Here is an 820,639-nt window from a genome sequence, read left to right on the forward strand (position 1 = left end):
ATGCGTCACTATAGTAAGTCAAAAAGTTTGACCAAAGGAATCGGAATGAGGATTTATCGTCATCGACTGGAGCAGATCGAGTTTGAGCGACTACAGGAAAAGTCCGCGGATCTGAAGTTGGATAAGGCTCATTCATGACAGTTTGTTGGATTATTTTGTGGATTGTTGCGTGGGTTTGATCGCCGCGGATTTCGAAGGACTACAGACCCGCACGAGGAGAACAGAGCACACGATCAACAAAGTCTTCAACGCCTTTGAACTGAGGTATGAAAGCGCTTTCACTTGAACTTGAGTCAAATGGCCATATATAAAACAGTGTGCACACAAACAAACAAAGACAAATCCAATGCATTGGTGGTAAAAAAGGACATGTTTGAAAAGGAACTGAACTGTTTTATCATTATGAAATGCTTGTGTTTTCCCATGTTTTCAGTCTTTGAACGGATGTTTATGATGTAAATTATGCAGTTGGTAAAGGTTTAATAATGGCGGATGATGAAAATAAGTTGCCTGCTTCTGAAATCGAGCAAGATGGGGCTTCGATTCAGATAGCAGAGGTTGAAAATGTTGAATTGTCTGTACGAAAACGAGAGGTTAAACTTACTGCAAAGGGTTTAATGGCAAAACTCGATATTTTACAAAAACAAAGAAAGTCAAAGTTTGACAAAGCATCCCAATTGAAAAAGACAATACTAGAGTTAATGGGTAATAAAGAGTATGGAAATGAGATCAAGTGTATGTTTGAAAAGTTTGAAACACAATGCAAAGAAGCAAAGGAAGCGCACGAGTCTTTGATTGTTTTATTGCCTGATGAAGAGAAAGATCGGCATGTAACATGGTTCAAAGCAAAAATGATAGGGGTTGTGGAATTCAGCACTGTGGTATATAAATGGTTGGAAACGCTACAGGAGGAATGTGATTGTTCTGCAAGCGAAATTGAACCTAATGATAGCATTTCGAATGTTGAAACGCGGGTTAGCGGTCGCACTTCTCACAAGAGCAACCGCCACAGTTCCCGCTCCAGCCAATCTAATGCCTCTGTGCAACTGGTATGCATTCAACTTGAAGCAGAAAAAGCCGCTCTTGTTGCTCAAGCAGAGTCTTTAAAAACTAAGCATGATATTGAGCAACAGTTGGAAATATTACAGAAGCGTAAGGAACGAATAGATATTGATGCAAAAATCGCCGCATCCAATGCAAAGATATCTGTGCTCAGGACGTATGAACAACGAGCAAACAGCATTATATCAGATGGAATGGAATCCTATGTCAGCAAGCAGGCAAAGCAAGCAACTGCATCTCTACATCCAGAAGTTGAGAGACAATCAAGAGCTATATTGCAAAGCAACTCAGGTGCTACCTCACAACCACCAACATCATCTCATTTACAGCAACCTGCATCTTCAAGACCCAGAATTGCCACTTCAGTAGATGATGGAAGGTTTGATTTCACGCAAACTATGCTTCAAAAACATCAAGAAATAACAGAGTTGTTAATAAACCAGCAAAAGTCTCAACATTTACCACCACGTGATATTCCAGTGTTTGAAGGGGATCCATTGCAATTCAGTTTGTTCACTAAAGCTTTTAAACACTGTGTGGAGGACAAAACGAATAACAAAGGTGATTGCTTGTATTTCCTTGAAAGATACACAAGAGGGCGCCCAAGAGAAATTGTTCGAAGCTGTATGAATATGGCACCAGAAAGAGGTTATGATACAGCTAAAAGCTATGCTTAAACGGCAGTTTGGAGAGGATTATTTTGTTTCTGCTGCATATATGGAGAAGGTGCTAGGATGGCCTATGATCAGGTATGAAGATACAACAGCTCTTCAAGATTATGCACTCTTTTTACGTGGATGTTGCAATGCTATGGCAGATCTTCAGTATATGCAAGAACTGGACATGCCAACAAACATGAGAGCAGTAATTTCAAAGCTTCCATTTAAACTCAGAGAAAAATGGAGAACAGCTGCATGTGATATTATGGAAAGACAGAAAAGAAGAGCCCAATTTAGTGATGTTGTCAATTTCATTGAGTACCAGGTTAAAATCATTTCTGATCCAATATTTGGATCTATTCAACATGTAGAGATGAGAACAACTGGTAAACCGAAGGATGTCTACAAATGGAAGTCACCATTCCAATCAAGGCCAAAGTTAAAGGGAGATAGTTTTGCTACCAATGTTACCAATGTTAATAAACCCATTGTTGGTGAAATCCAAAGGGTAAATGCTAAACATCCTAGCAGGGAATTCAAGAGTAACTCCAGTTGTTTGTTCTGTTCACAAGGTCATTCTTTGGAGCAATGCAAAGAATTTGAGAAGAAAATGCATAGGGAAAAGGTAAACTTTATAAAGGAAAAAGCTGTCTGTTTTGGTTGCTTACATGTTGGGCACATGAGCAAAGAATGTAAAAGACGCTTAATGTGCAAGGTATGCAACCAGAAACATCCCAGTGTTCTTCACATTCATTTTAAGGAGTTTAAAGTTGATAAAGCTGTCAACACAAATCATGAACAGAATGTAGAACCAACTATCAACAATACCCTTGTATCTGCCCAAACGTGTGGTCATATTGGGGCCGGGAGTAGCAGTGGTATCTTGCCTATTCTTCCAGTCCAAGTAAAGTCTGCAAGGGGCAACAAAGTTATTCAAACATATGCATTTCTGGACACCGGCAGTACCTCTACCTTTTGTTCAGAAAGCTTAATGAGGAAGTTGCACCTGAACGGACGAAAGACAAATATTTGTTTGCTTACCATGAGTCCCAAAACAACAGTCTCAAGCTATGTGGTAAGCAACTTAGAAATTTCAAGTCTTGATGGTAATCATTTTTATGAATTACCGGAAGTGTACACACAGAAACAAATGCCTGTAAATCAAGCCAACATGGTCAATCAGGAAGACCTAACTAAATGGCCATATCTTAATAATATTCACATTCCGCACATTCAGGCTGAGGTGGAGTTGTTGATAGGTACCAACGCCTCCAAATTACTTGAACCTTGGGAAGTGGTAAATAGTCAAGGAGATGGTCCCTATGCCATTCGAACCCTATTGGGGTGGGTTGTCAATGGTTCTCTAGGCAGTGATCAAGATGAATTACACACTGCTAGAGTAAATAGGATCTCTGTGGAATCCTTGGAGTTGCTATTGGAAAAGCAATACCAGCATGATTTTAATGAAAGAATGTCAGAGGACAAGGAAGAAATGTCCAGAGAGGAGGCACAATTCATGGAAATCATGGAGAATTCTGTGAGCTTCAAGAATGGACATTATAGTTTGAAACTGCCTTTCAAAAACAAAGATATTGTTATGTCTAACAATCTTAACATTGCCAAACAGCGTCTTGTGGGAATAAAAAGAAAATTTGAAAGGAATGTTAAGTTTCAGCAAGAATATACAAACTTTGTCAACGATATGGTTATCCAAGGTTATGCTGAGAAAGTGCCAGAGCATCAATTGGATAGATCTGACGGTAAAGTTTGGTACATTCCACATCATGGTGTGTACCACCCTCGTAAAGGCAAGTTACGTGTGGTATTTGACTGTGGAGCAAAATACCAGGGCACGTCTTTAAACGATCAACTACTACAAGGCCCAAACCTCACAAGCTCTTTAATTGGAGTTCTTCTGAGGTTCAGACAAGAACTTGTTGCTTTCATGACTGACATCAGAGCAATGTTTTACCAGGTCAAAGGGGCAGAAGAAGGCAAAGACTTTCTTCGCTTCTTGTGGAAGCGGAGGCAATTCTCAATAATCGACCCATCACTAAAGTATCCGAAGATCCAAATGATCTTGAAGCACTTACCCCCAATCATCTGCTTACTATGAAGAGAAACCCAACTTATCCTCCTGGTCTTTTTTGAGAAGTCAGATCAGTATGTAAAAAGAAGATGGAAACAAGTACAATACCTTTCAGATCTCTTTTGGAAAAGATGGATAAAGGAGTACTTGCCGTTGCTACAGGAAAGGCAAAAATGGACAAAAGAGAGACGTAATCTTACAACGGGTGATATTGTACTCATTGCAGATTCTACAGCTCCACGCAATTCTTGGACTCTTGGAAGAGTACTAGAAACTTTCCCAGATAAAAGAGGTTTAGTAAGGTCTGTGCGAGTTCAAACCAAAACAAACACAGTAATAAGACCAGTAACAAAACTTTGTCTTTTATTAGAAATGTGATAAAAGGTTATTCGAATGCATGGTTTACTTATGTATAATAATGGTTTGTTTGATGGCTCCTTATGTAAATATATGATTTTGAATTGTTTATGCCTTGTGTCATTAACAGTTCAGGGGCCGGTATGTTGGAGCCATTATGCTGAAATGTATTTTTTTTGTGACACTAGAGGGCGCACTAGTATTTTGAGTGCATTTAAGCGCGGTGGTAATGAGTAACAGGTGCGCTTATGGAAGGTCAACAAACTTTTTGACCGTGCTGTGTCGTGCTGTGTCGTGCTGTGTCGAGCCATGTCGTGTCATGTCATGCTGTGCCATATGGACAGTTGGATTATGCTCCTGCTTAACAGTATGCTTGAATCAGAAGTTTGATTTAATCCTTTATTTTGTTTATTTTGTTATTTTGCAATGCCAAATGGACAATAAAAGGACTTGGCTTATATGAAATCGATTCTGAAGGCATGGACATTTGTTTATTTGAGTCAAGACATAAGCACGCGTCAGAAACAGACAATGGAGCCATATGCGTCACTATAATGATCATATAACACCTATTTTATCATCTCTACACTGGTTACCTATTAAGTTACGTATCAATTACAAAGTATTCCTACTGACCTATAAAGCCCTAAATGGTTTAGCTCCTGTGTATTTAACAGACCTTCTATCGCCATACAATCCATCGCGCTCTTTAAGATCACTAAATTCGAGGCTTCTGGTCATTCCTAGGATATCTAAGTCCACTAAAGGAGGGAGGGCGTTCTCGCATTTAGCTCCTAAACTCTGGAATAGCCTTCCTGATATTGTTCGAGACTCAGACTCGCTGTCCCAGTTTAAAACTAGATTAAAGACGCATCTCTTTAACCAAGCATTCACTTAATGCTTAACCTTTAATACTACTGCTGAATCAGTTCGAATGCATTAACATTATGAACATCAGCTATGCTAATTATTTCCCATCTACCTTTCTGCTGTTATCTCGGGACGCTAGTCCCGAGGTAAATAGCGTTCGACAGCTCCAGTTTGTATCCAGCCTCTCACGGAGACTTTAGATGCCCCAACGCCTGTGAAGAGACGACTCGACGCCTGTGAAGAGACGACTCAAAGCCTGCGATATGTTATGCCATAAATTAATACATGATTAACTTACTGTATTTTTCTATGTACATTTCCGAAATGCACTTTCTGTAAAGCTGCTTTGAGACAATGTGTATTGTGAAAAGCGCTATACAAATAAATTTGAATTGAATTGAATTGAATTGAACTAGCGATTTTTATTTGTACTTATTCGATGCCCCATTCACTAGCGTTATAAGCTAATCTGTGGTTAAACTAAAAACTAACGTTAAAACTGGGTACATTGGATTATCATGAAAACGCATCCCAGAGAACGGTCGAGTCGGTACCCATGTGTTATTTAGCCCTAGGTTCATTTTTGGCCGGAATTTTCCTTTAATCAAAGTCATCTTATTTAGTTTGACTTCCACTTTAGCTCCCACATTTGACCTCACCTGACCCCACACCCATGACTGATCTGAGACATTTTGCATCCCACAATAACCAACAGGAATTGTGTTGATAGACTTGCACAATTTTCCTTGACAGATTCCAAAGTGGAACAAATTATACGAGAAACATTTATCCAACACCGTTTAGATGAAAAATTCTCAGGGATGGAGTCGGGGTTGAAGGGTGGGCTTGTGGAGCACAGAGATGGAGAATAGAAGGCCAGGGGTGTGAGGGCAAAAGTTCTGCTTGAATGGATCACAAAGCAGGATCTAGTGTTCACCCCGCTCCCCTCCTCGTACCTCCCCCTCTCCCGCGAGCCTCGGTAGCACCCACACCCATATCCTGGGCCGCTCTTACACCTCTCCGCTCTGCATCCCCCTTTTGCTTTCTTTCTCTCTCCCTCGTTCTTACTCTCTTTGTATGTCCAGCTGGCTGCCCTACAAAGCCTCCAGCTCAGACTCCCAATGAGCCCTGCTCCCTTCGATGCTTTGTTCTGCCGTTTTTCCCACTCCCTGGAGAGAGAGAGTCACTACCAGCACGGACAACAAGAAGGGATAAGGAAAATGACAGAGAGAAGGACAGGAAGAAATTGAAAAGAAACAAAAATAAGTCAAGTGTGGTTGCAGTCAGCGATTACAGAGCGGTACATTAGCAAATCTGTTATGTAATGACATTTCTCAGCCACCTGCTGCAGCTATATCACTTCTTCCACGCAGATGGCTCAGAGCTTCCTTGTTTTTCTTGTCCCTACTTCACATGATAACTATAACATTGATTATAATTAAATGATGCAGTATTTACATGACTTCAAACTGATTATCTTTTGGAAACCTACTATAAATACATTGGTTTTTAGAGGAGCTTCTAAAATGGCACCTTTCAAAATGATTCTTTTCTGTGAAAATCAGTTTCTCAAGGTTAAGCATCTTGTATGTTTTTATATCACACTTATTGAAGGCATTCAGTGTGTCTGTGATCCTTTGGTTTGATTACACAAACCATTTCATGTACCAGTCCATCCGTCCGGTACCCTGTTTCTCAAGCTCTGGTAGATCTCGGGCGATCAGCTTGCAGAAAGGCCTCAGTGTTGCGATGTGGGCCGGAACTAATAGGATTGGATTTGATTCATTAGATTCTCTTTCATCGCACTGGTTGGAATTTCACTGCACGTCCTGCCGGACTCCCCACTTTTAAATGAGGATCGCACGAAGACCTTAAGGGTGAGAGCTAGCGCAACTGAGACATGGCCTCGCCTCGCTTCTTGCTCACATTCCCACAATCTCCTTGTATAAGAAAGAACCTCCGGATATATGAGTATATGGGATGATTTCCAGGATATTCCAAGATTTTCCAGCATGACCGCTAATTCAACTGTCTGCTTTTCTTTGCTTTGTAATGGACAAATGTGTAGGATCTTCTGTGGACTATTATTGTCATGCTTGATTTGACAAACGTTTGATCAACTAACATGTTTTACATCAAGTTTGGAGCTTGTTATTTATTGTCTTCATGCTGTAAGGATCACAGCACACGTACAGCATGCCTGTGAAAATAATAAGCAATATTGACGTCCATCTCCCTTGTGAAGTTTGCCTCCCAGAGAGATTTATGAAAATTAAAGTTAACGTCTGAGGCAACAATGAGCCCACACAGAGTATTCGCCTTGTTAAGAACAAAATAATCAACTTTCACAGCTTGAAGCTTTGTTGGACCGCCCAACTTTGCTCCCTTCGTCTTTGTGGTATTGTGTGGAGAGTGAGACAGTGTCTTAAAGAATGCTTCCATAAGGCCAAAATTAGCATGTCAATATGGGACCGAGAAAATGAAGTTTGTCTGGATTGAGCCGTGAATGATAGATATTCGAGTTTGCAGATTATCAATTAATGGATTAGAATGTGAATTCAATGCATTACAGGGATTATGACTTAGAGATGGCTCAAGTGCCTTCTGCAGTGTGTGTGTATGCCGTTGTAATGCAGTTATGTTAGACTAGGTCATTTGTCCAAATCATCCGAAGGTTTCTTGGGAAAATGCAATCATTTTGCGAGCGAACGCAAAGTGTTGGGAAACACAAAACATTTGTGATAAAGCAAAAGCAAATATTTTTTTCCCCGTCACGTCCCTTTAGGGGCTCCGTAGTATAAAAACGCCATAAAATGGAATGTTTAATTTTATCTACCGCCAGGCAAAAATGTAATTGTGATCACTTTAAAAGTGCAATGCCACCTCTCATAAACGAACCAGACAATTTGAGATTTCTTTCTTGAGTTAATAATATCCAATTAGAGAATGGATCTTTATTTTGAATCCCACTTTAATTTGCCACGACTGGGGCAGAGAATCACACTTGTAACTTGAAGGTTGCAGGTTCGATTCTCAATATGATTGAGGTTTCAAAAGGACTGAGGTGCCCTTGAGCAAGGCACCTAACCCCCAATCGCCTCCCGGGAGCCGCAGCAAATGGCTGCCCACCGCTCCAGGTGTGTGTCCACAGTTTGCAGTGTGTGTGTGTGTTTACTACTCACTGCTCCTAAAGTGTGTGCACTAACTTGGATGGGTTAAATAAATGCAGAGGACAAATTCCAAGTTTCCTATTTGGCCTTCATGTCTCGTCACTTCGCTTAATGAATCATTTGATCAAGTTAATTCATAATTCAGACTCATGAAGGATTCTTTCATGAATTGGACAGATCTGGTTCTTGTTTGCTACCCATTGATTCGATCCAATCACAGCTTAATACTCAGGGCTATGGGTTTTTCGAAAAAACGTAATCCTATGAGCAATAGTAATAGTGATGCTCCCTAAGCAAACACCAATAATTTTTTGAAGAAATAAACAAACTGGAAGTTTGAGAAAAATAGATTGTATTCTTTTTAACAGTAAAATACACAAAATTACGAAATTGCAACAAACAGGAAAAAAGCCTCAGAGAGAGAAAAAAAAAAAAGTTCTTTAATTACACATCGAACATTGAAACAAAAACTTTACCCAACCACAGCCTCCTAAACACTTGGAATGAACATGCTGCATGGCATGCAGGCCAGTCTATGTTGTGCTCTCAGAGAGATGTGGACGTCTCTGATTTGGACAGAAAGACAAAAGCCCTGGAACCTTCTGCTGTCCTCTCATCTCAAGCGGGGCTCGTTGATAGACGGTGATGCCAGGTTGGCTGCCCTGCTTTGAGATATCTGTAGGAGTTTGGCACATGAAGCCTCACAGTCTAGTGTGTTCTCAGGGGCTTGGCATACACGGGCTCCAGGAAATGTAAGGGCAGCAACATGAACAGGGCTGCCAAGAACATCACACTCACCAAGGACAGGAGCACATACCGGCCGATGAAGAACATATCCACTATCTGAAAAAAAAATCACAGGCTTACGTTGTAAATTATTATTCAACATATTATACAGTTACTGGAAAATAATTAAAGCCACGAGGGCTTTGATGTGTCCATTAATATTTTTTACTTAACATGAAATACATTTAGTATGTTCTGCTTTTCTCCACTAGAGGTCAGCAGGGTTCTTTTAAGAAATTCTGACTGCAACCCGAGTCACCTCACTAGACCATTTAACACAGAACAAGACACTATTAAAGTGCCATAAAGACAGCATTTCTACCAAAATGATTTTGAGAACAGTGTGAAACTAAAAATACAACTGTTTTAGACATTGATTTTAGAAGGATGAAAACTTGAGTACTGGCTTGCTTTTTCATCACAGGCATAAAAATATATTAAAATAGAAAACAATTATCTAATATAAACTAAAAATATAAAACATTTAATACATGCAAACTAAATCCATCTATGGTAATACCTGATAAACAGATTAACATCATATGTTATATTTAATATGCAGTATAAGACAAAATGTTTATATAGAGATATAAATCAGAATCCTTAATTTAATAGTTTTTGTTTCATATTTATGTAGCAGGATTTACCCTTATATATTATAATAGTATATTTATAGTAGTCCTGAAGGGAAAAGGAGTCCAAACCGGTACAATAAAGGTGTACCCAATAAAGTGGCCTGAATATATATGGAAATGACTGATACATCTACGATGAACTCACCTGAACTGCTCTCTCGGGCGAGGGAACTTCAGGTGCGCGAGGGAAAAAGACTAAAACCAGTGTGATGGTGAGCGCCAGAAGAAATATAGGGATGATCCCTAACCTGGTGAGGCAATAACAACGTGATTATTCATGATACAACACTACAGAGCAATGCAAGTCCTGTGTCGAAAACATAAGAGTATGTTCTTACTTCGTTGGGCCGGATGCGCGCGAGAGAACGATGGCGAGCACGAGAGTCACGACCCAGGTTAAAGCAATGATAAACACACCTATCCCAACGCCCAACACCACATCGGCCATCCTCACCTCTCACGCTGCGTGTGCCTTCCCTGGACGAGTGAAGAAGTAACGTTATCTTTTGATTTTAGGCAGCTTTTATGATGGCTGCGCGCGCTGACGTTAAATCCGCCAAGTCTGGAAGTAAATCAAGTCGATGTTATGAAAGCAAACGATGTAGCGCGTACATCTCCACACTGCTATTAGTAGAAATATACTGTTAGTACGCTGCTTTTACTCAGTTCCAATAGCATTTGGGTGGAAAACATGCAGTTCATCAAAATCACGTGCTTAAACTAGCAAACTAATCCCTTATAAACATTTTACGGCTAAGCAATTTGTATATTTACCTAATAAAACAACCGAATGATGAAACAAGCTACGTAATTAGCTAAATAATATACTCATTTACGCCCAGATGCATGCTGCAGAAAGTCTAAAATATTTCCATGGAAACCCAGTCGCTTCTGTTTATCTCTACACTTCCTGTGTCGCAAATGGACCAATCAGGCTGTAGTATCTGGCGAGCAGTATGTTGGGAAATGTAGTTTTTATGAATACTGAACATATACTAGTAACGTTGCCTTACAAGCTCTCTCTCTCTCTCTCTCTCTCTCTCTCTCTCTCTCTCTCTCTCTCTCTCTCTCTCTCTCTCTGTGTGTGTGTTTCTCAATGCTCTCCTTGCAAATGTATGTTTACAATTGTTAACTTGTACAAATATTTAATATTGATGACACATTCTCTTAGTAATATCACACTGTCAGTAAGTGAAATATATAGCCTAGGCTAGCTCCCTTTAGCCTATGGGAATTCATATGGCACAGTTTATCCAGATTAGCCTTTCTCATCTCCAATTTAGCTCGTAGCCCATGGGTTAAATTTCTAGGGAAATAACTAAATATACATTTAGAATTTGACCAAGTGGCTTTTCTTCTTCCTGCACAAATAACACTGTAAAAAAATGCTGCCTTAAAATTTTAAGTAGGCTAGAATCAACTTGGCTGTGTAAGTCATTTCAACTTAAATTAAATTGAACTGACGAGACTGACTGACTGATTCAAAAATGAGTTGAATCTTGTAGCCTATAACTTAAAAGTTTAATTAATGTAAAAACATTTGTTGATAATGTAATTTTTTTTTTTACAGTGTAGCCTATTTTTCCTCTGCTTTCCAACTACTAACAGCCTAGGCGACCTGCAGCGAATGTAGGTCTCATTTGATGTCGATAGAGGGCCAGCGGGCTCCACCGTTAATGAACCGGAGATGCGCGTGCAGGGCCCGGGGTTTTCGGCATACGGCACGGAATAATGCCAGTGGAAGAGGAACCGCGGAGGTCTACTCTCGGTGGAGAGGGGTACGGAGAGAGAGGAAGAGAGGAGGGGGGAGATGGTGGGAGGGGTCTGATATGGCAGACGTCACGGCTTGTGTAGGGGAGTATAGGCTGTGTTGTCAGCCTGGTGTCAGTCTGATGAAGATTGGCATTCAGGTAAGCTGTCATTCATTTTCAATGTCAGAGCGCGGAGCGGGCGAACACTCCAGCCTGTTTTTTTCCCTCTCGCTCTCATTACAAAAGGCAGGACATTATTCATACAGACTGGCCGAGGGCTGAGGGGAGAGAATGATAGACAGAGAGGGAGAGAGAAAGTGAGGGAAAGAGAGGGAGAGAGAGAGAGAGAGAGCGCGTGAGTGAGCGGGAGGGAGGAGGAGAAAGAGAACGAGTGCGATAGAAGGAGGGAGGAAGAGAGGAAAGACTGTAGAAGATGCCGTGCAGTTTGGGGAGCGCGTCTTTGTGGATGAATTTATGGTGGATGATGCGTTTGGACTTGTGAAATGTGGTGGTAATTTTTGTGTCGACATTTTTTTTTGTTGGGATTTAATGGGCGTTTTTGCAATTTTGTAGCGATACATGACTAATTATTCATATTGGCTACACGCATGTAAATTCATGAATTTTAATTGGGGTATATTTTGTTATCGCCAATGTTTTTGTTGAGCAAAGCAATGTATTTTAATGAGTATTACATATGTCGTTTAATGAGTAGTACAAGATAATAACAGATGTATTTTACTTGATGACTGTTCAGTTTTGAAACAATAGGCTATATTGCTCAGTAAATGTTTTATTTGGCATTCAGAACTTTTTCCAGTTTTGACATTTATGTTTATAGTGCCTGCATTGTTAAATTGTAGCACAATGGCGACTTTCCGCGGAGTCAACTTTTTGTTTTAAAAATATAGCCTAGTAGGCCTAGGCCTATTTTTTTTTGGTTGCGATAACCTACATCCCATTTTTTAGTATTTCTTCAATGACGCAATATTTTAAATATATATTTTAAGCATAAATATGGTATGTAAATCTGTAATAAAGTTTGTTTTATACTGTCATGTTTTATGTTTTGTTTATGAACCTTATGATATTGACACTAAAATCTGCAAGTGTTCGAGCAGCGTATTGTTGTTATGGTTACCACCTTCGAACTGTTCTCAAGCGTATTTGGCGCCACATGTAAAGAAATAGTATATTGGAAACATGCTTAATGTGGTTTTTAGTACAGCTATAATAGTTAAACTATAAAGGATTACATTTTTAAGCCGTCAATTTAATCAGCCTACTCTTTGCTGTTGGCTCTATGTCTGATGCATACTGTGTAGGCTAGTTATTTATTAATTTTTTTAGATAGCAAATCATGTGGTATAGTATTTATTACTCTCTTTTGTATTCTAAGATTTGTTCTCTATGGAAGCTTGTTTCCGCCATTGAATGAAAAATATAAAAGGTAATTGTGACTTTAATTTTTATCTTGCAATTCTGACTTATTTTCTCAGAAATAAACTCGCAATTGCGATATATAAAGTTGCAATTTTGTGTTATAATGTCTGAATTGGATGATATAAAGTTGCAATTGCGTGTTATAAAGTCAGAATTGCGAGCGGGAAAAAAGTCAGAATTGCGAGATGATTGTGACTTTTTATCTTGTAATTCTGACTTCTCAGAATTGCGTGAAATAAACGTGCAATTTCGAGAAAAAAAATGTCAGAATTGCGTGTTATAAAGTCAGAATGGTGTGGTGTAAAGTTGCAATTGCATGTTATAAAGTCAGAATTGTGAGATAAATTCGCAATTGCGTGAAAATGTCAGAATTGCAAGATATGAAATCGCAATTGCAAGAAAAAAAAGTTAGAATTGCAAGATGTAAACACAATTGCGAGATGTAAACTCACAATTTTGAGAAAAAAAGTCAGAATGGCTAGATGTAATTCATAATTACGAGAAAAACATAAAAATTTTGAGGTAAAATGTGGCAATTATCTTTTAAATAGTTTTATTCCATGCTGGAAACAAGCATCCATATTCCCCTGATTTGTAAAACATGAAGCTGATTGTTCCTTTCTGTCTTGCAGAGAGAGAACGTTTCATTGTACTGTAAATAATTGAGTTCCTTATTGGATATAGACTTGTTCCTTTGTAAAAAGTTTAGTGACTTAAACACCCTTGCACTTTGGGCTGTGTTTTTCTGCAAATTTGGATTTTCAACCTAAACTAGCAAGCTGGCGATTGGAAAAACAGGGAACATTTTGAAAGTACTTCGTAAAAGTAAGAAACATGCAACAAAAAAGTATTTTTCAAAATTGTGTAATGATGTCAGGTGAATTAAAGGGCTAAATGACAGTTGCAGGAAATTTTGATGGTTGTCTTTTAACCGTTTGCAAGCTTATGAAGCAAATTTGTACAAAGTAATTTTAATACTCTTTCTGGAAATCTAAAATGCTCAGTTTATGTCCTTCATGTCCGGTTTATATCAGAATAACTGCAAGGGAGAACTGCTTCATAAATGAAACAATAATTAGATCATTTGAAATGGTTCCAAACTCTGCAGAAATGAGAAACTATAGTCTCAAATCCTCTTTCTGAATGACTTAATATGTAGCTGACACAGACATCGCAATATTCTAAAATACTATTCAAGGGGAAAAAAAGCTAAATTCTAAATATATTTAACTAAATGAAACTGTTTCTCTCTACAAATATTTAGATATGATCAGCTTAGTCATTCTAAGTTCGTATGAGTTGTAGATTTGAATTTCTTTAGTGTCAAATATAATAATTTCAGCTGAGAGGTGACATTGCATGTCCATTTTTGGATCTCAAAGATGGATCTCATTTAATCAGCTGTTTTATTTCTGTGGTGCAGGCGATCACAAGGCTGTAATGTTTTGTCTGGAAGATAAAAGTTGTTGGATGGGGCTAATTTAAATGCCGAGATCCCTGCTGGGATCTTAATTGATGATTTGTGTCGCGGGACAAGCTGCCCACGGGCAAAACTGCAAACACAAAATACTCAGACTTTATTTGCATATTCCCTTTCTCCACATTATGAGCAAATTACAATCCGGGGTTCAATACTGCAGGACCCGGAGCTCTTTTGGTCTAATCGCTAATAAAAAAGACTCCGTCACCCTAAATGAAGGAAGTAAACTGAGCAAAAAGAAGATTGTAAACCAATTGTGATGCTTCTAGACTTCCATAAAGCTAATTGTCTTATTTTCTAATGTGTCACTTCTGATGCCACCCATATACATTCACAGCGCTAATAATTGAAATGCCTATTTTTGTACTGGTCTCATTTGGATTTTCAGATCTTACACATGTTGTTTGTCTGTTGATAGTTAATGAGATAGCGTTTTTATCTTTGCCTCAAATGAGAATTATTCATCAGCCTGTAGTCTTCTGGGGTCTTGTGTGTTCAAGGTGAAGCAATATTGTTCTCTGCTCCTAGATGCACAGAGACAGAACTCTGTTGTTACAGGCTTCCACCGCTAAGCCTTTGCTGATCCTGATGGCTCTCTGAGGAGCGCGGGCCTGTTATTGTGTTGGACGGCTCTGCGTCCAAATGACCTCGCTATACTGCCAGGCACGACGGTCAAACTCCTCTCCCGGGACCGAGATTTGCTTATTTTTCACGTGTAGAGGCACTTAACAGTCACCCGTAGCATAGCACTCACATCACAGGCCGTGCTGTATTCGTGTCACCCTGGCCTTGGAGCTGACGTTGATTTGATTTATGAGAAAACACAGGCTTGAAATCGTCAGTCTCCAAAAAGAAGCGATGATCAGATGTTAACAAATGTGATGAAGTCGTCAGCACTTGTCATGCACTTTAATAGATGTAGCCGAATGACAAGTGACTTGATGAAAATCTGTCCTTGACTATCCTCTATATCTGCAACATTTAAAACATCTAGATAAAAATGTATTGTAATAAGTCTATGGAAAAGGGTTATTATTGTTAATTGAAATGAAAACTAAAACCATAAAAAAACATTTTCATAACTTGAATGGAAAATTAGACATGAACTGAAATACAGTATGAAATACAAACATATTTTATTCCAGCTAGTTGCCAAAGCATCATTTCTAATTTTCTTTTAGTTTATATATATATTTATACACACACACACACACACACACACACACACACACACACACACACACACACACACACACACACACACACACACACACACACACACACACACACACACACACACATATATATATATATATATATATTCTAAAACAACACTGCAATGGAAGTAAAAAAAAAAAAAGTACTCGTCCCCTACAGTTTGTGCTACACAAATGAGTGGTACTTCAAATTTTATGGGGTATTGAGGAGAACTGTGCTAATTCATTTCTATGTGATTTTTGTGGATCTGATGGCTCATCAAAAAGCTAAAAAAAAATCCCATAGACTTACATTGCAGGAGTAACCCAAGCCATTTCTATAAATCAGAATCTCACATTTTGATTTGGGGGTGTAATCTTTTGAATTTGACCAGTGTGCAACACCCTAGCAAGTAGCAACTGTATTCCAGTGTCCTGGTAACAACCCAGTGACACACACACACACACACACACACACACATATATATATATATATATATATATATATATATATATATATATATATATATATATATATATATATATATATATATATATAATAATTATTATCTCATGCAAATGACAGTCAAAGTTGTTCATAACAGAAATAATTACTTCACCAGGATCAAAAGCAGAGTCAAATTAGCAGCAGCTTATTATTAATTCTGAATTTAAAAACCTTGAACAAGACTGTAAACCTCTGAGTGCCTTTGTTCTTATCTCTAGTGGAATACTGATAATCCAAATAAATGTACTCAGCGAGCGTCACTGAGGGAAATACAAACACTTCTACCAAATTCTGAATTTATAATATTTCTCAGTAGTTTCTCAGAACAGACGAAGGTTGAAAATATTTTATTAGAATTATTTTTTAGATCAAAGTAGGAAAAAACCCTACCCAGGACCAATTCATATCTCTTTTCCCCCTTTAAATATATAAATATATGCATGAGTACAATAACTAGTCAAATTAAAATATTGTGCTAGAGGCAGGAGAGTGCTTGACTAAGGTTGAGAGAGAATGATGTTTTCATATTTTCTCTATTAGGGCGAGCATGTGAATCGTAGTTCTCACATGTTTTACACATTTAATATGTTGGTGTCATTTGGCGTGACTGGAGAGAGATAGATGTTCTCCAATGGTGCATTGTGTGCATTTCACACTCCTGTCTTTTGGAGTGTGGCGTGTTTTATTAGAGCTGAAATAGTGCATTGAATGCTCATCTATTACTGTAAAAGCCATCTTCTCCGAAAGTGGCATCTCGCTTCGTCCCGTTTCAATGACATCATTCATAAAGGCATGTTTTTCTCCCATTCACACTTCCTACTCTGTCCTCTGGAGCATTCAAACACAGACCACCATTGATTCCAACCACCTGATTTCATTTGGACCTTTGACACTGGGCTATATCGGAGCTTCCTCTCCCGCTGATCTATTTGTGCATCTTTTGTTGTGTTTCGAACAGAACCCCCCACGTTTCCATCATCCTCTCTCAAACTCAGAGCCATTGAAAGGCATTGATCGGTAGCTGTATGTGTGCAAAATGCCTGTAATGGCGTCAGTACATGACAGTTATTTTTCCTTTTATTAAATGCATTCGAATGACTTTCTTTTTATTGATCGTGAGTGACTCCTGAATGGCGGCTAATTCACTCGTTTTAAAGGGGTGGTATAATGCCCCTTTCACACTATGTAAAATAAGTCTTTGATGTCCCCAGAGTGTGTATGTGAAGTTTTAGCTCAAAATACCCCACAGATATTTTTATATAGCATGTTAAAATTGTCACTTTTTGAGGGTTAGCAAAAACGCATTGTATTGGTGTATGTCCCTTTAAATGCAAATGAGCTGCTGCTCTCAGCACTGGGGGCGGAGCTTCAACAGCTTGTGTCCTTTTACCTCACACAGACATGCACCGAAAATTTCAAAACTTTTAGCCTTTTATATTCAAAGACAATGATGGAGAGACTCAAGAAGAAGTGACAACACGTAGAAAGCAACAGGACATTTCTGAATGGTTAGTTAAAGAATTTATGCAGCTGATGTGGAGTTAAAGGTGCTCTAAGCGATGTCGGGTGACGTCACTTCTGGTTGACGTTTAAAGTATTGTCAAACAAAACGGAGGCTAGCTAGACCCTGCCTCCTCCTCATCATCCGCGCACTAACTCCCCAAATCCTTCTTGTCGGTTATTGGCTGGAACAGTTTGTTATGTGTTCGTGGTGCGGGTTATCCCAGTTTGTTTTTGTTGCCGTTTGTGGAGCCTGGGGTGTCTGCAGAGACCGCCTTTTTTTACAGTGTGTTCAGGGGACAGGCAGCTAGCAGTTAGTGACGAGATGTTTGCTGTATGTGACAAAAAAAAATGTTGTGGCCTAAAAAACGTGTGACATCACTTAGAGCACCTTTAACTATCTTCTAGTCATTGATTAGCATATTCTGTCATGATAATCTATAAATCGCGTTCCAGGGGGCAGGGATTATGTAGATCTTAGGGTTGGTGATGTAACTAACCCGGTAGGAATGTCGTGTAGTCCCTACTAGCTGTTTGTTAATCCTTAAAAAACAATTTCTTTAAAAGCAAATATCTTCCTTTGCTTTGAACTTTGAGATATGGAACTTTGCAGAGGTTGTTTATGCTCAAACAGCAACATTACACACTAAGAAAATGAAATCATAATCTAAAAAGATTTTAAATGCATATCAATTCGGATAAATGGATCTGAGTTTTATTTGCAAAGTGGTGTATCTCAGCTAGTTTTATTGGCCAGAAGCTTTGCAAATACTATTAGGAGCGGGGTCAATTTTTTGCTTTCTAATAAAATGCATTGGGACAGAGCAGGCTCTGGGATGTCATAAAGCACCTGGCTTCCCAGTGGATTTAGCCATAATGTTTGATTTACAGCTTGCAGAAGTTTCTGCTTTAAAACTGTCTGTTTTCTTTTTTTTTTTTTTACTGAGACCACTAATATACACACACACACACACACACACACACACACACACACACACACACACACACACACACACACACACACACACACACACACACACACACACATATATATCGTTTTTCCTTCTGGAGCATATTTTGTAATAGTTACGTATGAGTCCCTCAGTTGTCCTCAGTGTGAAAAGATGGATCTCAAAATCATAGAGTCACTGCTGGAAAGGGTTCAAATATGCAAAAGATGCTGGAAAACCAAAGAATTTGTGGGACCTGGAGTATTTTTCTGAAGAACATTGAGCAGTTTAACTGCTCGGAACAAACAAGGGACACATGAACAACTATCACAAACACAAACAGTCATGGATCATCCAGGTAAAGACACACAGTATTAAGAATCAAGGGTGTGTATACTTTTTAACGCGGTCATTTTTTATAAATTCCACTTTTTTTTTGTCTTATGTAAACATCCTTTATGTAAAATATCTTAATCAGGACAGTACTAAATAAAAAATAACAAGCATTTTTGTATGATCCCTCTGATTTAGTTAAAATAATTAACATTTTGCAGATGATGTGATTCATCATCAAAAGTACTCAACTTTAGAAAAATGTCTTTGATAAGGAAAAATTCATGATATATTCATGATATTTTAAATGTTGTAGCTAAAAATAATCACAGAAATTGTATATATTTTAAGACAAAAGACGTATTTTCAGTTTTATTCAAAGTGATCAAATTATTAGTTTTTCAGTAGCTGTGAAAACGTGTATCCTTTCACTTTTTGACAGCTGCTGAAAAACTAGGCCCGTCTTCCATCTGCAATAAATTGTTTTCCATAAGTGAGAGGAAATGGGTTTGGTAATGTGTGGAAAGCGGGATCATAGTGACTACTCCAATCACAATGGAGATTCATTTTTGTACTAATATTGTAGCTCAAAGTATCTTTATTAGAAAAGTTATACGGTAGTTCTTAATAAAAACATACTTTTTCTCCAGGGTGGATCTTAGTGCTATTGTACCATACCGGTTGCAGTAGAGTCAAATTGGCTTGTAAAGCGTTTGTAATGTCACGAAATGATTTATTCTAGAAAGTTAAAAGCGATTTCCACAATCACTCTGTGCTTCAGTGTTGAAAAAGTCGCTAATTTGTCTATTATTTATCTATTTATATGTATACTTGTTTTTTACCAGTCCAACAGTGCGAGCGTTCATCATTATATCTAAATTCCTCAGAGCTCGGTGCTGTTTAGCGCTGCTGGTGGGTTATATTTGATACATCAGTATAAGCAGCATGATTTCAGCCTGCGGGGTGCTTCGCCTTCCTCGAGCACATGAGAGATTTCACACACACCAGCTGCTTTATTGCGTTCGTACAGTATGTGCCGACAGTTTTGGGAAAACCTCATGTCATTTCAGATTTAAGAGGTGGTTTCAATCGCCAACAAAAGGCCTCAACAACATATTTTTGCCGTTCTAATGGATGTTTCAACCGCGCTAGACCGCAGTCCGCTTCCTCTCGCTCTGGTTTGTGTTTAGGGGCCCCATAAGATATAAAGTTGTTTCCTTTCAACTGGAGTGTAAACATACACAAGATTGCAATCGAGTGTGTTCTCGCTCTAGTGTTTGGAAATATCTATGAACATTAAACAATCTTTTATTCCCAAAGCAGTTACTTCACAATAAATTAGCACATTGCTGCAGCGTTTCCTAACAGTTTTGGTCTAATGGTCCCCCACAGCCTCATCAGCAGTGCCCAAGTAATCTGCATCAACACCAAATTACAAAAAGTTTCCTTTTGATTTGTATTATACTGGATGCAATTTTGCATTATCATTAATATTATTAGAAGGCAAATTATTAACTTTTTCAGTTTGTCTTGTAACACACACACACACACACACACACACACACACACACACACACACACACACACACACACACACACACACACACACACACACACACACACACACACACAATTTTATATATATAGCAATAGTTTTAAGATGATCTATTTATGTGTGCATGTAAATTTTTTTAAATATACTTTAAAATTATAATATATATATAATATAATATTTTAATAAATTAACATGCACACACAAACATATATATATATATATATAATATGCAAATATATACACACACACATATATACATATATATATATATATATATATAAAATATACTTTAATATTATATTATATTATAGCCGTCATGTTTTTCTTCACTGTTTTTGCAGTACACCTTCCCCATTGAAATTCAGCATTGTCTGGTGCTGTGTAAACTCTACTGTGTAGGTGACCTTACTAGATTGACTAGTTGATGATCTTACAGACAGACGCCTGTACTTCGCTTTTCTCCAGCTGCTAGCCGCGAGAGTTCTGGAGACTGTTCAATTGAAAACTTAGAGGGAGATAAATATAGCAGATGAAATCATGTCCCGCTTTGTGTGAAACTCTAGAAACGGATGGTCTTCAGAGAAATCATCACTTGCCATACGGGGGATGATATTAATGCGAGCCCGCAAACACTGGGTGCGATAACAGCCAGGAGACTGATCAGCGATGCATCAGCCATTTATCGACCACAACTGCGTGGAAAACAATCTCCTGCTCCCTGACTGTTAGAACTTTATAACGTTGCCCTTCAGAAAGGACTGATGACAGCTCTGAGCTAAAAGTGAAACATAAACAGCTGCTGCCCCAGAGTGTGGGGGAAATCTAGACGCATGCATGTGGCGCTCCGCCATAGCCAGGGTAGGATGACACAAGTTTTTGGGGAGAGCGAGGACAGCAAATGCCCTCGCCGTTAGGGAGAGAGAAGCCAGGCCCGTGCACCCAGGTGGCTCATACATCCTTGGCAGATTTGGAACAGAAGTGCGAAGCAATGTGCAGAAGGTGGCAGTAATGCAAAATATGGCGTACACCTGCCTTTTTTATCTCGGTCGTAACGTGGGCCACCATTCTGGTGGTCGTATGGACTCCAGAGGTATTTATAAACCACCATAGACATTTAATACAGCTCGTCACACCTTTTAGCTCAGCTGACTTTAGCGATCAACACAACTGGGCCGAGCAAGAGCGAAAGGGTTAACCTTTTCCTTCCAGTTAGAAAAGGAGGGTGGAAAAACAGAGTGAGAGGTCATGGTGAATACATATAGTGTAGGGGAATTCCTTACTGTCCTTCCTATACCTGCCAATGATATCAGAGTGCAAGAGTGGAAAACCTGGTATGATACATAAGACTAAAGCAAAAGCTACATTAAAGGCTACATTAAAGTATGGTAAAAAAAAAAAAAGGTTACTGAGGATATCATTGTCATTGCGGTGGAAGGATTTTGTTTCTGAAATGTGTCAGAACACAATACACAAAGTAGCCGATGCTTCTCAATGTCGCCACTAGGGACACTGTAGCAGGAATTAGCATAAACTGTCATCTATGCTCAGTTTACTCTTTTTCAGGTCAACTAATGCCAGGGTGAGCAATACTTTTACTGAGCAACTTAGTAAAATTTTGTATTTCTGATTTGTTTATTTTATTGCAAATTGTATTGATTTAGTTGATTGGAGCTGTGCTATTTTGATATTATTTATACTATAATGAATTTTTTATTAATATTATGAATTTGCCTTTATTTGATATTTTCAGTTTTTATGTTTATTTCGTTTTTTTTTTTTTTACAAATTTTTTATGTAAAAATATTTTTGTTTTTGTTTTATTTCAATTAGTAATTTTACTTTAACTTATAATTGATGGCAACTTTCAAATTTTTCTTTAGTTTAAGTTTTTTAGCTAATATTCATTTTGTATTTTATTCGATGACAACACTGGTTTGGACATTTTTCTCTTTTCCTATTAAGCAAATAGGAGCTGTACTGTATGCATATTACCTACATAACAAAATAGCTGCCTGGGGACGTTACCAAGATAGTCGCTGAGTGAGCTGACTTGCCTTAAAAGGACTAACACATCTGATACTATAGCATCGGCAGAATATTGAAGTTTGTTACCATCACAGTAATGCAAAGCTCACAATCAGTATTTACAATAGTAATGCACACTTAATGTATTAGCTAAGCACTGCAGTTGGCGTGCTCGAGTTTTTGGCCTTAGAAAGCACATATGCGTTTCCATGAGCCTGAGCGTGTGTCTCATCTTGTGTGTATACGACAGACTCATGAAAACCATCTTAAGCCAGGGAATCTGATGAAAGATCAGTGTCAGACTTTCCCGTGTCCCAGCACTCATTCCTTAAGTCCCAGGACAGGAAGCAGAGCGAGCTGCAGGCCTCAGAGAGTGTCTGGGTTTGGGCAGATGGGAGATGAAGTTTGGCTGAAGGCCAGAGATCTCCGGCGAGCAGATAGAAACGAAAGAGCATATGAGCTCAGGGATGGATTTTCCACACAGCAAGGTGACCACCGGCTTTTGTCATATTAGTTTTAGTACTAATAATGTTAATTTGTAAAATATTGACCAATTTCTTTTGGTAAAACAGATTTTTTGACCTACTTATTTGGTCTTTTCTTCCCACGCATCACCTGCAGGTGTGCGATGGTATTTGCTAATTGGTAAAACAAAACAAAATAATCTCTGACTTACATTTCAAGGAGGGATTTGAGTCAAACAGAATTACATTTTTGATTTAAATAAGCACGCCCTAGCAACCACCCTACACTACCATTTAAAAGTTTGGGGTCAGTAAGAAAACAATACTTTTGTGCAGCAAGAATGCATTCAATTGAGCAAAAGAGACAGACTTTTACATTGTTACAAAATATTTATATTTCAAATAACGTCTCGGTTACGTATGTAACCCTAGTTCCCTGATAGGGAACGAGACGCTGCGTCAAACGCTGCGGGAACGCCCCTGCGTTGTGCGTCATGAAGCACGTATGGAATCAGCCCAATGGAGAGATGAAACGTCATAGGCGGGTGACGTCATCGACCAGGAAACTATAAAGCACCCCAAAAACACAAGCGCATTAGCTTCTGATAGGCTTGAAGGAAGCGCTAACGGGAGTGCCGGGAGTATGGCGGAGCGACGCAGCGTCTCGTTCCCTATCAGGGAACTAGGGTTACATACGTAACCGAGACGTTCCCTTTCAAGGGAACTTCGAGCTGCGTCAAACGCTGCGGGAACGCGAATACCCACGTCGCCATAGGACCAAATGACCGTCATGTGAGACTAGCGCACAGAGGACGAGAGCACCTGTGCCCCAGGGGTAGAGCTTAAGTCTAGGTCATAGAACTTAATAAAAGTATGCGGTGAAGACCATCCAGCCGCATCACAAACATCACTCAGGGAAACCCCCGACAAAAGAGCTTTAGAAGCAGCCATACTCCTGGTAGAGTGAGCTCGGACAACCAAAGGTGAAGGCTGGCCAGCCGACTCATAAGCAAGTGAGATAGCCTCAACCACCCACTTGCTCATTCTCTGTTTAGACGCCGGACACCCTTTCCTGGGTGGCCCGAAACATACAAAAAGTTGTTCTGATTTCCTCCACAGGGCAGCTCTGTGGACATAAGCGTCTAATGCCCTAACAGGGCAGAGTGAATTAAGTTTCTCCTGGTCCGATGACATAAATGGAGGAGGACAGAAAGCCTGCAGAACCGTAGGTCTAACAATATTAGTAGGAACCTTAGGAACGTAACCTGGTCTAGGATGCAGAAAAGCTTTAACCATGCCAGGTGCAAATTCCAGGCACGAGGGTGAAACCGACAGAGCCTGCAAATCTCCGATTCTTTTTAGTGAAGAGATAGCAAGCAAAAAGATAGTCTTAAAAGTGAGAAACTTCTCGGGAACTTCTTCGATAGGTTCAAAAGGAGCTAGGGAAAGACCTTCTAATACAATGGCCAGATCCCAAGTCGGCACCCTCGTACGAACTGCTGGCCTCAGCCTCAAAGTGCCACGGAGGAAACGAGTTATAAGCGGGTGTCTCCCAAGAGAAACTCCACTGAAAGGGACGTGGTAAGCAGCTAGTGCCGCCACATACACCTTTAGTGTGGAGGGGGATAACCCTGTGGAGAAGCGCTCCTGCAGGAATTCCAGCACTGCACCCACTGGGCAGTTAACTGGGTCCTGCAGGTGTTCTCCACTCCAAGAAGTGAAAAGTTTCCACTTCAAGGCATAAAGCTTCCTCGTGGATGGAGCTCTGGAGTTAAGAATGGTCTCAACAACCTCGGTTGAGAGACCGGAGTCTATGAGCTGGGCCCCCTCAGAGGCCAAGCCCACAGTTTCCACAATTCTGGGCGGGGGTGAAGTATCGTGCCCCCCGCCTGGGAGAGTAGATCCCTCCTGACCGGGAGCTCCAAAGGAGAACCGTCCAGGAGAGAAATCAGGTCCGCAAACCATACTCGGGCCGGCCAGAACGGGGCTACTAGTAGTAGACTGACCCCGTCCCGGCGGACCCTCTCCAGAACTCCTGGTAACAGAGCAATCGGGGGAAAGGCGTACAGACGTGACCTCGGCCACGGCTGCACCATAGCATCCAACCCCAGGGGGGCTGGAAGAGTGATGGAGAACCACCGATGACAATGAGTGGTCTCCTTGGAAGCGAATAGGTCCACCTCGGCGCGACCGAAACTCAACCAAAGGAGCTCCACCACCTCGGGGTGGAGTCTCCATTCCCCTGGCCTCGGCCCCTGCCTCGACAGGGAGTCTGCTACCACATTCAAATACCCAGGGAGATACATTGCTCTCAGAGATAGTAGCTTCCCTTGGGACCACAGGAGGATCTGACGGGCCAACTTGTAAAGCCGGCGAGACCGCAGGCCCCCCTGATGATTTATATAAGAGACCACCGACGTGTTGTCTGATTGAACTAACACATGATGGCCTCTCAGGTCTGTTAGGAAGTGTTTCAGAGCCTGAAACACAGCCAACATCTCTAGACAATTTATGTGCCACGAAAGATGATGATCCTGCCACAGACCTTGGGCTGGGCGACCACTCATGACCGCCCCCCACCCTGTGAGGGAAGCATCCGTCGTTAGCGTTATGCGACGACAAAGAGCCCCCAGCACAGGACCTTTGGATAGGAACCAAGTTTCTCTCCACATGACCAGAGCACGAAGGCAGCGCCGCGTGACTTTGAACGTGCGGAGCGGATTTCCCCTCGGGGAGAATCCCTTGGTCCTGAGCCACCACTGTAGCGGTCTCATGTACAACAGGCCGCAAGGTATAACGTTGGACGCTGCTGCCATCAGACCCAACAGTCTCTGAAACTGCTTGACAGTGAGTAGCTGGCCTAGCTTCACTTGTTTCACAGCTGAGAGAATCGAAGCGATGCGGGTCGGAGAGAGTCGCGCCCGCATCGATACCGAATCCCAAACGACACCCAGAAAAGTGGTCTTCTGGGAAGGAGATAATACACTTTTCTTTGCGTTCAGCCTCAACCCCAACTTTCTGATATGAGCGAGGACGACATCTCGATGCCGAACCGCCATCTGCTCGGTCTGAGCTAAAATCAACCAATCGTCGATGTAATTGAGAATACGAATGCCCTGAAGCCTCAGAGGCACTAGTGCTGCATCCATGCATTTCGTGAAAGTGCGGGGAGATAAAGCTAGGCCAAACGGAAGAACCCTGTACTGGTACGCCTCGCCCCCGAAGGCGAACCTCAGGAACTTCCTGTGTTGTGGAAGGATGGACACATGGAAGTATGCGTCCTTCAGATCTATCGTGACAAACCAGTCCTCGGACCTGATTTGAGACACGATCTGCTTGATAGTGAGCATCTTGAATTTTAGCTTCCCTACCGAGCGATTCAATATGCGCAGGTCTAAAATTGGACGCAACCCCCCATCCTTCTTTGGAACGATGAAATATCGGCTGTAATAACCTGACTCCAAACTGGGAGGAGGAACCCGTTCTATAGCCTCTTTTTGAAGGAGCGTTTCCACCTCTTGTTCCAATACCAGAGCCTGCTCGGGGCCCACCACTGTGTGCAGAACCCCTCTGAATTTTGGTGGACGACACCTGAACTGGATAGCATAACCCTTTTCTACTGTCTGCAGGACCCAATGAGATATTTTTGGAAGGCTTTTCCACTCTGCCAGAAATTCTACTAAGGGTACCAGCCTCTCGAGACTGGCCTCTGGTGTAACTTGAGCAGCAGACGCAGCGCCCTGTAACGGCGCACCGGCAGGGAACAACTGGTCTGACCGCTCTGAGACCCTCCTCAGAGGGAGCAAGCGTCCCTAGGGAAAGCGCTCGCTGGGATCGTCTGTGCCCCGGCATAAAGGCGGGGTTGGCAGAACGAGCCCCTGAGGGCACCGAGGAGGAATGGGCACCGTAAAAAGAGGTGAACACCTTTCCGCCTCGGTGGGGACCACCCTCAGCATCCTGAACGGCTTGGCGTCAGGACTTCTTCTTAGCCGAAGCCTTCTTAGCCAATATAACTGTCCTCAGATCAGTTCTACTGGGAGAAGGCTTCGGCTGAGAGTGTCGCGGCTGAGCCCACTGTCCAGCAGGGGGAGCACGAGACGCGACACTCTGCCTCGCTCTATGTGATGAGCTCGAAGACGGCCGGGGCTGCTCCCGCCCAGCAGCCCCAGGGACATGAACTTTAAGGGGAAGAAACTTTTTAAAAGCTGCAGTTTGTTTCTTTTCTTCTTGGAATTTATCGATAACTGAATTCACAGCATCACCAAACAACCCCATGGGAGAAAGAGGAGCATCTAAAAGAAAGGTTTTTCTCTCTCTTTAATATTAGTCTGATTTAACCACAAATGTCTTTCTGCGGCCACCAGAGCTGCCATAGAACGACCCATTAATTTGGCCGATTCTCTGGTGGCACGCAGGGATAAATCAGCAGCCTGACGCAGTTCGCGAACTACGTCAGTACTGACCTCCTCACTCTCACTCATGTCCCTTAGCAGATCAGCCTGGTATGCCTGCAAGATTGACATAGTATGCAGACATGACGCAGCCTGACCTGCTGCCGAATATGCTTTACCCACCAAAGCCGAAGTGTTTCTTAAAGGCTTGGTGGGTAATGCCGGTGCCTTAAAAGATGATGCTGCTTCGGGGGAGAGATGGCTCGCAAGCGTCTCTTCCACACGAGGCAAAGCACCATAACCATGAGCCTTGGCTCCCATAATATTAGCGTATGTTGAAGTCTGGGGACTAAACACTCTATATGACACCGGTTTTCTCCATGATTTCGACACCTCGGTGTGGAGATCATGGAAAAACGGCAGGCACCGGCGTGGAGGCTGCACACGTGACGGCAAAAATCTCTCATCCAACTTTGATTTAGAAACAGACTCCTGTCTAGTCACTGGCCATTCAATATTAAGTTTTTCAACAGCTCTTGTTAACACCTCCATAAGCTCATCACTCTCAGGAGTGTGGGGTGGCGAATCCTCCACATCTCCCTCAACACTAACAACATCAAGTTCCTCAGAACTGGATAGCTGCAGCATTGGTGCCTCAGCCCGAGCGGAAGAAACCGCAGCGCGTGCTTCCGAACCCGGGACTGAGGCACTGGATCTCACAGGTGAAGGGAGAGATAAGGCAGAGCCCGTCTCAAACCCCGCTGTGAGGTCCATCTGCGATCCCCACGATAAGCGCCGCCGCTCTGCCTCGGCAGAAGCGGGACCCGAACCGCGGGGAGCGCGCACCGAACCGCTCTCCTCAAAGAGCGATCGGCGGGAGCGGAGCGTCCTTAACGGCAAACGCTCGCAATGCTCACAGTCTGCTCCCTCGAGAGCAAACTGGGCATGCTGAACTCCCAAACAAACAACACAAAGATCATGTGTATCCCCGCTCGTTAAATAACGCGAGCAGGGAGGAACACACTTTCTAAACTGCTGTTCGTCCGCCATAATCTCTCAATATATATATATATAGGGATAAATTGTTTGTGTGGTGCAGGGTATGTAAGACAGACAATATCACACAGGGACAGATTCACATGTAGCGCGACTGAAAGCACAGAAGCTAATGCGCTTGTGTTTTTGGGGTGCTTTATAGTTTCCTGGTCGATGACGTCACCCGCCTATGACGTTTCATCTCTCCATTGGGCTGATTCCATACGTGCTTCATGACGCACAACGCAGGGGCGTTCCCGCAGCGTTTGACGCAGCTCGAAGTTCCCTTGAAAGGGAATTGCTGTTAAAAAAAAAAATTCTATTCACTAAAGAATTCTGAAAAAAAATTCCACAAAAAATATTAAGCAGCACTGTTTTTAACTGCGATAATAAAAATAAATATTACTTGAGCACCAAATCATAGAATGATTTCTGAAGGTTCATGTGACACTGAAGACTGGATATGAATAAATTACATTTTAAAATATATTAAAATTGTAATTTTCCTAGTATTACGTTTTTACTGTATTTTTGATCAAATATATTCAGCCTTGCTGAGACTTCTTTAAAACAAAATATATAATAATCTTACAAACCCCAAACGTTTGACCTCAGTGTGCATGTGCTTTGTGGAAAAATGTTTAAAAATACATTAAAACAATTCTTTCTTAAAACAATCATGAAACAATCAGTTTACATTAATTTATTAAAATATGATCTGGGCTTATAATAATGTGTCATCATTACAGATTCTGCCTTTCAAAGGTGGAGGAGTTACAGATTTAAAAGTTCCCATAAACTCTTCTCCAAAAGTCTGAGGAAAATCTAAATTTCATGGTGAGATGGTGTGCCATTTAAAAGATTTAGAAGGATTTGTTTCGGATAAGAGCCCAGATCTACCTGTCTCATTGCGACGCCTAGAGATATTTTTAGCAGTTAAGTCCTTTTCCTGTTTGGATTTCCGTAGCTCACTAATGTGGAGAAGACTGCAGCAAAAATTCCAAGATTCAGATCAAGGGAAATGTATTATGCTCTGAGTATGAAAGTGTTGTTTCGACATGGAGAGCACAGCGTATACTTCATTAAGCGCTAATATTGCTTTGTGAGTTTGTGTGTCGGTCTGAATGGTAACAAAATAAACTTTTGCTTCATTCAGCATGTGCGTTTGTTTTGTTCTCAGTGTGTATATATAAGCTTAATGCGTCTGTGTGTTGCTCCACATTCCCCTTGTTGTGTCTAGAGCGGCCTTTTGTGTCAGCTGCACACTGGTTTAATGTGAAGTTTAAGCTTCTCATGACGCCAACTAGGGTCTAGTTACACTAGTGGGAATACCTGCTATTGTCCGCTAAATCCTTTCTAATTCCCAGGAATTCTGCTATCCTTCCACTCATCAAACCTCCTTGGTCTTGCCACACTTCCATAAGTTAGTATAAGTGATCTTAAAGACACAGACCCTCCTCCCTGATGCCTTTAAAAGCTATTTATGGTTTATATGCATCATGTGGTCAGTTTTGCTTGCCATTCAACATGTTTGATCCAGTATTATTGATTTTGTGATGCCAAATCTCATGAAGCAATCTTCCGATACAGACAAAAAGTATGTCATTCTTCCAGACGTTTTTTGACGACTGCTATCAGGCGTTCCTGAATGCAAAGGGCTATTTTCATATATTGCATACAAATACAATTACGCCCTAATGTTACACAATTTATTAGAGGAGAGACACAGAATATGAATTGTTCCGTGGTTGCCATAGTAACAGGAAGTTCTAAACCCCCAGCAGCAAATGTTGTTCTTGTGGTCTTTGTTACTGGCAAGGCATTGTGGGTCATTACCACCTTGCATTTCTTGGGACAAAATGTCTTGCATTTCTTGGGTCAAAATCAGAAGGAGTTCAGAGTTGCGTCATAGACAGTATTTTAAGTGTGTCGATCTGTAGACTGTAGTTATTTTATATTTTATAGGGCAGTCAAGATTGTAGAGACAAAAGGACCAAAAGAGGGCTATATAATACTGGAGAAAGCTATCTATTAGAATTGACATTTGTATGAAAATTCCTTTCTTGGGATTGGGATTGGGGACGTCCAAAAAGAAATCAGGCACTGGTAAAAACATCTAAAATAATATAATGATATATATTAAATTTTATTGTGTTAGAATAATCAGCTAAAGGCCTGTTCACACAAAGACGAATGTTCGGTGCGATAAACACTTTAATTTGAATGAACGTCTGTTAATGCATCTGTTCAGACTGACACGAACATTCACATGCCGTCAGTGCGACAGACTTTTTTCTTTTATGCAGAGGTGTTCTAATCTCTTTTCCATCACACTGCGAAGAAAACTCACCGCTTTGAAAGCTCAAGCTCGTTAAAGATGGTTAGATTCTGATTGGCTGTCAACAAAAAATCATCCTGAAAGTGATTACAATAATATTGTTCTTTTGTGTTGTTATTGTTATAGCTGTTTTTTCTATTCTCATAGAATTAGAAAGATTATTAAAACTTTATAGTTATTGTCGTTGGTGTGAATGTTCCTTAAGTTGGAGTAATAAAATGACTAAAACTAATCTAAAATTTATTTAAAGCTATATAGCAACATTACTAATACTTAAACGAAAAGAAAAACGAAAACTGAAAGTATAATAATAAAGACTTATTCAAAATGTTAATAAATACTTAAATAGTGTATAAAGAATACTAAAATAACACAACTTTAGAGAGTAGCCCAGCCGCATTCATCTCAGTTGGAATCAGGTCAGTCACACAGTCTGAGTGTAAAGTCTCCTCAACCGTCTCCTTCTCTATATGTGGAATCATTATTCAGAGCGGCTGGAGGGAGTGCAGGAGGTCGGTGTGGCGACTGAGGGAGGCTGGGATTAGGTATTTCACAGAGATGCTCTGTGTATTAGAGAAGGAGATTTATCCTAAAGTTCAACTTTCTTTGGGGTTTTGAATGAGGGGTGGGAAGGGCAAACCCACAAATCTTCTGTTCACCTGGTTTGGTGGTGTGTACTTATTAGTGTTTATTTCGGTAAATAAGCTGTTTGTTTGTGTGTGTGTGGTTGTTTGTGAAGGGGCCTTGAGCTGTAGATGTGGTGGTCTGCTGCAACAGGAACGCTAATGCTTCCTCTGAGGCCAGTGAGGAACAGCATGATTAGCCCTCCAGCCCCCCGGGGGGAGCCGCTGCGCTCTCCTTGCTCTAATTCACTTTGACGTCAACAGGAAGGCAGATCAGGTCTCATGAGGGGGAGAGGGAGTCGGGCTGCGGACTGTATGGCTGTGGAGGACTTTGGGGAGAGGCTGCAGGAGGGATTACAAGAACCCTAAAATGTTTTCTTTGTAGTTTGGTAGAAACTCGGGAAAGGTTTCACACAAACATATACTGGCGGACTGAAGCGTGGGGGGCTGTCCGCCATGCCTGCCATTTCCGCCCCTGACTTTATCTTTGTTTGCCCACCTACCTGAGCTCACGCACACACACATACAGCCTCTATTAAGCCAGAACAGCAGGGCCCACACATACATATACCTTCCCACGCAATATCAAATTACTTTTCGAATTGTGGGGTCAGCAGGCCCATGGGTATCAAGCAGCGTCAATAAAAAAAAGATCCCCATTCTAAAACGCATGTAGTGCTGGCTAAACTTATATCAACATATTTGGTCAAGTTGTGTTGTAATGGCGTCAGAGTAATGATCTCAGGTTAGCTGTTGGTGAACAGACCATTAGATGTAAATATACTCAGACGGTTTCTCTTGTGTTGTAGACTGTCTGGAGGGCAGTGCGCCGTTGGACCGACTCCAACATCAGATGCTCCAATGCTGAGAACAAGCTAACTGTAAGTTCCTAAATCAACACTTTCCATGCTCATTCAAAAACACATTTGCTCTGTTCCAAAAGCTAGTTAGCTGCCTGTGTAGGCAGTATTTTAAGGTGTCATAGACGTACCCCTGACACAAAAGCTGTTCAGAAATTTAGGCAGCCGTCTAAGATCAAGGTTTTGAAAATTATAGATCGATCGATCTATTTGAGCTGCACGATTAATCGTTAAAAGATCGCGATCTCGATCCAAACACTCACGCGATGTCTATTAAACCTTTGACTAGTACAATCACAGCGAACATTCAAATTTGTGTTGGCGCTGCCACTGACCCAGAGAGAGCAGTTGTCATTTATTGGTATGTAACCACTTCACAAACAGTCTTTTCAACCACACAGTATCATTATTTATGTGTTACAAACATTCAAATTATCCCAGAAGTACTGGGATAAAAGTTGAATAAGTAACTGTTAAAAAATGTATTTGTCATTGAATCATTCATTCAATAGATTCGTTCAAAAACGCAGATTCTATTTTGTTGTGTTGTCAACACAGAACCGTGATCTCTATTTTAATCAAATAATAGTGATTTGGCACCTACATTTAAAATTCAATTTAAATCTATCCTTTTAAATTCTGGGTGACACGCATCCATGTCTAAAATACCATGTCTTTTGCTAAATTGTATGTTTATATTACATACACAAATTGTTAATTTAATACTGAAAAGTGCGAATTACTTAAATCTAAATAAAAAATTTACTGTTTTACAAAATTTTTGTATGTGCTGTTTTTCTGCTTTTTAGAATGACAAACTCCATTGAAATGATGAATGAAGAATGTTATTTTGTGCAATGGCATTTGGTTTGCAAAGAGTTGCTGCTGATGTTGCTCATTCTCAATCTGTCATTCATGAGGTTCAGTTTCGGTAAGGTTGCTAGCAGCTAGGCAGCTAACTATGTGTTGGAACAGAGCCATTTTGGTTGCCAAACACTTTTCTTGTACTTTGATGTAAACTGAGGTTTCCACAAAATCACCTAACAGCTTTTGTAGTCATGCATAAAATGGTCTTCTATAATTATACTTTTGTGATGGATTGTTTTTAAAGCATTGATAGCACATAAAGTTCTCTCACTTTATTGAGGAGGGCTGATAAATATGGAGTGTCACCTATCGAGCTGCCTAGAATACGCAAACCTGCGATTTCTCTGCAGTGATATAGCTCTTCTGGAGTCGTAGAGTTATTCCTTGCTGGTTCATTCAGAATTGGGCCTTTACAGATAAAGTTGGAAATGAATTTTCCAATGCTTGCTGTTCGTCTGCAATCACCCCAGCTGTGTTGTTTAAGAGTTTGTTTCCTCACTTTAATAGCACTTTCTGTTATGTCCTTATAGAGTGCGAATTTGTTCGAAAACACAATTTGTGTCTTTAATGGTTCGTGGGCTCAGGGTGGAATTACGTTGTGGATGAGTGAGAGAGGGCGAATCTGAGGGAGACATTTGTTTGTGCGGCAATATGCAGAATGGTTAACTCTTTGCTTTTCAGAGGGGGTAAAAGCCAGGCAAGTCTCTTTAATTGAGTGTGAAAACAGCTGGGTATCTAGTGCCATTTTCTCCCACAGCAGCATGGAAGTGACTATCTCAATATCCTCCCGACTCTAATCGCTCAAAACCCCAAATTCCCCCTTTCTTTCTCTCCCTCTCGCTCTCGGAGCCCTGCCGAGGATTGTTTTACGCTTAATTTTGTTAAACCTAATGAGATTTCCCTAATTAAATCTCCTCCTGACTGGAAAGCTCTCTCTCTCCTGTCGAGTGAAGTGATTGTTTGTAGATCTTTTTAGACAAATAAACATTTTCGGAGCGAAAGCACAGCGCAAGAGAAATGGAAGGAGCCTGCATCTTTTCATTTTTGCTGCAGCGGCCAGTGCTACATTCATGCTTTGCTTAATGACTATTCACCTAAATTTTCACCTTCTCAAATGATCAATACTAGTTCTTCTTGTCTCATCTTACAGCTAAGATGAAGTGAATTAACTTATTGTACTTTATGCCAAATCTTAACCTGGAGCAGTGTTGAGGAGCAACCAATTAAATGTGATGCTATTAACTTTTAAGAAGCATAACAGTATCTCAGATTTTAATCTAAGACACTTGCCTAAAATGAATCAGTCAAATTCTTTTTAGTGAATCAGTGCAATCGGAAAATAATTTTAAATAAATCGATGTGATCACTCATGATTCACCTAAATGATTCATTTAAATTAATAAAAAAATCCACAGATTCATGAACAGTAGATGAATCTGTATTGTATTGTCGTTTAATATTGATTATATTGTGTTTAATTTTACATAATAATATAATATTATATAAATACTTTAAAAAAAGATGTATTTATTTGTATCCGAATGAACTACTCAAAATTTACTAATTTCAACTTTTAATAAACTTTTAAGGGCTATCTTCTAGGTTTTAAAGTAGCGTCCTCAACACTGTGAAATGGCAACAACCATGGTAGTGATTCTAGACTGATCCTGGACTGAAAGCCTCTTTTATAGTAGCAATATTGTCATTTATATAAAGGTGTATGAATATGTATGCGTGTGTGTGTGTGTGTGTGTGTGCCAGCCTGCCAGGTTCTTGTTTTGTGTAGGAAAGTGCCGCTGGGTGTGTCTGGTTCATTGAACTCTCTGAATAAAAGGCCTTGAGAGTATTGTTGACTGCGGTCATTGAGCTGGTATTGTGGATGCCCCCTGGGAGACTATTGTGGGACTCGACCTTCTGTTTCCCGTGCCGGCTCCGTAAAGCTAGTGCCAAGACGCCTTCACACACATCACAGACACCATTCCAACCAGACCCTATTCTTGCCCCCTCCTGTGGACCGTTGGGCAACCTGCCCAGTTCTTGTGAAAGGTGCCCTCTGATTTTACCCCCTCTGATCAGGTTTCTGCCACCAGTTGCCCAGTTTGATGTGAGTAAGTAGGGTGAGGAGTCAGGGGAGTTGCCTTGGCATCTGGTACCAGCAGGCCACACACAACACCTAGGACATAGTGCGGTTATTCGTTATTCAAGGACTGACTTGACAAAGCGTCCTTTGCAAGCGTTGTTTATTTGATAGTAGACTTAATTGTTTTATTTCCAGAAAGCTATGTTAATTCATTTTCCTTTAAAATGTAATCATTTTCTTTATGTCTGAAATTATTATTAATAAGTTATGCCATATTACAGTGTCATATTACCTTTTAATCTATTTTTGGCTTAATGAAGGTACATTAAACTAAATTCTACCTGTCAGAAGACCTTAAATCTTAAAAGCTTTTATGTCAAAAGATTCAAATACTAAAAGCCTGGAAAGATTTCTAAAGCCATTTAAATTAACAAAACCTAAAATTCATGAAAAGCCATGAACATTATTATAATGACTATTATATTTATACAGTATTATCACTGGGGGCGAAAGTATGAAAGCCAAGGAAATTCATTTGTGAGAAGTATTGGAATACCAGTAAGTGGAATGCTGTAATATTTATTATTGTTAAGACAACAATTTGATCTATTGGGATTCAATTATATATTATTGATTATTTATTTTTTATTTTTGATGAATCGTGCACGTAGGACCTGGGACACTTATTAAAGGGATTATTCACACAAAAAAGGAAAATTCTATCATCGTTTTCTCACCCTCATGTCGTTCCAAACCCATAAGACTTTCGTCTTATGTGTTCCAAAAACTTTCATCTTTGGAACACAAATTAAGATATTTTTATGAAATCTAAGAGAGACCTCTAAGAGACCTCTGTACCTTCATTGAAAATCTATTTAACTAAAACTCTGAAACTTCAAAATATCCATACAGAGATTTTAAAATAAATCCATATGAATTGAGCTGTTTAATCCAGGTCTACCGAGGAGACAAGATCGTTTTATATGATGAACAGATTTAGTCTTTTATTGACATATTATCAGCGAACATATACAGAAGTTCTGTCATGACAACTTTTGGAGTGTTTGGCATGGAAATGGATATGAAAATGTTGATATGGTCTTGGCGGAATAGATCTGTTATGCTGCTGCTGCTGCAGAGCAGGTACACACTGCTGTGAGCAAGAAAAACATGCTGTTGCTGCTGTACTATATAGCAAACATGAATTACCCATAGCAGATCTTTACAGGTGGAGCTGGGGAAGGTGGAGGGTTTCTGAAAGTGCACTGCTATAGGAAATGCTGACCAAGTATTTGAAGGTAGAACAGCGAGCTCATTGGCTACTGCTACAGCAGGAACCAAAAGAGAATGATGTGATTGCATGTGGTTGAGTTAAGAACCTATTAGCCTGCGCCATCTAGAGTTTCATGAAAGAACTTTGTTTTTCAACCTTATTGCTTACCGCGTGAGAACAAACCTGCGTAAAACGCAAGAATGAACCTCATTGGTTCCAATGCATTAAGCAAGCACGCTTGAGCTTCCGTTCACCAAAATTAAATGCAGTAAACTGCTTTGTTCGCGGATCAATGTTTATATGTGGATAAAAGCATAAGTTCAACTAAATTAAATTAAGTTTTGGGTGAATAAGAACTGTTCAATGGAGTTACAGAAAGTTCTCAGATATCATTAAAAATATCTTCATTTGTGTTCTGTAGATGAACAAAAGTCTTGTGGGTTTGGAACAACATGATCCAACTGATGACATAATTAAACATTTTTTTGGTGAAGGTCCATTTTGATTTCATGTTGCCTTTTAATAGTGGATATAAAAAAAAAGTCATATAGCATCAGTTTACATGGGCATTAACAGTACTGTACCTTGTGTCATCGAGGAGTTGATTAGTGCAATTCCGTTTGCTCTTTCTATAACAATCTCAACCTCATCATCATCATCATCATCTCCACCACCCCTGGCCTTCACCCCGAGTCTGTTCCTCATCAGCCTCGATTAGCATTATGTTGATTTAGCCTAGCAGCCCCCACCAACCAAATGGAGGCTTATTAGTTTGAATATTTTTTTTTATTTTTTATTCCCGTTTTCTTGGGGTCCCTGTCGGCATTTCCAATTACTCTCGCCGTTCGGCTGTAATTGCCTCCGTGCTAATGGCTGCCAGACAATTGTGCTAAATGAGGTGAAGGCGCGAGGCAGCGAGCTCGACTTCATTAAGAGCTAATGGGATTTTATTGGGGGGACTGAAGACCCAGCTCATCAAAAAGGAGAGATGGAAGGAAAACAAAACAGATGGAGGAGAAGAGGCTGAGAGAGTTTTATAGGCGTTTTCTTCAGTGTCTGCTTGTCTTAAGTTATGTCGGACAGGAATGTGCAACCCTACTGTTTTACTGTTAGAAACACATGCACATACACACACCGACATACACACACATATATATATATATATATATATATGCACGTATCTGTTTTCTCTCGATCACACAGATACACGCAAAGACGTACGCGCTCCACTAAGCAAACATCCACTCATGCATATTACAGATAGATACATGTATAAACACATTAAAATTCAACATAACATTCATGCTTGAAAAGATGAAAGAGAAGAAATTACAGTGAAGATTTGATGATAATCTGTGCATGTCAGTCTGATTACACAGATTTCTCAGATAACATAAGTCGAGTGCCAAACTTTGTGCTTTAAAGTGTGCATCACTTCTGGTTGAAAAGGAGTATTTACTTGACTGCAATCTGAAAAAAAAGTTCTTAGTTTTTCATAGCAGCAGTTATGTCATGAGTAAATTGTTTGATGTAATTTATATATGATAGATGCCAAATGTCATCATGTCTGAATGAATGTCATATAGATGTACAACAGCTCTTGAAATCTCAATCTATAAATCAGAAGAAAGATTTAATGTTCATTTAAAACTAACCCATGAAACACTGTTTATCTCATATGTGTTTATCTCTTTCATTCCAGCTGATTAATATCTGTGTGTGTAAGAGAGTGACAGAAAGTATTTTTGATTTGCTAATACTATAGAAACAACCTGACATACTGTAGATAGCAGTTCCATAGTGGGTGGTTTAACTGTCTTTTGTAATCCTGTTCTGCTTAAAACAAACGTACTGCTCTGTTAGTGTTTTCAGGGTTTGGCTCTACAGAATGTTTACTGAGAACAGATGCTTTTCTAACTTTTTGAAGACTTTAGCTGTGTATACTTGGATTTGTCGTTTACCATTTTTTTATCTTAATGTCTGCCACTTTTCTTTAAAAATACCACTCGTTAATTAAAATATGACCATAAACTATTATCTTTTGCAATTAACTCAGTTTTTTGCAGTAATTGCAGTTTGATTTACAGTAATGCATAGCATGATTTATGTAAATAGAATTTATTATTATTAATATTATTATTATTTTGTTCACATAATACATTTAAGACCCCATTAAATGGCACGACGAATGCAATTTCCCCCCTGTGTGAACATTTTGGCAAGTTTGGGCAGAACTCATTTAAAGGGGCGGTAAAACACGATTTCACTTTTCTAACTTTAGCTAGTGTGAAATGTTGCTGTTTGAGCATAAACAACATGCAAAGTTACAGCGCTCAAAGCAAAGGGAGATATTTGCTTTGAAAGAAAAGGACTACAACAAACGGCTGGTAGGGACTACAGGACATTCCTCCTGGATTAGTGACATAAGCAACCCTAAAATGTACATAAACCCCGCCCCCGGGACACGCAGTCCATGTTGAGAAGAGGAAAAGTTGTTGTATAAGAGTACATTTGTGAGTCAGCTCAAACTTTAGCATCCTTCTTTTCACATGCAATAAAAAGTCACGCTGTGTGTATCTCACAACAGTTCCTATACGAGCGATTTATAGATTATCATGACTGAATATGCTAATTGAAGATAGTTAACTCCACATCAGCAACATAAATTCATCAACTAACCATTCAAAGACGTCCTGTTGCATTCTACATGTTGTCACTTCTTGAGTCTCTCCATCTTTGCCTGACTCTGTTTTAACATTAAAGGCAGAACAGTTTCTGTCACTTTAGTGTGTCTGTGTGAGGTAATCGCAGCTGTTAAGAGCAAGAGCTCTTGAAACCCCGCCCTCTGAGGCAGCTCATTTGCATTTAAAGGGGCAGGCACAAAACGGTGCGTTTTTGCTAACCCTCAAAAAGTGACAACTTTAACATGCTATATAAAAAAATATCTGTGGGGTATTTTGTGCTAAAACCTCACACACACACACTCTGGGGACATCAGAGATTTATTTTCCATCTTGTGAAAAGGACATTTTACCACCCCTTTAAGTCACATAGGCTTCATTTAAGTCACAGCCATGATTTGCTTCTTGCTGTTCGGGCTGGAAATACTTGAGAGATTTGAATGGAATAAAGCTGTGTAGTGCAGAATGAGTCATCAACATTTATAACACTAGATATACATGTATATAAAATATATATATATATATATATATTTTACTTTTAGGAATACACTTGCATATAAACTAGCATTAAAGCTAGTAAAAAATGACTAAAAACAACAGTAGACTCATCTTGATTTTATGGGGTCTAATCAATCATAACATCATAAAAATGTAACTTTTATCAGGGACCCCATGTATTAATATTGTTGGTGGTTGTCAAAGTTCAATTTTAACAGTTGATGAGAATGTTCTACTCTGGTAAATCATATAAAACTTTTTTTTATATATTGGGGATACTTCTGTCTGATCAGAGGGATTAATATTCTACATATTGTACTGTATTTAAGAGCACTTTAGCTCTACCTGTGACCGCTGTATACAGATTTGTGTGCTTATCCACAGGGCAGCTGCTAAACTGACTCAGAGACACAGTGTTGCCGTGTAATCGGGTTATCTCCGAGGTGGAAAAGAGAGGAAAATCTATGCCCTGATTAGATAAAAGGCATAGCTTCCAGCCATAACATCTAACCAATATGACATCGGATAGGCTCTGGCAATGGGAAAAATAGGGCTCTGGTTTTGTCATCCTCTCTTTCTTTATTTATTTACTGTAATTTTAGATTTTACAGGGGAACATCTGTTTTGATTTGAATGTCGGATAACGATGGTTTAATGGATCATGCTATGGATAGAGTGAACAACCGTGGGACGTTCGTGATTGATGTGGATGGCTTGAGTCACTGCTCTGGTTTTTCGGAAATAGTGTGCCAGAATTTTTTTCAGGGAAAGAGTAAGAGTGAATGTGAGAGTTTTGGTAAAAGATGGACTCAATGAGTCAATAAAAGCAACTTTTATGACATGTTGACATATTCCATGGTAAAAAAAACAAACAAACCATAATTTCTAATAATTATGACTGACTTGATTGGATCATGGATGTTAAGTTATACTATGTGAGATATAATTAACAGTCACAAAATGGTGAATAAATAGATTTGAATTTATTTGATTTCGTTTTATAATAATAGAATGATATGAGAGACAGAACTAGCACAGATGGAGGTAATTGGTGGCCAAAAGTCAGTTAAACAGTTTAGTGTTCATTATTTAATCAGAATCAAGTATTCCAAAAAGAAGCGCAATAATACTGTGTAATATTACTTTTCCCCTTACCCCTTGGTTACATCAGCAGACAAAGTTATTACATTTTGGTGAAACTTTATGAAAGCAAGTGTTTTTGCTCTTTAAAGTAACATGAACTGATGAATTATGCACAAAACCAGCAAGATTATTAAGAAAGTAAATGGAGTCAATTTTGCTTTTATGTTGTTGTTAACCAGAAACAGGCCTTAAATTTAATATATTTTTTCGTAGATAGTGATAAAGAAATAAGAGAGGGAGTGACTGAATGAATGGATGAGTCAGAGAGAGGAAGAAAGAAAGTAACCTTGTCCCGGTGCTAACAGCTGTGTTGCAGCTGCCAGTGGCTCCTGCTGAGGGTGAGCGGCTCAATTCTCCAGGGTCAGATCTGTGGTATGGCGGTATCCGTGGCAACGGGCTTTGGGCCTGTGCGGCAGGAACAATCCTGCCTCTGAGAGCCGAGCGCTGGGCTCTGAGCTCAACACACCGGAATGTTCTACACCAAGAGAGGGAAAAAGAAGCAGAGGAAGAGGGTGAGGGATGGAAACAGAGATGAGGTAAAGAGAGAAAGAGGGGTTGAGAAAGATCAGTGACCTTTTAGGAAAGTTACAAGATATTCCCAAAAAAATACATTTCTAAATAAAATAATTGAGATTACCAATCTAACTAATATGCAATGATGAAATTGAGTTGTTTTTTTTACTAAAACTACACTAAAATGCCCTGACATTTAGTTGGCTAAGGGTATGTTTACACAACGATATGCTGAAAACTGAGAAGTTTTTCCTTTGAGTTTTCCGTGTACAGATGACACCATTGTCAAAACGATCCCCATTCACACAGATCCGCGAAAACGACTAAAATGCTGTATTCTGCTGCCAGGCCATTAGATGATGATGAAACACTATAGATTGGACACATAATTGCATGACGTCATCATTTTCAGAGAATCTCGTTTATGTTGTTTACATGGAGACTGTTTTCAAAAACTTGCACTTTGAAAGAAGTTTTCAAAAGTTTGGGTTTCAGGCACCCAAAACGCAGTTGTCGTGTAAATGAACGGCCAAAACGCATAAAAGTTTTACGTTGTAAAATGGCCCCAACTTGACTAAACAAAAACATGACAAGGTTGACTAAGGGGCTTACAGCACCGTTTTCAACTGAAAACGCAAAACCTTTTATGCGTTTTGGCCGTTCGTTTACACAACAATGGCAAAAAAATCTACCCAAAATAGATTTGGGTGCCTGAAAACGCAAACTTTTGAAACCGGGTTTCAAAGTGCAAGTTTTTGAATAAACAACAAAAACGTGAATCTCTGAAGACGATGACATCATACACATGCGTATTACGTGTTCAATCCATAGTGTTTCATCGGCATCTAATGGCCTGGCAGCAGAATACAGGGTTTGTAGTCATTTATCGCGGATCCGTGTGAATGGGTATCGTTTTGACAATGGTGTCGTCTGTACGCGGAAAACTCAAAGGAAAAACTGCTCCGTTGTAAGCATATCGTTGTCTTGTAAACGTAACCTAAATGTGATAAAAACTAAAAAGAAAATGTGATACAGGACTAAGACTAAATTAAATAATAGCTGATGAAATTAACATTATCTGAATGTAATAAAATGTGACACACTTATGCGACTATGTTTTTTCTCTCAAAAACTACATATAAATATATATTTCCAGGAATATACCTTTTTGAGAAATAAGTAGAAAATAACCTGCAGGAGAAGAAAGAGGACAGGAAGTAGAACTTAAAAGTAACTGAGACACAGAAGGGGTCAAACATGGGAAGTTAGACCGAGAAAGAGTGGTCTGGTCTGAGAAAGAGAAAGGAGAAATAGAGCAATATGATTTCAGCCAAACAGAATAGTGGTTGTCACCTTAACAGGTCTTTCACTGTCCCCTAAAGCAAGGCGGATGGAGTCGGTCTTATCTTCTGGCTCCAGCTCCGGCCCACAGCAGTCTGGCCCATAGAGCTTCCCTCAGCCTGAAAACATCGTTTTAAATCTGAAGCTTCATTAAAAAAAAAATTCATCCTGCTGCATCCACAATGATATTAAATGTATTAAACAGGTATCCAAAAAACTGCCATGCTCATTTCAACAAACAATGAATGGAGTGAATTCATTAATCACTAAACAGTTGTGACACATTTAAACGCAGAATTTCGACACAAAAATCCTAAAATATACAGTTATTGGTATAATTTGATATTGAATAATCATATTTCATTGAGCATGCCCATTTATTTTTACATAAAGATTATGTTCGCCATCATCTAACACTCACTTAAAAATAGATTTTTAAAAACACTGATTATTTACTGTAATAATACTGTTAAATGTAATCTTAAGCAAATATTAAAAGGAATATCTATGTTTCACACTGTGCATTACAATATCGTGATGCCTAAATTCACTTAAAATGAATGAGTTGTTTTTGAATTGTTTTTGGTAACAGTTTAGGGGGTCCAATTCTCACTATTAACTAGTTGCTTATTAGCATGCATTTTTCTGGTACATTGGCTGTTTATTAGTACTTATAAAGCACATATTAATGCCTAATTCTGCATGACCTTATTCTTCATCCCTTAATCCTTCCCAATACCTAAACTTAACAACTACCTCACTAACTATTAATGAGCTGTAATTAGGAGTTTATTGAGGCAAAAGTCGTAGTTAGTCATGAGAATTGGACCTTAATATAAAGTGTGACCGATTATCAGCCATGAAAATAATTATTTCCTTATCTGTATCCTTGAGAAGTCGCAATCAAATATGTATTGTCTACAACTGTACTAAATATATATATATATATAGTATGTGGTATGGCATTCCCTCTAGTATTATGAAAACCATTTATAAGAGCAATACAATGTGTAGTTTTATTCGTATAATCTATATAATCTGTTCCGTGTTCACATCATTAAAAAGTTGCTTTGAAATCACAGCGTCTCACATCATCTTGCAGTTATGAAACAGGCATTGTCCTGTTAAAGACAGTTTATTTTTGAAGTCACACATTATAGCTGAATTTATAAATCCGCCACCCACAGTCCTTCTGGCCGGCCCTCAGCGACCAGCTGCCTCCTGCTTGGCATTGTCTATATATTTCATACTCAAGATTGCATTTACATGAGGAGCTTACAAAGTGTTGATGAACTAAGGAGAGATACGCATTATCACCCTAGCTGGGTCAAGCAGGCATAAATAAGTTCAGCTACCATCAGATTGACAGCAGAAGTCTGTGTATTAATATTCATTTGAGTGCTAATGGAAGTTATAGATGTTGTAAACATCATATGCGTGTTTAATGTACATTGTTAATCATGCACGCAAAACGCAGTCAGTTAGTCTACATGAATACTAATATGATTAGACAAGAGTTTAAGGGGCAAAACAAGCAACATTTACACTTAACAACTGTTTCCTGTGAGTATTCTGTCAGAGCGATGACGGAAATATGTACAGAATGATGTGCGTTTGGGGGGGTTAGGTAGTGCAGTGAGAGTTTCCATGGCAACAGGATTCCTGTGAAAAGGTCAACGTGGAAGGCAGACTTGGAAAAGCACAAGAGGATTATTGGGGATTTAGCGGCGAGTAAAATCATTTTTTTAAATTCTCTTTTTATGTATTTTTCTGTCCTATCTGAATGACGATAAAAACACTGGATATGAATAGTGCAATTATATTGCTCAAAAAACGTCTCCCTCTCCTTTTTTATGATTTCTTGCTTTGGTCCTTTGAAGTGAAATTGAAAAGAGAAAGAGTGGTGGACGGCGGTGGTGCTCGGCTTTGTGCTTGGAGCTGATACGCACTCTTCTGCCCCCTCAATCACTTCTTCCCTCTCTCTCTCTCTCTCCCCCCCCCCCCTTCCCTTTCCACTCACTTTAATTAAGTCAGCCTCCCTGGCATGGCTGCCAAAGATAATTGGAGTGGGTTTTGGATGCCATTTACTCGAAATGTCGCCTGTTTCCTTCTTTTTTTTAAATTCCTCGTCCCTGCCACATTCACTAATTTTTTCCCTCTCTTCTTGTCGTTTATGAGATAGGGATTAACCTGAGGTTTGCGCCGTGCAGGTGTGCTTCACAGACGGAAGACAATTTATCTGCCAACTTTGTGGGCGAAGATTCGTTTTCCTTAACTTGCTTTTAGAATTAGTTCTTACTATTTTTGGAGCACTTGGAGGAACTTTTATGATAGGCTATATTATAATATCAGGCAATTAGTCATGCAAACTTTATTACATTTTCTTCATTTACCTTTTTTTCCGCCTTCACTCTAAAAAAATATGTTTTTTAAAGACTTCAAAAATATATACAGGATATTTATTTATTTATTACTGTACAATGTGAGTGAGTTGGTCATATGGTTCTTTGTAGATTCTAGAGTCTTTATCACAGGTTTTTGAAATTGCTGTATTGTTTCTAATAGTATCTCTGTCTGTACTGTGCATTACTAGTCACCAAATCTTGACAATTTCATCCTGCATAAAATATTTGTTGCATACCAGCTTTTCAAAAGAACCACACAACGTAGAACTGAATGTAGAACACCAATATTGAAGCCAGATTTAATTTGATGGAAATTAAAACAAGTAAAGTCTGTTCAATAGGTTGTAATGTTTGTGTCAGTTGACAAAAAAACATTAAAAATTATCATTCTACAACAGTGCTTTTAGTGTTAAAATAAAATAAAAAATGAAATGAGTGACAATATTTTGAAAAGAATAGGCCTTTTACAGGATTAATGTTTTAATATTTTTTAAATAAAATAAAGTGGCCTGTTCTTATTTGTGATTACCACATTTCTTTGCATAATGTTTTTTGTTTGGTTACACTTTATTTTACGGTGTCATTATTACATATGTTACATGTAGTTACTATAGTTATAAGTATAAATTATGCATAATTACATGCAACTAACCCTAAACCAAGCCCTAATCCTAACCCTATTGCAGTTACTTAATATTACTCTGTACTTAAATGTATAGCTACAGTGTAACAAAGACACCTTAAAATAAAGTCTAACAATTTTTTTCTCAAAATATTATACTTTATTCACTTTATTTAAATTCATTTAACTTTATTCTCATTATATTACAGTTTTTCTTCTCAATACAATCTGACTTTATTCTTGTAACATTTACATCTTTGTTCTCATCTTACAAGTTTATCCTCAGGTTGTTGTTGTTTTTTTTTCCTTTTTTTTCCTTTTAATATATATAAAATCTTTTCAATATCATTCATGTCAAGATAAAAAATCTTAGATTTCTTTTATTTTAATGTGGCACTAAAACACTTTTACATTCAAATATCTATCATGTCAAATGAAATAAGATATTAATGTAGGGGTTAACAAATTAACGAGTTAATGATAATTAACCCGTTCTGGAACATTTTTGTTGTTGATGTGAAATCGATTGCCAGTCTTTTGGTTTATCATTCCTAAGGTATTATTGTTCTCTTTCAGTGAGTAGACTTGCTTTTCTCAAGCTACAGAATACAAATGTAGTACAGCTCACTTTGCTGCCAATTTGTCAGGTTAATCCATAGTTTTGTAGCCAGTTCTCTGATTTATTGCGTGTGATGAACTTTCATGTTTTATTGACGACATCTGTTGTTTCGCAAGCCAGGTCTGGTGTTATGATGAAGTGCTGTTATGTAATCAGGTGGTGTAAAACTTTATACAGTACCACCCATTATAGTGTGTCTGCTCATGCTGATCTCCTGAGGCGTCAGCGTGTCACAGTTTTGGAGGTAGTGCTTGTAGTAGCGTGTGTGTTCTGGTCACAGTGTGTGGTGGCTGGAGCAGGAGTCAGCGAGTGAGGCCTCCTATCAATCATGCTGGGCTGCTGAAAAGGGCTGCGCTGGGCCGGGCCACCCATTCAGCAGGCCACGGCAGGGGGATCCAATATCCCCCCCAGCCCTAATGTATTCCAGATGGCCAGGGCAGAGCTCTGGGGCCGGCCAGGGTCTCTCTGTACACCTCCAGAGAGACTGAGCGAGAGCGTAGAGCGATCTGTCTGCATAGCAGCGGTGTGTGTACGTTAGAGAGGAGACATCTTGACCGTGGGGTTCCATTGGAGAGCGTATGCTGGACTTGCGGTGTATACGCACACACACATTCTCTCGCCACGTGTCATACAAAACACCTCCGTGAGGCTCATATAGAAGTATAGAAGGGGTTTGAAAGGAGTCAACATATCCACAGGGGTTGCCCCAGAGGGGCGGATTTTTTGGTAGATAAACAGAGGTTTCTGTAAACTGTAGTAATCTGTCATTTAAAATGGGTTTTCAAAGTTAGGGATGCAACAATATTACAATTCTGCTCAATAATGAATTTTAATATTATTTAAAAATATATGTAAAATTAAAAATAATTATTAGGTAAAATTTTTTTTTTGAGTTGGTCAATATAAGTCATGATTGAGGGAGAGAAAGATCTATCTATCTATCTATCTATCTATCTATCTATCTATCTATCTATCTATCTATCTATCTATCTATCTATCTATCTATCTATCTATCTGTATGTCTGTATGTCTATAAGTATGTCTGTCTGTCTGTCTCTATGTCTGTCTGTCTGTCTCTATGTCTGTCTGTATATCTGTCTGTATGTCTGTCTGTCTGTCTGTCTTTCTATATCCGTCCATCTGTCGAACTATCCATCAATCCATCCATCCATCTCCCTACCTACCTGATAAATAACTAATACATCTTTTTTTTACTGTTTTGTCTAAAAAATGATGTAAATAAAATTCTACAATAAAATAAAATAAGTCATTTTCAATGCTACAAGTGAATTTAGGCATCACAATGTTAGAATGAACATTAACAAATCTCAAAATGAATATACATTTTTCATAAAGTCCCAACAGTAATCTAAATGTTTAAACCGAGGAAATAAACATGAACAGATAAATATCCAGTATCAGCTGACAACCAATATGGTACTAATATACAGTATCACAAATCGCTAACAAAAATAGTTTTTTAATAGATAAAACTTAATGTGCGATCATATTAGCGAAACTTGGCGGGAAATTAAGGTATTGTCCATTGTCAATACTATAGCGAGTATGAAGCACTGCTCACTCAAAGGCTGTTTTCAAACTAAGCAGATTTCTGTTGGTGAGTGCCGCCAATTCATGTGACCAACTTGAACATGAGCGAAATCTGATAGGGGAACATTTTCACCTTCACAAGAAAATTCAAATCGCTTGGATTCCAATTGAATTGAGTGTATTTTGCTAGTGAAATTCAGCCGAGCAACAGCAAATGTGAACGGTTTAATGTATCTGATTTGTTTACACAGATCTAAATTTACACAGCAAAGGATGCAAATTTGAATTAGATGTAAATGGGAGAAAGTAAAGTTTTAAAGTGTCTTCATGCACCCATTCTGCAGAGTGGATTGAAATATGGCTGAAATGTTGCTGAATTATTATACTCGTGTGAAATAATGTAGTAGTATACTTGTATAAACTGAAAGCATGATCAAAATTGAGGATGGGGAATTCAGCAAACTTCATGAAGGATGCTTCTAATTTTAAGGAGTTTCCTGTGGAGTTTCTTGCAGAGATTCCATGTGGGTCTAGTCATGGCATACCAGCCCCGATGATTTAGATAATGGCCCCTTTAGGTGGAAGAACGCTACCATTTTAGTAAAATAAACAGTCAGAAATTGGACTGAGGGTTATTTGAAATGTTATAGATACACCAAGGAATGTGTCTGTCTCCCTGAGGCGCACATGGAAGCTTTCATGGTAACACTATATCTGATGGAAGCCATCGGTCCGCCACAGTTGTTGATGCACCTGCGGGTTCGAAACTTGGCTCAGACCTGGAGATGGCCAGTAAGAGACTTTCCACTCAAAATAGCCTGTCATTTTATCCCTGAATATTATCGGTGTCTCTCTCTTGTTCATTCTTTCATTTTGAAAGAAATTGCCCCCCCCCCCCACACACACACATATCGTCTTCTCACCCTATATGAGTGTTTTTTGTGTTGCTCTCTCTTTCTCTGTCTCTCTTTCTCTCACTCTTCTCATCTCCCCGCTGCCATCCTTTCCCCCCCACGCATGATTCTCTCTCCCTATGGCATTGCTGAGGAAATTTAATATTGGATTGTTTGGAGTTTCCAAGGATTCCATTCGGCGTAGCTCCGGGCACTACGCAAAGACAAACATCAGCTGTTGGGGCCAAGAGCAGCAAACATCGCCTCATTATCCCACCATGCTCATTTTTGCTCCACTGGTCTTGTCTCTTGCTCTTTTCTAAGTGAATCTTTCTCCCTGTTAAACTTGCTCTTCAGGACTTTTTGTTCCGGTCAAACTCAGAAAGTGTTGAACATTGTATAATGAGATTCTTGAAAATGATTACAGTTTATAAAACCTTCTAGAACTCGCTTTGGTTTGATTCTAAATACTCCATGGGCACCTTGCTCTCCCGGTGTTCCAGATCCTTTGGTGGCAGAGTTTTTTCTTTTTAAGGAAAAATTGTGGCCCATGAAATACAGACAGACAGATAGATGGATAAATGAGTGGACAGATAGATGGATAGGAATGTAGATGTGTAGAGTAATAGACAGACCGACAGATGTATAGAAGGATAGATAGACTTAAATGCACATAGATAGATAGATAGATAGATAGATAGATAGATAGATAGATAGATAGATAGATAGATAGATAGATAGATAGATAGATAGATAGATAGATAGATAGATAGATAGATAGATAGATTGATTGATTGATTGGTAGATTGATTGATTGATGGATAGACAGACAACCAAACACACAGAGAGAAGATAGACAGGTGGACTGATCAATAGCTGGATGGATAGATTGATAGATAGACCCATCTCTCTTTCTCTCCCGCAATCATGATTATAATTGACCTACTCTCTTCAACCCCCTGCCAAGTAAAACATGTTATTGGGTTAACATTACCTCAGTGGCTTGTCTTTACCTCAGACTACATTTAAACAGCTGCATTTCACTCTCTTATCTCCACGGATATGATAAGACTCTGTGAAATTTCATCGGAGCTGATAGATTATAACTCTATCCATTTAGCCATGTCTCATCAGTGTCCAGCATGCAGTGATCTTCTGACCCTCCCCGCCAGATCCTCTTGGCTGGTCTGAACACATGTGCCTGCAGCAGAGTCTCCTTGCAGAGCTCTTCTGAAACTTAAACTCTTCATTAGGAATCTGCTGACAATCAGAGCAGTCAGAGAGTGTGTGTGATAATCCCCCCTCTCGTTAACCCCCCGTGGCTCTCTGTGAGCGCTCACACACGCGCTCCTGAGGTTTTCTCTTTTTTTAGGGAAGGAATGGAAGGGGTTTGAATCCTCTGCATGCTGATCACCCTTGCCCTAATCCTACTGCTACATTCCTGGCAAGGCCTTCTCATGCTCTGTGTCTCTCTCATAGCTTAGCACATGCATAGCACCTTATTTATCATCCTCATTGCTGGAGCTGTAGTAGAGGAGACCGAAGTCACAGTGCACTCTTGTTTCAATTTTCAATATTTCAGTTTTTTGCATTTTACATTTTATTTTTGCTGCTGTCAGGATTTTATTTATATACATATTTATGTTGCTGTCAACATTTTGGATGCCTTTAGATTTTATTATATACATATATATATATATTTGATATATTTATATATATATATTGTTATATTATATATATATTAATATATGTATTTTTGATTAATTAAAAGTAACCATGAATGGCAGATGCTTACAAAGTTTGCTGGTAGCTATTTCCCAATTTGATTTGTTTCAGATTCACAAGCTTTCATTTTGATTTCAATTCATTGTAATTTCGATTCAGATTTGTTTGTGACACTTATATATGTTAAAGGCCCACTGATGTTCCTTGGAACACGCAGCTTTGTATGATGCGTTGACGTAATTTCCACTGAAACAGGAAGCTAAGGCGGGACATATTGAATGGCATGGAAGTAAATCGAAGCGATGATGATACGTTGGATTTAATAGTAGAGGTGTGGTAAATTCTAGCCATTTCAGCAGTTGTAAAACTCGAGTTTGAGCAACCAAACTCACCTCTCCAACCCATATTGCTCCGTGACGTGTCAACGCCGGCCGCTTTGGCCAGGTGGTATTTATAGTATAGGGGGCGGGACACTTTAGATTCTAGAGAGCATTTGATTGGACAGAAGATGTGATGAGAAGCTGAAGTCCGCGGTGATGTCAAAAATCTGTGATCTATTTTAGCGGCAGTGAGAGACTACGTTTTGAATGCTTAAATCTCCTAAATGTGAATTTTGACATGGTTTTGGAACACACCAGCTTATTCATAACCTTAAGGCTAACATATTCATACTAAAAGTTAAAAAACTTAAATTGATTTCAGGGGGCCTTAAAAGAAGTTATAAATTGGCTATTGCTATAAATTATACAAGGAACCTTCTAATATGGATGGTACAAATATTGATATTAACATTTTTCATATTTATAAACTTTATATGTATACACACACATATTGCACAGAATCCTCAGTCACTTTATTTACTTATTGAGTTCATTCAGAGCTTCTGAGTAAAAAATTAAACCGTTTTCTTTTATGCTCGATGGCTAAAACAGGCCTGTTTCTAAGGCATATCACTCTATTCCCGTAACAGCAACTGAGTGGAAATTGATGGACGACGTGCTAAATGGGTTAAAAACAGGCATAAGTGGCCACCGTTTCCATCGGTCAAAGAATCACTAAGCAAGCGTCCACTGAAATGACTTCTGCAGAATGATGTATTAGCGCAGACTGCTTTCTGATCTCTCAACACATTTATCACAGATGGGTTCTCTGGTTTTTGTCGCATCTACCCAAAGTCTCACCAAGCAACAGAGCTGGATGCCTCGTGGTAAGATTAGGAGGTATCCATTTAAACAGCCCTGCAGATTGGGAAAGCAAGATAACGCACACACTGTCCCCTTACCCGTATCTCTGCTCAACATGAGAGCGACCAAACCGATTTGACAGCAAGCTCTTGAAGATTACCTCTATGAGCTCAGGTGTTCCAATTTCGGCGGAATTCCAGCCTTCAATATTCCGATTTTTATCAGCGCAGTGAGGAACTGTAACCACTGCGTGTCATCGGCAGGAACGAATTCTCACTCTTGTGTGCGCTAAAGCCATCAAGATGCGATTGCGTCCTATGTCGTTGTAACACGGTGACAGAATTATACACACACCCACATGGGGCACATAAAAGTTTGAATGATCTAAGAGCACTTTAAATAAAGCTTTTGGTCAATTTTCTAAAGATTGCCATATTATCACATTTAATGGATGGAGTCAAGCAGTATTGAATTCTTTTCAAAAGAGTGCTATTAGCTTTTGTCCCTCTCAGCTTGTCATACAGTAAAACTGGTCTACGTGTTGTACGTGCACACCTCTCCTTTATCTTTACCGTTAGCCAGGAAGTGTATTGAAAATAATCCAAAGGATATCCTTGTGGTTCCGTACAGTATAATCAACATTTCAGGCCACAGCAAATGGAAGTTTCCACCAAAGTTACTCAAAAAGTCATATCAATGAATTGTCTGTCTATGTCTATGAATAAATCTGGAATTGAAAATGCAATTGTGATAGTGCAAATCTTGTAGGTTCCATTCTTTCGGTACTTGTGCAGTCTATTGAGAAAATGCTAATTATAATAAAAGCTTTTAGCTATGCTAATGAGGTCATTTGCATGCGAACCATCAGGCCTCTGGGAATAGCAAAATTTCACCACATAGTAAGTTTCCGCAACACCCATTTCAGCAAAGACTTTAATCTAATTTTAAAAAGCAGGACACTTTGGAATTATTTCTAGATCTACCATATCCAAACAATCATTACCATAAATACAAAGGCAAGTGAAATTGCAGATAGATTGGATGAATGGTGAACGAAGATTCTGAATATCTCAGACACAAAGGCTGTGTTCCAAATCACATACACACAATCACAGAATGCAAATTTTCTCTGAGAATTTCTCTGCATAACCTTTTAAATTTTGTAAAATTGTCGGGTTTACAAACAGTGCGCACTGTGTGGAATACTGTATTATGTAATGCAATGTGCTGTATTTGACCTTCCATATCACCTACCTTTTTCGTACAATATAAATCAATGGGCTCCAAAACAACATTGGATCCCATTTACGTTCATAAATAATCTTCCTTTGTGTTTCTCATAAGAGGAAAGCCAAAAGGTTTGTAAATGATGACCATGATTTAAAATTTTGGGTGAACTGTTTAAACCAAATGGAAAGCCATAATTTGAACATGTATGAGACACATGCAGACAGAGATTTGAGCTCATGAATATCAGAGATTAATCCTCCACCTGTGGTTCCTACAGGTTAATGAGCAGTGCGGGGACGCTGAGTCTCCCAAGCTCTTTTACACTGTTGTGTGTGTGTTTGTATGCAATAGCATGCGTGTTGCCTGAAGGTGTATAGCCCTGGGGTGTGTGTTTGTAAGTTGTAAATTCGTGGGTGTGTGGCCTGAGAACCTGGTCCGGAGTTTTCCGTCCCCACGCTGGGGTTCTGCTCCGACACACAGCCCTTTTCCCTTTTTCATTAATCAAACCCCATATCTCCGTCCTTTTTCTTTCCCAGCGCACACTTGCACGCGCCCAGAACGCATTGCAAATCTGCCCATGGATGGACCTCTAATGTAGCAAATGTATTCAGGTGGGCTGGTTTTATATATTCACTTTGGAGAAGCCCTGACTCAGGACATTAAGATTCATGATATTTGGGCATTTGTGACACACGCGCATTGTTTAAAATTATTCATTGCATTCCCTGCAGCATCTGTGAATGACAAACTTCCACACAGGATACATAGAAAAAGAGCCAGGAAAATCACAATCAGATACACTTTTGTCACCGGCAATTGTTTGAAGATCAACAATTCCTCAAGTTAGGCACAGAGGACAGTGCTGGAGTGTACAATGAACCTTGAGCCTGACCTGCCCAACAACAGCAACATTAATTCAATCAATGGCTTGGGTTTGGGGTGGGGGTCTCGCTTTGATTGTCGAAATTAATATTGAAAATGTTCATTTTTGTCAATGATAACAATTAAGAACAATGTGCATCATAGTGATAATAACAATTTTAATTCAGACATACTTTTAATTCAAACATACAAAAATATTACAGGAAAAAATAGCATTAATGTTAACATGACAGAATACGATCGTTTCACATAGTCCAATCATACACTAGCGTTTAAAATTTGGGGTTAGTTCAACATGGATGTATTAAATAGATCAAAAGTGACAGTAAAGAGATTTATAATTTTACAAATGTTTTTTTTTATTTTTATTATTTCAAATAAATGTTGTTCTTTTGAACAATCTATTTATCATATAATCCTAAAAAAAAGTATTTTGGTTTCCAAAAATATCAAGTAGAACAACTCTTTTCAACATTGATAAGTTGTTTCTTGAGCACAAAATCAACATATTAGAAGGATCAAATTTAGCTTTGCCATCACTGTATAAATGGCATTTTAAATTGTAATATTTCTTATTCCAGTTTTCACTGTATTTTTGATTAAACAATTTCACTCTTTGAGTCACAGTCTTCTTTTAAAAAAAAAACATCTTACCAACCCAAACTTCTTAACTATATGATGTGCTAGTCAGTACTGTATGTATAACGCCTGTTTTTGTGGAGTAAAATAAGATATCAATTTAATGAATCTGACAAAAATGTATGAATATGACACGGAATATTGATTGCATTTAAAGGTTAGTTTTGTCAAAATACAAAAAACTAGTGTACTGAGTCCATGTATAATTGGTTCGTGACACCAGTGGCACAGAAAACACTTCACCTACAGTATAAATAAAACGATCTATGTAGTTGTTTTCGAAACGGCGTCCAGTTGCGTGCCACGTTTGATGTGTATCAAGAGAAAGAGAAGGTCTGTTGTGTCTTCAGTCTGCCAGCTTGCCTGGTAAACAGATATATAAAACACCCTTTTCCCAGATGTGAGGGCTAGCTGTGAGACGCAAGGGGAGACTATGCAGATGAGGATGAATGGGGTCTACAAACCACGAAACACTTCCTCCTGTACTTCAGAGCTCACCTGTTTCTGCTTAACGTGGAAAAAAAACCTGCTGCTCTTTCTCTGCACCGGCTCACACGCTGAGTCCTCCTGTGGCCCGTCCACAAAGGATGTTTCCAACTAAGAGGAAGTCACACATCTTTGATCCTTCTGCATTGTGCACAAGGATGCGTGTCCCAGACCGAGAGATTCAATACATAGTCATTCGCCGCCATTTGTTTGTAGCTGATAACAAGAGTAGTTGCAGATGTTTGGCTAGATGCCACGACACAATTGTAAATGCACAGTTAAAGCTGGAGTTTTTAAATATATATAAGTACAAGTTAAGTAATGAATTATAAATGTTAATATAAACATACCCTAATGTTTAAGTCTTAGGGCCCTATTTTAACAATCTAAGCGCATGGCGTAAGCGCACTTAGGGCGTGTCCGAATCCGCTTTTGCTAGTTTAATGACGGGAAAAATTGTCGGTTGTCCCTATTCTCTTAATGAGTAATGGGTGTGTTTTGGGCATAACATGCAATAAACCAATCAGGGTCTCATCTCCCATTCCCTTTAAAAACCAGTTGCGCTCACGCCACGGCGGATTCGGAATTTACAAGCGGAAAAACTGAACGCTTCTCTGGCGAGGAAACAGATCAGACCATTTACGGGACAAAGTCTACACGCATTGTGGCCCGCATACAGACGCATATTACTAACACGCAAAAAACAAAAACAAAATATTGAGAGCAGGTTTCAGTTGGTCAGTGCTGCAGTCTATTTCAGTTGCCTCAAAATAGCAACGCTTGGCGCCTGAGCACACCTCGTTTTCAGACCAGCACGCAACTGTCACGGAACACACACTGGAGGCAGAAAATCCAAAAGCAGTAGTTTAATATAAAAGGGCAATCCAAACTCTTAGTCATCCAGGCAGGGGTCAAAAGTCCATAAGGCAATCCAAAACATAAAATACAAACGAGAACCAGTACGATACAAATAACGGAAGTGTGGGGACATAATACAAGGACTCCGTGACACATACTGAAACAGACAGGGTTATATACACAGGGAATCGACAATGATAATGGGGAATTGGCTGAGTGCAATGATCAGTGATAAGAAACAGCTGAGTGCAATGATGAGACAAAGGATCGTGGGAAATGTAGTTCATAAGTGAAGGACACCGTGGGAAAGGAGGACATCTAGTGGACATCAGGGGAACACAAGCCCAACACTGTGACATAACCCCCCCTCTACGGAGCGGCTACCAGACGCTCCATGACAACAACAAAAAACACAGAAAACACAACACAATACAATACAAGAGGTTCAGGAGGGAGGTGGAACGGTGGAGGATCAGGGGGAGGGAAGGTGGGCCAGGTCCATGAAGGGAGACAGGAACAAGGAGTGAGGGTTTAACCGGGGACCGGGGCAAAACAAAAAATCTATCGGGCATCCAGGGGTAAACACAAAGTCTATCGGGATGCCAGGGCGAAACGCACAGTTCATCGGGAGGCCAGGGCGAGACGCAAAGTCCATCGGGCGGCCAGGGCGAAGAAGACCTCTCGGGCGGCCAGGGCGGCGAAGACCCCTCGGGCGGCCAGGGCGGCGAAGACCCCTCGGGCGGCCAGGGCGGCGAAGACCCCTCGGGCGGCCAGGGCGGCGAAGACCCCTCGGGCGGCCAGGGCGGCGAAGACCCCTCGGGCGGCCAGGGCGGCGAAGACCCCTCGGGCGGCCAGGGCGGCGAAGACCCCTCGGGCGGCCAGGGCGGCGAAGACCCCTCGGGCGGCCAGGGCGGCGAAGACCCCTCGGGCGGCCAGGGCGGCGAAGACCCCTCGGGCGGCCAGGGCGGCGAAGACCCCTCGGGCGGCCAGGGCGGCGAAGACCCCTCGGGCGGCCAGGGCGGCGAAGACCCCTCGGGCGGCCAGGGCGGCGAAGACCCCTCGGGCGGCCAGGGCGGCGAAGACCCCTCGGGCGGCCAGGGCGGCGAAGACCCCTCGGGCGGCCAGGGCGGCGAAGACCCCTCGGGCGGCCAGGGCGGCGAAGACCCCTCGGGCGGCCAGGGCGGCGAAGACCCCTCGGGCGGCCAGGGCGGCGAAGACCCCTCGGGCGGCCAGGGCGGCGAAGTCCCCTCGGGCGGCCAGGGCGGCGAAGTCCCCTCGGGCGGCCAGGGCGGCGAAGACCCCCCGGGCGGCCAGGGCGGCGAAGACCCCCCGGGCGGCCAGGGCGGCGAAGACCCCCCGGGCGGCCAGGGCGGCGAAGACCCCTCGGGCGGCCAGGGCGGCGAAGACCCCTCGGGCGGCCAGGGCGGCGAAGACCCCTCGGGCGGCCAGGGCGGCGCAGACACCGGCTCAGGAACAGCAGACACCGGCTCAGGAACAGCAGACACCGGCTCAGGAACAGCAGACACCGGCTCAGGAACAGCAGACACCGGCTCAGGAACAGCAGACACCGGCTCAGGAACAGCAGACACCGGCTCAGGAACAGCAGACACCGGCTCAGGAACAGCAGACACCGGCTCAGGAACAGCAGACACCGGCTCAGGAACAGCAGACACCGGCTCAGGAACAGCAGACACCGGCTCAGGAACAGCAGACACCGGCTCAGGAACAGCCACAAGAACTGTAATAGTCACAAAAACAGACACAAACACAGAAACAGGCACTGGCTCTGGAACAGACACTGGCTCTGGAACAGACACTGGCTCTGGAACAGACACTGGCTCTGGAACAGACACTGGCTCTGGAACAGACACTGGCTCTGGAACAGACACTGGCTCTGGAACAGACACTGGCTCTGGAACAGACACTGGCTCTGGAACAGACACTGGCTCTGGAACAGACACTGGCTCTGGAACAGACACTGGCTCTGGAACAGACACTGGCTCTGGAACAGACACTGGCTCAGCCTCCGGCTCTGGAACAGGCATTGGCTCAGCCTCCGGCTCTGGAACAGGCATTGGCTCAGCCTCCGGCTCTGGAACAGGCATTGGCTCAGCCTCCGGCTCTGGAACAGGCATTGGCTCAGCCTCCGGCTCTGGAACAGGCATTGGCTCAGCCTCCGGCTCTGGAACAGGCATTGGAACAGGCATAGGCTCTGGAACAGACACTGGCTCTGGAACAGACACTGGCTCTGGAACAGACACTGGCTCTGGAACAGACACTGGCTCTGGAACAGACACTGGCTCTGGAACAGACACTGGCTCTGGAACAGACACTGGCTCTGGAACAGACACTGGCTCTGGAACAGACACTGGCTCTGGAACAGACACTGGCTCAGCCTCCGGCTCTGGAACAGGCATTGGCTCAGCCTCCGGCTCTGGAACAGGCATTGGCTCAGCCTCCGGCTCTGGAACAGCCATTGGCTCAGCCTCCGGCTCTGGAACAGGCATTGGCTCAGCCTCCGGCTCTGGAACAGGCATAGGCTCTGGAACAGGCATTGGCTCTGCCTCCGGCTCTGGAACAGGCATAGGCTCTGGAACAAGCATTGGCTCTGCCTCCGGATCTGGAACGGGCAATGGCTCTGCCTCCAGCTCTGGAACAGCAGACACTAGCTCCGGCTCTGGAACAGCAGACATGGGCATGTCCAGGATCCGAACCAGACGCTCCAGATAGTCCAGATCCAAGAAGGCAGACGGCACTGGCTCTGCCTCCGGCTTTGGAACGGATACTGGCTCTGCCTCCGGCTCTGGAACAGGCATTGGCTCTGCCTCCGGCTCTGGAACCGGCAATGGCTCTGCCTCCGGCTCTGGAACCGGCAATGGCTCTGCCTCCGGCTCTGGAATGGGCACTGGCTCTGCCTCCGGCTCTGGAACGGCCATTGGCTCTGCCTCCGGCTCCGGCTCCGGCTCTGGAACAGCAGACACTGGTTCCGGCTCTGGAACAGCAGACACGGGCATGTCCAGGATCCGAGCCAGACGCTCCAGATAGTCCCGGCCCAGGAAGGCGGACGGAACGTGAACAGTCTCTCGCTGGGCAGACGTGACGTGAACAGTCTCTCGCTGGGCAGACGTGACGTGAACAGTCTCTCGCTGGGCAGACGTGACGTGAACAGTCTCTCGCTGGGCAGACGTGACGTGAACAGTCTCTCGCTGGGCAGACGTGACGTGAACAGTCTCTCGCTGGGCAGACGTGACGTGAACAGTCTCTCGCTGGGCAGACGTGACGTGAACAGTCTCTCGCTGGGCAGACGTGACGTGAACAGTCTCTCGCTGGGCAGACGTGACGTGAACAGTCTCTCGCTGGGCAGACGTGACGTGAACAGTCTCTCGCTGGGCAGACGTGACGTGAACAGTCTCTCGCTGGGCAGACGTGACGTGAACAGTCTCTCGCTGGGCAGACGTGACGTGAACAGTCTCTCGCTGGGCAGACGTGACGTGAACAGTCTCTCGCTGGGCAGACGGAACGTGAAGATTCTCTGACTGGGCAGACGGGACGTGAACAGTCTCTGACTGGGTAGACGGGACGTGAACAGTCTCTGACTGGGCAGACGGGACGTGAACAGGCTCTCGACCACCTCCTCCACTGCGACCTCCACGGGTCCCACGAAACTTAACTAATCGGGTCCCCTTAAAAAACTCCCTTCTCTCCCGCTCGGTGGCTGGGGAAGAGATATTGAGAAACATACCGCTGGATCTTGTGAGGACGGAGTCCTTCTGTCACGGAACACACACTGGAGGCAGAAAATCCAAAAGCAGTAGTTTAATATAAAAGGGCAATCCAAACTCTTAGTCATCCAGGCAGGGGTCAAAAGTCCAATAAGGCAATCCAAAACATAAAATACAAACGAGAACCAGTACGATACAAATAACGGAAGTGTGGGGACATAATACAAGGACTCCGTGACACATACTGAAACAGACAGGGTTATATACACAGGGAATCGACAATGATAATGGGGAATTGGCTGAGTGCAATGATCAGTGATAAGAAACAGCTGAGTGCAATGATGAGACAAAGGATCGTGGGAAATGTAGTTCATAAGTGAAGGACACCGTGGGAAAGGAGGACATCTAGTGGACATCAGGGGAACACAAGCCCAACACTGTGACAGCAACGTGGCGCAGGACGTAAAAATGATAACTGCGTCAGGCTGAAACTAGCAAAAAACACTTAAACTCAGCTAGATGCTAACACTTACATGCTGACACAAAGAGTTTGTGACAGTCACATGATAATTTCCCAATACTGCTGTAATTTCTTCATTTCAGTATATAGGCTACTTTCAGTTCACAAATTAGCATGCAGGCTTTGTCATTACTAAACATCCTCTCCGACTATGTTCTATTAGTCTCGTCAGTAGCAGCTTTCCGACAGGTGGCTGTGTTAATTATCGACTGATCAAACAGTCAAACGATTGTGGGTGAGGGGTCTGGTGAAGCAGTATCGATGGGAAGAGGGCTAACATTCGAACTCTCCATTTTTCCCAGACACACACCAGACATGTTCAATACATCCCCATTTTACTTTCCATTTCCCCAGTCTTTAAATGCTCTCCCTGCCAGCTGTAATTATGAGTTTAAATCAGGAAGTTACAGGCTGCTGCATTGTATGACTTACAATTGCACATTTCTCATGAAACACTGTAATTTAAAAACTTCCTACTATTTATGGTAATTAACTTGATTCTGTTTAATTTCTGCTTAGAATATTGTTATTTTTAAAGCTCATTTTATTTAGGCTTTTTTAGCTTTATCTTTTATGTAGTTTTAGTATCTTTGTTGATGCTCTCTTAAAAATATATGTCATTAAAAAATAAAAATTTAAGTTATTTTTTGTTTGGTATAGGTATAAATTCTATTCATATTATAATTTTATAGTTATTGAAATAGTATAGTATATAGTAATTTTGATGTCTTTAAAAGGGGAGTCACTGCAATTCAATCAAGGCTTTAACAACCTTTAATGTATTATTTAATGCGAAAACACTCTTTATGAATGCGCTAATACCCAAGAGAATAGCCCTAAAATATTTATTGGTCTTTTAATGTCTTAACCATTTTAATCACAAATCACTGGTCAAGAAATTAGCAAGAATTGCATAAAAACTGTATAAAGAATAGCCTTCCCCTGCTTGCTGACAGCTTTTCACAGGAAGAAGAGCCAATGTTAATGGCTTCAAACCGTTCATGAGTAGTTGAAAAATGTCTCCCAGTTCGTTTGAGTTTAATGTGAGACCAAATATTCACTAGAGGGTTCAAATCTGGACTCTGACCAGGCCAAAACATGAGCCTGATGACTTCACTTCTTGGTTATATTTGCAATTTGGGCAGGAGTATTGTCTTGTTGAGAAATAACATCTGATCATTCCTCTTTAGATAATAACTCTTTGTTTGTGGGAAGCAAGCCATTCTGCAATATTCTCCTGTATTCCAAAGCATTACATTACTTTTCAGAGTGAAGCTCACCAATCCCAGCAGGTAAAAAGGCTCTGCACACAATTACAGCTTTTCCTCCATGCTTCACTGTGGTAGAGAGTCATTTAGTATTATATTTCTCAGCAGATCTTCAAAGACACCGCTCTGGAGCATCACCATGCAACTCGTGTTTCATTTGTGATTCATCACTCCACACACAACTTCCCATAATCTAAAAAAAACTTCATTCTGTCTTTGATGTTTTTTTCTGAGAAATCAATGGCTTTTTAAGAAGTGCATTTGCTTACATTTTGCTAATTTCCTGACCAATAATTTTACTTTTAATAAGTAAAAGCGTAGTGTTTTGGGCCCCCTTTTTTATTGTTCTCTATTTTACCCAGGAGTGTATGCAACACAAACATACAGTACCGTTCAAAAGTTGGGGGTCAGTACGATTATTTTAAGAAATAAATATTTATATTCCACAAGGATGATTGATCAAAAGTGATGGTAAAGACATGGAGTTAGGACATGAAGACTGGAATTATGTTATGGCTGCTGAAAATACAGCTTTGCTGTTTTCAGTTTACATTTTGTTCTATTTTCCCTTTTGGCCCGAAAAATGAAAATGTGTCTAGAGTAACATCCTGATCTCTCATACAATGTGTACTCGTGTGTACTGCCTTACTACACACAAGGCTAAACGTGCATGTCCTGATGTATACGCTGCTGTTCAGGTGCATGACGGGAAGAATGTCCGACTGTATATCAATGAACCGATCGATGTTTGTATCGACTGATGGATTGAAATCAATACCTGGTATGTTAAGTCAGAAGGTGTGATGATGTGTTTTAAAAGAGCAGGCCAGAAGGCTTAATCAGTGCACGCCCTTTGCCCGCAGAGACTTCGGAGGTTTCTTTGCTCATTATTAAGTACGTCCATGTCTGCAAACACAGGTTTGTGGATAGATCTGTTACCTAGTGTACACGGTGCGTATGCATCATTATTATATGATGCTGCGATGGGTACCACCCCACTCCAGGGACCAAGACTTGAGAGGCCCCCTTAAAATACCGTGCAATAATTGGAATTGCTTTATCTTTAGTCTCATCAATTAATGTGCAATTTTCCATTTAATTACCAACTCGCTCACAAAATTTGCAATTAAAATGAGGCGAGATAACAGTGAAGATGCCTTTCGGCTGATAGCACTTGGAATGAGAACACAAGCGCGGTGTGTAATCAGTATACAAATCACACACAACGTTCTCAATTTGTATGATTTGGACGAGCTTCATAAAATATGCAACGCCAAGCTAGAATCTAATTTGTGCTTGGAAAATTCCTCATGTTTCTACGAAGTCCAATACGAAATGGTGCTGATGGTTTTGAAGACCATGATAACCCAAAACCCAGTGTATGAGAGAGAGAGAGAGAGAGAGAGAGAGAGAGAGAGAGAGAGAGAGAGAGAGAGAGAGTGAGTGAGAGTGTGTGTGTGTGTGTGTGTGTGTGTGTGTGTGTGTGTGTGTGTGTGTGTGTGTGTGTGTGTGTGTGTGTGTGTGTGTGTGTGTGTGTGTGTGTGTGTGTGTGTGTGTGTGTGTGATCTCCTTAAAATAGCTGCTTGGTTTGCTTTGGCCCCTTCTACCATTTTCCACATGCTCCTGCCAACCTGAAGATGAGCTGTGAGGGAAAGAAAACGATCTTTCCTGTTTTCCCGCACAAACTGTTGTCTGTCTGCTGTCTGAGGAAGGTTACATCCTGTCTGCCATCTGACAGAGTTGGCTTCTGTACTGTATTCTGCTCTATGTCTCCTTGATTTTTCCCACAATCCTCTTGACAATCCTCTTGTTCTGCTGTCCACAGAATTATTTACGCATATGTGCTCATTTAAACATGATTCTGTCTCTTTAAGATTTCAAGCTGTTAAGATATAGACAGAGCTAACAAGATGTTCTCAAGAGAGAAAATGACTATTTCTAAAGCTCAGAAAGAACTTTATAGGTCACGTTTTAAATGAGCGATTTATGTCTCGTGTAATTACCGAATGGAGCAGAGGTCCCACCCACATTAACTCGGCAGATGTGATTGTACTGTTCTTTCACAGTAATTATATATGATTGCTTATGTATTTTTAGTATTCTTTGCGATTGTTAGCTTCTGCTTCTTACATCTGTGGGTTGCTAATAAAAGCCTGGAGCTCAATGGTGGACTGAAGACCGTGAATTGGTGGGGTCAAACTGTCTGAAATTATCATTTTAATGATTCGGGTGTGATTTCATAAGTTTCCGTAACAAACATAGAACAAAAGATTCAACGAGTTTAACTCTGAATATACTATTATATGCTTCATGTGTTTGGATGGCACTAAATCTTATTTTGAATGCACTTAGACAGATGTGAAAAACAATATCCAACATTTAAAGATGTTGATGGTAACAGACTTGGTAAGTGTATATAACAAGAAAGCTATAGAGTTGAAGTTATGGTTGCTTATTTATTTATTTGTTTGTTTATTAAAAATAAAAAAACAATCCGGTTTCGTTTTGAGATACCGGTTCAGAAACGGGGTTCGGGGGTCCATGTGTGGTAACAAGGGGCCAATTATCTGTAGTCAAGGTTTCCCACAGTGCACCATCCCCGGGGTCCAGCCTTCTCTTGCCCAGTGTCTATTACTCTTCTGACAACAGAGCTAATGAGCCACTGATTGGCCTGCTGGGTTCGTCATGTTTATCTTCGTAAAACACTAACTCATCATGTACCTGCACCTCAAGGTGCTTATTTTGTTTTCTTGACACACGGACTGTAAACTTACATTGAGTTAGATTGTTGTCTCTCAAACTTGTTACTAATGCTTTAATGGATTCAGTACTATTATTCATATATATTTTATTTTTTAATTTTTTATGCATATAACTTATATAATCTTTTTTGTACAGAATTGCATTAAATGGACACTTATTTTATTATTTTATCTGTACATTTTCTACCTTTGGGTTTGTAGTCCATAAGACTTTGATTCCAAATAGTGTTTGTATGCAGACCTCGATTTAATCGCTGGCCTCAAAATGATTTTTAGTTTAGTTTAGTTTAGTTTAGTTTAAAAACAACTCAACATATTAATTTCTTCCAACATTGTATGAGTTTGTTTCAGTTTAAGTACAGCAGCACCTAGTGGTGGGTCCTGGAATTGTTTCAGTAAATAACTGAGGAATTTATTTATTGATTTACTTATTTATACATTTTTTTGTCTTTATATATGTATATATTTACTGTTGGTAAATATGCCAGTAGGTACACATTTGTCCATACAACAACACTCTCAATAATCCTTTATATCACTGTTGTTTCTCTTCAGGGTCTCCATGTGAAGCTATCCCATGATGCAACATGTGTCCCCAGCACCAGCATTGACCATGATGGCCACACAGAGCGTCCCACCACCATCGTACCAGGAGAGCCAACAGGTCAGTCAACAAACAAACGACAAATAAAAGAGGAAGGCAGTGATAAACTTTCTGTTTATTTGGGTAACCTATTTTTAAGAAAGATTTTAATGTATTATTAAATACATAGACCCACCTCAGATGTAGGTTTAGAATCCAGTCCTGTTACAAAAGATGCATATACAGCTCATCCTTGAATAATTTCCCTGCTGAAATAAAAAAGCCTAAGATAGTTTACTGGTATAAGCTGGTTTCATATGTTCTCCCATCCTGGCCATGCCACCAAAGCATAAAAAGCCTAACAAGACTGGGAGATGATAAATAATCATCATCACAAATCAAATTGTTTGTGGATGTTTAAAATGTGCGTTTGTGGTCCTGTGCAACATTTAGCATGTGAAATCTTCATTGTGCTTGTCCTGAGGTAATCAGAGGAACACACAGCTACATTTTTGTCCCAGAGTCCCCTCTCCCTGTCCAGCTGCTGTGTCCCTCCGCCCTGAGGATTAGAGGCTGGGGAAAAGAGAGCAGTGCGCTGGTGGAGACATGCAAATGAGAGCTAGTTAAGTGTGAAGAAGCTAATTTATTTCCTTGAGGCTGGGATTAAGACTTCCAGCTTCCTCTCTTAAACCATTTTTGTTCTGGGGAGGGAGACAGGTGGGGCTTGCTTTCAGAACTGCATCACAAAAGAGAAAAAACAGGAGAGGGAGAGATGGGAAAACGTAGACAACAGGAGAGTTGTACTCTCTCTCCCACTAATGCATCCTAAACAGGGTATTTGTGCATCCTGACAATGTTTCGAATGCGAGGGCAAGACCTCTGCCCACCTCGACTGCCAGAGTTTTATTTGATGACTAGGTGGAACATATTCCTGCAGAAGGTGACCTACGTAAAAATGTAGGGGTCAAGTGCCTCAAATTAGATTCCAGATTTTAATGAGACCATATGCTGCAGCCGCTAACGTTCCTACATTGTCAAGATGGGCAAACCGAGAGATAGCAGACACATTGGAAGGGCCTTCCTGAATATGTATGCTGAGAGGGTTTTTTTTCCTTACAAGCTTTTACCTCAAGTTTTTCTAGAACTTCATCTGGATGTGTGCCATTTTTCCTCCAATGCGGAAAAGATAGCTAACCAGATTATTACATGCACATTTCCGCTCTTACAAAAAAGCACAAAAGTGAAGCGTTAATAAAGTAAATCTGATAAGACGACAATGCCTGGCTGTGAGCCACATATAACATGCACATGTGCAAGATGATGTTGAACAGCGTGTGGAGAGGGTAAAAGCAGAATGAGTTGTATGCTCTTCAAACGCATGTTATTTAGTTTTATGGATGTTTGTCATGAATTATCAGCAGATTTAATTGCTGTAAATAAGTCCAAGAATTCTGTATAAAAAACTGAATTTGATTAAGAAGAGAATCTGATTGGTGTCCAACACTGTACAGTAAATCTAATCTTAAAGGTGTAACGGTTCTGTTAGTTTGGACTTTTTGTGTTTCACAACTTTCTGCCTGAGTTAGTATTTTGTTGTCTTGGTCCCTCATTATGTTCAGCTGCACACTCATTATCTCCCTCATTATCACGTGTAATTTCAGTTCTGTTTGTGTTACATTGTCGGGTATCGTCTATGTAACGTGTGTGTATCACTCTCTCTGTTTGGATTTACCTTTATGCCTTTGGATTAATTAAAAGACTGCATTCTCTCGTCATCATCGTGTTCAAAGTTTGATCATCTACACAGCGTTGTGACAAAAGAAATAGTTTCATATTTTTTGAATAGTTTAATTGTCATATTTACTGGCATGGAATACCAATCCTGCATGATTTTTCTTTCTTTAGTGGAACACAAAAGGGGAAATTGTTTTTGGTTGCCAAACAATATCATAGTTTTTACCACATTAAAATCAGTTGTAGTTGCATTTTTACAGTTGAATTTTTAGTTAGATCTATACGTTTTATGTTATGTCAGTTGTACTGTTTAGTTTGGTACTGTTTTTAACTGTTGTGTAATATATTTATTATTTTGTTTTATGTCCAAGTTCAAAATAAAAAAAGAAAATAATCACAAATGAATATGACGATGTACCTTTAATTTTTAAAATATTTGCATCACTGAATTATCCATGAATACTTATTGCTACATGGATATTTATTATACAGTATAAACTAGTTTATGCTAGTAGAGGACTTTTTAATCTTCTAAATGGAAAAAAGCTCCATAAAACCTGTTTATATAGCGCATTATACAATATAGATTAACAGGATAATAATGATTTAATTAATAATGCAAACAGAATTCAAAAAGTCGAACTCTAAAAAGACAACTGTGTCATTGTTCAGCTTAAGTCAGTTCAGTTTTGATTCAGTTCAGTTCAATAACTGTGTAAAGTTAATAAATTATTGTAAATGAAGTATGTTCAATTGAAATGAGTTCAGCTAAAAAGCAGCTCTGCAGAAAACAGTGATGATGTCAGTGTTTTCTGCAGTGGTCCAAATGAAAATGTTTGTGTGTAATATGGTCAGAATATTCTGCAGAATATGGAGAATATTCACATATTGTGTATTTTTTCAGATGACAGGCACTACGCAGCAAAACTCGAAGGCCCAGCATGTCCACCTCTCTGCCGGCTCAGCTGGGACCGCCCCGGTCAGCGTGACGCTCGACCCTCAAGCCCAACTGGAGTCAGACAAACGAGCCGTTTACAGGTGAGTGTTGTCTTCTTAATTATTAAGGACATCATTTATAAGAAAATCAAGATTTTTACTTTCTCTGAAGAAAATGTGAGTAGTGCTTGTATGATGCAATAATGGGCAAGACGATGCAGTGATGTTTTGGATGGCATCTGCCATCAGAAAGTTTAATGTTGCTAAGATTTTTTTTTAAAGGGACATTGTGTAGGAATTTCTCCCATCTAGCTGTGAAATTGTATTTTGCATTCAAACGAATTGTGCTCTCCAGCGCCTCGCTTTTTCAAATGCCTGTTGCATCCACGGTAGCTGTTATGTACCAAAAAGATATGACAAACAATGCAAGAACAATCATATGCTCTATTAAAATATATTCTTATCGAATTTCTAGGTTACAAAAAGTAAACTTACAAACCTTGTTTTTAGCACCTTCTCAACTTTATTCAATGGCTGCTATTCATCAAAGAGCCTGTTTAACTTTTAACTATAAATGTTCTACTGTCTATATAATAAAGTACACAACCAAACAATGAAAAAAAGCATGTAATTAAGTCTGTAATATTGACGTTTACATGGATAAGTCAGATAATTGGCCGAGGTATTTGTACACCATTGAGGACATATTTATGAATAAAAATATTGATTTTAGATAACAAAATACCTAAGAAAACTACACATAGTCCCTTTAAATGTTTTTGAAAGAGATTTCTTATGGTCACCAAGGATGCCTGTTTTTGATAATAAATACACAGTACAAACATTAATATTGTAAAAATACTATTAACATTTCAAATTACTTTTTTCTATTTGAATATATTTTTAAAAATTAATTTATGGCAAATCTGATTTTTCAGCAGCCAATACTCCAGTCTTCAGTGTCACATGATCCTTCAGAAATCATTCTGCTGATTTGGTTCTTATTGTTGAATTTTGGTGCTTAATATTTTTGTGGAAACTATTTTATATTTTATTCAGGATCAATTGATGAATGGAAAGTTCAGCATTTATTTGAAAAATAAATCATTTGTAGCATTATAAATGTACCGGTATATTCTATTTAACATGTTCTATTCTATTTCTAAATGTTTTTTCTGTGTCCTTGCTGAATACAGGTCTTTCTTTCTTTCTTTCTTTTTCTTTCTTTCTTTCTTTCTTTCTTTCTTTCTTTCTTTCTTTCTTTCTTTCTTTCTTTCACAAAAACAAAAAAATCATACTGACCCCAAACTTTTCAACAGTAATGTGTGTGATATACAACAAAGTATGAACATTTTTGTGTTCCTTTATTTTTGCAGTGAATATTATATTGGTACCTGTACGCCATTGTTCCATCAGATATCAATTATTCAGTTTTATAGTTATTTGAAACCCTCATAACATATTGATCTAAATACAAGCATACAGACTAGATGCTTGATTTGGATAGCAACACGCCTGCATAAGTCATATTTTCCTCGTTTATTCATGAAATAAATAATACATGGCACGCTGACACTTTAAATACTTAAAACCTCATTCCCAATCCTCCCCTTCCCGGTTGATCACAGCGCGGCTGTTTGCGAGCCGCATGCATATCGTAGCATCACCGGGTCCTGTGTAAAGGCAGCCGCGAGGGCTCGTTCGACCGGCTCAGCGCTGGCTATGATTAGCGGTGTCTCGCGGCGGCGTGGCAGAGGCCCGTGGTTTCACGCTAACCCCTGAGGCAGGTCTGTGAAGGCCTGGGCAGGCCTGGGGCTCAGTCTCTCAGCTCCTCAGAGAGAGAAAACTGCCTTTGATGTGAGCAGCCAGCCGGAGGCGGCCTGCAGGCGGTGTGAAAATAAAGCCTAGACTCAGCCTACATTCACACTACGCACACAAACACACACATAGTGTCTGCTCCTACTTCCCTCTCATTCCTATTCACATATACTCAGCTTCTCACTCGCCATATATATCTCACCACCTCGTTCTCTCTCTCTCATACACACACATTTCTGGTTTCATCCTACATGACACAGCTTAAGTGCTCTAAATATTCAAAGGCGCAACAGAGAGCCATTACTTATAACTTGTTCTTATCCTCATCCGGCACAATGAGAACGCACAGGTGAAATAGAAACCAAAGAGAATTTGTATTAGACCTGATATCTTGTACTGTCAGTTGTGTAATGCAGTTTGTGTAAAAATAATTATACAGAAAGTGTACTGTACAAAAAGGAATGATACAAATAAGGAATAAGAAATGTAATGTTTATCAGATTATTCATTTTTGCTATAAATAATAGGGATTTATTTAGATATTTAATTATATGTTTCATTATACCTCATTTGTAAGTAATTTTACATCTGCTAAATGAAAAATAAATGTAAAATATGGATGCAAATATATGTATTGTAATTAGTCATAATTGCCTAGTCAAACTCTTAAATTCAGAACATACATTTTTATTGGTCAAGCAACCGTGTACATGTTGAGGCACAACAGTTCCTAATGGTGTTCCTAATAATCCTTTAGGTGAGTGTGTATATATATATATAGATTATTAGGAACACCATACTAATACTGTGTGTTTGACCTCCTTTCGCCTTCAGAACTGTCTTAATTCTACATGGCACTAATTCAACAACGTGCTAAAAGCATTCTTTAGAAATGTTGGCCCATATTGATAGGATAGCATCCTATCAGCATATCCAGGGCACGAAGCTCCCGTTCCACCACATCCCAAAGATGCTCTATGGGGTTGAGATCTGGTGACTGTGGGGGCCATTTTAGTACAGTGAACTCATTGTCAAGTTCAAGAAACCAATTCGAAATGATTCAAGCTTTGTGACATGGTGCATCATCCTGCTGGAAGTAGCCATCAGAGGATGGGTAAATGGTGGCCATAAAGGGATGGACATGGTCAGAAACAATGCTCAGGTAGGCCGTGGCATTTAAACGATGCCCAATTGGCACTAAGGGGCCTAAAGCGTGCCAAGAAAACATCCCCCACACCATTGCACCACCACCACCAGCCTGCACAGTGGTAACAAGGCATGATGGATCCATGTTCTCATTCTGTTTAGGCCAAATTATGACTCTACCATCTGAATGTCTCAACAGAAATCGAGACTCATCAGACCAGGCAACATTTTTCCAGTCTTCAACTGTCCAATTTTGGTGAGCTCTTGCAAATTGTAGCCTCTTTTTCCTATTTGTAGTGGAGATGAGTGGTACCCAGTGGGGTCTTCTGCTATTGTAGCCCATCCGCCTCAAGGTTGTGCGTGTTGTACCTTCACAAATGCTTTGCTGCATACCTCAGTTGTAACGAGTGGTTATTTCAGTCAAAGTTGCTCTTCTATCAGCTTGAATCAGTCGGCCCATTCTCCTCTAACCTCTAGCATCAACAAGGCATTTTCGCCCACAGGACAGCAGCATACTGGATGTTTTTCCCTTTTCACACCATTCTTTGTAAACCCTAGAAATGGTTGTGCGTGAAAATCCCAGTAACTGAGGAGATTGTGAAATACTCAGACCGGCTTGTCTGACACCAACAACAGTGCCACGCTCAGAATTGCTTAAATCTCCTTTCTTTCCCATTCTGACATCCAGTTTGGAGTTCAGGAGATTGTCTTGACCATTACCACACCCCTAAATGCATTGAAGCAACTGCCATGTGATTGGTTGATTAGATAATTGCATTAATGAGAAATTGAACAGGTGTTCCTAATAATCCTTTAAGTGAGTGTATATATATATATATACACTCACTTAAAGGTTTTAGGGGTGTATATATATATATATATATATATATATATATATATATATATATATTATTACTGATCTTTGATAATATAGTCATGTGAAAAAGATAGGACCCCCCATGAAATATTTAGTTCTTTTGAACTTCTTTCAAACAATTTCTATAGATAAAGGTGATGTAATTGATAAAAAACAATGACATTTTAACCATTATATAATTTATTTAACAAAAACTTTACAAAGATGCCAATGCATACTGAAGAAAAAGTTAGGACACCCTATGCCCTAATAGCTGGTATTGCCCCCTTTGACTGAAATAACCTCAATAAGACGTTTCCTATAACTGTCTACAAGTTTCTGACATTGACTGGGAGAAAGTTGTTCCCACTCCTCCACACAGAATCTTGAGGGGTTTACATGCACAGCCCAGTTCAAATCCCCCCACAGTATCTCAATAGGATTAAGATCCGGGCTTTGACTTGGCCAAGGATTCTCCATTTCTTTCTTTTGAGTCATTCCTTGGTGGATTTATTGAATGTTTTGGGTCATTGTAATGTTGCATATTCCACATCCACTTCAGCCTAAATTTTTGGACAGATGGTCTTACATTTTCCTCAAGAACCATCTGATACAATGAAGAATTCATATTGGATTCTATGATAGTGAGTTGGCCAGGTCCTTCTGCAGCAAAGCAGCCCCAAACCATGACATTTTCACCCCCATGCTTCACAGTTGGTATGAGGTTCTTGTGCTCAAATGCTGTCTTTGGTTCGCACCACACATGTCTTCTGCTACTGGGCCCAAACAATTCAACTTTGGATTCATCTCTCCAAAGCACATTGTTCCAGAAGTCCTGTCTTTGTCTAGGTGTTCTCTGGCCAACTTGAGTCTTGCCCTGAAAGTGTTTGTTTGACAGCAAGGGTTTCCTCCTTGCACACCTTGCATGCAAATCAAACTTGTGCACTCTCTTTCTTATTGTAGACACATTTACTTTGACATCAACTGTGGCAAGAGTTACCTGTAGGTTCCGAGATGACATTTTAGGATTGTTGGAGACTTCTTTAAGCATCTTTCGGTCTGCTCTTGGGCTGAACTTGCTAGTACGGCCTGACTTGGGCGAGTTGGCAATTGTTTTAAATGTTCGCCACTTGTAAATTATTTTCCGGACAGTGGAATGGCTGATTTTGAATATTTTGGAGATTTTTTAAAATCCCTTCCCAGACTCATATGCATCTACAACCTTCTTTCTGAAGGCCTCAGAGAGCTCTTTTGATCTCACCATGGTGATTTCACTCACTTCCACAATCAAGAGCAAACCAAACTAAACAATCCTCTCTGACGATATTCTAATCTTTTGCACATGATGTGGCGCACATGATTCGATTTTTATCCATTTTAAGTATAAATAAATGTGGACGTGTCCTATCTTTTTCCGCACCAAATATTTCATTTCTATTAAGGAGATTTTACAAATAATTTTAAAAAGACATTTCTTCAGTTTTATTAATTTTTAGTATTATTATTTATATTACCTCCATCTCTCAATTTTGTTGAAATGAAGATCCAATGTCCAAATGTTGAAAAAGACAAAGGTTTTCATGGGGTGTCCTATCTTTTTCACATGACTGTAAATACAACATTGTTGAGCATTAAAAAATCTTCCCGACCCCTAACTTTGTTATGCAGAGTATAAAGCAACATGCATCTCACCTCTCAAACTATTATGGGCATTTAACAGAGCAAAAAATAATAATTCATAGCTGTTTGTTTATACTGCGTCCTCATGTATTGTTTTGATCCAATTTGGCAGGTTGGTGTTTATTTCCACACCTTTCATTTCTCTAATTGCCAGTATTGCGAGTTTGAGTTGTTGAGTCTATGCTCTGGCATGTGTTGCTTAATTATTAACTGTAGAATAAATGTGCAATACAGTAATTATCTTAACGAGTTACTGCACTCTCTTTTAAAGCGTCCGAGACCTTCTTTTCTTATTAGAAACGAGGCAGGGGGTCTCTTTCCTGTGGGGTACTTGCGACATATTCAAAATTAGCTCCAATAATATTCAGGAGATGAAATTGTAATATGTATCTAAAGAAGTTCCTGAGGGTGTAAAATTCAGCACTCTTCCACAATGATAAAAGCGAGATGGAAAGGAAACTCAGGTGGGAAGTCATGGAGATTCATGAGTGAACCAAACAAAGAAACCCAGCAAATGTTTTTATTACTGAAAAATGTAATAAAATTATTAAATAAATTAAATTAAATAAAATTGTAGATAAACTTAAAACTCAAACTAATGGGAAAAATAATTGGTGAAAATGCAAACAGGAATTCAGGAATTCAATTCTTCATTCCTCAGGCACAGAAATTATAATATCGACTCATCCAAAGTCTAAATAAGTTAGGTTTTGTGTGGACAGAATGCTTCGCACCTCTCAGCATCCATATTTTGAAGTATTTATGTGTATGTATAGTGTTCAGACCCCCATAGGTGTGGTTATATTAGGTTATTGAAACATCTGAATGGGGTTTATGCGTTTCTTTCCCCTCTCGCCATGACTCAGACTGGCGGGTGCTGAGTGGATTTGCATTGATACTGGATTTCTGTCTTGTGGTGCACAGTCATGCTGGCTTCATTGAGCTCCAGTGGATCAGGGGTGTCATAGACTGACGGAAGAGAGAGAAAGAGGGAATAGAAAACAGAAAAGGAAAAGGAAATCAGAGAGTTGGAGAACAGCTTTAGAAGACCCAGCAGTAGCAGCAGCGCATATCAGTCCCAACAGGAGTGCTTTTAATTTGACAGCCAGAGAGGAAATGGTGAGCCAGTTCTCCCCAGCCGCTGTAATGCACCATAAATTCTGTTTACATTCGCTGTTGGGGAGCTCTCGCAGTCATTTGGTGCCCAACATCTTAACGACTCTCTCTCTCTTACTAATGGTGCTGCGATTTCTATACCATCCAAAGTCATCTTATCCAAGCCATAGATTTATTCTGAGAGCGAGTCCGTCCTAAATCATGAGCATCAGGCTAAAGCCGGGCTTAGACTACAGGAGTTTTTAAATCTTAACCGATTGTGAAATCTGGTTGCATTACACACATAAGAAGATTTTTCACCCATTTCCTTCTTTCAAATCTCAAACCTACACACACTACAAGATTTAAAAATCATGGCTAGTCACACAACAAGATATTCTTAGGATTATCATGCAAGATTTAGCATGTGATCTCACGGGGAAGCGGATGTAAACAAAATGGATACTGTCACAGCAACTTGCTGTAGACATTATATGAGGAGACATTATAAAGGCAGTCGTGTTCGACCAGCCGTTCCTCCATCTCCATTGTCCACCAGAACTGTACAGCTGCTTGTTGTTTCGCAGTCGCCATTTCAAAAGTTCTGTCTCTTCCTTCTCCTTGTAGACTTGTCTCTCATTAGCTATTGTAGAATTACTGACGTAATCACAGTCATAATCATCCCGATTTAAAATTCTAAGTATCAAACATGTTTGATATTGTCAACCCCAATGTGTCCGCAAGCAGATCGGGAGGTTAAAGATTTGACCTGTAAATGCCTCTCATTACCAGATAATTCGGGTCAAACATCGGAACGACCGATGCCCTGGACACAATTTTTTCTTTGTATGTCAGGAGGGGTAAATCGGCCATAAATCAGCCTGGAACTCCTGTAGTCTGAGCCAAGCTTAAAGGATGTATTTTTTAGATTGTTACTGGCATATTATGGTAAATAGTACTCAAGGTATTTCAGGAAATCTCTGAGGGCACATTTATATCCGAGTAAGATTTTGTTCCTCAATTTAAAACCGTAGACGTCGAGTTTTATTCCATTTCATCCTGTCTTGTGTCTCCAGGGTGCACACTGCACAGTGTTCTGAACTTCACAGACTGACTGTCTGAAGATCGAACCCAATCGTACTGTCTGAAGATTGAACGTGTGTGTTCGTGTTTGCAAGAGCTAGTAAAGTCTGTGAATTAATCTAATACTTGTTAGCTGTGCTTGCTAAGGAAATGTTATTGTTCAGGGTTAGAGGACTGCTCAGATATCGATATCTTTTGAACATTATTTCATAGAGACTTGGCAACTGCATAGCAACAGTCTAAAAATTTTTTTTTACCATACTAGCAGCTACATACAGTAGTAATGCCCTAACAACCACTCGGATCCCCATAGCAACTCTATAAACAACTCAAAACACCCTAGCAACTACAGTACATTGCAACACCGTTCACAACTTCCAGGCTAGCCTAGCAATGCATAAAGTAGCAGTGCCATAGAAACCATGCAAAACACCCTAGCAACCACAAAAAAATACTTAATACTTAACAACTGTATAGCAACACCTGGCAACCACATACCAACTCCCTAGAAGTTACTCAGAACGCCATAGCAACAGACTAGAAACTGCCCCAATAAAGTAGCAATGCAATGACAACCGCCTACATTACTACAGCAATAAAACCACTCACAACAACCTAGCAACTACACAGTAACACCTTACAAATCACTCAGACCAGCCTAGCAACCACACACTAGCAGTGCCCTAGTAACCATTCAAAACACTCTAGGAACTGCATAACAACACTCTAAAATTACCTAGAACTGTTTAGTAACTTTATAGGAACATGCTGGCGACCACAGCCTATCAAACTATCCAGAACACCCTAACAACTGTATAGCAAAACCCTAAAAATCACCCTGACCAGCCATAGCAATGCCCTAGAAACTACCCAGAAATACCCCAGCCACTGTATAGCAAAACCCTAAGAATCACCCTGACCAGCCATAGCAACGCCGTCTAATCAAACACACCTGATTCAACTCATCAGCTCATAATCACATGGGATGATGAGCTGATGAGTTGAATCAGGTGTGTTTGATTAGGGAGACAGAGAAAACGTGCAGTGTTGGAGGGTCGCCAGGACAGGTTTGGGAACCACTGCCCTAGACACTACCCAAAACACCCTTGCAACTGTACAGCAAAATCAGTGGCACTTTATTTTACAGTATACGTGTATTTACAGTGTAGAAATTACTGGGTAATATAGGGTAACTACGTGGGCTACGGTTAGGTTTGGGGGTAGGTTCAGTGTTAGTACCTAATTATTACCCAGTTATTGCAATACAATTACTATAATAATTACATAGTATGTACATGGGGAACAGGAAAATAAAGTGCTATCGCAAAACCCTAAAAATCACCCTGGCTAGCCATAGCAACAAAGCAATAATCTACCCAGAACATCCTAGCAACTCCATAGAAACACCCTACAAACCACCCAGACAAGCCTTGCAAACACATACAGTAGCACTGTCTTGGCAAACCATCAACCGCATAACAACACTCTAAAAACAACTCAGAACCCCTTAGTAACCATGTAGCAACATTCTGGCAACCAAACATCAAATGTAACTCTCTAAAAACCTATTTGAACACCTTAGGAACTACTGTTTATAGCAACATCCTGGCAACCAAACTGTACAGCCTAGCTTCGTGATAACAACTTTTACATTAGTAAGCACTGCTCATGTATTCTACATAGCATGTTAAAAACCTTTGATTGCTTTTATATGGCATCTCTGTATTTATTAACCTCTATATTCACACCTATGGTCCAATGAAAAGACGCGGCTGTGTATGACAACAGGCCGCAGTATACCCTTTACCCTGCAGGTGAAAGAGAGAGAGAGGGGAAAACAGTTGAAAAAGAGCAGCGCCACTCATTGAAATGCAGCAGTCGGGGTCCAATATAAACCCTGATGGTGGGTGGCATGTTTGTGTGTGCGCGCCCCAATACAGGTTGAGCTCCAGACATGCAGCCTGGAGGAGGGAGTGTGTGCTCATGTGAACGTGTGTGTGTGTGTGAGGAGCGGTCTCAGCGTGGGAGCACCCCAGACTGGGTTTAATAAAGCCAGCAGCCACTGGCTCGCCCTGATTAGGATGGCAAACATACCGGGTGAGCACACAGAGAGCACACCCCCATCTCCCCAGCAGCCCGTGGGTGGCCCGCCACGATACCAAAACAAATGCAGCTAGAGCTATCATGAAAATGTATCCAGCTTTGGTTTTGGACTCGGAATTGCTTTGATGTGCTTTTTTTTTGTTTCTTGGAAAATATTTATTTATTTGCTATTTACTTATTTTTTTAATCTCCGAGGGCTTTAATCTTTGAAACCTCTATGCTAAAAATATTGAGATTGGTACAAAAAAAAAACAGGTAAGCCCAATAAGACTAATCCCTAAATGTCTCATTAGCTAAGACGATGAAACCCATTAGTTGAATGGAAACAAAAACGCCATATCCGACTTTAATCGTCAGTTTGCAGGGTCAGTTCTGCTGACTCTTATCTCAGTAAATGACATTTTTATGGGTTAATAGTTCCCCAGCTGCCCTCATCCTGAGACCTCTGCACTGCAGATAACGTCTCGCTGTTCTGGCACGTTACCAGCTCTAGGTGCCTTATGATGTTTGAGGAGGTACAGACGCAGTGCTATATACTGTAAGATGACTATATCAACATATGGTAGCATGATTACCATTGTAAATCTGGTTATATAAATGCAGTGTTTATTTTTTTAAAGTCTCGAATTTGTCAGACTTCATTAACGATTCATTTGATTTATAGCACCTGGTCATAAGAGTCAGCGGAAGAGTTCAGCATCTCAATTATTAGACAACTTGATTGACTGATTCATTTCATTATAAGAACCTGCTCATACAAATCATTGTGAACTTAGTTTTTATGCTTAGCCACCGAAAAGCAAAGGATGCAAAAGAAAGACAAGTCTAAGGATTTTTATTATCTAATGAGAGGTCTAAAGTGGCTAAAGTTTGGTTTTCTTTTACTTTTTTCATTAAAACCACCTTTTCAAAAGAGTCATTTGTTTGTGAATCAGACTACTAGTGTGTTTGTTTTTGCACATTTTTTCATTTATAATTTAAAACCAACATTAACTATGTAGTTCTCTGTATATTTTGAGGCCATACAGTTCAGTAAATAAGTGAGATGTTAATTCAGTTTCCACTCACAGATTCAGTAATTCAATTAGTCAACTTTGGAGTTTGTAAGTCTTTTTTACTAATTCATTTCATTATAAAAACCTGCTCATACGAACCATTTGTTTGTGAATTGAATTACACTAGTTTGTTTTTATGCTTAACCATCGAAAGCAGAATATGCAATAGAAAGACATGAAATGATTTGGAGTGGTCTTTAACACACAGTGGCTAAAGTTAGGCTTATCTTTTGCTCTTTTTTTTTTCAAACCTTAAAGTGATAGTCCATCCAAAAACGAAAATTCTGTCATTATTTGCTCACCCACATGTCATTCCAAACTGGTTTGACTTCACTTTTTTATGCAGAATACATTGTACAATAGAACATTTTGAAGAACAGTTTCTGTTCCCATTGACTTCCATTGTATTTTTTGTCCTTACAATGGAAGTCAATGGGAAAGACAAAACTGTATTTCATTACAAGAACCTGCTCATAAGAATAATATGTTAGTTATTTGAATTACATTAGTACAATAATTCGTTTTTATGCCTAGCCAGAAAGACATCTTGATCTGGATTATCTGATGAGTGAATTGCAAAGAGGCTTTGGCTACTCTCTTTAATTACATCAGTAGTTTGCCCATCATAAAATGTAAAAGTCCTTCAAATGGCCCCTCTGTTTCCAACTATGAGCCTACACTTTTACGTTTTAAGGATGGCAGCCTGGACAGTCTTTCCCGCAAGAGTTGAGAGATGATAACTAAAGGTTAAAGACAAATAGCATTAAGTGTTTCATTTTAACCGGCACATTTTGAAAGATTAACCGATTAGCTCTGCACTTTGCGGCACACTGCCTCCTCCAGACCGCATAGATGAAGAGATTTAAAAGTCTGGAGTTGCTCAGAGAGATCAGATTACATTTAAAAGTTGTTCTACCCTCATTTAGCCTTCGAAACAACTGAGGCAATTAGTTTATAGAGTAACTGCTCTAAGTGTTCTGTCCGACTTTAGTAACAAAGATTTTACTGCGATTGGCATGTCATCTGAGATAATGCAATGTTCTGTTCAGAATAAGAGCTGCTACTCGTCCGTCATCGCATTTGTATTCAAGACTTGTCTGAAGTTTCCAAAAAGCTCACAGTTTCTGCTGCAGATAAATGTTATGAAATGTAACCTCATAATGAAGGTAATGCAGCCTTATTAGACTCACTCCAGGGAATGTGAGTGTTCAGATGAACCTGTACCTTGTGGCTTAACTTTCCAATTCGATTTTATGCTCTAATTTCTGGGTAGTTTGTTCCTCAGCCTACTTGCCAAATCCTCAGAGAGCTAAATGGATAGCATCCTTTGGCTTTGGGCCTTTCGGGCTGTGTCCGGGTTATGATCCAGGCCTTTCGAAGAGAGAGAAGGAGAGAGATAACCCAGCCATGCCCTCCAGGATTTACTGTGACTTGGGGAGGGGAGAGAGGAAAAGGGACTGGCATGGTGAAGGGGAGTGGGACGAGCCCGGAGGGAGCGCAGATCGCCTCGCTGCTCAGCACTGCGAGTCTGTTTAGTATTCCCGTCACGTCAGCTGGAGGGAGCGGCATTAAATTGGGATCAGGCAGATTAGAGTCTAATATAGCCAGCTATTAAAGGCTGCAAATGAGAGTGGTGGGTTACAGCCGGAGCCTGGGCCCCTCACCCAGTCTCACAGCTTCTCTCAGTCTCTCAAACAGGCTCTTCGAGGGGGGGGAAAATATACACACACAGAAACACGGATAGGATAAGATAGCATAGGATATGGGATAGGATAGTATAGATAGGATAGGATAGGATGCTATTTTGACATGGTGTTTCTTGCATTCAACAACGAACAGAGCACAATCTATGACGTCCAATTTGTGAACAAATTAGGATAGGATAGGATAGGAGATAGGATATGAGATGGGATATGATATAGGATAGGATATGGGATAGGATATAGGAAAAGGATAAGATAGGATAGCATAGAATAGGATAAGTGTAGATTTGAAAATCATGCTTTCCCCATTATTGTTTAATCACGGAAGTTACACCAGTTACTTTGCCAAGAGATCTCTATTTATTATGTATCATGTGTCAGACAGAGAGAAAGGGGCATATAAGAATAAGGCTACAGGCGAGGAGGGCTTCATTCCAGATTTCTCTGTTCCCCATTTCTCTATCCTCTCACCCCGTCATGCCAGCTGTAATGGTTTCTCTGGGTTTCTCCTCCCTCACCCCCTCATGCCTTTATGTTTCTCCTTCCTTTCACCCTGTCATGCCTTTATGTTTCTCTGGGGTGGTACAGTAAGGATTGAGCTTATATACACAAATGAGCGACTTTTAACCTTCTTGTAAGGTAGCAAAACATGTTGCTTATGTTTAAAAATGGAATGTATACCTCATGCTTACATATGGTAAATCCACTATCCCTCTGTGTTACGCATTAGTGGTACATTTGCATCAGTTGAAACATTCATTTCCTTGTAAAGAACATGTACACATTTAATGTATCATCATCATTGGAACATCTCAGTGAAAGTGTTACATTGCACACATATACCTCTAAGCAAAATATAACTCTACCCATATCTCTGCTCAGCACACATGTACAACATACTCTGACTTCACAACATAGGCTACAGTATGAAATTATTATGAAAATGAATAAAGAAAAATAATACTAAAAAATAACATTAAACCGTAACATTTTAGCCTTCAATAAGATAAGACAGGATAGGATGCTATTTTGACATAATGTTTCTTGCATGCAGAGCATGATGTCTGAATTGTGAACAAATTACTCTTATGAATATATATGCGGAAAATTATTATTTTAACCCTCTGTCTGGAAAGATCCAATTTTAAGGGGCGACTCCTTTTAGTGCTGTCCGTAAACAGTCACTGTTATGATTGGCTAACGTCAATGCAAATGAAAAATAGCCCCCTCGCTATTGTACGCGAGTAAGTGTTTTGGAAATGTTATCGTTTTAAATCCATATAAACCCGTGATTTACAGACAAAGCATCAAATATCAGGATTTACAAAATATTTTTCTTCTGAAATTTCTTTTCATTGAACAATCCTAAAAAAAAAATGTATGGAATATTTTCGACATTGATAATAATAATAATAAATGTTTCTTGAGCAGCAAATCAGCATATTAGAATGATTTCTGAAGTGACACTAAAGACGAATAATGATGCTGAATATTTAGCTTTGACATCACAGGAATAAATGACATTTAAAATAACTTTTTAATATATTTAAAAATTGTAATAATATTTTTTACTGTATTTATGCTCAAGTAAATGCACCCTTGGTGAGTATAAAAAGTATTTCCCCCAAAAAAACTTGTATTAAAAAAATTCCATGCATATATAAATATTGTTCCAAAACAGTGTCATAAGTTTATATGACACAAATGCAATCAGGATCACTACAATGACAACATCAAATGGGACCATAACCACTTTTAAACCACATTCTGTAATTTGCCAACTAAAAAATATCCTAAATGTTTAATTTTGGGATCCTACTGCTCCCTAGTGTTTTTTTTATACGCCGTCCTTATTGACTTACAGCGTGACCCTTAATCATTTGTTGTGGTGATGTTGTTTTCTTTTTAATTGAATCTGCGTGTCAGGCTAGGCTTAGCTTTCAAGAGGCTGAGCTGACTGAATTTGAGCTTTCATTAGGTCTGCTCTTCAGCAGAAGCCTCTCTCTGGACAGCATTAAACCACTGCAAACATATTCATCCTCTGATGATACAGGGAATGTTAATGCTGTTAACATGACAAATGTCAACTTGCTAGAAGAAACCTTTAGACAGAGCTTATGCCTACAATCAAATGAAGATGACAAAGATTATATATTCTGCTGTGTAATGTCATCTGTCCTGACTGAACCAATTAAACTGGTTATTTTCTTCTTAACTGGTTATTTTATTAAATATTGGTCTATGGCTTACTGCATAGTTCACAGTTTATACTCTAATTCCTTCAGAATATGTGAAACATGATGTGAGGAAAGATATATATACAAAATAAGATAGGATAAGATTATGGTTAATGAGAATTAGTATGCTCTTAAGGCTGCATTAATTTACGCATGATACAGTAAATGAAGAATACTATAAAAAATACAGTAATATAATTAAATATGATCTCTTCCTGTGTCCGACAGACATCCTCTTTTCCCTCTTCTGGCGTTGCTGTTTGAGAAGTGTGAGCAAGCAACACAGGGCTCAGAATGCATCACCTCCGCCAGCTTTGACGTCGACATCGAGAACTTCGTCCACCAGCAAGAGCAAGACCACAAGCCTTTCTTCAGTGAGGACCCTGAACTAGACAACCTGGTAAACACTCATGTCTCCTGTTGCTTTATTTGTGTCAACTTTACCTGCTCTTAAAAACCTGTTTACTTCATGTACCTAAATGTCATATTTGCACTGCCCTCTGCTGGCATATTTGCACTGTATACTTTAAATTCTGAGGTAGTTTGTTGCTTAAAGTATCATTAAAACGACTAGGAATAAACAATGTTTTATTGAAAATAAAAAGTCAGAGGTATTAGTCACAATGACACTCGCCCACCTCCAGTCCGTAGCTCTTTTTTTCCCTCTATTGTTCTCGTTTCCTCTAACTCTCTCCCTCATATTCATCATCTCATCTCTTCTGTGCCATGCAAGACAGTTAACAGTAATTAGAAATTAAGGGAAGGAGGAAGAAAAAGGTCACTGTTCATCATTACCGGGGCACTCGGTCGACTAGCGCTGCTCAGTCAATTAACTCTGCATCTGTGTGCTTTACGACACACTGGTCACACACACACACACGAGTCTTCCGTTCACTAACTCTTCACCGCGACAGTTATAGCGCCCGCGCTGCGCTTCGTTCTCGCCTCAGAGAGATGGCACTGAGCCCTGATTAAACGAGCTGCCGTAATTGGCAGATTTATCTCCTCCTTGGCAAAGCATTTTTTAGCCCATTTGGTCGTCCTTGAGTTCTGACTTTGGGCGGTGACTATTTGAATGGGTAGTTGGAACTGAAAGTTCAGTCCTGTCCAACTGCATCAGCAGAACTCAAGAGTTTTTTAGCATTAAGCAACGCAACCAGGCAAACAGCAGCAGGGAGGACTGGCTAGCTCAGTGTTTTTTTTTAAGATTATTTAATTAATTCACTAAATAAAGGAAATTCCTTCATTATTTTCTTATCTTTTTCCCAGAATGTACTGACTGCCCTTTTTCATACAATAAATGGTAAAAAATCACCATAAAGTATAAAAAAAGTGACCCATATTATAGTGCAAAATATTGTATATTCAAATTCTTCCGAATTCATATTATAGCATAGTTCGAGGAACAGATGTTACTTCAAGTCCAAAATCATTCCTTTGGTATTTAAATGAATGAATGAATAAAATAATACATTTATTTATTTATTTCGGGTTGTATCATCTCTGGTGTATCTTAAAGTATCTTATCAGTACTGGGATCTTGCTAAATTAAATTAATTCAATGTAAATATTTGATTAAAAACTTAAAAATTCAAATGAAAATTTGAAATGTTGCCTTTGCAATCTGAAATAATTATAAATTATACCTAAATGTATATATATATTTAAAAACTAATAAAAAGTTAAAGGCTTTAAGCTACAACTTAAACTAAAATTAAACTAAAACACAAATGTGATGTTAAACTAAAGTCAATTTTGCTTATTCATATGGTTGAATTGGATCATCGAAGGGTCAGCAGCAAAGACATTGGTTAATAAAGTGAGATTAAATACATAAAGTATATTTTTATTACCTTAACACATGCAAAACAGAATTATTGCAGTTTTGTGTTCTATTCTGAGTTTGCATTTCAGTTTGAATTTATTTAGAGAAATACTGAATCTGCTTTTGTGCAAGTGAGATGGGTAAATGTTCACATTTAGTCTAGAACTGCAATGATCACAAAGCGGACACAACGCCTCTACAACCTTACGTCTGATTTCTCTCAACACAAGGACAGGAGAGGTGTTAGTCAATAAATGAGAAAACAAAGTAACTCACGTTACTTATTTGAAAAAGTACCTCAGATATTTAGTTGTAAATTTAAAAGTAATGTGTTACTTTACTAGTTACTTGAAAACAGTAATCTGATTCCACAACTCACGTTACTTGTAATGCGTTACCCCAACGCTGTGACACAGATGGTGAAGGCGATCCAGGTGTTGCGGATCCACCTGCTGGAGCTGGAGAAGGTGAACGAGCTCTGTAAAGACTTCTGCAACCGTTACATCACCTGCCTCAAGACCAAGATGCACAGTGACAATCTGCTACGGAACGACCTGGGCGGCCCGTATTCACCATCACAGACCAACCTCGGTCTGCAGCAGGTGACTGACAAACACATTCTCCCTAGACCTTCAGTCTAAAGGCTAAAGGTTGTTTCTAACACATAAACACAGTGCCATATGAATGTACACACTCTCACAGCAGTAACATTTACACTTGCACGAACACAAGCTCTTCTCCCGGGGATGCAAAAGGTCACATCTGGCTTGCCCTTGCTGCTCCTGCTGAACTTTGCTGACCTCTGCGTGAGAAGACTTAAAGCACACACTTTTGGATCTTTTATCTAGGACTGTCAATCAATTATAACTGAATTAAAATGGCAATCAAATTATCCGATTAATCGGAATTAATCACATATGCACTACGGTTCAAAAGTTTGGGGTCAGTGATTTAAAAAAAAGAAGAAATTAATACTTCTATTCAGCAAGGACACATTGAACCGGTCGCAAGACAGTAGGATTGAAGACATTTATAATGTTACAAAAGATTTCTATTTCAAATAAATGCTGTTCTTTAGAATTTGTATTCATTATATAATCCTAAAAAATGAATATTAAAACAATATTAAGAAGCACAACAGTTTTCATAATTGATGTTAAATAAGGAATGTTTCTTAAGCACGAAACTTCATCTAGAATCTAGAGTAATAGTTTGTGCTTGTCTGTGACTTTAAATGCTCGAGTTCGTTACAGCAGGATGGATTCTGATTGGCTGTTAATGTTTTTATCGTTCCTCAGCTAGATAAAATCATTCTGAAAGTGATTCCAACGATATCGTTTCTCTGTGCCGTTAGCGTAATAGCTGTGGGGTGGACTTTGGATATTCTTTCAAATTTAGAAAGATTTTTAGAACTGTATCTTTATAGTTATCATCCTTGGTGTGAACACGCCTTTAGTTCCCTTGTTTTAAGTACATTGTGCGCACAATATAATAATTCATCTCCTTGTTTTAGTAAATCGTGGCCACATTGAACTGATTCGTTCCCTCGTTTTGACTGAACTAAAAAAAGGGAACATGGCAGAGATTTAGTAAAACAAGGGAATTAATTATTATATTGTGTGCATGATTTACTTACAAAAGAGGGAAAGAATTAGTAAAACATGCTGAAGTATTAGTAATTTGTTGGAACAAATTGCTAATTCATGGCCACGATATACATATTTTTTGGTCCTCATGTCATAGGCAGGGTTCTGTATAATAGAGAGACTTCATTCAGAAACATTAATAATAATCTTACCAGCCCCAAGCTGTTAAATGGTATTGTAATTTTTGAGAAAATCCACCAAATGAAGATAATTTAGGCCATTATATTTTGTTTCATTTTATTTCCATGTTAAATAATTGATAAATTATCATGGAATTTACAGCCATAATTATTGTGTGTTCATTTATATTGGGTTACTTTAAATAATAAATAACATACTATAATAACATATATTAAACAATATTGTTTACAATGTTCTCAAAATGTCTTACAAAGTCATATTCTTCAAGAAATTCACATGTGGACACTAACTTCTATTTCCTCCTCCTCTTATAGGACCTGCTTCAAAACTCGTCCCCATCCCTCACCTCTGTCTCCAGCACGATAAACCCCTCTGGGATCGTAGTCCCTGCCGGTTCGCTGCAACAGAACAACGTTGCCATGACCACTATCAACTCTCAGGTGGTCTCAGGTGAGGTGGCCAATCATCAGTCCCTTTGCCCCCTCGCTCCAAAATAAGAGATCTCAGCATTCGGAACAGCTTTCCTTTCTAAATCTGTGAAAGTAATGCACATTATCTTCATTTATATAGCTTTTTCTTTGACTAATTTTCTTTCTTTACATCCATCTCCCACAGAACAATACTTTCACATTGTGTATACAGAATGTCTAATTACTGTGAAATCGAGCTAATTAGCAGCAAAACAAGAACTCCTTGTTCTCTTCTTGATCCGTTCCGAATACTCTTTTGTTTTATTTTGGCGCAGTGAACGGGAGGTGAATTGGTATTACAGTATTTCAACAACAGGCAGGAAGAGTCTGTGATAACCTCAGTCCTGTGTCTGTGACTGATTCCCACAGGTGGGACGCTGTATCAACCGGTGGCAATGCTTAACTCACAGGGACAGGTGTTAACCCAGGGGTTACCACAGGGAACCATCCAAATCCAAAACAATCAGGTGAGGGAAACAACCGCTCGACAGACAACACTTGCTGTTCTGCTTTGATGCAGAGAAACTGCAGGGCTGTGTCTTCACAACTAATTCTGGCGAATTATTTCTAGACTACAACACCATGTATACATGCAAAGAAGCATTCTATAGCCTGATGCCTTTAGTTTACGGATGCCCTGTTTTTTTGTTTTTTTTACATTTTACTCCATCCACTTTATATGAGATATTACCAAATGAATTACAAATATACACATAAATCTTATTTGTTATGCATTTACATGGCTTCAGACAGTTAGTGGCATATTTTGGGGGGGGGGGGGGGGGGGGGGGGTCAAACATTATTTAATTATTAATTAAAAGAAACATTTTTTTTTTTAAATTATATATATATATATATATATATTTTTTTTATATATATATATTTTATATAATTAAAAAATATATATAAATTATTGGTAAATAATTCAATCATTTTTAAATCAGAGTAATCATATTAAAACCACACACACACACATATAAAGTGTGTATATATATATATATATATATATATATAAAACAATCAATTATATAATTATTATTTTATCTTATTTATGGACTTTGCATGCTTTTTTTTCCAATTAATGTTATTTTCATTTAACTGTTGCCTAAGTCAGTGCCAAACCTTATTGGTCCATTTGTTAGCAAAAAAAGGTGATGTGTCACATTAATGTTCATAGATAACCTCATTATGCATTGGTTGCTATAAGTACAGACATGATGCAGTTTATTTAGCAATTCTAGAGCTGTTATGTTGTATTTTCTTTGCTGTCAAGTACAAGTCAGGTGAGTCAGGGTTTGACAGACAGCTGGAGCCTGTGCGGATCCCCAACATTGGGCCGAGGTGCTTCACTACACGCAAGCTGGGAATAGAGTTCTGCCCGTAGCTACTTCTCCGACAAGCTTTCAGTAATAATACCCCTGCATGAAGCCTCCAATTAATTCACCCTGCTTCCTGAATCACACACTCTCCCCCAATGTGTGTGTGTGTATTTTGAGTAGAGGAATGGGGGAAGAACCACATGACACCCAGCTGCAAATGTAATGAGGAGGTTGTTTTTAGAGCTTGATTATTATTTATTTATTTAAAAAATGTTAAAGTCAGTGGGGAGCTGCTGCTTTTTATGGCTTTCAGTGGCAATGGTAGCATGAAATTAATTATCCCTATTTTCAAAGTGGAAATGTTAATTTTTCCTTTTCTTCTTTTATTAATTTATTTATTTGCACACAGAGCTCTCGTAGATTATGCATCTTAAACGTCTATGAAATGTTAATGTGCCCGTCTCAGAATGCCGTAAACCAAAGGAAAATAAATAGTTAATTTAGCACGCATCCTTTAAATAGTCTCTCAAACTCTTGCATTTTCGCTCGCCTTACATTAATCGTACTTCATAAGTTTGATGAAAAGAAAAAAAATTGACATTTTCTGCAGCTCTTTGAGGTGATGAAAGGCTTCTGTAAATGCACCCTCCTTGGCTTTAATTTTAGGTATCATTACCCATTGCGTTGCTATGGTGACTGAAGGCATTCCTGCCCCTGCCAAAGAAATGGTGACTGGCGACTCTCTTTGTTTCCGTGGCAACTATCCCTCCTGCTCCCCCACTCACTTTCTCGTCTCTCTTCTCTCTTTCTTCCAAGGTGAACCTGGACTTGTCCTCACTCTTGGACGCCGATGACAAGAAATCAAAAAACAAACGAGGCGTCCTTCCCAAACATGCCACAAACATTATGCGTTCCTGGCTCTTCCAGCATCTCATGGTGAGAAAAAGGAAGTTTTCCTCTCTCATTATTGCCCTACAAGCTAAAGAGGAGTTTAAAATGCACTGCATTTCACTCATATCTGGTTCTTGATTTCATGATCTCACTCCAATGAGATAAAGACAAACGTATACAGTTACCTCAGAAGACTAAAAATAAAGGCACTCCATTTAAATAATTCCTTATAACATTTTTGTATCCCAATTTTGTTTTCCAGCATCCTTATCCTACAGAAGATGAGAAAAGACAGATCGCAGCACAAACAAATCTTACCTTATTACAGGTGAACAACTGGTAAGAATGGCTAGTTTGTTGCATTAGTGTAATCCACAGCAAAAGGGCGCCATCTAATGGTCACAAACAAAATCACAAAACTTGTATATGATTTGCAAATAGTATCTAATAAAAATCCTGGTATATGTCTTATATCAGTGTCCTTTTTTCTCTCTCTCTTGTCTCTCTTTGAAAGGTTTATCAATGCCCGCAGGCGTATACTGCAACCCATGTTGGATGCCAGTAATCCTGACCCTGCCCCCAAAGCCAAGAAGATGAAATCTCAGCACAGACCCACACAGCGCTTCTGGCCCGACTCCATCGTAGCTGGAGTCCTGCAGACACACGGATCCCACTCAGCAAACAATTCAGACAGTCAGTAATATCAACATATTCTCTCATGGCAGATATTATGAACATACTGGATATTATATATACTGAACTAAATACTAAACATTAAAAATGACAAAATAGGAATCATTAAAGTATTCAGTTAGTGATTTTACAAAATTAGTTTATTATATTTCTGTCTGAGTATATCCTCAGATTTAAAATCACAATTTAAAAATTCCATGAATTTCCAGAATGTCCCACTGGAGCTATATAAATGGATATTATATATATATATATATATATATATATATATATATATATATACATACACACATATACACTGTATACATATGCGTGTGTATATGATGCATAATAAAACAAACATATGCGTGTGTATATGTATACAATTAATAGTGTATTTATATAATATAACAACAAGGATGCATTAAATTGATCAAAAGTGATAGTAAAATTAAAGATATTTATAATTTCTAATTGTGTTTATAATGCCTTTATAATGTATATCAAATATTTATATTTTTAAATGCTGTTCTGTAAAACTTTCTATTCATCAAAGAATCCTGAAATAAATAGGACTGTTTTCACAAAGATATATTAAGCAGCACAACTGTTTCAACACTGATAATTATAACAAAAAAGCAAAAAAGCAAAAAAAGCTTTATTGAGCAGCAAATCATCATATTAAAATAATTTCTGAAGGATCATGTGATTTCTAAAAGATCAGCTTTGCCATCACAGGAATAAATTACATTTTAAAATATATTAAAATAGAAAAGTTATTTTAAATTGTAAAAATATTTTACAATTGTATTACTGTTGTTGCTGTATTCAGGATCAAATAAATGCAGACTTGGTGAGCATAATAGACTTATTTTAAATACATTTAAAAAATCTTACCGATCCCAAACTTTTGAACAGTTCTGTATATATATATATATATATATATATATATATGGAAGTGTGTTGTTGACAGTTGATGTTTTTGCATATGTTACTATAACAATGGCCCGGTTTCACAGACAGGGTTTAGATTATGCCAGGATTAGGACAATTAAGTAGTTTTTATAAATGTTCCTTAGAAAAAAATATTACTGGTGGGAATCTTGAGACAAAACAATGGCACTGACATATTTTATTAACATTTATTGACATATTAAAACAGATCAGTTTTAAAACAGACTAACTTAAAGGTTGTATCAGCCTTGTCTATGAAACTGGAGCTATATAGTTAAGTTTTAGCAATTGACTTTTAGCGTTTCTACATGTGTCGGTTAGATTCTCTGGGCATGGACGGCCTGCAGCCTCTGTCCTCTGATTCCGCCACACTGGCGATGCAGCAAGCCATGCTGGGAGGAACCGACGACTCCATGGACGGCACAGAAGAGGACGACGAAGAAGAGGAGGAAGAAGAGGGAATCGATGAGGAGGAAGATGAAGAAGAGGATGAAGAAAGCGAGGGAGGCAGACAGATGGTTCGGAGAGATCTGGGCCTCAACCACAACGAAGGACTCGAATAAAGGATCAGATCGACGAAATTGACATAATTGGCTTAACTCTTACTCATCCCCATGGCAACACATCTCAACACTGCCTGAATGGTTTCCAGTGGACACTAAGTGAGTGCCATGGATCATCCAATCAGAATGAAGAGGAGGGGCCTGCTATGGACTTGATGAATAGCTAAAATTCATGTTAAAGTGAGGATTTGAGGGAGGACAGAACATTGTGCAAAGAACGTACAGTACATTGGGCCGTCAAGCAACCCGTCACGCTACTCTCATTCATATAATGCATTTAAGCCTTACTTTGTTCATTATGTCTCTTTGGTTCTCAGGTGTCTTAGCATGACATAATGTCTACCCTCTTACAGTCATATTGATAACCATGCAATGAGTGGATGTTTTAGGCATGTTTTTTTTTTTTTTTTAGATTTAACTAAATATTCAATCTTTGAAGTTTTAAAAAAAGAAACAAACAATCTAAATGCCTGACAGCACAATGTATGTACATTTGATAGTGATGCATTTTACCCGGACACTTCATATTTATATTTATTAACTGTCAAAAGGCAGTGGCAAAAGCAACAAGGATGCTGTCCGCTGGATTCACCGGCTGAGCGAAAAAAACATCAGCCTTGTTTAAGACAAACGCATGTTGAAAGACTCGGCGCAGAGTGCCAAGCATCTCTTCCACGCAAGGAACAAAACTCTCGTGCCCTTCTGAAACCGTATAGGACCTACAAATGAAGTTTACTGAAGAACACTGCAGGAAAAAAAAGACATATTTACAGGTGCGTATCACACCCTGAAACGCCCCTCTTTATTTTATGTGAAGGACGAAACAAAAAACTGTGAAGATATTTCTGAGCTTTTCAGCTAACTGTGTCTACAGATTTAATCACCTGTTTCTGATGTGATGTTTAGAAAAGACAGAGGATGTTTCTGAATGTTATTGCAGTTGGTCTTTGTGAAGTACATGTTTCTCATTATCCTTTTCTTGGTTTTTTTTTTTTTTATTGTTCTTCCAGAGCAAGTGATGATAGGGGAGCTTTTTAATTATTTGTTTGTATACATTGTTGTCATAATCTATTGTGTTTCAGTAGACCATTTTTGATAATTAAAAACTATGATTCTACTGGACCTGGGTGTCATTTTGCTACCGAATGTATTACTAGTACAAATAAATACACACAAATTATTGCTAAATTATAATATTCAACATTTTGTTGGGTTGTTATTGTGAACTAAAGCTAAACATATTAAAACATTTTGGTAACACTTTACAATAAGGAGACTTTTACAGCATTTATTGTTACATGAGCAAACAGAGAACAGCTGTATTTTTATTAACTAACGTTAGCAAAGAATAATAAATACTCTAACAGATGTATTGATATAGTTATTTTATGTTAGATAATACATTACCTAATGTTAATAAATAAGACCTTATTGTAAAGTGTTACCAACATTTTTGTTAACTGAAATAAAGTAAACTATACATATTAGACAAACTTTGACAAAAAGAAAATTATAAATGTTTCCTTGGCAAGTTGAATCACTTAAATTACTAACTGGAAATTTAAAAAAAAACTGGAAAAATAAATAAGTAGGATAGGCTATTTACAAATATTGATATCAAAAGCACATAAAATATTAAATAAAAATCTAATTGAAAATGTTAATAAAAACTATAATGCTGAATAAACAACGTAAATTTTTTATTTATTTTTTTACAAAAGATAAACAGTCCCACAGAAGGATTGTATTGTTTGGAAATATTTATTTCTAGAAATACTTATTGTTGTGTTTAATTTAAGCATCATAATGTTCATAAAATGTATTTTTGGTCTGTATTGGCTAGGAGTAACACAAAGATTTCAGCTTTAAGACCTCCTGTAAAGTTCCTCAAATCGCTAGGTTACTCTTGTCATCATTTTTGTAACCTAAATAACTATAACCTAAAAGGCAAAGTCAGGCTTTATAAAAAATTCTAGCTGCCAAAGAAACAAATACAAAGCTCAAATACAAATACAGCTCTTAAACACCTTCCATTCACGTTGATAACTCAGGGTTCCTGCACAGTTTATAAAGTCAAATTTAAGGCTTTTTAAGACCTTTTTAAGACCTGAAGAAATCAAAATTAATACCGTAAATTAGGGGTGTGCAATATTGAAAAAAAAATATCTCTATATTTTAAACGTTTTGTTGATAATAATTAGATGATATTTTACTGATTGTGTTTTTGTGCTGGTGCAATGGCTGGTTTAGGCCTGTTGTTGACAGCAGACTCACAAAGACATTCATATTTTTCATATTCTATGCAGTGGTCAGTTCACAGTAGTGACAGAAATGATTAATTAATGTGCAATATTTGCCACCTTAAATTGGTGTCCAGGGGTCCAGGGTATTTTCACCTATATATGGATATTTTTTCTAAACTTTAGAGTTATGCATCACCTTTTATGTCAAATACTAACATTCAAATTATTCAAATTAAATTATACAGTAATTATACTTATTTCTACAATAATACTTAATTACACAATAATTATACAGTACCACCGTTACCAGTCAAATTAAATCATTCAATCAAAATCCATCTTTGCAGTGCAGAGGTGACACAGAAGCAGCATCAGAAGTGGCATTAATATTTACACTCCATTTACAATTGCATAAATAAAGTTATGAGATAGTTTTTTTTAAAATCAATATTCAATATTTAAATATGAAATGATTTCTAATTTTAACGTTTTAATTAAAGGGTACTTTAAATATTAAACGAAAACCGCCAGTAGGCGGCAGCAAGTCACTGTCTTAATACCGTAAGCGAGTTGAAGGAGTCATTCATTCATTCAACCGATTTGTTCAAACGGCTGATTCATTCGGGAAAGAAACAAGTGATTGTTCATTGAATCGTTAAAATGACTCGTTCAAAACGTGGATTTCAGTCAAGATATCATCGCTGTCTGTTGCATTGAGACTCTGCTACGGTTTCATTTTGAAATTCTAGTCGGCGAAATAAAGGGAAAACAAACAATATTGACAATATGGTGTCTAAAAGTAACTCACAATGTTAATTTATTTTTAATTTAACTATTGTATAACATAAATATATCACACTTGTGCACAGGAAAACGGCACAGACGTTATTCTGCCGCGAATGTGATGCGCATTGTCACGTGAACAAGCAAATCCACAAAGATAGAATAATAAAAAATAATACTACGCTAATTAGACAGTTTTAATTTGGAAAACATTTAGATATGTCTAAGTCGAAGTGTCATCTAAAATTTAAGACCTTTCATAGGTAAAAATAAGACTTTATAAGACTTTTTATGGCCTTATGTTTTAAAAATCTAATTTAAGACTTTTTAAGGATCCGCGGGAACCCTGTAACTTGCTGGATTCTGTCATATGGAAGATTTTAATTCATGTAGCCATTTAAGGATGTTTACTCAGATTTCCAACTCCTCAATCTAAATCTTCACAATCACTGAAATCTTTGTTTCTAATAAGTTCCACTTAAAAGCTGTACATTGTGTTCAATTTAACGTTATTTGGCATGAATGGGTTAAACAGTCTTCCATTGAGCTCTCAACTTCGTGAAGGTCTGTATGCATCTGAAATAGCAGTGTTTGTGGCAGTCCAGTATATGCACTCTTGAGCATGGCTGCACAGGCAGGGCTGTTCAGGGCCGGGGAGTATTAATAACCCGGGAAATGACAGAGGCAAGAAAAGCCACATAGCCGGGTGCATTTGAAGTGGATTGGTGCCACTGGGCTGATGAGCATGTTAGAGAATTCAGTAGATCTGCAGGCCATCTCCACCCTCTCTCTCTCTGCGTTTGCACCAGCAGGCTCAAAAGGTACTCTCTAGCTCTTTTAATTACCCTGTAACCCAGCCCGGTACAGCCTCTCATTTTGCTCATACCTCCTCCAGTATTTAAGATCCACGCCAGCATCCCTCTCCTCTCCAGCCTCAGGACCGGTTTACTGCTGGATTGATCCGCACTACATTCCTCTACTGGACAAGAACTCATAAGGTACTGTAAGAACAAATGTACAAAAATAAGGGCTTTTCACACTTCATTTTTTTAACCCCAGGTCATTCTAATCTAAAGCATTAATACTGAGTTAGGAATTAATCAGGTTTCACACTGTACATTTAACAGGTTAATGTTCTTATTCGCATGTTATGTTTTTTTCCCACATTAAGTCGTGTCTGTAACATTGATTGAACGAATATGTGACGCTACCCTTTAACGTTCGTATTTGTAGTATTAGTTATTGTTTGCATATTCGAGACATCGGTGTCATACTCATTTGTGATAATACAGCACGTGACTTGTTTAAATAACTGCGTGTCTCGCTCTTGTTGCGCTTCCCAGCGGGCACCTTCATGTCAATTTGAAGTCAAATATTAGACAAGATTTGATCAAGATGCTGCAAAGCATATTATATTCCTGAAAGTACCATAACATTTTAGACAGAATAGACCTTTCGGGCCACAAACGTAAGAATACAACTCGCGCGTGACAGTTTTTGTGACTTCAAAGCTCTATTAGGCTACAACACGCTATTTCAACTTTGGTTTGTTTTTTTTTGTTGCTCCAGGGCACTTTTTTCATTTTCCAGGATTAAAAACGGCGCTTAAACTCAGTTAAAACGTGTTTAAAAAGTCGACAACCCTGGGTTGTGCGCGAACAGCCCAGTCTAATAATCATTAACACTTGCGTGTTAAAGTGGCAGTGCATCAAAGGTTTTGTTTAATAAGAACTTGATAGGTGCTAATTGAAGACATAATTACTGTTTTATGGAATAATTTCATGTAAGGCTTAATATGATACTTTATCATGCAAGTAAGGCTCATTGATTACATGTGTTGTTGTATCACATTTGCTATTAAACCACATCATCAAAGTCAAAGTGCTTCTTGATAAGTTAAGTTGTCCCTAATCCATTTATATTGATGCTAATGGACTTGTTTTGTGTCAATATGAATGAAAACACATGTGATCAAATTAAACCAAGAAATTGCTTACCAGAAATATCCTTTTGCTTTTTTGTTGTCGTCCACAGTTGGCAGGATGTCTATCGCCAACACGGCCGCCCAAGCGATGCTCTCTGATGCCCTGCTGCGGGACTGTAACGGGGACAGTCGCATTCGACACCTGGAGCTGGATTTGCCATTGGATAAAGTCATCAAGTTCATTTCAGTGGGCCTCCCACTCCTTTTGGTGTCCATGGCTTTTGCCAGAGAGATTTCAATCGGTTAGCAGCTCTTTTTCTCTCCCTAGTGTTCCGTGCGCAAATCACAGGACATCAGAGCGAAACTGGCACTGCAGTAATTTCCCAGACCCTTGAGTTAATTGACTGACCATTAGCTTGAGGGCTGGGTTGATGGAACTCTGGATGTAATTAGTGTTCATCTGAGGTGACAGCGCTATCTCCACTGCTCAGGAAGGGGAACTGTGGTGAAATATGACAATTAAGCATCTGCTAATGATTATTATCAATTTATATGACATTGCAAACCAACTGGAATTGCTTTCAGGGGAGATATCTTTAGTGACTTGAACGATATGGGTGCCAATTGCTGGCTGTAAATACCACCAACTTGAGCTTTCCTGCCAACAGTGCTTTGGAGAGAACTGTCTGTTTTGTGTAGGCAGTTGACTTTGAGGTTGCAATCAGTTCCTCTGGAGCTGGTCTGCAATCAGCTCACACAGATGTTAATTGGCATGAGGATGATTAAGAGAGACGTGTAGAGATGACAAGGGTCTGTAATTACAGTCAGTCTGCTCTTTCCCAGCTCTCTATTTCAGACTAACAAGAAGATATGCTAATTAAACTGAGACGTGCAAGGCAAGCAGACTGATTCTCTCTGACTCTGAACGTGGTCTGAAAACACTCAGGTTATTTGGTTAGGATACATCAACACAAACTTTACAGTGGAAAGAAAATTAAATCACATGCTAATGCTGGTTGCAAAAAAAAGAATGCAGGATATTTATATATATATATATATATATATATATATATATATATATATATATATATATATATATATATATATATACACACACACACACTACCAGTCAAACGTTTTGGATCGGCAACATTTTTAATGTTTAATGTTAATTTTTAATAAATGACATTTTAAAATATATTAAAATAGAAAACAGTTATTTTAAAAGGTCATACTATTTAACAATATTTCAAATTTTTTGTTGTTGTTGTTGTATTTTTAATCAAATAAATGCAGCCTTGGGGAGCAGAAGAGACTTCTTTTAAAAACATTAAAAATCTTACCGATCCAAACCGGCGGTGTATACATAAATAGATTAAGATTGAAACTTTTGGGAAACTCAGATGTCTATTAATATCTCTCCTGGTTTGAAGGACTTGGGATCATATAATTTGCAGAGATGTTCTGTGGAGCTCAGTTATCCATAATAGCCGTGGCCCGTGGGTGTGGGGCATGTTGTGTTCAGTCAGTAAATTGGAGGTTGACTGTAGGTTTTGGAGAGTGACACAGATGTTTAAGCGGTCCATATAAAGTAGGGCTTGGCCTCCTCTCAGCAGCTGGGTCACACCCTCTCGCCCGGGCAGCAAAACTCCCCGCAGAAGGGTGTTTCCTGGCAGCCTCGGTGGTTTCACCATCTGTGTCTCTGGACAAGATCTAGCATTATTACAGACATGCCACCCAGCTCTTGCCCAGCCTCTCCACTTACACAGCAACAAGTGATGCTAGAACGCTGTCATTTATATCTCAGCATGTTCATTTCTCTGTTTCCTCTCCCAGGCCCACAGATTAGCTGCTTTCCTCCCAACAACTTCACAGTAAAGCAGGCAGCATATGTGGATACGTACTGCTGGGACTCTCTCATGCACCATGAGTTTGACACAGATGGGAACTTTGAAGAACGTTCACTGTGGGTACATAAAGTGAGTAAAAACATTCATAAAGTACATCACAAATGAGACCTCTTTAATATCTTTGTACATCACAAATGAGACCCACAAATATCTTGGTTGTTTTTTTTCTAGACATCATATAACATTCAGAGCAAATAGAAACATTTTCTCAAGTCTCTTGCTTTTTCTCCTGAACAAGAGACAAGTGATTTTATATGGAGTTACAGAAGATATCTCACTGTCTCAAACTAAGCACTGATTTTCCAAAATGTAGTTTATAGATCTGATATGTACTTTGTCAACAATTTTATTTTGTCTAAAATCTAAGACAAATCTGAGATAATTTATTTTGTAGGCCTAATAAATAAGTGCATTATTTTTATTAAATAATTAAATAAAATGCATAAGTACAATAAGGAAATAAATATTAATATTACAAATAAATTAATAGATGACAGACAGACAGATAGATAGATAGATAGATAGATAGATAGATAGATAGATAGATAGATAGATAGATAGATAGATACTACTGTACTCAATTGTTCTCTTGCTTGTGCAGATGTTTCCGTACTCCTTATTGGTCATGTCCATGATGATGTACCTGCCAGCTGTGATCTGGCGGTATCTAGCCGTGCCCAGTCTGACCTCTGACCTGTTTTTCATCATCGACGAACTGGACAAGTCTTACAACCGCTCTGTCCGCCTGGCCCAGAGCATCCTGGACCTAAAAGAACAATCAGAAAACCCACTGCAGTTTCAGGCTGAGCTTGAGAGGTATATGCACTATTTTTTTAGTGCACATTTGTTTTGCTGTTGTTGTTTCCAAACATTAAACAAAAATCGTTTTTTTTAGAGCCAAGCGCAAGCGGTACTTTGAGTACCCCCTGCTGGAGAGATACATGCAGTGCAAGCATGGCTCCTACTTCCTGGTCAGCATGCTCTTCCTGCGAGGCTTCCTGCTCCTGACCTTCATGTCCGCCTCGTGCCTGTACCTAATCTACTTCCACCTCTCCGCTTTTCTGCAAGACGAATTCAGTTGCTACGTGCGCACCGGCCTCCTCCGTGACCAGCCCTGGGTGCCTGAGCTAGTTCAGTGTAAAATGACTGGCCTACTTGTGTTCCAGGTCATTAGCGTAGCTAACGGTGCCGTGTATGTGCTGCTAGCTCCTATTGTTCTCTTTAGCCTGCTGCGTTTGTTCTGCTGGGACACAACCTTCCTCTCACTTTACGAGGTGCTGCCCGGATTGGGGCTCATGAGCGGTCAGAAACTTGGCTGCCCACTGAACGATCTCAACGTGCTGCTCCTCTTTCTACGTGCCAACGTAGCGCAGCTGCAATCGTACGGCCGCCTGAGGGCTGTGTGCTCCCTCGCTCCTCCTCGGTTAAAGGGGTCTAAGGGCGGGCTGACAGGGGAGCAGGCGGAAGAGGTGGCGGAGGCCCGAGAGGAGCTCGAGGAGGAGATGAGAGAGGCCAGAGAGGAGGGAAAGCTCAATCTTGTAGACATCATGACTGTGCTGGGAGCAGCCAGAGGAAACGCAGTGAACTGTCCCGAGCAGCGCCCTCTTGTGGAGCAAGACATGACGCTTGGTACAGTCACTCTCATCTATATACTTAAACGCATCGTGCTCGTTGCCATTTTCGTGGCTGTCATATGGGACGTTCAGAAATTCATCAAAGTGACATAAATATGCTATATAGGATATTGGACACCGAGCATTTGGGTCTACTGTGTCTACAAACATCATTATATTTTGTGTGAAACACAATGTGCCATTTCTTGAAAAAATATAGCATTTTAATATGAGTCTGTTTCTCACCGCATATTGTGTGTTGGTTTATTAAGTAATCTGGCTAATTTTAACCTATTTTACAGTATTCAACAAAATTTGATTTAAAATCAGTGAAAAAAAGTCCTTCTGGGCCCAATACATACCACTTTCTTGAAAGTCTATTACAAAAATTGTACTTATGAAACAATTTTATTAGTTCTAAAGGAGGCTTTAATGAAAAACAAAGGTTTTAGCATCCGCATTGTGCACTTTATTTTAGACAAAAGATGTTTCGCACTTAACATCCCAACATTGATGCCCCTAACAGCACTCTCTGTCTCTTTACAGAGCCTAACCACCAGGGGTACCATGAGTTGAAGGAGACTACAACATGTTGTTTTGCCTAAAGCACCAGCTATGGACTGAACCAGCACTGTCATACTCTAGAGACCCCTGTAGAACAGCTAAACCTCTCAGATCAGATAAAGATGAAGATAGTGCAAGAACATCCAATAGCTACAACTCCTCTTTTATAGTCCATTATTATAATCCCTATGGATCTCTTACACAAATCACCTCAGGAATAAAAACCCAAAGTCTGTATTGACAATTTGAAAAGCCTCCAATTGCTAGCCTTCATAAACTTGATTTTTATATCTTTATTTATTCTTTTCATTCTGATTATCTGATGTGAGTGGATTCTACTCTTCTTTGAAAACTGGATTCTTTACTTGAACTTTGGTTTTCTTTTGTAAGAAGGCGAAATAAAAATTGTTTATATTTGTGTTTTCTTTGTTAATTTCTACATTATACACATACACAGATGTATAGACTAACATTCAAAAGTTCGATTTTTATTCAGCAGGGAGTTTTTTTTTTCATGGTTTACACTAAAAAATTGCACTGCTGGTTATCAACTGAAAATGCAGCGTTCCCATTACAAAAATATATTACATTAAAAAAATATTAAAATAGAAAACAGTTCTTCTATATTGTAATAATATTTCACAATATTGCTGTTTTAAAAAACAGTAATATAAACATTTTTAAAAATCTTACCGACCACCAAACTTTTAAATGGTAGCATATATTCTAGAATAATTATCTTTCATAAAATTAAGTAAGACATCAAGAACTACAAGCTGAACATATTGTAAGTGTTTTTACCGGCAGAATAGTACAGCTTATCCTGTTCCTTAGAGAGAAATATCACCACCTCCTATGAGAATTAATGTGTCCCATAATTGCCAGACTTTCTGAAGTTTCTGTTCCCATGAGAGCTATCAGTGGACCGTGGCTCCGTATCTTATGTTTTAAAGATGCTACTTTCCCCCTTCTTCAGTGTGAAGTTTTACAGTATCTACTTAAACTTTTATACATCCAAGCACTGGAAATGATGGCCTGACATATTGGGAGCACTAAAATAAAACTGCAGTACATCCATTTACATGACGATAAGTTTGCGAGATATTCCAGTCAAGATTTTGGAGATATAGGACAACAGCATTTTTTTTTTTAGAACAATATTGATAGCAAATCACTATTATACAGCATTTTATAATAAGGCTGGGGCTAGTTGTCAAAAAAAAAAAAAAAACTTTTTAGTTCAAAACCCATTTTTGTGAACTCTTTCTTCCACACTAAAATTCCAGTATGATATTTTTGCTACAGCTCCGGAGTAAACATTAAAGCCACACTGATACACATTCAGACAGGAGTATAAAATAAAGGCTTTGTTCTCAGGAAGAGGGAATTGTAAAAAAATGTCAGGTTGGGGTAAGTTATCACACTTATAGAAATATATAGACATTGACCTCACAAAAATAGCCCTAAATTTACTATCAACGGCCTCTTCCTGTTTTTGCTGTGGCTCATTGAAAGTCTGTTTGGAGAGATGCTACCTTGTTCCCATGCCCAGTCCATCTGCTGCCCTCTCTGCGTGAGATCCATTTGCTCAGCACCAATGTTTGATCTCAAAGACACTTTATTCTCACAGTATGGCCACAGACAGAACCCGAGGAGGGCAATAGGCAAAACAGTCTGGATCTTATTGAGCAAGTGAAAATTAGATGCTGGTCATTTAAATCTAATAAACAATTTCAACTCAACCATGAAAGGGGGTCACAGCTGCTCATATTTCCCTCACACTCAGTAGCATAAACATGAGCTACGCACATCATGTTTACGACTTACACGATATGCTATTTTTGCAGTATCATATACTCGTACAACAATTTGAGGACTTGTTATTTAGGTACCGATGGAGAGGAGGGGTCACTCGAGTAACACCCATCAATAGCATCTTTTGTGACTCAAGCCAGTTTGCCCTGAGATGAGGGTTGAGTTAATGAGCCTGCTATAAGCCAAGAGAAACACGATTAGTTTGATGGAGTACTGAAGCAGAGATCTGCCCAGAGGATTTCATAATGGTCTTCTCACAGGTGAGGACGAAACTGCAAATAGTAAATCAGCTCTAGAGAAGAGAAGCCTGGAAAGGTGCAGAAATACAAAAACACCAACTGGAGAAAGCCATTATGCTGTAGCCTTTATGCTACAAGTCCACTCATTAATATGAAACAGATAAGACAGGAAAGCATAAAGACCTTGATTCATCAGACCTTGATAATTGATGTGTAGGCTATATTATGTAGGCCTATTTTAAGAGAAAACTCACCTAGCAATGTCACCCAGTAAAAGTAAAAACCATTTCGACTATGTCCACATGAGGGCAGAATTTAGTTATATATCAAATGAAGATTACCGGTTTCAAGACAGAGCTTATACATGGATTTCTCGGCGACGTCATCACTGCTTGCGCACGCAGCCAGGGGGCAAAAGACCCGCGGTCTTCGTACCGGAGTAAAGGGTTTCTGATGGCAGATACATTTTGATAGACGTACCCTGCCATGCATTTGCAGTTAGCCGTAAGGATGTAACCAAGGCCCTTATGGACATACAGCCAGGCATCATAAGGCTTGGCTTTAATGCCTTGCCTTAGACTAGGGAGCACATCTGACCTCAACACGCAAAAATCCGGTAGCCTACAGCATCAAAGTATTTGACGAGCTGCACATGACCACATAGCACTTAGTTATATGCATCAAGGGATTTGTACGCTCTAATCATTTCTCTTGTATACACACTTGGTGTCTGAAATAGACAATTATATATATTTATATATATATATATCAGGCCATACAATTGCTGGCCACTTCTTGTCATCCACAATCCAAAGATCGTCAGGTATTGCGTAGGGATCCGGCAAGATCTCACCATTGCTGAGAGTAAGTTTTTTAATATAATCGCCACGGTCGGAGGTAGCCTACTAAGGCTTCCCACATAATCCATCGTCAAATCTTTTACAGTAAAGTAACGTTATATGTGTGCAGTCATGATATGTTGCAGGTAACGTAAACAAGGTTAACTTAGGATATAAAAGCAAATTCGGGCTCTAGAGCCTATTACATTACTAACTTAAGCCCTATTCGCACGGGATAACCGAAGCCTGTGATTTTACTCAAATTTACCGACTTATCTCCCGGATATGACGTCAATAGGCTATTGCTTGGAAATTTATTTTCGCTCTATGTCTAGCTGTATGATATATTATGACATAAACAGAATAAAGTTCCATACCGCATGTCATTCATCTCCATCTAATCATTCTTTTTGTTTTTGCTCTTCTGATTATTTTCAGCTTTCACTTTCTTCAAATTGTGTAGTTGCGTACAGCGATATGACCCGGCACCCAAAATACTATCAAAACACTCCAAACCAGCCTCCATTCTTCCCGAAAGATGGATAAAAAGGCGCACATGAAACAAAAACCTTAAAAAAAAGATGTACGATCCGGCCAAATCACAGAGATGCCGATTCGCACGGGACTAATATTATCACAGGACCTCGGTGTTCGGCGAAATATAGTAGGTAATTTGCGGGGGAATTTCTACTTTACAAATTACAGACATGGCCGATTCGCACGGGATAAAGATCTCAGACATCTCAGACAATACTTATCACGTGCGAATAGAGCTTTAGTCTAACATGTCCGGATTTTGATTCGTAAACAGTTGGACGTTTTACATAATGTTATATTAATACGAAACACAAACAAACAGATCCAACTCTGACATTGCAGTTTATTATTGAGTCAACAAGAAATTACAAACAATGCGAAATCTACGTTAATTACAATGTTCTTTTACAGAACAAGGCATAACAGATAGCGGTTTTTTGCCCCCTGGATGCGCGCGCATCCGGTATTGTTTGCCCGTGTATAGAGAAGAAATAGCTTATGGAGAATATAGGCTAATGATTGCTTAGACATGAACAAAATTGATTGCGTTAACAATCATTGAATATGCATATCATCATTATCTGAAAACTATACTTTTTAAACATTGTTATATAATAATTAAAGTAAGTGCAAATTGTAGGAGCACGTGACTAATTGCTTCACAACGTAAAGGTGATGATACACAGGACAACTTTTTGAGCAATGTTGCTGGGCAATGTTGCCGTCAACGGGCAACAGGTGAGACAAAGGGCCCACGGCCAATCTAAAGGATCCAGAAGGAAATGTATTGCCCATTTTCAATGGGAAAGTGCCCAAGCAAATATCGCTCTGCAAGATTGCCCAGCAACATTGCTCAAAAAGTTGCCCTGTGTATCATCACTGTAGAAGAACGTTCCATTACATTCAAGATGATAATTTGGATGTGTGTATGTTTTATTCCATTTAAATAATAACTGAATTAAAACAATATTTTTTTATTTTATTTTTTACATCTTTTATTGTTTTGGGAAAATTCCACATACTGTATGCTACACAAGAAAAGATTGTCAAATTCTATGTATTTCTTCATGAGAAGGACTAGCACGCCTGTTTGGAGAACAGTATACTTGAAAAAGAAGATTTGTAATATTTTTCATGACTATTTTTGATTGATGAATGGTTATGTACAATGCATTTTACATTTGTATATTGTTGTATATTTTGTCCTATTCCAATCGCAGTTCTGAACACTAGTTTTGACCCATAGAGGGCGCTGCTCGCGTCACAAGCTTCAAGTCGTCTTATAATTCGTCTGCTCTGAAAATGGCTTGTTTGCTCCATAGTTTGCACTTGTTTTGTTATCGAAAGGCCAGTGATGGTCTGCAGGTGCACAGTCGTGGAGTCGTTATGGGCTTCGGGCTTCAAGGTAAGACAACGTGTGCGTGCCTGAAGACACTTTTTTAGAAAATTCATCTGTTTTTAACTTGACTTAAAAACGAAAAAAGGAAAATGAGAGAATATGTTAAGTAAATTGTACATTAAGTAAACTGTATAAACTTTATTTAGTGTATTAAAAATGTTTATTATCGATATTTTATTCATAATATCACGGATGTGAACACGGATATTGGATACATACGTCACAGAGCAAGAAAGACTAGGCCTGTCCATAGACTGTAAAAAAAGGGCCTGCCTTCTGTGTGAGTTTGGGTTGATACTTTGCGTTTGTGGTTCATCCACTGGTAGAAGAGGAGGGTGTTTTAGGAAAACTGCTGGAAAGAAAAGCACAATCCTTATTTATGTAGCCTAGGCCTACTAAAAACATAAAAACGTAGAACATATTATAATTGAACGTAGGCTACACTAACCAGGGTTAGGTTCTTCTACATCAGTGTTATCAACAAAATGATATAATAACGTGTTTTCACCAATATGTTCTGGATCAACATTTTTGATGATCCTGGAAGAACATTCCAATCAACCAATCAGATTTAGGGTACAAGTAAACCGTTCATGTCAAGTGTAGGCTTTAAACCAGGGTTATGTGCTTCTACATTAGTGTTAACAACAAAATATGTTGATCAAGGAACATGTTCACCTACTCCACAAATAAGGTCCACACTGAATGAGTGAATGAAAATGAGTGAGTGAATTTGGACACTGAATGCACCAGAAGTGCTGCGGACGCCATGTTTGGATGCTCACTGAGTTTCTAGCTGCTTGAGTCTACACTCAATTATACAGTTATAACTTGTTTTGGAGGTGCATTATATGGGATGGTTTGAGTGCACTCGATATAATGTCCTGTGAGAATGAGGTAGGCTATATGGTGCAATTTCGGAAAGAGCCCTAGGCTAATTATTCCTATTTGGATTGGTGATGCTAGTGGTGTAGAAATGTAAAGCTTACTTAATGTGTGATGAATTATGAGGAACACTAAATATAATAGTATTGAGTATGTCACCTTTACTCTTTTTTTCAAACAGAAGACCTGTGACATCCCACCTCTAATTACACAGAATTTCTTAAGACTTGCAGTCATTTATCTGAAACCTTTCTTGACTGCTTCATCCCCATTATCCAATTAAGGCCCGACACGTTATGGCTTTCAAATTCCCATCCTTCTCACTCCTTGCAATTGTTGTATATTTTGTCCTATTCCAATCGCAGTTCTGAACACTAGTTTTGACCCATAGAGGGCGCTGCTCGCGTCACAAGCTTCTTGCACTTGTTTTGTTATCGAAAGGCCAGTGATGGTCTGCAGGTGCACAGTCGTGGAGTCGTTATGGGCTTCGGGCTTCAAGGTAAGACAACGTGTGCGTGCCTGAAGACACTTTTTTAGAAAATTCATCTGTTTTTAACTTGACTTAAAAACGAAAAAAGGAAAATGAGAGAATATGTTAATTAAATTGTACATTAAGTAAACTGTATAAACTTTATTTAGTGTATTAAAAATGTTTATTATCGATATTTTATTCATAATATCACGGATGTGAACACGGATATTGGATACATACGTCACAGAGCAAGAAAGACTAGGCCTGTCCATAGACTGTAAAAAAAGGGCCTGCCTTCTGTGTGAGTTTGGGTTGATACTTTGCGTTTGTGGTTCATCCACTGGTAGAAGAGGAGGGTGTTTTAGGAAAACTGCTGGAAAGAAAAGCACAATCCTTATTTATGTAGCCTAGGCCTACTAAAAACATAAAAACGTAGAACATATTATAATTGAACGTAGGCTACACTAACCAGGGTTAGGTTCTTCTACATCAGTGTTATCAACAAAATGATATAATAACGTGTTTTCACCAATATGTTCTGGATCAACATTTTTGATGATCCTGGAAGAACATTCCAATCAACCAATCAGATTTAGGGTACAAGTAAACCGTTCATGTCAAGTGTAGGCTTTAAACCAGGGTTATGTGCTTCTACATTAGTGTTAACAACAAAATATGTTGATCAAGGAACATGTTCACCTACTCCACAAATAAGGTCACCACTGAATGAGTGAATGAAAATGAGTGAGTGAATTTGGACACTGAATGCACCAGAAGTGCTGCGGACGCCATGTTTGGATGCTCACTGGGTTTCTAGCTGCTTGAGTCTACGCTCAATTATACAGTTATAACTTGTTTTGGAGGTGCATTATATGGGATGGTTTGAGTGCACTCGATATAATGTCCTGTGAGAATGAGGTAGGCTATATGGTGCAATTTCGGAAAGAGCCCTAGGCTAATTATTCCTATTTGGATTGGTGATGCTAGTGGTGTAGAAATGTAAAGCTTACTTAATGTGTGATGAATTATGAGGAACACTAAATATAATAGTATTGAGTATGTCACCTTTACTCTTTTTTTCAAACAGAAGACCTGTGACATCCCACCTCTAATTACACAGAATTTCTTAAGACTTGCAGTCATTTATCTGAAACCTTTCTTGACTGCTTCATCCCCATTATCCAATTAAGGCCCGACACGTTATGGCTTTCAAATTCCCATCCTTCTCACTCCTTGCAATTGTGGTCTACTGACAATAGTTCCTGTGAATTTTTTTTTCTTTTTCTTTTTTCCCCTCCTTTCAAGAGAGCTTGGTGAAAACAGACGGTGGGGATGGAAAACGACAACCAATTATTCCTCTTTTCAGCTCGTTTGTTTCCTGTATCTGTTGTTGTCATTCTGAACCAAACGTTGAGCTTTATAGTGGTTGAGTTTCAATAGTGATTTCTAGCTAATGTCCAATTAAGACTGATGTGGGCTTTTTGTGCCTGTATCAAGGGAAGTGAACTGGTGTTATGATGGATGCTGTGCATGCCATGTGGGACGAGCTGGAAGCCGGACTCCGTTTGCTTAGTCCCAACATGATTCAGTAATGGATCTCTAATCTTGTTGAGAGAGGAGAGCTGTGGTGAAAAAGAGGCTGAGAGAAAAAACAATAAGCAAGGACCTTTGTCATGCTCTGCTGCTGCCTGGGAAACCGTGATTACTGTTGTTAAAAGCTGCTCGCCACAGCTGAAATAGAAGGTGAAAAGTAACTAGACCGTAGCACGACATACATTATTGGGTCTCTGCATGAACTGATGACAAGATCGATAACTCAGACCTTGTTTTTAAGAACTGCTGCTTTAAAGGGATAGTTCACCAAAAAATGAAAATTCTCCCATCAATTACTCCAAATGTCCCTCCATTGAAAGTCTGTTGTTAACCCAAAACGTTCCTAAGGAGATCGTACACACACACACACACACACACACACACACACACACACACACACACACACACACACACACACACACACACACACACACACACACACACACACACACACACACACACGTTTACTTAGCTATTTACATGGGGACATCTCATAGATGTAATGGTTTTTATATCTGTGTATATTCGATCCCCTTACACTAACCCTACCCCTAAACCAACCCATCACAGAAAACTTTCTGCATTTTATACCATATTTGGTTTTTAAAATTGTAAAAAAAAAAAAAAAAAATGAATGGAGATATAATTAATTAAAAAATCTTGGAATACCTTTATATGTAGTAAAATTTAATCACAACCTTTTGGATTTAATTAAAGAGATCAATATGTACTACCTTACATACTTTGAATGTCATATCTTTGTTTTTTATTATTATTAAGGCCTTTGGACGAATAAATGACTCGTCACGTCATTACAAATGAGTTTGTCCCTTAAAGGGATAGTTCTCCCAAAAATGAAAATTCTGTCAGTAATTACTCGCTCCTCATGTTGCTCCAACCCCGTAAGACTTTCGTTTATCTACGGAACACAAATTAAGATATTTTTGATTAAATCTGAGAGCTGGATCACTCCTCCATAGGCTGCAAGGTAATTGATATCTGCCAGCCCAGAAAAGTTAGTAAAGACAAAGACATTGTTAAAATAGTCCAAGTGACTACATTGGCTCAACCTTAAGTTTATCAAGTGACGAAAATACTTTTGTGCACCAAAACCCCCCAAAATAACGACTTTCATTTTTGGGTTAACAAACACCTTTAGGGGAGTTTTTTTTGTTGAGATTTTGTCAGGTTTTGGACAATTCTGTGTACAATTTTGCCCCCAAAATATAGTTGAGTAGACAAACAAAAATAAACACACAAACACACACACACACACACACACACACACACACACACACACACACACACACACACACACACACACACACACACACACACACACACTCCCTATGAATATGCCCATAGCAAGTATCTTTTCAAGCATCTCAGTTCAAGTTTAAAATCAAGTTTAATTCAAACACAGACCCAGAAGTTAACGGTGGGTTATCTGAGCGGTGTAATGTCAACCTGTATGGTGGGAGAAGCTGACTTTGCAGTCATTCAACAAAGCAGAAGGGAAGGTGAATGACAGACTGCTTAGAGCTGTGTACGAGGTGAATATATTCCCTGTTTATTCCCAGCGGCCTCACATCTGTGTGGGGCTGATAATAGGCAGGGAAGAGGAACACCTGTTCACATGACTCATGTGAGATCTAGACGACGGAGCAAGGTTGGGTCCAATGTCATAACGGGTAATCATTGAGAACTGCTGAAAGTGCATAATTGGGGTCCCGGCAGACCCTGTTCAGTCTCCACAATATGAGGTGGTATCGGTATACCATATGTCCATGTGACGTGATGCTCATTTAATTGATTAAAAAAAACCCCAAAAAACATGTATATGTCCATGTTTTCAGTTCATGAATCAAAATTAGATTTTTTAAATGAAAAAATAGAGATATTTCTTAAAATATTAAATAGTGATATTTGTTTAAACAATATAATACTTTTATAATGAAATATTCTTCACTATTTATTATTTTTAATAAATGTTTTTAATTTATTCACCATAAAATATCAAAAGTACATTTTACAATTTGAATATATCAGTTTTTAAGCTAAAATAATTTGTTAGTATATATTATTTGTAATAAAAACAATGGTAACACTTTACAGCATTGGTGTAAAGCATTTGTTAATCTTTGTTGATTTTAATTATCTACCTTGATTTCTATATAATTTTACCATTAAATGTTAGCATTTGTTAACATATATTTTGAACTACTATCATTTTCATAATCATTAACCAAGATTAATAAATGTAAAAAATTGTTTTTAATGAACCATTTAAAGCAATGTAAAAAAACAGCCCCAACTAGTGTTACTCTTAGGGATAAACTGTGAATTTGGATGTTAAGTTTACAGAAGTTTAATAAGAATATAATTCACTTTTATTGAACCATGAGGGTGTAAAATTATATTTTTTTGACAATAAGCAGAACAGTTACATTTCCTCTTACACTTTTTCAAACCACACAGTTTTCAATTAAGTGAACCACATATTTTTTTATGCTGTAATGTTTCTAATTTGTCCTTGTTTGCCCTCCATCACTATTTTGCTGCAAATGCAGAACAGAAATGAAACTGACGACTTTGCAAGAGCTGCAGGATGTTGCTGTGATGCAGTGTGCAAACTGTGCATGTTGAGAGATTGGCCACGTGCCCGACTCTCAGCAGTCACAATAGATCTCAAAGAGATTCTGCAAGTGTGTGTGTGCTAATGAGCGTGAATGTAAATATAAGCTGAATATTTATGTGGTCGTATATCCAGCAGACACCTGGAAGGAAGCAGCTGCTCTGGGCTCAGAGTCATACACTTGTGATTTACAAAACACGTCTGCAAAACCTTGTGCTGTACAGCTGGGTAAAAAAACAACAAGTGGCGAACAGCTGTCATCACCAAAAGCACTAACTCTGTGGAAGGTTCTGAGATTACACAGATTTCATATTTAGTCTACATAATGTTTTCGGGGTTAAAAAACTGTCAAAACAAAAAAAATGTGTTAACAGGGATGTAATGATACCCTCATGTCACGATTTGATACATATCGTGAAACTGAACACACGATACGATATTATTGCGATTTTCTAAGACATACGGTGAAATGTTAACAAAAAATGTACTGTTGATTAAAATGATACATCTAGTATTGCATTGTGGGTGTAAATGAATAGGCTTGGACTTGGTGCTGGTACCCCAATTCACAGGACAATGATGACACCAGAATAAAAATATTCATGATTCTGAAGCTGAAAACAGAATTATTTTAGACAAATATGCTTGCACTCTGTCACTGACTAGATATAAATAAAATAATTTAAAATATTTTCTATTGCGATATACACTCACCTAAAGGATTATTAGGAACACCATACTAATATTGTGTTTGACCCCCTTTCGCCTTCAGAACAGCCTTAATTCTACGTGGCATTGATTCAACAAGGTACTGAAAGCATTCTTTAGAAATGTTGGCCCATATTGATAGGATAGCATCTTGCAGTTGATGGAGATTTGTGGGATGCACATCCAGGGCACACAGCTCCCGTTCCACCACATCCCAAAGATGGTCTATTGGGTTGAGATCTGGTGACAGTGGGGGCCATTTTAGTACAGTGAACTCATTGTCATGTTCAAGAAACCAATTTTAAATTATTCAAGCTTTGTGACATGGTGCATTATCCTGATGGAAGCATCAGAGGATGGGTACATGGTGGCCATAAAGGGATGGACATGGTCAGAAACAATGCTCAGGTAGGCCGTGGCATTTAAACGATGCCCAATTGGCACTACAGGAGCTTTTTGCCCTGGATGTGCATCCCACAAATCTCCATCAACTGCAAGATGCTATCCTATCAATATGGGCCAACATTTCTAAAGAATGCTTTCAGTACCTTGTTGAATCAATGCCACGTAGAATTAAGGCAGTTCTGAAGGCGAAAGGGGGTCAAACACAGTATTAGTATGGTGTTCCTAATAATCCTTTAGGTGAGTGTATTGTGAAACGATATATTGTTACACCCCTAATTAACACAGATTTGTTTTTTCTTTTGTAGAAAAAACGAAAATTGCTTGTTCATACTTTAACTGTAAATAGTTAGTATAATTATAATAGTAACATAAGGTTATTAAATAATTATAGTCCTTTTTTGTGGAACACAAAAGAAGAAATGCTTGAAGTCTCATGCATTTAAATGGTCAATAAATACAGTAAAATAGTAATATTGTGAAAAAAATATTTAATATATTTTAATATATAATTTATTCCTGTGATGAAAAGCTGACTTATCAGCATCATTACTGCAGTCGTCAGTGTCACATGACCCGTCAGAAATCATTTGAATTTGCTGATTTGGTGCTTAAGTAGCTGATTTGGCATCTTATTTTTGTCAATGTTAAAAAATAGCTGTGATGCTTTTGAACAAAGTTCAAAAGACTATCAGCTACCTGAAATAGAAATATTTTGAAACATTACAAATGTACTTTTTTAAAATCAATTTAATGTGTCCTTGCTGAATTTTTGGAATGCCTGTCTTTCTTTATAAAAAAAAACTATCCCTTTAAGGACTGAATCCACAATGCCAGTAAGCCCTTGAAGCAGTTACGCTTAAAAAGTATTGGCCAGTCGACCACAGCAACTGCAGAAGAGCACCTGCATGTCATGCTTTGATGTCCTTTGATAATAATATTTCCCTAAAGTGGCATTTTAAATGACTTTTCTATGAAAAGTCAGAAATGGTTTTGGATAATGTCATTGAAAATTCAGTATATCAAGAAATGAATGCATTTAAAGGATTCCATTATTATGGCCTTAAACTGTTTACTGACTATCTACACACATTCATAAATATAAATTTGAGTTTTGCTCCAAGCGGTAATCCCAGACTGGCCAAATGCAGTCAAGCGGGTCAAACGTGTCACACTCGTGTTAGATAAGGCTTAGCTATATACTTCTAGTGCCTGTAGAGTTTTGTGTGTGAGTGTGTGTGTGTGTTCGTGACTTAATGCTGATAAAAGAATAAAAAGTAACTATAGTGCTGGGAACACTAAAACAACACATGTTCACATTAGGTCACTCTTTAAATAGTTTTACAGGATAATCTTCACTTGTAGTACCAAAAATAGCCACCAGACAGAGCAGTTGCTCAAATTATAGTGTCTTTGCTAAAACAAAACATCGTGTTTTAGTATAAATAGTCGAAATAGTGAAAAAACTGGCATGGTTTATTTCATTTGTAGAGAAAAGCATTGAGTCTTATTTATTTGAGACCTTTCGCCCTCACAGTAAATACATCAAATCATGTAGAAAATAAAAAAGATGAGACAGAAAAAACAGAATAACAAGTCTTTGGAACGTTAATTGCTCCCCAAAATACAATAGGATGTGGGTGTGCAGTCTCCTTGGTAACAGTGTGCAGACATTCTAGATGAGATCCATACTAGGAAAACATGGAAAGTAAGTAGGTGAGACTGCAAGGCTGTGTCAGGTAGAACAGTGTAGCTATTGTTTGACAATTCAAATTTATTCATAAATGCTGTCAGAGTCACAAGGCAGTTTTTTTTTTAAATATTGTGTCAGTTTCAAATATATTATGATGAAACTGCGAGATATCAGGACCTAATATGACCATGATTCCCAAAAAGGGTATTTTATTTTGTTTGTTAAACTAAAACAGAAATTACGACTTTAAGGCTGTCAAACGATTTAAATTATTATTTAATTTGCACATTCAGTTTTAACACATTTTCAAGAAAACAATATAAGATGTAAAAGTGTTAGGTTCGGAAGTCAGGATAACACTTAGAAATCTAATTTACACTTCTCCAAAACCATGGATTGTTTCCCCCCTCTATTTTCATCCTATCAGCCATTCAAATAAATGTCAAACTTAATGCAGTTACAGTATATTACAGAGTCTAAATTCCTCAATTTTCTCGAGTCTGATTGGAAGTCCCTTGTAAGTCTTGTTTTTCCACCCATAGTATTGATCGTCTTTAGCTTTAATGTGATTAATGACAGTAATCGTATTAATGCGAGTTAACAGGAGCACATCTCTGATTCGGTGTTGATGAAAGGTTACTTGAGCCTTATTGATGAAGCTGTGGGGGTACATATGGCAAAAAGGTTGGGAAAATGTGTTAAATGTTAAATGTGTGAAATGTACAGCAGCCAGGATCTCTGTAGTTAACAAAAACACCAGACTGTGCTCAGTAGTGCAGAATAGAATGGGCTGATTCAATTTATTTCTCAGTCAAATTTTTTTTGTGCCCAGACCACTCAAGAAAATGTTCCATAATCAATATAAATACGCACTGATTTTGTTCTGCTATATAAAACGGCAATAAGTTATAACAGAAAGAGCCAGCCATGCAGCGTAATCTTTAATTAAGTGTTTTAACGAGCAAGAGGACATGAATGTATGGTCATCAATAACAGTTTTACCATGCACTATTATGTACATGTTCTGTGGTCTGTACTGTCCAAATTTTCCTGTGATGATTGAATAGGTATATATATATATATATATATACTCCGTCTGATATGTTTTCTTTTAAATTAGCATTTATTTTAATCAGACTCTTATGTTTAGTTTCAGTAATTTCACTTTAATGGCAATGAAAAGGTTATTAGTCAGTTATTGAAATGCCTTATTTGCTAAAATGTCACTTTAGTCAATTCACTGGTTTAACAAATTTAACTGTCTTTTGTGTAAGTCCATGTGTGCAATATATATATATATATATATATATAATTTTTTTTTTTTTTTGTTTTTTTTTGTTGCAAAAACATCTAAGTCCAACTCTTTGGACAACAAGACATGGTAACCAGACATTGGGTCCAAAACCAATAAAGATGCAACTGGAAACATTGCAAATGATGAAAGCAGAATGCAATATGTAAGAATGAAGAAACTGATCCACACAGTAGGGGGAGCTGTGATGAAGTGACTGCTGCATCCCTTTCTGTCAAGAGTTTTACAGCACCAGAAACACTAGCCGCGTTTCCATTACCCTTCAAATCGCGCAAATTAAAATTGCGAATTGAAAAAACGCCCGATGGAAACGCATCAATTTCGCAAAAACATCGCAAAGTTTTAATGCTCACATGAGGTGGTTTTTCAGGCAATTCGAAAAATAAATATTTCGCAAAACGGCAATGGAAACAGTTTTTGCACATTTGCAGGTCACCTGACGTTGATGACGCGGTATGTTTGGACAGAATACGAGACAGAGTTCTTTATTAAATTCATAAAAGATAAAAGAATTACAGGAACACTGGATTCTAAACCTCAAAGAAATGCCACAATCAAGACCTCGCAGCAGATATGAGGGAGAAACACATAGAAACATCAGCCGCTCCAAGTTTAAGGGTGTTTCCTAAACATTAATGCTTGGATAACACACATACGTCTCCTTCGATTAATAATAATGGCCAGTGGCTGAGATGCGTAAACCTGCCAACATCCGTCGCCATGATTTTTGGAATGACTTAGTTATCGCGAGAGGAAAAAAATATGTTTTAGTCGCATAACATCGGTTAATGGAAACGCTGTCATTTCACAACAATAGTTTTTTGTCTATATAGAAAAGATCGCAAAAGCTTTGCGCAAATCTGTAATGGAAACGTGCCTACTGTTGTGTTTACTTGCTACTCGCGAAATCCTGTCATTGTCACTGTAACGATGGACAAAACATAATAATAACTTGCAGATCGGCAATTGAAAGCTGGCTCATACACACATTGTCATTAATCTTGAAATCATATGATTCGATTCGCGTCTTCTGATTGGTTGCTGTTGACTTAGAGGATTTTGCGGGCAAAGGGAAGTGGCGTCTAGCGGTTTCTGCGAACGAACCAGTATTTCTTATTTGGATGACGCCAAGATTTAGCGGATTTGTAAAGAAAGTATTTGATGAACGTAAACTATGTGCGGAGAGCATTCACTCAATATAATTATCTAATTTTTGAGCGAGGAGGCGTTTAGCGGCTTCTGGATCTGAACTCTTCATATAGGCTACAGACACACATACATTTACTGTATAAACACAAACTTATATGTTAGATGCGATTAATTGATTTGGCCGAAACGATTTTCGGCCAAATTTTATTTGTGTCTGACTTTTTCTAACTTCAGAACTGTTAATCATTTTCTTTTCTTGTTTTTATTTTAGGAAGTGATTTCTGCTCAGGAGTGCCTTTTTGCATGCTGTGAAACTTTCAGTTTGGGCTAATGATGAGCCGACACTGTCTGATCTACCACGTAGTCTTTCTCTTGTAGTTGCCATTTTCAAGGTAAGTCTGTGCCTTTTAATGTTGCTTTAATCTGTAAAATAACTGGTTATACCTGCTCAATCCAAGCAGAATGCAAAACTTTGAAGTGTTGGTGGTTCTTAATTGGCTGGATGAATGTACAGACCCTCCCCAAAATGTATTCATTATTTGTCCCATTTTGCTGTGCTGCATGTTAGCCAGAAGCTGTGGTTCAGTGACATTTTAGGACTTCCTTTTTATTATTATACTGATCTATCCATAGTAATACCATAGCAGCCTGTCTGAACATCAAACACTTAGAAACACCCTAGCAACCCCTAGATTACCATAGAACTGCCTTGCTTTTTGCTGATACTTTTGGGTGCTTTATTAAGCATTAAAGTGAGTCAAGATATTATGCAATTGTATTGACTTCAACTCAATTATACTCAACCATCCAGATATTTATTAAATGATCTCCTTTTGAATTTTGCAGAAATAAGAAAATCATTCAAGTTTGGAACAACAAAATGGAGAGTAATAGATTTTATTTTGGGGTGAATAATTCTTTATGGATTGAACTATAGATTAAAGTAACACTATGTAGTTTTTCAACCATCATAATATATTTCCAAGACCCTTGTGATGGTACATCGACTTACAATAGGTTAAATGACACGTCTGCCATAGCCTAACGTGGTCTGTATCGCTTATACTGGCACTATGTAACTTCGAGTTTCGAGTAGTAACCGGAGCACAAAAAGAACTACAAAATTCAACTGCTTTACGGCATACATAGTTTATCTTCATTTGTGATGTCTTACATAAAATCATGCATCATACTCTACCTTGTCTGTGGCCATTGTTGATTTCAAAGCCGGTGCTGGATAAACAGCGAGCGTGCGCGTGCGACAGTAGGCTGCGGTAGGCTAAATTATTTACGACAGCGGTAATGGACAATTCCGCTTCCAACCTGTAGGGCGACCGCAGAGGAAAAGTTCCTTGGTGTTGCTTTAAAAACATTACGCTGTTTGTTTGCGGATCCCAATCTGTAACGACTCAACATTGGCTCAAGTTTAGTAGTCCAATTTGGTGTTGATTATGGCACAGAAAATCCCACTTCAACTTTAAGATGGACTTAAGAGAAAGGAAAACAGTTGGCTTTAAATATGTAAAACTCCCACTGGCTCAAGCATTCATAAAACAGTACGTCAGAAGCAGCATGTCTTGTTATAATTTAAATGCCTCTTTAATTTACGCTAGCACCCTGGAAGACTTTTGGCTTGCTGAGCTGTTCATAAATCCGAGTCTCGAATGTATTACAGATACTTTTGTGCTGGCCACAGGATAGAAATCTAACATTTTTAATGAGCAATTACCTTCTGTAATGGGTTGTTTTATGGTTCGTTCCCAAATGTACTGGCTTTAATTTAAATCAATAGCTCATCTATGGGACTAACACATTCCTTGCTGTTTCTTTGACAGGAATGCTAATATCCACCGAACATCCATTAAACTAAGTTTGCAAATTCACTTAGCATTTAAACTCTCTGCTGTGTGAAAAGTTCCAGTTTCTTAATGAAGTAGAATAAAGATAAAACAAGGCCAGTTGGAAAGCCCTTATTTTTACATTTTCTAAGCATCAGCATTGTTTTGAGTTCCAAATGCAGGTGAAAACTCAGCTGATGTACTCATAACCACATCTTTGCTGTGTTTCAGTTCAGAGTCTAAATCCTTCGAGCAAGGGCCGTGCACAGGGGGGTGGCCCGGTGGCTAGAGCGAATGCCCCTCTGCCCTCAACGACTGAGGTGCCCCTCTTCCCCACCCCCACCGCTCCGCTCAAAGCATTCCGCTGATTCCGCTAATCCGCTCCAGGTTTTCCCGCGCGCTCTCTTGAAACAGAGTGAACATGACAGTTCACGAAAGCTGTCGCATTAACAGGTAGGCTATGCAAGAGTGGTTGAATCTGCAAAATTATTCATTTGTTATTTTTTTGTGTATTTATATCGGAAATGTTTTGCTCTTGGTCTTCTACTAGTGCTAACAACTTGTACAACATATCCACTCATCCGTTCTTCTTGACTAATCAAATTATTATACTCTCGATCAGATCTAATAGGCTACAAATAACTAAATTTTCTGTATGTTAGCATAGTATATAGATTTATGCTATATGCTAATATGAAATTAAATTTCTATTACTTAATTACTCTATTGAAGATGAGGCAGAGGCAGGCTCAGAGAGTGAGGGAGAGCCCATTGAGCATCAGCCAAATCAGACACTTACAGGTACATTTAGACATTACATTTAGTCATAGAAGATGCTTTTATCCAAAGCAACTTACATCTGAGGACTAAAGACAAGTCAAGTCATTGTGAAGAGGCAAAAACAACGCAAGAAGTGCTCAAAATACAAAGTTCAGGCATTGCTCAGAGTAGCATAAGCCAGACAATGGAGGATTTAAAGAAGAAAAAGAAAAAGAAACAAAAACTATATATATATATATATATATATATATATATATATATATATATATTTGTTTTTATTTTAAAGGGATGATGAACTGAGAAATAAAATTTTCCTTGAGCTTTTGACGTACAGGAGGTCTTCATACTATAAGAATATCCTGAAAGTTTCAGAACTGAAAACTTCCTTGTTAGTCCAATAAAAGTTTTTATTGACACCAGGCTCAGCGAACGACAGGTTTTTGGGGATCTATGATGTCAAAGAGGATAAAACCCCTCCTCTGCAAAAGAAGATCAACGCCTACTTCAACACGGCCTGTTTAGTCCCGCCCACCGACTCGCGCATTACATGCTATAACATAGGCCTACGACGAGGTAATTGTGCTAAACTGGATCGAGCTACCAAGCAATAAACATTTACGAGATATTGTGCAGTACCTGGTTGTGAAAGAAGACAGTTGCTGCATAAGCTTCCTTCGGATTCCAATATTAGGAATGCGTGGTTAAGCTTTATTAAATCAACAGAAAATCAGTCACAATTTCCAACACAGGCTCTGCAAACAGACTTTTACGACATGGATCTGCCAGCAACTCCACAAAAATGTAAGTAACCATGTTTATTTTAATGCCTGATCTGTGAGCAGTGATTTCTGATGTTTAATTATTCAAGTTCAGTGTTATCTTTCTCTCAAAATCATTCAATACTGTTTATGCATCAGTGACTAAACAATCCACTTCACATCGTTTCTCTTAAGATGAAATAATATTAAAACTGTGATTAAGTTATAGAAAGAAAGCGACCAAAGAACGTTCCCTTTCCAATCGGCCTAGCTGTCAGTCAATCAATCACACAGCGCGCAAATCTCGTTATGAAATCAATGACGCTGTTACACTGCACAATGAAGCTCTACCTGTATTTACGTCGTGTTTGCATTGTTATTTGGTGAAAAAGCATTCGTGAGTGTGCAAAAACTGCGTTGCAATAATGAGATCTTTATTCACGCGATCACCAGACTGTATGTCATCTGCTCAGCTCATCACTGCAACCTTTCATGTGATGGAATAGATTTAAATATAATGCTTTAAACAATACATTTAAAGATTTGTTAATCTTCTCGACAGCTGTAATAGTAAAAACGTAGAAGTTTCCGAGAGTTTCACATGTAATACTAGCTATTTTATATGCAAACATGTCAGCCAATCACAGCAGTGGGCGTTTACACTGAAGTCTCACAGCAGACACGCCCCTTCAAACGGAGCGTTTAAATCAGAGGCTAAAATCGGCTAGGAAAAATGCCTTTTATTTCTTAATTCTGACAATGTTTGATGTAAAAATCATACTAACATTATAAGGGCACCCCAGGCAACATTATAAAATAATAAAATAATCCAGTTCATGACCCCTTTAAGTGCTCACTGGTAAATGTTGTTAAACTGGCTGACAGTAAAGGATTCTAAATAAGCTAGAGTTTGATAATAAAGATAGACATTAAATTATTTGAATGGAAGAGTAGCCTAATTATATTACAAGAACATAAATTGAATTAGCAATAAGCCTAACAATTGTATTTAAAATGTGATTGAAGTTGAAGCTGGTGAAAACTAAACTTCTTAATGTGTGTCGACAAGAACGACAAAAAAGATATCCCAATCATAAAAGATGAAGTTATTTAGATCTTTCAGGACAAATAAGAAGGTTTTGCTGTAAAAGGAAAATACTAAAATGTAAAACGGTAAATAGTTTCTGTTATTATCACCAATGTGTACTTGTGAATCATAAAGCGTGTGCTGTTACACTTTTAATTGTATATTTTGTAATAACTGGATAATTTGTGTTAACTAGCAACCACCCCCTTAGTGCCCCCTTTTTTGGTTTAGGCCACTGCCCCTCAAAATGTCTGTGCACGGCCCTGCTTCGAGCGCATTTGAAGGCCGATTGCATCACAGCAGTGCAACAAAGGCTGTCCAAATTCGAAGGTTCCTTCAAATGTGGCCTCCAAATGCGTCCTTGGTCTCCCGTGAAATGAAGGATACAACTGATGGATTCTTCATGGCCTTGCCTACTCCAGAATGTATTGTGTGCTAGGGACGACAGGATTTTTTGAGAGAATTTGCAGAATTTCACTTTTAAACATAAGGATTGGGTTTTGACTTGCTCAAATATCTAATTATACAAATGTAAAAAAAAACAAAAAACAAAAAAAAAACGTTAAAGTGGTTCAAATGTAGATGCAACTATATATAGATTATACTCTTTATTATATACAGAAATAGATCATGGTGAACATATTAGACAGTTTGTGAACACTTGTTTTCAGACAGTTTAATATAACTTTCAAAAGAGTCTAGTACAAACGTTACTGTCACTCAGCTGTCACAGTTGCTAGGTGAATAGAACAGTCGTCCATAGGCTAGACCGTCCCATTTAACAACGCTCAATCCAACCTTTGCAGCCTTCGAAGGTATGGCCTTTGAAGTCCGAGTCCTTCGAAGGATGCAACCTTTGAAATGGGACACAGCCCTTATAGTGACATGTGATCCATAAATCACTACATAACTGGCGTCCCTGGGTGGTCCCGAATAAAATCATTACTGTTGAAGTTCTGAAAGAACACATTTTACACAGACACTTGATATTTAATCTTATTAGATGATTAGTTAATTGCATGTGATGGATTTTACTATCAATAAAACATTTGCAATGGGTTTGTAATGCTTTTTTATGCATGTTTGGTCTAAGTTTTTGTTGAATGTACACTTTTTTTTGACCAGCAGGCATCACCAGCGGGTGGCGTTTTGAACACTTCGACACAGTAAATCATTCTGCGAAGCAGTTTGTTCAATTTATTCAAAGCTTTAAAAAGCTTAATTTCTCCCATCACTAACAAAAACATTTATGAGACGGGATCTGACAAAGAAAGTATCAAACAATGGGCTATGAATACACAGGGAAACACTATTAGGGGCTAAACAAGATAATTAACAAGACACAGGTGTAAAACATGAGGGCAAATCAAAAACCATGCCAATTAATGAACTAAGACAAATTAAACATGAACTAACACAGACAACTGAACAGGAAACAGTGCAAATCAAACAAGAACACAACTCAAACCCAGATAAGATGTGACAAGCATCTGATTGGTCAAGATTATGTGCTCTTCGCTTTCCTTGTGGACAGACTAGTTATGTTACTGGAAACATGTTTAATAATGCGAACTAGAGTCCGACCGATAAAGGATTTTTAAGGCCGATACGGATACAATTATTTGGTGATTTAAAAATCTGATGTTCCGATATATCGGACGAAATATATATATATATATTTATATATATATATATATATATATATATATATATATAATTTTTTTGTTGTTTAAATCCAGAAACGCGTAACAAAACATAAACAGATTTAGTTATTTGTAGTTATTTATGAGTCCTCAGCCTCACTAAAATCTGATAAATAAAATGTAGAAAAATACAAACTTAAGATATGAAACTTAAAGTCCTTTGAAACAAAAATCAAAGTTACCAGTATTAATAGACATGGTAAGCTTCATACATACACATACTTATCTTTGAATAAGACTGGGGGAAAATAATTTCTTTTAAATTCTATAAGTTCTGATCAATAACAACAGCAAAATATAAACTATACAGTATATGAGGTAGTGTACTGATTCAGTCAGTCCTCAATAGCTCCAGTCCAGCAGAGGCAGGTTGTAGTACAAGAAGAAAAGTTACTCTGCATTCTCTCCTTTCAAAGAGCTTCGCCTATCCTCATAAATATTCCCTATGGTGCTGAACACTCTTTCGCTCGCCACAGAGGAGGGTGGAAAGGAAGAGTTACTGCCTTGCCAAAGCTGACAGTCTGGCGAAACGGTTGGTGTTGCGTTTCCACCAATCATATGGATTTTCACTCTTTCTGTCAATGACAGGCTCTCTGAAGTACCGTTCTAGCTCTTCGATGATCCCCTCTGGTTCCGCTGCCTCACTGGTGGATGGAAGGAGCACGGTGTCGTAAAGCGACTCTAAGAGACTGGGTACTTGGTCCTCTGTTCTCTGCCTTCTGGGATCGCTCTCCTCAGATGGAGTTTCAGTGGCAGAATCTGGTGGACTGGTCTCCATAGCCTCTTTCAGCCAGGTTTTCACTTTTGTCTGAATTTCTGGTACCAAAGGACGCTCTTTGTATCGTGGGTCAAGGAAACAGCCAACCACCACCTCTGTCCTTAACTTTTGCAAACCTTTTTTGTAAGCTATCCAGCATGGTTTTTCTCTTGGTTTGAATACCCCTGGTGGTTGGTCCCTCTGACTCAAGTAAACGGTGTTACACTGGTGTGCATGGTAAAATGCAGGATGTGGATGAGTCTGCTCTACTGAATTTCAGTGTCACCTCTTCCAGGGGTCCAAGGGTCTCTGCCAGGTTCGACGCAATGGACCATTCCTCTGCTGACAGACATGAGAATTGTCCATGGTCGCTAGCATATGCAGTAATGGCTCTTTTTTGTTCGATCATCCTCACCAACATGTGTAATGTAGAGTTCCACCTCGTCTGTACTGCCTGTATGATAGAATACTGTGGGACACCTAGCTCCTCCTGAATTTTAGACGGGCGTTGCATTGCCGTAACAGTAGTTGAAGTATTTAGCAATTTTCTTGAGCTTTGCCAGAATTTCCACCACCACTCTCTGGGAATTAAGGCCATCATTTATAACCAGGTGCAGTATGTGAGCACTGCATCTCAGGTCTGGCATCTCAAGGCGCATGCCTTTCTCCATATTTGCCCCACTGTCGCTGAGCACAAGCATGACCTGCTCACCATCAATTTCCCATTCCTTAAGCATGGACAGAAATGTCTCTTCAATGTACTGTCCGTTTTGGGACTGTGACAAGGATTTAACATTCAAGACAAAGGTCGACCTTTTTCCAATTCTTATCAATGAAATGAGAAGTTAAGCTCGTGAGTGCTTCATTTGAACCTGAACAACAGTCAGTGGTAAAAGAAATGCTGTGTCCTGCATTATCAACTGACAGCAGTTTCTTTATTTTGCTTACGATTCCTGTATAAATCTCGTCCATCATCTTTGTGCGTAATCTTTTTTCTGTTTTTAATGGGTATCCGGACTCTGCCTTGGCCATGACCCTTTTAAACCCTGCACCCTCAACAACAGCAAAAGGCAGGATGTCAGTGGCTATCATCTCCATCAGGAGTTTGTACATTTCTTCAGTTCTTGGATCATTTAGATTCCATTTTGTTGTTTTATCTAGCACTTGTTTTAGGGTTGGCTGCAATGATGTGGTTGGAACTTGAGGCTGTGCATCTTTTTGCGCCTTCTCGTAGATGTCTGTGTTTTGATTTAAGGTGTGCCCACAAGTTGGATGCATTTTTTTTTATTTGAGGCTGCCAGATCCCTGGCTCACAGAGGCTGTACAGATGTTGCATGTGGCTCTACCTGGTGGGCCTTTTGTGAAATAATCAAATACTTGACTTTGTCCACCACTTGCCATCTGTCAAAATATAAAGTAAACAAGCCAGTTGAGACATACAAAATAAAAACAAAATGATTCGCTGCTACAGCCACAACTATTACTACTACTATTACTATTATTATTAATATTGACTGTAATAATTTAAAAAAAATCAATGATGATGATATTATATCATTATTTGTATTATTATTAAACAAGACAAAGGTCACTCCTAATGTTTTTTTGTGTGTGTAATAGTTAGTCCCTATTGCCTTATAAGCTACCTCATAATTACAATGTCAACTTGCTTATACCTTTACCTGCACTCTTTTAATTCTATCCATCAAGCTACAACAAACCATTTTCAATCATCATTTGCTGCCTGCCTTCTAAAATCTGCTATTTAGTGATGCACTAAATCCATTATGTGACTCGTTAATGCTGCGGCTGAACAGAGTCAGCAACGCACACTTGCGTCACTTGGATTTCACACGTGTAAAATAAAAGCTTACTTTTATGCACAGGCTATGTTTGATACTTTTTCTCTGTCTAAATGTTCACTCCTCGCGTGCCTAACTTACGTTTTACAGTGCAGGGACTGGAACTACAGATATGCTACGCTGTTATAAATACAGCAATCATTACTTTATTTAGGCAGAATAAGTTCGTTGTGATTTCCAAGCTCATTAATCTTAGCTGTCTTCCACTCATAGCCATGGCATTAGTCAGCTTTGTGGTTAGCTAAAGTCTATGATAAGCCATAATTTAGCAATGAATAACGTCATACTGCAAATTATTGTAAAACATACTATTCAAAATAACTGGCCGGTGAGAGATGAAGCGTCTCATTGCTATAACTGTCACCCTATTAAAGAAATACATCTTCAGTCACATTGTCTGAGTTAAACCGACACTCAGTCAACTATACTGTAACAACGTAACGTAATTACTAGCTAATTCAGTTTCAGTCTCGGTGTACATGTAACAGCAGCAAAACTGGACATGGCAGTCACAAATTTTGTCATGCTTATTTGAGTTAAGAGAACGTCCTGGTTGCGTATGCAACCCACCGTTCCCTGAAGGAGGGAACGGAGGACGTAGTCGACGCGACTGAAATGGGATCACGCTAGGGAGCCTATCGTCTTCGAGTATTATTGAACGAGCCAATACACATTGGCGTGCGAGATTTGCATCTCACACTCCGCCCCGCAGCGCGGGTATAAATACGGAAGTGGATGCACGCACCATTTGCTTTTCGCTGAGGAGCCGAGCGTAACTCGGAGTCAGCGGTGGTCCAGCGGTAGTGGCAAGGGGACTACGTCCTCCGTTCCCTCCTTCAGGGAACGGTGGGTTGCATACGCAACCAGGACGTTCCCTTTCAGTCGATAACGTTGGACGTAGTCGACGCGACTGAAATGGGATCAACCATTGAACACGCCACTAACGCTGCCACCTTCCAGTGCCTAGACAAAAGCCTTCTGATCCTCCCGACGTTCTAGCGGAAAAGGACAGGGCTTAGGCCAGGAAGTCGCTGCTGTTCCACAAGACCCACTCAGTTAGACTTGGTAACACTGGGAAAGCGTGCCCAACATTGGAAGGAAGGGACGCTGCGGAGCCCAACCAACCCGAAAGGGGGGGGGAAATACACATATGAACTGGGCGGAGAGCCGGGCAGTATAACATATGGAATGTCACTGGGGTGGCTCCAGCCTAGAGAGGGGGGAGACACACCAATTTACAGTGACGGCAGGACTCTGCCAAGGGAAAGACACCGGCTCACCTTGGGGAGCCGTATCGTGGAAGAATACACATATGGGGTCGCCGTAGGGACCGCAACATATGGACCCAGCCTAACACAGGTTCCACACTGCATACGAGTGGTAGGCCTAACACCCGACGTTCCGCCACGTCCGACGTTGGGGGGGGTACGGAGGAGCTCAACAGGTTCCGGACAAGGGAATTCCACCGGAGCGAAATGGCGCACGTATCCGGTCCGTAAGAGGGGAATGGCGCAGCAAGCCGACACTGAACCGGGGCTCACGGTGTTACTGGCTTCTATGAGAAGAGAGCACACGGGAAGCAACCGGCTCGACACGTAGGCTATAGAATCTAGCAAACGTATTAGGTGTCGCCCAGCCCGCAGCTCTACAGACATCTGTCAGCGAGGCACCCTGTGCCAACGCCCAAGAAGCGGCAACACTCCTTGTGGAGTGAGCTCGCAGTCCGGGGGGACAGGGTTCACCTTGGGACTCATACGCCAAGATGATGGCATCCACTATCCAGTGGGCCAACCTCTGCTTGGAGACAGCCTTTCCCTTCCGCTGTCCTCCATAACAGACGAAGAGCTGCTCTGAGGTCCTAAAGCTTTGCGTTCTGTCCACGTACAAGCGCAGGGCGCGAACGGGGCAGAGAAAAGCCAGGGCTGGGTCTGCCTCCTCCGGGGGCAGCGCTTGCAGGTTCACCACCTGGTCCCGAAAGGGGGTGGTAGGAACCTTGGGCACATATCCAGGCCGGGGTCTCAGGACAACGTGAGAGTTAGCCGGCCCGAATTCCAGGCACGATTCGCTGACCGAAAATGCGTGCAGGTCCCCTACCCTCTTGATGGAGGCCAAAGCAAGTAGGAGAACTGTCTTTTGGGACAGAATTTTTAACTCTGCTACCTGCAAAGGCTCGAAGGGCGGTCTCTGCAGTGCGGTTAGCACCAGAGATAAGTCCCAAGAGGGTATAGAGGGGGGGCGAGGCGGATTCAACCTCCTCGCTCCCCTCAGGAACCTGACGATCAAGTCATGCTTCCCCAGGGATTTCCCGTCTACTGCATCGTGATGTGCGGCAATAGCGGCGACATACACTTTGAGGGTGGAGGGGGACAGCCGACGCTCCAAAGCCTCTTGCAGGAAAGAAAGCACGGAAATGACCGAACACCTTCGGGGGTCTTCTCCTTGAGAAGCACACCACTCAACGAACAGTTTCCACTTCAGGGAGTAAGCAAGCCTCGTAGAGGGGGCTCTCGCTGACGTGATGGTATCTACGACTGCCTGTGGTAGACTACCTAAAACCTCCGCGTCCCGTCCAGGGACCACACATGGAGTCTCCAATAGTCTGGACGCGGGTGCCATATGGTGCCCCGTCCCTGAGAGAGTAGGTCCTCTCTCAGAGGAATAGGCCAGGGAGGAGCTGTCGAGAGGAGAAAAAGTTCGGGGAACCAGGTTCGGTTGGGCCAATATGGGGCAACTAGCAAAACCTGCTCCTCTTCCTCCCTGACTTTGCACAGTAGTTGTGCAATAAGGCTCACTGGGGGAAACGCATACTTGCGGAGGCCCCGGGGCCAGCTGTGAGCCAGTGCATCCGTTTCGAGGGAATAAAACAACTGGCAATGGGACGAGTCCGGAGAGGCAAACAGATCTATCTGTGCGGCCCCGAAGTGGTCCCATATTAGCTGGACCGCCTGGGGATGGAGCCGCCATTCTCCCGAGGCCACAATCTGTCGTGAGAGCTCGTCGGCGGCACGATTGAGCAGGCCAGGGATGTGAACGGCACGAAGCGACCTCAGATGCTTCTGACCCCATAGGAGGAGGTGGCGGGCGAGTTGTGACATGCGGCGGGAACGTAGACCACCTTGGTGGTTGATGTACGCAACGGCCGCAGTGCTGTCCGTCCGGACCAGTACGTGCCTGCCGAGCAGCGTCGTCCTGAGGCGTCTCAAAGCAAGGAGTACTGCTAACAACTCGAGGCAGTTGATGTGCCAATGCAGGTGGGACCCCGTCCAGGTGCCAGCTACTGCATGCCCGTTGTACGTGGCCCCCCAGCCAGTGTTGGAGGCGTCTGTGAAGACCACAGCATGCCTGGACACTTGTTCTAGGGACACACCGGCCCGGAGAAACGAAAGGTCCGACCACGGGCTGAAGGTTTGGAGGCAGGCCGCGGTGATTCTCACAGGGAGCGTGCCTCTCCGCCACGCCCACCTCGGGACTCGGTCGCGAAGCCAGTGCTGGAGTGGTCTCATATGAAGCAGGCCGAGCGGCGTAACTGCGGCTGCGGCTGCCATATGCCCCAGGAGCCTCTGAAACTGTTTCAGAAAAACCACTGTTCTGCTCTTGATAAAATTCAGGCAGTTCAGCACCGACCGGGCGCGATCCTCTGTGAGGCGCGCCGTGTGTTGGACCGAGTCCAGCTCCAAACCGAGAAAAGAGATCCTCTGCACAGGGGCGAGTTTGCTCTTCTCCCAGTTGACCTGAAGACCCAGCTGGCTGATGTGCTGGAGCAGCAAATCCCTGTGTTCGCATAACAGCTCCCGAGACTGCGCTAGTATCAGCCAGTCGTCGAGATAGTTGAGAACGCGAACGCCCTGCTCTCTCATGGGAGCGAGGGCTGCCTCCGTAACTTTCGTAAAGACACGGGGTGACAGGGCCAGCCCGAAGGGTAAGACTTTGTACTGATACGCCTGACCCTCGAACGCGAAACGCAGGAATGGCCTGTGTCGCGGCAGGATGGAGACATGAAAGTACGCGTCCTTCAGGTCGATCGCTGCAAACCAATCCTGGGGACGGACACATTGGAAGATGCGTTTCTGCGTCAGCATTCTGAACGGGAGCTTGTGAAGGGCCCGATTCAGGACTCGCAGGTCCAGGATTGGTCGTAACCCACCCCCTTTCTTGGGTATAATGAAGTACGGGCTGTAAAAGCCGGCCTTCATATCGGCTACCGACACCGGCTCTATCGCGTCCTTCGCCAGCAGGACCGCGATCTCCGCGCGCATGACAGGAGCAGATTCGCTCGACACTGAAGTGTGGCGAATGCCACTGTACCTGGGCGGACTCCGGCGGAACTGAATCGTGTAGCCGAGCCTGATGGTACGGAGGAGCCAGCCGGACGGGTTGGAGAGCACTTTCCAGGCCTCGACGAACCGAACCAGGGGGACCAAGGGTAACACAGGCATACCCGGGGTGGGGCAGCGCGGTGGAGGGCAGGGACCCGGCTCGGAAGGCCCGTGGGCGGCCCGAAGCGGGGTCTGAGTGAGCCGTGCTGCACTTACCTGTCTCCACGGGGCAACAGAGGACGGAAGAGAAGGCGGATGACCGGGTCCTCGACCGCCTCGTGTTGCGGGCTGGCGAACAAGAGGGGGCTGGGGGGAGCAAGGCTGTTCCACAGGGTCGCAAGCCGCCAGCCTCGCCCTCTTGGGACCCAGGGACGGAGAAATTCGCTCTTCTGACAATTGGGGTACCACTGGACTCCGGAGAACCAATGGTGGAACGGTAACCATCTGAAGAGCTAGTCCCCCCATCCCTGGGTGGCCTGTCTCAGGAACGTTTCTGACACTCGCCCCCTGGCTGGGCGGTGACTGAGACAGACCGGGCGGCCTGCCTGCTGCTGGTTCTACGCTGGGGCCTGGGTGAAGGCTGTTGCGGAGACCCCGCGGAACCGGAGGCAGCGGCAGGGGGGCGCCCTCGGCGACGAACGGGCGGAGGGACTATCTCCGGCGGCAGGGTGGAGGCAACAGCGGGCCGCCGGGATAGGGTGTGTCGGGGAGCCTCCGTCCGAACCTGGGTGGCAGAGAACTGTTGGGCGCAGCTCTCCGCCACGTCGCCGAACAACCCAACCTGGGAAATTGGGGAGTCCAGGAACCGAACCTTGTCCGCATCCGCCATCTCAACCAGGCTGAGCCAACGATGGCGTTCCTGGACCACCAAAGTGGACATCGCTAGACCGACCGCACACGCCGCGACACCCGTACCCCGGAGGGCGAGGTCAGTGGCGGTGCGGAGCTCACTCACGAGCGCCCGGTCCAAACTACCCTCGTGCATGTCCATGAGTGCTTTGGCCTGGTAGACCTGCAACAACGCCAAGGCATGCAAAGAGGAAGCGGCTTGCCCGCAAGCTCTGTAAGCTCTGACCGCCAATCCTGACGCGAACTCACAGGCCCGCGAGGGGAAACAAGGATCCCCCACCCAGGATGCAGCGGCCGTTGGACATAAAAGAGTCGCAACAGACCGCTCCACTGGAGGGACAGCCTCATAACCCTTCACCGCTCCTCCGACAAGGGTAGTGAGGGAGGAAGAACTACTCAAGTCGTTTTCAGCAGTAAAAGGTGCCGTCCACGACCAAGTAAGCTCTTCATGCACTTCGGGAAAGAAGGGCACTGGGGCGGCGGGCTGAGAACCAGCACGGCCCGCCCCGAGATACCAATCATCCAACCGAGACTGAACAGGACACGGTGGAGGGTTCCACTCGAGCCCGACAGCCTCGGCGGCCCGTTTCAGCATAGCTGATAATTCTGGATCCGGCTCGGGCAACATTGAACTCCCGGAGGGAGACAACGCAGCCGAGTCGTCATCTCCAGACATCAGCTCACCCTCCGATGCTGCAATCGACATCCTGTCCCCCAGGGGAGCCCCGAGTGGAACCGCTGGCCCACCCATTACAGATGGACCAGCAGATAACACCGGAGGCTCCAATGGTAGCAGTGGAAGGGAGGGGTGAGGAGCCCACAGGGAATGGTTACCGGGCGGGACATCCAACACTACCCTCCGGTCACCCATCCCATGCAGCACCCGGGGGTGGGGCATGGCAATGGGGACTCGCTCTCCGCGGACGAAGGCGAGTCTCGCCCTCAACACTGCGACAGTCATGTTCCCACAGTGAAAACATGAGCTGTCCACAAAAGCTGCCTCAGCGTGCTGTAAGCCCAAACACGTGATACAACAATTGTGACCATCAGAGAGAGACAGGGAACGACCGCACCCAGAAACGCACGGGCGGAATGACATCTTGAAAAAGACGCAAACGCACCCGTGTTGCTCTTTTAGGAAGTGAAAACCTCTCACCAGTGCCGGAGCACACAGGGGAATGACCGCGGCAACACTGACACAGGAATGGTGCACCCTGTGCCAGTGAAGCACTCACTTTCTCGCCCTCAACCGACCGTCAGACAAACAAACACAAACAGAAATTTGGTTGCTGTGAAAACAGCAGTTGAGAGCTTGAAGCTCGCGATCACCGCTGCACTCGCGCTGTAACCACCGACACCAGGAGAGACTTCCCAAAGAAGCGCCGACACACTCGCTCGTTGTACAACAACACTCTTCAGATCCAGACATGAAGCTCGGCTCCGAAGCGAAAGGCAAATGGTGCGTGCATCCACTTCCGTATTTATACCCGCGCTGCGGGGCGGAGTGTGAGATGCAAATCTCGCACGCCAATGTGTATTGGCTCGTTCAATAATACTCGAAGACGATAGGCTCCCTAGCGTGATCCCATTTCAGTCGCGTCGACTACGTCCGACGTTATTGACTGAAAGGGAACTGATGGGGATATTCTTTTTAATTATTCAAGCAATGTATGTATCGTGACAGTTGCCAACTTACCATGAACACACTTCACAGATGATCTCAGTTGTGGATGTTCGCTCTGCCTGACTCTGGCTGGATCAGCTGGTGCCCTCTGGTGGACAAACTATGCAACGCCAACAATCATAACATGGTTGAAGGGTGTTTCGTCCATTTTTATTTTATATTTTAAATATTAACTTATCGGCCATTATAAATGCCGATACCGATAGTTTGGAAAATGCCTAATAGCGGCCGCTAATATCGGCCCGCCGATATGTCGTTCTGGACTATAATGCGAACCTGATAGGGGTGGAACAGATCACAGTTGATCCGTGTCCGTAGGGATCAGGCCCCAAGGTTCGGCACGTATGTGATTTGCGTATTAACTGCTAAATTTAACCATCATAAAGTAAAAGTTTTAAATTTGGATGTGTTTTGTTTTGCCAATTTACACATGCAAACAATTTTAAACGCAGAAGAAGAGGCGAAAGATTGGGACTCGCACGTTATTTGTACACAGAGAGAGAGAGAGTTTTTTTTTTGCTAATCCGTAAAATGATCCGATCCGTGGCTCAAAAACCGCAAATTATCCGAAACCTTGAATTCGGTCATGATTCCACCACTAGAACCTGAGATTTTTTATTATATCATATTTAATCCAGTGATTCTCAGCTTCATACCATCAATATCTCCTTGTCCGTATTTGATGATTAAGTAATAAAAAACATGAGCAACAGGATTTTGGTCCAGTAAGTCTTCCGTGTGGGCGGCGCTACTTAATGTGGCATTGCAGAAATATAAGCAACTGACAAAATATGTTACTTGTGTAAGGGTGTATGTTACTTTTTTTGGAGTGCAACTTTTTCTTTGCCTATAGAAAAAGGCAAAGGCTTTGCCTATTAGATATATCACAGCAGGAATTTTCTACATAACACACGGTGAAAAATCTATTAGCAATGCTGTTTTTTATGGGGGGTCTCTTGTGTGTGCCTGTGTGCTCATTGCTGCTTTTTGTCGCCTGGAACGCATGATTATTCGAATCGCCTTTACCCAAAGTGACATTCAGTGTAATCACACCACATTCTGAGTTTTGCCTATTGTGCACTTAATTAGTAGGTTAGACACTGTTGATTATATCTGTCCAACCTGAAAGCGCAACGTCACATGTCTCTGTGCTGTTGTGCCATTGAACCTAGCCATTGAGGGTGGATCAAAGCGTATCACGTTTTACACGTTTTTTTTGTTTTTTTTTAATCCGCTAGCTCAAACTTGCAGATACTTCAACCAGAAGAAACTTCAGAGAAATTGAGTTTGTCACACTGCTCCAGTCTCATACTTTGTTCTCCTCTCCAAAATCCTTGAGTGTTCATACAGATTATATTCAATACAAAAAGACTGATGAATGGCACTGCAAAGTTGATCTGCGCGTTGGGTTTTAGCCGAATGGCTCAGCGCGTTCATGATTCATCCGAGGTAGCGCTGATTTGGAGAGACTTTGGGTGTGCTCAGGTGTCAATGAGCATGTGTGGCATGTCACCAAGCTCATCTGGAGAGAGTACGAGCAGATAGTGACCCAAACTGAAGGGCTGCACAACTGAGCAAATTTATTTGTGAATTATGCATATAAGAGGAAGTGTGCCACAAAAAACTGAATCCCAATCAGCCAGCTGTGCAGAAACTGAGAAAAGCATCCAAGAATGCAATTTTGTTTTCCAACTTGGAATGGTAATACATTTTCAATGCCTCTCAATGTATCTTGCTGCTTTTTCCTCCACCTCACTTCATTTCAGCAAATTTACTGTTGTGAATGTTATAGTAACAGAATTTCCTCAATCACCCAGTAGCTGTAAAAAACAATGTTGAACACAAGTCATGCTGGGTGTCAGGATATTTTACACAGCAACAGACTGGAACCGCAACATTATTGGGCCATTTTCTTTAATTAAGTTATTTATTTTTTGTCGATGTATGAGATTGGAAACAGAACATTGTTTTTGATTAGTTGAATAAATAGTGGTTTCTCACAGTGTTTGCAAGTTAACAACATTTGTGATGGAGCACTGATTAAAGCTTTCTCAGCCTTTTGTTTTTATGATACCACAACCCTCCTAAATAATAATACATGAAAGTTTTGGGTCGGCAGGTTTAAAAAAAAAAGTTTTTGAAAAGAAGTCTCTTATGCTCACCAAGGCTGCTGCATTTATTTTCTAAAAAATACAGTAAAAACAGTAATATTGAGGGTTGAGGATCCAAATACAGTTTTAACGAAGGGCAATCCAAAAACATAATGCATAGACAGGCAATAGGTCAAAACACAGGGTAACCACCAGTCCAAACAGTCCAAATAATAACAGGGTCAAAAGGGCACAGGCAAAAATAGAGAAATCCAATAACAACATAGAGGAAACCAGGAGAATGCTCAGAATTGACTGACTATGAAATGACTGAATAAACCAGGTATATACGGAGTTATCCAGGGTAATGACACACACAGGTGGAAGTGATCAAACAATAATGAGTCCAGGCAATGGGTTATGGGAAGTGTAGTTGTTGATTGTGTGGCAATAGTCTGGTGACTTTCAAGGGCACTCCAGCTGGTGATCGTGACAACAATTGTGTTATATTACTTCAATTTAAAATAGCAGATTTCTATTTTAAAATGTCATTTATTCTTGTGATCGGAAAGCTTCAGACTGCAGTGTCAAATGATTTCAGAAGTTATTTAATATGCTGATTTGGTGCTCAAGAAACATGTATGATTATCATCACAGTTAAATAACAATTGTATGGTCTGTTACCATATATAATATTATTAACCATACAGTTAATATTTATTGAATCATCCAATATGAGGATGGCATACAAATAAAATATTTTTCACTATAAATAAATTATGATGTTTAAAAAGCAAATAATCATGATTATATGTGTCCCTATTTTTGTTAAGCTCACCCTAAAGGGCAAACGAGCATCTTGTTCAGCTCAGACATACAGCTTGTAATAATTGTCTTGTTTTCAGCTCCTGTTTTTTTTTAAAGCTCATTTTCTCCAGAGGACAAGCATCAGCTCTACCAATAAAACCTCTCTGTTAGTGTGAACCAACCTATAGCCACCAGAATTAAATTTTCTGTTGTTCCGTTCCTGTTTCACATGTCCAGAAAATGAGGTGAGATTTCTCAAGAGAATGACAGTAGATGATATCTGGCAATAATAGAGTTTGTGTTTTGTTGGTCCTGGAAAATAGAAGTTGATTGTTTCACAGACCTTTCACTGACTCCGCAGTTCATGTTTTACATGATTGTGCCTTTAATAATAATGAAAATAATGTCATTATCAGTTTTACTGTTATTATAGTGACATGTTTTTCTGCTGCCATTTGTTATACGTCCTTGAACGCAAATGCTAATCAGTCTGTCAATCATGTAACAGCCTTAATGAAATGGTGACCTATTTTAATGTTAGCTTGCAGAGTTGATGTTTGCTGACTTTTTTAATGCAAAAACAAACTCTTGAAGTCAGGCATGTTAATTCAGGTTAAACGATTGCATATCTTGTGCAGAATAAATAACGCATATAAATCAGTTGTTTATGTCTTATGATCCCTGCGGGATTCATAATTCTTTAGTTTAGATCTCAACTCATTTTTACCTTGGAAAATAACAAGCTCCGATTCCAGGCATTTTTGTTCCAGGCATGTTCCCTTGCATTGCACAACGTTCATAATTGTCAACACATTCTTGTTATAAAACACGTTTTTGGAAAAAATGCTGTAAGGCTTCTAACCCTTTAAAAAAAGTGCTATTCTGACAAGTAAAAACGAAGAGGTTTGAATAAAAACTTCTCAAAAAAGGTCTGAATGTGCAGACATATATAAATTCACAGCCTGAAGTTACAAGTTTCCATTTATCTAGATGACAAATTGTGTACCTGTCTGACACTTCGCCACATAGCCAAATGTTCTTGTCTATAATATTGTTTGGGACGATTACATATCCACAGCTTGATTTGTTAAACTTGATAATCTTTTCCGCATGTTCTTATAAAATAATTGTTCTACTCGGGATGTTCTTCTAAATTGGATGACAGTTTCCCCACCGGGTGGGCATGACGAACTCTTGCCAATAGGGAGCAAACTAAGCAAGCAGAAAATGTCATTACAGCTCGATTCGAAAGCCTCATCTGTCTCCCTGTCAGCAAGCTTAGCTGCTCCTACCACAGAAACTTCAAATACCTGTAACAAGTTTAAAAAGTAATTTTCAATTTGTCTTTAAATTCCCAAATTATATAATGTATTTGAAAAGATTTGGGAGGCACAATGGTTTGATTTCGTTTGGCTCAATGTTCATTACAAATCATTAAGACAATTTTCTTGCTGAGATTGGAGTTTTTTGTAATTCTAAACGTTGTAATTAAACTATTAACCTATTTAATTGATTTTGCATCCTAAAACTATTGTGCTGAAAGTTATTGAAGCGAATCTTGCATTATGAAAGTCTTGTAAACAGAACAGCAATAGGTCTGCCCAGACATTTTGTTATTCCAGGTCAATAAGTCTTGTTTTTACTTGAAAATTATGCTGGAAATTGTAGACTTTAGCCCTGACCTTCACATCACAGAGACATCGGATGGGTCTTATCTTTTAATCTAATATCTTGAGACAGCAGAAGGTCCACCTGAAGTTCAAAACCCAGTTAGGATCCTGAATCTGTTCCTTTGTAAAACACGTTTTGCAGCAGAACATTAAACCTTTAGTTGGTGTAGACTTGACCTTTACTTGAGAACATAAGACTTCTGCTCTTGTGATTTGTATGGATAATGGTGATCAGTGTTCTAACATTTTTGATTAGCTCTTCCTAAATGCCACTCTGAGCAGTTTCTTTGGCAAACAAAATGAAAGCATCATACAGTTTGAGGAAATCTCAAGTTTCACTCATTGGTGACCCAATATCTCCTTCAAAAAGAATTGAGAGTGACATGCTGTCACAAAGTGAAAATAGAAAAAAAAAAAATAAAGCAGAAAAGAGATTTAACAGACAGGGTTTGTGTCCCTCAAATCTGTGTATTTGTGAACACTATTCCCCTCTTTTCCATTAAACTCAAAGTCAGTGGTCTAAATTCAAGAGAAAAATATGTGCTGTTGTCAAGACCCTACAACTATTTCTGTCATTCTACATTAGGTCTACCCTTTCTCCTTCGATCAGAAATGTAAAAACATGGTTGGTTATTTTTTGGAGTATTGAAGGACTGTTCTGAATGGAGACAATCAAACGTCTCATTAATGTAAGGCACACTATATCATAGAGACGTTGTCGAAATGATTTCTTTAATTCAACATAGAAAAAAATGAGGCTACTTCTGGTTTATGAGTACTAGATGAGTCATGCATGTATATATACAGGGGTTGGACAATGAAACTGAAACACTGGGCAATATAGTGTTGGAGATTTCACACCTACATATGCGTGGCTTGGTGGCCAATCTTCACTGATTTTACATTCCATCAGTAAGAGCAGGGTGTGAAAGTGGAATTAGCTGAGCAATAGCACAGCTGTACATAAAATATTGCATTCCACACAACATAATTAGCCAGCAGCCAAATCACCCTGTAGCCCAAGACTGGTCGCCCAGTGAAGCTAAGCAGGGTTGAGCCTGGTCAGTACCTGGATGGGAAACCTCCTGAGAAAACCAGGTTGCTGCTGGAAGAGGTGTTAGTGAGGCCAGCAGGGGGCGATCACCCTGTGGTCTGTGTGGGTCCTAACATCGCAGTATAGCAACGGGGACACTGTACTGTCAAAAAGCACCGTCTTTCAGATGAGACGTTAAACCGAGGTCCTGATTCTCTGTGGTCATTAAAAATCCCAGGATGTCCTTTGAAAAAGAGTAGGGGTATAACCCCGGAATCCTGGCCAAATATGCCCATTGGCCTCTGTCCATCATGCCCTCCTAATCATCCCCATATATGTATATATGTGTGTATATATATATACTGATTGGCTATATCACTCTGTCTCCTCTCCACCATTAAGCTGGAGTGTGGTGGGCATTCTGGCGCAATACGGCTGCCGTCGCATCATCCAGGTGAATGCTATATAAATGTACCGTATTATTATAATTATAATTATTATTATTATTATTATTTTATAATGGGGGAAAAAATAGTTATAAAACATAGTTCAAAAGAGGACAAATTGTTGGTGCGCGTCTCACTGGCTCATCTGTGACCAGGACAGCAAGTATTCGTGGTGTATCGAGAACTATGGTATCCAGGGTAATATCGGCATACCTCCACAAAAGACGAACTACATCCAACAGGAATAACTGTCAATGCAAGTGGAAGCTGTCTGAAATGGATGTCCATGTACTTACCCTAAAACCACTGCTACCCAGAATCAGAATTTAATGCACACTTCAACTCTCAATATTTATGGTCGGGCTGCTACAGCAAAAACTTTGGTCACACGTTCCAATGCCAAATGCTGGTTTCAATGGTGCCAACAGTGCAGATCTTGGGCTGTGGATGATGTGAATGAGCCACCAGCGTGGATCAGTGATGGTTTGGGCTGCAATATCATGGTATTCCCTACTGTGCTTGATGGGCGTCAGTGCCACTATCGAACCATTCTATTCGAACCATTCACGTAGCAGCTTAAAAAAAATCACAAAGTGGGGTAAAACTGATGTATTTTATGTCGTAGAATAAAACGTGAAAGTATCTTGAGCTTGTGTAAACCAAGGACCTTATTTCAGCCATTTAACCAAAATCCCACCAAAAAACCCATTGACCTTGGAATTATGGAACCAGAAGTGCTAAAATGCTGTTTTAATGTTTTGGCCTACAAAGTGACTTCAAACCTGCACTTCTCTATTCCCACTCCCATTTACTTCAGTATGTAGAGAGACGTGCAATCTGCACTGCTGCTTCTCTCCCTTGCGCGAGTCCTGCAGCAGTCGAAATCAGCAGCTAGTTGACTCTTGATGGGTGTTTCTCTGTGTGTGTGTGTGTGTGTGTGTGTCTGTGTGTGAGTTTTTTCTTTAGAAAAAGTTTCCCTGGGAATACTTCTCTATGTAATTCAACTTATTCCTTACAAATTAAATTATCAGCATAACAATTTGAGTAAATGCTGGGTAAAAGGTACATTTACGTTTAAATTGTAGCACATTCGATGGAATGGAATTACAGTGTAGATCATGTTAGCTCACTATCTTAGCCTTTTCAATACATTAGGTGAGGTAACTGTATGATAATATAACAGATTTATAATACAATTGGGGTTTTAACTGCATGAGCCAACAGAGCCAAAATAACTAACAAAATAAATCATGTGTATATACCTCTAACTGCCCTAATCCACAAAATAAAAGAAAGAAATGATGCTATAAATGAACACCTAACCGTGATCAACTAATGTAAACCTCAGATCAACAAGAAAAAAAACAAAAACAATTTTGCTCAAGTTGTGTATTTTTCTGTTGTTGTTTGTCTGTCACCTTGTCGTGCCCTATGTTACGTGTCACACTCTGTACATGGTGCTATAATCCCCCCTTCACTTATGTGCTCTAGGTTTCACTAAATGGGGTGAATAGTTACGCACTATATATAAATGTATTGTCTGTATTGTAAAATTTTGCGTATATATATATATATATATATATTTTTTTTTTTTTTTGCTTTATTAAAAATAAAGTTGTCCTCCGAAAAGGTGGCGGGCAAAAAGAAAAAAGAAAGAAATGATGCTGAGTTTCTAAGGGTTTGTGTATTCTTAGTACAGTTTTGAACATTGCTATTTTATGTGCAACAATAGCATGCTCAGGCTCAGTGGCCTTACAACTGGTTCTGAATCTATTTTACGTACAATATGATTTTTAAATGGTGATGAGTGTCCTGAGAATAACTCTTCCATCTTTTCATCTCTGTAATAGTATTTTTGTGTTGTTTTTATGTATTTTAAAAAGTTGGCAGTCCAAATTAAAACTGTTGGATGATAGATATTCTTCATTCTTTCTGACAAACAAAAGACAATGTGAATTACAGTATGTATACTTTTATACATTTTTGCATTGCAGTGTACAGTGTTTATTATAAGAGGGAGAATCCGCTGCTCAGTACTCGCTACTCATGAGTACTTTTAAATAAGCTGCTTTTTTTACTCTTACTCAATTAGGATTTTACTCTACTCGCACTACATTTTTTTTGTGAAAGTAATGGTACTTTTACCTGAGTAGGCTATATAAATTTTTTCAGTACTCTTTCCAACCCTGATATTGGGTGGTGTTTTTAATGAGAATAATGCTGAAAGTACAACAAGCCATTTCTCAACAGTTTCCGGTGCTGCTAATGAACAAGATGCTCTGTGCTTACATTAACACGGCATGACTGTCTGAGATAGCAGATGCCTTGTGCCACAGCTGAGGGCCGTGTGTGTTTGTGTGTGTCAAATGACACTCGAGTGCGGGCTCAGCAGAGAAATCTCTAAGCTGGATGAGACATCACATGTCAGTAATCAAAGAGAGGCAGAGAGATTGAGGGCGAGACAGACACCGAGAAATGATGGTACAGGCTTGGCGGGGGAAGGAGGGTGAAGTGAGGGATTGGGAGATTGATGAGGGATGATGATGATGATGAAATGATAGGCTGGGGGTTTGGATGCTCAGATAGCTTAAGGCAGCCAATCGGCCCCCCCAGAGAGGTGGGAGCCACAGTGGTGGTCGCGTCTCTGTTTGTACTGCTAAAGCATCGTGCACACACACACCGCTCTGAACAGACTCCATATTTCACACTGGGACATCAAATTATTTTCAAATTCTTAGTCACTTTTGTCTCAAATGATCCAATCACAAGCTGTCAGTGCTAGGTATGAATGGTTCCGTTCAGTGTGTGTACAGTATATTTAATATATATAAACTCAAACTTATTTATATCAGTTAGTTTCTACATTTCTAATTTTCATTTGTTAACGTTTTTCATAATAGTTATATTTTATTTTATTGCAGCTTTATTTTAATTACCAATAGGGATTGTAAAGAGTTTTAGTTAACAATAACAGCATTGGTTCAGGGGCCGGTTTCACAGAGATAGACTTTGACTATGGCTTAGATATAGTAGATAGTCAGACATCAGATATACATCTAAATCAGACCGTTGCACAAAGCACTTAAGACTCGGACTATCTTAAGTAGGAATACACTGCAATGCATTCTGGGTAAAATAAGACACTTTTCAAAACAAAAAACATGGCGGATCGAGTAAGCGCATTCAACCGCTCAGTGCAGTTTACCCCAGCAGGAAAAAAACAATTTTTTGGAGGAGTATAACAGTTACAAGGACATTTTACTCGGGAAATTTAGCGGAGAATGTTGTAACAAGAAGAAATGTTTAATTTGGAAAAAGATTGCTACGACAGTTAACAGCGTTAATACCGTTGAGCGGAGCGTTAAAGACGTACAGAAAAGAAAAGTCCTCATTACCATATATTTCCAGTAGGTTACTGTGGTCGCTAAAAACCCTTTCCCTTCTCATAGCTCTCTCCATAACGTCGTCAGCAAACCACAAATGATGAGCCATTTTCCCTTTTCTTTTGGGCTGTTTGTAATGTAACTGATCGTTACTGCTGGTTGCCAAGGTAACAGAGTCTTAGACCTAAGTTAGCCTGGGGGTAAGGTGTCTCATTTTTTTGGTCTAAATTAAGTCAGTCTTTATTTTTGTGAAACAGTCTAAGTTGATTAGACTAGTCTATGAGCACATTTTAGACTTGTCTAACTCTAGACCAGTCTAACATAGCTTTGTGAAACCAGCCCCAGACTGGTTTTGTGATCTATTGTGTAAATGGGCAGTATACAGTAATTGAGTTTGACTTTTTATTTGACAAAAAAAGTAAAATGTATCAACTTTTTTTTGTCAAGGATGACACAAAGTTAAGAAGTTTTTTCCATTGTGGTCCTTGATATAATGAAAAAGGACACTCCTAGCCACGGATAAACTGGCATTAGCAGCACAAATACAAATGATAAACACTTGTGAGGTAACTTACAGTATTCCACTCTTGTGCTACTGAGAATTCGAAAGACCTCTGGCCATACGTTGTCATGAAACAACATAAAGTAGGTTACAGTTAAGATAGTATGCCATTCCGGACTTATCACCTCTCCATGATGATAATCTGAGTTACTGAAATAGTAAACCAGCTGTAAACGTCTGTCTTGGCAGATTATTAGTGATCTGATGCCTATTTACAGCACATATTCTGAAAAAGCATATTGATTCTGGACCACTTTAACTAAGGTCTGTGACAGTCTAACCTGAGCATACTTCTTGTACCCTGTGAGCAAATGTAGATTTGTTAGAAGTGAATTATTGAAAACATAAATTAGATTTTATATTTGCTCACTGAGGCTGGCGAGCAAATGTTCCTACCCTATTGCCCAGAGCTGAATACACTAACTCCCAAAGCAATGTCTACCTCCCCTCACCCCCTCAGTTTACACCCATGATGCTTTGGATTTGCAGAGATTCAGGCTGATTACTGATGTGTAAGATAAAGATGGCTGTACAAGCACAATTTCATGAGTTTGCTTTTATTTCCCACAAGGAAACAGATCATTGGAGTTCTTTGGCTTGTTTTTTTATTTCACATTTGCCAGTGCTCTTCTTGATAATTTCCTTTTTAATCCTTCTGAAATCTTATATTAAGTAAATTAATTGTCCATCATATGGACAATTTATTCTTGCCGACTTTGTCTAACTAAGAGTTAAGAAATTTTCACCCAAAAATTAAATATCGATCATGTTCTTTTTGCCATTATGTCATATGCTGTTTATGCATTTCTTTTGATGCAACAACTGTTCTTAGTGACTGACCACATCTGGCAAGCTCTAAAAAAGATTCCATAAAAAGTTACACAAAAGTAGTCCATATTTTTTAAACTGGTTCATTCCAATAGACCGTAGTCAGGTTAGATAGATTAAAACGAGGCTGTGATGAATAGGTTTAGTACAATGGCACGCACTGAATAAAGGTCCTAGATCACATCATTTTCATAACTTTCTTTTTTCTCTGAACAATGTTTTATCAGTGGAAAAAGCCATTGAACATATGTACTACTTTCTCTCACAACCTTATTTTCATTCCTGTCAAAAAATAAATTTGGTGTTGTTACCCTGCCTAAGGCCTATGAGCCTATGGATTTCCAAATTAGACTGAACTTAAATCAATTCAACTCACTTATTTTCTGCTCACAGCTATTCTTGAATTTCTATTCACAGCTATTCTTGAATTTCTATGTGTTCTTCATACAAAGCTGACGTTTATTTATTTATTAACTCCAATACCTCATTGTCATTACGTAATGCTCCATCATTTATTTCACATAAGAAGAAACATTATGAAATGATTTTAGGGTGAGTAAACGATGACAGGATTTTCATTTTTGGTTGAAATATTAAAAAATAAATAGATAAAAATAATAGTAAGATCCACTGAGGTAAAACAGTTGTACTCACTAGGCAGCAGCTTTTGTCCAGCTTGTAGTATAATTCATTTATTATTGCTTCATTTATTATTTTGAAGATGAGCTGTGAGTCGCTTTGAAAAGGAAGCATTTGCTGAGAGCATAAATGTAAATGAGAGTTATAAAGAAATCCGAAGCTGGAATTTGGAATGATTTGACTCCGCCATCATGTGTAAACCCTTAGGGGGGAATCGCACGCTGTCACGGCAACAGACACATAAAGGTGTGTAAACAGACACATAAAGGTGTGTAAACAGAAGTAACATGTCAGTCTACATCCTTTCAAACAACCATGTTCAAGTACGTGAGTTACTTTTTATGTAAATCAGACGATGTTTTGTGATCCTGGTGACGATGTTTTTTTTTCATTTTTTTTCATCTCGTGTCCCCCGTGGATTCATTTTGGTATTATGAGGGTGGCATCCGAGAGGTAAACGCAAATTATTTCCATATCTGAATTCGTTTTTTAATAAAGCGAATGGTTCACATTGCGTAGGAAGATTACTGACAGCTGACAATACTTTAAAAATATGTTAAGGATTTAGAGCAATAACATTAACTTACTTGGATATTCCTATTCAAGCAATTGCCGTCATCATATGTAGTGTACGATTAAGGTTTCACGATTACGGTTTCACACAGTTTCTTTTTGCTCAGTCAAGATGAGATAACTTTTTTGAAATGTATCAAGGAAAGGAAGCTTTTATTAACCATGGGGAAATATTAATTCTTCTAAGTTGTCTTTTTAGGCTGCCAAAACTGTGCCTTTACAATTACGTGTTCCATCTGCCTCTTCCTCTTGCCAAATTAATTTAGGCCACTTTTGCTTATGCCCGGGCATTCAGATGACAAAATGGCAGCATAACCGGCATGAAGAGGCTGCAGGAGAGAATAAAAAAAAAAAACAGACCGAGAGTTTGCCTTCAATTCGACCTTGTTGAGACTATGTGATTTCAGTACAAAGATATTGTATGCTAAATCTTAATCAGATCTGTTTGACAATAATTGAACCTTCTATTTGAATGTTTTACTATTTCATTAACATGCCAACACTTCTGATTATAAAATGTATATCAGATGTACGTAGATTGGTATAAGACCTTGCTTTTGTTCTTTGATCAAGGATTTTGGTTTTAAGAGACTAGCCGAACAAAAAAGTCACACAAAAAGTGTAACAGCATAAATGATTGAAAGTACTTTTTTTTTTTTTTCGGCTAGTAATTTTTTAGAATTAAAAAAAAAAAGATCTTTACGCTCAAATGCTTATAGTTCATATACTTGCGTCTTGTCAAAGAAAAAGAAATGATAAAAGTAGTCTATATGGCTTTTGGGCTGTATTTCAAGTTTTCAAAGTCATACAATAGTTTTGTTTGAGTAACAAATGAAATTAATGTTATTCAGGGCACAAAAAAAATGCAAATCTCTCCAAGAAATGTTTTCCTTTTCCTGCTTCCTTTTCCTATAAATTATTAGAAAGGTCTAAAGTTTAATTATAAAATAATACATTATTGTGATAAAAATCTGGGATGGTAATTTCTTAAATTACATTTTGTCAGTCTGTATACTTCTGTTTACAATCTGTATACTTCTCTACACTGGAGAAAAAAAGTATGGATTTGCATTCGTTTACTTAAATTTTTTTTAGAAAGAAGTCGAATTTTTCATATTTTACCCAAAATAAGGTTGTGTTTCAGTTTGCATTACACACATGCAATGCAATGTCTGTTTCATTAATGAAGCCTCTTCTCCATTGACATCCATTAAAAAAAAACAGCCCTCCACTTGTCTTCTACCCTGCGTACTGTAGCGTTTTCAGCTTGCCTTCGAGTGGCTTTATGAATTAAGACCTTCCAAGAAATCTTAAAGTAGCAGAATAAAATGCAGATAAAGACGTTTTGACTGAAACATGAAGACAAACAATAAACATACGATTTTGACAATACATGATTTCAAACACTCAACTGATATCATTAAGTGAGTTTGGAGTAAAAATGTCATTAAATGTTCTCTTTCATTGGACAACAGCAGGTTTGTAAAGTTTCTCGTTACAAGTTTTGAAAGATGTTTGGCGAGTGTGTTTTTTTCCAAAATTTTCACCATGAAACATGCTGTGCATATGCTAATTTGATTAAAACTTTGCCATTTTAAATTTGCAATAAGCCAATCACGATTTGAGTTTAATTCTGGTTATTCATGCAGCCCAAGCTTAACCTCACAAACAAACAAGCACACAACAAACAAGCAGCACTGTCTCACACATGTGCTTGCTCCTGTGGTAAATATATTCATCGCGCTGACTAATTTTTTTTTTTTTTTTGTAGCAAGTGTAACATATATTTCACACTGTACAGCCCTGACATGGTCTAATTTGTACTTTTTTATAATGAATTTATTACCTAACAGAAAAATAAAAATAACATAAGGTTTTGGAACATTGAGTATATTTTGTGAGAAAAAAAAAAAATCAATTATTGATTGTACTATTCCCTTTAACTTTTGGTCAAACTACAGTCTTTCTGTCACTCTCTTTTTATTTGTATATGTTCTTTCTTCTCCTTCAGGGTGATATGTGGATGGAGAGGCTTGTGCCATCTGTGTTGCTGCTGAAATGCAGAGTTAATAACTACGCAGTAGATCAAACACACATTGCTGAAGTCCTGAAGAGCTTGCACACATGGCCATGTACACACAGACACATGCACACAAATATACAAATGCAGTGCTAGGTTGCCTTCATGGAAGCTGGTCAATTTGTAACTTGAGCACGAAACTCACAGCATGGTTGTCTGAGAGGATGATGGGAAATATGTGTTTTGGGTATCTTTTGAATGGTTTATTGTCTCATTTAACTGATGCAATATAAGGTTTGAGAGGCAAGAGGCTAAAATGCATCTGAGAAGCAAAAATTATATATTTATAATGCAACAAATCATATTGGTGCTTGAAATTGCTTGGAATTATTAGAAAATCAGAACAAAGCAGTGGCTTTTCTATACAGTGGGACTGCACATTATAGAAAAGTGTCAATCTTTGTGAAATAGGGTTAGGTATCCAAAAGTGTTATAGTCTTCCTTGCTCTGAATTGAGAAATGCTGGTTTCAGTTTGACTAGCTTCTTCAAAAATGGATGTAATGTAAGTGTAAAAATGTAAACAAGATAATGAAAATATATACACTTGAATAAAAAGATATTGATACAAGTTTATCAAGACATTGTTTTGCACGAGCCCAAAAGCTATTGTTGAGCCCTGTGATGAGAGGTGATATATTGATATTTCATCAGCACAGTTTTAGCATATCCAGCACAGTTGTATCGTTTCATCCTGGATACCTCAGGATATGGCAGATTGCTGAACTAATGAGTACACTAAAAAAAGGAATTGCTGAGAAAATGTAAAAATACAACACAACTTATTTTTTATGTTATCTCAGCAAATGTCCTAAAAATGTCAAGGCCTCATTCACCCAGAAAATTCACCATGTCCAAGGCAACAATAAAATGATCTCTCATTTTGTAAGCCATATAGTTTTATAGGACACTTAAAATGTCAAGTCAACTATCTGAAGGCTAATAAATTATTGTGATTGCACTTGTCTATGTTTTTCTTCATAACTGTACGTAGTTTTAAGAAATGGTTACATTAATTATAGGATTAGTGGCTCAAAATATCTTTTTAATGCTATATTTATTACTAAAATTGTCTGTCCACTACGTTTTATTTTTATTCCATATAAAATGGGTTTGTTTAGGTTTGGGAGTAGGGTTAGGGGATCTTACATTTATCTATAAAATGGTAAAAGAGAAATTATACAGATATCTTTGATATGAAAGATTTGTAAATATTGAATGTTTTGTAGCTGTAAGAGCGTAATAATGCTATGTGTGTAAATGTTGGCGATACGTCCATATTGTAAATTTTAGCATCTATCCAAATGTACATAAAGTATGTTTTGTGTCTTTGAAAGTTAAGAAATAATAAATATGTATTAACAATGAGACCAGGCTGCACTTGGCACACTAACTTAGAAAAACTTAACTTGACAATCAACAAATGTAAAAAGATGAACCCACAACACAAAAAACGTAATATAACTATAACAATAAGAACAAAAAATTGTTAGTACATGAAATGTTACTCCAGTGAAGGTGGAGTCATTTTATCAAAATATTTGATATCCGTTCATTTAAAACAGCAGCTGGATTGTGCACACAGATGTTATTTATCCTAGATCACAGCATGTAAAGTGCTGTGTGTGTGTGTGTGTGTGGTCAACACAGAGTTGATTTTAAAGTCAAACCCTTCGCATCCCACAGATGTCTGTAATGGCTATGTGCCATTTATTCAACAACAACAACCATGTCATCTTTGATACGCCAGTATTTTGACTTGGATTGGAGAAAAGCTATTGAGTGCATAGACTTTCAAAGATCAAACACTATTTTAACGAGATCTTCAGGCTTTCTTGTCAGGGGTATTATGAAAATGTTTGGGGTTACTAGACGGGTTTAATTGTCTGTTTTAGTTAGATAAGTGATTACATGACTCTCATTACATGAGAGAATGTGTCACTCAGAAGTCAAAAAAAAAGAAGTTTTTACTTGAACCTCTCGGGGTCCCTTAGTAACTTACATTTTCATGAAATTCCTAATTAATTTCCATCTTTCTAACTAATATGCTAAGAATTGTGTAATATACAGTATAATATATTAACAAATAATTTTTATTTGGGTCGGTGCAGTGGGGATATTTTTTTGGGCCTATTGAAGTTCAAACATTAGGGTGTTTTAAGTTATTTGAAGGGCAAATTAGTTCCTAATTTTTTTGATCTCAAATAAATTCATCATAAGTTTAATTATGTGTCATCAATATTATGATTCTAGCAGTAGTATTAATCAGTAGAGCAGTATTAATCATCCAAAAAGTCTTGTCTAAAGCTCTCAAAGAATATGTCCTTGTCAAATGTTAGTACCGCGAACATCAATTATGATTCATATCAGGGCTACTAACGGGACACTGAAATGACAATCTAGTTTATCTGTGCAGTTTGGCTGGTGCTCTGTTAAGCACAGAAATACACTCTTCTCTCAAAGAATGGAAAGGTTTGGTGGCATTTGCATCACATTTTGATATACATCAGTTTGATAAACTCTTTATGAAATACGGACCAAATTTCCAGTGTGACTTATTGTCATGGGTTGGCTTGTGACTGCACTATATCGTGGTTGGCCTCTTCGGGACACTGCACAGGTAGGGCAGATTTTGAATTAGCCCGACAGTTTCACCATTAAAAATATGCAATTCGGTGACCTTGCTGGATTTGATTTAGTGTTTGGTTGATAGTACTTGCAGTGCAATTCAGACTTGTTAAGAGCTTGGGTAATATTTCGATTAAACCCTCTGCTTTTGCTCATTTTTAATTCATAACTTGCCAGTAAGAGTGCAATTAATATTCAAGGAATTCATGACATTCTCTGGAATTGAGATCACACTTCTGTTTTGAACGGAGTGCAGTGGCAGTGAGCATAAGAGATTGTCCAAAGGCATAAGTGTTGCAGCTCTTCAACTTATGAACCACAAACCCTGCAGCAGAACAGCAAAATATTTGTAACAAAATCATCTCGTCCGGGTGGAAAAGCCTGCTTAGTACACAGTGAATCTACTGCAAAGTAGTTTGTGAGGTCAGATGTCCCTTATGGAAAAGTACTGTGAAAGTACTAGGGTGCAGTCTGATGATACCAAGGTTCTTGATTATCATATTCCATGGAATTTGTAATTGTATTCTATCCTGAAGTTTTTTTTTTCACCATGGTTGTGTATAAGACTGATAACAACTCTGCAAAATGTTGATCATTACCAAACTTACACGCAGAGCCACATTTGTTGTATTTGAAATTATAGTTATTGCCGCAGTCAAACAATCATTGATAGACTCACTCATCACACTTTGTGCCATGACCTCTTTAGCCATATGGGGCTAGATTATGTATCAAATATTTGAGTGTGAAGGCTGTATGATTGAGTTATATCTTGGACTGCTCGCTAAACGCAAGACACCCTTTGAGTTGTCAGAGTTGTTACACTGTGGATTGTCCACATGCTTGTGGTATATAAAAAGCCACTGTACGAAAAGTGTGATGCTCTGATTTCATTCCCCCTCTCTTTTTTGCTGTTACTTTACAGCAGGGTTTCATGTCTGGTTTCTTCAGCTGAACCTCTGTGACCTAAATTAAATACTTGAAGTACTTTAAGTTTATGTTACTCTGCACAAAACTACTTGTGCATAAATGCAATAATTTGCATGCGATTAAATGCAAACAATTAAATCTAACTGAATCATTTTATTAGATCCTGAAATGTTTTTTTAATGATATGCTAGTAACACTCTACATTTCAATAAGGTCCTAGTAGTTAATGCTAGTTAAGCATTAACTAAAATTTACTAACAGTGAGCAATTCATTTGTTACACTATTTTGATGGTCCACTTAAGGTATTTTACTAACTAAACGTCATTTTGCAACTACATTTCAACTAACTTTCATTAGAGTATTAGCAGACTGTTGCAGAGATTGACACAGTTGTAAAGTTACTTGTAGTCAGAAGGTCGGTTGGGGCAGCATCAAAATAGTCTTAGTTGATATTATCCATACACTACTAATACTCTAATGACTGGTAGTTGACATGTAGTTACAAAGTTACTTATAGTTAGTAGAAGGTCTGTTGGGGAGCATCAAAATAGTGTTTTGCAGATATTAAGCAGACACTGCTAATACTCTACCGAGAGTTAGTTGGCATGAAGTTGCAAAGTTACTTATAGTTAGTAGAATGTGTAAAGTTTATCATCAAAATAAAGTGTTACCGTATTTATAAATCTTTGTTAATATTAGTTAAAAATGCAACTGCACAACATTCTCTCACAAACCCCTTGTAGTCCTATAGGAGAGTTAATTGTCAGAATATAGCAGACTCGCGAGAGATGGATAAGTGATAACAGTGCTTTATTTAAGCAAATTCCTAACACAAGTAAGTAACAACAGCAATGATCATTTCAGTATTACATTTCAGTTCTTAGGATTGGAAAGTAAAGATAGATTGTGTCTTCAACAGGTGACTGAATGCACACACATGCTGCTGTTTATCAGGCTGAATAGTAATCAAAGTCTTTGTCTTACAGGTCTTGAGGGAATGCTGGAGAAGAGGAATAGACACATCAGCAAGGAGACAGGAATTTGGGAATCACAGAAGGTAATACGTGTAGTAAGACAAAATGCACTTATATTCAGGATACAATATATCAAAACGTGTCCTAATAGTTTATTCATTCTCAACTCAAGATAATTTATCTTGATTTTTTAAAAAATATATTTTTACTGTTAAAACAAATAACACAGACTAATTAAACTAATTTTTAGTTGACCGCATTGGTTTTTCATTGTGTTTGGCGTTGAGCTTGTTTTGGTGATCTAGGGAGTTACTATATTGTGATTGATGTAATTTGAAATTATATTAACCCTGGTTCTTGGAGTTTTTTTTTTACACCACAACATAATTGAACAATTATTAGATCTGTTTATGTTTATTCAGATGCATTTAGGATGGATGAGATGCACATTGTTAATCTTTGCTGCTAGAGATTTACAGAAGCTGCCCAAGGTCACCTTGAGAGTTTTGTCAGAGTAGTGATGACTATCACATCGAAGAGACTTCAGCGTCTTGGCATGAACCCAATACTCAGTGTTGACAGCAGGCAATTACACAAATAAGAAAGGCATGATCTTTAAATAGAAGCAACGTTATATAAGGGAACAGAGCAATTCCAGACGTGTCTATCAGTTTGTGGTGACAGACCAAATATTAGGAGGCTTGCCGCCAGTTTTATTGAAGATGCTGCTCGTCTCGTTCTCTCATCTTGCAGAGCTTTGCATTAGTGGTCCAGTCAAAGCATGAACCCCTTGCTGACAGGCAGCCAAGAGTCCTGGCCAATCAGAGCTCGGAGGGGGCGGGGCGTTCCCTTCCGCCAGCCTGCTGAGCGCGGTCCTCTTATGAAAATAATCAATGGGAGCTCAGTCTCTCTGCCGCTTTAACTTGTGCTGGATTTAAATTGCCTCCACTCCACTCCATGCCTATCCAAGGGTGAAAATAAGCCGTTTTCTGCTGTAATTACCCGGTGATCAAAGAAACAGCAAACAGAACACAGGTGGTTGTGTTTCTGTGCAGAAAAACAAAAAGGAAAGGAAGAAATACCAGCTGCTGCATCCAGAGAACAGTTTGAAGAATGTGCAATCCTGCCTGCTTTATCTTCATGGTGTGGCTGATTGCTTTGCTTGTGTATCCAGGTACTGTTATCATCCGTTTTATGCATGCTAAAGCTGGGAGATGATATTTGCTTAAACCTAAACTGGGATATGGGGAAGGGATGTTGTGTTTCAGTAAGTCAGCAAGTGTCCTTTAAGCATGGTGCATTTCAAATGTGATCAAAGTTGCAAGAAGTGTGCAGAATTCCTTCGAGGTGGCATGCTTCAGAGATTGCATGCAGCGTAAGGGTGTTTTTTAGCCGAGGGACATCCCAGAGGAATGTCGAAACTCACTTCAGGTAGACTAATCGAGAATGACAGTGGAGACAAACTGAACGGAGTAAGCACAAGACATCACGCAGACACCGTTTACCCTCTTCCATGAGTCATATTAGAGGACGAGGAGTGTTCTTTTGACATTTTGATAAGCTTATATTGCAGATGTTTTCTATGCTTTATATTTCAAAGTCATTGTAGTCTGATTCCATGTGTTATTGAAGGTAAGAACAAAGCTAGGTTCTCTACAGGTGTACCTGAGGCAAAATATTGGGCTTTTAAGCTAGGGACATTTCAAGCGTATAACTGCAACAAAAGAATAAAAAATGTATGTGAGTCATGGTCACAATTGAAATTTGAACCTGAAATTCTCTGCGACTCTGCATTCACACAGAAACGCATACACAGATCAATATTCAATTTTGAAAGAATTAAGGTTTCTCTCGTTGCAGTAACCTCTTTTAGAATTGCTGTAGTGATTGCAACATTTAAAAACTAACAAATAAAGTCACTAGGAGAAAAAAGTCCTCCTGTCAGGGTCGTTCTACTCCATTCACAAAGGTCACTCTGTACGTGCTGCGTCACATGATTTAATAAATTACCTTTTTCTTTCGAGGTTGCCTAATTAATAGACTCAGCTAGTGGTTTAGAGAGGTAAATACTTCAGGACTGGAGCCATCGGTTTGATACTTTTAATCACAGGTGGTTGTTTGCTTTGACTTAATTAGCAAACTGCTGAAACGTATTGGCCAACCATCAAAGGGCTGCCCCTGTTTGATCACAGTTAGGCCTTGAGCTGTGATTTAATTTCATAATCAACGGGAACCAAAAAAAAATAATATATATATATATATATATAAATGTAATAATAATAAAAAAAATACACTTGGAGCATTTTACAAGTAATAATCAAGTCTTAAGTTTTAAATTTGAATTCTGAACTAACACTTCTTGATAGGTTAGCATGACCCCTTTAGTAAACTGCTAATGTATGCTTGTAATTTATTTATAATATAATTTATTTATTTATAATAATTATATATTTTTAAATATATTACATTCTATTTATGGTCACACTTTAGATTAGGGTGTAATTCTCACTGTTAACTATTAACTATGACTTTTGCCTCAGTAAACTCCTAATTACTGCTTATTAATAGTTAGTTAAGTAGTTGTTAAGTTTAGGTATTGGGTAGGATTAAGGGATTTAGAATATGGTTATGCAGAATAAGGCATTAATATGTGCTTTATAAGTATTAATAAACAGCCAATATCCCAGTAATATGCGTGCTAATGAGTAACTAGTAAATAGTGAGAATTGGACTAACCTAAACCCTAAGTGTTACGGTAATTATTTTTAATAATATTTATGGTAATACATTAGTTTAGGGTCCAATTCTCACTATGAACTAGTTGCTTATTAGCATGCAAATACTATAATATTGGCTGTTTTTTAGCACTTATAAAGCTCATATTAATGCATAGGATGGAATGGACTTACTTTCTTTTCTGCTGCTCTTGATGTCACAGCTCATGATAGTCACTAGTGATGTGAAGAAGTTTTTGGTGTGTTTTTGTGGTGTCATCAGCCAATCAGCACTGTCGTGATGTTATTGGGTGTGTTCGACTCCAGCTGTAACTGGCTTTAACCGATCGTGAGAATATTTGCCAAATATACAGACCACGGACCAGTTTCATAAACAGACATTATGTTAAGACTGTATTAAGAACTAGTCTGACAAACTACTGTAGCAGTTAGTTAGGGCTAATCTAAATCTTAAAGTACTTATAAAGCCTTGCGTTTCTTTTTCGGTTTCAAATTAGACCAGTCTACGTTTTTATGTAACTGACTTAGTTATGAAAAGTTATGAACAATCTTAAAGAAAGAAATTTGATGACTAACTTTTAAGACTAGTCTTAGTAGTTTATGCAACCAGCCACAGATGTTTTCATGTTGCAAAAGAAACACTTTTCATTCAGTTCCTTATGTGCTTAATTCAACGTCTGTGTGTACAAGAATAAAGTTACATAACCCTATGGGGTCTGTATTATTATTTTTTTTGCTTTTTAATTTTTTTGAATATGACAGTATTACCTGAAAAGACTTTTTACTGTAATAAAGTGTTATATAACAGTGATTTGTGAGCATTAGCTGAACTGAAGTTGTCAGAATAAACAAGTAACCGACGTCATCGCTGAAGCTGGCCAGTCGTGAAATGGCTGTCTTCAGATGTTTCTCGAATCGCTTTTGCTGTACTTTGATGGCATTCGCAGAGCCAAAACGGGGGAAAGACATTTTTAGTGACATCATAAGAAGATTTCTTTTTTCACCCCAATCCACGCTTTCAGAACACCTTGCGTCTGAAAGATTAGATTTGTCTGCTTAGTCTGCCTCTTTGAGCCATCAGTTCAAGTCACTCCACCATGATTAGTCAGGTCTGTGGTATTCTACAACTTTGACTGAAGTCATATTTATATACCAGCATGCATTCCTCAATAATTTAGACGGAATTTCGACCATCTGAAAAATAGTATCTGCCTGAAAATGTTGGCACTTTTGAAGCATGACATTTTCAAAGTCTCAATATAAAACTTTAATGGCCCCCCATTAAAGTGTCATTTTTGAAAGTGTTACATCATCCATGTTGTAACTTTCAGACCAGTGAGATTGTTCCACCCACAGAAACAATAGATTTATTGTCAGCTGTAAACAATATAAGTAATTCATAATGATTGACAGCTCAGTGCTTCTGGAAACTTGTGTTTGCTCATTCAGCCTTTGGAGGCATAATGAGCCTTGAAATAACATCATTCAGGCACTCAGAAACATCTTACTGAATCATTCTGATGGAGGCTGATGGTAATATATTTATGGAGTAAACAAAATGCAGATTACTGCTTCTCAACAATATCAAAGTCTGTGATATCGCAGATGACAAGACCTCGATCAGAACTTCAAATAAAATGTGATTCCATTGGCATGCTACTTTTTTAACACTTGGTTTGATTGCTTGCCCGCTGTAGATTCAGAGTCTTATGCGTGGTCAAAACTTTGTTGAAAGTATGTGGCACTGATTGATCAAATGACTTTTCAATGACACTGTACACTATGCTAAATATTTTGCAGCTGCTGCAGGGCTTCTCTTTTGCATTTTTTGATTCTGTATTAATAGATCTATTAATCAAACTGGCAGCTAAAGGACACATGCGTTCTTACTGTTCCAGTCACGACAAGGTTTTTTTTTTTTTTTTTTTTTGGTAATCAGAGACAGCCAAGTGAAATAAATGTAAGAAAGTAAGTGAGAGATCATGGTTGCACGGTCAATTAAAAGCTGTGATATCTTGAAATAAAAGACTTGGAATGAGCATTGCCACTCACACCATAGACTGTAAAAAATAGATGATGTCTTCTCTTCTTTCCACTGTTCAAAAATGAAGCCAAAATATCCTAGAAAACGGTCGTTGCCGATTAAGTCATTTGGAGCATGAGTCTGCGTAATGATACTAAGGTGGAGCCGCGGTATGAAGGTCCTGCAGTCTAGACTCAATCGCAAGCAAAGCTGTCAATCATGATGTTACATCCCTTTTTTATAACATCAAGTAACTAAATAAAACCAAAGTTGTTGGAAAAACATACACTTGAACATACGTCAACGTGATAAGAACTATACCTAAAATGACAGACCAATTTAAAAAAAAAATTTTTTGTAAGTGTAATTGGATTTTTTAGTTTGGCTTGCATCCCATTTGATTGCATGGAGAGGGCGGGGTATATGACCTATGACCTATGACCTGTTCAGCCAGCCACAATGGGGGGTGATCGAAAAGTTTTGGCTTCACTTTTCTTGAAGTGTGCACGATCCAAGAACCAGGAGGGCAAAAGAGGATGGAGGTCCCCTAGTAATATATTTCTAAAATCATTATATTATTTAAACGCATTTGCTGTTAAAGTAGCCAGTTGACCCCTTCATGACCTTGAACCTACGATGAATGGTTTTGAAAAAAATAAGCAGATGCGACAATAGATATAGTTAGTAACGTCATATATTTGAGAGTGTGGTTTAACATGATGAAAGCAGATCCTGGTTACCACAGTTGATAGAATAGTAAATGCTATAAATCACACAATTGATTAGTCGATAATAGAAAATCGACTGCAGCAAAATCATAAGAGATGCTTTTGAAATCACATGTTTGCAGCAGACTATATTTTGCAGATTTTATTACATGTAACATATGTAAATTCAGACTGAGTGTTTCCCACTGCAGTAAATAGCTCTAATATATGAAGTATTGCTTACTGTAACTATGAGCTTGATTTTAAAGGCTATATCAATATATATTGATCATAATCAGTGAACTGTTTCCACAGCTAAAATATGAAGAATTATGTTAAAAATAAAACACTAGAGGACAAGTTTACTTCGGTAGTTTAGGTTTAGTATTCAAAGCTGTGTTAGGAACACATTTTTGTTTTGATAACTGTGAAGCATTTTAACTCTAAGCCTACTTTTACAAATGATTTGTTTATTTTTTATTTTTTTAAAAATGTTCTATTGTATGTGCTCCAAACATGCTGGGTCTATCATGCGAGGACATCCTTTGGGGTAGTTGGTATTCTCTGAGAGTGTTATCTAATGCCCCTGTTCAACTGGGCTGTCATTTAAAATAATGTTTGTTTGACCTTGCCAGAGGTGGTGAGTGCCTCATGACAGATGCATTCCTTCCTTTTCTCTGACTCAACTCAGCATGTGCATGTATGTTTTATGTGTATATAAGTGGCAATTTGAAAAGCTCAGCAAAAAACAAAACAAGCTAATAACATTGCCCCAGCCTCATACCTACTATAGACAGATACACATTTGTTCACTCATCCTTGCACAGTCCAGGCCTGGAGGGGAGGGGGATGCAGGCGAGGCAGGCTGGCTTGCCGCAGAGCCTGGTGTCCATATGCCATCACGAGAGCCCTGTGCCCTTCAAGAGTGGCATGGTTTGTTGAGCTTTGGTCATTTGGTGCCCAATCTACTCAGTAGGCCACAGCTTGGGCTGGACAGTTTCTGCTCTTGTGGAGGTTAAAGCTATTTTGAAGAATTGTTTGCAGATAATGCACCCAGTGTGTGGCCGTCTGCCTTTCCAGATTTTTAACAAGTTTAGCTCCATGGAGATATGCCAATTCAACAGAAGGAAGTATAGTGGTATACATGTTAACACTGTAGTCTTTAAGACATTATTGTTGCTAATTATTTTTCATGTTTGGTTAATACTCATGAATCCAATTTGGTTAATGCTCCTGAATCATGTCTAGTTATTAATATGAATGTATATACTCCTGAATAATAGACAAATGCAACTAATACAGAGAAATGCATACTGTTGAACAAAATAAACATTAGCTGTTCACTGCAAAAAGTATTTCTTATTTTCTTATCATTTTTTTTTAAACAAGGTAATTTTAAAGAGCATAATTGTATCAGCTTTATTTCAGAGAGTGTCTGCATGTTTAATTTTATTTGTCTTTCTTTCAGTTTTTTATTTATTTAATCATAAATCTAACAAAACAAGAAACAAATAACTATTGATTAACAAAATGATTTTTGTTGTGAAAGTTTACATTTGAAAACATCTGCTACATAGGTCAGAACTCAAGGACGGCAAGAGATGTTAGTTCACTGGCACTGGAATGAAGAAACCAGCGGTTGCCAGATTAAATACTTGCATGTGGCCTGCAAATACTTTGCCATTTCTATCAACTGGTATTTCATCCGAAAAAGGCCGTGCAAAAAGTCCTATTAAAAATTGTATTAAACCACAATAATATAGACATGCTGATTAAAATTGTTCCATGGACAAAAACGCCATTAAAGTCACCTTGTTATTGTGTTTATTTCTCTTGGCATATTTCAATAAAATTCAATATGTTTTTTGCCACCATCAATTTATTCTCATATTGAGGGTTGTTGAATTTGATGTTGAATTAATGTGTAGGTCTGGTTAATGCTTACAAGCTGTCCACACATGTAGCCCTCAGGCATCCGTCAGTTGCAGCTTTTCCATATGTTAACAAAAAGCTTCAGATGGTCGTTCAGATGTCCAAATTCATAGTGTTCATAAAACTGTATAGAACACATAAACGCATACTACTTCCGGTACAGTGTGTATTGGACACTTTACTATCCCATGAGGCCATGGAAGAGGATTTGTGAATGGAAGTGAAGCAACATATGAAATGCGATCTTTACTTTCGGGCTACATTCACATGTGGTTTGAAATCCTACTCAAATAGCATTTCTGGAAATCTATTTCAGGGTGTGTTCACACTTGGCATGTTTGGTTTGATTAATACGAACCATTGTGTGATTGCTCTGTTCGTGTGGTTTATTTGAATAAGTGTGAACGCTGTCATCCGAACCCTGATGCGCACCATAGAAGCGGACCGAGACCGCTGAAAAGATGGGTCTCGGTCCGCTCCCAAACGAACTCTGGTGCGGTTCGGATGAAATATGAACGCAACATGGAGCAAAGACATGTAAAAGAACCAAAAACAGGAAGATGAGTCTCGATGTTGCACACAGCATTGTTTTGGATGTTCTGTCTCAAAATAGGCAGTATGTCATAAATGCCGACTGATCGGGTTGTGAACATATCCCTATGACTTTAAGTTCGGATGGGTTCGGTGATAAAAAATGCCAATCTGAATGATAAGCGGATCAGGACTAAATTATTTTTTTTGGTCCGGAACCAAGCGAACCAAACTACAAATGTGAATGCACCCTCAGTCTGAACTGCTCTCATCAGATTTTGTGTGGTTTATGTAACTTTCTCACAGCACATACAATCTAAACGTCAAATGTTGTTAGGAGATGACAGCATTGAAATAAAGCCACACATACCAGCCTCCTACGTTTCTGCCACTGCCTCATAAGACGCAGTAGTCCAGCACACGGGCTATACACATTGACATGTTGTAAACAAGACAACATCTGCATTGCAAATCCCTCCATGTTGATGTTGTTGTTTTTTGGTGTATACCTACCAATGCAACGTCATTACCATATGCCAGAAAATGAAAGAGGGGTATGGGACACACAAATCGAGTCTGAACAGTTGCTATATACGATGTGGACAGTCAATCATTTTAGATCAGATGCCAATCAGAAACTCAACTAATCGGTTTTGGATTGACAGTGGGAAAGTAGCCTTTGATATTTGATTAGTTTAATCAAATATCAAGACAAAAATATATAGCTTTGTTATATGTTATTAAATTAAAACAAAAACCATTTGCTCATCAGATCAAAGTCTTTGATTTAAGATTTAATTAATAGTTAAAAATGACAGAAAATATTAAATTATTATATTAAAGGGGTGGTAAAATGGCATTTTCACAAGATGGAAAATAAATCTCTGATGTCCCCAGAGTGTGTGTGTGCAGTTTAATCACAAAATACCCCACATATATTTTATATAGCATGTTAAAGTTGTCACATTTTGAGGGTTTGCAAAAACGCACCGTTTCGTGCCTGGCCCTTTAAATGCAAATGAGCTGCCTCAGAGGGCGGGGTTTCAAGAGCTCCTGTGTGTTAGCAGCTGTGATTACCTCACGCAGACACACTAAAGTGACAGAAACTGTTCTGCCTTTAATGTCAAAACAGAGTCAGACAAAGATGGAGAGACTCAAGAAGAAGTCACAACATGTAGAATGCAACAGGACGTCTTTGAATGGTTAGTTGATGAATTTATGTTGCTGATGTGGAGTTAACTATCTTCAATTAGGATATTCTGTCATGTTAATTTATAAACTGTTGTGAGATACACACAGAGTGACTTTCTATTGCATGTGAAAAGAAGGATACTAAAGTTTGAGCTGACTCACAAATGTACTCTTATACAACAACTTTTCCTCTTCTCAACATGGACTGCGTGTCCCGGGGGCGGGGTTTATGTACATTTTAGGGTTGCTGATGTCACTAACCCAGGAGGAATGTCCTGTAGTCCCTACCAGCCGTTTGTTGTAGTCCTTTTCTTTCAAAGCAAATATCTCCCTTTGCTTTGAACTTTGAGCATTGTAACTTTGCAGATGTTGTTTATGCTCAAACAGCAACATTACACACTAGCTAAAGTTAGAAAAGTGAAATCATTCTTTAACCACCCCTTTAACATATCTATAAAATGTTCTAATTAAAAATGGTAGGCTACAAACAATTGATACAAATAAATTTTTTTCTTCTCTTTTTATCTGCTTATATTCACCTTGTTTGTCAGTTGCCCTCTATGTAGAATTGATACAGATTATATTTTACTTATTATATGTTAAGAATTGATGCTGAGGCTATTTGTTTGGTCCTGTTTAAAACCAGTGCACTTGGGCAATCTCTAGATCATGCCTCTTTCAACCAAAACGTTTGTTTCTGTTGCTGTCATTAAGTGCATAAGCATGTTTTCTATAGTCTTGCAATTACATGCATTTTTAAATGAATAAATGAAAAAGAGAGGTCAGTTTTTGCCCAATCAGTGAGTGCAGCTGATCCTTTATTCCTACAGCTGTCGGTTTGCATTTAGTGTTTCATGGCTCTTGGGGATTCTGTCAGAGAGACTACACAAAAGGCCGTTATGATTGGAGGAAAGATATTTTTCCAGGGCAATGTGCGCAACATTTGATGTCATCGTTCTAAAAAGGAACATCTTCCACCGGGCAATGTCATTGGCTCCTTTTTGTTTGGGTTATTTTAGCCCTAAACAATTACTATATAATGAGGCACAAATGGAGTCCTGTCATCTGTTGCATTGTCAGGGGATTGTTATAATGCTGTTTTCCTTTGTCTTGTTTATAGTTTATGAAATACAGCATGTAAAATGCTACTCATAATGTCCTACACTTAATTAAGATTCAACTCGTTCATTGCTTGATTTCACAGTCGAATCACAAGGGATGTAGGTCACATTGTTGCCCCCAAATTTCACACGTTTTTCTTCTAAAACACAGTAATGTATTAGGAATTATGAACAGTTATCTTCCCATTTCAAAGCATTGTTCAGGGTTTCTTTCCTTTTCCTAATTTCCTTTTCGTTTCCTGTTTTCTTTTTCATTTTCCTACTTTTGTTTGTCTTTTGGATTATTTTCCCTTTCCTTTTTGATTTGCTTTTGTTTGGTTTCCCTATATTTTTATTTTATTTTATTGATATTTTTTTATTCCTTTTGTCCAGTTTTATTTTTTTCTGATTTTCTTTTTTCCTCTACCTTTGTTTTTCATTTTCTATTTAATATATTTTTTTCCTGTTCCTTTTTAGTTTTTTATCCTATTTTTTGTTTTTCGTTTTCTCTTTTTCCTTCCCCTTTTCCTATCCCTTTTCTCCGTTTTGATTTCCTTTACTCTATCCCACTCTCTTTCATCATTTTCCTTTTTCTATTTCCTGTATTTTTCCCCCCTTTTCAATTTCCTTTCCTCTCTCCTATCTTATCAAGAGCATATGTGGATTAATTTTACATTACAACATTATAGCTGTACAGAATGAAACATTTCCCAAACTCCCAAATTCACCATATGATAATCAGACTAAGATCTTGTTAGCACCATCTGTATGCAGTGATGGAACTGTACGAATCTCTAACTCACAGGCGGATGCTCCTCAATTCCAAATTGAAGTGTAATTTTCCCACCAACCTCTCAATCTCCAAACACGATTCATTTGGTAACTGCCTACTAGGGAATGATTTTATCTCAAATTTGGAGCATCCAGACATTCACCTAACTCTCAAACTGATTGTACTCATCTAAATAATGGTATAAGTAAATCATTGACTGACGTTGTTTTCATGTTTGTTCGTTTTTCTTCATGAAAAATGCTGCCGCTGTAGAGAAAAACATAAATACAGATAGAAACACACTTATATTGATCGACATACTGTCTTATGTCTGCAGGGAGTGTTTTAAGAGGGGAATGAGCTATTAGGGTCACATGATCAGGGTCTACTGTAGAATCACTGTGAAGAAGAACCCAGTGCTCGGAAGGTCATTGATTTGATCTTCAGCGCTGGAGTGCTGACAGTGTTTAAATCAGCCGGTGAAGAAATAAAAAAAGTCCTCATACTAGTCTTCTGTCTTCAACAAAGTTCCTGACCCCGTCTGCCCTACGGCTGTTACATAATAGCTGATTCTATCCACTAAATTCTATGTATATAAATGTCCATTCAATAAAAAAAATAAAAAAATGCATCCATGCAAACTAATACAAACATAAATATCAGTGTCATTCACCTTTAACAAACCTTGAAAATATTTACTCTTTTATGTGGCCGGAATAAAGCATGTGGAAAAGAAATGTTCAAGTAATCTGTATTCAAATTAAAATTTTAGACACACAAAGTGTTCAACTAAAGGTCTTTAGATCTCCTTTATTATTTCCATAGCTCAATATGCCTTGTGAATGCGTAACGAGGCAGAGGTGCTCAAGCAGAGGGAATTGCATTTTGCCTTTCTCTCGAATGCTCATTGAAATGTGGTAAAAACGTTTTAATATGCAATATTTGACTAAGTGCAAAGTGATCGGTACTTTTCGAATTTATGTGGCCTTGTTCATCATTTCAAGCAGCAGGGAAACACATGCACCAAGTCAGTCAGTTGCGTCCCCTCGGGGAAGGAACAGCCTCTATAGCTGGGGTGCGCTACTTGCTCTGAATCCAGATTCCTTTTAATTAATGTGAATTGGGAAAGTGAGTTTCTGTGACATAATGAGGCCATACATTATCGGTTTCAACGGCTCAGCTGCATTTGCAAAACTCCAAAATGATTTCGATGCAGGTTGGGTTGTTTAAACTAAATGTTTCATCTTTAGAATTACATATTATGTTGTTTCCCTATAGTTGTATGGGTTTTGTCAATGGTTTGATTAATTATGCTGGACAGATACCTGCAAAGACCTCAGACTGAAGACCTTGCCCCACTCACATTAGGGTCACTGGTACTGCACCACCAGCTCTAGCGTGCTGCCAATGATTTGGAAAAGCATTGATTCATTAGGCTGGACAAATAAAAAGAGACCTTCTACTGAACTAAAATTGCCTTAAGACTTGGTTGGAACAAGCAAAATGGCTTTGAGGAAGGACTGCCCGACCTCTGCCTTCATGTTCACAGCTGTTTCTTTCACTGAGCTATAGCTAGATGTAACAGAAAAAAAAAAAGACTCACAAAGAATGTACTATGAGTGCATGGGAGGCACAGAGCATTCAGAATAGGATTCAAGTGGAATTTTAAATGTGCGCCGTTCTTTGGTGTTATGGGAACTTTTGTAATGTTAGTCAAATAGACCCTGTTTTGAGTACCATATATTGCGAATTTATGTAACTGTCCCAATGTTTGCTTCTCCCACCTATGTGGGCTTGGTCCCGCAACCAAGCCCCGGTTCAAGACCCGGGCTTGGTTGTGACCTTGAGCAAGACCCCAGTCTAAACCATCGATCCCTAATGCTTGCACTAAATTTGATTTGTACACAACTTTGTGTTCACTTTTAACCTCTTTTTCTGTAGCTAAAAACAATGCATGCTGTAAAATAGCTTTATTTAGCAACTGTTGACCACACAGCAGAGTGTTATGCGATGAAAAAAGTTGTATATATTATATATGTAATGTATTGGTTTTGCTTTAGCACCCATATTTTACTTTGGACATCAGGTGGTGACCCAACATGGTACCACAATTGTATAAAAGTACTTGAAATGTTTTCAACATAAATGAAATATCCATAAACTTGTCTTTAGGTAGGCTACTGGTAATTTACATCTTACATCTACTACGTCTTTACATATCTTAAGGCTCTTAACACTGCGATTTTGGCCGCGATTTGGCCGTCTGAGACAAATTTAGCAAATCCTAAAAGATTCCTCTTATTCTAGGCTAAAATCTGAAGTCTTTGATTGTTGTTGACATGTTCACCAACAGCCGATTACTGACAGTTGCGATAAAATTTCCCTTCCGACGAAATTTTGGCAGTGTCAGAAGATTTGACTCACAGTCCTGCAGTGTGACTTCTCCGTTTTTCAAGACATGCCATGACCAAAATTAACGTTTGAGATTTCTTTGTAGCGACAATTTCAATCCCACATGTAATGCAGCTCACTGTCACCGAACGTGTCATTGATTATGTAAAACTCCGGACAGGTTTTCTTGCGTGCATCCATTTTTAACGCGTCTTGACTGTCGTACTGTCTGACATTAATGACAAATGCGATCTTACAGTGTGACATGGCTTACAGCGAGGATCATGTTCTTACAGTCTGACAAGCAACAATCGTAAGGATTTGGAACAATAAATCGCACAGTGTGCACCCGGCTTTACACATTCTGTCTACAAATTCTTAGACATATGTTCGGCCATCAAACCTCTTTTTGTGCCACGAGAAAGTGAGTTTGCATGAAATGTACCCCAGACCACCTTTTCATGCTGAATCTGACTCTTGTATCTTGTGGAAAAATAACATGTTTGTGAATCTGACAGTGAAAAGACGCTGAGGCTGTCGTTATGTTGTGTTTTGATAGCTGAGCTCAGGTCTGACAGTTTACAAGACAACTGTAAAGTTGTTTTTGTGGAGACTCAGAGTCTAAAGAAAAACATCTGAGGTAAAATCCTGCGGCGGGGTTCAAGAGCTGGGCTTGGTTGTGACCTTGAGCAAGACCCCAGTCTAAGCCATCGATCCCTAATGCTTGCACTAAATTTGATTTGTTCACAACTTTTTGTGGTTGTTTCAAGCAGATGCTCTCAAGTATTGCAGACTATTGGTATAGGTGCTTGATTGTAAGCTAGTGGAAAAGACGGCTTCTCAGGAAAGAGTGCACAGAATCAACCAGCACCAATTATATCCTCAATTTACACAGCGGGACAGAGTGCACGCAAATACCTCTATCTGCCAAACCACCCATCTAATGAGTGGCTAACTCATGGACCACTGCACACATTCACACAGTACCTACCCACCCTGTGTGGCGTCAATGAGGACGATTCAACTCCAGGTGGCCTGCATGTCTCATGCCATTTAAATAATGAAGTTATCTTTTCTCATCACTCTTGATGGCACCATACATAAAGTGATCACATTCTTCTGCTGCCAGGAGAGTGGAATGGGTCTCATCTGACCTGACTTATAGCTTGGATCTCTGTCAGTAATCACTGTATCTTATTGTAATCTAAAATTTTATCAGAATACAGTTTATACACAAACCAATATGCCATATTGAATGGGCCTAATTTATTTTACCTTGCATTTTGTTCAGGGATCCACTCATACTAAATTATTTAAAATGTTTATTTTCATGTTATTGGCTGATAACTGATAAGTGGTACTATTTTGTCTTAAAGGGATAGTTCACCCAAAAATGAAAATTCTGTCAGTATTGACTCGCCCTCATGTTGTCCCAACCCCGTAAGACCTTCGTTCATCTTCGGAACACGAATTAAGATATTTTTGATTAAATCTGAGAGCTGGCTCACTCCTCAATCGGCTTCTTCAGGGATTGAACTTGCAGGCCCCGAAAAGTTATTAAAGACATCGTTAAAATAGTCCAAGTGACTACAGTGGCTCAATCTTAAGGTTATCAAACGACGAGAATACTTTTTTTGCGCAAAAAACCCTAAAATAACGACTTCATTTCAACTATTCATTTCCTTCTCTGTGAGCCTTGAGTCAGTTCACTAGTTTAACAGCGTACGCTTCTGTTGTTGTACGTCACACGCATCACCCACATGACCAGCGTCGGCCAATAGTGAGCCTACATGTGACGTAGCTCTACGCTATTACACTAAGTTAACTGACTAGAGGCCAACAGGGAAGGAAATGAATAGTTGAAATAAATTCGTTATTTTTGTTTGTTTTTGCGCACAAAAAGTATTCACGTCGCTTGATAAACTTAAGTTTGAGCCACTGTAGTCACTTGGAATATTTTAACGATGTCTTTAATAATTTTTCGTGGCCGGCAAGTTCAATCCCTGAAGAAGCCTATGGAGGAGTGATCCAACTCTCAGATTTCATCAAAAATATCTTAATTCGTGTTCCAAAGATGAACGAAGGTCTTACGGGGTTGGAACAACATGAGGGTGAGTAAATACTGACAGAATTTTCATTTTTGGGTGAACTATCCCTTTAAGTTAAAAATAAATATCTAAAATCAATGTTTTGTAAATAATCAATCATTTTACATGCTACAAATGAGTTTAGAAAATGTACAGGATGAAAACTGGAAATTCATTTTAAGATCTGTGAAAGATATAACAAATGTAACCTGTCCATGTTGGCATTTATAATAATTATAATCGTTACATTTTATATGGTGCTTTTCTGGTTACTCAAAGCGCATTCACAAATGGAGGGGGGGAATCTCCTCAACCACAACCAATTTGCAGCATCACCTGGATGATGTGACAGCACTCGTATTGCACCAGAACGCCCTCCACACACCAGCTTATTGGTGGAGAGGAGACATTTGTCTAATTTGACTTGGTTCTACTAAGTTACATATGAGTTTGAACCAAAATACAGTAGTTATACAGTACAATGTTGTTTGAATGGTTGCACTGCCTTTGACATCAGCAACTAAAGATACAGAAAGTGTTTTTCCTCCTTTTTTCAAGCTGATAAGCCAATTTATATTGCTATCACAACTATTGTAGTTCATTTTCTGCATTTAGAATTATTTTCCCCATTGTGATCCTCAAAGAACAGACCAGTGACCAACCAGTTGAGAACGACTGATCTTAATATACTGCCACTAAAGAAGCTTTGATGTTGTCTATTGGCAGTGTTTTATGTTGGACTATCTACCACCATTTCCAGCCCTCCAGAGACATGGCAAAAAGACAAAATTCTGTAGTAAAAGAGCAACCGTAGATTAAGTATTTTTTCGATCTGAACGTAGCATGGCAGAGCAGATGGGCCTGTAGAGAGAGGGCTGTGAAAGGGGCGCAACGTTGTTCTCCAAACAGCCTGCAGACAGAAGGCAGAGCGTAACTACCTAAACCGAGGCAGTTAGAACCGACACGTTTAACTCCTGACCTCACAGCGAGGAATTTTACTTGATTAGAGGAAGATACACCATGATTTCTTTAGGCAGCATCTTTTTCCCTCTGATACTCAAAGTTGTCAATATGAGGTACAGGACACTGCATTTCTTTTTATACTAAGGGTTGTTTCTTTGTCTCTGAACTGTTTTTATCCAAATGATATGTAATTAATGTAAATGCAAGGCATTGTCCATATTTTAAATATTTGCAAGCGCTGCAAGAAGCTGGCTTGTATTTATACAGCCATTGTGCAAAATTGTTATTGTGTTCCATGCACTTTTTTTTTTAACGCAAATTACAGTGTGGTTGATGTCTCGAACTTTAACTACATGCTTTAACTATACACAACAGAACCATGTTTTTATTTCTTTGAAATTGCAAGCTTCCAATCATTTCAAGCTTTATGTGTATGTATATAAAGTAATATCTTTTATGAATTTAGTTGGAGCAAATTTATATATTTTGTGCATAACTTTAAATTATTTTAGATTCATGCTGACAAAAAGAAAATGATATTAGCCAGTTGGGTAAAAAAACAACTAATCTAAGACACTGAAACAACAAGTCTTAATATCTTCTGCAATTTGGCTTCTTGAATAAATGTATCTTATTTTAAGAATGTTTATATAGTTATTTGGAAAATAAGACAAGAATATTGATTTAAAAATTTCTTTTGTAGTTTTCCATCTTATCCTAATGTAAATCACATAGGACGAAGTAAATGCAACACATTAAGCTTAAAGGTGCTGTATGTAACTTTAGGAAACATGCTAAGTTCACATACTCGCTTCTCTGAAAAACGGTTCTACAGGCAGTTTTTTTACATTTTATTTTACAGGTTTTTGTTGTCAGTCAGTTTTGGTTTTGGTCTGTGCGATCTCGCCCACTGCCAGTTCACCCAATAGTATTTCGACACCCTGGGATGCCAGTTGGCAGGAAACACAGTGTATTGCAGCCTTGGAAATGAGCAAACAAACTGGATCAGAGATTGCAGATTCCACACAACCTAAAAAGCCTCGATATCCATCTAAAAAATCTCCACGAACGAGAGGATATTAAAACGTGGATAAATCAACTCATCAACTTACAGTGTGTAAGTCTCCTCGGCTTTCGTTGTCAATTGCGCTCGTTCCTGTTGCATGTCCTCAAACTGGCAACCTGCGTGAGCGTCGAGTCTGAGGAGGAGGGGTCGGGGTAAACAATGATCTCTGATATTTTGAATTTGGACTGCAGTGCCTATTTCCACCACTAGCTGTCATTCTTACAGACATCACTTTTAACATTTCAGTACAGTTGAGCTGTTGAGAAGTTTATTGTATTTATGAAGTTTATTGTAAGTGTACTGTGTTTATTGCAATACATAAATGAACTAGTTTTATATTTATTTAATGTTTGTACTGTAGCAGGGCACATGGGATAATCTGATCATAAATTTAATTTGAAGAATTTATCCACTGCTCTGATTGTAATCCATATAACAGGCAAGAGGTCAAACACAAGGTTAAACAAGCCAAATGAGCAACTGGGCAGAAAAACACAGCCAAAAGGGTAATCCAGAAAACAAGCATTGAAAAAAAAAAAAAAAAAAAACAAGACACAGGAAACCAGGATAAAGCTCAGAAATGCAGTGTAACAACATACAAGACTTGACACAGTGAGAATGAAAACACAGGGATTAAATAGGCAGACTTTAACAAGGGTAATCACACACACAGATGAACGAAATCACACGATCATGAGGACAGACAATGTAAAAAAGCCCAGGACTCGGGAGGAGTGCCCTCTGGTGGAGATGAAGGGCACTTCAGCTGGTGGATGTGACAGATATAGACAACAATTCTGAATAGACAATTAAGCAAAATAACAGGTTCTGACAAAAGGTTGATTGTTGCAGTCTATTTAAAAATATTTAATTAACTTGATTTATGTTTTTTTTATCGATTTGAATTAATGATTCAATGACTCACTCAGAAAGACTTCACTTGTTTTTTTACTGGATGAATCAGCATTTTTGAACAAATCTCACGAATGATTCAATGACAAAAACATTTTTTAACAGCCACTTGTCGCCACCTACTGGTGTAACAATGTAATTGATGAAATCTTTATTTGAAGTGTCAAGTTACATTCAAAAGGTGATTTACTCTATTTTGATTATACCGTAGACATCAGTGTTTATTTCCAAACCATAATCCTTTATCCAACTACTTCTGTTATAATTTGAATTAGTGGCAATGTAGATTTGAATGTTCCGCTGTGATCATACTTGTCAAATCTTGTAGAGTCGCTGTCATTTAGGAATAAGATTCCGTGGGTGTTTGAATCGATATTTTAATGATTCATTTTGTGGCTCTTACCCTAGACGCACCCTAGCGGTAGCAAATGTAATTTGCAGCCAGGGTAGTCTAGCAACTCTTCGTTGGCTTGCGAGCTGGAAAAACCTAACTCTAGTCAGGCCAATCACATTGTGTACAGAGTCGGTGGGCGGGCTTAACATAATGACGGCAGAGTTGCAACGGTTCCGCGTGAATTCGCTGCTACTTGAAGATGGCTGCTGCTGCTGGCGAACAGCAGTCTTTCAAATCGGCTTTGGTCGCGACTCTGGAAGTTGGAGTTAAGCTTTTCTTTGAGAAAAGAACAAAGAACGGCACTGAAGTCCATCGCTCTGACTACGTCACCACCTTCTTCATTGCTCTGGTTGGTTGTAGCGCTATCCCTTTGCATGCATATGGAATTTGAAAGACAACCCACCCCTCGGATTGAGCCCTGCCAATGGTGTGTTCCCAGATCCAACATCTTGATGTGGTTCTGGCTTGTCAGGCTATGTGGCTCTAGTTTGATACGAACAAACATTCCAGTTTAAGGCTAATTTCCATGAAATTATAATCCAACATGATTAGTTCCAGATACTGTCCAGACACAGGCTCTGTGGGGGGAAAAATATTCTTGTCATAGTCATCCATAATGAAAGACCTAAGTTCACAGGTGCAATGGCCTTGTCATCTCCAAGAACTGGGAACACTAAGGAACACTTCTTAAACCTCTGTCACGAACACAGTCTTCTCAGAGCTGACATCCCATTTCTTTAGGGATGCTAAAAGGCACTTTAGCAGAACTGGTGAACTGTAAAGGAATATAAATTAATGTACAGCTGAATTCTGCAGTGCTCTGCAGTCAAACTCAACTCATGTTTACTAAGAGCGATACATTATTAATATGCTTTTCGGGTCCTGCAGGAGCTTATTTAATTTCTCAAAGGGGTCCCGGGCTATTAGATAGTAATGCAGGTAATGCTGGTAGACACCAGCGCATTTATTAAAATAAGTCGGTTTGATTGCTCCTTCAATGCGATGTGCTCTTATGAGATCCACAAATGGAATATAATGCATTGATCTCAAAAGCTGCATCATTCAACATCATGGGATAAAATGAGCCCTTATTCAGTTCAAACAATGGTTTATTGTTTCTTTCAGTAGATACACAGAATATATCTCATAGATAACTACTGACCTACTTAACAACTGACCAATCCTAGCCCAGCAACATTTGCCATCTGTTATTTTCAAAACTTTTGCTCAATTATAATGTACTGTAAATATATGCAGGATATGTGTGTTTGGATAGTTTGAAACACTTTTACAGAGATTATATGGTGAAACGTCACTGATAAGTCAAACCATGTCACATTCATTTAAGATAATGCTTTATACAATACAGATTGTGTCAAAGCAGCACAGTCATAAATGAGGAAATAACAGTATTAATGTTGCAAAGTTCTTCAATTATGAAGCTAACTCAAGTCAACTATACACCAGCTCTACATACAATAATAATGTCATTATTTAGCTTAGGTCAGTTCAGTGCTGATTCAGTTATGTTTAATATAGTACTGTCAATAACGTTATATACAACCCCCCCAACCTCATCTTGCAGTAGAAACCATGAAAACACTGTGTGCTTCCTGAAAAAATGCTGAAGTAGTAATTGTAGCGTCAAAGCCGTCGATCTATGGTAGCATCTAGCACGTGACAGTTGTTTGTTTTACAGATTCGTGATTGACCACAATTGTTCATTTCTGTTGCTACGGGTTCTGTCGACAAAGATAACCTATATAAAGCAAAAAACAGCTGTGGAGGTGAACAGGACAATTCCCATGATTCCACATTCCATCACTGTGTCATCAAGCTTCGTCTTTGTTATGGTTTTGAATAAGCAGCCTCTAGCGACAAAACGTACATGTTGTGCCTTTAATTTAAATAAAAACAACAGATAAATATCCCTTGCAATGTCATTCCAGCCCACATAAGAATAACCATTTTTTTGTTCCCTAAAGAACCTTTCAAAAAAAATGTTCTAAGTGTTGAGAACATTTGAATAATCTTCAAACTTGTTTCCCCACTATTTTGTATAAAAAATATTTAATGGATGTTTTTAATAGTGTATGTTTATTTCTTTATTATAAATCATCATGATTATTTATCAACATAAAGAATTTGTGTGAAGAACAACCATAATTTAATCTTCCCTATAAATTAAATTACTCTGATGCTTGTGTGATGTCACAGTCATTTAATATGTCGGGAAATTCACAATATGTCAATATGATGTGGGTATGAGAGTTTTTGTCCTCTGACTTTTATGTAATTGTCTCAATGTCTGGACTCTGGTCAATTATCAAAGCAGATATACCAATTGAAAGGATTGCTGATGGTTTTGTGTTGTCTCATCCACCCTGCGTTCCCTCTGTAGACGTGCCAACAGTGGTCAGTCATGGAAGGTAAGGCTTGCATCTGCAGCCACTGTAATCAGTGTGTGGATCTCACAGCTCCCAGCAATCAGTCATAATTGTGGCATTCTTCAGAAGACTGCGTCGTTCTCAGGAAATAATCCTGATTGCGCATTTCATTTTACATTCTCAGGATGCATAATTTGTTACCTCTAATAATTCTAATTTGAATGAAATCAGAATCAAAATGGATGATGACACGCAGCTGTGTTTGTGTTGTAGGTTGATATCAAATTCTGTGCACAGAGACTACGGTATATTGACTTACAAAAAACAAATGTAATGTAAATACTGTTAAAATGTCTTATGGGATATGATTTTTGCCCACGTGTGCAGGTATTTTGAAATGGAGAAGGGCAAATTTTGTTAAATTTATTGGTATAGCAATTTTCCCAATACAAATAGTTCTGAAGCAGCTTTAAGACGAATGGTGCCCCAGTCAGATGGTGACAATGACAAGTAAAAAATAAAAATAAAGAGTAGGATGAGGAAGAAACCCTGGGAAGAACAAGACTGTAATTGCCAATAACCCTACCTTTCGGTCAGGGTGGGAAATTAGAGACAGCTAATCGTGACTTTACCTTGTATAACAGCCACAGTGGCGGGTAAATTGTAAAACATATTTTTATTGGTTACTACTTAAAACATTCCTTGTAACGGATTGGACATCTTTTGTCAAAGAATGCTGTTGCTAAGTAAAAATAATGCACTTTTGTCGAGTAACTAATTTGATTGGTTTTCAGCGCTGTGCTTTACGGACACAGCGCACGGACACGGCGCTGAACGGACCGTGACACATATAGCTGAGGTACAGACGAAAGGAAAATTAAAAAAATATACTCGGTGTTAAGAGGCCCGCCGCGGAGTCAGCAGTATATAAATGTACAACCTGTTGAGGGCGAAGTAAATAAAAAGTGAAGGTACTTTTCGAACAAGTGGCGCATTGATGACGAAGGGAAAACGAGGGTTCGCTTAGTTCGCTTACTGTCGAACCTATGCGTCGTCCGAAAATGCAAACAATTTGTTCGTTAGAGGAACAACTAACCTTAAAATAGAGTCAATGAATATGACCAATTCTATTCAGAAACGTCCATGCGATCGGCAAAAAGGGCAGACCTTTTCGGGACTACGTTTGGATGTGCAAGTAAGTAAATTACTAACTTGAAGTTGTGTTTTGTGATGGCTAGATAGCTATCGTTTTTTTAGTTTAGCGATAGTTTTAGCAGCGGCGAGGATAGGAGCCGATACCGTGGGTGCTCCGGAGCTCGATTACGTGTCAGTTAAACTTTTCATCTTCAATCCTATCTGTATTTGTGAGAAGTGGTGCTGTCCTGAGTTGAAAGATAGCCTACTTTACGGCTTTATTATCGAGTTAACCCTCTGGGGTCGACAAACGCGCGGGCGCGTTTTGCTTGATTTTTTTCAAATAATAGCAAAATACATTTAAATACTCCATCGTTTATGGTCATACAGACTTAACTAATATTAAAAAATAAACTGTAAAATAACCATGCATAAAATTCTCTCAAAAATACAAACATGTACATACATGTTGCTTACATATTATGGTAGCCCAGTTTGTGCTGGTGCTTTTTTTTTTTTTTTTTTTTAAAGGGCGTGCGCCCGTGAGCATCCACGGAGGAAAACATAAATTGGCTCGTGAGTGCAGCATAACTCATATTGTTAAATGGATAAAACGAATGTCATATTTGTAATGGACGTCAATGTTATCAAAGTCACAGTTCTCATTCATAAATTTGAATTCCAGAAAAAGTGGCTGGTAAAAAATACAAGTGGCTGGTAAAATTTGGCATCCACCAGCCACTGTGGCTGGTGGGCAAAAAAGTTAATTTCCCACCCTGTTTTCAGTATAGCATTGTCACTGTATCCTTGAATACGACTTAACTGTCCAATCTGAAATTATGGCTAACAGTAGTGTTTGGGGCTTTTCTATCTTTCTTTCTTTCTTTCCGTCCATCCATCCATCCGTCGTTTTGTCATTTGTTCTATCGTTTGGTCTATCCATTGTTTCATTGTTCTTTATGTCTGTCATTTTGTCTATCATTGTTTTATTGTTCTTTATGTCTGTCGTTCTGTCTATCGTTTTGTCTATCCATTGTTTTAATGTTCTTTATGTCTGTCATTCTGTCTATCGTTTTGTCTATCCAATGTTTTATTGTTCTTTATGTCTGTCATTCTGTCAATCATTTTGTCTATCCAGCCATCTTTCAATCAATCATTATAGAACTATCTATCATTCTATTGAACTATTGTTCTATTGATCTATTGGACTATTGAACTATCGGTCTGTTGTTGAATCCTAACATCCTATCAATTTATCATTCTTTCTATCTGTTTATACCATATTTTTCTCTCTGTCTGTATGGTCTACAAACCTCCAAATTTAACTTTTCAAATAAGGCATTGTCCAGCCATCAATTTTCTTGAACATTAGACTTGTTATGTATTTTATTTTTACTTTAATACATTTCAATGTTTACATTTCAATTTTTTAATAACGTTCAATGTTTGTTACCTCTATTAATCATTAGAACTCAGAACAGCTTAGTAACCACTTAGGAACACCTTATCATCATGGGTTTTCCACAAGCAAACTTCAGAAAATGTCTGTCTGTTTTTTGTTTGTTTGTTTTTTGGACTATAAGTAAAAGTCGGAAGCGAATGAAACGGTCAAGGTAGAGCTTCATATAAGGGCAGAACAAGAATTGAGGCAGGTGGGTCTAATCTCTGGCTGGATTAAATTCACACCCAGATGGTCATGGCTGATACCATCAAAGTAGTTCTTCCTCATGAAGATAATGTCAGGCTGGAGACAGGTGAGAATATGAGAACCTCCGAGTCATTCATCTGCTTGTCTGGTGCTTTGTGGGATTGGTTGTAGAGTTGAAGCAGGTTCATTAATGAGAACTGTTGTATAATTGAGTCTGAACTCACACCTACACTGTAAACTCGAACAAGTTCCGAATATGAGTAAATTCATTGCCTCAAGTTAATTAAGCAGTATCTCACAATGGAAATGGGGTTAGGTCAGAAACAAGCTGCTTTTAGACAAAATTGCTCTATAAGTTCAAAGAAAGAGCAAATTCTGACCCATTATATTGCTTATGCTATTGTATTATTACATTGTAGGACCAAAATCTTTTTTTTTTTTAACAAAGTCTGTTCTTCTACAATGATGTCATTTTATTGAAACGAGCAGGGTACATCAGGTTCACCATTTAGCATTGATCACAATAAAGGGGACTTCAAAGGAAATGAGAAATTGCAACAAAAAAGTATAATCGGACTCTATCGGAGCTAATGACTCTATTAGTTCTAAATGGCAATTATTTACTTGTACCAATTATTTTAACATTTAATTTCCGGACTGGTTAAATTCAATCAAACTGTATTAAGTCCTAATGATGATACATAATTGCAGTAAAAACCCTGTATGTTGCTAACAAAAACTACGAATTGTGAACCTCGTTGTACTTCTATTTTTTTAAATTTTCTTTGAGGTTATTTTTGAAAACTTTTTTTCTTGTAAAATAATTACAGCTAAAAATCTGTTCCATAGGAAAAACTGATCACTGTTCTTTTGTGTGTGTGTGTGTGTGCTTACAACATTGTTTTTGCAACTGAATACTGCTTTGTCTTTTGCAGTACTTTTATTTATTTATTTTACAACTGTGTAATAAGGTTGACATTTTGACATTATAAAGTGGTACTCTTCTAAAACTTACCTTCACTGCTTGTTCAGTTTACTTAAAATGAGCTAAAGCATCACAATTCTTCTAACACTAACAACAAGTTGCATTACATTTAGTTAACTTGAAAGTTAACTTAATCATTTTGTGTTTATACTACTAATTTTGATGGCATTATCTGAAACTGGGCAGCTTATTTCAACTTCCCAGCATGTTTTGCATGGGGCAGGAGAGTAAATCTTGAAATTAAGTGCTATTTTGTGTGTTTTTGAGTGAAGGGAAATACCTGTTGTTTCAGTTATGTTGGAGATTCACACAGTTTAAGTTCGCTGTGTGAACTCCTCTTAATTTGAATATTATTTATTTAAAGGTGCTATATGTAGTTTTTCTTCTAAAATTAATGCTTTTTTTATTGCCTGTGTGTGAAGGGGTTGTAATCACACATTACAATGATCCACTTGTCGGGTTTTGCTATTACCTCTGAAGGCCAGTATTCCTATTTCTATGTGAAGGCTCCGGGTCGGATTTACCGCGGAATCCATCGGATGTGACGTGCATGCGCGCTTCTGAGCCTCTCTCCTTTTTATATACAGTCTATGCGACAGCACTGCAGCTAACTACATGGAGTCTGATAACACCAAAAAACGACCTGCCTCCAGTACAACACAGACTCCAACACAAACTCCACCCAAATATAAAAAACAAAAAAAAGTTTTATCTGCTGAAGCTCGTCAGGCCAAACGTGAATCGGATCAACTTTCGGACGAAAACACGGATCAACATCGGCAGAGCGTTTGAATTATGGAGAGACCTCCACTTTGTTTTAGGTATAGGTGTATATTTAGGTATAAAAACAGACCCGGCTTTCATCCCTATTGTACCATAAGTGCTCGGTCTTGAGTTCGATCACTCGCACCAGCGCTCTTGTAAAAATTGGTTACAATCTGAAACATCATCGCTAGAGGCTGCTAAAAACTACACATAGCCCCTTTAATTCATTTAATATTTAATATATCTTAAGTTAGACCAGTTAACTTTTAAGTGTTATGTTTTTTTGTCTCATAAAACATATTTAACCATGTAATACACACGATTTGAGTGAGATATCATGAAATTGTAAGTACACTGTTTTAAATAAATAGAACATTAGTGTATAACATAATATAATATCTCTCTAAAAATGTTATTACTAGACGAGATAACGAATCCGATTTTCAAAATTTGCGCTCTCTTTGTATGACGCTAACAATTATGTGCTGAAAGTGTTGCTGGGTTTGTTAAATTCAAGTCAATTTGGCATTATCTGTAGTTCTAATAATTCTGAATTTGCAGTAGCCACCATCAATAGCGTTCACTCCCATTAGGATTGAACGGTTTGTGCTCTCAATGTAATAAGTTCTTTCGACAACCTAATTAGAGCTGTTGATGAATGAAGCAGGCTTGTTTTGGCAACCCTGCGCCGCTTTATGCGGAAGTCTGTTGGCAGAGGAGATGACAGGACAGAGCTACCTTTTGCTTTCTCCCTTGTGCTTAACTTCCAATCTATCAGTGTACACCAAGCTTCCCTTTTATTACGCGAGATATGGGACTGTTAATCATCCCCATATTCATTAAAAGCAGACATATAATCAATTGCGAGCAGCTCGCCAAAGACGCTGTCTCTGATGGTTCTCAGAGGAGAAGGGAGAGTTTGCAGAAGAGGGTTGAGATAATCAGAAGGACAAATCTTGACATACTGGGGTTTACAGATGAATAATACGAGAATGATATACTGAGGTTTTAATTTGCCATTTGTATTCCTGACGGATTCTTTATGACCATTTATCTTGCACTACACTGACATCTTCTGGCATGTGTTCTCATGTTTTTCCTTGTATTTGTGTGCTGTTGGCCCTTGTCTCTCTTCTGTTTGTTGTGCGATTAGGGCGATTGTTTTCTGTAATGTAATAGTTTGATGATTTCATTCTTTATTTATCTTGGAATTGCATCAAACCTCCTACTTGTCTTGTTGTTAGTCAGTTAGAAGCTGACACACACACATGCCCATAGATTTCAGTGCCTCCAGAACTTGAGAAACAGAAATTGATAAATAAAATTCATGATTAAAATCACCCACTCATTGTGGTGTAGGAAATGTGGTAAAAGCCAGTCTGGGCCTGGTTATAAAAATTATATTGAAGTGAAGCATCAGCTGACATTTATAGTTAGACCTTCTGTCCCCATTTTTTCTAGTCTTTGTGTCTCTCAATAAAATAATAATAAAGACACAGCAATGACTCAGGCTTTGCTTTGACCTTAACTGACACCTGCGGGCTGTGATGGAAGTGTGTGTTTGTGTCAGGACTTGTGTGTCCTTTTTCCCAATGACATTCAAATCTCATTAAATCTAAATTCCTTTTGCAATATTTCTGTTTAACTGAGTTTGGTAAAAAAAAATCACTGTATTAAGTAAAAGGGGTTTTTGATAGGCAAAGAAGACAATACCTTCTCAAAATCGGGATGAAAAAAACAATTGGTGAGACCTCATGAAAGGTTATTTTTGCAGGTCAGTGTCGCTGGAGTCAGTCTGTGCTAACAGACACTTGGATTTTGCACCGTTTTATTTTTTTATAGTGGTAAAATTGACTACAGACGACAGACAAAATGAACCCATCAATCATAGACTGAGAGCGGATCAAGAAAGCTGTAATTTTGGTTTGCCTATGAAAGCTGTCCGTCTGTTATGAACACATAGGTCATCAAGTCATGTCCCCTGTTTTCTCCCTTCATATATAAACGTACACTATTGGGTTTAAGGGGTACAGTCTGGATTAAGCAACCAAGCAGAAGGAAAGGGGGCCTGAACTCTCTCACCTCTTTCAGAACTCCTTTCCTGTGATACCTCCTTCCCACTGGTTTACCTTCTATGTCAAGCTGATTCCCCAGTGCCTGCAGATCTAACCCGACTCTCTGCTGTGAGAGGTAAGGGAAGAGACTCTGTTCCTCAAACTTTCTTCTAGCTGCAAGTTACTCTTTGTCTCTCAGCGCCCGGGGCTCGTTCTGAAGGCAATGGATTATAACTCTGCTTTCAACGGTTAGATTTAGCATTTCACTGGAATAAATGCTATTTTTAAACGCCTTTAATTATTTGTGGTGGTTTCAATATATTTATAATAAAACTTATAAGAATAATATAGGAAAACATATTAGTGTCTTTATTTTTTTTTTTTTAGAATTTTAGAATAAATTCTGCTATTTATAATAAACAATACATGTTATTAGTCTTTCAAAATAACACATTATATAATAACCAATGTGTTATTTCATAAAAAACACAATGATTACAACTTTATTTTAATTTTAAATTATATATTACAATATACTCAATGTATTCATAGTTTTAAGGGGCTAAAAGTAAAAATAAAATGTCTAATTTATAATTTATTACAAAAATCTTTTTACTCTATATTTAATTTAATACAATCTTTATTAATACATAAATCATACATTGACTATTAAAACGTAATAAATGATAATACATTTAATCAGTTTGTTTTGTAATTTGGTGGTGGTGGGGGGGGGGGGTTGTATTTAATTTATGTTGTTTAATAATGTTGATAATTGAAAATTTCTCCTATAATTGCCCTTCTGGTTTCATGTATTGTTCTGGTTTGCATTATTTTTAGCACTTTTCAACAGAGCAATTCATTCCACTCTGTAACAAATAACAAACCTCCCTACCCCCCCCCCCCAAAAAAAAAAAGAAAAAAAAGAAATCCCAAGCCATCTCCGCATCCAGTGCAGAGAGCAACAGCTGTGGTGGGCCACTTCTCTGCTGCAATTTTGATTTCTGTCTCCATTTCCTCTTTATCACACTTTGATAAGGTCACCCCACGCTGTCACCTGCTTTAACAAACTCCATTTACTTTCCACTGCAATGCTATTATCTCTATAAGATGTTGTCTGACAGACAGTATACCTACACAGCGAAGCTCATCATTTTGCTTCTCGGGAATCAAACCTTCCCTGTTCTTGTTGCTATTTTGTCCTCTTAACTCTAGAAATGGTCAATTTTAGATGCCTTCTTGAGATTTGTAATCTGCCAGGTTTACTGTGCATGTCTTTGTGTAGCTAAATGAAAAAACAAGTGTATGGTTAACTACTTCTGAATGGTGTATTTCAAGGCGGTTTAATGTTGATGTGTGAAAAGAATATATACGTGTGTTGTGTTGTAATATGATTTTCCCTGGCACCCTGTCATTATCACAGATTTCATTATGGTGTGCACTATATTTAGCTGAAAGAAATGTCAAATATGAGAAACCAGCAGTAATTTCAATCAAGCCACCTATGGTTAGCCAATTGTCACAAACTGTATTTTGGAGTTTTTCCCTATTCATTTAGGACACAGGCACGGCACTGTGCAAATCATTGCCTGTTGTTGTATGCCATCGCATTCTTCCCCGACTGTGGCATGTTTGTACACAAAGTATTATTGTGTACTGATGTGTTCAAAAGTAAACATTATTCTGCCACTTTCAAAGGCAAAGAGCAATCTCATTAAATTGCCAACGCACAGACCTTTTATCAAAGAATTCATCGCGGTCCCTCCACCCGATCGCTGCTCTCACTCAAGCGTGAATATCGTTTAACGGTGTGTTAATACATTGAGGTATATGGGGAACCGTTACAGCCTACAGGTCTTTGACCCGATTAGGCCAGCTGTGGGATAATTCCATGTAAATCACCGACTGTGAGACTGCCAGACAGCGCTGCTAACTAGAGGAGTAGGCCATTTGGATTTCATCCCCGTCATTCATCCGGCCTTAATGGAGAAGCAGAATGAACTAATTGTCAGTAGTGAGTCAAGGGTGTTATCCCTTGCTTAATTTGAGGTGCTTAATGTGTAACAAAACTAGCGACCGTGTGACGGCCACGCCTTTACTGTGAATTATTAGACCGCCGTGATAGATATGCTGGATAGCAGCGGGCAGATTAATTTCTTTGACTAAAAACGCTGCCGTACCTTCAGTCATATATCATATTGCGCATCGCTTCATGAATGATACTCCTGCAGATAAAAATCAATCTAGACATTACACGCTCTAATCGGTGGTAACGAGCAAAGTCTGCGTGAGATCGGCTTGGATGGGATTCTGATCTGAAAAATCTTCATACTTGTATGTTTTCTGATTGCATGGTTGAAGTGACTTTAACCTCAAAAGAATAATCATTGGCTATAGTGCCGGGGTAATCATTTGGCAGGGAGTCGAAACACCTGTAGCTTTCATACATTTCATCAGGCTGAGATATGGGTTCAAAATGAATGTAACAACTAAAGTGTTATTAAAGTAATTGTTTGTAATCAGTATACCAATTAATATGCATTAATTAGAAACCAGGCTGAGGCTCCTCTAGTTATTAAACTGACCAATAAAATGGGTATTTACAATGCATGTGGTTCATGCAACAGACATTCAGAAAAGGAAACTTATAGTTGTGTAAGATACTGAGATTTGTTTTTGTCACAGTTACGTTTAATTAGTTTAGTTGTTTTCATGGACTTTCAGTTTGTTTTCACACATCATGTGTTCCTTTGTTCTAGTTCTTCGTCTTTGGATATTAGCATTACAGAATACAAGACCATGAATTACGCAGCAAAGTTTGCGGCCATGGCTCAGAAGAACCACAATTTGTTGTCCTTTTCTGAAGAGTTTTACCGTCTCGCTGTCACCTGCCCTTTCGACGACGAGACCCTGAGTCACTGTTCTGGACTGGGGTTAATTACCATCACCCCGTTGAGCTCCTATACACCACCGGAATGGACTGGAAAGAAGCCATCATCCGATGTATGGAGAGCGTCTTGCTCCGATCCAGGACACAGCCAGACCCAGAGCCCGAATCACCACCTTTGACGGAGAGCTACCACTCGCTGCAATGCGTCAGTCAGAGCCCGAGAGAAAGAGGACAGAGCCGACCCTCGCCCCGGAAGTGGAGCTCCACTATGAGTCTGACCAGAGGTGTGACTTATTTTCATCGACCTGCATGGACTGTGTTATATTTACCGTGATTCTTTCAATATTTCTGTTGCGGCCATCACCGCAAAGCTTAGCCAGAGCTCCTTGCTCTGACTGCGGCTCCGCCTCTGGGCTCGGATCTCTTCGTTCCATCTCGGCCCATCGACCTGTCGGCTCTGCCTTGGCTCCTGCCATCTTCGGCTCCACCGGAGACCCTCGGACTTGCGGCTCCACCGGGTTCCCTCGTCCAGTCGTTAGACTACTTCTGTCACGGACTTGCGGGGCCGTCCGCTGCACTCTGTCCCTCCACCCCTACGGCTGCAGCGGGTTCCTCCTTCCCCTCGGCGTCGCCTCTGACCTCCATCACACCGACTCCACCTCAGCCCTTGGGTACTCCGGGTTCCATCGGCTCTCCATCTGCACCTGTGGATCCATCGACCAAGTCTCTGTCGGTCGTCCCCCAGTTGTTGTCAGCCTCCATACCATCTTGGCTCCTCCCTCCCCCTACGCCGCCGTGGACTGTCGGCACTGGCAAGCTCTAGGTCTGTGCTAATGGACTTTCTCCAACATTGCCGCCAGGGGATCGTTGTCCTGCCATCACCATCACTTTGCCTCGTCCTGCCATCATAACCCCTTCGCAACATCCTGCAACTATCCCTTCGCCTCATCCACGCCCCCCTCCAAAAACCCCTCCATCCCTCCCTCTTCTCCTCTTTTTTACAGCCCGAGGTTATGCCTTGCCGGAGTGGGGTGTACTGTCACGGTTATGTTAAGTTAGTTTATCTTCACTGACTTTTTAGTTTGTTTTCATACATCACCTGTTCCTTTGTTCTAGTTCCCGCCACTAATCAGTCACCATGGACATTAATAATCACAGCTCTGTTCGTCTTTTAGCTAATCATCACTGTGTATTTAAGTTTCTCCCTGGTATTGTTTGTGTTAAGACACACTGTCTCGCACGTTGGCTTGTTAATCTCGTTCTTATCATCATCTTCGTCTTCTGTGGATATTAGAGTTACAGTTTTCATATATGTCTTAATAATTTTTTTTTCTTACTCCATTGGCAATTTTTTTTGTCAGCATAAGCATTTACTAGTGTTTTTTACTGTAATAATTTCTGTTGTTGTTTCTTAATTTAGTTTTTTCCTCACCTAAATTTATTGAGGATGTTTTATTTTATTTTTATTTTATTTGTGCCATAATGAAGGAATTGGGTGTCATGTTGGAATCATGTTATATGTAGTGTCTCAATAGTCTGTATATATAGCAACATGTCAATGTAGTAAATGAACAGGACAATCCACAAGTTGTATATATATATATATATATATATATATATATATATATATATAAGAGATATAAAATATATACTGATTTACATAGCATCCCTGACACACCACCATGCACTGACTTTTCCCAGTGTAGACCCACTGGTTATACAGCACTTCTTTTCACTCTGTACTTGACTGTAGAATGGCATTGCTGTTGAGCATACTCATTCCAAACGATAAAGCATTATTCAATTAGCATTTCTTTTAAATAACATTTTAGAAAACCAAACATCTGAATTCTGCTTTTTCAGCATTGTAGAACCACATCTCTCATGAAGCATAGACAAACAAGAGACAATGCAGTTTACTTATGATCCACTGGGGGGCAAAGGCGTACCACCATCTCATTTAGCACAGAATGACAATGACCTATTTTGCAAAACTACGTGCAAAGGCGTTCGTTTCCGTTTCTTTGAAATGCGCTGTATCTATTTGTATAGTAATACATATGCATATCCATTGACATGGCGTTGTGCCGGAGTGTCGCATCATAACTTTAAAAAGCCAAGGATTATTTGAAGAGTTCTGCTGAATCTCTTGAGGAGCCGAGGCAGATTTCTTTACTTCTATCAAACCCAGTTTATACCCTGAGGAAGCATGCAGCACAAGCTTTGCTAGTTCTGTGAGTACTGGACTGACCTCATACTAACTGCTGGATCCAGCCAATGATGGAGGGATTAAAACTGCATCATCTTTAGTGCTATAAATAATGTGCCCCGAGTTTCGTCTTCTACTTCAAAGAGATGTGGCGAACAGATTAGCATGTGTCTTCAATGGGGCGACAATTATTAATAATGATGCCAGTGAAGCCCACTGTGATTTTCACTGAGGTTATTTATATCTGAAGGGATGTTTATCCTCAAGGGCACGCGGGACGGCTCCTGGGACCGAGCAGGTTGGCGGCCTTGGAGCTCCACCGGGCCTGAGTCAGGTCTCGGCAAATGCGGAGCACCTTGAAAAGGGGAGACAGCAAAATGTACTGAGAAGGCACCAGGGAGCTGGGTTAAATCTTCAGAGACACACTGCAGACAGACAGAGAGAAAGAGAAGGGGAGGGAGGGAGGAAGATAGAGTGAATAGGATACAAGCGTTAACTGGGGCTCAGACCATCCGCTGGTGGCAGGATTAAACTGAGGGAATACAAGGAGCCCCGAGCGAGGGGAAAATTAGCCGGGGGTGTGGTAAGGACACGTTGCTTAGGTCATAGTGTGATTTGGTCTGATGGTGACTGGGAAGTCCAGATCAGCCATGGCACAACTGGGTATGGTAGCTTATTTGATATGCTCTACATCCTCTCTTGAACTTGAGCGTGTTTTCAAAGACTGCAAGTCCTACTTACAAAATACAATGTTCTCAACAGTGTTTTCAGGTCAAGTATTGACCCCTAAAGTCAGAGCCTCCAATTTTCACCAATTTTCCATCTACTAATCTGAGCACAAACTTTAAAACATTAGTCAACATTCAATTCACATTGTTGGATTAAGAATGCAGGTTATGTATTAGTTGTAGATGCACAATAACAATATAATGATTTTAAATTGTACATGGATCAGAAACAGTGTCAGTTTATTAAAGTCACCGTGAAATTAAAATGGACAATTACTATTTTTATGGAATATTGCAGTATTTATTATGCATATAAATCGTAATCCTTAATCAAAATAACTCCCCCTGACTCTGGCAGCGACATCTCTTCTCTGATGACGTGTTTACTGGAGCGAGGGCGGCACAACCTGTCACTCACATGACATCACAGCAATAGCAAACCACAACCGTCCTGTCACTGTGGGTTGCAGGGAGGCAAGCGGAGAAGAAGAGAATTTCCAATACAAAGTTTGAATTACAATCCAGAAGACACACACACTTACACATAACGGTGATCGGACAAGGGGTGAAGGAATGGGTACAACTTATAAGGCAAGCACAAATGAGATGATAAAGGGGACACAGCTGATTAACTCATAATGACGGTGACCATAGTAATGGAAATGCAGAAAAAGCTAGGAAAACAGGAACTGAAGAAATGCAAACTAAAAGTCCATGAACTAAACAGAACACAATGGTGACACATCCAATGATCCAATCAACTCCCGATGGACAAAATCAACTCCTGCCCGTTTCACTCAGATATACATCCCAATAGGGGAAGAAAAGATTATAGCAACTTCCGTTTATTTTAAAAATTTATTTATATTTTTTGAGGGTTTTTTCCTGGGTCATCCTTGCTTTTGTAAGGTTACTTTAATAGTTCTTTAAATATTCCTTCTTTTATTCAACTCGGAATAATGTAGGCCTAAAACAAAACAATTTAGAGTAATTAGGCTGAACAATTAAATCAGCATCAGCTCATATTGTATTTGATGATGCATGCATATAATTGACTCTGGGATAAAATATTAGAAAATAAATGTTGCAAATACAAAAAGAATAATTAATTATTGTGGAACAATTCATTTCTGGCCCTGATCCAAAATTATTAAAAAAATATATGTGAAAATGTATATTTTATACACAATATTGTTCAATAGTTTGAGGTCAGTAAGATTTATATTTTTAATAAATTTACACTTTTATTTAGCAAGGATGCATTAAAATGATCAAAAGTTACAGTAAAGACATATACAGTATGTTATATAACAAAATATTTCTGTTTCAAATGAATGCTGTTCTTTTTAACTTTCTATTCAAAGAATTCTGAATAAATGCATCACAGTTTCCACAAAAAATTTAACAGTCAGCTGTTTTCAACATTGATAATAATAAGAAGAAATGTTTCTTGAGCAGCAATTCAGCGTATTAGAATGATTTCTGAAGGATCATGTGAATGATGGCTGGAGGAATGATGTGGAAAATTCAGCTTTGCATCACAGGAATAAATTACATGTTCAAATATATTCAAATAGAAAACAGTTATTTTAAATTGCAATGATATTTCACAATATAAAAATAAAGTATGCATTTATTTTTGATCAGATAAATGCAGCCGTGGTGAGCCTTATTTAATGCTAATGTATGTTAGATTACCAAAGCGCTTTGCATATCAACTGGAGTTTATATGTGACCTAATGTTCTAGAATTTAAAGAGTTGATTTTACTCCTGTCCTCCACTGAATGCAGCTTATTGTTTTATGCTTCAAAAGCCTGAGGTAGACGTTTGTCAAAACCATCCACCTCCACAACATTCTCAACAATGTGGGTGCATTCATCACAGTGAACTTGTCATCATAATAGCAAACCTTATCCAAAGACATCAGCTGGGGAAAGCATTCCTGTAGTTACCTTGACAGATTTTTACACTTCCTTTCAACACTCCTATAGCTAAAGAAGATGACTGATGACATTCATAATTCAAATTTGTTATTTCAGGGCTCTCACCTCAGAATGACATGCTGTTGGCCGAAAAGATGGTAATAAGAGAATATTTGCATTTGTTGGAAGCTGAGCAGTTGCTCAGTATAACAGGTTTTTTTTTTTTTTTTTTTGATGAAAAGTGACAAATATTATAAGGCAAATTTCATACGTCTTCTAACAGGATGTGAAACTCCCCCATCGGTGGCCCTGTCAGTTTTCTGTGAGCAGTTGCAGTGGCAAACATATCATTAAAGCTCTCAGTCCTTGAGAGCTTTTCTTGTCTCTAGCCACGATGCTGATGCAAAGGGCTTCAGGGACTTTTACAAGGCCTCAGCCTACTTCTCATCTGCAGACAGAAAACTGTGCAAGAGGAAAAGAACGGAATAAGGCTCTGTGTGGTGCCTCTGTTTGGTGAGAGCAAATAACATGAGTCGACCGTTCGGCTTTGAGGCTGAACACAAGGCTTTGAGGCTTAAAAGAGTTTTCCAGCCCTCAGTTTTTGTTTCTGCAACCAGATCTTGGTTTACTATTCAGAAAGGCAGTTATATGAATGACTTCCTAAAATGGTGAAGTGACATAAAACTACCTATAAAAAAGTATTGAATGTTTAATCTGAATATTTGACCCAAATCAAGCTTAAATGGATTTACAAGGTTTCTGACTAGTGAAGTTCTGAGAATTTCTAACATACGTGTTTCGCCCGTCATTAGAACGGACACATCTGAGGCAGTGAGTGCAACGCATTACGTTTTCATCAATTTACAGGTTATAAAGTTCAATGTACTGTAGCTATGTGGGTGAAAAGTTTATTTTTCTGTGATTTGGCCAAAAGACTGAGTGTTTAGCATAGACTATTTAAGACAATATTGACTTGATGACAATAAGACCCTCTTATCCACTTCTTAAATTCATAAAACATTAGCCTCTACTTTCAAGTAGAGAACTCATGCGAGACTTTGTTCACGATAGAGATTTGGATTTATGAGGTTTTACACACAGTTTGAAGATCCAATGGAGTTACGAGGTTTAGTCACAAGCTTATTTTAATACTCTTCATTGGTTAAATATTTGGAAAACCCACAGACAGACGTAAAGGGTGACCAATAGTAATGATTTATGAAAAAAATATAATAAAAATGACAAAATATGGAGATATGAGGGTTGCATCCGAAATCACTTACTTCCCTACTTTATAGTAAAGGCGAAAAATAGTATCTGTGTCTCGGATGCTTCTATTAAAATTCTTTTGGAAGCTGCAAATGAGAATTGTTGGTGTTCTACTTTAGCTACAAGTATTTGTGTATTGTACATTGCTCAGCTAATTTGGTTTTGGAAGAATTTCATAGCAAACTTTTGAGTTGAAGTTGAGATCTCAGACTTTTGATTGCATTATTTGATATCTTGGCAAATCTGAGCACAATTTGAGACAAAATTATGAACTTATTTTATTGAAATTATAGATTGATACATGTGAGATTACCTGGGTCTGCTATTTAGTATCAGAAAAGCAGTATCCATACTTAATCTCATTGCTGATGTTAAGAGATCTCATTTATGATTTAGATTTTTGACACATTTGTGATTATTTTCTTGTAGGAGAGGCAGTAATCTACATTTTTTGTATATTTTTACCACACATCAGGACAGTGTGTTTAAGGGGTAATTCCCTCATTCCGTGAGAGACAGATCTGCTTGTTGCCCGAGGAGCAACACAATTTTGCCTGTATAATCAGCTTTCTGTCTCTGAAGGCAAAAATCACAACATCTTCCTAACTCTTTGAACGGTCACAGACTTTAAATGAGTTTTTAATGAGCATATTTTGAGTTACAAAGCAGCACTTTATTCAGAAGTCATCTGATGTAGCAGTTGAAAAGAGTTTGTTAATCTCTTTGTTGCGCAGCGGTGCTATTTCCAATACATTTAACAGTAAAGGACTTGTATAGGCCCAACGTTTAGGTATGTGTAACACGTTTAATGTATAATGTTAAAAATGGTGGCTTGTAAAAAAAAGAATAGTGACAAAAGCTCTGAGGCAGGGAGGCGGTGTGGTTTTATCCTCAACATGTTCTCATTCCCAAGGCATCTTGGACGAGCCCCATTGCTTTTGGCATCAGTGCCCTAATGTGAAGGGCATCGGAAATGTATCATTATGACATTTAATTTAATATCCTGATCATTTTACTAGATCTTTACTTATCTCCAAGTTAATAATTCCGCATGTCCTAGATTCCTGAAGAAAAATCTATTATATATTGATTATGCATTTTCTATGCATTTAATGATAATTTGGTGTGTAATTTTCAATTTGAACTCAAAATTGTATTATATTTTGCAGTGTTTAATCTGATGTTTTCTCTAAATGTTTTGCTTTGCTTATTTTCCATGGTTGATACATTTTGCTATAAAGTCAAATTATCGAAAAATATCATCAATCAGGAACAATTTATTACATGCATACAATTTAAATGCGTAATCAGTATTTATACAGCTGTCTGCACAAATACACATAATGACAAGCGTGAATTTTATCCAGCAAAATTGTTCTTGTTAAAGTTATCAAGATGTAACACTAGGTCTCGTTTGTTAATGGGTTAACTAACATGAACTAACAATGAACAATGCATTTTTTTACAGCATTTATTAACCGTTGCTAATGTTAGTCAATAAAAAAATGTCATGTTCATTTTGGGTCACAGATACAACTTTTGGTCTGAAAATTGTATTAGTAAATGCTGACTAAGATTAATAAGTGCTGTAGAAGTATGTTTCATTGTTAGTTCATGATACCAAATATAGTTTACTAATGAAAGCTTATGTGAAGTGGTTATTTTAAAGTAATTTAATAAAATTTGTGTATTTCGGACTAAAGTTTTTTTGTTGAAAGCATTTATCTCTTTTCTGCTCTCCAAAGCCAGACTGAAATAAAGGGATTGGCCACAGACCATAGTAGAGTTGTGTTATTCTAATTTGTTTGGCATTCAAACTTGAACACTTTTTCAGGAAACTTAAGTCATATAATTCTCTGCAACAGCATGAGGAAAGGTGTCCTTGATTTTCTCATTAGTGTTGTACAGACTTCAGAGTGTCTCCAGTTTATTCTAGTTGGATGGCATTATTTCCATGCCTCCTGAGTGATATGTTTATTTACACTGTGCAACAGATGTAAATAATAACCCCTCCTGGGCCACGCAGGTGTGCTGTGCGGTACTGCTCATGAGGGAGAATATCAAATGAAGATGCGTGCGCTGTTTGTGTGTAAATATCTGTAACCAGCAAATGAAGTCATCCACTTTCAAACTTACAGTCATCAACAAATATTGCAAAATCAACACCTGAACTGGATCTGGATACTCAGTCTGCACTTGCAGGAGTTTGCACTGCTGGCCTTTAATGGTCTGCAGTCAATCTGTGAAGACCATATCATGGGTACCAGGATTTTACTAAGGGGTGATATTCACTTACTGGTTTTATAGCCGCTATAACTGCTGCCATTATCAATGCACAAACATCTCTTTTGTATATTTTTGGGTCACTCAGCTTAAGGTTTTTTTGTTTTTACTCTTTGAGTGACTGCAGTCTTTGGATATTATCATATGTTTAATCGATGCAAGGTGTGTTTAACAAAAATGCGTTTTATTTTATTTGTACAGTTACACTACTGTTCTAAATTTTGGGTTGGTACAGTAACTCTCTTGAGAGAAGTCGTCTCATTCGTTTTAATCAAAAATACAGAATTCTTTGCATAATTACTCCAGTCTTCAGTGTCACGTGATCCTTCAGAAATCATTCCGATGATGATTTGCTGCTGCACAATTATTTATTTTTATTTTTATTATAATCAGTTTTGAAAACAGTTGTGCTGCTTAATATTTTTTGTGGAAACTCTGATACATATTTTTTTAGGATTCTTTGATGAACAGAATGTTCAGTATTTATTTGAAGTAGAACGTGTTTGTAACAATGTAATTGTCTTTACTGTAACTTTTGATAAAAAAAAATAAAAAATAAAAAATAATATATATATATATATATATATATATATATATATATATATATATGTATATATATATGTATATATATATATATATATATATATATATATATATATATATACTGACCCCAAACTTTTGAATGGTATTGTACATTATTTTATAGATATTTTTGAACACCATCAACCAGAATTGAATTGAAAGCATGAAATTCTGAAATTCATATTTGAATATAAATAAGTAAAGTTTGGCCTTCAGACGATAGATAGATAGATAGATAGATAGATAGATAGATAGATAGATAGATAGATAGATAGATAGATTGATAGATAGATCTATAGATACTGTAGATCTATAATGAGCCTAATTTGCATAGAAATGAGACATGATGCCAATAAGAATGACAGTGACTATTTTCAGTGTGGTCAAATGGCTGGTCTGTCAGCCAATGTGATGTTGGAGCTGGTGAATTTCTGAGTTTTGGATTCCACAACTCTTCCTCATCCCATCATTTAGCAGAAAAAGCTGTTTAATAACCATTCAACCAAGGCTTCAAACTGTGACGCGACCGTCGGCTCAAGTTTCTGTTGCGTCCGCTTGATTTTTAAAGCCGCTGTTTACTTCATAGCCCAGCGTGTCTATCTGAAGCCGATTTTAAGTCAGTAGCTTTAGAAATATATATTCCTAAGCCCCAAGGCCGCGTACCTCATGCCTCGGGAGTTTGATCCGCAAAAAGACCTTTCATCTCCAGACAGCTCGCACATAAAGTGGGCAGTGATGGTTGTACGTTTTACCGTTGTCTCACAAAATTGCTCCCGCTTTCCTTGAAATGACTTGAGCTGAGGGAAAAATCATGTAACATGACAGGCGGTGTCTAATCCCAGGAGGGATCAGAGAGGTATGGTTCTGGAATGATCTCACCTAATGAAAGCAAGCAGGTGATGAGAGACACCTACAAGTCTCTCCTTACCTCCCCCTCTCACAACACACTTCATTAATATTCTTAATACCGACACCAGCGATTCAGATGTCACTCACTCAGCTCCAGGTTATTAGAGGGCGGGGCAGGGGGGGGGGGGGGGATCCTAGCGCAGGTATAGCCTGATGGGAGAACATGTGGCGTGCTGCTAAGACTCTGACAGGGATGGCGTCATGCGGCAGCATGCAGAGACGATGTTCACCTATCATCTCCACTCTGCTGAGGAGAGAGACGCTGTCTGGCAGATCAGCGTTGCGGAGACATGAGACTCCACTTTGTTTTCTACATGGGTGGGTGAGCTTCCCAAGTGAGATGCCGGATTGACTTTCCTGTGAGAACTCCTCTGTTTCCGCAGAGGGGGGTGAACTCACGTACTTGTTGTGTTTTAAGAAAAGTTACTTTTTGCTAATTGGAAGATATTGTAACTTTAACGCGGAAATGCACCATTTAAATGTCTGAGGCCTTGCCGGTAATGGTCATTACACCAGCTGTTGTTTGTGTTTGGGACTGAATACCATGAAGTCACCTAGAGGAAATAAGGATAATGCTTTTTTTCATTGCTCAAGAGACTGAACTGAAGTCTCATTCACTTACTGATATATTATATTTAACTTGAAGAGCAACTTTGTCCCATATGTTTCTTCATTAGAATTAGAAACAGCTAAGAAATAAAATGGATATAATAGCTGATTTAATTAGAAATATTTGAGATTTAAACTGTACAGCTGTTATCATGCGTCATTTCTTTAATGAGTTGTATTTAATTTAAATGCAGAAGTGTCCAATATGAGTCCCCAAGTGGAAAAGTGATTATTAAAATGCATTTGTATAGTGTACAGTCTGGTGGTTTCACTTTTTTTTCAAGGTTTAAATTAGATTTCGAATCCAATATTTTTTGTGTTTTCTCATTTTATACATTTGTAGTTCAAATGAAAAACATAGAGAATTGAGAGAATAGAGAGGCTTAGAGTTAAGACTCTTTACCTTCCACTTACAATCTCTCATTTTTGCTTTAAAGCAGAAACATTCTAGGCAAGTGCATAGGGGTGTAAATCGGAGCCTACATGACGATTTGATACGATACCAATTTCTTAAGCCAACGATTCGATTATTTTCGATACTTCAGAATTCCCCGCGACACGATTCGATTCGATACGATTCAATAATCGATATTTTTACATGATATCTATTAAGTTTCAAATAAATCAACAAAAAAGTTTATAATTTGCCTTTTATTGAGAATGTAGGAACAGTATTCTATTCACATAATGTGTATGTTGTGCTAAATGCACTGTAAATAGAACAGCAAATATAACAGTTACTGCATACAATTCAAAACTTGATTCTATCGAATCCTGGTGCGTTTCCGTGCATCTTACGTCATCGCAAACGTGCACGACGCATGATAGGAAACAGAACGCGGGTCAATATATTGTGTTTTTTTATTTTATTTGGTGCTATTATGCAGAGCTGAGTGAACAACACCGGTTTACTGTGTGTCACATTTGGCTTTTTGCTGATTGCAAACGCAGGAGACATTGGATTTCCATTAATTTGTTGCCCTGAGTCCACGCGCTATGTGTGTGCGAATACACTGCAGACTCACTCTCGCTCTTATCCAAGGTAAATTATCAACACTATCATCCCTTACATGTGTTTTATTTAAAGCTCCAGTAGGTAGCTTTTGTAAACAAATATTTGTTAAAACTGTCATTATGTCCTGAAAGTAGAATATGAGACAGATAATCTGTGAAAAAAATCAAGCTCCTCTGGCTCCTCCCTGTGGTCCTACTGCCATTTGCAGAAATACACCGCTCCCGGTCAGAAACAACCAATCAGAGCCAGGAGGAATGTCTTAGCAGTGTCAATCACGCTCGTGTACGCGCTGATCACCCCTCTCTTGCACAGCACGAGCGCGTACCGTCGTTCCTGACTCTCCTGTTCAAACTCGTTCATCCAAATGAACGAATCTTTTTTCGAGTCATTTCGTTCGTTGAATGAACGAAATGACTCGAAAAAAGATTCGTTCATTTGGATGAACGAGTTCGAACAGGATCACGAACGTGCATCACAGAACAGAGCAAGGCGAGCATTTGTGCTTATAAAACTTAAAGTTTTTTATTTATTTTTGAAATGACCGATCGTTTCACTAGATAAGACCCTTATTCATTGTCTGGTATCGTTTAAAACCCTTTGAAGCTGCGCTGAAACTGTCATTTGGTCCTCGAAACGTGTGTGTCCTATTGAAGTCCATTATATGGAGAAAAAGCCTGGAATGTTTTCATCAAAAAACTTAATTTCTTTTCGACTGAAGAAAGAAAGACATGGACATCTTGGATGACATGGGGGTGAGTAAATTATCAGCAAAAGTTTTTTTTTTAAAGTGAACTAATCCTTTAACGTTATCTTAGTAGCTATAACTTATAGAAAGAGTGCAACCTTATAAAGTTACATGTATTGCAAAATACATAATGATTTGAGGACCAAGTTTGTAGTCAAAGTATGGGCAGGCCATTGTCAATGTAAAGCATATTGTTGATGTTTCGTCCCTATTAGTGAATGTTCCATAACTGTTAATAATCCGCCGTCATCGGTGGTCCTGCTTACTAGCCTGCGCGTTCACGGCAGGCTCCGCTGTGGGGGAGGAGTTGTGGAGGGAGGGCTGTAGCGTAGCAGAGAGCAAGGGGGTTGGACCTGTAATTTGTGCTTGTTCAAATTTTCAGGCTAAGTCAACATTTTCTCAAAACTCCCTACTGCAGCTTTAACTAAATACATCATAATCAGCTAAAAAGCATGCGCAGGTCACTTACTTCCTGAACAAGTGGCACCCGAGTCCGTGATGCTTTCACATTCACACGAGCCGCGGCACGGTTCGAGTGCAACCGAACTCAGCGCACCTCCTCCTGGCAGTCTCGGGTTTGGTACCCCAGTGCGCACCCAGGTCCGCATGACAGACAGGGTTTACATAATTAGCGATTTTTCATGCGGACCGTGCCCGTTCCGTTCCGAGTTGGTGTGAAAGCTCCCTAGACTTTTCAAGTAAGCTGTTGAAGTAGCCTTTTGTACACGTTAGCGCCTGTTTGTTTTACGTTAGTAACTGCTAGCTTGGAATTCGCCAACTAAGTGACTGAGGGTGCATTCACACTGGCAGTTTAGTTCGGTGACTAACTAACGTTAGCCCAGTGCATAACAACAGTCGTTTGTACGCATATCAGCGGATGCTGAAAATAGACAGGCGGCAAAACAAACACATTAATCGATACTCTTGCGGACGCATCGATGCATCGAATCGTCAGCTGTATAATCGATGCATCGATACGAATCGATTAATATTTACACTCCTACAAGTGCACAAAGTAAATGAAGGTTAAACCTTATGCACTGCATACTTAAAGCAGCACTATTCTCTGATAAGAAACAAAAGGCTAATGAGAATGTAATTCCCTTTAGTGGATAAAAATACTGAACAAAATGGACATCAAAAACACAGTTGATAATATAAAGCAGCTCTAGCTGTAGTTTACTAGTTTGCATACTTTGGATTTCAATTTTGCCCTGCTGGACAGAGGACTGGCTTAATTCTTAGCACCATGTTTCTGAGGGAGTACACAGACCTCCACACAGCATGCCATTAATTTACTAACCATTAGCACCATGGTCTGAAACATCCCGAAAGTGTTCTCAAGCAAACAGGAGCATCTACTACCCACACATTTCCCTGGTAAAGGATCTAAGAGGTAAATATTTTGGCTGCTTTATTGATAGTGAGATCACTTAGAGTGATTATTCTGTGCTTATGTAGCTTCCCTGAGCTGATGGAGGGGAGCAGCAGGGGAGAAGTATTATCTACCTGAAAAATGCGCTTGTGCTCTTCGTGAATAAATATTAGGTACATGTTTAACTTGGCTGAACTTATGTCTTGGAGTTCCCAAAGACACAATAAACTGTGGCTTAGATAGAAGGCCTCTGTGTTCAAATACGCATACTTTCCTACAATACCATTAAAAAGTTTGAGGTCATTAAGATTTTTCAAAAAAGTCTCTTTTGCTTACTAAGGCTTCATTTATGGGGTTTAAACATACAGTAAAATATTGTGAAATTGTATCAGAATATAAAAATAATTGTTTTCTACATTCATTTATTTTAAAATGTGATTTATTCCTGTGATGCACAGCTGAATTTTCAGCATGATTACTCCAGTCTTCAGAGTCACCTGATCCTTCAGAAATTTCTAATATGCTGATTTGGTACTCAAGGAACAGTTCTTCTTGATATCATCAATGCAAAAACAGTTGTGCTGTTTAATATCTTTGTGGAAACCCTGATACATTTGATCAGGATTCTTTGATTAATAGAAAGTTCAACAGAACAGCATTTATTTGAAATAGTTTTTTTTGTTGTAACAATGTACATTTATTTACTGTCACTTTTGATCAGTTTAATGTATCCAAGCATTACTTGAATACATCCATTAAAAGTTTCTTACTGACCCAAAACTTTTAAACAGTAGTGTTGTAGGAAAAAACTAGTTCTCAGTTAGTACTCAGAATTCATAATGCACATTACACAGATGAACGGGTTTATTTGAGTTTGAGATTAATTTTGTTTTGTCATTGTACAGAGCCGTGTATAATGAAAGTCAAAGGTGCCCAATGTTGTTTTGGACTCCATTGTCTTTCATCCTCTTTTGTGCTCTGCAGAAGTAAAGAAAATCATACAGGTTTTGGTAAATGAGTAAATGATGACATAATATTAATTTTGGAGTGAACTCTCTCTGTCCATATCTGGGTTTAACAACCCAAACCAGGTAAGTTGATGTAGTATAATTCCAACATGATGAGTGTAATATATTAGGGAAGATATTATACTAAACCACTTCAAACTGTTGGGAAGTTTTTCAGTACACACTTACTACATCAGTTCAAATATAGCCAGAGATTTTTATTTTGACAGAGAGGGATCCTTTCGATTGTCAAATTAATGTGGTGTCAAATTCACAGGCAGTTACTCTACTTCAATTTTTGACCTTTTAGAGTGGGCCACAAATTTGACTTGAAAGCATTGGCAGTCTTTAACTTCTTAGAGAGTGTCTCGCATCAAACTGTCCATTTGGTTTATGTGGAAATCGGTTCTAATGCATGGTCTTTTATTGAGGGCTCACTTGCCTCCTGGCGGTCTCGGTATCCATGTATGCTCTGCAAGCCTGTCTCAGCTGTCTGTACCTTCTTTTTTTATTGCCAAGCAATTAAAATCTGTATAGAAGCAGAGAGACCCTCGGCGACGAAACCGAGAGGAGACGCGGCAGAGGATCTCAGCAGCTGAGGGGGAGAAATGGTGTTTACGACATAATCGCCGAGGAGCATGACTTATCTGTGGCACGCGCTCGTGTTTGTGATGAGAGGGCTGCTGGGATGTGCCAGCGTCTTCCCTGGAAGAGGCTTACGGAACACTCTAAGCTATGGAGGTGTCATTTCAGCACAGTGTGGTTTTTCACCAACACCAGAGCCATGAATACCAAACCAAATGCTTTGTAGAACGAGAACATGATTATGGGATCTACTTTTTTCCAGGAAAAAATCTGAAAGGCAGGAAACTTCTTCCTCTGCTCTCCATTTCATCATGTTGTTGTGTAGAAGAAACAATCAGTTGAGAACAACCAATTTTTTCTTCTCCAATGAATTAAAATAGTTCTAGTGTAAAATAATACTTGTGTCACAAGCATCTTTGGCCTCAATGAAAGCAAGAACGTGTGACTTTCTCTATTATTTCAGTTTATTTTAATTCACTTTAACATTGTCTGTTTTTCTATCAGTAGAGACATGAATACCAACCAACTGGCTAGAGAAAAATAGAGTGAGCAAGAGAGTGGTAGGGTTGGTGCTGTCTGCTGTCAGCTTAGTGAAAAGGTTGATGAGTCATCTCTTGAACTAAATATTTTGATAAAAAAAAAGCTTGTGTTGCATCAAAACATGCTGTGAGAGCAGTAACAAAAAGAGGTCATGCCAAATACCAAATACAAATGCTCTGAAGCAAAGGAGGTATCAGAACCGCACAAAGATGACAGCACTAAATGAAAAAATAACGACAACCTATCTTTTAGACAGCTTCTCTTGATGTGGATGTGCAGTTTATATAAAGGCCTATAGGTTATATTTAAAAATCTTAATTATTCTAAACTTTTGACTGGTTGTAGTGTTGGAAAAAGTTACTTTTAAAAGTAATGTGTTACAATGGCCGAGTATACTGCAGATAAATTTGGTTGTCGGTTCACCTTTTAGTGCTTGATCCTGTTCTGTTCACACAAAGTGCAGTAATTTACGGTAGTGACAACCAGATTCAACAAACGAATTTACTAATGCAGGTAGTGACAACCGCATTTACAAAAATTCAGTGCAGTGTGTAGGCCTGTGGAAGGGAACTGAACAATTAGTTGATAATGATGTACTGTACAACGATAGATTTGAGAGATGACAGATGAAAGATACATCTCTGATGCATGTTGAAATTTAACGTGCATCAGAGATTTATCTCTCTTGTCTCGTCTGTATGCACGGTGCAAGAAATCACAGGGAAACGGTACGAGCCTGACTTATTCGTGTTGCCAGATCTTGCAAGCAAATCAGTGAACAAGAACTGAAAATATGCTGAAAATAAGAACAAAATATTGCGACCTGCAGCTGCTCACTTTATAACTCCATAAACTCGATTGCTGTATGAGCCAAGTTTAAACAACAATCCCAATAACGCTTATAATAAGTGGGCACGGGAACACTGCCTGTGAAGCAGCCTTTAAGCATAAACAAAATACGACGCCTTCGTCAACTGTGCTTTAGTTAAAAATGCTGAAAACAATGTGTCTTTTGTCACTGTAATATTTATTTGGTCAGAATTGTGGATACCAAACAAAATTAAACACAAAAGTGATGTTTATTTATCATTAAATTATTTTTGGTATGGTTGAATTGGATCATTGAAGGTCAGCAGCAAAGACATTGGTAAATAAAGTGAGATTAAATACATAAAGTATATATTTTTTATTTAAAGGTGCAGTGTGTGATTTTTAGCGACATCTAGCGGTTCGGTTGCGAGTTGAACTAAGGGCTCAGCCCACTGCTCACCCCTCCCTTTCGAAGAAGCTACGGTGGCTAAAACTGGACAAACATTTTGTCGTCTGAGACAGCAGAGAATAGCCAGAGTAAGCCAAGAGTGTGTAACATTGTCACTGTTTCTGTACCACAGTCCATTATAAACCAGATCTTGGATAAAGTTTACAAAGCCCAAGTCGGTGAGGATTAAGGGTCTTAATATATAATATAATGATAGTAATCAGCTGATTGTCTCACAAACGTAACCAGCACATTTCCCTCCACATAGCAAACCCATAATACAGCGAGGGAGAAGAACCACATGAAACTATGCAACTATATATTTTTTCTAACGGTAGTAAAAAATTTAGCTGGCTAATATGAGCTGTTACTGTGGCTGAGCTGGTTAAAGCATAAAGCCTTGTTTAAACTCGACGCGTCCGCATGAACCCAAAGGTGCGGGCGGCAAAAATGGCATGATTGTAACAGCGCGCGCGCCTCCGCATCCCCTAGTCACCATTTACTACACACAATAGGCTTTTTTTCTCTGATTTTGAAAACTCTTCGCAATCAACTTAAAATGCTTCCAAGATCGACTTGTCGACCACGATCGACGGGTTGGTGATTCCTGTAAAGTTGTTTTACGGTCAATGACAAGAGTACTAATCAGCTGTCTCACGAACGTAACCAGCACATTTATCCCCATATAGCAAAGCCATAACACAGCGAGGGAGAAGAACTAAGTTACATGAAACAATCCAACTACATATTTTACACCACTGACAAGGGAAAAGTCACTACTCATGGTGTTTATGGCTAGCTTCTAGCTTTCTGCTGCTTCTATTTCAAGGTAGTGACAAAACGCGCTCTGTAGCGCTGTTTGTTCGCTGTCGGCTACGGTAGAAACATGACGTCACAATATGTCGACCTTCATAGAAAAGGGTGCTCGCGGTTATGTAGATATAAATGTCTCATTCTAAGGTAAACAGAAACATTTTTTTATATTACAGTAAAAACATTACAGTTTTTTAAGTAAGTTCTTTATACACCACTGAAAACATAGTTATGGATCTCATATTGCATTTCTGTTAATAGATACTCAAAATTTTTACACATTGCACCTTTAACATTTAATTATTGCAGATTTGCACAATATTCTGAGTTTGCATTTCACTGTTTTTTTAATTTTGCGGAATACTGAATCTGTTTTTATGCAAGTGAGTAGAACGTCCTGGTTGCGTATGCAACCCACCGTTCCTTGAAGGAGGGAACGGAGGACGTAGTCGACGGTCGACTGAATTGGGATCTCGCTAGAGAGCCTGTCTTCTTCGAGTACTATTGAACGAGCCAATGTAATTGGCGTGCGTGATTCGCATCACACACTCCGCCCCCGCGGCGCGGTTATAAATACGGAAGTGGATGCACGCACTAGTTGCTTTTCGCTGAGGAGCCGAGAGTAACCCGGGGTCAGCGGTGGTCCAGCGGTAGTGGCAAGGGGACTACGTCCTCCATTCCCTCCTTCAGGGAACGGTGGGTTGCATACGCAACCAGGACGTTCCCTTTCAGTCTATAACGTCAGACGTAGTCGACGGTCGACTGAATTGGGATCACCCTTTGAACACGCCACTAACGCTGCCACCTTCCAGGGCCTAAACCAAAGCCTCCTGATGCCCCCGCAAATTTAAGGCGGGGAAGGACAGGGCTTAGGCCAGGGAAGTCACTGCTGTTCCTACAGGACCACTGGGAAAGCGTTCCCCGTACATTGGAAGGAAGGGACGCTGCGGAAGCCACATCCAACCCAGAGGGAGGTAACTGGGAAGGGACTGGGCGGAAACCGGGCAGTCTAACATATGGAATGTCACTGGGGTGGCTCCAGCCTAAGACGGGGGGAGACACACCGGACAGTGACGGCAGAGAGACTCTGCCGAGGGAAGACACGGGCTCGCCGCAGGGAGCCGTATCGTGGAAGAATACAAATATGGGGTCGCCGTAGGGACCGCAACATATGGACCCAGCCTAACACAGGTTCCACACTGCTTACGAGTGGTAGGCCTAACACCAGACGTTCCGCACGTCCGACGTCGGAGGGGTGTGGAGGAACTCAACAGGGTTCAATTTTAAGAGAGCTCAACTGGAGTAGAAAGGCACACGTATCCAGTCCATAGGAGGGGAATGGCGCAGCAAGCCGACACTTGAACCGGGCACACGGTGAAACTGGCTTCATGAGAAGGGAGCCCACGGGAAGCAGCGGTTCAACTAGGTGTCGTCCATCCCCCAACTCTAGAATCTGTTTAGCAAAGCATATCGTCAACGCCCAGGCGGAGCACTTTAAACTCATCATAGAGGAGCTCAACACCTAAGTGGACATGTTGCATCTCGGATTTTCACTGAAATGAAGGCAAGCACTAAGTGCAACTTTGCATGGAAACAGCCTTCCCTCTCTGCTGAGTTCCAACAGATATTTGTAGAGCTGGTCTGAGGTCTATGGCTTGCATTCTGTACACGTCCAAGCGAACGGACAGAGAAGCCAGGGCTGGATCTGCCTCCTCCAGGGCAGCGCTTGCAGGCTCACCACCTGCTCCTATTATGGGAGAGGTAGGAACCTTGGGCACAATCCGAGCCGGGGTCTCAGCTTGTGAGAGTTAGCCGGCCCAGACTCCAGGCACAATACGTTGACCGAAAGCGAGCAAGTCCCTACCCTCTAGTAGAGACCACGCGAGCAGGAGAACTGATATAAGAGAAATTTTAACTCACTGCCTGCAGTGGCTCAGGGGCGGTCTCTGCAGTGCAGTCGCACCAGGACAAGGCCCAAGAGGATAAAGAGGGACGCAAGGATTTACAAGACCTTGCTCCTCAGGAACCTGACGATCAGAACGTGCTTCTGCACACTTCTGCAACACGATGAGCGTCGTTTAAACACCGAGGCAACATCATTTTGAGGGTGAAGGAAAACAGCCTACTCCAAACCATTTTGCAGGAAAGAGAGCACTCAAGTGATCGAAAGCTTTCAGGATCTCCTCTGGAGAGAAGACGCACTCAACGACTAAGTTCCACTTCTAAAGGCGTAAGCACGCTAGCCATTTCTAGGGGGTGCTCGCAGAAGTGATGGTAACTATCACATGCCCTGTGATAGCCACCTGAACCTCCGCGTTCAGATGTTAGAACGCCCGGAATCTCCGGGGGAAGAACGCGGGTGACCTCGTGCCCCGTCCCTGAAAGAGTTTTCAGGGGAAGTCAGGAAAGCTGTCGATGGGAACCAGGTCTAGTTGGGCCAATAAGGGGCAACTATGAAGACCTGTTCCTCTCCTGACTTAGCACGTAGGTGCAAGCGACGGGCGCAAAAAGACAGGAGCGTTGCTCAACACAACATGTGAAGATCACTGGGCTTCAGGAGCATCTTCTGCTAAGCACTTGAGTGTGACAAGTTCACTGAGCTTCAGGAGCATTCCTGCTCAACACCTGAGTGTGATAAACTCACTGAGCTTCAGGAGCATTTCTGCTCAACACTTGAGTGCGAAGAACTTCACTGAGCACCAGGAGCATTTCTGCTCAGCACCTGAGTGTGACAAGTTCACTGAGCTTCAGGAGCATTCCTGCTCAACACCTGAGTGTGATAAACTCACTGAGCTTCAGGAGCATTTCTGCTCAACACTTGAGTGCGAAGAACTTCACTGAGCACCAGGAGCATTTCTGCTCAGCACTGCGTCTGACGAATTCACTGAGCTACAGGAGCATTTCTGCTCAACACCTGAGTGTGATGAACTCACTGAGCTACAGGAGCATTGCTGCTCAACACCTGAGTGCGATGAACTTCACTGAGTTTCAGGAACAATTCTGCTCAACATGAAGTGTGATGATTTCACTGATTTCACTGATTTTGTCCTGTTTGTCCAAGGATAGTCCGCTCGGTTTACACAAACACTGTCGGAAAGATGAAACCGGGGGGGCAACTGAGCGGCCCCGGAATGGTCATGACCCAGCTGGACCCAGGGGATGGAGTCTCCACTTGCCCTAGTTATAACTGTCGTGAGGCTCGATGGCGGCACGATTGAGTAAAGCGGGAAGAGTGGAACAAAGCGTCCTCAGAAGCTTCTGACTCCAAGGAGGAGGTGACGGGTGAGTTGTGACATGCAAGGGAAGCTTGCGCAACGGTCGCAATGTCTAACAACTCGAGGCACAAATGCCCGTGTAGTCGGGGGTCGCCCAGGCCCCCGTTAAAACACGCCCTTTGTACATGGCCCCTCTGTTGAAGAGGGTTTGGCAGCAGACCGGGATGAACTATAGTCACACAGGGTGAGCTGCTCTGCCACGGTCACCTCGGGACTCGATCGTGACGCTAGCGCTGAAGCGGTCACATATGGAGGGAGCCAATGACTGCAACTACCATATACCCCGGGAGCCTCTGAAAGTTCTTTCAGTGGGACCCTTTCTCACTTCAAACACCAGCTGAACACATTCTCATTGGAGAGACGTGTTAGACCGAGTCCATCTCCAAAACTGAAAAAGAGATACTCAGCCTGTGGGCGAGATTACTCTCTTCCAGTTGACCTGAGGACCCAACGGGCTCTGGAGCACTCAAAGGGAAGGACACTGTACTGATACTCCACCCTTACACGCAACACACAGGATGGCCTGCGGTGCGGAAGGTAGAGATCTGAAGCACATGTCTTTCAGGTCGGAGCTGCAGACCAATCTTGGGCCAAGATGGTCACGACCCACCACCTAGTAGCACGAAGAACGAGTTTACAACTGGCCTTCGTACCGGCTGGAGGAGCGGCTATATCAAATCTTTCGCCAGCAGGATAAGATAAGCACGCACAAGTCAGGAGCACTGCTCAACACTCGGTGTGATGAATATCACTGAATTTTCAGGAGCACGTCTGCTCAACACCTAATGTGATGATTATCACTGACTTGAGCGGGGTAGCCGAGCCTGAGGAGGGGCAGCAAAGTAGAGAGAGTGGTGTTAGTGTGCTGTGCAACACTTACCTGTCTCCACTAGCGGCAGGGGGCGCGTGAGAAGGCGGATGACCGGGTCCTCGAACGCACCAAGCTGCCTGCTGGCGACCAAGGGGGAGCTGAGGGGTGTAAGGCAGGGTCACACCCGCCAGACTGGCCCTCTTGGGTCCCAGGAACAGATGAAATTGCTCTCTCTTTGAAGTGTGGGTACCGCTTGCTCCGCTTTTTTTTTTTTTTTTTAGGCAGCCAGCGGCAGAACAGACACACACACAAACAAAGGCTCCACCCGGCCCTCACCCGGGGGGAGGGAGTGATCGTGCCACTCCAAGAGCATCTCATCCATTCCTGGGCGGCCCGCTCCGGAATGCTTTCGCTGTTGCTTGCCACCTGGCTTGGCAGCGCCTGGAGCGGGCTGGGCGTCTCTACTGCGGCCGGCTCCATGCTGAGGCCTGGGTGGAGGCTGCTGCGGAGGGCCAGAAGGAGCGGCGGCCGGGGAACGCCCACGGCGACGAGCAGGCGGAGGAGCTGCCACCGGCGGCGGGTGGAGGCAGCAGCTGGCCACCGGGGCAGGATGTGCCGGATGACCTCCGTCTGCGCTTGAGCACACAGGGGAATGACCGCGGCAACACTGAACAGAGAACTGAAACAGTGAAGCACTCACTTTTCCGCCCTCTAACCAGCCATCAACACACACAAACATTTAGAAATTTGTTGCTGTTAAAACAGCAGTTGAGAGCTCAAAGCTCGCGATCACCGCTGCACTCGCGCTGTAGAACACCAGCACTGGGAGAGTCTTCCTGAAGAACACCGACACACTCGCTCGTTGTAGACAATAGCACTCTCAGAGACATCAAACGATCGGCTCCGAAGCGAAAGGCAACTAGTGCGTGCATCCACTTCCGTATTTATACCCGCGCCGCGCGGGCGGAGTGTGTGATGCGAATCACGCACGCCAATTACATTGGCTCGTTCAATACTACTCGAAGAAGACAGGCTCTCTAGCGAGATCCCAATTCAGTCGACCGTCGACTACGTCTGACGTTATCGACTGAAAGGGAACTAAAATAACCATCATGTTTACACAGCGCATATATGGACTCTACACCTTACTCCTTATTTCTCTCGACATGGGGACAGGAGAGGTGTCAAAAATTGGAAAACGTAAAGTAACTTCAATATTTTGTCAATTTAAAAAAAATATATTATATAAATTATATGCTGATAAGAAATATGGTATTTAATTGTGTGTTCGGCAGGCAGATTTTTGAACTTTCAGGATTCCTTCATTCAAATAGATAGGACTTCTTGGATTCCCGACATAACTGCCTGGAGGCGTTGCAAATATGGCCGCCGAGTGAACAGACTTTCCTTGAAAGGTACTTTGGTGTATTTACATAATTCAGTGCAACTTTTAAAGGATCTTCTATGTAGGTTGTGTTCAAGTGAGAACGCTTCAGTTACGTATGGTAACCCTCGTTCCCTGAAGGAACGGAGGTGTACGCCCGTGACGACAAATAGGAATCTCACTAGAGTGGCCAATCTACTTCGAGTGAAAATAAACGAGCCAATGCACATTGGCGTGCAACCATTTGCATCATTTGTTCAGGCACGCAGCGCGGGTATATAATGAGCAGCAGGTGCGATAGCACTTCAGTTTTTTGCTGAGGAGCCGAACTGATTAGCTGGCTGCCCTGGTGGGTCGCAGCAGATGTGGCGACGGGACATACGTCTCCGTTCCCTCCTTCAGGGAACGAGGGTTACCATATGTAACAGAGACGTTCCCTATCAGTCGGTCACTCTCGGCGTACGCCGTTATCGACGAATAGGAATCCCTACCAAAGCGCCACAGCTGCTGACCCCACTCAGTGCCCTGTGCGAGCCTCTTGCCCCTTCTTGCCAGGAAGGACGATAGGAGAGGGCTTACACAGAGTATATCTCTCACTGTTATTCCATGATAACCCATACAGTTAGATTATTGGATAACTTTGGGAAAGCGTGCCCTTTCTGTTAGGAAGGAGAAACCGACATTCTTCCCCGAAGGAGTTATGTGGCGATATACATATGGACTAACCCGAAGGTTGTACTGCATATAAAATACTGGGTGACTTAGCCCAAGGGAAAGACACGGGCTTCCGTTTAGGAGCAGCCATGGAAGAAATACACATATGGGATCTCCGCAGGGTCACACATTAGGGACCCAGCCTAGTCCCAATTCTCAAGGATTAAACGGATAAAGGCCTGGCACCGCAGGTTCACCACCTGGTCCCTGAAGGCAGTGGTAGGAACCATGGGCACATAGCCATCTGGGGTCTCAGTACAACATGGTTGTCACTCGGCCCGAACTCTAGGCACGATTCGTCGACCGAAAATACCTGCAGGTCCCCTATCAACCAGCAACAAAGTCTTCATGGAGAGAAGCTGTAAGTTTGCTGATTGCACAGGCTCAAAGGGAGCATCCTGAAGTGCTCGAAGCACCAGGGAGAGGTCCCAAGAGGGTATGGAGGGGTGGTCGAGGAGAGTTTAACCATCTCATTAATGTCCTTCCTCAGAGGAATGAGCCAGGGAGGGACTGTCATAAGGAGCATGAGTTCTGGGAACCAGGTTCGGGTGGGCCAATAGGGAGCCACCGGAGCCATCGTCCTCCCTGACTTTGCACAGGGTCTGTACAAGTAGGCTCACTGGGGAAAACACATATTTTCAGAGGCCCCGGGGCCAGCTGTGTGCCAGTGCATCCGTGCCGAGTGTTCCCTCGGTCAGGGAGTAAAACAGTAGGCAGTGGAAGGTCTCTGAGGAGGCAAACAGGTCTACCTGAGCCTCCCCGAACTCACTCCAGATCAGCTGAACTGCCTGGGGGTGGAATGGTCATTCTCCCAGGAGTGCAGCTCATGACAGCTTTCCAGAGAAAGAAGAGGCGACCGGCGTGCCGACATGGTCATGTTCCTGTGCAAAAACATGAACCACCAACGAACACAGTCTCACATGTTTCCAGGCATGCGAGACAGTAATCGTGGCCGTCAGTTAGGACAGACAGGCAACTCACACCCATGTAAGCTCTTTCAGGGGAATGCTCTCCTTGGTGCTGAAGCATGCAGGGGAAAGATCGCTGCGAACAAAGACAGGAAATGTGCAATCTGTCGTGCGCTGTCTCTCTTCACGGCGGTCTTACTTCACCGTAAGAACAGCTATTCAGCGCTCTTGGCGCACTGTTACCAGCTGTGAAAACAGCCTTTTTGTTTTGCTCAGTAACACAAAAAACAAAACAGAGAAAGAAAGAAAGTCGACCCCGCTGCTGCGCTATATCGCCCGCACCAGACACGAGAGATCCTCCTAAAGAGCTTGCTCATTGTCTGATCACTCAGTAGATTAAACAGCCTTGAAACGCTCGGCTCCGAAGCAAAAAGCTGAAGTGCAATCACACCTGCTCCTCATTATATACCCGCGCTGCGTGGTTGAACAGCTGATGCAAATGATTGCACGCCAATGTGCATTGGCTCGTTTAGTTTCACTCGAAGTAGATTGGCCTCTCGTCGGTCACGATGTACGCAGAGAGTGACCGAGTGATAGGGAACAGTTTGCTGGTGTTGATTAAATATGGTTGGAGGATTAAATCATCCCTCTCAGATTCAGAAGCATCAAAATGAATCCATTTGACCTTGAGCTGTTTTCATCAAATAGAAAACAATTGAGGAATCATCATCTTGAGTGTGTGACTCTCCCAGATACAGATGTTTTATCTGGGGTTGGTGCCACCTCTGTAGTAACCATATTGACTTATAGATAACATCTTACAATGCTGGGGAAGTTCATCTACTTGGCCTGTCATTTTATTCATTTATTGTGCTAACTGAAGACATTTGTTCTTCAAGTCTTTAATAGTGGATTGAGGAATGGCTGTATTTTATTCAGAAGTCAGATTTCTGGTATTCATCTCCAAAAGCACCATTGACAGTGAAAAGAAATAAAAAAGGAAGGCCATTTTTTTTACAGACTCATTGAAAATTAAATACTCTTCCTTGTTTCTACAGAAATTTGTAATACCTAAAATAAAATGTGTTTAATCTTTATTGTCACAGACTTTTTTTGTAGGACTTTAATTAGATGCAAATTGTAAAGCAAAAGGCACAATTAAGTTACACTTAACAATTTATGAATTTCTTTGCACTAGAAGCAAATTATTAAACCAAATGGCATCTTCAAGAGCTTTTCTCCACTGACTAACTGAGCTGTTTTTACAATTTATTTTATTATGCAAAAATATATATTTTTTAATGTATAAAGACAAATCAATGTTTTAAGACCAAAATATATACAGATAAAAAAAGTTTTTTTGTTTTTTTTTTGCATGTGTGCTTGTGATATTAAAATAAATGCAGCCTGGTTATTTTAATGCAGTGGAATTCATAATTTTTTAAATGTCCAAATACTATTTGGGGTCACTGTTATTGTGTCACATTTAACTGAAACAAACAACTTTTGTTAATACAGTTAATTTTCTAAAGAGTATTTTACTGGCATGACTTTTATACATGGTTACCTTTTATTTTCCGTTGCATTTGATTTATTTTTTATTGAATGGTTTCCATTAGAAATTTGGCACAGACACAGAGATGGTTCATTAGCAGTATTCTCAATTACCTTTCCTTATGAGAGCTTTTGTGTCTATTATTCTTTTAGATCTCAGTGTTTTGTGGCAGCAGTCATCAAAAATGTATTCTCATGAAAGTGTGCTGGAGTCTCATCTTAAAAAGAAATTTCTTCAAAGTCTTCAATTGTCATAATGGGACAGAGTCTAAATTTGAATGGGGGTGGAAAAAGTGTTCCTGTGGATTGCTGATGACAGTGACTACGTCTGTTTTCCACTCACACACTTTGAAAAAAAAAGTTATATGAGGATAACTCTATTTGGTCTGACACCACCATTCCAATTCAGATGTAAAACCCTTCACCACAAACAACTTTTAAAATCGGAAAATGCCCTCCAGGATAACTAAAAGTGGCGGTTGGTAAAGAAGAGCGACTTGGTCTAGTGAGCAGTAAACAGAATAAGATACATTAAGGCACTTCCTTAAGCCAATAAACATATGGCATAATATTGAGCCTTACGATAAGCCTCCAGTGAATACCTGAACAAGGGGTCTATCTCTAAACGTCAAAAGCTGGTCTCTTAATCATGACTCAGCAGAAATCACACATCACACATCTGTAGATTGTGTTCCAGCCCAACGGCAAGATACTAGCTTGCTTGTGGGAGAAACTCAAATGAAGCATCTTCTTTTGTCCCTCCGTTGCTTCAAACTTGCCTTGTGTGATTGGACTAGATGGCTTTGCAAAAGATCCCCAGTCTCTCTGGTAATCTCACCAGCTGTCTGCAGTGGAGGTGCAATCCTACAGGGTTCCTTCTGTGGTTTAGCCAGGGATTATTTTTTCATGATAAGGTCTGTATCTGCTCTTCCTGTGGCATCTGCGGCCCATGCTCCAGTGAGGACAGCTTTTGCTTATTAGTCTGGGTGACGTACTGAAGCAGAGGGGCTGTGTTCTGCCTTGAGGACGCCACAGCTTTAAAGAAGTGGAAATGAGAGGCATTTCCATGGCCGAGTGGGGGAAGTAGACCAGAAGTGTGATATTGCATTAAGTTTGGGGTGAAATAGCTTCACCTCCTAATTTTCAGCTATATGCGTGCAGAAAGTCTCAAAACAAAGTACAACTGCTAAAAATAGTGTGATATTTCAAAAGGAAATATTGTTTATGAAGGAATTCTATGGATATCGTAGTGATTTTACTTCTGAACCTCTGCATTTGCAGTTTGTATATGTTGTTTCATATTATTTTCCTATTGAACAAAGTGCTTTCTTCAAAATAATTTCTTTAATCAGTATGTTGACTTCTTTTAAGGATTTCTAAGTATCCTTAAAAACACAAATATTCATAAGAAGCAATATATATATATATATATATATATATATATATATATATATATATCAAAACTGATAATATATTTTACCTTTACATTGATGCTTTTAGCAGATGCTTTTATTCAAAATGATACATTAAAATATATATTATTCTTATTTCTTAATTTATTGTTTATGTGTATACATATATACACTTTTTTTAGTTTTAAGCATAATTCAATGAAATTGAATAATGTTTAAATCAAACAAAACATTTACAAGAATATTTATGTTAATTAAATATTCGAAATGGTTATAATATAAATATATAAATAACGTCTCGGTTATGTATGTAACCCTAGTTCCCTGATAGGGAACGAGACGCTGCGTCAAACGCTGTGGGAACGCCCCTGCGTTGTGCATCATGAAGCACGTATGGAATCAGCCCAATGGAGAGATGGAACGTCACAGGCGGGTGACGTCATCGACCAGGAAACTATAAAGCACCCCATAAACACAAGCGCAACAGTTTCTGATAGGCCTGAAGGAAGCGCTAGCGGGAATGCCGGGACTATGGTGGAATGACGCAGCGTCTCGTTCCCTATCAGGGAACTAGGGTTACATACGTAACCGAGACGTTCCCTTTCAAGGGAACTCGAGCTGCGTCAAACGCTGTGGGAACGCTAAACCCACGTCGCCATAGGACCAAGTGACCGACATGTGAGAACTAGCGCACAGAGGACGAGAGCACCTGTGCCCCAGGGGTAGAACTTAAGTCTAGGTCGTAGAACTTAATGAAAGTATGCGGTGAAGACCATCCAGCCGCATCACAAACGTCACTGAGGGAAACTCCTGACAGTAAGGTTTTAGAAGCCGCCATACTCCTGGTAGAGTGGGCTCGTACAGCCAAAGGTGAAGGCTGACCAGCCGACTCATAGGCAAGTGAGATAGCCTCGACCACCCACTTGCTCATTCTCTGTTTAGACGCGGGACACCCCTTCTTGGGTGGCCCAAAGCACACAAATAGTTGTTCTGACTTCCTCCACAGGGCAGTTCTGTGGACATAGGCGTCTAACGCCCTAACAGGGCAGAGTAAATTAAGTTTCTCCTGGTCAGACGACAGAAATGGAGGAGGACAAAAGGCCTGCAGAACTGTAGGTCTAACAACATTAGTAGGGACCTTGGGAACGTAACCTGGTCTAGGATGCAGCAAAGCCTTAACCATGCCAGGCGAAAATTCCAGGCACGAGGGTGAAACCGACAGAGCCTGCAAATCTCCGATTCTCTATAGTGAGGAGATAGCAAGAAGAAAGATAGTCTTAAACGTCAGAAACTTCTCAGGAACTTCTTCGATAGGTTCAAGAGGAGCTAGGGAAAGACCTTCTAATACGATGGCCAGATCCCAGGCCGGCACCCTCGTACGAACTGCTGGCCTCAGCCTCAGTGTGCCACGAAGGAAACGAGTTATAAGCGGGTGTCTCCCAAGAGAAACTCCACTGAAAGGGACGTGGTAAGCAGCCAGTGCCGCCACATACACCTTTAGTGTGGAGGGGGATAGCCCTGTGGAGAAGCACTCCTGCAGGAATTCCAGCACTGCTCCCACTGGGCAGTTAACTGGGTCCTGCAGGTGCTCTCCACACCAAGAAGTGAAGAGTTTCCACTTCAAGGCATAAAGCTTCCTCGTGGATGGAGCTCTGGAGTGAAGAATGGTCTCAACAACCTCGGTTGAGAGACCAGAATTCATGAGCTGGGCCCCCTCAGAGGCCAAGCCCACAATACTGGGCGGGGGTTAAATATCATGCTGTCCGCCTGAGAGAGTTGATCCCTCCTGACCGGGAGCTCCAAGGGAGAGCCGTCCAGGAGAGAAATCAGGTCCGCAAACCATACTCGGGCCGGCCAGAACGGGGCTACTAATAGTAGGCTGACCCCGTCTCGGCGAACCCTCTCCAGAACTCCAGGTAGCAGAGCAATCGGGGGAAAGGCGAACAGACGTGAGCTCGGCCACGGCTGCACCATAGCGTCCAACCCCAGAGGGGCTGGATGGCTGATGGAAAACCACAGATGACAATGCGTGGTCTCCTTGGAAGCGAATAGGTCCACCTTGGCGCGACAGAAACTCAACCAAAGGAGCTCCACCACCTCGGGATGGAGTCTCCAATCCCCCGGCCTCGGCTCCTGTCTCGACAGGGAGTCTGCTACCACATTCAAATACCCAGGAAGATACATTGCTCTCAGAAATAGTAACCTCCCTTGGGACCACAGGAGGATCTGACGGGCCAACTTGTAAAGCCGGCAAAACCGCAGGCCCCCCTGATGATTTATATAAGAGACCACCGACGTGTTGTCTGACTGAACTAACACATGATGACCTCTCAGGTCTGCTAGGAAGTGTTTCAGAGCCTGGAACACCGCCAACATCTCTAGACAATTTATAAGCCGTGATAGATGATGGTCCTGCGACAGCCCTTGGGCTGGACGACCACTCCTGACCGCCCCCCACCCTGTGAGGGAAGCATCCGTCGTTAGCGTTACGCGACGACAAAGAGCCCCCAACACAGGCCCTTTGAATAGGAACCAAGTTTCTTTCCACATGACCAGAGCACGAAGGCAGAGCCGCGTGACTTTGACCGTGCGGAGCGGATTTCCCCTCGGGGAGAATCCCTTGGTCCTGAGCCACCACTGTAGCGATCTCATGTACAACAGGCCGCAAGGTATAACGTCGGACGCTGCTGCCATCAGACCCGACAGTCTCTAAAACTGTTTTACAGTAAGTAGCTGGCCTAGCTTTACTTGTTTCACAGCTGAGAGAATCGAAACGATGCGGGTCGGAGCGAGTCGCGCCTGCATCAAAACCGAAACCCAAACGACACCCAGAAAAGTGGTCTTCTGAGGAGATAATACACTTTTCTTTGCGTTCAGCATCAACCCCAACTTCCTGATATGAACGAGAACGACATCTCAATGTCGAACCGCCATCTGCTCTGTCTGAGCTAAAATCAACCGATCGTTGATGTAATTGAGGACACGAACACCCTGAAGCCTCAGGGGCACTAGTGCTGCGTCCATGCATTTCGTGAAAGTGCGGGGAGATAAAGCTAGGCCAAACGGAAGAACCCCCGAAGGCGAACCTCAGGAACTTCCTGTGTTGTGGAAGGATGGAAATGTGGAAGTACGCATCCCTTAGATCTATCGTGACAGACCAGTCCTCGGATCTGATTTGTGACACGATCTGCTTGATAGTGAGCATCTTGAATTTTGGCTTCCATACCGAGCAGGTCTAAAATTGGACGCAACCCCCAATCCTATTTTGGAACGATGAAATATCGGCTGTAATAGCCTGACTCCACACTGGGAGGAGGAACCCGTTCTATAGCCTCCTTTTGAAGGAGTGCTTTCACCTCTTGTTCCATAATCAGAGCCTGCTCGGTGCCCACCACTGTAGGCAGAACCCCTCTGAATCTTGGTGGACGACACCTGAATTGGATAGCATAATCCCTTTCTATTGTCTGCAGGACCCAATGAGATATTTTTGGAAGGCTTTTCCACTCTGCCAGAAATTCTACTAAGGGTACCAGTCTCTCGAGACTGGCCTCTGGTGTAACTTGAGCAGCAAACGCAGCGCCCTGTAACGGCACACCGGCAGGGAACAACTGGTCTAACCGCTCTGAAACCCTCCTCAGAGGGAGTGAGCGTCCCTCGGGAAATCGCTCGCTGGGACCGTCTGCGCCCCGGCATGAAGGCGGGGTTGGCAGAACGGGCCCCTGAGGGCACCGAGGAAGAATGGGCACTGTAGAAAGAGGTGCACACCTTTCCGCCTCGGTGGGGACCACCCTGAGTGTTCTGCGCGCCGTGGCGCCAGGACTTCTTCTTAGCCGAAGCCTTCTTAGCTAATATAACTGTCCTCAGATCAGTTCTATTACTGGGAGATTTCGGCTGAGAGTGCCGCGGCTGAGCCCACTGTCCAGCAGGGGGAGCACGAGACGCGACACTCTGCTTCAGCGCCCTATACGATGAGCTCGCAGACGGCCGGGGCTGCTCCCGCCCAGCAGCCGCAGGGACATGAATTTTTAAAGGGAGAAATTTCTTAAAAGCTGTTGTTTGCTTTTCCTTCTCCTGGAATTTATCGATGACAGAATTTACAGCATCGCCAAATAAACCCAGGGGAAGAGAGGAGTGTCTAAAAGGAAAGCTTTTTCTTTTTCTTTTATATTTGTCTGATTTAACCACAGATGTCTTTCTGAGGCCACCAGAGCTGCCATAGATCGACCCACTAGCTTGGCCGACACTCTGGTTGCGCGGAGGGATAAATCAGCAGCCTGACGCAGTTCGCGAACCACGTCACCACAGACCTCCTCACTCTCTCTCACGTCCCTCAGCAGGTCAGCCTGGTATGCCTGCATAATAGACATAGTATGCAGACATGACGCAGCCTGACCCGCCACCGAATACGCTTTACCCACAAAAACCGAAATATTTCTAAGAGGCTTGGTGGGTAATGCCGGTGCCTTAACAGATGACGCAGCCTCGAGGTAGAGAAAACTCGCAAGCGTCTCTTCCACGCGAGGCATAGCAGACTAACCATATGATTTTGCCCCCACAATATTAGAATATGTTGAAGTCTGGGGACTAAACACTCTATATGACACCGTTTTTTTCCACGATTTCGACACCTCAGTGTGGAGATCGGGAAAAAACGGCAAGCACCGGCGTGGAGGTTGCACTCGTGACGGCAAAAATCTCTCATCTAATTTTGATTTAGAAACAGACTCCTGTCTAGTCACTGGCCATACAATGCTGAGTTTTTCTACAGCTCTTGTTAATACCTCCACTAGCTCATCACTTTCGGGAGTGTAAGGTGGCGAATCCTCCACATCTCCCTCATTTATAACTGGTGGCTCAGCTCGAGCGGAAGAAACCGCAGCGCGTGCTTCCGAACACGGGACTGAGGCACTGGATCTCACAGGTGAAGGGAGAGATAAGGCAGAGCCCGTCTCTAACCCCGCTGAGAGATCCATATGCAATCCCCACGATACGCGTCGTCGCTCTGCCTCGGCAAGAGCGGGACCCGAACCGCGGGGAGCGCGCACCGAACCGCTCTCCTCGAAGAGCGCCCGGCGAGAGGGGAGCGTCCTTAATGGCAGACGCTCGCAATGCTCACAATCAGTCCCCTCGAGAGCTGACTGGGCATGCTGCACTCCCAAACAAACAACATAAAGAACGTGTGTATCCCCACTCGTAAAATAACGCGAGCAGGGAGGGACACACTTCCTAAACTGCTGTTCGTTCGCCATATCTCTTTTAATATATATATATATATATATATATATATATATAAATTGTTTGTGTGGTGCAGAGTATGTAAAGACAGACAATATTCACACAGGGACAGATTCACATATAGCGCGACTGAAGGCACAAAAAGCTGTTGCGCTTGTGTTTATGGGGTGCTTTATAGTTTCCTGGTCGATGACGTCACCCGCCTATGACGTTCCATCTCTCCATTGGGCTGATTCCATACGTGCTTCATGACGCACAACGCAGGGGCGTTCCCACAGCGTTTGACGCAGCTCGAGTTCCCTTGAAAGGGAAATATAGATACTCTGAAAATGAGTCTTAAAAGCAAACGCAATTTTGCATTTCATGTAAATTTATGTTGTTTTAAAGATGTTTTGATATGTTTACTGGAAATCCAAGACAAAATGCTGTTTTGGAATATTCTTTTTGCAGTGTTTATCATATGTATACCACTGTTACTTGTATATAAAAGTACAAGTGAGATTTTTGTTCTTTTTCTTTGTAGATATGAACCAATGCTCCTGACTTCTTTCTTTATAAATCCACTTACTTATATACTCCCATTATCATGCATTCGTTGTTCATGTTCACTCACTGCCTGTTTTGTAGTCACAGATTTTGTATCCTGCTAATGAAAAAAGGAACCAATTCCATGCACTACTGGTCAAACACACTCCATTACGTCTTCTTGGATCGGGCGAGCTCGGTCCATACAGCACATGCTGTTTACTTATCCCTTTCTCCCTCAAAAGGGCAAGTTAAGTGGCCCTGGAAGCGGGAGTGATTTCTGTCTGCAGTGTGCCGAGGTAGAAAAATGATGGTAAATGTAGTGGGGTTACTGATCAATAGTGCATTTCTGCTCCATGTGAAAACAACATCACTCACGCTGGAAGAGAACAGTGATTTTTATCAATATGTTATTTTTTTCTGCTTTTCCTCCACCCAAGAAAGTCTAAAAGGGTGGGTACAGTACATTTAGCATTTCATTATTGTGTACATCAAAGCTACAAAGTGTACAGCTTGCGCTCCAACTCTGATGAAAACTTTCTAATATATATTGAATTTCCTCCAGAATGGCTTCTGATATTTTGACCTACATAATATTTACCCCTAAATGATCCTTTAAAAAATATTTATCACCGTTTGCAGCTTTCTTCCTTCTCCGGTCATTTTGTTCAAGCATAGCATGCACTCCACAGTCTATGAACAATACTTATGCATGATGTATTGTCTTAGAGCTCCTTAATGTTGTATGGATGTAGACCGAGTGAGCTTTAAAATCGGTGGAAGAATCGTTGCCTTCTAAGCCATGACTAATTTACGACCAAAGCCTCCGAACACTCCAAAGTAATCCCCAGTCTTTCACTACGGTCTGCAACCTTTGATGAAAGTCAATGAAGATCAAGGGAGCCTGTCAAGCGCTTTCCAATTTGTCAAGCCTAATATAAATGAAAGTCACTTTTCCCGGAGAATATTGCGTTTTTGAGCTCATAGTTCCTTTCAACAGGTTATTTTCTATACCTCTAATCTCCACTGAACAATAGTACAAGAAAAAGGAGTCCAAAACAGTCTATGGATATGTTTGTCTCACTATTTAATTTAATATGGTTCATTTGAGATAAGCTCTGTATGGTTCATTGAAAGATCACTGTTCCCCTTTCTTTGCCAAGCATTTACAATATATTTAAAGGATTTGTTTACTCAAAGATGAAAATGTTGTCATTCTTTACTCACACATTTCAAAAATTATTTGACTCACGACACAAAAGTTGAATATCCTGGTTATTCTTTTAAAATATAAAGAAAGTAAATGAGGGCTGTAGCTGCCAAGATCCAACGAGAAAAAAAAGCAATAAAGTTATCATAAATAAATCCATGTCACTTTTGCATTAGATTCCAAGACTTCTGAAGCCATACGATAGCTTTTTTGTGAGAAAAAGACGTATATAATTTAAATTTAGTTTATTTATGATTATTAATATTATTTAATCATTATAATAATTAAAAGATATATTTTTGTTTTAAACTGGTCCTATTATTAAGGTCTTGATTTTGTTTTGGGGTGTACTAGAACATGCTTTTATGCTTGATTGTTCAAAAAACACATTCTTTTCCACATATTTTGACGTGTCACATAAAATGACTTGTCTCTAGGTTAGTGGACAATTCTGATATTACATAATATCAACATAAACCAACCCTGGGTATGGGTAGGTGATTGTCTGCCAAAGTTTCAAGAAATCAGGGTCCAAAAATCAACCTTTCCATCTTTTTCTTAAACATGCTGCGTAATCGGTAAACAAACTATTTCAAATTCGATTGTGTTCACTAATGAGACAAGGTCAGAGAGAATAATCAGTTAACATACAGTACAAGGAATCTTAATCACTTCATTGAAACTGTCCTCTCAGGAATAGCAAGTCAATTCTGTATCATGCAAAACAAAAATTGCTTTGAATCTCCAGCATTAAAATGCATGATATCAGCTCATAATTACTGCTTAGCACAAGGAGTCCAATTATAGCCAACAAGGACTAATTGGAAAAGTCACCTCAGCAGTTTGGCTAATTAGACACATAGAGTACAGTACAAATACAGACATATATTTGGGTTGGTTGTAACTTGTATATTTTGCACTAATTAGACATTATACAGCTTAAAGAGCAAACACCGTGAAATGTTGCCATGACTATGAAGAATAATATACAGCTAACTGAGTTTTAATCTATAATGACAGCTAAACTAGATTTAATCAGAGTTGGTTACATAGCAGCTTGGCTTCTAAATGAATTCAGCAGTTCATTTTGATTTAAATTGGGAAAAGGGGATTATACTGACAATCCAAGGCATGTGTTTTATCTGGGAAATGGATTTTTAGATAAAGTGAGTGCACATAGAACCGTCAAGATTACTGTGTTTTAGCATTGTCATAATGTTATTTTAGTGCTATTTTAAATGCTTTTTTATATTTAGTTTGCAATCAATGTTTGTTGGGGGGCGTAGCTCTATTTTGTAAATTTTTGTTTTATTTTTTATATTTAGTTTCAACTCTAAAATAACATCTATAATCAAACAGAAGGCTGCATCCCGAGGCGGTGTCCTTCCTTGTCCAGTCCTTTGTATGCTTGTAGGCTAGAGCCCTCCCTCCTCAGCATTAAACGCTAGAATGAGATGGTATGGGAAGTGCGCATGGCTATGTCATAAATGATTCCGCCCCGCAATACTATTCAAACTTAGTTTTGGAAAAATACCTGTATTACAGATCTCGGGCAAATATATGTGGTCTCCTAGTGGCTTGCATTATTGGCAGTTTAGTGTTAAGTGACTAATTTACAGCAACACAAAATATACTTCTATACTTTCATTTCCGAAAAAAATATTTTTGCTTCAATTTCATAATAAACTCAGACGAGCTCATTACCGTTTCGTTTTCCGTCAGTTTATTGTCGTGAATTTGTATATGTGGAGGATAGACCTGTTTCATCCTTCCAAACGGGCCGAATGAAGGACACGAAATGAGGGCTGCCTTCCAAGGATCCTTCAAATTGTGATGGCCTTCAGTACATTTGATGACGTGGCAGCTGAGGTAGACAGCCTTCGTAGGATGCAGCCTTCCGATTGAGAAACACCCACTATGTGCACAGGAACCACAATGGCAATCTATTAGCAACATTTTTCTGTAACTTCATAACTTCCATGCACAGATGACGGAAATATTTGGATTGATTGTGCAAATTTGAAGGCCCCAATGTGCAGTTTCATTTGTGTTCATTTTGCCAACAATTTTACTGGCATCACACACCAAATCACCATCTGCAGGTGGGATGTGTTCTCACATGCAGACACACAAGTCAGATTATTCCATGAAGTAATGAAAGACTAACTATTATTAAATATTTCTGTAGATATACCGTTTTAGTGTCGTTTTTTAATAGTTTTGTTTTATTTTGTTTTTAATTTGCATTGTACATTACTATTTTACTGTACACATTTGGACTGCAATAATTGGTATTTCAATGATCCACTTTACACATTTTACTAACTCTTAGTAACTTTGTAGCTACATGCCAACTGACTCTCATTAGAGTATCAATAGACTGTCTGTCTGCTTAATATCTGCTAACACTCTATTTTGATGCTATACATTCTACTGACTATACTGTAAGTGACTCTGCAACTACTGTATGTCAACTTAACCCTAACACCTAACCTAACAGTCTTAGTTAACATGTAATTGCAAAGTTACTTGCAAAGTTTATATTTATAAATCAGTAGTTTTCCATTTAGTTTTAGTTTACAACACCTCTTGTATCGTACTGCAAACGGACATTCTGCATGCATTTCCCAAAGGCTGGGTTTATTGACTTTTTATTTAGACTCTCTTTTCATCTTAACACCTGTTTCAGGGTTTCACAATAAAGCCAACATATTGTGTCTTGGTTGCAAACCTCCATCAATCAAGGATGTTGAGACCAACAGAGCCAAATGGCCAGGGCTGGATCTAGTTATGGCTCTAGTTATGGCTATTGTTTTCTGTACGGGACAGCTGTGCTCACATCAATTTATCTTGTCCTGCTGCTCTATTTTATTTTTTAGTGTAGTTGTCCTTGTCTTCATGGGAATTAAATAAATCTATCTATCTATCTATCTATCTATCTATCTATCTATCTATCTATCTATCTATCTATCTATCTATCTATCTATCTATCTGTCTGTCTGTCTGTCTGTCTGTCTGTCTGTCTGTCTGTCTGTCTGTCTGTCTGTCTGTCTGTCTGTCTGTCTGTCTGTCTGTCTGGACAACAGCAGGTGAATTAATATCAGCATTTTGCATTGGTTATTTGTGTCCATTAAATTATTTAGTTGGAAATGAAATTATTTTCCTCATCTGTGGCAAACTGCAGGTCATTGCGTCACTCGAAGTGTCATCATATTTTATCCTCTGTGTAAAATCCTTCTCATAAAACATTGATAAACTCATTTTGATGGCTTAATGTAAGTAATAGTTAATATATGTGTCATCATCACCACATGGCTTTCTAAAAAAGTACTTGGGCCATCTTAGATCAAGGTGGATCAAGACCTAGATCCTTGATGGTGCATTTCTGTAAAAAAGTCATACAAGTAATTATAAACTGGGCACACATTACAAGATATCCAGGGCAATTTTAGACCGATATCTCCCCTTCCGACAATCCTAGGTAAAGTCCAGAATATTTTATTGGTTCTACAGAATATCTTATAAGATTTTCCCTGTGGGGTGTGTGTGTGTTAAAGGGTTAGTTTACCCAAAAATGAAAATTCTGTCAGTATTTACTCACCCTCATGTTGTACCAACCCCGTTAGACTTTTGTTCATCTTCGGAACACGAATTAAAATATTTTTTGATGAAATCTGAGAGCTGGCTCACTCCTCCATACTCACCCTATAAAGTCAATGGCGCAATCTTTTTTTTTGTTATTTACAGAGCGCGTTCGTAATATGCGTCTATAGGAGGGTACATATACTCTTCTTATTACACACACAGGGACGTGCAACAGCACACAAACTTGCCAAATATTAAAAATAAAAGGATTACTATGTAAACGCTTATTATTGTGTACATAAAGATATGGTGAAATCCGGCTTGTCCCGTAGATGCTCACGCACGAGCAGATCCGTTTGCTCTCTGGAGACGCGTTCTGCCTTTCCGGTTGCAAATTTCGCCATGCAATATCAATTCCGCCATGGCGCAAGCGCAACTAGCTTTCAAAGGGAATGGGAAATTACACTCTGGTTGTTTTTTTTTGCAGGTTATGCCCAAAACACACCCATTACTCATTAAGAGAAAAGGGCCAACCTTTTAAGACCATGCGCCAGAAGCGCTGACCATTTTTCCCATCGTGAAACTGGCAAAAGTGGTTTCAGACACGACCTAAGTGCAATTGCGCCGTGCGTTTTAGACCATGCGCTTAGACCATTAAAATAGGGCCCTTATTGTTTATTTAAAACATGATTTGTTGAAGTTCCTAATAAACTTAATGGCAAAATGACATGTAACTAAATTTACAGTCTCATATTTTATTGGTATTTGGTAATGATCTTCATGTCATACTTTATAAAGTCATTTTGGTCAATCAACACAAACACAGCTGTAGTTTTTCCTGATCTTATAAAATGTTTTTCTCATCAAAATCGTAGCACTGTTGACCTTTATCTTTGTATGCTTTGTGAACTCTGGTCCGTCCAGGTAAAGATGAAAAACAACAAAGGAAAAAAAAAAACTCTGTGAGGGATACAATGCTACAATACATTTCATATCTCACTTTATGTATCGCTGACATGCCATTGCCACTTGTTTAGCTTCAATTTATCATTGATGAATGTGCTGGAGAACTTTGCAACCGTTTTCTCGATGTTTGCTGCTTAATAAAACGAAGTTAAAACGGTTACATACCCCCACGGTGCCTCTGCCTGTTATCCCGACACAACTGTGTGACAGATAAAAATGTGCAGGCCATGAGCCACTCCCTGTATGAGATTTGTCATCATATCCAGTCCAGTTGCTTCAGGGTCAGGACTCAAATTAATTCCTAACTGACTACAGCAGACTGCGTGAGTGATAGTGGAGGCTGCTATTTTTGAACAACAGAAATGCATGTGCCTCCTGGCTGGATGGATGCAATACTAGCACCAATTGCCCTGTAATTTACTAACATTATGTGAAACCGCACAGAGGAGTTCATTACTGCGCACCAGCACTGCAGGAAAGGATGCCCCTTTAAAACCCATTAAAACTTTGTGCCATCCCAACACTGTAAAAAAATAAACAAAATATCTACAGGAAGACTACTGGAGTATATTTTACAAGCAAATAGTATATCAGTCTTTCTACTTGAACATTTCACGTTTAATTCAATACACTTTTTTTTTCAATTAATTGCGAAATTTACTTGCAATTTCTGAGTGAAAATTGATTTTACACAGAGCAGATATTGCCTAACAAAGAGTCAAGCAAATTGATTCGATCGCATAAAACAGCATCGGAAACAATGCATATTTGTCCAATGCTGTCTTTTTTAGGATTTTATATTCAGCCAGTCACATTTTTTAGATTATTATTTTTTATTATTCACAGCTCCCTATCCTTTATTATTACAAAATGGTGATGGAGACAGGTGTGCCAGCAAATAAAGATTGCCTTTTGTTTGTTAGCTTTGGCATTCAAAACAACATGTTACCCCAAAAATTAGGTCTCATTATATGTTTCAGCAAACAATTCCATGTCCCAAATGGAGGAACTTCAGGGGGGAATATTTGCTAAACACCAAACAAGATGCCATTGTTTTGCTGCACAGGCTGCTTTGTGGGTGTAAATAATATTTCTCAAAATGAAAAAAGAAAAAAATAAACTTTCTTGTATTGCAGAAGTTGCATGTTAGAGGAAATGAGGGAGAATCAGCATAATATGTTCATTTCTCACTCATTTTAAAAACTAAAAGACATGACGGCAGTACATCTGTGCGATCTGTCTCTTGCCTTAAGGAAACTGTAGCTTAGGCATGAAATGTATTCGATGCAATTAAACATTCAAGATCAAGTGCAACTGTGAAAATACAGCACATTAAACCTCTTTGTAATGTCTTTGATTTGACGTTTTCTCATCACTTTGTCATTTGAAATGAGAAGAAGCAACCTGCGAACAAGTTGTACAATAGCACCTCTTTCTTCTCTCTCAGTGCAACAAAGTGAAATTTATCAAGGACACAACACTCATGGTTAGTTTAGCAGAAGTTACCACAGGAGAGGAGACCTCCTCAGTTCACTGCAAGGTTAGCAACTCTCCTCTGGGACGTGAACGTGCTTCGTTCTGTTCAAACAGATTTTCCAGACTGAAGATAATGGTAATGTTGCGCATGCTTTAAACATAACCTTGAGTCAGGGACTTTGAGGTCAAAGGGATAAGGTTTTAGAGAGGTTCTTTAGTGCAGGTGGCCTGTTGAGGGGTCAGCCGAAGAGCTTCTGTAATGAATCACAGTCTGGATTGATACCCAGAGCACTGTAAATCACACAATTCATTCATGCAAATGTACTTGTCACTGCTGTCTTATTGTCTAAAGACATCTGTTTAGGAGTTTTCTCAACATCATGATGAATATTCAATGGAATATGGTTCAATATTAATTATTTCATCATTTACTCACCCTCATGTTATTCCAAACCCATTTGATGGTCTGTGGAACATAAAAGCAGATGTTTAGCAGAATGTCAAAGCTGCTTTTTACCATAATAGGGCTTTTCACACTGCACTGACCCTGGGTTATTATCGTTTGTTGTTAAACCCTGTTTTTAATCTAAGGTAGGGAAACGTTGCACACTTGTAATTTAACCTGAGGTTATGAAACCCTGTATTGCAATGCCACAAATTTTCAAAAATGTCAAATGGTGACTGAAAATGGATCAATTAGAATTTAATTCTTGCCTTTTATAATAATCCATTCAGGAAAAACATGATAGCGGTCAGCAATATATATTATGAGGATGTGCAAAGCCTTTATGTAAAAAGGTCACATGCTGCATTTGGAACGACAATGAGAATGAGAAAATTATTTCAAAAAAATATTCATTTTTGAATGAACTATTCTTTTAAATACATCCATTTAACTTGTCTGAATGGTGACAGACAAACTTGTGAAGTGTGACAAGCATGAATGGTGCACTCTGGGATCAGGGAGTTCAGAATCAGTCTGTGTCACATGTCTCAGACTTTGTGACACTAATGAATAGATTTTGTGAGCTTTGCTTCAGTTTTGGTCCTGAAAGGTCAACTGGGGGATTATTCTTTTGCCAGATATTTTTGAAGGGATTTGTTTAAAAAAAAAAAAAAAAAAACTGAACATGGAAGAAATGCCATGTCAAGAATACATCCCACTGTTGTGTTGCCTCTGTATTATTACAGGTTCACTTTTTGCCAGTTCAAGCTGACCTTTGTTAGTGTGGTTTTTCATTGCTACTCAACAAATAACCTTTAATAAAGACATTCTAAACAATTTTATTAAAGGTAACTTTTCGCCCTCCAGCGGTTAAAAAACTAAACTGCATGCATATTTCAGAAGAACGTTGTTTTGGTTGTTCTTAGGCTCTGATTCCCTTTAAGTTTCTCATATTCGATGTAGACGATGTGTCGATTGATTAGGATCATGCTTAGGGAGCCTGTCATCTTCGAGTACTGTTAAAACAAGCCAATGCACATTGGTGCGCGAGATCTGCATCTCATGGGGTATAAATATGGAAGTGGAAGCAATCACCAGTTATTATTCGTTTCGGAGCCGATCGGTGTTGATGTCTCTGAAGAGTTTTGAAGTTTTCAACGAGCGAGTGTGTCGGTGTTCTTCTGGAAAATTCTCCTAGTGCTGGTGGTTCTACAGCGTGAGTGCAGCGGTGATCGCGAGTTTCGGAACTCTCAACTGCTGTTTTAACAGTATCATTTCTGTGTGTTTGTTGACGGTTGGTTAGAGGGCAAAGAAGTAAGTGCTTCACTGTTTCAGATCACTGTCCAGTGCTGCCGCGTTCTTTCCCCTGTGTGCTCCTGCACTGATGAAGGGTCTCATTTCCTAAAGGAGCAACACGGGTGTGTTTGCGTATTTTTCAAGATGTCATTCCATCCGTACTTTCTGGATGCGGTTGTTCTCTGTCCCCCTCTGACGGTCACAATGGTTGCGTCACATGTTTAAAAAAAATATATATATAAATATATATATACACTCACCTAAAGGAGTATTAGGAACACCTGTTCAATTTCTCATTAATGCAATTATCTAATCAGCCAATCACATGGCAGTTGCTTCAATGCATTTAGGGGTGTGGTCCTGGTCAAGACAATCTCCTGAACTCCAAACTGAATGTCAGAATGGGAAAGAAAGGTGATTTAAGCAATTTTGAGCGTGGCATGGTTGTTGGTGCCAGACGGGCCGGTCTGAGTATTTCACAATCTGCTCAGTTACTGGGATTTTCACGCACAACTATTTCTAGGGTTTACAAAGAAGGGTGTGAAAAGGGAAAACATCCAGTATGCGGCAGTCCTGTGGGCGAAAATGCCTTGTTGATGCTAGAGGTCAGAGGAGAATGGGCCGACTGATTCAAGCTGATAGAAGAGCAACTTTGACTGAAATAACCACTCGTTACAACCGAGGTATGCAGCAAAGCATTTGTGAAGCCACAACAAGCAACCAATTAAGGACTTCAGGATCACTTGAAAATTAAAGGCAGCTGTGTTTAATTAGGGTTGGAGATAAACTGTGCAGGACAGTCGATCGGCAGGAGCAGGGTTGGGCACCCCTGCAATAGAGCATCTTTGGGATGTGGTGGACCAAATGGGAGCTTCGTGCCCTGGATGTGCATCCCACAAATCTCCATCAACTGCAAGATGCTATCCTATCAATATGGGCCACCATTTATAAAGAATGCTTTCAGCACCTTGTTGAATCAATGCCACGTAGAATTAAGGCAGTTCTGAAGGCGAAACACACTATTAGTATGGTGATCCTAATAATCCTTTAGGTGAGTGTATACATATATATATATATATATATATATATATATATATATATATATATATATTCAGCACGCTGAAGCAGCTTTTGTGCCTAGTTAATGTTCTCATTGAGAGAACATGACTAATGTGGTGTTGAGATCGAGACTCGCCTTCATGCGTGAAGGTGGAGTCTCTATTACCACCTACGGCGAATGGGCTTTCTCCATAGGGTGGCTGGGCGATCCCTTAGAGATAGGGTTAAGAGCTCGGTCACTCGGGAAGAGCTCAGAGTAGAGCCGCTGCTCCTCCACATCGAGAGGGGCCAGCTGAGGTGGCTCGAGCATCTGTTCCGGATGCCTCCTGGACGCCTTCCTGGTAAGGTGTTCCGAACGAGTCCCTCTGGGAGGAGACCCCATGGAAGACCTAGGACATGCTGGAGGGATTATGTCTCCCGGCTGGCCTGGGAACGCCTCGGTGTCCCCCCGGAAGAGCTGGAGGAAGTGTCTGGGGAGAGGGAAGTCTGGGCATCTCTGCTTAGACTGCTGCCCCCGCGACCCGGCCCCGGATAAGCGGAAGATGATGATGATGATGATGATGATGACGATGATGAGAACGCAAAGCCTCAGGACCTCAGACCAGCTCTTGTCTGTTACGGAGACCAGGAGAAGGGAAGGCTGTTTCAAGCAGAGGTTGGCCCACTGGATAGTGGTTGCCATCATCTTGTTGTGTTTTCCCAAGGTGCACCATGCCCAGCTGGGTAGTGAGCCTCTCCAAAGAGAGAGTGTAGCTCCTTCCTGGGCATTGACAAAGGGTGCCTTGCTGACAGATGTTTTAAAGCTGCGGGCTGGGCGACACCAAACACGTTCGCTAGGAAAATAGCCTATGTGTCGCGCCGGTTGCTTCCCATGGGCTCCCTTCACATGAAGCCAGTTTCACTGTAAGCCCGGTTCGAAGTGTCGGCTTGCTGCCCCATTCCCCTCCTATGGACTGGATACGTGCGCCAGTCTTGCTCCAGTAGAGTTCCTCTTTAGCGAACCCTGTTGAGTTCCTCCACACCCTTCGGCACTGGACGTGGTGTAGCGTCCGTTGCCAGGCCTAACACTCGTATGCACTGGTGGAACCTGTGTTAGGCTGGGTCCCATATTTTGTGATCCCTATAGGGATCCCATATGTGTATTCTTCCATGGTATGGCTCCCTGCGGCAAGCCCGTGTCTTCCCTTGGCAGAGCCTAAATTTTTTCAATGTATCTCAGAGGATCTTTTGTAACTTTTATTATTCATTTATTGAAAGTCTTTTAACATTTTCTTTTATCAGCTGGTTTTATCTGCTGGCGCTACTTTGACCCCCCCCCCCCCCCCCCCCCCCCCCCCAAGGAAACCTAACAGATATGATAATTATATTATTCCCTCTGCCATCAGTCTTTTAAATACTGTTGACAGCGGCAACTAGATATGTGCCAGGCATCGTAAACCTCTGTATTTATTATTTATTTATTATTTACTTAGTATTATTATCTATTTATTAATTTACTTATCTACTTGAACTTTGGTCCCTGCTTAGTCCATGTATTGTGGCCTGTGTATTTGCTGCTTTGTTTTGGTGCCCAAATGCAATATGATGTCATTGACAGTGTTTCTGAATGCTTGATTAAGTGTTGTCGTCTTGTCTTGTTGATAGGACTGGTATGCTAAAACTAAATTGTCCTACGGGGATAAATAAAGTTGTTTGAATTGAATTGAATTGAATTGAATTGTATTCCATTCCAAAGAAAGGGAATGCTTTCCCAGTGGTCTTGTGGAACAGCAGTGACTTCCCTGGCCTAAGCCCTATCCCGTCTCTGCCTCAATAATGTGAGGGGATCAGAAGACTTTTGTCTAGGCACTGGAAGGTGGCAGCACTAGTGGCGTTTTAATTGGGATCCCATTCAGTCTACACGTCGACTATGTCGAACGTTAGCGACTGAAGGGGAACATCTCGGTTACGGTTATGTAACCCTCGTTCCCTGAAGGAGGGAACAGAGTCATAGTCGTGGCTCGTTTTAACAGTACTCGAAGATGACAGGCTCCCTAAGCGTGATCCCAATCAGTCGACATGTCGACTACGTCTCCATTCCCTCCTTCAGGGACGTTCCCTTCAACCAAGACGTTCTTTCTCATAACTAAAAAGAGAGACAGATTATCCTACTGATCATAAAACATTCACCAGGCTTATAAGATATAAGCAGTTTAGATGGAAAGGATCTCAAGCTCACTAGCTGAAAACCTAGCGATACCCTTACTATACATGGTACTTCCTTGAAAACAAATCCCAGCACATTGTTACAACAACCATAATGAAATGAATCTTCACAATAGATAATGCTTTACAATGAACTTTGTTAGAAATCAATATGACAATTTATTTATTCAAAAAACGTACCTTACTCTGTTAAGTAATAAAAATGCATCGCTTTTACAACATTTCAAATCCTTCAGTTCTCGCCATCTCTGAAAAATCAAGCCAACGTTGATTCTCATTTTATTATGAGCTCTGTCACATTCTACTTTGTTCTGAGTTTTTTTAAAAGGGTGATCCCTCAGAGGTTTGAGATATAGCACGCTCCATGTCAACTTTTCTCGCCACTCCCACTCCTACACTCCTACTTTATCCATCCATCCATCCATCCATCCATCCATCCAATCATACCCAACAAACAGTACTGTTACTGAATGAATCAGTGTTTTTGAATGAATTGTTTGAGTGTTTCAAAGACTCAAAGTCATAAACAGTCACTTGTTCCATTCCTGCATAGATCAGTGTTTTTGAACAAATAAGTTGAGTGAATGATTTATTGACTCGCTCATGAAGACAGACACTTGTTTTGTTCCTTGTATAAATCAGTGTTTTGAACCAATCAGTTGAATGAAGGAGTCCATGACTCACTCATAAAGACAGTAACTTGTCACAACTCAAAATCCCACCATTTACGCAGATTGAAAGGAATTTTAACAGATTTGTAGTGTTTAATTATAACTATAGGTCCACACACAGTTTAATAATAACAGAGTATAAAATCTAATCTAAACTATGCTAATTTGTTCAGTTTGCCTGTACAGGTTTAGCCTATTGTTTGAAAATAAAGTTAAAGAGCTATTTTTCTCCTCTTATACTGGGGCATGTCGAAAATTAAGTTAAGGTACCAGTGATTGCAAAACATACACTATTTCAGTGATACACACACAAATATGTGCGGAAGTCACTTTTATTGAGTCTGCATTTGACAAATTGATAGTTTAATGTTAGACACTGCAGACGGGGACATTGAACATCAGGTGACAGTACGAAAGTGAGGACGCATGAATAGTTTTGAGTGACTCTAAATGCCAACCGGAGATTGAGCGTTGGATTTTTCCAGCTATACCAGCTGTATTAACTTGTCGTCTCCCTCAACATAATTTGCATAACCATGTGGAATAATAATTGACATTTTCAACATAGCTTCTCTCAAACTGAAGTGATTTTAGCCCTCATTCCAATGCATCTAGCTGAATTAATGTTATCCAGCAGGAATGGCTCAACCGGAGTAACATTTTTGATTGAAAAGCTAAACCAAAATGTGTTTACCTTGAAGACAGTGGCAGCCTCCTCCAACACAGTTACTGACTCCGATATGATCGCAAAGTCTGCAGTTGCCAGAGATTTAGTTGTTGAAACAGTATGCTAATGTCCTAGTTTTCTGGCTCAAATTGCTTTCGACCTTGAGGTTAAATATGGACATGTGCAGTGCACATATATAAGTATCTTGCCATTTGATAAGAAATTAAGAGATAATGAGCAAGATATGATATGCCAGAGTGCATTTAGACTAGAGGTGTCATACCACACTAATATACTTTGAAATAGTTCCATTCTCACATAGCTGGGTTATTACTACTATTTAACAGTAATTTTTAAGTCACAACTTCAAGATGTGGTAACTTGCTACTATTTTTATCCAGTTGATTGGCATTTAAAACAATTATATAGGAAACTAAATAAAATTCACAATCTAAATTCTAATTGGATTAGCCATATTCAAACTATAATGACTGTAAAATTACTATAAATGCACACACATGTGACTTTATATTCTATATTAATGCGGCAATTTTCTACGTTCCAAATTGTGTTACATTATTTAAAGGGTTGCTGGCCATTTTGGCAAGAAGAAAAAGAAAATGGTCAGTAATTTGGATTGGCAGATGGATAGCTGGATAAATATAGATGGATAGGTAATTCTAAATAATTGCAGCCTTTGCAACTAACAGAACCCCAGCACAAGGCAGACAGGAGTTAATCAAAAGTGACTGTAGTTATATCGCAAACAGCCTACGTGACCTACTTCGTGCCATATCTGTCTCTGTAAGACAACAGTAGATTCACATTTGTTTCTTTCTGTGGCTTCTTTCTATTTCCATTCCTTCATGGTGATCTTTATGTCTGTTTATATTAGTGGTGTTCACTGAGCAAAAAGAATTATGTGTAGAAATAGTCACTGTGCAAGACCTTTTGCTTACAGCTGAATATGCACATAATGGTGTAAGATCATCAACTGACCTGCACTGAAATGTTAACTATACGGTTATAACGTAGATATGAACTCATCATGACCCATTCATAACAAAAACAGTGAAATTAAAACATTCTTTCATCAGCCCACCCAAAGCTATGGGATTGAGCACAACTGAGCTTCCTCCAGAAAACAAACAAACAACAACAACAACAGAAAAACAATAATAAAAAAAAGATAATTGGCGCATTGTGTCTACAATTAGGGGTATGAATATTCTTATGGTTGGATTTTCCACATTTTTGCTAAATCAATCAGTTCAGGTGTTAAGGATCAGTAGACTTCTGTTGTTTTTCCCCTTCCCAGAATTATCTTAAAATCAAGGGTATCATTTTCATCACATTACACTGAGGCATGGATTCACAGTACTAATTAGCTAAACTGATCTACAATTTGCTTAGGTCAGCCGGGTTTTAATTAAAAAGCAGTTGAATCAAATAAGCTTTTCGAGCACCAGGTAACATCAGCCGGAAGATATATATTTTTTAATTAAATCTTATCACATGCCATACTTTTACTTGGCATGTTCATCGTCATCATCATTTTAATGCAACAACCTCAGTAAAATATTCAAATAACTCTTTTTCCATCAATAAACCGCTTTTAACCTTTTCTCTCCCCATTTCTTTTGCTGGAATGAATCTACCATCAATGTAAACATAAACTAGTTTAGGTGGATTTATTAATTTAGGATTTGTTAAAGACTGTGATGAAAATGAGGATGATAATCCAGAGTAAATCGCACTCAACATAAATATATTTGGATACTGATCACTGTAATCTCTTATGAATGAAGTGTAATGGAAATATGCAAATAAGGCTAAATATGATGTCTTTAACAAATGAATGTTGCTGAAAATTATGTTTACCATAGGTCTGATTGCCCAATCACATATTAAAGCATGATTACAATTTTTGGCTGATGATGTATGCAGTACTAATCTGCTGATGACAAAAAACAAAAAAAAATATTAAAAATCATCTTAAAGCAGCCTATGGTTTGCAGTTCTAAAATAGCCAGGCTGGTCTGTTTGCTGGTTTTACAGGGGTTTTGGAGGGACACTTTTCATTTGGTCTTGGTGAGAGACAGGCTTTCTGACCATCTAAAACCAGCTGAAAACATTTTAGTATGGTGTGTGGTGGTACATTATATGGAATATATAACATATATAATTTGAAAAAGCACACTAAGATGTTTGATTCTAGTTATCAGGACTAGGCTATATATCTTTAATGTAAGGAAATTCTGCTTAAAAAATGGTACGTTTGGGCAAGATTAAGTAAATATTTCCCTCATTCTCTGTGTTGACCACAGCACGTGCACTGTCTGTCTTCTCCGCATGCGTTCACCCCGAGTTCAGCTCTAGTTAGGGAGAGACAGGAACTGATGTGCAGTCAGTTTCCTCACCTATCCGAGCGGGAGACCACCACAGACCGCGCGTCGAGCGCGTTCTCTCTGTTTCCAGGAGTGTTCCTGCCTTTTCCCACACAGTCCACCCCGGAGCTGTTTACGCACTGAACATCCTCTCGCAGTTGCGATCAGTTTTGTGCGGGTCCTATTAAATTGATTTTGAAAACGACAAGGATCAGAACGAGGCTGAAGCATCTTTAAGAGCGCGCGCATCTCTCTGAGAGCGCGAGCAACATATGTGCTGCCTCTGAAGACTCGGTATAGCACCTCTGTGTGTCTGAAAGACGCTTGAAAAAACGTTTCACCCGAACGCTGAAAACTTTAAAGGAATATTTATGAGCATTTGAGTGGATTTTCTGTCAGTAGCACTAAGTAATACTCGTACTTTTGGAGATATTTAACGGGCGGAATACGAAGTGAACGCTGCGTTCCGAGGGGAATCGCATTAACGCTCCTTCAGTTATACGGTTCTTCTGTGCCGACGGAAGTTTCTGAGTTTTCTGACGAAAATGGGCATAACTGGTTATTTTCAGCTGCAGTGGAAATGCCTGGTTGTTGTGGCTCTAAGACTGCTGTTCCTTGTGCCCGCAGGAGTGCCAGCGAGAAGCGGAGACTCTTATTTAAAGGACAACATCACTGTCAGACAGGGAGACAGTGCTGTCTTGAAGTAAGTCAATGCTTATATTTTTTTACATTATGAGAAGTGTATATGTTTCATGTTGTTCCTTTTCATGTTACATGCTTTTTGTATCGTCTTGCAAATATAAGAGTGTTGTTTGTTTGATCAATGATGTGGTTAGAAGGTTGAACTTCTTGTTCCAGTTTCAAATTAGTCACAGCTTTAAGTTTTCGTCTTTACTTTTTATTTAAATATAAATATTGTTATTAATCTGGCTGCGCTAGCACAGCAAATTTTTTTTTCTGCTGGAGTTGTTTTGGGAATCCGTGGTGAAATGCGATCTGTCTGGTAATGCAATCAGCATGCAGTCTCGTCTATGCAATCAGTTTTGGTGGCCTATTTAGATAAGTAGTTCATCAACAAATTAAATTTTACTTCGACTCAATTCTCTATTCCCTCTTTTTCAGTGATCTCTCTCTCACATCTCGCTCATCCCTGCTTTTTTATTCCCCCTTCCTCTCTGTCTCAGTCACACACGAACACACACACACACACACACACACACGCACACACTCATTTGTGGACGCCCACATGCACTTACAGCAGCATCGTTGTTTTCTTACTTTTACTCTAATGCTTAATCTGGGAAGTTATATAAACGTGGGTGAACAGTCAGTCGTTATTCCTGCAGGGGGAATTGGAGTAAAGTAGCCTTGTCTCTCATTCGTTTTCGCTTTTGCTCTGCGCGTGGTACCAGACGCAGCAGGGGACGTTTTGTGTAGCATGATACAGTGGCCTGTGCGCGTGTCCTTTGGCTCCAGAAACTCTTTCCTAAAGAATGTTTGGAACAAAGCTGCAAAACAACTCTACTCATGACGTCAAAACTCAGTCGATCTGTATAGATTATAATAGAGAAGTTTGATGCATGAATAAACCTCTTGGATAAAGAGTCATCCATGTGCAGAATGTCCCTGTTTTATGCTAAATATGCATAAAGGCATGAAGGCATAGATAGATAGATAGAAAGATAGATAGATAGATAGATAGATAGATGGATAGATGCACAATTCTGGATAAATTGAGAATCACCATTTTTTGTTTAAAATAAAGATCATGTTTGGGGCAGTCTATTTAAAAAAGATTTAATTAATTATAATTAATTTATTCATTACAGGATTAATCTTTTTTAACGAATCTCTTGAATGAATGGTTCAATGACAAATACATTGACTGCTTCTGAAAGCTACTTGACTTGTTGCCTCACTGCTCTATCAGGCAATGACTTTTGTAGGCAGCGTTAGCGCTCAAAGGTACCTCACAAAACTGATTTCGGACAGGCTTTTGAGGCAGCATAATGGTTTAACGATCTACAACAATATAGAGAGAGCTTTGGTGATAGCTAAGCGAATATTTAATTACTACAAAATTACATCAAAAGTGGAAAACGCTGGTCAAAAACATACATTTACACACAAATTGACCATCAACCGCAACTTCAGTGAAACGCCATCTTTATAGTTTAGTTTCATGGAATGGAACGCAGGATTGTGGGATATCAAAGGCAATGAAGGATACATCTATGCATCCTTTAAAAATTAATGAGATGAAGGTATTTCAAGAGACAAGAAGTATAGCTAACATTGAATTCAGAATTCAGTCACTTCTTGCTACAGTACTGGCGTAACAATGTAATTGATACAATCTTTATTTGAATTGTCAAGTTACTTTCAATAGGTGATTTACTCTTTGATCGCTACCATAGACATTAGTGTTTATATCTGAACCATAAACCTTTATTCCAGTACTTATGTGATATTTGAATTAGCAATGCAGATTTTAATGTTTCGCTGTGATCGTACTTGTCAGAAGTTTAATGGACATCTGGCTGAATTGTTATCATTTAGAAATAAGAACCTGGGTTTTTAAATCGAGATTGCAAACTTTTCATGATTAACCGTGCAGCTCTAATAGACAAATGGATGGATGTATTGATGGATGGATGGATAGAGGGATTGCATGTCTGACTGACACTTTATTCCACAAATCAAAAGGTGAAATAGTAAATACAGTGGATGAGAGCTTCATAAACCTCCATATGTGCATACAGAGGAACTAAGCGTTGCTCATTTATTTGTTTAGTCTTTCCATTGTTGGCTGAAATGTTTGGTGTTGGGCTGAATTATAAAAATAATGTGTATAAAATGTATAACCCTTCATTTTCTTGAGGAAACAAAGACTAAAATGTAATAATTGCTTGTGGATAAACTAGTTAATAAAAGGATATTGTTACTTTTACTGACATCAACATCTCACTGTCAACTGTTAATAACAAACAGGCTAAATATTTTTCAGAAGGTACATTAGTTATTCATTTTGTTAACAATATTGAATGCTGCAAGCAGGGCCTGAAGTTAACTTTTTTGACCACCAGCCACTGTGGCAGGTGGATTTAAAAATCCACCTGCCACAGTAACTTTTTACCAGCCAATTTGTTAAAAAAAATGTTTGCCTCATAAAGGTGAAAAATAGAAATCACACAAACATTGTTCTTTAACTTGTAAGAATACACATTTAAGTGCTGTCAAGTTATTAACGAAATCATTATAAGTAATAATAACTCTTAAAGGGTAAGTTCGGCATTTTACAAGTTAAGTCCTGTTTTAAGATCGTTTCTGATTAAATCGAACGGTTAAGATTAAAATTTGGACACATGCTGCTGTACCAAGAATTTTAGGTTTTTGTGTTAGCAATATTTTTCCAACGCCTCACAACCGGACATTCTTCCAAAAACTACGATAAAACCTGTTGGAAAGCGTCTTTTGCAGCGATATTTGCGTGAGCATATCAGTGCACACCCCAGGGGGGTGTTTTGCTAACACAAAAACCTAAAATTCTCCGGACAGCAGCATGTGTCCAAATTTTAATCTTAACCGTTCGATTTCATCAGAAACGATCTTAAAACAGGGCTTTACTTGTAAAACGCCGATCTTACCCTTTAAGGGGGTCGCACACCAGATGTGCGTCGCCGCGTCGCGCAGAACCACGTCTTTAAAATTCGAACACATTACTTTCTATCAGTGTACACACACCAGCGGCGCCATTCGGCGTCTGTCCACGGCGCCCAGCAACAGCTCAGGATCTTGTTCAAAATCCTGCCGCACCACAGAGCGCAGTTTACATAGTTTTACATTAAATGTACATTTATTGTCTCAAATCGTCGTTAATGTAAATACTGACTTCACCCTGTGCTGTAATATACATTTAGTTTTACATGCATTCACAGAAATCAGCTGCTTGAATGAAAATTGTTGATGTTATCGGACATACGCAAAAAAAACAAAAAAAACTAATGAATCACTCAATTCTCATTGGTTACCCGCCAACGTGGCAGGTAGTTTGACAGTTTTACCCGCCAATTGCAAAATTCACCCGCATTTGGCGCATGGTCAGGTGTTAATTTCAAGCCCTGGCTGCAAGTGTTGACTTTTGACTTTCCGATCTGTGAACTGTGTTAGACTCATGTCTGACAGACACAAGAGAATCTCTGGACCTCATTTCTTAGTCCTTTTTCTCCGCTTGAAGACGTCCTTTCACTTGAGAATTAAATGTGTCATACCATCTGTCAACCCAGAGTGCTGCTTTACCCCCTCCCTCTCTCTTTATTTAGCCATTCAAATACACTTAGATTTTCTCAGCAATGTGGCACACTTTGTTTTGGTTCTTCCACTTTTTAGTCACCCTTGCATTAGCTTTAACTAAACTCAAACATAAACCATATCCTTGTAAGAACACACAATAACTGGAAATTAGTACATTTCCATATAGCAACATTATATATTTTAAGTTCATGATTGTATTGATGTCTGGCAAAGCACATTATGCACATCTCTTTTGGTACTGATTGCCGCCAGTCATGTATTTTACTTTTGATCATGAGTTCAGCTTCCCCATAATGGAGAACTGTTGAGACAACCTGTCACAAACACTGTCACAGTGATGGCAGAACATTCTGCGTGTCCCAACTCCTCCGTAGCACTGATTCAAATGGCTACTGTTGCTGTGTGCCTGTGCACACCTGGAGATGTGTGGTGATTTATCTATCCCCCAAAGAAAAGCATTTCAACTCAGCCAAAGCAAATGAAGGTTGGCAGACTTTAGCCAAGCCAGAAGCCATGGTTTCTACTTGGAAAAAAAAAAACCTAGACATTTCTAAGGCAGCATTTTTCCTCTTTTGTTTTTTAGGGAAAAACACAACATTGTGGCAGAGCCTGTTCACTCTAACCACTAGGGCTGTGAACCTACACTGGCCTCACGGTTCGGTTCGGTTACGATTATCATGTCATCGATTCAGTTCAATTCGGTATCACAATGCATTTCGATGCACCGCATCCTCAATTTTCAAATTTACTTTAAAAGTGATCCGTGCGCATGCGTGTGTGTTCGTCTGTTCGGGAAGTCGCAGTGACAGAAACAGTGACATTCCAGTTTGAATTTCAAAGGCCTGTTTATGCCATTAAGAAAATAAAATTTTATCAAATCAATTTAGTTTTAAAGAAATGTTTATTTAAAAGCAGCGCTCATTCATCAGTGTATATGTCACCATTAGAGGCGCGCGCATCAACCGTCGAGAGTTCACTGTTGAAGATGACGATCATTTATAATCACCCGTAACAACACAGAATAAGTGTAATTTCACCATCGGCTGGCAGCGAATACTTAAATCAGAGAACAATATTGAGGCGGGTGGATTATTTGTTTTGGCTGCGGATTCGGGTGACGCTGAAGCTCATTCTCTTACTCTAAAGCAGTCCGGCTCTGCCAGGCGTAACAGCTCGGGGTGAACACGGCTAATATTGTTTATCAAGTTAATATAGCTATTACCTTCTGCCTATTCTATTTGTGCGTGACATGAGCGCACAGCGCGTGTCTTCTCCAGGTCGTGCTTACCAGGTTGTTCATAAAAGCGAAATGTGTCCAGATGTAGACTTTTAAAGTAGCTGGAGCATTTTTAATTATGCGCACACATCTCGCCTCCCTCTGTCAGTGTATGGTATCACGACAAAGCACATACGTGACAAACGACGTCAGAAAAGCGTCAGTACATTATAACCGGTTATGGTCTATTACTGAACCGATATCCGAATCGTCCTCGTCTGCATCGCGATGCATCGTAAAACGATTAATTTCGACACCCCTACTAACCACATGTGAAAGGTTGTCATTTTTTTGATGCACTGTAAAAAAAACGTCTGACTTATCTGTGTTGTGTGAAGCTGTAAGCTGTTGCATTCTGATAGTGTTGTAAAAATACATAAGCAGTGGTAGATTGATTGACAATGTATTGATGTCAACTAATTATTTGATAATAGTAATTAATAGAAGTAATAAGCTTATTCATCATCTGGTGGCAAAAGATCCATCCATCCATCCATCCATCCATCCCACATTTGGGAAAGCTGAAAGTAAACCTTCTCTAGTAAATGTTAAGGTATAGCCATTATAATCACAAAGTAATTGTAGATTGATACAAACAAAAAGATGGATAATCTACTTTTGCAGATTATTTAACGTGGTTTCCAATATCCCTGTATTGTCACTGTGAGCAATATGTGCAATGAAAAACAAGTTGTTTACCCTGATCTCTCCAGTGACATATCCAAGCAGTTTAATGGTATTTCTAGCTTTTATTTATAAACAACCAATTATGTTCATCCCTCTGCAAACACTTTTATGGCCGTAAAAATAATGTTAATGCCGGTGTAGGAGTTATTTGTTTGTACTTTATTAAAAGAGAGGAAAAAGAGCTGTCAGTCAGAGCATCCTAAGTCAAGAATTCAATATCACTCTTATTATAGTAAACTCATTGATCATAACCTGAGGTGTTTGGCTAACAGAGAAGCTTAATTGCCTGTCCTTTCTTATTCAGTTTATTAAACCTCTGGTTTGATTAAATCAAATAGAGTAACAAGCACCCAACACACAAGGAAAGTGTGTAAATGGTGCCAAAAAAGAGAGAAATTGTTTATTTATTACCCTTTTTATGCTTTAATAATATCTCTAACTGCTGCAAATGTTGAATGCAGATCTGTCTAAGCCCTGAACAAGTACCAGCACCACTGATGGAAATCAAACAAAGCTCTACAACATGTTATTAATTGAACTGAGGGTCTTTCTCTGAAGCAAGCTGGATGATGAAGTCTTAAGTGGACGCCCCCTGACCCGACTGTCAAAGTGACAGATGGTTGAAAGCTTCTCACAATGGTGATCTTCCTTATCAACATTACAGCACTAGGGATTTCAGCATAGTGTGTCTAGCAAAAACACAACAGTCGTTTCACACATTTAGCTTATATTATCTAGAACAGGAACATTTTGATATGATTGTGCTGAATTGAAACTGCAGTGTGGTTGTAGACAGTGGAAAGTTTGATGGTGTTTTTTTTTTTTTAACAGACAGTCATACAAACCAAAATAGTGCAGTAGCGAACAATCTAGTAATTCCATAATTCCAGAAGTGAAATAAAAGTGTGTGTGTGTGTGTGTGTGAGTGTGGGTGTGTGTATGTGTGTGTATGCATAAACAAAGTAACCATTTATTATTTATTACCATCGTCATTACCATCACCACTGATGGTAATGTACCATTTTGATGGTGGTATTTGATGGTTGATGATGGTTAGTGGTATTTTCTGTTGGTACTTTATGTAATCTTTGCCTGGGTCAGTAATTTTGTGGAACAAGAGACTTCGTAATGGCACTTGAATGTCCTGGTTGCGTATGCAACCCACCATTCCCTGAAGGAGGGAACGGAGGACGTAGTCGACGGTCGACTGAATGGGGATCTCGCTAGAGAGCCTATCCTCTTCGAGTACTATTGAACGAGCCAATGTAATTGGCGTGCGTGATTCGCATCACAAACTGCGCCCCCGCGGCGCGGGTATAAATACGGAAGTGGATGGACGCACTAGTTGCTTTTCGCTGAGGAGCCGAGAGTAACCTGGGGTCAGCGGTGGTCCAGCGGTAGTGGCAAGGGGACTACGTCCTCCATTCCCTCCTTTAGGGAACGGTGGGTTGCATACGCAACCAGGACGTTCCCTTTCAGTCGATAACGTCAGACGTAGTCGACGGTTGACTGAATGGGGATAACCTTGAAAACGCCACTACCGCTGCCACCTTCCAGTGCCTAAACCAAAGCCTCCTGATGCCCCCGCAAATTTAAGGCGGGGAAGGACAGGGCTTAGGCCAGGGAAGTCACTGCTGTTCCTACAGGACCACTGGGAAAGCGTTCCCCGTACATTGGAAGGAAGGGACGCTGCGGAAGCCATATCCAACCCAGAGGGAGGTAACTTGGAAAATACACATATGAACTGGGCGGAAACCGGGCAGTCTAACATATGGAATGTCAATGGGGTGGCTCCAGCCTAAGACGGGGGGAGACACACCGGACAGTGACGGCAGAGAGACTCTGCCGAGGGAAGACACGGGCTCACCGCAGGGAGCCGTATCGTGGAAGAATACACATATGGGGTCGCCGTAGGGACCGCAACATATGGACCCAGCCTAACACAGGTTCCACACTGCTTACGAGTGGTAGGCCTAACACCAGACGTTCCGCACGTCCGACGCCAGAGGGGTGTGGAGGAACTCAACAGGGTTCAATTTTAAGGGAACTCAACTGGAGTAGAAAGGCGCACGTATCCAGTCCATAGGAGGGGAATGGCGCAGCAAGCCGACACTTGAACCGGGCTCACGGTGAAACTGGCTTCATGAAAAGGGAGCCCACGGGAAGCAGCGGTTCAACTCGGTGTCGTCCAGCCCCCAACTCTAGAATCTGTTTAGCAAAGCATGTCGTCAACGCCCAGGCGGAGCACTTTACACTCATCATAGAGGAGCTCAACACCTAAGTGGACATGTTGCATCTCGGACTTTTAACGAAATGAAGGCAAGCACTAAGTGCAACTTTGCATGGAACATTCCAACAGATATTTGTAGAGCTGGTCTGAGGTCTATGGCTTGCGTTCTGTACACGTCCAAGCGAACGGACAGAGAAGCCAGGGCTGGATCTGCCTCCTCCAGGGCAGCGCTTGCAGGCTCACCACCTGCTCCTATTACGGGAGAGGTAGAAACCTTGGGCACAATCCGAGCCGTGGTCTCAGCTTGTGAGAGTTAGGCGGCCCAGACTCCAGGCACAATACGTTGACCGAAAGCGAGCAAGTCCCTACCCTCTAGTAGAGACCACGCGAGCAGGAGAACTGATATAAAAGAATTTTTAACTCACTGCCTGCAGTGGCTCAGGGGCGGTCTCTGCAGTGCAGTCGCACCAGGGACAAGGCCCAAGAGGATAAAAAGGGACGCAAGGATTTAGAAGACAATGCTCCTCAGGAACCTGACGATCAGAACGTGCTTCTGCACACGATGAGCGTCGTTTAAACACCGAGGCAACATCATTTTGAGGGTGAAGGAAAACAGCCTACTCCAACCCATTTTGCAGGAAAGAGAGCACTGAAGTGATCGAAAAGCTTTCTGGATCTCCTCTGGAGAGAAGACGCACTCAACGACTAGGTTCCTCTTCTAAAGGCGTAAGCACGCTACCCATTCCCAGGGGGTGCTCGCAGAAGTGATGGTAACTATCACATGCCTGTGATAGCACCTGAACCTCCGCGTTCAGATGTAAGACCGCCCGGAATCTCCGGGGGAAGAACGCGTGTGCCATCGTGCCCCCGGCTGTCGATGGGAACCAGGTCTAGTTGGGCCAATAAGGGGCAACTATGAAGACCTGTTCCTCTCCTGACTTGGCACGTAGGTGCAAGCGACGGGCGCAAAAAGACAGGAGCATTGCTCAACACAACATGTAAAGATCACTGGGCTTCAGGAGCATTTTCTGCTCAGCACTTGAGTGTGATAAGTTCACTGAGCTTCAGGAGCATTCCTGCTCAACACCTGAGTGTGATAAACTCACTGAGCTTCAGGAGCATTTCTGCTCAACACTTGAGTGCGAAGAACTTCACTGAGCAACAGGAGCATTTCTGCTCAGCACTGCGTGTGATGAATTCACTGAGCTACAGGAGCATTTCTGCTCAACACCTGAGTGTGATGAACTCACTGAGCTACAGGAGCACTGCTGCTCAACACCTGAGTGCGATGAACTTCACTGATTTTCAGGAGCATTTCTGCTCAACATGAAGTGTAATGAATTCACTGACTTGAGCAGGCGCAAGGCGACCATGAGTTGCAGTCGCTCCTAGAAGGCTCACTGGGGTTAAACGCATTTCTGCGGGCACCTGGGGCAGCTGAGAGCCAGTGTTTGTCCAAGGGTAGTCCGCTCGGTTTATACAAACACTTACAGGAAGACGAAACCGGTGGGGCAACTGAGCGGCCTCGGAATGGTCATGACCCAGCTGGACCCAGGGGATGGATTCTCCACTTGCCCTGGCTATAACTGTCGTGAGGCTCGATGGCGGCACGATTGAGTAGAGCGGGAAGAGTGGAACAAAGCGTCCTCAGAAGCTTCTGACTCCAAGGAGGAGGTGACGAGTGAGTTGTGACATGCAAGGGAAGCTTGCGCAACGGTCGCAATGTCTAACAACTCGAGGCACGAATGCCCGTGTAATCGAGGGTCTCCCAGGCCCCCGTTAAAACACGCCTTTTGTACATGGCCCCTCTGTTGAAGAGGGTTTGGCAGCAGACCGGGATGAACTATAGTCACACAGGGTGAGCTGCTCTGCCACGGTCACCTCGGGACTCAATCCTGAAGCTAGCGCTGAAGCGGTTACATATGGAGGAAGCCAAAGGCTGCAACTACCATATACCCCAGGAGCCTCTGAAAGTTCTTTCAGTGGGACCCTTTCTCACTTCAAACACCAGTTGAACACATTCTCATTGGAGAGACGTGTTAGACCGAGTCCATCTCCAAAACTGAAAAAGAGATACTCAGCCCGTGGGCGAGATTACTCTCTTCCAGTTGACCTGAAGACCCAACGGGCTCTGGAGCACTTGAGGGGAAGGACACTGTACTGATACTCCACCCTTACACGCAACACACAGGATGGCCTGCAGCGGAAGGTAGAGATCTGATGCACATGTCTTTCAGGTCGGAGCTGCAGACCAATCTTGGGCCAAGATGGTCACGACCCACCACCTAGTAGCACGAAGAACGAGTTTACAACTGGCCTTCGTACCGGCTGGAGGAGCGGCTATATCAAATCCTTCGCCAGCAGGATAAGATAAGCACGCACAAGTCAGGAGCACTGCTCAACACTCGGTGTGATGATTATCACTGAATTTTCAGGAGCACGTCTGCTCATTATCACTGACTTGAGCGGGGTAGCCGAGCCTGAGGTGGGGCAGCAAAGTAGAGAGAGGGGTGTTAGTGTGCTGTGCAACACTTACCTGTCTCCACTAGCGGCAGGGGGCGCGTGAGAAGGCGGATGACCGGGTCCTCGAACGCACCAATCTGCCTGCTGGCGACCAAGGGGGAGCTGAGGGGTGTAAGGCTATACAGGGTCACACCCGCCAGACTGGCCCTCTTGGGACCCAGGAACAGATGAAATTGCTCTCTCTTTGAAGTGTGGGTATCGTTTGCTCCGCTTTTCTTTTTTTTTTTTTTAGGGAGCCAGCGGCGGAACAGACACACACACAAACAAAAGGCTCCACCCGGCCCTCACCCGGGGGGAGGGAGTGATCGTGCCACTCCAAGAGCATCTCATCCATTCCCGGGCGGCCCGCTCCGGAATGCTTTCGCTGTCGCTTGCCACCTGGCTTGGCAGCGCCTGGAGCGGGCTGGGCGTCTCTACTGCGGCCGGCTCCATGCTGAGGCCTGGGTGGAGGCTGCTGCGGAGGCCCAGCGGGAGCGGCGGCCGGGGAAATGCCCACGGCGACGAGCAGGCGGAGGAGCTGCCACCGGCGGCGGGTGGAGGCAGCAGCTGGCCCCCGGGGCAGGATGTGCCGGATGACCTCCGTCTGCGCTTGAGCGGCAGAGAACTGTTGGATGCAGTTCTCCACTGCGTCGCCGACCAGCCCAACCTGGGAAATTGGGGAGACCAGGAACCGAACCTTGTCCGCATCCGCCATACCAACCAGGCTGAGCCAACGAAGGCGCTACTGGACCACCACGTTGGACATCGCCAGACCGATCACGCACGCTACGACACTCGTGTCCCGGAGGGTGAGGTCGGATGCAGTGCACAGTAACTTATGTAACAAAAAACATAGGGCCAGATTTACTAAACAGGGCAAATTAGCATGAAAGCGCAATTCCAAAAAAGCGCAGATGGGAGTGGAAAGTTCTACTGATCTACTGACGACATACAAATTAATGAACACAAATACCTCTAAATTGACTAGCGCGAACCATAGTTAATAGGGAAACTCCTACAAATGCAAATGCAATATGGTCAGCCGCAAAAATAACTGTGCCCATGCCTTTTTAGCGATAATTTTTCACTACGTGTCTTTAGTAAATCCTGACAGTTGTTTTTTAATGCCAAAAGAGGGATTACTCTGGCGCAAGCTGTTAGGAAATTTGCCCCATACACTCTTAAAAATAAAAGTTCGCTTTCACTGTGATGCCATTGAAGAACTAATTTGGGTTCCTCAAAAAAACAAAAAACAAAACAAAAAATAACCTATATTTTCTTTTTTTAGTGCAAACAATTGTAATAATCAGAAGAACCGTTTTTCACTATAAAGAACCTGTTGTGTAATGTAAGTTCTGTGGATGTTAACAATTCTTCATGGAACCATCAATGCCAATAAAGAACCTTTAATTGTAACCAGTGTTAATATTGTAATATACAGTAAAAAATGAACAGTTAAGCAGTAATGATAGCATGATTTATTTCCTGCCCCAGGACATGCTGGGAACTGTACTCCTGCCCTCAGCACAATTTAATCGTGCAATTGCTTTAGACGGTGTGAAATAAGCAAGTATTTTTTATATTCTTCCCTATTCTATTCCAAGTCCTACCACTTTAAGATTTGAGGCATGATATTTATTCATACTTTTTCAGGTATGAATCATTGGATAAGGCAGATATGCTGGGAGAGGGTGTCTTTATTAAAGGCGTACCTGAGTCACCACCATAGGCCGTAAAGTTAAGTCTAGGTTGTGTAGGTATGTCCTCTCCATACATTATGAATATATTTTTGTCTTTAAAAAAACACATTTCAAATAGATTTATTGCTAATTGGATTCATACAAACATCAAGCTGCTGTGCTGTTCACACCCAATGCAACACACTCCAGACAAATGATTTTTTATGAATTGTTATATATTTTTTAATATAATATAATATAATATAAAATAATATGATACGATATGAGCCAAAACATTGACTTAGAGATATTCTGACCCTGTCAAGCCGAATGCCCATTTCTCCAGCATCCAACATGTTGATTACAGGAACTGATTGTTTGCTTACCATCTAATCTGCCCAGGCCTTAATATGTGTCCTTGTTAGGAGATGATCAACAATATTTGCTTCACCTGTGGCTGGTCATAATGTTTTGGCTCATCAGTGTAATCATTTTTATACCCCAATATGTGTTCCCAACCAACAATCCTGGAGCAGCAAATCAGAATTCACTATCATTATTAATAAATTCATATATAGAGTTAAAATAGAGATAATCAATAAGTGATGTGAGGATGCCACTCTGCTGTTAAATTATGTATTTTAGCGAACATTCTAAAAGGGACTCTATTGTCATGGGATGTGAGCCGTCATTGATGTTATTCTTTGTGGAGTGCGCAGCTCTCATTTGTGTGCCTTAAGGTAGGGCTGGGCGATACGGAGCAAAAAATATATCTCGATATATTTTGCTATATCTCGATATACGATATATATCTCGATATCTTTACAGGAAAAATAACCCAACAAAAACTAATGCAAAAACAAATATGCCAAATACCACAGTCATTTTTTTTATTGGAGTGCAAAGAGGTAGGCAGTTCATGTAGTCCAAAGTGCTTCTGCGACATTTAAAAAAAAAATCCCTGTATACAAAAATAATAATTGTATACAAATTAATTGCTGTATACAAAAATAATTGCCACCTGTCCCATTTTACCGGGATTGTCATCCTTTTTAATAACATGTGCCGGGAAATGTATCGTTTTCGAAAGGCTGTGTGAATGTTCAAACCATGGTTCAAACCGTGTAGCGTGCGCACGGCAGATAGGGAGAGAGCACCGTGTAGCGCGCGCACGCCAGAGAGGGACAGAGAGCGAGAGACCTTGCGTGTGTTTGCTAGTGTGCGTGTGTGCCTCAAGAAGTGCATGTAAGACAGCATTTAAGACGATCTTTTTAGACGAGTTCTGTAGCCTCCGGGCTAGTTGCGGGCGCCGCCATGTTGAATGAGACAACACGCGAGGGGAGGGGGAACAAAAGCAAGGAGGCGGGGGCGAGCACAGCGCAAAGAAGACAAAGCGGCGAAATCAGAATTAAATATAAACAATATATCGATATATACGATATGTCAAAATCCATATCGTGTTTAAAAAATATCTCGATATATTTTAAATATCGAGATATCGCCCACCCCTACCTTAAGGTACTCGTCTTATAAAATTAGCAAAGGAGCAAGGGCAGGCCATACTGTCTCTGTAATGCTCCACCAGTCAGTGTCTTATGGGTGCAAGTTTAAGGTAATGCTTCTAATGATTTGCACACTAATGATCTGAACTGTTCTACTTATTACTTAATAGGTCCAATAAGCAGTTGTACTGACAATCCTAGTTCAAAAAAATATTTTTCTGAGCGAGCTAATTTCAGATTTAAATTTCAGATTTTATATATATATATATATATATATGAAAATGTTTTTTCACAGATTGTTTACATCCCTGCTTGGTATTACAGTAAAAAAATAATTTAATGAATTATTGATCTTGAATGAATGCACAAATAATGATACTGCAGTATCACAGTCATACAATTGTATATACTGTAGTCTCAATAGGAATTCTGCATTTTCCAGATGTTTGGTAGGGACATGAGGATCTTTCCTATTCAGACATTAAATTTTTATTCTTGCGAAAGGTTCATTCTCTAGGGTTTCAGGGACAGTGAAGTTGTATATTTATACAATATATATTTATATATAGTTTTTTGTCATATTAAACAGATATTGAAACTAAAGCTCTTCTCCTCATGCGGGCGAAGAAAGACAACGGTTTAACGGAGCGTTAAAAGATCACTTCCGATGACTGACATCACAGAATTTACCTGTATTTTGGAGCTGATGTGTGAATGGTATCTTATCGGTAAAAAGCCAGAACGCCATGACGCTGTTGCTTGTGTAGACATCATATTTGTGTATTTACCGCTACAGTCATTCTGGCAATTTTGTGTGAAAGGGGCTAATGTATGAGTGTGTTGTATATTTGTATATTTATATAAATGTATATTTGATTGTATAATGTTTATTTTTTTTATAATTACATATATTTAAAATATTGTATTATATATAATTTAAAATGTGTATATATATATTATTAATTATTAATTAAAAATATTGCATAATTTTATTTCAATCATGGCAACTCTCTGAATAGTTTTAGCACGTTATTGAGCATGGCAATGTACATATATTTGGTCTTGGCTGCCTAAAGCTGCTGCTCTGTTGTCAATAAACATATTAGCTACTGCTAATATATACATAGACACTCTGCTGTGAGCATGTAAGATATGCTGCTGCCTAAATTGACATACATCTATCCCGTAGATAATCCCGTTGCAGATATAGGTAGGTGGAGCTGGGGAAGATGGAGGGTTTCAGATTAACGATACTCGGTTACTAAACGTAACCTCGGTTCTCTCTAGAGAGGGAACGAGTATTGCGTAAGTTTAGCTTACGCTACAGGAAAGATTCATGTTCTCGAGATATTGAAGCCAAAAAATTATCCTTAATTTTGTATTAATTGTCAACGCAGTGCAGCAGCTAGCAGACCTAGAGCAGGCCATCTCGCGTGCTCATTGGCTGCCCTGCGGGCAACTGCTGCAGCCTACCAGTGAGCCCGGCGTGACGTCACGCCCAAGAAGGGCACCCGCGCCTTCATAGCGTCACAGCCCGCCGGAATGGGCGTGGCTTAGCGTATAAAAGTAGGGGCTGTAGGCTGACTTCCCTGGTTTTTCGTCGACTGAAGCGAAGTCGCTCGTGGCGCAGGCACGGCCGGTTATGCAATACGCGTTCCCTCTCTAGAGAGAACCGAGGTTACGTTTAGTAACAGAGTATCGTTCTCTTACGAGAGGTTCTCTCGTATTGCGTAAGTTTAGCTTACGCTACGGGAACACTTTGTCAACGCCGTGCGCGCCAAGCATCCACCATGAGACCCCAAACTTTCAGGGGAACCCCATAAGTGGAAAAAATAAGGTGGCCAGCCACGCGGGCCATCACTTGTACATAAGCACACATAGGGAATACAGAGCAGCACGCCGGTCTGTATAGGCACATGGCACATACCCTACTAGTGCAGCTCAATCAGGAGAGCTGAGTCACGTGAGAGTGATCTGAGCAGGAAGATCTGGGCAGAATACACCTCACCTTCAAACTGACAAAAGTTTAGCCTGCAAGGCAGGAACTTCTAGGTTATAAAACCTGACAAAGGTAGACGGAGAGCTCCAGCCCGCCGCTACACATATGTCATGGATAGAAATCCCACTGGACCACGCCCACGATGAGGCCACGCCTTGCGTGGAATAAGCCCTGATGCCCAGAGGGCATTACAGACCTTTTGACGCGTAAGCAGCTGCTATAGCGTCCACTATCCATCTGGACAGGCTCTGTTTCGAGGAGGCGAGACCCTTGGTGCGCCCACCAAACGAAACAAAAAGCTGTTCTGAACGCCTGAAGGAGGCGGAGCGCGTAATGTAAAATCTCAGCGCCCTGACAGGGCAGAGGAGATTCACCTCACTTTCGCTGTCAGATGCTGGCAGAGCTGACAGCGGAATAACTTGCGCTCTGAATGGAGTGCCCATCACTTTAGGAACATAGCCATGTCTACGTCTGAGGATGACTTTAGAGTCATTCGGCCCGAACTCAAGACACGATGCGCTGACAGACAGCGCATGCAGGTCCTCCACACGTTTTACTGACGACAGTGCAGTCAGAAAGACGGTTTTCAGTGATAGATATTTCAACCCCACGGAGTCTAGTGGTTCAAATGGAAAGGCTTTAAGGGCCTCGAGGACCAATGAAAGATCCCACATAGGAACCGACGGGGGGCGCGGTGGCTTCATCCTTCTAGCTCCTCTAAGGAAGCGGATGACCAACTCATGTCTTCCATGTGACTGGCCGTGCGCCGATTCTGCGAACGCTGCCACGGCCGCCACGTATACTTTGAGCGTGGATGGGGACCTCCCCTTATCCAACAGCTCTTGTAGGAAGGTGAGCAGATGCGCCACCCCGCATGTCCGTGGGTCCAGACCTCTGTCGGTGCACCATCCGGAGAACACCGACCATTTAGACGCGTAGAGCCTTCTCGTGGAAGGAGCTCTAGACTGCCTGATCGTGTTCATCCCTCCTTCTGGCAGGGCAACGAGTGCCCGTTGATGAACCATGCGTGTAGAGACCAGCGTTCTGGATGGGGATGCCAGATCGCGCCGCGAGCCTGAGAGAGGAGATCTGCCCTCACCGGAATCGGCCACGGAGCTGTATGTGACAGCCGTGCTAGTTCCGGGAACCAAATCTGATTCTCCCAACGCGGGGCTATGAGGAGCACCGAGTGGCGCGTTTCCCTGATTCACTTGATCACCTGTGGTAACAGAGAGACCGGTGGGAAAGCATATAGCGTGAGGCTGGGCCAAACCTGGGCCAGCGGGTCCTCGTCCTTCGAGAAGAACGTCGGGCATTGAGCGTTGTCTTTTGACGCAAATAGGTCGACTTCCGCTCTGCCGAATAGGCGCCACAGCTTCTGGACCGTTTGGGGGTGCAGGGACCATTCCCCTGGGGGAACATTGTCCCTGGACAGTTTTTCTGGGCCGTCGTTCAAATGGCCAGGCACATGCGCCACCCTCAGCGAACGCAGGTGCATCTGAGACCAAATAAGGAGGCGTTCCGTCAGATTTCTGGATCTGACACCGCCCTGACGGTTTACATAGGATACCACAGGCATGTTGTCCGAGCGGACAAGAACATGTCGATCCTGTATGAACGGGAGGAAGCACTTCAGCGCGTTCTCGACCGCTATCAATTCCAGACAGTTTATGTGAAAACACTTCTCTTGGTCTGACCGCTGGCTGAAGACCGGTCTGCCCTCGAACAGCACGCCCCAACCCGAGTTGGACGCGTCTGTCAAAATGACTTTCCGATAAGGATGATTCCCATCATCACTCCCTGCTGGTACCAGTCGGCTACTAACCAGGGCTGCAGAGCCGCTATGCAGGTCTGAGTCACTCCGATTTTCTGGCCGCCAGAAACCCAGGCTTGTTGGGACGCGCGAGCATTCAACCAGCGTTAGAGCGGGCGCATGCACAGTAGGCCCAGCTGTAGCACCGCTGCAGCTGATGCCATACAGCCCAACATCCTTTGAAATGTTGTCAAAGGGAGAAAGCTGCCCTTCTGGAAAGATGCGGCTAGGTGGCGAACACGGCGCGCGCGCGCTGTGTCGATTAACGAGCCGTCATGGTCACCGAGTCCAGTTCTATTCCTAAAAAGGAAATTGACTGGCTGGGCAGTAATGAGCTCTTGGTCCAGTTGATCATGAGACCCAAGCTTTCCAGGTGACTGAGAAGCACTGTTCTGTGAGATAGCAGTTCTGTCTCTTACTGTGCCAATATCTGCCAATTGTCCAGATAATTCATTATTCGCAGCCCCTGACTTCTCAAGCGGGCGAGCGCCGCGCCCATGCACTTCGTAAATGTACGGGGTGCTAGGGACAGGCCGAACGGTGTATTGATATACCTGACCGTCGAAGGCGAATCTCAAAAATTGCCTGTGACGGGGGATTATCTGAATCTGAAAATAGGCATCCTTCAGATCTAGAGAAATAAACCAGTCCCTCGGGCGAACGTGCGCCAGGATTTTCCTGGTCGTAAGCATTTTGAACGGTCTTTTCGCAAGCACTTTGTTCAAATGTCTCAGATCTAGAATAGGTCTGAAGGCTCCGTCCTTCTTGGGTACGAGAAAATATCGGCTGTAAAAACCTGACTCGCTCAGAGAAGACGGTACCTTTTCTATAGCCCCTTTGTACAGCAGCTTTGCTATTTCTGCGTGAAGTAGGTGTGCTACTTCCGCATTCACTATCGTCGGGGTCCGGGCTTGAAAGCGCGGGGGACGGCGAATGAATTGAAGTGTATAGCCCTGCTTTATTGTGCTCAGCACCCATTCTGAAATCCCGGGGATAGTTTCCCACGCAGCTATGTGAGCCGCTAGGGGGCGAATGGCCTCCGGGTTCAGATCGCTGCATTTGCGGGCTTGTGAAACTGAACCGGAGCCGAAAGCGCGGCGCTTGCGCTCTCGGTTCTGGGCAATGGCTGCTCACTGAAAGCCGAAACCGGCTGATTTATGTGAGATGTCCCAATCATAAGGGATGGGGAACATCCTTTTTTCAGTTTTTGACGCGCGAGCAGCACTCCGGGCGGAAAAGCTTCCTGTAAGCGTAAGCGTGAGGCCGTGTGCACGGGCACGAGACTTACAAGTGTATTTGACGCCCAGATCATAATGGATGGGGAGCGTCTTATTTATGCCCTGCGTTTTGTGATAACATTTAAACGCGCGGGCGGTGCCCGGGGGGAGGTTTGTATTAGCAAGCGTGAACGCTCTCTGGCGGGCACGAGACTTACATTCATAACCTGCTTTTTTGATCGTGTAACAGAGCGGGCAGATAGTGGGCACAGACCTGTGGACACATTTCTTACATTCAACACTCGAGCGGCTTTTCTGCGCTTTATGAGAGTGTGCTCTGTGAGTGACACGAGATTCGAAGTGCTTGTGTATAGGGGTGAACACTGGGGCGTGGGCACTTGCACTACACTTAAAACACAGACGGCGTGAGCAGACATTATACTCTTTTTGAGATTTCTCTGGGTCGCCGTGAAAACGGCGTTTGTGTGCAGACGAGAGGGTGAACAAACCGGCTCGTTGGCTGCTAAATGAACCACTGCAGTAGCCTGTTTGAAAGGGACTGACAGGGAAATAAACTTTGACGGCGGTCCGGCCGCAGCGGGACACGCACGTCTTTTCTCTCTCTTAGTTAGGAGGGCTTCGCGTGCTCACACTTCAGCGTGATCTTCTGCCGTGGCCCTCTGGGGGGCGGCGGTCTGTGACGGCTGTCTGAGCGCGACCTAAGGCGGCCGCCCTGACGTCGCTGCAAAGGCTGGGGCTGTGCTGGACCCTGGGCACTGGCTCGCACAGGAGGCTGGCTTTGTCTCTCGCGAGAGCGGCCTGTTGCGGAGCTTGAGCGTCGCGGCAGGAAGAGGTTCATGGCCTGCATGGTCTTCTGTACCTCAGAAAAACGGTCAACGATCCCGTTCACCGCTGGGCCGAAGAGACCAGTGGGGGAGAGCGGCGCGTTCAGGAAGGTGGCTCACTCAGTTTCCCTCGTATCCGCGAGCGTCAACCAGAGGTGCCTCTCTGTTACAGTCAACGCGGCCATGGCTCGTCCAATGGCTTGAGCTGCGGTTTTAGTGGCGCGGAGAGAGAGATCCGTCGCACTTCTCAGGTCTGTAACCGCAGCTGGATCCCGGCCCTTCTCATCCCATTCACGTAGGAGGTCGGCTTGCAGGATCTGTAGCACAGCCACGGAGTGGAGAGCAGACGCGGCCTGAACGGAGGCGGCATATGCGCGGCCGACCAAGGCGGACGTGGCTCTGCAGGCTTTTGACGGGAGGGCTGACCGTGACCGCCATCTCGCGGAGGGCGGGCAAAGGTGCGCTGCGACCGCCTCTTCCACAGGGGGAATAGCCGTGTACCCTTTCTCGCCGGCGCCGTCCACTTGGGAGAGCAAAGCGGAGGCCTGGGACTGAAGTCTCGAGGAGAATGGTGCATTCCATGACTTCGTCAGCTCCGAGTGAAGTTCCGGCAGGAATGGAGCGGGCCTGTTTGCTGAAGCTGCACGGCGGCGACTTTGAAGGAAACAGCCGTCGAGCCTGTTCGGCGCAGGTTCCTTCTGAAGCGACCACTTGAGCCCGAGACGGTCACCTCTGGCATCAGTTCCGCATCAGCTCCAGTGTGGGTACGGGTGGATTCCTGGATCGACGAGGAGGCGGAGTGAAGCGACCATTCCTCGCTGTCTGATGCCAGGATGGAGCAGCAGTCTCTCGTGGCGTGTCCCTCAGCCTCATCCTCAGATGCGACGGCAGTGAGGCTCGTGTGCCGCAGCTGCGCGTCGGTGAGGAGGGGCGGGGAAGGCGAAAGCGAGGCTCGAGGGAGGTTCTCCTGCGAGCGCGTCGCTGTGGCCACAGGTTCCGGCTGTCTCAGGGAATGGCGCTTATTCCTGCGCGGTCCCACAGAGGGCGGAGTGACTGCTGCGGTGTTGAAGGCTTTGTGTCGAGCCCGCAGGGTCGACAGCGGAAGCGTTTCACAGAGCTCGCAGCTCCCGGACGCGAGGGCGAGCTCTGCATGTTCCAGGCCCAGGCAGAGAGCGCAGATCAAGTGGCGGTCTCCGGCGCTGAACGGGGCTCTACACGAGCCGCAGGAAGTGCAAGGCATCTTTAAAAAGACACTCGCTGCTCTTTTAGAATAGGTTAGCAAGGTAAAGGATACGTCGCCGGATAGCGTAGCTCGCGCGGATGGCTGAAGGTGGCGAAGACGGCCGGCTTCCTCAGCGCTGTCTTAAGCTGGCTGTTCGCTGTTCGACGGCGGCGGTGGCTTCTCTCAGATCCACCAATGCGAAGAGCTCGCTGAAGAGACGAAAAATCAGGGAAGTCAGCCTACAGCCCCTACTTTTATTCGCTAAGCCACGCTCATTTCGGCGGGCTGTGATGCTATGAAGGCGCGGGCGCCCTTCATTGGGTGTGACGTCACGCCGGGCTCACTGGTAGGCTGCAGCAGTTGCCCGCAGGGCAGCCAATGAGCACGCTAGACAGCCTGCTCTAGGTATGCTAGCTGCTGCACTGCGTTGACAATGAATACAAAATGAAGGATTAATTTTTGGCTTCAATATCTTGAGAAGATGAATCTTTCCCGTAGCGTAAGTTAAACTTACGCAATACGAGAGAACCTCTCGTAAGAGAACTCTGATAGAGCACTGCAGGACTAGTTTACAGCAAAGGGTGAACCAGACTAGGGCTGGACGATTTTGGCTAAAATCATAATCGCGATTAATCGAACAAGTTACCTCGATTACGATTATTGAACGATTATTTAAAAAAAATTATTTCTCATGTGTCACTGGCAAGGCTTATACTGTAAATATGTTCACGGTTATTTTTTTTAATGAAAGAATGCATAATCCTATCTTTGTGATTCTAAAATAAGGAAACACACAGATAGCTTTTAATGCTTACTTATTAAATATTTCAAACAATTGAATCAAACAAAGCATACAATGCTTGAAATAAAAACGTCTTATAAAAAAGTAATTAAGTTTTAATGTAAAAAGAAAGTTTCCTAAAAATGTAGAAAATAGTTATTTTTGTAAACAAAATAAATTATTGTAAATATTGACATCTTAAAAGTAAAATATAACTTGTATAAAACTAAAAAAACTAATCCTTTTCATATTGTGTAGCATTTGTAAATGCTTGTGTTATCGAAACCTGCTTTGTGGAGTGGAGGCACTTGTTGCTGGGTGTTTGTCAGTCTCTCTCTTTTCTTTGGTACAAGCGGCTTCTGTTGCTGAGTTGACTCAGTGTTTGAGTTCCCTTTCACACAGAGATTCCGGAAAATACACGGATAAAGCGGCCCGGGATTTGGCCCGGGTTCGTTTGACTTTGGTTCATTAACACTGCCAGTGATTTTCCGGAATCAAGAGACAGACACACACAGACACACACAACCCGCAAAGACACGTGAGATGTCCCAGCGGCGTCTATAGTTTGCTTATGAGCTGCGATTTCTCTCGAGAAACCACGCTTGTGCATTTTTTTCTCTGATTCGATCATAATGTTCCTATGTTCCATGGTAAAATTACGTCGGTTATAGGCTCTGAATGTCGGTTTCGATTATTTTTCGATTAATCATCCAGCCCTAAACCAGACTATTTAAATGCTGAGCAAGCAATCTTATTGGCTGCAGGATCAGCAGAGGCCAATCATCTTGTGCCATGCAGTAATGATTGTGCGAATGTATGTATCGTTTGAATGTAACTATATATTCTGATTTGGGGTAAATGGGAAATAGATGTAGCTGTAACTCCTCTTACATTAGGGTTTTACTTGTGTCTGAGAGGTCACTGTTCCATCTTTTGCTCATCGATATAAATCAAAACCTTGCAGATATCTTATGTGATTTGCGTTACTCCCTCTCTGGATCAGACAGTCCAGCCTCTGTGATTCTCCATTCTCAGTTTTTGCTGAGCATAATCAAATATTAATGCTCTTGCAGTATTTTCAGAAGATGTGGCAAGATTAAACTTGCTTCACTAAAACAACAAACAATCTAACATGACTTTTCACCGTAAGCTCTTTTATGATTGATGTATTGCATTGTGACAGTTTTGATATTTCTGTACTCCTTTCAGATTATTCTGAACATTTTGCTTGAGCAATATTCTGAAAACTGATGCTTTGCAGTTACGTGTTTGTAATGTGCGAGAGAAGCTAAAGTCAGTTTATAAAACTCATTTGCAGTTTTATCACTTGGAACAAAAACAGGCTGAGCCATTTTCACATTTTCATAGTCATGTAGGTTCACTCTGTCTGATTTATTTGCATCGTTAAGTATACGCTGTAAAAAAAAAAATTTTTTTCGAAGTTGTAAATAAAACAGAGATTAGTGAATTTTTTTTTTAAAGAAAATACTATTTCAGTCTTTCTACAGTACTTAAATTTCATGTTTTAATTCAATGTGTTACTTGTTTCTTTGCAATGATTAGTGAAAATTGTTTCAAGGAAATCCTACACAAAAAATAAGTGCAATACAAGATTTTTTTCCCAACTTGGCTTTTAACACTGCTGTATCAAATGCTGATTTGCAAATGGAACAACAAAGATTATATTACTTTGTAATATTCTTTATCACTTAGTGTCTCATTACACTCTACATTAGAAATTACTCTATGTAATGTTTCCTGGGAACTGCCAGAGAGCTTGTGTGTTTTTTATTTTTTTATTTGACATTCACACAAGCTTTCTCTGCACAGTTTACTGTAAGTGTCTAAAGTACGTATAAAGACAGCAGATGCACTTTGATGTGCACTGAAGCCTGCAGCTCAGCATTGACCAATATTGACAGGCTGAGAGAATAGCTATGCTTGCGTTGCCTTTAGGGACATTAAAAGCATTCACACTTTGATTATCTCTTAAATATACTGTCTGATATTTCTGATGCAATCCCCTGAAAGTAAAAAGCCTTAAATTGGTCTTCTTTAGTATTGATTTAATAGCGTGCATTAGTAGTCACAGTTTGTATTAAAAGTTTTGATGACTTTCCCCAGTTTGGCCTGTCTATTTTTGCGTTTGTGAATGCTTTATATAATGCACAATGATAAAGCATTCTGTGCATGAATAAATTATATCAATATGAATGTGAAGGGTGCCTTTTTTCTTACTTTTTGATGTTTTCGCAGTGTGGGAAGCTGTATTTATCATAGGCCCATGAGTCCTGAGAGTATATGCAATTTTACCCTCATTGTGCAAAGAATGTTAATATAAACTGTATATTCAAATTCTATTTCATATGTATCCAACTGGCTTAGGATTATATAATAAGTGAATAAAGAAATAGAAAGAAATATTTTATCATATTTTTAAGTTGGCTTGGAAACAACCATGTGACATGTAACAGCTGTATGTATGATTTCATATATTTTGGACACTAGTGCGTTATAGGAGAAATGTGCATTTGTTTAACAGGAAGCGTTTTTTTTTCCCCATCGTCATGCTTTGGAGGCTGAATCAGGAAAATAATAGCTTGTAAAATGTTTTCAATTGAAAAGTTTCAATAGCCCTCAGACTCTATTTGTCTTAAGTAATCGTGATATGCATACCCTCAGCTGGATTGCTGAACATTTTAACGGTTCGCTTCAGCTCATGCCTGAAGTTCTGATAAAAGCAGAAAGTAGCGAAGCCAGTCTTTGCAGTTATTCAGGCATAGACCCTGCAGACCCTGTCAGTTTTACCTGAATCTTGGCCTCCTCTTAATTCTTTCTTTAAGCCTGAATGGATCTTTGATTGACCAGGGGCAACAGCAAGATAGAGAGAGGAAATACTAACTGCTGGCCCATCTGTCTAAATGTCAGCGGTTGTATGTGGGCAAAAAACTGCCCAACTTTCAGAAGGTTTTGTTTGTTGAAGTGTTTATATTTGGACATGTAGCAGTAAATATCTGTGTAAATTGTGCTTTATATCTATTTTTTCCCCACAGCTTACATACATAAAAAGGATAGTTCACCCAAAACTCACCATATTGTTCAAAACCTTTATGCTGTTATTTTCTTTACCATGGAACACAATAGGTGAATTTTTGGAGACTGCTCTTATGTTCAAATAAGAATTTGGACTATATTATTGTGTTTTTGTTGATTTTGAGGCTAACATGCACTGTTGTTGTGCGACTATGAAGAAATAAAGTCGTATGAGTTTGGAACAACCTGAGAGAAAATATTTGATGGATTGTATGTTATGAATAAATAAAAAATGGATTTTTCCCAGTGGAGAGAATATACACATAAGATACCTCATTTGTGTATTGCTTTTATATAATAGTTCAAAGACAAGTATGCAAACAAGTAAGGAAAAAAACAACGAGTGTCACAAAAACCCTTGTGGAATTACTTTCTTAAACAAAAGTCCAACATTGCTAGTTTGAAAGTAGCAACCATTATTTTCAGAATTGACAGTGACTTTGTGTGTTTTCAGTCCGTCAACGAAAATAGCAACACAGTAGTTGTGTTTCGTTCCTGAATGAATCAGCCTTTTTGGAAAAAAAACAAAACATTCCATGACTCACTTACAAAGACAGTCACTTGTGTCACTTCGTTCCTGAATGAATAGGGGTTTTGAACTAGTTAGTTAAATTATTGATTCAATGACTTATTCATAAACACGGTTGATTATTTTGTTCCTTAATAAATCAGCAGTTTTGAAAAAATTGGTAAAATGTGTGATTCAAGGTCAGTGACTTACTCATAAAGATATATAGTAACTATACCACTTACTGGTTTAATGATGTAACTGCAGAAAGAGTCTTTGAATGACAATGTTTTCTTTGAGATGATAGCCAAAACTGGGCATGATGAAGTGGGATTCTCTAATTTAGATGCCACTCACACTAACGACATTTCAGAGTTTAATAGAGTGACCTCTGAGGGGTTTTCTGTAGACGTGCAAAAGGAGATTAATCAATGTACAAATATGCATTTGTTTTGTAGAAAATTAAAGGATTGCACTGGAACAAAGGAAAAATAAATAGTATGCACACCCCTTTTCGGGTGACCTTTTAATACAGGTTTCATGGCATCTGTAATTTCACTATGAAGCAGAACAGGAACAAAATAAACTCAAATGCAATTTAAATGGAATAGCATTTGTTTTCTCACAGGACTGGATCTTCATATACTGCATGTACAAAGCATAACGTATCTGTCAGTATTATATTGTGTCTTGTGGTTATTCCATTTTTGTGTGTTGGTTTCATGTGCTTCAGGCCTTGTCCACACGGACACGGGTATTTTTATAACCGTGACCTTTTTTACGCGGTTCGGCCGTTCGTCCACACGGAAACGCAGTATCAGGTCACTGAAACCGAACATTTTTGAAAACCCTTGCCAGGGTGAGGATTTTCAGAAACGCCGGTTGCAGTGTTGTCGTGTAGACAGTAAAACCAGGGTTTTTGCCTTGCGACGTCAGAGTGTGCGCTGATATCCGCTGTGTTTGACGTCAGATTGTGCGCCGCTGACTGCTTTGTTGACGATTCTGTGCAATGGCGGACGTAGCCCAAATATTGCTGATAATAACAATAATTTTCTGAGTTTTGGTTGTATTCACGTGTGACATTAAGGAACAATTTAACTTCATCATCAGTCCAAACATATGACTCTCCCTTTCCTCTGTGTGCCATGTTGTTAGCCTACCGGAACCGGTAATAATTTTTGTTAGGCTTCTGATTGGCCAACGTGGCTTTACGGTTAGGGTTATATCGCCGCCTGCTGGTGTGGCATGCTCTTGACAGCGCTTGATAGCGTGTGTTTACGTTTTCATGTAGACAGAGATTTTTTTTTAAACCGAGCATGTGTGGACAGGATTTGTTTTTAAAACGCAGGAGGAAAAACTCTGGTTATATAAATACCCGAATCCGTGTGGACTAGGCCTCAGTTCAGTCTTGATCACCTGCTAGTTAGTCTGTTTCTTTCAGTTCATTGTCGGTTCTCTCATATGCGAGTAGTTTTTGTGATTGTTCTGCCTGTCTTACTTTATGTATAATCTTCATGTTTATTAAAGAAAGTAAGCATTTAATCTTCCGCGTCTTAATTCTGAGAACTACCACTTCAGATGTGACAGTATCACTGCATGGCAGCGCAAACCTCAGCTTGTGCCCTCATTTCCTTAGAGGTGCAAATAAAATCTTTTTTGCTTTCAGCGCTGTCTGTGGTATGAGTGTGTGTGCGTGAGAACTGATGACGTGCCAGAGCTTCCAAAAGGGACACGAATTGGCTCTCAGGTGTTTTATAAAAGATTGCGGTGCGGTTTTAGATTAGTGTGCATCAGGATTTCCTTTGAAGACAATGGTGTGGTAATTAGGTAGAGTTCCGCAGTAAAAGTGGACTTGATTGTATCAGGGTCTCCGAAGAGCATCATCAACAAAAGCCCAAAGTACTGCAAAGTCAAGCACTGGAGTTCTTGTGCTATCAAAAACATTAGTAGACTTTCATAAAGCAGGAGACTATCTGATCAATGACTTTTATTGCATGTAATGCGCAGTCTCATCCTCATAGGGCACATCCACTGTCCAACCAGTCAGTTCATATGCTTATTGCACACATCTGATCTGACTAGCTACATTAATAATGAGTTTTAAAAGTTGGTCATCTTACTTGTCACTTCCTGAGTGGGTGGATTTTGGCCAGTATAATCTGCATAGAAGTCTTGAAAGTCTTGCATTTACAGTAACTTATTAGCTTACCACATATTGTGCTTTTTATTCAAACTGACTTTCCGTGGATTAATTGCAAGCTCACGACTGGTGGAGCGATCTGAGGTTAAGTGCTCAGCTCAAGGGCACAGTGGTGATAGAGCAGGACTGTGATATTAGTAAGTCCCCAGTTCCTGTCCCACTCCTGCTCGGGGCTGAACCTTTGTGTCCGCGGTTCAGAGTCTTAACTATTAGGCGACTACAACCCATGTATTTGCTTGACAGAGAGTTTGACATCTTGAGAGCTAAATCATCTTGAGGTGAAACCTCACAGGCAGCTGAAGGGGCTATTGTTTTTCCTAGGAATATAATGTGCTGTAATTAAACTCAAATGGGTTCTGACTTCCTCTCTGTACGTCTGTCTCAATTTGTATTTGGGAGGTGTGTGAGTGGGCTGGATAGATTTTTAATGTATATGCAGCTGTCAAAAAAGGGTCATGAATTTATGGGAAATGGATTGTCGCAATCCCAAATTTTTTTTTCTTTTTCTAGAAGTGGAAAAAGAACATTTCCATTATTATTCTATCTATTTTTTGCCAACTAGAACATCCATCTGAAAAAAAATGTGTGTGACTTTCAGGCACTACTCTTTTTTTTCTGTTCTATTCTGTTCTATTCTGTGCCAGTTCTATGAGTCTCATTTGTTAGCATTAACTAATGCATTGAGCAATATATTTTTTACAGCATTTATTAACCGTTGTTAATGTTAGGTAATAAAAATGAAAACCTAAATTGAGGTCCTCATGAGGAAACAAGCTTATAAAAATGTTCTTGTTAATGTTAATTCACAGTGTGATAACTAATGTTTACAGATTCAACATTTTGATCTTAATAATGTATTTGTAAATGTTGAGATAAACATTAACTAAGATTAATAAATGCTGTAGAAGTATTGTTTGTATTGTCTTTCCTTAATTGTTCTTGAACGTTCTTGAATTAATGTTCTTTCCACATAAATATTTTCAGACAATTTTACTCATTTCCTCTAAGAATAAAAATATCATCCTGACCATATGCTTTTTGGAGGTGAAACCGAATGAAACAGATATTTGAGTCGACTGTGAAGCATCACCTCTCTCACTCGGGTCGATGCTGTCCTTCACTGCCTTTATTTTTAATGGCAAGGCTTTTGACTTGGCTTTAATACTTTAGGAAAGAACGTAAACACTTCTGTCTGTAAGTCTTCTCAGGATGAGTTTGCGTGAAGAGGGAGAAATTGATTTTCATGGAAGGAGAGGAGAGAAGGATAGAGTTTGGTCCCTCTGATCAGGAGTTAGTGCTTCAATCTAATGCAGAAGCTGCGTTCCTGGGGTCTTACAAAACATTTCATATTGTTTTGTTGATTTGTTGCTGATTTGCTTTGTACTACCCCTGGTGGAGGTTCAGACTTCACACTCTCTGGTTGCCATTTATCATTTCACTTGGCACAGTGTGTGTGTGTGTGTGTGTGTGTGTGTGTGTGTGTGTGTGTGTGTGTGTGTGTGTGTGTGTGTGTGTGTGTGTGTGTGTGTGTGTGTGTGTGTGTGTGTGTGTGTGTGTGTGTGTGTGTGTGTGTGTGTGTGCACATAGTCTCTCTCACTTGCAAACCTTCCCTGAGCATGTGCAGAATATTTCTAGAAAACAGAATCTCCCTAAGACATTGCAGACAGTGGGATTGATCTGATCTTAAAGATCAAATATGTATTTTTAGAATGCTATAGATAAATCCACCACAAACAACATTGCAGTGGCTTATCCAAACCCTATAGGTATGTATCAGCAGATCTTCGCACATATTCGGGCTAGTTTTCACTATTTTTTTTTTCTATTTTTCAAAGTCTGGTAATTATTTCCAAGTGTTTCTTAGCACAAAATGTCTTTGTCGCAGTGGCTGATTGGTGAATCACAGTTAAAAATGACAGAACAGGAAAATGAAGATTAATCAGGCCTCCCGACGGCCTACATTCTGTGCCCGCCAGACACGCCACGCTGCTCTCAACCAATCAGAACAACGATGACTTCTACATTTTCCGGACCACCTGTACAGATTTTATTAGCAGCACTTGCTTTGGCTTTTGATTGGCATAATAACCTCCCACGATTCCTCATGTGTTTCATGCATTTGGAGCTGATGATTATGTTGTGGAGGCAATATCACTCTTTTTTGCACTTTTTGCACTTCGATAAAAGATGATATTTTGTTGATGTGCCGATTACCCAGCTTGGTCTAGATTTCAGCTGAGAGAATCGGTCTCTGTACTGTATTGAAACAAAAAGGAAAAGCTTGCATGTTGTTTTTGCTATAGTAATATTGACTTACTGAAAGTTTCTCAAAGGATTTCAATAGTGCTTGTAACAAATTTTGATTTTCTGTCAATCCTACTTTCTCACATAAGATTTAAATTCCCTTAGGCACCTAGTGCAAATGTTAGTCGTGCAAATAAGCATATTTGCTATTCCGTAGTATTAGAATAATTTACCTCATATGAACTCCCATTCCACACAGCTGATTTTTTTCTCTTTCATTCTTGCATTCTTGCATTCTCTCTCTCCATGTTCTTACCTTTCACTTTATCTTTTCAAAAAAAAAAGAAGTTAAGCCCAGAGTGCTGCACCCGCTGCATTATCAAGTATCAGAATCGTATCATTGCAGCTAGATAAAGCAGAATAGAATCAGGCTGATGATAGGCAGTAGGTGTATCTTGGCTTTATCAGTTATCTACATTCTCACTCTCACGCTGTGGGGACTTGTTTCTATTCATTGGCGTTGCCGGCAGTCATTCTGCCCCAGTCATGCGTATCTGGAAGACATTTTCAGCTGTCAATTGTAGACAGAGAAAGCACAGTGCCCGCAAGAAATGGTTGGGAAAGATGCAAATTTCTGAAGTACACAATGATAGAAAAATCACACCAGAAGTAAAGAGGAAAACAATATCCATCCATCCATCCATCCATCCATCCATCCATCCATCCATCCATCCTTTCTTTTACCTGTTGATCTATCTATCTATCTATCTATCTATCTATCTATCTATCTATCTATCTATCTATCTATCTATCTATCTATCTATCTATCATTATCATCTGTCTGTCTGTCTGTCTGTCTTTAAAAAACTTCTTTACAAAATAGTATGTCTTCACCGTTAAGCACTATAAAAAGAGCTCTCAATTTTCCTCTGTTACATTCGTACCATGAAAGTGAGCTGCCTTGGGTATTTATACAGCATCTTTATGAGATTCTGTCGAATCGTATTTTTAAGACAAATGAAACATTCAGCTTGTGTATTTTCCAGAGTGTAATCCTCATAGAAGTCCAACCAAAAGTTCACTAAGTTTGGAGAAAAAATAAAAGTTCAACCCTGCCTCTCCGAGTTCGTGTGCACTGGACCGCAAGATCACATTCATAGAAAATTAAATTCTGAGCTGTAGACCAGGAATTTTATTAAAACCATTTATACTATCTTAAAGTCTATGACCATGTTGTGTGGGTTGGTTTAAATATTGTAGAACATCATGGAGGCTGAAAATGAGCTTTTACCGATTAAACCTCCCATCCAACTATTACCACGGGAACTATAAATAGGTGTCTACAGACAAGGGTTCCAGATAAAGAGAGGATCATCCTGGATATCGGTCTCTGGGGAAATTCTGTGGATTGTCATTGCACGCTCCTCTCTTTTACTGAATACTGCAGAGTTTGTAGGGAGTGCTGGCTAAACACCCTCAGGTTCTAAGACCAGAATCCTTTGTTTTGAGTCCAGCTGCCTGATGTTTCCGGAGGGTGAATTTCTTCTTTTTATCTTCAAATGAGGTGGCGGGGACCTGCAGCACCTCATGCTGATATTTGTCTATGTGTAAAAGTTTTGTAAGTGTGTGAAAGTGCTGTTGGCTATTTATTAAAATAGGGGGGAGGGGTGGATTCAAGGCAAATTGAAAAAAAAAAAACCTTTAAAAACTTACAAACTCGCACACTTAGCTTGCTTGGTGGGTCTCAGTTATTCAAGCTTTATTTTTATCTTTAGTTTTTTATATTTCAGTTTTCAATATAAATGTTATTTTTTTCCTTGAACAGTATTAAAGTACGGTTCTCTGACCAACTTCATCCTTTCGTAAACCCTTTCGACTGATGGATTATGTCCGGTATATGCCTTGTTTAACAGATGTTGTTCACTTGGTGCATTTTCAGTGACTTGACCTTCCTCCAAGGCATATTCAACATCAAGTTTTTCTCTCCTTTATGTCTTTCTACTGTTTTATCCTTTTATGGTGCATTTGCTCTCTGTTCTGTTGTAATGTGGCATTCGGTGCACAATACAGTGAATATACTCCTGCGTAGCAGTATGTCCTTCAAGGTTTATCAAGAAAATTGTATACCAGAACGACAGTCTGTCGCATGTATAATCGTACACGTGTGTACACTGGATGTGATGTTGCTTGTGGTTGAATACATATCTCGAGCTAAGATTTGAACGCAAAAAATGAAATATGAAAATAAAATACCACTTACTTTATACATATAAAATACGTGGCTTTTATTTTGATATATATATATATATATATATATATATATATATATATATATATATATATATATATATATATATATATGTGTGTGTGTGTGTGTGTGAGACCTAAATTGAGGTCCCCATGAGGAAACAAGCTTATAAATCATACAGAATAAGTTTTTTTTGAAAATGTAAAAAAGCTGAAAGTTGTCTCTAATGTGTAGGGGTAGGGTTAGTGTAAGTGGATAGAATATACAGTTTTACAGTATAAAAACCATTATGTAAATGAAGAGTCCCCACAAAGATAGCTAACCAGACGTGTGTGTGTGTGTGTGTGTGTGTGTGTGTGTGTGTGTGTGTGTGTGTGTGTGTGTGTGTGTGTGTGTGTGTGTGTGTGTGTGTGTGTGTGTGTGTGTGTGCGTGTGCGTATGTGTGTGTGTGCGTCACAAAAAAATCACATAATGCTCTATAAAATAAGAAAAATACAGTACCACTTTACAATAAGGTTTCATTAGTTATAGTAAGTTAACATGAACTAAGAATTAACAATAATTCTACAGCATTTATTAATCTTAGTTCATGTTTATTTTAACATTTAGTAATACATTATTAAAATCAAAAGTTGTATGTGTTAACATTAGTTAATGCACTGTGAGCTAACATGAACGTCTTTTTGTATTTTTATTAACTAACATTAACAAAGATGTATAAATACTGTAACAAATTTATTGCTCATTGTTTGTTCATGTTAGTGTTAACAAATGAGACCTTATTGTAAAGTGTTTTGTTTTCTGTATTACTCTCATTCCCAATATCACATTTTCCAGCACTGTGTCTGGTGAAGCTTCTGGTCTTCGATGTGGAGATACTGCTGTGTGGGACAAAGCAAACGGCTGCATTTATCGGGCTTCTCTGTCTCTCGTGTTCTTGAGTGATGGGCCAAAAATGGCAGTTTCTCTTCATACTTCTGCAGGCCATTCATCCACATGACTAGTTAGCTATAGAGGTGGGCTGAGGCCTTCAGACGGAGGACTCTGAGGACTGACACAAATAGAATGTTAGTGCATCCACCTTGAAAGCAGTGACAAAAGTGGCAATCACAAGTGGCGCCCCGTACTATTGTACTGTTATTTCAATTCAAACGAGGACCACAGCTCACTCAGGAGACTTGAATGCCTTTGCTTTTGCTGTGGGAACATTTTTGAAGCATCCTGGTTAGAAACCATGTTAAGACTAATTCTCAGTAAAAATATGACATCTTGTTTAGCAAGAATACTATTATGTTCTTCCCCAACATAAGTCAATTCTAGTTCGCCTGCAAGTCATAATACTTTTTAAATATATTTATTTATGATTTGCGTGTATTTATTTTTATTTAGATTTATTTATCAGTAGTATTTTAAAAAATTATTACAATTTATTTCAAAATATCTTAAAATGTATCCCCCCAACCCTCCCCCCCTGTAATGTTCAGCATCATTACTCCAGTTTTTAGTGTCACATGATCCTTCATAAATCAATCATTCTAATATGCTGATTTGGTTGTCAAGAAACCAAACCGTTTTGGAAAGTGTGATAATATTTATTCAATATTAAAAATATTGCGAAATAAAACATTACAATTTAAAATTATGTTTTTGATTTGAAAATATTATATGTAATATATTTCTGTGATCAAAACTGAATTTTCAGCATCACTACTTCAGTCTTCAGTGTCACATGATCCTTCAGAAATCATTCTAATATGATGATTTGCTGATCAAAAAACATTTCTTGTTATTATCATTGTTGAAACAGTTGTGTACAATTTTTTGAATAACAAAGTTCAAAAGTACAGCATTTATTTGAAAAATAGAATCTTTTGCAACAGTATAAATGTCTTTACTGTCACGTTTGATTAATTTAATGCATCCTTGCTGAATAAAAGTAATAATTTCTTTAAAAAAATTTTTTTACTGACTACAAACATTAGTGTATAATATTACAAAGGCTTTCTATTTCAGATAAATTCTGTTCTTTTGAAATTCCTATAATTTTTTGTTTCTTTTTCTCACATTAACCATTTTGGAGAGCTCAACTCAAAGGAGAAAGGTCTTGCGGAAGGGTTATGTGAATTCACTATCTTAAAATATGGTTGTCTGTGTGACAATATTTGTGACTTTTTATATATCCCACATTCTGTTAATCCCAATATGTAACTCTCGACACTGCTGTCTGTGTCTGGTTGGGGAAATCATTCCTGTTTCCCCTCTATCTGAAAGCCCAAAACAGAGTGGCCACCATTCATTGCCCCTGGTGTAATGGCCTTCATCAGTCTCCCATCACATAAAGCCTTCCTGTCATTAATCTCACCCTGAGACCACATGGCCGTCTGCCGACAATGATCTGCAAGCTCCCAATCCCCACAGCACAGTCTCACTGACCTACTCATATCTTAAAAAGGCATAGCAGCGATATGAAAAATATGGCAGTTGTCATTATATGAAACGGCCTCTTGTTCTCATCGCCAAAACAATACAAATTGTTATGCCATATGTTTGTCACCGGTTTAACCCCTATAAAGGCCATCAATTTTTTATTGATTTAGTAAGAGAGTTAAGAGTTTTAAATCCACAACACTAGATCTAGAATTGATCAGAATAGACTTCATATTTAAAGCACCCAAAAAAGGTCTAAGATGGTTTTTGGTTTTAGTTGTTGTAAGTCGGCACGCTTTCTTATGATCTACGAAACAGACATAAACCAAAAAATAAACATCTCGTATTTAGCCTAATATGACTGAAATAGACCAAGTTCTGTAATCAAATAACACCAAAACACAAAATATAAATTTTCTGATCATAGGGGGCAACCAACACCATGAGGACATGCACTTCCCCTTTAAAAACATTTACAGGATTTAGCACGGCAGAAAGTTTTTTTTAAAAATTATCATTAAAAAGCAGTTAACTTCATCGCGATCTCACAAAGTTCCATTATAATCAATGAAGCTGATAAGTCTTATGTACATAATTCTGAATTTATAACATGCAATTGCAACTGTATATCACGCAACTCTGACTTTATAACTTGCATTGTGAGTTTATGTCGTAATACGCAATTCTGAGAAAAAAATACCTTTTTTAAATTCAGTGTGGAAAAAGCCCTCCAATGCCCGCCTTTGCGATGGGCCTGTGTGTGAGTACGCCGGTTATGTAGAGAGGTTTAGAAAAGGGTTTGAGTGAGTAATTATCAGTATATAAACTGAAAATGTATTTAATCCATGTTGTCCACATTATATTTCATCTGGAGCAGCACTGTTAACTTTTGTAAAGATACGTTTAGCCATTAACTTTTAAACGCATCATTGTATTCAAATTGCAAACACATGAGGAGAGTCTCCGCATGAACGACCCACGACTGGCAGATCAACGTGCTACAACATTTCTCTCCGAAACGGTAGGAAATTAAATTAGATTGAATGTGGAGGATTTTAACTGTGACATGGTGATTGACAGGTTAGTTTAGAGTTACAGGATGTGCGTAACTGCAACAGAGCTGTCCGTTAAAGATGACAAATGTGTCCCAAAGCTTCCCTACTCTTTTGCTACTTACTCAATGTACTTTTTCTTCACAAAAAGAGTACATACTTTTAGGGCGTAATATAAGTACGCGAATTGAGATGCAGCATAAGGCTTTAGGCAGGTAAATTTTTTTTCAGGGCTGGAGCCCAACTCTGCAGGACAGCGGCTCTCTAGGACCGCTTTTTTTTTTTTTTTGGTTCTTTAGGCAGGAGCTGTGAATTTTCACCGGGAATATTAATGAATATTTAACAGATGTTTTTACAATCTTTAGGATTTAGAGTGTATGTAAATCTGGTAATTAATTGTCTGTCAGATGGTTTTAAACAGAAAGTGTTCAGAAAACCTTAAATAAAGGTGCACTCAGTTTTTTTTTAACTCATTAAAACACAGTGTACCTAAATATGTTTAAAACTAAGTACACTCACATAGAATATTGATTAATGTTACAGTGTACATCTAGTGGGTCATATACGAGTATGTATTTGCACAATTTATATACTAATATGTTATTATTTTTTGTATTGCTAAGAAACATTGAACCTGTCAGATACTTTTTTTATGACATCTATCCATGTGACACATCATGATAAGACAGCAAGACTATTTTTTATATTTAAAGAATACATTCCTCCAATACATAAAGTAACAAATAAGCTTTATTCAGACAACATAGCTTTTTTGTCTCTGAATAAGACTGTGGTGGAAAATATTGATAATCAATCTATGTATTTTAGAACATGCTTGAGTTGAGAAGATATTTCTTCATATAAACGATCTCGCACCAATGTGGCTGACAGTCCATTAGGCTGAAGTGCAAGGGACTGGTGTGACAGAGTCATTAGTTCACTGAATGAAGCCTGATCTCACCCTGTCAATGCTGGATAATGGAGGCTCTGCCTTCCAAGAAACACCTCTTACTTTTTAGCACTGAGTGGAAAAATCTATATGCTTTTCCCTCAGCCTTAAATTTAAGTGACAGTCAATTCGAGCACAGTGAGGGCGGTCTTTTGCATATTGCATTTATAATGGATCCATTGGATGATATGCATATGTAAATGTGTGCAGCGGCTGTTTGAAATGGATCATTATAAATGTATGCATGCAGTTTGATGTGAAGCATATACTGCGTGATGACATTGCAGTGTTCCGTTTGACCTGCTATTGCATAAACATAAATATTTGTATATTTGAAGATTCAAATAGAGTCCTGGACCCAATTGTTTTAGAAATGTAAAATCACCTCCAACGCTAAGTTTGTATTAAAATCTCAGCAATTTTTTTTACCTTATTTTGTAGGACTTAACACCCGTTCAACCAGCCACTATGCAAAGTCGTTATCTTGCATATTGCTAATCTAATCCGTCACTGGCAGATGCAGAAATTCAGAGCACGCAATCATCTGTCCCACAGCACCCCTGGAGCAGATGAGGTGTGAATCGTCCTGCTCAGAACGGCCAGAGAAGGTGCCCACGGTGGGATTGGGAACCATGACCTTCCTATTCACAGTGCGAGGCTTTCACAAATAAGCCACTTAAAATGTAACTTTTGAACAGAATATTAACTTTTGCCGCAGTCTCCATCATACTAATGTCATTATATTGGTTATTCAGGCTTAGTTTGTCGCTTTCAGCTAGAATAAGGGTATAAATCCATACACTTATCTACTAGACACATATTGGGACATGATGAACATTTGGAAGATGGAGGGTGCTGCAGAATTAATGTGCATAATAACATTTTGTGGGATGTTTTTCTGGTAGTTATAAGAATTTTTTGGTATAGAGGGGAAAGCAAGCATTAAGTTGAGGGAAATTAGGCCCACAGCACCAAGACTTTAAAATATGAACAGTAGATTTTGCAACACTTTTAAGGTGTTAAGGCCAAGCATAGAGCGACTATGGGGTTATTTTTATACCGAAACTTTAAAAAAATCCATTCTATTGTTTGAATGTACACAGTGATTCTCAAGCAAAAACTGCAGAGCATGCATGATTATAGACTGGAGCTTAATCTTGTGGTTTTCAATGGTTCAAATCCTCTGCAAGCTCTCTTGCGCTCCAGCACTCTGCATAGATTAACAGAGTCTGAATGAGCTTTTCCCTTTGAAGAATATCCTGAGAAAGCATTCACTTCACACTTGCAATTGTTGCCCTCCAGATTTGCCAAAAGAGCGCTCTCTTGTTGACTAATTTTCAGAGCCGGGAAATTCACCAGTAAAGGGTCTGATAATCCATTTACTGATTTTGACCTTGAGCGTGAAGCCCTCTTAAAGACTAATATGAATTACTGCAGTGTTTTGGCATGCTGACGTGAATGGTTTGGCAATGGTGTTTTGAAAATTCATTGATGAAAACCATGTCAACACAGCACATTTTGTGCCATTGTTAGGCCTATATCAAATAACTATTGACAAATAAACCAAATGCCAGATACTGTTGCAAATGACAAATAAAACCATGAAAACAGTGTGTTCCTTTTGAGAAAGTACATTTCTGTGCATGCAATTATGGCCTCCGTTTTTTTAATATGTAGCTCTGCCTTTCAATTAGTCCTAACCTTTAGAGCCGTCACTCAAAAGTTTAGAAAAGGGTAAAAAAGATAAGTATAGTGAACGCCTCTAGGTCTTTTTCTGCAGTTTTAAGAAATGTCCTTTCCTGTGAAGGAGACAAATGTAGTGTCATATCCAGATTCTGCTTAACTGAAAGGTGGCTATTGCCCAGAATTGCTCTAATTTTTCCTCAAGGCTATTTGAAATGGATAAAATGAAAAGCTATTGTCATTTTCCAACTGGTTTTCAAGATATGTAATAGAAAAGAAGAGAAAAAGGACATATATATATATTTTTTATATTACCTGTTGCCTTGTCACATGTTGTTTCTTTTGCATTCCAAGGAAGGAAGCGGAAGTGATATTATGGGCATTATGATATTTATCCAGTAAAGGCTTTAGAATTGAAGGTTGGAACCTGGGTTTGGACTTCAGGGTTGCGTCTAGAATATAAATCATTGTTTTCTTAGCTTTTTCTTCTAATAGAAGTTAGCTTGACATTTTCCTACTGTTAAAAAGACGTTAAGGAAAGTGTAATACATAATTGAACATCCTGTCCCAATATGACTTAATTTAAACTATAACACTTTGACTTCATCATAGTTGCTTAAAATATATCTGAATCATTTCAAACTGAGTTGTTAAATTGCGTAATGTTGTCGCCTTGTGTACGACTGTGGATCTTTTTTTTTAAGTGTACTGTAACGTACTGCAAATAATCATGTTTTTTTCTTCTGTTTGTGTCGTTCAACAGGTGCAATGTTGACAACAAAGTATCACGGGTGGCATGGCTCAACCGAACCACTATCCTCTTCACAGGGAATGAAAAATGGTCGTTGGACCCCCGGGTGGTCCTACTAAACACTGCAGTCACTGAATACAGTATAAAAATCCTAAACGTGAACTTATACGACGAGGGACCGTACGTATGTTCTATCCTCACGAACAAGAAACCAGATTCGACAAAAGTTCATCTCATTGTACAAGGTAAATCTTAAGGGTATTTTTTTATGTCTTATAAAGTGAAATTTTTACATCATGTGATGGGTGGATGAGGAAACCCTGTCAAAAACTAGCTTTGCATTGGTTTGGGATTTTGTGAACATTTCGATGTGTGTAAATAGGGGTTGACAAACAACTTTGATTCTCCTTTTCTAGGCTGATGTAATTAAATGAAACTCAGCAGATGTGACTCCTGGTGATGAAATTGGGATTTAATCTGGGTGTAATTTCAAAATCGTTGATGGATATTGATTGAAGACGTGCAGCCCAGAGAGTAACAGACAAATAGAGCAGATGCTTTGTTTTCTCCTCACTAAATCAAGTGTTGATTCTCAGACCTTTGTCATGATTTACACTGCAGTCGATCGCCTTCATATCTGTAAGCAAAAAATGATTAATGTCGCATATGGCCAAATCTATCCCGGCTTGGGGTACACAATTCTGAAATGTGGCAAACACCATTTTTATCATGTTTCTCAGACCATCAGCGGAGTCAGAAAAAATGTCAGATTTCCTATGTGTCAGCGAGGAAAAAAAAGTGTTTTGGTTAATAAAATGGCGCCTTATCAAATGCTCATTAACCTTTAGTACTTTGCTCTGACACTAATCACTGCAGGCTTAAATAACTGAACAAATAGCTTATTTTTTTCTGATTAGAAAAACAAAGCCTAAATTGGAGTTTGACTCGCCTGTTCAGTACCCGCTTAACCTGCAATTCAATTGATTATTAAGTCTTCATCCCAGTTTTAATGAATCAATCATTCGCCTTCCTTGTTTTATCGTGCAGTTCAACACTCTGCATCTACGTGGCACAACATAAACATGCAGGAGTCTGTGTTGTGGCACTCAAAAGTGCACTTAAGATATTGAATTGTTTGCAGCGCTCCTTTTCCCTTACACCCTATGGTTGCATGCTGAGTGGTCTACAATTTCCGCCTAGTGTTCTTGAGAATGGATCTGAGAGCTTTCTGAACAGATGGGGCCTCGGTGTGTCTTTACTGTAATGCTTTGTCTCAGCTTTGTTAAATCTTGCCGTACTCAGCTAAAGTCTGCCTACACAAACTGTAGCGCCCTGTCTATTCCTGTCATCAATTGTGGCTCTATTTCTCTTAAACCCTTAGCCTCTGAAGCTTGTTATTGCCTCATCTCTGCTAAAAAATCAAATAGCGCCTACGGTAGCGTTCTCAAATATCTCGCTTGACATCTGCGTGCTTGTTTTTAAGTGTCCTAACATATTTCACACTTCTCGTTCCAGTTTTAGGTCACTCATTAGCATTTCACGAACGGGACAGTGTTCCATTCGATTTTGCATTTGACGTCCTGTAGCATATCAGTGCTACATCTATTTATGTGGTTGATGACTGCAGCTGGAGGTATGTGTCTCTGTAAATGGCCTCATCGTCTTCCGCGGTATCGATCGGATGCATCGATCAGATGAAACGTGAGAGGAGACATGCGATGCGTTAGCGTCCAGCGCAATTCGAAACCTGAGGTTTTCCTCTGAGCTCCCTCTCTGGGGTACACAAAGCATTATTCTTATAAAACCACTACATGGAGAAGACAAATGAAGGTCATTATAGTCTAGGAAGGAAAAAATATTCTTATTTTATTTACTTACATTTAGAGGAACATTGCTGCTGAAAAAAACTGCTTAGACTACTGGTTTATTCTTGTTAGCGCTGGTGCAAATTTTTTATTCTTCCTGGTTATGCTAGTTAGGTCTTGTGGGAAAAACTGGCAGCAAACTATCTAACTTTGTAGATTTGTAGATTCATTTTAAAGTAACACTTCTGAAGAGAAAAATCATTTTTGATAGCATGTAGGTTTGTTGAAATGAAAAGCAATTGCTATCTTAATCATTGCTACATTTGCGACTCAGCAGAGACAAAATATCCATCAGCATTGTTTTTGGTGAAAAGCGATCGTATATGACTAAATATGATATCCAGCTTCAGTTTCAACATATTTTTGTGATATAATAAATCTGTCTGTTTTTATCTTTCATGCATATGTTTACTGAAGCACAGTGCACAAAAAATCATAAAGATAAAAACACAATTTTTAGTTTATGAACAGAGAAATGCAGGTCAGTGTAATTTTATTTCAGGTAACTCTAATCCAAACCCTGCTCTCAACTAAAGTGTCTTTTAAATTAATATCAAAATGCCTAAGCAAAGGTAAGGTAAGCAGACTAATATGAGATCATGAGTCAATGATTTGCATATTTGTGGTAGGTAGAGCACTCTAGCTTGTTTCAAGGTCACAGGGTAGTGAGATCTGTAATGGATGAGCTCACAAAATTGTGTTTTGTCTCTCTCAGCTAGCATCAAAAGAACAAATATACACAGGTGGTGTGAAGTCTGAAGCTGGCTTGAATGAATGAAATGAACTCACTCACAGCCAATTTGGCCCTGTATTCTCATTGAAGAATATCTCCAGTGTTTGGTCTATCACTTCTTCACCAGTGTCCTGTAATGATCATTAAAAACAGTATATGCTTTGTTTTAGAACCCCAGGTAATCATAATTGTACCGGCCAGCTCAAAATGAATGATTTCATTGTTGCATATCATTTGTGTTTCATAAAGCAGTGCTATATGGGTGGACTATTTGCAGAATATGACGTAAAGGCCATCTCCTGATTCTTGAAAGAGAAACGTTTAAGAGCAACCAAGGTCATGACGATGTTAAATGGAGCACTATTGTCCTTGTTGTTATATCAACAAAACCTCTTTGCTTTTTTTTCCCGAATAACAATGAAAACAAGTACAGAAACAAAGAAACAGTAAGACAACTCCCAAGACGTCATTGCACAGAGGATTTGTTCAGACAAACACAAAAGCACAGACTTGAGCAAACACATTTGAGTGATGCTTTGATGCCAGATGAAATTACGAATCCTCACTACAAATTACCATCTGAACTAATGAGAGAAGTGTTGTTATTTTCAGATTTTAGCAAAGATTCATTTTTTTCATTTTTTTTTTCACCTGCCAATCCCAGTTTTCAAGATGTTTCTCCATCTGCTTGAAGTTTGATTTTGATAAACAGAACATGGTATACATTTGTTAGTTCTCACCTGTTTTTTCTCCAGGACTGATTGGGCATCAAAGGCATTTAAAATTAGGCGAAAGGCCACTGGGCCTGAGCATGCTATTGTTGCACATAAAATATCAATATTCATAACTGTGCAAAGAATTCAAAAACCTTTAGAAACTCATATGATAGTTCAGCATCACACAATGAGATGGGTTAAATAGAGAGATTAAAAAATACCTAATTTCTCTCCAAAACAGTACCAATCTTAGTGTTTTGATAAATGAGAATCACTAATATTATCAGATTACCTCACCTAATGCACTGAAAAAGGCTAATATAGTGATATAGTGAGCTAACACTAATTACACACTTTAATTCCATTAAATATGTTACAATTTAAATGTAAATGCACATTGTTCTAGAAGGGTGGCATCATCCCTTACATTTTACACGGCTACATTTACTTACATTGTAATGCTGATAATATAATTTGTAAGGAAAATTGTGCATTAAATAGGGAAGTTATATCCAGGAAACCTTTACAAAAGAAACAAAGAAACAAACAAACACACAGACACACACACAGACACACACACAGACACACACACACACACACAGACACACACACACACACACACACACACACACACACACACACACACACACACACACACACACACACACACACACACACACACACACACACACACACACACACACACACACACAAATGCATGTCTCTTTGTAGTCTCGGCGAAGCTATTTTATCAGCAGCATCCACACACACAAAAACCAAAGTTGAACATGAAAAATGTTTTTGCGCAAGTGCACTTGCCAAATGAAGACGGTTTGTATAATGGATCAATCAAAAAACGTTGTTTATTAACGAGCTGTAGTCACGCACTGACAGAAATGCAGTTCAAGTTAACGCCATGATTCATAGAGTGCACTGATTCTGAATCTGGCGGCATGGCGAGCGCGAGACGCGGCAGTGCACATCGTGACGCGCGTCTCTCTATAATGTGATTGTGAAGTAAATGGGAGCGGGAATTCACCGCATTATGAACTCGTCATGCAATACCCCCAACCTCAGACCAAATGTTAGGCCCTGTAGACAGGCCAGCCTATATAAATATCATATTAAGCAGAAATGTGAAATGTACCTTAGCATATTAGAGGTAGACGCTGATATCTGTATTGAATTGATGCATGAAGAATGCACTTCCACAGCAGTCACGAGTAACAGCAGGAATAGGCGGTTAAAGTTCTCTTACGAGAGGTTCTCTCATATTGCTTAAGTTAGCTTACGCTACGGGAAATATTCATCTTCTCGAGATATTGAAGCCAAAAAATTATCCTTAATTTTTGTATCCATTGTCAACGCACTGCTGCAGCCTACCACTGAGCCTGACGTGACGTCACGTCCAATGAAGGGCGCTCGCGCCTGCACAGTGTCAAAGCCCGCCAGAATGGCCGTGGCTTAGCGTATATAAGTAGGGCTCGTAGGCTGTATTCTCAGATTTTCATCTCTTCACCGAAGCTCTCCGCATCGCTGGATCTAGAGAGAAGCCGCCGCCGTCGAGGAAGCGACAAGCCAGAGAGCCCTGAAGAAGCCGGCCGTCTTCGCCACCTTCAGCCATCCGTGCGAGCTACGCTATCCGGCGACGTATCCTTTCTTGCAAAACTTACTGTCTAAAAGAGCAGCGAGTGTCTTTTTCAAGATCGTGCAGAGCCCCGCTCAGCGACGGAGATCGCCATGTGATCTGCGCTCTTTGCCTGGGCCTGGAACACGCAGCTCTGCCCTCTCTGGAGTTTGTGAGCTCAGCGACGCACTTCCGATGTCGACCCTGCGGGCTCGGCTCGAAGTGTTCAACCCTCAAGCTGCCACTCCGCCCTTTGCAGGACCGCGCAAAGATGCGCCGTTCTCAAAGGCCGCCGGGGCCGGTGGCCACAAAGACGCGCTCGCCGGACTCCCTCCCTCGAGCCTCGCTCTCGCCTTTCCCGCCTCCCCTCAGAGACGCGCAGCTGCCACTCACGAGCCGCACTGCCGTCGTTTCTGATGCAAACGCTCGCCGGAATGACTCCCTCGAGCGTCTATCTCTCCACCCCTCTCCCGGACGCGCAGCAGCCGGCTCCCGCCCGCGCTGCCGCCACCTCAGGGGACGAGGCGCTTGATATGGATGAGGACGCGCCGCTGACAGCTGTTCTAACCGCGGCTAGCTTTCTTTACGTTACAAGAAAGCTATCCCATCCCGCATGCGTCACCGGCGAAATAAGGAAAGAGTGTGTTAGTCCCGCCGAGGCCGGACTATCCCCCATTTCTCAAACATTTGAGAAACACTAGCGGCTGGTAATGTCAATATTACCTGTTATATAACACGCACACCTGCAAACAAAAGCCGACACACAGGAACTGTGATAACGCTCTCTTTATCTGCTCGCGCTAACTGAAACTGATGTGGTTTCCCCCTGTGGCTCAGTGGCTAAACCCACAGCTTTCACGCCAGAGACCGTGTTCTTTCCCGGCTCTCGCAGCGGAAAATTTTTTATGCAGTTCTGAGATAGCGGCCAGCTTTCTTACGTACAGAAAGCGAACGCGCCCTCCCGCGCGCCCCGTGTGCATGCGTCACCGGCGAAATGAGGAAAGAGTGTGTTTTAGTCCCGCCGAGGCCGGACTATCCCCCATTTCATTCCCCCCTGTGGCTCAGTGGCGAAATCCACAGCTTTCGCGCCAGAGACCCATGTTCGATCCCAGCTCCCGCAGCAGATAAAAAATTATGCGGCTCTCCTCAGCGAGCTGCCGTATTCAGATCCGGCTCTCGTCGATGGTGTTTTTAGTGTAGAAAAGGTGCCCACACATCAGTGTTCACCCCTACACACAAGCACAACACTTCCCGTGTCACTCAAAGAGCCCACTCCCATAAAGCGGTAAATAGCCGCTCGAGTGTGTGTTTCGTGCCCGCTCACAAGTGTTCACGCCTACTAATAAACACTTTGCCCAAAGCGCCTTGCGCGCGTCTCAGGGCTATCATAAAACGCTCCCCATCCAAAGCGATCGGGACGTAAAAGTTATGTGTAAGTCTTGTGCCTGCACAAAAGCGCTCACGCTTACTAATAAACACTCTGCCCAAGGCTCTGCTTGCGCATCACAAAGTGATAAAGGGCGCTTCCCATTCACGGAAATCGGGACGCCTCTTATATATCAGCCTGTCACGGCTGTCAGTGAGCTGCCGCTTGCAAGCACCGAGGGCGCGCGAGCCGCGCCCACACATCCGGTTCAGTTTTCGACCCCGCAGAGCGCGGCGATCAGAACCTGGAGACCATTCGCCCCCTAGCTACATATATAAAAGCATGGGAAGCCATTCCAGGGATTTCAGAATGGGTCCTGAGCACAATAAGGCACAGCTATTCGCTACAGTTCGCTCGCCGTCCTCCACGCTTTCAAGCACGGACCGCGACAACTGTGAATGCAGAAGTAACACATCTACTTCGCGCAGACATAGCGAAGCTGCTGTGCAAAGGGGCCATAGACTTGGTACCGCCTTCTCTGAGCGAGTCAGGCTTCTATAGCCTTTATTTTCTCGTACGCAAGAAGGACGGAGCCCTCAGACCCATCTTAGATCTGAGATGTTTGAACGAGGTGCTTATGAAAAGACCGTTCAAAGTGTTTACAACCAGAAAAATCCTTGCGCACGTTCGCCCAAGGGACTGGTTTATTTCTCTCGATCTGAAAGATGCCTATTTCCAGATTCAGATAATACCCCGTCACAGGCCATTCTTGAGATTCGCCTTCGACGGTCAGGTTTATCAAAACTCCGTCCTGCCGTTCGGCCTGTCCCTGGCACCCCGTACATTTATGAAGTGCATGGACGCAGCTCTCGCCCCCTTGAGAAATCAGGATTTGCGAATTATGAACTATCTGGACGACTGGCTGATTTGGCACAGTCAGAGACAGAACTGCTATCTCACAGAACTGTGCTCCTCAGTCACATGGAGAGCTTGGGTCTCACGGTCAACTGGACCTAGAACTCATTACTGCCCAGTCAGTCAATTTCCTTTCTAGGAATAGAACTGGACTCTTTGCCCATGACGGCTCGTTTATCGACACAGCGCGCGCGCCGTGTTCGACACCTAGCCGCGTCTTTCCAGCTGGCTCAATGCTCGTGCATCGCGCCGAGCTTGGGCTGCTGGCTGCAAACGAATCAGAGTGACTCAGACCTGTATTACGGCTCTGCAGCCCTGGTTAACAGCCGGCTGGTATCAGCGGGGTGTCATGATGGGAGCGGTCTCGTTCTGAAAGCTCATCTCGACAGATGCGTCCAACTCAGGTTGGGGTGCGCTCTTTGAGGGCAGACCGGTCTTTGGCCTGTGGCCAATAAAGCCACTTCCAGGAGAAGTTCCTTCACATAAACTGTCTGGAAATGTTAGCGGTCGAGGACGCGCTGAAGCGCTTCCTCCCGCTCATACAGGACCACCATGTTCTAGTCTGATCAGACAACATGTCAGTGGTTTCCTACGTGAACCGCCAGGGCGGCGTCAGATCCAGGAACCTCTGCGATCTGACAGAGTGCTTCCTCACGTGGTCTCAGTATCACCTGCGCTCGCTGAGACCTGCACATTTGCCAGGCCACCTGAATGACGGCCCAGACAAACTATCCAGGGACAACGTTCCCCCAGGGGAATGGTGCCTGCACCCCCAAACGGCCCAGAAATTATGGCGCCTGTTCGGCAAAGGGGAAGTCAACCTATTTGCGTCAAAAGACAACGCTCACTGCCCAATGTTCTTTTCGAAGAACGAGGACGCGCTGGCCCAAGTCTGGCCCAGCCGCCCTCTCTATGCCTTCACTCCGATCTCTCTGCTACCGCAGGTAATCAAGAGGATTAGGGAAACGCACCACTCGGTGCTCCTCATAGCCCCGCGTTGGGCGGATCAGATTTGGTTCCTGGAGCTGTCACTGACAGCCCCGTGGCCGATTCCGGTGAGAACGGATCTCCTCTCACAAGCTCGCGGCTCGATCTGGCATCCCCATCCGTAGCGCTGGTCTCTGCACGCATGGGTAATCAACGGGTACGCGTTGCCCTGCCAGAAGGAGTGATGAACACGATCACGCAGTCTAGAGCTCCCTCTACTAGAAAGCTTTACGCGTCTAAATGGTCAGTGTTCTCCAAATGGTGCACTGACAAAAACCTGGACCCACGGACGTGTGGGGTCTCGCGGTTGCTCAGTTTCCTACAAGAGCTGTTGGATAAGGGGAGGTCCCCATCCACGCTCAAAGTCTATGTGGCGGCCGTTGCAGCGTTCGCTGAAAAATTCATAGGGAGCGTTCGTAGGGAAAAATGAGCTTGTCATCCGCTTCCTCAGAGGAGCCAGAAGGATGAACCCTCCGCGCCCCCCGTCGGTTCCTATGTGGGATCTTTCATTGGTCCTCGAGGCCCTGAAAGCTTTCCCCTTTGAACCACTAGACTCCGTGGAGTTAAAGTACCTATCACTCAAAACCGTTTTCCTGACAGCACTGTCATCAGTGAAACGTGTGGGGGACTTACACGCGCTGTCTGTCAGCGCCGCGTGTCTCGAGTTCGGGCCAAATGACTCAAAAGTCATCCTCAAACCTAGACACGGTTATGTTCCTAAAGTGATTGGCACTCCATTCAGAGCGCAGGTCATTTCTCTATCGGCTCTGCCTTCATCCGATAATGAGAGCAGCGTTAATCTCCTCTGTCCATTCAGGGCACTGAGGATTTACACTGCTAGCAGCTTTTCGTTTCGTTGGTGGGCGCACCAATGGTCTCGCCGCCTCGAAACAAAGCCTATCCAGATGGATTGTGGACGCTATAGCAGCCGCTTGCGCGTCGACAGGTCTGCAATGCCCCCTGGGCATCAGGGCTCATTCCACCAGAGGCATGGCCTCTTCGTGGGCATGGTCCAGCGGAATTTCTATTCACGACATATGTGTGGCGGCGGGCTGGGTCTCCCCGTCCACCTTTGTCAGGTTTTATAACCTAGAAGTTCCCGCTCTGCAGGCAAAACTTGTGTCAGTTTAAGTGAGATGTACGTTCTGTCCTCAGATGTTCGTGCGCAGGCTACTCTCACGTATACTAGCTCTTCTGGTTGAGCTGCACTATTGGGTATGTGCTATATGCTTATACAGTCCGGCGATGCCGCTCTGTATTCCCTATGAGTGCTTATGTACAAGTGCTGGCCCGCGTTTGTTGGCCACCTTATTTCCTACTTATTTGGGTTCCCCGGAAAGCCCTGGGACTCATTGTGGATGCGCACGGCGTTGACAAAGGGTTCCCGTAGCGTAAGCTAACTTACGCAATACGAGAGAACCTCTTGTAAGAGAACGTATCGGTTACCTAACGTAACCTCGGTTCTCTCTAGAAGAGGGAACGAGTATTGCGTAACCTGCCGTGCTTGCGCTACGAGCGTTTTCCGCTTCAGTCGACGAAAACCAGAGAATACAGCCTACGAGCCCTGCTTATATACGCTAAGCCACGCCCATTCTGGCGGGCTTTGACACTGTGAAGGCGCGAGCCCCCTTCCTTGGACTTGACATCACGTCAGGCTCAGTGGTAGGCTGCTGCAGTTCCCGCAAGGCAGCCTATGAGCACGCTAGACAGCCTGCTCTAGGTCTGCTAGCTGCTGCACTGCGTTGACAATGGATAAAAAAATTAAGGATAATTTTTTGGCTTCAATATCTCGAAAAGATGAATCTTTCCCGTAGCGTAAGCTAACTTACGCAATACTCGTTCCCTCTTCTAGAGAGAACCGAGATTACGTTAGGTAACCGATACGTTTTCTTATGCTTAATTTGATTTGATGACAGTCACGAGACCGATTATTCGATCCAATCACGTTGATGGATAAAAATAAAATAAAATTAAAACAAGCATGTAACGAGTAACGACCACAAACAGAAGGACAATAGCGGAGAAAAAGTACCAATACATCACTTAAAATGTACTCAAGTAAAAGTAAAATTACACAAATTGTAAACTACTCAAAAAAGTACAATTTCTGAAAAAAACTACTTAATTACAGTAACGTGAGTATTTCTAAACTTGTTAATTCACACCCCTGTCGACACATAGGCTTCCTTCTTTATTCTTCAATAAATATTTACCATATACTTTTTTTTCAGTGTTTTTTGAGAATGTAGGCATTTCTTAATTTGGTTAGTTTCTACCAAGTAACAAGTTCAGGATTCCTATGCAGTTTGGAAAAGTATGGAAAAAGAAAACAGTGTTTGAAAAAATATTTTTGTTTCCAGACTCCCCTATTCAGTTTTCTAAAATATAAAATTAAGAATGTCTAAAAGTAAATATATCATAAAAGCAGAGTGATTTCATGGCAAAAGTTTTGTGAACATTTAGTGACTGTTGCAAGTCTATTTGTCTTTACCATGAGTGAGTCTCTTTTGAAATTGCTACTCAAACCAGCAACAGATAAAGGAGCAAACGATCATTCAATTCTTACTGTGCTTTGCTGTTTGGTGGTCGTGCAACATTCAACCATGATTACAGCATCAAACTGATGTGTCAGAGGTGAATATATGCAGGTTATAATGCGTCTTAGGTTCTATTAGCGCATGTTAGCACTTTGAGAAAACCAATGGGGGGAAAAACTTGAGAAAAAATATGTATACCAAATATAATGCTGCATGAATCATTTATGTTAAATATAGTCTGAAAAATGTGAAATTTGAGCCTGGAAAAGAATGGAATTTTGAAATAGAAAATGTATAGGAACCCTGCTAATTAATTAAAGATTGATTCAACATACAAAGATTAACGTCAAACATAAACGTTAAAAGTGCCCTTTTAAAAGTTAACAAGTATGTTTATTATTCTAATTATGGGCAATTAAATGGTTAGTTGCATTTAACACATTTTTATTATGTATTTATTTACAATAATTTTGTTTGGATTTAAATAGTGTATTTGTTTATGTATTCATAATTATTTATTAATTTAAATTTTGTTAATTGTTTATTTTTATTAATAATAATTTAATTTAAAAAAATTGAGAATGTATTTTTTTTAATACAGATTTTTCCAAAGCAGATAAAAAAAATAAATAAATAAAAAGATTAAAACCGTCCTTCACCTCAGTGTGCAAGCCAAAGAGGATGAGATGCCAGTGCAGGTAAGCAGAGGCATATGTAGGCCATGCAGGCCATGCAGGAAGTCCAAGACTGTTAGCAAGCGAAGAAAAGGTGAGGATAAAAAGCAAAGTGCGACTCAAGTGGGAAAAGGGGAAGGAAGTATTCGTCTCAGAGCTGGTAGTGCATCAAAGGTGATGATCACACTCCATATGTTCTATTAGCTGGAGGTCTTCGCAGGAGGCGAAGAGGATCATCAGAAGTTTAGCTTGCATTGGAGTTTACAGTTATTTGAGGAGGAGCAGGAAACAAAACAAATGTGGTGTTTAGCGAAGAACACCTTAGATGCATTCCAAAACCTAGTTAGTTTTCGTTAGCGCTATTTGTGTGAGGTTATGAGGTTCTTGCATTGCCATCTACAGTAGATCTGCTTATTGCTGAATTGAACTGGTTTCATTTACACAATTATTGAACTGAATTGAATCAACACTGAACAAACTGAGCTGAATAATGACACTATTGTCTTGCTACAGCTGCTTTACAGCAGAATTTAAATCTCTCTCATATTTAATGAAGTTTGCATCATTGATTCTGTTAATACTACAAAGCTGTTAAGATTTTTGTTGCATAAAGCGCAATTAAACATAAGATGGCTTGACTTTAATTGATTTAGGATACTCTCTAGGTAGGTCGGCAGGGAGCTCACTAGATTTTGGAGTTCTTGAATGTTCATCTAAATCAAAGCACCTTTGTTGCACCATTTCATTAAAGTCGTTCAACATGTATAACCTGATGAGAGTATGTCATAAAGACTATTATGTATCACAGAGCAAAAGCATGGCAATTTAATTAGATGGACGCGCAAACAACAACGGGATTATCGTCTTTCGTTTGCTCAAGTGTAATGATGTGTCTCTGTTTTATATTAGTCTCGAACTTTCTCCTTCCATGGGGAGAAGGATAAGACGGCCTCTCAATTCACTGCACATTTGTGTAATAAGCTTCGCCTCTTGTTACTGGATTGAGGAGTAGCTCTTTGCCTCATTTTAAAGCAGTAATGAGCCATTGAAAAGATTCAGTATGGTTATGAGAATATAAATGGGAGGACAAAACCAGTGCAATTTGCCAGGGTGACACATTAGCAGCAGCTATATCACCAGAGGCAGTGCGGGGATCTGCTTTTCACCCACTGAGTTCTGTGGGTGCCCTGCCTTCTGCTTCACTTATTTTAACCCTCTGCGAGTTTAAATATACAATTGAAAATACAGGTTTTGTGGGAGACTGTGGGAGTTTGGACACATGAGGCAGGAAACATACAACATTAAGAAATGTTCCACTATTGTAGCTAAAATAGTACTGTTGAGGCTTGGTATTAGAATCTGTATCTGCGTGTTTTGTTTAAACATTCAAACATCTCTAAATATTAGCCACCAGAGAATTACTTACAATCTTTTAAAAACTCAATTAACAGAGACCTGGTTTATGTTTTATATGTAAGGGGTATGTTAGATTTTGGTTCTGTTTGGTGGACATTTAGAATGTTGATTTTTTTTCTGTTTTATTTGCTCCCTGTTTCCTCTGTGTAGTTCCTGTCTCTTTTTGTCATAGTGAACAATTTATTCCCTTGTTTATCTCTGTAGTAATATGATTTTCACCCATCTCTCGATTAGTTCCTTGTTTGCCTGGTTGTATGTATACACCCCTCAGTTATATAATCTATCTATCTATCTATCTATCTATCTATCTATCTATCTATCTATCTATCTATCTATCTATCTATCTATCTATCTATCTATCTATCTATCTATCTATCTATCTATCTATCTATCTATCTATCTATCTACTGATACTGTAGTACTGACAGTTAAATCAGTAGTATTGTGGAATGAGCTGTGATTGGTCAGACAGACCTTTGGTGGTTAATGGCCACAATAGGCTGCAAAATGGACCAGACTTTATGCCAATAACAAAACAGCAGTCTAATGAATAACTGTCGATAATGAGGCACCTTTGATACTGCTTATTATCAACCTCGAAACATTGTCATCGTGTGTGTTTTGAGCTGTTTCAGCCGCAGCAGTGCCAGGCAGATGTGATAGAGATGGGTTTGCAGTGCTGTGATTGCTTTTCTCCACAACTGTAATAACTGAAAGAGGCTAAACGAGCTGCTCTCTTCAGAAGCGAGAGACCTGTAGCTTGCTCTGATGGCACAATGTGACTCATTAGTATTGTTATTAGAAAGGAGTGAAGAGGCAATCACTGCACAAAACACTATAATGTTCACTCAGCATGTGTTATATGAAAACACCCTAGTTGTTTGATTTCCCATTGAGCTAAGAACAAACCACAAATATTTAAAATAATAAATAAATCCATGCAGGCAGACAAGGGTAGTCATATAATATGTAATGCACATTGGTCTAAATGTGATTTACAGTTTTTTTTTTCTTTATGGACTTTCTAATGGAGCATTTAAAAGACATTGAGATTTTCTTTTTAAATAAAATTACTGGTTTCTCTGGCTGTCTTGCCTGTTCCTGAGAGATCTATTAAAAGCTTTTCTCATGCATAAGAACAAGGTGAATGATATGCTAAATGCTCTGAAACATTCCTGACAATATGTAAAACCCACAGGCATCAGCGACTTGACATTGCAATCTTTAAGACATTGAGACGTACTGTAGGCTTTTGGTGGTATTTTCATCACTGTAGTTTTACAGCATAGTCTACAATGATTGACGCTGTCACTCCATAGTGACGGATGAAAAAACGATTCCAATACATTTTTCAATTTGAAGATTGACACCTCTTTGACCAATGAATTCTCCAAGGATATAGGCTGTGTCCTTTCAGAATAGGAAGCCATATGGAAATTGATTGCTGCCAGTCTTTATCCTTTAAGAAATCTCAAAGGAAAACACAAGCATCTAGGTTGACTGCTTTGTGTCACTTGCAAAAACTTTTTTGTCATATTGCTTTTTATTGCCCTTCATTATAGAGACTTATTAGCAGCTGCAAAATATATTTTGAAGTTTCTATAGTTTGCTTATTTGGTAACACTTTACAATAATGATACATCTGTTATTATCAGTTAACTACATGAACTAACAGTGAAGCTTTTATGCTAATTTCAACATTTACTTAAACATTATTACATTATAAAAATCAATAGATGTGTATTTTAACATTATTTATTGGACCTTAGCTAACATGAACTAACTATGAACATTTGACATTGACAAAGATTAATAAATACTGCAACAAAGAAATTGCTCACTGTCAAGTGTTACTATGCTTACAGAAAAAAAACAGCAATAATAAAGAATTGAATTAAACAAATATGACTTCTAGTGACATTTCCTTACTTTGATAATCTATCACTTTCAGAAAGACTCATTGGAAGTAGGGGTGTAACAATATATCGTGTCTCAATATATCGCAATACAAAAATGCAACGATATGTATCGTGGATAGTGACAATATGTATTGTGTAGTTCACCCAAAATAACTTTTCTGTGTGAGGAAAAAATTCTAGTTTTCATAGTTTTACTGTCAGTACTACATTAAACTTCTATAAAATGCTGAATATAATGTATAATAATGCAGTGGGGGAATATTTTCAGGTCCTGATAATATAAAATGTCTTATGTTACTAGTAAAAAGAAGCCTACATTATTTTAAATATATCTAGTCAGTGACAGAGTGCAAGCATATTCATCTAAAATAATTCAGTATTTTCAGCTTCAGAATAATGAATATTTTTATTTTGGTGTCAACATTGTCCCGTGAATTGGATTATCAGCACCAAGTCCAAGCATTTAGATCCACAATGTACCAAATTTAGCATTTTAATCAGCAGTAAATTTTTTGTTAACCTTGTACCAAATGTCTTGGAGTATCGCAATAATATCGAATCGTGAGTTCAGTATCGTGTATATGTTAAGATTTGTGTCATGAGGGTATGGTTACACCTCTAATTGGAAGATAACATTATTTTTATTTTATTTTATTTTAATGTAAAACTCAAATTATGGAATTATTGTGCTATGCATTTTTGCCTTTCTTAAGCTTACTACAAAAATGTATTTGTTTGTAACAATATTTTGAAGGCTGCTGCTTTTCTAGTCCCTTGTTGCAGTTTTTATATAGTATGCTTTAGTTTTCAGCATTGCATCAGGAGGCAGCTCTTTTTCTCATTTTAAAGAGCAGTAATGAGCCATTGGAAAGATCCAGTAGGGTTATGAGAATATAAATGTAGAGCCGAAGCCAGTGCAATTTGCCCGCGTGGAACATTAGCAGCAGCTATATCACCAGAGGCAGCTTAAGAATTAGTTTTTCTCCCACTGATTTCTGTGGGTTTCCTGTCTATGCCGTTATTTTAGTCCGATGCATGTCCAATTATAAATACAGGTATTGCTCAGAGATGGAGGGAATATGGAAAGTATAAGATACTCCATCATGAACTTGAGGGATGGATGAGCCTTGTCATCTGGCAGAGAAGGGATGGATTGATTTTCAACAGTTTACCACAAACACACACAGTCATAGGGAGAGGTAACTTGTATTATAACTCGACTTGTGTGTCTGTTTGGAAAATGTTAGCATAGTCTTTTTCCTGTTCATGCTCTGAACTCTGTCCTCTCTCCTTTTTGAGAAGCTCAAACTGGCCTGTTTGAAACAGTGGCCTGATATTGGGATTCATGGTTAGAAAGCCGAAGCCATCCATAATAGATTGAGATACAGGGATGAAACAATACCTTTGATGTAAGGGAGGGAAGTGGTGAGAACGCAAGGAATGTGGGATGGTGAAAAGCACAGTGACTCAAAGAAAGTGCTCGTCACAGGATGAAATATTCACCAGAGAGAAGCGAAGGGCTTTCTTGCACATATTTTACTGGGATTGTGGTCTCTGGAATATTGCAGAGGTATGGTCATTGTGGTTACCCTCACTTTACGTACAAACACATACACACATAGCAGTGGGGATTTCTTTAAGACTGCAAGGGAAGCTTGGCTTCCCCTATAATGTTAAAAAAAAGAATGGTCAAATATGTACTATTGTGTTACACGTTCATCTCGAAGACGAGTTCGTTCAGAATCAGCTACACATAGCAGGTCGGCTGACTCGATTTCCTTCTCATACTATCCCGGAGCGTCACAGTGCATTTCCCTGTTGAAGCCGAGCGTCCATTGACTTCAATGTGGCTGCTTTGAACCGTTTTTGTCAGTGCTTCGAAACTAGACGGTCATTTGATAAATCTGCGATTATGTCCCGGGGCTGGACTCCGAGCTTCTGCGTGATGATTGGAGGGACAGCGATTATTTTATGCTATAAAGAGTCGCTGACGCTGAAGCTATTCGAGTTCTGTCCCATCACGGATTTTGCAAGTGTAGTCGAAAGACAAACTGCTGCAACCTATTTCTTGTTATTTGCTTGGCGAAATTGATAGCCAATTTTCATCATACATTTCACACAATTATACACCACATTCCTTGTTTCAGTTTAACCTAATTCCCACATTTCCTCCGTCGAGTTTTAATATCTTTAATATGAATATTCATTCATTCATTAATACAGCTTCCCCTCTTTAAAAAAACCAGCAGCCGCCACTGGCACAAAGAAGTGTTGGGGTTTAACTTTTCAGTGGCTGTTTCTTTAAATCAGAACTAATCCCTGTTTGCTTTTTACTATACTGTAATATCCAAGCATAATTTGTTATTTATGTGTAATTTAATGTTTTCTTAACTTAAAGGGGTCATATGATGATATTTTAAAAGTACATTATTTTGATTATTGGAGGTAGTAGAATTGGTTAACATGTTTTAATTAGTTCTGCCACTAACGACTAATTTTCTAACGACTAATCTTTCGACTAATTTGCAATTTTTTTTACATTTTTCACAGACTGTACATTATTGCAGCTCCTCTATTCCCAGTCTGTCTCAAAAAGCTCTGATTTGCCAGCTGACCCAGAGCCTTGTGTTTGGCAAAACACCTCAAAAGTGTGTTGGAAATGTAATTTATTTTTTGCAATTATTAAGTGAAGTTGTATATAGTTAATTACTATGCTTAATGCTGTCTGTAAAAAACTTGATAACCAATACATATGTGTTTGTGTGCGTATATATATATTTATATATATATATACATATATATATTTTTGTACAATAATTTTTTGTAAAAAAAATTCAACACTGTTGTATAGAACCTATAGAATATATTGTATTATATATTGTATATATTGTTGTATAGAATATGAATATGACAAATATATTCAGACACGCACATACATGCATACGCTTTTGAATGATGATTCATTTTTGCCAGTTTTGATCCTTCGACCTTGTGCCACATGCACACAAACACACAAACTCACCAAAGCTGTAGTAACACATGAAAATTTCAGTCTTTTGTAGTATTTTCAATTTTATTACAGGCAGAAAATGATTGTTCTGCAGTAAAATTTTAATTAGTCCCATCAGGACTTTCCTCCTGCTGTTATGATTTGATAGATAAGACACAATTTTGTCATACACTAGTGGCTTATGTGGATAACTGGATTTATTTAAAACAAAATTAATTTATGTTTTCCATTAAACATTTGTCTGAATCATTGCTATTAATATGCTAAATATTTCATGTCATGTGAGAAAATCAGCAGAAAAATTGCAGAAACTTACTGGGAGTCTCTGACCTCAGTATCTGTAATAGCAGATGTGTTTTGCTCGCTGTCCTGGCTTCTTTTGCAGGTCAATTATTCAGTCATATTGGAGTGTGTATGTGCATGGTTGATGTACCTGCGTGTGTGTGTGTGTATGTGTGTGTGTGTGTGTGTGCGCGCGTGTGTGCGCGTGTGACATCCCTTCAGAAAATTCTGGTGCCTGCTTGGATACTTCACTAAAACTTCACTAAACAAAATTTACCATAAAATATTTACTTTTCCAGCAAACACAGATAGCAGACGCTCCCGTGTGAGGCAGGCCTGATAGGACGCCAACTAAATAATATCTCTCTGAAATACTGGCTGGCTGGTTTACTCAGACTAAAACATGGAACTCAGTCAAGGAAACTGACAGACTGTCTGGGTATCACTTCCAGTTTCAGTCAAGTTATAAACAACATTACCTTAACAAAGCATGACCTGCTCATCACGTCAATCAAGCGACAGCATGTAATACTGAGGCACTAATGTGTTGTTCTAATGAACATTTATCTAATTTAAAGAACTATTTGATTGACAATATAAAGTAAGAAATGTAGAGTCAGTTCAAATACTGTATGGTTCTAAAGTGGGAAGGATTTCAAAGCTCAAAGTGGGGTAACACTTTACATCAAATCAATGTTAGAGGATAACTACCGAATTGAAATGTTGTCAGAATCTTAAAATAATATCACCAGTCTCTATGGATGGGAGAATATATATATATATATATATATATATATATATATATATATATATATATATATATATATATATATATATATATATATATATATGTTTGATCAAATAAATGCAGCCTATAGATGAGCATAAAGCTGAGAACACACAACATGACTGCCAGGCCGATTATGAATGTAATTTGATTTTTACGAATGATAATGCTCAAACCGACCGGTTCTTTTCCAGTTGACCTCAGTCAGTGTATACAGTCGGTGGTTAACTTTTTCCTTGCCAGCTTATATTGCATTATTGTTTGTTTTTCTGTTGCTTTGTACACTGCTTGCATTTTGTTTGTTTTTCTTTATAAAATCATACAACCCAATAAAATATGAATAACAGCATGCCCTGGAATATTGTTGCGAGACTTTTGTATAAGAATTTCTAGGGAACACAGAAAATATGGATGTAACTTGCATCTGCTGCTTGCAAGTTGCATAAGTGAACACAGTTCAGCCTTACACATCTATTAAATCCTCCCCATAGGACGAAATAGTGAAAAATACACTCCTGATTAAAGCGACTTTAACAAAAAAATCGAAAACATCTCCTGGGTACTGATGATTTTTTTTGCTCATTGATGATTAATTACTTAAGAGCTACAATTGTTTGTTTTTTTGCAGAAGTTTTATCAAATGTGTGATTACAATGTTGCAATATGTTTTTTTACAGTTCCTGCCAGGATTGTAAACATATCCACAGATGTTTCAGTGAACGAGGGCAGTAATGTAAGCCTTGTGTGTCTGGCCATCGGAAGACCTGAACCCACCATTTTGTGGAAATTCCGTTCTTCAAAAGGTAATGTTTGACTTTAAATTAACTCATAAAGACTAATCCTGCTTATTTTATTTGCAGAAATCTTCTTTCATGTTGCAGTGCTGTTTATAGAAAATATAGCATTGGTAATCATCTTGGCAGGCATATTTCTTAAAGGGATAGCTTACATAAAATTAACATTCTGTCTTCATGTACTTTAATTTCAATTCAAATTATTATTCAAAATTTCTCCTTTTGTGTTCCACGGAATAAAGAAAGAAAGACATACAGGTTTGTAATGACATGAAGGTAAAAAAAAAGATTCTATATTGAAGATGGTCGTGGGCTGAATTCATAGGGCTGAATTTTATCTTGTTTCTTGAGAGAGATTACCTACTTTTGGTGTGCAAAAGTTTTTATGTTAATATTTCATTTTCTATTTATCAGTAGGTTGCAAGTCCACACATCAACCTTTATACTTTCCTTTCAATTAGATATTTAGAAACATGTAAGATTTTTGTTGAAGAAAGTAAATCTAAGGCAATTTTTGAAGGGGTTTTGGATCTGACATCAAATAATGTCAAGCAGTCTCAGCACAGCTGAGTATATCCCTCACGTTTACTATGTATTCATGTCTTCCTCCACTACCCGACTTCCAGGACACTGGCTGCATTTTAATTCATCTGTTATAATGGAAACCCTAGCTGTACACGTGTCAGGCAAGAAAAGAAAAGATTCAGCCGGCAAAATCACTTTGCAGAGAAAGCAATATAAAAGCCTGTGCACGGGGTGTCATTTAATGTCAGCCAGCTTGCAGGAATAAGACGTTATCTGTGTTGACATTTATGTGTAAGGCCTAATGAAAGAAATAAGATGTGAGGGATGTTTCTTTCTCTTTCTGTCAACTTTTACAGCTGAAGTGAAAACCTGAATATTCATTTTTCTGGATTGTTCAGCTGCTCTGTTGACATAGCTAAATGTTGATCTTCTTCAATCACAGAATCCCAAAGATAAACTGAGATTTGAGTATCTAAATAAAAAGAATCTTTTCATTCCGTGAATTGCACAATGGATCATTTGAGATTGAGACTGCAGCCACTGATCTAGAGTCAGCTTTTTCCATCCAACTTATAGTTAAGGTTATGATTTGGATAGGACAAACTGGTCCTAAACCAGCAGTTATACATTCTTAAAAATAAAGGCACTTTATTGCCATTAGGGCTGTGAATCTTTGGGTAGGCAGCGAATCGATTCGATTCATGATTCATAGGTTTTCAATTCGATTCAAGAACGATTTTTGCTAATTCAGAAAGATTCGATTCAATGCGATTCACATTAAAATTCGATGCAATTCGATTAATTCGATTCGATTCTTCATTTTTTCTATGCATTCATAGGATTATTTAAATACTTCCCCCAATGGGTCTAAGTCAGGGTGTGAATTACACTGCGGCCTTCGGGGGTCAGAGAGTGGGGACAAAAAAAAAAGAAAACGACATTTTGTCTATTGTTAATGTTAGTTCCCTATCGGTCAGTCACTACAACGTAGGTCATGACTGACCAATAGGAATCTCACTAGAGAGGCCAATCTACTTCGAGTGAAACTAAAACAAGCCAATACACATTGGCGTGCAATCATTTGCAACAGCTGTGCAGCCTCGCAGCGCGGGTATTTAACAAGCAGCTGGTGCGATTGCACACTAGCTTTTTGCTTCGGAGCCAAGCACTTCGTATGCTGAACAGAGTGAATTTGAAAACAAGCCTCTTCTGGGTCTCTCCACTTTGGTTCCGGCGTGACGGCACAGCAGCGCGAGTGTCTTTTTCTCTTCTCTCTCTTCTTTGTTTGTTGTTTTAAAACTGAGCAAACAAAAAAAGCTGTTTTCAGGGCTGGTAAGGTGCGCGGTTAAAGCGCTCAACGGACGTTTTTACGGCTGGTAAGGTGGGCGATTAAAGCACTCAACGGCCGTTTTCACGGCTGGTAAGACCAGCGAGAGAGAATCGCGCACAGACAGGTGCACATTCCTGTCTGTGTTCGCCGTGACCGTTCCCCTGCGTGCTTCAGCACCAAGGAGAGCAGTCTCTAAAAGAGCTTACACAGATAGTTTGCGTCTTTTTCAAGATGACATTCTATCTGTGTGTTTCTGGATGCGGTCGTTACCTGGGGTCGCGGGATGGTCACGATCGCTGCCTTGTGTGTCTGGGCCTCGAACACGCACAGGCAGCGTTCGTGGATGAGTCATGTACCCATTGTGGGAAGATGACCATCTCGGAGCTGAGGTCGAGACTCACGTTCCTGCAAAGGGGCGGAGTCCCCGTGCCTGCACCTCGTTCCAACCCCCCTTCGCGGGTTGCTATGGGCAGTGACACGGGTGACCTGAGGATTACAGTGAGCGCGCTTCCTTCGGGGAACCAACCCCCTAGGAACCCTCACTCCTCTCATGCTCCGCAACCAGTTGAGCTGCCAACGGAACGTTCTGGACCATCCTCGAGATGTGTACCAGTCGTTTCGTTCGGCGCTCCCTGCGACGACCAGATGTCGATCGCTGCATCGGAGGGTGGGTCAGACCTCTCCGCGGACGACGGCTCGGAGCCGCTGCCTCCTTCAGGTGTGTCAGCGGTGCCCGAGTCGGACCCGGAGATGATGGCCATGCTTTCCCGGGCCGCCAACAGAATCGGGCTCGTGTGGAACCCTTCCACCGTGTCCCGAGCCCTCGAGGTTGGACGATTGGTATCTCGGGGTGGCGCGCGCTGGTTCTCAGCAACCCACCCCAGTGCCTTTCTTCCCGGAAGTGCATGAGGAGCTCACAGAGACGTGGACGGCACATTTTACTGCCAGAAACCGTCTCGGTGGCTCCTCCTCCCTCACCACCCTTGATGGCGGGGCAGCTAAGGGATACGCGCGTATCCCGCCAGTGGAACGGGCCGTTGCTATGCAACTGTGCCCTAACTCCACTTGGCGTGGAGAACCGTGTCTTCCTTCCCGGGCCTGTAAGTACTCGTCGGACCTGACCGGCAAGGCTTACAAGGCCTGTGGGGAAGCTGCCTCTGCCATGCACGCTATGGCGTTGTTGCAGGTTCATCAGGCCAAGGCACTGAAGGACCTGCACGAGGGTGGTCATGATCCACAAGTTCTCCAAGAACTTCGTACCGCAACTGACCTCGTGCTTCGTGCGCGGTCAGTGGGTCGTGCGATGTCCACACTAGTGGTCCAGGAACACCACCTCTGGCTGTGTCTGGCTGACATGCGGGAGACCGACAAGATCAGGTTCCTTAACTCCCCCGTGTCCCAGACCGGCCTCTTCGGCGACGCGGTCGAGAACTTCGCCCAGCAGTTCTCGGCTGTACAGAAGCAGACTGAGGCCATTAAACACATCCTGCCGCGGCGGTCAGCTGCTGCCTCCACCCCACCGCCCGCGGCTACTCGGTCTGCTCGTCGCCGTGGGCGTCCGCCTGCGTCTGCCCCTGCTCCCGCGCCGCAGCAGCAGCCTCCATCCAAGCGGCACCGTGGAGCCAGTCGCAGGCAGGGCGCCCCGACCGTCCAGGCCCCCGCCAAGAGGGGCGGCAAAGCCAAAGGTAAGCGGCCCTAGGACGGGCGACCCAGAGGTGGAAGGGACTGCTCTCCAGGAGACGATGACTGCATCGCTCCCTCCCCCGGAAGAGGGCCGGGTGGAAAATCCTTTGTTTCGTTTTGTTTGTGTTCCGCCGCTGTCCTTAAAACCAGCGGTACCCAAATTTTCAATAAAAGAGCAGTTTCTATCATCTCTGGGTCCGAAGAGGGCCCGGAGAGCAGTGGGGGGTCGGAATCCTTACCACTCTCATCCGCCTCTTCTATCGCCAGCCGGCAGCTGCGTACGGTCCGAGAACGCCACCGAGCTGCCTCCCGCACCTCCTACCCCGTGGAACCAGGTAAGTGCTGCACAGCACACTCAGACCCCGCTACGGGCCGCCTCCCAGAGAGAGCCTCCCGAGCCGCGTCCCTGTGTTCCACCTCGCTGCCCCACTCCGGGTACGCCTACGGTTCCTTTGGTCCCACTTGTACGGTCTCTGCGAGCCTGGTTAGCGCTCCCCAGGCCGTCTCGCTGGCTCATTCGAACCATCAGGCTCGGCTATGCGATTCAGTTCGCCCGGCGTCCCCCCAAGTTTCGGGCCATCCACTCCACTACAGTGAGAGCAGCCGATGCCCATGTCTTGCGTGCGGAGATCGCAGTCCTACTGGCGAAGGATGCGATAGAGCCGGTCCCTCCAGCCGATATGAGGTCAGGGCACTACAGTCCCTACTTCATTGTACCCAAGAAAGGTGGTGGGTTACGACCGATCTTGGATCTGCGAGTTTTGAATCGGAGCCTCCACAAGCTACCGTTCAAAATGCTCACGCAGAGATGCATATTCGAATGCATCCGTCCCCAAGATTGGTTTGCAGCGATCACCTGAAGGACGCGTACTTTCATGTCTCGATTCTTCCTCGACACAGGCCATTTCTGCGCTTTGCGTTCGAGGGTCGAGCATATCAGTACAAAGTCCTACCCTTCGGGCTGTCCCTGTCCCCCCGTGTCTTCACAAAAGTCACGGAGGGGGCCCTTGTTCCCATGAGAGAACAGGGCGTTCGCATCCTCAACTATCTCGACGACTGGCTCATACTAGCACACTCTCGAGATCAGCTATGCGAACACAGGGACCTAGTGCTCAGGCACCTCAGCCAGTTAGGTCTTCAGGTCAACTGGGAAAAGAGCAAACTCTCCCCTGTGCAGAGGATCTCTTTTCTCGGTATGGAGTTGGATTCGGTCGCCCAGACAGCGCGCCTCACAGAGCAGCGTGCTCAGTCGGTGCTGAACTGCTTGAACACGTTCAAGGGCAGGACAGCGGTCCCACTGAAACTCTTTCAGAGGCTCCTGGGGCATATGGCAGCAGCATCAGCGGTAACCCCGCTCGGCCTGCTACATATGAGACCGCTTCAGCACTGGCTTCACGGCCGAGTCCCGAGATGGGCGTGGCATCATGGCACTCACCGGGTGGCAATCACACCGGAGTGCCGCCAGACCTTCAGCCCGTGGTCAGACCCCTCGTTCCTGCGGGCAGGAGTCCCCTTGAAACAGGTGTCCAGGCCTGCTGTGGTATTCACAGATGCCTCTGCCACCGGCTGGGGTGCCACGTACAACGGGCATGCAGTGTCAGGGGTGCGGACGGACCCTCAACTGCATTGGCACATCAACTGCCTCGAGTTGCAAGCAGTACATCTCGCCCTGACCCGCTTGAAAAGACGGCTACAGGGCAGGGACGTGCTGGTCCGTACGGACAACACTGCGACCGTTGCGTACATCAACCGTCAAGGTGGTCTACGCTCCCGTCGCATTTCGCAACTCGCCCCGCCATCTCCTCCTCTGGAGTCAGAAGCATCTGAGGTCGCTTCGAGCCATGTATGTCCCCGGCTTGCTCAACCGTGTGGCCGACGAGCTATCACGAGCTGTGCTCCCGGGAGAATGGCGACTCCACCCCCAGGCGGTTCAGCTGATCTGGAGAGAGTTCGGGGAGGCTCAGGTAGACCTGTTTGCCTCCTCAGAGACCTCCCACTGCCAGCTGTTTTACTCCCTGACCGAGGGAACACTCGGCATGGACGCACTGGCACACAGCTGGCCCCGGGGCCTTCGCAAATATGCGTTTCCCCCAGTGAGCCTACTTGCGCAGACACTGTGCAAAGTCAGGGAGGACGAGGAGCAGGTCCTTCTGGTGGCTCCCTATTGGCCCACCCGGACTTGGTTCCCAGAACTCATGCTCCTTGTGACAGTCCCTCCCTGGCCCATTCCTCTGAGGTAGGACCTTCTGACTCAGAGACGGAGCACCCTATGGCACCCGCGTCCAGACCTCTGGAAACTCCATGTCTGGTCCCTGGACGGGACACGGAGGTTTTAGGTGACTTACCCCCTGAGGTACTTAACACCATCACTTCAGCACGGGCGCCGTCCACGAGACGTGTTTACGCCCTGAAGTGGAACCTGTTCGTCGAGTGGTGTTCTTCTCGCCGAGAAGACCCCCGAAGATGTCCGATAGGGTCTATGCTTTCCTTCTTGCAGCAGGGGTTGGAGCGTAGACTGTCTCCCTCCACCCTCAAAGTACATGCTGCCGCTATTTCAGCTTATCACGACCACATAGATGGCAAAGCAGTTGGAAAGCACGACCTGGTCGTCAGGTTTCTTAGGGGGGCGAGACGATTAAATCCTCCTCGACCCCCCTCCATACCCTCTTGGGATCTTTCCCTGGTGCTTCGAGCACCTCAGGATGTTCCCTTTGAGCCTCTGCAGTCAGTAGACTTAAAGCTTCTTTCCATGAAGACTTTGCTGCTGGTTGCACTGGCCTCTGTCAAGAGGGTAGGAGACCTGCACGCATTTTCGGTCGACGAATCGTGCCTAGAGTTCGGGCCGGGTGACAGCCACGTGTACTAAGACCCCGGCCTGGCTATGTGCCCAAGGTTCCTACCACTCCCTTCAAAGACCAGGTAGTGAACCTGCAAGCGCTGCCTTTGGAGGAGGCAGACCCAGCCCTGGCTTTGCTCTGTCCCGTTCGCGCTCTGCGTATGTACGTGGACAGAACTCAAAGCGTCAGGACCTCAGACCAGCTCTTTGTCTGTTACGGAGGCCAGCAGAAGGGAAAGGCTGTCTCCAAGCAGAGGATGGCCCACTGGATAGTGGATGCCATCGCCTTGGCTTACCAAGCACAACGCGTGCCCTGCCCGCTCAGGTTGCATGCACACTCCACAAGAGGCGTTGCATCCTCCTGGGCACTGGCACGTGGCTCCTCGCTAACAGATATCTGTAGAGCTGCGGGCTGGGCGACACCTAACACGTTCGCTAGATACTATAGCCTACGTGTAGAGCCGGCCTCCTCCCGTGTTCTCACCCTAGACGGGTAGAAGCACTGAGAGGTCTGGCTCTGTCGGCTTGCTGCACCCTACTGTGCACCCTTATTGCTCCAGAGTAAAACCTATCGAGTCCTCCATAACCCCTCGGTCCGGACTTGGCGGAGCGTCCGGCGCCAGGCCCTTATCCGCTGAATCCTTGAGAACCGGATCTTGGCTGGGTTCCATATGTGTGACCCTATGGGGATCCCATATGTGTATATTCCACGGCTGCTCCTATCGGAAGCCCGTGTCTTTCCCTTGGGCTAAGTCACCCATTATTTCATATGCAGTACAGCCTTCGGGCTAGTCTATATGCATTTCCACATAACTCTTTGAAGAAGTGGCTTCCGCAGCGTTCCTTCCTAAACAGAAAGGGCACGCTTTCCCAGTGTTATCCAATATCTCACTGTATGGGTTATCACGGAACAACAGTGTCAGACTCACTCTGTGTAAGCCTCCGCCTATCGTCCTTCCAGGCAAGAAGGTGTAGAGGCTTGCATGGGGGCGCTGGATGGGGTGCAGCAGCTGTGGCGCTTTGGTAGGGATTCCTATTGGTCAGTCATGACCTACGTTGTAGTGACTGACCGATAGGGAACGTCTCGGTTACATATGGTAACCCTCGTTCCCTGAGGGAGGGAACGGAGACGTAGGTCCCGTCGCCACATCTGCTGCCGCCCGCCGGGGCGGCCAGCTTTTTCAGGCTTGGCTCCTCAGCAAAAAACTAGTGTGCAATCGCACCAGCTGCTTGTTAAATACCCGCGCTGCGAGGCTGCACAGCTGTTGCAAATGATTGCACGCCAATGTGTATTGGCTTGTTTTAGTTTCACTCGAAGTAGATTGGCCTCTCTAGCGAGATTCCTATTGGTCAGTCATGACCTACGTCTCCGTTCCCTCCCTCAGGGAACGAGGGTTACCATATGTAACCGAGACGTTCATGCTAGTTTTTAATGAATCTATTATTAAAGCCTATAAATTAGCATTTGTAGAAATGTAAGCCAAATTTTAAAAAGGCTTTAAAAGTATTGTTAGTTCATCATGCTAACTATTTTGTAGGATATGTTAATGGATACACAACCTTAAAGTGTTCCTGGTACATCCTTCCATTGTGAGAACTTTCCCAACTAAACCTTAACTAACTTTTCCTCTTAGAATAGTAAGTATTCCTCATGGAATACTCTTTGTTCTCTTTATACTGAACATTTTCCTATGATTCTGAAAGAAAACGCGCCGGGCGTCTACTTGTGCTATAGGCTAGTAACGATTACGAATGCAACTTTAATGCGCATCTGATTGATGGATAAACCACGCGCTCTTATTTCAGTGTAATTAATATTGTAGTTATTTCAGCAGTTTCCTTCGTACATTCAGTTTAACGACATAAAGTAAAATTTCATTCATTATTCATGATTCATAAGAAGCGTGTGCATTTTAGGTCTATTATGCGTTTGCTCTTTCAATGTAATAAATGCGCACCCTTGAATAAGTGGGGTTTTACTTCAACTGCTCAGGACGGGTATGACCCATTTCTGTAAAACTTCAGTATCTTATCTTAAAGAAAATAACGGCGACGTTTCCACGCAACGAAAGCGTTTTGTTTCATAGTGCCCGCGCAAAGACATGGCAGCTTAATCAATGGCTTGAGCGGTTTGACTCAAGACTTTCTTTCTCGATAGAGAGCTGTCATCTGCTCATGTAAACATCAGTGGCTGTCCTGAGGAGAGCTCAGACATGGACTGCTCAAAAATCTGTAGATGAGAGCTATATGGGACCGAGCGCGAGCAAAATCCAGTGAAAGATGGTAAAGAGTGCAGCGAGTATCTGTGAAGGAGAGCTGTGAGGACGCGAAATGACGCCGCACAACGCCTCCATTAATTTGCGAATGTAGTCATTTAATGTTTATATATTTTAAAGCACTGAATCGCTGTAGAATCACAAATTATTAAATTCTTAGCATTTTAAATCGAATATTGACCGAAATAAACGGTTCACGATTCAAAAAAACATTTCAAGATCGATGCATATGCATCGTCAGGATTTGTAAGCGATGCATCGAGAAAACGAGTGAATCGTTACACCCCTATTTGGAACCTTTCGACTGCACACAGTTTAAAGTGGAAAAGGATTCTTAAGAATATTCAAATGTTTTTCACAATAATAAAAAAATGGTTCTTTTAAGAACTTCGCAGAACCAAAAATGGTTATTCAATGGCATCACTGTAAAAATCCATTTTTGGAACCTTTATTATTTATCACAATGCACCTATCAGAAGTAGCAGGAATTAGACTGAGATATGATTTCACATCTACAGTAAAAGGAAAATATAATCATCAGGGATTTATATCCAGACCACCATAAACATTTTATATCACTGATGATTTTTTAACTCATTGTGCAATTTAAATGTTCTGCCTTTTCAATGTAAAACATCTAATGCATATCAATGTAAAGTGAAAATCAAAATATATAATTTAGATTATACAGCAGACAATAGTTTGTATTATGTTCATATACCACTCATATTGTGATGGGTCGGCCCAGAGATGTATTCTCAATGCATCAGTGGAAAGAATAGAACAATCCTAACAGAAACATTAGTACTAGAATTATCTCGAGGGTCAGTGCAAATGCAAAGTACAATAAAACAGGACTTATGTGAAATGCGCTTCGTTGTATGTGGGTAGCCTGCATATGATAATATTTTGACCAGCTGAGAAATAAAATGTTTAATGGATTCAAAACAGGATCAGGAATCCCTCCCTCATACTCACAAGCGAAGATCTGCTGCGAGGAGACGCAGTTCTAAAGCCTGTACCGAACTGTGATAGGCAACATTGCAACTATGACGATAAAAAAAAAGATATGCTTGAGCATTCTGTCCTTTTTAGCGTCTCATCTTCCTGTTTTTGGTTTGTTTACATGTCTTTGGTCCATGTTGCAATCATATATTATTCGAACCGCACCAGAGTTTGTTTGGAAGCTGACCGAGACCCATCTTTTCAGCTGTCTTGGTCTGCTTGTTTGGTGTACACCAGGGTTCGGATGGCAGCATTCACACTTATTTAAATAAAGCACACTAACAGAGCAATCGAAGCAAACATGCCAAGTGTGAACACACACTTAGATAATTACAATTACTTTGGAGAACCAAAAATGGTTATTCTATGGCATCTCTGAGAAATCCCTGTTTTGGAACCTTTATTTTTAAGAGTGAAAAACCTTTTGTACATTGGAAACATTCCATGGATCTTAAAGGTTCTACATGGAACCATAAATGTCAGTGTCGACAGAATGAATCATGAATAATTTGATTGATTAATAAATAAAATTGACATTTAGAAGGTCTTTCTCATTTACAGCAGAATAAACAAGAGCCTGGCTACAGCATGAGCACGTGCGCTGTTTTCTGACCAGCTTTGAAAGGCAGAAAAGAATTAAGCAGTTTTAATGTCAAATTTGATAAATGTTTTAATTGCATTAAATACACGTAATGGTCTAACACTTATTTAACTAATCTCATAAATTAGCATTTAAATAGGAAATGTTGCCATAACACATATTGCATATTTCATCATTTTTGTGGGCCATTGAATTCTTAGTTTGAACTGATTCCATAACCTGTTATGTTGGCAAGAGAAATTCAACCACTGAAAATTGCTATTGACAAACATTGGCATGAAAGGATGTCAGTACATGAAAGGCAGTTGCATTCTTCAGAGAATGTAATACTTTTTTGGAAACAGAAAATGCATTTAGAAAAGTGCTTATCAAATTGTTTTAAGAATGTCTTTGAGTGCACTGCACTGACATTGAAGATAACTGATTTTTTTCCTCAACGTGCAGTGGAAAGTTCAAGGCCTTTAATTTGGCATTGTCAAGATTTGATTGGCATGCTGGTAGCACTGCAGTCTGATATTGTGGTGTTCTTGTTGAATGGCAATCATACTGTTATTGCAGTGCATACCATTTGCAGAGGTAGAGCTGTCATGGGCAACAAAGAAAGCATTGTATGAAAAAGTTGGGATGTGAAAATGTCGCTGTTATTTTTCTACTGTGCTTGTGTGATGAACATATGGATATATCATCACTTGCATGAGTAAACTTGTCTTGTAATGCTTTGTAGCACGGTGTCTAAATGCATGCATGCCATGCACTTGTAGAAGAGCGATATTTTTACGCCTTTAATGATAATTGAATTAGACGGATCTGCAGTTACACGATGCAGCAATAAAAATTGTGTTTTTTTTTTGTGGCCAGCTGTTGTAGTTGTTTTCCGGTTCTTCATTTGCAGCATATGGCAGACAGAATTTGTCCCCTACAGATGACATTGCACCATTTGGCACTTTAGAAAATGGATTTGCACTCATCATGCGCAGTTTGTGAGCACCCACAGGCTGCCGGTGTCAGTGGGAATATCCCACTCTAATGGGTTTAATTCTGAGGGCTCCTGTTGGGCAACCTCTTGGTGGGTTTTCACACACTCACACAGAACTCTAGAAAACCAGTGAGTTCTTTGAAGGAAATGTACAATTTTAGACAGATGCACATGTGTGAATGATATAAGTACTAAATAATTTGTGTTCTATTGATGTTTAGAATTTTCACAACATTGTACAACAGTATTTACAGGCATAAACAAGGTCTGGAGCTGCACAGAATAAGGTTTTTTTTTTTTTTTACCTTAAAGGATTAGTTCACCTCAAAATGAAAATTTCCTAATAATTTACTCACCCCAATGCCATCCAAGATATTCATGTCTTTCTTTCCTCAGTGGAAGAGAAATTAAGTTTTTTGAGGAAAACATTTCTGGATTTTTCTTCGAATAATGGACTTCAATGACAACCAGCGTTTTGAAGTCTAAATCAATGCAGTTTCAAAGGTCTTTGAAGTGCTTTAACGGACTGTGCAAGATCGCAGCTGAGGAGGGGGGTCTTATCTCGCGAAACAATAGGTCATTTTCAAAAATATATATATATATACTTTTTAACTACAATTGTTCGGATTGAGCTGATCTGCAACGCGCCAGGAACTACGTCATCACGTTGAAAGATCAAGCTGGATATCGCAGGCGTCGGCGGAAGTACCACCCCACTCGACCGTGCGAAGGAGGATAGTTCAAATTGTATTGGTCGCTTTGTAAACAATGGGGCGGTACTTCCGCCGACGCCGGCGTTATCGAGCCTGACCTTTCAACGTGATGACGCAGTTCCTGAAGTCCATTATTCGAAAAAAAATCCAGAAATGTTTTCCTCTAAAAACTTAATTTCTCTTCCACTGAGGAAAGAAAGACATGGGTAGCATTGGGGTGAGTAAATTATTAGGAAATTTTCATTTTGAGGTGAACTAATCCTTTAAGGCTAAGGTTGTTTCTGCCTCAGAGTAAGACAATAAAAAGTTAAAGACTTTAAATCTCACAATTGGGATTTTATATCTAACAAATGTGACTATATCTCACAAATCTGAATTTATATATCACAGTTGTGACTTTATATCTGACAAATGCAACTTTATTTCTTACAATTGTGTTTTATATCTCAGAGTTGTGACCTTATGTCACAACTTCAACTTAATATCTTACAATCCTTCTACAAGGATCCCTTCAGATTTGTAAATGGCCTTTTTACAAGGGAAAATAGGGGATCTCTTAAGGTGTCAAAGAGGGAGCTGGAGCACCACCTGAAGGCACCACACTCTGATGAGCAAAGATTGCAACAAAGGGAGCTACCATCAGAGATACCGCCAAATCTCCAACCAGAACACCAGTTTGACGCCCCCCAAAGTGGAATGAGATCGACAACACAGTGAGGAAGGCAAGAGCAGCTTATGCACCAGGACCAAATGGAGTTCCTTACCGGTTGTATAAGAACACTCCAGGTGTCTTGCGGTTTCTGTGGAGGCTAATGAAGTTGAAATGGAAGAAACAAAACATCCCAAAAGCATGGCGAAGAGCAGGGGGAGTAGTAATTCCCAAGAAGGATGCCTCAAATATCGACCAATTTCGACAAATCAATCTCCTGACCATTGAAGGCAAGATCTTCTTTAGCATCGTTGCTCAAAGAATGAATGCTTACCTTAAACAGAACAACTTGATTGACACGTCGATACAGAATGTCGGGGTACCAGGTTTCTCAGGATGCCTTGAACACACAAGCATGATTTGGCATCAAATGCAATCTGCAAAAAGGGAAGGAAGAGACCTGCATGTTTTATTCCTCGACCTGGCCAGTGCTTTTGGATCCGCCCCCCATTCTTACATCTGTGCAGCCTTCAACTTCTTTCATGTGCCTGAAACCATCACAAACATGGTCAGAAAATACTTAAAAAACTTGCAATTCTCCATAAAAACCGCAGAATACTTGGCAATCATTCGAAGTGTGCATCCTGGCAGGGTGCACCATATCCCCTCTAGCCTTCACTATGGCAATGGAGGTGATCATCAGGGCATCTAGATGGGTTGTCGGAGGGGAGCGTCAGCAGGCTGGACAGCGGCTACCTCCGATTCACGCCTATATAGACGACATGACCACCTTGACCTCAACCATCGCCTGTACCAAAAGCCTGTTAGCGAAGCTTCACTCCAACATTACATGGGCAAGGATGAAGTTGAAACCCAGTAAATCCAGGAGCATATCCATCATCAAAGGAAAGCTTGCCGACCAGAGGTTCCACATTAATGAAACACCCATTCCATTGGTATCAGAGCTGCCCATCAAGAGCCTAGGACGGTGGTACAATGCAAGTCTCAAAGAAGCAGAGCAGTGTGACCAACTGAGGGAAGAAACCATCAAAGGCCTTGTCAGTATTGATAAGACTTCACTTCTGGGCAAGTTGAAGCTGTGGTGTCTGCAGTTTAGGTTGCTCCCCCGCCTAATGTGGCCTCTAACGATGTACGAATTCCCCATTTCCAAAGTTGAGAAGCTGAAGAGGACAGTCAGTGCATACGTCAAGAAGTGGCTGGGACTCCCACGCTGCCTCAGTAACATTGGATTGTACGGATACGTGCAGTGGAACTGCCTGTCTCTAGCCTCAACGAAGAACATGGCACAAGGCAACACCTGCAGAGAGGAGAAAGCTGGTAGTTGCTGAGGTCCGGCATCAACAGGAAGAAGAGAGATACGCAAAGGCAGTGTCACAAGCCAAACAGGGCCAGTGGACTACCTGGGAAAACCTGGAGCACCATAAGCTCACTTGGAGATATCTGTGGGAAATGGAAGGTAGCCAAATCAGCTTCATCATCAGGGCCACCTACGATGTTCTTACTGCACCCAAGAATCTTAACCAGTGGGTTGGAGATGATCCAGCAGGCCCTCTCTGCCAAACCCCAGCAACTCTCAGGCACATCCTCACCAGCTGCAAAACCAGTCTGTCCCAAGGCTGTTAAACCTGGAGGCATAACCAAGTCCTACGCCAACTGGCAATCATTCTGGACGGACAGTGATCCTCCATCAATGCCCTCCCTCACCCAACATCTCATTTACTGCCCCTTTCCTGAGAGCAGGATAGGGCCCAGTGAAACCAGCAGCAAGAATGGATAGCACCCTCTTGGACACCACACGGGACTGGAAGATGCAAGTGGATCTAGATCAGCAACTCAAGTTTCCACCTGAGATTTTAAACACCAATCTCAGGCCGCATCTTATTTTGTGGTCAACTTCACAGAAGCCCCTGTTCATCGTGGAACTAACTGTACCATAGGAGGCCGGAGTGAGAGAAGCGTATGAACGTACAAAGCTGAAGTACACTGGTATAGCTTTTAAGGCAAAACAACAAGGCTGGCGTACATAGGTACTTCCGGTAGAGGTTGGGTACAGAGGATTTGCGGCCACATCCATAGCCAGGCTCCTGAAGGGGGTGAGAGTTCGGGGACAGGCCTTCAGGAAAGCCATCAGATCACTGTCAGAGGCAACAGAGCGAAGCAGCAGGTGGATCTGTATAAAGAGGAAGGACCCCAACTAGGCTGCAAAAAACAATAAAGAGGGGTAAAAGCAGAAGGGGGCTCATCTGGGATGCCGTTGAGCCCTCTGGAGGTGTCGTGGGCCTATCAACGAAACACTGGTAAAGGAGGGTGCCAACCTGAAGTCCCTGATGACGATCTTACCCCTCTCCCCACTTAAAACAAGGAAGTGCTGATTACTAGGGGTATTAACATCAAGTCCTATGAGCTGAACAATTGTGACTATATCTTATAAATCTTAGTTTATATATTACAGTTGTGACTTTATATCTTGCAAATGTGACTACGTCTCAATTGCAACATAATCACAAATCTTACCTTATATAATCACATTACGACTTTACATCATCACAACTGCAACCTTATATATCACATTGTGACTTTTTATGTTGAACAAAATTGTCTCTTAGATGTTCTATCTCTGCATTGGTAAGATTGAAACCATAAAAGCCATTGTTTATGAACAATGGCTTTTGTGGTTTCAACCTTATTTCAATGAGTAATCATTTCACCCTTACATATTGGGTTGAATTTTTTTATTGCAGTTCTTGGATCACATATATATTGAACCAAATACTAGTAAAGTATTTTTCATGCTGATTTCCAGAGATGTTCTGTTTTCTCACCCCTTGGGGGGGGGTCACATTATTTTAAAGCCGCAAAAGAAGGTGCTTCATTTTGCTTTTCCTTGCGTGTGTTGCATCCAAATGTTCAGCAAGAAACTAGCCATGCGTTAGTGGCAATGTCAAATAAGGCTTTTTGCTTGCTGATGAGGTTGTCTGAGGTAATGCAGGCTTAGATCGCCTTCCCAGCAGCCACACGTAATGGCTCGGAGAAAAATGAGAAGCCAGTGCCTGAAGAGGAAATGGGGGTCAAGGGGAGAAATTAGCTTACACGCAGTGCCAATGTTTCTCAAAGGCACGTCAAACTGCAGCCGTTATTCAGCTGAGAAGCGGACAGGTGTGCGAGACCTCCACTCCATGCTCTCTGTGCTCGGCCACCTAAATCACCAACCCAACAAACTCGGCTCATTCCACCTGAACTTTGATCATTAATAATTCAGAGATGGTGAAATGGCCTCTGCCTGTGTCTGGAGTGTATTTTGCGTGGAGGCAATGGAATCTCATTTTGCCTGACATGATTGGTCTCGTTGGGTTTCTCCGTGTGGCAGCCCCCCTGTGAAGCAGTTGGATGGAGAGATGGAAACTCGGCAGTGCGAGTGCTTCATAACAGCTTAATAATGTGTCATCGTGCACTGCTCCTAGTCCGACTCTGACTAATTTTTAAACATAGCTAATTCATCATTGCGTGTCCCTTTTTAAAGCCTGTTAAAATCCCTTCACGGGCTTTTGATTCTGACACTGCAACAAACAGTTTCTGTGGCAAGATATGAGGCTCGTCAATCTGTTATTCTCTTCTGTGACTGCCTACTGCAAGCTGAGAGAGATCTGGAGATTAGCGACTTTTAATGTGAGAAACATTACTGTTTTACCTAAAATGAGTATTGTTGACAGAATTATCATGTACTGCTTGGTAACTCCCATTATTGCTTGCAGAATGAAAATGAACCTAAAACAACATCTATTCAAAATCAGATCAGTCGTAGTGTTTGTAATTTCAAATCAAGCAATGTCATATACAGCACAATGAAAAGAGATGTGTTTTAATTTACCAGGAAATTCAGTTTGAGCTCTGCTGACAGCTATTGTATGGAAAGTGAACCCAGGGTATCTGAAAATCAGTGTGTGACAAATATAATTGCAGCAAATTATGCTTTCTTAGTAGTTTGACATCTTTTTACAGTAATTGTATTTCAAGAGATGCCCTGTTGTACATTTAAACACACATTATATATATATATATATATTTTTTTATAGTAATATATATATATATATATATATATATATATATATATATATATATATATATATATATATATATATATATTACTATAAAAAATTCTGTTTATCTTTAGCAAGACATTTTGTCGATAACTTTGCATCTATTTCTGCAACGTCAAGCCAAGTGTGCTTGCTCATCTTAATATGTAATTGGTGCAAAGTTATACTCTGCAGAAATGTACATTAAACCTCAGATATCTTCTATGTAGCAGGTTTGTGTTAAATATAGACAGATAAATTGCTTGTCACATGAAATTTGTCACATTGCACCTGGAAAAAAACTTTCCTAAAGAAAGCTACATGCCAACATAGTAGCATCTGTCTTTACTCTTTGAGTTGCTTATTAAAATAAGACATTAATTGTTAAATGCAGTGAAGGCTTTAGCATTTTCCACCAGATTTTTTTTAGTTTTTTTTAGTTTAAATGTCAAATTTAATGTAAACCTTCCTACTATTTTTTTTTTAATAGCACTGACTTCATGTGAACTGCATTTTATCAATTGCTTAGGCAGATTTTTAACTCAATTCTGGTCCACATTGCAGCTTATTCTAGCCAAGCACCTTCTATTCAGACTGCAAGAGGCCATTTGACCTACATGTACAGTGACCAATCACAGTTAACTTATTGTACCTGAAGGTTTAGGGATGGATAATTCTGAAACTCAGAGGACAATCAACCCAAATGATCCATGTAAATGTCATGTTTACATATGAAGCAGTCATGTACTATATACTGTTCATGCTATTTTCTCCCAGCTCACTCTGCCCTTTGAGTCACCCCGTGCTTGTTTTAATTAGACTTTGAGGAAGCAAAGCTTCTTATTGATTGGTCATTGTTTTCGGGAAAGGTCATACATCTAAATTAGAGTGGATGTTTGAGCTGATGTCAGATCTCAGATTAAGTTTATGATGCTAACAGGGGGAGTAGTCTGGGATGAGTCAGAGAAGTGTAGGCTGATCAATGTGGCTGCACCAAAGCCCATCGTTAAAGGCAGAGGAGGCTGAAATAAATGACGGCATGATTTGAGGTGTTGGAGGACTCTCAGGGTGAGCTGCGAGATTGGGAGGTTGCGGTTGTTTTGTCCTCCGATGTCATTTCACACTGCTCAGTGAACACATTGCAGGCCCCTGTTATGCTACCATATCCATCTATCTATCCATCTATCCATCCATCTATCCATCTATCTATCATATAATAGTGTAAATAATAACACAACACAATCAATGCTCTCTGTGATCTCTTTAATCTGCATGAATATACACAATTCAATATATACAATCTATATAACACTTCAGTAGGAGTCTATGGCAGATACCATTGATTTTAATGGTTAAGATCAATTATCATTGGACAAGAGGCTCTAAACTTTGGATCTCACCTAGACACCTTTCTTAACTGAGTATGAAGTGTTTAATATCTAACATGTCTCTGCCCACATTTTTTTCAAAACTCCAAAAACCTATACTTACAATTCACAACTCTTATTCCTTTTCACTCAAATTATGATTACAGAGGCAGATGATCAATTAATAAGATTTTCATGCCTTTTTTTGCACAATATTATGTTTTGGCACCAAAACACTTCTTTGATGTTTTGATGTCACACAACATTTTGATGTTTGCATCACAGTTCCATATAGGGGTTTTCATATTTGAAATGCATTTCCAGACTGTGCTGGAAATACAAAGTTCTGTCATGAAACTCTAGATGGCGCAGGCTGATAGGTCCATAATTGAATCTGCTTGTAATCTCATCATTCTCTAGGGCACAGCCGATTGGTTCCTGCTGTATCAGTAGCCAAAGAGCTCGCTGCTCTACCTTCAAATACTTGTTCAGCATTTGCTGTAGCGGTGCAGTGCACTTTCAGAAACCCTCCACCTTCCCCAGCTCCACCTGTAAAGATCTGCTATGGGTAATTCATGTGCACTATATATTACAGCAGCAACAGCATGTTTTTCTTGCTCACAGCAGTGTGTACCTGCTCTGCAGCAGCAGCAGCGTAACAGATCTATTCTGCCAAGACCACATCAACATTTTCATATCCATTTCCATGCCAAACACTCCAAAAATTGTCATGACAAATAATAACATTGGCTCGACCAATGGCTTGTGTTTGGGACTGGACTACCTGTTTGCATGTCCAATGCCAGAAAGGGATGTTTTTTCAGGTTGTTACAAAACATTAAATCTTTTTTTAGTTTAAAAAAAGTTTCTAGTTTTTTAGTTATTTTTGTCTTCATTTTTGCCATTCTTTCCTGTAGTGCTAGTGGTACATAAATTATACACTTCATCTTTTAGGAATTTAACCGATTAGTGATCATTTACAAAGCAGCTTTTAGGAGCAATATTGTAAACGCAAAATAAAAAAGGATCTTCATACTGTACATATTTTGCTATAGACAAGAAAGTAATGTAAAAGAACACATGCAGCACTCTTTAAAAGCACCAGGTGCAACTACTACAACTGTTACACCATCTCCCCCACACTTCATCTTTCCACCCAACTCTTCCATTTAGTTATCTGTGAAATGGCTAAACTGAACACCACATTGGCTAAGCAGAAAAAAAGCTTTGCTTCAAGAGAATTTGATAACTATCAGATGGAGGTGAAGGTGTTTTCTCAGGTTTGCATCATAATTATTGTAGTTTCTTTTTGCACCAGGCTCCAGGCGCAAAGTGACCTCCGGTGAGCGGCCCCAGGATAATTGTGTAGTTATTTTGTGGTAATTAGGGCATTGTAAAATAAAGCGTTATCATTTTTTCTCATAACCTTTCTTTCTGCTCTGCTGAGAAGGTGTGATTGTCTCACCATACATCAAATTAAACTGTCCCCATTCTGTCTGTGTCTAGAAAGCCCAGCCAGGAAAGTGGAAGTAGTTTCCTGGCTCAAAAAAATATTTCCATGCCTTTTTTTCCACTTTGAAACCGGATGTGGGTCAAATGCGAGTATGAAACCAAGCAGATGTAGTCTTTAAAGTACAGGCACTAGAAGCAGCAGAAGAGGCTTGTTTACCTTTATAGCTGGCTGTGTGTGTGTGTGGGGGGGGGGGGGGGGGGGATAATACATCGTATTATCTGTCCCTTTTCAGTCTAGCATTGTTCTCTTACAGGCTAATTAAGTAAATGCTCCATTTACAGCTACAACTCTGAATTCAATGAGATTTCATTTAAGCGTTTTAACGGCACGTTTCCGCCTACCAGGTACGACTACTGTAGCAAATTGCTTTAAAGAGAAATCATTTGGATTACTTTTATATCTCCATAATTCTCACTGTGTTCTTACAGGGTTTTGTATTCGCCAAAGAGATTTAACATAATACGGCCTCATTTTACATGCCACAACACTGAGAGGATCAACACTGGAAATACAGAAAACAACCGAATTGAAGTTTCACTGGTCAGTTGGTAACTAAGAGAGATGAAATATAAATGCTTGCAAAGATAGAACATGAATGTCTTCAAACCTCAATCGTTGGATCTTAATGACTATAAGGTTTAAATTAGGGATGCACCGAATCCAGGATTCGGATTCGGCCGAATATTGGGCTTTTTGACGGGGGTTCGGTTTCTGCCGAACCTTCAAATTTTTTTCCACCGAACCGAAGCCTAGGCTTGCACTATGCGTGCTACGCTGATCGACGTCACACAGTCGTTGATTACGGGAAGATGTTTACGTAGGTTCGTGTGCAGTAGAGCTGAGAATTTGAAAATTAAACTCGTGAGCAGGAAAAGTGTTGTTTGGCAGTACTTTGGAGCGGGTGGGACGATCTGTACCACAGCAATAGGCTACTGAGGCAGTCACATCGGGTGCTGACGTGGAGATAAGCGCTTTTTTCAGCGAGCTTCTGATTTCTCTTAAAGAGGATCTTTCACCTTTCACCGGCTATCACCTGTTAATGCCGAGCGTCTTGTTTTCCTGAAAGGAAACTCTCATTTCATGTAAAAGGTTAGCGGTTATAGGTTAATTCATTTAATTATGATGCAGGAGATGTGTGTGTGATTTTCGTGATATTTTTCCTAATATTGGCTACTGTTCTAATCGTATAGCCTACTTTTATAAACGAAACAACAGCCTACTATACATGTTTGAGTAAATGTTCAATAACATTAATTTCAATTAAATCACCAAACAGATTCTGATAAAAAATAAAAATAAAAACCCTTTTCTTTGCATTGTTGCACTTTTATTGAAATGAACACGTCTTAAAGTGACAACAGCCTATTAAACCTGCTGCGGTGATGTCTGTGATTAATGTTAATCAAATAACAAAAGACAGAGAAAATCACTAACTGCTTTTGACTGAATAACTTTTGTAGCTTTAAGAAGAATTAATCTATATTTAATTTATAATTTATGCAGTGAAGACTGTGAAGTGTTTGATAACTTTATTCAGTTTCTGTGTATAGGCCTATCCTACCTGTTAGACCTACCTAAATCTTAAAACACTGTTTACAAGGTTACATAGGTCAAAATCAATTAAAACAATAACTTTAAGTGAATTTTGACAGGGTAAGTAAAAATCAGAACCGTTCTGACTGGGCCAATTGAAAAAAATGAGCCTTGATATATTGAAGGGCACAGGTAAACATGACATTTATTTTTTAAATGGGTTTATGAGAAGATTGTTTATATTCACTTTAATTAAAATATTTTATGTTATTTATTAGGGCTTTGTATCTCCAACAATGTCACGATACGATACGCATCACGATACTAAAGCCACGATACGATACACATCACGATATGGATCATTTGGAATTTAAATTTCTTTTGAGCAGAGTTTAGTAACAGTAATATCTTTAATTGAATAAACAGTGTTATAACAGTTCTGATAACTGGAAAAACTATTTAGTTTTTGTCATTGTTTTTGACATCATTTTGCTTGTTTTTGCCTGTAGAAGCGATATAATCCGTGAAGAAGAACTTTTGTTACTCACAGGCTGTTTGTGAGGCGGCTTTACTCTATGTATGCATGCTGAGAAAACCATCTCTCAGAGAGCGTGCGAGTACTGAATAGTTTAAAATTGCTTGAATGCTTAGCTTAGTAAGACTTAAAAAGACGAGCGAATGGTAAACTTAAGTGACAATGTAATGCTCGCCCGAATATGCAAGTGAATATTCCGTCATCTCCCAACTCCTAAAAGCGAGAGTGTAGTATTGCTGCCTTCAGCGCGTTTGACGCTTGCCTTGAACAACCAATTTTGAGAGACAGAGAGACAGAAGAACGCGGCACAGTTGAACGCTCAATCAATATTTGCGGGAATTTCCCGTGTTATAACTGGGAGATCTGCGGGAATGATTAGAATAATGCGTAATAGTCACAATCCTGTGCTGAAATTCGAGCCCTGAATTGGCTACATTCAAAAGCATGACAGTGTCGATACAGCAGTTGCTGTATCGATACGCGCATCATCAGGAGTTCATGACGATATATCGTCGTATCGTTATTCTGAGCACAGCCCTATTATTTGTGACGTAACATAGATAAAAGAAACTCTCATGACGAGGAATACTTCAAATAGACAGGCTTTAATATCAAAAACTCAAGAAACAGGATAAACGCAGGGGAAAAACCACACATACATTGACGAGAACGGATGATGAACACAGAGACTAAATACATGGAGCTAACAAAGGAGCTTGATGAAATAATTAATGAACACAGGTGGAGTTATTAACTGATCAACAACAGGGAAGCTAGTTCACAGAGGGCAGAACTAAAAACACAATGAAAACAGGAAAGACCGGACGTAACAAAAGATAACTTACAATTATACTGCAATGCTGAATGCCTATAATTAATGACAACAATTGAGGGGAAAAAATTTTCATAGACATCGGTCGCGGTATTGGTGATCAGTGATGCCTTTTATTCATAAAAAGATACCATTAAACAAATATTTATAATACAGACTACTGTCTTAGTTGATTCTACATTCATTTGGAGATTAAATGTGAAATTATTACAATATAAAAATATATTAAAAACTTTAATACCATTGTATTTGGGTCTGAAATGATACACACATACTTGATGGACTTTTTTTTTTTCATGTTCATATATGAGACATGTTTATAAAAGGGTTTTTCAAATGTGTGTGTAAGGGAAATCAAATCATATAATGGCTGCAATTTATTGTGTATGCTATTATATGTAGTTGGAGTTCAGTGTTAAAGACAATAAATACGCACTTGACAAAGTGCATGTTAATTGTCTTTAACACTGAGAGATCGTCGAAATCGGGAGATCTGTGTGGATTTTCGCGGATGCATCTAACCAGTTCGAGGAGGGAGGAGTTCATCGAGATCCACTCATGTCGTGAGTTGCGTCACGGATGCGGTTTATCATCTCGTTGGGGAGTGAGGATTAGAGATTACTATTCTGCCTTTGGAATTCTTGTTTTTCCTGATTTGTGAGTACACTGGTTTTGTATCATCGAGCTCCAACTAGAGCGCCATGTGTACTGAAAATCACTGCTGGGTAAATTTAGATTATTACATTGACATGGGGGGGGGGTTATTAGGTTTCATAGCTGTTTTGGGTTGTGACTTTGTGAATTGAATTATTTCGTCATTCAAGAGAGAAAAAGACAAGAGTACTGAGAAGAATAAATGCATGTTTATTGATCTGCCATAATTTTGTGTGATTTCCTGTGGAAAGAACTGTTTATCGTTAAATAGTTTTTTTTCCTTTGAGAGATTTGTATTTTAAAATCTAAAGGTATTGTTTTTTTATTATTATTTCCAAATAGAAAACATAAATCTGACACGGTGAAGATCTGAGATCTGGGTTATAGGTGTCAATACTGTAACTGAAGAGAAATTAGCCTTTACTGGGGTAGTGGGTAAATTTAAGATCCCCTAGACAGATTCATACCTCGTGAGCCACAAGATTCCACCCGGCGTGAGGGCTACATTAGGTTGTATTTATCGTGATTAATTACAGAGAAAATGTGCAATTAATTACTTTTTTTTAATTGATTGACAGCACTAATATATATATATATATATATATATATATATATATATATATATATATGTGTGTGTGTGTGTGTGTGTGTGTGTGCATGCTTCTATGAACCTTGCCATCTCTCACTCCTTTCCGTTTGGATATCTAACTTTCCTAACTATCATTTAACCTAAAACTTTAGATTTGCTCTTTTGCTGCCTTGCATGCACAGTTATTTCCTTCAGGGTATGCAAATCTAGTTTTATAAACAACATTTATTCAAAATGCAATTATAATGAGGAAAAACTTATAAAAAACAGACAAGGGGAGGAATACATGTGAATGATGGGAGTTCAGATTCTCCAGAAATCTGCTGAGCTTTGGCAGAATTGCAGGCCTAATTATATCCACATATTATATAACCTACACACATAGTTAGTCTTGTGAGAAGTTATGCTGCCCCGATGCATGTAGAGATGTGACCCCTAGAACAGGGTTGGCCTGGTTATCAGCTATCTGTCAGATTAACTGTGGGATCAATGAAGAGCTGCCAGGACAAGCCTGACTAATCCACTGTAGTTTTACTCTGATGGGACGAGAATGAGTGCGGTCACTATGAGCTTTTACAGTAGATATTTTCTCTCTACTATTGTGTTGAGAATCATTTTGTCAGTAAGTGCACATTTCCACAGCAGCTTCCTTTAGCACCAGCATAATGTACAGCACATTGCCTGGCTATTGTTTCAAGTGCAGAATGATATTGCAAGTACAATTGCAGTGTGCATTATTTGTTACATTATTCATTCATGCAATGAGCAACCCTCCCTGTGTGCTTGGGTTTTTATGTGAAACATCTGATGGAGATGGCATTATCTGACTGTTTCATTACTTGCTAACGATGAACATTTTGAATAATGCTTTCACACAGGCTCTTCGCTCTTCCCACTGAGTGAGGAAAACAGAGTGAATATTTTACAACCCAACTGTAGCATTGGGGAGTAACGTCTAACTTGACAACAATTTTTTTCTCAATTTCGTGACAGTAGTTAAAATTACTCCCTGAATAGAATTTTAGGTATATTAGTTGATTTAGTCAGGTTTTTTTTTATTTTTTTTATAAATTCATATATTTATTCAGCAAGGATGCATTAAATTAATGAAACATGACAGTTAAGTCATTTATGCTACTTGCTACAAAATATTTCTATTTCAAATAAATGCTGCTCATCAAATAATCCTAAAATTTGTTATCACAGTTTAAACAAAAATATTGAGTAGGACAACTGCTTTTTAAGATTGATAATGATTAGAAATGTTTCTTGAGCAGCAAATCAGCATATTAGAATGATTTCTGAAGGATCATGTGACACTGAAGACTGGGGTAATAATGCTGAAAATTCAGCTTTGCCATCACAAGAATGCATTTAAAATATATTAAAATAGAACATTTATTTTAAATAGTAATATTTCAAAACATAACATATTTCAAAACTGTTTAACTTTTTACTGTATTTTTGGTCCAATAATTGCAACCTTGGTGAGTAGAAGAGACTTCTACACATAGTGTATACAAATTTTATATAAGTATTTTTTAAAGCTATACATTTAAGTAATAGCTAATACATTAATAAGTGTATTGTATGCTTATATAATATTTATAATTTATTTATATAATGGGTTATGTTTTTATTTTATTATCTTAAGTTTTTTTTATTTGTATTACTAACTACCCTACTGAAATGAAAACTGCTTAGATTAACTGGTTTTAGCTGGTTTAAGATGGCCTAGCTGGGTTCCCAGCATGGTCAAAATTCTTCTAAGACCGGAAACACAGAGAGACCAGCTAAGACCAGTTAATACGCTTATATTATTTCCAGCAAGGTATTTTAAAGTATCTTGATAGTATAACTGGATTAAAAGAATATCTAGTCCAAACACACTTAACAGTCTGAAATCCGACCTTGAGGTTTTTGTTTCTGCATTTTCCCTGTCAGTTCAGATGTCTCTCATTTGAACTGCTGCTGTCCTTTTGTGATGTGATGAAACTGGGGTTGTAAACATCGAGAGGAATCAGGCTGATGTGGGCATCTCCATTTTGTAGTGTCTCAGCTGTGAGAAGGCTTTGTTTAGTCCTGGAACCATGACAGTTTTCACATCATTCTCTCTCTCTCTCTCTCTCTCTCTCTCTCTCTCTCTCTCTCTCTCTCTCTCTCTCTCTCTCTCAAGCGCTCCTCTGTCATGCTTCTCTCTCCATCTCAATGCCACTGTCATTTCTTCCTCCCCTTCTCTCTTCTGCTTTTATACTCTCTGGTTACACTTGACAGACCTGCTTATGGTCAGTTAAAGACAAAAGAACACAAGTAAAGGCTTAAAAGAACAGTTCACCTAAAAAGAAAAATTCCTCATTTCATTCCAATGTACTGTATGACATTCTTTATTCTGAGGAAAATAAAAGAAAATATTATTAAAAAAAAAATCTTGTTTGTACAATGAAACTCGATGAGGGACAAAATGGGACTCCAATGACAACATGGGACAACATGGAACAACATGGGACTCAATTGACTGTTATTGTATGATAACAAAAAAAATCAAACTATCTTTTTGTGTGTGTTCCACAGAAAACAAAAGTAGATCAGAAATATATAAACTTGCCACTCATGATAAAAGAAACACAGATAATTAATTAACTATAATAAATCATAATTTGGGTTGTATATTTGTGCACTGAAGTGACAAAGGTTACATACTCTGAGTACATGTTTAATTACTATACAGCGTGTAAACGTAGAACAAACAGAATTTAGATTTTCTTTCCATGAAATGACACATTTGCTTATTTGCTCTAGCGTTACATCAGTGACTGTGCCATCCCTCCCTCGGGTCACATACTAACTAGTTCATATTCCCTGTCCCAAAACCAGTGTTATCAAGCCATGCTCATGTGTTTCAAGCACAATCAACCTCTTCTCCATCTTATTAAACCAGTCACATAGTCGATGAAGCCTGAAAAGAACGCGTATTCCCTGGATGCGTTCCTGCCCTCTTATCTTTCCATTACAAACTCACACATGTGTCTTATGGGGCCGAGGGGGCGGCGTCATGCTTCCCCGTCACGCCAGCCAGGAGAAAGAACGAAGGAGGGGGCAGCAGAAGCTGGGAGGCCTTGGTGATAAATCATTATTTATTTCTATCTGACAGAATTAACACTCTGATGAACGCACAGAGCTTGACATGTTTTTGGCTACACTGATTTATGGGGCAAATTTGCCAAAGGTTTTTTAGGGTGGCCGGATGATTTTTTTTCTGGCGGAATCTGTTGACGAGCAATTCATTGTTACACTGTACACACAGGTGAAGCTAATATTTTACACATGCATCAATGGAAACGTGGTGGTGTAAGGGACGTAGGCCAGTAAGAGCTGTGTGTGTAAACCTCATTCCCCTGGCCTCAAGAGGAGCGCTAGCGACTGACGCTAGAGGCTCTGGTCTTTAGCGTCCTTGTTAGTGCCTCCGCCTCCCACGCCAGAGACCCCGGTTAGAATCCCGCTCGGAGCGGGTCGAGTAGGGCCGGTTACAGTGGCAAATGTTCAAAGCAGAGAATATTTATGTATCATATTTCGTCAAACGAAGGGTTTAGCTCACACTGTAGTAAAACTGCAATAATTGTTTACAACTCTTTGGAATACTTGATTCTGATTGGTCAACTTCAGAATTCTGCTGGTTTCATGACTCTCATAGCATTTTGTGAAATCTGTCTTCTATAAAAAAACCCGTCTTTAAATTTTCTAATTATTTATTGTATAATTAACCCGTTTAACAAGATGAACAAGACTATAAACAATACTGTTTTATGTTTTGGCAAAGGTGGCTAATTCGTACAATAAAAATTTGAAACATACAGTGAAGGTTATGTTTTGGGATGGACCTTCATGCTTACTTTTTTCTAAAAATTATACATTTTCATATGATTCACTTTGAACTAAATCTTCTTTGAGATCGGGTTGCTGACTGTACATACCTTTCATCAGCTACTCAGACTCTGAAATATATATTAAAGGGTTAGTTCACCCAAAAATTTAAATTCTGTCAGTAATTACTCACCCTCATGTTGTTCCAACCCCGTAAGACCTTCATTCATCTTCGGAACACAAATTAAGATTTATTTGATGAAATCTGAGAGCTGTCTTACTCATCCATAGGCTTCTAGGTGATCAAAACTTGCCAGCCCAGAAAGTTAGTAAAGACCATGTTTAAAATAGTCCAAGTGACTACCGTGACTCAATCTTAAGTTTATCAAGTGACTAGAATACTTTTTGTGAGCAGCTGTTTGGATCATATATATATATATATATATATATATTAGAGATGCACCGATTGATCGGCTGGTGATCGGAATTGGACGATTTTCACGTGACCGGCCAGTCAGTCTGACTTATGCCGATTTTATACCGGTCAAATGCACTCAGGCGCCGCATGATTAACATCGTGCAACATCAGCATCACAAGTGCACACGGAACACACATGTAGGAAACTTTGTGAATTACAGCCGTTTCACACCACAAGCATGAGCTTTTTCGGCGTGCATTTCGGGAGCAGGAGCAGCGGTGAAGCGGGGGTTTCAGCGCCGAGTCTAGTTTTGCTGCGCTGCTCACGCTCAATTAAAGTGAAAGCACACTTTTGATGGACAAAATAAATACTATTTCACACAAAAATGCCCAAAACGCACAGAATTTGCATGTCTAGTGTGTTTTAACAAGAACTGGAGTAGGCTATGTCAGAAAAGATAATGAAGACTCAAAATTATTTATAGAAAATTTACCCATTTAAACTTGTTTTTATTATTTCCCAATCGTTTCCCTGCACTTGCTCCACTTGCCCGAGTTTACCTCTCTGCACCATGTACAAGCGTTGACAGTGAGTCTGGCTGGACATGTGTCAGAGACAGAAGAAAAAGACTATCTGGTGACAAAGCAGAAATGCTTCTGTTTACGAAGAAAAACTTGCCATTGATGTATAAGTGATTGCACTAGGCCTTTGTGTGTGTTTTGAGAAATATCTTTATACTGCAAGGCTACATTTATTTTATTTTTATTTGTTATTTATATATTATTTTATTGCCATTATCTGTTTTTCCTGTTTTCATACTGAAGTTTAGTTTGCTAAATATATCTTTTTTTTCTCCGTTGGATATTGGAAGTGAAAAGAAGGAAATGCTTCTTCCATAACACAACTTTAGATGTGTGTGAATTTCCCACACCAGGAATAATTTATATAGTTCTATTTTATTGCAATTATCTGTTCAAAAAATGTTCTATGTTCTATACAAAATGTTCTATTAAAGAAAAGATAGAAAATAAATAATAGTGTGTGTGTGCTGTAACGTGGTTAGAAAAAAATTAAATCCGAATCGGCTAAAATCGGTATCGGCAGGTCAAACTCAATGAAAAATCAGAAATCGGAATCGGCCTAGAAAATTGTAATCGGTGCATCTCTAATATATATATATATATATGTGTGTGTGTGTGTATGTTCGAATGCATTCGGATGTTGCACATAATGCAACATTTGGCATTGGCAGACAGCATTTTTTGGCATGTTATTAAAGCAAACCAGTCAAATGCAGTAAATCATAGACAAACTACTAGTAATTATTTAAATGTAAAATGGATGAAATAGCAGTTTCTGTACTTGAATATTAATGTCCATTTAGGTGTAAGGTATACAAATATTCCAGGATCATTAAACTTTACAAAGCGTCAGTGGGTTTGTATGAAAAACATACTGAAGCTTCAGCCTTCTAGCTGATTGCGAAGGCTTCAAAGTAATAGCATGCGTGTCTATACACTTTTAATATGCATTTTTTTATGTAATGGGAAATAAAATAACCCCTATTACCAAACAGTTCTCACTGTTCTTAAATGAAAAGGAGGTCTGACCGGTCTCTTTTACAGCCCCAGGCTTTGTAAACTATAAAAAAGTGACTTTGGGCCACAGTCAGATCCTATTTCTTTTTATGTTTATGCATATGGATCATGATTTTCAAAATCACTGGCTTCCTAAAAACCCTTTCAAGGAGAATCAAAGAAAATGCATAATAAGTATCACCACTGGGGTCTTTGAGCAAGGCCAACGGAAAATAGAGTATAATAATGTTAAATAGATGTATGTGCCAACCAAAGAATATGGTCAATCATAGGAGCTTTACACTGCCATCTTAACTTCACCATCACTGCGTCAAGAGGCAATGCAGGATGACAACCAAGAAAGCAGATCCATTCGTTGTAAAAACGACATCCCATCGAGCCGTAATGGCCTCTTCCCTCTCAAGGGGCCACATTACTAGACAGTAATTGATTGGCAGTTAGAAACAAAATCTCGGTTTTAATTAGTGTGGCTTGACTTTGACTGGCTTAATGAAGATGCGTTCATACATAAATTATTCCGTAGCGAGTTATTTGTTTGGAGGCACTTGTTTCAATGTGCAGGAGTAAAAAAGAAGCAGAGAGAAAGTAAAAAAAGAGAGAAAGGTCATTCAGGAGTGGAGGGCCAGCAATGATCAGTTTCACTGAACTGTGTAACCATGGTGACCTGCTGCCTACCGGGGCATGATTGGAAGATTTAGACACTCTGCTTGAGAGATGACAGCAAAATACAGACGGCGTTCTCTCAACAGCTGGGGTTCAAGTACTGCTTTTCTTTCAGTCTGCAGGCAGTGCAGGTATTCATTCAAAGATGCATTGATACCCTCAAACATTCCTTTCCAAATTTTGAAAACAACCTTTGTTCAATAATGAAATATCGGCTCGCTACAAATTTCTCTCAAATTAAAGCACAGTAAAGTAATAAAGCAAGATTTAGGAATAATGACATTCAATCATTGATTTCATCACACAAAGTTATAATTTAGCTTTAGAACACATGGAATGTAGAGCACCCTTTGTATGAAAACTAATTTTGTGTTCCACAGAAAAAGACAAATCATATGGACTCTGTATAAAAAGATATACACTGTATATACACACACACACACACACACACACACACACACACACACACACACACACACACACACACACACACACACACACACACACACACACACACACACACTTCCCCCATTATTCAAATATTTAAAAATGTAACATTTTGCAAACATAATGAGTTTGGAGTCAATTGTTTTATCTGTGATAATGCAATTAAAAAGGTGGTAAATTGTGCGGACATAATTCTAATTCTAAGGCTGTCATATATATATATATATATATAATTTAAAAAGAAAAAGAAAAGCTGCAGTTTTAGGGCTCTAAGGAATATTTATGACCGGTACATACCATCCACCCTCCATTGTCAAATGTGGCTACAAGTAAATTTGTCACTCTGAGGGTGAGTAAATAATGACAGTTTAAATGTTTTGGTGTACTGTCCCTTTAAATTTGAATCCTCTCTCTTTCTCTCTTTATACCTTGTTTCCTCTTTCTTTCTTGCTCTCTCATCCAAATGTCAGACCTTTCTGCCTTGCAGCTTTCCCAGAGCCCAGGTCAGATTGAATGGGGTAAGGCGAGATAAAGCACTAGTGTTTTTAACAATAGCCCACAACAAAGTGATAATAGAAAAGGAAAAATATAAATTCCGTGAAGCTACCGCAGGTCCTTCTGCAGTTTTTGAGGGTGGATTTCAGCTTCCAGCCTGGTTTGCGTTTTTTTTTTTAAACTGTTTATCAGAAATGTTTTTTATGACTTGCTGCATGTAATGGAAGCAAGTCCTTGTGACATCCTCATTTTCCCAGTTATAAACATTACGACTTCCTGTAATTAGCTTAGTCATTGCTTTACAATCTGAAGTAATCATCATTTGAATTTCTATTAAGGAGGTAGTCCATTTAGGGACGATTGCAAAACCTAATTAGGTATGTTGACAAACAGTAATGACGGTCAGTGGCTTATTACGAAATCATTAGCACACTGAAATCTCATTATATGTGTAATATCATTCCATAATGTGTTTATTAGTTTATGAAGGAGCCCAGAATGCCTGCTGTGGAGTGTTAAAGCACATGCTCACATGATGATACAATGAAGCAGTAGGATTTGAAGCTCAGTTATTGGCCTAGCTAGCTTCACGTCGCATTACCGGAAATATTGAATGACCCGTTTTAATGCATGAAGCCATTGACCCACTTCAGTGTATTTCGTGGGTGCCTCAGAGTCTGGAAATTTTCTGATTCCATTTCACTTTGATACATGCTTTGGGGGCCAACGCACTTTAAAAGCATGCTATTACAGTTAAGGATTGTTGACTAGTCTTCTAGACTAGCGTGGCTGACTAGTTTATCATCTACTTTCCCCCTATGTTTTTGTTTTTCCTGTGATGTAAGGATATGAATTAGTGATGAGAAGGTTTCAGCATGCTGATATAGTGTGCTTTAATGTTCTGAAACTATCAACATGGTAAAACTCTCTCAGAAAAGTTGTACACACACACACACACACACACACACACACACACACACACACACACACACACACACACACACACTACAGGTCAAAAGTTTGAAACAAGCCCTTACTTCACCTTATCAGAGGAAAATTAATTAAATTACAGTAATTAATTACTTGGTAATCAGGTGTGTAACTATACGCTCATGTCACGATTCGATACATATCACGATACTGAACTCACAATACAATATTATTGCAATACTCCAAGACATTTGGTAAAAGGTTAACAATTTTTTTAAACTTTCGATTAAAATGCTACATTTGGTATCGCATTGTGGGTGTAAATGAATAGGCTTGGACTTGGTGCTGATAATCCAATTCACAGGACAATGTTGACACCAGAATAAAAATATTCATGATTCTGAAGCTGAAAACAGAATTATTTCAGATGAATATGATTGCACTCTTAACACGGACTAGATATATTGAAAAAAATGTTGGCCAATTTTTACTGTTAACATAAGACATTTGACATTATCAGGACCCAAAAATATTCCCCCATTGCATTATTATACATTATATTCAACATTATATATAATAGTTTAATGTAGTACTGACAGTAAAACTCTGAAGACTTGAATTGGTCCTCTTACAGTCATTTTAATTGTATGAACTATACACAATATAGATTGTCACTATCCACGATACATATTGTTGCATTTTTGTATTGCGATATATTGTGACACGATATATTGTTACAGCCCTGTTAGTAATACATTACACCCAACTCTGTCTCGGATTGCAGTAGGGTGTATAAAACATGGATACAGGTTTGTGGGAAAATGATTCCGGATGGATACAGATACGGATTAGTCAAGGTCTAAAATAGTTTTCAATGACATTTCCTTAAAACTGAGACTGAAAATTCAATGTGTCTGGGAAATATAAAATCTTTTTCTCCCTCTCTCTTTCTCTGATCGTCATGTATCATTGGAAAAGTAAGAAAAAAGGTAAAAAGATGAGTCAGCTTAATTCACTTATGTGTGGATATTCAATAATACAACAATAATAAAGTCAGACATCTCCTAAATAAAGCCTTATCTTAATGTTGTCCCGTCTGCTTCAGTGGCGTGATCTGTATAAACTACTTTACTCTCCGACTGTAACATGAGAGCGAGTCTTTCGCCTTGATCCTAATCTTCTAAATTTAGTTATAGGAGCATTTCTCACTCGCTTCTTTTACCTCTCACTGACTGTACGCAGACAGCACAGACCCTTTTATTTATTCCTTCCTGTTTATTTATTCCTCCCTGTTTACACTGTCATTCTCCTTTACATTCTAATAATCTTTTGCTCTGTTCAGGAAGACAGTCTCGTGACAGCAGCAGGATTATTACTCAGTGCTGGATGTAATTGCTATGGGCCTGGTGTTTGCTTTCTGTCTCTGAAGTAAACATTATAAATCATTGCCGTGGCTATCTACACTAACCCCATCTCCATTCCAAAATCAAACTGACCGCTTTAATAGCTATAATGTAAATTTAAATGAAAACTGCATGAGAATAAATAAAATGTTTTGTCACTATCCGAGCTACACATGTTACTGTATTTTCTTTCTTTTTCCAATTCATAACGACAGAAAGGTAATGAGTGCTTTTTTTGCGAATAAACAAATTCCCTTTGAATAAAAACTCGCTCTGTAAAACTTAGAAGCACACTTCTTCGTGGTTAATGTAAAAGAACAGCAGGGTCAAACGTATAACTGCAGTTGATTCAATAAGTGTTGTCTGTGAAAAATTGGAGGGAAATCCTTTTGGCTGTACTTTACCATGGGTGAGAAACAGTGTGACCTTTACTTTAATTTTCAGTCTTTTAGTGGTGGTTTGAACATCCATACAGTCTCTTATAAAACATAACTTTTATACAAGAAAACCAAAAGGTTGCTGGGAGTGAGATTTTTAGAAACCATCATTTGAAGAGTCTAAATTGCTCTGATTACGTATTTCTGGCTGAACTTGTTTTTTTCCGAGGCTTTTGAAGTAATAATACTCGATTTATACATTATTATTTGCATCTAAATACATTTTGGCTTGAACACTTGAGCCTGTTGATCATAAATCAGAAAGGAAGTAGATTTTCTTCTGTGGAACATAAAATATATTTTGAGGTTTTATACAGTGAAAGTCAGTGGGGTCCAAAACTATGTTGTATGGACAAACTTTGTTCAAAATATTCTCTTTTGTATTCCACAGAGGGAAAAAAAGTCAAGTTTGGACTACGACATTAGGGTATGAAAGCTTAATTGTGACATTTCATAACTCGTAATTCTGAGAAATTGTGAAAATAAAAAGTCATAAAAAAACGTTTTTATTCCATGGCGTAAACGAGCTTCCATACGAGGGTGAGTAAAGGATGACAGAAATACTTAACTGTGCAGAAAACAGCTGTATCATATGGTTGACACTTAGAGGCCAGTTTATATTTAAAATATTTAGTCTCTTCTCACATTGACAGATTCTTATATTATGAATAGTACTTTTTAAAATTAGGGGATGTCATTTTCAGGCTTTGGCTCATGTTGAGCGTAATCTGGGGTGAACAATCCTCTAAATGTTTGCTCAAACTTTTTAAGCATTGCAACGATGAGTCATATAGGAGATATGCATAATTACAAAACTCTCCCACAATCCCTAAGGCCATGTTATTAGAAATAAAATAACAACCTAACAACCTAAGTCCACTCCTCAACCTTTTCACTAAATGAAGGACTGCGGCTGTATTAATGAGATGGCATAATGTGCAGTTTGTGCTTTGAGTGGCATTTGCACTAACAGGCGGTCTGAACCTGAGGGTGAAACTTTGTTTCATTCCCTCAGAGGAATAACTTGCTTGATAATAGAACTGGAGATACAGGTTTTGTGTAATGATCGAAAAACAACAACAGAGGGTCAGTCCAGGTCAGTCAAGCATAACATATTTGTCTTAGTGACATTCACTAACCTTTTTCTTCCTACAGATTGAGATAATGTTAAATAAATGCTGTTCATTTTGGACATATTCCATTACATAGAATAACTGCGCCTGCTTTAGGATTCCTGAATAGTGGCTCAAACTCTGTATTTTCTCATGTTGCTTGAGAAAATACATTCCTCATGTTGGAAATTCATTAAAGCAAGAATGATTGTGGCATTATGACACTACTATGATACTTTCAGCTGCTATCCTCAGCAAAAACAGCAGGGCATAGGTTTGATATATATATATATATATTTTTTTTTTATGTGTGTGTGTGTGTATATATATATATATATATATATATATATACATATATAAAATATTATTAAATATATCAAAAGTATTTGCATACCGTGACAGATATTCTTTGTAGCAAACATACATTCCTATATCTACACTATATCACTGTAGCCCCTCAAGCCTTTTACCCAGAGTCATTTTTATAATGCATTGGATTATAATATGAATTTATGTATGTTAATATTTACTTTAACCCCATGTGTATTGATACAGAAAACAGAATCATTACCGAGGGTGAATATGTGGAAATGACTGGAATCACCAAAGACATGTCCGGCTCGTACGACTGCATCACCTCAAACGACATCTCGCCTCCAGACGTGAGGACTGTTCAGGTTACTGTAAACTGTGAGTATCTCATTCACGCTAAGCAAATTCCTGTTAATGCTATCCATTTATCACATGTTTTTTTTTTAACGAATTCCTCAATTACACGTGATTAATTTCACAGACCCACCTGTCATTTCACGAGCTCAGAGCACAGGAACGGCCGTCGGCCAGAAAGGAGTTTTGTGGTGCGAGGCATCTGCGGTTCCTCTGGCGGATTTTCATTGGTATAAGGGGGAGCGCAGGTAAGGCTAGCAGTTTATTATTATTTTTATTTTTTTGACATTGAAAGTCAAGCAGGAAATATTTAGGTAGAGAGAGGAGAAAATGGGATTGGAACCTGCATATCCCAAAGCTCAACAAACTAGCTCAACAAACCGCTAGTTCAGGGGTGTCCAGTCCTGCTCCTGGAGGGCCACTGTCCTGCAGAGTTTAGCTCAACCCCAATTAAACACACCTAATCCAGCTAATCAAGATCTTACTTAGCATTAGTGTTGTCAAAAATACGGATATTTCTATATGTATCGATACTGAATATTTGAAACGGTTCCAAAACCGTGTTACAGGCTGTGTGTTCTTGCTCTCTTCTCTCAGGCGGCGAAGTGACCCGCCTCCTGTCACTTACTCGTCTCATTTGTTCTGTTTGAATAGTGCTGGTATTGTGCATAATTTTGCTCATTCCCACAGATTTTGTGCACCACATAAAAGTGGTGCCCTCATAAAGCTGCCTCTCAAACAGCTTGAGAGGACCAAAGTGGCTTCTTAGTCTAATTGCACTTAAACGGTCAAATGCATACAAAATTATGTCAAAATGTCCGTCCTGCAGATTATTCAGGTAAATGCAGTCAGTTTGGAACGTACATAGTTGAAATAACATGTTGTATAACAGTATATTGGATCCGTGCATAAACTCGTCTCAAAGTCCGCTCGGCAGCGCAGCGCGAGCTTACTAGAGTAGATGCGTTTACTCTGATCAGTCTCGCTCACAAGATCCAGTGAGAAGCGCTTGAATTCAGCGAAGAACACAATGTCTCAGTGATTTAACCACTTTAAAGGCAGATGAAATAGCGCTGACAAACAGGAGAAACACTGTGCGCAACGATACAGTCAGAAGGCTTTTCCGTTTACAAATTCCCATCATTTACCATGGATTTACTGTAACGTTAGCCTAGTAATATTAACTGCACCATGAAATGTGGGATATACATATTGAACTGTATTATATTATTAAAGGTGCTCAAAGCGATGTCACGCGTTTTTTAGGCCAAAACATTTTTTGTCACATACAACAAACATCTCCTCACTATCCGCTAGCTACCTGTCCCCTGAACACACTGTAAAAAAACACGGTCTCTGCAGACACCCCAGGCTCCACAAACGGCAACAAAAACAAACTGGGCTAACCCGCACCACGAAACATAACAAACTGTTCCAGCCAATAACTGATAAGAAGGATTTGGGGGTGTGGTTTGGGGGGGGTTAGTGCGCGGATGAGGAGGAGGCAGGGTCTAGCCTTCATTTTGTTTGACAATACTTTAAACGTCAACAAGAAGTGATGTCACCAAGATCGCTTAGAGCATCTTTAATGTAGACAATGTATTAAAGGACTAATGGAATATAATTACAGTATTTAATTAATAATGCATGTAGGCTACATAAAGTTACATTTTGACATGATGAGGTGCTATAGGCTATGCCTGGTTTTATCTGTGATATCATGATCTAAATGCATGATACTGGATGACCAATGGTTAATTTTAATAAAATTCAAACAGTCAGATTATTACATTGTATCAAATAAAATTGAAGTCATTACATTTTTTTAAACAGATGTTACTGTTTTTGTTAATGAACATAAATGTAACATTGTAAATCTGCATCCTAACTCAAGCCAATACTGTCAACTCACTGTCAAATATGCGTTTCGAGACAAAACGTAATATTAATATTGCAGCTTGCACTGTAAACTGTGCTGAAGATACGTGCCATCAAAGTCAGGCAACAAAAACCTGTTTCAAAACTTGAAACAATATCCCCACATGCAGAAACTAAGAAATGAAATGTTCTGTTAAGATATTTGTTTGGTTAAGGAAAAATGACAAATGTTTGAATGTTCTACCTCAGATCTGTGAAATGTTCACCGGTTTGGCAAGTGTTTGTCATGATATGTTCTGACAATAAAGAGTAGTTTAAAACCACAATTAACGCTCTGGTTTCGACAACTTTCACTTAGAAGCACAAATGTGCCTTTAAACTTGGAAGAAATAAAGATTTGATATTTATCGTGAGAATTATCGATATCGACTGATATAAAACAATTATTGCGATAATTTGTTTTGGCCATATCGCCCAGCCCTATAACAAACTATCTGTATGGCGGTATAAACGTATATGGCAGTTTTCCCTGTGGTATCGAAAATGGGATCGAATATCGATATTTTTTAAAGGTATCGTATTGAAGTTGGAAATTCCAGTATCGTGACAACACTACTAGGCATACTAGAAACTTCCAAGCGGGTGTGTTGAGGCAAGATGGAGCTAAACTCTGCAGGACAGTGGCCTTCCAGGACCGAGTTTGGAGAGTCCCGCGCTAAGCCATGGTCATGACAGAGCTTGTTAATTAAAAATAGAAAAACAACTGTATTAGTTAGACATTTACGTCACATGCAGCTGCGAGAGAGCGGTATGTTAATTTGTGCCGTCACCCATCCACTTATGTAGATTTAACAACGACTGATCTTAACACGCTTCTAACTTGACCTGAAATTTTCCAGACTCCTCAACGGATTCAATGGGGTCAAGATCGAAAACAAGGGTAAACAGTCCATGCTAACATTCTTTAACGTCTCCGAAGAGGATTATGGGAACTACACTTGTGTGGCCATGAACACGCTGGGAATAACAAACGCCATCATTATTTTGTATGGTAAGAGGCTCTATCTAATAACTAAATGCATGTTAATTTATGCAACAACAAAAAAAAACGTGTCAAGTATAACTTGGCACAATCAACGAGCGTCGCAATGTGTCAAATGTTCGCCTAATGCAATTACATCAGCTCTCGTCTTGTCACCTTGAGGCATCCACTAACTCTGACGATGTTTGAGAGGTGTATTCGCAGCAATTTCTTTGAACAGCGTAATGCATGATGATACACACGTTGGATGTTTGGGAGGTTGTTAACATGTGGGGTTTCTATTCCCGCAGGCCCCGGAGCGATACATGATATGAACAACGCAGCCTTATCGCCAACCAGCTCATTCTTGCTTCTAACTCTGGTTTTAACTCTCTCGGTCCTCAGCAAGTTTTGATGCTAAAGCAGCGCGTCCGCTCCAAACACACTCACAGTCACCACACTCAGAGAAGGAGAGTACTTTATTGGTTCGTATCATCATCACCATTTAAAACAGTTTTTCCTTATGTTTTATTTCTGAAGGGAAGTGTCAGTGTGGGTTTATGGGTCTGTAATAAGATGCTTTGGGATTTAACCGTGTTTTGAATCAGTGAACTGGACTGTGAATGGAGTCAGTTTGTTAGCTGGGTAGAAATAATAATAGAACCAGTATATGTGTCTCTCCAAACTTTTGTATGTGAAAAGAGAAGCAACAATTAATGTAATTGTGAATAACTGAATGGTTTTTTGCTCAGTATTGATCAGTGTGAATTGAGGTTACTGGTGTGTCCTGTTTTCCTGTAAAATAACATGATTTTCTTTCTTTTTTTAAAATAATTGCTAAAAAATGACAAACCGGCAAAAAAGAACGAAACAAAGAGATTTAAAAATGCTTCAGTGCGCCCAGAAAGTATTTGGACTTAAGTCACACTTAAAAATGTATGAATGTCATTAAACCAAGTGGCAATTACAAGCAAATTACCCCCTGTCTTATAAAACTAACTTCACTTTTCCTGCATTTCCATTCTTTTTACATCTTTTTTTTAAATTTTTTTTAGAGGATGTATGAAGTCTCCTGGTCTTCTCCAGTGTAGTTCAGCACATAAACTGTTCTATAATAATATTAAAACATTAACATTTTTAAAATAGTTAATTACAATTTAAAATAATTTATCTTTTTTAAATATGTAATTTATGCATGTAGTGGCAAAGCTGAATTTCCAGCAGCCTTTAATTATTGTAATAATTAATTACAATTTAAAATAATTTATCTTTTTTAAATATGTAATTTATTCATGTAGTGGCAAAGCTGAATTTCCAGCAGCCATTATTCAGTGATAAGAATTATGTATTTATTTGATCCAATGTTTTGTTATCTAATACAATTACACTCTAATTTAGGCTCAAAGGTCCAAATACTTTTTGGGGAGGCTGTATGTGATTATTTGATTTACTGTACATGTACAGATGTATGCAAATACTGTGTACACACACACACACACACACACACACACACACACACACACACACACACACACACACACACACACACACAAGACCTATGCGTTAAATATAATATAGCACACAATTCCTAAAAACATCCATCAATGCTCATCTGCCATTAATGGTGTTAATGATAAAGGAATCACAAAGATAATCTGCACGTGTACTTGTACTGAGCTGACATAGTTACAAGCAGTAGGATAGACTCCCTACCTGGTCTAATAAGTTTTACGCTGCTCTTAGATATGTTTTAGCGTAGACACAGACAGTATGCCCTAATGTAAGCTACACAAAATCTGTTCCTCATATAAAGACCCTTTAGGTTGATCATAAACGTACCAAATGGGACGGAGGAACATCTCCTCTATAAAGTCCAAAGGGTGATTTAGTTTATTTAGCGATTGAGCCAAATAATATCAGTCATTGTATATTTGGTTTTAAATCCCTTTCAAGATACATTTGCATTATTTAAAACGGATTGAATTTGCTTTGATTACTCTACTGGAGTGTTTAAACTTCTTTCTCAGGTTTTTGGTGCTGAGTTTCTTTTAAGTGTGTATGATTTTGTATTCTTGAGTCTTGGTGAAGTAAATTTGACAGATGCCAAAACTGTTATCGCAAATTATATAATAAAAAAGATGATATTTAATAACTTCTGAGGACAAAAAAAAAAAAAAAATTCCAGTAAGAGACACATTTCGTTGCATATATCTGTGGGTGATAACCATCAATTTATCCGTGATCTTTAGCACTAATTTCCACACTAATATAATGTCATATAAATGTCAAATTGTGCATGTCTGAGCAGGTGACAGAAAATGGTAATCTCGGTTTCCATCTATTTCATATTCCATATCTTTCCTTTCATAAGTCTGCAGATTTACGTTATGGTTACTCCACGAAGGCCGACCCGTCAACACACTCATGAATGATTTAGGATACCAACCAGAAACGTCCACTTATTAGAAGCTAGCAATGTACGAGAACTTAAAAGAACCAGTAAGGAAATACCGACAGTCACATGCACACAATTCGCACGACTAACTTCACAGCGCTAAAATGAGACCTTGTCCGTGAGCTGTCTGCATTCAGCTTCAGTGAGCACTGTAAACAGCGCAAGACAAACACACTGAAGATGAATGCTTCAAGTCCAAGGTTTGCCACATCATTGAGAAAATAAATATATGCCCATAGATCGTAAATGCCCTTTTAGTTGATTTCAAAGTGAGATTCCTGCACTCTAATTCGAAGGACGCTGCTCTGTGACCGACTCAATGGTTTTTGTGACTGACGTTAGCATGGCGGACTCTTACAAAAGGTTTGCATGCAATATCGCTCTCATGGATACCAGATCATGTCATGTGAACGCTGAGTTGAAATATTAATCGGACCTCATTGTGATCATGACATTCATGAGCTCTTAAGTTAAGTACGACACTGTTCTTAACCATGCAGTGTGTTAAAAATGCTGTATGTGAACAACAAAAAAAGATATATATGCAAATGATTATTTATCCTGGATTTATTTGATTGTTAAATATAAGGACGGTGTAATTGCGCAGATCAACACACCTTTTCCTTGTTAGCGTTGTGCCTTGCGTGCATTCAAAAAAATGTCATGTGGTAGTGCAATCGAATAGACTCAGTATCGACCCTGGAAACTTCCGCTTGGGATGCATTTTTGTAAACAGCCAGCTTGGTTTTACTCATTTAATTGAGTTATTTCAATGCTGCGGAAAAACATAAAATCATCTTTTGATAAGTGTCATTAAACATCGGTCTCTCAAATGTGTTTTGAGTGAAATTGCCCAATGATTTCCGGTGACTTTTGTAAGAGGTGTGTACATGAATAGGTTTTACTGTAGATTATTAGAGTATCATTTTGGAATGTTGGTTCACTTTTTTAAAATGCTTATATTGTGACGGTGAAGACAGGGATGTCATTTTAACTGCTGGGATGAATGCCACAACATTAACAGTGATCGGAAGTAGTGTACATACAGCACAGTATCTGAAATGGCATTGCAAACCCATTTAAGTTACAAACAGAATGTAATTGTTTTTCTTTGTTATTTTTTTTTTAGCTATATATTTATATTTATTGTCATCTAAAGGGAACAAAATGGCAAACATTCAATAATAGCACTCTGGATTTTTGCTGACCTGATCATCGTTATTTTAAAACTGCTGCAAGTATCCATGGTACCTCTAATAATAGCAACAGTGTTTCACCCAAAATCTCTTGGCAGAAAATATTTTGCCCCCCCCCCCCCCCCTGCAAAACTGTATTGTATGTTTGTATTTATTTTTCTGACTGTCTCTATCTAGTTACGATTGTAAAGTGTATGATAACTTAACATTTGCAAAACACAGCTCTCTCAATGTGCATGTACAGCCGTAGTTGTATTTTTCTTTTTTTTACTATTGGAAAATGAGTACAAGACTGTTGTATGTGTTCTGTGTAATAAAGTTAAGAATATTTTCTTCTAGTTTGGAGTTGTTAGTTATCTAACGTACTGTCATGGAATTTTTTAAAGGGATGCACGATATATCGGCTATTTATATTATTTAATTGAGCATTCTCCTACATTTTTATTAGGTTACCCTTTATTTTGAAGGTGTCCTTGTTAAAGTGTAATTATACATTTTAGTGCTGAGTAATGACACATGTACTTACTATAGGGTTAGAGTCAGGAATAGGGTTTGATTTATGGTTAATTGCATGTAATTATGCATAGGTTATGTTATTACTACAGTAAGTAAATGTAACAAGGACACTAAAATAAAGTGTTATCTGATTACCTTTGTTATCTAATGCTCATTTAGTTTATATTTAAAAACACAAATGTAGCAAATTAAATCCATTTTTCACATTGTACATTATAATATTGTGATGCCTAAATTCACTTGCAGCATGTCAAATGATTGAGTTTAGATTTTTAGTGTTTTAATATATTTACAAAATAGTATCGACTTTTATCATCTGCATTTTTATTGCTGTATCAGCAATAACGTGAAAATAATTATCGATTTAGATCAGAATTTATAAGTCAAAATTTAAATATCACTCCATCCCTACTTTCAATAGAGTGCAAAAGCTGGGTTCCGGAAGTAAAACTACATGAAATTCATGCATGGGGTAATGATTTTTTTAACGATAACTTATAAACCTTTAAAGACAGATCTACTGTGAGCTACGAGGTTGTTAATCGAAAATGATTTGCTTCTGTTGAAGCCGTCAGCCCTTAAGTATTTTTTAATATAATCGTTTAACAGCAGGAAACTACATTACCCATGATGCTTTACAGAAAATTCCACCAATCAGAGAATTGAAAGAATGTTAGCTCCTACGTAATTGAGTCGACCTCCCTACACTCTCAAAATACTTAAATATTTCAATAAATATGCATATATAATGCTTTATGGGATTGTTTATTTTTATCACGTCTATCAAGTGCACAATCTTTATAGTTTTGTCTGATTGTTAATACTTTTTTGCTTCAAATCAAAGTTTGTAATGTCATGATTCACCTTGTAGCTGGTTGCCTTGGTTCCATATCTTATGACGCTTTAAAGAAAGACTTTTTTGAAATCCCTAGAGAGAAATGAATGGACAAAAATACTTACGGAACAAAGTGGGCGAGCACTTTAACACTCTATAAAGGTCATAATATATTGTGAATATATTGTGATATAGCACAACCTTAAGTGCCTAATTGCTTTTATAAAAATGTTTTTATTTATCAAGGACACATATTTTCAGTTAAACTTTATTTTATTAAATGCTATCCCTGGCTGGAAGACCCAGCTGCTGAAAAGTGAGCTCTGTTGGCAGTGATTTACTAGTTGACTTTATCCAGCATCAGCAAAAAGATTATTGTAGTCGTAATCCGACTGTAAAAAGTCATTTTTTAACCATTGTACCCCAACTCCTCTGGTTCAATATTCCACTGAGCACTTTTAACAAGTTTCCCGGTGTTGACATGCTGCATGTTTTCTAAAGACAGTTTACCTCGCACATCTCTCCCCACGCTGGCCCTGCTCTATTGACGATACGCTCACGGATTGGCTGCAGTCCTAAAGATAATGCAGCCAAGAAATGTCATGTCAAGTTAATGCGGCCTGTAGAAATGCTTATTTATTCACATATTTGTCTTTCCAAATAAGCAGCTCTCATGGCATGTTCCAGAGGGGCGCTCCTGGGCACACAGATAAAGACGTCCACCAGGAGTACAGAAGGCAGAAACTGAGCAGGCTTTTGTTTGCTTCAAGGGATGTGATTGTACCTTCACCTCCAAGCATGAAAGGTGATCATTCCCGGGCTTCCATCTTTTGTTTTCATGTCGAACATTAATAGCTTGTAGACAAAGGACTGGCAAGAAATCGTCAAGTTACGTAACGTTTTTCTCACCTCCTCTACCCCCGTTTTAAAACTCGATGAATATTCAATTTCAACATCTGCCGTTTGTTTGTCGAAAGCCAAATTCTGCTTGTGACATCTTCCCACCATTTTTCTTGAAATTCAAGTTAATTCTTTGTATATTCATATCTATATTCTCATTATGGTCATTTCTGTGTAGGCACATAAATTAAAGTGTTGGCTACATAAAAAGTTGTTAAACGGTTTCATTGTTAAGGTCCAAAAATAAATAAATAACTAAATAAATTTGCCGCAACATATCCCAAGAGCAGAGAATGTCTTCACATTATATGGGGTAAGTTGTAACAATGGGAACCTGCCATTTAATAACCTCCTCCTAAAAGACAGTGCAATGTGTTTTCAGCCAAATATAAATAATAAAACAATTATGAAACAACAATCTATCAAACCATATACTATACACGCACATTGATAATAATAATAAATGCTTCTTGAGGAGTAAATCATCATATTAGAATTATTTCTGAAGGATCATGTGACACTGAAGACTGGAGTAATGATGCTGAAAATTCAGCTTTGCATCACAGGAATAAATTACATTTTGAGATATATTCAAATAGAAAACAGTTATTTGAAATTGTAATACTATTTCACTATATTACTGTTTTTTTGTATTGCTAATCAAATAAATGCAGCCTTGGTGAGCATAAGAGACTTAAAACTTTTGAAAGGCAGTGTACACACACACACATACACAAAAAAAAAAAAAAAAAACCCTTGTCCTTAGAACACAAATACATTTTTCATTTGAAATTTTCATAGTTACTCACAGTAGAAACTCTGAATAAAACTAGCCCTGGTCTCTCCTAAATAAAAACTCAATGCATTCATCCATCCAACTTTATATTTTGTGTCTGTCATTCTCTTTCATATATGTAAAGCTGATACGGCTGTTTATTTTCAGCTGTCTCTCACCGCCATTCTAATAGTCTTCCATACTGCAGTGTTTGTCACCAGGCGCCTCTCTAACAAGCAGCAGCGAGCGACACTACAGCCAGTCATTCACAGTGAACAATCAAGCGAAAAAAAAAAGAAAAAGAAGGAGGGAAATGTGAGTCTTTAATTAAGAGTCTTCACCGAAGCCTTTCTTAAATTCAATTACAGACAGCTCTCGCGTCACTTTTAGAATGGATCTCACAGCTTCATTCTCAACCTCAGCACTTAGAGCTCATGTGCATCATCACTCCCACAGACTGTCTGTCAAATCCCTTTAAAACACTTACAATACTGACACCACCTTCCTTAACCAGAACACTAGTGGAGGATTGAGACGGTGCTTAAGTGCTCTCAGAATCTGGGCTTTGAATTATTGATTTGGAATCAGCCTGCTGTGGTGTGGATTTACTTCAGTTTCAACCATCATTTTTCAAGTGTTTAAGCAAGTGAACATATAGGACATATATACATTTAGGCAAGAATCACTTGCCTAGGAATAGACTAAGTACCGTTCTAAAGTTTGGGGTCGGTAAGATTTGTAATGTTTTAAAGGTAATCTCTCATGCTCAACAAGGCTGCATTATCAAAAATACAGTACAATTATGGAATGATTTCTAAAGGATCATGTGACACTGAAGACTGGAGTAATGATGCTAAAAAATCAGATTTGATCACAGGAACAATATTAAAGTTTAAAATAACTGTTTTCTATTTTCTGTGATCAAAGCTGGATTTTGAGCATTATTACTCCAGTCGTCAGTGTCACATGATCCTCCATAAATCATTCTAATATGATGATTTGGTGGTCAAGAATTGTGGTGCTCATTTCTTATTGTCAGTGTTGAGTTGTGCTGCTTGATATTTTTTTGTGGAAACAGTGATTTATTTTTATTTTTTACTGTCACATTTTAATGCTGAATATAAGTTTTTTTCTTTTAAACAAAAAAACATTGACCCCAAATTTTTTAATGGTAGTGTATAGGCCTTCAAATATGTAAGAAAATAAAAGGTTTTCTTAAATATATCCTCTTAAATATAGAGAGATGATATATATGTGTCTGTGTGTTTGTATATATATATATATATATATATATACACTCACTTAAAGGGTCATTAGGAACACCATACTATTGTGTTTGACCCCCTTTCGCCTTCAGAACTACGTGGCATTGATTCAACAAGGTGCTGAAAGCATTCTTTAGAAATGTTGGCCCATATTGATAGGATAGCATCTTGCAGTTGCAGTTTTAGTACAGTGAACTCATTGTCATGTTCAAGAAACCAATTTGAAATGATTCGAGCTTTGTGACATGGTGCATTATCCTGCTTGAAGTAGCCATCAGAGGATGGGTACACGGTGGCCATAAAGGGATGGACATGGTCAGACACAATGCTCAGGTAGGCCGTGGCATTTAAACGATGCCCAATTGGCACTAAGGGGCCTAAAGTGTGCCAAGAAAACATCCTCCACACCATTACACCACCACCACCAGCCTGCACAGTGGTATCAAGGTATGATGGATCCATGTTCTCATTCTGTTTATGCCAAATTCTGGCTCTACCATCTGAATGTCTCAACAGAAATCGAGACTCATCAGACCAGGTAACATTTTTCCAGTCTTCAACTGTCCAATTTTGGTGAGCTCTTGCAAATTGTAGCCTCTTTTTCCTATTTGTAGTGGAGATGAGTGATAACCGGTGGGGTCTTCTCCTATTGTAGCCCATCTGCCTCAAGGTTGTGCGTGTTGTGGCTTCACAAATGCTTTGCTGCATACCTCGGTTGTAATGAGTGGTTATTTCAGTCAGAGTTGCTCTTCAAATCAGCTTGAATCAGTCGGCCCATTCTCCTCTGACCTCTAGCATCAACAAGGCATTTTCTCCCACAGGACAGCCGCATACTGGATGTTTTTCCCTTTTCACACCATTCTTTGTAAACCCTAGAAATGGTTGTGCGTGAAAATCCCAGTAACTGAGGAGATTGTGAAATACTCAGACCGGCCCGTCTGGCACCAACAACCATGCCACGCTCAAAATTGCTTAAATCTCCTTTCTTTCCCATTCTGACATTCAGTTTGGAGTTCAGGAGATTGTCTTGACCATTACCACACCCCTAAATGCATTGAAGCAACTGCCATGTGATTGGTTGATTAGATAATTGCATTAATGAGAAATTGAACAGGTTTTCCTAATAAACCTTTAGGTAAGTGTGTGTATATATATATATATATATATATATATATATATAGAGAGAGAGAGAGAGAGAGAGAGAGAGAGAGAGAGAGAGAGAGAGTGAGCAAAAGAGAGAGAGAGAGATTATTTAAGAATCACAATAAGACTGCAGACCAATTCTATTTAGATACAACATTTTATTATTGTAAGTCTTAAATATGAACACACCATCGCCATTAAAGGAAAAACATATGACGAAACAATTTCTTTACAGTACAAGGAGTTAAAATACTTAATTTGTTCCTCTCTAGGGAACCATAAAGTGAACTTCTCCAGGCTGGTTGTTTTAATGGTTGAACCAAAAAAAAAAAAAGAAATTCTTTGCACCAAGTTGGACATATGAATTGCATTACAGCCATGCACAGACAAGCCCTATGTTTCTGTTAATACGGTGCATTGATTGATCACCCTCTCTTTGATCAGCCGTGATCCAAACGCTGTCTTCCCCAGAGGAAATCAGACATTATTTATCAGGAGGTGCTTCTTTTTGTGGTTTCAAATTTTAATAGTGCTGTAAAAGTGTGGATTTCTGACTGTTGTCAGGTTAGTCTCACTAATCTGTCTATATATGAAATATGTTGACTGTCCTTAGTTTGGTTGTGTTCTCTATCTCTTAAAAAAAAAGATACAATGAAAATTGAAATCATAATATTGAATAATATACCTTTAGGGCAAGAAGTCACACTGTCACCCATTAAACTTTGCGCATTCATGACATTCCCTTTCATTAACATACACCTTGTGCTTAAAATCCACTGATTTGCATCTGATATGTGGTTTTAAAAATATATTTAAAGGGATAATTCATCCAAAAATGTTAACTGTCATCCTTTACTCATTCCAAACCTGCATAATTTTCAGAAATCGCAGAATAATGTCTAGTCAACGAAAGTGAATGAGGACAGATGCTTTTGAGCTCCAAAAATGAAAAGAAACAAAATCCTAAAAATGGTGCGTACGAATTGTGCACCACATTTCAAGTCATCTGAGGATAAATAATAGCTTAGTTTGCAGAAAAAATTTAAGTTGTTAGTGGCAGAATAAGAAATAGTTACTTATGATTGGTCAATATCAGAATTCCATTGTCAAATTTTTTTTTTGTTGGGTGAATTAATGATGACAATTTTCATCTTTGGCTGAACTATTCCTTTAACCAAATTGGAGATAAAATGGAAACATTAGGTATAAATCCTATCAAACATTCCAACAACATTGGAAGAAAATCTTATTCAATCAACCAACACTGCGATGGTAAGTTTCAGAAACTATTCAAATCAAATCTCGAGTCCCAGAATATGGATGGTAAAAGGACATCTGCTCATGATGAAATGATGACGGACAAATGAGTCTCATCTGCTTTTTCCAAAAGCACAATATTTAGACATCAGATTTCACAATGAACTTGTATCTACTATAATACCCTTTGAGAAATAAATTATGCAGCTTCTGAAAAAGGGAATAACAAAAAATAGAAAACGTTGCATTGTATTAAACAGGTTCACAATTTTAGTAAAAACAAATTTTCCCTTTGTACAAGTTAGATATATGCATATACACACAAAGTTAGCAGGAACGATTACGAGACGTGTTTAAATAAAGAGCATTTAAGCGCCCGGTTTGGTTTGTACAACTCAAAATCTGGACAAAATTCAATAAAAAGCCATTTGAAAAACTGCCATTGTAATAAAAATAACATTTGATGTCAAGTTTGTCTGGAAAAACAACATTAAACCTAAAAATCGACAGGTATTAGCGGATTGCTCTTTGGGCTTTCATAATGGATCCAATAACTTGAGTTACACAAAGCTCCAAGTGTAACATTTTTCAACCTTGATTCATACATTGTCATCCCATATACATGACTCCAACATCTGATTTATTCCTTTGTGGTGTAAACAAAAAATAATTATAGAGCTTTTGATTCCTGCATAGTCCAACTGTTCCATTCTGGTCATCAAAACATAAAACAAAACATACTGGTATATATCGCATTGTTTTCGGTTGTGAGTTTTAAATGCTAAAATGCAGATTAGAAGTACTCAAAACGAAACATGATGTGATTATTACAGAGCAAAAACGTGTGTTTGTGTCTTTTTTGCTGCTTATTTTGATTTTGCTGTATAGTAAAAATATAGTGACAATTCAAAATAAAAAAAGAGAGACATATGCCCTTTCTTATCGCATGCCTTTGACTTGAATTATTCCCCTATCACACTGTATTCTATATGAATGCTTAAGGATTTACAGAGTTAAATTAAAATGACAGTCACAAAAATAAATAAAATGTAATATTTAAAATTAGACATGCCTCTCTGTCATTTGCTTTTACGGAATACAAAACTGTATTGCAGGGGCAAAACAGTGTGATGATTAGCAATGTAAGAGAAGTTACATTAATAAACTCTATAATAAACAAAAGAAATGAATGATTACTTAATTAAAAGGAAGTACTTGGGTACCCCATGCACATTTCCAGGCATTTTTGGTAACCCATGCACAATTTGTGACTGCAGGATGAGAGCGATGTCACACAAACAGTGATTTTTCTCCACTGAAAACATCTTCGGCATCAAAACTTGAGCAAGAGATGTAGAAGTACGATGAGAAGTAGACAGGTGGGTGTGAAGACCGTTGACGTGCCGCTGCTTCCATCCTGAACTGCTCCGGGTCCTAAAGCATTGAAAAGAGTCACACGTGTCAGGAAAAACAGCTCCGGTCTCCAACTGTGCTGTAAACTGCCTCGCTTTTATTCTTGAGACCGTCTGTAACGTCGCTGAACTCTCACCTACGCATCTGCACTTCTGATTCTATCTTACTTCCTCAATATTATCTTTTCTTATTTTCGAAAGGTGTCAGCTGTCAGCATTTTCTAGGTTTACTGCACTAAACCGTTATTTTCTAGTCAAGCAATACTTGTTAAAATCTATGTTAGTATATTATAGCAACTCCTCTTTGTTGATGAGTTTGTAGTGATTAGTAGTCCAGTACTGTATTTAGTAGCTTGTGTATCACAAACCTTCCAACAAATCATTGTTTTCAAAGGCTGTGTGCTCTAAATCAGATGAAGTCATTTCTAAAACAGAAGCCGTCACCACTAAAAGAAAGATTACATAACAAAACACTTAATAGGAATACAGAACATACAATATGAACTCAAAATGATTAAGTAAATAATTTCCATTGGTGCTATTAGGGAATTATTTTAGTCCAAATGAGATGTTTTTGCCTAAAAATATTCATCAAGTCAAACTAGAGTAATCTGGCATGGTTCTGCTGTGGTGCCGGGTCATCTAACTGGGACGAAAGCTCTCCAGATTGGCAGATTAACATCTAAGCGAGGGTCTTTAGTGGTTATATTTGTATAGTAGGAGCATCTGTTCTCCTCATTTCAAACCAGCACATCTTGTCTCCCTGCGCTCACAGCATTATTACCCTTTATTGACCAGTCAACCACTGAGGTCAGCCGTACTTGCGGTTGCTTATAAACAAACTAATCACTGAAGGTGCAGTTTAACATACTCGGTTACTAACATAACCTCGATTCCCTGTGAGTAGGGAACGAGTATTGCGTAGCTATACGCAGTGGGAAACCTCCTTTTCTTGAGAATATTGAAGCCATTATTTTAAAACGCAATGCAGGTGCACAGCGAGCACAAAGCAGAGCTTCTAGTTCGCTCATTGTCTGTGCTGAAGCAACGGCACGAACCTATGGCGAGGCTGCTGAGACGCAAACCAATCGGGTCGCTTCGCGCCCAGGGCGCGTCAGAACCCGCCAGAATGGCCGTGACCATTATATATGCCTATATAAGCAGACCATTTCGCTATAGAATCAGGTTAAATCGAGTGAAGCGACAGCACTGTGCCAAGCATAATTGCACGGCAGGCTACGCAATACTCGTTCCCTACTCTCAGGGAACCGAGGTTACGTTAGTAACTGAGTACATTCCCTTTCAAGAACGTTCACTTCGTATTGCATAGCTATACGCAGTGGGAACCCATTTTAAAAAGCTGTGCTATTAACTAGCAACTTTGTCCTGAAACATTACGTGGGGCTAAGTGGCCCGAGGTCAACAGTAAAATTTGAAAGTCACAATACCCCCCAGGACCGGACAAAAGGTCGGGCCCTTTATTGAGGTATAATGTTTCAGAGGCTCGGGTCCCTCAGGGCTGAGGCCTTATATAGAAAGTACCCGTGCCTGCAGAGCAGGGACCTCTAGGTTATTGAATCTCACAACTGTGGATGGTGAGGACTAGCCTGCCGCCGCACAGATGTCTTCGATTAGTACACCACTGGACCAAGCCCATGAGGAGGCCGTGCCTCTAGTGGAATGAGCTCTAACACCTATGGGGCATTGAAGGCCAATGGAGGTGTAGGGTAGAGAGATAGCGTCGACTATCCATCTAGAAAGTCTCTGTTATGTGACGGCAGACCTTTAGTGCGGCCACAGAAACACACAAAGAGCTGTTCCGACTGTCTGAATGTGGCGGAGCGCTCCAGATAGATTCTGAGAGCCCTGACAGGGTAGACCAGATTCAATTTATTATCATCTTCCGACAGGGGGAGAGCTGATAGCGATATCACCTGGGCTCTGAACGTTGTGGAGAGCACCTTAGGAACATAGCCGTGCCTCGGTCTGAGCACGACTCTGGAGTCGCCAGGCCCAAACTCAAGGCATGCATCGCTTATGGAAAACACTTGCAGGTCGCTTACTCTTTTGACCGACGCCAGCGCTAGCAGGAGTGCAGTTTTGAGTGAAAGCGGTTTTAGGTCAGCCGTCTGGAGCAGCTCAAACGGGGGTCCCCTAAGGGCCCTGAGGACCCATAGATAGGTCCCAGAAGGGGACAGAGGGGGGCTGGGTCGGGTTGAGCCTCCTGGTCCCCTTGAGGAAAAAAATGACCACAGGGGCGTGAAAAGCCACTATGGCCGCCACATATACTTTGAGCGTGGAGGGGGTCCCGCCCGCGTCCAGCAGCTCCCGAAGAAAGGAAAGTACTAGAGGTACTTCACATGTGTGTGGGCCTACGTTTCGTGCTGCACACCAGCTTGTGAACGCTGACCACTTGAGGGCATAGAGGTGTCTGGTAGATGGTACACTAGCTTCAATCATGGTATTTTGGACTCCTTCTGGGAGGTCCCTGTGTACCCATTGAGGGGCCATACATGTAGGGCCCACAGATCTGGGCGGGGGTGCCAGATTTGTTCAATAGAGTGCAACAGTCAAGTTCCACAGGTAAAAAAAAAATCCATTCATTTTCTCCTTTTTTTCCATTTAAACCTTTCAAGCCAGACCTACCAATAACTCCATGGTTGTTAAGTGATGAAATATGTATCAGTGAAGGCAACACTTCAGTGTGATTCAGCTTCATTTAAAAACATAATAATAATATTAATAAAAATCATGCTTGATAGTCAATTTCCCAATGAAGAACTATATTACTCACAATCCTCCTTGGATCTAACCATAGGAAAGTATGGTTACCATGGAAATGAGATCCATGGCAAAAGATCTCATTAATAACCACCCACTTCCATGAAGCATTGTGAATGACTTAATGACTACACTCAAAAAATGATTTATTAAAAAAGTAAATAGAATTTTATACTTAAAACTATTACATACATGTAAGAATTTTCATGTATTTATCACTTTTTTAATGCCAATGTGTGAACATCTTGTAACAAACCTTAAAAAACAAGAGCTTCCCAGACCTCCTTGGTTGTCTACGAGAGACTGATATTTAGGTGAATGGCTCAGGTTTTTGCAGATGTCAATGTTTCATGCAAAGAAATTGTATTAAACATATAGTCAGAGCATTCCCAGTAGTTAGTCAAGAGAATGACTGGGATGAACACTTCCGGAACCAAGACCACTGAAAAAAATTGGCAGTCCAAGACTGTAACATCATGTGCAAATTATGCACAAAAAATAATGTTTCAAGTATTGTCTACCATGGTAATACTCCACACATCATCTCAGCACCATGGGATATATTCTTGTTATTGAATGTCTACACAGCAAAGAGATTGCACATAACACAGTGTAGACAACTTGACTTATTAAAATAAAATCAATCTATTTTGTTTCTACGGTATAGATATGGTGTTAACCAGGATAGATTTGGACTTGTTTACTGGTGATTGCATGTGGAGAGTCATTTACATAATGCACAACACAACAGACTAGTTGTGGCCAACAAGTCAATAAAAAAAAAAAGTAGTCATGCAACCCCAAATATATAAATATACACAAACAGATGTAAAGTGTAATTAGTTAAATTTATTGAAAAATATATATATATATTACACTCTTGGTGGAAACAGATATTTACAGAAACCCTTAAATGGACATGCTAATGGGAAAAAAATATGAGATTAGATGAGAGGAAAAGTTATATTTCAATGCTTTTGCATTCGCTCGCAAAGAACTCAAAAGTTTTGCGAGTGAATACAAAGTTCCTTGGGGAATGCAAAAGCTGTTAATGCTACAGGTATGTCAATGCTGCAAAAGCCATAATTTTTCCTCCCATCTTTTTTTTTAAAACATCACCATGTCTCTCTAGGAGTGCTGTAGATATTTGATTTCTTTCCCTTTTTTGTTTCATGTTTGGTGTGAAAGATCAGAGAGCACCAATATTCAGTCCCAACAAAACAATCGTTGTGTCATGGCATTAGTATGGCTGTCTATTAAATCCTTCTCTTTGATGGGCCGTTTAGACTGAAGTCTAATTTCCCCTGGATTTTGGGGAGTATGGTACTTTCTTTAGGGACAGCTATCCAATTATCCTGCAGCCACAGCTTAGAGTAAATCCTGCACAAGTGTAATTATACTAATGTGAGGTTCTCACAATCAAATTCAATGCAATTAATGACTCTCCGGAGAGGACATGGTTACCAATCCCACGCTTTTTTTTAGGTCAGACAGTGGAGAAAAGTTGGCCAGGACAAGATTTCTATTCTTGGCAGGGAAGAAAGAATAAAGGACAATACAAGGACAAATCAGTAACAACCATCAACAACATAATGCAGGCGAGGAATGACCCCTTACAAAAAAAGTAGGAAAGACCAGAGGCAAATATAACACTAGATGTCTTCAATCATAAACAATTTAGAGTGATATTTATTCAGTATGCTCAGTAAAGACTCTCAATGCCACAGAAATGAGCAATAGTTTGACAAAAATATATACATGTTGAGGTTTTAAAGGAGTGTATATTTTTTTAGAATTATTTTATTGACAGACTGCAAGTTAATACATGCTATTATTTTGCTCATTTTCATATTATCCCAACTATGCAATCAAGTAAACCTTCTTATGAAAACCTGTCTGACTGAATTTAAAGGTTTCAAATCTTTTAATCTTTAAAATTTGTAATGAACATTATTTTTGTCTGGTTGAAGGTTGTTCTTGAATTGGCAGATAAGAAGTATATTTTAATAATAATAAAAAAATCTCAAATAATGTAGCTCTCACTTTGACTGTTTCTTTAATCATATTATCCAACATACAATATGCAAACTATTCTAAAACTATATTAAGTATTAAATCAATGGCACATTTAGATTTAATGGTTAATTTCAATGTGTGTAGTTATAACTGCAATTTTAACATGACTTCTTGTCTGAAAATCAATTTGATAATTCTCAACTTAAGTGTATAAATGGTAGTATTACTGTTGACACATTCATAGTTTTTATACCGACAGACAAATAATAAAATAAATAACTTCACCCCGATTTCTCCTACTGTGGCAGTATATTGAGTTGTTATATACTATGGTACTGTATGATTTATGTGCCATAAACCATTGTGTATTAACATGGTTATTATGTCCAGGTAAGACCTTAACACTTTTTGTAAGGGGCAAATGTACATTTAAAGGAATAGTTCACCCTAAAAATAAAGATTCTGTCATCATTTCACCCTCATGTAATTCCAAACCTATATGACTTTCTTTCTTCTGTGATAATACACTGGTCGTTCTTTTCCATGCTACTATAATGAACATGGACTGAAGCTTTCAGGTTTCAAAAAGAATGCAAAAGTACCATAAAAGTACCATAAAAGTATCATGGTGCATGTGCAATGAAATCAAACGATAGATCTGCGTGAGAAACAGACTGAAGCTGAACTGATAATATTCACCTCCGTTGAGCTGTTAACCGCTGCAACTAGACCATTGTGTCAGTGAGTTCATCTTGGACCGAATCAGTCCAATTTAAATATTCAGGCTGATTTTGTGGATCGATTCCACTGAAAATCAAACTCAAAAGAATGATTCTTTTATGATTTGGGCATCACTAATGCTCTCAAACTACGGTTTGACTTCAGAAGTCTTGGACTACATCACCTTTATGTTATTTTCATGGTATTTTGTATCCTTTTTGAAGCTTGAAAGCTCCAGTCCCTGCCCATTGTAATTGCATGGGCTAGAAAACGGCATTTAATTATCTTTTCCTGCTCTGTGGAACAAAGTATGAGTGCAAGTAAATGATGACAATTTTCCTTTAAGTACATTCCTCATATAATGAAGCACTCACAATTCCACAAACATCAAAAGACATCATATGATGCAAACATGTACTTACAAACGGCGGATGAGAGCATGCATTGACATAATGAAGTCATGCCATGGTGGAGAAAGGTGAGACAGGAAAGAAAGTGAAAGAAGAGAAAGAGAAACATGTTTAGGCTACAGAAAACAGAGACTCATTCATCAACCCACAGTGACTGAAAGCAGAATGAGGCATGTCAGTACCCCGCCAATCCCAGAGCGGCAATTGAGACTGTCACTCAATGTTCTGAATATATTATTGACATTACAAAATGGGATTTTAAGCTAATAACCCCTTAATAGGAATAGCTAGTGGCCAATTTAAAATCTGACATTCACATTCTGTCAGACAAGGCACCACAATTATATTACCCTGTTCAAATCAGGGAAAATTTGTCAACCTCGCCTATAAACTTGAGTGCCATATCAACAACTTGGCTTCGTCACATTGCGGTTGATGTGAAAACAACCATGTTTGCATCTTCTTTGCGTATTAAACGCACTGTAACAAGCTTTAGGAGGTGATCAGGACGCCACATTCCCATGCACACTACTAACCTTGCAATAGTGTTGAACTAGTGGGTTCAATTATTTCTACATCAACAAAAACATAAAAACATGTATCAAAAGCAAATGAAGGAGAATCTTCAGATGGAAATCTCAAAGATTAATAGTCGCACATAGAGTTGTCAAAAAGTACCGTTTTCGGTACCAGGTTGGTACTGAAATTTTAAAATATGACAATACCAGCATTTTCCTCTAGCTTTTTGTGCGTTTTTGAACAGATTCTTAGACACCTCTGATTGGTCATTATGTTCACATGCTCAACATATATGTCTCTGATTGGCCATTGTATATGTCTGTGACCATAAATGTGTGTTATTGACTACAATGATCAATGAGCGCGTCAACACAATGGCCAATCAGAGGTGTTTAAGAATTCGCTCAACAGCGCTCAAAATGCTAGAGGAAAATGCTGGTATCATCACATTTTTTAAATTTCAGCACCGACCTTTGACAACTCTAGTTGCACGGTTCAGAAACTACCAAGTGGAAATTCATAGTGTTTACAGGAACGTTATCAGCTGGAAGTTCTGCTTTCGTTTAGCTTTTTTTGAATGAAAGTTTAAGCAAAAAATGAACCATCATTTGAACCACTGTTTGTACATTAAACTAATCAAATAATTGAGAAGAGGCTCTAAACCGTTTTAAAACTTGATTAAAAACATCAACAACCTATACTTACCGTATAGGACGATGCTTGTGTTAGCGCTCCCAAGTTTGTTGATAGCGACGCAGGAGTAATTCCCATAGTCTGCCTCGGACACGTTGAAGAAAGTCAACTTTGAAAGTGGTCCGTCATCCTCAATCTCAATGCCATCAAAGCCATTGAAGATCCTGGGAAACAGTCAGCAAATGTGGAGACTTGAATCAGCTCGGCCTTGTTTACACTACATCAGAGCCTCCTTTGAAGCTGGAGGTTACATTTATGACAACATCAACGTTTTCGGACGCAGATTGCGGCGGGCCTGGATACATTCAAAGGAGGCAAAACTGCAGGATTGAATTACTGGCAGCGGCATGCAGAGGGACATGCACACGCTCTCTTATGCACATTTAATTATGATACAACATTGTGACAACTTATTCTTCACTTGACATCAAAGACAGTTTGAGAGAACCAACTGAGACATATCCAGCCAAAGGCACTCAAATGTGAAGTATTTTCCGTTGAAAACAGTGAATTTATGACAGCACATCTAGTCAGACATGTACAGCTACTGAAATACATTTGTCCTTCACCTCTTAGTGTCACTATCAGTATTATAAATCTGATAGACATAGTGTACAGGAAATACAATAAACTCTAGTAACTAGCTGTTACTGTACATATCAGTTGTAGTAAAAAAAACTGGGTCACAATTTATATTAGGTGTCTTTAACTACTATGTACTTACATAGTAGTTAAAGCCACTCACACGTTGGTGATGGCGCAGTGGATAAGACACATGCCTTTGGTGTGAGAGACCCGGGTTCGAATCCACTGTGAGACACCAATGAGTCCCTGAGCAAGACACTTAACCCCTAGTTGCTCCAGAGGCGTGCGACCTCTGACATATAACAATTGTAAGTCGCTTTGGATAAAAGCGTCAGCTAAATGAATAAATGTAAATGTTCATCAAACAATTTTTGGGTACAATGTACTTATTGTATTGAAAAAAAGTGTAAGGAAAGGGTTAACATTACAATAATTGTATATTGTTTATATAATTATAGATGCGACTACAGAAATGAATTTCAGATGTAATTACATGCAGGTATTTTTTTTTTTAAATATAAGTACAATGTAAAGACTCATTTAAATGTTAGTACATGCAGTAGTAGTTCAAGACATTTAGTGGGATTGAAATTCAGTTTTGTTATTGTAACCATCTATGATTCCATAAACTTCTAGGTTAAGGTTTTATCCTAAAGAAAGGAACAGATGAAGCAGAATATCCTGAAGTGATATGCCATACCTCCTGTCATCTCTGTACCACTCAAAATCTGCCTCGGGTACAGCATCTGCCTCACAAAGCAGGACACCTCTCTGACCCAGGGTCACGCCAACATCTCTGCCATCTGAAATACTGGGAGGGACTAGACACACAAAACCACAAGAAAGTTAATGAACTTGAGATTATTTAACAAGATTATTTACTGATAAGGCAATTACTTAAATAAATAAATAAATAAATAAAGTACATTCAGAAGTCGTAAAACAAGTTATAGTCTTCACTGTGTAAATACAATTTAAAAAAAATTCTTATTAAAGTTACAAAAGTGAGTTTGTCAAAAGCAGTGAGAGATTTTCTATATATTGTTGTTGGATTTACATCAATTACAGATGGCAGCAGGTTTATTAGGCTGCTGTCACTTTAAGAGTTTTAACAAGGATACTCGCAAAGATAGGCAACTTGACACATAAGTATTGAAGTATTGACACATAACCATTCAAGCCCAATAAGGTGGCAAAAACCACTCAGCCGCTCACTCTCAGACAGTGCACGCATATAGTGAAATGAGTTGTCTTTTGCTGCTTATTGCATTTTAAAGGTTTATAATCACTTGTTTTGAAACCGCAATTCTTAAAAACACATGTAAATGAGAAGCTTGCGTGACCATGCAGCACAGCAATGTCATGTGAGCATAACCACGATAGAGACGATGGTCCAAAATCTCTACCAGTTGACATATTTCTACTGGCTAATCGTGTCTACTGGTATATCGCCCACTCAAGATGTTTTAAGTTTGCATTTCAAGACCTTACATTACAAACTATAATATCGTTTTATATTTATTTAATAAAATCCTAAAAGTTTCTGTTTATTTGTAGGTTTATATAAATCAATAAATAAATCAATTAATTAATTAATTTTGAAAAACAGTCTTTTGGGCATATGTTGTATGTTGTATATGTGTAGAATATGTTGATATAAATTCATGAGACACTTACAGTTGACTGTGAGCTCAACAGTCTGTGTGTCCACTGCAATGTCGTTCGCTGCGGTGCATTCGTACACTCCTGCTCTATATCTGCTGATGAAGGGAATCTCCAGAACCTCATTGTCTGAGCTTAGGCTGTCATCTGAACAAGGAAACATTAAAATATGATGTTATGATCAGGGATGCAAACTCATCATGGGTGAAAAAAAGTTACAAATTCGCGAGAACTGCTTGTTACGAGAGAGAGAGAGAGAGAGAGAGAGAGAGAGAGAGAGAGAGAGAGAGAGAGAGAGAGAGAGAGAGAGAGAGAGAGAGAGATTTAGTTTTAGAGTTTATTTCACCAAATTCTCTCATTTAATGAAACCAATACACATTCAATTCATGTTCTGTAGTTAAAGTAAACCACAGAAAATGCCAACAGGGTTTGGAAGAACTTTTACTTACAAGCCAATTTGGCTACTAGACTTTTCAGTCACACTGCTGCCTTGCATTTGTAAGTACAATCGACTTGGCTGTGTGGTCATTAAACATGGATCACAACTTAAATTACATTAAACTGACTTAACAAGAATAGCTGAATCTTGTATAATTTAAAAGGTTAAAAATGGATTATTTCTAATTTATTTTGATGAGTTAAAGTAATGTTAAAACAAATGTTTTATTGACATATGATGACATATTGATGTCATTTTTTGTACAGTGTAACTTTTACTAGCCATATGAAAGTCACAAATAAAGTTATTTCTTGGGTCTGTGCTATTCCCTTCACAGCAAACAAACCAGCGCACTTTTATTTGTTGCTTAGTGACGGTTGTGTCAAAGTAAGGCAGAAACGAGCAGTGCTGCGCAATTCTACTATATTTATTATTCTTATTGACTCATTCAGTATTAGGGCTGCACAATTAATCGGATTTCTAATTGTGATTACGATTACGGATGCCACGATTACGTAATCGTTCAAAGCCGCGATTACAAAAGAAAATCCACTCTGCGTGTGTGTGTTTAGAGCATAATTATGTTATGAGAGGCGAATCGCGACTACTTCAGAAAACCCAGCACAATATGACATACCAGAAAGTGACGCAAGTATACGCTGAAATAAAAAGTCTTTCACCTCAGAATGACGGACTTCACTGTCCTGTCAGCCGTTATACATGAATATTAGATGATGTCACCAACGTCTCCTCACTGACGTCACTCAATTCTAAAACTTGTATTCCGCCATCTTGAGTACCTGATTCGGCAAGATCGATACGTCAGTCGCAAAGGAACTAGAGCTTATTCTCTGGCCAAGCCCGAACTTGCGGGCCGATATTTCCCGTCACTATCCTCGGGCCGGGCCCTTGATCTAGAGATGTGCACTCCCAATGCAAAAGCGTGCGGCGCGGGACTAGATTTGATGGCCGAGTGCGAGCGGCAAAGCCCTCTCTGTGTGTGTGCGTGTTGCAGGGAGAATAAAACGATTCGCGGGACTAGAAATATCAACATAAAAACTAATACATTTTTGCAGAAAAGCAACAAGAACTAAAACAAAATAGAAACGATTTACAGGCCAGAGTTTCCTTTTAAAACACGTTTGCAGCGTTGAGCGATGTAGCCAATCACAGACATACGTGTTGATTTCTTCAACGCAAAGGCCAATCAGAAGCATTTAAGATAGACTCCCCCATAGACTCCCCTCACCGCTCAAAACCTCTATGCTCAAAACGGACTTTTTGTTCAGAGCTCTGTATGCTGACAAATCCTCTAATTGTATCAAACAAAGTGTATATATTATGAAAGATTCATTGTGCAGTCAGCTTAATTGATATTAACAGAGATGTGAGATCGCGATTAACTGATGTCAGCTTTTTAGGAATTATTAAGGGAGCGCACTTTGCGCGCATTCAGTCAAAATCCTTCAATCATATCATGCCCAACCATGCACGCAGCTGCTTGCTTTTATGTTATAACAGTGGTTTGTGTGTGCAAACTCTCTGTGCAGCGTTCATGTTGTCTGTGGTGAGTGGATGTAAATGATAATGAGCTTACTAGCTTAGGGGTGTGCGATATCACGATTTATGATCGTGGATTAAAATATATCCACCATTTGCTTTTGAAGAAATGTCGTAGTATCGTGCATTCTATCAGTTGCAGTTCTGGCGCCTCCGTCTCAGCATATGCTACAACGCGACGTATATTCACATCAAATGTTAACGCAAAGGAACGGGACAATGCAGTTCACATAAGTTCATTATTTGCATGTGCTATCAAGTGATTCACGTGTTGATGCGCGGTTCTAACGACCGCTTTTCTGAGCGCGTACACCCGAAGTGCACGCGCACTAATCGTGTCTAACAACAGCGACAGGTTACTGAACGAAGTTATCTTTCTAGTCTTATTGCGCGAATACTGTCAAATACACACAGGGCTTACATAAACAAAGTTGGTTATGTATAAAGTGAAACAAACAGAGAAAATCTGCTTCCTAGATAATACCGTCAGTATTGTAGACAGTACTCGGCAGGTCCTCAAGATGGCGGCAGTCAACTGGAAAAAGACCGGATGACGTAAGAGGTCATGTGACTGATATTCATGTATACTGTGCTCGTAGCGCGCACTCTTCAATTGCGTGTTAGCTGAGAAGGATTTGCGTGCAGGTATGATTTTCATTCTATTCACCAGGAGCTGTTTCATTAACAGTTCTTGTTAGTATTGTGTATTTACCATGGTAACTGTCGTTTCCATAACCCCAAAATGCCACTTTATTTTCACTTTGTGTTATTTTTTATATTATTAAATGACTGTGGTGACTCATATCAACATTGTATTAACAAAAACTAGTTTGGGACTGCTATTTAATTTCTTTACCATAGTCCTAATGTTATTCTATTCTTTACATGAGTCATTCTTACAATTTATGTGTATGTTAAAGGGTTAGTTCGCCCATTTAAGACATGAAGTTGTATGCAATCCTTACCAGCACTATAGTGTATACACACTGACCCACTCTGTTGTCACCCCCCTGGTCCGAGTTCTGACCGCTGGAAGTTTTTGAATGAAGTAATCCCGGCTACTTTCCGGGGCCACAAAACTGTGCGTTTTTACGTGAAAAAAAGATTTGCGTTTCAAAGCTTGATTAATCTAACACACAAAAAACACGCCGGGCAAAATTCATACCTCAGTTTTAATGCGGCACTATTTTCCTTCCGTTTCTATCAATCCGCGCTGCTGTCAATGTCAACAGTGCGCACGTGACGATCAGCTCTTCCATAGTGTTTACACAATCGATCGACAACAAGGTAAAAAATATTAAATTAACAATGGTGCGAACTTGTAAATTCCCAGGCTGTGACAACAAGGATGTGCCGGGATCAAAGTTCAAATTTCATCGTTTTCCTGTATCAAATATGAATATGAGACAGCTTTGGCTGGTTGCCATCGGCTACTCAGCGGGAGCTAAATTATCTCGAATAAAGGATTTTCGTGTGTGTAGTGCTCACTTCAGCGAAGACGATTACATCTCCAACCAAGGAGGAAAAGGAAAAAACATGATTTTAAATTGTTTTGCTGTACCAGTACCACGGGTAAGCTCTATTTACTAACTTTATGATCCCATGTCTAAACTGTACGGTAAACAAGATGATGTTTAGACTCCATTATAAAACACGTGAAAAGATGTGTAAAAAAAAATATATATATATATTGTTACAATTTGCTGTGAAAAATATTTGATTGAACACACCATTTGTCATTCATCCTGCCTCTTGCTACAGCTGTGGTGGGCCCAGCATCAGATTGGACAACTTCTCTGTCCTCTCGCTCTCTCTCTTCCCGTTCTTTGTCCATCTGCTCAAGTTCGGCATCGGTATACTCCGGTTCATAAAGATATCCCTTTGTCGTTGAGTTAAAATTACTGTCTTCATCTGATCCGTCTGACACTGTGCTAAAATTAGTTTCATCATCTGAAGTTTCGTAGTCGGACATGTTGTCGGCGAGTCGCGCTATCAACAGCTAATCGTCACGTGCGCACTGTTGACATTGACAGCAGCGCGGATTGATAGAAACGGAAGGAAAATAGTGCCGCATTAGAACTGAGGTATGAATTTTGCCCGGCGTGTTTTTTTTGTGTTAAATTAATCAAGCTTTGAAACGCAAATCTTTTTTTCACGTAAAAACGCACAGTTTTGTGGCCCCGGAAAGTAGCCGGGATTACTTCATTCAAAAACTTCCAGCGGTCAGAACTCGGACCAGGGGGGTGACAACAGAGTGGGTCAGTGTGTATACACTATAGTGCTGGTAAGGATTGCATACAACTTCATGTCTTAAATGGGCGAACTAACCCTTTAAGTAAAGCGGGACAGAACTTGTGTGTGTTAACAATTTTTGTGTAAACATGTATTATAATATGCCTATATATATTCAATGTAAATTGTGATAATCGTAATTAATAATCGCAATTACAATTTCAAGGGAATAATCGGCAATTATGATTTTTGTCATAATCGTGCAGCTCTTTGCTAAATCTGCGCATATTACATAATTTATCCAGCAAATTGAGTCAATATAATTTGTGAAACATTACCTGCCAAATTGCCTTGTGATTTGACATTGTTACCCTCCACATTTTTACCCACTTTTGCCACTGTTTGCTCATTTCAAACCCTGTGATATTATGAAACTGCACAGAACAACTTGTGCGTGTAAGCAAACTGTTTAATTGCGCTGTGGTTATGACAGTATAGAGTAGTAGAGCTCAAATAAAGTAGTATTCGTTGGCAAAATGGTAGGCTAGTTTTTTTCAAAAACTCATCGGATCTAGACGAATCACAATAATGACCTTTATTGGATTCAAAACGGCGGATGTCACCGAAAGGTGATAAGTTTGCATCCCTGTATGATCTGTTTTGTCTTTTTTTAAAGCTCTCAAAAAAAGAGAAGGGTTGTCCAGCTTTACTCATGATTCCTTAATTGACCACTACAACAAAAACAAATTACTGTGATTGGTTGGTAGGAGTGTTAATACTGGAATAACAAAGTGTTACTTGGCTAAATCACATTATATTTCATGTGTCTCATTATCACTGAGGAGCTGGAATATTTCTCATTTTTTAAGTATTGTCATATCCATACTTTTCTTGTGTACAATATGCCACACTGTAGAGCATGTTGATGCCCTTCTATGCAAATTCAAACCTCATCTTCCCTGAAATACCGATGCTCTGATGTATTTATAGTTATTTGTGTCCTATTGTGGGAGAGAAGACACTAGAGATAAGAAATTCGATTCAAATATGAGTCTCTGTCTGTGCAGCTGCTTTGAAGTGTTCACATACACACTGGAGTCAAACTGCTAAAACACACGCCACCTTTTCATGTTCACGAAATCCAGACTGGGGAAAAAAACGTTAGTGGAATGGGATCCTTGTGATGCAGTTCTCAACGTCAAGCAGTAATATGCGGTTGGCTTAAATAAATAAATATCGTCCCCAATGTAGTTTCTGACAGCAAAATAACACACCACATTCTCTTAAGTATGTTCTGAAAGACAATGTCTTACACCTGGGAGAGGCTGTTAACGAGAAAGAAAGAGGCACTTCCTTTAACCTGATGAGGAGTGTCAACCGAGCGCTCTGGAGAAAGAAGCTCATTACCGTTCCACACGGTACACACCTCATTGCACTGAGGAACAGCTCGGAGTCTGCTCAAAAAGGGTCTTGTATAATTGTATTGTTTTATTGTCTAAAAGTATTTGATTTTACATTCAAACACTCAACTACTCCTTCAGAATAAGCCAATTAAACCCAAACTTTTAAATGGAACAAGCCAGAATCGAGCACAGGTAAAGCTTAATCTTTATTCAAGATGCTCATTTTGATGTTTCCTACTGGAAAGTCCACGTCATTGGAGCTGCAAAGGACAGGGAAAGCTTTATGAAAAGCAAACCATCGGCTTTGATACCCGGTCCAGCAGAAAGTAAATGTGGTGCTTTGGCATCAGGTGCATTGTGGACTGTCTTCCATCAAAGGGAAGATTGACAAAATGGGACCGTTTATTTCCATCAGGGGCTCTGGGTTTCACGGCTGCCATGGAGGATTGTATCAATGTGAAGTACTTGAAGACTGACATCTCAGGCTTCTTTCTTCATCAATACACTCCTGAAGCACATTCATTATGCATTTCTTATATAATGCAACAGCTTTTGTATATTCATGGCCTCTGATGGCATTATAAGCATCAGTCAATTGTACACCCAGGGATTGATTTGCGATATTATCAGTAGTTAAAATCAAATGCCTCTTGAGCTGAAATGGTACAACGATCGTCCTGGGTGTCATAAAAAATAGAACAAGCGCCAAACAACTCTATTAATGGAGAAACTATAAGCACACAGAAGTTAAACAGGCAGGCCTCCACAGTCACAGGATGAATCAGGATGCTTTCTTGAGCATAATAGTAGAGCAGTCACCTACACTCACCTAAAGGATTATTAGGAACACCTGTTCAATTTCTCATTAATGCAATTATCTAATTAACCAATCACATGGCAGTTGCTTCAATGCATTTAGGGGTGTGGTCCTGGTCAAGACAATCTCCTGAACTCCAAACTGAACGTCAGAATGGGAAAGAAAGGTGATTTAAGCAATTTTGAGCATGGCATGGTTGTTGGTGCCAGACAAGCCGGTCTGAGTATTTCACAATCTCCTCAGTTACTGGGATTTTCACGCACAGCCATTTCTAGGGTTTACAAAGAATGGTGTGAAAAGGGAAAAACCTCCAGTATGCGGCAGTCCTGTGGGCGAAAAGGCCTTGTTGATGCTAGAGGTCAGAGGAGAATGGGCCGACTGATTCAAGCTGATAGAAGAGCAACTTTGACTGAAATAACCACTCATTACAACCGAGGTATGCAGCAAAGCATTTGTGAAGCCACAACACGCACAACCTTGAGGCGGATGGGCTACAACAGCAGAAGACCCCAACGGGTACCACTCATCTCCACTACAAATAGAATAAAGACGCTACAATTTGCAAGAGCTCACCAAAATTGGAAAAAATGTTGCCTGGTCTGATGAGTCTCGATTTCTGTTGAGACATTCAGATGGTAGAGTCAGAATTTGGCGTAAACAGAATGAGAACATGGACCCATCATGCCTTGTTACCACTGTGCAGGCTGGTGGTGGTGGTGTAATGGTGTGGGGTAGACATGTGCCGGTATTCGGTAATGCGATAAATCGCGGTAATGAATATGCACGATATGTTTATCGCGGGGACTTCGAAATACCGTGAAAAATAATAGATCCGAATTTAGATTTTTAGAACGCGCATCAGCTTATTTTCCATCAACCGCTTAAAAAAACAATGCGTATATGCTGCGCAAAACACGTGCGCACTTTGATGTAAACAATCCCCACATCACATGTATAAGCACTGTGTGAATGCAGTGTGCACTCTAGTCTAATGTAAACAATCCTCACATGGAAAAGAAGCACGGCGGAAGGAGGAACGCTGCCGACTATTTATCCCCCGCATGGCTGCCAACTCTCACGCATTCAGCTTGAGACTCACGCAATTGACACTTTCACACGGTCTCGCGCCACACATCCATTTTCTCACGCAGAGAAAAATCGCGGAGCAAAGAGGACACTGACACCGACAGACTAGACAGAGCAGGTTACTTTTGATATGAAAAAAATATCAGCTCTCAGGTTTTATAACGAAATTCAGACAATAAATACTGTTTTGGTGCTTGTAAATGACGTGACAGATCGCGCGCCTCAGTTCAAGTAAACAGATCATCTGTTACTTTTTATTAAAGATACAGTACAACCCACCGAAAGGTATACGTACTTTCGATCAATCAGTGTTTTTCAACCACGGAAAGAGGTCAATAACACTGCAGGAGAACAATTATGTCACAGAACGTTACATTTACCTCAGGAAAGCCATTTGATGTTAGTTGACTATAAGAAAATAGCTATAGAGAGGAGTATTTTGCTAAATATGTGCACTATATTACATATTTTAATATATGTTTACTTGTCATTATATAATTGTTATTATAATGAAAATTACGGCATATTACATTTTTATATTTATATTATTATTATATTTATATTGTATGCATTATATTTAATTTCTCTCTGTATGTTTACAGCATTATGTGAGATATTTTTTCTTGAGAAAAAATTAAATGCAGGCTATCTACTGTATAGCCTACCTAATATTTATCCAAATGAGTCAATATTGAATCAAGATTGAAATTAAATCCAAGAATTTAATTGAAATCATGAAAATTGTGTTAAGCAATAATACAAACAGTAGCCTCAGTAACTGTACCATGTAAACATTATAACATGTTGTCACTAAAAAATAAAATTAATGTTTTGACAATCACAATTACACATTGTGATGCAAGTTTTTTTTAGACACCCCCAATCCGTCTGTTTCTCTTGTGCAATTAAAATATCGTGATAATACCGTATACCGTGATAAAAGCTCAATCAATTAATCGCAGCATGAAAATTTGATACCGGCACATGCCTAGTGTGGGGGATGTTTTCTTGGCACACTTTAGGCCCCTTAGTGCCAATTGTACATCGTTTAAATGCCACGGCCTACCTGAGCATTGTTTCTGACCATGGACATCCCTTTATGGCCACCATTTACCCGTCCTCTGATGGCTACTTCGAGCAGGATAATGCACCATGTCACAAAGCTCGAATTATTTCAAATTAGTTTCTTGAACATGACAATGAGTTCCCTGTACTAAAATGGCCCCCACCGTCACCAGATCTCAACCCAATAGAGCATCTTTGGGATGTGGTGGAACGGGACGGTGTGCCCTGGATGTGCATCCCACAAATCTCCATCAACTGCAAGATGCTCTCCTATCAATATGGGCCAACATTTCTAAAGAATGCTTTCAGTACCTTGTTGAATCAATGCCACGTAGAATTAAGGCAGTTCTGAAGGCGAAAGGGGGTCAAACACAATATTAGTATGGTGTTCCTAATAATCCTTTAGGTGAGTGTATATCACTTGTGCAAACGCTACATAGACACACCTAAACAATGCATGATGCCAAAGGAGGCCCTTAAAGGTATATATCAAATTAGGTACCCATTACAAGTTACAGTCCAATCAAATGCACATAAGTCTGCCTAACAGATACAGTTTGATGTTTATAAGGTACCAAGTTGATACAATTGACACTTTTGTAGAGAACTAATCACTTTGTCACGTTAGCTCCATCACATCTTATCCAAAATATTTAGTTTCGGCTGGGGCACTTAGTAGCAAATTAAAGCAGATATCCAAAGACAGATTGTTATTAATAAAGATTGTTATTAAACAATATGTACCTAAAGGTATAATTCATAATTTGTCAATATAAAGGATATGCACTAAAATTAGATATGCCTATCTTATATGCACTTAGAGTGCACTTAGATATGCACTAAGTGTGTGTTGTTATGCCCAGTGAGTGGGAAAAAGACTGAGTGGCAATATTGGTTTTCTGTGTAAATGCCGCAAAAAAACACATAAAACACATCTATAACGGGAAAAAGCTTTGAGATTGACTGTACAAATAGATTTGACAAGAAATCTGAGGTATATTTTTACAGACTGCCGAAAGCTGCAGAAAAGAGAAGCAAATGGATCGCTGTAATTCACAGAAACAACTGGACTCCAGGAAGCGCAACGTGGATTGGTTATTACATATTATATCTTATATTCTGCATAATATATATATATATATATATATATATATATATATATATATATATAAAAAAAACATTGATATAGGTGATTACCCGGATTTAGACTTACCTATATTGTATTTTTATAAAGAGTTCACAGGCAAATTTACTTTAGTATGTATTTCCCCGGTGTTGAAATCAGGCACTTATAAATGTCAGGAAACAGAATTTCCAGGAAAAAGCTCTTTTGCCACTCAGTCCAGCTGAGGTGGCCTGTTCTGGCGGAAAAGTGATGTCAATGCATACCCTCTATAATTCAACTCAAAAGGGATCCAAAACCAACACTGGACTCCCACCCCCTTTTTTTTTTACTACAATAAACTGTAAGCTGGACCAGATTTTATATTGATATTCAAAAGTATTACTATACTAGATAACAGGTAAATATAATCTCTAATCTACATAACACTGTTTTAAAATCACATTCTACAACTATTGGAATGTCCTAGACCTCTAGCTAAAGTAGCTCAGCCGAGTATGAGTGTAAAGTACTGCAGCAAAGCAGACAGCAAGCCACCAATACTGCAGAGCTGTTACACACACACACACACACACACACACACACACACACACACACACACACACACACACACACACACACACACACACACACACACACACACACACACACACACACACACACACAAAACCCGAGAGAGAAGGAAAGCAGAGTTGGGCAAGGTGCTGAATCAATCCAGGCACAGCTGAATCTGTCTGATCCCTCCAGACATCAGGGCAGGAACGCCATTACCGCACCATCTGATTTTCTTAGCTTCTCTTCTGAATGTGAACCAAACAAAAGATTTGCTTAAATCAGAGGTCAGATGATATCCCGTTACCCACTTTTGGTGCACGATACACCTTGCTACGATTTATATCCATATCGTTTTCCAGGTGAGTGCCATGCACATTCTCAGTGACAGAAGATTTAGCTGCTAAATAATTTAGGAAACAAAAGGTGCATTAACTGACACAAAAAATACAGACTTGACTAGCACAAAACCTTATCTACTTGAAAAAACAAACATAGAGGGAGTGAGTCACACATGTGCCCTGCAGATATTTATTGTCTTTATTCAGCTGAGATTCTTGTCAGCAAAGATAATGCAGTTTGACAGGCTTGCTTTGATTCCAGCCATCACATATCATCCAGTCCTTGAATCTTTGTTTGACTTAAAAATGTGAAGTGAAAACCACATCTGTTACTAATGGTGAAATATGCTTTTGTTTGTGCGAGCGAGTGCAAATGTGTTTGCGGTACATTTGTATGTGGCATATCAGTGCAAACAACGCCCACAATCCAGTTTAATCACCTCCTAAATGTGCTGAAATATCTTAATTAGGTCGTTGTTATTCTTTTCAGCTTAAATGCATGTGCAAAATTGGGTGTTTTGGTAAATTCGGCTCTTGAATGGAGACGCGATGGAACAGCGTGCTGTATTTGATTTGAGGGAGAGACAATACAAGCTTGAGTAAAAATGAAATGATAAACACACAGCAGAGTGCATTAGCATGGGGTAGTTTGCGGTTCCACAAAGTAGTTCACAGATCCACATCTTTCTAAACCCCTGAGGCCATTGCTCAGGAGAGAGAGAAACACCATAAACCAGACCCGACCAGAGTAATATCAATCTATAACCCCACTCCAAATGCATTCATTTCACTCTGTGTTTCTGTCATCCCAAAAAAAAAAAAACTCTCGAAAATAACTGGAGTCAGCATAGAACCGAGGAGGGGAGGGCAAAAGAAAAATAGAGAGCAAGATCGGCAGAGTAGAACTGTATTAGCAGTTAGGGCTAGCGCTCAGAGGATCATTTGGTTCCTGAAATGAGCTGCCGAACCCAAACACACAGCAGCCTCATTATATAGATGGTTATACAGGATTAATGCAATCACAGCTCAATAAAAACCTCAAGCAATGTGCTCCACACAATGTGCTCTTCACTGAGCCAAAACCCTAATTTACGCTGATGTAATAGGAGTGTTAGCTCCTGGGACACAGACGCTCATTAAAAACAATGTTTATTCAAGTCGATTAAACAGTAGCAATGATAAATTAGCAACATCATTGACCATGTTCCTCACCCAAAGGTAAAACAATGCAGCAGCAAAACAACACGTTTACTCTTCCGATACCAACAATGCAACTCAAACGCTGCTTGGTATGAATTGGATTTTACACAGAAAGAGAAATATGGGATGATTATCCCTTTTGAAGATTAAAAAAGAGCCCTACCCACCACAGGCTTTTGCTCTGATCACATGAAACAGAGACTACGCACAGCCCTGCAAATTAACTGTAATATGTCTATTAAACTGTATCAGGGGATAATAACATTAATATCTTCTATTTATAATTTATTTTAAGCATAAACAATCCATTTCTTTGCATGTGGAAGAGAGAACACGCAGTTATACACATCCTCCAGAAATGCCAACTAGTAAATAGTTCAAGAAAGGCAACTAGTGCAATGCTACTAAAATATTTTCTAAACCCGTCCCTATGCATTGACAAAAAAAAAAAAAGTATTTATAAAGGGGATCAAAATTACCGTTTTGGAATGAATGCTTTTCTTCAAACAATAACTGTGTTAATAACTAAATAATTAAAATTACTGATGATACATACATGTTTTAATATATCAAACATGTATATTTTTAATTGCACCACCATATTTCTGTTATGAATGATTTGTAAATATCTTACACTTCTATAGATGTAAATATGTAATAATGTTCATGTTTTAGATGCTGTCAAAATGACCATATTGTACGTTTCAGCATTTATCAAAAAATACAAAAAGTAAGTGTTTTTCCCTGTAAATAAATACCTACATATAAACAAAGAGACACAGTGTCAAAGAGAAACTAATTAGACACAGGGTTGATGTCTGAGGCAAATAGTCACAACAGACTTTTTATAATTCAGTTTTATTGTTGACAAAAATGTATCCAAAAATACTGTGTTGAGTCAAAAGTCCATAGGAAATGAATAATGTACTGGTTAATTTGACCACCTTTATGCATTCTTAGGGTAGTGATAACCTTCTCCCCAAATATTAAATATGAAAATGCCATTGATGAGGGTCAGAAACAAGTATTTTGATGAACTAATGGAATATTAAACAATTCAATGTTTTTATTGATAAAATATTTAAAAAGTACATCATGCCGGATCAATTTGACCTTCTTTATGCATTCTAGAGTTAACCAGTGTTATTTATTTTTTAGTAAAAATACATAAATGTATCTTTAAAGTAAGATACATTTATAAGATAAGTCATTTTCAGATAATACATTTTAAATCAAGTTTATTTTTCATACCTCATTGGCAAATTTTTAAGCATAAAACTTTAAATATATGCTTAAAACAAGAAAACACAATGTGGTAAGAAAAAGAAAACTTAATTCAAGTCTTACTATTTTTAAATGTATCTTATTTAATGGATGTTTAAACATTTTTAATGGAAAACAAGACAAAAAATAATGAAAATTTTCATTGCAACATACAAACAAATAAGCAGTTACAGTTTGCAAATACAAAAATAAAGAAAACTAAAGAAAATTCGTAAGAGTAAAAAAAATCTTCTAGATCTCTAGAGCTGCAAGATAAATAAACTGATTCTGTGAAGGGTACATTTACTCAATGTTTCTGGGAAAAGAACATACTCTTCAAGCAAAATAATAGAGCTCACTATAATATTCATGATTTCAGCAAAAACAACTGGTCCTGTACTAGATTTCAGTTCTTGGTTGTTTAAGACTCTGGGCTTTATCAATAATTCAGATTGATAATAGCCAGACCCACACTGATTCTTAGAATTTGTGCCTGCAGAACTCAGCTAATTTCCATAGAATTAGAACGTCTGTCGATCACAAAGTTCTTCACATCCCCTGACCCTAGTGAGAATATTTTAGCTAATCTGATAATACATGAAAGTATGGCACTCTCATTTTACGTTTTAAGCTAAATTACAGTACTTTTCCAACATAAAGAGTGCCGCTAATGGCCTTGAAATCACATTTCAGTGCTTTTTATGTAAAAGCATTTTTTCACAAATTCCATCTAAACAACATGCTTAATGATCTATCAACCTTTTCTCTATGACATCATCTTGATATTTAACTGTTTGCACACATGAAGGTGAACTCTAGAAAGTCATTAAAGCACAAATAACATTGTTGCATGTTTCTTTAATGAGAATGGATGATAGCGGGCCTAGCTGCCCTCTTTAGATTGAGATCTAGATAAGAAAAGGACTCGGTATGATCGTAATCTAGAAAAAAAACTACTTACAAGCGAGTGATGCGAGACTGGAGATACGGCGCGGGATCACGAAATCTCTCGGGTTTATACAGAGTCCGGCGAAAGAGCCGTGCGGCTTAGAGCGAAGTGCCATTTAAAGGTCGGAGATGTGTACTTACAGAACTAAGTGTGACTGGCAGACTTATTTCAGCCCTTTATTGAAACAATGTGGAAACGCTGCGGTAAATCTAAATGACTGTAGTACGGTGAATGCTCGAGGGAGCAGGTGTGCTTCACATCAACAGGCTCTCTCGTCTGTCTAATACAAATTTTTAAAAGAAACAAATCTCTGACAAGAAACAAATCCTGGTGCTATCGAGATATTAAGATCTTATCGCAGGGGGGTCTGTGTCTTAATTAAGTTTCACACATCGTTTGGATAGCTTCCCACTGATTCCGGCCCCATCAAGATTTCTGGTTGCCAGCTCTTTGTAGATTATGGCATGCTTTTTCAAAAGCAAATCAGATCTGAACGCGAACAAAGTGTTAAAATGAACTAATGGCACAAAAGTATGGTGTTTATAAGTTGTGTAATGTTAGCAATGCCAACACGCCCCACTATTTCAGAGACTAATTTGAGCCACGTCTGTAATTATCAAGTTTTTGAATCAACATAAAATCCCAAATAACCCTATTTACTTCCTTAATGCATCTTTTTGGTCTTATTGTGAACAATTCATCAGTGCATGTTCCAAATGTTTGTCTGTCTAATATTTAATTAAAATAATTTTGGCCAAGCTATTAGGAATTGTTTTTAGTAAATTTGCATATGGTCTAACTCCATTCTGGTATGTATGGTTCCCATTTATTCCTCCCTATTGTTCTGGTTCTAAACCAATATTGCTTACTTTCATCAGTGGAACACAAAAGAGGATGTTTTGAAGGATGGTTCATTGGGTTTTGGCCATACAATTAAAGTCAGTGGGGTCCAAAACAATATTGGTACATACAAAGATAATTGTATACATTTCTAAAACTATCTTCTTTTATCACAGAAAAAAGAAAGTCACATCAGTCTGGAAAGACATAAGAGTAAGTAAACAATGTCAGAATATAAATTTTGGAGTGAACTATCCCAGATCGAAATATGGAGACAATGGAAGTATACAAACATAGTGTCCACCTGCTAAATGATGTGAGGAGCAAATAGGTCGATTTCTGTGGTCCAACAAGGCCCTGACATGACTGAATCCATTCTGACAGCTGATCTTTTATTCCTAAAAGCAGCTGAAGCTCTTAGCAGATACCTGTACTGTATCATAATGGAATCCTATCTCAAACTCTTTCACTTATCTCAACAAAAAAAAAAGAAGCAGTCACTTCTGTGTCACATTAACATTTCAATTACCTGATCCTTGTAACAACACAAAGGAAGAAAAAGAGGGGTGTGCGGCGTGCATGAGCAGGTACGCCAGTCCAATTGCACCCCATGAATCATAGCGCATTAAAATGCAGTTTTTTCCCTGATTAAGTGAAATGGTGCACAGCAGAACAGAGCTGTAGACAGGCCCAAATGGAGCTGATTTGTTCATGTGGCCTGAAGATAAGCAAAATGGAACACTCAGCTTGTACCGTGCATACACAAACACACACATACACATGTACACACACACACATGTACACACACACACACACACACACACACAGACAGCTCTCAGTGAAAAAGACACCTGATATATTGTCTTACTCATGCTTAATATGTCAGTGAGATGCGGTATTTTGCTAAATCATCAAGGAAAAAAAGTGCACTGTTCTTGTAATGGGAAAACACATCAGCAGTACTGGACCAATACTGAGGATTGTGGTTTTATTTTGAAGGCAAAAGCTATTGACTAGAGATTTGTTTACTTTTCAGAGATAATGTTAAATATTTTCTGCCCATAAAGACATGATATGCATCTTACCTGAAGGTGATATTATCCTCCAGACGATGGCAGGTTCTGGTTTTCCGTTAGCCAGGCACATCAAAGTGACGTTGGAGCCTTCGTTCACCACAAGATCCTTTGAAAGGTTCACAATCTTTGGAGGTACTGTAAAACAAAAAGCAAAGTTACGTTAATAGCTCAATTCCGAATGTCCACTTTAGACATTCTACTAACTATCTATGAGTAACTTTGCAACTGCATGTCAACTCACACTCACAGAATTTGTAGACTGTTAGGTTAAGGTTAGGATTAGTAGAATAAGTTGACTTGAACTTGCATGTTACTTACAGTCAGTAAAATATCTTTTGGGGGACCATCAAAATAAAGTGTAAGCAGACAGTCTACTAATACTCTGACGGTTCGTTCACATGTTGTTGCAAAGTGACTTATGGATAGTAAAATGTCTAAAGTGGAATTGAAATAAAGTGTTATTGTACCAAAACAATAGTGAATGTAAGTAATGATACATAATACTTTTTATCAAGAATATAGACTGCCAGTTCAGAAATCAATGGTATTTTCCACAGAGCATGCAAACGTAAATGTAACATTTAATAAATGTAACACTGACAACTTACATTCAAGGAATGTTCAAGCACATCTTTAATTAATTAAATCATAAATACATTTATTTAAACAGTGATCTCTCTTCAAAAAGTTACATGTTTTGGTGGGTTTTTGATTTTTTGGTGGGGCTTAACATTTTGATTGTTCAAAAATATACAATAAATATTACAGAAAAGCTCTGTAATATATCTGATGGGTACCATTTCTTTCTGGTGAAGAGAAATTGCAAACTAGACACATTACACAAGGTTGATTTATTGATTGCCTTTGCACTTTGAACACAATTTAAACAGACTACAGAGCAACCCACAATTCAGGCCTTTATGAGGGCCTTGCAGATCTAAAGAAAATCTACAACTCAGCAAAACTAAAGATGTTACAAATACTTTATTTAGTTATCCTACAGGGAATGGTGATAAAGGGTGTCGACATCCTCCCTTCAGGAGAACAAATTATGGCCTACTTTTAAAAAGGAGTGTTAAACAATTACTAGAACACTCAAAGAGAATATGTGATTGCAAATTAACAATCAAATGTTTTTTTGTTTTGTTTTTTTGCTGTTAGATAAAAAAAAAATGGTGTCAATGAAACCACTTTAAAACTTACTTTTTTTACTTTAAAAAAGAATGCTAAGCTATAAGCTACTACTAATATAAGCAGTTTTTGAATCAACATCTCAATTAAGGTGAAAGCATTAAATTTGATCAATTTAGATCAAATACTATATAAAACTAAAAAGGAGAACACACCATAATTCACATTAAATATAAGTCAAAAACAATTGCGAACAGCTGCATTCACCTGAATACAGTATACATTTATATTTGCATATTTAACCAATATATAAACATATTGTGTATTTTCTACGACGTTAAGCGCTATTTTTTAGTCTCCAGCCCTCTTTGAGATACAAGCTTTACACTTTAGCCAAAGCACTTGTTATTTGTATTGTTGTAAATGTAAATGTTTTATTTATATGTATCATTAAAAAGTTTTGGGTCAGTAAGAAATTAATACTTTTATTCAGCAATGATGCATTACATTGATCAAAAGTAAAAAGACATTTATAATGTACATATATATACAGTGGTGTGAATAAGTTAGGCCCCCCATGCTAAAGTTGCCTAAAAAGAGGAATAAAAAATCATCTTTTGGAAATTGATCTTAATGGCTTAATTGGAAAAATGAGGAAAAATCCAACCTTTAAGGACACCAATTTTCTTTGTGTATGAATAATGTATCATAAATAAATAAATGTTCTTCCTTAAAATACAGGGTGCATAAGTCATTGCCCCCCTATGTTGAATTCCCATAGAGGCGGGCAGATTTTTATTTTTAAAGGCCAGTTATTTCATGAATCCAGGATACTATGCATCCTGATAAAGTTCCCTTGGCCTTTGGAATTAAAATATCCCCACATCATCACACACCCTTCACCATATCTAGAGATTGGCATGGGGCACTTTCCATAAGATCATATTTCAATGCAAATCAAACCAGCTATTAGGCTAACTGAAATAAAACCATGCCAATCTCTAGATATGGTGAAGGGTGTGTGATGATGTGGGGATATTTTAATTCCAAAGGCCAAGAGAACTTTATCAGGATGCATAGTATCCTGGATCCATGAAATAACTGGCCTTTAAAAATAAAAATCTGCCTGCCTCTATGGGAATTTAACATAGGGGGGCAATGACTTATGCACCCTGTATTTTAAGGAAGAACATTTATTTATTTATGATACATTATTCATTCACAAAGAAAATTGGTGTCCTTAAAGGTTGGATTTTTCCTCATTTTTCCAATTAAGCCATTAAGATCAATTTCCAAAAGATGATTTTTTATTCCTCTTTTTAGGCAACTTTAGCATGGGGGGCCTAACTTATTCACACCACTGTATATATATATATTTTTTTCTTTTTTTCAAATAAATGCTATTCTTCTGAACTTTTGAACCACTCAATAAAGAACCCTAAAAGTGTGTGCCACGGTTTCCACAAAAAATATTAAGCAGCACAACTGTGTTCACAACTGTGTATAGCCTAGAAATCTAGATGCACCCTAGCGGAAGCACATTTTATTTTGCTGGCTTGTCAGGCTAGTGTTTAGCTGTGATAATAAGAAAAGTTTCTTGATCATCAAATCAGCACATAAGATTGCTTTCTGAAGGATAATCAATTCAGCTTTGCCATCACAGGAATAAACTGCATTTTTAAATATATTTACAAAGAGTTATTCAAATTATAATAATTTCACAATATTACTGATTTACTGTGTTTTTGATCAAATAAATGCAGCCTTGATGAGCATAAAATATTTTTTATTCAAAATATGAATAAATCTTATTGAGCCCAAACTTTTTAACAGTAGTGTGGACAGCCTTTTTCCTTCTGGTTATTATGAAAAACATTGAAGAAAACATGAATATGGATATTCAAATGAAGTGAAATCAAGTTTGTTGGAGGATCTTAGAAGAATCAAAATCGTTGAGCTGTTGCTTTTGGCACAGCCACCCTGATTGACACACACACACACACACACACACACACACACACACACACACACACACACACACACACACACACACACACACACACACACACACACACACACACACACACGCTATTTTGAGTAGCTCATTTTATAAAAATTGACCTGCAACATTAAGGTTGTTTAAGTTAAAGGTCAGTTTAGTATAATGTTTCCAATCTCTGGAGAGGATCCTGCACTTTTGCCTCGATGATGGCCGGCAGAATATGTTTGACTTGACTGCCGTAACGGTAGAATAAAGTCCTTTAGAGGCCATTAACAAATTCCCTCCACTGTAAATGAAGATCCACAACGAGCCTTAGCAGAAATACTTCTGTTGGAAATTAATTCAACAAATGCCTTCAGGCGGTGTACGCACGATATCTCATTCCGTGAAACCTTAGTAAACAAAACACAGTGTATGAGCACGCTGCTTTAAACAATTAGCATTATCATTAAGCCTTTATAAGTGATGTTCTCAGTAAATGTAATAATAGGTGGCACTGATGGTATGATCAGAAAACTACCAGTGTCGTTTGACACATCATGTTCTGCCATTGAATACAGATGTTATTTTGACACGTGTATTCTGTCAAGAGATTTGGTTTTGCATTTCAAAGCTGAGACAATTGAAAGGTTGCCGTAACCGTCAGAGCTGGTACCAACAAAGCCAGGCAGTACCCCTGTTTTATCATGATTTAGTCACTAAAGACATGTTCCTCCAGAGACACTCCGCTATAAATAATTCATTTAATGTCAGTCTAAGTGTACGTCCTCTTCATAAGTGACAGAGAGCCATAGTCTTTTCTGATCGTTTTATCTTTTTTTGACAAGTTCGCAATTTTCTCTAGTTTGTAACATACAGGGTAAACAATCTGTTTGTTTAATGACAAATCAGAGATAGCCCTTAAAGATTTTTGAAGTTTTGTGGCTTTTGGTCCATGTCAATTAGCTTTGAAGCTCATATACACACCAAAAGACAAAATAAAATGACACATACACACGTAGTCTATTTGCAAATGACATTTCTGACCTAACACAGGCATATACAAATTTTACCCAATAAATAGATAGCAAGAAAACATACAACGCCTAACCAAAGCACTAATCACAAGTAATCACAAGAGTCAGATTGTCTTTACGGACATTTTATCCAAATCGAACCCAGACACCATGTTGAGCAAAAATAATGTTATTTGCAAACTTGGTATAGTGAAATTAAATCATCATCACCATTATCATCATCATCATCAAAGTTCAACAAATTAGTGAACATTTCATTCATAGATATACAGCAGACTGCTTAAATTAATATGATTAAATACAATGAATAAAAAGTATTAGGCAAGGATGCATTAAATTGATCAAAAGTGACATTAAAGACATTTATGTTACAAAATTTTTTTTTTTTTAATAATTCATGCTTCCTTTAGATCTTTCTATTCATCAAAGAATCATAAAAAAATATTTTCAACAACAACAACACCTACAAAAATTAAGCAGTATACAAACCCTATTGATAATAATAATAATAATAAAAAAATTCTTGAACAGCAAATCAGCATATTATAAATGATTTATGATATGCGTCTATATGCCACAAATATACCATTCCATTTCTACAAGCAGAAATGAGATAAACACGCTCTTCTTGTAGTGTGTCAGCCCTGCTTTATAGGAAAGTGAGTGAGAAGAACACACACAAACACAGTTTTATCAAACCAAGTGTCATCAATGGCAGTCCACTTATGATTGCAGTCATATCAGTAGTGAACCGTACTGACATGAACCGAACACTCTTTATGCGGACTCTGGTATGGTTCGTGGGCGCGCACCCGATAGGGATGGGCGATATGGACTTAAAAATATATCACGATATTTTCTGCCATTTATTGCGATAACGATATCAATGACGGTATAAATATAATACCATATTCACCACTGTTTTTGGCTACAAGTGATAGCTGCATGCAATGTAAAATTTACTCTTCATCAAATAGGCTTCTATAAAATAACAATTACCGTATATAAAATAATTAAAAAAACAGTAAAAATCCAAACACCATCCCTTGCAGAAATGGAAAAGTTGCATATATACGTTTCTTCTGTAAAAGTGCAGATAATGTTTAAATAGTGCAACTACACTGAAAAACATTGCAGTTCAAAATCATTTACAAGTTTGACATGTAAAAAAAACTATACTCGGTTACTAAAAGTAACTTCGGTTATCTCTAGAGAGGAAACGAGTATTACGTAAGTTTAGCTTACGCTACGGGAAAGATTCATCTTCTCGAGATATTGAAGCCAAAAAATTATCCTTAATTTTGTATTCATTGTCAACGCAGTGCAGCAGCTAGCAGACCTAGAGCAGGCCATCTCGCGTGCTCATTGGCTGCTCTGCGGGCAACTGCTGCAGCCTACCAGTGAGCCCGGCGTGACGTCACGCCCAATGAAGGGCGCCCGCGCCTTCATAGCGTCACAGCCCGCCGGAATGGGCGTGGCTTAGCGTATAAAAGTAGGGGCTGTAAGCTGACTTCCCTGGTTTTTCGTCGACTAAAGCGAAGTGGCTGGTTACCCAATACTTGTTCCCTCTCTAGAGAGAACCGAGGTTACGTTTAGTAACCGAGTATCGTTTCCTCGTATTGCGTAAGTTTAGCTTACGCTACGGGAACACTTTGTCAACGCCGTGCGCGCCAAGCATCGACCATGAGACCCCAAACTTTCAGGGGAACCCCATAAGTGGAAAAAAATAGGTGGCCAGCCACGCGGGCCATGACTTGTACATAAGCACACATAGGGAATACAGAGCAAGTGGCTCTGCAGGCTTTTGACGGGAGGGCTGACCGTTGCCGCCATCTCACGGAGGGCGGGCAAAGGTGCGCTGCGACCGCCTCTTCCACAGGGGGAATAGCCGTGTACCCTTTCTCGGCAGCGGCGTGCACTTGGGGGAGCGACGCGGAGGCCTGGGACTGAATTCTCGAGGAGAATGGTGCAATCCATGACTTCGTCAGCTCTGAGTGAAGTTCCGGCAGGAATGGAGCGGGCCTGCTTGCTGAAGCTGCACGGTGGCGACTTTGAAGGAAACAGCCGTCGAGCCTGTTCGGCGCTGGTTCCTTCGGCAGTGACCACTCGAGCACGAGACGGTCAACAGCTTGCTTCAGCAGGCGCATCAGATCTGCATCAGCTCCAGCGCGGGTACGGGTGTATTCCTGGATCGACGAGGAGGCGGAGTGAAGCGACCATTCCTCGCTGTCTGATGCCAGGATGGAGCAGCAGTCTCTCGTGGCGTGTCCCTCGCCCTCATCCTCAGATGCGACGGCAGTGAGGCTCGTGAGCGGCAGCTGCACGTCGGTGAGGGGGGGCGGGGAAGGCGAAAGCGAGGCTCGAGGGAGGTTCTCCGGCGAGCACGTCGCTGTGTCCACAGGTTCCGGCTGTCTCAGGGAACGGCGCTTCTTCCTGCGCGGTCCCACAGAGGACGGAGTGACTGCTGCGGTGTTAAAAGGCTTCGAGTCGAGCCCGCAGGGTCGACAACGGAAGCGCTTCACAGAGCTCGCAGCCCCCGGACGCAAGGGCGAGCTGTGCATGTTCCAGGCCCAGGCAGAGAGCGCAGATCAAGTGGCGGTCTCCGGCGCTGAGCGGGGCTCTACACAAGCCGCAGGAAGCGCGAGGCATCTTTAAAAAGACACTCGCTGCTCTTTTAGAATAGGTTAGCAAGGTAAAGGATACGTCGCCGGATAGCGTAGCTCGCACGGATGGCTGAAGGTGGCGAAGACAGCCGGCTTCCTCAGCGCTGTCCTAAGCTGGCTGTTCGCTGTTCGACGGCGGCTTCTCTCAGATCCAGCGATGCGAAGAGCTCGCTGAAGAGACGAAAAATTAGGGAAGTCAGCCTACAGCCCCTACTTTTATACACTAAGCCACGCCCATTCCGGCTGGCTGTGATGCTATGAAGGCGCGGGCGCCCTTCATTGGGCGTGACGTCACGCCGGGCTCACTAGTAGGCTGCAGCATTTGCCCGCAGGGCAGCCAATGAGCACGCGAGATGGCCTGCTCTAGGTCTGCTAGCTGCTGAACTGCGTTGACAATGAATAAAAAATTAAGGATAATTTTTGGGCTTCAATATCTCGAGAAGATGAATCTTTCCCGTAGCGTAAGCTAAACTTACGCAATACGAGAGAACCTCTCGTAAGAGAACTAACAACGAATAGTTACAGCTACTAATACTACTACGAATTCTGATACTAATAACAATATAAAACCCCACTAAGGATTGATATGCTGCTGGGTTCATGAATATTATCACGTCTGCATTTGTGCATTAGTTTCTGCTTGCTCATAAAAGCTGAATAATTCCAAATGAACTCCATTATTTTTACAGGAAAATACAACAAATAATATGATTAACATGTAGACGTCATGTACACTTCAATTCTGCGTGGTATGTAAGAGACTCTCTCTCTCATTGAGTGTGTGAGAAACACTGAGCGCTCTCAGCAAAGTGACAGCAAGTCGTGCGCCTCACACTTGTGTTTACTGTGCGTCAAATACGTGTATTCATTGAGATGAACTGATATAGTGGGCTTTACGGATCACTTGACAGAGAGCGAAACTCTCAAGCGCTCAGTCAGTGCTCGGCGAGATGGGCGGGTGAAAATCTATCTGAAGCGTCGTCCAATCAAACGCGTCGCCCAATTCGCGTCATTCGCGTCGCCCGGCGTGAATGATGCGTCTATTCGCGTCTTTGCATTGACTTTGTATGTAATCTACTCGCGCAAATAATTAAATTTGCATTCGGTGTGAACACACCATTACTCGTTTAGCGATAAACGTCACCTCAGCTTCACGTCCGCCTTCCGCCATGGGCGTGAGCTGCGAATGGGTCCCGTCATCAACTAGGCTTTATCATTATTATCGCGGGAAGACAAATTCTTATCGTGAGGAAAAATTGTACCGGTATATCGCAAACGATAATAAATCGCCCATTCCTAGCACCCGAGTTTGGAAAACAGCATTCACATTTTCCAAAAGAACTGAACTCTGACATCAATTGAACCCGGGTGCGCACACAAAAGTTCAAGTGTGACGGCACCCTAAAAAACCTTTTTCAAAAACATTTAAATTTAATTCCGACCCTAAACTTTTGAACTGTAGTGTATGCAAGAGTGTTTTGTGCAGATTCACAAAAAAATTGAAATACAAAATCTAAACCTAATGATAACAAAAAGTTTATTTTATTTTCTTTAATAAAATGAACTGAATGCATTAACAATTAACTACAAAACAATAGGGAGATTAATTATTAAATATTGTAAACGACTGGAAGCTTCATTCATGAAGAAATTATAATTGCTGAATTTGCAGATTTTTGAAGAAATTCATTACTTCCATAATGAAAGAAATATAAATTATAAAAACTTAATCTAAATGCAAAATGCAAAATCTTAATCCAGCAGCAGGAACATACGTTTGATTATCTGTAGCCTAGAATGTTAAATGTGTTTTCCTACCTGTTCTAAATATGGCAAGCTTAAAGTCATCCTAAAAAAGAAAAGCATAAAAAATGCTCTGTGCACTTTTTAAAAGCCTCTACACAGCTCTTTAACAGCAGATTCCAGCAAAAACCGCAGCACACAAGCTCTGTTTATCGACAAACTGTAACAGTCACCAAAAGAACCGAAAGTTAATAAGAGAACTGTTTACAACGGCACAGTGACCCTCTGTATAACAATGACAGTCAGAGTGAGGAATGATTCTATCACTGCATTTATGACTTGTGTCTTGGAACGATAGCGTGCATCTTTGCGAGCCATATTTCTGATATGGATGGACAGAATGCAACTCAAAGCCATTTCCAAAGCCAATAAAGGGCTTACAATGAGTGTTCTTCCTTTATATTGCACAGACTCTCACACAATCACCATGAAACATGGCCATTTGGGGATGTGTGTGTGTGTGTGTGTGTGTGTGTGTGTGTGTGTGTGTGTGTGTGTGTGTGTGTGTGTGTGTGTGTGTGTGTGTCTCACTAGATTGGATTCTCCAGCCTCTGTATGAGGTAAAGCATGTTAAATTGCATTTTAATAGAGTCGTACCAACCTCTTACTTTTAATGCCGGATTTCTGAGCTTCAAAGAGATCCTCAGTTGACAGGAGGAGCAATTGAATAGAAATAACTTGGCATATCGCAGTCCATTCCCAAGATTTGACCTCAGCTCGGCTTTCCATCAGATGTGGGAATCCTCAGTAAGGCATGATATGGATGATGAAATATGAATATAAACTCACTAGCAAAACCAAATACGTGTATGATTCAGATATTAGAGTTTTGGTTCGGTTGAACAAAAGGACAGAAATCTGGCAGACCAGATCCGCTGGCAGATTTTCAACAATCCATTAATGAGCACTTCATTATGATGATCAGCAGCAACTGAGAGCACCATTAATACGTTTAAGTTTATCACAAAATCATAACCTCTAATTGTTTTAGATGAAAAAAGAATTCAATAATAAAAAAGAACAGACATTTATCATAGGTATAATTCTACAAGCGTTATGTGCTTCTACACCAGTGTTATTCACTTTTCACCTATTCACATTCAACTTATTCACATTTCCCTCTGATGTTAGGGATAAGATATGGGTACCTTTAGGGGTAGGACAAAATTTTGGACAGGAAAGTTTTTCAGGATCAAGAAAATATGTTGACCCGGGAACTTGACCTACTTGGCAAAAACACTGTGACCATATATACTTTTTATGTATTAAAAAGGGGGTGGGACGTGGGATGGCAAGGGGGGTCTGCCAATAAAAGACTATCAGAAATATACGGAGCCCCTAAAGGGACATGGTGGTGGAAAAAATTTGGGATGGGAAAACATTTTTTTTTTCAAATCTTTTGCAATCTTTCATGAAACTTTTGCCTTCCCTCGCAAATATTTTGTGTTCTCTTACAAAGATATTTTTATTCCCCGCAAAACTTTTGCGTTCCCTTGCAAAAATTGTTGTATGCTCGGACAAACACTTCCTGTTCAATGTCCCTCTGGCAGTGTTTCAGACAGCTCCCTACATTAACAATGGAGTGGTTCATAGTCTAATATAAAGACATACGGTCAGTGCTTAGTTCAAGGAGTTCACTAAAGTTGGCAATATATTCACAGAATCGAATTTCCTGGATCAATAACCCGTGAGCTAAACGTTGTTAAAACACAAATGACACATATTTCCAATCATAGTAACGTAGACAACAAGCTACAACCCAATTTTCCTCAAAACGAGCTTTATAATACAAATTGATCTCCATCTTAGTGATTGCAGACAGTCCCTTCGGACTTATCTCTCAGCCGCCTGCTCATAGATTCGAACCCAGAACCTATGGCACGCTTAACACAAGTTCTACCACCAGTACATTAGGACACATGAACATTAAAAGTAGGCCCTACATCAAGACGTAAAGACTCTCAGGACTAACAATATATTAGCTATATTATAGAGGCAAGAATGAAACTATCACATTAAACATGAGATCTATGTCGATAAATTAAACTCGATGTATTATTGAAATTGATTTCTGGGCATTTTTTGTGAAAATGTTATTTTACAAATGCACAAAAAATGCAGAGAGTGATTTTCTTTGTCTTTTGTTCTTTGATTAACATGACAGACAGCAGCAGGGATATTAGACTGCTGTCACTTTAAGAGTTTATGCACGGATCTAATATACTGTTACACAACATTAGATTCCAAAACTGACTGTGTTTAACTGAATACTCGCCAAGACGGGCATTTTTACATTATTTTGTGTGTATTTGACATTTTAAGTGCAGCAAGCCACTCATTTTGGTACTTGCGTTCCACTTACATAGATCAGTGGTGCACATGCTTTTGGTGTGAGGGAGAAACCTGCAGGAATGAGTAAAATTATGCACAACACAAGCACTATTTAACTGGAGCGAATGAGGCGAGTGAGTGAGAAGAGCTATGTGTCACTTCACCGTCGGAGAGAAGAGAGCGAGAACGCGCAGCTGACGGATCGGCTCGGAATTGGAAAGACATGCGACTGACCGATCGGTGCGTCTCTAAAATATATATATATATATATGATTATGTTTCATATTTGACTGGTTTGCTGCCAATAAGCCAGCGATATGTCCGAGTCAACACAAAGGATAACAATTAGCCTCGTTCCAGCCAGATGATCTCTTACTGCAAGTGTCCACTGGTGGGGAAGAAACCCCGCTCAATACTGCTTAAAACTCTAGAGGACTGCAGCTTTGGGCTGTGTCTGTAAAATGCAGAGCAGTGTGGATGCCTTCAGAATGGTTAATGATTGCTTTCAATATGTGGTCAATAAAGTCATTATATTTATGCACAATTACAGTGCAAACTTAACCCTTGTTTGTCCAAAATATAGAGTACATTTAATAAACTTCTGTTAACCCTCATATGATTTGTGTTTCCTGTTTACACTTAAGACATTTAGGGTCATTTATATACATAAACATGTATAGAGCGATTGTACAAAAAAATATACATTTTAATAATACAAATTATATATATATATATATATTTTTTTTTTTCTGTTTACTTCTCATCTATATATTTATGCTGTGTTTTGGGGGGTATGAAGTACTTTTTTACCCATTTACTGCAAAACTACACCATTAGCATACATATGAAATATTATTTTGTTATGAAAAAAAAACATTAATGATCAAATTTAAATATGAGTTGTTTCTGGATATTGATCTAGGTGTTAGACGCGTAATTCTGCCATCTGCTGCTGGTTTTTCTGTAGATAATATAGTTTTAGCTAGAAAGTGTAATTACCATATACTTCCAGCAGAGGCCCCATTGAGATCCTTCATTTTTCTGGATGTGAATTTCTGTTCTTATAACAGCTTTTGTTATGAATATATATATATATATATTTTAAAATACATGAAATCAGTATTTTGTCAGAGTTAAGAATTATTTTTGTTGTTGTTTGAGGTCTTTTGAAGTGTCTTGTTATTGCAATGATGCTATTTAAATTTGCCGTAATGCCAAATAAATGTGCAATAATGCCACATAGGTTGCCACTAAAAGAAAAGACTTACATGCAATTAAATGTATAAAATGATTAACTTTAGAATAAGAAATACATTTTTAAAAAGTAAATAAAAACAAAAACCAATCAGCTAGGAATAGGAGTGAAGAGTAAACACATGCGTGTGTCTGTGTGTGTTTGCGTGCGCGCACGTGCATGTGTGTGTAATCATGCTCATTCCAAATTGTTTTTTTTGCTCTAGCACCAGGCCTTCCTTTATATGTGAACATTTTTAGATTTATTCTGGAATTAGCCTATTGATTTAATTTGCCAGTTTCAATAAAAATGCTCTCTTTTGCAGTGACACCTGTTTGTTTGTTTGTTTGTTTGTTTGTTTGTTTGTGTCTCTCTGTGTGTATGTGACCTGTGTGTAGTCACGTTCTTTCCATACTGAATTTGTGCTCTCATACCATAACTTCATTTATGTGTGAATTGTTTTTTAGATTTATGAAGAAATTATTGATTTTATTTCCCAATTTCTATAAAAATGCTCTCTATTGCAGTCACACCTCTCTCCATCTGTGTGTGTATTTGTGTCTGTTTGGGTGCACATGTGTGTGTGATAATGTTCATTCCACATTGCATTAGTGATCTAGTACCAGGCCTTCCTTTATGTGTGAGAATTTTCAGATTTTCAGGAATTATTGATTTTATTTGTCAATTTCTATCACGTTGTCTTTCAGAGTCACACTGTGTGTGTGTTTGTGTGCGTACGTACGTACGTATGTGTGTGTGCAAGTGATCATGCTAGTTCCACATTGCATATGTGCTCTAGGACAAGGACTCCATTGTGGTATGGAAATTTTCATATTTATCTATTTATTTATTTATTTTTGACAAATGAAAATAATAAACAATTTTTTTTTTCGATTCTCCCATTCATTTCAATGTGGGGTCATATTGACCCCAAAGATGATATGTGTTAATTTTTTTTTTTACATACCTTTAGAACAACCAAATCAAGCCCAGTTGTGTGTGTGTGTGTATAGATAGATAGATAATGTAGAAAAAGTGACAAAATGTTATGCAACTGAGATGAAGGGCACCATGTTTATTTACTACGGAAAAGTCGATTGGGGTCAGAGACCACAAAGATAAATGAGGGTTTTGTTAACCTAGCCGTAGCGATTTTTCAAAACCTGAATTCAATTCATCCTGAATTCAACAGTGTGCACTGAATACACCAAAAAATCCAGAACTATTGGTGGAAAAATTCTTTTCAGAAAAATTCTGAAAAACTGACTTTACCTCACTGGCTGCCACCCTCTACTTCCCTTTTCCCATTTGAATAAAGTTGGACATTTCTCAACTTTTTGATGCTCTTACTGGTTGCTCTGCTGGTCAATCCCACACGTGAGCCTGTCACTCAACTCCCATGGAGAATGAATTGAAAACACCTGCTCAACTCCATGCCAGTGGACACATATGGTTACGGACTAAATTACATGGAGCCATTGATTCTGGAAGGGGAGTTAGCTGATAAAACATCTACCATCTGAAAATACACTTCCAGTATGCTACGGCTCCATTCTTGTCACACAGTCATGGACACGGCGTCATATTATAGTAAAACCACATATCGTTTTTGTCTTCTGTGGCACAATAAACATGTCAGTGTCGCCAGTCTGTTTGATAAGCACAGCGAGTTTGGGAAAGAGGAAATCAATCTGTGTTTCATTGCTGTCACAAGAACCTAAAGACCAGCAGTGGCAGAGCTCTGTTCCAAAAACCTAGCGAGTTTCCTCGCTGCATACTGCCAAATAGGCAGGTGCCAACTAAAACTAATACTTGTCACTAATACTACACTGGTCAGGCTAATAGTTAGCCCCGCCCCTAACCCCACGCCATAGGCTGAACCAAAGTTCCCTTACGAAGGGAACTCAACGATGCGTCCATCGACGCCATGGGAACGCCCCCAGCGTGACTGCGTCTGAAGCATCTATGTCAACTAGTCCAATGGAAAGAATGAGCGTCACGGGCGGGTGACGTCATGACCAGGATATGATAAAAGCACATCCGGTGCAAACCGGCATTAGCTTCTGTTGCCTCAGCAAGCGATCTGTGTCAAACTGTCTGTTATATTTACTGTTGTCTGTCTGATATATATATATTTATGGAAACTAAACAATTGCACAACTCTGTGTTCTCCCTGCTCGCGCTATTTAACGAGTAGGGACACACACGAGCTTTGTGTGATGTGTTTGGGAGTAGAGCATGCGGTATCAGCCTCCGAGGGGGCTGATTGCCAACATTGTGAGAAGCTTTCGCTTCGCATGCTCCGCTCCCGCCTGTCACTTTTCGAGGAAAGTGGCCGGGCTCGCAATTCTCAGGGTGACAGGTCCCGCGTCTGCCGAGGCAGCGCGGAGAATGCATTCCTGTGGATCGCGAATAGGATCTCTTTACGGGGTTGGAGACGGGTCCGCGGATCTTATCTCCTCCCTTTCCACGAGGGATCCAGTGCTCTCTCGCCGGTCTCGGAAGCCCGCGCTGCGGTCTCTTCCGCCCGGGGAGAGAGAGAAATCAATGCTTCAGTGCTCTACCTCCGAGGAGGTAGATGTGCTGGGCATTGAAAGTGACACAATCATGGGGGAAGTGAATTTGCCATCTCTTTCCCCAGCGTATGAGAAATATAGCCTATATATATATATATGATAGTTTATATATTATATATAAAATAAAGTGAATATATATAAAAAATATATATAAAAAATAATAAGCTGGTGGAAGTGTTTACTAAGGCTGTAGATAAATTAAATATTTATGGCCAGCAGAAATAAGGGGGCACTCGTCCTAAAAATAAAATAAATTAAACGAGTTTCCTTCCCTCTATTTTTCCACCTCCATCACGGGGCCTTCCATTTTTCCCGATCTGCACAGCGAGCTGTCTAGATCATGGAAAAAGCCTTACTCCTCTTGTCTTTTAGCCCCCACATTCATGTATATTCAGATATTTGGGGGTTAAGAGGGTATGGCTATACCCCGGGTAGAACAGACGCTTGCGAGCTATCTGTCTCCCGGTTCAGTATCGTACCTGAAGGCGTCGGCTTCTCTCACTAAACCATTAAAGAAAACTATTTTTTAATCTAGTGGGAAAAGCATATATGGCAGTGGGTCTAGCATGGGCCTGCTTGCACACCATAGCAGTGCTACAAGCATATCAGGCTGACCTGCTGCGGTATTTGGACAGAAGTGAGGGAGTTTGGCCCGATGGGGTTTGAGAACTCCGTCGGGCCACAGATTTATCTCTCAGGGATGGCAGCCCTTGTGGTCACTGAGAGACACCTCTGGCTCAATTTGATGGGAATCATAGAGAAAGATACAAGATAATCTCTCCCTCGCTATGTCCAACCCCCTGGGGCTGCTGGGCGTGAGCAGCTCCAGCCGTCTAGTTTCTCATACACAACACAGCAGCCAAAGCCTTCAAAGCAGAAGCCGGATCCGAGGACCGTTCTTCACGCTGAGAAGGCTGCGGCTCAAAAGAAAAAAAGGTCCTGATGTTCACGCATCAGGCCTGTGAGGACAGCCCCGACCGAAGTGGAGCGGTGTACACCTCATTTTACGGTGCCCGTTCCATTTCGGGGTCCTCACGAGACCGTTCTGCCAACCCTGCCACCCTCGGTGCTTCAGGGCGCAGCGGTCTCCAGCGAGTCGCTGATGCTATGCTGCGGCACAGCATCGGTTTCGCGCCCTCTGAGGGGGGCCTTAGAGCGGCCAGTTCAGGTAGTTCCTGCCATTATGTTTCAGGCTCCGGAATTGGCTGTCTCGATAACACCAGAGACCAGCCTCGAGAGGCTGGTTCCCTTAGTAAATTTTCTGGCAGCGTGGAAGCTTCTGCCGAATATTTCTCATTGGGTCCTGCAGATTGTAGAGAAAGGATACAGAATCCAGTTTGGTTCTCGTCCTCCTCGTTACAACGGGGTGCTGCCCACAGTGGTGCATCCCGAGCAGGCTCTGGTAATGGAGCAAGAGGTACAGGCCCTGTTAGCAAAGGAAGCTATAGAGCAGGTGTACTCGCCCGACATTGCGTCGGGTCTTTACAGTCGTTATCTCATTGTTCCAAAAAAGGATGGAGAGCTGCGTCACATACTAGATCTTCGTCTGTTGGAGTGTTTGGTGCTGGAACTCAATTCCAAAATGCTGACACTCAAACAGATCGTGACTCAAATCAGATCCGAGGACTGGTTTGTCACGATAGATCTAAAAGACGCATACTTCCATATCTCCATCCTCCCTCAGCACAGGAGGTTCCTGAGGTTTTCTTTGGGGCAAAGAACACCAGTATCAGGCACTTCCTTTCGGTCTAGCTCTATCACCCCGCACATTCACGAAGCGTGTAGACGCAGCTCTGGCCCCGCCAGGCTGCAGTGTATATGCATTCTGAATTGCATAGATGACTGGCTGATTCTAGCGGAATCAGAACAGTTAGCGGTTCGGCACCGAGGTGTCGTTCTCGCTCCTATGCAGATGTTGGGGTTGAGGCTCAATGCCAAGAAGAGTGTGCTTTCTCCAGTACAGAGAACCACTTTCCTTGGTGTGGTATGGGATTCAGTGACGATGCGGGCCACTCTGTCGCCCGTTCGTGTAGCTGCTATCCTAACAGCCGCAAAAGAGCTGAGGCTAGGCCAGTCACGCACTGTAAAACAGTTAGAGAGACTGTTGGGTCTTGTGACAGCAGCGTCCAACGGGATAACTTTTGGCCTGCTGTACATGAGACCTTTACAGTGGTGGCTTAGGACCAGAGGGTTCTCCCCGAGGGGAAACCCACTTCGTATGATCAAGATCACGCGGCGGTGTCTCCGCACCTTGGTTATATGGAGGAAACACTGGTTCTTAACCCAGGGTCCGGTGTTGGGAGCTCTTTGCCATCGAGTTGTGATCTCGACAGATGCTTCCCTCACCGGCTGGGGAGCGGTATTGGAAGGCCGCTCAGCTCAGGGCTTGTGGAGGAGTCATCATCTCTCTTGGCACATGAATTGCCTAGAGATGATGGTCGTCTTCAATGCGTTGAGACATCTCCTCCCAGACCTGAGGGGCCATCATGTGTTGTTCTGGAACAGTGACTGTTAGGCCTCAGGGCAGCAGCGTCCAATGTGATACCCTTTGACCTGCTGTACGTGAGACCTTTACAGAGGTGGCTCAGGACCAGAGGGTTCTCCCTGAGGGGAAACCCACTCCTTACGATCAAGATCACGCGGCAGTATCCCCGCGCCTTGGTTATATGGAGGAAACTCTGGTTCTTGACCCACAGACAACACGTTGGTGGCCTCTTATTTTGGTCCCTCAAGAAATTAAGCTGTCTGAGGGCAGTGTATATTCCAGGGGGGGCCAGAATATTGGAGCAGACACCCTGTCGAGGCAGGGGCTGAGGCCAGGGGACTCCACCCCGAGGCGGTGGAGCAAATATGGGAGTTTTACGGCCAGGCAGAAGTGGATTTGTTCTCGTCTCAGCATACGACGCACTGTCCACTCTGGTTATCCCTCACTCAACCAGTCCCCTCGGGGCTGGATGCTATGGTGCAGACGTGGCCGAGGCTACGTCTGTACGCATTTCCCTCCGTTGCTCTGCTCCCAGGAGTTCTGGAGTGAATCCGCCAGGATGGAATAAGCCTATTTAGTAGCACCACCCTGGCCGAGCTGAATTTGGTTTGCGGACCTAATTTTTCTCCTCGACGGACCTCCCTTGGAGGTCCCGATCAGGAGAGACCTTCTGTCTCAGGCAGGGGATGCAATATTGCACCCCCGGCAGGGGATTTGGGAACTGTGGGTTTGGCCTCTGAGGGGGCCCAACTCATAGAGAGTGGTCTCTCAACCGAGGTTGTTTAGACCATTCTAAGCTCCAGAGCTCCCGCTACGAGGAAACTATATTCACTATTTCGAGAGTTTTTCACTTCTTGGTGTTACCAGCGTCAGTGGGATCCGGTTAACTGTTCAGTAAACACAGTATTCGAGTTTCTGCAAGAACGCTTTGTATCAGGTCTATGTCCTTCCACGCATAAGGTATAATATGTGTGGCGGCCATTGCGGCTTTCCACGCCCTGGTGGGTAGTACATTTTTGGGTCGAGACCCCCTGATCACTCGTTTCCTTCGTGGCACTTTGAGGCTGAGGCATGCAACTTGCACTAAGGTGCTGGCTTGGGACCTTGCAATAGTTCTAGAAGGCCTATCTGGGGCTCCCTTCGAGCCCTTAGATTTGGTCTCAGAGAAGTTCCTTTCTTTTAAGACTATTTTCTGCTAGCTATTTCGTCCCTATAAGAGTCAGACCTTCAGGCCCTTTCGGTCCCCACCTGCCTTGAGTGCACCGGGATGGCCAAGGCAATCTTACCCGAAACATGGATATGTTCCAAAGGTGCCTACCATTATTCCGAGGCCTATTGTGCTGCAGGTTTCTGTCCTCCCCCATTTTTCGGACCAGGAAAAGCTGAACCTCTTGTGCCAGTGCGAGCACTGGACACTTATGTTCATCGGACTTCTCTGTCGAGAAAATCCAACCTATTGAGCATATAGATAGTCGAGACTATTCTTCTTGCTTGTGAGTCTTCTGGCCAACCATTTGGTGGTCAGGGCTCATTCCACTAGGAGTATGGCTTCTAAGCGTATTATCTGGAGTTCTCTCCAAGACGTTTGTGATGCGGCGGGCTGGTCCTCACCGCTCACATTCATGAGGTTTTACAGCTTGGACCTGGATGCTGCCCCAGGTTCTCAGGTGCTTAGTGCTTAGTTACAACAGACTGACACTCAGGTACTTGGAATTCTGGCGCTTTGGGTATTCTCGTTCCCATGGCGTCGATGGACGCATCGTTGAGTTCCCTTCGTAAGGGAACGTCTCAGGTTACTATTGTAACCATAGTTCCCTGAGAACAGGGAACGAGACGATGCGTCACCCTGCCATACTTCCTGCATCCCTGTGATCGGCTTGCTTCGGCAATTTTCGAAGCTAATGCCGGTTTGCACCGGATGTGCTTTTATCATATCCTGGTCATGACGTCACCCGCCCGTGACGCTCATTCTTTCCATTGGACTAGTTGACATAGATGCTTCAGACGCAGTCACGCTGGGGGCGTTCCCATGGCGTCGATGGACGCATCGTCTCGTTCCCTGTTCTCAGGGAACTATGGTTACAATAGTAACCTGAGACGTTTCTGTTGTCAGGCTGAGCAGGAAGCTTTTTGAGGAAATCAAAGAAAACAAATTACTTATAGCTGTCTCTGCATCTTAAACTGGGATGGGGAAAGCATTCCAACATGGAAAAAAAGCACATATTTCTCATTCAAAAGCATTTGGCAAACATGATCTTAGTTAGAAACCAGTTTATTGTTCAGTTGATGTAACTAAAACTAAATAGTTAAACTAAAAACGTCTCGGTTACGTATGTAACCCTCGTTCCCTGAGTAGGGAACGGAGACGTTACGTCGGATGACGACGAATGGGGTTTCGCTTAGAACGCCTATCGACTTCGAGTATTACAAAACGAGCAAATGGCAAAGAAATGCCATGGGTCTGCGTAATTTGCATAGCGTATCTCCGCCTTACCTCGTGGGTATAAAAGGAGGACACCGGCAACAGGCAGATATGTTTCTTCGCTGAGGAGCCTAGACTGAGCTCAGGCGATCCCCGCGGTACAGCGGAGAGTGGCAGGAAGACGTAACGTCTCCGTTCCCTACTCAGGGAACGAGGGTTACATACGTAACCGAGACGTTCCCTTTCGTTGTCACGCCGAGTTACGTCGGATGACGACGAATGGGGTTACCGGTCTAATCACGCCACCTTCTCAGCTGTCTTCCAGTGCCCTGCGTAAATCTGAGATCCCTGTCGTGAGACTGGCACGGACGAAGGACTCCTATTTAGCCCAGGAATACCAAGGTACACTGGGGAGCATATCCCAAAGTGTAGGGGAAATATGCAATTACTGCCAACCCAGAGGGGGGGACTTAGAGAATACACATATGACCCGAAGGAGACATATGGAGAACACTGGGGTGTCCAGCCGCAGGTGGAATATTTCAACCCCAGGGGTGGCAAGGTGGCTTGCCAAGGGAAAGACACATGCTCAAAAGGCTTACAGTGGAAATACACATGTGGGGGTCGCTCAGAGGAGGGGCCGTGCACACGGGAGGCACCTAGCCGACGCGCAGGCAATAGACACTGGCGCCGACATCAGGAGTGCTGGAGGAGCTCAGGGCTTTCGGGGAAGCTCACCTGAGGAGAATATCGCACGTATCCAGTCCGTGGAGTGGAATGGCGAGCAAGCGAAGACACCTGAGCGGGTCCGGTACTAGCTGGTTGAAGCGAGTACACGAGAGGACACTGGCTCCACTCGGAGATTATAGATTCTGGCGAATGTGTTAGGTGTCGCCCAGCCTGCAGCTCTGCAGATGTCTGTTAGCGAGGCGCCATGCGCTAGAGCCCAAGAGGATGCCACACTCCGGGTGGAGTGGGCAGTCACACCAAGGGGGCACGGTCGACCTTGCTGCTGGTATGGCAAAGCAATGGCGTCCACTATCCAGTGAGACAACCTTTGCTTTGAGAGAGCCTTTCCCTTCAGCTTCCCACCATAACAGACAAAGAGCTGGTCTGAGGTCCTGAAACACTGCGTCCTGTCTACATAGGCGCGGAGAGCGCGTACTGGGCAGAGCAGTGCAAGGCTGGGTCTGCTTCCTCCAGGGGCAGCGCTTGCAGGTTCACCACCTGGTCCCGGAAGGGAGTGGTAGGAACCTTGGGCACGTATCCAAGCCGGGGTCTCAGGATCACGTGAGAGTAAGCCGGCCCGAACTCCAAGCACGCTTCGTCAACGGAGAATGTGTGCAGGTCCCCTACCCTCTTGATGGAGGCCAGTGCAACCAGGAGCGCTGTCTTCATAGACAGGAATTTAAGCTCAACAGATTGCAGGGGCTCAAATGGAGCACTCTTCAGGGCAGTTAGAACCACTGAGAGGTCCGAAGAGGGAACGAGAGGAGGGCGAGGCGGATTTAGTCTCCTCGCTCCTCTCAGGAACCTGATAACCAGGTCGTGCTTCCCCACCGACTTACCATCGATGAGGTCATGGTGTGCGGCAATAGCGGCAACGTAGACCTTCAGGGTGGAGGGAGACAGCCTTCGCCCCAGCCCCTGTTGAAGTAAGGAAAGCACAACGCTGATCGAGCATCTCCGGGGGTCTTCTCGGTGAGAAGAGCACCAGCTGACGAAGAGGTTCAACTTCAACGCATAGACGTGTCACGTGGACGGCGCCCTAGCGGAAGTGATGGTTGCCGCCACCGCTGGTGGTAGGGTACTCAAACCTGCCTCGTCCCATCGAGGAGCCACACGTGGAGGTTCCAGAGATCGGGACGAGGGTGCCATAGGTGGCCCCGTCCCTGAGGAAGAAGGTTCTTCCTCAGAGGAATCGGCCAGGGAGGTGCTGTCGCGAGGAGTACTAGTTCGGAGAACCAGGTCCGGGCAGGCCAGAACGGCGCGACCAGAATGACCTGCTCCTCGTCCTCCCTGACCTTGCGCAAGGTCTGTGCAAGAAGGCTCACTGGGGGAAACGCATACTTGCGGCCCTGCGGCCAGCTGTGCGCCAGAGCATCCGTGCCGAGCGTGCCCTAGGTCAGGGAATAAAACTGGGCGCAATGGGTCGAGTCGTGGGAGGCAAACAGATCTATCTGTGCGTCCCGGAACTGGTCCCAAATCAGCTGGACCGACTGGGGATGGAGTCGCCATTCTCCAGGGAGTGGCTGAAGCCGTGAGAGCTCGTAGGCTGCACAGTTCAGGGCTCCGGGGATATAAATGGCATGAAGCGACCTCAGATGCTCCTGACTCCATATGGGGAGGTGGCGAGCGAGTTGCGACAAACGGCGGGAGCGTAGACCACCTTGATGGTTGATGTACGCTACAGTGGCGGTATTGTCTGAGCGGACTAGTACGTGTTGGTTCTTTAGCACGGCCCGGAAGCGGCGCAAAGCAAAACGTACGGCCAGCAACTCGAGGCAATTGACATGCCAGAGGCGACGGGGTCCTGTCCAGGAGCCCGCGGCAGCACGTCCATTGCACATGGGACCCCAGCCCGTGGAGGAGGCATCTGTCGTTACAACAACATGCCGCGAAGCTCGTTCCAGGGGCACTCCGGCCCGTAGAAAACTGAGGTTCGACCACGGGGTGAAGGTCTGACGGCAGGTCGGAGTAACTGTTACTCGGAGGGTGCCGTGTTACCATGCCCACCTCGGGACTCGGACGCGAAGCCAAAGCTGAAGCGGTCTCATATGAAGCAATCCGAGCGGCGTTGCCGCGGCTGCAGAAGCCATATGCCCCAGGAGCCTCTGAAAAAGTTTCAGTGGAACCGCACTCCTTCCCTCGAACTGTCTTAGGCAAGTCAGCAGTGACTGCGCGCACGCTAGCTCGTAAGCTGCGCGGACATGGCGACCGAGTCGATATCCATACCGAGAAAAGAGATCCTCTGCACGGGGCAAAGTTTGCTCTTCTCCCAGTTGACCCGAAGGCCCAGACGAGCTAGGTGCCGAAGCACTAGGTCCCTGTGTTCGCAACCTGAACTCGAGAGTGAGCTATGATCAGCCAGTCGTCGATATAACTCCTGATGCGAACCCCGTGTTCCCGAAGGGGAACAAGGGCAGTCTCGACGACCTTCGTGAAGATGCGAGGAGACAGGGCTAGCCCGAAAGGGAAAACCGCGTACTGGATGCCTGCCCCTGAAAGAAAACCGAAGGAACGGTCTGTGTCAAGGACAATAGAGACATGAAGTAGGCGTCCTTCAGGTCGATCGCTGCAAACCAATCCTGGGCCGTATGCATTCGAAAATGCGTTTGAGCATCTTGAACGGCATCCTGTGAAGGGAGCGGTTCAGCAGTCATAAGTCCAGGATTGGCCGTAACCCACCGGTTTTCTTGGGGACAATGAAGTAGGGGCTGTAGAAGCCGGACCTCATCTCGGCTGGAGGGACAGTCTCGATTGAACCCTTCGCCAGCAGGGTGGCAATCTCTGCTCTCCTGATGGGGGCATAGCCACCGACAAAAGTGGAGCGGACTCCCCAAGTGGGGAGGAGACCGTGCGAACTGAATCGCATAGCCGAGCCTGATGGTCCGCGCGACCCAGCGGGACAGACGGGGAAGCTCTAACCAGGCTCCCAGGAACTGAACCAGCGGGATCATGCGAACCACAGGCGTCCCCCCGGAGGGGCAGCGAAGCGGAGTAACTGCCCCAGACGTGGACGGCATAGCGGCCTGATGTGGGGGCACAGTTAGCAACCGCGCCCTGGCAGAGGGGCCAGGGGAGGACCAAGCTGGTCGTCCCGCGGGGGCCTGCTCTGCCAGGGGTTTGGCGACAGAGGGGGACAGGGGCGAAGCGGTCCGTGGACGGCACGCCATGTCAACCACCTCTGGGACAGAGGGGGACGAGGAGAGCACGGCTTGTGGGCGGCGCTCTGTGACGTCCAAGAACTCTGTGCTCAGAGACGGCAGAGTCAGCTCTTTGGAGAATAAGGATTCTTCCCCGGCCCTCCCCCGGGGAAAGGAGTGGTCCTGCTACCAACTCCTGGAAAGAACTGAGTCCCATCTCTGAGGAGCCCAACTCAAGAGCGCCGCTTAACCCGGCGTGTAGCGGGGTGCGGGGCTGGAGAGGACTGTGGCGTCCGACCGCGGCCTCCAGAGCCGACCCGGGTGAACGGGCGGGGTGGGAGCCGCGGGGGGGCGCCCTCGCCGGTGGGCAGACCGAGGGATCTGAGCGGACGGCGGGGCCGTCGGGACAGAATCAACCTCAGTCTGCTCCATCGCCGAGGAGCCCGTCTCACGAGCTCCGCTTAACCCGGCGTGTAGCGGGGGGCGGGGCTGGAGAGGGCTGTGGCATCCGCCCGCGGCCCCCAGAGCCGGCCCGTGAACGGGCGGGGTGGGAGCCGCGGGAGGGTGCCTTCGGCGGTGGGCAGACCGAGGGATCTGAGCGGACGGCGGGGCCGTCGGGACAGAATCAACCTCAGTCTGCTCATGGGCGGCTGAGAGCTGTTGGGCAAGCCCTCAACCGCACCGCCGAAGAGGCCGACCTGGGATATGGGAATGTCGGACAGACGGGTCCGCGCGACATCCAGCACATCAGACAGGTTCAGCCACAGAATGGTGAGCATCACCTGACCCAGGGAGTGTACAGCCACTTTCGTTGCTCAGAGAGCAAGGTCAGTGGCGGCGCGCAGCTCAGTGAAGAGCCCTGGGTCAGTCCCGCCCTCGTGCAGGTCCATGAGCATCTGGGTCAGGTGGACCAGCAGAATGAACATGGCATGCAGTGAGGCGGCTGCCAGTCCCGTGGCGCTATAGGATCTCGCCACAAGCGTAGACGAAAAACTACAGGCCACGGGCGGGTGCTTAGGATTGCACCGAGAAGAAGCACTCTGAGGACACATAGCATCGCAACAGAGCGTTCAGCCGGGGGGACCCCAGTGTACCGTGTACCCATGGGCAGCGGCCCCATCGAGGGGAGGAAAGGCGGATGAGATCAGCGAGCGGTCCCGAGAAGACATGGGGGTCTTCTTGGACTTCGAGATCTCATCATGCACGTCCGGGAAGAGAGGTATTGGGGTTTGCCGTGGACGAGGGTCAGCGGCCTTACCCAAAACCCATCGTCCCAGGAAAGCATCGTCGTCATCTCCGGATCAGACTCAGGCACAGCCGTATGCACACCGGAAGGTGGCAGCTGTGACGAGCCCTCACTTCCAGAAGACTCAAACCCACCTAGTGATGCTGCAACAGACATGGCATCTTCCTCTGTAGCTTCAACTGAAACACGCGGGCCACCATAAAGTAGACTCGCGGGAATCAGCAGTTCACTAGCGGGCACCGTCATTGAAGAGGGGGGCTGGGGTCACGGACACATAGTCGGCGCCTTGATCCAGACCGTAACCCTCAGGTCACCCTGGCCACCAGCCGAAGATCGGGGGGTGGATGAGGGGACTCTCACTCTTGCGAGTTCACCGAGTCTCGACCTATATATGACGCGATGATCACGTTCCCAGCGAGAACATGAGTCACCCACGAGCGCTGTTCAAGCATGATCAAAGCCCAAACACACTAGACAGCGCTCGTGCCCATCAGAGTCCGATACCAGTCCGCTGCAACCAGAAATGCACGGGCGAGCCGTCTTTAAAAAGACGTGCCGCGTGCGAGCTCTTTTATGAGAGGAGAAAAAAACTCTGCGATGTTGAAGCACACAGGAAGACACACACACACACTGGCAGATCACTGCACAGATCAGCAGGCACTGTGAGCTCGCTGCAGATCGCCGTCACACCAACACCGGAGAGAGAAGCTCGTCTCGTAGAGCGAAGTCAGAGATGACTGTGGAGCGAAGAAATACTCTTGCTCCGAAGCGAAAACATATCTGCCTGTTGGCTCGTTTTGTAATACTCGAAGTCGATAGGCGTTCTAAGCGAAACCCCATTCGTCGTCATCCGACGTAACTCAGAGTGACAACGAAAGGGAACTAAAACTTAATAAAAAATTATATATATATATATATATATATATATATATACATTATATAATATACACTATATACTTCACTTTCAATATTAAAATAAAAAAAAGTTTTATAACCAACTTTTACCTCATCTATCATCTTGGAATTCATTGCAATGCATTGTGGGATTGGGTACTTTACTGAGGATTAGAGATACATGGTTGGCGGTTACAGCCGCGGCTGTATAAAAAATAATATTTTAATTAAATTCGGGCGGGTGGCGGATGAATCAATCAAATGAAAAAAATATAAACATTGTTAAATATTGTTGCCTACAATCGAAAAGTACATTCGTATCCTTTCTAGAACAGGCACAACCTCACGGCTGGCGTCAGCAGTGCCTTGCATCGCCCATAGACCTCAAAGTCCCTGTAAAGGCAATAAAAAAAAAAAATTCTAAACACATTATAAATGTTAGAAATGTATTGCTAAAACAAATTACAAAGACTGTGAACTGAGAAGTACTGAATTGTGGAGTTAGACCGTTAAACAGTTTTTCACCATTGATATTTTTGGGCGGGTTCTAAAACAGGGCTCGATGACGCACTGGAGCCCCTGAGCTCCTGGACACGCCCCTACTTGATGACGCACTAGAGACACTGAGGCTGGCAGCTTCACTACCAATATAAATAAAGCACATTCACATCAGTTTGCCGCTCAATCGCGAGTTACTGTCAGTACTATTATAGTTACTACAGCGTACAGTTTGCTAGTTATGTCTTCGTCACGGAAGTACGTACTACCTGGATTCGATCATGTACAAAACAGATCGGCGTCCTTATTTAAATTTCCTAAAAACGATCACATCAAGAAGAGGTGGATTAATTTTGTGAAGAGCCTCCTTGATGGAGAGCTGAGGATCACCGCCAAAACCAGCCTCTGTAGTGATTATTTTACACAGGATAGTTTTATAAACTTTCATCGGAGACAACTGGGATTCACTTAGAATCCGCTGTTACTGGTGAATGGGGCCTTCATTCTCCCTTCACGCTGACAACTGGTGCCATCATCGGCCCACCAATGCGTGCGTGCCCACCAATGAGTGTAAGTTTGTGTGCTTATGTTATAACGTTAATTAACCTAATAAGCTGCTAGGAGCATCCATTCCGGCTGTAGCGGGTGACAGTTGAGTGTGGCAACGGCAGCTTTACCACGAGTGGGCGTGGTTTCAGCGCAGCCAGCGGACACGCCCCAGCGTTTGAGAGCAGAGACTCTTGCTCATTTTTTCAAGATTTTAATAGCTTATTTTATGTATTTGACGGCTTTTTTATCATTCAAATTTGGCTGGGTGGCTAATAACACATTTTTCTGTGATATGACAAACTCAGAACACATACTTAATTTTGACTTTACAGGGACTTTAAAACAATCAGCGGATGGCGGGCCTGTGCAGCTTTAAAAATTGGTCAAAAAAAGTTGGTGCGGATGGATGGCGAAAGGATGATGAGTTTTGTGATGCGGATGCGGATGAAATAATAACCCATCCACGCATCTCTACTAAGGATACATGACACATTTTTAGCTTAAAATTTGTTTAGAATTATCTCTATTCATTTCAGATAAAGGTATCAGCTGAATGCATACATGTAAAGTAAATGTAGAATTTGGGCAAACCGAGGTATCAGCAAATATGTCCGAAAGCTGTTGAAATGTGCTTTGAAAAGAATAATTCAAATCGCTTGATTTCTTATTTCTGACTGAACAAGGCATGTTTAGAGTTGCTTCCTGGTTCTCATAATTCTCATAAAATGACTCGTTTCTATTGATTTACATTCATTAATATTTCACACACTTTCTTCAAGGATCAATAGTCAGACGATCAATAGTAAAACCAGTCACAATGCACGTGAATACAAATTAAATAACATGTTGCCGTTCTGTTGTGTACAAACAGCATTTGACTTTGACTTGTTCCTATGTAAAGCTGATATAATGGCTCTGCTCTATGACCAAAATAAACATCTACATTATGAATACACAAGACCCTAATATTTGAAACACAGCTGCAGGAACAATGTTTGCATCCAGTGAAAATGTCAGATAATTTGACATGCAAATGATGATCTCTTTCAGGCGCTGATTACTATGCAAAGTCTTTAAACAGGGAATGAATTTTGACTTCATCTGCTTCTCCTATACAACACATTCGCTGGATTTTCGTTCCTCAAAAAAAAAAAAAAAAAAAAAACAAACACGAAAAGCAGCTTTTGCCATTCCCAGCTCTCTGCTGGGCTTGGGGGATATCCCGAGTATCATTGCACTCTCTCCACATCACAGCTTGGATATAATCCTGTCCTCTAGGTATCTGACAGAAACAAATTAAAGACAAAAGCAGATGGGCTACATCATAGTCCTTTAAGAAAGGGGTTTAGATATCAGCTTTATGGCTTTTAGGAAATACTGTTCACACGTTTCTCTCGGTTTTCACACTTTCTACTTAATTGCAGTAATTTGTCTTTCAAAGCAAGTTTCTTCCATCTCTGTTTATTTAAAGTGTTTCTTCCAGCGTTTCTTCTCACTCATTTGTCATTATAGCAGTTGTCGATATAAGCTACTAGAATACACGATAAACTGGTAGAAATGTAGAAACATCAAGTAACAACATTGTTTCAAGTAAAGCTAACTCTATTGTTATATATATCATTATCATGAAATAAAGTAACTCAAGACTTTGGTCTCCCACCCTATGTCACTGGTCAGGCCAATAGTTAGCCCCGCCCCTAACCCCACACCATAGGCTGAACCAAAGTTGCTGTTGTCATGCTGGTCAGGGAGCTCTTTCCAAGGAAATCAAAGCCAACAAATTATTGTCTGCATCTTACGCTGGGATAGGGAAAGCATTCCAACATGGAAAAAAATACACATTTCTCATTCAACAGCAGTTGAAAGTTAGCAACCAGTTTATCCAATAAACATAGAAAAAAAAATGACATGAAACTGAGGCCAACAGATATCTCTAAGAAAGATTCTACGGTGAGTGTGTTTGACATGTTACATCTGCAGGAATATATTTTGAGAGCGCCATTGAAGCCAATAGCCGTGAGGCAACTGCAGTCTTTCCCCTCAGAAATGTGGATGGCAATGGCAGTGGCAGCTCAGACCAGCTTTATAAAGATTAGGAGGGGTTGGCTTTGTTTCTCCTTGACCTTATTATACATCAACAACTGCATGGAGGGAAATATGACGGTTTGATTGGTATTCTGAGCGAGACCTCTGGAGCACGGCTATTTTGATTAGCATGAATTAGTTTTGGTGTTACCACGGTTCGCCTCTGCAAACATGATCATAGTGCAGTTCACTCCCACGCTGACACGATGTGCCGCAGAACATAAATTAATGGCTTTGCGGAAAAACAGGAAATGCAGATCAGATCTACTATTTTTATGCTGAAATGAATGGTTTTTCATTCAAATAACATTCAGATAATGTGTTATGGTATTAGAGAAAAAGAGAGAGACAGACATATAGTAAGAGAAAAAGAGAGCGACTGAGAAAGAAACAAGCATAAAGATGAAAACATCTTTGATGTTTAATGGGACTTCCCACTGAAGCACTGTGGTACAACGTCATGATTCAATCCGTGGACAGTTGCATGATGACAGCACGGTCAAATCTTATTGTCATGGTGAGTTCACGTTCACACACACTATAGCAGCGGTACTCAACTGATTTGGCCATGGGACCCATATTTTCCCATGGTCATTAGGCTGCAAAGCAAATTTTTAGGAACTTGATCCAAGAAATGATTTCTCAAAAATGGTTGACACACACAAGCACTTTACTCAACATACACATTAACTGTAACAATATCACTAACACTGATGAACTTAACAGTATGAATTAAGGCCATTAAATAGCAGTCTCAAACTATTTTTTGTTAATACAATAAAGTAAGTTGGTATGAGCCACCACAGTTATCAAAAATATAGAAAAAAAAAACACTAAGTGAAAAGTATTTAGGGTTAAGATTACAGAAACTACAGTTAGCTAAGTAAATAAACAATATTAATAAAACCGCAACTAATGGACATTGATCCTGATGAGTAGAATGAGCATCATACATGATTCAGCAGTTACATCATTTATTGGTACTTTTTGGTATATCGCATGTTATTAATTTAATTTGTTCTTTATAAATAGTAGGATTATTTTGTGCGCAGCTTGTCAGTGCACGGCTCTGTGATCAGCAGTAAATGCTGCTACATCTGACAGAGGTGTAAAGTAACGAATTACATTTACTCCCGTTGCGTAATTGAGTCGTTTTTTTGTGTACTTCTACTTTTTTAAGTACCGGTAATTTTTAAAATCTGTAATTTTACTTTTACTTAAGTAAGTTTTGTTTGAAGTATTTTACTTCGCTGCATTTGAAATCATATCCGTTACTGAGTAAAAAAGAATAATACAAGGGAGAAAAAAAAAAAAATCACACTCCGGAAACTACTGCATTGATTGAAGGGCGGGAGGAAAAACACGCAAAAAAGGTGACGCAGAACCAGCTGAAGCTGCAAAGCGCCCTCGAATTTTTATGAAGCGAATTATGGCCAGTATGGAAATACTTTGGATGTAGAAAAAAGTGTGGTTGTCCTCGAGGATAGATATCCAATTTGCAAAAAATTTGGACAAAAAGTGGCTGCAAAAGGAGGATACATAGGACACCATTCCTCCTGCAGATAAATGTATGTCCCAATTATATCGTAAGGCCGAATGATTTACGTGATGCAGAGGGAATCCCGGAATCCAGTCATGAAAATGGAATTTACATAACGCAGAAGATGTCACGTAAAACACGCAAAATGTTGGATGGATGAATACATGGAAAGTAGAACTGTGCAATAAATCCAATCGTGACATGGTCTGTGAATATTTAAGCACAAAAATACTGCTATGTAAATATATAACCTGCTTGTTCTGCGTTTCTGTGAATCGGTGTGAATGAGCTGCTCCACTTTGTCTAGTCTACTACATACTCAAGTACGCGTGGTGTTTTCAGCGTCTCACAAACAATTTGAATACATGATGAATACATGAACATTTCCAGAGCTGCTCTGAGAGAACGCCTAATGAGCATTTACATCATTTTATTTCGAGAAAAAACATTCTCAAATAGGCTTACACTTTGAAACAGGTCTTCACTACAACCCGTCAAAATAAAAGTTTGGTTTAACTAGGAGAAATTATGACAGGAATATATTACTATTGCAGGCATACAATAGAACGTACTTCTCAAAATAATAATAATAGCATTATTTAAACATTAATTAAGGCATATATTTTTTGTCCATGGTTTAATTTAGTAAATCTGTTTTTTGTAGCTCTTCCCCAAAAAATAAAAGGACACAAGTTTAAATTTTCATTTGATTGACACCGTTTTTGATAATATATTTGGATTAAATCATAAAAAGAAACATTAATTTTATGAATAAAATAATGAATTTCATAGGACTATATTATTCTTGAAAAATTTAATAAATTATTCATGTTAAAAATGAGTTGTTAATCTAATTCATTATCAATTATTGAATTTAATTGATTAGACATGTTCTATTTAAATTTTAATAAACAAAACAAACAAATGGTTTCAAGTTTGTTATAATAAAAGCATTTGTTCAACCCCCCAAAAAACTGTTTTCTTTAATTTAACTGTCATTTTAACTGATGATAATAATAATAACCATAATTTAATAATACCGTTTATTTAATAATTGATTAATACTGTAAACCGTGATATTTTCTGAGACGTTATCATACTGTAAAAATCTCATACCATTACAACCCAACACGGGAGAGCACCCCACCCCACCCCGCTGTTAAAAAAGTAACTCAGTAACTTTTACTTGAGTAAATTTTAAATGAGCTACTTTTTACTTTTACTTGAGTAGATTTTTAGACTGCTAATTTTACTTGTACTTAAGTAAAATTTCATTGAAGTAGTAGTACTTTTACTTGAGTAGAATATTTTATAACTCTTTCCACCTCTGACATCTGAAAGCCAGAGGGCGTTCTTGTTTGGAAAAATGTTTGACGCACCTTGCTTTTTAAAAGCATGTTATAAGCGACTCGCGGTACGTTCAGATGGAGCAGCATTTACTACTGATCACAGGGCCGTACTTCACTGACAAGCTGTGCATAAAAAATAATCGCAGCCTTTGCTATTTCATAATCGCAATAAGATAAATCGGTTTAAGTGCGATTACATGTTAATTGTGATTAATTGTGCAGCCCTAATAAATAGTAAAGTGATATACATCGCTCGCCTCCACATTTGCACACGCAATCGAAGAGTGCACACCATGAGCACATAACATCTGACAACATTTAATCTAAAGCGCAGATACTGAATCAGGAAAACATGTTTTTCTCAGGCACACTTTACTTAAAGCTACACTGTGTAACTTTTTTAGTTTATTCTTAGCTAAAAACACTTAGTTCTTTCAAAAATATATGTGCTCATTAATGTATATTTACTTCGTTCAAGTAATAAAGTATTCTCGTGAGTGTATAATATGCCATTGAAAATACATACGGGTAAGGGGTTCTAATGTCGGTCGCCATGTTGCCCCTCCATCTTGAAAGTACATTAGCCAAAGAGGGACATACCCATTAATTCAAGCTTCGCCTTTCGCGTTTTAACACTCGATGGTACCGTGTCAAATGTCAAGAGGGGGATTGCTTGAGACTGATATATAAAAACCTGAAAGCCTTTTTGAAAGTATGTTGCTGATGGAGGATCACTCTTATTCTCGAGGATACGTATCAGAGTCGCCAAGGACGCGAAAAAGAGAATTAAGACGGCAACGCAACAGGCAAATCAACAAGACAAAAGTAAATATTGGAGTGGCCTTTCCAAGATGGAAAGAGCTCATGACGAGCAACAATTTTAAAAACGACGCCGACGTTGCCTGCTTTCTTCTCGACAGGTAACGTTAATTAAGCCTGTTTGTGTATATTGGAAGTTTAATTGTTGCTTGGCTAATTATATCATGGTGTGCTGTGCATAACGCTAGAACGACATCTAGGATAGGTTTCCTCGCGTCAATGATGAAAAGTATTGTTTACCTTGTAACATAAATCCGTGTTCTATGACGGATAACGTGATTAATATTTTAATGGCACTATAATTTGTAGGCTATAAGTTATATGTAGGCACTTTAAATTTTAGTTATTTTTAATTTATTTTACTTTATACACAATTATACACTCATGGACGAGGTCGAACTGGAAGCCATGTTAATCTTGGACTACATTGGCCACCGTAGGAGTTAAAACGAAATCGGAATTGAGAGGAACAGAAACTAATATTCACTGTATGGTCATATACCTTTTCACTGCTAGATGGGGGTAAAAATCACACAGTGTAGCTTTAAACTGCATCTGAGAGAAGCGTCAACAGCTTCCACGCCTTGTCTTTCAAAATAAAAGTCTGCCATCAGAAAAACCTTAAGAATTGCGTTTTTTTTTTTTTAATGTTAGGGCTTTGACTGCACACTTGTCTACACACTCAGAACGGTCTTGCGACTTTTGGGTCGTGACCCACCAGTTGAGAAACACTGGTTTTTAAAACCAAGTTAACTTACATTACAGGCAGACCTTGGCTTCTGGAACCTGAAGCTCATTAATAAACAGCAACAGCTTGAGGTGTTGTGTCTTCTTAATGCTCTGACCTTTCTGGAGGCTCTATACATGCAATTATTCATTTTTATCACATTCCACTTTTAATCACATTGTCCACTTTTGCACATCAAATGTCCCTACATGATTTTAATAACTTAAGGTGTTTGCGGTGCGAAAGCCATAACCAAGGCACCCAACCGCCTGGTTATTAAGGATAAGGACACTGTAGTCAGGGCACATGAAGGCCTTCGCAAGCTCACAGACATTCTGAGCACAGAGACAGACACACATAGGTATTTGGGGAGTCGCAGCTTGGGGGAATTTGAAGGAACACATGGAAGGCACACTGTAAAACACTGTGTTCGAAGAGCTTAAATAAAGGCAACAGATGGCATTTTGTAGAGTTATTTACTTAATTACTTTAAGTCTTGTCTGAACTTAAAAAGTCAAGTTGCCCAGACTTAGAATTTGCTATAATTGGAGAAACTACCAAAGATTGTTCAGACAGGCAGCAAAAAAATAGATTTTTTATTATTTGAATCTCTTTTGGATTGGAATTAGACTGGACTTGGACAGGTGAAGCGTTTTTTTGTTTAAATAGTTCAAAGTTACAATCAGATTTAAAGTTATTACCTTGACAAACCATACATCGTTAAAAATATAAAAGACTCAAGTTTCAGTATTTGACCACTATTGTATTCTAAGAAATTTATAGTGACATTTATGTCTTAATTTGTGTCAGGAGTTATGTAATCAAAAAATGAGTCGATACCTTTAATATGAATTATGAGCGTCAGCCAGTCTCATTCAGAAAAAAACTTCTGTGAGGTCGTCATGACAGCGCTTGACAAAACAACGTCCCTCAGGGCTTTTAGCTAAAAAATGTACAGATTTTGAGAAATATTGATAGATTCGCATAGGTTTACTTCAGATTTATATAGACAGGATTAATATTTATTGAATTTATACCCAAATGGGCCGTTGTAATCATTATGAGCGCTGGATACTCCGATGTACTGTGTTTTCAATTCATACTGGCAGCCTGAGGGTGCCGTGTGCACATGCAGTCCATATATGGAACACATGAAGAAGTGCCATAATCATGTGACATCCATGAAGTCCCGAAACAAATAAAGCTTCCAGAGATCGCTGTAACATGCAGATAAAGACGTTTTGAAGACAATAAACAAGATTGCAATGATATTTGATTTGCCTGTGTTCTTCGAGCCATGTCAGGTATTTTCATAATAATAGATTATATTTATAATGTAATGCTAATCGATATAGATATCATTGTGCAGAATACTATAAAATAATATATTTTCAGTCCGTTTTTTTTATCTGAAGCCAAATCAGATCACAACGCTTAGTGAAATGTTTCTTTTTTCAAGAAGGACATTTGATACAGTTTCAAATGTGAAGTGAGAACTTTGAAAAAAAAAGAAATTAGGGATTGAAACAGTGTGAATAGCCAGTCGTTAGTAATTATAATGAAGACAAAAGAAAAACATATTTAGAGCCATAACCAGGCCGGAGAGGTGTGAATGTGTGCAGGGGAGACTGAGACTGAATGGGTCTCATTTGCACCACAAAACAATAGAGACAATAGACTGAATAGATGCTTAGAACATGACAATAAACATCAGTTTGCATTTTAGAGTCTAATCAAAATAAAGTCATATGACATGATCTTGAAAAACAGTTAACTAAATACAGAGTTTTAGACTTGTCATCTTCAGATTTTAAATATAACATGGTCAGACATGTGGCTTTAGCTGCAGTGGATTCATAGATTGATACAATGCCAACTTCAATATTATTTTTATGAAGATATTTCATAAAACATAAATTTATAATAACTTTACAAAACTTTGAAGCTATTTATAACTATTTCTTCATTATGAGAATAATTAATTCTATATTTACAATAAACTGCCAGGTGTCAGCTTTCAAATGAGATCATACTTCTGCTTTTAGTACAAAGGGTTCATGAACTGTATCTGTTTTAGTTTGGGTATGCCATTTCTGGGGATTTTTCAAAAGTGGTGTTGCAGCTTAACCCGCTGAGGTCTAAGGGATTTTTGGGGTCCTTGAGGTGTTCTGACATGCTCTGACATTTGTGCTTTTTCAATTATTTATAAACATGTTAATGGCAAAGGTGTAAATTCACTCTATATAGCACAAACGGGGCTACCGTAATATTTGAGCAACATGTATGTACATGTTTGTATTTTTTGGAGAATAATGTTTATGCGTGGTTATTGAAAAAACTAAAACTTAAAGGTATAGCGGAGGATTTTCTTTTTCCGGGTGGGTAGCCTATACTATTGGTCCACCTAAGTGTCAATCATTCTGGTGATACGGTACGTGCTCGTCCCTATGTAGTTTTCGCTTTCTGCGCATGCGCACTTTCAGGTGTATTATGTGTGATGAGTTACGGTTTCAGCCATTCCTTTGAAAATGGCTGAGGGTCGAAAGAGAAAAAATGTATACGAAGTGTATGATAAGAAGAGAAAGGCCGCAGAATATAGAAACAAGACCAGAGTGATTTTGGGTGAATATTTCACACGCTGGCGTGCGCTAAAAGCACACGTTAGGCTTCCCACTGATGCCGCAGTCGCGAAGATTCTACTAGACAGTTAAAGTTTGTCATACTATTTGGAGAAATCCGTTTAAAATCACTGCTAGTAAAAGTTAATGTAAGCTATGATTAGCGATGCTAGCCCTGGCACAAGTCATGCACCGCGTGACACGGTAAACATCTCAATTTGTCTAAAGTAGCCTTATGACCAAATGGTAAATGGTATCACGCTGAAATATTCTAAAACCTTGTGTGTTCATTTTCGATAATTACAATGTGTTCACCATAGTATTTATTACACAAATGCAACAAGCTACTTCTCCATTGCATATCATGTCTTGAGTCCTCGGTCACTCAACACGTTTAACAGACTAAAGAAATTATCTATATATACATATTTTACAATTAGAAATTGTAACCAATTACAAATAGGTTACAATTACAACAACATTTACAATTTTAACAATATTTCAAGTGTATTTCTTGGTAAAAAGTATACATTTTATCATACGTATTAAAAAAGGTAAGGATTCATTAGTTTGAATATTGGAACAAACACTATAATAACACCTTAGTTGATAATTCAATATACCTACTTTATTTTTGACAAAACATCATACTATAGTATATTTAACTATGAACAGAAATTGGTGAACAAAAGCGTACCTATTTAATGTGACAGTAGTCTTTTTTTACAGTCAAAACTTCATAATCTATCCAAAACTAATCACAAAATCTTTTCTAAACATTCATATTTAGTCTGTAACATATTGTGTATGATATATTAGCATATACATGTGAATTTGCTGTTTGTTGCTTATACAGACATTTTATTTCAACATATTTCAGTCTATTTTTACTCATCTTAGTAGGCTATAGCAATATAGTTTGGATGTGTTCATGTAAACATAACGTTTACTAATGTAGGTGCGAGAGTGAATGAACGGCACAGACACACGCTGTATAACTGTAGTAAACAACGCACACGCGCCTTTGCCGTTCATTCATCATTTAGCCTAGAAACAGACACGCAATTCATATTTAAACAGTCTTTTTGCGGTTTACAGTCAGACACTATTCAATATCGCGATTAGAACAAAGCACTTAAGAATAAATGACTTACTACATCAGCTGGATCCGTTGCTCCTCGAAATGAAACTACCAGCACTTTTGATACATTTTCCAGGGTTATTAGATAGTATTATTCCTCACAGTGAAAGGATACGCTTTGTACACAGCTGTAGTGAGATACTTACTAAACACGATGTGTTTTATAATCCAGCCGGTGGGCGTTGCAAAAAATGCAAATCATACGTTTTCTGCGTTCGTTGAATTGCGATTTCCACATGATTTCATTCTCGTGCTTCATTCCCAGCGTCCACACATAAAGCTGCCTCTTTTTCATGGCTTGTTGCGCTTACGGTCAAATACACACGAAACATTGTCACAACGTCCGTCTTGCCGCATATTCACAAACACATCGGTTATGTCCGTGCTGCTGTCAACGGTAACGCGTGCGATTAATGTTTTTCAGTTTAACGCGTTAAAAAATATTTAAACACAATTAACGCAGCATCCGTTTTTTTCTGTCATCCTTTGGCTAGCGTTACATTATATAATCACGTTCTTATTCATGCAAATGCTTTTAAACCATGCAACCGCGAAAAGACAAAAGAGAACGCGCTGTCTGTGAATGTCCTGCTGACACAGGACGACGCGCATCGCGTGCCAGAATCGACTTCTCTTTCGTGCTTGAACGAATAATAACACACAGTTATGCCAAAATGTCCGTTTTGTTGAGTATCCTCATGAGAGCAGTCTTAAATTAGTTAAAGTCTTAAATTAGAGTTGTGAGAAGATGGGACGCGTTTGAGATAAACAATTGCAGCAGTGACAACAGAATCAAAGAACAGGTAACAGAGACAATTACTCACTGCTCTTGACTAAAGAACGCTTGTAGCTTTAATAAGGATTCATCTATATTTAATTTATTATTTATGCAGTGAAGACTGTAAAGTGTTTGATAACTTCATTCAAGCAGTATTGGTATCAGTGATACTGGGCTTCATTCATAAAAAAGATGCCATTAAACAATTATTTAAAATATACTTCTTTATGTTGTTTATACATTAATTTGGAGATTAACTGTGAAATTATTACATTATAAAATATATTAAAAACAAGCTATCTTGTGCAATTATAACAAAATTAGCCCAATATAAAAACACAAATAGGCCTACACTGAGTGAGCAAACATTTTGGTGAGATTTGCAATGGTAATTGAGCAATGTTTTGCTGAATTATGAATAAAAGCCTTAATTAAATATGTCATCATGTAAAGTGATCGCTGGAGAAGAAATTAATGATTTCCTAGACTTTAAATGGATGGACAAAAAAATTGATAATATTAAAAAATATCTATATGACAGTAGGCCTATATACGGCAGTTATTCCCTGTGGTATTGAAAATCAATACATTTCAAGGTATAGTATCAAAGTAGTATCGTGACAACACTAGTGTAGGGTGCCACAAATTTTTTAACATTTTCAAAGGGTGCCTCGACTGAAAAAAGTTTGGGAAACACTGGCATATACAATATGTCTCTTTTTCCCATTTTGCCTGATGATGTCTGCAAATTAATGAAAGTGCTACTGTTAAGTCAACGCTTTAGTCAATTACTATGACAACCAATACAAACATGCAAGAAGCAAGTACCATTAGGGGGAAAAAAACTGATCTGGTCACATATATATTATTTAGTATATTGGATCAGAACAAAAAATGAAATCAACTGAGCTGGATGATGACACCACTGTTTTCTACAGCGCTGCTGATTCGACTTTGTTTCATAATTGATGAATTTTGCAACTTCGACATTGTTATTGAACTGAATTGAATCAACATTAAACTGACACTTTTGTCTTCTGTAGAGCTGTGTATAGCTAAATTAAACTTATTTCATAACTGATCAACTTTACACAGTTATTAAACAGAACTGAATTAACACTGAACTGTTTTCGGCTGAATGATGACACTATTGGGAAACACTTACAATGTTATAATGACATGATTAATTCATATCTTCACTAATCATGAGTTCATGTTGAAGTAACTATTAATTCATGATTATTCATGGCCTATTTTTGTAAAGTGTTACCCACTATTGTCTTTTTAGAGCTGCTTTACAACAGAAATATAGGTGGCCCCACTTTTTTTTTAAATAGAAAAAATAATAATATTGTATAGTATAATTCTCCAAATAAATAAAGTTAAATAGATTTAAGCTTTCAAATAAAGACTTTGAAACACACACACACATGCACGCACGCACGCACGCACGCACGCACACACGCACACGCACACACACACACACACACACACACACACACACACACACACACACACACACACACACACACAGTATATTAGTCATTTTGAAAATACATTAATCCAATTCAGCTGCAATGCTTGCTGACTTAACTGAAATGAGATTTTAAAAAAATCAATTATATCAACCATTTTTATGTGCAGAACTTCATTTACTAAACCCTTAATGAGCTCATCTCTAGTTGACGATTTTAACAAGGTCAGCAGGGAGTTGTGCGGCTGTAAATATTTGGCTTTTAGTACCCTCACAGGCACTGAGAAAGACGAACCGCGTCCTTTATTTGTAACGACGGTTGAGTTTTACGCTGTTTATCACAAGCAGGTGTTCGCAAAACCACTCCCAGTGTTTACATAATACCTGCTTATTCAGGTTATTACAAACTAATTTCTCACGATAAATTTGAAGTGGGGGGCTGTGACTCAAATGTGCAGTTTACACTGTAAAGACAGAGAGCGGCTGAGGGCTTTCTCTGTCTGTCTGCCACCAACTGAGGTTACAGCCGCGCACCCCAATCAGGGACACGTGATTCCCTCCAGCTGTCTATGTGCTGTTTAGTAACTGTGGGTTACGGTTGTATTTTGCTGTTATGTCCAGGTATTGTGCAGAATCTGACCTCCGTGCCGAAACATCTCTTCACACTCTCAATCAAGGCAGTATTCTGGAACTACGTTACCAAGGCAACAGGGCAGATGACTTGGATCTGCTAAACGCTCGGGCTTGAACTGACTGATTGTGCTATATGGAATGCTAAAGCAAAACATGTCTGATGCTAACTGGAAGTGTTTGATATAATTTTGCACAAGATTGTTTGACATTTTAATACGAAAAGTAGATTTTTACGTTTCTGAAGAAATTTGAGGGGCGCTTGCCAGGATACTACTTAAAATGATAGCATGATGTTTTAAAAAAGTAGACATTTGAATTAAATGTTGTTTGGTCAATATTAAACAAGGATTTGATCAAGCTGTAAAGTGTAACAACAACAATCGCCTCCCTCTGCAGGCATTTGTTATAATACATAATGTACATAAATTGATTATGTGTATATTATGTATATTACATTATGTATTCTAACAGTTTTGTTCAATAAAACCATACAATCACATACTTTTGAAACTACCTTTGAACCAATTGCCTCATTGTTATTATATATATGTATTTTAAGTCATTTTAAAGGCTATTGTTCACTTAGGTCTATTTATATTACCACAAAATGTATTATCAGATTAGCCGATTCATTTTCAAATAATCAACAGATTACTCGATTACCAAAATAATCAGTGATAGCCGTAGTTGAATTTCAGTTGTTACTTCAATTAAAATGTAAAATTCAGAAAGTTACTACTACATATGGCTCAGTTCCCTTCTTCAGTTTATGGTTTGTATTTTTTACAGAATTTATAGAAGTAATAGCACACCTATTCTTACAAACCCATACTTTGAGCTATAATTCATGTCCGAAGCACAAACAGTGCGGAACGAAGTCACAGTAATACATGAGTTCAAATCATAAACTCTCAATTCTGAGCAACAGTGGTGCCCGCCTCAGCAAACACCACTGATACAATTTTCATAGATGTGAAAGATATGTATTGCAGCTCTTCCCCAAATTCTGCCCATTCTTTGATCTCACGTTCAGTTTAATTGAGGATGTCTTGAGAGGTCTTCTCCACTGACACAAGTATGAACTCATCTAACCCAACGTACAGTTATTCCTTTGTAGATCAAAGACTCTCTCAGAACCATGTGTCAGTGAGGCTAATTACAACAAACAAAGATTTAACCACATCTTATCAACTAACACAAATCCAGGTCTGAACCATAAGCCATAAGTTAATAACTGGACCTCTTTGAACCAATTCTGGGTTATTTGCTTCTCATTGGTCTATGGTGCTTTCCCTCAACTTGCTTGCCTTTCAGGACAAAAACTACATCACATTGCATTGTTGCAATTAAAAGGGAAAACTATAAATAAACCAATAGTATGGTGAGTATATATGTTAAATAGATGTTTTTGCCCACAGGTCAACTTTGTGTAACATCTTTTTGCAGGAAACTTTGAAAATTAGACTTTTGGAATTAATTATAACAGTTTTGTAAAGTGTTTAATGTAATTTACTTGTGCATAAAACAAGTAGGCAATGACTAAGGTTTCATGTGTTAAGAACAATTAATAGCTTTTTTTCATATTCAAACTAATGTTGTCAAAACATATTATGGGAAAATGTTAGATAAAATTAAAACATGATACATACCAAAGAGGGTTAAGATTTATGAACAAAGCCTGATGGGTTAATATAGTCAAAAGCTCATTTTGTCATGTAGAATGACTGAAAATTTATGTTTAACTAATTATTTTGATACATCATGTTGGTTAGAAGCCACCATTACGATGAGTTTGCCAAATACAACATATTTGTTTGGCCTTATCATTCATTCAATGGAGAAATATTGTTGGCGAACATTTAACCACCCAAAAAGACTATCACAAATTCCCACAATATTACTCAATGAGTTTTGCATTGAAAGCTGGATTTCTGCAGTGGTGAGCTGCTGTGCTCTAAATCTCTAGCCAGTGTACAGTACATCCAGTCGGCACTGTTATGACTTACTGCATCACTGCACAGGAATGACACTGCCATCAATCATATTAACACTGGACCCACAAATCAGGAGCAAAAAATGCACCCCCAAGGTTTTACACAATCAGCATTAATTGCATAATTATCCACTTCATTAAAATACCCAATATCGTAACTGGAGTTCAAGGTGTTTCTAACCGATACTGAAAAAGGGCCTCCAGAAATGATATTATACCTGTGCAAACACACAGACTATGTGCACACATTCAGGCACAAGCATATTAAAGAGATATTTCACCTAAAAATGGAAATTAATCATTCACTCATCCCCTCATGCTCAGTACGAAACTTGTATGACTTTGTTTTACTTGAAATACAAAATAAATATAGCAGATATTGCAGAAAGCTGCTTGGTTTGAAAGTGACTTCTTTGTGTGCTGTGCTTCATACATATTGTACATTGCAACACTATTGACAATAGGCAATGGGCGTTTTTGCTCGTGAAATTTTGCTAATGTGAAAATAGGACCTTTACTTTATAATAGGAAACATAGAAGTTTTTATTTATACAACTTTATATATTGCATGTCTTCTGAAGTCATACGATGGCTTAATATGATGTGAAGACCAACATTTAAGTAGTTATTTGCAGAAAATCTGTTTAACATTTTAAAGTTCATTCAATTATGATGCAACAGGACACAGCGCACCAGGTTTGACATCGAAGATTTGAAACATTATTGGTTCTTGTAAGACTAGAAATACAGCTCACAAGTCAAATGGACTAATTTTGTATCACTTCTATGGTCCTTTTTGTCATTTTAGAGCTTCACTGCTCCAATCCCCATTATAGAAAACGGCACTCTGGATATTCTGCAATATTTTTTCATCCAGAAAGATGATAGAAACTCATACAGTTTTTACAACGACGCAAGCGTGAGTAAATGATGACAGTATTTCAATTTTGGATGAAGTGCTCCTTTACAAAAGCGTATAAAAGCATTCACCTTTAGTGCCATACACTGTGACACATCAGAAAACTCACCTTGAACGATGATGTGCACGGAAGTGGTTCTGGGTCTCCTGCTAGTCTGCACCGCGCAGATGTATTGGCCCTCGTCTGTCAAGTCCACATCTTCTATCTTGATGGTGAACTCATCCTGGTTCAGAGTAACCAAACTCACCCGGGGGTCCACAGACCACTTATCCTCTCCGGCGTACAGTATACTTGATCTGTTCAGCCATGCTGTGTGTGTCACAAAGTCCCCTTGTGAGCAACTACAAGAGAAGAGAGAGAACCAAAGAGAATATTTAACCCTTAGCATTAGCATGTGCGCTACGAGCAAAGTTCCCCTCTGAATTATTACCGGTGTATCCCTTTGTTACTAAAGCACTGGGATTCATCATTTAAGATAAATTCAAATATTCATTAGCATTCATTCAAATAGTCCCCCTGGTACTGTACGTCGGGACGTTTCGGAAGCGAGTGCGAATGTATTCCCTAGATATTAAGCAAGAAAGAACAACATGGTTAGACATCGATCAAACCCCCAAACCCTCCTGAAGATTGGGTTTATTAAATTCAGTGACCCCCAGATAATATTTAAAGCTAAACTGGCCTGGGGGGAACAGCCTCTTAGTGCTTTCGACTTAAAGACAATGCCATCTCTCCTTATTACGGATACAATGGAATTAGATGCTAATTACTTACAGGCCTTCCTTAAATGAGGACATGCTGTGTCTAATTACAGCTATGCCTAACAGTTAGCAGCAGAGGCCAAAAAGGGTCTCTTCATATACTGTAGGGCTATTAAAATCAAAAGCAATCATGCGCTTAATTGATTACTTGCCTGATTAACCATTCAATAAATCGCAGGGACAATTTTCATGCAATCTTTGTTTTATCTCTGGTAGCATCACAGCCCAAAAATCTTTGCCACACATTCGAATAATGGGCGTTCGATGCTCATTAAAGCCCATTATGGTTATAATGCTTGCACACTCATTTTAGTCGATTCAGTGAGAGGCACAGAGCTGAACTACTTTAGCTTCTAGAGGGCAACATCCAAAGCACCAGGGACAGATGTGGTAAATGTGCTTCTTTGTGTCTTTCTTTTTTCTCCCTAGGCAGGTGGGCAGAAGTACTGGGGTACAAGCAAAGGCATTCGTTTTCATGGGAGTGGAAACAGTGCACTGGCCTCTACCTCGTCTTATAATAGACTAAATGAGAACGCTGGAGATCAGTGGAAAGATCAAGCCTTTTCCCTGTGGACGGGTTCATAATACACTGCAGGGCATCCTACGCAGAAATATTAAAGTCGCCCCTCTCCAATCTGTCTTCCCCTTGCTCTTCTCTATAAGGCGGCAATGTGTCATTTCTGCAGCAAAAACCAAACTGCCAAAAAAAAAAAAAACATGAGATTAATCACAATTATTTCCATAAAAATAAAATAAAACAAAGTAAAAATATACATATCTAATTCTACAGAGTGTTAACACAACTTATTTGTGTGTGTGTGTGTGTCTGTGTGTGTGTGTATACACATGTATCTTCATTATTATTTTTTTCAAAGGGTTAATGGGTCAAGCTGCCTTTTTTAGGCACCAAAATTTAAAAAAAAAACCTGGTTCAATAAAAAATCTCCCTAAGTGAATGCAAGAGAAGCAAGTAAGAGTCGAGTCACCCATAATAGGAGGAGGAGACGCGTCGGCTGGCATGTAAAGCACACGGTCGCCAAACAGGGTAAAAAAGCAGACTCAAGGGCATTCAAAGTTGGCTGGAATAATAGAAAAAAAAATGCAACGCAAAAGCAGCTGTTGCACCGGTAATTGAAAGAAACCCCCGATGAAATACAGTTTATGGGATCAAAGAGCAAAGATCTCACACATTCGTCATGTAGACATGGATGATATGGTAAATAATACAGGAAATAATACTGGGTACACACAGATGACTGAGCCAGCACTTATGCAAGACTGTATGTTTAAGGGAACTGTTCACCCAAAGACGAAAGATTTGCCATTAATATTTACTAAAAATCAATTCGGCTTGACTTTCTTTGTTCAGTGTGGAACACAATAGGTGAATTTCTGTTGAATATCCAGATTTTCTTGTCAATATAATAGAAACCAAGTAAAGTACTAAGGCTGTCAAGGTTCAAAAAGGACAAGTTTTGTGTGGCAGTCAGAAAATGTATTAATCTAATCTATTCACTGAAAAGATTAGACAAATCAGAACAATCACGAACATACCAGAAAGAACTAAGAATTTTTATAAAACAAAGATAAAAAATAATTTTTAAAAAAGTACACTTTAACCGGTAAAACTTTATTTTAATGTGTCCTTGTTACACGTTACATGTACTATAGCAATAACTAGAAACTAGGCATAATTACATGCAACTAACCCTAAACCAAACCCTAATCCTACCCTAACCCTATAGTAAGTACGATTACTTAGTACTTCAATGTATAATTACAGGTAGTGTAACTGTGGTAGTGTAAGTGTAACCCTTTGACCTATTCATCACACAAAGCTATTATATGACAGAAGACTTAGAGTTTGAGGCTGTTTACACTATAGACGCAACAAAGCGACCTCTACAAATCTATTTGTTTCTCATGTCAGAAATAGCGTAAGCGCTTGGAGTACAACAGAAATGGAACGGGGCATCAGTATACCGTCGGGAATATGTTATGTCACATCTTGCCACTCCGCATCTAAGTGTAGACAGCATCACTGACTATAATGTGTTCTATTTGCTTTTGTCTCATCGCTCACATCTGGTGTAGACACTGTGTTAAAACAAAGTCATTTTAATTTTGGGGTGAACTATCCCTTTAAGTACATGTGCACTGTAGGGACTGCACATTGTTAGTTCAGCTATCATATTAAAATATTATTTACAGCATCACCATAAAATGCTGTGCATTATAATAACAGCTTTTTGGTAAGACACTGAGGGTGAATCCAATCCAATCAGTCTTAACCTTGAGCAGCCAGAACCTTCTGGAGACCTGTAGTGCAGCATCTCCGGCCACTAGAGCATGTCTGAGCTGCATGTTCATAACGCCACACTGAATCAGCACAATGCAACAAATACCATAAATTAATAAATAACTCCGCCTTATATTCCCTTATCAGAGAAGACCAGACAGCAAACCATTTTAATCCAAATAAAGTGTCTACCCTTTCAGTGCAATGAAAAGCATCCAAGGGCGGGGAAAATTAAGCATGCGGAATAAACAAGCACGGCCCTCGACTATTTTTTTGCCTTGACAACGAAATGCATGCGCTCTGGGATAATATAAGCTTTTTTTTGTATCATCATGGGATGTTTGACTATTCTCATCCTAGTACAGATTACAAAGTGTTAATTTTTAATGCAATGTCATCATGTTATTACTAGATGTTTTTTTAGTTAGTTTAGAATTACATTGGGTATTCATTCTCAGTGAATATTGCAATGGAGTAACAGATCCAACTCTATTTCAGCTAGCAGTGCATCATGCATATCCCACTGTACTTGTGGAGGGCAAAAATATATCGAGTATCAGACCAAGTGTGGTTTTGAAAATAAATCTTTCCGCAGCCCCCTCTGGCTACCTTGTGACATGAACAAGAGAGGGCATTCATTATTAATTTACTTTGGAGAAAGGGATTGATTTGGCATCGAAGTATATAGTGGAAAAAAAGCTATAATATATAACACTGGATTACCTCCAAATAACATTACTGTCAGGAAGTTAGAGTTCAGTCAAGATAGAACATTGCTGCTACCTGGACGGTAAGGATGTATTGATTTTCGTCCGAAACACACACACCGTTAGGGCAGCGTAGCATGTGAGGCAGGGGGTTGAATACACTGTCAACACAGACAGATGGAACAACTTGATTGTTTTCATGTTTTCTCAAGTACAATGCTGGATGTACAAATTTTACTCCCAAGGGTCTTGAGGGTCTGCCGGCTCGCTCTCTCGCTCTCTGACTCATTCCTCTTTCTCTGCCATAAGTGGATACTGAGAGAGATTGAGTTATTTTCATTCATTTTTAATTTTAAGTCTTTAAGTGCACAAAGTGCTAATCAATTATTTCATTAAGAGATTTTAAATGCACTGAAATTAAAAACTTCACGGCGCTGAAATATAATGGCGAAGAAACTCTTCAAAGTTTAAAGGAACAAGAGGTTCTAAAACATGAGTACTTTGTTATGTTGAACTCATAGCTGAAATAGAGCTTTGGTTCACAGACTGACTTGTGCCATAAGGCATTGGTTTGCTTCCTTAAACCACACATTGCGACATCACATGGTGCGGGTTTGTGTTACTATGGAAATCTCTTAGCCTCTTGGCTACATCGTTCGTGAGGTGAACAAACTTCACAGACCACTTTCCCATGATATGCGTTCATCAAAACCTATATTTAATCCACTGATTAAAATAGTAATTTTAATTAAAAGTTATACACAACACAAGAAGATCCCATTTCCAGATCGATGTACTGTGTAAAAACACTAGGCTTACAATTATAGGTTTGCATAGACCTCTGAATAATCCTTATGTTAGGAGGGTGTTTAGTATGATCTTTTGTACAGTTCATATGGCACTGTTTATTTTGTTAAATCTAGACGCAACCCAGTGACAGCAAATTTTATTTTGCAGCCAGGGTCGTCTAGCAACTCTCTGTTGGCTTGCAAGCTGGAAAAACCAAGTCAGACCAATCACATCGTGTATAGAGTCGGTGGGCAGGCTTAACATAATGACGGCAGAGTTGCAACGGTTCCGCGTGAATTCCCTGCTACTTGAAGATGGCTGCTGCTGGCGAACAGCAGTCTTTCAAATCGGCTTTGGTCGCGACTCTGGAAGTTGGAGTTAAGCTTTTCTTTGAGAAAAGAACAAAGAACGGCACTGAAGTCCGTCGCTCTGACTACGTCAACTTTCTCCATTACTCTGGTTGGTTGTAGCGCTATCCGATTGCGTGCAGAGTGAATTATATAGACAACCGTTTATCCCACCCCTCGGATTGAGATCTGCCAATGGTGTGTTCCCAGATCCAACATCTTGATGTGGGTCTGGCTTGTCAGGCTACAAATGCGTAAAAACTGCTATTAAAATATATGGCAGAGGTAATTATATTTGACCTGACAACAAATTACAACCTGTAACAAATCGTAGTCAATCATTTCACAAAGAAGTTTACATCAATGTCTTAAAGTCCCCTGTAGTCATTAAATTAAGCGTTTAAAGTCCCCCTGTAGGCAATCATTTTATCCTTTAAAAACTCATCTTTGATCACCAAAATTACATATTTTAACGTTTTTTTCCATGAAAAAGTCTTCATGCCTTAAAATAGCTTGAATGTAACTCTACAAGTATACACAGTTCTATGAATATGCAAACTAGCTCCGCCTCCACTCACCCACACCAGTTCAGAGATGCACTAGTTGACGATTACACTGTGACAAGGTTACAAGGTAGTTTGTGACGTCAGAAACAACAGCGATTTCAAACTGCGTTTTTGAGACTGTTTTTAAGTTCACTGCAGTTTTAAGGAGAAAATACTCAGCAATGGTGTTGACTTATGAATTTGCAAGCACATTAAAAACACCACATAACTAAATTAATCTTTGATCACTAAAATTACATACTTAAACGTGTTTTTTTTTCCCCCTATGAAACTAATTTCTTCATGCCTTACACATAGCTTGAATGTAACTCTACATCCTTGCTTCATTTAGTATAAGCAGAATTAATATCCAAATTAGTCTCCCCCTTCACTCAATCGCAGCAGCTCAAACTACCTGATCCACGTGGTCAACTGTAGTACACGCTACACAATGGCATAGTGGTTTAATTTAGCCTTTTATGTTTGAAACAGAAACTGATTCAGAAGGAGAAAAGGAAGAGCGATTTATACAGGTTCGTCTACAAATCGATGTATCAGAATGGTAACACGTTTTATGTATCACTCTATACAACGTCGGACACATAACTGTAAATGATATGATTAGCCTTTGGCTTGACTACATTATCAAACAGCTAATAATGTGTTGCTAATGTTAAACAATGTTACACAAACCATGTTCCCGTTCGCCAGTGATGCAGTCAAACAACTGCCTTCTAAAATCAGCATCCATCAGTGGAGAAAGGCATATAGTTCATCAAAACATCGTAATATACAATATATTCATAATCGCGTAATATAGAATATATTCACTCGCTATACTGCTGAATCTACCTGATTTTTCATATAAACAGAACAATATACCGGGATAACCTGGCTTCTCTTGAGATTGCCCTGCTTTGCAGCATAGATAATTATATTCTAAAAACCGCTCCGCACATTGACAGGATTGGTTACAAAATCTTTGTGACATAGAGAACAAGGGTAATTTCAAATGGAGAGAGAGAAAGAGAGAGAGAGAGAGAATTTTTTTTTTTTATAAATTCCATATATAGAAATTAAATATCCTCTCTAATGTTTACAGATTTAGTATGTATAATGTATTTAGTACGTATCTTTAACTTTATAAGTATCTGGAATGAAGTAGCAGTTGGATTATGAGCCAGAATCCTTTTCCAGTTAAAATAAGATTAATATAAACATATCTGTGTAAAGTATTCATCTGGGTACGAGTCCCAGTTTTAAAATTCAGTCCGTCTCAGAAGGCACGGTGAGATGAGCACTATCTGTGTACTTCTGCTCTCTCTGAGCTTTGAAATAGGTATTGGAACAACTGTTAAGGGAACTGGAATCTTTTTCCATCTCCCTGGGCTGGGTAAAAAAACACACACACAAAAAAATACAATTGACATAGTCAGGAATCACTGCTGTTTCTTTTTGCTGTGACCATTTGCTGTGCAAACACACAAACAATTTCTATCTTGTTGTCTGTGTTTTTGTCCTTCTCTGTCTCTCATTTTCACTCACAATGTGATGAAAGAAATATGAGAGGCTACACTATTTGATGTGATTTTCTGCATCAGTCCATAAGATTGTGCACTCATGATACTCAGATTGTAGTGATGGTAGTCAGGCTGAACCAAGATGAGCAGAGCAAATTACCTCTCTTCTGGTCTGTCTAACACAAGGCCAAACCACCCGAGGCATCCTACCAGCACTGCTGTTACTGACGTCCACCAAGACATCCGTAAATAGTTGCAGAAGAGGTTGAATTAGAAACACACAGATCGAAATACATGGTAAACAAATGGTTGGCGCTCACTGTTAAAGCTCACATAGTATAGTATTACATAGTACATAGAATTGCATAGTATTAATTTATCATATAATCAAAAAATAAAGTATATTACACACACACACACATATATATCAAGAGTCAAAGATCAAATGTGAAGGACACAGACAGACTTTTGTACAAAACTTTGTAAATTTTAAAGTTAAATTCATCAATCTGGTGCACTTTGACAGTTCAAAATTAAGAGCTCTAACCCAAGTTCAGTGTGCAAAACGAACAAACAAAAAGTCTGTGCTTTGACTTGTATCTGAACTTTAATAAAGGGGACTCAAACTTCTTTTGAGCTGTGGTATAGTGTATCAGTCTACATTACATATTATTCCTATGATAGTAAGAACCATATATTGTAAAACAAATGCGCTGAAAAATAAATGAAACTTTCATCATTAGTTTTGTCATAATTTCTATCCATGCAAGATATAAACCCCTGAGCTTTTATTTTGACGGAATCTGCAGTCGAGCTTTTATTTTGGTGGAAAACAAGTTTACAAACGCTTTTCGTTACAAATCTAGTGAAATGCTGTAATCGTCAACTGTGCAAAGTGTGAAAATAATGTGTAACTGCATTCCCAAATGCACGCTAAACGCAGCCCATGCACTGATAGAGTTCACTACATTCATTCAACTGAGAACTGTGATACGGAGCTGATCACGTGATCGAAGTGCGCACTTATCATTGCTCAGCGCAAACAGACAGTCTTTTGATAAGGACACAAAACCTTATCGTTCTTTCGATTTTAGTTAGTTTGACAGAAAAGGAGCAAAACACGACATTAAAGAGCTATTATGTTATTATGAGAAGTTTAAATATATTTTCGGGCCACTACAGTCTAGGTAATGAATGGGAAGCACTGAAATATATTTTTGGCGGTCAATTTTGATATTGTGGCAGGCCGCCAAAAATAAATCGATGTATGGGAAACACTGATGGGTATAGTATTGCTGGCCTGCACATAATTTATTTATTTTTTTCAAACGTAGATGTTTCTTTGATTAACAACAATTGAGGATTAAACTGCAACACTCCTCTCCTCAATTAACACTAATTGAGGAAAAGAGTGTTGCAGTTTAATAAACTCTGAACAACAGACATAAACATAAAAAACAAAATACCCTGTGGCACAAAAACAAAATGACTCCGGTCCTCCCTGAACCTCAACAAGCTGCAACACCTGTTAATACCACACAAACTAGCAATTGTGCTCTAATTGCATCTTCAAAAAGCATGACTGTCACCTTGTTAAAGTCCAATGCATGAACCAAAATTAGAAACAAGCGAAACTACAACCGTGCAATTAATGAACAATTAAATAATCATTTGGATTTGCTTTGGTAACAAAAATGTGTGACCAGTCCGCTGTGTGTTACTTCACACTGATCTGAAGTTGGCGAACCTCTGTGGCAAGTGGCGCAGGGGGATTACAGCTTAGCTGAAAATCACCTTGTCTTTTGAGTGGTGTCACGCAAATGAAGGTGCCCTTTGCAAATAATACCCATTAGAATTTCAAAGTCATTGAGTCTCGACTGGAAAGGGTGACGGAGCGCTGGATACGCGGTCTCTCCCTCTCGGTACCAGCCTCGCTCTAGTGAACCAGGCTAGTCATTAGGGAATATATGACAATTAACATTCAGTTCATTTCATGTCTAAAAGAGTTTTTTTATTTCTTTTTTTTTATTATTTCCAGGTGACATACCTCCTACTTTTGTTGTCAGTATGTGTGCAAGTGTTTTTATACTGAACATCCATATCATAAACTCACATATTTTGTGACACAGTACTGTTCAATACTGTTTCTGCACCGTTTCTTATACCAGAAGTGGTAAAAGCACAAAAGTGAGCATAATACATTATTTCTTGTTACAACAGATTAACAAACAAGAAGCACTTCACGTTTTACACAATTTTGCAGTTACTTAGGGTGTGTTCACACTTGCTCTGTTTGTGTGGTTCATTTGAATAAGTGTGAACACTGCCATCCAAACCATGCTGAAAAGCCAAGACAGCTGAAAAGATGGGTCTCGGTCCACTTCCAAATGAACTCTGGTGCGGTTCGACTGAAATATGAACGCAAAACAGACTAAAGAAATGTAAACAAACCAAAAACGGAACATGATGTCACAAGATGCAACCCTTAAAAGGACAGAATGCGATTTTTTTCTTGTCATAGTCGCGATATCACCCATCATATTGCCCAAGCATCAGAATCACATATCCTCACAGCAGATCTTCGTTTGTGTGTGACGGAGGGATTCCTGCTGCTGTTTTGAATCCTTTACACATTTAATAAGTTCTGATACGTTTTCACAATTTCTCAGCTGGTAAAAATAGCATCATATGTAGACTACGCCCATACAACAAGTGCATTTAGCCCAGCACACAGCATTGTTTTGGATGTTCGGTAATTTCTGTCACAAAATATACGTAACAATAGCCTCCCAATCAGGTTGTGAACATATCCCTATGCCTTTAAGTTCGGTATCTTTAGGTTCAGTGTTAAAATGCCAATGTGAACTAGAGGACCAGGACAATTTTTTGGGGGGCCGGGCTCTGGACCAAAACGAAACAAGTGAAGAAGTGTGAACACACCCTTAATGTTTTTTATAAACAAAAATATTTCTAAACAAAGCTAAACCAGAACTGTTGCATGCCTCTGAGCAACACACTGCACATTCCTGAATGAATCAGTGTTTTTGAATGAATCAGTTGAGTGAATGATTCTACGGATCACTTAAACAGTTACTTGTTTTGTTATAAAGTATCAGTTTTTTAACAAATCGATTGAATGAATGATTAAAGGACTCCCTCAAAGGTTCAAACATTAACTTATTGTCACCACCTATTGGTATATCAATGAAAGGGACACTTAAAAATCCCAAACACAAAATAAATACACAGATCGAAAGACTGTACGTTGTGACTATTAGTGTGTTTTTCAAAAAAAAAAAAAAAAAAAAAACTGCACCACTCACGTTTTCTTCAGAAAAATCAATTTTGTGTTTAAAGTCCCTATAACACACTGTGTGCTAGAATTCCACCCCAAATGAAGCCTGCTCTACCTACACTGTAATGTAGAGCACTCACACCTAAAACAGTGTAATTCTCCACAGTTCTGCCACTGGTCAGGAACAACAGCCCATAGGGTAAACTGCAGGTCAGGCCTAACAGCCACATAAAGCCTATAAATAACGGACACTGCTTCCTCTTCATCGATCTTCATTTACCATAGCTTCTTCCTGCACATTTCGAGAGTGACACAGTTTAATTGCCTGCACGGGGAGGTCTATGCCCAAGCCATCGGTAGGACGATTATCTGAGTCACCCTGAGAAAGGTTAGCTAACTCGACTAAAAGGGTTTAAGGGCATAAAATAAAAGCACCCTGAACAGCTAGTTGGCTTTATTCCTTTTTCCGTTTACAACAAAAAGAATGGAGCAGAAATCATATAACCTGCAAAGGTGAAAGGTGTTAGTCATCAGGTAACTCAAACCTAATTTTATCCTTTAATAGATCAATTAATAGACAATTAATAATAATAGATATTGCAAGCCACATAAAGATAGAAAATATTATTCTTTTCACTCTTAAAATCCCATATGGGAGAGGATCAGTAATGTTGCACAAGAGTTTCATATACAGATAAACACTCCAGCGACTTCCATTAAAACTCTCCCATTTCCTTTAACCTAAACATGACCTCTTGGTTTATTTGTCTTGTATATTGTTCATGATGTACCAATTCATTCTCAAGGTTAAAGGGTTAGTTCACCCAAAAATGAAAATTAAGTCATTAATTACTCACCCCCATGCTGTACCAACCCCGTTAGACCTTCGTTCATCTTCGGAACACAAATGAAGATATTTTTGATTAAATCTGAGAGGTGGATCACTGCTACATAGGCTGCCTAAGGGAATGAAACTTGACGGCCCAGAAATTCATTGAAGAAAATGTTTAAATATTCCATGTGACTACAGTGGCTCAACTATAAGTTTATCAAGTGACGAGAATACTTTTTGTGCGAAAAAAAAAAAAAAAAATAACGACTTTATTCGACTATTCCTTTTCTTCCTTGTGGGCCTGGGACGAGAGTTCAAGAGATTTCCACGACGCATGCGCGAGAACTGAGAAGAGAACGTTCTTCTTATAATACTTCTTATTCAGTTCTCGCACATGCGTCGTGGAAATCTCTTGAACTCTCGTCTCAGGCCCACAAGGAAGAAAAGGAATAGTCGAATAAAGTCGTTATTTATGGTTTTTTTCTCGGAAAAAAAGTAGTCTCGTCGCTTGATAAACTTATAGTTGAGCCACTGTAGGCACATGGAATATTTAAACATTTTCTTTAATGACTTTCTGGGCCATCAAGTTTCATTCCCTTAGGAAGCCTATGTAGCAGTGATCCACCTCTCAGATTTAATCAAAAATATCTTCATTTGTCTTCCGAAGATGAACGAAGGTCTAACGGGGTTGGTACAGCATGGGGGTGAGCAATTAATGACTTAATTTTCATTTTTGGGTGAACTATCCCTTTAAGTGTACTGAGAAAAGTGTACATACTCTTCACAAATCATAACATTCATCTCATTTTTGTAAATGACAATTAGTGCTGGGGTTGAGTCTAGGTCAAGGCTAACAGATGAAAGGTGACCCATCACAATAGATACCAATTCACATAGCCCTTCACAGAGAAGAAATCAAAAATACAAACACAGCCATTGATTCCTGTGGAAAGATGGAGGAGGAGTGAGGGGGAGAGTTCTGTATGAACTTTATGTAATGCTGGAACATTACATAACCACCTACACTAGTTACTCCTTATTAGCTCTGAAATGGATTCATCCATGAAGCTCATTTCAGAAACCCCACACATTTTACTAATTTCCATTTGACACTACACTATAAGTCTCATTTGAACACACTGATTGCTATATAACCATTTGAAGCAGGAAATCAAGTGAAAAAAAAGAGAAACAGCTTCACAAACAGTCTTTTCATACTCATAGTATAATTATTTATGTGTTACAAATATTTGAATTATCAGAGAAAAACTGGGATAAAAGTTTATAGCTTGGATAAAAACACTGATGTATACGGTCGGAAGCAAAAAAAATTGTGCTTGAATTAATGATTATATCGATTACATCTTTACGCCACCACAAATGATTGTAAAAAAAAATTGTATTGAATCAATCATTCAAGAGTTTTGTTCAAAAGCGCTGATTCATCTAATGAAACGTGTTTGTGAGTCATTCAATCGTTCATTCAAACAGAGTTTTTTAAAAATAATTCAGATTAATTAAACATTTTAAATAGACTGCAGCAATTAACATTTTTACGTTGTTTTGTTTATTTGTTTGTTCAGTGAGAGAATCGTGATCTGTTTATCAATTTATCCAGACTCGTGCAGCTAATATATGAGCAATTATAGTATATTAAAAATCTATAAGATATATAAATTAAAATTTATGTCAAGTATGCCACTTTCATCATTAAAGTTTTATTAGATTTTTTTTTTTATTTGCAAACATTTAAGCAAAAGTTAATTGTGCATTGTCATGCACAATAGATACATAAACAAAAATAATATTCATACAGGTCATCATGACAATGCCCAAGTTTAATGATGCTTTGATGCATACATTCCATATTTTAAATTTATTTATTTTTTGCCATTCTGCATTACCAGAAGAAAAATACAGATGTTCTAGAATCATTAGCGGAACAAATTGACATGAAAATCATTGAGTTCCAATTATTTTATTTTATTTAAAATAGAACCAATTCAGAATGAGAACATTTTCTCGTTTCCCAAGTTACGTACTAGTCAGGGATTAGTTTTAAATTAGACTGAGTGAAAATCTTCATGTTCCGCTTGCTCTTCGTAATAAGTCGTGACAGCTGTCTAACAGCAGAGATATACCAGTAACATTCCTCCCATTTAGAATATTCATTCAAATTAGCTGTAATATTTTTTTTACTACTTTAAAATGGTAATGCAAATAAATATATGAGTGCTTAATATGTGCACAAAGCATTTGGCCATTTGAAAGGTGATTTTAGCTCACATCAAAGGACGGAAATGTATTATGCAGCACTCCCCATTTAATGCACACAGTAGAGGATAAAGAGTTCGAAAATGAGGTGCATGACTTCACAAATGTGCCTGGTCTGTCTTTGCCATCTCTGTAGGCAATGACTCCAGAGAGTGCAAAGATAAATGTCAGAAGGGAGATATTTTAAGAGACAATATTTTTAAACTCCACACTTGCAGTAGCATCGACACCTGCCATCACTCCGAAATGGGTCCCTGTGGCTTCCACACGTATTTGTGTCTATCTAATAACCTTAATTATCGTCAGCTGGGGTTCCTCTGTGATTTACCGCTACACAACGACCAAACTTCTATATTATGTGTCTGGGATCACCTTTTCAGGCAAGTCGAAGGCAAAAAAAAAAAAAAGAGATATTCTGAGCTAGTAGAGAAGGAAATGCTTGCCGACATCCACTTTTGGGGACAAGTGGAGGCGGGTCATCTTGCCGTTAACGGTGTCCTCTTTTTTCCTTCTCAAGGAATGTTCTGTGGAGCAGCGGAATCACTGAAATGGACAGCTCTTTGCGAGGGTGGAAACACAGTCTTTAATGATACGGACGGTCCGGACGTGGTCTGCGAGCTATTTCTCCAGCTTTAATAAATCATTCCCTCCATCTCTCTCTCTTCCTGTCAGAGTGATTGTCAGCTACCTCTGTGATGAAGAAGATTTGTGCAGAGCTCTCCCTCTCGACAGATGTGCAGGTAGAACTACACAGTGGCCAGATGTTTTAATCAGAAAGAAAGTGCTCAGAAAAAGCCCTTGGAATGCAAATCCAAACCAACCAAATCACACTGGGATGATGAGCAGTCTTTAAGAATGTTTATTTAAACAGGTTGTGACGTATACACTGCTAGTGGAAGATCACTAGGGCTTGATTTACATATTTTAATGATTTGTGCTTCTCATATGTGTAAATTCCTTTAGAATTATCATTACACTGTAAACAACTAAACGGGGGAAATCTAGCCTGGTTAAAACCAGACCCTTCTCAGTTGTAACTGAGTTAGGGTCTGGGGAAGGTTCATTGACAGCTCCTTTCCAGAGGGGCGTCACCAACGGACGTCGCTCAAATGCCTCTGGGCGCAATTGGATAGACCTAAAACCAATCAGATCGATCGTCGTCTTGTTAAGCCCGCCTCAACGTTTGTGATTGGTGCCTCGATCTGGAAAGATTGGAAATGAGCTTGAATGGGCTCTTCGCCAGACTAACTTGCAGAGCAAATCTAAATTTGCCGGAAGTTCGTCTGGGTTTTCCCAGGCTAGGGGAAATACACAAAAGAAAAGAAATAGATTATAGATAAGAAATAGATTGCTACATGGCTGTACTATGAATGAAAAAGAAGGGAATATATTCTAAATTGGTTCAATTTTTTTTAATAATGCCCCTTTTTAATATAAGTCTCAGGTGTACCCAGAATGCTTATGCGAAGTTTCAGCTCAAAATGCCCCAAAGATCATTTACTATACCATGTTGTAAATGCCTATTTTTGAGTGGAAGATAAAAACATGTTTTCGTGCATGTATCTTTAAATGCAAATGAGCTACTGCTTCCCACACTGCTTTCCAGAACATGGCGGAGCCAGTACCGCTTCTGTATCAGATAGTTTGCAAAAAACTAAAACATTAGGCAGTGTGTCCCGTGAGTACTCAACTAAGTTCTATTTCACACCTTATTGCGCTTAAACGGTCAAATACAAACAATGGTATGTCAAATCCACACAAAGTTCACATAAACAAAGTCGGTTATGTCTGTGAATGTAAACAGCAAGTAAAGAAATCGCATTTGTATATTAGATCTTCCAATGATGCAGAATGGAACAAGATATTAATAAAATATGGATTGTATAATACAGAGCCACACTGAACTTTGGCATTGCCATCATGATCAGCGTGATATAAACATTTTAATAAGCAAGTTTAATGTGTGTGGTTCACAGTTTCCTGCAATTAAGCAGTATACATAATTATATCTTGTAGTTAAAAAAAAAATCTGGATGTAAGTTTCTGAATTTAAGTGCAAGTCAATTTGGATAAATATGCCTGCAGAATGCATAAATGTAAATTAAAAAATACAATGATAAATAATCAAATAAAAAGAAAAATAATAATTTATTTCTTGCAGTTTTGGGGTCACATATTACCACCCTCATCCCAAAAAATGTTTTATAGTTTAACAATATTCTGGACTGTTCGTAAAGGAATTTATAGAGATTCATTATTTTAAAATGTAAAATTCCTTGCCAGACAAAGGCATTAGGTGTGCCAGGTGTGTCTTTATTTCAAGAAAGTGTCTGCAATTTATGAAAGTCAGTAAATAATTTCTGCCTTGTTATAATTCACTAACTGCTTTGCAATATACTTACATATACAACACACAATAAAAGTTTGATAATTTGAAGAGTGTTTTAGAAAGAAACGTTTTGCTACTAAAGACAAGCTAATGAAATGCTGTCATTCAAAACTGCAGACAAAACAGCACTTTAGCTCAATTACTTTCTCTGCTCTCATGCCGGCTCAGACAGTTATGATATACGACCCCCTCGTCATATGCTCCCTCGCCTGTCTGAAATAAGTGATGGTTATATTCAACTCCGCACAGGAAAATTCATTTAAAGGTCATATATACACAGGAGAGCAAAATCAAACGTCCCACCACCATTATGCAATCATTTGAGTATAAAGAGTGATCCATGTGATTCATGTGCCCCTCTATTCAAGCTAATGTCGAGAGCACGACCTCCTGTAATACAGCCTTGTTCTGAGGGATGTCCTAACGGAGGTCAAGACGAAAGGTCAGCAAAAGAACAATAACAAAGAACAACGACAACAACATGCACATTCATACACATGGGCGTGAAAGTCACAGGGTTTAGAAAATGTTCACCTCAGAAGGTCAAAGTAGATATTACAAGAGCCTTTTTTTTATTTCATACGATGAACTTGAAACTTCATTTGTGTGATTGGTAACACTTTGCGATACAGTTTCATTTGTTAACATTAGTTAACTACATTATTTAACAATGGAAAATACTTCTAAATATCTAAATACTAAAGCATGTATTAATCTTAGTTAATATTTTCAATATTTACAAATATATATATATATATATATATATATATATATATTCATGTATAACAGTATAAATATATAAAATAGATATTAGATACAATATGTGTAAATAATATTTCACAAAATGTAATTGAATTAAATTGTCACTTGGTTTGTAGCACAAAATAAACTTATATTTTCTGTAAATTCAAGAAAATTCAGTTTGATAATTGTTTTCTTAATTAGTAACAGCTTTTAACTCATTAGCAATAAAGAAAAGACTGATAATATGTAATGAGATTATTTACTTTTATTTATGTAGAAAGGTTAAAAATAATGTTACTTTTTGAGTGTCACAATTTTGAGTAACATTGCATTTGGGCAATATTATATCAACCGGTTTGTTTAACAACAATGAATTGAACATCAAATTAATTAATTAATTAATGTTGCATACAGGTGGTGACAGACAAAACTTCCATTTTAATCCCTTTTAGCTTTTAGCAATTTTCTTTTTCTTTTTCTGGAAGACCACATTGACATAGCCAATGGGTCCTATTGTTTAGCCTCGCAATGCCATTGGATAGTAAATGTGTATATAGGTCTTGCCATAACATTTCATGTGCTTAAAACTAGTTCCCTTTCAGTCGATAACGTCGGACGTAGTCGACGCGACTGAAATGGGATCACGCTAGGGAGCCTATCATCTTCGAGTACTATTGAACGAGCCAATGTAATTGGCGTGCGTGATTCGCATCACACACTCCGCCCCCGCGGCGCGGGTATAAATACGGAAGTGGATGCACGCACTAGTTGCCTTTCGCTTCGGAGCCGATCGTTTGATGTCTCTGAGAGTGCTGTTGTCTACAACGAGCGAGTGTGTCGGTGTTCTTCAGGAAGACTCTCCCAGTGCTGGTGTTCTACAGCGCGAGTGCAGCGGTGATCGCGAGCTTTGAGCTCTCAACTGCTGTTTTAACAGCAACAAATTTCTAAATGTTTGTGTGTGTTGATGACTGGTTAGAGGGCGGAAAAGTGAGTGCTTCACTGTTTCAGTTCTCTGTTCAGTGTTGCCGCGGTCATTTCCCTGTGTGCTCCGGCACTGGTGACGGTCCTATTTTCTGAAAGAGCAACACGGGTGCGTTTGCGTCTTTTTCAAGATGTCATTCCGCCCGTGCGTTTCTGGGTGCGGTCGTTCCCTGTCTCTCTCTGATGGTCACAACTGTTGTGTCACGTGTTTGGCTTACAGCACGCTGAGACAGCTTTTGTGGACAGCTCATGTTTTCACTGTGGGAACATGACTGTCGCAGTGTTGAGGGCGAGACTCGCCTTCGTTCGCGGAGAGCGAGTCCCCATTACCATGCCCCACCCTCGGGTGCTGTGTGGGATGGGTGACCGGAGGATAGTGTTGGATGTCCCGCCCGGTAACCATTCCCTGTGGGCTCCTCACTCCTCCCTTCCACTGCAACCACTGGAGCCTCCGGTGTTTTCTGCTGGTCCATCTGTAATGGGTGGGCCAGCGGTTTCACTCGGGGCTCCCCTGGAGGACAGGACGCCGATTGCAGCATCAGAGGGTGAGCTGACTTCTGGAGATGATGACTCGGCTGCATTGTCTCCCTCCGGGAGTTCAATGTTGCCCGAGCCGGATCCAGAATTATCAGCTATGCTGAAACGGGCCGCCGAGGCTGCCGGGCTCGAGTGGAACCTCCACCGTGTCCCGTTCAGTCTCGGTTGGAATCTGGAGTTTGGTATCTTGGGGCGGGCCGCGCTGGTTCTCAGCTCGCCGCCCCAGTGCCTTTCTTTCCCGAAATGCATGGAGAGCTTATCAGGTGGTGAACAGCATCTTTCTCTGCCAGAAACTGCCTGAATAGCTTTTCCCCCTCATTACCCTTGATGGAGGAACGGTGAAGGGTTGCGAGGTGTCCCTCCATTGGAGCGGTCTGTCGACACAGGTGCACCTGTGTCCGGCGGCCGCTGCCTTTTGGGGGGATCCTCGTCTCCCCCCTAAGGCCTGTGAGTTTCGTCCGTTCCGACGGGCAGAGCTTACAAAGCCTGTGGGCAAGCCCCTTCCTCTTGCGTGCCATGGCGTTGCTGCAGGCTAGGGCACCCATGGCATGCACGAGGGTAATCCAGACCGTGCGCTCATAGGTGAGCACCGCACTGCATCCGACCTCACCCTCCGGGGTACGGGTGTCGTAGCGTGCGTGATCGGTCTGGCGATGTCCACCTTGGTGGTCCAGTAGCGCCTTCGTTGGCTCAGCCTGGTTGGTATGGCGGATGCGGACAAGGTTCGGTTCCTGGTCTCCCCAATTTCCCAGGTTGGGCTGGTCGGCGACGCGGTGGAGAACTGCATCAAACAGTTCTCTGCCGCTCAAGCGCAGACGGAGGTCATCCGGCACATCCTGCCCCGGTGGCCAGCTGCTGCCTCCACCCGCCGCCGGTGGCAGCTCCTCCGCCTGCTCGTCGCCGTGGGCGTTCTCCGGCCGCCGCTCCTGCTGGCCCTCCGCAGCAGCCTCCACCCAGGCCTCAGCAGGGAGCCGGCCGCAGTAGAGACGCCCAGCCCGCTCCAGGCGCTGCCAAGCCAGGTGGCAAGCGACAGCGAAAGCATTCCGGAGCGGGCCGCCCAGGAATGGATGAGATGCTCTTGGAGTGGCACGATCACTCCCTCCCCCCGGGTGAGGGCCGGGTGGAGCCTTTGTTTGTGTGTGTGTCTGTTCCGCCGCTGGCTCCCTAAAAAAAAAAAAAAAAGCGGAGCAAGCGGTACCCACACTTCAAAGAGAGAGCAATTTCATCTGTTCCTGGGTCTCAAGAGGGCCAGTCTGGCGGGTGTGACCCTGTATAGCCTTACACCCCTCAGCTCCCCCTTGGTCGCCAGCAGGCAGCTTGGTGCGTTCGAGGACCCGGTCATCCGCCTTCTCACGCGCCCCCTGCCGCTTGTGGAGACAGGTAAGTGTTGCACAGCACACTAACACCACTCTCTCTACTTTGCTGCCCCACCTCAGGCTCGGCTACCCCGCTCAAGTCAGTGATAGTCATCACATTAGGTGTTGAGCAGACGTGCTCCTGAAAATTCAGTGATATTCATCACACCGAGTGTTGAGCAGTGCTCCTGACTTGTGCGTGCTTATCTTATCCTGCTGGCGAAGGATTTGATATAGCCGCTCCTCCAGCCGGTACGAAGGCCAGTTGTAAACTCGTTCTTCGTGCTACTAGGTGGTGGGTCGTGACCATCTTGGCCCAAGATTGGTCTGCAGCTTTGACCTGAAAGACATGTGCTTCAGATCTCTACCTCCCGCACCGCAGGCCATCCTGTGTGTTGCGTCTAAGGGTGGAGTATCAGTACAGTGTCCTTCCCCTCGAGTGCTCCAGAGCCCGTTGGGTCTTCAGGTCAACTGGAAGAGAGTAATCTCGCCCACGGGCTGAGTATCTCTTTTCTAGTTTTGGAGAGGTACTCGGTCCAACATGTCTCTCCAATGAGGATGTGTTCAGCTGGTGTTGAAGTGAGAAAGGGTCCCACTGAAAGAACTTTCAGAGGCTCCTGGGGTATATGGTAGTTGCAGCCTTTGGCTCCCTCCATATGTGACCGCTTCAGCGCTAGCTTCACGATCGAGTCCCGAGGTGACCGTGGCAGAGCAGCTCACCCTGTGTGACTATAGTTCATCCCGGTCTGCTGCCAAACCCTCTTCAACAGAGCGGCCATGTACAAAGGGCGTGTTTTAACGGGGGCCTGGGCGACCCCCGACTACACGGGCATTCGTGCCTCGAGTTGTTAGACATTGCGACCGTTGCGCAAGCTTCCCTTGCATGTCACAAACTCACCCGTCACCTCCTCCTTGGAGTCAGACGCTTCTGAGGGCGCCTTATTCCACTCCTCCTGCTTACTCAATCGTGCCGCCATCGAGCCTCACGACAGTTATAGCCAGGGCAAGTGGAGACTCCATCCCCTGGGTCCGGCTGGGTCATGACCATTCCGGGGCCGCTCAGTTGCCCCCCCGGTTTTATTTTTCCGCCAGTGTTTGGGTAAACCGAGCGGACTACCCTTGGACAAACACTGGGACTCAGCGGCCCCAGGGGCCCGCAGAAATGCGTTTAACCCCAGTGAGCCTTCTAAAAGTGACTGCGACTCATGGTCGCCTTGCGCCTGCAAGTCAGTGAAATCATCACTCTTCATGTTGAGCAGATTTGCTCCTGAAACTCAGTGAAGTTCATCGCACTCTGGTGTTGAGCAGCAATGCTCCTGTAGCTCAGTGAGTCCATCACAGGTAGCTCAGTGAATTCATCACACGCAGTGCTGAGCAGAAATGCTCCTGGTGCTCAGTGAAGTTCCTCGCACTCAAGTGTTGAGCAGAAATGCTCCTGAAACTCAGTGAGTTTATCACACTCAGGTGTTGAGCAGTAATGCTCCTGAAGCTCAGTGAACTTGTCACACTCAAGTGCTGAGCAGAAATGCTCCTGTCGCTCAGTGAGGTTCTTCGTACTCAAGTGTTGAGCAGAAATGCTCCTGAAGCTCGGTGAGTTTATCACACTCAGGTGTTGAGCAGGAATGCTCCTGAAGCTCAGTGAACTTGTCACACCCAAGTGCTGAGCAGAAAATGCTCCTGAAGCCCAGTGATCTTCACATGTTGTGTTGAGCAATGCTCCTGTCTTTTGCGCCCGTCACTTGCACCTACGTGCCATGTCAGGAGAGGAACAGGTCTTCATAGTTGCCCCTCATTGGCCCAACTAGACCTGGTTCCCTTCAACAGCCTTCCTGACTTCCCCTGGATTCGGGGACGGGGCACGATGGCACACGCGTTCTTCCCCCGGAGATTCCGGGCGGTCTTACATCCGAACGCGGAGGTTCAGGTGGCTATCACAAGAACATGTGTTAGTTACCATCACTTCTGCGAGCACCCCCTAGAATTGGGTAGCGTGCTTACGCCTTTAGAAGTGGAACCTAGTCGTTGAGTGCGTCTTCTCCCCTGAGGAGATCCTGAAAGCTTTCGATCACTTCGGTGCTCTCTTTCCTGCAAAATGGGTTGCAGTAGGCTGTTTTCCTAAATCACCCTCAAAATGATGTTGCCTCGGTGTTTAAACGACGCTCATCGTGTTGCAGAAGTATGCAGAAGCACGTTCTGATCGTCAGGTTCCTGAGGAGCAAGGTCTTGTAAATCCTTGTGTCCCTCTTTATCCTCTTGGGCCTTGTCCCTGGTGCGACTGCACTGCAGAGACCGCCCCTGAGCCACTGCAGGTAGTGAGTTAAAAATTCTGTTATATCAGTTCTCCTGCTCGCGTGGTCTCTACTAGAGGGTAGGGACTTGCTCGCTTTCGGTAAACGTATTGTGCCTGGAGTCTGGGCCGGCTAACTCTCACAAGCTGAGATCCCGGCTCGGATTGTGCCCAAGGTTCCTACCTCTCCCGTAATAGGAGCAGGTGGTGAGCCTGCAAGCGCTGCCCTGGAGGAGGCAGTTCCAGCCCTGGCTTCTCTGTCCGATTCGCTTGGACGTGTACAGAATGCAAGTCATAGACCTCAGACCAGCTCTTCAAATATCTGTGGAATTCAGCAGAGAGGGAAGGCTGTTTCCATGCAAAGTTGCACTTAGTGCTTGCCTTCATTTCGGCAAAGATCCGAGATGCAACATGTCCACTTAGGTGTTGAGCTCCTCTATGATGAGTGTAAAGTGCTCCGCCTGGGCGTTGACGATATACTTTGCTAAACAGATTCTAGAGTTGGGGGCTGGACGACACCTAGTTGAACCGCTGCTTCCCGTGGGCTCCCTTCTCATGAAGCCAGTTTCACCGTGAGCCCGGTTCAAGTGTCGGCTTGCTGCGCCATTCCCCTCCTATGGACTGGATACGTGCGCCTTTCTACTCCAGTTGAGTTCCCTTAAAATTGAACCCTGTTGAGTTCCTCCACACCCCTCCGACGTCGGACGTGCGGAACGTCTGGTGTTAGGCCTACCACTCGTAAGCAGTGTGGAACCTGTGTTAGGCTGGGTCCATATGTTGCGGTCCCTTCGGTGACCCCATATGTGTATTCTTCCACGATACGGCTCCCTGCGGTGAGCCCGTGTCTTCCCTCGGCAGAGTCTCTCTGCCGTCACTGTCCGGTGTGTCTCCCCCCGTCTTAGGCTGGAGCCACCCCAGTGACATTCCATATGTTAGACTGCCCGGTTTCCGCCCAGTTCATATGTGTATTCTCCACATTTCCTCCCTCGGGTTGGATGTGGCTTCCGCAGCGTCCCTTCCTTCCACGTACGGGGAACGCTTTCCCAGTGGTCCTGTAGGAACAGCAGTGACTTCCCTGGCCTAAGCCCTGTCCTTCCCCGCCTTAAGTTTGCGGGGGCATCAGGAGGCTTTGGTTTAGGCACTGGAAGGTGGCAGCGTTAGTGGCGTGTTCAATGGTTGATCCCATTTCAGTCGCGTCGACTACGTCCGACGTTATCGACTGAAAGGGAACGTCCTGGTTGCGTATGCAACCCACCGTTCCCTGAAGGAGGGAACGGAGGACGTAGTCCCCTTGCCACTACCGCTGGACCACCGCTGACCCCGGGTTACTCTCGGCTCCTCAGCGAAAAGCAACTAGTGCGTGCATCCACTTCCGTATTTATACCCGCGCCGCGGGGGCGGAGTGTGTGATGCGAATCACGCACGCCAATTACATTGGCTCGTTCAATAGTACTCGAAGATGATAGGCTCCCTAGCGTGATCCCATTTCAGTCGCGTCGACTACGTCCTCCGTTCCCTCCTTCAGGGAACGGTGGGTTGCATACGCAACCAGGACGTTACTCTTCATCCTAATATTTAGAGTAACATCTAATTAGTTCTCACAAAAAAAAAAACTGAAGATTTTTGCCTCTAATATCATGAACACCAAAAGTGTAGCTTATTTGTATAAAGTGCCGTTAATAAAAAACAGACCAAAAAAACGTAACCAACCAAGTGCAAACACACAATTACACCACCTCTTTTTACCCTAAAAAAATGTCACTACTTTACTTCTTTAGGGGCAACTTCATTGGTTCAGCAACCTATTCATTATTTGCTTCACCCCTCCATCTTTTAATCAGGCAAAAATGATGGAAAAGTTGGTGCGGGCAGATGAAAGAGGCATTAAAGGGGAACCAGTGGGCTATGGCGTAATTGCTTGTGCAGAGTTTAAGCAGGATTATAAGAGTGGTGGGGGGTGTAGGCAATGGATATAAAAAATTGCAGCCTCATTCACAAAAGTAATTGCTGTTCCTGTTAAAATATGAAAAGCGGAACTCCTATTTTACCACTGCTTTAAACTTCTGACTGCACTTTCAGGCATAACTTTTTAAGCACAATCCAAACACAGAGAAAGATTACTTCTTAATAGATAGGAGTCTGGGACATAACGAGGGTACAGCACTGAATCCATCATAATTAGTATTTAATGGAAAATGAATCTCTAGAAGATAAATATCAGCCCAATATTTCCTGTCTCATTTTACCATAAGCCTCTTAAATTCATGCAGGTCACTAGATAACACTGCTGGTTAATGGTAATTCAAACCCGAGCAAAGAAATCTTTGATATTCGGTTTAATGAAGCGGACAAATTCTGTGGACCTTGCGATGGTTGTCAAGTGTTGACTTGACATAAAAAAAAATAGTTTGTAATCAATGTCACAAATCACCATTTAAGGTAAAGTGCATATTTCTACCCTGTTATCATCAACAAGCAGAATAGAATGTCATTTTGTAGACAAGAAAATTATAAATTTCACAGTAAATGTGACACCTGAAGCACTGTATTTTTTATTTTATTTAAAGGGATAGTTCATTCAAAAATGAAAATTCTGTCATTAATTATGTCGTTCCAAATACGTAAGATTTTTGTACATTTTCAGAACACAAATGAAGATATTTTTGATGAAATCTGAGAACTTTCTGTCCCTCTGTTGACAGATACTCAACTATCACTTTGATGCTTCAAAAAGTTCATAAAGAGATCATAAAACTCTATGAAATATGAATTGAGCATATTTCCAAATTTTCTAAAGATACATGATCAATTTATAAGATGAACAGATTGAATTTAGGCTTTTATTCACATTTAAACATTCATTCAACCATCAGTTGTTGTAAACGGAAGCTCAAGCATGTTCTCTTGATGTGTGAGAACCATGAGGTTGATTCTCATGTTACTTCAGCAAGAACCAATTCATTTTGTTCTCGTGCATCAAGCAGGTTCAGTTGAGCTTCGATTAATGTTCGTTAAACAATTTTATACGTGAAAAAAAGCCTAAATTAAGTCTGTTCATCATATAAATTGATCATGTCTCTTCATAAAATTTTGGACTAAACCACTCGTTTCATATGGATTAGTTTTACAATCTTTTTATGAACTTTTGAAGCATCAAAGTGGTTGTTGCGTAGCTGTCAACAGAGGGACATAAAGCTCTCAGATTTCATCAAAGATGTCTTCATTTGTGTTCTGAAGATGAATGAAAGTCTTGCGGGTTTAGAACGACATGAGGGTGAGTAATTAATGACAGAATTTTCATTTTTGGGTGAACTATCCCTTTAAGTTTCTTACAACATACAAAATAAAGGTGTGTTTATGTGTTTGACATATTAGACAAGTTTAAATCTTAAAGGTAGGGAAGGTAATTTTCAGAGCTTTGAAAGCTTTGAAAGCATAAGATCCCACCCTCCCTTCAGAGAGTCTACAAAACCAAGCCTCCTTCAAAACGCAAGAAGGAGTACAGCAGGGAGCAAACAAAAGCGTCACGAGAGACGGCAGTAAACTACCTCATGTCTAAAAGCACATACTATTACAATAATATTGAGCACACACAACTTTAAGAGAACTGACCTATACCAGCTGACTGCTGCAGATTCATTTTGCTGTTGATAGCGTTGCCATCGAAATGCATAAATCGAGTCACGAACCGCTCAAAGTATAACGTCACGGGTCTCTTACAAATTACTGTAGTTATGGCGTGAACGCAGGATAAGCTTGTTGTTTTGGTTCAGGAGGAACTGTGAAAGGTGGCTTTCAGTTTTGGTGCTCGGTGACTGACGTCTGTTTAACTGCATAGCATGAAACGCTCTGATGACGTGTGATATCCATGGAGGTATGAAAATACTTAAGTTGACCGGCAGGTAGGACATCGTATCAGATCGTATTAAAGTTCAGAATGAATGCAATGATTGGACGAACATTTTATGGTCCTACACCTTCCACAGACGATATATACATACATTTAGACTACCAGGATATAAAGAGACTTTCAACCAGCATAACAAAAAACAATTCTGTAACAAATCGCCTACCCAGCCCCGCTCACACCAATATAAAGATAACTATAACTATAGTGTCCACACCGATGGACAATAACAATCTGTTTATTTTAAGTTTATGCTGCAGTTACATCGTCCGCCGCTTTAAATGCTCAAACTTTTTAAAGTTGGATGGATTCTTATGTTTTTAGCGTTCATCAGCTGGAAAATTATTTATCTGAGATTGATTGACACAGCGGAACAATATCATAGTTGTGGTGTGAACGTCTCTATTTTCATAGAATTAGAATGATTATTAAAATGTTATCAGTCATCAGTAATCAGAAAACTGTATCAGTTATTGTTATAACAAGTTAGAAAAGTACCTTTTAACTCTTTCCACACCATTGACAGAATTTTCCAGCAATCCATGTCCAATCATCAAACAGCATATAAATCAAAACTGCCTAATGTCCAGGGGTGCCCATAACTCTTTTGTTCTGGTTCTCAAGGGAGCACTTGGAGAGGCTGCTTTACTCACACTTTACGCGGCACACTTATCCTACAAGCTGTCGTCTTCACTTTCCTCCTGACTGCTTTTGCTCTTCTTTTATCTCGAACATGGTAGATGATGTTTTTTTATTTTTTATTATTAACATTAATGACACAGATAACAGCAGGAATATTAGGCTGTTGTCACTTTAAGACTGAATGCATGGACCGAATATAGTGACACATTTTTATTTTATTTCTCAACTGTTCACTTATGACATAACCGAGAGAAATCTTGCCGGGTGTTTTGGCATCATTTTGTATGTATGTCTGTTCAAGCGCAAGCAAACGCAAAAGACGAATCAATTCGGTGTTCGAGTGCTGTCTGAAACGCGCCTCTCTCTCTCGTTTCGGGTGTGTGAGGCTGTGCGCACAGATAACATCGTATGAGTCCCAATTTTCGCCTCTTCTTACAGGTTTCAAATCATTTGAATTTGTAAATTGGCAAGACAAAACACACGTCCAAATGATAAACTTTCACTTTATGATGGTTAAACTTGGCAGTTACTGCGAATCACATGCGTAGGAAGGCGGGTGGAAGAGTTAAAAAAAAAAACTAACAGCATTCTGGGTTAACAAATTGACATCAAAACTGAAAAGAAAAATAATTGCGCAAATAGTGATTGTTTTGAAACAGGTTTTCCGAACACTCCCCTCATCTTTTATTGGTCAGACAAAGTACTGCTGTTGTCAGGCAGCTCAAACAAACAAATAAATGTTTAATAGTGCCACAGAATGACCATATTTTGGTTTAGTTTTTTTTTTTTTGAAGAAATAATCAACCAACCAATGTCTTATTAATAGTTGTCTTTGCAGATTAAACTGGGATAAAAGTAAGTATTTAACATCGAAAAAATTACACTCTTCAAGTCACAATTAAAGCCCTTGAGAGTAAAGCACGGCAAGAAAATAGATTTGTTTTATCTCTTGTCACATGCATGGTTTATTCATTAAATCCTTTAATTTGACAGTCTTCCTTTTTCCCACTCAAAACCAAACACACAAAAACAGTGCTAACGGAAAGGAGGAGGGTGTCTCTTTCAAAGTACTGTTAGTTGCTTCAATTTGCCATATGGTCCAATTAAAGTGAATAAAACAATAGTGAGATCATGATTGTGTGTATCTGGCTGCTTGTTCCAGGCCTGTCACCTTCTGTTCAGTCTATAACTGTGGAGGAGGCCCAATGGAAACAGCACAACCCCTAAACAGTACCTTCAACGATGCTCTCATTGTTGCTTTCAACTGCCTACTCCTTTTCTTTCATACTTTCTCACTTCTATGCTTCACTTTTCCCCCTACATCCTCCATCTGGCTCTCCCTTTTCTGTCCTCCACCTTCACCCCCTCTTTCTCCATCTTACCCTTGTGAAGAACTAAGCCATCACCAGTTACTGCAAGCACACCATAACCGGCTTAAATTATTCACAGAGGATCGATGAAGTGGGATTCGCAAGTCACACTTCGACCCCTGGCCTCTTCTGATGAACATTGATTTTGACTAGGGCAAGGCAAAGCCACGCTGGTGGTAAACAGACACTTTCAAAAACGTGAAGATGACAGATATGGAAGGAAGTTGATGTTTACAATTCAGATGCCAGAAGTCCATGGGGCAACTTCAGATAGCGGCGTGAAGCGAATGGAAGCTAGGAAGTGCCGATACTCCCACGTACAGCATCTGTTATGCGAGGTTATCAGAGAACGAGGCTACACAAGTGTATATCCACTGTGGTTCGCTACACCTTAAATAACAGGAGAACAGGGAGTGGGTATTTCAGTCACAGTGCGTTTGTGTTTTTTTTTGTGTGTGATCCTGCCAGTGACTGGTGAAGTGCAAACGCTCGAATCAAAGGACACCGGCCATGTGTACCTGTAAAACACCACGCTGCCTTCAAGATCCGAGTCTGAACATTGTCTTGCATATTCCAGGAATTTTCAAGCTTAAGAACAGGATGGGAAAATTAGATTAGAGGGCTTTAATAAGACACTTAATATTCAGTATCAATTTGACCGCACTGGCACTATCAGATGAGAATAAAACTTAAACTGAATTGGGCTATATGACGACATTACTGTCTTTTGTAATTTTTCAACATTGACACAGCTAATGAACTGAATTGAATCAAAATTGAGCTGACTTGAGCTGAATTGGATCACTATTGCCTTATAGCTGAACTGAAGTTGTTTCATAATTGATAAACTTCACACAGTAATTGAACTGAACCAACACTGAACTTACTTAATAATGACACTATTGTCTTTTTACAGCTGCTTTACTGTTTATTACTGTGAAGCTGCTTTGAAAGAATATTTATTGGATAAAGCACTATATAAATAAAGGTGACTTGATTTGACTTGGAGAAAGCCCTTCCAGAACAGATCCACTGATATTGTGAGGGCTGGATCGTGTCAATAGGTCTTGTATATACAGTCGATTTTTTCATTTTCGGATGTGGAATCAAGTCGATGAGAATTCAGTCAATATAGCTTTTCTTAAGATGCATAATGTTGACCTGGTACACAATGTTCCAAACACACATATGTGAGCTATCAATTACAAAATTCAATATGTTTTCTGACCCTTACGATGAGGGGCAGTAGCATGATGGTGTCTGAAGGCATGTTAAAGCCCTGAGGGCTCCCATAAGCTCTCTGGGGAGCTAACATAGAATTCTCCTACAACTGAGCTCTAGTTAGGCTGGAACCAAGGGAGAGCGTGGTGGGGTGCATGCGAAGCCTGCAGGGTTATGAGGAGCCTGTACTTTAAGCCATTGGCAGAATCTCACTGTCGTCTACTCCTCCAATTGAGACTTCTTTTTCATATTCAGGTTATTATATTTAGCTCTTCTGCGAGGATATATTTATATACTCTTAAGTTTGTTATAAAGGCACAAAAAGACACTAGATACTATTCAAACTTCAAATGAGCTTTCAAAATGAGCTTCCTGTGGATAATAATCATGGGATGTCTCCGTGAAGTTTTACATCAGAGCATACATTTAGACAACAAAGGAAGGGATGCCCTCTGTTGGTAGTTTAACCAAAGTTGAATTCAAAATCATTAATACATTTTTGGAAAAAAATAAATAAATAAACAAACAAAAATGTGGGTAGTGGAGAGTGGGGAAAATGTGTCAGTAGGCTTGTCAGTGCCTTTTATATACTATACAGCTGCCTATGATTGAGATGCACTTTTACTTTTGATAGTGCTTTTCTACATTTGCTTTGACAAAACAAATTGATTATAATACAGTACAGGCCTCCACCCCAGGGAGGTGGAGGCCTGTACGGTGGAGGTGGAGGTGGAGGTGGAGGTGGAGGCCATATTATATATATATAATTTAAATTTTCTTTAGCTACTACATTATATTAGTGTCTACATTGATACTACTAGCAAGCAGTGAATCCAAATGCCTGAAATACAATTTTATTGATCTGGTTGAATTTGAAGTCAGGGTCAGATTTCTACCCAGAATCCCGAAAAGAGAAACCCACCCACAAATGATCAAAGATTTCCCCAAAATGTTCTGTATTGAACATTATTAATATTTTAAAGGTTTTATAGACTGATACACTCTAAAGAAGTCTGTAAAATTAGGGCCCAATGTACTGTTAATAAGAACGAATAATCTGTACAGTTTTTATTTTATTTTTATTTTTTTACATAAGTTTTATCCATATTTTATTTTATTTACACATTGCACTGCGTTGGTGTTTTAGGGTTGAAAGAAATGTTTGTAAAAATACCTTATAATGTCCAGGCAGAAAATTAAAGTTTAGGTTGAGAGTGACTCTTGAAGGACCAGCACCAATTAGAGTCAGAAAACCTCAAGGTTGTGAGCGAGTAATGGTGTGAGCTGCTATTTACAATGAGCTAGACAGACCTTTCAGGTTAGGAGATGAGATGGACTTCAAATTAACTCACAAAACTACAGCCAGTCTCTGGAAGTCTTCAAAGCAGTACAAAAGGAAGTCATGCTGGTCAAAATGACTGTGTGATCCGAATACTGACTTGCCTAATTATTATGAATTATTTATTCATACAGTAAATAATTTACAAAAGTTTTCAATTCGATATTTGATTTACATACTATTTTGATTTAAATACTTCCTTTTTGCTTATGACATTTAAACAAATCTTCTCTATTCTGAGCAAACAAAAAAAGAAAAGAAAAGAAAAGAAAAAGATCAGAACACACTCTGATTTAAGAAGTACTTTAAAACAACAAGCAAGTTTTCAGACATCCAAACAATGACCACTGAGACGAAACTGTATCACTTTACATCACGCATCGCTGCTTAGATTTACTGAAAACAAGCAGTCGACCAGAAACACAACATCTCTGAAAAGAAGTACATGAAAAAAAGGCCATGGAAACCACACAGATCTATAGTATGGAGTAGTGTTGTCACGATACCAAAATTATGACTTCGATACGATACCAGACTAAAATACCCTGATACTGAATCGATACCATGGGGGAAAAAACGAGAACAGTAAAAGTAACTGAAAAATATGACAAAACTTACAATTCATTGTTTTATAAATTAATTTAAAAAAAACCTTTAAACTTTTTGACCATTCCCTCCCCTTTATTAAACAAAATAATAATAATTAGCAAGTGTCAGTGTGTACATCCTTACAAAGATGTTTGCAACATTGACATTATTACCAATCATGTTAGCATTTGCTAACCTTTCACAATTCTGAACAGGTTGGAATGACCAAAATCTTATTTCATGAAACGAGTTATTTATATTATTATTATATTTGTATTTATAATATTTTTTAAATGTAATTTTATAATTACAATATAGATATTTAATGTAATTGTATCTTTGTTATTAAAAATAAGCAAAAAAGCTCATTACAAACAATATGACAAATGTATAAGAGACAAATAAAATAAACAGTGCTTCATTTCTTTTTTTAATGCTACTGTTAAATAGACCTAGTACTGTAGTTGAAAAAAATAAAGTCTTCACTCTATAAATGAACTATAGACTAATTCTTAATAAATAGATACATTTATTCAGTCAAGCATTGGGTTATTGTCTATTTTCTGTTGTTTCATTAACATTAATTACACAGAATATTAACATTAATTACACGATTTATTTTTACAAACGGTTTATATTCACTAAAGACAAACCCGACTGTGTTTACGTGAATACTTGCCAGGACGTACATTTTTACCTAGAATTTTGATTATTCAATCGAAATGATCCATGAACGAGAAATGAAGTCGCGATCGCATGCTGTGTGAAAGGTGTGTGTGTGCGCTTCAGGTCTGAGCCCGGCAGCCTAAGCACGTCCCGCGCTTTATTTTCTCATGCATGCATGTTTCGCTGTGCGTATATAGTTTGATGTTCTGCTTCCGTTGTTTAGTGAATGAAAACAGTGGAAGCAGAGCTCTGCACACACATCCTGACTCCGGCTGTCACACATCGATGCAAATTAAAGAAATACTACTCTTATAATTTAGAGTGCTGTCACTCTTAAAGTACCGGTACTAATAAAATTTCATATCTTACCGATTTTAATAGCTGGGTATCGCGATACCTTTCTAGTTCCGTAATATCGTGCAACACTAGTATGGAGATTAACACAACAAATCACTGAACAGTCATTTGACAAGTAAAAAAAAAAGAAAACTTCCATAATAATCTGAAACATAAGTATATTTTTAGTAGGGCTGCACAATATATCGAAAAACTGTTATCGCAATAATAGTAAATGTGATATCCGTATAGCAGAGACGTGCGATGAATTACATTTATTTTATGTGCCAAGCATTTGTGTGTTGCATGCATAAGTTATTTAACTAAATTTGACCAATTAAATGGGGCCTTACTATCTTAATACCTGCCTCCACATTAGGTGCTATTATGCTATTGGCTAGACGGGGCCCAAAGGGGAACCTAGTGGCTCAGAGCAGAGAGTGGAAAATAAAAACTAATGGTGGGAGTTGAGAAGCGAGCAAAATGACAACAGCGAAGAACTTGTGCCTAAAAAGAAATGTACGTCTGAAATATGGCAATATTTTGGCTTCCAGAGAGAAGTCGCATCACAAATGCAGGTACTGTGTAAGGGGCCGTTCACATATCGCGTCTAAAACGCATAGAAAGCGCTTTCTCCTCTCCACAAGCGCTTGCGTATGAAGGTAATATGATGACGCCATAAAGAATCGCATGCGCAGGGTAAGATTTATGAAAGTGTACATAAGATTGCAAGCATAAATTACATTTGCATGCGCAAGAGAAGATTTGTAAAGGTGTAAATCGCCTTTCAAGTGTAAGAAAAAAAATATTTGCAGGATTTTACTGTTATTCGTAAGTGTAATTCATGTATTGTGAACCAACCTTTCTGTAAAAAAATAAACTGCTGCAAATGGCTAAAATGACTTCTTGTGTACATGGGGCAATTTTTTTTCCAAAATAACCCTATTTGTACAGTTGCGTCTTTCTTTTAGCTGTGCTTACACTTTTGGTTTTCACTCACAGTTTTGCAAGCGCTAAGAGGAGGGCAGGTCCACCTTATTCGTGTAGCCAATCAAATGAGCTTCTTGCTGACTCTCTATTTACCCTTATCTGATTGGTTCAATAAACACAAAAGTCGCCAGAACACATCTTTATCTTCATTTGGCTCAGCATCGTTCTTAAAATGGTGCTTTTAATACACACATACATTTTAAGTTATTTAAATAAAGTTTTGCAAGTGTAAGTCCTTGCAAGTAAAAACTGAGATATTCTTCTGAAGATCAGAAGGATATCTATTACCTGTTTATTGTTATTTTGCAATACTCAACATCAATATCGCACATCGCATAATTTCCCAGTATCGTGCAGCCCTAATTTTTAGGTCATATAAGGATTACGATTACATTTCAACTGTTCACATACTGTATACGATGGACATAAGATGCTCTGCTGACCACTGTCCTCAGCTCACTCCACCAAAAAAGAGGTCAGCTCTTACATCACAATCTTTTGAGCTTGTTTGTTTAAATAGATCGGAATGATGAATAAATATGGATGATTAATTTGCATAACTGAGTGATTCTCTAATAGATTTTTCTTTTATTGCTCTGGTAGAGTTCCACAAATACAGACGCTGGCGTGAGACTCTGATCTTTATCATTTGCATAACATTCCATCAGGGAAATCTAGGACGAGAGGCTTTCTTTTTTCAGTGCAAGCGTGATTATTCAAACACCCGAAGAGAGTTAGAGGAAGAACATTGATCAAGCCGCCTGAGTCAACTCCCAAAACATCTGTGCAAAAATGTGTTAAGTGAGAGAAAGTGCTTAAAGGATCAGATCCCATGCGTCAACAGGACTATATGTCATGCAAAGAAATGCATTGTCTTTTCTGCCTCACAGGGGTTCAAGTATGTTTTAACTCGGTAGCAAATTACTGTCATGGTGTGAGAGCCTAAAATGAGAAAGAATATGTTTAATATCTTTTTGCTGTTTTTTTTTTTTAAACATAGCCAGTAGAGAGGAAAAATAGTCATTAGGATTTAAACCAGTATTTCTCATGTAAGCACTATATATATAGGGAATGGGACGGAACGGCTGCCTCCCCCTTATTATCAGTGCCACCCCGTCCCTTAAATCGCTGCCCTTCACCATGTCCCCGACAGGAGTGTGTGTGAGAGAGAGGAGGGAAGCGGTAACAACCAGGACTGGCGGCCCGTGATGAGACAACACCTGAATGGAATGAAGTCTTGTCAAATGCCGAGTGCGCTTCTCCTCGTGAGACCGATCTCTTCCCCTGTGCATGTACGCGTGTGTCCTCACAGGTCCAGGAGGGGAGCGGGGAGGGGTTCCCGAGCCACCCAGCCGTGAGCACCTATCACCGGTGTCAGGCTGAGAATGGTCGGGCCGCCTTGCCCCTCAATATGCCTTGCCTTTATGTGTATTTCTATATTAATAAATGCCTCTCCGAGGCCTGAGGCCACACCCACAGTGTTTGTCGATGCTCCTCCCACTACAGGATAAATTTATAGCATTTTTTCAAAAGTAATTCAATTCGGATACCCAAAAAACTGAATAGCGATCAATCCCAATCCTGTTTTTTCTTGATCATTGTAGATTATCTATACGTGTTTGGAACTGATTATCAGTCTTGTATGTGTTAAAACACAATCCACTTAATACCCGGGACATCACTAGGCCTATTTTACCGAGGCTTTAACCCCCCTAAAATTTTGATTAGACCCAAATAAAAATATCAGTCATTATATTTTCTCTGGCGTTTTTTTTTGTCAACTGTTCCATTGCACCTTAAAGGGTGAGTTCACCCAAAAATGAAAATTATGTCATTAATGACTCACCCTCATGTCGCTCCAAGCACGTAAGACCTCCGTTCATCTTCAGAACACAGTTTAAGATATCTTAGATTTAGTCCGAGAGCTTTCTGTCCCTCCATTGAAAATGTATGAACGGTATACTGTCCTTGTCCAGAAAGGAAATAAAGACAGTGTTTCCCCTACAAATTTTTCCAGCAGCGGTGCTGTTATGTGCCCGAGGTTGTTACCAAGCCGCGCGTGGTGGGGCCCGGGGGCATGCACCCTGGAAGATTTTTTTTAAAAATAACCCCTTAAACCATGACTTCTGGCAAGTTTTGTGGATAGAAATGGACATTTTGAGAAAAACAAATATGACATACCATCAACTGATTCAAGGCATGATTATTGCAGCACGTACCTTGAACTGCAGTCACAAACAGAAACCTTCATTTTATAATTTTAGACAGGATTGTTCATGTTTTCTTTTGTGTTCATTTTCAGCTTGTTAGAAATTGTTTAGGGGGAAAAATGAAACGGCACAACCCAGAAAAAGATTATTTACAATTTATTGAAAATTTTATCTTAATGGGAAAGGCCACACCCAATCTGTGAGCACTTAATTTTTCTTGGCTTTTTATAGAAGATCTCTAAGGCTCTTTGGTAATTGAATGATATTGTGGGGGTATTTTTTGTTTTTGCAAGAAGTCTTATGCTCATCTAGCCTGCATTTATTTAATCAAAAATACAGAAAAAACAGTAGCCTAATATAGTGAAATATTATTACATGATGTTCTTTTTAACTTTTTATTAATCAAAGAATCTTTAAAAAAAAAAAAAAAAGAGCATCACGTATCATCATATTAGAATGATTTCTGAAGGACACCAACAAGTTTAGTAGACTCATCTGAAAAATTAAATATGATTTAACGTTAACTATCAGGACTATGAGCAGTAGGTGATACTTCCTCGTCTTCATGGAGAGCGCAGTTCGTACCGCTTTCTCCTTTCCACAAGCGCTTGCTCTCCCGTGGCGTCTGTCGTCGCTATGCAACCATGAACAGAGGCGCGCTTGAAAAAACGACCGCGCCGGCCGCATTTGAAATTTGCACGCGCAAAAAAACGTGATATGTGAAGGGCCCCTTATGGCAACGTGACATTAGTCTAATCGAAAATATTTCCATATGTGGCTCTTTCCTCCTTGTTAACAAGGGGATTCAGAGCCATCGCATGCAGCGCCGCCGGTCGTCATGACAGTGTTTTTAGGTGTGTAAGTGAATGAAGTGAATGTCGTGATATTGCTGATCATGGAAAGATTTTGCAGCGGCGCTGAAAATCCACCGGCGGCACTGCGCCGCTGCTGAATACATTGTAGGGGAAACACTGAAAGACATCATCAAAGTAGTCCATGTGACATCAGTGGGTTAGTTAGAATGTTTTGAAGCATCGGAAATACATTTTGGTCCAAAAATAACCAAAACCACGACTTTATTCAGCATTGTATTGTCTTCCGGTTCTGTTAGGGATCCGCGTTCACGAGTCCGCAGTGACGCTGATGACGTAAGACGCTGCTGACGTGTTATCTGGTGCGTCCGTGTATTCGGGTTCAAATAAATATGGCTGGGCAAAAAAATGCAAGTCTTCCTCTGTGTGGAAATCCTTAGACATGTTTGTGAAGATTGTTTTGTTTACAGCGTGCGTCTCCCTCAGACTGTAAACGAAGCTCGGGCGCACCAGACACACGTCAGCAGCGTCTTACGTCAGCAGCGTCACTGAACGCGGATCCCCAACAGAACCAGAAGACAATACAATGCTGAATAAAGTCGTAGTTTTGGTTATTTTTGGACCAAAATGTATTTCCGATGCTTCAAAACATTCTAACTAACCCACTGATGGCACATGGACTACTTTGATGTTGTCTTTATTTTCTTTCTGGACAAGGACAGTATACCGTTCATACATTTTCAATGGAGGGACAGAAAGCTCTCGGACTAAATCTAAAATATCTTAAACTGTGTTCTGAAGATGAACGGAGGCCTTACGGGCTTGGAGCGACATGAGGGTGAGTCATTAATGACATCATTTTCATTTTTGGGTGAACTTACCCTTTAAACTTCTTACTGAGCGCAAAATACCATGGCTGTTAAATGTAATCAAATATAGTGGCTGCTGAATGCGCTACACCAGACACGTCATTCTGCACTCGACTGCTCAAGTTCAAGGCAGTACGACAGTCCTAGTCAATCTTATTGCCATACAGCCAAAAGTTCACTTCAAGAATGAATACAGTGGCACTTTTATTTAAAAACAGCACTACGAGAAAGGGAAATGGTGATCTATATTATTATATTTCTCAGTGTATATATATATATATATATAAATAATTTACACATTTTAAAGTCCCCCTGTAGTCAATAATTGTATCATTTTGCTTGACTGATGACTTGATGTTATCAAACACCTAATAATGTGTTGCTAATGTTACACAAACTATTTTTATGTTCACCATCTCAATCTACCTTCTAACAATCATCAGAAATGCTTTCAACAACTCAGAACGTCAGTGGAGAAAGACATATAGTTCATCATAACATCGTAATACATCATACACCTGCTATATTGCTAAATCTACCCGAATTTTCATATCAACAAAAAAATATACTGGGATAACCTGGCATCTCTAGAGACTACCCTGCTAGTTCTAGATGATATATGCTAAAGCCCGCTGGTACGTTGACGTGATTGGCTACAAGGTAGTTTGTGACGTTAGAAACACCAGCGATTTCAAACCACATATCTGAGACTCTCTTTTTTCACTGCAGTTTTAAGGAGAAAACACTCAGCAATGCTTTTGACTTATAAAAGTGCACATGGTTTGTCTTAAATCACATTAAAAACACCACATAGACATATCATTAAAAGCTTGATTTTCACCACAGGGGGACTTTAACAGTAACAACACAGCATCGGATTTGGATTGGTCCTGTCTGACCGATACCCGATCTGGCAAAAATCGCAGTTTCGAAGCAGATACTGATACTGAATTTTGGATCGGTGCATCCCTAGCATTATAGCTGTATCCCAATTCAGAGGTTGCATCATTCGAATTCTGCATTCAAAGGCCAAATGCATCACAGTGGCACCACAAAGGCTGTCCCAATTTTAAGGACTCCTTTGAATGCGGCCAACAAATATGTCCTTTGTTCTAAGGGCCATGAAGGATAGAACGTGTAGATCCTTTGCAGCCTAGCCTTTCCCAAGATCCATTGCGTGCTGGTGACGACAATATCTAACAAATATCTACCGACACAAATGTAAAAATAAAGAAACTTTAAAGCAGTTTAAAGGGTTAGTTCACCCAAAAATGAAAATTATGTCATTAATGACTCACCCTCATGTCGTTCCAAGCCCGTAAGACCTCCGTTCATCTTCGGAACACAGTTTAAGATATTTTAGATTCAATCCTAGAGCTTTTTCTCCCTCCATTGAAAATCTATGTATGGTATACTGTCCTTGTCCAGAAAGGCAATAAAGACATCATCAAAGTAGTCCACGTGACCTCAGGGGGTTAGTTAGAATTTTTTGAAGCATCGAAAATACATTTTGTTCCAAAAATAACAAAAACGATGACTTTATTCAGCATTGTATTCTCTTCCGGTTCTGTCGTCAATCCGCGTTCACGAGGCCAGTGACGCTGCTGACGTGTTATCTGGTGCGTCCGTGTATTCGGGTTCAAATAAATATGTCTGGTTAAAAAAAATGCAAGTCTTCCCCTGTGTGGAAATCCTTAGACATGTTTGCAAAGATTGTTTTGTTTACAGCGTGCGTCTCCCTCAGACTGTAAACGAAGCTCGGGCGCACCAGATAACACGTCAGCTCGTCTTACGTCAGCGGACTCATGAAAGCGAATTGACAACAGAACCGGAAGAGAATACAATGCTGAATAAAGTCGTCGTTTTTGTTATTTTTGGAACAAAATGTTTTTTCGATGCTTCAAAAAATTCTAACTAACCCACTGAGGTCACATGGACTACTTTGATGATGTCTTTATTGCCTTTCTGGACAAGGACAGTATACCATACATAGATTTTCAATGGAGGGACAAAAAGCTCTCGGACTGAATCTAAAATATCTTAAACTGTGTTCCGAAAGATGAACGGAGGTCTTACGGGCTTGAAACGACATGAGGGAGAGTCATTAATGACATAATTTTCATTTTTGGGTGAACTAACCCTTTAAATGTTGACATATCTTACTAAGATGTGATTTTATATAGTTTATAATCTTTATTATGTACACAAATGGACCAAGGTGAACATATTTAGACAAGTTGTGAACCCTGTATTGTTTTCAGACAGTTGAATATAACTTTCAAAAAAAGTCCTGTACAAACATTACTGCCGCTTGTCAACATCAGCTGTCACAGTTGCTAGGTGACGAGCAAGACAGTCCCATTTAACAATGCTCGGTTCGACCTTTGCGTACTCTGAAAGTGTGTCCTCTAATGTCCCTGTTCTTCGAAGGATTCAGCCTCTGAATTGGGATTCAGAATTTTTACTAACCGCTGGGTCATGGATCCAACAAGAGGATTTGTTTTTAATTTACAGGTATAGCGGAGGATTTTCTTTTTCCGGGTGGGTAGCCTATACTATTGGTCCACCTAAGTGTCAATCATTCTGGTGATATGTTTACGTAAGGCCGTCGTACGTGCTCGTCCCTTCTGCGCATGCGCACTTTCAGGTGTATTATGTGTGATATTATGTGTGAAAACCTTGTTCATTTTCGATAATTACAATGTGTTCACCATAGTATTTATTACACAAATGCAACAAGCTACTTCTCCATTGCATATCATGTCTTGAGTCCTCGGTCACTCAACACGTTTAATAGGCGTTCCCTCTCGGGAGCAAATAGAGTGTTGTGCATGTGCATTTTTAAAAAAATTGGAGAGGGCGGGTCTTCTCTAAAATTCGTAAAGATCCTCCGCTATACCTTTAAACTTGAATTAAAAAAAATATATTTAATTTGTAAAATGAGAAAGAAAAAAACATATCTAGAGACCAAAAAATAGTCAAGTGAATGTGAGTTTCGCACAAGTATCACATGAGTATAACATGTTTTATTCACTGCATAATGTCTTTGGGTTTACAACCTCATTTATTCCTGAATACGGATTTCTTGGAACGTGAAAAGCAAGCGGAGAATGTTCAAGAATGCCATAGAAATACTGCAATCATGAAAGAAAGAACGTTTTGTGAATTGTCCCTCAAGCATCATCAGCGTGTTGAATGCCGTGTTGATTCATCCCTCATTCAATGCAGTGCCACACTTTAAAGCTGCCACAATCCTCTGACAAATCACAGCTGTTTAACTACAAAAGACTCACTTGCTGTTCCTACACAGGAAAAACAAAACAAAAAAACATGTATGTTTGGCACCTTAAGATCTCTCCAGCCTCGAGTGTCATCAAGCCCTGATGTGTGATTAACAGATTTCAAATAGCATCACACAAACATGTAAACAAAACATAAGCGAGCTGCATGCGAATGTGGAAACCGAGATGTGTCAGCTGCTGTTTCCTGTGGCTATTTCACACAGGATCATGTCTGAGGGCGCTAAATGTACCCTTTCATTTTCACTCTGCATTTCAACCGCTGCTAATAAGCTTGAAATTAAAAAAGGGAGACGCCATTGGCCTGTTTATATGATAAGGTCCTGCTGACCATACAAAGCAAAGACGAGATAAGAGTCCACACAGCAGGCGTTTCACATCACAGACGAGCCGCTGTTCAGGCCGTGAACTCCTTTTTCATCGATTTGTTTAGAGAAAATATGATATTAATGAATGACGGTCATGACTGTTAGAAGCATTGCAGAGTGACTAAGAAAAACATTTATGAATTCAATGTTTATTAATATTCAAAGTAGGTATTTGATGGTGAGGAACGTTTTTTTTTTTTTTACACTATGGCTATAGCAAAATGTTTAACTGTCTACTTTGTAAGCCCTCTCGCAAAAAGAAGTGGATTTAAATTGAGGTATAGTGTGAGCGAAGAGCATTATGATTGTAAAGCAAAGCTTTAGAGTAAAGATCCTACTGATGTGTGATCCAGCGATATCAGAGAAGCATCAGCCTATGAACATGCTTTTGTTGGGCATCATGCGACAGCGTGGGAGAGCTTTTCAGACAGCAACATCAGATGCAAGAGCACATGTATCACAAATTCATACAGAGGGAAACAAACAATCAGCAACAGCGGGAGCCATTTGATGATTCCTTTCTTGGCACGGACGCGTATGCCGACATACACGCTGAGATTATACTGTGTCATGTAGGGTAAATTTAGAACATCTTATGTGTTTCCAGCTCTGAAGTGAGTGCTGAGATGGTACACGTAACATGGTTTGATCTTAGACCCACACATTAAGCTCCAGTTGAACTGGCACTAAGTGCCTCCAGTCACGGACAAAAGCAAACCTCCCTGCCACTGATACTGATGAAGAGAGAGAACCGCTGGAGCCGGCAGAAAATCAAAATGAAATGTACAGCCATTTATTCCCAGTGGTTAAGTGACTGTAATAGGAGCCAATGTCATTTAAATGTTTCTTATTTGTCTTATAGTGACAAGCCGAACAGCTGATGAACCAATCCACAAACTGGCCAACGTTTAACACATAAGGCTACAGCACGGATTTCCCCCATTAACCAGCGTACAATTAACAGTGACAGAAAGGGCACCAGGGACTTGGCAAAATCCTGGGCCTGCCATTGTGATGCTCTGTTTAAACTGATGCCCTCAGCACTTCCAATTAAACAAATGAAAAAAACAGATGTACAAACAAAACGCTTATTTGTTAATCGGCTGTGGAACTGTTTGAAGGCAAAGTAATGGGGGTGAAAAGCTGACAGGAAAGCCACACGGGTGACGCAACAGTGTTGTGTGGATCTACGTTAACAGTTATACCACTGTTAACTATGGAATGATATTCCGGACATTATTCAAAAGGAATTGCAAATTGTATTTGCAATTGCGTTTTCAATTTGTGGACGCATAAAATGTGACATAATACAAACGCAATTGCAAATCGCTCATTACCGTTTGAATTTTCGTTTAAGCGAACGCACACTGACTGCCAAATTTCAATTGGAAAAGCAAAGTCTTTTTGCAACTGTGTTTCTTACGAGTTTTGGCCCTGTCATATTTAAATAGCAATTTCAATTACCCAGCTGCTTTTTCACTTTCTCAGCGTCGCGTATGTAGCAAGCCAAAACTCAAATGGAATACTAATTTACTGAGTATTTCCATTTCCGATGCCTTTGAAACCTGTCAATCAGTCTCAAGGGTGGGATCATGCTATGGGGCGTGTTTTTGTTGGGAAGTGACGTCACTCACAGTCGACGGTCAAGAGGTGTTTTATCGAATACAAAATTATACATACAACCAAGGCAAATGTATTCATCTAAAGTGTCTAATAAAAACGACTAAAAGGCTCAACACATTTTAAAGGAACACTCCACCGTTTTTTTGAAATTGGGGTTATTCACTGTCTCCGCTACATTTAGATAGGTGGGCAAATGCATTTTTGTCTCAGTGCATGCATTGTCTTAGTCTGGCAGCGTTCTGTTCAACATAGTTTTCTATGTCAGTGGCTGCAAAGATAAAGTTGACGATGCAGACTCGCCATCTTCGCATATAGTGAACGCACCTATAGAGAGAAATGCACACTTCATATGAATTAGCCTACATAAGCAGAGAGCAGCCAATTTCTTTTAGTTTTTAATTATTTGATTTAAAAGTAGCTTTCTTGATTTTGGTAAGCTTTCTATAGATATACTTATAAGGTATGTGAGACAAGTATCTTATAGGCCTATGCTGAGTTTTGGTTCATTCATGAGATGCGGTCCAGTTCACGCGCCGGCGCCTCCGTGTCCTCATTATATTGTCTACTGCTTATTTGCTTCTTATTTATTAATCCAGTTAATTTGTTGATGAAACATTGATTAAAATGAAGATTACAATTTATACCTGTATTTGTATTATGATTATGAATAATACATTACAAATAAATACATAACATATATATAACATTAAAATAATACACGTAGAAGTGCAACAGACAGATAGACAGACAAACAAATTGATAGATGGATGGATGGATGATGGATGGATGAGTAAGCAAGTATGCATATATGCCCACAACATATTTACTAATTTAGTAGCTAGGCTATATCATGGGCTATCTGTCTGATATTGCTACAAAGTTATGCATGCTCTTCCTCAGCTAAATTAATGTCAGTCTTTATATCTATAGCTTTATGAGTGTGTCATAATGTCTTATGTGTCAAGAGGCAGCTCACCCGTGTGTATTATTTAAAACTGATAAGTAATTTACCCGTACCTTTCATCATGTTTTGACTTTAATTAAATCAGGCAGACTTCTCGTTTCCATCACACTCCTGGACTTTGAATTTGCTCAGCCAGCCCGACACTTCTTACACTGCAGATCTAGGGTGTCCACACAGGACTTAGTCTAGATTATTAGTGAGGGCTAATTGGATTTCAACACTTTAAGTAGGTCATCTATACAGCACTGGACCCACTGATCTAGTGTCTCACATGTGTTAGCAGACATGCTCAAATTCAAATTTGTACAAAAACTATCTCTGAAACAATATTTCAAAACCATTTCAGCAACTCACACAAATCCTCAAACACCTGTTGATACATAAATATGCATCACTACTGAGCCCTAGAGGTCTAAAAGCAAAACTTCAAATGGGTTTGAATACAACAAATCATATTCGGTTGAGCTGAAATTGCCTTTGAATTATGAAAAGACCTGAGAACACAAGAATCCTCACCTACACTCAACGAATACAGAAACTATAGCACAATACCCACTATAACATCTCAGCGAACCCTTCAAGCTTCTTCTAAATCATATTCAACAAAATAAATACTATATAAAACGACCAGACCACTTCAGAACGAAATCTTAACCACTTATGCTAGTCAGATAGCACATCTCAGCCCCATGAGCTAGGCTATATTGCATTTTACACTAGTGGAATCTTGACTGACAAAGCAGATATTTACTGACAAAACCAATAAATCATGATATTCATAAGCCAACAAGACATGTTAGAGGTAAAGGAGAGATTTATTGTGATGTTTATGAAGTGCCACTGTCATTGAGGCTCAGAATTACATTCATTATTATGAATCCTGCGGAGGAGCTCTGCTAGCATTTCCTCTGCTGTGTAAACATGATTTATAAAATCATCATTTGTCAACACTATTTGACAGGTGTAAATGGCACATTATAGACAACAGACTGTATTTAACCAGCACAACCTGCTAATGATGCTTTAACACTATGGAGACTAAAAGGGTTAAATCTAATTTTCATATTAAACATTTCTGATATTTATTTCTGTAGAAAACAAAAATGTAAATCGTATTAGTTTGATATCGCACACTATGAGCTTTAAAATAGCCGTTTTCTATTTTAATATATTTTAAAATATAATGTATTCCTGTGATGGGAATTTTCAGCATCATTACTCCAGTCTTCAGTGTCACATGATCCTTCAGAAATCATTCTAATATGCAGATTTGGTGCTCAATAGATTTTTTATTTTATTATCAATTTTGAATACAGCTGTGCTTTTTAATATTTTGTGGAACCCATGATATAATTTTTTTTATTTTTTTATTCAGATTTCTTATATGGATAGAAAGTTCAAATGAAAAGCATTTATTTAAAAAAATTTTAAAAAATTTATTTAACCTTTTAAATGTTATGTATAAATGTTTTAACTCTTACTTTTCATGAATTTATGCATTGATGGTCAATACAAGTATTTGTTTAAAAAAAGATTGTACAGACCCCAAACTTTTAATGGTAGTACATTCTAAATTACATCTTTTTTGTGTGTGTGCAATAAGCCTATTGTAAATTAGCTGTAATTTGTCTAGTTCGCTACACAAACTATTTTTTGTGCAGTTACCTACACCACAAATACACACATTCACTTGCCAGTTAGTATGCACTTCCTAGTCTACACTTTATAGTGTATATTTGATTGTTTTACATACTGTAGTAGTCTTTTAGTGTTCACTATAAGATACTTATATTTTGCATTGCTTTAGTGCACACTCGATTTCCACTGCATACACACTATAAATATGCACCACTCTTTGTACAATCCAAAAACAGCCTTGTTTTATAATATTGAAAAATGTAATTACAAAACATGTACAATAAAATCAACACCAGGTGACATTCAGCTTTGTGTGCATAAACTGATTGGCTAGGATCATTAGAATGTTAATGCTAGATTATGTTACTTAGAGACGCATTCAGGAACGAATGGCTGCATGTTTAGTTTTTTGATTACTGCATTATTAGTGCATGATGAAAATGCAGGGGGGAGGCATGTGAGGTCTCTCTCCTGGAGTCCTTGCTGATTAAAAGAGCAGAAAGAGCTTCACCTCAGCAAGCAGGGTAGACTGAGACTTTTGTCTTGCAAGCCCTGAGGGTTTCTGATGTGGAAATTCAAGATTGATTCTAAGTCGTGTGAACTCCCACTCTTCTGTTTCCAGGGGACTTGAAAGTGTGTAGCTCCAATTTGTTGAGAAAAGCTATGGGGTTCTGTTTAAATACAGCGTGGAGTTCTACTCTAAGGTGCATCTGTGTAAGAAAGTCATGCGTGGCGTCAAAAAATAGTGCTTCTTAACAGTCTTTGGAACTTTCTTGATTCAGCAGGCTTTTTAGATCTGCAGCAGCAAAAAGAAACCCCCTTTTTTTTCTCTCACCCGTCTCTCTTGTCAAAAGACAGCAGTGGCTTGAAAGTTAAAGAAGGTCACAGCAGCCTGTCATAACTCTCATTTAAAGCGCTGGATGGGTGAACAGAGCAGAATTGCAGCGACCGCGAGGGGTAAAGAGACTGACTGACGGGGCACAGAAGATCAGTCCTTCTCAGCGCTGATGTACAATCTCGCCATCAACACAGAAATCGATAGTCTATCAATCTACATGTTCAGCGACTCAGAATTAATTATAGCAGCTCAAGCCAAGAAACTACAAAGTCAGGTACTCCTTAACAGATCTATTTTCGTGGCTTTTTTCTTCTTTATTTTTGGCCGTGTGCCACTCCATATTGAGAGAGGAGTAGGGAGAAGGTAGGAAATGATAAGGAGAGAGAGGGGGGACAGGAACAGATAACATTACGAGGAGGTTTCAAACATGCACTAAATCTCAGTGTGTCGACTAGTAGGTCATGGCTCCTACATGAGCACTGTTTTCAATACAAAATGTGTATTATTTGACTATTTCTAAGCATTTTTGAGGTACATAAAAAGAGCTGATGCAGATAAAAAATTAGCAGCTGCAGACATCATGTCTGTATTATTACTAGATTGCTGACAATACATTTCAAAAAGTGACAGCTTTCCTCTGTATTGTGGCATGATATATTTCATCCCAAACTATTTTAAACAGCTTTTTTAATCTCATTTTTATAATTATTACACATACAATTTTATGACATCATATTAATTGAGAGACTACACTGATTAGATGTACATGAAAAAATCCATTTATCACACTTTTTAAGTGAACTACAGCTCACTTGCTAAAAGGCAATACATTTTTTTTAAATGATAAGAAACTATTTCTGTGATTTTAAACTATACACGTTCACTTATACATTCATATTAATACTAAACTAAATTATTCAATGACTAAATTATTTGAAAATCATTTAAGATTTTAAGATTTAATATTTAAATTTTATTATGATAATATACAGAGGATCATACTCTAAATCCATAAAAAGTTAAAATCATAGACTGTAAAAAAAAAATATGGATGTAGTGTCCGTCACACGTAGGTTTCTGAAGAGCATTTTTGAAGCCTAAAGCGGGCGGAGCCGGGCGTTGCCATCTTGGTACCCCATCAACGCTCGTAACTCCCAGATAACCGAAAATGAGCAAAGAGCCGGGATTAGCTGAGGTGACGTGACGCTAACAGACAGCAGACAAACGGCTAGTAGTGAAAGCAGTGCCCTTAATTATGCAGAACTTTAAGGCTTCATATTATTTAAAAGGAAGAGTTATCAAAAAATTCACACCCCTCGCAGTTGTCAACAAGGGCAAAATTAGCTATATAGGCCAAAACCACTTTTAGTACCAGGCTGTAAACACATTTTCTTTCTGCTGTAAAGTTGGGCATTTTAACATGGGTGGTCCATGGGATTGACTATCTTTTGGAGCCTGTCTCTAGTGGCCAATCGATGAATTGCAGTTTAAGTCACTTCCGTGTTAGTTTCAAGAGAGACCGGAAGGTTGCCGCTTAGTTAAAATCCGTAATGAATGAGCACCAGGCAGCAGAGCAAGACATTTAGCTTTAGTTACAGTCAAAATGATTGTGCCATTATTGATACTCCTCTCTAGACAAGACTGAGAATCCCAAGAGTAGGTAAATTCTCAGTCATTAATACAGAATAGGGCTTTTGCATGACCTAAGAAAAAAAAACATTTCTCGCAATAATTTTGCTGCAAAGCAAAATGCAAATCAGGGTGATATAATATGTATTAAATACCCTCTTCATCTCTTATAAGACAGATTGTGAACATCTTGCCGCTTTAATGACAGGCCCTCCCGAGAGAAATAAACAAGAGACTGAAATTCTTCTTGCAAATTACTTCACTTGGCGCAAAAGACCCAATCCCGTCAAAGGACTAAAAATACTCGGGCCTCAGGAGTCTTTTTATTCAAGCAAATGAAGGGAAGCAAATGATGATGGTCTATATCTATACATAACATTGATTATGCATGTAATAGACGAGTACAAGGGAGTGAATGATTTGCCGTTCAATCAGAAACCTGAACAGAAAAAATAAACGCTTTCTCTTTAATGGCTAATGAACTCTGTCCTGAGCTGTAAAAAAATCAAAGAGGCAATTTACTCTCCTCCTCCTCAGTTTTTATATACAATGTTTCACGCGATCAAATGCTCGGTGAGAGAAATCCCTTAAGTCCTTGTTACTGGGGACCGTACGTTTCCTTTCCTTCATTTGCATGTTTACGTTACGTGATCATACTGCATGTGTTTAGATGTGTTTTGTGTGTGGTTATGCACACACTTTTGATTTTGTTAACCTTGCTCAGCGGAGGCGGAGTTTAGACCTTTAAGCACCTAATTCAGTGAAACTGGTCTCCCACCTCTAAAGTCTTTGGCTGCGGTCCAGACGTTCAGAGCAGCGCCACACCACAGGCACTCAGCATCACACACACCTGCGCTAGCCAGCCCTGAACCACTCGCCACGCTGACGCAAACCACCAGGAAAAAAGAGACCTGCTGAAAAGCTGAGTCCTACATCTCTCTCCCACTAGCACAAGCTCTGTGGATGCAGGTATCAACTGCTTAGTTCTGGGCCCAGGTGATAAAATAAACTGCAAACAACATTCAGGAATTTCTAATAGGTGTGCGTGGGCAAAATATCAAGTCTTAGGAGTGTGTTTTGTTGCTGAGATGCATTTTAAGATTGAAGTGCTGGCAACCTGTGCTGGGTAATGCTGTCTGATGTTGGTCAAGGATTTGAATTTTTACAGTAAAGTTCATGTTTTCAAATGCTCCTCAAAGGAGCTGGCACGTGTTTTATTATCTCTGTTAAATAAAATAAGAAGATGAAATAAACGTTGAAAATTCAATATTGAGCAAAAGTGATTTCTATTGCTTGAAGGAAAGAATTGAAAGAAGCTTATATATCAGGGGTTTTCCCTCAAATATGATGACCCCCTTACTAAGAAATATATGCAGATATATAATTTGCATGTGTGTACAAACTAGGGCTGTTTTCGACTAAGGATTTTCATAGTCGAATCTGATTCGTTAGATTTTGCCATAGTCGACTGGTAGTCGAACCTTTTTTTTTTAGATAGCAGCTAGACGTTCGGTTGAATAACTTTTCGTCTGTTATATGACAAATCGCTCAACGTTTATTTAAAATGAACAGCAAGACAACTAGAAGTGAATGTGCTTTCCATTAAATGAATGTGCAACCAAAAATGAAGAAAACGTTGCAATGAACGTGCTTTGTTTTAAATAAATCACACACAGTAAACAAAACCTTAACAAAAAAAACTTTGATGAACTTTGCCATTTAGACGCCCAAACTGCGTGCCGGTGCGGTGAGACGTACATGCTCGAGCAGATTTGGCTTGAAGTCGTTCATCCTCGGATGCGGCGTCGCGTGCGCCGTTACAAAAAAAGCCGTGCACACAGCCAAGCGAAATGGGGTCTTGCCGGTCTTGCGCACCCAACGCATCATTTTTTGCCGCGCGCACCTTCGCTCTTGTAGGGATGCGTCTGGTATAAACCGCCTCCGTTTCCCTCGTAGTATTTAAACATTCTCTAGGATAAAAATGTTTGTAAAAAATATTTTAATAGCACGGTTTTGGCAGTTATAGAGTTCTAATGACGGTGATCAACTATAACCGTCGGTCTCACGTTATATAATAACCGTCACACCCCTATTGGTTACATAACACTTCCCTACTATTCGACTATGAGGTTCATAGTCGAATCAGACCTCTCCGAATCGAATCGTCGAATCCTCGACTATTAGAAGTCAGCCCTAGTACAAACCCATTTAAACTATGTGAGAAAAATATTAAGTGATATTGTAAAGATTAAATGTACTGTACACTATACAGGTCTGGGCATTAAGCCTTTGTATGTGCGTATGTGCTTTTTAAATCACTCATTCACTTGTCTGAGTATGAGAATTGCTTGTCCAGAAAAAAATAGGATTTTTTTGTGTGTTGTAAATATAATTTATTCTGAAGCAATATTCTCATCAGTGTTCAGTCAGCTTTGACATATTGAAATCTGCATATTTATTATATTTTAACCTTTATAAAGGGCATGTTGCAAAATCTACCTAATCATATTTAATTTTAAATTCTTAAATTTGATCAATAAATTAAATTAGAATAATAAGACACTATAGGGCTGTAACCAATCAAATTAAATAATTTACACTGAAAAATTACAACTGCATTAAATAATGTTATGAGATTTTTTTTTAATTGTTTTATGAATATACAAATAAGAAATATTGGAAAGAATGATATTTTTAAACGAGAAACTAAACCACAAGTATTTGGCGGCAGGTGACCGTCTTAATGAGTGAGTCATTGAGTCATTTACTAAAACGATTCGTTCAAATGGCTGATTCATTCAGGAATTAGGTAGTTGTTTATGAATGGGTCATTGAATCTTTGACTCAACCGATTCGTTCAAAACGCTGAATCATTCAAATGAATTGTGGTTCTGCTGTGATCTTTGTTTGGAACTATTTTCGCTGCTGAAATAGAATGAAAATAGTCAATAGTGTGTCTAAAATGTAAGTGACTTAATATTAATTGCTTGTTTTTTGAACTGTCAAATGAAATCAGTGTCACATTTTCAATCGTGATGGTATTCAGCACTCTTGGTCATGTGATGCTGCTTAACTGTATCATATGTTATAAATAACGTCCCATCTCGCTAGAGAGCCTGTCTTCTTCGAGTACTATTGAACGAGCCAATGTAATTGGCGTGCGTGATTCGCATCACACACTCCGCCCCCGCGGCGCGGGTATAAATACGGAAGTGGATGCACGCACTAGTTGCTTTTCGCTGAGGAGCCGAGAGTAACCCGGGGTCAGCGGTGGTCCAGCGGTAGTGGCAAGGGGACTACGTCCTCCGTTCCCTCCTTCAGGGAACGGTGGGTTGCATACGCAACCAGGACGTTCCCTTTCAGTCGATAACGTCGGACGTAGTCGACGCCGACTGAAATGGGATCAACCATTGAACACGCCACTAACGCTGCCACCTTCCAGTGCCTAAACCAAAGCCTCCTGATGCCCCCGCAAACTTAAGGCGGGGAAGGACAGGGCTAGGCCAGGGAAGTCACTGCTGTTCCTACAGGACCACTGGGAAAGCGTTCCCCGTACGTTGGAAGGAAGGGACGCTGCGGAAGCCACATCCAACCCAGAGGGAGGTAATGTGGAGAATACACATATGAACTGGGCGGAAATCGGGCAGTCTAACATATGGAATGTCACTGGGGTGGCTCCAGCCTAAGACGGGGGGAGACACACCGGACAGTGACGGCAGAGAGACTCTGCCGAGGGAAGACACGGACTCACCGCAGGGAGCCGTATCGTGGAAGAATACACATATGGGGTCACCGAAGGGACCGCAACATATGGACCCAGCCTAACACAGGTTCCACACTGCTTATGAGTGGTAGGCCTAACACCAGACGTTCCGCACGTCCGACGTCGGAGGGGTGTGGAGGAACTCAACAGGGTTCAATTTTAAGGGAACTCAACTGGAGTAGAAAGGCGCACGTATCCAGTCCATAGGAGGGGAATGGCGCAGCAAGCCGACACTTGAACCGGGCTCACGGTGAAACTGGCTTCATGAGAAGGGAGCCCACGGGAAGCAGCGGTTCAACTAGGTGTCGTCCAGCCCCCAACTCTAGAATCTGTTTAGCAAAGTATATCGTCAACGCCCAGGCGGAGCACTTTACACTCATCATAGAGGAGCTCAACACCTAAGTGGACATGTTGCATCTCGGATCTTTGCCGAAATGAAGGCAAGCACTAAGTGCAACTTTGCATGGAAACAGCCTTCCCTCTCTGCTGAATTCCAACAGATATTTGAAGAGCTGGTCTGAGGTCTATGACTTGCATTCTGTACACGTCCAAGCGAACGGACAGAGAAGCCAGGGCTGGATCTGCCTCCTCCAGGGCAGCGCTTGCAGGCTCACCACCTGCTCCTATTACGGGAGAGGTAGGAACCTTGGGCACAATCCGAGCCGGGGTCTCAGCTTGTGAGAGTTAGCCGGCCCAGACTCCAGGCACAATACGTTGACCGAAAGCGAGCAAGTCCCTACCCTCTAGTAGAGACCACGCGAGCAGGAGAACTGATATAACAGAATTTTTAACTCACTACCTGCAGTGGCTCAGGGGCGGTCTCTGCAGTGCAGTCGCACCAGGGACAAGGCCCAAGAGGATAAAGAGGGACACAAGGATTTACAAGACCTTGCTCCTCAGGAACCTGACGATCAGAACGTGCTTCTGCATACTTCTGCAACCCGATGAGCGTCGTTTAAACACCGAGGCAACATCTTTTTGAGGGTGATTTAGGAAAACAGCCTACTGCAACCCATTTTGCAGGAAAGAGAGCACTGAAGTGATCGAAAGCTTTCAGGATCTCCTCTGGAGAGAAGACGCACTCAACGACTAGGTTCCACTTCTAAAGGCGTAAGCACGCTACCCCATTCTAGGGGGTGCTCGCAGAAGTGATGGTAACTATCACACATTCTTGTGATAGCCACCTGAACCTCCGCGTTCAGATGTAAGACCGCCCGGAATCCCCGGGGGAAGAACGCGTGTGCCATCGTGCCCCGCCCCCGAAGAGTTTTCCGGGGAAGTAAGGAAGGCTGTTGATGGGAGCCAGGTCTAGTTGGGCCAATAAGGGGCAACTATGAAGACCTGTTCCTCTCCTGACTTGGCACGTAGGTGCAAGTGACGGGCGCAAAAGACAGGAGCATTGCTCAACACAACATGTGAAGATCACTGGGCTTCAGGAGCATTTTCTGCTCAGCACTTGGGTGTGACAAGTTCACTGAGCTTCAGGAGCATTCCTGCTCAACACCTGAGTGTGATAAACTCACCGAGCTTCAGGAGCATTTCTGCTCAACACTTGAGTACGAAGAACCTCACTGAGCGACAGGAGCATTTCTGCTCAGCACTTGAGTGTGACAAGTTCACTGAACTTCAGGAGCATTCCTCCTCAACACCTGAGTGTGATAAACTCACTGAGCTTCAGGAGCATTTCTGCTCAACACTTGAGTGCGAAGAATTTCACTGAACGACAGGAGCATTTCTGCTCAGCACTTGAGTGTGACAAGTTCACTGAGCTTCAGGAGCATTACTGCTCAACACCTGAGTGTGATAAACTCACTGAGCTTCAGGAGCATTTCTGCTCAACACTTGAGTGCGAGGAACTTCACTGAGCACCAGAAGCATTTCTGCTCAGCACTGCGTGTGATGAATTCACTGAGCTACCTGTGATGGACTCACTGAGCTACAGGAGCATTGCTGCTCAACACCTGAGTGCGATGAACTTCACTGAGTTTCAGGAAGTGTGATGATCTCACTGACTTGAGCAGGCGCAAGGCGACCATGAGTCGCAGTCACTTTTAGAAGGCTCACTGGGGTTAAACGCATTTCTGCGGGCCCCTGGGGCAGCTGAGACCCAGTGTTTGTCCAAGGGTAGTCCGCTCGGTTTACCCAAACACTGGCGGAAAAATAAAACCGGGGGGGCAACTGAGCGGCCCCGGAATGGTCATGACCCAGCCGGACCCAGGGGATGGAGTCTCCACTGCCCTGGCTATAACTGTCGTGAGGCTCGACGGCGGCACGATTGAGTAAGCGGGAGGAGTGGAACAAGGCGCCCTCAGAAGCGTCTGACTCCAAGGAGGAGGTGACGGGTGAGTTTGTGACATGCAGGGGAAGCTTGCGCAACAGTCGCAATGTCTAACAACTCGAGGCACGAATGCCCGTGTAGTCGGGGGTCGCCCAGGCCCCCGTTAAAACACGCCCTTTGTACATGGCCCCTCTGTTGAAGAGGGTTTGGCAGCAGACCGGGATGAACTATAGTCACACAGGGTGAGCTGCTCTGCCACGGTCACCTCGGGACTCGATCGTGAAGCTAGCGCTGAAGCGGTCACATATGGAGGAAGCCAAAGGCTGCGACTACCATATACCCCAGGAGCCTCTGAAAGTTCTTTCAGTGGGACCCTTTCTCACTTCAACACCAGCTGAACACATTCTCATTGGAGAGACATGTTGGACCGAGTACCTCTCCAAAACTAAGAAAGAGATACTCAGCCCGTGGGCGAGACTACTCTCTTCCAGTTGACCTGACGACCCAACGGGCTCTGGAGCACTCGAGGGGAAGGACACTGTACTGATACTCCACCCTTAGACGCAACACACAGGATGGCCTGCGGTGCGGGAGGTAGAGATCTGAAGCACATGTCTTTCAGGTCAAAGCTGCAGACCAATCTTGGGCCAAGATGGTCACGACCCACCCCCTAGTAGCACGAAGAACGAGTTTACAACTGGCCTTCGTACCGGCTGGAGGAGCGGCTATATCAAATCCTTCACCAGCAGGATAAGATAAGCACGCACAAGTCAGGAGCACTGCTCAACACTCGGTGTGATGAATATCACTGAATTTTCAGGAGCACGTCTGCTCAACACCTAATGTGATGACTATCACTGACTTGAGCGGGGTAGCCGAGCCTGAGGTTGGGCAGCAAAGTAGAGAGAGTGGTGTTAGTGTGCTGTGCAACACTTACCTGTCTCCACAAGCGGCAGGGGGCGCGTGAGAAGGCGGATGACCGGGTCCTCGAACGCACAAAGCTGCCTGCTGGCGACCAAGGGGGAGCTGAGGGGTGTAAGGCTATACAGGGTCACACCCGCCAGACTGGCCCTCTTGGGACCCAGGAACAGATGAAATTGCTCTCTCTTTGAAGTGTGGGTACCGCTTGCTCCGCTTTTTTTTTTTTTTTTTTAGGGAGCCAGCGGCGGAACAGACACACACACAAACAAAGGCTCCACCCGGCCCTCACCCGGGGGGAGGGAGTGATCGTGCCACTCCAAGAGCATCTCATCCATTCCTGGGCGGCCCGCTCCGGAATGCTTTCGCTTGCCACCTGGCTTGGCAGCGCCTGGAGCGGGCTAGCGTCTCTACTGCGGCCGGCTCCATGCTGAGGCCTGGGTGGAGGCTGCTGCGGAGGGCCAGCAAGAGCGGCGGCCGGAGAACACCCACGGCGACGAGCAGGCGGAGGAGCTGCCACCGGCGGCGGGTGGAGGCAGCAGCTGGCCACCGGGGCAGGATGTGCCGGATGACCTCCGTCTGCGCTTGAGCGGCAGAGAACTGTTTGATGCAGTTCTCCACCGCGTCGCCGACCAGCCCAACCTGGGAAATTGGGGAGACCAGGAACCGAACCTTGTCCGCATCCGCCATACCAACCAGGCTGAGCCAACGAAGGCGCTACTGGACCACCAAGGTGGACATCGCCAGACCGATCACGCACGCTACGACACCCGTACCCCGGAGGGTGAGGTCGGATGCAGTGCGGTGCTCACCTATGAGCGCACGGTCTGGATTACCCTCGTGCATGCCATGGGTGCCCTAGCCTGCAGCAACGCCATGGCACGCAAGAGGAAGGGGCTTGCCCACAGGCTTTGTAAGCTCTGCCCGTCGGAACAGACGAAACTCACAGGCCTTAGGGGGGAGAAGAGGATCCCCCCAAAAGGCAGCGGCCGCCGGACACAGGTGCACCTGTGTCGACAGACCGCTCCAATGGAGGGACACCTCGCAACCCTTCACCGTTCCTCCATCAAGGGTAATGAGGGGGAAAAGCTATTCAGGCAGTTTCTGGCAGAGAAAGATGCTGTTCACCACCTGATAAGCTCTCCATGCATTTCGGGAAAGAAAGGCACTGGGGCGGCGAGCTGAGAACCAGCGCGGCCCGCCCCAAGATACCAAACTCCAGATTCCAACCGAGACTGAATGGGACACGGTGGAGGTTCCACTCGAGCCCGGCAGCCTCGGCGGCCCGTTTCAGCATAGCTGATAATTCTGGATCCGGCTCGGGCAACATTGAACTCCCGGAGGGAGACAATGCAGCCGAGTCATCATCTCTAGAAGTCAGCTCACCCTCCGATGCTGCAATCGGCGTCCTGTCCTCCAGGGGAGCCCCGAGTGAAACCGCTGGCCCACCCATTACAGATGGACCAGCAGACAACACAGGAGGCTCCAGTGGTTGCAGTGGAAGGGAGGAGTGAGGAGCCCACAGGGAATGGTTACCGGGCGGGACATCCAACACTATCCTCCGGTCACCCATCCCACACAGCGCCCGAGGGTGGGGCATGGTAATGGGGACTCGCTCTCCGCGAACGAAGGCGAGTCTCGCCCTCAACACTGCGACAGTCATGTTCCCACAGTGAAAACATGAGCTGTCCACAAAAGTTGTCTCAGCGTGCTGTAAGCCCAAACACGTGACACAACAGTTGTGACCATCAGAGAGAGACAGGGAACGACCGCACCCAGAAACGCACGGGCGGAATGACATCTTGAAAAAGACGCAAACGCACCCGTGTTGCTCTTTCAGAAAATAGGACCGTCACCAGTGCCGGAGCACACAGGGGAATGACCGCGGCAACACTGAACAGAGAACTGAAATAGTGAAGCACTCACTTTTCCGCCCTCTAACCAGCCATCAACACACACAAACATTTAGAAATTTGTTGCTGTTAAAACAGCAGTTGAGAGCTCAAAGCTCGCGATCACCGCTGCACTCGCGCTGTAGAACACCAGCACTGGGAGAGTCTTCCTGAAGAACACCGACACACTCGCTCGTTGTAGACAACAGCACTCTCAGAGACATCAAACGATCGGCTCCGAAGCGAAAGGCAACTAGTGCGTGCATCCACTTCCGTATTTATACCCGCGCCGCGGGGGCGGAGTGTGTGATGCGAATCACGCACGCCAATTACATTGGCTCGTTCAATAGTACTCGAAGAAGACAGGCTCTCTAGCGAGATCCCATTTCAGTCGGCGTCGACTACGTCCGACGTTATCGACTGAAAGGGAACTAAGATTTGATATGATTATTATTTTCTCCTCGAAAGGCTACGCAAGACTCAACCTTGTTACTGTCAGTAGTACATTATTTATAATATTATTATTATTTACTATCAATCCTCAATTACACTAAAAAATGCAGAATCATTCTCACATTTTGGAGATTCCCTAGCTAATTTTTGTTATTGATGTTTTAATCCGGTCGGAACAAGTAAAATTCTCTTTCACTTGCCCCTTCAAAAAATCCACTTGTCCCAGACAAGTGTTAACGTCGAGCCCTGCTATGTAACTTTTTTGTTTAAAATTAAGTAAATTTAAAGTCAATACATCATAAATCCTTCTTCCAGTGTCATAGGTTAGTTGTCACAAAGAGTACGTAAACTCATCCATTTTAAAATGCTGAAGAGAGGAGAATCGGTTGGCATAAAGAGAACACAACTAAACCCGTAATAATACCAGAATCAACACTGGCTTGGCTTTTCAGAGCTTTCAGAGATGGCGAGAACTGAGGGGTTTTGAAAAGTTGCAAAAGTGATGCGGAGATGGTGTTTTTAGTACTCAACGGGTAAAGTAAGGTTTAATATTTAACAAATAAATTGCTATATTTAGCTCTCTAAAAGAGTTCATTGTAAAAGCATTATCCATTGTGAAGGCTCATTTCATTATGGTTGTTGTAGCGCTGTGTTGGAATTTATTTTCAAGGAAGTACAGTGTCTATAAATGGGTATAGAGCTACAGTAATGGCTTCAGCTAGTGAGCTTGAGATCCTTTCCAACTAAACTGCTTATATCTCTTAAGCCTAGTGAATGTTTTATGAGAAGTAGGATAATCTCTCTCTTTGGCCCTGAATATCAGTTATAAAAAAATTGCAAAATTTGACCAAATCAGACTGGCAATAGTCATGATAACAACTTTTGTAACGTAATTATCAGACTGGCAATAGTCATGATAACAACTTTTGTAACGTAATTATCTAAAAATATCAGTGATTAGTCAGTTAGTCAAAACAACAGCATACAATATTGCACATGCATGCTCAGATGACATAATATGTGGATATTGTATTTATATGTGTCACACAGAGCCGAAGCACAACCAAAACAATGTTCTTCCGCAAAGTGCATGCAGTTTTATTTTTTAACTACTAGTAATGGGTCAATAGTTATAATGTTCATTAACAACAACAAGTGAATATAAAATTGTCATTGCACTGAATGCAAAATAAGTGATTACATTTTTATCTGGAAAATATAAGCTTAATTTGACTATATTTCTTTTTTCTACCCACTATAAGAGTAATTGTATAAACCTAAAGTGAATCAAAAACCTAGTGATAACATTTTTTAAATACTCTTTTAAAAAACAACAATAATGTCAAATTCAGTAAATTTGTATTTTATTTAAATTTGTAAACTTTGTATTTTGTTTTTACATGTAAAATTAAGTTGACAGCATATATTTTTTATTATACCCACTATTAAAGTAGTTTTAGTATAAACCTAAAGAGAAACATAATACTAGTGCAAAAAAAATTCAATCTCACCGAATATCAAACTCAGTAAATGTTAACTTTTAATTTTATTTTTGATTCTTTATTTTTTACCATATTCCTTTCTCTGAACTTTATTTTTGACCATATTCTTTTCTCTGAACTTTTCCACAGACCCTCTAGTAACCACTGGAGGGCCCATGACCCCATTTTGAAGACCCCTGATATCATGCAGCACCAAGTGTCCTCAGGGGGACACAGCAGCATACATTCTTTATACTTCTAAGTAGCGGTTGGTCAATAGGGGTTTGTCAGTGACCAAGCATCATGGCCTACAGTCAATATAATGTCAATATATACAAGTTATTAACAGCAAATGAGACAGCAAATTGCAGAAGTGATCACTTGCTGAATGTCTTCACACTTGTGGGCTCAATAAGCTAAAAAAAAATGCAAATTAGATTAACAACTAAAAACTTTTGGCCTACAGATTTAGCATTTCTGTTCACGTCCAGCATTTTCTGGACTGAGAACTGATGCATGCTTTTCAACATCTACTATTTGCTGAAAAACAAAACAAAAAGATTTCAGTCTTGAGCAAATGCGAATGCGTCTCGTTTCTCTGTCAGAGTTTGTAATTGTAAAAATCGTAATCGTAAAGAGGTTGCGTAATTTGGCACATTTTTACTGCACAGACAGCCTATCTCTGGAAAGTACTGGATGTCGAAAACATGCAATTTTTCAAAAATCACAATGCTACTTTTGTGGTTAGGAAATGAATCATCTGGGACACATTTATGGAGAAAAAAGCCAGAGCAAAAGACGATGGAGATGTTTGAGGGGATAATTTTTCCAAATAAAAATAGGAAAAACTGAGGCCAAGTGTGATTACATCCGCAGTGCTTTTTGCCTCGTTTTTGCTTCTCCTTCTCTCGCTCTCTGTCCTCTCTAAGGTTAACAAGTCTGGTGAAAGGAAATGGGTCTGAGAGACAGCAAGGTGTTGGACCATTTGGTGTGTAGCCAGGCCAAAGAGCTGCCACAATGTCATTATGCCCTGATGGCGGCTGAAACCAGAATAAGTGACAAACAGCTGTCGCTAATGCACTCGCTAACAGATGCGTCTAGTCTTTCATCCCCTTACCGGGGCTGGATGCAAGCTCCTTTCAGCCAAAAAAATAAATCAAACTACAGTAGAGCGAGGGCCATTTTGCCACTGCAAATTAATTCTGAAATATCAAAACACTGATTAATCCTGGGTCTCTGAATCGTCTGGACGGTCATTCATTATGACAGCACCCCATGCTCCTGTCTGGCCCTGTGATGGTGGCTCAAATGATTAGGCTTTAATGAGAGACAAGAGAATGTTGATGTAAGGTAAAGGAAAGTGGAATTAGACAGATAATGTTGAGCAGCTCGCTGTGAAATCAAATTAGCGCCCTCTCAATCTTATCAGCAAGAAGCTTATTTTTTTTTCCAAAGCCACAGTCCATTCAAACCTCTCCAGTTAATTCTCTTCTCTGTCTCTGCTGCAGACATTCGCAATATATCTGATCGTTCAATACGGTTCAGTTAATACAGGAGAACTTTGAGCTTACTGCAAGAATCAGGATATGTGATAGCTAGATATCACAGCCGAGATTTGTGGGGGAAAGTAGTGGCAGTAACTGGAGTTATGCTGATGAACAAAGTCCAACAGATTTTTTTATGATGGATAATGTTACATTTATGACGATACAAAACTATATTACAGCTTTTATTCAGGATCTACAAAGTTGCTAATAACATTGTGAAGTCATTATAGTATATATTACTAGTACAACATTATGTCTGTATGGGTAAAGTGATGCAATAAAAGTGTTTAGTGAAAAGTGAACTGAAAGAATAACAAACATCAGGTTGCTGTGCAGTGGTGATGGGTAAAATTTTTAAAGGGAAACTTGGCAACTATTTCAACTTAATTAAACAGTTTAGAATTCATTTGGATGGTTAAATAACCTGCTCCGCTGAAAATGGTGATTTTCCCCGCTCCCCCTAGCATTCCCCGGCGGAAAACCAACCTTGCAACATGAGGACTAACGTCCCGGTAAGCTGGAAGTAGAAAGTCTCGTGAGAAGAGAGAACGAGCGAGAAACACAAACTGCTTTTCGGCAATTTGACATAAACACACATGACCCCCTCAATACCGGTAAGCCACGCCGGTTAGCTATACGAACGATGAAGTTGGCAGGCTCCAATAATAACAAATGCACATGAGCAGCGGTAGAAAGGGGGAGAAGGGTGCCGCAAGTGAGTTTTCTTACGGCAGTGTTGTGCAATATACGCCCAACAGCTGTAGGGGGAGCTCGTTGACAAAACATTCAACAACAAAAGTGAAAATCAGCGAAGAAATGGCTAGAGTTACCAAGTTCCCCTTTAAGCAAAGCTACATTGATGTGGTGGTGACAAATGACTGAGTCATCGAGTCATTCATTCAAACATTTCATTCAAACAAGCTGCTTCATTCAGGAACAAAATCAGTAACTGTCTTTATGAATGAGTCACAGAATAATTCACAGAACCATTTCATTCAAGAACACTGATTCACTTGTGAACAAAGCTGATGTGTGTTGCTCTGAGACACGCAATGGTTCATCCTGTTGTGGGTTTCTCTTTGGAAAAAGTAACTGGCAATCATGTGTCAAATTAAATTTTTTTAACTTTTTTTTCCTCTGAACTTGCACCTAGAACAATGAGAGCTGCTGTATTTTACACTGTCTAGTTCTATGCTTCATGCAATTTGATCATTGGATTGCTAACCAATTGAATAACCGTGGAAAAGCTATACATTCAGCAGCTGTAGGCTAAATATTGCCATTACTTTGATTTCGTCTGGAGAAAAGATAAGAATACCATTGTCAAATGTAAGTTGTGGCATTACATTACTCTGGCATTACATGGCTTCCCCACCCTCATCCCTTTGATCCCAATATAAATCCATCTATTATCAAATGTATTTCTAGAAAATGAAACAAAATATTTTCTTACAACCTTACGTGGATTATTTTGACAACATACATAATGAAATATAATCATATTTGGGCAACAGGTGAATTATAGCTACAATTTTACCACCACACTTGGATTGAAATGTAATGTGGATTTTGGTCATATGATGAACCTGTAGCATTTAAAAAAGCTATTAAAAATAGCCCAAATCACATGGATATAACATTCTAATTATATGCGGTCTTAATTGTATGGTTATTAGATTCACGTTTCATGTGTGTTTCATGTTACCTGGTTAGTTTGGAACAGAACACGGAAGTGAAGTGAAACTTTGTCAGTGGTAAAGACAGGGCGGGTTATGAACACATAATATGAGTGACTCGCAACAAACAATCTTCCTCTGAGTCATAACAGCGATTGCGGAAGTGAAAAAACAGGGAGACAAAACTGGAAGCCATAGTATACTCACTAGATAGCATAATGAAGAAAAGAATATAAATGATGATTCATTCACAAAGATCTGCACATGCAAAGTCAGGATTTTGAGAAAATACGCAACTGACAATTTTGTGGGTGTAATGGAAAAGTAATATAACTATAGTGTAAAAAACTACTGTTGCTAGGGAGTGATAAGAAATTTAATAATTTAACTTTTGAAAGGAGAAATGAGTAATAAATTAATTTTTTGAGTAACAAGTCGAACACTGATGACAGAGTTATACTGCACTTCAAAAATGCCTAATGTAGGACATCTACACTTGGTCTTTTCATGGTTGGATCATTATCCAATCAGTAAAAACACTTAGAGATCAAGTATATATACTCTCAAATAACAGCAAAATGGGGTTATAAATGTTTATCACATTCCCATTTTAAATTGCATGAATATGAATCAGAATATGATTGTTTGACCAAATAATGCAGTCCAACACACACACACTTCCACACAGAGCGAGAGAATATTGGAATGATATGCAGGTTAAACCTGGTGGACTCTTCAGAAATTGCAGGGATTTGCTTCTATCCACTAGCATTTGGGAGGCTGGAGATAACGACAGCAGATATATCAGGTGTCAACAACAGAGACAGACGGGAAGATTTTATCACAAAAGACTCAGTAAAGGACCACTCCTCCTGCAAACATGAGAGCAGTGTTCTCCGAGAACCGGCATGAGATGGCCATGCGAATGTTTTCATGCTGTTTAAGCACCCAATAAAATGCTGAGGAAAATCTCCGGGATGTTTTTTTGTTACGTATTGAGAGTGAAAATGCTGGGAGAGAGGAAATTGGCTGCTCCGAGCTTCAACAAGTAGCACAAGGCCAGCGTACCAGCTCTCGGTGGTATTAACAAGCTATACAAGCAGCACGCCAATAAATCACAAGCCTTTCAGCCACCACAAGTGAAGCAGTGAGTGCTGCCTCCACCAATACACTCTGAAACGACAGACACTGGTGATTATATTAAAACACCAAGGGCGAGGAATAATTAACCCTTTCACTTGCAAGTTTAAATTATTCTAGCTGAGCCCCCAGCATGAGTTTTTTATGTCTACCATTATTTTTAATGTATCACAATATTTCCAGGGCGACGTGTCACGCCTGTCAAATGACAGATTACAGCCACAATAGTGAGTGTTGTATGATCATTTTTCCTTCTTATTCAAAATATTCACCCATATAGGAAAAAATCTGATATTCTGATTCTCCAATTTTTAGTAAGTAAACGTATTTTGTCAGTTAAACCTATTTATAATGATCATGTTAGTTGATCTACAATGGCAAGAGCTTTCAGATTTACAACACGTATATTCAACCACTTTGCCTGAAAGACATGAAAGTAAGTGACTGGTGAACTAGGAGAAGAATAGAGTAAACTTTATAATCACCTACACAATGTGTATCTGGTGTGAATAAAACACAGCATCATTTGGATGTCTCAATAGATTATTATTGCCACTTCCATAGACATCAGTTTGTATTTTACAAACTTTTTTTTTTTTTTTGCTATACTTATGTATTTAAATCTTGTAAACTTGGTTTACTTGAGTTGCCGGGTTATTGGTTTGCATGTAAACCGAGACAACAGGTTATTTCAATGAGCTAATTTCTGATTTTCATATCAGCATATCAGAGTATGTAAACATGCTCATTTTGTTGAAAACACTGTACATTTGTGAAATAGGACAAGCGCTGGGTGTGTCCAACCCTGACTCAGTCCCAGCCAAAGCACAGAATCAGAATTGAATGTAGCAGTTGATCATGTGACACAATGAACGTTCTAATGTGTGATTGTACGTGTCTTTAATATAATATAATATAACTTTAAATCTTTAATATAAACCACTCATCTCACTTCTGAATCTGGGTTCTTGATGTTGGATCGACATATCTACAGTACTTAGTTTTAAAATAGCAAAAATGAATAGCAACTTCAACCACAGAGTTAGAGCTAGAAAGCAGCGAGTGGAAATTCATTAAGTTCGACATGTTTGGCTTGTGTTTTGATTGTTGGTTTATACCCTAGGTAGGTAGTTGTTTTTATATGATACAGTTCATTTATATTTTTGCAACAAACAAAACAGGCATTTGTCAGGAAAGATATTGTCTTCCTAGTCCCTATCCTAACAGATTTTCAAATATGGCAATCACAAATCTCAAGGGAAAACTGGCTTTACTCACTGCAAATCTAAAGCTAGCAGTACAAGACTCACACCGCTAGTGAACTTAATGCTTCTGTTGTGTTATCTTGTCTTCTTTTAATTGCTTAAACCATCTTAAATCCTTATTGACCTTTCATCTCTGAACTGTAGTTTATTCTTGTGATCCCTTTTTCTTGTTTTCACATTTGTTAATGAGCGTTTGTTTATTTTCATTTTTACTTCTGCTTTTTCTTTTTGTATTTCTGTAGCTCATCAATTTCACCTTTTAAACCATAACCATTCTCCTCTTCGTCTTCCAGCAAATAAATGACCATATTCCATAATCCTCTCCAGACAGTGCGGCACTTCAACACCCACTCACTGCCCTCAAACTCCGTCACATATTTCCGTAAGAGGGCTTTAATTTTGCCCACGCAATTGTGGACTCACGCACTGAATCTTATTTTTAATGTAATAATCTTGTTATGTTTTGTCCGAAGATTAATTTGGAACTGCCAGAGTTAGTTTTCTGCTAATGTTCACCTGAGGGGGAAATATGACTGAAAACATCCCCTTGGGCGGCAAGGTCTGGTGACACCAATAACTGTAAACTGTGTAGCTGTCACAATGACTGGCAATGTATCAGTGAACTGCTGCACCCTTCGTACAATGTTTATAACTTTGGCGAAATTTAAGATATGCCTCTCTCTCTCTCTCTCTCTCTCTCTCTCTCTCTCTCTATATATATATATATATATATATATATATATATATATAAAATGTGGACAAACTTGATTAAACACTCAAATACAGCAAGCTGTAAGTGTCAATTGCAAGAAACATTTTTATCAAATATTATTTTGAATAAAAAAAATTATTTATGTATTATTTACTCACTAATCAATGAACTGCTAAAATTAACTAAAAGCAACACAGTAACATTTAGAACATTTAGAAAACGTTTAATTCATTAAAAATTAGTGTAATGTCAGAGGTTTTAATGCTTTGTTGTCAGATAAATATTACTCATTCATGCAGTCTGTATCTTGACCAATCACAACAGCAGCTTTGGTCAGTACCAAACATAGGCCTAATAATGGGGCTTTTTTATTTTTATTTCTACTTTCTTTCTAGAGCAGCAGTCTCAAAATAGTCTTTTAAAAGTTTTTCCTAAAATGATGGCCTGCAAATCCATTTTATTTTAGGTTGCAATGAAAACGAAGTTTCAATAGTGTTTTCTTCCTTATTGTGATGTACTGTGTACGAGTGAACCGGTTTGTTTTTTGTTGTCATCTTAGCTATATAGTCGCATATTTACAGTTTAGGCCTGTATAATTACTATTACCAATAGACAAAATCAAGTCACACCCTAAAATTTTTCTTGTTCGAGAAGCCATGCTTGAATCTGTCAAAAAATAAAGTTTGGTAACGCATGTCTTCACTGCGTGCAACAGAGATTGTTATTTTTCTTCCATGCCTTAGGCTTTTATCATACACTGGTGACATACATGGCTATAAATGTTTAATACTGTTTAAAAACAGCCATACACTTTAAATATTCTCAATCAGTGATCTCTACTACTACGTTTTGTTTTGTTTTTGTTTGTTTTTTTAAATCCCTGCACAGAGGTTAAGCTTTATTAAAGTTGGTGTAATCCTGTTAGTCATGAGAATATCCTAAAGGTTACTAGAACATGTCCTTACATTAAGACATATGAAGATCCTAAACAATTGTGACCAAAATATCTAACCTGGCTATTTTTGTGTGTAACTTTGACAAAAAAAGCACCCAAACTCATACACATTTGTTGTGCTGTCATTATGGGGACTTTCCATTGACTTATATTGTTTATATTCTGAACTGAATGGTAATAGTGGGAGACCAGGGATGGTAGTAACACTTTATGTTTGAGCACCAGTAACTCAGTGGTTGTGTGTGCTAGATCTCTCAAACTTTGATACGCAGTAGCAACATTTGTCTACTACAAATTAAACTCACTTGGACGTGTACTAGACAATCACAGATTATGTGAGTAATGTCAAATGCAAAGAGTTCGGTTGTTGCGACCTACCCCACTACACTAGGGGATAGATGTAACAACAAGAACTTTATTGAATAACAATCACTGAGGAATCACTTTTAAATAAAGTGAAACATTTTAAGTTACAAAAAACATTGTATATCCTTTTGTTTTTTAAATTAGCACAAAAACAACTGCTGTGAGTGTTCATGTAGTGTACTATGTTCCGGTCACATGCATATCAATTCTAAAAATGTGCACAAAAAAAGTGTATGTAATGTTTTTATCTGATAAGACGACGTGCATAAACTACAATGAAAACATATTTACCAAATAAATCTCTTGATGCGTGACAAACACACACAACACACACACACATTTTCTAAGCTATGTATATTTTTTTCCAATTAAGGACATACCCAAAGGGAGGTTATGTCACATTTACGCCACTTTGAGAGACAATTTTATCCACAAACTAGGCTATAGCTAAGAATGTACACACAAATAATTAGTTGTTTACACACAAACTGCTTAAAATAATTATTTATATAATAAACAATGCATTTAGATGTTTTAATAGACTAACAATGTGCAAAGTACTTGGGAACTACTGGGCCTCAAAGAAGGTAATGCACTGCATTTGAAAACAGTATAAAATGGCTAATATTCAATTTTCTTTGGCAAAAACCTCATGTGACTGGGGCAGAACAGAGGATGTGATTGATAACTGGACTCACTGGAATCATTATAAGGGGTTGGTTGTAACATTTTTGATGAACTCTTATAAATATCCCCACCCCAAACAGCCATAACTGTTTAATATGTGGGGTTGAAGTAAGCATGAATGCAAAGCATCAAATTAAACTTGAGAAACAGCTACTTTAGGTTATGAAAGTCAAATAATTCAATAATACATTCATTGGTAGGCAAAAAAAATTTATCTTGATCGAAAAAATGCTACTTTCCTTTTTTTTTGGTCATAAAATCTATAATGTTGGTCACAGTCACATGCATTTCTCCCATGAGCACAAAAATGTGATGGGAGTTGTAACTGTCAAAGAACATGTTTTTTGTTGAGATCAGTATTGTTTTTGTGATATTCAGAAGCCGATATTTATAATGCCCTTTGAGGCGTTTAAAGTTAGGGGTTCTTTAAGTAAGATTTACGTAGAAAATGTAATGTGTCACATGACCCGGTTCAGTTTGGACCGGGTCTGCGCTTTGGGTCAGAACGAACATTAATCCAGAGAAACGACATGTAGTCTGAATCTTTTTTTCTTAATAATAATTGTTAACACAGTAATTTACCTTTATATATATTTATAATGTTTATAATGTTGTTTTATATTACTTTACATGCACAATGTGATGTGCTATTCAAGATGTTGATTGGATTTGTCGTATTTCTGCTGCGACATTTACTTGTATATCATTGGACAATGGCACGAGAGACTTGTAAAGGACTGAGAAATGCATATTTTGAATATGTTTTTATTTCTTGTAGTTTTCATGGTGTCTATGATGTCTACTGAAAAGAGAGAGAGAGAGAGAGAGAGAGAGAGAGAGAGAGAGAGAGAGAGAGAGAGAGAGAGAGAGAGAGAGAGAGAGAGAGAGAGAGAGAGAGAGAGAGAGAGAGAGATACAAAAATAAACAACAAAATACATCTGTATGAGGCGTGGCCTTTATTTCGTCAGACCAGTGCAGCTATAGGGTGAATGATACTGATGACATCACCATATATCATTTGTGACTTGTTAAACTGACAGTGTTACAACTGACCCTGTGTTACAATCCCTGGTCTCCCATATCCATCCCCTAACTCTAAACCCTCACAGAAAACAATGTGAACTTTTACATTTTCATTAAGACATTGTTTGCTATATTCATTAAGTTGTTTTTCTCACTAAAGGTGTTAGCTAGTCCCCACAATGTAGCTGAATTCATGTTTTACTATCCCCGTGGGCACATTTGTTCCCCCCAATATAGGCAAAACCTGACACACACACACACACACACACACACAAACGCACACACACATTTTCTTAGCTATGTATATTTTTTCCCAATTAAGGACATACCCAAAGGGAGGTTGTCACATTTACCTCATTTTGGGGACAATTTTATCCACAAGTTATGGCCAAGTATGTACACACACAGCACAATTAGTTGGATACACACACACACACAGCTAATTATACATATAATAAACTATGCCTTTAGAAAGTTTTAATAGACTAACATAAAGTGTAAAGTAGGCTACTTGGGAACTACTGGGCCTCAAAGAAGGTAATGCACTACATTTGAATACAGTATAAAATGGCCAATATTCAATGATCTTTACTGACATGTCAAAACTTTGGTGAATACTTCTGACTCTTGGTTGCTTCATGCAGAAGATATTCTATTTTCTGATATTGCACTGTGAACTGTTAAAATGTTCACATTATTCTGATTTTTTTTTTCTTCCATGCAATTAATTTGTCACACATATAATAAGTAATTTTATGAGATTTCCTATTTTTAACTTAATTTTCTTCCTCTGTGATTAAATTCAAAGTGGCTGAAACAGTGTAATGAACTGCAGGTATATTGAATTTAATTAAAGATTTAGTGCAGCACTCAAACATAACTTTTCAAGTAGTGGGTACAAATAGTCTAGAGTTTGAGCAACAAAAGCTTAGAATAGCAAGCACAATAACAACTCATTTTGAAGCTACCTATTACCCACATGAGTTCTTTCTTTATTTAAATATAAATCGATAAAAATGAACGGACATGCAAAACACTTGACAGTGATGCTGCTCTTTCCACACAGGAACATGACAGCATGATAAATGCATAACCATCACCGCCTACCTGAGGAAGAGCGTCTCTCCTTGTCTGATGGTGATATTGTCCATCTGTTTGTTATCGGATTGGGATTCTCCTTGACTGCGGACAGGCAGACCTGCGGGGAGAAGAAACAGCAGTCTGAGACTCATCACCACACACCTCCTCCAGGACGCCACAGCCATCTTCATCTGCGGAGTTGTCGGAGTGTAAATCCGTTCACAGTAGTCCAAAAGAGAAACGCGTTAGTTAACGTTAGCCATAACAGTTTATCTGTTAATCCAGATTTCCTCCTCAGGTAGACAACAAAATCCCTCGCGGATTTAGTACAGAGCGCTTATCGATGACCGCGCCGTGCCGTCGCCATTGAAAAGGGGGTAAAATAAAAGAACGTATTTATGAAATGTACACTTTAGTGGTGACCTCAATCGTTCTGGTTTCTTAAATCCTATTGCCTTTAATATCCGCACTGAAAATCCATCTTTTTTTCCCTCAGTTGACACGCTGTCTCAAACTTTAAGAAGTGGAAGCTGGAGAGCTGAGAGCGAATGAGCGTGCCAAAATGTCACTCCAGCTGTGCCTGAATAGATATGTGTTTGTGGTTCCTCAATGCAGTACAGTATGAATATACACAGTCTTCTAAAAAAAAAAAAAGTCTTCCTCTAGTGGGGCAGTTGCTCGGTTTTCTTTCCGAGCCTACTGGATTAACCGCCGAAGGGGGCTGCGAATCGCACGCACAAGTTGGTAAAAGCGCGCGCTGTTGTCATAGCAGCAGCGGACGAGTCCTCACTGGACAAGGGCCATTCAGCACAGTGCAAAAAACAGCACACAAACAGTGCACAAATCAGAGGCTATTGTATGCAGTAATACAATGCATGAGCGACATTCATTGATTTCAGCCTCTGCCATTCAGCACAAGCATTAAAGTAGCTCTCCCGAAAAAGACAATTGAGCTTTCTTGTACAAATCACAAACCAAATAACCTATATTTTGAGAACTGAAGGGAATGATGTCTAGACAGAACATTACAGGAAATGACAGGGCGTCACGAACACGTACAAACACATATTTTGTTTTTAAATGCATGGTGCACGTGTGCATGGTTAACAACTAAAACAGTAGCCTACATATATTTTGTGTGTAGCCTGTCATCCTGAGACATACAGTAGCCTATATGATGATAATTCCCACTAAACATTGCACGTCGGATAGACGTGCAGATCACGTCTATATTGGGTCTGTCGGTTCATGACCAATTCTTGACATCTATTCGACGTCAAAACTAGGTCCACTATTTGGGCGTTCAACCATGACCCAACTTGGACGTCATGTTGACGTTCAACATTTGACCGTTGAGCTGGGTCATATTTTTGAACCTCATTTGGACGTCTATTACAGGCGCAGGAAATTTACATGATTAATATGCAATATTGTTTTTATTTACAAATATCAACATTGCTGTTATCAGCATGATTAATACATATGAATACAGATTATTTATAATTATTTAAGATAATTGTCCTCCACCCTTTTGAAACATGGGACTACAGTTGTATAGTTGTATAGAAACGACGTCTAAAATTAGTCTAAATTTGATGTTGAAAAGACGTCCATAAACGACCACATTTGGTCCCACGGACGTCAACATTAGACGTGCAGTAGACGTCGAGTAAAGACGTCGCCTGGCGTTACAAAACAACCCCTTCATTGGAACGAAATTGGACGTCCATAAATTACATAGAAAAGACGTCACTCTGACGTCACATTGCGCAGTGGGTTAATGTAAAAACAACAAAGACAGTAGCCTATATTTTAAATACTTGTTTAATGGAATCTTTTTATGAATGAAGGCCAGTATCACTGATACCAATACAGCTACATGATGTCTCAATGAAATAGTTTTTTTTTTAACATTAATTATAGCCATTCAACATTACAGTGTAAATGAATCGATTTTGATTTATTAGGCTTCAAAAAATATAACAACTTTTGATTTAAGTGAACTTAAAACAATCCTCACATAAACCCATAATAAATGACATATTTACCTACACTATATGTGAAATATACAGAAATTGTTTAACGTTATCAAACAGTCTTCACTGCATGAATTATCAAATAAATATCTATTAATCCTTAATAAAGATACAAAAGTTCTTTAGTCAAGAGCAGCGAGTCATTTTCTCTGTTCCCTTTGTTCTTTGATTAAAATGAATGACAGACAGCATTAGTGGCTGCTGTGCGCGTGTCTTGTGTGTCACATAAACAGGACATTCATAGATGTTCTCTTTTGACTTCATGACTTGTCGTGCTTTAATGGTTTAAATGAATAAGATAATTTGCATGAATAAGAGCGTGATCATATAATAATGCTACTTGCCGATCATTAGGTAGCCTATGTCCTATCTGTAATACAGAAAATATACATAATATTTTTTCTGTTTTATCCACATCTGTCTGCTGCACACACACACACACACACACACACACACACACACACACACACACACACACACACACACACACACACACACACACACACACACACACACACACACACACACACATATTAGTGCTGTCAATTGATTTAAGAAAATAAAACTAATCGCACATTATTCTGTAATTAATTACAATTAAATCGCACCTAACCTTAAAGTTTTTAATATCTTGTTTTATTGTAATACTTTCACACTGAATTTCCAAAAGAATGTAGAAACAACATAAAGATGGTATATTTTAAATATTTGTTTAATGGAATCTTTTTATTAAGCACTATGAATGAAGGCCAGTATCACAGCACAAAAAAAGTTATTACTTTTGTTGTTTTGATCCATGTAACCTTGTAAACAGTGCTTTAAGATTTTCAGGTAGGTCTGCAGGGCTGGAGTGGGGCCCATTTCCAATAATAATAATGCCATTAAAGCCCCACAAGGAGAGATGTCATGTGTCTCTTCTTACAGCACAGCAGAATTCTCACGATCCCCCCAATGGCTACTCCGGGCTTGGGTCTAACAGGTAGGCTGAATATACAGAAATTGAATAATCACTGCAGTCTTCACTGCGTAAATTATACATTTAATATAGTACTCCTTAGCCACAAAAGTTATCCGGTCAAGAGCAGTGAGTGATTTTCTCTTTGTCTTTTGTTCTTCTTTTTTAACATTAATGACAGGTTTATTGGGCTGCTGTCCAGAGCCGGCCCGAGCCTTTTGGGGGCCCTAAGCAGTATTTGATTTGGGGGCCCCCTCCCACTGCGCAAAGTCACCTGTGCTTGACGATTATTGACAAAAATGTCACGCAATAATGATACATTAAAAATGAATACAATGAGGTTATGTATTAATACAAAATAAATACTTAATAAAAAATAGATGTCTACTTAAAAAAGTTTTAACTTTTACTTTACTCTTTTACTAACTCTTTGAAACTTCTTAAAACAAACGGTCTCAAAACATATAAAATAAATTATCTGCTAAAATAATGACAAAACTGAGAAATCAGAAACATAATAAGAGCAAGGGTTCAACAATGACAATTATTGTTGAAAACTGTAAAAATAGTATTATTTCGCAACTGTCTCAATACAGTGTAACTGTCCTCAAAATCTTTTTTATTATTATTATTGTAACAGAATTTGTTGGATTGTAAATGACAGGATCCAACAAAGTCTGTTACTATAATACCGGTAATGATGTACTGGCGCTCGTTGTGTGTATGCAATCTATTTTTCCCCTCGGGACTTGCCGTAGATAGGAATGGGTCGTGGGCACTTAGTACTGGAGTGTCGCGGGTTTTTGGAGTTATTGATCTGATGTGTGGTATAATAAAGTGGAGAAGAGTTCAAACTGCTACCCTTACACCTAGAAGGTTAAGTTCCCCTGCGTCTATTTTCTCCAATTTAAACCAATACCGTGACTATGCGCAGTTGCGCACGACTTGTCTATTCACTCGCGAGGTGTCTAGATTATGCGCATGACTTAAACGCTGGCAGACACAGCAGCAGTTGTTGGCAGGTATATTGATCCTGAAATCAGAATTTTCTTGTCTTGAATTATTCATTCATTCATTCATTCATTCATTCATTCATTCATTCATTTATAATGTCACTTCTTGTTTAAGTCATCTAAAAAAAAATTAAACTCGATTGGGGGGCCCCAAGCAGCCGCTTAGTTCGCTTATGCCTCGGGCCGGCCCTGCTGCTGTCACTTTAAGATCTGACGCACAAGACACGGATTGGACACACATCCTATTTATGTGCATTTAACATTTTTCAACTGTGCTTACAAGGATACTCGACAAAACGGGAATTTTGACAGTTTTGTGTTTTTGTCCGTTCAAGCACGAAAGAGAACTCAATGCTGCACTTGCGTGTTTTGGTGTTTAAGCCACTTCACAGACAGCAGAAAATAAAACGGATGCTGTGCTAACTGTTAAATTTTTTTAACACGTTAAACTAAAAAATATATATATATATTTCGCAAAATGAATGCGTTAATTTTGACAGCCATACTCAGTGATTTCTGCCACAACATTTTAACTGAAACCCCTTCACATCCTTTACCTACAATAATCACACAACTCATTTTTTGGATTTTGGCTTAAACCATTTGAATGGACATAATGATTCTGCACAAATTAAATGGCCAGTATGTATTTCATAAACGATCTCAGACACCAGCTGCTACCATCAGCCTTGCTACCATAAATAATCTGTTCACACGAACGTGCTTATTTGATAACAAGCCTTACCTCCTGAAGGGCAAAAAACGTCCAGGGTATTTTTAAGAGGAGCAATTCAAGAAACACAACATGTTACCCTGTCAGACAGACAGACCCTTACTGCCAAATGTGGCAATGTGTCCTCATAGATCATCTCAGATCACTCACACATTCAACACGAGACAGTGGCCTAAAAAAACTGCATGCTAGAACTTTAGTTGTGGGTTTCTGAGCAGAAATGAGGGCATTCATAGATGAAAATATATTTCACTGTCATATAAATAATGAGCAAAGCAGTGTGTTATAACAGACCCTACAATGAAGCCCTCATACACAGGGCATTTGTGGATGACATTTTTTTCTGCAGTGCTATAAGGATTGAGTCGTCATGAAGCAAAAGCAAGAACTGTCATATATCGCCTTTCAATAGATTATGCAACTTACCTATTCAAAGGTTTCTTTTGTTTATTATTTATCGATGCTCTTACTTGCTGATTGGCTTGCTGAATGAATTAGCAGATAGATAGACAGAGACAGACAGACTAACGGACTGAATCTGAATTGAAGCATTAGTATGTATCTGACAGACTCCTTGGCTGGTTCTACACACTGCGCTCCAGATGGTCTCCTTCTTCTTTTAAGATTTAAGTTGGCCCACCAGGGGACTGTGATAATAAGGTCTCATTGTAGAACTTCAGAAAGATCATCAGCATGTAACTGTATCTGTTACGTGTGTGAGAGATGTTAATATGTATCAGCTGGGCAAAACGTGTCATAGTAATATTAACTTGGTAAAACATCACCATGAATGCTTTCAGAAATAATTCAACAAATCATAAAATAAGGGTGAAATGCTTTTTTTTTTTGCATTTATTTTCCATTACAAATTACTTTATTGCCACAACAATTAAATAATTGCCCAATTTTTCCTCTCATGTTTGAACTAGATATTGTATAACATATTAGTAGTATAATTGGCATGCATTTTAAATGTTGCACCTGCATCTGTTTCTGACCAATAGAAATTATTTTTATTTTAGATAGATTTAGATCTATTTTTTTTTTTTTTTACATCAGTGCCACATTGAGCAAAATAAAATGTTTGAACAGCTGCTGTTTCTGCTGGTCTCAAACTAAAAGCTAGCAACTATTTGTGGCTGCTGATCTGAATGTTATAGGTACAGCTCTCGTGTTGATTTTGATATTTGTATCGTAATGGATTTAAATGAGTTTGCTGTCTTTGTTACACCTTTCAAGATTTCCCTTTTGATTTTCCCTATAAGTTTCAATAGGAATTCTCTGGATGAGATGATCACACAATTATTCCAAAATAATTCTAATATGATGATTTGGTGCTCCAGAAATATTTATTATTATTATAAATGTTGAAAACAATACTTAATATTTTGTGGAAACCTGAATGATACTTTTTTCAGGATTATTTGATAACAAGAAAGTTAAAAATAATTTAGAAAGAAGTTAGAAACCTTCAAACAATATATTGAATATACCATTATTTATTTCATGTATAAAAAATCTGAAATATTCTAAATTAAATTTGATTATTTACTACTTATGGTTATGTAGAATGTGTGTCATTCCAAGTGTCTCATTATAATTACCTGAAGTAATTTCATGTGTGGATTGAATTAACATACAATTATATAATTAACTTTGGTTTCTAATGTTCTAATTCATATTAACTCAAAAAAATTGTTTTGATGCTTCATGTTAAATTGACTTAAAACTCAATGTTTTCATTTTAAAATAACGTTTTATTCATGTTGCGCGATCAAAAATATGCTTGAGTCTAACACTATAACATTCACAAGTATTGGGCTGGTAAGATGTATGATTATTATTATAAGGCTAAATTTGTTTGATAAAAAAATACAGTACAAACAGTAACATTGTGAAATATTATTATGATTTAAATTTGAATATCTTTTCAAATTCCTGTGATGGCAAAGCTGAATTTTCAGCATCATTACTATTATCAATGTTAAAACAGTTGTGCTGCTTAATATTTTTGTAAAAACCATGATGCATGTATATAAATATATATAAATAAATTACAGTCCGAAGGTTTTCTCAACAGGGAAATTTTGCCACTATAAGTTATATGTCTGTATAAACTAAAGCTGTAAAACCTCAGTCAGTAAGACATCATAAGCTCAACTAAACTCTGCCCTGCTGGCAATGTTGACTTCAGTGCATTGGCACGGCACTTCAATAACATTTGTGGGACGACAGCTCAATTCCCAGTTTGTGGGCTCCCAGCTGATTTGGTGCAATGCTGCTGGCTATGTAATATCGTGTCACTATGAAAGCTCAGTTATATATCATAGAGGGCCTTTTGTGATTTTCAGTGTTTTGCTTTAGCCTGCTAAACACAACCCACTTAGGCATTCAAAACACCTAGCCATGATTGCCTGGGTTAAGAGTACTTCTGAAAAACAATAATCAAGTTGAAATGCTGCTTTGAGAGAGATAATGTGTGTCCTCACATATCTGTGAAAACAGTGTTTATGGTTTAAGTGAGAGCTCCAAGTGGCTTGCGACTGGAATGTAATGGTACACCTCTGTGCAAGTGTGTTTTTGCACGGGTGCACATTCAGGATAGTGCACTAAATCAGTATCTTTCTTCATCTAACACATAGTGACACGTTGGGATGAGTGATCGGTCAGATCTCTATACACCGGAACTGAAGAATCTGGGCTGAGAGAGAGAGGAAAAAAGCTGGTAGCCGAGAGCAATTCGACTCTTTGGGGTGGAAGTGACCATTATTTTCCAATACAGAGATTGATGTCGCTTGAACTCCGCTTTGTCTTACACTAGTAATGGTTTTCTGTCTTTGCCTTGCCATTTAACAGCGTTTTCCTCTAACTTGTTCTATATTGGAGTGTCATTGGGAAGCTCCCAAGTCTCCAAAGGAAGAGAAAGAGGTTTTACTTTTTATTGTTGTTGCGGTTTATTTCTATATTTGGAATGCCAATCGAACTGAAGAAATAAATGAATAAATGGCAACAAATTAAATGTGCATGCAAAACTAAGATTTAAATAATTCAAAACATTATATAGGGTTACATTACAGATAATTTTTTATATATATATATATATATATATAATTTTAAATATTTTTGAAAGAAGATCAAAAATGAATGCGTGAAAACAGTAATATTGTGAAATACTACTTAATACTTTAAGGAAACCATGATTCATTTTTTCAAGCTTCTTTGAATAATTACCTTATTGAAATGGATTTTTTGTAACATTATTAATGTCCATTTGTCTCGATTTAATGTATATACTGTCTGTATATCATACGTTTGTGTGTGTGTGTGTGTGTGTGTGTGTGTGTGTGTGTGTGTGTGTGTGTGTGTGTGTGTGTGTGTGTGTGTGTGTGTGTGTGTGTGTGTGTGTGTGTGTGTGTGTTTATATATATACATGTATATATATATATATATATATATATATATATATATATATATATATATACTGCATGTACATTCAAATAAAAATGCCTTGCACTGATCAAAAGTGATGGACAGTCATTTATAATATTATATGTATTATTCATTTTTTTAATAATACTTTTGGTTATGTATAATGTGTGTCATTCCAACGTGCCACTGTAATTTAATTTTAGCATTTCAAAGTAATTTTTGGGATTGAATTAACCCATAAATATAGACGTTTCTTTCATTAAGATCAGGTCCCCTGATAAAATACTGTATCGTCAGCATTGGTCCTCATCCAGCCAACTAAATCTAAATGTGTGATAAAATCAGGTTACTATAACTAAACTCCATTCTTTTCTGATCTTTTTACCCTGTATGCTACAGGACTGACATCTCGTATGTCTGATTTTATACATTTCCTGCAGAAGATCAGGCTTGCATCAATGCAAGCATCAGTTTGTTTTGACACAGATACACTTTGCCTGACAAACTGTTTACAGTGTGCAGTAATTATAGCAACATATGCATATATAATGCGCTGGGCATTTAAAACAAAAAGTAATAAAGTACACAAAACCTTGACCGTGTCATCCTGCTACGGGGTTTTAATTCACAGCAGTCCAGCAAGTATTCTGTTATAAAACCACATCACGATTTTATGATGGTGCAGTAACAACATACAACTATAACAACTCAGCAATTAAGGGGTATTTTCAAGGACAAGTAAGTTTATTGTATGGATAGAAGAGCAAGACATAAGTGTTTACCTCAAAGAATGTGCTAGCATGTTTAGAAAAGGACAGGACTGCAGTACAGGTAAGCAGTGACTGTTATAATTAGTGTAATAATATGAGCATTCGAAGAAACCACTAAAGCAGCTCTCTGAATCTCTCGTTCAAGAACAGAGGTTTGGGTTCATTAAAACAAATCCGCCTGAAATGTTTTGAAATGGTTCATGCTCCAGTCAAATCCTGTTGTGAAAAACTGATAAGGGAATTGTGTGTATCACAAGATCTTTAATAAAGTCTAAGAGGCAGGGGAGAAGTTTAGTAGCGGCTATTATGAAAAATAAAATCAGATTAATGGGAATTATAGGCGTAGGGAAGCATTTGTATTATAATTTACCAACACTCTGAAGAGGCGCAGAGTCGCAGACTTCCAGAAAATAACTCCGGTGTAATAGAAAATAAAAGCGCATCCTTCTTCCTTCTGAAAATAATAAAATTAAATAAAATGTAAAGTAGGTAGAATAAAAAAGGGGAAGTTTACTAGTGTCTATTATGAAAGTAGAGAAGCATTTGTATGATGATCTACCTACACTTTGAAGAGGTGCAGACTGCAGACGTGCAGAAATAAAGTAATAGAAAATAAAAGTGCATTTTTTTTACTCCTTTCATGGAGGAATTCCAAAATTAAAATAAAATAATTAAAGTTTTTTTTTAATCCCTGGGATTTATCCTTTTGATTAATATTAAAAATAATTTGAGAAGTATTTTTTATTATTTGCGCCTAAAAATGGACATCGTACATCAAAGGGTTATAATCAGGTCTGCAACCAACACATAAATGTTTGCCTTGCTCAATGATAGAGGATGTGCTGCTATTGTACACCTGTGAAACCTTCAAAAGTAATTCATGTTTTATACATCAAACTGGATTTTTGGCCACTTTCATCTGTGGTGGTTTTATGAAACCCAGCATTCCATTTGCATAACATTCCAAAAGGTGTATTGCAAACCGGTTGGCGGGGATGGATTCCAAAATACCTCAAAGCATCGGTTCTGCTTGAAACAGAGGCTGTGAAAGAGTATTTGTTCTTGAAAGTCGTCTCTCAAGTATTGACGTTTAAGAGAGATAGCGCTCATTACACAGCACAGACATTTTGCAGCACTTACTCTTATCTTGTGTCAACACCTCTTACAAACAGAAGCCCATTGAAGAATTTTGCGAATCAAGCCACTTCTCATTTTCCGGTGACTGATTTAAATTCAGAGACTAAATTACCGCAAATAACTCTACACCAAGGAGCCATCTGGCTTTCCGCATAGCCATATTTAATTTACGAGCACAGATTAGCCAATCACTCTTCATACATGTTTAACTGACAGGTTAAAATTGGTTACCTGGTTACTTTGGAGTCTTGTCATTTAAAGTCTGCAGAGGTGAGAGCGTTTTGGGGAGACTCTACTGCATTTGACTAAATGTAATGTCACTCAATAAGTGTGAGATATTCAATCAGAAACGGAAATCCATATAAAAATGAATGTTTTTTTCTCAAAAATCAAAATGTCATTATTTACTCACCCTCATACGTTTCCCCATATGCTATTATTTTTTACTATGGAGAATTTATCAAGCTTCAAAAAGAACAAAATAACTAATTAAAATGTTCCATATGACTCCATACTGTATGTTGTCTATGTGTTAAATCCCGTCCTGACCATTTTGCATAAATGTCCCGCATGTTTTTTCAATGAGCCTGGGTTGCAACATATCTTTATGTGAGAAAAATCCCATCGATTATAAGTTTTGGGGGAAAGTTACTTTTAAAATTAATGCATGCTCAGTATTGCATTACACCCTAAAAAAGTTACTTATTGTGTCACTTGAAATGCAAATTCATGCCTGTACAGTATAGGGTGCAGTTAAAAAAAAAACTAAAACAGTTCAGTTGTGCAGCCATTCTGGATTGCAAACGAATATGATGCAGTACAGTGTAAAAAAAATTGCTGTCTTAAATTTTTAAATACAATAAACTTGGATGTTTAAGTCATTTTAACTTAAATTAAATGGAACGGACTTGGAACGGAAAAAAAATAGCTGAATCTGGTATTGTAACGCTCAAATCCAATGAAGACGAAGATGAGGATAAAGACAAAGATAAAGATAAATCCAAATAGACAGCCAATACGCGGAACAACGTGCAAACTCGCAACACGAACAATACCGGACACTGAACACAGGCAGGAACTTATACACAGTGATGATTAAAAAACTAAAAGACGAACAGCTGCTGATAGTGTTAGTGTCCATGGTGATGAGTGGCTGGAAATTAGAACAAAGAAACATACGATGAATGAAAACAAACAGAAAATCCAAGAAAACTGGAAAAAAAAGACTGAACATGACTGTGACATGTATAACTGCTCTTATTATTATCAATGCTACAAACAGTTGTACTGTTTAATATTTTATAGGAATCGTGATACTTTATTATGGGATGATTTTAGTATCAAAATGATTAACACGTGCAAGCACACTTATCAATGAACTTGATACATGTTGCAGAAATGTTTTATCCATGCCTTTCAACTTGTGTGTGCAAAATTCAAAATTGAATGAATGTGAAGCAATTTGTACAAATAGAGACATTTTTGTGAATACAAATGTTTTCCTTTGTATTAGTGTATCATTATTTGCACATGCAACACAGAAGATGTGCATGTGTGGATCAGGTGACGCGCGTGCATTCATTGACTCGATTCATTGAGTCGATCCTATTTGATTCATTTGGATTTTGAGACTTTCATTTCGCGGGTTTCGCCTTGCACGATCCACACACAGCTGTCTGAGAAAAGCTGCTACCACTAGATGGCAGTATTCTGCTAAAACAGACAACGGCAGCATAATCAAGCGTTCTTCCGCATTTAAGACGCTTAATGAGAGTGATATTGAAGCACCACATTTAGTACACAATAATAGGCCTACCCTATTAATAAAGCATACTTTATAGAGGCAAACATTACGTCAGATTATGAACAACACCCATAGAAAACCATTATAAAACGCTTAACGTGCAATCGCGCGTTGCATGTTCAGTAAGGTGTATTGGCTACTGAGTTTAAATATCACCGTCTTACTGCATTGACGTTAAGCTTTTTCTTTATAATATGCTCTATGGGAGGAAAACTATATAGCCTACAGACAAGAGACTACATGAACGGCGTTTCAAGTTAATACAATTTTCCTTCCTGTTAAAAAAAAGGTGAAATTTCGCAGTTGCGTTCATATTATATGCTTATTTTTATCTGACTACACATTGTGTACATAGTATACAAGCAGGAATTTGAAAATGTCTGTTTTTAAATATTAAAGACGATTTTCGCAGTACATTTGTTTTCCCTTGACCCTTTAGCCATAGGCTATAGTCTTACTATAGCACGATGAGTTTTAACAATATGCAACCATTGTATATCGACATGAAATATTAATTGAAAATCAACTGGCGTAGCGGGCCTGTAGCTGCATATTTCTACATGAGAATGCTTTGACGCGCTAACCACAGCTCATGATGCACAAGGGAACGTCTGCCAATTCCACTAACTGCGTTAAAACCACTGATCTATAATGTCATTCTATATAGATCAGTGGTTAAAACGTATAATTTGTTTTAATTCAAATTACTTTTTAAATTTAATAACAGACATTTTCAAATTCCAAAGCTCGTAGAAGGTTTCTGTAAGACTGACTTACAAGTAAAATTTGGACAATACTTCCCTTCATGTAGCCTGTATTCTGCAGAAAAATACTGTAATTCACCAAAAGGGTTTTTTCATGTTCAAAATGGTTGTAGTATGTTCAGTGACTAGACTGGCTTACTACAGGTGAAATTGCCCCAATAACTCCCTTCATGTAGCCTATTTAGTAAACAATTATTATTTTATAAAAAAATTACTGTAATTAACCAAACGGGTTTTTGGTGACTTACTACAAGTGAATAATGTAAAATTTCACCTGACTTGTCACTAGGAACGTACTACAACCTTTGGAACATGAATAGAAAAACAATTTACAGTAAATTAAACAATTGTAGGCTACTGTTCAATCGAGATATTGGCTGGACATAGTACAGTAACAGTAGGCTAAGTCAGTCTGCCCACTAGACTTCCAAGGTTATAATATAACCTTGGAAATATGTTCATTTGAATGAATGACTGGACGTTTATATTTTTTTGACTGTGAGTGGAGTTTGCAGATGGTCCCTTTATAAAATGAGGCGAATATCAAACCTAAAACTTACTTCACTGCACTCTCGGACCGGTTGCTCTCCCATTCACATGCAAAGTTAAACGCAACTGCAGAATTTTTATTTCATGTTAAGCTTTTTCTTTTTAACAGGCTCGGGAAGGAAATGTTATTAACTTGAAACGCCGTACATTGCGTTCATGTAGTCTCTTGTCTGTAGGCTATATAGTTTTCCACCCATAGAGCATATTATAAAGAAAAAGCTTAACGTCAATGCAGTAAGACGGTGATATTTAAACTCAGTAGCCAATACACCTTATTGAACATGCAACGCGCGATTGCACGTTAAGCGTTTTATAATGGTTTTCTATGGGTGTTGTTCATAATCTGACGTAATGTTTGCCTCTATAAAGTATGCTTTATTAATAGGGTAGGCCTATATTATTGTGTACTAAATTTGAATTGGAAGAACGCTTGATTATGCTGCCGTTGTCTGTTTTAGCAGAATACTGCCATCTAGTGGTAGCAGCTTTTCTCAGACAGCTGTGTGTGGATCTGGTGTGGATCGTGCAAGGCGAAACCCGCGAAATGAAAAGGCTTGTTCGACTTGAACCGGCGCTGCGCAGACCGATCGGTTGATGACATCAAAGTACCGCGAGAGCGATTCAAAAGCATAAGGAGCCGTCTGCTCTCTAATCGCTCTCGCGGTACTTTGATGTCATCAACCGATCGGTCTGTGCAGCGCCGGTTCAAGTCGAACAAGCCTAAAGTCTCAAAATCCAAATGAATCAAATAGGATCGACTCAGAAACGAGTCAATGAATGCACGCGCGTCACCTGATCCACACATGCACGTCTTCTGTGTTGCATGTGCAAATTATGATACACTAATACAAAGGAAAACATTTGTATTCACAAAAATGTCTCTATTTGTACAAATTGCTTCACATTCATTCAATTTTGAATTTTGCACACGCAAGTTGAAAGGCATGGATAAAACATTTCTGCAACATGTATCAAGTTCATTGATAAGTGTGCTTGCACGTGTTAATCATTTTGATACTATAATCATCCCATACTTTTTTTCCCAGAATTTTTTTGTTCAGGAATTTGATGAATAGAGAAAAAAAAATTATCCAATTTTTACTATTAATTTTGACCAATTTGATTAATTGTCTGTGTGCGTGCGTGTGTGTGTGCGTGTATACAGTTCTAAATGATAATTAAAAAGTTATGGTAGCCTACATATTATGAAGCAGCACATTTGCTTTGAGTTGACCTTGTTACAAGCTTGTCTATTTGTTGACTCAACTCAATCTGAGAAATGTTCTAAAATGACACAAAGTCATTTAAAGACTTAAAGGAGATCTCAAGTGCAATAAATCGCTGTGCAGACGTCTCTTACTAATGCAAAACATGATGTGCTTGCTCGCTGTCGCTCTCTGTCTAATCGCCATGGTGATCCTCCTCGGTGGGAAAAAGCATGCTAGACTGTAATGAGATGTTCCTATTGAATTCACAGCAGCTACTTAAATAGACTTGTCATATTAGATATGCCTCCAGACAAATTAGCAACCCAAGACATTTGTGCTTTCTTCACAAATACCAACCGTAATTATCCCTTTTCTTTTCAATACGCATTTGTTTGAGGTGTATGGCATTCGAAGACTTTAAAATTAACAAAATGGTTTTCCTGTGTGATGAAAGTGAAACAAAGTGACACTTGGTAATACATTTTAGAGTATTACCTGGAGAGACACTCAAATTTTCCTAAAGCTGTATTTGGATGTATGGCTATAAATTGAAGCCAAAGGATCCAATTATGCTATTTCGAACAATCCCCTGATTAGCTCAAAATGTCAACTCTTCCTTTGAAGAAATAAATAAGAAAAATTACCCATGAATATGTCTATGTTTAAGCCCTTTATTTGGCCGAAATGACTCAGTCACTGTTGCACACGACAGCCAGTATTTGAACAGACCCATTAAAAGAATAGTACACACAAAAATGACTGTTTTTCCAAACTTGTACAACTTTCTTCTGTGGAACACAAAGCATATATATATATATATATATATATATATATGCTTTGTGTTCCACAGAAGAAAGTTGTACAAGTTTGGAAAAACAGTCATTTCTGTGTGTTATATATATATATATATAATGAAAATTATAAATGTTTTTTATGGATTTAGTTTTAGTTAATCATAATAACCTGATACAATAAAAGTCAATGGGGTCCAAAAGTTGCAAAGGCAATATTTCTATTTTTAGTTTAGTTTAAAGGGATCAAAAATTAACATTCTGTCATCATTTACTCACCCTCAAGTTGTTCCAAACCTGTAAGAATTTCTTTCTTCTGCTGAAAACAAAAACAGATATTTTGAAGTTTATGGGTAACCAAATAGTTGATGGACCCCATTGACTTCCATAGTATTTTTTTCCCATACTATGGAAGTCAATGTATACCCATACCTAAAGAATACCCATATCCTTCAAAATTATCTGCTAGCTGCCTGTCCCCTGAACACACTGTAAAAAAACGCGGTCTCTGCAGACACCCTAGGCTCCAAAAACGGCAACAAAAACAAACTGGGCTAACCCGTACCACGAAACATAACAAACTGTTCCAGCCAATAACCGACAAGTGGGTTCTCTCTAGAGAGGTTCTCTCGTATTGCGTAGGTTTAGCTTACACTACGGGAAAGATTCATCTTCTTGAGATATTGAAGCCCAAAAAAATTATCCTTATTTTTTGTATTCATTGTCAACGCAGTGCAGCAGCTAGCAGACCTAGAGCAGGCCATCTCTCGTGCTCATTGGCTGCCCTGCGGGCATCTGCTGCAGCCTACCAGTGAGCCCGGCGTGACGTCACGCCCAATGAAGGGCGCCCGCGCCTTCATAGAGTCACAGCCCTCCGGAATGGGTGTGGCTTAGCGTATAAAAGTAGGGGCTGTAGGCTGACTTCTCTGATTTTTCGTCTCTTCAGCAAGCTCTTCGCATCGCTGGATCTGAGAGAAGCCACCGCCGCCGTCGAACAGCGAACAGACAGCTTAGGACAGCGCTGAGGAAACCGACAGTCTTCGCCACCTTCAGCCATCCGTGCGAGCTACGCTATCCGGCGACGTATCCTTTACCTTGCTATATACTAAAAGAGAAGCGAGTGTCTTTTTAAAGATGCCTCGCGCTTCGTGCGGCTCGTGTAGAGCCCCGCTCAGCGCCGGAGACCGCCACTTGATCTGCGCTCTCTGCCTGGGCCTGGAACATGCAGAGCTCGCCCTCGCGTCCGGGGGCTGTGAGCTCTGTGAAGTGCTTCCGCTATCGACCCTGCAGGCTCGACTCGAAGCCTTCAACACCGCAGCAGTCACTCCGCCCTCTGTGGGACCGCGTAGGAAGAAGCGCCGTTCCCTGAGACAGCCGGAACCTGTGGCCACAGTGACGCGCTCGCCGGAGAGAAACTCCCTCGAGCCTTGCTTTCGCCTTCCCCGCCCCCCCTCACCGACGCACAGCTGCCGCTCACGAGCCTCACTGCCGTCGCATCTGAGGATGAGGCCGAGGGACACGCCACGAGAGACTGCTGCTCCATCCTGGCATCAGACAGTGAGGAATGGTCGCTTCACTCCGCCTCCTCGTCGATCCAGGAATCCACCCGTACACCCACACTGGAGCTGATGCGGAACTGATGCGCCTGCTGACGCAAGCTCTTGACCGTCTCGGGCTCGAGTGGTCGCTGCCGAAGGAACCCGTGCCAAACAGGCTCGACGGCTGTTTCCTTCAAAGTCGCCGCCGTGCAGCTTCAGCAAGCAGGCCCGCTCAATTCCTGCCGGAACTTCACTTGGACCTGTCGAAGTCATGGAACGCACCATTCTCCTCGAGACTTCCGTTTTAACCTCCGCGTCGCTCTCCCAAGTGGACGGCGCCGCCGAAAAAGGGTACAGGGCTATTCCCCCTGTGGAAGAGGCGGTCGCAGCGCACCTTTGCCCGCCCTCCGCGAGATGATGGTCACGGTCAGCCCTCCCGTCAAAAGCCTACAGAGCCACTTCCGGCTTGGTCGGCTGCGCATATGCCGCCTCCGGCCAGGCCGCGTCTGCTCTCCACTCCATGGCTGTGCTACAAATCCTGCAAGCCGACCTCCTCCGTGAATGGGATGAGAAGGGCCGTGAATGGGATCTAGCTGTGGCTACAGACCTGAGAAGTGCGACGGATCTTTCTCTCTGCGCCACTAAAACCGCAGCTCAAGCCATTGGACGAGCCATTGCCACATTGACTGTAACAGAGAGGCACCTCTGGTTGACGCTCGCGGATATGAGGGAAACTGAGCGAGCCACCTTCCTGAACGCGCCGCTCTCCCCCACTGGTCTCTTTGGCCCAGCGGTGAACGGGATCATTGACCATTTTTCTGAGGTACAGAAGACCACACAGGCCATGAACCTCTTCCTGCCGCGACGCCCGAGCTCCGCTACAGGCCGCTCTCGCGAGAGACAAAGAAAAGAACAGCCTCCTGTGCGAGCCAGCGCCCAGCGTCCAGCACAGCCTCAGCCTTTGCAGCGACGTCAGGGCGGCCGCCCTAAGTTGGGCTCAGACAGCCGTCACAGACCACCGCCCCCCAGAGGGCCTCGGCAGAAGATCACGCTAGTCTCCGCACGCGAAGCCCTCCTAACAAAGAGAGAGAAAAGACGCGTGTGTCCCGCTGCGGCCGGACCGCCGTCAAAGGTTAATTTCCCTGTCAGTCCCCTTCAAATAGACTACTAGTCTATTTGTGTATTTAAGTGTAGTGAAAGTGCCCACGCCCCAGTGTTCACCCCTACACACAAGCATTTCGAATCTCGTGTCACTCACAGAGCACACTCTCATAAAGCGCAGAAAAGCCGCTCAAGTGTTGAATGTAAGAAATGTGTCCACAAGTCTGTGCCCACTATCTGCCCGCTGTTACACGATCAAAAAAGCAGGTTATGAATGTAAGTCTCGTGCCCGGACCCTTTCAAGCCCGGACCGCGACGATAGTGAATGCGGAAGTAGCACACCTACTTCACGCAGAAATAGCAAAGCTGCTGTGCAAAGGGGCTATAGAAAAGGTACCGCCTTCTCTGAGCGAGTCAAGTTTTTACAGCCGATATTTTCTCGTACCCAAGAAGGACGGAGCCTTCAGACCTATCCTAGATCTGAGACATTTGAACAAAGTCCTCGCGAAAAGACCGTTCAAAATGCTTACGACCAGTAAAATCCTCGCGCACGTTCGCCCGAGGGACTGGTATATTTCTCTAGATCTGAAGGATGCCTATTTTCAGATTCAGATAATACCCCGTCACAGGCAATTTTTGAGATTCGCCTTCAACGGTCAGGTATATCAATACACCGTCCTGCCGTTCCGCCTGTCCCTAGCACCCTGTACATTTACGAAGTGCATGGACGCGGCACTCGCCCCCCTGAGAAGTCAGGGGCTGCGAATAATGAACTATCTGGACGATTGGCTGATATTGGCATAGTCAGAGACAGAACTGCTATCTCACAGAACAGTGCTTCTCAGTCACCTGGAAAGCTTGGGCCTCACGGTCAACTGGACCAAGAGCTCATTACTGCCCAGCCAGTCAATTTCCTTTTTAGGAATAGAACTGGACTCGGTGGCCATGACGGCTCGTTTATCGACACAGCGCGCGCGCCGTGTTCGCCACCTAGCCGCATCTTTCCAGAAGGGCAGCTTTCTCCCTTTGAAAACATTTCAAAGGATGTTGGGCTGTATGGCATCAGCTGCAGCGGTGCTTCAGCTCGGCCTACTGCGCATGCGCCCGCTCCAACGCTGGTTGAATGTTCGCGTGTCCCGCCGAGCCTGGGTTTCTGGCGGCCAGAAAATCAGAGTGACTCAGACCTGCATAGCGGCTCTGCAGCCCTGGTTAGTAGCCGACTGGTACCAGCAGGGAGTGATGATGGGAACCATCTCTTATCGGAAAGTAATTTCGACAGACGCGTCCAACTTGGGTTGGGGCGCGCTGTTCGAGGGCAGACCGGTCTTCGGCCAGTGGTCAGACCAAGAGAAGCGTTTTCACATAAACTGTCTGGAAATGATAGCGGTCGAGAACGCGCTGAAGCGCTTCCTCCCGTTCATACAGGACCAACATGTTCTTGTCCGCTCGGACAACATGTCTGTGGTATCCTATGTAAACCGTCAGGGCGGTGTCAGATCCAGAAATCTCTGCAATCTGACGGAATGCCTCCTTATTTACATTTTACATTTACATTTACATTTATTCATTTAGCTGACGCTTTTATCCAAAGCGACTTACAATTGCTATATATGTCAGAGGTCGCACGCCTCTGGAGCAACTAGGGGTGAAGTGTCTTGCTCAGGAACACATTGGTGTCTCACAGTGGATTCGAACCCGGGTCTCTCACACCAAAGACATGTGTCTTATCCACTGCGCCATCACCACCCCTTATTTGGTCTCAGATGCACCTGCGTTCGCTGAGGGCGGCGCATGTGCCTGGCCATTTGAACGACGGCCCAGACAAACTGTCCCGGGACAATGTTCAGGGACAATGTTCCCCCAGGGGAATGGTCCCTGCACCCCCAAACGGTCCAGAAGCTGTGGCGCTTATTCGGCAGAGCGGAAGTCGACCTATTTGCGTCAAAAGACAACGCTCAATGCCCGACGTTCTTCTCGAAGGACGAGGACGTGCTGGCCCAGGTTTGGCCCAGTCTCCCGCTATATTCTTTCCCACCGGTCTCTCTGTTACCACAGGTGATCAAGAGAATCAGGGAAACGCGCCACTCGGTGCTCCTCATAGTCCTGCGTTGGGAGAATCAGATTCCCGGAACTAGCACGGCTGTCACTTACAGCTCCGTGGCCGATTCCGGTGAGGGCAGATCTCCTCTCTCAGGCTCGCGGCGCGATCTGGCATCCCCATCCAGAGCGCTGGTCTCTGTACGCATGGTTGATCAACGGGTACTCGTTGCCCTGCCAGAAGGAGTGATGAACACGATCACGCAGTCTAGAGCTCCTTCCACGAGAAGGCTCTACGCGTCTAAATGGTCGGTGTTCTCCGGATGGTGCACCGACAGAGGTCTGGACCCACAGACATGCGGGGTGGCGCATCTGCTCACCTTCCTACAAGAGCTGTTGGATAAGGGGAGGTCCCCATCCACGCTCAAAGTATACGTGGCGGCCGTGGCAGCGTTCGCAGAATCGACGCACGGCCAGTCACTGGGAAGACATGAGTTGGTCATCTGCTTCCTTAGAGGAGCTAGAAGGATGAACCCGCCGCGCCCCCCGTCGGTTCCTATGTGGGATCTTTCATTGGTCCTCGAGGCCCTGAAAGCCTTTCCATTTGAACCACTAGACTCCGTGGGGTTGAAATATCTATCACTGAAAACCGTCTTTCCTGTCTGTCAGTGCATCGTGTCTTGAGTTCGGGCCAAATGACTCTAAAGTCATCCTCAGACCTAGACATGGATATGTTCCTAAAGTGATGGGCACTCCATTCCGAGAGCAAGTTATTTTACTGTCAGCTCTGCCGGCATCTGACAGCCAAGGTGAGGTGAATCTCCTCTGCCCTGTCAGGGCGCTGAGATTTTACATTACGCGCTCCGCCTCCTTCAGGATTTCAGAACAGTTTTTTGTTTTCCTTTGGTGGGCGCACCAAGGGTCTCGCCTCCTCTAAACAGAGCCTGTCCAGATGGATAGTGGACGCTATAGCAGCTGCTTACGCGTCAAAAGGTCTGCAATGCCCTCTGGGCATCAGGGCTCATTCCACGAGAGGCGTCGCCTCATCGTGGGCGTGGTCCATTGGGATTTCTATCCATGACATATGTGTAGCGGCGGGCTGGAGCTCTCCGTCTACCTTTGTCAGGTTTTATAACCTAGAAGTTCCTGCCTTGCAGGCTAAACTTTTGTCAGTTTGAAGGAGAGGTGTATTCTGCCCAGATCTTCCTGCTCAGATCACTCTCATGTGACTCAGCTCTCCTGGTTGAGCTGCACTAGTAGGGTATGTGCCATGTGCCTACACAGACCGGCGCGCTGCTCTGTATTCCCTATGTGTGCTTATGTACAAGTAATGGCCCGCGTGGCTGGCCACCTTATTTTTTCCACTTATGGGGTACCCCTGAAAGTTCGCGGTCTTATGGTGGATGCTTGGCGCGCACGGCGTTGACAAAGTGTTCCCGTAGCGTAAGCTAAACTTACGCAATACGAGAGAACCTCTCGTAAGAGAACGATACTCGGTTACTAACGTAACCTCGGTTCTCTCTAGAGAGGGAACGAGTATTGCGTAACCGGCCGTGCTCGCGCCACGAGCGACTTCGCTTCAGTTGACGAAAAACCAGAGAAGTCAGCCTACAGCCTTTATACGCTAAGCCACGCCCATTCCGGCGAGCTGTGACGGTAGGAAGGCGCGGGCGTCCTTCATTGGGCGTGATGTCACGCCGGGCTCACTGGTAGGCTGCAGGGCAGCCAATGAGCACGCGAGATGGCCTGCTCTAGGTCTGCTAGCTGCTGCACTGCGTTGACAATGAATACAAAATTAAGGATAATTTTTTTTGGCTTCAATATCTCGAGAAGATGAATCTTTCCCGTAGCGTAAGCTAAACTTACGCAATACTCGTTCCCTCTCTAGAGAGAACCGATGTTACGTTAGTAACCGAGTATCGGTTTGGGGGGTTAGTGCGCGAATGAGGAGGAGGGAGGGTCTAGCTAGCCTCTGTTTTGTTTGACATTACTTTAAACGTCAACAAGAAGTGACGTCACTAAGCCAACATCGCTTAGAGCACCTTTAAACTAAAAAAATAATTAAAACTATACAGACAAATTAAAAACAAAACTAATAAAACTCAAAAAACAACAAATTACTTAAACTTTAAAACAGAACATATAAAAAATAAAATCTAACACCACATTGTAAAGACAGAAAAAATTAAAAATGATTCTTCAAAATATATGTGTGTGTGTGTGTGTGTGTGTGTGTACCTTTAAAGCAACTCTAAAGGTAGCTACACAAATACAAACTCACACTCCTTTTTTCACAAAAGCCATGGATATGTAAATACATTAACCTGATTTGTGGAGTTTTTCTCTACTGCAGCATGTAATTACCAGCAATTTTTTTTTTCAAATCCAGAGCAAAATAAAGATAAGGACTCTATTAGGCCCTTAACACACTACTAGATAACATATTTCACATAAAAAACTAAAATAAAAAAAACATGAGCAGATAATGGATTTCTGGAATGGATAATGTAATTTTTTGTGGCTGTAGCAGTAGCTGAAGTGTGGTCGCTGGGTTTGGCTGCCTGGATTGACTTTGCCATTGCCAAACCGCCAGCGTCATGTGATGCACTGCTGTCATCAAAGGCAAATGAGATTACTGGGGGGAATGGAGTTTACTCCCTCTCTGACAGATTTACCGATCCCCACAGGATCGAATACAGGTCCAGAACTATGAAAGTCATCATCTGTGGGGTGAATAACATGTGGCTGGAAACTACTTGTTTCGATAACCTACAATTCCCCTCTCGCTCTTTGATTTACCAGCATACAACCTTACTTTTCTCACCCTACTCCGTTCAATATCTGCCTCCGTCCCTTCAAGTGCGGACATTAGAAACAGAGATATGTGTCCCACCAGGTTCTCTTTCATCCTATTTATGCTTCTTTTTTTTTTTGTGCGGAGGTCTGTGCAGCGGACTACTTCTAACACTACCACTCTCTCCCAAACGTTGTCCAGAAAGTATATTATTGTTCAGTTTATGTGGCTGGATAAAAAAAAAAAGTTTAATATTGCAGGAGGCTTTATCAGCTAGACACTTCTTGTATTCCCTGAGCAACAGCGCATCGAGGTCAGGCATAAATGCACAGAGTCTGCGGCACTAAAGCTGTCATCAGTGTTTATATCACTCGGCCAATTCAGGGAGGACCAATAATAAGAGAGGGGGAAATCTAATATCAGCCGCAGATCAAACAACGCATGATTCATTTAGATATATTGCATATCGTCTCCCCTTCAGCCTCTGCTTGTCCCTTATGAGGACATTTCTGATTGCAAACGTACTATCGAAATTAAATGACCTTTCTCATTATAATTTTGCACATAATAAGCAGCTAATTTGAAATATTCTTATCTCTTATCTCCAGTAAAGGTTTCTATTTCCATAACCAGACTTGTGACTTTCTACATAATAGGCGCCTCCTGGCCTGTTGTGTGTATTTATTGGACTATATTGTTTTTTCTCAATGTGAAGGTAAAAAAGTACAGTGATTCATTTATCTAATTTTATCTAATTAAAACATAATTCGTCATATAATATAATGGGTGACCTCATCCATTAGAGTGTAAAGGAAAAAATCCTTAGAAACTAGAACCATTTTTGTAGTTTTAAGATGATTCAACATTTAACTAAGTGACTCATGAACTTAAAATTAAATAATAAAATTAATCAGTGAAGCATAAACAGAAAAAAAACATTCGGAAAAGTAGAAATCATTTAAACATTATATTTTTTAAATATCATGATTATTGTCAATACTGGTGTACTGACATCCCTTACAAAATAAGTATAGGTGTGCACTGCAAAAATAAGCATGTGGCTATATATCGTCGCTGTCGGGCGGAAACTTTGTACCTACATATTTCACCTTTTTTCATAAATCATTACTATTGGTCACCCTTTACATCTGTCTGTGGTTTTTGAAAATATTTAACCACTGAAAAGTATTAAAAAGAACTTTTAAAAGACTACACCTTGTAATTCCATTGGATCCTCAAACTGTCAGTAAAACCTCATAACTCCACGTCTCAACCTTGAATTAAAGTGCTGCACACATTTTGGAACATCTCTATTTGTTTGCAATGCAAGGGTAAATAAACAATTATTCTTTGAATAAGTACAGTATTTTATTTTCTCAAGAAACACATTATACTGTTTAGGCAAATGTTTGATGTTTTTGATGAATGGAGAAGAGTGCCTGAGTATAGACTTTGTAGTCAAATCATAGCCAATACTGTCTTAAATGGCCTGTACGTAGCACTTTATCTTTTGTAACATGAGGTTTTGGCCAAATCAAAGAAAAAACTGAGCGTCTACCTAGCTACAATTAACTTTAGAACCTGTCAGTTGATGAAAACACATAGCGATGAACTTACTACATCAGATGCGGCCGTTCTAATTACAGACAAAATACAAATCTCTGACATTCACTCAAAAACCTTGTAACTCCATTTGAGCTTGATTTTGGTAAAATGTTAATGTTATAATGACACATGCAAGTGTCTGACAACCATATATAAAGTCGAAATATAAATGTTTACAAAACAGAGTTTAATTATGTAAAAAATACTGAAAAGTACATTTCCTGAAAAGTAGCGATCATGGACACACAAGGTTTCCTCCCGACAGTGACGATAATCTTGAAAGTATTTGTTTAATTTTGGCTTCCCATGCTTGGTCCGTCCAACCAACCATCCAACCAATTAACCGTCCAAATAACCAACCAATTGACCGTCCAAACAAACAACCAACTAACCATCCAAACAACCAACCATCCAACCAACCAACCGTCCAAACAACCAACCATCCAAACAACCAACCAACCGTCCAAACAACCAACCGTCCTACCAGCTAACCGTCCAAACAACCAACCAACTAACCATCCAACCAACTAACCATCCAAACAACCAACCGTCCAACCAACTAACCATTCAAACAACCAACCGTCCAAACAACCAACCAACTAATCGTCCAAACAACCAACCTTCCAACCAATTAACTATCAAAACAACCAACCATCCAACCAACTAACCGTCCAAACAACAAACCGTCCAAACAACCAACCATCCAAACAACCAGCTGTCCAAACAACCACCCGTCCAACCAACCAGCCGTGCAACCAACCAACCGTCCAAACAAGCAACCGTCCAAACAACCGTCCAACCAACCAACCGTCCAAACAACCAGCAGCCCAACCAACCAACCAACCAACCAACCAACCAACCAACCAACCAACCAACCAACCAACCAACCAACCGTCCAACCAACCAACCGTGCAAACAACCAACCGCCCAAACAGCCAACCAATTAACCGTCCAAACAACCAACCAACCAACCAACCGTCCAACCAACCAACCGTCCAAACAACCAACCGTCCAACCAACCAGCCGTCCAACCAACCAACCAACCAGCCGTCCAACCAACCAACCAACCGTCCAAACAACCAACCAACAGTCCAAACAACCAACCGTCCAACCAATTAACCGTCCAAACAACCAACCAACTAACCGTCCAAACAACCAACCAACCAACTAACCGTCCAAACAACCAACCAACCGACCAACTAACCGTCCAACCAACTAATCATCCAAACGTCCAGCCAACTAACCGTCCAAGCAACCAGCCGCCCAACCAACCAACCGTCCAAACAACCAGCCGTCCAACCAATTAACCATCCTAGCTGCTATGGAGTGTCATTAGAATAGAGTACCCGAGTCAGGGGCAGATTTAACCCCTGTCCAATATTCCTGTAATACTTTCAGCACTAAGAAAATACATCAACTCATACTGCAATTATATATGTATTAAAAAACGAATCAACAAAAATACTTTAGAGTATGAGCAAAACATACTTTAAGATAATGACCTCAATCTAATGAATATCGGTAATCACTGTCTCATTTATCAGCAACTACATTAAATAAAATTGATTTCAATTAAGATCTCCTAAGCATATACAGGTCCCTCTATTGCACATGATTAATAAAATCTATATTTATACAATCTTTCCTTGATGCAATTAGTTTTTAATTCATTGCATTTGTAAATGCAGCCACAAAACAATTGACCAGAAATCCATTCCAGTGTGCTTCTCTATCAGCCCCATAATGGCACAATGTCCTAGCTTTATCTAATTAGTGCGATACACATAACACAATGTTTCGATATAGTCTAATGTTTAGCTTAGTTATTGAACTCATTGACATCTTGCCATGCTTTTACATCCAATCTGGTTATTGAGAGCTTCATTGGCTTTATTGCTGCAGTAATTTCCTGCTGTGGTTCCATTATTATTCTTAGTGTTTGGGTATAACTAACTAAATGTGGGTACTTTGTTCAGTAGCTCTACTGCCATGAAGCTTTTCCAGTAATTTAGATACTTCTGTGACTTATGTGTCATTTAACACTCAACTTTACAGCCAAGTGAACTGAAGCATTATTCAAAATCCTATTTCATGTGCATCACTGGAAAGTCTGATTCATTTTAGTGCATCTGTTCATGCATGTAAATAAACAATTTGCTGATCAAATTACCAAAAGTTTTGAGTTCTTTGCGAGAAAATGCACAGTACCTCGAGGGAACGCAATGCGTACGGTTTTTGGGGGGATTGCAAAAGCATTGAAATGTGTTGTCCTCCCTTCTCATATTTTTCCATCACTATGTCCCTTTAGTGACTCCGTATCAAACTGTTTCCTTACCAACATTTTTCAAAATATCTTCTTTTGTGTTTTGCAAAAGAAAGTCAGGAAGGTTTGGAATGACATGAGAAAATGAGGACAACATTGTAATTTTTGGGTGAACCAGCTTGTCATCGCAATCATTATTGTTTTTGTGCCTGATAAATACATCTCTGATTGCAACAGTATGTAAGGTGTAACCTGACTATAGTGTGATTCCTTTTTTATTCTATGGTATTATTCTAACCGAGCTGAATCACTAAAAACTCGGAAAAAGAGACACTTGAATGAGCAATTTACAATATTCTGTTAGCTCCACAATAGTGTAGATTACAATGTGGGTTTTTACTGCAAAAGCATAACACAGCACACATATACACACATAATGGACACAAAAATGCAGGGTCTAATTGATCTTTCTGAAAAAGTTATGATAACCTTCAGAGGTTATGATTAAATCTTTCCCCCAAATCATTTCCCATTGTCTCGTGGGGTTTTAATGTTTAATGGGGGACATTCCATAGACAATGATTTTTTTTTTTATATTGTACATTCATAGAAAACTTTCTGCATTTTTAAATTTCTAAAAAGAAAAAAACAACATCACTTAGTGTGATTTATAAGCTGTTTTCGTAATAGGAACCAAATAATGTCCCCATAACATAGGGTTTACAAGGACCACAAACACACACGCACGCACGCGCACGCACGCACGCACGCACGCACGCACGCACGCACGCACGCACGCACGCACGCACGCACGCACACACGCACACACGCACACACGCACACACACACACACACACACACACACACACACACACACACACACACACACACACACACACAAAGGGTGTGTTAAAAAATAAGTGACTATTTAGATTGCCATTCATTCACTTGAATGTTATATTTGTTAAGCATATTTCCATTAACACAAGAGGCATGATAATTAAACCTAATTCCTCCTTCGGGGACGGGAAAGTCAGAAGCCCATCTCTGCACAGAATCACTGATGCTCATATTATCTGTCCAAGGACATTATGGAGGCATAGAGGTTAACCTTGGACTGGTGGCACATCTGGTGGCTGAACATGCTGCAAGAAAAGACTGTTTATAGTCGGAAAATGGAAAAGATCTGAAATTGTCCAGTGCAGCCAAATAACAATGCCTACATGTAGCATTTTCTTCAGGAAGAAAATAGTGCCCTTCTAGGCAGATAGATAAAGGAGACTTGTATTCACAATGTTGACTGTTACTGTGGTTGAGTGAAACTTCATGTCCGTTTTTCCTGCAGCGACACAAAAAAGCACAAAAAATATGGATCTTTATCTTTGTTCTGATATGTTGTGGGTGAATATGGTCAGATTTGAGCAGAGAACAATTTTTCAGGCCCTATCATAAGGGAATGTAATGGTAATGAAAGGAATAGTTCACCCAAAATGTTTGTGATAATTTTCTCTGATATTAATATTCTGATACTGATAAGCTGATTATTTAGCTGATTATTTTCATGTTATGGCAGATAACTAATAAATGACAGGTTATAAATCTATAACATTTTATATAAATAAAACAGCAAAAAATTTAAATAAATCATTTTAAATGCTAAGAGTGAATTTTGGAATCACATTATGCTGTACAGGAAATAAAAAATGGATATTCATAGCCAAATCTTTATTTGTATTATAAAATTATTAGTGTTTTTTTATATATCATTAAGTGAACATTACATTATGGCAAATGTAATCTAAAAACAGAAAATAATAGAGCATGCGCAATTTAAAATACAATATCAGCCAATACCGATAAATGATCATAAAAAAACAAACTCAAATATTGGCTGATAACTGAATTGGTACCATTATTGTGCACCCCTACTTTAAAATAACATAAAACTACATTACAAATAATCTGGAGTAATACAAAAGAGGATCTGTAACATTGCGATCAGTCACATGACCATCAGTTAAGTCATCAGTTTTTTGGCGAACTATCTTTTTAATTTGTAATTAAAATGAACCACTTGCTACAGTTGTGTTGCATACTCAAGAACAAATACAAAATATATTCAATGTGCAAATTAAGAGGCAAATGAGCTCTGGAACTAATCAATAAATCTAAATCAGCAATTAGTGAAACTCATCAATGCAGTTTTCTTTACAGCCAATGTGCTGACTATTGAAACGCACCAGCCATGAAGATCTAATATGTGTAATCACAAAATTACACCTTCGATAATGGGAAAAAGGGCTCAAAATTTCATGCTCCAGCCGCACCTTTATCTGCCAGAAAATAAAGAGTATTTGGGCTCTGTATTGAGCCGAGGGGTTGGACTGTGCGGTCGTGCTCCAGTGCGTTTGGCTGATAAGAGCAGATTCAGACACACAGAACACCGGACCCGCCTGTGGATTGATCGAACTGGAGACGCTGTGATGATATACAGCCTCATTAGGCTTTGAAGGTATTCGGGCTTCTAGTCACACAGGCACAGGCGCACACACACACACACACACACCAGATACAAGCACTGTTACACATAATGTCTCTCGGTTTCACTCACACACACAGTGTCACACAAAGCTGTCAGACACATTGTTGATATCTGCTCCTTGTCTGTTTAAATCCACATTTTTGTTTACCTCTCTCTAGATGTATTTAAGGTAAAATGAAAAGAAAAAAAACCCCAGCTGTCTACAGTGGCGATTATAGGAATGTTTGTACATTCAACCTTGAAGTACCTAAGTATAACATAAAAGAAACAGGAGTTTAGCAACTATTACAAGTCATTGTAAAATACTATCATAACAATGTTTCATTCCTGGTTTCCTCTAACAAACAATGCTTATTCACAGAAAATGTTAAATTAAAAGTGTGCACAACTCATCAATACATGTAATTGTAAAAGGGTAAACATATTTGTTTTTATATTCTTATAATATTTTTCTGACATAAGGCCATGTGGAGAAAAAAATGTCGAGCAATCAACAAAAAAAAATCACAATATAAAAACATTATCTTGTCCTTTATCTTGTCCAAGTCCTGTCCAATAATATTTCTAGGGATGCATTGAAATGTATAAATTTGCCAACATTGAATTACTTAGAAAACATCTGCCGATACTAATATTCGGTGGTTTAACTTTACTGTATGTCAGATACTTTCTAACAAAACACTAATAATTAATTACACATATTCAAAAGAAATTGAATTATCCATACCATGTTTTGCACATTTACTAACCTAGAGTGTTTTTAGACTTGCTCAATGTGAAACATGTTGTCTTTTTTGAGCAGCTAAACATTGTAACCAATCACAGACCGTAGTAGTAATGACAACCGGTCATAATGACAACCAGTTTTATGCATCACTTCTGATCGATGTGGAAATTGAGCGCTGAAGAAAAATCACCAGACACTCAAAAACAAAATGTAGAACCAAAAAACAGAAGCATCGGCAGTAATTTGGAGTCCTTTGTTAGACGCAATATAACACCAAGCGAGTGATCTGACAAACTAGAACACTCTCTTTATAATCAACAAAGCATGGAGAGCATAAATAAGATTTATTGTGCAGTGTAGAGTTGATTATTATAATGGGAGTGCAGAACTCTTTACACGGACAGTCAGTGAGTTCCTGCTGAGATGTACAAGCAGTGGTGTGAACTTGTGGAAACTTGCAGTGACTGACATCTTCAGTGATTATAATAGCAGCGTTTTAGTATTATCGCATTGCTCACTTTCCGCGTATAATTTATTCAAGATCTGAGCAACAGTTTTTCGAGCTGCAAAGCGCAACTCTGCAGTCATTTTCAAAGCATTTCCACACGGGAGACATTTTCTTCACTGTCTGATGCTTTTTTCACCCATTTCTGACTGACATGACATACAGCAATCAGCTGTCAATAACTGCATCAACACAATTATATTCCCCACCGAATGCTGTCTTTTACTCAGAATGTGTCATATCATGGAACTTACATGCTAGTGTGGGAAATAAATTCGTATTTCTCGACCTGAAAAAACTGTTACAAATCCTATACAAATGTCCCAAAGATGCCTTAGGACACTGTCTCTCTCTTAGTACTCCAAACCTACTCAAATCGCAGTGTGTTATTCTCCACCTGACCCTTTCGCCCGCTTTCAGCTGGACACAGTAAAGATGTGTGGGAGGCATTTGAAGCCTTTCACTGCTCAAGTGGAAAGAGGGGTAAAAGGGCAATCTCTCAAAGGTGAGATGAACTGAAGCCAGTGAAAGCTCCCCACTTTACTAGCTCACCTCTGGACCTCCATTTGGAGAGCTCTCTCTCTCTCTCTCTCTCTCTCTCTCTCTCTCTCTCTCTCTCTCTCTCTCTCTCTCTCTCTCTCTCTCTCACCTGTTCTGGCTAAACTGATGTTTAATAGCGGCTAACATGTAATTCTGTTTGTCGCACAAAGCCATCGCACCGAATACTGTACTGTGCACACCAAGGACAATAACTATAACAACTAGGGGTGTAATGATACCCTCATGTCACGGTTCGATACATATCCCGATACTGAACTCACGATATTATATTATTGTGATTCTGTAAGACATAAAATGTTAACAAAAAATGTACTGTTGATTAAAATGCTAAATTTGGTATTTGGTATAAATGTGGATGTACATGAATAGGTTTGGACTTGGTGTTGGTTACCCAATGCACAGGACAATGGTGACACCAGAATAAAAATATTCATGATTCTGAAGCTGAAAACAGAATTATTTTGACAAATATGCGTGCACTCTGTCACTGACTACTATATTTAAAATAATGTATGCCACGTTTTACTGGTAGCATAAAACATTTGACATTATCAGGTCCCACAAATATTCCACAAATAATGTATATAAGATTCAACTAATTTTTAATTTTAATTAAGTTCAAATGGATTCTTTTCTTTTTTCCTTTCTTTTTTTTTTTTTTTACAGTGCACCATTTAAATGATTATATATTGACTATTTTTTTGGTGAATAAACATAATAATGAATAAATATACATTATCATAATAGGAACATCATAATTGCCATTAGAAAAAAAAATGAAAAAAAATGAAAAAAAATATGTTTCAAGCTTAGAAAGGAGGAGCAGGTCACACACAATGTACCAGTTGTATGGACTGCTTTTACATTTTTAGTTTTGGTTTAACTATTTCTTTAGGAAACCATGTTTAAAATAACACACAAAAAAAGCAAAGGAAAAAAATGTAGTCAAAAATCCATGATGAATGTTTTTGAAGGCAACCTTTAAAAGATAAAAATTGTGAATGCAACGAATTATACATAGCTGGTTGCGAGATATTTTACATGTTTCGCTTAATTGGTTATTTACATCAACATCAAGCCAGCATGTGGATGCATAATTAGTTCTCTATAAAAAGGGTCATTGCTACAATGCATCAATTAACCTTCCCTATCATCACACAGAATAGATAACATTTCTCACATTCACTCCTACTGAATAGGCCGTGGCGCACAATTAATCTGTGCTTGCTACATTCGTTAGCACCCAAATCCACCATTGTGCACATCTGCCAGACACGTTTGATGTCATATCAATTCTGTCAGAGATTCTGTTGATCATCCGCTCAGTCACCAGCTGCCCTGCGGCGCGTGTCCTTCTGTGAAGTCCGACCAGAAGGAAGAGAGGCGAGTGGTGGCTTTACATGGAGAATCCATACAGCACAGAGCTCAAGCTGCTAGGATGAGATAGATAGAGAGACTGAGAGAGAGATAGAGAAAGTGAGCGAGCGATCTGATGCTGTGGAGAGAGACCCGCTTTGCACTGCATGTCCAATTGCAGCTGAGTACTGTCAACTCTACTATTCAGCCAGAGCGCCAGCCATTCTCTCCCAAACACACATTACTGTCTCAACTCACATCAAAGAACAGAGCCCGACGGAGGGAAAATGTGTGACGACAGATGACAACTTTACAATACACTCTGCCATTAGCATGGCCTCCTCAGACCAGCCGCTACGCAGTTTTGCATTTGCATTGAAAAGCGTAGCATTTGTAAGGCTGTCATAAATTGCATACTGGAAAAGTGTTCTTTTTCACCCTGCTCCCTGGAAAATAAATAGAACAGGTATTGTGTACATATGTTAGTACAAAGGACCAGCAGGGATTTGCTTCCATGCAAAATCGAACCCATCATGGGTTTCTGACATACAGAAATAAACAGAACAAAAACCTTAATATAGATCCTACAAAGCAGTTTCAGCAAATATATATATTTATATGAGTGTGTGTAACGGGTAAAATAAATTTGTGTGTGTGTGTGTGCTTGTATGGTTTGAGTTTTAGAACATCAGAGTGAGAACACAAAGACAGTAAAGTGAGGACATTTTGGGCGGTCGCCACTTTCTGAGACCCCTTTAAAGGCCTGTTTGTGGGTCAAGACTGGGTTTTAGGGATAAGGTTATAATTAGGTTAAGGGTAGGTTTCAGGTACTGATGGGTAAGCTTGAAATTACATTGTGTCAATGAATGTCCTCACAAAGATAGATGTACAAGAGTGTGTAAATCTAAATATGTAGGGTTGGTTGTCAATAACATCAAACTTCATATATTTTCAAGAGATTCTCCACAGCAGATTCTCTTCCATATATTTTTTTATGGAAAATATATATAACAATTCTGTAGAGAATGTTCAACATAGAAAACAGCATATGGCTTTGGAATGAAATGAGCATGAATAAAAATGTTTGGGTAAACTATTTCTTTCAAAATAAAAGCACATTTTGCATTTAAAATTAGCTCCAGATCCATGCTAAAATGGGTAATCTTCGAAATAATGATCCACTGGCTCTTCACTCTCCATCTTTATCACAGCACTAAGGGTAACATGAAAAAATGAAAAATAACTGCACACTCAGTATGCTAAAAGCGCTCTCTTTCCCACATCCTTGACCTACTTCATATTTTTCTTTTTCCTTTGCTGCTTCTCATAGTGAGCTGGGTCAGATGATGTTCAATTAAAAAAAAAGAAAAAAAGTGCAGGTCAGGGCAATTCCGAAGCAATAAATCTGCAAAACAAAGTCAATCCAAGGTGAAGACCAGAACAGCAAATTACACATCACTTCTGGACCTATTAGCTAATCTAGAAATCTGCCATAAATCTATCTGTTGCCTTGAGTCAATAAGCAGCCTCGCTCACTCATTGCCAGAAGGGTTTAATCATTTCTAAAAATATTTGTCATAAAGCATTAATTTCTCACTGGATTTTCACTGTAAGTCTCTCATTAGTAAGAGGGATTCCTCACAGTCACGACGAAAGAGGCAGGGGGCTGTTCGCTTTTCATTCATACGAATAGTTGACTACCTGTCTGAATATATGATAAAGAGGCTTTGAGTTGATCAAAGTCAGGCTTTCAAGTGGCATTAAAGGTAAGACAGGCCAGTAATACAAACCAAAGCCTTCGCTCAAGGCACCACATGATGGAGCAAATTGTGCATTTGAATTTAAAGGCAAATACTATTGAAGGGAAAATCTGTGTTTTCTGTATGTGTGTGTTTTTTTAGAATCACAATTTAACAATTTGTCGGATTATTTTATCAAATAAAAGTGTGAACAACTAAATGTGCCAATCAATGGTGTGTTTAGGGCAGGTCCAAAAATGATCTGTGTAACTCCACTAGGTGGCGCTAGTGAGGGAGACACTTCACCTTTATTAGGGTTATACTGTACACAAACAGCAGATGGCTGGCAACAACAAGGTTTTGAGGTCGATTCTCAGAAAATGCCTGAACTGAATGTGCAGTGTAAAGGTACGATCACATTAGCGAAAAAGCCTTCCAGATTTGTGGAATTGCACACGCAGACCAGCCACTAGTTATGTGCATATCACTAGAAACACGCAGCATTTGATCACTGGATTCACAGAAATCATTTCACTTTTAACAAGTGTTTTCTCAACATTGCATTAACTAATTAACACCTGATGAACACATTAATTATTGTTTGAATTGTCACTCAGTGAGTCATTAATCATGTATTGCCGTCTTTGGAAGGCTTTTATCTTTCAAACAAAAATGTACACATTCACATAATTCCATTCAATATTATATATTCCCCAACATTTTTGTCAGATGAACCTCTTTGACCAAACTTATTTACTTGATGTACCCCCATTTTAAGTTAATAAGTTAGGTCAATAATAAAATGAAGTCAATAATAATATAAATAATAATAAATTAAATTAATTTCACGATTCTCGGTTAATGGTCATATGACATGTAGGTAAGCAAAATATTTTTTTCTTTTTTAGTAAGAGTTTTATCTTGATTGCTTTATGTGCAGTATGTAATTTTTTTTTACTGTACTGAAGCACAAAAAAACTATAATATGTTTGCAGAGATTCAGGAAACATGCTAAGTTCACAAACTTGTTTCTCAGAAAAAACAATAATAAAGCCAGTTATTTTACTTTGGAATGTGCGTTAGGAGTCGGTATGTCTGTTTCTGTTTTGGTTTGTGTGATTCAGCCCGCTGCCAATTTACCCACTAGTATTTTGACACCCAGGGATGCCAGTTGGCGGAAAACCCTGCAAATTGTAGCCATGGAAGCCAGCAAACAAAATAGTCAGAGATCACTGATTCTACCTGACCCAAAAAGCCTCAGCATCCATACAGTCTGAGGAGGAGGTTGCGGGAGAAACAACCTCCTCCAATATTTTGAATTTGGACCGCAGTACCCATTTTAACCACTAGCTGTCAATATTACATACTGCACCTTGAGTAGCTTTTCTTTAAACTCGCAAACCCCCTACAGTTCAATCACGAACCAAGTCTGGGAAACCCTATTTAATGCACTTCATGTTGCTGATTTCAAAGAATGACAAATGTTCTATTTCTTTGTATTTTTATATCAATTTGGTACAAGACAATGTGAAACGAGTTTGGTCAAATATAATGTAAAAGTAATCAAAGAGTAGTCTGACTATTTTTCCTTAAACAAGTAATTTAATGGATTACATTATGACTAGAATTTTTGTCATGTAATTTGGAATCAGTAACGGACTACAATTTGTTAGTAATCTAACCAGCACTGCAAACAGAGAACATTACCAAGATTACCATCCGTGTTTGTGTGTGTTTCATCTGTGCTTTTAAGGAAATCGAATGGGAGAAGAAAGTCAGGCAAGGACAGAAACACATTTTGACCTCATCTCAAATCAAAAAGAGATGTGTAGAGTGAGTCCATGTGCACTCTCAGACATTCGGTGAGTGATAGCTAGGCCATTCAGTGACAAGCTGTTTAATCAATGCCTTTTAAACCACTGCCACCTCATCACTTACAAAGTAGAAGGCCACACGAGTCAAGTGCACTGCGAGGACTCAAGGACTTGGATTGTCTTAACTGGCGACGGCACTTGACCACATCCTCCACAGCCAGAAAACTCTAGAATTAACTTGTGGTGTGATAAAACTGCCACACAAAATGGCAACCAGTCAAGGTGATTTCAGATTTCCTCTCATCAGCTGTGACCTTGAGGGCAAGTCACCTTGTGAGAAGGTGAAGAACACATTGGCCAGGTTCTTATGGCAGTCCGCTGGGACTGAGTCCTCAATAACTGTCTGCCTTAGGGAGGAGAGGTGGCAATTAACATACTTGTCAGTTATCTTATTCATGCAAGGAACCCAATTATACACATAGTACTCCAATCTAGGGCATGGATTTAAAGTGGAGTGTTCCTGTAAACAGTCCTAAATAGCTTGATAACATCATCCAGCATTAGCAGATAATGCAGCCTTTGATCCTGAGGGGGAAAATGCATTATGAAAAAGTGCAAGTATGAAATCTTTTCAGTATATTTTCCTGTGCACTAGCATCACCACTTGGTAAGGGGTCTGTTCAAACTCCTGACTTGTACTTACTACTTACTGACACTTCAAAATGTGAGTTTATATAACTAAATCACTAAAACCACTCAGAAAACCTTAGCAAGTGCATAGCAACATGCTAAAAACACTCAAATCATTACAGCAACTACAGCAAGATGGAACAAACAGCCAGTACACTGTAACAACATGCTAATATCACTCAGAGCGCCCTAGCAACTGCATAGCCACATATTAAAAAACACTGTAGCAACTGCATAGCACTGCACTAAAATTACAGAAAATCCTCTAATCACCCTAAAATAAATTTTTTTCAAGGACTAGTTTCTAGACAAACTAGACAAAAATCTAGTTTCTAAGCATTTTTAAAGTTAAAGCCCTTTTATGCGTTGTCAGTCGGTAAGGTACAGTATGTGATTGTCTCAAAGAGGTATGTAATTGTCTGCAGTAAGTACAATAAATTATAATGAACTTTTATCCTCCCACAGGTCCTTCTCTTAAATGAACATTAACCCCCCTTAAGCACAAGCACAGTCTTGCACATAGTCTATACATGAAAGGGTTTGTATTCTGTGAATCTCTGCAGTCTGAGTCATGTGTAGGGTGGCTCACCTCCCGATTTATTCTAGCCCAGGGCTTTCTCACTCATTACAAATTGGCCAATTTGCTGCTGCTCCCTCTTCAGTTTCAAACACCTCTTACAGCCAGCAAATACACCTAAACTTCCCTAACACAACCAGATGTGAAATGGGTGAGAGACCCACAGCTTATTGGACTGTCTTTGACCTTCGTTGGCTGTGTTAAATAAAGCAAATCGTGGCGAGGCAATATCCACCCATGCAATCCACTTCACCGGCACTCAGGACGAACAACGGTGATGGGCAGTATGTATAAGTCATTCCTTTTATGAGCTTTGAGGATGAAATTCCAATCTCTAAATGGTTGAAGGAGCAGAAGCATCCTAAGGAAAACTATAGAGACTGCACTGAGCAGTCAAAATGAAGGTAAACATCAACATTAATCCCAAAGGGGGACATTCATACATTGTGGTGCAGATGGATATGGATCTCAGCCTGTGCCGGCATATCAGCCATCACCCCCACCACCCCGCCCCCATGTCAGCTGACAGCAGTATGACAGTGGGGGATATGTTCGGCTGTGACAGCCCCATAAGCAGAAATGATGGTCGGGAAGAAGTAACACAGAATTGTCTGACCCCCTTTGCCCTCCCCAGGGCACCCATGATAGATAAACAGCATTAGAAGAAGAGAAGCTGAAACATACGGAGAAAGAAAGAGATACTACGGTTGCTCTAGATAACATATTAATCAGAAACTCGCTCTATCTCTCTTTCTCAGCCGCTCAAACTGCACGTCTTCTGCTCCCACTCAAGTTACTCGAAATGGGTTGCCGGCATTAAGAGACTTAATGCAATTGACGTAAATGCGTTCCAATAACTTTCTGTAGAATTTCCGAGACATCTTCACTTTATATCCAGCCCGGTCTTACAAGGAAACGTCACTTTATATTTACCCACGCACTACCAATGTGTAATTCAAGATATCATTTTGCATAATGTGTTTTTCAAAAGCAAGGTGACAAGTAGCTGATATAATGTTGATATTTATACAGTGAAAACCTGGGATTTATAATTTGAGATTAAAATTTCAATCAGTCAGGAAGGAAGGAAGGAAGGAAGGAAGGAAGGAAGGAAGGAAGGAAGGAAGGAAGGAAGGAAGGAAGGAAGGAAGGAAGGAAGGAAGGAAGGAATGAAGGGAGGGAGGGAGGGAGGGAGGGAGGGAGGGAGGGAGGGAGGAAGGAAGGAAGGAAGGAAGGATGGATGGATGGATGGATGGATGGATGGATGGATGGATGGATGGATGGATGGATGGATGGATGGATGGATGGATGGATGGATGGATGGATGGATGGATGGATGGATGGATGGATGGGTGAACTATAAACAATAACATCTGAAGATACGATAAAACATTCCAGAATGCTCCAAAAATAAGCTAGAAATGTCCCGATAACAACGCTAGAGTGATATTTCCTTGTGAATGAATGTTTTATCATTATATTTCCATGTAAATACAAGAATAGCTTGGAAAAGATCAGTGAACACTACTTAACACTGCTTTATACATATAATTTACATCTGATGTGCAGTTCCATAATCAAGTGAAACTTTTTTTTTCACCTCTTCTTTTGAAAACCTACTCAATCACTGTCTGAAAATTTAACACTCTAGCCCTAAATTACACATCACTATCCTCAAAGTCAATACTCTGTAACCATGAAGAATGAAACCATCTAGGTGCCATTTAATTACAGGCTGCTAAAGGCTGAGAGATTTAGAGAAAATGGCCGGTAATCGCTCCTAATGTAATGACCACCTTAGACACACAGGTCTAAAAAAGAATAAACTTTTATTGAAATTTATGTGAGTCTTTACCAAGCTCTTGGGGCCACCGTAGAAGGCGAGACACGTGAAAAATAGGAAGTCTTGCATTTGCTGCTGGCATTGTTGCTCAAATAGCAAACAGGTCAATAAGCCATCATTACTTCTGTTCACAGCCGGGTGGCTGCAAATCGACTGCCCGCAGGTCCATTTGAGGGATTAAAGAAAGGAGGTAATGCCATTTTGGAAGACGAGACTGCACAGCTCATCTTTTCTGTGTGCTAAAACAGCACACATGAACGGCGAATGCTGAATGGGCCCACGTTCACACTCTTTCTCCGTAGGTGACAGCCCATAATCCTGTCGCCAGGGGCAGCGATGGAACGCTGCAGGCGAGGGATATTCATTTGGATCAACATCCCCTAAAAATAATCTTTTTCTGCATGCGGCCACAGAGAAAAGAGATACTCGTGGAGATTATCGAGTGATACCCATGATCCTCGGTGACTCAGGATAATAATATAATGTTTGCCCTCGGGGACTGCTTTGGCTCATTGCTGCTCCTGTGATCATTCACTCTCAAAGAACCATGTTCATTATTTATCTGTCCTATTTGGGGATTTTTTATCTTTCCCTGTTCAAGCCAATATTTTTGTAATTTGCAAAAGATGGAAAACGGGTTACATAACAGAATGCCATATGAAACAGTACTCTTTCCTCATGGATCATCAGGTTTTGAACAATGTTGGGGAGTACTCACATGTACTCACATCCATGTCGTTCCAAACCTGTATTAGTTTTTCTTCTGCAGAAAACAAAAGATGATATTTAAAAGAATGGTCGCTTCTCTTTTTTTGTCCATATAATGAAAGTGAATGGGGTCCAAAAAAACATTGGAACAAATTGACTTTCATCATGTGAAGAACAACAAAAACATATTCAAGACACTTTCTGAAATATCTTCTATTATGTTCTACAGAAGAATGTCATACAGGTTTAGAATAAATAATGTTTACCGATGAAAATACAATTTTGGGTTGAAATATCTCTTAAAAAATATAGTCTGAAATATATGTTAATTCAGATTTTCACTTAAATCGTTGCTAATAATATAATAAATAAAAAAAAATCAATAGTTTTCAAAATTAATTAAATGAATTAATTCAATAAATAATGATAAAATTCTCTGTATATATGAACATCAACAAAGGCCTTTTGCATGCTACGTATGCTAGACATACAGCAGTTTAGTGCACACATGGGGGGATTAGGATCGAGTATGGCCTGCAACCTTCCCACAAACCACCAGAATCTCTTAACTTGACATTTTCAAGGACATTTTAACAGCCAGCCAGCCGGCACAGACCCTAAACTATTCACACTTTCCTACTGCATGCATGCATGAGGGAGGAGTGCGAAGCGAAGACCAAAAAAAGAGGGTGAAACGTGCAAATATTTAATTCACGAGTGAATCCCAAAGGACTGGGAGGGAAAATAATGTCAGTCGGTACATCTGTAATCCCACAGCGGGTCCCTGGGGCGAGGGAGGCTCCTCTGATATACTGTTATGATTTTATTATCACTCTTAGGCCTGCATTAGGTGTTAGCAGGCTGCTGGGGATTAATGTGGCTCCTGTGATGAGGCCTCATCCCTGAGGTTTGATGGTTTTGTGACGGGGCATGATGGATGGGTGGCGCCGACGGCTCCATGACATGCCGTGCACTGCTGATGTATTGTAAAATGAGACAGATACACAAAAGCTGCACGCCGCCACTGGCGGCCCTCGGTCGGCCGCCCTCTGCACTCCTGCATGGGTTATGCCGCTCCACGGAGCCATCCATCCATCTTCAGTGACTGCAGTTGTATGAAATGGCATTTATGGGGTGAGATTTCCTACATTGGAACAAACCTGTCTGCTACAGCGCAGCAGGGTGGGAAATGGCACATTTCCAGATGAAGTGCTGAAATGAAAGAAAATGCGCTTGTCTTGACTGACAAGTGTTTTAACTGTTTGAAATGCGGTGCTGATGCCCTATGGGCCACATGGGTCCAACTCAAGATTAAACTCTAAAAGGCTCCGTTAACAGACAAAAAGAGGCCATTTTTCAAACTTGCTTAAAATATTTTCAGGCTTGAATTGTTATAATCTAACAGTAGGTCTTTTTTAACTATTTTATTTTTTAAATGTTGATTTTAAATGAACATGAACTGTGAAGTTGAGGGCAACTGTAACAAGCAAAAACTGTATAGTTGAACTGAAAGAATGAGTTTGTATTGAATATATTGAACACATTAAATTCTGGAGTGCTCTTGATCACTATATTTGAGTAAAAACTTTAAAGCTACCACACTCATGTATTTCTCACATATTAAATAATTAGCTAAAACAATTTAGAGCTACATAAGTAAAATAAGGAATATATAAGTATTTTACAGAAGAATACCTGGAAAATACTGAGATACGGTTAATGAAATAAATGTGGAATTAGCAGAATAATGAGTTGCATGACTGCATCACCACCTCGAGTATTGATTACATTTTTTATATTTCCACGTCAGTTACTCCTTATGAATAAACATTTTATGAATAATAGACCTAAACTTTTTATGGGTGAATAATATGAAATGAAGTTTAACTGCTATTTTCAGCATCATCTCAAAGTCTCAGAGTCGGTCGTTTGTAAGTCGTTTATCTGGTTAGTGAGGAGGATCCACCACTACTATCAGTGAACATTCACTATCATTAAAAGGCATAATTTAACAGTGTGACGATGTTGCTTTTATTAGCCCTTGGAAGCAGATGGCAGAGAGCGTTTCATCCTGTTGCGCTCTCTCTCTCTCTCTCTCTCTCTCTCTCTCTCTCTAGCTTTCTCCCTTTCTCCCTAACCCTTTCTGTTGTAGTTTTCAAAGAGAAGGAAGGATGGAGGGAGGGAGGATTAAAGAAAATACCAGGAGAGCAGTGTCACTGTAGCTATGCCTGTGGATCACATAATGTGGAATTACTGCCACAATATACCGCTTTCTCTCGCTCTCTTCCCTAAGGAATTTAGCCTGATAACCAGACTTATGGTATAACCTAATCTGAAGAAGGGAAAACTAGTAGAGAAAGTAGAAGGGGGAAACCTTTCAGATCCCCACAGCTTAAATGCCACTTAAGATGCTAAGCAGGAAAGCAATTCAAACGGAAAGTGATTATTTTCATTTATAGCTATATTCTATCCATAAAGATATATGAGGGACAATAAATGCTAACTAAATTATCCTATTGGATTAAATAACATCAAAACAAGCAAAAATAAATCATTTTTATACATACTTTGTACTCGTTTTAACTTGGCAGGTAGCATCTGGCAAGTCTAGACTAGCATGACATGAAGCAAAGTAATATTTGCCAAATAAATGCAGTCAGTTATGGTAGAGAGTGTTATTTACGATAGCTGTTCAGCGTGAAATACATCAGTATATTTGCTCTCTCCAGTGAATACAGCACGAGAAAACTCCATATCACGTTTACCACTGGTGGCTAAGGATGTGAGTGAACACACTGGGATGTTTTTTCAGAGTCTGGCTTAAATATGGGATGTTTTTGCCTCTTTTAACTGGATTTACTATTGCAGAAACCCCAAATACACACATTTTGATATTTCCATGGGGGTTTATAGCCAATAAGGGGTTGGTTTCTAGCCAGACATGACAAAATAGGCTTTGAAATCTTGAACGTCAACTAGGTGACACTAGTCAGCTTGGTGTACACTTCGTTTGGCAAGGACAGCTTGAATCACTGCTGGTCTCACCCTTATTTACATCTTTCAAAGAGCATTTTAAGGCATATATATACATGACAAAATTTTCAGTTAACACTAGCATTTTCATGAGTCATTCCATTAAAAGAGCTCCATATGTTTCCATAACATCTGATATGCACCAACATGTTGCAAGCTTATATAGAAATAAATATGTATTTATAGCTATATATATATATATATATGTATATCAAAATTAATGATGGAGGATTTAAAAAAAAAAAGTAAAATATGAAATTAATACTGTATATTTATATCCATAGTCAGACTTCAGAATTTAGAAGTCTATTTAAAAAATTAATTTAAAAAATCACAATACTTTTCCCAGTCATAGTATTTGTATTTCTCCATTAAACATAACTGTGAACTGTTATTCTGAATGACATAATGAAGAGTAAGTGACATCATTTGAGTTTTTAAAGGAGCTTTTGAAGATTTAAAAAGAAATATATATATATATATATATATATATATATATATATATATATATATATATATATATATATATATATATATATATATATATATATATATATTATCAACCCACAGTAGTGTATAATGGTTTTAATGTTTTTAATAGAGGTCCCTCAAGTTTAACAAGGCTGCATTTATTTAATAAAAAAAAAACCTGTAAAAATAGCGACACTGTGAAATACTATTACAATTTAAAATTGTTTTCTATTTTAATATATACAGTATTAATATATACAGTATATATATTAAAAAACAATTTATTCTTGTGACTTTTTCTTTACTCCAGTCTTCAGTGTTACATGATTCTTCAGAAATCATTAAAATATGCTGATTTGGTGCTCAAGAAACATTTATATTCTTATAAAAAATAAATAAATTTAAAAAAAGTTATGCTGCTTAATAATTAAGTGGAAACCATGATACAAAAAATTATTTGATAAATAGAAAGCATTTATTTGGAACTGAAATATTTTGTAAAAATAAAATCAACTTTACTAGTTACTTTTGATCAATTTAGTGCAATATTTTGAATGCAATCAGTTTGACCAATTTCTTGCTGAAATAAAAGTATAATTTTTTTTTATTTTTTATTCTTAATAAACAAATCCCAAAACATTTGAAGAGTAGTGAATATATTAGCATGTATTTGCCTGATAGAACTTTTACAATCTTAGAAGTAAAATCCATAATATGTCAAATCGTTTCCAAAACAGAGGCATCCATTCATAAAATGTCTCACAGAAACACACTTGTATATATTATTGTATACATGTTGCACCAATTAAAAAATTACACGACATTGAGCATTGCTCTAACAGAAAATATTTGTTTCTTCCACCTCAGAATTAAAAGTTGAACTTATCAAATTCACACAAACTCCCTCTGAGGGTCACAGCCAGACAACGTGATGAACAGCTGTAAAATTCACACGCAGTGTTGTGTTTGCCCTTGCTCATGTTCATGTTCATGACGGCTGATTAGGTTCAGATCACTTCCTTTCATACACACCTCACTCATCAAGTGTCTTTCCGAGCTGCATGCCGCCAATCACCAGCTGACACGTTCTCATCTCACGCATAACAAACCTGAAATTGGCTTTAACACAAAGTTATCTCTCAGACAGAAATCACGAAGAGAACTGAGAACATGTGTACACTGTAGAACATCGGTAACACGTGAACTAACAAACATAAAGCAGAAAGCAACTCTGTTCTATTTGTGTACATTGAGCAACTGGGTCAGTGATGTATAAGATTTATAGATTGTACAGATACGTGTACAACTGTATGTTGCATTGTTGAAATCTGTTGCCCCTATGTTTAGCTCCGCTATGAAAGATATGTTAATTATACAAAGAGGTTTGAATATTTTTCGAAAAACTTTTGCAAAATGCCTCAATTGTTGCCTCAGTTTTTTTTTTCAGGAACATACAAGTCACAATATGAGGACATTTAAATAATTCCCACCTAAGCCATACACAAAAAGCCTGGTTGAGTTGTGTTAGTCATATATCCTGTTTTTGCCTCATTTAGATGTCTTTCGTCCATGTTGTGTTTATATTTCAATCGAATCAAAATTTTCATCTGCTTGTTTGGTGCGCACATGCAAAGTGTAAACACACCCTTCATTTCTGTCAGGTAATTCCCCCTCATATACCCCACAATTTGGAAGATTCAAAAAGGTTTTTATACAAAGGTTTTTATGTCACCTTTGCACCAGTAAATTGCTTTATAAATGTATCAAAAATAATCAAACTTACTTCTCTATAGTAAATTTATTTTGCTTTTTCTATGAATAAATATAACCTGTAAAAGAAACCCAAAATGACTCATATAAAATGACAAACTGAATAAAAATATTTTATTTCTATTTATAACAACAATGGCACTAATTCTGCTACAGCTACAATCCTAATTGAAGTAACAAATGTGTTAGACAAACAGAGAGACATTATTGATGCAATCATGAAACCTACATTGTTGTCTTCAGATGCATTACTGGCCAAATCTCAAGGTAAAGAAAAGTGACAGCTTGATAATAACATCAAAAGAACAAAGTTCAACCTAGGGGAGTAAAGACACACACACACACCCACTTAAGACAACCTTGCACCGCATAGTTCAGGCGCTTAACATAAGGCCATTTTTAAGCTGAATTATTTAACTGTTCAGGCAGAACACAGAAATGCAAATATGTAGTGCATTGCGAGGTAGGTACACTGTGTTCAAGGGCTCCTAGAATCAGAGTATCGAGTTCAAACTTTGCTGTTCTTAAATCCCCAAAACAGTCTGAAGCCACCCCAGAGGGATCAATTAAAACCCATGATGCATAATCTGTCACACACACACCTCACAGTAATGTGAGATATTCATGAAGAAAGGAAGGAAAAGAGAGGGAGAAAGAGAGGAAAAGAGAGAGAGAAAGAGTCAGAGTGGGCTGAGGGAAGCAAAAGAAGACGAGACGAACCTCCTCTGTCACCACTCTCAATGGGACCCTGGTAAAGTGGCACCTCAACAGAATGCAAAGTAGGAGAAAACAAACTCTATCCTCATAACGACATCCCGTATTTACATTTCATAGAGGGCTTTTTATCTCCATTAACGCAAGAGAGGGTATGTTACAGTGTGTAAATATAGATCCCTGCGTACAGGCAACATTATAGAGCTCTTGTTTTTTTCAGTGGTTTTGTCCACCATGCTACTAGTAAATATTTCCATGGGTGCCTCAATTGGGCAATGCAAGAAGGTAGCACTTTTCTTGTGTATTTTGTACATTTAATGCACCATATGCTATTGATTACCACAGGAAATAATGTCTTTCTTTGAACTCATTACTTGGTTTGGTAAAATGAGCAAATATGTGTGTACAGTAATGCAGAATGCATTACTGTACACACATATTTGCTCGTTTTACCAAAGCTCTCGAGTTCAAGAGGCAATGTACTGCCATGGGTGTTGGGGATTTTCAGTGACTTCATTGTTATATCGTTATGGCAGTAGGTGGCCACAAGTGACAGTCAATGGATCATTTGTAGCGATTTGCTTAAGCACACAACTTCTACTGTTACACATCTATGCATTCATTTTCCATTGTTTTCCTATATGACACATACTAAACGGACATGTTTGATTGACGCATCACACAAGTAAAAAGAATTTCAACTTTTTCTTCAAGAAAATGCAACTCGATACACCATGCATTTTTTTTTCACTACACTACTTGCTTGCTTGCATTTTTCAGTGCAAAAACGCATTCGGTTTGAATGGCTTGTTATTCATTAAGGAACGAAACAAGTGAGCGAGTCATATCCATCATTCATGCACAGATTCGTTCAAAAACATTGAGTCATTCAGGCACTGCACTCGTTTTGCTCTGAGAAGTAATGGACAAAGCCTTTTTGTATTCAACATGCGCTGCAATTTTTCATTGTAAACGTGCTAGATTGACGTCTTTGACCATTGTGCTCATGCCTCGCATCTTTTAAAAGATGCTCAACTTTAAAAAAATGCATCTCTAGACCTTGCTTTTTTAGATTTCACTGCCTAGCGTCTCACATTTTAAAAGGCAAACCGGCAAGGTTAGATGTTACGGGAAGAAGGAGGCGGGAACCGGCGAACGTTCACACACATTATAATACCAAAAATAAAACAAATACAAAATGAAAGTAAAAGACAGCAGTCATTTGTTTTGTATTTGTCACATATAATAAAACAAAACTCAACATAAGTCCAGGCCTGTTCCTCTCTCCATCTTCACAATCGTCGCTCCTCCTTTATGCTTCCAATCCTCTGTGAGAGATACGAGATGGTGTGTCGCGCAGGTGTCGCTCATCAGCAATCACGCCACCGGCCTCGCGCCACTCTCTCACGGCCCTCGGCCCCGTCCTGCTCGCACACATGCGTTCTGTTCAAATGGCCCCTAACTTGCTATATTATGTATATAAAGTTACTCAAAATTAACTTTTTGTTTATTGAACTGTTGTATAACCAATAGCACACTTGCAAATCATGCTGAATTTCAATATGGAAATGAAAGACACTCGTCATTGAATTTAATTATTTTAATAAATATATTATTCCATCAAAATGAGTGTCAAGTTATTGATCACAAACCTATTTGACGCTCAACCCTGTCACTTTTGTAACTCATTTAGGTTTTTAAAGGGGTTGATTATGATTTCACTTTTCTAACTTTAGTTAGTGTGTAATGTTGCTGTTTGAGCATAAACAACATCTGCAAAGTTACAATGCTCAAAGTTCAAAGCAAAGGGAGATATTTATTTGAAAGAAATTGCTTCTTAAGGACTACAACAAACGGCAGGTATGGACTACACGACATTTCTCCCGGGTTAGTGACATCACAATCCCTTAAATTTACATAAACCCTGCCCCTGGGAACGCGATTTATAGATTATCATGACAGAATATGCTAATCAATAACTAGAAGATAACTACACATAAGCTACATAAATTCATCAACTAACCATTCAGAAATTTCCTGTTGCATTCTACGTTGTCACTTCTTGAGTCTCCATTTTTGTCTGACTCCGGTTTGAACACAAAAGGCTAAAAGTTTTTGAAATTTTCAGTGCATGTCTGTGTGAAGTAAAAGGACACAAGCTGTTGAAGCTCCGCCCATAGTGCTGAGAGCAGCAGCTCATTTGCATTTAAAGGGAGAGACAAAAACGGTGCGTTTTTACTCACCCTCAAAAAGTGACATTTTTAACATGCTACATAAAAATATCTGTGGAGAATTTTGAGCTAAAACTTCACATACACACTCTGGGGACATCAAAGACTTATTTTACATCTTGTGAAAAGGGCATTATACCACCCCTTAAAAAAAAATACAAGCTTCACATTTTGGCTTTTAATCCCACCAGAATGATTTACTTATGCTCCATAGGCGTCCACTGTATGTGTATTTTACTAAATGAAAAATATATATATATTTTTTTGGTAATCAAAAGCATAACACAGACGCTGTAGCACTTTCTTCAAATTTGACACAAAAATGTCAAAGCCAGTGTAAACATGCACACGTTTCCTGGTGAGGTGTGTGAGAATTATAGCAAATCCACACACGAACAAAGAAATGAAACTTTAAGATGTCCATTTGTGTCATATCAAAACAGCATGTCCTAACAACATGATGCAATAGAGTGAAACTCTTTTGTATGTGTCACATGCTGACAGTACAACAGGCCCAAGGCATCAATGGTGAGACCAAAGCAACTTAGCAGTCTCACGGCTCGTCAAACTTTCACAAATAATTCACGAATTTCGCTGAAACCACTGAAAGAGTAATACTTCACTCTCATGGGGGTATTTGCACAGCTTTGCTGGGTTACAGCGAGCTCGAGACCATTAAGAGTTTTTTTTATATATGTTCCTCACAGTCTGCATGAAGATGCCTTTTACACTGTCACAGCTCTGAGAATAAACTATGACTCTATTACACTAATTACCATGGTATGATGGCTTAGGAGTAGGCCGCGTGTCAACCTAACCAGACAGCAAGAATTGGATAAAGGTCACATATATGAATGCGCAGACATGGTTATTTTTATGCAGCATATATAAAGCCAAATCCAGCCAGAGAAAGTATTTTTTGTAGTAATTTACATTTACATTAATGCAAGTAGTAAAGCGACTTACAATAGAGGAACAAAAGCAATTAGTTCCATCGCCAACAATATTTGTAATATACACCCTGCTGAAAAATCCAGCGTAAAACCAGCCTGTACATTCCATGTCGGTACAGGCTTGTTTACACTGGTTAGAGCTGGGTTAGTGCTGATATTACTGGTGAACCAGCAAACATTAATCTGGTGACCAACAATGCTAGTTTGTTCAGTAGGGGCAATATCAGGTTTATTAGATGAAGCTACAGAAAAGGAGAAATGCAGAGAAAAAAAAGATTTCCGTGTGTGTGTGTGTGTGTGTGTGTGTGGTCCTGGTAAACCATACGTTGTGGGGACAAAATTGTTGGTCCCCAACATATAAATCTTACAGAATTAATTTTTTTGAAAATGTAAAAATGCAGAAAATGTTAGTGGTAGGGGTAGGGGATAGAATATACAGTTTGTTAGGAATAAAATCATGTCTATGGAAAGTCCCCATAAAACATGGAAATCCAACATGTGAATGTGTGTGTGCATGTGTGCGCAAGTACTGGTTTAAGATTATAGGGTGGTTTAGTGCTTGTGGAAGTGGAGCGTCTTCTTGAAAGCTGTGATGGTCTCAGCTCGAGGTGGAGGTTGGTGGCTATAATCAAAATAAAACTAGGAAATGGCATTTGTTTTTTAGTATGCAGAGGAAAACCGCACCTGGTTTCACTTTCATCTTGATTTCACTGAATTTGAGATCAATAATGACACATATATCAAATGACAAATCAAAATAAAGAAGAAACATGTGTAGAATGATCAAAACAATGTTGCCCAAAATATTACGTTTTACGTATTACGTCGATAATATTATTAATTATTAGTTAGTAAGATACTAACTGTCGAGGAAGCAAAAAAACATCTTAGCAGGAGGAAGTCAATAAATTGTGTATAATGTTCTCATAATAGGGTTTTTGTGGCATTTTGTCCATGTTGATTATCCAGGTCTGTAAATTACACTTCAAGGGTTGGGTTATGACAAAAATTACTGTTGTTGAAGGCATTCATTAAAACAAGAAATAGGATGTCAGCTTAAATCTTGCTTTTTACTTCAGTTTGGTTTAAAACTGGTTTCATCTTATTTTAAATTAATTTAAGTAATTGAGGCGCTCTTGGAGTTTGTTAAGACCCCCTAGTCCTCGTGGGTGGTGATGGCGCAGTGGATAAGACACATGCCTTTGGTGTGAGAGACCCGGGTTCGAATCCACTGTGAGACACCAATGTGTCCCTGAGCAAGACACTTAACCCCTAGTTGCTCCAGAGGCGTGCGACCTCTGAAATATAGCAATTGTAAGTCGCTTTGGATAAAAGCGTCAGCTAAATGAATAAATTTAAATGTAAATGTCCTGGCCCTCTGGTTGAGAACCACTGCCCTAATATCACCTGCCTCATTAAAAAGTTATATTCATGATTCTTTAAACTAAAGACTAATAAACGATAAGCATTTCAATATAATGAGAACTTCATTCTTTGCACACCAACCCAAACTTATTTCTTATAAAACTGAGGCTTTACATGATTTACTCCCATGTACAACTGCGTTAGTGGGGAATTCTTGTTTACTGCGTTCCAGCTGCCATTTCCACTGGCATTTCACCTCAATATTAGGATATGTCCACCCTTCCCAAAAAATAACACAGACGATCAGTCATATCACCTTATCCACATGGTACTAGAATATTCTATATGGCACAAGATGACCATATAGAGCTCAAACATCTGTGCTGGGGAGAAACTGCCAGCTCTAGCTGTGAGAACCAGAGGATCTGGCCGTGTCCACAAAATAAAATCTGACCAGATCAACACACACGCTCACTCGCATGCACACGCCTGCATCCAGAAGGACTCCGGTGTCAGCTTCTATCTCAGCATCACAGTCCTCTTCCAGCGTTCTCCGGTGCAGCACCTGTGCTCTGCCGTGGCCCTAATGAACCCTCACTGCTGTATCCTGCAGGATCGCATTATCCCATACCGAGGCACGGCAGACAACAGGAGCCAATATGCGAAAGCCGGAGAGCTGAGTGCTGACAGTGTGCAGAGTATTCCGTGTTATATTCCACCAAGACGTTTAATTAAACATTAGCCAGCTGTTGCAGCGAGCGCAGAAGGCCTGATAAATGACATGAGAAACACTCTCGACTCCAGGCTCTGAAACACTGAGGCTCATTCTATATTAAAGAGAGCTTGAGTCTGATTTTTGGTTTGTTTTTGCAAAACTGACATTACAATCCCCAGAACTTTCATCATGTGATTATTTTAAATATTTCTTTTTAAACGACTAATAGCATAGCAACTGTTTTCACTTCACCATAAAAAAATAAAAATAAAAATAAATTTAAATTAAAAAGACTTTAAATTGAGTAAAAAAGACTGTATATACACTACCGTTCAAATGTTTGGGGTGAGTAAAATAAAACATTAAAGAAATCAATCCTTTCATATTGCATCCTTTCAACAAGGATGCAATACTGTATATTTATCAAATGTTAAAGTAAAGACGTTTATGTTTATGTTACAAAAGATTCCTATTTAAAAAAAATGCGGTTCTATTCATCAAATAATCCTGGAAAAAAAAGGTTTTCACAAAAACATTAAGCAGCACAACTGTTTTTTCAACTTTGATAATAATAAAAAAATGTTTCATGAGCACAATATCAGCATATTAGAATGATTTCTGAAGGTGTTTCATGTGACACTGAAGACTGGAGTAATTATGTTGAAAATTCAGCTTTGCATAACAGGAATAAATTATATTAAAATAATATCACAATGGAAACTTTAGCTTTAGAATATTACTGTTGTTACTGCATTTTATTTAAAAATGCAGCCTTGGTGAGCATTAGAGGTTTCTTTCAAAAACATAAAAAAATCGTATAATATAAATTACATTAAGCATACTTATTGTACTGTATTTAAAGTGTATTAAGTGTAGCAAGCTACTTTTACCATGTAACCATGCAGCGTAAATGACTACTTTCTCTGATAGCCTTCAGCTTAGCTCAGTAAGTTTTAGAATCATTGATAGTTTAGCTAGCAACATGTTTGAGTAGCTTGCCAAACACTGAAATCCAATGAAATAATTTTATGTTGTCTGAAATAATCTTTTTTTGTTGAAAAACGAGAGTGAATGTGCATTCAGAGAGCTTCATTCACCATTAACCACAACTGTTAACAAAAACAAGTAAGCAGGTTACCCACAAACACCAGTCCAGGAAATAAACAGAATCTGCACACAAATCACAAAATGAAATTATGCCTGTAATTTACAACTGCTCTTACACGGTCACGCTGGAGCGCCGCAATAATAAAGCATCCATTCAGTTGGTAATGATGAGTTTCATTATGGAACTTTCTGCAGAACGCATCTCCCGGATCCCCCCTCCTGCTCTATTAGAATGGATTTAATTTCAAGGATGTTGTCAGTGGGATGGAAATGACATAGTGATCCTCTATTATCTGTTCTCTCTTCTTCATAATGCATGCTGCTTTCTGCACCATCGATTGTGGCCAGCAGATGTTGTCATTAAATCAATTTTAGCCAGAAGAGAAATGGTTTGTGTATGAATAGCCCTTGCCCAAGCCATCAATGGCACACTGACAGTGAAATAAGCATGCAGTGTGTTACCGACTGTCGCTCGTGCATGTTACTGTACCGCGTGGGAGGAATCTTTGCATATCTGACACCTACTGCGGCACTTTTAGCTAATATGCTACGTGTCACTTCAGCCATTTGACTTTATGGTTCTCTAAAGCTTTTTAAAAGCACCCGTGTTAAGATGAATATGAAGCCGGGGGCTTTGATTTCTGCTTGACAACAGGTTTGGAGGCTTTAATGATTGACAGCATGGTACATTCCCTGCTGTATCCCTCCCTTCGCACCTTGGATACGGCACGCTGATCAAATACTCCACACAGAGGACACGTGGAACATCGTTCTTGTTTTCTGCCACAGCACACATGCTTTCTGCTTGTTCAGATCTGGCCTAACTCAAGCTATATTGACATTAATTGCTTTTTAAGCCCTTCTTATTCGAGGGGGGAGTTCTAATTTTCTAATCAATAAGGAACTATTGTTCGTGACCACTGGTTATGTTTGAGGATGTTTTTTTGGGGTGAGGGACAACGACAACAACACCGTCAATGCTGATTAGCCACAAACAAACTGCTCTAAAGCACAGCAACAGACTTTGTGTTGCTAATCCATCATAAAAAAACATCATTTGAGCATAATCCTTGGATGATGCAGGGAAATAAAATGTAAACGGGTTGAGTGGGAAGTCAGTTTTCCTGCTGTGAGTCTCTACTGCCACCAAGTGCGCAAAGACACACAGAACACTGCCGACCGTCTCAGGGTTAATTGGAAATTAAATTTGACTGGTTTCCAACGGAAATATAGGGGAATTTCAAACAACGTCCTTCATGACACATTCACGAATTCCACCAGCAATTTGGTGATGCTGAAAAGATCAGAATGGACAAAGGGACAGGACAAAGAGAGTATAATGAGAGTTCCCAATGCATTGTTTCCAGGCTGAACTTTGGTGATAGTTCAGCCATGGTCCAATTCATTCCCAGAAAACCTCACTTTTAATTAGCATGTCCCTGTGGACCCGTTATCGGTCCTGCGGTGAGTCGATAACAAGCTCTTATTAATTTACTCGCTGAAGAATCATACACACTCACCTATGAGCTCCTACTGATTACATTGACTCACACGTATTCAATCTGCCAGTCCTTCAGTGAACCCTCCAACAGCCCGACGCTCTCGTCGGTGCCTAAAGCACAAAACGCAGTATGGCTCAATTAATAGCAAAAATGGTCTTTTGGTTGTACGGTGTCCATTCTATTAACTTATTAAATTACTTTTGAATCCAAAAGCCAAGCAACAGAATTTTTTCACAGACGATTCTGTGAGATCCAGGCAAGGAAGACACGAGGGCAAAAGCCAATTATTATGGTTATACTGGCCTGTTTGCTAACAAAAATGCCACCAAAAATGAATTGCAATACGGTAGAGGAAGATACAAAATGCCTGTGCTGCAATAAATTGTGTCTGTAAGTGAGGGGAAATGGATTTGTTGCGAAGGATGCACAGTAACAATCACAATGTAAAAAACACTGTAGCTCTGTAGTGTTTTACAAAAAAAAAGAAAGAAAAATTTACACAGTACATATGGTGATTGTTACATATACATTTATATATTTCATTTGAATATGTTCTATACAAATATTTATAACAATCATCATGTAATAGATATGTGTGTGTCAATTCTACAAAAATATATAGAAATGTAAATGATGTACACATTTTATATTTTTACATTTCATACATATTTATACACTTAATAGAAATAGTAAAAAAAAAGTTATTTTTTCAATAATAATAATATAACTATAACACACAAGTGTGTGCACGTATGTTGGGTATAATGTTTTATGGGGACATTCCATAGACAATTATTTTTATACAGTACAAACTGTATATTCTATCTCTTTAAACTAACTCTACCCCTAAACCAACCCATCACAGAAAACTTTATGCATTTTTTTATTATCATTTCGTATGATTTATTAGCGGTTTCCCACACACAAACTTTACTTGATAGTGGCCTTTAGCCTTGGTGTACCCTTTATATAAAAATGAGCACATGTACAGTATGAAGGAATCAGCCTGTGGTTTTCAAAAGAATGAATTTCTGCTTCTTAAAACCTGACAACTTGTCTTGCCCCTGACTATTACACTGAAACTTACAATAATAAATTGTTAGTTAAAAAGGAGCCACGTTTCATGAAGCAATAAACGAAAGCAATGTTTTGTTTTGACACCAGACATTTAACTAGTATATTCTGATAAATGCTTATAGTTTCAATCCAAAACACCACAGATGAAGTGTCATGTATTCTGCCTGTTAATGCAGACAAACACTGAGAATACATTCGGGTCTGTCTCTCTGACTCTCTTTCTGTCTACTCGCACTACTCTGCCATAATTTGTGCAGGACATTTTGGGGAAATTGTTGCAGTAATTGCTGTAAAAGTTGTGGCGTCATTGTCCTTCAGCTTTTAATGGATACGTTTAAAATAACCAGCACCACAGACAGCATTGAGAACCGCTATTATCATCATGGAAAAATTATAGAAAAGTTTACACAATACACATTCATTGAACTGTGCTGCTAAAATTCATAGGTCTCCCTGGTCTTAGAATTAAATAGACTGATGTTATTGTTGCCAATTTTATTCAGCAAGTGTGGAATTTCCACCTCAATATAGACCTGAGAGGTATTTGTTGAACAAATGTGAAGCTATAATATCAGTGTGTGGATAATTACTTGTTTTATTATCACTTTGCAATCCAACTGTGTTAGTTTTGCATGAAGAGATTAATGAAATCCACCATAGAGCGCTTGTTCAGTCACTTATAACACAGGAAACGTGCACTTGTTTTTTCTTATCATGGCTTTTCCTCACTGGTCTATCTATCCTGTGCCCTGTGCACATGGCAGGTGTCAGAGCTGATGTTACTGGCTGGTGATCAATGGTCATCATTAGTTTCCTGTGTTCTCCGTTCATGTCTTCGCTTTGTTTCCTCTCTGTGGGATTTGTCAGATGCTGCCATCACAAGCTTTCTTAACTTATCATCCATCATGGAGCATGTGTAGATCAATAACCAATCAATTATAAATAACCTATCTTCCATGGACACAATATTCCTCTTTTGATTAATTTCAGCACAAGGCATACGCATAAAAAGGGGACAAGGCCTGGTTGAGTTGCGTTAGTAGTGTGTTAAAAGTCGTGGTTATGGTAAGGGGCGTGACATTTCCGAAACATGCTCAAAGCAGTTGGCCAATCACAACACACTGGTCCAGCTGTCCAATAAGAGCACATTGCGCTTTACGGAAGGAGGGGCTTCATAAAGACAGAAACTGACAGACTGGAAACAGAGGTGCTGCAACAATGTAAAATATGTAAAAAATTAATTGAATATTCAAGCACGAAGAATGATTCTAGTAGACCCCAAAAACAAAATCAAGACTTTGTTAAACGGCATATTAGGGTTCCTTTAATTAATTTTACTAATTCAATTAAATTGACAGAAAAGAAAGTAAATAAACAGGAAAAATTAAATAATGATGTATAAATTACAATCCTGACAACAAACAACTTATGCCCACTGATGAGTAACTACTGTACACAAGGATAGGGGCAGGGCTTGACATTAACTTTTTTGCTCACCAGGCATTGTGGCTAGTGGTTTTCCAAAGTTATTAGTCACTCAGCATTTTCACTGGCCACAATTTTGACATCCATATTCCATACCATGCCGTATAGATATTTCGCAGGAGGTAAATTCGGCTGCTGTCACTTTAAGACCTGACACATGGATCCCTTATACTGTTACACATGCATTTTCTTTCTCAACTGATTACATTCACATAAAACATAACTGACTGCGTTTACATGAATACTCACCAAGACTGCGTTACACACCACTGCTGAAATCCATTCTCATTTGGTGGGTTGGCGGGTGCTAATGTCAAGTACTTACAGAACCTTTTGCTTTTACAGTGTCACTACTTCATTTCGACCCTAGTTCAATGTATCTTACCAGTCGTGAAATTTCCTATCGCACCTCAACATTCGGCATTGCATAATCAATTCCTTCACAAGCCCTACAACTCCCACTTCCTAATTTGTCCTTCTCTCTCTATCTGGCTTTCTATCTCACCTCTAAAGGGCATATACATATTTGCATTGATCCTGTGACAGAATGATGCATGTGTCATTAAGGGAAGGAAGAAGAGCAAGAATTCCCATTAAATCTCCAAGTTCCGGTTGACTTTTAGCACACAAGGCTGATAACGGCAGACACACAAGGAAAGCCTATACCGCACCATTAACCTTAAACTCAACCTTCACTGAACAGTGCATACAAATGCTGTTTCTCAGATACAATAGCGCATTTGCAAAAGCTCCATGAATTTATTTTAATTTGCAATGACACTTTAATAGAAATCAACCAAGAGTCTCAACACAACATTGTCCAAATACAGATGTACAAATGTAGAGGTTTCCTTTCTGCTTGGGTTGAGAATGCTAATGCTAATGAAGCATTTCTGTTTAGTTAAGCAGCTTAAAAGGTCAAGGTTTAAAAAATATTATTTCTGAATGGAAATTCATAACATTTAATGGAAAAAATATATAGATATCTTTCAAAATATCTTTTGTGTTCAACAAAAGAATGTAAAAAAAAAAAGGCTTGGAATGACATGGGTGAAAGCTGACAGAATTTACATTTTGGGGTTAACTATCCCTTTAATAGAGATATTTTTCAGTTTATTTTCAACTTTTAGGTCAAGAGTGTCATGTTAAAATACATTCACTGTTTAATATGTAGAGATAACTATAAGTAATTTGTATGCTATATCCTCTCAAATGTTTAAAAACTTTGTCTCTGTGTCACTATCAGAACTTTCTCTGTTTGTTTGAACAGGCCTGACAACAGCAACATTGGCTCAGCCAATGGTGTGAGTTTGGGGTGGGGCTATCTTTATAACTGACCAATAGAAACAATACTGGTGATGGAAGTGTAGCAGGCAGTTACAACAATTAAAAACATTCAAAACTACATTACACATGCTAGCATAACACTAGCAAGGAAAAAAGTCTCACCCTTACAAGTTTTCTGAATGTGTAAACCGCTTTTTTGTTCTTGACGCTTTTTTCTCTAACATGATGAGAACTGCTAAGGACATCACCTAATCATGAGATGAAATTAATCATAGAAAGTTATTTTGTTTTTCAGATGCATACTTCAAATTTATTCCACCCTTGTGCCGAGAGAAAATCCATTATGGAGAGCATGCCTACGATAAATTCAGCGTACTAAATCATTTGAAATTCTTCGAGACACATTTTAATATAATAACAGTGCCTTGGCTTTACCTTCTTAAATCTATTCAAGTTATTCAGTGCATATTACTGTGTATACATTTTTGGCTTGCTAAGCGGCTTTGGTCCCTCAGATTTAAGTGGAACTCAAAGAGATCAGGGTTTGAGAAGACTCTGAATACTATTACAATAAGTGTGATTCATATATAATTCTAACTTCAAAAATCCTTAGAGATGCCATCATAAACATTCTGAAAGAAGCTCTTGAGGGTGTTTATGTGACCGTTCTTCAGTTATTTTGTGTAAATGAAGCATATGTACTGTATTTCCTACTCTAGCTTATGGTTAAAGATCTGAGGTGGGGTTAACAATAATAATAATAATAATAATAATAATTATTATTATTATTATAAATAAATGTATTGTTTTGTATTAATTTCTAATATAATATGTAAAAAAATGCATTGTTAATAATTATAATAATAATAATGAAAATAATAATGAAAATATTTATATAATAAAATGTAGTCATCGAAATGGGTCAGGTTACATAAATCAGCACAGCACACATCATAATAATAATCTGAACTATGCTGTTGACTCTTAATTCTTTAGTTTTTATCTATATATTGCTTTTACCATCCAAAAGGTTGCTATACAACAACAACAAAAAAGACATTGAACAGTGTATAAAGTAAAATAGACCAATAACTAGACTAGAGCACACCTTTAATCCATCCATCCATCTTCCTCCGCTTATCCGGGGCCGGGTCGCGGGGGCAGCAGTCTGAGCAGAGAAGCCCAGACTTCCCTCTCCCTGGACACTTCCTCCAGCTCTTCCGGGGGGACACCGAGGCGTTCCCAGGCCAGCCGGGAGACATAGTCTCTCCAACGTGTCCTAGGTCTTCCCTGGGGTCTCCTCCCAGTGGGACGTGCCCGGAACACCTCCCCGGGAAGGCGTCCAGGAGGCATCCGGAACAGATGCCCGAGCCACCTCAGCTGACCCCTCTCGATGTGGAGGAGCAGCGGCTCTACTCTGAGCTCCTCCCGAGTGACCGAGCTTCTCACCCTATCTCTAAGGGATCGGCCAGCCACCCTGCGGAGAAAGCTCATTTCGGCCACCTGTATCCGGGATCTTGTCCTTTCGGTCATGACCCAAAGCTCATGACCATAGGTGAGAGTAGGAACGTAGATTGACCGGTAAATCGAGAGCTTTGCCTTACGGCTCAGCTCCTTCTTCACCACAACAGACCGGTACATCGACCGCATTACTGCAGAAGCTGCACCGATCCGTCTGTCAATCTCCCATTCCATCCTTCCCTCACTCGTGAACAAAACCCCAAGATACTTAAACTCCTCCACTTGAGGAAGGATCTCTCCACCAACCTGAAGTGAGCAAGCCACCCTTTTCCGACTGAGGACCATGGCCTCGGATTTGGAGGTGCTGATTTTGATCCCAGCCGCTTCACACTCGGCTGCAAACCGTCCCAGTGCATGCTGAAGGTCCTGGTGTGAAGGGGCCAACACGACAACATCATCCGCAAAAAGCAGAGACAAAATCGTGTGGTCCCCAAACCTGACACCCTCCGGCCCCTGGCTGCGCCTAGAAATTCTGTCCATAAAAACTATGAACAGAACCGGCGACAAAGGGCAGCCCTGCCGGAGTCCAACATGCACCGGGAAGAAGTCTGACTTACTACCGGCAATGCGAACCAAGCTTCTGCTTCGGTCATACAGGGACCGGACAGCCCTTAGCAAAGGACCCCGGACCCCATACTCCCGGAGCACCCTCCACAGGCCGCCGCGAGGGACACAGTCGAATGCCTTCTCCAAATCCACAAAGCACATGTGGACTGGTTGGGCAAACTCCCATGAACCCTCCAGCACCCTGTAGAGAGTATAGAGCTGGTCCAGTGTTCCACGGCCTGGACGAAAACCGCACTGTTCCTCCTGAATCCGAGGTTCCACTATCGGCCGTATTCTCCTCTCCAGTACCCTGGCATAGACTTTCCCAGGGAGGCTGAGAAGTGTGATCCCCCTGTAGTTGGAACACACCCTCCGGTCCCCCTTCTTAAAAAGAGGGACCACCACCCCGGTCTGCCATCCCAGAGGCACTGTCCCCGACCGCCACGCGATGCTGCAGAGGCGTGTCAACCAAGACAGCCCCACAACATCCAGAGTCTTGAGTTACTCTGGGCGGATCTCATCCACCCCCGGTGCCTTGCCACCGAGGAGTTTCTTGACTACCTCGGTGACCTCAGCTAGGGTGATGGACGAGTCCACCTCTGAGCCCTCAGCCTCTGCTTCCTCAATAGAAGACGTGACGGCGGGATTGAGGAGATCCTCGAAGTATTCCTTCCACCGTCCGACGACATCCCCAGTTGAGGTCAACAGCTGCCCACCTCCACTGTAAACAGCGTTGGTAGGGCATTGTTTCCCTCTCCTGAGGCGCCGGACAGTTTGCCAGAATCTCTTCGAGGCCAGCCGATAGTCCTTCTCCATGGCCTCACCGAACTCCTCCCAGGCCCGAGTTTTTGCCTCCACAACCACCCGGGCTGCAGTCCGCTTGGCCTGCCGGTACCTGTCAGCTGCCTCAGGAGTCCCACAAGCCAACCAGGCCCGATAGGACTCCTTCTTCAGCTTGACGGCATCCTTTACTTCCGGTGTCCACCACCGGGTTCAGGGATTGCCGCCTCGACAGGCACCGGAGACCTTACGGCCACAGCTCCGAGCAGCCGCTTCGACAATGGAGGTGGAGAACATGGTCCACTCAGACTCAATATCTCCAGCCTCCCTCGGGATCCGGTCGTGGCTCTGCCGGAGGTGGGAGTTGAAGATCTCTCTGACAGCAGACTCGGTCAAACGTTCCCAGCAAACCCTTACAGTACGCTTGGGTCTGCCGAGTCTGTCCAGCCTCCTCCCCCGCCATCGTATCCAACTCACCACCAGGTGGTGATCAGTTGACAGCTCCGCTCCTCTCTTCACCCGAGTGTCCAAGACATACGGCCGCAGGTCAGATGAAACGACCACAAAGTCGATCATCGACCTGCGACCTAGGGTGTCCTGGTGCCACGTGCACTGGTGGACACCCTTATGCTTTAAAGAGGAGATAAACAAATATAAAAAATAGCTACAATTCATTTGATTTTTTCAAATAAACTTCTCACTTGCATTGTTACACTGTTAACATAATTTGTAATGAGAAAAACATCTCTATTTTTTGTATTTATATTGTATTTTGTATTTCTGTCTAATACTGATGGGTGCAGCAGATACAAAATCCAACTTGTGCATTATTAGAAACTATGTGCCACTCCAGTTGTTGTTAAATTAGTCAAGTGAAAGCTAAGCATTGCAAAGACCTCTACTAGCCTTATAGGGGTCCAATTAGGACAAAGAATGTAAGGTCAGTGTGATTGCAGGGCGACAGGTCTGTAAGAGACTGTGATTTATGCCATTATATAACTCTTGATCACAAAGTGCAAATAGAAATGCCCCGGAATAAGAAGGAGGGAGAATAAAGTGGATTTTTATCTAAGGGATATTTTACGAGACATATACTAGTCCTATTCTGTAAAGGTCATTTTGTTAGAGACATAACTGCACGCTGCTGCTTAAATGTAGTCATTCCTTCTCAGCTCAATCTCAGCCAGACTCCAGGAGTTGCGTTTTATTCGCTTCAAATAAATTGCAACACAGTATCTGATCTGGTCGTGTCCCTGAAGGCTATATCTATGCTAATAGCTAAAATATTGGATAGCATGTTGTGCTTTCTCAATACACAGGCCGATGTGACATAATGGATTGGATCGCTCTGTGCCAAATATGAGTGGGCCAACACTCTCAAGAGACGACTCGAGAATATGTGCTTCTCTCCTAGGGCATTTCCCTGACAAATAAACTCAAACTAGCCATTATAGTTAGTAATTTATTTTATGTATAGGCCTATCTATAACGTGTTATCATGTGTATACAGCATACAGCATTAAATATATTGTCAGCGATCAAGTCGTGGAAATATACATTTTAGTGAATCTTTGTTGTTCAACACCACTTGATTCATGATTCTGGAGTTCAGCAATGTCTTCGAAATCAGGGAAAACACAAATACTGAGTTGCGTTGCTGCGATTATACATATAATCAAACAAGATCAGCTGTGGTGCTCATGGAGGCGACAAAGGTTTGAGTCCAGCTTGCAACATTTCCCGATCTCTTTCCTGTAATAATCTACTGTCAGTCTCTATTGTCGGCTGTCTGAGTTGTCTCAGTTTGTTGGTTTGTCATCTGCATCTGAATAATATCTAAGCTTTTTTTTTTTTTTTCAAGATGTATTAATCTTAATCAGTGTGGGGTAACACAACTTGTAATGTAAATTGCATCAAGTTTTTGTTTGTTTTTTACTTTTCAGTTTAATTAATTTGCTTAAAAAAAATTTTAACTACTGAATGAGAATTCCCTCTCTTCTCCATAATGTAGTCACTTAGACATGCACACTCATGTGTGTGGGAAAAGACAAAAACTACAAAAGTACTTAATTACTTCAACTTTCAATAAAAAGAGTTGTACAGTAGGTAATAGAACCTGTTATGTTAACAGATTTTCATAGTTCTAGGGGTCAGGAAATATTCTAAGTGGTCAGAATATTATAATATACCAAATGTGTTTTTATAAGAAAATGAAGGTGTTTGGTATATAGGTTAACATGTTGTTGAATGCATTAAACGCAAAAAAGAGATCAAGCCTCAGCTAGGTGAGACAAAGTAACGCAAAAGTAACTCATTACTTCACATATAAAAGTAACTAAATAACGTAATGAGTTATTTTTCAGGGAGTGATGCAATAAAGTAAAGCATTACCTTTAAAGGTAACTTTCTAGCATACAGTATTAATATTAAATTAGATTAATATTAATTTATTCACACATTTTTTACATTTAAATGTAAGTATAAATTAGTATAAATTATCATTAATGCACTGTGAACATGAAGCAATAAACAATGGTATATAGATTAATAAACAATTAAAAAAAATTTGTTTATTTACTGTAAAAAAAGGTGTTGCCTTAAACTTTTAAGTACAGTCAACTTGGATGTTTAAGTCATTTCAACTTAAATTACATTAAACTGACTTTAAAAATTAGTTGAACCTTGTATAACTTATAAAAAAGTTGAAAATTACTTAACTTATTTTGATGAGTTAAAGCAATGTTAAAACATATGTTGTCATAACTTTTTAATCATATTTTTCAATATCAATTTTTTACAGTGTTGTTAGTTCATATTACCTATAACACAATCATTTAGACGACTTGAATCTTGTTGTAAACTGTTACTGTCCTATAAATAAAATGGAGAACTAAAAAAGTAGAATTCAATTACAAATTAGAATTTTATTATTATATACAAAAGACTAATATTCTTATATTTTCTTAAAACAAAATATACAGACCAGTTGTAAGTTGCAAAGCCATGTATTTAACAGCACTGACCAGCAGATGACGCTATAAACCAAAGTTTCAAATCAAAGCCTTGCTCTATTCAAGCCCTTCCAGCGAGCATTCAGCATCTCTGTTCCCATCAATAGTGTTTAGCTTCATGTGTAAACACCATATGCTCTATACAGAAAGCAATGAATGACAGAAGCAAGGAAGAATGATTGGATTTCTACTTGGCCAGTTAAAACAAATCACTTAAATTCCTCAACTGTGTTTACCACATCATTTTGTGACAGTTTAAAATTCAGTTTCTAAAAATCATATAATTAGGCTAAAGTAAAACTGAGCCAAAAGCCCCAAAGCATGAAACTACAAACAACTTCAAAAGAAAAAAAGGGAAAAAAGAAATGATCCCGAGGAGAACCAAATCGTACATGTTCTTGCAGAAATATCAGGAACCCCTTGAAGCGGAAAGACCACAACGTAAGCTCATCTGTCTCTCAAAAAGCCCTGAATCTCTGTCGGTCTTCCTCGTTGGTGCTGTATGATGGCCCGCTCGCAGCGCGCTCAAGGAAAAGGACAGAACTCACGGCTGCAGAGCACTTTGTGCACAGTGGTGTGTCACTGCCATGCAGCAGCAGGCTGCTAACCTCACCGAGAGAGCAATGGAAAACCCATTTATTTATTCTCTTGCTTGTGGCTTCATCTCTGCTTCCTCCAGCGAGCATGAGAGAGAGAATATAGCTGAGGACAGGTAGGAATGTCCAACACAATCTCATGAAAGCAGAAGAACGAACACCTCATGTTCAGCGCTTTTTGAAGCCTAAATGGTTGGTTGAAGATACTTTGGCCCTAAGGTCCATTCCATACTGCATGCGTAAGCACCGCATATTTATTTTGGAGTCCATATAAATATAAATTCGGTGCTGAGCCTTTTTTTTTTTTTTTTAAGCTGAACTCAGCCAAATATTGAAGGAAAATGCTCTGTAAAACCTAGGGATGCACCAATATTAAAATGGTAATATGAACATTTTTATTTATTTTATACAATTTTGTCTAAAGAAATATTATCATGTTGTGGCCAATAATTAATAAATAAATATTAATACAACTATTAATATTTATATGTAATATAAAAATATATACACATTTGATACTGTTTTCTCTAAATATAACTGATAAATAAATAATAATAAAACTATTAATATGTGTAAATATGTAAAAATCCCATACATTTTTTCTCAGAATAAATTAAAATATAAAAAAATGTAAAGGGAAATTAGATATCACAACATAATGCACAGTATGAAAAAACGATCTTCATTTTGACATTTGCTAAAAAAATTTTTTTTTAAAGTTTTAAAGATTAACTTTAAGATGATGGCAAAAGCAATCCAATATCATCTGAATATGCAATATCAACCGACGGTTGACAACCGTCACTAATATCAAAAACCGTCACTAATATCAGCCACCAATATGGTACCATATATCATAAATAATTATCATGATCTTTTCCAATATAGAAATTTAAGAATATGTACCCACTATTTAAAAAAAGAACACATGCAACACTTTCTTAAAGTAAAGTAAATATGACTGAATCCAGACAATTTAAGGGCTGAGCTTCTGTTGTATTAAGTTAAATGACTACTGTTGCACTGTACATTAGATGATAAGTAAAATAGATCAAGATGTAATATTTCTCACTTGGTTATTCCAGTTAACTATTTTCAAACGCATGTCTGTTATCGAGGTAAATACTAAACAAAGCAAGTCTGAAAAAACTGTCAAGCCCAATCTCTGTAACGCAGCAGAAATGCTGTCAGTGTGAAAGTACAACGTGAACCTGCCTGCAGTTGCGCTGGAGTACTGCTTTGCTGCTTATGCGTTCGGTGTGAAACAGGCCTGAGGGTTAGGAGCTAAGACGGAGGCTAAGCCTAATTCAGCATCCAATGTGAGCAGTAGCTTTGCATCACTCCAGCCCAGCAAATAAAGATTAGAGGCAGTTCGGCTTGATCTCCATGCAAAAATGGAAGCTAGAAGAGAGTATGAAATGTACTGCAGGAAGCAGTCGAAGCTGCTCCAAAAAGGTGAGCTGTGGTGCTCATATGGACGTTGCAGGTTTGAGTACAGTCCCTTTTCACTATATCTGTCCGAGCATGCATCAAATCAGGCATTAGTCGTTCATTTTTAATGAGAGCAGGCATTTTGAGGCAACATTGACTATTGTTTTTCACCTCTATTCCTTCATTAATGCAGTATTGAACTGGCCTACTGGTTAAATGTCTAAAAGTCTTTAAAACGAAATAAACTTACTTGGGATGTGACACGGCATACAATATAAGGACTTGTTTTTAAAGAGTGTATGTTGAATACAAGTGTGTTTGGCCTTACTGGATTGACACTTTTCCACTTGTTTTTAGTTTGATTGTACAGTGGATACAATGATTATGGTGGGTCAATGCACTTCAAAAGGTTAAAATGATATAATCAGGGCTTGACATTAACACCCGTCAACCCAGCAAATGCAAATGGACTTCAGCAGTGGTGTGTAATGCGGTCACTCCTACAAGCCACTTTGGTGGGTTGCATTTTATATATATATACTGTATATATACATACAATTTTCAATTGTCTTTTAAAAAGGCATCTGAAATAATAAACTAAGTACAATGTAGTGTTACATATTGACAATACATATTTATACTGAAATATCTGAAACGATTCCAATACTATTTTTCCACAGAAAAGATAAATGATAACAGCTGTACTCTCTCGGTCTCTCATCTCTCCGACAGCGAGTTGACACACAAATCCGCCTCCCCTCATTCACTCGTTTCTTTTGCTCCGGATGAATATTGTTGCTGTTACAGGGCTTGAATTGCGAATATTGTGCATAATTTTACTCGTTCCAGCAGATTTGGTGCTCACACCCAAAGTGTGCACACATAAAGCTGCCTCTCAGTAGGCTACTAAATAGAGTTCGTTTTTACTGCTTATTGCTCTTAGTCAAATACACACAAAATTGGCGAGTATTCATGTAAGAACAGTCAGTTATGTTTTAAGTGAAAGTAAACAGCTGAGAAAGAAAAGGCATGTTGTAACAGTATAATGGATCCATGCATCAGGTCTTAAAGTGACAGCAGCCTAATATACCTGCTGACAAAATATGGGATAATATTACAAAATATCTTTATGGCATTTTTTCCACTTGGTATCGATGTCAAAACGGTGGCCAATGTAAATGCTGAGTGGCTAGTAACTTTAGAAAACCACAAGCCACAGGTTTGCTATTGCTGACAGATTGTCCCGCCCTCACACCAGTAAACACATCATCAGAGAAGAGATGTTGTTGCAAGGGGGAGAGGAAGTCATTTAAAGATTACGAGGGGACATGAATAATAAAAAAATGTGTATGAATAAATCATTTATAATACATACTGCAATATTACATAAAAAAAAAAAGATTTGTAAATTTTGATTTCATGGTGACTAACGAGTTTAACACCTATTCACCACCAGGTTAAAAAGAGTTGAAAGTGTCAACTGCCAATCAATCTCAATCCCTGAAGAAAGGAAACAGAATAAGAAATTGTGAAAAACAGTCTTTTAAACAATGATGTGCATGAAATATAATCAAATAATTTCAGTTTACCAAAGAAAAGCTTAAATCTCCAGCTGATTACTAATCCATTATTAATTTTTCCAACTGTTTGAGCTCTTTAGTAGCCATTTGCTTGTGCTCTTGTGAATGTTAATTAGACCCCACGCACACAGTAAAGGCAGTGGGTCCCCGCTGAGGTGTTCCATTTATGCGATAGTCGACTTGAAAGTGGATTTCAGCTTAAAGGGAGTGAATGGGTAATACCAGATCTGTCAAATTAATCATATGGGAGGAAAGGAAGAAAAGTGGCCGCAAAAAGCCAAAGACCTGACCGGACCAAACCTGGAGGCCAGGTGTTTAAAGTTTAATGACGTTGACTACGGAGATTTATCCCTAGTGAGACATTGCATTTCAAAACCCGGCTGCCCTTGGAAGGAAAGAGGCAGTGAGCAAATGGATGATTCTATTCCCAAAGAGATAATGGATTGGGAGAGAGTGAGGAGGACAAAGAGAGTCAAGAAAGTCAGAAAGAATACAAGAGTAAAAGACAGAGAACAAACACAGACCCTATCTATTCATCCTCCATGTGACCATGAGATGCGTATCCGGTGAGCTCTCTCAGATCTCCTGTGGTACAAGCGACTTCTGTTTCTCCTCCACTGCTGTTCATGTTGTTTACTCCGTCAAATTTAATGTACTTTATTAGAATTCATTGTATTTAATTAATAAATCAGAACGATAGTTTTTGGCCGATGTACAGACTTTTGTATATGCATGTTGGATAATTATCAACCAATATTGGATTTTAAATTTTGCATGCCCATTTCCTCTGTTTATACATTTAAATTCACTAATTGAGTGCTAGGTAGGTAATCTTAAAAAAAAAAAAACAGTAAAAATGTAGAAACACTGTTAAATGTAATATTTTGGAAATATCTATATTAATTTTAATTTTGCATACTGTACATTATGATGTTGTGATGCCTAAATTTACTTGCATTATTCAAAACCATTTATCGAGTATTGGCCATTGCATAAAAATAATTATCAGGCTGAATTTTAATATTGGTTCATAACTAAATACTATTATTATTAATTTGGGACTACATTACATTTGTTACAATACAATACAATACAATTGCAGGGATGTTTTATGTTGAGTGTGTAATGTATTCCAAACACTGAAATCTGTTGATCTTTTTCTGAATGTTTCTACTTCTCAACCACACTGGAATTTCATGAAATGTGAAAAGCAAAAGTTTACTAAATATTAAATTAAGTCAGTTGTTAAAAATAACTATCCAGTTAGGAATCTCATTATTGGTTGAAAATGCATGACAGATAAATGAGATATTTGTTAAAAAAAAAAAAAAAAAAAAACTGAGGTAGTCTTTCTCACATTTATACCATCTTTTGGAGGGTGGGCACAACCGATGCTGAGAAAATATGCCAAAACAGATTTATGAAGTGACATTTAGGGGAAAGCTTGCATGACATTTCCTTGTTCCTGTGCTATCGCTCTCCAGAGAAATACTCCAGAACACTTCAGTGGGTCCCTGCGAGAGTGGAATCAGAATAGAGAATGCTTTAATATTAAGACTTTGTACTTGCCTACATGTGTACATCTACTGAGAACAAAGCGACACATCAGATCCAACGATACTTTGTATACTGTGTGACATATAGTACTGCAGCTGGATGGAGTGCTACTTGCAAACAACACACAGACATACTGACTGAAATCATCGCTGTATGAATACAGTCAGCGAGTCTTAAATGTACTTAAACATTTCCTTACATGGATGTATATGCACAACATGACACGTAGAAAATGTTCCTGAATATATAACCTCTAAAATGAGTGGTTGATAGGACCACTAAAGGGCTATTATAGCCTACTCAGAGAGGATGCGATTCCAGACGCAACCTTGGGATGCAGGGTGAGCCATTGCATAATTTACTCAACCGATTTGTTCAAAAGCACAGATTTATTGTTGTCATGCTGTTTGGAGACACAATGGTTTATTTTGAGGTGGCTTTGTTTGGAACTATTTTGTTGGTGGAGCAAAAATAGACAAGGTGAAGGGCAATTTTGTGCAATAAAACTTCATAGTCTTCAGTCTTTCACTTCACGTTTGGACTACTGCAACTCTCTTCTTTGCGGCCTCCCTCACAAATACCTCCATAAACTTCAACTGGTCCAGAATTCAGCTGCCCGCATCATAACTCGAACACCCTCCATTCACCACATCACTCCTGTTCTCCAACAGCTTCACTGGCTCCCGGTCCAGTTCCGTATCCAATACAAAGTTCTTCAGTTAAAATTCAAGGCCATCCACAACCTCGCCCCCTGGAAAGTCCTTGAAAGGTCCTTAAATTTGAAGTTAACCAAGGTGTGAGAACTAGAGTTCTCAACGGGCCGGGTCGGCCCGACAAACCCGACGGGACCCGCGGTTCAGGTCGAAAATATAAGCAAATGACTCGGGTCGGGTTAACCTCGGGCTTAATCTTTTCCGCTCAGTGAAAAAAATAAAACATTTATTAATCATCGCTGCTGTTCACTGTAAAGAAAGTCTGGCTGCTGCGTGCAACGTGCATCGCGGGGGCAGACCTGACGCCGCTGCGTGTACGCCTTTATCCTGATGAAGAAGATGGAGTTGGTGAAAAGTAAACTTGCCGCAGGTGAATTCAACGTCGCTACTACAGGAGTGGGAAAATCAGAGGACTGGAAAGTGTTTGGAGTGGTGCTGGTTTCTGATGGAAATTCTACAGGTTATGTGCAATGCTCAAAATGCAAGGTGCTGATGAAATATGACAGCAAAAAAACAGGGTCGTCCAGAAGATTTTTATTTGAGGCATATTTAGTAGCCTATATAGCCTAGCTATTTATATATTTAAAGTTTGTTTCAGTTGTTTGTATTGTTTGTAGGCTATTGTTAAAAGACGTGAACATTAAAGGTGGATTTGAATTCCCGTCTGCTGGTCATGATAATACGTGTATGAGAAAAAAAGAAAAGAAAATCAGCGTCGGGCCGCGGGCCGGGTTCGGGCAAATAATTCATGTTGATGTGTCGGGTTACATCGGGTCCGGGCTTTAAAAGCCACGGGGCAGGTCGGGTCGGCTTGTAATTTTCAGGCCCGTTGGGGACTCTGGTGAGAACCCTGCATAGAATGTACTTCAGTGTTGTACAAGCACTAAATAATCCTTGCCATTTATTTCCAAGAATTAATCTAAGACACTCTCTTGTAATTTTCCTCAGTACTAAAACAGCTTTCTGAATTTTATAAGGTCAGAGCTGTATAGAAACTCTCTGTTTATGAAAGTGCTGACGTAAACGCTTAAGGTGTGCTAACAGTAAAAGCAGACAACACTGGTTGTATAAAATAGTATTATAAATATAGTTTTGCTTCAACTTGACTTGAAGCATACTGCTACTGGATCAAATAAAGGGACCAAGTTTTGGAAAGCAGTGTTTTGCTAAGGGAATTGCAGTAGGAATGCTATTTTAAACAGTGATAGAAGAACAAAAATGTGGAAAACTGTTGACAAGTAAGAGATAATGCATCACCCTTGACAGCATCTGGTTTGTCTCTTGTTGTTTATCACTGCACTGCACCAACTAAGTTATTATGAGCATTATTTTCAGGTCTAAGTTAATGTCCTGCAAATTCATCTCACTATATTAGGAAGAGTACATTTGATTTGCAAAGACCAAAAATGCTCTGTATACACCTATTATTGACTGCTGACTTTGGGGAACTGCACCGTTTGCCAGTCAATGAAAAATCAATAGGAAGCCATTATGTTGCCAAGTATAATATGACAACATTCAGGGAGTTTCCTGGCAAAGACTTTCATTTTACTGTGTGCACACTCACACTAAGGCCACCATAACACAGCAATAGCATACGGTTGTCAGTCCTGTATTTGAGCCCGCCTCGATATGGTTGCGTACACACACAGTTCAGTTCTTTACGGGAATGACAACACATTCTTTAACTGAACTCACACCCGTGCATTTTCAGGACTAGCAACCGCATTCTCTGAAAACCTGTGTTGTGTGAATGAACCGGACTGGACGACTAGTTATTTGTCATGTCATACAGTGCGAGAGAGCCGCTCTGCGATGTACTGTTCAAAAACATCAGATTGCGCTCTGCACAACAAACAGGAGAGTTTTCAGAAACATACTTCAACTTCCCTCAGAGCCAGGCGCAAGTCAAACGAGCTCGGTAAAGGCACAGGTGCCGAAGGGAGTTTCAGTAGATCAACAGTGAACGGCAAACAGTAGATATACAAGATTGTGAAATATGAGGCAATTAAAGCAGCTCCAAACCCATGCATGCAAGTATTTGCTATATGCATCACATTTAAGAACATCATTTTTTATCTGTAATTGAATGCACAATAAATGTGAGCACTGTGCATTCGTACTACTTATTTGTTTTTGTTATTTGGTAAAGTACAATGCAAATTACAAGTGAAAATGACATTTAAATGCATTACTAATTTTACATTCTGGCATTTATGTGTTACATTTTTTCAATTTCAATTTAGGTATAGGTTATGGAACCGCTGCAGTCAATTTATTTTGACAAATAATACAATGTTAAACATTCAATGGTTACTTTTCCAGTTGGAAGTTTTTGAAACAGACCATAAAGTGTAACTCAGCAGTTTTGAAGAGTACATTGATTATATAAAACTCAATGAATGTTGACTAATGTTTGAACTATAGCCATCTGCATGTCTCATCCATGAAGAGGCAAATGATGGAGAACAAGCTGTTTGTGGTTTTGAGAGCCAGAACCAAGCTGACTGAGCAAGCTGAAATTTAGCTATAATGTGAGCTTCTTTTCTATTAATATGCCTAGCGGTGAAAAAATAACACAAAAAATCTCAACTTCACTCAGTATTAATGGATGTAATTCACTATCATCTCAAGTACAAATTTAATATATATTCAGTTATGTTGCAGTCAAAGAAACTGTCCAGTACTTTATACTCAAACTCATTTTGATGTAGAAACAATAAAGACTGGTTGCTGACCCCTGCCTAGGCATCCCTAGGAAAATATCCTAGCTCTGCCACTGCTGATAGAAACTGTCAAAGGACAAGGACTTGTGTATCAGATCAATAGAAATACACGGAACCGACTGAAATTCTCCTCATGTAGTTTCTGCCTCATCAGTTAGTGTCATATCTGCTCCACTAGCCTTGAAAAATTAGGCCTTAATTTTCCTGCAATTAATTTCGGCAAATGAAAGAATTCTTGATTGAATGGGAAATCAAATGACAGTAATGTATTCAAATTGAGGTTGGAGTAGGCCGAGAGAGAAAGAAGGAAGAAAACTAGAGCTAGAGAGAGGGGTTGAAGGGAAAAGCTTGGCCATATGGCACATTCTGAATTTTTAACACGGGCGTCTCGCAGCACCTGGCGGTTATCTGTAGGGATAAATCTAAAGGTTTTCGTTTCCCATCAGTCCACAACAACAGGTAAATGCACCTGTTTAACCTTTATTTGCATACAAGGTATACAAACAATGGATTATTAGGATCCCACTGCAAGTGAAAAGAACGCATGACAAAACATCTATCTAACAGCATGGACACATTACCTTTATTATGCTTTAAATTTCAAATTTAAAAACATATATTTTAAACTGACTGGACCACACAATGTCAAACTGCACATCAGTTAAATTTTACATGAATGTGCCATGTCAACTTATATGCAAAAATCACCCAATGGTAATCATTTATTTATTCAGGCATTTATTTATTTATAAATTATTATTTACCACCCTTTCTGGGGAAAAAAATATTCTAAAAAGTCAATTTTAGTATTATAAGTATAATAGACACATAAAAGTATATACTATTTTGCATAATGACCTCTAAATTGTATAATTGAGCTTTGTTCTAGGCAGTGTTATTTTAGTTTCATTGATATACTACTATATTTTTGTTAATATTCTGAATTACATTTTATTAATTGTTTTACGTTTTCACTTTAATTTTAGTTCGTTTTATTAATTTGGTTTTGTTTAGTCAGTAGTTTTGATTTTTTTAAATACAATATGTCTATATAGTTTTTTTTATATTTATCTATTTTAGTTTATGTAGTTTTAATTATTTTAATACAAGTTAAAGTGAACAAAAATGAGAAATGTAGCCTTGGTAACAAGCTGAAATAAAATAAGTTTAAGGTTTTTGTTATATTTTATTTGACTTCAGTTAACATTTAATAAGTTTCTAGTGATGAAAATGTTGTTGTTGTTACGGTTTCAGTTTTAGTTAACAATAATAACCCCGGTTCCAGGCATCCAATTTCCGACATTAAATTTATGAATAAATAAATAAATAAAATCCTGAAATCTCCAGATCATATCCTGGAGGGTTAAATGGGTCTGTCCCAGGACATTTGCTGTTTCTAAAGTGTTATTAGTCACTCTGATAGGGCATTCTATGGTCTACTTTACTGTATTGAAAGTAACTATCCCCAAATGAGCTTTTTCTCTTCAGATGCCTAAAGGGCTTGTGAGTGAAATAGTCAAGCTTGTGATCGAATATGGGAATGTTCACAGCTGCATAATAAAGCATGTCCATTTAATTAACAAACTTGGCTCATTCATTACTACTGTACAGGCTACACTATGAAAAAAATGCAAAAGCATTTTAAGTGCAAAGCACAAAGCAACAGCAACGTTTTCATGGTTCCGTCAGGCCTTACCCATTTAGTTCATCAGAACCAGGGCCGCATTAAGAGCTCACTGGGCCCCGGGGCTATGAGTTACTGCGGCAATATCATACATCCATCAAGTTAATAATCAAACTTATCAAAAATTGGTGGGGTCGATGATGACGCTGTGTCTTTATCTGCTCCAACATGTGCCCGGCCCACTTGCTGTTCCACAACTTCTCCGTGATCATCAGCATTATATTAGCCATATATTATGTAATATAATATATTTTTTATATTAGTAAAATAACCAGATAACTTGGGGATTTTACTGAGCAGCTCATGTTTCCTCTGCTGTTAAGCTTTTTTTTAAAATCCTTTTTTGAGACTCACTCAAACATGTTTTTTTTTTAAGATGACATTTTTAGCTATGCTATTGAAGACGAAGATAATGCGTGACAATTTTAAGAGTAGTCTAATGAAGTGAAGAGTGGAGGCGATTGATTGGTTGATGCGTATATTCTAATAAGGTGCAGGCGGCCATCATCTGATAGGCCTACGTCACAAGTTAAATATAGGATAAATGTATTTGACTGGTATATCAAATTAAAACGTGACGTTTCAATTCACCATGCCCTGCTGCCCACGGGGGTTTGATTGACAGGCGACCTGACCAATCATAACGCCGAATGCACAATTTTGTCCGACAACAAAGCTGTCAGTAGATTAACGTCGGTGGACTTGAACTTAAAAAACGGTATTGTTTAAATTACTTAAATGACAATATTTGAGAGTTGAGACTTTGATTCATATAAACAGTAAGCTGCTCTGAGCTCTCTCTTGTATGTCGTCGCGTAGTCACTCAGTGTAACGTTAGTCTTTGCCCCTCAATGTATTTTTCACTGGGTGAGTGAGAACATGATGTGCGTGACTCGTGAGAGCCGTCTGGCTTGTCACGCAGTAGGCTAACTAAAAAAGGCGGGTCTTTGCGAACGGTCACTATTAATGATAATGATTCCATGATAATACGTGGAATATACGGCAAAGCGCCACTAAATAACAGGGCTAATTTGTGGGGGGCGTGGTAAGGCTTTGGCAATCAGATGGCTAGTAGTAGTTAATCTGCTCCACAGCCAATCATGGGCCCCCTCCTTGCTCGGTCCCTGGGGCTTTAGCCCCGCCTAGCCTTATTGTTAATGCGGCCATGATCAGAACTATTGCGTGTAATCAAGTCAGAGCCCATGGAGTCCCTACATGTAAGACAGAATTAAACAGGGTTACACAACATTGATTCTGCATTGCTGTTTGTTTAAGCAATTTTTTTTTCTTTCAGGCGATTGATGTATGTGTTGTTGTTTATTTGTTTTTTTACGCCTCAGTTTTGGATGCACAATTGAATTTTATGCATGGATCATTCACTCAATGTTATGAAAAAAAAAATCAGAGTGTCTGACAAAATGCAATTCACCACCGTGTAATGGCTTCCATTTCCATTAGAAACTAGCATAGCAAAGGGAAATTTAATTTGTTTTATCTCCCTCTTTAACCCTATTAATGATCCTGCGATTGTTGCTTTTCAATTAGTGTGCCTTAAATTGCAATATAGGAATTTTTTTTCCCTAAATAAGGCAGTGATTTCAGGGTAATGTTAGGTTACAAGCAGTAATGGACAGATAAAAGAATGCAAATCAGCAAAAAAAGGGACCGCAAAACAAAGTTTTCTAGCATCACATCCCTACGGAGCCCCTAAAAAATTAGACGGAGGAAAAATTATTTGGCAATACTTTTGCGTTCTCGTGCAATGTTGTGAGCAAATGCAAAGTTTCTCAGGGGAACGCAAAACATTTGCGAGAGAATCCAAAACCATCTCATATTTTTATAATTGATATAATAACAACAATAACATAAGAATAATATATTTTATTATAATGTATACTACGGTCTTGACCGCATGGTTGAAGTATACAGGTCTTGACCGCATTACAGTTCCATATCACCTCGCCAAATTATTTCAATGTTCCTTAGACTACAACAACAAAAGAACCAATGAAACAATGACACTGACCAAGCAAATAAATATAGTAAACAATAGGATAAGAACGACAAATTATTTTCATGTTTTTTACCATTAGATTACGTTTTTATTATGTACGGAAAGCACACGTTCTCTTTCTCCTGCTCTCTCTCCCACTCAAATTCACACACATACTGTACAGTACGGACACACACTCACAGAGACACGTGTTGTCAGCCCTGCTCTGACGTTTTTGTCAGTAAAATGGTTTAACAACTTAAAAGCTACATGACATTTCTCACTGCCGATGTAATAGTGTTGTTCTTGGAGAAGATAAACTTACAGTTTTCCTATTATTGGAGACACTGCTGCCAAACACTGTTGAGAGACGCACAGACTGAAGTAATTCTCTCTCTCTCTCTCTCTCTCTCTCTCTCTCTCTCTCTCTCTCTCTCTCTCTCTCTCTCTCTCTCTCTCTCTCTCTCTCTCTCTCAACTGCATTAGACTGCAAACAATGGCTCAAGCCTCCATTACTAGCTCTACAATGATTTTTTGGAATTAGCAACAGAGGCTTGGGATGAGATGCATAAGAAATTATGCATACACACAAGAGCGTTTTAAGGGCAAAAACCTGACAAATGTCTTGAAATACATGATCGGAACAATGTTTTGAGGTCTGCCTCCAGACTGCCATACCAATTTCATTTCAATATAAGGTTGTCCAAGTTCTATTTATTTTGGGTTGCACCTCAATATAAACTTCAGTATTGCTTTTGTTTTTTTGAAAGACAAAAGGCATGTATACACTTCTATACTCATTAAAAAACCCTTTAAAACCATACATCACCCGCACCACGCTTTCAAAAAGTTGTCTTCTCTCGTGTGCGAATGCATCAGTCTGCTTTAAGAGTTGCGCTTGATTTGCCTTACACACCTTCCAGGCTGTTACTGCCAATTTAAGCAGCGGTTTAAAAGCCCTCCGCAGAGAATGGATTGGCTGAGCGGGGTTATGGCGACAGCCGTCCGGGTGTTTAAAGGCCCACTCGGATCCAATCTATGAGATCCTCTCCAGAGATTTATGTCCTGCTACTGGCTTATGGTAAACAGCACTGAGTAATAGTATCAATAGCATATCTGCCTGCAAGGTAGCGTCTGGAAATTTCGAGGAATCTGTGATTGCTTTTGAAGTCCTACTTAATTGCTAAGCAGCTATCCCAGAATGCAAGTGTGATTGCTCAAATTCTGTTTTACACCCATCTGATTTAGAATTCCACACTACAGTGTCATACCTACTCCACATGTCACTATACATGTTTGCAATGCGCTTTCATCCACACACTGCAGTCACTCGGATCTCATCTCCTTCCCCATAGGTGGTTCGTTCTGCCATGGCCTGGCATTGAAGGCCACCCACACTGCAGATGCTCAACCCTTGTGGCAGCCTTCAGGCTCAGAAAAAAAGCCTTAATATGCTTTTTGAGGTCCCTCGCATGCTTCTTTTAGACTAGGCAATGCCACATCCTAAAAAAAAAATTCTACCGCATTATCATTTGCGTGGATACACTTTTACGAGCTAAAAAAATGTATCCAAGCTAATAAAAATATATGCTTAATTATGTATTTTGCCATGTATGTTTCTAAATCAAGCGTGCAGTTGATGTGTCTGGTGATGTGGTGCAAAAAAAAAACACCTATGAAAGACTATGGCGAAATGGAAACGGCACACTTTTTTATGTTTTTGCATGGATTGTGTGGAAAAATTCCCATAATGTATTAGTGTATTCATTTACAGTCATGTGAAAAAGAAAGTACACCCTTTTGAATTCTATGGTTTTATGTAACAGGACCAAAAAATCTGTGCTTTGGCAGTTCATTAAATTAGGTAAATAAAACCTCAGATGAACAACAACAATATGTGAGATATTACACCATGTCATTATTTATTAAATTTGCGAGCATTTGTTTAAGCACAGCTCTCTTAAGTTCCCGCCACAGCATTTCAATCGGGTTGAGGTCTGGACTTTGCAGTGCAACACCTTGGTTATTTTCTTTTTCAGCCATTCTGTTGTGCTGGTGTGCTTGGGATCTATGTCCTGTTGCATGAACCAAGGTTTCCAGGTCCTGTGGCTGCAAAACGAGCCCAAATCAATAATGCTTCATCTCTGTGCTTGACAGTTGGTATGAGGTGTTTATGCTGATATGCTGTGTTTGTTTTTTGCCAAACGTGGCACTGTGCATTATGCCCAAACATCTCAACTTTGGACTCGTCTGTCCAAAAGCCATTGTTCCAGAAATCTGGTGTTTTGATCAGATGCAGAACTTTGCAAACCTAAGCAGTGCTTCCATGTTCTTTTTACAGATAAGCAGCTTTCACCTGGCAAACCTTCCAAACAAGCCATACCATCTTTTTTCTAATTGTAGTGTCATGAACTTTAACATTTAAGATGCTAACTGAGGCCTGTAGAGTCTGAGATGTAGCTCTTGGGTTTTCTGCAGTTTATTTGGGCATTGCAGCACGGTCTGGCCTTGGGGAGAATTTGCTGTGACATCCAATGGGAAGATTGGCAACTGTCTTGAATGTTTTCCACTTGTGAATAATCTTCCTCACTATAAAATGATGAACTTCAGATTGTTTGGAAATGGCCTTGTAACCCTCCTAAATTGATGGGAAACAATTGCTTCTCTAATGCCTGGTTCAGATTACACGATTTTTTTGTCTGTTACGATAGTCACTGTGTCAGACTACGCGATTTTGACTCCTAAAATCTTGTCGTGTCGTGGACAAGAAACATGTCAGACTACACGTTGCTTCCTGATCAGTCATCGCGTGCCGTCTTTAATGACGTGCGTGATGTCATTGAGAAGGCGAAACTAGTAGCGAGTGACTTCCGGAAACGAACGTAAACAAGCAATGGATGAAGCGGTGAGGCTGTCCTGTGTTCAGAAAAAAAAAAAGAAAAGAAAAAGAAAACCCGACAAAGGGCACGTTCTTGGATTGCTCGAAGAGGACAGTATGGGCTGTCAATCCTCCAAAGAGAACTTGAGGTAAAATATTGTATTCTTATTTTTACTTTTAGCCAGTAGTACAAGTAATAATGTTGCTAGCTTGCCACAACGATAACAGATTACACACACACACACACACACACACACACACACACACACACACACACACACACACACACACACACAGAGACTCGCTCACGCACGCACTCACTCACTCACACACACACACACGCACGCACTCACTCATACATACATACATAATCACACGCGCACTCCCTCGATGACACATCATATAGGCAGGAGTACTGTTGCCACAGCTCCACGAACCTTTCCTCCATGTCATTACTCCACCTAGAAGCACCATCGTCTCTCTTTCGTTTCGCCATTTTTGAAAGCTGTGTACGGAAAAGCTTCTGTGCTCCTATTGGTCAACCTCATACATGTGACGGAACGCGTCGTGGACGACCGTTAAAAAAATTAAACATGCTAGTATTTTTGTCGTGATGTCGTGAAGCATCGCAGACGCGACGTAGGTTGTCGCCCACTATGACACATTCTACGAGATGATAAGATCGAATCTTGCGTCCCGACGCCCGTTGTCGTTTACGAATCCCCACGACACCCTACGTCAAACGGATCGTGCCAAAATCGGGCTAAAATCGTGTAATCTGAACCAGGCATAAGATCATTACTGATGTCTTTCCTCCTTGGCGATGTGAAAACTCACCTGAATGCTCTAGACCAGCAAACTGACAAAACTTCTGCTTTCATAGAGTTAGTCACGTTTGTTGATAATCAATTAAAGCTCCAGTCGGCAAGTCTGCTTTACAACTCTCATGCCCCTCCCCCACTATCAACGAATACCCTCCCACCGAGTTCGTGGCTTCGTGCTCGTCAGTGCCAGTGCACCAGATTTTCTGTGAACGCCCCCGTCTCAATAGGCATCCATCAACACCATGAAGTATTTTGTTATTTTTAATTTGTCATTTTGGAGTAGATTGTTACGAAATGGATTACCCACCAATTAAACGTAAATAAACACCATCGTCTGCCTGAAACGCTATTATTGCTGTATGTGGCAGACATGGTCATTGTACATTTTACTACTGCTTATAACGTTATATCAGAGCTAGTAAGATAGCACATACAATAACAGTAGCTTTACTACTGTTCTTACTCTCGTAAGAAAGATAGAGTAGCATTGATTCTTCCTAAAAGCCGAACTTTATCCCTTCATCTGGACATGTTTATCCACCTAACGTTACATTCACACGGATTTCAGTGCAAACAAACCTGCCCAACAAGTGCTAACGTTAGCTATCCATACCAACACATTAGGGCAAACATACATTACTAACATAACACTAAGAAATAAAGGTACTGGTTTATAAAGCACAATTACCTGTGGAGAAGAAATGTTGCAAGCTCTGCATCCAGCTTGAACCCAATTAAATCACGTAAATCTCTCCACCTTTCAAATGCCGATCCGATGTTGATCCTGGTTTATTTACGCACTTTCTTACTTTACTTCTTTATTTTCAGCAGGTGTTCTCTTTTCCTGTGTTGTTTTTGACCTCCTAGCTCTTGAGGTTAACCGAGGAATTGGAATCTTTTCCGCCATCACTCTTCATTACTGCGCGAACTTCAGGCGTGTGCATGTGATTGTAACGTGCGCGAGGGGTGGCGTGTGCACGACCTGTGATTGACAGTCAGATCTCACACCCCCCTGCGCTGATTGGACCCGATGATCCGGGACGGGTGGATTTTTCCAAAAACAAATAACACGCTCCAGGTGGACTTAGAAGCTCGGTCTTTTTTCTAAAACCACTTTATTTATGTTGTTCTGTCGGATTATAGTGTCGATTTCACTGAATATGATCAAAAAATTGTTGCCGACGGGAGCTTTAATGCATAAAGGTATTTGATTTGCAGCGCCTGGCTGCTATTCACCCTCCTAATTCCTATGGAAGCAGTAAAGGTATACTTAGTTTGGCACACATGGTTTGTCTATTTTGGCCTAGTTTTTGTTAAATATGTCATGCGTTGTTATTCATCTGAGGTTGTATTTACCTAATTTTACACCTGCCAAGGACCAGGTGAGTTTTTATTATGTCCTGATACGTAAAAACATAGAATTCAAAAGGGTGTACTTTCTTTTTTGCTGTAAACCAACTGTCAGCATTGACTATTTCAGCCTCCTCACTATCCTATTCTCACAGAAATCTGCCTTATTTTTCACAAGTTCTCATGTCTGCTTGTTTTTTGTTGTTGTTGGTTTTATAGTGGAGTGATGTTGCGTATATTATCCAACACCACTGCATGGACCAGACATTAGGGGAGAAAGAAAACTCAAATATGAAATATTACCTAGATATTTCATAATGTAAAAAGGTTCCCTTTCCCTCAGTAGTTCCTCATTGGTACTACTGATACCTTTAGTTACAAATTCTGCCCGAAGCATTATTTTTACTATAAAAAAGACACTATTTCATACAACATCGATTTTACGGATACTAAATTCAGTCCTGCCATACAAATAAAAGTTTAAAATCCCACCTGCACTAATACCCAGCTCTCACTTTTAGGAGAAGGAATCCCTTTACCCACTCTTCAACCATCAAACCTTATTACGATGCAGAATAATCTTTCATGGAGAGACTCAATATCTGACTACTGGCAATAAAAACATGATATATATCCAAGGAGATGAGATCATCAAATGCCTTCCAAAAGTGTATGTATAATTAGGAGGGAGTCATTAATCAAGGTATGCAGATCTGCTCTCTGTAATGAGATTCAGAAAGTGAAATTTATTAAGCTCGCCTTGTATTCACCTCTCTGTTTGTCGGGTTCAAATCACCATTTTGCTCAAAAATTCAGTACTGAAGCCATTAGCCATTGGAGAACTGCTTCTAACTGCATTAAGAGAGAAAGTATTTAAAAATTAGCCCTCCCTCGCGTATCTGTTATGAAGTATCCCACTTCCTCCTACACATTCAAGGGAACCGGGGGAAAGCAAAGCAGATTTTTCTTTGTTGGTGGTGTTGTGCTCATTACGGGGAGCCTGACACGACAGTAAACCTGTTTTATGGAAAATCATATGACTTCTCCTGAAGTTTACTCCCAGAATGCATTGTAATTATGAGAGTAATCTCAATTGATGTGCATGGTGGTGCATCAAGGCCATGATTCACTATGGTTAAATTATTACACTATCATAACCTTGTGATGAATTACCAGAGTCAAACTCTGAACACATGCAACTATTTCATGCTTGACAATGGGGGAAAAAACAGCGAGATATCAAAGATTTTAAGGTTCTACTGTTTAGCTGAGAAACGATGCTTAGCACTGAAACAAATTAGCTGAGATGGTATTAATCTGTGTAATATACAGGTCCTTCTCAAAAAATTAGCATATTGTGATAAAGTTCATTATTTTCCATAATGTAATGATAAAAATGTAACTTTCATATATTTTAGATTCATTGCACACCAACTGAAATATTTCAGGTCTTTTATTGTTTTAATACTGATGATTTTGGCATACAGCTCATGAAAACCCAAAATTCCTATCTCAAAAAATTAGCATATCATGAAAAGGGTCTCTAAACGAGCTATTAACCTAATCGTCTGAATCAACTAATTAACTCTAAACACCTGCAAAAGATTCCTGAGGCTTTTAAAAACTCCCAAACTCCCAGCCTGTTTCATTACTCAAAACCGCAATCATGGGTAAGACTGCCGACCTGACTGCTGTCCAGAAGGCCATCATTGACACCCTCAAGCAAGAGGGTAAGACACAGAAAGAAATTTCTGAACAAATAGGCTGTTCCCAGAGTGCTGTATCAAGGCACCTCAGTGGGAAGTCTGTGGGAAGGAAAAAGTGTGGCAAAAAACGCTGCACAACGAGAAGAGGTGACCGGACCCTGAAGAAGATTGTGGAGAAGAACCGATTCCAGACCTTCGGGGACCTGCGGAAGCAGCGGACTGAGTCTGGAGTAGAAACATCCAGAGCCACCGTGCACAGGCGTGTGCAGGAAATGGGCTACAGGTGCCGCATTCCCCAGGTCAAGCCACTTTTGAACCAGAAACAGCGGCAGAAGTGCCTGACCTGGGCTACAGAGAAGCGGCACTGGACTGTTGCTCAGTGGTCCAAAGTACTTTTTTCGGATGAAAGCAAATTTTGCATGTCATTCGGAAATCAAGGTGCCAGAGTCTGGAGGAAGACTGGGGAGAAGGAAATGCCAAAATGCCTGAAGTCCAGTGTCAAGTACCCACAGTCAGTGATGGTCTGGGGTGCCATGTCAGCTGCTGGTGTTGGTCCACTGTGTTTTATCAAGGGCAGGGTCAATGCAGCTAGCCATCAGGAGATTTTGGAGCACTTCATGCTTCCATCTGCTGAAAAACTTTATGGAGATGAAGATTTCATTTTTCAGCACGACCTGGCACCTGCTCACAGTGCCAAAACCACTGGTAAATGGTTTACTGACCATGGTATTACTGTGCTCAATTGGCCTGCCAACTCTCCTGACCTGAACCCCATAGAGAATCTGTGGGATATTGTGAAGAGAAAGTTGAGAGACGCAAGACCCAACACTCTGGATGAGCTCAAGGCCGCTATCGAAGCATCCTGGGCCTCCATAACACCTCAGCAGTGCCACAGGCTGATTGCCTCCATGCCACGCCGCATTGAAGCAGTCATTTCTGAAAAAGGATTCCCGACCAAGTATTGAGTGCATAACTGAACATAGTTATTTGAAGGTTGACTTTTTTTGTATTAAAAACACTTATTTTATTGGTCGGATGAAATATGCTAATTTTTGGAGATAGGAATTTTGGGTTTTCATGAGCTGTATGCCAAAATCATCCGTATTAAAACAATAAAAGACCTGAAATGTTTCAGTTAGTGTGCAATGAATCTAAAATATATGAAAGTTTATTTTTTATCATTACATTATGGAAAATAATGAACTTTATCACAATATGCTAATTTTTTGAGAAGGACCAGTAATACATAGAGTATCTGTGACATGCCATAGATTACTACTGAAAATCCCTCAGTTTGTACAGCATAACCAAACAAGAAGCACATCTGCAGTAAATACACATATAATGGAATACAGCTCTTTTTAAAAGTATAACCAAAATGTGTGTCAAGGACATGTTAATTTATGATTTTTGGAAGAAGTCTTTTATTCTCACCAAGGCTGCATTTATTTGATCGAAAATACAGTAAAAATGGGAATATTGTGAATTTCTATTTTAATATATTTTAAAAAGTAATTTATTTCCGCGATGGCAAAGCTGAAATTTAAGCGTCACATGATCTTTCAGAAATCATTCTGAAAGATTCTAGTTGTACTTAAAATTTAAACCATAAGATTATTTGATGAATAGAAAGTTCAACATTTATATAGAACATAAATCTTTTGTAACATTATAAAAGTCTTTACTGTCACTTTACCGCATCTTTGCTGCATAATATATCTAGTTTTGCTGGCTTAACATTTAAATAGTCTGGTTCATTGTTTGCTGTAAGAGTGCTATCAGAGATCCTCTGAAACCTTCCACCTCCCCCAGCTCCACCTGCCTAGATCTGCTACAGGATTGAGGCATGTCTACTGTATTTATGCAGCATGCAGCAGCAACATAGATGCTCAAAACGGCATGTCTATGTATATATTAGCAGTAGCAAGTCCATATTTGCTCTGCAAACAACTCCGAAATAACCCTAAATATCACGTTAAGGCTCAGAATCATCCAGTCGCATCATTTTTCCACAAACCAGCACTAATCAAAGATACTTCAGGCTTACAAAGGAGTCTCATAGAGCGCTTAAGTAAGTAAATTAATTCGCCTAATCAATCAAATTAAAGTGCAAGGTAGTCAAAGATTTAGCTGAAACTCATCAAATGGTACAAGCTGCGACACCTCATTAGAAATCAACGTCGCCCGCGGTCAGAAATAAAGGACTGAGGACTGCAGTAGAAAATCGATGGGCAAGTCCTTACCAACCATTGTTGCTGTTTATAGGAGGGAGGGGGTCTGGCTCATCCACCATTGAAAACACGCTCAGAATCATTGTTTAGCATCACTCTCTTTTTAATTAAGTGCCATTGATCTGTTCAGAGCACTACTTCTTTATGCATTTCCTCTGCTTCTAATTTAAACGCTTGTCTGTGAAGTATGAATGGCGAGGACGCCCTTGTTTGGATTAGCAGCACCTTATAGCTGCCTTGTGCGAGGAAGGTGCTGCGTGATTTATTTTGTTTTCAGCATATTTCTTGGGTCCGTGCAGAGTTAATATAAACGCCAGTGACTCTAAATCTGTTTCATTAGGCTGGGCCACCACCCGTGCAGTGCCCTTGCAGAAAGGAGGGAAGGTCTGTTGTCGAGGTGCTGCTTCCGACAGAAGGTTAAGAAACTGTGGAACATTTATCAATGGCTAAATCTACAGAAGGGAAAGAAAAAATAACACGAGTTAGTGTGAAACATGTCAAGCCTGCCGGGCAGAGAGGCTGTAAATCACATGGGGATGCGAGCGCAGCGTTGACTCAAATCAGTCACCGAATAAATGTGTGCAATTCACTTCTCATAACATGGTTTGCTTTTCTCGTCTGATACTGAAGTGATGAAGGACTAAGTTATCTTTACACTGAACATTGCACCCCAAAATCAAAACTGAATTATAAATGTTTTTATAAGATGGTTTTTATTGTACCTGACCCATCATAAAGTACCCCAGAGAGCCATAATGTTTTGCATGAATTTCTCTTTAAGACCATTATGACATTATCTTTATGAAAATAAAGATGACAATTTATCTCCACACATTAAGAATTCCATAATAAGTTAGAAGATTTGACTTACTTTTTATTTTATTTTATTTTTATTTGGGGGGGGGTTCTCTTATTCAAAATGGTGATTCTCATTACATTTGCCAAACTGTAATGTTGTAATCTTTTACTATATTACAGTAATCATTTGTTAACAAACATGTATTCATTGGTTCAATCAGCTCATTGTTTCTGCCTTAAATTAATGCATTGTTTAAATGAATACATTATTAGCTAACTGTGTGATTTGTATACGTACATTTCTGAAATACATAACTTGGACACCGTCACCTCTGATAACAGATAACTCTAAAGTTTAATGTAGACATGCATTTTCTGTAAAGCTGCTTTGAAACAATATGTATTGTGGAAAGCGTTATACAAATAAATGTGAATTGAATTCAAGTGACACACACACGCACGCACGCACGCACACACACACACACACAAATTGTGGGAGATGGATGAAATATTCTCAAATAATTTGTTTGCCTGATTGGTGAAATCTCCGGCTCATGATTATTTTCATCTTTGTATGGAAGACAAACGGTCACTCATAAAGTAATAGGGTAAGCCAGTTCACAGTTCACAGTGTATGTGTATACAATAATAAAGGCTCTTTGAGCACGCACTTCCATATCGATCTCATTAATATTCATGCCAATGTTTATGGAACACAACAGAACAAAAGTCTGCCTTACAACAAGACATTACAGTGGGCTGAATATTAACATGTTGGGTTGAAAACTGCCACCTCAATTTTAACAGCCAGCCATCCTTTTGAACAGATTATGTACCTACAGCACAAAGACAGCTCAGAGAAAATATGGACGTGCACATCCCACTCAATCAGATGGTGTGTAGAACACAGCGATCTAGGAATATTTACTGGATTTGCCAAGCCAGCGGTTACAAACAATGCAACCACACACACACACACACACAGGTGCATTGTTCTCAGGGGTGCCGCTAGAAATTCTGGGCCATGTGAAAGAATATGGGCACCCTACCGCACCCATTACAATACTAAAATCAAACTCTGGGGGGCCCAAAGGTGTGTAGGCCCTTAGTATCTTCCTGAACCAGATCCCTGAAGATCATCTGTAAGTTTAGCAAGTTCTAGAAAAGTCCTGAAGACCATCTATAAACAACAACAAATAAGTAGCAACTGACACAACCTTAGGTCAAACAGTTGCTGCTTATTTTTTGTTGTATCTATAATATATAAAATAATTAAACATAAATAAAAAAATTATATCATTTTTTTCAGTGTTTTCTACCATCTATTTCCGTTATGAGTTATCATCCTTAGGATGATTCAATCCTTTTACCTTCTGAAATAAGGTGTGCAGTTGAGACGTAATCATCAAATTCTAATAAAGGTTTATAGCAGGTTTGTATTGTGTGTGCTGAACTTGAGGAGATAAGAAAGTGACATTGCCATTTAAAACGAATCAATGAGATGTTATCTGCTTTTTTCGATGTTGATTTGAGTCTAGAATGTCAAACATTAGAACCCCATCTTGTTCATCCCTCTCTACTTGATAGGACATTTGTTCAGTCAAATGCACACACAATTATAATGTATAAACACACAATTATAATAGTCAAACACATTATTTCATCTGTATGCTCACCCACATCTTCATAACCATGCTGCTAGTGATGCAAAAAAGGTAGTGCTCTCCTTATGATAGTTTGGGCTTTTTGATATTTTTTTCTTTTCTTTCTATTTTTCTGGGCTTCCCTTTAAAACTGAGGCAAACACGGGCAACAAGATCAGAAGCTAATTAAAACCATTCATTAGAAAGCTAATTGAGGGAGTATTCATCTCAGCCCATCTAATGCAAAGAGAGAAATTAACATTTTCATCAGGGAATTAAATGACAAATTCAAACTTTAGATTGATTTACTTTTGCCAAGTAACAGAGCTGTGGCTTAGTTGTTAGCGCACATTAAGCTGTGGTGCTCATCAGGGAAATTAAAGTTTGAGCCCAGCTCGTGCCATTTCCCAAACTCATTCAAAGCCCCTCCTCTAGATAGAGACAATAACCTCTGGACAAAAATACTGTACACAACACTGTGGATTCCCAAAAGGGAGACTAGAGGCTGTTCTGCCTGAATAGGTATTAGAGGAGATGCCTCAGTAGACTAAATAAGCTGATTTTCTTTGGAAATGGATTGTCACATAATAAACGTATTGCCGTGACGCTATAAACTTAGACATATTTGCCTTGTTATATATTCATTTTGAAGAGAGCTATGGTATTTGGAGTCAGAAACTATCAGCAGTTCTATAAGAAAATCAAAGGAACTCTTTGGTGTTCGGTAATTAGGCCATTATTGCATCTTTCATTTACTACATTTACATGTGCACCAATAATGTGATTATTTCCAGTGTAGGGGAAAATTGCTTTTAAAAGTAATGCGTTACAATATTGCATTAATTTACTAATTACTTGGACAAATATTGATTACGTAACTTTTAATGTTTTACCACAACACTGATTACTTCCAATAACCAATAAGTAATTGCAGTAAGATGTTTGCATGTCACAAACAAACCTCTTCACTCCCGCATGTCATTTTCATTATTCTTATTGTTCACTAAGAATTGTGCGTTATTTTTCATTATTCACATACCCATATGCACAGCATTCATGATGAACTCTCATATAGTAGGTGTGTTTCTGGCCGCTGTTTTAATCTACGTCAAATGCAAAACATTTCTATGGATGGCGTGCCTAAATGTGTTTATTGCGATTTTTTCGATCATCAACATACTGCATTATATTCATGTCACGCAACATTGTCAACGTGAACCCCAAAAATGTGATGCCTTCTTTACCGCTGTTTACAAATCTGCCCATGGCAACCAACGTATGTCAAAAGCACATTTGTGACCCTGGACCAAAAAAACAGTCACATGGATCAATTTTTGAGATTGAGATTTGAGATTGAGATTGATAAATCTCAAATTGAGATTTATACATCATCTATCTGAAATTTGAATAAATAAGCTTTCCATTGATGTATGGTTTGTTAGGATAGGACAATATTTGGCCAAGATACAACTTTGAAAAAGATTTGAAAATCTGAGGATGCAAATAAATCGAAACATTGAAAAAAATCGCCTTTAAAGGGGCATTCGGCAACTCTAGCTATTTCTTCGCTGATTTTTTTACTTTTGTTGTCGCATGTTTTGTCAACGAGCTCCCCCTACAGCTGTGAGGCATATATTTCACAACAATGTCGTAAGAAAACTCACTTGCGGCACCCTCCTCTCGCTTTCTACCGCTGCTCATGTGCATTTGTTATTATCGGAGCCATCCAACTTTATCGTGTGGAGCTATGTCTACCGAGGTGGGTAATACATCATACACATTGAGGGCGGCGTGTGTGTTTATGTCGAATTGCCATAAAGCAGTTTGTGTTTCTCGCTTGTTCTCTCTTCTCATGAGACTTTCTATTTCCAACTTACCGGGACGTTGGTCCTCATGCTGCAAGGTTAGTTTTATACATTTACGGTAGGAAATTTACAAAATATATTCAGGGAACATGATCTTTACTTAATATCCTAAAGATTTTTGGTATAAAGGAAAAATCAATAATTTTTACCCATACAATGTATTGTTGGCCATTGCCAGAAATATACCCGTGCTACTTGTGACTGGTTTTGTGATCCAGGGTTACATTTGCACTTTAAATAGATGCAATTTAAGTGTTTACATGCCTGTTCATTGCGATTATAATCGGCATATGCCACATATTTTACTATATGAGCATGATTGCATCAGTTTATTTAAAGTACTGTGTTTAAAGTTTAATCACAATATTGCCTAAATCTCATTAATAGCAAGGGTGCACGTAAAAAGTCACTGATAAGAAGAAAAAAAAGAATCCACTAATGTCATTCCTAGCCACTCTATTTGAATAGTATTTTGGTTTTTGTTGCCCACCCCACATTTACAAATGCCCACACTAGAATGGCATCCCAATAACAGCACTGTTGTTCATAAGATCATGTGCATGGTGGTGAATAATGGAATGTTTTTGTAGCAGGAGCTGTGCTGAGTTGTTTACCCTCACTTGGTGTTCCAATAGCCTGATTGTGTAATGTTACCTAGACTGCTCAGAGGAGAGCAGACCTCGCTAATGACTTTCTCATTCACATTGACCTTGAGGACTGCAGGTAATTAGACCTGAGGTGTTATTGCCTAATGGAAAGTTAAGGAGAGATTGAATACTGCAGAAGCAAAAAAAAAAAAAAAAAATCCACATAATCCTGTCTTCTCCCAGGGAACATCAATCAGTAGTAACAGGACCTTCAAGAAAGACGTATCAAATCAATTGATTTTTGCCGTTTTGAACCGCTTGACTTTTCCGCAGCATAGAGCTGTTATTTATGAATTCAGTTCTCCGTTTACAGGGTTGTGTACAGAGAAGTAGCTATGTCACAGTCAACACATCTCCGACTGAGCATTATACAAACATCAGATAAAAGTCATAAATTAGTCTCTGGAAAATATTCCTCCTAGTTCTCCCTTGAACCACTTCTTTGGTCTACATGTTCAGCAATGTACAGATCTTATAACAGCAGTAAACAAAGTATTTGAGTAGATTTAGGTGACAAAATATGGAGTTGACAAAAAAAATGGTTGGGCTATAATTGCTGTATATTATTATTATATTTTGCTCAACAGGGCTGGGGCATTTCACTGTCTGCATCACTATGCTATAAAGAATTAGATATCTATGGTTTGCAACATTGTAAATATTTTCATTGATAGAACAAAAATAAACAAAATAGATAATGTACATGAAATGTCAGTTACTCAATATAAACTTACAAAAGTTACAAAAAAGCAAAATCATTGCTCGTGTGATATTGCTTAATAGACATGCCATTTTAAGAACTTTTACAGATAAAAAAAAAAGTAAAATAAAAAAATAAAATAAAAAATTTTAATTAAAAAACATTACATTTAAAAATAAATGTTATAACAATTAAAAAAATTTAAATAAATTATTAAAATAAATAAATATTAACATTATTCATTATAAAAAAAGTTTACATTACAAATATGATAATATTTAAACATAAAATATATTAAAATAAATTAAACAACATTTTTGCTTCTGGAAAAACTAGTTTCTTGCTAGAAAAGCTCCACTATAATCATCTGAATTACTGTGACACAACTGGAAAAAGTAGTTATATTAGTGGGGTTGCTATTTCCAGTTTGTTTCTCCTCAACACTGGTGTGTTAGCAGCCTTTGCTTAATTGGAGGAATTGGTGACACTTGTTACAATCTATATCACTGCAGCCCAAGAGTGTTTGTTCTTAATCAGCTCTCTCATTATGTTATCCTAATCATCTTTGCAGCTGCCGGACACTAATCATTTATGCGTTTCATTTTCCTCACGTCAGGATAACGGCTGTTCCCATAGTACTCGAGTCCACCGCCGCCCATGAGATCTAATCAACGCAGACATGAATAGTGCATCATGACCTCAAAGGGGGATGACTGGTGATTTGCTCTAAATTATACACAGAGAGACAGGTCTAAGGACACAGCCACAGCCTTCTATCAACAGTTTTCACACCCTAAATAAAACCTTTTATTGCCCGGTTGTCTCGTTGATATATTCCTCACATAGACCCGCTGGTTTGCCAGATGCTTGAGCCAGGATTCTCCATCAGGGACGCTATTATTACTGATCATGAATCATGCCAGATGGACACATTCTGATCATCATGAATGACAATGAGAGCTATTAATTAAACAATTCATAATACTTTTTTTCTGTGTTCTGAGCTATCACTGTGGTGATCACAATAAATCCAGATGATGTCCCGCACATGAAATGGCCCTATGACTCTTACATTTGACTTAAAGTCTGAAATCATTCTACAATAAACAGTGGTATGGAACTATCAAAACACTGGGGCTTCTTGTCACGCTTTTTAAGGCAAATTAATTTCTGTATATGCCCATGAAATCTTACAAAAATGTATACGAAAAGGTTCTACTTAAAACCTTTAAAGGTTCTGTCAGGCGCTTCATATATAGAACTTTTAGCGGTTCCCATCATGAAATTGGATTTAGTTCTAATGAATTAAATTTTTCATTTTAATATTTTTTATTTATTTAATTAAACCTCTTACAAACATACTTTATCACTAGAAAAAAACTGAAACAACCCATTTATCATTAAAGTATTAGGCCATCATTTAATAATTTCACCTTATATTGAACCTTTTTGGCATAAAGTGTTTTATTTCATTTTATTTTTTATTGTTTTTAATTTCCAAAAGTGTATAATTCATCATTATTGCTCTTTAAAAAAGCAGATATAGTTCACTAAACACACACTGACCTTTCAACTAATGGCGGGGCATGTTGTCAAAATGAAACCTGCCACTAAACAGCCTATTATAGGCTTTTGAGCAAACTTTTAACAGTAAAACAGTATGAAACATGAACAATTCATGAAAAAGCAAAATGTAAAAAGACAATTCCCAGCAATAAACAACGTACAAAACCATTTTTGTAGAAAAACACATTGTGTAATTGGGCATCTTCCCCATGTGACAACGGTCTAAAGTATAGCTTTATATCCATTTATAGAATCTTCCCCTTCCCTGTTTGCTTTCTACATAAATGATTTAGCCCAAGAAATTAAGCAGGGAAATCTGGGTGTACAAATTGAGGACATGAATCTAAGTATTCTGCTTTACGCAGATGACATTGTTTTGATAGCTGAAAATGAAGTAAGTTTACAAAATATGTTGAATATTATGAGTTCCTGGTGTAGGAAATGGCGTCTTACTATTAATTATGAAAAAACACAAGTTGTTCAATTTAGGAAAAAAACCGAATTACAGAGTACTTATATATTTCAGTTTGGGCCTGTGTCCTTAAAATATACCAGTCATTATAAATACCTTGGTTTTGTTTTTGATGAAAATATGAAGTTTACAGAGGGAAGAAAAATACTAGCAGAGTCTGCTGGAAGGGCATTGGGTTCTGTGTTGAGTAAAATGAAACTATGTACAGATCTTGGTTTTTTGACATTTACACAACTATATAAATCTTTGGTTGACTCAGTTTTGTTTTATGCTGCAGGAGTTTGGGGATTTGAAGAGGTTTATGATTGTAATTCTGTTCAAAATCGTGCTTTGAGATGTTTTCTTGGGGTACATAAATATGCAGCGAAGGTAGCTGTGAATGGAGATGCAGGATGGGATCCATGTATTGTAAAACAAAGGTGTGAAATGGTGCGATTGTGGAACCGTCTTGTTAGTCTGCCAGAGGAAAGGCTAACGAAGAAAATTTTTAACTGGGACAGAGCAAATCATCACCCCTGGTGTGGAGAAGTTTTGTCAATATTTTCTGTGTCTGACTTGCATATAAGGTACTACAATAAGCTTCAATGTAATATAAAGGATGTCAGACAAAGACTGTTAAGTAAATATGAAAATCACTGGAAACAAGATATATGGAAGAAGCCAAAACTCAGAAATTATGTTCAGTTTAAGAATGATTTTGTAACAGAACCTTATATTTTCCTTAATTTAAAGAGAAGGCAGAGGTCTCTCTGTGCGCAATTGAGAACTAGTACCTTACCTCTGGCAGTGGAAGTGGGTCGATTTAAGGGTATACCTGAACATTTACGTTTATGTGAATTCTGTGATCTCAAGGTTGTGGAAGATGAATTTCACTTTGTTTTTTATTGCCCTTTATACTATGATTTAAGGAACTATCTTTTTGAATTAGTTCAGTTAAAAAATCCTGATATATTTTGGAAATATGAAGGGGAGATTTTGTGCTGGCTGTTTGATAATCATGTTTTTGCTTTGGCAAAATTTATAGAAAAAGCCTGGTGTTTACGGCAAAGTATTCTGTATCCTGTATGATATCCCGTATGTCATCTCTATTTGTATGTGTATTTATCTTTGTGGTTTAGTTATACTATGTTGGAGATTTTGTCTTATATCACGTGGCTATTTTGGTGATATGTGTGAAGCTGTTGTGTCTAATAAGCCCATGAGGGCTGGGCACCATAAAAGGTGTTTGACACTCAAATAAACAATAACTAACTAACTAACTATAGAATCTTATTTAACACACACATAAGCAGAGCATTGCCATTCGAGCTTACAAAACAGAAATGCACGGTACTTAGCTATGGACACCTAGATGCATGGAAACCATCCACGTCTTATATCTGATGGGCCACATTTGGAGGTCTTACCTAAGAAAAATGAAAGAGAGAGAGATACACATTTGGTTGGTAACAATACTTGCATGTCAGAGAATATAAATAACACACACTTGAGGACAGCAGCCGCAAGCAGGCCATAAATGTAAACATAAGAGACTTTTTCTGAATATTACATTGGTTCATGGCCATAACCATAATTTGAATCATTTTTAGCAAGATAGATGGGGAAAAGGTTGTAAAAGCAGGCCTTTCTGTGCGCAAGGGCTGAGAACAGTGAAAAGTGCATGTTGTATTATTTTTAGTGAGCGCGACACAGGATAACTGTATCAATTGTCCTGCATGCTGCTAGCAATAGGTATTACACCCTAGAGGAAACACATTTCATCTAATTGTGGGGCTATATCATACACTGTTGGAGTGAAATTATACATTGTTGCAATCTGAAACAAAATTTTCCAGTGCAGAACATTGCTCAGCAACAGAGGGGTGAGAGGGAATTTTGGTTACTGGATAAAACAACATCTTTACTCAACATACTCAGACAAAGCTTTCTATCATACAGATACAAATATTTATTTAAAGTATATTTAACACTTGTGAGAATAATTCACATTCTGACCAGAAATAGAATAAACCAAAACACCCTGAATGTCATGGGAAGGAACCTTAGAGGATCATATGCTGTCTTTAATTGGTCAAGTCAGATGGATTTAACTAATATTTTTTTTCAATGGATGGATGGATGGATGGATGGATGGATCTATAGATCAGTAGCACACAGTCAGACAGCAACATTGAACAACCAATAACATGAGTTTGGGGCAGGGCTAACAACCAATGCCGATTTAGAAGTGTCTGTCTAAAAACAACATTTTTGCTTTTCGGATGGATGGATGGATGGATGGATGGATGGATGGAAAGAAAAGATTAATGGCTAGATGGATTGATGGATGAATAATGGATGGATGGATGAGAAACCTACAGAGAAAACTATGGCCAAAAAACAGCCACCATGTGAAATGTGTTCTAGATTTGACATATTGGTCTCTTTAAGGTCTATGACACGAGTTTGAGACGGGGTTATTTTCTCCAACCAATGACAGAAAGGGGCAGTGTTCAAGAAACATATTTGAAAACAATTTTTTGCTCTTCTTTAGGGCAGAAATTATACACTTTACTTTTAAAAAGTGAAATACTTGCTTAACAGGTGTTACATAAAATAGGTAAATAAATAAATAAAAAAGTGAAAGGAACGTTGGTAACTGTTAAACTACAGAGAAAGTTGTGGCCAAAAACAGCCACAGTGTGAAATGTGCCCTAGATTTGATATCTTCCTCTCTTTATCTCGCTGTGGTAGCAGGTATATTCAGAATCTTTCTCTTTCTTCCTGTCTCAGTCAAGGGACTGTTCTTATTACATATGCAAAACAGAAATTATTTCTGTTAATGAAGCCCTCAGTGATTTGGTATGTCAAAAATGAATAAACAAGAACCCAAAATGGTCTATACATTACATTTGATTTTTGCTGAATAGAAAAAAAAAACTCTGTTATCTTATTTTGAGCCATTGATAGTATATTGATGATTTTGGCTGCTACTCCTGTATTTTGTGATAATCTAAGTCAAACAGAGGGCTTCAATCAGCTTTGTAGTTTCATAACATAAATTCAGTTAAAGATTTTAATCCTTTTACCATCTGGAGGTAGTGAGGGTAAATTCACTTTAATATTTATTCGAAGGAATGTTTACATTGATGGGAATATATACACTTGTGCCTTCAAAATCAATTTCAGACTTGAGCCACGCATAATTAGACCCGCTGTTTACATACTGTATTGTGTGTAGAATTGATTAGATTCATTAAAATAAAACAATCCCAGGAAAGCACAGAAAGCAGGCCTAACAGGAACAAGCATTAGAAAAAGGAAAAGGAAAAACTGTTCTGGTGAGATGCTAAAGGACAAGCTATTAAAGTTGTAATTCAAAAGGGGAGGGTAGCCTGTGTGTCACTAAACATGTATCTATAAAGCAGCAGAAAACACAGAGTAGAAGGAAAACAGTGAATAAATTGTAATTACATTCCTGATAATATTAGTGCAAACACCTACCATAACATCTAAGACAAGAATTTTGCAACAACAACATATCATTAAATAGCAATTTTATAAACTTTTATTTATTTCTTTTTAAAGTTTTTTTTATTTTTTATTCTGTGATTGATAGCTTAAAATAGCGCTTTTCATTCATTCATTCATTCATTCATTCATTCATTCATTCATTCATTCATTCATTCGTTCGTTGGTTGGCTCATTTATTTATTTATTTATTCTGAATGTTTAAAAGATCATTTAAGGTCAGTTTAAAGAATCTAAGACCAACTTTGCAACACAAAAAGATCAATATCATTAAGTCATTAACATTATGAATGAATGAATGATGGTTGAATAAATAAAATAAAAATATTTGGTAATTAAATCAATTGAAAAAATGTTTTGCCTTTTAATATTCTGTGTCTGTGATGGCTTAAATGCTCAATCATTGCGAATAGCAACAACGACTGGCTCAAATAGTGTTGAAATTTTAAACCACTCAAAACGTTTTTCACTAAATGCCCATAAAGAAATTGACCATGTTAATTATAGTTTCAGCCAAAATATCATCATTGCTACATTAATTTTTTATAAGCACAATCAGTTATGAACATTTATTTTATGCTTTACACTGCAAATTTAGCAAAAATGGCACATTGCTGTCATACACCCAACTGTTTTACTTCATTTTGGTCTGTTCCTCTCCCAATCACCTATCACATGGCTTCAGATGTCATGGAAAATTGCATGTTGAATGATAATGGAATGATACTGAAATACAATCCTCAACCAGGAACCAGGACAATCTTCAAAATTGGTCTTTTTTGTAAGTATAAAAAGCCTGTGCAACATAAACCAAAAATGCACTGCTGAAATAAAGGCCGAGCAGATTTATGAGAGTTGTGATGCTGTGGATATGTGCTCATGGGAATGCAGATCCGAATCCTGCTTCCATCAAATCTCGATCCAATTCCCCTAGTCTCACTCTCAACTTTCCGAAAGGAAAAAGCCCATAAAAAGCATTAAAGCAGATACAATAGAGTAATGATTAGTTGCAGCATCTCTTTTTGAAGGAGAGCTGGTGGTCTATGTCTCCAACATAAAGGAGATCAACCAAAGAACGCCAACAAAGCCAGCCTCGCTATAACACTCCAGCCGTATTCATGAAAATGTATTTGGCATATAGATCAAAGAGATTCAACTCCTCTAAGGTCAGACAGACATGTGCCGAACAATGACTCCAAAGGTTCGCCGGATCAGCTCCGGGCCTTACAAAATGTGAAATACAAAGCATCTGCCTCTTATTACTCGCACCTCTGCTGAAAAGAGTTTGGAAATTAATTTCATGCCTGATTTAAAGCACCCAAATGCTTGAGTGCATTCCTGTCTGATATTATAAACATCCACGACTTAATCTTGCCCGGGCTCTGGCATCAAATCGCTATTTCTAAGTAGACAAAACTGTACCAGGCTAAGCAAAGCTGGCATCGCTACTCTGATAAGCTTCGCCGCTCAGCGATTTGTCACACAAGGGTAGAGGTGTCATACTGGTTGGTACCAAAGGCGCCCAAGAAAAGACGCATCGCAGTTGTATATATTTTTATACATCGAACTTCTGCACTAGTCACTCATTGAGGATTTACATGCCCTCTTTAAATGTTGTTTTTTTTTCTTTTCTGGATGGGTGTCTGCCGGGATGCAGAGGCCATTTATTTTCAGCTCTGCGGCAAAGCAGTGAAGATCTGTGTAGGCAGATAGAGAGAGAGAGAGAGAGAGAGAGAGAGAGAGAGAGAGAGAGAGAGAGAGAGAGAGAGTTTGCTTGGGAATGTCTATATCTATATCTATATCTATATCAAACTTTGAAAGTTAAACTGAGGAAAGGTTTCATGCGCTGTGACTTTTCTGTGCCTCTCTCTCTCAGTTTTGCTGAAATATACACCTGAGGCCAAAGGGAATTCTGTTTAAAACATTGATTTAGTTCAGATAATATTTCTGGACCGTGCTGAATTCATTACAGTATGTTTTATTCATAATGTGGCAGTTTAATCTTAATGTCCGGAAGGGGAGCCTCGAGATGGTTAGGTCTAAATAAATGATGAACACGGGAAAATCCAACTTCGATGGAGCTCTTTAAATTAATGTTGTGTGTAGGTGTATACATATACATATACTAAATAGGCTAAACCTAGTGAGCTGCCTTGCTGTTTACTGCTCACTATTTACTTTATATTTAATAAATATAAAAAAAACCATTTATACAGTTTGATAAAGATGTATTGACAATTTATAATGTTGTCAAATTATGTAAATCATAATATTTTCAACAATACTACTACTAATAGTAATAATAATATAAAATTCTGTAAATGTTAACGTTTAAAAACAAAAACGCCTGATTTTGCCAGCATACTCAGAATATCTGAATGTTCACAAGAATATTTTAAACTTTTTACTTATAACCAATTTTGCAACAAAAAAAATGTTAATATCACATTAAGTCATCAAATGGCATTTAATGGCATATTAATTTATTTTGATGCTTTTTTGAAATTCTGTGATCTATGGCTTAAAACAGGGCTTTATTTGTTCATTTATTCCATTATTCATTTCGATGTTTTTTGAAATTCTGTGTTTGATGGCTTAAGAGTTCTTTATATTTTTCTATCTGAAATGTTTAAGAGAAGAAAACATATCAAATAAATTTAAAGAATCTAAGACCAACATTGGAATAACCCAAAAATATTATGTATTAAATATTATGCCATTAAATAGCATCTCTAACTGTATAAATGATATTTGAAATAAATAAATAAATAAATACATTTTGCATTTTGATATTATGTGATGGCTTAAAAGAATGCTTAATTATTGCAAATAACAACTTAAAAAATTTAAAAAGTATACTTATCACTAATACACATAAAAATTGACCATGTGAATCAGTGACTGCCATCAGTATTGTGTAAACAGAGTAATGGCAGTCAATAGCGACGTGTTAGCCGTCATCTCAAACATGCTTTTTTTTTTATAAGGTTTGAGTTTCATCCTGAAGGTATTTATGTGACCTCTGACCCTACAAGAGCTTGAACCAACAACAAGCATGCCACCAGTGTTGGCAGAGGGTGATAACAAACACAGCGATTGCTGTAAGATCACAGCAGGAATCCGACACAGACAGAGCCATCAGAGCAGAGGTAATATTCACAAAAAACCTGTTTCCATTCATCCCTCAAACAGCTGTTTAAGAGCTGACCGTCAGAGACTGGTGAAGAGCTTTAATGCTGCTATCAGCCTCCAAACAAGAAGTGGGACAGACAGAACCAGACAGTCCGAGACCCCTCTCCCTGCTATATGACAGCATAATGTTAGTCTTCAGATTAACTACTGACATTTAGAGTGCGGAACTGACTTTTTTTTTCATTCACACAAAAATTTAAATTCGAACAAGATTTATTCACCCTCATGTCATTCCAAAGTCATATGCTGTTATTTAATTATATTCATATGTATGCCGTTTATTTATTTTATTAATATATCATATAAATATATAGTATTTTATATCGTATGAAATATAATGCAGTATGTTTATGGAACATTTTTAATCCCCTTTTGGAACTTGATAGTCTGTTGTCACTATGAACTACTGTTATATGGAAATTCAAAGATTCTATTCAAAGATTCTTTAAAGGGGTCATGAATTGAGAAATCTAATTTTCCTTGATCTGTTAATAGGTCTATCGCCTATTAAAATGGAGTGTTTGAAATGTATTACTTCTAAATAAGGATGTTTACTTTAATGTAATCATCCTGATAACATTATAAGTGGAGCTCAGAGAACATTATAAATATATATATATATATATATTTTTTAATGCAATTCATGACCCCTTTAAGAGCTCTTATTCTTATTATGTGTTCTACATTCTACAAATGGAATGATGGATTGAATTAAAAAGAGAGAGAGAGTTTTATTTTTTGGATGAGCTACTGCTTTAAGAAAAGATTTGACTCAGATGTGCTCTTTCCCTGAGGACATCGTTACACTTCCTGTCATGGTTTGTGAGCATGAGCCTAAAAGTCTGTAGATTAATTTAATAAAAAGGCAGAAACACTGTCAAGTTATTAGGGTGGTATTCCGAGACAGCTGAAAGCTACATTTCCCAGATCTTCAGAAAGCTCACATTGTGGTGACATTCATTTAGCAAGTAATTTCCAACCTTCAAATTGGTCTTTTACCAAAAAGTACCATGGTGCTACCATTGCTACTTTGTAAATACTGCTGTATCTTGGATTTTGAAATAAGATCATATCATCTTATGGATGCCTACTTAAAATACACAGACTTCGATCGCCTGTTTTCATATTTTTACATACATTTACGGATTTTGGTCCAGTGAATCTAAATTTTGCACTCAAAATAACATTTAAAAAAAAACCATATAAATAATAACTATAAAAAATGGCTTATACGGAATGGCTTATATATAGAACAGCTTTGAAAAAAAGAACATAAGAAACTGTGGGAAGAAGCGGTGCAACCCTCATCCAGACGACAAAAAGATGACAGTGAAATTCTCTCGGCTCCTATCAGCTCAGCGTGGGACATCCAAATTGGCCATTTCGGCTTTTCCCAGGAGGACATTTGTCACTTGGGTGGGCTACATTTAGAGAGGCGAAAAACTCTGTCTATCTGCAGATGATTTCCCTTCAACATGGAGGGTCCTTCATTCGGAAGTGCAATCAACCACTGTACCTGATTACAGCCCAGAAGAGCTCCTACGAGCTGGAATTTGATGCTTATTGGGAACGTAAGTGAACCTTCAGACCCCGCACAAACTCCCACAAATGAGCTCCAGCGCATTACTGAGAGACAAACTCCATTGGCAGGGGCTGATTTGTGTCCTGAGGGGGGTCTAACCTTCCGCTGTAGAGCTAAATCTGAAATGTTCCCACCTCCCCAACTCAACCACTGCTATCTGATGAGAGAGAAAACAGCACATCACAGCCTCCGGCACAATCCATTCTCCTTCCTCCCAATATCGTTTCTAAGCTCTGTACCTGTGATGTGCAGCTAGGATGCCGTGGGGGGGCTGGAGAGTGCTGCAGGTACTAAACAATGCCGCTGTCCAGACTGCAAGGATTACCGTGTTCCTGTGAGACTGACCATATTTTGTACATTTTTAGCTTCTGTGCTTTTTTGATATCATTTAAAGGTGTTTCTTCAACTATGGACACTTTAGGCCTTGTGGACTTTCAGAAAATAAGAAAGAGTTGTCCAACTCACTCATTCATTTACAGATTCCACTAACAATATCCAAAAGGAGAATTCGATCATTGATTGTCCATTTGTCTGGAACGACATGAACATTGCTGCAAAGTGTCATTCCCTTTACATCTGAAAATGTATGCATTACATTTAAAAACATTCTGGGATGAAAATGAGGGTGGTGGAAAATAGACTTATTTGTCTTGCTTCGGTATTTTGTTGATGTACAATATATGGTGCAGGCCTCATTCTGCACATGCTAAAACTGAGTGGTTTCTAGACACTCTGCACCATAGAAGGGATGTATTTGTTACTAAAATGTAAAACTGTTACAGTTATTAGTACACGTGTAACAGTATTGGATCCGTGCATCAGGTCTTAAAGTGACAGCAGCCTAATACACCTGCTTGCAAATTATGAGATCATATAAAAAATATGTATATGCCAGTTTTTCCCCATTGCATACAATATGGATGTCAAAATTGTGGCCATTGAAAATGCTGAGTGGCTAGCAACTTTAGAAAACCACAAGCCAGAGTGGCTGGTTAGCAAAAAAAAAATATAAAAAGTCCTATATTATAATAAATTGTACTATATTTTATATATTTTTCTATATTACAATTATAATCAAAATTTGCTCTTGCTCTTTACTTTAACAAAGTACAATAATTTCAGCAAATATTTAAAGCCAGAATGTGTGTTGTGACTGATTTTTTTCAGACATCTTTTTTTTCTTTTAGTATGGCACTCATATTATCAAAGTAAAAACTTAATTTACAGCTTTAAGGTTTTTATATGTGAGTAATCATGATTTTAATATGGAAACACACCATCTATACATAAATGGCACTAAAAAGTGATGGGAAAAGGGTACCGTAAAACGTTTCCAAAACAGAGTATGAAGTTAAGAAAATAATTAATAAAAGTTCCTGTAGTTGAAGAAATTACCACAAACTAAAACAATGCACTGGAGCTAGTGAATGAAACGATATCAAAAACTGTAAATAAGCGTAATGGTTTGGACTCCCCCACTGCTTGTCTGATTAGCGTTCTGTTGTGCAGCTTCTGTCTGGCCTCTGTCCCCTGGTTTATGTCGAGAAAATCGTAACTCCATGTAATTGATACAAATGTCATGTTAAGCCAATGGGGAAATGAGAATATTACAGAAATTAGTTAATAGGCATGAAAGCAGTATTACTTGGCAACAGAGGCAGAAAATAAATTAAACTCAGGAGGCAATGACCGGAACAGAAGGGAAATGTAAATCTTGCTGGAAAAACTCCCATTGAGGTACACAAACCCTTGACACTGTGCATGCATATGGATATATAAATATGAATGCTAAAAATCCATTTATTTACATTTTTATTTCAAGGCCTGATATTTACAAATTAATGGTCAACATTGAGGTTGAGGTCAACTATTATTAGCATAGCCCCACCACCCAAAACAATAACTTTCTGCATGTGAATTAGCTGAACTGTCTGGAAGCCTAAATGAACAGCATTAGAATTCAGTTATATTCTTACACGAGTGTCCTTGTCTCAGCATGAGCTACTGTCTCCACATAATCAACACAAGGGCCGAATCACTGGACCAAAATTGTGATATGCTCTACCTTTCACTTAACTTTCACCTAAAGATCATCAATTCTACTTGGGTTCACCCTTCATCAAAAGTTATTGCATGAATTATGCATCAGTTTAGCTGTATTTGCATGACCTGTATTATATATGCTGTGTAAATCCAAAAACGTCAAAAGTTTGGAATAATTACGATTTTTAAAATGTTTTTGAAAGAAGTCTAGTCAATTTATTTGATGAAAAATGCAGTACAAACTGTATATTGAAATAATATTTCACAATATTACCGTTTTCTATTATATTGTAAAATGTAATTTATTCCAGTGATCAAAGCTGAATTTTCAGCATCATTACCGCCAGTCTTCAGTATCACACGATCCTTCAGAAATCATTCTAATATTTTGATCAAATAAATGCAGCTTTGGTTATTAGCAAAAGAGATTTTTTTATTTTTTTTATGTTTCAATTATTACAAACTTTTGGCCGGTAATGTATATGTAAAAGGTGGATTGTGTATTATTTTTTTATAAAATGTTATTTTGCTGTGATGGGAACTGCTAATATGCACATTTTGTTTGATTTTAAAAAATCTAGTCACTATATGCTTTTATTTGATGGAAAAGAACAGATTGGACACTATGCAAAATAGCTCATTTTGTGTAGCAAAAAGAGGAAAACAATTGTATGGGTTTGGAACGACACAAGTAAACTTTCATTTTTGGATGAATCATCCCTGTAACATCACAAATACAAGCACCTCTGAGACTGTCAGATGATAGACAGAGTAATCCAGCCTGTTTGAATTCATCCAAACCTGCTTCAAACATAGTCTGTAATTTAAAAAAGAAAACATTATTCATCCAGAACAGCAAACCATGAAAGTAACCGCCTTTCCGTCCCTAAAAACACCAAAATCCACTTAGTTTCACCTCCACTGCAGCTTGAGTAATTTCCAGGATTGAAGATCTTGCTTAGTCAATTACATTGTTTATTTGCCTTCAATGTGTAATTGATGGCAGGGAGGGTAGGGTCTGTCAATAGTATGTCGAGTGCAAAAGGAAAATGCATTTGAAACGTATTAAACATTCGGATCACCATACTTGTTGCCTCAGCATTGCTGGTTTGTAACAGCACCACAGAAATTGCAGTGGAGTTACAAAGAGTTCTTTGTCTCCACCGACGGAAGTTCATGGCTTGCATGAATAAGTATCGCTTTGCAAGCATTCTCAAGATGAAAAGAGTGAGATAGGCAAGACAATGGGGGCCGAAGAGGGGATTGTCATTGGTGTTGGCCAGTATTATAAGTAGTAATATAAATAGTATATTATATATTAATAATTTATCTAAGCTTAAATTATATTATATTAAAATTACATTAAATGTGAAATATATTGTCATATAAAATTGAATCTAATATATATATATATATATATATATATATATCACATTGTCATTTTATTTTAATATAAAATAATATATAAGCTGTCTCTCTCTCTCTATATATATACATACATGTTAAAACATTAGTAGTATTAACAACAATAGTAGTATATTATAATATTAATAAAAGTAATATATGCTCTTTAATATAATATATTAATTTATCTTGTTTTCTTCCTGAAAACTTGAGTTTATATTATATTATAGAATGTGCAATATATTATTATATAAATGTTAATATGTTATATATATATATATATATATATATATATAGAGAGAGAGAGAGAGAGAGAGAGAGAGAGAGAGAAAGAGAGAGAGAGAGAGAGAGACAGAGAGAGAGAAAGAGAGAAATGTATTTAATAATATATTGCACATTCTATGTAATATAATAATAATAATGTTTTAAAATACTATATATAATATATAGTATAATATACATTTTACTATATGTAATTTTACTATATGTGATGTTGAATTTGTGATGTAGGGTTTTTATTTGTTGTTGTATTTTTTCTGTTTCTGTTTGTGTTTTGTTACTGTTTGTGTTTTGGACCATTGGTGTCCTTAATTAAGCTTTGATGATGATGATGATGATGATGTTGATGATGATGATGATGATGATATATAATCATTCATAAAAAGCATTTATCTGTGACATTATTACATTATTATAAAATATTAAATAAAAGTATAAAAAGTTTTTAATTGCAATTAATCGCAATTAATCAAAGAAAAAATATGTGATTAATATTTTATTTTTTTAATCGATTGACAGCACTAACGATTAGTTGACTACAGTTGGCATTAAGGTAATCGTGTATAATAATATAATTGTGATTAATCACAATTAAAAACACTCACGTTTTAATATATAAATTACAAATTGCATGTTTATTTATTATATGTTTAAAACAGCACCTGTTAATTAAAAAAAGCAGTTGAGTTACTTCATTCGTCTTTGGCAAATAAATTATTGTACTTTCTGATGTAGAGGACACAAGAAACCCATTCAATGCTTAAAGTGCAGAGCGAGATCATGGTATATCAGTGAGCTGCCACAGGCAAAAAATAAATGCACACATTACATGGATTTTTGGGCTGCTCACATTGACAACAGAGAGACGAATTAATCGGGCAGAGCAAGGGGGAAAAAACGAAAGCTGCAAAGCTCATTCTGAGATTCCTCCACTGTCCAGTCAGTGAGTATTTCTACAGAGTTCTTTCTCAAAAGCGCACAGACATGGTCTGAGACATCCAGTGCTTGTGTGTAGATCATTAAGATACAGAAACAGCAGTTTTACAGCCTTCCCTAGAACAGCCAATTAAACTCAGGGACGCTCGGAGCTATACGGCGTAACACGGCTGTATCTGAGGTTACGGCTAACAGTCTGACAGGCATGTGGAGGCTGAAGCAATTTGAAAATTTGGAAAATAGATAAATAAAATTATCAATAGCATTCCTGTGATGCCTGGGCAGAAAAAGGCACACTTTTTCTTATCTAATAAGAACTGCAGATTGGAAGCACACAGCATCTTCATGAGAACACACAATACGTTTCATCAAATCACTGCTTGTATAACTGATTGACTGAACTGATCAATACAATTTAAGGCCGTTACAAGCCAGATTGTCCAAACATCCGCTTAGACCGTTATTATACATAATTTTTTGCATTGATAATGGTTTCAAAGTTGCTTTCACTGTTTTTGAGCACAAAAGCATGTAAGGTTTTAACACCCTAAGAAATTGATCCTATTATACACGACTACATTAATGCCGACTATAGTCAACTAAACTTTTAAATGCTCAGTTTCAAAATATATAATTTCAGAAACAAGGTAATGCCTGTTGTCAATCTGATTTTAACAGTAGGACATTAGTGTTCAGAAAAGCATTCCACCACATGCTGAGATCATCAAAAACCAGTTCATCAGCATGCCTATCACTCACATACACTTCAAAGAGTGAGTGCGCCGAGAATAAACTACAGAGACTCGCATTGAAGTCGAGCAGCAAAATAAAACAATGTCCTAGGTGGGCTACTTCGCAGCCATTCGCAAATCTCTCACAGAAACACAAAGTAGAGATGGTCTTTCAACTGTCTGTCCTCCTTGGGCTGTTGCTGATGAATGAGCACTGGGGTTGATTTGGGGTTGTAATCATGCATCTTACTATGTCCAAAGTTGCTTGAACTAGCAACAATTTGTTAAAGTCAGAATGCAGTTCAGTTCCCTATACACGCAGACACTAAAAGACCAAGGCTGCATTTACCGTATATGATCAAAATACATAAAAAAGTAATATTAAGAAGTAGTATTACCATTTAAAATAATTGTTTTCTAATTGCGTGCGTGTGTGTGTGTGTGTGTGTGTGTGTGTGTGTGTGTGTGTGTGTGTGTGTGTGTGTGTGTGTGTGTGTGTGTGTGTGTGTGTGTGTGTGTGTGTGTGTGTGTGTGTGTGTTTTCAACATTGTTTCTTGAGCACCATATCATCATGTTCTGAAGGATCATGTGACTGGAGTAATGACGGCTGAAAATTCAGCTTTGCCATGACAGGAATAAAATAATAATAATACATAAATAATAATAATAAATAATAAATAAAATTATATGTAGGCCTAATAATTTACAAAATATACATAAAGAGGAAAAAATCCATAATAGGTCATAATAGAAGAATACTGCGGGCCACATGTATAACAAAAATATATATATATATATAAAGAAAATTATTCATAAGAACAATAATGAATTCGTATTATTTTGTATTAATAATAATATCTTCAGATAATAATTTCATCACTTATTTTGGCTTTAGTGCAATGAAAAAATAAACATCACTTTTTCAGTCACAGTGCTTCAGTTTCATACCACGTCAAATGCCATAGACAAAACTGTAGAAAAAATAAAACAGTTTTAAATACTTTTCCTCCCTCAAATGTTTTTTAACTGCTAACAGAACACTTACTCCACACAAGAATAGTATGAAGCAATTTTTAACTTAAAAACAATGCAAGTTTAATGAGATCCACTCTTCTGTGGGCTAAGCTGTCTTTACTTCAGATTTCAACTTAAACATCATAACCAGCATTCAGAGTCAGTCTATCTATCTATCTATCTATCTATCTATCTATCTATCTATCTATCTATCTATCTATCTATCTATCTATCTATCTATCTATCTATCTATCTATCTATCTATCTATCTATCTATCTATCTATCTATCTATCTATCTATCTATACAAGATTTTCCCACAGAAGGTATAAGCTTTCAACAGGCGGTGACCTTCAAACCAGCTGGGTAATAATGAATTTTTCAAAAACTCTTCAATTATTCATGACACTTTTTTTTGCAACATTTTCATCCTTTTTTTTTCACCCCATATAATTCCCCCTGTACACGATAGACAGCATGTGTTCCCACTGACCAACTGATGAACTTGTTATTTTATTCATCAGGATATGAGGACATCCTGACGCCTTCACTACTGCAAATCAACACATCAAGAAAATGTAACTAGTCAACTGCAATACACGCGGATTAGAGCACAAAGTGAGTAAATCTCCCTCCATCGATTAATATGGTCTTTCAACATCGCCTCAGGACAACAGCATTCTTGTTTCTCTCCATTCGCCAAGTTAAGCTCTTCTTAATAAAGTCCAAAAACTTCAGAGTGTTTTATAAATGTGTGGATTATACATGGATAAAGGGTTTGTAACGACAGCCTGGGCTCACTACTAAGCACAGAAGGATTGTGATTGTTTACTGTAGGCTAACACCGTGGTTTATGCTTCCGTAAAGCCTCTGTCATTGTGGAGTGAAAATACTGGGCTTGTTTATTCCGAATCCAACATCTACATAATCCAATTGAGACTGAGAATGGCTCACAGCATCAGTAGACCAGCCATGAAAATAAGCTTAACGCTAAGCGTCATTATAGGGCATATTACAACAATAATAACAAGCGTAATATGGTTTTATGATCTTCTCTTACTCCCATCTGTCTCTCTTCTCTCATCTCTCCGCCAGCGACCTGGCCTTTCCGTTTCTGCCATCTGGACTCAATAATCTGTCCCCCACATGCACACTCTGTTTCTGTCTATTTCAGTTTCTCTCTGTCTTTCTTAATTCCTCCTTGAGAGCTTCACAGGTGTCTTTTTGCCATTTACACTTAGTTTGGCGCATGTATTTGTTTTTTTGTCTTTTTTTTATGCACAAATAACGCAATCGCATCTGAATGTCAAAGGCCCTGTGATGCTAAAAAAAGTAACAGTAAATGGTGCATGTAAGATATTTAAAAGTATTTATATTTATATTCAACACCTAATTTAACACAGTAATGGGTGGACACAGCTTCGATTTTTCTCAGTCTGTAGAGGAGACACTTTTCGCTGAATCTTCACCTATCTAATAAGAATATTTAACTCTAGGATGAATGAGACAAAATCTACAAAAATGCATAAAGAGAGTCAAAATGACCTCTATTGGATTCAATGTTATTACCGCTATCTTCAATAATTTAATATTATACATATTAATAAATGCAATAATTTACCTTAGAGGCAACTTCATTTTTGTTTATTTGTAACACAATAAGGGTTCCATTTGTTAACATTCATTTAACACTAATTAAAAATCAAAAAAAGCCTACTTCTTAAGTATTTATTTATCTTGGTTAATGTTAATTTCAGCATTTACAAATACATTATTAAAATCAAAAGTCAATATTCAATGGAGTAGAAGTAACTGAGTTATGCTTTTATTAACTATATAGATATAGATACCGTAACAAACTGAAATATTGCATCCTAGTGCATTAGCTAATGTCTAATGTTAAAGGTACATATTATGCAGGAATTTTCGCCACCAGGGGTCGCTAACCTAATTGCAATTTTAACCAAGGAAACGGGACGAGTGAGCAGGGGTGAGGAGTCCCCAGTCAATGGCGTCATATCCGTGTTACCCTCGGTTTCCGCCAGGTTTGCGCTCGCACTGCGTTAGTAACCATGGCGACAGACGTGGACAATAACAAAGGCGTATAATGATGACGTATATTTCGCATTAAGCGTAAGTTTAGATCTTGTCGTCAAGCTGATGGATCTTTTATGGATGAGTGAATACATTGATGTTTTTAACATGACTGTCGTGTGAAGCAGGGCGCGATTGCTAGACGTATACCTGCACCACACGCAACGCGAGTTCCCGCGGATAAACGAATAAGGACATTTCATTCTACCGAACTACACGCAAGTGCTGAATTAATACTCACACAGGTCAGTCTATTATATAAATCAAACTTGAGGTAACGCAGCACTGTTTCACTTGCTCTAACAGTTACACTATCACACTAAATAGCATTTGAGTGTGTTGAATGTTGTTAGTTAGGTTGTGTGTTGGCTGTATGAGACTAGCAGTGGGCTAGATCAACATTAGAATAACATACAGATCATATTCTAACATTTCATCATGTTGAACTAAACAACATTGATTGATTTATGTACATTTGCTCACGTGTCTAATAAAGTACATGCAACACATCGCGTCTCTGTCAAGTCGAAGTTAGTCGCGGACGTGGAGCTCTCGGCATCTCGAAAGATGTTGATCTTCGTTTTAGTCCTCTTTTTGTCTCAAAGTCTGCTTGCCATGGTCTATAATGTTTAAACAAAACAACAACAGCGTGAGCGTCTTGCTAGGCATAACGGCAATAACCCGGTTGTCCACGTCTGTCGCCATGGTTACTAACGCAGTGCGAGCGCAAACCTGGCGGAAACCGAGGCTAACACGGATATGATGCCATTGACTGGGGACTCCTCACCCCTGCTCACACGTCCCGTTTCCTTGGTTAAAATCGCAATTTTCTCACGATTTACAAATAGTTGGAAACATTTGGGATATTGTAAGTAATCAACAAAACAAAATATACAACATTGGCCTAGTGGTTTTTGGATATTTTACTGCAAAAATCCTACATATTGTACCTTTAACTAGAGAGAACTAAAGCGAGACTTTATTATTATCTAGAGGGACTTGTGATTTTTCCCACCAATCCAGTTCATCAGAAATCCCTTTCAGCATTCAATTTCATTTCATTGGCTAATTTCATTCATTCATTGGGTTTTTTTCACTGAACTGGTTTGTTTTATTATTGGGAATCACGCAGCGACTGCATGACACCTGCATGATACCAGCATGATACCATTAGCCCCTACTGGTAGTGGTAAATACTACATTTGGGGCATCTTTCGCCTGTGTAATTTAATTGTAGCAGTGTATTCTTACTAAATAATTTTTTTAGAGCAAATATAGTAAATATGTCATTATATTATAGTAGAATTTTAGCCAGAGAGCAATTTCTCTGTTAAAAAGTGTAAAGTCATGCATTTTTTCAGTCTGCAGCCTTTGACATCACAAATTACAAATTTTACCTTTAAAGGAAAATTTCTGGTCATTTGTTTCACACCAGATGTTTAAAGTGGCCTAAGAGATGATGTTGCGGATGACATTAAATGCAGATGTGAAGATGGAGAAATACACAGAATATGAGGTGTCAGGTGCAGGTACATTTATGTGGTGACTGAGTCGACTCACACACACACACACACACACACACACACACACACACACACACACACACACACACACACACACACACACACACACACACACACACACACACACACACACACACACACACACACACACAAGCTCAACACTCCCTCTTGTCGAAAAACTACAAGGTGAGATGGGAAGGCATGAGTTCTCATTTCCCTTTATTCACATCGCTGGCCGATTCAGAGAGGAGCCAAGAGGACCCTTTAAGGCAACGATTTACAAAGGCAAAAAACATCACACATTGCACATTGGAATGCGAGGCAACAGGGTTCGACTCTGTCTGGGGTGTTAAATATTCATGCCAGCGTGTGGGTGAGTACGCCCGACGATTCTGTGAGGATCAGTCCTCTGTTTGTACATTATGCACATATTTGTTCAAAAAGAAAAAGTAAAATAATAATAAAATATGTATAGTAAAATATGCACAGTATAGACTGTCAAGAACTGAATAATTAAAATCCCATTCCTTAACCAAATATCTGAATCTTTTATTTGCATGACCCAGAATGCACAGCTCCTTTACACTTGTATATATGATTATGGCAACTAATAATAATACTGAACATGTATCAGTTTAAGCTTTGTGGACTGAATCTTGTCTAAGATTGGCTAAAAGGGTAACAAAGATTAACTATGGCAGAATAGTCTAATCCATCATTTAGATTTTTTTTGGAGTGTGTTTTTCTGTTCAGACAGCTGTGCTTTCCTGAATGCCATTATCCAGTCCAATTCTCAGAATGGAAACGAGTGTTGGGTAAAGTTACTTTTAAAAGTAGCCTAATGAGTTACAATATTGTATTACTCCTTTAAAAAGTAACTAATTGTGTTACTTTTTATTGAAATTAATGCTTTATGTTACTTTTGATTTACTTTTCCTCACCTGAACTGGGCTTGATTTTTTGTTTTTAATAACAGGGGAAAAAAAATTATGTTTTTGGCAAATGTAAAGGCCCTTTCACACATTAAAAGTGCAAATGCAAAACGAAATGCAAATTCACGCCTGCATAGTAAAGAGTGTAGCTCAACTAAACGCCATTCTCGACTGCAGAATAATAATATGCAGGAGAAGAAATGTAATAATTCAGCAATAAATGAATTATTTATCTTATCTATGTTTGTTTTTTCTTATTAGTGTGGTTGAAATTTGTCACCAGCAAAGATATTGGTTAATAAAGGGAGATTAAATACATAAAGTATATTTGTATTATTTGACTTTTAAATATAGCTTATTGGCATAACATTTTGAGTTTACATTTCACTGTTGTTATTCAAATACTGAATCTGTGTTTGTTCAAGTGAGATGAGTAAATGCTCACATTTAGTAGAACTACAATAACAATCATGTTTACAAAGCGCACACAATGCCTCTGCATTTACTCCTGATTTCTCTCAACATGGGGACAGGAGAGGTGTCAGTCATTAATGGGGAAACATTAGTAACTCGTGTTACTTATTTGAAAAATTTTAGTTGTAAATTTCAAAGTAATCTGCTACTTTACTAGTTACTTGAAAAAAGTAATCTAATTACTTTATTCGCGTTACTTGTTATGCGTTACCCCAAACACTGCCGAAAAGACACTGTACACAATTATGTGACCGAAAGGTCAAAAAGGTCATAAAACAAAATGCAAGCATGTGCTGCATTCTCAGTGTTGCAGAAAGGAACATTATAGCAGATATTAACAAAGACAGTTTTTTATTTATATGTGAACTACTGTCATGACAGTGCAATAGGTAGTGCTGGGGAAGTTAGTTATAACTATAGTTAAACTGTGAAAATATGTATAGCTAGCCTCCTGAAAGTGAACACATGAGGTTTAATGGCACGGGCCATTTTAAAGTAAATCTATCGTCCCTTTACTTTTGTTGTATTCAATTCATTTCCTTCCTCCACAAAAACCTAAACTCAGCTTGAGGACAGCTTTATCCAAAACGAGGATAAAGTAAAATGTAAATTCACTGCATTTGAATTACGACCAATTCACTTCAAAGCGAGCATGTGACCACAGAAAATGTGAAGAATGGATACGAGTTCTAGTGTGCTCCGGGTCTGGAGGAAACGGACAGACCCAAAGTGTCTAAGGGTGCATTGTTACATCTCTTTGAGAAAAATGCCGCCATGAAATGTGCAGTTATTTCCCTCAAGGCCGCAATCATTTCAGATCCCCCCGCGCACACACACACACACACACACACACACACACACATATATACACTGGTGTCCAGTTTGTGTGTGATCACATTGTGTCAATGTGACATCCTACTGTGGTAAAGAAACTCATCTTTGGTTCCTTAGAGAGGCTGCGAGCTGGACTGTATTCAGCCATAGCACAAAGAGATGCTCCACACTGGAACAAAGGTCAAAGATCACATGATCTGGTTAGGCTAATAGCAGGGAAACACTTCCATCTTATACGGAGACAGCACTGCTAACTGACACCATCCCCTGCAAACACAATACAAACATGTCTTTGTGCTGTTTGGGACTCTTGGAGTCAAATCTCATACAGCTATCCAGAAATCATTGTAATGCTTATGCCACGTCGCTTTCTGATCGTGAAAATATCTAGTGTAAATACCCTCGAGGTGAATAACAATCCGTTCAACTGAAATCACCTCAGGAGGTGGATTTTCCGAATCATTAAATCAGTCTATGGTCATCTTGTTAGTGTCTTTTCTAATATTATAGATGCACTTTGAGTAGCTGGTGGGGTGATTTAAAATGAATAGCCAAGGGTTGTGTGCAACTGCCCTGGTATTATTAAATGTATCGTCTGGAAAAGGCATTAAGGCAAATGGGCAAATAAATCAGGAACCTCATAATTTTTACTCATTAAGTTCAATGGAGTGTTTGTTAATGCCACAGTTTCCATAAGTAATTTGTGTGCAATCAAAGTGACTTTAATAAAATCCATGTGCACAGGGAACACACAATGTCAGACTTTTTGTTAGTTTAAAATGAAGAGCTTAAATTAGCATATCAATTACTTGAAATGTGAAGCATGTATTATTATTTTTTACAGCAAATACCTTTTATCTATTAGTTTAATGTGCAGAAATGATTTATTACATACATTTTTTTTTAAAAAAGCTATTCAAATGCTGACTTTCTAAAAAAAAAATTAACACCGGCATGTTTCAAGTATTTAAATTTCTTAAAAGATAATATAAAAACTCAACCTTTAAATGTAAAAATTTTCAAATTTCAATAAAAGCACCAATTTTATTCCAAGTTATTGCACTGCTATATTAAACTGGATGACGTGCTGAGAGTGTGAAATTGTCTTGCTTACTTTCTTAATTTAAATATTTCGCTTTCTCTGTCCCTCTGTCTGTTTCATTCATACTTTCCCATCTGTCTGGAAGCTGTGCTTGCTAAAAGTCTCCACACCAATAGCATTGTGTGACAGAAATGCTTTGTTCAGCCTTTGGAACGAGGAGTAGAGAAAATGAAACGTGTGCTGTTCTCATTGCTAACATAATATACGTCAAACGCTGAACAGGACCTTTGACAGGACAACTATGAGAGTAACCATGAGGGATTCAGTGTGCCTAAACGACCAATGAAGTGCCAGAAAACCGTGTGTGGATGAAGAAAGGGGGTGTGGAGGGGGGAGAAATCAATTTCCGGGGGGCTGTGGAGTCGGTTAATTCTGCTTTCATTGAGGGAAAGAGTGAAAGAGGCAGTCTAGTGAGTTAAAATCTCTCAGCAGGGTCTGACAGTGACATCCAGAGAGACTGGACAAAGCCTGCATTTCAGTTCGCTTCGGTCTCTGCCACTTCCCTCCATCAGAAGCTGAACGCTTTTTTATTTTGCCTCAAGAGCACTGACATGGGTGAGATGGTTCAACTAACCATTTACTGTACCATTAAGTTGAGGTTTAGGAGCCCATCTGCATTGCAACCAGTGCAGGAAAAGAGCAACTGCCTTATTTTTTGTGTGAAACTATTACAAGTCCGGTGCAAACGATATTAATTTCACACATTAATTTATTGAATAATATCATAAATTATTTTGGGAAAAAAAATGCAATCAAAGTTTTTTATTTATTTATAATTATTTAGCCAAAAACGAAAACGACTTTACTCACTCTAATGTCATTTCAAACCTAAATGACTTACTTTATTCTGTGGAACACAAACGATATTTTAATACGTTTACATGACAATGATGTACTAAAAACGGAAACGTTTTTTCATTTTCCTTTTTCCACTTACAGACAATTAAAATGATCCCCGTTCACACGGATCCGCGATCTGCTGTATTATGCATGCCAGGCAAGTAGGTCGCAATGTCACTTTGCACTTTGAAACCCGTTTTAAAAAATTTGCATTTTCAAACCACCAAAAAGCTGTTGTCGTGTGACATGAACGCCCAAAGCGCAAAAGAAGTTTCCTGTTTTTAGTTCAAAACGGTGTCATGTAAACTGCTACTCATGTAAAGGGTTACTCTTCCGTCGGAACTAGATTCGCGTACGGCCGTTACCGGATGCAAGTGATTATAGTTTATAAAGTTATAATCATGGATATTTTTCTCACAAAAACGCATCGCTTCACTTCAAAAGGCCTTTATTAACCCCCTGGAGACGTATGGATTACTTTTATGATGGATGGATGTGCATTTTGGTCTTCAAAATCTATAATCAATATAACTCTGATTGTGTTTGGCTAAAAGAAGAAAGACATATACAGGATACTAGGATAGCTTAAAAGTGCATAAATGATGGGCTAATTTTCATTTTTGGGAATCAATGGCGTTCTGGTAGAACTAACACTTTTAGGGGTTTTTTCATACAATAAAACTCAATGGGGTCCAATATTGTCAAAAACTTCTGAAACAATCATCAAAATATCTTCTTTTGTGTTGCATAGAAAAAGAGGAATTCAAAAAGGTTTGGAACTGTAATGCTTTTCTTGTCTGTGAAAGTACAAATTATCTTCATTTGGAAGCTTTTCTCTGCGTATATTGATCTATGCGATTGATAAATCAAAACATTTCCCTTTTTTAAAAAGTATATATCAATAGCCCTAATTTGAATCTAACTTTACTGTCAAGTTTTTAAAAAAACAAACAAAAAAACAATGTGGCACAACATTTTTATGCTCCTTTGCCTAAGCATAAAAAATAGGGGAGGTGGATTTTCACGCGGAATCATTTCTAATATGCTCAGCCGCTTGCGTCCAATGAAATGGGAAACACATCGATTGATGGTTGGTTTTGTGTTTGCAGGAATGAGCGATCAATAACGATGCAGATGCTTGTTTATTGTTGCCACTGCTACTGAGCTAAAGAAATAAAGCTTATGGTCTCACGACACTGGCAGTAAACATTCCACTGAGCTTCAAACATATAAACTACAGTTAAAACTCTGAGTGAGAGTGCTGTAGTGTGCAGCTCTCTTACTGTCAGAGGTTTGAAAGGAAAACAGTTTGACTGACAGCTGTCATCTTGCATGGCAAATGGCGAGTTCCAATAAAGAAAACATTCTGTACTCTAGTATACAGTAAGGCAAGGCAAGGCAAGGCAAGTTTATTTATATAGCACATTTCATACACAACGGTAATTCAAAGTGCTTTACATAGAAGAAATTAAAATAATCAAAAGAAATCAGAATAATTAAAACAGTTTAGAATAAAAGATAAAATACAGAAATAATCAAATGAAATCAGAGTAATTAAAACCTAAAATAAAATACAGTGCAAACAGTCGGACGAACAGTGGTACAGTGCTCATTCAGTAAATGCATAGCTAAACAGATGTGTTTTGAGTCTGGATTTGAATGTGACTACTGTAGGAGCACATCTGATCTCTTCTGGAAGCTGGTTGCAGCTGCGGCTGGCATAGTAGCTAAAAGCAGACTCGCCATGCTTAGAGTGAACCCTTGGTATTTCTAGCCGATATGATCCTAATGATCTGAGTGATCTGCTGGGTTTATATTCAGTGAGCATATCTGCAATGTATTGAGGTCCTAGGCCATTATGATTTATATACCAGTAATAATACTTTAAAATCAATCCTAAATGTAACTGGCAGCCAGTGTAAAGACCTGAGGACTGGTGTGATGTGTTCATATTTTCTGGTTCTGCTCAGAATCCTAACAGCAGCGTTCTGTATGAGCTGCAACTGTCTTATGGTCTTTTTGGGAAGGCCAGTGAGAAGTCCATTACAATAATCCACCCTACTGGTGATGAAAGCATGTACAAGTTTCTCTAAGTCTTGACTGGAAACAAAGCATCTAATTCTTGCAATATTTTTCAGGTGATAGTATGCTGATTTTGTTATTGCTTTGACATGACTACTGAAACTAAGGTCTGACTCTAGAGACAGACCCAGATTCCTGACTTGATCTTTAGTTGATTGACCCCTAGACTGAAGGTATGCGTTCACCTTGAGAACTTCATCTTTGTTTCCAAAAGCAATGACTTCAGTTTTGTCTTTGTTTAACTGAAGAAAGTTTTGGCACATCCAATTGTTTACTTAATCAATGCATTGGCAAAGGGAGTCAATGGGGCTGTAATCGTTAGGAGATAGGGATTAGTAGAGCTGTGTGTCATCTGCATAGCTATGGTAAGCGATTTGGTTCTTTCTCATTATTTGGCTCATTGGGAGCATGTACAGGTTGAATAGGAGTGGCGCAAGAATTGAGCCTTGAGGGACTCCGCATGTCATGGATGTCCACTCAGACTTATGGTCTCCTATACTCACATAATAGCCTCTGCCTCCTAAGTATGACCTGAACCATTTTAGGACTATCCCAGAAAGCCAGACCCAGTTTTCCAGCCTGTCAAGAAGTATTTTGTGATCGACAGTGTCAAATGCAGCACTGAGGTCGAGTAGTACCAGCACTGATAATTTGCCTGTATCAGTATTTAAACGAATATCATTTATTATCTTTATGAGCGCGGTCTCTGTACTGTGGTGCGGTCGGAAACCAGATTGAAAATGGTCAAAGTATCCATTCGAGCTTAAGAATTTGTTCAGCTGATTGAAGACAACTTTTTCAATGATCTTGCCTATGAAAGGAAGATTTGAGATGGGTCTATAGTTGTTTAATATGGTCTTATCCAGATTGCTCTTTTTCAGGAGGGGCTTGACAACAGCAGTTTTCAGGGAGGTCGGAAAACTCCCAGAGAGAAGTTAGGCATTTACCACTTCTAGGAGATCTGCTTCTAAGCTGTGTAACACATTTTTGAAAAAAGATGTGGGAAGTGCGTCAAGGGCGCAGGTTGATGTTTTTAGGTGCTGTACGGTTTCTTCCAAAATTTTGCCATCAATTTCTTCAAAATCAGGCATAGTGGCTACTTTCTCAGGTTGTGGTCTGATCTGCCTGACCCCAGCGCAACTCAAGGATGAGCTGATCACCTTTCTGATATTATTGATTTTCTCAGAGAAGAAAGAAGCAAACTCACTGCACTTTCTCGCTGACAGCATTTCACTGGGAATCTGGCTTGGGGGGTTTGTCAGTCTCTCTACAGTAGCAAAAAGAGTACGCGTGTTGTTTATACTGCTGTTTATAATATTCGAGAAGAAAGTCTGTCTAGCTTTTCCAAGTTCCTTATTGAAAGCATGGATGCTGTCTTTGTAGATGTTATAATGGACTACAAGTTTTGTCTTCCGCCACATGCGCTCTGCTTTTCTGCATTGTCTTTTCATATTTTGCACTGCTGTTGAGTTTCTCCAAGGTGCTTTTTGTCTGCCACTCTTCTTCCTGACTTTCACAGGAGCAATATCATCAATTACACTCTTAACTTTTGAGTTAAATGAATCAAGGAGAAAATCAACAGAGTCAGCAGATATGCTTGGTGTTAAAGATATAGCCTTCATAAATAGTACACTAGTGTTCTCATTTAAGCATCTCTTCTTGACAGACACAGATCTAGCTTCAATGGCAGGAGAGATCAATATATCAACGAAAATACAAAAATGATCAGACAGTGCTACATCCTTAATAAGAATTGATGAAATGTTTAGACCCTTACTGATAAGTAAATCTAGAGTGTGTCCACGATTATGTGTGGGTCCATGTACATGCTGAGTCAGATCAAAAGTTTTTAAAACAGTTTTGATTTATTTTGCCATATTGTTTTCTGCATTATCTATGTGCATGTTAAAATCTCCAGCAATGGCAAAGCAGTCAAACTCTGAGGAAATTGTTTATAACAGTTCTGTTAAGTTCTCAGCAAAAGCTGGAGAGTATTTTGGAGGCCTGTAAACAATGATAAGTAAAATCTAGGGGTGGGCGATATAGCCTCAAAATTCTATCACGATATTTCAAGAATATTTGCGATAATGATATTTATGACGATATAGACATTTTTTTTGTTGTTGTTGTTGAAAATTTTCTTATTATGTTTATCTCGCCTAAATGTTTGCTCACTCATTTCGTTTTTACAATGTGGTAATTTTGTTGTTAAGAGTTTACACAACACAAGGAAGCTTGATTTCAGTCTTTGAATTAAATGTTATATGTGTGTAGGTCTAACACCAGTATTCAGAAATACTACAGAAACATAATAAAGTAATCAAATGTAAAATAACACATAGTCTTTTAGTTCTGTTTCCTGATTAAATTAAATACATAGGCTAATAATTCTCATTCATTACAATTAAAGCTATCTTTTGTTGTTTTGACGACAACATTAATGAGACGCATAGCCTATGGCTGCTGTCACTTTTAGAGCTAGTGCACAGATCCATTGCTGTTTTCATTATACTGTCTGTCACACTGTGACATGCGTTTTATACATAACCGACTGTGTTTATGAGTATACTTACCAAGACCGGAAGTTTTACACAATTTTGCGTTTTTCCCCCCATTAAAGCGATATAATCCGCGAAAAATAACTTTAGTTTCTCGCGAGCTGTACTCTATGTATGCACGCAGTGCAACTCTCTCAGAGAGTGCGCGAGTAGCTTACTGGATAGTTTAAAACCGCTTGAATGTTTAAACTGATAAGAGTTAAGAAGACTTGAAAATTATAAACTTTAGTTACGATGCACTGATGGCCCGATTGTGCAAGAGACCATTCAGTCATGTCCCGACTCCTAAACGCGCGCGAGAGAAGACGCGCGTCGGCAGCCCCGCTGAACACTCATGCTGTTTGTGAAATTGCTAAATCGTGATCGGAGTCTGACAGGCTGCTCTCGCGCTCACACAGGCGTTGTTGTTGTGCGTGCTAGGGAACGTAAATGCGCCATACGTCATCGCGTCGACACTTTTTTATCATGTAAAAATGTATACCGGTATTATCGTGGACGGTATGATATGGCACACCCCTAGCGTGAAGCACCTTTTAACACAATACCCAGATATTCAAAAGACGGGTAATTCCCAAATGATATTTGCTTACATTGATAGACATCTTTATAAAGAGCAGCTAAACCTCCGCCTCTTCTGACAGCTCTGCAGACACTCATAAAAGTAAAGTTAGGAGGGGCTGTTTCATTGAGGACTGTTGCACTGCAACTTTCTTCTAGCCAAGTTTCATTTAGCAACATAAAATCCAGGTTGTATGTGGTTATTAAGTCGTTGACTAAAAGTGATTTATTTTTAAGTGAGCGGATGTTTAAAAGTGCTAACTTAACAGTCTTACTTTTTGTCCCCACAGCAATCTTCGTATGTCGTGTAATAGGCACCAGATTAGATGGGTTTGCTGTACGGCTTTTGAAGGCCTTAGACTTTCTATCATGTAATCGAACAGCAATAGAAAAAGATACAGGCACACTGGGTTCCCGCTTGTTCTGTAAACATTTGAGAAAGTTATTGTTATCATAGCGGGGACCCGACACGTATCACTAAGAGCTGGTATCAGTTGTTTTTGGTTCACCTCGAGCCGCTGGAGGAGGGTGTGGGCCCTGGCGCTGTGGCAGAGGCCGAAGAGCTCTCACAGGAGGAGGGGGAGGGCGAGCTGGGCCTGCAGGCTTTGGTGGTTGTGGGGCCTGGCATTTTTTGGTTGGTATCTGGGGGCTCGCAGCAAAAGAGTGGGATAGTCTAGTTCCAGCATGCACCAGTTGTTCCATTTTCTCTGAGAAGCACAGAAGTGGAGATGCTGGAGAGAGTGAGAGGGGTTGTTTCCGGTGAGAGGGGTTTCCGGTGAACGTTTCCGGTGAGAGGGGTTGTTGCTCTGGTGTTATTGGAGGCTGTAATATGCTGTCCTGGTTTCCCTGGCTGTTTTCCAGAAAGTCGTCCTTGGGTGCTGTATCTTGGAGCAGTGCTAGTATGTCACAGTCTGTCTGTGGTGAGCTCTGTGGGCAGGGCTCAGCTGAGATTGTGTCCGTGAGCAGAGGTTGTTGTGGCTGAGTGGTGTTATCACTGTCCTTGTGTGATGTGTCAACCGCATGTCCATTCAGGTGCTGAAGTGAAATCCTGTGGTCATTCATACTGTATCCAGGTGTGTGTGTGCCATTCAGGTTGAGTGGATTGGCACACACACACCTGAAGGATGACGGAGGGAGAAGTAGATATTGTCCTTTAGCACTCTTGAACCAAGTTTGTTTGGGTGGTGGCCATCCTGTTGAAACAGTTGCCTCTGACTCCAGAAAAGATTGAAGTTGTCAATAAAGTTCATATATATATTGCAGGTTTTTTGCAGCCATGTATTAAGCCCAAGCAACCGTGAAAGCCTGTTTGTTCCTGGTCCAGTTTGGTCCACTGATGAATGTCTGCACTTTCCGTCTTTTAAGTGTTTCAAAAAGTTCATTGAAATCCTTTTTAAGAAGTTCCGACTGCTCTTTATGAATATCATTCTTCCCCACATGAATGATGAGTCGATTTGCAGTCTTATGTTTCATCAGAATGTTCTGAAGTTCCCTGTTTACATCAGATGTTGTTGCTTGTGGAAGGCAGCACGTTGTTGTATCCCTGCTATTAATGTTTCTGATTACGGAGTCGCCCACTATCAGAGTCCTGGGCCCGGCTGCGCTCTGAGCTGAGTGCCGCTGTCTGCTCGACCTTGAGCCCCAGTTAGCATCAGTGTTAGCTACTGGCTGATTCAGTCTGTGTTCGATCACATTCATCAAATTTGGGGATTCCTCATTCATTAATACTTCAAATCTGTTCTCAAGATGTATAGGCGGTGGTAGGAGACCAGTGTTTGCAGTCCTTGTCAGAGCCGTATCTGGGGTAGAGGATGCTACTGCAGTAATATGTGATGCTCATGACAATCTGATGTCTCGAGTGCCTTTGGGTCTCGTACCCTGTTTGTGCCATCGATTAGTAAGTCGATCGGCTTGTTTCTCTACACTCAGTATGGCCTGTCGAGGAGCACTAGATTCATGGGACTCACCGGCTGTATGCTGAGGACGTCCATGACGAAGCTCTGTTGTGTGTTCCGTCTGGTTTGGTGGTCCCGCAATTAACTTTGTTTCAAGAATTGCAATCCTTTGTAAAAGTCTGTGGCAGTTGGAGCAGCAAGTAGATTCCAGAGGAGGCATTTTCTTATCCTTATGAATGTAGGCAGTTGTGTTTTCTCTTCCCCGGAATGTAAGCTTTCAGTGGGAGGCTGGTCGAATAAAACAATTCTGCTTTTTTTTTGTAGTAATCCAAGCGTTTGAGCACTGTGCTGATTTTCTGAAGTCCAAATTAGGTGATAAAATGAGATAAAATATAGAAATATAAAAGCGATAGAGCAAAGCGCGGAGCAGTAAGCGAGAGCGTCCGAACAGTAGCTGAGCAGGAAGTCGAGTCAGTAAATTCAAAGAAAAAAAAAAACAGGTTGAAAGGCTAAATGCAGAAATACAAAGTAAAGAGGTTAGGTACGAATAATACTTTATTCTAATATATTTATATATTAATTTACTTTGTTTGTTTATACATTTAGCATCACTATGAAAACATGCCTTACTGGGTATATGCAGCAACTGCATGGTTTCAGGCTTAAAAAAGAGACAGAAGAACAGTGAAAGAAACTTTGTGCTGAAGAACCTTCAAATATCTTTTCTCATATAACCTTTTTTGTCACTGAAATGCAAGCTGCCCAGATTAAACGAGAGCTGTTACTTGACGCGCAAGAGAATAATTCAGCCTACAGAACATTACACTCTTTATATCTGCCTTTTTCCAAGGGCAAAACAAATTACAGTTTCAATCTTACGGTCTAACTTCAATATACAGTGTAAGTATACCTTACCCAGGTTTCTGAGAATTTTTTTTTTTTATGTATGTACTGTCAAGTCAAGTCACCTTCATTTATATAGCGCTTTTAACAATATGGACTGTTTCAAAGCAGCTTTACAGTGAAATTAAATTAATAAGAAATTAAAGTAACAGAGATTGTTTTGGCTCTACAGCAGCTCTAGAATAAATTATTGTCCACCTAAAGTTAGTTTTGATCGATTCACTTCCGTTGCAAAGATCATTAGTTATTAACTTAGGGGTCGCTTACACGACACCATTCTAACAGAAAACCCTTAATGCGCTCCGGCTCGCTCATTTGCAGAATTATTTATCGCTTCCGAGTAGCCATGTGAAACTGGAACTATTTTGACAATGTTTTATCTGTACAGAGGTAAAGAGAAGGAGGCCTTCACAGGGGAGAGACTAGTTGACACTTGTGCGTTGTCGTAGATTTTGATATTCTACGTATTATCAACTGGCCGGAATTTTGAGATCGCAATAGACGTGAAGGACTATAAAGCTCGCTCAAGTATTGAGGAGCTAAACCATTCAGTGCTTTGTAAGTAATCAGCAATATTTTAGCATATTTCAACATAAGAGCAATTAAAATAATCTAGCCTTGATGTCATGAACGCATGAACTCATTGAGTATCAGATGATGTACAACTCAAGAAATTCTAAGCACAAAACATTTGGACTTAATAAACACACACACACGCACGCACGCACACACACACACACACACACACACACACACACACACACACACACACACACACACACACACACACACACACACACACACACACACACACACACACACACACACACACACACACACACACACACACACACAGTATCATTTATTGATGAGTCATTGACTACCTAGTCATGAATACCAGAACAGACGTGCATCTTCTATTAAGTGGTTTAGAATTAGAAGCATCAAGGTAACAAAAATACAGAAAGGAACTGTAAACATCATACTGTTATTAGCCTTGGAAAGATATTCAAGATTTTCCATAAAATTGGTCAATACCAAACATGGCTTTTTTAATATAGAAACATATAAACTACTTAGCTTAATCATTTACTTAAATAGAACATTGCAATGGGAGTAAAAAAAAATACACTTTTAAAAAGTACAATATAAGAAATAATATAAAATATATTTAAAATTAAATTAAAAAATATATAAACAGAAAATGAAGGAGACATGAAAAAGTGTGTATATATAAATATAAATTAATTTAAATAAAAAACATATATATATAAAATATATTTTAGAAAATGCTTGTTTGGCTTAGCAGCTTTATCATCCATCCATCCATAACATTAAAGTACTTTGATTCCGATGTAGCCTTATCATACTATACACAACTATACACGATACTGTTCAAAAGTCAGTGAGATATATGCTCACCAAGGCTAAATTTATATTAACAAAACTACTATTAAAAAAGTAATATTGCGTTATAACTGTTGTTACAATAAAAAATAAAAAAAAAAGCTGTTTTCAATTTGAATATATTTTAAAATATAATTTATTCCTGTGATGGCAAAGCTGACTTTTCAGCATCCTTACTCCAGTCTTCAGTGTCACATGATCCTTCAGAAATCACTCTAATACTGATGCTTAAGAAACATTACTTAATAGTATCAACATTAAAAGCAGTTTTGCAAAAAAAAAATCTACACCACCAAAGACAAACTCTTCCTCATGTCATCTGTAAATAACTTTTCTTTTCTATACACCTGCATTGAATAGAATTCATAATCGTGATGGAAATGATAATGAAGTGACAATATGTAAAACATCTAGGTATGAAATTGAGCTTCAACTGACAACTTCAAACTGGTCAAATCTTCCATTGTGCGTGACAGATCTCAGAACTACAGTTCCTTAAACACTGTGAGAGGTCAAGTCAAGTCAAACCCTCAGGCTATCCCATAATCCTCTCAAAGCAGCTCGCTCAACCTCTCGATGACAAAGCCAGTCAGCAGATCTTGGCACATAAAGAAGCTTATTGAATGGATGTGGAAATGGCAATACACCTTCCACTCCGTCTCTCTATATCCATCTTGAAATAGGAATGGGAATACCCTATCAGGCCTCTGTCATCTGCTGGATGTTTTGCTGGACCCCTACAGGCAGGTTTCTAGACATATATGGCCTTAACTTAATTCATGTTGAGCGGGGGAACCATGTTGTGACCTCATCTGTTGTGGCAGGTAGCACTTCCTCTCTCCACACGTAGAAGACAGGAGAGTGAGAGATGTCCTGTGTGACTGATTGAGGGAGACACAGGGCATCGTAACCTCGGGCAGAACAGGCCAAAGTAGCATAAGACACCAATTATGATTCCCAGACCACATCAGGATTGGGATTATAGTGATTTTGACATGGGGAACTACGGAGCCCCTGAAGGGACATGGTGGTGGAAAACAATATGAGATGGGAGGAAAAATAATAAGTCAATGGTTTTGCATCCTCTCACAAGCGATTTACGTTCCCCGAGAAACTTTGCGTTGCGAGGGAACGCAAAACATTTGTGAGAGAATGCAAAAGCATTGACAAATAATTTTTCTTCCATGTAATATTTTTTCCTTCACTATGTCCCTTTAGGGGCTCCGTAGGAAACAGATTGCAGGAAACAGCATGGTGTTTTTGGAGATGGTATAAGGGCAATGTATATTAAAGAACCATGGTATTATATCATGGTATGTACTTTATAAATGCCTTAGATACTATATACAAAAGTTTAAAATTAAGATTATTACTAATTAAAATATGTTTTTTTAGAACATTTAAAATGTAATTTATTCCTGTGATGCAAAGCGAAGTTCAGTAATTTCAATTAAATGACAATGAAAATTACCTATTAATTGTCATTTTAGAGAAATTACTGAATTTAAATATACAAGCATGATAAAAATGATCATTCTAGAAGAAAATTTCAGATGGCACTAGAGGCTTTTGCATCCGAAATATACTGTGTACACACACACACACACACACACACACACTAGGGGTGTCACGATTCTCCAAATCCTCGATTCGATTACATTTTCGATTCTAAGGTCACGGTTCGATTCAATTCTCGATTTTTACTTTTTTAAGCACAGGTTGCTGTTGCTCCTAAAAAGCTGACATCAGTTCCCTTTCAGTCGATAACGTCGGACGTAGTCGACGCCGACTGAAATGGGATCACGCTAGGGAGCCTGTCTTCTTCGAGTACTATTGAACGAGCCAATGTAATTGGCGTGCGTGATTCGCATCACACACTCCGCCCCCGCGGCGCGGGTATAAATACGGAAGTGGATGCACGCACTAGTTGCCTTTCGCTTCGGAGCCGATCGTTTGATGTCTCTGAGAGTGCTGTTGTCTACAACGAGCGAGTGTGTCGGTGTTCTTCAGGAAGACTCTCCCAGTGCTGGTGTTCTACAGCGCGAGTGCAGCGGTGATCGCGAGCTTTGAGCTCTCAACTGCTGTTTTAACAGCAACAAATTTCTAAATGTTTGTGTGTGTTGATGGCTGGTTAGAGGGCGGAAAAGTGAGTGCTTCACTGTTTCAGTTCTCTGTTCAGTGTTGCCGCGGTCATTCCCCTGTGTGCTCCGGCACTGGTGACGGTCCTATTTTCTGAAAGAGCAACACGGGTGCGTTTGCGTCTTTTTCAAGATGTCATTCCGCCCGTGCGTTTCTGGGTGCGGTCGTTCCCTGTGTCTCTCTGATGGTCACAACTGTTGTGTCACGTGTTTGGCTTACAGCACGCTGGGACAGCTTTTGTGGACAGCTCATGTTTTCACTGTGGGAACATGACTGTCGCAGTGTTGAGGGCGAGACTCGCCTTCGTTCGCGGAGAGCGAGTCCCCATTACCATGCCCCACCCTCGGGTGCTGTGTGGGATGGGTGACCGGAGGATAGTGTTGGATGTCCCGCCCGGTAACCATTCCCTGTGGGCTCCTCACTCCTCCCTTCCACTGCAACCACTGGAGCCTCCTGTGTTGTCTGCTGGTCCATCTGTAATGGGTGGGCCAGCGGTTTCACTCGGGGCTCCCCTGGAGGACAGGACGCCGATTGCAGCATCGGAGGGTGAGCTGACTTCTAGAGATGATGACTCGGCTGCATTGTCTCCCTCCGGGAGTTCAATGTTGCCCGAGCCGGATCCAGAATTATCAGCTATGCTGAAACGGGCCGCCGAGGCTGCCGGGCTCGAGTGGAACCTCCACCGTGTCCCGTTCAGTCTCGGTTGGAATCTGGAGTTTGGTATCTTGGGGCGGGCCGCGCTGGTTCTCAGCTCGCCGCCCCAGTGCCTTTCTTTCCCGAAATGCATGGAGAGCTTATCAGGTGGTGAACAGCATCTTTCTCTGCCAGAAACTGCCTGAATAGCTTTTCCCCCTCATTACCCTTGATGGAGGAACGGTGAAGGGTTGCGAGGTGTCCCTCCATTGGAGTGGTCTGTCGACACAGGTGCACCTGTGTCCGGCGGCCGGTGCCTTTTGGGGGGATCCTCGTCTCCCCCCTAAGGCCTGTGAGTTTCGTCTGTTCCGACGGGCAGAGCTTACAAAGCCTGTGGGCAAGCCCCTTCCTCTTGCGTGCCATGGCGTTGCTGCAGGCTAGGGCACCCATGGCATGCACGAGGGTAATCCAGACCGTGCGCTCATAGGTGAGCACCGCACTGCATCCGACCTCACCCTCCGGGGTACGGGTGTCGTAGCGTGCGTGATCGGTCTGGCGATGTCCACCTTGGTGGTCCAGTAGCGCCTTCGTTGGCTCAGCCTGGTTGGTATGGCGGATGCGGACAAGGTTCGGTTCCTGGTCTCCCCAATTTCCCAGGTTGGGCTGGTCGGCGACGCGGTGGAGAACTGCATCAAACAGTTCTCTGCCGCTCAAGCGCAGACGGAGGTCATCCGGCACATCCTGCCCCGGTGGCCAGCTGCTGCCTCCACCCGCCGCCGGTGGCAGCTCCTCCGCCTGCTCGTCGCCGTGGGCGTTCTCCGGCCGCCGCTCCTGCTGGCCCTCCGCAGCAGCCTCCACCCAGGCCTCAGCATGGAGACGGCCGCAGTAGAGACGCCCAGCCCGCTCCGGAATGCTTTCGCTGTCGCTTGCCACCTGGCTTGGCAGCGCCTGGAGCGGGCCGCCCAGGAATGGATGAGATGCTCTCGGAGTGGCACGATCACTCCCTCCCCCTGGGTGAGGGCCGGGTGGAGCCTTTGTTTGTGTGTGTGTCTGTTCCGCCGCTGGCTCCCTAAAAAAAAAAAAAAAAAAAAAGCGGAGCAAGCGGTACCCACACTTCAAAGAGAGAGCAATTTCATCTGTTCCTGGGTCCCAAGAGGGCCAGTCTGGCGGGTGTGACCCTGTATAGCCTTACACCCCTCAGCTCCCCCTTGGTCGCCAGCAGGCAGCTTGGTGCGTTCGAGGACCCGGTCATCCGCCTTCTCACGCGCCCCCTGCCGCTTGTGGAGACAGGTAAGTGTTGCACAGCACACTAACACCACTCTCTCTACTTTGCTGCCCCACCTCAGGCTCGCTACCCCGCTCAAGTCAGTGATATTCATCACATTAGGTGTTGAGCAGACGTGCTCCTGAAAATTCAGTGATATTCATCACACCGAGTGTTGAGCAGTGCTCCTGACTTGTGCGTGCTTATCTTATCCTGCTGGCGAAGGATTTGATATAGCCGCTCCTCCAGCCGGAACGAAGGCCAGTTGTAAACTCGTTCTTCGTGCTACTAGGGGGTGGGTCGTGACCATCTTGGCCCAAGATTGGTCTGCAGCTTTGACCTGAAAGACATGTGCTTCAGATCTCTACCTCCCGCACCGCAGGCCATCCTGTGTGTTGCGTCTAAGGGTGGAGTATCAGTACAGTGTCCTTCCCCTCGAGTGCTCCAGAGCCCGTTGGGTCTTCAGGTCAACTGGAAGAGAGTAATCTCGCCCACGGGCTGAGTATCTCTTTTTCTGGTTTTGGAGAGGTACTCGGTCCAACATGTCTCTCCAATGAGAATGTGTTCAGCTGGTGTTGAAGTGAGAAAGGGTCCCACTGAAAGAACTTTCAGAGGCTCCTGGGGTATATGGTAGTCGCAGCCTTTGGCTCCCTCCATATGTGACCGCTTCAGCGCTAGCTTCACGATCGAGTCCCGAGGTGACCGTGGCAGAGCAGCTCACCCTGTGTGACTATAGTTCATCCCGGTCTGCTGCCAAACCCTCTTCAACAGAGGGGCCATGTACAAAGGGCGTGTTTTAACGGGGGCCTGGGCGACCCCCGACTACACGGGCATTCGTGCCTCGAGTTGTTAGACATTGCGACCGTTGCGCAAGCTTCCCCTGCATGTCACAAACTCACCCGTCACCTCCTCCTTGGAGTCAGACGCTTCTGAGGGCGCCTTGTTCCACTCCTCACGCTTACTCAATCGTGCCGCCATCGAGCCTCACGACAGTTATAGCCAGGGCAAGTGGAGACTCCATCCCCTGGGTCCGGCTGGGTCATGACCATTCCGGGGCCGCTCAGTTGCCCCCCCGGTTTTATTTTTCCGCCAGTGTTTGGGTAAACCGAGCGGACTACCCTTGGACAAACACTGGGTCTCAGCTGCCCCAGGGGCCCGCAGAAATGCGTTTAACCCCAGTGAGCCTTCTAAGAAGTGACTGCGACTCAGGTTCGCCTTGCGCCTGCTCAAGTCAGTGAGATCATCACACTTCATGTTGAGCAGAGTTGCTCCTGAAACTCAGTGAAGTTCATCGCACTCAGGTGTTGAGCAGCAATGCTCCTGTAGCTCAGTGAGTCCATCACAGGTAGCTCAGTGAATTCATCACACGCAGTGCTGAGCAGAAATGCCGGAGACCCCGGCTCGGATGGTGCCCAAGGTTCCTACCTCTCCCGTAATAGGAGCAGGTGGTGAGCCTGCAAGCGCTGCCCTGGAGGAGGCAGATCCAGCCCTGGCTTCTCTGTCCGTTCGCTTGGACGTGTACAGAATGCAAGTCATAGACCTCAGACCAGCTCTTCAAATATCTGTTGGAATTCAGCAGAGAGGGAAGGCTGTTTTCATGCAAAGTTGCACTTAGTGCTTGCCTTCATTTCGGCAAAGATCCGAGATGCAACATGTCCACTTAGGTGTTGAGCTCCTCTATGATGAGTGTAAAGTGCTCCGCCTGGGCGTTGACGATATACTTTTGTAGGGTCTGGACCAATCAGACACACACTAATTATTCATATTCACTATATTTAATGAATATAAAGGTCTATGAAACTCTCCCCCAAAACTAACCTCACAAATGAAGTTACTTTGTCAGCCGGGTGTCCGGTTACAGAACACTTTAAGACTGATAACAGACTTTACGACCTCAAAGGAATGTGGCCACATGCGCCACATGCTTAAGAGAGAGAGACCATCTTTAATTAAATAAACTTTGCGGTGTTACTCTGATCTATGAAGGAACATGCCTCACAGAAACTGTGATGATTTACTGTCTCGTGTACTATTAGGTATAACAACATGGTATGTTTGATTGGGGTGTATGTGGTTGAATAACCACCCAACGGTCAATATAACCTCACCTGTATCATGCTTCCTAGCAAATTAATCCTCATTTAATGACACACACTTTGATGTACATCACCTTCTCTTAGAATGCAATGTGAATTTGTTATGTCTATTTGAGCTTGAATGAACAGTCTAAGCATGCTGGGGACAAAGACCATAAATCAACTAAGAGCCACTTTCCCTCTCAGACATGTCCCCTTTCTGATTGGTCGAGTTCAACCCTTAGGGGAGGATCTTCTCCAGGCCTTATTAGAGACAGTCCACATGTGACCTCCCGCTCTTAGTTTTTTCATCCAGCCGCAACACTGTTCTGGTGAGACTGGGGAGCCCCCTCCCCCTCCACGGGGGCCCCCAGGGCCCAGCAGGCCTCGATTCCAACCAGATCCGGCCTCATGGAAAAGAGAGAAGACTCTCTCACAAAGAACCAAGGACAATCTCAGGAGTTTTGGAACAAAGACTCCAACCAACAACGACTCCAATCACCCATCCTTTTGACTTCCTCACTTCTCCTGGGTGCTCGGCGTGGCCTCAACAGAGTCCCAGGCCTTGACCAAACCAATCATGCGTTCCTGGAGAAAGAGAACGCTCAACCAACTTCCACTTGACGCTGCCGGAACCATCAACGACTTCAATTTTCAACAACTTCAAGAATTGTTCCCATTACAAATGCAAGTATTCAATTCAATGAAATGTGAAAATGAAATTCTGATGGTTCTTCTCATAGACCCTCTTCCGGTTTCCAATTTCATCCTATCACTAACCTATTTATGTATTCATGTGTGTATGTTGTTTAGTTTATTTATATTCATATAAATATCTATATTTAGTTAATAAAACTTGTACATAATATGTATTTGGTTCTGTTTTGTTTGCAATACAAGTCACTTTACGATCACGGTTTTTGCTACTGGCTCAAAGTACTGTACAGGCGAAGAAATAATTATTCTTCGGTGGCCATGGAAGATACCCTTTATTAGAATAAATTAATAATCAAAATAGTTCGTTGGAAGAACTGATTTAATTGATTGTAATATTAATTCAGCCACATCAAGTTAATCCAATTAACTGACCCAAATATTTATAATTAATAATAACAAGATATTATTGATTATTAATATTTCCAAAAAGCTGAGTTCCTTACACTTTGCTAAACAGATTCTAGAGTTGGGGGCTGGACGACACCTAGTTGAACCGCTGCTTCCCGTGGGCTCCCTTCTTATGAAGCCAGTTTCACCGTGAGCCCGGTTCAAGTGTCGGCTTGCTGCGCCATTCCCCTCCTATGGACTGGATACGTGCGCCTTTCTACTCCAGTTGAGTTCCCTTAAAATTGAACCCTGTTGAGTTCCTCCACACCCCTCCGACGTCGGACGTGCGGAACGTCTGGTGTTAGGCCTACCACTCGTAAGCAGTGTGGAACCTGTGTTAGGCTGGGTCCTTATGTTGCGGTCCCTTCGGTGACCCCATATGTGTATTCTTCCACGATACGGCTCCCTGCGGTGAGCCCGTGTCTTCCCTCAGCAGAGTCTCTCTGCCGTCACTGTCCGGTGTGTCTCCCCCCGTCTTAGGCTGGAGCCACCCCAGTGACATTCCATATGTTAGACTGCCCGGTTTCCGCCCAGTTCATATGTGTATTCTCCACATTACCTTCCTCGGGTTGGATGTGGCTTCCGCAGCGTCCCTTCCTTCCAACGTACGGGGAACGCTTTCCCAGTGGTCCTGTAGGAACAGCAGTGACTTCCCTGGCCTAAGCCCTGTCCTTCCCCGCCTTAAGTTTGCGGGGGCATCAGGAGGCTTTGGTTTAGGCACTGGAAGGTGGCAGCGTTAGTGGCGTGTTCAATGGTTGATCCCATTTCAGTCGGCGTCGACTACGTCCGACGTTATCGACTGAAAGGGAACGTCCTGGCTGCGTATGCAACCCACCGTTCCCTGAAGGAGGGAACGGAGGACGTAGTCCCCTTGCCACTACCGCTGGACCACCGCTGACCCCGGGTTACTCTCGGCTCCTCAGCGAAAAGCAACTAGTGCGTGCATCCACTTCCGTATTTATACCCGCGCCGCGGGGGCGGAGTGTGTGATGCGAATCACGCACGCCAATTACATTGGCTCGTTCAATAGTACTCGAAGAAGACAGGCTCCCTAGCGTGATCCCATTTCAGTCGGCGTCGACTACGTCCTCCGTTCCCTCCTTCAGGGAACGGTGGGTTGCATACGCAACCAGGACGTTCATCGCAATCTCACACATCTCTGTTATTATCAATGAAGCTAACTGCACAATGAATCTTTCATAATATATACACTTTGTTTGCTATAATTAGAGGATTTGCCAGCATACAGAATTCAGCTCTGAATAAAAAGTCGGTTTTGAGCAGTGAGGGGAGTCTCTTAAATGCTTCTGATTGGCCATTGCGTTCAAGAAAACAAAACATATGTCTGTGATTGGCTACATCGCTCAACGCTGCAAACATGTTATAAATACTCAGATAGCACAAGTCTATTTGATGTGATGTTTACATCTAGAAGACGTCGTTTTAAAGTGTTTTGAAGATGTCTTTAAGATGTAATGATTTAGAATGCATGTTAAACTGACATCTTCTAAACGTCTATTTGATATCTGACAGGAAACGTCCTATAGACGTATTGCAGATGAGCAAACACTCTTAAAAATACGTCTTCCAGATGTAAACATCACATCAAATAGACTTGTGCTATCTGGGTAGAAACTCTGGCCTGTAAAACATTTTTATTTTGTTTAGGTTGTTCTTGTTGCTTTTCTGCAACAGATAAACAAAAATGTATTAGTTGTTATATGTTTCATTTATAGATATTTGTAGTTTGCGGGAGTCCCGCGAATCGTTTTATTCTCCCGCACACACAGAGTGAGTGCATTATCGCCCGCGGTATTTCATTCGGCCATTAATTCTTGTCCAGCGCCGCACTCTATTGCGTTGGGAGTGCACGTCTCTAGATCAAGGGCCCAGCCCGAGGATAGTGACGGGAAATATCGGCCCGGGTCGGGCCAAGTTCGGGCTCGGGCATAGAATCTAAGTTAGAGGAGTCACAGCCTTTCAACACGTGGTTTTTTTTTACCCGCGCCGTGATGAGTCGTTCATGAACGATCCGTTCATTGCCTCTGTCACGTGACAAATGAACAAAAGATTAGGAAGGTCAAGTAATTATTAATGTTCCCTGTAAATTATTTTTGACTGCATTATAATGATTTCTTAATGTGTTAATGTAATGTAGGTGGATGTGTTCGGGGAATTTGCCTGTTAAAAGTAGCCTATAACATTTAAAGCCCCTGAAATGACTAGAAAAAAGCTTAGTTAATTTTGATGAACGAGATTGGACAATAGAGTCAGTAAAACGATCCGAACTTTCCAACACGGGCGCGACATGGGGGCGTGGCAGCATCGACAATTCCATTTTTTATTTCGATTTTTGAGATTGTGAATTAATTTCGTTCGATTTCGAAATCGTGACACCCTTAACACACAGACACACACAGACACAGACACACACACACACACATACACACACACACACACACACACACACACACACACACACACACACACACACACACACACACACACACACACACACACACACACACACACACACACACACACATATATTAATTTATCCTTTCAACATTTATCATAGTTCACAGATCAATTTCAATGTGGAAAAATAGAAGTATCAGATGCTTCACAAAATGATGGAAATTATCACTTTGTCTGTCCTAGCTACAGTACCAAGTATGAGCCAAAAGTTCTGTCAGTATTTCTGAATTGGACCACTCCATGTGGTAGTACCATGTGTTTTTCCCCACTCTTCATTTTATAAGCAGTAGTTTTTAAGTGGAGCAACTTTTTATTACCCAAAGGCATTTCTTTGAAGTAAAGGTAATTCTGCTTTTCGGCTGCTATACTGCTCCACATGAGATTTAATTTTTCATCCAAAATATACACAAAGGCCATGTGTGTCCTAGAGCATAACACTTTCCTTTCAATGTCTCTAGTTAAGACAAATCCATGTCTTGTTAAATGATAATAAATACAATACTATAAGTGCTAATTCTTATATTCCTTTCAAAACATTTGAATGTTTTTCAATAGGAACTCACAATGCTTCCCCTTGAATTTCAATCATTGTTAATAGCCCAATATGCTCATAATGTGCTTTTTGATGACTGTTTTTACTTGTTCCCTACATTTTTAAGTCTTTTTTGCCTAATGTGTAGCCTATAGCAAACCCATTTTTCTTTACTTAATGGACATGCATCAACAAATCCAATTTAAACCTAATGACAAAAGTAAGACTTAGCAAAAACCATAACAGAAAAGCTATGCTCTGAGATTGGCAAATATGTCACAAGTAGCAGTTTCTAGAAAGAAACTTGCTCCATGCAGAATTGCATATTGGTAAAACATTTGGTTTGAAAATTACTTCACTGCCATTAAAATGTATGTTATATATATTATGAATGTGTGTAGTATGAATTAAATTGTATGAAAGTTGTCATTGTCATGTGACCTATGACATCACTTCATGCATGCTACAGTAATCAACATTTGAAGTGGATCAAAAAAGTTCATCAAAATTGTCCTAAGACAAAAACGGATATTGTTTAAAAATCATGTATAACTTTGATGAAAGGTTTTGATTAGGGGTGGCACGATCAGCCTTTTTTGCCTCCGATACCGATTCCGATACCTGGGACTCAGTATTGGCCGATACCGATCCGCACCAATACTAAAATAATAATTAAAAAAACAGTGCCAAATTATCTAATAAACTGTATCTGTATGCCTCACTGTGGGGAAGAGACTGTGATTATTCTTTTGTTAAAGGCATCAAAGCTTGACTTAAACATTATTTTCCTTACTTTGTAAAACAATACAGACAAAATATATACTATATAATTAAAAGACAATTATTTTTAAATTTTAAGCGCAACTTTTTAATGAAGCAGCAACATATGATAGATTGGACAGAACAACTAAGGCTATCAATAAACTGCCATTGCGCAAAAGTATTGTAATATGAAAGCCTCCAATTCAGAGCGGCACGAAACGCTTATGCGATTCCCGTGCGCAGAACGATGAGCTCGAAGTAACATGGAGTCACGGCGCGCAGCGCCTCGCATTGAAAAGTTCAAAGCACAAAAGTAAGATATAAATAAATTTCTTTATTTATTCATTAGTATGAGCCTTTTAACAGTTTTAAATTTCAGTTAATGTGCGCGTGAAGAGCAATTATATCGCTCTCTACTCCAGTGTTGTGTTCACTGATCAGTTGTGTTGTGATCTAACAGACACCCGGTAGGAAGTAACATGTGAATCACCAGCACGTTAAAGTGCTTTTATGCAAACCATAGACCTTTATCTACAGATCTACAGTATAATAATAGGAACATTGACTCATCTTGGAGAGTGTTTCATCATGTTGACTGTTTTACCCGAGTGCTGTTTGAGTACTGCATGGAGAATGATTGACAGCCGCAGCAGAGGGAAGCATTAAGATTAATTTAACGATTTAAATCTGTACCTCACATTAAACTATATGTAATGGCTTCAGAGAACTTGGAATATAGTACACGGAAACATTATAGCGCTTTATAATGTTTTTGTGCCTTTTGCGTTGTATAACAATAACATGCGTAGGCTACAATATATCGGATCGGATTTGGATGGTCTCGTCTGGCGATACCCGATCGGGGAAAATTTTTTGGTAGTATCGGAGCAATACCGATACTGAGTATCGGATCGGCGCACCCCTAGTTTTGATCCACTTCAAATGTTGACTACTGTATATCCACCTTAATCTTATCGTAAAAGCGGGCATGGCCATTGTAACTTGATTGTGTCGAGGCTTCTGGTCTCATACGCTTCCATTTATTTTAGCTGTACGTATACTGTCCCTTATGCTGCTTGATATTGCAATCTGTTATAAACTGCATTCATAAACACATTGCTATGTAGGGCAAATTATTTGACCATTTACAGCATTTTGTTATTCTTCCCGTTATTTAAATCAAATGAATTGGAAGTGCCCATGCAATCACAGCGTTGCTACATAAGGTAAATATAGGAAGAAATTATTTTCTAAATTGTTAAATATAAAAAAAATATTACAGACCATGACTGTTAATATGTACAGGACACTAGAGAGTCAGTCAATTCAGATTTTCGTTCTTTGTGAGAGCCTCTGATTTGGACTAAAAGTTAGTCCATGTATCTGGAACTCACCTGTTACCAGATAACACATCTGAGCATGTCCAATCAAAGGAGTGATACGGCCTCTGCAGATCAGAGCCATCTGCGGTCATGTGTTTTCAGAAGGACTATTACAGTGAAACAGTTTTCAATGAAAAGCCAGTTGAACTCAAGTAGAATTCAATTATAGCACACAATGGAGAACGGTCTTGAGAACGGTCACGTCCGGGTGTCCTTCAGTCGACCCTGATGCTCACACATACAGAACGAACATTACAACAGTGCCACATGACACTAAAGAAGATGGGAATGCATGTCACCCCGTGTCTTATAGTTATGACACAAGAGACAGGAAAGCACACTGTGGAGAGCCCAGATACAGTGTAGGGACAAAAAAGCTCTGTTGTGTTTAGATGGCTTTGGCTGTCCACAGTCGGACAAAGAACCACACTTGTAGTTGTACACATACACAGTACTACAAGACCACATCCACAGTACTGCAAGACTGCTTTAGAAAAAGCATGTCATGACAAACTCCTAGATAAATGAAGCTCTAACATAAGTTCAGCCGGGAAGACTCAATTGTTACATCACTCATTACCTTCTCATCTATCCAATCGTGTTCCTATACTTGTGGTATACAGGCGCTGGTCATATAATTAGAATAATTCAAATTTTTGGAGGTACTGAATTTGGGATTCTCTTACTAGAGTATCTCTCGTACTGCGTAATATCTTACGCTATGGGGAAAACCTCTTTTCCACGAGATATTGAAGCCAAAAATTATCCTTTATTTTGAATTAATGTAAAACGCTGTGCAGCATCATGCAGACATAGGCAAGACGGCTTGCGCACCTATTGGCTGCCCTGCAGCAACAGCAGCAGCCTATCGAGAGTGGCCCTGCGTGACACATATCCAATGGGGGCATTTCGCGCCCACTTCGTCACGTCCCGCCCTATAAATATAGCTCGATTAGGCTGGTACACTGATTTTCATCTATTCAGTGAAGTATCACACATCGCTGGATCCGGAGTGAGAAGCCACGCCGTCTGAGAAAAAGCACACAGCGAGACGAGCCTTTGAGTCTGAAGTCGCTGGCATCGCCGCCTTTAGCCGCCGTAACCTGCTACGCTTTCCGGCTTCATATCCTTTTCAAGTGTGTGTGTGTGTGTGTGTTCGCCGCTGCGACACACACTTTTTCAGTGTCTCTCCCTCTCTCATAAAAGAGCTGCGTCTTTTTCAAGATGCATAGATCCTGCGGCTCGTGCCGAGCCATGCTCAGTGAAGAGGATCACCATGTCATCTGCGTTTCCTGCCTGGGTGAGGATCATGCGGCTCTCGCTCTCGTCGACAGCGGATGCCCTCACTGTGAGCTACTGCCTATGGTGACTCTGAGGACTCGCCTGGCATCATTCTCAGAGCCTGCACTTCAACCCGCTGTAGCGCCGCGCCGTAAGAAGCGCCGTGCCCAGCGTGGCCCCGAGCCTTCTCCTGCCCGCCAAAGCTCGCCGGTTCGCCCGCCAGCTTTGCCGCCATCGCTCGAGTCCCTCCCCGACGGACAGCGGCCGCCGCCCACCGCCGCTTCCGCCATTGAGGTCGACAAAACAGCCGAGGCCTGTTCTATCCTGGCGTCGGATAGTGAGGATTGGGCGAGCTCTGTGGACCTCCCCTCTGCTATCCGCGAGCCTTCTGGGAAACGAGCCAGCATTGAATCGGAGCTGATGCGTCTGCTCTCTCAAGTCGTCGACAATCTCGGCCTCAACTGGGAGGCGCCTGCGCGCAACCGACTGGACGGATGCTTCCTCAAGAAGGATCACGCGCCGTCACAATCCAGGCCCGCGCCTTTTCTTCCTGAGCTTCACGAAGAAGTCGCGAGGTCCTGGGGCGCCCTCCTCTCGGCCAGGGTGCGTACCTCTGTCTCGGCTGCATTCTCCACTGTGGATGGTGCGAAAGACAAAGGATACCTTTCTCTTCCCCCAGTGAAAGCAGCGGTAGCTTCCCATCTCTGCCCGCCCTCTGCTGGACGGCGAGCGCAGACGGCCAAGCCGCGTCAGCACTACACACGATGGCCATCTTGCAGATCTTCCAGGCCGACCTTCTCCGAAAAATGGACGAGGAAGGCGATGGGTCGATCAGCATTGCGGATTTGCGGAGCGCTACAGACCTGGCTATACGCGCAAAAAAATCAGCTGCACAGGCCATTGGGCGGAACATGGCCTTTCTCACCGTGGCTGAGAGACATCTGTGGTTGACGCTGTCTGAAATGACTGAAGCGGAGCGCTCTTTATTCCTCGACGCGCCCATTTCGTCAGCTGGCCTCTTCGGATCTGCCGTCAAAGATTTTGCTGACAGATTCGCCTTACAAGAGGTTCATAAGACATCGCAGGCGATGAAGCACTTCCTTCCGAAGTGCTCTAGTTCCGCAGCAGGTCGCTCTAAACAAAAGCCGTTTTTACGGCTACCCAGATAAATCCAATAAAGAGTGTATTTTCTGGTGTTCCGGCCACGGCCAATGGTGTAATGAGTGTTGCAAGAATGCCCACTCAGTGCCCATTCCCACACGCAGACACAGCCCGCCACAATACAGGGCTAGCACAAATAAAATCGACTCATGTCGATTGTGCAATAAATGTAGTGTAGTGTAATGTAGTGTACGTGCCCACGACACAGTGCCCACAAACACTACACGAAGCATGTCCCACACAACACATTTTCATCAGACAGTGTTCTCAGTGCAGTGACTGTGCCCGCTATCCCGCGCCCACATTCCATCACAGACATGCCGAACCCCACGGGGCTCGTCCCGCTCGCCTTCTCTCCATAACCTGTCAGAGAGAAGCTGAGCGCGGTTGGCTGCCCGCTGTGATCAGCGCTCCCCCCGCCTCGCACACTGCAAACACAGTGTCTATTTCTCAGCACAATGGACGCGGCTCTCGCACCCCTGAGACTCCATGGCATGCGAATTTTGAACTACTTGGACGATTGGCTGATTCTAGCTCGATCACAATCAGAGCTCATAGAACACAGGGCCACATTACTCGAGAATCTGGGTCTCACAGTCAATTGGGCGAAGAGCTCGCTGTCTCCCAGCCAGAAAATGTCTTTTCTGGGAACAAGACAGCGCGTCTGTCGCCAGAGCACGAACTGGACATTCAGCATGCCGTAAAATCCTTCCGCCGCGGCTCGATAGTCCAGCTCAAAAGGTTTCAGAAAATGCTGGGCCTCATGGCCTCAGCAGCTTCAGTGCTCCAGCTGGGTCTGCTTCGCATGCGCCCACTGCAGCTGTGGCTGAAAGCACGAGTTCCGCCCAGGGCATGGACCGCTGGTCGGTTTCGCCTACGGGTCGATCTGAAATGCGTTTCAGCTCTGGAACCTTGGAAGATAACCGGCTGGTATCAGTCAGGTGTGAGTCTGGGGACACCCTCGAGTGTCAGGGTGGTGTCCACGGACGCCTCCACCTCGGGATGGGGAGCGCTGCTCGAGGGCAGACCATTCTTTGGCCAGTGGTCAGAGCGGGAAAAGCTCCTACACATAAACTGTATGGAGATGATGGCAGTCGACAACGCGCTACGGCGCTTCTGTCCCCAGATAGAGGGTCACCACGTCTTGGTCCGGTCGGACAACATTTCATTGGTGGCATACATAAATCGCCAGGGCGGCATCAAGTCCTGAAACCTTTACAGGCTAACGGAACACCTCCTGGTCTGGGCTCAGCACAACCTGCTTTCACTGAAAGCTGCGCATGTGCCTGGTCACCTGAATCTGGGACCAGACAGACTGTCCAGAGACAATGTCCCAGCAGGGGAATGGTCGCTGCACCCGCAGACGATCCAACTGCTGTGGGAGACATTCGGCAAAGTGCAGGTGGACCTGTTCGCGTACCACGAGAACGCTCACTGTCCGAAATATTTCTCCAATGGCAAGGACGCGCTGGCCCACGTCTGGCCCCGCTGTCCCCTCTATGCTTTTCCCCTCATCTCGCTCCTGCCTCAAGTGCTGGAACGAATCAGGGAAAACGGATGCCCAGTGCTGCTTGTGGCTCCGCTCTGGACAAACCAGACATGGTTCCCAGTCCTGATGCGGCTGACCAGCACTGCCCCGTGGCCAATACCGTTGAGGAAAGACCTCCTCTCTCAGGCCAAGGGCTCGATTTGGCATCCTCGCCCGCAACTATGGTCCCTTCATGCATAGGCCATCAACGGGTACCCGCTAACCTCGCGCAGGGAGTGTTAAACATGATCACGCAGGCGAGGGCCCCGTCTACTAGACGGCTCTATTCCTCGAAATGGTCTGTGTTCTCTGCCTGGTGTCAAGCTCAGGGCTTTTCACCCATAGACTGCGGGGTCACGGAAGTACTCTCCTTCCTCCAAGAGCTGCTGGTTAAGGGCAGGACCCCATCCATGCTCAATGTGTACGTGGCGGCCATAGCAACGTTAACAAAACCTGTGTCTGGCCAGTCACTGGGGAAAAACGACCTAGTCGTGCGATTCCTCAAGGGAGCTCAGAGGCTGAACCCACCCAGACCTCCTTAAGTCCCGGTGTGGGACCTTTCTACGGTTTTGGAAGCCATGAAAGGTGCCCCGTTTGAGCCAATCCATTTGTCAGACATGAAGCATCTGTCTTTCAAAACGGTGTTTCTTTTGGCTCTCGCTTCAGTGAAGCGCATAGGGGACTTACAAGCGCTTTCAGTAAGCGCATCATGAGTTTGGGCCTAATGACTCAAAAGTCATACTCAAACCAAGGCACGGGTACGTGCCCAAATCCCTCAACACACCTTTCAGGGCCCAGGTTATTTCCCTGTGTGCACTCTCGGTTCATGATGAGGAGGAGGATGCGAGTCTCCTTTGCCCAGTCAGGGCACTGAGAGCTTATGTGTCCCGCTTGTCTTCAGACAGACCGAGCAGCTCTTCGTTTTGTTTGGCGGACGCTCCAAGGGACTGACCGCATCAAAACAGAGCCTATCCAGATGGATAGTCGACGCCATAGCACTGGCTTACACTTCTAAGGGCCTGCAGTGTCCTTTGGGTGTCAGAGCGCACTCCACGAGAGGCGTGGCCTCGTCGTGGGCGTGGTATAGTGGGGTTACCCTGCAAGATATATGTACGCCCGTGGGCTGGGCCTCGCCGTCTACATTTATAAGGTTTTATAACCTAGAGGTTCCCGCCTTACAAGCCAAGCTTCGGTCGGTATAGAATTCAGTGCTATCTGCCCCGCTGTGCCGGCCCAGATGCTGAGTTTTGCTTGTGCATCGCTCAATGAGCGATAAAACAGCTCCATGGGTGGTGAATAACCCGTACTATTGCCCAGTTCAGGCTGAAAATGTTCACCCTCTCTGTGTGAAACACTGTTAACATAACTAGCTCCTGTAGGATGCTATTTCGTGGAGAATGATGCTTGCAGCCTCTCTTTTCCGACTCTCTGTGAGTCTATGGTGATTATGCACTATATGAGCCCCGGGCTACTGCCCTTGGGACTTTGGTGTCGGATCCCAGTACGCACGGCGTTTTGCATTGTGTTCCCCATAGCGTAAGATATTACGCAGTACAAGAGATACCCCCATTGGGTATGTGTCACGCAGGGCCACTCTCAATAGGCTGCTGCTGTTGCCGCAGGGCAGCCAATAGGCGCGCAAGCCGTCTTGCCTATGTCTGCATGCTGCTGCACAGCGTTTTACATTAATTCAAAATTAAGGATAATTTTTGGCTTCAATATCTCGTGGAAAAGAGGTTTTCCCCATATCGTAAGATATTACGCAGTACTCGTTCCCTCTCTAGAGAGAACCGAGGTTACGTTAGTAACCGAGTACGTTTTCATTAGTTATCAGTTTTAATCATCACAATTAAATGAAATAAACATTTGAAATATATCAGTTAGGGCTGTAGTCAAGACCAACTTTGTCGAGTCCAAGACACGTCCAAGACCAGGACTAGTCGAGTCGAAGACAAGACCAAGACCAAGACCAAACAGGTTCGAGTCCAAGACAAGACCGAGTCCAAAAAGGTTTGAGTCCGAGTCAAGACCCAGTCCAGGACAGGGGAAAAAAGTCTTGTGCAAGACATTATCAAGACAATCATTTTGGGTTATTATTTGTTGATCTAAAAGCAATGGCAGTGTCACAACACCCAGGACTTTTGAGTATAGACATTCCCCTTGATATCATATAATCTTCTAATCTAAAGAAAACAGAATGATGACATATGGTGATACCTCATAATAGCAGTGTTTCACTGAAAGACGCATACTTTCACATTCAGATAGCACCCCATCACAGGCCATTCTTGAGATACGCCTTTAAGGGGCAGGCTTATCAATACATTTATTGATAAAATATCAATAAATATCAATATAAATGGCTTTTATGTGTGCTTACTGGGAACATAATAAAGACACCTGGACTCGGTCGAGACCAAAAGCCATATTTGGCAAGACCAGTGGCCGAGACCGAGACAAGTCCGAGTCCGAATACCAGCGAGTCCGAGACAAGTCCGAGATCATAGAAAAACGGTCTCGAGTCCGGACTCGAGTCCAAGACCGGACTCAAGTAATACAGCCCTAATATCAGTCTGTGTTTTTAATATCAGTTCTGTGTTTCCACTATTTGAATGGAATTACTGAAATAAATCAACTTTTTGATGATATTCTAATTATATGACCAGCACCTGTATAAGATAGGTACTTACACATGTCTGAGTTCGCAGATGCTGACGCTTCAATTTAACTCCATCCTCCCCACCACCACCGAGAGGGTTCCTTCCCCTCCAATCCCCCCAAATGGTTAATTGTTACAGTATTATTCTCCCGAGTCTTTCTGGTAGAACTCCGATATCATTCCATCATTATAGTATTCCACTGCATTTAGTACTGAAATAAAAACCAGGGGTTGAAAATAATTTTGTCACAGCTGCTGGAAAGGCCAATTTTTTTATTCTTCAAGTGGCTTTAACTTATCAGAATGTTCGGCGCAAGCAGATAATGAGCAGCAGGTGCGTCGCATCCTTGTTTTTCCGCTGAGGAGCCGGACCTGTGACTCGGCCGTACAGCGGAAGCTCAGCACCAATGTGGTGAGAGGACTTACGTCTCCGTTCTCTTTTTGGGAAAGAGGGTTACCATACGCAACCATACGTTCCCCTACTACGTAAGACAGAAGTGATTCTGAAGAATGGGGATATCTACCAAAACGCCACAGCTGCTGGCCCTTCCAGCGGCCCGCTTGAGCCTCCTGGCCTGACTTCAGTGTTGGGCAGAAAGTAGGAGCTCTAAGCAGAGAAGGTCAGTCACTGACCCACTCATTATGACTTATTGGATAGCGCTGGGAAAGCGTGCTCTTGGGGAAGAGAATGCTGCGGAAGCCACATCCTACCCCGGAGGGAGGCACTGTGACGGTTACACATATGGACTAGCCAAGCAAGGTAGTACAACATATGGCAGTCTCTGGGGTCGTTCCAGCCTAGTTATAGGGGGAAAGAACACCTGCAGAGATGACAGTGCGGGCTCTGTCAAGGGAAAGACATGTGCTCATCCGCAGAGGAGCTGGTCATGGAGGAATACACATATAGGGTCGCCACAGGGACCTTTACATATGGACACCCAGCCTAACACAGGTTCCACAATGCATACAAGTGTAGGTCTGGGGTCGTTCCAGCCTAGTTATAGGGGGAAAGAACACCTGCAGAGATGACAGTGCGGGCTCTGTCAAGGGAAAGACATGTGCTCATCCGCAGAGGAGCTGGTCATGGAGGAATACACATATAGGGTCGCCACAGGGACCTTTACATATGGACACCCAGCCTAACACAGGTTCCACAATGCATACAAGTGTAGGCCTGGCGTCAGATGCTCCACAACGTCTGACTGCTGCAGGGGTGATGGAGGAACTCACAGGTTTAGCTATTTCTGGAGCAAATAGACGCACGTAACCGGCCCATGGAGGCGGGAGTGGCGTTGCAAGCCAACACTTAGAACGGGTCCTTCGCGCTACTGGCCACTGGGGGAACTTATACGAAAGATACCAATTCTACACGGAGGCTATAGAATCTATCGAACATGTTCAGTGGGCCATCCTCTGCTTGGAGACAGCCTTTCCCTTGCGCGGTCCTAAAGCTTTTCATTCTGTCCACATATAGCCGCAAGGAGAGAATGGGACAGAGAAAAGCCAGGGCTTGGTCTGCCTCCTCCGAAGGCAGCGCTTGCAGTTTCACTACCTGGTCCCTGAAGGGAGTGGTAGGAACCTTGGGCACGTATCCAAGCCGGGGTCTCAGGACAATGTGAGAGTTGGCCGGCCCAAAATCTAGGCACGAAGCTGACTGCAGTGGTTCAAATGGAGGTCTCTGCAGTGCGCTGAGCACCAGAGACAGGTCCCAACAGGGTATAGAGGTGGGGCGAGGCGGATTCAGGCTCCTCGCTCCCCTCAGGAACCTAACGATCAGGTCATGCTTTCCCAACGACTTACCTTCAACTGCATTGTGATGTGCAGCGATAGTGGCAACATACACTTTGAGGGTGGAGGGAGACAGCCTTCACTCCAACCCATCTTGCAGGAAAGAAAACTTCCCGGTGGGAAGAACACCGTTCAATGAATAGGTTCCATTTCAGAGCATAGAGGCGCCTCGTTGAGGGGGCTCTGGCAGAAGTGATGGTGTCTACCACCGCTTGGAGTAGGTCACCTAGAATCTCCGCTTCCCGTCCAGGGACCAGACATGGAGTTTCCAGAGGTCTGGACGCGGGTGCCATAGAGTGGCCCGTCACTGAGCACATGGTACGTGCTGCCCTGCCACACCCATCTCGGAACTCGGCCGTGAAGCCAGTGCTGGAGTGGTCTCATATTAAGCAATCCGAAGTGGCGTTACTGCAACTGTGGATGCCATATGCCCCAGGAGCCCCTGAAAAACTTTCAGTGGGACCGGTGTCCTGCTCTTGATTGTACTCAAGCAGTTCAACAGCGCCGGATGAATTGAATCGCATAGCCAAGTCTGATGGTATGGATGAGCCAGCGAGATGGGCTGGGAAGCGCTAGCCAGGCTTCAAGACACCGTGTAAGCAGCACCAACGGGACCACAGACGTACCCGGGACTTGGCTCGGGAGGCACTGAGGTTGCCCGAAGCGGAGTCTGAGTGTGTTGTGCTACACTTACCTGCTTCCAGGGTGTGGCAGAGGGTGCGTGGGAAAGCTTGGTGGCGTTCCTGAGCTGCGCACTGCTGCCTGCTGGTGATAGAAGGGAGTGGCAAGGCATGGAAGCGTCGCTCACTGCCATCTAGGCCCTCTTGAGACCCAGAGATAAAGAAGCTGCTCTTACTGAGAATTTGGGTACCGCTGACTGAGACGCCAGCGGCGGAACAGAATTTGAATAAACAAAAAGATTCTCCTCCCGGCCCTCCACCAGGGAAGAGCAGCTGATTTGGGGTCGCCAGTCCTGAGGCAGGTGGCGCTGTCTTCCTGCGAAATCTCAACGTCAGAGTAGAGCTGGCTGTGACAGAGGTTTTTTTTTTTTTGCAGGATACTGACACCCTTGGCGACAAACAGACTGAGGGGAAGCCCACGTGTGACAATGGTAGCACATCGGGACACGCTCTTGGTTACCTCAGCCTGCTTCTGAACTGTGGAGAACCGCTGGGCACAGTCTCCCACAGTGTTGCTGAAAAAGGCCACCGGGAGCATCGTGACAGCGAACTTTGGTGATGTCTCGCAACTCTGCAAGGTTTAGCCCTGGAGCACTTCTGGACCACCAGCATGGACATCGTCTGACTGAGGGCCAGCACTGTGACTTAAAGGATTAGTTCACTTTTTAAAAAACTTTTGCTGATAATTTACTCACCCCCATGTCATCCAAGATGTCCATGTCTTTCTTTCTTCAGTCGAAAAGAAATTAAGGTTTTTGATGAAAACATTCTAGGATTTTTCTCCATATAATGTACTTCACTGGGTACCAAACGGTCCAAGGTCCAAATGACAGTTTCTGTGCAGCTTCAAATGGCTTTAAACGAGACCAGACGATGCATAAGGGTCTTATCTTGCGAAAGATAGCGGTACCCAATCCATAGACTTGTAGGGTGGCCATCACAAGCAGGGAAGAGGCGGTCTGCAATTAGCAAAGCCTTCCCACCACCAAGAGTACTGAGAGAGGAAAAACTTTTTCTGCAGAAATGCTCTCATGAGAGCATAAACCCCCCACGAACACAGTCTAAGCATGTTTGCGATCCGCTAGAGGAGTGAGGGGCCCGAGGAGATGGTCTCGTCAGGGAATGCTCACTGTAATCCTCAGATCACCAGTGCTATTAGCAAAAGTAGCCCTTTTCTGGTGGCCACCAGGGGAATAGGCAAAGGGTCTCCACCTCGTTTGAGACACTTGAGTCTCGACCGCGCATCTAGAGCGTTGAATGACGCGCATTGGGTTGCCGTGACAACCCGCGCTGTCAGCTGGCAGCTCGACGGCACATGGCACGCTGAGCGGCTCAAGCCTTTACGAGAAAGGGGAGACGAACAACGTTCTGACATGGTCATGCTCTCATGAGAGATCATGCACCACCCACAAAAAACTCAGTCTCAACACGCCTAAGCCTAGGCATGTGAAACCGTGATCGTGGCCGTCAAATGAGGATAGGAAACGACCGCATCCAGAAACACCCGGTTTGAATGACGTATTGAAAAAGACGTCAAGAAAAAATGAAAAAGTGTCAAGAAAATGCTCTCTCTGGTGCTGAAGCACCCTGGGATGACCGCAGCTACACAAACAGGATAATAGTGCAAGCCTGATGTGAGCACTCACATTCTCATTGAAGGAGCAGTGAAAACAGCTGTTTTGCTCTTTGTGAGATTACGACCAGCGCTGTCTGCGCTGTAACACCAACACCAGCTTGAAGAGGTATTCTCCTGAAGAAGCAGACTTGTCTTTTGAAGTAAAAACACTCTTAGATAAGATTGCAGAGCAAGAAAAGCATTCACTGTCTGGCTCCGAAGCGAAAGACAAGGATGCAACGCACCTGCTGCTCATTATATGCTGGCGCCGCGATGCACAGCAGCTGGTGCAATCATCGCATGCCAATGTGCATTGGCTCGTTTACTTTCACTCGAAGTAGATAGGCTCTCGCAAGCGATCCCCCTTCGTCAGAATCACTTCTGGCTTTAGTAGTGAGCTGACGAAGGGGAACCCTTCACTGCCATTAACAGAATTTTCCGTCTTTCCGTGTTTTCACAGTTATGCACTGGGGGAGCAATTACGCATCTTCTGAAAGAGTACTGAATCTCCTGATAAACACATGCGAAGAAGATGCAAAAACAAGCGATATCATACGCAATCATATGCATATGTAAAATAACGCGATCATTAACAATAAACTGCATATAAATCAAAATAATAATCTTACTAAATAAAATGTCGACCCAGAACAAGGTATAGGACTCTGCAAGCTTTGATGGACATGTTTTGATTATATTTCTGAATCCGATCTGACTTAGTCTTTGACAAAAATGTGATTTTCTCATCTTTTGGTCAAAAAGTTTTTTTTTTTTAATGAAACTTACCCACATTCAAGTGTTGATCTTTTGTTTAAAAGCAGATGGTCTGTTCTTTCTTTTGATATATTGCATATCCAGATATTCACACAACAAAATATTCTTGGATTCATGAAATTTTTGTGAAAATGGTCAAAAACGCTGGTGGTGGTTAGCGACTTTAAAAAAAACAACAAAAAAAACGCTAGTGGGTATAGAGTTAATAATATACAGTGAAGTATAGCCTATACTATTAGATATAATGTAAATTCATTAAATAAACAGCCCATAATGCATGGAACATAACACAAATATGGCTGTTAACATGTATATCATGAATATATCTCTAAAAACCTCGATCTTATCTCCACTTAGTACAATATTTGTGAGTTGCATAGCAAAGTGTTGCATTGTTCAAGCTAATATTATGAAAGCCATCAATTACAACACGAAATAATAGACATGCATAAGTGGCAGTTATTTAGAGTGAGGCTTTGGATAAGAATGTTATTGGACATTCCTGTGTGGCATCTTCAAAAGAGCGAGGTTCCCGTTCCAGCGGGTGTTCCGAAAGATGACAGGCAGTTGTTTGTCTCAAAAGCATTTCTCTCCACAGCATGTGCTCTCATTTCAGAATTGCCCTTCACCCTACGCCACAAAAACACACCAATTTTAAGTATCTAACTGTGATGCTTTTCCTTGCGCTGCCTCCATCCACAATAATTACACTAAACAAAAACTTCAATTGAAAGCCAAATATACAGTCAAGTGTAAAAAACAACAACAACAGTTTTGCAAGCGGCATCACCAAATAGGTTGGTGTGACTTAGTGGTTTCATCTACACTGACAAAAAAAAGGTTACATTCGTACCATTCCATTTATTTAATTTGAAATAAAATGAAATGTATAACATAAATGCATGTAATGTAGGGGTGGGCAGTATACCGGTAGATATGATTAACCGGTAGATATTTTGGACTATCGATTCTATCGCAGTTGTGCTCACGTGACGTTTCTGTGCTGCATCTGCATGGTCACGAAAGCATTTCGTTTACATGCATTTTTAAACATTGCCGTTTAAAAACAAGTGATTTGTTGAAGTGCAGTAATCAGTGAAAGATATTTCTTATTTATAGTGCTTGAAGTTTTTCAGGTAGGTCCATTTCATTTGTGTCTTTGTTATATTTTAGTTTGTTTTCGTATGGACGGATGGATGGATGGATGGACGGATGGATGGATGGATTTATTTCTAAGAATATAGAGGGTTGAGGGCTTAGCTAGCCTATTAGTTTGGGGAAAATATTAAATAAATCAAAATTATGACATTAAATATATTATTAAATAATATTTAAGCTATTAAATCACTTGTGAACGGAAGGTCAGATTTCTTCCACTCAAGCAGAAGATGCTCTCTGGAACATTCTTAAATCACCATAGATCACATGATCATTCTGATTTACACAAACTTGTGGAGTTCATGCAGCTCGAGCTCTACTGGAATTTTGCAGCAAACGAACGGCATATAAAATACTGAGAGATTCTTAATTTCGTGTTAATTTTGCAGTCCAGCTTTCAGATTTTCATGCTGCTTATATAATTAGCAAATTGAAAAATACATTAAATGAGAAAAATGACCAATAAAAGCTCACTTGTGCTCTCAGACTTGTATATAAACTTTCTAAGAAATCCTCCACGGTCTCTTCACCACATGCGGTTTTAATGTGAACCTCAACATTCATATCCCAAAAAAATACATGTAATTATCTCATACAATGCTCATTTGTGCGCTACAAGAGCGGAATCTGCTTTGAATTAGTGCAGCTGCACTGGTTAAATTGCAGGTTTAACATTTGATAAGCAGCTTGATTGTGCTCATTATGTGTTCAGCGTGGAGGATCGTATTCCTGGTCCTCCTCCTGCTATGAGCTGCTACCCCTGCAATCCAACAGCCGTGAGTGAAGAGCCCCGAATCATTAACCAGCACTGCTCTCAATAATTATTCTGGACCTTCCAGGTACATTTACTTGAAAATCTCACATAAAGTCTTAGTATCTGGGAATGTACAGGAAAGGATTTGTGTGGGACCGAATGGATGTGTGAACAAGCCAGCTTCAGATTCGCATGGACACACACGTTGTAATGAGTCTTGCCTGCTCATGCTGCTGTCTCCTTCGCAGTCTATCATATTGTTGTGTTGCTCGACATGAAGAGCACATCTGTTGCTCGTCGAACAACTGTATGCATTTGCATATTAATGAATAATTATGTTAATTTGATTGCCACTGACTCCTTGATTCCTGTGAAGTAAAATCTGTCTTGTGTGGCCGACACTGGTGCATAAATCAAAATGTTTGCTCTTGGACTGAAGATCAATATAGCATTTTATATAGGGAGATAAATGATCAAAAATGTGATGAAATAAATCAAATAATCTGACCCACTGATCTTAACAATGAGATACCAGAAACACAAGATGAACAATACAACAACAATGTTTAAAATGTTTAAAACAAATCTCGATATAAAGACAGGTTGACCAACTCAGTTCTATTTGGACAATGACACAAAAATAAATATAATAATAATAATTTCATGTGTTTGGTTTAGAGATCTTCTGATGCTACTTGGACACATCTTCTGTGATAAAGATAATGATAATAATAATAATTTCATATATGTATTTAGTTTAGACATCCATCTCCTGATGCTACTTGGACACGTTACCTGTGATGAATATATGAGATATATAATTAAAGTGATCGTTTAATAAAATGCATGGTACAGAATCAGATTAGCATAGTCATAAAAGAAGTATGTAATAGGACATAAAATCCTTTTGCATAAGCCTCCTGAATTATAACTACAAAGCTAATTTAACAAGCCTGTATTGCAACATCTGATTTTCAACAACTCAAAGTTTTTTCTTGGCATCTCTCTTTCAGGGATGATGGATGATACCAACTCCATCATAGAGACATAGAGCTCTGAACAGTATGTCTAAATCAATCCCCTGAGCTCTGATGCCCTGAGCGCACAGTGGCAGGCCTGAAACACCTTCAAATCACTCTGCATTAAAGGAACTTGAAATATTCTATTATAATGCAGCACAAATACTCAAGCCAGTGTGAGCTGTACTTTAAATGGTAATGAGTTGAATTTATATAAGGTCTCTTTTTTTCAGATAGTCAAAGAGTCCTCAAGACAAGTTAAAAAAGAAAGGTGAGTTCAACATGACACCAAACTAAGTGAGGTAAAGAGTGATTTAGATGATTCATAACGGATAAGTAGGGAGGCTGGTTTGCAGAGAAGATTTTCGCCAGGAGTCTGGGGTGAGCACCTGTACAATGTGGCACAAAAAGAAGTCCTCAGGTGGAATGCAGGGCACATGCTGGTATCTCATTAATGCACTTCTGTCCTTTCGGTTTACAACTAGATAAATCAAACTAGATTATCCAACAGAAAAACAGAAACTAAATAACAATAAATCAATATATTTCAATTACATTTCATGGTTTTTAAAAAATGCACATCAATGTGTTTTTGAATAAAAGAATTAGAGCAAATGAATGCACGTCATATAGTTAAGCTTTTATCGTCTGATTAATGCTTCAGCATATTAAAACTTAATAAACTTGAATAAATTAATTTGAATAAATGGATTAATATAATATAATATAATATAATATAATGAATTGATTAATTTTTATTTATATATTTATTTTTTAATAAATTAATAGATCTGGGCAAAAAAAATGTGTGTCATGTCATTGTAAATGTAAATCATACTGCAAATATAATTAACTATTAATACGGCCGGTCAAAAACTGCCCAAAAAAAAGCATACAGAAAGATTGATCTACCCCGGAATAGCAGTTATTCACCAATCTCGTCTCTGATCTCATCAAGAAAAATGGGAATTCAGTCTGTCTTAGCTGTTTTAAACAGATTGCTGGAGCATATGGTTTGTAATGAATCACATTGTACAGGAGAGAGTCACAGGAATGCAGTCAGAACGAATCATAGGCTCATTCACACAAGACCCTGCAACACTGACTAAATGTGCACCCAAAATTCTATTTAAGCAGTGCAGAAAGCAATATTCACTTCAAAAAACACCAACAAGGCAGATTGAGATAGCGTGGCTGACGTGCGCTCCGCAGACGACAAGAGAAACTGTGGCGGTGTAGTGACTCTGACATATTTGCCTCTGAACATGCACCTTGTCAGGTTCTTCTGTGATGTAGATGGTTTAATCCGCTCTTAATACCAGCTGCATTACGGAATTTCCCCTTAAACCACGATAAGAATATCAGCAGAGGCCGGAGACAGACCTCCAGTCCAGGAATAACCCAGCGTGCCTCCATCATCCATCAAAATGGCAAAGTACAGCACACAAGAGAGACAACGTCCGCTCTAGTTAAGAAGCCCGCGCACTTAATAGATTAGTTCAACCAAAAATGAAAGTTCAGTCATTTTTAAACGCCCTCATGTCGTTCTAAAACCATGCGAGTTTCTTTCTTTCTGCGGAACACTAAAATAAATATTTTAAAGAATGTATGGCTGTTTGATCATGTCTTTGCATAGAGTGTGCAAGCAAACTACTGTACACTGAAATAATCACAACATTAACAACACTTAAAAGCGTGTGGTTTTCTTTCAGCATAATCATTGGATGGTAGAAAGAAAACTGAAAGGCAGTCAAAACCTTCCAGTTGTCCATCTGGACAACATAAGCCAGTTTTCACCATGTAACTAAATCATGAGCCCCTTTCACACAGCGCGTTGATCCCGGGAAATCGCCGGGGAATTCACTTCTGTTGAGGGTCTTTTTGACTTAAGGAGTCAATTCCCCCTTGATTGAAAGTTGGAATCTACTCTCGATTCTTAGAATCTATTCTTTTTGTAATCGACTTCCAGCCCTAGAAGAATGTAACGGTGGTTATTTTCATCTAATTACAATGAATGGGAACTGGACCTTTCAATCACCATAAAAAAGCACCATAAAAGAATCATAAAATTTGTCCATGTGTGTCATGCTCAAAAGATTGAATCATTCACAAATCAGAAATAAGTAAAATGCCAAGAAATCCTACAGTAGGAATGTCAAGATTTCAGGTGAATGATTTCTTTAAAACCTGAACGCACATAAGAATGGCACGCAAGCAGACACATACCTGACAGACTGCCTGACAGGAGAAATAAGGAGGGAGACATGAACCATCATGCCAGACAACAGAGAAGACAGTATGAGCAAAGGAAGAACGACAGAGTGAGAAAGAGAGGCAAGAGATAAGATATGAGTCAGACCCAGGTGAAGGTTGATCCCGTGGTGAGCTTTCACAGCTACAGATGCTTCATTCACATTGACAGGACATCACCCTATTAAAGTGGAACAAGATGCCCAACTCCTCGCAAAGTGCCTTTGTGGATCTCGCCACACAAAATGCTAAATCATTTAAAGTCTGTAATATAAATAGCACACATACAAAAGGAAGGATTTGTCAAGGCGATTAAAGCAAGGGCGCTATAAAACATAACCCTTTATCACCGTTAAAAAAAGCTAGCTGATGTTCTATGCGCACTTGTTTACCTCAAAGATAGCCGGGTGCAGGTGAGGTGAAGCTTACTTGTGAGAGACCACCCTGTAGAGAATTTAATAAAGCATGAAAAAGAGCGGCAGGGATTTGCACCTGCAAACGGCGGCAGATCTCCCCCCTCCGGACAAGGCCAACCTGTGCTGTTCTCAGATAAGAACTATCTGGCAGTTGCAAGCTGGCCGCATATCGCCACTCTCAAATGAGGTATGGATGCCATACTGAGGGATAAGTTGGTCTGTACAGCACACTGCATTTAAGTCTTGGACAGAAAGTCATCATCACAGTGCAATACAAATTCATCTGACCCCAGAATCTGACTAGATATGTTTCTAAAGGTGCCTTATGCATTAGAGTCTGTTTGTTTGATTGATAAAATGTTTTTATTCATTCATTAGCAAGTATGTACTATACATGTATACACACACACACACACACACACACACACACACACACACATATACACATACACTGCATTTCTAGACATTGCTTTAAATCCATGATGGACTGAGGAAAAAAATTGTTTTTAAGTCTTTGAAAGGGTCTGAAACTCTTGGTTTGGCCTTGGCTAATTTAGCACACATTTAACCTGTCAAAACAAAAGTACACCTTTTCTTTCTCACACCACATATACAGGACAAAAGCTAAAAGCCTTCTGTATTTTATGTGTGTTAATGCCTACCTTTAAAACAGAGGATAGAGGCCAAGATACCGAGAGCAAAATCTGCTTAATGCTAACCATAAGTGAGCCATTAATGGGGATGCTCATTTACAATTCAAAAAGTCTGACTTTCGGTTCATTTTTGAGACACGTTTCAGAAAGAAATTCATGGAGGCCGAGACGGCAGAAAGTGCACCCTGTTTGTTTTCTTTATTTTACAAAAGCACAGTGTTTTGTTGTTATGAGTGTAGACAAATTAACATAGTTTCGACAGTTTCTAATGATGTCTTACTCTTATCTGTATATTTTACGTTATTTTCCTGTTCTTAAAAAAATTAAGAACAATAAACTTTGCACTGAATTTCCAAACTTTCATATTTTCAGAGAAAAATACAAAATGTTTTTAAAACATTTTAAGCTATTTGCTTCCGCCTGCTCCTTCTCGAACTAATCCTTTTATTTTATTTTATTTTTTTATGTTTTTGTTGTTAAATCTTGATTGTTTGTGTTGTATTTTATGATTTTAAAATTTCGAGTTGCTGATTGTTCGAGACAAATAAACAAAATAAATAAAACAATTCAGGAGTACTTTTTTTAAAATAGCAGAATAATAAAAAATAAATAAAAAAAAGAGTATTTTAGAAACTGCGCTTTTGCAGAAGATCACAGAGCCCAACCAAATCCAACTGGGAAAAAAGATAAAAGGAAAATGATTTTTGAGAAATGCAGAGGTAGCCAAATACTTCCAAGTTAAGACTATGTATAAATGTTTGTGTGTGCAGATGTACCTCTGTGCACTGCTTTGTGTGCCCAGAAAATAACAGTACATTACCGAGCACTTCTACAAGTCATCAAAGGGTAAAGTGAGAGTATTTTAAGCGAAATGGCTTTCACTCAGCCCGCAGGCCATGCACATAATGATGCACTGTTGTTTTTCTCTTAAATGTCCCTGACCGTGCATTTGACAAGTGACAAGTAGAATTTGCTGTTAGTCAGACCCAGCCATTGTTGGCAAATCCACTGTGACACAATGCTGTACCCAAAGCTTCTACTAAAGGCTCATTCATTTCTCAGTGGGTCCTTATTGTTAGACAATTAGAACAGCTTCAATTGAGTATTTAGGGCAACAAGTGTGCCTTGAGTGTCATCTTAAAGAAACACCACAACAGCAAGTCCAATAGGAATGCACTTAAATCAAAGCTTCAGTGTGCACAAAAATGCGAAAAAGACAGAACTGGTACTTATGCTTAAACACACAGTGAAAGGGGGCGATAGAATCCAGCAAGATAAGCATAATTGCTCACAGTTTGTACAGACGCACTAATGTCCAGTGCCACATCATTTGAGGCACAGCTTAAAAACCTTCCGGCAAACAGACCATAAGGCCTTAGGGCAAGGAAAAGACTGATTTTATGATTTTTTTATGCCTGACATACTGCAATGACAAGACATTGTCATCATTATTGTTAGTGAGAGACATAGAGATGACAGTCCAGGCTTAGTCTACGGGTTAAAATACACGATTTCTGCACATTGATGGACAGAAAGAGTTTAAGGAGTGGCGGATATCAAAACACAATATGCACTGTGGAAATCATCATGGGACAGTTTAAGGCTAATAATATTCCTCGAACAAATGTGCAGTGCATAAAATTGTCATCTGACAGCATGTTTTTTGGCAGTTTTGCACCTGTTACACCATCTGTAAAAGTGAGAAAAACAATTAAAGGCGATTTGGAGGTCGAGTGCAGTGAGTGACGTGCTAAACAGCCTTTATGGAAACTGGGTCACAGTGCACCAAATGTTTTAACAAACTACAAGTATACACACCATAAACAAGAAAAATATTTATACCGTTTTATAGTGACAGTTTGAACTGACTAGTTAGATCACGACTGAGAAACATTCCTAGTTAACTAAAAGCCAGATTTCAAACCTTATATGGATCTGGCAGCGTTACTAAAAACTAAAAAAAAATGAACATTCTTATTACCAAAAATAACAATGAGAACTAACATAATAAGAATTAACATAATGTATACAAAGATACATTTTCATAACCAAAACTAACTCAATTTAAAGAAAAATAAAAAAGTATAACCCACCTTGATTAAACATGATAAATGCCATTAGACACTGTTAAAAATGTTTATGATATCAGTTAACACTTTAAGATTGGCAGAATAAAGTTTAAAATTCAAATAAAAACTAAATCAACAGAATAGCTAAAACTAAACTTAAACAAGAAAACACTGAAAAAGGGTTTGCAAAATTTTCAGATTTGAAATGAAATAAACACTAAATTAAAAATGAAAAAGTGTAATATTCCTTGGATCAGTTTGATAAACATCTAGTTTAATGTGATATTTACTGATAATAAATCATCCACAACAAGACCAGGAATGTTTAAGACAGTATAGAGTCAATTTTAATTTCATATTGACTTTCAATGAAGTCAGTGACTTTCTGAGAAATAAAAGTCTTATCATTGCTCCACAACAGTAAAGTTGTCAAAAACGTATCCTCAGCGTTATATAAAGACAACAATTCCGACAGAAACGTTCTGACCTCTCTCCCTCCCGCAGGGATTGAACCGACCCTCTTGCTCAAAAAAAGAAAATCAATGAGGGACTCAGTGTAGCTATCCGCCTTGAATCTGAAGAGTGAATATTCTAAGTATGTGAAACAGATGTGATAATGGTGTGCAAACGCTCGAGGACAGTGTCAGGTCAGTCCCCCCGTGGGGAAAGTGACCTCAAACTGACAGCAGTCACGGTTGAGTGTCCTGCAAACCGAGAAGGACACCGCAGAGTCAGAACACAAATTAGACCAAGATGACTGCAAGAACTCAAGCAGAATTACATTGCAGAATAATAATGATACGAAACTCACACATGCTGTGAAGCACAGAATAAATAGATTAATGTTGCTACTCCTTGGTGCACACAATGTGTCTTACTTATCTGAACTAAATGAGGAGAGTCCTGTATTGGACAGTGTCCAAAGTCCAAAAGGCAAAACACATTCAGATACTGAAAGAAATCGAGGCTTAGTGCAGACGATCACACTTATTCTAGGTGTCACAGACTCCCAAGGCTCCACTGGAACTGCGTCTTCACTCCTAATCTAGAAAACTGATAATCCCACCAGGATATAAAGGTATTACGTATGCAGTATGATTCCAATAAAGTCTGCAGGCCTAGACAGAGGAAAAGACATTAATAATCATTCTATTCTAGTTCCCATTAAAAGTATCAGGTGTTCAACTGACATTTTTGATAATCTTAATCCATTACAGGAGCACTTCATCTGGATTTATCCTTCCTATTATAGAACAACATGCTCGCATAACATGCCATAATCAAGTACGCACAATAAGTGGGCGTTGATATACATTTACAATACACAAAGTAGAACATGTACAGTAAGAACTAACGCTTTTTAAATGCATTGATGTCAAACCTAGAGTGAAACGTCTTGAGGCATCAGATCAAAGCTATCAGATTGCTTCTGAAGACTTGTATAGCACAAAGTATTATGACGCACTTTCAATATGCGTTTATGTCATTTCTAAAGCTTGACAGTCCCAGTCCTCAGGCTTTATTTTTATGAAGAAAAAAAATAGATTGGACATTCAGCCGAAGAAGAAAAAGTATGACAGCGAGTAAATAATGACAGAATTTTCATTTCCCCAAAAAAGGTATTGTTTTTATCTGAATTGACTGCATCATTAAAGGTAGGGAAGGAAGTTCTTGCTTTTGTTCTGTAGAATAATGTGCATTGATAAATAGTTAAACAGGAATGTGTATTAAAGTAGTAAATAGGGCCATTTTAATTTCATATAGATTTTTAATGAAGTCAATGACGTTCTGAGAGCTAGCAGTCCTATCTCTGCCCCACAACAGTAACGGATAACACCTGAGTGCTTCTGAAGCCTTATACAGCACACAGGTATGAACTATTTTCAAGGTGTTTTTTTTGTGTCATTTTTGAAGCATGACAATCCCAGTCCTAAATCACTTCTCTTTTTAATGGAAAAATTGATTGGACATTCTGTCGAATTTCCTTTTGTGGTTTGCAGAAAAAGCATGACCATGGGTAAATGAGGACAGAATTTTCACTGAGCTTTCAAAAAAAAAAAAAAAAAAGGAAGGAAAACTCCTCTATTCCTGTCTAGAAGAGAGAAGCATACATTTGAAATTAAGAATGTCAGCACATATCTGTATCATATAACTCTGAGGTACTTTCTTATGAAAAGTTTTTTTTTGGTGTGTGTGATAAAATTGCATAAAAGGGTGCATTATATACTGTTAAATGATCCGGTACAGAAAATGTAAGCGCCCTGTTTTCCATCTATGGAACATCCTACAGCAAAGAAATGAAAAGGAATAATTAGGATACAGATGCTATTGAAGACTTAGATCCAGATATGTTTATAGATAAAAGATGGCTGTCAAAATGTGTGGTTTGTGAGATCATAGATATTGATGAGAATCTGAATTCCTTTGGGTAGATGAAAGAATTCGAAAGTGGCAGACATGAAATACCATACATGAAATACAGGCCATTCATTTCTAAGTTGACAGTGTCTGATCCTTTCGCAGGCTGTCTGCCTCCAGACTGTCTCAAGACACTCTCCAATGCCTCCCAAGCTTCTCATTTTAAAATATCTCCCATTTCAAATTCTTTGAACTTCTCTGCAGTATCTAACAGAACAGTTTAGACCAGTGGTTTTCAGACTGCTACACGACATGACTCTGGAAAAATACAATATATATAAAGAAAACAATTATTTTAAAAGGTATTCACAATATTACTATTTTTACTGTATTTTTGATCAAATAAATGTTAAAAAACAAACAAAAAAAATCATACTTATTCTAAACTTTTGAAGACCAGTGTATCTTAAACATGTATTTTAATATATATGATGATTTAATATGATTTTTGATATCAATTAAAAAAGTTTGCTTATATAATGCTTACACTCAAAAAAGAGACACATTTTTGTGAACTGGCCCTAAACCAGTGGTTCTCAAATGTACATTTACATTTTATAATTATATTACATTGCATTTTAAAATAACTTTTTTCACATGTTGAACTTATTTTAACTTAAGCGCTACGTTTTTAGAACACCCAGGATGGTCGTCTGTGAAGAGCATGTTTGCATAGAAAAACAATGGAAATGTAGCGCAGTGGAAAGGAAAAAGGCATTCTGTTTGAACTTCCCTTTTTTCCCTTTCTAAATTGTACCAAATATCACTAGACTGAAAATCGTGATTTGGCTTCACTTTGATGTGTATGGATAGTTTCATTAAGTTTTAGGGAACAATCCACTCAGTGGGACATCCTGTGCCATGGGGCAGGTCTATTTGTCACCTGTCTTCCTCTGGCAGATCTGTGAAACAGCGACAACCCTCCCAGACTGCTTTTATCAGGCTTCGAGAGAGAGAGTGAGAGAGAGTGAGAGAGAGAGAGAGAGAGAGAGAGAGAGAGAGAGAGAGAGAGAGAGAGAGAGAGAGAGAGAGATGTATTATGCTCTAAGGTCATTTTGGCATCAGCCCCATGAGGAGATTGCTGTGGACAAATTGGTAGTCCAGCCGTGTGAGAGCGTGATCCAAAAGCTGACTCCAAAAGCACTACAGAAAATAGCCACTTGTCTTCCAACAGCACACAAGCTTTCAGTAAATAGCATTTTTCATCAGTCTAGCTGATGACAACAATTGCGCCATTCTGAAATTCAGTGTATCAGCAGGCGACAATTTTGACCGCAACATTCAGACTCTACAGTTCAGGGAGCTTCATAATGTCTCTAGAAAAACTAAGACATTACAGCCTCAGACGGACTGCGCAAAAGTCCAGTTACTGACCGTCGGATGCACAGAAAACTAGAAAGAACTTCTCGTTGGGTCAAGCTCAAATCTGATTGGCTGACATTTTTTAAACAACAAAATGAGTCTGCAAAGTACAAAGTTGATTGGATTTTTGCTAATGAACTGATTAACTATATTATTGAAAGTGTATTTATTATGAATATAATAATCATCTAGTACTACTCTATGCTGCAAAGTATAATCTGACACCAGCACTTTATGATGGAACCACAACAGCACTTTTTAGAAACAGAACATACTTGATCTCAGAGATAAGTTAAAACTACTGTTATTCAATATAGTTTATTTGCACAAAACAAAGCAAACAAGCATCATGCCTTAATCTTCAGTTTGCCCTCAAGTACTTTCTGATGTCTTGAAGGAAATGGCTAGAGATTCATTCTGGCACCAAATAAATGAATCAGAGAGACAGTGGCATTAAGAGGCTGAAAAGATGTTATCACCTCAAACTAAGAACGATATACCACCCAACATTATGCCAGTGCTGGGAAGGTGATAATAGCAAAAAAAGACAGAGCTGTAAATTTGCTGACGCCAGAAAACATTAGTGAGGTCTTTTAATATCTAAAAACAAAACAGCCATTGTAATGTCTGTAAAAAGTAAGAGCCAAATGGTTTATATTAATAGAAGTGTTCAAAAAGGAAGCAGTGGCTGCTTCAGTACATGGTTATCTACGAGTTGGTTATTTTTTGTAAATATACATAAATAAATAAATTTGGATGGATGGATAATTAATGTACACAATATTTCATCATATGGATGGATGGATGGATGGATGGATAATTAATGTACACAATATTTCATCATATGGATGGATGGATGGATGGATGGATAATTAATGTACACAATATTTCATCATATGGATGGATGGATGGATGGATGGATAATTAATGTACACAATATTTCATCATATGGATGGATGGATGGATAATTAATGTACACAATATTTCATCATATGGATGGATGGATGGATGGGTGGATGGATAATTAATGTACACAATATTTCATCATATGGATGGATGGATGGATGGATGTATGGATGGATGGATGGATGGATAGATAATTAATGTACACAATATTTCATCATATGGATGGATGGATAATTAATGTTCACAATATTTCATCATATGGATGGATGGATAATTAATGTTCACAATATTTCATCATATGGATGGATGGATGGATGGATGGATGGATGGATAATTAATGTACACAATATTTCATCATATGGATGGATGGATGGATGGATAATTAATCTACACAATATTTCATCATATGGATGGATGGATAATTAATGTACACAATATTTCATCATATGGATGGATGGATGGATGGATGGATTTCCGTATTAAATGAATTCTTTTTCATTTTAAGCAGAAGGTATTGCTCAGTTCTTCAAGTTGCACAGGTTCGAAAATATACATGCAATAATCTGAAAAAATATTCCTGCTTCATAACACTTTGCAAAAGTGGCACTCTTAGGATACAAAGTTTAATGCCTGCCAACAATTTTCAAAGCATGAAACCAAAATTCAAAACCACACGCTGCAATGTTTTAACAACAAAACAGCTGAAAACAGAAAATTAAAACACCCTCCGTCTGACAGAGATGTGGTACAAGCTAATTGTGAAAAAAATATGAATGCTATTTGTCAAACATTGTATTGTGGGCATGTCAGGTCCCTAAACTGCCCCCCTAAAACATCTTTATTAGTTTGGTTATGAGAAACGAAGCTCTGTGATGGATCACTCAATCTATCTAATTCAGTTGTGTGAGCAAGAGTAATGGCAAGCCCAAGAGCCACATCATTTTCTAGCTCATCCCAGCAGCACCACGGCTACCTGGGGAGGAAATGTACTATAACGGCACAAAAGCTCATTCAGTGTGACGCTTCAGTGAATGCAAACGCATTGCTTAATTCCCATTAAAGAGTAAGATGGTACAAGCTGGTTTAATGAAGCTTTTGTTTTAATAAGATATATGATTGAGCAGACAGATGAGTCAACCTAAGGGGCTGTTTACACGAGACCATTTTCAACTAAAAACGTAATACTTTTTATGCATTTTGGCCATTCATTTACGATTTAGGTGCCTGAAAACGCAAACTTTTGAATCCCTGAAAACAATGACATCATGCACATGCGTATTATGTGTTCAATCTATAGCGTTTCATCGACATCTAATGGCCTGGCAGTAGAATACAGCATTTTTAGTCGTTTTCGCGGAGCCATGTCAATGGGGATCGTTTTGACGACGATGTCGTCTGTGCGGGGAAAAACTTTTCAGGTTTAAGCATATCGTTGTCGTGTAAACGTACCCTAAGTCAGAAGATAATATATATTTATTAAATTAAATGGTTCATTATATAATTGCAAGTTTAAAAAAAAATCAGTTATAAAAAATAAAAAAAACAATTTGCTTACAACACAGTGAGGTCCTTTTGGTAGTAGTTTTCTTATTCATTTCATTTTTTCTTTAGAAGTCTCTTATCTTAAGTGGCATCCAAATCAAATTTCAAGCCAATTGTTCTGTTCAAGTAAATTATGGCCCATACAGTCTGTATTTATTCTATATATTGTTATGGGCAATAAATTATAAATTTCTGATCTTTAAACTGAATATTTAATAAAATGTCATGGTCTGTAAATAAAAAAAACAACTAAATAAAATAAATTGTTTTTAATGCTGCAAGCATTTAAATGCGTGTGTTCATATAAGTTATATACTCATATACGTGGTTTTTGAAAGTTTTTATACTCACTAAGGCAGCATATATTGATTAAAAATTTGGTAATAATGTGAAATATTATTACAATTTAAAATGACAGTTCTATTTTAATACATTTTAAAATGTGATTTATTCCTGTAATGGCAAAGCTGCAATTTCAACAGCAAATGTGACAAAGAAGACAAGAGTTCATGATCCTTCAGAAATCATTCTATTATTCGGATTCGGAGCTCAATGAACATATTTTATATTATCACAGTTGATAACAATGGTTCTATTTAACACTTTTAATATCCAGAGTCTCAGACTTCAGCTTCCCTCTATGGCAGACACCACAAACAGTGAGTATCCGGCTATTTGTGAACACTTGGTTTGCATTCAAACAGGAGCGTGTCTCTGTATAATCAAATAAGTTCTGACTGTTGTGACATGAAATGATACAGTGTGCTAGAAGCAAGGACGTTTGAGGCAATCAGCAACTCCAGGGGTTGAATTTTGAGTTATTTCAATCTGATTATATTCAAATTTGAGATGTCTATATATAGAGTCTGTGATTAATAGGGAAGACACAAAGGGCATGGTGGAGTCAGGTTGGATTAAGTATCAGATGTTCCCCTCTGTGAGGAGCAGCCCGCAGCACCGGCGCTGGCAGGGTTATCAGCACGCGGGCCGCTGCATTTCAGCACGTCTGTGAGATAAGTTTGGGCCATGACAAATGAAATGCGGCAGAAGGGGGAAGGGAGAGAGAGTGAGAGACATACCTAGAGAGAGAATATACCTGCTTCAGTACACTCACTGTAATGTAAGCACCTGTCATATACACATCACACTCCGTAAAGGACGAGCGGGAAAAAAATTCACATGCTCATCACAAAATGCAGAGCAGTGCCAGATCAGTGTTATAGCTGTTCAAAGAGTCTAAAGATGAAAGTAACAGATTATATATCCTCAAACAGCAGGTGAAGGCTTGCTGCAGTGCCAAGTAAAGAATCGCTGTAAACATTTCTTATAATATGTTTGTTTGGAATCAAAGTGTTACTTCGACCAAAAAAAATGTTTGTCACTAAAGTGGCAATTAAAGAGGGACGCAGAGCTGAAGATATCTGGTAATTATGAGAGTCTGTTCAGGTACATCTCAGATCAGTCATCACCACAGCATAAATATAAAAGAGAGAAAACAAAACAGTCCATATGGCGGTTGAAGGAACATAAGTCGAGCAAGTTGGTTTAAAACGACCAGTTGCTTTACTAATTTTTGATTACCAGCCTTAAAAATATAACACAACTAGAAGAAACAAATGCTTGAAGCTGAATTAAAGCAAATTTTTATGATATATCATATAAATGATTATATAAATATTTTAATAACTTAAATGTATTTTATATTATATAAATTATTTATTTTTTCACTATAAATATTTTAATTTATAAAAACAACAATAATAATAATATAGAGTCAAGTAAGATTATTTTGAAAAAGACATCTACTTTGTTACAAAAAATCTATTTCAAATAAATGCTGTTCTTTTTAACTTATTATTATTGAAAATAACAGTTTCCACAAAAAATATTAAGCAGCACAACTGTTTTCAACATTGATAATAATAAGAAATGTTTCTTGAGCAGCAAATCAGCATATTAGAATGATTTCCTAAAGGATTGTGTGACACTGAAGACTGGAATAATGATTGCCTCACATGAATAAATTACATTTTAAAATACAGTACATTAAAAAAGGAAAGTTATTTTAAACTGTAATAATATTTCATAATATTCCAGTTTTTAATATACATCTAATAAAAACGCATGTCATGTTTTTTAATATCTATCCCAAATGCCATGCACCAAAAGCTCTAGAGTAAAGTGGCCTTAGATTCAGATTATGTTGTCATCAATCACAGTGACGACAGCTCAGTCCGTGTAGCTTTGCGCCATGTTATATTTAAGGTGGGTGGCAGTCGAGGCTGTCGCGTGTCACAGTGAGTGACAGATGCCCTGTCCAGTGCCTGTCTGTGAGTATAGCCCTAGCTATTATGTGCCCCTGCCTCTCTAAATCCACCCTTATTTATTCATCTTGTTGATCGAAATCATGAACCCTAAAGCATGCCAATAAACTGTACCCAGCACACTGGACCTAAATCACCGTAGTTTTATAGCATGTAATACATTTTTATAGCTTATAATACAAGAGATCTGGTTGAAAAAATTAAGTAATATTTAACAAATCAAGGCTTAGCCAGATATGATGGTCGTTAACCAGAGAGAACAAATAAACTCTATTTACAGACTATGTAGTCTTGGAAGCAAAATGAGTGGCAGGACCACTGTGTGGGCTAAATTGCCAACCTCTATGCTGTTAAAATCACTGCAAGACCATTAAGATCCTCACGGACCTAGAGCCCCAGGACCTATAGAAAATGAGCCAATCGTGTGCTTCAAAGAATGGAACTCCACCAGAGCCTCTCATGAGGCAGTGCCAGTTGTTATGACAGATTAGCCAGCGGAGACTTAAATCACCGGCTAATGGGCCTGTTATGGAGGGACCGGAGTGCTGCATCTGGCACCACATGCAGCTCATGAGCTGCGTCATCTGTTACAATCTGCAGGCCGCCATGTGGAGATCTTCCGCACACCCGGATTCCCATCCACAGAGGTGGAGGCGGCCGCCGCGGTGAGAGAGTACAAGGAAGGGTGATAAAAGTGATTTAAAAGTTTCAGATTGGCCAAGAGCAGCTTTCCGCCCGCTGTGCTATTGCACTGATATCTACATCCAAATGATTCACAGTGTGTGGAGAGCAGTTCTGGCAAGAGGGACAAAGTCAGAGTTACGAATGAATCACCTGGTGACAAAACATTGAAGTAAAAACTAGTAAAACAAGTTTTGACTATACAAATGGCTTGTGTAAAAAAAAAAAAAAAAAAACAGCCCTAGTGGAGCAATGCGGTTAAGCAGTAGTGTTTTATCTATTCAGACAAGTCAAGATTCAACAACAGTGCACTTACAGATGACTGACTCGAGCAAATAAATGCCACTACGCAAGAGTTTATTAAAGTTATTGGCTACTGAGCTCCGAACGGATTTTGAGGTTGTCGTAGGGTGAAATGCTGTTCACGACCTCCTCACAGCAACTAAATCATTACTCAGTGGTACGACTGCTGTACGTGCCTAATCTTTCAAGACGACACATTATAAATTGACAAAACCTTAGCTATCAGCATAAAGGCTTATGGAAATCTGTACAACTCCAAGTTATTTTGCGCATGACTGTCTCTGAGTACTTGAGGAGGTTGTCTTTTGTTGACGAATGTCACGTTTTAATCTTGTCCTATGATCCACTCGTCTCCTCATGACTGGCATTAAAATAAGTGCTCTTGAAGCGTTTTGAGGTTAGCTATCCTCGCTGGACTAAAGTAGTTATTCTGAGAATATGAATCTGAGCTATTTTAAAGTATCCCACTGTGGTGGACTGGATACTTCAAGCCGAGATTATAAGATATTGCACTTAAATTTTAAATATTCAATAACACAGATTTAGTATAGGAATAAAATATATTACAATTCTACTCTATACTTAAATTCAAAATAAAACATTCAATTAAAATCAATCATTTTAAATGCTACATTATGTCTGAAAAAAATTGAATTAATTTTCAACTGCATTATTAACTTATTAGTGTTTTTAAAGATTAAGTGAATGTTAGATGGCGGCAAATTTAATGTAAAAATAGGGGAGGCGTGCATGCAGAATAAATATCCAATAGAGACTGATGCCAATAAAAAAATAAAATGAAAGTAAAAATGTCATGTTTAGTTCAGTGTTACCTTCCAGTAGAATGACTGAAATCGCATTTTCTTATAAAACATACTCCACCTCAACAATGAACCCCACATTCATTTTGACGTTGATAGTCGTGCATTGAAATTTGTTAGAAAAGTGTTGCATAAATTCGAGTCACGAACTGCACTGAGTATGACGTCACAGGTTTCCATCTCTTACGAATTACTGTTGTTATGGCATAAATGCAGCATAAGCTGGTTGTTTTTGTTCAAGAGGAACTGTAAAAGGTAGCTGCTGTTTCAGTTGCGGTGTTAATGACTGACGTCCGTCTAACTCTGCATTGCATGAAACACACTGATGATGTGTGATTTCTGTGTGAGCAGGCTGCGTGCAGGTATGGAAATACATACGCTGACAGGCAGGTAGGATATCACATCAGACATCATATTGAACCATATATATATATATATATACATATATATATATATATATATATATATATATATATATATATATATATACACAGTCACCTAAAGGATTATTAGGAACACCAGTTCAATTTCTCATTAATGCAATTATCTAATCAACCAATCACATGGCAGTTGCTTCAATGCATTTAGGGGTGTGGTCCTGGTCAAGACAATCTCCTGAACTCCACACTGAATGTCAGAATGGGAAAGAAAGGTGATTTAAGCAATTTTGTGCGTGGCATGGTTGTTGGTGCCAGACGGGCCGGTCTGAGTATTTCACAATCTGCTCAGTTACTGGGATTTTCACGCACAACCATTTCTAGGGTTTACAAAGAATGGTGTGAAAAGGGAAAAACATCCAGTATGCGGCTGTCCTGTGGGCGAAAATGCCTTGTTGATGCTAGAGGTCAGAGGAGAATGGGCCGACTGATTCAAGCTGATAGAAGAGCAACTTTGATTGAAATAACCACTCGTTACAACCGAGGTATGCAGCAAAGCATTTGTGAAGCCACAACACGCACAACCTTGAGGCGGATGGGCTACAATAGCAGAAGACCCCACCGGGTACCACTCATCTCCTCTACAAATAGGAAAAAGAGGCTACAATTTGCAAGAGCTCACCAAAATTGGACAGTTGAAGACTGGAAAAATGTTGCCTGGTCTGATGAGTCTCGATTTCTGTTGAGACATTCAGATGGTAGAGTCAGAATTTGACGTAAACAGAATGAGAACATGGATCCATAATGCCTTGTTACCACTGTGCAGGCTGGTGGTGATGGTGTAATGGTGTGAGGGATGTTTTCTTGGCACACTTTAGGCCCCTTTAAATGCCACGGCCTACCTGAGCATTGTTTCTGACCATGTCCATCCCTTTATGGCCACCATGTACCCATCCTCTGATGGCTACTTCCAGCAGGATAATGCACCATGTCACAAAGCTTGAATAATTTAAAATTGGTTTCTTGAACATGACAATGAGTTCACTGTACTAAAATGGCCCCCACTGTCACCAGATCTCATCCCAATAGAGCATCTTTGGGATGTGGTGGAATGGGAGCTATGTGCCCTGGATGTGCATCCCACAAATCTCCATCAACTGCAAGATGCTAAATGCTATCCTATCAATATGGGCCAATATTTCTAAAGAATGCTTTCAGCACCTTTTTGAATCAATGCCACGTAGAATTAAGTTAGTTCTGAAGGTGAAAGGGGGTCAAACACAGTATTAGTATGAGTGTATATATATATATATAATATATATTTATATGTATGTGTGTATGTATGTATGTGTGTATGTATGTATGTGTGTATATATATATTAGTGCTGTGCGTTAAACGCGTTATTAACGGCGTTAACGCAAACACATTTTAACGGCGTCAATTTTTTTATCGCGAGATTAACGCTCTTTTTGGCCTAGCCAACTTTGTATTTTTTTCAAATGTTGTTGCAACAACTAGTAACGTTGGAAAAACTACAACATCACACCGGATAGCTAGATCGGAAACAAAACAACAGGCACGCCGCACGTACTTGTTTGGGCTTGCGCGCCGGCCAAATAGTAGTAGGCTAACGTTACGTTTTGACTGGATGGCGCGAGCGCGAGACGCCGATTTAGAGTCGTGCACTCTCAACGCAATAGAGTGCGGCGCGGGACTAGATTTGATGGCCGAGTGCGAGGGCGGGCTCGAGCAGTAATGCACTCACTCTGTGTGCGGATACGGGAGAATAAAACGATTCGCGGGACTCCCGCAAACTAGAAATATCTATGAATAAAACATAAAAACTAATACATTTTTATTCATGTTGCAGAAAAGCAACAAGAACAACTAAAACAAAATAGAAACGATTTACAGGGCAGAGTTTCTTTTTATAACATGTTTGGAGCGTTGAGGGATGTAGCCAATCACAGATGTATGTGTTGATTTCTTGAACGCAATGGCCAATCAGAAGCATTTAAAATAGACTCCCCTCACCGCTCAAAACTGACTTTTTGTTCAGTGCTGAATTCTGTATGCTGGCAAATCCTCAAATTATAACAAACAAAGTGTATATATTATGAAATATGCATTGTGCAGTCAGCTTCATTGATAATAACAGATGTGTGAGATTGCGATGAACTGATGTCAGCTTTTTAGGAATTATTAAGGGAGCGCACTTTGCGCGCATTCATTCAGTCATGCCAAACCATGCACTCAGTAGCCTGCTTGCTTTTATGTTATAACAGTGGTTTGTGTGTTAATGCTTTAATAACAAATAATTTATCAGGAGCATTTATGCTTATGTGTATTGTGGCGACACGTAGGCGAAAGTATTTGGAGGTAGCCTACAAAAAAAAGAGTGTATTTGCGGGCGGGAGCGGGACAAAAATGTTGCGGGCGGGAGAAAGTAACATAGAAAGTAGTTGAGAACGTCAGTTAAAACGACCCACGTATTAAAAAAATGGACGGGTTTAAATCGGGCTCGGGCTCATAATTACAGTTTATGTGTCGGGCTGGGCCGGGCTCGGACACAATGCGCACGGGCTCGGGTCGGGCTTGATTTTTTGGGCCCGATCTAAGCTCTACAATGGATGACTTCAGACAGAAGCACATGGATACCACAGCTAAGAACAAACTTACTGCTGATCCACTTTTCCATGTTGATAAGAGCATTAAAATTAGAAAAAATAATGAGACAAATAGAAATCAAGGGACATTTAGAATAGATAAAAATGTGCGATTAATAGCTAGTTAACTATGGCATTAATGCGATTAATCGCGATAAAATATTTTAATCGTTTGACAGCACTAATATATATATATATATATATATATATATATATACATACACACACACATACATACATACATACATACATATAAATACATTTAGACTACTTAACTAAGTGATTTCTATCAGGATGTGAAGAAACTTTCAAACAGCATAACAGCATATCGGGAACAAATCGCCTACAATGCCTTTAAAGTTAAGAATGGGCAATAGTATGATTACATCAAAATAGAATACATAATATAATTTGAAAGTTAATAATTTTGTACTTTTATAAGGAACAAATCGAAAACCAAGGAAAATCTGTATTACAGTCAAGAAGAAAGTAGAAAACCAGAGGTCACCGAGGAGCGCTAAAGCGTGTCTGTATTCGGTCAGAGAGTTACTGCTACTACTGATATATATTCTGACCCACTGTGTAGCCCACTGTCGCTCTCAAAATGAAGAACAGGTTGAGGTTGAGTAGAGCTCTTTCTTCACAATTTAATAGGAGAGTGGACAATATTCCCAGTGTAAGCACTGTTCGGTGGACACAGCGTTTAGAGATGGGATGTAGAGAAATGGATGAGCTCTATCTAAGAGAGAGAGAGAGAAGGTCAAGACAGTGTCAAGCAGTCAATCTATCAGACAGACAGGAGGAGAGATGTTCATTCCCACATCTTCACCCTGTAAATTCTTATTTTAACAAGAAAACGCCCTGTAAGACCCAGCCATGATTGGCCATTAATCTGTCACACTGTCCTGATGAGATGGATCGCTAACGCTAACGCTAGTGGTATGATACTGGCATCTTATCCAATGAGTACTCAAATAACAAGGAAATCAAACAAGAATTAATAAGCAGTAAAAATGGTCAGTAAAGATTAAATGACTAACAAATAAATCATATTAATAAGTCTTAAGTATTCTCTGATTTTGGTGTCCTAAACATTTAAGGCTTTCACATAAAAAGAGGATAGAGAGATAGGGCACAGTACAGGGTTGCTGGCCAGGGATCTCTGGAGCTGACTGAGGTTAAATATTGTGCTTAAGGACATAAAACTACTCAGGAAAGCTACCACAACTGGGATTTAAAGTAGAAACCTTCATGATAATAGAGTAGAACTTTAACCTTCTATTCCATTGGCACCCCATAACATATATGAAATTGAAAATTGAATTACTATATAATTATATAGTATGGTATTAGTTTCATACCAAATCATAAAACTATATAAGAGCAAACATGTACAGGGGTGTGTGTGTGTGTGTGTGTGTGTGTGTGTGTGTGTGTGTGTGTGTGTGTGTGTGTGTGTGTGTGTGTGTGTGTGTGTGTGTGTGTGTGTGTGTGTGTGTGTGTGTGTGTGTGTGTGTGTGTGTGTCTAACTTTTTTTAAAAAATCTACCTTTTGAACAGTAGTGTATATTGTAATAAATCCCTACCCAGACCCCAGTCAAAACTGGAAGAATGTATTCTTGTGGTTATAGTAACTTCCATTAAAAGCATTAAAGAGAAAATTCATCCAAAAATTTTTAATTCTGTCATTTGATCACCATCAAGTTGTTCTTGAATGTATTTCTTCTGCTGAACACAAAATAAGATATTTTGAAGAATATGGGTAAACAAACAGTTGATTGACTTCCAGAGTATGGAGAGAAAAAATGTGGCCCATCAACTGTCTGGTTACCGACATTCTTCAAAATATCTTATTTTGTGTTCAGCAGAAGAAAGAAATTCATACAGGTTTGGAACAACTTGAGGGTGAGTAAACGATGATAATTTTCATTTTGGGGTATGAAAATTAAACTATCCCTTTAACTTCACTACATTATTTAATGCTTTAAATCCTTACTTGCAAACGTTACAATTTGTTAATACCTCTAAAACATCATGAAAACATAAGAAAAATCCATGATTTATGTATCTTTTCCATGGACCCCCTGAAGATAATTTCAGGATCTGTGGACTCCTGCTTGAAAACCCAGGGAAAATGTAAGAAAGATCCATGTTTTATGCATCTTCTCCACAGACCCCGTAAAGAACCTTCAGGGACCTCCCTTGAAAAACCCATAGTATTGATGGATTAGAAACGCTTCAGTGTGTTGCAAACGAGAATTTCACAGCAAACGAAACCGGCATAAGGGATTAAATGCGCTGTTGATATTTATGCAGTCTTTTTCTTCTTTCACCCCACTTATAATGTGCACACTGAGGAATTTCTCTCACTTTAGAGTAATATACCCCAGTGATGGGATTAATTTGCTTCTAAATTCATTATTTCCAGCATTTCTCAGCTTCTTCCTAAACAGATGTCACAAGGCCGTGTCCATTAATTGCACAGCCCACCTAAGGATTCCTGATGGCATCTTGTTTTGCGATTCTGGAGAACTGCCCCGTGCTGGAGGGGACGTCCGTGCAGGGCATGTTGTTCATCATTCGGTGCAATCCAAAGGGAGACGGAGAGGGACAGAGCGCTCACCGTGTCCCCGCAGACTACTGAAAAATGCCACTGCGAGAACTCAAGGAAATCACATGGCCCTTAAAGCTGTGATCGTAGCTGAACATTTGGACATTGCTATTTTGTCTGTGCAAGATAAATGAGTGAGCATAGGCCTTATGTTACAAGCGAACATCTGTGCTGTTTAGACTTCCTCAGGGGAATTTCTTCTCATAAAATATGCAGGAAGAGCAGTTCTACTTCTCTACTGCAACATCCTCTATTGTCACGGTTCATGGATCTTCATGTTCATACACTAATTTATTTATTGTGTTTGTTTTAATATTTGTTTGGCAGATCCATTTCCATATTAAGACTGAACATAAAGCACATCCTTCAGAATGACGCAACAGCGTTGCGATACAGTCAGTGTGATTGCTGATTCCTGTAAAGATTTATGCTAAGTAACGAATCTTTGATACAATATAATGAGAAAATATATCTCCATAAATAAACTTTGCATCCAGGAAGCATATCTTTGCAAAGCAGGAAGGTTTTAGTGTGCCATCAGAAAAGTTTTAATATCAGGCATATGATTATGAAAACATTTTATGGCCTGCAGATAAATGTGCTGCATTAGGATTCTGCCACTCACGCCATGACTGACCGAAAAAAGGAGGATGCTATTAGGAAAATGGAGATCAGCTCAGAATAAAAAATTCTAAATTACTGGAGCCTTGAAATTAATGTAAATCAATCAGGATGCATTAAACACGTTTCCGTCTGGGAATTTTTAAGTTTCCAAGACTGGTAGGTTGCACATGGCTCATAATTGCTGTGCAGGACTGTTAATGCAATTTACTTTAGACAATGGAATTAAATTTAACATTTCAAAGTGGCAATCAATAGATTTTTATCCAAATTTCGGACAGGCCAAATGTTGGTTAATTACGTTTGAGGGAGATATCTGCCAAAAAGCTTACACGCATAAATGAAATTACACCCGGTGATTGAACTATGCATATTCACAGACTTTCACACTACTCTGCAATACTCTGACAGGAATATTAATCAGCCACTGTTTAAGGACATGACTTTTTTTCCCCAGTATAAGTAACTCTAAGAAAGTTGACTAAAAGCAGCAAAAATTATTTAACTGGGAATTGTTTTAGTGCCATTGGGCGATATGCATTAAATTATGAGAACTGCAATATATGCAGATGTATAAAAGCTTGGTTTGGTACAATATGCTTTTAGCATTTCAGATTTGAGTAGCTATTGAGTATGCATTTTTTTAAAGTAGGCATATTAAACGAAACACAGAGAATAAATGCCCTAAAAGTTTATAGCTAGGGTAAAATAGGGGGTAAAAACCTTTCAAACACTTGACCTACAACTGTAATATTATGTATGTGCTGGTCATTTACATAGTCATTTGCCTATAAAAGAATGTTCATGCCCAGTGCAAAATGGCATTTAGGTAGCAGGACTTTTCCTTCATAACGACCGTAGATCTAGTGTAGTCGGAGAACTGAAATCAATCCTAAAGAGACCCGAAGCGTTTCTACGCTTTGACATTTTTTGATTTTGTTTAATTTTGTACCCATTTTCTCTTCTTTTATATACCCAAAACTTTTCATTCAAGCTTGTGGAACTCATCAAAATCTGCTGTCCAGGAGAATAACATCAATCACAGTCCCCAACCTCTCCTGCAGGGCGGAGGAAATTGCTTCAGCATCTCTCTAAGGGGGAGCACAACTTTAAGTGCATCTCTGGGTGGGTTAGTGACGGAATCTGCGCGGTTCTCATGCCAAGTGTCAGAAGCTCAAAAGTTCCATGTTGCGCACACTAAACTGGATTCCCGAAAGTAACCACGCCTAGTTTGTTTACGATTACTTTACTTATTGACTGAGGGAGAACTCAACCATGAAACCCTTGGTGGTAGAGCTGCACAATTCTGGATAAATTGAGAATCACGATTTCATTTTTTTTTCTGTTTCAAATAGAGATCACGACTCTGAAAAGACAAGAGACAACTAAACAAAATAACATGTCATTTACTAGAGGTTGTGACAACATTTTAATTGCTGAAGTCTATTCAAATTGTTTAAATAATCTCAATGAATTATTTTAATTAGATTCAGTTGAATGAAAAAACAAATCAGTTGAATGAATGACTCAGTATAAATACTTCCCTTATTTAATTACTGGATGAATCAGCGTTTTTGAACAAATCTCTTGAATAAATGATTCAGTTACATACATTTTAAGTTAATTGTGGCCACCTAGTGGCGTAACGATGTAATTGATATAAACTTTATTTTAAAGTTCACGTTACTTGCTCTGATACCAGCTCTCAGTGATATGTGTCGGGTCCCCGCTATGATAACAATAATTTTCTCAAATGTTTACAGAACAAGCGGGAACCCAGTGTGCCTGTATCTTTTTCTATTGCTGTTCGATTACATGATAGAAAGTCTAAGGCCTTCAAAAGCCGTACAGCAAACCCATCTAATCTGGTGCCTATTACACGACATACGAAGATTGCTGTGGGGACAAAAAGTAAGACTGTTACGTTAGCACTTTTAAACATCCGCTCACTTAAAAATATATCACTTTTAGTCAACGACTTAATAACCACATACAACCTGGATTTTATGTTGCTAAATGAAACTTGGCTAGAAGAAAGTTGCAGTGCAACAGTCCTCAATGAAACAGCCCCTCCTAACTTTACTTTTATGAGTGTCTGCAGAGCTGTCAGAAGAGGCGGAGGTTTAGCTGCTCTTTATAAAGATGTCTATCAATGTAAGCAAATATCATTTGGGAATTACCCGTCTTTCGAATATCTGGGTATTGTGTTAAAAGGTGCTCCACGCATTTTACTTATCATTGTTTACAGGTCTCCAAAATACTCTCCAGCTTTTGCTGAGAACTTAACAGAACTGTTATCAACAATTTCCTCAGAGTTTGACTGCTTTGCCATTGCTGGAGATTTTAACATTCACATAGATAATGCAGAAAACAATATGGCAAAAGAAATCAAAACGGTTTTAAAAACTTTTGATCTGACTCAGCATGTACATGGACCCACACATAATCGTGGACACACTCTAGATTTACTTATCAGTAAGGGTCTAAACATTTCATCAATTGTTATTAAGGATGTAGCACTGTCTGATCATTTTTGTATTTTCTTTGATATATTGATCTCTCCTGCCATTGAAGCTAGATCTGTGTCTGTCAAGAAGAGATGCTTAAATGAGAACACTAGTGTACTATTTATGAAGGCTATATCTTTAACACCAAGCATATCTTCTGACTCTGTTGATTTTCTCCTTGATTCTTTTAACTCAAAAGTTAAGAGTGTAATTGATGATATTGCTCCTGTGAAAGTCAGGAAGAAGAGTGGCAGACAAAAAGCACCTTGGAGAAACTCAACAGCAGGGCAAAATATTAAAAGACAATGCAGAAAAGCAGAGCGCATGTGGCGGAAGACAAAACTTTTAGTCCATTATAACATCTACAAAGACAGCATCCATGCTTTCAATAAGGAACTAAGCAAAGCTAGACAGACTTTCTTCTCGAATATTATAAACAGCAATATAAACAACACACGCACTCTTTTTGCTACTGTAGAGAGACTGACAAACCCCCCAAGCCAGATTCCCAGTGAAATCCTCTCAGTGAGAAAGTGCAGTGAGTTTGCTTCTTTCTTCTCTGAGAAAATCAATAATATCAGAAAGGTGATCAGCTCATCCTTGAGTTGCGCTGGGGTCAGGCAGATCAGACAACAGCACGAGAAAGTAGCCACTATGTCTGATTTCGAAGAAATTGATGGCAAAATTTTGGAAGAAACCGTACAGCACCTAAAAACATCAACCTGCGCCCTTGACGCACTTCCCACATCTTTTTTCAAAAATGTGTTACACAGCTTAGAAGCAGATCTCCTAGAAGTGGTAAATGCCTCACTTCTCTCTGGGAGTTTTCCGACCTCCCTGAAAACTGCTGTTGTCAAGCCCCTCCTGAAAAAGAGCAATCTGGATAAGACCATATTAAACAACTATAGACCGATCTCAAATCTTCCTTTCATAGGCAAGATCATTGAAAAAGTTGTCTTCAATCAGCTGAACAAATTCTTAAGCTCGAATGGATACTTTGATCATTTTCAATCTGGTTTCCGAACGCACCACAGTACAGAGACCGCGCTCATAAAGATAATAAATGATATTCGCTTAAATACTGACACAGGCAAATTACCAGTGCTGTTACTACTCGACCTCAAAATACTTCTTGACAGGCTGGAAAACTGGGTCGGGCTTTCTGGGATAGTCCTAAAATGGTTCAGGTCATACTTAGGAGGCAGAGGTTATTATGTGAGTATAGGAGACCATAAGTCTGAGTGGACATCCATGACATGCGGAGTCCCTCAAGGCTCAATTCTTGCGCCACTCCTATTCAACCTGTACATGCTCCCAATGAGCCAAATAATGAGAAAGAACCAAATCGCTTACCACAGCTATGCAGACGACACACAGCTCTACTTAGCCCTATCGCCTAACGATTACAGCCCCATTGACTCCCTTTGCCAATGCATTGATGAAGTAAACAATTGGATGTGCCAAAACTTTCTTCAGTTAAACAAAGACAAAACTGAAGTCATTGCGTTTGGAAACAAAGATGAAGTTCTCAAGGTGAACGCATACCTTCAGTCTAGGATCAACCAACTAAAAATCAAGTCAGGAATCTGGGTGTGTCTCTAGAGTCAGACCTTAGTTTCAGTAGTCATGTCAAAGCAATAACTAAATCAGCATATTATCACCTGAAAAATATTGCAAGAGTTAGATGCTTTGTTTCCAGTCAAGACTTAGAGAAACTTGTTGTTGGATTATTGTAATGGACTTCTAACTGGCCTTCCCAAAAAGACCATAAGACAGTTGCAGCTCATACAGAACGCTGCTGCTAGGATTCTGAGCAGAACCAGAAAATATGAACACATCACACCAGTCCTCAGGTCTTTACACTGGCTGCCAGTTACATTTAGTATTGATTTTAAAGTATTATTACTGGTATATAAATCATTCAATGGCCTAGGACCTCAATACATTGCAGATATGCTCAGTGAATATAAACCCAACAGATCACATCGGCTAGAAATACCAAGGGTTCACTCTAATTATGGCGAGTCTGCTTTTAGCTACTATGCCAGCCGCAGCTGGAACCAGCTTCCAGAAGAGATCAGATGTGCTCCTACAGTAGTCACATTCAAATCCAGACTCAAAACACATCTGTTTAGCTGTGGATTTACTGAATGAGCACTGTGCCACTGTTCGTCCGACTGTTTGCACTGTATTTTATTTTATATTTTAATTATTCTGATTTCATTTGATTATTCCTGTATTTTATCTTTTATTCTAAACTGTTTTAATTATTCTGATTTCTTTTGATTATTTTAATTTCTTCTATGTAAAGCACTTTGAATTACCATTGTGTATGAAATGTGCTATATAAATAGCCTTGCCTTGCCTTGCCTTACTTTCAAAAGGGGATGTTTTGATTGCTACCATAGACATCAGTATTTATATCTGAACCATAAACCGTTATACTACTGTGATAATTTGAATTTTGTAACAGAAATAATGATAATGTGTGAAGAATGATGCCTAAGGTAGAGCAAATCACCTTATGAAAGTAACTTGGCGCTTCAATGGTATCGATTACATTGTTAAGCAACCAAGTGACTGTTAAAAAATGTATTTGTCATTGAATCATTCATTCAAAAGATTTGTTCAAAAACGCAAAGTATTTATGAGCGAGTCATTGCACCATTCATGATTTTTAGTTGGGCTTTTTTATAATTCAGATTAATTAAATAATTTAAATATAGGGTTGGGCGATATGGCCTAAAAAAAATCCCCGATTTTTTCACAAAAAATCCGATTTACGATTTAAATCGATTTTTTTCTCTCCCTACTTAAAATCAATCTGCATATGACAAAGAAATTGTTCAAAACAAGTTTTAACTTTTTGTTTTAATATTCCCTTCTGGGATTTGATCTCGATTAAAGTGCAATCGGAAACAACAAGCCAAAAAGACAAGAGGACAGGCCCTGTCTGTGAAAACAATGAAAATGTAACATAAAATAAAATGGGTGGATTGGGATTGGGGGGATGTGTAAAAAAACAAAAAACTTGCTGATGGTGATTGTCAAATTATTTGGTAACTAAACATAATTTTATTAAGTTTACTGGTATGCTACTGTTTTTATTATTGCTTAACACAAATTTCACAATTTCAATTCTTGTGATTTGATTCTGATCTTGATTCAATATAAATTCCTTTGGATAAATAGGTACAGTAGATACGTTAATGTGTTAATTGTTCTCCCAAAAAAAGTAATAAAAAAATCACTTAATGCTGTAAACATACAGAAAGCCCTGTCAGCTGGTATTATTAAAAGGTTAAAACTAACTCAAATTAAATATAATAAGTTTTTTATTTTATAATGCGTCTAACTAACATGCGTGCTATGCAGGGCTGGACTGGTAATCTGGCATACCGGGCAAATACCCGGTGGGCCGACGTGCTTTTTGGGCCGATACATCTCCTATTTTTATTTTTATTTTTATTTATTTTTTACGGCCCATAAAACTCGTACATCGGCAGCCCATTCGTTTTGTTTTGTTTAATTGACGGCGCTGGGTTAGTGCCGATATAATGCATTGGTCAAAAAAAAAAATTCATATTTTTTTCCAATGACACACCGGCCCATGAAACACGTAGATCATGAAACACGTAGAAGAAACTCAAGGAATGTGCAGAGAAATAGCGTGAAAAATAGATATAGGCCCTTCAAGCAGACGCTGTAAAATGTGTCAAAGTATATGTGTTTTCTGCAGCAGCAGGACCTTCATCAGCTCCAGTGGCGGATGAGGAGGATAGTGAGGAGGATCAGGAGAGAGATGAGAAAGTGTAGAGTCTGTGGTAAGCAGAACTACTTTTTAAAACACTTTGGCTATGAGTGTAGGAACCCATTACCTAGTTACGCATTATTTCCACATCTGCATTGTTGACGATTTCAGCAATTTACTAGAAGTTTAATGAGACGCGTTTGTATCCATGTTTTCCGCCAAAATAAAAGCTTGATGCAGTTTCCGTCAAAATAAAAGATCATGTGCTTATCTCTTTCAAGTTTATAAATTAGTACAAAACTAATTATGAAAGTTTTCTTTATTTTTCAGTGCATTTGTTTTACAATATATGGCTATTAGGCTACTGTCTTGAGATTAATTATAACTATTATTATGTAGTAGTGTAATACAGGTCCTTCTCAAAAAATTAGCATATTGTGATAAAGTTCATTATTTTCCATAATGTAATGATAAAAATTAAACTTTCATATATTTTAGATTCATTGCACACCAACAGAAATATTTCAGGTCTTTTATTGTTTTAATACTGATGATTTTGGCATACAGCTCATGAAAACCCAAAATTCCTGTCTCAAAAAATTAGCATATCATGAAAAGGGTCTCTAAACAAGCTATTAACCTAATCATCTGAATCAACTAATTAACTCTAAACACCTACAAAAGATTCTTGAGGCTTTTAAAAACTCCCAGCCTGTTTCATTACTCAAAACCGCAATCATGGGTAAGACTACCGACCTGACTGCTGTCCAGAAGGCCATCATTGACACCCTCAAGCAAGAGGGTAAAACAGAAAGAAATTTCTGAACAAATAGGCTGTTCCCAGAGTGCTGTATCAAGGCACCTCAGTGGGAAGTCTGTGGGAAGGAAAAAGTGTGGCAAAAAAACGCTGCCCAACGAGAAGAGGTGACCGGACCCTGAGGAAGATTGTGGGGAAGGACCGATTCCAGACCTTGGGGGACCTGCGGAAGCAGCGGACTGAGTCTGGAGTAGAAACATCCAGAGCCACCGTGAACAGGCGTGTGCAGGAAATGGGCTACAGGTGCCGCATTCCCCAGGTCAAGCCACTTTTGAACCAGAAACAGCGGCAGAAGCGCCTGACCTGGGCTACAGAGAAGCAACACTGGACTGTTGCTCAGTTTTGCATGTCATTCGGAAATCAAGGTGCCAGAGTCTGGAGGAAGACTGGGGAGAAGGAAATGCCAAAATGCCTGAAGTCCAGTGTCAAGTACCCACAGTCAGTGATGGTCTGGGGTGCCATGTCAGCTACTGGTGTTGGTCCACTGTGTTTTATCAAGGGCAGGGTCAATGCAGCTAGCTATCAGGAGATTTTGGAGCACTTCATGCTTCCATCTGCTGAAAAGCTTTATGGAGATGAAGATTTCATTTTTCAGCACGACCTGGCACCTGCTCACAGTGCCAAAACCACTGGTAAATGGTTTACTGACCATGGTATTACTGTGCTCAATTGGCCTGCCAACTCTCCTGACCTGAACCCCATAGAGAATCTGTGGGATATTGTGAAGAGAAAGTTGAGAGACGCAAGACCCAACACTCTGGATGAGCTTAAGGCCGCTATCGAAGCATCCTGGGCCTCCATAACACCTAAGCAGTGCCACAGGCTGATTGCCTCCATGCCACGCCGCATTGAAGCAGTCATTTCCGCAAAAGGATTCCCGACCAAGTATTGACTATTGGGTGCATAACTGAACATAATTATTTGAAGGTTGACTTTTTTTTTGTATTAAAAACACTTCTTTTATTGGTCGGATGAAATATGCTAATTTTTTGAGACAGGAATTTGGGGTTTTCATGAGCTGTATGCCAAAATCATCAGTATTAAAACAATAAAAGACCTGAAATATTTCAGTTGGTGTGCAATGAATCTAAAATATATGAAAGTTTAATTTTTATCATTACATTATGGAAAATAATGAACTTTATCACAATATGTTAATTTTTTGAGAAGGACCTGTATAGTAAATATAGTTTTATACTAAAAGAGTTTTTTTTTCTGTGTTTAATTTGCACACTAAAAATGGGTTGGAGCTTTTAATTTTTAACTCTCAAAGTGCACCAGATTGATGAATTTAACATTAAAATGCACACAATTTTCTTAGGGGGGGCATGCCCCCAAACCCCCATAGAGGGACAGAGGTCCACCCACCACAGTTTTACCAAAGATCATGTGGGAAACACTGGTATTGCTATGCCAGTGCAGCTTATAGCTTGTTTTTTGATGCATCGCTGCAGAGTGTAGTTCAATTGTATTAATAAATTACAATTTTGTACTTATTTCATCTGTTAACTCTCACTCGTTCCTACTCACTCATTACATGCCATTAGTGGTTTTAATGAATAGGAGTTGAACATATTCAAGGGCGTGCAAAGATGGGTGGTGTTTATGATCATATGTAGTGGGCCAGTCTGTGCCAAAATGCCAGGGCCGATTTTCTGTCCCAGTCCAGCCCTGGTGCTATGGGTCATTAAAAGCCATTCTGAGGTAAATGTAACGTTACCTGACATATGTTGTTCTCCAGCTGTTTTATGGACATCTTTCCGCGGTTGAAAAACACTGATCGATCGATTTTATTACATCTCGGTAAGTTTGTAATAAAGAGTAACAGATGTTTGGTTCACGTGCCGCTTGAACTGAGATCTGCCAGCGTTCTCTCACGTCACATTTACAAGCGCCAAAACGGTGTTTATTGTTTGAATTTTGTAATAAAATTGACAGAATCTGAGAGCTGAGAATCTGTTTCATCTCGATAGTAACCTGCTCTGTTCTTGTCTGTCGGTGTCAGTGTCCTCGTTGCTTCGCGAATGTTTCTCTGCGTGAGAAAATGGTTGTGTGGCGTGAGAGCGTGTAAAAAGTGCGTCTCTCACAGTGAACTCGTGAGAGTTGGCGGCCCTGCAGATTCAGCTTGTAAATGTTTTCGGTGGCTGAGCTTCTGCTGCCGCGGTCTTGTTCATTTGCCATGTTGTTTGTGTATCTCTATCATCAAGCGCTGAGCCCGGTAGGAACTACGGGAGCCCAGATGGGAGCGTCGGCAGTTGTTAAAGAGAAAACCGATTTTCATTCAAAAAAATCGGCCTAAACTACACATTCGAGTTAATCGATAAAATCGATTTATCGCCCAGCCCTATTTAAATAGAATGTTTTAACTTTTGTCAAAACTTCTGGTAAATTAGGTTGTTTTGTTTAGTTTGTTCAGAATTGTGGGAGAATTGTGATTTTTGTTAGAAACAAAAAAATCGTGATTTTTTTTTTTTATTAAACAGTCCTAAAACAGAATTACATTTTTTTTAATCCAACCGGCTTGTATTTCCAAAACCTCAAATCTCTACTTGCATAGGATTCACAAACCCAACTCAGCAATTATTCCGCTTCAAATGTGACACAAGAAAAGCTGTTGTTCCCATTCATGTGAATAACTAAATCCTTGAATTTACATGAGGTCTGTGATTGGATAAATCCCACAACTAACACTACTGTTGTGAGTGCTCAGAGGTGGAAATATTTGCTAACACGTTTAATCATTCCTGTGATGGAGCTTATTATAACCGCCTGTTATCTCTGAGAAGATTCTAATGAGGTCTGCGAATTATTCGGGTGATCACAAAACATTGCACTTATCCAACAATGTCTAGCGATTTGTGAAAACGATGATAGACAGATAAGACTAGTACGTGGGGGGAAAAAATAACGAGATGAACCTCAAAGAATCCTAAGTCCTGTCTATCTCTGACAGTCTGACATCAAGTTTCAACGGCCCTTTTGATGTTTCATATATATTAGAGTTGAAAAGCAATCCTCGGTTTCCTCTCATTGCTGTTTTGGCATTGCATGTCTGTTTAGTGGCCTAATTAAGCTCTAATAATGCTAATTATAGTGTTGCTCCTGAAAATTATGTAATTAACTATGAGTATCTATTCGCTTTCAAATCGGACACCGCAAAATGAGGCTTGCTGGCTTGCTGTACTTAAAAGATAACTTTGAACATTTTTTGATTCTCCAGAATTCTCAGAATAGCAAGGACCAAGTCACAGAGTTCGTTCCAGGGGATTTTAATATGTATAATTGATTTCAAGTTAAAAAGCAAAATACAGTGCTTTGAAGTGATTTGGCAGACACATCTTCTTAATTATTTACAACTTAAAGAAAGTTCAGTATGCTCCATAAGTCAGACTTCACATGCCGACAAAGTGCCAAACTCCATTTCAGCTTTACTAGCACTTAAGGGATGCAACCGTGAGTATGCTACAAGCTAATAAAATGTGTGTTGCTAATAAAACTTCCAACTATAATGACCTGAACAATGTTATGTTCAACACCCTAGTAACCACATATAAATGCTTTCATAACTACCCTAAACATTCTAGCAACCAAAATGAACACCATAGCAACCACCTACAAATTCCCCAGCAACCATAGCAACGCTCTAGCAACCACCCAATTAATTATATATAAATTTATTTTAGATAGATATACAGACAGATAAATAGATAGATGAATCATTGAAGTATTAAATTCAACAAACAGTTATCCACAGAATGATGGATAAAACATCATGGATGGATGGATGGATAATGGATGAATGGAATGTCATGGATGGATGGATGGAACGTCATGGATAGATGGATGGATGGATGGATGAAATGTGACAGACGAAGGACAGATAGACAGACAGACAGACGGACAGACGGACAGAAAGACAGACAGAGTACTGTGTTACTGTAAACAAACTTATGAGACATAACACGACTTTGATCCATTACATTATAATTTGGTATTCCGTATAGTGATACAAACCAGACATCCTCTTATGAAAGGGCACAAAATGTCAGCACAGCTCTCAAATCCCCTTTAAGGCAAAGCTATTATCCAATAGAGGAAAACAGCTCCTTAGTGACATTTCTCTCTGAATGAGAAAAACGGCCTGGCTATTTCTAACTTGTTTGTATGTGCTGAGTCTAATAATGTACTTCTCGACTCACTAGCCGATGCGTACAGTCACAGTTAACAGTCAAAGTGTGTGAGGACTAGGGACAGTCGCTTTATTATCAGCTTGTCTGTACTCACCAACTAAGCCACCCACAATAGGAGCTGCAATTTCAATCTCCAAGGCGTTTTTTTTTAGAAGCTGCAACTATGAACGCAAACAAAGTGAGGATATTTGCCAGGGAATCAATGGTAATCAGGCAGGCCGCTGCTTTCTGGGCCATTAGTGGGGCTTGCTATGAAAGCCCTGCTCCGCTTGGTCTAATGAACGATTGGATCTGAGTGGGAAGAGTGAGCCATAATAATACAGACAGCTGCAGGAATAAACTTGAATTTCATTTCCCAAGGGCATCCACCTGAACCGCATGTAAACATGTCATTTAGAAAGTTTGACTTTGCTTAGAAAAACCTTGGACTTCAGCATCCTAATATGTGAATCGTGTCCAAAAAATTCATTAAACTTATTCTAACCAGCCTTTTTGGACTAATGACACCATGATGAACTAGACTCTAAGGCCACATCCACACGAAGACAGAGCTTTCCCTATCCGATGTTTTTTGACATGTATGACATGCTGTAATTCTGACACAGATACACTAAAACAGAGAAGACTGTAAACAATAATATTAGGCACAGTAGCTTCTTTTATTTTCTTTTTTCTTTTTTTACCAAGAACTTTATTGAACAATATGAAAAACCATAAATGGCCTTGTACAAAATAGGGATGAGACACGATATTCGATTAGTTAGCAGACGCATAAAGCTTGCCACAAAGAACCGGCAAATGTATCATTACCTAATCATTATGAATGTGTCAAATATAGCAAGGAGACATTTGAACTGTTTATTAATAAACTACTGTTTTCTATGTCAGTCTCAGCTGCAAAGATGTTGACGATGCTGACTCGCCACCTTCGCAGTATTGTGAAGGTGCCTATAGAGAGAAATACACACTTCATACGGATTACATAAGACAGTTGTCTGTTTCTTTTCGTTTTGAATTGTTTTGTTTAAAAGTAGACATTTCAAGCTTTCTATAGATATATTTATGAGTTTCTGTTCATTTATGAGACAAGCTCCAGTTCAAGTGCAATGCAAGTTATATCACGCCAGCGCTTCCATGTCCTGATTATATTGTCTGCTATATTTGCTTCTTATTTACTAAATCCAGGCAGTTGATTGATGAAACATTGATTAAAATTGAGATACAATTTAAACAAAACGAAACGAAATTCACTTTAAAGAAAGGCTTTATACAAAACGAAACTTAATGAAGTGGTCAAAGTTATTTCTCTCGATATTGCGCATCTTATGATTAGGCTACTCATGCTGTTCACTTTTCATATGATCAACATAGATGAAATGGAAAAAATAACATTATTTAAACATAAATATGAAACTTAACTTTTCTTTAATGGCTACAACACGTAGGCCTACAGTACAGAGAAATTTAACGTCGGAGCGAACGCTGTGTTACTGGTGAGCATGTGGGGCAGGGTTGCGTTTTTTGAATAATAATCAATAAATCCCAGCGATCGTCGAATATTATTTTTTTGCTTGAAATGCCCATCCCTACAAAATACAAAGTACAAGCATCATAGCAAAAGAAAGAATTATAAATAAATAAAGAAGTAAAATAATAAAGAAAGAAATAAAAGAGGCTCAGTATTCTGAAGCACGAACACAAGCATGTAGTCGGCAGCTGTTGTTGCTGTTACTGACTTAGCGGTGTCTGACAAGACAACACCTGGGGTGATGACATCATCGTTTCACAAAATATACGGATTGGCCGTACACACGAAAGCGCAAGGGTGTCGTTTTCAGATTTATCCACTCTGGGACCTGTTTTCAAAAAAGTAGCGGTTTCAGTCTCCCAAAACGCTGGATCCGTCTCAAAGAAACGCTGATACAATAAAAATGTTTTACGTATACAGCTAAGCGCGTCTCCGTGTGGATAGGGCCTAAGAGTTGGTTTCCAAAAATACAATATGGCGAGAGCAGTTCTTGAGATTTATCATAGCTACATCTGCTTTAATCTATAAATTGAAGTGTTATTCTTAGAGAGGCTCCGTGAAAAGTGAAATGTTCTTGCCTGATCTGATACATCAGACAACTAGAACTATCTATCTACAGGAGGAGATGTATTTATATATTTTTTTTGAAGGAATCAGTGCCCTGCTTCAGTGCCTTGGTGAAATGTATGATCTCCCCCAACAGATTATTAGAAAACAGCAAAGCATGAAAGTGCTGAAAAATGAGACCCGTTCTCCTTAATTTCATAGTCAACAGAGGCACCAGGCTTATTCTCATGCCTTTTGAAATAGAAAATCACAAAGCATACAGTGCGTTCCACTGTGGCTTGACAAGCATGCCAAACAATTGACAAGGATAATATTAGCTTCACAAACAGTACAGAAAATGAAGATTATTAATAATGAATGAAAGGAAGGGCATGACACGGCTTGACAAACGAGATACTTGCTTCACAATATCACAAAAAACTATTGAAAGAACCCCAGATTCTACAGGTGTCACCATGAAATCAAAATTGACAATAAGTATGTTATGGAATATTATAAGTATTTATTATAAATGAATTATCCATGCACATCTTTTTTTTTCATTCATGCCCTCGTAATCTTTAATCACAATAACTTTCCCTCCCTCATGCAACATCATCTCTTTTCTTCACTGATGATGTTAACTGGAGCGAGAGCAGGAAAACCATTCACTCACATGACATCACAGCAATAGCAAACCACAACCATCCATTGATCCAATCAATTCCAGATGGACAAAATCAAGTCCAGCCCTACATTTGTTCTTGTTCGAGAAGCCATTTCCCTCGGATACACATCACAATAGGGAAGAAAAGATCACAACTTACGTTTTATGCCAACTTAACAGTAACAGCTCCTGATGCACGTCTATGCGCTAAAACACAATTGCAGTGGTAATTCCACATGAGAATGACAAATAAACTTTTTAAAGAGGCTTAAGCTTTCTTCTCTTCAATATTTGAAATATTAGAAAAGTATTGTGGACTAAAGAGAACAAAGTTTCCTTCCAGTGATGGAAAATTAATCAATTCTTTAGCCTTTTCTACCCTCCAATCATACTATGGTGCAGTTGAAGGATTGAGGTCAATGCCATCATATTCCACCTGAACCGCTCTCTCTATCGCTGCTGACCTTTACCAGATACTCAAGTCAAGCTTAATACACTGAAACAACCATTACAGATGTGTTCAAAGACGAACGTACACAATCCATCTACCTGGAAAATGAGGTTAACTGTAGCAAGGCAAGAAAATATGTAGTAGAATGGACATTTTTCAAGACGTTGTGTTCATAAACCTTTTTTTTTCTTATTCTAGATAAAAGATTCCTAACCTGGGGCGCTTTTGCAGGTAACAAGGAGTTACTCAAGCTAACGTGTCAAGTCGTTCCACACATGTATGCATTTCTTTCTTCTGTTGAACAAAAAGGGTTTATTTATGTATATGCTTGCCATTCTTTTCATTATAATGAAATTGAATGAGGATATCAAGCTTCTAAAAAGACACAGGTTAGCAGCTCATTGAAGTGGATTATTATTATTAGTGAATAACTTGAATTTCAGTCTGCTCCTCACATGAAGCTATTGTATGACTTCAGAAGATGTATATAAAGTCATTTTAACCACTTTTATAGTTCTTTATGTCCTTTTTAAAGCTTTTAAAAGTTTCCATTCATTGTGACTGTATAAAAACTACTGCTTTTGTGTTCCAAGTCACACATGTTTGGAATGACATGAGGGTGAGTAAATGTCTTTTCTTTTCTTGGTTGAACAATTCCTTAAACACTGTATAGACTATTTCGTATAAATAAAGCAGAGATTTTTTAACTACATTTGGGTCTCTGAATATAATACATGATTTTCATTAGTAGAGACTGGATCCTTACAGCACATTTGGAGGATGGAAGGGAAAGAGCGGATCATGGACTATACATCTTCACAAGCCGAATATTAATGATGCTTAAAACCCTCAAGCTTGTAATGATGATTCATGAATTTAATACACCGCCACGAGTTTCTTAAGCCACTGGGACTGAAAGAAAGGGAAAGGGGATGTGTTATTATGATATATTCTTCAAAGCATTGTTCTTCATCTCACAAACCCTTGCTAAATGCAAATCGCACTGAAAGAAAGATCAACCAAAGCCAGGACGGTAAACAGAAATACTAAGAAGGCTCTACAGAGCAAGTATATGGTAATAAAGGTTTGGATAGTTTTAATCAATTCATCTTAGATACCAACTTTAATATGTACATCACCATTCAAAAGTGTGGGATCAGTGAGGATTTTTCATGTTTTTCAAAGAACTTGGCAGCATCGCTTGATCAAAGAGTATAATATTGTGAAATATTAAAATAACAGTTGTCTTCAACATATTGTAAAATGAAATGTATTCATGTGATATTAAAGCTGAATTTTCAGCATCATTACTCCAGCCTTCAGTGTCACATGATCCTTAAGCGTCACATGGTTTTTACCACTGTATTATGAATGTGTTGTTACATGTGAAATTCAAATAATAGGTTCAGGGTATGAGTACAGTATTTAACTTAACTATATTTATAGTTTTTAGATTATGTATATGGATAGTTAGTATATATATATGTATAGTAAGATTATATATAGCACATCCATAATTAGATTGCTTCTTTTAATAGGTTAGCTATGTGTATATGTTTATACTTTTACTGTTTATATATTTATATTCATGTTTGAATATGTAACACTGTAGTCCAGCAATGCACAACATTTTTTCCACTGCATGTCTCCATTAGCCTGGTCCCACCAGACTCTCGTACATTTCATTTGTACATAGAGTCTGGCACCGCTCCATTGACAAGCGTTAACTTCCTTGTAGGCGGGTAATCTATTGAAGTCTACTATTGGATCTGCCCAGAGTCACTCTGGATCTGCCATAACCAATCACTAAGGTTTGGTCGTGACGTATGTCATGTCGAACCCCGTGGGGAGGAGGGCCACAACGTCATGGCCACCAACAAAACTAAGCAAAGATTGTTCTTGCTCCGGCTTTAACTTCTTGATATTCGGCAGCATTGCCACAACGGACCGAATGGCTTCGTTCGCATGTTTCTCCCCTGCCATTACTGAACTACAACTCAAAATAACGCATGACATCAACATCATCGTTTTCAGCCACTCCCTCTGTTCGCTGATTGGCCCGGTAAAAAATTGACCGGAGAAAACCAAAGACTACAGCACAATCCCAGATGTAGTACTGAAGGAAAATGAAAAAAAAAGATATGACAGGTTAGGTGTCATAACTACGATTAAGGTGGCTAAATCATTTTCCATTAATGGCCATTTGAAAATTGTAGAGTATTCTGAAAAAATCCCATTCCTATCAATCCTCCACAGGCATTTTTCAACATATTAATGCTGCCACTTGCTAAGCAAACTTTATCTGGCTAAAATGCATCTTGTTCAGAAAGATTTTTATTTTCATTTTTTTTAAGTAAAATGCATACATTTTAGAGGAATGCATAAACTTTCAAATAGCACGATAAATATGCACTATTCAAATTCACACAACAAGAAGGATAACTGCATATATAAAGTGACAGTAAGTTTATATTGATCTGGATATGTAACAATTACTAATGTAGTTCCATGCCTTGTACCAGGAAATACACCTTGAATAATATATTCAAGTAGGGGATGGCACAACTTTAGCACAGATGTGAAACCGATGGGTTGCTGTCCGGACTTTAATCCGTGATTCATGTGCACATTCTGGAGGACCTGAAATTGGATTGTGAAATATGAGTTTATTAAACAAACCTGGAGCGAACGAACATAACCAATCAAAGGCTGCTGTTTAATATGCTGACAGGAAACATCAACACAATGGAGCAAAACGCATAGACAATGCGCATTTTGCTGGGAAAAATCATTCGCAAAACTCCGACTAACACAGAAGCTGCTGGACATAATGACCGATAATTCATGATCCCCATCTCTCAGATGATTTATTTAGGAGAGCGTGTCGAGCCCTGTGCTGCGGTGACGCCTCTAAATGCTTCTTTCTATGAATCCCTCTCTTTTTCACAGTCGATACTAAACGCAGGCTCTGTTTTGAAGGCACATCAAGCATAATTTCACTTCATGGTGATGTGCTGTCAAGAGCAGAAAAGAGCCAACACAAATCCTCCTGGACAAAAAAAAAAAAGATTATACTGTGACAGGGCAATTATATACAGGTCATTCCAAAACATTTGTGACATTTTATAGGGGCATAATCAAAATGAACTGTGCTATTTAGCAAGAGGTATCTTCAAACCATGTGTGATCATTACAAACAGACAGACAGAATCCATTAAAGTGAGGCATGTTGTTGAGAACAGCATGTTCAAAATCAAACGCAATGATGCCGTCGTTCCATACGGCATTACACACGCGTCAAAGCTCTGGGCTGAAATATAGCACAACCTGCCCATGCAATATGGGATGAGACTGTTTGTCACCAAGTACCTCCACCCACAGATATAATTACACTTCATGTGGGACACTGATGTATCAGTTTACTTTCAGGAGAAGAGATAAAGATAAATGAAAGGAGTCATGGGTCGGTTAAAAGCATTCATTTATCTCGTCTTCGCTTCAGTCTAAAGCTCAATTTTGTGAGGTCAGTCACACAATGCAATTTTCTAGTTGCATGATGCTGTGCAATTATTCAGCAGTTTTGTAATTTTATATCTTAAAAGGTAGGCATTGATTTCAGATAATAACTGAATTTATTGTAGTGTTATGAAATATCTGAGTAGTTAGACAATGTACTTACAACTGTTTCTTTTGTTCTCTTGTGTCTCACAGCACCTTGTTAAGCTACAATAGTCGTTCAAAGTCTTTCAGTCCTCTCACTTCAGATATTTTATTGCAAAGGTAAAGAAGAATCAAAATTTGGACCCATGCTCTAAAGCGGATCTATATCTAACACGGATGGATCTCTACTTGTCGGGATAATATAAAACTCTTCTTATATTAGAGTAACATTTACCAAAGAATAAAATAAAGTATATTTTGTTACCGTTTAGAGCTTGGAAGGGTTCAGTTTGAGCAGATGTTTTATACCATCATCACTTTCCTTGGCAGAGCTCATTTCCCAGTACATTCAGCATTCGCCATCTCAAAACTATGATTTTCAACATCTTCAAAATCAATATTTTGATCACCGACAACTTCTTCAGTATTCACAATCAAGTGACAGTGATACTAATATTTGATTGCATTCAGTACTTGCTCTCCAGTTAAACGCTGAGCCATTTCAAGTTTTGCTGATGATACTTCCTATTGTAGAATAAAGGTGAATTGCACTTATTCAGTCATCAAAGATTCAAATACTGATGTACAGAAAAAAAATACTTGCACTGTTACACATCTTGGGTCGTTCGTGACCCTACACAATTTTTACAAAAGATTTATGGGAAAACATGCATTCTTTTATAATTGTTTTTTTTTTCTTGTTTTATAGTTTATGTATTGATTGAAGAATATTAAGAAGGTTGAGTGAATGACGTCTCGGGTCACTAAAGACCCAAAGTATCTTCCTCATGAGGTGATGGTCGTGGATGAATTGCACAACAATGGGGCTCGGGATCTCGTCATGGTATCTCTGTGCATTCAAAATGCCATCAATAAAATGCACCCGTGTTCATTGTCCATAAAATACACCTGCCCATACCATAACCCCACCGCCACCATGGGCCACTCGATCCACAACGTTGACATCAGCAAACCGCTCACCCACATGACACCATACACGCTGTCTGCCATCTGCCCTGTACAGTGAAAACCGGGATTCATCCGTGAAGAGAACACCTCTCCAAAGTGCCAGGCGCCATCGAATGTGAGCATTTGCCCACTCCAGTCAGTTACGACGGTTGGATGTGGAGATCCTGGGCTGGTGTGGTTACACGTGTTCTGCAGTTGTGAGGCCGGTTGGATGTACTGGCAAAAACGACGTCTTTATTCAGCATTGTATTCTCTTCCGGTTCTGTTGTCAATCCGCGTTCACGAGGCCAGTGACGCTGCTGACGTAAGACGCTGCTGACGTGTTATCTGGTGCGTCCGTGTATTCGGGTTCAAATAATTATGTCTGGTTAAAAAAAATGCAAGTCTTCCCCTGTGTCGAAATCCTTAGACATGTTTGCAAAGATTGTTTTGTTTACAGCGTGCGTCTCCCTCAGACTGTAAACGAAGCTCGGGCGCACCAGACACACGTCAGCTCGTCTTACGTCAGCGGACTCATGAAAGCGAATTGACAACAGAACCGGAAGAGAATACAATGCTGAATAAAGTCGTCGTATTTTCGATGCTTCAAAAAATTCTAACTAGCCCACTGAGGTCACATGGACTACTTTGATGATGTCTTTATTGGCTTTCTGGACAAGGACAGTATACCATACATAGATTTTCAATGGAGGGACAAAAAGCTCTCGGACTGAATCTAAAATATCTTAAACTGTGTTCCGAAGATGAACGGAGGTCTTACGGGCTTGGAACTCATTAATGACATAATTTTCATTTTTCGGTTAACTAACCCTTTAACCTTCAAATACTTGTTCAGCATTTGCCTTAGCAGTGCAGTGCACTTTCATAAAACCTCCACCTTCCCCAGCTCCACCTGTATAGGTCTGCTATGGGTAATTCATGTGCGCTATATTGTACAGCAGCAGAAACATGTCTTACTTGCTCACAGCAGTGTTTCGTGTATGTATTGGCAGTAGCAAGTCCCGTTGCTCTGTAGCAACAGCATAGCAGATCTATTCCACCAAGAACAAATACAGTATATCAACTGTGTCATTCCCATTACCATGCCAAACACTCCGAGAGCTGTCATGACAGAAATACATTTAAAGAATCTTATGAGTCACTACTATATCTCAAGGCTGAGGTGAAAAGATTTATCCTGGCCATGAGTGCTATTTGGACAAAAAAATAATAATAATAACAATAATAAAGAAAATGTGCGTCATTCAGTTTAACAACGGTGATGTAACCCATACAACTATTAAACAAAACTGTTAATCATACGATAATAATAATAATTGTATTTTAAAAAACCTAATGAGCCTTACTTACCCAGTTAAAGAAAAACTTTGAGTCTGTCTTGATGTGGTTACTGTTAGTCAGCATGATGGCTCTCATACAATGGGCCAAACAATCTACTTTTGTGAGCTCTGAAATTGCTTTCGCTACCTGCGGAGCCGTTTCTTTACATGATCTGAGCCCAGTGTGCAGTCGAGGCAAAATGCAGCCGAGCTTTTATGCCAAAACTGTGCTGAAGGTTTACCTATCGATATCAATTCACAGAAAAGCATCTGTATGAAAATTTGTGAGGAGGAGAGGTAGAACAACAGAATAGATGTCAAGTTTAAGGTAATTAGATTCAGATTCCATTAAATAATTGTAGTTGTTTGGAAAATTGTGTCATATTTGATTACCCTCATGTCATTTTTAAGACTGCATTTATGGTAATTCTATGGTGCTTTTTGGAGCTTGCAGAATTTGTCTGCATTATGTTACAAACCTGGCTCTAGGGAGGCAACATAAATGACACAAAGACTGAAGTCTGCCAATTAAAATTAAAGTTTATTGAATTATAAAAAGGGGGGGACGGTAGAGATAACTTCTACTGCAGTGCTGGCTGCAAGACCAGAGAGAGAGAGAGAGAGAGAGAGAGAGAATGTGTCCTGAGCAGTTTCTCAATATGCATTCTTGTCTATATGCGTGTTCTACTGTACCGATTAAAAATTCATATCTAGCCAAGTACAGTTCAAATCCCTGGATGTGTTTTTGCTCCGCCCCTTCTATTGAGGATGCATTAAGAGGTGACGTGTGTGGACTTGATACAGCCAGGTATCCCAGAATGCATCTCGCACCAATCAGCAAACCCACTTAATTTAAAAAAGAATACTGTTATTGTGTCAGGAAATGTAGTTTAAGAGTTTTTCAGGTGAGAACGTAGTTGTTTAAAGCTCAAATCTGTAGTTTAATTATAAGTAAATAAAATAAAAAGTTGTGAGATCCAGGCAATCAGGGCGTGCTCATTTACCCGCTAAGAACAACCTAACCTAACCTAGTCCTTCTGATGTTTGCCGCTGGCTCTGATGTCTCTGTAGGGGCTAAACATGAGTTATAATTTGTCTTGTGTATATCTAACGAGTACTCTTTGGTCTCATGAATCTATAATTTGTTCCCGGGCAAATCGTTTTGGTTGAGATGAGGTTCCATAACTTAATATATTTATTTAACTTTACCTTTGTACTAGAGCACTGCCTTGGTACATTTGACTGAATTGTTTGATTGTCTTTATTTCTTATTGTATATCTTCTTATACTTTTATAATGGCTATTATTGATCACTAAAATTGACATTTAACAAAAAGAGGCAGGGTTGTGTTTTGTCATATTTCATTTTACTACACATGTACATACAGTGAAGATAATCAGAGTAGCCAACATATGCATTGTGTACCTATATGCATATTAATACGTTTCATATTTTAAAATGTAAACGAAATGAGGCAGGGTCGTGTTTTATATTTCGTTTGTTAAATATACATGCAGGGAAGATAACTAATGTACGTGTTTCTTGAACCACATTTGTGTGTCTATTAATATGTTTAAGATTTTTTAAATGGAAACGAAAAGCAGGGTTGTGTTTATAACATATTTAATTTTATTGTAGCCTAATATATAGCCTACAGAGATGCCAGTAGCCAAAGTGAGCTGAGTGACACTATCAAGAACGCTGCGGTTCCATTTGCAGAATCAGAATTGTGTCCTCCCGTCCACAGGAGTTTGTTCTCCTGAGTCGAACTTGGCAAGTCTAAACTACCAAGGAAAAAAGTTCAAACTGTGCGTACTTGGTATTGAGAAATGCCTCTGGACTTTAAAATGTGACACCACATTTTTTGGTGAAACCAATTCTTTCAGGTGACACCAATTAACCCATTGGTTGCAAGTGAGCTACCAAGTAACTACAATAAAACACAGGTTAGAACACTCCCACATAACACTCCCACCCTTAAAAAGACTGAAAACACTTCCATTGTATGGACACGGGAACTCTGCTAAACATCTTATTTTGTGATCCGTATGAGAAAGTCATATAGGTTTGGAACAACATGAGGGTGAGTAAACGACAGAATTTTGATCTTCAGTTGAACTATCTCTTAAAATGCATGTTTATGATTGGCCCCAATTATGGTGTCTTTCGTTGCCCCAAATTCCTTGACTATAGAAGCTCGTATTAACCTACACAAACGAACAATGAACAGAACCCTTGAGGAATCGCAGTAGCTACATTGTTTTTCATCTCTCTCAAGCCCTTCGTTCTGTGCCATTCTAATTAAACTATGTGAATAGGCAAACAAACAGCAGTTGTCTCTTCATTTATATTTTAGTATGATAATCAGTGTACATCGCTATATTCCCATAGCTCTCAGCCTTACTTATGACATACTAATTCATAAAACACGAGATCTTGATCTCCTTACCCGACACATGGGACAACTTTTTGTACTACACATACACTTGTTTGCAATTGATGTCAATATATCTGTATGTTAGCATGTTGCTAAGCTATCAGTGCAATACTCTAATAAAAATACAAAGCACACAAAGCTGCACAATATATAGAAATATAAATTTTGCAATATTGTTTAATGTGAATTAAGCCACTCTAAGATGCTTAAACACCAAATCATGAGCAAACCACCAAAACAAAAGCTTAATGGTTTTGTCAGTCTGAAACCTTAAAAATAAAGAAATTAAGATGAAGAAAGTTTCACCATTTCATTGCTTAGCTTTTATAAATTATTATTCATTATTTGTATTATTATTATTATTTATTTGTTTGTAATGGATCTGTGGTCCTCAACAAAATCACTCCAATCATTCTAGAATGATTCATTCTTTCCAAATATCTGGTGAAAATTCCTGTATTTTTCATAATGACAATATATATCACAGAAAAACAAAATATTGCAATGTCAGATTTTTCCAAAATCGTGCAGCTCTAAAACTTTTGGGTAAAACAAACTATTCTAACATTGAACAACTTCAAACTTATACTTTTCAGCACCGAATGAAAACTGTTGATTACAAACAATCTTTGCAGCAAACAAACCAGTTTGTTTAGCTGGTTTAGATGAGTGTCCTGTTGGTTTACCAGCCTGACCAGCTGGAAAGTGCCCCAAATCCCTCTTAAATAGACTAGTCTGACCAGGTTGGAAGTCCAGCAAAAAGCTTAGGCTGGTTTAAGATGTTTTTATTTCACCAGGAATGAGCTTATCACAGCAAATTCTGGGAACACTTTCATTGCAAACAGTATGTGATGCTGCCTTAGAATTTGACTAAACAAGGTACCTGAGGAGGCAGCATAATTAAGTTACTCACCGTCTGGAAAATCCTTTGTGTCAGGATGCTGCCTTAAAAGCTGCACGCAGCCTGGGTTTTAGAACAGATCACAGGTGCTAGAATCCTTATGGGGATATCTAGTCCCAACAACACAGGCAAAACCTGACATTATTACCTCTCATATTAAATCAAATAGCATACACTCAACAGAAAAACTTCTAGGTGCTGAATGTGTCATTTCAGAAGGTCACAGCTTTTTCCTGTTGAAAGCCTCGACGTTTGAGGCGAGACAGTAGAGACAACACGAAATGACTGCTCATTCACATGAGACGGGTCCCGGAGTATAAAAATTGCCCATGGCGGAAGGCAGCAAGTGACAGAATCAGCAGAGAGAGATGATATGCAGTGAGGGTGACCGAAGACAAGAGGTCTCCAGAGGGCCCGGACACCAATTTCCACAAGGTCACACACACACACACACACACACACACACACACACACACACACACACACACACCAAGCTGTGGTGACTGTTCTAGAACAAGGGGCAGACCTCATCCCGGTGTAGCGGCTTTATATCACTTCAACGAACAGGTGATCCTCTGCCTGCGTTCACTCAGAACGAAAGAATATAGAGGGCATGACCAAAGATAAAATATATACATAATAATACATAATGTACTGATTCTCCTCAAAGTTCAAAAAATGTTTGAACGCATTTTTTTTTTGTAAAACAAATATAAAATCTAGTTGGCCAAATAATATTTGGCCAAAACAATAATAATTTAACATAACAATAATAATAATAATAATAATAATAAAGTCATTCAATTATTAATAATAAAATCATTAAAGCAGTTTAAAAATAATGATATAATAATATATTATATTACCCAATAATCCCAATAATAATAATAATAATAATAATAAAATAATGATGATGATGGTTATTAATATTATTATTAATAATAATAACAAAAGTTGTTGTTATAAATAATAATAATAATAAAACCATTGAAGCAGTTTAAGAAATAATGACAAAAATGTTATTACGTAATAAGGCCAATAATAATAATAATAATAATAATACAAAATATTATTACTATTATAAAAAATATTTGTTAAAGTACTTTTTAGAAATAAGACAAAACTTTTAAGTTTAAAAAAAAAATCTCCTTCATTACAATTGCACGCCCGTTGTACCATATTCTAAATCCATTTATAGAACCTGAGAAAAAGAAAAAAAAAACACATGATTGACTCTTGAAACCAAAAAATTCAAACTGATTTAGACTCAAACCTGACCACTTTCAACATATTTTCAATTACAGGTCCAGGTAAAGTCCTGTTTTTTCTGAGCTCTTCCCAAGAGAGCACTAACATCCCAAAATGGATTTCCTGACTCGGAAGCATCTCTTTGCTCACCACTCACTCTTAATGCGCCCACAGCTTCATCCCTGACACCTCTCCGCACCTCCATGACCCCTGATTGGCAGTCGCTGATTCTTAACTCTGCGCCAAGCCCCTGTCCCAAAACCACTAGACATCTGAGGCGCTCTCCTCTACATTTAGACTGTCAGACTCGATGCATCTGCGTAATGAAGTAAAATCATTTTGGTGTAACTCAGCCCGCAGCCCAGTTTGGTTCAATCTGCATGGTAATTTGGCAAAATAAGCACTCCTGCTTTAAGGCTTTTTTTAGGTTTTTGTAACATCCTTCAAATACACATCTGACTCACATGGGCCTCTGGGTACAGGTTACATTTACCGATGGGATAAGGCAGAGAGGTCACTTGCTATGCTGGAAATGAATAGATATAGGCAAGGAAAGTATAGATGTGCTTTTATCATTCCTATAGAAACACTAGCAATCAGAGCGACATTCAATTTTATTCAGGTGTTTATTTTAGAATATGCATGCTAAATTGCCTGTCACTGCAATCCTTCCTCTTGCTCACGCAGCCCAGTTATGTGGTAGCTTTATGCGGAGCCAAACACTACACAGCGTGGATAAACCATCCATGCGCTCCAAATGCAGAAAATATCACACAGTGCACTCGTACACATGGCATTGATGTAGTTTGCTCAGATTAATATTTTCTAATATTTGGTAGGGTCAATGAAAAATAAGAATATACAAAATAAATAAAAAGATAAAATGGATGTACCAACCTCTTTGAAATGTACTTGTATTTATGTTGGTCACACATGGTTTTGGAAAACTTTTATAACACTTTTTTTTAAAACATACGCAAGAGGATTTCTGCACTCGTTTCTACATTAGATTGATAAATGAGACCCAATGACTCTAAAAATGCAGTAACAAGAAACATTTATTTTCCTTACCCATTGGATGCATGCGTGTTTATAATAGTTTATATATAAAAGAATAATTGATTAACTAAATAATAATAATAATAATCATTATTCATTTTTATTATTAAAAATTGTTGAAGATGTTTAAGAAATAACATTACAAATAATAGTACTCAATAAGACCAAATTTATGTTTATAATATTCTAGCATAATAATAATAATAGCTATAATTACCAGATAAAAATAATTTTAATTAGTAGTAGTAATATTAAAAGCAGTTTTAAATATAAGCCAAATTAATAAAGTTTTTTAAAAAATCCTTTATTATCATATCACAAGGTTATGTTAATTCATTTATTTTTAATAAATCAATATAACCTGACAAAATAAAAACATTGGCTCTTAAAATGAAAATTTGAACCTGGAACAAATTGTCCTTCTACACAATGACAGTGACTCAAAATCACAATTAAATGGAGGGAACACGTGATTAACATCAATTCTCCCCAGCAATAAATATTTCTGCAAAAACATCATGCTTTTTTAATGTTGCTGGGCTCTGCAGAGAGTCGCTGCTAATGTGTTCTAAAAAGAGCTTGGTTGATGTACAGTATGTAGATTAATAATTAATGAGCGAATCTATTGAGGGCCAAAGACTAATATCAACAATGGCTGCTTTCATTTAGAGGAGGGGAAACAAGGCCAGTGTCCATCAAAAGTCTGCAGCAACATCCCCAATAAAATGGGTGATCACGACTCTCAACCACCAGACAAGCAGGAGCATTTTATGCTGATAACACAGCAGCTGTCACACCATAGTCCAGCTCACCATGTCACCTATGTAACTCACAATACTCAGAGACACACCATTGCAAGTAAAATATCACTTAAAGGCTTAGTATGATCAGGACTGTCTGAATAGTGGACATTTTGAACAATGTGTTTTTTTGGTGCATGAATAGCATCTATTAAAGTATCAAGGTTTTCCAACACATTTATGATATAGAGAATGTAGGTTTGGTTCCAGTTTTGGTTATTTAATTTTTTTATTTATGTATATTTATTTTTAAGTTAGTATTTTCATTTACCTTTTGAACAGTAATAATAATAAAACAATTAAATAAACAATAATAGAAACAAAGCAATACAATGAATTCTGTAGAAAAATATTAAAGACTTTTACAATGATTAGCTGACACAAATGTATTACTATATTATGATATATAATATATAATGAATATAATATAATATGATTAACATGAATTAACATGAATGATTAACATTAACATTAATTTGCATTGAGATGTACAGTATTGCAACTATAGTGAAAAGTCTTGTCTCTTTAAGAGTAGTGGCATTTCAGTAAAAGCAGTGCACTATAAAATCCATTATAGCTGTAAGGAATAATTATCTAAAATATACACAAAGCAAACAATAACAAATATTTAATCGGTAAATAGCAACAAGCTCTACTTTTCTTTCAACTGAATTATCTTGAAAAAATGTCTTATTTTTCTAGTCCATTCAAAAAAGCTTAACTGGTAAACATGGTAGAGTAACACTCAATCACAGCAATGATGCAGTGTGTGTCGCTTTTGCTCCCTCTCACGCATACGCACAAATAGTCTCACAGCAACGGCCCAAAGTGACACCGTGCATGACAATTAACCCAGAATTATTTCGTTAATGTGTTTACTTGGCAGTAGTAGCTTCCCATGTCTGCCAACAGGAGTTTGGTGAGAACACAAAAGGCTAATGTAAAGGTCCAGCGGGATGGTTAACTCCTCCAGAGCAATGGCTCAGTTTGTTTGGGCACTGTAGAGATGCCACTAAATGAAATTAACATCTAGAGGGTTGTGAAGGATTAAAGAGGAGTGTTTGTCTATAATTCCCCATTACTAATGGTAAGACAGATAACAATGATCCATGATCTTATGCGACTTGATTTGAGACCATCCAGCATTATGATATTTTACTAACTCTGTTTATGCTGAAAGTATTCGGGATAACGAAGAACGTGGCATAATGACAGGCTAAAAGGTCCTAAATACTAAACAGCAAAACATTCATGAGATGATCACAATGACAAAAGGCTACATTTGTAGATAATAATTTTGACAGTGTCGCAAATTTGTAGCTAATGAGAATCCCTAAAATAATAATCACTTGTATTCTGAGACAAAACGGTGGCCAAAAAAACTGCTTTAATTAGGGGATAAATCAACTATGTGCATGTTGGGCCAATAATAACTGTTCCAATCACAATGGGGATTCATTTGTAAAAGAAAAAAAAGAAGCCTGCAGCTGCACTAACAGTAAAATACAACACAAACTGCAATAAAAGAAAAATAATAATAATAAGTTATATTAAAATAATTCAAATTTAAAGGTTATGAAATGACAGATATGAAACCTGAAGTGGTTCTTTTGAAAGCATATCAAAATGTTCCTGAAAATGTTATCGTCATATCGTCACTGTTGGATGTTGTCTCTCCATATTTCGTATTTTTTCATAAATCATTACTATAGGTTACCCTTTACATCTGTCTGTGGGCTTTGCAAATATTTAACCAATGAAAAATATTTAAAAAGAGCTTGTGACTTAACCTCACAAGACCTCTGGATCCACAAACTGTCAATACCTCATAAATCCACCTTAACTCAATTTTGAAAGAAGTGCCACACACATTTTGGAATGACTCTGCCTATTTGCAATGAAAGGGTAAGTAAATACAGAATTTTCTTTTCTCAAAAAACACTATATATATATATATATACAGTAAAGGCTAATGCTTTATGTATTTGAGGAACAGAGAAGAGAGTCTTAGGGGCCATTCAAACAGAACGTGTTTATCCATTCCACTGCACTATTTTCCATTGTTTTTCAATGGAAACATGCTAGACAGACATAAGGTAAAAGTTGAACTTTAAAAAAAAAACGCAGCTATACACTCTAGGCGCTTTTTGTTTTTCCACTGACCTCCGTCTCAAAAACACATTGTGAATCGGCTCTTAGTCTAGCATTTGTCATCGATGCTCTTAAATAGCCTGTGCGTAGCACTTAATCTTTTATAAATAGAGATTTCAGCCGAATGACTAAAAAAACTGGACGCCCACATAGCTACAAAAACCTGCTTAATGCAATGCACTTACTGCTTCAGATGTGGCCGTTCTAATGACAGAAAAAACACGCATGTCCAAAATTCACTGGCTTGCTTGATTATGGTAAAATTTCAACATTATAAATGAAACATGCTGGACGATGACAACTATTTTCTGAAGAACTGCTTTATAGATGAAATGAACTAATTTAATCATTGATGATCTTTACAACTGATTTTTTCAGCTGAACAATGATTCTTATCTTTTTTCCCTGTTATCACAAGCTCCTTTGAATCAACCTGCATTTTATAAAACGTTATATAAATAAAGGTGACTTGACATGCAAGTGTCTGACCATATATAAAGCCACAATATCAACTTTGACACCACAGTGTTTAAGTTTTTTTTTTATAGTGTTTTTCCATTTCCAGAAAAGTAGAGGTCTTGGGCATAGGAGGCAACTTTTGTCATATCTCTTTTGTTTCTATATCTACACTATTGCATCCACAAGGGGTAAATAAATAAAATCACACACTTCACAGTGAAAATCAGTCCACAGTTCTCATTTAAAAAAATCTACTCAAGCTTGTCAAATTATTTATATGAGAATTTCCCTGCACATGCCGCAGCGCTAGTTGCTAGCTGCGCTACCTGCGGTGTCACCATGCTAAATGTTTCGCCACAACACAACAACATTATCGCATCATGGATGGCAGTGTTTCACGATTACTCAGTTACTTGTGTATTCAAACTGTGTGAGAAAACAGTCCAAAAAACATTGCAGTGTAACACTGAAGCTGAACTTGAGCCAGTTTCTATCAATAGAGGAAGGAACAGTTGACTAAATAGGGCTGCATTCTGTGTATACAGTAGTTTGATCTAATCCGCATTACTAAAACGATTATACAACATGGCGCTCAGTGAAAGCACAGGCTTCATGAGTCACAAATACAGTACAGCGGTTACTAATATTGTAAATATAGCTTAAGCATATGCTTCCACTGAAAAACAATTTCAAAAACGCCATCCAACACTAATTCACAGTTTTAGAGCCTCACAAAAGAAAAGGCTCAAGGAAAAATGAGCTTGCATGGAGACGAGGTAGTCAAGGGAGCTCAGCGTGATTTAGACACCTTGACTCTAATGTTGTGGAGACTGACGTTATGTTGTCATCAGGCATGTCGTAGCCTCAGCAACCATTAGCACAGCCTTCTCTGATCAGAGTCTGTCTGACAAACGCATCTAATGTCTCGCTCTGTGTTCTTTAAATAACACTTGACTTTTCAGGGACTGCATGTGGCTTTTGAGACAACCTCTCGTGGGGAAGGAGACACACATGAAAAGGTTAAAAGGAAAATGATTTGCATAAAGGTGAACGCATAATTATGGGCTTCATAAATACGTCGATTCAGTTGAGAAAGAGCACATACTGTAGATGTGTCTGGAAATATTTTGTCTCCTACAATGGAAGGAAAAGTTCAACTATCATTTACTCACCCTATAATGTTGTTCAAAACCAGATTTTCTTTCTTCTGTGAACATTCAAGAGAAATTCTGAAGAATGTCCAGGCAGCTTCAAAACAGATGTACAAGCGTTATCATGTACTATAAAAGTAAGTCATATGACTATATTCATGAACAAATTATGTTTTCTATTATCTTAATTTGATGCAAATCTGTCCAGATCCAATCTGTTTTTATTTTGTAATGTGCTTTTTGTCTTTTTTGTATATTTTAATATATTTGTTTTTATATTATATTTGTATACATATTTCTATACAGCTTTCTTTATTTTTATTTCAGTTTTAGTTTTTAATAATTCTAGTTCTTGAATGAAAACTAGAAATGTTGCCTCGGCAATTAACTAAAATAGGTTTAAGTTAAAGTTTTTCATCTAATATGTATATTTTATTTAACAATCACCTTTATTTAAATTACCCCCAAAAAAGTTTTCAACAGTTTGTTTACAATAACAAAATTGCTTTTATAATGCTTTTATTTTACCTATTTATTGTATTTTTACGTATTAAAATTTTATCTTTGTGTTCCAAAGCAGAAAAAAAAAATCAAAGATTTGTAACAATTTTAACAAAAAAAAAAAAAGTTAACTGATTTCAGATTTTTCATTTTTGGGTGAACTATTCATATTCAGATACTGAAGATTATTGGGTTATATTGACCATACATGACAAATAGCTGTAGAGTCATAATTAGCTGTTTGTGACCAAAAGTGCATGAGACATGGTGTTAGCTATGTTTCTGATAAATCAGAAAAAGAAAATTATATCTCGTTTATGTTTTATCATTTAATCATTCATATCTTAAATATCATTTAATCAAATGGAATCAATCATATTTAATCAGAAATCATATAGTTTGGTGTGGTTAATCATTATTATCATGTGAAAGTTCAATGCTTTTCTTTTATTAATCCTAATGTTCCTATATAGCTGATTTAGGGTGAACTTTTGTTCTGTCTGTAAGATGTGGGCGAAAGCCTAAGTTTCCCATAAACAGACGCAGTACCGTGAACCTCTCAATTAAAGCTATAAAACATGTTATCTTGGCAAAACATCTTGCAGAAGTGACATGTATAGCAGTTTTTTTCTTTTGCATTGTATTGGGACTAATGAGTTCCTGACTCATGGTGGTCCGGAGCGATATGTGTATGTGCAGGGTGTGAAACCATGAAAATTAGATATGTTTATGTCTTGTGGGGCTGTTTGAATGCTATATTTTATGAAAACAGGCTCTTTTCCGATAAGCAACTGCATAAGAGGGAGATCAATTTCTGTACAGGTCAGTCTACTCTTGAACTCCGACCTGTGTGTGCCTCAGAGTGTGACTTATATTTTACTTAGAAATGTTAGAATTGATTTTAACTGTTCATGTTATGTTTCATTACTAAACTTTTAATCCTGATCATGGATGAAATATTATTATTTCTCATTTATTGTTTGATTATCTGCTGCTAAGAAATAACATTTGATTTAATCATCTGACTGGATCTCCTCCTTACATTAGTTTCCATCCAAAGTTGTGAATATAACTTATGCACAAAACTGGAATATTGCATAAAACAGCACCATTTCCATACCATGTGTTCAAGAGAACAAAATCGTCACTTCCTGGAAAACTGGGGCAAAATATCTGAAATAAAAATGGAAGTTGTTGCAATCGGGGAAGTCGCTGTGGCTCTTTTATCCAACATCATAAACGACTTGCTTCTCAGAATGCAAGACGAAACACTGTCATGTTATCTTGCGTTCGGATACCTGGTGTTTGGGAATACAATCATGTGGGACACTTCTGGGACATTATACCAAATCATTCTGATGACAGACTTTGGCTCAGGCATACGTTTTTATGTGCATTTTTAGAATGTGCATCTTGGCATTTTCATCCAGTTTTTTTTTTATATGACATTACAAAATGCACATTAAAAACAGGTGATTGGAAACATAGTCAATGAAAGCTTTTCACATAACCTTGTTCAAATCACATTGGTGAGTCAAGAAGTTTCAGACTGAAAAATTTAGTTTCAGTCTATAGTGAGGTCAAAATGCACGGAGGTTTTTGTTGTGATGTCCTACAGAAAAACCATTCGATTACAGATATTATTTGATAGTTTAGGCGTTTCCTGTCCAAGATCCAAATAAAACAGATCCATAATCGAACTATTCATTCACAATCATCCGAGCCTCCGGGGGATTTTCCTAATAATCGGATCCCATAAATAATTTAAGACATTCCGTGCCGGCTATTGAGATGAACAACAGAAAAAGGAAAAAATTGTCAAAAAAGGCCTCCAACTTATCAAAACTTTGGGAAATTAGGGGTTTCCAGCAGGTACAAACAGGGTCGGTTGCAGCATCTCTCCAAACAGACAAAGAGAACATTATAAGAACGTAGATGGTATCCGTAACGCCCAACAAGCTATTTCTAAGATGTCTTGGAAAAATCATTCAATAAAGTAAGATCAGGTTGAGGATTAAGGGAGAAAGCCAGACTTTCATCACTGACTTCATATTGCTGTAATGTGAAGTATAGTGAGCGCAAGGTTTGTCCTCTACGCCGCCCGTCCCCTTTCCTGCACTGACCTTTACATTAATAACAGGCTCTTAGAGGAGGCAGGCCTGCTCCTATCATGGAGGCTGTGGGATTTAAAGAACAGCACCTTTCACTGCACTGAAGATGAGAGCCGTCTGAGTGAGAAAATTAGCCCTTCTTCAGTAGAGCTCCCAAAATACAAAGCAATCCTGGATGGAGAAAGAATACAACTGCATATTGGAGGAGAGAGAGAGAGAGAGAGAGAGAGAGAGAGAGAGAGAGAGAGAGGCTCCTTAAAGCTCCAGTAGGTAGCTTTTGTAAACAAATATTTGTTAAAACTGTCATTATGTCCTGAAAGTAGAATATGAGACAGATAATCTGTGAAAAAATTCAAGCTCCTCTGGCTCCTCCCTGTTGTCCTATTGCCATTTGCAGAAATACACCGCTCCCGGTCAGAAACAACCAATCAGAGCCAGGAGGAATGTCTTAGCAGTGTCAATCACGCTCGTGTACGCGCTGATCACCCCTCTCTTGCACAGCACGAGCGCGTACCGTCGTTCCTGACTCTCCTGTTCGAACTCGTTCATCCAAATGAACGAATCTTTTTTCGAGTCATTTCGTTCATTCAACGAGCGAAATGACTCGAAAAAAGATTTTTTCATTTTGAACGAGTGTTTTTCGGAGTCATTTCGTTCATTCAACGAACGAATGACTCGAAAAAAGATTTGTTCATTTGGATGAACGAGTTCGAAAAGGATCACGAACGAGCATCACAGAACAGAGCAAGGCGAGCATTTGTGCTTATAAAACCCAAAGTTTTTTATTTATTTTTGAAATGACCGATCGTTTCACTAGATAAGACCCTTATTCATCGTCTGGTATCGTTTAAAACCCTTTGAAGCTGCGCTGCAACTGTCATTTGGTCCTCGAAACGTGTGTGTCCTATTGAAGTCCATTATATGGAGAAAAAGCCTGGAATGTTTTCATCAAAAAACTTAATTTCTTTTCGACTGAAGAAAGAAAGACATGGACATCTTGGATGACATGGGGGTGAGTAAATTATCAGAAAAAGTTTTTTTTTTAAGTGAACTAATCCTTTAACGTTATCTTAGTAGCTATTTATAACTTATAGAAAGAGTGCAACCTTATAAAGTTACATGTATTTCAAAATACATAATGATTTGAGGACCAAGTTTGTAGTCAAAGTATGGGCAGGCCATAGTCAATGTAAAGCATATTGTTGATGTTTCGTCCCTATTAGTGAATGTTCCATAACTGTTTATAATCCGCCGTCATCGGTGGTCCTGCTTACTAGCCTGCGCGTTCACGGCAGGCTCCGCTGTGGGGGAGGAGCTGTGGAGGGAGGGCTGTAGCGCAGCAGAGAGCAAGGGGGTTGGACCTGTAAGTTGTGCTTGTTCAAATTTTCAGGCTAAGTCAACATTTTCTCAAACCTCCCTACTGCAGCTTTAAAGACTTATAAACAGTTATGGAACATTCACTAATAGGGACGAAACATCAACAATATGCTTTACATTGACTATGGCCTGCCCATACTTTGACTACAAACTTGGTCCTCAAATCATTATGTATTTTGCAATACATGTAACTTTATAAGGTTGCACTCTTTCTATAAGTTATAAATAGCTACTAAGATAACGTTAAAGGATTAGTTCACTTTAAAAAAAAACTTTTGCTGATAATTTACTCACCCCCATGTCATCCAAGATGTCCATGTCTTTCTTTCTTCAGTCGAAAAGAAATTAAGGTTTTTGATGAAAACATTCCAGGCTTTTTCTCCATATAATGGACTTCAATAGGACACAAACGTTTCAAGGACTAAATGACAGTTTCAGTGCAGCTTCAAAGGGCTTTAAACGATACCAGACAATGAATAAGGGTCGAAAAAAGATTCGTTCATTTGGATGAACGAGTTTGAACAGGAGAGTCACGAACGACGGTACGCGCTCGTGCTGTGCAAGAGAGGGGTGATCAGCGCGTACACGAGCGTGATTGACACTGCTAAGACATTCCTCCTGGCTCTGATTGGTTGTTTCTGACCGGGAGCGGTGTATTTCTGCAAATGGCAATAGGACCACAGGGAGGAGCCAGAGGAGCTTGATTTTTTTCACAGATTATCTGTCTCATATTCTACTTTCAGGACATAATGACAGTTTTAACAAATATTAGTTTACAAAAGCTACCTACTGGAGCTTTAAATGGCTTTTCCATTAAAAACAACTGTTTATCAAGGCCTATCCCACCAAAATCCCATCGTAAAGGAGCCGAACAATACAAAAGCCTCTGTAATTTTTGTAATCTCATTGCATATATTTTTGACTCTATATGTATTACTCCTTGACCTCCCTCAGCCACAGGAAGGTAAAGTATACCAGGAATAAGCCAATGGTTACCAAAAAAAAATCCACAAAAGCTTTTTGAATGGTAATAAGCAATTCCTTAGGGGGATTTAAAACAGTTACTCTGTGCCATAGCATTGAGGCAGCCAGATTATTGAAAAGAGAGCTGTTACTGTTTTAGATTAAATTTTAAAATAACACAGATCAGTGACACAGGTTGCCAGTTTTTAAGGAATCCAAGATCTCCTTTTTTTGGAATTAATGTTACGATTGCCCTCCGACAACTCAGTGGAAGTTTCCCTCGTTAAAACTTTCAAGAAAAACTGCATACAAGTCCTCTCCAATCAAATTCCAGCAGGCACGTTTAAATTCCGCTGAAAGACCGTCCAGACCAGGCGACTTCCCAGGGCTCAGCTCTTGGACGGCAAGAGAAAGTTCAGCAAGGGATATAGGGTTCTCAAGGATATGTTGAAATACTTATGTTCTCTTGGGGGTTTTTTTCAAGACCAAAGGAGAATGCAGATGGAGCGTCCATTTCGATAAGTTGAGAATATCTGGTCCTTAAGAGGGCTGTTTTTCCTTGCTCCTCCAACAAAGTCTTTAGAAGGAATTTATTCCCCTCAATTGAATCAGCAGAGTCACCATGGTTACTTTGTCTCAGAATGTCTTCTTCAAGTGATCTAACTTTTTCTTTGAGAGTTCTGGTATTATGGGCAGTATATTTTTGGCAAAACTACTTAATATGCACTTTGCCAATGTCCCACCACTGTCTTAATAAAGGAAAACTACATCTCTCCTCTCTCCCAACATTGCCAAAAGAGTGAACAAAAGAGTGATCCTGTAATAATCTGTTGTTAAAGTGCCAGAGTGATTTGTGAATTTTAGAAGACAGGACAGAAACAGCTACAGAGATATAATGATAGAAAAGATTGTACTATTAGGCTGTTATAAAAGCTACCACTATTAATCTCAGCTACGTAAAATCGGTCAAATCTCACTCCAGACAAAGAATTTGAGTTAGCTTTTAACCAGGTATACTGGGACCCCAGGAAAACTATCTCTTCATAAGTCAACAAAAATCATGTTAACCAATTAAAAATTTTTAAACTTCTGCAGAACCTGAATGGGGTTCATCGTGATTTCTGTCTAAATCAGGGTTTATCGTGCAGTTAAAATCACCTCCTACTAACACAACATTATCCTGTTGGCACTGTGACAAGGCATCTGACAACTTTTTTTAAAAACATTGTACGCTTTTTTCCAACATTTGGAGCATATACATTAAAAAAAGAAAACCTTATTTATCCAACCATAATATCTGCTGTTAAAAGTCGACCAGGTCAAACATAACTGGTTGATAACAGACACATGGAGAAAAAAGTATAGCAACATCAGCACTAAAATTAGTCCCATGGCTAATTAAAATATTTCTCTTCCAATCACAATTCCAGTGTGTCTGATTCTGTAAGTCAGAATGAGCCTCTTGAAGCATAATAATGTCTGCCTTTTTTAATTGTAAAAAATTAAACAGAGCAAGTCTCTTTGTTGTGTCCCGACATCCATTGATGTTAAAAGATCCAATATTTATGAATGCCATGGAAAAGATAATGCTGGGGTATCCAAAGACCCCCAAAAAATAAACTGACAACCATGACATATAGTCCTTAATACGAGTTTTTAATCTGTTTTTTAACAGTGCTCATTATGTTTTTGAGCCGGTAGCATTTTGGCTGATCAAGCTCCTCCAGTGTTGCCTTTCTTATTGTCAATGTACATGAATCAACGAAAAGTTGTAAATCTGGGAAGTGTTGGTCTCAAGTGTTTCAAGTGTTGGTCTTTGCTGGTTAAAGGTATTGTCTAAGAAAATCTTTAACTTGGCGAACTGTATAATAGGGATGTTTTAATTTAAGATTTTGACCATTCTCTGCAGAACTTCCCTGAGAATTCTCAATAGTAAGGTTTTCTGCTATATCAGTTTCACTATCAGAATCCATTGACTGAACTTCACTTCCTTCTATCAACATACCAGCATCGCCTAGCCTAGAAATCTAGACGCACCCTAGCGGCAGCAACATATCTTTTGCAGCCAGTGTAGTCTAGCAACTATCCGTTGGCTTTTGAGCTGGAAAAACCAAACTCTAGTCAACCCAATCACATCGTGTATAGAGTCGGTGGGCGGGCTTAACAATGACGGCAGAGTTGAGACGGTTCCGTATGAATTCCCTGCTACTTGAAAACAAAGAAGATGACCGCTGCTGCTGACGAACAGCGGTCTTTCGAATCGGCTTTGGCCGCGACTCTGGAGGACTTGGAGTTAAGCTTTTCTTTGAGAAAAGAACAAAGAACGACACTTAAGTCATTTTTAAAAAAGGAAGATGTGTTCAGAGTTTTGCCGACCGGATAGGGCAAAAGTTTAATACAGGTCCTTCTCAAAAAATTAGCATATTGTGATAAAGTTAATTATTTTCCATAATGTAATGATAAAAATTAAACTTTCATATATTTTAGATTCATTGCACACCAACTGAAATATTTCAGGTCTTTTATTGTTTTAATACTGATGATTTTGGCATACAGCTCATGAAAACCCAAAATTCCTATCTCAAAAAATTAGCATATCATGAAAAGGGTCTCTAAACGAGCTATTAACCTTATCATCTGAATCAACTAATTAACTCTAAACACCTGCAAAAGATTCCTGAGGCTTTTAAAAACTCCCAGCCTGTTTCATTACTCAAAACCGCAATCATGGGTAAGACTGCCGACCTGACTGCTGTCCAGAAGGCCATCATTGACACCCTCAAGCAAGAGGGTAAGACAGAAAGAAATTTCTGAACAAATAGGCTGTTCCCAGAGTGCTGTATCAAGGCACCTCAGTGGGAAGTCTGTGGGAAGGAAAAAGTGTGGCAAAAAACGCTGCACAACGAGAAGAGGTGACCGGACCCTGAGGAAGATTGTGGAGAAGGACCGATTCCAGACCTCGGGGGACCTGCGGAAGCAGTGGACTGAGTCTGGAGTAAAAACATCCAGAGCCGACGTGCACAGGCGTGTGCAGGAAATGGGCTACAGGTGCCGCATTCCCCAGGTCAAGACACTTTTGAACTAGAAACAGCGGCAGAAGCGCCTGACCTGGGCTACAGAGAAGCAGCACTGGACTGTTGCTCAGTTTTGCATGTCATTCGGAAATCAAGGTGCCAGAGTCTGGAGGAAGACTGGGGAGAAGGAAATGCCAAAATGCCTGAAGTCCAGTGTCAAGTACCCACAGTCAATGATGGTCTGGGGTGCCATGTCAGCCGCTGGTGTTAGTGCACTGTGTTTTATCAAGGGCAGGGCCAATGCAGCTAGCTATCAGGAGATTTTGGAGCACTTCATGCTTCCATCTGCTGAAAAGCTTTATGGAGATGAAGATTTAATTTTTCAGCACGACCTGGCACCTGCTCACAGTGCCAAAACCACTGGTAAATGGTTTACTGACCATGGTATTACTGTGCTCAATTGGCCTGCCAACTCTCCTGACCTGAACTCCATAGAGAATCTGTGGGATATTGTGAAGAGAAAGTTGAGAGACGCAAGACCCAACACTCTGGATGAGCTTAAGGCCGCTATCGAAGCATCCTGGGCCTCCATAACACCTCAGCAGTGCCACAGGCTGATTGCCTCCATGCCACGCCGCATTGAAGCAGTCATTTCTGCAAAAGGATTCCCGACCAAGTATTGACTATTGTGTGCATAACTGAACATAATTATTTGAAGGTTGACTTTTTTTTTTTTTGTATTAAAAACACTTCTTTTATTGGTCGGATGAAATATGCTATTTTTTTGAGACAGGAATTTTGGGTTTTCATGAGCTGTATGCCAAAATCATCAGTATTAAAACAATAAAATACCTGAAATATTTCAGTTGGTTTGCAATGAATCTAAAATATATGAAAGTTTAATTTTTATCATTACATTATGGAAAATAATGAACGTTATCACAATATGCTAATTTTTTGAGAAGGACCTGTATATCAACTAGCTCCGCTGGTGGGAAAACGCATGGGACTTCACTCAGCCACAACCATTCGTTGCTCTGGTTCGTGGCAGCGCTATCCTATTGCGTGCAGAGGGAATTTGAAAGACAACCGTTTATCCCACCCCTCGCATTGAGGCATGCCAGTGGTGGGTTCCCGGACCCAACATCTTGAAGTGGGTCTGGCTTGCTAGGCTAAGCATCACCCTGAGACAGGCTAAATCCTAATGCTTGCGAATAGACTGACTCGCCACCAGGCATCACAAGCTCAGCCCGCTCTACTGGTCGTTCCAGTTCACCAATTGCGCGAGCGGGATCTGCGTCAGCGCGCTCTACTTCAGCCCACACTGTGCTGTCATTTACACTTACAACGTTATTCACGGAAGAATGTAACAAAACGTCAACGTGCTCGTTCATTATCGGCTCGTTAGCACTTTCTCCATCTTTTAGAGAGAGAAGATGCTTCAATTCCCTGATCAATTCTGTCACTGTTATTTTTTTCACCTTCATTATTTACTGGAGCAGAACATAGTTTTGTATGACCCTACTTCCCACAAGTAAAACACCTCATTGATTCAGTACTGATATAAATGGTATAATCTTTACCCAGCACTGTGATTTTCACTGATGTATTGAAAGATTGAAATTCAGCGTTCAGGATCATGAAAGTATGACGTCTAAATGACATCACGTTTGAGTTCTGGATTGTTTAATCCTAAAGGGATCATTTTAATCAGCCCCACTAGTTTAACATAGCGTCCTAACAAACGCTCGAGTGAATCTTTACAAATTTACAAATTTCACCCTCTCCGTTTTCAAAAATGACATTGTGTCAGTTTTCAGAAAAGTGATCATTTACACGAACCCATGTATATATGCCGTCAAGATCATGCCAAACCTGTAGGTGGCAGTGTAACGAGAAGCTCAAGCCCACGTTAGCCAATCAGAATCCCAAAAATCACAACAACAGCATCGAATCACTTCCTCTTTCTCTTTTGAACAAAGGGGTCGCACTTTTGACGCAGGTGCGAGTTCTGTCGCATACTGTGACGTCGGCTGCCTAAAACTCAGTTTTTCTCAGTTTACATGCAAACATGCAAACAAATTCTCCGTTTGCGTGTAAACAAAGGGCACAAACGAAGGGAAATGTCTCAGTTTTTCAAAATAACCATGTATGTGTAAACGGGGCCTCAAAAAGACTGCAACAGCCTTGTTCAAACTGGATGCGGACACAATTTTACAAGCACTATCTTCGCTGCTGATCGCAATTAGACAGTCCTCAACTGTTTGCACCCATGTTGAGTGGTTAAAGAAGCACAACATTTTTTCCAACCTTAGGTGATAAAATCAGCGACAATTAAATATACACTAAACCAAAATATCGAAACAAAATAAAGGAAAAAAATAACAACTCACTCAAACACGCCGCAACTCGCTCAGACGCTCACACACTCCTCTTTATTTTATAAATTAAAAGAGCAAGTGAAAGAGAGCACACTTACATTTAATGCTCAGACTCAGGGCCTGAGAACTTTTCAGTTCACAAAACGTTGGACACATTTTTACATTCCACATTATTAATGGGATGCACAATATATCAGGATAATATCAGTTAGTAATAATAGTGATTTTTTTATTTTATCGAAATCAGTTGATAATGCATGTATAATTTTTAATGCACATTTCCAATTTTTTCACATCGATTACCTTCACTGTCATCTAACTAACAGTCACTTAAATTAATCATTAAAAACACAATTTAATAACACTGTTAAATCTACTCTCAATATAAATTTTTTATGTTGTACAGTTTAGTGTTACAACATTTAAAACAACTGTTTCTAGTGTTTTATTTCTTAATTTAGATAAATAAATAATATACATTTTAATATCAGCTACATGAAAATGCTCAGCTTAAAATTGTGAATCCCAATTTTAAAGAGAGCATATTGAAACTTATTTATATGATTTCTGTTTTCATTAGGTCTTACACTATTACATTTACATGTATGCATTTAGCAGACACTTTTATCGCAAACGACTCACAAGAGAGGGACAAAGCAATTCCTAAAGGAGAAAGTAATGTATGGAATATACAATGCAAAGTTTATTTACAAAAACTAGATTAGGAATCACGCTATAGAGGAGATATACCGTATACTGGTCTGCTGATCTCCAGTGTCTTTAAACTTCAGGTCATTAAAACAGCTGTTGTCCTTGTGCTGAAGCACTGCTCTAGAATACAGGAGCAAATGGCCAGACATTCTCATAGGAAAAAAAGAATGAAGATTTATCCATTACGCAAGTTTTTGAGTGTCAAACCTCAAATCAAATATCTGACATTTGCAAAGTGAACAGCTCAGTTCTTTCATATGTAAAATAGTTCCATAAACAGTACAAAAGACAGATTTAATATAGTCGATCTTATGTAAGGCCATTTAATATAAAGGGGAATTTAACCATCAGTTACATCTACATATTAATAAGCCTGTGATGTTAAATTATTTTGACATTTTTGACATCCGATGTAATATACACGTTTACCTCAACACTTCACTTACTTTAGAAATCTGAAATGGCTTTAAATAGCCCGTTGTTCAGCTGATGACTGATCTTTCAGTGAAGGTCTCTTACTCTCCTACAGTGGTTTGATGAGGCCATATTTTCTCTTGAATCTGAATACACCTTAAACAAGGTTGCAACATGGCCTCAGCCTTGATGATAATTTAGCTACTTATTAAACAGACCGTTTATTTTATTTTACTCTTGTAAGAGGCTTCTATTTTTATTCAATCGTACACATGGCATGTGGCACAGTGGATAGTGAATGTGCAAAAAGAAAAAAAAAAAGAAAGAAAAAACTAAAACTAAATAAAAAACAAAACTCAAAAAGCAGGCCAAAAAGCAAGCTTTACAATAAGTGATACCATGCAACATCCAAGACCACAGCCAAACAAAGAGTTTTTTTACACGGCATGACGCACTTTACTCCCCAGAACAACTTGTAACAGGTCCAGGAAATGAGACACTCATAACTACGAGTGCAGTTCTCAGGGTAAAAATCACTGTCGCTGACGCCAACCTGAAATCAGCGGGAAAGAGGACATCCATTATACATACAGCTGATCTCCTGATGGTTTGGAAATGCACGATAAGTGGGAGCTCTTGCCCTTCGTGAATACTGGGAGATCATCTAGGTCTATGTAAAATTAGCATGACGAGCCAGGGGTGACAGGAAACAATCAAGGCTGCCGAGAGGGTTTATAATTATTTCTGCATTCTGAAAAAGAAAGCATTAAGCTATTCTAATTATGAAAAAGAAAACATTACGCTATGACAATGAAGTCAGAGCGAAGTTTTCAGCAACAAATTGGTATACTATTGAGCACAGAATAGTAATCACAATGAAATCAAGACGCATAATTTGAAAGCATTTAAGAACTAAATATTTGTTTATATACATAGTACCATTTAAAAATTTCGAAATGGCATGATTTTTCTTTAATTAAAGTCTCTTCTACCCACCAAGGCTGCTTTTATTTGAAATACAAATACAGTAAATAAATTATATATATATATATATATATATATATATATATATATATATATATATAGAGTGATATTGTGAATTTGATTTATGCCTGTCATGGGAAAGCTAAATTTTCAGCATCCTTACCCAAGGCTTCAGTGTCAAATGATCCATCAGAAATAATTTTAATATGCTAATTTCTTAATATTTCTGTGGAAATCATGATCAATTTTTTTTAAACATGATTAAAAAAATATATTTTACCTACATTTTTTCAACAATACAGGAGTCTTAAAATCTATTTATATTATGTATATATATATATATATATATATATATATATATATATATATATATATATTTATATATATATATATATATTTATATATATATATATATATATATATATATACACACACACACACACACACACACACACACACACACCAACACACATACATACATGCATACATGCATACATACACTTTTATTGTGTACTTTGTGTGTTAAAGAAAAATACATTTTAATATTTAAACCTATTATTTAACAATCCTTAAAGAAAGTTAAAGATAAAAAGCCATATCAAAATGCTGCAAGTGACAATTGATTTGTAGGCTGGATGTAACCCTCCTTTAGTGTAAATTTCAGCAATGTTTTTGTGTTGGGTCAAAATGCCCCCAGACATCCATCACCGATTGGGTAAAAAATTTGTACAGGCATTTGAAAACTCTGTAACACAAGTCTTCTAATAAATACAATTAGCAGCATATTTTTCAGAGATGAGTTGCTTTGGGGTCAATTTGACCCCAAACATTACAGAAGGGTTCAGTTTGACAGTTGAGACCCCTGCTCTAATGAATTCAAAAACAAACTGAAATTCAAAAGAATAACCAAAGCAACACATGTTAGCTCATTTTTAACAGAATATGTGCCCTTCAGATATTCTAATAGAGACCAATAGTCTGAAACAATGAATGGAATTACCAACAAGCGTTTCCCCTATCTGCCGTGTGTGCTGAAACACAGTCAGGAAGGTGAACGCCACGATGTAGCAGAGCAGAATACTGATTTTCAGTTTGGCAGCAAGAAGCCCCTTGGCCAGGCTGATCTAGGCACAGCCATGTGCAACAGCATGCAGCCAGGTATTCACAAACCTTACTCCTTTCTCTGAGGGGGTGGAACCAGAAACCTTCAGCCCATCCTCAACCTCTCCATTTCCCCATACAGCAACCAAAACAATACTCTTCAAATTCATTCCCCACCAGAGGCACACAAAAATGTATTTAGGACATTCTTCAAAGGACCAGGTGTGCAGCTGAAAACAGGGGAGAGGAATGTATGCAGCTCTTTCTCTGTCGACAATGGTTTAATCACTTTTATTTTCAAAACCAACAAATCCCCAACATGGCCGGTTTAAACAGCGATGAGCCCTGAGGTTCACCAAAATCATGATGATCAAAGAATTGTCTTATGAGAAGGCTAAATCTTTCATGTACCACCAAACAACAATATATCATCTGAACACATTAACTGAGCAGGTAAAAAAAGCACAAATCAGCACTTCAGTCGCAAGATTAAGTTGTAAAAAATTGTGCGCTGTAAAAGATTTAATTCAAAGTTCGGTTCAGATTTTTCTCAAGAGGTTTTATTGTGTCCCATTTGTCAAAGCCGAACATCAAAGTGGCACTGGTGAAAGAGGAAATGAGCCATAGTAGCAGAGTGTTAATTCTACATGACTGAATTCAAAACTCAGATTCATTTCATACCCACTTTGCCTTTTCCATATTTTAAAATGTTTTAATCAAAAACATTTATTAGAATAGGAAAAAGTTGATTCTGTTGGGTTTAAATGATTATTATAGGAAAAAAAATATATCACTTTTATTAAGATATACATTGAATAGTCAAAAGGATGTAAAATAGCAACAGTATTCGATATTTTTTTTATGTAAGGAATAATTGACGATGGGCCATTGAATTATTCGAAAATAATGCACACCTGAGGTGGTAATGCGGCCACGGTGCAAGTTTTTTTCTAATAATTCAATGGTCTGAAGTCAATTATTACGCTTATACTACGCTTACCACACTTCATGACATTGTTCAGATTATATATTTCAATTTCTGAAAAAATGTGACATAGCCCAACCATAAGTCTTATAGTGTATGTGTTTATAATTTGTTTATATTATTTGTAACTCAATTTCAATGTACATTAACATACCAAAGTTGTTGTTTTTTTAAAGAAATTAATTAGCAAATATTTATTAAATTGATCAAATGTGTTCTATTTATCAAAGAATCCTGAAAAAAATGCATTACAGTTTCCATAAAAACATTAAGCAGCACAACACTGTTATCAACATTGATAATACATGTTTTTTGAGCACCAAATCAGCATATTAGAATGATTTCTGAAGGATCGTGTGACCCTGAAGACTGGAGTAATGATGCTGAAAATTCATCTTTGCCATCACAGGAATAAATGACATTAAAATATAATAAAATAGAAAACCGTTACTTTAAATTGTAATAATATTTCATAATATTATTGTTTTTACTGTATTTTTCATGGCTGTCAATTCATCAATAGAGCTCAAATTGTATTTAACCTAGAATATGTGTTTAATGTATTCAAGCAAATTATTCACAGGTTTTCTTTACATCAACTAATTCACACAAGACATCAGTTGTTAAAATGCTCATTATCCTAGGTATAAATTCTGCTCATATTCTAAATGTTCATGTGATCAGTTTTACCCCATGCCAGATTTGATTTCTTCATCTTGAGAATGTGATGTGTTGGCCATCAGGAGAGTTCTCCATTTTAATGACCAGAGTAGCTTTGAGATCTTGAGGTTACCAAAACTTAATTAGCTTACTACTTTGTGCAGCATGGATCGGATATTACCATGTGTAGGAGAGCAACCAGAGATACTTGCACTCCTTTGACACAACAGATGCTGAAGTAATTCACTCAGCTGTTATATTAGCTGTAATATTCTCTTAACGCTTGATAGATGGACAAACAGGATTCTCCGTCTTTTTCGCCTACTTACAAGATACTACACTCCTCTCGGGATCAATAGGACCCCTGTGGAGAGAGTAAGACGGTCATAACTCAGAAGGTTTTTCATGGACTTTTCACACAAACACATTAGTCATGAAGGCCATGACATTATATACACTACCGTTCAAGAGTTTGGGGTCTGTAAGGTATAAAAAATAAAATTAAAAATGTTTATGAAAGAAATATTGAATGCTCATCAAGGCTGCATTTATTTGATTAGAATAGCATTTACATGCTTACAAAGGAAGTCTATGTAGTAGGGTATGCCAATTGGTTTAAAGTCGCCATTAAACTGAAGTTGGAAATATCCTTTCTTCCCTGTTGTGACATATATCCGAGTGAAACGGAGAAATTAAGGGTGGGACTTTATTTTGTCCATCAGGCATTGATTGGATTGTTGTGGTTTGCTATTGCGCTGATGTCATGTGAGTGACAGGTTGCCCCGCCCTCAAACGAGTAAACGCCATCAGAGAAGAGATGTCGCTGCAAGTGGGAGGGAAAGCTATTTTGATTTATGATTACAAAGGCATGTGAATTTAAAAAAATAATAATGATGTGCATGGATGAATCACTTAGAATAAATACAAAAACATAACATAATAAAAAAAAATAAAGTTTCTGTGATAAGTAACAGCATGTTGCAGATAGAACTTAAGTTGTTTTTAACCCTAAAATTCCTTTAATTCCAGATACTGGTCACCTTACGTGATATATTTTAGCACTTAGCAATCAAAGTTTAAATGGATGTTAGGTCTGGTACCACCACATTTTGTTTTTTGTAAGTTTATAGGGGAAAATAGATAGCAAAAAAAATGTCCATCAGTGGATCTCTAAGGTCAGACAGGGGAAACTATCCATACAAGATGTATTTCTTGAGTTTAACACCCAGAGGATGTTCTTGTCTTCATTTTACCCATCTACGCCTGAACAATATGAAAACAGAAAGAGACAGCGTCTCCGGGGAACTGATCCCATCAGTCTCTGTCTCAGTAAGCTGTCTAAATATTATATATTAGACAAAAATAAATCCTTACAGATTCTCGCCTCCACACAAAGTGTTCTGTAAAACAAAAATTCCTCTGAACTTTTGGTTCGCACACAAAGCTATTGCATGTCTTCAAAATACTCAAGCACACAAGTCATACGGACCACTTATATAGTTCTTAACATTCCTCTAGAAGCTTGAAGGCTTTCGTCTCCATTCAATTTAATTGCATGGAAAAAATCAACCATGTTTTCAGATTTTCTGCTTTTGTTTTTCAATAAATAAAGTCAAACAGGTTGGGAACAACACGAGGATGAGTACAAAATTCTTCTTATCCCTTTGATGCCAGCTAGTGCATACCAAATCTCATCCAAGTCTACAATGTTTCAAAATGCTGTGAGCTGCTTATAATGTACTTGTAAGTGTATTCAGCTGTTAATAATCTGAGATGAAATTATCAATTAAAAAAAATTCCTGAGGGCAACAGAAACACAAGCTATTCTTGCCTTTCATATAAATGCAGCTCAGTAGAGCCAAAAAATAAGACACCATGAAAGTGTCAAAGCAGTATAAATGACGTGCAATGATGATAGCTATTCTGTTCCTCTATTTAATGTGTTTGCTTCGTTTGATGCCATGCAAACATTTATTGCAAAAACAAAGAACCGCTGCTGAATATTAATCTAATGCGAGCTTGGAATCATTTTACTCTACACCTGGGGTCTTGAGGGAAAGTCAATGCTCAAGTATTGAAATTCAGAAACCCTGCTGTTGCTCTCAAATATCAAGCTTCTATTCCACCACACACACTCACACAAGCTGTCATATCTCCACTGTATTTCTAGATCAGCTTTGCCATCAGCAATACACCTGTTATCGCAGTAATGCAGTCACCTCCTCGCAGCAGTGTTTTCTGCTCTCAATGCCACACACACACACACACAAACACACGCATAACACTCCCCTGGAGTGGGCTCTTGCAGGCAGACAAATGGACAAGGCGAAGTAGCCACACATGGGTTATGTTCATTATACGCACAATAACTTATAATGTAATAAGTACAATTACAATCATTTAAATTGCCCCTATTATGGTTTTTTGAACATTCCCTTTCATGCAGTGTTTAATATTGCTGTTTGTGAATGTAAACGTTCTGCAAAGTTGTAAAGTCGAAAGTGCACGATAAAGTTATTGTCTCCCAAAGAAAGAATTGGCTCTGAACCATCTTAACGAGTCGTTTGTAGTTAGAATTCTACTGCTTTATGGTTCTACGTCACTAGAAAATACATTTTCATAATGCCCGCCTATGTTGTGCATAGTCCGCCTGGGTCATTTCTCATTTTACTGATGACTGCTTCTCAAATCTCGCGGGAGTTCAACGCAAGATTCGTAAATATTTGGACCAGCTTGCTCCTCAGAATCACAACCTGCAAGTAGGAATAATCATTGAAGTATATATTTTCAACCTGGTGTTCAAGTTATGTAGATTTGTACTTTATATTGTGTAAATTTCCAGCTAACCGGCTAACTCATGTTATTACTGACTTACTGAAATAGTACTGCTAATCAGCTGTGGGCCACTATTACCTAAAACTGTCTATTATTGCAGATTGTCTGTCTTTCTAACAACTTTGAGTAAAGATAAAGGATGGAGCAATATTTGTTTTACAATGTTACATCAGTCATTCACGTTAGTGCTCGGCTAATGTATGTGCTGTTATTAATCCAGTTCCCGCATATGCACTGCAATAAATTAGAAATATACACATCGGTTTGTTGATGGACATACACTTGTTAGGGTTATGGTGAGGAATTACAGCTTCAACATCTCATAATGTACCTCAAACTGAGTAGCGAATCACTGAGAAACTTCCTGCTGAAGTCGTCCTTGCGATGGAGGTTCGGGTTGAATAATTAGTTTTTCCAATGTTTCATCATCAGACTCGCACTTGGATTGATATGGTAAAATCAACATCATCGTTACTGTCTTTACAGTGTGTACAATCGCTGAGCCTCCGGATGGATCTGAAGCTCACTTATGGTAATGCCATCTAGCCAATCAGAGCAAAGTAGGCTCGTGGAAAGGTGGGATTTAGAAAGACTCATTCACCAATCGAGTTGTTTGAGAATCATTGAAAATGTGGTGATGTTCATGGTATATTATGAGAAAATCAAACTGTTTTTGACCTTTGATGCATGTAAACCAGTTGTAGGAGACTTCGAAAACAAAATTAGGAGCCTTAAAAATAGCATATTAGGGGCACTTTAATACATTTTTTTTGTATATACATCAGTGTTGTTGTTGTTGTAGTTTCCAGTGAATGCAGTTTATAGTTTCCAGTGAATGCAATAAAGCTGAAATGAAATTACATATAAGATGGAAAACATAAAATTATAAATGTTTAAGTACTAAAATTACTAGAAATACATTAAAGCTCAATAGAAATATTTAAAAAATGGCAAAATCACATAAAATCACTAAAACTAAAATAGAAATAAAATTGATCTAAAACAGAAAATATAAATTTAAAAGCCAATTCAAAATATATTATGTAAATAATACTGTACATAAATACTAAAATACTAAATGCAAACTTAAATATTGTAATGAAATGAATAAATATAGGCCAACTAGTAATATCTATATATGAAGTTGACCTATTAGTCAGGCAACCCTCCAGCTAGCATCTAGTTGATTTTAAAAAGATGTAGTTTAGTTTTGTACATCGTTACCTTGGATACCTGCAAACATAGTATAAATACAGCAGAGAGGAATATCATAATTATACTTCCTTTCCAATGATTGTGGGTTGAGCATTGCCATTGAAATGTCAACATCCAAAGGTCAGATACGGACCATGTAAAGAAGCTGCTTATGTAAAGCCATTACTCTCAGCAGTTGATGCTTTATGAATAAAAAGCCAAAGAGACATAATCACAGTGGTTACAATATGTCGGTATACTCAGAATATACTAATCACTGCCTAGTGGGCTGAAAGTGGGCTTTATGCTACAAGAATGACTAATGCATATACATCTGCATTTTGTCCCTGTGGGAATTCTGTTAGTCACGGTAACGTTATATACAAGCTTCAAAGTTTTGCTGCATTTAAAAAAAAAAAAAACTTGTATGATATAAGCGATACAGTGAGAGGACAATTTGTATTCTTGAAGAAAAGCTCAGATTAGATTACAGTCCGCCTATGCGTGTCTCCTAACTGGATTAAACATGCCACCTCCCATCGCAGACAAACTCCACGTGCCCATTTGCAACGCTAATTTAGGGTGAGCTGGAGGGAGTGGAGAGAGGGGGGGGGGGGGGGCTGGTGGCTGTCTGGCAGACCTTTAATCTCCCACGTCAGCACGAATCCTCAACTGTCAGAATGAGTGATTATCCCGCAGTCTGTTTCACCTGTCCTGCTTGCTGGATGCCGTGGATGTGTGGAAATTCAAGCAGCCACATTGAAACTCTCTGTGAGGTTTCTGCTTATTAATTAATGATCATCCCTCTATGTTGTGACATGGCAACACAAAAGCCAGGCAAGTGGACGTCAAGACTAAATAGTTAATTTAATGAGATGATGATCAAAAGGCAAATCAACATTTCGCTGTGGCTTAATAAATATAATGCTACGTCTTTATAGGATTCACCGGAAAACCGAGGACAAGGCTAAATGCAACTCGTTCATCAAATAAAGGCAAGGAAAACAAAAATCACTAAATGATTATAAGTCAAGGCCCATTGACAGAGTGGCTCTCGCTGTTTGGCCTGAATTGTAATCGTTAAACTACAGGTGAAGCTGCAGAGTTTCATCTCCAGCAACTTAATGAGCATGAGCTGTCAAAGCAATTAGAGGCTAATTGTTTTTGAAGCGACCGTCCTGGTGTTCATAAAATCACAAGAACAGAGAATTTCACCCCTCTGACTTCGCTAAAAAATCTATGTCTATGATACCTGGAAAACCGTAAGCATTCCCATGCATCTCAATGGCAATTGCTCGGCTAACACAGAACCCCCCCTGAAAGTATGCGATTTGAAATATGTCATCTTTGTTTATGAGCACTAAGATTCCCCATCCAGGATATTTTGAGCCCTAGAAATGTAGGAAAATTACTGGCAACCGAATGCACTACTGACTATCCTGAGATGTGATATGATAAAAATATTAGAGATGCACCGATGTATCGGCCAACTATCGGTATCAGTCGATAAAGGCAATTATTTTCACTACGGCCTTCGGCCGATTGTTTAAAAACAGCCGATGATAAGTGCTAATTATATCCTGTCAATCAAAAGTGTGCTGTAAAACATGACTGAAAAAACTCACACTGACACTGTGTGTAAAGAAAATCTCTTATGTTGAGTTAGTTAAGGCAAGTTAATGCAACAATAACATATTAACAGCTACATAAAAGCAGGCTCTATTTGACCCAATGAATCATCCGTAGTTCAAGCCAGGGTTGCCAGATCTGCAGTTTTTCCCTATATTCATTTATAGTGCGCCTCTCACCCAATAACCGCAAATAGCTCTGTGATCCGTTACTTCTAAAAAGAAACACAGTGTCATCTTTCAAATTCTGTAAATTTTATCATGAAATTCAAACAATAAATGCCGTTTTTTGACACTCCTAAATGTGACATGACAGATCGCTGTAGCGCCTCAGTTCAAGCAGCAGCATGGACCGCGAGTCTATTCTTCCACTTTAATACAATTATATCTAGAAAAACATGCATGAATATCAGAAGGTTAGTTGATATTTACAGTTCAATTTACCGAAATCTGTATGATTTCTCATATAATCACTCAGTGTTTCAACTGTGGAAAGATGTCAATAAAATGAGAGGTTGTACCTCTCATTGTACCAAATGAGAGGTTTCTTTGTATAGTTTACAGCATTATTTGGGAGAGATTTTTTATCCATAAAAAGAATGGATTATTGTTTATCCAAACCATCGCATCGGCTGATCTTCGGTATCGGCTGAGAAATCTCATATCTGAAAAATATAATATATTGAAATATTTCTGATTAAAAAGAAAAGAATCATCATAACACAAGGCTGCTATTGAAAGGTCAACAACAGAGAAAGATGTTTTTGGGGTCCAGAATGCCACTGCATATGTAACCCCGCTATTTGACCAAAGAATTTCAGAGAATTTTGCAATTACTTCAGTGGTTGTAAAACGATTTTTAAGTCATTTAACAGAGATTGCACTCATGAAGAGCACTCCTGAAGAGCTTGTTTAAGCCAAAAGAAAAGAAAAAATCTTAAAGAATATGGGTAACCAAACAGTTGATGGGCCCCCATTGACTTCAATAGTATGGAGAAAAAGATATTAAGGAAGTCAATGGGGCTCATCAACTATTTGGATACCGACATTCTTCAAAATATCATCTTTTGTCTTCAGCAGAAGAAATAAATTCATACAGGTTTGGAACAACTTGAGGGTGAGTTAATTATGACAGAATTTCCCTTTTTGTGTGAACTATCCCTTTAAGACTTTTTCTTTTCTTTTAGCTTAAACAAGGAACAAAGTTACCTTCAAGTTACGTTTAAAAGTTGCTTGCAAATCTCTTATGACTTTAACTTTTTTTATGTTAGAAGTATAATACATGCTGCTGTATCTATTTTGAGTTCACTTGTCCGAGTTTCCCTTTGCATAGAAAAAGCTCTCAAATCTCTGGACATTCATTTAATTGTTAAAAGAGACTTTTACTTCACAGTTTTGAAAAACTCTTGAAGCATTCTAAACCTAAAGAACCCTAAGGACTTGTTTACTAGCAGGAAACTTGAGTTGAGTCTACATTTATTCAAACAAGCTTTAGAAAACCATCACGCTTGGAGCCCCTCCGCCTCATCATCTCAGTGTCAAAACTCCATCAGTTCATAACCAAACTGTGTCCACAGAAAACGCTTTCTCTCCAGTATTCCATTCTCACATTCTCCCTAACATACTTGGAGCTTGTCATAACCTGAAGTGAATTTACAGGAAATCTATTGCTGCCCGGACCATGCAATGCCCTAGAAAAAAGAAATAAAAAAAACGAATCAGCCTGCTGATATTCAGGTTCAGGTGTGGAGTCTTTAGAGTGAATTATTGCTTCACCTACAACCCAATGGTCAATAATTCTCTAATGGCCATCTAGATTGATATGAAGTTTACAATGTGTTTGGCAGCTAATTTGTGAACGGACGGCCAAACAACCCCAGCGTGAGATAACGACTTTCTATTACACAAGAATGGTGAAACCCGATCTCAATATCAGAATCAGAAAGAGCTTTATTGCCAAGTGTGCTTGCACACACAAGGATTTTGTTTTGGTACTGAGGCTTCCAGTGGACATATACAAATACAAATACAACATGAAACATAATACTACAAATTATAAGAATAAAAAAAATAAAAATATAAATATATGAGAATAAAACTATCACAGTTGGGTTTAGTCAGAATAGACATTTTCAGATTTACAGATTATGAACCTATTTACAGTGTTTTGAATATTATAAATAATATGCTGCTCGAGGAATGTTAATGAGCGTCCACCCGTGCCATTAACCCTCCAAATTCCAAATACATCTTTTGGTTTATCCTTTGCACTGAAAAGGGACAATATACAAAGCCAGCAAGCTGCTATATAGAAATTACCTTCCAAACAAACGCAAGAGGGACATTGTTCAATACAGACAGCCAACAACAGGGCTGTTTCTATTCTTGTATTTTGTCAGTATAGCAAAAACTAGACATTTCTGACAGCTAATGTCTCATGCATTCATAGTCAGCTAATATTTCCCTACGCTATTTACAGTATCATCACTGATTTGCTAAAAAAACATTTTTGACAGAGTGAAACTGCACAACATGCATCATGTGTACTTTTTATTTTCTTATTGTCTTTTCTATTTGTGATGAACCTTGTGTAACCAGCTAACTCACTAAACAGTTTAAATGAGATAAGTGCATTTAGTCTTTTCCATGGCCTTACTATCCTTGCAGGCATTGTCCTGAACTTCTAAAATAAACTCACCTTACCCCAGAGGACAATATGACACTGCTACTCCAAACACCGAGGTGAAGTCCAAACAGAGCAGGAAGAATATTGCTTCTTAATTGTAAAGAAAGAGGATGACAGAAAAGCTCAAGAGTTGAGGCATATTGGATATCACACCTGCTGTGACACATTGCAAGTTCAAGGTGAACTTTGTCTCTTCACACTCAAGTATTTATTAGATTCTGTCCATTCTCTACTTTAAATTAAGGTCAATCCTTTTAGTCTAAAATATAAAGGGATAGTTTACCCGAAAATGATAATTATGTCATCAATTCCTCACCCTTGTGTCGTTTTAAACCCTTAAAGCCAGGAACATACTAAGCTGATGATCGGACATCGGGCAAAGTCGTTTTTGAGAGTCGACCGACTTAGTTTTTTCAGTGTGTTCCACAACGTTGGCTATAGTTGGACGCCGCCTGGGTTTTTTGTTCCAATTCAACATGTAGAATCGGCATAAGGCTGTCGTTGAGATCGAACTCTGATTGGCTGTTCAGCTAAGTGAATGAGTCAGTGCACGAGAATAATAGCAAAACAGTGAGCAAAGAAGTCAAAACGGTACAGATAGAAGGCTGTTCTAATTTTACGTCATCTTACCTGAGTGTTCCTGGCCGAATATTTTAATATTAACATGAGCAGAGTGGAATAAAGAAAGTGATCAGCAGCATTGATATTCAAAATGGTAAGCACGCGCTGCTTTGTTTACGGTTTGTGTATCAGCAGCGGTTCCCTTTTTGAATGACAAATATAGACGAATATATCTGCAGAAATAGATATTGTCTCATTTAAACGCATGCGCCTAGCGTGCATGCTAGTTGACAGTCAGCTGTAGTTCTCTCGGTGTGTTCAAGTGCAGCTTTTTTGCCCCGACGCAGGCAACGTGAGGCGACCACACAGTTGGCTTTCATCAGTGCTAGTTCTTTGGCGTCGATTTGGTGTGTCCCTAACTTAAGACTTACCTTTAGCTCCCAAACACAAATGAAGATATTTACAAAATCTGAGAGATTTCTGTGCCTCCATTAAAAGTCCATTTCACCAGAACTGAGGGGCTTTAAAAAGTTCAAAGATCATAAAAGAAATCCATATAAATCGAGTGGTTTAATCCAAGTCTTCTGAAGAGACATGATAAACAGGCTTTTACTCACATATAAACATTGATCAACGCACATACATAGAACACCTCAAATATAGATAAAATAAAAAATTAAATAAAAATTGGATAAGAAAACCATTCTTAAGCATAATCAACATATAAGCCATTTGTATAATGATTTGGATATTGAAAGAAAGGTGTAAAAATGGCTCCTCTTTTGTGCCATCAAAACATTGCTGTTTGTTTGATCATTTGAACCTGCCTAACAGCAACATTGGTTGAATCAATGGCATGAGGTTGAGGCGGGCTATCTGTTTATCGACCAATGGCAACTGAGCAGTGTTCAGGAACAAGTATACAATCTCCGTTTGGTGAATCTAGTAATTAGGGATGTTCAATTCAAGATTTTATGGAGTTGAGTCAACTCCGACTCCCACTGTAGACTCCATTTACTTTACATCCAAACAGGGTCAGAAAAAAGACAAGATGGCAGACGTTACACACCCTTAATTTATTTTCCCCTGACACGAAGCCTTAAAAACCCACTTACTAAAACAACACACTTTTAGCGTGACTGTCCAAATTCGCCCACTTGATTAGTTACAGTCTGGCTGCTACCTAGCTGATCCCGATACCTCATTTTACAGGGGGAAAAGTCACGAAAAACAGCCATGTTGGAATATTATGTCAGAAATAAGGTTTTATTTAATTAATTAATCTTATTATAATGTTCGGGTGATGACGCTAAACACACATGATAATTTTCTTAAAAGGTGCTTGGACAGGAGAGTTAAAAATAGGCTACTAAAAGACAATACATACAAAAATGCGTACAATAATTTATACTTATTGATGTGTTTATTCTTGATGAGAGTTCTGTTTTTATTATTTATGGTTAGTTTAATGATTATGGACGCTAGGTTAACCATGGAAAACCAAATCCATATATATATATATTGAATTAAAGGGATAGTTCACCCAAAAATGAAAGGGAGGAGTGATCCAGCTCTCAGATTTCATCAAAAATGTCTTAATTCGTGTTCCGAAGATGAATGAAGGTCTTACGGGGTTGGAACAACATGAGGGTGAGTAAATACTGACAGAATTTGCATTTTTGGGTGAACTATCCCTTTAAAGGGGTCATCAGATGCAAAATTCACTTTTATATGGTGTTTGCATATAAATGTGTCTTTGCAGTGTGTGGACACAACCACCATACAATGAAAAAAATAAATTTACTCCTTTTTTTAATCCTCAAAAAGTCTAAACACTCTCAATAATCAAGCTGCTTGGATTTTCTGAGCAATATGATGTCATATTGATCATGCTCCGCCCACGATCACTGACGGACTGTCCCGTATTGGCATATTTCCGCCCTGAGGTTGCCAAGGCAGCAGTTTACATGTCTTGTGTTGACACGCCCCACAGAAGAGAGGGGTGAGGTGAGCAGTTGCTCATTATCATTTAAAGATACATGCAGCGTATTGGGTCGCTGTGAACAGAGCTGTTTATGAGGAGGTAAAAAGGCTGTTGTTTTACACAAGCATTGAGGAATTTTAACCAAAGTATGTTACAAACTTTACATGAAGACCCTAAAAAATCATACCAACGTGTGGATAATGGGCATCCGATGACCCCTTTAATATACCATCAATTAAACCAAAGCTGGCACGGAGATATGTACTGTATAATTAAAGTGAACCAAAGTGACTATGACTGTTATCCATTTCTAAAGTAAACATGTAGGATAAATGTACGTGATCAAGTTCACTCCTTGCTTATATAGTGCACTCAACTCCCATGCACTACATAGGGATTAGACTAGAGAATCAGTAAACAAGTGAGTGATTTCAGACAAAGCAACACAGAGTTCTATTCTAAAAGAGCTATTCAGAATCAAGGAATCGACTCTTTTGGAGTCAACTCTTCATCACTACTAGTAATGCAGACATTGCACACTTCACCTTAAAGAAGCAGCCTTGGCAGTCAATTATGCATAGTCAACAAAAAACTTGTAAAATGCCTCAGTTTGTAAAAAAAAATGTTGACAAATGCACTTACAAAGGCAGAATATGGACCAAACGTTCTGTCATGGATGCCGTCAATAGTGCTTGTATTTAACAGAATATTCCTTTTAGGCAGCATTAGTATTAATTTACACTTCATTTTACTTTATTATTTCATCTTCAATTATATTGCAGTAAATGTCATCTACTATAAACTTAAAAACACAGCTAAACCCAGACTGGAGAATTCTCCATCAACTTCTCTGTTAGATTAGACACAGAGATCTCAGTGGCCTATGGTCTTTATCTAATAAAAGAAAACAGCAAGGCTGAAATTACTGACTCGTGAATGAGAGAGAAGGTGAACACTTCGAGCTGACTCCTTCAGATGTCCACGCGGAGGTGCCGGCAGGCTAATTGATTATTGACAGCATGCCTGTTTCTCCGTGCTTATGGCAAGGTATACCATGTCCTCCTAGTGACTGCGTCACAAACCTGTGATGACAATTTGAGGGAACAACTAGGATTTATTTTTTCTAAATGAAACAAAAAGTTATTTTGCATAAGTATTAGCCAGATCAGCTGTGAAAATATTTAATAATTTCGTGACTTTCAAGAGTTCCTCCTAATGCTGAGAAACAAATTTGGTGTCTTCACTAATGCATTGTCTTACCCTGAGGATCTTTTGTTTTCACTGACTACAGATGCTTTGTAGAAAATAACCATTTCATAAACATGGCATATTGATTACCCTTTTCAAATCTCTCCGAGCCAACTAGTGAAAGAAACATAATAAATTAGATGGTTATATAAAATAAACCATTCACTCATGAATGAAAAATCTGCAATTGTAAATGTATGGGAAAGAAGTGACCAATAAATTGTGTTCCACAGAAGAAAGTAAGTCACACAGGTTTGAACAATATAAAAAATGAGTAAATGAGGACAAAATTTTAATTTTGGGTGAATTAACACCAGCAAAAAAAAAAAAGCAATGATGCCATCTCCTCCAGCTAGCATCAACAGCCAGAGACTTCTAACTGGTTATTCTAAGAAAATAGTTATTCTGAGAAATACTAAATCAGACCATTCAAAAAGAAACTTTTGGTTGAATTTCAAAATCTTTTCTCACTCCTTTTTCTTTATTCTGTGGAAAATTCGCACTGATGTGCTTCCCATTTGGAGGAGTACAAATCACCCCAGGGGAACTTATTTTGTTCCCCGACTCTCCCACAGAAACCAGCATCCTGCAGCAAAGTTACCCTGCGACAAGTTTTTCATCATGTGAAGTCCTTCCATCCTTTGGACAAACAGCAAACAAGTTTGTGCCTCACATAGGAGCTTGTTATTTATCATGACATTTCATGAATCTATAGCAACTCTACGAAAAACAATAAAAACAGAGAATTGCGAGATGAGCAAGGAAAGCGCAGGATGTTTTTAAAAGGAGTGTGTCTAGCCGACACTCCCTCACTCCTATGTGACTGAGTTAAGGTGTCGGAAAACATGGCTTGGTTATACGTGGGTGCTGTTTTTCCTTGGCTTGTCTTCTCTGAAGAGTTATGCTCACAGAGGAGACTTACCACTTACACCTGGATGTCAATGCACTCGTGGAAGGGCTGTGCTTATTTCTGTCCTAGCCTCCTCTTTTAATCTCTACGTAAACCTAGCAACATTGCATTTCCTGATTAAAATCACTAGGACACTTGTTATTCCTGGCGCTAATCGCACATCTCTATCCAAGGACAGACAAAAATCAATCAAAATATGTCACCTTAGAATGACTTCACAAATTGTTTAACACCGATTTCTGTAATACCGTGTGCGAGAGAGAGAAATCTTTGTTGCTTTCCATTTATTTGCACGAGGCGTTTAACCAGAGCTTCAATATTACCCAATAAAAGTTTGGAGAGAAATCTATTTCATTTCTCATAAAAATGGTCTGAGAAGTCATGCATTTAAATGTGGGCTTCCCAAATGCTCCCTTGAATGTGTAACTTTGCCTTCCCCAAGACCCACACCACTGAAACCAATCTTTATAGATTGCCATCACCATAATATTTCTGTATCAGTCTCAGAGCGATAGTCAAACATAAAAAATGAGGTCAGTTTAGAGGGCTGATCCATAATTGGTATTTTAATTTTAAAATAGTTTACAGGCCTACTGGAACAAAGTACAGAGGCAAAATACAGAAATGAGATCAAACCAAAGTAAACAGCTCATGCATATACTAAAGTAAACATGAAATTAAATCTCTCATAATACCTGTGCATATAAATAAACACATTATGGAGCTACTCACACTATCCAGCAGCAAAGCAAAAAGATGATAAATGTTGTTATATAGAATATATATGTATGTATATATATATAAGGAGCATTAAATATATATATGTGAATTAGTATGCACCTGAATACACTGCAGTTTTATATATACAGTATATAAAACTGCAGTGTATTCAGGTGCATACTAATTGGGTCTAAATGTAAAATAACACTATAGTGTTTATTTATACACTGTATAAATTAAATATAGATGAATCTGTTAAAGCTATGATTTGTAGTTTAATTAACACTCATGACTTAGCAGCAGGTATTTATAGGTTGCTGTCACTGCACAGATCCAATATAAATGATACACATCTGATTTCTTTCTCAACTCTTTACATTCACTTGAGACATAACCGACTGTCTTTTACTAGAATACCTGCGGAGACTGGTATTTTGAAATAATATTTTGTTTGTGTCCGTTCAAGTGCATGTAGATGGTACATGGGAGCATAGAGCGGAATATTGAGCGGAGTGTCAAGACCAGTGATGACAGCTAAAGCGAGAGTGAAACCAGAGTGCTGAACACCGAGGGTCGGAGCGGCATATATTTTCGGCCTTTTGGCCAAAAAACATTTTCGGCAGATAATTTTCAGCGGCCAAAATTTCCGTGCATCCATACTTTAAAACTCAATAGAGAGTATGCAAACAGGCCATGGAATAAATCATCCTAGTATTGCTGCTTTGATTTCCTAATTTAGATTTTAAAATAAATGGCGTCCCACTGTATAGCGTGGGATTTCTGATGTCACAACGGGTGCTTAACTTTTGTCGAAAACCATGTACGGACCAATGAGCACTGAACCACTGTCCCTCTAAACCTCTCCTGAGAAATATCTTCATCATTTCTAATAGAAGAACAGGCTGAGCTTGCAGTTCCTTAAGCCTATTTGCAACAACAGTACAAGAATAAACACTGCAGAGAGAGAAGGCAACTGAAATAAGGCACTTAACTAAATCCTGATGTATATGGCTCTCCGTGAGCCACAAGACACTGTCCCCAGCAACAATCCTGAATTTGATGAGCAGTCAGTAAGATGTTATGGACTGGCTGAAACTCTTATGAATATATTCCAACTGAAATGATTTTTAGATCCTCTCTCACATCATAATATCACTCCACACAGCCCACCACAGTAATTTAACAGCAATCATTGTTGAAAGTCTCTCTCACTACAGCTAATGAGCTGCATTCCAGCACGGTTGAAAAGCTGCCTTCAAGGATACAGCGGGGTTATTTTTTACCCATCATAGAACAGCTCTACGTATCCTTTGAACATTAAGGAGGAAAAAACAAAACAGCAACGACATTTTGCTAACGACTGTGATGTACCTGGTTAAGATCTGTGGTTCAAGTGAGGCCAGTAGAGAGAAACAGTATCTGAAGTTACTAACTAACAATAAAAAAACAGACTAATATTTGTCCAGTTGCAGAGCAAAAAGATGAGAAAACTGGAAATTAAATGTAAATTAAAAAAATAACAACCTTTTCACAGTTTGAAAGCCGGAAAATAGTTGAAATAAGCAGTTACACTAAGTGGTGTTAGAGTCGTGATGTAACTGAAGTGGTTCAATGAACTTGAGTCTATGTTGTTGATTGGATAGAGGCAGATCTGAATGCGAGCTGCAGTCAATAGTTAGAAAGGGCAGGGTTTAAGCGGTTTAAATGATTGGAGAAGTCTGTCTCACTGAAAGATTGAGCTATGACACTTTAATTAATTAAAATAATCAGGTCAAATTTTAAAAGGAAAAAAGAAACATGCCTGGTTGAATCTTTCACTTTAATATCAATAACGTGCATTTCGAAATTTTCATTTCGTGTCGACTTTTAATGAGCGACCTTCCTTTTATAGTATCTGGAGTTTAACGATGACAGTGGCATTTAATCACTCGCTTGCTTTAGCACTATTTTACAATATGTTTCAAATGCTGATGTCTGTCAAATGCTGACATTAATAATACAAAAGAAAATCTAAGTAAATATGCTCAAACTTTTGTTTTCATAGGCATCTTTGTTCACTATGCAAAAATATGAATGAAATTCACTGTCGATAATTTTTATCAATTATTTTTTATTTTGTCGAGCAATCATTGCTTGATAAAATCCTAGTAGAAATATTTTGAACTACATTTTGAGAATATAAAGTCAGCTTTGACTAGCAATTCCAACGCTATCTCACGACCAATTCGTACGAATTTGTAGGAGTGATTAAAAAGTGGCTAATTCGTATGAATTCGTACGACCTCACTCGTACGGATTTGTACGATTTGTCTAAACCCACGCGATGGGTAGGCTTAGGGGCGGGGTCAGGGGTATGTCATTCGTACAAATTTATACGAATTGGGCAACTCGTAAAATATGTACGATTTAGCAAAAATCGTACTAATTCGTACGAGTGAGGTCGTATGAATTTGTACGAATTAGCCACCTCGTAAAATTCGTACGAATTGCCGTGAGATCGGGCTGGCAATTCTGCCATCTCAGCCAAAACATTATGGCTGTAGAGGACCAAAAAAAGAATTTCTCAAAATAACTCATATTCTATTCTCATCGTTGTCTCTCTATATGTTGCTTTGCTCTAATCTCCTCGTTCACAGCAGGCAGCATATAATATATCAAATCTAGACAGCAGGATATAAGGAGAGTCCCTAAGAGAAGCATTATTATATTACAGCTGTAGCAGACACGCTCTTGAGCATTCCTTACATAAACCTCTACCTTAGCTCATATCAGAGGGAATATTGAATTTCTAAGGTTATACTCACCGGTATTAGCATTTCATTTTATAATTTAGTGGCTGACCTGAAGATTAAGTAGTCAGTGACTTGAACTGCACAATGACTACTGTAGTGTATCTAAAGAGAAGTATGCATGTTATTCGATGACATGGCAAAGTCATCTGAAGTGGTCCAAAGGTGACCATAATCTAGATGTTGTCATAAAAAAATCCATAAACGAGATAGACCTGGATGTTAGTACAAAAGAAAACAACAAGAAAACCTGGAGGGAAAACTACATTTACATCAAGATATTAAAAAACAATATTCATCATCATCATCATCAAAAAAAAAAAAAAATTCTCTATATTTTATGCCCTGAACACTTACATCCTTATTAAAGCATCCTGATAAATATGCATCCACTACTTCTAATTCTGCTGGGACATGCAAATGAGCGATTGCAAACATTGCTTGATTAAGTGTCAAATTTTAATGAGATGAGCTATTATCGGTCCTAACTTTATCTAATGTTATTAAGGAGGCAATAAATGAACTACAAAACTGTGAAATATTTATATTTACAAGATTTGGGTCACAAATCTTGTTTGATGTGTGTGACAAGAGAGAGCTGACATCATCGATTTCAACGAGATGAATTCCTCCAACCTCTGGAAAGTAGTTGAGCCTAGCAGGGTCCACTTATAACAAAACTTCTCAAGGGAATGAATATTTCCATAGCTTGCTTAAGAGGTTATTGTGATTTGACAAGCCTGTGGAAATTACTCATTTCCAATGCTGATGGCAAATGAAACAAAAACACAAGTGGAACGGCCAGGGAATTCAGCATAGTACATTTCCCCGCACAAAACGCTGTCTATAATTCCCAAGATGTTATGATGTCCATGAGCTAGATTGAGTTTGATCAATGCATTATTTTATTCAAAAGTGAGAATGTTGTAGTATTCAATGACGGATGTTTCTTTAAATCTAGAGATGCAACGATCGACCGGCCAGGGACCGGAATCGTCCAATTTTCCGCATGACCGGCCCGGACTGGTAACCGGCCGGTCAGTCTCACGTCTAACCAATTCCGAGCTGGTCCGTTTTGTTGCCAGCGGCACAGGAGTCTAATATTCCTGCTGCTGGGGGGGGGGGGGAATTAATTTTCACATGAAATTAAGAGCCAAATTACAGGAGGGTGAAAATGACTTTAAAAAGTTTATTTTTACACAAATATTGGTAGGTATACTGTATTAGTAAAATCTTTTTACTTTAGCAATTTTGTTGCATTATATGTCAAATATGAATGTTCAAAAATGGAAAAAAGCACTTTTTGTTTTTTTTAAGGCCCTATAAAGGTACAATGCCAGAGATATGGAGATCTTAATGCGGCTCCTTGAGTAGGTAAACTAGTCAATTGTACACATTTTCAGTGACCAAAAACCAAATATGGGTCACTTTGCATACAGTTGATATTTTTTTTCTTTTAAAGAGAAATATCTGAACAACAAATAGTGTTGAAACTAGAAATGTATCTCTTTTTATTTATATCAACACAATTTCGTAGAACCTGTCTGAGTGCCATAAATATTATTTTTCCAAAGTTTGCGTGCCTTTGAATTTAGCTTCATTGTTTAACTTTAACTGTTGGCAAATAATGCAACAAAGATTATTAAAGTCAACAGATTTAACTAGGTCTACCAATCTCTGTAAAAATAAAATAATGATGCTGCCATCTTTCTAAAGTCATTTTCTCCCCCCTGTAGTTTGGCTCCATATCTCAGATGAAAATGGTAATTGTGACCCGCCTCAACAAAATAGTTGATTATTCAGTAAATATACATTCATTGCATTCAATATTCTGGCTTTCTTCTTCATTTATGTATTTCTTTCACAAGACAAAAAATAATCAAAATCCCAAAAATTTAGCCAGGGATCTCTGATTGAGTTGACATGGAATGATCCTGCATCTCTATTTCAACCCGCAAGGGTGTGAGGAATTTTATTTGCACAGGACTACTCTTTAACATAAGTGAAGTAAGAGGAAAAAATAACAGATAACAAAGAGCCTATGATTAATGAGAAAATTCCATTTCAACAGTGACCCAAAAAGCCCATTAAGATTTCCATTCAAGCATTTAACATTAATTATAACAAGCTTTCCATAAGCCTCCATGAAATTCAACAAGCACAGCAAAAGTTGAGCCGGAAAGCTATTCAATGAATGCTGAGTCAATCGTAATTTCAGTCTAAAATGCTTGTTGCTTCTTTTTATTCCACTTCACACATATTAGATTTTACTCAAATAATGTCATTAGATTATGACAACATGCTGACTGAGTTCTTGCGAGAACCTTTGAAAGCTAACCTCTAGATGAATGTCTAGAAATTAAAATAATAAAAAATACTTTAAATGTAATAAAAAAAAAATCTGCTTGCTGGATTCATAACACTACTATAAGATATTTTGGCTTCAACTAAAAGGCTGATTGATCCATATGCCATTTTCAGTTGGAAGACTTCTGTATTGACAAGTAACGCCCATTACTCCTTAAAAGCTGAGTAGCAGCACTCTGATAGATTAGCAGAGCTTTTTTAATCAGGGTTTGTGCGGGGTAACGGCACAATCCCTGATAGCTCTAATTGAAATGTCCAGGCTTTGCTCTACCTCTTCACTCCTCATAGAGGCCACAAACTAATAAAAAACACAGGGATTAGAGTCTCAACATGTGCTGCTCAATCACTCTATCCACCATCTGTTAGATGAAGAACAACAACACCACCAGCAGTAGGAGTCGTCATTTCACAAAAAAAAAAAATCTACATTTATTTCAAACGATTAAGAAAAATGAGTTAACGTATGGAAATGTTCTGCAATGTAATGAACATTAACTTGAACGTTCTTGAGAAATGACAAACCAATAGCTGAATCAGAGTTTTGAACTGATTCAAACACAGGTTGGGATAATTCACAGAAATGCATCAAATGCTTTTTTGACCAATTAGGTTTAAATCAGGCTATTAAAATACCTGCGTTAATGCACTCATACACTCGTGACTCACACACTCGTGACTCACAAGACAAGGGGTGAAATTAGTGTAATAATATGCTCTTTAGAATTAAAAAGTGATTATTCATCACAATGTTCATTATGTTGCTTAATTTTATATTGCCATCAAAAATCATTGCAATTCTTACCATGATTATTCAATTTCATTGTCACATAATCCCACAATCCAAGCTTTGTAAAGAGGTCATTATTTTAGGATTAACACCAACTATACACAACCATTAAATGTTGTTAAAGGGCATTTAGAAGTCTTAAGGGCACAGCAACAAAAAAAAACATCAGATTTAACACTGAGGGTCAGAGAGAGTGTGGGAAATGGTCAGGTAAAATTATATTCAGACTGTTTTTGGTGCAAAAAATATTCTTGGCTAACAGAATAAGTGGCCCTCAAAGAGAAAAAAGGGGGCAGGGGTCCATTATTTTATTTATTTTTTGTAAATCCAAACAAGAATGTACTGAAAAATATCTACTTTAAACAAAACTGGGAGGGATTTAGAATACAACGTTGCAATTACTAAATATACAGGCAAACTTTTTTTTTTTTTTGTGCTATAGATAGCTGTAGTGTAATTTGCATGCTGAGAAATTGAAATGATCTGGCATATCTCATATTTTATGTTTTGAGCCATTTGTGACCTCAGCCAGTGAAGTATAATCACACCACTAACACTGAGATGCAGTGTGTGTGTGTTTGCCTCTCGGTGAGTGTAGAAGAGACGAGTTTGACAGGTTCATTAATGCTTCAAGAGAAAGGGCATGCATGTTCCAGCCATGTACCATTTTGAAAGAGTTTCCAAAGTAACTCAGCAATGGTTAAAACTTGTCTTATTGTTAGGTTCAGAACAGTGGGATACCAGAAGCATGAAAAGAAACAGCCATTAATGTCACAGAACTCAAACCCTACCATTTTGGACACTGTGTATGAGACGTAAATATAGGTCAGAAAATGCAGCTTCTTCCAGGAGTCTTAAGATTTAAAGTGCTCATGGTTTTGAACAATAACTTGATTGTTCCTGAGTGAATATTTGAAATGTCAAAAGTTTTCCAATTGCATTTTGTTTGACATGCTGGTTACGTAGAAACAGCGATATTGGGCTGCCAACTTATGAAAGCTGCATTCTTCAGACATGACAACCCATGAATAGCCCCATAGATGTTCACTGCACCAAGTCCTAATCTAAACGTCTAGGTCATTCATACTTCACATAATCACTCACTGGACACAGTTCTGAACTTCTCTTCAATGGTTTTTGTGAATGAGCACAGTGTCTGACAGAATCTTCTCACGTCATTGTGACAGATGTTTAATGAACAGTGCTGGGATCACTAGGATCACTAGGACATTGTTGTTTGCATCATATATGAAGGCTATTTTTGTACTATTCCTGATTATTTATGGAATAAACAAGCAGGATTGATGCTTATAGAAAGGTCAGAGTCCAAAATGTTCACTAAAGCTACTTATTAGCCACTGACGACTCATTTTTAGGTATTAATTTACATAGATGCATAAAAAAACAGCCAAAACGGATGTGAAATTGGTTGTGAAATTTGACACAAAACCACTGTTTATACATTTTATAATATTTTATTCTTTTTCACAACCAGAATCACTGCAGCTTCACAGGACTCCCTGCAGATGTGGGGATTTCTACATTAGTTTTATGGAATTAGTCGTTTTGTGTTCTTATAAAGGAAAACTCATTTCAGTTAACACTAAAACTCACATTCCCTGCAAAGTACTTTGAATTAAAGGCACAACAACAAACCACCGAGAAGTAATTGTGGTCGTAAAGGCTACTTCAATATAATAGTGACACACGATAAACAATTCACTTGAGAAAATGTGTGAGCACTCTTGTCCTTTTGATCAGATTAGCAAAGAGAACATTTTACATTTTAGGCTGAAATCAGCACCCCTTACTTTCTGTCATCAGTCATCAACACCTAATGGGTCTAATTTGCCTAATAACAAATCATACTGAGACTCAGTGGGACTGTGTCACTTTGAAAAGATGAAGCTGCATTTGATATCTTAATAAAAGGCATCATCAGACTAAAGATCAGGTCATTTTGATATTAAGAGCAAGGATTGTAATCTCTTAAGATTTTTCAGAGCACCTCTAAAAAAAATGGCTGACTAAACTCTTGCTTGTCCTAATTAGGGCTAAGACAAATATATCTGAATATTGTGTAGCCTTTTGACAGTGTCTGATATATATATATATATATATATATATATGTATATATATATATATATATATATATATGCCCTTTTATGTCATTTCAGAGCATACAGATATCTGTATGCTCTGAAATGACATAAAAGGGCATTTATATATATATATATATTTATTTTTTATTTTATTTTTATTAATATTGCCCAAAAATCATCAATGACAGAATATTTAATAATTTTTATTTATATGTGCCAATATAACAATAAATGGTTAAAAAAAACAGACAACTACAAATAGTGTGCTGCAAATTGGGACACACCTCTCAACCACAAGTTTATAACTTATAGGCAAGGCAAGGCAAGTTTATTTATATAGCACATTTCATACACAATGGTAATTCAAAGTGCTTTACATAGAATAAATTATAATAATCAAAAGAAATCAGAATAATTAAAACAGTTTAGAATAAAAGATAAAATATAGAAATAATCAAATGAAATCAGAATAATTAAAACATAAAATAAAATACAGTGCAAACAGTCGGACGAACAGTGGCACAGTGCTCATTCAGTAAATTCACAGCTAAACAGATGTGTTTTGAGTCTGGATTTGAATGTGACTACTGTAGGAGCACATCTGATCTCTTCTGGAAGCTGGTTCCAGCTGCGGCTGGCATAGTAGCTAAAAGCAGACTCGCCATGCTTAGAGTGAACCCTTGGTATTTCTAGACGATGTGATCCTAATGATCTGAGTGATCTGTTGGGTTTATATTCACTGAGCATATCTGCAATGTATTGAGGTCCTAGGCCATTGAATGATTTATATACCAGTTATAATACTTTAAAATCAATCCTAAATGTAACTGGCAGCCAGTGTAAAGACCTGAGGACTGGTGTGATGTGTTCATATGTTCTGGTTCTGCTCAGAATCCTAGCAGCAGCGTTCTGTATGAGCTGCAACTGTCTTATGGTCTTTTTGGGAAGGCCAGTGAGAAGTCCATTACAATAATCCACCCTACTGGTGATGAAAGCATGCACAAGTTTCTCTAAGTCTTGACTGGAAACAAAGCATCTAATTCTTGCAATATTTTTCAGGTGATAATATGCTGATTTAGTTATTGCTTTGACATGACTACTGAAACTAAGGTCTGACTCCAGAGACACACCCAGATTCCTGACTTGATTTTTAGTTGATTGACCCCTAGACTGAAGGTATGCGTTCACCTTGAGAACTTCATCTTTGTTTCCAAACGCAATGACTTCAGTTTTGTCTTTGTTTAACTGAAGAAAGTTTTGGCACATCCAATTGTTTACTTCATCAATGCATTGGCAAAGGGAGTCAATGGGGCTGTAATCGTTAGGCGTTAGGGATAAGTAGAGCTGTGTGTTGTCTGCATAGCTATGGTAAGCGATTTGGTTCTTTCTCATTATTTGGCTCATTGGGAGCATGTACTGGTTGAATAGGAGTGGCGCAAGAATTGAGCCTTGAGGGAATCCGCATGTCATGGATGTCCACTCAGACTTATGGTCTCCTATACTCACATAATAACCTCTGCCTCCTAAGTATGACCAGAACCATTTTAGGACTATCCCAGAAAGCCCGACCCAGTTTTCCAGCCTGTCAAGAAGTATTTTGAGGTCGAGTAGTAACAGCACTGGTAATTTGCCTGTGTCAGTATTTAAGCGAATATCATTTATTATCTTTATGAGCGCGGTCTCTGTACTGTGTGCGGTCGGAAACCAGATTGAAAATGGTCAAAGTATCCATTCGAGCTTAAGAATTTGTTCAGCTGATTGAAGACAACTTTTTCAATGATCTTGCCTATGAAAGGAAGATTTGATATCGGTCTATAGTTGTTTAATATGGTCTTATCCAGATTGCTCTTTTTCAGGAGGGGCTTGACAACAGCAGTTTTCAGGGAGGTCGGAAAACTCCCAGAGAGAAGTGAGGCATTTACCACTTCCAGGAGATCTGCTTCTAAGCTGTGTAACACATTTTTGAAAAAAGATGTGGGAAGTGCGTCAAGGGCGCAGGTTGATGTTTTTAGTTGCTGTACGGTTTATTCCAAAATTTTGCCATCAATTTCTTCGAAATCAGACATAGTGGCTACTTTCTCGTGCTGTTGTCTGATCTGCCTGACCCTAGCGCAACTCAAGGATGAGCTGATCACCTTTCTGATATTATTGATTTTCTCAGAGAAGAAAGGAGCAAACTCACTGCACTTTCTCACTGAGAGCATTTCACTGGGAATCTGGCTTGGGGGGTTTGTCAGTCTTTCTACAGTAGCAAAAAGAGTGCGCGTGTTGTTTATATTGCTGTTTATAATATTCGAGAAAAAAGTCTGTCTAGCTTAGCTTAGTTCCTTATTGAAAGCATGGATGCTGTCTTTGTAGATGTTATAATGGACTACAAGTTTTGTCTTCCGCCACATGCGCTCTGCTTTTCTGCATTGTCTTTTCATATTTTGCACTGCTGTTGAGTTTCTCCAAGGTGCTTTTTGTCTGCCACTCTTCTTCCTGACTTTCACAGGAGCAATATCATCAATTACACTCTTAACTTTTGAGTTAAAAGAATCAAGGAGAAAATCAACAGAGTCAGCAGATATGCTTGGTGTTAAAGATATAGCCTTCATAAATAGTACACTAGTGTTCTCATTTAAGCATCTCTTCTTGACAGACACAGATCTAGCTTCAATGGCAGGAGAGATCAATATATCAAAGAAAATACAAAAATGATCAGACAGTGCTACATCCTTAATAAGAATTGATGAAATGTTTAGACCCCTACTGATAAGTAAATCTAGAGTGTGTCCACGATTATGTGTGGGTCCATGTACATGCTGAGTCAGATCAAAAGTTTATAAAACAGTTTTGATTTCTTTTGCCATATTGTTTTCTGCATTATCTATGTGAATGTTAAAATCTCCAGCAATGGCAAAACAGTCAAACTCTGAGGAAATTGTTGATAACAGTTCTGTTAAGTTCTCAGCAAAATTTTGGAGGCCTGTAAACAATGATAAGTAAAATGCGTGGAGCACCTTTTAACACAATACCCAGATACTCGAAAGACGGGTAATTCCAAAATGATATTTGCTTACATTGATAGACATCTTTATAAAGAGCAGCTAAACCTCCGCCTCTTCTGACAGCTCTGCAGACACTCATAAAAGTAAAGTTAGGAGGGGCTGTTTCATTGAGGACTGTTGCACTGCAACTTTCTTCTAGCCAAGTTTCATTTAGCAACATAAAATCCAGGTTGTATGTGGTTATTAAGTCGTTGACTAAAAGTGATTTATTTTTAAGTGAGCGGATGTTTAAAAGTGCTAACTTAACAGTCTTACTTTTTGTCCCCACAGCAATCTTGGTATGTCGTGTAATAGGCACCAGATTAGATGGGTTTGCTGTACGGCTTTTGAAGACCTTAGACTTTCTATCATGTAATCGAACAGCAATAGAAAAAGATACAGGCACACTGGGTTCCCGCTTGTTCTGTAAACATTTGAGAAAGTTATTGTTATCATAGCGGGGACCCGACACATATCACTTACCCCTTTTCCACCAAAAAAGAACAGGTTCGGAACTGGTGCTGGTTCAAAGTTGGTTCGGAGTTGGTTCAACTTGCGAACCTCCTCAGAACCTGTTTGTTTTTCCACTTCTAGAGCGCCCAGCGAACGACGTCGTTACGTCACTGTGTACGTCGCTTTACGTCTCAGCTAGAAATGCTTGCAAGTACAACATTACTTTGGGATTATCTCTAACTCGTGAACCAAGAAGGCTTTAAAAACAATTGAAATATGTAAGTCTTTTAATCTTTTCCTTTGATATGTAATCTTTTCTGATTAGTTATGTACACCTGTCTTGTCTTTTTTTTCTCTCCGTTTATTTGTTCTATTTTGTGACTGTTTTCTTCTTTGCTTACATAATGTTTTCAATAAATTTTTTTTAAAAAAAGCTAGAAACGCTTGCGCCAACTTCAAGCATAACAATTACAATGGCGGACTACATCGTGTTTCTGCAAATGTTTCTCCTGGCTTTGCGGTCAGAAAAGATGTTTAGGACACATCTAAACCCGCCCCCAGCCCCCGACGTAAGCATGACGTGGTAAAAGAACGGTTCTCTGGTTCTAGTCCAGCAAAGAGTTGGTGCCGCTTTGGAACCAGTTTTCCTGGTCGAGAACCGGTTCTTTGGCTGTCGAAACACAAAGAACTGGTTCGCGCGCAGGCACCGGCTCCGAACCGGCTCTCAAAACGCTTTGGTGGAAAAGGGGTAACTGAGAGCTGGTATCAGTTGTTTTTGGTTCACCTCGAGCCGCTGGAGGAGGGTGTGGGCCCTGGCGCTGTGGCAGAGGCCGAAGAGCTCTCACAGGAGGAGGGGGAGGGCGAGCTGTGCCCGCAGGCTTTGGTGGTTGTGGGGCCTGCCGTTTTTTGGTTGGTATCTGGGGGCTCGCAGCAAAAGAGTGGGATAGTCTAGTTCCAGCATGCACCAGTTGTTCCATTTTCTCTGAGAAGCACAGAAGTGGAGATGCTGGAGAGAGTGATAACGTTTCCGGTGAAGGGGTTGTTGCTCTGGTGTTATTGGAGGCTGTAATATGCTGTCCTGGTTTCCCTGGCTGTTTTCCAGAAAGTCATCCTTGGGTGCTGTATCTTGGAGCAGTGCTGGTAAGTCACAGTCTGTCTGTGGTGAGCTCTGTTGGCAGGGCTCAGCTGAGATTGTGTCCGTGAGCAGAGGTTGTTGTGGCTGAGTGGTGTTATCACTGTCCTTGTGTGATGTGTCAACCGCATGTCCATTCAGGTGCTGAAGTGAAATCCTGTGGTCATTCATACTGTATCCAGGTGTGTGTGTGTGCCATTCAGGTTGAGTGGATTGGCACACATTGCAGAAGGATGACGGAGGGAGAAGTAGATATTGTCCTTTAGCACTCTTGAACCAAGTTTGTTTGGGTGGTGCCCATCCTGTTGAAACAGTTGCCTCTGACTCCAGAAAAGATTGAAGTTGTCAATAAAGTTCACTCCTTTTATATTGCAGGTTTTTTGCAGCCATGTATTAAGCCCAAGCAACCGTGAAAACCTGTTTGTTCCTCTTGCTGGGAGTGGTCCACTGATGAATGTTTGAACTTTCAGTCTTTTAAGTGTTTCAAAAAGTTCATTGAAATCCTTTTTAAGAAGTTCCGACTGCTCTTTATGAATATCATTCTTCCCCACATGAATGATGAGTCGATTTGCAGTCTTATGTTTCATCAGAATGTTCTGAAGTTCCCTGTTTACATCAGATGTTGTTGCTTGTGGAAGGCAGCACGTTGTTGTATCCCTGCTATTAATGTTTCTGATTACGGAGTCGCCCACTTTCAGAGTCCTGGGCTCGGCTGCACTGTGAGCTGAGTGCCGCTGTCTGCTCGACCTTGAGCCCCAGTTAGCATCAGTGTTAGCTACTGGCTGATTCAGTCTGTGTGCGATCACATTCATCAAATTTGGGGATTCCTCATTCATTAATACTTCAAATCTGTTCTCAAGATGTATAGGCGGTGGTAGGAGACCAGTGTTTGCAGTCCTTGTCAGAGCCGTATCTGGGGTAGAGGATGCTACTGCAGTAATATGTGATGCTCGTGACAATCTGATGTCTCGAGTGCCTTTGGGTCTCCCACCCTGTTTGTGCCATCGATTAGTAAAACGATCGGCTTGTTTCTCTACACTCAGTATGGCCTGTCGAGAAGCACTAGATTCATGGGACTCACCGGCTGTATGCTGGGGACGTCCATGACGAAGCTCTGTTGTGTGTTCCGTCTGGTTTGGTGGTCCCGCAATTAACTTTGTTTCAAGAATTGCAATCCTTTGTAAAAGTCTGTGGCAGTTGGAGCAGCAAGTAGATTCCAGAGGAGGCATTTTCTTATCCTTATGAATGTAGGCAGCTGTGTTTTCTCTTCCCCGGAATGTAAGCTTTCAGTGGGAGGCTGGTCGAATAAAATAATTCTGCTTTTTTTGTAGTAATCCAAGCGTTTGAGCACTGTGCTGATTTGCTGAAGTCCAAATTAGGTGATAAAAGGAGATAAAATATAGAAATATAAAAGCGATAGAGCAAAGCGCGGAGCAGTAAGCGAGAGCGTCCGAACAGTAGCTGAGCAGGAAGAATTTTTTATAACTTAAAGGTTTGTTATAACCTCTTTCTTGACACATTATTTGATTGGACTGCTATATGTTAAGGCATTTTCCCACAAAATTAAGATCACGAATACAAATTAGCCTGGTCTAATGACATCATAAGAAAAATGATGGCCAAATAAAAATCACCCATGATAGTCATCACTATGTTGTTTAATTTCATATAGTCAGTGAAATCATCTCAAATATATCATGAAAATGTAATACATCGCCCTAGACATTAATTTCTGGGACTTACAACTATTGTAGATTCTATTTTTACTTAAAAGATGCCTCATGCTCTGCTGCCATGTGTTGATTGATGAGCAATGATCTTAAAGTCTATTTCAAAGGGAAGTTCTCTCCATTAAGTCACTGTACTGAACTCCATTCTCTCCGTGTGAAGCTGGACCACAGCTGTGGCACCAAATTTCAATTTAATGACATATAATTTCTGCCTTGGCTGAGAGAGAGTAAGAAAAGTGACGGGGGTTCAATGGACAGTTCAGGCCTGGAGGGATGTTGGCTTGAGCGCTGCAAGGGAGTCTGCAACTTCCTGGCAACCAATGACATCTTCTCTCGCTCTCTTTCTCTCTGCCTCCCTCTGTTCCAAAAAACACTCTTAACCCCTGACAACCTCCATTAAACACAAGTCTAATTCTACACTAGTGGAAGCTGATTGTGCAGACAGTAGGGGCTGCAAGGACAAGTATGTATATTTGCTTAGGATACATAACATTTTTTGAAGAGGGACGTGTCACGGTCAGATGCCGAGTGTGTGGATTCTGTTACGAGCACTTAAGAACCAGACTGAATAGAGTACTTGCCACATTTTCGACTCTCATTTTTCCTTAAAGTCATCACTTGTATTTTTTTTTTCTTTGAACACAACAACATGTACCAGGCATTACCATGTCTGAGACTTAAATTTTAAAAAGTTAATCAATATTAAAGGGATAGTTCACCTACAAATGAGAATCCTATCATGATTGATTCACCCTCATGTCAATTGATTTTCTTTCTTCTGTTGAACACAGGAGAAAAAATTAAGGTTCTGCTAGTCAGTTTTATCATACAATTCCAGTGAATGGTAATTGTAGATGTGAGGCTAAAAAAAATAAAAATTTCATGTATCAACCACTTTTGTGATTTTGTGGGCTATATTCCAAGTCATACCATAGCTTTGTGTTATGAAACTCAAATTTATTCACAGAAAATCATCAACTCCAGTAAGACGGTCAAGTAGGAATGCAACAGAAGTAACATCTTTTCTTCCCTATTGTGATGCACATCCGGAAGTAAAAAAAGAAAATCTATGGCAGGGACTTAGATCTATCCTTCGGTTGTTGATTAGATGAAGGCAGATCTGAATGGGAGCTTGCAGTCGACTGTAAGAAAGGGCAGGTTCCCTTTCATCATCTCGTGTTCAAGATCCACCTATGGGAAGGGCATCTGTTCCAGAGAACCAGTCAGCATGAAAAGGAAGTTCTGATAGTCTTTCCTTCCATATATTTTGTGAAGGATATATCCGCGTGAAACGGCTTCTTGAACAAGAAAAAATGTAGGGCGGGACCTGATTTTGTCCATCAGATTCGGGAATTGATTGGATCGTTGGGGTTTGCTATTGCTGTGAGTGGCAGGTTGTCCCTGGGGATGCACCAACATTTTTGTCTACGAAAATTTAGGGCTGAACAGTTTAGGGCTGAAAATCAGTGACCAAAACACACATTTAATTACTTCTTCTCCAACGGCACATGTTGACTGTATTGAGCATCTATTACATGCACTTGTCCATTTTGATTTAATGGTGACTATGTTGACTAAATGACTGAGAAGTCCAGCATAAGTCACCAGAGAGAAGTCAGACGTCTCACCAGAACATCAAGTTAAATTATTAAAAAGTCAAAACTATTTTTTGTATTCCCGATAATATAATGCATTTAGAATTGAATATATTTGCATATTATTCCATTATAGTAAAATGCATTTGAAAAAAATAGATGAATATCCATTTTATGAGACCAGATGAAGTTGAACGGGCAATCAATTAGGCTACTTACAAATATCCGATTCAAGCGAATTATTTGTTGACGAATCATAGCTTATTTTGTCACGGACGAAAATCATGATTCCAGTGAATAACAAATGAATATTCGCGGTTTCTTCCTCACACAGTCGGTGTCATATTATTTCAGAAGTCTTGTAATGTTATACAAGACATATGAATTTCTTTTATGAATTTTATTTATATTCTTGACATTCATTGTATTTGCCTGAAAAGACGACCATGATGTTACTTTTCTCTCCTGTATACTGGGTTAGAAAATACATGAGGGTGAGTAAATAATGACAGATTATTACATTTTTAGTTAAGTATCCCGCGTATTAAACGGTTCGTGCTTAATTTCTTCATCAAATAATGCATGAACAACAAAGCACATCTCTAACAAGCAACAGAGACTGGCGCGTCCTCCTGACAGGGCATATGTTAAGCACGAGGTCATTCCCTCGACAGATTAACCCTTCTTAACTCAGCTGAACACAACTTAGTATATCTCTGCAACCAACTTAAACCAGTTTATCAGAAACTACGATGGGAGCTGCTCTCTGAACGCACTCATTACACTGTTGCGCAGTCGCACAGATGTGAAACAAGTGCACGCGTTTGGAAAGACAGCGTCCTCACACACCACATCCAATGCGCTTTTCAGAAAACTTTCAAACGCGAATATAAAGTCAAACCATCAATCCTCCTTCTAAAATGCTGGGGAAAAAATGCATCAAAAGCCAAACAGAATTGTGCCCATCGTCACAGTTTGAAGCCGCAGAAAACGCCACAGAGTTGCACTTGTCTTTATTGATCTGCGAGCGCGCCCAACACGAGACCCACACAATAATCTTTCTCCAAATGAAAACCAATGTTTTTCCTGCCAGAAGAACACTTAACGGATAATATTTAAATCTCCCGAAAAGATTAATCTTACCTTGTTGAATAAAAGCGATGGATATTCCAGTCAGGACGACCCAGCACAAGGGATTCTTCATGGCGTCTGGAGCGGATCGAGTGCGCGTGAGATCTGCGGGGTTGTTTTCCTTCGTGCAAATATCAATTTGAAAATCCGGAGGAATAAGTGGAAGTGTAGTCCCAGACTCTAAGTAACTGTGAAGTGGGCACTCGCTCACTCACCTACGCAGGCGCCGAGAAGTCACTCCTTCAGTGAGGTATTGCTTATGGAGCTGTTTGGCTAGGCTTCCACAGGATTAAAAGAATCCGCTGTTTGCATTTGCTCAAGAGACTGTGCATTTGAAGTGCAATGTTTGGGTTAGTTTCTAAATGGTGTATTTGCTGCATATCCTACGGCCGTTTGTTTTATTGTTTAGTCCTTTAATAACGCAGTTGTTGAGTTATTTTTTTAGCACTGATTTTCATTTTCCAGCATGCCCATTGAAATTAATTCACCCCACTGTCTCGAAACTGCCCCTTTATTGACGGAAAACAAGCAGCGTTCTACTACATTTTGTTTCAGCATCTAATTTTTTTAGGGGGGGTCTCAAAGTTTAATATCCCAATAGAGCCTTTGTCTTTTACAAATTAAAGTAGCTTAGAAATTTACAACTTGGGGTTACGTTTACACAACAACGATGTACTAAAAACTGAAACTTTTTCCTTTGTGTTTTTTCTTTGTACAGACAAAACAATCTTGTTCACACGGATCAGCGAAAACTAATAAAATATGCATGCCTGGCCAGTAGTTGGCAGTGTCACTTTGTAAAGAAACAAGTGCATACAGACTGAACACTTAATACGCATTCACATGACATTACCGTTTTCACAAATTTGCGTTTTTGTGGTTTACATGGAGATGATAACAATATCATTTTCAAAAACCTGCACTTTGAATCACTTTTTCAAAAGTTTGCATTTTCAGGCCCCAAAAATGCCGTTGTCGTGTAAATGAACGGCCAAAACGCATAAAAAGTTTAATGTTTTTAGTTGAAAACGGTTTTGTTTAAAGGCCCCCTAAAGTGTGTAAATTGAGGGGCCGTTTACACAACACCATTTTCAACTAAAAACATAAAATTTTTATTTGTTTTGGTCGTTCATTTACATGACAACGGCATTTTGGGGGCCTAAAAACTCAAACTTTTGAAAATGGGTTTCGAACTGCAGGTGTTTGAAATTTTTAGTACATTGTTGTCATGTAAACTTACATCAAGTACACAGAATGCTGTTGCTCAAGGGTACGTTTAGACGACAACAATGTACTAAAAACGGAAACATTTTTCCTTCGCGTTTTTCGTGGACAGACAACAACTTTTTCAAAACAATCCCCGTTCACACGGATCTGTGAAAACGATTAAAAAGCAGATCTGCATACCAGGCCAGTCGTTGCTTAGGTCACTTTGTAATGAAAAACTACGCATCTATAGACTGAACGCGTAATGTGCATGCACAGTTGAAATGGAGACAATAACTGTATAGTTTTCAAAAACTTGCACTTTGGCTACATTACCACGACAACAAAGTACTAAAAATTGAAAAGTTTTTCATTTACACTTGTAACAATGTTCAGGGAAGAAGGAGGCGGGAACCGGCGAACATTTAACAAACTTTATTTAAAATAAAATAAACAAACTAAAATACCGCCAGCAGCCCCTCGCGGACGACTGCTGGCTTACTCAAAATAAACATAACGGCCAGCAGCCCCTCGCGGACGACTGCTGGCTAAAATAAAACACAAATACAAAAACCAGAACAACTAAAATCAGGCCTGTTCCTCTCTCGATCATTAATGTCGTCGCTCCCCCTTTATGCTTCCGCTCCTCCGTGAGAGATGCTAGACCGGTGTGCTATGCAGGTGTTGCTCATTAGCAATCGCACCACCGGCCTCGCGCCGTTCTCTCACGTCCCTCGGCCGTCCCTCGCCACATACCCCCATCGCCCCTCACAGGCCGGGGGGGCACCCACGAGCCTGTGCCTACTCACCCCCGGCGGCGGCGATCCCTGGGGGGTATGGACCGACAAGCCGAGGGAAACGGAGACGGAAGCATGAGGAGCGACAGATCGAGAGAGGGGAGAGAGGGAAAAAAAAACACAAAAAAAAAAACATGGTCCGGTTCCCACAACGCGCTGCCATCATGGTCCTCCACCAGCTGGGCGATCTCCTCCGCGGTGCCTGGCGGTGACGCTGGGTAGCCCTCGATGGACGGCTCGACACTCCTCCGCCGCCCGGTGGACGGCGAAGGCTCCTTGGGATCTAGGGCAGACGGCAGGAGTCCCCCGCTCCCTGCTCCTCCCCTTTGCTGGTGGACGGCAGCAGGCTCCGGCCCACGGCGAGCAGCGGCGACTCCCCCGCTCCCTCCCGGACGGCAGCCGCCCCTCCAACTCCCAGGCGGCCGGCAGCGAGCTCGGCCGTCCCCCCGGCAACTCACTCCAGTGTACCGCCTCGAGCGTCCATGGCCGCGAGTCCCCCGCTCCCTGCTCCTCCCCTGCCTGGCGGATGGCAGCAGGCTCCGGCCCACGGCGAGCGGCGGCGACTCGCGCACCATGCTCGATGGCACCGCGGATTCCCCACAGCGGCGAGGACTCTCTGACAGCGCGTTCCTCCCTCTTCCCGGGTTTCGGCACCAGTGTAACAATGTTCAGGGAAGAAGGAGGCGTGAACCGGCGAACATTTAACAAACTTTATTTAAAATAAAATAAACAAACTAAAATACCGCCAGCAGCCCCTCGCGGACGACTGCTGGCTTACTCAAAATAAACATAACGGCCAGCAGCCCCTCGCGGACGACTGCTGGCTAAAATAAAACACAAATACAAAAACCAGAACAACTAAAATCAGGCCTGTTCCTCTCTCGATCATTAATGTCATCGCTCCCCCTTTATGCTTCTGCTCCTCCGTGAGAGATGCTAGACCGGTGTGCTATACAGGTGTTGCTCATTAGCAATCGCACCACCGGCCTCGCGCCGTTCTCTCACGTCCCTCGGCCGTCCCTCGCCACAACACTGTTTTGCGTACATGTGACAATGTTGTCAAAACTATTACCTTTCACACGATTTTAAAAACAGAAAATTTTTCGATTAAAAATCCGGAAAAACGATTAAAACGCTTTATTATGCAGGCCAGTTGGCAAGGTCACCTTGTAAAGAAATACTATGCACTTGTAGACTGAACTCGAAACATGCATGCACAGGACATCACCGTTTTCACAAATGTGCGTTCACGAGTTCACACTTACATACAATTAGTGATGTGTCCTCCCGTATCGAGGCTTCGAAGCGTGTGTCGAGTAATCCGGGATGATTTCTGTGAAGCGCGTATCGAGGCTTGTGTCGGTGACGTATGTGGTGTCGTTTGAAGCCTCGCGAGCCGCCTGTACCACGTGACTGCTTCAGGAAGTGGTTCGCGGTTTGGCGGTCTATTTGAAATATAAGGGCCAGCAAAATGCAATGGATTCCCCCTCAAATTTTGTGGACTTGGGACTTTGCGAGTTTGTTAGCGATCTATTCAAGCTTCTTTTTTTGCGATGGAACCATGCGATGTCATTATAATCACACTGCACGTTTTACAGTTATTGTCCACTTGATGGCACAATAGAGCAAATGAAGCACCATGAAGCTTCGGTACATGAGTGAACCAATTGGATGGAACGCTTCAATGCTTTATGAAGCTTCATCTCGCCATCACTACATACAACTAAAGGAAATAAAGTATAATGCGTATTTGGCGTGCTGTCCGGGGGGAGGGCTCCCAGCTCGGAATTTGGCCCGAACCCAGAGTACTCCCCCCTGTATGTAAAGTGGTTTAGGACTAGAAGAGTGGCGAAGGGGTGGTGGAGGGATGCTGCTAAACTGTCAGAGAAATGAGGTGAGACTGCTGAGTCTATATATACACATTTTTATCGTGATTGTTGAGTGCTCTCCACCCGTGTTAATTATCTGAACGTGCTTCTCCCGAACTTGTTAATAAAACATCATTTGTTGAGTGCTCTCCACTCGTGTTAATTATCTGAACGTGCTTCTCCCGAACTTTGTTAATAAAACATCATTTTGTAGTTTACACAGAGACAATAAAGGTTTCATTTTCAAAGACTTGCACCTTGAAACACGTTTTCAAAAGTTTGCGTTTTCAGGCATCAAAAATGCCATTGTCGTGTAAATGAACGACCAAAACGTATTAAAAGTTTTCCGGTTGTATTTGAAAACGGTGTTGTGTAAAAGCCCCCTAAAGCATACCACACATACTGATATATGTATACACTTCAATATTTTTGGGGTTAAATCCTTTTTATTTTTCCATTCCAATCCAATTTTACTTCAAGGCCTCTATAGCTCATTTTTAATTGGTTAAGTTTCAACTTTCAACATTCCCTGTTCTCTCCTAAGCACTTTTTATGAAATGAGGAAGTGGGCCTATGAGAGACATCAGAAGGTTATTAAAAACATTATGTGATTTTCTACTGCCAATTGGTGAATCAAATAAACAAATGTTGGCCTACTTCCAAGGGCCATTAATACAATTTAAAAACATGCAAACACTTCCTCGTGTCAGTAAAACACTCTAAGGCCAGCATCCACTTTAGAGAAGCACTATAATTAATTTTTTTTTTTTCAGGTGTGGAGCACCACTTCAGAAACAGGTTGAGAAAGCAAATAAATATTTTGTGGTTGCTGCATTTTGTTGTAATTGCATATGGTGTGCAAAAGGTGAACATAAATTAATCATGTAGTAATGGCTTTCTGTTGTTCTTCCTTGAAGACCTCATCAGGTGACTTGCTGTTAAATTTGGCTTTGAATGTGAATGTGAAAAATCATTAACCAGCTCAGTGAAGTGAAACTGCTTGTCATCTCCAATGTCAATGAATCCCTTTACGTCACACAAGGAATAAAAAAAAAATCCCTGAAGCAATTCGGATTTGAAACAGCAAACCGTTTGGCAGAAAATGAAGTGTGTGGGAAAAATTGATTATTTGACAATCCTGCTTAACTGAGTACGTCAAACCATGGCATAAAGATGATTATATTCATTGACATCTCTGACACAAATACACTGCCTGCAACCTTGATAACAAGCTTGAGCCAGTTACAGGCAAATGATTATTTGAGCCATGAGCAAACATAAATTAAATAACAAACAAAACATATTCAATGTGCAAACAAATACATGTGCATTTTGCAAGAAGACTATGCTCCAAAACAACGCAGATCTCACTGCTTAGATGCTAGGGTGTTACTATGCAGTTGGTATTCTCAATGGCTTTTAGAATGTTGCTATGTGGTTGCTAGGGTGTTCTGGGTTGTTGTTTACCAGCCCTACTTAAAAGAGCCTAAAGATTTGGCTCAGCTCCATGCTTTAAAAGGCCCCTTGATTATGATTTCACTTTTTTAACTTTAGTAATGTGTAATGTTACTGTTTGAGCATAAACAACATCTGCAAAGTTACGACGCTCGAAGTTCAATGCAAAGGGAGATATTTTCTTTTACAGAAATCACTTTTTAAGGACTACAACAAATGTATGGTTGGGTTTCTTCCCTAAATTTTACATAAACCCTGCACCCAGGAACATGCAACAAAGGGGGTGAGGCCATGTTGGGCTGCTTTAGAGAAGAGGACAAGTTGCTTTCGCTTTTTTTTGTTCACCCTGGAAAAGGTTTGTCCTAAGGCTGATGAACTTAGAGAGGTTAAAATGTATTTTTAACACTGTTCCTGAACATTATAACATCAACGTTTGTCTGTGTGCTACACATTTTACGGAGAACAGCTTCCAGAAGAGAGTACAATGTAGACTTCTCCTGAAAGGCATAGCCATTCCCATTTTGTTGAGACAATCTGTTGTTTAATGGATCACAACTTGTAAGTATGTCTTATTATGTATAGTTGTGTTTTCTGTTAACAGGTCCAATTATAAGCTTTATTTAGTTGCTATGATAGCTATGATAGCCTGCTATCAACTAGCTTTTGTAAGCTTGATTACTGTTTTTATTACCATAGTTCTTCTGACAAATATAATACTGGAAGCATTGTATAATAAAAAATAAAAATATGAAAATAAAAAATAGAGAAAAAAACATACCACTCTGAAACGTCCTGTGAAAAGTCTCTGATTGAAATCCATTCAGCACAATCCTCTTGTTCGTTAACATTGTCAGGGTCTGAATCGGGCTCTAAATGGTTTGAAATTGACGGCATCATTAATATTTACATCTGAGTAGAGCTTGCGATTATGAAGGGGCGTGATATTTCCTGAACACGTGCTAGGCGCTGCCAATCACAACACACTGGGCCAACTAACCAATCACAGCACATTCCGTTTATCAGAAGGAGGGGCTTCATCGAAAACCAAGCGTTCAACCAGACTGGGGAGAGAGGAGCTGTAATAATGTAAAGTATTGTTTTTGTTTTTTTAAATAATGCTCTTTTTTTTAACAATCAAGCATGAAATCATACTCTAGTACATCCCAAAAAACAAAATCAAAACTTCGTAAAAGGGCATAATAGGACCCCTTTAAAGGCATGTTGAAATGGAAGTGGCAACAGAATTATTCTTCTGTCACGATTTGGTCTTGTCTCTGTCACGTTTTGGTTTGTTCATGTGATATTCCATGTCTGCCATGTGATTCCCTGTTTGTCCTGTGATCCTGCCAAGTGTCTTGTCATTGGTTAATCGTCTGTTTATTGTTCACAGGTGTCCCTTGTCTTGTCATTAGACTGTATATTTAAGCCCTCATGTTTGCCATGTGTCTCTGTCAAGTTTCGTTCCACTGTTTGGTAAACTGTTCATGTCCTTGTTTTTAAGTTCATTCCATGCCATTGTAGGATTACAAATTTATTTAAATGTTTAATTTAGATTTCCAATACAATAGTATTTTATATTGAGAAAGTTTAGAAATGATGAGACCAGGAAATCTCTGCAAACGGTAGGGGTTCTCAGCGGGATATTCCTGACTGTCCCATCTCAGTATGAGAAGGCTAGGCTTTTCCTGTTCTCGGGGGAAGAGTCATGCTGAGCAAGTTTGAACACCTGTTATTTTATTACTGAGACCATTTGTCTCATCTCAGTACGAGAAGTCTATGCCTTTTCCTGTTCTCGTTGTCTCAGCTCATTTACATCACAATGTAATCCCTCCCCCTTGAAATGTATATATGAACTCAATGTATACTGCCTTAGTTAGACTTCACTTGACTTGGGTCCGGAGCAGACTACAGCAAATAAAGAATCCTGCTTAAATAAGTCTCCTGGTTTTCGCTTCTGAGTTTTTCTACACTGAAGAAGGAAGAAGTTTACAACAGATGGTGCCGTGACCCGGATGGAGAAACTGAAACTCAACAAAGAATGAACTTTTGAAACTTCAAAGCTCAAAGATCTCAACAAAGATCTGACTTTCCAGTTCCAGACTGAATCTTTTGAATCCAGAAAGATCTCAACAAAGCTGCCTGAGTTCGCGAACTGAATCTCAACAAAGATCTCAACAAAGCTGACTGTGTTCCAGAACTGAATCTCAACAAAGATCTCAACAAAGCTAACTGAGTTCCAGAACCAAGCTCAACAAAGATCTCTGACTGAGTTTCCAGACGGAATTTTTTCCATACAATAATAATTTGGTGAGTTTCACTCCATTCAAAGAACCGTTGAAAAACCAGTAAAAATTATCCTCTGTGCCGTCAGAGAAAGAGTTATCAGACAGCTGTAGTGTTTGATTACCTAAAGTTATCCTTTAAAAGTTGTCTTTTAAAGATGAAAAAATATCCTCTGTTCAGGCAGGGACGTTTTTAACATCACATGTTAAAAAGATATCCTCTGTGTCAGGCAGGGAAGATTAGTATTATTTTGCTAATTATTTGTTTTGTTGTTTGTTACCTTGTGGTGTTACCCTCTAAAAAATGTATTTTAGAGAAGAGAGTTTGATCCTCTGAATAGTCAGGGAAGTTGTTGGTATCCTCTGTGCAGACAGGGAAGATTTTAGCATTCAAGTTAAAATATTGTTAGCCTCTGTGCAAGCAGAGAAGAGGTAGTCTTACAGGCTATTTATTTTGGTTACCCTTTTAAAAGTTTTTCTTTTAGAGAGAAAAGTTTGATCCTCTGTTTCAGGCAGGGAAGAGTTAGCAATACATGCTAGTAATTTTGTTTTATCCTCTAAAAAGTTAGGAAGGTGAAAGATCCTTTCCGTTTCCTTCAGGGAAGATTAGCGTAACGTGCTAATATTTTGTGTTTCATCCTCTGTTTCTGGCAGGGAAGTTAAATGTGATGTGTTGGTAACAAGGAAGTTTAACAATAGTTGATTTGTGTTAACAAGCGTACCCTCTGTAATCAGAGAAGTTTAGTGTTTGTTTGTGTGGTAACAAAGAAATCCACAAAATGATTAAGAAAAGTGCTAGACTAATCTCCACAACTAAAAAAGGTGGTCTTGCTAATCCTTTGTGGTCAGATAGCGAATTTAAAACACTGTTAGGAGAACAGATGGATCTAATAGTCACTGAAAAAGTTAGACAAGAACTAACACAGAAATATGAGATTCATCCAGATAAGATTTGGTCTATTGAAGAATGCAAGAAGGTGTTAGGTGCATGTATCAGAAAGAAAAACATGAAAGGCATAATCTGTTGCCATAGGGAATTTAGCTTATCCATTGCACAAGAACAATCTAGGTGTATAGCTAAATTAAAAGAACAGAACAAACAAATGCACACTAAGGTGGGCCATAACAAGGCCTCAACCAAATGTGACTCAGAAGACCAACAGTCAGATGAAACTTATCCTGACTTAAAAGCATTCTTTGAAACAGATGTAGACATCCCAACAGTAACTGATAAGCCTGTAGATTCAGTAAAGGTTTGTGTTGCAAGAAGATCTCAGGGAATTGAGGGAACTGAAAGTGTTCCTACCAACTCTTCTGTTGTCCAAAACCAAACTGTTGCCAAAGTACTCGGACCTAGAGACATAGAAAGACTATCCCAAAGCTTACCTTCAGTACGCACTGATGTTTCTGAATTTAGAAGGGCATTGATCAGTCAAATGCGTCTTTACGACATGTCGTTGGCAGAAGTCACACAGCTGATGTCACAAATTCTAACTGAATCTGAATTCAACAGTTTTGAGTCTGCTGTTACTTCTGAACTACAACATGCCAGAAAAGATGAATTGAGAGAGGGAGTTCTGAAAGCGTTGAAGAACATTGTTGGACCTAAAATTGACTGGTCGAAGATCACTAGTTCTTTACAGAAGAAGGGTGAAACTGTTAGTGAGTACACTCAAAGATTTTGCCAGTCAGCAGCAGCATACAGTGGTATAGCTGACACTTCAGAGAAGGTGCTAGAAGATAATGGTCCCCTAGTTCGCACATGGTTTGATGGTCTGTTGTCAGAACATAGAAAAGCATTGCCTTTCTTAGACTTAACATGGTCCACTAGAACCATACAAAACAACTTGGAGAGGTTAGCTACTTGGGAAAGAGACTCTGATGTCAAGGCAAGAGTAAAAATTGCAGCAGCATCCTTTAAGGTCAACACAGAGAATCAACAGAAACGCAAATGTCCTAAGAGAGAGGGCAGTAGTTGTTATTATTGTGGTAAACATGGACATTGGGGAAAAGAGTGTAGGAAAAACAAAAAGAACTTTAAACAAGTTAACAATGTTACTCAGCTCCTACTCAGTCTGCTTGCTACTCTGAAGCAGCCCGTCCCCTCGTCATTAAACTGGGGCAGCTGGTTGACGCGTTAACCATTTGGGCTGTGAGTGCTTTATTTCCCCACTAACTTGCAACAGAGATAAAAAAAACTTCTGTTTTTGTTTAATAGAACAAAAGGAAAGTGACTATCTCAGTTTTTTTTCTTTGGGGGACACTGGTTAAAGTAGACTCACAGCCTTAAATGTTATTTTACAGCACAGGCCTTTCATCATTAATAGTGTTAGGTCAGACTGTAAACGTAAAAAAAGCCCTCATGCAGTGTCCACAATAATGCCGAATATTGTTTTACAACGTGCACCTGTCACGAATCCGTCCTCATGTATGATGTCTGCTATGACTGAAGTTTTGTTAGAGGATGAAGGACAAATTACTCACGATTGTGTTACGCTTACATATACACCTATGAGTGAAGTAAAAGAAAAAGGTAACAGACGAGCAGGTTATGCAGTAACGTCCACCACGGAAGTGTTAGCTTCAGGACATCTTCCAGATCATTTTTCAGCTCAAGCTGCAGAACTAGTAGCCCTAACAAGAGCATGCACGCTAGCTTCAGGATCAGTTGCTAATATCTACACAGATTCCAGATATGCTTTTGGGGTAATTCATGATTTTGGTGTCATTTGGCAAACCAGACAGTTTCTAACTTCTGCTGGATCCCCCATTAAGCATGCTGAATTAGTGAAAGATCTAATGTTTTCCATGAAACTTCCAAAGAAATTAGCAGTGATCAAAGTGAAAGCACATCTCACAACTAATACTACAGAAGCTAAAGGTAATGCTCTTGCTGATATGGCAGCTAAACAGTCTTGTTTCTATGCAACTGTACAAGTGTGTTCAGGTAGTGCAGCACAGAAGAAAATGATGCCTCCTGAATCAATAATTGATCTGTACAAAGACGTTTCCTCCATTAGAACCAAAGTGACATGGGCCACATCAAGTGATGTTGATTACAGCAGCTGCAGTATTGTGTCAGGGAAGAAAAACCTAGACTCATGTGTCACACTGTAAGGTTGTTCCTGCACCAACAGGGATAGGTTAGGACACAGAACCAGTGAGGAGCCCCGGGAAGAACTGAATGCAATAGGCTTCGGGGGTTAACCCTGGGGTGAAGACTTCCCTCATAGGCCCTATCCTAGTCCATCCTTACCTCACTGTTCTTTAGGTGTCAAAGGAATTAAGAAATAGGGAGAGATGGAACGACAATAGCAGACCCAGAAAAAGTTTACAACCCTAGTGTTTGAACAAATACTGCTCTACTGCTTAGCAGACTCGGAAGTTTACAACCCTAGTGTTTGAACAAATACTGCTCTCCTGTCTTTTGTTTTCTTTCTTACTCTGTGCAGATACAACTGATGACTTCCCGAGACCCATACGCACTGACCTCGTCATCTGCGTATGAAGCCACAAGAAAACCTCAAGAAACAACTTGACCCTCTTCCGAGCCAACTATCACAAAAGGATAAAGAAAAGAAAAAAAAAAAAATACACAACGCAGAGACTCACATACGAAACCTTCAGTCATCCATCAACATGATCAAGATTGTCGTACCAGTAACATCACAGACACTCTCGCTTCGCACAAGATAATGATCTTACAGAACAGAGTGGCCTTAGATTACATTCTAGCAATGGAAGGAGCCTGCACCATCATCGGACCTGAGTGCTGCACCGGGTTTTAATGGATCAAACAGAGAACTTGAACAAAATCCAACAAGACATTCTTGATCTTTCAGCAAAATTACACCAGATGACTGAAGTAAATTTTTCATGGTTCGGAAACTTGATTGGGAAACCCTGGCTGTGGATAAAGGAAATAGCAATTCTGCTGTTATTTCTTCTAATAGCGTACTATCTATGCGTCCACAGTATCAAGTGTTTCATTCAACAAATGACTCACGCCCCTCACAAAGAAATGACAGTCCCAAACAGAAAAGACTATTACCCTTAAGAACTTAACGGACCCTAAATTTGCATGTTTGTTTCTGTGTCAGCATGCAATTGCAGAAACAGCAACACAGAAGCATGAGCCTGTAATGATCACAAGTTACAAGAATTTAACTTTTAAGTGTCTAAATTTGTATTTTGTGAGAGTTATTTAGAACTCTCAAAGGGGGAAATGTAGGATTACAAATTTATTTAAATGTTTAATTTAGATTTCCAATACAATAGTATTTTATATTGAGAAAGTTTAGAAATGATGAGACCAGGAAATCTCTGCAAACGGTAGGGGTTCTCAGCGGGATATTCCTGACTGTCCCATCTCAGTATGAGAAGGCTAGGCTTTTCCTGTTCTCGGGGGAAGAGTCATGCTGAGCAAGTTTGAACACCTGTTATTTTATTACTGAGACCATTTGTCTCATCTCAGTACGAGAAGTCTATGCCTTTTCCTGTTCTCGTTGTCTCAGCTCATTTACATCACAATGTAATCCCTCCCCCTTGAAATGTATATATGAACTCAATGTATACTGCCTTAGTTAGACTTCACTTGACTTGGGTCCGGAGCAGACTACAGCAAATAAAGAATCCTGCTTAAATAAGTCTCCTGGTTTTCGCTTCTGAGTTTTTCTACACTGAAGAAGGAAGAAGTTTACAACACCATGCTTTTGTTTTATGTTTGCTTTTGTTGTAATAAACTGCACTTGGGTTCTCTCTACAACTTGCCTTCAGTGGATCCTTACACCTTTCCTATTGTGACGGATTATTGAAAAAGAAAAAATATAGGGCAGGTGCTATGCATCGGTTGTTGGTTGGATTTTGAGATGTGTCGTTTTACAAGAAGATCTGGTTATGATATTTTGATTAAACATTGCAAGAAAAAAAAATGAAACATTTGCACGGATGAATTGTTCACAGTAAAATCTATAACATGCATTTAGAAAGTATAGGATGAATTTTTATTTCATGCCAACTTCAATGTAAGAATATTAATTTTTTTCACCTGTTTTTAGTTATAATCGTATGTATGATCACATTAAAAAGTAACAGCAAACCTTTCCTGGTGAGTAGTTTGTGTATTTAGCACAAACAGTGCAAGTATAAACAGTAGTCTAATACTTAGGCTTGAGATTTGCTCAAATAACTAACCCTAGCACTAATCAATCTTGCTTGATTTTCGTTTCAGCCCTGCATCGGTTCATTGTTGTGTTCGTATCAGTCCAAATAAATTGGTTTCTTACTAGCACTGCAGACTGGCAGCATATCGTTGCCCTTGGGAAAGCCATTGCTTGATATAACCAGAGATCAGGAAGAGTCAGTTAATCTACAGCAACCAAACTGCATTGTTAGGACGCTCTGAGAATTTCAGCTCTCTAGATGAGTCTGTCCTGCACTTTTCGGACCATAAGACCGGAGCACAGTGAGACCATGCTTAGAGAAATAAAAGACTCTGGGAGAGTAAGTGTATAAGCTAGGAGGTAACTCTATGAAGGAGAGTGTTTCAAGTACCAGGCCATTTGAGAGTCCAGTATTGGGACAGTTGAAATGCAGAAAGTCACCTTGCTCACTCTGTGATCCTTTAAATCACTGCTGTCTCGGCTCGAGACGGCTGACCTGAGGACAGCCTGAAGTGCATTAGCCAGAGAGACTGACAGATACATTAGTCAGCGAATTCTTCTCAGATGTGCTAAAGCTCCATCAAATAAGCTTCATGGCTTTATTTTGTCTGTCAGAGCAGTTGTAAACCTTTAGCTGTTTGTTTGTTTTTTTCAATGTCTGTGCCATCAATAAATATCTGCATTTTAATTTATCATATGCTAACAACATGAAGGCTCTTCCAAAAGCCAGGCTGCCTACTATAGCTTTTTTGGTCAAATTTGAATTATTGCTATAGGTTTTATCAAAAATCAATCCCAAAATGGATGATGATGAGAAATATTACAGTAATTTTGTCATTTTGATTATAAATAAGATGCCTGCATTCCATTCAGCACATTTTAAAACTGCTAATTATTTGATTGCCATTTGATTACCATTATGCCAATATTTAATTTTCTATGGATTTTTATGTTTGGATTTGCATATATTAAAGTATAGGTTGATAGTTAGAGACTGTTGAATGATTGATCGAGATATAGATAGATGGATGGACCTTCTATATTGATAGACTGTCAGATGATTAATAGAGAGATAGCCGGATAGACTGACACAGATAGATAGATAGATAGATAGATAGATAGATAGATAGATAGATAGATAGATAGATAGATAGATAGATAGATAGATAGATAGATAGATAGATAGATAGATAGATAGATGGTAAGGCAGCTCACTAGGTTATGGAAAAGTATTTGTTAGTATTGATGCGATTATGTGCCTATATTTCCACAGAGTACATGTTTACAATATATTCTGCCTCATATGTAATATGCCGTAATGAATGGAATTATGGTGCTACCATATTAGGGGAAGAATGTGTATCAAATGCGTCTACATTGATAGTTTCAATATTAATTTAAAAGCTGATCCCACTTTCAAAACAAACAGCTGTGAAATTATATTTCAACACATTATGAGTAATGAGGTAATGGATCTTGCTGTCAGGACTTCATAATTCCTTCAGGACTCAGAATTTTACATTTCACACAGAACATTTTATTTCTCTCTATCTTTAGAGAGAAAGCGATAGAGGGAAATAAAATGACAAAGTAATTACTACTATAGAAAATCTAATACATCTTATTATTAAAAGTGTGGTTCCTATGAGACAAATTGCTATCTGTCAACATATTATTTCATCTGTCCTACATATGCTACAATATACAAGCCAGGGGTTCTCAACAGCTGGGTCATGACCCCAAAATAAGCTGTAGGTCTGTTCTGATGGGGTCACATAGAGTTGGGATAAGTATACATGTGATGTGCAGACCACAATGTGTTTTGTGCTGTATATTATTGGCCTTAAGAGCGTGAAACCATCAAAATTCAAGATGCCAACATTGTCCTATTAAGCCTTAAATGATATTGCTAGACTTCTGCAGCTCTTGGTAATATTATTTGTAATTATGTCAATGTTTGATTTTCAGTACATTTTTGTTTACTTTTTTACAATATGATAAAAAAAAATTGGTTCATGCGATGTACAGTGTAAAAGTTGTGAACCACTTATATAGACCACACACTCAGCCACACTTATGTACACACTGATATTATTCATGCTTTCCCTGTCTCTAATAATAATTATAGCTATTCTTACTGTTATGTGTCTGTAGATATGATTGTATCTCATTGCTAGTCTCAGAGCAAATTTTACCCTTCCATTATAATACAAAAATGACTGGGATGTTTGATATATGAATATCTTTTCTTAATATCTTTTTAGGGAGTGTCTGAAAACTGGATGAGATATTGTGCATTGGAGATGGATTGCAGTTCATTTCCCTTCCAGTTCTGTATCTGGGAAACAGATGAAAGAGTTGGAGAATCTGGAATGATTGATGGGATTTCAGCGTTTGTGTGGCCTCAAACAGTACCTGAGAACTGATCTGAAAACAGGTTTCTCCCCTTTTTTTCTTTCTTAATCATAAAAGCTAATCCTTAATCAACATGCTTTCCTCGTATACTTGAAAGTAAAGTATACAGAAGTCTGTCTTACATGAAACTTCCTCAACCGCAGAGATTCCTTGTGCTGCTCCATCACAGAGGCTCAGCTCTGGATGACAAGGAAGTGTGCTGAATTTTGATGAATGTTTAATTTCTGTTATACAAGTTGATGGGTACTGTGCTTGCGCTCTCGGGAGGCTTATACGGTATTAATCATTTTCATGGTAAATGATTCCGCGTCTCTGCTGAGAGAAAGGGGATGGATGAGGCAACATTTCTGACACGTATTTGCACCAGACTTTGCCATGATAATCAGCTGGGGACGTATTATAGAGGCCGTATATTATATCAACGTCCACATAAAATTCTGAATGATAGAGGTAGGGTGATTACAATTGAGATTCAGGACGCAGAATGAACGTGGTGGTACAGCCGGTTGCTTGACAAAAATGGAAGGTGATTATATTTTGCTGTCAAAATTGGCTGTTTTATTAAGATATTACGAATGACCTTTTAGAGGCAAAACAGAGTTCAATATTCAACAAATTGAGCTCCGAGAATTCATCTTACCCTGGTGAGTTAGTCATTGCAAAAGGGCAAAAGAATTAAATCTGAGCACATACTCTATATCTCACTTATTATAACAGGTTTTGTATGCAAACCACCATAAATATTGAAAACAGGATCCATGGGAACCGATGATCTGACAGCATTGAGAAGCTACATTTATGTGTGTGTGTGTATATATATATATATGCACACACATCTGAAGTCAATCTTTTTTTTATGTCAGAAAATATTATGAAGTAAGTCATAAGAGAGACTGATGTCATTTAATGTTGATGTTATCAGTGAATATATGAATTCAGAATGATTGATTGTTTCCCCTTGAGGTTGTTTGAATTTTTTCCTTCAAATAAGTCAGGTTGGAAAGAATATATCAGAAACATAAAAAAAGACCTTGTGCATGGTTGCATAACTGTATATATAATAGTATTTTTATATATATGATCTGCTTATATAGTTCTGTTCTTTATCATTACTTTTGTGATTTATTATACTACTATATTTTAGATGTTGTTCAGCAATAATTAGATTTATTCTTAGACATGGCACGAGGCTGCCCCCTGGTGCTCGTTTGAATGAGTTACAACCACAATGCAAGTGTAGCTGGTTGATTACATTATGTACAGCAGCAATGGCAGTTGGCATCTCAGAGCATCTTTGATCACCATTTTTTATTATAATGCTTAAATAAATTGCATTATACATACACAACTGGCGTATTAATAATCATCAGTTATAAAATAATTCATTATTGAGGATGAATTTCAGATTTTTGGATTGTATGACATACAAATCTGTTTTCTATGGCATTTTAGTGGCATGTCCAGAGGTCCATTCTTCACAACTCGCTTAATACATATGAAATGATTTGATAGATGCCAGATCTTTTAATCGAGATAATTGATCTTTGGCTGATTTGGTTCTTGAAACCTATTTGTGGATTTGATTAAAATATCTGGACTAAGTTGTCTGATATTACTGCGGGATCTTGTGTTCATTGGAAACGACAGATGTATCGAACCTCGAAACCATGATAAGCAATTATCGATTGGCAGGCGTCAAGACAGCAACATAATGACATCATATAATTGAAAGTAACAGCCAAGCAGACAGCACTTCATTTGATTTTACACATGAAGCATGTAAAAGCCACGTACTAAGAACGGGCCCCAGGATCTAGTTAATATTGTTGTACATGAAATTTAATTTTACTTAAATGTTGCTATGATCAGCATGATTCAAAGGCATCTAAAACAGCTAACCATACTGCTTTCTTTTTTTAGCTACATATTATCTATAAGGCATTGCAGCTTTACTAGAACACTCAGTTCTTTATCAGTGTGAAGGACACGATGACTCAAGCGCAAACATAAAATCACTTTGATTCCCTGTCTTTTACCCTGAGGAATATGACTCATAGGCTTTCATTTATACAGGAAAAATGGGAAAAGCTGCTCCCAATGTGTTTAGACACCCAAGAAGTACCAAATTGTATTCATAGGGGTATTGACATAACATCTCGATATAATAATAATAATTAATTACATTTATATATCGCTTTTCTGGGTACTCAAAGCGTTTTACATGGAAGGAGGAATCTCCTCAACCACCACCAATGTGCAGCATCACCTGGATGATGCGACGGCAGCCATATTGCGCCAGAACGCCCAACACACACCAGCTTTACTGGTGGAGAGGAGACAGTGATGAAGCCAATCAGAGTATATATATATATATATATATATATATATATGTGTGTGTGTGTGTTTGTGTGTGGGGATGATTAGGAGGCCATGATGGACAAAGGCCAAGGGGCAAATTTGGCCAGGATGCCGGGGTTAAACCCCTATTCTTTTTTTAAGGACATCCTGGGATTTTTAATTACCACAGAGAGTCAGCACCTCGGTTTAACGTCTCATCCGAAGGACGGTGCTTTTTGACAGTATAGTGTCCCCGTTGCTATACTGGGGTGTTAGGACCCACACAGACCACAGGGTGATCGCCCCCTGCTGGCCTCACTAACACCTCTTCCAGCAGCAACCTGGTTTTCTCAGGAGGTCTCCCATCCAGGTACTGACCAGGCTCAACCCTGCTTAGCTTCAGTGGGCGACCAGTCTTGGGCTACAGGGTGATATGACATTCTGCTAGACTTCATTTGATCCTATCTATACAGCATTTTTATAGTTCTAATTCTTGAGAAGTGATTAAACATGGTGTTCTATGACCTGTTATATTTGTACTTTACAAATATCACAGAAAAATCAACAAAAATTCTCACAAAGTAGGAGAATTTAAATGAAATTCCAGGTTGTCGGCATTTACAATTGAGAATGCCTTTTTAAATTCAAATTAAAATCTCGGTTTTGAACTTGATTTATGGTATCAAACAGGATGTAAAATCACAATTAAAGTTTGAATGTGAGAAAATACAATTGAAATTAAATAAAATTCAAGCAGAGTATAGTCCAGGGGTCAGAAAGTAGAAGTCCTGCCATATGTTTATTCCACCCATGAACTCAGCCAGCTGATTTCACTAATTAGTTCTGTCCCCTGGCTGAAACACTGCTAATTAGCAAATCAAGGTGATTGGAACAAAATACTAAGGAGGTCTTTTACCTTCTGAACCTGGACTTTAAACCTCTGAATTCAAGTAAATTAATATACTGTGGTATCGAGCCCCTAAAGCAGGGGTGTCCAAACTCGGTCCTGGAGGGCCACTGTCCTGCAGAGTTTAGTTCCAACTTGCCTCAACACACCTGCTTGTAAGTTTTTAGCATGTCTAATGATCTTCAACAGCTAATCAAGACCTTGATTAGCTGTTTCAGGTGTGTTTAATTGGGGTTGGAGCTAAAGTCTGCAGGACAGTGGCCCTCCAGGACCGAGTTTGGACACCCCTGCCCTAAAGGGATATACAGACAAAATATACAGACTCTCACGTGCACGAGAAACGTATCTCGTGTATGGCAAGCCTAGAGGGTCAGAATTACGCTATAGATTAATCGCGTCTACAGCCAAACGCCGTTTTAAACCGTATTTGTGCCGCAAAATATGCCGTTGTAATTACAAACGCCGTAAAAAACGCGCAGAATACATCAATGACACCGTATTCTACGGATTTTTAGTGTGCATGAAAAGCATCTCTTTTTACGCGTTCATCTCGCCATATGATGGCGTAAAAATCGCCGTTTTGGTTACACAGAGCGCGCGTTATTTTACGGACTTTTGCTTATAGTATAATGAGCCACGCCCACTGATTTCCACAGCCAGTAAGTTTGAACTGTTCTCTCCCAATCAATGATGAACTGAGTCAGACCAGACCAATTCAGCACAGATCATTTTAGCCAAGGAGTGCCTATGAATTGATAAGGTATATGGGGTTAGAATTGTTGCATTAATCCACAAATAAATGTAAAGTAAAAAATTCACAAATATGTAAAGTGAGATTTGCAAATAAAAAAATATTTACAAATGTTTTATTATTTTACAAACACAGTTCTGCCTGGCATTTATTTGTGAACCACTTTCTGTGCATTTGTAAATCGCTGCACACATGTGTGAATAGCTTCTGCATTTGTAAATCCCCTCACGCATCTGTGGATTTTGAAACACTTCTAGCGTCGACGTTTGAAGGTAAAAGAGTAGCAAAACTCGAGAGCACGTATGTGAATTTGAGAACTTGTACAATAAATATTCGTACTTGTGCGCGGAAATTTACATTCACAGCTCCAATGTGAAAACCTGTAAAATAAAAATCTGAAGTTGAATGTTGAAATTAGCACTCGCAGACAATAGTAGGTTATACATACTTTTATGTACATAGTATGCATTATTAGTATGGTGTTTACTGAGTTTTTATACTAAAATTATGCTAAATTCAAAAATTTAAATTATACTAATTATACTATACGAAAATTTTGAGTAGTTATTGTCTGATAAAACATTAAAAACTGTCCGTGGAGGTTGAGTCGTCCTCGTCCTGCAGCCAGCCCCCACCGACTGCTCATTGGCAGCAGCATCTTTTTTGAAGTTCTACAAAGATACCGTAGGTGTGAATTTAGATATGATTGATAAGCTAATTTTCATTCATTCGTTTCGTTGACATGGCATGACATAGATGAAGAGAGCGCAAGTTGCCAGTCGTAAAGGAGTGATTGATTTGTCAAATTCACTGTGAGCAAAAAAATACTTCGGCAAAGAACAATGGCATTAGAGTTCATGATTTTAATGTTGTTTTTTTTGAGGCAAACTGATCTTTGAATAAAAAAATGTTTGGTTCAGGATTGAAATTCATTATCTTTTATTATAGGCTATGATGACATCACCACAGACTACATATTAGACTACTACAGCCATTTAATGTTCGCTTGCAGCGCAAAATGAAGCTTCTTCTGGCCATCTTAAAGCGACCTGGATTCTTTTTCTTGTTTATAGCGATAATACCTCCTTACGAGCATAAGAATTGGATTACCACAAATGATCTGTTCTGAATTGGTCTGGTCTGACTCAGTTCATCATTGATTGGGAGAGAACAGTTCAAACTTACTGACTGTGGAATTCAGTGGGCGTGGCTCATTATACTATAAGCAAAACGGCGTAAAATAATGTGCGCTCTGTGCAACCAAAACGGCGTTTTTTACGCCGTCATATGGTGAGAAGTGGCGCGTTTCATGCACACGTTTGTAATTACAACTGCGTATTTTGCGGCACAAATACAGTTTACTTTAAAACGCCGTATTTGATGCCGTTTGGCTGTAGATGTGATTCTATAGCGTATTTCTATCCCTCTTGGCTTGCCATACACGAGATACGTTTCTCGTGAGCACGTGATATCTGTATATTTTTATTTTTGCAAAGGTCCCTATACCCTCATTTCACGCAGCCATTATTTTGAAATCGAAAGCGAGGCTCCGGTGGGAAGAACCCCGGAAGTAAAGATAAACAACAATGCCTTGGACTACCAACCTGAAGTTGCTGCTAGGATTTACACTATTGTGTAAATTTAAACATCTATTAATGTTAATATCCAATATAGGATATGTAGATATAGTTCGTTCCTGCTTATTTTTTTACTTTCTGAAAAAAATTATTATAAATGAATTTTACTGTATATAGTCTAAAGTATGAAAGAAATGTATGTACATTTTAGAATAAAAAATTTCTACATCAAACACAACAATACGCCATCGCACTCGCACCTCTCCTAGGATTAAAGGCGACACTTCCGTTTTTCTTCCCACCGGAGCCTCGCTTTCGATCTCAAAATAACGGCTGCGTGAAATAAGCGTATAGGGGCTCTGTATTACGATGATTTATCACAGCATGATTTTTTTGGCCAAAATGAGCTGTTATTACAAGTTTTTAATTTGAAAAGAAAAGTTTGTCAAAAAAAAAAAGTTTAAAATGAAGTTTAAAGGTTTATAGGCCTAGATAGAAATAGCCACTTCTTTAATTCTGAATTTTGCACAACCCTATTAAACTGCACAAAAAGAAGGGGGAAAAAAAGCTTTTTGTTCTTGTTCCTGCTCGTTGTCAACTACTCAGAGACACTTAGATCATCCTAGACATTCTAACTGACTCAAGGCTAGCCATAAAACTGTCTGAAAAGAGCAGTTTTGGTGTCTGGTGTTATTGAAGTTTTTGGCCAGGTAGTTAAATGATTCTCTAACGTACACAGAGCCATCACAAGGCTAAGTGGATGAGACAGAAGCGGTGCCTGAACTCACAGGGTGTGCAACACTCCTGTTAGACCATTTAGTGATGTGTGTGTGCATGTACAGAGAGAGAGAGAGAGAGAGAGAGAGAGAGAGAGAGAGAGAGAGAGAGAGAGAGAGAGAGAGAGAGAGAGAGAGAGAGAGAGAGAGAGAGAGAGAGAGTAAGAGAAGGCTTGAAAGTTTTTGTTTGACTGATATCATGCTGAGACCATCTCTCTCCTGCAGCAGGGGGCCTTTGCTTGGAGAGCGAGCAAGAGAAAACAACAAAGAGGAAAAGGAAGAACGAGCGAAGAGGTGGCAGAGCTATCATGCTTCACAATAATGTTACATTGCCAAATCTGGCTTCTCAACAAACACAAAGACTCCCCTCAGGGATGCTGGTAATAATACCCTTCAAAAAGATCCTCAATAATTCCCAGATTGCACCAGTATTTATCACTGAGCTGGTAGAAAGAGGAAAATTCCTTGTGATCAAGTAATGATCATAATAATAATAAGTAATTTAACATACACGTAGTCGTAGATAACACAAATGATGCGTTAGGGGCTGCGTTTACAGATTTATTAAACTCCTTTGGGGTCAAGCAAAACTTCAGTGGTCCCACTCATCGTCTAAATCATACACTAGATTTAATTATATCATATGGAACCAATCCAACCGATATAGATATTATACCGCAAAGTGATGATGTCACTGATCATTACATGGTAACTTGCATAATACGTACTGCTGAAATTTGTCATGTTGTGCCACGTTATCGACCAGGCAGAACAATCCTTCCAACCACTATGGATAGATTCTCAAATAGCTTACCTGATCTATCTCAGCTGCTCAGTGCACCCAAACAAACAGATGAACTAGAGGAAATGACTAGCAGTTTGAGCACCATTTTCTCTAGTACATTAGAAATTGTTGCACCAATTAGATTAAAAAAGGTTAGAGAGAAAACTAAAGCACCTTGGTACAACAGTGCTACGCATGTTATCAAGAGAGAAACTCGTAACTTAGAGCGTAAATGGAAACAAACTAATTTAGAGGTCTTTAGAATCGCGTGGAAAGACAGTATGTCACGTTATAAAAAGGCTCTAAAAGCAGCCAGGGCTGAGCATCTCCGCAAACTAATAGAAAATAACCAAAATAATCCAAGGTTCTTATTTAACACCGTGGCTAGACTAACAAATAAACAGACATCACCAGAGCAAAATATTCCGTTACAGTATAGTAGTAATGATTTTATGAACTACTTTAATGAGAAAATAGAAAGCATCCGTAACACAATTGTAAATGTACAATTTTATGGTGTCTTATGATTCAACCTCAATTATCGCCCCTCAAGAACAACTACACCGCTTTACAACTATAGGACAGGAAGAGCTAAATAAACTTATCATTGCATCTAAACCAACAACATGTTTATTAGATCCAATACCCACTAAACTACTGAAAGAAGTGTTACCTGTAGTGGAAGAGCCTCTTCTCAATATTATTAACTCGTCTTTATCTTTAGGTCTTGTTCCAAGAATATTCAAGCTGGCAGTAATAAAACCTCTCATTAAGAAACCGCAATTAGATCCAAATAACCTAGCAAATTACAGACTTAGCACTGCATTCGACACTATAGATCATAAAATACTCTTGGATCGACTACAAAACTACACTGGTGTTCAGGGACAGGCATTAAGCTGGTTTAGATCGTACGTATCAGACCGTTATCATTTTGTCTGTTTAAATGGGGAAAAATCGAAGATAACGTCAGTAGACTATGGAGTGCCGCAAGGATCGGTGTTAGGCCCTCTGCTATTCTCAACATATATGCTGCCACTTGGTAATATTATAAGAAAACATGGAATTCATTTCCACTGTTATGCTGATGACACTCAATTATATATTTCATCACGACCAGATGAAAACACTAACTCATCTAATTTGACAGAGTGTCTCAAAGATATAAAATACTGGATGACGTGTAATTTCCTGCTATTAAATTCATATAAAACGGAGATATTACTTATTGGTCCAAAAAACTACCCACAAAACCTCGTACAATACAACTTTAATTTAGAAGGATGTCCTGTTACTTTATCCACTACAGTAAAAGACCTGGGTGTTATACTAGACCACAACTTGTCTTTCGAAAATCATATATCATATGTTACAAAAACAGCCTTTTTCCACCTTAGAAATATTGCTAAGCTACGTAACATGCTATCTGTTTCTGATGCAGAAAAGTTAGTTCATGCATTCATGACCTCGAGAATAGATTATATTGTAATGCTTTATTAGCTGGCTGTCCTGCATCCTCATTAAACAAGCTACAGTTAGTGCAAAATGCAGCTGCTAGAGTTCTTACTAGGTCAAGAAAATATGATCATATAACCAATTTTATCATCTCTACACTGATTACCTATTAAGTTCCGTATCAATTACAAAGTACTACTACTGACCTATAAAGCCCTAAATGATTTAGCTCCTGTGTATTTAATGAACCTTCTATCGCACTACAATCCATCGCGTTCTTTAAGATCACTAAATTCGAGGCTTCTGGTCATTCCTAGGATATGAGCTCCACTAAAGGAGGGAGGGCGTTCTCGCATTTAGCTCCTAAACTCTGGAATAGCCTTCCTGATATTGTTCGAGGTTCAGACTCGCTGTCCCAGTTTAAAACTATTAAAGACGCATCTCTTTAGCCAAGCATTTACATAATGCTTACCTTTTATACCACTGTTGAATCAGATCGAATGCATTAATTTTATGAACAGCAGCTATGCTAATTATTTCCCATTTGCTTTTCTGCTGTTATCTCGAGACGCTAGTTCGTCAGCTCCAGTTTGTATCGAGTCTCTCGGAGACTTCAAAGTTCCCAACACCTTGGATGAGATGCCTAAACGCCTGTGAAGAGACGACTTGACGCCTGTGAAGAGACGACTCAACACCGGCGATATGTTATGCCCTAAATTAATACATGATTAACTAACTGTATTTTTTTCAATGTACTTTTCTGAAATGCGCTTTCTGTAAAGCTGCTTTTCACAATATGTATTGTGAAAAGCGCTATACAAATAAATTTGAATTGAATTGAATTGAATCGAATCAAGTCAAAACATCTCTACATACGTATATCATTTTTACTTGGCGTTGGTGAGTTACTGGATAATATTACAGCAAGAATAGGGTCATATTCTTGAAACATCTCATATAATCGCAGGCCAAAAGCTAAGAAGCTCAGCTTCCTTTCTACTCATCTCATTAGATTCATTTCCAGTGTGTGTGCAGTGCTGTAAAGACCATTAGACCGCACGGCTCCAGATCTACTAAAGATGAAAGCGGGAGGAACAAATCTTTAGTGATTAACTCGTACTCGTATTTCTTCCCAAACCGTTACTCCAACGCACCTGCTGCTGTATCTCACAATGAAACTCTCTGTCCCTTGCAGGTTTTACCCATTAATTCCAGATTAGCAGAGTGGACACGGTGGATTTTGCCAACTAGAAGCCGATGTATAATTTGGATACGGGACGCAAGGTGCCGTGGCTTCATTTAGAGGGAGATGCAGAGGGGTGAGAGGTCTTTCGGATACAGACGGTTGATCTAGAGGTAAGAAAGCTGACGGGTGAGAGGTCTAGATTTCCGGGAGCCTGTATGTCTAGGATGGATACGCATTAAAGAAACTGTCTATCAGTCTCTGGTCCGTCACCTACTGAACTGATTATTACAAGCATCATGGCTCTGATTTTTCAGGGTGCTAATAGCATTTTTAATAAGCCCTTGTCATTAATTTGATCTGACAGCCTAGACAAAAAATTAGGCTTCACCATAAAAATAACATTTCATGTTATGACCACTAGAGGCCAGTGTCTTCAAACGCTTATCTCAAAGCGTTTACTATATTTTTAAACTTTCCACAGAGATGGACAAATCCATAACACATTAGATAAGTCATGTGTATGTAACACATGTAAATCGGCTAAATTAATTTTACAGGCTTTTAGCAGCAGTCAGCTATATGAATTGGAGCAACCCAGAGAACAAAATCAGCTCTTAGGGGAGAGTATTAAAAGACTTTGGGACTGGCCCACTGGTTTCTTTCAATCCAAATTATATATATATATATATATATATATATATATATATGTGTGTGTGTGTGTGTGTGTGTGTGTGTGTGTGTGTGTGTGTGTGTGTGTGTGTGTGTGTGTGTGTGTGTGTGTGTGTGTGTGTGTGTGTGTGTGTGTGTGTATCAAAATTTCTTGCTGAGTGTGCATTTGTAGTTTCATTTGATTACTTGATTACCAAAAAAAGTCAAAGTTAGTGAAAGCACATTATACTGTTCAAAAGTTTGGGTCAATATGATTTTTTAGAGAGAAATCTATACTTTTATTCAGAAAATGAGGCATTACATTTATCAAAAAGTGACAGTAAAAACATTTATAATGTGACAAAAGATTTATTTTTCAAATTTGCTGTTCTTTTTAATTTTCTATTCAACAAAGAATTTTGAAAATTAGTGATTTTGAAAATTAGTAATTTTGAAAATCTAACACTGTAACAGGGACACATTCAAATAAAGTTACAAGTATTTTAAATTGCAATAATATTTCAGAATATTACCGTTTTTACTGTATTTTTGATCAAATAAATAAAGCCTTGGTGAGCATAAGAGACTTCTTTCAAGAACATTAAAAAAGTGTTCCCTCTAGTCGAAATGTGACCACTGGCATGATGATGATAATAATTTATATGAGAACAGTCGAGTAGAGCCTTTAGGTATACGTACCATGTATAATATATAAGCCCTGTACCTGCGTCTGCTCTGTATAAGCCTTAAATTTACCATTTCCTGCCACCAGAGGACACTAATTTTGTCAGTAAAGCAGGTGTTCTCATGAAACTCATGTTTAGCTTGAATGTTTTATTAGTTGAGTTTTTAATTTGTTTTCGTTCAGCATACAGACTAATTATTCTGTAAAGAATGAGGATTTAAAAAGTCATATTCTAGTTTTTTTTCAGTCAGGTTTCTGTTACTGTTCTTGATAGAAACAAACAGAGTAATTTGAGATGTCTGTTTTAGGTCAGGGCACCCAGAGGACTGCGCTCCATTCCACACAACGGATCCGTTATGCTAAGTTAAACATCTGCGGAAGAATGCATTCACACTATCTAATTGACACCAGTGATGCCAAATAGTTATATTTACAAACAACCACTTAAATCTAATAGAATTCATTTACATTTTTATGAGCTGTTCTATCTCGGCAACAGGCATCTGGGGAAAGCAGATGGGAAGAGAATTAAAGAGTGAATAGAGGTATTATGAGCGTCCACAGAGAGTGGGCCTGGGTTTATTTCTATCCCCCTCTCACAAGGACACTAGATGCTCCCGATAGCCCCGCGGTAATGGCTGAATCATATGGACGGAGGGGTTCACGCAAGTCACCAGCCGACAGAAGCCCTTAATGTAAAGGAGTGGGATCGGACACAAAGAGGGTGGATGGGGCGGTGTGGTCGGGGGCAGAGGTGCAGAGGAGGGAGTGATGCCCTTCTGAGTGCACTTAAGTGGTTAAAAGTGTAGGGAGGATGAACAGGCCTCTCCTTAAATGAAAAGACACAAGATGAGTATAGTTTGCTCCTCCCGTACCTTCCGCTAAGAAGAATCGCGTCTTGGCTATTGAAGTAATGCGCGTCCAACGGTACCCATATGGTCCGGACATTTATCCGAACAGATTGGCGCTTTCCGTAGCATTCGCCAACTGCTAATCCCCGCTTTCTTGAGTCTCACACAGAGCCCAAAGCCTGTTAATGGTAGTGTCATGTGCTGGACGGCCCACGCCAACGTCAGGCGAAATGATGGGCAGCTTGGCCCATCCCCACGTGATCGCCTCTCTCGTATTGATTCCCCTCCAATGTCTAATTCTATTAATCAGAGCAATTTCCCTGTGGGCAGTGGTTTATTTCACTCATCAAATGCCTGATGAAATCTTTAGACACCGCGAATTAGGGCCAATCACAACAAATAGCTGATAGTGTTAACCAGTCACAAGCTGCGCCGAGGCAGCGGTCCACTCTAATTTGAAAGCAAGTGAGGTGATAATGCGGTGTGTCATCCTTTTGTGGGCGCGCATTAATGCCGCTGCCTGAGATGGCAATTGACGGCAAATCGACTGTTTCCAAAGGCAGGAGATTGAGGAGAAGACGATGAAATTGGGTTGATGCTGAAAATAAAGAACATTGACTGGCAAACTGCAGAGCGACTGCCGACTTTAATCCATTATTGCGACTGATGGGGAGGGCTTAATGCATCCCTGTCTTACATTATATTTGCATGGAGCTCTGCTCTCAAACTGGAGATATACATGAGAGAGCCACTGCATTAAGTGACCGGCTGCGCCTAATTGATTTGCCAACAACTAGGCTGTACGTTATGAAAAATCTATAAACTTTTGACAAATTATTTGTGCAGAGACTAACTTCACACATGGCTTGTCAGATTTTCAAACAGAAATCTTACATTTAAGATTGTTTGGGTATCTGAGTGAGCACAGATAGGCCTACTTTTATAAAAAAAATTAAATGAGACAATAAGACTACAAATAGTACGTTGAATAATTATTTTCAATATTTAAATAATGTTAAAATACGTTTTTTAAAACACGTTTTTATGTTTTATTTTTTTAAAGTCCATTCCATCTTTCTCCACTGCCTCTATGTACTGTAACTACAATATTAATACAGAGCATCAAAATATGTGTAGTGAGCGAGCAAATTCATGAATATGAACCCTCATATTCCTCAAACAGGAGCATGGCATTGTTCTTTTGAATCTCACAAATCTCACAGTTTCGTTACTCCATTAAACTCTGTCTGTCTTGTGATTGCTAGGACTTAGATATCATATCCCCATTCCAAGATTCTCCTTTGCACAGGCCAGTTCCTTATTTGCCTACGAGGAGCGATGTAATATGCAATTGCTGATATACCCCCCCCCCCGAACAAACAACATGGGCAACCAAAAGCAATCTGACTGCATATCATTGTCTGCCGATATTGAGTGTTTCTAGACACATACCTGGTGATGGGCAGGCGTCAGAAATGATTAAGTATAGAATTGGAGAGATATGCAGAGGTCCTGGCCTTATTTGAACATACATACTTTTGCATTGATGCGCGAGGGAGGGGCTGACGTCGATGCTTTGGTATGCCACCATCTTGACGCTCCACACAGTTAGCAGAGAACAGCTGTTCATTTGAAGCTGCCTGCACCTTTTCTTGACCCCATTTTGTTCTGCGCGGGAGCCCAGACAGAGGAGGAATTAGTTGTATTACTGTCGCCCTGCCGCCGTGTGTGTTTCTGTGATTCCACTTGTATTCTCTCCATTACCGTGGCCCCTCTGTCTGATTAGGCACAACACACTCACTAACATGCCAAATCACTAGTGCGTAGCGCAGCCCAGAGCCCGGCCCTGGACATACACACTCGCACATCCGCTCACACACTTCCAAACCCTGCCACCTGTCAGAATCACATCCTGAATGAAAAATAGGCTGTTGATGTCCATTTATCTTTGATTTGCTTGCCTTTTTTCAGTTCTTAAGATCCAGAACTTGCTGGAAAATAATAGAAAATAAATCTCATGCATATAGATTAGAAATGGAGAGTTTGTCTTATAATGCAAGATGAGGACATTTGATTCCTGTTTTCTTTTCTGTTTGTTTCTGTATTTTGTCATTTATCTGTTTTATGTTAAATCATGAAAAATTACAAGGTGTTCCTGTAAAAAAAAAGAAAAAAAGAAATTGGTGACTTTCATCTCAACGCATGAATAAAATATCTCTCTACTGCCACTCTTTCTTCCATTGACTTGAAATTCAAAAGAGAGAAAATTCTAGCGAAATCACCTGCATTTCTTTTATAATATTAATTTAAACTAATCTTTGGCTGAGTCATATTGATTGTGTTCTGATTTAAAAGTACCTGAGGCAGGGTGTCTCTAATCCAGAGGCTCTTTTAAAAATCACCTGGTCAGACAAATGGGACCTTTTAAAGGAGTATAATGTGTTCTTAAATTATTTTATTGATGGGAAGTGGGATGGCCTCCACAGGTACCCATACAAATGTTTGGAGCACGCTGTGAAAGGGTCAATTTGTGCTCCATTTTCCATTTCTTCATTATCTGCCTTTAAAGCCGTGCTGAGCAGCTCAATAGGTCTGCAAGAAACTTCCACCCTCGTGCATTTACCACTGCCAACGTTTGCCTCCCTGTCGATTTTTAAACGCTTTAATCTGCAAATCATAATTTGTAGTAATTTGTGGTTGTCGGATATCACAGTTACATTTAGCTACGAGAATGTGATGTATATGAACTATATATTTTAAAAAAGCTACATAGCTACTGGAATATTCAGAACTGAAACGGGGTTTCTTGCATATAAAAAATCCTTTAACTGCAGCTTGGGCTCACTTGAAAGCCAATTTTGCTGTTGTTCATCCCTGATAGACCTATAATATTAGTATTACTGAGCAGTAAAGACGAGATTTCTTTATCTTTCTGTATGTGTCAATTTGCAATAAAGCCAAATAACAGGGTTACTTTTGCTCTGCCATGGGTTTATTAGCAGCGAGGCCTGGATGACCCTGACATGAATGGGCTGAATAGCATTTTCAAATGACAGGTTAAAATGCACTTCCACTTACATTTAAACTTCCATGTAGGCACTTCAATTTAATAATGCAGTCATCATTTGTAAATGACTCCTCTTTCAGAGTCCATTAAGAAGTTGTTTTCCCTCTATTGAACTGCGAGTCAATAGGTGTGTAATAAGGAAGTGCAGCGCATGCGACTCAGAGGATTGTGGGGGTGGGGGAGCTGATGATAGATTGCTCTATGAACAGGCTAATTAACGTCTGCTTGCCCAGACTCGTGGTAAAGTGGCACATTTGTGCTTTAGCAGCCGTCGTTTCGTGACTGACAGAGACTTGGGTTGTAGATTAGTGGAAAAATGGGCTCTTAATTAGCCGTTAACAGTAGGTGACGCTTACAAATGGGGAATAAGTTAGTCATCATCAGTGTTAGGCAATTCAGCAGTGAATTTATTTATTTTGCTTATTGTTAATTCTCTTATATAGAATGGTGGGAAGATGAAGCACTGACAATGGACACAACAATAACAATTGCTTTTCTTTTTACCTTACACATACTGTAAATATGTCTACGAATATAAGGATGTCTTTTATGTAATGATATTGTGAAATATTATTACAACTTACAACAACTGTTTTTCTATTTTAATATATTTTAAAATGTCATTTATTCCTGTGATGGAAAAGCATTTTTTAGCATAATTCTTCCAGTCTTCAGTGTCACGTGATCCTTCAGAAATCACTCTAATATTTTTTTCATGATTTTTTTATGATTAGAAAGGTAAAAAAACAGCATTTATTTGAAATAGAATTTTGTAACAAAGTCACTTTTGATCAATTTAATGCGCCGTTGCTGAATATTGTAGATATGTATACAGTTTTATGTTTATATGTCTTTGTTGTATATGTTTTTGTATACATTTACATTTTTATTTTAAAATGTTTTATTTTGGTTCAAAATAAATGCAAGAATTATAATCACGTATTATAAAAATACATTTGGCACTTTGGCACTTTTCATTATTTTAATCATAAACATAAGAAACAACACAAATTAGATTTCTTTAATATCTCAATTGTTTTTCCTAATGAGATTACATTTCCCTTGCTTACATTTCCTGATTCTCAGAAGCTTCTCCTGAGGAAAAGATGTAGTAATCTGTGTTTCAGAAGAGATCTTATTAGTGTTGTTTCTTTCAAATGATGTTTATGTGAATCTCTTGAATTATGAAAGAACAACCTCTAAGATGAGTCTGTCGTTGTTGGTGTGTAATCCCTGTATTGTGGTAGGATACCTACAATATGTCACCCATGACAGCAAAAGTATAAAATGGCAGGATTTAGCTGGTTGAAAAAGTTTTATCCTCTTGGTGAGATACAATATGACTAGCAAAAGGCCTGTTTCAGTTAAATCAGTGACTGCGATATCCATTCTTCTGCCTCAGGTCCAAATAAGTAGCTAAGCAAGCCTTCGTGTCCCATGGCACTTTCCCATTGCCCTTGTGTGATCCTGCCAGCGTGAGGCTCAGCCAGGCCGAATGTAGAGGTCTAAGGTGTTGAGTAGAACATGGTCATAAAGAGATAGTGAAAATGAGAGTCCCTCTGGCTCAAGCTTTTCACCAAGATGTCTCTACTGACCCATGAAGACCCCTCCTTTCTGACCTAGACAAAAGGGGGAGTGAAGGACAAATGAGATCACAGCGCTCTGAATTAACTCAGAGAGTGCTCACTTTGTGTAGGGTTTGCTGGGCCACAAGCAAAAGAGTGCTGCAGTGATGACACATCTTTGTAGGCCAGCCTGGAAGTTAGCATCACCCTGATTCCCTCTACAAAAACCCAATAGGATTTTTCTATTGGCAAAAGTTTAAAGTTCCCCTAAAGTGAAAATCAAGCTATTGATGTTGTTTATATGACTATGTGGTGTTTTTAATATGATTTAAGACAAACCATGTGCAAATTCATAAATCAACACCATCGCTGAGTATTTTCTCCTTAAAACTGCAGTGAATCAAAGACAGTCTCAAAAACACGGTTTGAAATCGCTGGTGTTTCTAGTCACAAATTATCTTGTAACCAATCACGTCAAAGTGGGATCGTCAACGAATGCATCTCTGAGCTGGTGTGAGTGAGTGGAGGCAGATTTACTTTTAAGCTTTTTTCAGGCAAGGAAAAAACGTTTAAATATATAATTTTGGGGATCAAAGATGAGTTTGAAGGGATTCAATTATTGACTACAGGGGAACACATGTTTTTTTCATCATGATAATCTTCACTAATAAACAAAGCTTTAATGAATTTTGAAGTGTAATTACTTAAAAAGCTTAAAGATAAACTTCTTAATTTAGTCACTTGTTAGCCACCTTTTACAACAAAAGTAAAAGCTTTAAAAAAAATTGCAACTACATCTCAACTAAATCTCATTATAGTAGTGGTAGACTGTCAGGTTAGGGTTTGGCTATTGGAATAAGTTAAAGTGGTTGCAAAGTTACTTATAATCAGTAGAAGGTCTGCTGGGCTTGGGGGAGCATCAAAATAATGTAATAGCAGATATTAAGCAGACAGTCTACTAATGCTATAAGGAGAGTTAGTTGACATGTAGTTGCAAAGTTACTTGTAGTTAGTAGAATGTCTAAAGTGGACCATTGAAATAAATTGTTACTAATAAATCTGATGTATTTTATGTCATAGAATAAAACGTGAAAATATCTTGAGCTTATGTTAACCAGAAAAAAAACAAAATGGTTGATTCAGGAAGATGGCACCGGAAATGCTAAAAACCCATTTCAGGGTTTTATCCAACCAAAATACATCATCCCTGCAGCTCTCCACACTCACAGAGCGCCATTGTTTTTGAAGAACTTTTTCCGAGTATGTTAGTGTACAAAAGTAACCTATAGCGGTTTGGACCTTGTATTTATTTCACATTATGCCTAAATTTATGGTTTGTGTATTTCTCATCAAGAGCCTGTTCATTCAGACAAAATAAAAATCGATGCGCAAAAAAAAACGTATCGACATCCACCGTGCCACAATTCTCTCCATAAATGTTTGAATGCTTTATTAGTTGTAACTTTTTTTTTATGAGAACCTGTGCCATGCATTTTTCCTTTTCTCAGCAAGGGAGTGCTTTTAAAGCAATGACTCTGCGTGGCGTTGGGCGTTAGCTGAAAGAAAGGTCATCGGTCTTCACGTGGTGCCGGCTGAAAGGGCTTCCAGTGCTTCCAGTGCGATTCCGTAAGCCCTGAGTCACATCTGCACCTCCCTGGATTACGCAGCGCTCTGGCCGGCAGATGAGACCCAAGACAACTTTTCTTCTTGCTCACTTAGAGTGATCAAATGACCAGTGAGAACTCAATTAGCAACATGTCTCCCTCTGGGAGTCAGTGTTGGGCGCTCGCCCTTGTGTTGAAAAGTGAGGCACCGAGTGAGGTCGAGCTTTGATTTGCTTATTTTGGATCGACTTGTACAATTACAGGGTGATAAAGGCTTTTGACCGGGAGCAGGGACGTGGCTTGGGTTTGTTGACTGTACTCTGTGTCTGGGTTAACTGAAGCTGAATGGACAGAGGAGGCTGGTTAAGCACTGCTTATTGAGTCCCTCGTAGGACCCCATGAGACCTCAGGAACAACAATGGCAGAATTAATGGGTAAAGCGCAATGAGAATGTCAACGCGACGGGGAGCGTGCTCAGAGCAGAGGCAGCTCTTAAGGTGATTGTGTTGCCAAACGCCTGTGTTGGATCTTTTGCATTTGTTTGTGTGTTTGAAAGCATCTGTTGTTTTGGTGTGAAGTCAAATGCCCTTTATTTGATTTGTCTCTAAACAGTTGCACATAAAGCACTGTATAGATATATGCATATATTAGCCCTATAACTTCCAATGTATCATATTTGATACATTATTTATGGCCTGTAAATTATCAACATGGTCAAAACTTTGATGAAAACCCTGTTGTTCCATCATGGTAACAAGAGAAGTATGAGCTTGGTTTGAGAACAAATACAAATGTTTTATGTAGCTGTACTCATTCAGCAATTGCTATGCTATGCTAATGCTATTGAAGCAATGTGTTACAAATAAGCAAGTTAGCATTTACTGAATTGGCTCGTTAAAGCTAGCCAAGTTTCCACTAATATAAATATTTAAGTTGTGATCACATGATAATATTAAGTTAAATTTATGAATTAGCTTAGTACAAGATAATTTAACAATTTTGATGTAACTGATTACCTAAAATTGTTTTCTAACTTTTTCGGGTTTGCAAACTTTTTTGATTTTCGACTGAAAGTTCTGTAAACGGTTCTATTTTTTTTCTGACTATTGTTTTTTTTATGTCAGGCTTTACAGATATCAAAATTGACTCAAATGTACATTCTTAAAGGGATAGTCCATCCAAAAATTTAAATCCTGTAATTTTATTCCTTTTTTTCTTCTTCTGCGAAACACAAAAAAAGATAATTTGGGGGGGGGGATTGGGAACCAAACAACACTGGAGGTCATTGACTTTTATTGAATGGTTAAAAATATATATATAATGATTTGCTCTTCCACTGAAACAACTTTCCTTTTCTGCTGAGGTAGTTATGCCATGCAGTTAACTGAAAAATATTGAACAATAAGCTATAGCTAATAAGCAAATAGCTATTTAGGCTTGGTTATAGCATTTGACCTGGCTCCATTCTGCGTGTATGTATCATCCATTTACAACATCCAATCAGTTTTCAATAGATATAATCATGTTTTTTATATATATTTTATTTATTGTTGACTAAAAAATTTTCAGTGCTTGAGATTCCTTATACAATTGTTTTTGTTTTTTTAAAGGTATTGACCAAATTAGTTTAGAAGGCCTAGACGAAGTCCCGAGATGTCCATTTGTGAGATGATTCCATAACACTCTGCCTCACTCTAGAGTTGAAAACTTGGCAGACTCCGGAGAACTTCTGAGGAGAGCCATCCATCAGTCATAGTTATGACTAATGATGTGTCCATTTTGACACTTCAGAATCAGTCACGGCAAATTGCTCTGTCGGGAGGGAAAACATTGAGAGAGATAGCCTCGCCCTGATATAATTTGTCGCTGCAAATGACAAAAAAGAGCAGAGAATAATATGTGAAGTCAAGTTTAGTGAGAGAGAAAATGGAAAAATTTAGGGTTGTGAGGCACCTTAATGGATATCCTTGCAGCTAGATGAAAATGGGCTCGAGTAATGTGTCCTTAATGTGAGCCAGCCGGGTTTCTCGGAGTGTATCAAGAGAAAGGTGCCCTGTCATTTCGGCTAGCAATCACTTAATGGGGGCAGTAAATCTCAACAAAATGGACATGCACTGTGCTATTTCTGGCTTCAGCAGATGGAGTGAGTGATTGGCTCTGGTGAAAAGGAAAAAAATAAAACAACGGAGAGGAAAAGTAAGTTGGAAAAAACAAAGAGGACGCAAAGAGCAAAAAAAGCAATCTCTTCCGTCTGGGGTGTGCTGTTTGTGTTTTGCAAAAGTGCAGAGACAGTGACAGGAATTTCAATTATCTAATTACGGCAAAATGAAAAGACATAAATGTTGTGATTTCTGCTGTCTTTCATAGATCAATCTAATGTGCGCTCACATTGAAAATCCAGCAAAATGGAAGAGGCAAAGTGAGGCAGCGTCTCTTCAAATCATGCAATTAAAATGACAAATTAGTTTCTTGATATATTCATCTAAGTGGTTAAGTGGAAGGGTTTTATTCCATACTCAGTGCCGTCGAGCAGGGATGGGAGGGAGAATCGTCTGCATGCTCTTTTGATTAAGGCAGCCGCTTAAATGCCGGGAAAATGTTGAAAGCACTTGCCATACAAATTAGCCAACCGAAGGCTGCGGAATGAAATTCTAAAGAGTTGATTTAGGCATTTAGGGGGGATGCGCCTGGCAGCTTAAAGGATTCAAAGACATTTCTCAGGCAGTGTGCATTATGTTGGAGGGGTCAGGGCTGAAACTGGTTCGTGTTTTGTTCCATTATGAAAGGGCAAACCACTGAAAGGGAGACACTGGAAACAGAAATTATTTCAATATCTGTTTTTGACCCAAAAGTAAACCCAGGTATTAGCTGAACATGGAATAAGACCATTCATGAACTATCTATCTATCTATCTATCTATCTATCTATCTATCTATCTATCTATCTATCTATCTGTCTATCTGTCTATCTGTTTGTCTGTCTTCTATATCTGTCTTTGCATACCGTTTTCTACAGAAAAGACACCAGTGAATATAAATGCGTGCAATTTAATAGGACTGGGGTTGAGGATAACACTAGTGGCATTGCATTTTTGTCATCTGTCATGTAACTGGCCCACAAAGGGACCGAGAATCCTCTGCAAGTCTGTTAGGAATATTATTTTTCTGTGAATCCACAGAGTAGCTACATTTGTTATCATTAATGTTTGCTTTAATACACATGTCATAACAAATTCATCCTCTGAAAAGCCAGCTGCATTGGAGAAAGAAATGCTTCACTCATATTGTCCACTTTGATAGCTCGGAATGATATCAAATGCCCCTCTGCTGCCTCAGTTGAAATGGAACAAAATAGGCGGTGGTCTATAAAAATGAAGTTAGACGTAAGTACGGCACTCACATCTTTGAAAAAAAACCCTTTCCTGTTGCATTTTGTAGTCGTCAATTGGTCAGAGCAACTTGCTCTAATGCAGGTAATGGATCCACTGTGGTCCTTTCATCTTCGGGACCATGTGCGGGAGATGGGAGAGGAACCCTTCTGGAGGAGAAAACAACTCTAACACACATAAGGGTGAGGGAAAGCAAACCTAAACTAATTCTCAATAGCACGGTTCGACTGAAATGTCGAGGAAATCGAGATGTTTTAGCATATTGCGTAGATCTGTGAAAGCCTCAGAAAGCTGGATGAAGGATGTTTTGGTTATTCATATTTCATCTATAATACTCAAGTATTTTTAAGAGACCAGTTACATATATTCATTCAGCAAATTCTTTTATCCAAAGCAGCATGCCTGTAATTGTATTTAATGTCTCTTGTATTATCACTTTAATGTGGAAGAACTCCACGACCTTTTGATATCCACTGTGGATCTTTCAAATGTGTGGTTCATATAAAAAAGAGCACAATTTCATATGTCTAGATTGGTAGCAGAACATGAAAGCACACACAATAAAATTCTAATTTTGTTTTGAGAATTGTAATTGTTCCATGCTAGGCCCAACAGCAATCCAGATTTTCCGCTCGGCCTCTTCGCAACTATAGGGTGGTTAGTGACGCCCGCTCAATGGAAAGCCTCCAGTCATCAGGATTTGTAGATAGTTCTGTTTCTTCAGCAGATTCCAAAATCACAAAACTATAGCCCTAGCTGATTGGCTGTGTTTTTGCCTGTTCTTTTGTTTCAGAGCTCTGCTTGGTCTTTCCCCTGTTCTCTCTATTCACCCGCTAAACGCTAGTGCTAAGAGCTGTTGGAAAGCTGCCTGTACTGCCATTATAGGGCCCTGGCGTATTTTATTTAGACTTTATTAAGGGGTTTGATAAAGGTAAGTGTGACTACTTTTAATAGCTAGATTATCGGATTGTTTGTTGGAACAGTGGACCTTTGGTGAAAGATTTGTTTGTTTTTGGCTTTTCTGGCTTTCATCAATATATACATTTGGAAAAACCTCCAAGAATATAATGACAACATTAACATCTGTCAGATGTAATATAGTAATGTAGTGTTGACTTTAAAATAGCTGCTCAGATAACTATAGATAAAGGTATTTCAAAAGAGGTCTAAAAAAATGTATTTGATGAAATTGAGAACTGAGTTGAAAAGTTTTTAAAAGGCCCATTTATTCAAATATTTTTTTATTAATACAAGATGAGATCACTTTTAGTTATGTGAGTTAAAATGTGTAAATTGTATATATGTCTTTTAAAGGTTATATTTGTAAATTAAACAAAAAAAATCTTTGCATTTTTTATTTATGTAGGCTAATGCAAGTTATAAATTGTAAATGTAATAAATTATTCTGTAGGCTACATTTATTTTTGTCATGTAAATTAATTTGGAAACAAAACTAAATAAATTGTTCTATAGGCTACATTTTTACTTACAGTAGCCTACTTTTTACAAGTGTTTACAAGATAAGTTACATTTAGATATGAAAAACAAAATACAAATTTAAATTAACAGTATACATAAAACAGATATGAAGAAAACATTTTTCCGTAGACATTTTTTATTGAGCTGAGTAAGGAGATTCTGGTGGTGCTGCTGGACCGGGAGGGGCGCAACAATAGAGACCCTGCAAAGCCTCTGCCTGTGGGACATCATCTGGGATGAGTGCATATTTCCACTGTCTTACCAACAGGTTTGCAGGGCTGACTCAGGCGTTCTCAGAAAGATGGAAGAATAAATGAAATTATCTCACATACTCAAAAATCAAACCATAAATTATTTTAACATGCAAAACTGTCCTAAACTCAGCAGGACAGTGGCCCTCCGGGACAAACGTTGCCTATCCCTGAACTTAAATACATATTTTTAGTGTTTCTATTATATACTGTTCATATATTTTTTAAACAATATCTAATATCAAAATCTAATACCCATGTGTAAAAAGTCAGTTTTTCAGAAAAAGTACAATATTTGCCTCTGAGTGAAGTTGAACAATCTAAAGTATAGGCCTCAAATTTATACTTAAATACAGAGTAAATGTATTCCGTTACATTCCACCACTGGTTATTTGGAAAATGACACTAACAAAATGTATTGTCACATTAACAAATTGTTGCTAGCTGTGTCCCACAAGATGTTCAATGGGACGGTCTGGTTATTGTCGCCTAGCAACTGGTGACAGCCGTTGTGACGAGCGGCAGTAATATTTGTACTAGACTTTTAAAATTATAACTGCCTAAAAACAAAATCTAAAAATGTTCACCATGGTCAATTTATGTAGGCTACATAGTAAAGTCTAAAGAGTATAAACCAGCCTATATAAAATCACATGCTGGTATTATATATTTTTCTTTCATTTTTATCATTAGATAGGCTACATTAGATTACTCGATTAAACTGAAATCCAATAGCCTATCGCCTACATTTAAAAGTGTTATCTGGCAATTTCGTATCCGGCGCGCATTGAATTCTGAGGTAGGCAAGGCTGCGAAGGATCCTTCTGATGTATCCTACATTCACAATGCATTTGCAGGCCGCATTTTGAAGAAGCCTTCGAGGACCTTCGAATTGGGACAGCCTTCATCGTGCCGCGGCGACACAATCGGCTATACTCTCACCTTTAAACGTGTCTTGGTGCATACTTTGAAGACCGCGTCGGTTGCGCACTTCGAAGGACGTGACCTTCAAAGGATGCAGCCCCTGAATTAGGACACAGCTGGCTACAATGTTATTTCGCAAGACGCATGCAGTTTTGTTTATTAACCGCTAGAGCGACAAAAGTTACGTAGTGTCCCTTTGAAAACAAATAAAAAATGTAATTTTCATTTAATCAAATTTCAGAGTTTGAGTCATCAAACAGTGTACAAAATATAGATGCTTTCCCCCCTACAACCAATTACAATATGGCGCCCTCTACTGAATGGTGCTTTTATCTCGTTTTATATCTATCAATACCATACTGGAAAAATCGCGGGCTAATGAAATATAATGTGATTATATTCACATCGAGAAAATATTTTGCAAAACGATTATAAAGCACAACGATTCAAGCACAAACTTGATAAACTTGATAAACCAACATGTTGCTTTTTCTCAGTGAGCATTGTCCTATTTACAACTAAATCTTTTCCAGCCAGTTCATCTGAAAACTGTTAGCCTTAACCTGAAAAGAAGAAAGAGAGAGAGTGTGAGTGAGTAGCCTCCTGATACTGACCTCTCAGCTCACTCAGAGGAAGTAATGTGTTCATTACAATGCAATTACAGACACTTACATGCCTCGGAGTGAAGTGCGGCGCTATTGAGAGGAGTCTGCACCAGTCCCTTGATGCTAACACAACCCTGACATTCATGTGTGTGTGTGCATTAATGCATGTGTCTTATGTGTGCTTGTTTATAAATGTGTGTTCTTTTGTTTTTAGTCTGTCTGTAGGTGCAGAATGTACAGCTTCATGGGAGGAGGGCTGTTTTGTGGCGGAGTGGGCAATATACTCCTGATTGTTTCCACAGCAACAGATTATTGGATCCAGTACCGTCATTCAAACAACTACATGCATCAGGGGCTGTGGAGATACTGCATGCCGGGAAAATGCTTCACACACACCGACAGCATTGGTGAGATTTACGGTTCAACAGAGTCATAAACAAACAAAAGAGCAAAAAACACGGAAATTTATCAAACATACTTTAGTTGCATCAAATGCACATTTGACTTGTGTTTTAAAGTTGTTGTTCTCTAGACCTTCAATTCCACCTTTACTTCGTTATTCATGCATTACAAACAACCTGGTGGTGATTTTGGCCTTTGACCTTTGTCTTTGACCTTCTGACTTCACAGCATACTGGGATGCTACACGAGCGTTCATGATCTTGTCTCTGTTGGCCTGCTTCTTTGGCATCATCATCGGTATCATGGCCTTCATCCACTACTCTTCCTTTGACAGGTTTGATAAAAGCTTTGCTGCAAGCATCCTGTTCTTCATCTCATGTAAGTTGTCTTTTCTTCTGCCTATTTAATCTTGAAATATGAGAAATATGTGATATTTTGTAAGTGTTTGCAACTAGTTGTTGCAAGTAATCAGAGAAATAGACATGTCACTTATTTTGTGGACATTGTGTTATTGTTTTGAAATTATAGTTAAAGGGATAGTTCACCCCAAAATGAAAATTCTGTCATTAATTACTCACCCTCATGTCCTTCCAAACCTGTAAGACTTTCGTTCATCTTTGGAAAACAAATGAAGATACTTTTGATGTAATCTAAGAGTTTTCTGTTCCTTCATTGACAGCCACTTTTGATGCTTCAAAACGTTGATGAAGAGATTGTAAACCAAATCTCTCAATATGAATTGAGCGGTTTAGTCCAAAATTTCTGAAGAGACACGATGGCTTTATATGATTTCACATATGCTTTTATTCACATAAACAGTCATCCGCTCACACATCAGTTGTGGTACGGAAGCTCAAGCATGTTCGCTTGAAGTCCGAGAACCAATGAGGTTCATTCTCGTGTTACACAGCATGTTTGAGCTTCAGCAAGAACCAATGAGGTTCATTCTCATGTTACTCAGCACGTTTGAGCTTCAGCAAGAACCAATGAGATTCATTCTCGTGTTATGCAATACTTTTGAGCTTCCGCAGGAACCAATGATGTTCATTCTCATGTTACACAGTACGTTTGAGCTTCAGCAGGAACCAATGAGATTCATTCTCGTGTTACACAGCAAGTTTGAGCTTCAGCAAGAACCAATGAGATTCATTCTCATGTTACACAGTACGTTTGAGCTTCCGCAGGAACCAATGAGATTCATTCTCGTGTTACGCAGCACGTTTGAGCTTCAGCAAGAACCAATGAGATTAATTCTCGTGTTACACAGCACGTTTGAGCTTCAGCAAGAACCAATGAGATTCATTCTTGTGTTACACAGCACGTTTGAGCTTCAGCAAGAACCAATGAGATTCATTCTCGTGTTACGCAGCACGTTTGAGCTTCAGCAAGAACCAATGAGATTCATTCTCGTGTTACGCAGTACGTTTGAGCTTCGGCAAGAACCAATAAGATTAATTCTCGTGTTACGCAGCACATTTGAGCTTCAGCAAGAACCAATGAGATTAATTCTCGTGTTACGCAGTACGTTTGAGCTTCAGCAAGAACCAATAAGGTACATTCAGGTTCAGTTGAGCTTCTGTTTGTTTGCAGATCAATGTTTATGTCAATAGAAGCCCAAATTAAATCTGTTCTTCACATAAAGCGATCGAGTCTCTTCAGAAAATTTTGACTAAACCGCTCGATTAATATGGATTAGTTTTACGATCTCTTTATGAACTTTTTGAAGCGTCAAAGTGGTAGTTGCATAGCTTTCAATGGAGGGACAGAAAGCTCTCAGATTTCATCAAAAAAGAACTAAAGTCAAAATTTTAGTTTTTTTACTATCCCTTTAAATAAATTAACCTGCAATTTTTGGAACATGGAAATTATTATGTAGTGTTAAATAAAAAATATGAAAAATACTACAATATTAAACATGTATATTTAATGATTTTGTGACATTTATTTATTTATTTATTTAATCACATCTTATTTTTATTTAATCCTGCTTCTCTCCTTTTTTCCCCACAAGGCTTTTTTGTGTTTCTGGCCATGGCTGTGTACACAGGAGTTACAATAAATTACTATGGTAAACGCTATGGTAACTGGAGGTTCTCCTGGTCTTACATCATTGGCTGGGTGTCTGTTGTGCTCACTTTCTTTTCAGGTAATGATAGTCGTTAAAGTTTAAAAAAACGCACCTTTAAATTATCTACTTCATTTGTTTATATTTTTCACAACAACAAAAAAATCAAATGATTTAAATGTAGTGTAGGCCTACTTATACACACTCAACTAATTTGTGTGTTGTTTTCTTTTAAAATTGTTGTTGAAACATTTTATTAAGGGAGGTAAATTGCTTTTGAATCAGTTTATACTGAACTAAACAACACAAACTGTTTTTTACTTCAATTAATGTGGCTGTTTTTTGTTTAGGTATTTTCTATATGTGTGCATACCGGATGCATGAATGCCCCAGAACCTCGAATCCTCACTAGAAGACTGCTATATTATCACCAATATTGGAAACCACTCGAGCACCAAAACACCATTAGCTCATGAAAAAAAAGAACAAAGAAAATTTTAAATAAAGAATTATAGATAGTATAAAAATGTGTGAACTCTTACAATCTTTTTGTCAGTATGTACAAAACATCTGGTGAAGAATCTGAACATCAAATAAAAAAAAAACATTCAAAATAATATACATCTTTCAATTTTTTTCTCCTTCAATTCTTTCTTTGTGTGTTTCTTTTGTTATTTCTTTCTATAAAACTATAGGGTTCTGCAGTCATCCACTGAAAATTCAATACAAAAAAAATTGATACTATCCAGAATATAAAATATACGTGGTTTCATTTAAATAAATTTAGAAGAGTGATCAGATCATTTTCAAGTGTTAAAAGTATAAAATTATATTTTAAGATACATAAGGACTTGGCATTACACAATAAGTTAGTCGGTAAACTGCTCTTAGTATAAGGTGCGCGAGCTAATGCCACAAGCTTCTTACAGAAAAGCGCCACTTAGGTGTGACGCAGTGGCGTGCTGTCTCCCAATTTCACTTGATTAAATGGCTATTAAAAGCTGCTTAACTGCCTCTGCATGGGTGCGGATTCTATCGACTTCTCAAGTAAAGGCGATTCCATCACCATTAGTAGGCTACATTTACTTTCGCATTTTGCCATAAAAGCAACTTGTTTCCCGTGATTCGTTAGCAGAGCGCATGCAGGTGCCAGTTAATAAAAGGTTTCGATTGCAGTTCTCCAACATCACATTACATCGTTTGAGTAAATTTGCATATACACTGCACGAAATAATTTTCTTAATCGATATTTTATATTGTTTTCAGTAACAGTAAAAAATAAAATGCCTAAACATTATTGAAACAAGATAAATTTACCGCATTAGATAGACCTATAGGATCATTTGACTTGTTTTGAACATAAACACCACAAAATGGTTAGTTTAAAAATAAAACCTTTGATAGGAATCTCATGTTTGTAGACTAGCCTAATTATAGGCTGCTTTACAAATACTAACTAATAAATTAGTTAGATCATTGCATGCGCTCGTGAGAGATATGCTCATTAAATGAAACTAATTCGAGCAACTGCTATTGTAATTTAGAGGATCTTCTCTTTTCGTAGAAGAGATAGTAGGCTACTAATGAAGCCGTAGGCCTATTTCACATTTGCAGGAATACTGTTTTCGTGACCAATTGAATCTAGTAATTAATTTGTTCTTTTAACCCATCAGATCAAATGGAAATCCTGCGGTCGAGGATTACAACTTTCGCTCTAACATCCAACCTAATTACCTAATAGTATTGCTGCAAGACTTCTGCCAATAATGAAACACTTTTACCATTAGCCCCCGTGATTGCAGATGTGGTGACAACACGATATCAACAAATTACCGCTCCATCAGTTGAGACGGAACTGAAGCACACTTGTATCCTCGCAGATTTCAATATCTACAATTAAATCTCATTTCATAGAAGCCCTGTACCGTAACATGAAATAATAATAAAAAATTATAGCCTACCACACACAGCATACATGCTCACCAATAAATGAAATAAGAAAACGCCAAGAAATTAGAACCAGACACAGTTCTCTAGTAAACATTATTGGCTTCAGCAGTCACGTTGTTAACGTAGCCTATAAGTCTAGAAAGAGCATTTTACTTTTTCAGAAAAGTAGTGGTGAGAAAAAGTGGTGAGTTGTCATCTTTATGATTTGCAAATACCCCTATCATACTCTAATTAGTTGTTTTGTTGGGGGTTTTTGTTTGTTTGTTTGTTTGTTTTACTTTTTCTGGTTATAACCTACAAAAATCCAAGTTAGCATGCAGCGAAAGGGAAAATGTAAATGCAACGGTCATAACTGACATAAGCGGCATTGTAAACCATTTTAAATGTCAGACATTGTCACGTTTATTTATGTGGGGTTATTTTAATTCGGTTATTCAACAATACAGAACTCTCGAAGATTTAAATCGCTATAACATTCGTAACTGACACAAGTTGCAGCTGATGTAATCCGTTTTAAATAGCCTATAACACGCTTTCTATAATTATTATTATTATTATTATTATTATTATTATTATTATTATTATTATATTAACCACGATTATTTGTCATGTTGGGTTATTTTAAAAATGAGATAATCCAACAAACAGGGTTAAATCAGAACTCGCGGAGACCAATTCAATTGTAGCCTAACTGTCGTAAGAGGAGCTTCAAATGGATTGTAACAGGTGCATGCGGTGCATTATTCTGAATTCTTTAAACGCTATCAGCCAGTGTTAGTCCTTTGTTAATGTTCTTGACAGGTCCACGCGCCTTTTAAGCCAGTGTACAGTGAAAGTGCAGGCTTATGTCTGAGTGACTGTTGCGGGAACAGGGCTCTTGTTGCGAGGCTTTTTCAGCACCACGGGGATCGAGCGAGCCTGTCCGTACGTTCCTCCCGCCGCCTGCATAATTAATCCATAAAGAACTCATTCCATTCTCCGCCCAGCCCTCGCGCTATTGGCTGAGTGCTAATCTACTTCCTGATTTGCTGCTGTCAGTCTCGATCCAAATAAATAGTAATGTACCTGTACCAGCGTGCACAGGTTGCCAACGAAGAGTGCTTTTCCGCTTTTAAGGTCCTGAAGACTGGGACCAACTGAGTGATTTTGTTTGCGACACAGGCATATAAAAAGCCTCACGGAATTGCCCGTGTTTTCTACAAAAAGTTTTGAAATGAATCTGAACTACACATCTCCGGTCCCCCAGATGCCGACTCAAAGGTCAACGTCGTTCTTCATTGAAGATATTTTACTACATAAGCCTAAACCTTTGCGAGAGGTGTTTCCCTCGCCCTTTTCAAACTCTCTTGCCTCCCGGATGCCTCTTTTAGAGTATGGATATCCACTTATGCCTACACCGATCCTGGCTCCTCATCCGCATCATCCACTACACAAACCTGAACACCATCCGTACTTTTTCGCATCCGGTAAGTAGCCTACGCTAAATTTAAACTCAAACATTTACTTTAAGAAATAATGCATATTATTAGGACGCTTAATATTTTTGTGCGTACAATGCATGTAGCCTATTGGTACATGCTCACAAGTTGGTGTATTTTTTGTCAAGATATAACCGCTATACATAAACATCTAAAAATCATTCAAATGCAGGCCTAAATGCCAGTTAATGTTTTAAAAAGCATTCCATACATGTAACCCTAATTGTTTAGTTGAAAAATAGGCCTAGCTGCAAAAGTAACCTAAATGTGATTCTTGTTGAAACATTTAAAGTAAAAATTATAACGTAATGTGGTTCAATAAATCTGACTAGATTGCACCAACGACAATATTTTTAAGATTTAGAATTCGAAAGAATAAATCTTTAGTAGCCTAACAGTTATACGTATTTGAACAGTGTAAGGTGAAATTCATAGATTAAACAACCATGTTATTTCTCTGAGTTAATATAAATATAAAATAACATTAATAACTATAACAATAATAAACTATCTACTACCTGTAATTGATAGTTGTATGACTTTATTCATTAAAAATCACCTATCGAATAAAAAAAGCATCTGTATTATTTCTAAACGATTTTTTAAAAATAATTTCTATTAAAAGAACGTCTTATTTTTTCTAACTTATTTTGTGTTTTATTTTTACAATTTTTTTCTTTTTACAATTTTTACACGTTTTTAATTCACTTGGGTCCTTAAAACGGTTGAAATATAAACATGAAAAGTTTTCTGTAAGGCTGACAGATATTGAATAATTAATTAATGATTATCAATATGTTTCCAATGCAAAAGGAATGCAGATGCCTGCGTTATTTCAGCATCATCCGGAATTACCAGGGAAGCACTGCAGACGCAGAAAGGCCAGAACAGTGTTCTCAGACTCACAGTTATCAGGACTCGAGAAAAGGTTCGAGATCCAGAGATATCTGTCCACACCTGAGCGCGTGGAACTGGCTACGGCGCTCAGTCTTTCGGAAACACAGGTAATGACTTTAATATTGTTTAAGACTCCAGAAATCATTTTCAAGATCTTATATGTGTTCACATACAATTTAAACGAAACAGGAGTTTATTAAGGCATATAAATCGTTTGCCTTACGCAGGTAAAGACGTGGTTTCAGAACCGGAGGATGAAGCACAAAAAACAGCTGAGGAAAACACAAGACGACCAGAAAACCCCAAATGATGTAGACAGATCGCTGGAGAACACGAGCGAGAGCGAAATGCACGAGAAAAGTGCAGACGGTAAAAACGGCATGAGTCCGGACAGATACACGCTGGACGACAATGAAGATGACGTCGATATTGAAGATGATATTTGCTCTCCTGAACATTTACTTTAGTATTGTCACCCTCCAAATTACATATTAATTTCAATTTTTTAGATAGGAAATTATATATAGTTTTTTTTTTTTTTTTTTTTTTACATCAGTCTATATAGCTACTGTTCAAGCGCTTAAAAAATGTTGGACAGCTGAAGGGCATAAAAATAATGCGTGGTCATTCAGCATTATTATTATTATTATTATTATTATTATAATTTATCACAATAGCAATGTCTTTGTGACAGACGACTCTGATCATATTTGTAAATGTGGAATTAATGGTACGTAATGTACTGACAATCTGTAAATAGATTTATGATATTTACTTGCTAAATAATCATTCAAGAAATGTAACAATTAATTTTCATTCCAATTGAAGTGTAACATTTTACATTTTCAGCACTTTCGCGGGATGATATTGGTTGTTTTGTTTGGCATGTGGACTGACATATTTATGAACTCTAAAACTGTGACTTGTCATTTTTTAAAGTAATAATGTATATAAACAATGTATATTGAGTGAATTATCTAAGACAATCCTTAAACGAGCAGCGTCTTATTTATTTGTGCTTTGAAAGCTTAAGAATTCAATATTTCATTAAATTCATGAAAGCTGAGCGTAATCACAATTTCGAGCACTAACACTCTTAAAATAAAGGTTATTTAGTCATCGATGGTTCCATAAAGAAACTTTCACATCCATGGAATCTTTCCATTGCAGAAAAGGTTCTTTAAAGTGTGGGGGGGGGAGGTTCTTAAGGTTCTCCCCTATATAGGGGAAAGGTTCTTTGGGCAACCAAAAATGGTTCTTCAATGGCATCGCCGAGAAAACTCCATTTTGGAACTTATATGTTTAAGTGAACAGTAATGAATGTAGCTAATTATTACATAACAACAGTAATAATACCATTAACAAAATAAGAGTAATATTGGCCGAATAAAAATGATAAGAAAGCAGAATAAAATCAATCGATTTGTCAATAAACAACTGCTTGCATAATAGGCAATAGCTACAAAACTCGGATTTTTGTCTCTCATCTATTATTGATTTATAAGCTTTTCTTTATTATAGCCTACAAACTTAAATAACGGGACAGCCTATTGTTGTCAGTGGTTCGTTTTTAACGGAATAAATCCCTTTTCTCGACCGTGCATTGGAGAACTGAGCCTGAGCTATGATGAGCATATTTTTGTATTGTGGGTTTGGAATTGGTCGTTGATCATTGGAATTGTTCTTGGACAATCGATAGACACCAATTTGTCCTTTGTAAACTCAAATCATAGTTATTATTGACTATTCCTTCAACTATGACATGTTAAATTCAGTTTTATAAGGCCATATGACTTGTTGTCATGTTAGGGTCGCTTTAATTTTTCGCGATTTAAAAAAACACTTGGCCTGCATTTAATTACAATTATTCGTTTAAGAAGAATTTCTGTCTGTATAATTTTCATATTTCAGTGCTCGCGCAGTTATCTTACTGTCAATGTTTTTACAACACTAAAGATGTGTGAATCTATCCACCTTGTTTTTCGCGCGGTAACTTCAATGTGTCTGGCTTCCGGTGTCATTTGCTTTCAGTTATTTTGCCTATACCTACAAAAACAGCCTGTAATAATGCTTTATATTGCAATGCAAACTTAAATTTTTTATCATATTATTTTAATTTCATTATCATGAAACACACTGGTTAGTAGCACAAATATATAGGTTTACCGGCCGTTTAGTGGCACTTTGTTATTCTTCTAGTTATTTACCAATAGGCCCGAAAGGGACGTTTATTTTATTTAAAAAATAAAATAGCTTAGCTTACTTCCGCGTTCCAAAATAAATGGATAATAACCGTGATAAAAAATAAATAAATAAAATACAGTAGGGTACTTTCTGAGGTTCCGTCGATGCAGACAGCGATCGCAGGTGTTGCTATGGTTACCTAATCACTCAAACCCGATTTCTGTTCGCGAGACGCTGTTGACACGAACTATATGTGCGCGAACTTAGATTATATGTGTAAAAAAAATAATATGATACATATCTTTTTAACCTTTTTGAGTTGGGATAGGTTTTGATTAGGGAGGCCATACCCACACACACAAACTCCCCAAAATTCGCTCTTCAGATTTGATTTAAAAAAAAAAAAAATTTATACTCGTCGCCTTAAAACTCGTCGCCTGAAAAATTTAAATAAAATATCTACAATGTTAACACGTGTAGCAAGGGGTTGCTCGCGTTTATTTGTAGCATTTACGGCAACAGTCCTTTAAAATGTAAAAAAAACTCTAACAGGGTATGTGGCACACTTCCATCCTTTGAAAAGCAATTCATGTCGTTTTCAAAACGTGATTCTGATTTAGCCGGGGGAAATAAAACACTGCAAGAGAATAGCCGTGCGGAAGGTGATCAATTAAAAGATTAAGCGTTTTGCAACACATGGACGCATCTGCATGTTGCTCTAATAGCAGAGCCATCAGCTCATTTTCAGGGGCCTGCCGCCTCCTTCAGCACTGTCCACAGATCAAAGCCTGCCTCAGTCTCCCAATCCGTAAAAAGGGATGCTAATTCAACCTCCTTCATGTGCGGTTGAGAGAGACCCCTTCAATTAACTGATTTCAATGGCAGGAAACACAGAAAGAGAGAGAGGGAAAAAAAGATGCAAAGAGAGTCGGTCTGGAAAGGCAACATTTCTCATTAATTCAAAAGGTCCAGCATTTATTAGCCTCGCCTCTGAGGCTTAACACTGAAAACGCAGAGTATCAAAGCAGACATGATGGGTTAAATAGAGGCTATAATCTAATTAAAATATTACATAGGAGTAAATAGCTCTTTGATAACGATCTAAAGCTTCCATTAAAGAAATAGGTGCTTGAGCTTGTTTTAGGGGGAAAATTATCACTTTAAAATACAGAAAACAAGTTTGTGGGCTCTAATAAGGGAGGCTTCAAAGTGTCATCCTTATTTGACCTATTTTTTACTCTCAGTGAAAGAAAAGGGCAGGCGAAAGTGGATATAATCAGACTAATAGCCGGGAACTGACAGAAAACGGCACGTTACACTGGGTTAATGGTGCATCCAGGTGTGCTTGAAGAGATTGATGCTCTTGTGCACAGACCTATTGAAACAAGGAGAAAATGGCAGGATAATGCAAAGCCAAGAAACAAAACCCCACAGCATTTCATTCCAGATTTCTTTATATATCGAAAAATTGTTTTTGGAATCAGTAAGCAGTGGATTATGTGCTACACACCTGTTCCACTTTCAGTGCTTTGCAAATGAGCAGGATTACAAGAAGTATTAGGTATATATACAGCACACACAAAGTTAAAGCAAGGGGAAAAATGGATTCTATAGAAGTGCAGTTAACAGAACTCATATAGGCCTGTTGCATCTTAGTGAATAAAGGCTTTAGATTAAATGGCATGAATGGCTCTGAAGCGAGCCACGGCACGTTTCTCATCCTCGTGCCGTCTCAACATCTCCAGAGTGGCCAGATGGATTGGGTCCGTTTCCTGTGGATTCGGTGGGTGCTCTCCGTTTTGGTCCTTTGACTTTGGAGGGGGTTTGGGCTTTGCAATAGTTTTTGCATATTCTAAAGCCTGGTCAAAATGAAATTGCAAAAATGATTTGAGATTATATATATATATATATATATATATATATATATATTATCCACATGAAGGTTATAGCTAAAATTTAAATATTCTATTAATAATAAAGAAATAAATTATGACATATACACATACGTAAACCACTCTGGATGCAAGATATATGATTTACGAATTAAAGGGATTGTTCACCCAAAAATTAAAATTATGTCATTAATTACTCACCCTCATGTCGTTCCAAACACGTAAGACTTTCATTCATCTTCGGAACACAAATTAAGACATTTTTGATGAAATCTGAGAGCTTTCTATCCCTCCGTTGACAGCTACGCAACTAGCATTTTGACACTTCAAAAAGTTCATAAAGACATCGTAAAAATAATTCATAAACTGAATGGTTTAGTCCAAAATTTCTGAAGAGACTTGATCGCTTTATATGATTAACAGATTGAATTTAGGCTTTTATTCACATATTCATATATACATCAACTCACACATCAGTTGTTGTAAACGAAAACTCATAGGTTCATTCTTGTGTTACGCAGAACAATTGAGGATTTGAGCATTTGAGAACCAATTGGAAACCACATTTCCGGGTTTTTCAGGTGGGCGTGTCAAGCAGGTTCAGCTGAGCTTCTGTTTATGTTTGCTGATCAATGTTTATATGTGAATAAAAGCCTAAATTAAATCTGTTCTTCATATAAAGCGATCGTGTCTCTACACAAAATTTGGACTAAAGAGCTCAATTCATCTGGATTAGTTTTACGATCTCTTTATAAACTGTTTTAAGGCGTCAAAGTGTCAGTTGAGTAGCTGCAAACGGAGGGACGGAACGCTCTCAGATTCAATCAAAAACATGTTCATTAGTGTTCCGAAGATGAACGAACGTCTTACGGGCTTGGAACGACATGAGGGTGAGTAATTAATGAGAGAACTATAATTTTTTATTCTCTTTAAATAAAGCTCATGTTTTCAGAATGAGATTCTCCTATACCTTCCTCCTGGGAACGGTGTCCTTGTTGTCACTGCCCACTGGGTCCTTGGCCGACAGAGATGGAATCCTACTTATCTTCTTGTTCTGTTCGCGGATCACATTTGAATACAGCTTCTGTCGTCTAATTTTCTCTGCCTGACAGCAGTGAAAGAAAGAGCAGCAAGATTACAAAAGGGAGCTTTAATTACCTAAGCCATTTCTCCCCTAAGGCCCCTCTGTTTCTTTGTACATCCATCCATGAAGCTACTCAACAGCTGCAAATAAAACTTATCATCCCTCCAGAATCAGTGTTAACACCTCTCCCAGGCTGTGAGCGGTAAAAAAACATAAACATTTTACATCAGCCGAGCTCTTTTTGCTTTTTGAGGGCTATGCTCATTAGATTAGTTGGTCCATTTCCATTGTGTTCAGAAACACAAGTCTTTTAAATTCATGAGGAAATGAAAAGAGGGGGTTATTGAGACACGGCCATACTTGACAATTGGACGTAGCAATTAGGGATTAGCTAAATCAATATTCAACAAAGAGAGCACCAATTAACCATTGAGTCTCTCTCATATAACTACACACACAAATTATTCAGATTTAACAACATTATTTATGAATATCGTCAGATGCTTAAGTCTTTATACAATCTGAAGTGAGCATTTACCACAGCTTCTGGTATTGTGTTTGTTGGTCCAAGACCCCCAAGCTTCACCTCCTGTCTCATGTCTTTGTAGTCCTTTAGCGTATAAGCCTGAGAAAACATTTTGTATGCATAAATATTTAAGCATTATCCGCATAACTGTTATAAACAGCAAAGATATTGTGAGAAAAGTAGAGAAACTGCCTTGTTCTTAAGGTGCACTCATGCAACAATCCACAAACAAAAGCGCTAATCAGGTCAGGCTCCTTCAGGTTCTCAAGGCTCAGCCATTGGTCATGGACACTGCAGGATGGCTGTTTTCCACTCTGATCTGCTTCCCCTTGGACTGCCACACTAGCTGTTTTACAAATTTATCCCATAATCCTATGAGACATGATGGCGGGCACATCAAGGTGAGGAGATCAAGCTTCTCCCAGGAAAGCAATCTGTTTTATGGTTTAAGAACCATATAATCCGGACACAGCATCAAGTGGATGTGTTCCATGACATAATGACCCTTAAATTGTGACGTCTTCATGCAGCACTGAACACTTTACTGATCTATGTTATAAAATTCTGTTTTATTTACTTCAAACCTGTATAACTTTCTTTTTACTGGAAAAACATCTCAGTGTTTTTTAATCCATTTAGTAAAAGTTGTCCATACAATTGTTGTGGACCCCATTGTCTTTCATTGTATGGACAAATACATGATGATGGAATTTGTATATATATTTTTTATTTATTTAACTATCCCTTTAACACTCCTTCAAAGTGAATGGACACAACTGCTGAGTAAACTTAAATATTCTATCTATGTAAATGCACGTTGCTGTTGAGTACGTCTGCTCCTAAGAGAGACTTTCCTGCAGAGCTCAAGGTGCTGGAGGACAAAGAGGCTATCATTAAATGCAAATCACCATCTTACCAGTCCTGGTCCGCACAGACGGGGGTGCTGCTTAATCACCTTATCCTCTAACGCTTTTCAATGTCGTCTTTGTGACCGTGCCTTATATCATCATCTCATTGCAATTAAGAGTGTCTTCAATTACTTATACAATTAACCTGCTGTCTGAATCGGCCCACACAATAATCGTTACATCTGCAGAAGGCCCCATTGAGATACTGTCATGGCAACTTAAAGATGGTTACTAAGTATAAACAGGACGTTGTAGTCATTGAGCTATTTGTTTTGCTATATTGCTAATTATTACAAGAATTGTGCCATGTGGGTTTAAATCAGTTTTTTTTAAATGGTTCCTTTGCTGTGTATCATTTCATTTATTTACACAGTAAAAAAATATATCAATATATTATAAAATTAATTTTATATTTGAAAAATATTTAAATATTCAAATTTATCTGAAACCTTGTTTTTAGCTAAGTAGTGTCAGGCTGTAAGATGATAAATGTTTCATACTAGACAAGGGGTGTCAAACTCAGTCCTGGAAGGCCACTGTCCTGCAGAGTTTAGATCCATCTTGCCTCCACACAACTGCCTGGAAGTTTTTAGTATGCCTAATAAGACCTTGATTAGCTGGTATGTGTTTTAATTTAGGCTGAAGCTAAACTCTGGCCCTCCAGGAGCAGGATTGGACTTGATGCATGATGCATGAACGCAAAGCACACTGATTCTTAAACTAAACACATATACACACCTTATAATTTGTTTTAGCCTTCAGCTGTCTGAGTTTTTCCATTTGTGAAAGGTAACCTTCTGAGCTGCTTCTGTGGATTGGATTCAGCTGCTGCTCTGATCTATCCGAGCCGTGTCCTGTGTCGCTGCCGTTAGCTCGTGCTATAGGGGGCAGCACCGTGTAAGGAGCAGATATCAGCGTTGGGGGCACAAAGGGTCCTACGCTCTCCTCATCATTGGGCAAAAGCTCAGGTGGACAGTGGCTGGCCCCCACTTGAGGAGATGTGGGCATGTAGTGTTTCTGATGTAGTATTGGTATCCTACAGAAACATGGAGGATATCATGAATGCCAAGGCTTAGGGAACATTTTTTGCATATTGTATGCTCTAAATTAATTATTAAAAGTTAACACCAATAAGATCAACGTAATTTCTGTGGCATTAGTGGCACCAAATGGTATTAATAAAAAAATAAAATAAAGATTTAAGTAAAAAAAATGAATAAAATGGCAAAAAATATATATTGTTCAGGGTAGAAAATCATTTTTATAAAAATAAATTAATAAATAAATACATAAATATCATTAAGTATTTTGGATAGGAAATTTACTATCTGAACAAACCTTGCCTTTTTTATATTTTATATGATGTTTTAAGAGACCACACTCATGAATGTCTGCAGGTGTCCTCTCAATTATATAATTTCCTGTTTTATGTATTTTTTCTGCATGTTGGTTGCATAACAAGGTTTGTTGGCGTGAAGCCATTTTGTTACAAAAAAAATTAAAGAAATAATAATAAAAGATCATGCCAAACTACTTCAGGATTTCTTCTTAATCGTTTATGATAATTCTTTTTTTTTCATTGTGACCCCACAATAGCATTTTTTACATAATGCTGCCCCCCTATGAATATGAATACTTAATACTGTAGGTTCATGTTGGGATACTTGCATAAAGTATGTTTGTGGACTTGCCTGAGTCTGTTGTGATTCTTGAATGATAAATTTTCAAACGCATTGGCAACAGGTTTCCCAGCATGCCTCTGGGGAACACTTCTGTCCACAGCGTATACCACTCCAGAGTGGGGGGGTGGGGAAGATATAACAGCTTTTGGAGCTAATCCCATCTGCCCTTCTGAATTGGGAAGCACAGAGTGATAACCTTGTTGTATAAAGGGTGGATTAAACAGATCAGGTCTGTCCCATTGCAGTGCTTGAGAAACAAGCATTAAAATGGTCTCTTTCTGGGAAAGATTCAGTGGCTGTGTTGGATTGGCAGGTGTGTGGAGGTTCATGTTAAGGTTGATGGTAGGTGGAGCATGACTGTGAGATTGAAGCCCAGACTGATGTTGTGGTGGATCATGGATGTAGGCCACTGGAGTTTCCTCAGAGTCCTGCAATCGGTGATCAACGCTTATGACGTGTCTCTCTGTAAGGGGTTTAAGGTGTGCTCTGGGTTTGGATTCAGGAACCGGTGGCTTGAGCTGATCTTGGTGGTTGCTGGTTCGCTCCCTCTTCTTCGGTTCCTTCCTCTCTTTGTGGCTCTGCTATAGTAAGGGAAAAAAATAAGATTGATTTAAAAAGTCAAGTAACCTTTACTTACAATACAGATTGTTTCAGAGCACCTTCACAGTCATAAACAGGAAAATTACAGATTCACTGATGCAAACTTTATCAAATATGAGACGAATTCAAATTCTGCAGTAAAGCAGATCTAAATAGACAATAGTGTCATTATTCAGCTCAAGTCAGTTCAGTGTTGGTTCAGTTCAGTTCAATACAGAGCTACCAACTCTCACGCATTCACCGTGAGACTCACCCTTTTCACATGCTCTCACGCCACACATCCATTTTCTGACACTGAGAAAAATTGCCAAGCAAAGAGGACACTGACACCGCGACAGACAAGATAGAGCAGGTTATTTTTGATATGAAACCAATTCTCAGCTCTCAGATCCTGAGATTCTGTCAATTTTATTACGAAATTCAAACAATAAATACCGTTTTGGCACTTTTAAATGTGACGTGACAGATAGCTAGTGCCTGGCGGCACGTGACCCGATAATCTACCAATAGCCTACCAGTCATTGCACACCCCTAAGCAAGTCAAAAATCAAAACCAAAGCACTGAAAATTAAGATGACATGAAGCTAAATTATGAATATTGTTTTTCAAAGTCTGAAGGCACAAAAAGAATTAAATTAGCATAAATGAAATACTTTCCCCAAATATGATGAGGGCTCTTTAGGCTAAATCCATTTGCACAAAATAATGCCCCTTAAAAATTTAATTACAGATGCCATTCAAACATTTCAGGGCAAGGGCTAAAAGAATCCATTCTATTGAGCAGAGATATGTCCTTATATAACCGTGGCTTCACAGCTATTGTCATGAACGAGAGGAAAGAAAGACAGCAGCACTTATATAATGTTTCTTTGTGGCGAGCCTGGCATGCATGGGAGACCGACGGACATTATTCTTGTGAGGTCTGGAGCTGTGCCTCAGCATGTAATGCCTCTGATTTAGCCAACACCAGCTTGCACCATTCTTAATGGGAAAATATTTACACTCCTCTGCTTGCCGGCATTAAGGTGACCGTTCAAGTGCTCAAAATAATGATGCTTCTCCATTCCCCCTCTTTCCTCGGCACAGGCTCCTTTTCAAGACATTTCAGAGGCTCCATTGTGCCTGAACAACTCTATCAGAAATTGCGTCCATCACAGCAGAAATGAAATCCCGGGTGACAGTGTGCCCACTGTGCAGACATTTTCATCTTGAGAGGAAGCCCTCGCAGACTGTTATGCAGTAGGCCAATGGGTTGTGCCAAGCAGCACCACCTACGTCTGCACAGATAGAGATGGATGGAATCAATAAAGTGAGCTCTACCTTCAGTTTTTGTGTTTTTTGGAGCCACATCAGCTCGGGATCCAGAACATTGTCTTGACTCTCCGGGCTACGAGTGCTGATAGTCTCGTAAGAGGTTTTCCTGGGCTGTGGGAAGAGAAGAAAGAAGGGTCAGGGGAGTGACTGCTTGATAAGCCTCCTTTTAACAATTCACCTGTTGCCATGTAGATGAAATGCTATTATTTCGCCTCACATTTTTATTCAAGTATTGACTGCAAACAACAGGGGTGAACTGTGCACCGTGAGAGCGAAACAAAGACATCCGTGAGAATGAGAAGAAAAGGCTGGGCGATAAATTACATGCCGCTTTTGGTGTAAACGTGTGCTGACAGCTGTAATTTATCATCCACCTACTCAAAAACGGCGCTGACAGGCAGTCAGGTTTATCTATAAAATTATTCGACCCAGAGTGTCTGGTAAACTTAACAATTCAATTGGCTTTTTATGATCAACTTTTTATTCTTAATTACTATCCACAGCTCCTCTGAGCAGACCTACATGTGTCAAGAAGAGTGTTCTATTGATTCTCTTTAAAATGATTCTCTCGGAGATAAGTGTCTAGATACATCCACATTACATCAGTGCACTCTCTCAATTTTTCTTAATGTACCCGTTCAGAGGCGGAATATCTACAGCTAATGCTGTAATGAAAATCATTTAGTAAACTTCCAGTCACTTTGGCTGCTGAGGACAATTCTCACCGATCAATGGTATTGACAGCTTGCAGCGTCCCTCAATGCATGCGGCTAATTCTGAAAGCGTGAATAGAGGAAGGTCAAAGAGACACATGCAGCAGTGAGTGGATTGAGTTGTAACATATCCATCAATAAACAGGCAGCCATGCTGGTCTATGTATTTAACGAAAGGCCATGTGCGCAAGGAACTGATTTGTGAACCACCAGCACCAGTGGTCTTCAATTAGTGGTTTCAAAAAGATGGATGGATGGATGTTCATATTGTTATACGGCAATTGGACTGCGTGAAATAAAGAATCAGAGTTGAACATTAGAAAGTTTGGAAATCGCACCAAAAAACAGCATTGGAAAACAATGAGCAGGCAATGTGCAAATGTTCATAGCAGCGATCCTCATTATAAATGAAAATATCTATTGGGGCAAACATGTATTGCAAAATCCGTTGTTTGTTATGCTGCACGGTTAATAGGAGGCTGCGCTTCCAGCTCATTTTCCTGTATCGGGCAAGTATCATTTCGAGTAGAGAGATTGAGCTGTGCTGTAACAGGTGTGTGAGTAGCAGACATCACAGACCTGCCCTTCATGTCCTCTTAGCCGCAGCAGGCCACAACCTCTGCCCCATCCACGACCACTGCCTTTTGTCTGCCATTTTAATAATCTCAATCAAATTGAGGAAATGATCAAACAAAATTGCATTTTGAGCTTCATAAGCTGTGTAATATCTATTCTGTTAAATTGGGGCCCGTAATTGCCTCTTGGGGCGAGACGTGGCACAACAAAGTCAGGTGATTGGAGCTTGCCATTTTCCTCAAGACTGGGAAACACAGCTTTTGCGATGAAGACTTCAAAGGGCCGCAATTCTTGAATTGCATTTGGTTGCTATTGTGACCGCCCAGGCAATCTTGATTAGGTGTTTACACTGAGGTAGGGTATACAGTGGCAGAGAGCCGTGGAGCCTTGGTCTAGAGCTATTAAGAGATTGTACATTATGTTTCTGGCTTTGAAGTGAGGGTCTGGGGGATGACGAGGGATTGGGGCTGAGTGCAATGGCAGAAGATTGCACTGCTACTTCTGTCTTTATCAAAGGGGTCTCTGCTGGAGCTCATCATCACTCCCACACATGCCGGTAGGAAGTTGGTGCATTATGAGATTGTGTACATTTAATAACACTGCTAATTATCGGGAGTTAGGGGTTTGTGACAGAGTAAATAGTGGCTTTTTAAAAGCCCAACAGACGCGCCCTGATAATGATGTCGAAAACTGATGGGAGCTGAGGGGCTTTTTATTCCCTTTGAAGGAAACGGGGCCAGAAAAAAAGGGCAAAAGTAAAGGCTGTGTATCAAATTTACGAGCAGGCGCTTAGCTACATAACGAATGGAAGGCATGAGGTTTTGTGCTCTCTCATAGTAGGCAAATGACAAAAAAAGCAAAACTTTAACCAAGTGGCTGAAGTATTATGATTGCCCTTCATGTGTTACGTTGTACTGCAAAAGCCTTGTTGTATGATAATCTGCCGCGAACAACTGATTTCTTGAAAGAATTTAGACATTCACATGTTTAAGAATTTCCAAGTCTGTCATTCTAACGTAATTTTAAAAATCGATATCAATGTTCTGTGCAACAACAACAAAAACTGATATATTTCATATCATTATTTGTGCCACGGGTGGTTTAATAATCATATTTAAATACATTCCATTAATCCTTATGGAAAAAAAGTATCTGACTGATATTTTTCATGAAAAACAAACATTTGTTTACTCTCTTGGAATAATACAAGGAATTTCAAGTACCCGATCACACTGAGTTATCCATATCTGTCAATCCTTTTCAGTGGCTTTTCAGAAAAATCTATACAGGTTTAAGAGCATCTCTTCATTTTGTTTAAATGATCTTGACTGATATTTACTCTCATACAGAGTAAAATAAACAAGGCTATATGGAAAATTTCCATATATGTGAAATATAAATAAACTCAAAATAAACATTTTTCAATGAGCCGCCTCTTTAAGACTTACAATGCCACCTAAATGGAAACTTGACAGTGCACCATATTTTTTTAAAAGACAATGCGTTGAATTCATACCTGGGCACCGCTGGTGCATTCAGGGCACCGTCTAAACCGGGGAGAGCTTTGCTCTGTTTACCATGTCACAATGCTAACGGCTCTTCACTATGCTAATGCAGTTGATGTGAGACATTAAGGTGGGACTGGGCTCAGATGGGCTGGGTAAGGTCTTAAATGTAGCAAATACACATGAGCCACAGTGTGCAGACAAGCCAACCCTGCCAATTATACCCTAGGCCAGGTGCACCGATAACTAAGAGCCTATTGGTAACCATGCCCCTCTGATGTTCTTAACAGCCACTGTTGTGCAGATCAACTCATAATAGGCACTACATAGAAAGACATGATTCATTCTCTTCTCTCTGCTCCATCTGAAGACTCTGTCTGCCAAATTAATTTCCGTGACACAGGCAGTGTAGTCTCCTTAAAACCAGGAGCAATGAAAACACCAAGGTCACTTACTCAGATTAAAAGATAATGGTCAGATCATGATATGGCCTTGTTTGTGCGTTAAAAATTGTGAATATTTACATATCAAATTTATATATCAAATATCAAAAACATAAGGAATGTCTCTAGACTAGATACACAGATTACATAGAGAAAACATTTTTATACTAACTCACAACTTCTGATATGCCGTTAACTTAAATACTTAAGTGCTTGTAACTTCAGTTAACTTAAATTCTTTATGGCTTCTAAAAATATAAAAAATGAATACAAAAATTAACATAATGAGAATTATAATATAGGCCTACTACTGAAAGCAATGACATACAGTCATTAAGTAGTTATTAAAATTAATGGTGAATTACATCAAAAAACAATAGCGATACTTCATTCAGGATATTGGGTAATTAAAAAATCTTTTATGAATGGAGTCATCATTCACATGAAAATGTCTATCGTTGTGCCTAAACTACCCAATATCTGACATTGAGGAAGCTGACAGTATGCTGTGTTAGTTCACCATCTAGTGGTTAGCCATGAGACTTTAATTTGGTCACCAATGCTTCCAGTCAAAATACAGTAGGCAACATTTAAAGTGGGTCAAAACCTTTCATCAAAGTTATACATGAATTTTGAACAATACCCATTCTTGTCTTAGGACAACTTTGATTAACTTTTTTGATTCACTTCAAATGTTGACTACTGTAGTATAGTATAAGCTAAATTTAATCATGCAATACCTATAGAAGAGAATAAAGAATGTCAGAGAGAACAAAATAAACCTATTATTTTCCTTAAATGGGGGGAATGTTCCAAAACTACTTACTTGCTTTGTCTTATCTGGTTTATCCTTATGCTGATGAGCTTTCAAGTAAGACCCCTGCTTATGTGCGTTGATACCAAGAGTTGCTTTGTTACGCTCCACAATGTCTTTCTTATCTCTGACAGGCCTCAGATCAGAAAGATGTCGTGATCTTGTCTTCTGGGGAGACACTGATTTGCCATTCAGATGCTTTCCATCATCCCGTGGTGTGCCTTCAGAGGACATACAAGAACTTTTTGATTCGGGTGTATAGAGAATCTCTTCCTGTTGTGGGTGCAGGTGGAAAGGAGGTGAAGGTGGCTGGGATAAGGCATTTTCCATCTGAGCTGTGGGTGGATTACTGACAACGACATAATCTTGCCTGCTACCTAGAGCAAAGTTCTCCAAAGGTTCAATACTATCTTCAGACCCCTCAAACGAGTCGATAGAAAGTCCCTCATTTAGCTGGTTGAAAACCTGAGCCCCTTCCTGATTCTTCCTCCAGTTAGGGTCGTAGCGCAAGTATGCGTATTCATCTTCGGGGGGAGTTTGTCTGAAATATTTCAAAAAGAGTTAAGAAAAAATAAGTCATAAACACAGCTTTAAATTGAAGAGCAGGCTGGGTACGTCTCATTTAGTGCTTTCGCCATTGTCAGTAAGACAGTCTGAATGCCTCGAACAGCCATCAAAACACAAGGAAAAAAATCAGCTACACTTCTCAGCCGAAGCGAAATGGTAATAGCGTGTTCTATTCTCTCGCCCCAACGTCTTCTCTTACCTCTAATGACTATGGGTCTGAAGACCACAATTTGGGGATAGTTTTGCAAATGGCTAATTCAAACATATGAAATAGGTTCAAACTACAACCTAATGTGCTCCTAGCATCATTGGATGAAAAGATCTCATTAAAATAATTAGAAGAGTGCCTCTTTGTTGTGTGCCTCTGAATAGTACAAGATGCTCTTCACATCCCATGATGCCAAATACGAGGCTGCCTGGATGCATGGCACTTCAGCCAATGAGGGCAAAGGGCAAGGAATGGCTCTGTAATGATTCCACCGACATGGTCTTGAGAATGCGCCGTGGGCTCGCAGCTGTGACGGGGTCTTTAACATGCAAAGGGTCTCTTGTGTTAATATAAATGTGTCAGAATTAAATCCAATAGGAAACACAGACTCGTTTCATTCTGAATGCGACACTTGAGTCTCTTTAAAGACAATGTGTGCAGTAAAGAGGATGTAAACTAAATGGGTAGTTATTAGCTTCAATGAGATTATGATAAATATTGCTGCACGCCATTCATTCGCAGGATTTCATTCTTGAGCATGAAAATATTATGAGGGAGCTGCTTTGCTTCGACAATAAAGTCTTTGTCAAGGTTCGCCATACTCATTATGAAAAAAACTGTGCATGAGGTTAAGTACCTCTTCAGCGCATCGGCTATCAGTCTGCAAAAAATTAAAACAAACGCCCCCGGTTTTTATCCCGAGGCAGATTTTGAGTGGCGGACACAACAGTTGGGCTGGAGATGAAGGAGTGGAGACAGATGCGGTGATCCACACTTCAGATTCCAGCAATCTGTGTTCCGGCAGCGCAGAGAGCTCGTTCATTCATTGGCAACAAAGCAACTGCTTTTTAACAGACTGCTTATTGTGGTAACGTCCTGCAAACAAAAAATCTAATTTTCCCTAAATGAGGGTACTTGTTTGGAAAGTACAAACATTAGTGGGTATTTCGTCTCAATTAAAATGCAAGCGCAAACATCATTTTCAAAGGCTGTCATTATCTATTAGAAATGTGAATAAAAGCTGTCAGTCATCTCGGCTGTTTGCAAAGCAGCTAAACACAAAAAAACTCATAGTCATTTTTTTTGGGTGATGTCTTTCATTTAGTTTTTTCAGGTATAGACCTTATTCAGAGCAGCGCCATGACAGCTATGAAAGCTAGGCTGTTAGGGATACACTTGTTTTCAGTGGCATCCCCTGTAAAAAGCTGTATAAAGCTCCTAAATCACTTAAAATTTTCAAAAGCTTACATTGTCTGGAGTTTTTTTGTCAATTTAAATTTCTTGGAAATATATTTTTGCAGTTTTTTGTCAGCAGAACAATCCAAAAACACATTAAATGACAGTACACACACTGAAGAGTATGTCTATCCCTCACAGCCTCGCTTTCATTGCCGTTACAAATCAAAGATAGCGCTGCTGTGAATAAGGTGGTCTATTGCCGTTATTTATTCAGTTTATTTTAGCAACAGAAGCAAAACTTGACATTCAAAACAGAGGGACATTCGATAGGCAATTCACTCTCATTGATACACGGTTCCTAGCCTACAACCTAATACATGAATGCTTGCCTGTATTGCCTTTTTTAGTACATTTAAAACATTTTACCTCCATACCACATGTGAAAAATAGATCATTAGCAGAAGGAAGACACACCTTAAATGAGACTGTTATGATCCTGGAAAGTCTATTGCTTGGCTCATTCTTCTGTACTTTTGACCTCTGGGTCACACCTAGTTACAGGTAACTTTAAAGCAGCTGACAGTAAATATTAGATGTGCAACTAAAGCAAAAGGTATTATGATCATAGACTGCATCCAACCATACAGAGCGAGGTTATCAGGTTGCTATTAGAACTGTTTCTGCTCAAGAACTGAAAAAAATGAAAGAACCCAACATATTAATTTTGTCATCACCACCACACCAGACGCCTGTTGCATGAAGCTAGTTGAACAAACAATGAGTTCAAGTAGGTTTAGAGTTGACAAAAGCAAACAAATACAAACTGTTTTAGATCAGGTTCACAACACTCCATTCTCTGTCAACTCAGGTTTAATCCAGAGTTTGGAATTACATCGGAAGCACATGCACCTGAAAGTGTAACACATGCAGCGAACAGCCAATCACACGGAACATGGAGAGCATCAGTTTAATTCAATTCTCGTGAGAGCGTCAGTGCAATTCACTTCTATGTCAAAGATTTAGAAATAGTTATGCAAAATATCATGAATTTAAATGCATTAACAAGTCAGGAATAAACACTGTTGCTACAGTGAAAGTTTAAGAAGGCAGCTAAAAGAAAACATAAGACTATATCAATACATTTAGTATGAGTTTAAATAATAATGTATATAGGTCCGCAACGAGCTCAAAATAAAATACATAAGCTTAGCCATTTTAAATGCTGTGTGTGTGTGTTTATATATATATATATATATATATATATATATATATATATATATATACACATTTAAATGCTAATTATTATAATTATTATATGGATATATTAATATTAATGTTTCTGAATGTAATTTGGGCCTAATGGCTGGAGCTAGTATATCCAACCACACCTAACCCTACCCATAACTGTATCCCTCCACCCCATGAGACGTCCAGAGCTGTACTTCTTTTGACACCACTTGGAAAAAGTCAGGCAATTGTTTTCCTCTAAAATTCTTTCAATATAAACTGCTTTAATTTGGAGCACGAGATCAAGGGGGAGTGGCTTTATTGCACCAAATATGTCACTTTGCTCATAGCTGTTGATGTGGTTTTGGTTTGCGATTTCTAACCCAGAATAAAACCTGCAGGTTAGCTGTGGAGCAGGTTAGCTGTGTAGCATAAGTCCATGGCGATGAACACCACTAAAAACCAATCCACCTTCCTGAGCCAGAAAAAAAGAGTTTGCTCGAACTAATCTCAAGCTTACCTGGGTAGCAACTGAAACGGGCTTCATGCAAAAGGCCTCTGAGCTTTGGGAACTGGATTTGCTTGACAGAGCTTATTATGACAACAGATGTATGAAACCTCTACAAAAGCATGGATGTTGTTTATTAAAATAAAGCACCGACTTGATTAACAGCCATCTGGAATTGCGTAGCAGCTCATAAATTACATGGATATTAACATTAGGATTTTAGAATGTGTAAGTTCAAGCCATTTTTTTAATCACTGTCATAATTGACTCACCCTCATGTCATTCCAAACCTGTACCTTTATTTCTTATGTGGAACAAATAGAACATGTTTCGAAGAATGTTGGTAACAAAACAGTTTTGGTTTGGTTACTACTGACTTCCATTGTGTGAGGGAAAAAAAAACCTGACTTTTTTTTTTAAACATCTGCTTTATGTTCCACAGAAGAAAGAATCTCCAACTGGTTTGAAAAAAGACATGAGGGTGAGTAAATAATGACAGAATTGTAATGTTTTGGGTGGACTATCCAATATCAAATATCCAATGTAGTCTTTTAATTAATATGAGATCATAAAACCTTCAGTATAACAATTATATAAGATGAAATGGCATTTTACATCCCAGGAGACTGCTTGAAATGCCAGGTCAACTATTATTGGCGTTGGAAATAGCTCTGTAACACTGTTATTTTACCTCAGTGGCTCATGTGGTCCCTTCACCCGTCTTGGTTTCAGATCCAGACTATCATAAACATCAAGATGCTCTTCCTCGCTGTCAGTCTTAGCACAATGTTGTTGGAAGTTCTCAGCAGAGAGGAGGTCACTGCGGATCTGAAGCTCTCGTTGGTACTCCTTCTCCTGCACCAAACTCTCAGTATCTGACTCTAGGGAATCCCACATCAACGGTAAATCGGGCACATTATCCCTTGGGTTAGAGTCTTTTGTCATGTTAAATTTTACTTTTGACTGTTTCAGCGCCTCAGGCCCGTTGAGCTCATGATGGCGTTGTTGCTCTAAGACGATCGTCTTCATGTCGTAAAATCAACATTAGTGATAAAAACAGATTTATTTAGTTTAATTCAGCTAGCTACGTTATTACGCGTTATTTTAGTTAAATGTTTAAAGTTCATTCGGTTGTTAAATGGCTGACGTTCCAATTCAGCTGTGTGTAGGCAATGTTGTGTGTAAAGGCATCTTAAACACTGACAATGTAACGTTGAATCAATTCTGCAGCATCAAAACATTACCTCATACCCAAATCCATAGATCTGCTCCAGATTTGATCGTTTTTACCTGCGATCTATATCGAAAGATGAGTCGATCTTTGTCACGTAACGTTTCGTTTGCGGAACTGTTGCCGTGGAAACCTAGACGCCACTGCTGTCCGCGCATGCGCAGAACTATTTCTAGTGGACAAAGATCGGACAAAAACATGATCTTGGAACCGTCACGAAAGACTTGGTTTCTCAATGTAAACGAAAATCTCACTTAATTTACCATGTACATAAGTCAGTGGTTCTCAAAGTGGGGTCCGCGACCCTTTGCCAGGGGGTCCGCGAAATCATTTTAGAACCCTATGAACGGAATCGCGGAGTCCAGTCAGACCATCGGGGAAATTCTTGGCAGAGCGCTCGTGCTCTCTCTCTTTCTCTCCCCCACAAACGCGCGCGCATATCCAGAGAGAACAGTGAATCCGCGAATATACAGTAGCCTAGCCTAGTTGTAAAATCAAAGTCAAGAGGCTAGGTTTAAATTTTTCAGTTCTTTTTTTTTTATCCGTCAGTTTATTTAAACTGTTTTAAATTAATATTGTTTAAGACGTGTAGTAGCTTGCCTATGTCATTTGTAATGGATGCCCGTTTCCGCCACTGAATACGAATTGTGTCAATTGTGTCACTGAATACGACTTTAAAGTCAGAATTGTGAGATTAAAAAGTCTTTCATTCTCTTTGATAGGCGGCATAGGCCTACATGAGTAAAAATGTATGAGCCTTTTGCCTTTACACAAGAGCGTCATCTCCAGAGCTGCTATGAGTCACTTTGAGAACGTTTCAGCATTTAATTTGATACAAAAATAGGGGCGGTTCTAGGGTCAGTGGATATTCGGGACTTTAGCCCAAACTAAAATTGGGTATTTTTATTTAAATGAATGAATTGATAATAAAAGTGATTTAAGGGAATAAAGAAAAAGAACGGTTTATTGTATTAGTGAAATAATTACAGTTGTAAAATATTAAATCTTTATCTACTTACATTTTACCAGGCGTTCGTTCATGTTAACATCCTTCTGTGAACGGTAAGCCCCGCATTCTTTAATCATTTTGACATTGATGAGCTAGACCGCTAAACTTTTTGTCATCCAACAAACAGAGCGGTGCGTAAATGAGTAGCATTAGAGCAGAGCAGCATCAAGAATATCAAATACATTGCAGTGAATCTCTTATTTGCATCTTAAGGTTATTGCCAATAATAATGACAGGTTTGCGAAAAGTGTAGAACTCGGTGAGCTCAGGCAAAACACATCTTCAGCACGCGACTTGTTTAAACGCATCTGATTGGCCGATGCGTTCAACAGACATGTCTGTAATTGGCTACAATACTCAACGCTGCAAAAGCACGTTGTAAGTACCTTTAATGCAAAGGGAAAAATATAAACTGTAATATGCACTTTTCATGATTAGGTAATCACGGCAGCTGTAATCTTATTCACATTTGTTTTTCTGATTAATTGTTTTGCCCTATGATAAAGACAAGGTAGCAAAATCTTTTATTCACTACAACCCACCAAAATAAAATTTTGGTTTAACTTAATTACTAGTGTTCTGCAACAGTGTTAATTCTGTTATGATTTGTTGATTGTTCTGCCATTGATATAAGGTGCAATTAGTTCATTAATTTAAAGCTGATGCAGATAAAGTCACATTACATAATTTAAATGTTATTTTAAATGGAAGGTTCACCCAAAAAAATTAAGTGTGTCACCATTTGCTCACCCTCAAGTTGTTCCAAACCTGAATGAGTTTCTTTCTCCTGCTGAACACAAAAGAAGATATTTTGAAGAATGTCGGTAACCAAATAGTTTCTGGTACTTTTTAAAAAAAAACATATGGAAGTCAATGGGGTCCATCAACTGTTTGGTTACTGGCATTCTTCAAAATATCTTTTGTGTTCAGCATGAGAAAAACTCATTCAGGTTTGGAAAAACTTGAGGGTGAGTAAATGATGACAGAATTTTAATTTTGGGTGAACTATTATTTTAATGTAAAATATTAATGTTTTGATTTTAATCTAGGGAATTTTAAATGTTTGGTTTTATTAGAACAAGCCTGTGCTTGCTGTTGATTTTAAGAAAACTTTTAAGATAAATTACATGGTGTAAATTCTATTAAGTCCAAACGCAATTTGAATAAAAGACCCACTGTTTACAACTATATAAGTGGTATTAACATGATTTTAACTGACATGTGTTTGTTCTATAAAAGAGGTCTTACGTTTTTAGGGTGAAAAAGATTACAATGCAATTAATTCCAATGGCATTTAAGAGTACAAATAGTTAAGCATATTAAAAAATCCTTGGAAATTTCTCTCCGATCTAAGGGGTCCCTGGTCCCAAAAAGTTTGAGAACCCCTGACATAAGTTATAGGCTTCATAAGGAAAACTCATGGAGCTTTAAAACGCAAGTAACACGTGCATTACAGCTTTTTCTAAAATGCAATATAACCATTCATGGCAAGCTTTATTTTCAAGCTCCCAATTAGCATTTAGACTTTAGTGTAATTACTAATCTTAACAAAATCAAGGTCAAAAACAATCCCTCAAATTCAAATTAATAATTTCCCCACTTGTTATTGCAGACTGTGTTCACCAGGTAACGTACAGCTAAAGGCCAGATTTTGTCAGAGCATTTCAAGTCCATGCTACCCTTAGCACATGGACACTTAACCCCTTCTATTTAGGGTTTAAAGAATTTAAGATCCATCTGATTTATAAACTTCAGCATTTCAGGTCAAACCCTTATTACACAAACAGTTAATAAAAATACAGAGGCAGCATTGGGAATAAGTCACCATTTTATTCATTTCCTTCAAAGCATTGAGGCAGTTGGAAAAGGCTTATGAAACTCACATTTCACAAGTCGATAAATAGGTTGTGCAATCAAGGTAGAAAATCTGTTCCCTGTGATCTGGAAATGTGATCCCTTAATCCCCCTTTTTTATTAATCAAAACACTCTACAAGTTGAAGTAATCTAAAAGTCACAACAGTAACATTTTAGAGTCATCAACTATAGAGGGCAACAGTATAGATTGCTATGGTGGTAGCAAGTAGTGGCTTTGGAATGGCTTAGTCGACCTCCTCAATGGTTGGGCCAGAGGATCCACCTCCTGGAGCAGCACCAGCTCCTGGGAAGCCACCGGGCATACCCTCAGGCATTCCACCTGGCATGCCTCCAGCGCTCTGGTAAAGCTTGGTGATGATGGGGTTGCACACTTTCTCCAGCTCCTTCTGTTGGTGCTCAAACTCCTCCCTCTCAGCAGTCTGAAAGTTTTCAAATAGCAGTTGCAAAGTCATTTTTGGGTATGCCAATGCAAGTTTAGAAAATTTGCCACATGATTAACAATTGTCTCAACTGATGGAAAACGTACCTGGTTCTTATCAAGCCAGCCGATGACTTCATTGCATTTGTCAAGGATCTTCTGCTTGTCCTCATCACTGATCTTCCCCTTTAGTTTCTCATCCTCAACGGTAGATTTCATGTTGAAGGCATAGGACTCCAGACCATTCTTTGTAGACACCTTGTCACGCTGCACATCATCTTCAGCCTTGTACTTTTCAGCCTCCTGCACCATGCGCTCAATGTCCTCCTTACTGAGACGACCTGAAATGCATTCAGTTAACTTCTGAAGTGAACAGCAAAATAGTCTAAATATTAATTAGTACAGAAGAGAAATATTTACCTTTATCGTTGGTGATTGTGATTTTGTTCTCCTTGCCAGTGCTCTTATCAACAGCTGAAACATTCATGATGCCGTTGGCATCAATGTCAAAGGTGACCTCAATCTGGGGAACACCACGAGGTGCAGGAGGAATTCCAGTAAGCTCAAACTTGCCCAGCAAGTTGTTATCCTTGGTCATTGCACGCTCACCCTCATAGACCTGAGCAGAGGGGAAATTAAAACAAAGACAGCTATGTTAAGAGATACAAGGGACTTGTGAAAAATTAAACTCATAATAGAATTACTTGGTACCCACCTGAATAAGCACACCAGGCTGGTTGTCGGAGTAGGTGGTGAAAGTCTGAGTCTGTTTGGTTGGGATGGTGGTGTTACGCTTGATGAGGACGGTCATGACTCCGCCAGCTGTCTCAATTCCAAGGGACAGTGGAGTGACATCGAGCAGCAGCAAGTCCTGAACGTTCTCAGACTTGTCACCAGAAAGAATGGCAGCCTGGACAGCTGAAACAGAAGAGTGAAAACTAAGAACCTTGGGCAACTTGAGAAAGTCAGATAGCAATGACAACTGTCGCTCAGACATCCAAGGAAGGTGCTTGGGCCATCTTTGGTTTTTCAACCTCTGGTGGAAACTACGAATGGCAAGGAATCAACTTCATCATAGCGAATGAGTAAGAATAAAAAAAGTGTCTCTTTTTTATTAAAAAAAGGTCTAAATAGCTCACCTGCTCCATAGGCGACAGCCTCATCGGGGTTGATGCTCTTGTTGAGCTCTTTGCCATTGAAGTAGTCTTGGAGCAGCTTCTGGATTTTGGGAATGCGAGTGGAGCCACCAACCAGGACAATGTCATGGATCTGAGCCTTGTCCATCTTGGCGTCACGAAGGGACTTCTCAACTGGGTCCAGGGTGCCACGGAAGAGGTCAGCATTGAGCTCCTCAAAACGGGCCCTGGTGATTGAGGTATAGAAATCGATGCCCTCATAGAGGGAGTCGATTTCAATACTGGCCTGAGTGCTGGAGGACAGGGTACGCTTGGCCCTCTCACAGGCGGTGCGGAGACGGCGAACGGCTCTCTTGTTGTCGCTGATGTCCTTTTTGTGCTTGCGTTTGAACTCTGTGATGAAGTGGTTCACCATGCGGTTGTCAAAGTCTTCTCCACCCAAGTGAGTGTCACCAGCAGTAGATTTTACCTCGAATATGCCATCCTCGATGGTGAGGATGGATACATCGAAGGTGCCACCACCAAGATCGAAGATAAGGACATTCCTCTCAGCACCAACCTGGAAAGAGGAATAAAAGAATATAAGTATCTGCACACCCATCACTAAGCTGTACAACACAGAATAAAATGTCGCTCAGACATCCAAGGAAGGTTCTTGGGCCATCTTTGGTTTTTCAACCTCTGGTGGAAACTACGAATGGCAAGGAATCAACTTCATCATAGCGAAACTTAAGCTAAAAAGAACTGAATGAGGTCTCCAGTTCATAAAACTACTTTGAAATGAAAGTTAAACTAACCTTTTTGTCCAAACCGTAAGCAATAGCAGCAGCAGTTGGTTCATTGATGATACGCAGAACATTCAAGCCAGAGATGGTTCCAGCATCTTTGGTGGCCTGTCGCTGAGAGTCATTGAAGTAAGCAGGCACGGTGACCACAGCGTTGGATACAGTCTGCAAGGAAAGTGAAAAATGAAGCTGCTAGTTGCCACTTGGAAGAAAAGGCAATATTAACAGTTCAACTACAGATAGTGTATGTCGCTCAGACATCCAAGGAAGGTGCTTGGGCCATCTTCGGTTTTTCAACCTCTGGTGGAAACTACGAATGGCAAGGAATCAACTTCATCATAGCGAAACACATCAAGTCAAAGGGGAGTTCAATAGAGCTACTTGACAACTGAATGATTACTCACCTTTCCCAAGTAGGCCTCAGCAATTTCCTTCATCTTGGTGAGGACCATGGAGGAAATTTCCTCAGGGTAGAAGCTCTTGGTCTCACCCTTGTATTCAACCTGGACCTTGGGACGGGTATTGTCATTGATGACATTAAAAGGCCAGTGCTTCATATCAGACTGAACAACACCATCATCGAACCTGCGGCCAATCAGACGCTTGGCATCTATAGGAGAAGATACAAGTACATGTTTAGGATATATAGAGGTTTGACAAAATACAATCCCATACAACATCTTTGCAAGGATTTCGCTCAGACATCCAAGGAAGGTGATTGGCCCATCTTTGGTTTTACAACCTCTGGTGGAAACTACGAATGGCAAGGAATCAACTTCATCACAGCGAATAATTTAATGAATTTTTATAAAATGACTACTTACCAAAGACGGTGTTGGTGGGGTTCATAGCGACCTGGTTTTTCGCAGCATCTCCAATCAATCTCTCTGAATCTGTGAATGCTACATAGCTTGGAGTGGTCCTGTTTCCTTGGTCATTAGCAATGATTTCAACTTTTCCATGTTGGAAGACACCTACACAGGAGTAGGTGGTCCCGAGATCAATACCAACAGCTGGTCCCTTGGACATTGTGTCTGTAGAAAAAGGGAAAAAAAATGAGTCAGGTGCTCTTCAGTACAGAAAGAGAAAGTAATCCAGACCTCTTTGATTAGCCAACTACACTGCTGTGAAACCAAATAATGCCAAGCCCAGGCCGGGAGCACATGCGGATATGCGTCAGACCACGTGGTTTTAGCTTCTAGAATACTCTATGGTCAAACACTCAATACAGAACGGCACTGATCGAAATCGGTTCAAAATGCAGCTTAAAACCTATTCGGTTACGGTGCTAAATGATAGCATGAACATTTAAATTAAGAGATTTAACCGGTATCTCTTATAACGTTACGTCCATGTAAATCTAACCAAAGATTAAGGTCGGTTGAGGCGCGTGGTAAGATTACACGAGGCGGCAGTTGCGGTTTAAATATAACGTATTGTTCTCTCGAGTATTTGCCTGTAGTAATTAAAATGAGTAACTGTTAGCTGTTAACGCTTAGTTTAATCCATCACACTTTGATTTTTCTTAGGAAATGAGCAAGAGTGAATACTAAAAGGCATATTAGGTATGTGAAAACTACATGGAACTTGCAACTCAACGGTACTAAATACAATTAACGTTATCAACAATAACGAAATCATTATTAATGGTTCAACTTGGAAATATTCGATATAAAACAAGATAAAAACTAAATTTAACCCTCTTAAATTACATCTTATAACAAAGCTGAGGTGCAAGCAGAGAAGCGTTTCTGTGCGATCTTAAATACAATATAATCGAGAAAAAGAGAACAAAGAACTTACCAGGCTGGAAATAACAGAGATGAGTGAAGATGCCGGTTGGAGAGCTGGAATGGCGACTAACTGCCTCGCCTTGCTTCGGTAAGAGAGAATGATCGAACGTTCCAGAACTACATTTATTGCCGGTAGCTGAGCCAATGACATTTCAGATAACTAGACTTCAACCCCTAAGCACCAATGGAAAATCGTTATACTTCGTGAAGCCACGCCCATTAAGGAAGAACCAAGAATAAAACCTGGTTAGAAATAATTCCAGACCATCCCCCTCAGGTTTGCCGCAATCGATGTCAATGCGGAACAGTTTGTCCTGCTGTACATTTATGAACGAAATTCACTATAATTGCAACGATGATACAGCAAAGCACAAAGGCGTTTCTAAGTAGAATACGCAAAGATTAAGCACATAAACAAAATGCATCAATACAATATAGTCAAAATATCTTGAAATGACCTTGGTTTGGAACATAAGGTCTTGTCTAGTAAAGTATATCAGTCCTTATACCAGTTTGTAATAGAGATCGAATAGGATTTTTATTAACAATACGCATATAGCACATGTTTGATACTCTTTTACAGTAGGTTGGTCTATCAACCTGAGCCCTGATAGATCTAAGGTTTGGGGCAGTGTCAAAAATTAATTTATTTAATATATTATATGATCGAGAAAAGGGACATGAAGGAAACTAAAAGAGTAAAGGCAAGTAAATGAATCAGAGGAAACAAACTATTGCATAATAGCCCAGTAGGTGGCGATAGGAACGAACAATTCGAATCACCCAAAAAATGAGGAAGTGTCTACAACATTTCATGGAATTCACTAAACACAGAAAAGGCACATATTAGGTGGCAAAAATCTTAATATTTAGTGAGTATATGCTTTTTTTGTCTAAAACTGAAGAGGAAGTTACATAAAAAACCAAAATCTGAGCCAATTTATAATATCCGTATCACATGCTAGAAGATTCACCAATCATAGCATTCACATGTTACATAAAATAGAGTGTTTATTTGATACAAAAACAGTTCATTTAATTTTACATTCATATTGACTTTTGAAACAGGGACTTTGATGAAAGGGAGAGCAGCAGCCATTTCAGGTTAAAAAGACCAAATTTTAATATATCCTATGTTGAAACATCATGCAGTCTATTCCGATTTTATCATGGGATAATTTACAGTTATTAAACTGTAAATAACACATAATAAAACGCCTCTTTACATTCAGTAAACAAAAAACTTACAGTATATACAAAAGCCTATATATATCATCTTTTATTTTTCCCCAAATAGGCTTAGTGAGCACCATTGTACATAACAGAAGTGAACATTCAGTTCAGTCTCTGATGAGGTTCCGATACAGCTGAATTTCCCTCTAAAGTTCAGTCTCCTTGACACAAGCTCCATCAAGTTTGTTACAAGCTGTTCTTGAACTGTCTTGTGTTTCAGTGATCACATCTGTAGCTATTGAACTTTCTGTATTCTGTGGTGTTTCTTCCACTCTGTATTCTGTGAAATTTGAGTTCCAAAAGCCTAGACAGAAAATCAAGAGAAATATGAAAAATTAGTCGCTTGCAAAAACACAAAGCCTTGTGTGTTTGATCTACCAGATTAGATGGTTTAAGTGGTTATACCTTGTCTTCTCCTCTGCTGGGACTGCTTTTCTTCATGACTGGCTTTTGATTTGCTACTTTCCACAGACTGGTCTGATTCTTCATTCTCTGTTATAAAATCAGATTAAATTGAAAAACTGTATCCAGAATTAAATCGCAGCTAAACGCTAGAATATTAATAAAGCTTGAATTAAAGTTAAAATATTTAAATAATCTTATATTACCTTTTTTCCAGGCTATATGTGCCTTTCGCAGTCTGATCACAAAGAAGATGACTACAATAAGTAAACATGTGATAAGGCTTGTGACCAGCAGGATCAGCAGTGGTGAGCTTTCCTTACGATTGTATTGTCTGTCTTGGTCCCCTATGTCAAAACCTGCAAATACCATCAAATTAATATAATTTGGATTTGCAATTAGCAATCATTTATGTGAGAACACGGTGGACATTTTGTCTTGCTGGCTTGTTGGTATCAATTCACAATAATAACCAACAGTGAAGCATGTAATTTTTTATGATTTTCACACCTTGTGAGTTGGTGCCATTTTTGGTCATGAATCCTTCAGGTGATATGGACAGCGAAGAGTTTATGTTCTGTGCTGAAATGCAAAGGTAGATTTGAGATTAATTTATCAACATGAAATAAGCAGGAAATGAATGGTATATTATGTTTAATATGTCATGTTAATATGAAATGAATTTAATAACACTTACTTGTCAAGTTTATATCTGTTGCAGTAGAATGTCCCTCTACTAAAAGAGATCACAAAGCAAATTAATTTATTACAAAGCACAAATACTGAAGTTGACATACAAAACACACATCAGCTTTAACATGAATTTGTAATATGTTAATATTAAGTGTTTTATCATGCAAAATTGCATAATTTACCTTGTCTGTGGTTTGAGGTAGTGGTGTCCCCTGTTGGGAGCCCTTCAGTATTTTCTGACGACAATTCCATGTGTGCTGTGATCAGATGGTGTATTTGTTAATAAGTTGTGAGGTATCAAATTTAAAAATCAAAAAGGTAAGATAAGCAGTAATACTGCCTAGAAGTGACTGTGTGCAGTATGCAAAAGCTACCAGCAGGTGGAAGCAGAGAGTTACAAGGAGCAGAAGCCATTTCTATTACCAGTGTGTGGTTTCATGTGAAGCCCTCACACAGAAGTGGGTTTTGCTTTTATTTTTATCTGAGCTGTATTTAAAGTATTCTGTAATGCGCTGGCTCAAATACTCCTAGTTTACGTAGTGTAACTGGTGTGACATCACATTTTTTATTACTTGTCCAAACACATGAAATTAAGAGAGACACTCACCTGTACTGCTAATGGCAGGAGCAGAAGTGACTGTGGTCATTGTCTCAGTTTTTTGCACATCTCTTGTACTGGAATACGTCGATGTGGAGGCCTTAACAGCTATGTGAAGACACAATAAAAACATTCACTGTTAACTGCTTGCTTATAAAAATAAGTGGACTTTTTAAAGTATTTGTTAATTAGTTAGTGTGTCTATTCTGGATGGGGAACACAGCCTGTTTCGTTCAAAGAAATAGCTGACTTCCCTTACATCATGTGATTGATCACTCCAATGTGGACCACACATTCACTTAAATAGGAAACTACCAAATATGAAGTGTAGATTAACTTTCCCTGTGCAGCACAGCCAAACAAAATCCCCTAATATTTCATTTCCCTTTTCTAATAATGGCTAATGTCATACGTTCCAAAATGCTCCTGTTTTTGGTCACATGCTTGGGAAATCAGTGGTGGTGGTGGGGTGTAAGCTAATATGGCAGAACTGGTTTTATGTACTGAAACTGGTTATATGTACCATTTGTGGTACTTACAGTGATTTTCAATGATGATAAAATCCAGCACTTGTTTTGGGAGATCTTTGTGTTTTGCCATGCACATCACCGTTGCTTCCCTGATATGAGTTTTGATTGTTAAGATGCTAACTGCCAGTGACCTGTTGGATCTTCCCTCCCGCAAGGTATTGGGTAGAGCTGTTAGGGCAAAACAGGGCATATTCAGTAATCTGTGATTTTTAATTCAACGATAGACACCCTAAATTTACTATTGATAGTACCATTGTTTGCATCCTTAGCTGACCTGCTTCAGAATATTGTGGTTCCTCTATTTTTCACGAGCTATTAGTAGTTTCACAGTGTGTGAAATGTCAGAAGGCATGGAACTTTACTTGTCAATATATCTGTTTCACAGTATGTCTGTGGGTTATATTTTGTAATGTTTTTTTAAAAGAAGTGTCTTATGCTCACCAAGCATGCATTCTAATGTGCTGATTTGGTGCTCAAGAAACATTATTTCTTATTATTATCAGTGTTAAAAATAGCTGTGCTGCTTAATGGTTTTTGTGGAAAATGTGATATATTTTTTAGGAATCTTTGATGAATAGAAAGTTTAAAAGAACAACATTTATTTGAAAGAGAAATCTTTTGTACCATTATAAATGTCTTAACCTGTCACAATTTAAAGCATTCCTGCTGATTAGAAGTATTCGCTTCTTTCGAAAAAAAAGTGTGTGTGTGTGTGTGTATGTGTGTATATACACACACACACACACACACACACACACACACACACACACACACACACACACACATTACCGGTCAAAAGTTTGGAAACTGCCTAACTGCCCACTCAGACTGAGACACTTCTCGTAACTTACCTTCAATTTCAACCCCACTGATTCGCCAAGAGAGTTCAGGTGGGTTGCCATTCGCTGCCACTGAACATTTGAGAATTGTTTTATCTTCATACTCAGCCATTTCTATTTTGGGGGTTCCTGTGACCAGATCAAAAAGAGTCTCATTTTATATTCCATTATTCATCTGCAAATCATTTTATGCATGCTTTCAGAAAAGATGAGTGAGAAAACATTTATATTTACCCAGAACTTTTACTTTGAACCTTTTTGAAACGACTTTATCTCCATACAGAAGACATCTATAAATCCCTTCATCGTCGAAGGTAATGTTAGACAGGAGTAACATAAAATCAGAGTTGTTTGAAGTAAAAATGCTGCTCCTTGGATCTCGTAGACCTGTTCAGGAACATGAAATAAATCTTTAATGTTTATGAAATACAACAAAGAGGAAATGTTTGAAATGTGTTTTTCAATGCTTTTCGCACAATATACAGTGTCCTTGCCCTCACCTCTGATGTTGTTGAAGTACATAACATGTCCATTTGGATTTCTCCACTCCATGTATGCATTCTCACTGATATTTCTTCGTGGACAATTCAATACCATTGTGTCTCCTTCTGCCACTGTAATATACTTTAATGCCGAACATTCTCTTATTCCTGTTCAGAAAGGAGATAAGTGAGAATCATCAAGTTTTAAAAAAAACATTCCAACCAAAGACATTGATCAAAGCCAAATATACAGTCAATAGGTGGGCTATAGTTTAATGGAAGAACAGTAGGATGATAAGGGGGCAGATAACACCGCAAGAAACCCTACGCTCTGCTCTGACTCATTTGAGTATTCACAGCGCTTTCACAAGCTGCGGCTAAAACTGAGAGGGGGCTACACTTTGCATTAGAGTGACTGCTGTAAGTGGTCTTTTATTTGCTTGTGTGGTTCAATCTGCAGCAAGAGAAAACTTGCCACTGTGACACATAAAGCGACATGCTGGTGCTGGAACAGGAAACAGTGGTGTTAAAACGTTATTCACAGAGGTGTAAACATATCAAACAGATGAAGTTCTAAATCAGGCGACATGGGGGTGTGCACATTAGGCATTATAGGTAATTCTCCACCTAAAAAAGGTGGAAAATTACCTATAATGCCTAATGTGCTATCGTATGTGGTTATAGTTATACTACGCTAAAACCTTTACAGTGCAATGATTAATTAAATGTAATATTCATTTTATTCACCTTTGAACTTAATAATGTAACTTATTAATAATTTTTAAATATGTGCAGTATATTCACTGATACTGTTTTGCATTATTTAGGTCCATTATTGAAAGCTTTACATCCACTGCTGTATTCAAGAATGTATTCTAGTTTCCTGTTCCTACAACCACAAGGTGAGTACACCTAAAAACTAAAGTTATATCACTCAACCCAAACTATAGTAATAAATGAAATGAGTTGCTCAATGACTGTTAAAATCATTTAGAAATCTATCAAACGCCATCATACAATAAAACACTGAAAGCACTAACACATCGGACAACGTAACCTACGCAAACATAACACATGCCCATGCAAACTACCTGCAGGTAACAGGTAAATACATCCACAAACTAGTAAACCACAATGCCACTTTATTAAATCAGAGATATAGCCTGAACCGTAGCAAATAAGAAATATGTTTGTCTTACCTCGTACAATCAACATTAGAATGTGAATAACAAAGCCGGTTTTGATCTCCATACTGCAAGCTCTTGAACTCTGAAGCTCACTTCCTCTGCTAGACTCTTTTAAAGAGAGTGGCTTCCATGACATCATGAGATGTCATGGTCTTTCCCCCTGTGCGAATTTATGTGTGAAGTTTCAGGGGCATTTCGGCCAGAGGTTGCTTCTTGTTTAGAAAATTCACACTTGCCCCCTTTTGACCTATTAAGTTCTCATCTGTTCAGTCAAATTATATGTCTAATTCAGACTTAAATTCTGACTGGCCTCAGTTTTCCTACTTAACAATTTCATAATATATGAATGTTCAAATATTAATATAATATAATATAATATAATATAATATAATATAGTAGTTCAAAAGTTTGGGGTCGGTATGATATTTTTTAAAGACTTATACTTAGCAAGGGCACATTAAATCAATCAAAAGTTGCAGAAACATAATGCGACAAAAGATTTCCATTTCAAATAAATGCTGTTCTTTTGATCTTTCCATTAATCAAAAAATCCTGAAATAAATGCCTCACAGTTACATATATTAAGCAGAACAACATTTCAACATTAATAATAAGAAATGTTACTTAAATCACCATATTATGATTTTTGAACGATCAAGTGACACTGAAGACTGGAGTAATGATGTTGAAAAGGCAGTTTTGCCATCACACGAATAAACTACTACATTTTTAAATATATATTTTTTAAATTGTAGCGTTTCACAGTATTACTGACCCCAAACTTTTCAATGGTAGTATAGCATAATATTAAATAATATAATACGTTACTGTAATACAGTTAAGTCTCTTAAAGATCTTCATCAGTTTCAATAACCTTACTCAGTTGTGATGAATCATCCAATCATCTGGAACTCAAAATGAATTTTAAACTTGGGAATATGGTTTTTTTTTTAATAGAATGTTTTGTTTTATTTTATTTAAAAGTAACCATTCTATTTATTTATATATATATATATTTTAGATGTATTTCTTTCAGTGCGATTTTTTCACAAAATCTTGTCTTTATATCTGGATATTTATGTGAATAAATTATTCAGATTTTATTGGTCACCATTAGCATAAGCATCTAACGTTGTTGGATGGTCGAATAAAATATATTTTGAATCCATGACAGCACACTGACAGCGTCACTACAAGTGTCATCACTGTAACACAAAAACGCTAAACAACTAGTCAGGAAAAGGAAGGTCTTTATTTGCAAGGGGAAAAAATCACACGATCAAATTTACTCCACTGACCACTTCACCACGCAGGCCAAAAAAAAAAAAAAAACTTCCCCATTTCGATACACAACCTAAATAGACCACATGTCATACGTTACAACATAGCTCACGTATTGTTACAAGCATAATTGTATAATGGACATACCTTATATCTGCATGTTCATTAAGTAGCCTATAATACATATTCTATATTGTATTCCAGCCAGTAGTTTTGTAGGATCTGCCACCAAGGGCCGGTTCACGCAGTGCCGGTCTGCTATGAGTAAAATAGATAATTTTCTGGCTAGGACACTATATGACATGGATGGTCAACATGAGGTCCACTGCAGTAAATGGGATGCTGAAGGCCAATAAGAGTTCCTTCACAAGAATTATGAAATCCTGAAAGCCTTATTTTAAGAAATGTCTTATGTGCTTGTTTACATGCATGTGATATTTCAGACCACTGTGAATAGGACTAAAGTGAAAAGAACTGAAGGCATGAGGCAAAGAGACAGAATCTGATGGAGCGCCATCTGGTGGCTGATGATTTGAAACCTCTATCAATGACAGCAAAATAAATCCAGGGGCATACTCTCCTGGGGAGATTTTTTCCCCATTTACGTCAGCTAAATGCACTATTTTTCAGGCTGTTTGAGATAAAAGAATGCCTAAAAATCTATAAAATATCTGGGAAAATTATGATAGTTAGGCCTACTCAATAAAAAAAAAAATCACCCAGTAGAGCCTACAACCTATTTTGTATTTAATTGTTCTCCAGCTGTAGTGAATCCAAAATGTTAAGGATGATCATTTTCACCCCTGGCAACTAAAAAGAGGCAACCATTATCTGACTATTTTTAAGTCAGCCTACATAGGTAAAACACAGTCGTATCTGGTGGCCTGTAAAACTTATAACAGCCCTTTTAGACTGGGGCCAAAACGCCACCATAACTCACTGACAATAATTTAAGTCTCATGTGTGCAATAAAAGTTCCAAAGACCTGTGTCTTATTATTAAATATGTATACTTTTTGTCCAGAATTGCTGCATTAAATATAGATGATATTGTGTAATGTGTTACAGTAAAATAATGATGTGTTGTCCAAAAAGCTAAAATTGTGGACAGTGATATTCATTTAATTAGCAATACTCTGCTGCTACCATTTATTCATTATTTATGTTCACCATAACAATTCATTTAATTATGTAAATACTAATACGTTTATTACAGGAGCATATCTCAAAAATGTTGAATATTGTGGAAAAGGTCATTGTGCTGCACTACCAGAACAAAACTGACAGATTAAATTCTCAGGAAGACTTTGCAGGTGTTTTGAGTTGATTAGCTGATTAGAGATCTTGTCAGGTCGTATTAAAAATTCTTTGTTTTTTTTAAATTCTAATACATTTTGAGATAGGCGTACTGGAGTTTTGATTTCCATGAGCTGTAAGCCCATCATCAAGATTAAAACAATAAAAGGCTTGAAATATTTAACCTTTTATGTAATTAATGTAGGATACAAAGATTTACTTTTTAAATTAAAGTATGGGGGGGAAATAACTTATTGACGATATTGATGCATCTGTACGGAATTGTTGTCATCACTTAACTCAAGTGTTACAACAGCGGATTCACATGTAACACGTATCTGCGGTTCGTCTGACGCTGCTTCTGAATCTCTCTCCGGCCGGTGAGGTTCACTGTTAGTGTTCCGTGTAAAAAACTTTATAATGTCCATAATAACTTTAGCCAGTAAGCTCGCTACGACGCCGGTGAAACATACAACAGCCCGCGAGCGGCCAGCCCCATAGACATCATGATATCTATGGCCAGCCCCATAGACATCATATAGATAGACGCCCTATCGACCGCTACTGCCTATTGGCGCAGGCGAGCCGTGGGGCCGCCATCTTAAGCCGGTCACCAGCTCCGCTCAGTGTAATCTGTTTGGCAGGTGCAATGAGCTGCCAGCGCATTTAATTAATCATATCTCACTGAATACCGAACAGATTTTCACGCGGGTTTTTTTGCTGCAAAGGTCATACACGTAGCTACGATACAGGACACATTGAATATTTTGTTCACAAAATTCAACTAATAGTACGGTAATGTTAAATCTTACTTGTGTAAAGTAATCCCCGAGTGATGGTCCGCTGATTTGAGCAGGAATATACTGCACAGTGCTCTGAAATCTACTGCTGCTATGCAACGCAAATAGGAGTATGACCTGCTTAATATGGCGGCCGCATTTCTTGCGCCACAGCGGCCAATAGGGCATCTAGTCTCTATATGATATCTATGGCCAGCCCCTTATGACAACGGCGAAGAAGAAGATTTTTATTGGCAGTTGGCAAACAAGCTGAGTGATGCGCGATGCATTACCGTCCGCCACCACGCACATTGCCAACTGAGCTTTTGTTTCATTTTTTGCCGCTCCAGTCAGAAAGACTGAGATGAAATGAAACACAGTTGAAGTTATTTTAAAAAACCTAAAAGAGTCGGTGCTTTTGACAAAACATTCGGGGCTTACGCTTAATTAGCCACACCCACCCCCGCTCTGCCCCTGCATACAACCTTAATTCGGCCCTAAATTGTGTTTTTGGGTCAACGTTGAAACCTCATTAAAAAACAATGTTCAACAAATCCTGGATGTCATTGTGAAAGTATTTTATCCAGCAACCGTGAAACCATTTTTGCAGTATTGTGTTCATGTGTGATTCATGATTATTATTTTAAAATACATGAAATAAGCAATGACAAACATGAATGCACTACAATAAATATGTAGTCGAGACTTTTATTTTGACACGTTTTATTAACTTGAGCTGAGTCTGACCCGGTGGTGATTCAACGCACATGATGATATTACCAAAAACGTGCGAACTGCGAAGGCTGCTGGAAACTTCTAGCAGATCGAGAACACCACTCATTATAATAACCACTTCTACCAGTAAACCAGAGAGTTTAAATAGCTACTTTTAACCTACGGTACCTGACAATATGTCAGTTATTGAGGAGGAGCGCGTCCGCGGTGGCGTTTTTAAGAACATTAATGCAGATGATGAAGATCATCAACCTACAGTGATTGAGAGTTTGTGCATGAACTGTTATAAAAATGTACATATGCAGCTTTATTATTATTATTACTAATACATATATCAAGTATTTAAAAAATGTTTTAACAAATGTATTTAATGGCAATTTTATGACCTGTCCAGGGAAGCACACGTCTTCTGTTTACTAAGATCCCTTTCTTCAAAGAAATCATCATCAGCTCCTTTACATGTCCACACTGTAACTGGACCAACACAGAAATCCAGTCTGCTGGCCGCATACAAGAGCAGGGTGTCCTGTACACCTTACAAGTAAAGACCAAACAGGTATGTTTTGTCTTGCTTATTATGTAAAAAGTAATAAACTGTTGGTATGGACTGTTAACTTTTTGACCATAAACTGTTTTTTAGATGTCCGGAGGGTCAAGTAATACTAATTACATTCCCAAAATAGAGAGATAAATCATAAATGTGTTGATATTTTAAGAAAGACAATGACCCGTCATAAAACGCAACAAAAGTGCGTCACTCGTTTAATCAATTTTCAACAACGTATGAACCAATCAAAGGAAACATATGCCTAGAGCTTCTCCTAGTGGTCATTATATAAAGCACGAAGGATAAAAAACCCACATGTGATATTGCTTAATAATATGACAGGTTTAACTAACTTAAAATATACAGAAGAGAAATTATTCTAGTTAGAGTGTTTTTAAATTTTCTATAAAATTCGTTTTCTTTTGGTCAATTTCATGCAGTTCCCATCAACGAAAGCAACAGAATGGGCTTTATTTTATTAATCAATTTCTAGATCAAAGAGGGAGAGAGAGCGGCATAAGCACTGGAAATATATTTTGCTCTCCCTATTTTTAACAAAGACAACTGTGTTCATCTTAAGGATGCAACACTGAACATTTAAAGGGTTAGTTCACCCAAAAATTAAAACAATTCTATAATTTACTCGCCCTCAAGCCATCCTTTCTTCTTTCAAACACAGAGTTATAGACCCCAACCCCTGGTTTAGGCTATCTAAGAAACTTAATTTTGCCAAATGAGAACTTTTGCTTTAAATAAATGTTTATTTAGACTACTTGAGTGTTATGTTATTATCATCGCGCTTAACACTTAATAATAACTGTATATATGAATAACTGTAATTTGACAATCAGGCATGGTTGTCTAAATCTGAGAAAATAATAGGGGTGGATGGATGATTTGTTTTTAACTGCGGATTCCGTTAGAGCTGATCCACACATCTCATGTAGTCCCATTTGAAGTTTCTCTCAGGAATCAGCAAGTAGTTTTTCCTTTTGTGCAGGACATGAATCGAGAGGTTGTAAAGTCGGACAGTGCGTCCACCAGAATTCCACAACTTGATTTTGAAATTCCTCCTTTCACACAGAAGGGCTGTAAGTTATGTATTTTCATTTTGACCTTTAAAGTACAAATCTCTTATTGAAAAGTTGATGTTCTGCTGGATTACAATGCAATTACAGCCTGTAGCTCAACTATAATTTTGTTTTATGGTGTTGTAGACTTAATCTGCAGAATGATATTTTGCAAATTTTAATAAATTCTGTTTGTAAGTTTATCATTAATAACACTTTGTCTTCTTTCTAATGGGTTAGCCTTGTCAACAATTGAGGGCCTTCTGGACAGAGCAGTGGCGGGTTTAGAGCAAGACCAACCTATTAGAAAGGTGGGTGCTTTATCTGTGCAGTTTTTTTTTAATAGCCTTGTTCATTCTGTATATTTCATCAGGTGTGGGGTATTTATGCAAAGCGTTCTGTTTTATATTGAGAACAATTGTCTACATATAATTATTAAGAGTTCTGTTTATGTTCCTCTCCACATTTCAGGGAACAGATCCAGCTGTTGCTGAAAAAATAGATGAATTCATCCAGAGGCTGAAAAAACTTAAAGAAGTTGAAGAGGAATTCACGTTAGTAAGTTTTGCTGATGGTAAACTCCAGAAAGATTCAATGCGACTGACAAAGGATTAAACGGTATTATTATCATGAACTAATGAATGCCGCGTTTGTCTTCTGTCTGCAGATTATTGATGATCCATCTGGGAATAGTTTTATTGAGAACCCGTTTGTGCCTCAGAAAGACACGGCTCTTTCTGTCACGTATTACAACAGGACAGCTGAACACAACGCTGCGCTAGGAATCGAGGTAAGAAACTGCTGTAGAATCTGTTCTGCTGTTGACTTGAGCTAGGAGTGCAGAACTGTAAGATTACAGTTTCTTCAACTTCCACCATCTCTTTTTCAGGTAGAGGAAAAACAAGAAGACGAAAAGACAGGCGATGATATAGATGCAATGAGAAATGAGGTATTAGTGTTTAACACTAACTGCCCAGAATGCAATGCCCCAGCCAATACAAACATGAAGCTTGTCCGTATCCTTCAAGTACGCTAGCAAACAACATGCATTTTCAAATGAATCTTTGTGTGTTAAATTGCATACCAAATAACAGAGGCTTTCCATGTAGATTTTTTTTAATATCCTGCTTTACTAATTTATTTTAATGCAGAGAAAAGGGTTGTTCAACAAATGATGGTACCAAGTAGGGGTTGGCGATAAGCCCGAAATCTTATATCACGATTCTCGTTATGAGACATTTTATTTCACAATGATATATATCATCACGATATAGTTATTTTTGCTTTAAATAAGTTTGATATAAATTTTATACCATTTGTAATTTCATAATTCTTGTCACCATTTTCAATATCAAAAAAACTAATACTAGAGTCTTATTATTAATTAATGTCGTATTATGAAGCAGACGTCACTGTATGCGATCGCACTAAAACTCACAGCTTTTTTTATTGAAGTGGAAACAAAATTGCGCACACAGAAACATTAATTAGAATAGAAAGTGTTTTTCAACCTCGTAAAAATGTATAAATAAAACGATACTCGGTTACTAACGTAACCTTGGTTCTCTCTAGAGAGGGAACGAGTATTGCGTAAGTTTAGCTTACGCTACGGTAAAGATTCATCTTCTCGAGATACTGAAGCCAAAAAATTATCCTTAATTTTGTATACCTTGTCAACGCAGTGCAGCAGCTAGCAGAACTAGAGCAGGCCATCTCGCGTGCTCATTGGCTGCCCTGCGGGCAACTGCTGCAGCCTACCAGTGAGCCCGGCGTGACGTCACGCCCAATGAAGGGCGCCCGCGCCTTTATAGCGTCACAGCCCGCCAGATAGGCGTGGCTTAGCGTATAAAATAGGGGCTGTAGGCTGAATTCTCTGGTTTTTCGACGACTGAAGCGAAGTCGCTCGTGGCGCGAGCACGGCCGGTTACGCAATACTCGTTCCCTCTCTAGAGAGAACCGAGGTTACGTTAGTAACCGAGTATCGTTCTCTTACGAGAGGTTCTCTCGTATTGCGTAAGTTTAGCTTACGCTACGGGAACACTTTGTCAACGCCGTGCGCGCCAAGCATCCACATGAGACCCCGAGCTTGAGGGGAACCCCATAAGTGGAAAAAATAAGGTGGCCAGCCAGGCGGGCCATCACTTGTACATAAGCACACATAGGGAATACAGAGCAGCGCGCCGGTCTGTATAGTCATATGGCACATACCCTACTTAGTGCAGCTCAACCAGGAGAGCTGAGTCATGAAAGTGATCTGAGCAGGAGATCTGGGCAGAATACACCTCTTTTTTAGCCTGCAAGGCAGGAACTTCTAGGTTATAAAACCTGACAAAGGTAGACGGGGAGCTCCAGCCCGCCGCTACACATATGTCATGGATAGAAATTCATTATGTGCAGCCCCTGACTTCTCAGGGGGGCGAGCGCCGCGTCCATTCACTTTGTAAATGTACGGGGTGCCAGGGACAGGCCGAACGGCAGGACGGTGTATTGATATGCCTGACCGTCGAAGGCGTGCTAGGCATCTTTAAAAAGACACTCGCTGCTCTTTTAGAATAATATGCAAAAAAGGATACGTCGCCGGATAGCGTAGCTCGCACGGATGACTGAAGGTGGCGAAGACGGCCGGCTTCCTCAGCGCTGTCCTAGGCTGGCTGTTCGCTGTTCGACGGCGGCGGTGGCTTCTCTCAAATCCAGCGATGCGAAGAGCTCGCTGAAGAGTCGAAAAATCAGAGAATTCAGCCTACAGCCCCTATTTTATACGCTAAGCCACGCCTATCTGGCGGGCTGTGACGCTATAAAGGCGCGGGCGCCCTTCATTGGGCGTGACGTCACGCCGGGCTCACTGGTAGGCTGCAGCAGTTGCCCGCAGGGCAGCCAATGAGCACGCGAGATGGCCTGCTCTAGGTCTGCTAGCTGCTGCAGTGCGTTGACAAGGTATACAAAATTAAGGATAATTTTTTGGCTTCAGTATCTCGAGAAGATGAATCTTTCCCGTAGCGTAAGCTAAACTTACGCAATACGAGAGAACATCTCGTAAGAGAACCGCTTCACTACTAAAAATTACATTATCTCTCTCTCTCTCTCTCTCATTAAATAATTTGAATTCATTCAAATATATGTAATCTTACCACACAACTTTTTCACTTCAGAATACTATATCTAGCTGTAGACAAAATAACAAACAAATTACCATTATTTTCCGGTTTGTATACGTTCAGTCAGATTTTTCACTGCAAACATCCATGACAGCTTTTAACTTGTGCATTCTGGCAAATAATCATTGCCAACCAACATGACTTATAAAATCATTTTAGTATGCTCATTAAAAACTTGAGGGCCAACCATGTTGCATAGTAAAGCGATCACCAACAAAATAATTTTTGCCAGGGATTAATGTAAACACAGATATTGGATAACCGGGCATGTCTAAAGTGAATGTAAACAGGAAGGGCAAAAAAACGAATATAGTCAAAAGATTAGGTTTGTGTGCATTAGGACTTGCCAATATACTCATGCGTTTTTCTTTCTCAACTGTTTGCATTCACTTAAGACATAAATGACTGTTTACTTGCAGAGATGGTCATTTTGACACATAAGTATGTGTTTACCATTCATTATCATGTGTCTCTCAGACAATGCTAAGAAACAGTCTCTCTGATAGCGAGCTCGCTCATATAGCGAATTGTTGTCTTTCTCTGCTTACTGTGTTAAAATCACTTAAACCACAATGTTTAAAAACACATTCAAATGAAAAGCTTTGTGACCGCGCAGCACAGCAACGTCATGCGAGCGTAACGTGATAGTCGGTAGGCCAAAATCTCTACCGGTTATTCGTGTCTACCTATATTGTGGCTAAAATTAGCAGCGCTACGTTTCGCTAGCATTTTAGTGTAATATTCTTTTGTGAAAATGGCACTGCATTAAATGGGGCATGGAGATATGGGTCTAACAGTTGTGGGTCATAATTTTAAGAAAGCAGTTTATTGGTCCCTTTAACCCAATTGCAGAAATTCCACACTTTAAAGAGGTCATTATAATGGCCACTAATTGCGACAGCTGTGGACATCGCACCAATGAGGTGAGAATAATAAACCATGCTATATGTCATTTATTGTTGTTGCTGTTCTCGTATTATGGACTGGAATTTATCGTTGACATCATTAAATAGGTGAAATCAGGAGGAGCCACAGAAGAGCTGGGAACCAGAATAACTCTCCACTTAACTGACCCTTCAGATATGTCCAGAGACCTGCTGAAGGTGGGTTTGGCTCCATGTGACACTATGTGAGCATACTTTACCTTTTCATCATTCACGTGTAATGAATGTGTGTAACAGTCAGAGACGTGTAGCGTGTTGATTCCCGAGCTGGAGTTTGAGTTGGGGATGGCGGCTGTCGGAGGGAAGTTCACTACGCTGGAAGGTCTCCTGAAGGACATCAAAGATCTGGTAGGAATCAAAGCCCAGCTAACAGCTTTGGTTGTTATCAACAAACGGCCTATTTTATGCTAATTGTATGCTTTTATGCTTATTTTAGATTGTTTCAAAAAACCCCTTCATGTGTGGAGACAGCTTTACAGCGGATAGAGCAGGGAAACTGGAGCTTTTTGGGCAAAAGATTGACAAGGTTTGAATGATATTTCTAGAATTTCTGTTAATGTTCTTCCCTGTTAAATGCAGTATTCTCAATATGGGGCATCTTAAAAGTAACTTATAAAAAAATGTAAAGACAAAATATAGACTTATTCATTTGTTTTGTTTTTATAAATATATAGAGAATATATTTTTTATCAAAATAATTTTGCTTTTATGTGTTAAATTGTCAAGAAATTAATATGTTGTTTACTAAATGTTTCTTAGATAATGGCGGGGGAAATGGATGTGCATATTATCCTGGACGATCCGACAGGCAATAGTTATATTCAGGTGAGGCCAGTTAAACTTTTTTTTTTTTTTTTAAATACAAAATAAAACATTGTTTTATTTAAAGGATCTTATTAATATATCTTATGGCTAAGCTTCAGATTTAATGTCTTCAATTGTGTGATTTTAAGCATTTGGATGTATATATCTTGTTCTTTTTATGTGAAGGCTAATCACCCAACTCCTTTTGCAGAATGTTTATGCCCCAGATCCAGATCCAGAAATGAAGATTGAAAAGTACACAAGGACCTTTGAGCAGAACGAAGACTTGGGGCTCAATGACATGAAAACCGAAGAATACGGAGAGAAATAGGCTGAAAGTCAGAGAAAAATGGAGATTATATGTTGTTATATTCCAAATTCTGTCGAAATCACATTATTTAATTCACTTTTACATTTATTGTAATTTTTCATGTAATTGCCACTTCTGAAAACCATGTTGTCTTTAAAAGCATCATTATGATTTGAGACGGGATTTTTTTTTTTTGGCTTGAATAAATGCAAGGTTCTTAATTTCCTTGCTGCCTGTAAAATATTTTTTAAGTTATGGTCATCTTGGCTATGAAGCACTCGTTAATTAACATTGTCACAACAAAATTGTTACAAAGTTTTTTGAAGTAAATTTAACTAGACACTTAATAAAGTAGTCTTAAGCACATTACAGATGTGAATTCTGTGGACGCTTTTTCTTTTCCATTAAATAGGGCTGACTCATTCATTAAGGCTGCATAATAAGGGTTATGTTTGTACAATAAAAGAGTTTCAAATATGTAATAATATGGTGTTGATCTATTTACGCTTAACTGCAAAGTTCAGTAAGAAATCTAATTAACAATGGCTTCAGTATGACTTCAAACCCAGCACAATGCTTTAGCTAATAGATTTTATGATTGTATTGGAACATGCAGTTGCACTGCTGAAGAGGAGCTCTTTAGTATGTGTATCGTTTTCATATACTTGTGGTGTTTGTCCTGATAAACTGATAATTAGTTTGATTGTCTTTATTGATATTTGTACTTCTCTAATTAGTCAATTTTTAATGCTTCAAATTTATAAATGGCACCATTGTCTTTGAAGTGTAAAGTATAGCCCCCCAAAAATACATTACATCACTATCCTTTTAACAGGAAACAGCAGTGTTCACAAGTTAAGAAACATGGTCCGGTTTCACAGACAGGGTTTAGATTAAGCCAGGATTAAGCCTTAGTTCAATTAGGGCATTTAAGTAGCTTTTATAAATGTGCCTTAGAAAAAAAAACATTGCTGGTGTGCATCTTGAGAATGGCAGTGGCATATTTTAAGATATGCAAATTGCTTTCAGTTAAAACAATCAAACATGCATTTTAATCTGGGACTAGGCTTAAGTCTTGTCTGTGAACCCGGGGGTATGTATTTGTGTAACTTTTACCGGCATTCTCAGAAACTGCCAAAAATGTGTAAATTAGCATGCATCTAATTATATAATTATTCATACAATGAATAATATGGGGTTTTATTTGTGGTAGTCATATCTTTTTCTTTATTTCAGCAAGTTATTGTTCTAATATTGTAAATTTAACTTTGAGTAAATATATTTGTTGCTTAGATACTTTTTGTGATTTTAAGTTTTATCTGTAAAGCACAGTAAGCAGTTGGTGACCAAGTAAATTATTGTTGTCAATAAGTCGCTGTGTGACATGTCATGGTCATGTGATGTCAACATGGTGATGCCTATGAGGAAACATTATGCCAATGTTTTTTTTTTAATCTTCAGCTCATATATTTACATAATTTTAAAGAGTTTTCTATTTTTAAGGAAGTGCTATCAATATCTTCATAAAAAAATCAAGTGCTCTCTTTATGCTGTAGCATACTTGATACAGTTCTAATTAGAGCTTCTATTTTAGACTATGCAGCACAATGCGGCTTCGAGGAAAGCAATGAATCACGGCTTCTTTGTGCCTTCCACTGGCACTTTACATTTATTGAAACAGCATAACCACTGAACAGCAGATAAAGAACATGACTTGCATGTAATTTAAAGCGGTGACAAATAAAATGTAACCAACATTGGTCCATATACAATAAACTACTGGGTTTGTTCACCCCGCAAATGGAGGTTCTTTAGTCCACCGTGATGGCAGGTTAAATGTCCCATGGCCATTAATAGCCGGTGGTGGTGTAGATCTCTTGTGCGGGGGAGTGCGTCTGTCCAAAAAAGCAATCAACATTAGAAAAAATATTAATAAATCAAAAGTTTGCAAGACGCAGCTGTCATCTTCATTAAAACAAAACACAATATAACGCGAAGAAGGGAACATAACATAGCTTGGACTCAAACTAGCGGAGCTGCGTTTGTGTCATTGTCCGTGATCGTAAAAGGCCTGTTTAACGTTACTTGCTCTTGGCAGGCTTCTCGGTTTTCTTAGGCAGCAGCACTGCCTGGATGTTTGGAAGCACTCCGCCCTGCGCGATGGTAACGCCGCCTAAAAGCTTGTTGAGCTCTTCGTCGTTGCGGACAGCCAGTTGCAGGTGACGGGGGATGATTCTCGTTTTCTTGTTGTCTCGGGCTGCGTTTCCAGCCAGCTCGAGGATCTCAGCCGTTAGGTATTCCAGGACAGCGGCCAAATACACGGGGGCTCCTGCGCCTACGCGCTCGGCGTAATTTCCCTTGCGTAATAATCTGTGTACACGTCCAACTGGAAACTGAAGTCCAGCTCTGGATGAACGAGACTTGGCCTTTGCGCGGGCCTTCCCACCGGTTTTACCTCTTCCAGACATGTTTTGACAACAAAAGAACCGCCTGTTTGGCTTGTATCGTCCTGTTTAGCGTTGGTAGTCAAATGCGCTTTCGCTTATGATGTAAGCAGGGATTGGTATATATACCCGGATGTGTGCTCTGATTGGATGGATTCAGTCTACAGCAAACAGCCAATCGCTACTCAAAACTTGGTCCATGACGTTAGGCAGTCGTCCTATCGAAGCCGAGACTGTGCTCACTCTTATTTGCATGCCGACTCTATAAATAAGGGGTGGTAATGTGCGCAGTTCGTTCGTATACCATAACGATTCTGTGACAGTTGAGCTTTTGTGAAAAACCGATACAATGCCTGAACCTGCGAAGTCAGCGCCCGCTCCCAAAAAGGGGTCTAAAAAAGCTGTCACCAAGACCCAGAAGAAAGGGGATAAGAAAAGGCGTAAGACCAGGAAAGAGAGTTACGCCATTTACGTGTATAAAGTACTGAAACAAGTCCACCCGGACACCGGCATCTCCTCAAAAGCTATGGGCATAATGAACTCGTTTGTAAACGACATCTTCGAGCGCATCGCCGGAGAAGCCTCGCGCCTGGCGCATTACAACAAGCGCTCCACTATCACATCCCGGGAGATCCAGACGGCCGTGCGCCTGCTCCTGCCGGGAGAGCTGGCCAAACACGCCGTGTCCGAGGGCACGAAGGCCGTTACCAAATACACCAGCTCCAAGTGAAAATGAACCAACAAGATGGTCTGGACTATCCTAAAGGATTGAAGACGAAAACCATCCGCTGTTGTTGTTTGATGTCCGCATGAGGGACCTCTGGTACATCTGGGGCGAATCGCAGCTCTAGAAGAGCGAGCACACACACACACACAGCCAGTGCTTTCCATCTGTATAACACCAACATTCACCTGAGGTTGTTCATGTTTGATCGTATTTGCACGTGCACATTTGTACTGTTATGGCATATGGTCGTCATTTGTTAACTCATGTGTAAACTCAAATTACCCGAGGGAAACACTGTGGCTTTGTTTTTTATTGTTTTCTTGTATACAAATTTGCTGTACTGTATTCATACTGGAAAAAATGTCTTATGCCTGAATGTTTCTTCATAATTACCCTGCCATTTACCACAAATAAATATATTGGTTAATGGTAACAACAACCAGATTTGCGAGTGTTCCTGCCAAGTGATATGTAGCTTATTACTAAATGGAGGACATAAAAGCATTAACAAAAAGTGCGTTTGCCCAGTATTATTTATTCTAATTTTTAAAATGTAAATACAGTATTTTTAAACGACGTTGCAGAATCTGCGAAAGTTTACGCTGGTATTGCGAACAGAAGTCGTAACCATAGCAACAGTAAGGCAGCTTCTGGAGTGTTGGAGGGTACATGAAGAAAACAAGCACTGAATATTTATTAATTTATTATAGATTTATTACTTAATTGTAAATTTACTCATCACGCGTTTCAAGGTTTATTTTATTTAAATAATCGACTGTTATATAACTGAGGAACCAAAACACTAATTTACTCAAATTTCTTTGAGCAGTCAGGTAATTCATGTAGGCATATGAATGTTTGAGCATAGAATTATGAACTTACAATGCTTATATAAATAAAAATGAAGTATGAAAAAGGACAATACTGAGCATTTGTGGTCTGCCCTCACAATTTAATGTATGATATAGGGTGAATTGCCCTAAGATAGGCCTATGGGAGATTTTTTGCATTTCAGACATCTGTGACATTTTGCGATTTGTAGCCATCTAAATCCACACCCAAATACCATATTAAAACCCCCAGGATGCGTCCTAATCAAATCAAAATAGAAAATGCAGATAACATTCATAAAAGAAATGGTAGACAGACATATTAGTGCTCTTAGTGCAAGTCGTCTGAGACAATCTGCAGCTTCCTAATGTGGGACACTGAAAAGTCTGATAAAAGGCCAAAATCACCTTGATTCATGTAGAATAGTAACATCATCTTAAGTTAGAAATTCTCTTAGTTATGGATGGATGAAACATTGATAATTGAACATCATCAGACAAATTATACAAAATACTAGTTTTGATGCATTTATTATAAAGACATTAAGCAACTTTTATCATAGACCTTTGTTATGTTATATTGAAAAGAGTTAAATGCACAGTCAGAATTCCTGACTGTTCTCTAGTTCATTTTATTTAACAACAAAAACATACAACCACAGCAAGCATAGGCCTATTTGAAGGCAAAACATAAAATCTTGCAAAGTGCAAAAAAAATAATAAAACAACAACAATCCACAGCTATAACAAACTTGAGTCAGAAAGCTCTCAGATTTCATCAAAAATATCTTAATGTGTTCCGAAGATGAACTAAGGTTGTATGGATTTGGAATGACAATGAGGGTGAGTAATTAATGACTTAATGAATTTTTGGATGAACTAACCCTTTAATATAAAATGAAATATTACCTTGATAAATTTTATATCCATTGACACATGTGATAGTGTTTAAGTGGTTAAGTGGCACACACACCAAACATTTTGGCTCGTGGGGAAGGTGCATTTTTTATTTGTAGATACATAAATAAAAATAAATGAGTCAAATATTATGTAGTCTATTATTAATAAATATTAAATGAATAAATAATCATAAAACAAATGATATAACCTAAAATCTAATCAAATAAATCCATTGGTTGAAAATGTTTTTTATACAATCATGGTTATACCCTGTGGTAATAATTTGGCTGGGAGTTCAAATTCAGATCAACACCGGCATATTTTTGTATTATGCAGCATTGCATCTTTACAAAAAAGTTGGTGCAAAAAAGCAGAGCCTCTTCAGAGCAGCTTTAACTCAACTGTGTAAAGATGCCTTAATGAGGTAATCTCGCGTTTACAGTGAAATCAGGATATTTGTACACTGTATACGATTTGTCCACTGTGATTTCATCCAGCTTGTGTTACTGGGACATATAATGGAGGGAGATGATTTGATCATGACTCCCCTGCAGGCAAAGAGAGAATGCTGAGAATAATCCACGTGATCATGTTTTGACATTTGGTCTTGAATATTGCGTGTGGCGCACAGCAAGTAACCAAATGAGTATTTGAGGAAAATAATTACCTGTTTTTAACTATGATATTATTTTGCAAAGGAAAATTCAGTGAATCCGATTATTAGTCAGTTTGTACCATATAAAAGAATAATTGTGCATTGTTAATTTAAACCAGGGGTCTGGTTCTGCAGGTATAAAGCGGATATATTATGGTATTTGGGTCCATAAGTTGTCTGGTAAGATTAAAAAAGAAACCATGTGACCGAGGAACCAGATAGCCTGATGGACAGTGTCGTAAAAGATCATGTAATTCATTGTTCCTTTCTCATGAAGTTTTAAGAGGGGCTGTCTTTGTTGAAATTACACATTGACGATGGCAGGCTTTGTTTGAAAGGTTGGGATATCTATTTCTAAAAAAGGATGAGGAGAGGAAACCTTTTCTCACGAAGACGCATCTGAAACCACCTACACTAAAAAAGAGGATATTGTGTGCGTATTTTATGAAAAATAATATGAATAGATTAG

At 39.4% G+C, this 820,639-nt stretch overlaps 13 protein-coding genes, 2 long non-coding RNA genes and 4 other non-coding genes across 41 annotated transcripts; 9 read left to right on the top strand and 10 right to left on the bottom strand.

The window, feature by feature from the left end:
- Positions 1–8,542: 8,542 nt before the first annotated feature.
- Positions 8,543–10,533, bottom strand: tmem218 (transmembrane protein 218). Of its 2 annotated transcripts, XM_077241989.1 has the most exons (4): positions 10,403–10,533; positions 9,967–10,105; positions 9,774–9,876; positions 8,543–9,050 (listed from the first exon to the last, which is right to left on the bottom strand). In XM_077241989.1, exons 2-4 carry the CDS (start codon positions 10,074–10,076, stop codon positions 8,916–8,918), a joined length of 348 nt encoding a protein of 115 aa, XP_077098104.1. In that variant the 5' UTR covers positions 10,077–10,105; positions 10,403–10,533; the 3' UTR covers positions 8,543–8,915. The 2 variants fall into 2 exon arrangements, with proteins under 2 accessions (XP_077098104.1, XP_077098103.1); XM_077241988.1 differs by lacking the exon at positions 10,403–10,533 and having other exon boundaries at positions 9,967–10,394.
- An 813-nt stretch (positions 10,534–11,346) lies between these two features.
- Positions 11,347–91,474, top strand: pknox2 (pbx/knotted 1 homeobox 2). Its single transcript, XM_077242392.1, has 12 exons — positions 11,347–11,538; positions 32,030–32,101; positions 64,398–64,506; positions 67,064–67,197; positions 82,100–82,271; positions 84,113–84,298; positions 85,798–85,933; positions 86,323–86,420; positions 88,089–88,208; positions 88,426–88,502; positions 88,678–88,856; positions 90,111–91,474. Exons 3-12 carry the CDS (start codon positions 64,420–64,422, stop codon positions 90,350–90,352), a joined length of 1,431 nt encoding a protein of 476 aa, XP_077098507.1. The 5' UTR covers positions 11,347–11,538; positions 32,030–32,101; positions 64,398–64,419; the 3' UTR covers positions 90,353–91,474.
- A 2,679-nt stretch (positions 91,475–94,153) lies between these two features.
- On the top strand, positions 94,154–99,809 carry LOC143749837 (pannexin-3-like). 2 transcript variants are annotated; one of them, XM_077242397.1, is made up of 6 exons: positions 94,158–94,376; positions 95,413–95,604; positions 97,139–97,281; positions 97,814–98,028; positions 98,108–98,841; positions 99,372–99,809. In XM_077242397.1, exons 2-6 carry the CDS (start codon positions 95,421–95,423, stop codon positions 99,428–99,430), a joined length of 1,335 nt encoding a protein of 444 aa, XP_077098512.1. In that variant the 5' UTR covers positions 94,158–94,376; positions 95,413–95,420; the 3' UTR covers positions 99,431–99,809. The 2 variants fall into 2 exon arrangements, with proteins under 2 accessions (XP_077098511.1, XP_077098512.1); XM_077242396.1 differs by lacking the exon at positions 99,372–99,809 and having other exon boundaries at positions 94,154–94,376; positions 98,108–99,002.
- A 15,179-nt stretch (positions 99,810–114,988) lies between these two features.
- Positions 114,989–149,414, top strand: LOC143749851 (uncharacterized). Of its 2 annotated transcripts, none has more exons than XR_013207078.1 (3): positions 114,989–115,094; positions 115,339–115,459; positions 149,356–149,414. It is a non-coding gene; the product is annotated as an uncharacterized LOC143749851 (long non-coding RNA). The 2 variants fall into 2 exon arrangements; XR_013207077.1 differs by lacking the exon at positions 149,356–149,414 and adding an exon at positions 144,744–145,217.
- An 872-nt stretch (positions 149,415–150,286) lies between these two features.
- Positions 150,287–331,126, top strand: opcml (opioid binding protein/cell adhesion molecule-like). Of its 2 annotated transcripts, XM_077242421.1 has the most exons (8): positions 150,287–150,517; positions 230,273–230,348; positions 268,880–269,112; positions 288,379–288,504; positions 324,130–324,264; positions 324,368–324,488; positions 327,018–327,169; positions 327,451–331,126. In XM_077242421.1, the coding sequence occupies exons 1-8, from the start codon at positions 150,457–150,459 to the stop codon at positions 327,552–327,554; spliced, it is 1,008 nt and encodes a 335-aa protein (XP_077098536.1). In that variant the 5' UTR covers positions 150,287–150,456; the 3' UTR covers positions 327,555–331,126. The 2 variants fall into 2 exon arrangements, with proteins under 2 accessions (XP_077098536.1, XP_077098535.1); XM_077242420.1 differs by lacking the exon at positions 150,287–150,517 and having other exon boundaries at positions 229,664–230,348.
- A 5,241-nt stretch (positions 331,127–336,367) lies between these two features.
- On the bottom strand, positions 336,368–725,231 carry ntm (neurotrimin). 15 transcript variants are annotated; one of them, XM_077242406.1, is made up of 10 exons: positions 724,748–725,231; positions 475,253–475,343; positions 407,127–407,359; positions 364,235–364,360; positions 348,295–348,426; positions 347,318–347,438; positions 346,045–346,196; positions 345,357–345,392; positions 339,262–339,339; positions 336,368–338,915 (listed from the first exon to the last, which is right to left on the bottom strand). In XM_077242406.1, exons 1-10 carry the CDS (start codon positions 724,806–724,808, stop codon positions 338,815–338,817), a joined length of 1,131 nt encoding a protein of 376 aa, XP_077098521.1. In that variant the 5' UTR covers positions 724,809–725,231; the 3' UTR covers positions 336,368–338,814. The 15 variants fall into 15 exon arrangements, with proteins under 15 accessions (XP_077098521.1, XP_077098523.1, XP_077098530.1 ...); XM_077242408.1 differs by having other exon boundaries at positions 339,262–339,318; positions 724,748–724,980; XM_077242415.1 differs by lacking the exon at positions 724,748–725,231 and adding an exon at positions 341,931–341,967 and having other exon boundaries at positions 475,253–475,929.
- A 21,295-nt stretch (positions 725,232–746,526) lies between these two features.
- Positions 746,527–752,732, top strand: LOC143749523 (uncharacterized). Its single transcript, XR_013207010.1, has 3 exons — positions 746,527–746,648; positions 749,703–749,863; positions 751,335–752,732. It is a non-coding gene; the product is annotated as an uncharacterized LOC143749523 (long non-coding RNA).
- A 12,260-nt stretch (positions 752,733–764,992) lies between these two features.
- On the top strand, positions 764,993–767,751 carry lim2.1 (lens intrinsic membrane protein 2.1). The gene is made up of 4 exons (XM_077242374.1): positions 764,993–765,167; positions 765,391–765,540; positions 767,174–767,308; positions 767,578–767,751. Exons 1-4 carry the CDS (start codon positions 764,993–764,995, stop codon positions 767,637–767,639), a joined length of 522 nt encoding a protein of 173 aa, XP_077098489.1. The 3' UTR covers positions 767,640–767,751.
- Positions 767,752–770,274: 2,523 nt separating this feature from the next.
- bsx (brain-specific homeobox) lies at positions 770,275–772,026 on the top strand. The gene is made up of 3 exons (XM_077241990.1): positions 770,275–770,643; positions 771,469–771,659; positions 771,780–772,026. The coding sequence occupies exons 1-3, from the start codon at positions 770,391–770,393 to the stop codon at positions 772,017–772,019; spliced, it is 684 nt and encodes a 227-aa protein (XP_077098105.1). The 5' UTR covers positions 770,275–770,390; the 3' UTR covers positions 772,020–772,026.
- Positions 772,027–775,172: 3,146 nt separating this feature from the next.
- jhy (junctional cadherin complex regulator) lies at positions 775,173–790,858 on the bottom strand. 3 transcript variants are annotated; one of them, XM_077242372.1, is made up of 9 exons: positions 790,727–790,840; positions 790,174–790,505; positions 785,806–786,334; positions 781,749–781,853; positions 779,838–780,409; positions 778,885–779,182; positions 777,251–777,337; positions 776,599–776,733; positions 775,173–775,595 (listed from the first exon to the last, which is right to left on the bottom strand). In XM_077242372.1, exons 2-9 carry the CDS (start codon positions 790,425–790,427, stop codon positions 775,410–775,412), a joined length of 2,166 nt encoding a protein of 721 aa, XP_077098487.1. In that variant the 5' UTR covers positions 790,428–790,505; positions 790,727–790,840; the 3' UTR covers positions 775,173–775,409. The 3 variants fall into 3 exon arrangements, with proteins under 3 accessions (XP_077098487.1, XP_077098486.1, XP_077098488.1); XM_077242371.1 differs by having other exon boundaries at positions 790,174–790,858; XM_077242373.1 differs by lacking the exon at positions 790,174–790,505 and having other exon boundaries at positions 790,727–790,846.
- Positions 790,859–793,532: 2,674 nt separating this feature from the next.
- hspa8 (heat shock protein 8) lies at positions 793,533–798,026 on the bottom strand. Its single transcript, XM_077242375.1, has 9 exons — positions 797,741–798,026; positions 796,762–796,971; positions 796,342–796,547; positions 795,950–796,102; positions 795,156–795,711; positions 794,732–794,934; positions 794,437–794,635; positions 794,125–794,357; positions 793,533–794,017 (listed from the first exon to the last, which is right to left on the bottom strand). The coding sequence occupies exons 2-9, from the start codon at positions 796,964–796,966 to the stop codon at positions 793,823–793,825; spliced, it is 1,950 nt and encodes a 649-aa protein (XP_077098490.1). The 5' UTR covers positions 796,967–796,971; positions 797,741–798,026; the 3' UTR covers positions 793,533–793,822.
- LOC143750755 (small nucleolar RNA SNORD14) lies at positions 795,002–795,097 on the bottom strand. The gene has a single exon (XR_013207194.1). It is a non-coding gene; the product is annotated as a small nucleolar RNA SNORD14 (small nucleolar RNA).
- On the bottom strand, positions 795,783–795,878 carry LOC143750753 (small nucleolar RNA SNORD14). The gene has a single exon (XR_013207192.1). It is a non-coding gene; the product is annotated as a small nucleolar RNA SNORD14 (small nucleolar RNA).
- Positions 796,187–796,282, bottom strand: LOC143750756 (small nucleolar RNA SNORD14). The gene has a single exon (XR_013207195.1). It is a non-coding gene; the product is annotated as a small nucleolar RNA SNORD14 (small nucleolar RNA).
- Positions 796,631–796,726, bottom strand: LOC143750754 (small nucleolar RNA SNORD14). Its single transcript, XR_013207193.1, has one exon. It is a non-coding gene; the product is annotated as a small nucleolar RNA SNORD14 (small nucleolar RNA).
- A 697-nt stretch (positions 798,027–798,723) lies between the features above and the next one.
- On the bottom strand, positions 798,724–803,790 carry crtam (cytotoxic and regulatory T cell molecule). 3 transcript variants are annotated; one of them, XM_077242394.1, is made up of 12 exons: positions 803,707–803,790; positions 802,526–802,675; positions 802,260–802,412; positions 802,038–802,154; positions 801,196–801,354; positions 800,666–800,764; positions 800,241–800,315; positions 800,063–800,098; positions 799,876–799,947; positions 799,572–799,724; positions 799,369–799,455; positions 798,724–799,267 (listed from the first exon to the last, which is right to left on the bottom strand). In XM_077242394.1, exons 1-12 carry the CDS (start codon positions 803,756–803,758, stop codon positions 799,110–799,112), a joined length of 1,311 nt encoding a protein of 436 aa, XP_077098509.1. In that variant the 5' UTR covers positions 803,759–803,790; the 3' UTR covers positions 798,724–799,109. The 3 variants fall into 3 exon arrangements, with proteins under 3 accessions (XP_077098509.1, XP_077098508.1, XP_077098510.1); XM_077242393.1 differs by having other exon boundaries at positions 800,063–800,101; XM_077242395.1 differs by lacking the exon at positions 801,196–801,354 and having other exon boundaries at positions 800,063–800,101.
- Positions 803,791–807,790: 4,000 nt separating this feature from the next.
- Positions 807,791–815,096, top strand: zpr1 (ZPR1 zinc finger). Its single transcript, XM_077242398.1, has 13 exons — positions 807,791–808,077; positions 808,179–808,340; positions 809,332–809,422; positions 809,642–809,712; positions 809,873–809,959; positions 810,069–810,191; positions 810,291–810,417; positions 813,409–813,479; positions 813,570–813,659; positions 813,738–813,848; positions 813,937–814,026; positions 814,260–814,325; positions 814,516–815,096. The coding sequence occupies exons 1-13, from the start codon at positions 807,961–807,963 to the stop codon at positions 814,633–814,635; spliced, it is 1,326 nt and encodes a 441-aa protein (XP_077098513.1). The 5' UTR covers positions 807,791–807,960; the 3' UTR covers positions 814,636–815,096.
- A 1,157-nt stretch (positions 815,097–816,253) lies between these two features.
- On the bottom strand, positions 816,254–817,171 carry h2ax1 (H2A.X variant histone family member 1). The gene has a single exon (XM_077242424.1). The coding sequence runs from the start codon at positions 817,080–817,082 to the stop codon at positions 816,696–816,698; it is 387 nt and encodes a 128-aa protein (XP_077098539.1). The 5' UTR covers positions 817,083–817,171; the 3' UTR covers positions 816,254–816,695.
- A 167-nt stretch (positions 817,172–817,338) lies between these two features.
- Positions 817,339–818,224, top strand: hist2h2l (histone 2, H2, like). Its single transcript, XM_077242425.1, has one exon. It carries the CDS (start codon positions 817,408–817,410, stop codon positions 817,786–817,788), a length of 381 nt encoding a protein of 126 aa, XP_077098540.1. The 5' UTR covers positions 817,339–817,407; the 3' UTR covers positions 817,789–818,224.
- Positions 818,225–820,639: the final 2,415 nt, after the last annotated feature.

Source organism: Siphateles boraxobius, unplaced genomic scaffold (assembly GCF_051911475.1).
Source record: "Siphateles boraxobius isolate OS27281-9 unplaced genomic scaffold, OSU_SipBor_1 25, whole genome shotgun sequence".
Classification (NCBI taxonomy): Eukaryota; Metazoa; Chordata; class Actinopteri; order Cypriniformes; family Leuciscidae; genus Siphateles; species Siphateles boraxobius.

Excerpts from the sequence above, each read along its gene's own strand:
- LOC143749837 (XM_077242396.1), top strand. The coding sequence starts at position 95,421 with ATGTCTATCGCCAACACGGCCGCCCAAGCGATGCTCTCTGATGCCCTG. Across the intron at positions 97,282-97,813 it reads GTTCACTGTGGGTACATAAA|ATGTTTCCGTACTCCTTATT; the intron begins GTGAGTAAAAAC and ends TTGCTTGTGCAG. Across the intron at positions 98,029-98,107 it reads TTTCAGGCTGAGCTTGAGAG|AGCCAAGCGCAAGCGGTACT; the intron begins GTATATGCACTA and ends CGTTTTTTTTAG.
- h2ax1 (XM_077242424.1), bottom strand. The coding sequence starts at position 817,082 with ATGTCTGGAAGAGGTAAAACCGGTGGGAAGGCCCGCGCAAAGGCCAAG.
- lim2.1 (XM_077242374.1), top strand. The coding sequence starts at position 764,993 with ATGTACAGCTTCATGGGAGGAGGGCTGTTTTGTGGCGGAGTGGGCAAT. Across the intron at positions 765,168-765,390 it reads CACACACACCGACAGCATTG|CATACTGGGATGCTACACGA; the intron begins GTGAGATTTACG and ends CTGACTTCACAG. Across the intron at positions 765,541-767,173 it reads CATCCTGTTCTTCATCTCAT|GCTTTTTTGTGTTTCTGGCC; the intron begins GTAAGTTGTCTT and ends TTTCCCCACAAG.
- tmem218 (XM_077241989.1), bottom strand. The coding sequence starts at position 10,076 with ATGGCCGATGTGGTGTTGGGCGTTGGGATAGGTGTGTTTATCATTGCT. Across the intron at positions 9,877-9,966 it reads CGCGCATCCGGCCCAACGAA|GTTAGGGATCATCCCTATAT; the intron begins GTAAGAACATAC and ends TTGCCTCACCAG. Across the intron at positions 9,051-9,773 it reads CGCCCGAGAGAGCAGTTCAG|ATAGTGGATATGTTCTTCAT; the intron begins GTGAGTTCATCG and ends TTTTTTTTTCAG.
- ntm (XM_077242405.1), bottom strand. The coding sequence starts at position 475,416 with ATGAAGATGGCTGTGGCGTCCTGGAGGAGGTGTGTGGTGATGAGTCTC. Across the intron at positions 407,360-475,252 it reads GGAGAGACGCTCTTCCTCAG|TTGCTCACAAGGGGACTTTG; the intron begins GTAGGCGGTGAT and ends CTTCTCTTGTAG. Across the intron at positions 347,439-348,294 it reads TGTTGAGCTCACAGTCAACT|TCCCTCCCAGTATTTCAGAT; the intron begins GTAAGTGTCTCA and ends TTGTGTGTCTAG.
- opcml (XM_077242420.1), top strand. The coding sequence starts at position 230,191 with ATGGGCATAACTGGTTATTTTCAGCTGCAGTGGAAATGCCTGGTTGTT. Across the intron at positions 230,349-268,879 it reads GGAGACAGTGCTGTCTTGAA|GTGCAATGTTGACAACAAAG; the intron begins GTAAGTCAATGC and ends GTCGTTCAACAG. Across the intron at positions 324,265-324,367 it reads TGTTCAGGTTACTGTAAACT|ACCCACCTGTCATTTCACGA; the intron begins GTGAGTATCTCA and ends TTAATTTCACAG.
- hist2h2l (XM_077242425.1), top strand. The coding sequence starts at position 817,408 with ATGCCTGAACCTGCGAAGTCAGCGCCCGCTCCCAAAAAGGGGTCTAAA.
- hspa8 (XM_077242375.1), bottom strand. The coding sequence starts at position 796,966 with ATGTCCAAGGGACCAGCTGTTGGTATTGATCTCGGGACCACCTACTCC. Across the intron at positions 794,358-794,436 it reads CACAATCACCAACGATAAAG|GTCGTCTCAGTAAGGAGGAC; the intron begins GTAAATATTTCT and ends AATGCATTTCAG. Across the intron at positions 794,018-794,124 it reads GCTGGCTTGATAAGAACCAG|ACTGCTGAGAGGGAGGAGTT; the intron begins GTACGTTTTCCA and ends GAAAACTTTCAG.
- jhy (XM_077242371.1), bottom strand. The coding sequence starts at position 790,511 with ATGAAGACGATCGTCTTAGAGCAACAACGCCATCATGAGCTCAACGGG. Across the intron at positions 781,854-785,805 it reads AACCAGATAAGACAAAGCAA|CCCAGGAAAACCTCTTACGA; the intron begins GTAAGTAGTTTT and ends CTCTTCCCACAG. Across the intron at positions 777,338-778,884 it reads AGGCTAAAACAAATTATAAG|GCTTATACGCTAAAGGACTA; the intron begins GTGTGTATATGT and ends ATGTTTTCTCAG.
- pknox2 (XM_077242392.1), top strand. The coding sequence starts at position 64,420 with ATGATGCAACATGTGTCCCCAGCACCAGCATTGACCATGATGGCCACA. Across the intron at positions 82,272-84,112 it reads ACCCTGAACTAGACAACCTG|ATGGTGAAGGCGATCCAGGT; the intron begins GTAAACACTCAT and ends GCTGTGACACAG. Across the intron at positions 88,503-88,677 it reads TTATTACAGGTGAACAACTG|GTTTATCAATGCCCGCAGGC; the intron begins GTAAGAATGGCT and ends TCTCTTTGAAAG.
- bsx (XM_077241990.1), top strand. The coding sequence starts at position 770,391 with ATGAATCTGAACTACACATCTCCGGTCCCCCAGATGCCGACTCAAAGG. Across the intron at positions 770,644-771,468 it reads TCCGTACTTTTTCGCATCCG|GAATGCAGATGCCTGCGTTA; the intron begins GTAAGTAGCCTA and ends CCAATGCAAAAG. Across the intron at positions 771,660-771,779 it reads TCAGTCTTTCGGAAACACAG|GTAAAGACGTGGTTTCAGAA; the intron begins GTAATGACTTTA and ends TGCCTTACGCAG.
- zpr1 (XM_077242398.1), top strand. The coding sequence starts at position 807,961 with ATGTCAGTTATTGAGGAGGAGCGCGTCCGCGGTGGCGTTTTTAAGAAC. Across the intron at positions 808,341-809,331 it reads TACAAGTAAAGACCAAACAG|GACATGAATCGAGAGGTTGT; the intron begins GTATGTTTTGTC and ends CCTTTTGTGCAG. Across the intron at positions 809,960-810,068 it reads TTGAAGAGGAATTCACGTTA|ATTATTGATGATCCATCTGG; the intron begins GTAAGTTTTGCT and ends TTCTGTCTGCAG.
- crtam (XM_077242393.1), bottom strand. The coding sequence starts at position 803,758 with ATGGAGATCAAAACCGGCTTTGTTATTCACATTCTAATGTTGATTGTA. Across the intron at positions 800,316-800,665 it reads TCCTGCCATTAGCAGTACAG|CACACATGGAATTGTCGTCA; the intron begins GTGAGTGTCTCT and ends ATCTGATCACAG. Across the intron at positions 799,268-799,368 it reads CCAGCAGAGGAGAAGACAAG|GCTTTTGGAACTCAAATTTC; the intron begins GTATAACCACTT and ends TTTTCTGTCTAG.